We start from the raw sequence: 1,153,433 nt of genomic DNA on the forward strand, positions 1-1,153,433 counted from the left end.
TGAGATTGATTCATAAGCAAAGAGTATTTGGGTGTATCTAAGTGAGAGATTAATGTGACAAGCAAAGGATAATTCCAAAAAAATAGTAGTTCATTTTGGCTGAAGAAACAAGCTTGCAATGAATTAATGTCTTGGAAATGTTTCGGGATACAGATGCTGCTCTCTCATATAGCAACATATATGATTAAGACATCTGTCAGGTTACAAAATTACTTCCTTCTACTGGATGCTAGCCTGACCTAAGCCATAAATACTGCAATTTCCAGCCATGTGAGCTTCAGCAGTACTGGATTTAAGCATGAAGTACCTGCAGAATCTAGTAAAAAACCTTGAAGAACCTACTTCTAGTACAAAATTTCCAGCCAGCCAAAGCTCTAGGAAGAAGACTATGATTAAAAAGTCTACTTATCCAACACATGGAATGTTTTTTTCATTTACACATAGACAAAATTTATATTTTAATATAAATATGACTGTACTGTAGTGGGAGAGTTAAGGAGGAAATAAAAATGTAAGTGGTATTTCTTTGGCCTGCATTCAAGCAGGCATAAGGGTATAAATAATTAAAAAAATAAAAGATTTATATCACTGCACTATACAAACAGAAGAGAAATGACAGCTGCCTCATTACAATCCCTTAGCAGGCAGATAGGACGTATTACTGAATAAAGGACCTGATAAGAAATTTAAATCTACCTACATGTAAAAGAAAGAGCAATCACAAAAAAATTTGTTCCAACCCAAGAATTTCCTTGTAAAAGATATTTCCACATGATTGTTTCAAAAATTTCTAACAGATGCCATTTGTCATCTGGAAAATAGAAGAAATACCTTTAAAATCTTGCAAATTTTTATCATGGTATTACCCTAACACTTTTACTTCTGTCTTTAACACTTCTGCTTGGAAGGATTGTCCGACCTAGCATATTCAACCACACCAATGATTTAAAAGGGCACTTACACCTTTAAGCTCTACTAGTTAAGCCGTAGCTCTTCAGTAAACGAAATGGCTCACACATAAATAATGCAACACAGACTTGGGGAATAAAACATCTCAAGTGACCAAATCAAATTACAGTAAAGCTACCCACGTCAGGAATTACTTACTATTATTTAAAAAGATAACTACATGGCCAAAATTTTTCTTTGGAAATAATTAAATAAGAGCAATTGAAAATATTAAACACACTATTGTAACAGGATTGATTTTAATGTTGTTTAAATAGAGTTGGGTTTTTTTTCTCTTCCAGCAATTTTCTAAGTATAAATGAGTTGCATTTCCAGGACTCTTTTCCCTGTAGGTATTTTTTCCCTTCACAGAATTTTAGGTTATCGTAGTTTCTTCAGTAAGCTTCAAAATTATGCCTCTCTGCCTGTAATTAGTTAATATTTCTAAAGAGCTTTAAGAGGTGAAAGGCTATATAAATGCTAAGTGTTGCCATTTCTTTTTGCAGAGGTAAATCTGATTCTCTCTTATAATGAGGAAGGCCATAGCTCATCATCTTGGTTGATTATAGAACTTACGAGAACAGATTGCCCATAACCATTGCATACCCCTCTTTCCCATTTTGAAAATTATATTGCTCACAGCTTGACTCCTTAAAAGGTAGAATTATAATGGTTTTAATGTGTTTGAAATAGAATATCAACTAAGACTGGTTGCTGTGAAGAATTCCACTCAGGTTTATTGCTGAACCAGTCAAAGTAGCTTCAAAACAAAAAAGAAAAATAAAACAAACAAACAAACAAAAAAAACCCAACAAAAGTCTGGACAAGATGTTCTTGGAGGTTTTTGGTTTGGTATATAATGTTTTTAGGAGCTTTTGAGTTATTTTGTATTAATCCCTTGAAAGGGACGTTACAAGACTGAATTATGCTTCCTATTTCAGCCTGTCTGCATCTGCTATGTGGATTAATAAGGTATTCATTTCCATAGATTTTCTTCTGGCATCATTCTCAGCCTTTCTTCTCAAGCACAGAAGAAAATAGTTTATTTCTCACATATCAAATATTATTTTATAGCAATATTGGTGAAAGAAATAGCAGGAAGAGAGGAAGAGACTATCTCATTTATTTAAGAAATAGCAAAGTAGATCTGGAAGGATTTTATTGAAAATATCAATTTTATCTCCAGTTTATCTCCTCCCAACTTATTTAAATATCTTGAATAAAAGCATTTCTGCTTGAGCTACTGTGAGATTGGAAGTTCATCATGCATGCCTCCTTTTAGTTGTTATTTACTGGACATGATTATGTTAACATGACTTCTTGAAAAGCAATTGCAAATATAAAGGGAAGGAACTAACTAACTATAAGAAATTTTTTATAATTATGAGAGGAACCTCAACTTTTTAAAATCTGGAAAAAAAAAGTAAAATCTATTCCTCTAGCACTATGTTTCATTTCTCACAAGTAATGTTTCATTATATGATTATTTTGTGCTGTATTTTAACACCAAATCAAGGTCTGATTTTTGGTTTAGATGAATCTGGATGCCCAAGAAACCATGTGCAAAAAACACCCAAAGCCAAAACAAAGCCAAAAAGCAGTCTTCAAGCTCTCACATTAAAAAAAAAAAAAAAAAACAAAAATTATAAACAGAATACTTCTTACGCAGTTTGTAAAACATGAATGTAAGAACATTTCTACTAAATTTTGATTTCAGTGTTCATAATTACATTTTGTTATAATCATTCATTACCAACTGTGAACTGATTCTTAAACAAGCTTCCTTGAGATATTAGTCATTGATGCCTCATTAGTATTGTAAATACTGCTTTGTAGTATTTACAAATGCCCTCCTTGCTTGGCATTCAAGGGTTTAGCCAAGCAGTTTGCTATTTTTTATTTATATTTCCAAGACTGAAGAGAAAAAATGCTAGCTAGATGCAATTCTGCCTTCCAAACTTACTGAGAATAGGAGTCATCATGCTTTAAGGGTTAAGAGATGCAAAATTAGCTATATTGCTTCAGGATTCCTTGTCTCTTCCTCTGGAGTGAGAGGTACAAGCTAATAAAAATCTATGGGAAATTCATTTAGCAAGATGAACATTAAATTTTAATTTTTTTTTTTTCATGTCATCATTCACATTTTTAACAAAGTTGTTCTTTTGTACTTTTGCTTTTTCCTAGTGGCTCGAGGTGACGTGAGATCAAGACTTTCAAAATCTGAAAAAAATAATTACAATATTTTGAGTGAATTTTTTTTAAAGAAAATAGATTTTATGGGGTTATTGGTTGGGACCTTTTGTTTATTGGTCGCTTTTTGGTTGTTTTTTTTAAGAGATACCAGAAACGAAATCACTGCCCAGTTAACCCTAACACTGAGTAGTGCCAAGCTTGGGATGTGGAACTAACATGGATGAGCCAATTCAGTGACTACAGTGAATCTGTGTAGGGTGGTGAAGGAACAAAGAATAACAGTAATAATTACAGGCAGGTTTTTTTGATTTCTATTGTAACAAAAATGAGAGGGACGGAGAAACATTGTGGAGCCAACTTAACATCAGTCCTATTATTCCCTAAAAGGTGCTGCATGTTTCCTCCAGCTGAAGCTAGTTTCTAAAATGGAAGATTAGATTTTCATGTGACTGTGAGACCTGGGTTGTTTCATTATGCCAGCTCTGTAAATTTCCTAGTAAAATCTGCAGGAAATGACAATGGTGTCAAAGACTTCCTAATCCTTTGCATCTGGAAAATCACCACCACTGTCAGCATGACCAAACCATAAAAAGTCTTAGGCAAATTAAGCCAATACTGTCTATTAGTAAAGAGATCAGTGCTCTCAGTTTGGGGCAAATTGCTGTTATTTTTTATTTCTATTATTATGACACTCTGTCATTATTGATATAAAAAGAACAAGGAACATGTGCAAAAGTAAACCACATGCTGTCTCAGCTAGCCAAGAAAATATATACCAGATGGGAGATGATGAGACAAGCCATTAGGATGTATCAGCCCGTCATGGAACAAATGCCTCAGGGCTTACTTGCTAAACCCATGGTACTGACAACACATGGGATTAAGGTGTCCACCTGTGAAACTCTGTGAAAATATGCCCAGTGCTTCAACGCAAAGTGTAGTCCTGGATTTGCGGTGACTAGAAATAATAAGGCAAATAGATTCTTTTCTAAAACTGCAAGAGTTGGAGCATCATTCACTCAAGACCTTACAAGATTTGTGTGAGTAAAAATATTAAAAAATGATAAGGAAAGCATGGTGAAACAACCTTCCCAGCCTCAGTTAGTAACTGAGAGATTTGAGTTACTGATGTTCCCCTTTTTGAAGCTGTGAAGCATCCACCATTTTACAGATGTTGGGACTGTCAGTATCCAGGAGTTATCTTCAGCAAGGACTATGAAGAGGAGAGACACTACTCACAGCCTGAGATCATGCAAAGTAGCTCTTTGCCCTAGTCCTTGCAGCTTAGTTTTAGCTACCTGACAGGTCACGCTTTTTCTTATTTCTGATAAACCAAAAGATAACTGACCTCTGCCTTTGTACCCTTAATAGGTTAAAATCACCCTTAAATTGATCTACATCTATGTCATGGTTTGATTCTGGCACAATGCCAGTGCCCCATGAAAATACACTTTCCCTGGTGTCTGCTGTGAGATGTGACCAGGAAATAAGCAAAGCAGGCTTCTAGCTTAGGAATAGAGGGGAAAAGGTTTATTAACTAAACTACAAAACAAGACACACACACACATACACATGGAAAATGAAAACTTCACAAAAGCATTTCCTTCTCCCCCCTACCAGATTCTCCCAATACATCTCCCAGATTTCAACTCTCAGTCCATCACCACCCTTCAGACAATCAATCCCCTGTTCATCAAGAGGAGAGGAGTCTTCCTTGTGCCATAGGTTTCCCCTGGAAACACCGTTGAAACCTCGTGTGTTTCCATGTCACTCGTGGCATCGCCCGGAGTACATCTGCCGTGGTGACCTCTTCCTTCCATGCCCAGTGCTCTCACTACTGCACATGGACCAGACCTGCTTCTAGGGTTCCCCTTTTAAGGATGCTTTGACCAGTTCCAAAAAGCACAGTCTCTCACTTTCGGGACAAATGTCCCCCCCAAATTTGTTCGCCCCCTGGGGTTGAGGGGCACCAACACTGAACTCTCTTGGCTCCAAGCCACTGCCTTCCCCTAGATGCAGTTTCTGTGTCACAGGAAAAAAAAGGTTCTGTGCATGGCAATACAAGAAAAGTCCAGCAAAAAGCCACTCCATCTCTTCCCACCTAAGGTTCTTCTCCACCTCTCTCGTGGCCCATTTCCTCTTATCTCATCTCTTATCCCTCTTCTCATTCAGCTCCAGAAAAAGTCAATGCTCTGTGAGGTTTTCATTGTCCAAAAATGGTTAAAGGCTCCTACCAGCAGCCAGACTCCTTCTCCTGCACTTTCCCCCCCCTTTTCTCCACCGCAGGCGGGCTGTGCTGCTAGCACGATATCAACTCTTCGAGGCCACAGCACAGTCCCGAGCACAGAGCACTGGCTTCCTCTCTCCCGTCTCCCGGGGTGGGAGCCCAATCGCTCCCAGTGATTCTCTCTGTCTCTATGTCCTCTCTCTTGGCGGGGGGGGGAGGGTTGCTTGATGTCTCTCTTTGCTCCTCCACCCTTCCATCCTGGGGAGCCTTCAACCCCCTCTCTGTCCAAAACCCGGCTCACCTCAAGGCCGCATGGCTTTTTCCCCTCCCCTGCCCAGATCAAACCCAAGTCGTGACTCTTTCCCAGCCGGAACTCAAAGAGAAAGTTCCCAGGGCAGAACTCTGCTTTAACCCCTGCGTTCTCAGAGGCGTGACCAATGCCCCAGTGGCCAAAATAAGTGCCAATTTCCGAATCTGAACACCTATTGGCCTTTGGCCACAGCAACCCAGAAAACCTATTTCCTGTAAACCCACAATCTAATAGACAAAAAGTCACACTTTTATACCCTTTCAGATTTTACCTGAAGTAGAGCAAATAGTAAGCCCACAATTTTATAGATGTTCCCAGTAACTCCAGTTTAAAATATGCTGTTGTGCTAATCTGGCAGAGCGTAGACATACACTTCACTTTTGTACAGAGATTTTTATAGGACCTATTATAAACTGTCCCCCACCCCTGTAAAAAAAAAAAAATAAAACCAACAGCTGTGAAAATCAGCAAGAAAAATTCACAGAAATACAGATACTTAAGTGGTAACTGAAATGTTACAAAATTCTGATATAAAAGAACAATGACTAATAAAACAGCAAATTTAGTGTATCATTGAAAGTTGTTGTACATATTATTTGAGATCTCATAGATGTATTGCCCTTCTGGGCAATTCCCACTCTTTAGATTTGTCATCAGATCTGGGATTCTGTGATCATCTACTCATTAGTACTTGAGTATATAATTTCCTTACTTTTATTTCAGTGTACTTACGAACAATAGCTAAACCCCATTTATTTCCCAGTAGGAATATTTTTAGTAAGAGACTACTTCTGATTGATGAAAGCAGAATGAAAAATAATTTAAATATTTCCTTTTAACCAAGTAATTTTTTTTAGTCTCTTTACTTATTTGAAATAAGCTCTCAGCTAAAATGAGTCCACTGAGGGCTGTGTGGGGCTATAACTGCTAGAATAATATCTGAGTCTGAATGTTTATCTCTTCCAAGGTAGCTGACAAGGATTGTCCATTTATCCATTTTCAAATTTTCTCTGAATTCCAAGAAATGTACAGTAAAGATGAGAACAAACCTACTGAGAATATAGGCCAGATGCCTTACAGATTAGTGAGCATCACTATATTTATGAGCCTTAAAAAGAAATATTCTAGCCACAAATCCTATCTTTCCATAGGATTTTTACTTTTTTTTTCACTTCAGTTTACCAGATGAAATGATTTTTTTTTCTTATTCTAGCTTGCATTAGTCTAAGTTCAATTCATTAGTAATTTAATTTCAGAAAGCTTCTCAAACATAATGAAACAGAAAGAAAATTTTATATTGAAAAGTCAGAAAGCAAAAACAATTGTATTCATCATGCTCAGCAAAAGGCTGCTAAGTAAAATTTGGGAGTCACAAGTAAAATTTGATAGTCATTTAATAATTAGGAGGAGGTTAAGGAGTTTGCTATGATGATGCAATTTAATATTAGAAGTGTGTTATGTCAATGGAAGTGCTCCATTATGAGCTGGGGATAAAGTCCTGTCTTACTGACTGGATTTAGGATTATCATAATTTATTTCTGTGTATGGAATTTCATTTGGTATTTTCTTTGCTTTGCAGATTACCATGTAAAAGTAGTATTCCAAGTACTATGCAGCTATTTTAAAAGTTCTGGGAGAAAACTACATACTGAAAGAGTTCAAGATAAATAACTCTTTCCCCCTACCCCCTCATTATTTCCATAGAAAATGTAGAGATTCCATTTTAAAATAACCTTAATAGTTAAAGAATATAATATGGTACTTAATATATTAATAGGATTTTTTAAACTTTGAAAAAAAAAAAAAGAAAATACAGGAAGCAATTTTTAAAAAATGTTCCTAAAATTAGATACTTATTTCTGAGCAGTAATTATATTTCATTCTTTGATGCTGCCAAATTAGTCAGTTAAAATAAATTTGTCTAGGCAATTGCAAGTAGTGCTTTTCCTAGTAGAAGGCCATAAACAAGGACATTAGTTTGCAGTAGGATACCTGCACTAGGAGCCATCTGAACAACCTACAAATAGCTGGATCAGAGCTGCTCACTCAGGTTGGTTTTAAAGTCCAAGGAGAGGGACAAGTGCTTTCAAAGTATCTCATCCAAAACAGGCAGCCAAAATAGGTGAGATGGTTCACGTTCTGGAAGTGATTCCTCAATTCCACTGACTACAAGAAAACAGGACAGCGGATTATTTTATCTTCAGCTGTGTGCTTCATAGACTTGCACACTGAGATAAAGGAATTCCATTCTGATGAGAAAAAGCAGTTAACCATGTTCAAGCCAAACAAGCCTCAGTTCATTTGGTGGCCCAGCATCTTTGTTCGTGCTAGCCGCTCCCTGTATACCTGTATACCATTTCACAGCATCCCTCCCAGTCTCATCAAAACAGGACTTCAGCAACAAAAAAGAAAAAAATATTTTTTAGATACCTTGTGCATTTCCAAATAATGAATCCCAGTGTATATGTCTACAATTTTTACTCAATATTTTTTCACTATTTAAGACATCAGTTTGTAGTTTTGTTTTTCCATTGATGAAAGATAATTTGAAAATTAGATCAGCCTCAAGTTTGCATATAAAAGTGAAAAGGAAGGTAATACCCCCTTGTAACTCCTCCCCTGTGAGTAATTTCAGTATCTCCACTGGGATTGCAAGAAAGTGCTATAGTGCAGGACTGGAGTATTCATTTGAAATATAAGTAGCAGAAAAATGAGAAGTATTGATATTACAGCTAGAACTAGTATTTGGGAGTCTGTAAAGCCCATGTAAATCAGGAAAGAGCACACTGTCCAAGGGAGGAAAAGGATTTGGCATCAAGGGAGAAGAAGCTGGAAGAGGAGAAGCTTTTCTGCTGCAGTCTGACTGCAGTCATGATAGAAAAATATAGGACCATATGTCTTTACCAGGACTAGCCCATGTCTTGATGTGGAGATAAGTTGAGCTATAGCAAAGGTGGGAAAATGAATTTTTTTAAAAATTGATTTATGAGTACTCTGGAATGTCCGAATGACCCAGGGTACATTGATGGCAAGTAGTGCATCTATAACCCCAGAGCTCTTCAAGGTAGAGGTATCACTTTGATGAATCATCACTTTGATGATTCAGCTCACAAGCTGACTGCACCTGAAGACCTATGATTGCAGTTACCCAAAAAATAACCAGGCTGGATCTAATCAGGAAATCACTGATTATTTAGTCTGAAAGGTTCCCAGAGTGGTGGTGGATGTCCCATCCGTGAAAATGTTCGAGGTCATGTTGGACAGGGCTCCAAGCAACTTGACCTGGTTGAACACGTCCCTGCCTACAGCAGGGCAACTGGACTACACGATCTTTAAAGATTTCTTTTGTGGGGGAGCTCCTTCAGTGCGGGTTCTTTGATGAGCAGCTGCAGTTTGAGCTGCAGTTCAAGCTCTGGGGTACAGGAGCCCGAGCCCAAGGCAGTGAACAGCCAACCCTTCACACAGCAAAGGGCGCCTCTGGCCCATCCATGTGACCCCTCACTCACAGATGCAGCAGGAGCTGAGGGCTCCACACTGTCCTGAGTTAGACTGAGCCAGTAAAATCCCAGGGTTTCCTTTGTTCAGGGTGCCTACTCAGAAGCACCAGCTTGAGCTGTTATTTTATTTAGTTATTGCACCAAGATTAAACTGTTGTAAGGATCTGGACATCTGCAACTCTACTATCGGAAATCTGGGATCAAAACAGTAAAGAAACCTGCTCTGAGTGTGAATGTGGAGTGTGTAGGCTCAAAGGAGCCTCAGTTCCAGCTCAGGTTGTTCAATTGTGACTGTCAGAGTGGCTCCTGGATGGTCAGACAGGGGAGTTTCCTGAACACCATCTAACCCAAACCATTCTATGATTCTGTGATCCAGTTTTCATATATATTTTTTTCCCTCTGGTTTGTTTCTGCTTCAAAGCACATAATTCAAATATGATTCTTAAGTTAGAAACCAACTGTGAGTCCAAGTTACAGTAAAATGCAATATCAAACCTTGGACTCATATTTTCTCAAGAGAAAAAGACCACAACACTAATCCTAAACTGAAAATCAAACTGTATCACTTTCTTGCAGTATAACTCACTTTCTTAAAACTGTTCAGCTATATATTTTTTTTTTAAAGGATGGTGAGCATATATATAATTCAAGCAGTATTTTTACATATAACTTTCCTGGCCATACCTTAGTAGGCTTTTTATGGTTCTCATCCTGATTGTAATTTGTAGACCTGAATAATTTTTAGGTATTTCCTGAAACTCACTACAATTACATTCTTTTTTTTTTCCCTAGCTTTTCCGTTATCTTCGCATTTAAGTGTATTTCACTCTAATCCTCAATCTGCCATTCAAAATGTGTCAACTTTAGGAATACTAGACTATAGCAGTAACTGACAGTATTTTTAAAAATCAGTCTAGACTGTATGCAGTAGGTCTCAGAGAAAAGTGCTTGCCTATGATATATGGCATTTTAACATATTATTTTAAATTACTTCCATCAAGCAATGAAATGGCATTCAGTTCACGAACATGTGAACAAGCTGTAGAATTTCCTTTGACAACATGCTCCTTGTGAGATCAAACTTGTAAAACATCACATCAGATTTAATGTCTAATACATCAACTAATTCCTTCGCTTTGTTTTTTTTAGTTCTAAAGATTTAATGTTGAGAGGATATTTTCCCCAAGTTGACATAAATATTAGAAATCAGAAGAAAATGTGATTTATTCTTCCTACAAGAATTGTCTCTAAAAGACAGTGCAGCACTTAGAAATAATCAACCTGTAGAAATGGAGAAGATAAGGAAATGACAGATTCATTAAACAGCTGTTTCCATCTGTCTTTAAAGCAGAAGCAGATTTTAGACAGCTGCATAACAGAGAAATATGCTCTAATAGAGCAGAAAGGAGTAGTTGCATGCAATATAGCAATAACAGGAATTGTTGCAAATTTTAAAATGAGACAGGACTGTGCAAAGTGACACAAAAATAACAACAATCAGGATTCTGGATTTTTTCCTCCCTTTCTCAGTTGTCTTCCAGTCTGGAGAAGTGTAATATATAAAATGAGGTGAGTAGCTAGTTTGATTTCCTTGTTTGCAAGAGGGGATGTGCATCAGTCTGGCTTGAGCTGGGCAGTGCTCAGATGAGGGCTGCTCTCACCTGCTGCTGCTGTGGTGTTCCTTGCTCTGTGAAGGACTTCAATGCATTTGGCAACCAGCAGTCATTATCTCCTATGTGAAGTAAAGGACCTTATTAAAAAAGATAGCCTTGTCATTAATCTTTCTTAGTACAGGGACTACTATATTTAATATAGTTCTATAGTGCATAAAATATTTAAAATAATAGAATACATATGTGTATATAATGTGAATATGAATATTTCATATGACTGTAAGACCTGTGTGTCCCACTATAAGCACCTCAGCACTACCGTCTTTCAAGGACGGCCGTGACTGTGACTGGCATCTTTGTAACCAATGAAGCAGCTGACAGTCTTGAGCCTCACCACCTACTCACCACCTACTCAGCCGCCTCACTTCAGTGGCTAATTACGCAGTCTATAAAGTTTCTTTTCCCCACTCTTATCTTCTATTGTCAAAGCTTGACTAGACTCAGAAATATAATCCAATAGTCTTGTATTAAAGTAAAAAATAATTCCTTGAGGGAGTTTCTTATCTATTTAATGATGGACATTTTTTTCCTCTTAACAAGAGCATGTGGCAATAGGACAAGGAGGAATGGCTTTAAATCGAGAGTAGGTTTGGATTGGATATCAGGAAGAAATTCTTCACTGGGGGTGATGAGGCACTGGCACAGGTTGCCCAGAGAAGATGTAGTTGACCCTTCCCTGGAAGGGTTCACAGCCAGGCTGAAAGGGGCTTGGAGCAGCCTGGTCTGATGGAAGGTGTCCCTGCCCGTGGAAGGGGTTGGAACCAGATGATCTTTAAGATCTCTTGCAATCCAAACCATTCTTTGATTCTGTGTTGGTGCGTAATCCAAACTGGATACCTCACTTTACTTATTCTTTCTTTTTGAACAGTCTTGAACCAGAAATTACTATGATATCACACTCTTACATTCCTATGCTTCCCCCATGAAATCATTCTGATATAAATAACTCTGAAGTCACAGTCATGGTTATTATATTTCTCTGGTGTCTCTCTAGATCACCTCTTCATTTACACCAAATTTCAGTTCTGGTACCTTGTTTTCTTTTAAATCTGGATTATTGGTATATTGATCTGAGGAAAAAAAAACCAACAAAACAAAAACAAATAAACAAACAACAAAAAAAACTAAAAAAAACAACTTTATGATGGCCATGTTCTGCATTGCATCTTCATTATGAACTTGGAGCCATCTTTCAAGTGAGTGACCTCTAGGTGTCTGCTTTTGGTCTGCCATGACCAGAATGAGTGCAGCAGGACCCATTAAATCATGTCACCAGTGTGGAGGAGGTACAGATTCTTCCTTCCTTTCCTTCCTTTCCTTCCTTTCTTTCCTTCTTTCCTTTCCTTCATTTCCTTCCTTTCCTTCCTTTCCTTCCTTCTCCATAGATATATTAATTTTGTCCACAAGCTAAGCAAAACAAAACAGAATTTGCACTAAAAATGCTGCTGCTTGTCTGTGTGATCCCCTTTGCATTCTTTATTTTGTCTTCTGTGCTTAGCTCCTTAGAAAATAATCAGTTTTTATAGGAAAACATTTACTGCAATTTAAAAGTGAAAAACCCAGAGAGTTTTTAGTGATTTTGATCAAGATTTAAAAATACCATTAAAAACATTCCAGACTCTAATTAGTCTAGGGACAATTTCTAAGTTACATTCTTGGTTTTGATATTTTATTCCAGGACAGTGCTGGTTTTTTTCTCCATCACTAAAAGCCTAAATTATCACAGAAATTATGTTTACTAGAGAATTCCCTTCAATCCACAACTGTATGTTTCTCTCTCTATTTTTCCATTCCAAACTGATCAGGATTATTTGCCGGTTTTGTACTTCAGCTATTGACAGTGCAAAAGAGAAACTGAAAGCTGAAGAGCTGTATCTGTCCTTAATGAGCAAATGCACAATCCTAGGTTCATCCTCCCAAAATGTTATGATAATATTTGCTCTAAAACAAAAATTTATTGCTCTGGAAATTTTTGTGCATCCACTCTCAGCCTTTAGAAATATATCACCTACTTAAATAAAGATCAGAAATGCTAAATCTTCTTTTGCCATGAACACCATAAAAAGAAAATACCAGTTGATGTAGAGATTGGGATGAAGGCAAAGGAAGGCCTGATTTATTTTTTTTTCTAGAAGCATAGACGGACTCCAAGGAAAGTCAAATGAAGCAATAAATACACTAATAATTAATTAAAAATCTTCAAATAATTAATTTAAGAAGTCATATTTAAATCAAAACTATTTTTTCATTTTTCTTTTCTGTATTCTACGACAAAATATATACAACACTCTATGTGTGTATATATATATATATATGTATATATAGGCAATTTTTACTTCAAAGAGGCTGTTGATGTCATAAAAAGAGACCTTCAGACAAAACCAATTAGAAAAGCGTCACAGTGACTCATGAAGTTCAGGACTTTCTGCTTTCTGAACTCCATCTCAGAAAGAGGCCTGGGTGTTGCTGGATCCAATCTTAGCTCCAGACTTTGTCAATGTTTTATGTCTAAAGGATAGGTGTAATTGGAACTTTGCAGAACTTTGATCAAGAATGGCAACCCAAATACATTTATATAAATAAAATCAATTATTTTTATAAATTGATTATGACAATTAATAGATAAAGTATCTTAATCAGAAATATTTTCTACACAGTATAGGTAATTATGACTACTAGTATAGTGCACTATTTTTGAAGCAGTATTGAGGCAATTATATTAAAGCTATCAAAACCAATTATTACATAGAAACTGATGTTACTCCCATACTTGTATTGTAATTGATGTTTAATTTGTAATTGATCTTACTACCAAGTGCCATGAGCAAAGCCTCAGCCTCAAGAAGGAACCTTGAGGGCCATCCCTACTCAAGGGAGAAATCCACAAAGACTCCAAGAAGTAGTTGGTTAGAAGATATTAACAACTGAAAGTGGGGTGAGACTTTAATAGTCTAAAGTGATTGACTGTTGGTCATACATGTCCAGGCCAGCTGTGTCAGCTCAGTAGCTATAGATAGGTTATCAGTACCGTCACTTGTTGGTTTCTTTATGAGGTACTGTGTCTGCAACATCATCACCAGTGCCAGTTTCTGAGAGGAAACCTTGTCCTTCCGCTGCGTGTTTAGCTTTGAGGTTGATTAGTCAGGTTGGTTTCAGCAATTTTCAACACAAAAAGCGGCTTGACCCCCATTCTCCATCCATTATTGATGGCTTTTCAAACAGGGTGTTGTGAGTGCTGTTTTACCTCCACAGCAAAAACTGTTAGGGAAGCTTTTTCCTTTAACGTTTCCCAATAATTTCTGTTTGGCATTGTGGACCATAATCTTCATTATCCTCTCAATATATTAATTGTACAGATTATCAGATTTGCTTAAGACTTAATTAAGCACTTGATACTTGTACTAGGTTAAATGCAGACCAGTCCTATTACAGTTATTATAGAAATGGTAAAGCTTGTTAATAATTGGAAATCTCTACTATTGTTTTGCAAGAACAGGAAAATCTCATTGATTAAACATCAGTACATTTATGTCACTTTAATTACAGCATCACACTGTTGGCCTGGGATTTAGCTCTGGATTGTAGACGTCTAGGAGCAGGTGTTGAACTAGATTCCTAATTCAGTTTTCTAGCTAATTGGGAGCTAGTTAATGCAGTCAGTGGAGCCTAGCTGAATGCATCTGTATTAGAGTGAGATGAACAATTCTCTAGGCTCCTTTCATTACATTGGTTACCACTGAGTATAATAAGAAATCAGCAATTCATCTCCCCTGTAGGCATATTGAGACATCCAAATTTAGGTACCTGCAGTCTGGAGTTGGGTCTACACTTAATGACCTGACTGGCTCATCTCTTGTAAAGTCAAATATTTTGTCCAAGCTGTTGGATAATTTGTAATGAAAGTATCTCCTAATCATGCTGTAATGGAAATAGAATATGTTTCTGGTGTAATGGACCTTCTTTCTCTTGTTTTCTTCTCTGTTTTCCTCTCACACATCTGTAACATTTTTAGGTAGGTATCTTTTCATCTTCTACAGATCCTGAGCTGTTCTGAAAAACCTTTGTCACAGCTCTCACATACCACGACGTATATCTTGATTGTTCACCTCTTGTGCTTTTGATTGACTCATACCCCACTCTTTTCACCTTTTCCCTTTCTTTCCCTGAGTTTTCAAACTGCCAAGATCTCATTTTTGCTAATATTGGATTAGGCTGTATATAAATCACACATTCTCTGTTACTGAGTAAAGGGCTCCTTCCAGTTCCTTGTCTGGCAATGCTGCAACAAGATCATTTGGGAGTCTCAGGCAATACCAAGCGCAACTTGAGAGGTACAGAGGTTGTTCTGCTATTTGGTTTCTTCTGAGCTCACTGGGATGTGCACATTGGAAGGAATCACTGTGGAAGTCCAGCTCTGAACCACTATGCAGAAAACCAGGGAGAAAGCCTGGAGCTTTACTCCTCTCTCTGCAAAACTGTTAGCTTTCTCCCAGGCTCTCTGCTGTGCTCCAATTAACCCCACACAAAAAAGTCTCATCTGGAGGGAACTACTGAGCAGTGTGGACTCAAGCCAGTCAGAGTTGTTTGGTCCCAGGGTACTCATTACTCAGAAATACAAGTTTTGATCTCAAAATTCTGGTTAGGCCAGTATTTTGCCTTAGCTATATCACTTACTCTTCTGATCCAATCTCCTGAGCAAAGAAACCCTGGGTTTTGGGCCAATTTATTCTAAACTGAATAATACATAGTTATATTTCTACAAATTATGAAGATATTATCCTACTTAGTGCTGGAGGACACCACACCAGTTTCTTAACCATTTTTATTCTTTCATAAATGACAAATAAAAATCACGTAGGTAATTTTGTAAGCACGGCGAAAGAAGCCTGAGTGTCCTAAACAAAATATCATGTGGGTCACATGCAGAAAGAATATGTGTGTAACTTAGTAATCAAAAGAGAAATATGGAGGTGAGATGTTGGGATATCTTTCTGGTCTAGAACTAATGTGGTGTTTGTGCATCTGTGACTGGCAGCATCCAAAAGGTGAGAAATTACAACACTTAAATGACAAAAATTTGTTCAAGGAAGAGGTAGAAAGATTTTAATTTGCCCTCGAATTTGTGTCTACTATGAATTTTGACATTCTTTTGGTAGATTAAGTTTATGCTTATGTATATCTTTATTATTATTCATTTTAACAAGTTTATTTATCACATATACTATACACTTAACATATATATAATTATTTCATATGCATAATCGGCCTGACTCCTTGTGCTTCTGACATATCCTATGTATCCATGCATATGCTTGTAAGAAAGGAAGAGAAAAAGACACTAAAGAAGAGTTAAAAGTTTGCTTTTAACAAACTTTAACTTTCTAACTAACATACTGGAACTGCCAATTTAAAAGAATATAATAGCTGAAGAAAACAAAAAAAAGTTAAAGACATTATACAGATTTTGTTTCTCTTGAATGTAGAGAAAAAAACTGCATCCTAACTCTGTGTATATAAGCCAGTTTTGGAATATCATGTTTAGTTTTTACTTGATCAAAAGCAGCATATAATTTTAATAAAATATTAGATTACTAAGTATCAAGAAAATATTCTAAGGTTTGCCCACATAGGTATCAAAGTATCTCAATTATTTTTTTCCTTTAGTATTAATTCCTCCTTTCCCTTAAGATAGTCTAAGCCAGAAATAATTCTATTGGAATCAGCAGAGTTAAAATTCATGTAAGACTAGAACTTGGAAAACAAAATGCACTTGAAGTTCAGGCATGTTTATGTCTGGACTTTTCCACTTTTCTTATCATAATAGAGAAATCTGAGCCTATGAGCCAGAGCTGAATTTCCACCATGTTTCAGATGGGAAAGGATATCTGCACTGGGAATTTTGTCCAAACCCATGATTAGTTTTTTTAAAATAGCAAGGCAGACAGAAAACAGATGCTAGTTATTGTGAGAGAAAAGTTATTGGCAGAAAAGAGAAACTGAAAAAGTGATGTTTTAGCATAAAGTGCCTTTAATTGAAAATGGCAATACCACAGTGAGAGAGGGAAGAGATCTTAAAATGTAAGGCATAGCTCAAGAGCAGCACTCAGGCTGTATTTCCAAATAGGCATTTTCTGAATTTTGAGGATATTTTGCATATCCTGCACGTAGCTAATAACATGCCGAAATGTCAGACTTGTGTTTCATCTCCTTTCTCCTTACGTGCACTTGCCTTTGGATGGCAGAGGACAACATAGAATTACCATAGAAATATCTCACTTATCTTGCAAGGTATTTGTCATACAAATCTCCGTTTAGGAAAAAAGGAAATCACTCTGTTAGTGATTGTAAGATCCCTTAAAGAGGCATCATTTCCCCTCTGAATCCAGTGTTCATAGTTTAATGAAGTTAGAAGAGTCATTCCCAGCTAAGATGCCTCACATGCCAAATTTTATGTCTGTCACTGCAGAAAGAAATTTAACACCAGTCATTCTTTACAGGGCAGTTTTGCATTTTCTTCCAGTTCTCCCAGTGCTGAAGGATGCAGTGATTGATGCAGTGGGTTAACCCCAAAAACTACAAATCAGGATGAAAGCAGGGAGAGATGGAACAGGGCAGTGAGATGCACTACAAACCAACCAACCAAGGCTTTATTTCTGCTGCATCAACACTGAGAAAAATGACACTGTAAATGAAATTGAGATACCTAAAGAAAATTAATATAATTTTGGGGTTGATTTTTTTTTAACTTCCATACTAACTAGATCTAACAATATTTGGCAGAAGGACAGAACACTTAAGTAAAGCAGCATTAATTCCTTTTCACTACAGGAATGAAGTATCTGCATTAATAAAACAGACTTAAATTTAAGTGCAGCCTTAATATGGTCAGGATTTTGCTCCTAAGCAATGAAGCACACACATTGAAAGCAATCCTTTACCTTAAGCTGACAAGCTATTACTACATAGCAATAATAGTTACCATCCTTTTCCTTTGTTCTCTTTTAATTAAGCAGGAAAATGTTGTGCTAAGCATAATGTGTTTGAGGTGTACATGTCCCATTTCTAAAGGTATTGAAGTTTAAACCTCCTTTATCTGGGTGTTCCATGGCTTCATCAGTATCTGTGTATTATTTGAGATCTGTGGATCAAAGTAATGCAACCATTGTCTCTCCTGCACCAAACTGGGTAAGAGATAGCAGATCACATCCATGGGATCTCAGATCACAAAATGGAGCAATATTTGAAACAGCCGAGGAAAAACACCTTCCTCACAAATGCCATCACTAAAGCCAACAGCTCTACAAGCAGTCTGCAGAGGCTGCATGAAGAGCAGCATTTTTGAACATTTACCTTACATCCTCACCCTTTGTGCCGTGGTGGTGGAACCATATTGGTTCCACAGGGCTGTGACTCATGTTCTACAAAGTGCAGGAGAGAACATATCAACAGAGCATGTATTTGCTGTATGAAAAAACAAAAATACATTTTTCTGAAGGAAATTTCAAGGCCGACCTCATCCTTATTAAATGATATGGTAAACAGTTTAGTCTTCATAATACAGACACTCTTAAACCAATCAAAAAAGAATGTTCTTTTCAGAATTCTGTATTAAATTCTATAAGTGACAGCTTCTATATCCTGCTCTGCATTGCTGGAAGCTATCTACTTGCACTGAGAAATGGCTTTTCAGCCCTCCTTGGTAGATGGATGCTTTGAAGAAGTAGGCAGAGGATCCTGTAGGTACTATTATTTGGATGAACACTTATCCCCATGGCCTATGAAAGAACCAACACTTTTCATTATTGCCATAATGTCCTAAAACTTTGGAGAGTAATAGCCTGATATTACAAATAAAAATACACAAAGAATTATCTCAGTCGTACTATTCCTGGTTGTGGCTAATTACTGGTACTCTGAGAGCTCAGAGTAAACAAAATTAAATTTTCTGCTTGTAGTTGTAAACCCAGTAGAATTTTAGGTAGGAGGAAAAAAATAAAATGGTGAGTCATTTAAGCATGAACATATGAAGATCCTCATTAAAATGGAAACAAGGGAACGTACTGCCAGAAGTATAAAACAAGACCTGTTCCACACTGTTTATTACTTAGCATCCAGCTGATCATGCCTTCTAATCTGTAGGAATTTCTTGTAATATTTTGATATTTAAAATTGTCTTTTCCCTAATTTTTGTGGTTACTATTGCAACATGCCAAGTTGCCAAAATGGATTTTAAGTATTTTTTCCCTTCATATATGCACACATTTGCACACTGCTGTATCCTCCCACCTCTGTTTGCTATCTCCTTACCAATATCTTGATTTATTTTGTTGTAAACTGGTCACCTGTGCTTTCCTAATCAGGGAAATCTTCATTCCAGTGGAGACCTGGAAGTATCCTGAGCAGATTTAAACAAATCACATGGTGCTGGAAAGAGCAAACAGAAAGCAGCTAAGTTGCAACTTCTGCAGTCACTGTCTTTACATGATGTCTGCTTTCAGGTTTCTGTCAAATTATTTCCTTCTGCTGTCTGCTGGGGGAAAAAAGTGCATCAGTTTCTGCTGCCCACCTCGTCCTTGTATCCAGCCTGGTTCCCGTGTTGCTGGTCCAGCAGTCTGGGAACACACAGTGAATGGCATCAGGGAGCTTGTGTGGCTGCAGAGTGAGTGATGCTGAGAGCAGCACCCATAGAACCACGGCCCTGGCTGCTTTGATTGCAGCTTCCTGGTGATTTATTTTGCATGTTTTCCTCCCAATTGCACACTGATCAATCTCTTTCATTGGCATTTTGGAGAGAAATCTCTCAATAGTTCCCTCAGACAGGATAGGATGGGCACAGCGCTTGTACATATTTCATTGCTTCATTGTAATTTGTGTTCTCTAAAATTGAGTATTTTACCTGAAATTTTGCCTGCTCTACATTGTGTCCTTTTAGAAATACTTCTCATCTTTGGGTGTAAGTTGAAGTAACTGATTATGTGATTATGGTTAAATCTTGGGTTTATCAGGAAACTAGTGTTGAATTGTTATTGTGGTTGAACTATGGTTGTAGAACCACTAATATCTCTAATAGATGCTGTGGTCCCTAAATATAATCCACATATTGTTTGCCTTTTTTTGTTTTTTTTTTTTTTCCAGTTTCCCTATAGGACACATTTTTTGATAGAAAACTTCATAATAGTTACTTTTTGTTGGGGCAGTCAACCAAGCAAGCTTGGTTCCTTAGTCTTCACCCACATTAATCCACATCCCATTTCAGCATCATTTTTAATTGTGGAATTCAGATCTGACCCCTAAATAAGGTCATGAGAAACATGAAGTGATTTGAGGCTGAGGCTCAAAGGGATCCATACATCAGGGAACAGGGGCAGAACCTTTGACTAGTTCTGTACGTTCTTGATGGTACAACCAGAAAAGGTTTCGTGCTTCTGGTGGGAGTTAGAGACACTGAGAAACAAACAAGGATCTGCTTCAGGCTGTTCAAGGAGAAATCCTCTTGCCTTTGATGTTTTGCTCTGAAATAAGCACAGGATGGTTAGAGCTGAGGGCAAGAGCTGTGCACAGACAGAGAGGTATGCTGGCAAGTGCAAAGGTTTCAGTTTGAATATATTAGTTAGAGTTTTCCACTTCAAAATATGTTTGGGTTTTTTTGGTTAGGAGTTTTTTGTGTTTGGTTGTTTGAGGCGGGGTGTTGGGTTTGCCACTTCTCCAGTTTTACTATGTATTTTAGTATGCAATGAGAACAGGTTAAAATCAGAGTGGAGAATTATATCAGCTCTATATTTAATAAAACATGTCTAGTCTTATTGACAGTGTTTCTATAATGGAATTCAAGAAGATTTTGAACCATTAGGCTTACAAAAAACAAAAATCCAAACTGCAGAGCTCTTGCTTTGCTTTCCCCCTCTGCACTCACATCAAAAGGGAATCTGAATCTTCCTCCTTTTGCATCCTAACCGTATGCCAGCCTTTGTAGCAGCTGCATACTGATTACAGCAATTTTTTGCCCTGTCTGCAGGGTCTTTGTCCCTTTGTCAAATTTTGATAGTTAATTTATACCAAGCTCTTAGCTACTCTGCTAAGGAACATTTTTGATTACCTGAGCATGTGAATTATTCCCACTCTATGCAGTAAGTTTCAAAAGAAAAAACAAAGTCCAAAAAACTTCAAACCAACACTTTTATTGATGTCATTTTATTATTTGATATTTTTCTTTATTGTGAACACAATTAATTGCTTCTTTATGCCTCTTTCTTCACTTTCAGGTCCCATTTTCTTGTTCATATGGCATGCAAATAGTTTTTAGCCTATCCTTAGCACTGTCCCTAATTGTTTACTGAACATGATTGCCTCCTGTTATTGCTTCAAGATTCCAATTTGACTTTAAAGATTGTAATCTCTCCTCCTTGCCCTTTAACACCTCACAGTGCTATGACAGTAGATTTTCCGCTAAAACACATTTGTTTTTCACCTTTCAAAGTCTCTTTCCAGTGCACTTTAACATCAAAGTATGGACAATGAATATCTAAAATCTGATTCTGTCTTCTGCTTTTGTCCTGAATTGGTTTTGTCCTTATGCTTCCCATGCCCTCACTCCTCTTCTGCACATCCTCTGCCATGCACTCCACTGGGAATCACAGCAAACACTCTAAAGAGCCCCAGGTTCTCAAAACAATATGTTGCTTCACTGTTTTTCCTTGCCTCAACTTCTGTTTCCATCAATTGAACCACAGACAGTATAAGATAGTTTTTTCTGAATTGACCAATTAAGTAAATTGATTAGCAAACACAGTTCATACACTGATCTATTACATAAACTATTTTCTAAAAAAAAGATGCACTTTTGCATTGCCACAGCAAGTATTGTCTTCATCTAGAGAGTCCAGGAGTTGCTTCCACTTCTGTATTGTACATGTAGCATTAGATCAAGTGACTATAACAGTTTTATTTCTGAGAACTAGCATTGCATTAATTCAAGTTTCTTTTATAGCTGTCAGGAAGAGAACATTCTAGTAATCTATTGATTTAGGAGGAAAGCAGTATCTTTTCTTTGTTTATTAATTACTTTTGAAAAGGGAAATAAATTCTCATTATTCACTGCTTCATTACTGAAAGGCACTTTAGAAAGAATTACTCAGTTTCCAGAGTGAAAAATTTTAATGAAAAGAAGTTCAAGCAAATTTCTGAAGAATTCAGCTGCAACATGCTGTTCTGCCCTGCCTCTGAAGGACACAAATAAAATTTACCTTGATGTCACTGAGAGTGTCCACCAGCTATCACAAATGAGGGACAAGTTAGGATAACACATCTTATTGTAACAACGTGTTGGGCCAGTCTCTTCTTACACATAACAAGTGGCAGAATGAGAAGAAATTACCTCAAGTATTGTCATGGAAGATTCACATTAAGAAAAATTTCTTTGAGAGGATGGTCAGGCATTGGAACAGGTTGTCCAGGGTGGTCTCATCATCCCTGGAACTGTTCTCAAGGTGTGTGGAAATTGTGCTTGGGGCCACAGTATATTTATGAGCATGGTTAACGGTTGGACATGATCTTAGAGGTCTTTTTCAATAGAAATGATTCTATGATTCTATGGTCTGAGAGATCGACTGATTTTAGTTGCGTTATTTTGAACAGCAAGAGAATGGTAAAGAGATCTCCTATTTACTATGATCAGATCACAAGGTGATCAGACCACAAGGTAATCAGAATAGCTGAAAAGTGTTGAAGTACAGAATCTCAAATGTGTTAGACTCTGCAATTCCAAGAGAAGTAGCCAAGAAAATAGTAAAACCCTTTGGCAAACATTTGTATGCCTCACTAGGATATAGAGGAGTGAAAGGAGTAGATAAAGGAATTGCACTGCTGAAGTTGTACAATTATACAGAAGATGAAATATAATTTCCCTTCTAGTCTCCTTCAGATGCTACAAAAATGGTAGATTACCCAGAATTAAGGCAAGGAAAAAAAGTAGCAAAACTGACAGCAATTTCAACTGATTACCTATACAAAGGACTTGAAGTAGAGTCAATCCTGAAGGGCTGCTGAGATTTTACAGTAATGGAACAGAGCATGCAAAGAAAGACTGAGACCATGAGAATAAAGACTTATGGCATCTTTCTGTCTGCTACCATAACCTGCAGAAGTCGAACAATGTTCCAGGTTAAAACATACTCTATTATGATATTTGCATTGATTTTCATATTAATTCATGATTCCACCTGCCTAATGTGCCATGGTAGTCTGCATTACATTAATCTTTATGCATTTAAAAAAATTTCTATTTAATCATTACAATACTGCTGTGAGGTAAAGAGAGTCTTATCTGACAGATTATCCATACTAAACAGAGTATGAACTACAGCACAAAGGAGCAGATTCCTAAGTCTTCTAAGGTGCTAGCATGCTCATTATCCTTTGAAATGGGGATCCAGTCCTAAGTTAGATGCTCTGAGTTAAAAAACCCATATCTCAATATGGGATTAGATTCACCTTGCCACACTCTAAACATCAGATATCCAACCTAAGCTGGTGGCCTGCATTCTGTTTCTTTTCTGTTTTCATTTATTCTATAATTTAGCATAATTCAACTTTATCCTGAAAAGAAAATAAAAACTGGTATGGGCATTGCTGCTCTAAAAAGATAAATTTCCAGAGAACCTTGGACATTCATCAGGGGGAAAAGCTTTGATTGGTTAAGAGTTCAAGGAGTTCAATCCTGTCTTCCTCACAAACAGCTTTTTTTTTTTTTTGTCTGTCATCTTCTGCTGCAAAGTCAGTTATTTACAAGGACAGAGCCTCATTGACCTGGTGTTTCTTGTTGCCTCCTTTCTCACTGAAGAGATGACCTTAACAGCAGATCCTAAAATTAAGCATACAAGGGGCGTAATTAAATCACAGTATCACAGAATGGTTTGGGTAGAATGAGACCTTAAAAATAACGTAGTTCCAGCCACCCTGCCATGGGCAGGGACACCTTCCACTAGACCAGGCTGCTCAAAGCCCCATTCAACATGGCCTTGAACAAAAACCAAGGGAGGGGAATCCACAACTTCTCTAATTAAGTGGCACTTCTATAACTGTTTTGTCATTTTGTTCAATCAAAACCCTTACTGGGTCCTGGAGAGAGGTGAGAGGAGTGATGAAGTGGATTAAATGCATAGCTGGGTGCCCCTGTTGAGATCACAATTTACCAGTACTTATGTTTTCCTGTTCACTGACTAATTCTGAAACCACTTCAGTTGATCTTAGGCCCTGGAAAGGCTTATTGAGGTAGGAGATGAATCCAGAACATGCATAGACATATATAAAAATATCCTTTTGAATAGAACAGTGACTGACAATCAATAGATTTGCAATAGGACCTGACTTTACATCAGAAACGCTAAAATAGGAAATGCACATTTTTGTGAAAGTCACTGGAAACCAGGATGCTGGTTCTAACCTACAAAGACTCAGGCAGGTCAAGAATAGCTAATAAATCATCTCTTCTTCAGTCATGACAACTTTGAAGGAAGAATTCAGGCTAGAACTTTCACAGTGTGAAAAAAGCCAGAGCAGATTCACTATGATTTCTTTCAGCTGGGTTGTCTGCTTTTCCAGTCTGCATTTGTTAACCAGCTAGGTACCTCTTTCTTTTTTTACTTTTCCTTTGATCTTTTAAGGCTGTGGAGGCTTTATAGTCCTCTGCTAATGGTTTTGGTTTAGTTTGGTTTTGTTTTTTTTAACTTGTTTATGGAATAGATGCTCATAGCTCAATACAGATGCCGGTAATTTTAATCTAAGTTATTTTTATTAGTGTTTTCCTCCAGCTGTGTAAAAGACACCTCAGTAGTGTTAGGTAAACCTAGAACTGTCTCTATTGGAAATCATCCTCATTCTTTCCATCACTAGCTCCATACAGTGGTAGTGAGGAGCACAGAAAGAGCCAGGCAGAGGGTAGGACTTCAGATGAAGCCACAAAGTGACAGAAAGCACAAATAAGCAGAGGAAGAGAAAGACCTCTCCTCTATTCTGCAATGAGACACCTATCTCTGCTGCAAAGCTAGCTTCTTCAAGTAAACATATTGACATTTATGTCACCTTGCCACCCTACCTGTCCCTCTTGATGTCTACCTGCTCACATGCTCCATGCTTTCAAAATCCTATGCTGTGAGCCCTCTGAGGTGGCATCTGTTGTTGTCACTTGCTCATATAGAGGCTTGCACAATGGGGCTTTAAAGCACAGCTCTAGTTTCTAGGCACTAAGAGAATAATAATAAACAATATTAAAAGCTGTAGCAGCTGCAATAAAACATGCATTTACAAGGGTTAGCTTGATGCATAGCTAACAAATCATTTAAACTTTTAAATACATATATATAAATAAAGAACAACAATAAATAAGATGAAACTGCAGCTGGGATAGAACTCTTGTGGCTGTTAATTTTTTTTCCCCACTTATCCTCCTTCTGCATAAGGGATAATAAGTTTGCATTGCAAATTCCAGGCAGTCAATCTCTCCTCAATGACAGTTTTGCTATAATTCTCCTAATTTCAAGCTCCCATTTAGAAAGGTAACTGTAAATGGCATCCAGGCCATTTTTGCAGTCATCGGCAGCTGACTCAGTTGATTCATTTCCACAGATTTAAGTTGTTGCACACGTAGTCAATCCCTCTGGAAAAAGGCTGCTTCCCCATATCAAATGGCTTGCGCAGACTCCAAATCCTGATTTTAAAGTAAGCGTAAAAGCTAAGGCTTTTAGGATCTGTGTCATCACTCTAGCCCAGCTCTTGGGAGAGAGTTGTATGCCATTTGCAAAATCTTTTTTTCAGGAGTTTTCGTAATGATTGTTACCGCAGAAACACATGAACATACAAATGCAAGATCCGGACCAGCTTTTATTTTTCTTTTGAAAATCATATGAATATTGGTAATCAAATAATTTTGAGCTCAGCACTGATATAATCCAAAGGGCTGACTTCTGATAAGTAAAAAATATAGTTATGACTCAGTAATTTGATATAATAAACCACTGGCCAGTGTTACTCATGTTAGCTCCCTCAATATGTTCCTTGCTACCTTTATAATTATTAGTCAACAGGAATTTCCTCTGCTAGAATCAAGAAATTCTAAATGCTGTGTAAAGCATATTTACATTTTGAATACTATGTTTGGTCAAACGAGTATCACTATACATCTGTTGAGTTTGTACAAATTCCAAAAATGGCAACCAGACATTATGAAATCAGTAAAATCCCTAAAAAAAGTTGAGATTGTTTAGTCTAGAGAACAAAAGACTGAAGGAAAACAGGATAATCATCTCCAAATATGCAGAAATGACCTTCAAAGAGAAAAGGAGTAAAACATTATGTTTGTCCTCTTTGAATATAGTTAGAAGAAAAAGCTTCAACTGCATCAGAGAGCACTGGATGAAACTGCTGGGAGAACTTTTTAACAGGAATGCAAAACACCAGACTAAGTTGCTTAGGAGACTGCAGCATCTTCCCCAGAGGGTTTTACAAAAAAGTCGAAATCAAGACCAGGAGGGTTTTTTTTTTCATTCTCTACATAGGCTATCAAAGAATGTATTGACACTATTTTTTAATTTAATTTAATTTAATTTAATTTAATTTTTAATTTAATTTTATTTAATTTTATTTTATTTTATTTTATTTTATTTTATTTATTTTTAATGTTATTTATTATATTTATTATTTACATTATTTTCTATTAATGTTTTACTTTTCCCGGTTTTACCATGTACGCACTTTCCACACTGTTTCAAAATACCAGTAAAGCTGAGAAATTTAGGATTAAATTTCTTTTGTAGAAGTACTTTTTTGCTAAACTTTCTGCAGGTAGATGCTTCATCATGAGACTTTGGATCTAGACCAAAAGTCAGTTTTTATTTTGTAAATAGTCTATTTACAGAAATCACTGCAGTTCTGTCTTTAGGTATCCTGAAAATAACCCAATAATAGTCCCAATGAGCAATGTTGGTTAAGCAGCTGTATTAGAACCAAGGAGAAGAAAAATATAGCCACCATTCTGCTATAGCTTCTGCTGCTTCTGCTGTTGCTGCTTCACAAGACTGTTGCACGTTTGTGCACCTGCTGTCTACACTTATTTTTAAATATATAAAATTCACAGGCAACAGCCTAGAGATGAAAGTAGTAAGGAGTATAACAGGTAGCAGAACTTTATGGAGCCCATACTTTTTCTTGCTAGAATCAGAATCTTGGTGCTTACAACAATGCCAAGTGACTTTCTCATGCTGCGGTTGTGATGCCGTACTGACTTCTGCTGGCATTTGCATTGTTGGCAAATGTGCTGCATGAAGGGGAAACAGCCTCACCTTTGAGGATGAAAACCACAGGAACACATTTTTGTCAAGATATTTTATATACACATATAGCTCTAAACTCTCTCAGGTCTCTGCAAATAAAGGTGATCTCCTGTGACAGCTCTTTTAAAGACAATTCACTTAAGTAGATTCATTTGCATTTTAAAGAAGGGTGTAGGAGGTAGCAATTAAAGAAAAAATCCTTGGTTAAATTTGTTCCTTTTCATAATGTCTTAAACCCTTCTTCCTAATATCTAATTTCTATGTTACCATTCCTCCCTCTCATTTGACTAAAAAAATAAATAAACCCAGAAATATTTTCTTGACCTGATAATTGTTCAGGTTAAACCCTGAGGCTTTATATTGTGGCAAATGCAATGAGAATTATAAAAAACCCCAAAGTTAAATTGCACATGTCTTTAGTCCTCTGTGTCTCTGCCTGGCCATTTATTTTTTCATCCCTGTTATCTGCATCGCAATGATCTTACTTTGGGAGATGTATCATGCTCCTGTTGCAATATCATGGCATTCTAACTCTGGTTGTGGCATCTGTGTAGATAACAAAACTGCGTAAACACTGGTTCATAGTTTTCTGGGAGGGCATTTTAATTTTTTACCCTAAAATTTCTTTTAAAATTAGCATATTCAAATGGTAACAGCTACAAAAGAAAATAAAAATTGACTCAGTCTATTTATTACCAGGAAGCTTTTGATAAAAGACTTAAGATTTCTTGCAATATTTTAAGTTAAGATAAACCATGACTCAAAATTAAACTTGAAAAGCACATACTGTAAGTTAAAGTTAACCCGAAACATTAGATTAGCCTGTTTGGGAGTTTTAAATGTGCCACTTAGTCTGAGTTTCTCGATCTCAAGGTGGGGTTTTGCGGAAAACAACGCTGCAAGGAGCAACCACAGTATATTTCAGGGTATGAAATTGCCAACATTGCTAAGACATTCTTATCTGCATTCAGGTCAATATGTATTGGACAATTCATAGGAAGAAATGTTTTGCAACTCCTTCAAATATTCAAGATTTTAAATCATCAACTATCATAAAAAATTGACTACATTTCTCTAAGTAAGAGAGTATTTTGCTTCATTCTGCTGTAAGTCATGCTTGGATGATTTGAATTCTGTTGTGTTTAACAAGATTCAGATAATTCCTTTTCTCTCAGGATGATAAAAAGGATACAATGTCATTTATGGTTGCAATTCTCTTTCATAATTTTGCTCAGCAATATTTTTCTTTAGTGAAATGCTCATTGAAAATGGAACCATTACATGTAATGTAAACATTTCTGAATTGAGATGTTAACATTTAAAAATTGCCTCATTTCTCTTTAATGTGTTTTGCTGTTTTTCTTGCCTAATTATCATTCTTTTCAATATTTATGTTAACATGACCTTTCTCTGACTGAATGGCTTTAAATGCTTCTCAAGTACTTATAGCATCATGATTTTTAAATTAAATTATGTTGTTGCAGAAGAGACCGAAATGAAGCCCACAGAATAGCAGGGAAAAGAACAAGTTTCTTGTCCCAGAATATGAATGTAGTGATAGTGTTTATTAGCTCACTCTTCGAATCAATTCGAAGCAACTGTATCAGAGGAAGTATGACTTTGTTTCTTGTTCATTATCAGAAACATTCCAGCAAATTTAATGCTGGTCAAAATTGTCAGATTGAATAGCTGTGAAAGATTGTTTAATGTTGTAAAATGTTTATTACTTTTGTTTATTATGCCTTCATCCTGCTGACAGAATTAAGATTACACTACTGATTCTGTTTGCCCATGGGAAAAGATCACAGGAACACAGGCAGTAAGATCTGGCTCCACATCTTGAATTTTCAGGTCAATGTGGTTTCACAGCCAAAACCTACTCTTTTGAAATCTGTGAGGTCTAGGTCCTCCTATGCAATAATAAGCAAAGGCAGAATTTTCTTGTAAACAATGTGAGATGTTTACTTTGATTTTCTGCATATCTTTCAGCGTATGTGTTCTGTTTGTCTAGAATTTAAGAGTAAAGACCAGACTATCAAATCAGTTTCACTATGAAAGCTGTTACTGTATTACCAGACTTCCCAAATGTTTTCTCTTTTACCTTCACCCTAAAAAAATAGAACAGTTTTTCTCAATCCTTCCACTGTTCTCCACTTAGAGATGACAATGAGTAAGAATACGATGAGCTGAAAGACATGAATGACACACATCAAGGGAGAAAAAGGGAACAAAATAAATCACTGAAAAAAATCTAAAGAGACCTAGATTTTTAATATTTAACTTTTTAACATTAAAAGATGTGAACAAATATAAAGACAAAATAAGACTGAAGGAAAATAATGGATGTTAAAAGACTTCCTAAAAATGGGACATTAAAACAAAACAAAACAAAAAAAAAAAAAACAAAACAGAAAAAACTTGTAAATTGTAGCAAAAGGTAAGCTTTAACTGAAGCAGTCACTAATTATCAAAATTTTTATGTACTCGTCTCACTCTTTAATTCCATTTGACATAAAAATGTCAAATAGAAAAAAAAAAAGAACTGGCAGCTAACAGTCAATAAGTTCACAAAACTTAGTCCACAAGCTTCTGATAGAACAAAACCTAATCCTGAAGAATGCTGAGTCTTCAAGGTTTTCTGAACCAATTGCTCAGTGGCTGAGCAATTGGGTATGACCTGACACTATACTTTGTGGAGAGGTTGCTTGGCCTGAGTTCCTTAGTGGAATTGAGGAGGAGTGGGGTTTTACCCCTGTATGGAAAATGCATGTAGTCTGTTTCTTATTGAATTTCTCTTGTATTTATGAAGGTAGAGAATACAAAAAGGGAACATTTGCAAGGTCAATGCATAAGTCAGGAAGACCAGGATCTTAAGGCAAGTTGCTATAGATGAATGGTGTGCATGGATATTCCAGAATATGAGGACAAAAAAAGCAAGGCATTCCTGGAATTGCAAATTGTCAAGGTTGGAAGAAAACTTTAGTGATCATCAAATCCAACCATCATGCTAGCACCACCATCATGTTCAACACCCAGCCATATCCCAAAGCATCCACATGTTTTTTGAATACTTCCAGGGATGGTGGACCACACAACGTTCCTGAGAAGGTTATTCTGAAATCTGACAGACGTTGTTCTCTTTCTCTGAAGAAATTTTTCATATATCAAATCTAAACCTCCTCTGGTGCACCTTGAGGCCCTTTCCTCTCATCCTTTTTTTATTTTTTCCAACACTGAGTGAAGTTGTCTCAAACAACAAGTTTCTGTCACTCTTGTGCCAATAGCACTAATACAGTTTCTCCTAACCCACCATCCTTCCTTCCTGGATGTCAAGCTTGGCCAGGTAAACTTTAACATTTAGTATTCACAAAGGACATTCTAAAGTTTGGCAAGATATAGGAGAGCTTCCTCTGGGAGGCGTTCAAGTAGAGTTAAACAAGACAGGTTCACTGCCAGGAGCTTTGGAAAAACAGCACGAAAAGAGACGAAGGGAAAAAACAGAGAGAGAAATAGAGAATGCAATCATCTTTTTTTTTTTTTTTTTAATGAGGAAAGATGTCAAACTGTCATGTTAGTCTCTGCTGAGGTTCTGAGCACGAACAGTTGCCAGGGTAACTGTTGTGCCAAGCCTCAGCACTTATGTATTTTTTCCATTGATAATTGCTAATGTGAACAAGTGCTGGCTTGCACTTTACACCTGCCTGGCTTGTAAGTCTACTTTAATTGGATGTGCCAAGATTGAGGAAAAAGTAATCTGCCCTTTCAAGACAAGTGACAGATAGATGAAGTGTTGCTTAGGCCTTTACTGTAAAAATTTTGCTGACAAAATTACTACGAATTGTCTTCCCTCAGTGCACATATACTGCCTTTGTTTATGGAATCGAGAGTTTAAGCTTCAAGGTTCATTATGAGTAATTATGCCGTAAAGTTTTTGGGAATATCTTGGTGCTATGTGGCAAAATTCTACTTTTTCCCCCAGAGTTCAGAGTTTCTTATATGCATGTACGAAAACAGTTTTTCAAAGGGATGGAGAAAAATGAGGAAAACTCAAAAAATATTACCATCCCTATATATATATAGGGATGGTAATATACATATATATATGTATATAAAGATCTTAAAAAAAAATTGTTCCAAGGAAAAACCCTGGAGTATGAATAGGGACAAGTTTTAAAAAAATATTCTGCTGATAGTTTGTTCCACAACTTCAGAAGTGATGTGGAAATTTGGAGTGATCTATTTTTGAATGTCCTGTCCAAGATATTCTGAAGATTGATAGATAGAAGCAGTATCTTAAATTCTTAAAGATGTTCCCCTGAAAAATTCAGGCTGAAAGCCAAGGAACTCGGGGATCACATAGTTTTTTCATGGTTTTTTTCTTGACTATATGGTCTCTATCCATATTTTGGACTACATTACAAAATCCTATCAATAATGTCTAATTGATTACTAAGCTGCCCCAAGAGGTAAGGAAAAGTTATTAGAGGGCCTTCTTTTGGTGTTTTTCTCTCTCTTTTCCAGTTCTTTTCCTTTTTTTCTTCCTGATCATCAGGAGATTACAGCATTTCTATGCTATTTATTTGCTTTCCAGAGTTGTGTCAAGCCTGGCCTGCTCCATTGCTTAGTGTATTCATTATGTGTAACTGTCTTTCTTTGATGTTGATTTCCTAGTGCACTTAAATGTAGTTTTCTGAAAGCAATATGCCAGAGCAAATTAATATATGAATAATACATGGTGCTTATTTTAGCAGCTTTCATCAGAAGACCTCGAAGAACATCATGAAGGATAGCAGGGAGAAGGAATTACTGTGGTGTTGTACTCCTTACATAAAATAGCATCATCAATGAGGGTATAAATAGGAGAAAACTATCCTACTTGACGAAAAATATCCTAAAATTTGACAGCATTAGATATGTCAGTAATTCTGATCGCATAACCTGACTTCATTCTGAGTCGTGCCAAAGGTTTCATGCGCATCTGTTTGCTCCTGTGGGACTGATTGAGGATTAAAACGTTACAGTATAAGGCAGAACAGAGCTAGTCAGCCCAACCCACCAAGCTGCTAGGCAAGATGGAGAATTAAAAGAGAAATTAGTGAAATCCCAAACCTACTCCGTAAAGAACTATGAATGCTAGATAGGCATTTCATGTCCAGAAACACAGTGGACTCAGAGGAATGCTATTTTTGTTAAGATATTTAGGTTAAAAGCTTAAAAAAGGGAAGCTGCTGAAACTGCCCAGCAGAGGATTTCACACACCTTACTTAAGATTCGTTTTAATCCATGTTTTCAGTGATATTTATGTACTTATGTAATTCCCCCATGAGATAGGCTCATGAGGCTAAATTCTCTCTCATATTTCTGCTTGGTCACACTGTCATGGAGATGAGAGAATTTGGAAGTACACAGAAGTAAATGAGAGTGCCATGTGGTTACCACAGTTGATAAGCCCCAACTGTAATGAAGTATTAGCTGGATGAGTGTTAGAGTTCTTTTATTAGTGGTTGCTGCACATTGAAGTTCATAATGTCATGCTATGGGTTAGTAGTGCTGATCAAAGTTTAGGAGTTCATCAGAGTTTACTCTATCACACTTTCCAATGTCATCAGAAAGAAATTTGATTCACTTTTCAGTGAAAAAATTGACCTAGATTTTTAGCTTCACCATGGAGATGCTTATAGAAGAATCTGTAATGGAGTTTATCCACAATGATTGTGACTAAACTGGAGCAGCAAAAGCATAATATCATGGAGAACTGCAATGCGATAGCAAACGTTGGTCTAACAACAAAGAAAAATAAATTGTAGAATCAAGTTTAGTAAACAGATTATTTTAATTTACACAACAATCAGATAAAAAGTTATTATCTTTTAAAATCTGTATTATGAGCGAAATCACACTGGATGTTTTAGAGTGGTCAATTTTAATTTTATTTCATAGTCTATCAATCTGAAAACATCATAGAAGAGAGAAAAATAGATGGGCTCTAACTTTATAGTTTAGTAAGAAAAATTGCTCCCTGGAGATGTATGATCCATTCAGCTTTCCAAAGAGAATTTGGAAAAAAACACCTAGAAAGCAGACCAGGCAAATGTACTTCTTAGAAGCACTCTAGCTGCCTGGGGCTGATATCTGCCATTTATCCAGTATCATGCTGTAACAAATTGTATGATTGTCTTGTTACACTTCGCATTGTGAGGCTGCAGCTCAAGTACTAGTTAAGTTTTGAGCCCCTCACTTCAAAAAGGACATCGAGCACCAAGGTCCTTTTGTCCAGAGAAGGATGAAAAATCTGGTGAAGGATCTGGAAAACATGTCTTTTGAGGAGCAGCTTAGAAAGCTGTGGCTGTATAGCCTGGGGAAGAGGAGACTCTGAGGGACCTTTTTGCTCGCTACAACTGCCTGAAAGGAGGATGAAGTGATGTGGTGTTCATTTCCTCTGCCCTGTTTTAAGTGAAAAGATGAGAGGCCTTAAGTTGCACCAGGGGTGTTTCAGACTAGATATTAGGGGAAAAAAAAATCACTAATGGAGTGATTAGGCATTGGAATAAATTACTGAGGGCAGTGATGAGGTCACTGACTCCAGAAATGTTCAAGAGGTATCTGAATGTGGTGCTTGGGGATATGGGCTAGGGGTGATTATGGTGGCGCTGGGCTGGAAGTTGGACTAGATGGTCTTGACGATCTCTGCCGACCTTGATGATTCTGTGTTCAAAGCCAGGTTGGATGGGACTTTGAGCAACCTGGTCTAGTGAAACATGCCCTTGGCAGAGGATTGGAACTAGGTATTATTTATTTCCTTTGCAAACCAAGCAGTTCTATGATTCTGTGATAAGAAGATAGGATTATGCTCCTGTTGATGTTAAGTCACAAAGTCAAGAAAGTTTATCAGCTGGGGTTGCAGCCATATTCTCTTTGTGATAGTCCTTTAATCAACCACCATTTTATTTATTTTCTGTAAAATTCAGTATAAGGTAGACCAATTCATATATTTCCCTCTTGTACAATTGAAGTCAAAGACATATCAGTAATGTCACTTATTTATGACCTAAAATTTTGCCTGGGGGAAAGGCAAGGAATGACCAATGTCCAGTTGGCTTAGTACAGTCTCACTATGATTTCCCTGGTAATTGCCCCTCATCACAAAAAAAAGCCTCAGCAGGGAAAGGTGGGATCAGAAGTGGCTAGAAGGGGATCAGAACCAGGGTAAAGGTGTTTGACAGTTTTCTGTATAATTAAATTAAGCACTGCAAATAGCCTTTTTTCCCCCTGTGAGGACAGGGTTTTTCTGGCATGGATAGATGGATAGATAGATAGATAGATAGATAGATAGATAGATAGATAGATAGATAGATAGATAGATAGATAGATAGATGGATGATAAAATGAATTCTTTGTCTCTCCTTTAACTCTGATATACTGTCTGAATGCAGTGTCTTGCAAGGACAATGTTGTTCCAGGAAGGACACCACTGTTGCTGGTAAAACAAGTTTAAATAGGCATATTCAAAATTACTATATTTTATTTGTTTGCTTGTTTGTTTGTTTCACAGCTGTTCTGACAGACTTTTTTCCTCATTTTATTTTTCATCTTTCCCTTCTCCAAACCAAGAATTTGCTTTTCCTTTGAGTTAAAGAATAGCATTTCACCCCAAATGCTCATCAACTACAACCGCACATTTAATTATTGTTAGACTTTAGAACTTTTTACTCGTTAGCATTAAGCTGGTGCACAGCCATGTAGTGCCTACAGTGTGAGAAGTGACTAAGGTCAACTTTTAAGAGCAAATCACAAGAGAAAAGCACCACCAGGGTAGCAGAAATTAGAAAGCAAATAGAATAGAAGAAAATAAAGAAGGAAATCCTCCTAGATTTCAGAAGTCATTATCATCCAATTCTTTCACTCACATTAGTGAGTAGAATACTGGTAGAGTACAAGGTAGAGTACAAGGTAGACTACTTTCACTGAAATCCATGACGAAAAAAATACCAACTTTTTTCTTTAGGTATCGACTTCAGTTACACTGGCTTAGAATAATACACCTTACTCTTAGCTATGCCCAGGTAGCTGTCAGCATGTCTCCTTGTAGCCATCCTGAGTTCCAAGTCAGGCTATTTAAGCTAACACATCTCCTCCTTGATTTAAAGTTTTATATTAGCCTGAAGGGCAGGGAGAGCTGAAAATCATGAAAACAATAATTCATAGAACTCAACTGATAAGCTGTAACTCATTAAATCATTATAACTATATCACATTTATAAGTGTGTGTTCTTTCCTTGTTCTTGTCTAGGATTTGTGAAAGGCCAAGACAAAAAACACATTTTCCTGATTTCTACACTATTAAACTGAGGGAGAAGCAAACACTTGACCTAGTCATGATTTATATAAGTAAAATTTTGATCAAATAAATATGCAAATTAAAAGAAGGAAAAAAAATTTCTGTTAAGGAAAACTATTTTCCTAGACACATTTTCTTTCTGGTTCATCTTTTTTACATTCATCAGCTTAGCTACCAAAGGCAAAGGCAGCACATAGGCTTGCCTCTCTAAGTGTGAAGGACAATCCACAAAACTTCAGTGACAAATATTGTCCGTGTAAATTTCAGCCACTGTTATTTTCTAGGCAGTTTGCCTGGGGGTTTTTAGTTGTTGTGTTTTTTTTTTTTTTTTTTAACTTTCAGTGCTGGGTGTCAATAGCCTGCTGCTTAAAACATAAGACCTGGGAAACAGAACAGAATAAGCTGGAGCCAACTCTTTGCAAAGTCTCCTTTACCTGTGAAGTTATTTTGTGACAATGTTACTATGACAGTGGCGACTGAACTTAAACTAGTGAAAGGGCTTGGTCACTTTTAGATTAGTGCTAAAATGGTTGAGTCACCATCTCGGGAGCTGTTAAAAAAAAACCATGTGGATAGGGCAGTTGAAGATATACATGGTTTAGTGGTGAACATGGTGGTGGTGCTAAGTTGATGGCTGAACTTGATGAACTTAAAGGACTTTTCCAACCTCACTTAGTCTATGATTCTAAGGCTCAGGCTCTGGGATGGCTAGATTTGAGGCCAAAACCCACATTAGCTTTAGGTTCAGAATAAGTAGCATCAAAATCCCCCAATTTGAATTTCAAATGACAGCAGAGTCTTATTCTCAAATCATCTCATAAAATTTCTAAAACTTCTTAGGAACTAAAGGTTGTTTTGGGTTTGACTCCCCAGATAGCCAAAGCTAAGGGACCTGTTACTGCTGTAACAATTTCAGGGAAAACAGGAAATACCCTTCCACTCAACAAAAGAAAAAAATTATCAGTGTGTTTAATGCAGCTAGACACAACTTGGGAAGTGAAGAGCAAATGGTCTCAAATTGTGTAAGGGGAGGTTTAGATTAGATTATTTTATAAAATCTCTTTGGAAGAGGTTGTCAGGCATTGGAACAGGCTGTCCAGGGAAGAAATGGAGTCTCCCTCCTTGAAGATGTTTAAAAGATATGTTGATATACCTCATGGGGACATGAGTTATTGGTAGGCTTGGCAGTGCTGGGTTACCAGTTGGACTTGATAATCTTAAATATCTTTTGCACCCTAGAAGGTTTTGTTTCTATGATTCTATGAATCTGTTCTGCTTCTGTAACAAGACCATCTCCTGTGGTGTTTTAACAGTTTGGGAAGATGAAATGATATCAGAAGGGTCCTGACTTAAATGTTTTGGTTTTATATTACCATTGTGTATTATCTTAAAAGCATATGTGTATACACTTAAAAGTGTATCTGTAACATATGTACACATATAAATGTGTGTGTGTGTTTTGAATGCTGAATATTACAGCCTTAAGTGGATGGAGTATCTTTGCTGGCCTAGAGGGATACAGGATGGATAACAAAGATGTGCAGTTGTATATAAGATAGATATTTTGATACGATTAGGTATATCTGGACCCGTTTTTTCCCATTGGGTGTATATATCAGTAATTCTAAGTTTAGATCCAGGAATGGAGGCTCATTGACCTTGCTACACACAAATATAAAATTTGCTTTATGGTTTAATATGCTGCAATTGAAATAAAAATCTGCATCCTGTCAATAACAGCTCAGAAAATCTCCTGTATATGATATGAAATATGATTTAAAAATATGGCGACTTTCTAAAAGCTCTTTGAATCAGCCACACAAGAAGAGCCTTCAGATCTGTTGTGTTGTCTTAGTTTAGCACTCATTGAATGTTTCACAGTACTATGATCTCCTCACAGCAAATATAATTAAACTTCCTTTCCTCTGGCACTAAACAGAACTTCATTATTACTTTCTAATTCCATAACTGTATGAGAGAAGCAAACTTTCTGAAATTGAAAGTCTTTTTCCAATTTCAGTTTTTCTTCCTCTTTATTTTTTTGGTAGGATGGACATATTTCTTTGTTTGGAAATTAAGATGTTCTCTGCTTCTGGGACATCATGGTGAAAATCTGTAATTAAGGTAAGAGAAATATCTTCAGATTTTCTACAATTTTACAGTCTTGCAGTCTCTCCTGGCTTCAGAAGTCATGCCTGTAATTGTCTTTTTGCTTCTTTTTTGGTAATACTTCTTTTAGAAACTAAAGTTACTTTGTTGCATTTTTAATGACACAAAGACTAATTTGTTACAGGAGCTTATTTAACTAAACAAGCACCTGTGGGCTTTTTGGGTTTGTTGTTAGAGATGCCATCACAGATTTAAATTTTACCAGCCTGCAGGAATAGATTGCCTTTCTAAAGAAAACAATTCTTTTTGTAAAGTAATTCACCCTGCAGGAATTTTAAGGCCTGAGGATCTAAATCTGATTTTGGAATGCTTTATAGTTAGCATAAAATTTGAAAAACAGCTTTATAAACTAGGACCCTTCATTCCCACTCAAAGAAAATAAGACTTACAGGATTTGCAAGTTTTGATCCCTCCACCCCTAAAGAACTAATTTAAGAATTTATCTCTAAGTCACATCATTTTTCACTGAGGTTCATTTTCTAGCCTGGATTTGAATAGGCAGTGTTGATGTATTTTTCTAGCCTGGATTTGAATAGGCAGTGTTGATGTATTGAGACCAAATTACACACTTCTTTCTAAAGGCATGGATTAACAAACATAAAGTTGTAGCATTTTAAAGGAGTGGAATACACAAACACCAACACAAGCCAGTGGGAGCAGATCTGGCTATCTCTTGTAAGGGCTTTTTCAAATCCCTACTCTAAGCAGCAATGTGAATCAAATCAAATGCTTAAATCGAAGATAAACGTAGGAATGATGGGAGACCAGTTCTCAGAAACAGATGGATTTACCAGCCTCTTATGCTCTGTGTGGTGGGATTACCACCAGCAGGTTCAGCATGGAGTTTGTCTGGCAGCCTGCTCTGTTTTCTGTATAGTTCATCACATCTATAGCTTGCAGTGCACTGCTTGGAGAAAAGGGATATAGGAATGTTGTTTTCTTTAGATCACTCACTTATTTACTAATCAGAAAACCAGTGGGTTTTAAGAAATTATATACGTGAAAAACTGTTCAGGTGTCCTAAAGAAAATTTTAACAATTACACATATCAAAATAACAAAAATCAGCGGTATTTACTGAAATAAATACAGACATGGAGGTATGTAAAATGTGACCAACTCTTGACAGATTATTTCTGTCACGTAATAGGCTTGTCTAGATGCTTTCAAGAAAATCTTATGGACTTAATCTTTTTACAGTTGAATTAATGAGAGATGAGTTTTGCTGGCTGCTGTTGTCTGGGATCATCTTTTCTGCATGGTGTTGGCATGGTTAACATTTTTATAGTAATGTCCAATCATGACTTCAGTAATGGTTTGGCTGCCGGATAAAGCCGTGATGCTTTTGTGATGGTTTGGTTAAAAAGTGTGTCATCATTGTTCAATTGTAATCTATAAAGAAAATATCTAAGGTTATAATTGCGTAAATATGTTTATATATGGGCAATCCTACACACCCTCTATGCAGTCTATAGGTTGCAATTGATATTAAAATGATGGTTGAACCCATTCTTTACAGAAAGTTGCAGATGATCAGTTTATTTTTTATTTAGTTGCAAATTAAATCCTCAGTGGTGCAGCACCTAGAAATGCCCTAGTCATGCCCTTTGAAATTTCTGTGAGAACAGCCAAAACCATTCAGCAAAGGCTACATTTTTTCCTAAAAATACTCCAAAAAATCAGAAGTATTTTCTGAGTACTGCAGTTTCTTTACCCACTGTCATCAAGAATGCATTTTTCTGAAATATTATACTCATGTATTCAATTTGCTTGGTCATATTTCATTATGTCTTGAAGTGTAAGTAAACTTGATTGATGCAAATTGACTGATTATATCCAAGTTCTAACCCAAGCCTTGCAACAGTTGTTAGCAGATGCTGAGAATTTTTTTGCCTTTACTTCAAAGCATAGGTCTGCATTTCAGATGAGGTTTCTATAGTCCTGTGTGAGAAAAAACCTATCATTTCTTGCTGAACCATATCCACAGCTCTGAATTATCAGTTCTTACCAGCCTTATGATATCTGGTAATTTAAATGTAATGTGTGAAGCTGGAAATGTGAGTTTGAGTGTAAATATACAAAAGCATAATTCTGACTGAATTTTAAATTCTTTATATAACCTTGACTCCAGTTTACACCTATCAGCTTATAGGACTTCTATTGCTTAAAGTAAACATAAATTTATATCCACTGCTTCTAAAATCACTTTATTTCTTTTCAGTAGCATAAAAGTAACTTCTGACTGTTTCAGTTGGCAGAAGTTTGAGTAGCAAATTGCTATTAAGAAAAGGAGAGAAGGGCCATAGAGTTTGCAAACTCATATTTAGCAGTAAAAAATTCTGAAAAGCGCAGACAGAACAACATGTGATTTTATTGTAGGATAAAAACTGGAACAATTACATTTTTGCAAAAACAATCACTTTGTTTTTAGCTGTGTGAGCTAGTGAAACATCAAAGATTTTTAAGATGCTGCTTTCAAAGAGTGGTGAGAAAGCAATCTCTTGTAAAATGCATATAACCTCCAGAGTTTGAGCACAGTCCCTCTGTGCCCACCTGAAATAGCATGCAGCAGAATCATGCAGACTTCAGATTATTATTTTCCTAAACCCAGAACTTAAGTTAGACCTTCCTTAAGAATAAATAGCTGTTGAATATGGAGCAGAATCAGAACTATGGAACTGAAATAATACATGATTCTTAAAATAAAAGCAATTTCAGACTTTAAATGAAACCTATTTTATTCTGGTAGAGGCTATTCAGAGAATTTCTGGTGATTAAAAGGCATTCAGCCATGAATGGAAGGAATGTATTCAAGCCTCAATATGTTTTATTGCCAGGCTTCTAAAGACCCTGAATCCCAACCATAATGGTGAATGACAGCACTCTCTGTGTTTTGTTAGAGACAGAGGCAAGGCAGAACACCACAGCCTTTGTCATATGGATCTCACTCAGACGTCAGTGAATATAATATACATGTAGATTTATAACCTGATTTTTTTTCAAGTTGAATTATCAAATGAAGTCTAGTTGTAGCATTAAACATCTAATCTGTTTGAGACTGTTTGATGCAAAATATGCATAACTTTAGTGGTGAAAATAAAGTCATAAACTGCTGTCTGTGAAAGGAACATGGATGTCTCTATTGTCTTCCTTCTTGAGAAAACAAAACCAAAAAATAAAGAAAAGAAAAATAACAGCAGCAAAAATGTGCTTTCTTATTGAACAGAAGCAAATAATTTTACATATAACTGTTGGAGAATCTCCAAATATTTTACTGAAGATATAGATGGCCTGCATCATTCAGGTACTGTCAGAGGAACAGAAGTGTCCTCTTCTGGGAATGTATTGTTGAAATATATCTGTCACTGGATGCCATCTGGTCCATCACAAAACAAACCATGTTGCATTTCAGAGGTGTCTATTCATAGCTCTTCCTAAGAACTTAGCTGCTGACAGAATTGGACAATATGCAGGAGGGAAGGAATGTATGGGAAGCACAGATTATTGCAAGATACCTTTCTTCAAAGGTAATGTCCTGTAGTTCCCTGGGTTACACCACCCTGAAATACAGCCTGTTTGATAACTGGAGTCCAGTGACAAGGCACTGACTTAGGCGAAGTTTAATTTCAGTTATAAAACAAGACAAGGACTTGCTAGATGATGCCGGGAGTCTCCCCTGAATGCACTCTCCATGTTAAGGCCAGCAACATTTGTGATTCTTGTACCCTGTGAAATCAAGCAACTGCTTTTTCAAAGCTTTTCCGAAGGGGAATGGGCAGGGTATGGCATCAGGGTCCTTCCAGCCCTGGGCTACAAGTGGTGACTATGGATACTGATAACTTTGTGATGACTTAGTGTTGATGGAACTGTTTTCTGTGGGAAAGTACATTTTATCTGAAACCCAGAAACTTAGAAAAAAAATTATTTTGGCTTCTAATTAATGTAGATATTAAAAGAGTGAACATGATTTTCTTGGAATTAAAATTTATAGAGTAATGAGCCAAACATAAATAAAATAATTTGTTTTGGCAAAAGCAGGCATTGAAGACTCTCAAAATTCTTTCTGTAACAATTTATTTCTGGTCAGAATTAAGAAAAGTTATAACAAATCTCTTTGAGCAGAATTTATTCTGTAATCAACTCTATTCCACAAAAGATCTGAAAGTTCAGATTTTCTTTTTCTGTCTTGATCACAAGGGTGTCTTTTGCCAGTTAAAGAGGTGTCAGGGCACCCTAGAAGATGATCAGCGTTGGAGAACTGTTTTTTGCACAACTGGAAGGCAGACTTCACCCAATCATTTTGAGCATGGAGCAGCCTGATCTAGTGGAAGGTATCCCTGTCCATGGCATTGGGCTTGCAGCTAGAAGGTGCCTTTCAGCTTCAACCAATCTATGGCATTCATTCATTCATAAGAAGAAACTTGGCTTCCTCACTCTTTCTGAAGTGACCAGACTGACACTTCAGGCCTTCAGAGTGCTAAGATATCTGACTCTATGCCAGACATTCATTTTTTTGGTTGTTATCAGAAATGATTACTTCAGCTATCACAAGACAATGAGTTAGCTACAGTACTTTTAAAACAAAACTAAATCAAGACCTTGTCCTGGAAGAACAGCGTTGATTATGAGTGGTGTGATAAACCAGAGATCATGTCATAGCAACTAAGGCATCACAGCAGTTAGGGCTGACAGCTTTGTTTATCAGCCTCGCCATAATAGGTCTATCATTATTTCTTTCACTACTAAACTTCTTCATTATGATTTTCTGACAGTATCTAGAACTGGACTTTGTGACCCAGTTATTAACTTCTAGCTTTCTACATTCAATATACATCAGTAGCACAAAAAGCAATATATATATATATATATATATATATATACGCATATGAAAACCTACTGAGTTATGATAATTGATATTTTGTAGTAGATACATCTCTGCTAATATATCACACCACAGCATATGTACAATGTCATTGTCTCCCTTGGGTTTTATATGAAATTTTGTATAGATGAGACATATGATTTTATGATACCATGATGTACTGTATTCTCATTTCTTCCACTGTTGCATATGCAATTCAAAAGGCTTCTTAATATACTTCCCAAGGGAGCTTTTCCTGTGCTTTCTATTAAAAGTTTTTGTTCATACCCTGTTTACTTCTAATGACAGCTTTAGACGTAATTTTGTACACTTAAGTAGACATCGAGAATTACAGTATCAGATCAATATCTGGAACTATTATGCAAATTCATTATTTGTATGCTCCCTCCCCACCCAAAATAAATTTAGAATAGAGAAAGATCTAAAGAAAACAGATCTTTTGCCACATTTCTACTTTTTCAAGTCTATAAAGTTCATGTATTTTGAGACAGATCCCGAGGTCTGCATGTAAAATCAGCTATTTCTTGTGCTTATGTATCATATTTTCATAACAAAAAATTGGGTGTTTTTGTGATGAGGTTTCATTATGGGGTTATCGGGCAAATAATTCTTGTGCCTGCATTCCAGCAGCATACTAGTCAAACAGATATTTAATGGATACTGCTACTTCTGCTTGGCAAATGAAGCCCTGTTTGATAGAATTTCAATTTAGGTTAAAAAGGTATAAAAGAATACTAAATATTCTGATATGAAAGCATAAGTGTTTAAAGGCAGATAATGGTATTACCACTTTATAGAAAATCTGGTTTCTAAACTCTTTATTTTCTTGTCTCTGTGGGATGTGACAGGAGAAGGTTATGACTGCTGTTAAAGGGAGACATCAGTTACAGTACTGTACATAAATGTAGTTTGTTCAGTAATAATGTCTTTTTTCTCTGGTTTTTTTTCTTCTTCAGGATTTTCTGATTTCAAATTTCTTTATTCTTTAAAGTTTAAGAAAAAAATTGCATGATGACAAAGGGGGCCTATATCATCACTCTGATAGACAAAGTATTTCAGGGGGCTTGCTTATTCGAAAGGAAGATATGCCAAAGAGATCTTCAAGACAGCTAAAAGAACAAGCTCAGCTTGATAGTGGGCTTAAACATTTAAAATAGTGCTGGTTTTTAACTTTATTCCTATGAAAATTTTAGCTGTAAATCCTAGCTGCAATAATTCAAAATGCATGGGAATCTCCAGTGAGCTTTCTCCCTCAGTTTATTTCTTTGTTTTGCATTTTGTTGGAGTATTTCTGTTAAAACCTCATTATGTCATTACTTTGCCAAAACTGCTGGTTCAAACTGCATTATGAGTTTGTTCTACTATGTATCCATGGTTGATGTGCTGTACATTGGCCCACACTGGAAGCTCATTGCTGCTGGAGAGCTACTTAGCTCTCAAACAAAAATCCCAAAATTTGCAAACCTGAGCTTCTATTAAATAGCCATTATAAATTATTTACACAGATGACATAATCCATTTGAGTAAGATTGTGCTTAACTTCATAGGATTTTTTATTCATCTAGTAAAAATAGTTTTCAGGATTTTTTACTTGTGAATTTCCTATACAAATACCTGCTTGAACAATTTTCCATTAACTTTGACTCCTTCAGTTTTTGTTAAAGGAAGTGTTAAAAAATTGTTTTGTTAATTACAATTAACTAAGATTATACATAACACACTTTTTTCTTTATTTTCCAAAATGTGGAAATATATCATATTGATATATATTTTCTCTATATAATGTATACAATAGCGATACTTGACAGGGAAGAATTTGTACAACCTGGCCAAATCACTTTCTGTCAAGTGACTTCCAGGCAGTACTGAGAAGTGAGCACAGCAGAGAATGATTCCCAGGATACAGTTTGGGTGTTGGAGGCTGACTAGTTTTTTTGGCAGTGCAGAGGGCTGCTAGCTGGTCTCTGCCTGAGGCTGGTGCTGGACACATTCAGCTATGGATGTTCATGGTCTGGGGTTCATGCTTGCTGACTGCTGCACTGACACATAGCAGAGACCTCTGGGGCTAACCAGCACATGCCCTCAGAGGTCTGTGTTACAATTTCTCTAAATACTCTGTGAACTAAGGTAGAGGCACAACATCATTACCTTCTGAACACCCTGCTTTGAAATGCTTTGTCAGCTATTTTGGAAGGACAACCATTTTAAGACCTGTCACAACCATGGCAAAATCTTCCTTACTGTGATCAGAACAAGCTTTATTGCTCCAAAGAAACAAACTAAAAAAATATTGAGCCTGAAACATTGAATGAGCAACTAGTAGCATAAATAAAACATGAACTTACAATAAAACTTCTCCTTAGCTCTTCCAACATCTTACCAAGCTTCTAAAGCCACCTTGTAGGTTTTGTTATTTGCTTAAGGGACAGCATGCTCTAAAGAGTTCTTTTCTCCTTTCTCTTTTCCCTTTTCTGTGTGACAACTATTATGTCTATCAAGAAAAATTGCTTAGAAGAGTTTGTTTCCTCTGTAGTACAAGATGCTTTCCCCTCCTGATGCAGCTGTCCATCGTTCCCTGTAACTGGGTAACAGGAGGTCACATGAGACTGGATGACTGTGTCACTTCCACTACTTCTCTAAAATTACTTGAGCATTATTCCTATTGTGTATTTATTACATTTCATTAGAAAATTTTTGCCTTAAGGTTTCAGTCTTCCCACTTTTGCTTACAGCTTTATCAGCCCAAGTGATATGTATTTTTTATGAGCTCTGTGTTATGAGAAATAATACATAATGTGTAACGTAAAACCTTCTAAGATTTAACTCCTACAAGCTTTGCATGCTGCCTACATATGACATGCAAATGTTATTAAACATTCTCCAATGAAGAAAATTGAAAAAATATACACTCCCCATTTGATAATTTGAAGGAATTCTGTAGCAAAAAAAATTTTAATGTGATGTCAACATTTGTGTCATTAACTCATTCATAAGTAATTGTGCAAATACAGTTTAGCGACATACTGCAAAGCAAGACCACTGTGCAATTATGCTGGAATTACAACTTAATTACATAGAAATAGCAATATCTGCATTTTACTTATACTGTCTTTTTTCAAATTATAGTAATTAGCCTTGAAAGTTCTAGGTTTTACCTTGCATAACAATAGCACACATGACCTGGTTAAGTTCAATTTTTCTGCTCTTACGTTTACTTCTTATAAAAATCTTACATTAAATGCTGATGTAGGATCATTCACTAGCCAATTTAAATTGAGAGTTCTTTCAAGACAGTTTGTAAACAATACGTAACTAGAAAAAATATATATGTGTCTATTTATTTATAATTTCAAAGTATGGTCATAAAATATTAAGACAGATCTTGAGTTAAGAATCTTTCTATTCCAGACTTTTTTTCTTTTTTAGGTTAGAAACTAAGGTTCGGCTTCATCTTCCGTAACTCTAGATACGTAAGATGAATAAATTCCACTTCCTTTTTCATTTTCTGTAGAGAGAAAAACTTGACTAGGTTAAAGTGATGTGTACCTTTTAGGGGTGGTCTTCCCAATGTCCTCTGACTTCCTAAACTGGTGAATGACAAAGTCAGTTTTTCCCGCTGCATCTGCTTCTGTGTTCTTCTCCTCGATACCTACCAGCACCCATGAGTCAAGTAGTCTAACAAAATGCTCAAGAAATACAAATGTACAAGGATTGTAAAGTAGCTCTGCCTTCTCAAAGTCCCAGTGCATACTCTCTATATCTTAGGATTTAAAACAGATAACATGATTTGAATATTTATTACTTTATTATTAATATGAAACATTGCCCTTTATTCAAAAGGATGTGTTTAAATTTTTTTGAAGCATTCTTTGTTTTCAGATCTATAGACACAAGGAAAAGGGAAGTCTAATGTCCTGTTATCAGAAAGATACATCCTTATTTTTCTTGTTATGATTCCACAAAATTGCTAAATGCTGTACATAAAACAACTAAGTGTTTCTAGCCAAACCCAGAGATTAAAGATGCATCAAATGAAATACAGGCATAGGAGAGGAGTCAAAAGTGAAGTAATCCTGATTAATGTTTTGAGCAGCATTTTCAGAATAAGTCTCACCTAAATGTTACTCTTGTTATTATCAAAACCAGATTCTCAGTAGATATTTTAAAGTCATACATTGTGCTTTATTTTCATGGATTTTCTTTTTATAAAAGTAGCTTAAGGTCCCTCTGCTAAGAATATCCTAAGTTGGACTCCAGCAGAACTACACCGTATCTCTAAAGGGGGGCAGTGGGCGGGGTGTTAGATGTAAGAGGTTTTAAACCTGCATGTTGCCAGGAGCATCTGAAAGTCTAATGATGTGTTGTACATCCTTTCATTTCATGAGTCTATTTGTTCACACCTAATCAATGATGTAATTTTAAATAATCAGATTAGGACATTTTGCCTCAGGAACAGATAGCAATTCAAAGAGTTACAGACACAGTAATACCAGCAGCAAGAATCAGTGATTTCCTATTCCTCGTTATGACAAAATTCAATTTAAAGTTACCATATTTTATCATAAAAAAAGGAAATTAGGATAATCCTGATATGTGAGTTTCACATCCATACATCTTTTGTGCGACCAAGAAAAAAAAAAAGGCACAAATGAGAAAACAGTAATTTTATGAAGATGGGGAAGAGAACTGTATTATGTATTTTTGTTATAGGGGCACATTCATTACATTTTTTAGATATCTGTATATGCTGCTATTTTCTCAATGCCCATTATGTTGTTAGCTAACCATGAAATAATGTCATAACAGAAGCAAATGTTTGTTCTTAAACCTTTATTCACCCATATCAATAAATCTGAGAAAGAGTTTTCCTGTGGAGAAAAGTACACTGAAGAATAAATGGGTTCATGTGTTAATTTCTTTCTCCTTGAGTTTCAATTTAATAGATATATCTTTTTTTTCTAGGGTAAGCACATGGGATCTGACTAAAAATATTTTTATTTCACTGTTCACTGGGAATGCCAATGATTATGCCTGTGTGCACTACAAACATTTGGAATAATTATGTTCATTACAGTATACACATAAGTTTGAATTCATGTAACTGAACTGGTGGTATAGCCTTTTAAATAAGTCAAAACTATTTTTATGTTAGGGAGGAAAAGAGGCTGCCTAACTGACACAAAAACTATCTCAGTATAAATTGATCATTAATAAATTTAAGCTGGTAATTAAAAGATGATGTTTAACCTTTGGAAGGGTGATGTTCCAAAGCTGTAGTGTCATCATTGGGTGAAATTAAATCAAGTTCAATTTATTTCTGAAAAACATCAGAAACAGGTTGTGCTTTTGATAGTGGGACGGTGAAGTCAGTGAGCCAGGAGTTGTCCTCTTTGGTACCTCAGCAAGGTCAAAAGGGACACACTTTTGTATTAGAAGCAAGTAGTTATGATTCAGGGAAATAGCCAACAGTTTACCTCTGATTACAAAAAATGTTGTAGTAAAAATGGTTCATGAGAAGCATGCTGAATACCTCTAAATCTGCCAACTGAAGTAACTACATTGGTGGAAGAGGAGAAAATGCTGATGGAGGAACAACAACCCGATTATCTCAACCACACCAGGAAAGGAACAATTTAGGGAGGGACCTTTTTGTTTCAACTTTACTTTTTTTTTTTTTCTTCAGGTAAATTTCCTGAAGTTTCTTGTTTAGTTAGCATTTCAAGTCTAACCAGCCTCTTAAGCATATAATTCAAACCCATTAACACTCTTCTCTTGTTTTCTTACACGCAGTGGTTTTAGAAGCACGTGTGGCCTGGTTCAAAGACCACTGAAAGCAAAGGACAAGCTTGCATTAAGCTTTGGCAAAATCACCCTTTCTGTCATTACTGCTCTTGCAGCATAAGGTGAATAGTGCACTGATACATATTTTCATTTAACCAGGGCTAGTTTTAGTGAACTTGCTACAATCTGAAGTCAAACTCTCCATGTATTTTTATATGTACATAGTCACGTTTCCTATATGCTTAAACATTTGAAAGGTGCAATTAGGAAATATCACTAAGTTTGCAGTCCTGATATCCTCATCTTCTGATTCAGCATAATAGGAAGGAGTGAGTGTAAAAATGGTAGTTTTGTTACATCTGTCAAAGGTATCAGATCACTGTAAATTTGCCCATCAGTGTGCACACAGTAAGCTACTTCTCTTCATAGACCATTGTGCATTTCCTGTAAGTATCCCTGGAAAACATTTCCTAGCTACAGGTTTTGAATTAATCAATCAACTTTTGTTTTTATAGCACCATTCTGGAAAAGCCACTCATAGCACTTTCTGTAATAGAGATAAGAAAAACAAATCCATACCCTCCTTTTAAGTCCAAAGCATCTATCTTCTTGACTGTGTTCACTTAAGACATTTCAGCTGTGCAAGTACCATCAGCTTTATACTTTTAGGAACTCTTTAACAACAAAGAAAAACAGACACAGGAGACAATAAAAGTATCCGAGTCACAAAAAAGAATGTGGAGTCAACTGGAACTTTGATTTGACCCTACAAATCATGTCTTAATTTAATAATTTGGGAAAATTAGGAAATATTGTGAAGTCATTTCTGCAGGCCACAGTGTGGCTGCTGAAGGGCAGCTGTGGGATTATGCAGTTACCCATAGATATTGACAATGTGGATGTCTGCAGCTGAGCTAGGATCTTTTCAAGGTCATGAACAATAAAAGGGTCTCTATGGTTCCAGTCAACTCAATGGTTCAGGAACTCATGACTCATGGCCTTCAAATGTCTGTTTCTCTCTTTCAACCATTAAAGGCGTTGAGCATGGTTAGCTCTGGTGCAGACATCTACAGAAACCTCATTCATTTACTAAATGAGTTTTGTCATGAACTATCGCCTGACATCACAGTGAAGCTGCAGCTTAGCACTGAAAGGGGAAAGAAGTCTAATAAGAAACTCAGCAAATTCCACATCAGACCTGTGTAAAAAGATGTTAGCAGCATGAGTTCATGTATTTAATAGTAGTGTGCAATGCCATTAGAGTTTTGGAAGAAAATAATGCCATGAAATTATGAAGCAGAAGCTGTGTTCACCAAATTAGATAAGATTTTGTAATTTTTAGAAGAACTAAAATGTCAATACAATTATAATTTCCAAATATAAATAAGCTGGAAATTTACACAAAGTTCACAAAGGTGCCTAAATTCATTCAAAAGCTAGTTCCTCAGAAAATAAGGTGCTAAATGGATTGATCGTAAATTACATGCCAGGTTTTATCAACTGGTTCACTGACTCCTGTTCCCACAAGTCATCCGGGGAAAAAGACAAACACATGTGGTGAGCAGAGTTAGAGCCAATGCAGATGTACAAATGGGCAGCTACAGAAATATGCAGAAGGGCAAAATGAAGGAATTTCTCATATGCGCAATACTCAAAGAGAGCAACATTTTGGGATCCAACTTGGAGCTCAAATCCTTGGAGAACTGGAGAGGAAGACCTCTGAACTATAAAGTGAATTTTCTGCTTCTCTTCATCTCACCGCCTCCTTGGCTGTTTTGCAAAACTTGTTCCGATCCTGAGTTGTGTCTAATTTGTCCTCCAAGCACCATGCCCCTCATTGTTTTGCATTCACTTTATTTTATTTTGCAAGCTTCCCTTGTGCCAATTCATTTGGGGGCCAATGATCCATCTGCCTTTCCTCTGTATATTAGCACATTTACAGAGGAAAATTCAGTAGCATCATACATGTGCAACATATGTTTTTGCAGGAAAAATTATATACTACAGAACAAGTATCTCTATTCTGAATGCTATAGAAAAGTGGCTTTTATTAGTGCAAAAAATCAAAGAGTTACAAGGTCACTTATCTCTTGCTGTCTGGATGCACCTACACCTTTATTTGCACATTTGCTGACAAGCTCTTTCTTCCCCTGGCAGGCTTAAAACTTACTCCTTTCATCTGTTCTCAAGGTAAATGCAAGTCCAATATGCAAACAAAGGTCTGTTGAAACAGCCCTTCTCTCAGACCATGCTCTCCTGACCTGAATTTGCTCATTCAGTAGCAGCGAGATTCCAGTCATGTAACTGTACATAAAAAATTAATCATCTAGTGCTATCAGTTAAGCTACCTACAGTCTTTTAACAATACAGGGATTTTCTGACTGTGAAAGGTGCTTTCCTTTCTTTGTGAAAAGTAGCACACACCCAAGGTGGACCTGTCTCTGTAATTTTTTCTTTTCTGGGTTGGCTCTAGGACATCAATGCTAGAGCATCAGAGACTGTTAATTTGTTCTGCTGTGCAGTGTTTCCGAAAACCTCAAAACCCAAAGTCCCAGCCAGCCATGCCCAAAGAGAAGAGAGCAAGTTCCTCCCTGCCCCTTGTGGTATCTGGAAATCATAGGAGCAAAATCCTACCTTTTCACTTTCTCCAACATTGCACAGAACATTAGTTTCCCACATAATTTCCCTGTGACCATTTCTTTAATTGGAGCAACAAGTAAGGATAATGATGGGTTGGTGACAAAGGCAGGAAAGAAGATAATAATGTGGGCAAAATTCATTCTAGTTCCATCAGAGAGCCAGTAAACTCTTTGTGTGGTTACCATAAGAACTATATTGAGGACTCCTATAAAGACTAAAGTAATGGCTTGATTCAGGAAAATAAAATTAAGCCTTCAGAGCTCAAAAAACTGTACAATTTGATTTCAGTCACTCATATGCATTTTCAGGAACTCCAACTCCAAGTTATGTGGAAAAAAAGGGATTGCAAAGATGCCAGCATTTTAGCGTGTGTGCAGAAAAACACCAAACACCTGCACAGATTTAAGTACACTGCAGTTACCCCCATCACAATGAAGAAATAACATATTTACTTTTGACCAAGCAAGGTGGGTTGACCATGGCTGAATGCCAGGTGCGCCCCAAAGCTGCTTTATACATCCCATCTTCAGCTGGAAAAGGAAGAAAAAAATATACTGAAATGTTTGTGGTCAATATAGGGACAGCAAGAGATCACTCACCAATTACTGCCATTGGTGAAACAGACTGGGCCTTGGAAAATTTATGTATTGCAAATTGAATCAGGGAAGAAAAACAACCAAAACTGAAAACAGTTTCCCACCTTTGCCCCCCTTTTTCCCGGGCTCAACTTCATTTACAATTTTCCCTCTGTCCTCCCCCTCAGAGGTGCAGGAGGATGGGGAATGGGACTTGCGGTCAGTTCATCACACATTCTCTCTGATAGCTCCTCCTTGTCGGGGCATGGGGGGGACTTCTCACATTATTCCCCTGCTCCAGTGTGAGGTCCCTCTCTGAGACGATTCTCTACAGACTTCTCCATCATAAGATTCTTCCTATGGGATACAGTTCTTCATTAACAGCTCCAACTTGGAACACCACTTCTGTGGGGTGCAGTACTTCAGGAAAAAAAGGCTCCAGCATGGGTCTCCTTCAGTGTCACAGGTTCTGCCATCAAACCTGCTTAGCATCCCTTCATTGAAGAGAGAGCCAGGAGAGTGCCAGGAGAGTGCCAGGAGCCTGCTCCAGCAGAGTCTTCCCATGGGGTCCAGCATCCTTCATGTTCCCTCTGCTCCAACATGGGGTCCTTCAGGGGTTGCAGGTGGATATCTTTTTTACTCTGGATCTCCATGGGCTGCAAGGGGGCAGCCTAACTCACCATGGTCTGCACTACAGGCTGAAGGGGAATCTCCAGTGCCTGGAGATTTTCTACCCCCTCCCGCACTGACCTTCAGGTCTTCAGAACTGTTTCTCTCACACGGTCTCATTCCTCTCTTTGGCTGCAGTTTTTGTCCATTTTTTTATCCACCTTTCTTCTTCTTCTTATAGATGTTATCCCAGAGGTGCTGCCATCATTGCTGTGGGCTCAGACTTGGCCAGAAGTGGGTCCACCTTTGGATCTGGATGTCATTTGCTCTGTCTCACATGGGGGAAGCTTCTAACAGCTTCTCACCTAAGCCGACACCTGTAACTCCCCAGCCACCAAAACCTTGCCACACAAACCAGATAGAGTAATATAAAAGGTATGACAGCACAATTGTGTAGCAAAATAACTTGCCATTGCAAGTACATTCTATTGACAGAAGAGAATTTTGGGTTAATTACCTGATTTCTCAAAGCTCTTAGCTATCCACTTTCCAGTCAGTAAGTATTGAACATTCGGTGATCTCTGATTTCTTACAGACTTCTTCTGCCATTCTGTTTGCTAGCCACTTACTGATGATTGTCCTGGGAATGCCCTGAGTTTCAGAACAGCAGAGTGTTTTCTACTGCTTAAGGTTGTCAATAAATTTAACAGATCTAGCAAGAAAAACACATCCTTGTTCATGGGGCACAGTGAACATGATGACATCATCAGATTGCCAGCGGGAGATTTAATAGTTTGGATTGCCCTGAAATCAGCTGCTATTTCATATCTCTGGCCTTCACCTCACAGAAAGCTCATTATTGACATGCTCCATAGTACCTCAGCAGAGCAGACTTTATTCTTACAGAGACAAGAAAAACATCATTGAGAGGCTGCTCTTCAATTATTTACCTTTGATGAAACATCAGTTCTTTGTCAACTTTTCTACATATATTGTAAATATATCTCAGTGTCTTAGAATTATAGAGTCACAAAACAATTAAGGCTGAAAAAGACCTCTAAGATGGACTTTAACCATTAACCCAGCACTATCAAACCCACCACTAAACCATGTCTCCTAACATCACATCCACAGTTTTTTGAACATTTCCAGGGACAGTGGTTACACCACTTCTCTGGGCAGTCTGTTCAAGAGAGATTTTTTTTTCCTAATATCCAATCTAAACCTCCCTTTGTGAAACTTGTGGCCATTTCCTGTTGAGTTCCTTATACGTGAGAAGACACTGACCTACAACTGGCTACAAACTTCTTCCATTGCAATAAGGTACCTTATGAGTCAGCTTTTCCCCAAAACATATAGCCCCTCTTCCCTAGAGTAATCCCAGTAATCCTTACATGTGCAGGGAATAGTCTTACCTATAAAAATATATGCGTGCACACACATGATGTTGAAAACATGTGCCTTCCATTCCTCCTGCATCTTGAGGAAAGAGACGCAACCATGGGAAATATCACAATTTTCCAGCCTTCTCCAGGAGAAACTGCTCAGCCCTGATGATCTCACCTTGGTGTAGCTTTATCCTACATGAGGACCCTGTGCCCAAAGTTGTAGACACCTTTTCCTGCTCTTTCCCATGGGATTCTTTGCTACCAACAAGAAACGCTGTAGTTTCTGGTTTCTGGTAATTGAAATTATCAAGCCCAAAAATTTTAACTATTTAAGCCAGTTGATGCTTAGCTTTTCTTAAGTGTTCAGTATAGCATATAAAAAATGATCACCGACTCATTAATAAATAAAATGGATTAAATAAGTAAGAGAAGGAGGAGACTATGGAGGATAGAGAGCAAATAAAAGTCACAGCTGATCTGTGGCTGAGCAATTAATTTGGTAATAAGCAAGAAACCCAGCCTGGTTCCTTAAACCAGTTCCTGGGTGACAGAGGGACTTCACCCAATCATGCTCCAACCTAAGCTACAGACATCTCACTGGTCAGAGAACTGGGAGGTGTTAAGGTCAGACCAATCAGCTGTGACAGTGGTCACTGGGGTTTTCACATGAGGTAAGAGACAAGAAGGTTGACTCCATGTTCAGAAGGCTTGATTTATTTTTTTATGGTATATATATTACATTATAACTATACTAAAAAGAAATAGAAGGAAAGATTTTCTCTCAGAAGCTAGCTAAGCTGAGAATAGAATAGAAAAGAATGATAACAAAAGCAGTTCTCTCGGACTCTGTCTGAGATAGCTCGGTCCTTGATTGGCCATTCATTATAAACATCTAAGATGGGCCAATCCAGATGGACCTGTTGCATTCTACAGCAGCAGATAACCATTGTTTACATCTTGTTGCTGAAACTTCTCAGCTTCAGCTGGAAAAATCCTAAGAAAAGATTTTCACAAATGTCTGCGACAATCAGCAGCTTAGACCAGGGTGTTTCAAACCCCCTGTATAAAGTCACTTTGAACAGTAAAAGGCTCTCTGTGATCACAAGGATCTCTGAAATGTGTGTCAATCCTGTCTCTGACCATTGACCCTATGTAAACAGAAAAATAAGTTGCTTTATACTCTTCTCAGTCTATTGGGATTCATCACCGACTCCTGCAGGGTTGGTAGTTATCTTCAGTCCTTTCCCATTTATCTGGTTATTTGTAATTCCACAAAAAAAAAAACCAAAACGAGAAGTTCTATTTCCAGATTGTACATGCTGACTTTTGAGGAGGGAGTTTAAAATTCATTACAGGCATAAAAACAAATCAAGCTGATAGAATGCTCAAATATACTGTGCTGCCCAGATTTATAATTGAAAAACCCTCTGCTGCATGAAATGAGTGAAATAGAGCAGATGAACCAGCCGACAAGCAGGAGACCAGAATTAAACAAATTTGTGTAAATAAATCCCACTTATTTATCAGATACCAGGAATTCATTTTCTCTGTATTTGGCCTCTCTGCCAGATAATGTGAGCAAATATTGGTTTGGATTGGAGGGCAGAGGGCATCCAGATTGTTTTTATGTTATTATTAATTTTCTTTCAGGTAGATGATATCAAAGGCCTGTGTGAAGTTTTGGGAAGAAATGAAAGACTGAAAGGATGTGTCTGATTATGACTCATAATGCTGTGGGCTCAATTCTCCTTTGGGGTGCTCTAAAAACTCTGTTTGGGAGCCTGGTTTGCTTTTCAGATATGGACCACCGGGTGAAAAGTAGATGTCTGGCTTTGCCTAAACATCAATGTAAACATTACCAGAGTGTTTTGGTTGTGAAAGTATTTACCTGAACATTGAACACTAGTTATATATCCAATTGTGGCACAGTTTAGCAAAAGTTATAAGTACTAGCTTAGTTTTAATCACATAATTAAAGGTACATTTTTTTCTGTTTAGCAGTTGTGGATTAAACATTTAGTATTGCTGTCTCTTTAGTACGACCTCTGATCTCTTGGGCTGAGATTTCCTGAAGTCCCAAAAATCCCCTTAATATTAAATATACGGTAAACAGTTGACCTGGCCAAACTGGTTGATTGTCCTTGGTGTCTATGTATGTCATGGTGGCAACTTTTAGGAAGAGGACTTGATTGGTAGAAGGAAGCCAGCCTTACTGTTCAGGCAGTGGTCCATGTAATTGTGAGCCATTTCTCATTGAATTTAATATGACTCCCACAAGCTGCAAACCAAGCAATGCCAAGCCACTGTGACCAAGAAGCCAATTGCTACAGTTAAGTCCAACAGTTCAGGGAGACTCTTCCAGCCCTTCTACCTTGTTAGTAGGATGAGTGAACTAATAGTGCCTTAGGATCAACCATTAAAATAAAGGAAGAAAGATGGTTTACAGTTTTTTTCCATTTATTTTCTTCCTAAAAGTATTTTGCCCAGACACTTTCCCTGGGATCCTAATAATTTGTCATTTTTGCTTCCAACATCCACCTATTTTTATAACACTGGGAGTCAAACAAATATTATAAGCTTGGCAACAGATAACTTGATGAGAACAACTCTGGAAGGTGGTAAAAAATATGAAAGAAATCTAATTAAAGCCTGTTTCTGAGCTCTTTGGCTCAGTATAGTAAAAGTAGTTGTGAGAACAACCAATGAACAGTTATGTCTATCTGCTGAAAGATGCTATTTCAGAAGAAAATTGGACATTAAAAATGTGGATAAGCCTTCAAGTTGAAAAGAGTTTTCTTCATCTTTTTTGAATTGATGACAAACCAAGTGCTGTGCAGTGGAGACCTTTATTTGCTGGTGTTTAGCCATCAGAGGTAGCTTTGAAATTAATATTTAAATACCAGAGGTAACCCCACATAAGTTTTTTCATTTGCTCTGGTCATCTTGCCAGGGAGATGACGAGAGTAAGTACCAGGGCTTAAGTTACCAAGCTGTAATCATTCAATGCTACCATTTTAGAAATAGATACTCTAGCTACCAGTCACGAGGAGAGTCAATATTTTATTCCTCTTGTACAGTAGCACACCTAAGAGGTATGGAAAAAACTCAAGGTGAACTTGGATAAACATCCAAAAGCTCAAGGCTTATCCAGACCTAGACTCTCCTAAACAAAGCAGAAGCTTTGTGATTTCTGGTGAATGCTCTCCTTAGAAATTTGAAAATTAAAGTTAAATGGATCATAAAAAGTAATTTGGAACCTTTGTATATGTTTGTTCTGAATTTTGGGTAAAGTTTTCAAGGTGAAAGTTTTCATGCCCATAAATCTTTGTAAAAATGCAAATTTGAAAGCTTATACAGAAACAAAATGTATCTTTTTTTCTGAGCTGAGTTTCTCCACGTATACTTATAAAATGATACTAACCCCAGAGAAATCTCAAAGCTTTCTGCTGTTAAAGGGTTAAATTTTATGTCATACTGAGGCAGAAATTGATGTTGAGGGGGAAAGAAGGAGGGACAAATGTTTGAATTATTTTAAATCTGGTATCATTTTCTTACTTATAAAAGGCTTGTTTAATAACCCAAGAAAATGCTTTTTCCCCCTGTAGATTCAGTCTCACTCAACAAATCTTAGCAGAGGATGGGACCTGAGGAAGTTCCACATTATCATTAACTGTGCTCCCTGGTGCCTTTCCCTAGTTCATCTCTCTACCCAACTTTTATAAATTATCTGTTTGGGAAATTACTTAATTGCCCATCTCCCAAGAGTTCTATGAGAACTATTTAATTAGTCTGGGAGGTGTTCTTGAAACTATGCATTTATTTCATTTTATTTATATTATGTCTGATTAATAAGTGCTGGAAGTGCAAACTCTGTTCAAAGTCATTGGAATTATGTTGGGGTTTACTTCTTTCTTACTTTTTTTGTTTTATTTCCATCAGGCTGGCCAGAAAGGGAGACAGTGACTAAGGAGCTCAGAGTTTGGAGAGAGAACCTTTTAATACTTATCAGTACCTGCTTCAAGTCCCTAGTCAACCATTGCCATGATTAAATGACAGAACAGGTCTATTTCCCAGTTCCAGAGCTAGATGATGATGATGGTAATTTCATTATATTTTCTCCATTGCTTTCAACTTGTCCTTTTAATTAAAATGTAAAGGAATGACAGATTCCCCTCTGCTCACTCTGACTTTAGTGAAAGTTCAACGTCCCAAGTGGGACTTGAACTCACATTATCACAGAGCAGAAGTTCAAAGCATTAAAACATGAACCATTAAGGTGTCAAGCAAGTAAGCTAGCACTTACTAGGATCAATTTTCCACTTAGGCAGCCTTTGCCCAATTGTGCTAACTCCCACTGAATCTATACCCACTAATGGATCAAAGCTGAAAGCCTAGGAATTCTTAAATCATTCATTCCCAAAGCTCATTAATATAATATTACAATTGCACCCACTAGCTTTTCCATGAGAGGCAGGTCTTTACAGGTCTGCTTTAATACAGGTGGCTCTGGGTTTTCTTATTTTTGTGTGGGCAGGATTTTTGACCCAGTATGAAAGCTTACTATCTTGATATTTCAAACTGACTTGCAGATTGGTGATCATTATTTATTCAATAAATTTGCATGAATGTTCAATGAAATGCTAAGCTACTATAGTAGTAATAAAAACAAGGACAAGAAAGTGTGATATTCAGTAGCAAAAGGACTTTTTCTCATTGTCATATATTCTACTAAACTACTGCTGTAACTTCTGGATGAAGACAACCACAACTCAGTCATGAATTTGTCTTTCTGCTCCCACCCAGATAAGTAAAATCTTCAGAATGTAGGAACATTTTGTCCTACATCTGAACATCTTCCACTTGTTCTTTTAGAATTAATATTAAGATTATAAACATTAAAGAAAACTTTTGCTGAATGGCATGAGGACAATGAAAACAATAACATTGAATTTATCAAGGTGTTTGAAAACAGTTACAATAGAAGATACCTCTCAGTTGTTCTTCTCTTCTCGCTTTTCATTGCTTGGTTTTAAGAGGTAGACCTAATGTATATTCTCACAGTTCATTCACTGTAATCTCCTAAACCTTAAAATTTGTTCATTGATGCAATTAAGTTGGAACAAAATCAGTAATTTGGTGGAGGTGCAACATCAGCAGCAGCAGATTTCTATATAATGATTCTAAGTCTCCTGGCTTTACCTATCCTCTTGAAGCGTCTACCACTGATTGAAGTGATAGACTCCCACAATGCTGCAGGTGGAGAGTATATTACAACAAAATCTCTAGATTTTTATATTATCTAGCAGCTGAATTTATCCCAAAGGGTGATGTAAAAACAAAGGTGTGCAAACTATACAACCTATATATATATAGAATCTATGCTGCGCAGTAAATAAAGGTAATTTTGCTATTGATCTGGTGTTCTTTAAAGATTTGATTAAGCAAGCTGAGCAAACAACCCTTTTTTGAAAGATTTTTTTAGCCTTTAAATAGAAGTCCCTATTGCGTGGAAAATCAGAGTTTCCAAGCAGAAATCTATACATAAAACACATTTAGTTTTTTAATAGCTACATACTTCTAGACTGTGAAATGCACAAAATCTCAAATTCCAAAATAGCTGCCTTTCAAAAACTGGGTGCTGAAGCAACTTCTGCAGCAAAGCTTTTCTTTGTATATTAAAATACCAGATACACATTGTTACACATTCTGAAATGAATTGCCTTGCCATGAAAAACAGAAAAAGTTTGAAAAAAAATGTAAGAAGCTCTCTGAGCAGAACTACATTATTGAAAATGTCTTTGGAAATAATATGGATTGTAGAGCAAACGTTAGGAAGCCACAGTGATGTTACTCGGTCCTGCATGGATGTACAGGGGAGACAGTATGATTTAATTATTCACACAATAGTTTAAAAAACCCTGATAGGTATGAACTTGATGTTCTGTAAACAACTGACAAAATAATAGAAGCGAGGATTTGATCTGCATGCACTGCAATTGAATATCTCTCTATGCAATAATTCATAACATTCAGAGGTTAACTAAAGAGAACCTAACATCTTTCTGTTGTCAAGGTTGAGTTAATTTCTCATTATAAGCTATATTCTAACAATCTCACAAATATAATCAGTTGTAGGAGAAGCTGGTAGCAATCAGTACATTTAGGCTGCCTAATGCATTTCATTATGAGGTGTTACAGTGACTGTTTTTTCCTCTGAGAAGCAGTAAGGCCATTGTCAATTAACTGTCATGTTGTCATTTTTTACATGATCACAGGGGATGCCTCTGTCATTTAGTGCATCGAGACAAAGAATTTGGTTTGCAAGGAAAACCATTGAGTTGCTCAGTTTTTCAGTTTGCTCAGCCTCAATAACATTTTTATAACCTTGCTTATTTCCCTGTAAGTAACATTTAAGGCCCACCGTTTTAATATCTATTATTCCTTTATATAAAAATGTCAGGGTTTTTTTTCCTTTTAACCCCAAAGGCTGCTTCTTTCATGACATTCTCCATTTTTCTGATACAACTCACTGTTCTCTTCTTACCTTTTGACATTTTTTTCAAAACTGTGTAATAAAAAATGTCAAAGGAAATTTAAATAACAAAATCCATAAAGTTCTCTGTGAAAAGTCAGCCTGAGAATCTAGTGGTGACTGTGTCAATGTGTGACATTATTTTCTCTGCAGTAGATGCTGAATTGACAATTGATAAATATCAGAATTCCATTTAAATCCTCTCTGTATGTCCTATTTGCTGTTTGTAGGTGATGAGGAATATTGCAAGCAAAATACATTAAGATGATCCAGGATGAAGTCTTTTTCATGTCCTCATGGATGGCAGTCAGTGTTGGGCTTTTCACATGCTAAGCAGGAGATTGTTATTTCATCTTTAAGAATTTTGCTCAATTTAGGTATGGACTGAGTGAATGTTTAATTTGAAGGAAAAAAATGCACTGAAATACACCCACTGATGACTTCATAGAATCATAGAGCAGTTAGGGCCAGAAGAAACCCTAAAGTTCATCCAGTTCCAGCCCTCTGCCTTGGGCAGGGACACCCTCCACTAGGCCAGTTTGTTCAGAGCCCCACTTGGCCTGGCCTTGAGCACTGCCAGGGATGGGGCTTCCACAGCTTCTCTGGGCAACTCTCTGTGGTGCCATAAACAGAAAGGCACAGACCATTCCAAGTCACTCTGGCTGGAGCATCAAACACTGCAGAATAGACTCTCACCTGGTTCATCCTGTGCATTTAATGATCAATAAATGCTCTTAATATGCACAGCAACATTTTTGATGACCATTTTCATTATGAGGTCTTTTTGCATTTTATTAAACAATTTCCACACAAATAATAATTCAATACTGTTATGAAGTAGAATCAATGTTCATATATAAAACAAGACATATTTGTATGTATATCTTAAATTTTATTCCACTTGATCAGCAAGTATATTCTTTTTCTGTTTTCTGGCAGCATGCTAATAAAACTAGTTTGTTTCAGATAAAGAAGTCTATCACCCTCAAGCTAGGGAGATTTCTTTTTTCTTTTTGTTTCAAGAAATGTCCTAGAGATAATCATCATAAAATTAAAGTCAGTAAAGGTGGGTTCATGGTGCTGAGACAGTGGTGGAATCTAATTAAAAAATATGTCTGTAGGTTTTTATCTTTAAAATAATTCTGTAACATATACCACAAAGCTTAACAGTGTAATGATAGGAAGATGTGGAGACTGATATGAAATTGGGTCTGAGGTTCACGGAAGCTACATTGTCTAGCTTTATCATTACTCATTGCATATTTATAGGCAACCTGACCAACATCCAAGGCACATTTTTTGTATGCAAATAGAGAGTGTAACAGTCCATATCTGAAAAGATTAATCTCTTTTGCCAGAAATCTTTGTCTTAAAGTTTGATTAAATCATTTCAGATGGAGTTTTTGAAAGTCAGTGTCCCCCTTTCCACACATACCTAATAAATACAGGACAATGATCTTGCTGTATAACCAAACAGTCTCAGGATTAAATGTGTCCGATCTTTCAAAACAGAGATTGTACAAAGATTATTCAATTTATAGTCATTGTGGAAAAACTAAGAAAATTAATGCAATTTAAACCATTGAAAACATCTTAGAAAACCCTACACTTGTTTTATTAATTGACAACTGAACCTGAAAAAGTCAATGTCAAGGCAATTGGACTCAGTCTGAAATGAAAATGTCTTCCACAGTGTTTCATCCTGACTATAAGTTCTGCTAATTGGTCTTTTCTCACAGACCCCACTGTCAACTCCAGAGCTGTGACTGGCAGCAAAGTTAGGGCAAATGTCAAGTTAAGCTCAACAATGATCAGATACTGGATTCTGATAGGGAAACAGTTTGGGATAAAATTAAAAACTTAAGATTTGTGGGCAGTTTGTTCAGCCTATGTGTGAGAGGTAATTTTTTTCCACAGAATCAATGAAATTGGAAAAAATAAATTTCCACAGAATCAATTAAATTGGAAAGACTTCTGCAAATTTCAAGTCAATCTTTGATTGAACACTACCATGTTATCTAGACCATGGCACTAAGTGCCGTGTCCAGTGGTTCCTTGAACACCCCCGGGGATGCTGACTATATGACCTCCCAGCTCCCTCAGCTGCTCTTCATCAGACTGGTGCTACAGGCCTTTCCACTCTCTGGGCACATTCCTAGCACCTCAGTGTCTTTCTTGGATTGAGGGGCCTAGAACTGAACACAGGATCTGAGGCGTGTCCTCACCAGTACCATGTACATGGGTCCGGCTGTGCTGCTGGTTCTGCTGGCCGCACCATTGCTGACACAGGCCAGAATGGCACTGGCCTTCTGAGCCACTGGGGCACACTGCTGGCTTATGTGCAGCTGCTGTTCACCAGCACCCCCAGGTTCTTTTTAACTGGACAGCTTTGCAGCCACTCTTTCCCCACAGCACTGCTGTGACCCAAAGGCAGGACCTGGTGCTTGTCCTCATACGACCAACCTTGGCCCATGGATCTGTCTGCAGAGCCTTCTGCCCTCCAGCAGATCAACACTCCCACCCAGCTTGGTGTCACTGGCCAGCTTTCTGAGGGAACACATGATCCTCTCATCCAGTTCACCAGTAAAGACATTAAAAAGGATTGGGCCTAACACTGGTGCCTAGGGGACACTGCCAGTGACTGAGCACCAGCTGGATGTGGCACCATTCACCAGCGCTCTCTGGGCCCAGACACCCAGACACTTTTTAACCCAGAGGAAGAGTGCATCTGTCCAAGCCTTGGACTGCCAGCTTTTCCAGGAAAAAGCTGTGGAAAACGGTATGAAAGGCTTTGCTGAAGTCCAGGTAGACACCATTCACAGCCTTTCCCCCATCCACTGGAAGGGTCGCCTAGTCATAAAAGATCAGGTTGGTTGGGCAGGACCTGCCTTTTCTAAAGTCATGCTGACTGGACCTGATCCCTCAGTTGTCCTGTATGTGCCACATGATCACACTCAAGATGATTTTTCCTTGAAGAATGTTTAAAAAGGTGATATTAAAGCTCATCCAAGACCTGTTTTTTCTCAGTGCTATGATGCATTAAGACCTAAATCCTGCCCAAAGATGGGTCTAACAGGAGACAGCACAGCTAGAATTCTGGCTATCTTAGGCTGCAGCTAATGAAGGAAACAAGTGGTTTCGTGGTTTGTGGAGTCTGTGATGCTCAGAAGTTTCACCTCATTTACCTGCAGAGATTTTCAGTGTAGGCGCTGAAATGAAATGTCCTCAGTCCTCCATAGAGGCAAAAATAATCGCTGAAGGGCACCATTCATCTAACCTTGTGCAGATGTGCAGAGAGATATGAATCATGCTCCAAAATTATTTGTTTTTCTTCAGAGACTAAAGCACCACCCCTGGATGGCTAGCTTGGATGTCAAGTTCTCCATTGTAAATGCCAGACTTAGATGAGATTACTCTTATCCCAGTCTTCATAAATTTCACAATATATAGAACTGGTGGGTTTTTGCATTATAATCAGGTAGCTAAATAAAAAACCCTAGGAAAAATCTGGATTTCCATGGATTTAATGTTTCTTTTTTTGTAAGTAAAGCTTTACATAAGTATATATTTTTAAAAGCAAACTATAGAAAACAAAGTTGCAACTTGAGGGAATATTTAAAATATTTACAATTTAGATGGCAGATATGTTCCCAACAAAATAGTTTGCATATTTCCAGCATAGTTGAAAGGGAAAGCCTAGTAGGGGGTCATTCTATCTTTTTATTTATATCACAGAACTTCAGCAGCCTCCCCAGTATCTTCCCTTTTCATTTATGCAACACCTGCCTGTAGTTTCTTTCTAAAATTTTGTCACTACAATTTGTTGTCTCAAATTTTCTTTTTAATCACATTCTTCTTCTCAATACATTTACAAAGCACACCTCAAAATAGCTTTTCACTGGTTATCTCTTGTCCTTCTGCTATTTTTTTTCCATTTGCTAAAATTTGGGTCGCTAAGGTGTATATTATGACCTTGAAAAGCATTTCAAGACATAATTTGTCTAAAAAAATATTCTACTACCTAGAACATAATGACAGTGCTGTATAACATTACTGTTAATAATTAACTTGTAAGTACTTCTGAGCTTTTTGGATATTTTCAAGTTTAGCAGAACAATATCATCCTCAGGTTTTTCATTGATTACTTTTCTCATAGGAACAGAAAAAGGATCCACAGGAGACACATAACCTCTGTTCTCTAGAGATGTTTTATAATTTAGCATTTAATTCCTTTCAAGAGATTAAAGGCTTCATTTTTACTTAATCTGTTCGGTAGCTAAGAATTTTGGCAAACCTAATCATTCTTGCATCCAACACCCTAAAGACAAAATGTTTACATCTGATTAGGTTCTGTGCCTTAGCTGCTTGGTGTGGAAAACTAACATTCAGAAGAAGGAAGGGCAAGAGGCAATGCAAAACCTTAAATCAATTTTTGGGATGCTTTATGACCAAACTTAGGGATGAACAAACCTAAATTAGGCACCTTCTCCTTCGTGTGTCTCTATCTTTTTTATCTGTAGTTGAAACTCCTTGTAGTAACCTCAGTCTAATTTAGGCTGACATTTGCATGTCAATGTGAATGAATTCCCTGGAAGGGTTCCAAGACTGAACAGGCCATGCATGGTAGAAAGAAGCCCCAGATGCAAAGCTGACCTGAGGCGCTCAGCCCATTCAGTGCATTTTAGCAAGAGGTGGAGGAAATAACTGAGGAAAGGGGTATCTGAATACAGACAGCACTCTGACAATCTCACTCTGTCGCTACCAGAAGCAAACTGACTCACTGAGCACTGTGTCAGCTCTCCATACGCACAGTGCTACTTCACATGTCTTTGAAGGATTTTGCAGAAGGTCTGAGGAGCCAGTGAAACACGAAGAGAAGGAGCTTCTCAGTTCTTCGAGGGAGAAACTACAGCTGTGTTCCATGCAGAGTGTGCTAGTTTGGCATATAGTAGGATAGTAGAAAACACAGAATCTCCCAAAGGATACAGGAGACAACATACAGAATGTATCATGTCTTTTTTGTCCATCGATCTTGTATGTAAGGAGATCAAGTACCACAATTCTAGTTCAGCTAAAATGACATTATCTTATATATCACTTTGGTTTAGATTATTGCTTTCTGTTGGTATCTAAAGCATAGAACTGATATAATTTTAGTGATTGGCAGTACTGTGCTATATCCTCCCTCAGCAAACCCAGTACGCTGCTTGTATGCAGCTTAAAAGCTGACAACATCAGAAAGACCTGGCTGTATCTTTGATGGAAATACCTGTAAAACAATGATGGTGGAATAAGAGGCAAAGAAAAACAATCTTTTTTTTGTTGCTGTTGTTTCTGTCCTTAAAAAATTCTGAGAAAAATGTATTTAACATTTGTCTTTCAATGACCTTTACGTTTGTTCTCAATCTATTTTTAGTAATTAAACAAACACATAGAAATTAAGGAAAGGAGGAAAAAGAGTGAAATCTGGTAACAAAAGGAAGCAAAGTATGATAATCCACAAAAGTAATAAACATGGACAGCAGAAGTTATGCCACCCTCGTGTGTGTTTCTCCGTTGTAGATTCTTTGCTTATTAGGTGAAGATTATCCAACTCTGAGTAGAAGCATTAGAAATCTCTACTTATTCACAACTATGTGAAATTTAAAGGAAATTAATATTTTGTAATGTCTCTTCATAGTTCTTGAACTCATTTTGAAATCAGATTATTACAATTTAAAGAATTGGCAGACAGTCATGCAAACATGCAGACACATAGACAAGCACACGTAGGCGCATACATACTGTATTAGGACATTGCATAGACTTATGGAATCAGGCTGCAAAAACACCTGATGTGAAACATGTTAAAATTTCATTGCTGATATAAACTTGTTCTGACAATGAAGAGATAATTATTTACAATCAGAAATGAGTATGAAAATGCACAGAAACCACAGTACAGTGAGAGCCTTCGTGGTTTTTTCTTTTTTCCTTTTTCTTTTTTCTTTTTATTTCTCCCTGAAAACAAGCTTTCATGTTGAATACATGATTATAGGATATTTGAAAGAAAAGATCTAAAACAGAAGGCTTGCCCTTATCTGTTGAGAAATAAAAGACACATAAAAGAACTCTAATGCCAGAGAATCAATTGGATTGAGCTCATAGATAGTGCTGTAGGCCTAATAGCAGGGGACTGCAAGAGACCAACATGACAGGAAAGGCAGGAGAAAGAAATACTGTATGATTAGATAAGGGAGACAGGTAAAATTGGGATTATGTGTGATTTAAGTCTCCCTAAAATTGTGGAGAAACCTTTGAGATACTGGCTGATGGCATGTGGCATGATAGACATAACAAATTAATATTTTCTGAAGTAATGTATCAAGGACTCCGCTAACAATAATTTATTTCTAGATTTTATGCATTTTGTCTCCAAGATATTAGTAGGCACATATGAACTACTCATCTATTTTACATAGTGTAAAAATGTAAAGATGGGATATTTCCTGAAAATGTTACCAGAATTTCAGCAGATTCTGAATGAATAAATAATATTTTCGGAAGGAATTACATGGGAGGGTGTGCCTGTATGATTTGCTCCTGAAAGGAAAAGACACATCAATACTTAGTGTAGTTTCAGTCCCAGCATAAGAGCCTTTACACGGCCTAGATTCCAATGTGCTTTCACCTTGTGTTGCATTTCTCAGTTTCTGGAGCCTTTTATGCATTTTGAATGTTGCAATAAAACCTCCTTACACATTTGAACCTGCTCGAGAAATAAATCTGGGTCAGCACAGGGTAAGAGCTGAACATAAGATCGTAGGGTTGGAAAGCACCTCAGTATACACGTGGATGAATAAAGAGAGTCATATAGAGCAGAATGCTCAAGGCTAATTGTTTTCTGGATGTCTCAAAGGACAGAGAAACCACAAGTCTTCTATTCCACTGGTTGACCTCCATCGCAGTTGACCTCCATCATAGTAAAAAAGTCTGACCAAACACAGTCATCCATAAGATGACAGAGATTATTCAGGGGGCAAAACACTTATAATTTAAATAATCCTTAAAAAAACTAAAACTGAGAACGAAGGAAAATGAGACTACTAAAGGAAAAAAATAAAAAATAACCAGATCCAAGCTGAAATGAAAAATGAACAAGGAAGTTCCAGAAAATGCCAATATAGTGGAGAAATTTTGAAAACTTAGTACAGGAAATGAGCCAAAAACCCCTGTAAGGGTTTCATAACAGGCTATGTACATGCACAGCCTACAGCACAAAAGCCCACAGCAAGTCATTTATTTATGCCACAAACAAGTAGTTCTCATCTATTCACTCCTTGTTTTTGTTTTTCTTCTTTTGGAAGCAGTGAGAACTTACATCATCTTATGTATCAGATGAATACAAAAAATTTTAAAAGCTCAGTCTCTGGTGAAATGGTAATTTGGTTATTCCTTAGTTCTTATTTGTTAGTGTAATCTCTACATTCTGTGAACTTTCACACTGAACTTTAATGAGCTGATAATTCTTATTTCTATTAAGCATTTGTTTATTGTACTTGATGCTTATTCATCACATAGAAATATATTTTTCATCCAGTATCCTCTCATAGCAAAGAAATGTTGTCTCTTCCCAAATACACAATATCTTGTTGCCCGCCAGCACTCTGGGTTCTTCTCTGGAAGGAGCAGAGCTGCTTTCCAGCAGGTCAGCCCCCAGCCTGGGCTGCTCTGTGAGTTTGTTCTTTCCCAGGTGCAGCACCCTGCATCTGCCCTTGATGAATTTCAAAAGTTCCTCTCCGCCCATCTTTTCAATGTGTCAAGGCCCTTCTGAAGGGCTGCACAGAAGCCCTTGGCTGTGGTGTCAGCCACTCCTCTCAGCTTTGTGTCACCAGTGAACTTGCTGCCGAGGCATCTGCCCCTTCATCCAAACAAATGATGGTTAGTCAAACAATACTGGACTCATTATTGAACCTTGGAGGACACAACACTAAGAGAAACAATCCAATCCAATCACTTTTTAGGAGTATATAAAGGCAAAGGTGCCTGAATTTAACACAGAGATCTTCTTTCTGCATTCTAGTTTATTGTGAAATTATCCTAAATACTCCAAAATGCCTGCTTTTTGCCTGAAGGGCTATTGAAACTTCATATTGGAGGGAAAAATATTTTTCCAACCCCCAGCCCAATGAGGAAGTTTAAAAGGTTTATTATGTGATGCATATGTGTTTTATCATACAGCATCTGAGAAAGTTAGATGCTCAGCCCAGAAATGGCAGAATTGTGTTCTAGACATTGTCTCACTTATTGTGACTACTTCATACCCCACTTGTACCATGTTAAATTGCCCAGCTTCAACAGTTTTCCAAGCTATTTCTCTGGCATCTAGTGTCAATAGTGCAGGTATTCCAGCCCTTCTTCACTCCAGTTACCCTGTCTATTATTTAGAAAAGCAACTGTGAAAATTGCTAGTGCATTTTGGAATTCTATTGCATTTGAGCCTCTTCTGGTCATATGAAGCCAAAATGGTATAAAGCATGTACACACTCCTTTACACTTCTGCACTACAGTACAAAATTTTCCTGCCTTTTAGAACATTCACAGCCATGAGGAGTCATGGTTAGCAGCCCTGTGATTCTCTCAGAAGGATGTGGTTCATACCCATAGCATATGGGGCACGACATCTTATTTTTCAGGAAATTGTAGGTGTAGATTCACTTCATAGTATTTTGCTTGACACAAAGAAGCTGGGATTGAAGATGGAATAAAACAGTAGGTGCTTGGTGGACATGGGAGTTTTTGTAAAAAGGATTGTGTCAAATGGAGGCAGTGGTTACCCCAAAGGATTCTTCTAAGGTGTTTTTTTCTGATTATTTCATTATCTGTAAATCATAAATCTATAAAAATTTGAACACCAATAAATCCAAAAATAAAGCTTGAAATAAAACTTTAAATTGTGACTATATGTTGCTGTATGTGAAATCTGTAAAATATTTACAATTTTTATGCATGCTAATTAAGGAGAAAATGCACTGGGCAATGGACATTGTCCTCCTGTCTAGTGCAACATGGCATAATTGTCAGTGCTTGAATTCCCTTATTGCCTCCACATGCTGGAAATTATTGTTTCCAGAAGATAGACTGGAAATTGGAAGAGATCAAATCTTCCCTTACTGTTGAGATATCAATGTAATATTTTTATGGTATTTGCATTGTATGTGCATATCCATATTTACAACGTGTTCTTGAGATTAGTTTAAGGAATATTCTTCTTTATAAGCCCTTCCTCTACAATTACCATAAACAAGTGCATAATCATTTTTCTTTATACCTGCCTGCACCTCTTTATACTTTGGTACTTCTTTTAGGACATAGCAACTTTCATACACTGCTTTTGCTTAGTTTCTCATCTCACACATAGTTGAATGAAAAAAACTTGAACCATTGGTGTAAACCAGAAAACTGAATATCTAAAAGAAGAAAAAGTGAAAAACTAGATGAAAAATAATAAAGCCTGTAGGATAAGCATCAGTATGACAGTAATGACATCCAAGAGTTGCACTGAAATTGCTTGAACCTGCAACAATCATGCATCAATATTAACTGACATACCCCAAAAACAATTACAAGAAATTATTCTTAAATAAACAATATGAAGATGGATAGACAATTATAAAATTATAAAATTAATGAATCATAAGGCATGTACAAGGTGAAGCAAAGGTTATGCAAAATTGACTGAGGCTGTGGCAAGCTGGGGGTAACTATCTTCTCCCAGGCCACTAGTGATAGGAAAAGGGGAAGTGGCTTTAAATTCTATCAGGGGAGATTTAGGTTGGGCATTAGGAAAAATTTCTTCACTGGAAGAATGGTTAAGCTTTGGAACAGACTCCATAGGGAAAAGGTAGAGTCACCTTCCCTACAAGTGTTCAAAAAACAATTGAATGTGGCACTTCATGACATGGTTTCATGGGTGTGAGGGTATTAGCTCAAAGAGTGGACTTGATATCTTACAGGTCTTTTCCAACCTTAATGATTCTATGATTGCAGTAAAATACAATATCCTTGCTTTGTACTATTTCATTCCTTTGGTTCTCCCTATTTCTTGTTTCTCTTTTAACATTCTCTTATTCTAAGTCTTTCAACTTAAAATAATTATTTGTTAAACTTGAAAACAGTGACATATATGCTGCATTTCAGCAGGATCACTGAGGGCACAGAATGTTAATCATGTTAAGATGTTCACAACACTGTTGAGTTCTGATTGAGTAATATTTCCTGTGAAATAAATTATTTATCATGATTCACTGGTACATATTTTTTCTAAGTAGTTTACTCATCAGTGCTTCGACTGGCACAATTTTAAGTAATTTTTGTGACAATCCCTGTGACAGTCCTTTTGACAGGACAGCTATTATATCTGTTAATAGAGAAAGAAGCTACTGACTCACCAGTGCATATATTTTCTCTTATTCAAGCTAAATGTGGATAAAGAAAAATTTCACATGTTATGTTCAAGACTCTAAAGCCTCAGATTACTCAACATAGCCAGGGAAGCTTCCTTTTGCTTTAACAATATAAGAACACTGTATCTGATTTTCCCATTATGGTATACATCATCCTCAATAGATCATTTTCAGTGTGACATCCTCATTCATATACTTCTTACTTTAGATCTCTTAATTATTAATATTTTTTTAAATTATGCTCATCACAATCTCTCTGGGTGCCCATGTAAATTATTAAGAAGAATGAGTAATGGATGACTGATGTGAAACCAAATTGAAAGAGACTCAGCTGCACAATATAATATAGACCTTACCCAATGCCCTGTTTCTCCCCTAAGGCAAAAGCCTCAGTCAAGGGGTTTGAAATGTGCCCAGAGGGTCAATGGGTTTAACCTGTACTGACCTTTACAGGGAAAACACATCAAAAAAAAGAGAACTTTCAAGTAGATTGTTCTCAGCCATTGTGAGGTCAAAATTATATATATATATAATGATATGAAACGTGGAAATAATTTCACGTATGTTTATGTTCCCAAAGTACAGGTGTCTGCAGAGAAGATAGGTTTCTAAGTTCCCATTATAGTGACTGGAGGTGTAGTCAGTTAACTCCAGAGAGCAGTTTCTGTCTTCATAAAACTAAACACTCACTTCTCAATTTGGTTGCTTAAATATAGGCCCCTGATGATATCCTAGTCTATGCCAGGCATCTAGTGAGGTGAGAGCCATGATGCTGAACTCACAGGAGACACTGCTTTCTGAACTTGCAGCTGGAGGACAGATGGGACACCCCATCTCAAATGTCATCTCAAATGGTACCATAACCTGTGATAAGGCAGCTGAATCATGCCCCTGCTGGTAGATCAGCTGACTTGATTTCACCACAGACAAAAAGTAGAATTAGAATTTAGGGCATTAGGAATTCCTGAAAAGGAATGAGTTCCACCTTAACAATTCAAATAAATGCAGTCGCATGTGAACTTGATCTGAAGAGACTGGAAACAATAGTCTTCATGTCATTGTCAATATGGCAAGGAGCTCTGCCTGCAACTGTCGTGCCTGAGATGGTCAGCTATTTACAACATCTTGAAAAGACATGAAATCAAACTGGTAATGAATAGGTATCTTTCATTACTCTATTTAAAGCCCATTGTAAATATAATGTGTGGGTTTTCCATTTTAAAATTCTGTGCTTTGTTGAAATCTGAAAACCTATTTCATGTTTAGATTATAGATATAATATTTTTCCTACAATGAACTAGATTTCACAGCAAGTGAATTGCATTCTGTGTCTTCTACAGTTGTTGACTTGTCAGCAGCAACATTTATTTGTTAATATATTTTTAATTAATTTCCAAAAACATGTATCTTCATTAATTTATTGTATTGTCCTTGGTCAAAATCCTGAATATCAATTTTTCAAGCAAAACCTGCAAATTACAAAACTACTGAGGAGTAATATTAATGTTCTTGACTTCAGTCTTTTTGCAGATTTCTCTTCTTGGTGGCCTTCCTTTTTCTAAGGAGACCACCAGATTTACTTTCCAGAGTTCAACAAATGCATTGCAAAAATATGCTTTGCTGCACTTACCACTGCAGTGTTCAGTTGTTTCTATAGAGCAAAAGCAATGGGAAGATTATTTTCATTGTGATATCTTATCATGTCTAAGTGTATATCATCTCCCGTGCAGCTGATGGCTGATGAATGGCTTCAAGACAAGAAAAACATGCATTCTGATTTTCTGTCTTTCCAGAAATCTCAGAAAATTACAGTACTGCCACTGTCTACAGTGTCCTTACCTTTCTATCACTGCCTGAAGAGATTCAGACAAGGAGACATTATTATCTAGTTGTCTCTCAAAAATACATCAGCAACAGGAGTAGGTTCACATCCTGTGTTTGATTTTTTTCATGAACATCTTCACAAAACCTGTTGCCTATAAAGTGACAAAGGCAGTATCCTAGATTGGTAGAGTTAAGATACATGTAGATGGGAGCTCAAATAATCATTTTACCTATCCATGGCCCCAGTGCAGAATCAAATTGACAACATCTGATACATTTCTATCCTTCTTTTGAAAACTCAAATGATAGGAATTCCACTGCTATCATTGGATATTCCATTCCTTAATTAGTCTTATCATTATAAAGATTTCTTCCTACTATCTGACCTAGATCTCCACTGCTGTTTAACTGCACTACAACTATTCTCCCCCCAACAGGTACACGGAAATTTTTGTTATTTCTTTCTCTATGGAACCTTTAAAATATTTGAAAATCAGTAGCAGATCTTCATAAGAGTTTTCATTACACAGATTCAACCATTATGTCTTTTGGAGACTTACCTTCTAATTCAAGGTTTTTATTCCTTTAATTTGTTTTTATCTTCTGGATCCTGTCTAAATGCTTTAGAGTTTCCTTGGAACATAGTGCTCACAAAAGGATATTCCAGAGCAGTGGAGTTTAAGACAGTTGACTGGAAGTGAAGGTTGTTTCATGTCATTAAACTATAAAAATCCTGTTTATGAATTTGGTCTGAAGTTGCTTTCAATGTGTCTGTATGAATATTACTGTAATTAATAATCTCATTCTCCTGTTCCTTTTCTGGTGAGCTGCTCTGTACTCAAACTCCACTCTATATTTTGGGAATTGTAAAATGTACAGGTAGTAGTATATAGGTAGTTGAAACCCAAAACATTGGAAGAAGTAGGCAAACCAAAGGCAAATGATTTTCTGTTACATGTATTTGAGAGGTAAAGAAGGCAAATACTGTGGCCAGACTGCATGCATGTATTATAGTATTATTATAGTATTAAAGACATGTGCATGAATAATGCACATGTCTTTAATACTATGCTCTCAAAAGCTTTTCCTTTTAAAAAAAAAGCATCTTATACCTTGTTTTTTCTTATTTGTCTGATTTATTTCAGTGGCATTGCCATTGTATTGTATTCTTCCAAGTTTTCTTTTGATTTTTTTTTAAATATCCAGCATATGTTCCTAATTTTAATGTACATATATAATCAATGTGATAACCAGTCGATTGCAGCTCTTTTCAGTGAATATTTTCTTTTGTCTTTCCTTGATTTTTAATACTCTTCAAGCAAAATAGATGATAAAAAGATAGGATTTCATAGAAATGCACAGCAATAAAGAGACTCTCATATTCTCTCAGGCAAGTTCATCAGTGTTCTTTTTAAACTAATAAAAATACATTTTAAAGCAGCTCTCTCTTCTTTATGTTCCTGGAAGGAGAACTTTTAAAAAACTGTTGGCAACTTTTTCAATAGTAACAGAATAAAATTCCTAGAACTGTAACTCCTTAATTCTTGTGAATTTTAGTTTTCTCTCCCCCTCATGTTTGCATATTAAACTGGGAGATAATAATTTACATAAATTCTAAGAGTTTTAGAGGTCAATGTCAGTCTTCAAATTTGGAGTGGCTTGAGACCCACAACATGCTAATGATAATGTGTACAATTTTTACTGGGCCTAGTTATCTTACCATGAATGTGTAAACTTGCCAGTATTGCCTGCTGAAGAACAGGTACAGGACTGCACTTCCTCAAATACACGGGCTTCAATATTTGAGTAGTGTGTTTCAGAGAAAACTTGTTTTGCATCTCTATTTAAAAATTATTTTATTTGTTTTTTTTTTTCCCTTTGGAAGAACCACCATTAGATCTTGTAACCTTAGTTTTGCTGAGAAGCCTTAAATCTGATATTCTTGTGTCAACAGGCAGACACAAAGAAAGCAGTTTCTTTTTAATTTCTTTTTTATCAATTTTTAAAATAACGACCATAGAAAAAAGTAAAGAAGTAATTAAAGACAGGCAATAAACAGGTGGTCTTCAGATACCACAAATGGCTAAGTGAATACCAATATGGATTTAAAAAAGCCATTTGAAGCCCCTCTCGACAGCCTTTCTACATAGGTGAATTATATATACTATTATGGCCTACTGTATGAAATCCTTTATTTGACTGCTAGTTGCTGGATTGGTTATAGTGTAGATTTTTTCCTGGCAAATGTCTTTCTTGACCTCTGCTACCATAAATGTAACTTTAAAAATAGCACATTATCAACTAACCATAAATATTGAGATGAATTTCAGAGTTAACAAAGATCACCTTTTCAAATAACATAATAAAAACTGCCTTGATTAAGGGTGGAATTTGCTTCCTGCAGATCTGAAGGCATGTGAACCACTCAAGTGCCATTTAAATCCTCCAAATGGAAGTGAAGTGGTGAACTTCACTCCAAGCACACATTTTAGATGTTCTTCTTTACATAAAAAGTTTAGTTCTTAAAATTTTATTTTTAAAAATTTCAGCAGTGTTCAGAGCACTACATTTTTCATTGTGTCTAAATATTATTTTCAAGCCTATATCTCCAATGGATTTTGTTAATAAAGAAAATAATAGAGCCTCAGGAAATGGTGTAGTGACAGTAATAGATTTGGTTCAGTAAAGCTTCTGCTGTTAATTAAGAAACTTTCATCTTTGAAGTGCAATATTAAAAAAATTCTTATTAACAAAGGTATGTTAGGTCAGCAATAAAGTAGATTTCCCTTTGAACATTATATCTAATCAATCCAGAGAGAATTAACACAATTATATTTTATCAGAAATATGTAGAGGGAAGGATCAACAAGGGGGATGGAGTGTGACTTTGGTATTAATTACAAAACTGTTTTAGGAAATAATCAATCCTTTGTTAATCAGGTCAGGTATATGAAATGACAAAGAAATTATTTATCCAGCCACAAGGGTGAAAGTCACACACAAGAGATTATAGTGATAAGTCTCTGAATTGTAGAGCAATCATATGAGCTTTTCTTTGCATTTTAGGTTGCATTTCTAATTGTATTCTATTCAAAATATCACTAATTAACTTAGAAGGAAAACATTAAATGCTATAAACTGTAAGAGATACATGAATTAAACCATTTCATTTTTCAGTGTTCCAGTTAGACTCTCAGAACACATGATTATTATTTTTTCAGTTTTCATTTCTGAATGCATTTGACGTGATTTGATGGAAAGGATATGTTTAGCCTCTTCAGTCATTCTTGCAATAAATCCAAACTGCTTTATTGAAACTAGAGCTGTGTGAAAATTTATTGCAAACTGCATAACAAACCCCTATTGTTCTTACATAGAGCACTGTCATTTCTAAATTTTACAAGTTCCCTAGATCCTACTCTTCTTTCCAAAATGCAATACAAATAAACTGGAAAATAGAAAATTTTAAATCTCACTATAAAAAGATCTTCGGGAATAACTAAGCAGGAAATTAGGCAGCATTCCTATAGTCCAGTCACAAGAATGTCTGAGAGAGGATCTGTTTGTTCTCTTCTCTATTGTATAACGTTATAACATTTAGCTTATAATTTTTCACGCTTATTTAAACTTCCTTGAAAAAGATTCAAGGTCTGTCAGAAGCACTACTTTTTTTCCTACTTATTTCTTCTTATTTCCTACTTAGTTCTCTGACTTTTTCTTTGATGTTTTTTAGTTAGTGCTTGGAACATCAAAATCTCTGCATAAGCCTGATAGGTGAAGTTCAGGAATTAATTCATTTCTATTTCCACTTTTTTACCAATCTTACAATTTTGTAACTGTCCATATATTTTGATATGAGCATGTAATTCCTAGTCTGTATGATCTGCTGCCTGTTTTACTGTCTGACATGTAGCTCAGTCTCTATTACAGTACAGCCCAGAAACCATCCTTGTTGTACTACCCGACCAATCACACATGCAGTGAGAGGTTTCGTTACACGGAGTTTGATGACTTGATGATCTTGGAGGTCTTTTCCAGCCTTAATAATTCTATGATTTTATGACTGTTGATCAAAGATCTTTTTCCTAGGAATCTTCAAATTAAAGAAATTGTCCTCAGACCACCTGCTCTTCCCAGGTCAGTTGTTTGATTGTCTCATTAACATCTATCACAATGTTAATTGCCATTGGAAAGACACCTCCACGGTTACTAGTTTCAGTGCAGCTTTTAACTACTACCTCATGGAAGAAAAGAGACAATGGGATATACTATTCCTCTCCTGTGGGGAAGAAAACCAAAAGAAAATAAAATAAAATCCTTTTTTTTTTTTCTTTTTTTCTTTTGGTAATATTTTTTCAACATTGTCTTACATTTTTTTTCATTTTTCCAGGTTCCACTTTCATTAATAAAATACCTGTTCATTTACAAATCTTTTCTCTCATCTCCACTCTTTCCTCTGCCAGTGATCTGTCTCGGAGATGTTACTGTCTTGCCTGTTGTGAGCATTTGCTGGATTTTTTGAATTGATCTCCAAGTGTCAGCTGCACAATGCCAATGCCAATTGGCACCCAAACAATATTCACAGTCAAGGCAAAGTCTTAACAACTATGCATGGGTTTCCTTTTTCCAAATCCTCCCAATATCATCTCCTACTATATTCTGACATATTGTTCATAAAAAAGAAGGCTGATCCTGAATGCTAGAAATAACCTCTGACAAATACAGCTGATGTTAACTGAGTACATTTCCATTATTCAAAATATACCTTCTTTTTTTCTCCCTCAAGACCTTCATTCGCCAGAATGTCTCTAGGCTATTTTTGTCAAGGTTTGAAAAATGGCTTAGTGTGATTTTTTTTGATGCAAGTTAATACAGTGATAAGCACAGTAAAGTCTCCAGGAATAGCAAATCATTAATTTACTTCAGAAAATAAGACTTCAGTGATGAATAAGCCCCATAAGGATTCTATAGTTTTAAGCAGCTTCACTGACAGTGAATATCTGAACTGGCTAAAAGAAAAGTAAAACATGTTACTAAACCTGTAATTATTTTATACAGCTAACCAGTAAATAAGCTCTAGAATGGAGGGTGCTTGGCAAAGTTGTTTGATATTAGATTTTACTAAAATGGATGACCTTTATTTTAAACATATTATAGCCCAAAATTATAGGACAAGCGAACTAGAAGATGCAGCTAAGAGGAGTACAGAAGAATATTTTAGGCAAAATAAATAATTTTGAACTACAATCACAATGTAGGCAATATCTTGAGTCATATCCCATTTTCATATGTTTTAATAAACTGATCAAACCCTGCTGATGGAAATATTCACAATGAAATAATTCAAGGTGCTGTGAAGCTTCTGCTCTGGAGTTCAGCCCACAACTGCAACCTCTGTCAGACCAGAAGCAAGACAATCTTTTCCTTTATCCTTTCTGATGTTCAATTTTGCTTATTATTATTGAAGTAATTTTCCCAAATCTCCCAATCATCTTTTAAATCCCATCTCAGTTAAGTTACTCATAAAACACTATTGCAATTGAGAAGAGTTTGCAGAGGCAAGTACCTGATGCAATATCCTGAATTCACTAAGAATCCAGAATAATGCACTTGTTAGACCATCAGCATAACACTCTGATGTTGACAGAGATCCTTAGAAACCTTCCAAGTCTTTTTAATTATTTGAGATTTTTATTACCAAAACTAAAATATGAAGTGTCTTCAGGCAGAAATTTTGAAGAGCCCATTTGTAGCATTTTTTTAAGGAATGGCAATGTGTGAAGCAAGAGTATTAGTGACTTCTAGCCAGGGAAAACTTGTAAATGGTCAAATGTCTGCTTCTTATCACAACCTCGGGTTATCTGCCAATATATGACTTTTTGCAAGGGGATGTAGAGATAGACAAAAGGGGTGATGGCTTCAAACTGAAAGAGACTAGGTTTTATTAGATATTAGGAAGGAATTATTTATTGTGAGGATGGTAAGGGAAGAGGTTGCCAGGAGAAGTAGTCTCTGGAAGTGGTCAAGGCTAAGTTGGATAGGGCTTTGAGCAACCCTGTTTGGTGGAATATGTCCCTGCCCATGGTAGGGGGCTGGAAATAAGTGAGCTTTAAGGTCCCGTCTAACCTAAAACTTTCTAAGATTCTATGATATCCACATGGCACTTCAAAGAAAAAAAATTTAAAACATCCATTTCTAAATTATTGTGATTCCTCAATTTTACTTTCAAGTTACAGTTACATTTCTGGTGGAAATCTATTCCTTCTGGATTTTTGGAACCAACTGTAAGAGCTATGACATTTTTTGGCTCCAGGCCCAGTTTGAAGAAGGATTTGGCAACTTTGTCTGATGAATGAAATAAAAGAGTTAGGCAGAAAAGTTGAAATCATATGATACTTTGGTAGCTGGGGTAATACTAAGTTCATGCAATGAGTAGAATTAAAGGTTTTCAATTATTCTATGAGTTTTAATATCTGAATTTTAAAACTTATATTCCATGCAGATCAGCAATGGGATATTTATTTTAAAAATGAGAAAATCAGCACTATTTATCCTTGTTGTTCTACAAGTCATATTATTCTGGATAAATCAAGACTCTGTGCTTAGTTATCTGAGGCCAAATCATACACCTGCAGAAAATGATAAATCCATATAGATTTTCATTTACACAGAACTGGTAATCTCCCTCATGTTAGGAGGGGATTGGAATGGCAGGTACAGGATGATGCGCACTACTACTGCTCTTGTGCTCTTGTGCTCAAAAGCTTGACCTGAATGGTCTCCTCATGAGCTCTTGAAAATCCAGAATAGCAGCAAATCAGAGAGCTTTATGGTTCTGGCAGTTAAATAGAACATGAAACTCTGCATAAATGTTAACACTTTGCTTATACATGCCATGATTGTATTGTTCATAGGGCCTCACACAGCAAGGCAAATTTTTTCATTTTCCTCTTAAAAGACATTTTATTTGAAAAGGTAAATATCCTCCATGCATCTTCCCAGCAGCCTGCTTTAAAGGATGAAAAGATTAATTCATTCTTTTCTAGAAGAAAGCAAATGGACAGTAAATAACTGTACCAGAGAACCAGTCTGCCCAATGGGGACATTCTCTTGTGCACTATGAATTTCCCTGCTGATCAATAATAAATGTAATTTACTTTCTTTGAAGATTGTCTGGAGTGAGATGGGTTCAGAAAACCCTTATCCAGCTTTTCTTATCTCTATTTCTTATGGTATGTCCAGAGGAACAACATGAAATAATCAAAATTAATCCTGACTTTTGGCATCCTGACACCATTAAAAAAACACTTTAAAGTATAAAAGTAAAATGGAAGCCCCTGGACTAAAAATTTAGAATTTCAGTAGTGGGTTTATTAACAAAGAGTTAATTAATCAATTGCAGCAATAATGTTCTGCATTGGAAATCACTCACATCTTAAACAGAGGGTCTCAAAGGAACAGGAACACTGAAATGTCTTGGCCAAGATACAAAGAAGAAAATGTAGTCAGGCAAACTGTAATACATAACAGATTGTGTGAACCTTGTTTCATAAATGAATCAGAGCCATGACATCCTTTTGGAGATAACCTACTGGCTCTAAGATGGTGAATTTAGTCCCATTGCTCTTCGCAGCTTAATGTCAAACTTACAAAAAAGCTTCAACAATTTGAAAAATAACACAGAAATAACTTGTAAACATGAAATAGGATCCAGAGCTCACAGAGCACAATGGGAAAATCCCATTTCCATTGATGTCGGTGATATTTGCTTGAAAGTTCTTTAACGGACCTTTGGAAAGTAGGACTGTAGAGTGCTGCATTAAATAGTTTAAAATTCATTCCTCCATAGCCAATCTAATGAGGCTAAGAATACAAAATACTCACAAAAGAACAATAAATCAGCATGTTTTTGTGCAAAAATGTGCAGTTTGCCTTTTTCTTGTCATCCCCAGCAAGGGACTTTTTGAACATGATATTATTCCATTAAATCTTCGGAGTATATACACGAATACAACTATAACTTTTGTTGCTCCCAGAGTTTGCCCAGCCGCTGAACAGTTTGGCTAAAATTTGACATACTGAATCTTGATTGTTGGTTAAGATTCAGGAGAAACAAAAAATTCACTTCCTTACCATGTCTTTTTTTTTTTTTCCAGGCTTCTGAAAGCAATTATTTTTACTGATAAATGCCACGATTTTGATGTAAAATGGTTCAGTTTTTAGACTGTAAAACCCTGGGATTTACTGTCACCCTGATCCCAGCCAGGACAGGGGTCTTATGCTTAGATGGCCCTGTGATTTCTTTTGTTGAGTGTCTATTCATACCTAGTCCATGAGAATTCCAGGCTGCTGATGTACCACACTGATGGGATGGCCTGAGCCACCTCCAGGGACAGGAATGCAGCCATACACTAAATCTTTTTGCTGAGTAACTGTTCACTTTAGGTCCACCTTTAGTTCATCGCATGTACACTGGTTTGAGATGCAACTTAGGACATCTGCATTGTGGTGCACTGCATGTCTCAGCTACACTTACTCCATTCATATGTGCTTGGGGCCATCCCACATTTCCTGCCATCCACAAACATCTCTGTTATGAGAATCTCTGGGTCTTTGAGGCAAAATCAGTGACTTGCAATTTAATGAAGATGTGGCCTTGTGACCCAATGACCTTAAATACTGTGGAGTGATTAAGCAATTATTCTGACTATTAAATTTCTGCATATTCTGCATACCATAAAGTTAATGGTGTTCATAGCAACAGAGATAGAAAATCACCATAAACGCATTATATTTAAATCGCTAGTCCACATTTCATGTCTTTATAACACTTAATAGAGCAAAAATACAGGGTAAGTTAGAAGCCAAGAGCTGCCAAAGCCCTATAAGATTACTTCCAAGTTACTTTGGCACTAACGCTTTTTTCTTAATCTTTACTTCACTTTTACTGTAATGTGAATTATGTAAATTAATATATTCAGAAAGCAGGTAGTCCTTCTGCAAAACAAAGATAAGACTGAGGCTATTTTCTTCTTCTCAGGTGATGACTACAGCCCCAAAACAAGGTACTTTTGCCATTCATACTAGGGAATTGACACCTTTTTTTTTGTGTGTGTGTTACACTACAAAAAATTCTATCTGAATCATTAACAGCAGAGGAAAAGAAATCTTAAGGTTGAATAATTGGGGAGGCTGGCAGTGACAAAGAGATTGAAAGGCAAATTGAAGGAAGTTTGTACAGAAGTGGACAAAACAGACAGTGAAAGAAAACAACCTGATTTTTCATTTGGATAACTGAGAGAGGCTGTCAAACATTTTCACCTCCAGGGCTCTTTTTGAATTAGCACTAGTTTGACAGTTGCTGCTGTGAGGTGCCTCAGGATTAAAAGTGTGGAAAATAAAGATGTCATTTTGAGTCCAAGAGTAGATGACATTCAGTAGATTTGTATTGGATTGCATCTTTATCACAGCAAAAACCATGTCTCACTTGTTCTAGTAAGTGTCTTGATTGCTTTTCATTTTCCGGACACCAAAAAATGCAGACTGACAGTCTGATTAGCTCATATAACTTCCATTAATGAGTCTTCATTCAATCACATTTAAGGGACATTTATTCTTTAAGATTGAGGTTATAAACGACAAGTCAGTAATGCTATACCAATTATTTTCTTCTTTCAGCTGTCCCTATGAAATACAGAAATTACTATGTTATTCAGCCAAAATGAGAAAATATTTATCTGAGTTGTCACTGAATGTAACTGTTGTCTCCCATGAGAGTTCTACCTGTAATTGAACCATTTGGAAAGAAGCATGGGTAGTTATATTTTCCATGTCTGTTTAATTCACATTTATAAATAAGTCTGAGAATTCATTAAAACAGAAAAAACAAAAAATGAAAAAAAGAAGTACTGATAGATTAATTTAAGAACTATTCCTAATGCTTCAATAAAATAAAAAAAAATGAAGCAATGTCCTCCCCTGGGAGAAATGAATTAACTTGTAGGGAAATCTCTACACAGAAATCATCCTTTTTAAAAATATAGATATTATAACAACTTCAAAAGAGTAATGTAGGAAGAGATTTTGAAAAAAAAGAAGATACTGTGAATATTAGTCCAGGATACATTTGACGTATGTATCAGTGTTTTCTAAATGTAAAATTTTTAATATGTTCAGTATTTTGCAGCCAGAAATAGCATCATCTTAAGTGGCCAGAACCAAATGATACCATTGGTATCATGGCATCCTCATTTTTCCTGAGCTGCTTCTCCTCCCCCTCCCCCACTTCCTCCCATAGTTAGGATTCCATTCTGGTCTGCATAAAATGTTAGTTAACTAAGGTATTCTTTAAATTAGGGGTTTCAAATAAGTGGCATCTAGATGCTGGGAAATAAAGAGTCTTAAAAAATTATGAATATGGAGTTCAGAAGCAGAAGTACCTACAGAATTTATATCTGCTGCAGCCTTAGTCTTAAAGCCTACACTTAACAGTGTCCTTTCTGTAGGTATTACCAAATTGGCATAGAACTCCAAGTGGATTAACGAAACCAAACCAAAACAATGATGACAAAAGACAATCACCGCCACCACCACCCTCCCCCCCCAAACAACAGGAACAAAAAAACCCATTCTGAACTCACAGAACTTTATGGGAAATGTATATTTTTATTCTTGACTCAACCTCACCAAGATAATTATTGTCCCTAGTGATGCCTTTTGCAAAAAGAAATCATATTCCCTATTCAGGCTGTGCTTAACCTGATGGAATGAGACAAGCATTTTACTCTCCTCTGGTAAAAAAATAAGCTGTTCTTTTTCTTATAGCATTCTATTTTCCCTAAGTTTACTTTCTGATTTCTACTGAAAATGTGTTGCTTAATGCACTTAATTTCCACATTTGCCTTTTTCTTGATGGTTATAATGACATTTTTCAGACATCTTATGATGAACCAATGTCTTCTTCCCATGCTATTTTTAAAAGCCCCTAGCTCGTCTGAGAAATTTTAATTGCTTTTTCAAGACTATTTGATGTCCTAAGTGTCTTTACAATTCCATTCATTTCCTCCTTTGATCTAATGATTCTGCCATGATACTCAGATTCTATTTCTGCTGTGCTGTCCTTCTTTGAATCATCGGCAAATTCTGTGAACTCGCATTTAACCTCTCTATCCAAAACATTAAGAAACTTTCATAAGGCTCTTCATAATACAGATCAGTTCTTGGGATTCTTTCCTGTTTACTGTCTCCTATTCTGTTTATCAAGTCCCTTGTTTACCTTTAATTTTTTTTTACTGATCCTCTTTTTTCCAATTTCCAAATTAACCACCGATATGAGAATTTATGAAGTACATTATTGAGACATCAATTAATCTATTGTTTTTCCTTTCTTAAGAAAAGTATACACCTTGGAATAAACAGATCAGATTAAATATTTTGTTGTTTATTACGCTATCTATCAATTCTCTCGGGTATAATGCAATTGTTATATGTTTATAAAGCCAAGGTAAAATGGCCAGTTTAATTTTAGTTTCTGGGAGAGATAAAACTAGACATGACCAAAGAACTGATTTTTGTTCATTAAAAATATGTTAGTATGTCAAATACAGCTGAAATTAGAGTAAAACTGCATCCTGTCCTTATATTGGGTTAATAATTTCATTTAAATATTTAAATATTTTATAATTCTCAATTTGTTAGGTAATAATAACTTTAAAACAATTTTATTTCAAAATAGAAGTTTTTTTCCCAAGAAGTTAAAAGGTCATGCTACATAATTTTCAAAGTGTTTTTTCTGTACAATACCATACAATACAAATTTGTCCAAGCTAATCTCATTTCACATTAAAAAAAATTGAACTGGTTTTGTCTAAGTAACATGGAACGAGAGAAAAACCCTTTGCATGGATTTTTTCCAGCCAGCTCTTTTATTACCGTCCTTAATTTCCTGTGCTGGAGTTATAACTTTAATTAATGTTTATAAATGGAATTTTACATTAAAATTCAAGTCATGCTGTGAACATGGCAAGATGTTGGACTGGTCACTTCTGGAACCTGCGCTCTGCAGGGAGAGACGGTAATAATGTAGGAACTATAGTCTCAGTTGTCCCTCAACATCTCATTAACCAAGGACAACAATTTGATGCATGTAAATAATTTTTAGGGAGCACAGAGCTGAGTGAAAGGAATGAATTCTGAAATGGAGGAGAGCCACAAAGAAATAGCATCTGTTCCATCTGCTTTACTTTTGCAATTGAAGAATGAAGCCCATAGCTGCTGTTTGAACTGAAAGTTGCTTCATTTCTATGGGTATGAGAGGGCTCATTCACACAACTTGCTCCAGAAGTGTAAGATTGGTGTTAGATCAGTAGGTAGAAAAAGAGTTTTTCTCTCTGCTTCTACCAGAACAATGAACTCAAATCCCACTGGGATGTGAAAAATTGGAAAGAGGGGAAAAATTTCCTGTGTTCTGTATAGCTAATCTGTTGCCATAACTCATTTTTCTGTGATTCTCAAAGGGTGTAAATCAGTAAAATTCCCTTCAATCGTATTATTTAGCATTTTTCTTCCTGTGAAAACTTACCTTCAGTGAAAATCTGATGATGTGTAACAACTTCTTCACATTTTTAAATGCTTGATTTTTGTGAATAACACAGATCTCTTTGAAATGCAGACTTTTAGGCAACATCCTATGAAAGCAAAATAGAAGAGTTTCTGACATGGAGACATGTTCCTTTCTATTTTCTCCTTTTACTGAGCTTTATCTACATGACATGCACTGTAAGAGTACAACACTGCTTTAACAAATGCAGAATCTAAACCCTAGTAAATTATCATTCTTCTTACAACTGCAGAAATCACTTCCATGACAAAGAACATATGAGATATTGAATGGTACACCTTTATTCTCTCCCACAGGTTTATTCTATCTTTCATCTCATATAATTACAACTTTTTTGTACAGCTTTCTTTGGCTCTGTATACAGTAATCTTATAGTAAAAAAAAAAATTTAAAAGACGTATCCTCCCATAGACTGAATTTGAATGACAGCCGATCTTGACTGCAGAACAGAGTCATTAAATTTAGAAGGTATTTCAGGTAGGAAAGTTTGATTAATATCAAACAAAGCCCATTTAATGCTGCACCCTTTTCAGAATGGAGTGGCACATTTAATAATTATATGAAATGGCTTTAATTTCTTACACCTATTCCATACCACTTTCATTTCCATAAGATTGACAGGATAAGAATACTTAATGCCCAAACAAGAAATTCTAATATTCAGAACCATCACACTTTTGGTATTTTCTCAGTGTAATTCCATAATTGAAACAAAAATTGTGTCCTATATTACTTCCTACTTTGTGATCCTTTCAGTATGGAAAAGAACAAAACAAAAACCCCTTAAACTCTTGCTTAAAGCTGTATAATTCCTAGTCTTTCCACCAAGTTACTAGCCCAAAGTATACCAAAACCATGTATTGAATATGCAAAATTCCATCCAGACAGAAGTATTTTAAGAAGAAATTATTCCTTTTATTAATATTTATTCAACTATCTCTTACAGTGATGAATAAAAAATGTGTATATAAATAAGAAATCTCCATATGTCAAAGAGATGTCAACACATGGAACAAAATATATTATTCTATGCTACATTGTAAATGACTACCTAAAACTGAGCATGTTATTTAGTTTTCCTCTTATTTCACATTCCAAACTCTAGACAACATCCCAGAAATGCTGCCTTTTTAAAAAAGCAAACCACACATTTAGATGATTTTGCTGCCACTGCACACTCAGAAACAAAAGCCTGCTTCAAAAGATTTATTATCAAAAAAAAATCCCTTTTTACAGTTAGATTCTTTCTGAAGATTTCCAAACTCTTTATCCAGAACCAAGGTAATTGTCACATTGCAGTACAAGACACTAAGGGGTATTATGCACTGCCCATTCATTTCACAGTCCATGCTATTGCCATAAATCCAGCTGGCCTGAAGGATGGATTCACTGCTTCTGGAGTTTATTTTCCTGTATGCAGCCTTGAGAAAATCAAGAAATCTCTCTATCTTCTTGGTGATCCCTTTATTTGCTCAGAATCCTTTCCAACATATTGGAGGTGGAGGGTAGAATAATAAAAACAGAATAAAAGGAAATGGGGCAAAACAAGTTAAAGGAGTAATGGAATTTCTCTTGGGCTAACTCAAATGTTCTAGGGCATTCCCCAGCACAGTGTTTTGGCTGTGTGCTGAACTAAGTTCTATGCCATGCAAGACAATAAAGGAATATTTTAAACATTTTAAAAAAGAGGAAACTCTATGAACTTTCCAAACTTATCATCTCCCATGTTCATTCATTTTTACTTGCTAAAAGAAACAAAATTTGCTTCTAATTTCGCCATGTTCCTCTCTGTTCTTTGGGGATAAATTGGAGATGTTCTCACTGGAAAGAATAAAACAAACTGAGATGGATTAAACTTAATAGCTGTGAAATCAATGTGTTGCTTCCATCTCCGGATTTCCAGATTTATTTATTAATTTCATCCTTCTGAAAAATTATCTACTTGATGCCTGTCTGAATTAAGCTGTGTGTTGTACAAGTATTCTTGATTGATGCCTAACAGAGGTGCAGAACACGTACTCTGGTTTTAATTATATGGCAGTAAGGATATTATAAGTAATATATTAATTAGAGTAAGTAATGCTGATGACACATATAAACTTCTTGTTTTCTGCAGTGAATTACCTCACTTTGGTGTCAGATGTTTATTTCTTAACATAAATTTGAAGTATACTTGCTGAGAATGCACTCTGTTATGTGATTTAGTTGTAGTGTTCTTTGCACACCAAAGGTAGATGAAATAGTTCTTGTAGAAGAGAAATACATGCCATAGACCAAGAAAAAATAACTGTATTTTCACTCTGGACATAAAAAATGGTATTCCGACTTGGTGAACAAAGAGGCCTGACAATCAGATGTGTCATCTCACCAAACACTCACAAGTTTAAAATTTGAAAGGTCAGGAAGATTAGAAAAGCACCACAAGTTTCTTTTTTTTTTTTACATCCTTTTCTGACTTCAAGATTCTTTGCAAAGCAATACAACACTTCAGAAATTACTGGTTATGAAATAACTAGCAACTTAGGATCATCTTGATTGTTTTATAAGTATCAATCAGTGAAAAGCAGAATTAGAAATACAACCCATTCCTTACAGGCATCCTAAATCTAACCTTCATCTTTATTCACACCACATACCTGAAACTGTGCTGATCAAGATTTATTGAATTCTCTTTGGCTTGCAAAATCTGAAAGAAAAATTCTTTCTTTCATTAGTATTAAAGAAATGTGATTAGAGGGGGATTGCTTCTTTTCAGGGGGTTTTTTCCTACTTGTTCTTATCTGATGTTTTTCAACAGTTAATTTTATATAATAATCCAAAATTTCTCCTCCAACAGTTTTCTGTTCAGTGTATTAGCCCCTGAAATGTTTATGTGTTTCAAAAATAACTACACAAGCTGAGATTGATTTTTCATATTATTTTATTACTCTTAGAAAACTCCTTTAAATTTAAACAGTTTGAAAAGCTCTTTCAATCATCAGTAGCATTCCCTCAAGAGCCTCCATTTTGAGGATAAACACTCAAGTCCATGATTTTTGCTTTTTGTTTGATGCCTTTTACAATGAAGGAAGAAAAACACAGCAAGGTATAAACTTTTCCTGAAAAACACTGTTGTGTCAGCACATACACAGAAAATACCCTTATTTTTAGTTTTAGATTTTGTTTTCTTTTTTCCCGCCTTTCCTGCTCTAAAAGCAAAGTCTACATTTCTAAAACTTATAGAAGAATTTATTGTATCATATGTGGTGCTCAGGGACATGCAGTTGTGATTAAAGTTGGCCCTTTTCGCATTGTTAAGAATTTTTCCGTACTCCAATAATAAGCAAGAGTTGCACTAGGTATCTCATTTCTGTCACTTGTGCTAAAGGAAAGGTATGATGTAAAGGATAGTGAATTTGTCCTCTTGGGTCTTGTTCCTGGCAAATGAAATCAGAATTCTGTTAAGCAGTGTTTTTCACATACTTTACTTGTGTAAAGTAAAGGAAAAAATGCTGAGCCCACATTCTCTTTCATGAATAAACTTCATTGAACTGCATTAATCCATTAAACACACAGAAACACTGTTGGAACAAACCTTGGCACAGAAGGGAACAGCCCAGGTGACTTAATAAATCATCTCCCATTCATCACCTTTGACATGCAGCAAGCGTGCTCCAGAATTGGCTTCACCTCCATTACTGGGATCCTCAGCAGAGGTGCTACCTCTGCCACATTGTATATTTCCTGTTCCACATGAACAAGACCATTAAAATAAAAGAAGTAGAGAGAATTGGATAAGAAGGGAAACCACCTTTCTCATTTCTTGTCTCACAGTCATCCCACTGACTCAAGCATATCTGTTTCTGCCTTCTTAATGTTTGAGAAATGATCAAGTTATTTATAGTTGGACAGGATTTTATGTTCCTTACATCCCCACAACAGGGATCTAGGTTTCTTCAGTGGTACGCTTCTGAATCTGAACACTTTTGGCTTAAAAGATCTTTGGGGTAATGAAAACCATCAGTGTGTGAAAGTAGTCATAAAATAACACATCTTCTGATTGAAATTGAAGGTGATCTCAAGAATAAGCTAATTGTGAGACTATTCTAGACTAATGTTATCATTCTATGATCCTGTGGTTCTCAAAATGGAGGAAAGGACCTTCTTTCCATCCCATTATCTCTGTTCTTGACCTTTTATTTCAAATGGGCAAATTTTCCTTCTCTCACTCATTTCTTTCAAAGAAATAGGGAGGAGGGAACACCCCTGTAGATCTGATTTCCATCCATGGTTGTGAAATTTCTGATCTATTCAGAAATTTTGTGACCATATAAATCCCTGAGTTGCCTGGAAAAACAAGGTGACAAATGTATCGGCTCTTTCTGGTGCATTGCGTTGAACAGCATTCCTGCTGTTAAAAAGCCTATCCTCAAAACAAGTCTTTTCCAGCCAGTCTCTTTATAACACAGTAGTAATTTCTGAAGTCAGCTATGAACCTGGCTGCAATTCCTCTCATCCTATAACTTTTTACCTGGGAGGAGACACTGAAACCCCCACAGCCTCCTTTTGGGCAGTTGTAGAAGGCAATGAGTTGCCTCATGCACTTCCTTTTCTCCAGGCTAAAAACCTCCAGCTCCCTCAGCTGCTCCTCATTGGTCTTGTCGTCCAGATATTTCCCCAGTTCTGTTGCCTTCCCTAGATATCTTCCAGCACTTCAATGTCCTTGTAGTGAGAGGCCCAAAAGTGAACACAAAACTCAAGGTGCCACCTCACCAGGGCAGAGTGCAAGGAGGAATCATCACTGCCTGGGGTTGTAGTGACCCAGATGGAATTTGGCCTTGTTGAACCTCATATGGTTTGCCTTCTCCCATTAATCCGGCCTGTCCAGATCCCTTTGTAGGGTCTTCCTACACTTCAGCAGATCAACACTCCTGCCCAGATTGCTGTTGTCTGCGAACTGTCTTAGGATGCACTTGGTTCCCTCATCCAGGTCATCCATGAAGATGTTAAACAGGGCTGGCTCAAACACTGAGCTACTTGAGACCAGCCACCAGTTGGAATCAACTCCATTTGCCACTTCTCTCTGGGCCCAGCTGTCCAAACAGTTCTTTACTCAGGAAAGAGTACATCCATCCACACAATGGGAAGTCAGTTTCTCCAGAGAAATGCTGAACGTACTCCTTGAAAGGACTCAGCTATTATCTACCAATGAAAAACCCAGTTACTTAAGGATGGGCCAATATTGCTAAATGAGGTTAAATAATCAGGAATTTCCGTTAAGCAGACAAGGAAGAAACAAACAAGTATATTTTTATATTTTCACTTTTTTAAACAATAACTATTTTAAACCTTTTAAAACAGATCTAGCAAATAAAACTGATATGAATGTAGTTGAAAAGAAATTCAAAAGTATAAAAATAATATCTTCCATTACATGAATCTTCCTCTGGCCCATATTACCTTGTGGGATTTAGAGATATTTTTGTCAGTGCCAAAGTGGAGGGTAAGGAGTGCTGGTGTGAGGACAAATAGATTACCCAGAAAAAGAAGGAAGGAAACTTCTTAAACTTCTTTTCTTATATGAAGAAATATACTGATAAACTAATCACTGTGCATGAAAAATCTCAAAAAATATAGTGTATTTATTGGTTGCCAACTTGCTATATCCTTCTCTGTAGCCATCCAGACATATGAAGAATTTTTGTACATGTCCTTCTTATTACATACATCTACTGCCTGTGAAAGTCAAGGCAGGAGGGAAAGAGTTCTTAATTATGACAATTAAACCAGAGTTTCAAAACAGAAATTATTTCATTTCTGTGACATGAGGTCAATAATCCTATTAGTTGTTAATGCATCTGTATTCCCCAGGCAATCACACTGGTAACATTACAGCTGCACACTCACAGTACTGGGCTAGCATTGCTTGATAAGTGCACTGACTCTCCACTGTAGCGGTGATCTACCTGTGAAACGCAATTATTTTTATTGTGTAAACAGTAGATAAATCTCCATCCAATTTTTTTGCTGATGGATGGCTTTTGCATGGAGTTCCAGCTAAGCAAGAAGGGGTCGTGAAGATACTTCAAGGAGAGAGGGAAGGAAAATAATGGACAGAGAGAATATGTCTCTAAAAAATCAAAGTTGTCTGCTAAAAATCAAAGTTATGCAGTAAACCTCAATGGCAAAAACTCCTGAGTTTTCCAAGACTGCTGCTGTGACATGTAGAATCAAATTGAAAATCTTTATTTTTTTTTTTATTTACTCTTGTAGGTTGCATATGGGAGAATCTAAGAATGGTCATTTGACAGTTTGTAAACCTGAACACTTTTAATTTTTCCAGCTATGCTACTTTCTCTCAAAACAAACCAAATCAAAAAAACTACCCTAAACCATGAGTTTTTCCTACTCATACTGTTTCTGGACTCTCTGTAAAGAGAAAACAAAATACATCACATATATTTTTGCTTCTAATTGTTGAAATAGTATACTTGGTTGTATGTCTGGGTGTATTATCAATGAATTCACTAGTTACCTGTACTCTGACTTCCTTGTGGTCCTTTGAAGATGAATTTTTTTCCTTTTTTTGATTGTAAAGCTATTATTTTCCTCCAAAAAGCTGATTTTTTTTAACTTATAATGGATCAGTACACTGTAAGGAGACACTTAAGTAGACAAGGAAGACGTCTTTGGTATGATGATGTCTTTTCCTGTATCATGTGCTTAGACCTGAGCTAGATGCTGGGCAAATACTACAGATTTAACTTTTCTTTACCTGTTGGAAGACAAAGTAAACAGTAGAGGAATAACTTTTAAGACAGCAATATGCTTGGAAGAGAGGATGTGTGGAGAGAAAGAGGCACCATCTTTTAATTACCTTCTTAAAACACAAGAAATGTCCTATCAATATTTCCTACACTTTCTCCTTCTCTGAAAGTAGCGGCATAAAAGGCCATTTAGGGAGGATATGCAAGTCTAAACTTTGAATGGAGATTACTTGTCCAAAATTATTATTAGTAGTAGGGATGTTAGAGGGTACATATCTCCATATTCCCTTTCATGTCTGTTTAAAGCTTTCCATTTTCCATGTCACTAAAAAGATAATAAAAAAGCCAACACCACCCTCCCCCCTGAATCCTGCAAAACTGCTCAGAGCATGAATGCTGCTAAAGCTAAATCAGGTCAGCAGTGATTATTTAACAAGATGTGGAAAATCTCCAAGGATGTGGATTCTTCCTCCTGTTCCAGTGTTATGATCTTTCTCAGAGAGAAAGATCTTTTCAATATCTAGTCCCCTAAGCCCCAGCTTGTTCCATTCCACTTTGATTTAGCATCTGCCACTAATAAGAAGAACTGGACTCTGTAATCCTTGTAACTGTTCTTGAAGCAATTCCAGGATGACATTAGACTTCTTTTACTCGCCTTAGTCATATTAAATATCCTTATCTTCCTCTATCTTTCCACTTTCTGTAATCTAGGGCCTCAATCACGCTTGTGACTCTGCTGCCTCTGGTTTTGTTACATGCTTCTTGAATTTGAGAGGTCAAAGACTGAGGACTCTTCTAGGTGGAACTTTATCTGTGCTGGTGAGAGTAACATCTACTCTCAGTGTCCTGGCACTTCTCCTCATACTGTATACAAATATGGACCATGCATTCTTCACAGTGATTGTGCTTCTGGCTCCTGCTAAATATAGTGTCCACCCACTGTGCCCAGGTCCTTTGCAGCAGAGCTATTTCAGCCTGTCTGCTAACAGCAGTAATGATAAATGCCTTTATTCTGTTCATGTACAAGACATTGCTCCTCTCCTTGCCAAACTCCATGAAGTTTCTGCTCATTCAACCTTACAGTTCATCAAAGTCCCTCTAGACTATGGCTTTTTTATTTGTTTTGTCAGTCACTCAATGGCAATGTATTGACTTTGCTCATTTAATGTCTAATTTGCCTCATCTAATTTGTCAGCCTAATTTCTCTAATCCTTTTTGAACCTCTTGATACTCTGTGTCTCCACAATCTCCTCTGGCAACAAGCTCCACCATGCTATTGCTTCACTCATATTGTTTCTACTTTCAACAAAACCCCAAAGTTTTAATATTCAAAACAAAGTCTGAACACTTCTAGGGATGGTGATTATTTGTAATGTTACAACATACATTGCAGTTTCCTCAAAATCTATTTATCTTTATCTTTTTCCCTGTGATGCAGTATATGATTGTCATTAACATTTGAGTTCCATGGGGACATGGTTCTCCAGATATGAACTGTTCAGCTCTACTGCTTGTCTTTCGTCATTAAGTCCCTAATTCAACATAAGACCTGAGCACATCCATCAGCACGTTCATGGCATGTTTTCTTGAATAATGATGATGTATGCACTACTGCATTAGTGTCTAAATGGAGAAACTGCTCCTTTACTTTTGTTTGCTTTTCTTTTTCCTCTGTCTGCGTAATGAAACAAGATTGCAACAGGTGCACATCCTGTGTCACACACGGTCAAAAATCACAACTAACACCTATCTGTTATATAGGGAAATTGAGGAAAGAGAAGCCTGCCAGTGCAGTCAAATACATCCCTTCATTTCTAGAGAGAGAGTGTGTGAAAATCACTATGCTCTTTTAGAACATAAAACAAGGAAACATTATTCTTATATCTATTCAGAGGGACAGAAATTTTTCAGAGGAACCTCTACACTATGAGGAAGAGAGGATGCTTTGTGTCACTTACTCAAGTTGTCAGTGAAGATGTTATTTCAAAATCAAGTGATTTTATCAGGGAAGGAAAATATAACAAATCACAAACCTTTCCAAAGAGAGTTTCATTCTCCAGATTCTATCAGAAGTGTTTCTATACGGTATAAGTAGGTTTTCCATAAATATTGGCTAATCTGTTTCTTTTGTCTTTGAGAGTGCTCATAAATTCTAACTTATTAATGGGCAGTTTGGGTAAAAAAAGGTATAAATCATGACAAAGAAACTAGCTGAAGTGAAAAAGAAAGATGGGAGCCAGTGGGACTTTCACTGCATCATGGTATCCCAATATTTTCTTTTAAAATAAACCAGAAATTGCAAATTCTTCTCATATTTGAACCCCTGACATCATTGGAGAGTTCTGAGATGTCAATACAGATGGAAGCGCAAAGAACAGAAATTTTAAAAAATATATTTAATTGTGTTTAATACCTAAACTTGTTTTGACAGTGACAAACCACTAATGTGAATAAAATGTCTAAAATAAAATGTGTACGGATCATTTAAGATCTGTTTAAAAAATACATTTAAATTTCTATCAATTAAGGGAACATGACAGACTTCTTTGGGTACCTTTTAAGTTTGTCTACCTGCCCAGTGAAAAGATTTTCCCTTCTGCATTGCCCCCTTTTCTTCCAAATGCTTCTGAGAAGGTACCACATACATCTCTACCTTCCATTAGTAGCTGAAGACCACAGTAAGATTTCACTTCAATTTCTCTTTTCAAGGCTGTCCAAAAACAACTCTTTCAGGGTCTGATTGCTTATACATCACACATTCTTGAGCCTTGGGCTACCGTCATAGGTCTACTGCTGGACTTGCATCAGTGTATGAATATCTCTGCACAGCCGAGCACAGTACTGCACTCGTGTGCATGCCAATTTGGGGCAATATCAGCAAGAACATAGAGAATTAAAACCACATCAAAATCTGTGCAAGTCTTTTTGCTGCAAACAGATACATGTCATAAAGCCCAATTCAAGAACCATACCAGAATACATTTATACGCATCCTTCAGTTAGCATAGATCTATCCTTAATAGATTTTTCAATTGAGACCTTGACAAGTAATTTTAATTTTTAGCCACAGAAGAGTCAGAAATTAAGCTAGTAGATCTCAGTGTTTATTAAATTTAAATGATTGAATCTTTACTTGCTTTTAACCTAGGGAAACAAAAAGCAGGTAATAAAAATGAAGCTACCTGAAATATATTTATTTTACATTTTCTTACTCCATTTTCTCCATGCAAAGTCAAAAGTGCATTAAAAAGTAATATTGTGCTGAGCTCACAAATATGCAAACGCCTCTAGATATCTTGTCTCAATAAAGTTTATAGAATGCATTCCCAAAGGTCTGACAACAAAACAGAATAAATCGCAAGGCTCATAAAAAGATAATGCATGCCATTTTTTTGCTTACATAAACACAAACAAATGCAGCAAGAGGCAGGAGTGACTCTGAGAGGCCTCTTCCTTTCAAACTAATTCCTCTTATCATCACATACATTTGTAATGAATTATCACTACCTAAGGCAAAAATAAATAAAAGATTTTGTGAAGCACATGGACATTAAAAAAAAAAAGCCTGCATTCTTGCAAATTCTATGGGAAATCATCTTTACTTCCTTTCTTCAATTCATATTTGCTGTTGAGGATCATATCCTATGGGGACCACACTCTACAAAAGAAAGAGAAACAAGAGTGACAGAAAAAAATGACCAATGTTACCATCCAGCAGAAAGTCCCCAGCAAAGTCCTGTGTTAATTTATAAAGAAATGAAAATACATAGAATGATGTTACATATTCAGAGCACAAATATCCCAAGCAAATCCTTTCCTACATCATAAATTAAGGAGGTTGCTTTCCTCTTCTGTGAGCAGGATCTTTAATCAAACAGTGAGAGAAGTCAGGAATGTTCCTGGTCAAAAATAAATCCCCAAGAAAATCTACATAACATTTAAGCCTTTTTAGCTGACTTACAGAGGTCTGACCAGAATTGTTAGTGAGTGATTATAATCTCCCTGGCTACAGTTTTATACATTTTATTTATAGACATTTTTAAAAGGTAAATGGAGTTAATTCCTGTTGGTGGCTGATCTCAAGTGGTGTTTTCCAGGGCTCAATATTTAGGCCTGCCTCGTTTATATCTTCATTGATGACCTGGATGAGGGGATCAAGTACACCCTCAATATGTTTGCAGGTGATACCAAGTTAGATGGGAATGTTGGTCTGTGGAGAGCAGGAATGCTGTGAAGAGGCATGTGGGCAGGCTGGATAGAATGGCTGAAGCCAATAGTATGAGGTTCCATAAGGCCAAGTGCCAGGTCCTGCCCTTGGGTCACAATAACCCCCTGCAGTTCTACAGGCTGGGGAAAGAGAGATTGGAAAGATGCCTGGCAGAAAGGGACCTGGGTTGCTAGTGAACAGCAGCTGAGCATGAACCAGCAGAGTGTCCAGGTGGCCAAGGAAGCCAGCGGCATCCTGGCCTTTATCAGAAATAGTGTCACCAGAAGGATCAGCAGAGGGATTGCCCCCCACCATTCATCACTGGTGAGGTGAATCCGGTGTTCAGTTTTGGGCCCCTCACTAGAAGAAGGATATTGAAGTGCTGGAGTGTGTCCAGAGAAGGACAGCGGAGCTGGGTAAAAGTCTGGAGCACAAGTCTGATGAGGAGTAGCTGAGGGAGCTGGGGGTGTTCAGCCTGGAGAAAAGGAGGCTCAGGGGATACCTCATTGTCTTCTACAGCTGCCTGAAAAGAGGTTGGATTGAGGTTGGGGGTCGGTCTCTTTAATCAACGGGCAATAGGATGAGAAGAAATGGCCTAACGTTGCACCAGGGAAGATTGAGGTTGGATATTAGGGAAAGATTCTTCACAGAAAATTTGTCAAGCTCTGGAACAGGATGTCCAGGACAGTGGAGGAGCTATCACCTTTGGAGTTATTTGAAAGACATGTACTTTTAGGGACTTGGCTTAGCAGTGGACTTGCAAGTGTTCAGTTAATGGTTGGATTCAATGATCTTCAAGGGTCTTTCCAAACCTAAATTATCCTACTCCACAATTTTATGGGAATAACCTCTTCACCTTACATACAAATATTCACTATGAATCATTGAGACACACAGAAGTCAAAGGAATTGTCTGAGACTGCAATGAACTCAACATTAGAGTCACCATTCAGAGTGATTCCATGGTCATCATCCAAAGGTCAAACTATTTATGTCATTGTACCTGGAGACAGAAACAAAGATATCTAAGCTTTACTTATTTTCACCTGACCCTGAAATCAAAATGTCATGACTACAAATCTCAGGCGAACATAATAAAAAGGCTATTAATTTTGTATACCTTAAATATTATATTTAGCATCAAATAGAGCAAATTAAAAAAAGTGAGTTTGGGCTATTGTATTTTTGATTTTACTTTTCCTTAAGTATACATACTGCTGATACCTAATTTTAAATCTTTCCCTTTGATCTGTGTTAACAATTTCATAAATCAAATGTATATCTTTGCTGTTTCTTATGATCTCATTTCTCATTTATATCTTGATTGGAGATTCTATACCCATAATGGGTGCCAAATAGATGGTCTATTTTTGGTCCATCTTTAAAGTTATTAAGAAGCGTTATATTCCCAAAGAGTAAGGGTGGGAGGAGCAAAATTATGGAAAAAAAGACTAAAGAGAGAAAGAAAAAAAAAAAAAAAATCCATTCCAGGAATCATTTTGTCACAGATTAATGTAGGCAGCACTGTCAGAACTAGTTAGACCTAGATAATATACAAGTTTTCCCCCACCACTATTTTTCATAACTTTGCTGATATTAAGTATGAATTTTCATGGCATGAACTATATCACTAGTATTTTAATATTTACTACTGTATTTTTAGCTGTATTCATCAAGTCCTGAATAGATGGTGTGGGGTTTTTTGTCATTTTGGTGGGGTTTTTCTTTATGATATACCTCTGAGAAATAAGACTCTCTCCAGGATGATTTTCAATATTCTTCCAATATGGCTGGTGTGTTATGATTCTTCCATTCACATTGTAATAACTGCTGCAAAAGCAACGCAATGTCAGCCTATTTTTCAGAGTTCCTACCTAATAAGAATAAGTACTCTTGGACATGCAACTTCCATTATCATCAGTAATGGAACAATTACAATGTAAATCAGTGTGATGTTTCAGAATATGGATAATTTGCATATTATATGCGAGTTTAAACTTCCTGAAGGTATTTAAAATTAAATTGTAAAAGAAGGGAAAGACATTCTGTACAGCAAGTTGAGGTTCTTTCAGTAGCTGTATTACAAGCAAGAAACCATATCATTCAATTTTAAGACCTCAAGGTACCCTATTATGAAGCGTGTCTCATATATCTATATATAAATATTGATATGACTCACAAACATGTGTAGATAGAAAGAGATGTCTATTTTTTGCCACTTTTTAATGCCTATCCTGCTGTACAGCAATTACAACGGAGCTCATTGAAGTCTTTCCACTGACTTTGGGTTTGCGGTTTATGTTCACTAATATTATTGCCTTAGTCCTATAGTACCTGAGATTCTCATGTGACCCCTGTCCAGTTATTAGCAGAGCCCAGGAGCCTTCTGTTGGATGGATTCAGTTTGGAGTGATTGTGGGCTGAAAGATGTGTAAACAGTAGAATAACGTTGGAATCCTGGATGCTGAGAGTTTTAACCTTTCTGTGCTTAAAGGCATAGACCCGCAAGAGAACACTACAATTGACCTGAGGCTGTAGAGAAGACTTTAAAAATTGATTGGTAGCAGTGGGATTATGGGTGTGTAGTTGGTTAGAAGTATGTAATATCACAGGGTGGAAAACTAAAAGTTTGGGCTTTTAGAATATAAAAATAAATTAGATGGAAGTTTTAGGGTGGAGACACATTGTTCATCTTTACCTTCTTAATCCTTCTTCTTTATGGGTTTGGGTGATGTTTTGTAATTGGGCAGAAAAGTCTGCATTGCAGGCTTCGAGGGATCAGTTAGAGGGTTAAAAGGGAAAATAATCTAGGTGTCTTTTGTTAATTGGATAGTTTAGTCTTAAAAGACCTTGTAACAAGAGATAGTTAGTCATTTTGTGCCTTGCTAATGAAAGGCTGCTGAACTCATGGTTGTGAGGCTGTTTCACTGATCAGAAATAATAAACACCTGAGTCCAAATATGAACTACCATCTCAAGTGCCTTCAATCCCGACCTTGAGAAACCAATAGAATAAAGCTGTCTTATATCCTGATTGAACTGATTTAACTCTCCCATATAAATGAAGCCCTACAGCTACACAAGTGACAACACATTGGTATGAATGTGCCTGTACAAAAATTACCTTTCCCTTACAAAGGATGTAAGATACACCATTGCAAAGTACTTCTACAACTCCATAACCTGCCAATTTTAGGGGGTGCATCAAAATGCAGGGGTTGTCAACAATCATACTCATCAAAGAAAAGTTATACTCAAACCAACTGTGTAAGGGCAGTGAGCTGAGATCAGATTTATGCCTCTGGATAAGGAATCAAAGTTACTAAGTTGGGTTCAGTCTGTACTCTGGGGCCATTTAAACTGTCCCTGCAGGTCAAAGCCTGAACCTCCGTTTTTCTGAAGATTTTTAGCTTGAAAGATTGGCTTTCTTTTAAAGAATCCCCACAAAATCCAAGCAAGATAGATTATCTCACGGTCACCTCTTCAATGCTTCAATGTTATTGTGTCTGATGACCAAATTAATAGAGAAGGCTCAATAAGGGGTGCTGCAGGACTACCCAATGTTTTTGACATGTCATTAGCCCATCTGTGGCCTGAACACATCCTTCAAAGGACTACACGCCAAGTAATAACAAAGATCATATAATTATAGACGAAGAAAAGCCTTTGATTAATTTCTTCAATAACATTTTTAAGGAAAACCGGTGGCTGTATTAGAATTCTCTAAATACCTTTTCCTTGACTGCTCTCCTCTCAGAGTTCATGATTCCTGTCCCTTCCCTAAAGGACACTGAGTCCACAGTTGATGACGAAGATGGGCATCTGTTTGGGGACAGGAACAACCTGACTATTTTCCCTTCTCTCTGTTACAATTTCCTTTCACTTTCCAGGCTCATACACATGTAGGGCCATGCCTCCCGTTGACTGATTACTGGCAGGTTTGATTATAAAAATAGCACTCTGCAATTCAACTGGGTTGCAGGCAACAATGAAGGATTTGATGGAGATATATTCTTTCTTTGCAGTCCCATTTATCAATGTACAGTTTCACACTTGCCATTTATCATCTGCTTTTCTGTGCTTCCCTCGACATCTGGAGGATTTGTAGTCTGCTAAGTGGAGCAAGGCCTTGTCTTGAATACCTTACCATCCCTGTCTAGGCAACATACTCCTGATTTTTCCCCAGTTTAACTTTTCTTTAAATAAACTTGACAGGTTCAATATATCCTCACTGCAAAGAATATATTGAGAAGAGTAGTAAGCAATGGAGAACATACTAAAAAAGCTACAGCCCAAGGAAAAAAAATAGTGAGACGGAGAGAAATGCCTCTAATGTGTATGTGAATTTATGATAAAAAGCAGTAGTGATAATTGTGCATCTTTTAACTCAAGAGGACTATAAAACAGTGTGATGGAGTATACAGATGAGTGCCAGGTGGAAAGCAGGTCTTCCGTTTTGCAAGTACTTTCAGGATTTAGAGATGTGGGATGGAAAGAAGCTTCTTGCTCTCGTTAGTTACGAAAGAAGTAATGCATCCTGGCATATTTGAAAATTCTGCAGGACGTCTAAATATCTCACTGCCTTACAGATGTTCCAGTACTGAATAGCTGAGGAATAAGGAGGATAGAAAGAGGAAAAAAAAGGACAACTCGAGAGGGAAAAACAGCAAAACAATAATAAAAGAACTCTTTCAAAGAAATTGAGTTAATAACTCAGTTATAAATTTGGAATCACTTTGTTTTGATAGTGACCTTTCAAAGTTCCTTTTATTTTCATTTCCAAATGTCAAAACAGCGTATTTTGACAATTCCAAACCATGATATATTTTCTTTAAAATTGAAATGTGATATTTTTCACAACAGGTCCCTTTCCACGAATGGTTTCACTTTTGAAGAAAGTTATTATTTTCAGGGTTCAGGAGAGAAAACAAAAGGGAAAGAATTTCTGGAAAATCATGATACTCTTTACCAGTAAAGTACATGCTTGACATAATATGGACTACCTCTCCAGTTTCAGAAAACAAAAGGTTGGGCCCCCTGTGAATTTGAGCTTCACCTGGTAGGTCAGCCTAAATAGCACCTTAAGCAGGAAGGGCATGATGAGCTGGGAAGTGGTCGGCCCTGTGTCCAACACCTGGACTAGCCAAATCCCTGACCTGGCCACCAGGTGGAGGAATTATACAGAAGAAAGTGTTTTCCCTTTGCAACAGCTACCGTGTGCATTGACATTTATCTGAACGACTTCAGAATCTTGTCTGTAGTCAATGTACCAAAAGCTGGCTAAAGTCTGGTGACTTTTTTTTGAACTTGTACCATCATGGAAAGGCTATCTGGCACTGCTGGTTGAAGGGTTGAGATATGTGACTTAGGAGAGGTGAGCTCACTCTGTAGCTGTTGCGGACTGATATGGCATTAGGAGAACATTTTGGGACAGTTTCACAGGGGATCTTGCTGTGTTGCTGGTGCCACAGCTGAGCTCATTGAATTTTTCACATAGTTGAGTTCACACACTGAGGAATGAGCTGACACCCTTTGATAAAGTTTGGTTCTCTCATATATCACAGCTCCTTCTCTATTTATTTTGCATCTCCACACTTTGTGCGATACTCGTCACAAATATTTTCAGGCACCTCAGCCATTTATCATTGGAACACACCCCCATTGTGTACTTCTATGCCCAAAAAGCTTCTCACATACTGGAGTGCAGCAACATCAAGCTCATGGGTGGGACCTAGGAATCACTGAGTCATTTTGCAGTTAACAGGTTTTAACTAAAGCATCTGCCTTGGTTATTAGCTGCTTTCTCCTCACAATTTCCCTATACAAGTCAAAAGTAGATCTCAATATTTTGAGATCTCTGTCCATCACTCAGACTATTTTGAGTTTTGTGATGCTGACTGTCATAGCAGTTTCTAATCTCATTGCACACCAAATTAATAAAAGCCAGTGTCCCAATGGACTGGGAGGAACATCAACATGACACAGCAGAGTCTTAAACGGTGTCACTTATGACAACTCCATCCAAACTGATAGAAAAGTGATGATTTTTGCCAGTATCCAAGAGACTTCCATCCCCCCAAAATGAAATTCCACATCTGTTCACCCCATTAGCATTTCTTCAACAGATTCATATACCTTCTCAATATATGCATTATGCTAAAATTTTTATATGTATTTAAAAGTACATGGAAATTCTTTCAAAATATTCTAATGAGGTAGAAATACTCAGTTTAAAAGTAGGAAAAACTCTAATAGCAACAGAAAAAACAGCAGTAGTTCAAGAAAAATAATTTCTTGCCTTTATAATAACACTTTACACATTTGTCAATCTCCTAAATGGAGTTTCTATTGATGGACAGTGGATTAGTCTCAAAGCAACTGGCAAGGCTGTCTTTGAAATATTGCCACTCATGGGTTCAGATAAGAAAATTAGCAAAAGACAAATAAAATAAACATAAATAGTTTTAATGGAAAGCTTTCTCTGAGCTGCTTCTGTCTTTCTTAATCAACTAAGAATAGGCTGTGATTACAGTAATCATTATGCAATTAATCACTATAATTACTTTTTATTGGAATAAGAGTTTAAAAAGCAACTAACATATTTTCTGTTCTTGCTTGACTGGAAGACATTAAGTGCTTGTCAAGAAGTTACTAAAATTATGTCTTTGCATTTTTTCCTTTTTGTCATCTTATTTTGTTGTTTTTTTTTTTTAATGTAAAAGTAACAGTGCAAGTTTATGCACATCCTATACACAGACAATATTCATACAAAACAGAGCTGTGCAGTTCTCCAGAGGTCATAAGATGCAATTTTTTATGTACTTAGCATGCCACATGTGTTTTTTATACAGAGTGCACTTACATATAAGTATCTATAGTTTCGTTGTGATCCTTGTATCAATGAAAAGTCAACAGTAAATTAACAATTTAGACCCACTTATCATTGAAGTTTTGATGTTCCCAGGCTTTTCTCTTTTTGACCTCAGGGTGAGAGCAGCTCTTAGCATCTGAAGGCTGGGCTATATGTTTGTAGCTTCTCCTAAGACCAACCAGGGGACTCAGCCCTTGCAAATACTTTTCACCTCAAGTTTCAACATAATGACAGAAAGGAAAGAGCTTGCTTCATAAAGAATTGCAGTTTGTGAACATTTTATACATAGATCCCTATTTCACAGGATCACAGAATCACAGAATTTCTAGGTTGGAAGAGACCTTTAAGATCATCGAGTCCAACCCATCTTCTAACACCTCAACTAGATCATGGCGCCAAGTGCCAGAACCAGTCTTTTTTTAAACACATCAAGGGATGGTGACTCCACCACCTCCCTGGGAAGATGATTCCAGTATTTGACCACTCTTTCTGTGAAAAACTTCCTCCTTAATTCTAGCCTGTATCTCCCTTGGTGCAGCTTGAGACTGTGTCCTCTTGTTCTGTCTGTTGTTGCCCGGAGAAAGAGACCGACGCCCAGCTCACCACAGCCACCCCTCAGGAAGTTGAAGAGAGTGATAAGGTCACCTCTGAGTCTCCTTTTCTCCAGGCTGAACAACCCCAGCTCCCTCAGTCGTTCTTCATACGGCTTGTGTTCCAAGCCCCTCACCAGCCTCGTTGCTCTTCTTTGGACATGCTCAAGCATCTCTACATCCCTCCTAAACTGAGGGGCCCAGAATTGGACGCAATACTCAAGGTGTGGCCTCACCAATGCCGAGTACAGGGGAAGAATGACCTCCCTGCTCCTGCTGGCCACACCATTCCTGATACTGGCCAGGATGGCATGGGCCTTCTTGGCCACCTGGGCGCACTGCTGGCTCATGTTCAGCCGACTGTCAACCAGCACCCCCAGGTCCCTTTCCACCTGAGCACTGTCCAGCCACACCGTCCCCAGCCTATAACGTTGCAGGGGGTTATTGTGGCCAAAGTGCAGGACTCAGCACTTGGACTTATTGAACTTCATCCCATTGATTTCTGCCCATTCATCCAACCGTTCCAAGTCCCTCTGCAAAGCCCTCTGTCCCCCTAACAGATCGACACATGCTCCCAGCTTAGTGTCATCTGCAAATTTGCTAATGAAAGACTCTAAACCCTCATCCATGTCATTGATAAAAATATTATACAGAACTGGCCCCAGCACAGAACCCTGAGGGACACCACTGGTGACTGACCGCCAGCTGGATGCAGCACCATTCACCACCACTCTCTGGGCCCAGCCATGCAGCCAGTTCCTAACCCAGCAAAGAGTGCTCCTGCCCAGGCTGTGGGCTGCCAGCTTGTCTAGGAGTATGTTGTGGGAGACAGTATCAAAGGCCTTGCTGAAATCCAAATAAACAACATCTACAGCTTTCCTGCATCCACTAGGTGGGTTACCTGGTCATAAAAGGTGACCAAGTTGGTTAAACATGACCTACCCCTCCTAAACCCATGCTGACTGGGTCTGATACCCTGGCCATCCTGTAAATTTTATGTGATGGCATTTAATATAAACTGTTCCGTTATTTTGCCAGGTACTGATGTCCGGCTGACTGGTCTATAATTACCAGGATCTTCCTTTGCACCCTTTTTGTGAGTGAGTATCACGTTGGCCAGCTTCCAGTCACCCGGAACCTCACCAGTGAGCCACGAATACTTTTCTGTATTGAGGCTGGAGTGGGAGGTGTATTGCCTGAGTTGGGCTTGTATTTAGTGTTCTTCCGTCACCTCTTCTCTCTTGGGAATTAGTCACAGTTCTGAAGAGACAATCTCCTACTGTTTTCCTTCCACATCTCCCCCAGTCACCACAAGCCTCCCAGGAACATTATCTAATCCAGCCCATCAGCATTCCTACCTGTCCTAGCACACAGCCCAGGACACTTTTAGTATTTCAAATCTGTTTAATAATTTTTTCTTACAGAATCTTTGCACACCTGTGGACAGGTACGATCCTTTTCTGTCTACTTACTCTGCTGTTTCATACCACCTCAACTCTGAACATGTTTCAGACAACTATGTGCCCACTGAGGGGACTGTTTTGCTGTCTTAAATACAGCCAGGACAATACAGTGTACACATGGAATTGTGTAATTAAGAAAACTTTTTCAAGGGGATAACCAGCAAGCAGTGCGTGGCTGAATCCACTGATAAACAATCTAAAACTAGACCTGCTTGGACAATGTCAAAGCTTCCAAGATGCTGAGGTCTTCTCCTAAGTAAGTCATTTTATGTTTCTTTAAGCAATTATTCCTGGACCACAAACTTCTGGGTCTCATGCTGCCCTACTTAAGCAGGCAAGAAAGCTGTCAGAGCTAGGACTGATTTCAAGCACTGATTCCATCCAATGATTTTAAAATATGGAAGAAGTAAGGATGTAGAGAGTATTTCATGCCAACAAGTTCTTATAAAAATTTTAGTCTGAAATGTTGGTGTAGCATATGGATTTAGTTACTGAGAAATTGCCCTATTTAGTTACTGAGAAATTGCCCTATTTATAATCATTTTCTCCCCAGACACCTTTTAGAGACGGATCAGCTGTGGCTATTTTTTGTGTCCCTGGGCAGGAGGTAAAAATGCTTTCAAAAATGTTGATTGTCTTCTGACGATGAACTCTGACAATCTACTACTAACAGGCAAACTCCCTGAAATGACTGTTAAATAGAAATCCTCCCCCTTATATCTTTCCAAGCAACTCTTTGACTGGCAGACCAAGAGAAATGCTTTTAAATAGCAGTTCCAGTCAGTGTGGGACCCTGCTGGTACCTCTCAAAGAAGGTATGAACCAACACAACTTCAGTTTGCCCTGCAGTAGAATTTTACAGGCAACTGCTGGAGCATTTGGGAAACTAGAGGACTTTAACTCAGAGCAAAGATACTTGTGCAAACATTGACACATTCTTACAGAACATTTTTATTTGAACAGATTAATATTTTCTGACCTCTGGAAAATTTATGATTCTCCTAAGGCAAGTAAAAATGCTTTGTCTACACTGGGGTTTTAATAGACAAAAATTAACATGTCCTAATGGTACAGTTTTTCTCTGTGGATGTCTGTGACACAGCTGCTGATATAAAAGCTATAAAAGGTAAAGATATATCAGTAACTTCTTTCTTTTCCATCATTCATTCTGAATTTGTTTTTCATAGAATCGTACAATTTCTTGAGTTGAATGGGACCCATAGGGATCACTGAGTCCAATTCCTGGCCTTGCACAGGGCATCCCCAAGAGTGACACAATGTGCCTGACGGAATTGTCCAAACCCTTCCTGAACTCTGTCAGGTTTGGTGCTGTGAACGCTTCCCTGGGGAGCCAGTTCCAGTGCTCAACCACCCTCTGGGTGGAGAACCTTCTCCAAATATCCAACTTAAACCTCTCTTGACACAACTTCAGGCCATTCCCTAGAGAAATCCTGTTACAAAGTTCATTACTGAAGTGGCTGCTTGTTTTGAATAGTGAAGACAAGCTAGCAATTTAGTCTCTGATAAATCATACACACTGTGGGTTTTGAGGCTCTTTTTGACCCTTTGCCTGTTTCTTTTAAAATAAATATAACTTGCAACTTTTAATCCCAAACTAGGATAAATGTCTTTGAAATGGCTACTTCTTTATCATCTGTGTTCATAAAATATTTCATGAATTCACAAAGAATTTTAAGAGCTCTAAAACTAATTTTTTCAGTAACATTTTTGGCAAGACATGTGGGTCAGTTTTAGCCAAGTATGATGACTAATTTCCTTCTCTAGGCTTAAAGCTGTTTCCTAAGCATTTGAAAGGACACAGAGTTCCTGGGGCATTTGATACTTAAGATGTGTCTCCATTTTCTTTTCTGCCAATTACACTGACAACTTTAAAAATTACTTTTATCTATAGTGTAGCATTTTTATAGTCCTTGATATCAGTTTTCCTTATCACATGCAATTTCTCTTAGAAAAAAAACTTAAGAAGTTTAGGTCCACTCAAATTGTCACTAAGCTTGTTCAAGTTTTGTACAGCGTTGTCTGACTTTTACAATCTGGGGCAGGAAGCTTTAAATCTCCATATTATTATAATTTATTTTGGGGTGAACTGAGCAAAACAGCACATGATATTTTGACAGCAACTAATGGAAGCACTTCCTCTTGCCTCCACTAGCAACAGGCTTTTGGCACAAAGGTTTTAGGGTTTAGTGTGTCAGCACTGCCACACAGCAGCAACACAGATTTTCCCAGTTTGGGGTTTTATCACTGCCTGTCCATGAGCCTTTGCCCCCTCACCCCCAGCTGCTGGGCACCTGCATCCTTACAAAGGCTCACATGGAAACTAAATGATCTTGTTCTGCAGCAGTGGGAACAGTGTCCTATTTTCAGAGGAAAGCAGGGAACAGTTGTCCCCACTGCACCCCCTTAGGGAAGCCCTTTGTCACCCAGTGCTTCCTGCTGAGGGTGGAAGCTGTTGCTGGAGTGAATTTAAAGTCAAAGATCACATTTTCCTTTGAAAATACAGCTGATATGCCTAGCCAGCAGGGAAGTGTCAGTTCTCTTTCCCTCTCTGTTTTGTGTTTCATGAGACCAAAGATTTACCACTCCAATGAAGTAAAATTTGGGGATTTATCTTCATTCTGACAAAGGAAGAATGTATTTTGCCTTTGAGCCATGTAGGTGAACACCTGTTCCCTTTGAGTTTTGGCTTTGAATCAATGGGGAACTTCATAATACTCAATCAAAAAACATCCAGTTCTACCTGGCTTGGACATAAAACCCAGAAGCCTGTCTCCGGTTAAGCTAAAAAAGATTTAATCAAAATGTTTGAATGCTTTTGTTTTCCTTTTGGTGAGTTTGGGTTGATCGGTAACAGAACCCAGTCCCATTAAGTTTGCATGAGTTCTGGCTGCCTTAGGGGGATTTTTCTAAAGTGAAGTAATAATATTTTTCTGATCTCCAATATGTCTTGAAAAAAGAAATTCTATCTTTTTTTTTTAATTTATGGTGACTTAATTAATCCTTGTAAACCACCAAAGTAAACAAAGTCCTTTAAAATGCTTTGTAGTATGGTACAACCTTTGTAAGCTGGTATTTAGGAACAAAATAAGCATGTCTGGAAATTACAGACACAAGTCCCTGCACAACAACAAGATAAGAGGAAATATGTGATATTGTGTTTAGCTGCAACTTCTTACACAAATATGCACCATGGATTTTTTAAGGGGTTCTGCAGCACTTTAATTCTGCTCAATTGACACCTGCTGATGAAAGGGAGCCCTGAGTGGTGATCTCAGATTTCTTTAGATCTGAACAAAACTGACAGTCTTTCAGACTAGGGCAGAAAAAGCAGGTTTTCTGACAAGTTGGGCCATGCAGAAGGATGACTTTGACAAAAAGAACTAGGAAAAATAAGGAGAAATTAGGAAGGGCTGAGAGGGGCCTGTTTGCAGTGCTATAAAGTCACTAAAACCTTGAAGGTACCTAAAATATTTGATATTCATGCCACTATATCAAAAGGTTCGGACCTCCATTAAGTATTAAAATTTGTCATTTTAAATTGCTTTTTTTTTGCCAGCACGAGCAATATAGGTATTGAAATTTCCTCAGAAAGTGCTTATCTCATCAAGAGTAAAATTATAGTATATGAAATACTAATTACAGTATTGTGAAGAAAGGTGAACTTTCCGGTGACATTTTATCTATTTGTAGAATACTAATTTTCTCCTTTCTTAAAGCAGAAGATGCCACACATGGTGGTTTCAGTTATTTTCTCATCAGAGTCTCTTTTAAAAATATGTATATAAAAATGATTTTTAAAAATCTTTTTAATAATCTATAATTCCAAAGAAGCAGCTGAGTTTTGATCACACTTGAATCAGAGTTCATCAGCATGCACTGAGAAATTTTTCATTATATCTAGTCAGCAGAATAACATGGAAACTCATCCTGGAGCTTTGGACAATCATGTAACTGAAAAAACCCCCAGTATTTTATTTTGGTTTGATTTATTTTGTTTTGTTTTATTTTATTTTATTTTACTTTTTAAAATTCTATTTTAAATTTAATTTTATTATTGATTTTAATTTAATATTTTATTTTTAAACACATATTGCAAGCTTCTATTGGAATAGAGTAGTGAATTCTTTTTATTCTTTTTTTGGTGCTTTACTTCTATTTTCTGGGAATAATCTGATTTAAATGACATATAAATTTATTTCAACCTTTGATAAAATCAGGTACCATCCTCTTTTGAAATGTGACTATCACTGGCTGACACCTTCATTTAAATATTTGTTTTGTTTTCCATGTGTTTAAACAAAATCCTTTGAAAGGAAAGATACACTACTTTTGGCTTCAGAACTTTTTCTCATTTTTCATTTCTTTAGTGCATTTTTCTTTGCTCTATGTTTGTTCTTTGTTAAAGGCTGTCAGTCTGATCTCATGAAATGTCATACTGGGACCATAAAATATTAAATAAGTTTGTATAAGTTTTGGATATCTAAGGAAAGTCATTTCATTATGTCTCAGTTGTACACCATTCAGTTATGTTGTGCTTTGGTCAGGATGAAAATAACATTTTTAAAAAGTCTCCATAAATATTTTATCTGACAAATTTATCTTCTCTTTCTATCCAAATAATAGTATCTTCAAATAGATGAATTTACTTGCTTTTTTCCCCCATGTATTTGGGGATTATTTTTCTTTTCTCTGCACAATGGCAAGCCTCAAATATCCTGTGTTCTCTGTGTTAAACTCCATCTAGATGCCTAGCAGAGATTTATTAAATCAACCACAGGGTTTTGCTTACATTGTTGACAGCAAAAAGGCACAATCCATTCAACCACAAATACATTTGCATGAGTGTTCATCACAATGGTTCCACTTGCAATTTTAACATTTATTTTTGGTAAATATTTGGCCACTCATTCTACATGGAATGTAAACGGAAATGTACAGACAGGAAAAATGAATATCAATGCACTGGAAAACCACATATTTTTCACACTGATTTTTTTTTCTTCTCTTGCACATATTCTGATATTTTCTGATAGCTTTTGGTCTCTGTTTTTTGATTAAACTCTTGTCCAAAATTTTCCTCTGTGTTCAGTCATTCCTGGAGTTGAGTAGGCAAATCATTTGGGTACAGATTTCCTGCTTGTGGAATTTATTTCATTGCAAATTCCATGAATGGTAGAGTTCACTTGTTTCTGATCAGGAAAGAACTGTTCAACGTGTCTTTCAACTGGGGTAATTACCTACTGCGAAGGGATGTAATAGCACATAGAATTGGAATAAGAACCCATCAATTGATTTGGACTTTTGTCAGTGAGAGAGTATAGTTAAACAATTTATTTTAGTGACTATAATGAGGAGTGCTTGCCTTTACCTGTCTTTTTATTTTAAAGCTGTGGCCAGCTTGTATGAGAACACAATCAAGTCAGGAACACCTATAAAAGCCAATTTTTAAGGCTTGTTCATGCAAACCTGATATATTATTTTCTTACTGATTTCAGTGGGTGGCCTGTGCCTGTCCCAGCTGCAAGCCTCAACCTGTGGATAAATCAGATGCTGTAAATCCTTTGTCTGAGGAAGAATAATAGGAATCATATGCTATGTGAATAATCATATGCTATGTGCAAGTTGCTAATCATCATTCCACTGTAGTTCATTTCCACTTTTAGCACCTATTATGTAAAAAGGGAATACACTTCACTAAAATACAGGTTGAATTGATAGGAGTGGGAGTATAAAGAGTAGTGGTCAGGAACCCATCACCTTCCCAGGATTTGACCATACCACCATCCTTCCAGTCACTACACTGGCATTATGACCATGATTAGCTCCCTCTGATTGATGTCAGGCAGGTGAAGCAAGTTCTTATGCTGCAAGAGGGCCTCTGCTAAACACAGAACCACTTCTAATAGCTCTGTAAATCAAGTGCATGAAGATAATTGGTTTTATCTACAGATCTGAAGGTTGTTTATGGCAGGTGAAGTGTGTGAAAATACACACTGTCTTATTTCTCAGAGCAACATGTAGCCAACAGTTAAATCCCAATAAAGTATTTTTCCGGAATCCATTTGCTGTAAAGAAATGGCTACCTTGAGCAATAAATACAGACCTTGAATTCTTCACTAGCAGAGAGGAGAGTCTTCAGAGAATATATGTGTTAAGGGCATGAGGAATATTCACTGTTGTAATGAATGATCATATATACAGTATATACATAAGTATAAAAGCAATACTATTGACTCCTACATTTATGCCTTTCTGCTGAAATTTGAACCCACAGACAACTCGGTAGGTGATGTTTTCATGCATCAGATAGGCATTTATCCAGTTATTGAGCACATTACTATTGCAGAATTTGTCTTACTGTGACTTTCAATTGTGTCCATCTGCACATATTTAAAATGAAATGTGATCAATTGATTAAATGGAGAAGAAATTAATTTTTTTTAATTGAAGTGTGATGACAATAGGCAATTTGACTTTCAAACATTTCAACCTCAAATACTCCTGGCATCCCTGACATAATGAAATCTATATTTTTTGAGTGTAAACCCTTCAATGGTTGCATCAGTTGTCAAAAAAGGTTTTATTTAATCATGTTTTGTTTGCTCCACTCTATCCTCTTTCTCTGCTTGCCTGGATGCCTTTGGGCCGTGGGATCTCAGTGTAGAATGTCAGGGTTTAGGAATGCTATTCCTCAATTTAGTAGTCCCACTGAAACACCTCAGACAAGCTCTGCTCTCTCACTCCTCCCCTCCTGCTGCGGCAGCTGGAGAGGAGAATTGGAAGCACAAAAAAGTAAAGATCACAGGTTGAGATGAGGAGCATTTATTAGAAACAGCAATGAAATAAGAAAGAGAACAGTAAGAACAATACAGAGAGTGTACAGGAAAAGCAAACGGATCACATGCAATTGCTCAGGACGCGGAACCCGGTGCCGCCAGACCACATTCCCTGTCAAACCCTAAAGAACGTGACTCCCTGACCCTCTGTGTCCCCTTCACACAGGGAGAGGTCACCCCTGTATAAACCCAGGGTCCTGAACACTGCCGCTCCTGCCTGCTGCAGAACTTAACCCTGGTGTGGCCAGAAAGATGACATATTGTTTGGAGGGATTGGTAACTACTCTTCCAAATAGGATTTCCCTTCCAAAAACGTGCTTTAGCAGGACAGTTTCGCAACAAGCAAAAAGCCTTCCTTTTTCCGTTTGGGTCCATTCTTATGCAACATGTGGAGTAGTTGGAAAAATTTTGTTTTCTTTATTTTGTTAATAGTCTTTAGAAAGCAATTGTAAAGAAAACAAAAAGTTGCTGAAATACTATTTTGTGTAAAAGATGACCTGCAGAAATAAAACAGGAATTGATGCTTTCTGACATGAATGTATTACCTGATAATCCTTCCTCATCTGCCCTCATTACCTCCAAGATGTCTCCTTTTTTTCAATGAATATTTATTTTTAATAGATTGACAAAATTTGAAGGATTTTTTAATGTTTCTTTAGAGATGTTGAATCTTTTGCTTGTATTAAAGACTTCTTTTAACAGACAAGTGCATTAAGAAACATAATTTTTTGAATATTATAGTAAGAATTATCTCTGCATAGCACTCTAGAAGTACATGTGAAAAGCTGTAAAAAAATAAAAGGCATGCACAGCTGTAATTGTTTTGATTTTTTGGTAAGGACCATGTATTATGGAAGAGAAAGCTTCTTTTTAAAAGAGAGCACCTATTCTCTGTCCCATATAAAAACACCATAAAAGAGAATTCCCTGCTCCAAAAAGTGTAAAGAATAGAACTGAAAAGCATAAAGAAAAAAATAGAGGGGTCAGACAAACAGTCTTTCAAATGTTCAGATTATAGTTTTCATTTTAAAATGGGAATAAATTGCCAGTTTTTATAGAAATCCTTCTGTATTATGACGGTTGTACAAGACACTGTATAAATACTTTGATCCTCACAGAAAAAAAAACATTCAGGGCAATAGCAGAATTTCATCTGTCTGGGTCTCTGAAATAGTCAGATTTCATGAAGGGTAAAGTCTCTGGAGAGACTTTAGAAAGCAGTTTGGGGTCACATTTCCCAAAATAAGGATTGTGTTGTCTGACTGCATTTTTTGAGGCTTCAGGTGTGTTGTGCAGAACAACCGAGGGCGTGCAGGGACAGGACAAGGGGGAATGGCTCCAAACTGAAAGAGGGTAAGTTTAGATTGCATATCAGGAAGGATATGTTTGTTGTGAAGGTGATGAGGCACTGGCACAGGCTGCCCAAAGGAGCAGTGGATGCCTCATCCCTGGAAATGTTCAAGGCAACGTTGGATGGGGCTATGAACAACTTAGTCTAGTGGAAGATGACCCTGTCCATGGCACTGGGACTGAATCTAAATGACCTGTAAGGTCTCTTTCAAACCAAACCATCCTACGGTTCTATGTACTTTAAGATAGACTGCATTGATGACCTTTACTGACCACGCTGTCCTTAAAACCATCATCCAAAACATACACTGGTTGTAAAAATATGAAAAGTAGGGAAAAGCTGTTTTGATAGATTGTACTTCGTTGTGTAAAATCCACACAGCGACACAGTGCAATTTGAGGATATAAGACTTGGATCACCAGCTAGTGTCATGCTCATGCAGATGAGTGCTGGCCTGAACACTCCAGAAATTATTATTCACTCAGAGTTGCATTAGAAAAAAACATTTACAAGCAGGTAAATGAGATGCTTGACACTTCAGGAAAACAAGAGAGAAATGACAGAACCCGGCAGGATGATGTTCAATGGAGGATTTACACAACAACATAGCACTAATTCATGAGGCAAAATCCTGGATGGTGCAGGATTCAGGAAGCCAAGTCTGTGCTTTCTCTCTTAGGTTTGAACAAGCAATTTAAGTGTAAGCCTAACTCTTAGCTGTGGTCCCATTTACCTCGGTAGGAGTGTTCATACGCTTAAAATTAAGCATATGCTAAATATCTTGTACAATTGGGACATATTTACATCTTTAAGTAGGAGAAGCAGCATGGGTCATGGAGTAAGTAATTTCTGGATCTCAGGCAGAGATACACATAAAATTAAAAATATGAAGAACAAATGAGTAAGTGCTGTTTTAGAGTCATAAGTGTTTGCCTGTAAATTGTTAGCAAACTCGAGCCATTAACATGAATTCACATGTTTTCAAAAAGCCAGTGTGGAGAGTTACTCTTAATGCATGTCATAAACATCTCTAATTATCAACAGATGTAAATTCCCTCAGTATTTAAAAACAGAAACCCACAAATAAAATGTACAAAATAACTATGTGGCTGTGCAGGTATAATTTTCTCATGTCTCACGGTTAAGAGTAATTTTCTTCCTGTGATCCCTGCTCAGCAATCTTGTATGTGGATATCCATGTCCAGGCATGGTGGGAGACAGAAAAAACTCAATGAGGAAGTCTCTTGTAACATAGTATTTCTGCCCACTGTGTTTTCTGCACACACAGATCCCATTATGGCCCCATCCCCTGGAAGTACTGAGGCTACCATAACATCTTCTGCTTTCATACTCTCTGAGGGACAAATGAGAGAAACCAAGGAGTCTGTGAGGCCAAGGCAGCAGGGGAACAGTGAGGTTCATACAATTAGCCCAAGTAATAGAGAACCAACTACTCAAATGATTTAAGGTATCTTCCATATGCCTCCGATCTTCCTCAGCCCACATTTCAAATAACTCTCCTGAAAGATTTCTGACAGCACAAGAAATCGTACTTCAGCCCATCTTTCGGAGATGGACCAGTATTTTCAAGTAGTTTGTGATTTTTATGCTCTTGAGACACCAAAGGGGCTTCATCCAGATATATTTTTTAAAAAGTAGTTTTTGCTTGGTCTTGCTTGGATAGCTGAAGAGGAAGATTCAGTAGCCATTTCCACTAGTCAAACTCTTCCCAGTCCTCTGCCCTCATATAAATCTGAGTTACAAGGGTTTGAACTCAGCCTCTCAAGCTGAAGTATTGAGGGAGCAGTGCATTCTGTGTTTAGATAGAAGCACAAGACAGCAGATCCCGGTAAGGACTAAATCTCTTAGCTTAGTCACGTTCCTGCTGCCATGAATTTGACCCATATTCAATTATTTATGAGCAAATAGGTGTGTGCCTATGGATGATAGGAGAAATGGAGTATAAATGAGTCTTTGTGGACATGTGCAGTTCATTGTCTGCATGTAGATTTTCACTTGTAATTTAATAAGATTTTTGTGAATATTTGGCCTATCAACTTTGGAAAATAAATTTTGATCTAAGTTTGCATTGTTCAAATATAGTGCTGTTAGTTCTTCCTTCCACTACATCACAGAAAAGTCACTGATAAAATTTATATTCATAAGCTTTTAGTCTTAAGGAACTGGCAGGAAAATTAAGTACATGTTGGACATTTACCTATACGTAAGCACCGAAAATCCATCTCTTCCAATTCTTTCCCATTTCTTTAATTCTCATAGCACATTTTTCTTTGTGTGCAAGCACTCAGCTGGACAAGGAAATCACGAACAATAATACCAAATGAAGAGATTTTGTGTGTACTTGTATCTCTGCATCCCACAAATATTCTGTGATGAAACCACTTATGAATGCACATTCACAATTGTCTTTATTTCTTTGTGACATCTATGACATTTTGTAACTTACAAGCTAGTTCTCACCGATGTTCAGTTACAAGTGAAAAAGTACAGAAAGGAAAGAATAAAAAAGGAAGAAGATATCAGATAATTTTTTTTCTAGATGTTGGTATACTAGGAATTTCTTTAATTTAAGGGCTGTCTCATTGACTGAATATGAATCACAGATGTATAAAAACAAGAAAGTTGAAACAAAAAGCATTCTGAATCTATCACTCTTATGTTGTACTCATCACCATGTTATAGGAGTGCCATGTCTGCACACATTCTCAGCAAAGGCACAATTAGGTAGTGCAAGAATTATTCTGTAGGAAAACCATTCTCCTGTAATCACTGTCTGAGTGAATGTAAAAAATATGCCCTTGTGTTTCTCGGTAGTAATAGAAGTGCCAGAATCAATTATCTCTAAGAGCTCTCGGGCAGTAGGAACAGACATGTCTGACAAAGCAAGGGGCACTTGGCATGCCATTAATTGAGTCTAAGATATGAAACACAGACAGCAGCTCTCTCTGATTGCAGGATCCACTTCTCCTCAGGTCCTATAAGGGGCAAACCCACTACTAGAGATTAAGAACCAGGAATTACATGCCCAGATTGGATATTCCACATATGCAAGGCAAGTTAGGAGTCTCTGGAGTAATTTCTATTAACTAACATCAAGCATAGGCATGCACTTGGGATATAAGAAGAAAGTGACAGGTCATGGGGTAGAGCTGCTGCTGCTGCTGTTGTGAAATAACAGATATCAGTCTGATGTGGCCATTTTGAAAACTGCTGCATATATCTGCCCAAAGTGTGCTAAGTGAATCATCTGCTCACTGAAGAATTCATAAACTGCCTCTTAACCTCATCTGGGGAGGGGAGGGTGCCTTTGACTTCTGCTGGCTTCCATGAACAGAGATTTTCATCAGTAGCTCCTCATCAGTAGCTCCTGAAATCAGATATGCTACCCAAGAACTCTAAGGCTTTCTCGCCTAACTCATACACTTCCCTGGACTAGGTTGTGTTTGGTGGTTTTGGTTTGGGTTTTGTTTTTTGGGGTTTTTCTTTAATATAAACTCCTCTATTTAAGAAGCCAAGTAATATAACAAATTTAAACAATAGAAGGAGAAAAATTTCTATTTACAGTTATATTAGTAGACTAATGAGATATTTTATTAAGCCTGGGTCTCTTTTCCCTTCTCCTTGTTTTATTAATTGACATTCAAATAAAATGAATTTGCCTTATGACTCAGAAGAATACTCTGATCTGACAAATTAATAGCTGAATTGTTTTGGTGCGATATTTCAGTGATTATCAGGAGGACTGTTAGTCACTGATGAACTTGCTCAAGAAAGATGATAAACTCTCTTGTCAATCATTTTGCCAACAGTTGAAGCAATATGGAAAACAATCCTGCCTTGGACACCTCAGCACAGCTTTAGGGATGCAATAGATGCTTTTGTTTTGCTGTAGTACCTGATCCACCCCAGATCTGTCGAAGAAATGTGTGTAAGCAACCACGTCAGTGCAGCTGATATTTAAGCATCTCATTATTTTGCAAAACTGGCTTCTGAAGAGGATGAAAAATCTTTAAATTTCTATTTGAATCATATGGAAATCAAAGATGACCACCAAAATACACCTCAGAATACATTTGCATCCAACATAAATATAGATAAATTATTAAAGGTTATCAAGCACTGTATCAGGCTGTTCAGGGCAGCAGCGGAGTCACCATCCCTGCAGGTACTCAGAAGATGTGTAGATGTGGAAAACAGGGATGCATTTTAGTGGTGGGCTTGGCAGGGCTAAGTTAACAGCTGGATTCTATGATGATAACTGGGACCTGTTTCAACCTAAATTATTCTTAGGTTCTCGGATTCTATTCTACATAAAATCAATTTAAAAATAAAAGAAAAGGAAAGAAAAATGTCTTTCATCAGGTACCAAACTCTGTAAGAAACCATCAATGTAGCAAACAGACACAGAACACCACACTGCTTTTTTTTGTTGATCACCTTGTCTCTTCTACACTGTAGACTAGAGAGCTGGGGCAAGGAGGCACAAAAACTCACTGAAGAGGTAGATAAAATGAATGGAAATAACTTTATTTCTAAAACAAGTAACAGCCCCATTTATTCAGATTTTCTTTTTTTTGTTGTTGTTTTTTTTTTAACAACAATCTAGAGACAAAAAGGGTCATCCAGAAGGTTAGCACCTTGAATTCAGTGGTTTTTTAAGATGTAAGGAATAAATGCCAAAAGCTTTAACTTCAGATTCAATTTCAATTCCTTTGGCCAATGCAAGAATGGGAAGTCTGCTTCATTCTGCTCAAACTGGATCTTTTTCAATAGGGAAGGCAAAACCCAAGAGAAGAATCCCAATTAGACAGGGAGTTAAAGAGAGGACAATTTTATCATGCTGATGTACTTTATCAATGCCACTGCATATGAGAGTAAAGAAGCTGCTCAGGACTAGCAGGTGTTAGAAAGAGCTCCACTAAGCTAAATATTGTTAATACTCCCCAGGTTACAGAGGTAGTGGCCAGGTTAAATTCATCTTATGACGTGCTTAAATTTCTACAGTGTCTTAAGTCTAAGTCATAATATCAGGTTATGCTATTGCTAAAAAATGTTTCAGACAGAGGTTGGTTTTCAGAGTTTTTCTATTTTAATACAACTAAAAAAAATATCTGTAACAGTTCAGATTTGGGGAAAAAACAAAATATGGGATTGATTTGACCATGGAATTTATCAACCAAAGATCTTACGCATCTGCAGTAGCCTTCCAAGTGACCCATAATTCAACTAGTTTCAAAATTACATAAAAACAGTTAGAGAAACATAGTGTTTTGATAACTGCTGAATTATTCTCTCATTGCTCTTGTTGTTTATCTAATGGTTAGTTACAGAACTAAATCAAGATTATGGCCTTCAATGGCAGATGTTTTATATGTATAAAGGTTGTATGCACTGCTCTATCATCTGGCATTACATTTGAAACTGTAATTTGGCTAAACATCAAACATTTTTAGGAAGAAGATCTACAGACCCAGTGCTTAAAGAAACCAAAACCTGATTCTGTAACCCCATCTTAGCATGTCAGCTATAGCTAAGATCTTGTATAAATAAGATCATATCTAACATATTCTCCATCTGTGTGAAACATCTATAGCCCCTTTCTGTATCCTAAATGTCTTTTCTGACTTTCCATCAAGTTTATCAGAAGATCTGGCTGTCAATTATTCTTTGCTGCTGGATATTTTTTACTTGAGAAATCTCTTAAGGGAAATGGTGACATTATGTCATGTACAGTGGCCTGGCTGGTCCTGAAGACATTGTGCTCATTGTGCAGACATTGCAGAGTTAGTCTATCAAATGCTCAATTCAAAATGGCTCAAATTGCATGGTAACTTTAGTGAGTTCTAAACCGACTAAATTGCTATCCTCTTGGAAACCAAAATGTAAGAAGATAGGCAGGATCCTTTAATGGTTTGTGGGTTGTTCTTTTTTTTTCTGAGACTGGCACTCAAGGAAGTCCTAGTATATGGGGGCCTTTTTCATATTAGCCAGATGTATTCAGCCCTTTTTTAAACAATTTTATTTCTACTGACGACTTGGATATCTAAACCTGCAAGTTATGAGAAGCTTTATTTTCTGAAAGTATCTCAACATCCCTATTTTCTCTGCAACCACAAGTTGAAGTGTTTCAAGAATCTTCTTGTTCCTGAGCGTCAACTCAGATTTGAGAACGGATTTAAACTCTCTGGACAAAAGATTATTTTCATTATTTGCAGCATAAAAAGGGAACTGAGAAATTTAAGAAATTTTGGTGTAGGTATCGGAAATAATGGTTCTGGTGCTGACACAGAAAGATTTAATGTTTGTCAAGAAAACTGTCCCTTAAAAGGGAAGAAAATCCCAAACCAAACCAAAATAACCCAACCAAACAAAACCAAACCACTAGCAAACATCCCAAATTCAACAATTTTTTTTCCAGACTGTCAATGGAATTTAAAACATCAGATGACTTTGAAAATCTCTATTTATTTATGGCTATTCTACTCATAAATGTCTTTTTCCATATAGTTTTATAGAATCCCATTGATGAGACTCTTTATTGAAAAGCTAAAACCCCTTAGAGTTATTGAACATGAAAAGCTATGTTAAGGATAGTATTATTTAGAAAAAAAAGTCTCTCAGAGCTTAAGATTCAAAAATATATTTATATACACTTATCTAAAACCAGCATTTTTTGTAATATGTAGTCTAATTTCTCAGTACTGGTACTTGAACTACATGTACTTAGGCAAAATATTTCTATTTTTCTGAAGACTGCTGTGATCATGGTGAGATACCAATCAACTAATGAAGTCAATGAAGATATGCAAATGAATTGTGATTTAGCTCCTGGTATCTGTATCTGGTGTGTCTCATCCCATTACCATTTCCTTGACTTATAGCATTAATATGATCTGACAACTCTTAATATCAGCTGAAATGACACAATATAATATGACAACAATGTAAAAGAATACACTGCTTACAGACTGTTTTTCACTCTTCACTTCCAATGGGCTCTATGTAAGCTAAAATCAACCAAAGTGATGAGATGCCAGTTTATCACAACTGTTGTGAATGCCTAAGAACAATACTGTCTACCATTTTACTAATCTGTTCTCATGCAGGAGAGATTAAATACATTTTAAGTAGAATTATGTAACCTAATTTATGTATTAGGTTGTGTATAGCTCCTGTGTAGCCTGAGCACATTAAATTCATTAGAAGCTTAACTTGGAAGGATTTTCTTGGGCTTGAGTGTATAGGCAGAGGTTGCATGGCTGAGACACTTTATTTATTCAAAGATTCTGAATCAACAAATATCACTGCTCTTAAGCTTTTGACTGTCAGGTAAAGAGTTGCTGTATACCAGCAGCTCCATGAAAAATCTCCATTCTATTATTTTGTCACTTAATGGGGTTACACAGGAGGATTGGTCTCTGTCCCACAGCTACAATATACTACCACATGACCTTTTGGACTTTTTTTGTTGCCCCAGTGAAAACTGGTTAGCACATAAATTAAAATTATCATGTGCATTAATGAGGGCTGATTAATGTATATACCTACTTCGTGTCCATTCCACTTGCTCTCTGAGGGGTTTTGACAGAGCAGGTTGTCTTTCTCAAGGGACCAAGGTAGACCTCACTGAGAGCAGAAGCACCTTTAGATCTGAGCTTATTCTATTGAGCTGTCTCGGAGCAAAGGCAGACAGATGCGCACAGCCTTGCAATGAAGCATGGGTTTAAATAACAAACAGTGTTGAAAAACTGCTTGATCTTAATTCACATAAAGTTGTATCAAATTATCTACCACACATTACAATTCTTTGCCATGAGCTTGAAAGGGGAACTGGCTCTCCTCAGGACTAATGTATGCATTGGAACAAACCTCTGTTTTTTCCACATTATAAAATCTTTGTTTCCTCTTGGAAGCACAAGAGTTTGACCTCTTCAGTAAATAGGATTAAAGTTCTTAGAACCTTGCAGGCATTTGCTAGTTATTACTCACAGCATTTTACTAGGAAGATAAGAAATTTCTGCTGCTTTGTTTTATATCCTGGTAAAAAGTAGGAGGACAGAAAAGCTGAGATATTTACCAAGGCTGTTGTCTGTATCTCACCTAACCCCAAGGACTCTGGACAGCAGGTGCTGAAGTTATGTGATTACATTATATTTGAAGTAAATACAGGAAAACATTATCTTTATAAGACCAAAAGCAGTGAAGCACTTTTTCTTCTTAAATATGGATGGTTTTATTAATGTTTTTAATATTTATTCCATTGTGTTGTTTCTAAATGGGAGTATATTTTATAAATGTTAAGAAAATCTGAAGTTTAACCTTGGAGAATAAACATCATAAATGTGAACAGTCTGCAGTACTCTGAGCAGTGCTTAAGCTGCCAGATACAAGAAGCAGTGTTAATATTTCTCTGCCATTGCACATCAGCTCAAATCTCTCTTGTATTTTTCTACTAGGAAATTTTCAGATTTTTTTTCCTGAAAGGTTACTTCAGTTTCTGTAATTATTCATAAAAACCCACACTTCCAGTCTGATGTTGGGCAAACATACCGCTTACTGCTACCTGCTAATAATGATGCTTGATTCTGATCAGATTCCCTTCCTCACTGAGATTCTTCCTTGTTATTTGCTAGAACTTGAATATGGCATCAAACACCTGATGAGAAACATGGGATTCTGAAGGGAATGTGGCAGCTTATGTCCTGGTTTTTGCTGGGATAGAGTTAATTTTCTTCTAAAGTAGCTGATATAGTGCTGTAGGGTTTGGACTTAGTATGAAACCAGTGCTAATAACACACTGATGTTTTAGTCTTTGCTAAGTTGTGCTAACCCTAAATGCAGCTTCACATGCACAGGTGCACAAGAGGCTGTGAGGGAGCATGACCAGGACAGCTGACCCAAAGTGGCCAAAGGGATATTCCACACCACAGAACATCACACTCAGTATATAAACTGGGAGGAGTTGGTCAATTGCTGCTGGGAATGACCTGGGCATTTGTCAGTGGGTGAGCAGTGGTACTATGCATCCCTTGTCTGTCTTGGGTTTTAGTCCTCTCTTTCATTTTTTCCCTGTTTTCTGTTGTTATTATTATTATAATCATCATCATTATTATTTTGCTCTTTCAATAATACATTGCTATCATTAGTATTCTTTTTAAATTTCAATTTTAAATTTCTAATCTGAACTCATGGATTTTACCTGTTTCTCCAATACTTCTCATCTCCCTGGAGGTGGAATAGAGACAGTGGCTGCATGGTACATAGTTGCCATCTGGAGTTAAACCATGACATTAAATGAGAAATAATGTAGAAACTTCTTTTCTCTTGTGATATGGAACAGCTTTTTCTCCCTGTCAGATGGTTCACATCTGTCATAGACTATTTGATACCCCTGTATCCATCATATACTCTGTCTTAGATCAAATGGCATGCAGTTCACATCATTTCAATTCATCACAAAGCCAAATATGTGTCTACACTGGGACCAGGAAATACAAGCTAACAAATTCAACTAAATATAGTGAAGTCTTTGACACTTCTGTTGGTTTGTGCTCCAGGAGCAGACAGGGATTTCACAAGTTTCTTGGTGTGGAAATCTTTCAAAGGAAATTTAATCCAGCTATAGAAAAATTCAAGTACCTCTGGTCATGCGAGGATGCTTTCACCTTTTCATTCACTTATTCCTTCCTTATAGTTTGATTATAGCTCAGGTAGCTCTGGAGAAACACTAAGTTTCCTCTTAAATTCTTCTGGAATTCCATACTGAGGGGATTCCTGGAATGTCTGAATCTGCATTTTGGATGGGCAAGACAGGTTTACACCATGACCACTTTTTTAACCATTATATGGGTATTCTATATTGTTATTATTTTTATTTGAATTCAATAGTCATTGGCAGGAGAACATAAGCAATTAGCTTGATTGCCAGGTGGGATTAGGAAAATACTATTCTAAAGTTCAAGAATGCTAAAGTAAAGGGTCAGAATTTTGGAGTGAGCTGAGGTGAAGCTAGTGTTCCATAATCTTAGCATGAAATGGGGTTCCCATTTTCATCTCTCCAACAACGAGAATGGAGCATTTATGGACCTTTGACCTTGAGAGGATTGTGAGGAGTTCATTGGAAGAATTACATGCCACAAAGCCAGATATGATTTATTAATAAACAAGGAGAAAGGAACGAGATGGCACAATGAGCAAGGAGGGCATTTAGATTCAAATGACTTCATTTTTTTATGTACTGTATAAATTCCTCTGTTTCTAAACCTCAGTGTTCTACTGCATTATTCAAAGAAAACAAAAAAATTACATTTAGAGTGCTGAAGTCTTTGTAGGGCTTTCTGAATGTCCCTTTTAAGGAAAACATGTAGTAGATCTTCCTCAGAACTCTGTGTGACTTAAGGGCTTGTTAGTGTTCTTTAACACTCCTTTGTCTCAGGCATTAAAATCTGCACATATATAGGTAATGTGGGCCTGGAGATGTAGCAGCTAAATTCAGTCTATTTCATCTGATGAGCTTTAAATCAGTTTCAACTATTAAAAAAAAAAAAAAAGCAGCACAAAACTGTCAGAACTCAGCAATTATTTGATGTTTTCAAGTGGTCTGAAAAATGTGAAGTATGTAAATATAGGTGTTATTACCAAAGCCTCATGTTTATATCTCATTGTTTGTACAACCAAATGCTCATAGGCTTTTGAAATTGCCACTCCTGTGCAAGGTCAGTCTATCATCGCATCATCTAATTTTATCCATATGAAAGTTAGTCATTGAAGGTAATTATCTGCAGCCAACACAGAGAATATAGCACCTCTACAGGCAATCCATCCTAAATATCTCAGATATCTAGTCTTGAAAGGAATTAATTGCTCAGTACTCATGCCAGTATCTCTTCACTATAATCACAGGGAATTTAAGCAATTTGGTTATTTAAACTGCCCAAATTTTTTATAACCAAAGTCAAGCAAAATAAATGGTCTTTAAGGCAATTTGTCTTCCAGGGAGAGGTTTGGGAATCCACTTGAACTATGTGAGGTCTAGTGATTAGCAAAATCCTTAGCATTCTCTGTGGAATTTTCCCTGTTGAAAACACTGTCCATTTGGGCCATTGAGCGTATAAGTTTTAGAGGGAGCTTTGTTGAAGATAGCCCTCAGAATCTACAAGGAGGGAGGGATGGATTCATGCTTGAATACATGGATGCTAAAGGCTGTTATAAAATGAAACAGCTAATTGAGTCTGGAGCCTTTGAGGGTTTAATGGTAATAAGCAACACCCAGGAATAGCACAGTAATTTGAACATGACAAATTCTGGAGGTTTCTTTGATGTGTGATAGAAAGTAATTTGAATCAGCATGAGAGTCTGAATCAAACAACGTAAGCCCTACTATAACCCACTAGGGCTGGCATTCTTCTGGCTCGATAAAAGGTTTCTCAAGGCATTAAATAAAGGCCGTAGGGGGTGAGAACATAAACACAAACAGAAGCCACCAAAATGTTAACTCCAGTTTTCCCTTCCATCTCATCTCTCTTCCTTTTCCCCAGAATGAATTTGTCATGAGCTGGTTAACATAATAATGTGTGCTTTAAAATATATATATATACTGGACACCTAGCAAAGTTTCTAGGGTGGAGCTCTTGTTAAGGTGATTTTTCACTGACTTGTAACAAGCTTGGACACAAATATTTCACAAATAGGGCAATCTCCTATTTAAACACCATGGTTTTGGTCACATCAGTTTAATTTGGGTTCAGTATTCTCTGACCAAGCAAAGTTTGCAGCTCATCCCTGGCAGGTTGGAGCTGAGGTGGCGGGAGGTTCATCCGTCGCCTTGCACAAACTTGGCTTGTTCATCAAGATCAATGCGTGCCATTGCCCAGAGGCATCTTTTGGGGTGGTTCTTCTTCCCAGAAGCGCAGCTTTTGTCACATAAAATGTTGAGTCAAATCAGCTGCAGCTGCCACTCCATGCACTAAGATGACAGCTCAAGTAGAAAGCTTTAGCTGCTGAATGCTGCATCAGAACAGCTCAGCTTTAAAGCCTTGAGATTATTTAGAGCCACTGTGTTTAGAACCTTTAGGGGAAGAATACCAGACAAGTTAGATCACTATGAAAAATGATCACTAGGGACTACAATACATAATAAGGTATATAAATAAGTGTCACACAAAAGTGCCGTAGAAAAATGAAAAACAAAATTTGCAACATTCTTCCACATAATGGCTTTATGGGAACATTACAACATTACACAAGGCTCGGAGTACAATACGAACCCCTGCAGACCCTGAAATGTGGTAAGCTGTAGGGTACAGGAACCCACAGAGAAGCAAAAGCAAAGGTTTAATGGTATTTTAAATGTTATGACTACACAGAAGGAGAAATCAGTGATCTAATCCTTTTCAGAATTCTTTGTGCATGGCAGAATAGGCAGGAACTCTGATGCTGTCCTCTAAATCCAGCTGTGACCAAACAAGTGCTGGTAAGGGCAGCAGTTAAGGGACAGAGTTTGCAAAGACACGACTTAGGATATCATCGAGGTCTGTGCAGTAGTTTCAGTGCTCTTCTTATTGCAGTGCACCACTGGCATGTGCATACATTTCCCTTTTGAGACACCCCACGCTTATGCAACAAATACATTATGCTCTCAAAGGAAAAAAGACTAAAAGACTTCAATGTCAGACTCCATGAATTTGCCTTGAAATAAAATTCACTTCCCTGGGAGGTCCCTGGAAACCTAAAGGAAAGGGATTTGGCTTTTAAAGTAGGGTGCTGCTAGGTTAAAAGAAGTCACCACAAGATTTAAAAGTATTATAAAATTGCTCAAGCTTCTGTGGAGTTTCATCAGCTGGAATTCAAACAGTACTAATATAAGAAAAATAATTTAACAATGGATATTAGCTTCTGCTGGACAGGTCTGCCTACCTTGTCCTGTAACCCTTGTGTTTTTCCTCTATGAATCAGATGGGGAAAAAAGGAGAGGGTTCATCACATGAAAGTGTCATGGACATGCATTTAATGTGCTAAAATTTCCTTTCAACATAGCTATCCTTTTACAACTGAAAGATAACCAAAAATGTTCTTGTTTTAGTTTGTATGACCTTCTGATTATTCTTTTTAACATATCTTGGCAAATTTAGTCTTGAACACACATATCTCAAGCTTGAAAAAAGAAAATTGAGATTAATGAAAGCTATTAAACAAACTAGAAAAGGAAAACAAAACAAGGAAATCAAAACACATCTTTTAAAAACATTTATTTTATTGCCTTGAAACAAACCTTTGTCTGTCATAAGTCGTCTTATTAGCCAGCTGTTTTGTTAACTGAAATATTGATCAAACCTGTCACACTTCCTTTGTCTGTCAGGAACAAGAGAAGGTGGTGACCCTTTCAGGAAATTGTAGTGACAGGTCTGTAATTTGATAATCACTTGTTTCAAACTTTGTCTTCTGAAAACTTCAGAGTTAGATAAAGAAATACAATATGATTATTGCTTTTTCAGAATACACTATATAGATTCTTTTTTCTCTCTTTAGCTGAGGTGGCTGTGCTTACTGATGAGAAGCTATTTATCTTTTTTCTCCAATTTTTCATTATATGAGAAGAATGCCTATAGAAAAATCCTGCCATATTGCTTTTTTTCAGACTGGAACTATAACCACCAGCCATTTCCAACTGTTTTTTTACTGTTGATGTCAAAGGGCCACAGAATCATACAACAGTTTGGGTTGAATGAGACATTAAAGGTCATCTAGTTCAAACTTTTCTGCCATTGTCATGACACTTTCTGCTAGACCAGGTTACTCAAAGTGTCATTTAACCTGGCCTTGAACACTTCCAGAGATGGGGCATTCACACCCTATCTGGACAATCTGCGCCCGTGCCTCAGCAACCTCACAGTGAAGAATTTTTACCCCATATCTCTTCTAAACCTGCCCTTTGTCAGTTTGAATCCAGTCCTCCTTGTCCTATGGCTACATGCTCTTGTAAATATTCTTCCAGTCACAACAGGCTGTTTTGTGGAATTGGGCATTTCCCATCTTGAAGTGACTGAGAAACTGAAAAAGCACCTCTCATAGGTTTTTTAGATACCCATGAGGCCCATATTCAGGTTCCTGTTTCTCAAGGACTTTAAGATAACCAAATCACCTGCTTGTTCATCTTCCTTACCAGCACTTGAATATGCCTGGAAATAGAACAGTGCATCCTGCAGAGTAGAAAAGCTTCTTTCTCAAATTTTTGAGTAGTCAAATAACTAAGTTAAGCAATCCTTCTGTAATTATTTTGTACCATTAAATGTTCTATCCATCAGAATTTAATTGTTGTAATTAACAAAAGAAGTATTCTTCTTCTTCTCTCTATGTCACTGAAATGATCTTCTGCATGCCATTACTTGGCATCATTCACTGACTTGAAGATTGTGTGTCTTCATTTGATGAGCAAGGCTGTCACCTTCCCTGGATTTTTCTTTCTTTTTGGTATGATCAAAAGTAGTAAAATATTTTTCCCCACAGCTAAACTACAGCAATCATGCTCAGAGATTATACACACCTGAACAGCTACTTCTGCAACAAACTTCATTTTCCTCTCAGATGAGCGACATTGAAACCAATTGGCTAAAAAGAAATTTGATGTTGAGGCATGTTATTAAATATAGCCCCAAACTGAAGGGGATATTAGTTTGCCATTATACTGTTGAGTGCCTGATCATGAGTAATGTATGAATTCTCTTCAAGGGAAATATCAAAAATGGTGTCACAGAACATTTTACCCAAATCCTGCCACGTCTTACAGGGTAGAGATTCAGTTTTTTACAATCCTATATCAATCTTGAGATGCTGTTGCTTTTCACTTACTTAGGTTGTTTAAACTTGGAGTTTCCACCTGATCACTAATAAGTTGATTCTGTCCTCAGATGGATTATCTGAGACCTATTTGACTGTATTCTAGCCTTCAGAGATCAAGAACAAGGCCAAATAATACCCTCCTAAAATAAGGTGAAATGTGAAATCCATTTTATTTGAATTCATACCACAAAAAATTAGGTTTTTAGGTCAAGATGAGGTTCCTTCTATATGTATTTAGCAGAGGGAAGCTATTTAGAAAAACATCCCAACCTGAGTACCCACAATAATGAGCATGACCAGACCTTTTGAGAATGTCTCTCTTTTCCTACTAACCATAGGCAGAACTTGAATAAGAGTCAAACACAGAGTCACACATGATATCCTGACTTGGAAGGGGCCTATCAGGATCAACATCAAGTCCAACACCCAGCCCTGCACAGGCAGCATCCCCAAGGATCACAATGGCTTGTGCCCAACAACATTGTCCAAACGCTCTGTCAGGATTGGTGCTGTGACCTCTTCCCTGGGGAGCCTGTTCCAGAGCCCAACCACCCTCTGGGTGGAGAACCTTTTTCAAATATCCAGCCTAAACCTCCCCTGAAACAAATTTAGGCCATTCTCTCAGGTCCTGACACTGGTCATCACAGAGAAGAGATCAGCCTTCCCGTCCTCTTCCCCTCATGAGTTTTCAGACTGCAAGGGTATCTCAGTCTTCTGAGTCACACCTGGCTTTAGAAACCTTGATGAGATAAGTTCCAAACTTACTGACAAATATTTCCTTATCCAATTCAAGAGACATCAAAATAACATTTTTCACATCTACAAATATCTGTAATTCCATGGCAACCTCTTCTGCCAGAGCTCTGGATTGATGTCTCATCTGTCTGTCTGATGTACACCCTCTTGCAGTTTTGTTATTGCCTCTGTAGTATCCTCAGAAGCTGTGTAAAACTCCCTTCATTCACACTGAAGCAAAGCAGGTGAATTCAGTGAACAAAGAAATAACTCTTTGTGCAGCAGCAGAATTAGGTCTTTTTTAAAACAAACAACTATGACAGGAGTATCAGGCATGTCATGTATGCATCCTCTTAAAGACAGGGATGAAAAGGCTAAGGAGAAAAGAAAAAAGCAGAAAAAGTGTCACTTAGGAAGGAGTTGGACAAGAATTTTATCTGTATGTTTCAGTAACTGTCGCTTTTTTAATTTCATTTTTCAGTTAGGCAAAACAGTGCTTTGGTTTTACCATTTTTTGAACTACATAATAAAAGTATTTCTTCTAAGAAGTTAAAGGTTTGACAGAAACCTCCAAAAATATAGAGTATCACTGCTTACAGCTAGATGTGGCAAGGCTTGCTGAAGCTGATATTTTTTAAGGTGATGCAATGTGGTGATATCCTGACTCATCTGTTGTAGCTATTAGACTGCTCATATTAGTATTGTGTTCACTCTTTCCTGGCGTCAGTGGAATATTTTCCTCCTCCTTTACTTTAGATAAGCATCACTTGGCTACACTTTTTGTGTAGTTTTATTCCTGGATGTAGCCCTAACCATAGACACCCCTCTCATTACTGCTACTTCAGCTCTGTAATATTTTTGAGTAAAAGTCCATTTTCTCCTGAGTACAGCCTTATGTCTCAACACTGTTGTTCTGAGGAGTTTTATCAACCATAGGTGGTGCTGTGCTGTAATTCTTTGATTATTTTTTTAAGTAGCTAAAAGAGGCATAAAGGCCACCAAGAAAGAATTTGTGGTTATAGTTTTCAGAAAAAAAAAATAGAAATGGATGGGATTAGTTCAAAACAAACTCAGTGGGTGTTCTGGTGTACTTCTGAATTCTCAACTTCTTTTACTCTCTATCTTTCTATTAATATATTTTTAAGCTTCTGTGTATTTCTTTTCCACCACCTCTGGCTGTACTTTTAATTCTGGTACTTACTGGGTAGCCTATTTGGTAGATATCTCACAGCTTGACACCTTAATTTACTTTGTTTATCTGCAGAAAAGCATCATCATAGAAGCTTCTGTTCATATTTAACTTTATCAGTGTTTATCTTTTTGTTGATCTGTACTTATTATCTTTCCATCAGTATATGCTTCTGAAATTCAACTGGAGACAGACTTGAAATCATGAAATGGAGTATTGAGCCAAAATCTGGTCTGAATTTCTCCAGCTAGGAGGCCTAGGTGATTTACCAAGCAAAAAGTGAAGACATTTACCTGAGTCCTTTGAAACCACTACTTTTCTGTATGATGATGACCTAGAAATGTCCTGGGAAAGCCATTTCTGATAGGCTTTCTGGTTTTGTTTAGCTGAAATGGTCTGGAAGCATCATGCCATAAGGTACCACTTTGAAAATCAGTGCAATTACTACAAGTAAGAATTTTAATTTTTTTTTTTTTTGTTCCCCCACCCCTGCATGTTCTCTTTAGATTTGATTTTTGTCCCAAGATTAATTCATTATTGTGCCTTAAAACCAATGCCTCCTTTCCCCCGTGTTGTAGGGAGAGAAAACTTTGCTCAATTCACGTGGTTAAAATCAAATCATTATGAAGGAGGTATGTCAATTCATTAATGACACATCATTATCTCGCAATCAGTAAGCTATACAGTCAGGATCAATTCAGCAATAACACAAATAAACCACAACCTCTGACACTTGCAAAATGCTAACCAACACCTGTACTTTTTGAGACATCCTCCCATAACAATTCCCCAAAAGTTTTAATCACACCCACATGCGTGGGTATGCAGACAGAGTTATAGAATCACAGAATGATAGAATTGCTTAGGCTGAAACAATGAAGATTAACAAATTAAAACATTAACCAAACACTGCCAAGTCTGCCATTTAACCTTGTCCCTAAGCACCGCATCTACCTGTCTTTTAAACCCCTTCGTGGATGGTGACTCCACCAACTTCCTTGGGTTGAGTTCACAAAACTTCTCCCAAGACACTGTAGTCAGAAGAACACAGCCCTCTTCTCAGAGCTGTTTTCCCCATTTTCACAACATTCCTGTGGGAGATATGCTGGCCGTACCACTGTGACTACCCACATCAGTACCTGCAGTCCCATCATTCCCACCTGTGTGCACTGAGACATGCACACACTGGCTGTGGGTCTCTCCTAGCTGTCCCTGCACTGCTAGGTAGGAAAAAAACCTGATGCCCTTATCTTTCAATTTTTTTTGTTGGGTTGTAGGCAGCATTCTTGCAAACATCTGTGCACACTAGTTGACTCCCACCACTGCATGTTTCAGCACAGGGCATGTCCTTGGGAATCCTGCTACATGCTTGGCCAGGCTGTTTTGTGGCAGTGAGCTCCACATGATCACTACTGATCAGTTATTTACTTTTCCATCTTTTGTTCAGTATAATCAAAGAAAATACACAGCTCTTTGTTAAAAATTCCCTGAAACTCCCTCTAGATATCACCCTGTGAGACCTCAGTTTACAGAGAATGTCTTGGTTTCATAAAAAAGGGAAAAAATCTTCCTAAAAAACATTTATTTTAAAACAGAGAATATCTTAATTCCTTTTTTCCTTTGCTTCCTGCTTGGCTATGTATCTTCATTCATTTTCATCTTGTAAACACAAGAAAAGGTCCTAGCATTTTTTTTAACGGAAGAGCTTCATAAACACCAGCTGGACTCCAGAGAAGCTCTATTTTGATTTTAAAAAATATTCATTTTGGTCATCCCTGCAAATGTCATGGACCACTATAATATTCATGTTCTTCCTGCTTAAAAGAAAATGCACTGATCTGAAAAGCAAAAATTCTGTGATTGGCACTCAAGGGATTAGAGCCTATATTGTACTTCTGTTGTCTTTGTTGTAGGCTGCCATCATTATATATGAGTGTTTAGCACCTAATTGATGGGCAAAGTTGTAGTCCAGATAAGATAACTTTTATGTGGCGATAATAGTCACAAACTCCATTCTGTTTATTATGGAAGATTTTAATCAAGCCAGGAAACCTCTTGATGCAGTCAGTCATTAAGTAGTTCAATCCAGAGCTGATATTTCCTGGAAATGCAGTCAACCTGTTCATCTCCAATGAAAGGGTTTTTGTTTTCCTGCCTGCTGTATGACTTATGCTTAAATAGTTAGAAAATATTCTAGTAGTTGCTGAGGCACCTAGAAGGGAAATCTCTAAGGTATTTGAAGTCTTATGTATGAATTGCTTTGAAGAGCAGAGTTCACCGACAGCCAGGGGAGCAACAGATATGTTTATGGCTCATCTTGATACATGGGGGAGGTCAGTAACTAGCTGAGACTGTACATTATTTTCTTCCATTCAGCAATACATACAATGAAAAACAGCAGTGCAGCACAGAGGTGAAAAATGCACATGTCACCATAACTGCAGTCTTCTGTGGAAAAGTGAGGAAAAGATTCTTAGGTGCTGGAAGAGCAAGAAGATAGAATGAATAATATGATGTTTATAGGAAGGTATGTGCTTCAATGGTAACAAAATGTTGGTGATACAGAAAAAATCTTCAAAGGCATCATCTGAAAATATGAACTTGAGCAGGAGCATGTGCAAAGTCTGATGTACAAGAGGTCTATTTGGAATGTCTAGAAAATGTCACTGAAACTTCTGTTAAAGTGAGATCAGTTTATGAATCTTCTTCCTATATGTATACTGGATTGGAAAATATCAGGGAAGAAGAACTAGAACCACAAGTTAAATTGGTCTTAAACTGGACATAACTGGCTGAATTAGCAATTATATAAAAAAAAAAAAATACTGGAAAAAATCTAGACCTGGAAGAGTAAGGGAGAAATTACTTCAGAACCAATTTCAAGATGTAGCTTATGTTCCGAAAAAAGATTCTGTGAGTTAGGGTGTGCAAAGAACTGGAGTGACCAAAGAGATTTCTCTTTGCAATGCATCCCTAAACCTTTCTTCCAAATTTACACTGAATGGAAGCCAAACCTTTGATATGCTCATCTGCTAATCTCTTGCTAGCAACTTTGTCTGAATGAAGACAGCATGGAGGAGAGATTCATATGGATCCCTTGTGTGTGACAGCCTTCAGAGAAAAGCATTTTGTTTCCTTGTATTCTTTGGGGTCTGCTGGGATCATAAACATATGAATTATCACAGACTTACAGCTTAGACACTGTCTTGCTGTCCATCTTTTGCATTTCCAGGCGCTACATATCAAGCAAAGACATGTAAACATAAGCAGTGGGGTGGAGAAAAATATAAAGCAAAGACCTGGGATCTGAAGTCTCTCCTTCTATCCTAGTTTTCTGACAATTTTAGGACCTACTAAGATGTGCAGACTATTAGAAACTCACAACCCAAATTTTTCCAATTTTTTTCACATACAGTTTTATAGTGCACTTTTGTCTGTTGAACTGGGGGTTACTTTCCTCACTTTCAAATGCCTTTTTTAGCACTTAAACTACTCCCCTTTTTCTCTCTGTCCTGATGCTAAGCTGATGTTCTGAAATTTATGTGCAATTGCCAGCCAATTACCTTTACTTGTAATAAACCCTTTTCCCCACCTAATTTCCTTTGTCTCTTGTCATTATTCTTGACTGAGACAGAGGTCATGTCTTTTTCATCATATCTGAAGAGAACTTCACAAAGATATAACACTAGATAAATAGTCATTATTGAGGATGAAAAGGTGAAGTTAAATTGTCCAAAATAATTCTACGTTTTAGAACAAATTAGGATCATCTCAGCTTTCTCAGACATGTAGAAAAACTTATCCTTTATGGACCTTTGGAGAAAAAGAAGAAAAAGAGGCATCAGGTCTGCTTCTTTCAAATACAAATTTCCAGATTCTACTTTTTGCTATGTTCACTACCTCCCTTCCTTGGCCATCCATTGCATATTTACCTGCCTAGGTGGTTGTTTGTCTAATAGAAAATCACAGCAGATCTAGGAACATTTTTTCTGCCACATTTATATGATAAATATTTGGATATGTATTAAAAATGAAATCACTACATCACACAAAACATGCAAAAATAATTTTTGATCTGTTTACACAGTCAGTCAACATATTGCTAATAACATAATCACATTGAACAGCATCTCTAAACCTCCAATAAATTCAGCTTATGGAAGAGAAAATGTACTAAGAGATTGCTTTTCTTACAGATTCATTCAATATAGAACAAAGAATTACACAGTGAATAAAATACTTTCTTTAGGAGCTGAAGAATTCTTCCACAGATCTAGAAAATTTACTAAAGTGATCCAATTTATACAAAGATGGGACTTGGGTTTTGGGTTTTGGGGATTTTTTAACATCTTACATTTTCAGTGTTTCTCTGTTTTTTATTATTGAAGACTAATTTTATTTAACTTTTGTTTTGGATTTTTAAAGTTATGTATACTTATACCACCATCTCTCAAATATTCAGCAAACAACTGCTTTCAAACATGAGCCATCACAGTTGTATTGATTGTCCAGCAAACTCTATACTCTTTCCATTCCATTCTTATAGTTCCATAGGAACTATAAAATTTTTTTTTGTTTTCCTTCTATATACAGGACATGAATAATTTCTGAAAAATGCTTCCAGTTCCACAGCATTTCAACTTTTAAAAACCCTTATTAGGAAAAATATTTTAATCTTGAGGTCTTCCTCCAAGCACCTCTAATACTAACATTGCTGCATCAGTTTACAGACACTATGGCAACAAGACCTAAACTTTTCTGTGATGATCTATTCCAGCAGAATCAGATATAGATTTCAAAAGAATCTTATTCTTACTTTTGCCATTTCACATTATATTCCTTGTAAAGACTTGAGTAGAATACAATTCTTGTGTTTATCAACAGCAGCATCTAGTTTTGAACAGTTATTAAGATATAGAATATCCTCAAACATGCCATCTGCTACTCTGGAATAAAACTATGCCAGTGTCTTGGCTGACATCTTAAAAGATATGCACAATTAAATTCCATAGAAACATCACAGGTTTCTAATTCTTAATTTTAGGGCAAGTTTAAGGAAAAAAAATGCTATTAGTTTTACTTCATAAAGGGCCACTCAGAGAGGGTGAAAATCACTTCCTGTTTTTCCCTTTTTTCTTTTTTTTGTTAATTATAGATCAGAAAGAAATGCAGGGGGATAAAAGGCACAGAGCATAAATGTGGTTATATTAAGTTCACTTAAAATTCTCTGACAGGAATCCTCTGCCATTCCTCAGCTCTTCTTAAAGGACTTCTTAAAGTGCAAACCCAATCACTCATACCCAATGTTTCTAGACCCTGATCTCTCCACAGCCACACAGTTGCTGAGCTGTCACAGGTGCACAACAAACCAAGGAAGCATTTCAGACCCTTGAAGCTCACTGGTCTCTCTATAGACCAGTTTTTGTGACATCTTCAATTTAATAACAATGACCCATCATGTGCCACTATGGCATCTGATAACCCAGGAAAATGCAAATCCGTGTGTCCCACATAGAGGGGAGGAATATGAAAGGTAGGGCTACTGAGAAATGTAACATAATTTAATACCCTTTAAAAGACAAAACGCCTTGTAACATTACTTAGGCAGCAATTTTGATTCAAGTAATGTCAGTAACATTATTTAAAATCCTTTTAGATAAGAACACCCACCCCCGCACTCATCTCTTCATCAACTGACACCTGTCAAGAAGAAACTGTGGGGGGAAGGACTGCTCTTTAAAAGGAATTTGAATAATGTTAATACATTGCTCAAAAATATTTGGCAGACACTTTTCTTCCTAGCAGCTCTCTCTTTGACCTACATGTGCTTATGCAATATCCTTGAAGAAGAACAAGGAAAATATCTAAAACTTCAGTCAGAGTTAAAAATTTCTTTTATTTTAAGAGAACTAGTGGTAGTCTTAAATTACTTGAGTTTTCCCGAAAAAATAAAGCTGTATGAATGATACAGTATGTTATAGACTGTGAAAATACTGCATTTAGAATCACAGAATGATAGAATTGATTAGATTGGATTAAGATCATTGACGACAAGCATTAATCCAGTACTGCCAAGTCCATGACTAAACCATAATGATATCCATGTCATATATTCATGTATTTTAAATCTTTGGTTATATTTGGGGGTTTCTGATCAATGGGAACATACAGACAGATGTTATGTGACCTTCTAGACACTGTCCTGACAAGCTACCTGTGTTGCATAAGTCACAGTACAAGCCCTCTGCTGGTCTCTGTGTGTTTGGCAACAGCCATGCCACATTCAACTCCTGGCTTTGTCCACAGCAGAAGCTGCCAAGAGAGCAGAAATGTGCCAGGTGTATGGGTATGTGATATAGAAAAAAAGGATTTACATTTGTACTTCTTTCCTTTCTCATTGCCCCCTTTTATGAAAATGAATGCATGAGTAGCCATTTCCTATTCCATCAATCTCTGCCAGTACACTGAAGTATCAAAATTGTAATGACTCATGCAGTCTGGGAAAGATAAGGTGAACATATACTACTTTGACTTTATCACTGCTCTGTAATTCAATTGCCTATGTTTTTTTTCATTCTCTTTGGTTTTGACCTTCCTGATCTCATAGAAATATAAGCTCACATTGTCCAAATGTAGGTGTCTGAAGTTCTTTCAGTCAGAACAGATAAGGAAGCTGCTATTCAGTACTTCTGAGTGACCAGAACGGTTTAGTTTTATGTTCCAGTAATTACAATCCCTGGTAGTGAATTAAGACTTCTGGGATTGCATCTGTATAAGCACTTAGAATAAGGTAGTAGTCCCTGTCCCTTTGTAATGAAAATGGACAACATTAAAGGGAAATGTTTGATAAATAGTTACATTTTGGGTCTTGACACAGAGAAATTTCATCATGCAAAGATGCTGCCACTACACAAAACCTATGTAGGCTTCTATTTTACTTTAGGATTCCCACAAATTCAAAGAAGAAAAGAGGGCGTGTCTAGAGGGAAGTTGATCTTAAGGTTCCCTATATTCCTAAGGTTATTCAAGTCAGAAGCCCTGTTTCTCTTCAGCAGCTGGAAGCAGACTCAAAAGAAAAAACTGTCAATACAAGTATCTGCTCTATAGGCATTTAAAAGTTAGGTAATATAAATTTCTCTTGTTGGATATAAGCAACTTCCTGATAGCTCTCCAAGGATACTTACCCCATGGCAAAGGTGCATAATTCAAGAACAGTTATACTGCCAATGAATCCATGACACTGTACTCCAAAGCAGACGTGGATATGTGCATGAACAGGTAGCTCAGAACACTGCAAATCTTTCCATGGTGTTTGATTATAAAAGAGGCATGGATGTTTAAACCAAGATAGATAGCACAGTAAGAAAATAGTGTTTTGTGTCACTCCTCTTAAAGACATAAAATTGATATTGTCATCATTAATAGAAGCAAAACCCAAGGAAAAAGTACTGGAAACCACTGAAGTAGGACAACCTTTTTACAGTGAAATCAATTAAATACATGCTGCTCTCTTAAAATGCACCACTTCATTTTAAGGAGCTTAAGGTATGAATAACAAGGCCATAAAATGTTAATAACTATAATAACTGTAGCTTCTACGATATTTTTTAACTGTGCGGAACTGTAATGTGACAAGGAACAATAAAAAGAACTTGCAGACATTACTTGGGTTAGGAAAGGTTGAGAGATTTTACTGAGAAAGCTCTGCTCTTTCACCTCCTTGACCTTGAATGAATAAAAGTCCAGAAAAGTGAAGTGACCAGGTAGTTTTTTCAAGCCATGGCTTGGGAATTGCCATCATATTTATTTTGTTGCTGCTGTTTATATATACTGTAATGCCTAGAGCCCTCGTCATGAGTTGTTGTGCTAAGCACTAAAAAATACAGATTAAAATGACAATCTCTGTCTCTCAGAGCTTGTATGTAAAATGCAAGGCCAGCGAAAACAGCCTCATGCGAAGAGACAGGACAACAGAAGGAAACATTTTCTTTCTTGGTCAGCCTGAAAAGCAATGGCCAATTTCTTGAGGTTTTTTTTCTTTTTCAGCAGGCTCAGAGGTAAAGGATCTGCAAGAAAGTGCAGCTTTGTAGAAGATTTTGGAAGGCCCCTGTCAGACAAAGAGGATGTCTGTAGGGGTCCCAAAAATGTCTTTGACATGTCTGGGAGCAGACTGAAGGAGATAGGACACCGAGCTGTAGATCTGAGCCAATCCAGAATGAGAAAGGTCCTTTGGAGGATATATGAAAAGAACAGAGCCAAGGGAATTTGGACCCATCTGAATCAATGAAGGGTAAAAAAAATTCAGATATGCTGCAAATGATAGCAAGCCAAGGAGAACAGGATGTGATGCTCAGGCCAATCTCTGAAAGCTTGAAAAATGTTCAACATTCCTTCTCTGCTCTGCTGCTTGTGAGCACACAACAAATAGGAAGTAGAGGCATCTTTGGAATTATTCATTATTGTTTCAGTCAATGTCATTGAAAAAAAGAGACTCATTCTGCCTTTGAGAGTCACCTATCCAACATAAGAGAGAAGCATCTGGAATGTTCACTCTGGACAGGTAGTTTCACCCAAATTTATGTGCAAGCATTCGGGGGTTGCTGAAACTGATAGGCCAGCTAAGGTGAGGAGCTGGACCCCTATGTCCCCAGGTCCAACCAGGAGCAAGTCTGGGCATGTGCTCCCAGTAGGCACATGCCTGGTTACATGAAACAACACATTCTGGCAAATTCAGTGTTTACATGAATTTGCCAGAACACAATACATGTTCAATACATGAATACAAACAGCAGCAATGGCCTCATTCTGTTCTCTGGCAAGTGGAAAGCCCACTACTTGGAAAAAAATCTTTATGTATAGATATATAATGCGGATCCATTCAGTAAGGTGACTCTGTCTGCCCAGTAGCTGACGCTGGAACACCAGTTTCTCACTTTCCCCGTCTAGAGACACACACAAACACACACACACACACACACACACACACACACACACACACACACACACACACACACACACACACACACACACACACACTGTAAACTCCCAAACACTACAGTCTCTGCAGCATTTGGCCTGTACCCCCAGTCCCTCCAGTAGTCATGTCATGGAATTGTAGAATCATGGAATCATGGAATGGCTTGGGTTGGAAGGAACCTTTATCTAGTTCCAACCCCCACATCAAGGTATCCCTTGGTTAAGCGATACGTTCCGCTTGACCACGTTGCTCAAAGGCCCATCCAACCCAGTCTTGAACAACTGCAGGGATGGGGCAGTGTGACAGTGGTTACAAGAGGTAACTACTCTTGAAAGAGGCAAGAGACAAGAATGTTGACTCTATGTTCAGAAGGCTTGATTTATTATTTTATGATATATATATTACATTATAACTAACTAAAAAGAAATAGAAGGAAAGGTTTCTTCAGAAGGCTAAGGTAAGAATAGACAAGAAAGAATGATAACAAAGGCAGCTGGCTTTGACAGAGAGCAAGAGTTAGCTCTGCTGTGAATGGTCACCAGATCTAAACATCTACAGGAGACCAATCACGGATCTACTTGTTGCATTCTACAGCAGCAGATAACCATTGTTTACATTCTGTTTCTGAGGCCTCAGCTTCTCAGAAGGAAAAATCCTAAAGAAAGGATTTTTCATAAAAAGGATGGCTGCGACAGGGTAGCTACAGCTTCTCTGGACGAACTGCACTCAGCTGTCACACGCCCAGTTACATACACCCCACAAGCCTATGACCAGTTCGCCCTACTCACCAGTTACCCTTACTTGATATTTACTGGTGTTGGCACGCTGCCATATGCACTTGCACTTGCTCCAGTTGCTGGTACCAAAACCACAAAACTCCAAAATCAACAGATGTTTCTGATGATGCTATACCTTGCTCTGCCCAGGGTTGCTGCGAAGCAGTACTTACAGAAACCTTTGCAGAGGCAATCCTAGAAAAGCTATCTATTGTTGCATTCATTCCTCTTGGCAATGAGAAAACTAAATTACCTATTATGACAAAATTGTACTTTTTGCCTGAAAAACTATGACACAGGATTAGGAAGCTGATGTTTGCTGCTTATCCTCAGAAGCACCTAAGACTTCTGACTTTCTGCTTCTCCTATCAGCAGAAAGAAAAAAGTCACCGCAAAAGGATCCATGCACAATGCAATCATCTTCCATTCAGAAAACACAAGATGAGGAGTCAAAATACTGTTTGCACCACCACCTTTTAAAAATGCTGAGTTGTTGGCACAGTTCATGAGGCACAACCTTCCAGAGGAAGAGGGCAATGGTGCCCTGCATCTTATAGCGTGGGCAGCGGTGTCCATGACATTGCTACCTCACCACAGGGCTTAGTCAGTATTTCCTGAAATGTGGCAAGCACCAGGAAAGTATTTTTGTGCAGAGCACAGGCAGAAAAAACTGATATCTTTACTGTTTTTGTTCATGTACTCTTTCAAGATTTTTAATCTGTCATGAATGACTGCATGCTAAATATCTAGGCAGATAGATTAGTTGCATGCCAACCCAAAGAGAAGTAATCACCTCTTTCTGTAAGAATTTGTTTGCATGGGAGATTGCAGGAAATTAATTCCAAATTAATTTTTAATGGTTTAACGAAGCAATGTAAATACATATTATTAGGAAATCAATGTGTATATTAATTAGCTTACTTAAGTCACTTTAGAGTCATATAGTTATGTAATTTGGAGAAGTTTTCATGATTTTTTTGGTGTAGACATGAGTCCCAAGCATTTTAGAAGTGACAGATCTCTTTGGACATGTCAAAAGTCATGCTCCAAAATATTAAGAATAGAGGTAATCAGAGATGTTTCCATTGAAAATTCCAGTCTGCACGTAAAGAGAAAAATTCCAAAAAGCTGTTTTGGGACGAAAAATCTAAATACAGAAAAATTCCAGTTCTCAACAAAAATTTTCTAATTTGAGGCTGTAACCCCATAAAATAAAGTGCATTTTTTTTGTTTTTTTGGTTAGTTTCTTTTGTTAAAAATTTATATAGCAAGAGACTGTCAATTAAAAAGAAAGTATGGTCATTTCTAAGCCTTTTTAAGCCATGTAATTCATAAATCAGAATAAAATTCTTTAGAAGACAAAACTCAATCTTTTTAAAGTCATCTCTAGCATTCCTGGAACCACTTAAGTGAATAGTTCTGACCGTTTAGAGGAGATCTCAGCACCAATTCTAATATCTGTACCTAGATACGTTGCAGTATTCAAGCAGCACTGCCTCCAGACTTATGCTTATTCTTTTGTTTCTGATGTTTTAACTGCAGAACCAAGTGGAAAGGACACATCTCCTTCCACTGTGTTGAAATACCCATCAGGCAAAAGAAAGCTTGAAGGATGCACACCCACACCTTCCCACTTTGAATCCAGAACTTTACTCCTAGAAAAGTGAAGTTTCATAAAATCCAGCAAATTATTTACTAAATGTCAGCTGAAAAGAGTAGGAGGGCCAGTTTTCACCTCTGAAAACACCAGGGGAAATAAAATAGAGGGGAAAAAACAAGCATGCAAATCTGGCAATTAAAGATGATGAAAAGGAAATAAGAGAAGACCTGGTCCTCTTTATCAGAAAACAAATCTAGCTGTTATTAGAGTAGTCTCAGGTCAGTTGGGATACTCAAGACCCCTAGTGTATTAAGGAACAGGGCCAGCAAATGAAGGTATTGTAGAGGGAGAAATTCACATTTGAGGTTGACACTTGAGTGCAGGAATATGCCCCTGCCTAGTGACACTGGGCTCATTTCACACAACTTGGAACCTCCAAGAATGCAATTGAACTCATCACACACATCCAGAAAAGGTCAGATGAATCACAGCAAAGAAATATCTCTCTCCAGTGAGAAAAAAATTATCTTTAGTGACCAGCTAAGGTGGCAGACACACCACAGACAGATACAGATGACACCAGTCTCAGCCTTTCATCTTCAAACACTCAAAACAAATTGTCAACTACAACTGAAGTAAAATTTTATATTTTTTTTACAATGCTTTCTATCTTCCTATAGAACTGAACACCCTGCAATTGCGCTGTGTAAAACATCTCATTAACCTCCAAGGGTAGTGATTTCTTATTCAGTAGTAATTAGGTGAGTTTATACTGTGGAAAAGTTAGGGATGGACATTTAGCAATTCTGCAATGGGAACAAAAATTTGAGCAAGGAAATGTCTCCAATTTCTAATCAGGATGGATTTAGGACAGATATAAGTCTCATGCTTCAGGGTCACATATTCAAACTTTGCTTAGTGCAGGCAAGCTGTTACTAAGTACAGACTAAAATGAAATCATTTGCCATTATTATTTAATTCTTCATTGCTCTGTATCAAAACTACCTCCACACTGCTAATGACATCACTTGCTAACCCACACATGCCACTGTTCTGCCCATAAATTAAAATATGATGCAGTAGTTTGTGGTTCCACTTTGCACTATTGGCTACATAGCCCGTCTGAGGTACAGATGTAAGTCTCTAAAAATAGTATGTGTTAAATCTGTAGATTATATCTATAGATTATTCTAACATAGGATCATATTTTGCACCTGGGAAAAGTGGAAAAATCCCATGTCTGACATAACAAGCGTGTCATATGTTATAAGGGCATATAATAACCACGGCACAGGGGAGTGGCTTCAAACTGAAGGAGGGTGGGTTTAGATTAGATACTAGGAAGAAATTCTTCACTGTGAGGGTGCTGAGGCATTGGAACAGCTTGTCCAGAGAAGATGTGGCTGTCACATCCCTGGAAGTGTTCAAGGCCATGTTGAGTAGGGCTCTGAGGAACCAGATCTAGTGGAAGGTGTCCATGTCCATGGCAAGGTGGTTGAAACTAGAGGATTACTAAGATCACTTCCAGTCCAAACCATTCTATAATTCTATAAATGGAATGTCTGTACATATGCAGATCAACTGCACCTATGCTACAGTTGATTATTTGGACATTCTGTGTGTTAAAAAAAGTGAAAAGCTGCTGTTCTATGTTGGTCCATTACAAAACTATAATAAATCAAGTTGCAAAATTAAGATGAGTTTTATGTAAAAAATATTTAATTTTACTTGGATTTATATATTCACAGAGGACAATTTTATAAAAATCCTCTTTAATTACAACAGCAAATTCTTTAATGCAACTACCAGCAATCTATCAGTTAATGGCTTATTGTTGTGTTTGTTTTCCTCAGATGGTGTGGGTCCTTGGTATATATCAGGCAGACTGCATAGTTGCCACCAATTTCAGAAAAGTTGTAATCAGCCTTTTAATCAATTTTCATAGATTTGGGTTTTAATATCAATGAAGCACTACTGTCTCCCTACTTTTTTCTCTATCATGGTTCTAAGAAAAATATTTGCTTGGGGGATATCTTTTCTGAACTTACTGGGATGTATTCCTAGGACACATTGAAAGGATGGAGAGAAGGGGGAGTGACCAAAATGAGTCCATTCAATTGAAAGAAAAGAAAAGCAAGAACTTTGTCTGAAATGCACGAACTCAAAAAATAAATGAAGTGCTCCAGCACTTTCTTTCAAAGAGTCTTCACTCTAAGAAGAAATGTGTGATTTAACCTCCAATAGCCAATCTTTTTTCTTTTTTTGAGTAAACTTTGATGAAACTAAATATCAATTTCATAAAATTTCACTGTTGGTATTGCCTGCAGCATTTTGTTTGGTAATATTGTCACTCTTGATGTCCTTCAGAGGAAAAATTAATTTTTAAATATACTGGCTTACCTACTTGCAGACAGTAGGTAAGGGTGTACCCTTCCATAAAGAATATATTTTAGCCTTTACTTCTCATATGTCATTATTGACAATAAAAGGAAAAATAAATCTTATATCTTTTTGGTATCAAATACATTCCAAAAAACTGTGTTAAGTTACTTCTGGTGCTAAAGAGAGTTTTGCAGCTGGCCAAAAGTGATGCAGCATTTGAGGTATGCCTGATAAATCATTTTGCATCTTTCTCACCCATGTCCTTCAGGATAGGCTTCTGTTTCTTAAACTAAGTAGTCTAGTATTATAAAAGATTCCCTGGGATATCCCATTAGGTTTTGAATTGCTGTTCCAGACATTGTGCAGTCATGTTTACCCGCTGCATGGGAATGTTTTGGATAACGTGGCATGTCTAAAGCGCCACTTCAGTATTTAGGCAATTGAATTCTTTCCCCTCTTTCCAATCCAGTGCTGTAATAGCATCCTTATCAGCAATAAAATTTATGAACTGAATGATGAGAAGCATAAATTCACACTGGGTGGGGAGAAGAAACTCTAAGAGGTGATAATCTCAATATTTATATACAATCCATGAAGGCTGAGCAGCTACAGCCCCTCTGTCTGCCTTCAAGCTTTTTCAGAGCTTGGAGCACACCCCATGATATGAAAAGAAATTATCTCTTTCTAATTATTCTTATAGAGTTTCTCCATGTGACATTAACCTGCGTGTTACTGCCGGTGTCTTTTCCTTTGAGGAAAGACTTGAAATTAAAGAAATAAAATATGATAAGGATCTTGTACCATCATACAAGCAACCTGTAGTCCTACTTGTCATATAAATTTCACTCTTTACTTTTACTCTTGTCTTATGGTTGATTGTTCATATACAATGATTCTGAGATTTTTCATGCACTTATTTATATGCTGTGTCCATGGCTATATAGGCTTTCAGAGCATCTTCAGTGATTCCTTTAAGAGAAAAGGTCAAGTCAAAGAATTCTCTCCTTATAAGTATTATAGTACCCACAATATTGCAAAAGTTTTATCACATGCTTTGGCCTTCAGATAGAGATGAGGAAAATAAAGGTATCCTTCTGCCCCCACAAGCAATGGGCTGTATTTGGATCATATTTGTCCCAAGAAACCTATGCATGACCATAAGAAGTGCATTAATTGACATTTTGTGGCCTGCAATGGATGGAAAATCTACCCTAATAACAACTAATTTAGTGATTTCTTCTGGCTAGGGCATATTCAAAGCAGAGAATGGTTTAAATATGCCCATGCGTATATATATATGGTTTTTGGTTTTTTCATGGGAAAGGGTGAAAATCTTGTAGAATTATCTTAATAGTATTTAAATTTGGACAAACAACCAAACTGTCTCTCATGATTCAATGCTTATAGGCTTTGCTCCTGTGGTGAGAGATTTCTTGGTGTAGGAGAGTCAGTACTGCCAAATACCTAAGTCTAGAAAATTAAAATTTCAAAATTTTCCTTTTGTTCCAGTACATGGGACAATATAAGCCACATTAAGAAAGATTTCTAAACTTTTTGATTTTATGTGCATGTAGTCTTGTAAATTATTTGCACTTAATACTTCCAAAGCACTTTCATTTTTAATGAATGTCATCTAAAATAAATTGGGGTGTATATATACAGCTTCTTCTCTACAAATCACTGGCCTAATCTAAGTATGGAGGTATACAGCTGGAGAAGTCCTTCCTGCTTTACAAACTGAGAAATTAAAATAAATAGGGATGGTCACACCTCTGGGCATGTTCTGCTACAACAATTTTTCAAAATGTGTTAATGCACAGAAAAAAGCCATGAAAATTACCAAGAAAATAAAATCCAGAGCCCAAAACTCTTCCTGTTCAACTGTAATCAGCTAGGTAGGCCTAATGACCAAATAAAGGGAAAGGAAATGCTGCATTCATACTACTTGATCATGGAGAGGAGGGCAGGATTTGGTTAGTTACATATAGGCCTTGGGTGACAGGTCAGCTGTGCAGCACATCGCAGCTGGACTCCAGCCCCTCCTCTGTGGGTGTCAGGGCTCCTTGTGTCTTGTCTTTCTTATGGAGAACATCCATATGATGGATGGGAGGCATCCTTTGCCCAGAACCCTGCTGGGAATTCCCTGCAGCCCAAGAAGAGGTACAGAGGATCCTGGGATCAGTTCAATGTCTGTTATGTCCTTTCACTGAATGTGGTTGAGAAACAGATGAGGAGGCTGCATTGCAGACTGTTGGAAAGTTATTTCTTCCAGAAGAGCAGCAGAGCTGGATGGGGCAAACCAGGAGAGAAATGGCCTTCTGCATGCACTGGGAGCCACTGGGGCAAACACAGAACCAGGGGCAGAAAGATGAAGAGGACAAGAAGCCTCTTAACCCAGAGCTTGTAGAGGGAAGTTGGGAAGAAAGGGGTCTCCCTATGGAACAGATCAACAGAGGGGTGTTTTATTTCAAATTCTTTTCCATTTTACTAAACAAGTTCTGTGGCTTCTCTGTTTTACAAAGTTTGATGATCACCTTGATATTCTTATAAAAGTTAGGTCTAGATTTGCCAAGCCCCTTTGGGGTTCTGGGGGCCCTCTGTTTAAGAAGAAGGCGTTGACAGGCTCAGCTTTAAGTCCTGGCTGACTCTGGGACTCATCAAAGACACTTTCCAGACCCAAAGAGAAAATTACCCCCTGAAGCAGGAGGCCATAAAGTCACTATAAATATCTCCATTTGCCGCACACCTTTTCTTCTCTCTGCCTCCTGTCCTTTGCTTGTCAGCTCTTAGTCTCCTTTACCTGCCTAGCACTGCTTCTTCAGTACCCCAAGAAGTCAGGTTTGCCTAGGAATTAAGATATAAGCAATAAAGTTCCTATCACATTTATTCTATAGCCTACCTTATAGTCTTACACTGCTCTGAGATAAGATGAATGATTACATAAAGCGAGGGGTTGTTTCAAGTGAGTCTCTCGGGAGCCCCGGATATTCCTGAACCAATCTGGGGTGGTTGCTACAGAGAATCATTAACCCGTCATTACAGAATAAATAACATGAGAGTCAGGAGAAGGTCATACCAATCCTGTCTCTTTTCGTAAACTATCTTTAAAGTGTCTGGTCAATGTCACGTCTCACCTGCTCACCTACACAGCCGTTTGCATTTCTGCTCTATCTGCTTATCCCGCAGTGCAGTAAATCTGCAAAGCAATGCCATCCCTGTCATGCAGCTTTAGCATTGCCCTGTACCCTCAGTGCCTGCCCAGACAGCTAATCTGTGTAAGAAAAGTCTTCATTATTTCTAATGAAGGAGTTTAAATTTAAAGAAGAATAATGTTATCATTACTATTTAAATTCTTTATTACCTCATTTTTAATACAAACAAATGGGCAGTGGTTACTGAGCTAAGAATTTCAAGATGATATTTAGCCACAGAAAATACACATTTGCAATAAAAAATAACTTTTCTTCCATTCTTGATCATTGCAATTTCCCTTCAGATTTTCCAAGCAATTTTCCTGTTTGTGTTACAGTATTTTATAGCCAATATCACTGTCAAAGTTGCAAAGTGCTTGCATTTAAAATTATCTCTCCTGGCAGATGCACCTGAAACAGATGCAAACTGTTCCTCAAAAGAACTAAATATCTTGGTCTTTTCCCTTTTATTTACACAGGGGAAATGGCTTTCACCAGCCTTTTCTGGCAAAAAGCTTTTTTATCCTTTTCTTTCAAAGGTCATATTTGTATGAAACTAAAGCAGTCCCTTAGGACAAGGAGGAACACAAGTTCCTGCCTGTCTAAACTTGGTCATTGAACAGACATATCAGTCCATAAAGCCAGTGTAGTTTGGAAATCTGATCTGTTTTAACAACAGAAGGCTGTATTTAGTTACAACTGGACCAAGTTTAGCAGTTGGGCTGGGGAGCAAAATTTCATTGTTATTTATAAAAACACCCAAAACATGATGTGCAGTGTATTGTGCATCTGCCTAATGTCAAATAATCTGCACTCCATAGAAGTTTCCATTCTTGTTGCTCAGCAGATAATGGCAGATAAACAGGTGGTACAGGGAATGGGGTTTTTGAGGTTAGAGAGAGATTTGGGAGTGGGGAGTGATAATTTGTAAGGTACTTAGACTATTCACAAGATTCAAAGTTTGAGGGAATTGATAATGGTTGGACTCAATGTTCTTGGAGGTATTTTCCAACCTATATGGTTCTCTGATTCTATTCTATTAAAAACCTGAAGAGAAAAACCTTTAAAAATTCCAAATACTGATGTCTGCTATAATTCCAGTTTCTTTGTCTCCCAGCTAGAATTCTATTTTGGAAATTAATCATTTCAAAATAGTGATGGCATTTGAAATGGAGGAAAAATGCTAAAATGGATAGTACAACTTTCAGTTAAAACAAAAGATTTTTACTGGCTTGAATGTTATTTCCAAAGGAAATACGCATTACTTGGTAAGAAAGTGTGCATTTTGGTTTGGTCCAAAAAGGATACATAGTGACTTTGCATATATGCATATAAATGTTATGTATATATAATATTTATTCATTTATTTATTTATATCTGGGTATCAAGAGTAACAGTCTCTCATCTCTAGGCTGCAAGTAAATGCAAATGTTATGAGCACACGAGATGGGGGGAGGGAATTTGGAACCCAGTTCAAGTGTGTCAGCTTTGGGAAGGCATGAGCTCCATTCAGAACAATGCCTGCCTCTAACCTCTGGATGCACAGATATCTACAGAGCCAACTTGTTGAATCCATCAAACAATGCTTCCATTTATCCCTTTGATGGTGAATTGTCACTGAAATAGAGACTTTGGCTAAATAGCTATGTACAGCTGGCAGCTAATGCAGCGTTGTCTGTACCAGCCTGAACAAGGTTTAATGGAGCTTTATTGCTTTTCATAGAGTTCTATTGTTTTCAGGTCTATTGTCCTACAGTATCTACTAGGATTATTTTAGATACTTTTGACACTTTTTGTTAAAAGGAAAAGACACCTGCTAGTCCTTGAGACCTGAGGATTTCTTCTTTCCTAGACTGCTGGATATAAGGCTGCTGTTTTTTTCCATTTTGGGGTCCATCCATGATCAGGGAAGAATGTACAATCCCATGCACACACTGTGTGTGAACAGACCAGCACAAACAGGGAACCATACCTTTAACAACACCTGCAGAAACAGAAGCACTGTAATGTCACATGGGCTTCAGTAGTATTGATGGCCCTGTCCTGTGCTTTCCTCTCCAGCTGGTCAGGCTTCAAGGTTATTCCCACCTCATATTCCACTGCTTTTCTGTTTTAGCATGCTGGTTCTTTCACCGCTTTTGTCTCTTCACAAATGAACAATCTGCACACAGTTGTTTCTCTCTATTGGCCCCAGTTCTGACAAATCTGAACTCAAATATTGTATTTCTGCTATAGTTGTTCATGTAATCTCAGCCCTAACCAGTTTTACTCCTGCTGCTGTGTGTACATTGTGTGTAGCCCTGACAAGGCTCTGCTCCTCAAAAGCTCCTAATGCCCCTTGTGTACGTATTTATGGGTTTTGGCTGTGTCTGATCAGACTCTTCCTTAAACACCCACAGAATCCATCTATCCCTGCAAGCTTTGGCCGGAGTCTCACAGAGTAATTTGTTGCATCCCATGGTTTCTTGTGTGATGTCCAGTGGCTTTTTCTAATCACCTGGCTTACATACCTTAACAACTCCTTGTCCCTAAGGTTTTATCATCCGCTTTTATGGCTAGGTCCAAACCTACCAACCTCAATAGATACCTTCCATGAACCTTGGATGAAATCTTTAATGCTACTGCCTTACTTTGAAAGATAATTGGAAACCTTTAATACTGAAAGAGTGAGCAAATTTTTGTCACCATCTGGGCACAAATAATTTTCTCTGATCAGTAGAAGTAACCTTCCACATGAAGCAACTCTAGTAATTGGGAATCAGATACCAAGTCCATCTGCCTAATGTGTTGATTCTTTGGTTTGACCATCTGGCACTCAGGTAGAGGTGGATTAAAAGCATGATCTTTACAATAAAATTGATTCCCCTTTGGCTGAATTCCCCAGGTAACTGTAGTATCATTATTTTCCCATTGCCTGTGTTTTTGACTTTCAGACTAGAAATTTAAATTTGGAGCTGTTTAAGCTATATTTGTGTCTGTTACATTTGCGTTTAATTGCTAACCAGAAAACAGCAAGAAATGTTTCTTTCTAACATTACCCACCTCTTAAAATCAGTGCACGACTACAACGGATGATATCAAGATATCAGGAGCTCCCCATAAATCAGAACTAATGGAATTAACAGTTCATATTCTCTGAGCTTTTTAGTGGACATTACTGTCTGTATCTGTAAGGGTTCTACATTTTTAACTCATTAATTCAGACATAAGGATACTACCTAATTAAGCACACAGAGTAGTCCCAGAGAGTCTTCAGAAAAATGTTTGCATTCAGGAGCCCCAATTTATAAACTGCTATTCATTAAAAAAAAGTTAAATTAGTTCTCTTTTGAATAAGGATAGTATTTACAGCACCAAGATTTGGCTGAGGTCATAATCTATTTCTGGTGTTCACAAGAAAAATTGGAAAAGACAATGCATTGGGTGAACACTGATATATTGATTTAATTTTTTAAGCTCTTGGCATTACTGACATTACACAGTCCTACACTTTCTAAGTGCAGTCCCCTTTCCCCTTTTGCCCTCCAAAATTGGTAATGTGTTTTATAATATATTAACAAGGAAGAGAAGAACCACATAATTAAAAGCAAAGTTATTTTTTCTCTGTTGTGAAAGGTTATGCTCTGATATTTTTGACAATTTCCTCTTTAAACAAAGTTGCAAATGCATTTCTTTGCTTGGATATGTATCAAGTTCCATATATTTGTAATGATTGGAATCTTGCCATAAAAATAAAAGCCTATAAAACAATTAGGAAGTACACAAGCTAATAATAAATATTAGATTTTTTAATGGACTTTAATTAAATTATTCTTATCTGTGTATATACATGTTCAAAGTAACTTTTTAGCAGTCAGCTTTTTCCTAGATATGGCTATCCATGAAAAAAAAGGAAAAAAAAAAGAAAATAAAAAAAGGCATCATCTTCTGCTTATTATCAAGGACTAAATACTGCAGAGGAAGAATTTTCTCTTCCTAAAGAAAAATATTAACATGCGCAAAAATAAAACTACTTAAAAAGCAATAAAATGTCCTTTGCAGGCTTTAGGTGAAACAGAAGCTTAATCAAACAGTGACAAAGATGTGGTAGGTTATGGAGTCCTGATATTTAGTACTAAAACATGGATATATTGGTTACAGAGAAAGGGTTATGATGAATCCAAGATAATACAGATGGGAAGAGATCAAATTTGAGATTGAGAACTGTACAGCTTGTCCAGACTGGGATAAATCAATCTCAGTTAGCTGGTGTTTCTAAGTCTAGACAAAGCCTCTGTGGCAGGCAGTAGGGGGTGAAAGAAATGCTCAGCTAGGTGACCTCAAGTAAGAATGTCAGCTTTTGTACAGAATGCAGCAATAGGGACTGGTTGAAAAACAGGCAAAGCAACTGCTGGAAAATTCATAGCAAGTGGCTTGTGGGAATTACAAATAGTAATTAATTCTCCAGTGTAAATATTGGACATTTGCAATTGTCTAAATTAGCCTGAATTCAACTAGGAGAAGAAGAGTTGTTTATGTCCTACCTTAGATCATATACTACAGGAATTATAGTAGATGGTGGAAAACTAGAGAATTCTACCTGAACTCTACAGAGAATCTGGAATCTGAATTGATAATGAAAAAATGTTGAAGAACTAAATTCAACCCAGTTTTTACCAACTCAGTTGTGGCCTACACACAGATTTTGCTGGGGAGGCACAGCTGATCAGCTGGGTTAGCATGTAGATCACTAGGTGTGGGTGCTCACAAGCCTCACATGATTCAGCAGAGCTGGGACACTGTTCCTTCCTTCCTGGTTTTGTTACTCTTACATGCTGTACTTTGGAGAGCATCATCCCAGTTTTCCATGGCACTTAACACTTCTACAGAGCTTAATGAACCCTGATTAATTTAAGCTTCTTTTTGTAGGAGGCAAGTGTGCGGTTTCACTATGAAACCTGAAAAAAGGTTCACTTGATAGTAAATAACTCTTTCCCTCCAACCTTCAGAAGCCTTTCTGAGCAGAAAGGAAATAATAATGAAAACCATATAGATGTCATAATAAGCAGATTTATACGCTTTTCTCTGGCTTGGTTTCTTTTCTCTCTTTTGTGTTCCTGGATAGTAGGTTTGAGAGTGGCCAGTATGGCCAGTCACAGCACCCCCATGTAACAAAGCCTTCATCTGTGAACACACAACCAGAATTTCTGAGTTTTTTAGAGGGAAGTTATCCAACTCAATGAACTCTTAAACACTCACCAAAAAAAATCCTATAAAATAAGTGAACCTTTCAATATACATGATGTAGTAATGAATTGTCAAGATTTATCAGTGTGTCTTTGCAGAGAATTTTGTAACTCAGAATTTTACTGTATCCAAGGATACCTTTGTCCCAAATTTGGGCCACCAAAAACCTTGTGTTGTACCACACTATTTCATACCACTTCCCCTCTCAAGAGATATGATGACTTAGTTCTCCAGATCCTGTAAATCCACCCTGGCTCATTTAATTCAGTGGAACTTCTGAAAACCGCCTGAAACCAGCACCTAAAACTCAAGTGTACACTTTTAAATGCATACTAAAAAACTCCCTGTATATTAATTCAGTTCCCTGAGGCCTCCCTTCTAGACCAGTGTTCCTAAACAGAATTCATTATTTGCCAAATATTTTGCAGATCTACATAGACAAACTGTTCTGGTTCACAGTTTAAGACGGATTATTATGAACATGTTTTAACTTTTAATTGAGTATGTGTGTACTATGAAACTTGCACATCTTCTCATTCCAATAGAGAAAAAAAAAGAAAGAGTTAAGCACATAAATGGAGAGATTTTTTTTTAAAGCAGACCTCTTCCCCTTCCAATAAAATAAAATTTTAATATTTTTAATAAAGGAAAGATTATAATTTTAATGTAACTGCTAAAGGAAACTACTTTTTAAAAAGCGGCAAAACAACCCAAATCTTCTTAATAATACTAATAATCCTATTCATGTTCTCAGATGAAAAAATAAAGGCTGCTAATTTTTATCACGATGTTCATTTTGTAATCAAAATTCTCACAGAGATGCTGCCATGTTTGTTAAATGTGGGCCTCATTGTATTAAGATAAAGGAAGTTGCTATTCATGCCACAGATTGCTTGTCCTTTTGAGATACATTTAGTCCATTTCCATAGCATGAAAAGAATGGAGAATTGTAATTAAGTGCAGTAGCGTATACAACACTATAATCATAATTGCTAGAATTATGTTCACAATTTTCCTCACATGATTTGCAGATGCATTCTCTTTTATCTACATGCCATGTAGTTCATATTCCCATTTTGTAGAAGTTGCCATCAATTTGTTACCACATGTTTTCCGTGTCACCATGTTTCTTCCCCCTCCTCCTTTGTGGAGGAGAACAAGGGTCTGATTCACTTGAAATGTCCTGTAGACTTTGTTGTTTCTCCACTTCTCCAAGCCCCAAGGGAGACCATCCACTTTGCATCTGGTTTGTCATTTGTTCAGCCATGTACTGAATTATCCACTTCAAAAAAAAACCAATTGTGTGCTCAACCCACCAGTCTGGAAGTTCAAAAAGTGCAAAGTACTTCTCTCTGGGAAAAAAAAACCAACTGTAAAATGCATTTGGGAACAGAGATTTTATTAATTGCTAGTGGCATTCGTAGGCCTCATGTTGAAACCAGCCAGAGTGCTGTAAATGGCATCATTTGTACCAATTTATAATGTAAAATGACAGTCTCCATCCAGCTTTAGTATTAGTTACTGGGTCCTAGAAATCCATAGTTCATAATATATCAGGATTTTTTTCTTCCCTTGCAAAAAACCAGTCTATGGCAAGTTAGGAATTGTGACATCATCTGGAATACAGGCTTGGTTGTCATTACTGGCTGCTCACCTTCTTGAAGGGACAAAGATCACACTTCAGCATCTGTGAAATGATGGAGGGAAGAAGTGCAATAGACCCAGTGAAGCATCAGGTAACATTGGACTTTGTGGTCTTGGAAGTCTTTTCCAACCTCAATGATTCCATGTTTCTATGATTATTGTCTCACTCTGGCAGTAGGCCTGGATTAAAAGTCTGGCTCTGTCATTCTTCCAAAGAACTGGAAGTTTTCCCCCAGATGGTCAGGACCTTTGGTTAGGTCACAGGGAATGAAGAGAGGAGTCTGCACAGATCTTTCCTCACTGGTACTCTGTACTCCCTTCCTCCCACCTACTACATAAGGTGTTCTGCATATTCTCTGCAGCTTTTTTTATGGTCCTTTTTATTTTTATTTTTTTTTAATACATATTTGCAGAATCTCTCTGCCAAGAAATGTAACACTGCCTGGATAGCCTCTTGTATCCAGAATAAAGTCTTCAAATATAACCGTGGTTACAATTTTGAGATTTTTTTAATGCAACACATTTATTAGTTTCAGAGTACTCGAAACATCTTGCACAAAAAATGAGACAAGTGTATCCAGTGACTGACTTCTCCCCCAGTCCCTGCATGGTTGATGATGTAATCCCATTTTAACATCTTCTTCCTATCATTTCAAAGTCCTCTGAACAAAAGAAATCAAAGGTTACATGTGAATCTTTTAATGGACACATACCAGTCTTTTTTTTGCTTCCCCAAGGTACCTTTTGTTCAAATTTAGTTAGAACTTTAAAACATTGCATGTTTTCTTGCTCTGTTTTTCATTTAAACTTTTGACTGGCAGACATTTCCTTAGGTACACCTTTTATTCTCTTGAGAAATAATTTGTCAAATTCAGAGCAAAATAGGGGGTTTGTAGTGCTATTTTGTCCTTCAGGAATGCATTTATGTTCCATGTTTATATTCTTTATTTATAATGGTAAATGCATAAAATATTAACACTGAAATAGGATCCTTGAGGGATAGTGAGTTGAAAGAGCAGCTTGGGATAGAGAGAGGGAAAGCATCCAAGAACAGATATTTGATTTATTTTGTAACTATAGCAGATGAAACACAGCAAATGTTTTGCAAGGAGCCACAGTGGGTTTGTGTTGAACACAGCAGAGTCTGTAACAGAAGATCAGCAGAGCTGATGTTCACCAGCTCTGTGTGCTTCAAACACACATGGAAATGGAACGTGTGGTTGGGTTTCCTGGAAAAGATCCTGCTGGGATCTGAGAGGTCTGAGAGTTGCTCCTCGTGGCCACTATGAGTCCAGCTAGGCTCAGCTCAGCAATGTGCACTTGCAGCCCAGAAAGCTGACCACCAGAAAGAGAGTGACCAGCAGGATCAAGGGAGGTGATTCTGCACCTCCTCTCTGTTCTTGTGAGACACCTGCTGCAGTACTCTATCCAGCTCTGGATCCAGCCCTCAGTACAAGAAGGATGTGGGCCTGTGGAATCCTAGAGGAGGACCACAATGATGGTCCATGATCTGAAGCACCTCTCCCGTGGAGGTAGGCTGAGAGAGTTGAGTTTGTTCAGTCCGGAAAAGAGAAAGTTCCAGGAAGACTTTAGAATCCCTTCCAGTACCTAAAAGTACTTAAAAGGTTATAAGAGAGCTGGGAAGAGACTTTTGTCAAGGGGAACAAGGGGGAATGGCTTTAACCTGAAATAGAGTAGGTTTAGATTTGGGATTAAGAAGAAATTCTACATTGAGAGGGTGGAACAGGTTGCTCAGGGAAGCTGCAGCTGCCCCATCCCTGGAAATGTTCAAGGCCAGGCTGGATGGAGCCCTGAAAAAGTTGGTCTAGTTGAAGATGTCCCTGCCCAAGGCAGGGGTATAGTAACAAGAGGTCCTTCGTGCCCCTTCTGGCTCAAACCATTCTATGATTCTTTATTTCTACGAACTGCACCTTCAAATCTCAGTGTCTGTTAGGATTGCATGGTTCAAAGGACAGCCTGTGTTGAGATATGAACTTTGAATCAATCAAAAGTAATTTGCCATCACACAAGGAGTGGAATTGGATGCTCGAGGCAGGATAGTGATATTTCCTGTTTCCCTATCAGCAGTCTCAGCTTCTCAGTTTTGAGTCTTAACCCTCAAATCTGCCCTCTAACACAAGAAAACATTTTCATGCACATTCTAAAAATAACAATACTTAAGGCAAGAAATGAAATTTCTACCCTGCCTGGAGTCTCAAGGATATCAGAACAAAAGCCAGGTTGCAATTCTTGACTCCAAGTCTTACATAGAGGTCACCCCGTGCCCCTCACCTTAACAGGGTAAAAACCACCCAGAGTTTCTGCACGGCCAGGGACACGCTCATGCTCCTTTCTCTGCATTTTCTACAGTAATAAAACATCCATGATAAAACATCCTTTATAGCACCTTGGAATTCGCCCTGTTTAAAACACATTTTCTTCTGTGTCTGTGTTTGCTCTAGAGATGAAATAGCAATTTATGTGTGACAATTTTCAGCATCACAATGCTGCTCCTTTAAAGATTGAAGGTAAACTTTTCTGAAATTACCCAGGTATTTTGTGCTGCCACTGCAAGCTTATGTCTAATTTGCTCTGTTATCCACACAAAAAAGTCTGTCTGGCAGACAGCTTTGTTTCTGTACAGGGTTTTGGGTGTTGATGGGTTTGGGTTTTTTTAATTACAGAATGGGAGTGTAGCCAATCATGAGACTACACTAAATAAAAAGGTGCTTCTGCTGCATTCAGCACTCAGTCAAAATAAAGAGGAAAGAGGCTTCATTTTCTCTGTGAAAATTCACTAATCTATTTTTATCCCATGGTATAGAACTGTAAACAAAATAATTTCATAGTATCCATTTCATGTATCAGTGCTGAGAAATTTCAAAGCTAAAACCTTAAAGCTTTGGTTCTACTTCATTGATTCAACCTGTATTTTGACATGACATCAAGGAAAAAAAAATCTACTTTTAACTGGCAGCATGTGGAGAGTTTGTCTTAATGGAGAGAGGTCTGACCTGGGCTTCAGAGGATCTGTATTAGTTTTCCCTTTAACCCACAGGCTTGATGTGATTTCATCTAACAAATGCACTAAAAGATAGCACAAAAGTAGAAATATAGAGAGCTCATAGACTCAACAGAGTTTGTAAGTGATACATAGATGGCTCCCAATAGGCCGGCAAAACACATTTTTTAAATAAAAAATACCCTTTCCAAGGGTGTTTAAGACTTACAGCCAGACTCCGTCTCCAATAGAGAGCTTCTCATTTCATTTTCACTCTCAGACTTCATCTGGGCTTAGAAAGAACATTGCATTGTATTACTTGAAACTGGGATTCTCATAGCTGCCAGGAATTTCACTATCTGCTGGATTTTTGCAGTCCTTGGAGGTTTGGATATGCTCCACAGGAGAGACTCAGTTCTTGGAAGCTTATCTGAAAATCACTGATTATTTGGAAACACAGTAAGCAAGACAGACCTTCATGAGACGTCTAATAATTCCTACATGCTTTGGGTACCCTTTTCATTCTTTGTGACACCAGTCTGCAAGGGCATGCCAAGAAACAATCAAAACACATTCCTGAAAGTTACATGTAACTTAAAACAAGTAATTTAAAAGTCATGTGATTCTTTGAAGAGCCAAGAAGCTTCTTTGGGTGTCTCATCATTCCCTGAACTCATCTAATGCAGTTCATCCCCCACAGAATGGAGGGCATATGTGATCAGGATAATTCAGTGATGTGTTGGGGAAAGCTAAGCAAGGTCAGAGTTAGATGGGGAGAAAAAAGCGCTGGAAAGAGTAATTATATAGCAATCATGCTGAGACTGAAGGTGGCAACCCTCAAAGTCATCACCTTTTTGATGTTGTCATACTGCTTTCCATTCTAAAGCCCGCCTGAGGGATTTTTCGTTGTGCCCATAACACAGCACAAGAGAACCCTCAATTTCCACACCCCTTGAGGTGTAAACCTGGTAGTCCTTTAAGGACATGTCTGTCTTTTCTTAGCCTGGTATGCTCCAGGTTCTGCAACAATTGTAAAATGTGTTTCCTCTCTCTCTACTAGAAGTCAAGTTGGTAGGAAGAGATATTCATTTGAGTCAAAAATGGTTGGAAATAGGACAACCTAGGGAATTAAATTATTAAGAGCAGTGGCCCTGGAAATAGAAGACTGAGAATATAGATTGAGGGAGGTTAAAGGGAAACAAGTGGGCTGGGTATTGTGTGTGCATCACAAGATGTAGGATTCAGGAGAAAGGTACAACATCATTGTAGGTCTGAGGCTGGTAAGGAAACTGGGGCCAGATAACAAGCAGGAATGAATAAAATGGACTGGATGAACAAAATTGTTTGGGAGGGATTACGTCTGAGTGTGTGAAAGCAAACCTGGAGTTATTGAAGGGAAACAAGAGGATTCAAAAGGACACACTGAAACTGAATAACAAAGGAGGAAACTGAAAGGCTGAGGAGGAAGGAGAGAGCCACTCTGGGCTAGAAGTTTGAGAGTAGCACTAGGAAAGACTGGAACAAGACCCTTTCATTAGGAGAGTCATAACAGATTAGGAAAAATAAATGGCAGTTAAGAAAGGCTGATATTTTTGTTCAACTAGAGAACCCATTCATACTACTGGTGTTGTGTGAGTGGGGAAAGAGCCTCTGCTTGGTTCTAGCAGCCCACACAGATAGTCTGCACTCCTATCAGCAACTGGTTTGCTGGTATCTTACTCCTTCTAACAGCCTGAAGAGATTTTACCAGTGGAAACTCTGCAATTCACATTTGCAGCATAAAGGTTTATGGGACTTGCAAAAGATGTGTCAACCATGCCTTAAGAGACACATCTCTGCTCTTGCTGCTGTCCCTTATTTTAGTGACAGAACTCTGTGAAATCATAGAATGTTAGAATATCCCAGGTTGGAAGTGGCCCACAAGGACCACTGAAATTCAACTCCTGGCCCTGCACAGGACAGCCCCAAGAGTCACACCATGTGCCTGGGAGAGTTGTCCAAATGCTTCTTGAAGAGCTGCCTGTTCTTCTGTTTCTGCCTCCTTCATTTACCTTGTGTAGTACTGAGGGAGTGCATCAGTGGCCCTTAAGCAAAAGAGCAGTTCATGGTCAGGAGGTGATACTTAGAAATTTAAAAAGAAGAACCAACGAATCACTAAATGTACTCCTGTGATAGGGAACAAGTTAAAAATCCTAATGTTACCCTTGCCAGTGGAAACAGCAGAAATTCCTCCTGCAGTGCTGTGAGGGACAAGTTTTGTTAGGAACATGCAGAACCTGAGGAGGATGTCCTCCAGCTTCCCCAGGCTCCAGATTGAGAGTGCTAGTTAATAAAAGAGAAGGACAGAGATTCAGCCTTACATGGTGTTTGTGGCATGTACCAGAATTTAAGGATTAGCAAAAGTTTATAATAATAATTCTTATGCTTTCTCTGAGCTGCTAGCTCTGAGCTGTAGGGTTCCTCTGTACCTACATGGATGCTGTGTTCGCATTACACCCAGTAGAAACACCATCCTGATAAACATGTGGTCTAAGTGAGAAAAAACTACACACGAAGAAGGAAAGTTTAATGAAGAAAGCAAGGGAGAAGGAAGTTTAACAAGGAGAAAAGGGATCCAGCAAGAGAGTAAAACAACAGCAACTGCGTAACAAAAAGGTAGTAAACCCAGAAGAAAATTCTTATAAAATGTTTATACTTATTAAATCTTTTAGGTTACCACTCAGAAGTTCTTATTTTTTAATTTCATTGGATATAACTAAAGTTTTCCAATCCTGCCTATGAGTGATGTAGGTTTTGATACTATGTCAAGGGATGAGATTTTGCTTTGTTTTTCACTATTGTAATTTTTTAAATCTAATAAACTACATGTGGAAACTCTCCCTAAAAGTATAATCTTAATAAGATTACAACAATCAAGAATTCCATATCTAAATGCATGAGAAACCTTAAATAATTTTATTCTTTTCTCATACTTTACCCCACACTATAATACAGCTGGACTTCATTAATATATTTGGAGGATTTCAAATGACAGAAACTCCCATATGGAAATGAACAGAAAAGTGTTCCCGGAAAAAAACCAAACAAAACAAAACCAAAACCCAAACAAAACAAAACAATTCAAAAACCACCAAAACAAAACCAAAAAAATACCTCCATACTGTATAAAAACAAGAAAACAACATTCTGTATCATTGCATTTCTGGGCCGAGAGAGATCAGGCCATTCAGAAAAATGCTATATGATCAAATAAGATATATAAATACAAAACCACACACACACACATATCTATAGATACATACACACAAATTTTTTATGTTTGCTTAAGGACAGATAAGTAAATAAAACTCTCTGGAGAGCTTGATTTTCTGTTTTTCTATTAATGCTATTCTTTTAGTGGAGCTTGAGATGCAGACGGGGGACAGCATCTCAGTGAGATGTGTGTATGTGTATTGCAGGTAGTTACCAAGTTCATCATTATCAGATGAAGTTTAACATCTAGTAATTTGTTTCCTTTGTTATTTAGGACACATAAACTAGTTCACCAAGGGGAAATTATTTCTGTGGCAGTCCTCTATGTCAGTTTTGGTATGAGGAGACCAATGCAATGGCTCAGCCTTGTGCTGAAGACGTACCTCCACAACCTCTCAAGTGTTATAAAATGCACAAGCCAAACTGAAATTTGTCTCCCTTTGTCATTTCAATGAAATGACATAGCGATCCATCAAAAAAAAAAAAAAAAAAAAAAAAAAAAAAAAAAAAAAAAAGAAAAAACAACACTATATTTCCTATTTTTAGGTCCACTTCATTTTCATAATCAAAGGCAACCAGCTTTGCAGGTGTAAAAAAAACAGTGAAGGACTTTGTTCTCTTTGTACAATCCAATTTTCTAAGGATACGGCTGGAGAATGCTCATCTACAAAGCAAGAATTACCAAAAAATACATTATGTAAATTGTCATCAGTGTCCTCTTTACTACAGATTAATCCAAATACATATATTTAAAAAAAAGAAAGAATGCCTTCATACACAATAGCAAAACCTCTCCTGAGAAAATGTTCTGCCTTGTAACATTTCTTCCCATGAGGTCAAAATGAGAAAATGGGACATCCATGACAGATGTTTCTTGTAATGCTGAATTTTATGCTATGAAGGCACTCAGCCTCTACTGAATAGATCTGCAGCCTGAATACTTAAAAAACTAGATTGGTCTTCTTTCAAAATGTGTTTCTGATGAATATTGACAGATCAGTGTGGATCTGATGATCAATTAGTTAATGTTTGTACAGTACTTTGGAGATGTAAAACTCTGTAAGTGCTGAGCATTGCTATTATTGAAAGTACACTTCAAGATCCTTAGGTAACTGTTGGGAGCACAGTAGACACGATCTTAATCTATTAATAGCCCTTTATAAGAGCAGTAGTTCCAAGACTGCCAAAACATCCCTATCGTAGCATAATTCCTTTTCTTTTTTTTTTTTTTTTTTCCAGATAGCATGGGTGTCATGAGTGTTAATAGCAAGGAATCAAAATTGTTCCTGTCACCTTCTTCCCATTTTTATACATACAGTATATGAAAGGGTCTGTTTCCTTAAAACGACAGGAGAGAATCACATCCCCATATGACTCCAGTCCTCTGCATAAGGCTTAATTTGGGATTTAAGTGCCACATAATTAGTAGTCGAGGTAGAACCACACTGTTTTGTGAGTCCCATGGCCCAATTAGTAAATCTGATTGCAAAAGGTTACTAGAAGGGTCTTTTAATCTTACCAGCATTTTACTGTTATTGCATATGGCAGACAGAGCATCCTGTATCAGGGATGGGAGAAAGGAGAAATTTAGTGTGATAGAAAATTTTCTGCTGGTGAAAATTAGTACAGCTCTTTATTTACATCATCTCAGAACTTGGCTCCAGGCCTTATAGACATTTCACATAGTGTCTGCAAATGGGTCTCCAGTAGCCACTAAGGGTAAGAGGAAAGCTACTCAGTGAGGATGCATGTGTCTACTGATGTAAAGCAAAACCCAATAATCCAAAATCAGAGGTAGCAAGCTTTCTGTGCAAAAGTCAGTGCAAATTCAATTAAGGCCAGTGAAGAAAGAGCAAGAAAACAATTAGTAAAATAAAAATGTATTTTTGAGTTGTTCTCTTATGCCTGCACACACAGACATGCACAATGACACTCTCACAACCCCAAGTGTGTACCAGCGTTGGTAACTTCTGAGAGAGGCTTTGTCAAAAGCATGTGTTCAGAAACAGGGTGGAGCTGCAGGTAATCATCACATGACTGATTTAATGTTAGCTTCTTCCAACCTGCCCCGATAAAAACATCACACCTGAAATGGGGCCAGCAGGAGCTGGAGGGACTTTTTGGCAATCTGCACTGATGCTGGAGGGGACATAACTGTCAGAGGTCCCCAGGGTGTCACCCAGCATTGAGAGAACAGGAGCAGTGTGGGTCAGGAGAGGGACACCTCACCAGTGCTGTGTTCCAGTTGTGCAAGAGGTGAGAGGGGAGAAGACAGGCTGGCAGAGGTGACCCAGAAGCTTTATCCAGTGCATCACTGCATACTGAGCAACCACTGAATCTCTGTTCTGTTCATGCTCCTTCCTCAAAATGAAGTAGCAACTCTGCAAAATGCTGCATGAATGTGAAGTAGTGGCAATACCAATTCTGTTTACAGGAGTATTTGCTCCTCTCAATGTTACAGAAGTCTGTTATTAGTCTACAGATCTCATTTATTTTTACTCAGTGCTGTCCACACAATTACCAGTTCTCATTATGAAAATAATTGCTGCCTGTATCACTGTGGTTTTGTTTGATAATATATTTCATGTTCAGAAGGGCCTATTAAAATTATCTAGCCTGACCTCCCACACAAGGAAAGCATTATATTCTCGCTGAGACATTCTTACAACAACTCTCACAGTGGAGCTGTTAAAAATACCAGCATATGTTCATTGGCCATTGTACCAGACACATAACAAGGCATCACCCCTTCCCTGAACAATTAATAATTTCACTGGATCCTGTAGTAGGATGAGAAGAAAGAAATGTGGCTGCCCTTAAGATTATTAGTAGAATATGTGGAAAACCTAGAGAAAAATATAGCTCCCACTGTATTTATTGTTTTCCCTCCACAGCCATCCTTTTTGTGATGACTAAAAGAAAATCTTCCTTTGTAGTGGTAATTTTCCACCACCTCTTTTTTTAACTGGTGTGATTTTTAAAATAATATTCAATTTATTTCCTGAGATAGGAGACCTCTTCAAACCTCTTTGGTCCTTAAGAACATCTGCATTGGTGTAACAGGATTTCTGCCTATGCCACGGTCTGATCTTTCTTGATATTACACAGCACCTATCACTGTCATAGCCAGCAAAGCAGCCTGATGAAGATGGAAAGCCTACCATGTTAATTTTCAGAAGCATGCTCTCAACCTGCTACACGGGGCATTAGCCTCACAGCTCCCATTAACCCCCACTGTGTTGAGTCAAGAACCAAGTGCATAAAGGATGTCAGGCATTATGCACTGGCAGTAATCAGATTTGCTGGTCACTTAGCCCTATCTGCACTTAAAAATGTGTGTTTGGAATAAAAATATTGGATAGCAGCAAAGCTGAAATGCTTGACAGCAGGGGTTGTTTTTTCAGACCATCTAAAATACACTTGAGATGTGAACATACAAGGAAAATTGTCCAAGATTGCTAATGCAGTGCTGGAATTTAAGTAGACTTTTACCTGAGCCATCATTGGTACTGTCACAGCAATTAAACTTTCCAGCATGGTTTTCCTGCATGTATGGAGTTATTTATGTGATTGTTTGCACTGTCCCCAGGCCACAGTCTCTCTCGAGCCTCCATTGTGCTGAGTGTTGGATGAAGTCCAAATAACCAGACAGTCCTTGCCCTGTCGAGCTTTCAGTCTGCAAAATGACATCCTACCTCCTCAGCTTGGTGTCACAGTTCAAGAAAAAGCATCCTGGCTGAAGGGGAAAGAGCTGAAACTGCAGGAGTGGCTCTGTCTTCCCCCTTTCATGGAGGAACATAACACATAACAACAGCTGGTTCTTTCCTCTTCACCCTATGCTCCTGCTGTCAAATCCCTCTTGCTGCTGTGGCATCTGACAACCAAACCTTTCCTTCACCATCACCTTGGACTTCTTTTTTTACAGAAGCACATTATTAGCAACATAAATTATGGTCTGAGTGTGGTGTCACTGAGCACACAGGATTAAAATCTCATGCTTTGAAATAAAAATGTCAGTCAGACAGGTGCACATAGCCTGGTCTGGGGAACATTTTTAACAAATGTGAGATTTCTTTTAACACAGAAGTTTGGAAGGGAAAAGTATTTGCAAATTCATTTCAAGTTTGATTAAGTAAGAAATTGTTATCAACATTTTTTCTAGATGTTCCTACATTTATTTAAAAGTAATCTATGCTAGAAAAAGGAAGATACATGGAAATACCAATTAATAAATGTAACTGCAATAAAATAGAGCATTGGAACTGAATTAAAAATGAAATATATTAAGCTTACTCAAAACAAGGCAAAATATTAGGGAGAGAAATACACATGGAAAATAACATTTTTTCAGCTCTCCTCTCAGCTTCTTGATTTGTTTTAATAACCAAGACTCAGAAATATAGCAGTTATGCAGCCCTGTTTATTACTTGAATTTTAGGGCAAGTTTTATTTAAATGTCGTGGGGAAAGAGTTCCAGGGAAAGGTCACTTGTATTTGAAATTGTCCAGACAGAAATTCCCAATACCAAAACTAAATTACAGTGGGGGTTAGGTCTGAGGTCAGATTTGGGTTCCTCTTCAGCAACAATTTAAACACCATGGACTTGTGCATTACATTTAGATTTGCAAATGCAACAGAGAGAAGGAGTTATTTAGGTTATTTCAGGCTTATGGAGAGTTTGAAATGAATATTTCTTATCTGGTTTTGAAAGCACTGCACATGTTATAATTGGAGGTGTGATAAAAAGTCTCCATCCCTTCCAACTGGCATGGCAGCTCTGTTAGCCCTTTATTAGCTGTGAAGTTTACATGAAAAATTTGCATTGTCCAAGGACACATGGAAACTTCAAATTTCAAGTGACAGTACGAGGGAAGCCGGAATATTTGGAAATCCATTTTTATGAGTGACACCACTGGTGGTTGTAGGTCATTCTAAGTTCCTGACCTTTCTTCTCCATGCCCTTAGATGCAAAAATCACAAACTAAACTAATCCCTTCTTAAATAGTGTTTAAAAGTTCAATTCTTCTGTTTCCTTTCATTTCTTGTGTTTTCTTGATAATTCAAAAAAGACGTGCAAGAGTTATTTGTGTTGAGGCGCAGCAGGGGTAGAAATTTCCCTTTTATTATATTTTTACTTCAATTTGCACATGCACATACTGGAGTGGGTCACAGAGAGGCAGTAAGAGTTTTCTGGGCTCATCTGAGGGCTCTGGCACCTCTGCAGGGTTTCACCTCCGGGTTGTCTCAGCAGGCCTTATTAGATTATTTCTGCTAAACACTTTGAAGCATTCAGCTCTCACTTAGAGCCTGGCACTACTTGTCCCTTAGCTTGTGCCTGAGAATCCAGCCCTGAAGTGTACCCTTTTCCCCCAGATCTATTGTTTGTTGCTGGCACAAGCAAATTCCAAAGGCAGGACACCGGAATGAAAAAAAAATTGCAGGCACTTCTTCACTGAGGTCTGAATGCCAAGCAGGCAGCTCTCTGCAGCTTACTCTCTCTCTTATGCTATTTCTTCAACAAATTTAGGGGACACAATTTTTTTGCTGAAGAACAGGTCTATTTTGTGTATCAGAAATTTGTGTCACACCAATATTAAAGTGGAGTAGCAGATCACTTGGTTACAGCTAGAGTCCTTGAGTTTACCATCATGAAAAAAGAATTCTTGGTAGGACAGAGGGCCCCTAAAGCTGTGCAAAAGCAGTCATAAATATTAGTCTTAGATGAGAATAGCAGAGGAATTCCAGACAAACATTCTGGCTAAGATCGGACCACACATGTATTTTCTGATAGAGCAAGAGACTTTCTCTGAGAAGCTGTGATTGCAAGATTACAGCTGGATATTGCTGACAGCATCTTAGGCTTTTTTTTCTTCCTTCTACAATCATTGCTAAATATGAACAAAAATCTTCTCCATTGTCCATAATTTGAGGCATATGAAATGGGAATATAACACATTAAGCAAAAAACCACAATGCTTGTAGGAGGCTCTGTTCCAGTAACACGCTGTTTATTTGCTCCATTTACAGCAACTCTCCTGCTCTGGCTCTGAAGTATTCATCTATTTTTCCCAAGTTTCTCAACACTTGCACTGAAAAGTTCTCACTGACCACTCAACAGCCCAGGGCCCTGAGTCACTGGTAGTCCATGCAATGGACTTTTACAGGCATGTCAGCAAGAGCTGAGGACTGAGACCTTCATGACTGTTCTTCCTGGGGTCCAGGCTAGCCACAGACTGTTCAAATGGGTCTGTGACTCACTAATTAGTGCCACTGTAGTCACACTTGTTTTTAATATTTCAGACAATTTATCTATCAATGTATATTCTGCAGTTACACTCCTAACTGCAACCCAGATTTCTGCTGGCTCTCATTTCAGCATCACAGAGTGCTGTGGTAATATTTTGACTCCTCAGGAGCAGGCAAAGGTTTCCTTCACTGCCATAGAGCTGGGACCAGCTGTCACTTCTCAGTCACTAGAGTTCTTTCACTGGAAGCAATGCAAAAATAAAGAACTGGTCATTGCCTCATCTTGCAGGTCTGCAGGACCACTTGCATGCACCATCTTGCCTGTCTGAGACTCCTGGGAAAGCACAATCCACATGTCATGCAAGTTAAGGTGAAATATGGACTTGGTTTGCTGGGTCTGCATTAGCTGTGTGAGGCTTTGTCCTCCAGAAAGCCCTGTGAGTGTCACTTCATAGAATCACAGAATAGAATCATAGAAACATTAAGGCTGGAAAAGATCTGAAGCTAGCCAGTGGCATTTTGGTATTTTTTGTGTTCTTTCTTTGTATACAGGCTCATATGAATGTCTCATCACTTTTAACGCAGGTTTCTGGACAGTGCTAAACAAAGGGAAATTTCACTAATATGCGATTATCTTCTTTGAAAAAAATATTCAAGAGCTGAAATGCTCTCTATTGTAATATCTTTAGAAAATTTACCTTTGTGGATTTCTAATAAAATGGATAGGCAATAATTTTGAGAAAGCTGAGTTTGCCTTTAGGGAAGAATTAGACAATCTAAAAATTCCGCTCTGAAATGTCTCTTTTGTTGAGCAATTGAAGCTGCCATAATTAAGCAGTGTTTTGTTCTGCCACAGGTTTGTTTACATTTGAGAAAATGCAAGAGAACAATTAAAATTTAATAATATGGTAAACAAGATCTGAATAATTTATTCACAGCAAATAAAACGAATGTTGATAACCACTTTTTTTGAGAATAGAAGAAAAAACTGACTTCTAAGACTGTATAGAAATTTTGTTCTTTTGTCTGGAACAAAATTTGATTGGATCCATCATTAAAGAAGAAAACACAAGTAATTTTACTTAGGGACAAAATACATGTAAAGTATGAGATCATTTGAAATAAGATAAACTTGAATAATATAGAAATTATGAAATGGAAAATGCTGATTTTGAAGTTTTGTGCGTCAACTTTTCCCCTAAAAGAAATTTTATATATGTATACTCTGATGTGTAGTTATGCATTTTTTTATACTTTCAAAGCATTTGTTTATACTTTTAATGGAAATCATCAAGAATCTATATGTTTTGCTATTAACAATCGTGGGATCTGTAAGATTAACTTCAATAATGCATGACCAAGGTTATTATTATTTGTAACACCAGTACCTATAAACTCTAGATAAATGAACAGATCAGAATCATATTGTAGCTATGTAGAAAGGCTTACAAGTTAACAGAATGTTGTGTTATACAGATTTCAGGAAACCTTTTTCCCAACAATATGTATTTAGGTTTTTTCTCTGGAATAAACTAAGTCAGAAGGTACATATTCCGTTCATAAAATATTTTCTATCTTATTGTTAGTTACTTATACAGTAAGTAAAGAAAACATTCTTTCTTTTCCTTTATATTTATTTGTTTTAAATATAGATGAATATTCTAAATATAGAAAAGAGTTCTGTGTGATTTGCAGCTCAAATTAATATTCTCAGAAACCATACTCATGGTTCATGGGTGTTTGCTTAACTCTGTAAGTCCTGAGTTCAGGTGATTCCTGGGCTAAAAGCAGGAAGGAAAAGCTTTTTTGGTAATTTTTTAAAATAAAAGAATACTACTAGAGCACCTTGCTAAAAAGTAGTAGGAACAATCCTTCAGAACATTGTGTACTCCTGCCTCCAACATCCAATAGCCCAATGCTCTAATTTAATAGCTGTGGGTTTGAGAGGATGTCTAGTCCAACAGAGTGGAATTATTGCTGCAATGCTAAGGAATGCAACAGAAACAACTAAACCCATAGAACAACAACAACTAAACCCATAAAATGCAGATTAAAAACCATACGTGGACCATCTGAGGTTTAATATCTCCCGCAACCTATGGAGAATGTGATGCAATGTAGGACCAAGTCCTGTGTCATGCTGGACTGAACTGAAAAGCAGCTTTCAAACAGCATAGCAGAAAAACAAGAAACTTTTAAAAATAGCTCAGTGCCCACAGTGTCTTGTAACCGAAGGGCTCAACCTGTCTCCCATACAACCTGAATGTTGTATTTTTCATTTTTGTGGCATCAAATATAATAAGAAAGTAGAAAAACTGAGGCCCATGGCACTATGCCAAGTTAACAATAAAAAGATGGGTCTCAAATTTCAGGATTATTTTCCTTTCGTGTAACAGGCTGTAATGCTGTGTGACATCCACAGCAATTTACAGAGTCATTCATGTAAATATTCATCTAAATAGTCAGTCTTGTTCTTTCCATATGCTGTGCTTTTCCCTTTCTGTCCTATCCCAGTCCTCCAACTCGGCAGTAGTCTGGAGAGAAAAAAAATTAAATTAACTTCCTCGTTTCTTCTGGTTGCTCAACTGCACAAATGTTAATGTTGAATATTTTGGTGCAAGTTTTCTCTTTTTAGAGTGATAAATGAAAGCCTAGGGCTTGGGTCTGCAAAAACCTCCTCAGTGTGCTACTGGGGCAGTGTGTGGGAATGGCATGAAGGATGAAGATATCAGGGCAGATCTCAGAAAACTTGAATGAAACATCAAGCTGGTGAAAAATTTGAAGTCTGCAAGTCTCCCTTTGGTCAGTGTTGAACCAGATCTCCACCACTGCTGCAGTAAATGAAAAGAACCTTTGACATGCATCAGATATTTATGGCAAATTATACTTAACTGCTTCAGTGTGTCCAGAAAAGTGCTAAAACAGAGTGGGTTTTTGCTTTGGTTGGGGCAAATGGGTTGAAGATTCCTTCTCCACCAGTAGAGCTTATGTTGTTTGAAGACCAGATATGAAATGGGCCAAGCAAGGGGGTCTCCACTCCACCATTCCCTGGGCATGGTGTGAACTCACTGCAGCTGAAGAGGAAGACTGCGTCTGTGAGCCTGTATACACTCATAGCATAGATGTGATGTTGACATGCCAGGCTGGAAGAGATACTTGCTGTGGTTACCAGAAACAATAACTTTGACATTTAAAAATATAAATTTTGTCTTCAGGCCTAATAAAATGTACAGCAAAAAAGCTTTTCTGAAGTCTCCCAAATCTTGAAGTAGCCAACACAGCAGTAGGAATGAACTCACTGGAGAAATCAGTTTATGTTTCACTGCAGAATCTATGGCTTAACCTACAGTACCAACTCTGATGATATCAGACATGTAGTGTTAACTGCCTGAGACTGCTAAAGCTCATTAACTAACCTACGGGTTTTTTTATTGTTGCTGCAAAGTCCATAAATTAAAAGCTCCAGCCATTCATTAAGTGCACAGAATAAATCATTTGTACCTGCAGACTGTGTCTTTTGCAAAGCAAGTCATGTGTACCAGTAACAAACAGGAGAAACCCAAGGAAAACTCACTAAGAACCTAGTCGTCTTGGTAGGTTTTATTCTTCCTCATCCTTCACCACTAGCTCTTGTACTTTATTCTACAAAAGTTTCTCATTTTTAGCTCTTTGTTATCAGTGAGCAAAAATGCCTCCTACAGATGAACAGATATATTTTTTTCTCCATCTGTTGAGGCATTTTCTTTGCTGTGCTCTGGAAATTTGCCAAAAAGAAAGAAGATAACACTTCTGAGCACAGGATGGATGGCAGACATAAATCCGATGAAAAGATGGACTACAGCAGCTGACTGATGATTTCACAAAGGCTGTTTTGTTGATTCTCACTGAACCTGAGGTTTTCTTCTTCAGTTTGTGTCAGTGAGGACAAGGATGTTCGAATCACTCACTGGAAGAAGTGCAGGGTATTTTTTAATTACATGACTTTTGTCCTTCTTGGATTTTTGGAACTCCAATTAAATGGAGCTAGACCTTACCATTACAGGTGGGATTTCACTGGGGAGGTAAGAAAGTGGTACACAAGGTATCTGCCTACACTTCATAGCAATAGCCAATTGCATTTTCACTTTTCACTGTGTGTGAATTACACAGTTAAAGAACAAGATATTGAGAGAAATGATCTTTGAAAGCCACTCAGTGTTTATGGGTTTTGGTGATCTTTGAAAAAAAACCAAACAGCTTGCTTCAATCAGGGCATCTTGCAGGGCTGAAGTTTTTGTTCATCAATTACCTTGCTTTAAGATACAGGAATAGTGGAAGACATATTAATGATTTCAACCTACCGAGTGTTCTTTCATGGAAAGTTTGGATTATCCCTTCCAAATCAAGGAGGATATACCTCACCAAGCCCAAACTGGTGATTGACTCTTTCACATAAAATATCCATTCAAGCAGCAAAACTTTTTGGCCCAAGAGAGGGTTTGATATACACCTCAGTGTTAGTTATGATGCCTTTGCAAACAGGTACTAGTCTAACATGATAGAATTGATTGTGTGGTGGCTGCTATAGCTGAATGATACTCTTTGATTTACTGACCTGAGGATAAATCCACCTCCCAATGCCCAGTGGGAGTCAACGGAAAGTCTCCCACTCTACCAGAGGGTTATGGATTAGTTCCCTTCTGCACAATTAAAAGAAACTCCTTCTCAGAGAAAAAGAAGAGAGAAGAAAACAAGCTCTAAAGCCAGTTAAGGATGCTCTTCATTTTTTTCTGAGGGCTGCTTTAGGCATTGTATTGAACAAGTATATACAAACAGCCTCTCAGACTCTTGTGAATTACAACTGCTATATGTTTCCTTTGAAATGAACACTTGGCTCTTTGCCCTAAATAACACAGTAGTTGTTTGTGGGGTATTTTTTGGTTTTGTTTTTTGGGTTTTTGGGGTTTTTTGTTTTTTGGGGGTTTTTTTGGGGTTTTTTGGGGTTTTTTGGGTTTATTTGTTTGGTTGGTTGGTTGGGGTTTTTTTTGGGGTTTTTTGTGTTTTTTGGTTTTTTGGGTTTTTTTTTGTTGTTGTTGTTTTTTATGATTTTCCATTAAATTACAAGCAGAGCATTAAGTTTAAACACTAGCTTTCTTCCCTAAGGAATAGAATGATCTATTGATGTCTAGGTTGGTGTGTTTCAGTCAGACTTTTTTCCTCCCATTCTCTTCATTTTTGTTATGTTTAAACAAGCTTTAATTTTTTTTTAAGTGCTTAGCTTGGGCAAATAAATATCTCCCACACTTACTTAGAAATTTATGAGAAGAGGGCCTCCTTTTACTATCCACTTCCAAGTGTTCAGTGAGGCTACTTATCATTTTGCAGTTATCTTTGCCCTGTATGGTCCTGTTAATATACAATATTGAAAGGAAGACCTCCAGGACTTCCTACTTTACATGTGGTATTTCAACAGAGATCATATCATTAAACAGCAGAATGACAACAGGAATACACATTAGTCTAACTAGATGAGCAACAATGATGATTTATTAGCACAAGTTGTAAACCCAAGTCCTCTTCTAGTAGGTACATCGAGTTGCATTAATGGCTCTTTTACAAATTTTTTATGACAACATTGCAAACTGGAGAAGTCAGGTCCTTCTTCCTAGCCTCTCCCACTTCATTTCAGTAGCTGAAATTTCAGTGGCTGCAGTGGTTTGACAAATATCAAACTGGCCCCTAAGAAGGGGCAAAGACAAGTTGTCACAGAATCATAGAACCGTAGAATCATAGAAACACAGAATGACTGGGGTTGAAGGGACCTTAACAATCATCTAATTCCAGCCCCTTTGCCATAGGCAGGGACACCTTCCACTAGACCAGGTTGTTCAGGGTTCCATTCAGCCTGACCTTGAACACTTCCAAGGACAAGGCATCCACAGCTTCTCTGGGCAGCCTGTTCCAGTGCTTACTACCATCACAGCATTGAATATCTTACCATCTAATCTAAATCTAGCCTCTTTCAGTTTAAAGACATTTGCCCTTGTCCTGTCACAACATGTTCTAAAGTATCCCAATAATAGGCGCCACATTCTTCTCCCAGATGTGCCAGGAAGTTTCTATTCTGTGCAGCCCTTTGTCTCCCAGCACCACTGTTGACCAGATCAGGTCTTGTCTGTTGAAGTCTGGTTTATCTGATCCTACAAGGCTGTGTTCACAGATCCATATCCTTCCTTATTTTACATGCTGGCTATTCTTATCTGTTATTGTTTCATGACCTTCAATGTGATTTGTATTCTCACTATGAGACTTGCAACATTTTCAAATATTTCTTCCATATAAACAGCTCAGGATTATATTCCAAAAGAAAGTGGGGATGAGAGTAGAGCAGACGTGAGAATTATCGAAATGGAACCCAAACCTCAGAAATCCAATGCTTGCTGGAAATACTTGCATCAAGGAAAAAGGGCAGGCATGATTTTGGGGTTTGTTTTGTTGTTTTTTTTTTTTCAGTAGAGCCTGTGATAGAACATATACACTGTGGGAATTTGCTCAAAAATTTTACAGTGTAGTATATTCTGTCGTTATAGGACACAAAAGAACACAAGCACACCACCTCTCTCAAGGTGAAGGAAAAAAGGGAAATTTATTTTCTGACTCCAACATTTATAGTTTTCCAAAAGTGACAGCGGATTGGAGGGTGACAGTGACACCTCTCCAATGACACTGGTCAAACCAACAGTCCATCAACTCTCTCCTCCTCCATAAAGGAATGCAAAACAATGAGTTATTTACAGAAAGTGTATGAGAAAAATCACTAAAAGAATGTCAACATCAGAAGACTTAGAAAATATTAAAAAACCAGGGTGACAATATTCTCAATAAGGCAAAAAAGCAGTAGATCAGTGAAAAAAATACAGTTTTTTTATACTTTTTGCACAGTAAGTACATGAAATTTTGACGGTGCACGTGCCCTGAGATTTGTCAAGTCTCTGCATTGCTTGCAACTCATGAACAGCTGCCTGCTCTTCTGCTTTACCCAACTCCAGACAGACGATTTAGACAAATAGTGTCCTTGAAAGTGTGAAAAAAAAACTTTATCAAAGCAAATCCATTCATAGTTTCCTTCCTTCCTTCCTTCCTTCCTTCCTTTTTTTCAGAAGTAAAGTCACTAATAGAACATTGCTGGGAAAAAAGCAACAACAATAAAAATCAAACCAAAAGCAAATAAAAACTTCCCACCCCAAAACCACAAATCAAGCTGAAATCATGGAAGAATCAGGTCTAAAAAGCAATTTTCTGCAGTCTTTTAACAACATAAAGGCTAGGTGTTCTCATTTGCGGTACAGACCACTCTTCCAAGAAATTGCATTGGAATCCACCAAACTAGCCACAAGGAACAGGCTGTGTTTAAGATTAGTTTGAGACTTAAATATGCAAAAAAGCATATGCTAATAATGTTAAGCTCTTTAAGAACAGATTTTTCTCTCATCAGATGTGTTCTTGCAATATGTGATATAATGGATGGGATTCATCCACTGGTAAAAAAAATGGGCACCTGGCAAAAACAGCCATAAAAACTCTTCAATAATTGCTCTTTCAATTTGATCAACTCCTAATAGGCTTAAGTTTTTAATTGAAATTCCTATGAGAAGTCCTTCCTTCATTACAAGAACTTCTTGTATTGTTTCTAAATTACATCACTAAGCCAGTTTCTGATACCCTGACGCAGTAGTGAGTTTGTCAGTGTTTTGATTCCAATTTTAAACAATAATTTTGTTTCAGTCAATGTATCATCCACTCCTGATTTAGCTAGATACAACAGTACAGTGACCTCAGTGAGTGAGAAGAAGTAAATCTAATGAGAAAATTGTTTCTGGATTGCCTGGCAGAGGGCATGGTGCCTGATTTCCTTACCCTCTCAATTTACATAAGTTTCAGTCTGGCCAGGAAGAGCTGATCTTGGGCAAAGCTGGGAATAGTAGTACCATATAATATACTTCCCTACATAAGACTGAGGCAGTCTTCATTACTGAGGCAGTGTGCATCTTTCTAAGCAAATCAAGAGTTACAAAGGTGTATTAAGATCTATTTTAGTGAGAAGGTTTAAGAGACTTCCATATGGCTAAGTCCTCAATGACACAGCAGTTGTAGCAGCATTCTGGATGGGGATACTGCGGCTGAAGGTAGGTTAGATGTCTGAGGTAGGGGAACACATTTTACGTCACCATTCAGCCTAATTACTGAATTATTAGAGATGTTTTGTGTCAAGGATTTAAAGATGGGTCACTTTTCAAGTCAGTCTCTGCCCCAGGACTCCTGTGGTCACTCCATTTTTCAAGGTTTAGCATTTTCTTCCCTTAAGTTGCTTCTCCAAATGTAAGACTTATCCTACCTTCTCTACTAGCTGTAATCAGCACCAGGTCAAAGCAATTAATTCTCTTCAAAGAGTTGTAGCTGCACAGACCCATATGGCTGCTTCCCATGTGATTCTGTAAGCTAATTAAACTTGACTTTATTTTGCCCTCTTCCATTTTCCTCTACCTGAGGAATCAGTTCTCCAGTGCCTCAAACTCTGCACCCACGTTCAACCCTTTTGAAGTCAGCTTCTTGCCACTAGGAAGTTTTCCTATGTATTAAACTTAATTCATCCATATATTTAATTCAATTTCATCATTTTAATTGTGTAATTTTACATCTCCTTAAGCAGGAGGTTTTGGCACAGGTACAAGTTTATAGCTGAGTAGATTTAAAGGGACGACTGTGAACATCTTACTAGAGAAGAAGTTTACATTTATTACTGCCATGTTGAGGAGCTGGGTTTAGGGCAGAGAAACCGAGGCAGTTTTCCAGGATCTTAGATGCTGGGGTCAGCAGGCCAAGTCATATGGCAAAGAGAATTATCCCATCTAGAAACAGCTTCTGCCTGGGGCAACCACATTTCTATTGCAGTTATTTGTATGGCTTTAAGCTGAAAGGGGGTAGATTTAGCTTGAATGTTAGGGAGGAAACCTTTACTGTGAGGGTGGTGAAGGAACAGGTTTGCCAAGAAGAGATGTGGATGCCCCATCCCTGGTAGTGTTCACTGCCAGGCTGGATGGGGCTCTGAGCAACCTGGTCTAATGGTAAGGTGTCACTGCCCATGTCAGTGGGTTGGAACAAGATGGTTCTTAAGGTCCCTTTCAACCCAAACCATTCTCTCACTTTATGAAATTTATTTGATTTGTGTTTGGTATACACTGGTTTAGAAAGAAAACTAGAAAAGTATTTTATTTAATTCTTATGACATCTTACTGCAGAATTGATCTTTATACTGTATTTTTCCAGTCCTTTGTACATTTTAGTTTTAAATACCATGATATAAGGTTGCAATTCAAGAGATTTCTCAGAATATGAAGTTTTCTTTTAGGTTAATTTAACAAAAAAAGTAACAATCCCCCTCGTCCCCACATACTTTCACTCACTCTTTCTGTCCTCCGGTGCTAAATCTCACAATGGGGTTACTACAGGTCTTCTATAATTTGTTAGTCAATCCTTTGATGCATTTTCTAGAGCAGGCATGGGTCTAAAAAATGTAGATTTGATTCATTGGTGGGTAGAGAAACTTATGACAAATTTTTGAGGCAGAAAAACATTTTGTTTGATCTGTCACATGGCCTTTTATTTCAAGCTCTCTTTACCCTTTCTTAAAATCTCTTTAAAAATGGAACTGAATTTTGGCAAGAAACAATTCTTTGAACTGGAAAGTCAAAACATATTGTTTTAATGTTGAAAAAGTAAAGCAAATAATATTTCTGAGCTTTTTACCCTAGCTGAGGTTAGGATGTAACAGAAATGGGTGAGTAAATTTGGTCATGTTCTGGCCATCCTGAGTCAGCACGCTTCAGAAAAAAATATTGCCTGCTACTTCTGCATGTAGCTTTTAGGTTATAATCCATTAAAAATATTATAATCATAGATGAATTTGTAATTAATTTTGAATATAAGACATTCCCTATATCACTATCCATCATGTTCTCAGAAATATTTGCCACAGGAGACAGATCCAACAGGATGACTGGTTTTGGTTTTACCTCTTTGCGCTATCTATTTATTCAAGTCTCTTTCTTCCCCTCCACCACCACCACATCCCCCCAAAAAATATCCATAAATAAAATCATTGGATTATTTTCATTTAAAGGGACCCAACAGATCATCTAATCCCAACTCCCCTGCCATAAGCAGGGACACCTTCCCACTAGACCAGGTTGCTCAGAACCCCATCCAGTCTGGCTTTGAACATTTCCATTGTTCAAGCAGCCATAGCTCCTCTAAGCAGCATTTCCATCTATTGCTTTCTGTTGTAAAGACAGTGGGAAGTGAAATAATATCAGGTTTGTATCTGGTATGAAATAGTTAACATTCTGAATCCAAGACCATCACTTGAATCCCAATATACTTCCCATTTAATCCATCTGCTGAGGAGGGATGCAATATCGTCAGTCATCAAGCAGGAGGATTTTAGCTATGCCCATAAAATACTCACATGAGTTCCCTTAGCTAAATGTTAATTAAAACACAGGCTTTGCAAGAAGTGGCCTGGGAACCCCAGTGGTTTTTTCTCTAGCTTTGCTATGTCAGGACTCTCCATACATGAAGTACTAAAAAAGGTTTGCTGTGCCTTAGGGACACAGGATAAGTGGTCAGTAGACCTGATTCCAATCTCATCTGTGACACAGAGAGCTTGTCCAAAATATTTCCTTCCCTACACGGGTTCCCCATGTACAAAACTTCTCTGATAGCATCTGTGTGCTCACCAGAAAAATCTCGCTATGAGGCCTAATTAAGAGTAGTGTAAAGTCTTGAAATCCTTGGGCAAACAATAGATAAAAATATAACAGTTGTGTTTATACACAGCAAAAATATCATTTTAGACAGCTCCACAGGGAATTTCCTGAGTAAAAATGGTTAAGTACTTTCCTTAAGCTGAAAAAGTATGAACTGTTTTGTATACTCTCTATAAAGCAACAAACAAGCAAATAATCTTGAGTGAATGAATTATAGAATTATTAAGTTTGGAAAAGAACTCCAGGATCAAATCCAGCCTTTGGCCACATGCCATCATGCCTATTTAAAGCACATCAAAAAGTGCCATGTCTACTTATTTTTTTAACACTTTCGGAGATGGTGACTCCACCACTTCCCTGGGGAGTCTGTTCTGAATCTTAACCACTCTTTCAGTGAAAAAAAAATAATTGATGCCAGAAAGCATCTACCTGGAAACATTCAGGTAGTATGGTCACCTTTGTTTTTTTTCATGAATTTTCATGAATTTTTGTTTCTTTTCTTTATTATTGGAAGGATTCAGAAAGAAGAACATTTCTTTAGAAGTATCTATAATAGGTTTAATTCTCTTTCATTTAGTGAGTTAACAAGGTGATTTTAAACAGAAGGGTATGCATGTGTGAACTGGCAGTTTTCTTCCTTTATAGTCTCCCATATAGATAGAATCATGGAGCGCATCATGCATATAGTAGGGTAACAACACTTTGCAAACAGCCTTTAAGTCTTACAGTCTGGGTATTTCCTAACCCCACCATTATTTTTAAAAATTCCTTCTGAAACCTTCAAGTGACTCAAAGACCCATTTAGAAAAGTGTATCCAACCTTATTAAAAAATGTACACAGTTAATTATGCTGGGCATAATTTACATAACAGAACAGTGTCACCACAGCAGATCAAGGCAAATTAGTGTAAAGAAACAGTACCAAACCTTCTGGCTTAATGAGTTTTACTTATGACATGAACAAGTGCTGTCTTCCCTCTGCCTTGCCCTGGTATATATAATTGACCGTAACATTGCATGGTTAATTATTTGAGCATTTAATCTCAACATGAAAAATACAGAATGCATTACCTCTTTCTTTTGTCAAAAGTTTTTATAATTAATATTGAGGGATTAAAACAACTGATTATAGCTTACATTGCCATAGAGCTGTTGATACAAACTGTGAGATCATTAGTTTGAGTCACACAAGTACCTTCTTATCCAACTCTGTTTTATAATTCTTAGTATGTTCTGGCAGCTCACATGTCTTTTTACATGGAGCAAAATTTCCTCTTTCCTGTTTTTACCTTAATTTGACACTTGCATCACTTGATTTCAGAACCCCACAATGTGCAAGGAGAATGCATGTCCTGGGAGATAAATTTTCTATCTTAGGTTTAGGGGACTGTGAGTTGAAAACTTAAAGGGTTTTCTTTATTACATATTTTGTCTGCCTGATTCCCTCTCACTGGAATATGGATGGCTACATTCTCACCATGCAATTATCTTTATTGCCTATAAACAGGCTGCATTTGATTTGAACATTTCAGCCTTTTTTAATGTCTGGCAAAGAAACAAAGCCTATAGTAAATTAAGTCTGATTTCCATGAAGCTCTATGTACGTTCAAAGCTTGGTATGTGTTTTGTGTGAAGCCTATAATCCTTGTATAAAATGTTTAATTAACCTCTTTCAGAACATTTCTAACATGTTTCCACTGAATTCATGAGACTGCGTGGGCACCCACTGCTGGCTAATTTACAATATGTTTGCTTCCACTTCCCAAAATGCTGTGTGTAACCTAGTGGGTGATCCTAGATACAGATGATGTCATTGCGAAGCTTGCTATTGGTTTTTACACCAGAAAGATTAGTGAATTTTTTCCCTTTTTTCGATTTTTGTTCTATTTCTTTTCTTCACATTTATTCAACACAGGGAGCTGAAAGGTTTGCTTTGCTGTTGGGGTTTTTTTGTGCAATACAATGGTTAACAATGTAAAGTATTTGTGCTGTTACCAGACTGAAGGTTTCTTCTGATTTATAGAAACATAGAGACATTTAGAATGGAAAAGACCTCTAAAATCATTGAGTACAGCCATAAGCCTAACCTTCTAATGGTTATCCTTGCTGTGCCTCAATGGCCAGCTCACAACCAGCTGCAGTTGGAGGAGCTTTTTTACAAGTTACGTCCTCTGAGATGGGCTTGAAACATATTCTTCAATGTGTTCCCCCAGATGGCCTCATGTGGTGCTGGGGGAAGTTTAGACTAGATATTAGGAAAAATTTCTTCACTGCAAGGGTTTTCAGCCATTGGAATAGGCTGCCCAGGGAAATGGTGTAATTGCCATAACTGGAAGGTATGTGGGTGTGGCACCTGAGGACACAGTTTCTTGATCTCCAATGTGGTGCTGGTTTAATGGATTGACTCAATAATCTTAGAAATCTTTTTCCAACCTTAATGATTTATGATTCTTTGATTCTATTATTCTTTGAATCTGTGGTCATCTTTCTTGACTTTCCCAGAGGTAAGAGATATCATGTGTAATTAGACCCAGGAGAAAAATGCCCTTTTCTTTCCCACCTTGGTGGATTTTTGTGCTAAGAGGAAGAACTTCCTAGAGGGGTATTTATAGAGGAAAATGCCTGGTTTTTTATTAAGTATGGGTGATCAGGAAAACAAAATTAAACATATGAAGAGGTGAACAGATGCTATGAAGGAACTCTGTATTCAGGTTCAGCTGTGTTGATTGGATACAGGGAAAGCAGGGGAAAAAGTGATTGATATGTTATGACTACGGAGAGGTTTAGCAGCAGCCAATTTCCGATTGAAACACAAAACTAGGCCCATGTTTGGGCCTTTTTATGAAATTTATTGCTGCAGGTCTTCCCCTGTACCAGGAAGTCATAAACTCATAAAACTCTAGATATTAGTGGTTACCTCTACTTCTTGAAGGGCAGGGGAGATGAGTAGATGGAAAAGAAAAAAACAGTTCCCAGACTTATAGAAAACAGTTAGGAGAGGGATAGAAATTACAAGAGATAGAAATTAAATTGATACCAAAAAATTCAGGATCATATATAATTTTTTCAGCATAATATCTGGCCTGTATTACTCTACTCTGGAAAGGGCTTCCTTACCTTTTGGATAAGTTTTAAAACCAATGGCATGAGATTGACACAGAACTGCAAGGAAAGGTCTTTTTATTGTGGATAACTTCCAAAGTCCCTGACAGTGACACTGTCTTTTAGACTGGCTGCAGGATAACTCTTAGGTCAGCATTTTCAGGGGAAGATGGAAACAAGCAGTTTTGCACCTGCTTTGACCTCTCAATGAGAGACACAAGATGTGTTGCTAAGGATTAAGGTTACCTGTAACAGGGTGCAAAGGCACCATTGCCAGCTATTCCCAGTATGGGTTTTTCATAGGAGAGAGTTTAAAATGGCTGCATGTGAAGGTAAATCTTGACAGCACATGACTTGGGAGGTTGTGAACAGTGAAGAGCCTTTTATGAATTACATTTGCCTTAATGTCTCATTTTAGGGAGATGATTATAGGTGTTGGTCTGGATATGTTGTCACACAGATAATGGAGTCCATTGACTCTCACATGTATCGAACCCTATGGAGTAGGGATAACCTATTTTATTGATAATAGACTATTAAAAAACCATAAAAATGGGCAAAAACATTCTTATGATTTTGAACAGCTACAGAGGAAGAAACTGACCACTGCTCAGTGGTCACCAAGGTAACATGCTGATGTTTCTTACAAGTTATTTCAACAGGTGAAAAGGAGAGGAGAGAAAAAAATAAAAGGGCTGTTATTCCTGTCATTTGAGATATTTCATCAAGAACAATGCTGGATGCCATATGGACACCTTCTTTTCATCCCAGAAGGCTCCATGGTTACTTTATATAACTTAGTTTCCACCTTTGCTCAGATGATGGGATAAAGTCTTTACCAGCTTTTATCCCATTATCAGGAAGTTATTTCTCTTTAAATTTCCTTAGCCTGCTATTACCTCTCAAGATAATATTTTATATATTTTTAACATGTTAATATAATGTATAATATCCATAAATACTGATATAATACAGAATATTATATCTGCATTCTGTATTATATCCGTATCCATAAATACTGATATAATACAGAATATCCATAAATGTATAGGAATTTCTTTTTTCTTCAATTCTTGTAACTATGTGGACCTTCCCTGACTTCTACTGCCATGAGCAGCAGTGAGGAGCAGTGCTACAGCACTGGCACTGGGTTTACACCTGACATGTTGTGTTACACAGCATTTGCAAATCTATCTTGCCTCCCTACCCCATGCTTGCAATCTGCCAAAGGAAATATCCCAATAATACTTGAAAAATGCTTAGTCTGGAACCATGGGCAGATTTTTTGGTTGCTGGTTCTGAGTACAAGGCAAAACAGGAGAGGATTATGCAGCTGAATGAGCAGTAGTGATAAGAGAAATTCAGGGACAAAAGATGCCTTATTCCTGGAAAGCCGGGCAACATCTGAGGCTGAAAACAGATCACTGCTATGAGAGTCTCACCAAGCAGAGAGAAACAACTGACAATAACTACCTGGAAGCTGCCTGTTGTCCCTAACTGCTAATACACTCCTCCATGTCAATTTTACACAGAATAGTCTAGCTGCAGTGGTCCACATGAATATGGTAGTAGCATGAAAAAGATGCTGCTATGGATGCCTGACTGGGAGCAAGAGAAACAGAGCCCATTTGTGCATCTCCTGACACCTGGCCCAAAGAACTGTGCCACCAAAGGACTCTCTGCAACTTGATCACACCTTCCTTTTTGGAGAAAAATGAACACACGGTCACAGGAGATAGATGACGTGAGCCTTCTGCTGAGGATACCCTCATCCCACCTACTGCTTGCTCATAAAGCCTCAGCCAAGCACTCTGACCACAGGAATGAGCTCTTCAACCATCCAGGAGCATCCGCAGTATGGTGTTAGCCTGTGCATTTCAGCACTTCAGAGCCCAGAGCACATACTTAATATTTGGCTTGAGAGACAGAGTGCTGTTACCTTTCCTGTATTGGGGTTGACAGCTGCAGCTGTAAAACTGCCCAGACAACTGATTCAGTGAAGTGATTTAATCATCTGGAGACACAGTCAGCAGCAGGCAGGGACAATTCATGCAGAGGCCTTGAGCAACCCTTTAGAAAGACATATGAACCCCGGAGCCTCAACAGAACTGTCTGAATCTGGTCCACACTGGAAAACCCTGAAGAACTTTCTAGCTCTTTCCTCTTTTCTCGTGAGCTTTGAAAAAAATATTCTGTTTGGATCGGTCAGCACATAGTCTTCCAAAGAAATAAAGGCATTTTTACTTCTTTCTTTCTCTGTTTTACTTGGAAATATCTCATAGAATCATAGCATGGCTTGGGTTAGAAGGGACCTTAAAAATCCTCAAGTTTCAACCCCCCTACCATGGGCAGAGACATCTTCCACTAGACCATGTTGCTCAAAGACCCATCCATCTTGGCTTTGAACACTTCCAGGGATGTGGCATCTACATTCTCTGGGCAACCTGTTCTAGTGCCTCACCATGCTCTGAGTAAAGAACTTTTTCCTAATGTCTAATCTAAATCCCCTTCTTTTAGTTTAGAACTGATTTTCTTTGTCCTATTGCATCTTTCTGCATTCATCATTCTGTTATATTGCAAAGAATCGTGGAGTTTTTGATGTTCCTGGCTTGCAGACTGTGGCTAAAGCATGGGAAACCTCATCAAATTAATATCACACAAAATGAAAAAAGAAAGCTGGCAGAAAATCTAAAGTGAAGTACCAAACCATAGACATTCAAGCAGAAATTAAGGACTTCGTCATAAAGAAAGTGCAATTAAAGTTCAGTAAACTGAATATTGCAATGAGTATCACATCAAACACAAGCAACTATTATTTTGATGTGAAAATATATCTGATCTGGAGAGCACATTGGTGTTATTCTTGGTTTCAGATTGTGATGCATCTGATCTGAAGTGTGTTGCTGATGTTACAACTGTCCAACCTGCCTGGATGATATGGTTGCTGGCAGGAGACAGAACTTACATTTCTAGTCTAAAAGGCACATGTGTTCACTTTGTTATGTCCAGACTTTTGGTATTTAGCAAACAAACTCTGACTCTGAGGCAGCTGATGTTACATTGCTATGACTCTTAAGTTTCATTGCAGCTATCCAGATGGCAACCCCTGTGATCTGATAATGCTTGTAGTTTTAGCACCTATTTTACTTTTGTTTCTCCTTAAAATGCAAGCAGTTGAGCCATTCCTTGCACCCTGGTTTTGTGTCACTGGTGAGCACCAAGTATTTTCATTGTGGAAGTGAAAAGTGAAAGACATGCTGGGAGGGTGCCAGAAACCACCACACCAAAGCTTCATTGTAGAAACTGAGGGGTCATAACCAATGTCCCAGCAGGGAGCTCAGGAAGGACACTGAGGGATCCTACTCAGACCACAAGCCAGCATCAAAAGGCTTTGGAGAGTGCCAGCTGCCCAAAACAATGATCTTATGAGCCATAAGCAAAACCCCAAATGCACTATTGAAAACCAAGTCAGCTTTGGCCTGCCTTGCCCCAGGAATGGATTCCTGGTAGCTTGTCTTCACACAGCTTTTGAAGTGGAAATGTTTTTCTTCTTATAAAATGAACCATATCTGTGCCCAAGCTTTCATTTACTGGTTTGCTCACACACAAGTTTGTGAGAGATGAAACAGAGTTGAAGCACAGAGCCTGCTTTATTTTGTCCAGCTTCCTTCTGTGCATCATAATTATTTATGTATTTATTAATTAATTTATTTAGATATTTGGAAATACCCTGATGAATAAAAAGGTACATATTTTAGTTTTCTGATTATTTCCATTTCCCTTAAGACTCCATTTGAAGCCTGCAATTATTTTTCCCAGTACAGCATTCCCATGTCTTGCCCATATGCCTGCCCATGGCACTCTGGGCACCACTGCTCATGCAGTCTGTGATTGACCATGCAAGATATTCTAGTGCACAACAGTGGCTCTGCAAAATTGTCTCAGTCTTTCCATGTTTTATGTTTGTTGTCAGTTGGCTTCTGCCCGCAGGTCCTCTGGCTTCATGACTGACAAAAGAGAATAAGTTCAGATTTTGGTTGCTATGTCTTCCTGTCCTCAAGTTCAAGTAGAAGGAGATTTGGAAGGGTTTGTTAAATACAATTTATCTTTTTTACTCAAATAAGCATAACAGATAATCCATCTGACATAGATAATCCACCAGACATAGATTGTTGACTGACTCCTACAAGCTTATGTTTCTCTATAGCCATTTTCCTTGAAAAAAAACCCCACAGCCACACTGAATGGAGATGTTTAATTATTTTAAAGAGATTATTTCATATTCTTTCCTGTGCCACATGGAAGCTTTCACCCATTTCACCTGGTGTGTGATTTAAATGCACGGTCTAAGCAAATTTTAACTTTTTGACTTGGATATAAAAACTATAAGACTCATGAAAGAGCAAGGCTTGGTAGGGCATGTTTTCAGAGATCTACAATACATGCTGTAAGCATAAAATAAGGAATGGTACAGGGAAGGTAAAACACGTTGCAAAGTATCTTAGCACATAAAAAAGGAAGAAGGAAGAAAACTCAGAAATTAAAAGTAGGCAAAGAAAATGTGGTACAAGGATATGCAGCCTGTGAAATACATTGCCAGAAAAACAGCTTTGAAACAGGGGATAAAGCTGGACTCCCTGGGGTGGGGGGGCATGCCTTCCCCACCATCTAAATGTATACTGGAACAAGAGTGATCTGTGTGCACACCTCCCTTCTTTTTGGATACAAAACTTCTGCTTTAGGGTGTAATTTAAGCATTAGCTGTTAGAATAAAGGGAGTTTTATAGTCAGAGAGTTCTGATATTTTTCTCAAAGCAGCATGTATCTGAGATTTCCAGAGACTGCATTCTGGATATAATGAGTCACTGGTCTGACCCAGAGCAGAAATTTCTTTGTGGCAAAAGGGATGTATTTATGTATGATTTTATAATTATTCCTCTTGTTCACGCTGTAGATGCTGCCTTTGTTTTGACTGTGCTTGATAAGGTCTGCATACAGCCAGGCTCGTCCTGACTATTGGCTTCTCTCTCCAGATAAGAAGAGATTTCAGGACAGTTAAAAAAGGGAGAGTAATATTTTCAGAGAATCATAGAATGGTTTGGGTTGAAAGGGATCTTAGAGGTCATCTAGGTTTAGCCCCACTGCCATGGGCAGAAAGGTTACCCACTAGACCAGGCTGCTCAAATGCCCATCCAACCTGGTCTTGAGCATTCCCAAGGATGTGGCATCCACAGCTTGTCTGGGCAACCTGGTCCTTACCCTCTGAATAAATACTACATCCTAACATCTAGCCTAACTCTCCCCTCCTGTAGTTCAAAACCTTTCCTCTTTGTACTTAGCACTATCTTCTCATGCAAAAATCATTTAAAATTTTTTGTAATCCCCCTTTGATTGCTGAAAGGTCACAATGAGTTCTCTGATATATGTGGAAGTACAGCCAGTTATATATGCATTTCAGACTAATCTCCAATCACAATCTAAGTTGTCTTTCACAATCTAAGTTGTTTGTCACAGTGAGTACATGGCACCTGACAAGACCTCTGCTGCTTGCTATTAACTTTTCAGGACCAGGGGATTGGATCACTGGGAGGCTTGTCAAGTCTCAGCAGACAGTTGATGCTTTGGCTTAGAAGTTTATTTGGTGTTGCCCACTCATTGTAAACAAAAGGAAGAGTCTTCTGTCAACATTTCTTTTCGTTATTTTATTCAGTAATTGGATGTAAAGTAATGCACTTATCCCCAAATGTTGACACTCTTGTGTTTAAGGTGACAATTTGTTGTAAAATTATTTTTAATCCTTTTGTGAATATTGTGGTATGTAAAGGCACTATGTTGTGCCAACACTGTACTAGGGCTTAGGCCATTGAGAAACAAATGGCCATGTGTTTGACTAACAGGCTTTAAACCTTTGTCCCTTACCTTATTTGATCCTCTGGAAAGTCCTATTATGTAAGAGCATTCAGTGTGTATTTATGTTGAAAGTGTGTGCAGCACAAATGGTGTACCCCAGGATTCAGAAGTAAACTGGTCAAATTTCAACTGTTTCTTACAGGTGAGAGAGTGGAATAAGGAAAATAAAGGAAGGTTAATAAAAAAGAGACATAACCATAATAAAGACACAGATATGCAATTGAAGAGATTTTGATAAGCCTTTTAAAAGAAGTTTTAAAAAGGACTACTGCAGTTTTAATGAATTTCTTGTTTGAGGGAATTGGTACTTTAGTGATAATCGGGCTGGTAGAAACAGATTTGGATATATTGCTGGATATTTGAATATGGCACTTCATAGATTCATAGAATCACAGAATGAGTTTGAATTGGAAGGAATCTTAAAGATCATGTATTTCCAGCCTTTCTGCCATGCTCAGGGATACATTCCACTAGACTACATTAATCTAAGCTGTTGCCTAAAGCCATTGTATTTGCCCAAAATTCTCTGTATTTGCCTGAAAGCCATCATTCACCCAAAACAATTTTTTATACCTAAGATGATAGGTGTTTACAGAATCTGAAAAACTGAGTAGAAGAAGACAATGTCCCTTTCTTGAAGGGTTTATGGTCCATGGATCTGCAGAGCACAGAGTGCTTATCCCAGCAGCACATATCAGAGCACAGAGCACATATCCCAGCAGTTTTTAACATGTCCAGCAGTATTACTTAGCACGCCATGGTGCTATCTTCAAATAGATTTTTTCATAAGATAAGGCCTGAGTACAGTAACAAGACAGATATTGATGTGGCTTTATTTAAAATAAAATGTTTTAAAAAGGGAAGAAAACCCCCAAATAACTAAAAAACAATCAAACAACTACAGCAACAAAACCCACATCAAAAGCACAAAAGTTAAGTTACAGAATTACCAGCTACAGCTGCCAAAACCCACTAGCAAAATAAGGTTAATCCTTGAGTTCAGAGTGACAGGTTGAATTTCAGGACAAACAAGCCCTCCTGTGTTCTTTGGCCCAAAAAAATCCCCTGCCATGATGTTCAGAATAAACATTCCCAACAAAGCTAAGTGCACGTTCCCTGCCCGTGCTAAGTCGGTGGAACTGGCAGGCAGGCATGTACTGATTCAACTGAGCATGGAAAATGGACACTGTCATGGTGATGGCTCAGTGTCTGAACAAAGAACTTATTCCGCTTAAAAGTCAGCCTTTTCATATTGATTTCAGCACATTTAAGGAATAAATCAGATGAGTTTAGTGGAGGAGAATGAAGGACTTTTGAATGTATTCTGTTGCCAAGTCTCAGCCAAGACAATTTATTGCCTTATGTCATTGTTTACATCCAGAGGGCACAGGGAGTGGAAACACAGACAGTAACAACAGCTTTTATACTTGTTTTGCACCTTTTTTATCTCCACAAAGCCAGAGCAGCAAGTTGCAACTCTCACACACTGAATTTGTCCACTGATTTCAAAGTAACTCATATTTGAAAAAAATAAAGAATTTACAAAAGGTAGTGGACTACATCTCTGCAAATGCCTACACTTCTGCTTTATGGCAAGAGAGACTACTGGCCTATTAGTGTGTGCCAATTAATGTACAGGCAGAAAGGGAAGATTGTGCCTCATAAACACATGTGCTGAAATGTGTGGAGTTCATGATTTAACTTTGTTTCACAGTGTTCTAAAGCATGATAATGTGTAAACAGTTGTTTACATATCTGAAACTTTCTCCTAAGTCTCTTGACATTTCTGTAGAACTCGTCTCTTCCTGTGTGCAGTAATCTTCAGCTATTTGACAGAGCGATAGGTGTGCTGGGGAGCTTTGATCATACTAAAGTTTGGCAGTGGCAGGGGATCAGAAGAGATGCTAGCCCCTGTTGCCTGATGTGCCCAGAGACCATTGGGCTCAGAAGATGCAGGATATGGGGCGGCTCAGGGAGTCAGCTCACTGATTTTTGAGCTGTCTTTGGCATGTGTAAAGCATCCTGAGGACTGTTTTAAACAACTCCAGTTGGGAATAAGCCAAATGCAGTAGTATTCTGGCCAAGTCCCGGCACTCTCCTTTCCAGGGCCAGTCAGGATTGATGGTATATTAGCAGGGTTCATTGACTGCGTGCCAGCAAGGGATGTTATAATGCCAAGAGAAATCTCAGCTGGCGAGATCTGAAGAGCTTCCAGGCTCTAAGCATTGCTATATGAAGTTTATCTGAAAAACAAGTCCTGAAAATGTGAGGTTCTGGATATCATTTTAAAAATGAGAAAAAGATGGCAGAAGTAAAAGAGAGAAAAGGGAAAGCACTAAGAAACTTCAGTAATAATAAGAATTGACACTTGGAAAAAATAGAATAATTTGGACTAGAAAAGACCTCTAAGAGCACTGAATCTGACTGTTAAACCAACACTTCCAAGCTCACTACTAAACCATGTCCCCAGGTGCCACATCTGCAAATTTTTTAAATACCTCCAGTGAGAGTCACTCAACCACTTCCCTGGGCAGTCTCTTCCAATGTCAGACAATCTTTTTGCTGTAGAAAACTTTCTTAATATCCAATCTAAACTGTCCCTGACACTACTTGAGGCCATTTCCTCTTGTTCTGTCACTTGCTATTTGTGAGAAAAGACTGACCGCCCACCTGGCTACAACTACAATAGAGCAATAAGGTCTGCCCTGAGTCTCCTTTTCTCCAGGCTAAACATCCCCAGCTCCTTCAGCTACTCATCAGACTTGTGCTCCAGACCCTTCACTACCACAAGAATTTGTGAAGAGTTATGAAGACACTTTGAAATAGCACTGGTTTGGAAAGAAGATCAGTAAGGCCATCCAAGAGCCAGGGCACGGACTATGGCACAGAAGAAAATACTGAAGAGCTAAAGCTGCTCAGTTTCTGCAGGTCCCCAAAATCTATTTGCTGCTCTCTGGTGTTATGCCTAAAACTACATCCTCTCCCTGCTCTAAATCCACTAGATCATTTCAAGACAGAAAACTAATGCCTTGGAGAGTTCAGATTTTAAAAATAATTTGGCAGAATATGGAAATGGATTTCCAATTACAGTGGTCAGGTTCCATCCAAAGACTGCCTTGTATTTTGCAGTACGTTCAGTCCTAGAGATCTCAGTTCCTTGCTAGTCTCTGTTCCTTTCCATAGTCTTTTTATTGGAGAGCTATTATGACACCCTACCTCCGAACTAATAAATATCTGACTAGTAGCCACTCCAGTGATGTTGATGAAAAGTTTATTTGTGTCTTCCCTACATAATTATAGAGATAAAAAGGGAGAAGGGGAAAGCATATTTTTGTATATGTTGCAATCATATCCCATAAACACTTTCATCTTGTTAAATGAATAAACTGGTTCAATCCCTTCTCATAAAATATGATGTCTATCTGCGTCACTCTTCTTTGCACCTGTGTCTGCATATAGGGAAGTAAAAGATTTCAGCAACTAAACCTACCATAGCCTATCTTTGCAGTTGCTTCTGTACCCATATACTACTAGTATCTGAATATTTGTAGCCTTAGAGTAGCTGACTGTTATGCAGTATTCCTCATTTTAACTTGGCAGATTTCATTGTTTGAAATTTTTTTCTGTAGTTTAGTACATCTCTCATCCCCACCACCATGGTTATTATGGTTGTTGTTGTTATTATAATTTCAAAAGGCTGCTCCTCTTAACAGCTCTTGATTAACCATGACAGCAAGATGGCCCTTACAGGAGCTGGTGTTCCAGCTCTTCCTGGCACTCCAGCTCTTCCTGGCAATGCCAGTACTGAACAGAGGGTAGTTGTCTTAAAAATCTGCAGCATGAAAAAGTAAGGGCTTAGAATCACATTGGCATGTTACATTATCTAAAGGGCTTCTTCAAGCAACAGATTTTTAAGGACTGTGCTAATTAACATTGCCAATTGGCTTTAGAAGTAAATTATTTGATTCAATTCTGGATGAGAGATACCCTTTAAGAGTACCTTCTGGTGAAAACCATCATTATAATTGGCATTGTTTCATATGTTTTTTGGTCATTAACACACCTCTTTTCCTAACACCAGGCAACATCTCAAATAGATGTCCATTCTTTTACCACATTCTCTTTTAATTATCACTTTCTTTCTGCCAGTGCTCAGTAGGAGTTAAACTGGGACCTGGTTGAGCTCTGGAGGTTTTAATAACTTTGTGTTAATTCACTGAATAGCTTCTGGGAGCCTGGTGCAAATTGAAACCTGTGCCTCTGGGGAAAGACGTCTCTGAGAGGCCATCATGCTTCTTGGGTAACGCAGGAAGCCAAACCTCAGATTTGTGTCAGAGGATTCTCACATTTTTGAGGTTTCATTTTCAAGTTCCATGCTCCATTTTTCATTTTATTTGTGCATTGTTTGTCACTAAGTGCTACAAGCTTCTAAGCTAGAAGCTAGTTCTTGAGTTGTTCTGCATGTCTGACAGATGCTGTATGTTTTATTAGATCTGTCCCTAATAATTCTGCACATACATGAGCCCTAAAGGAATCATCAAAACCTAAAAATTGTCCTCCTACGTGCCCCTCTTGTCCATTTTCCCCTGTAAATATATCACTAACAGTGTCTCCTTAGTATGTCCCAATCATGCTTTAAAACTCAAAATATAAAGAATCAACTTCATTGCCTATTCTTATAATGACTCAATCTCCTAAACTTCTACTTTGAGTCAATGCAGTTCCATGCACTGCTACTTTGCTATTCTTCAGTATTTTAAATTTTTGTGCAGGAATACATACAGTCTTCTTTTCATATTTTATTCAAAGATGGTGATCCTAATAGAACTGGACAGGAAATCTTAGGAATTTAGTGGATACTGTTATCCCTGAAAGCTCACTCACTTTCTCCATTGGCTTGACCCATATCTGACAGGCAATTGTGGGACTTTGTGGCACAGCACTAAAAGGACCCTCTCAACATATCAATGCTGTGTGACAAAGTGATGCTCAGGAATACTTTAATAAATACCAGTCCTGTGGTTTGCCTAATTTTCATCACTTCATCAGAATTGTTCTTACATATAGTTGTCTGTGTCAGACAGCTTTCTCTGGTTCCTCAAAAAGGTGAACCACTAGCAGCAAAATAGCTACTGTTCTGTCTTCCTAAAAATGCTGTTTGAAGACCTTTGGAGGTCATTGGTTGAATTTTCCACCCAGACTGGGACCACCACCAACACCATGACTTTAGATAAATATAGAAAAACTACAAGGACTGGGATTCCATATCCACCCTGGATAACTCTGGTTTTTCACAAAGTTGAAGACTGCTATGGAATGTCTCTTTTGTCAGACTAAACAAGCTCAGTTCTCTCAAACTCACCTCATACGTCACTTCCCTTGGCTAGTTATAATCTTGGCAGCTGTCTGCCACATTCCCTCCAGTTTTTTCTCTTAAATTAGCGAGGTCTAAAACTAGACCATTATTTCAAGTGTGGCCTCACTGGAAGTAAGTAAAGGAAGATACTTGTTTCTTTTATCTTGCTGTCCTTATGGAACAGTTTTGTTTTTTTCTCATGCAAATACACTGATTCCTGCTTAGTCCACAACAACCTTGTAGGCCTTTTTCAGCATCCCCCATTCACATCAGTTGAATTGTGCCTATTGTGGTCATGCAACAGCTCGATTATTTGACTTATTATTTGATTTTTCTGGTCTTGTGAAGTAAAATGTGATAACTTCTGGTTTTGTTAAGGATGTTGCTTAAAGGAAGGCCTTAGCCTTCCTTTTTTTTCCCCCTGATAATCTCCGTTCTGTTCTAGACACTCCATTGTTTGCTCTTGCATAGCATTACAAAACCATCAATCTTCAGATTCAAGGATCTTCATGACTTACCACCTACTAAGACACAGTGTCTTAGTTACCAGCTACAGAAGTCCACCCTTAGCACTTATGGGCAATACCTTGAAAAGACGCCTTGGTGCTTTTCACCTGGTTCTTTGTGGGAACAGAAAGATTTTATTGCAAACTTCTCTGAAACTGTATAATGAGTATTTGTATGTGTATATATAACCACCGATAAAGATATAAATCTATTCAATATAGAAGCAGTCTCAGATCGATTGCACAGCTCATAAAATGTCTGTGATGCCTCTTGAGGATATCGTATTGAAAACCTTGTGTAGCTCTGGATCTCACCCCTCTGTAGCTCCCTCTCTGTCCATATCCCATTTTGGTTTCTTGTTTCATCCTGAGACAAGAAGTACTGTAGTCAGAAACTGATTTTTTATTCTGTGTATATTTAGACACTGACTAAAACAATTTAACCTGCTGCTTGAGCAGGTGTCCAGTCACTATCATCATAATAATGATAATGATAATAATAAACTCAAACAAGGCTAATTTTAGCAGACACCTGATCTTGGCTTTCTGAAAATTAGTCATTCAATATTCTTAATATCTAGCATACAGTCTGTCTGGTTCTGCTTTGTCATACGTATCACAGGGATAAAGTACTTATGTGCTTCCCTGTAGAGTAAATATATTAAATGGTGCTTTTATGTACCATAGTGACAATTTCCTATAACTAAGAATGCAAATGAGACACCCCTTTTCACATCAAGAGATGTAAACTGGTCCTTTCTTCTGTACCATTAAGAGACAAAACAGAACTGTTTCCAACTTTTACTGAAGCTGGGCTCAAGATGTAAAAACTTGCACCCTGCCCACAGAAATTGAAAGAAAAACCAACAAAAAGCCTTCTAGATAGGAGAATGCAGATTTTTATTTAGATTCTGCAAACAAGCCAAATGGAGCATGCTGCTTTAAGGTTTCCCACTCTGTTTAACTTAATGGGACCTACAAGACAACTGAAAAGGAATGATTTGCAAGGGCATGTAGTGACAGGACAAAGAGGAATGGCTTTAAAGTGACAGAGGGAAAGTTTAGATTGGGCATTAGAAATAAATCCTTTACTTTGAGGGTGGTGAGACACTGGCACAGGTTTTCAAGAGAAGCTGTGGCTGCCCCATCCCTGGAAATGTTTAAGGCTAGGTTGGATGGGTCTCTCAACATCCTGGTGTAGTGAGAGGTGCCACTGCCCATGGCAGGGGCGTTGGAACTAAGCGATCTTTAAGGTCCCTTCCAACACAAACCATTCTATGATTCTATGACTTCCTTTTCCTCCGGGGAAGCCAGATGGCCCATCACAAGAAAGCATGAAGCCTAAAGGGAATAAAAACATACTAGAAATGTGTTACATGGGATAAAAAGAAAGCTAAAAGGGTGAATGTGGGTAACAGATATTCAGTGGAAATTGTAGTAGAATACAGGTTTAACTCTTAAGTTCTTCTTACCCAAACTTTTATTTATTTTTTTTAGACTTAACTTGAGCCATCAAACACCCCTGTAAAGTAAATGAGAACTAGAAAACATAGAATCACTGAATTATAGAATATCCTGAGTTGGAAAGTTGGAAGGGACGCAAGTCCAGCCCGAGGGATCAAGTCCAGTGCCTGGCCCTTCTCAGGACCATTCCCAAGAGTCTCACCATGTGCCTGAGAGCATTGCCCAAACACTTCTTGAACTCAGACAGATTTGGTGCTGTGACCACTTCCCTGAGGAGCCTGTTCCAGTGTCCAACTACCCTCTGGGTGAAGAACCTTCTCCTAACATCCAACCTTTGCTGACACAGTTTCAGGCCATTCCTTTGGGTCCTGACATTGACCACCACAGAGAAGAGATCAGTGCCTGCCCTTCTGCTTCCAGGGCAGTTGCAGACCACATTGAGGTCTCCCCTCAGTCTCCTCTCCTCCAGGCTGAACAGACCAAGTGCCCTCAGCCACTCCTCATACTGCTTCCCCTCCAGAGCCTTCACTATCCTGGTGGCCCTCCTTTTGATGGTCCCTAATGGCCTAATGTCTTTCTTGTACTGTGGTCCCCAAAACTGCCCCCAGCCCTCAAGGCGAGTCTGCCCCAGGGCTGAGCAGAGCAGAACAATCCGCTCCCTTGCCTGGCTGTGATGCTGTGCCTGATGCACCCCTGGACATGGTTGGCCCTCCTGGCTGCCAGGGCACTGCTGACACATGTTCAACTTGTCATGCAAATAATATTTTAAACACTGCCTTAAGGAAAATTTGGTATTTCAGTATTTTTTCACATCTTGAAACGTGAGCTGAAATAAAAAACAAAAAATTATTATCAAGGAATTGAACATTTAAAAAAATCACAACTTGTAAAGGTGTGATTTCCTGTCACATTTCCTTGACTGCTGTCAGAAGTAAGTGGCTGGACTCCACAAATTTAGAGTTTTTTTCCACCCTTAATGATTCTACGATTCTATAAAAATCATTCAATTTTTCAGTGCAAGAGTCCAATGCATTCTTTTTTGAGTCACAATCTTTAAATAAGAACAGTTGTCGTGTTTCCTACTGATTTTTCTAATTACAAAAAGCTGTGGTTTTAAAGAATAAAATAAAAAATCCAGCTCTAAATTGTCCCTTAGCTCTGATCAATAAGCTGAATCTACTTGGTAGATGAGTTAACTGAGACTGCAATGATATCCTAATTTCGCTTTCATTGACGTAAAGTGAAAGTGACTCTATTAGAATCAATTGAGTTACATCAGCAAAAAGCGCCTTTAAAAGATGTTGGATTTCAGCTCAGAAAGATCTTACTTACCACTAAATTAGAAGTGATATATTGATGATAAATCAGGATTGCAGTCGAGGAACTCAGTCTCACGGGCTATTACTTTAACAGCTGATCCACCACAGAACTCTTTAGACCTATTTCTTAGCCTATAATTATGAACTGTATATATCTAAGCACCTGCCTCCTGTGTAAAGAAGATAATTTCTTCTCAATCACACTGCTTAAAGTCCCCTTCTACTGTCTTGTTGCATAAACCTCTTTCACAGGGTTTTGTTCTTAAGGCACAATCAAAGGACAGATATGTTCTTTAGTCTTATGCAGCAAGTAACATTTGGGAAAGCAAAAGTACAGTGACAATGTCAGATGCCCAGGAAGTAAGAGGTGATGTTACAACGTTTTGGAAAGCTAAAAATGAGCAGTGTAAAGCATAAAAAAGCAGTTTTAACTGTCAGTTTAACATCAGTGACCATGCTGTATGATTCACTATCATGATAGACCAGTTCAGCAATGATATTTAAAGATTTGAAAGGAGAAAGTTTTTATTTGGAAAAAACAGTTGTTTCCTAGCCACCCACTGTCACCCACAGTAGGAGTTAAGGGCACAGGGCTTGGTGGCTCCTGGGGTGGAAGAAGACAGAGGCATCCACTCAGAGCAGAGCAGTGTCTCACCATCCAGAGCCCATCCCAACAACCTCAGCCGGTCCCAGATGCAGCCCAGTGATGTCCTAGCAAGACTCCTAAGCCCTGAAAATAAGTTCTTGATACCCAAAGTGCCTATCAGGAACAGATCTTGGACTGTACTTGACCATCTTGGGTCTATTCTGTGCAGGGCCAGGGGTCAGACTTAGTGATCCTGGTGGGGCCCTTCTAACTCAGGATACTCTGTGACCCTATCAGCAATGTCTAGTTGTTGCCTGGGATGAGAAACACGCTGAGAACAGAAGAGATCATTGCATGTCAGGATTCAAGCCCCGATGTGTACAATTGTACACGTGCAACCATGATGTTTGCTGCCAGTCAGGTATGGGATTAGGATGGAGATTTCCTTGGGGACCTTCACCACCTGCAAGGACAGGGTCAGCTCTTTCACAGGCTCATCTCTGGGCCACTCAAATTCACCCTCTCCAGCATCAGTTCTGTCAAGCTGGTGCTGACCATGGGCAGATGGTTTTAACGTTGCATCAGAGCAGCAAATACAGTCCTGGCTTTGGCTGTGACTGTGAAATTATCCTGTGTGTTGCTCTATCCCAAAAGTAAGGGCATGCCTAAAAAGGGGAAGATCTTTCTGTCTTCTCCAAAGTTTGCATTGCCATGAATGACCAGTGTGAAATATGTAGCTTGAGGGCTCTGGTGCATCTGATAAGTAATGACTTTGCTCTTTCAAAAAATGCTATTGACAATTGCAACTGCAAAGCATTGTGTACATGCTTAATAGGCTGCTTTATTTAAAGATTATTTATCAAATTAATCTTATAATGACTTTTTTTTCTTAAACAACTATGCTACAATAACCCAGAACTTGTCCAGAAATAAACCTTCAAAACTCACTTTTATGATTCACCAAAAGGCTTGAAGTGCACTAGGAATAATTTAGCAGCACCTGTGTTAAATAGCTTTCAGACAGATAAGGAATTACATGAGATACTCAGAACTGTAGAGCAGAATTCTTCGTTGTTAAAAATTAAATAGTGTGCTCTTCTCTGCAGTGTGCTCTTGTGCATACTTGTGGTTAAGCAGGTTGTTTGGCATCTGTTGATGCGTTCCTTCTTCCCCACTGTAGAAAACTACATTAGGACTCCATGAGAAGCAGTAGGAACTCATCCCTAAATGCAATGTTTTCCCCTCTGAAGGCAGGGTCCGAAGTCTAACTGAAGCAGCTCCACCACACTTCAAGGAAACCCTTAAATTGCCTCCCAGTAATCACAGGCAGATATTCTGCCATGCAGGCCTCTTCATCCTTCCTGAAAAAGTAATAGTCATCCACAAAAAAATCAGATGGAGTTTTGGGGAGCTTTAAAATGCTACATTCCACACTGAATCTGTATTATTTCTTTTCATATGTCTTCAAGGTTTATATGCATTTAAAAGAACCTTTGTCCTTTGCAAGGAACCTATTTTTGCCAGTAATTCACTCTGCTACTCTGACCTTATTTGCTGATGGCATAATTTGTCGTGCAACCCTACATAAATACACTACATCAATAACATTTTCTCTAGGCTATTTTCCCCTGAACCACACAAGAGCAAATTGGTTATTTTTCTTCTAAGCAAAGAAGCAGACAACATATAACTTTTCTTGTAAGGCTGTAATGTAAAGCAGGCATGCAGACAAGGTTTGTTTTGGTTTTATTGCTATATTTAAGATGAAGACAAGGTGGTAAACTAGAGCTAAAGTTCAGGGTTTTTTAAAATTTACATTTGAACGTGACCTTTTCCTTTCTTGTTCAGTTTGCACAGAGGAATAATTTCCAAAGTAGCGTGGGAAGGAACAATTAAAGTTAAATGTTAATTTTCAAAAATGAGGCCCAGCTTGCCTTCTAGTTTCTGAATTGCCCCTGGAATACAATTTAGGCTCAGCCTCCTGGGGAAAGGCATTGGAACAAACCACTGGTGTGGCAAACAAGAAGGAGAATAATAACTTGTGAAATCAGACTGGTCTTTCTGAATAATTGAGGCTTAAGGCAGCAGTGTTCTCCACCAAAGCTCTTTTTGTTATAATTTCCTTTATTGCAGACTGTGGACTCCTACAAAGGGACCAGGATCTGCACCCCAGGTGGAAAGCAGAAGATGTTGGAGTCTGTTTCTGGTAAGGGGAACCAGATGAGAAGGTTCCACGTAAAGAGAACAGCTTCAGTGTCTTCTTTCATCGGTGTTGAGGTCTCCACCACAAACTACCAATTGGCTAAACGAAACGGCACTTGGCCCTTTAATTTTCTTCTTTCAAAAGTTCTCGGCTTAAGCCAAGATTTCGTCTAAATCCTTTAGATTTCCTCTCAGTGTGGGCAGAGGACATCAGGACCAGAGGTGATCACATTTTGCACCCTTCATGCTGAGAGCAATTATCATGGAGACCTACCATACTCTTAGTTTAACATGTGCTTCCATGTGTGCAGCATCTGTAAGATCAAGTCATGCGTGTGATCTACTGCCTGTGGCTGAGACCTCAGCCTCCAGGTAGTCATAATATCTTAAGTGTACATAAGCTGGAGTCTTTAATAAAAGTTCAAACAATTTTTTTGTTCACACTGAGAGGCAATATTCCAAATCACATCTGGAAGTGCCAGCTATTTCTCCATATCAATAAACACCATTCATAGATATTGGTGGGCCGTAGGGAAGACTCAAATTTTATTACAAGTTCAAACCATGAGAGTACAATGCATCAATTCCTACCCAAAGTGCAATAGTCAAAGTTGAAGAAAAGTGTGTGGTGTCTTGTGAAACAAACATCCCGTTCCAGCTTTATAGTTTCTAATAACAGAAACTTCACCACAAAATTTTGAAAGTGATTCCACAGATTAATAATTTCCTTTTAATTCTCTTTTTTTTTTTTTTTTCTTGCTGAATTCAAATAATGGAATCATAGAATGGTTTGGGTTGTAAGGGTCCTTAAAAATCACCTCATTCCACTCCACTGACATCAGCAGAGATTTCACCTACTGGAAAAATTTGTCCAAAGCCTCATCCAGCCTGGCCTTGAACACTTCCAGGGGTCGAGCATCCACTTCTTCTCTGGGTAAATTGTGCCTTGCATCATCACCTTCACAGTAAAGAACTTCTTTCTAATATCGAAGTTAAACTTTCCCTCTGCCAGCCTTACTGTTGAGGAACATACTCAGTGCAGGTATCTGGGTGAGCAGCTGCAGCTGGAGCTACATGTCCGAGCTCCAGGGGTGGGAGGCTGAGCCCAGAGGCTGTGAACAGCTGCCCCTTCACATAACAAAGACATCTGTGATCCATCCTGGTGACCACAAGTCCAGAATTCCCGTTCTTGGCATAGGAAGGGGGAAAAAACACAGGGGCTCCTTTGTTCTTGTGTCTCTCCTTGGAGCCACCAGCTCTGCACTGTGAATAAATGGCTTTATGGAAGAAGGCATCAGTGACTCTGCCATGGGAAATCCAGGGTTGAGCCAGTCAGGAAAGCAGTGTGGGTGTGAGTGTGAGTGTGGGGTGTGGGGGGAGTCAAGCAGGGACCCGTCGGGTCACCGGACCCACCACTGTGGAGGGGCTTTGGACCCAGCAGTGACAGTCTCTGGAGCTGGCAGTGCCACTGCAACAGTCTGTCAATGGTCAGACCAGTTTCCTTTAAAATTACCACTTGTTCCATCCCTACATGCCAATCATCTTGGCTTTCCTATATTGGTGTTGTTTTGCCATAATATTCTACACTGAAAAGACTTCTGTTGAATTTCTGTGATCTGCACAGACACTTAGGGACCATCAAGTGACCCCGTAGTTTTCTCCTTGGAAAGATGGAGTATCTTCTGTCTGCTAGGATGCCACATTACCTTCCAGGTTTTAGTTACTCCCCTGCTCTATTCTGAATTCTTTGCAGTTTTTTAGCATCTCTCAATGCACTAATGGCAGAAATGGACGAATTAGTCCATGAATTTTTTCATTATTGTCAAATGTAGATGTATTATAATCTCAGAACTCCCACTCACCATCCCGTATTTCTATCCATTATTTCTTTTTACTGCAGTGTCACCTGGGATCTCATTATTAGTTGATTATCCACCATGGCCCTAAGTACTTTTCAGCATCACTATTTCCCGGGTTAGCAAACCCATATCATTACTGTAGTTTGCATTCTTTTCCTATATACATTGTCCTTGGCCATATTGAAGTAGATACTGTTTCACTGAAACCAAACTCTAAATTTTTTCATTAACCACTCCCACCCCTGTTCTGTCACCAAGAGATTTTTTTTTCAGCACTAATGTAATTATCCCAGTCATTCTTAAAATGTCCAAATAACATAGAACACGGGAGTCCTCTGATGAACTGAGGGGAAACACAGATACTCAGATAAAGTTCCATATTAATAATGGTGTTTTCATAATTATACATAAAGCAGTTTGTAAAATAATGTGTGTATTTTTATTGTTATTGCAGGTTTTGTAATTTGAATTCATGAAACAGGACCTGTCATGATATCAGTTCAAATGTTTTGTAGAAATGTAATACATTACATCAACAATATTTCTCTATCATTTAAAGTCATCACAATCTACATTTAAGTAAAATGACAAAACCCTTTTACTACAACACACACTAACTAGTTGCTAGTTTGGAGTTGAAGGTTTTCAATAAATTATTTATTAGTTCAGTTCTGCATCTGCTATTCAGTTTTTTTGTGTAGGTTACTGTAGTAGAGTATTTTTCTGTGGTTTGGATTTGCATCTTTCCCTTTATAAGGAAAAAGCTGTAATTAAAAAATTTCTCCCATTCCCATTTCACTTCTGTTTTTTACCTAATTTCCAAACTAATTTGTCAATTAGATAAAATCACTACTGCTTTAAAATAATGCTTACAGTAGCTATAAATATACTTAACCCAGGTTCTCTATCAACCCTATGAGAAAAATTGTTTTCTTTTGCTGGTTCATTGTTTTATATTGGAAAAAATACCTAGTTGCATAAATTAACTCTGACAAATCACTCTTAAAATGAAAATGAAATATTTGTAGACTTGAAAAGAGAAGAAACACAAATTCTAAATTATGTAAGATTTTTATATGAGACGTTCATATCTAGCAATAAATTAGTTCCTTTGAAAACATATCTTCTGCAAGAAAATAGTGAATATTTTCAGAATCCTAAATATCCAAACATTTAATTCATATTCGTACACCATTAACTGAATCTAGCTATTGGCAATGGTAAAGGAGTATAAAATAAAGAATATTTATTAGATATTTGATCACAGTTTTAATAAATCTGAAATTTCTATATAATTTTACCAAGAAAAAAAGTATTTTTTTAGAGCATTCAGTCATGCTAGAATCTTGACCCTTTATGTCATTATATCCAAACACGGAAATGGCCTTTTCTTTCCAACAAGATCTGTTTGGGAACCAGGAATTTCATTTGTTTCCTTAGGAAGCAGGGACCCTTGATTAAACACCCCTGTTCTGCACACAAGAAATGAGTTTTAAATATTGGCACTTTTTACCTGAACCAATGTTTCTCTTCAAAAGTATTACAGTGAAGGTGGAATTAATTAAACATAACTGCATGTAGCCCCTCTAAGTATGCCTCCATCTGAGATTATTGCCTTGGCTCCCATTTCTAGTCTCTGGAGGTCCTTTCAGGGCACGATTCGTCTGGCTGAGTTCAGATGTCTGTTTTAGGAGAGATAAACTGCACTTGAGCAGGGGCTGCTTTTCTCACTGCTGGGAAAGGCTCTCTGGGGTTACTGGCTCAAAAGGAGCTTTACCCACTGCCATATCTCACATTAGGGAAGGTGTTGCAGCAGACGCCTATGGCTACATGTAGTGCTATTTTTATGGATTTCCTGAGCCTGGGAAGGTCTCTCTGGCCTGTGAGAGAAGAAAGGGCAAGCTTACTTACAGAAATCCACTAAGAGTTTAATTAACAGGGGAAACCAGTGTTTCTTCTTAATTTTCCCTAAGTGTGTCTCTATCATAAATATATTTGTTGAGTGGGGGAGACTACGAGGATACTCATTGTCCTTAAAACCCCTTTGTCTTGCTCAGCTGTTGAAAGGAGATATAATGCAAATAGAAATCATCCTAAAGACAGGAAAACCAGTTGATTTTGACCAAACCAATTTGAAGATTTTGCTCCCGGTAACAAATACATCCAAAAGAATATTTAAAGACAGTAATTGTCCTGGAAAACTGTGGAAGGTTTCTCACAGCAGAAAAGCATTACAGGTGGATCAAGTGCTTGGAAGTTAAAAGTAGACAAATTCAAAGTAGAGAGAAATTAAGTGTATTTAACATGGAATTGATTTTATAATTCTAATAATTTTATGCCCAAATTGGATTTAAAGGTTGTACTCCAGTATAATGAGAAGTGATTCAATGAAGATGTTACTAGATTGATTTCTCTGACACGTTTATGCAGATTATAGCGGGTGACCATACAATGATGTCTTTCTTATGCAAAGTCCTATTCTTACAGAAGTCATTGATAGAAGTCCATGGTGTTATTAGGAGCAGAATTACAGTGTTAGTCTCTATTATGCTATACCTAAATACTGTGTAATATCTGGTTTCTCAGCCTTTGTGAGTTTTATAGAATGCATAGAGTTTATAGATGGATTATTTTATATTTCTGAGTTTATGTGGTATACTGATACCTGGAGAGGGTACTAGAATGTGAATACATAGAAATTACTAATATCACAGAAACAGCTGAAGGGAAAAATAGGAGTTACAGAGCAATATACGCTGCTTATTGCAATCAGTGTACTTACAGCATAACATAAAATGGAATTTACTGCATTCATTCTAAGTAAACTAAAATTCATTGTTTAATATTTAACCTGTCCACTGAATGCACCAGTCACTGAAGTGTGCACTTCTGGGATAACCTGAGACCTATGTTCATAATTAAAAACCAGTATAAATTTCTGTGATTTTTGAATATCTACCATTTTGGATGAAGAGGGAATTAGAACATACAGCAGAGCATGTCTTTGTTTCTGCCTGTCATGTTGATTGGTATTTGTCTTCAATCCCACATGGAGATGGTTTCTCTTTTTGAAAAGAACAGACACATTTTCTGTTGCATTAAAAATCATCAGGTGTCCAGAGCTGCACTAAATAGTCAGTTTTAAAAATACTCCTGTGAGGAACAGGTTTAAAAAAAAAACAGAGAGAAAATCAAAGGCATTTTTTATGCCCTTTACCTAAGTGGTTTTTTTTTTTTGGGGGGGGGAACTTTTACTTATTTTATTTTTTTATTTAATATATATATATATATGTATATATGTATATATTTGAATTCTACCAGAAGGGAAATCTCTGAATTAAGACAGAATAACAATAACCCCCATCATCCATTTTAGTGAAGGCAGTCGGTTTATTTTCATGTAGGCATGGAAAGTCGCTACTCTGTTTGCACAGTATTCATAATACCATTTGAACACACTTTTTCTAAGTCCTTTATTATACCATATATTTACATTCTTCCTTATGAAAAAAGGGAGAGTGGGGGGGAATCTCCACAGTTATCTTCGTTCTATGTCGTTCAACATATATTTTGTTCATAATGCCATTTGAGCAGACTTCCTCCAAGTTGTGCATCACTTATGTGTGTTTCAAGTTTTCCTACCGATGGCAAGAAAAACAGAGTAATTTTTTACCTTGGTTTTCAAAGTAGTGGCGGGTTGTCCTTGAAATGCAGGCTCAACTCCTCTCTCTCTTTGTTTACGGATTATTGTTCCACATGGGAGCAATTTTAACAAGTCCTGATTGGACTGTAATCCAGAAAGAATTAAACCATGACTTCCACACTGACTTTTGTTACATTAAGAAAAAAATTAGTGAACTCAAAATAGCCTATCTGTGTTTCAATTGACTGTATTTTTAATAGATTAATTCCTTTTTTTTCTGCCATGGGAAAAGTCATAGCAAAAAGCTATTGAGTTTGCATGCTGGAGGACTGACACAGGGTTCTCTGATGATAACTGATGGAGAGTATCAGCAGTGAGACAAAGAGGGATTATAAAATAAATAAAAAGGATAAATCAATGCAAAACCAGTTGCAGAAAACCCAAGATTTTAAATGTGGGTTAATCCCACTCCTTTCAAACCATCAGAGGGTCAAAGAAGGGACAGTTGGAAGGGACTGTGAAGGCCACCTCCAAGCTCAGAGAGCACCAGGGCCAGGGAGCAGGGCAGCCAAGGCTTTGTATAGCCATGTACTTCAGAGCAGATTCAGACATGGGCAAATATTCTGAGGTCCACAATGGTAATACTGCCTTCTCTACTCTGGTTAATTAAACATATATTTAAAAAAAAAAATAAAAGCCCTTCTTACTGACATTTACCAGGTTGTGCTAGATATCATTGCATGTTTTCAAGTAAGGGAAAAATAAAAAGAAAAAAACTCTCCCCAGTGGTCATTCCCAACCATAACCATTCTCTCAAAAAAAAAAAAAAAAAAAAAAAAAAAAGAGAGAACTACTGAATTTCTACGATTTTCAGGTGATAGATACTCAACTCATCTGTTTTGTTAAACTCTGCTGGTGACTGAGAAGAATTTAGCTCCTATTCAGCACTCCATTAGTAATGATTATATTTTTTTACTGCTTAATGTTTTACAAACTTTATTGCTGTGCAGGTATTTTAAGCCAGTGTCATCTATCCAGCTAGGAAATGATGAGGTGTACTGCATAGAATTTATTTCAATTTAGTGTTAATCACTATGTAATAAGAAACTGAAAAATGACGTTTTAAAATATTTATAATGTTCTCAGCAATAACCAACAGTTTTTTCTTTCAGATTCCACTTATTAGAATGCTTTCCCTAAAATCTAAGATATAAAGTTCAGCTCTTCTGAGATAGGTGCTTGATTCAATTCAACTAATAATGGAAGATCTTAGAAGTGGTTGAAATTGTAATGGTGTGCTAAAAAGCATAATGTGAACATAAAGAATTTCAGAGCTCATTTTGAGGGGAATTTCTTATAAAATCTTACATGCATGCAGAACTGCCTGTATCCCTTTGCTTTTCCCTCCAATCATAAAACTGAGGCTGCAGAACTTGGAATCCACTTTTACAGGTCTTAAAATATTTTAACAAGGAATATCAGAGCTAATTGAATTTGAAATAATGGTGGGGTTTGCATGAATGCAAAAATGTTCTACTATTACTGATGAAAATCTCATTTTATTACTGATTGGTGGTCTGTGAGAATAATTTATTGATTTTCTTCTGAAACTCCTGATATGCCTGTAGCAGAGTGGGGCCTGTGGATATTTCACCAGCAGGTCCAATTTTCTTGGTAGATGACTCAGAGAGAAATGCTAGCTGTGTGGTACAAGTCAGCTGTGGAAAAATACAGTCAAAGAACCTTTTAAGAACCCCAGCTGAAGCAAAAGTGGCTATCATGGGACCGGTGAAAGGCACTGCTGCTATGTTTATTGATACAATTAACATCTGACTTCTGAGACAATCCAATGAGCCACAAATACAACTTGTGCAGAAAAACCTGCTCCTTCAGTAAATTGCAAATCCTGTGAGGCCATCATTCCATCAGCCACAGCTCCTCTGTTAAACAACCTACCCAGCAAGCAGCTGCAAGAAAGCTGAAAGGTGTGCTATGATGCTACCTATTAATTTAAAAGGTTGCTTAATAATCTGTAAATAAACAAAGTTATCAAGCTAATTAGCATTCAGGGAAAAGTTACACTCATTGAATTGCTGAATTTTTGAGACTGGTTAAAATTGCCTCAGACAAAGAAAAATAAATAAATTCAAACAATAGTGAATATTGTATTATGAGGTAGTCCAGCAGTCTAGAAAGTCAAACCCCCAATTTACCTACATTTTATGCAACAATCTTAAAAAAAAATAAAAAATTCAATTTTTCTAAACTTGTTAGGAAATCAGAGTAACAGAGATAACTTTGGTGGATATTTTTTAAATGTCTCTTGTCTTTGTCATCGATGGTTATCACCAGTGTAAACTAGGACAGTTGTTTCTGAAAATTCCTTCAAATTCAGGCATATATAGTTAGCTGTTCATATACTGTGCCAAACCAGCCTCCACTTGTTCTTCTAGATTATACAGGTGTAGATGCATAGAACTGCAACTGACATGACTATGTCAAAAGAGTCTTGGGCTTCTACCCTCCTTTGTTAGTTAAGTATAACAGTGCTGTTGTTTTCTTTTCCAATCTTACCCACATCTCCATTTCAAAGGTTTTTGAAGCTCCAAGGTATTACAGTAATTGTGTAAGCACATAGAGTAGATAAAAAATTAATATAAACAGTAAAGTTGCTTATCAAATACAGCATAATCTCTAAATAGTCTACATAAACTTTTTCTTGAGAAATGCAAAATATTTTATTACATTTATATATTACCTGTCACTTTGTGTAGCCACACAAAAATGGAGTTCAAATTTCCCACTTAACTAACAAACAACTCTAACAATTTTCTGCACTAATATTTAGAGATAAACAATTGAAAAGTAATAATTTCTTGTTTTATGCAGTTATCAGATGCTAAGAAAGGCTGCACAACTGAAAGTGTGCGGTAGGTATGGTGAGAAAGCAGCACAGAAGGAAAAGTGAACTTAGAGTTCCTTGAGAGAGGAACTCACTTAAGAGTTAAGAGCTGTGGAATTCTTTTCTTGCATTGAGTAGCAGTGTAATGATATTAAAAAACTGTAAGTGCAGTGCAATCTCTCTTGTTTTTCTCATATGGGATATTTACTCTCTTAATGTGGTCTGTGGGCAGACAGTCCTACCTCCATGCTCTTCATTCTGTGCTCTTGGGTGTCTCCTGGGATCTCTGCACTCCTACTAAAGCCCCTGTGAAAGGCAATTAAAAAGCAAACCTATTGTTACTAGACTCAGCTTTACTATAAAGTGACCCATACCCCTGCTGGAAAAATGAATAAGTTGCTGAAAACCAAAAGATGTTTATGAAAGATCATATCTCTGGAGGAAAAGGAGTCGTCAATAACATTCCCATTTATTTTCTTACTTAAACACTTTCTTACTCTCTAGACACCAGTTAGTTGCATTGCAATATGGATCATATTCCTGCTGTGTTCTTATTTACTTCTATTAATGATGGCTTAGGATGCTTTTCTTGGTCAGGCATTCAAAACACACTGACAAAGGAGGTTTGAGAAATTTCCTCCTGACCCTGTTGCAACAAATGACTCCTTTACTAACCCACACTCATGTATGTGCTTTATGTCCCTGTGAGCCATCTGTAAGGGGCACAACTAACAGGATTCCAACTTTGCTTCAGAGGCACAATCCCTGGCTGTAACTTGATAATTGTTGCAGTGGCTCATCTCCCTTCCTTGCCCTTCCCTTCCCTTCCCTTCCCTTCCCTTCCCTTCCCTTCCCTTCCCTTCCCTTCCCTTCCCTTCCCTTCCCTTCCCTTCCCTTCCCACTATTGTAGGCAAATTACATTGCAATAAAAGATGCTCATATACTGAGATCCCCAGAGTAAATATTTGAGGAAGGAGGACTGCATTTGCAGAGATACACCATAGATTTCCGTCCAAAAAGAAAACAAAAGGTAAAATATTTCATTTTAAAACTTCACAAATTATTAAATTAATTCTTAACTTGTGTCTTCCCAAAAGTTACTACATTCCTTCTAATGTTGCCTTGATCACTTAAATCAAGGTATACTCAGTAAACAGGATAGATCTGCTGTTTCTTTCTACCTGTCTGGTGTGTGAAGTCTGAAGAGATTTGTCCTGTTGCCTGAAGACAACTAAATTATATTTTTTTACAACTCCTAAAGGAAAGAAAATCTAGTGGAACAACTTCTCAGATTATAACTTCATTTCTGTGAGACATCCTGGGGGAGATATTCCTTGAGCTGTCTGAATTACACTGTCCAAGGTGCTCAGCATGCTCCACACTGCCGGTGTGCCCTCAGATCTCACACCTTGTCAAGCACCAGTGATGCCCAGAGAGATGAGAATTAACCCATCATATCTTAGAAATGCCATTGACAGGACTCTGACTGCACCAGCCTGCAAGCAGATATGAAGGGAAGGGTGAAAGCATGCAGCAAACTATTTGCAAAGATTCCAAGAACTATTTTTTCATACAATATTTACTCCCCCAAATCATATGTAAAGACCTAGACTCTTCTTTACCTTGACATTTGCCCTTTAAATAAATCTGTATCACTTAAGAAACATCAGTACTACAAAACAAATCACTTTCCATTTAACATTTGTGCCAATCTTGTTTTAGCATGATTCCAAACCATGAAACAGATACCAGCCTTACAGCCGTGTAAGAATGTACAAAAATATTTTGAAAAATTAAAAAACTGAAACAGTCTGCTTTTAATGAGACTGGACATCAAAAAGAAACACACAGCTATGTGTAGGGATGCATGCAGTGGAATCTGTTTTCTGAGACTGCCATAAGGATCAAGTGCTCAACTTCTGTTGAGCTAAGTCTCTATTTTAGGCTGCTACTTTTGGGATTGCAGCCCTCCAGAAATCCTGTATCACAGCATTTAAAAGCAGAGACTTATACACAGACTATTTTCAAGTAGCAATAGTGGATCAATCTAGGTCTTCATTTCAGTGTTTCAAAAACATACACACTGGCAGTGCCTAAATGGCACAGCAGAATGCAGAGCTGGTAGTAGAGCAGATGCTACTATTTCTTACCCTTCAGCTATGCTTCTTTAAATTTTATTAGAACAAAATAAGCTCAGCTAAAAATACGTGTTAATATGTCTGCATTAGTTAACAGCCTGCTAGGAATTCTAATTATTACTGAGTTTATTATGGAGTACTACAGTATGCCCTTTCTTTACATTTCTAGAGACCACTTAGGATGCAGATTGTTAGCTGTATAAATATTTGTTGATATTTAAGATGCATAATTCATTTGTTTCCCCCAAAAAACTCTATAGCCTTTTTTGAAATATTGTTCAAATGATATTGTTTTATTGAAAACTATGCTGCTTAGCCAGTTAGGGTTCTTGCAAGAGATGAAGAGTTGTGAATTAGAGTTGATGAAGGAAGGTGAATAGGGTAGAAAAATAGGATAGATGAAGAGTTGTGAATTTGGAGATAAAGTTCTGATAATCCCTTATAAAATTATTCTTGGATATTCACTTAAGCATTGTGACTTTATATTTTTAACCCAGCTTGTAAAAGACAAGACACAGGATTTTTAAATGCTTAAGGTAAAAGTATCAGTTGCAATGATTATTCATCCAGAGTTTTACTCATAAGACACAGAGGAATTCCTTATATTTTCCCTTTTTCCTGTGAAGGTGCTGTAGGAATTTAGGGAGTTATTATTGGTCAGGATTAGATCAGAAACAAATTAATCATCAAAATTTCCATCTAATTCACAAAGCAGGCATTCTCTTTGGTTTATGTAGTTCAACACATTTCACAGAAAAAATATGGCCATTAGCTACTGTTGCCTTATAAATAACATTTCAATTAAAATCATAAATAAATTATCATAACTGCAAATCACTCTAAGTATCTCTTATTTAATGCTTGAAGAGTTTGTCTTTTTCTTTCAGCCTGGATTTATCATTCTGTACTCAGTTTATAAAGATTAATTCAAAATACGGTGAATATGTTGATTTTAATTTTATTCAAGCCCCATCACCCCTTTGACTAGTGCTACTTCCTTATTCTCCTAACCATTTCATTTGTTGCTGAGCAGCAATCTTCGCTTAGATCAGAGTCACTGTGCCCACGCCAGTATCAGCTGGTTTTCTCATGGGCTCTCTGTGGGTTAGCTTTCTCTCCTGTAGCTGGAAATGTATAAGTTAAAGCCTGTGAAGAGAAAAAAAAACCCTCCACAGAACCCCCTCAAAGCTCCCCAGAATTTGCTCATGTACAGCAGCCTGTATTGTATTTCAATATCCTGTTTTGACATAAATGTTGCCTGCCAGAAACCTGAGTCTTTAATGTAGAAATAATAGTCTAGCTCTGACTTCTTTTCTTATTTGCTATATTATCATGTGTTCACTCTCTGATCACTGACCTCAGTAGCCCTTTCAAGCTAAAAAATTATATTTTCACATCTTTTCCATTTTCTCTGGAAAAATATCAAATAATGACCTTTTAAAAATATATTTTAGCATACGTGTCCTCTGCAAGCAGAAACCTTGCAAAAGAACCCTAACCAAAATGAAAAAACCTTCCCCCAAACTGGGTAGAATTCTTGTTTATTAGCTCTTGGAGACTACTCGGCTTTCTTCTCTTTTGAATGAAGTTTCATTAACATTTTCTTGCTCCATATTAGTAAAATATGGACCTGATGACTTGCTCCTTTTATCATAAATTGGAAAATTCACCAAAGACAAAAATGGGATGTGACATAAATAGGGATGAATTTCCAAAGGGATGGGGAGAAGAAAATATATCACCAAATATTCCTTTAATGAAACTTGTCACTTCTTAATGAAAGGAGTTGAAAGAATTTCTCATTAAAAACTGTTTCCTCTGTGAATGCACATGTGAACTATTATTTAGGGGCAAAAAGCTTCTCCTCTGAATACCACTTTTTATATTCCATGTTTAATTGCAATGTGTTCAGACTCCTTACTATGATTCACCTTTCTTAGTTGTTAGTTCTCTTTATTATGCTGTTCAGTTTTAACTCTCCCCTCATTGAAATACTGATTCACTTGATCAGTGGTTAGCTAATATTTTTGTCACATTGCTGAGCTCTTCCTTTTTCCTTCTTAATTTTTCTTGTTTGTTTTTTCTTTTCCTTCTAGTCATCTGCAAAGTTAAATTTTTTCTCTACTTGGTAATGTAACACACCAAGATATTCACAGTAGACCTAAGAAATTCATAAAGATACTGGTCTGGAGTATCTTACCGCATTTTTACCCAGATGATAAAGTAATATTGCAAAGCAAGAGAAGTACAAGGGAGAGCTTTCTTTTTTTCCTAGCTTTAAATATTTTAATTTATGTGAGGTTAGTTTCAATGAAATAAGGGAATATGTTCTTTCCTAAATAATTTCAGGTGCATTCTTTGTATAGCACTGTGTGCTGGTTTATCACTATGTGGACATGATCACCTAATTATAAAGGCAAATGGAAATTTACAACTTGGGAATCAAGTCTTCCTAGACAGTTCTCAATGAATAGAAATTCTACATACATATTTATGGTAAAATTTTTCACTGAGTGCTTAATTCCCTTTTTTCTGTGAGAACCTGGATATAAAATCAAGAGATGTTACATTGCACTTTCTTGCCCCTTGGCATTTTCCAGGGAAAGCAATGTAAAATTTGAGTTGACCTTGCTTTAATACAGTATAAAAGTATGTGCTTGTCAAAGAAATATGACATTGTACTAACAGTCTCTTCCTCTTAAATTGCAGCCCATTTAGTATTTTGCCCTCACAGAGAACAATTGTGTACTGTAGTGTGTAACATATAGAAAAACAAGAATTTAAGAAACCTAAATATTTTCCATGTGATCATATTCATGTAAATGTATAAAATTCCCTGTAAGAGCTTCTGATCTGCCTTCAAAAAAGGTCAGCTGAAAGATTTTAAGCTTTATTTTTCTAATGCACTCGCAATTTCAAAGCACAACAAGATAACTGGGGTTTGTGCATTCTGTTCTCAAAAGACTGTGGTTCCCCTGATATAGTAGTGGGCTGATATGGTAATGCCACTTCCAAAACTCAGGCTAGACCCTCTTCATGTCACATCATGGCACACGGGCACAGCCTCTTGTGTGGCTCTAGTTTCTGGGTATCTGCATTGCGTTTCTCAGTTTGGTGTGTGTCACACACTGTGAAGATCCCAGAAGTAGTGCAACAGGAATACAGGACTTCTGGGTACTAACAGAGCAAAGGCAGCTATGTGACCAAGCCTGTGGTCAAGTAAATGTGATCATTTTACTTGACAGTCTCACAAAAGTTCTTTCATGCATATCTGTGAACTGCAGAGCCCAAATAATTAAGATAAATGTAATTTGAGAGAACTGATGGAGTTATTGAGCTGTCAATATCAGCCACATAAGCACCTTTCTTTAGGTGGAGGTGTGAAGAGGTGTGAGGTGTGTGTGGAGGTTCTTTTATGAGCTAAGAAGCTCATAAAAAGAAAATGTATTTTAGCTGTTATCAGAACTCGAAGTCTCTTGAAAATCCATATTAGTGCCTAAGTTATTTAAGACTTATACCTCGTCCTTTCTTCATGAAATAGATTCCTCATAGGATTAATAGAAATATAAGGATTGATGTCTAGAAGAAATTAACACACTGAAGAGGATAGTAACACTTCCCATCCAGCCTGGAAACAAGGACACAACTAAAGCCTATGCAGTCAAAGAGATGTATACTCGTACATCTTCATACTAGTGCAGAATGGATGCTCAGCTAGCAGACTGTGATGTGGTCTTGCATACTGTTCCTCAGCCAGGAATTATTTCACACAGAATGGTGATTTTTTTCTGTAGGTAGCAGATGGACCTTGCAATTGAGATTGCTTTCCTGCTCCTCCACCACAACCCCCTTTATTGCCTGTTAATCCTCATGAAATTTTCGACTCTTAGAAATCCAGCCTTAATATATTTTGTGTATGGCATGTTTACACATATCACCTTTTTCTTAGGTGCAGCTGGTATTAGAAAACAAAATATTTTTTTGTAAACAAGGAAAGGAAAGAACAGCAGCATAGATTATACCATCCCACAGATCAGTGAAGTCCCTGCTTAAGTATTGAGTAGACCACTAATCTCACACTGAATATTGCAGAAACTGAGATTTAGAAAAGATAGGCAGCATGGAGAAACTAAAAAAAAAAAAAAAAATAAAAGAGTATAATTCCCACTGTAGAAAAAATACCATTGATCAGTAAAATCAAACAAAATTAATAGTCATTTGAAAGTTTAATGGGAGACGAGATTAATCAGACTGGACATCCAAGTAAAAACTTATTAGTGTGATAAGCAGAATTCTGTTATCAAGAGCTTAAAGACAAGAATTGAGCTGTATTTATTGCCCAAAAGAATATCCAGAAATAACAGCAAGAGCAGAAGAAGATTTTGTGAGAGAACAAAATTACAGCATTTTTTAGGCTTTAAACACTAAAATATTATTTCATAGATTAGTTTAAACCAGAACAGATCACTGAAGCCAGTTTTGTCCAATCTGCTCCTCAAAGCAGGGCCAACCTAAGCCAGATTTCTTGGAATCTTTTCCAAGCTGGATTTTTAATTAAGAGATAGAGATTGCACAATCTCTCTCTAGAGGGGGCAACCTCTTTGTGCCACCTTATCCAATGTTTTGCTACCTTTCCTCATGTATAATCAGAATTTCCCATCCTGCAACTCCACCTTCACCATTTTTTTTTCTGTATTTCTGTGTCTGTTTTAATCCAATTATACTCTCTGACTAGACGTTTATAAACAACAGCAAGTTCTCCCTTTAGCTTTCTGTTCTCCAGATTGAGGAAATCCATTTCTTACAGTCTCTCACAACCAGATCCCAGCCTGTGTTATCGCATGGGATTATTCCTTCCTCCATTCCAGGACTGCATATTTTCTCTGTGTGAAGTTCCTTCAAATCCATTTCTTCAGCCTTTCGAGTATCCTCTTAATGACTGACCTTATCAGCTGATTGAGCGCTCCCCATACTGATCTAGCTTCACCCAAAATCTTGCTGAGGTGCTCTCTGTCCCACTGCCTAGACCATTAGCATTGACTTTGAGCAGAATTATCTCTAGGAGTGATTCCTGAGAAATACCACTGGCAATCAGCAGTCTTTTGGACTTCTTTTGGACTTCATTCTGTTGATCACAACTCCGTGACCCAACAATACCCATTCATGTGAGGTTTATGTATCCTTCTGTTGCATCTGGTGCTGGCCAGTTCTACAGATGTCTCCAAACATGAGAGCATTAACGAGTGACCCAATATGACCTTCTAAGAAATATTTCTCTGTGGGTCTTTAGCTTTAGTGAGCTATTCAAGAGACTATAAATAAATTGCTCCCAATCATGGAATGTGCAGAACTATTAAAACGAGTCAAATAAAATGCTGGAGTAAGAAACATTCCAGTATCCTTTGTTTATTTCAAGCTACAGTTGGTGTTTAGATTTGGTTTCTTCTTGCAGACTTCTGTGAAACCTATTTTCACCAGGAAGATTCAGTTTCTGAGAGTCTTTTTTCTTTTCTTTTTATTCAGAACACTGCAACCTGTCCCTGATAATAATTACATTAGTGTGATTTGCTGTTCTGTCCTTGCTTGCTATTGTACTACTGTGTAGTTAGTTCCTGAAAAATCAAAGACCAGGGTATGGGTATTGCAAATCAGATTTGGAAAGTGTTTACTTCAGGGAAATTTGTACAGTTAGTATAGCATATTACATTCTAAGCAATGATTCACTCATTGTTATCAACAAGACAAAAGATTAAACTAAAAGCAATATTTTGATATACTGCCATAAAAATACAAACCCTCTAAAGAAAAATTAATGGACTTTATTGTTTTATGTAAGAAATTAAAAGACTGGCCATTTCATGACTCTGTCTAGTAGTATAACAGCAGCAAATGGAACATCAGCTCAACTATTGTAGTGTCATGATGAAGCAGGTACTTCTTTCCATAGTATCTGCTGCACAATCACATCAGGTGGGACTTTTGGTATTTGGGGGTTGCTTGTGGGGTTTTTTTGCCTTTTATTTTTTCCCAAGTAAGCAGATTGCTAGTATTGAAGTGAATTCAAATTTTCTCAGCATCATTGGCATGAATTATTTTCCTGCCATAAAAGTTTTGCTTCAGTTTCTTTTGGTAATATTTGTTGTTGTTTTTTTTATTAGCATGCCTAGGATAGTGGGAGTAGAGATTATAAAAAGTCTTAGCTGGAGTGTCAAATAAGGAAGCTTCTACATTGAGAACAGCTTTTCCAAGCTGCAGGCCAGATGGTAGTTTTGAGACTCAGAAGCTGAAAGAAGTAGATGGAGTTATGTCAAGAGAAATAGTTAAAAAAATAGGAGAAAAAGGAAGTAAAAGAGATTGTCAATTCAAATCAGCACAAGCAACTATTTGTGCTACCCTTTTATGCATGAATTAATAGATGTATTACTCACATAATAACCTAGCAAACAATTCTAAAGGAAGGAGGAACAAGGCAAAAATACAGAATATTAATATAACCCTATACAAATATAATTCATTCTATTCACCTGTGGGATATTGTCAACCCATGATGTCATAATACAACTTTTGAACTAGAGATTGACACTGCTACTTGTCCAAACCTATGGACACTACATGGACACCCAAATGCCAAGACAGTATCATGCATTGAGAAGCCAGCATCTTCTCTTTGTACACCTGGAGACTTCATACCCTGATGTGACTGTACCAGTCTGTAGCCTGCACTATACCACCTCCCCTCTGGAACCAAGGCAAGGGCTGGTGTAGTTCTAGCTTCATATTTCAGAGCCATCTTAAAACATACTGAAGGATAATAAAGCGGGAAAATAAAAAATACCTTCCAGATAATGGAAGTTTTCTTTTTTTCAGACCTGACATTTTCAACCCCACCCATAAAAGATGACAAGGACTGCTCAGAATAAAGTTCCTTGCTCATATGTGCAACTTTAATTGTGAGGTGATACCTTTCTACCTTCAGCAGCAGCTAAAAGGAGTCAAAACATGACTGCTGTTACTGTGCTGTGCTATCGCAAAGAAAAAAGATACATTGATCACCTCATTTTTGACTGAAAGTGGCAAAAATACTGATGTATACATATAGATACACACACACACACACACACACACACACACAAGAATTTTACAGTCCAAGTCAGATCAATCCAAATCAGGTGTATAGCAAACACTTTGAGTAGCAAGCATTGCAAGCAAGGGGTAACAGCACCATTCAAAGAGGAATATGTTGTTTCTGCCATGGATTGATCTCAAAATTAGTGAGAATTATTTTTCATTCTTATAGCATATTCTTGCTGGAGGAGACATTCCAGAGTAATAAATTCTACAACAATTTATGTATTGAGAGAGAAGTGGAGTCTACAGGGCTTATTGAAGTTAACTGTAGCTCTTAGCTAATTGTTTAACACCGAGTTTCTGCCTACGTGTGTGAGATAAAACAGGCTTACATAGCTAAGTTTTATATAAAAGATTTGCTTTGGATTACAAGAGGGGATAATTTACAGATTAGAGATGCTGGGTTCTTTTCTTATATAGATGTGTAAAACCTTTCCTATTTAGACAATGTGTTTCCTATATATAAAACTAGAAGGGGAAATTCCTTTATTGATAGAAGATCAAGGATAACTAGCTGGAAGGGAGTAACAGAATGGATTTTATGAGTAAGATTTTTAAATCTTTTTGAGGGAGCCTAACTGCTTCCATTCTCAAAAGACAAGAACTGTTGCATTTTAAAACATTTGGAAAACAGCTAGGCTTGGAAGGCAGAAAGAGGGGAAGAATTTCACAGAATTTAAAACTATACCTCTCTTTTCTGCAACTTACTGTGAGCTGAGAAATTCCCGGTATGCACTGACAAGGTGTGTTTAAAGAAGGAACTACCATTCTTGAGTATTGGGTTTATGATGTGCTGGAGAGATTGTGAAAGTCTTTAGAGAACATACTGGTGTATTTGCTACCTAATAACTTCAACAAGCAATTAATGCCCTTTGAGGAGATATAGTAAAATTCTCAATCAATTTATCTTAAAATGGAGTTTAAGAGGTGGTTTCATCATGGTCTACAGGCACTTAAGTGAGGAAAGCCATCTGATGGTAATGACTTTTTAATTCACTGGAAAGTCATAATGAGTTGCAGTGAGTAGAAGCTGATGGTAGATAAACCCAGGCTAGAACCGAGGTACATATACTAAGTAAAGCTAATTAGGCACTGAAAAAGCCTTCTTGGATGCATGATGGATTCCTCACCACCTGAAGTCTAAAAGCTGAGGTTAAATATCCTTTACTGGAGTTTGTGATAGTTCAAGCAGAAGCCATAATCTTGATACAGGAATTAGTATGTGAAGTTCTTTGTTATGTGCTTTTCCAGATATCAGACAGGTATTTTACTGAACTATTCTGACCTTAAATCCGCACAGACTAGGCAAATGTTGAATAATTTTTTTATGTTATTCGGAAACTCCCCAGATGTTTGCATATAATGGGATTGAAACAACAGTTTGGTGTAAGTACACCGCTGTAAGACAAAAGGTACCAGATAAAAGAGGGGACACATTTCCACCCTCCTGAACTTGCTTTCCAAAACAGGTTTCTTGATAGTTATCCAGAACACTAGAATGAAGTCTGTTCTTGCAATGACTCTCCAAGCTAGAACAGACATATATGAATCTTCACAATGCAGAGGATGAAAGATAGCAATAATCAACACTTATTTTCCACCCTCAATTTTTTTATTGCTGAATTTGGTCCTGGACACTGGTGCAATGTCTTAGATTACCATGTTTCCTTTTTCCAAATGAGGCAAAAAATGTTGTGATTGAAAACTCTTGATTTGAAGCAGAAAGTAGTGATTGAGGTTTTTGTTACAAAGCCAGGATCAGTAACCAGTTTTTTTCTTTTTGTTTTCCTAATCTAGCCAAACGTAAAAAATTAAAATTAAAATACTCAGGAAGTTAGTGTTGGAAATACTGGAAGAATATTCAGTCTCAAACTAAAGACTGAATCAAAGGCATTAGAAATCAGAAGATTTCCTTGCTTTTTATTTGCAGTGTTTGGGTGAAAGAGTAAAAGAGATGTTAGGTCTTTTCTTCCTATGGAAATATCCATCAGAATCGGATCTAACCTTTCTGTTTAAGGATACAGTGTAACATTTTTTTTGTTTTAGCTCAATAGATACATTAAAATTCTTCCCATTTAATTTTCTCACACCTGATTTCTCTCAGAAAGTAGAGAGAGTTTAGATACTTGTCAGCACATAATAAAAAAGCAATCTTTAGGTTCATTCTGTTGATAAAGGAACTGATACACCTAACTCAGTTTTTACACATGCTATATAAAATTTTAAAGGACTTTGCCTTTCTTAGCAATTGAATGCTAATTAAGGGTATTGATTCCACTTAATGAGTTGCAAACACTTTTTAAAAGGTCAGACCTGAAGTGGGTTATGTGGAAATGTATAGAACTTTCAATATTTTTATTTCATTGCTATTTAAGTATGCACCTGAAGAAAATTTGATGAAATGTTAGAGAGCAATGAATAACACTAATGTTTTCCAGCTACATAAATGAGTTGGATTAGAGCTGACAGTGTTCTCTGTTATTTGGCCACCATCTCACATTGTATATCCTCAGCTTTTCAATTTATGTTAAAAGGGGTTGAGCTGGAGAACCTGGGCTCATTTAGCATTTCTCCTTCTCCAGTAGCAGCTGCAAGCAGACTGCAGGAACAAAGGATGAACTGAACATGCAAATTTGACGCTTACACCTAATATTTTTCCATCCTTTAACCATCTTCATGTGAGGGAATTTCCTGAATCTCTGTAGTTTAGCTGCTGTCTAGTAAATCACAAAAGCTTTTCCAAATGCTCCTTTAAAGACCATTTTTCTTATTTCTTGAAGGTATGTACAGAAACAACAATTATTTTTTTTGGTCTTGTGTAGGTTTGGAGCAAAACAGCATTTCCTGTCAATAAATATAATTGCGAACAGTCTAAATGCAAAACAGTATGCATAAGGAGTAAAAAGAACTCACTTGTATTTAAAAAGTTTCAAACACCATGGTTATGAAAAACATGGAGAGGAAAATCTACTCACTGGGAGTTAAAAAGATGTGAAAGTTCTGACTGAAAATATTTATTAGGAATTTTTACATATATTTCCTACTGAAAAGTGGAGAGATATATGTAAGTGGAGAGATATATATCTGGCCAATTATGAGACCTTTCAAAAAAAACCCCATAAAAGATCATGTCCCCTAAGTGTCTATTCATCAGAATCATTATTAAATATGACAAGAAAAATGTATTTAATTTAATTAGCTATATATTTTTATCAAGAACTCAGTTGCAGTGAACTCTAGCTCCTCGCTTTTCTCAAATATTGTGAGAAAGTTCAGCTTGAGTGACACAGTTCTGTAGGTTCAGCATGACAGCTGATACTGGGAAATGCCCCATGCTCATTCTGGAAGAGTTTGGACAGAGCAGAGGAAAGATTTTCATATCTGATTTTAAACATCTACTATCTGAGCTAGTCAAGCAGACTCCAGTTATAATCAAAGATGAGGAACAAGGGGTTTTAGGGTGAAAAAACATGTCATCTTGAAGAAGAAGTCTGAAAGAGACAGATGTCCCATAATGTAGCAGCGCTGTTCACTCTTCCTGACTGGAAAGGGAGCCTAGGGTGACTGGCTCAGATGCAGATGTCCAACTTAGGTGTGATGAATCTCTCTCTAGGGTTTCTCCTGTCCCTCCTTGTTAACTGTAGAAATAATCCTTCTTCAGACTGAAAACTTTGGAAATAAATCTTGTAGGAAGCCAAATATCTTTATGGCTTTAAAGCATTATAAAACTTTTGCCATTTCAAGCATTTGTGAGCAGTGACTAAAGAACATTTGAGCTGGAAGCTGGCACTTTTGCACAGTTGTCCTACTCAAGTATCCCGAGCTCTTTCTCTTGCCTTCAATATAATCTCATTTTGTAGTAACAGTCTTTTCCTCTTTTCTCCTTTTCAATGTTTGGGTTGTTAAAAAACAAAAATATGCCCAGAGACAGATGTAAAATTGCTGAGCTTTTCTCAAATCACTTCAGTCCAGTTTCCGCTGTGTTCATCCTTTTAATGATATTTTCAAATACTTAAAATATCCATGTTGCCATTTCTTTCAAGTTAAAACTTGGTGTCTTGGATTAATTTTGATACAAATATAAACTCCAGGTCTATCTACAAAAATATAATACAGAAAATAACAACAAAAATCTTATTATGAACTGTAGTACTTTGGATTTCATTTTGTAAATATGTAGCACCTAAGAAGCTTGCTTTTGTCTTCTTTGCACTATGACTGACAGATTTCTAACTATTCTATTGTAAACCAGAAACTAGCTGCCACTAAAAAAATTTTATGAATGAATTGGTGTTAACTGACACTAGTAGTGCCAGTTAGCAATACATAAATGAATCATTACAGTGACCAGATACATCACCACATAGAGTTTGTCAGTCTCTCTCTTTCCACAAAATCTATACAGCATTCACAAGAATATCTGAGCCACTGACAAGGAGCTCAAGATTTTCTGTTTAAATCACAGATGAATTCTGGAAAGGAATACATGACTCATCACATTGTTAGATAACAGAATTTGAACTATCTTAACAGTGCTGGCTTCATGAGCATTTTACCATGTTCTATGAAACTCCAAGGAGAAAATTGATTTTTGCATAAAAAACCAAAAACAACAGTGAGGGGGTTGCAGGGGTACAAGTGTGTTGTTCTTCATCTTTCCAAAGATCACACTTCTTTGGATATTCATGTGGATGTAAGAATGCAAGTAAGTGCTTATTCTGTAGAGTTGTCCAGTCACCCTTTTCTTTTCTGTAGCTTTCATCAGAACTTATCTTCCATGTAGTGTTAATTCAAGGAGCATCATCTTTAACCTGGGCTTTGATCACGTATAGAGATCTCTAAAATCGGACTAGCTAGACAAGTAGGTGGAGCATGGTTTGACATTTCAGTGTAGGGGTGCTGAAAAAGGTGATGCAGTGATGGTTCAAGTGCTGAGTGCTGCTTTACACAGCTACCCTGCTGTTAAAGTGGTATTTTGCAAAATAATTGTAAGAACTTGATAGGAATGTGTGCTACTCTGAAAAATCAGTGAAGATGCCAGCAAGAGATCAATTTTATGTTGTCTGTATGTTTGAAGCAGGTGTTTATTTGCAAGAGAATTGACTGACAATTACTCATAAAAAGATCCTCTTTGGGGGACAGTTAGAAAAGCTACCAAAAGTTAGTCTTCTAATCTGGATCACTCTCTGGAAGATCCTTTCCCTGAACTGACTACAGTGGAAGCCTGGGGAAATTATTCTTAAATTGTCCATGAATTGGCTTAGCCTTTGTGAATATCCCTCTGTGGGATATACCAAAGTAATATGTGTAAATGCTTACTATAGTCTTTAAACTGACTGCTCCTTCACATCACACTTAAAGTAACACATAGGCAAAATGGATGTAAATATAAATTAGTTTTGAAGTACACAGAGTTCTAACATTCCCTTTGTCAGCCACAAAATCTGAAGAGGAATCAAAGTGTGGGTGACCTGCCTCCCTGAGGTAACTTGAATGGCAACAGATAGTTGTAAGGAAGAAGGGAATTCAAGGCCAGATTTTCATTTCATCACATTAAATCTTTCATGCAGTGCTGCTAGTCTATCTTCCTTTTATCCATCTCCTGTATGTGTGATTTAATAGCAAGATTGATTGGACAAATTAGGGGCCTGAGAAGGTGCAGTAGAATCCTATGTGTGTATATATATACAAATACTCATTTTTTACACTTATATACAAACTCCCTCAACAAGAGAGTGTTCTGCTGTTCCAGAGGTATTGCAGCATGCATCCGAGCCATTTACATGATTGTGTGTAATCTGATGCAAGACCTCTGAGGTGTCCTTTAGGAATTTTCATACTCTTTGGAATCTAAGGTGAGATGCTTCACCCTATTATGTAAGTGGCAGAGGCCACTTGTTATGTATCTGGTAGAGGCCAGTATTCTGTGGCAGCTAGGCTGAGACAACTGAGCTGCCTTTTAGACTCTCTGAAGTCATATGTTGTTGACTTTCTAATTTAAGAAAAATCTCCATAGAATTTACATTTCCTGACTCTAAATTGACTTCCACTCAAAATCACATTTCCAAGCAGCCACATATCCTAGCAAACCATAGAACCATAAAGAATCATGGAATGGTTTGGTTGAAAGAGACCTTGAAGGTCATCTAGTTCCAGCCTCTCCACTGTGTTTCTTTTTGCAATGATATCACAATGCAGATGTATCTTTCTTCACAGTCCTGCTCTACCCTCTATTCCTGTCCACGTGTCAAAACATCTTCAGTTCTGCAGTGTAAATCCTGAGAATTCAGCGCAAAATAGTCAATAAACAAGTTCCATAAAACAAATATTTAGGTTTCTTATGGCTATATTGCTGCAACTATTGAAATTCATGGTAGAGCATGATTTTATTGCTTAGTTATGACTCAAAAGTCACTTTTGCCCCATCAGATTCCAGTTAGCTACATTAGTTTTTACTTTAGGCTGTTGGTACAAATTGCCGCTTTCTCTGAAGGTCAGAGGTACTGTTTTAGGAGGGTGAATTTGTATTCTTTTGTGACTGATTGTCATAGATAATGGAAAATGGCAACTGGTTTTGTTCTCAGTGAGATATGTCTGTAAGTAATTATTAAGAAAGACTAGAATTTTCTATGGCTGATTGTCTCTTCTTTTAAAACTATAAATAAAAACCGAGAGCAATTAGGGCTAAAGGACAATCTGGATGTAATTTGTGTTCAATGCCTAACACAGCAGGACTCTAATTCAAATGGTGTTATATGCCATGATATGATATTTCCACAGTTCTGCGACTCCCAGATTTGAGCCTGAAAAAGCTCAAATGCTATAAAAAGTTATTTCTAACAAAGTGGATTTCTGGAAATGTTGGAATTACATGAATCTATTCTTTTGCGATATCTGGCAGAGGTCCCCACATGCAAGGCTTTCCCAAAGCTCTGGCAAACACATTTTTGACATATCTTCATCCCAAGAAAAATCCTATCTACAATAATGCTGGCCCAACTATAAAATATATCATAAATACAAGGTCTAAGGGACAAAAGTAATGTATTTAGTTGATTCTTTTGAAAAAAAAGCTTTTAGAATGGCTAGAAAAGTAAAATGTAAAGTGGTAGAACACCCTCCAGCAACAGTGGAAACGCTAACAAAGACTATTTATCATAAATCCAAGACATTCAAAATGGCATGGCAAAGCACAGTAACCCCTAGTTGTGCAGGGACTGGGCTACCCAATTCATATTGGAGACAAATGGTATTTTATAAAGCTCATGGCATGTTAAACGTTCTGTTCTGAACTGCAACATGCCTGAAGTTTTTTAATTAGAAATGCAGCTGTGTCAATTAGATGCAGCATATAGTACTTACACTTTCTAGTAGTACAACTGGGGAAAAATACCTGCAAAAAATAAGACTGTCTGTGTGAAAATCAAACCAGCTTATGACTTGTGTGCATGTGTGGCCTGCAATTTATCTTCAGCTTAAAAGGTAGAAGAAAAAAAAAAGCAAAACAACCCAAAACCTTTCAGATATTCTTTCATGCTTAGCTACTCTGCAATCACTTTCTTTATTCACTTAGCATTCAGATTGCTTAATCCTCTTCATAGCTTGTTTAGGTATTTTTTATATAATCATGTAAAGCCAACAATAACATTTCAAGTTTGGTTGATCTGTTGTTTTGGTCCAGTAATGAAACTGTGCATTTAGATCTTTCTTCAAACCTTCACTTTCTCACCAGAAAGATAAAATATTTTTGATAAGTCATTTGGGATTACCAAAACCTGTGTTTGGTGTGACTTTTTCTGAAAGCACAGAAGCAGTTCAGTTAGCTCAGCTGCCTCAGAAAGCTTCAGGTGTTCCAACATACAGGATGAGGTCTATCCCTAATGTCCCATTTTTTCCCCATTATCCAGTTATTGCCATGACTTCTGCTCCTCAGCTCTATCATCTGTGTACTCCATAATGCTGTGTTACAGTCTGGGATGGCTGTCCATTGATGTCAACACCATGGAGCAGCTGCTGCCATCATCATAAAATACCCCAAAAAAACCAAACAAAAAAACAATCTAAAAATTACTCTACTTAGGACTTTTCTTGATGAGTAGCACAGATCTCATGTTAGACATGTCATTTTGCCTATCCAGAGAAGGGCAAGAGAGCTGCTGAAAGGTCTGGAGCACAAGAATTATGAAGAGAGGCTGAGGGAACTGGGGGCATTTAGTCTGGAGAAAAGGAGGTTCAGGGGCCTTCTCACTCTCTACAAGTAGCTGAAAGTTGGTTGCAGCAAGGTGTGAGTTGATCACCTAAGTAACAAGCAATAAGACAGGAGGAAGTGGTCACAGGTTGTGCCAGGTGAGGTTTAAATTGGATATTAAGAAAATTTCTTCCTTAGAAGGGTTTATATATTCTTGGCCAGATTTCTGCTTCAGATCTGCTAACCGAGTACTCTGACAGCTGCAGTCTCTCTCCAATTTTATTCCAGAAAGGAATAGAGGAAAAATATCCACATATCTCTCTTCCTAACTACTGACTGGATGGAGATGCTGCTCAGATCTGCCAATGGTGATGATCTGAGGCAGGGCTGGTATGCTGTCTCTAATTTATTTTGGCCATCTGCTTTTCCTCCTTCTAATTGGTGCATGTTAAGAGAGAAAATATTCTTAAAGAGCATTTAAGATGAGGATGCTCCTGGACTCACTAAAAACAGATTGAAATATAATATTTGTTTCTTATTGGGCAGATTGGTCTGTATCTCAGCAACCATTTCATATTTGGCAAGACTATTCCTTTTACATAAAGTGATTACATGTACTAAGGTTGTTATTGGTATGAAGGATGCATTAGTAAAAGTGAGAAAAGATCTTTTTTAGCAGGTTCTGCAAACTTGTAAAATATTTATGTTGTAGCCTGCATATACTGCAGTTTCTTTGTAAACATTGAGCTTTATGTGTCTTACTAATGCTCAGGAGATGAAAAGTGTATTCAAATAGGGGCCCTGAACAGGGATTTGTGCACTCTGATCCTTCACTATGAAACAACAGCTTTAAGGTTTGTCCATTGACTTCTCTCATCATCTCAGGGGAGGCCTTGGGAAAGGTGCATGAAGTTTAATCTGCAGTATTTCTGACCCTACACAATGGGTTTGTTCATGGGGAGTTAATTTTATTAAAACCTGAACTCTCATCTTAGAAAATTTCATAACCCTGAAGAAGCCTGCCTTCTGAGCCTCTGCCACTTTGCAGATTGCAGGAGTGGGAGACAGCTAAACATTGTCAAAATAAAAATAGACAACGTGATTCTTGTTTCCCCTGCACTTTTTGGGTGGGATTCATGTTTTCTATGTTAACCAGCTGGCAGTGCAGGCTGATCTGACCATCTAAACAAACTGTGTGAAGAGAGGAACATCCACACAGGTGACTTGGTTTGCTCTGAGAGGTACTTCTCTTTCTCTACCAGCTTCAGACTAGAGTCTAATAACTACCTTAGACTAAGCTTCAAGAAGGGAAAGCAGAGCAACACAAATTATACTTTCAGTTTTTTCTCTAGCAAGACTGACATTGGATTTTCAAGTAGCACCAGAAAAATCTCTTCATTCAAGTAGATCAACACAATTTAGTTTTTATTCATTTTTATCATGAATATGCTTTTTTACAATACAAATTAATAAGCCTTTTTTGATTAATTTAATGATTAAGACCTGCCAGTATTTTGCTATATTGTTTTCAAATGTCATTTTTCCCAATAGTAATCTTAGTTAAAATGCCTTGTAATAATAGCTACACTCTCCTAGTAGATATGATATGAAATTTCAATAGCCTATAGTATTTTGCACTGACACTGTATTTGCATTTCTTATTTACAATATTCCTCAAAGAATTATGGTTTGTCTTTATCATTTTACAGGACACTGGGAATAATATATGGATTCTGTTGGAGATAGAGTATTGTACAAGTATTGGATGAAATATTTACCTAGCAAACAGACTTTCTGGTAAGTGATTGTACTTTTTCTTCTCTTTTACCACCTTTCAGGTGCAACAATGTGAAAGAAGGTTTATAATCATGTTCAATTGGATTTTCACTAATAAAAAAAGAAAAAACAAACAGAGGAAAACAAATCAAATTGTATATTTTAAATATTTGCAGTTCCCTTTCCCAAAGAGCTTCAGCACCACTATATCCTATTTCCTCCCTCCCTTAGAAAAACATTTTCAGTTTCTATTTTGTGCTATTGTGTATCATGAGGCATTGTAGGTTTTTTATCTCCAGGTACTCCCTCATCAAAAATGTCCAAAGTTCATTTCACAGGCTACTGCAAGAGTCATAAAACTTCTTGCTATTTTTTAATCCTTTCTTTCACTTTTTTTATTTTTTGGATTGGTCTTGTTTTATTTACTGTAGATATTGTGCTTTTGGTTTAGTTTTGATGCTAAAGAGTGTTTCTGGGGCTAGAAACATCAGCAGCTTTTATTTGTAGCTGATGAATGTACATCAGGTGCTAAAGAAAATCACACATTTAAAAGATTAGTTTTATGGTCACTGGCCAAAATCGCCCTAGCTATAGTCCTATTGGTACCTCTGGTTTACTGTATGATGTTGAGTGAGTAATTTCTGAAGAGCAGAAACTGTGCATCTGTGAGGAAATACAGTGATGCATGTACAGTAGTGTATGAACTGAACTATTCTTCTTTACATAATTGGAGAGATCACCAGGTAACTGTTAAGAGTGACTAAACAGTCACTTATCTATCACTAGACCTGATAAAACCTATTGCTTCTTAAAATATTAACAAAAATGAATATAATTTTTTGTTTCAAATGGAGTTGCTTTAACTCTTGCATTTTCAATATTGTATGCAATGCTGATTGCTACTTCCATCCATTGGGTGTAAGATCTGCACTTGAAATGCTGTTAGTGCTGGGATTTTGTATCAAAAATGTGGAAAAGAGACCAAAGGTGAAACCACCATGTTTGGATTGCTAGGTTGCTGCATAAAGATACATGTTCTAGAGACTGATGAAACACAAAGGACATTTTATTTGTTGTTAGCCACAGTGACTGAAATATTAACACTTTCAAATGCCTTGGGTTGGTTTTCTCTGTTAAGTCTTTATTGGGAAGAAAGAAAATATCTGGGAAAAGATAGTGTTGTATTTTCACACATTACCTAGACACGTACCTGGAGAAGAGGATCAAAATATGTCCTTGGCAGAAGGGGGATTATTTCTACAGATAGTGTTCAAAACTCGTCCGGACAATTTCCAAAGCAACCTCATCTAGTTAGACTTGCTTTTGAAGTAAGGGTGAACTAGACATCCAGAGGTCCCTTCCAACCTAACTTATTCTAACATTCTGAGGTTCTGTGTAGTTGGGTGAGATGTGTGATGATCAGAAAACTATTTTATGATATACACACACCAAGGTACTTTACTCAATCTTCAAGACAAATTTCATGATTTAATATTCAATGGATGAGAGCAATGGGACTCTAAAGATGCTGAGGGAAGTTGGGGAGCCAGAAAAGGGGAAGTGGGATTTCTTTAGTAAGGTTAGGATCCAGCTGCGGGAGATAATTAGGTACTTAATACCATAGATGTGCACATAATTTGCCCTGTGGTTTTAAGATTTTATTTTAAATGCTTTTGTTTTAAAGTATGACTTGCTCTCAGAAGTCTGTATGATCACTGAGTGCTTTGATTGCTGGAGGGCACAGATTTCTACATGCTGAGCAAAACTTAAGCTCACTTGGGGGAATCAGGACTGATTTTACAGAGTGAACTCTGTCCAGTCTTCCTAGCAGAGGGCCATGAAACACCATAGGGGAATATGAGTGAAGAATACTATGTTTCTGTAAAAAGGAAAAATGTCATTTTGCAGTGTGGATAAAATATAGCCTGCAAAATGCAAAATTAACCACCTGCTATGCTCTGTTTGGTATTGCTACAACCTCAGGAATATCCATGATGGGACACTTAAAAAAAAGCTGTGGACTAGCTGGACATAGACCTCTGAGGATAAGCAAGGATGAGTATGCAAGGTTCATGAGCAAGAATGAAAAGAAAGGTGGAATTGCTTGAGCTGATTTACAGTGATGAGCTTAAAATAAATTATAGGCTTTTCAAAAAAGAAATAAATGCTTTATTCTCTCCATTAAATTCATCCTGGAGAGAGAAAAATGTTGGGAAATTAAATTGAGCTCAGTTCAGGGTGGGTAATAGCAGAGAGCTTAGACAGATTGGGAAAATACAGTGCTGAAATACACTGCTTGGATGTATTTTGGAGGGTTTTCAGAACAGGTTGGAGAATCTTCAGTCAGATATAACTGATCCTCGTTGGGATGTAGAATTCAGTCCATCTCCTGTGGTCTTTACAGCCCTGCTTGTTTCTAGTACATTGCCCCTTAATCTGGAGCAAAAATTGCCAGATGATTTTGCTCAAGGAAACAGTTGTGTAGAAAGGGTAGAGGGGGAAGGGAGGCTGTGGATAAAGTCACCTCTCTCCTGTATATTATAGTGGCCAACAAATGCAACCTTCACCTAGTGAAATCTGTACTGTCTCTCTCAGGAGTAAACAGCATCAACTTGGGCTTGTTGGAAGGTGAATCCCTGCAGGAGACTCATTTACAATCATCTCAAACTGCATTCTCAATGTGTTGAAAAGCATAAAGGCAATATTTATTTGCCCTGTTTGCTTTAAAAGGGTATGGCTTACATACCCTATCTGAAACCAACAGCCCTTATATTCCATGATCATATCACAATGACAAATCTACTGATTAAAGTCATAGATTGATGCTTTTAGCAGAAACTAAAGCCATATTGGGAATCTGAAGGCTTCTAAACACACTAGAAAACAGCTGTGATGGACATACACAGCAACTGTACAACATGCATGGGCAGAATATCATTTTGGAAGCACAAGAAATCAGCACTGTGTCTGGAAATGAAATTATTATGAACTCGATAATTATAAGAAGTAACAGCTCTGTTTCCAAACACTAGGAATCATAATACTTTTAGCAAATAATCATGCTGTTTATATGCCTTACAATTAGGTGCATGAACTGGGAGATGAGACACTTCTCTGTATATCTCAGCTGTGTAAAAATATAAGTAGTTATAACAGTTCTTTTCTGTGTGACTAGTAGAATCTGAACTCTTTTGAAAATGGCTTTTTAGAGCTGAGATCTAGATTTTCATATCTTGTGCTCTTGTACTTTACCAGCTTGAATAATATCAATTAGAGCTGCTGCTATACAGTCACCTTTTAATTTTCTGCTTCTCATGCCTTAACATATTCATAAATTTGGGTGTAGAATGTTCTGCTGGATTGTTTGAATAAGAAAAAATCAATTTAAGATAAAAACAAGAGTTCTTTTATCTGCAAAAATTTCTGGCCTTAACACCCTTTATACTCATCCAGCACAGGTGCTTTACTATGTAATTGTTGGAAACAGCTTGAAATAAAACATAGAAATAGGACTGGCAATCTCAAAAATATTGCCATTGCATTAGGTAAAGGCAGTTGTAAGATTGTACACGTATCATCTTCCAGTTTTTCACTCTTTGATGACCAAAACAGTAGCAATAGTACAGGAAAAGACTATAAAATTTCTAATATCCACTCAAAAACCTTTTACTGAGTGGCAAATTATTGTAGAGTCAAGTTAGAAGTAGATATTCATGCTGCAGAAATCATAGGCAGCCACACGCAAAGATATTCCAGGAGTCCTGAATCCATTGATCAAAAATGTTTTCATCCTTTACATTTCCTTATGGGTTAAATAACAATAAACGCTGAAGGGAGAGACTCCAGCTGCAACTGGAGAATTTAGAATAAATAGTTAAATACAATCCACAGCAGAGTCTGGGAGCTTTCCCCAATACTTGAATGCAGAAAGCTGTTTCCTATTTTATAGGAGACCCTAGGTCAAGGAGAAGTAATTAATCCTGCTTTTGATGGAGAAAAACTTGTAGTTCATCCCTGGAAATATTTTAAAATACAGTTTTACTTTAGAAAAGTTGCATTCATCATCATTGCTGGCTTTCTGACGTTTATGGACATTTTCTGTCTGGCAATGAACAGTCTCTTTCTCTAGTCCTGAATCACCTAAGAAAGTCAAATTTTATGTGAAAATTTGTTTGGAATTTGACTTTTTACAGCCCTCTCAGCACCACTGCATTTGTTTAGATCTTGTGAAACCCCAACACGAGTTGGGGTCCCCAGCACAGGAAGGATGCTGATTTGTTGGAGCAAGTCCATCACCAAGATGATTAGAAGAAAGGCTAAGAGAATCAGGAGTTCAGAGTGGAAAAGAAAAGGCTTGGCGTTGACCTGATTCTGGCCTTTTGGTACCCAAAGGGAGCCTATGAGAAAGATGGAGAGGGATTTTTTGCAAGAGCATGTTGGACAAAGGGGAGTGGATTCAAACTGAAAGAGGGTAGGTTAGATTAGAAATTGCAAAGCAACTCTTCCCTTCAAGGGTGGTGATGTGCTGCCACAAGTCGCCCAGAGAAGTTGTGAGTGCCCCACCCTGGAAGTGCTCAAGGCCAGGCTGGACGGAGCTCTGAGCAGCCTGGTCAAGTATAAGGTGTCCCTTCCTATTGCAAGGGAGCTGGAACAAGATGATTTTTAAAGATCACTTCCAACACAGGCCATTTAATGGTTCTATGATTCTAAATGGCGTTCAGGTAGATAAAGTGTGCTGACAGAATCAATGCTGGGGTTCAAAACTGAGCAGTAAGATGGTTCAGTAAAAGAGTTTTACCTTTTTTTCCAAAGACATGTTTATTGTACCTTCTGCCTTATACCATCTTCATGGTTAATTGCAAAAATCCAGATCATGAATGGCTTTTAATTCAACATGTAGAAAATTGGGCTTTTATATATTTTAATGAAATTTTTTGGCCAAGTAATAGTGAAGCTAACTGTACTTGAATGTGTGTTATTTATTTAAAAACTCTGACTTTTGTTGGTCTTAGTCATGCTACTCTTGTTAGCGTAAGATGATAGGTGTATGCTGCAATTACAGAATGCTTGGTCTTTTAAAGGTGTGTTTTAATTTGTGTTTGTGTCTTCTTGAAAAGAAATAGTTCTGCTGAAAGTAATACAGCCATTAACCAAATACCTGCCTAGAGAGTCTCGGAAATCATACGTAAGGTGATAGTCAGTAAATTTCTTGGCTCTCTTAAAAAAAAAAGGGCCTGTTTTTGCCAGAGTTGCAAGAAATTGGAGCATTCCTTAAAGGATAAGTGAAATAACACAGGTTTTGGGTGCCTGCTAAGTGTTTTGCCTGTTTCAACCCTGTAGGAAGAAAAGGTGACCAAAGGAAAAGCGATTGCATTGCACAGTAGTTCACATCCGTGCAAATGTTCAGAAGAAACTCTGTCTGCTCAGAATTCATGCAAGATCGTGTTGGTTTAATACTACCATTTTATTAAGTGTAGTCTACAGCTCAGTAATCTGAGAAGCAGAAGATTTCAGACAATTCACACACCTTCTCCATCCCCTTCACCTCCTCCTGGAGGTGCTCTTTCCAGAATGGGAGCAAGGAAATGAAACATAATAGAAACTTACTTCAGAGTAGATTTGATCTTCAAGGGAAAAGACATAAAGTGGTGGACTTAAAACAGAAAGTCAAAAGAATTTGCAGAAACTTACAAAAGAGAGGAAACTGGGTTAGTGGTGTGTTGTTTTCATGTGTCATTCCTGAAGTCTGTAGGTATTAGCTAAGATTTTAGGTTAGTTTGTAAGTAAGGATGGCTCACTCTCACAAGACATCTGTTTCTGAAATTAAAAAGCCAACAACTGCATGATTGCACAGATAGCAATCTTCATTTAATAGAGATCCATGATTCAAAGAGGTATGTGACTTAAAATCTTCTAGGGAACACAAAGCAATTAATAGTTGGAACTTTTTATAGCACCTTTTATCCAAGGATCTCAAAACACTTTACTGGCTTTAATTATGCCTCACACTATGCAGTATCTGCCTGGAATAGAGAAATGTTATTTTTTAATTCTGCATATAGAGGAACATGTGACACAGAGGTTAAATGACTTGACAATGATCATGTAGAAGCAAATACTAATGATAGGAATAAATCCCAAAACTCCTGCCTTTCAATCCCATGTTCTATCCATTTGCTAAGTTTCTATCCTCTGCATTAAACTCAAGGCTTTTTTCTTATCTGTTCTGTAACATGTGTGATTTTGACTACAGGAACAAAGCCCAGGCAATTAAAAAGGCATTCATCCTTTCCAGAATGAAAAAAAAAAATTGAAAAATCAGTATAAGACCACTTTCTGCTCTCAGGTAGAAGAGAAACACTTACTATTTACTGCATTGACAGCTGTGGAAGATATGGAAGAGCAGACTCCAGAGTAAACACGTTGTCTTTGGAGATAATGAATAAGGGTTTGTGTTTCTGCCTAAGAGGAAGAATAGGTTGGGCTGGGGTTTTTTTGCAGATAATATAAAATGTGAAGAATGCTGCCCACAGTATGCTCAGGAATTCAGTGTCAGGAAAAAAAATCAATCTTAAGGCTGTGAAGAAGATAATCTCCTGGGGAAAGATAATAAGGAATCATCTCATGCAGGTATAGCCCCTGTACCTGGGAAGTGTTGCATAAGAGACACAAGCATCTATACACACGCAAACTCTTAAATCCTAGTCCTTGGCAGGAAGCAGGGGGAAAGAAGGTCAGTATGCTTAAATTAGCAGATAATAAAGATAATTCTGCTTCTGTGTTTCTAATAACAACTTGAATTAGGCTATTGGATAGATAATATGATTTGTTTCTTGTAGTTTAAAGTATATTTTGAAAATGGTAGGAGAAGGGAAACAAGCAAAATAACCAGGCTAACACTAGGAGGCTGCAACATAATCTAAAGAGCCTGATTTTTCTCCTTGTAGAATTGGTTACTTGTCAGATGTTGATAATGATAACTGGTAAGAGAGAAAGAACTCAGTTCAGCCCTTATATAGAGAAAATCAGACAGTTCATGAAAACTTGATTCCTTTGCCTTACTAGAACATCTCTAGTCTTATCTTTACATCAAAGCTTGGAAGTGTGAATCCATTGTTTTTTTTCCTTTAACTGACTCTCACTAATTTCACCATCATAAGCCACACTAAACACTAGAGCTGGCCAACCAGTGCAAATACTTTACCATTTTTTGGCACCAAGAGATCCTAGAAATTGATGTATCATGGGAAGAAATGTTCAATCAAGTTAAGAATAAATAAAGAAATGCTTCCATTGATTAAAGTGTCCACCATCCAAGTGATCCCAAGAACAATTATACAGTCAGGTTACAACGTTTTCCAGGCAAAACAAGCCTATGCATCCTCATTTCAGAGGTGATGCTGTGAATTAATTCACAAGGGTTTGTTTCCACAGGTTATTTGCCAAATATTCCTTGGAAATATGCTAAAATACCAAAGGTACAGGTTAGGAAATTAGAAACTGCTTGCATTGCACTTAGACACAGGAAAAGATGGCACTCACCATTCACACTTCACAAAATCTGCCCCACATAGAGTCGACTTTTAAATAAATAACCAGTCTTTGCAGTTCTCATCACAGATTCTAAAGAGGCAGATGCAGCCATTGCAAATGATTTTTCTCTGTGTTACATTTGTCAAAAGCTGTCAGAATGTAGTAAAAAGGTGTTTGTACAGAGTAATATGCTGCTTGAACTCCTGTATGTCTCCTAGGCTGGAGATTTTAGGTTGCTGATTTGTAAGAAAGAAAGAGTTCCAAAAGAGCCTGTTTTTTTTTTCTGTCTTTACTAATTTATATATGGTTCACTTCTACATATTTACATGTCTGCAAATTACAGTCAACACTCAAGCCTGAAGGAGGACTTGAATCAGATAGGAAAAGTCCAGTCTGCTTCACATTGAGCTACAGTTGCGTAGTAAGATAGTAGGAATTGTGTACAATATAATCATTATTTTACCCATAATTTGGGATGCCTTTAATCATGTCTAAAATAGCTTTGTTTAAAAATAAAGTTTGTGTCAAGGTAGGAGAGGATTTGGACATATGCTCCAAATAACTCAACAAAATTTACAAATAAATTTCATATGCACATACAAATATGTGATTCTACTATCTTTTACACTGTGCCTCCATTCCATTAATAAAGCTCACCTGACCATAAGAAAAAAATCAGAACCAGATCAAGGCTATTGGGTTCTATATAATGCACTAATTTAAGGTGAACATTTAAAAAAATCAGTATATTACATATTTCCATGCATATCAGGAAATATTGTATTCATCTGGAAAACAGACAAGGAAGTTATATCCGACGGGTGAACAGGTACATGTTGGCCCTGTTGCTGACTAAATGAATTTTAGAGCAGACATAATGTTACAATTTTAATTAATTCTAGTTTTGTGTGAATATTATTAGCTAAAAATTATTTAAGAGAATTGTGAGGCAGGGGCAGGCAATCATAGAAAAAAGAAAGCAGGAAGAAAGAGAGTTGTTGAAGAAAGAGAGTTGTTATTATCACTTTTGGCAAGCTCGTTTAGTTACATTCATAAACATACTAAATAAGGAATGAACTGATGACAGAAAATGATACCTTCAAGACCATATATGAACCAGTCTTCATTAGTGTGAAAAGTGTTAAATATGTACCAATGCTTCAAACTAGTATTTCTTATGTTTTATGAGATGAAGTATAAAAATTAAGAGGAGCTGAACCTGCTAACACAATTTTTTCCGTTTTTAAAATTTGGAGCACAGGGAGAAAAATGCATTTGTCTTTTGATAACCTCCAAAGGCACTACTTGAATGTCCTAATTTTTCTGAGAAAACCTTGACCATGTTCCAGGGGCAGAAAGGCCTCAAGTGTATCTGAACTGCAAATTACTAGAGATTAGCAGTTAACTGGGGGGTGAGTTCAAAATATTGGATGGATCTGCTCTATTTTTATACCTCTGCTCTAACTGTGGTATGATGAACACTCATTCTCCACTGAAGAAACAAAGACTGTCTTCCATTTGAAAGACCATTCTCCTCATTGCCTTTGCCACTAGAAGAAATTGGCAAAGATTCTCGAAAACTTCCATTCTATAAATAAATTTCAGAGAGAGATTTATTTTATGCCATAAGCATCGGTCAGAATTCTCTAAGTAGATTTGTTTTGAATTTTAGGCTTTGAAATGCAAACTGTATGCTAGACATAAAAAATATAGCATATCTTCCCAAAATGACAAACATTATTTTATTCTGTTGGTTTTTACTTGAGTAGAGTTAATTTTCTTCAGAGTGGCTGGTATGGGGTTAAGTTCTGAATTTGTGCAGGAAACAGTTTCGATAACACAAGGGATGATTTTGTTATTTCTGAGCAGTGCTCACACAGAGCCAAGGCCTTTTCTGCTCCTCACCCACCTACCAATGAGGGCCCTGGAGGTGCACAAGGAGTTGGGAAGGGACATAGACAGGACATCTGACCCTGACTGACCAAAGGGATATTCCAGACCATAGGGTGTCATGCTCAGCAATAAATGGGAGGGAGACTGGCCAAGAGGCTGCTGCTTGGAAAATGACCAGCTGGTGGTAAGCAATGGTTTTCATTTACATCACTTGTCTTTCTCTGTTGTTTTCATTTTCATTAGGATAATGGTAGAGGTAGTAGCAGTAGTACTAATACAAGAAATACTAGTAGCAGCAGGAGTAGTAGTAATAAAGTAATATTTAATTTTAATTCAGTTATTAATCTGTTCTTATCTCAATGAGTGAGTTTTCTTTTCTTTACCGTTTGAATTCTCTGTCCCCCATTCTGCTGGCATGGGGAGTGAGTGTGTGGCTGTGTGGTACTTAGTTGCTGGCTGGGCTTAAGCCATGAGAGATCTTTTTGACACCCAATGTGAGTCTCAAAGGGTTTCATTTAGTAGCAAATTGACCAGGGTGTATTAGAAGGGATTTATACTTGTTAACGATTTTGGGTCGCAATATTGATCCTTCTGTTCTTGATATTATTTTATCTGATCTGTACCCTTCCCTTTTTCTTGCTGTACATGCTAAAAGTTGGTGTTGGCTTTTGCAGTTTGCTTTGCTCTGTAGTGGTTAGTGATGTTTTGCTGGGGAGATTTGTTATTAAAACACTGACCTTGAGCTTAATCTGGTATTTGGGCTCTGTACTGTAGGTGCCATTTCATGAGGACAATTAACAATAATGCCTTTTACTCGTTTGGTTTGTAAGGGTTTTTTTAATTGGTTTTTGGGTTTTTTTTTGGGGGGCAGGGGAGAATTGGTTTCTTTTTGGTGGGGGGTTGTATTTTTTAGAGTTTTCTTGATTCTGTTTTGTTTTGTTATTGTGGTTTGGGTTTTGGTTTTTTTATTTTGTGTAGGCAAGACAGAATGACACCTTTTCTTCTTCTATGAAAGCCACAACAACTTCTCAGTATCTTGAACAACTGAGAATAGTTAGAATACTACTATTGGTATTTCTTAAGAATATTGCTTTGGTTTTGCCTAATGCTAATAAGAGTCCTTATAAGAGTATGGTGATGGGTGGCACAACATGTGGGAGAATATGGGGAGATGTCTCAAAGGTGACTCCAAAAGTTACAAGATCCAGAAAAAGTGGTAGAATATTTGCAAAATAAAATGCTGTGACTATTCCAAAGAGGCACAACCTTGCTGATTATGACACATCACCCTCAGTGAGAAAGATGGAAAACAGACCAAAAAACAGTAGGGCTAACCCAGACACTACATCAGTCGCCTCCATAACTAAAAGGGAGAAATGGAATCACAGAATGGGCCAGGTTAGAAAGGGCCAGAGTGGGGTCATCTGGTCCAATCTCCCTGCTCAAGAAAAACCCCTAGAGCACATTACACAATATTGCTTCCAGATGGCTCTGGAAGATCTCCTGTAAGGGAGAACAGGTCTCATTTAGTAAGATATGGAGAAGGTTTTCTTAAGAAGAAAAAGGAGAAAGAACCAAAGACACAGCCAGTTCTGCAGAAAAGCAGTCACAAGAACAAGAGGAAAAGACTGAAATCATAATTGCAACAGAAACCTCCTCATCCCTTTCTCTAACTGAGCCTTAGTTACCGATGATGGTCTACTGGGGCCACTAGTCAGGAATTAGAGCATAAGGAAATCTGGCAGCTGGGATCACTTGATAAGGATAAAGCCATTGACAAAGGCAAAATAACAGCTCTGTCTTGACCACTTAACAGAAGATAAACACAAGATTTCTTAAGTTGTGTAGGTTCATGGAGAATGCACATTCCAAATTACAGTCTGATCATAAGCTTTCTCTATGGAGTGACCCAGAATTATGACTTTGAATGGGCCCCTGAGCAGAAGCAAGCCTTAAAAAAAATCAAATGGGAGATAGCTGTGCAATAGTACTTGGGACAGTCCAGATAAGACAAAGTGTATGTGTTCTTTGCACCTCAGCCAGGGATAACACACTCACCGGGAGCCCCTGGTAGAAAATGCCTGGAGAGACTGAAGGTCAGTACAGTTTTGGTCCAGGGGTATAAGGGATCTGAAGGCTCTTTTTTATTTTTCTTTTCATCACTATTATTATTGTTAATATTAGTATTAATATTATATTAAACTGTTCTTATATCAACTTATGAGTTTTCTCACTTTGGCCTTTGAATTCACTTCCGCCCATCCTGATGCAGTGAGGAGTGAGCAAACAGCTGCCTGGTGCTTAGCTGCAGACCAGAGTTATACCACAAAATTTATATGATAAACCTCCAGAAAGTGTGCAAAGTAATCTTTACAAAACACATCCAAGTTTTATATTTTTTCTTCTATCACTGTGATAATGTGGGCCTTTTCAATTTCCCATGTAGCTAAAGTACACTACTTTGTGTAGTGATTGCATTTGAATAAATTGTTTTAAGGTTGATAGTATTTTTTTCTGCCATTACTCTAGGTCCTCTGACAGAGGATGGTGAATAACATTGTTAAAGAGAATTTGACGACGGACAACCTCTTCAGAATTTCTGTTATTTTTTTCTTATCTTTAATGGGCATGTTGCTGATCAAAATTTAATCCCCTATAGGGATGGGACCTGGATACATAAACTTCATTCCACATTCCTACCTTCTTTCGAGAAAGAAGCGAGTGTACACCTAGGGAATGATTTTAAGTGTGGTCTACAGGCTGGAGGGCATAGGTACCAGGACCAAAAATGATACTGTAGATGAAGCCAACATAACTAAACACAAAGCCCACCTTCAAGATGGCCACTGCTCAGCTAAAATTATTTTTCTAAAAATGTGAAACTCATAAAATTCAAAGCAGTCTTCCTTCTTGGACTGTTCTAATTTCACTGGAATCATCAAAGCAAATTTTGGCAAGTTCTAATCTCTTACAAACTCTTGCTGAATGTTCAGTTAAATCTGTCATTAGGGAATCATTAACACATAATGATTATTATATTGTTGTGAAGAGGCATCACTTCTGGTATAAATTTAAGTTTTCACACACTCACCCTCTAAAGCCAAAACAAGCGGTTTATTCAGAGGATTTATATGTACATTTCTATGTCTCTAAAATAATGGGATTTAGTTTTGCTTTACTTTTTGATGCCAAAATCCAGAACTTTGATTAAGCCAATCCTCAAACATAATTATGCTCCCAGTTCCAACTGAAATCTTAGTTCCAGAGAGAGCTTTGTAGTCCCTTCCTTGCAAGAAAAAACATCTTGGCTAGTAGATCATGTACAAGTGACAGAAGTGGTGGGCTGAAAGCAATTCCATTGTAGGAAATTAGAGTTAATAAAGCTTATATCTCCTCTGTCCTTTGTAGAAGTTGGGCTGGACAGTCAAGGAGCTACTCATTCAAATCTGCCTGATGTACCTCTGCTTTCTATTTCTGCAATGAATATCAGTTAAATAGAAATATGATGAGATTATAATTTCCTGAGGACTGGAGCTGGATGACCCCAAAGCTTGAAGAACCTCAGAGTTTGCTACCAAACCTATGACATCCACATACAATAAAAGTCCCAGGTTCCCATCAGTCTTCATCATAATTTATTAATTTCTTATTTTCTTATTTTCTTGAGCATGATAGAAAGATGTCCTGGGCTTTGAGACTGCTCTTTCCCAAAGGAAAGCATACCACATCAGTTGAGAAAAAAACAGGAATGGCAAGAACAGCCTTCAACTACCTAAAAGGGATGTATAAGGAAGGCTGGAGAGGAACTTCTGGCAATGACAAGCAGTGGTAGGAAAATGGAGAATGGCTTTAAGCTGAAGGATGGTAGATTTAGATTACATATCAGGGGTAAATTATTTATTGTGCTGGTGCTGAAGCAATGGCACAGGTTGCACAGAGAAGTTGCAGGTGCCCCCTCCCTGGAAATGTTCAAGGCCAGGCTGGATGGGGCTCTGAGCATCCTCATCTAGTGGAAGAAATCCTTGTCCATGGCAGTGGGATTGGAACTGGATGATTTGTAAAGATCCCTTCCAAGCAAAACCATCCTGTGTTTCTATGATTTTACTAAAAGTGTCAAATACAATTGGGTATATAATTAAAAGAGATATTCAGCACAGACACCCACTAGCAATAAATTCTACCTAAAATATCACTTGTAATGCAGTCTGTTTGTGTGAACACCTTATCCAGAAGGTAAAGCAGTCCTTTCTATAGGTGTGACTGTATGATACAGCACTGTCCTCTTTGCCACGCATTCACTGAACATGTCAGCTCATCTAGCTCATACAAACTCTCTTTATTCATTCCTTTGAAGCTTCAGTAGCACATGCAGCTGGAACATGTTTGAAAAATGATGAAAGTATAAGGCCTTCTTGATAGAAGTAAAAGCACGGTTAAAGAGGCTCTGCAGTAACTGTGAGTCATTATCCTGTTGCAGACCTCTGTTTAAGAAGCCTATCTCATTACCAAAATATACATAGCTATAACTATCTGAGAAAACAAAAAAAGAGTTGTTTTATCTTTTGACTCTAATTTGTGTGTGTGTGTGTGTGTGTGTGTGTGTGTGTGTGTGTGTCTATACACTTTTGAACACCTGTTTGTCCCTCTCTGTGTCCACATTTCTTCCTCAAAATGTAGTTGGAAATGTAGGTCTCTAAACCAAACAAACCATTCCTAGACATGAAAAAAATTCTACCAAAAACTTTTCCTTAAATCAGCATTTTATGACCATTTGTTGTATGTTTTGGTTATTCCAGATCATGGATGTAGAAAGGAAAAAAATTTAAAATCTCACCAATTCAAGAAAATATTTCTTAAATAATAGTAACAACGAAAGAAATGAGGAAAAGCTATTCAGTGTGGGTATTTCCTTGAGCACCACCCTTTGACATGAAGTGACACATCTGTGGATGTTGCCTTAGGAAGCGCTAAGAGTCAAACCTTAGCTACAGTGTCTGCAAAAGCTGCACACCAAAATCTTATCTATTTAAACAAAGGCTGTTAACAAGAAATCTTTGTTTTACTACCTGTTGTTGTTGTTGTTGTTCAAACTGACTCAGATTCTACCAAAAGTAGGGCAGAAAGGCTTTTTTGCTCATTCTGTAGAAGAAAACATGTCTAGCATACTGAATTTATCCATCTGCATTTCTCTGAAAGAGGATGGCAGAGGGAAGAGAACTCATATTTTTACATACAAATCTCATACGAATTTCAGACCTCCACAAAGAACAGCTCAAAATGACAACACTCCACAAAAGTCTTATAGCTAAGAAGGTAGAGCTACTTGCAGGGCAAAGCGAAAGGAAGAAATTCCCAGTTACCGTAGTGAACAATACTTTGACAGGAAACTCCTTTTCTCAACAACCCAAATGTGAATTATTCAAACAACAAAATAATGAATCACAGAAGTGATGCTGCTGTTTTGGATGTTAGTGTTGTGGTGCGTGTGCTAAGCGCTACAGCATGTTAGTATGAGGAACCTCTGGAGATGATAGATAATCCAACCCTTCTTCTTAGAGCAGGTTGTTCAGGGGCTGTCCAGTCCAGGTTGGAATATACCCAAATTTGGACACCGCACAACTTCTCTATGCAACCTGTGTTCAACCATTTTCACAATAAAAATACTATTTTCTAGTTTTTAAATGGAATTGTGTGCATGTGGAATTGTGCAGAGAACACACCAACCAGCGTTGTCATCCACTGAGCCAATCATCATGTAATGAACAATATCAATCTTGTTAAGTAGGATTTCATTTGCATAAATTGGTCTTGACAAGCCAATCCCCTTATCCTGGAAATTGAAGCCAATCACCTCAAGTATGCTTCCCTACCAACCTGCAGAAGTGATCTCTCATGTAATGGCAGAGCCTCAATTCTGGCAGCTAGGAATGTGAATTTTATGACCTAGAACACGAATATGTGATTTGGTGAGGAAAATCCTGAAAGCCACGACACAAATTTAAATGCTAGTGTCTTGCTTTGGAAGCAATGTATTCAACATACAAGAGAATGCAGGATCTATAAAAAGAATTCAAAAACTGGCAATTACCATGACCACAGACCAGTGGAGATAATGAAACTAATTGTGTTTCAGTTTGGATTTGAGATTACTTTGGTTGGAGTACATCAGATAAACTATTCAGAATGCAAATCAAAAGACTCTTCTTTAAATGAAAAATAAATGAAAAATGTACCAATATTTAATCAATTTGGACTGAGCTTAAAAGCCTTATGTGATTCATGGGAGGATTTGATTTATCAAGATTATTGTGAAGACTGGATGGAAACAATTACTTAAATCAATGAAGATGAGTTTAGTACTAAGTACTAAGGTGGTTAAGGAACAGGTTGATGGGAGAGTTATAAAAGATGTGTTGGAAAAGGAGCTATAACTGAGAGGAGAGATATTCATGGAGTAAGTAGTTAGGGGTGTGTTTTCATGTAATGAATACATTGATTGCAAGATCAGTCAGCAGGCAGAATATTGTACAGAGTAAATGGGATCATTCTGAGGGTGGGGGAAAAAAAAGAGGGAGGACATTTAATAGTGAAAATTGAGATTCAGGCCTCGAGGAACTTGGAACATAAAATCCACTTTAAATTGAATGCTTTTATCTGGAGGTGAGAAAGAGACTTCTGTTTCTTCCAGTCAATCACAGGACACACTTCAGTACAATGTGTAATATGACCATTAAAAATAGCAAACATGATTCTGTACCCACATGATCTTTCATGCACTAACACCACCATGATTTGAAAATATTATCAAATTTGCAACAGGTATTCCACTCCTAGAATGGAATACTCCTTGTGCACAGTTCTCAGTTAGGACATTCATATTTAATAATTGTCAATGGAATTCGAACTGAAGAAGAAATGGCTATGAAAACAATATGTAGAACTGAGAAAACATTAGTTAGATTCATTGGAACAGGTGTTTCTAAATGTTCTACTAAGGCACGTAAAGAGCAGGAGGGTGATTTGAGACAGCCAATGCAATTTTACCAAGGACAAGTCTAGCCTGACTAGCCTAGTGGTATTCCATGTTGGAGTGACAGCATCGGTGGACAAGGGAAGACCTGTAGCTATCATCTACCTGGATTTCTGTAAGGTCTTTGACAAGCTCCCCACAACATCCTTCTCTCTAAATTGGAGAGAGGGGATTTGATGGGTGGACTGTTCAGTGGATGATGAATTGGTTGGATGGTCACATCTTCAGAGTTTTGCTCAATGGCTCAACATCTAGATAGAGATTAGAGACAAATTATGTCCCCTGGGGATCTGTACTGGGCCTAGTAATGTTTGATGTCTCCATCAGCAGTATAGACAGTGAGATCGAGTGGCACCCTCAGCAATTTGCAAGCGACATACACCTGAGTTGTGTGGCTGACATACCTGAGGGGTAGGATATCATCCACAAGGACTTGGACAAGCTTGAGAAGGGGACTCACAGGAACCTTTTGAGGTTTAACAAGGCCAAGTGCAAGGTTCTGCATCTGGGTCAGTGCAATCCACAATATCAACACAGGGTGGGGGATGAAAAGCTGGATATGAGCCAACAATGTGCTCTTACAGCTCAAAAAGCCACCTGAACGCTGGGCTGAATCTAAAGAAGTATAGCTAGGTGAAAGGACTCCACTTTCATGAGGCCCCACCTGGAATACTGTGTCCAGCTCTGAGGTCCTCAGCACAGGAAAGACATAGACTTGTTGGAGCAGATCCAGAGGAGGGCCACAAAATGATGAGGGGGCTGGTGCACTTCTCCTGTGAAGACAAGCTGAGAGAGCTGGGCTTGCTCAGCCCAGAGAAAAGACTGCTCTGGGAGGGCACTTCAAGAGTGTTTATTAGAAAAATGGGGCCAGGCTTTTTAACAAAGTCAGGTGTGATGGTACAAGGGGTAATTGTTAAACTACAAAAGGGTTAGTTTACCCTAAATACAAGAATGAAATGTTTACAATGAAGGGGGTGAGGCACTGGAACAGGTTGCCCAAAGAAGTAGTAGATGCCCCATTCTTGGAAGCATTCCAGATCAGCATGAACTGGGCTCTGAGTCATCTCAGAAGCTGAAAGGTGTCCCACAGTATTCCAGGAGGGGTTCAAACAGATGACCTTTTAAAGTCCCTTCCAACAATATCATTCTAAGATTCTATGATATCATGAACTTGTTTTATCAAAGAAGTTTGAGTAATTTACAAAAGAAATTATAGAGCAGTCTGACAGAGCAGGAAAATCCCCCCAAAATAACAACAACAACAACAACAAAAACCCAAACAAAACCAAACAAACAAACAAACAGATAATCCAATCCCATTCTTGCTTTTGAGAAAAACTGAAAGCTTACTTTCAACACTTCCCTGAAGATTTTAGTATCCTTCTTGCAAGATGTCCTGTCAGTTGATCTAAGGAATATAGCGTGACTGGACCATTCACTAAATGCAACAATAATTCTTGTGAGATAAAGATATTTACAAAAATTTTAGCAGTACAGCTACTCATCAATGTTGTTTTACTGTCTCCACAGTTTTGAGCTCTGGCTATGATTTTGGGATTCATCGGAAAGATGGCTGACTCGCTGCGGCTTTTCCTACCTGATACATGGCTATAAGAGCTCATGATACAGGAAAGAGAGGAGTTGGAGAAAAGAACTTGGGGAGATTATGATTTTTTTTCATTAAAAAGACAGGTCTATACCTCTGATCAAAGTTAAGAAAAATCCTGTCATCTTTGCAGTGAACAAGAACTTTCCATTAGAGTTTATTAGTTTGTATCAGTGGACAGTTACACAGGCAGCAAAGCTCTGCTAGATCTCTCATTAATCTCTTTGATAATGTGGTATCGTTCCCTAATGTACAGTTATTCACCTTTTGTTCAGTCTACTTTTAAATGTCAAGAAATTGGGTTTACGTTATTCCCCTTTGGAGACTACTCTATGGATTAATAGAGCTCAGTCTCTTTCTTCGTCTTCTTTTCCCACTTCTCCTCTCAATAATCAGCCATTATTTTCCATTTCTCAGTTTTATCCAATTACTCATAGCGATATCCAGCATTACACTAAATTAATTCTTGTCTTTTTTTTTTTAAACTAAAACCTTTCAAATAGCTTCAGGCAGCTATCATTTTCCTCTCCACATCTCTAGGCATGTTGCTATTCTTAAAAACCAGTGAATAGAACACAAATGGAAAAGAGACATTTAGTGAGTATAGATCTCTTGCATTAGATTATGTTTTTAGGTTACTATGTGTAAACTAGCATTGTAAATAAGATATGGCTTATGCAAAAAGTGAGAATAGAGAAAATGAATTTCTTACAAAGGTGATTTATACAGTAACAATATGAAAAATTGCATTTTGCCCATGTTCTGCATAAAATTTGCACACATCCCATAGAAACCAGCTAATGCTCCTCAGCAATTCCATCCTGACTTAATCAGCACACACAGCCTCAAATGAAGACTTCCTGAACTTTTACCCCTTCTCTTACTACCTAGTAATTATAAAATTTAAATTGCTTTGCATCCAAACCTACTGTTGTCACAAATTTCTTATTCCCCTGGAAAGAAATTAAGATAATTCAGTCTTAGTACATAAAACTCAACATTAACTAAGTAGAAAAAACAAGCTACTGCAATTTTCCCTAAAATGCAAGCAGTTTTTAAATACTCTGCACAGACATATTGCAATAAATCATAAGTTGTTTTTCTTTCAAATACCAAATGGGATGTATCATTGTAATCAATGGGAGGGTATTCATTCTGCTTGTTTGTGAGGGTGAGTATATATTATAAATATAATATAATATAATTAATATAATATAATATTTAATATAATAAAAAGTAATATAATATCATATCTAATAAGAATACAATATCTGCTGCTGCCTTTTGCAATTACCCTCTTCTTTTTTTCTACAGAAACCCCTAACACTCAGGGCCTCAGGTGTTATAAACCTTTAATTGGAAGGCCAGATTATATTCTTTTTTCAAGAAAGCATAGGATTCCTGAATTATTTTTCTTAACTGTCTTCTCTGGAAAGATGACTAGAGGTGACCAAAGAGCAAAACCAGTGTCTATCTATATACCTGTTTATACAAAAATATAGATGTGCATGTGCTTGTGCACGCATATATATACATATAGATAATGTAATATAGTATGCAATTTTAAAGTCTGATTCTGTTGATTGTATAGGCTAAATCAGCCTCCTCATTAAATCAATTTCAAAGGGAAATGAATATATTTAAAGAGTGAGACATGTCTAGCATTTCTCTTGATGAGCTAAATCCATTTTAAGTATACTAAAGTCATCAGAGTTACTGTAGGGATGCAGTCGTCTCAGTGTTTGCATAGGATTACAAATGTACCAAGGCATTTAAGTATTGTTTCAACTAATTACACTCACTACTTTTCATTTGCTGGTGCTGGAATACTGAGCTGTGTTCCAGCTCTCAGAGATAATGCTGCCAGTGGTTTGTACTCTGTTTCTGTGCATATTCTATACAGTAAGAGTGAAGGATGTAAGCAAAAAATATTTTTAGGAACTGAAACAAGCTTTGAGCACTAGGTTTTGAGGAATGAATATACTAGGAGCAAGATTATTTTATCCCACCAAATTGTTATTCAAGTTGGTAGGGAGGCAAGAGCCTTTTGACCTTTACATGCCTGTCTTTTCTACTGCTTTACAGAATCATAAAAGGTTTTGTGTTGGAAGTGACCTTAAAGATCATCTAGTTCCAACACCCCCTGCCATGTGTAGGGACACCCTCTGCTAGACCAGGTTTCTCTAAGCCCCATCCAACCTGGTCTTGAACACTGCTGGGGATGGAGCATCCACAACTTGTCTGGGCAGCCTGTGCCTCACCATCCCCTCACAATGAAGAATTTCTTCCTAATATTCAACATAAACTTTTTTAGTTTTAACTAATTGCCCCTTTTCCTTCTACTATGTCCTACTCAAAAGTCCCTCTCCAGCGCTCTTCCAGACTCTTTAGGCAGTGAAAAGTCCTACATGATGTTCCTAGAGTCTTAGGCTCAGCAACTCTGACTCAACCTTTCCTCACACGAGAGGTGTTTCATCCCTATAATAATCTCTTTATTTCTCCTTAACTTCATATTAGCCTGCTTATATTTTGGTGGGGGATGAGTGATTGTCATAGTTAGTCAGCTGTTACATACTAGGTAGCTTATTAAAATGGGTGTGAGATCTACCAACATTGGCACATGGATAAAAGTTCCCAGAAAAATCTAGTTTGGTCTCAGATATTTGGTCTTGGTATCTTTTCCTGTAAAATCTCATTTATTCAGAGAAACCTGCACAATAGCCTGAACAAGAATAACACAGTGGTCAATAACTGAGACACCCCTTGCAGAAATATAGGAGCAATGTGGCCTAACACTTGAAGGGAGGATTCAGTGTTCAGCATAAGTAATACTTTGTCCAGTATTGCAGAAAATCAGAAATGGTGTCTGCCTGCCTCACATATTGAGCTTACAGTTTCAAGGTCAGAGATATGACCGAGAGAGCAAGCAAACCATGATGTAAATATTTTTTGTCTAGATTAGTGGATGTGGCTCCTATGTTTAAGTAGAAGTTTAAATGGTTTGTATTAGGAGAAAAAAAAACCAAACAAACAAACCCAGAGTAGAGACAATTTGGTGAATTGCTGTTTTGGTTTTTATGCAGCTTAAAATATTTTAGTCTGGTTACTTAGAATAATAAGTTTTATTGTATGTCCATGCTCATAATGCCCACCACCCTTAACCTTACCAGGCTAATTCCAAACCCAGTGATCAATATAGACTGGAGCTACAGGGAGAGAAATAGACACCAAGTCTCAAGTTTCAGTGGCTGGGTATAGAAAGGAAATTTTAAGAAGGTCCTTATTGAAGAAAAGCTCTGGGATGGCTTCAGTGAATGTCTTTCTAGGTCCAGTGTGGATGGCCATCTACAAATAGCATCTGCTTCCTGCCCTAGCAGTGCAAGGGGAAGTTTTGATCAGGGTAAGAAGACACGAAGGACTCTTTGGTGAACTGAAACTCTATATCCTGCAGTACTTGAGAGTTGTTGGGCATGCATTTGTACGTGTACATTACATCTTGTACGTGCTACATTAGTCTTGTTATTCACTGAAACACTTGGATAATTAATCCCACGGGAGACAGTACATGAGAAGAGCCCAAAATCCGTGGTGGCCAGGATCTGATTCCCAAAAGAAAAAAAAAAAAAAAAAAAGGAGAATTATCTTAACAATATTGAAGGCATTAAATTTGGGAATGTAGTTAACTGTTTCTTGAGATAGTATAACAAAAAGAAATGTAAGCTATTGAGGCTTATAGGAAATGATGCAAATGAACTATTTTGTTCTAATCTCTTTTGTTTTCCACATAGGCAAATCAAAAGCTTTCTCCAATATTGTTTCCTACTGCATTTCATTTGGAAGCCAAGGAAATATAGAATAGACTATAAGGTGAGGAAAAAATGACTGGATCACCAGACTCAAAGAATGGAGATCACTGTGCAGCTGGCTGACAGCAACAAGCAGGGCATCCCACAGTTCATACTACATCCCATACTGTTCTACACCTTCGTCAAAGACCTTGACAACTATCTAGTATACCTTTAGCATATTTTCAGGTGACTATAACTTGGAGAGAGGCAGAAAGCAAATGTCAGAGCTTCTAGCGAGACTGGCCTAAACGAACTTGAGGAATAATACAACAAAGACATTATCAGATTCAGCAAGAAAAAGTGGAAAGTTCTACACATATGGCAGAGTAATCCTAAACATCCAGACAAGATGGCAAGAGTCTCACAGAGTAATGGCCCCACTGAAAAGTCAATGGTCTCCAAAGTGGAATATGAGCTACTGAATGTGTTTTCACCAGAAAAGGGAAATACTGCTCATTGAAAAGTACAGCCACCAGATCAAAGTAAACTATCATTCTCTTCCCAGCACTGTTGAGATTTCACAGAGATTGGTACTTGATCCAATTTAAAAAGTAATGTGGAGAGGGGTTGTGAGGTTCAGCAGCAGCCAAAAGCATATGGCTGGTCCACAGGCAACAATACCTGGTCCTGTTTAGTCTAGAAAATAGAGTCAAGCAGGTGAATGTAACACTGGCCAAGAACTGCATGTAGGGGAGTTTCAGAGAAGATTGACCCAGACTCTTCTGGTAAGTGAAAGGTGGCAAAACAAAGGATAAGACAATAACAGCCACACTCTGTGACTTAACAGGTTCAAATCAGATATTAGTTAAAAAATAAAAAATCACTCTGGAGGTAGTACAGAATTGAAACAAGTTACCCACAGAGGCTGTGAAATGTCCATCCTTGGAGGGCTTTAAGACTCTACTAGGCAAAGTCACAAAGTGTGCCACACCTAGTCATAGGAGCACTGTCACTGTTTCAAGCAGAAATGTGTGCTCAGAAGTCTCCTCCAGATAACCTTTCTATGAATCTATTGGTTTGTGAATCAGAGGTCATGCTTCTCCAGTGAATAGAGTGATTCTCAGAGGAAAACTTGGTCAAGCCAATAATTCCTGTTAAGATGAAATTTTCCTGCTGTGAAATTAGATCCTTTACATTTTTAATGCATATAAATTATGTCATATCTTTGGTCAGGAAATGAAAGCAAATCACAAAGCTTGGTTTAAATATTTGGAAATCCTACCTGTGAATATATTGGAACATAAACTACCTCAGCTAAGGTACAAATTGGAAATGAGGAAATGGTAGAGTCTTAATTAAGGAAAGAGTAGAACAGTACTTGGAGAATAGGATCATAAGTTCTTAAAAAAAATAGTGCAGCTCTGACCTGTTCAGATTCTCTGGAAAAGTTAATGAAACAGTACATAAAGGTGATTCAGTGGACATAACTTACTTTAATACTTTTTCATAAGGAACTCTCAGAGAGAATAAATCTCCACAGGGTAAGGAGCATAGTCTTGAAGTAGATTAGAAATCACTTAAATGAAATAAAACAAAATGAATGATTGTGAAAGACCCTTCTGTCTCAGTCATGCTGGATCAGTTTCATAGGCCCAGGTGATGAAAGGAATGGAACAAGAATGAGAACAAGTATTTACATATGGCACTAGGCTGTCTTGAGATGGAAAGAATCATATGATACCCTCAAAAATATAAATGCATTAACATCTATACTGCAGTAGCCTCTAGTGCTGTTACCTTGCTGAGTTAGCATTTACACAATGCAGCAAACACAATGTTTTCTCCAAGTAGTTGTCTCCCACAAAAGAAGTGGCTTCATGGCAGTAGGTGAAATTCAGCACTAGCAAACATGGTCAGCATTCATTGAAATTAAAATGAAAAGCTAAGGCAGTTCTAATAAAATTAACTTTGAACTTGTCTTCAGTTCTGCATTCTCCTCTGTTTTATTTTTCTCAGTTCTTGTCCCTTCTGCTTTCTTCTTCTTTAGGAGGTCAACATCTGCAAATTTCCCCCAGAGTTTCTCTCTTCCTTGGCTTGATTTTTCAAGGTCCAGGTAGTTCCATCGACTTCAGTGTGTAAGTTTTTCTTTCTGTTTTGCTGTCATTCATCATTCCTGAAGATCAAGCACTTATTCCCTCTATGACCTTTTGCTTCTTTATTTCTGTCATCCCATACACAATGACCTAAGTCACACTCAGCTTTGTTTTGATTTCTTCTTCTCAGTCTTAAATACAGCTTAATAACATGCCTGGTTCTACTGCTATTGGCTTCCTGAGCAAGTAGAGAAGACACTTGCTGAGGAATTTTGACGTTTATTTCCTTCTTTCCTTTTTATCATAGTTGCAAGACACGTTCTCTGCAGTTCTGATTCTTGCATCTCTCCTCTTTTCCTTTATGATGTAAAGTTTCAAAGGTTCAGGTGAACTTTAGATAGCTCTCAATGCAAATGAAGCAGCAACCCAATCTTTCTGCAGAGGCTAACTACTTTGAGAAGTCAATGGAAACTAACACATACCTCGGAAAACTTCCATTTTCACTAGACATCTCCCTCATTTCATTTTCTGGAGAGTTTTCCATTTGTGTACTGAAGGTACACTGCTGTGAAAATCTTGCTGCAAATTTGTACCTGCACAAGCACGATAAAGACAAGGGAAAACCTGTGTTTACTTGGAGCTTTTGATTTTGCCAGTGATGGTACACAGCTCTTTTAACAGGGGAACAAACTGTCCTTCAGAAAGACTACAGGTGTAAACTTGCACTCCCAAGACCTCAGTTTGCATCCACAGGAAAATGCCCATGTTACACTATTAGACGCTTTCTTCAATAACTAATTAACATGAAAAAATAATACTAAATTATCCCAGCTTTTGAAGAACCTGATTTCAAGAGGACAGAATGAAGTGAAGCACTTAGCCTTAAATGTAGTATTGAAATTATCAATTTAAACCATCTCCAAAGTAAGAGAAGTAATTTGGGACATCTCCTAAGTAAGGCTAAGTAGACACAAGCAAAGAGAGGCTCAGATTTTCCAGTTAAAAAACCAAAAACTCTTCACGGAACTTGCATCAGGATGAATTTATTTCTGTGTTCCTTCTACTTTGTTTTTTCTGATGAGAGTTCTAAACATCAATAAAACTATAATTTAAGTTATAGGGACAGGTTAAGTGAACTCAGCTGAAATTGGAAAGCAAATTTTACTTCTCACAGTGAGTCTGATTACCCATATAGACATTTATCCCTTTATGCTGATAGAAAAAATGAATCCCTTTAGCTGACAGACATTTATAATGATAGCCAAGATAGGCAGTCCTAGGTAAAACTGTAAATTGGTTGTAGAATGTTGGTTTGTTTTTTTTTTTCATACAAGCTTCTTTTCTCCTTGTTTTTTCCCCAAAAAATCGAAGTACAAAGAAAGAATAGATTACACAGATCTCAGTTGAGGAACATTCAAGGTAAAGAGCTTTGTCACATGAATAGTCTTACAAATATTTCAACATTCACAGGCTGAAGAGGAAAATTCTTATTTTACTCATAGTATTGTTGCATCAAATCAGGAAGTTAAGAAGGTCTTCTATTTGTTCACAATCAAGGAAACTTGCTGAAAAAATGAACACCTCTTTGTAGCAAGGTACTACCTGACACCTCTTTTCAGTGTAGGATGATAGAGCTGTTTCACAAGAGGCTCCCTGACTGACGTTTGAGTGGGTGTAATATTAAAAAAGCTTTGCTTTTATCTTATGGGTTGCAGTGTTGTGACAGACTTTGGATGTCTTCACCTCAGAAAGTATCTGAGGAGGGAGGTGGTGTGCTATGCCTCTGGCCTCAAACTAAAGTCGAGATCCAATTCAGCTCTTCAGCACATCGTTTCCACCATTTTCAGGTTAGAACTTCCATGGGATTTAGCTGCATAATATTAATTCAGATTCATAAGTCTCAATAGAAACAAATTTTTTAATGGTTCCTAGGTCTATCAATTGTTGTAATACTTATAAACTCGATGACTGCCTCTGGCAAAATGCTTTGAAGTGCCAATCTTTTCATCTGAAGTGAAATTCTGGAATTCAATGATATTTAGGAGCTATCTTGAGTTACTCTGTAAGCAGTTCTTCACCTATTTGTCTAAATACACTTAGTTCAGGCAGCACAACAGTGTTCTTCAGCCACTGCAAACTGAAAGTATCAAGTTTTCTGGTGATTCAGACACAAAACCAAGAAACTTTTAGTAGGAGCAGTCATTACTGTCACTGTCATTAGTGCAAGTAGTAGTAGTAGTAGGGTGAGATCAAGAGGAGATGCTTCTCATACTTTTCGTTATGGCTTAGGCAGTTCCTTTGCAAAATAAGCCTCAGGACCTTCCAGTCCAAAAGTGAGCATTAATTTTAGGTAGGTTAGAGGTAAACCTGAGTTTGGACTAGTGTGGGAAGAGGGACACCTTCTATCTGTGCTGTTTAATCTGCACCACAGTGCAATCAGATACGCAATAGGTGAAATAAAAGAAGACAAGATGAAGCGCAGGTTTACATCCCAAAGATAGGCAGTACTTACTTGAGAAATGTCTGTCCTGAGGTTCTGAATCTACTCGCAGAATAGCTTGTATGTTTTACCTTCAGGAGTTACTGGATAAAATGCAGAATTTGTATATTTAGCATGTTGCTAAAAAAGTCCTTACCACAATCCAGAAACTAAAAATGCCCTTGCCTCAAGCTGTATCTCTCTCATATCTGTATGGCTCACAATCAGCTACAAAATCTTTTTTTAGACATAATGGAACATAGTAACTGGAGCCTGAAATCTCTAAGCCCCTCATCTGCCTGAAGGCCTGAAGTCAACTTTTCAAGATAGAGCGTGACCTTCACTCTCAATAGACCTTCATCTTTACGCAGCATCTTTCATAGCAGTGGCAATTGTTCACCATGGTATTTACTGCAGAGGAGATATAGAAGAGAATATACCCCTTACACAAAAAGGGCCTTCACTCACATTGCCATCCTTCCCATTTTATGGAATAGAGCACAGAGTGAACAACAGTGCTCAAATCAATAAGGACATAACACCCACTGTTGTCACAATTCAAACAGCCACAGGACAATCTGTTTTAAATTAGCACAAGACAGATTTATAGTAAGCCTAAAATGTGGTGACTGACTTATGGAAACAGGCTCAAGCCAACTTTAAGACTATCCAGGCTTCAGGGTAGCAGTGACACCATGAAGCCTACTGTGAGTAACCATCAGAGTTATCTTCAACAGATTTCCCAGTCTGTGTTGTTATGGGGTCCCAACTGCTATGTCTGGAAGGTAATTTAGCAAGTTAGTTCTAGCCTTTCTCAGCTAGTTAAAATCTATCCTTTCTGGATTGCACTGCACATTAAAAAACTAGGGATTTTCCCAGAAACCTTTAATCAACTAAATCAAGAGAAAAATGCAACTAAGAAACTTTTCCACCAGGTGGCAGGTAGTGTCAGACACCGGGATGATCTCAGCATCGGGCATTGATATTTTTAACACACATTTTCAATTTAAAGAAGATTTTTGTTGCGGTTTTAAAATGTGATATATACATTCAAATTAAAAAATCACTTCTAGAAGGAGATATTGACCCAAGTTGGATCCACTGGTGACTTCGGCAAGTGACTTGTGAATATGGTAAGAAATTTATAATTATGAAGGCATAAAGTCTGCTAATTTAGTATCTGATCAAAATGTTCCCTTCATCACCCCTGTTTAATTTAACCCTTGTGTCTGATTCTTGTGTGGCTTTAAGACCATGGGGACAGCAGTGATGCTGCTTATGGATGGGAAATTGATGTTCTTTGACAGTAGCTTGGCATTACTCTGTAAAATGCGCATACGAGAAATTAAGAGAGATTATAAACTACTGAATTGCAATTGGCATATGAGTAAGGGTTTTGGCAACAGCAGGGGGGTGATGGGATAAAGATAACTTCTGGCAGCACTCCAGAGAAAGCTCTATGCCTGGAAACAGGCTGAAAAGCTGTCAGAGGAAAAAAATAACCTCAGAGTCAAGGGCAAATCTTGGAATTTCCATCCCTGAAAGCAAAGTGAAGAATGACAATCACAGAGCTAAAGACACGGGTAAGCCGTAACTCTTACTGCATATTGCGCCTTCCAGCTTTGAAGGATTCAGTAGGAAAAAGTTATGGTGCAGCCAAGAGATGACAGAGCTGAGACAGGCAGATAAATGGGAAACTAAAGGATAAAAAAGTCATGGGAGACATAGAAAAGGCTGTCATCTAAGGAAAAATGCTGGCCTATATGGGCCAACTGCGGCCAGTATCCTGTAACATATTTTCATGAAGTTTTCAGGATATATTATCGGGAGCCTTTTCAAGAGTTCATTTAAATACCAAACTTACATCTTAATAGTTCACATTTTTATGAAGGCTTAATTATGACAAGAATCTCCAAATCACCAAAATTCAGTTTGACACTTTTTTATTTTTTGAATATATTACCTAAGCTAGGCAGAAGGTTGACAATGGGCCAAGATATATGGGCCTTGCTCTAACCAGGTCCATTTAGCAGATTTATAGACAGAGTCATTCTGCTCAAAATAAGAAAGGATACGTAAGTATTACAAAGGGGTTTTATCCTCAAAAATCTTTGTTGCAATGATTTAATCTTTACAAACTCGCCTAAAAAGAGAAACTGAGTCAGAGACTGCTCAGAGGTTTGAAAAGTATTGGTGATGTTTAGAAGATTGAAGTCTGTAATTCTCAGTGTCTTGATCTGAGATCAGTAGATAACACCTGGCTCATGCCATAGGAAATCCTATAAGGATGTGGAAATCTATGTAGGTTGCTGGTTCTGAGCTAATAGAGAACATGCTTTCAAAAGTCATCTAAATGTCTTACATGGGAGCTGATCATGATAGCCACACACATATAAATAAACCTGTAGCAGAAAAATATTCCTAGGAGCTGAATTTCTTCTGTCCTGTGATACAACAGTAAAACTGGGGTCTAAGTAGACTCTTGTTCCTGACCTCTTTCTTGCCATGTTTCAGAATTTATTATGCATGTGACACCATAGGCAAGTTGCATGAAGCTATTCTCCTCTCAAATGTGGGCTGTTATGCTCCAGCTGGGATCTGAACCAAGGATCACTCTTGGACAGACACTGATGACATCTGATGTCCAACTCTGGCAACATAATGATCATTAGGGTTTAGTAAATACTACAATATACATTATATATATTTACATATATATATACACACACAACACACACATATATAAATATATATACACTATAATAATAGAACAGCTTTCCTCTCCTCTTGAAAGCTCCTAGTTTCACCAGGTGTTACCGCTGCGTATTTATGCACATCTCTCCTAAACAAGTGTTCCTGCTTCCCTTAAAAGAAACACCTGAGAACAGCCGCCCATTTTTCCCATCTTGTTCTCCAATGATTCTTCACCCATCTCCATCACTAGAACAACAGTAAGAGCTCCCTGAACACCATTCAATATCCTTTGGCTTAACAAAGTGATAGATACATTTCTTTCTATTTGTCCAGATATGGTGCTCTGATCCTTGTTTTCTTCCTCTGTAACAGGAAACATGTTCATGATACTAGAGTGTACTCAAAATACCTTTTTCTTTTTTTGCTATGAAATTACCCACCTTCACAATCAAATACAAAGAAAAAAAAAGACCAAAAAAAAGCATATTCCTTTAAGAGATGGTTAAAAAGCAGAACACAACCTGCAAAAATTCCCCCACCACAAAAACCCCTCCAAATGGAGCTGCCAGAAGCTCCTGCACAGGACTTCACGCTTTTTATCTGTCTCACACTTCCAGCTCCTCCATTCCCTCTTTCACCAAGCCTTGTCATCCTCGGTAGACCTGGTTTCTCCTCTGTCACCTGGAGCAACCACTCTGCATTCTGCTGTCTCCTAGATTCAGCAGCAGACTTCAAAGCTCTGTTTATGCCTCAGTTCTTTCTTTCCTGCTCTTCCTTGCTTATTTATGATTGAAGCGTGTGATTGTATTATTTACAGTAAGTCTGTAAAACGCTTGTGGAAATATTTTCCTGGACAGAATATCTGAACTAAATAATTGCATTCTATGTACTTCTCAGATTCCTTGTGGGAGACTGAAATAAGCATAAATATGCAATTTACCTCATCTTCTTATTTCCTTACCTTTGTAATGTTAGACAGGAAAAAAAGAAGCCAAGTTTTATCTGACTGCAAAACCAAAGGTCACACACCTCTGAATATTAAACATGTTTTTGCAACCTGGTACCCAAAGTTCATCATTAAATGGTACTATGATGATTTTTTGCCTCAGAGGATGGAGTCTAAACCACTGAGATGAGTGGCAACATTTCCAAGTTAAACCTTATTGGAGAAATACTCTATTGTGATAGTCAACTATAAGACAGGCTACAAATTTACTCTTGAATATAGCTGTAAACACCCTTATACATGTCATTTTAGAATGAAAATATACAGACAACAATATTTACAAAAGGTCATTAGCTCCAGAGGAAAGTACCTACAGGGAAACAAAATGGAAGGGGAAATGTCAGAAGGAAAATGGCAAGGAAGTGATGAGCATGGGTCAACCAAATGAGGAGGAAGGACCAAAATGTTACTTCAAGTCATTATGAATAGCACAGCCTGTGAAAGTGTCTCTGTGGCATAAAGATTCCCTCTGAGATGCAGGACAACAGATCATAATACCCTGAATCTTGCTGGCAATACCCATCAGGGACAGAATCCAGCATAAGTTGTCCATCTAATTTACTGTATCTGAGATTAAATTCTACAAGGAAATGAGGGGGAATGCTAGGCGCGGGTGGTTGCAAATGTACCACTGAGCATGTGAGAGGCAGGTTCAATCTCTGCAAACATTATTTTGTTAGGCTGTTAAAGTGATGTTGGCACGTCAGCACATTAAAGCAGGGGCAAAGAAGCACATTTTTTATCTTCATCTTTTTAAAAATTCAGTGGTCCTGGCACTGTCATTTCTTCCTGCAAATAAAAGCCCTCCCCAACTCATTTACTGTTCCTTGTGCAGCGTGTGAGGCAGAGGGAGTTGTTGGCCCTTGCAAATGATACAACCAGCCTTGCCAAAAATCCCTGTTGAGCTGCTGGTCAAAGTCGAATTCTTCTGTTTTCAAAAAAACTGTCAAGTGCAGCTGAGCCATTTCCTCTGTAAAAATGAGTTATTTGCAAAAGACCTCCCTTTGTCATAATTCTCATATATAAAGTTAGATTTGTTTATAAATGAGTTTGCGTGATGTATATTCTACCACAACTGTCTGTATTATTTCTAGGTGCAGTTATTAATGCAGAGAAAAAAAGCAAGGGTTTATTTTTATATCACAGAGAGTTTCTTCAGGAAAAACACATAAACCTGTTCTTGCAAATTTAGCCATTTCTTATAAAGAAGCCATATTTCTAATACATCTGTTATCACTACCGAAATAAAAAAGATTTAAGTGTTACCTATAATTTCCAGAGGTTGGTTTTACATTGGAAATATGAATATTCAGTGTCATCTACTTGGTTAATAAAAATGGCATAATTATAAATAAATACACTCTCCATTGTGCTCTCCATTTATTAAAAAAAAAATAACCCAAACTAATATTCTTAAAAGTGATTGCTGATTTGAACTGCTGATTCGAATGTAACTTGGTATTGAAGTTCAAGAAAAATCTTTCAAAATCCTGAATGACCTTTTTTAATGTAAAAGATAATCAGATAATGCTAGACTTTATAACGCATGGGTCCTTACTGTGGTCACTGAAATGAATTGCTATTACAAATAAATTAAAAAAAAAAAGATACATCAACTCTCCAGATATACCTCTGTGCGAAACCAGTGTCTTTGTAGCTGGCCACCACATATGGAAAAATAAATGCAACTCTCTGCCAACCTTAAAAATACTGAAACAGTAAAAAATACAATGGTATCATTGGCTACTGGATACAGTAAAAACATCCATCTGTAATTTATTTCTCTTTGTCCCCCCCATATGAACAATTTGAGATGGCTGAAGGTGACTTTAACCTCATACCTGTTAAAAGGCACAGTCCTGTTGACATCCCAAAACCCTTTTGAGACTGAGGAAAACAACAAAATACAGTGCTGAGGGTTGGTAATTCATATTTTGTTCCATGTTATTAGTCAAAGGCTAGAAAGCAGGAAATTTTAATGCTTTCATGATTCCTTTAAACTGAACACTATGCTAGCCGCATTTCTTATTATAAAAATATAAGCTAGGCAGTGAAATTTTTGAGCACAATTTTCTTAATCTTTTTTTCCCAGTCATAGTGAGGAATTTATTTTACACGGATTCTTTTATATTATATAAATGCCCATTTACCATTACTGTGAACCAATCTTCTCTGTCCCAAAAAGGGTCATTCTGAAGGAATTTTTCTAAGTGATTTGCCTATCTCTCATTGCAGAACTGAGCCCTAAAATAACAAATAAAAATGAGCAAATGGAATAACTGGAAGAGACATTAAAAATAGGTTGTGATGCCTGCTGTTCTTACAGCTATGTGAAAATAATCTTACACACCTGCTAGTCATTTTCTACAAGTATCATCATGGAAAGATCCCAAATTTCTACACACACCTGAATGACTACAGATTCATACATAAAATTGTTGAATATTTTGATTTTATCATCAGTGTTGGTGAAGAAACACAGGCTCCAGAAGTGAAGAAAACCAACAAATAATGAGTTGGAGTAACAGTCCTAAGTCACCAGCCCAAAATCTTTCATCAAAGCACAAGATCAAATAACCTAATAGCACATGGTACACTATGATACCTTTCCACAGCTGTCAACATGTCCCATTTTTGAAGACTGGCCTTTTAGCTCCAGTTGCTGTTGAGTGCATTTGCCATGAGGGCATCTGTCACTCTGAAGTCCCACTGATGCCTCAGTCGTGACAAGGTACTAGATTGGTGTTAATCATGAGGCAAAGGCAGCAACAGAGGGAAAAGGGGAGGCCACATCAATCATATGCATAGATAACCTGCTGAATACAAATGGATGCAAAACTGCTCTTAAATGCTCCCCCATGCACTGCATGCAGTAAAAAAATGTTCCCCACCCATCTACCTGTAATGATCAGACCAAAACACCTCTCTTCTATGGTGCATTCAGCGCCTTCTGTAAGTCTTTCCACACAGTTGGATTAAGATGGACTCATGTTATGCTTCAGTGATGCATCATTCTGCAAAAATATTTCAATAAAATAAAAGCAAACACTAATAGAAATTCAGCTAGTCACTGACAAGCACCTGCAACATATCAAAAGGAGATAAAACATGAAATCAGCATGCACCTCAAATGTTTAGGAAGATATGCAAATGTCAGAGAAGCTACAATCAGAGCCATTGCAAAATCACAAGCAGCAGGATGAAAGAGCAGGGTTTGTAATCTAGTCATCATGCAATGATTTTCTCCCTGCTGCAAAGCTTGCTAATTACAAATCTATCAATTATGATGCTTGAAAAGCCCTACCTCCTACTCAATGAACATTTTCAGAGGCCAAATGCCACTCTTATCTCTTGGAAGGATAAAGAAAATCTTTGTTGTAGTTTGCAAGTTTAATACCACTCACCTTTTTTGGTATCCTGATAGGATAAAGGGAAAATGATAGGACAAAGGGTAATGTCTTCAAACTGAAAGAGGGCAGGTTTAGATTAGATATTACAAAGAAAATCTTTACTGTGAGCATAGTGAGGCCCTGGCACAGGCTGTCCAGAGAAGCTGTGGATGCCTCACCCTTGGAAGTGTTCAAGGCCAGACTGGATGGGGCTTTGAGCAACCTCGTCTGGTGGAAAGTGGCCCTGGCCATAGCAGAGGAGCTGGCACTAGATGATCTTTAGAGATCATCTTTACTAAACCATTATATATAGAATGTTCTGTGATAGGGAAAGGGTGTTCCCTCAATGCAGGGCTTTGACCTACGTCTACATTTTGCACTCCCATGAGCTCTCTATATAGATTTAATCTAGTTTCATAATCTCTCTGGGAGAGTTCCTGAGCCTGGAGAGATTAATGGCAACCTCACTGCTTTAGTTCCCAGGCTGAGGTATGGAGATGGCACACGAGGGTATTGTAAAATGGAATTTGGGCTACAAGTGTACCTTAATTAACAGATGCAGAACTCCACTGCAGAAATTGCTGCATTTAGTCTTAAGTGAAAATGTTCTTGTATATGTTGAACAGCTCATAAAGTGTTTTGGGGCTTGGGAAGTAAAAATTTGCATAAATCAATGTATTTTTATTGTGTGATACAGCCAAAATTACATACTTGCACTCAAAGTCTAGAATAAGGGAAACATTTTGTAGGGTCATTTCTTAATTCTTTTATTAAGACAGTGCTTGCTTGCTTGTAGCATTGTATATACGGGAAGATTTGACAAAGAAGATCACAATTTTATTCCCCTTTGTTGGGAACCCCATCATCACTTGGGCATCCTTAGATCCAGCAAGCAGATATGCAGTTCCCACGAGCTGATCATAAAGGTTTGACAGATTTTAGTAAACATCCATTAAGTATGTGCATGGGAACCTTTCTGATAGATGGACGAAGAAAATGGGTAATGCTTATTCAAAAGGGATGGGAAATAACAATTCTGAAAAGCACTGAAACAGTAAGGTGAAACTCCTTGATTATTTTTCCTGCAAGCATACAGTTTACAGCAGGATTTTACCTATGATTCTCTGTCTAATTACTGCCTGTGGTAAAATAATTTGGTTTATTTGTAACACTGAGGTTAGGAAGAATTCTCTATGTGCACAGTCCTTCTGAGTGAATTTTGTATTAAGAGGAAAAGGAAATACTTTAAAATATCTATTTAAGTAACTCAGTGTCAGCCACTTCGTATTCAAGTGTTTACTGCCTGGCAATTTTTCCCTTGCTTTATCTTACCTATGCTCTAGAATGGACCTACAAAAGGGCTTATTGAGTATGCCATGGATTTTTTTGCTTCCTTTTAAAATTACTTCAACTTGGCCAACCAGCATCAGATTTTTGCTGAGGTATAGCAAGCGTAAATTCTCTCACTTCCTCTGAGAAGCCCTCCCCAGTGCTTTTGCGTGTGTTTTTACGTGCGTAAGTAACACAGAGGAAAAAAGCCAAAACTGTAGTTTCTCCTTCACATACACAACACCCTTCTCCTCAGCTGTCCTCTGCTTTTGACATATTGCTGGGACAATTCCAAGGAGGCTTGTTTTCTTGTTTTAGATTTAAGTAGGATTTTCAGCCAAAGACTTCACAGCACTTACATGTAAGGCATGTAAGAGGATGGTGCCTCATTTCTTAAATAACAAATAAACCAACATGAAATGTACTAAAGTACACTTCCACAATAAAATGTACTAAGTCAGAGATAGAAGATGGGGATAGCAGAGCATTTCCTCTCCTAACTGTAATTAGGAATGGAAGAAATGTCATTTCTGACAGAGGAAGATCGATTTAAATCCTTTGATTTTTATCATTGCAGGCTTGAGAGGAAGCAGGCTAATTATCTTCCCAAATTAATAAAAACCTAGTATCTGAAGTATACTCTTTCCTCGCCATGTGCTACAAGTATATTCTCATTTAATAACTTCTGAAGTCCTTGGCAGCTCTTTCCTAGACTTTAGTCAGATCAGGCACTTGCTATCAATGAGAGGATTTACAATTAATGTCTAGTGTGGATAAAGTAGGACACCCATAATTACTCCTTCTTGTTACAAGTCATTTGCTGTTTTAACCTTTTGATTCAAGGGTGCTGAAGAATGCAGGCTGGTCCTCAAAAATCAATCCTGACTTAGAATTTCATAATCCATTTCTGCTGTGGGAGGGATTTGCCTGAAATCATATGAAGCTGTTTCAAAGAAAAACGAATATGACCTTTTCTTGCACTCCTAAGTTTGCTTTTGTCTAAAGCAAGGGAAATACATTTTTGGCAGGGGTTGGGTTGTGGCTTGGGGTTTTTTTCCTGTAAACTATTGTTCACAAAAAGGAAAAGAGGCTGAACACTCAAAACACCATGCCCTGCTATATACCTGACCAAAGCATAATAGAAACCATTCCATTTGGATCACATATCCCATGATGAAGAAAGGTATCTTTTGTGGCAGCCTGCAACTACAGGATAGGATGTCACACACAACTTCAGATCAAAATTACTACCCCACAGAGCCTTAATGCCTAAACCAGAAAGTGAATCAACCCCAAACAAGTTTCTTAACAAGAAACACCATTGTTTTCCCACTTTAAATCCTGTTAATGAATCCTCAATATTTTGACTGGATACAGAATTTTCAACCTACTCATCCCGTGAAAGCCAAAAGAAAAAAATAGATTCTTTTGCAAGACCAAAGTAAAATCTCATTTAGTTTCTCCTAATTATAATACTTTGGACAACAGCCATACTCAAGAATTTCTCTTTCCTCTGGGATGAATTGGTCTCTAAGTCAGAAAATGTATTAAATTGCTTTGTTCTTTTTATATGTAAATCTATACTTGAAAAATCATCAACTAATTTTAGTCTGTTTGGGTTGACATGACCTCTGTGCCGAAAGTTATATTTGCATTCTAGTTTGGCTTCCTCTTGTCTATCAGAAAACTGATTGATATATATGTGTGCATACACACGCACACACACACATATATATAATAGATATGTGAGTGTTTCTATTTTAAACATATATGTGTGTGTTTAACTCAATGCTGACTAGTTTCCCCTAGGGTATAGAGATTCCCACCACACACAATTCATGGACAAAATAATTTTAAATGGGGATTTCATTAATAGCTCACTAATCTCACTATGTCAGCATTAAAACACTCCATTGTTTATAGCTGAGTCCATGTAATCAACTATTCTATTCATCTTAACTTCCTGTTAAAGGCAACTGATAAACTTCTCCAAATATGGAAATTCTGGGTTGTATCAATTAGACGAGGACCTGGATTTGGCTCAAATACACTTATATAAACATTGGAAAAATTGTTTCAAGTGAAGTCTTTTGTTCCTTGGTAGCATACAATATACACAAAACCCATCTACTTACCACCTCCAGATTTTGTGGTCTATCTTTAAAATTTTAGAAATATTTTAGTCATCATCATCTCTCTGTATCTCATTGTTTTCATAACTATCAAATCAGGCTTTTATCATTTAATTATTTATTTATGTCAAAATCATCAGAGATTTTTATCTTTATCTGCTCCAAAGAGATTACAAAAACCCAAACATAAATAGAAGTAAAACAAGACAGTTACAGGATTTTGGAACTGAACTTTAAACATTATCAGTAGTGCTTATGTCCTTTTGAAAAAAGAAATCTCTCTGAGAATTCCTATCAAATGTTCACGTTGTTTCTTAGTTCCTTATCAATTCTATAGTCATTCTTTATTCTATAACCCAAAATCCCAACCCTGGAAAAGCATGCCTAGTTTGTTGAGTGTTTTTAGAACATCTCCATCCTCACTTGCATTTTCCCTCCCAAGAGTCAGCCTTTTTGAGTGATTTGATGAAGAACTGACTGCTGAAGGGGTGGCTGGTGTCACTGCAGAAAAAAATTAAGTATCTTGAGAGTCACAGCAAAAATAGAGGGAAGAGTTTGACTAGCCTGGGTAATTATGTTAGGTTTTTCATTTAGCATGTTTTGGTTTGTTTTTTAGTCTCAAACAGATCATTTTCAGCATTCTTCGGCAAAACATGCTGTTTTAAAGACACAATGCTGAGAATAATGGTTTCAATGAAATGTAAACTCAACTGACGACCACATTTCAGATATAATTACAAACTGATATCTCAGCTGCACTTCTTCTGAAAGCTGACAAATCTTTTTAATTTCATGAAATCCAGGTCAGCCTATGAAAATACAGCCAGAATGCAGAATTCTACATGGATTTGACATGAAGCCAGACAAAAACAAAGGCTTTGACAAGCTTTCTTATTTTTTATTTTAAAACTAAAACAAATCAGAGGGGAAGGATCACCCACCCATGCAAATTAAAATCCTGAAAAATATTCAGTGTACTCCTCAAACCAAAAATTTCTGAGCTGTCTAAAAATCAACCCCCTGGAGATGATTGATTCCATGTAATGAAACCAAATAGGGGGATGAAATTATCAACCCCTGAAAAAATCTCTACTATGCACTTAAGGCAGCATTGTGTAACTTTAATGTGTTTTGTCAGGTGGTGTACAATGCCTTCATTAACACATGCAGAGAATTACACAATTCGTACTAAATAAATTCATTAGTACGGGTAGTCAGCACCTACAGGATACAGATTTATCAGTTTCAGTTGTCCAATTACATGTAAAAATTTACTCTAGACTCACAGACTCTCATTCTGTCACTGGAAACTCGAGATGTTGCCACACGGCTCACAGAATGGTTGAGGTCAATAGGGACCACTAGAGGTTGTTTTGTCCAGTCCTTGAAATGAAACATACTTGGGGTGTTGTAATTCTCTTTCAGGAATATAAACAAATATTTTTGTTGAATTCCATATAGGGAGTGGATAACCTTTAAATAAACCTATTTGATTACTAGCTTTTGTAGCTTCCTCCCTTTACCTTGTAACTCACAGCGACTGTCATGAAGAATTACAATATTTACAACATGCAGCATGGAATTTTGTCCTGTCAATCTGAAGTAGGTTTGCCTGGTCCTATTTTAATAAAATAAAGAATAGCACATTGAAATCAGGTGTAAACCCAAGGCATTTGCTGTAGTTACTTGACTCCCTTTGCAGATAATTGACTCCCTCATTTTCCCTTTTGAGGGAAGCCAAAGGACATCACAGGAGAGGAGACAAGGAGAGAAAAGCAAATAATATGTTTCCCTTCAGCATGTTAATGCTCTTTGTACATTTTTTAAAAGATGGTTCATGTATATTTACTGTAATATATATACCTATTGAGTGGCTGGCCCACGAACAGCAACAGTGAATCTCATTTGTGTATTCTAGACACATGAGACAGGGAGAGAGATTCATTGATTGAGTCTCTGTATTTTAAGTGTTACTATATTTACTAGATAACAAATTAGAGATTTGTTAGACAGCAGGCTAAGTAGCTGTCTGTGAACCATGTATTTATTATGCATGGCTCTTCCAGAGTCATTAGAAGTTGAAAAGAAAGACTCACTAGGATGTGAAGGGGAATTCAGCTTGGAGCTGCTTGGGGACCACAGTGATGTGTCTAAGTAACAGTCAGAGTTAATTATAGCCCCCAGGTTACAATTCTGGGTCTTAAATATAAACTTTTCAAATACGTTAGCAAACACTAGTATTACTATACTAATGGATAGACCACAGCATAGAGAGTCTTCACAAAGTTCTCATTGGTATCTTCTACACCACTACTACTGGAAAGATCAGAGAACACAGTAAATCTGATTTCCATTCCTTTTAATCACCTGCGAGATAGTACATTATATCCTGTGTGTGAAACTTCCTGAATGGAATGCAATGATGTCTAGACGCAAAACTATAGACTATTTCATTTCCTTCCCTCTCCATTTTGATATAACAGAGACTTTCATTTCCCGTCTTGAGCAATTTTCAGGTCCTGCTCACATTGGTGATGCTTAGCTCCAAAGATGGCAGCCAGTGACAGATGAAAAATGATGTTGCTGTAAAAGTTAGGAAGAAGTAAAAAAAGATATTGTGAATCCTAAAGTTCAAGCAATTCAAGCAAAACAACAGGTCACAATGAGCAGGAGAACATATTAGTCATGTTTTACTCTAGCTGGTTTTTCTTAACCAGAAGCCATCAAGTATTTGTTCAGTGGGTCACTGGGAGGCTAAATCATCTGATATTATAACTGACTGAAAGTTTTATATGGACAGATCTTAACGCTGACCTTGTCCTTCTAGTAAATGAAGTTATTGTATTTAGAAGGAGCCAGATCAAATAGTAGGACTTTAATGTTGGTATATTATAAGGAATAATAAACATAAGAAAAGTTAGAAAACTGCCATGGCTCCTTTCACTCTTCTCAGAACTACACTAATTCTAGTTTAAAAAATCTTTATTGCATACCAAATTAGGAATGCTTCTATCAGGTTAGAAAAATGATCCCTGCTTCTCAGCACTCTGGCTCTGAGAATGACCTGGGGCAGATGCCCGGGGAAGGGTAAAGGAAAGCAAGCTGATACTCTTTCTAGGACATTCTGCCAGGCTTCAGCTCTTCATGGGAGATCTTATTTCCCTCTGGATGATTTTGTCAGATCTGGAAGCTAAAATTGCTGATTCGAATATAAAATGGGGATTTTGATGTTAAAGGCAAATCTAGCTGGAATCTCGATAGAAGTTTCTGCAATACTGCTGCTCCAGTAAAAGCAACCAATTTCTATTGAAATCAATTTAATTTATGTATGACTCTCTGAAGGCAGAATATGGCCCTGTGAAATTTCTCATCAGTAAATAAAAGTAGGTGCTTTCTCAGAAAAACAACTTCTTTATTTCTCTGGGATCATAGAATCATAGAATTACCAAGTGTGGAAAAGACTTCTAAGATCATGAAGCCCAATTGCTAACTGCCAAGGCCACCAGTAAACCATGACAGTCTACACATCTTTTGATTATCTCCAGGGATGGTGATTCCACTACTTCCCTGGGCAGCCTCTTCTAATATTTCTGATATGTCATTGGCCTTCTAGGCCACCTGGGCACACTGTTGGCTCACGTTCAGCAGTTTTCAAAGAGTGCTCCCACGTCCTTTTTTATCAGGCAGCTCTCCAGCCACTGGGCCCCCCAGCAGCCTGTTGCACTATCTGGGTTTGCTGTGACCTAATTGCAGGACCCAGCACTCATACATATTGAACCCCATACAGTTGACCTTGACCCATCAATCCAGCCTGTCCAGATCCCTGGGCAGAGCCCTCCTGCCCTCCAGCAGATCAACACTCCCACCCAACTTGGTGTCATCTGCAAACTGACTGAGGGTGACTTCATTTCCCTCATCCAGATCACTGACAAAGATATTAAATAACACTGGATATTAAACAAATACTGAGCGCTGGGGAACCCCACTGGGACCAGCTGTTAACTGGATTCACCTCCATTCACCACTATTCTTAGAGCCCAACCATCCAGCCTTTTTTTTACACAGCAAAGAGGGCACCCTTCCAAGCCCTCAGCAGCCAGTTTTTCTGGGAGAATGCTGTGGGAATGGTGTCAAGGGCTTTACTAAAGTCCAGATAGACAACATCCACATTTCCCTCATCTTTCCCCTGGAAAATGTCCATGAAATGTCCACAGAACGTCTGTCAAACTGGTTTATGCTTTTCCGGAACATTGTTATTATTAAAAACCTTTTCAGTGGCATCTGTGGGATTAATAAAATCTGTCATTTGCAAAGATCTTGCTTTCATCATAGGTGATAAAATACATAGAATTTTCTAGTATGCATATATTGCATTTAGCTCAAGGTACAGAGTACATTTTTAAAATAAAGCTTAAATGAAAGAATTGCTTCAGCCGTCAATGAAATGTGCTTTTAGGGGTGAAACACAACAGCTGTTTAACATCACAAAGCAATATCATTGAATAATTTAGTTCACAAATTTGAGAAGAAAGGAATATTTATTCAAGGGAAACTCCAGATGGAAGTTGGGAAGGCAGATTGTCATTCTAAGATGGTGTTACAATTTTAACAAAAAAAAAAACCAACCCAGTAATTCCTGCAATACTTTTACTCTTTCACAATGTTCTGTAAAATGCTAGATAGCAACAAGATTTTGCCCATTACAAAATTTATCACTATAATTCTGCCATTATAAGACTAAGCATTACTGTCTCCTTTTAACAAAACTCAGAGAGTGCCACAATTTATATCAGAGGACATGGGGATATGAGATTAAATACAATGGATCACATCATTAATCTGTTTAAGAGAATTTTTTTTCTGCATCATTAGCTAGTATCAGATGTTTTCATAGCTAATACTAAACATAAAATTATCAGCAATATATAATCTGCAAACATGGAATAAACTATAACTAAATTTAATCCTAATTCTCATCAGTTAGTTATTAACTTAAATTTAGTGTATATCCATTTTCTAGGTTAAATCTCTCTAATGCCACTGCTAATACCAAAATATTACAGGAATATGAATTTTGCTGCCATTGAGCATATTTTACATAATCTTTTTTTTTTTAATATATATATTACTGATGACCTTGTAGATATGTGCAGCATGGGCTGAAGAGAACTTCAGCAGGCAATTTCCTTGCATGCAGAATATGATCCTAGCAGGGTATGCTTCAGTTTGATAAGCCTAAAAGGAGAGTTTATTGTGTCTTAAATTTGAATTGAAACATGCTCTGGAAAATTTGATTGTATATTGAGTGATCAGTTAATGAGACCAGTTTAAGACCAGTAAGAGCTTCAACTGGTCATACCCAATTTTTCTTTTCTGACAAGAAAGTGCATCTTTTAAATTCCCAGACTTGTAATAAGAATCACCAGAAAGTTATTTAAATAGAAGTCTTAAAACCTCGAGGCATAGAAAGTTATTGTACCTTATGGATACTTACAAGAGATGACAGTAGCAGAAGACCTGTAAATCAGACAAAGAAAAAGAAAATTTTAGAAGAAAAGGGCATGTAAATTTCCTGAAGTATAGACCAAAGAAATCCCCAGAAAAATTTAAACAACTTTAAGTATATCTGGATAAGGAAAAGGAAGTGGAGAGGGAAAGGAGTTCAAAGTCCAGGAAAGATGAAACGAAAATGGAAATGTAACCTGTCTATTTGGAAAAGTGTGCTTAAGGATGTATTAGAGAAATTCTTGTGCTATTTTGAAATCCTGACTTTGAAATCTGACTTCTGAAGCTGGCCCTTACAAAAATGCATTTGAGATCTTTTCTGTTATGCAGAGTTACACCTCAATAAAATGAATTTATTTGGGAGCTTCTGAGTTCCTCCTCCCTTCTTTAGCATTGTTTTGGGGTATGGTAGGCTTTTGGGTCCTCCCATTTCAACCTGTGACAAGTGCAGTTTGGAACTTCTGAGGGACTTTGCAAGATCAGAGTCTCACTCTCTGCAAGATCCAAGGTGGTATTAAAACATGCTTTCAGGACAAAGGTCCCTCAGTAACTAATAAAAGAAAATTTTGATTTTGAGGACATCTAGCATGCAATGTTAAGTACTAATATGACCACTTATTTTCTGCTACATTAGCAGAGAGGGTAACTTGTGACACAGATTGTTCTGACATGATCCAACAGCTCCTGGAAGGTACTTCATGCCCCAAAGAGCTTACAGTCCAAGGTAAGCAGCTACCAGTGAATATAACAGCTGGGGAAGCAGAAGGTAGCAGTGAAATCATAATCAGTGAGATAAACTGATGAGTCATAGCTCATCAGCTCATAATCCAAAGTATAAGATGTTATCTAGCACTGTTACTATGAGACAATTCATCATGTATGCTCTGCATTGTGCTTAAAGTCGTGCAAATATGGACAACCGTGGGCTGTGGGAATTTTCACTTATTCCTATTGTTGAGTGAAATGTTAGGAATCAAACAAAAGGCAAAAAAACCCAACCAAAAAGCAAACAAACAAAAAAAAAAAAACCAAAAAACCCCAAAAAAAACAAAAACAAAAAAATCTTAAATGCTCTTTCAAGACACAGCAGTGATAGGAGGAACCTATGGTGGTTGGAGCCCCAGACCAGTTTATCTTTAAAGGGCTGTAACTATCACTTGGCTTTATCATCAGAACAGAGCACACTCTTTCCAAGTAATTACAAGAGGTGATCTGATGTATTCTTCACTCTTTTGAAGCTTCTTGAAGCTTCTAAGAGCTCCCCCCAGACAGATCACACCAGTTGCTTGTGGACTACTGCTAACAAGTTATAAAATATGAAAAATATCCATATCCCAGTAGAGGTGTTATGGCTTCATGGATATCTAGGAAAGATCAAAGCAAATACTTTCTATAGGAAATCTAGTACAGCTGCCAAGGCGATGTATCCTGTACCACAAACTCCTAAACTGCCAAATATATGTATCATAGAGTTATAGTATGGTTTGGATTGGAAGGAACCTTAAAGACCTCCTAATTCCAGGCCCTGCCATGGGCAGGGAAACACTGAGATGCCTGGTAGTTGGAAAAGCTGTGAAAGAGGGTCCAGAGGTACTGCTCAGGAGGGTGTTGAACTGTCAGAGGTGATGATATGCCACTGGAAATGGTCCAATTTCCCAGCATTTTTGTGATATGATAGCTGCAGAAGCCTGAACTGAAGCTGTCTAGAAATATGCTAACTGACAGAAATACACAAAATTTTTAGGCTGTAAACATTGGCTGCTAGGAATCTCTTGCTACAGTAAATGCAATTCAAAAGGTTTTGTTTTTCCAAATTGAGTTTGCTGGCATCTAAGTCAGTTATTGACTATGAAAATGTGCTTCAGAAGTGAAAAGGATGCGTCATACACTATGTAAATATGAAATATTTTCAAAGGATTTAAAAAAGAGTGTGAGCATACTTAAATAAACCTCATAAAGAAGAAGCTAAACAGTCAGTATTGCGGTTTTTTCATTGGGCTCTGATAAGAGATTGGATTATAGATGGAACAAAACCACTTAGAAACTGCTACAAGAGACTGAGTTAATTTTCCAAGAAAAAGAGGTGACTCAATTCAGAATGAAGCATATGGAGGTTATTGGTGATAATAGAATAAATGTGCGTGAGAATCCATAATGCTGAGAGCTGGAAATCATGGAAAGTGTAGAGAAAAACAAGAATAGCACATGGAGTAAATGCTTAAGACCAGCACAAATTAAGAAAATGTCAGATATATTGGAAAATTGAACAAGCTTCAATAGATTTTACCACTTTTCAAAAGTTTCAAGCCATCATTTCACCATCATTGTATTTGGCTGTGGATAGCACAGTGTTAAGGTAGTGCCCTGTAAGGGGGCAGAGACAACTGCGACACAATTTGGAGCAACTACCAGAAACAAAATGGCACATTTAACACTTTTAAGACAGATGCTAATACAGAAGCCAATCAGTTGATAGGAGCATTCTGGAATCTTCAGTAGAAGAGCTACATATATTAGAAGGGTAAACAGGCTAAATGTAAGGGAATGCTTGTACTTCTTAAAGGAATGTATGTCTCAATTGTACATGTAAATAAAAATAGAAAAGATGCAATGTTTAATAGGACTAGTATAGAGCAAAATATTTTTGGGTTGAAAACGCATCTTACCGATGTTCTTGATAAAATTACATTCGTTGAAGATGAGAACTGAGAAGAGTTTTAAAAGGTGTGTTGCTGGGAATTGATAGGCTGTATCTATAATAGCTTATAACATCTTCATGCTGTGTGGAGAGTTTATATAAAAGGGAGAGTTAAAAGGGGAGATTGATAGGCTTTTTTGCAGTAAGAACTGCTGGACAAGGCTGAAAAGCTGCACCTGCTACTTTAGACGGAGAGAGAAAAACATGCCTCACTAAAATAATTAAATTATTATTAAAAATATTACACTTGCATCTGAGATGTTATGTTTAGGAGGACTCTTGGTGGTTGTTCTTAGTAAAAAAGATTCCATGTCTGCGTAATCTTAAGAATCTCTATGGGACACATGCTTTTACCAAAATGGCATTTGTGTTTTCTGAGGTTCTCAAGGTATTTTTCTTTATGACATTTGATCTTCTGAAAGATTGCACTTTATCACCCAGGGCTCCAAGGTGCTTTGGTATGAGTCAGACACAAGAACAGAAAGCATAGGTAACATACCCTCATATATTTATGGTCACCACTTCTACAGACAAAGAGGAAACACACAGTCCTTGAAGTACATTATAACAGACATTCACAAATAATCTGAAAGGTTTTGGTCAGCAGTCTAGAGTGTTTATCTATTCATCACACTGAATACCACCTTAGATTTTGACAAGAGTCCAAAATTAATGATACATCAACCTTGAGGTACTGACATGATACAAAACTAAGTTGTCTATTAATACCTCCAAAGACAATCTTCTCAGGATAAAGAGCCTATTTCCTTTATTACAGAAAGTCTTAAAACCTGTGTGTCAATACCAAAACATGAAAAATGAGTAATAGACCTTATTTTGTGGGAATGAAAATGCTCTCAAGTCTTTCTAAACAAGCTGGAAGGCTGTGTTATAATAAAGACCCTGACAGAGCAGAAGAAAGAGATAATGAGGAGAAAAGACATCCTAAATTTTCTTACAGAAGAAAAAAGTTATTCTCAACTGTCCCAAGAAACTGAACCCAGAAGCTCCCACAGCAAAGCACAAGACTGAAGTGCAATTTTGCTAGATGTGTAACTTCATTAAGTTACACCTCCCAGCGAGACAAGTTATCAGGCACCATTCTGTGCAGCATGACCTTAGGTCACATTCTGTTGGAGCAGTCCTGTCCCTGCAAGGTTTCATCCTCTCAGTTTGTCCATCCTACAGCAGGTTAGAAGCCTCTGGAGATCTGCATTAGTGCTATTCACTGTTCATTGAGATAGAGCTAGGCTCCAGAAACTCTGTTTTGAACTGACTAAGATATTTGGTGAAAAGATGGAGGAGAGAGACAGGGTGAAACTACATTCTGTTGCTTTCCAACTGAAGCACCAAAAGAATGAGGCCAGCTGGGGCTCTCAGAGTGTGACTCAGAGCAGTTCCTGCGTAGACCTCCCAATTCCACTGCCCCATGAAGTCAGCTTTCACTGGCAGGGAAGCATCTGGGTGGGCATGTGGTGGCCAGGAACAAAATTCCATCTCCCTACAGCTTGATTGTCTGTGAGGAAGTGTGGTGCCTCCCACATGGGCTTTGAACTACTGGGCAGTCAGCCCACGACCTAACACCTCCCATTCCTCATGTGATGTGTAAAGGCAACTATTACTACAGTAACTATCCAAACAGACGATGATGGGAACTTTACACGAGCAGAGAAGAAAAATGGATCAGGAAAAATGGAAGAGGGCAGCAAAATCTTCCTGTGGTGTTCACCTCTTGTACTCCTGGCTCATTCTCTCTTTAGCTACATTTCAAGCAACCTTGTCTTGGTGTACAGAATATCATCCCATGAGGCAGTGCTGAGACACAGCTATTAAGAGTGAGCCCTGCAAAGAAGACTTTCCAACTTTACAGTAAGGTAGGACCTGTCAGATACATCCACTCATAGATGCACTGCACAAAGCTAGACCATCTTTTCTTCCCAAGTCATAGGAATTGTCTTTCCCTAACTCTCTGATTCATTTTATTCATTTTTTTCAGCCTTATATTCTGGGTTTTAGCCACCTTTGTCACCCATGATCCATTGCTGTTTTAATTAACTCCATTCACTACCTTAACCAGATGAGACTTGTATTTTGGACCCACAGCAAAGATAAGCTTGTTCACCTACCATTGTCTTAGACGTAAACTAATCATCCAGTTTTTAAGGGTTGTGTGAAATATCATTTCAACCAGTAAGGTATAAAAAAAAGTCTCTAGACCACAGAGCTCAATACAGTAAATCAGGCCCACAAACCACTAGGAACCTGATATGTCCTTTTGATCCAAAAGGAGTAACTTGAGGATTCATGCTTCCATATTGTTCCTGTAGCAACTATTTTCCCAGAATTTTGTTGAAAAGATTACAAAAATAGTGGGGAAAATGTAAAGTACATTTCTCAGTGTTGTCGTATGTAATTCTTCAAGTGCTCATGTTAGAAATTTGTTCATCCATTCATTTCTCTCCCACCCATGTAGGAGAAGGAAGAATCATATACAAAATGCACAAATAAAACAGAAAACAAATAAACAAACAAAACCCAACCGAGACCCAAAACCATCTCTGTCACAAATCTCTGACTCCCAGCATGACTAAATCAGTTCCTATCCTCATTTTCACAGGCAAAAGAAGAGGTCTGTGGTTAGGGAGGGTAATTGGATCAGTTTCCCCAAAACAGAATTCAGAGAAAACAAGCAGATGGCTAACTCTTACACAACCAGAAAGAAGATTGTTACTGCTTGATCCTGCATATATGATCCATCTTCTTGCTTCTCCCACCATTGCTCAGCTCAACTTCTTTTATTTGAGCCCTTCATTTTGTGCAATGCCTGAAATTAGACCTAGCTTTAGTAAGGCCACATCTTACTGAATGAAGCAGCTGGTATGTTGAAATCAGTTGAAATGCTCTTGAATGTATGAGATGTTCAGATATTATCCAAATGCTCTAGAGTTCACATAGAATTATAGTTACAATGAAATGCAAAACGGGTCTGACAATTCACATCTGACATTCAGCCTGGAATATCTTAGTGTCCATCTTTCAAAAGAAAATAGAGCAGCAACCCATCATCTCGATGCTGGATTTTTATAGAAGTTTCAAGTTGGACACTCAAAATAGACTTTTTTTTCCAATGTCTTTGCCAGTGTTTTACATTTTGTATGTAGTTTAGTGCAGCTGCAGTAAAAGAGGTCTAATATGTTGGCTTGTCTGAATAGGGCTTGGTTATATAAAACCGTGGATATTGTGCTAGCAAAGGGTTTCATGATTGCATGAAGAATAGAGTGGCTAAAGAACAGAACATCTAAATAATAGATATTAAAAAATGACTCAAATGCAATGATGAATATACCATAGCTTTTATGCGTGAGGAGGGAGTAATGTTGAGCCTGTTCTCCTTTAGGAGCTGTGATATCATGGCAAAAGTGTTTAGACCGGAATGAGAAATGTTTTGGGAAAAGTTACATAATAGATTTTTGTTGGTAGACTAGACAGAAATGAGAGGAGATACCTTTATATCATGCTAATTCCTCTTCTAAAAGCTGCAGAAATTTTGTCATTGATCTTAGTTGAATGGAATATGATGGTGTGAAAAATAAAGCTGTGGACTGCTTTTAAGAAGGTATTGTTTTACAGGAGCAGTGAATTAACAAGGCATCCACTATAAGGATTTTAAATCAGTTTTTATTGTCTAGGAATAGCCAAGAATCTTAGCGCTTATAAAGGAGCTCTTAATTGCCTGAGCTTTCCTCCTTCCTCCTTCACTGTTTAACTCCATACAAGAGCCAGAAAACTACTCAGGCAATGCTAGATTGCATTTGAAATCCCTGATTCAATGTTTTTAGTGGGTTGAGATAGTAGTACACAGGCCTCTTTCTGGCTTTTATGCATAGGAAATAGCTTCACTCTATTTGGAAAGAGAGGATGCTAATCTGCTTCCTACATTAAAAAGAACCAGAAAAACCTGCCACCCATATATGCACATCTATACATTCAGTATGCCCTAGTTTTCAGCCTGGAGCTTTACTGTGGTGAATTCTACTGGCACAATGTCCCTACGTTTCAAAGTTAAGGCCTAGACAAACCTCAGTGTATCCTCATATTTCACAAAGATACTTCTCTTGTAGACATCTGGTGTGTGACTCAGCTCCAGCTTAAAACAAGTATACTTGTGTTGCTGCTTGGAAATATCTATGTGTACATTAGAGGCTTCATTCAGTTCCCCATATAGAGATCTCAGACTGTGTGATACCCTTTAGGGTCTTCCAGCTGCTCCTCTAGGAGACCAAACTCTTCTACAGTTTCTGTGTCATGTCCTCCAGTAGTTGGTATCCACTTTGGCTGCCCTAGGACATGTCAAATGGCACAAGAAAGCTTGAGCAACTTAATTCAGTTCTACATCTTCACTGAATACAGTAAGCTTAAGTGCCAAGTGCAACAGTATAAGCATCCTATTCTGTACTGAATTTTAGTCCTGAATTCCCTTTTTTGTCTCCAAAGTTGTGTTTGTAGGTCAGGTCTGAATTCAAAGAGAGCACATAAAAGCCCAGACATCACAGCTCTGGCTAACAGACATGATCAGGATACCACCACGGGATAATTGAAAGTTGACAGATGCTTCTTTACCCTTTGCTCTTCAGTCAGCTGTGGGGATCACAGGCTGATGCCTGAATGCAGAGAGCCCATCACTATGAAGGCAGAAGTTGAAGGGACAGGACAGTTATCAAGGAAAATTTATCCAGCCTTTTTAGTAATAAATACAGGATTTTCTATTATGTTTTAAGAGACAGGTATGACTTATACCCCAATGAAACATAAATCCTTGGGTTTCTTCCATAGATTGGAAATCTTCTGACAAGTTGTAGTGCGGCTGGTGAATGTAGTTTTGCTTACAGAACTAAACGGGGCTGTTTAAGGGTTGTTGTACATGTCAGAAGCCATCTTTTTACCTTGCAGAGGATTTTGTGTCATTAGGAACTTGAAATATTCCCTGTCGACTCAGTGAAGCATGTTATCCCCTCAGCTGAGCTAAAGGCCCTGTGGGGCTGCTCTAAGCGGGAACACAACCTTTCTTCTCATTTAGTGGCAAACAAAAATTTTTTTAAAAGCCAAATGCTTTTCAGTGGTTTGTTTTCTAAAAGCAGGATCATTTATCCATCCCAATTGCCATCACAGCTAGTGATGTATAGGAGAGAAATGCTTTAGCATAGTACAGAAACTCGGAGGTGTTGCACAGCTGGGATGAAGCAATGCTATGATTTCTTAGCCATAAAGAGCTTTATAGCATAAAGCCATGACTTAATGTTGAAATTGCATGAGATATTGCCATCAGAATCATTGCCATAAATAGCTTTGACATTTCTATACCCTCACACCCTTACAGCTTCCACCTCAACCCTTCACTGCTGCTTATCCCTCTCCCTCTGCTGCTTCTGCTGACAGAGCTGCACCAGGGGAGCACCATAAACCACATGCCTCACATCACCCAGCCTAAAAGTAAACTTCCTCTACCCAAGATGTTTTACTGAATAAGTTTGCAGACAAGTTATGTCATTTATAAGAATGTTCATACGCAGCTATGGGATCAAACCACCTGTCCCTATAGCCCGGTATCCTGTTTCTGGAAAGAGACAGTAGAAAACAGCTCAGGAACCTCCTGCTATAGGAAAAATACTGCTCATTTGCCCTAGCAGTACTTTAAGCACAGCTGTGGGAATGACAAAACACTGTTTATAGATGGGAACAGGAGAATGGGAAAGAGAGAGGCAAACCCTCTCTGTATTGCACCTTTAACTATTTGTCCAAATAAGACATCACTAACTCACAGAAAAGAGTTTTGTAAGCTGTTTACTACTGCTAGTATTTATTCCAGGTTAATTTTTGATTTTTTAAAATATTTTGTTTCTAATTATCAGGATTATGAAAATTAAAGGCATCCACATATCTTTCTCTTTGGCTGGACTAGAGCCCAGACACTAGATCATAATTTCTGCAGGAATTCTAGTCAGAATTCCTGCAGGTTTTTTAGCCAAATGTGTTTCCCTTCCTGAAAAAAACTTAAAAAACGTTTATATGTGGGAATTATATAATTCTTTGAGTTATTAAAGACAAATTTCTTGAAAAATCTTTGACATTTTTCAACAACCTTGACTTTGAGCACCTCTTGTTTCTATATGTTAGAGCAGAAGTTGCAGAACAGAAATGGGAAGAGTTAGGAATACAGTTCTGAAGGTAACTTCTCCTCAAGGTCGTGGGTCAAAGAAGAAGTCAGAGCAATGTGAATGTTATTAAATCTCCTGTACTGCAAGCGGTCTTCTAAATATGTATATATACACACACAGTCTGGCTGCAACCTGAGTATATTACCATTCATTACCTGCCCATTGGGGACCTTTGGGATAGTCTCAGAGAAAAGAAGAACAAGAATTGTAATAAGACTTCATGACTATGATGCCAGGAGAACAGCACAAGCCTTGCTGAAAGTGCAAATAACAATTAGCTCTTCAATCTCCAGGGAGCCAGGGGGTAAAACTGATGGAACATCTGAGAAATGCTTCCTGAAGAGATAAAATAATTCAAAAACCTTAAGGAAATTTGCAAGACTGAGATATTTATTTTGCTGGTTCTGATTTTAGAAACTAAGAGGAAAGGTTACATTCAGACACCTGTTTGAACATTTTATTAATTTAAGCCTCCAGCATTGTTTTTTAAAGTCAACACTGTTCAAGGTCAAAATTTTGAATCCTTGGTTTTGTCTGTCAATCCTTCCACAAACTTCTTCTGTAAGGCAACAAGAAAAGGGAAGAACAATATAAGAAAAAGCAACTACTTTTTAGGCTTTGAAAAGCAAAGTCTAGCCATTGAAAATAAGTGACTCTACAAAAGAGAAATATTTCTGGTGGGATTTGTCAAAAACATGTAATACTTCGATTTCACACCGGCAATTATCATCTAGATGGATGATACCCAGAAAGGTAGCTTGCAAATGCTACTCTGAGAAACATCTCCGGTGTGTTTCCATTTCTGCCATATCATGAAGCTCTATGTGAAAACTAACACCATTTTCTTTGCCACGATGGGAATGGGTTCCACATGCTTCAAGGAGCAATCAAGATAAAAAGGGGTCCTATTGTGTCTCCAGAGCAAGAGTTCAAAGTATGATATCCAGAATTCATTTCCTATCGATGTGAACAAATTGATGGCACTGAAAATTACTGCCATGGAGAATTGAAAAGAAATGCACTTAAAAAAATCAAGGAAGTAAATCATAGAACTCACTGAAAAATACATTGTTAAGAACAAGCATGAATATAGATAAGAAGACATCACTAACTGACACCTAAAAATCATGTAAAAATGTTATCATTTTGCTTCTGGTGATAGATACTGAACACCAGAGTAACAAGGCTCTCCTGCTCTGTTTACCCTGAATATTGCAACTAATATATTTCCAAAGTGCAGGGAAATATGCATTTGTTCAACAAATAAAAGTACCAGTGAGACACATTAAGAGTTAAGCTTCTGAAATGTAAAGCAGCACAGGGACAGCACCTGCTACTGAACTAGCTAACATTTTCTTTCATAGCTTTTCATCATCATGTGTCAGAAACATTGCTGTATTCACTTGCTTTTTCCTATGCTTGGCATTTGCCTTAAGTGCTCATAGATGTAGATTTGAACAGATTGGTAGCAACAAGAGGATGATATGGTCTGCACTTGGTGTTTTCTTCCAGGCTAAGGATCTTTTTGTAAGCAGCATGAATTTTGAAATTTAACTTTGTGAGGCGAACTTCAGTATCATTGCGCCAGCACAATAGCCAACACTTTATAAAGTGTTTCATTATGAGATTTGAAAGATTAAAGCCATGGCAGGGAGGAGATAGGAGGAAAGGAAGGGGTATAAAAACAAAGAATGATCTTGATATATTAATTCACCGACAAACAAGAAACAATTTAAATAAAAAATAAAGGAGATAAAGGATATTTACTTATCATATAAGTGAAAAATACCTACAAAATCTATTTTATTTACCTGACGCTTTCCTCCATTAAAAGTCACAACAGCATAGCTCAGATAATGCAATTATCTCCTGCTGTAAGTAAAAAGAAATACACCATTTTTCCAGTCTTGCCATGCTGGCCAGTGCTGGCTATTTAAATGCTGAGTGTGGTTTGTCTGTTGCTTGGTAGAAACCAATACCTCTTAAATACTTAGCCGTGTGTGTCAAGATTCGGCCTAGAATTGATTTCCTTACAACTACGTTATAAAATCCAGCAAATAAGATTTTCTGGAAGACATGTTGACAGGTCCTTAACTAGATAGTGCTATTGAATGTCAATATAATTAGCTGGGCAGATCACAGAAATTATGCAGACTGCAATTCATTTCTGACACTGCTCGTTTTATCAGACCTTTCTAATTTTGCACTTGTCCCTTCTGTCTCCTCAGCTGAAGGCTAATATTGTAGATACCTGGACTTACACAGCTGATAAGTCCAATTGCCACGAGGTGACATGAAGTCCATTCAGAAAAATTCCATACACAGTGCCTTAGTAATTGCTACTTTTGATAAGGCCTTGCAATGATAGGAGAAGGGGGGATGACTAAGCTGAAGGAGGGAAAATTTAGATTAAGTAGTAGGAAGAAATTCTTTCCTGTGAGGGTGATGAGGCACTAGCAGAGGTTGCCCAGAGAAGCTGTGGATGCCCCATCCCTGGAAGTGTTCAAAGCCAGGCTGGATGGGGCTCTGAACAAGATGGTTTAGTGGAAGGTGTCCCTGTCCATTGCAGAGGGGTCGCAACTAGATGATGTTTAAGGGCCATTACAGCCCAAATCATTCTAGGATTCTATTAAATTATTCCAATATTCCTTTTTTCTATTAGTGTTTTCAATCTTCTACTAGCTTTGGAGGAACCGGAAATAGAAACTCTGTAGATTATTGGTATCCACTGGTTTTGCTTTGCTGAATTTTCTCCTTATAAGTGACACTACTATAGCATTAAGGAGTACTTTTGCAGGCAGTCAAATTTCCTTCCAAATTCAGAGAAATTCCAGCAGAAGACATTTAATAATTAAGGTGTTAATTGTGGGTGATTCAACTAGTAGAAAATAGATGAACCTGAAAGTAACAAATAAGCTATCTACAGAAACAGAGAAGGTACTCATCAAGGGGAAATGCAGATGTTAATGTAAGAAACCTGATATCTCCTCAGGATTTTTAATGTCCTATTTCAGTAATTCAACACTCTGAATAAGTGCTTCTACATCCTAAATGATTACTTCTGAGGCACAAAGAGAAAAAGTATTTTGTAGCTTCAGAAACTCCAGGACTCAGAAACTTTTTCATTCAGAATGTGTTTGGGGACTGGAAGAGGCTCCCCAGGGAAGTGGTCACAGCACCAAACCTGATGTTCAAGAGTTCAAGACGTGTTTGGACAATACTGTCAATCACATGGTATTGACATGTATATTGTATATACATGTATACATGTATATATGTATGACATATTGCACAGGACAGCCCCCCATTCTTGGGGCTGTCCTGTGCAAGACCAGGAGTTGGACTCAATCCTTGTGGGTCTCTTCCAACTCAGGATATTCTATTATCCTAAATATGACTAGAAAAACAAAAATATTTTAAATCATTTCCCTAGGAATTTTCTTTTTGTTATCCTAAAAGTAGTGGGGTTTTTCTCCTCATCATTCCTATAACTGGGCAAAAATTTTAGGAAGCCAACATTTGTGATGCCATAAAAAAAAATAAGTGCCACAGAAGAGATGTTGGAGAGTTCATTTATCTGACTTACTGAACTAAGAGACTGCAGCAATATTCCTTTTATTTAATCTTGCAACCTTCCCTGACTAATTTCTTCACCAGACAAACCCCTTGACTTTATGCTTTTATCTGTAGTTATCTACATTTGCCTGGGAGGGTATTAAAGGCACAGAATGTAATTTTGGTTTCCCTGTGTGTTCTGTAAATCCTGACTATGCAAGGCTTTGCTTACACAATGTAGCTATACTGTATGTATGTGTGAGCTACATCAAACCACTTTGCACAGCACAACAATTCTGTTTCCAGTCATTTTTGCCATGATGTTCTTTTAACACCTCTGGAAATGTAGTATGGACTATAAAAAAGAACATTAACTTTCTTATAGAAATTTAAGCTTCCCTACAGAAATCTTTCTTGAAATATGCAACCTTTATTAAATTCCTTTGACCAACTTAAAATTACAGAGAAAGGAGCTCAGTCATTAAGTATTTCATGTAAAGGGGATTATTCCATCTCTTTGTCTCAAAGTCTTCTATCTTAATTTTGTCTTAAACCCTTCTAAAGATTACTCTTCATTCCAGTCCTATTAAATTTTAAGGTACTCTTTTCTTTTGTGACAGAATGAGCTGTATAGATAGTCAGCTGCTCGTTGTGCAGATTTCCTCTTGTGGAAATGTTGCTCAGTAGGACACCACTTTCCAGAGCCTGTTTCCTTCATTTCACACTGCTCCCCAAAAAGCCTCACATTAGTGAGGTTCAACAAGCACTTCCCATTCTCCTCTTTTCATGGCTGGTCACATCCGAATTTGCATCATTACATATTGTCTTTCTTATTTATACAGGAGTGAGGCACAGAACTCAGGGTTAATGAATCCTGATTAACTTTGTCTTCACTGATTTGGAAGGAAATGTCTAATAATGGGATTTCTTTATTTTTTTTTTAATGTCAACATGCAGTTAGTATAATTGGGTAAAGGACAGTTTAGACCTGATCTGATATGCATTTGTAGATCCTAAATTTTGAATAAAACCCAAAGAATGGTCATGCTATGTTTATTATGTTTTCCTGAAATATCTTTGCAGTGCCCTCAGCAAGTTCTTCCACACTCCTGATTTTTTTTGGTTAATTTTTAAGAAATCACTGAAACTTCAAAACTTTTGGCTGTATCTGGTCTAAATGGAGTAGGTATGACTCTTCTTGGCCAGTAAACATCACTTTAATCAGCAAGAGTGGTTATGAAAAAAAAAACCAGTTATTTAATAAAAAGGGGTGTTTGCAAGCAGGGTGAAAGCTGTGTGGGAAGATTAAATCCAAGAATATCACCTGTGCAGATTGAAGGCATTCCCATCTTGAAGCTGAATCTCTTGGTGGTCCAATTAGATAATACCTATCTTCCTATTAAGACTTTAACAACCCTCTGAATTCAGTATAGGTCCTTTGAGACTGAAAAAAAGTGAGCTAGTGCTCATGGCAGGAGGTTGGAACTAGGTGAGCCATCTTTAAGGTTTCCCCAGCCCAAATCATTCTATGATTCCATGATTCTGAATTTGCCTCCTTCATGTCCCAAGGTGATTTTCCATTTAGGGAAAAATCCAACAATCCAAAACCAAATAAATGAAAATCCAAACTACTAAATGTCTTCTTAGAATATATATTGTCCTTTAGCTATAGAAATTGTGGCACTTACCTGCAGAAAGCTTACATAGAAGGAAGCCTGTATAGTGTCAAAAACAGGTATATTCAGCTAGTTAGGAGCTTGTGAAGACCTGAAATGCTGCTTTAGCTTAACTAAATCAATTTGAAACTAAGCCAGCTAGTGAAGACCAGATGCCTTTTTTTAACCCTTGCTTGAATTGCTCTGGCAAAGGTAAGCAAAAGCCTCAAGTAAGCAAAGCAGAGAATGATGGCAGTTAATTTAATTGGCATGCTTCTATATTAGAAGCTTGTGCTGCATGTACCATGATGATCCATATAAAAATTCAAAGGTAAAAGTAGAGCCATGACACCAGCAAACCATTTCTGTTTGCTCAGTTTTCTATTTTCCCTTTCCCTTTATGCTTTCTGCCAGGGTCACGATTCATAGGGTTTGCTGCTGGAAGGAATCCTTAGATCACAGACTGTGGTCTCACAGCTCTGCAGCTGCATTAGCATGGCTTAACAAATTACCCCTGACTCTGAGCCACTGACACAGGTGTGAGGCATGCTCATGGCCCACCCTAAAACTGATGTAATGCACTGAAGCTTAAGCTTCACTGGAAGACTTTTAAGCTAAGTTCCATTACCTTGCAATTGGGACAGATTAGGAGCACACATGGGCAGTTACCTTCCAAAAATACATCTCCTACAAGAGACAGTAACCTGTTAGGCTCCCATAACTCCTCAGTGTTCCAAAGCCATAAGTCTTGCCTCCTTTATAGCTTAAGCCATAAAACTTCAACAAGTTTCTCTGGTATTGGACCTGCAGTAATCTCTCTGGGGTAGGAAGCACCATCTCAGCTGCAGCACTGAGCTCGGTGTCACTGCACCCCACACACTAATGAGCTCATTCAGAACATTGTGATGTAAACCAGGCAGTGTCTACAAGTTAAGCAGGAGTTTTAGTCTGGCATTTCAGGAAAAAGCCTGATGTAGTCACATTGCATGTCAGCTTCTTCTTCCTTCAGTGTATTTTCTTGGAGTGTCTGAAAAGATGGGCTTAACTGAGAAATTTGGCGCAGACATGAGGGATCAACTTTATTTTTTTCATAAGATTCATGCAAATAAACAGCTATGTAATGGAGTGCTGCCTCAAAAATCCCCCTGCTGAGAGGAAAACTGTGCTTTTAGGTCAACACTGTATTAGAAACTAGAAAATCCACTTGGGAGAATAAGTTGAAAATTATCTGATAGGGAAAGACTTTGCATCTTATTACTTCTCAGTGAATATATGGAATTTTATCTTGCACTTGAGATAGCACAAAATTGAATGCAACTTCTGAAATAGTCAAACCTTCACAAGATGTTTCTCCAATTTAGATTGCTTAATAATAAGCATAATGGCAGGTGTGGCTTAGTGTTGTTTGCTGGCTCTCCCTGACCTAGCTTAGATGTCACAGTTGGCATCAATAGCAGTGAGAGTGCAAGCCACACCCTGACATATGTAACGTTCTTGGAGGAGCATTATTTTTCCTGCAATGGAATACGTATGTATTTTCATCCCTGGAAGTTTTCCAGGTCAGCTTGGACAGGGCTCTGGGAAACCTGGTTAAGTGAAAGGTGCCCCCGCCCATGGCAGGGGCAATGGAATGAGATGATCTTTTAGGTCTGTTCCAACTATTCCATGATTCCATGACTCCCTGATTCCTAATGCATGTATCAACTTCAAAAGGTGGATACATTGGACTTCGGCATCCTTTCTTCTATTTTGAAAAATTAAAACATTTTCTTCTGTATCATTTAGTGTTTTAACATTATGGACTAGAATTACAAGAGTCACAGCAGGTGACCCCTGGGTATGATGACTCTGCTAAAGAAGATTTGAGCACTTTCTTATTTTTTACTCTCTGCGCTATTTTCAGATGCAGGGTTCAGATGCATGGCTGCTTGGAAGGGAATAACATGGCTTTGAGGAGAACTGATCATACAGATAGGAGCATAAGGTCAGCTTGAAACTGCTGCTAGGAGCCCTCAAAATTCAAGTTACTTTAAGTAGGTAGTTCTTATTGTATTTGTTAACCTCAAGGGGCAATTGTTGTGGAATGCAATTGAAATCAGTAGCCTGTAATGAGAAAAATATGTTTAGCAAACAGATGTATCTGAGAAACGGGAGGGGCCCTATATGACCTTCAAGCATCTTCCTTGTGAGGGAATGGAAGGTAAACCATCCAAGTGCACACCTAGATGTATTAACACTGATTTATTTTAAGTCTGTAAGCAAACGAAAAAATAACTTTTATGTATTACATGTGACTCCAAAATGTACCAAATGTCCAATCTAGTAAAGGAGTTGGAAGGAAGCTGCCTTGTGTACTTGGTGATTTTGATATATTGCTATTTAAAGCCTATTTAAGCACTTTTCCACATGCTGAGGAAGAATCCACCAGGCATTGTTAGAATGAACAAACCCTTGTAGGGTTGATGGTGTGAAGTTTTGCATGTCACATCTCCTTCCAGGCCTATGGTAGTGATTTTTAGATTGATCTAGAGAGGTCCCTTTTGTAACAAATTTTTTCATTCAGTATTCACAGAGGGCTGTCAGCTGCTGTTGGCTTTCGCAGTACAAAGGACAAACCCTTGTATTTATATAGTGATGTCAGCAGATGTGTGGTTTCTAGCTTTCTTGAGATTTGCTGCCAATCTGAGTCCTGTCTATGAGAAAGTCTTCTTACTGCTCCTTTTCCTCTTTCTCTAACAGTCACACTGTGGCATAGTATGTAAAATGTTATCAAATGGGATGACCAAATGGATTTATACTGAATTATCAGTGAACTGGATACAGTTTTGCATACAAACTAAGTCTCTAGATCACTCTTGTCAGCAGCCATTTGCATCTGCCATCCTTCCTTGATATTTATAACAAATTTAGCCAATATATTAATGCAGGTATCAAGAAGACTATTAAGAAACACTGTTCCAACAAAGGAGAAATTTAGACAAGTGGTGGAGACATATTTCTCCAAGGGTTTAGGGACTTTGAATTTCAGAGAGCAAAGACTTTTTGTCCCAAACTCTGGAACAGCAAGAAAACTAGATGCCCCTGAGGTTACCTTGGCCTGGTCAGAAGATAATTCAAACAAAAGACAACATACTTCCAAAAACTATCAGCTTTATTAGACCAAAAACAAATCTTGCAGATGTCTGGTGACTTAGAGGAATGCACCTTACAGGTGCAGTTTCTGAGTCTTTGAAGTTTTCCTTAACTTTCCGCCCAGCAGTGTCTGCACTATCATCCAACCAGGAACTTTCCATTTCATTCCGAGGTGCCGAAATCTAGTTCTCCACTAAAAGCAGATTTATGAAACCTACTTACACTGTCTTTCCATGAGAGGCCAGTTTCCATACATAAGTCATACCTCTATCCACACTTTAGAAAAGGTCCACTGCAGGGGGCTTGGAATACATCCCTGGCAGTGTTCAAGATCAGGTTGGATGGGACTTTGAACAACCTTCTAGGTGAAGGTGTCCTGGCCCAAGGCAGGGGGGGTTGAACTAGATGATTTTTTTAGGTCCCTTCCAACCTGAACCAATTGGAGATTCCATGATTTTATGACATACTGAAAAGAAAATGAAGGCTCTTCTTCACAGCGTTCCAACTAGCAGCTGAGTTGGAATAAGCATTGGAAGTGTGGGGATCTTGAAATCAGGTCTTTGCACCTTGTGGAACTAAACCTGCAGCAAGAACAGATCAGACCCTGACTGCTGTACTGCAAGCAACTAGATGGGTAAGGAAGGAATTTTAAGCAGTCAAAATGGGTAGCCTGTGGGCAGGTGATAGAGAACTAAGGCAAGTCAGGACATTTAAAAATATATTTCCATTCAGTCTGGAGTTTCCCCCTCTACCACACAGATCACTTCCATAATAGTGAGGGCTTAGAATACATTCTCAGTGTGCCTTTTGGAAGCTGAGTTTACAGAGTAAACTTTTTCTGAACATTCCAAGGAAGAGAGAGTGGGAACACAGCAATGGAGAGGAACAGAGCGCTGAAATGAGTCACTGTTGTGTCCTCAGGAAACTCACCTGTAAGAGCTGCTCCACAACCTGGCACTCTAATGAAGCTCTTAGGTAGAAAGTGAAGGGCTTTTAATGTGTTTTATAGCTGCACATGCTCATTTCCAACAAAAATAAACTTTGTAAGACTTTTTTCCAAAGATCACAGCATACACAAATGACTCGTGGCTCAACTGTGTATTTACCTATTCCCTTGCCCTTTTAATTGCAGAACAAGCCAGTGCAGGCACTGAGGGGAAAGAATGATCTTCACATTCTTCATTACTCATTTGTAGCTTCACCTCCTTTGAGTTATGACTCATTTTCTTACTCCTGGGACATCTCTCATATAAACTGATCATATAATAATTCACTAGAGGGGTGAAAAATTAACTTGTCTTCTTAATACACAAGTTAAGAAAATAGGCTAATATTTCATTTCCCTAGAAGAAACCAATGTAATAGGAGCAGGCATGTCATGCTCCAGAGTGTAACCCAAGTACAAATACACCTTAGCCAGACCAGAGAATTGGTGATAGAAAACTAGGCTGTTTCCTGCATGCTACTAACTTACCTCAATATTTTTTTTTACCCTATTTCATTTCTTCCTCCCTTTATTCACCATACTTTTAGAAGTCACTTGGCTGTGGCTGCACTGCAAACTGAAGCCTTTTTCCAAGTATATGTGCATGGAAAATGTAGTTGTTTGGCACTGAAAAAGTCCCACAAGAGACATCGTTTCTGCAGTGGAGACAGGTGCTCCATATTCCTTTTATTTTTCCTCTCTGTAATGTCTTGCATCATTCACCATGGGAGGGAGATATTCAATTGACCTGCTGTTGGTTTAGGATGACAAATTAATTTCATGTCAGTCTCAAAACAGCCTGTTTACAGGAATCAGCTGGGACCACCTCAGCCAGCAAGGAGGAGACATTTAACTCTTGACAGACAGGCAAAAGTTTCTGAATCCCATTGCTGAGCCACCCACTCAGCACCCATGGCTCTGTGCTCCACACTAGCAGGGAATACACCTGGTGACAAAACTCAAGCCTACCAAAACTTTAGATTAGCTGCAGAGCTGCTATTTTCCACAAAGGCGAAATTCAAGAATAAGGCTTTATTGTGAATGCATACAGCCTTGTCTCTTCCTATTTATTATACACTCTCCCTGACACAATTACATACAGCAAGAAGAGTCTTGCAGCTTCACACTGAAGATTGCTGTGACAGAGGAGCACTACTCACCAGCACAAACCCATTAAGTTTTCATTAGACCCCCTTGCCCTCTTTTTCATCTTTCTTGTCTCCTGCCTTCTCCGTTGTCTTTTATATTCTCACTTACTCCTACCTGGTAACGCTTCATTGCTCTCTCTCACTGCAGGTACCTCACTTCACCTTTGTCTTGGCAATCAGTTTGTTGTCCATTTCAAAGCACTTTCATAGACAATGACCACTGGAGCTTTTGGTCTTACACGTCAAACCCTAACTGCTGGTCTGGCTTGAAAAGTGGATGAGTGTAACAATGAGCTGATGCCGAAAGAAGTTTGTGCCTCTGTTTACATGTGTAGAAAACACAGGTGAAAGTAGCACTTTCACCCAAAAAATTGTTGCCCTGAACTTTTTTCCTTTTTTTTTTCTTTTTTCATATAAGTGTAGAAATTCTTATACAAAATAAATTACCATAAAATGGTTTGGGTTGAAAGATACCTTCAAAATCATGTAATTCCAACCCTTCTGGGATGGGCAGGGACGCCTTCCACAAGACCAGGTTGCTCAGAGCTCCATCCAACCTGGCCTTGAATGGTTTCAGGGATGGGGCATCCACAGCTTTTCTGGGCAACCTGTTGCAGTGCCTGACCATCAAACAATTATACAACAATTTTTAAACCAAAAAATGCAGGGTCTTCCTATTGTAATTTAAATATACCAGTAATAGGATTGACCCATAAAGTAGTGTCCCGGGAGATCCCAAAAACCCTTACACTGATTTTGGCCACATCATGCTGTACAGACATGACAGAAGATATGGTGGCTGAGAAAGGTGCAGAGCCATATGTCCAATCTCCCTTGTTCTGGGGTTTATTGTATCACCGTCAGCTACTGGATGCTGTGTGCAGTGCACACACATCTCCTGGGTAGAGCACAACAGCTGTTTGTCAACACACAGCAATGATGAACTGTCACAGAGGCACAAACAGGAGGAAAGCCTCAGCCAGCTCCATTTCCCGGCAAGGGAAATGTAGGTCAGTGGAATATCATTACTAAAATTGCAACAAATCTGGGACACTGGGGCTAATAAAACTCTTTCCATACAAGTGCTACGTCATCATTAGTGACCACAAGTTTTCATGCCAGTGTGTCCTGCCTCTGTACTGTCACATTGCCTTGCAACAGTGGAAGGGCACAGTTCAATGCTGGGCTACATCACTTGGTCCATTTCCAATTTATTTGCCAAATTAGAGCTTTCTTCAACCCTCTGGCTGTCTTCCATGCGTATGCTGCCCGGACCTGAGCCTTCTTAGCTGTTATCTAACAGGATCACAGCCCTGTTAGAAATGACCTATATTTGGCTTGTTCTCCAGCATTTAATTTTGAGCAGTGAAAGCTAATTTTCTTTTGTGCTGGAAGAACATATGGGTTCATTGTGAGGGAAAAGAATTGTTTGAGTGCTCTATTGAAGTTGGATATTTTTAGGTGCATGTAAGATCAAAGCTCTGATATCTCTTGGTGCAGTATTACATGTACCAATATGTAACAGCAAAGGAATATTTTTCCAAGTCTCCATTCAGAGCATTTTCATTACATTATAAAGCTGCCTTTGACATTTTTGTGTCATATACAGCTCTTTAATGCAGCATTAGCTGATGTGAAGTGTGCCAAGCCAATTTAAGCACAGAATGCGTAGATATGGAATGAAACAAGTTTTATCGAGACGGCAAACTTCAGGGTTTCCAGAGGCTGAGCTTAGATAAACCTTATTAAAACATGATAACTGTTGAAATAGGGTTCAGACTTTTCCAAGCAGTTTTTGGTAAAACTTGTTTCTCAGAATTTTGAAATACTGGTTAAGGGGATTTCACACATTAATTTTTTCTGTCTGCTTCAAGTCCTGGCTTCAAGTCAACAGAAATGCATCCAAGCTGTCAAGTTTATATCTAGGCTTTGCCAGAGTGTGAAATTGTTTATATCTAGAGTTCTGGAGCCAGCTGACATCTAGACACTTAGGAAAATTAATTCAAATTAATTGGAGGTGTGAACTTGGAGCATCACAGTTCAAGCATCTTAAAACCCCATGTGTAAACCCTTATTCAGATGTAAAGTGTCCTCAGTTCTGAATATAATCTTCCTCTCAGATGAGCTATATCTAAATTCACAAGTAAGATCTAGTATCATCCTTTAAAGCAGAAACTGTTGACAAGGAAATTTCACAGGTGCACCAAATAAGTGATAAACAAACTACTTCAGATTTAGGACTAGTTTGGTTGCCGTAAAGTTGTAAAAAACCTTTCAGCCTTTATCCAGTCAAGGAGATTTGAGCTATTACAAGAGAGATAAAGGTCATGTTTTATGACTCATTAATGGTCATACTTTTACTATAAAATTACATGAAATAGCTTTCTTTTGTGTCTAATAGATCTGAAATCAATTGATTTTCAGTAGCAAGTTCAGTATTCTTGCATCTAATTTACTAAAATATACAAAAATATAATAAATAATACTTTCATTCAGTGCAACTGCTATTTCTCTCATATCACAGTCTAGTAGGCTGACTAGTTTATCACCAATTTTGTTGCTTCCTCATGTCTTAAACACCTGAGGTGGATCTTTTTTTATTTTGAACATTGAGATTGTACAGTGAGCACACAGACAAGCACTACCTTCTTAGGAAAGAATTAGCTTAGTTTTTGTAAAGAGAAGTTCCATCTTACTGTATGCTGCTGTTTAAACATGAAGTTGTAAGCACCTCAATAAAAAAGGATAGAGTGGTCATATTGTACACAGATTTTGAAAAAAAAAAACTAAAGTAAGGTAAGTTTTTATGTCAAACTTTATTAAAGTAAGTTGTTATGGGAATAGAGAAAATAACTCTGAAAGGTAAGAAAAGGATAAGTAGCAAAGGCTTATTTGTTGCTTTTCATGATGTAGCATAGTCAGCACTGGGATGCCCCAGGACTGGTGTCAGTTTTACTTGATATCATCATCAATGCCCTTGAGGAAGCAGAAAATGGTGAAATATTTATGATTACAAATTATATTAAGCTCTATCAGGTAGTCAAATGCTTTATAACCTAACAAAACTGAGCAAAGGGACAAGCTAGCAGATGAGTTCCTATTAAAAAAATACAAGGCAATGAATGAATCTAGAGAAAAGACTGTGAAGCACAGAAATATGATGTTGCACTCAGAAAAGAGAATTGCAAGGAGATATTCTAGTCACCAGGGTTATTTTCCTGAAACGATAATTTCAACAGGTAATGAGATCCATAAAGGTCAATAACATTGTCATCAACGGAAGATAAGACACAGTGCATTATATCCCTGCTTTGTAAAACTGGTCTGCACCCACGCTGTGGATAATACATTCAGGCCTCTTTTCCCCAGGTCAAGAAGGGCATGGTGGATGTAGACCAAAAACAGAAAAGGGCAACTAAAATGATCAGGGGATCATGTGACTGCTTGAAGTCATGAAGACAGTGGGTAAAGTGAATTTAGAAGGGCTGCCATTTAGCAATACAGGAGCTGGGTGGACACTTAACCAGAGTATGCAGAAGATGGGTTTAGCATGCAAAAAAGCCTTTCTTGAGCCTCTGAGCAGGAAATTACAGGCATTTTCTTAGTGACTGGTGATAAAGGCAGATAACATCTGCAGAATCAGAAAGGGACTGAACAAATTGCCTAAATACTTCCCTATATACTCTATATACTCTATATACTTCCCCAACACAGCCATTGCAGATGCCTGGGAAACACAGGAGAAATTAACTGCCATGGGTGGGCAAGCTTGTGTGCTCTTGTTATTTATCATCATCTGTCACTCCTGAAGCTTCCTCATAAAAAGCATTTTTTAAAATTGTCATCAAAGTTTTAAAAGCAGTAATTATTATTACATACCTAGAGTACATACTTTTACAAGAGAAGACTGCTTGCTCCTTGCCTATACCAGCACATACCCTGTCTAGATACTTTATGAAGTCCACTGCTTTTGCAACTCTCAGACAAGTTTAACAAGGTCTTATTTGAGATCTGCAAGTGTGGAGAATAATGAAATCTCACACTGATGCTGCCTTCTTCTTCCTACCCTGGAAAGCCTCCAATGTTGTCTTTCCTTGTATATCCTCCTCAGGAAGACATTACTCTTCCCTTGCTGTCCTCTACCCTGAGAAAGATACTCAGCAGGAGGCAAAATATAACAAAAAAAAAAGTTTTAAAAACCCTTAGAAGATAACAAGAGCTCTGACAGATTTGGGAATCACAATCTTGCCCCCCCTAAAAATTATCCTTTTCCATTATTTTCCATGTGTATCCTGTTTCCATTCTATATTACAATTTTTATCAAACTGACCAGAACAATTTTATCATCTGTTTTTTCCAATACTTCCTCTGAAAAAAAAAATCATTTTTCCTTTTCCCTTTTTTTCTTTTCCACATTGGCATCGTGTTTCTGTACTGGGCACTCTGTTTTAGGCAAAAAAAGTACTCAACATAATTAATAGTTTAACAATTTCATACTTCAGTTTTTCTGGAGCTCTTGGGTGAATACCATCTGGTCCTGGTGATGCAATAGTGTTAATTTTTTTGATTACCTCTAAAATTTTCTACTGATAGTCTAATTTGAAACAACTATTCAAATTCACCTCTTTTTAAGGAAAGTTTCTGGTGTGGCAATCTCCCCAAACTTATTGATAATGATCATGATGAAGATTTTTTTTTCTATAGCCCAATCTTCTCTGCATGATCTTTTTACTTCTTGATCATCTCAAACCTAGAAATATTCTGACATGCTGGGAAAAAAGTTTTCATTTTCATGGTTTTACCAATGCATTCTTGATTTTTTTTCTCCCTTTGTCCTTCTTTACTATACTTTTATATTTAACTAGCTCTTTTCTGTTTCTCTTTTTTGGAAAGTTTCATTCTGCTTTCTGAGGATTATCTTTTCAGTTCAAACAGGGGTTTTCACCTTAGTTGTTTTACCACCTTATCTTTGGCGTTTTGGCCTTTTTTCTTTTCTTTTTTTTCCTTAATCTTTCTATTCTTTTTGATAGGTTAGCCCTTTCACAACAGCCTGTACTATTCACCCCCAACCATGATGTGAAAGGACAAAAAATCCCACATCCAAAATACTGTCTGTGGCTTGACACAGATACATACAAAAAGCTCCCAATTTCAAACAGAACTCATAGGCTGTACAGAAATTCCCTGCTGAGATTTTAAAATGATTCTTACACTTTCCTTGTTATGGAAATCATCTTTTTCCAAGGACCAGAATTAAACACTAATAGGTTCCCTTTTTAGTTGTTTAGATATTTAATGGAGGTGCTGTTTCTATAAATACTCACTGCAATTGCTTAAATTGATTCCATTGCTTATTTAACAACTCTAATTTTCACTGAGTGCAGGGCTAAAAATGCTAGCACATGTCTTGTTCACCTGGGTCAATTTTAAGAATAATTTGATCTGCTAGATTTGCTTCCTTTTCAGTTTAGCTTTCCTGATGTAGGTTGAAACCTGCCCTTGAACATGTATATGGCTCCCATTAATATCAATGGGAGCCATGTGTGTGTACTGAAGAACTAAATACTAAATTTACCCTCTAAGCACTTCCCCCATAATGACTGAGTGTCCTATTACAAAGTCATTCATTAATTACCATTTTTAGCACAAACTTTTTCCTTTTAATATAGTCTAACTGATGCTGCAACTAATTATTTGAAATGTCATTGCATAGTAATAGAAAATACCATTAGTATTTTCTGGTGTTTTCCACAGTCAAACTGCTGTACAAACATTTACTTACTTTTTCACATAGCGTTTTTTGGACTGCAGTGGTGTAGCTAGGTGAACATTTCCCAGTTTTATATGCTGATACTTGCCTACAGCTATTGCTCCACAAGTATGGCAGGATACATTATTTTACATTGCCTGTAACTTTTTTTTCTGATTGAACTTCGTTTCGCCTCTTTGTGTTTCACAGAGCTCCGCTACAGCCACATCTGTGTTTTCATTCTGAATTGGATTCCTTCACAATCACAGTCACTGCTTGCAATTAAACGTACAGAACCTGCTGCTTTAATTGAGTTCAGTCCAATTTGTCACTTCAAACTTCAGAAAATTATGTGGAAGGAAAGATTTACTTACCAGTTTGATTCAGCTAAAGTTGATGGAAAACCTTTTGATCACTCAGCCATTAAACACATTTCAGGGCTGTGCCAAGCTAATTGCTTGAGCTTGCTGAAGTTTATTTGTATTTAAAACAATCTACGTTTGTATTTTCCAGGGCTGTGCAAACCATTATCTTTTCAGGCACTTGTGTTTCCTTACTTATGAGTTTCAAGGGTCTGATTCTACTCTTAAACACCCAAGATCAAACAAAACTCTCCCTTTTGGGAAAACAAGGGGGAAAACTGTGCAGTAGCAGGTGCCAACCCAAATTTGTATGTCCATCTGTTAACTGGTGCAATCAGAAAGTGACAGAGCCACAGCAATGTTTATTCATTACAGAGAACATGCTCCTGGTTATGACAATAAATCTAAGGGTGCCCCAGCAGCTGAAGTGTAGACATGCCCTTTGGGATCCTGCTGGACCAGGGTGGAAGCATCCGCTAGGAGCGCAGCTGGAAATTACTAATAACAAGGCCTCCAGCTTTAGGGGGTCATGATCAGTAATGTTGCTGCCTTGTTTCTAAGAAATATAGTGGGGTTTTTTAATCCCTCGATTCCCGGATAAAACCAGTAATGGGAACTGCAAATTGGTTTTGCTTTGGTCTCATTACTTGAAGTAAAGGAAAATTCTATGTTAAATTCGAAGTGCAGGACACCGAGTGTCCATCTTTAAGACATCATTACAGGTCATGAAATGCCATCTTAGGGGTGTTTTGTTAAACAGTATAAAAAATATTCACATTGTCAGGCCAGTCCCCTCAAAGATACTCACAAAATAAAACTTCAATACTTAAACTGTGTAGATCTTAAAAGCAGCTTAGGAGCTTTGAGCATTACAGAAATACATATGATAATCTTCCAAGTTGAGATATGGAGATGTGAAATATGTATGCAAGAGATGGAGATGGAGGGGACAGTCATTACTATTCCTCATATTTCCATTACATATATTTCTGAAAATGAGGACTAGAAACCACTGTCACTTACCTAAATTGCAAGATGGAGGTCTGATCTGCTTCCTATCTACAAGTGGGCTCCAAATCTTAAGGTATTATAAAAATTCTCGCTGGATTCCTTTAGAATTAGTTATTCCATTAGAAAAAAATTATTTGCACATTCAGAGTTTGAGGGAATCATCAGTTGAGTGACATAAAAAATACAGATTCTCTTCTCTTCCTAATCAGGCTTGTGTGGGTTTTAGCTGATCACTGAATTTGTCTGCCATACACTTCTTATTTGGAGAACAGAAATATACCAATTTGTTACCTTGGAGATTAGTTCATAGGGTATCAACAGCTCATGGAATGTTTCTCAGGTATCAATATTTCAGATATCTTGGTATTTCATGAAGTGATTCAGATTGGTTAAGTAAGCACTTTCCACCACAAAATTCATTTCCCCTCTAAAACTGACAGCAACAACATAGATTAGAGCTCTAAAGTTCAAAAGGACATGTGGTCTTGGCCTGCTTCACTTGAAAAGAGATTTGCTCTCTAGCAAAAATAGCCCATCTCATTGTCTTCTTGGTCCACAGATGCTATGAAAGCACCCTGATGGACATATCAAATCTCAACAACTCAGCAACTGAACTGGCAATCCTCCCTCTGAGCCTTAAAAATTCAACATAAAGATATCATGTAAGAAGAAAGATAATATTGATAGTGACATTTCTGTGACTCCCTTCTCCTTCCTTGTTAAGGTATGAAGGCGTTTCATTTGAATTGCAAGTAGTCACCCTTTGGCTTGAATATTCTCCAGAGCAATGCTTTCTCTTCAAGGATCATTGCAGTGGAATAGGCTGAGAGGAGAAGCACAGAAACACCCATCTTAGTCAGAGTTCCTTAAATTGTTAGAAAATTTACAACAGTTTCTAGATTGGACCTGAATACCCAAAGCTCTGTGCAGACATCTCCTTTAATTTGCTTTTAAGGATGCAAGAGCACAAATAAAGCAATAATGAATTCTGTATATTGTTTCAGGCTGTCATTTACATGGTGTTCTCAGTAAGGTTCTCTTTACATTATTTTAGATTGCGATATTTATATTTATAGCCCTGATTTCCTGGGCACAATCTCTGAGGATACACTTGACCTAGAGCATACGTCTTGGATGTGAGGTTTTGAACATTTAACTGCTATCACATAGGTTGACTAAATTAGCATAAGCAGAATAAAAAGACCAAATGTGAGTTCCAAAGGCAATTGTGTTTTGAACCCAGGGAAGCATCTGGTAAAGTGTTTTTAACAATCTTTGCATTTTAACTAAATAAGTAAGTGTTTACAAGGCACAAGAGAAGGAAAATAAAAATCTGGCTGCTTCCCAGATTAGCAGCCAGCTCAAATTGGTGAAGACAAAATAAAAATAACTTTCAGCCTCTTATAGTACTTTTGCATTCCTCTGAATATTTGACAGTCTCAAAACTGTCCTTGTCAGAATTTCTCAACGTCCTGCTTGGGTTTTCTCTGTTTGTCTTTATTTTCTGTTTTCCTTTATATAAAATTCACAACATGCTAGCAAAAAAGTTATTTTGCTACACTACCAGCACATTTATATGTCTGGACTAGCATAATTTTCCTTTAGCATTTCATAGGTGCAACTCAGTTCTTAGCCAGTCCAGTAAGCCTATTTTGGTGGGAGAGTTGGTATCTCATTTACTCGGAGCAGATCCAGATATTTCTGTGGTTAAAGCGTTGATCTTTCTGCACAATAATCCTACTCTTACAATTAGATTTATACCTTGCACTGAGGAAGGCCATCAAAAGATGCTTGAGCAAAATGGCAGTTCAATAGGCCTAGGGGGAATTACTTTTAACTGAAAGAGAGTAGTTTTAGACTGGATATTAGGAAGTAATTCTTTCCTGTGAGAGTGGTGAGGGAGGCACTGGCACAGGTTGCTCAGAGGCTGTCTCTTGTGAATAAGTGTTTTAAGGTCATTTAAACAATCATAGTGTGGTCTGGGAGAGGAGGGGAAAGGAAGAGCCACCACACTGCCCCATCCCTGGAAGTGTCCAAGGCCAGGTTGGATAGGGTTTGGAGCAACCTGGTCTAGTGGAACATGTCCCTGCCCATGGCATGGGGATTTGAACCAGATGATCAAACCATTCTAGGATTCCATGACACTGTGATATCAGCTGAGCAATATGGAGTTGAAGTGCTTAGCCAGACAAGTTTACTGGTGCATCAGCCAAGGAACGTACCCTGTAATGTCCCCTGTCTGTGACCAGAAAGACATTCTCATGTAAGATCATGCTAGAGGAGCAGGCACAGACCTAGGGATGTAGCTTACTAGTGTTTTCCAACAGTAAATGTAACTCAAAGCTAAGTAAAATGAGTCTGTAGCTACACAGCCCCTGCCAGCCCTGCCAGATGACTACAAAGGAGCCCAACCCCCACTGTATTTTATTTCTATTCATTCTGTAGGTTTATTTGTGTGTCTGTGTGTGCATATTGGGAGATATTTCACTGTGTATTGAAGTGGAAGGAAGAGTTCTTTGTTTGGTGGTGAGTTTTAACTAATGTAATGAGCCTCTATAGTAGACTGCTATTGCCTGTGATATGGTAGACACTTCCCTATACAAAGAAAAAGAAAATACAGAGAAGAGAGACAGACTAGGGATCTGCTATAGATAATTAGATCACTTTTCCAGAGAATTGAACATACATACGTGCATGTGTGTGTGCGTAATTGTATGTAGGAGCTGTCCTGGCTACTTTAGTGTGTGTCCTAGAACATGTTCTTCTTTGCTTTGATGTTTAAGAAGCAAAAATTAAAAATGATCAGCTGTACCAATAACTGAGCCTCCATTAGTACAGTTTCCTACTTCCTTGTCTCCTAAGAGAATGAAGGTAACTTCCACAGGAGTAGTCCTACCAGTGAGAGAAGCTCCATGAACACATCAGTCAGTGTTCATATCCATGAAAATTTTTGTGGAGTCTGCACCTCAGGTAGACTTCAGTGAATCCCATATACCTCTGGGTGGAGGGCAAGGAATCATATACAAGCTCTGAATATTTTCCTTCTTGCAGCTCCTTCTTTCTGCTGGAAAAGCAGTTTTAGCTACTTATAGGCAAGTTTTTCTTGGAGGTTCTCTGACACAGACAACTGTAACACTAGAAGAAGATTTTAAGATAACAGTCTTTCAAAATAAAACCTGGCACTAATCCTAAAGATAGGTTTACAGAATAAGAAAAATCCTGACTTCCTCCCACAACTGCCTTAAAACTGCTAATCTACCGTGGAACATGTAGTTCATGCTCTCCATAGTCTAAATCTTGTCTGCTGAAAATTCACCAAATACTTAAATTACACTAGAAATGAAAGTATGAAAGTTCCAACAGAATAGGAGATATAGAGAGAAAAAGTGAAGTCAGAGGTAACATCATTTATTTTGTCTTCTTGGGATTTTGTTGGTTGTTGACATTCACATTTGATTCCATTAATTTTTATGTATACATATATTAATTTATATGCTTATGCAAAGGAATTTGATTTGTGTATATATACGATGAAAGTACAAAAGGCCTGATTCCACAGCACAATGAAAGCTGCAAAGTTATTTCATGATCCATCCAAGAATGACAGAATAGGGTTAAAGTTATTGTGCTACACCTGCGATTCTATTGTAGCCATCCTGAAATGCCTGTTAACCTTGTCTGTTAAATCACATTTCAAAATTTCTGTATGGAAGTGTTTCTGAAACAGCATAATTTCGATTTTCCATTTAGCTTCCTCAGAGGGGAGGTTGACTGCATATATCTGCTTCCCAAATTTTTCTTTTTCGAAAGGAGGCCGTGGGCAGTCAGAGCACATAATGGGAGTTGTGTAATGGGAGTTATGAGGGCTAAAAATAACCTCTAAACAAATTATACCTTTTAAAAAACCCACAGAAAAAAAATAACCCAAACAACAAAGAAACAAAAGCCATTAGTCTCATTAATTTCATAGCATTCCTGAAATAACTGACAGTAGCAAAGGGACCAGCACTGATGAAGTATTGCCTGGATAAGGAGCCTAAAAGGCACGTTGCAGAGAGACATGGAAAATTAATTTATCACTTTCTTCTTTGCAATGAGTGTGAAGCTGCACTCTGCACCTGTGGCTAATTACTACAGCCGTAAATTGAGGTTATGAGGAGGAATAAGGAAAAATATGCCCAAGAGAAGAGTCTGGACTGCAGAAAAAAGAGGATGGATATATGAATGGATGAATGGATGGATGGATGGATGGATGGATGGATGGATGGATGGATGGATGGATGGATGGATGGATGGATAGATAGATAGATAGATAGATAGATAGATAGATAGACAGACAGACAGACAGACAGACACATACATACATTGCCTGCCTGACTGACAAACCTAGGAAAAGACACGGATGGAAATTCTGGCCTTTGTGAAGTGTATTTTGTTTAAATGAGAAAGTTTTGACAGCAGGGGGGTTGCAGGGGTGGATTCTATGGGAAGACAAGCTCCTTTTTCAGCTGGCTCCAAAATGGACTTGCCACTCTTCAGAGCTGAGCAAATGAGCAATGTTGGTGATGCCTCTGTGATAACATATGGAAAAAAGGGCTAAAAATGCTATTCAGTGAGAGGGGGGGATGAGAAAAATGTGAGAGAAACAGCCCTGCAGACACAAAGGTCAGTGAGAGAGAGGAGGAGGTACTCCAAGCACCAGAGCTAAGATTCCTCTGCAGCCCATGATGAAGACCATGGTGAGGCAGCTGTGCCCCTGCAGCACATGGAGGTCCATGGTGGAGCAGAGTTCCATCTGCAGCCCATGAAGGCCTGTGGTAGAGCAGGCTTCTGGCAGAAAATGTGGCTTATCGAGAGGAGCACACAGGATCAGGTCTGCTTGAAGGGTCATTGAGAGACTCCAACACACTTGAGCTGTCTGCTCCTCAAGGACTGCAGCCCATGGAATAAAGCACTCTGAACCAGTCCTTGAATGCAATGGGAAGAACCCACCTTGGAGAGGTCCATGCAGATCTGACTTTGCCCTGTGGCGGGGACACCATGCAGGAGCACGGGAACAGCATGCAGAAGGAGGAGCAGCAGAGATGAAATGTTATGGGCAGACTACAACTCCTATCCATCCCCCTGCACTGCTCAGGGAGGAAGCAGTGGAAAGGTCATGAGGGAAGTTGAGCCTGTGAGGAAGGGAGGAGCAGGTACCTGGTGATTTTAAATTTATTTATGACCATCCTTCTTTTGTATTAATTATCTAGAAATTAAATAAGTTTCACCAAGAAAAGTCTGTTTTGCCTGTGAAGGTACATGGTAGGTGATCTCCCTGCCTGTATCTTGACTCATGAGTTTTTACTGTGTTTTCTCCCATCTTGATGTGGAGGAGTGAAATAGCATCTTGGTGGGCTCATGGTGGTAAACCATGGTCAATCCACAACCTCATGGCAATTAAAACCTTGCAATTTGGCTTCAGAGGCCCTGTCTTAGTGGACCGGGAAGAAAGGACCTGAGGGGTAAATTGTCTCTTTCAGCTGACTCACTGGAAAGCGCAGGTAGGTAGGAGGCCCCAACTTCCCTACTCCTCTGAAGGCAGTCTCCATGAAGAGAAGGTCTGTGCCCCCTTAGTCCCTGTTTCCCACACATACAAAGTGATCACAGAAAATGTCTGCCCTGCTACAAATCAAGAGTACGTTCTACAAGCAGCCTGACAGCTCCCAAAGGGTTATTGCTTCTTACCTTATCTGGAGTTTGGGTACATTTAAAGACTTTTTTTTTGTTTCTGCCTTGCAGCAGGTGTCATGGATAGAGCCAAGGATGAGAGTACTCCAGAAGGGTCACACAATTTGGTAAAACTTGAATTTCACTGAAAGGCCATTTTGTCCATAACGAGAAGTAGAAGGTGGGTGCTGAGGGAAAAGCAAAAGGACAAGGCGAGCGTGGAGCTGTCTTTCCTCCGACTACCAATGATCTGCAGCTCAGGAAATGCCAGAGCCAGAGTAGGTTTCTGTACGTCTAGGAATCATCAAGGTTCCCTTTATAGCCAACAAAAATAATTAGGCTTTTCTAAGGCCTAATTATCTCGCCTATACGGCAGCTATTTGAAATCAGTCAAATTAATCATTCCCTAGGAGGACTTATTTCTTTCCTGTGACTGCAAGGAAGAGAAGGTGAAAACGAGCTTGCATGCAGATATTGGCCCTGGAGATGAGTGAAAGTGAGGTGAGATGACTCCTGCAGCTGTAGGTGTGCAGGCAGCAGGGTGGAGATAAACCTTCTTGGAACCTAAAATGTTTAAATCAGAGCAGAGCTTGCAGTATAATGATTTCCAATGGTCTTCCTACACAGATGCAAAAACATAAGGAATATTTTAAAGATATCCTTGCCCTGAGTACCTCAGAGAAAAAGTGGTAAAAAATTGCATGTATTGTCTACAGAAAATATATAAAATATCTGTTTCTATAAAGTAAGTGGGGAATGAATAGAAAATTGGCAGAGTATCCTGTGAGGAGTACACAACTGTGCTATTCCTTGCACTTGCATGGGGGGCATGACAGGGATCTGTGTTTCATAATTCATCTGAGACTTTATCTGCTGTCATGGCAGAGAAGAGATCAGACATCTTCAAACGCTCCTGTTCCATTAGTAGTTCCTCTGATCAGCACTAGTTTCCCTTCACTCCCTCTCTCCTTTTCTCTGTGTACTTCATGAGAATTAAAGAGTAAAATTCCCTCTTCCTTAGCTCTGAGCTGCAGGAGGGCTCACTTTCCCAACCAAAGGATGCACAGTATGGGGGTATGCTCTGCTGATCTTCTCCTTTTGAATGGCTTTTGAAAGCTGATGTGATTTGAGTAGAATTTCGCTCTAGGACTTTTCAGGATCCACTGTCTGGTGAGTTTTATTCTTGGGTGATTAGAAAACAAATATTTGGAGCCAGGTGGCTTGTTGCAGAAAAAAAATGTTGGTATAAATGAAGAAAAAGAGCAATTATTTTAAAGTTTGCTTTCTCTTCTGTGGCTAATTCCCTCAATTATAAGCTGATGACTGTTTGCTTGGTTCAGGAAATGGGTCAATGAAAGGTTTCCTACAGGCATGAAGAAAAACTTGCACTTACTTTAGATAAAGAAAAACAAGCAAAAAAAAAAAAATTGTTCCACCAGAAATTGTCGACAGAGGAAGTCCAGACAGTTCAGCATTCCTGGCCTCCAGAGATCTCACTTACAAAATAAGCTCTTGAAGTTTGAAACAACCCCTTAACTGTGTGTTTGGGAAATGCCTAAAGCTCTGGATTCCCAACCCACATATGAATTTTTAGGTAGTTGCAATGTGGGAATAATGTGATAACAAATTAAGTATCTGCATTCTTGTTGGACAGCGTATGTGGGATTCAATTAGCTGAAGTGAGACTTTTGTTTGCCATCAGCTTTGACTGGCAAAGCAAGACTAACTTGATTAGTCCAGAGGCAAATGCCACACTGGGGTGTGTGAATAGGATGAGTGGCTTTGAGTTGAATGCTTGTTAATATTTTCTTGGTTTCATTCAAACCTAAAAAATCCAAGACAGTAAGAAAGAACAAAAAAAAATTAAAGGAATATTTCTCTGGCATGATTTTAAAAGCTTGGCTAGTTTTCAAGTGAATGCAACAATAATGCAAGCCCATAAGAGCTGAACAGAAAAGGGACTAAATGTGAAGAGGCTGAGAAACAATACACTCCCTCCCTATGATTTCAGCTGCCACCTTTAATGCCCCCTGCACCAGCTCTCACTCTGCAAAGGTCATTCACAATTTTGTCTCAAATATATTCACCTCTGTAAAAGTCGTGTACAGAGTTAAACTCTTGTAGTTCATTAAAGCACACCAAGGTGAAACTAACTGTAATTGTACATAATTAACTTCTTTTTCCCTGTTCCTTAATAGTTGAGATTATGGATGTTGTTTCCACAGTTTGCAGTAATGAGGCCTGAACTCTCACTTTCTTAAAAAATGGGCTATAATAAGGCAGCTGCTAGATGGCTGCAAAAAAATTCTTCAGAATAGCTGTGTCTGTGCTGATAATTCCACCTTCCAGTGGAGGCGGGAGGTTTCTTCTCCACAACTTTGCTTTTCAGGTGGCTAGACCCAAGTAGATTCAAGTTGATCATGACAAAGCATCACAGAAGTGGGTAGTTTTAAGCAGCTGGATTTACTTAAAATCGCTGAAATGTACTGCATACACCTCAATGTGTCAAGTCATAACAAAATCCCATAGCTACTATGACAAAGTGAGTAAAGAAAGCACTGAAGATGTTGTGTGTTGCATCATTATTTTGGGTTCCATCTAGACTACATCTGTTGGAATAGAGCAAAGTACAGACATTTTTTATTACTTCTAAGAGCAGGCATATCAGTGTGCCTGTCTCTTGTGATTCAAGCACCATTGCTATCACAGGGTACCTGCTCCAGAGCAGTAGAAATTGTGGGGTGTTCCTCTGAGCTCACTGACTGGACAATTTAGATAGCTTGGCTTCTTCCTTATCCTTCTCAAGGTCTTTTTAGTCAAAACAAGATCATGAAACATTTAATTTGACATTTATTACTTTTAAATATTCATAAGAAATTTAATATTAAGGACACACCTCCTGCAGAATTCAAGCCTGATCGACCTCTTGTTGTATGCATGTGAAAGCCGAGGTAGGGGCACCAGGCAGGGCTGTGGTATGTTTTGCACAGATTCTTTTTGTGACTAGAAGAAATTAACTTCCTCTCTTCTGGAAAAGCAGATGAGGGGGGCAGCTGGAGTTGTGTCCTTTCCTAATGAGATCACCTTATGGTATCCATCTAGGAGATCTCTCTGACCAAAGGAGTTCATTTAAACGCCACTAAAACCATAACATACTTTGCTGTGTCGCTGGTGGGCTTCCAACGCACAAGGGTCTTTTGGCCAGCATAGAACCTAAACCACAACATAGTTTAGAATCTGGGCATAGGAAGTTAAGTAAAAACCCTAAGGCTCCCATGATTTATGCTGGCAAACAAATGAATTGCTACAATACAAATAAAGCCTAATTTGCCTTCAACCCAACCCCAAGCAAGGTACGCCAAATGCCATGATGAAATGAGGATGGAATCAAGGAATCAAGATGCTGAAATTATCTCTCTGTCTGTATTGAAACATTTTCTATGTGGCTGTATTCTCCTCCTCTGTTTTCTTATTATCACTCTTTTAGTGCTATCGTATTATCTAGCTCATTAAGAAGTACTTCCCCTTCATTGTAAAACCAGCACTCACATGCCCAATAGCTTTTTCATTGCAATAATACTAAAAAAGGACAGTTAGAAAAAATGCATGAAATAATATCACTTTTTTTTTTCCTCTGGTGAGCAGAAGACTGTTTAAATGAGTGAAATTATATTGTCCAGATTAGAAAATGTAGGTTCTAAGCAGTGGAGAGCAGGATGGGTGCATACTAGAGTAGGCATGTAAACTGAAAATTATTAATCCTAAAAACTGACTCTAAAAACAACAGAAAACAAACAAAAAAAAAAATTCCACTTCTAAAGTTGTTTGTTTATGGGATTGTCTGTAAGATTTCAAAACCTTTTCAAACAACTTCTGCAAATAAAGTTCCAGAGAATTCTGGTAAGGATAATTTTACAGGCAGCTATTTTGTTTTAGCACATAACTATATGTAATTTGTCTAAATATTTTGTTAATTGTTTATATTCTTAACATACTGCAGTGTGTGCATTCCTTTTTAGTATTTTCCCATTCATCCTTTAAATAGGACAGAAAAAGTTATGCCGGGGTTCCTCTTGCAGATAAAGTCCTTTTGTACATGATAATTTAATTCCCTTGGCTTAAAACACATAAAGTTACAAACTACGTGCATTCGTCAGGGAACACATAAACGCCCACATGCAGAATATATCAGATGCAATTACTTTAAAATAATCCTGTAATTTTTCCTGAGCAATGACAGATTTTTATTTTAAAAAACCCAACGAAAAACCAACAATACCAAACAAAACTATTCCCAGGAAACATTTTGATAAGAGCTTTAAGTTGATTACTTTTTATATCCGGTGTCCTGTTTGGCTGATAAGCTCCCAATCTCTATCCTTTCACATTGTTTTATCTTTCTGTTCTGAACTCATCTACTCAATGTCATCTTACAGTTGCCAGCATGATGGTGGTGGTGGAGGGGGAGCAGAGAAAAAACGTGAGGGTGGCACAGTCCAGCACCGAGTCAGAGATTAGGGGTCAGTCTGCCCACACAGATAACTGCTACACTCTCAGGAATTAAATTTGTTAATCTTTGGAATGCTGTTCATCTTTCATTAATCATATAAGCTACAACAGAGCCTTTGATCTCAATGCAGTGTAGCCAGAAACCTGCTGCTTCTTTTGGCTCTGATTTATGAATTTGAGTTGTCAAGAGGAGTGCCCTCCCTCCTTCTCTTAAACCTGTCTCCTAACAGTATCCAACTCCATTTGCAAAGAAGTGGGATGATTTCATGGCAAAGTCATTGTGCTGGTGTTTCAGCAGTCTGGATTTAGTGCACAGCCCTTGGCAAATGCTGCCTGCCACTATCAGCAGAAAGGTGACTCTGTTGATTGACAGGAGTCTATTCACTGCTGATCTCTGCTGGACAGTATCTGAAGTGCTTTGTTTCGTAGGGTCACCTCTATCAACTTGGCTCTCACAAAAGCATGCTATTCCCAAAAGAGGATCAAGACCTGTGCTGGTTTACATCAATTCCAAAATGCATGGCTTCCTTAATGCACAATTGGAATTGTTTGCTGGTCTGTATTTTGTCTGTATTGTAAATGTGTGATATGAAATCATGGTGAAATTAAATCACAGGACCTCAAACACCACTGGCACTCCAAAATATAGTCATTATATTATGGATTTATGTGGATTACTGACACAGTCAAAAATGCAGTTAAATTGAATAGTTAGTAAAAAAGGAAAAAAGGAAAAAAACCCAACCAAACTCATTGCATGTGCACCTATGCCAAAAAATCCCCGCAGACATTATCTTGGAACAGCGTCACTGGCTTCTGAGCAACTCAAAACTTCTTCAAAGGGACCACACACCCAGCTCCCCAGAAAGCAGTCACAGCACAAAGCTTGACAGAGTTCAAGAAGCATTTGCACAATGCTCTCAGGTACATGGTGTGATTCTGAGGGCCATACTGTGCTGGGCCAGGAGCTGGAGTTGATGATTGGTGTTGGCCCCTTCCAACAGAGTAGCTTCTATCATTCTGTAATTCTGTGATTCCAGCCCAATCACTGATTCTGCTTTTTTGAAATGTGCAGTTCACCATGCATAGGGCAGGATGAGAGCGTCAAGAAGATTACATGATTGGAGAGGGAGAGAAGGTAGCTTAGAAATTTGAGAAGAGGAAAAGTAGTACAGAGACGTGACGGCACCAAATGAACTGAGCTGGTGCCTTTCAACATGGATGCTGAGATGGAAAATGATCTGAGACTCACTCAACTCATCAGCTTCTGACACCCATAGGATGCTCCACTCCTTCTTGTGCACTGTCTGCCATGAACCTTCAGCCTTGTTTCCTGTTCCACCAGAGGCAAATTCTATATTCCAAACTTTGCCCCTTAACTGTGAGCTTTTCTTATTATAGGTTTTCTCTCCAGTCTTTCCTGTATAGATAAAGTGCTGTTCCTCTAAGACTGAATATTTATATTTAATTCCATATTTTTAACTATCTTCTTTAAAGAGTCACTTCTTTGATCATATTCAGCAGCTACAATAAATAGAGGTCCTTCCTAGAACACTGGTTCATGGAAAATATATATGTGTGCAGTCTCTTACATTTTCAAGTAATATAATCAATATTAATCGTTGTACTGCAAAGTAGGATTTATTCTTCACTGTGAATGGAATGGAATATGAGTTTCAGTAAATCTTCTCTATTTCAGTACAATACAACAAAAACCAAATTAAACTACAGCTTTCAGAATTTCTGCAGATGGTATAAAAGGAATATATAAAAACTTAGAAAAAAAAAGTCAGTTTCAAAAGTGTCAAAACATAATTCAACATATTTAGAGCATCCTTGTAGAATAACAGATAAAGAGAAAACATAATTGATTCATGAGAAACAGCTGGGATCATCAGGGTTATACTTTGGTCTGACACCATTTCTCTGAGTGACTTTTGGTGAAACCAGTCCATTTCCCCATGACCCAGTTTCCCAGTCATAAAACAAGGAGCAGGCGTGTGCCTACAGTACCCAGCAGTTGTGAAGATCATTTCTACAGAGGCATAGGAGTCCTGTAAGGTTGGCAGTGAGTTTTTTGCAGTTTGCCTGAATTGAGGAGAGACAAGATAATGTCAAGAATAGAGGTGTTGAAAATCCTTTTTGAGGGCTGATTACATTCTGCTTTTTATGTTTATAGCACCTTCAAATTTGGAAGAATCTAAGGGATAAATCAACCTAAGGGATAGGTTGATTTAAAAAAATATATCTGAAGTATATTCATTAGTTGGGAAAAAAACTTTCCAAATGTTCAGATGTACTGACTTAGTATTTCTTTTACTGAATCAGTAACCTAAACCCATGTGCTCAGAATATGCTTATTTCTCATCTCTGTTTTCTACTACAGTCTTTCTCAAATAATCATTCACTATGAAATTATTGATCCTTATGAGACTAAGGTAAAATCCAAGATGGGAAACTAGGAGTTGCTGTAGTAAAGAATGTCAAAGGACAAAGAAAGGAAAAAAAATGACAAAAATAAAAAGAGAAGAAAAAGAGAAAGATGAAGTATAAAAAAGTTGTGATTTCGGAGGTGAAAATGCCATTTTGAAAAATGGTGTTATTGATAAGATATAATTGCTATTCATTGGGATAATGATTTACTTTTCATCTTTACATAAGGCTTTCATTGGCAACAGGGGATGACTGACTCTCAGTGGCAGAGTGGTTAGTGTCACTGTTATGTCACCATGGTTCACAGACCCCAGCCCAGTTCACAGACCCTTCCCTAAAAACCAGTTTAAAATTGCTGACAAATTGTAATAAGTTCTATGAAACAATGAAATTTATTAAATTCTACCAGTTTCCTCTTTAGAAGGAGAAGGTCCTGAATAAAATAATGCAAAATTGTGGCTGGGGAAAAAAAATCTCATAGAATGATGGAATCATAGAATGATTTGGGTTGGAAGGGATTTAAAGATCACCTGTTTTCAATCCCTAGCCCTGCCTATTTTGAAACAAATATTACCCTTTTTTTTATTTTCTGAAATTTCCATTTGCTCCTTTTCCATACCACCCAGGCACTTCTCATGTAAATTTCAACTTCAGGAAAAGTAGAGATAGTAGTGTCTTCATGGAAATGACAGACAGCAATGCTTAAATCTCCCTTCAGCAGCCTCCTTGTTAGATGGTGGGAAATTCACTCACTCTCGTTCCTGATACATTATTACATGTTAAATGATCAGAGGTGAAGCCTAGGCAATTACATCCAGAAAAGATTCAGGCACCAAATACCTTACATTGAATTTTAGTGCTGACATCCTTTGGAGCCATTCAGAAATCAAATCAAATGACATGTTGAGACTGCGCAGAGCAGAGTGGCACAGGGAGACCTGACTTGGAAAAGTGCATGGAATCGAAGGTTTCTAGGACTGTTTCAACACTGTGGCCTACCCACAGCAATAAGTTTATTTAATTCATACAGTGAAGCCAGGAATGCATCCATGTGACTCACAGGACCAGAGAAGAAACTGGAATGAGGGCTACTTGCTCCTGGCAGGGTTCTCATGTCCCTGAGTCACGATTTACTTCTGGCCATCTGGAACTTCATTTCATGGAATCACGTAGAGCTATAAAACCACAGAATTCCTGAGCTGGAAGGGACCCATGAGGATCATTGAATTCAACTCCTGGCCCTGAAGAAGACAACCCCAGGAATCACACCATGTTTTCTTCCTGCCTGTTGGTGTACTTTCAGCAGGGAGCTAGAGCACAGCCTAGTCTGTACTCAGGGCAACCTACAGATCTGTGAACGGTGTTTTTAACAAGGGAAGTAATTTAAATCCCAAGTCTCTTGCTTGCTGAACCAGGCTAAAGTTGGACATCACCCTTGCTTATCTACTTGTCCACAGCAAAGAAATAACAAAGGTGTTAAAGTGTTTGATACAGTTTTGGCACCAAATTTCAGTATCACATTGGCCAAGGCCAGCAGTGATATGTCCAAGAGCCAGGAGTTGAAATCTTACAGCAGACTTTCTTTTTGGCTCATGCAAGCCTCTTCTGGCCCAAAGTTGTGGATTTTGTCGTTATGGACTGAATTATGCCTGGCATGATTTGAGATATTTTTTCCTGTAAGACTTTTAAGATAGATAGAAGCTTTGAAAAACCAATAGCCAAAAAAATAGCAAAATAAGTAGTTAATTCTTCTTTTAAAATTTATATTATTGGTGGTACTCTGTCTTATTATGCTGTTTATTTTTTTACTTCAGTCCAAGTAGTCACTGAGTGAAAGTACTGAATGATGCATAAAACCAGAGGAATTCTGCTGGAAAGCAAGGGTTTATCCAGTGGGGGGAATATAGAGACAAAAGTTGGTCCTTCCATGTGTTGGATGCACTCCAAAATTATTGTTGGAAGGAGAATGGGTCATTTCCTTTAAGCCTAATGGCATGGAGCTAGAGAAGTGCCTGACTAAATATGGTGATGAGGCAAGCTCTGTTGTTGGAGACTGAGTAAACACAAAACCAAAGCAAAGCTCTGGGAGGTTAGAAAAATCTTAGAAAAATCCAGCGATTAAGAAAATGATTACCAGGAAAGAAGTACTGTCAATACATTAGTCTTGAAAGCTGGAACAGAATGGGAGATGGGAGATGTGTTCCTCTTCTATCAAATGTATTAAAAGGGAGTGCTGTCGTGAACTGTGGCTGTAAAGAGTTTTGTCCTCTAACACAAATGTGCAGACTTGTGGAAGCTAAACTGAAATGGCAGCAGGCTTGTTATTACTTAAGAGTAAAAAGTTTTTGTAATACTGCCCTTAAAGAAGCATGGAATATAAAGGAACACACAGTGAAGACTTGCTCTGGGCTGGAGTGGAGTGGGCAGCAGTAATCTGTGTTTAAGTGCTGAGTTAGGGACATTCACTGATCAACCCTGTTGCACGACTCTCAGGAGGCTGAAGCTGATCTCAGCTGGTTAACAGCCACACTAAAATTGGAGTGTGGGCCATTGTAAAATGCTCTTCATTGCTTACTTCTAGCAAGACAAATTATGCTTTTTTTCTTGATTTGCAAGTGATTTTTGATGACAAGAAGTATCTGAGGCTGACAGAACTGAGACTTTCTTGCATCGAGATTCATCTGGCAGAAGGTGAGGGCAGGCTGACAAGGAAGTATAAGGGGAATAGGGAATATTTTGAATCACTATTTGCAAAATTAGTATAAAGAATAAGGCTTCTTATAACAGAAAGTGATGGCCTCTAGGGAGAATTTTTTGCAATGTGGTCCTATTTTACCCTGTTTGTCCTCACATGGTATCTCACAAGGAAGATACCATGTGAGATATCAAACTTCTTATGCTGGCTTTATGATAACTGAAAGTATTTCTCCCTCTTGCCTCTTCTGAGAATGTTTTTTATAGAATTCAAATACTCCTAGAAAGAAGTATGCCTTTAATTAAGTCAGGATCTGGCCATGAGTTTGAAAATTGAATTTTAAAATATTGACATGCAACAGATGTAATTGAAGTGTTAACATATTTACATGGGGTTGAGGGTTCTAGTGTTGTTACAGTTTTCTGTAAGCACTACTTATACCAGGAACTGCATTTACAAAACAATTTGTTATTTTGACTTCTCAGACCAAAATAATTATTAAATGTCACTAGACTTTATGAGAGCCAAAGAGGAGTTCTGAAAATCACCTTCTTCAGGTATCCAAGACTGACCTGTGAATGTCAAGCCATCCAAGTTCATCGGTGTTTTGAAAATGCAACCTCCTGTGAAGCAAGTCATAGTCTTAAATTCCCACTTTTTATCACTCACTAAATTGCATCCTTTGTAGGAGAGGCAGGATGTAGCAAGACTAAAGCTAAACTCTTCCACACTCCTCAAACATGGTGAGAGAGAATTGAACTGAAATCAGTTGTTCATTCATTGAACCACAGAAAGACATTCAGCCTTGGGGGACTTTTTTTCCCTGACTGTAGCCACATGAAATTTAAGTATCTTATCTAGTCAGAGGAGATAGAGAGAGAAATATAACTCCATAAGACAGTATCTCATGTTGGACAGAGCTGGTTGTCTGTATGTAGCTATCTCTTCTCTCCATTATCCAGTTTGGATTAGATTATTTCTCTGATAAGTATTTCTAAAGACTTTGGATGTGTTGACTTGAGATGCTGCTGAGGGAGTAACATAAGCTACCAGGCATAAGATTTGCCTCCCCTAATTTCAGATATCTGCAGTGTAGGTAGCATTATGTAAGCTGGTTGACTGGATCCCTCCAGAGTGAGTCAAGAAAATAATAAGTTTGTTTTAATATTAAGTGATTCTGCTTCTGGAGATGTGTTTCCTCTACATGAAGTCAGAGAAGTACAAAAGAAGCTAACTCATACCAGCTAACTCAGATGAAGATATCTACACATTGTGGAAGTTTATGTTTAGGCAAATATTCTTCTTCTGGAGCCATATCTATATTCTCTAGATAACAGACTACGAGACCCTCTCTACTTTCAAATGCAGAATTTAAATAACTTGCAAACTGTGCTTGTTTTGGTAGTTCCATAAAGCTGTTATCCCTCATGCAAAGGCTTTATCATGGAATTTTGAATTCATGCTATTAGTTCAATAGATTGTGACATATCCTCATACTGGAGTACATGTAAGCACACAGTGCCCAATACACAAGCCTAGCTGTGGTTTAATATACAAATGATGTGAATTCTGGAGGTCACCAATTTGCAAAGTGCAATTTAACCAGGGCATTATTTAGCAATGAGAAATATTTTGAAGATGAGTAGCCAGTGTCTCAGAGACATTTCTTCACTGTTATCATGCCAGTCTGAATGAAGAGTTGTGGTACTTTTTGTACATGGCCCGAAGTACAAAACAGGGAAAATGTACATGGCATCTTAATGCAGAATTGATTTTTCCTGCTACTGTCCCAAGCTCCAGAGGTAATGTCTAGAACAATTAAATAATTAAATAAATAAATAAATAAATAAATAAATAAATGTCTAGAACATTTAGATAAAATCATGTCTAGTTGTTCTGCTTGACAAAGTCACCAGATAGTTGCCAGTCACCAAGGCACTTGCTCTCACCACCATAAAAATGGTGAAAAGCCACAAGAATGATGGTTTTAGTGTAGTCTGTAGAAAACCACTTTCACTTTGGCTCCACAAAAGTGATCTAGCCATTGCTGAGGTCAATGGGGCCAAATTTTCACCTTATTTAACTCTTTCACTGTCCCTGCAAGTGTAAGACCCTAAATAAGTATGTTAATTACTGTTTGCTTAGGGCTTTGGAGAGGCTGTGTACCTGCAAAGGGCTCATTAACAGTGGCAAACATCAGAGCTGTGTCTTCACTCCTCAGCCCTGGAAGCACAGCTGCTCTTCTTTCTCATCCATCAGCTGTAGTCTTTTCAGCATCATCTGGGTCATCTGAGTTGTTCAGCAGCTCTACTTCCGTCTAATAAAATTCATGCTCCTGTGGCAAACATTTATCAAAATCTTTCTGTCATCCTTATTTCAAACTGCAAATACATTTTAATCTGGTTTTTCTTCTTAATGCTGTAATGGGAGAGCGGGATAAGATTAAAGTGAAACCCCAAACTATGTAGAAAAGGGGCACAAGCAAATAAAATTCTGTGCAGGGGGTAAAAATTATGGTAGTAAAATGTATTTCTAGAAGAGCTTCAATTTTATGTATTAGATCTGAGCATTAATATACTCCTCTTCAGCCATGTTCCTGAATCCTGGGAGCAAGGTTGCTTGCAGGAGGTGCTCAGGAAGCCCTTAGCTGGAGCAAGACTCATGAGAGCTGTACAGGGTTCCAGCATTTCCCCCAGCACCTCCTTCTCTTCTGATACTACAAAGGGTCTCATTGGGTGTTTGAGTGAAAAGTGCTGGGTTGGAGATGACAGAGTAAAAGAGAAAGAGAGAAAGAGCTTGCCAAGCTCAAGGGAGTATATAAATATATTATAAAGCTCTGGAACACTCAATAATTAATCCTAAGCAAAGTCTCCCTTTATATATATTTTTTTTCCTGTGGAAAGAACAACAAAACAAAGGCTTTGGAATTCCCTCCCCCCACTTAACTCAGTCACTAAAGCAAAAGGGTATTTGTTTTAAACCTTGACATACATAAAATTATCTGCTATTCACTCACATATCATAGAAAGGTTTGGGTTGGAGTGGGCCCTACAGATCATCTATTTCCAAGCCCCCACCATGGCCTGGGACACCTTCCACTGTACCAGGTTGCTCAAACCCCATCCAACCTGGCCTTGAACACTGCCAGGGATGAAGCTGCCACAGCTTCTCTGGACAGCCTGTTCCAGAACCTCACCAGCCTCACAATAAGGAATTCTTCCTAATACCCAGCCTGAACCTTCACTCTTTCTGTTTAAAGCCATTCCCCTTTATCCTATTACTCCATGCCTTTGTCAAAAGTCTCGCTCCTGCTCTCTTGCATATGTCCTGCTTCTCCTTTGAAACTTTTCTCAAACCCATAATAAGAGACCAACTTGCCTCCTACTTTCAGTTTTCCCTCACACAGTGCTGTACAGGTTTTAATCAGGATTTCTGGAGCAATCCCAAACACTGCTTGTCCTTGTTTCCCCATGCATTTCGGCCTCCTGCAGTGGCTCTCACTTTTAGCCACACATGCAGCAGGTGATGTTTGTTTCAACCTGTTTTGCTGCTGAACCACCTGGGTTGTCTTATTTTCTGTTCTCTGTCTTGAGCTTTGTCTACTTCATTTAACTACAGGATGATAAGGCTGCAGGATATGTCTTACTGTAGCTGCTCCCAAGGCAGATCCAGACAAGCCAGTGTGGTTATGTGACACTGGGAAGTTTGTCAGCCGTGGTGGTGCAGTGAGATACTGGAATTCAGCATCCCTAGGCTGGCACTGCCTCCTCTTCTGCAGGTCCATGCTGCCTATCAGGAAATGCAGGCTTGGGAATTTAGTTGGTTTTGTAGAGATTTTTCTTGCGCTGATATACAGCAATCCCTTCCCAGGAACCTCCTTTGAATTTTCCTCCTATGTTGTGTCCCAATAACATGTTGCAAACATGTATCTGCAGAAAAAGTCACTGAAAGCTTAATTAAAAATACAGATAAAGTAGCAGCTCTGCGAAATGTCAGCACTCTCTCCTGAAAAGAAGCTCCTCTTAACATTGGTCATGTTTATCATTTCCTTCACACTAGAAAAATGCCCTGAACTGGGTCCCTCTTACATTCAGCAATGAGAATAAAACATAACCCCTGACCTGAAAAAAAGACGATTTTTGCAGGCTGAATAACTAAAAGGCAAAAGAGTCAGAAACGAGCAGAAAAAAGAATGTTTTCAAATGTCACATTAGATTTACAACGCTGGTACTTCTCATTCTTGCTCAGTCTTTGTTGAATCTGCCTTCCTTTTGTTTGTCCAGGGGTATGTTCTATTGTGTGTACTCAGATGATCCAGGGTTTGGAGGGAAGGCTGAAACCAATGGAGTTATTTTAAGACAAAAATTCATGATGGTTAATGGAAAAGGAGGCCCAGGCTTCAGTTATTACTCAGTTTTGTTCTTGAGATGGCCCTGTTATATGGCTGTGTCAATGTCACATTTGCTAAATAAAAGTTTCTACATTTGAAGTGCTTTAAATACAATAATGCCCAAAGAAATTTAAAAATATCAAAACAAAACAAACAAAAAAAAAAAGAAAACCCAAACCAGATTAAAATAACAGAAATAAAATTGAGTAAGTTAGAATAAATACAATGAAATTAATATAAAATAAAATAAGATAAAATCAATACAGAACAGCCTATTATTGCTGTCCAACACTCAGAGCAGGAGTTACCATTCTTCTCTTCCATTTCAAATTAGCTGGTATCAATAGAAACATAATGATATTCAGTATCCCATTAGAGATAATGAAACAAATACCTTTTTATTTTACTCACACAGCATGAATTTATACATAAAGTTTGCTAATAACCAAAGATTTTTTTTCCTCTTAGTGATGTTAGCACTGAATATAATCATTAACTTTATTTTCAGAAAATGGAAAAATAAGTTGAGGATAAGCTGATGCATTGCTTCATTCAGATCTAAGCATAGCACAATGGTTATTATTATTACCTGAGATATTACCAAAGCTGATTTTTCTGGAAGATCCTGTAGTGTAATGATCCTGAGTTTGCTGGGTTTACACCCTTTCACTCACCTTCCCAACTATAAAACATCTCTAATGACTCTTAGAGTTAATTTTGTGAAGTGTTTAGTGTTACATACTTGCATATTTAGTGATGAGAAGCCCTAATAAAAAAAGGGGTAATAGGAACAGAACACAGAGCTTCAATTCAAATAATTTCAGAGAAAAAATAAAAAGTACTCCCATTGATTGCTTTACAACTGATCCTTCAGGAAATATATGCAGTTGAAAAAATGTAAATATCTGAGTTGAAAATTCAACCTTATTAAATATGATTATGTCAGACTGAGAGTATTGGGGTTTTTTCTCACAGTGATAGCATGGTTAGCCCTATGAAATGTGCAGCATTGATCAAAAAGTCTTTTCTATATCATGTAATGTTGCAAGTAGCATCTTGGCTCCACTGATTATTCAGGACAGAAAAATAAGGAATTGTCAAAAATACGCATAGACAGAGTAATGCGTAATGCTTGCTTTTACCAAGCTTTTTAGGAATTAGGGACTGTCATTTTAGGTGTGTCTTTTTCTGAGTACATTGACTGTACTGAATAAATAATGAAATATTTACAAAGACCAAGCATCTAAAACATGAGGGAAAGCAGAAATAACGAGGAAAGAAAAGGAGAGATTGTTTTGTTACTCAGTTAGATTTGTTATGGAATTGTGAACTTTTAGCGGTTTTCTATATGCAAAGTGAAGTTTAAATCTTTGATTTAGGCCACCAAAGGATTATTTTCCTAGTCCTGTGTATTCAGCTGAGTGAATAAGCAAAATCAATGTGCGAATGTTTGTGAAATTCCATTTGTACCTAATGAGAGAAAAGGTTCATCATGTCTGAGAAAGAGCAGAGGATGTAGACTCCAAAACATGATAGGGAAAAGGCAGAATTATCTTCTGCTCTGCTTCATACCCAGCCTTTATCACTGCACAATCTGAGTGCTTTCCAGTAGAGCGTTTAAGCACTATGACTAACAACTGTCACATCAAGAACTGTTCTCCCTATCACTTTTCCCATCACCACTCCCCTTGAAAAGTGGGAGCACTTGATGTGCAGGAGACAGTTTAATTTTGGTAGGTTTGGGGAGAGGGTGTTGTGTCTTTTTCTTTGTTTCTTTTCTTTCTTTCTTTCTTTCTTTCTTTCTTTCTTTCTTTCTTTCTTTCTTTCTTTCTTTCTTTCTTTCTTTCTTTCTTTCTTTCTTTCTTTTCTTTTCTTTTCTTTTCTTTTCTTTTCTTTTCTTTCTTTTCTTTCTTTTCTTTCTTCCTTTCCTTCCTTCCTTCCTTCCTTCCTTCCTTCCTTCCTTCCTTCCTTCCTTCCTTCCTTCCTTCCTTCCTTCCTTCCTTCCTTCCTTCCTTCCTTCCTTCCTTCCTTCCTTCCTTCTTTCTTTGTCTTATGCACATCCAGCTCTCTGTTTAAATTGGAAACAGTTTATAAGATCTGTAGTAGTCCTGCAGAAGTCTTTTAAACTCTCATACACTCAGTAGGTCCTAAAGTTAAAAGGTTTCTCTGTGAACTTTGAGGGAAAATGACTGATCTTGAGTCCTATCCAGGACTCTATGGAGCAGTGCTAACCACAGATTGAATCTCAGAAGTGTTAAATCCTGAAAATCCTATTGGTGATGTTGTGCATGGAATCTGGGGAGACTCTGAGGATGGGTCCAAGTTTTGATGTTCATACTCAGTCCTAAAGTCCCATACCAGTGAGGAGGACTTTTGCCGCAAGAGGAACAGACTGAGGATTTCACAATTTGGCTTTGCTAATGATAACACTGATAAAACTCAAAGGTTTGTAGATGTTGATTCTGTTATACTGTGTTCTCTGCAGATGACAGTGCTGATGTTGATTTGAATTACATTTGCATTCATGAATTTCTTTCTCATTTTAATGTTCAGATAACTGGGAGCAGGACCAGTACATCTGGGTTTTAGATTTTCTGTGAAAATTGGTTGTTGAGATTTCTGTTAATGATTTTTAAAAGAGAACTAAATATATTCAGTCAGACTGTAAAAGATAAAATTATCAATTCCAGTGATTTTTAGCCTTCTTTTATTTCAGAATTAACATCTTGAATTGGACATATTCCCCTCTAAGAGATGTCACCTGTTTGAATTTCACTTGATTTCTCTCAGTTTCCTTTTGCAGATCTGTTAGAACTTTTCTACTGACCCTATTGGGGTTTGTGCACTGGTTTTGAAAATCAGTTAACTGTCTAAATTAAGAGTTGTTCAGAGATTTCACAGGCAAGAGATTCACTGTAATGATTCTTTGAAATTTCTGCTGTATTTATTTTTTTTTAAATTTGTACCTCCGAAGGGATGCCTTCATATGAAGACCTGAGCTTTCAGATATGTGTAAAAGGAAATTCAAAAATATTACTCCAGTGCAGCCTTTTAGTATCCTGTTGATATTTTCGGGAGAGCGATCAATGATTTTAGAATAGTCAGAGTTTTAGAATATTCCAAATACTGCAGGTATTTGGATCAGTTATAAAGAGGAGGATGCAGCTTCCCCTCTCCTTTTCCAGGACTATCAGGAAGGTTTGGGAATGAGTCAGGCAGAAAGAGTAGGTGATGGTATCAGCACAGAAAAAGAGGCATGTGCTGGATGCAGGCAGGACCCCAGGGTATATCCCATGGTTCTGGTCCTCCAACTCCTTCCAGGGTATGTGACTTAACTCAGTATTACTGATAGCAGGTTTAAAATGTGTTGCAGTGAAGAATGGAAAACTAATTGACATACTGCATGACGAAGACTCAGGACTGGTGAGGGAAGAAGGCTGTATAGTGAGCTGGCAGATAGTAAGCTAGAGAAGCACAGAATTATTTCTTGCTGGGCATTTTGGTTGGAGGGGGAAAGGTGGCTACACCAGCTGGCAGCTTTTTGTGATTTAGTCCCAGCTGGTTCTTCTAGTGAGGCTCCCAAAGAGACTAGAAAGCTGGCCCTGCTCACTCGAAACTGTTGTGAGTTGGCTGATATGCTCAAAGTCAAAAGATGCTGTTCAAAAAGCAAAATTTTGGAGGCTAACACAGAAAATTTTAATAACTTCCAGGCTAAATCTCACAGCTTTGGCAGCTCAGCTCATCAGTTCTGGAGTTCTTGAGATTGGTATTCTTCCTGCCCTGGAAAAGCTTAAATACATACTGCTGTGCGCTGAATAAAGCCCTACAAACATTATACCATGTACAGACTTAAAAATGTCTGCAAGTCTTTGTAGAAATGATGTTTTGAAATATAACGTCTTTAACAGAGGTGCCAGAAGTTTAAATGAGATAATTTATTTATATGTTTATATTGACAGAAAATGGAAGAAAAAATGCATTTTAAATCATATTTTTCCACTATTTCAGTTGTTACACAGTCCCTGTCCATGATAAGGGTATTGATCCTAGATGATCTTTAAGATCCCTTCCAACCCAAACCATCTTATGATTTTGTTATTATTTTTTATGTAGAATTCTTCTATCCATGGTTGTGTCCTATTCTTGTGATTCCAACGTAGTAGAATCAGGGCTCATTCTCCTTTGGAAAAGCGGTAACCCTGTCTCATTGCCTGTGTGGTTATCTCTCAACTAGCACCTTTCCAGCTTGTCTCCTGTCACTTCCACTTCACTTTTAGTCCCTCTTAGCTCTGTCCAAGCTGCTGCAAATAAAACCATCATCATTTCTATCTTGTAGTGGCTATCCCCTTTCTTCTCCCTCCTTTTTTCACCTTTATAATCATCTGCAGGACCCAGTTGCTTTGCACTGATTTGAAGCACATTGTTCATGAGCCCACATAACCCTCCCTGGCAGCATCTCACTTCAGCTCATGTTATTTCATGTGTGCTGTCTCTTCCATCTTGTTCCACTCTCATCTCAGAGCAAGCTTCAAGCACTGCATCTCCCTCTCCTCTTTCATTTGTTTGCTTTCAGGCTTGTTGGTCCTCAGGAGCAATCACCCCCCCTCTTAGCAATCCTCCCACAGACACTGTTGATGTGGTAATAATTCACTAGTGCAAAAGTTGACGATATTTTATTATAATATATGTTATATCTATTATATATTGTATTATTAATAACAAGAAACAAAAATCAAAATGTGCAATTATGTACTTAAATATTATATATATGTTAAAAATTGAAGATTAAAAAGTACTAAGGATGAGAGCATAATTAAATCAAACCTGTGATCTCTCATTTCCCTTACCCTTTCCTCTCCCATTTCTCCAAGAGTCACTCAGCTGTGCTCTTTCAAGGCAAGGCAGAACTCTGGATAAAAGCAATACCAGTATGCGTGGGGGAGATGCTGCAGGAGGACAATCAAAAACACAGTGTCAAGCCTTAAGCTCTAGAATTTGGAAACTGATCTGTAAGGACACTCCTTTTTACATCCTAGGAAAATTCTGAGAGTGCCTTCTCACTTAAAGTGCCCAGATTCCTGTTGAGTAAGAGTCATTGCTTGTCCATCTGTTTGCTTTTTTTTTTAATTAGTAAGACTGACAAGAAGCTGCCTGCCACATTTTTTGTTGAAGTCATTCTATTTATCATGGGTTGGCTGCAAAGCAACTCCCCGCTTCAGTCAGATGGAGAGCCCTGGCAGATGGGACATCTTTCAAGTAATTTTTACGTGTGTCTGTTAGTATATGTGGTCAGAATAACCTTCACTGTGTCACTTTTATTTAAACACTTTTTTTTTCCACCTTTGACTGTAATATATTGAAAATAATACAACTTAAAATATTCCACAAATACAAACTCATTTTCATAGCCTTGATGCCTTTTAAATATGTCATCAAAGTTTATTTTGCTAGCAATAAAACCATAAAATGTGATAATTTATGGAAGCAGCAGTGTCAGTGTATGAAATTAAGGAATATGTGGTGAATGGTATCAACAAGAGAACCAAGTTGTAGCAAACATCCCAATTTTTAGTATTTGGAACCCTGTCAGGCTCTGCCCTAAGGCTCTGACACAGCAGCTGTAGCTACTTAGTAATGCTGAGAATGGCCAGTCTGCCCAGAGGCTTTCATTTTAGATTCCCCTCTATTGGTAAATTTTTTTTCCTTTATGCAAGACATTTGTTGCAACGAAGTTTTCCACTTGACTCTACCTAGTTTTATGTCCTTGGTGAGGAACACGGGGTGGTTTGCAATTGTGATCTTTCCCCATCCTCCTTTAGTGTCAGCCTAGACTTCTTTAAATTGCACACAGTCCTTCCAGGCTGCTGACAGAAGCAGAAGGATCCTTTGCATACCTAAGAAATACATGAATGTGATGTTGTAGGCATGTACATATTTACTCACAGTGCCTCAGCAGGTCTGTACATAGCTGTTCTATTAAAAGGAAAAGGTGTTCTATAACATGGTAATGACTTGTAAAATACATAGTAGGGATCAAAGCAGAACACTTTTTCCATTCAGAGCCAACTGTGAAAGAATGCAAACCCAGATTTTTTGGGTTTATTTGGCTGAGCAGAAAGCTGATAGGTCATCTCTTTTTTTTTTTCCCCAACTGCAGATATAGGTAAAAGTCACAGAGATAAGGATTGTATTACCTTGAGTTGCTGAGAAGAATCTCGTTGCAGCTGACCTGGAAATCCCAGGGTGATTTGTCCACTGGAAAGTCAAAATCTTTTGTGCTCTTTTCACCTTGTAAAATAATACAGTATTTCACTTATGTGCGGTGGCTTATAGATGAAAGGGGAAAAAAAAGCATTAGGCATATCTCTTCATTCTTAAAAGTGTTTCCAATGGATCTATCCAAAGTCTGTTTGCAGTATTCAAAACTCCTATAGCAGGTTCTACATACATAATGTCAGTCCTTTTTTGCTATGCTGTTCTTAAAAGATACTCATCACTGTCAAATTTAGTTTAAACAAATCAAAACAAGGAAACAAAAATCTAATCAAATGAATTACTGAGGATAAGCTAAAGTAGATAAGGACTTTTTGCATAGTATACCTATTATGCCATATCAAAATAATTTATTCATACTTAGAGAGCTGTGTAAGTTTTTGTCTGACCATTTTCCTTCTATCCAACAATAAAAAAGGATCATACCTTGCTACTTGGGAAAATTGGTTTTGTCGCAATAGATGAATGGAATAACAGATTATTTTAAGATTACTAATAGATACAGATAAAATAAAGAAGTAAAAAATTAAATTATATGTGTACGCATATATATTTATACACGGGTGTGTACACATACACATCTACATACATAAGATAAATATTTATTTGCTTTTTGCCTTCCAAACAAATAGTGGAGGGAAAAAAGAGTTGTACTTGAAATATTTCTGATAATATTTAAAACTCCATAACTGCTAACATCCAAAACTTATGAGAGTAGCTATGATGTTTGAGGAAAATTTTAGCTACATTTACATTGAGTCAAGGACTTTGCCGGTCCTCACATCATCCCATCTGTGGGGAGTCTGCAGAGGGGCACAAGCAGCTGGGAGGAGACTTGGCTGGGGCAGCTGACTCCAGCTAGCTAAAAAGATGTGATGATGGTTTTCCCAGGGAAGTGATGGAGTCATCAACCCCAGAGGGACTTAAAAGACCTTTAGATGTGGCACTTGGGGATGTGGTTTAGTGGTGGGCTTGGCAGTGCTGTGTTAACCATTGGACTCAGTGATCTGACAAGTCCTTTTCAACCTAACAATTATATGATTCTAAACCTGGATTTGTTTGGGGTACCTCGGCCTGTAAGTATAACGGTATTATAAAACTGACATGACCTTTTTGCTTTCAAAAGTTCATTCTGTAAATGTAGCTTGAGATGCACTTTCTTCAAGACTACAAAAACAAGCTGCATGTAGAAGATACTTGTCATATTTGTAATCACCCCTTTTTAGAGATTAAATATGAAAATTGTATTATTTGAAAATGTGTTATCTGCTACAGTTAAACAATACATTTTCAAGATGTACTAATCTTTGTCGATGCTAAATGGATGATGATTAAAAAAAGTCATCAACACATCAGGCAGTTTTCTGGATGGATGTGTTTTTCTAGTGTGGGCTGAATCATTAAGTATAAACCATTCTGTATCCAAGGAGAAGAAAAAGGATGGGAATTATAATTTTTACAGATGCAAAACAGTTGTCAATGAGAATCCACATGATCCTCTGCCTTCACTTTCCAAGGCAGTGTGGAGACATGGGGCAGTAATCTACCATGTGGGGAGTGGGAGGGCTGAGCATCTCTTCCCTAAGCCTGTGGGAGAACTCCAGCCAAGGCACCAGGACAGGCAACTGCTGCTGCACAGACAGCAAAAGTGGGGTCAGAACGAGGCACAAGCCCCTTGGCTTTTGCCCAGTGCAGAAGTCTCTCACCCATTGCAGGAGAATCAGGGACAGATCAGGAAAAGCTGTTTTCTTGGATTATTACCTGGATGTGTCTGGAGGTCTAGGGTCAAGGACTTGGAGAAAACCCAGTTTAGTGCTGGAGAATGGATGGGCTGCCAGAGCTTCAGGAGCAAGAAGGATGTGCTCAGTACCTCCCAAATACATCTTTCAGTGGCATAGCTGTCCACAGGGGACCTCACACTCTGGTAGATCTCTCCTTCAATTTTGTGTTATCCAGTAGCACAGCACTTACTCAGTAATTTCTGTGTCAATTTAACAACCTTGGTGTGTTTTGCTTTTCAAATGAACATGCTGTAGCTCAAACTTGAGTTTAACTGATGAAGGGCTACCATGAAATCTAGACATATTCATTGAGGACATAATCATGCTACTGTTTCAGTATGAATTTGGAAGTTTCTGCTTCCAAACGTGGGCTGGTACAATTTGTTTGGTTTTATTTGTTCTAAATAAGTTCTTTACAACTGCCTGAAAGGTGGTTCAAGCAAGATGTCAGTTTCTTCTTCCAATAAACAAGCAATAGGACAAGAGGAAAAGCCCTTCATATGCGCCAGGAAACATTTAGGTTGCATATTAAGAAAAACTTCTTCACCAAAAAGTTTCTCAAGCACTGGAACAAGTCTGTCCAGGGAAGTTGTTAAGTCACCAGCCCTGGTGGTCATTTAAATGATATGTATGTGTGGCACTTGGGGACATGTCTTAAAGGGGGCTTAGCACTTGGCAGGGATGGGTTAATGCGTGGACTTGGTCATCTTAAAGGTCTTTTCCAATTTAACTGTTTCTAGGATTCTGTGAGATTAAAGATCAACTTACAGTCAGAAAGCTTTCTTCTCTCAATGCATATAACCTATGACCATGTCAGCTCTGCATCATCTACCAGTATACTAAACAGATTGGGGAACTCTGATTCCCCCTTAAAGGCATATTTCTCTATCCTAGATTATCCTTTTAAGATAATTCCCAAAATCTTGTTTTAATTAATGTCTTTTTGGAACTGTGATTACTGGGAACAGTCCAGGGGAAAAAAACCTCCTAAGTCCCACCAACTTGATGACTAAGCATACAAAGATTTTATTTACATTCTTTCTTATAGCAACTTATAGTTTGTACTATTTTTTTTTCCAGTTGGTTATCCACAGAGAAGCTTTAGATCTTGCTAGCCATAGCCTTTCCCTGTCTTTTAAGTATGGTCTGTTCAGTAAACCAGTATCTCTGGTTTCCATGTGCCAGGATTTTGTGTTAGTCTGAATTAAAACACACTTTTTATTAAATTAATAGCTCTTAACAAAATACTGAAAGGGTCAGGATACCTGAGATGCTCTCTTTCTCCTAGTCTGCTGAATTTTATCCCCATTGAAACTGAGTAGGAGATGAGATTTAAAGGTTTTTAGTAACTACTTAAATTTATTTAATTATGTTCAAATGAATGCTAAACTTCATTTCCTCTCCCAAAGATGATGTAATCAGGCTGTCAAGTCTACAACTTGCTTTGATAGTAGATAGCCTTGAGTTTTTTTAATGCAAATAGTTTACTATTACTCTGAGCCACAACCAACCTTAGGAAAAAAAAATGTTTGCTGCCTATAATGTCAGAAAAACAAACTGAGCTGGCCTCCTTATTGATAATTTGAAAGGGGTGGGGGGGGAGAAACAACACAGGAAGACTTGCAACTTGCCATAAATTTCTCATTTGTACTGTCTGAATGTTGCATTTCTATTCCCTTATACAAAAGTATAAGTGTGATCTGCTAAAACTTCACTCAAACTTCCTTTGAAACATATTTATATTTTGAGGAAGGCTTTTCTTCACAATAAAAATTTTATCCAGAGGAAACATAGTTACATACATTCAACAAATTTACAAGGTCATATGGTTAACATTGATTTTACTACCAAAGGTCTTGCCGAGGGCCATACATTTTCCCCCCAGTTATGTGATTTCCTCTTTGTTCAGCATGCTCCAGTCCATTCTTCCTTCTGCTCTCTCTGTAGCTCATTTCTCATGCTGTTGGGCTGCTGTGGGAGCTCCCATTTTTGGTGGTATAAAGCCTGCCACCAGCCATGTGCTCAGTACTTTCCTGGTCTACGGAGTGGCTGTTCACACCAGCACCAGAGTCTAGATGGATGTCAGGGTTTTTTCTCCTCAGTGCATCCCAGTTTCTGCATAGCTAGAATTTTCAGAAGAAAATCCCATTTTTGCTCACTCTGCAGCCAGTCCTTGCCTTCAGGCACAGCGGAACGTACTTAGGATGATGCGCCAGTTTCAGAAGACCAGGGTAGACGCTATGGCTGGTCATCATTTTCAGTCTTCTCCTGCCTGTTGTGTGGCAGAAGGTTTCACCAGCACATGCAGGACTTTTTGCTGGGTGTGCTTGAAGAGTGTAGATGCTGTGGTGGATCCAGTAGGGCATGTAGAATGGGGTTAAGTAGGTAGTGTAGAATGGGGTTAAGGACTTTCCAATTTTAGAGATTCACACCTGGAGAATACCACACCAGGTTTAGAGCAAAGAGGATGGTGTGTCCCTCGTGTAAATATGGCAACAAGTCTGTATATTTTGGTTTACATGAGACAGAGAGAGGTCTAAAGCAGCTCTGCTAACTTGGCTTGGGGTCTGTTACCTTTTCTGACTCTAATTGCTGAATCATCACTCCTTGCTTGGGGACTGCTTCCATGCAAACCAAACAGATGGACTGCTTTGGGATCCATCTGGAGACAGCTATCTCTTTTTTTCCTATAGAATATTGTCTGAAGAATCTTGCAATTTATTTTTCAGTTCTCACTTACTACTTTTTCATGCCTGACCATTTTTCTCTTCCTCATGCATTCAGCTTCACATCTGGAAAGAGCAGCCTGACACACACAATATCCAGCACCTCCACAAAAATAAAACGGAAGACCAACTGCTAAAAGGGGGAGGATGCATACAAAATGAGCTCAGCATATTTTATATTGTAATTAAAGCTATTAAAGTACTTCTGAATCCAACACCAACATTCCATATCATTTGTAGCAGCTTCAGAGTCAGGAAAAATTTGAGGCTTTACTTACAGATGGCCAGGAAACAGCATCTTCTCAAGGCCATAAATACCTTATTGCCATCAACATGGTTTCCCTGCTCTCAGTGTTTTCCTGAATTGTATAAACAAGGACCAATGCTGAGAAAAGTTGCATATCTTTAGTAGTCATTGACTCCCATTGAACCAAGAACCCTTGGATCATGGCAGGATTTGGTTATTCTCTGATCATTAAACTGATAGAAACTGTCTCTTCTTAGAATTGGTGATTTTTCTTGTAGGGCTGGCCCTCCAGTCAAAAAAACCAAAACTAACAACAACAAAATGAACAGCAAAAAAAACCCGAAACTCAATGAGGGAAAAATAAAGATAATTAATCTCAATGGAAAGAAATATTGAACTAGATTTCCTTCCTGTGAGTCCTCATTATTCATAGTTTAAATATTTGGATAGGAGTACATAAACAATGAATAATAGGAAGGTAAAAGATGAGAACTGTTGTGTCACTTTTTCACTGAACAGGTCAGAAGATTAGATACTGTGCATCTTACTGTTCAATAGATATTAAATTCAAATTCATGCATGAAATACAGACTTTCCATTAATGAACAATAAGACACAAGCCTCTAAAACATGACTTGAGTTATATATATATATATATATATATATATATGGGGGATCTTATCAAAATGTCATCCCTCTTTTTTTTTTTTTTCTGAGTCCAGTAGCAGGGTGTAGTCTCTGGTGGGTCCTAGCTATGTGGTTTTGCTCTGAAGATTTGATGGGGAAAGAATTAGGGAACAGGACTCTGTTTTCAAAAACCTCTTGTCTGTGACAGACTCAGGTCAGAGGGCTTTGATGGACAATAAAGATAAAAAACCTTACAGAAGCAACTGAAAATTTCTCAAGGCCTTATCCAGGTTCATCTCCCAGGACTAGGAAATCTCAATTTCCAGTCTTCTCAACTCCTAATACATCTTTCATAAGAAAAGTTAGTTAAAACTATAAAAACTATATTCTGTTCTGTTGGATTGTTCCACCCATTTTCTCTTCATCATTTGCCTGTTATAAATTCTGATATTTTAGAAATGTTCACTTAATTTTTTTCTATTCTAATTCTATCTTATTTATACTCTGTGCAGTGGCTAAATACTCCTTTTCCTCTTCTTTTTCACATGTTGTGAACATTTGCTATTGATTAGCACATCTCTTTCCTTCATCAAGCAAAACTGAAAACTTCCCATAAAATTCACCAAGACCAAACTTAGTGCCTTAGTCATCACTTTCCCAAGTTATTCCAAGGCTGTTTCCTCACAGATCAGTCCTCCTACTTCTTTAATTGTTGGAGCCAATGCCTCTGAAGTGCCTCCAGCTCTGTGTGATTATGAAGTGCTTCCACCAAGCATCTTTGCAGAGGTTGTGTCACCAGCACTGGGCACAAAGAAGAGGTTGTAACTACCTTGTGCAGAAACACGCTGGTGATTCTTCTCATGCTCTCTGGAATAAAGTCTTTATAGGGTTTTGGGGGGAATTGGGTTTTGTTTGGTTTTTTTCCCCCTTTATGTATCAGTTGTAAATATATGTTTAATTTAGACACAAGCATATTTTCAGCAGCTGTAACCTACCATCTAAGGTGATGATACTTCATTTCAGTGTTAGTTGTTTCACTTCAACTGTCACTTGAGCTGTGAGATTAGGACTCTAGGTTGCCCTCAGCTTTCTGGTTATCATTTTGAGAACCTGGCTGAAACACTTCACGGGTGAAGATCACCACTTTCTGCCCCATGGTGATGCTTGTATCTGCTTGTCTGGTTTTTCATAAATGTTTGACCCACTATTTGACCTAGGTGACTAGTACAGATCATGTCTGAAATAAATATCTCATAAATTTTAAGGCCAGAAGGGAACACTATGCTCATCTAACCTGGCATCCTACAAGCAAAAAGCCATGGAGTTTGACAGGTAGCTTCCATCTTCCAGTTTAACTGGAATATGTATTTTAGAAAGTCTTGTATCAGAGATTTGCAGTCACAGGAATTCTGCCTTATCTCCAGTTACGTTATCCCAATGACTAATTGCCCTAACTGTCCCCCCCAAAAAATTAAAATTAAAAAATTATGCAGCATATCCAGAGTCAATTAATTCAGCTTTAGAATCCAGTCATTAGATCCTCTTGTTACTTGATCTATTAGATTGCTATAATAAATCTCTTACCCATGTAAGCAACTGCACTTACAAAAAAAATTACAAACTCAGAAGCTTAGATATATTGTCTGCAGATGTTTGTTAAGGAAAAAAAAGAAGATTTAAACTGAGGGCAAAAAAGTAACTATTAACTTGGTGATCTGTTTGTGGAAAATGCATTTTCCCTATAAGACTATTAAAAAGATTGGATAAATTGCTTATCATAAATAATTGGAGAAGGCTGACTAATGGACCAAATTGCCTTTGGCATTTCTGTCTTCCTACTCCTTTTGGAAGATACTACTTCAGAACTTTGGGGGGGCTATTTTTGGTGCTTTGTTGTTTTGGTTTTTTTATTTTCCCTCAGATACAATTTGATTCAATGATGACTGTCCAGTGAAAGTGTTTTTGTTCTGAAAAGAAACTGTGAAAGAGAAAAAGAAAACAAATATTAATTTCTGTTCAGATAAACTAATGGCATCCATGATAAGTAAATTGGAATAGAAAGTAATTCATAAGTACAGCAGGGGTCTGGTTTTCTGTCACTGTAGAATGTAATTAAAACGGAGCTTCCATAGATATCAATCTGGAGTAATCAGAACGTTCCATCTGTTACTGCATCCATCTTGACTGGTTCCAGAGCTGTGGTATCTAGCTTCTTCCAAGACAACTGTTTCTTGACTAAAGCAAGCTGCCCAAGCAGGGGCCATTTCAGTTCAAATGCAGGTTACACAAAAATTATAATTTAACTTGAGATGGATTGTCAGGGTCTTTCCTGCACTAAATAGGTTGAGTTTGTGCTGAGTGTGTTTTCTCACAGTGCACAGTTTCATAGTTTGTTCTAACACTGCAAAGCCCCTCATGTTTTGGCGCAGAGCAGAACTTTCAGCCTCTAAACCCCATGCCAGCATCCTGTGCATGATCTGCCAAAAATGATTGCTTGAAGACCAGCAAAGTGATGCAGATGCTGATCCAACTTCGCGATTCCTTTGTGCAGGAGGGAGGATTGCTTTGGGTTCTCATCTCTAGTAGCTCAAACACATGCCTTACAGCCCTGGGTGGAAATATAAATATGTGCTCCACTAATCAGAATGCCTAATTAGTTATGAGCCTCCATCCATTTGTGCACTGGGCAAAGAGGGCAAGAGTGAGCAGCCAGTCCTTAAGACCCCAGGACAGCACTTAAAATAGCAGGATACAAACCCATCAGGAACTCAGGGAAAGGCTGAGGATTGCTGGAGAGGCTGGTGGCACAGAAGCCATCAGGATCATTTAGAGAACATAAAGACTCAGCTCTGGTGCTATAATAACATTAGGTGTCTGTAGTTTAGAAATACCTGCAGTGAATCATTAACAATCCTTAGATAAAGCAATGTTAATTTGATCCCATCATGTTTGCTGCCTTTCACCAGACCATGCAATTAGCATGGGATGAAGCACCTGGAAAGAATCTTTTATGAAAGCCTTATGAAAATTCTTAATGGGTGGGATTTAAACCTAATGGATTATAAGCCTTTATTAGCAGCTCACCTGTAAATCCTGATAACTTTCCTTTCTGTGAGTTTCCAGTGTAATATTTGCACACCCTGATTATAAATTTTGAGGAAATAGCTTATAACTGTGGTTAAAATGCAGCATTAAAGCAGTTAAACAGTCTCCTTATTAGCATTAGAACTAGAGACAAAACATATTATATTTGGCTAATAAATTTATGTTTTTATGTAATGGAAATGCCATCAAAGCATAGTTAATCTGAATTGAATTGGATTATAATTGGAGCTCTTGTGCACAAGGAATGAAAATGATTCTTTATTGTTGCAAACTGACAATGCAGCATTTGTTACTCCCTCCTCACTGGCCTTCCAAGTGGCAGCTGTAATATAAGTGTGCTCATCTCGTGAGTTGTGCATACAATATGACTGTGTCTCTGAGCATGGAGCTCAGCAGTAAGACAGAGGAAAATGGATTGCTCTGGATGCAATTCATTACACCTTAACCCCACTCATTTAGGGGTAAATGTATTTGAGAAACAGACCTGTGTGTAAGCATACTTGCTTTTTGACCTCCATTCTGGCTGCATGTTTTAGTGTGAGTGATGTGACCCTGAGTTCTCAGGACTCAGAGGAAGTGTTAAAATCCTCTTTAACAATGTTAAAGGAAAACAAAAGTTATGGCAGCCACATGAAGACCTGTGTAACCCTATCACAGCCTTTTTGTACCTAAAGTGTATAAGAAAGATAAGAACAAAGGTTTTAGCAGGGACTGTTGCAGTAGGACATGATCTAAAGGCTTTTCTCTACAAGAGGGTAAATTTAGATTAGATATAAAGACAGATTTTACAAAGAAGTTGGTAGTGCTCTGGCACAGGTTACCCAGAGAGATGGTAGATGTCCCATCCCTGGAAACATTCAAGGTCAGACTGGAGGAGCAGCCTGATCTAGTTGAAGATTTCCCTATTCATTGCAGAGGGCTTGGACAAGATTTCCTTTAAAGGTCCAATGGTTTTAAGGCTGAGTGTCAAATATTGTATCCCAGGGTTTAACCATATACATCCACTTACTGACTGCTCGCCCAAATTGCTGGAGTAATTCCTCCAAGAATTTGTATGTGAAATTTACCTCTCCAGCGAATATGGCAGGATAAAAGGATGCTCATGTCAGGACTTCTGTGTCTTTCCATCACCTGCAGGACATCAGGAAATATTTACACACAATTGTAATGTGCACAGATCTGCTCTTGCTCTGCTACACCAGTAGATTCGCTGGAGAGAGGGGATGCAGTGAGGGCAGGGATGGGCAGTGCTTTGCTAAGAGGGAATTTTCCGCATACGTGTATGGTGAGGACAGGTATGTGTGTGTGCCATCAGCCACGTGGCCCAAGGTCCTGTGTGCACTCTGGTCTCTGCTTTAGGAGGAGAACTGGTGGCAGCAGCAAGAGGAAACCCAAAGCAAATAGCAAAAAGGGTAGATGTCCCCATTCAGAAGCAAGCACACCTACCACAATGTCATTTAAGCACATCATCAACGAAACAGTGTGAGGATTGCTATGCACTTACCCTGTCACTAATATAACTCTTCCTCTAGTGTGGATCTGAGGTCTGGGAAAAGAGAAGAGCTGCAAGAGTGATTCTCTTTTTTCCTTCTTTTCTTTTACTCTTGTTTCCCTATGCTAAACCAAAACAAATGAGCAAAATGCACTTCACCCACTCATAAAACCAAACAGTGCTGTAAACAAAGAGAAAGCAGGATATTAATAAAGTACAACTCAGCTGAGAGCAAAGGGAGCATCCTCTTTAAGTCTGTCTGATTTGTGTCATCTATTCCAAATTTACAGTGTGGTAATTTCTTGTTGCTTATAAACCATTAAAATTTGCAGCACAGTGAGCAGCTAATGTAATTTTGCCTGCGAGTGGTATAATATCTTGGATCCGCAGGGAGACCAGCATACTCGTGTCTTATCATTGCCTTCTGTGGTAGGTAAAAGTGCCCAGTGCTACTGGGCTTAGGCCCAGTGTGAGTTAGTTGAAGTTCATTACTGACAACCTGGGGCTCAGTTCCACTTATCTGCAAGTTCTCATTTAGCTTGAATCATCACAGTATCAGAGCATCTTCCAGAAAAACATGTTAAGCAATCAGATTAGTACCCAGCACATCTGGTTTTATCTCTCTTTTCTCTTTGTCTCCCTAACAGCAGCACAGGGCAAAGGGGCACTTTACAAAGAAAGATGACATTGCTACCAAAAAAAAAAATACATCCCAAGCCAGCCTGGACAAATGTTATTAATGTTTCAAAGTCAAACACTGAAAAATATAGTAAATCCAAAATGAAGGTTTCCTGTGAAGTGTTTACTATCTTTTATTTAGTATTCATTAAATATACAGGTTTTATTGGAAGGGATTTTTTTTTACTCCTTAGTTGTTTTTATCTATATTGTTTTAATTTTTGTATGTGTATATAATTATAAAAAACATATTATGCATGTGTATATAATTTTCACCTTTTTGTGGCTAATAGACTACAAGCAAAGAATTTGATTTACTTATGTTCCTTTTAGAGGTGTTCAGCAATTTTTCCCTTCGTCCTTGAGGAAAGTTAATTAACTGATATTTATATCTTTCAGTGAAGTAAGGGAGAGGCATTAGCTCCCATTTTCCCTTGCAGGGCTGGTGTTTCAAAGCATAATACCATATAATAGGGTTCATCCTTTCTACTTTTGTCAGCCCCTGTTTGCTCTTGCCATCACCAATCCCAGCCCTCTTTCAGTTTTCTGCTTTATTTTGTTCCAGTTTGGCTTATTCCCATTTTGCATTTTGGCCTTACAGCTTTGATGGTGTCATGTGGTCAAGATAACTTAGTTCCTGACTCCAACCTGGAGTAAATGGGGATAATTATTACAACATAAAGTTTGGCTTTACGCTGCAGCCCTGTTTTGGAAACACTTAGTGAATTTATCCCATGCCATGTTGAAAACCTATAAAGGAACAAAAACTGGAAAATGACAGAAAAAGTGAGATTAAAATAAGGGTCAAATCCTCCTTTTCCCACTAAGAACAAAAGAAGTTTCATGAACTTTAACTGAAGCAGAATGGATCTGTGGAAAACTGTACCATGCAAATCCTATGTCCAGCTTGCTCACATATCCACAAGCTGCACAGCTGCCCAGAGCAAGAGGATGTCCCAAAATCTCATGAAAACAGGTGCTCCACATGTCACCCTCCCATTCACAGCCATTGTCCCGTGGCTGCACCTCTGGCTATAGGGCTCAAACTACTCAGCTGGAAAGTTTGTGTTGACAGACATAAATGTTCTCGAAAACCTTTAAAGAGCAATTAGTTCTCTAAAATATATTTCAAATCCTTTCTGTTGAAAAGAGTTGGAGTAAAAGAGTCATAAGAAAGCCTGGGTGGTCATCCTGAAGCATGTGAAAGGAAAGGTGCGCTGGTAAGGAGAAGGGCAGAGCATCATGTTGTATGTCTCTTTTGCTCCTCAGAGATAAATCAATACTAACAGAGAAGAAACCCAGCCAATTTAATCTTAGTTTGGTCCAGCCACTGAAGAGTTAGTCATTGTTTCTGGGAATGACTGAGCCCTAGTTTCGTACTGGCCACAACCATAAACAGTGCCTGTGCCTGGAAGAATCTTTGGCAGGAAGCTTCAACTTAGTGATGATTCTGTCCCTGGAACTTCCTGCAGCACAGAGTTTACCATCCAATGCATACTTCTGACAAAATACATTTTGTGTATTTTGTGGGATTTGGGTCAGACAGAACTGCTCATGTGGTAGCAGCCCTGCACCTGAAGCCCTGTGGGGTTGCACCAAAAAGGATGTTAAGATGGACTAGTTCAGTGAGCATTAGCAAAACAAGTCTCATACATCCCTTTGATAAGTGGGAAGGTCTGAGAAACCTCAAACCTCTCTGTGGCCTTCATTCCTCAGTGTCTCCATTTAACCGCCCACACACTACTACTGTCTGTCTTGTCTAATTTAGAGTGTAAATTCTTCAGGGCAGGGACTGTCTCTCACTGTTTGTTTGCATGGTGAGGTCCTGATCCTGATTGGCAGTTCCAAGTACACTACAAATCTATTTTAATATAACCCTAAATTGAAAATTCTGTATCCCGGAGCCTTAGGGAATGTGGGACTGTATTCGGGGAGAGCAAAAGCTCTGAAAAAATACTGAAAGGTCATTGCAGACAATGTACTGAATATGAACTGTGAATGTGGAGCTGATGGCTAAGAGACAAGGCTAATTTTGCTCCTGGTCAAATTTAAACAGGACAATGGAGGCATCATTAACCATGTATTATTTTACTGAGGGAAGCAGGGGCTGGCATGAGTCTCCATTTCTCGTGCTTATCCTTTCAGAAAGTTGTGAGAAAATACAAAGGATATCAGAAAGAGACAAAAATTTTTTAAAGGCTGGAAACCTCACCAAACTCCAGTAGCTTAAATGAGGCATCCAAGTGAGAGTCATATTTGCCCTAGAATAGTTAAATAGATACTGAGAGAAACAGACACCTTCAGGGCATATTTACACTTGAAATTAGCTAAATTGTCATCTGGAGGAGCCTCCACTGATTAAGTAGGGATGCTCAGGCAAGTAGGTACAGGTAGTTGCCCGAGTTTGTCAATCTTCCCACCCCAAGAAAGAGTAATTTTGACACTGAGTGTATTTAGCTTGTGGAAAGACGGTAAAGAGGAGACTTGCTGACACTGTAAGCACCTACACAGGAAGACAGCTTTCAGTAGGACAGAGCTCTTTCATCCCTCAGACAAAGGTATAACAAGATCCACTCACTGGAAGTGAAAGCCAGACAGATTCAACCTAAAGATAAGGTGCAAATTTTAGCAGGAAGAGTAATGAACCTTGGGAACAATTTACAAGGGATGTGTTATATTTTCCATGGCTTGGAGGCTCTAAATCAAGATGTGGTGTCTCTCTAAAAGATATGCCCTAGTTTAGCCATTAGTCATGAAGTTACAGAAATTGCTAGGTAATGTGTAGGTTAAACTAGATGGTCATAAAAGCACTGTCTAGTAATAAAATGCACTAATCTAAATAATAATACCTAATATTCCATCATAACAAATTGATTTTGCATATGCTGTGCCAGCTCAAAGTTACTCAGTTAAAATTCCCTGCACTTTTATTGTCTGATGCAAGTGGACAAGGTACTTGGCTTCCTCTGCACCCCAACAACAGATGTATATATATATTCATGCCTCCTACAGACTGTTTATAGCCCAATCCATCATCTCCTGAACTCATCATTTCTCAGTGTGAAAGCTGCAATATTGTCCATTCATATATAAATACATACATACTTTCATACATACCTCCATCAGCGATGCCTTATGGAGTTTTTTAAGAAGCACATTTAGGATCCTGAGAATGTTTTTTCAGAATTGAGGTCCCTGGAGAAACTGCCTGTTTCACAGAGGTGCTGTAATTCTTCTGGACTGCACTCTCCACTCTTGAGGGAACCTATGAAGGCAAATAGCTTAAAGAGGGAAAGACTAAAGGTGAGGAATATGGTTTCTTGAGCTTTTTTTAGTTGACATGGCTAAAGGAGTCCTAGGAATTACTTGCCTTATTTTTCCCCTTCTACTTCTGCAAGATCTGTAGATGGTTTTCATTGTACAGTGTCATGGTTTAACTCCAAATGACAACTCAGCCTCACTCAGCTCCTCACTCGCACCCCAGCAGGAATGGGGGAGAGAATCAGAAGGGCAAAAGTGAGAAAATCCATGAGTTGAGGTAAAGACAGCTTCATAGAGAAAGTAAAAGCTGTGCACACAATCAAAATCAGCCAAGGAATTAATTCCCCACTTCCCACAGGCAGAATGCTCTTTGGCCATCTCCAGAACAGCGGGGCTCCGTCGTATTATAACAGTGACTTGGAAAGACAAATGCCATCATTCTAGATGTCCTCTCTCTCTTATTTCCCCAGCTCCATATGCTGAGCATGATGCCATGTGGTCTGGGACATCCCTTGGATCACCTGGGGTCAGCTGTCCCAACTACATCTGCTCCCAACTCCTCATGCACGCCCCAGCCCCCTCACTGGTGGACTGGGATTGAGGAGCAGAAAAGGCCTTGGCTCTGTGTGAGCACTGCTTAGCAGCAGCAAACCCATCCCCTGTGTTATCAGAGCTGTTTCCAGCACAAATCCAAAACACAGTCTCAGTCTCCTTTACTTTGAAGAAAACTCCATCCCAGCCAAAACCAGTACACCCAGGTGGTTGCAGAGAAACCTGAAATGTCCGCTGTAGTTAAGAGAAGTTGGTGTTTGCTCTGGAAGGAACCTGCTCTGGGAGGATTGCATGGTGCGGTGCTCAGCACTGAGGCTGCCAAAGTACATTTGTCTGTGATATGAGGGCCTAAACTTCATTTTGCTATGCATGCAGGACAGCTGTCAATCATACATGCCTGAAAGGTGTGCAAGGTGTTCAGATAGGAAGAAGCCAGTGCCAGCTACTAAATGAGAACAGGATTTCAAGTGCCAGGATACTCTGAATATTCATTACTGCGGTTTGGGATTTGGTTTTGTTTTTTAAGAAAATGATGAATTTGAGGAAAATTGAGCAAATAATTGCTGTCTGTGACAGCTGCAATTAATGTGCTAATAAGGGAAGGTCTCTGAAGCTCTTCTTTTCCAGTAACTAAGAAATTTCAGATACTTACCCTACTGCTGCATGTTGTCAATGATCAGTCTGTAGGAAAAATAGTTATTTGGGAAGCATGAACACTCTGAAAATGAAAACTAAACCACAAAGAAAAGTTTCCTGGCAATGCCTATTATTGATCCAGAAGGACACTAAGGGAAGGAAGCTCTTAGGGTTAATTCAGTAATCTGAATACTGGGAGACCTGGACTTCATGACAGCTTCTTAAGCATATCCATCTAACCTTGGTGAGCCAAATCAACCTCTTGTTGCCCTCAGTTCCTGTGAATAGCAGTTGTTTTCCTCTACCCTGTTGTGCCCTCTCTGTAGTCTGAGTTCAGTTGTGCTGTCCATCATTGCTCTGAGGCTGTATATTACCCAGGCCTCTTCAGTCTCAGATGTTGCACATTGCATTTATGAAAAATTATAGGAAAGGGTGCTGCCATCCATGCAAATGGAAACTTAAACCCTACAACTACCAGAAAATGGGCTTGGGTTTATACTCCTGGAAGGAAAAAACTTCTCTCCACGGAGAGAGTGAAAACAATTAGCAGACACCATCATTTTCATCTCTATATCACAAAAGTACTTTGTGAAGGCTGATAAGTACCATTAACCCCATTTTACAGATGGGTGGGAAACAGCATCATGCAGCTGCAAAGTGAGTTGCTCAAGGCCATAGAGTAACTCAGCAGAAGTTATGCAAATAGAAACCAGGTCTCCTGATGCCAAGCCTTATTCCTTGGCCCACACAGATTCTACACAGGAGACCTGACCTAATTCCAACATCCGTGAAAGTGGCATCTTCCTTTGCAACAAGCCTAAGCAGGTATATGGAATGGATGAATGACCCTGCTTCTCCAATGCTCACCATTCTTGTGCAATAATTGCTCTGCAGATATTTTTGTGAGCTTGATGAATATTTTATTTACATGGAAATGTCTCAGCTAACACCCACAGTAAACACAAGGCTGTAGTCAAAACGTTAGTGCATCTATTATCACACAGAGTGGGCTGAAAGATGTGACTGTGTCTGCTGTGAGCAGCCTTTCTCTATTAGCTCTGTGGTGCTTCGCTGTCCGTAGGGGAGTCAAGCCATAGGGGACACAAGCTATGCATTCTCACATGGTGAGCCATGATGTATGGGTTCTCACCCCCTGAGGCTGCTCATTTCTCTAGCGTATATTTGAAACCCATTTTGAATTATGATTGCAACTAGGACTCTGAGAAGGATACCCATTGGTGGGGTGGTGCACAGTAAATTGTGTATCTGGGTTTGGCAGTGGTTTGGAGATGTTGGAAATACCTGGTGTGCAGGTTCCTGATGCAGGCTTTGCTCTGCCAGAGACATATTATGATCATTACAATGGTGGGCAGGGAGCTGAGAAGCTGTTTCTAGTCTTGGCTTTGCTGTCATGTCTGCATGAATCACATAATGGTTGGATCCACCCTGCTTAATTCAGGTGTTTCACTGAAGAGTCTGATTTCATAGTCTCAGGGCTCTTCTGCAATTGATAGATCCATAAGATCTCAGTCTCCCATTGGAGCTGCTATATATGTTGACTGACAAAAAAAAAAAAGCCTCATTGCATTCGTGGTTAATCTGCTCCTTACAGCTAATTGGTTTGGTGGAAGTTTTCAATGTTTCACTTTTTGACTGCAGAGTGTAAGATTATCTGGTCTCTTATTAAGTGTAAGGATTATCTACCAGTTTCACAAGCTGAATACTCACAAACTAAGGTGACTGGGACTATGATCTTTTGGGGATTTCTTTGTGTTTTGCACATTAAAATGGATATAATGATGTTATACCTAATTCAGGGGAGAGCAGCAGCACAAAGTGAAGGCTGCATTACTGATCTATTTGCTCTACCCCAGATTTTATAGCCTGATTCATCTTAGCAATATTTCTGTAGGATACCAGAGAGGCCAATAGTAGCTTGTTCAATGATGACCAATGCCCCATGCTTCAAGTGGCCAAAAACCCCTCAAAGAGTTTAGGATTAAAGGCATAGTGGTTTGCTGCATTGGCAAATACCAGCAAGAGATGGATGTACAGAAAGCTGCTGCCGAAATACAAGTCCATGATGGATGGAAAGTGAAACGGAAATACTAAGTAAAATATTATCATTTGTTATTACTATCAAAGTGTAATGTGGCCATTTTTTATAGCTGAATATGTACTTTTTAAAAATTCTTTTGCCTCCTTGCAACTTCGGGGAAGCTATAGCTGATCTGCTGCCTTGAATCTGTGTCTGTGTATGTACAAGTCTGTGACTGTATAAGTACAGGTACTGATTTGCATGAAAGAATGCAATGGAAGTCTTTTATATTTAATGTAGGAGATAAAGGGAGAGGCTGCTTTGTCAGCAGTTTGAAGTATTCTGGAATTTGGCTATTCAAGTCAATTTGTAAACATATTTTCCAAGGCACAGAAAGCCCAAAACCATTCACAAATAAAGTATTACCTTGTCTTTTGATAGCTTGAGGTGGGGATAAGATGTGGGGATGGTCTAACATGATTTGGAAAAAATCCCTACTAATGAAAAATCATCTATATGACTCATTTCTAGTCTGTCTATTTTTTATTTGTGGATTACGTTTTCCACTGACTAATACCTATTTGTCTCACTCCTTCTTATTTTAACACTATTAACACATCCAGTAACTGTGCTGATATTTCAGAAAATACCCTCTTTTATAAAATTCTAGTGCTTAAGAATATTTTAGTATTTTAATATTGCAGTATTTGAGTAATATAATTTACCTCAGTATCAAATTGCATGGTCCCAGACTTTGCTTACCAGTTATAAATGTGTGTGATGTGGAAGCACCTAAATTTGCCAGAAATAGGAGAGTGTGTACACAAAGGGAGAAGGGGGAGATGAAAAGGAAACCACTGGGTCAATCTTCTGAACATTTTATATGGTTATACACTAATGTAAGCTGTATGGGGAATAAGCCAGAGGAACTGGGAATCTTAATACATAATTAGAATTATGTCTTAATTGGCTTAGCAGAGGTTTGCTAGGCTAATTCATGTGACTAGAATATTGATGTAAAAAGGTATGTCTTGTCCAGAGAGGACAGTGGAAAAGAGAGAAGACATGGTTTATAGACCAAAGCATATCATTGGCTCTGAGAGACAGAATTCAGTGTGACACTTGCAGAAACTATCTTGCTGAAGTAGAAAGGAAGCCAACAGAGTGATGGGATGGGCTGATGTAACCATCAGATAGGCAAGTCAGACAAATGCCTTGAATAGCTACTGGAATATTGCAAACCCCAGGGGTTGTTTTCTGTGGGGCATAGTGACGCCAAAGTACAGCTGGAACAGAAACACTGCAGGAAGAGCAAACTCCTTGGTTGCTCTGCAAGCTGCCTGTTATCTCTAAAAATTGGGATGGTTGATGTGGAAAAAAAAAGTCTTTGTAGGTACTCTTCTGACCAATACATATAAAGTGGTTGAGAAAATGAAGTAGAAAAACACATAGAAGAGGATGACACCCTAATTCCTTTGAGGATAGAGTAACAGAAAATAAAAAAAGTATTTAGGAAAACGTATATTAATAAATTCAACTGATTGGTAGAAGAGATCGCAGGGGAAGGAAACGTAGGGGGAAAGAGTTCCCAAAAGCTGACTAAGACAGCTCTGGGGCCCAAATTATCATGTGGAAGGTGTAGGAATTTTAATAACAGTTTGTCTGATGCATGATCATCTCCATTCTATGAAATTTAGAAAACAGTGAGAAAGAGAATGGAAGAGAGGTCAAATCAGTGGGAAATAATATAAGTAGAAGAAAATAGGGACAAAGAAAGGATAAAATGTTATGCAAAGGATTTACAGCAATATAAAATCATATTGGGTAAGTGCAATAGAAATAATAATAAGAGGAAGATAAGAGCATGATTAAATAACCCGGCAAAACATGTTTATTTTTAACTTCAGTCAGTTAATTTGTCCACCATGTGGTCCTGCAAACTGTTGTACTGGCACAAGTGAATGGTAAGCAAGGGAAAAAGGGATGGCAAAAGGAAAGGAGGAGGGGCAAGCTGCCTAGAGCAGTTCTGTCACTAAAGGAAATGTAAGTGCAGGACCATTACTCAGTGGACAAAGAAAGAAGTTAACTGATGATGGGGCTGAAGCATTCAATGACTTTTTGCTTTTTTCTTCCCTAGAAAGATTAACTGTGATTTGATGACTAATAAAATTCATACCAGGGTCAAAAGAGTGAGAAACCAATAGTGAAACAAGGAAGGTATGGTGAGCAATGGTTTGGACCAGTTAGATATTTTCAAATCAGCAGATTATATCATATAATATTTAAGAAATAAAGTGTTTTGCTAAGAGTTGTCCTCAATAAACTGGGGTAATGATAAAGTCCCAGGGTCAACCCTCTTCCTTGACTTCAGTAAGACTCTGAGAAATGTCTGAGAGCCTTTTAAAGATATGCTAAAAGCATTTCCTGTTTTTGAAAAGAGGAACAACCTTCATTTGTCCACATGAAGGTTGACAAGGGTCAGTTTTTGGTCTGATTCTGTTCAGTGTTTCACGAAGGACTGCAGTGATGAAAAAAGCACCATTTCTTAGTACTGTAGATCACATGTAACAAGGAGAGCTTGCAAACAGGTAGAAACAGTACTGTGTTTGTAGAATTCAAAATCATCTTTTTAGATACTCCAAAGATACTTCTGCCTGTCTGTGTGTCTGAAAAACATCAAGTTTCGATCTAAACTTTATACAACAGTGAAAAAAAAGAATAATCACGTTGAGATCATGGTGGATGGAAACCTGGACATGATCCAGCAATGTGCATTCACAGCCCAGAAAGTCAATAGTATCTTGAGTCATGTCAAAAGAAGCATGATCAGCAGGGCAAGGGAGGTGACTGTACCCCTCTGCTCTGGTGAGACCCCACCTGCAATGCTGCATCCACCTCTAGAGTCCCCAAGATAAGAAGGATATGGACCTGATGGAGCAGGTCCAGAGGATGCCACAAAGATGCTCAGAGGGCTGGAGCACCTCTGCTGTGGAGACAGGCTGAGAGATTTAAGGTTGGGCAGCCTGGAAAAAAGCTTTGGGTAGACCTTAGTGCCTCTTCCAACACCTAGAGGGCACTTAGGATGAGGACAAATGTTTTAGCAGGGCCTGTAGCAATAGGATAAGGTGTAGTGGTTTTAATCTAAAGGAAGGTAGATTTAGATTAGCCATAAGGAAGAAATACTTTGCTGTGAGGGTGATGATACACTGGCACAGGTTGCCCAGGTAGCTGGTAGAGGTACCATCCCTGTAAACAAGCATTCTGTATCACACTGTATTTTTACTTGTTCATTTCCAAGTCCTTTACAAAAGAGACAAGTATTACTGAGCATGGACACAACAGAATACCCTACTAAACAAGCAAAACTAGATTAAAGAAGCCTGCACCAAAATGCAAGACCCTTAAATCCTAAAGTACTTGAATACACCCCTGCTTCTGCCAGGATAAAATATCTCTCAGAATAATTGCTTGTTGGATTTATCTCAGGGAGGAAAGGCTCATCTAGCACATCCTGAGTCTGCAAAACTGCCTAAGTAGTGGTGTGTGTTTTCTGGTACATGCTGCTTTCAGGAGGATCCCTGAATAATATCCAAACTATCCTTCATGAAATACTTGGCAAATATGGTCCCAAACCTGACAAGAAGCCAAAAATTAAGATTTTTTTTTCGTTTTTTTCCAACATGCTGTGCTCTGCTGCTGCGCTCTGGTGATTTCAGCCAAATGACTTGATCTGTTTTCTGATGATAAAGTTTGCCTAGCTCTCTAAGTAGCTGTAGAGTGGGGGATGATGGGAGAGGGGAGGGAGTGATTGTAAAGTTGAATAGCTCTGCATTGCACAGCAGCCAAGCCTAGTCGAAATTCACAGTCGTTGAGCTAGGCAGTACGGGAGTCACCTGGCAAGTGCATTATGGCATGGAGTCCTTTTTGTCCAAAAGCACATATGCCCCCATTCACAGCACTTTAACAGGCAGGGTCCGCAGCTCTGCCTATCAAGAGCAGTGGCGTGAATTCAACAATCCTCGAGCCAACCTGGCTTGCCAACACCCATGCAAATGGGATTCCTCAAAGGCCGTTGCCCCTCTGTGCCCATGCACAATCCAGCTGTCCAGCCTGAAAAAGCTGAAACATTTTCTGGGAGAATATTAACTTCTGCAAGGGTAACCACTGAGGCTCTTGTTAAGGCCCATGGAAAAGGATAAACTGTTGAAAGTGAGGGGAACTCACTGAAAGGCAGTTATGGAAAGGTCATTTCCTTGTGTGTACACCTGCCATATCATTGTATATTTGTGTATGATAACATTTATCATGAGGAAAGGAGGAGGAGCGAGAGACAGATACCTATGAATATATCTACCTTCAATAGACGATTGGGAAAAGAAGGACCTGTCAAACTGCCTAACGATTGATCCTTAAGTAATTTCTAGCCCAGTTTTACGGAAGTCTTCCACAAAGCAAAAAATCTTGAGTCCGAGTGAATTTGCACATATCTGAGATAGATTTAACTCTCCAAACCATAGCACTCTTGGCCCTGCTTAAAGCTCTGTTTTCAGTGTAGCTGTTGCAGAAGCAGAGTAACACACTGCTCCTGTGAGACTGCTGCAAATCCCAGAAGTTGGCAGCTTTCACAGCACACTGCAAGATTTCTGTTGGGTTTTTTCAGAAGTTTTGGCCTATGATTAATTGGTTTAATTTTTTTTTAGTAAAGTTCAATTTCTGCTTTACAGGCACCATTAGTATTTGAGTGTCTGCCTCTGTGGTGATGGATGCCAGGTAGAGTTGGGTGGGTTTTGAAATGGTTTTCCTGTCCCTACAAAACTGTTCAGATTAAAAAAAAATGATCTAAAGTCAAACTGAACTATCTGAAGCAGTGGGGGAAAGCAGGGGAGGGAGGGGAAAGAATACGTATGTGCTGTGCCATTAGTAATTATTTGGTTCAGAAAAGCCACTGTGAACATTAGGATTTTCCTGGGTCTCCCTGAGACACGTCTCTCTCCCTCATCTTCAGGTGCCCAAATTCTTTGGGTGAATAAATGCATGTTTATTGGAGCAAGGACTTCAATGTGCAGATTTCTCACATCCCAGATTAAATTTTAAACATGGGACTAAAGAGCTTGTCTCTTTTCTGGCCGAATGAATATTTCATTATTTATACAGCTGCAGGAGGACTTGCTGGTCATCAATAGCCAGGCTTTTTTCAGTGAGTGACTTTCTGCTCCACAACCACATAACCACAGCCAGAAACCTTTTTCTCACAAAAATTTAGGCTGAAGTTGATATGTCATTTCTACTACTGGCACTAATTTCAGCAAACCAATATTTTCACATGAAAGACAGAAAAGCAGATTTCATTAAAAATTGCAGGCCAGCAGTTTTGCTAAGCAGCTGGTCCCATACAAATCCACGGCCACTATGGTTTTGATTGTCAATGAGTTACAATGTGGTTTATCTGGTAATGCTATGAACATACTCAGAGCTCCCAGCATCCAAATCCAGCTGCCCTGAGGCACTTGAGAATTGCTGATCTAGAAAAACATGAAGTGGATTGTGTGTGGCAAGCCTCTGTTTGGGCCCAGCCAGCTCTGTGAGCTAAACCCTGTTCACAGAAGAGAAGAGCATTTACTCTTTAATTGAGAAAAGTAATTTGAGATTGTTACATCCCATAATTGTCTAGAATCTTCACGTGACAAGATGGCCGGGTAAAAATATATTTTATTTTAAGTACCTTGTTGTGCTCCAGTGATAAAATGTTAAAAATGCAGGATGGCAGACATTTCAAGGGGAGTTTTGAGAAAGAAGAACTAAGGGCTGCTATTTACACCTGTGCTAAGTTCTTTTTTCTGTCCAAAACCACATGATCTCAGCTGCAGTGGGATTGCTCATTATTTATCTATTTATTTACTTCTCATGGGATTCTCAAAGCTTTTATTTTCACAAGATGATTGACTTAGCACAGTTGACTGCAGAGTTCTGACTGCAGAGTCTTTGCATTGCATTAGCACCTAGAGACATCAGTTGAGATCAGGACCGTATGTGCATACAAGGCTATAGTGACAAGCAAGGCTTCTCTGATGAGCCTATGATTTATTTCAGCCAAAAATGCAAGAATGTGTTTTTATACTACTTTTTAAGGTGAGGAAATAGCAGGCCCAAGGTCATGCAGACAGACATCACGATAGACAGACACCAAATCAAGGTTTCTGTTGTTAACTTAGAAGATAAGCATTTTTCTAATTTCTGATTCATCAATAAACAGAAAAACATAGATAGAAAAGTACAGATGGAAAAGCCCTTTTCCCTTCCCTTCCCTTCCCTTCCCTTCCCTTCCCTTCCCTTCCCTTCCCTTCCCTTCCCTTCCCTTCCCTTCCCTTCCCTTCCCTTCCCTTCCCTTCCCTTCCCTTCCCTTCCCTTCCCTTCCCTTCCCTTCCCTTCCCTTCCCTTCCCTTCCCTTCCCTTCCTTTCCTTTTGTCTTTAAAAATAAGTCACTTTTTTGCTACATCTTTTTTCCCACTGGCAAAGCTACATTTGAGAAATGAAGATAAAACACAAACAAAGTATTTGTGGCTTATTAAAATTATTTCAGATGGTCTTAAGGCTATATTTTCTCAGGACATATTGATAAGGAAAACACAGCAGCCACTTCATTTGATTAAAAATAATTAGACTGGTAAGTGTAAACATGTATCATATCATGAGGTGTAGGAAGACCTAAGCACTCTGATATAAAATACCAATAGCTGTGTAAATTACAAAGCCTTTCATGGGGTTCATTGAGTCCTTAATCACACAAATTCCCAGGGTTTTAAGAGTCATTCAGTCTGGGAAAACAAAGCTGAGTTTGAAGGACAAAGCATCTCTAAACTCTCTTTACTTCATAACAAGAAGATCACCAAACCAAATCAGGAGATAGAGACAATGGGACAGGGTTATGCCCAAGGACTTAAAGGAATTTTAAGATAGCTGCTGTGAAGAAAACATTAAACAAATCCAGGGAAACTCAGCTGAGACCTAGACTTTTAAAACAAGCTGTGTAATTCCAGGCAAGGAAAGAGACAAGGAATAAAATTTTTGCTGTTAACATCACTGAGAAGCAAATTTTATATTATGGTTCCCAATGTTTATTCATTTTCATCCAAGTCTCAGGTCCACTGGGGGATGTTTTGTGGAAGGGAGCTCTCATCTGCTTCAAGGAAAAGAAGGGGCTAACAGAATAAGGTTGAGCAAGAGGATGAATCTGAACTTATGGGGAGACGGTGCAGGAGCAAACCTAGTTACAAGAAGAAGTTGGGCATGGCCAGTATCTGCGCAGCAGGAGACTCAAGAAAATAAAGGAATTGCCCCATTGAATATGACAGGACTTGAGTGTGAGCAGCTGAAAACACACAAGGCAAATGTGTGGATCCAAGGGCTCAAGGTGGATATCAGGAGTAGTAACTTTAATCTTCAGAAGTCTAGTGAGTCTGCAAGTGATGTCTGTGTCCCTTACCCTTTCTGCCCCTCTACCCGTGCAGGAATGGTGTCTCAGGTGACAGTACCTGCTGCCTGTAACAGGGATGGGTCAAGGATCAAATAAGTTGGGCCATGACAGCTATCCCAAGAGGTTCTCCACGGCTTGCACCTTTATTCCTAATCCTACTTCATGACAAAGCCACACCTTTAATAACCAGTTGAGTACACAGTGACTTTGAGGTTACAGTACAGGCCAGTCAAAAAAATATCCCTGGACCCACCACAGACTTGGTCTAGGACCTTGAGAAGTCTCCTGACCTCTTCATGCTCCTGTTGACCCATTTATAAATTAAAGAACAGTAATATTTTTCTCTCTGATGAGGCGATGTCATGAAGCAGAATTAATGAATAGATATCAATTCTCCTGAGATCCTGAGAGTACAAACTTGGTGACAGTCTAGTTTTCTCTCTGGGTTCCTGAATCCTTATGCCGTTGCTCTGCCTATCCATCTGTTTATCAGTTCCCTTACGAAAACCTGAGATCATTTTTGAATTAGTCATGTTGAACAAGAACTAGATATCTCCCAGAAAATATAATGAGGTACTGATAAGGTTCATGAAAATTAATGAGAAAGTGGGAGGAAAAGACTGAAATTAATACCCTCCAAATCTGGGAGCAGCCTTTGGTCAGAGAAATTATGATGGGACATTTTTCTCCATGGTCTGACCCTGCACAATCAGCCTGCATGTAGTGACCAGCAGTCATTTTGGAGCCAGTCACAGCATGTGGAGCCTTTTGCCAGCTGCTAATTGCTGGAGTTAGAAGAGAGCCTGGAGGCATGGAAGGTACCTAGGGAAAAAGACTATCTACAGGATATCTGCCGGCATTGGAAGTGGGAGTTGAGATCATAGGGGAAAAAAGAAAGTGAAAGAAAGGAAAAAAGAATGGGGTGCTGTGGTGGAGGGGGCTATAGATAGCATAGAACAGATATTCCAAGGTTTGCAGGCTTTTTCAGCTTCTCACTTGCAGAAATATTTGTTAATTATTATTGGAACATCTGTTTACTGTTTGAAGTGTCTGATTTCAAGAATTTACCAAATGACAGGAAACAAAACAGAAATGTGAAACAATTTTTTTTGTGACAACCAACATTTATTTCTGAAAGCACTTATTAATAAGGAAAGCCTCAGAAAGACATTTCAAAATGTGTACTTAAGTCAAGAGCCCAAAAAATAAGAATAAAATCAGCTTCATCTTTGATACTGACGTTCTACAGACAGTCTTGAAAACCTGTTCTAGAATAAATCTGAAAAACTCAATAGCTGCTAGCAATTTTACAAGGAATCAAGCCATTGTAGTCGTGGGACCAAGTACTGCTCCTGCTTTGACAAGGAAAGATTTGGGATATCAAACAAACATTCTGCATGCTGCAATGCGTATCACATGCTAAAGTGATGTTCAGTTAGTAAGGAAAGGTATTAGCCAGCAGCTTTATAACTCTGTACCTCCCTTGGTATGGTGATAAAAAAACCCCAGCATTGATGCTGTCTTCAAATGAGTCTACTGGTCTCTACATAAGAAGTGTTTGGTGTGAAAGTTGAACAGTACAAGGGATGAAGCTGGATAGTGGTCGTGCTTGGATGGCAACGTGTTGCTTTCATGATCATAAATGGTGTCTTTGTCCAAGATCACAGTTGGAAAAGAATTTGTGTGTGTGTGCGTGTGTGTGTGTGTGTGTGTGGTCTTATAAATCTTTTTCAATTATTACTAAATATATAATTGAATTCTTAATGGGCATAATTATATGTCAGATCTGGCAGAGAGGGGATAACGAGTCAGAACTACCAAACCAACTGAGCTACTAGGAAGCTTGCTATGATAATCAGATATCACAGATTAAATTGAGTTTGGATAATCTAAACGCCTATGAAGAGCCAGGTCTCTTTTGCTTTCACACACCTTTGTTCATTGCCTGATTCTGAGGCTATTCTACTGTCTCTCACTCTTTTTACTTTTCCACTCAAATTCTCCCAGGCTCTCCTGATCAAGAAAATTTATCTGAGAACATTAACAAAAAAGCAGAGAATTCAGAGACATCCTCTGTCTGGAAATTCTCTTCTTAAAACTTTTTAATGTCCTCAACATGCCCAGGAAAACACTCACTTCTAAAATACCCTATATACTCATCCAGAACAGGCTCTGCCTTCCTGATCATCACTCAGTTGAGATCTACACAAGCCCTCTATTTGCATGGGCAAGTGCTAGGGCAGCTTTTTGCACGGATATTTCCATTCAGCCCTGCCAAGCAATTCAGCACTGCCATGCCCTGGAGGGATCTACATAGGAACTTTTGTGTCATCGGGTCTTTCACATCTAAAAGCATTTCTATGCTGAAAAAAGCTGAGGTGCACTGCTGGAGTAGTCTGGAGGAGTTTCCTCTCACAGTGCTTATATGCTCTTCCTTTTGAAGAGACAGCTTCCAGGCCTATCACTCTAAGAAATTTGCAACATAGTACTTAAAAGAAAAATGGGGAAAGCCAGTAAATCAGCTGCAAATAAAATACAAGGAGGTAAATTGGACTGCTTAAAATTGACCAATATTTTTATCTTGAAATCCTGTATACGGAGAATGTATATGTGGATATATATGTGCATTTGTGCATATCTATGCACAAATTAGTAGAAATTCTCAGGAGTTTATACAGTATTTTTATATTGTCTATCAAGACTAGTTTTACTTTTGTATATTTAAGCTGAGGTTTTTAAGTTCATGAATCCAAGACACTCTCAGAAGTATCTGCATATGAACTTGAGCCAACTCCTAAGGGAGACTTGTGTGGCATTTGCACACCCTGTTGACATTTAGAACAAAAGTCAAGCCCTGGAAACATAACAAAATTATGGGCTAGCTCTCTTTTTGGTGCCTGCATAAATTAGCAAGACTGTCATCCTTGTCATTTAACACTACAGCTGCACCAGCGCAGAAATCCACATTAACAGCACTCACCCATGGGTCACTGAACCTCAAGAAGAGGGAAGAGATTTTGCAATGGGCTGCAATGACTTTGCTTTAGAAATCTGAGCAGAGCTGCTGCAGTTACCACGCATTATGGAGGTTTCAACCAGGAATCAGTGGTAATGGAGAGAATTTGCCAGACTGTTCTTCTGTGTAGGAGCACATATTTGCCCTTATTTTTACTAATGGCCCAAAACCCTTCTTCGAGTTCTAGATCTCTGCTTAATGAGGAATGCAATCCTCTAACAATCTTAGCTCTGATGTAATATTTAATAAGTATATTCCTGATTTTAGTGGTCACAGAGAGCTTGCACAAAACCACCTGCCTGGTTAACAGTATTTCCTTCTTTCTGGAACTCTCTGTCCAAATTCAATGTGGATGATCTGGCAAGCTTTGAAAGCATTCTAGTTTAAATAGGCAAGCCTGAGATTTTCAGCATCCTTGGTTTAAAAATGTGCTTCTGAAAGGGCTTGGCTTCAGCCCCTTTAGTTGCCCAAATTATATTTATAGTCACACTTGGCATCTACCTGACACACATCTCAAGGCAGTTTCACAAATCACTGCTCTCCTCAGTTTACAAAGAAGTAAAGAAGACTTGAGTGCTCAGTAGCAGTTGTCCAGCCTCCTGATCTGAAGAATTATGCTCTGAACCACTGTGTCCCTGCACTATTAGAAACTATATCATCTGGAACAAAACTAACAAAGCTATCTTGATTCAGTCTGAATACTACTGTGGTAGGTCTAAAGAAATAAAAAAAGAAGTATAAATATAAATTCAAGCTGCATATCCTATGGTTTGAGCATCAGTAAGGACATTTTAATGCTATATATAGAGAAAGTGTATATATAGTATTAAGGACATGAGTGTATTTTATCTTCGGTCAGTGCATAAAGCTGTCTGAGTGTAATAATAACTCTCAGCTGAGTCTACCTCTGTGTAGACTGCTTACAAATCACTGCAAACATTTGTACAGAGCAAAGTACAAGACACTGATGAATAGAAAATAGCTGGAGACAGAGCCCTGTCCTTTGCAGGGACACTCTGAAGAGAACCTTACACCGATTACAATGTAAAACCAAAATGCACAACGATGGTGAAGGAATATTTAGCTCCATAATATTTCTTGTAGCTTGAGGTCTGACAGAGCTTTATAAAGCTGATGGTCAAATGCTGCAGTTCTTCTGAAAACAGTCTTACAGAAGAAAACATTTTGTGTTAAATATTTTAACAAAATTAGCCTTTTTCCTAGCACAGGATAACATAGGCCTGTGAAAGGTTCATAAAACATTTATTAATTAGCTTCTATGGATGAGGAAAACTAAGGTTCAGCAGTGCATTGTCTAAGGGCTCAAACTTGACTGTGTCACTCTCTATTCCAAGTCCTGTGAGAGCTGTGGAAAGAGGCCATGGAGGCTGAAGTACCACTCAGACCGTGCATTAACAGTTACAGACCAGAATAGTTTTCACTTGTCATGCATGCTGTCTAATTTTGTATTGCACCTTTACAAAACCATATTACATATTTTTGGGGTTTGTGTTGTTGTTGTTGTTTGTTTTGATTTATTAATTTTGTTATTTTATTTTATTTTCAACTTTAGGAAAAAATAGTGTCTTTGGAAACAAAATTAAGGTCAGTGTTTCCTCCCTCATCAGCCTTATGTACCCATTCTTTTCCCAGCAGGATGCTGGACAGGCTGCAGCCCTGCCAAACTACTCTGTCCTCAGCCAAATGTGACAATCCCTGGAAAGCTCTTGGTCCAAATCCTGGCTTGCCTCAGGTCTCTCCCTCTCCATCACTGTCCTTGCTCAGGCTCAGCCTACTACAGACTGTCCCTCTAATGAGAGGGGAAAGTATTTTCCTTTTCATTCCCTTTACACAGGAAATCACCCTCAAAGTGTATTCCATTTCTGATTTTGTTTATGTGTCTGATTTTTTTTCCGGTCAAAGAAGAGTGGCAATGACAGAGAATGCTTGAAAAAGTACAATGGAAATCGTTTTAGAAGTCAGTTAGGGAGATTTTTATATTTAACATCATATCCAGTACCATACCCTACCTGCAGGGACATTCATTGTCTGAGTACTTCATACAGGTGGAGATAATCAGGAATATTAGACAAAGATCAAATGTGGTTGGAATTAAAGCATCTCTAGTGTGGCCAGCATGCTCATTCATTTAGTTATCTTTCCTTCCTTGAAGTAAGGAAATCAGAATTTTCTTATCAGAAGGAAGAAAGACAGAAGAAAATCTGTTGTTTCCTATTCATGTAGCGAGCAGTCCTTTTAATATACATCTTAAAACATTCTGGTTACATCTTTCTCTGTCTTTTCCTTTTTTCCTTTGATTTCCTTTATGTTTTCCTTTTTCCCTATTCCTTCTCATTTTTCTTTTTTGTTTTCCCTTTTTTGTTTTTCCTTTCCGTATTTTTCTCCTCTTTTTTCTTCTTTTTGTATCCTTATTTCTTTTTTTTTTTTTTTTGGTTTTAAATACAAATAAAGAAGTTCCTATGGAGGTTGCCATTGATTTGATACAAAAGTGAAAACCTAATTTTTCACACTTCCAAGGAGAATAAAATCTCAAGGACATGAGTGGCCACTACAGGCTAACCTCAGTTCTGTAATGTCTTTTGTTTCAGTGCAATTGTACATGGGATAAATTTATTTGCCAATGGGAGCTAATAACCCACACTTTTTTTTTACACAACAGTCATAATGAAATTTCTCAAAATTCAAGTGTTAGCCATTTAACTGGAGGGACAGTACTTAGATGATGTTCTTCCCTAATTTTTCCACTTATATTTGGTAGCCTTCGTATGACAGCTCCTGTTTGTGTCACAGATTTTTAGGAAGAATTCTGCCTTGGCATCCAGTAATATCTTGATATACAATGGTTTTAGTCTCTCTCAGCTGTCTTTTTTCCATAATCATAACAAGATCTGTCCTACTTGTAGTCCTTTAGTCCTTGTAGAAATGCTAAAATGCTGCCAACAGATTGGGATGCTCAATCGCACCCATCTGATGCAAAGCTAAATGCCAATGTAGCTACACATATAAGATACAGAAAACTTTTTTTTTTTAATTTACACCTTTATTTGGTGGCTTATTTAACAAAAATAAGCTCCTGTTTGCAGCAAGCATCTCTGTTGGCATAGATGGCTGTCATCATTCAGCCTGTGAGGAATTGCAATCCCTTTCCCCTTAAAAATAAATAAATAAATAGTGAAATGATGGGATCTCTCCATATTTACCCACTCCCTATTGTTCTTACTAAAGAGGTATTTGTTGGTTTGTTTCGCTGAGGCTGGGTTTACAGCTAAGATTCAATAGGCATCACAGAGCAAGCTTGTTTTACCAGAGGTGTGGGTGACTGATGGAGGAGGTAGCATGATCTATCACACCACTGGGAGGGGAAGAAGGCTAGGGTTAATATGCATCCTTTACAAAATTAGTCTATCTGAGGAAAATGATAGGTAAACAAGAACATTTCTTGCACAAAACATAAACTTGACTTCTTCTTTTCATGTTCTAATAGACAATATCTTTGTAATAAATATAGTGCTTTCTTCATGCACTGGAAATTGTTGTGTAGCATGTTTGTGGCTTCCTGCAGTGGCACTCTGTTCTTTTTAAAAAAACTTTAAAGGGTTTAGTGTATTGATGGCAAAGAGCTACTAGACTGTGATTCCTCTTATAAGAGCTCTCATGAGAGGATAATGATAAGGCTGATATCAGCAAAATGAAAGAGTAGCAAAACCCCCCTGGCTCTCCAGGACTTCCACACTACCTGTACTCCTAAAGCTTTTGGAGTGGTGGTCATAGAATAAATCACAGAATGGTTTGGGATGGAAGGGACCATAAAGATCATCTCATTTCAACCCCTCTCATGGGCAGGGAATCTTCCACTAGACCAGGTTGCTCAAAGCCCCATCCAGCTTAGTCTCCTTGGGACTGATCCAGCTGGGGCTGATCTCACAAGGCTACTGGAGAATGTCATCAGGCTATATCTAAGGGCAAATATAAAATATTAAATATTAGGAAGTGTTCTGCATACTCAAGAGAGAAAAAAAATCATTTCCATCTGAACTACCCATTTCTACAGCCTGTAGTTCACCTTGGGCATAAAACCATTGATGTTCACAATTTCTAAGCAAGGGATTAGATGGGGAGACCTATTAGTTACACAGTATTATATTAAATATTTTAACAGCTCAAGATGATGCAAGAGGTGGACAGGGAAGACAGCTTGCAGGCAGGTTCTTTTTCTCTTCACTAATTCATTCAGTCCCCCACATTCCCTTGACCTGTGATCTTGCACAAGCTCCAAAACAAACTTGATTAGTGCATGGTTATATGGACATCAGTACATTGAACAACCCCAAAGCATTCCCTAACTGGCGCTGCACAGTGCTGGAGCTGGGGGAGGCTGTGCATGGCTGTGCAAAGCTGCGAGCAATCAGACAGTTCATTCTTCTTTCAAGAAGTGTTACATGTCCAGTCTGTGGTATTCTGGCTCTTTTCAAAATGTGTCAGCTTAAACAATCTCTGCAAAACACATCCCTTTCCTCTCATCCTTTTTTTTCTCTGTGCTGGAAGAGCTGCTGAGTTCCACCCCCCAGTCAGCACTGAGACTTTTGTATAAATGAAAGTTACTGAAGGGATTTGTGGCCACTTCATTATCACTGCTGTGCCAGATGATAGGGGTTGGAGCATTTTTAGTACCTATAGAAATACTGTGGGATGGAGGGAGGCAGGTAACAGTCTGAGCTGCCTCCAGCAGAGGGAAGTGGTACACACACGCTTCCCAGCGTGCTCCATGCTGCCGCTGTGCAGAGCAGACAGCAGAAATGTCAGGTCTGGAGTTTGCAGAGCTGAAATTTCTCCCCCACCCCGCCTCATTCCCCTTGCCAACACAAATGCCTGATTTAATCCCCTCTGGTTCTTTGTCGCATTGATCTCACCCTCGATTTCCCCCAGACCAAGACAGGAGGTGTCTCCCATCCAATTCTCAGTAACACCCCCCCACCCTGCAATGAGACTTTACATAAGACATTGGATTTTAAAGCCCAGAGTAACTGTTGGGAAATAGAGGTGCAGCTAGGGCTCCAAAAGCAGTTTTGGTTTTAAGTGCAAGGTTTTAATATTATATTCCAGAGGCTATTTTAAACCAGGGCTGCTTTTCCTGAAACTCATCAGTAGATATGATAGGGGAACTTGGGCTTGTGCAGATGGCCCCAGTGCTGCCTACAAGTGAATCCCCACACAGATGCACACTCAGAACCCTGCACACCAACACACAGCTGGGGGCTGCCCAGACACAGTTTCCACTCTTCCTTTGTTTGTCACACAAGTCTCTGTCACAGGATTCCTTTTTGGAATTCCTTTTACACAAGCTGAACAGAAATGCACTGATATCTCATATGGAAGAAATCATTTGACCACTTCTCCTTGACAGTTTTACACTTCTAAGATAAATGTGACTCCTCCCTCATCTTCTTTGCCTTTGGAAAAAGCAAAAGTCTGCTGGAGATTAATTCAGGGGGAAGCTAATGTCCTTTACCTACACTTCCTTGAACTGCCTTAATACTGTTTGCAAAGCAACGAGATGACTTTGTCTCACCCTCACTTCATCTAGAGCTGCAGGGAGGCAAGTTTTTCCTCCAGCTTTCAACCTTTTGATGCAAGGATTTTCCATGCTGAGATACAGTATGTGGTTAACAAGAAGATCCTATTAAAGTGAAATGAAGTAGCAAAAGGATTGTCAGCTGAGCAAATAAGAAACATATAGTACCTATCCATCCTTCTCTGCATTCCTTCCTGCTTACTATAAGAAAGAAAAAAGAAAAAAAAAAGTGGTAAAGTGGAAAGTGCAACAGAGAGCAACAGCAGCAGCGACAATGTCTTGATTTCAGAAGTAGAAAACGAATCATTGCTGCTAAAGACACAGCTCCTTTAATGAAGAGGCTGCTGCAATATCATCGCAACAACTAGCAACCCACATGTTAGATTACAACAGGTTGAGCCAGTGCACGCTCCCCTGTGCCACACTCTGAAAAAAATAAATCAAATGTCTGTACCTGACGCTCCTTCATTTCCCATGCAGAGCTCTCCTTTAATGTAGGCTTTTCATGGTACCTTTCTTTGCCAAGAAGGGGCTGACAATGGCTTATTTACCTACTTATCTGTCCTTGAGCTATGTGGCTTTTCTTTGAATAAATTAAACTGGCTGTTTCGAGTGATGCTTTCAGCCTCTCCAGTCTGGATCTAATTCTCAGAAGAGTTTTTGCTTAAAACCTGTTTTTCAAGTTTTCAACCAAGTATTGACTGCCTGCGAGATGCAGCTCTCTGAAAAGACCCTGGTGCCTGTGGGTAAGGAAAAATATCCTATCTGGTTACCTTGCCTCCTTTAGGTTTCCTATATATTTATGATAGACTAAGAGTGGAATGAGGGCTTGCTAAAACATGTCCTTGTCTTTTTTCAGTTAATTGCCTTGCTTGTTTGCTGCTTGTGACTCTGGGACCAGATTTTCAGCTGCTGAAAGTTTCTTAAAATCCACTGCTAGGAGATAGGTTTATTTTTTTAATGCTATAATAGCATTTTTAATATTTCTGAGTGGATATACAAATTAGCTTTGCTTTGTGTGACTGATTCTGTCTTACAGGAAATGGTGGTAAATACTTGAAAAACTGTCATAGTTAGGAAGTTTGATTTTAGTCTCCAAAGCAGAGGAAAATCTTGATTTCAATTTTTGGCAAAGGGTGTTTTTGTCATGTATTTTCTATGATCTCAGCAGCAACAAAATTTCAGGGGCCAAATGCTCATTTGTATGAGCTGACTTATCTCTGAGGCAAGGAATTTTATGGTTCATCAGAAAAGCTGTCTGTTGTCATGGACATGGGGTGATTTTTTTTTCCCCTTGGGTGCCTAGGAGAAGAAATAAAAGAAACAAAACAGTGAGACATAGAAAAACATGCCAAAATATCATACAGAAAAGATGCCTTTTCTTTTTGGTACACTGTAGAAAGTTTTAAAGATGGTGTCCCAGGCACATTAAAGCATAACATGTATTAAATCTGGCACAGAGCTAGAGTAAACTGTTGTTTCTCTGTTGTTTGGTTTTTCCCTATGCATTACCACTGTATTCAAGCATATGTTTTTACATATGCATATTCTTGTGGAGTGGGGAGAGAAGAAACCATAAGGGTGGCAGAGACCAAAAAAACAGAGGTCCCTTTCATTGCTGGAGCTGTCATCAGGATCAGGGTGCAATACATATCATCAGAGCTCTCAGCAATGCTCAGGGCAGAAGTGAAGAGAAATATTCAACCCCAGGCCCTTCTTTGGAATTATTGGCTCACTATGTACTACCATGAGTAGCTAGAGCTAATTGTACACCATGCAGGGCTCTTCAGAACAATTCGCTTCAAAATGGTCTCTGACTAGAGGTCTGCATGCCTCAATCCAAATGACTTCAGGATAATTCTGTCTCAGGTCTGATGCACCTGAAATCAGAATGTGGACATAAATAAAATAGCTGTTATTAAATTATTATTATCATCATTGCTATTATCTCTGTGTAAACAAAATACCACATACCATGACGAAACTGCTGCTTTTATCTCTCTTTGTAATGCTCCAAATCCTGTAATCTAATTGTTACACATCCTTGCTCAAAAGAAAGGCTCAAATATTAGCTTAAGGTTGTAATAGTAATTAACACTGCAGAAGCTTAAGCTATCTGTGTAGATCACAGGGTTTGCTTACTACATACTTTATCAGTAGGTTAGCTCAGGCACCTTATCATCTGACACTAGGAATCCTGAGTTCAGCTGATTTTTTAGCAGTCTGTCCGTTCTGAATGTTTGTTCTTTATCTCTTAGGCTGTGGTTGAACATGCATCAAACACAGAAAGGAACGTAAGGGGTGAGGGAGCAGGGGAATGGGGAAAACCAAGTATTCTGGCAGTGAAATGGTACTAAATAATGCCAAAATGTACTTGAAAGAGGAGTGGCAGTAGGATCAGTTTAATTGATGGTAGAACCAAGACAGAAGTAGGGTTTCATTCTCCACTGACAGAGCAAGGGTAGTGATTCACACCCAAGCACTGCATCTGTCAGCCGAACACAGGTGAGCAGAGCAACTCTGCTGCCATGTACACGAGGGAAATTCCAGCACCAGAGATTTGGAGACTGGATGCTCTGGCTTTGACACTGTGGCAAATTTACTGTATGCCTTTACTGAGAGCATTTTAAATTGGACTTTTGAAATGCAATCTGGTTTGTCTTCTGGTGCCTCTGTTTATTAGCTGTGGAGAGGGAATAACAAGGCTCATTCCATAAGCTGTTTTCTGCTAGTGTCCTCTTTTTTTGCTCTTGCCTTAATTTCAACCAAGGTATAGGATTATAAGGATCCTTACTTTTAACAGAGTGGTTGTTTTTAAGCTCTGAAGATAAAAGAGAAGGAAAATCCTCACTCAAGATATTAAGTCGAACCCTGTCCTTCAAGAACACCCAAGTCATTCTATTAACATCTTAAATCATAGATTTCTCCCCACAAAATCACACCCTCCAACTTTTGTTTTCTTCTCCCCTTCAATAACACCATTTTCTCTTTGACCACAGCCCTTGGCAAGTCTTCCTTTCCATTTTTGTCACTCCCTGTGCACACCTACTCCCTCTACAAAAGTCTCCTCTCTTCTGCTGGCTCGCCAGGTGCATTGTGTGAAGATCCAAAAAGTCACTCACAGGTAGCTGAGCTGGCTGGTTTGCATGTACTGACTGGCCAGCTGGCAGCCCAAGCCAAGCAATTAGCTAACGAGCTCATACCACAGCCTTTCACTCACATGAGCTGTGCTTTGTCTCACACGCCACTGATTTTCATAATATATGTAGGATATTTATATCTTTTAAGCTTTTACCTCTCTAGAGAATGGGGTGAAATTAGCCACCAGGTTCAGAATACATTGCTGGGCACAGGATTGACAGATGGAGAGCCAGATGGACAGACAGCACTCCTATAAAAGCCTTATTTCCTTAGGAAAAGAGGCCGTTGGGTCTAAGCACGACTAGTACAGGGTTACAGGATAGATGGGGGGGGATTATAACCCTCATTAACAGATGTCATGTGTCAGACACTCCTGCAGAGAGATGCAGAGGGAGAGGAAGGGAAGCACCTTATTTTGCTTTGCAGGCATGAGTTTAAGTCCTGTTCTGACTCAGGTAAACTCACAGCAGACTGGCATAGCCACACATTCAAAAGGGAAAGGGAAATGAAGGCACATTTGTCACTAGCTCCATTAGTCCTTTGTGGATTCTCATTTAAAGGCATTCATGTGGCCTTTCCTAATTTCACCCAACAGGCTCATGAAAGATTTTCTGATGTTTTCTTTACCCAGCCCAAGAGGGTAAATGAAGTAGCATATTAAGATTGTAGTCCCTTATCCTGAAAATTATTTGAACCCATCCTCTGACCCAGCTGTACTCTGAAAATGGCTGGATCAGGCATGATCAAGTCTAACAGGCTACATAGTCTATATCTGGGGATTTCAAATAGGAAAAAAGGCCAGTTTTAAATGTACTGCTTACTGAATCTTAAAGCCCACCACTTAACCTCATTTTCTAAATCTGTAGTCACTAAATATGAAAATGCTACTGCAAAAATTCATAGACACACAGAACAGCTTGGATTGGAAGGGATCTTAAAGATCATCTAGTTCCAACCCTGGTTCCATGGGCAGGGTATTTAATCTCTGCAACCCTTCTTTGCGGTTTAGTAGTAGTGGTGCACTAGCACAGGTTTTGGACTGGTCCCTGTTAAACTCATGACTGAGTAACAGTCTATAGGATCAACCACTTGTTTTATTTAGTCATTTTTTACCATTTGATATTAATTTTTGTAGCATCCTTCCTTTGTAGCATCCTCAGCACCACAGTGAGCTACCATGTGAGGTGGGGAATGTAAAGGAAGTGAAAGGTGAAATGCCTTAATTGCGAGGATTATCATGTGCAGAGTTGATATATGAACAAAATCTGGCCCCAGAGGTTATGGAATTCCCGCCAGGACAGTGGGTGGGAACCCTTGCTTGAACCCAATTTCCTGCTTGAAGAACTGTTGCTCAGCAAGCATGCTTTGAGTTGTCCTCACTGATGGATTCATCTGAAGCCTGGATGTTGGGTTGTGGATGCTCACTGCAACACAGGCAGTCCTGAAATGGAGAAAATAAAAAAAGTTTCAGAAAGTAATGTCAATTACTGCATTTTAGAAAGCAATTGTGTTGCTCGCAGTTTTATTTAAATTTGTAGGATAGCTATGAAAACATCTCATTATTTTGATGCTGTGCATAAAGTTATCACAGCCAAGGGTAACTAGTACAATAAAATAAGCACAGATGCTGCTGGAGCTTTTCAGAACAACTTTCACTCCACGCTTTCCAGTAATATGATGCACCTTCAGTACTGAAAGCTTTGTAATAAATCCTTTTAGTTTTCTTTCACTACAAAAGTTTCTCTTAAAAGAACACCAGATCTAATCTTCAAAAATATTTGCTGACTTCTGAAGCATGTTCTCATGCCTCTGAGTTTGAAGTTACAGCAGAAAATTTACTTATGTAGGATGGCAATCCAAATAATCTTGTTTTATCTGAAAGTATATAAAGGTCGTATCAAAATTTCATTGGAGTTCTGTCCAAGGAAAAAGAAGTTGCTTGCTTATGAAATTCTGTTATAAATGCATTTAACATCTGGTCCTGCAAATGTACATGATTGTTTCTTTGTGACCCCTTGCAATGAATAAAGGCAAGAGATGTGAGTAAAGATGTGCAGGATTAGATCCCTTACTTTATGTAATTTTTTTCCTATGGCATTTCAATGATAAAAGACCAATTTCTGCCCTTGCTTAACCTCCAGCAACCCCACTGATTCCCTTGTTCATTCTAGATTGTAATGAATGACTTTACACACTGGAGCCTTTTTATTCTTTCCCTTCCAGATTGAGTGTCTCAGCCCAGACAATGGGCCCCTGCCTCCAGGAGTGTGCGACTGAAATAAATCCACGGACTTGAGCAGCCACGCTCCATCGTGACCGGGAGCCAAAGCTGGATTCTGACACACAAACTTCCATGGAGCATAAGCCAGGGGAGAGCATACAGGTGAGCAGCATTTTTAGCTCCTTAGCATGGCTTGTGTTCGTATCAGCCCTGACTCATGGGTTATACACATAGGGTATGGATTAAATATCACTGTACTTGCACCATGTGTGTCTAATTGAGATAATTATGGCTGTTGGAGTGCTGGTGGGACTTGCAGTCTTTAATGCACTTATCCCCACAACATCTGATAAAGCAAGGAAGTCTTTTTATCTGTATGTTATACAGAGGAAACTGAAGCCTAGACAGTTTTTTTTGCTGTGCCAGGGAACTGAATCTGGGTTTTCCAAGCTGAAAGCTAGCACTCAGCCTGTTGGTCTGTCTTGAAATAAGCAGTACAAATAGGCACACAGAACAGCGCTTCTTGTAAATTGGGGATACTGAACTACTTCACTGTGATACGTCAGACATGATAAATTGCTACAGTTAAATAAATTGTTAGGGAATTGTCACGTAGCTATGGAGAGGTCACACTGTTATTAAGGATGCAAAAGGCATATATTTCAGCTTATTCTTCCGTATCCATATAGACTCTGAAGTGCAAACAATAATAAAAACTAAATTTTGCCAGTAAACTAACACAATTTATCTGGAGGACAGCGCAGAAAGTGGGAGCAGAACTCGTCCCTCCCTGCTTGTGAGTGGTGACGTGTCAGCTGATGGAGGCAGCCCAGGCAGGAGGCAGGGAATATTCATGCTATTTACTGTTCTGCTGAGGATTCAGTGAGACAGGCTGGGGATTGAATCCTTAAAAAATTAACTAGGATTAGAAATGTGTATCAGAACCAGCCACTGTACTCAGATCTGCTGTGTCAAAACCACAACATCACAGTTTTCTCTGTTGTCATACAATAATGTGGGTACTTTGCCATCTCAGAAGTCAATGGTTGGTTGAACACATGAAAAGGAGGTGCCAGAAGTGAAGGTGTTGGGGAAGTGGCGGCTTTATTCTGCTGGCTCAGATGTTATTCTCTAAAGGGCAGAGATGTCTTCAGATCAGCTCCTTTAGTAAGACCAAGACTCTCTGTGATTGAAATAATTGGCTTTTCATTTCCCAAGAGCATCTAACATGTGAATGGGACTATCATTATGAATTTTGCTATTGCACAGGCATAAATCTGGAGTGCTCACAAAGTTAGTCAAGATATGTGGCCTTATTGGAGAATTCAAAAATATCACACATGCATCTAAACCAGAAGATTTCATCAGGAAAAAAGCCTCTTTCATGATGAGGTTATGTCTTGAATATGGCTGCAGATTGGCCTAAGTTTTATTTGATATTGTTTGATATGCTGCAGTATTTCATTGTAATTTAATGGCAATTCCTATTCACACAGCTATTCTAAATAGGTTCTTACCTATTACCTTGGTAGCCAGGTTTCTATATCAAATCCTGAACATTCCATTATTATTAAAAATATAAAATCCATCTATTCCATCTGCTTTGTACAGTAAGGTGAACAAAATTGGATGTAAAGTCACAGTGTGGTAACGGGGTAATTATTTTTTGGAGTTTCTTCTAATATACTTATGGTCAATTGTATTGAAGATGTATTATAATATCACAGTTGTTCATGGCTGTTTTATCATGTGCTGTGAATTGAGAAATATTTTGTCCTATTCCTGGATTTAAAAAGCATGCTTTAGATTTTTAGAGAGGAAAATATGTCTTTGAAAAAGTGTAATTTGATCCTCTGAGCAATTTTTACAATTCTTGACATGATCTACACCTTCTTGATGAAGATCTTTCTTCTTCTTAAGACATCACTGGAATTTCTGGGGATAAGAGAGACCTCATTCTACTTCAGTAGGCTGAACAAACCAGTATCTCATTTAAAGTTCACTTTATATGGTACATACAGTATGTTTACACAATCCCAAAATCCTTACTTCAAGAACAATTTTCTTCCATGGAAGTGACCTCCTGAAATGTTTTCCTTAGTTTAAAAAAAGAAAAGAAAAAAAAAGGACATATTTACAGAGTTAAAATACAATACACAGGGGAAAAGAATGTAATAGGCTTAGGGAAAGGAGAATACAGACCTATATGCTTACAGGACCTTCCACCTAATTGCCTATAAATAATTGTCTTGTGCATATTACCCACATCAGAGCATGGTCTATAAGCCTGGGTGTCAGCTGCAGAGCTCAGCTGCTGTTTGTAGATGGTATTAACTGTGCTCTTGGTTTTTCTGTGCTTAACTGTATATAGTTTTGTTTTATTGGCACTGTACCGTAAGCATATTCTGCACTATGCAAATATAAGAGCTGAGAAGCATATGGGCCGAATCCTGCAACATTCACTCAGGCAAATGGCCAATTCACTTGATGGGAACTTTTCCTGAGTAAGCAGTCGGAGCAGACTCTCAGCTCCATCGTATGCCTCGGCTTGTTTTCAGGTATGACAACAGACACTGGTGCTTTGCAAGGAAGGAAAGGAGGGGTATAAGACCCAGTACTGAGGGTAGATGCTTAGGTCTGTTCTTCTCAAGACTTAAGAACTACTGAGATGCTACAAAAGGCACAGTCAGCATAGAACGACCCTCTCCAGCCTTTAGCAGCCTGTTAAAAATCTGCTAATAAAAGGAAAGACCCTTACAAAAGGAAAGAGTCTTCAGGATGAGAGGAAAGGGCTTAGAGTTGTGCCAGAGGAGGTTTAGACTAGATATTAGGAAAAATTTCTTCACTGAACAGACTGCCCAGGGAAGTGGGGGAACCACCATCCTCAGAAGCATTCAAAAGACTTGTGGATGTGGCACTTGAGGACATGGTTTACTGATGGACTTGACAGTGCTGGATCAACAGTTGGTCTTTTCCAATCTTAGTAATTCTGCGATTGAATATGTGATAGCATTTCTCCATCCCCAGTCTGGACATAATCTCATGATACAAGATGGAAATATCTCTCTAGTCAATGGAGATGGATTTAAGCTGCAGGAATTCATGGAGTGAAGAGAAAGAGGAGGGGAATCCTGCTTTTGATAAAGAGCACCAGTGATTTCTGCTCCAGCACCTTGTTCAAGAGCTTTGTCAGAGAGACATAACTCAAAGTGGGAACTTCAGGATTCAGCTCTGCATCCAGCTCTGGTTCAGCCCTGCCATCTATCATACAGGAATGGGGTTTCACCCTTTAACTGTGTAGGTGGCTAAAAGCTCTGTCCTATTCCCTGATCTCTCTATATTACATAGTCCAAGCTGTGGTGACAAGCAATATGTTGTGGACTTCAGGTCCAAGACCTACAAAAGCTCACACAGGTGCTTTTCTTAATTGACTCCAATTTTGTCTACACTGCCCTTCACAGCTTGATATGTATCAGAGAAGCTGGATTTGATCTAGCTACCATGGGAACCAGTGCAGCACTGATGCTGTAGCACACATTTCAGCATGATCCCCACACAGACCCTGGTTACCCACTTGGGGCTGCTAAAGTGTGTTGAGCACTGGGCTGTGTGTTCCCAGTGCTAATGTAATCCCTAATAGCTACGCTTGATATTAGCAGTGGTACCCATATTTTTCTTTCTCCTGCAGACACTTCTTTCAGCAGTGTCTGATGGGAAACTTAAGCTGCAGCTCTTACTCATATTCCTCATCCTCATGCACCTTTTAAACAAAATAGCTAATTCAAATAGAAGCTTAAAGGTCAAACACTCCAGACCTGGTTTTGCAAAACTTCTTGTGCATAACTTCTCCCCTTCTATTAAAAAAAAAATCTCATCAGGAAATGTTGGCAAAAAGGGTTTAATTACAGAAATCATTTTGCACCCTATGGAGAAAGCATGAAGAATGGCATATTTCCACATTTGAATTGCACATTCATCAAGAAAAGAGTGATTTCCCCTTAAGAATTTTCTGGAGGAGTAGAAAAGAGCATTGAACCCTGGAGTGTGTATTTTATACTCTCTGAAAGGCAAATGGTTTCACTTCCATTGATTAAAATACATGGGTTTTCCCTCTGGATTATTCTCCTGGATGTAGGAAAAAAATTAAAATCTTTAGTAGTGGCTGTCAAGTAGTGCAGCCCCTTAGGAGATGTCTCTGCTAAGGCAAAGGGCTCACCAAACCAACTGCTGCTGAACTTGGCCAGCAAGAAGCCTTTGACCACCAGATGTTGCTTTTTTTGCTTGATGAATGGGGACTTTACAAAATGTGTTTTCATTGTTTCGTTGGAGAGAATGTCAACACGGAAACACAAGCCGGCATTGGGAGCACCAGGTGCCAATCGGAGCAGCAGCTCCAGGACTTGTTGTCCTTGCTCTCTGGCGCGCAAGGTCAAACAGGCATTAGTCTTGTCATTCACCTTCTTGTCCCACAGATGTGACTTCTTTACAAACTCTTCCAAACACTGCATGGAGGAGAACTTGGCTCAACAGCCACTATTCTCGAGGAGCAAAGTGCAAAGTTGCTGGGGTGCAGGACCCAGGCACAAAGTTGCAGGCTGATGAGTGCTGATACTTTGAATGTACATCTCCATAAAATATGCTCCAAATTGGTATGCAACACACTTCTGCAACCACAGTAATTCACTGTGAATTGAAGCAGGAGCAGGATTTTCCTAAGCAAAGTCGCTTTTTCCCATTAAATTACTATTGTTCTTTTTTTACCAGGAGCATTATTGTCTAGTTCTGTTAACAGAAAAAGGCCAATTACACAAACAGTGCTGACCTGTTAAACTTGAATTCACCAGCCAGAATTCAAATAAACAGCATTCTACTCCCCACTTGAGTTTACTGATTTTTTCTCAATAATGTCATTTGAGTTTTAAAAAAACCAAAAAAAAAATGTCTGAGGTGAATGGGTATATCAACTAAGTGTTTCAAAACCACAGGAAAGTAATGCAAACTCAAAGAGCACTAAGAACAAGAAAAAGAAAAAGTTATATGTAATTGGAAGAGAAGATGTTCCATTTCCTTTCTAAAATCAAATGCAAACTACTCATGTGACTGATTTAGTATTGAACAAGAGAGGAAAAATTGCTTCTTGGCATTTAAATGGAAATGTTTCTTGTTCCGAAATTCTGGAAGCTTGCATACTGTATGATTTTTGAAAGGCTTATACAATTACCATTGAATTTGGATAAGGTCTATTCCTAACAATATATATATTTCTCAGTTAAACTTTTTCCTTCCGGAGACCTAAATTACCTTTGTCTAGAGACTAGATTCCTGATGTGGAATATATTCCAGAGGTAATAAGGCCAATGCAAATATATTTCATTTTTAATATGTATGTCTGAAAAAACCCAGTGAACAGCAGCAGCTGTTTTGCAATGCAGACCTTTATGTCGAGGACTCTGCTGTTTTAGGATGTTGTTTTGATTTGCTGTGTGCCTTTTCACTGAGATTTCTGGATTTGGAATAAAACACATATCTTACCTCTTGCTTTCCACAAAAGCTAGAAATTTTAGGACAGAAGAAAAAGGCAGACCACAGCAAACTTGCACCTGGCTGATTTAAAGGTATGCCATGAAGAGGATGATTCCCATGTAGCTCAAAGCACTGCAGGAAGTATTGCAGTCCATTATGTTCAGCACTCCTCTTACAATGCGGATTAGGGCTGAATCCAGTGTCACTCCAACATTTGTGATGTCAACACAAATCCTGTTGCTGAAAAGTTTTGTAAGAGTAAATTTTGAGGAGGGACTCGAAAGAGAAAAATGTGATTATTTGGTGAATGAGAAAATGATAGGCTGAGTGCAAATGGCAATGGGTGATATAGCCTGACAGGGATAAGTTATTGAGGACATGCCCAAGGTCAGGCAGTGAAGCAGTAGCAGGGCCTGACACTTAGCAACACTGTAACCCTCTCTTTCTTCAGAGTATGTTGAATAGCAGCATTAAACAGACCTAAATTTTTGTCACTACTATTAAAAATTATTAAAAAACAGATAAAACCAAATGAATCCCCCCCCCAATAAATACAAGGCAGAAACTGGTAGTATTGATCTTCTTTCTGAGAATTTGATTTTAATTATCAAGCAGCACAATTCTGTAAAATAAGTTTAAAAATAGTAATTGATAATAATAGTAATGTCATCTCCTGATACCATTGTGGATGATGCCCCCTGACCCCAAAAGCAAGACATTATGCAAGCTGCCTAACTAGAGGCACAGGAGAAACAGAGGCTTCCTCCTCCTTACGATGTGTGCTGAAACTAGAGCCCACCTGACCCCAAGAAGAGAGGGAGTTTCACCATGGACAGGACATGAAGGCACCACCCGAGGCAGATCTCCACTTCTTGCCTCCATCCTGATCCCCCCTCCATTCTCGTGCTAAAGCCAATGACATTCCAACCCATCACCATGCATAATCCATGGCCAAGACCAACCCATTCCTATCATACCCAAGCACATCCTCTCCTGTCCCTATTATCTTCTCATTCTCATGTCCACACTTGATCCATCTCCTCACTATGCCCATACATCTGTCCAGGCCCACATCACATCCATCCCCTCCCCACAGCCCCATCCATCCTCTCTCCATACCATGCATGCCTACGTGCATACCCAAATCCCCTTCATGCCCATGCCATGCCCGAGCCCTTCTCCCAATGCCCATGACTATGTCTGTGTCCTCCCCTGATCCATGTCTATGCCGAGACCACATCCTGCCCATGCCTGTGCCTATTCCCATCTCATGCCAATGTCTGTGTTCTCCCCATGCCCATGCCATGCCCGTGTCTCTGTACATCCCTGGCCCATGTCTATTCTGTGATCGCGGCCGTGCCCATGTCCGTATTTCCTCAGCCCCACGTCCCTGCCGTGCCCATGTCTGTGTCCTCCTCCCCGGCCCCATGCCTCTGCCATGTCCATGCCCGTGCCACCCCACGCCTGCTCCCACCCCGTGCCCCTCTCCACGCATCCGCAGGCCGTGTCCGAGCTGTTCCCACGCCGCTGGGCTGGGCAGCCGCCAGCCGCATGTGCGCCTGTCATTCCAGCCGGGAGCGCCGGCTCCTGCCTCCCATTCATGTAACCTGTGTGTGTCTCTCTTTCTCTCTGTGTGTAACAGCGAGAGGGAGAGAGCGAGCGAGGCACCGAGAGAGGGAGGAGGAGGGGGGAAGCTTTAAATAAAGCCTTTGGATTGCAGCTGCTTATTTTGGGCAGTCCTACCAGGACGATTCCTGTCAGGAAAGAAGCTGGACCAGTCGTTGTTCTTTTTTTTTTTTTTTTTTTTTTAATTTATTTTGATTTTGATTTTTGGGGGTGGCAGCGGCGTATGTCTGAGCTGCCTGCGGAGATGAGCTCCGGTGCCTGCCTGTAGTTTCCACTTTGGGATCACTGGACACAGAAGTGGCATTTCGGTGGGGGGAAGCTGCAGACATGGTAAGCTTCGCTTTTCCTCTGAAAAGTGTATTTATGCCATAGACCCTTCTTGAATTTTCCCTTCCCCCTTCCCTCTTCCCACCAAACAGCCAGGCACACAGGCTGGGGCTGGGGAGAAGCTCCCTGAATCCCCGGCTTTCCCTCCCCAGCATCCATCCTTCCCTCCTGCCCAGCTCCCTGCCCTCCCCTCGCACAGTTTGCAGCAATTCGGAGGGAGGCAAAGATGCTGCGGGAAGCTTCGGGCTGGGGCGGGGGGGTCAGGCACCCCCAGACTGCCAAAACCTTGCTTCAGGGTATGTTTGGAGTGGATTCTCCCATCCAACCTTCCCCCTCCCCGACCCTTCCCTCTGCACCCCGAGCGGTGCGGCTGTGCTGGGGGAAGGCAGCAGTGCAGATTGGGAGGCACTGGAGCAAGGATGCAGCTTTAAGATCAATCGGTGTTATTTATGTAATAGTAAAGCAGGGAGGAAAGGAGGCAGAAAAAATAGAATAAGAAAGAAGTGCCTTGGTATTTGTCAGCCCACAAGGCTCCTTGGGCTCTGTCTGAGCCCCCCATACTCATGTCCTGCTGCAGGGTGGTGCGTGGTGGGAGTGTGTGTGTGTGTATGTTTACATTTGGATCCGTGCTAGAATCGGGGGTGAGGATGGGGTCTCCCATTTTCCAAGGAAAGGTGGGTTTGCCTCCAACAAAAAGCAAAAGAAAAAAAAAGAAAAGAAAAAAAAATAAATGCGCTTTGCTGCAAGTTGAGTGACAAGTCTGTTTCTTAGGCATTAAATGTTAAAGCCCTGCTTCCAGCCATGCCCTGCCAGGATTAAAAGATCGCCCAAATAGTGTGGTGTTAGAGAAAAGATGCTGGAGTGCCTGGAAGAAATGCAGTGGTTCAGACTTGTGCTTGTATTCTCAGCAATTTGCATTCTCAAATACAAATTTGGGCTGTTGAACCTGAAACCAGGCTGCTACCAAAGGGCATTTATTTCCTGGGATTTGTTTTGATTGAAAATATAGTGTAAAATATCTGGGATATTTTACTTCAAAAGGAGTGGTAGTCAAAAAATTTCTAAACCTTTAAAAAATAATAATTATCTCCCCCCCAAAACTCTAGAAGTATTCACAAGGCAGTATTTATTTACTTTCTTATCATGACCACACTTAGAAATTCACGGTGGTTACAACCATGTAAGCACATGATTTGAAAACAAAAACAAAATGAAACAAAACAAACTAACAAAAAAGAACCCCAAAACCAAAACCCAGCCAAAAACCCATATTTATGCCACTACCTTTTTTTATGGGATACATAGTCTGAAATACATTTTTCATACAGCCAAAACAGAAATTACTAAATGCTCATTGAATAGATGGGTAAGACCTTTCTGCATCTTGAATGCATTTGCTCATGGTTTTTCCTGGAAAGTTCAATTTCTTATGATTTAAAAATAATAAATAAAGAAGGCAATACACCAAACTCCTAAATCACACTAAAAATTAGTCTCTCCACCTCAACCCTATCTTCCTTCTTAAGTTTTTGCAGTGAAGCCTCACCTTTACAGCTGCATCTTTTTCTTTTTTTTTTCTCCCCCGAGAAAAGTCCCAGGTGAAGGGAAGGCCATAAAATGAGAAAATGAGAGCAAATCTTTGAAGTTTGAAGTTGTCTGTGTGCTTTTTATAGGTAAACTTCTGCTTTAGTGTGGCAAGTTGTTAGCGTGCTGTTCTCTGCTTTGGGGCGCCAGAGCTGGGTAGGGGAAATTGGCAGCTCCCAGCCTATCCCAATCCCATTTCTTTCAGCTTCGCTGACCCTAATAAAATTGCCTACTAGTAGTGTAGCCCCTCCTCTCCTATGGAAAGTGCTCTGCTCCCAACATGTGCACCATATGTGCCTGCAACACCCAAGGCTTAGCGTACATTCACCTATAGCATGCCAGCAGTCCACGTATGCCCCCCGCACTCTGGCTCTGGCAGGAGCCGGAGATTGGACATTCGGAACCCCAACCTCTCCCCTGGTAGCTGGGGGAACTGGGGCTGAGCCAGTGATTTGTATTTAATTTATTTCATTGGCCTCTTCAGAGCCAGGCGCCTCCCACCTAGTGCCTCTGCCTGTAGCACTTTTATGGGCTTGGGTGGAAAAAACAAGGAGTATGTGTGTGTGTATATATATAGATATATAGATATATAGATATATGTAGTGCAGTGGGGGGAGCATAAAGGGAGGAAGACGCATCTCTTGCACAGTTTTGCAGCTAGGCAGGACTTCAGAGCAGCTCGCTCGTCTCTGCCTGTGTTACAAGGCTGAAGGAATTTGCTGGTTTGTGGCCATTGCGAGCTGCCCGTCCTTGTAAAATTCCCAGCTCCCAGACTCTGCCACGCTGCTGGATCAGTCCTTGCTGGAGTGGGCTGGTTTGTAGCCAGGAGAATTATTTGCTGCCACGATCCCTTGAGAATGCAATCCCCAAATCAGTGCATGGCCAAAGAAAAGTAGGTTCTGTGCTAGTTTGCAGATGGTCTGGAGGCAGAGAGGGGACCGACAGTGAGGTCTTGGTGTGTGGCCAGACATTTCCCAGGCACTTGAAAATGTAACCTGTGTTGCACTTTCCTTGGGAGCAGGACCACTGCTCTGCACCCACCATCCTGGGAAGGGGGTCTGCACACACAACTGGCACAGGGGAGGAGGGGAGCTGCCTTTGCAGACAACCTGTTTTATTATTTCCCCTTTTTCCCCCTCAAAAAAGAATCACCAAGATTGGGAATTACTGCCACTGCTCTGAGATGCACTATATCTTTACAAGGACTCTGCCTCTGTGCCTCACCCTCCTTTCTCATACATACACACATGAATGTGTTCACATCTTCACAAGGGGAGATTTTCAATTAATCTGTTATTTATATGTGTGATCTGGAGAAGAAATATGATATTTTGGTGAAGAAACAGGGTCATTAATATGGAAAAATGTTCTCAGGTTGTTCTTTGGCATGGAAAGGGGTAAGAGGCAAAAGGAGATGCAGAAGTTTACTTCATAGTTTCCCTTTCTTATTAGCAAAGGGTCCTGGTTTAGAAAGGAATTCTGGGGAGAATTTGCCTTCTCTAATTTTAAAGGATAGGGAAAAATCATGGAGAGATGAGGGTAAAACTGTTAATCTGGTTTTCACTGGGGGGAGATAGTCCCCCCTCCCCCAGATTTAATTTACTGCATGGATAGAAAAAGAGAGACATCTCTCTAATTTCAGTGGGTCTGGGGAAGGAGTGAGATTTGGGCTAAGACTGCAATTTTAAGTCCATGTAGCTTAATTATTTTCCTTGACTCATTTAAAATAGATGCTTTCCTTTTATTTTCGTGAGCAGATAGTATACTGGCAAGGGAAAATGTTATTTTTATTTTAAAAAGTGATTTTTTTTTATTTTATATTATTGGTTTCCTGGAGTGCATAATAACGAAATGTTATTTCATTCTGTCTACAACATGTACACTATTCCAATTAAGAGCCTACTCTGATTATTTTTAACCTGGTAGTTTGCCATTTCCCTGCTCAGGAGAATAAAACATTGAGTCCTTGCACTTTAAAATAGCTGAGATGCTTAAGCAGAACTACCTTTTCACTAGGAAAGTCATTTCCAGTTCTGTTGAGTTCCCGCTTCAATGGTTCATTTTCTGACAGAATCACATCTTTACAAGAAGAAGAACTATGATCTTATGTAACTTGATGTTTCCAGATCAAAAGTTACAAATATTGCAGTAATACCATGAAGAGAGAGATTTGACAGGAGGAATGTTGCGTAGCATATTTATTATTAGGATTTCAAATCAAGGCAGTTTTAAAAATTTATGGAGGGGAAAAGCAGAATTAAGAAAAGATGAATAAAAAAAACTTTGCTAGTTCGATATCTTTAACATCACTTTTCCCTTTTATCTTAACTGTGTAGACAGTTGAGATTTTATTTTTTCTTTTCTTAAAGCAAACTCTTGTGTTTAGAAAATGTGTAGTTGTAATTTCGAGAGATGAAGTAGATTGAAACTCGCTCTCTCTCAGATTTGATTCAAAGAAATGAAACCCTGTAAATCAGTGTCAATTCAGATTTAAAGACTGGCTGTTACCTGCCCTGTTACAAGGTCCATCAGCATAGCTTATTGTAACTAAAAGCTAAAATACTCCGTTTCTGCTTTGAACTGACAAATTGGAGTTGCTTGGTGCTTTGACAGAGTAACTTGCACCACTTGCCAGTGAATTGGGTATTCATGGATCCTTGACCGATATGTTTCAGAGAAAAAAGTCCTATAATGTAGCACTTTTTTAAAGCATAAATATATATGTGCATTTCCTCTTTGCTCTAGATTAAAAGGAAAAAGATCATGGAGAAATTTATATCTAAATTATATCAGCCTAACATGAGGAGTGGTGCTGTAGCGTGGCTATAGGACTTACAGTAGTCAGTAATAAATGTACAATTTTCATTCTTCTGTGCTGTTTCACCCTTGATTCCCTTGATAGATAAATAATTTTGTTAGAAACATATAACTTTTTTTTTGCCAGCTGTTCTACTCTCCCTGGAGCATCTGTAGAGACAGAGTTGAAATGTGAGTAGGAGGGCATGTTTCCTTGTCTGTGTGCAGTGACAAACACTTCTTACAGAAAGTTCAAATTTTGGAAAGTTTAAGCCTTACTCATGAAAATCCTTTTGCCTTTATACCAAATTGCTTGGAATGGAGCTGTTTGTGCTGTAGGGGGATTCAAACTTCATTGAATGTTGCCCTGCTGGGTATCAGCAGAGGTGATCTTTTGAATGTGAAGATGTCCATGAAAGCAGGAACAGATTTCTCTGTTCTTCCAGTGCGTTGGCAGCAAGAAGAAGGAAAGCACATTATGAAACGAATTAGGGCTGACAGATAAGTTTCCTTTTCCAAGTTAGAGTTGCTTTCTAGGATGTGACACAGTCCTTGTTCTTTTTTTTAAGTGGGGGGAAGAAGGAAGAAGGAGAGAGGAGTTGCTGATGGTCGGTTTAGGTGGAGGAGCTCACTGAAGTGCATTTATCAGTTCATTTAAATGGGGATGGCTCAGTGAGATTTCACCAATATCTCCACATATTTTAGTGAAGTAGCATTTGCTGCGGTCTAGGATAAGCACTGCAGTCCAGAATGCTGCTCCACTGCTGTAATCACTGCTAGGCACTGGTGGCAGATGTGCTGCCCCAGCAGCAACAGCAAACATGAAAGCAGGAGATGTCTCACTCCCCATTAATTTAGGTCTTGCGTGACTATTCAGTGCAGTTTTCTCTTTAAGCACTGAATAGAAGCTGTGTCGCTTGCCTGCACAGGTGTTTGCACACACTGAGCCTTCAAAGTATTCTGGAGATTCATTAGTTATACAGTAAAAAGTTAGAAACAGAAGCTTAAATCCTATTTTTCTATTTTAGTCTAACCCTGCATCATGTATGCAATAAGGGCTCATAGGCTTTGTTCTCACCCCCTCAAACTCCAAAATGTGTACTGTAAATCTTAAAATTGCTTTTAAAAACTCCAGTCTGGGCCTGTTTCTTCTGGGAAATATTTGGTCTATTCATAAAATCAATCTTGGTTTTCTATATCAGGAGCTGCCCCCAATGAACCTTATGGATCCCTTCCAACTCAGGATATTCTATGATCCTATGATATCATGCTGTGTGGAGTATAAGAGAAGCCAGGATTCATTTCCTAGGCAGCAGCATCTTCAAGCACTGTCTGTTCACATAACAGCAAAGTCCTGGAGGCCTGAAATTCATAAACAATTTCTTCCACTGGGTCATCTGGACTTAAATGAGTCAGTCTTACAAATGAACTGAACCCCCAAATTTTATAATGGAAGGTTTTCAATATTCTGCTAATTCCTTTTGAACTGCCTCCGTGTCTTTGGATACTGAAAACCATTTCATCCTTATCTCTGTAACATAAAGAGGAATAGGAAGGGAGAGTTTGGTTAGCCAAAAAGCTTTTAGAAGTGACTGCCAGAAGTGGTTGGAAAAACTGACAGAGCATGAGAGACACTGGAATTTGCTTTCTGCCTCTTGATACAAACAGCATTAGGTGGTTGAGCTGTGGGCAGCACAGATCCTGTCAGTTTGGAACAAGCAAATACTTCTATTTCTAGAAAATTACCCTTTGGGCAGCTGGGTTTAAGGTGTGATCAGCCTTTGGCACAGATTTTTGTTCTAGAAAGCAGAGAACCATCTCAAGAGCCAACTGGCCGATGTGTTCCCGCAGACAGAGCCGTGATCAGGGATTACGTATGGTATTTCCTTACGGTGGTGCTAAAACAATACAAAGTTCACACAGCCTTTAATTGCTTCTGTAGATGTTTGACACTTCAGCAGATCAGCCTCTGAGCTGTCAAGATGATCATTCATACACTGCAACACACTCTGACACAATTATGAAATGTTGGGTTGAATGGACTTGCCCAGGATTGCCCACAGTCTTGGGGCATCATTTGGCTACCTTAATCTGAAATACATTTGTCCTCATTCTACAATCCTCTGCTTAGTGAGTACAAACCTCCCAGCTCTGCAGTGGGTGAGACAGGAATTGTAAACCTCCTCTTCTACTCCCCATTCTCACTGCTTCATCTCCAGGCCAGCTTGGGTAAAACACTGTCTTCTAAATAATGACTATTTCATTATTCAGACACTTGAGTAAGGCAACTTTCATTGTGATTTTGACTTAAATTATGGGTCTCCAATATATACTTTTAAATCATATTATTGGTCTGTTATTGTAGTTTTTGTTGATTTCTTTTGATTGTATGGAGTCATCCAAGAGATAGCACCTTTGTGGCATTGCCTCATTTTGGCCACTTTCTGTGTGTCAGTGGCTTAGTTTAAGAGTACTCTGCTCCTCTAAACAGATCTCTCAGTCCATCCCACTCAGCCTAGTCTTCTCCTCATGCCCTGCCTCATCCAGCTCCTTTCTACAATCCTGTTTTCACCTCTCTAACCCCTGCTCTCCAAGTCTCTCATCCCAACTTCATTCAGTTCCTACCAGCTTGAGGTCATGCCAAGAACCAGAGAGCATCTCTGCTTGCAGTTCTGACACTTGAATACAGACCTGGCACTTCCCATAGCATAAAACATCTTGTCTTGTCATACATAGGTAGAAATGTAAGTGATGGAAGCTGGCAAATATGTACAAATGCACCCAGGAGCATGTAGCAACGGTGTTTTTATCAGAGATGTCTAAACTTGGCTTAATTCACACAGATAGGCACAAAACTCATTAGAAGAAAAACAGTTCTCTCCCAGGCAAATTTTAAGTCCTTCCTCTAAAGTCCTAAAAACCCCAGAGGAGGTTTCAAAAAGAAAGCTAAAGCCTTTTTTTTTTTTAATGTTAGTAAAACAACATATTTTTCGTTAGCCTTGTTCTCAGAATCTGCTGAACTGTTTTGACTGAAATTTTCCAAAAAACTTCAGCCTGAGGCAGACAGCTGGCATGGAAATTTTCAGGCCAAACAATTTGCTTAGTATAGTTATAAGAAACTGTGAATGCTGTTTTATTATTAAAGCTGCTTCACTCTTCCCATAATTGACAGCACTACCAACTTTGCCTTTCCCTAATAAACAGAGAACTGGAGATTGTGTTACAAACTAATTTTGTACTTGTGTGTTTTATAGATTTTTTTTTATATTGGAAATTTATTATAGATCTGACACATGCATTTCAGCATATGTTAGCAGATGATGAAATCTCAAGCTTCCTGGAAACCGAAGTGAATACAAGTAATGAGAATCCCACAAAGTCACATCAAAGTGATACAGCATTGCAGGATTTGTAGGATGGAATTAAATCCAAAGAAATCTCAGGAGATCTTGCACTGACAGAGCAAACCCACAAATTCCCATGTACCCCCACCCTCAGGTTCAGTGTCCTGCAGACAGAGGAATTCTTATTTAGTATAGCAACATTATATTGTAACAACAACTGTTATCACAGACCAGAGCCAAAAAAAAAAAATAAAAACAAGGGGGGGAAAAACCAAATGGAAACCCAGAAAACTGAAAGAATAGATAATTGCATTTTGATGTGGCCAGCTTTTTTCTCTGTTTATCATCATTATAGGTGACTCTCAGGCTGCCGTTTCACATCAGAGCCAAATTCAGGACCCATTGGCATGGAAGGGGAGGGGTCCTCTCCTCCCATCCCAATGTCCTCCCTCCCCAGCTTCTGTCCTTTGACTACTTCAGAATATGTCTAATGATTTAAGCCTTTTTGACAAGGGCACATAGTGGTATGACAAGGGGTAACAGTTTAAGATAAGAGAGGGCAGATTTAGATTAGATATTAGGAAAAGCTCTTTCCTGTGACAATAGTGAAGCCATGGCACAAGTTGCCCAGAGAAGCTGTGGATGCCCCCAGACTGATGGGGCTCTGAGCAACCTGGTCCAGTAGGAGGTGTCTCTGCACGTGGCAGGGAGGGCTGGGACTAGGTGATTTTTAAGGCTCCTTCCAACCCATTCTGTAATTCTATGATTCTACAATTTAATTTATCAACACAGGACAAAACAAACTCCATCTTTTGCTTGGGATTTTATTTCTGATGACTTAGAGACTTATATTGAGTCAATGTGGTAGAAGCATTTGCCAAGGAGCAGAGAGAAAGAAGTGGGTACAAACAGCTTTGTGGTGATGGGGGTTTAGGCTAATCCCATGACCAAGGAGTTTTTCCTAGATTGCCAACTATTTACAGCAGTTTGATTGTACTGATATGAAGTCTAATTTTATTCATGTTAAAATATGGAGTGCACTTTTTCATTACAGTCTTCTATCTTCAGGACAGTCTTTCAAGCCATCCTGCTTAGTGGGGCTTGAAGCAGTTGTCCTCTAACAATTTGCTGGATTGTTTTTGAACCCAGCATGTAGTTGTGATTGCCACAAGAAAAAGTTTCAAAATTTAAAGTCATGCAATGAGTGAATAAGCCTTCCTGTTTTTCTGCTTTAACCTCTCAGTTTGGTAATTTCATTAGATGACTCCTACTTTGTGGGTTATACAGCAGGATAAATTCCTTCTACTCTTTGGTTTTGTTTTTCTATTCCAAGATGAAAATCCCTACCCTACTTTATCTATTCTGCAAGTCTTTCCATATTCCTGATATTCTTTTCAGCCTTTTCCTTTTTCTCTGTCTTTATTAATTCTGCTCTGTATTTTAGACATGGGTAGAACCAAAGTATATGCAGCATTAAGACAGAAATGCATGTTACCTTATAAAACATCATCCCATACTATATTTAATGTTGAGAAAAGGAAACTTGAGGGGATCTTAGAGCTTTCTGCAACTCTGAAAGGAGGGTGTAGCCTGGTGGGGGTCAGTCTCTTCTCCAAGTTTCATTGTCTATTTTTTTCCTAATGTATCTCAGAATTTTTCCTGTGCATTTAACTGGCACGAGCAGAGAGCCAGTAGCTGTAGAGGGCATCCCATGGAGATCCCTCAACCAGCCTTCTGTGGGGCACCAGTTAATTTACAGCCCATGTTGTGTATGCATTGTTAGAACTGTTTCTCCTTTTATGCATTGTTTTTCTTTTACTGATACTGAATTTCATCTGATGTTTTTATCACCCAGCTTGTTACCCAGTACTGTGAAAGCAGGTTGTAGCGTAATGGTTGGAGGCTTCGTGAGAGAATCAGAAAGCCCAGCAATGAAACAGGCTCTCATTTTGACTTTTATTCTTGTCCTGGGGATAATCTGAGCAAAAATATAACCAACAAAATACCCTTTATATAAAGTAAGAACAACCAGCCTGCCTGTCTTGTGACATCTGACTGTGAAGTTGTCTGTGGCTCAAATGTTTTTCTTCTCATTGTCAGCATCTAACAGTCTTTTTTTCTCATACTTCCTTTTTGGCCAGTGTTTGCTCTTCCCAAAAGCAGGAAATTATGCCCTTGCTTCCTCCACACTGCACCACCAGAATCCTGATACCAAGGGACAACTTAATGATCATCTTCTCACAGCCTGACATGTTTCCCCTGTACCTCCATCTTCTTTCTATCCTAAAATCCCTCTTGTGTTCATGATGCACTGCAAAGACACCTGGGATTTGGAAACTTTTCCTACTGTCTTGGTTTTGCTTTTATCTCACAAGAAAGTGTGAGCAGACAAAGCCACCTGCCTGTCACTTGGCGCCCTGTTTCATGGCAAGCACTTGGGTCTACCTGAACAGGGCTTTCTTTAGGGCTTAGCTTTTATGTCTTATTATTGTTGCTGCTGTTCACAATCTTATTTGGGATTGGAGGGATGCACAAATGACTCATTTAGAAGCTACAAACCATTGCTTGCAGCCCTGCATATCCCCCATATGCTTTAAAATGTCATCTGTTTGTGGCTTTCTGTGCTGAACACTGCTGATCACAGGCTCTGGAGAGCAACTTTATTGTACACCTGCATCACTTTGCTTTGTATTCTTTTATACCTTTTGCATAATTAATATTTTTTTCAATTTTATGTATTTATTTATTTTGGCTGATGTCTTCTCCAGAGAGTATCAGACACAGCAAGCATCTAGTTGAGAAGATGGTAACAGAGAAGAAGGGTATATCAGAAGCTGATACTAGGGAATAAAAGTGGATCTTTTAGGGGGTGAGAAAATGGGGGAACACCAGGAAGAGAGGGACCTCTACCAACTCTTTCATCATTAGTGCTGGATTCCTGCAGCTGGTTCTCTGTTGTGCTCTGTGAACTGAGGACACTGATTCTTTTTTTTCCCTTTGTTTTCTTTCTTCCCACCCTCCATTTCAGAGCATGGAAGACTGAAAATACTGTTACATCTCTGCTGTGCATGAAATACATAAATCAATAAAATTGGGATACCCAGCCCCAGTAAAGGTGCCTAATCTAATGTGCGGGGGCATATATTCCTCATATGTCAATACTCCTGTTTGTTTCTCTCTCCTTCCCTCTGTTCAAATGAAAACACCTGGAGTTAATGTTACACAGACTATGTGGGACCTCACCTTGCCATCATGTTTCCTTATTAAGAAATTTCATTAAGGCCTTTTATTTAAAATGTGCACTGCTTTGGCAGACTGAGTGTTTGAAAGTGGACACTCCCAGCAACAGAGATTTTGTTGAAGATAACAAAAGCCAATCGCATTGCATCTTGTTTCAATCCCCAAAGCACCACAACGTTTTAACTTAAACCAGGGCCAGATCCAAGAATCATTACTGTTAATTCAAAGGCTCCTGTTGGTTTTAATGGTCTCTGGATCAGGCTTTTTCACTCCTGCTGTGGAACAGAGCTGGCTCCCCCAGTGCAGAAGCAAAAAATGGCCATGAAAATTGAAGGCTGGTTTGGAAATGGATGTCATTTCCACTGCTGGACTAATTGAGCATGTGAGGCTGGGAGTGGCATAGGTTTGAGGTTTTCTTGATGTTTCCAAGTAAGTCAAAGTTCCTATAATGAAAACATGTAGAGTGGTGTTTTGTAACTATTTTTATACCTACATCAGACTTGATGTTAGTGGCTTTGAATTATTTAATGTTTTTCTTCCTCAGCTGTCATCTCCAGTGAGATCCCATTGCAGGGCTGCGGGAGTTGTTGTGTAAGGAACAATGCGGGAGCCTGGCATTGGCTGCTTGGGGGGGGGGTGATGTTGCCTGGTTTTGTTTTGTTTTTAAAATCCAATTTTATCCTTTTTCTTGCTGGTGAGAGGGACATCAGGCCAAGGTATTAAATCATACTGACCGGCGTGGGCTGAAAATGCAGTACATGCCAGCTAAATACACAAATGGGGAGTTTTCTGCTTAAACCACTGAGCGCTAATGTCTGTCACATAGGAAGAGCCAACTATTTAACATTCAGTCTATTCAAAAAACATTATTATGTCCCAATGGTAATTTAAAACCACATCTGTTAGAACCATATGTGGGGAAAGTTTACCTTTTTTTTTAAGCCTTTTTTTTAAATTCCAAGTTACCCTGTTAATAGGGTTATCTTCAATGTGGGCCTCTTTCAAAATTTCAGACTGATGGCCATGAAACGCCATCAGTCGAACAAAAGAACTAAATGAATTCAATTATTATCTTTTTTCCTTTGCAATAATGTATGGGCTTTTAGTGGATATCTGCAAGTAGACATCCAGGTTTGAAAGGAAATCTATATATTGGGATCATGCCTCATGCTTCTGTTGTCTGTAACCTGATATTTGTTTGTTCATCTGAGTTATTGGATATTTCACAGGTTTTATTCGTTGCCGATATTCAAGCTTCTATTAACAATGCCTATGACCTTTGAAAACAGCTCTTTTGGGCACCCAGATTCTCTAATTTTTACTTTGTGGAATTGCCACTGGGTTATTCTGTCCTTAAAAACAGAAGATAGAGATTTGTTTTCAAAGCCTCCCATCATTATTATCTAACCAGCACTAATTGGCATAAACTTGAGATTATTAAACGTAAGCAGTGCTAATAGCATATCGGACATAGTGAGTGGAAGTTGGCCCCACACAACACTCAGGTCAAAATATCTGCTATAGGTCCCTCATTACATGGTGGATAAAGTTCTCTGTGTCACCTCTACATTGAGTGCAACATGTTTTGCCATGTCTTTGTGTACCTGTTCATCCCAGCTAAATGCAAGCACCTGAGTGAATTGCCTTTACAGTTGGTAATTGGGGGCAAACAGATTTCAAGCACAGAAGTTAAAGGAGCTCTTTATTCCTTCGCCCTGTTACATGCTCCCTCTGCTTGCTAAGGGTCTCCAATAAAAGCTGGACAAAACTAAATTCCCAAGTGGTTGGCAAGCACTGTCTCTCTCTGTGCTTGATGTGTGCGCACAGATTGTGCATTGTGTTGTGGTAGGGAACATTTCCATTGTGCCTCCCCACTTCTCTGAATTCCAGTTTTAGATGGTGAAAACAGGAAGAGCTCTGCTTTGGTTATGGTGGTCAGGCTGGAACACCAAATACTGGTGTTCAAGCTGTGATCCCCTGTGGGTAACTAACATTGTGCATGTTACATGATGAATTTAGAACACTCCAGGCCTCAAGCCACCATTCCAAATAACCCCTCATAATAAACAACAAATAACTGCTCTTCTGGGACTTTTATATGTGTCAAAAGCTTAGCCTTTTGTAGAATCCCACAGAAATCTCAGCCCTTCCTTGAAGTAATGGATTTTCCCATTAAGTGCATCCACATCTGTTAGCAGCACCAAGCTTTCTACTGTTCATCCTTCACAAATAGGCTGAGTACCTCAACGAGAAATAATCACAAAGTAGATAAGTGTGTAAGTACTAATAAAGCCACTGTTCATGAGTTACATCTTTCCAGTGGCATTCACAGCATGGAATATTGTGCATCCCTCTCCAGCTGTGTTTTAAGCTCTGAATTTCTTAGCTAAACAGGATGTTCATGATCCCAATGTACAGAGCACCTGACAACCCAAGAGTTAAAAATGCAGCTATAAATAGCATGCCTACTTTGATGGGATGCATTGTATTGTAATTTTAGCACTAATTAAAGTTTGGTTGTAGGCATGAAATATCTCAGTCTTTCAGAAACATGTGTAAATATCCAAAATTAATCTGGTTTTTGTTGTCTGAATGTTTTGGCAGAGTTGTGCCATTGCATATGAAGTTTTACGAGTAGCAATATAATAAAGATGGGTTTGCATGTCAATGAACAGAATTTTTTTATTCATTTCGGGTTAATCAAGCGCTGAAGTTAAATTGGAATGCGTTAATTTGTTCTTGCTTTAAAATGAGACTCCACTGTGTCCTGTAGCGAGTTTGATGCTCAAAAGGTTTTGTGGGGTTGATTGCTTCCAGATAAGTCAGAAAGTGGCTATGCTGAAAAAACCCACTTTAATTTGAATGATGTGCATGGAAAATGTGGGGGAAAAAATGAAGAAAGCTACAAGAGAAACAACACATTTTTATGTTTTTGGCACAGCTTACTTCATATTCCTACTCCCTGTCCTTGTGTGATCCCTGAACACTTGATGGATGAGAAAGATAATTGTTGATCATTTCATGAAGCTCTGCCAGTAACACATACCAAATATAATTAAACCTTCAATTTTATGCTTTTAAATACATTTTCTCACCAAATATAGCAATTAACCACTTTCTGTCAGAGCAGGAGGAGGCAAGGTGTTTTGGGTCCTATTTCCTAGCTCCACTTAATGTGAAATGTGGGGGTTTCATTTTCAAAACAATTCCACTTTTCTGTTAGATCATTTCACCTTTGAGGTTCCATGAGAGTCATTCTGGAACGTCAGGAAAATTGCCACAAATGATGCTTTTGCTTGTTAAGCTGTTTTGCATGGTTGAATTGGACCAGTTCCAGTAATTCCTTGTCTCACTAGGTAAAACTGCAAGACTGTTCTTGCAACTGGGACAATGAACAAGGGAAGTTTAATGTCAATCATCTCTGATTTTAACCCTATGCCTACAGTGTAGATTTCAGGTTAATTCCTTGGAGACAGTATTTTTAAAATTTCTGTTGTCCAGCTGATTCATTTTGTCCAAGGTTATTGTTCTTTTGTCTGTAATATAGACAAAATATTTGATTGCGATCAACTTTGATGCAGCCATGATCCTACTCAAAAGGCTGATAGAGGTTGTCCTTTTCTCTAAGTAAGAACATCCAAAAAAGTAGCATTTTCGAATGACAGCTGTCAAACAGATGAATCAGCTTTAAGGGAAAACAAGGGAAATGACAGACTGATATTGAATGTTTACACCTGGTGGACACTTCGAGCACAGCCATCCATGGCTATGGGTCTCTGACTGTCCAGAACCCAATTCCACTGGGACATGCAGCACAATGCATTTTGCTCTCTCCTTGAGCATGAGGGCGTGCTCCATTAGCTGACACTTGTTTTTACAGCCTAAGTGCCAGACAGCTTGGGCAGGAGCTGAACAACCCGCAGTCTTTCAGATCATATCCCACAGGGCAAGATAGATGATTCCCTTTCCTTGGTTGTTACAGAGACATTAATTAAAGGGCATACTCCCCAGGACACCTTTTCCAGTTCCTGGGTCAACTTTAAACTTGAAACATAAATATAAAACAAATCCAGATGTCCTGATCTAGTTACACTGACTGGTTATTGAGCAGATACCTTGACCATAGAAAGTAGTTGAAAGGAGGGAACATGAGGACTTCTGGTCTGTTTGCCACTCTCTTTTGTGAGCCAGGAGAATTCACTTGCATTTTTGTCTCAATTAATCTGTCCATAGAAAAAGTTTTCTAATAACTTCCTAGTTATTTCCTCTTTGCCACATCATTTTGGAGTCCTGGAAGCTCTGCCCCATTCTCCCTTTCTTTAATATATCACTGCAGTGTCCTGGCAGCATTCATTTTAGGCTACAGAAATTCAGTCCATCATTCTTCGCACAAAATTATTGAATGGGAATCAGATTTATACTCACACTGTGAAGTAGAAAGTTAGTTGACCTGTCATTTGGGACATTTGGTTTTATTAGGTTCCTACACGTGTTTACTTTGATCCCTTCAATGTTATCCTAGAAGATGATTCCAGGCCAGATTGTAAAAATGTCAGTTTCTTCAAACACGTGAACAAAATCTTTCTAAATTTGTCAGATCTTTTGAATTACAAGTACAGTGTTCTGTGTGAGACAGAATTGTTACTTCCACTTTGAAAACATTAGCCTTTTAGCTGTCAGGAGCTCACAGGATCCAACACTGTCTGTAACAGGCTTTGTTCAGAACAGGTGCTCTCCCAGACCGACATTGTCCCAAATTACCTAGAAATTAGCTGAATTCTGAGTTATACCAAAAGAGCTGAATCCTCTGTCACTCTTGCAAAAACTATATATATATATATATATATATATATATATATATATATAGTCCTTTCTGCAGATCCCATATTCATCAGAGATTGATAATTTCAGAGCACACACTTTGGCTGGACAGTGTCTTCTCCTTACCCCATCTGGAGTTCTGCTGGCCCCTCAGCACAGGAAAAACATGGACTTCTTGGAGCAGGTCCAGGGGAGAGCTGCAGAAATGCTCAGGGCTGGAGCACCTCTTCTTTGAAGACAGGCTGAGAGAAATGGTGTTGTTCAGCCTGTAGAAGACAAGGCTTAGGGGAGACTTTATGGCAACATTTCAATATGTAAAAGGAGCTTGTAAGAAAAATGAGGACAGACTTTTTAATTGGGCCTCTAGCAATAGAACAAGGCGTAATGTTTTTAAACTAAAAGAGAGCAGATTTAGATAAGATGTAAGGAAGAAATGTTTTTATAATGAAGGTGGTGAAACGCTGGCACAGGTTGTCCAGAGAACTTGTAGATGCCCCATCTCTGAAAATGTTTAAGGTCAGGCTGGCTGAAGCTCTGAACATCCTGCTGTAGTTGATGTCCCTTCTCATCGCAGGTGAGTTGGTCTAAATGCGAATTAAAGGTCCCTGTAAATCCAAACCATTCTATGATTCTATGACTCGGTCTTCTAGGAAAGGGAGGAAAAAACAATAAGCAAGGAAGGGGGAAGCAAAGCCAAGCAGACTTGGGTATAAAATCACTCCAAGTTACTGCCCTTGGTGATCAAATTTTCTACTTTCTCATCACAAGCATAGTCTTAAAAGAGGAATAAGGTGTCAAAACTATCTCAGATGCAACATTAGCAGAGTGTTGGGTGACAGCCCTGTTGAATCAGTTTAGATACAGTCCCCTCATATAGGAAGCTGATAGGTGGTAACAATATAGTTAACTTTCCTGTTTGTTTTATCAGCAATGACTCAGTGTTTTCTACCCTGAAAACTGAGGTGGAGACAGAAAATTCCAAGGGAAGCAGACTAGTTGGCATGCAAATAGAGAAAAGATCTGCATTCCTGGATGAAAGCAAGTTCCTTTGTTGGCTTAATTTTTCCTCATTAGTTTTACAAAAGAACCACGTAAAGAACAAAATCAAAACATACAGCTATCTCAACTGTTCTGGTCAAGTACCACTTATGTCCAGGCTGCTTTCTGCCTCTCTGAATGAAGGTGTTGAGAGAAGTATGTGACTGGGAGGCGGAGAAAGCCTCCTTAAGTCTTAATGATTTTTCTAACTAACTTGTGATTGGTAGGAACAACAGATGTACTAAAGCCACACAAATCAGAAAACTTATAAAAGGGCCATACAGGATGAGTCAGATTAATACATAAGATCAGATCTTCCAACTAAGACAGAAACACCAGGAAAGGAGGATCCAAAGCAAGATGATGAAGCCTAAATCTTTTCAAACCTTCATAACAATTACGTTAGTTTAGACATTATTTTGCGGGGACATCCAGAGGAGAGAAAAAAGTAGGAAAATATTTTTTAGGAAGATAAACCCAAGAAACCTCCATCTTCTCTTAAAAGCTACAGTGAGAGATATGATGAAGACAGATAGCAAAACTCTGAGGCAAAGATGCCAATATTTTTCCCAGTATCTGTCCAGTTAAAGCAACTATTTAGTGAGCCTATCCAAAGCTGACACTGCTTTTCTCTTTGATAAAGGGACAGTGCAGGAGCCTCTGGACAGTGACTTACCCTGTGGTATCCAAAGAGCTTCTTACTAATAGAAATTAAAGTAGCCACCATGGCCCAACTGGTATCAAATCCATTTTCTCCTCTCGTATTAACTTACAGTGAACATGGTGAGGAAAGGTTCCTTGCCAAAATCCATTGTGCTAAGAGTCAGAAAATCCTGTGGGTTAGGTCCCTTTCTTCTTCAGATCTCCTTGGCAGGAATCTGCACTGGCCAAGGCCCAGGGAATTCTAGCTAATAAATTATTGTGTTGGAGGGACTGCTCACCCTGTAGCCATGCTAATTAGGTTCTTACCAGCAAATCAGGTCAGTTTATATTCTTGACTTTTATATAGGACAGGCATATGAGACCACGTGTTGTAGGGGTTTTTTAATTGGAAAAATTAGGTAGAGTCATATATTGTAAGAAAGCTCATCTGAAATTCTAGGTTTTTCTAAATCTCTCTGAAGTAAAACTGGCATGCCAGTAACTCCCTGTTATTTCTTGTTATTTGCTCAGTATCTTGATGGTCCTAATTAGAAATTCTTTATGACTGATAAGACAGCTAACACCGAGGTAAGATGGTACGAGAATGACACAGATGCCCTTGGTAATATTCTTCACACCTCAACTACTCTTTGAAAAAATTCCATGTGATTATTAATAAATCCAAGGCATATTACTTCCAGCTTGAGAAACAGTGACTGAAAGAAATAAAGAGAGAGGCATTGCAAAATTATATATTGCAGGACAATATTGAGTATAGTTCAAAAAACAAAAAAAATTCCAGAAAAGTGTTTTACGGTAAAGGGTTTAGCTTTTAGAATCATGAGGGGGTCTAGTATTGCCAAGGACTTATGATGATAGAAGAGCTGCTTTAGTAATCAAACTATGTAAGAATAAAGCCAGGAGGTTAAAGACCCCTCTGTGAGATGAGTAAGTGTATAATAGTTTAAGTATTCCTGTTACTTGTCTGTAGTTATCTGCAGGTGTCAGCTGACTCTTAATAACCCCAACACATTAATTCAAAATGGTTTTTATCCCTCATAAAGTATATTGGATACAGCAACACAGATTAACTAATCCCTGTCTGTGTAAGAAGAGCTATTTCTGTCTGAAGTTTTACTCATAAAGGGAATTGTTCATTTACAGTGTGTAAGTCTCTCTCCATAAGTTATTATTGAGATTTTTACTTTCTTATGTGTCTTTCCAATTCACTTTTTAAAAGATTATAGACTCCATTTCCTAGATTTATATTGCTGGCCATGTTTATCAGTGACTTGGGATAAAAAACATGGCCATTGCCAATAGTTTGAAGGCAATCTAAAAAGTTGGGTTGATGCTTTGAGGCACCAGGGGGAGTTAGTAATGGAAGTATAGGAGATATTGACAGACACCTACGTGTTTTGGTGAGCTGTGTACAGGCAAGTGATCTCATCTCTAATGTAATGAAATATAAACTCTTCAAAGAGAAGTAAAAGCAAAACAATCTTTCCATTGGGGATCTTCTATTCAGGCACTCCAAAACTGCAAAACACTTCTCCGGCATTATGAATAAATAGGTAAAAGAGGAGCTTTCAGTTTAATGTGAAACCTTACTCAAGCACAGAAGCCTTTCCCATAGTGAAACCATCTCGCTATGTGGCATGAGTTAACTTCTGTTGAAATACATTTTTGGTTGGGTACCAGTGGAAAAGACAAGGATATTGATAAACTACAGAAGAGATATGAGAATAATTAAAGGCTTGGTAAGAGATCACACTGTGAACAACAAGGAAAACACTAGTTGTTTATCTCCTCAAAGTGCAAGTTAAGGAGTGATGGGATTATTTTGGCTACTTGCAGAGGCAACAGAAATTCACTGTCAGGGGCCTCTGCTGGACAGATGTAGCAAAGAGGCATCAGTAAAAAATGTCAGGAAACTGACTCTAGACAAAGAGATCTGAAGCAAAATGCATATTATTTACTATGAAGAGAACAACCTGGGGAGGAATGTAATGATTATATAGATGAGGAATATGTTTTGGGGTTTTGTACTTTTTAGTAAATACTCTTGCTCAAGCTTGAATTACCTATACCCTACACTATGTGTTGCATGAAGAATCTTCCTAGTGGTCTCTCTTATCTGCATAACATCTGAATACACAATATATATCTATTTTGATATTCAGGACCTCATTCTTGCAATCTCCCATGTGGATAGTAGTGATCTTTGCCCTGTGCATGTTTAGAAATAGTGACAACTACACTTCCTGAGCAGAGCTTTGATTTTCAAAACTATTCAGGGTTTTTTTTTTGTTGGGTTTTTTTTTGACCTGTCAAGAGCTTGCTCAGAGGTACTCACTTGTCCTAAATCTGAATAAAAGAAAACTGAACATGTAAGAAGGTTTTCTTTTAATCATCTGGATTGATTGCCATTCTTCATGTTTTGCACTAATCTGCATATATACAAAATGAATGCAAATCACTTATCATTTGATAGCAGTTTACATCCCTGTATACCCCATATGTGGCAAGAGATAAAGAATGTGAAGCAGCAGAAATTCAAGTGTCTTCTACTGAGTCAAGATTGAACTGGAATATATGAATAGACACAGAAGTGAAATAAATCTTCTAAAAATGGTTGACTCTGGAAAGAGAAAATGTTTCTTTTCTAATTTTGAGGGGTTTGAAGTGGAGAAAGCATGGATATGAATCTATAGTATTTATTTAATCTGAAATTTGTTATCTCTTGCTCATACAGAGAGATCTCAGTACAAGCAGATGGGTCCCATTATGCCCCACATTTGGTTTTTTGCAGTCTCAAGTTCCCTCTTTGTTTTCTGGCTTGGCCCAGCCTGCGCTACTGCTTTCTCATCACACAGAGTTCTGTTTTCTTTTAAGAAGAACACAACAAGAAATCCATCAATCTTATTAGCAAGCAAAGAAAAAAGTAAGGAAAAAGGAAAACTCTGTTCTCTCCTTTCTTTGGTGTTACTGAAATGGAAGCTGGAACTCTGATCTGCTCCTAGCGTTGTTCTATATTGCCTATGTATGCACCTCTTAGAGTAACCCTATGCCTGCATAGAAGTTGAGATATAAGCACTGGGAATGGCTGTGAACAAGCATATGAACAGGTCTGGAGGCAGAGGAGGCTGCTGGGTTAAAACTTCTATGCCTTGCAGCACCTGCTGTGTTGCTCATTTATACATTCCCTCTCAAACTGCAACCAAAATAAGACAAACCAAAATAATTTGATCCAAGTTTCACTTACTTGGATATTTTCAAACACCTGTAAACCTGATTAATGTGGCCACTGGATGGAGAAAATCATGGAATGGTTTGGTTTGGAAGTTCCAAACCAAAACTAGACCAAACTAGATCATCTAGTTCCATTCTGCCTGCCATGGGCAGGGATACCTTCCACTATCCCAGGATGCTCAGAGGCCCATCCAGCCTGGCCTTGAACACTTCCAGGGATGGGGCATGTCCAACCTCTCTGGATAAACTGTGCCAGTGCCTCATCACCCTCACAGTGAAGAATTCCTTCCTAAAAGCTAAACTAAACCTACTCACTTTTTAGCCTGAAGCCATTCCCACTTGTCCTATCATTCACCATCCTTGTCAAAAATCCCTCTCCAGCTCTCTTGTAGCCCCTTTGGGTACTGGAAAGTGCTCTAAGGTCTCCCCGGAGCCTTTTTTTCTCCAGGCTGAGCAATCCCAACTCTCTCAGCCTGTCTTCATAGCAGAGGTGTTCCAGACCTCTGAGAATCTTTTTTGCCCTCCTTGTTCTTAACTGGCATTGGATTTTGCAGCCATTTACACCGGTGCAAGATAAATCCTAGAAGAGAATACTTGGATGAAATCACTTCAGAAAATTCTGGACTACATGGAGTAATACCCCATTTTGTACATAAAATTTAATAAAGAGCAAGCTAAATGAGAAGATAGTGGATTGTGGCATCCATTTGTCCCTTGGTGATTTTGGCCCATGGCTTTTCATAGTTTAAGGTCAAACAAGAAGAGCAGATTCCAAAAGACTGGACTATAAAGAAAGAAATGTTCCTGTCCACTTTGTATTTCCAGGTGTTCTCATTTCAGTCATCCCAATTAGAGCAGAGAGCAGCGATATCTTGTCTGCTGTCAGCAGAGGGGAGGGAGTGGGACAGGGATTTCTGCTTTATGGGAATGGATGGGCTTTTGGGGAATGGGGATGGCAGAAGCAAACTCAGCATTATAGGACCACATTATTTGTCTTTGGCAAGAAAACTTGTTGGACTCTACAAAATTTATCAGACCATAGGTTCATGAGCATTACTACAGGTTATGGTAATTGTAAATGCAACAGTTCTCATGGCCTTATTCCTTTTTTCTAAATTAGTATTTTGTTTGACAAACAGTAGCTTTTATTGGAGCTTAAAACCCCTGACTACTGATTATTGAACCAAAAATTGTGACATCATAAAATACCTACTCCTTACATGAAGTCTTGCTTATCACAATTCAGGCTTTGCTGACATGGGGCCAACTTTATGTACTTCCTCACATTCTTTTAGTTTTTCTTCACTGCATTCCTGTTTTAAGAGATAATTCCCAAAGCACTTAAGGAAGTGGAGAATTAATGAAGGATGATACAAAAATTTCCTCCTTTTCTAATGGAATTTCCCAAATTGGGACCTGAAATGCCTAATATACTGATTTTAGAAACACCCATTTTTTTATAATGGAGGTCCACTGGCAGTTTAGAAAGGGATGGGTAATCTGAAAAGCAATTGTTCCTCTGTGATACCTTTAGCCATATTTGTCATTGCTTTTATCTTTGTCATTTTCTGTTGTCCCAAGAATTGATTCTTCCACATGAAATTTAGCCAATCCTCCATGTGTAAAATTCCCCATGAGTAAAAATAATAGTAAAAGTTGCTACACAACATATTACTCAAGGCTGAGGTAGTTATTCTGACTGTCTATTTTTATTTAATGCTATATATCTATTTATCTTTACCCCTGGGATGGGTTTTCATTCCCCTTACTGTAATTATAGGCTGGTATGACTCCACTGGCATCACTGGAATGATATTTTCACCATCAGTGGTTTTATCGAGTGGTGAATCCCTATATCCTGGAAATTTGGTTTTGATCCATAGACTCACCCATGTTAAACCATGCAATATAGTGTCTCCCACAGTTATTTATGAGGCTGCTACAGTAAATGAGAAACAGGCTTTAGATTATAGGTGCTCTTTTCATTTCTCCAAGATGATTGAAAAGAGAGTTTCATCAAGCTCATGTTATCAAGTCACTGACCATCAAGTCACTGTTCACTGAAGTCTCTGTCCCTTGTTCATAGACAGATTTGTGAGAAACAGAATTTCTTTGCAGAGTAGTCCTGCCTCATAGAGATAGAAGACCATTTAGTGCACCTGGTATTTATGTTTGGTTAAAGGGAGCCCTTTAAATAGCTCCAGATTTGTACTATAATGACTATAAGGGTTAAGGTAAGAAATGTTTTGCTATATGTGGTAGGTCTGTAGGACCCACTTAAATAGGAGAAGTAATTTCATCTATCAAACTGTTGTGTGTTGACTCCAGACAGCATCTAACACCCCTCCTAGCTATTCACTCACTCCCTCACAGTGGGATGGGGAAGAGAATCTGAGGGGTTAGAGTGATAAAACTCATGGGGTTGAGATAAAGACAGTTTAATAAGTAAAGAAAAGGTTTTGTACACAAGCAAAGCAAGTCAAGGAGTTAATTCACCACTTCCCATGGGCTGGCATGTGTCCAGCCACGTGCAGGAGATCAGGGATCATGTTTAGTTGTGACTTGGAAAGACAAGTGCCATCATTCTAAACATCCCTCCTTTCTTCTGCTCCCAGGTTTCTTTCTGAGCACAGCACCATAAGGTCTGGGACGCCCCTTGAGTCAGCTGGGGTCAGCTGTCCTTACTATGTCCCCTCCCAACTCCTTGTGGACCCCCAGCCTCCTTATTGGTGGGTTGGGATGAGGAGCAGAAAAATGCTTGACTCTGCATAAGCCCCGCTCAGCGATATCTAAGCACAGTGTAGCGACACTGTTTTAATCATAACTTTGAAACAAACTGCTATGAAGAAAATTGACTCTATCGCAGCCAAAATTAGTATGCAAAGTCCAAGATTAAATAAGTAGAGAAGGAAATGGAGGCTGGTGGAGGCTGTCTAAAAAGCTGGATATTAAGTGGTTTGAACCATGATCTCTTCCATGCTTCTGAAAATGTCATTGACTTCAGAAGAATAATCTGGTTTAAAAAATGCTGCTGCTATCTCCCAGCAGTGTGTTTGTGGGAATATCTGGTACTTATATGGTAGTTCAAGGCATAGAGCAGCACAGTCCAAGAGTCCATGTCATTGTAAAGTTACAAAACATTTTTTTACCTTTGAAATAGGAACCAAATTCTGTTGTTATTGTATGTTTAGTCCAGGGGCAACACTGAAATTAACAGTATTTCACCTAGTTTGTGCCAATCAGAGTATGTCCAAAAATGCTTGTCATATTCAGCTCACTTCCAAAATCTTTCAAATACAATGTTGGATCCTCAAAGAAAAGTGCTGGGCCTTGTACCCTTCTTAAGGATCACTGCACATCAGAGAACTGCAAGCAGGAGCCATTGACACAGAAGCTTGTGCAATATATGTGTGTTTGTGTCACATCAACAGCAGAAGGTCGCATTTAATTTTCTCCCAGAAGACCACCCTCTGAGCTGACACGTGGAAATAAAGATACTACTCATTACAGCAGTTGTGATTTTTCTACCCAAATAGCTTGTGTGGGAAGGAGATCAGCCTCCAGTCCCTTGAGTACAAACCAATCTATACTTCAGCCCCTCAGCTTGCTGAGCCAGCAGAGCAGCTCCTGCTTGCTGCTTAATTTCAGATAAGACTTAAACATAAATAATAATAATAATAACAAAAAGTCTGATTATCTCACAAAAAAAAAAAAAAAAGTTCTGCATATAAGCTTAGGGAAAAAAAAAACTGTAAAAAGGCAAAGAAGAACAAAACCGAAAACCAAAACCAGATAAAACTCCAAACTGAGTATTTAGTTCCCTGGTACTAAAGTACCCAGAAGCCACTTCTCTTTACATCTAAATTAAAGATGTAAAATGAAAACCAGGGCATCTTGAAAATATGTGGGATGATGCTGTCATTTTAGTTATATTCTGTATTTCTATCTGAAGGACAGATCCTAAAGTGGCAGATCCTTGATTATCTTCTGAAAGAAGTTATATATTTTTATAACAATTGGGGATCTCATCTCATTAGAAATCTCCTGATTTTCCTAAATGAGTTGTGCAGCAGTCTCATGGTTTGTCATTAGGACTTCCCCAATGTCTGCTCATTAAGGGCACTTTCCCTTTGTCTGCAGGCTTGGCAATAAATAATTACCTATCAGATTCCCAGTATGAATTCTAAAGGGTTTTGAAAAAGGAATATAGGTAGGAAGAAGAGAAGAAGGAGTAATTAAATGGGATTACTGTGGAAAGGTAGCAGACAGAGAAAAATAGGCAGAAGAACCAAAGAAAAGAAGCTAGGAGAGATGTTTACATAATCAGGGAACAAATTAGGAGAACTCCAGGATGGGAATAATATTTCCTCTATAAGTAGCAGAATCTGGGGGAGAAGCGGTAAGAAGATGGAGAGTGAAAGAGGAGGAGAAGAAAGAGATTCCTGAAGGCAGTGAGGAAAACACCACACAGGGAAAGTGACTGAAAAACAGCTGAGAAGAAAGACAGGGATCCAAAACCAGTGGGGATGGACTGAAGATTGGTCTCCTAAGAATGCTGGTGTAATCTTGCCTCTGTTCCCTTTCAAACTGAAATGCTTTCATTTGTTTGCTTGTTTTATTTTTAAATTGTTTTTTTCAAGGTACAGTTTTATTTGAGTTATATGTATGCTGTGCTTGCGATAGCAATCACCTGCTTTGAATTTGCACATTTGGTATGAATAGTTCTGTGTCTACTTTCTTTTTCTATATGCACAAATGAAAAATAGTGTTTAAAATTATAAATTCAATAGATTTGCACTTAGGAAACTTCAGGAAATGAAAACATAATAATGCAGAATAATTCTGCTTTAATCTATTCTCTGTAGTCTGACATCCCGTAGTTTGGGATTGATAATCATGTTCATGATATGTGTGATTAAACAAGAAGCAGTGAAGCCTGGAAAATAAAGAAAACCAAAGGAAGAAAGATTTAATCTCGGTATGTGTGTGTGTGTCTGTGAAAGTCCACAGCAATGGCGAGAGAAGAACTTCTCAAACCAGGATGTGTCTCAAAGTGTTTTCAGCTCTTGAAAACACAAGGACCGGGGAGGAGAACATTAGTTCAAGAGATAAGATTGGAAAGTGAGAAGGATCAAATCAAAACGACCTTCAGTTTATCTCTGGAGATCATAGAGAGAAGAGATGCTTGTCTGAAAAACAGAAACAGTATCACTAAGCATGGAGAGGAAAAAAAACAGCAGAAAATCATCTCTATGATTTTTCATTTTCCAAGACAGAGCAAATATTTGTTGTCTTTCCATTGCAAAAGAGCAATTGAAAGGTATTATCCTCATTTTAATAGCTTATAGTAGTAATTCCTTGATTCTGAACATATAACATTTAGGAAAAAAAACAACTATAGTGAGTCCAAGAAAGGGGAGAACACACTTTTTCATTGTGAATAATATCCTGCTGTTTCTTACATATGGTCCATATTGAGTGAATGGACAAAGGTACTCAACCTTGTGGACAGAGGTACTCAGCCTTGAAATCAGTATGCAAACGTAGCCTTAATTAGGTGATTGGAAGGTCCAGTTTGCCTGACACCTTTTTTTTTTTCCTGATTAAACTTTCCTATAAAGTCAAGAGATAGTACCAGTAGTGCCATGTATTTATGCTCTATAAATAAATTTTGCCTCTGGTTTTTGACAAGAAAGAAAATAGAGGAACCCAAAGCTAGAGGTTGGGTGTCTCCACTGGCTTACTTTTTAATGATTATAATGTCTTATTTCTGTGAAGCAAAGGAAGGTAATCCTTATTGGTACATGCTGCCCACAAAATATCTGAAGTCCTTGACTGCTGCTCCTGATTAGCTCTCTTCACAGAAGGAATTCCATAAGGAATGATACTAAAAGCCATGGGGTAGGTACTGGGGCAGGGGGGCAATACTTGACAGTGTCACCAGCCTATTTGAAAGAAAAATGTATCATCTGCATGTGTGCAGGGGACAGATGGGATTTAACTGGTTTGTGTGCACCTCATGTTTATCATAAATCCTAATGCTTCCCTTCATCACTGAGCTCTGCTAACCTCAGAGACACCTATGTTTAAGGGTCTCATTGTAGTTCTTTTTCTCCTCTTTCTTTCCAAGCTCCGTGTCCAAATGCATGGGGAGGACACCCATAACTTATTTCTTTTCTCTTCTCTCTCTCATTGTGTGTTAAAAAATGAGGGCTAAGGAAAGAACTTGACAAGGAAGGGAAAAGGAATATGTTCCTTCAGTAAAATCCATGGTGAAAATTAAATCACACATATATGTGTGATTCATTCAGGAATATTTTTTCCCTATCTGGATCCTGCCTGTTTTCTGATTTACAGGCATAAAAATTATTCCTTACACTTCTCAGTACTCTTCAAACAGTAAGACTATAAATATTGCTTTTCCTTGTTAGCTAGTGTATCTTCTATAAGAATTGTTGTTTGACTAATTTTGGTAAAATGAAAAAACAACTCAGAATGTCCTTTTTTTAGGAACAATGATAGTTTTTCAAACTTTGTACCATGCACTTATCTTGTGTTTTTGCACAACAGAGGAGAGAATGCACAGATTTTTACCCACCACTTTTTAAAAATCAATAAATAATAATACAATAATAAGATAAATAATAAAGTGAAATATTTGCATAATATTAATAATAATAATAATAAATTTTAAAAAATAAATAACAAATTAATAATAAAAGACAATGTGAAAGTTAACTCTTTTACCCATTGGCTTCAGACTTTGAGCAACCTACTAGTCTGATTGTGTCCTCTGCAGAGCATCTTCTCTGCAGCACAGTGATGTAAAATAAATTACTTGCCTAAAGAATTTGCGGTCACCAGAGAAAAAGTACCATGTGAATGTGTCATATCATGAGATGGGAGAATAATCATGAATAGCTAAAATAGCTAAAATAAATCAGTTGGGAAAAATAGTACCTTGGGCAGCGAGACCAGCAAAAAAATAGCTCCAATGACTTGGTGTGTCTTTCATCTTGAGTGATGGAAATTTATAAAGACTCAGTGAAACATAAAACACTCACTCCATGGCTTCTTTTGTTTGGAGAACAATGACTTTTCTGTGCAATTAAAGGCAGAGGCCTGGAAATTTTTTCCATGTGTTTTCATGTGCATGGAATTTTGTGTCTTTAGTATACCTCCCTCTGTTTAATTAATTATTCTTTAAAAATATTGTAAAACTGCCTTTTTCATATTTGCTTTTAAGTAGTCACTAAAAATTGCTAATATTACTTCCCTTCTAATCACATATATTACAAGGCAAAGCCTGAAAGAAGGTTGAAACATGATATAAAATGTGCTAATTTGATAATGAACAGCAAAGCACAGTATGTCTTCTGTGCATTTTTCTTATATAATTCCTCTTGATCCCTTGGAATATCAAGTGCCAAATGAAGCAGCTGACTTAATTTTAATTCCTCTCCCTCCTTTTCTTGTGTCATTTTTCTTCTGGTCTTCTCAGAAATTTTAGCTGTGGCTGGTTTTGATTCTGTAACGGCGAATGTTTCCTAGTGTCAGGTGTGGATCAGAGCAGCAGTAGTGGCTGCATGCATTGTCCAGCCCATCACAAGAAATTTTGGGCCCTGGAGCTTTCAGTGGTGTTTGAGCAAATCATGTAGACTATGTACCCCAGGAGGCAACACTTCCACTTTATTCAACTTCACAAGTATAAGATGAAGGTGGCTGTCAAATGGGGTACTGAAATTCAGTGTCTCCAGCAAATCATCCCTGCACATCTTAGAAGCAGAGAATACTCTGTCCTGCTTTTTCTGTCACTATCTGGCTTCCGGCAATCTGTCAGCCCTATCCAGATTTGGTCAAAATTTGGAGTCTGTAGAATAGCTAAAACTCTATAGTAACCAGCTGCAATGAAGTGTAAGTGGAGGCAATCACAGGAAACGTTTTTCTCCGCTGCATTTAAGACTCTATGTTCCTTTCCAGGTTATTTGGATCCCTAGAAATGACTAGCATAGAAGAGTCTCCAAAAAAGCAGATGGCCTCAAGGCTCTATCTTGTGGAGAGATCTTGAAATAAAAGGTGTCAAAAATATAGTGGATATAAGCCTCAGTGTGGCAAGTTCTTCACAGGGCATCTTCTGTCTTAGTAGGAGAGCTACTTGGTCATTTTCCAAATATCACCTGATACCTCCAGTCTCTGACCACTTGTCCCTGAGTACACAGTGGCAATTACTTCTACCATCACTTGGAAGTATGACTTTAAAGGCATGTTACTTAGACCAGGCTCTTCATCACATCATCCTGCAAAGCCACAGAGATAAAGTCTTGTGGACTGGTGGTAGGAATGTGAATGCCATGTGCTCATAATACATTACTGGGAGTTTGTCACTGAATGTGTGGGAATTTTTTAGCATGTATAACAGGCACCCTTATTTTCTCTGGAAGAATACTTGATTTAATATAAGACTACACAAAATTTAGAATTACTTGGAAAGGCAAAAAGTTCTTCATTTTTAGAATTACAGAAGTATGACACTGAAATTCTTCATCCAAGAATATGTCTCCAAATCATCATCAGGGCATTGCAGATCTTGGAAAGATCAGCTGCACAGAGCTCAGGAAGGTGAACTTATGGATGTTTTATTGAAGCCTATCAATGAGCTCCTTTAAATGTTCAGTAGCTCTCTCTGTGAGGGCAATCTTTCTAATACACACATTGTAACTGACAAATGGAAAATAAAAGAAGGGCCAAGATGGAAAAGAATTTGTGGTGAGGTCTGAGGAGTTGGCAGCAAAGAGTGGGAAGCACCATCTTTTGTTCCCAATTGAACTTCTTAGTTATGTAGCAAAGCAATTGTAATGAAAAGTCTTGCAAAACAGGCTTGGCATCAAATTTAATGATTGAGTTTCCGTTCCAAGGAATGAAACTTCAGGACATCCCTAAACCAATGAACACACATAACAGTCAATGCCAAAGAAAGTATCATAGCAATGCTACTTTGTACAGTTGCTACCATTTGATGATGTATGTGAGCTATATTTTCTTTCTAAATGTCAAACATACTACAATTTGTTAAAATCTTGGCCTCAGCAGAAGCAGAACAAAGCTCCCTTTACCCTCAGGAATGCCTACAAATATTTCCCAAGAAACAGCAAAACTTGATGAGGATTCAAGTGCAGACACTGAAAAAGCAATCAGAATGCGCCGCAGTGCAAAGTGAATGACAATTTTTGTCTGTTATCAAAAAAAATGTCTACACCTCTAGTAACTATGGCATCTGCTAAAGCAATTCTAGCCAAGCTTTGGTATAACCCATCCAAATATATACTTCATATTCTGGTTCATATATCAGCTTCTCCTATTAACCACTTCACATATAAACACTAATGATAGGCCTGAAGACACAAGAGCCAACGTGCATCAATGTAGTATATATATGCTTTTGATGATAAGAAGGATGACAACAAAAAAGGTTTCATCTGCATAAGCTATTCCCATTAAAACAGATGTGCAAAGTATGGGTCATAACCAAATATGAACCAAAATTATTTGTGAACGGTAGAAAGGAAAGCACTGAGTGATACGCTGCAAAATCTATCCCTCTGTGGTTATTCAAAAGGTAGAAGCAAAAGAAAATCATGGTCTGACCTAGCCCAATTTTCACCTTACACTTTATTCTTTACCCTAGAAAGAAGAAATTTACAGAGTATAATTCTGACTATAATCTGACATCCTTCCCTATACCTCATTTCTTTTTGCATCTTTTCCAAAGTTTCATTTTAAATGCCAAATATTTTGGCCTGTGTCTAGGTTGCCCTGTATTCCAGTAACAGCCTTTCACTCTGCTTTTTAGCCCTTATGTCTCCCAGATTGCTTTATCTAAACTGTTTCTGCTGAAGCTTTCCTATTATTAGAGGATTATGTAGGTTGGAAGGGACCTCAGAAGGTCTCCAGCTCATGCTTCTGGCTCACAGCTGGGTCAACATTGAACTGAGAACAGATTATTAAGGGATTCTTCCAGTTGGGCCTTCAAAATCTCAAAGGATGGAAGTCCCACAATTTATTTGGGCTTAAATATCTCATATGGATTTTTTTTTCCCTTTAATCCAGATGGATCCTTCCCTGTCATGCATCACAACTTGGCTCTGTCTTCTTAAAAAACTTGCTCAGAAGTGCTGTAAGGCAGCTATGAAATCCCTGCTGAGTATCCGGGCTGAACCAACCCAGCTCTCTCAGCCTTTCCTTGTACATCATGTGCTCCAACCTCCTCCAACCTCCTGATCACCTTGGTGGCCTGTGTTGGACTCCCTGAAGTTTGTCAACAGCCTTCTTTTGTTGGGGGCCCAGCTGGATGCACTATTCCAGATGGAGCTGGCTGGAGTGCCAAGAAATGGGAAAAAAATACTTCTCCTGAAATATTCATTTTCTCCTTATTTCAAAAACTTTTTTATCCCTGGCTTCAAATCCAGTTGGATTTTGTTAGTTTTTTGGGGTTTGGTTGTCTTTGGTTTGTTTTTTTTTTTTAGAAAATTGCTCCCCAAACAATGTAGTAGATATTTGCCCTACAATGCATGATTACTACTATTTACTTTATTTGCTTTTTACATTAATTTTCGCTGATTTCTCTTGCCATTATTTTTCTTCCCTTTTGGATTTTGCATTTTCTCCCACTCTTCATCAGAGATTTGCTTCTGGGTTTGGGTGTATTAGTATTAGTATTATGATGTTTCCAGGGCTTTTCTTTATCAACTTTTATACCTCTAATATAGTCAACTTTGGAGTAGTTGCAGGAACTGTTCAGCATGAACCATCCTCTGCCTTCCAACAATCTTGTTTATTTCTGAGTATTTACTCTCTAAGTTTAAATACCCTCAGCATTCTCCAACAAGCAACATCCAATTAATAACATTCTTAATATGTTGAGAATATAAACTTGTATTTTCCTCTTCAGATCCCTGGATCTCAAATAGTGCCTTGTGGAAGGAGTATCATGTGGAGCTGGCTGTGGAAAAATGTCAAGTTTCTTGATGAAAGCAGAAGGCTGTCCAGTTAAGACAGAATTCCAGCTTTCTACTCAGCAGAAGGCTTGGGGACTGCAGTTCCTAAGCAGACATGGGGATTTGAAGTACTATGATTTCTCCCCACCAAAACACTGTCAAAGCAGGCAGGAAAGTAATTAGGCCTAGCATGCTTTAATTACTTTTTCCATTTTTTAATTTTTTTAAACTTCAGGGGTGCTGGCAACCAATGCAATAAAAGGAAGTGTCTTTTTCAGCAGAAAATCTTCTTCCATGCATCCCCACATGGTAAACAGATGAGGAGGTAACCAAATACTTGCTGGGATACTGCTCATTATTTTGTTCTTAGCTAAATTGAACACATAATATATTTCCAAAGTTAAGATTAATGTGATTGTGAATGGCCTCAGGGTCAGAAGAATATCCTGGTAAACAACAAGATTGTTGTATCTGTTATCATCTTTATAGATACATTTTTAGAATTGCAGCTTCCTAGTGAACGAGACATCTGCAGATAAGAAATGCATTTGGTGGTAAAACTAAGTTTTGACCTCTCTATTCCATGATTTGTTTGATCTTTGCTCAACAGGAGTGAGTGGGAACACATTGGGTAGCAAAATTGCAAAACACAGTGCTGAGTTTTGATATATGTCTTCCAAACTTTACTTTTGTACGTTGGCTTTGAGAGAAGGAGGCTGAAGACCTTTGCAGTGGCTCCTTTCTGGTCATGAAATCGTGGTCAATGTCTATTACTATAACACTGAATCTAAGATTGTTAATTTCCTTTGGGTTTAATGAAGGACAGGGCCCAGAAGAAGTCTGTTTATGCATTCATTATTCTAACACCATATGTTCTCAAATTCCCTGTCTCCTTCTTTCCCATTTGGAAAACAACTATAAAAACCTTGCCAGTTATTGAGATCTGCAGCTGAAAATCTCTGAATATTGGTTTGATTTTGCCTATCACATCCTGCTGCCAAGGGAATGATTTAAGAAGAGAGGCAGCACCTTTGCATATGCTCTCAACATGTTTTGCTTGAAAGGATTCCCAGTAACTGGTAGTTCATCCCTCTGCCATTTTGCCTCATCTTCCACCATCTTGTCTCACAAAAGGCAGTATTAGGGAGGAGAGCCCTGGAGAAAAGAGCTGTAGACAGTGAAAGCAAAAAGGTTAATTAACAAGTTAGAAAAGTGAGTGGATGTTTTTGTTGCCTTTTCTCTTTCAAAGTAGGGCACCTGTTGAGCTGTGAGGCTTAACAAGGAGCAAGCAGGGGAAAAAAACAACAGCTCTGTTCCTTTGTACTGGTTCTTTCAGTATTCTGCTTGAAATTCGAGTGGCTGCTGGAAAGAAGCACTTCACTCTGTTCCTCCCTATTTCTTTGTGCCCCTGTTTGTCATCATCAGGGGAAGGGAGAATAAAGACTGAAAGAAAGGATGAAGAGCAATTGGAGATCACAGGGATGAAACCCTCAGACTGCACCTGCAAGACCAGATTGTGAACATTGATTTCATCTTCCTCACCAGTTTGGGATAACAAAACATATACTCGGAGATGGAGTATGGTTATGTGCCTGCAACCCCTGCAAGTTTCTGGTATTTCCTAGCTTAAAAACTGGTTCTTCCCTTTCCTTCCTGCAGTTTCAGCACCTTTGCTTCTAGGTAACCAAAATAGCTGCCAACATGCCTGCATTTTAATTTTTCTGAAAAACGTTATCTGTGAAGAATTTCCTGATATATCCTTAAGGAAGGAGCTTGGCAGGGATCAGAAAAAAAATGAGAGAAAAAAAATTTAAAAATTGGTGAAGACATTCTGGAAAAAAAAGTTTTGTTAAGCCTTTTATTGATAGCAAGGATAGCAAGCAATAAACACTTTGAGACAGGCACATGTGGGAACAGGGGCTGTGCATTCCTTTCTCCCAGGCCTTTTTCCCTTCAACGTGTTCAGTTTCTCACATTCACATTTTCAATTTGTCCTATGGCTGCAGGAGGATAACAAACAGCTGAATTTTCAGGATCTGAACACAGTGTTTGTTCCTTGCAAAAGCCATAGAAATTATTTTTCACCTCCATTATATCTTATTAGGGAAAGAGACTCTGTCATTACCAATATTAATGCCACACAAAAGCCTCTGGGAGCCTGTGAAGTAAAGAAATACAAGATCCCCCCGCCAAAAGCAGGTCAATGCCAGCACAAATTATGGTTTTTTGTAGAGGCTTCAGGAAGAAAGAAAGATCCTCCTAACATACAAACTATATTCATTTCATTCCTCTTCTGTAATTGCAGTCTGTTTTTATAGTCTGTCCCAAGCCTTTCAAAGAGACAGGTTGGATAATGGTTCAGACTGCTACAAAATTATCTTGTTTTCTTTGTGAACTGTTTCACCCACCTCTTTTTCCAAAGTTTTAGCTCTGCTGAGTTATTGACAAAATATCAAACTCAACCCAAATTTTTTTGTAAACTTGGAGAGTGTGTGCAGGAAATTATTTGGCACACTTCTGTTTTCAAGCTGTCCCACTCATGAAGCAGCTGATCATTCTTTATTCTCTAATTAATAGATGCCTATTGGGAAGATTGTGTTGTGTGCTGCATTTAAAACCATAGAATCATTTGGGCTGGAAAAGACCTCCAAGATCATCCAGTCCAACAACTAACCTAACACCTAACACCTGTGTTATCCCACTACTAAACCTAAGCACCACATCTACATTCAAACCTCTCCAAGGCTGGTGAATCAACTACTTCCCTGGGCAGCTGGTGGCAGTGTATTAGTATTTAGCTGTGCTCCATTAAAAATAAACAAACAAACCCCAACAAAACAGTTTAGCCCCACTCTTTGTAAATACTGTGTCAGATTCCTGTTGGAATGCAGTCTGTAGCAGAGAGCGGCTGTATGGCGAAGGCCCATGGACTGAGTGTTTTAAAGACAGAAATACTAGAATCAAAGGCCCTCTTGTCTCTCCCCACCAGTTTTACATAAAAAAAAAAAAAAGAAATTTCACGGGTTTCAGTGAAACTGTTAATGATTTATTGTCACTTAATTGAGAAAAGGATGAGGCCAGTAATTTCTAGTTCTGCACAAGGGTAGAGGCTTCAACAAAGTGTCCTGAATAGTAAAATAAGGTATAGGTAGGTACTGCTGGACAGATAATATATAGGCGGATACCATTATGCTTCCTTATAACTAATAAAAGCCTGATACTTCTGGTAAAATATGCAAATAGCCATTTCCCTCTGAGAAAAGCTTAGTTAAGAGAAATGATCCCTCTTAGCTCTTTGGTCAGATCATCTGGTAGCCCCTGAATTTTCTGTGATAAGGACATGATTCAGAGAGACACACCTGTCTGTGCTTTTCAGGAGTAATTTCAGCAGAATTACTAAGTAGCTCAACTGCTTTGCTGGCTGGAGCAAGATAAACCATCAGGTGAGGGATTCTGCTAAATCTAAATGTTCAGTATTGCATAAGATTTTCAGGAGATAAAAATAAATATATACATATATTACAGTTTGAAGCTGAAGGGAGCCTTGCATTTAGTGGAGTTAATTTCTAGTTTTCTTTGGTGTTAACATGAGGACAGAAAATCTTGCTGACTGTGTCCCATGTAGCCCAGTCTTAAACCACAGACAAAAGTGGCAAAGAAGATGTTTAGTGGGATGGTGTGAGTGAAGAAACTATAATAGTCTCAAGCCTGCTGCTATTGGTATATGGCCTAGATAGTATGTTATATTGAATCCAAAAATATAAGAGCACTCCTCAAGGCCTGAAAAAGGCTTAAAACTTCCATGTGAATAAATCATTATTTCTACTTTAAACATGGTGCATATAGACTAATTGATTTGTCTAGCAGAGAGGAACACAACCCAGGTGACCACCTCCATATTCCTGTACTTTAACTATAAGGAGACTACTTGCATTGCAATTAGATTAGATGATATGCAAAATAGTCCCTTCACAATGTTCTTCAGCTGTGTTAGCTTCTTTATGGTGCATGCCAAACTGTTGGGGTTGCTTATTTCACGCTCACCAAAAGAACCAAAAAAAAAAAAAGCACTGGCACAGCTTAAATATTCAAAATAAATCATGAGTTTCTGTCATATGGAAACAAAAAACTAATGATACAGTGAAAGGCTACATTTCCATAACTCTTACTTGCATCTACATATTTCCCATTTGAAAGTCAATGGGAGCTGTATGGCTAAGTGCTGTGTGACTCTGAGAAACACAAAGGCAGCCTGCCTCCTTGGCAGCCACAGCTCTGTCCTCCCTCTGAGGAATCACCTATGTGATTTGCATCTGATTTCCTTGCTAACCTGCAAGAGAACTGGAGCCAAACAGGGGGAGATGCACCAACAGGACCTGAATATTTAGCAGCATGAGAAGGAGGAGTAATTGATTCCCATTTTGGGCATGCTGGTGTAGCTCCTTTTTGCACAGTCAGGAGGGAAATGGAGTTAAGCTACTATGTTCATCAGCTGTTGGCTTCTCCAGAGGAGTCTTTTAACCCTGTAAATATCCTAGAATCGTATAATCACAGAATGTTTAGATTGGAAAAAAACCTCTAAGACCATCAAGTGCAACTATTAACCTGACACTGCTAAGTCCACCCCTAAACCATGTCCTTAAATGCCACATTCACCCATCTTTTAAAAATCTCCACAGATGGTGGCTCTACCACTTCTCTGGACAGCCTGTTCTAGTGTTTGACAACTCTTTTGAAAAAGAAATTTTTTTCTAATAATTATGATCTAATTCTGAGGAGGTTCAGGTCAACCCTTAACATATGGAAATCTATTTTTCCATCTATATCAGGCTGACCAAAAGTATACCTCGATAGTGGGATGATATTCTCTAATAGTAAATGATTAAATAATAACATGGCTGCTTGGATGCTTTCCTAGTGTGTATAGCTAGCTTGGTGCCACCGGAGTTTCTTCGTCTTTGTAAGGCATGAACAAGAAGATGACCAAATATTCAATGTATATAAAAACTAATGCCAGAATTTGGTTCCACTCTCTGCAATATAATTTCAAGTAATGTCAGGCTGGTTCTTTGAAGGTGCATGCTCAACTTGTTTATTTTTTTATTCCTTAAAGGAAAATCAGTTTCTAACTGTGCATGTTTTGGCCTGATTTCTTTAGTACCATTTGATTAAGAAAAAAAGCAAAAGTGTTTAAAGCTTATTTCAGTTCTTTCAAAAGCTCTGTACAGCAAGGGAGAAATACATTAAATCCCTGCTGTTGCAGTGAAGTCTAACCAGTCACAGACTTTCCCAATCACTTGAGTTCTCTGCCAAGGACCAGACTCCAGTTTTATAGTCTATCTGGTTGCACCAGGAAAAAATAGGAAAATAAGAATTACCAAGATTCATGCAATGCACAGATAAAAAGCAAAAGAATCTGGGTTTAGGCTTCTTTTTTCAAAAATTTGGTTCATGTAATCTCATTGTTCTTGCATGAGTAATGTAAGACATGGACATGGTATAGTGGTGGACTTGGTAGTGTGGGGTTAATTGTTGGACTTCATGACCATATAAATCTTTTTCAACCTAAATAACTCCATGATTCACGTTCTCTTTTTGTCAGTGCCCCTTCTCAGTCAAATAACAGTCCCAAAGGTTGTTGGGTCCTGCAATGAAGGTGAACCTCTGAACAATCTAAGCCGGGGGGGCTCAGGAAGAGCTCCTCACTTGCAAGACAGAAGTGTGGAATCTCAGGAGAGGGATGAAAGTGTGTCTCCAGCTGGAGTCTGCTCATTTCTAGACACACCAGTAACTAATTACAAGACACAGCCCCATGGAAAAATATGTGTCTATAAATTTCGATTAAAATCAGCTTTCCTGGTCTTAATGTTGCAGTGGACCTCACGGCAGGATGCACAGAAGCCATCGGGTTTGTTAAGGCTGTGGTTTTAATTTCTGTGAAACACAAACATCTGATTGCTTCCTAGGGTGTTCTGAGTGATGAGAAATTAATATTTGGTAAATGTTTTGCAATCCCAGGAGTTATACAGGGAAAGGGAAACCTTATAATTCATAATGTAAGGCCCCCTGACACAGAAAACTCTTCTGCCATTCTTAATCCATTTGCTAATTCAGCACCATCAATTTCAAAATCAACATGCATTTATAAAATAACTTAAGTGACAATCAGGACTGCTATGGACCTTCAGGTTAGCAGTTAAGGAACTATTAGCAGTGTGAATTTAGTCCTTTAAGTTGTTTGTGGTTAGTGTTGGTTTGGTTGAGGGTTTTCAGTGTTTTAATTCAGCCTATGTAAAACCAACAAGTGTTTAGTCATGAAAAAGTGAATTTGAGGTTCCTGCTTGAAAATGTAATATAGTGCCTTCGGGTCTTACTGATTAGGCTCAGCTGCTGGAGGAGGCTGGATTATCATGTCACAGGGCTGCCTCTTCTAAGACTCCTTGTAGGGCCACAAAAGATTAAAAGAAAGCTGAGGAGAGGGCAATTTCACTGCATTTAAACCAGTCTGCTTTATTCATTATTCAAGCGGCTGTGTTGTCCATGAAATTTTCAAGTAGTGATTTCCTGGAGAAAAAAAATTGTTCCTTCTAGCTTTTCCATCTTACAGAAGCATTTTAACCTGCTATCCTTTTATCCCTTGATTTTAAAACATAAATACATGCTTCCTTGCTTCTTTGGGAGTGAAGTGCACCTTACCTTTAGTACATTTACAAGTGATCAGATTTACCCTTAATGCTTCTACTGTTAAAAGGGTCCCTGTCCATGGCAGGAAGGCTGGAAAGAGATGACCTTTAACAACCTGAACCATCCTGTGATTTTGATTTTATTAATTTTATTTTATCATTGAAGCTTGCTGCTGGTGAACAAGGGATGTTAAACAATCAAGAAAGTTTGCCTTGAGGAGCAGGGGACCTGTATTCTGGGCCAAGGAGAGATCTTCAGAGCAGCAAGGACAATATAAATTGCAACCTTGGGTTGGCATAGGTTGGTGGCCTTTATGGCAAGAAATTCATTATTAATTTAAGTGCTCTTGTCAATGAAGGTCCTGTGCTACACTCACACCCTGCCATGGGGCAGGGGATTATCCAGCACCAGCGAGAAAGATGTTTGGGTTGGTTCCCTTTTGCATACATGGGGTTCAGGATTTGTCATTGCATGAACACCACTCACTTAAGGGTTTGGCAGCAAAGGGAGGGCTTTGCTTTTTGGCAGTGTGTTCAGAGCACCAGAGAATTCATCTTTCTGATTACTGCACCATCAAATTGTCCTCCTGAGGCTCTAGGGAGAAGGTGCTCAGTGAACTACAGGCATGTCTACCTCTCACACTCTCTTTGAGCTCTGACAGCTCATTTCACTTCTCCCTGAACTGGCAGCAGGCAGTGAGAAGAGGCTGACTTCCCCCATCACCTTTTTCTTTGATGAATTCCTTTCAGCCTTGAAAGACATCACCTTTGGGTGAAATGACCAGTAAAAGCATGGAATTATATTTCCATGCTCAGCCTTCATTAGAGTCCAGCAGCTCATCTGTGCATTTAATGAAATTGAATCTGAGCTTAAAATTTATAAGCAAAAAGAAATTGTTGGAAGAAAAGCTACAGGAACACCATTTATTCAGAAATCCATTACGTTCTATAGACTTTGCATAAAGAAAAGGCAAAGGTGGTTTGCTGCTGTGTGGATTTGAGTTCCATGGAGGTGGAGGTGCTTGTAGAAGACTTCAGAGGGGAGGCTCCCCATGAGCCCTGATGCCTCTACATCCTCTGTATAGAGGGAAAACTGGGAGAGCAGAAATTGTGAGCACAGCTGGGCACTGTAAACTCATAGCATTTCCAAAGTGGGTGATCTCTCATCCTGCTCAAAGTCAGCACTAACACACACAGATCACTGCCAAAATCTCAAGGAAAAATGGCGAGATAATGGGAAAGCACAGCCTGAGGTCTGTAAGGACTGCAGACTTTCAGAAAGCTTCCATTGTGCTGTTGGGCCTACTTCAGAAATAATGCATAGGCACATGATTAAATGTGTGCTGGAATCCCATGGATCTCTTTAAGACCTTAAAGATGCCCCATCATCGAGAGATTTCCTTTGAAATCAGGATGGCTGTTTCCTTCTTGCCAAATCAGGACTCAAGCACTTTCTTGTATGCAAGTCTGAAGCATCAAGGGCAAATGCCCCCATTTGCATTTTCCTATTGGAAGTCAGACATTTAAGGGAGAATATTTGCTAAGGGAAACCAAAATATTAAATAGTGTTTCATAGACCTGCCTTGATTTATGTCACTCATGCATTTTCTGGTTTTGCAAATCTCAGGAAACACATGGTGGTGCTTATACCCCTCCTGTCCTCAGGATGCAGGTCTAATGAGGGAGGTTTTATTTATATCCCACACTTTTCTTGATATATACAACCTGACATAGTAAAAACTATAACTTTGTCTATGGTAATGCTTTATTTGACATTTGACTATGGGAAGCATTTTTTTAAAATTCAGAATATTCCTTTCTTTGCACTGATAAGCACAGGGTATTATCATCAATCTCTTTAGACAGTCCAGGAACCATGTATTTGGCGAGTAGAAATATTTGCCTTAGGAATGTATGTCTTCAACCCATGATCTCAACAGAGGTTCTCTCAAGCTCATGAGATGGCTTCCAGACTATAAAATGAATGGGTGAATTATTGCAGATGCTTATTGTTTTAGTTAATATTTTATTTTTTATTTATTTATACAACAGATGATGTATATAACATACTATATGTGGTATATCACTTGTTCTATACTATATTTTGAACACGAATGCAGATAGACCATTATTCCGGCTGTTTTTGAAGGAGCACAGCCAACTAAAATAATACTACAAGCAAAAATTTTTCAAACCCAACTGTAAAAATGACCATTTAGACATTTGCTTTCTTTGGTACTGAGTGAATTTGGAAAAGAAAGATGAATTAAATAAAAAAACAATTAAAGAACCTTTTTTGTGTTTCATAGTCAACTTATTTTTCAGATTTCCAGAAGTGAGAAACCTGGCTCTTATATTCCAGGCAAGGGCTGCTTAAATAACATCTGTGTATATTTTCACGGGAACTTTTGTTCTTTTTCTATTTGAATAATTTATTAATATTACTAAATGTGTCAATAAAGGTTTATTGAAACTGAAACTTTCCATTTAGCACGCCTTTGGAGCAGAGTAGAACTACACAGAACAGACTGTGTCTAACAGCATCTCCTCTTTTTTATTTCCCATTTCACAGGGTGCCATGTTACAGGAAATTGGAATGAAATTTTGTTATGTATAATTTCTTTCAGTGTAGGCATGTTGTAAGATACAAGCAGAAATATGTTCTTTTCTATCTTATTCCCCAGATCTTGTTTACAAGATGGAAACAAAATATTTAGGTGATGAGTCTATCCGTAATCTTTGAAGGGAGAAAGTAGAAAAGGTATAAAACCTCTCAGCAATTCTGTGGTCTGGGAAAAAACTCAACAATAATCACACACAAACAACACTAAAGCTAAATTCCTTTTAAATCTTTAAAGACATCCTGAGCAACATTTCAGACTACAGCCAGAAATGCTGCAGACCAAATCTTCATTGGGCTTGTCTTCATAAAAGTTGAGATTGAATACAATTCCCTGAGAAGCTCTGGAGACAAGGGCAAAGCAATTCAACAGCAGCACATACATTTTTAGAAGCTTTTTACAGCCCTGGCCATTCTGACCTCTGCAATGGTCTTGCGGTTGTTTAGGATAGAAGAAGTCTCTTTTTTAGTTTTTCCTGCCTCACATAGTTGTTTACACGACATGCTGCTTTCCTCTATTCTGAATCATCTTGTTCAAAAGGATTTCCTTTCCCCTGCAGAAACTGGGGGGCTGTGAAGGAAAAAAACCTTGACAAAACCAAGTGCAGCCACTTTCAGGCCAGTTATGTGGGTACTGTCAGCTCACTCAGTGCAGATGGGTCCACGCAATTCTTTTGAGAACACAAAAATACTTGCTGCTATTATTTCTCCCAGAGTTTTTCCAGGTCAGATTCCAACCAATGCCAGTCTCCATGACATTCCTTTGGAAGACTGCTCTCAACACTGTCCTGTTCTCAACACTTTGTGACCTAATATAGAAAAATGGCACAGGGGTTAAATGACCTGGCAGAGGCTCTACTGGACATCAGTGGCAGAGCACAGAATAAATCCTGCAGCTCAAGGCACAGGCTGCCCAGCACCTTTCCTGCTACCTCTGGTGATGGTCACTGTAAGGGGCACGATAACATTCATTTGACTAGCCCAGCTCTTCCTAAAACTTCCAGCTACACATTGTGGCCTGAGACTTGCCATAACCACTCTGCCTTGCTTGACTTATCTTTACCACTTAAGGATAAATATCTAACAGTAGGTGCAAGCGCCTGGAGGCAGGAACCTGCTGTTCTGTGTGGTTAGACTTGAAAGTAGCCTGCATACTTTGGGGTGCTGTAGCTGAGGCTTTGAGAGATGCATGTGGCAATTAGTCATCCAGATGCCATTGAAAGTCAATGAGAACTGGGTGAAATTCTGAGAATGTGTGAGCAGCCAAATGCTACCATATGGTCATAAGCTTTTCTTCAGTCTAGCACAGTGATCAGTATAAAATGGCAGGGAAGTGAGGCTTCAGACTGTGAATAGCAATTGAGATAAGCATAATAAGTACAAAAGCTAGAGCCTCGCTGCCTTGCTCTAACTGACTTAGCAGACATTATGACACTAGCAGGCTAATTCACTCCAGAAAGTTGTGAGTTAAGCATACACTGGAGCACAGGAATTTCCTGCATTATTTTTTCCTTGCTTTTGTGGCAGTAAAAAGACCAAGGTGGCCATATAAGAACAGGGATTGCACATCATCTTCTCTCTTCTTGGGATCAAGAAACAAATCAAAGCAGAATTAGTTTTTCTTAGTCTCTCCTTTTCTCCTTGGATGCATAATTTGCCTCCCATTCAGATGATCCTAGCATTAATTGTATTACACATACAAAAGCATGAAAGATGAAAGCATATGAAATGTTCAAGGCCAGGTTGAATGGGACAATCTGATCTTGGAAATGGATGATCCTTAAGATACCTTCCAACCCAAGCCTTTTTATGATTCTATGGGGAAAAGAAAAAAGGTGACTTGTGCAATTTCCATGCATATAAACCATAATTCTCCCTGCCCTGTTTATTTAGAGAGCACTTTGGAAAAACCTGGATGGGTCTAAGATGAAGAGGGACTACAGGAGATCTTCTCCTTGCACATATGTCCCACAGCAGGGGAGGGATGCTTCAGTGCTCCATCAACACCTTGGTTTTGTCTTGCACTGTTCCTGTGAGGAGTCACATCATGCCTTGTAAAAGCGACATCACTGGAATTGTGTTGTGCAAGAACAAGAGAAAACAGAAATGCAACCCCAAGCTTTAACTGCACATGTCTGACAGCATCTTATTAAACTCAGAGTAGTCATCAGAAAAGTGAGAGCAAGCACAGGGAAGAAAAAAAAAAAGGCTGTTTCTCACAGCATGAAGGAAAAATGTTTTCTACTAACTGAAAGAAAACAAGGCAGTAAAAGCAATTCCTGGGTTGGGAAAGGTTCTTTTTTATGCAACTCCAGTTTGGGATGTCAATTTATTAATATGGTTTCTACAATTTAAATCTCCATCAAGATCATCAGCCCAAATATTTGCACATGCTAATATGTTCAACTGAGGCCCCTTTATCTGTCATATTCATGTGAATCGTGTTTTCTGTTGGCTCATTCTTTGGGACAGCTTGCCTCCTTTAGGATTTGTTATTAAAAGATAATATTGACTTAGTTTCCTTTACACTGAGCAACAACCTTTTCTTCTAAAGCCTGCCTTGGCTTGTGCCTGGATGTGGGGTGGCGGGGGGGATGTGCGTGTGTGTGTCTGTGTCTGTGTCTGTGTCTGTGTCTGTGTCTGTGTCTGTATGTAAGACAAGCTGCTCTCAAAGACTCATTTCCTGCTGCTCTTAATGACAGGAATAATTAACATCATCTTCCCAGGAATACTCCAAGTCCTGTGTCCCACTGGCATGTCCTGTCTGCCAAGATTTCAGCCTAGATTAGAGAGTCTGTATAAGCTTTGGGACCTCGTTTTGCTTGTATTTCGTCTTCCTCATACCAGATTCTGCTGGATGCCAATGAGGGTAACAGGACCCTCAGTACTAAACCTCACTGCACCACAGACCCTCAGCAGGGTAAACGCCAGGAATCCTCATGAATCCAGCAAGCCTCTGCCTGCAAGGCTCTGCCTCTGTACCTACCTGTTCCCTGAAGCCACAGCTCTGGGAATTGCTTTGCCTACCTCTCCTTGATTGCACTCAGCTTTCATGCTGAAAAATCCCTCACTGGCTGCCAGAATTGCTGCTGGCTGCTCACTGCCCTTCACAGATCCAGTGCTGGGTGTTGCTGCTTTGAATTGTACAAGGCAGCTGTACAAGGGCAGCACCCCAAGAACTGAGCAGCAGGAACTTTCCCTGCCCTTCTCCCATCATCTACATACCCAGGACTGGGCAGTCAGGGAAGGTCATGCCTTAGCTGAGGAGCAGCCCGTGCGTGCTGCTGCTGCCCTTGCTGAGTGCCCACCCTCCCAGACCTTGAAGGCTGTAAATCCGAAGACTGATGAGTAATGACTTTTCTGAGGTTTTTTTTTTTCCATTTCTACCCTTTTGCTGGTGCACTTAGCACTCATGTGCTCTCTCTCTCTCACTGAGATTTCTTTGTGTGGTGGTGGAAAGCATTGTAGAGGAAAGATTCAGCATTGCCTCTCCCTCTGGAACTGTGATGATGGATGGCAAGCTTTCCCTCTGTATAAAATGCAGGCGTACACAGCATACTCCTCTCTACTAGTCCCAGTTGTTGCTGCCTCATGCTTGGTAATGGCACTGGTAGAACACAGAGAGGAGTAGACAGGGATGTTGGGACCTTAAGGGATAATAAGAAAATTCCTTTCCACCTGTATTTTAAACTTCTTCACTTGCTTTACCAATGAGTTTAGATAATGTAATCTTTCTTGTAAATTTCTGTGGTCTGTTTTCATGTTTAATACTTATACAAATTTCATTCCCACTACTTTGAGACAAATTAATTTCAATTTTATTTCTTATTGCCTCCTGCTTATATATGGGAAAATGAAGTGAAACTCATCTAGACAACAGTATGTGGAACTCTTTTTCTTTCATGTAGGTATGAAGAAATAGGATTTTTTTCTATTTTTTCCCTGTAATCTTCTTCTGGGACATTGAGGAAAGAACTTCATTATTTTAAAGAATAGTCTCAGCATTCACATAAATCCACAGAGGACTTCAGTTTTCTGTTAGGCTCACCCCTCCCTTCACACCCTCCATTCTTCTCCGGGGGAAACCAGTTGTGTTGTTCACTGACTTAAGAGACAATTCAAAGGAGTTGCACAACTTTATTTACGTATCAAAGCAATGTGATGAAGTTCACACTCTCTTCTCCTCTAATGCACAAATCCTGAAATTAAGTTGCTTGGTCTCTGTAGGAGTGATTTTCATTAAGGAAAAAAGCACAGAAATTCCTTAATAACAATCAGACCTATCCACTTCAGCTAAAACCCACAAATTCAGACAGAGAGCTCAGAGAGATCCTATTTATATCTTTTCCTGGGATACTGCAATATGCTTCCCATTTTGTAGAGATCATCCTCATTCTTCAGCTCTTTTCTCCCTACTCCCAGACTCCAACAGGAAACCAGCCCACAGAACAAGACTACAATTGCTGTGCTTCTTTGGATGCAGAAAATAAATAACGTCTCCTGCGCCCATTACTTATCCTTGCTGTGTGTTTTTAGCCTACCTCCTATAAAAAGAAGAAGTTAATTTATAACCATGCTGTTTGTCAGAAGTGTTTGTTCACATCTGTCTGTCGGCAAGTTTTATAAATCAATTAGCCCGACAGACACACTCTGTAGCTTTCTGTGTTCCCACAGATGTCACTTTCTCATCAGCAGAAATAACAGTAGCCTTCGCCGGCTCCTAATTTGGGTACATGTGAAAAACAATTAAGTATGTCTTCTGCACATGTGTATCAGAAGTGTTCCAGTTACCTGGCAACCAGCCAAAAAACTGTGATGGAAAGCCAAACACCTGAGTACAATACTGTGGCCATTTGCATACATGTGCATATGTAAGCCTGTAAAGATATATGTGGAGTTATTTTAGCATTAAAGAGTAAGGACTTGGGGATTTTCTTAAAATAACTGAGTTAGTTTATTACCATTTCTGCAAATGTGAACTTAGGAATAAGGTAGAGGAAAATAAAGCTGTGTCTGCGATGGGGAGGGATTTTGGGAAGCCACAGTGGTATGCTGCAGTCAGGGGGATTTATGGGAAGCATTGAAGAGGCAGGCAAAGTTTACAAGCACTGCACAGGACATAATTGCACTCAGCTGGTGCTTTATCAGCTTACTAAGTCCCCTAGTTTGCTTGAAGAGTCGTAGCAATATATTCTGTTATTGCAATATATTCTGCTATTGTCTCAAATCCACATAGAAAAAAAACCGTCATAGAGTCTCCTGAAAGGGACCCACAAGGATCACTGAGTCCAGCTCCTGGCCCTGCACAGGATAGCTCCAAAATGCAAACCATGTACCTGAGAGTATTTTCCAAACGCTTCTTGAACTCCTGAACACCACTTGGTGCTGTGACCACTTCCCTGGGGAGCCTGTTCCAGTGCTCAGCTACTCACTAGATGAAGAAATTTTTCCTAACATCTAACTCAAACTCACCCCAACACACTTTCATAAGAATTGATCTCTTTTTGGTTGCAAAGTGCTTGCTATTAAAAGCTTAGGCTGGTCAGTGCTTCAGCTTCATCTTCTGCTGGACACAATCGAACAGCAGTGAACAATGCACTGACAGAGATCTTCATCCATTCTAACCCTGCAGGGAGGATCATTGGATTAAAACACTGTTTTTCTTGAATTTGAACAAGTGTGTGATTTGAGAGAATGGTAAAGCGTGGGATAGATGTGATGAAGAGGAGGAGGTAGAGAAAGTGAGATACAACAGAGGGGGAGTGGAGAGGTGTGGCAGAGGGGGAGGAAGAGGGACATGGGGACATGACGAGAGGAGAGGCTGGCTACCAGTAGGTGTGTACCTTCGTCTTCTGCAACTCTTGCACCCAGACAAGGTTAAAGAAGAGGAAATGGAAACAACAGGCGTGGGAACAGGAAGAGATCCCCAGACCAGGCAATAAAATCAGGCTGTGAACCTTAGGCAACTACAACACACTGTGTGATCAAACAAAACAGATGTAGTGGACATTCCTATGCACTTTTTTCTCTGGTTTTGTAAACCTTCTTTTTCCTCACCTTCACCTTACTTTCTTTCCTATAGAACAGTGGAGGGGTTAATCTTTAATACCTTCCAGTAATAAAACTGTTTTAATTAGCATTAGTTTGGAATGACAAGACTACAAGTAATTAAGTTAGACTGGGATCTAGTTGGAATGAAATTGATACCAGGGGATAGCATAAACATAAATCAGCATTTAAATAAATTGAAATCAGATTGCTGTAATTAGAAGAAAAATCCATTGGCACTAAGAAGTAAAAGTAACACATACAGATTTAATAAACATACTGAAGGAAAGTGAGAAGCCTGGAAAAATAGAAATTGTTCCTTCCCACATACCTGCTGTCAAAACAACAACAACAACAAAAAAAAAAAAAGATAAGAAGTCACTGTTTGGTTAGTATCAAGGAAATACTATTACATTGGCATGGGAGAGAAGTTAGAGAAGATTATGAGTGTCTGGTCAGAATGCCATTTACATTAACCTGATGCATTGCAAGTGAGTTCTAGTTATAAAAGTAATTACTGGCTACCAAACCCATCTGGAATCTTCAATCAAATGATGAAAAGAGAGGAACGAGTCAAGGAGCAAGTGATTACTTCTCCAAAGTTAAGACTGGCATGTGCAGTCAGAAGCCAGCAACAGGCTCATGCATTTTTTTCACGCTACAGAAAGAGCAAGCCAGCATATGCCTACCAACTTCTCCTGGGCTTTTTAGGCTGCTTACCACCATAGGACATGACATTTTTGTATGATTAAAAATGATTCATTAGCCTTTTGAATTAAGAGAATCATGTATCTTCTTTAAATGTTATGGCAATTAAGATATATTAGATGAAATGCCCTTTTTAAAAAAAATAAATTTTTTTGCAAGACAATAATCTCCTTTCAGGCAAGATAATGGATTTTGAGGAATTGATGCAGGAAGGAAGATTAAAATAACTCTGTGTGAAGTGATTCCAGTTCTGTTGGGACCTCTCAGGTAAGAAAACCCTACCTGAGCTGGGAGCAATTCACCAAGGGCACTCGGGCAGATCATGGTGACAGTCGCAAGAGAGTAAATTTTGCTTTACACTCTGGGTCTTCAGCTCTTTTTCACACAGGTCTTACCTCTGACAGCAGGGTCACCCAAGATGAAGTTGTAAAGGCCAGTGTGGATCAATGCAGACAGAGAATAGAAACACAACATTATTTATGCACTATGCAACAGAAAGTCTCAGGCAAGATTTATATAGACAGAACAAAAGATGTGGCTGTGTTTAGAGCTCTGCTGACTAATGTGAAAGTTTGCTCAAGGCTGAACTTTCTCTCTGGGGTATTTTAGTCTTTGCAGACTTACTTAGGCCTTCACATATGTCAACTCAACCCACCACACGAATTTCTGACTTTCTGGTCATACCTGGTGGATTTGAAAACAGGTTGAAAGAGTTAGGCTTGTTCAGTCTGAACAAGAGAAGACTCTGGGAAAGACCTGGATTTTCATCCACTACCTAAAGGGACTGCAAGAGAGCTGGAGAGGGACTTCTGAATGAGGGCATGTAGTGTCAGGAGGAAGGCTTCAAACTGACAGAAGGCAGGCTGACATTTGATATTAGGAAAAAATTCTTTCCTGTGAGGGCGGTGAGGCACTGGCACAGGTTGCCCAAAGAAGTTGTGGCTGCCCCATCCCTGGAAGTGTTCAAGGTCAGGAAGGTATCCCTCCCCACGGGCCAGGAGGCTGGAGCTATATAGTCTCTAAGACCCCTTCCAACCAAAATATTCTATGATTCTATGCTGTAGGAAATCCATGTGTTATAGGACTGAAGTATTATAGAACCATGAGATCTACCACACCTGTGCTGATGTGTAGATTTGTCAAGTAAGTCTATTATCTACAACATGCATCAGACTTACTGTTAATATGTTAGTGGGTTGTCCAAAGTACATAAGGAGTGGTAGGGGCATCCCAGCTGAATTATACACCTTGTTTATCCAGAAGAGCATTGATATGCACTCATACAGAAGACATTCAGTTGGGATTTCCAAATATTTTATAGTCATAAACAGCTCAGTAAGGAAGGGACCTGTGGAGGAGTTTTTACCCAACAAATTCTTCTAATTGGACCTTTTTTCCAGTCACAAGAATGGTTATTTTGAGTCCTAAATATCCATCTTTGAATTATCTTTAAAAAAAAGTTTGGTTAGAAATAGATGGTGTTGTTGAGGTTAAGATGAAGACATTTATTTAAATGGATATAAAAGCATGAGTACATGTTGCTATTGTGGGCCAATACTATTTTAATTTATGTGTGATATTTAAAACATTTAAGAAGCAGGTGCAATTTCTGACTCAATCTAAGAATCTGAAACAAAGTTTGTGTTGCTTAAGTAATATGGTGTATGTCTGCTGAACATGACGGTAAGATGGAGTGAGAAAGAGATCTGATTCTTAAAACTGAGGACAGGGAAGACAAGAATCGTAGAAAAGAGTAAATAAGGTCTTTTTCATGGCAGAGTGACATTTCCTTTGGCTTACTCAAGTGTAAAAAATGGTGAAAGTAGTGGATTTTTATAAAAGTGAGCACTGCTCATCCCATTCTAGTTACTGGGAGTTCTGCCATTAACTTAATGGGACTGAAATTCCAGTTCCTGTATTTAATCACTGGAAATATATTTTTATTGAGTAGTAACAGAGCACTATTACACCACATATTAGATGTTACTTGTACACATTAAAGCTGTTCCTTCCACAATGATCCCATTACTTGCCCTAGGCTAATTAACATTAATAATAGTCATTGTCATTTGCAGGGAAAGAGTCAAGATCAACCAAAAAAATTAACAGAATAACTTTTTGACGTAAGTCAAGCAGGCACTCTTTGACCTTACTTAACCTGCCATTCACTGGAGACTAAATAAGTGTTTTTAATACACACCTGCCAGTTTAATTTCAGAGCCTTAGGCCTAAATTGCTCTCTGAAAGTCAGCAGATTTTTCTAGATACTGTTGGATAGGAAGGCACAAGGGGCTAGTTTGATGATGGGTCTTCCACTTGTTTTTAAAATGACAACCCATGGAGCCATCAGCTGGAAATTGTTAAGAGGGATGGGGAACTGACTGATGGTACCCTGGTTGTGATGACTGTCATCTCGCACCTGCACAGCCCTGTCTGGGATCTGTTTTACAGATGCTGCTGGCAATAACTCTATCATGTACCTTTGTAGTGTCTTCACACTATGGGTGAAACTCAGCACCTTGTCTTGACAGCATCCTGCCTCGTTACATGAGAAATCTGGGGACAGAATGAGAAATTCTCCTACCAAGTGACAACACAGGGAGAACTTACTTAGCTCAGCTGTAACTGCCAAGCCTAACATGAAAACAGGATAGCTAAATTAATATTGTACCTTCACCTGGAGTACAGCATTGAGGTCTGGAGCCCTCAGCACAAGAAGGACACAGAAGTGTTAGAGCAGGTTCGGAGGAGGCCACAAAGATGATCAGAAGGTTGGAACAACTCTTCTATGAAGACAGATTGAGAGATTTGGGGCAGCACAGCCTGTAAAAGAGAAGGCTGCAGGGAGACCTTGGAGAGCCTTCCAGTGCCTAAAGGTGCTACAGGAGAGCTGGAGAGGGACTTTTGACAATGGCATGTAGGGATATGACAAGGGGGAATGGCTTTAACCTGAAAGAGAGCAGGTTTAGATTTGGGATTAGGAAGAAATTATTTACTGTGAGGGTAGTAAAATACTGGCCCAGAGAAGCTGTGGATGCTCCATCCCGGGAAGTGTCCAAGGCCAGGTTGGATAGGGTTCCAGGGAACATGATCTAATAGGTGGTCTCACTGCCCATGGTTGGAGGGGGTTACAACTAGATGATCTTTAATCACAGAATCACAGAATTTCTAGGTTGGAAGAGACCTTTAAGATCATCGAGTCCAACCCATCTTCTAACACCTCAACTAGATCATGGCACCAAGTGCCAGATCCAGTCTTTTTTTAAACACATCGAGGGATGGTGACTCCACCACCTCCCTGGGTAGATGATTCCAGTATTTTATCACTCTTTCTGTGAAAAACCTCCTCCTTAATTCTAGCCTGTATCTCCCTTGGTGCAGCTTGAGACTGTGTCCTCTTGTTCTGTCTGTTGTTGCCCGGAGAAAGAGACCGACCTCCAGCTCACCACAGCCACCCTTCAGGAAGTTGAAGAGAGTGATAAGGTCACCTCTGAGTCTCCTTTTCTCCAGGCTGAACAACCCCAGCTCCCTCAGTCGTTCTTCATACAGCTTGTGTTCCAAGCCCCTCACCAGCCTCGTTGCTCTTCTTTGGACACACTCAAGCATCTCAACGTCCTTCCTAATGACGTTCTAATCTTTAATGTCCCCACCAACCCAAACCATTGGCTTATTTACGACATGAAAAAGTCTCCATCAGAAGGACCAAAAATAACGTAGGACAGGTCCTCATTTTCTTGCTTCACCTTCTGTTCCTTACTTGTTCCATGTGAACCAAGGCATTAACTCCTGTGTATTCCTAACAGCATCCCTGTTAGGAATACACAGGAGTTAATGCCTTGGTTCACATGGAACAAGTGAACAAATCCTTTACAAATCCTTTGTTAAAACAATCCCTGTTGTCTGGATTTTTAACAAATCGTGTCTTGCCATGGCAAAGTTGCAAAATGGATGGAGTCATCTTTGCTGTGTTTTCCTAGCAGGGAAAAATCACATTAAAGTTTTCTGCTAGGCTACTCCTTCACAAGAGCATCAGATGTATTCGCTGCAGCACTGCCATCTCGTCTGGACAGAACTTCCATCTTCCTCCTTGTGTCAGGAATTAGTAGCACAATTTTATCACTCTTTAGAAGAAAAAGTTGAAGGGAAGAGGCAAGAAGCCAGATTTCACAGCAGAAGTCCCTAGAAAGCTGGGGACCCAGTTACTTGCTGATGCTGCTTTTTTCACAGTTATCAACTCCCCATTCACCATGTGTCTCTCGCTGTTCATTTTTTAAAAAATTCATCTTTAGTCTATCAAAAATATATAACAAAGCTACCTTCTGAAATCACTTACATTGACAAAGTGTCAGCAATCCTGAAATAGTGTTTTGATCCCCTACTGTGCCAAACTACAGAGTATGTCTAAATACACTGGCAGATCCTAAAATACACCCTGATGGATAGCAAGGACTTGTTGCACGGAAAAAATAATTTTTTTGCTAAAATTGAAACTTGCTCATATGAGAGTGTCCTGCCTTAAAATAAATAGATCTAGAAGTTATCAGCAGATCATAACTTTTGAGCAATAGTAAAATTAGGCAAGTGATCTTGTTTGTCACTCTAGTACAGACCATAATTCTAAGCAACATGAAATATGCATCAGAACCTGACTATGGTCTATCTTGACAGATACATAAAATACTGCAAAGGAAGGTGATAATTAGGCTTCAGGTTCAGATGAAGTTTCTGGACAAATTTTGGTTTTAAATCTAAAATGAGTACAGTCCAGGAATCTAGTCTGAAGGGCAGACAGGACAAAAATCTTCACAGAAGGAATAACACCAGCAACAGACATATAGTAGAGTCAGTAGGCAGTTGGATAAAACAGCAGGTAGGATTTTCAACATGTTTGTGCTTTTTCAGAACCTCCAATTTGCTTTCTTCTTACTTGATCTTCTTCAGTAAGGTGGGCACATTTTCCTCATTCCCCATTCTCCATTCTCAGCCTGAGGAATGAATGCCCCATCCGAGTCTAATGAAATAAAGAATGGGGTCCCATTGCATTGCATTGCATTGCATGTCTTTAGATAACTCTGTATGTGTTGTGGAATGAGCAAGTGGACCTCCAGGTACCCCTTGTGTCTCACAGGTACGTTGTGAACAACAGCATTACATAAATATGCAGTTGTTATGTCAAAAAGGCAATTTCTGAGTGGGAAATTTCATGGTCTATTCCAGGGTTTTGCCACTGCTGCATGATCTTGGTGAAGTCACTCATTTCAGCATGAACGAGCTGATCAATATTTAATATGGTGCTAACCCTACTTAAAACCTTTTTAAGGTCTCTGACATTCATGGAAGACAAGCGCAACAGGCTGGCTGTGTATTACTCAGCGGTGTTCTTAGGGTTTCTTATCTCAGGATGATGTATCCATGAACCATGTTATTGCTCCTGGTTGTCTCCTTTGCCTTTTGTAAACGGGATTGGTGCTGTGGTCCAGCCTCTGGAATCTTCCTGGGGATGGCAGAGTCGCATCTGTTGTCAAAGGGTTTTGTGGGAGGATTACCACAGCTTTTGGAGAAATCCATGACAAGGACACACCATTCTCTCTCCTTCCTGCTCTCTTGCCAAATGCATGAGTCTAACCACTGAGCACAGTTTTTTCTTGCATCTCTGAGGTGTCTGTGTCCCGAGCCGGATCTGTCCTGAGCTGCGAACAGATCCAGGAAGGCGGGGCAGGATGGATTTGAATAGACAGAGCGAGGAGACACTAACGAGGTCAAACGGTGGCAATCAAAACGATAATTCACTTTTATTAACCATCAAAGAAAAGAGCAAGAATAACACAGGAAAAGAGCAAAAAGCCAAGAATTACAGGAAGCGAGACAGGGAATGACCACCAAGAAGCTGCGGCGTCCCGCAAAGAGCCCTCTCCCTCCTCGGCCAGGGGCCTCAGCGCCGCTTTACGGCAGTGACTCGGCGCTTTCACGCCAGCCTGGCCACCATGGCAACCGCCCGCCCGCCACGTGCGCGCGGCGCGCGCGAGTGCTCGGCGGCACGCGCAACTGGGCGCTGAGGGCGCTCGGCTGCGATGGCGGCGGCGCAGAGCGCGGGGGCCGCCCCCGCTAGCGACCGCCACCGCCGGTCCGCCAGGGAACACCATGGCCCACTGCCTTCCCGGATGTTATCGAGGGAGCCGGGCAATGGTGAAACAAGCCACTCTTCAGCAGTTCTTTACAGTGTGGGAAGGCCGTGCCTCAGTGAGAGAATGGCCAAGGCAGCGCCGAGAGCCCGCACGCAGGAGAAGAGGTTCAGTCTCTGCTGTAGAGATAGCAGGTGCCAAGGAGAGAGGGGAAAAGGGACTCCGCACCTCTTGGGGAATCAGATTAAGATTGGATTGAAATGTTGCGCTGTTCAAGGAAACAGTCTGATTTAGGAGGGGTGGGAGAAGAGCTGCTAGGAGGGATGGAGAGAAGGAATGAGTGAGAATTAAGATATGATGTGTCAGAAAAGCCATTTCGATTAAGCCACAGAATTCCTTTGCCAATTGGGAGAATACGAAACCTGGCCTTGCTCTGTTCTTGTAAATTTCTGTTTGTGCAAACTCTGGTGGAGGTTGGAAGTGTTGTGCAATGCCAGCTCAGGGTTCAGTCAGTTTCTCCAGTGGAGTTTTATGTCAGTAATGTGAAATTGAAAGATTATTTCTTTCAGATTTCGATTTTCTGGCCTCTTCTCTCAGAATTGTTTACAAAACCCAGCACTGCCTCCATGTCCCTTAGCAAGTCCCACCATCGATGTATCTGGCTCTGTGCCCAGCTCTCAAGAAGTAAATCTCCCCAGTCAGACCTGCTGACGAGCTCTTAGTTTCTTTTTTGCATGTTGTTGTTTGCTTGTTGATCCGTGCCGTGGGACAGAGCACAATTAAATGAAGAAAAATGAAAACATGGTGCTATGCCAGACAGTTTTGCTGCTGTCTTGCTGATTATGAAAGATGAGTGTGTTTCTGGGCAATAAGACAAGAATGGATAATGCTGTGTCCTTGATGTACTCTACCTCAGGCAGCATCTTTGGAGCTCTGGTCCTTCCTCAGGACTGGTGAGAAGAGTGCCAGCAGTGATGTAAACAGAAGCTGCCCTTGTCCCTGGGCTTGTCTATTGTAGAGCTTTCACAACCTAAAGTGTGCGATTGTTTGGTATACCCAGACAGGCATTATTTTTTCATGTATTCTTTTGTACTGATAGGTTAAGGAATAATGGCTTTAAACAGAAAGAAGTTAGGTTCAGATTAGATATTAGGAAGAAATTCTTCACTATGAGGGTGGTGAGGCACTGGCATAGGTTTCCCATGGAAGTTGTGTCTACCCCACCCCTGGAGGTGTTCAAGGTCAGGTTAGATGGGGACCTGAGCAGCCTGGTCTAGAGGAAGGAGTCCTTGCCCATGGCAGGGGGCTGGAATGGAATGATCTTTAAGATCCCTTCAATATCAACCATTCTGTTGTTCCGTGATATCTTAGTACAGGATGTAAATCTCGCCTCTGCTGAGAAAGCCTGCTGCTACTTTGTACACAAACGTTCCTGTCATAAACCCGCCCATCCTTTACTGAACCTGAAGTTTGTTGTTCCCTCAGCAAACACACAGGATCTTACATAACATCTGAGTGCTATTATTATCCATTACTGTTTGCACATTTGCTTGAAATTTATTCCCACATCTTTCCGTCTTCAAGGTCTTTGTTTTCTTCCTCTCTCCTCCTCGCTCCTATTTCTACCCCTACATCTGTCTCTCCTTTTCCCACCATGTAAATTCAGAGGCTCTACTACCACTTTTTATTTGCCAAATGCTGCCACTAGTACACCTTCTGAGATTACTTCATTCAGCAGCTGTCTTGCTCTGGAAGTTTATTCATCTGGCTCCCTGTTCTTTCATGGCTACGTGACATCCTTAATTTTCCTTTCTGAGCCCATCACCCATGTGCCCATAGAACCACGTACCCTTGTTCTGACCTCTCACTGTTCTGTTCTCTGCTCCCTGAAACCTGTATCTCTTACTTTTCATCCTGTCTTTGACTCTCATCTTCTTCTGGATTGTTCATTAAGGATGATGACCCCAAGATAATAAATATTTAATATAGTTATTCCTGGCTGACTCATTGCAGTGTCCTCCTGACATTATTCAAGACAGGAGACTCCCAGGGTGAAGCAAGGTTCTGGCAGATCTACCCATCCAGAAATATTTAATGCAATGCTTAGCACCTTATTATTACAGGAGAAACTTTTTATAGACCAGATTGGAAGGACTGTTTGGACATGATGTTATCTCATGGGGTTTGAATGTGAGACCTGTGGACTGGATGCAAAGGTGCAAAGGTCTTGGATGTAGAGTACTATCAGACTTGGAGCTAGATTTGCTGGATACTGTGGTAGGATCTCCATTTTGTTATTGGGAGAGCAAGTCCTTTCCATCCTTGAAAATTATAAATTCCTTTGCTGCAATGTGTAAAAAATATAAGGTGCCTGGATGAGATTATTGCTTCTTGCCGTTTTTTGAATACCTATACTGTTTTATTCATTTTAAAGTAACACTTGAACGCTGACTTTTCCTTCTAGAAGCCTAAATTATTTAACCCAGAGAATTATTTAACTCCAAACTCATTTCCTGTGTTCTCAGAGATAGAGAACTGAGGATGCTCCTATGATATGAAAGGGAGCCCATGTTATGCTGGTAGTAAAATTGGATACCTGTCTCAATCCGGAATGTCCTTTCTATCCTTGTAACCCAGAAAAGCCCAGCTTCAACAGCAAACTACATCCAGCATATAAAAATCAGCCTAAGGAGTGATTTCAGCCAGATATTTCTCATGTTTTTGCTCTTGATCTCTGTGCTGGTTTGGGGTCTCATGAGATTAAGAACTCATCCTTGTCCTCTTCCCAGAATGTCCACCTGAAATTTTCATGGAGGCAGATTGTTACTGAGAATCAGAATACAGTGCCCATTTTTCTTCTTCTTCGAGACAGTAATTTTGATTAATTTTGCTTCATCGTCTTGATGTTTCATTGTGCCCTATGACCTGAAATGACTGCATCCTAAATTATGTTAGAGAAGAACTTAAAAATTCCACTTCTAGCTAAGGATTTAGTCTGAAATAAAGAAAGCACTGGTTGGGGACCATGTGTGGAGCAACTTTCTCATTTGCATGATAGCAACACTTGCGAAATGCAGGCAGCCATGAACAGGATGCTGCACACATCCAGCACCTGTTGGGCCTAAGTCTGCTGGAGATACACCCAGAGCAGTCAGTTTTCCTTTTTTCACAAGAGGGGAGAGAGATGGATTTCTTTAGTCCTGGGGGGATTAAATGCCCAGTTGGGTTGACTCAATAACATGGAGTGAACAGGGTCAAAACAACGACTTCAGCTTTCAAATGATGGGTTTGTCTGCATCAACGTGAACAAATTCCCCATTGTATTCACCACAAACAAGTTATTCTTCCCATATCAGCCTGCAAGAGCTTTTTGTTCCGAGGGGGATTTTTACCTACCATAGAACAAACATATTTGTTGTCAACACTGCACACCACCCCCCCCACCACTTACCTTATGTCTGAGTTCCCATGTGTCTCTCTTACACTATCCCAGGGCATTAATAGACTGTAGGATCTTGTTCCAGGCCCTTATCTGGTTTTCATTTCAGTAGTCCTTTTTGAGACTACTCCTATACAGCAACTTACCCGTGTATCTGTCTGACCTCTTGCACCAAAAGCCACTCTTGTCTTTTAAGCAGTGAAATAGATTTTCCTTCTTTCATCAGCCTGGCAGACAAAGCCCCAGAATTTGCCCCTAGCCCCACCCCTGCGGAGTTTATATCAACATTGCCAGAAATGGATGTTGAGGCAATGGCTTTCCAGGTCTCAACAGTGATATTATCAGACCATTAACCTGAGGAAGCTCTATCTCTCTCGGTTCGTATTTTGACACCTCTGAGGTACTTTGCACTCTCGAGCAGCAGACAGCTTCTTTGTAGCACTAGTTCCGCATTTGCCTTCTAGGATCTATAAAGCTTATCTGCTTCTCCTGTGCATTTTCCTTTTTTTTTTTTTTTCTTTTCTTTCCTGAAAGTCCGTTTTTCACTTGGTGTAAATGCAGGCAGTGAACTGCAGTGAAATTTACAGAAACCATTCCACAGCTCCTGTATAAAGAGCTGTTAACCATTTGCTATTCTTGGGAAACAATTAAGTATTCCAGGTAAAATGCAGTAGCATAACACTTAGGACAAACCATGCATTTAACAGAATGCGTTCTTAGTAATGGGTGAATTTTAATAGGATTAAGAAAAAGCATTTCTTCACGTGTCTGGGCATTTAAATTGCTGTTTGTAAGTAGGTGAGAATATTGTCCCTGTGTCTGAGACACTGCATGCAGCTAATTTCTTGTGTGTCTGTAGCTTAACCCCTGGAGTCTATTATATATAGACAGACTAAGAGAGTTGAGGCAGTTCAGCCTGGAGAAAAGTAGGCTTCAAAGAAACTTTATACCACATTCCAGTACATAAAGGGGCTGCAGGAGAGTTGGAGAGGGTCCTTTGACGCAGGCATGGAGTGACAGTAACAGAGGTAATGGTTTTAAGCTTAAGGAGAATAGGTTTAGATTAGGAACTGATTCTTTACTGGGAGGGTGGTGAGGCAGTGGCAAAGGCTGCCAAGTGAAGCTGTGGCAGCCCTATCCCTGGAAGTGTTAAGGTTACGTTAGATGGGGCTTTGAGCAACCTGGTCTAGTGGAAGGTGTCCCTGCCCATGACTGTGGGATTGGTCCCTTCCAAACCCAATCCATTCTATGATTCTGTGATATCTGAGTCTAATATATATCGATTGTAATATATTTTTCCAAATGGGCTGAATTTTTTAGACTTATAGGTAACCCATATGAAGCAACTCTTAAGAGCTGTTTGGCCAGGTATTGGATTTAGTTTTGATTTTTCTTTTCTTTTCTAACTTAAACAGGAATGTGCTAATTCTTGCTCACAAATCAAGAAATCATTTAAAATCATTTAAACTTTATTCACTGCAGTGAGATCATTATCCATGTTTAATTTGTACGTCATGGTTTTTTTCCTTTGTTCGGTGGGTAGGGTGAGTTTGGATCTAGGGCTTGAGCAATAATCTGAATTGCTTGCTGCTGACAGCCGCAATGCACAAGAGAGGATTTTAGAGTAGTCACTGTATGGACTTTAGCCTCAGTTTTACACATTGAGAAGGGCTGGAAACTATCCTCTGTGCTGGACAGTGTGGGCTTATAAATGGACAGCTTATGTCTTGCTGGGCATTTGTGGAGTGTGGAGCTGGAGGGTTCCCCATGGGCTGTTGGATCACAGAAACATCAACACATAGTGAGGAGGCGTCTTCTTTCACCTCCTGCTGGATGAATGCAAATCCCTCATCATGAGGGGCACGAGTAATTTCTGTCATAGCAGGGGTGTCTCTGGATATATGATGTTAGACCTGAAAGGTGACTCTGCTGTTTGATCTCAGCAGGTACATGGTCAATCTGAAAACACGGACTCCTTACTTAGACAGGCGGCACTCATCATCTGATGATCAAAAGAGTAGAGCTGCTCATTCACCAAGTTAAATTGCAGAGAGCTGCAGAATTATTACAAAGGGGTATCATCTTTCGTTCCTGATACAATGATGTGCAGAAAACATTGCAGCATGTATCAGGATCAGTGAATCATAGAATCCTGAGGCTTGGAAAATGCTTCTAAGATCACCAAGTCCAACCATTAACCCAGCACTGCCGAGTCCACCACTAAATCATGCCCCTAAACCATGTCCCCCATCTTCATGCTTGTCATGTTTCCACAACTTCCCTGAGCAGCCTGTTCCAATGCTTGACCACTATTTCAGTGAAAAATACTTTCCTGATATCCAGTCTCTCTCCATTTTGACCATTCTGTAATTCCAGTAGCCTTATGTTATGTATATATATATAGGCCATCTCTTCTTGCAGCTGCATGCTCATCACCATTCGCTGATGAGCACAACTAAACCAGCTGCTGAGCTGTTTGCTTTAGCAATTACTCTTTTTTCCTGCCAGTGCTTAGACTTTGTGGGGTTGCAATACTTTATATACCATAAAGCTTTCTTTTTAATGTCCCTAAGTGTTTAAAAACTTGTTGATTGAATTCACAAAGGTTGTGTTTACTAACCATGGAACAACTGTGTTATTTTATATCAGGCAGAATTTGCTTATATGAAGTCAGTTGCCACTGCTACAATTCTGGCATATTAGTTCTGTTACACAATTAATTCTTTAAAAGCAGAAAGGCATATTTTCTCCTGCATCCAGTTGCAGGTACAGGTTAGGACAGTCTGTGATTTTTTTAACCATATGCCCATTCCTTGTGACATTCACATTGGACAGCTGAAAGCAGCATTTTCCAGCCACCCCCTACTCTGAATTTATGAGCTATATTAGCCAGGCTGCTGCTTGAACATCTGTGAGGGTGGGATCACAGCTTTCTGTAGCATTTCATTGTGGCCCAAATGCAGCTGGGAATATCAGAAATAGAATCCAAACCCTTGGATACTGAGTAAGTGGGAAGGTCTCTGTGTATTGATCTCAAATATGAGGTGTGGTCTGGTTCTCAAATGGCTTTTTGGAAGTGTTTTGAATATTGTTGATGTGATGCTAATGGCAAAACTCCCTAAAAGAGTATCAGTAATAGCCACTTTGCAGTATCCTTAAATTTCTGATACAATTATATTGAACTGCTGTAAAACAATTCTGTGTAAAAACTGCATTTTTGCCAGTCCACAGGGAAAATCTTCAAGATAAATTTTACGCTTCACTGAATCCTCCAGCAGTCCAGATGTTTTTTCTCAGACAGATGTTGCTTTGCCCAACAGCAGTCATCGTCACTCCTGAGCTACTCTTCTGTCTGTACACAGTGTCTGTTCCTGGAGCTGCAAAAGCTACAAGTCAATGAACTTTTTCTCTCACTTTGTTGTCATTTATACCTCCTGCACTGTTCAAATAAGCAATGGGTTTCCTATTTAAGAAGCACGGTAGTTAAATTATAAGATTTGTTTAAAAACCTCTGGAGGACAGAAGCCATAGACAGCAAATGCTCCTTATTTCATTTTATCACACTTCTGAGTTCCACGGTGTAACTACATGCTGTGCAGCATGGCTGTTCTTGTGGTTTGACCCCGGGACACACACGCACACAAATCCCTTCCCTTTGGTTCAGCTGGCCACCTGGCTTCGTTTGCTGTTAGCTATCTCTGGTGTTGAAAGGGACCATGAAAACATCCAGACTGTCTCAGTCCTAGTCTCTCTCAGCTGCCTCTGGCAAGCTGCAGAACCTCAGTGTATTTAGTTGTTCCTAATCAGCCAGCTTACCTATACTTTTGTGTCCTTTAAATTTCTCGTTTTCACATCTTTTTGTCAAGAAAGTTCTGCTGTTTGTCAATCTGCATTTTATATGCAATAATTGGACATACTGGGACTTTAGTCAATGTTATAATAATACTTTTATTTCTGTTCTCTGTTTATTCCTTAATTTCCTGATATTCTTTGGCTTTTGCCACGTGAGTTGCCACAGGGTCATAGAAATAGTCATTAAAACTCTTAGGCATTTTTTTTTAGAAACATTTAGAAGCATTTTTTTAGAAGTTCAAGGCCATCTTTGTGTGCATCAAGAAGGAGTTCTTCAAAGGACTGCTCATATCCTAGTCTGGTTTGCCTTCTCGAGGGGTTGTTTTTTTCTATAGATTCTTGTCTGCAGAGGATCCAAGATGGGCATTTCACTGGGTGTCTTATGTTATACAGGACAAATCTGGACCTACACAGTGTAGTCAAACTGAATTTTTGAAATTAGTAAGGTGTAATGCTTAAATGTAATGGCTTGTAACATAACATGCAGTCCTGCAAAATGATCTTGCGTTGTCTTCTGGCTTTAAATGATGAGTATATGTGATTGCCAGAGTCATTTTTAGACTTATGTTTTCAGACCCTGCTTCTGAAAGTGTAGGCTGATATCTAAACCAGCTAGCATCAGTGAAAAGAGCAGTGCCTGAATCGGTGCCAGTCAAAACATGTACTCAGTAGCCACTCTTGGATAACAAAGACTTTTTCTGAGAGGATAAAACTAAAGGAACTGAAAATACTATCAAGACTCTGACAGCCTCCCCTGTCAAGTCAGTACATGACTTGTGGGTGTCCTTGAAGGGGTATAAAATTTTCATCCAAAAAAGTTACGGGAATGGTTTAGAAATCTACTGCGCCAGCTGCTAGAGGGAAATAAATTAAAGATACAGGGAACTTAAAAACATAAAAGTTCCATGCCAAGAAATATTCTCCACACCTGTCTCACACTTCTCAGGTGAAAGATGCAGAGTTGTGTTGAGTTGTTGTCATAAAGGGGATCAATCTTCAAGAACAAAACTTTCTCTCTAAGAAATACTTAAAGGAACTTTATCATTGTCACATAACAGGAACAGCACTACTCTTTGGAAAATACAAGAAATATAAATACTTTCTTTTTCTTATTAGACTTGTGTGTATGTAAATCTTTAATGATTACTTCCAGTTAAAAAATACTATTTTCAGTAAATAACAACAGGAAAAAGAAATCCTTGAGGAATATTTATATAGCAATGGCATGTAAATCTTGAGTTTCTAATTCAGTTAGTCACCAATTTTCCAATCCTCAGAGTGACAAGTTCCTTATTATCAGGGTGTCTTTAGTCTTCTTTTAATTTGTGTAGTAGAAATATTCCCTACAATATTTATGTAAATAATAGTTGTGATTTTTTTTCTGTAGAAAATAAGTTTCTATTGATATAAAGAAGCCACAAGAACAGAATGATAGAATCTTAAAATATCACTCCAACATTTTTGACTCCTCTTTCATAATATGCTTGGTTTTTTATGGCTCGAATTTTTAAAATTCTTGAGTTAATGAATGGTTCCTTTTCTCAGATTCTCTTTGATCTTCAGGTCTGTTTCTGAGAGCTAGAAGTCTAAGTGACAGTCTTAGCTATCATACAGTAAGGAAAACAAAATGGATTTCATCTTTCATTGAACACATACAGTGCTATTTTGAAATGAATGATTAACAGCTTAATAAAAAATTTAAATATATTAGGAGAATGAAAATGGTTGTTATGTAGCAATACTTAGGCAAGGATTTGAAATGACTGATGCTGTACAAAAGTGATCAAACCAGAAAATGGCAACTAAACCTCAAACATATGCATAATGCATTAAAAAGTGAAAGTTAAAAAAAATATGAAATACATAGTTTTTTTGAAGAACCTGAAATTCACAGAAATTACAAAAGAATAAAAGTCCATTAGGAAGCCATAATATCCACTTGAGCTCCAGGAAACCTTCTAATAACAAATTTCCAGGAGTGGGAAGCTCAAGCACTGACTTGTATGAATCTTCTTAGTAGCCTCTGATGCCTCAAATATTTCAAATCTTCTAACACTCCATTGAGCAGGGAAGACTGCCTGACTCCCTCTTGGAAGCCAGTAGATTATCATTCTCTTAGCCATTAGCATTAATTAATCCAGGCAATAAAACACTGCAAATATCTTAGCAGACCAGCTCTCTCCTGGCATGCAGTTACTAATTTACACTGAACCAGTATGGCTTGATTCCAAGCCTGAGCCACAGATTCTTATCTTTTGTAAACATTAAGTATCATTCATCGTGTTAGTGAAGCAGCCTTTTCCTACTATTTATTTATAGCTACCCATGTAAGTACACATATAAGTGTATGTGTACATAAACACATACAAAAGCACATAGATTCAAAGAGGGGCTTGGAATTCTGTTTTGAAAACAGCCATTTCGGGCTGTGATTTCCAACCAGCTGTTCAACAGTTTATAAAGTGTATTTCTTTGAGCAGCTTCTGATAAAATATTTTCTGATTAAGGATTGATATGGCACATTTTCTTTTCCAGTTCTCCTACAGATCCATAATGCATTGTACCTTTCCAAGAACCAGTGCAATCAACAGTTCACAGTCAGAAATGGAATACTGCATCAACTGTAAATATGTAGAAATGTTATTAATTTAGGGAAGATACGGACCTATTGGAGCAGGCTGAGAGGAGGGTCGCAAAAATTATCAGAGGGCTGCAGCACCTCTCCTGTGAGGAAGGGCTAACAGAGTTGAGGTTGTCCAGCCTGGAGAACAGAATACTTCAGGGAGACTCTATTCCAACATTTCAGCAGTTATAAGGAACTTGCAACAAAGATGGGGACAGACTTTTTAATAAGGCCTGTAGCAATAGGACAAGGGGTAACATTTTTTAACTAAAAGAGTGTAGATTCAAACCAGTTATAAGGAAGAAGTTTAAAATAAGCATGGAGAAACTCTGTCACAGGTTGCCCAGAGAGGTGGTGGATGGCCCATCCCTGGAAACATTATAGACCAGGTTAAATGGAGCTTTGAGCAACCTGGTTTGGTGGAAGGTATTCCTGCCCGTAGCAGAGGGGTTGGGCTAGGTAAGGTTTAAAACTCCCTTCCAGCCCAAACCTCTCTGTGATGCTGACAGACCTCTGCCTCTGGGACTCTGTTGTCCGTATCAGCTACTTGATGGAAGTCAAGAGGCAGTAAAATCTGATGGCAAGCATTGTCTCCTTACTTCACACATGTAACAGCTTAGGCGGGCTTCAGTTTCTTAATGCTGGACATTTAAAAGTTTAACTTTGCAAGTTATTGTGGATTGTGCCATCTTTTTACTTTTCTTCTGTTCTTGGCCTACAGTTTATGATGTTGGCCACATTCCAGTGAATGTTCCTTTCTTTATCTCTCAGGCATTAATAATGACCACAGCACTTCCTCTTGTCTGATTTGTTTTTAACTTTTCTCTCATGTTGCTTAAATCAAAGGACATACTCAAAGGTGTTACATCAGGTAACCTGTAAAAATTTAGGAGTTTATCTCTAAACTCTCTTTTCCTTCAGACAGAGTTGAACATTTGTACACACCCTCTTAGGATATTCTCTTGCCCATACAAGCTAAATATTCTTCAAAGTAATTTTTAAGTGCTGGATCGAAACTCTTCCAGGGATCATAACTACAGTGGAAACAATCACAGGTTAATGCTCATACTTTTGACGCTCTTTAATTTATCCAGCTCTTTCTGATGACCAAATTTACAAAGCTACTATATTAATATAGTTTTGCTGACTTAGATAAAATATTCTGTTCAGTGAGAACCTTATACACGAGAATTGTGTTCAGTGACATGCCGATACATATGCCACATTTGGCCTTTTAAATCAGAAATAGATCATCATCTTGCAATGACAGAGAAATAAACTAATGAGTCTTCTAGGTCAGGCGCATCACACAACAGTCAGGTTTTCAGCCTTTTTTGCAAATCCTTTGCCAAAACCTGTTTCTGATTCTTGTAGGAATATTGCATCTATTCCGACTTACTCACTTATAATAATGTTTGACAAAAAAGGTCAGATCCCAGGTATTACTCTGTTTCTTTTGTGCTCATGCATTTGCTTCTTCAGTGGCAGATATTCCCGAGACTGTGCATTGGAATTATGGAATTGGCAGGGGATAAGATACCATCCTTTTAATAGTGACTCTCTTAGGCTAGTAAAAGAATGCAACCAGCACGTGCACTGTCAGAGCAGAAAATTTCCTCAGGAGCAATTGTAAGCTGCTTCTTTATTCTACGTACTTAAGCTCACTGTTTAGAAGAAAGCTAAGATTGCCTTTGTTTATGCATAAAAAAGCTGGTTTCATGGATACCACAGGTTAAAATAAAGGAGCTTTTATCACCATATGAGCTACATTTTTCTCTGAGTTACCTGGATCTCTGCACTTCTCATTCAGATGCTTCATGTAAGTGCTTACAATCCACGCTGAGTCTGTGACTTGTCTGTCTTGTCCAAACATGCAGAAAATAAACAGATCAGGGCGTCATCACGGAGTTGCTGAAGTGCTTAAAAGAGCAGCATCCTGATCCCCAGACCATTTTGTGATTTCCTCCATCGAAGTTCATTAGGAGATTGTGGGACCTCGTCACTCACAGACACAGCTCACACTGAAAGTACCACAGATGCACGTTGTGTTTTGGTAACCTGACTAGGGGGGATAGTCCTCATTACCAGTCGCTTGTGATTGTAGCATTTTCAAGGTTGAAAAGACCTCCTGGAGTCTCAAGTTCAACCTTTGACGGAATACCACCACACCCACAAAAACATCTCTGCAAAGTGTCATATCTACTCTTTTATGATACTTCCAGGAATGGTGACTCCAACACTTCGCTGGGGAGCCTCTTCCAATGCTTAGCAACTCCTTCAATGAAGAAATTTTTCCTAATATCCAACAAGAACCTCCCCTGGCAGAGCTTGAGGCCTTTCCCCATGTCCTGTCGCTGGTTACCTGGGAGAGAAGACCAACCCCCACGTGTCTACCGCCTCCTTTCGGGTAGTTGTAGAGATTGATAAAGTCTCTCCTGAGCCTTCTTTTCTCCAGAAAAGACCCCCAGCTCATTCAGCCACTCCTCATAAGACATATGCTCCAGACCTTTTGTGAGCTTTATTGTCCTTCTCTGGACAGACACTGTTGCTACCAGAAAAATGGAAGTTGGATGATACACTTCTCCCAGATAATCTGCATTTTTTTATTTGCCATTCTATTCCTGATATTTTGCTACCTGCTTTCCTCTTTTTTTTCCCACCGGTTTGAGCAGTAAAGCACGGTGAGGAAAACCTGCTATGCAGAAACTGTATTCTGTAGGTGATTAAACTACTTTAATGTGCACTGCACCTTCCCTGCTCCTCTTTTTACTTGTCACGAATTGTGAATTTATCACTACTACCTGCAACTAAGGAGAGTCATCAAATACAAACAAATTACAAGCTTTTTTCTGCACCAGACAGGTTTCAAGTTTCCTGAGGGCTCTGAGTATTTGTTTTTTCCACAGAAAGAATGAGACAGTTAATTCCCCAGCATTTCTTGCTGGTCTTTTACATCAGCTTCTTTGATAAATCATTTGGGACATCACATAATCAAGTGTTGCCATAAAACATTTATACAGATCTATAAACTAGATTACATTGTGTGGGAAATCATTAACCTCCTCTGCTTGAATTGTGCTGTTTGTGCTAAAAAGGTGCAGGTGTGCATATGTACAGAACACTAGCTTTCAATTTATCCTCTGGCTCAAGAGTTAAACCCACAAAGCAGCATCATCAGAGACAACATCTGGAAAGAAACACCTGGGGATTCCAAATTCTCTCTTGGTTTTGCAAGTGATGGTGGGGTTTTATCTCTGCCAAGCCCTTGTCTTTTCTCTGTGACAATGGCAGAGTGGTTCTGAATAATTAAAACATTATGCATTACTGTTTGGCAACTACTTTAATATTCCCAGGCCTTCCTGCTCTGGCATAGTCAGGGCATGTATTGAATAATTTTCCCTCTACAGTAGATGTTAGAGCTCATCTCACAGATGAGAATATGAGGACTATACCCAAGAAGTAAATTAAACAGTGTCTAGAAACAGTCCTAGGCACTACAATACAGTAATTTCTGTTGTTGCACTGTCAGAAGCATCTGTGGTACGTTGTTTGCCTGTGTCAACTGGTGCTCTCCCAAGTAATACTTCAGTCTGGATCAGGAACTAAAAAAGAAAAACAGAGCTCATTTCCACCAGTCTCTTTTATGCATCTATGTTGTTTTGGAGCCTATGAAAGGTTGCTGGCTTAGATGCTCACTCCTCTGTGCCAGTTGGCCTCAGTGCTTGTGGATGGTTTTTGTGTATTTAAATTACCTCTGAAGGTGAAGCTGAATTTAGCGCAGCCCCTGTGAGAGCATCATCCTTGGGGTGAGTCCTCACAACTGTGATGAGCTCAGATGTCACCCTTGCCCTTCAGTACAGATGGGGCAAAACATTGGGCATATCTTCCCAGCCTCATAGCATAGTTAACATTGCACAAGGGAACAAATGGGTTAGATTCAACCCTATTTTACACCTGTTTGCTAACTGTGTAACAATTTCTCCATCGTACCAATGCAGAGTCTTGACTGATGGAAAAGTACAATTGCTTGGGTCTTAATAAAAGTCTAGTGCACACTCTCAAAAAATCCTTCCAACATAATATGAAGTTTGTTCAAAACACAGTCATAGCCTCAACCCTCACTTTGCTGACTTTAGTAAATCAAATAACAGCAAAATAAAATCAGTTACACAGAAAAATCAATCAGCCATCAAAACCACAAATCAAAGCAGGAGCAAAAATGGAAAACTCTCCTTTCTAAAACCTAAGAATTATTACCAAGGAGAAAAGCCATAGCAGCACCAAGAAGTCCCAGAACTTTTCTATTGCTCTTGGTTGCTCATGAAATATTGTATAGTTTGGTTCTTTTTTAGATGCTGTGGTGATGGAGAATAATAGGAAGTTTTAAAGAAAGACAGATTATTACTATGTTAAATCAAACCATTAATATTTATATGCTTCATGAATAATTTCATGTACTTGTTTGAAAACTTTACAAACGTTCACCACCCTGTGGAAGAAATAGCTGGTTCCCTGGTTTAACAGCAGAGAAATGGGGAGGAAAGACTGTATACTTTGCTCTTTGTCTCAGGATTAGAGTGGAAGGGGCTGTCTCCTGGTTCTGCATGCTGAAAGGCGCTGGTTGAGCTTCTTGATAGACGACATAATAACAGTGTAGCACAGCACCCCTTTTGGTGTCAGAGCTGCATAGAAATACTGGCCCATAAAGTGAAACATGGTTTTGTTTATATAATAAAATATTTCACAGGTATGACATGTGGGGAAGTGCAGAGCAAGGCTAACAATTTATATCCACATGTGGAATATAAAGATAGGATTGTACATTCATAACTGCTAACAACTGCTACTGGAATTGTGTTTCCAAGTAGATCAGTTGTTTATCCCCATTCCCGTGCAACTTGCATTGGGAAAACATCAATCTTTCTCTTGTAGGTTCTCCTGTAGCCAGTCTCTCTGCATCACCTAACAGACAAAGCTCTCAAATTTCTAAATATAATTTTTCCATATATATTCTAACAGAGATCTGAAATTTAAATAAAAACCTGTCAGCTAGTTATTTGAATTATAATTTCTTAATAGAAAAGTAAAGACAAAAGTCAGTTGTTCCTTCACAAAGGATTCCTGGAACGCCATTGACAAATGTCATCAGCATCGTTATCTGCTCCTTTAGATCATATGGCTTTTTGGAACTGGGAAATTATTAATCTGAACATTCATTTCATTTTTACTCCTGAATATTTTCACTTTTTAAAAACTAGGACTTTTTTGTGTTTGCTTTTCTGATTTCATGATTATGGCATGACGTAGATCAGGTGGGGGTACTAAACACACCTGATGGTTTCAGAAGCACAGTGGCTGATGTCCTAGAGGGAATCCTGTCTTGCGAGAGGAATAATCAGATATCCTTCTGTTTAATTTTTGAATTGTATCAGTGTCAATTATAAATTTGGTTGTTCTAGACTGCCTTTTTAGCCTTTTAGTGAAGAGAAGCACCTCTATCTATCAATAAATTATTTCCATTCCACAAAAGGATAATGCTTTTAATTTAGCAGATTAGTTAAGTGTTCAAAGTCAGGGTGAGAGGAATCTATCCCCCAAAATCTTCCAGTGCTAAGCTTTAGCTGGATGAAGAGTTACTCATTTTGGTAAATCATGTAGAAGCACCTAGAAAGGTCTTCAAATGCGCAGAAAGCCTCTGGAGACCATTAACATCATCCCTGAGATGGAAGAGCTCCACAACTTTTGAGTTTATTATGATTTTCCTGTTCAGATGATGTAGACTGTGCAGGCTGGAACATTTTCAGGGGGTGGAGCACAATGTTTGCATAACTACACATATATATATGAGTCATAGAATCACTTAGGTTAGAAAACACTGCAGAGATCATCGAATCCAACTGGTAATCCAGAACTGTTAAGTCCACCACTCAACCATGCCCGTCCACCATAAGTGGATCTCCTCCAGTGCGTCATAAAGTATTATGGGATTCCTCACCTGGAAGATGCTTGGTCATTTCCAACAGAATGCTGGCACCACTCTCTTCCTGGGATTTCTCAATGCAAATTTGTCCCCTCATGCTTGACTATAATGGGGCTATTTCTCATTCTGCCCAAAGTGCATTTTCCCAGTAATGATGCCTTCACTATTCTATCCCTTTTACACACAGACATTGGCTGCTCAGGGAGTATGGGAAGGAGTAGATGAGAACCCATGATGCCACCATCCACCCAGACTTTCAAGGGTGATTATATTGTCCACAGGGCATAATGCTCTTGCCATTTTCAGTTTCTCTCTAGTGTCTGAGTTGTCAGCAAGGTAAATAGTCACCTTTCTTCATAAATAAGTAGTGGCTTTGTATCAGACCTCCGACCAGTCACAGACCAGTAAAGCTCTAAATTGCAGTGGAACAAAACATCTGCACAAATGTAAGAAGCTCATGCAATTTCTTCTGGTTAGGTTTCACTTTGACATTGTTTACCCGTCCTTAAACACAAACAGGGAAGGTCTATTATTTGATCAGACCTGACTCTCAGACAGAGATCTCATTACAGTGGCTTTCAACAGTACAATTGTGTTTTCAAGCTTTGAGAGGTGCAGCAGCTCTTCATTATTACCAAAATGGGAGAGAGAAAGAAGTGGATGTTCATTTCTCTAAAGGCTGAACCCCATTTTTAATGAATCTATGTATCAGGATCCTCATTGGAATTAAAAAAGAGGGAGGGCATCTGGCACTGTAGTGAGCCAGGGAAATCTACAGTCACAAGCTTTGCTAATGTTTCCCTAGTACTGGCTTAATTTTGTAATCCATCATATATAAATGCTCCCCTCACAGCCAAAATCTTTCTTTTCTACTCTTTTTTCTTTTCCTCCTGTTCTAGTTCACCTGTGCAGATGAGATTGGGGTCTTGGGGAATAGAATCTCATTTGAATTCTGAAACCAACTTTTAAGACTAACTCAGCGCATCTAGTGAGACAACATCTGATCTGTCCAATCTCTAATCGATTTAACAGGGGTAAGGGCATGGGCAGGCAGGACTTAGGATTTTCCTTCTTATTTCCACAAGCCCTTCTGGGTATTTCAAAAAGCTGCTAAAGTTCACATTCCAGGACAAGGTAAAATGTCTTTGAGGCATGGAGTAGCACACATTTAATGAAGATAGAAAGCCAATCACTTAGCATCAGATGAGGAACAGCAATTTCCTTCAGTCTGGCACTTTGTGTATTGAACAAAATTGCATGAGAGCTTTGAGCACTAGGAGAGCTGTCAAGCGGCCGTTTGTCTGGGAGCTGGAGCAGTCCCCTTGGAAACAGCTTAAACCTTTTAAATGAAAGCATTACAAAATGTACATCTGTGTGTAATATATTGGCCATAGCTTCAACTGTCAGGGGCCAGGCAAAACAGTGTTGATATATATTTGTGCCTGATAGTAATTTTCATGCTTACACATGTAAACACAGCCTGCTTTATGGTTGTAGAGTACTTGGCTGCTTGATTAGCAAGCCTCATACAAAATGTTTTCCTTAAAACTGATTCAGCTGGGTTGTCTGACCATATAAATATAACTCAAAATTTTTGATACTCCCTGGACTACTCTATTGCAAATACATTGAGACTTCTTGTTATATAAGACAAAATGACAAATTTTGTCACCACATTGAGACAAGAATTAAAGGTTTGGGGGGAACATATGCTAATAAACATCCTTGTTGCCATATGCCATCACCTATATATAATATTAATCTAAATTCAGAACTTAGTTATCATACCATCATAATAGATATATGAGTGTGAACTCTGAGGAAATATTTTTGTTTTATTCTTTTTTTAAAAATAAAGTTATTTATTTACTCATACTTTTTTTCCTGAAAGTGGAAATAAATGAAAATGGCTAAATTAAAAAAGATAGACAAAAGAATACAGGGGTGGTATATATTAAAAAATGCATTCCCTGGGAACACAGTTGGTCTCATGTTCTTACACTGCTGAAAGTATGGGGCAAGTTGTTCTGAAATCAGCTGGTTTAACATGTAGAACTGCTTTAAGTGTGAGGAAGATCAAGCCTGCTTTTTCCTAGTCCTCCCTCACTGTGAGATTTCCTTGATCCTCTCCCTACTCATTTTCTCCTCCAAAGCGTGTTTGCAACTTGTACTCCCAGTAGCCACTTCCTTTAACGAAAAGAAATTCTGAGCACTGAGCAGATTCCACTTCATCTTTGATGCTGGAAGTGGATTTAAACTATCTGACAGAGCTGGGGAGTAGAGCTGATTGGGCATTTTGGCAGTTTAAAGCTATTGCTTTTTTTTTTTTTTTTTTGCCTTTGGCATCTGACTTTTTTCCTCCTCACTAGTCCCATCTACCCATCTATTACTTTTAGTTTCCAGAGTATGCCTTATCCTCTCAATTCTGTCACCAGCTTCTCCCAGGAGTATTCAGTAACAGATACTGGTCTTAAACACCAAGACCTTCTCCATACCCTACTCAGAGTCCATCCCATCAAGCATGAATTTAGCCAAAGGGATTCTAAATCAAGAAGACCACAAGATCAGCTTCAACCTTCATGATGTGGTTTATTTGGTATAGAGTATTTGTTGAAAGTTGGACATATTGGAGGTCTTTTCCAACCACAATGATTCTATGATTCTATTTACAAATGAGAAAACTAGCTTGGAAGCATCTTACTAAACAGAGTACAATGGAGAGCTCATCTTCTGTTGTATGTACAAAGACATGTTTTCTATTATTTTATATTGAACTCTATGTGATATAATATAGGGAAAAAAAAGAAGTTCCTTAAAGAAAATCCTATTCTATCTCTTTTCTCTGAATATCAATAGGAGATGTACATAAGAAGATGACAGTTGTGATCTCCATCATGAAATTTTGAGTGCTGTTCTGACTTTAACTCCAATCCTTCTCTCATTATCCAGGAAGGCTTTCCTATTGTTTTTTTTCCAGTCATCAGAAGGAAAGTGATGCTGAATTTGGGGGAAATACAATGAGGATTGGTCCAAAAGTTCACCGAAGGACAGAAGAGGTGTACTACTGTTTTCCAAGAAGTTTTGTGATGATAGATGGGATTGTAGTTGCTGTTTTGTAGATATTACTCATGCCCTGACAGTGATCCATTGTGATCAAAAGAAACCCACAGCAGCAAAATAAACAAGCATAAAACAGTCCTATTGTAAGGAAGTGTGAGGGAAAATAGTAGTTATATGACAACTGGGTAGATTTTAGAAGTGGAAAATTGGGAAAGATGCTAGCCCATGATTTAGAAGACAGCTACTGCATGGAATGGGAGTTCATAGATCAGCAGAACAATATAGATCAGCAGAACAATCTATCAGTTCTCAATAAAATACCAGGAGCAGTTTAATGCAACCAACGTCCTGGAAAGTGTGGTGAGCCAAGTTCAGAGGTGCACTTGGAACAGAAGCCTTGGCTCCAAGCCACGCCTGGAAAGTATGGTTATTTGCTGGTAGAAAGGAACCATTTTCATTCCCTTTATCTCTCCATTCCTCCTCCAGCCTTAAGTTTTCATAGAATTATAGAATATTTTGGGTTGGAAGAGACCTTAAAGATCATCTAGTTCCAATCCCCTGCTATGGGCAAGGACACCTTCCACTAGACCAGGCTATTCAAAGTCCCATCCAGCCTGGCCTTGAACACTTCTAGGGATGGGACATCCACAATGTGTCTGGCATAGGATTCTCAGTTACTCTGCTTTCCCTGTAGGTAATCTCACCACTTGATTCAGTCTCCCCCAAGCAGATACCCCAGCCTCCTGAATAGTGTTCAAGCTGACAGTTTCTGTAGCATCATGGCTTTCTTCTCCTACAGAATAAAAGAGGGGAGAGTACAATGCCGCCAGAAGTAAAAATAAAAATTGCTGCAAAACAGCAATAAAATACTGAGTTTACAGACTGAGCTGCTTCTTTAGTAACTATAGACATCAGCAGATTACTTATCTAGCTGGTTGTGCATGTTTCAAAAAACTTCATGGAGAAACATCTTTTGAAAGCAGTTAACCACAACATCTCTGTCTCTGACTGAAGACCTGGGGTCTGGGAGAATATATCAGACATAGTTCTCAATATCCTTATCTGTTTCTGGACAGTTTCCTCCAAAGTCCATGGTGGTCACTTGAGTTGATGAGTCACTGGTCCAAGCCAGCATAGTCATTCCTAGAGCAATCATCTAGACATCTCGGTTTTATTAATAGAGAGAAAGAGAAACATTTTCTGGAGGTGGTTCTCATTGCTCAAGTATAGAAGCAGCCTGGTGACTAACAGCACAAGAACATCTATCTCGGAGAAAGTTATGTCTTGTTCCTGTCATGAAAAAGAGGTGTTAAGTGTAGGACCTCTTCAGATGTTGGGTGCTGGCAGCTGACGAAGGACTAGAGTAAAAGAGATTAGGGATGAGTTTCTGAGAGCTGTGATAATTTCACTTGTAGATTATAAAGTCTTTTTTAACATGAAGTTTTTCAGGGGTATAAGTTTGCAAGCTTCCAAGTAAGTGATTGGGTTCTTTTAGATCCTGCTGCAATTGAATGGGGAGAAAAAAAGCTAATAGAATGTGGTGTAAGATGAAGAGTTTGAGCATTACTAGAAAATACAGCATATCTTTATTTGCATTGCAGCAAGTGACAATAGCATTGCATTGCAGGGATGACAAGCCCCAGTTAGACCTCACTTGGAGAGATTTAAAACTCTTCAAGAGACCAAGAGAGTTAAATTGCTGAGGCGATCCAAAAAAGATTACAAAGGAAGTCAGTGGCAGAGCTGGGAAAACAGCTTCTCACTCCCAGGCCCCTGCTTACGGCAAGAGACTGTTGTGCTATCAACAAAGACCATAATTTATTCTTTCTGTGCAGCACCATTTATTATTGAACAGCTGTTGTCAATCCCTTAGTCTATTTGAAAAAATCTGAAGAAAGGAAAGATCTGTTCTTCTCTGAGAAATGGTTTACAGTTTTCTGGATATGGCTACTTTAACTGCCTATACTTTTTCCTTTTCTAATTTCACCCCATCACATTTAATTCTCTGCCTTCAGCAAGCCTAAATAATTCCTACATGAACTACTGTTCAGTAATCTAAAAAGACAGTAAAGTGTGTCTTGACATCCTAACCAAGATAGTAAATATTTAATATAATGCACTCTGTTAGAAGCAAAGTGCAATTAAATGAAAAGTCAGATAAAATGAGCTTAAATGCAATAAATACCAGTTACTATTCAGTGCCGAGAAGTTGCAAGTGTATTTGTTTCCTCTCAGTTAGCACTATTGGCAGCCTACTTTTTGTGGTTTTGAAATGGCAACAGACACCCACATGCAAGCCTGCTTTATCAGGTCTCCTAAAATAATTATTGATATTGTTGGCTTTATTGTTTGGCATCCCATTTTTTTTTTCAACTGCAAAAATCTGTGTTGCTGGATTAATTTTTTTTTTCATTTTTGGCTTGCCTGGAAAAAAAGTCATAAAAAATTTGCAATAAATATTGAAAAACTGCTAATTTTTGTGAAATAGATTTGGAAAAGAAAATGCAGATTTGATCCAATACTACTTTTAGCCTACAAGGTGGAAGAATACAAACAGAAGCAAAAACTGGTTTTGTGTTTTCATGTCCACTTTGAACTGGTTGTAGTATTCTTTATTTATTGTCCCATACTTTGATGTTCTCACCTAATGCTGTGCTCCCTCCAGAACTACCTATGCTTTTCCACTTCATTTAGGGATAATGAGTTATTTTTTGTCTACTCATCATCTAAAAGCTGAGAAGCCATTGTTTGGAAGAATAATTTTTGTCTTGTAGTATATGGGATGGCAGTGCTAGCTAAGATCCAAATTAATCCAAGTTAAGGATGGCTTCAAAACTTCCTAGAACAACTTGTAAAGATTAATGCAGGATTCTAGTCTTTAGTCTTTTAGAATTTTTGCTAATCTTGACTATGCAAGATCAACTATATTTAGATTTTGTACTTAAATAAAAATATTGTCTTAAGTAAAAATAAGTAAAAAGATACATGCATTTTTTAAACAGAATGTACAAATAGCGAGCGTGTCTTGCTGTCTGATGAAATAATGCAAGTGGAATCACAGAACTGTAGAATGGTTTGTGTTAAAAGGGACCCTAAAGATTATCTTGTTCCAACTCCCCTGCCATGGTCAGGGACATCTTTCATTAAAATGGCCCTGTGCAACCTGGCCTTGAACACTTCCAGGAATGGGAAAGTACATTAAGTGTGCTAGTTAATTTAATTATTCTGATTTTAAAAGCACTGAAACAAAACCATCTTTTATGTTTTATTCTGAAACAATCACTTGAAAACTGTTAGCTTCTTGTATCAGAAATGTAATCCAGATTGCTTTTTTCTGTGGGATGAGGTAGAATCATAGAATTATTAAAGTTGGAAAAGATCTCCAACATGGCCAAATCCAACCTTTGACAAAATACCACTGTCTCCATTAAACTGTAATGCTAAAGGGCATATCTACTCAGTTTTTTGAACACCTTCAGGGATGGTAATTCCACCACTTCTCTGGGGAGCCTGTTCCTAATATTTCACACACCACGCTTGTGATGTTTGGAGTTTCAGTCACACAAGAGCAGGTTATAAGCACACTCCCCAATGTGTATGCTTTTCATGGATCATAGTCCTAGGGGACGTGACAGGCTTTATTTTGCTCTCCAGTGATGATGGATCCTTGTGAAAAAGCCAAAGTTTGGAAAACTTGTCCCTTTAATAGAAATCTCATATGGCTGTCTGACTGGTCTGACCACAAACCAGCAGAGTGTCCAGGTGGCCAAGAACCTCAGTGGCATCATGGCCTATATCAGCAGTAGTGCGGCCAGCAAGACCAGGACATTGATTGTCCCCCTGTACTTGGCCTCGTGAGGCCACAGATGGAATCATCCTGTTTTGGGCCCCTCAGTACAAAAAGGACATTGAGGTGCTGGAGTGTGTCCAGAGAAGAGCAGTGGAGCTGAGGAAATGTCTGTGGCACCAGTCTGATGAGCAGCAGCAGAGGGAGCTGGGGGTGTTCAGCCTGGAGAAAAGGAGGCTGGGGGGGGGGACTTTATCGCTCTCTACAACTGCCTGAAGTGACAGTCCAAGAGGAAATGGCTTCAGGCTGTGCCAGGGGAAGTTTAGATTGAGTATTAGGAAAAAATATTTAACAAACTGTCCACATTCTGTGGAGACATCCTCCTTCCTGGAAGTGTTCAAAAAAGACACAGATGTGTCTGTCCATGTATGGGACATGGTTCTAAAGTGTACATGGCAGTGGTACTAAGGTGGTGATTTGGCTTGATGGGCTTAAAGGTCTTTTCAAACCTTAATGACTCTATGATTCTGTTCTACTACTGCCCACACCATCCAAAATACTCCGTTAATGCTAATGTTCTGGAATTTGCTCTCACATAAAATATTTTAAACTCTTATTTTCATGCAAAGCAATCACTTTCAGTAATAAAATCACCATTCCTAAGATACTATCAGTTTTTATACTGTTAATTAATTCAAGGAGATGTGCTGACCTGTATCTGGATGCCATGGTCTGTCATTAAAATTGCGTTGTAGTTACAGTTAAATACACAGAATGGACATTGCTGCTTTTGCTGCTTTCACTTAGTTCTGTACCCTTCATTTTGAAACTCATTCTACCATAGTCTCATACAGTGGCCTATATCAGGATTTTTTTTTTAATACAAGGTGTCTCACAATCAAACAGGATTTTCCCAACATTTCTGAATGAGATATGCTTTAAAAGAATATTTTTTTCTCCCAATTATGATCCTCTTGATATGATGTACTCATTGATAGATCCTCAACTCTCATACTGCAGACTGATGCATGAAGCATAATAAAGAGTTACTTTGAGGAGGTACATACAGGAATGGAGTTTTGCTTGCATCCATGTTGGAACTGTAAGGACAGCTTTACAATAAAGATTACCACTGAAATCAATAGGAACATGGTGAAAGAGAAAGGAATAAACCTGCTGAATAGGACATTATTACTGCATAGTCATTGTTCATTTTAGCACCACATATTAATAAGGTATTTGTTGCTATCACTGCAACAAAGAACTGGTTTTGTTTGCTACAAAAACATTTCAGGTGTTAAAAAGATACACAGTTTACATTGTAAGCGTAAATTTTTGAGACTAGTGAGAAAGCAGGAGCCCACTGGCTTATAAAGCTGCTTAGTACATTGAATTTGATTAATTTTGAAAAGTGTGGGAAATGGCAATGGATAACAGAAGACCCCTTATAGGAACAGGAAAAAGAAGTGTTCAATATGATATTCCAATTAATTCCCTGGAGGATTAGGTAGAGGAGTGTTATTAGGGTTTCAGATCTTTATGGAATGTTCCATGTTGTTAAACAAACAGTAAAAATCATAGTTATTCCTATAATAAAACTTAAAGAGATTTTCCATGTTGAAATAAACTTAATGTACAGTATCATATGGGAGGCGAGTATCTTCATATTTGGTAGGTTTAATGGGATTCAGCGAATATATTATGGCAGAGCTTGAGAAGCCAGGTTATGATCAGAATTTCACCTTCAATTCTTCATTTTTAATAGATTTATTAAGTTAAAAATCTGTGCAACAGTTGGCTGCTGGAGTTATAGTTGTGGTAAACTATCTTAACTTTTCTTAGTGAAATGATGCAAGAAACACCTGAAGACTCTTCTGTATACCATTGAGAGAAATATGTCCTACATAAGCTTTTAAGGTAGCAAATATATGAGAAGGGTGGTTTGTTTTTTGTGCTGCTTCATTTATTTTTTTATATTACCACTATATACTGAAATAATGAATATCATGTTTGTAATGGCACTGAGGTACAATTTGATAATGAACAGCAGCAAGTGGAATACTTGAGATTAAATTACAGAGGATGAAAGATATCAGTAGGCATCTGTCTCAAGATTTGAAATGAAAAAAAAAATTAGAGCAATTATTCAAAAACTGGATAAAGAATATAGTACTCAAGTAGTATTTTAACTGCCTAGAAATCTGCTGGGTAAAACTCACTGTTAAACATGGATCATCAAACATGCTCCTAAGTTACACAGATGAAAAAATTTATGATGTGAGAAAAAAAGAACTAAATATGAAGAAGTTTTTATGCTTTTATATTTTAGTAGATAGAAAAAAAAAATGAAAGAGTAAATAATGGTGTCAGAGATGTCCACAATGATCTGCTGTTGTTTGTTGCTGTTTAGGTATCTACAGCCAGGTCTACTGGACTTGCCCCATGTCCATTGAAATGAAACAAACATTTCTAGGGTGTAGCTTGTTAAACTTGGTTTTGATGCATATTTAGGGATGACACTAGTTGTAACCTGAACGTGTCCATTTTTTTAATTCCTTTGACTGTGGAAAGTCTTAGACTTGTTCAGGAGTGGATTGTCTACAATTAGTAAGATGATTGTATTTTTCTTTCTGGATAACATGTAAAGGTAAGAGAGAGCTCCAGGGCTGCCTTTTGGCACTCTACAGGCAGTCACACTGACAAAAAAATGAGTGGACCAGCAGTGGACATGGATGTAGCACCCAATTGAATCAATGCAAAACATAAAAGGGTAAAAGGACTGAAATACTCTGATCAAATCCTGTCCAAATCTTAATAAGGATCTTCCAACTTCTGTCTTGAAATAACAAACTATGCTTAATTATTGAAAAACAGTGAAAGGAGAATGGGACATGGCATAAATACATGCTTTAACTAAGAGAGTGAGATCTGACCTAGAAAAATGTAGGCTAATAAATCTGAGAGGGAAATAATCTAAAGCACAGTTATTGAGACAGACAAAGATACCTGGAAAGTGTTAATGTCAAAGGAGGCCTTGGGGTTTTAGTGGACAGCAAATGATATATCTGCATGCTGCAATGCTAGAGGATTACAAAAAGGGATGATGTGACTTTGGTCTGTATGTGCAGTGTCGTCATTCCTTTGTCCATAGGGAGGTGATTTTTTTGCTGTACAGTGATGATGAGATTGCACCTTGGATATAGTGATGGATGTTGACAAATTGAAGGGAATTCCAAGAACAGCAGCAAAAATCATTAAGGGGCTGAACAACCTGACTTGGTAGGAAACAGAAAGCCATGGTCTCAGAGGATAAAGGGAAAAGACTGTTTCTCTTATCCCAAGGTGACAAAGACAGGCATGATGGGATTATGTTAAACAAAAGAAAATTTGAGCTGCAAAGCAGGAAGAAATTCCTGCTTACAGTGTGACTAAGAAATTGCTCATGCATATGGTCAGCTGTTTACACAGATAGAAGGAGATATCAGCAGGAAAAGTTGAACAGAACTTAATTTGTTCTGGCATTTGTGCAGTTACCTCTTTTAAATTTAAATGAAATCAAATACAGTAACCTGTGTTTTCAAATTGTGCATTTTGTGCATCTGATGACCTGAGGTATCCTGCAGGTATCTGGTTTGTTGCTGGTTGTATTAGACATATAATTATGACTTTGTATGAAGTTATTTTCTGAACTTCTCTGGGAAATAAACATTAACATTAATACCTTGTTATTTTCTGCCACCTTCTACTGGTGTTTCAACACAGTGGTTTTTGAACTGATTTCAGCCTTTTAGCGGATGGGCTACATGTGTACACCCTTCTGTTCAGCAGAATAAGTTAATGTTTATCCAGCCATTGTACAGGCTTTTTCACTGGTACTATTTTGTATTGTTGATAATGCAGTGATGATACAGTCTTCAAAGAGAAAGTGTTCTAATGTGCAAAGTGCTTTGTAAATACCAGAACTCATAGTGCAGGCCAGGTTGCGCGGGCTTCGAGAAACTTGGTCTAGTGGAAGGTGGCAGGAGGGTTGGAATTGGGTGATCTTTATGGTCTCTTCCAACCCAAGCCATTCTAGGACTTCATGGTTTCCTAAGAACCATCAAGAGCAGGGTAGAAATTGCTGATTTAAAGTGCTTTCCTGTGTGGGCCTTTCAGACACCAAAATTCTGTAAATACACAATTAGAAAAATATTCAACATGCCTAAGTTGAACATTGCAAGACAGTGGCATTTACTGAACAAAAATGCACCAATGTTTAAAATTTGAAGGAAGCAGTGAGCTATTTGCATTGAAAAGAAATTACAATCCCTCTGTCACTTGCACTGAGCTCAAATGCCTTTCTAATGCATAATGTTTTTCGGATTGTGTAGGTATGTATAGCATAGAGTACTTAAAGACTACTTGCTAAGAGGTTTTTTTACTAAAAAAATAATTTAGTCAATTAACAACAGAAGATTTCAAACTACTGAGTCACTTTTAAACCTTTTGAGTAGGAGACTTCATCAGATGCTCCATAGATGAGGGAACATTGCAGTGGCAGGGGTATGGATTAGTAAGTATTTTTTAGCCATAATTTCAGTTATCTTGTGATGAGACTTTTTCACACATTCCATTCATATTGGACTCCCTACACAACTAGAGTGTATGGCAAATGATAGAGGAATCTTATTTCTTTTGCTGTTTAGCTCTGAAAAATTAATGGTGATTAACTTAAAATTAGTTGACAGGAAATAGAATCTTAATGCTGTTAGAACTTTAAACTATGGAATATTCATTCACTTTTTTATGTCATAATCTGTTATTCTGCTTTAATTCCTATGGATAATGATAGTTATTATTTTCTCATTATTTTCACTGCCTCCTTCCTTCCCCTTGTCAGCTGAATCAGTTTCTTTAAGAATAAACTCATTTTTGTAGGCATTTTTGAAGTGTGTATTTGAGAGGATCATCAGGTGAATGTCTGCCACATCATAAATTTTAGGTGTAAGTATCTCAGAAATTTCTTTACCCCACTACCACATGTAGGGCTGGAATCAGAGCTGATCTGGAAGGGAAGGAGGCAAGGGATGAGGATCTGCTTCACAATTCCTCTTGCAGTCACACAAGCAGTAACTAGGGTGCACTGGGCAATGCCCTGAAATGCTTGCCAGCCTCCTACATGTTATAGTAAATCTGCTCCTTTACAAAGAGATCCCATGGTTAAAGGGCTTTGATTCACAGGATCCTGGCATAAGCTGAGTTGGAAAGGGCCCACAGGGATCACTGAGCCCAGCTTCTGGCCCTGCACAGCACCATTCCCAAGAGTCGCACACATTCCTTACGGCATCGTGCAAACACTTCTTGAACTCTGTGAGGCTGGTGCTGTGACCACTTCCCTGGGGAGCCTGTGACAGTGCCCAGCCACCCTCTGGGTGAAGAACTTGTATCTTATATCCAACCTACACCTCTGCTGACAGAGCTTCAAGCCATTCTCTTGGGTCCTGTCATTGGTCACCACAGAGAAGGGATCAGTGTTTGTCCCTCTTCCCTTCACAAGAAAGTTACAGACTGCAATGAGTTAAATTCAAGTTCTAGCAGTCTTCATGTAAATCTGATCTGTACTTTCCAGAGTACTGTCGTTATCTACTTGAGGAGTTACTGTAAAAAGGTGTTTCTGAAATTCTTTAGCTTGTATTTTAGCTGAAAATCTTTTCTAAGAGATGGAACAAGAGGCTGTGCACAGAGTGTGCAAAGGGGTTCTGCAGCCAAGATGACTAGGACAAATTTAGTGGCCCTCTTTGATTAGCTGTGAAGGTTATATCCCATTGACTTCTGTGGCACTGCACCAACGTAATTTAAAGCACAATTTGTTCCAGTAAAGTTGGTTTTCCTCTCCTGTTGCAGTCGTTCTAGCTTCTAAGCCACTTAGTAGTGTGAAGAAGTGTCAAAGTTTTGCTGGTGTGGTTGGTTGTGATTTAAGATTCTTTGTGCATTTACTTTCTGGTTCATAAATGACTATTCAAGGAAGGGAACATAGAAAAGGTTCTTTGATTTCAATCGATTATGGCTTGATTCTATGCCATGGTAATTTCTAAAGAAATGTTCTCATACATTCTACATGTCTCAAAATATTTAACTTAAAAACATTTCCTCCATTTTGCAATTTGAAAGGTATTTTAGACTCAGTGATCTTGGAAGTCTTTTTTCACCTAAATGATTTTATGAATCTACATCTAGGCTCCCTCTGGGTTGTGGCTAGAGTTAACTCCAGAGTTAGGTTTCACATGTAAGACAAACATATTCTGATGGAATACAGGAGAAATAATAGCTTTTCATAGATTTGGCCCTGTTAACTGTAGCTGAACTAGTTTGTTTTACAAAAAGTGAGAAGATAGTTCTTTCACCAGAAAAGGGCAATTTATGCAGTTGGATGGGTTCTGGTAAGAAGGACATTTTGATGTACTGGTTTCCTGTCTCCCAGGGCATATCTCTGCCCCATATCTCTTTACTGTAGAATTGTAGAAATGCTGGCACCTTGTATACTCATAGTCAAATGCCATATGGGACTTCCTAACATTAATTGAAAACCTAATTAATAATTTTTTTTAATGGCACAGGAATTCATCTGAATGTCACTGCTTTAAGTCTTTATACTTTAAGTCTTGACACACAGATCAAATAGCCTTAAACAAATCTAGTAACTGTGAGTTCAAAATACTTTGTTGTTACCCAGTGCCGGAAAAGTGGCGCTGCCTGTCCTATTTAGATGCAGACAGATTGAACTCTTGTAGCTGAACCAGTACCATGTGGTTTGGTCACCTAGTTGAAGAGGTAGACCAGCTCCTGTTTTTGTTGTTGTCATTGCAACATTAACCTCCAGGAGGTTTTGTTTTATTGCTGGCCTATTCCCCAGATGACTGTTTTCAAGTGGAAGGGGAGGTAAATCTGTCAAGAAGGCAACAATTCATAGAGAAAATGACAGTGATAATGAAATGCTGCAGTGGTGGAAAGATTTCCCCAGCAGAAATGTGCAGCCTGGCTCACCTACTGGAAGTTCATTGTCTTCAGTGTTTCTCCTCCAGACATGACTTTGGCCCAGTGCACTTTTTTTTAAGCATGAGAACACTTTGCTATTTCAAAGCTCTCACTTATTTGTAACATTGACCCGAATCTAAACAGTTGTTATGTGAATCAAATTGTAATATCTAATGACTCAAGTGCTGTAATATGAACGTGCTGCCTGGGGAATTGCACTGTGTCTTCCTGGTTTGCATGGGTTGGTCTTCTGGCAAAGTCACAGGAAAATGAGAAGAACATTTCCATAACAAGAACCAAGGACTTAAGTAAACTTGGTTTTCCCTGTCAGGTCATGCACTCTAAGGAAATAGGTAGAGGGCAATAATTCTTCCATGAAACCAGGTAACAACCTTTTAATAAGCATCATTAAGTCTTTAGGTTGAAATAAGAGGCTATTCACCCTTTTATCCCATATTATATTGCTGAAATTCCTTTTGCCATCCTCACTGTGGTTAGATGAAAGCCCCCTGTTTTCATATCGATCACTAAAAGCACTTTCCCCTCGTACCAGTTCACTGCATCACTTCTAAATGCAGTTCATCTGATCTCTTTTACTTTGGCTGCTGCTCATTCAGGGCTACAAAAACTGTATTTTCAGACAGGTCTTGGAACCAAATGATCATATTTCTTACCTCATTCCAAGGAATAACATTAGGATCTTTGTTTAGGTGGGATTCAGAATAAAAATAAAGCCCTTTTTGCTTTCCCATGCATGCCCACACACGTGCACACCCATATGTATATACACCACTCTTTCTCCACAAGGGTTATTTGAACCCAGAACAGTAGATATCTGTGTATGTTTGTGGTTATTTCTTTTCAGTAACACACTTTCCAAATGCTAGCTGCTGAGGGAGTGTAACTGCACTGAAATGTTAACCCATGTACAACTTAAACTCTGCAGGGCTGGGGGTTGAATGATTCTTGTAATTATTCTTTCTCACTGGGAAAGAAATGTTTCTCTTTGACAAGGAAATTATTCAGGCAATGAAGTTTTTGGCTTAGGAGTTATGAAGAATTTACTTGTAAACAGCTCTTAGCTTATGTTGCACTGTTTGCCTTCAGTAACTTGCATGTGGCTGTAGATCTTCTTTCTTCTTGCAGTTTCTGTATGCATGGAATTTTACAAGCATGAGACTTAGTGGAGCACTTCCATGTCTGTTTTTTCGTCTTCTCTTTTATCCCTGCCAGACCATCACAAAAAATCCACATTCTAGCTTGAAGGAAAACCAACCACAGTGATAAGAACCAGCCTCACATGCCAGATAGATTGGAAAATCAGGCTAACATTTTCGGGGCTGTTCCTGCACTAAAGTGAAATGACAGGTGTAGACCCATATAACAGGCTGGATTTTATGAATGCACATCAGCACAGTATCTGTGTGTTCAAAATATCTATCAGTGTTCAAAGCAGTCTGCAAGCTGCAAGGTAAAAAAACAAAACAAAACAAAACCAAATACATAGAAAAATTGGTTTTTAAAATAATGTGACTTTTCCATAGTCTGAGTCTGGCCAGTCATAGCAGTGATTTCCCCCATCTTGTTTACAGTAATATTCCCCATTTTAGTGTTCCCCAGCTTCATTTTATGGTGACACAGGTAGCACTTTCTCTGCTCTTTTCCTTGGGAGCAAGCAAGTTTTAATATTTGTCTGTTACCTTGGATTACATTGTCAGTAAATGAGAACACTAACTCCTGGCAAGTCTTCATCCTCCCTCCCCTTCCCTTCTCTTCCCACAAGATTTAATTGATCGGTTTCATCATATTCAGCTTAACCTTATGCAAGAACATGAAACAGCATATGGTTTTCATCCCAGAAAGATAATTAACCCCCAGGTGATTTCAGTCAAGTGGCAAGAAAAAAAAATATAGTGAGGTTGTTTTTGGAAGGGACAAGAGAAGGAGGAAGCAGGAAAATTATGTCACCTCTGGTAGCTTTTTGAACTTTGAGCCCTGAAATCTCAGTTTTAGTGAACACACTCAATCCACTCATTATGAGAAAACTGAAGCATGTTCAGGGTCCCCGATCATGAAAATGATTCCCTGGGGCATCAGTGTTCACACTGCTCCCTGCATCAGCTAGCCAGTTGCTTATTCAGCAGAGAACTCTTACTCTTGTTGGCAGATCACAGAAGCACCACCTCTCCCAATCAGTGTTAGGATTTAGAGAGTTAGTATTGTTCCTGTCTTCCCTTCGTTCCCTTAGGGAGACTAACTCCATGGTATTCCATTGGACCTTCACTACAAATTGTTGTAGTTGGTCTCTTCCCATTGGCAAGTTATAAACTAGTTTTTATGTTCGTTCTGTCTATTTTATGCTTTTCTTTCTGCGACATTGCATCTGTGCTACACTGGCTGATCTATGATAGGAGAAGGGCTGTTACATTTGTACATCAAATTCTATATCCGTAGTTTGCTCTACACAGTCAGAAAATATTTGTAGGCTTTACATCTGATAAAGGTCATCTTCTGAAATGCAGAGGTGCAGAAGAATCTTCCTGAGTCTGAAGACGGATTAGCTGCAATGTTCTTTGCTATGGTTCATTTCTTTTGTAGAAGGAAGAAGCTCCACACATTTGGGACAGGTTTACCATTGCTTAACAAGAACTGTGAATCATGTCAGTGCATTGTAGCTGCAGCATGGGAAATTTTTGAGCAGGACTTGAGGTACTTGAAAAATTTCAGGGGAGTTAAGAAATAAATTAATAGTGGGAAGCAAATACCTAAATGCTTCCTCCTTAGTGTGCCACCAACTTCACGAAGGAAAGATACAGAAAATCCCCACATTTTTCTTTAAAAAGCTTAAATGGGAGACAGAGCTCCAGGTGTGTCACTTGCCTGCTAAGAGTAGGATGACATGAAATATGAAGCTGTCAAGCAGAGAGCAGAACTGATCCAAATCTGACAAGTCTAACATATTGAACTCCATAGTTTTGACTCCCTTCTCTCCAGTCGCATCAGCCATCAGGCTTACAACTCAAGTGTTTATGCAGCACTGGACCATCAGCAGCCACCCCTCTCCTGTGAAATGGTCCCCACCAAATGCTATGGAATGGCAGATGTTTAGTCCTGGAGACCCATGCTGAAATGAGACCTGCTTGGTAGCATATCTTTTTCAGGCACTACTTAATTCAAAATCTTACATTCTCATTACTCCCATTTACTCTCACTGGATCTCCTGCTGGAAGGGACAATTCCTCCTGCTAGAGGCCTGGGAGGGACAATTTTTATAAGTCATTCCTCCAGCTACCAAAAAGTCACAGAAACAAGGTGGTATATTCTGTCCTACACCACGTGATTGCTCTTATATCTCTTTGTAAAAGCATTCCACACCCATTTGCTAGATTTATTTCATCTTGGAGACTGAACATGTTTGAATGAGTGAGTCCTGGCAAACATTTCAAGCACCTGCCTTGCTTCTGGCTGAATGCTGAGCATTCATACGGTTGGGCTGCTGCATGGTGTCTTTCAGGCTCTGAAATCTTGGATCTGTTGAGATGGTTCTCCTGCAGCTCCATGGGATGCTCCTTTTGTCACCAACCATCTGCCAGTTCCTTTGGCTATGCAGGTATAAAGTGTGCATGCCAGCCTGACTGGTGTCAGCACTGAAAATTCCCCAGTACTGTGTGCAAACAGAAGGCTCTGTTCCAAGTGTGAGGAAATCCTGTATCATTCTGAGAAAAACTCCCCATGCCCGTTGGGGGAGGAAGAAAAAACAATTCTCCTTCTTGTCAAGATCAAAAGGGGATAGAAGGATGGGGAAAATGTCATTTAGTAGGATGAACCCATAATTAGCTAACAAGCTATATCGAGAGGGCTGTTGATAGCATCAAAATCTGTGTATATCAAGTGCAAGCAAGGTAGCAACTTGTGACTACAAGGTAGAAATTGTGTTGGCAAGATGGACTTGACCCAGAGGATCCTCTTTGAGTTCTGTGACCTATTACAGTATTACTTTTGAGCTCTTCCTTCAATGAAATGGGTCGCAGAACCATTTATTGGCAACTCAAGAAGTAGGTGAAAGCCAATTTTGAAACACTTTGTTTCAACTAGTTTGAACATGCGGTCACTATTCCAGTAAAATTATCTGTGTTTTACTTTCTCCATTCTCATGCAGAGTTATTGGAGTGTATCACTACTTTTGTACTATCCGTGGTGACAATGATGACACACAAACAGTGTGCCTGGAATCATACTAAATATTTACATGGCAACTCTACCAAATAGGGTCAAATTGTTTTACAGAAGAGTTCACTTAACTGCAGGGGAATTCTGGAGGTACCATACCAAACGGTGGCCACGGGTTACTTCACATTCTCACCTGCATACAAGAGAGTTGACGTGAGGGTCTCCTAGGATTATATTAATCTTTGCATGGTTAAACAGCTGGAAGCAGTAGCCAGTTACAAGTATTTTGGCTTTTGTGTGAGTACATGGAAGAGCCCAGAACAGAAACTGAGGAATTCACTACTGTGGCTTCATCTCATGGACTCAGAACTACAGAATATCACAGAGGCTTGAAGGGAGCTTGGAGATCATCTAGTCCAACACACACTGCTCAAAGCAGTGTCAGCCACAAGAGCCCAGGGATGTGTCCACTCACATTTTGAATATTGCCGAGGATGGAGTCTCCACAGCCTTTCTAGATAAACTGTTCCAGTGTTCAAGCACTCTGCCCCCAGTCCAGAAGCTTTACAGGACTAATATGTTTTTGTTTCTCTGTTGTTGATTCTCTAATACAGAAGACACATCTGTGTAGAATAATAATGTTTAGTCAGTAGACCAAAAAGCTCTCTTTGCCAGCCTGACAGGTTACCAAGCCTGAGTCAAGGAAGTATTCATAAATAATTGAGTTTTCTCAGATGAAGCAGTGTGACTCTTGGCCTCAGTATTATTTATCTTATTTAATAAAGGGTGTTCTGGGGAAACATTCAGAATCAAGAAGAGTTTTGTTAATTCTGAAGGACGGTACTGGTATCATAGCCAATTAATGTGCCTGTTCCTACTGATGATAAATGGATCTGTCGTCTGTTCATCTGGCATTGAGCCTTGAGCCTTACATAATCATTTGTGGCTATACCCAAGGGTTTTGATAGTTAACGTTTCAGCTTTTACAGGTCATCAGAATTTTTCAAGAAAGATAGATTTGGTAAATAGTAGTCTGCTGTAGTCTGGAAGTGGAAACAAAACAATATTCAGAGGATAAGGTCTGTAAAATGGGCCAAAACTCATCTGAGGAAGAATCTTTTCAGTTCTATTTCAAAGTTTAGGGATAGGAAGAAAGAAATATGTGACGAAAGAAAAATGCATCAAAGGAGCTCTAGTGAATCTAGGCTGGCTTAGCCTTCATGGGTTAATAGATAATTTGAAACTGCTGTTTTCAGTGGCTCTGAAATTGCAGGAAGTGATTTGAGGCCAAGAGGGAATAATGACTCCAGGAGACATAATTTCTAGGGAGGAACTGAGGTCCTGCAATTCTGCTTTGGAAGAAACACAAGCCACAGAATGAAATTTCTTGCAGTTTCAAGGTTAGCAGAGAAGCTGATGGCTGGAAGAGAGAGATCTGAGGAGGGAAGCAGAAAATATGGAATTATCTCTGTGTGTCTATGTATGTGCAACATTATGCCACATTGCCAAGCCTTTTGTCCTTTAGCCAAGAATCTGAGCTGAGAACCCCTTTTGTAAGGTCCTTCCAAAATGCACCACAGCTCTCCAATTCCAAGTATTCACATTAGTTCAACATGGAAACGTTGGGATATGGGTTTTGAAATGTTTTAATGATTACTGTCCTCAGATAGATAATGGACAGGCAGAAGATGGAGGGAGGGAGGGAGGGAGGGAGAGAGGGAGAGAGGGAGAGAGGGAGAGAGGGAAGGAGAAAGAAGCTCTGCTCATTTGACATTTCTCCAGGTAAGAAGACAGTGATGGCCATGCACAACTTGCACCACTCTCTTTGCTACTTCTGATGGTTTTCTATCAAAAGACTTACATCTAAGAATCATGGACAAAGAGAAAAGCGTATCTTTACAGATTGATCCCACCAAAGTGGCAGAGGCGCAAGAGTTAGCTCAGTCTAAATTTAATCTGCCAGTCTCCCTGGAGTCAGTGGAGAGAGGCACCTTCACAGGGCAATTCAGAGAAGGAATCTGACTGCAAGGGCAGCATTAACCTTTATGACTGTTCTGCTTTTGCCAAGAGTCAATGGGATCAATTCATAGCTGAGTGGAGAAGACTTATACCGGCTAAGAAGCAGTCCCAGTATCAATAAAACTACCACAGTGTGTTCTCTGTATCACAGAACTGCCATATGTCTCCACTTATGGGGATTGGGTATGGGGCTGTGGAGGGAATTGCTTTTCTGGGCAGGTTAATGTAACAAAAAGCGAACTGCTCTGCAGCTATTAATCTCCCTAAAGCCCATAGTCTCAGTCCTCCTGTGCTGTACTCAGTGCTGTGCTTCATTATGGAGTCTTTAAACACCTCAGCTGAAGAGAGAGAAAGTAATTTAAAAAGAAAACACAGCTTTGGCTCCTTTAGTTGGATTTTTGGAGAAGTAAGGTGCCTCTTGGGTTAAACTTCTTAGACTTTTCTAATTTTGTTTATATTGTATTACAAAGGCCAGGTGCTATTGAGTAGACACCCGAAAAGAATGACCAACATTAGAATATTTAATAAATCAGGATAAACTAAGGTATGTAAAATTGTGAGTTTGAAGTATTAGAGCATTTTTATTATTTTTATTTTTTTTTCTATTTCCAATTTAGTAATAAAATCGGATGGTCATGCTCTTATTTTTAATAATAATCTAGCTTACAGTACTTTAGGAACTGCAGCTTCAAGAAGAAAACATAAATGAATGCTTATGGTATAAAACCTCCTTTTATTTAATACCTTGGAGGTTTGGGGAAGGGTTGTTTGGGTCTTTTTTATCATCCAGAGGTATCCAATAACAATTTTCTTTATTTTAATTATGTCTGGAATATAATTGTCATTGTAAACAAAACACATAGTTATATAACGTGCATATTTTAGCTCAGGGATTTGAAGCAGTCTACTGGGCTAAGACACATGCTCTATATTTCCATTTATTTTCTCATTGAAGTTCTTCAGGACTTCTGAGATACCTTTGAATAATCTCAACTTTCTGTTGTGACTTTTTCTTTTCCTTCTCAAAATAATATTATAAATACATTTGTGGAACTCTTGGTGGAGTAAAGAGTTACTGTTTCTGATAGTTGCTTCACTGCTGTAAATCAATGTACTGCTACTTACATCAGCCAGGCTACTATTTACCCCAGCTTGAACGTCTTCTCCTTCAGTTCCAATATTAACTCAGTTAAAAATAGTAGTTTTATATTTAAACCTCTGCTTCCTGAAGTGACAGTAGGTGGGCCAACTTGTAACATGATCAACATTTACAGCATTATCTCTACTGGAAATTATGCCAGCTCCTAACAAACAAAACATGATGGCTTTCTGGAATCCCACTGCTTTAATTTTTACAAAAACGCAATATTAATTAAAGAATGAAAACTATGAGCTCTGATATAGCATGCATACATGTGCATAGTAGCATGCTACACAAAATTTTTGGTATCTTGTTATACAACTCATTCCCTGAAAGTACTTGTGGAAAGGGGTGATGAGTTGGGCTTGTATATGGGGAGTAGTAATAGTGGGATGGGGGATCACAGGGTCCTGCTGTCAATGCATAACTTGTGATTTAGTGTAAAGTTTAGTTTTACAAGAAACTTAGAGACATTTGAGATGCCCCAAGCTGTTTTAGACAGCATATTTAAGAGACTGGTAGAGAAGGTGCAGGATTTTCAAGAAACCCATGTCTTTCTGGACAACAGCTGAAGGACAGTCAGAAAAACCAGGGCATCTCTAGTTGCACTGGACAGTTTTATATGGACAGCTGATCTGGGCTGCATCTTGCATCTGCAGTCACAACTTTTCAATCTATTTTTTGACAACACTGAGGGGCATGCTAATTGTGACCTATCAGAAACTGTTGGCCCTTAGCAAGATCATATACTGGCTCATTTTCTCTACTGTGCCACACATTATATTAGTGAGTGTTGTCACTAAACAGAGTGACATTACCAAGTGTGTCTCATGGTAAATATAGATTCAAGTACCTCTAAAACTGAGAGTTTTCTTCAAGTCCCCATTAAATATAGAGCTGCTAAAAAAAGTGCCCAGGACATTACTGAGTGAAGGTGTCTGAGCAATATGCTGTAAGGGACTGAGATGGTAATTTTGATGATGTATGTTAAAACAGTTGGACTCATCCAGGTGTCAGACACAGGAGTGTCTCTCCTAAATTTCTTCCAAGAAAGCAATATAATCTGCAAAAACCTACAGTATTTTAGTGATATTTAAAAATAACGAAATATGCTGTATTACCAGCATTAAGCATAAAATATAGACAGAAAAGGAAGAAAAATGCAGCTAGAAAGTTTGTCCCACGAAAGACATACTGCCTCTTTCTTCATGCTTGAACCAAGTGTGCATACTAACTTAGGTCCAGTTTCATTCCATTCAGTTTGAAGCACCTCACAGATGATATACTCCTTATACAGCCTTTGAGACCACATCTAATGTGTGAAGCCACCAATGGATAGTGGTATGGTGTGCATATCTTGGGCAGGAGCAAGCCTGGAACATGTTATAACTATTCCTGGGGAAATCAAAGCATGGGAAGGCAGCATGGACATGGCTGGCCTGTAGATATGGAGGAAGATACCCATTTATCTATATCAATACAGACATTAAAGAAAGGGACCGATTACTGTCTGATGTGATAGCCTGGCTTCTGATGGCGGTACTCTGGCAGATAGAGGGAATCTGGGTCTTAGAATCCTGGCAGCTGCCATGCAAACAACCTTTACAAATCCATGCCAGTCTTGTCTGACACTCAACACCTGGCTCCTTTTCTGTAGTGAGGATGGCTGGACCATTGCAGTGGCGCACTGATTTTTGTGGATGGTGATCACAAAAAGGGAATTGAGAAGAGGCCACCCGAGTTATTCTGACACATGACTTCAGTGCTTTCTATTCTTAGACAGATGAGGATCTGAAATATGTAAGTACACTATCATTGTTTTTTAGATTTATTTGTAAAGATGAGTCAAAGAAGTACAACTCTTAATCTATCATGGGTGTGGTATTTAGACATTTATAATTTTCTTTTGATGTGTGTTTGTATTGGAGTTGATAAATCAAGATTGTTCTCATGATATTTTAAGCAGTGTTATTTGTCTCCGTCCTTGTTTTTTTTAAAGAAATGAAAAGAGCAAAAACCATGAAATTATATTTGCAGTGTCATTTAAATTTATTGTCTAATAAATAGTGATCACTTGGAAAATCCATTTTTTTCCTGTGTTGTTAAGAAGAGATTTAACCAAAGTGATTGAATCAAGATGAGAAATTATCCCAGGTTCCTGAAGATTGAATAAATGATATTGTCAGTGTTAATATGCTGGTCTGGAAGTTCATTTGAAGTATCAGAAATAACCTAAATATAATTTCATGGCAGCTCATATACTACTTAGCATAATTTATTCCTTACCACAGAACCTCCATTCCCTGTGCTTTACCAGCATTTCCAACTCACCAAATACCTACCAACATTCATCTATTTACTGCTGCACACTCCCAGTTCAAGTAAAGACAACACTTCCTTTTTTTTCCCACCAAATAAATTCTATATTGAAGTACAACTTTATCTTGACTCCCAACATGTTTGTTGAACGAGAGCAACCAAAATATCATGTGGACATACTATTTCTGATTCATCTAATGATGTTGCATAAGGTGCCTTTTAGATCTCTATTATCTCCCATTAAAAATGTTTGTGTGCAACAGTTAATAAGTAGAACTTGTCAGCCACAGAATGCTGTACCTCAGTTTTACAAATGAGTGTCCATCCCAAAACATTTCAGAGAGAACAAAAGAAATTTGAAATGTTTCTACATGCACCAAGACTTCAATAAGCCATAAAGATTTAGAAACACAATTGGGTTTATTTCTACAACTTGAAGCCAGGAACACCATACTTTAAAGTACAGAAACCAGTCAACAAGATTTGTAATGTACTTGTAAGGACAAGACAGAGTCCTATGACACTTCTGGTTTTGAAATTCATCACAAGATAATATTTTTACTCAGATAGAGTTCAGAGTGTAGCTGTATGTCTCAAGAATGTACTGATTCTCCTTTGGTTTTAAGCAATAAGCGTAAGTTTATAAGTGTTTTCTTCCCCCAGTCCAAGTTATAAAACATATTTCAGATTATTGTGTTTATATCGTAATGAGGCTACCCTGAATTCCTGCACTTTGGGCAAGTTTTTAAACATACACATTGTACCAGTGACAGGCAGATTGTTCTTGAAAGGTCTGAATTAAAATAAGTGTATTTTAAAGAATATTTTTATTTCTGACTGTAGCTGATGGGTTGGGTAGAAATTGGTGTAACAACAGTGCCATGATATCAAAACCCTTGTTCATATGGAGGTTCCCAGAGGTATTGCAAGAAAAGGAACTATAGCTTAGGCATCTTCACTGCATTAGGGGGAGAAAACAAGGCTTTTCAGGACAAATAAAAAGTAGTGAGGCAATAGTAGAGCTCTGGCATTTCATTTCAAAAAAGAAATTAAATAGAAAGCTTCTGAGTGGAAAAATGAAACTGTTAGACATTTTTGCATCTGTGCAGATATGTAAAGGATGCTGATGCTGCCATGAAGTATCTGCATAACTCTAGATAGAAGCTTTTGTATCATAATTTGTTCAGCAACTATCAAAATATCTCATTCTTGAAAGAAAATGCCCTCCTCATAAGTATCAGGACTTTCTTAAAGGAAGAAAAAAAACTTGATTGCCAGAAATTGTACATTTTAAGAGACCGATCAACCTAACCCAGACTTTTTGACAGCTATGGAAACCAGCCAAAATTGTATTTAAAAGTGGTATTGTGCCAGGGGTAACCATGCCCTGTCAGATGTATTGCATATACCCTGCTGGGTGCATGGATATTTATGGATATGCCTATACAACGTCAAATCAAGGGGAAAAAAACAACTTACGGGAAGGTGAGCTAATATCTGGTTGTTCATGGCTAAAAGATACAGCATGAATGCATTGTCCTGGCAAACAAAAGTGAAGGACATAAATGAAAGGGTATTCCCATAGTAACTCAGTGGTTCAAGGACATTTATCAGTACTACTTATCTACTGGAAAAGAGTGGTTGGGGGATTCATTCATCTTAGTTCCCTGTGGTTGCTATCTGCTTGGAAATCACATCCATTGCTACCTGTATAGGGAACCCTGGCAGCTGGGGACAATTTGAGTTATTTGAACCATGCATCTCTCCACATGTCACCAGGAAGGGGATTTATATTTGAAATTGGAATTGGTTTATAACCTTGCAGAAATGCGCAGGAGTAATACATGGATCTTATCAGTATGTCTGGCCAGTTTTGAGTTCCTGTAGGGACGTTGCCACATAAGGATCTCCTGAGGTATTCAGATATCAGTGTGATTAGCCTGGCAGACAGACCTCTGTATTGGGGAAGCAAGGTCAATGCCCCTGGGACAGCAGGAGACATAAAGATTCAATGATAATACCTTATTATTCTATCAAATGATATTTGCAGAGGGCTTCAAAATCATTATGTGAAGGACAAAGGATGTTGTATATATAGAGGAGTAAAGGCTGACATTTCCACGCTGCATGTAATTAACAGAATTCCATGCAAGTCTGGGCTTTGGAAGAAAAATAATCTTTGGCTGCACACTGTGCGTATGGGGCTTCCATAATAGACACACAGGAAGCCACTGTAAGGCATCTAGAGAATCAAGGCTATTGCTTTGCTGGTGTCATGTTCTCAAAGACCCTGAGGTTCAAAGACCTGTTTCTACAAGGTAGGGGGTTCATGGAGACAAGAAACATGCAGTACTTGATCATTTTTGATTTTGTTGCTTCTCAAAGCACCTCTTGACCTAGCTGAATTCTGGTGAGAAGCTAGACTATGTTTAGGTGGGAATATCTTCCCTGAGCCAGTTTATGGGAAGTGTTGTGATTCCTCTTGTAAAGGGATGGTCAGATTAGTTAGCATGGTTTTTTCTTGGTTTCTGCTAAGAAATTGACTTTTTTTCTGATACTTCTGACAGTCCTTCAAGTTACCCAGACTGCAGATTAACACACTACAAAATAAAGCACTTATTGCTCCATGTCAGGTTCATCTCTGTTGTTATGCAAAAGGGACACAGGAGATGATCTCAAATAGTCACCTGACCATGCCCTTATTTCACACATTGTACCCCACATGGTTTGTTCTCTCTGTTATCACATTGCAGTTTTGGGTCCTGTTCAGCAGTCAAAAGTTAAGGGCAGTGATGTGGCCTAGTGTGGAGAACACAGGGCTGAGCTGTGGTAATTTTATATCTACTCTGGATTTTCAAGGGTTTGATAGATTATATAAGTCTATGCCACACATTTATACAATGAAATTAATAAGACTGGCTTACATTATAATAAAAATACCCCTTAGCAAATGCGTAGTTTTATTATATTTTTTCTGTTAATGATGTGTTCTTTCCAGAAAATGGGCCCAGTATGGGAAGAGGTGATATACTCAGACCCTTGAAGCCTCCACTATGCAAATTAATTTCCAGTACCCTGGAATATAAAAGTACAGTACCTCTTTCATTAGACATGGATCATTTCTATAATGAATGGTTGGCATTGCTACATGATAATTTATCAGGATTTGGGAAAGGCATAGAATGCCAGCAAACTGGCAGATAAATTTGATTTTGTTTTTAGAGCTGGGACAAAAGAAAACATATTTGCTGATGTGTGGAGTAATTTTTACCTCAGACATAAACCTGTTGGAAGAACTACAGTATGTGAAGTGAGGCACAGAGCTGTCCTAGAAACCAAAAACAGCTTTATAAACTGCATATTTTTAAAGTAATTTAAAGACTGACAATGTGCTAGCTTCAAGTTTGAAGTCACTATCAGTGACTTCAGCCTGTGAGAAAAAAAAATTGTATAATAGGTGCAAAGTGGTTAAAGAAGGAAAAATGGCCAACAAATTTGTTGAAGATTTCCCACATAAAGGTAATCAGATATTTGAATAGGTTGACCAGAAAAGTTGGGTAATGTCTACATGTGGTGGCTTTCAAATAGTGGGACAAGTTCTTGATCCACCTAATATATCTGGTCAAACTTGAATTATTTTGTGATTCTAGGAAGGAAGGCCATCAAAGACGAAAGTTTAGATTAAAATCTGGAAAGATAATTTTTTCATCATCCAAAGGCATCTCTATAACTTTGGATGTCTTAGTGGCGCAGGGTGTTTTTCTGTTTATTTGCTTCCAAGAGTGAAGGACAAGGCCACCTTCTCTGACAGCCCTTTGAAACAGTGTGAGAAGAGGTCAGATAAATTTGCTGATGCTCATATTTAGCTTCTGCTAAGCATTAGCTGAAGTTCCCTTTCTCCAAGTTGTCAATTTTATAGTGAGGATTTAGCACTAGTCTTTTCTGCACTAGACATACCCATGTAAAGTAGTGGGAATGAGATTCTTAGCTGGATACTTTCCCATCCTTACAGGTTCTCTTCATGTCATAGGTCTTGCTGTACATGAACAATGAAGGGAGCTGTTATCAGTCCCTTCAGAATATTCCTGTTAAGGAGAAGGTTAATCCTTCTGGGTCCTCAACTCAGGCTGTTCCTGACAGCCATATGTTGGACACAGTAGACAAATCCAAACTGCCTGAAGAGTCAACATACAGGCCAAATGGCTTCTCCCATTTTTAAATTTTCCTCCCCAAACCACTGTGATTTGCTTCAACATCAAGCAAGACAGCCAGCCAACAGATAGGTCATACAGACAACACTTAGATACTCTGGAATTCTCCTACCATCTGCTTCCAGCTTTCTCGTCTCCACTCAGTTCCATCCTTTTATCCTTTCTTCCTTTTCCTACTCGTGGTGTGAGTGGGAGAAGCATGTTTTTCCACTTGTCTCCTTGTTTCTGCACTAAAAGAAGGCAGGACTATAGGCAGGAAATCACCAGTGCGTGTATCAGGACTGAGGTTTGTGAAGAAGGCTCCATAATATCCATTGTATCTATGCTGTTCTCACTGGTAACTCTGCATTGAGCCAGAAGAGCAATTTCAGGCTCTTCAACCCTCACAGCAGTAAGATTCCTAAATTGGATATTCTTCTCAGGTTTTCCTCAAGTTGGATCTAGGTAGTCAAAATGTTCTTCTCTTGGCCACTGCTCTGTTGCACACTGTATTGTCTTCCCTGACTCTGATCTGTGCCATTTTTGGTGGCTCCAGCTGCTGTGTCTGTGTAAGATATCCCTTGAAAGGTGTTCTCCTGCCTCTCCAAATTTACACCCTGCTGCAGGAGTCCTAATTCACCATATTTTAGTAAAACATACACAAATACAGGCTGAAGGGTGTGTGAAGCATAGGATTGTCTGAGCCACGATCTTCTGCTACGTCAACTCCAACTGCACTTGGGTGACCTTCAGCTGATAGGAGAGATTTGAAGTTTCATGCTGTTAGAATAGTTAAGGAGGTTTTCACAGGGTGAAGATTTACTGTGAATCTTGCAAAGTAGATCTTTAAAGCAGTTTTCTGAGTATTTTTTTTCAACACCTGTGTGGCTAGGTAGCACAATCCTCAGTGTATCAGCAGGTACAGCAATTATGTATTTTAAGTTGGTTCTTAAAAACGCACCCAGCCCTATAAAAATATCTTTATCCTTTGCAAATAATAAGAGTGCCAGACCTTTTCACCTGCTTCTTATCTTCTTATTGCAGATAAGGCAGGTGGGAAGGAGGCCTTCTGCCACAAGAAGGAGAACTCTGAATTTGGTATGTGATCCGCAGGACAGAAACAGTTAATTCCTCTGAACATCTTCTTTTCAGTAGAGATGGCTTTTGAAAACAGAATTTAATGAAATCCAATGTCCTTTTCATAAAATATTTGAGGTAAATCTTGTATGATACCACTTGTCAGTCAGTCCTGTACTATTGTTGTTTCTCCAACCCCCCTTCCCTTTTTTCTTTTAACTGACATCTGTCTGGAAAGACACAAACAAATCACAAGCTGGTATCATAACTAGGATATTGTGGAACTCTTCTCTTTCAATCCTTCAGTTTTTCTGCTGATAAAGATAGATAAATTGCAAAGTCTATATTAATAGGTGCAAGGGGCAAAAAAATGAGAAAAGCTTCAAAAGGCATATGCAGAAACGATTCTGGAGTATATTGAGAGGACACTTTTTGAAATCATATTTACCCTCTTACTAATAAGTTTTAAAAATAGATACAAACTCTAAAATCATCATACAATTAATTTGCCTTTTCTCTACAATAAATCAGACTCAAAATAAGGATATATTTAACATTTGAACATTTGATATTCCCTTTCCATTAAATAGTGATGATATTTCTAGCAGTTCCCAGTGTTTTAGCTGAAATTTTTAGTGTTTTAGTTATATGCCTAGTACTTTTTGAAAATCAAGTTCAGGATATGTATAAAATTCTGTAGTAATATTTCCTACTAACTCTGCCATTTATTTCCATTTCACTATGGAGTGAAACATTAAGTTATTTTACATTTTCACTTGTACTGCACTTATCTAGGACCTCTTGTGAAAATTCCCCATCTCTGGAAGTGTTCAAGGCCATGTTGAGAAGGACTTAGAACAACCTGGTATAGTGGAATGTATCCCTTCCCATGGCAGGCATGCTGGAACTAGATGGTCTTTAAGCTCCCTCACCAACCTATATCATTCTATGATTCTTTATCATCTGTGATAGTTTATTACACTCAGTCAACCTCACATGGCTTCACACCTGACTTTAGCTGCTCTTTCAAACCATCAGTACACAACCTAAACAGGAGTTCATACACATCCTGCTTAAATACCTCATGCTGGTTGTGTAACAATAGGTGAAAGTATGCGTAGGTCAAAGGATTGCTAAGCATCTTTAGCAGAAGAATTGTTATGCACAGCAAAACAATTTTCTTTCCAACCTGTGCAATAGTATCTTTGATGACGGCATTTTCTATGTTAGAAGGATTCATTTTAAATTCAAATTATAGCCCACCAGATTAATAAACAACATTTGTGAAATAATAATAACTCCCTGAATGTATTTTTTCACTCAGGAGATTGGACACTGATATTGAACCAGTGTCTTTTTTCAGGATCTGGTGGTGATAGATGGCACACTTTTTGCTGGGGTATTGATGTACAGGGAGCCAGACTGACCGATGGGTTCAGCACAAATAAAGCCTGGATGTTCCTACTGCAGTGTAGAGTTGTATAAGAGAGCGTGGACAGATATTTTGCTGGGAGGTTCTTAAGTTCTGATTTTTGTGTTTTCTCTTCATTCATGAGTGGAGACGTGAATAAATCTGAAACCTTCAGAAGATCTTTAAAAAATATATAAATAAAGAACACAGAAAGACTTAAAAATTTCATCAGGTCTAAACATCAGCAAGGATAGTTGACTGGACATCATCAGCTCTGTTTTGCTGAAGACGCTTGAGAAGGCAGGAATTTTCAAGAGAAGAAATATGGCTTGAATCAAGTGCTGCCACAAAATATTTAGAAAACACTATCTGGTTTTAGAGTGAAAACTAGAACACCTTTTTTTCCTCCACTAGTCACTCATATGTTCAACTTTTCAATACCAACGTGGAATTGTGTGTTTACTGTGTCTTCACAGTGACCCTTCCAATTTCTTCTAGTTTTCAGAGTTTATCTGAAAAAATAAATAAATAAAAATAATAATAAATAATAAAAAAATTAAATAAAATCTGAAAATAAAAAATAAATAAAATGAATGGACCATTTTTTCATGGTATGACTGGGAAAAGTCTAGATGAGACCATAGTACATTTTGACTGAGGGTTCTTTGCCCTTCATAGGTGTGATACTTACATCGTACAACTGTAAGTGAAGACTTACATCTCTTCCCAATGGGAATAATTGGTTACCGGCATATGTATGCCTTATGCCACTGCTGCTGTTCTTCTCCTGTTGTAAAGGAAATAAGATGCAGAGAATCCTGATGCTCATAAATTCATAAATGAGTTTAATTGAAAACTGAGTTCTACAATACTATAGCCGTACAGGTAACTAACTGCCCTTAAAAATGACCAAGGCATGTAGGTAAAGAAGTATGGTCTTGGCTTTTTAAAGCCTGGAATAGTGGGTCTGCACAGTTCAGGAAATAAGGTAATGATGGTATTACACAGTCGTGTAATCTCATCAGGGAACTTTAGCTCCATATCCATTTTATAATCATTTAAAACCACAGCTGTATAATTGTGTTGCTAAAAAAGAGAAAAAAAAAAAAACTAAAAACCCCGAAAGTTCTTTCAGGATTCAGAATGAATATTTGGGGTACATTAGAACACATGGTCTCTAGAGAGAGACTAATATACTTGTAGCAAGGCAATATATATTTTGCCATGGAAGTACATACAGACACCTGCCTGTTCTGCTGGTATTAAGGAGAGTATGGCATAACTGTGCAAAGGACAAAGTGGCATTTGGATTTGACTGATTGCAAACCATGACAAATCTGAATCTGAGTAAGTATTTAATTGTATGAAACCACTGCCTGGCCAGGTCTGTCAGCAGGTTTGGTTTTATTTCATCAAGCTTCATGCCTTAATGCTGCTGATAGGCAGGGAACAAAGTGAAAGGCACCAGATCCACAGCACTGCTGGCCATCAAAAAATGATGAAGGCGGACCTGAGAGAGATTAATTTGTAAAATAGAAGATGAAAAAATACATCTGAGCAGAAGGGACAGCACAGAAAAGAGGGGTAAAAGTGAAGGGAAACAAGAGGGAAACAGCAAGTAGAGCAAGACCAGAGCTGAAATGAAGAGATGGTGAGGAGATGGGAGGAACTCTGGGAGCGTAGTTAGGGGGCTGAGGGAAGAGAGGAGCTGAATTTCTTCCTATGTTCTGAAGCTGCTTTTCAATAAATGAGTATATGGATTACATCAAGATGAAGAAACCTGCTTTCACCTTCTGTTTAACAGGCTCCCATTGTCTTAAACCTGTGTTAGGCCTGGCAGTTCATATCCTTGACCTTTTCTCCTGGTCACTGACTAATCACAGCTCCTTGGAGCCAACATTTTGTTCCTTCAGTTGCCTGCAGATGTTCCTATAGGAAAGTGTGGTGATAGAAACTGATCCCTGGGGAAATACCAGTAGTACTGTTAGAAGGTGTTCAGGCTGATGGCTGAGTTGCAGAGACACACGCATCAGCCTGGGCACTCTTTGTTCATAGTAATGACTCTTTGTTCCAAAGAAAGAGAAATTTTGTTGGTCTTCTCTAACTTTTTGTTTTACACGTGCGCTAAAATGAGTACCAGACCGGCACAAGAAGGGAATATTGACAAATCAGTTGCTACTCCATCATGGAGTAATACCAAGCGGACTCTATACTTGTTATTCTAATCACATCTTCAATTCACAGTGACAGATAATTCTCTGAGGGGAACTGGCCTAGACAATCATGAAAAATAGGGTGATTAGGACCATGTTTGACTTCAAAGGCTATTTGATGGGACAGACTAAAACATTGGTCCTGCACAGGACAACCCCAAGAATTACACATTGTGACTCATAACATTGTCAAAATGCTTCTTGAACTCTGGAAGGCTTGGTTATGTGTCCATTTTCCTGAGTAACTCAATATCTAAGTCTTAATTTTACAGGCTGGTCTTACTTTTATTTAAGTGGAAAAGCTTACTTGCAGCAGTTTTGCCTTAATAGTTTAGTAGATTATTTACAAATATAATGTCATGTCTGAACTCTCAGAGGTTCTTTAAAAATTTGATTTAATTTTTCCTTTATTATTGAGAAACATCTGTCCTGGAACCTGAATGTTAAAGAAATTTGAATCACTTTATTCACTGAATTAGGACACAAGGCATATAGCTGCAGGAGTGCTCCACATTTCCTTTATCTGCAAAATGCTTGGATACAAAACAAGCATCAATAATTTTGCTGGATGTATTGCATAGAAGGAATTTAGCTTTAGAAAGAGAAGTAAAATTAAACTTACAGCTCTGGGAAGAATGCCAATCTTTAGTATTAATAATTAATTCCATTGTTTTTAATTCACTTATAATTACATAAGTTAATTTTTCCTTATTGCTAATTAACAAATATTTAATTGCTTTAGCAATTCAGTAATGTTCTTGATGACAAAATATTTAAAAGAGGATGCAGTGCAGAGGATGGCTTTAAGGGATTTTGAAGGGGTTTTTTTCAAATTGTAGTTACTTAATGCCAACCAGCACTTACAATCTGCAAAAATCCCTTGTTTGTAGAGAGGCTGTGTCTTGAAAAATAACTAAAGGTTAATTATTGAATCTATCTCAACTATAGTAAGTCATATATTAAATTAAAAGCCTGTATAAAATCCCCACAATTCCAAGTGACCTGGACAATTAGATCAGTAACCTAATTTAATGGTTTCATAATTTCAAAGATTTTTGAGGTCACAGAAACCACTAGCTCTTCCACCTTGACCTCCCATTTAATGGAAGTGATGGGATTTCATTCATTCCCAGCTGGAGCCTAGCAACGTCTGTGGACAACTCTTACCTTCTGAAGATGCACTGAGCACGTTTAGAGACTGAGATCCCATCACAAAACTGTGCTTTAGTGGTCACGTGTATTCACTATTAATATTTAATTCACACTTTTTTCTAGTATGAATGTGTTCAGCCTTGCCTTTCAATCTTGATTTGTGCCTTTCAATACTAAATGGAGTGTACTTCGATGTCTTGTCTTCTCCTCATGCATTTATTTGTGCACCCAAAGTTTTTCTCTTCATGTCTTTTCCAGTACCTTTACTTTTCTTGGCATTTCATTTACTTGGGACAGGGTAAGTTAATTGATCAATTTCTCTATTGATTTCAGGCTGCTTCTGTTTTGTAGCAAATGCGTGGCAAATTCTGAGGACTTAATTTTTTTCAACATTTTTCTTTATTCTAACTTGGGAAAATAATTTCAGTTTCTCCCACTACTGCTCTTTTCTAAGACCTGCTGTTTAATTTTGAATTCGTGGACAATATCTATAAATTAAAATAAGGCCCTTCATTGTCACACAGTCCCAAACAAAAGCCTATAACAAAAATATAGATATATTTATGGGTCACCTGCTCTGCTCCTACAACTACTGATAACAAGCAGATGGGAAGGAGCTTACTTTAGCCAACTTTTACCTTTCAGTCCAAGTGTTTCCCATTATTGTGTAGCTACTGACCCTATGAGAAAAGAATTCTTTTCTGGTATTTCTGTGTTAGAACCACAAGAGCCGTGATTTAATAGACGTGCTTATAGCACATTATACATTACAGGCATCTTTTCAAAGATTTCAAAGCCACATCTTGACAGTTTCATTTTTTTAAAAAGGTGCCTTTAATAACCGTTTCTTGCTGACTTAAGAAATGAGGGAAGAAAGTGTAACTTCAAAGTGTTGGCAAAATAATATGAATTATACAAATGTAGTTGTAAAGTTGTTTCCAGTTACAGTAGTAGTAACTCGAGACTGATAGCTGGTTTCCTCTTTTGCAAGTGTTTCCAATTTAAAACGTATCTTTTGGAGTTGTTCCATGCTGTGTTGCTATTCTAGAACAAACCAGTTCGTTCAACTGTATTTTCTAAAATTATTGGAAGCAAAACAATAAACAATACAAAAAATACCAATGAGTGTAGTAAGTAATTAAGATACTCCAAGTTCTTTCAGCTAAAGTGCTAAAAGGCATAATTAACACAAGTGGAACTAAAAAGATCTGTAAAAATTAAAATCTGAACATCAGGACTCGTGTTGCTCAACACAGGGTTGATAAACCTACCAACAAGTTTTACAGATATACTGTCATAGGCAGAGATGTTTTTGCCTGCTATGCAGTATGGCCAAGTAAAAGGTAATGAAAGATATTAATATTTAAGTAGTTAATCATACATTATTAATAGCATTTAAAGTGGCATTAATTAGGACCCTTGCATACCTTTTCCCATCACTCCTCTATGTTGCTGATCAGACTAATCATGTAACTTTACTGTACCATTGTCCTTTGACCAGATGCATAATTATTAATTATTATTCTTACTGCTGGCACTGGGACAACTAGACTTCCCCTTCAGCACTGCTTTCACAGTTGCAAAATTTTGAACTTATGCAAATCAACCCATGGACCCCTGTAGGTTTTATTCTTCTATTCCCCTTTTTCTCCCTTAGACTTTTTTTTCCCCTCTTATACATTTTCCTGTTGTTGCTCTTTTCTTCTTCCTGTCTTCCAATGGCAAGGGTGGATTTCTAACACTGGGAACGGAAGACTTGTGGTGATGAGGACACATAAGACCAGGCACAGATTATCTACAGTGGTTTTGAAGTTTCCATCACTCTGAGAACAAGTAAAACAAACATCTGTCAGGCATGACCTCCCTCTAGTTTACCCTTCCTCGGGGCAAGGGGAGGATCTAGATGACCTCTAGAGACCTTTTACTAGGTTTCTGTGAGGGGAATAAAGCAGGTTGGGCTCACCCCAGCTCATGATTATGACCTGATCTGTCGCATGCTCATGTACCTTGCAGTGCTGTAGAAGTCCAGGGAGCATCCTGACCTTGCCTGAAATATGGTTCATACCTGCCTGGAGATATGTGCTGCGACATGTATGTGCACAAAACTGTACGCTTGGTGTGGTGCTTGGGGGCATGGTTTGGTGGTGGACTCGGCAGTGCTGGGTTAACAATAGTTGGACTCAGTCATTTTAGAGATCTTTTACAAACCTAAATGATACTACAATTCCATGGATTTTCGCCCTCGGTCCTGGAAGTATATTGACAAAAAGAAGACCTAATAATGATTTTAAATGATCTTCCGAGATCACTTCAACATGTTTATTTTAGTTCTTGGTCATCTGCAGTATAATTCATAAAGAGACGCAGTTTGCAGGCAATCAAAATAGAAGCCCATCAATTTCTTTACAGCGTTGTCAAGACTTAAAAAGATGAGTTCTTACTAATGATGTGAGGTGTGCATAATCCTGTGCCCAGAAAAGGATTATATGCTCTGACAAGGCCCTTTTGTTAGTGTTTTTGGGCTAGCAAATACTTTGTGTATTGAAACCAGTCCCCTTCCATTCTCCAATTGCAGCGCCTGGTCCTGTTGCACAATCTGAGAATTTGTGTCTTCCTCGTCTGTACACACTCTGTGATTGGTTGTAGACCTAGTAATGAATATAAAATCACCGCAGGTTCATTGTTGCAAAGTGACTTTTCCTTTACTCCCCCCTTTAACTGCTTTCATCCCCTGCCCTATAGGAAACCTTAATGAAAAGATAGAAAAACAAGTAAAGCTCAACACCCCATCTCTATCCCCAGTCTCAAAACAGGGACAGGTGTTGCATTATGCAGGGGGAGTGTTTTCTTCAGTAATATTATCCTGGGAATTATCTTAGAGAGACTGACCTGTGAATAATAGCCAAGCCTCAGGGTTAGCCTCACAGTAATTATCTGCTAGACATTTTCACTAGCCGTATCCTTTCAGGTCAAGAGGCAAGCATGAGGGGACACATCCATACTTCATGGCAAATTATTATTCAATTACAGTGACTTTTGAACCTGACCAAATGTAAATTGAATTGTCCTTCCTTTAAGATGTTTATTTGTGAGAAAAAGTCCAGGGAATTTAAAATGCAAGATACGTAAGCAGCCCAGACAGTTTGAAGAGTCTGGGATTGTAATGAGATACTTCACAAGTTCTCCATCCACACAGTTTTGGAGGGATCTGTACTTCACAGATATGTCTTTATAGCATTTTGAACTATTCGTTGTCAGGCATTCTTCAGCAAGCCAGTTCATGACAAGGAAGTCACCCCAGTACAAGCATCTCTGTGCACAGAGAGGACATTTTAGAAGAACAAGACAGTCGTGATGCAGCAGCTCATGAGCTGTATTAGCCTGACTCTATTCTAAGATGCACTCCCCGGCTCGGTTTCATCCCAGCTGGAAGGAGCTAGTGGTATCAGATCAACAATCAGAGGATTTGTGCGTGGCTAGCTCATGTGAAGGTGTAGTCAATATCCAGAGTTTAATGAGGGATAAATCCTACCCTGTGCATGTTCACAGTAATTTTCCCCTTGTATATCTATGACCTGCCCTCAACTTTGGATGAATCTTGCTTGATTAAACCCTAATTGTGAGTCTCTTCTTGGAGCCAGAGTTGTCATGTGGTGGGGTACCATAGCTCTGTAAGCTGGAAAAGTGTATACAAACTCAGATAAAGGGGTTAGATGTTGGAGTAAGAGTACAAGTCGCACGGTAGCTTTTTTTTTCTGTGAGAGAAAACATTTTAGCTTTATGATGCAAAGGCAGTAGAGAACTGTACGTGGTTAACAGCTTTTGGATAATGTAAATTCCTTTATTCTTTCAAGGTCATCAGTGTGAAAACCTATTGAAATGAATCCTTAAGTGGACATAATCCACTTCAAATCATAATTTGCAGGTATCATTCTTAATCTGATTTATTGCAGGAATGCCTTAGACCATGGAGAGGGAACTAATTTGAAAACGCACTTGACTTGTTGTTAGTTATTAGTAGTCTGTGTTTGATTTTGATTTTGCATGGGGCTTAGCTTGCATGGGGAAAAATCAATAAAATCTGTTTCAGTTTTGTTTATAGTCTGTTTCTCCCTCTGGCTGCCCAAACAGTGGTGGTTACATATCAGGGTCTATTCTAGGACATGAATGTCTAAAACTAGGAGGGTTTAATTTGATTTTTTTTTTCATTCTGGGTTTTATAAAGGTTTTGTTTTAAGATAGTATGAAAGAGATTTCTTAACAAAGTGCAAGTTTATTTTGGAAAGGAAGATGACAGAAACCCAGGCGGGGATTAGGTACGTCTGATCAAATGTAAATATTCACAGCTGAGACAGTCATCATAGACTGGTTTTTTTAGTCAGTGGAGAGAAACAAGCACATTCAGGTTGAAAGATTTTTAATTTCAGAAGACGCGCCTAAAATAAAACCACATCATATATGCCTAAAATTCTCTGCTTCTCTCTGGGGAATAGAAAGCAGCTCAGGGTGACAAGTTTGGACAGAGACTGGGGATGACTAAAATGATATGATTTTCCTTCCTATCTGCATGGGATCTCTCTCTGTCACTCATGCTGAAATTGCTTCGCTGTACAGAAGAGACACTCTTCCTTGGATGAAAAATCAGAACTAGAGATTAATGTCCTAACTGTGCAGCCATATGGTGATGATCCCATTTTTGCTAGTAGCTTGGCTGCCTGGTGTTCTTGCCTGCAAAGGGGAAAAACTTCAACAAGGAGGAAAAAGAGCATTCCATTCCAAACAGCCTTTAAATTGATTCTAAGATCAGTTAACAGAGAAGGAGTAAGGTCCTGTGTTAGCAGAAACCCTGTCTCACCTCTTTTTGCAGAGCAAAGTTTGAACCTGAATCTATTTCTGTTGTGAAAGTTTAGATCAGTATGTTTCTGCATAAAAGAGTAAGGAATCGTGCAAGGTACCATCGTCCAAGTCTTGGATGAACAAAGAGAGGGTTACTGAGGTTGAGAAGGGCTGGCCAACCTAGGAAACTCAAGATAAACCAAATCATTGCAGTTTTTAAGCCATGAATGTGGGCAGTGTCAAGGGGACATCCTCTCTTTAGTGACTTCCTCTGCTTTCTTTCTGGAGACAACTGTGATTAAATTTTATGCATGGTCTTGATGGGTAGCAAAGAAAAAAAATTTAATAGACTTTTAGACATGATGCAGAAGATCTTGCTGTAGTGGAAAATCCATAAGAGAGGTCACAGAAAGTAAAGCTTGATGATGACAATACAGAGGAAGTGTCAGAAGACAACTCTTACTGTAAGTTTATCCTTTCTTTGCCAGATAGAACAAATTTGTACTGAGAGTGTGTGAGCCTTAATTCCTTGCTGATGATATGCTCTGATCTTTTGGTTAATAGTCATACATACACTATTTCGGATAGTTTGTTTGTTGTATAGGACATCCGTATATTTTAACAATACTCTCTCCCAGAGAAAAAAAAAAGAAAACTAGAAAAACATTGACAAAATATTTCAGTGACTTGTTAAAAACTGTTGGTTTAAGCCTGCTGGCCTAAAGAAATAAAAATGCAAGGGAATCAAGGTAAAATCCAGCCTCCACAAAGGAAAATATGATATATCTGTCCAAGCAAAATGTTTCGGTTGATCCCATTCTGCGGTTTGGTTTTTTTATTTTCCTGTTAAGCTTTGCGGCTGCCTTTCTTGTGAAAAGGAAAACAGTAAGCAAGCTCCCTCAAGTCAGTCCAAGATATAGTTGGTCGTTTTTGTTTTTTTGGGATTCAACCTGTGAATCAAAAAGGCCAACAAAGCCAGAGTCTTGCAAAACCCCTTCAGCAGCTTAAAGCAATGGCTGCAGTATGCGTTACTCATAATGATAGTGGGTGATGTTTTTATTTTGCAGTGAAATATGCTATTACTTAATTTTAAACCTGAGGCAAAGTTTATCTTCATGACAAACCAGTGCTGGTTGGAGTGACCTCATAATGAGGTCCAGTGTATGGGAATGCTGCCGTGAAAATATATAGGGAATACTGGAAAATCAAAAGACAATGAAGACAGCAGTGACAAAAAGTCAGCAGGGCAACAGTCAATAAGATGTTGGCTGGGAAATAAAGTCTGATTATTAAATTTAATGAAGTGGTGTAATACTACATCTTCTTACGCATGGATAGGAAGAATGCTTGGTGCAGCAGAATTGAAGTAGTAATAATACTAATTTTCATGAGGAATTTTATATTCTACTATAGTATAAATATTTTCTGGTAATAGTAAAAAAAGCAGCCATCACATACATATCCTGGCTAGATTAGACTTCAATCAAATGCCCATTGGAGTGATATGGAATTGAGTTTTAAATAAATGGTAAATCAACATTTACCATTATGATTTAAAAGATGATTTAAAAGACAATGTAAAAAGTTTTTGTCTTTCTATTTTTTAGCCTTTAGGTAACTTGATTGTTCCTTTGAGTTTCTGTCCCTTAATTGGTAAATAATGAAAAAGTATTTTCTGACTATTTCAATAAGGAAAAAAATAAATTAAAGGTTAAACCTTAAAAAATAGTGTGTGAAAGTTCAGAAGGGAGGAAGCAGGCGTGACAGCTCAGAGGCAAAAAGAAACCTCATTGTAATCTTCACTGGTTAAAAAAAGTCAAATTTTTGTAATTCTTTATCTGTGTTATCAGACAAGACTTATAGTAATTCTCACAGAAGGTAGATGATCTATAGGTATTTAATGTATTCATGAAAGTTGTGCTGAGTATTGGGAGAATTCAGAGACTGGAGTGGAGACTTCCACATGAGGAACAGAGCCAGAGCCCCCATTGACTTACAAATGCAGTGAGCAGAAATATGTGCAAGCCAGCACCTGTGCTAGGCAACTGTGCTATGTACATCAACACATGTCAAAACTAGGCCTCTCATTAGTTCCCACCTCAGGCTGTGTTGGATACACAGGAAATGCATGTCCAAAAGTTGGACATGACTCACAAGAAAACAGGTGAAAAACCTGGTGCTGTCACTGCTAAGCCAAGCAGCAAATTTATTCTGCCTGACATTTCTTGTGACTGGACTCAAAATCCTTTTGCCCTCTGCAGCAGAGCGAAGGCAACTCCTCCATCCCACCATGTCATTACAGCCAACCTTGCAGCAAAATAAGAGAAGATTTCCTAGATTTGTCAGCTAACAGACTGGCATCTGTTTCTGTTTCTCTGCTGGCAAGCTTTTTGCCTTTTGGCCTTTGCTGTGCACATGAGGGATGGGACTTTGCATCCAGAAGGCAAAAACCTGGGTTGAGCATCAGGAGAGGAAAGAACTGTTTTTCTTGATCAGGTCATTCCAATCCCCTGACTTGTTTGACACCCAGCAGTCCCTGATTACTCAAAGGCTCTGAGAAGTTAAATATTTGACCTTACTCTGATGTCTAAATTGCTCTTTAATTGCTTTATTTGTAAGCCAAGAAGCTGTATATCTCTTCCACATTCTCAATGAGTAGCTAATTAGAGAAGATGTGAGGTTTTCCAGGCAGCAGTTTGTTGAGATAACTGTGCTGAGATCCATAACTGCAATACAAGTAAACAGTCCTTCCATTGATACTAAGAGTGGTGAAGCTGATGCAAACCAGCTGGGCCTGGTCTTACAGTTTATTTAACAGTAAACTATCTAAAAATATTGATTTGCACTGTCTGTGCTTCTGCTCTCTGCCTCTGACCCGTGGCCTGCTCTTGTGTAAACACACATTCTTTGGTTGGTGAGAGACATAATGATGGTCTGGTACCATAAGCTGAAATCACGTTTGTTTAAAAAGCCTCTCTAAGGACACTTCACCCACCGATGGTCCTTATAAATCTGACACTAATAACAACATTGTGACCTGGATGGCACTGTGGTAGTATTGACCCAAAAAGGCACAGGCTCAAACACGAAGATCATTTCAACACTTCACTATTTATACGCCAAGAGATTTTGAAGTTTAAATTGAAATATAGAAAAACTTCTTTGATGCCATGGACCTGCAGGGGAAGTGGATGGTATGAAAGACTAACTAGCACTTGGCTTGGCCATGCTCTTGTCTCCTGTGGTGGCATTTCTGTGGCAAAGAGGAAAGGATGTTGGTTGAATTTTGAGGGGCATGTTCCTCTTCATCAAAAAATTGAGGACCTGAGTGCCCTAGTGGAGTGACTGTCCCTTTAGCACCTATTATCCAGTCATGCCGAGAAACACCAGTCAGGACAGGATAACTGAGGGCCACATAAGGAAAAGCACTAATGTAATGTCCTGAAGTACAGGTATTTTGGAATATTTAGGAAATATTTATTTGCTGCAAAGATGAATCTAGGTCTTGGCAGGAGAGTGCAATGGACTAAGGTTGGAACTGAGAGCACTTATTGCTGCTGGTGGTAGGTGGAGAGGAGGAAGATCCTTAGTCACAGAAGAGCAGTGTGTATGTTCAGATGAGCCTTTTCCAGATAATTCTGTCAAAGACTTCCATTCCATTTTCTTTCTAGTAAAAAAGTGGTACTTGCTTTTATTGGACAAGGCCAGAGGGCCATTATCACCCAACTATGATATGATTATCTCTTGCCCTTCACCCTGGTATCTCTGTAGAGGAGATGTAAATCATTTCAATCCTGCTAGTTGCATTTCGAACTAGGCTGTACATGCAGAAATAATCAGTCCTTCCACATTTAATTAACAAAGGACTATATATAAACCTCTGACTGGAGCTGGTTATCGCAGGTTGCATGTCTCCTTCTACCTGTGAACCTGAATCTGCAGTGGGATGTCAGAGGCCCTCTGCACTTTTTTGATCAAAGTACATAGAGCCTAGCACACTGGGTAGGAATCACTTCACAAACCTGGGCACTTGAAAGAGATGCATCTTAAGGCAAATGGGATCAGTTTCATACATTTGAATCTTCTGCCCAGGTGAGTGGTGGAATCATCATACCTGGAAGTATTCAGAAGGCATGTGGGTATGACACTTGGGGATATGGGTTAGTGGTAGACTTGACAGTGCTGGCCTAACAAGTGGACTCTGACCTCAGAGATCTTTCCCAACCTTAGCCATTCCATGATTCAATTGCCTTCCATGACCTGCTCCAAGAAGTTGCCTTCTGGAGATACCTGCTTCTACTGGTTCAGAGAAAAGCCGAGGGAGACTTGCCCCTTGCTAAGGGGTACACAGAGGTCCAATGTAAATTGATCAGCAGCCTAATAAAAAACCTAATATGAATATATAATTTATTGTATTCATTCCTTTTTTTGAAGTCACATGTTCAGAGTTAATACCCAAACCAGTCATATCTTTCTGGAAAGATCAGATGTATTGAAAGATGTGAAAGGAATATATAGAATTCCTGGCATTGAAGCAAGTTGGAGAGAAATTTCCACTAAGCCACATTTTTGGGTATTAGGAAAGCAGTGAAATTCTGCAACTCTGGATGCAAATATACAAGTGGTTTCATATGTGTACTTAAAGCCGACCAGTGAAAAGCAGGGCTAGCATTCTTGTAGCCTGCTACAGAGAAACTGAGATCCTTGTCACTTATTAAAGTTTTATTTTGTTCCCCCCACGAACAAGGCAATTAATTATTTAGAAAACCAATCAATCAGGGGTTAGATGTACTAATCAAACACATTTCAGCTGCTAAGTATTGCTCACTTAAGACATTGATCAGCTGTAGGATGCTCTGTAGACCATTTAGATGAGTATTTTCTGACAATGTGCTTTAAACCCCCTTGAGGTCAAATCTTTGACACCGTCTGCTGGACCATGTGGAAGGTTGAATGCCAGACTGTCTGACAGACTGTAATTATTTTCTGTCCTGTTGCCCTTTCTGCAGTCATTAGGGGATCAGATTTCTGAGAAAGCCAGAAAAGTTCCTTGTACTGCAAGCAGCTAATAGCCTGAAAATGAGCCTCTTTTGTTATGTTGATGATTTGCCACTGGATATTGTTTGAGGCCCAAGATCGATTATTTAAGGCTAACTGCACTGCTATCATGTACTCTTGGTCTTGTGCAGCTCTGCACTTTCTTGCCGTTTCCCTCACGCTGACAGATGTGTGGTCTGTATTGAAGTGCACTTAGTCTGCTGGTGGTACCTTCATCTGCTCTGGTAAGGACAGATGCTAACAGGGAGCCCCACAGGAGTGCTGATCCAGGACTCTCCAGCTAGATGCTGAATGAGCATGAGGAAGTCTAGATTTTCTGCCTTTCAGGACAATGCCCTGAGTGTTCACAGAAATAGCTAAGTGAAATTAAGACGACATTTCTCAATAAATAATTGAAGAATGAGACACATTGTTTGCAGTCCTAACATGACTGCAAATTTAGGCTATTGCCTAGCAAGTTACTATATGAATTCCCCTTACACTGACCCCTGTGGTAATTGGAATTTCAATTATTCATTTTCAATTACAAGCATAGCATGATGATCACAAATGTCATTAAGTATTAAATTACATTTAATGATGGATGGATGAAAGGATAGATAGATGCCTCTCCAGATCTTTTCTTTATTTAATGCTGGTAAAACAAGCTCATGGATTTTACAAAATATCTTTTTAAAATACTAAAAAGATGGGAAAGTGCCATTTGTTTGCAGCAGATAAAACCTTGTTAATGCACATTACCTGAGCTCAGCGTTTTTATCATCTGTGTCATTAAGACAAGTGGTCCCCAGTGTGTGTGTACAGAAAGGCGGGTACCTGGGCCTGCAAAGAGTGGCAAGGCAGAGAGAGGCCATTTGCATCCTGCCTTATTAGAAATTATATCCTGGTGCCCATAATTGGGATCTTAGTTTAGTAGCCTGTTCAGTGTCTTTCCATCGTACCTTTGCATGTAGAGCAGGCTTAGTCACACACTGTATTTTAGCAGCCGGGAATTGCAGAATCACAGAGTGACTGAGGTTGGAAGGGATATTAAAGATCATGTAGTTTTAATGCCCCTGGCATGGGCAGGGACACCTTCCACTTGATCAATTTCCAAGCCCCATCCAACCTGGCCTTGAACATTTTCAGGGATGGGACATTCACAACTTTTTTGGGTACCTGTGACCATGCCTCACTGCCTCATAGTAAAGCATTTCTTCCTAATATCTGATCATAATCTCACTTCTTTTATTTAAAGCAATTCCACCTTGTCCTGTCATTCCATACTCTTGTCAAAAGTCTCTCTCCAGTTCTCTTGTAACCCACTTAAGAACTAGAAGGAGCTCTAAGATCATTCAGAAGCCTTCTCTTCTCCAAGCTGAACAACCTCTGTCACAGGAGAGGGTTTCCATCTCTCTAATCATCTTTGTGGCCTCCTCTGGACTCTCTTCAAGTTCTGTGGAAGTCTTGTTGGGGAAATTACCAGGATGAGGCAATGTCAGAAATACACTTGACCTGCCTTCCCTTTTGTTCATCTCCATGGGCAATTTTTATGCCCACACCCAAAAGAGAGGTTGAGAACAGGGTTTTTAGGCCAGGTTTGGCCCTGAACCAGCTCTGAAGCTGCAGGGTGTGGTGGGAGGCAGACAACCACAGGAGTGCTCTTGCTTTGAAGCACATGCAAAGGAACACTTACCTCCTGCTTTAGCTATATTTTGCTGTTCTGCCTGTGGTATTCAGTCCACCACAGCAGGAAAAATCTACAAAAAGACTCTGAGCAGATAAGAGAGTTCAGAACTGCCCACAGGAGAGCCAGGATGCTGGTTGCAGCAAGGAAGAGTTCATGTTGGCTCTCAGATAAATGGGGACATGAAGCACTGGCTTTTGGGGTCACTGAGGCCAGCAAGCTGTTGGAGCACTGAGGAGAGGCTTGCTGCTGAAATCCAAGCTAGTTTAGCTTCTACAGGAGGCAATGGATGTTGACAGTGCTAAGAAAGAAGCATTTTAAGACTATGATAAATTTAATTAGATCAACAGAAATTTCTATTTTACATTCTTGGCCCTTTTTTCAGGGTAGTGCAGTAATCCCACTTTAGGGGAAATCCTGTTTCCACACTATTGCAATGAACTGCTCAACAACCAGGCAGCCAGTCTAAAAAAAAGAGCCTTGAACTATTGATTTGAACATGTGCATGGATGCCAGACTTCTGATCTTACATTTCTTGTGTCTTACTTTCCCTGTTTCCAAAACTGATAATGATAAAATTTATTCAAGTGCTGTTGTGATACTTAATTATCCCACAACTGCAAGGTACTTTCACAATTATGTCTGAACATAAATAATGTCTATAAACTGGTTGTTGTTCCAGTCACAGTTATCTTTTAAGCTAAGCAGACTTGAGGCTCACAATTTTAAAATAGCTTGTTCACAGCTTCATATTGGCAGAGGCATTGTCAGAGTCAAGAGAGAGCCTAGAGCTTTTTCTTTAGTATCCTTTTTCTATCAGACCTTAGTTTCTCACTGTCCTATGGGAATGAGAGTATTCTTACCAAGTCTACATATCTATAATTTACATTTACCACTTCTACTGTTAACCCATGACCTTTGTGCAGGGGTATCGTTTTTCATGAACGCCACTCTTTCTACTGTCCAGGTTGGTTGTTTTCCCATTTCCACTGCCATCTTAATCTTTTCTGTCTTCCCTCTTTGTCTTCTTCTCTTTTTCACATGTGTATATACAGGCCATATTTACATGTGTATATACAGGCAGTGATTTGGAAGCATTCTTTTGCTAGTTACAACATGTAGCCCTATTTGGTCATCAGCCCTTCAGACTGTCTTCTTCCTCAGATTTTATTTATATATTTATCCACTGTCTCCTTTTTCATCCTGCCCTTTCAAAAACTCACTTGCAGTGCTGTAGCAGCAGTTGGAGAATCATCCACCACTGTGACCATGGGTTGCTGTTGCAAGGCACAGCATTTGCAGCTCAGCCACAGTGTTGTGAAGCTGATTAGGGTTTCAGGGCCCCAGTAAGGTTTGTGTTGCTGTCAGCATGTCCCAGGAATTGCTACATTGCAGATTTCACAGATGTGATCTCATCTAACTGATGAATAACTCTTCAGGGACAGTTCTTTTTATAATTTCTGCCCTCCACTCCCCCTCCCATCTTACTCAGGTGATAAAACACTAGAAGGGTCACCCCTTCTTATGCAAAAACCTACCATCTTCTGACCTTAAAGAATCATCGAATCACAGAATGGTTTGGGTTGCATGAGACCTTTAAAGGTCACCCAGTTCCAAACCCCCTGTCATGGGCAGGGACATATTCCACTGGACTACATTGCCAGGTTCCATTCAGCCCAGCCTTGAACATTTCCAGGGGTGGGGCATCTATCATTTCTCTGGGCAACCTCTGTTCATGCCTCACCACAATAGAGAATGTCATCTTAATATCTGATTTAAATATCTCCTAGTTTAAAACCATTCCCTGTTGTCCCATCACTCCATGCCCATGTCAAAATTCCCTCTCTGGCTCTCTTGGAGCCGACTTACATACTGGAAGGAGTCCTAAAGTCTCCCCAGAATCTTCCCCAGACTGACCAACCCCAGCTGTCTCAGCTTGTCTTTATAGGAGAAGTGCTCCAGCCCTCTGATCAGCTTTGTGACCTCCTCCGGACTTGCTCCAACAGGTTGATATTCTTCTGTGCTGAGGTTCTCAGATCTGGATACAGCACTTCTGGTGGGGTCTCACCAAAATGGAGTAGAGGGCCAACACATACCCAGACTCATGGTAGGGTGCATTATTTTGACAATTCTGCTGCTGATTGGTTTCACAATTTTATTTTCAACCAAGGCTCAATTTCAACGCTCCTAAACAACCTTAATCTGAGAAAGCTGATTGCAATTTTTTTCAAATTTTTCTGATATATTACCTGATTGTTGAGTGTCTGCAAACCTGCACCCCCAGTAAAAAGGAAAAAAAAAACAAGGTAGATTCTTCTTGCACAAAATTCACTGGAAATTTCTCTAGTAATAGATCAATGGTAGTCAAAACAGCAAGAAAATATTACATTGTATGTTATTATGCTATAAATATTTCAAATATTGTGAAATAATGGTATAATTTTCCATTTTTTCAGTATTAACTTCAGAGAGATACAACACAAGTAGCAGAGAAATTATGAAATTGGCTCTAGTTGAGGAGAGAATTTCTGTGTAAGGGGAAAAAGATTGAAACAGTAATTCAGACAGACCAGAATATAATTAGTTAAACTTAATGTATCATAGGTTTTGTACTTTGTACACAGTTTCCATTTAACATGTCAGGAACCTGGTTTTAAAACCAAGACAAGAAGTTACTGAGTGAGTGTTTGGCAGTAAATTTAAGCTGGATACACACTTCTTTTTAAAAAACCAATGTACAATATAGCAAGGACTATCTGGATCTCAGGGAGCCAGGAAAAAAAGCATATACAGTTAAAATCTGACAAAGAGGTAGTTAAAATTCAGAAATCTCTGTGCAGACCAGATCATCTGCTCTAAAATAGACTGAGTTGTATGGTTCTGCTGGAGGACAGCTGGGCCTGATGAAGATTGGATGGAGACAGACAGCAGTTCTTAAGACAGCAAAGCAAAACCCAACAGCCAAGTTGAGTTCTCATTCTGCCTGCTGGAGGTCAAGCATTCCCATGCCCACAAGATCTCCCACGAGTGCACCAAGCCCAGGGTGCCCTGCAGTCATCCTGTCCTGTCTCTCCTCAACTGAGTTGAAGAGCAGTGAATGAAAACTTAAAGAATTGCAAGGGAGCCCAAAAACAAGGTCCAGGGAGACAACTTATACAATACAGAGGTACAGAGTGACCATATGCTGTTCATGGAAGTGCAAATTGGCAAGGGCTTGTCTTCCATATAGAGGTACCAATGCCCATATAAACTTTTAGACAAGGAGGTCTTCTTGGTCTTGCAAACCAAGGCATAACATGATTAATTGGCTGGAATACAAAGTTAAATTCAACCTTGAAGAAAAGTGCAATTCTCTGGCAGGGAGGGTAATTAAGCATTGCAACACCTTACCAGGACTGGTGTTAGACTTATCATCATTCTGGTTCTTTAAAACAAGTTTAGCTGTCTTTCAGAAGGCTTAATACACCTCTTGGGAATACCTGTTTCATCTGTGTGTCATGGAGGGCTAGAGACAGATCCCTCTGGCCTTATGCCCTGCACATCTCTGAATCATTTTGCAGATGATGAGTTGAGGCACCAAGGATGAAATTCACCCTGCTGCAGAGTGATATGACTTCACTATGTACTGCTTAAATCCCTTCCTGTCTTCAAACTAGAAGCACTCATGGAATGTAGGCATCCTGCTCAGTACTTATCACAGGAGATATTCAAATCCCAAGTGTCTGCCCTGTCCCTGGAGGCTGCCTGAAAGGCAGATCCCAGAGCTATACATTATTCCTTAGTATGCAAAATTGGTAGCAGGTTAGTTTAATAAGATGAACAATAAACAGAAGCCATTCAAACAATGCTTATATGGGTTTTTTGTTTTTCCGGCTCATGAAGCTGTGCCCACAAGGAGGAAGTCATAGCCTGGGACAGTTTGGCTCCCAGACTTACTGATCTGGTGCGTATGCAGTGCACCCTTCCACCCATCTTTCTGGACAGGCCACTCTTACGTGGCTTTCATTCTCAAAAATGTGATTCATCTTGCTTAAACTTCAAAGTCTCCATCTATGCTAAGCACTTTGGTCTACATTTAGGCTTGGTGTTAAGGAAGAGGCACTATTAAAGGAGGCATTGTTCATAACTGTTGCAGATGTGATGAATTATGTCCCAGCAGTGTCTCTGTTTCACCAAAGGTTAAAGAGGGAATCTGAAGTATAAGCTTGATGGTCTTAATTTGAGCAAGTGAATCTATCAATAGCATCTCAACACCTCTGGAAATTTAACCTTTACTTTATGTTTGGCTAGCTAGTTATTATAGATTAACAATAATAATCAACCATGACCCACATTATTTATTCATTCTCCTGCTATGCTGCCTGCGAACTAATTCCTGTCTGGAAAGTGAAGCATTTGAATGCTTTAGATTCTCTGCAAATACTTTGGTTTGGCTTTTTAGAAGGGTCTTAGTAAGAGGTACAACTGTGACAAAAGTAAGTATTAATCTTGTCTGTCTCTATATTTTGCATCATGTGGCATTGTTTGCATCCAGTTATTTCCAGAATTTTAAAGGGAATCTGTCATTCATTGTTACCAATTAGCTGCCTTTACAATATGACCTGGAAACTGTTTTCCCGACAACTCGGTGTTATTAATAACATGCATTACAGCTGGGGCGTGCCAGCAGTTCAGGAGTCACAGAGCAGCATGACAGTTTAATTTGGTACCTTGATGAGATTTTTGCCTGTGAAGTTGCACAGAATATAAAAGACTCTGGCAGAACAACATTGGTGGGAGCACTTTAAGGGATTTCCAGACTGTCTTATTTGAAAGCATTTACATTCAGTGATTTGAAAAGGCATGCATCGTAGCTTAGAAAACTGAAAGGGACAATTCTGATCACACTAATAATTAATAACATTATTAAAGTTTTGCAGTTACCACATAGACTTTCATTGACCAGTCAAAACAGTTTCATCAAGACTAGTTTAGAACCATTATTTCTTGTGGTGAAATGCCATGCATCCCCAACATTGATGGAGTCTCCATGAAGTTGTAGACCTATAGGCAGGTCTTCAGCTTATCAAGTCTAATATGCAGGGCTGAAGAGCTGTAGCCATACCAAAGCACTGACTAAAGTGCATCACTGGAGCAAAAGATGTTTCAAATACTACTATGAGTCACTATATACAACACATCCTAAATTTGGCAGATAAATCACAGATTTGCTCTTGCCACTCCAGACAGTCTGTTGCCCTGGTGCCAGTGCACATTAATCTGATGGCAGTCAGTGGCTTTGATGTGGGGAACCTTATGGGTGAGATCTTTACTGTGGTTGTACTCTGGGACTGCAGTCCCACTTTGGTGAAGATTGAGCAAGGAAGAAAACAAATCTCTGCTTTATCTTACTCATTTGGCAACTTCCTAAATCTACACACACACAAAAAAAAAAATAGGTACACAAATCTCCAAACACTGTCGTTTGCATAATGAAGTATCATCCCAATCCAGTTAATGACAAAATGAAAAAATGTCTGTCCTGAACCATTTATGAAGAAGCTGGGAAAATCTGGACCTTCTCCAGATTTTTATTTAACCATTCACTAGAGAATGTAATTTAACAGTGTGTCTGTGTCTGTGCAAGTCTGCAAGAAACTCTGGAGGACTGTAAGTGGCTCACACTTGCTTGCAATCTGTGTCAAATTGGAAAACTAGCTCAGCACCAGACTTTTTCACAAGCTTAAGGAGACAGAGGTGCCCACTAAGTGCATCCATGTTATTAACTGTATCACTACTAGGTAGAGTAGCAGGAATACATTTATGCAGTTACTATCATCTCTGAATGCTACAGAGACATTTCCTGTAGCATAACAAGGCAGTCAGGCAATCTAAGAGCTTACAAAGGTGTCAGGGAAAATACTTATGGTAAGGTGTCATCGCATATTGGCATAGAAAGTTTCCTGAAAGTTTGCAGCTTACAGTAGATTGGAATTAACACAGGTAATGAGTGAACAAATGCATCAATGGGCGGATGAGTTCTCCGTTTCCCTCTCTTTTCTGAATGAAACTAAGCACTGTACTTATTTTCCAGCTGAGAAGTGAAATTAGATTGTCTGAGTACTTGATGGCCTACTGTTTTTAGAAAGCTATTAAGATGCTGCTATCAAGTGGAGGACAGCTTTCTTGACCCTCTTTAGCTGGCTTATCTAGTGGCCACCTGACGACTTCATCACTTCACAGGAGGCGTATCTCCAGTGGTGACCATGTTTAACTGTGTCTTCCTCTAAGTGGCAATTTAACAAGTGAGGCAGCACACCAAATTGACTTCTCAATCAGGTGGGGGGGCCTTCGGGAGGAAGGAAACATTCTATGCCATTTATCTTGCCTCTAAGGACAGCAGTGGTACAACAGCTTTCCTGTTACTTCAGCTCATAACTTTTTTGCTGGGACTATGATTTAGAAGCACTCATGCTAAAGAAAAGAGTCTCTCTGGGATCAGAATAACAAGCAGAAAGATCCAACTCTTTCTTTTAGAGGTTCTGTAGTGAAAACATGGGCTTGTATAATACTGGCTTTTCATGGAATGTCTAGCTCCTAGCTTGTCGTTCTTAGCTGATTCCAGCAATTTGATAGTGGACAAAATTTGATTTTGTTAGTGAGGACAGTCGCTGGGGCACATTAATGCCAAGTCCTGCTCACTTTCCTTGTCACTTTGTTAGCCTTCACACAAGAGAAAGTCAACAGTTGTTTTTTTTTTTTTTTGACTGAGAGGACCTTAGACATTAATAAGCAGATGTAATGCTCAAAGCCTTTTTTTTTTAATCACATATTTAGCAACAGCTTTTTGACCTTAACTCATTTCAAGATCTCTGTGGTCTGAGCCTCCCACATCCATGTAAACTTTCTGTCAGGGGTAATGTTTTCTAATAAGGTGTTTGAGTAAGGGAGGGTAGACACGTGGGCACAGGAGCACAAGACAGCATCTTGCTTTTTGGGTCAGCTGCCCAGATACTCAGATGTTGTATAAGTGCTCTGCTCACACAAAACCCTGGCATCCAGACATAGCTCTTTATTTGGTCACAAATGCATTCCTATTAAGGCAGCAACTCTTTTGGCATCTTCCTCCATTGGTTAGTCAGGCAGAAGTTAAATGTGATGCTTCAGGGGTGTTTAAGGCAGAGTCTTGTGTTTTCAATAACTAACCAGTGAGCGAGACTCAGATTTGCTCTCCTGGATTTCCAACACTTCTGGAAAGAGGTATTTTCTCTCTTTCTTTTATTTTACTCCCTGGTCTTTGATCAATGCTGTTTAAAGGGCATAATGTTTCACCTAAAGGGGAGTGGTGGCAGATAGCAATCATTCATCAAAAAGAAACCCTTTCAGAGACAGAGGGAAACAGAAAAGACAAATGGCAAATAGACCCTCTAGGCAGATTTCTGGTTAAATACTTCTGGGGGCCCAAGTTCAGACACTTGCTCCAGGAGCAAGCAGCCTTTCTCACATGCTGGTTTTCAGTTGCTCACAAGCCACATAGGTGCCTGAATTTTGTGATTGTGAAATGGATGAATGATTGTTTGCTCCGTCCAGCTCTGAACCTTTCACTCAGGATTTCTGAACCGTTCTTTGCAAAGAGCAAAGCTGCCCATCAGACAATGTCAGCAAATGAACCAAAAGGAGAACTGGTTTCACTCTGAAGTGAACCTATTGTGTGGGCACTTTAGAGTGTGGTGACAGCAGCTTAAGATGCTCCTTTATTTTTCTTCCTGCAGATTGTTCTTTTTAGAAAGCTAACCCTGAATCCGATTATTTTTATGATCTAAGAAAAGGCTGTGGCAACTGTTTATCTTTCTGTGTTTCTATATGTTCTCTATTCTAAATCTAATCACTCTCCATTCAAAAGCAAAAGAGACTTCTATGGTATTCCGAGAAAGATCTTCTATTTGTAAATCAGCATATTACCATTGAATTTCAATTAATTTCACCCTTGTCTAAGTAGACTGGAAGGGATCTAGGTAGCTGAGTGATCTGGCCTTTTGATTTAGTGGACTATAATGTGCAAATTCGTAGGAAATAAAAGAATGGGTTTAATTACAGGGCTTTACTCTGTGATAACATAGCTGTATATTTTATTTGAGTTCACCAAGTACATTTCTCCATGGTAGATATTCTTTTGTGCTTTCCCTGTTTTCATTTCTCTTTTTTGATAAAAGTCATTACAGATCCAACTAAAAGAAAGTAATGAAGAAAATGCTTTCCCTATAATTTTATAGGAATGCAGCCTTCAGAGCAGAAGTATTATTCAAACTTGGGTGACTAGCTTGCATTGACATGAGTTGGTATCACTGCAGAAATATTTTTCAAATTCTTGGCCACAAAAGAAAATTATTAACTTGTTGAAATCACACCTCCTAGTTGTTGCACAAATCTAACCATGAGTAGCTTTAATTATCCAGAAGTAAAGTGGTGAGCCTTCTTAATACAGCACTCAAGTTCAATTTCCAGTCTTGCTTGTATCTCCATTGATGAATTGGTTGTAGGATCAGGCCTGGGAAGTCTGTGAGCTGTGCAAGGGAGTAAAAAAGAAATATTAATACAAGGGGAAAAAGACAAAAAATATTTTAAAAAATATTGTTCCTGTTTGTAAAAGATGCATGCAAAGATGGAATGTGTTTGCAGGATACACTGATGTAAGATTATTGACAATAAAATTGGAGGAACTTCTCTTTCTGGAGGTGAGTGCCCTTTGCCCTCTGTCATGGTCCTTGTACCTGCTGTCCTAGTTACCCAATCCAAGCACCTGCATGAGAGATCATGGCTATTCACTGAGGTTTCCACTTCAGGAAATTTTGAGGATCCACTCACTGAAGATCCTGTGGACTCCCTGATGTGATGTGGCACTCACCCCTGTTCAAACCCAAACCCAGAATTGGCTATTGTTTGGAAACAACTTTTCTCTCATTTCTCCTTTGCAGAAGTTAGGTCAGGGTGAAAAATGTAACATTATAACTAAAACCAAATTGCCTTTCCATGCCATACAATATCCACATATCCATAGATGCATTAGTCATACTCCTAAAAATTAATAGCAATAATAATAACAACAACAACAATAATGTGCAAGTGAGTTGATCACATTGAGCTGAAAACTGAGTAGTTGCCACGGCACTTAATTGTGTTTTGTGTGGATCATCATTCAAACAGTCTCAAGTTCAACATGGAAAGAAGAACAAGAAAAAAAACTAAAGAGACAATGCCTTAAAATGCTGTATACTGAGAGGATCTCAGAATTAGTCCTTCATTACCCCCGAGGACAAAGGCAGAAGTCCAGCTGCATTTGTCAATACCAGAATAATTTTCTAATAAATTCAGAAATGTGTCAGTAGTTTGAAGCAGCACCTACCACACATTCTCATCTCACTGAGGTCAGCGTACAGCCCACCATTCCAACCCAATTACAGTATAGCAGAAATTTCACCATAACTTAAGAAAAAAGCAAGATTTTTTTTCTCTGGTCTTTTGACTCTAGTCCTGGACTTGGCCAGGAGGCTGGTCTCTGCTGGCCACAAATGTGCCACATCCAGGATGAACTTGCTGAGGTCAGGATGCCTATGAGCAGTTCCCAGATATGTTTTCTCCACCTAAATATAATTTTCCAGCAGTCTAGAGTCTGCTATTACAGTATTAGAGAAGTTCTATTTCCTGTGTACATCCACCTTGCTATCTTATTGAAAAAGAGATAGAGTATAGCAAACCATTTAATCAGTTTAAAACTCTTTTCTAACTTTATGTCCACTTCTTTTCCCAGGAAGTCTCTTAGACCTTCCTTGCTAACTCTTCTCCATTACTTTATTTACATTCAGGCCTGCAATTTATAATTTTCTTCTTACTTGTTTTTTTATTTTTTTGGTCAGATGTCCAAAGACCTTTTCACTGGTTTTGCTGCCTTGCAAGTGCTGCCAGGGCCAAGAGAGAGAAAAGCACAAGCAGGAAAACTAAGGCAGGAACTTGGAATCAATCTGTGAATTTCAGACCAATTTTGCTCCATACTTTTCCACTGTAACTTTAAACAGATCCTTATCTTTCTCAGCATCTCTGTTTTACTGATTCAAAGGAAGAAATCCCAGTGACTGCTCTGTGCACTGGAGTTCAGAAGCAGCTAGCTTAACTAGGAGCAAGCAAGAGAAAATGAGAGATGTTTACGTCCTATCATTTGATAAGGTAAAATCATACTTTTGCTGCTACTGTAGGGTGAAATGGTATGCATTCCTGTTTTGTAATGAATAATCAAAGCCTTTCCACTTGGAGTTTTTAACTCTTGAAGCAATGTCACAGTGGATTTTTAATGACCCAGAGAGGAGGACAAGGGCCAGAAGTGCAGGTTGGGACCGCAGCCTTATCGTCTTTTTTGTTTCAGACTTCTTAAATATCTCCCTCCCCCCTTTTCTTTTGCTTTTTTCTTTTCTCTTTTTTTTTCTTTTCTTATTTTAAGTCTTTGTTCTCTGCCTTTCAGCAGAAAGTTCTGTTGTATGGTTTTAAATAACTTTACAGACTGTTTTTACTATCACACACGCACACTACATTCTGCAGAGTGAATGGCAACACTGAAATCAAGAACCATGCTTCTCCAACCCCAAACAAAGACACTTCTGCTTCTCAGCAGCACCAGGATTTGACCTGGGGGTCCTCTGGAGCAGGGACTACAAAAGATTAACATTTCAGTCTGCTGAGCCCACCAGTGCAGTCTTGCCTTATCTCGTAAGCTCTGCCAGAGGAATGAATTACCCTAGTTCATTAAGACTCGTTTTGAATTGTGGTGAGAGGTCACCACATAAGTCACCTCCAGTCTATTTTGCGAATAATATGGATTATGATAAAAGCTGGCTGGGAGGTTGAAGCCCAAGGATTTTGTTTTCTTTATCCTTCAAGGTGGGTAGAATACAGGGTGGGGAAACCCTGATCTGGACATTTCCTAGCACTGCATAGTAGATTATAGAAAAGTCCTTTTTTGTTCTTTTTTTTTTTTTTAACCCATGAGTGGGTGACCTCTTGATCTCTCTGACCCCTTTATTTTTGCCATGAAAGAACTAAAACTAGCTCTGCCCATACAAAACCTTCTTTCACTTCAGTTTTCTCATGATTAAATTCCCTGCTGTGTTTTTGTTTAAGTGCTCTGATGCTGTCCTTTGGAATTGGGCAGATGTTTGACTCTTTGAAATGGCGCTTTTTTTTTTAAATTAGTAGTGGGCTGCAGTTAAGGAATGTTTGTCCACATCAGGAATATATGAGAAATGTTTCTACAGTGGCATTCATGTCTTACCATCTAAAAGTAGTTTGCAAGTGATACACTGGGATACAGTAATTGATAATTTGCATGAAAACTTACTTTGATGCACAGAATGCCTTACAAAATAAAACAAAGGCTGTCTCCATGTTGAATAGATGACTGGGAATACATTAATTACGGTTGTAGACCTCTTCAAAACTAACCATGTCAAACGTAGGTAATGGAGGGTAAGGTTGAAGGCAGATGGCATATGATCTACTTTAATAACTTATGTAGAAATACGTGGGAGCCAGTCATTGGGGAAAAGATGTGAAAATAATGTTGAAGGAAATGGATGTGCTTCAATTATCAGTTAGTGCTGTACGTGTATAATCCCACTAGCTTTGTGGGAGCTGTGTTAATTCATTAATGTTGAAAGCATGGTCTTTAGGAGAGGGAAGGTAAACTTGGGTAATGTTTAGACCTGGTGTTGGAAACAGAGCTTTATCAGTATTCAACTAAATCCAGATTCTTCTTACCTGACCCTTTGTCAGGCCTCTGTAGACTGTGGTTATTAAAGATGTGTGTTCATATAACATTAGCAACTAATTGAGATCAAGGCATCATTTTGCTACTTGCTATACAAATAAACTGAATTTTGTCCCAGAGGAAAGATAGGCTTGAGATTTACCAGAAGTCAGTAATATACCAGCTGAGCTAGTGAGTCAATCTTCAAATTTTGCAATGCTGGGCTTAGATTTGCTCTAAAAAGATGTATGAATTAAATTCCGCTCTATCTGGGCATGTCTTCCTGTACTCCTCAGAGAAGCGAACCAAGCCCCATGGCATCCCTCTCTTGGCTGCATTCTAGAGGTGCTCTGCATCATCTAGGTGCAGCCTCTGGCTGGATTTGGGGTCCAGGGTGTAATACTCCTCTTCGCCATCTTTCTCACCCCTGTAAGCAATCCAAGTACCTAACTTTAGGTAATGCCTTTACCCCATCTATTTTTAATTCTATGCAGTCCAATATAAACCAAATAAACCTGAAAGAAATAATATACAATATATTAAATTGACTTGTACTGGCAACCAACTTGCACTAAAGTCCACCCCCCATGTGGGCAATCAATTTTAATTATCCACTTTAAGATGTGTCTAAGGTTTCAAGCACAATTTTTTCAACCTTTATTTAAAAAATAAATTTTACCAGAGGACTGATCTTGTTCTGATCCATCAGGAGGGTGCTTAGGATTGGTTTCAAAATGTAAATATAGTCCTAATATTTTAACCAAGAAAAAGGAGATTTCACATCAAAAAACCTCTGAAGCTTCAGTCTGGGAATGTCTTGCATTCAGGCTTGTCTTTCCATGAGATGCCATTAGTGTAGGCAAAGTGAAGCACAGGGAGGGTTCAGATTTCAATGGACAAGACACAGACAGCTCCTGTTCACCTTATACTTGGAAACTAATTTCAGTGAGATGTGGCTGTGGGTGAGTTAAACAGATCTGTAGTTTCCTTCCTTCCCATACTTCTCAAGAAAAAAGATCATTGTCCTTTCCACAGCCCTGGTTTACAGAAGGATGGATATGAGGAAGGGAGTGTGAGAGAGATTTAAAAATGTGTCAGCTTTATCCTGGGAATTGCTGTGCTGAAGTAAATTATTGCCTAGAAGTGAATTATCATTTTTGTGAGATCTTAAAAACCAACAGCTGTGAAATTGACTTCTAACTGATTTTAATTGAGATGGACCAAAACTTAAAATACCAGAAATAAAAATCCTGGATGCTGTATTAGGTCTGGCTGGAATGGATTACTTTCCCCCCCAGCAGCCCTTTTAGAGTGCTACGGCTTGGTAGCTGGAAAGGTATTGATAATGTGCCAGTGCTTTGACTCCTGCTGGGCTGGGCTCTAGAGCATCCAGGATGTCTCTCCAATATTCCCCCTTCACCAGTAGGCTGGGGTCTCGGGAGGGGGATGCAGCTGGGACAGCTGACCCAAACTGACCAAAATGATAGTCCATATCACATGAGCTCTGCTCAACAGTAAAACTTAGATAAAAGAGGAGGAAGGGGGAACAAAGTCTCTGTCTTCCTTATAAGCCTCTTTAAGTACTGAAAGGCCGCAATAAGGTCTTTCCCTGAAGAGAGTTGGCTGAACAACCCCAATTCTCTCATCCTGTGTTCATAAGAGAGTTGTTCCATCCCTGAGATACATTTGCAACCCCCCTCTGGACCTGGTTGAACAGGTCTGTCCATGGCTGTCTTGCACTGGAGGCCCCAGAGGTCACAGGACAAAAAGATCAAAACATGGACTATTCCCCAAAATCAAACCCTTGTCTTGCTGGAAAAATTTACAGAGATGTTGTGAAGGACATCATTGTTCATGAGCATGTCAGATATCTGTGGTCTTTCAGAGGCCTGGAGGGAACCACTGATGATGGTGGACAATCACTGGGGCTTTGGCAGCTGATGTGATCCCAGCAAGAGATTATTGCAGCTCTGCTTCTTTGTAGGGAGAATTATTTTCAAACCCAAGAGAGTTAAAGGATGAATTATCTTTGTTAACATCCCGAATAAAGCTATTTTTGGTGACAAGAATATGAATATAAAACCATACTTTTTTTTCTGAAATCTGTAATATTTCAGAGCATGGAGTTAATCTTAGCAAATTTCTTAGGACAAGCACGAATTGAGTACAAGCACGAAACAGCAATGATAAAAGCAGAGTAGTAAGTATAACAGGTTAGTGACACAATGTGATTCCTTTAAGCAAACATACTCCAATTACTTTGTTTACTATTGTCTTTTGAGAAGGCTTAGTTTTAAAAATGTTTTCTTAAATTATAGGGTTTTTATTTTCTTTTGAGCCTCTTTTTCGACACTACTGCAAACCCCACGCTAACTCAGAAGCACACAGAGCTGATAGTACACAAAGACACCTTTTTGGATGACATTGTTTAGAAGTTAGTTAGTAAACACAACCTAAGTTTGGATGGCATCCTCCATGGAGCCGTAGGCTTCTGTGCAATCACTTTAGTTTTGTCATTGCATTCAGACTGAGTTAGCCATTCTTTCTGCCAAAATGGCTCCCCCGGGGATCCTGATGGCTACTGCCACTCTCTGTGAGACATTTTCTGGTTTGGTCTCATAATCAGAACAAATGATGAGAGTGTAATAGAACACAGAAGGCAATTGAGAAATTACAAGCAATCTATTAATCTTTAGGGGCTAGTATCACAGAGTAAGGAGTGTAATACTACTCCCAGTTTAATTGAAAACTCTCTGCATAAAGGACAATTAATGAGAAATGAACAATTTTGTGTTTCAGGAGAGATGAAGTGATGGAACTTCAGGGTATATCAAAGATTTAAGAATTGTATTTGACTCTCTCCTGTGACAGGTGTGAAATTACTTAGTCAAAAAGACATGTGCAGATGTCTTATACACTGTTGTGCTGTTCTGGCAAACAGGCCAAACTTTGCCCACTTCTTGCTCTCTTTCTCACACCTCCTCAGCATACACTGATGTCAGTGGAAGAACAATAAGGTTGTTAAAACCATTGGAACTGATGCCATGAAGAAAACTGTGTTTTGCAAGTTGAATTTTTGAGTTAACAATGTCATTGCTGTTGTGCTATAACTCAACAGGTTTAATGGGCTCCATTTCATACCAAAAGGGGGACATATGACCTCCTTTATAGAAGTACCTTGGAAGAAATAGAGCACAAAAATGATTGTCTGGAGAAAGTTTTTCTGGTTTTTAATGATTTAAATTCAGGCTGGTACGCAGGAACCCTTGAGATTTCATCTCTCCTCTCAATTACTACATTTGGTCCCAGTCTGTGTAACCATGGTATGGGGCTCATAGGAACTACTTATACCAAAATAAGGAGATGTGGGGATTTATCATTTAGCTTTGATTGCTACACAGAGTTTGGCACACTTCAGGAATTTAAGTGTAAATGAAATGACCAGTTTGGGGTCAAATTTTGGCCCTTTCTGTCTCCTGTAAAAATGCTGCCTTTCATTCCACATAATCAATAACAAAACACATTGGCCTGGAGACTTTGCAGAAATAAACAATTTATTTGAGCATAATGTTTCCTTGTTAGCACTTTGTTCAAGGACAGAATAATCTTTTATGAAAAATAAAGACAATTTCCATTCATTTCCTCCTGGTGTACTGTTTTAGATGAGGTCAAGCAATCTGTTTGGACATAATATGCTCTCACTTGAGACTTTTCTGATTCAAGGTGAGGAAAGATGAAAAGCTGTGAGTGCAGGTTATTTTGAATAATATCTGTTTTGTAGAAGTTGCTACTTTTTGTTCTTTACAAAGAGATTTCTTTGGGAAAGAAAAAAAGGCAACTGAATAAAATAACCCTTAACATACAATAAATCGGTTTTAGATTGTTGTAAAATGGGTTTTATTGATTGTGTTACATGTTTGCTACAAATTTTGGAGAGGTACTTGTATCTCAGTACTCCACTTTCATTGCACTGGCCTTGGCTTACTATCTCAGATCTGTATATCTCTAAGTATGCATGGGAGGAATTCATTAAAGTACGATAAGCTGAAGGATGAGTATGAAGGAGAGAGTGAGCATTATCAGAATGAGGGGAATGTAGAAATGCATGAAATGTTTTTCAGTTTGGGAAAAGCATATTGCTTATTATCTTCCTGAAAAACTGCAGTTGCACAGCAATCAAGGCAGTGTGCAGTTTTTGGCTGCCTTGTAATATTGACAGATTCCTGTAATATCATAGTTAAAATGCTGATTTAGATAAACCATAGAATCCTAGAATCATTTGGGTTGGAAGGAACCTTAAAGTCCATCTTGTTCAAACCACCCTGTCATGGGCAGGGACACCTTCACTAGACCAGGTTGCTCAGATCCCCTTCCAAACTGACCTTAACTACACCAGGGATGAGGCATCCACAACTTCTCTGGGAAACCTGTGTCAGTGCCTCACCACCCTCATAGTGAAGAATTTTTTCCTAATGTCTAATCTAAACCTACTCTAATCCTGCCCTTTGTAAATTTAAATCCATTACCTCCTCTTCTGTCCTCTTTGCCCTTGTCGAAAGTCCCTCTCCAGCTTTCTTGTAGCCCCCTTAAGTACTGGAAGGTGCTGTAAGGTCTCAGATATGCTGTGCCTGAGCTGCTTCACTGCTTCATCTTAATACAGGCATGGACATGACCTGGAAAGTGCCACATCAAAATAAATAAAGATATTAAAAAAAAATAAGCATTGAGCAGGATTTATCAGCACATTCAACCAGATTAATTTTAGTGTCTTGTGAATCAAATTGTGAGCTAGATAGCAAAGTTCCTTTTAAACTTGATCTATTCAATGCAGACAATGAAGCCTAGAGGGCTATTTATCTGACCCTGAGATAGACACCTGCATTTGACCAGCCAAATGACTTTCTAGACTCCACTGACTGTGCTGATTAGGTCTCCTCTGACTGTAATTGAAGTGTAGAAAGACACCTGCCTCTCCTGTGGAGGTCTAATTTCAGGTGTCTGAATCTGGCCCTTTATCCACCCTTCCTCTACTAGGGCTGAAATGAAAGCTACACACTTCAGAAGAAAACAAAATGATTTCTACTTCACCATAGCTCCTGCTATTTTTTCTGACTCTGTCTCATGGCCAGTGTCCTACTCAAATAATGAAGATCAGGGACTTTTAGCACTTTTAGTTGCTGGTTTATCTGAGAATTTACCTTTGATGTTATTAACCTTTTCTTTCTGCTTTTGCTTACATTCAGATTGCTTGACATGTAGCAGGCTTCTCTACAGCATCAGCAGATTTGGCAATAGGTTTAAAGTACAAGCTGGAACTGGTCCAGCTATTAGCAGCTAAAATATATGATGAGACTGATCACTGCCAGTGATTGCCATAGTTCTCCCAGTGGCAGCTTTACAAGAGACCTAAATATTTTGCTTCATTTCTTCCTTTTTGTTTGTGTGCATTTGTGCATGTATATATTTGCTCTCATCATTATTCAGGTTTCTACATACTGGGCAGAACAAAAAATGAATCATTAGGCTGTTGTTTTGAAACCTTATCTCTTTCTCCTATACTTTTTACATGCAGTCTCAAACCCTATCTACAACTTAGTATGTTAAGCAAAAATGTTACTGCCTGTTTCTTCAGTAGTGCATCTGTTCTCTACATCATTAATCCTAAATTTGCACAGGAAGACAATTGACATTTTTCTTATGGTAGGATAGAGTTACTAAAAGACAAGAAACATGGAAATGATACAGACAACAGGGTTTTAGAAAGCTGTTACTTTTAAGCCAGGGTAGAGTTGTTGTTTGCATTTCTTGCTTGACAGCTGCATTCGGGAGCTTTCTAAAATGTGGCAGCTAATACAGACTGCATATTGTTTTACCAAAAAAATTGTATTTTTTCCATACCTTTCTGTAAGTCTGTGCACAGACTGGGTGATTTCTTATGTTGAGGTGGGAAGGATATGCCAGATAACAAAAACAGTATCTATGGGGCTGACCTAGGCTCATCCTGATAGCACCTTAGAAACATTTGGATTGGAAAGGACCTTAAAGATCATTCCAAATTAATTTTATTTGTCTTGAAGCACTTTAAAATATACTATTACCACATTGGACTCATGATTTGGTATCCACAGATCTCCATGTCAAAACATGGTTAAAAATTAGGTCATCTAATTAACTGAAACTAAGAAGGTGTTGACTAGTGCCCTTCTGCCACTCCAGTAGAGTGCAACAAACTTGGGAAATGACGTGTAAGGCTTAATAACAGCTATGGAGCTCCTTTTGCTCTGGCAAGCAAGCAGATGGATGTTCTTGCAGCCAGTCTCCAAGCACTTCCAAATGCAAAATGGGAATTTGCATCCCAGAAGATGCAAGAACGCTTTATCTTCTAAGCATGATTACTTGTTTTCAGCTAACTGAGCAGTTGGATGGAGACAGGAAATTTAGAAGAGCTGTCTTGGAATGAGTCCATTCAGAGAGCTGTTCCAGAGAGTAAGCCCCTTTTTGCATGCATATACAGGTTTTTCTGAGTGCTGTATTTCTTAGATAGTCATCTGATGGATATTAATATCAACAAATGTGACTTATGTGCTTAAAAAGGGGGTGGAGGTGCTCACATGAGCTGCATGATGCTGTGCACTGAAGCTTGTTGTAGTCTGTTGTTGTCTGTACTGGGTGCTACGGAGTTGTCAGCATAGCTTGCAGCAGGATTCAGGTTATTTGCATGTACTCCTTAACAAATTTGAGCTAGTTAGCTCCAAGAAAGCTTTCATTACCTCAAATGGATTCTTAGTCATCGAGAGCCTTCCCCTTTTAGGAATCATAATGTATAAAAGTTAACCAAATGCAATGCACTCTTGGCTGTGAATACTGGTGTATAAAGCTTTTAGCTGTAACCTGATTCACATCTGCTCTCAGCACTTAAGCTGAGGAAAAGTGACAAGCCTGAACGACTGCCACTGACCCAGGCTCTTTCTGTCTTTTTGCTAAGTAAATGGCAAAAAAAAAAAAATCATACTAATTATTGATAACAATCTGTAATTTCCCAACCCTTTGCAACATTATGTGCGTTTCTAAGCACAGAGTGCTGGCTTCAAGGGTCACAGTCCAGTTAGTAAATAAAAAGCACCAGGACTTGTTATGAGGATGCATGCCAGTTTGGAGAAAGTAATATTTGTTCTCAGCCTAAAAAAGCCAAAAATGACCTCTAACCTTCTGCTCAGGCTTGAGATGGTTATCTGTATAATTTACTAACTGATCTTTGAAGAAGTTTGGATTACTTGAAATGTGCACACAAACAGCCTTCCAACTGCACAGATAAAATCTTGCAGTGAAATCTGCACATTCTGCAGCCAATGCTCAGTTTTCAGGGAAGTGCCGGTTGGACAAGCTGCAATGTAGCACCATTTGAACCCCACAGCAAGGGGATAAACACAAACACATTCCTCTGGACTGTGAAGCTGAAAACTCCTTCTTGCTTTTGCACTTTTCAGTGTTTTTTCCTCATGAAATCCTTTGATTTTGGAAACAATTCTTATTGTCCTTTCCAAAGGGATGAGTACCCATCATCGTATGTTATCGTGTGCCTCTTGGTGTTTTCTGTATGTAGAAGAGACAACTCCTTTAGTGCCATTAGGGAAACACAAAGCTTCCAATACACTTTGGTGCCAGCTCCACTCACAGGTGGAGAAGGCAGTAACTCTCTCTGCATTATGGAATGCTGTGATGTGTGCCACTGGGGCCTGCATTTCCAAGCCAAGCAGCAAGCAGCGTTACCACATCGCCTGTGGCCAAACCCAAACTAATAGGCTCAGTACTAGCAGGATATAAGAGCTCAGACTTGTAACCTTATTAACACAGTCACACTTTTTGACCTGGAGCTCAGCTGAGCTGAGCTGTCTACATTGTAGACATGGCAGTGTCATTCCTGCTCACAAGATACTGCCCAGACCTATAAACACTATGTGAGTGACTGAAAGGTGAAAAAAAATCTAAGAATCTTCTGTTATCTGCATCCTCACTTTCCCACATATGTGCAAAAAAACCACAAAACAACAACAAACCACAAAAACAAAACCATGGTACTGGAGAATATCGAGGAACAATTTCCAAAGGTAATCCCTTTAATTCTCCTGGCTCTAAAAGTGAAAAGCACAGGATGGTTCAAGGGAAACCCAAACTAACCACGTGCCATGGCTTACATAGCTACAAATCAGAGGGCAGATTTAGATTAGATATTAATAAGAAATTCTTTACTGTGAGGGTGGTGAGATATTGACACAATGCCCACAGAAGTCATGGCTACCCCATTCCTGCAAGTGTTCAAGGCCAGGCTGGATGGGGCTCTGAGCAACCTGGTCTAGTGGAAGAGGTCCCTGCCCATTGGAGAGTTGGAACTAGATGGTCTTAAAGGTTCCTTCCAACCCAAGCCATTCTATGATTCCAGGAAATTTATTGTCGCTGTCAGTTCCAATAGAGAGTGAATATGCTGCTGGGACTGAATTCAGCTGAAATTATTGAAAATCCATATTGAAAAAAAAAATATTTTCAAGCCACCTGGGATATTTGAGGACCTTTTTTGTGGTTTTTAGATGATCAGACTTCAGAGAATGGTGGGCTATTGTTAGCAACCAGTTTCAGATAAGTCAACAAAAGTTGGCAGCATTTTTACTATAGTCTGAAGCTTTTTGGAGTCCTGCAACAGAGTTTTACTAAAGATTCAAGGCTCTTGGATTCAAGTGATATATGAGATGAGTACTGGAAATTATTCTGATGCTCTTTGTTTTGCTGCTAGGTCTTACCTTTCTAATACCCTCCTGACTAAAGCTAACAGGATGGGAAAAGTAGGAATGTTTTTTATAGAACCTGTGAAATACCTTAGCATTAGCAGGGGAGTGTTTAACTACTGCTATGTGGGTGTGCATTCAGCTCTCTATGAGCACAGACAGAAACTAAATATGAATAAAATTGGCGGGGGGGGGGGAAAGGAAATCTTCATTAACCCACTTGGATGCCATAGCTGAATTATATTCTCTGTGAGTTAAAGCTAGAAAGGCAGACTTCCCTAACGGACATAACTTTCTATTCTAACTAGATGTAGCTTGAGCAGTTGAATCCACTGACAAGGCACCTGTTTTGGATAAACCATTTTATCATCAGTATTTGATATCTTCCTCCCCTAATAACCCTAGTATTTCCATTTCTTAAATACATCTCCATGCTCCAAGTGTTTTGTACCATTTTAAATAGCTTACTCATCTCCAAGATGCTGACATCTCCCAAAGTCTCTGTGCTATTCAGACACCTTCTTTGTCATCGCATAACTGTATTTTGTATGTTTACTATTGGAAGTCATTCCTCATTAGTGAATCCTTCTACATTCCTGTGAACAAAGGGCTGTGATGGTGACTGCTTTTAATGAACCCCTGCTGTTTTGACATATCTTAGGCTTCATGAGACTTGTGGCTGTGAATGCAGCAATAGTCCCAGAAAGCTGTGTTCCTCATGATCTTGTGTGGATTATCAGAGCAGGACTGAAAATGGACAATGAGACTTTTGGCAAATATGGTCCTGGGAGAAGAGACTTCCTTCTTGCAGATTTCCTTCTTGCAGGAAGTCTTTGGAGTTTTTCTTCCCTTACTCATTCAGATGTCAAGGATGAATGAATTCCTGCTGTAGCTTGAACCAGTTATTCAGTGATCCAGAAGACAAAGATGCACAACTAGTAAACTATTGTACTCATAGTATAAAAAATTATTGCACTTTAATCTTAGACAAGGAGCATTTTCAGGGTAATCCCAACAGGTTTACCATTCCAATTAAAAAATAATGGCAACTTTCATCACGATTAGGTTTTCCAAATAATCCTTTTATTATTGTTATTATTTCATAGGCTTTTTCATTAGCATCTAATAGGCAGAGGTTTCCATCATGATCTGTCCTGCATCCTGCAGTTCTCAGGTCTCTGTGGCACACAATCTTCTGCATGGCCAGCACCAGAGAAGCTGTGAATGGAACAGAATATCTGCATGTTGCAGAAAATGAGGTGGGGAGGAGAGGTGTGCAGTGAAAACACATTTCACAAAAATAATATTGCCTCAAAACCAAGAATAATAAAAAGAATTTTATTTCCCTACCTCTGTGATTGAATTTTTAGTGTTGTTCCATACATCTCTTAGACTGTATATAAGTAAAGGGTTTCAAAGTGCTTTATGTATAAATAAGGAATACTAGTCCATTTTATATGATGAGAAAGAGGTGACGGTAAGGTGAAATAATTAGGTAGGTGAATGGCAGAGGTTGCACAACCAAGCTCAGCATAAAACCTTTTCCTCCAATAGTTGAAATATATCTTTGGACCATGTAAAGGTGGTTTGGGAGGAGGAATAAAACTCCATTTTTTTTTTCTTCACTGTCACTGTGTTGTGGTAGGCAAAATGTTGGCTTTGTACTGGTGAATGCTCTCATGAGTTTGTATGCTATTTGAGATTAAATTAGATTCTCTTAGTGAGAGAGTATTCTTTTTACGTTAGCCAGGAGAGAGAAGTTTTGATTTTCTTCATAAAAGCAGGACAGAAAAATATCCAATTTTTCACGCTATTTAAAATAAAAGTCCTAAATAATGTGAGTTTCATGAAGATTTGCCCACAGGACCTTGAAGTCAGATATACAGAAGGCATTGCTAAATATATATGGTTAGAAAATGTGTGTTGTGGTTGTTTCTGTCTGCCTTTGGATAAGTCATTGGACTCAGTGTTTGGCTCAGTTACAGTGGATTATTCTACATTTCTTTCTCCAAGCAGCCATGCTGATTGTGCCCAAGCACTGTAGCCTGCCTAAATGCTTCCTTTTTCTTCTTGTCTGTAGAAATACTTGACACTCCCTGGCTGAATGAGGCCCATGGCTGTATGGCAAATGTCATTCTCCTGCAAGTGCAGAATAAGTTCAGAAATGTTTGGCTTTGCTGCATTAGTGTCAGTCTTACGTAAGTGAACAAACAAGAGTCAAGTCCATAGTAAGCCCCAAGGCAAGATATTGGCAATAGCAGCAACATCTTTGCAATGTAATCCAGCTTTTAGATCTAAGTCAGTAATAGCTTTCTTTATCTTCAGGCACAATTGCATGGGCCTGAATCTTCATTTGCATTTATAATTTAAACATGTATGTGTAGATCTTCACGTGTGATAACAGTTGATTTTTAAAGGGATGTAAGGTCGCATGAGAGAGAAAATGAAGGTGCTTGGAGTGCCTGGCACAGTGCTAGAGATGTCACAGGAGCTCTCTCCTTATAAGATTGCAGGCAACACTAGAAAACAGGGTTTCAGATAACCCATCATGGGTTGAAAATAGGAACCAGATCTCTCTAATGTTACTGGCTTTTTCCATACAAAGTGGATAAAACATTTTTACATAGTGTAATATAGGACAAAGACTAATTTTGAAGCAGGAGCTTCTTTTCAAAGTTTCAATGTTGATAATGTTAGCAATCTTAATGCTAGTCAAACCACATTTGGGATTCAACTTTCACAGTCAGATAATTAGACAAAAATCTCACCCTTCATTTAAAAAGGAAATTATTCTCAGATTTTCCAGTCAGAAGGAATGAACTTGAAACCATGTCCTAATTCTGCAAGGAATTGTTAAGATCCAGGAGAAAACCTTCTACCTCTTTTCTTTTCTTTTCTTTTTCCCCGCCACCTTCTTGCTGAAATTTCTATTGGCACATAAATATGTATAGACTCAGGAAGACTGTTATGTGTAAGAAAAGATAACATTTTTTTGGCCAATAATTGGCCAAAAAATGTTATCTTTAGGAAATGTGTCAACCCTATTGGATGGCAACACCACCATAAATGTCTCTTCATCTACTTGTTGGATTTTCTCACCCTATAGCCTCAGCTCCCCTGTCCATTTTTCTAAGAGGACTACAACAGGTAGAAGTTAATGGATAACAACAAAGTATTCCTACTGGGTTTCAAACTGGCATGGCAGCTTGCTTCTTTGCTGCCTGTTCGTCAAGTTACTTCCCTTCTCTCCAATTTTGTTTCTTCGCCTGTAAAATAGCCTCCTTCCTAAAACACTTTTGAGTTCCACAGGTTTCTGAAAAAGCAGAATATGAAGAGTGGAGCTGATATGTTAGAAAGGAAGGGTAGCCACTTTGGCAAGGGAAAAGGGGGAAGCAGAGGGTTCTTAAATATAACATAAGAAAAATAGAGTGAGCAACAAGCTAGGGAAGGAGGGAAGTTGAAAGCAAAGAAAATGGATGGATGTGAGAGATCAGTTTAATGTGGGGGCTTTTAGAGGATAATAGCTAAGTAACAGAGGAACCTGCATTGGTCAGCTCTGAGGCTACAGAGGAATCATAGGATTATAAGTCTGAAAGAGGTTCAAAAAACCCCAGGGCAGGATCAGATGTATCTCTGTCATTTCTGGTGCATGTTTCTGTAATTTGTTTTGAAGACTTCCTTTGATGAGGACTCCACATACTTCTTAGATCATTTATCTCTGTGTTTACCTTACCCTTAGGAAGTTCCTCTCATTGAAATAGTCATGTAGGGAGAAAATGAATGTCATTTAGGACTGAAGGAATTTAAACATTGTGGTGCCCTGCATATTGACATATGATAGGTCAGGGAGCAGAGTCAACAAATATGAGCCTTTAAAATTGGCTTTCAGAAAAAAAAAAATCCTGTCACTTTCTTTCTTTCTTTCTTTCTTTCTTTCTTTCTTTCTTTCTTTCTTTCTTTCTTTCTTTCTTTCTTTCTTTCTTTCTTTCTTTCTTTCTTTCTTTCTTTCTTTCTTTCTTTCTTTCTTTCTTTCTTTCTTTCTTTCTTTCTTTCTTTCTTTCTTTCTTTCTTTCTTTCTTTCTTTCTTTCTTTCTTTCTTTCTTTCTTTCTTTTTCTCCCTTCCCTTCCCTTCCCTTCCCTTCCCTTCCCTTCCCTTCCCTTCCCTTCCCTTCCCTTCCCTTCCCTTCCCTTCCCTTCCCTTCCCTTCCCTTCCCTTCCCTTCCCTTCCCTTCCCCCTTCACAGCTTGTCTTCTTCTTTTTTTGGACTTCATGAGCGTTTTATTGGAAAAGAAGGGCAAGAAGCTGTTAAAGCACTTTCTACTTTCATGATGATTATGCAGGACTGAACAAAACTCTCAGGAACAGTCATGTCCAAAGGTGACCAGTTCATCCATTCTGCTCCATCCATTCTACATACATTAGTTTTTCTAGCCACTGAATTGTCATTATTAAAGGCATCAATACAAAACAAATGCTATTCATACCAACATCTACTGCAGAGCAATCTCACCTGCACTTGCTATGGCTTTAAAGTACTGCATGCTTCATGCTAGCAGGCTCTAACCACAAAGGACCAGTAAAAAAGCTCTTTCTGTCCGACATGAATTAGGATGCTCAGTTAAAAATTCATAGGAAGATTACATAAAACCATATGCTGCCTTTGTTTTTCCCCTTTTGCATTAAAAATGTACAGCTGCTCTGCATTAGACATTCCATTAGCCTGTGAGTCTCACAATCTGGGCTTTATAGTTAATGATGGGGGGAGGACTAACAGAGATGGGAGAAGGGAGAGAATGAAAGTGTTTTAGGCCAATATTGAAGGGTTCCTCAAAAAAGATAGCATATAAGGTGGATGGAGAGTTTAAGTGTGGGAGTAGAAGGCTTGCTGAAGAGAACTACATAAAAGAAGAGACCTGTTTTCGGAATTATTGGCTTGCTCTCAGAACCCCTGAGTAGCATCAGCAATAATTAAAATGATATAACCTGTTTCCTGTGGTCATTTGGGAAGAAAAAAAAAAATCTATATTCCAAATGGAGTCAGGAAATGTTTAGACTCCTCTAACAGTGTTAAGTCACAGAGAGTTTTATGGGCACTCCATTTCTTCTGCAAGAGACCCTTTAATTTAGTTGGAAGTCTTGAAGGGTCCAGCTTTATTATTAGATAATTGACTGTGTTGGTCAGTTAATTGCCTGGGATTGAATATATGGCCACCTTAATGTACTAACAAAGTGAATCATTTAGCAATAACCTTTCTATACATTGTAATGAGATCCATTCTAAAGTCTTCTTGATGATGTTGTGTCAGTAAGTGTCCTAGAAGGCTCCATAGGGAAGCTGGTAAAGATGCTGGTGGGTATAGGTGTTTGCAGTATGACAGTCACAGGCTCAATAGCAAGCAAGCGAGCTGCAGAACAGTCTGCTTACACAAACCAGCCCTGAGTCTGTCTTTGCTCACAGGGCAGAAGCAAAGAGAAAAAAGGAGTGATGAGTTTTATTTGCGTTGTGGACTTAGGTCTGTGTGTTCAGCCATTCCAGCTGGCATGTGCCGTGTCTACACAAAAAAAACCCAAACCAAACACATCTAGTAATCCAAACAGCATTTAAAATATCTTCAGCAGACAAAGAAAAGAAGTGTTTTGTTCATCATTTATGAATTATGAAGGGGTTGTTTCATGTCCAACCTAGGCATATTTCAAGCTTTTTATTTTATTTATTTATTTTACCTCAAATACAATAATGAGATACAGCACCAGAGTCTGTTCCCCCTCTATATGGCTGATCCCCAAAGACTCATCTTGTATTTTCTCAATATGTTTATTTCTTCTTCATCTTACCCAGTATTAAAAATCATAAACATTGTGCCTTCTTGGGTTGATTATGATTCTTTGCACTTACACAAGATGAGAAAACGAAGCAAAGAATTTTTTTGGGGTTGAGTCACAAATAAAATTTTAATACAACGTATTATGAAATGTGTGGTGCAGTCACCATTGTTAAGCTGCATGTTTAATTAACTGTTGCCTGAATGCAGGTACTAAGCAACAAGAACACAGGAGCACATTACAGTGTCTTAATTAAATTATATGCTGTATGGTCATATTTAATTGCGCACAGAACATGCTTTCTCCTTCCTTTTATTCCTCTGTCTTTTGTTTCTACATCATCAAGTAGATGGAGTATATTCAAGGTACACATTATTCACAAGAAAGTAAGGAGGTTTTCCACACAATTTTTGGGGGAATGAATAATGAATAAAATTCTTCTGGTGCTTTGTTTCTTTAAGCATGAGACAGGATGAACATCTGATATGGAGCATCACAGCAAGTAGCAGGAATGGTACCTCAGTTCAGACCATACTGTCTTGGAATTTAGACTGTGTATCATGCATCAAACACAGCTCTCTGCATTGTCTTCTTGGTCTAGGAAATAATTTCATATGTGAATGAAGGTAATGCCTATGAATTTGTGGCTGATGACTGGTTCTTTTGGAGTATTACACAGGCTGATTGGTTTCTAATAGTTTAGACAAGTATATAGTTTTTTTTAGTTAGAAATGCTGGAATCAATCACTGAAATAAACACTGTGGATAAAACAAATATCAATAAAGCATATATTTCAAATCTAATAAACCCTAATAAAGGTGCAGAATGAAAAGAATCAGTTTGGAAAGCTGTGAGCTTGGTTACAACCCAGAGCAGATGTCATGGCCAGACATAATCTCTGCTGTCCTAGGGAGCACAGTTGATGTGCTGCAAAACCTACAGCTACAAGAGCTGTGAAAATGGACTTGTTTCTGCAGGTTTTAAGAAAGCATCTTGACTGTTGTGTCTGGGAACACAGCTTTATGTGACTGTGAATTACCTTGAGCAAGTTGCTGTGTGCCAGAGGGATGCAGCACAGCCACAGTTCTCCAGGTCAGTGCACTGAGTGGGAGAAATGCTGATGTGAATTTTGGATGAACTAAAGTGAGGCGTTGCAGTAGTGCCAAGCTTGAACTTGGCCAGTCTTAAAACAGTCTGATACAGCTGGATTTGGTAATACTATTTTTAGCCAAATTTTCCCTTCATGCTACAGGGAACCCTTTGCTTTGCTGCCAAAGCTGGTTCCTTCCAATGGGTATATCATAGTCTACACCTCAGCCTTGTCTTTGTAGTAGCATCTTAGTCTCTTTGTAGTGACAGAAAAGATTTTAAATTACTAAATTTGTTATTCACTGGAAATGCTACTTTGCATGTTGATCAGAGGGCTTAGAAGCCTTTCCAGCAGTGTGGTCTCAGAAATAGCATGTTTTAGGCCTTCCCTGTGCTATATCAGATCTAGCTTTTCTCCAGCTAACCTCTTCCATGCTGGAGCATGCCTTGGCTTTTAATGGCTTGAGTAGCCTTCTTCAGAGGCAAGACATGCCCAGCAGTGCAGGGCTGAAGGCTTCTCTTCACTGGTGACTTCATGTACAACGGGGTTGTAGCTGGTGATCTTGCCAGAAATTTGGGGTACAGGAAATGGGAAAGAGGATGGCACAGTGAGTCATGGATGCCTGCAGGAAGAGTATTGGGATAGTGATGGAAGCACGTGAGGTGGTGTCAATCAATATAATTCTCACTGCATGAGACTTCACATGCTCCTGAACTTCTCCTCGTACAGACTTTCTCAGGCTGGGGTTCTGGGGAGTAATGCTACCCTTTTTAACTCTGCAAGCAGAGAAGATGCAAAATAATAATTATTGTAAGGGGAACTTCACCCACAGAGGCCTCAGTCTCTGTCATAGCCTCAAGATGTCAATGTGGACATGAAAACCTGCATCCTTAACAAAGTTTAAGGAAATGTAGCATTGTACCAACGCTTCAAAAAGGGTAAATGGAACAACCCTGGTAATTACAGACATGTCAGATTGACATTGATCCCAGGCAAAATAATGGCTTGGTTGATGCAGCCCTCAAATAGTAAGGCATACAGGAGAGTAATGCAATTAATGCCAATCAATGTAGTTTTCTGAAGAAACTATATTTCTTGTCAAATAATGCTGCTGTCTTTTTTAGGAGATTACAAGTTTGGTGTAGAAAGGTACTAGTTTTTATGTAATAGACTTCTTGACTTTGTACTGCATGGCATGTTGATTAGGAATCCAGAATGATGGAAGCTGAAACCAGAACTCATTAAAATGTTAAAACCTGGATGAATATTATGTGTTAAAATGTGTTTGTGAATGGGAACATTAAGCTGGTCTGTTTCTAGTGGGTCAAGTACATATGATTTGCTGAATTTCAGCTTTTTGATAATTCTAGGAAGAACACAGAAGAAGATGTACTCATTACTGATACAATTTTCAGATTTCATGTTTTGAGGGAGTGATACATCATGAATAGGACTGATCAGTGATACAGAACAATCTGGATTGCTTGATAGCAGGGTATGAGACAAAAGTAAAGTCAAATGTGTGGGAACAAAGGCCACAGATTGGTTCTATTTTTAGAGTCAGTGATTCAGAGATATGCTGAGGTCCTAGTTTATCACTCACAGAACACTGATGCCAAAAATATGTGACATAGGTTTTGGGGACCTTGAATAAAATTAACTGTGTAATCTTTGAGATTTGTGCTGATGAGACTGTTATCAGAATATTGCCTGTGGCTTTTACAGGGATGTTTAAAAACTGGAGATGATTCAGGCAAAATTCCCAAGAATGATTAAGCAATTGAGAGTCATGCACATAATGGAAGATTTCAGAATACCATAAATACAGTTTGAGTTAAAGAAGCAGAAAGAGGCTTGATTAGGTTCTTACATATACTTTTTCAGAAAATAAACATTGCAAATGGCTCTTCAGTCTGTTGAAATGAGCTGAGAGTAGCTTGATGCAGCTTGAACCGAGACGACCTCAACCTTGAAATTAGGCACCAATTTCTCAAGGATTGTATTTAATCCTGCAAATAACTGGGGATTTTAGAATCAAGATAGGATATCTTCTTAAAAGATAAGATCTAGTTCAAAGCCATTATGCAGGAATGAATAATGGTGATTTTGAAGGTCCTTTAAAATCTATGAACCTGTGAGTATCAGTGTATAGCAACTACACGTGTTTTTGCCAGAGTCTGTGGTAAAGTTTGGATTAGCTTCATGGATGAAAGATCCATGCGCTCCTTATGTTAGCTCATCCTGCTCCTCACACTGAGGTCTCTTCTGTGGCCACCTGTGCAGTAACACATCACTGCCTCCTTTTCTACTGAGGAAAAAATTGACCTGTTCAAGAAGTGTAGGTCTCTGAAAAAGCCCTGCCAGAAAGACAGGGATGTATAAAGCATTTTATAAAAACACTGTTAGATTCTTTTTGCTCTGGGCAAGAGCTGCTAGAATTTGATGCTAGCCTCAAGTGGCTCTCGCTTTGGACCCTCTCTTGTTCCTTTCTCTATGGCCCAACTTCCATCACATTTGAGCTGAACTCCCAGTTTCTGACTGCACCATATAGAAAGCAGTAGAATAATAAGTCATCAGAGCTAGAGTCTTTTGCCTATATTTAACAGTGTTTCTTCAGCTGTCTACCAAAGAGTACTCTTGAGAGGACACAGAGATGAAAATCCTAACTCCTCCTAGTGATGTCTACACCTAAATAATTGGTTAAATAAATGCATGCCCCTACTAATAGTGAGAGCTGTTTAGGAGAAGATTGCAGCTGATGTCATATCCCTAAACCTTGATAGATACTGGGTATTTAGCAGGAATCCTTTTAACCTTGTACCTAGAGGAAAACAATCGCTTGGCTACTGGGAAAGAGCTTCAGAATGAGTTACACTGAGTATTTTTCCATAAGAGCATTCTTTGCTTCCCACCCTTGATGTTTCTCTTTCTGGGAACCTTTGCCCATATGTATGAATCTGAGTTCAGTAATAATATTTAGCTCTCATGGCATCAAGAGTTGTACACTTAATCTCCAAAGCACTTTCTGAGCATTAATTAATTAGGTCTCTCCTTCCTGACATGTGGTAAAGCTTTGCTATCATCGTCTTCTCACTTAGAAGGCACAGAAAATTTGTGATTTGCCAAGGGTCTCCTCAGTAACCAGTGTTAGAGCCATAATTAATGTTGTGGCTCCCAGTTCACTGTCCTTTGCTCTGATCCTTTAATGTCTTGATAGTGTCATTCAGGAAAAGTGGTTTAGAAGAAACAAGTATCAAGGTAATTTGCTAAGAAGGTGAAGCCAAGCTCTGTGTAGTCTATTGTGCATTTTGTCATCTCACATTATTACTGGCTGTATTTGCCTGGTTTATACATCCCCCAAATTATGCCTGAGCTTTTTCTAAGAGATTGGTTGTTATTGTGGACCAAACCCAAACCAGAGAGAGTGCTGAAATTAAACAATGTGGTCAGTCACGCTCGATTCTCCAGCCCAAAACCCATCCGTGTTTAAATTGGTGGAACGGTTGTAGTTTTGGGGTCTGAGTCGATCGTTTATTAACCTGAGGAATATTTTAAGCCCCATGTGGTTTCATACCATAAGAAAACAAGGATCATGATACTAAATGTGCTGGATGGTGGTGTATGTAAGAAAGGATGTGCTTTTCTTTCTTTTTTTTTTTTTCTTTTTTATTCTTTCTTTCTTTTTGCCTGCATCTGCTCTTACAAACCACATTGTCCCTCCTTGGTGCCAGTGTGCTTGCCCCTGTTATGACTTTGAGGCTGGATAGCAGCAGTGTGCATGATAGTATCAAAGCCCAGGGACAGCTCTGGTAATTTGAGACTCATTTTCCTTCATCTGTGAACAGGAGCAGACTATTATCAACTTGATCCAGGGCTGTCTGCGTGCACCATCCTGCCCATCAGCAGCAGGAAGGGATTCCATGTGGGTATTTCCCTTCATTTCTGGTTTGAATATCACAAGCACTTGTTTTGGGTGCTGGTCACCCTTGAAAAGACCAAAGCTGCCTTAGCAAGCACTGATCACAGGGGGCTTCACTAAGTAAAAAGGTCACAACTCAGATTTCCTCTTAGGTTTTCTTGCTGCAGAAAGGAAAGTCTTGGAAAGGGAGAGGAACATTTCTAATTCTGGTCCTTTTGTCTCTTTCCTGTTGCTAGAGATGATACAGAAGATTCAATACCCTTTTTCATGAAAGAGAAGCTGAGGCTGTTAGCAAGTGATGTGGGCTGATGGAGCCCACTCACTTCTTCCCTGCAGAGGTGGGTGTGAACAGCTGTCCCACTGACACTACCACATCTCTTTACCAAAGCTGCACAAAATGAAGTAGTTTAATATCTCAGCGTTGAGCTCTCACTGCTGTTATCACTACTTTTATCACCAAGGTTTGAGCTCCTGTCCCTCCCATATTGCTGCTAAATTTCTTTGGTAGAAGAGTGTGGTCTGTAGGGCCAAGGAGAAGTGGCAGTATAATGAAGTCTGTGAAAAGCTCATTGTGTGTCCAGCCAGTTCCACAAGTTCTTTGGGCCTTTGAGTTGGGTTGTTGTCCTTAAATATACTTGTATCCAGAAGTTTGCAAATGGGGTAAAAGTGAAACAAGAGATAAAGTTCTCTTCCATTGTCTGGGAGGCCTAAAGGTCTTTACCCAAACTGAAGGCTTGACTTTTGTGCTCAGAGATACAAGATGTTGTTTCTTCTGGACAAGCAAATTATCTGTATGCTTTCTTTGCCTATTACCCATGGTGGGGGGTGAATGATAGATGTATGCAAGCACCTGGACTTGGACTGAGACTGTCAATCCATATCTTAGGCGGCAGAGAGTGAGAAGCAACTAGTAAAACAATGATCCTGGAATATGGGTTTGACCTTCACGTTGCCTTACAAACCCCAGACTATCATGGTTCCCTCCTACAGTTATTCTAATGAGCTGAAAAAATGGTTTTGGACGTACTTCTAGAGTGTTGTTGAGTCATAAATACACTCTAAGTGAAGACTACATAATGTTTTCCTGTTTGTCCATTAAATATAATAGAGCAGTAAGCCAGTTACCCAGAGGTGAAAGCCTGTGCATTCCATATTGCCAATTTTTACACACGCAAAATGTAAGCACATAACTTAATTCCAGTGCAATTATAGAGCTTTGTTGTGATTCCTCTAATCTGTTTTTCAGTAATTTAGATTCTAAGCACTCCCTGCTCAGGTCAGTAGTCCGCCGTAGAACAGCCATCCCTGCTTCTTACCATTGCTGGGAATTTTTTCCTCTATAATCACTGGTGAACAGTCATTCTCACCTCTGTGTCCTGGCAGACAGGATGTAATCAGGTGGTTAGACACTGCAAGGATGTTTCTGCAGAGCTGGATCCACATGTATTGTGACTGAGGCCAGATTCCTAGAGTTCGTAGCTCTGGGTCCTTGAAGTTATTCTTATGGGCATCAGTCATCAGTTATAAGGGCCAGGTGGAAGCACATCGGCATCTTAGTTTTATTTGCATCAACGAGTAGAGGAAAGCAGAAATTGAGGTGAAGTACTTTTTCCTGCCATTGTCCTGTCAGGAATGTCTGTACCTGGCTGTAAAGTGCACATGCAATAAGCCAAGTGCTTCCTGAACACCTTGGACTTCCAATGCACACAACAAAAGCTTGCTGTGTGAGTCCTGTGTCTTCCTGGGGTTTGCAGCAAGAATCAGCAGTATGACTTTTGCAACCAGAAATTATGGAGTATGTGCAAGTCTGGCATTTCCAGAGGGAAATATTTGCTTTCCATACCTGCACCACAGAGCTGATATGTTCAAGAAAAGTGGAATTGTCTGTAACTTCCAGCCCTGAGGCAGGCAACTGGATCCCACATCTGATGGGCTGACACACATCAGAAATCTAGAAGAAATGTAAAAATCCTTAAACTTTTTTCCAGAAAAAAATCCAACTTACTCTAGATAGATTTTATATCCAGCAGAGACAGCATCTAGGATACCATGGCCTTTACATTGCTCCCAGTCAGCAACATGTTTTTGCTGTGATCCTGCAAATAGGATGGTCATGAAGCTTTCTTTAAGCCACTGGTCTTTGTTTTTTATTCTCTGGCAGATTTGTCCCACTGCAGGCTAGGACACATAGACTTGATGGTACTGTAAGTAAAACTGCCACAGGCTTTGGACCGAGGCAAATTTGCCTTCAGGGCTTAGGAAAGAGCATCACAGATGGACTTGGAGGTGGATTCACTGGACTAACTGAGAACTAGGTCAGTTTGCAGGGAGGCAAGATATCAGATTTAACACACCAGTGTTTAAACACCAGTCTATCTCTGTATGAAAGACACCGGTCTGTTTCCATAGTTTCTGTTCTTGAACTACATAAGTAGAACCAAGTTAATATCTCTGCTAAAAAGTACCAATTCAAGGGAAAAAAAAAAAACAACAAAACCTGTGGTTTCTTAGATAGTTCAAAACATGCCATGTCTCCAGGATAAATAATTCATTTATTTGTTTAATTCTATTGCATTTCTAACTTTTGGAACTCTATGTTCCTTACAAGATTGAAGGATAATAGAAGAGGCAAGAAAGCAGATTTCTCATGAATTAGCTACTTGTTTCCGCTGTGTAGGTTTGCAAGGAGTATTCAATAGCCACAGAGCCCCTTGGGCAACTTTTTGTTGTTCTTGGTGCAGCATTGGCATGTGTACCTCTGTGAAAATGGTGATATTCAGGTTTTGGTTTTACATGGTCCAAGCACTGTTGCTGTAAACAGCATTACTTTAGTTGCTGTTAATAAAACATTCTAATGTAATCATTACTTACCTGTTCCGGGTCCTCCCAGCAGCAGTCTGGGTAGACATGTCTATACAATTAGAATTAATGCAAACCACTTAAAACTTGAATGCCTAGTTTATTTTCGAATGGGAAGGTCAGCATCATTATCCTTGGTGGATTCAATTACGAAATCCTGCATAATCACAGACCGTGCTTCCTGTCTGCTAATCATGACTTGCTCTGCATACATTATGTGCAAATATAACCAAAACAAGAGATGGCATTTCCATATGTTTTGTGCCTATAATTACTTCTTACAGGTTGTATTTAACTTTCTTAGTATAATGTAAAAACCTTTTATTGGCTTTGTTTTTTAAAAAAACATAAAAGAATAATAAAAAACAGTGGCAAGCAGAAATAGGAAAGCATCTGTATGCAATTAATCCTTCTGCTTCATTTAGACCCCACAGAATCTGTGAACGTAAGTCACAGCAGTAGAACAAAGTTGTTAGAGACATCGCATTTGGAAATGCCTCTCATGAAGAACAGCATGTGTAATTAGAGGCTTTGAAATCACTTTGTTTTGTTTGGTTTAGTTTTGCTTAAGGAAGAGATTTCTAATAAACTTGTATTCAGCATTTTTTTATCATTAAAGCATTTACTGCTACTGTAAACAAATATCCTAATGACAACAACAGGGAAAACTAATACATAATAGAAAATAAAGCTACCTAATTAAATATAAACATCCTCTAATGAGAGAAATTGCATTGTTGTATGGTAATCTTTATCCATAACCATTGTGAAATCAACAGGTGACAGGTGTCTTTCCCAGAGCTCAGTCACTTTTGAGTCAGAGCTTCTAAATATGTGTCTTCTCTGTGCAATATTTAGGGCTTTGGAGGATTAGAAACCGGTAACTTTTTGTATTCTTGAAAATACCATTTTCCCCATGCCTTTTTAGGTATTGGTGTGTAAGTCCATGTCCACACTTGCACAAATACTTTTTGTTGAGCTTGGAACTCTGAAGCATAAAAGTTTGCTTCATTTTCTGCTGTAGATTTTGTTCCTCTGACATCTTCAGGGCATGTGAACATCCTCCCTTGTGGAACACTGTGGTAATATGCCATCTGGATAGAAAAAAATCATGTATTAATATGAGGGAACAGAAGATCTCTAGTTTCTACTGTGCCATGACAGGTATTGTGAAGCTGCTGTCACACCTGGTTCTGTACTTTCCATGAGGTGTGGAAGACTCATCACCCCACAACTCCTGTGTTTGACTAGCACAGAGAGGTGCTCCATCAGCACAGTCTGGTGCTCCTGTCTCCACAAAAGTCCCTGTTATCTGAGGACTGCTCTGAAGCCACTGGAGAAATGAATCTCTGTGGGTGATTCAGCATCGCAGGCCTGCTCACAGCACTGCCACTGCCGCCACAGCAGTCCCCACATGCCATCCAGCACAGGAGGGCAAACAGGTTTTTGAACTTCCTGTAAGAAGTGCATTCACTGTCATGAATGCACAGCAGTGACACATTGGGAAGGTGGGCAGGCTGAGAAGTAGGTTGTGCTCAGGGTTGCTCTTCTGGTTGTAAACCAAGAAACCCTGGTGCAGAGACTGAAATGCAGAACCAGAGAGCTTGGAAGTGTCCTTATGGAATTGCATCACGGAAGAGCAAGGAAATATGGTGGTTGACTCTAGGCAATGCAGCTGTACATGCAAAAACAACTACAAGAATTCTTAAAAATTTATTTTGATTTTCTTACCTTTTAAAATGCTTTGGAAGCTTTTATTCTGAGGCAAAAAGGTTCAACCTCATTAAAAGAACAGAAACTTCTCAAGCAAAAAAGACATAGAATTTCTTACTAAAAGTATTTTTAATGTTTAAGCATTTGCATGCACTTATGTTTTATTAAATTCTGTCTCTGCATTTACCTAAATATTTTTATTTATCTTTTCCTGGGATGAGGTTTGAAGTATAAGCCAACAACAATTATTGGATTTCTTTTGACAAAAGAATTTTGCTAGAGGGGAATTGAGTATGTTTTAAATGTACAAATAAGAGGTAGAGGGTAACAAGTCACAATTAGCATAATTAAATGAATATCAAAATGACATTTTGTAGAACTTCACTCCTGCATGTCATCAATATTTGAGCTATTTTGAGAGCTGAGCATAGGGAAAACTTAGAAATCAATATGGAACAGACTAGACCTGATTCTGGCTTTGCTTTATCTCAGATATAAACCACTATAATTGGATGTAATTGAATTTTGGTGGTGCCCTTTCTTATTGTATTAGGATAATTTATATGAGAATCCAACTCATTAGCTATGGGATTTTGCATATTGGAGAGTGGGATCATGTTTAGCAACAAGCAGCAGTTCATATTCCTTTTTCATTTAAACAGGAATTGTGTAGAACTCCCGCCAGGTAGTACCACTACAGTGTGCAAAGACTTTCCTTGAAACTGAGTTTCCAATAGGTCAATAAATTTTCAAGCCTACAGTAAGAGACCCCCTAAAGCTTTGCAGTCTAAATAACTCCTTGCCTCAAAGAGTTTCAGTGAAGAGCTTTGACAGCTCTTGGGAGAGATATTCTAGGGTGGGATTTACCTCCTCCAGCATCAGACATTCCAGTGTAATTTTCTTCATGTGAGCTCCTCAGTTTAACTCCTGCAGTCAATGGAGGGGCAGAATAGACACTCTTCAGGTACGATTTCTCTGACCCATTTTAGATGTCTACCTTGGGATGGGATGGAAGTCCACCCCAGAAGCACCTTTCTTTCCTTTAAAGTGGATATCAAAGGATCAGATAAGATGTGAAGTTGTACTTTCTGGGTGTCTAAAGATAGGAGAGATTAATCTTGTCAAAACCCACAAAGCTCACAGTCTTCAGAACAATGCAGCAGAAATGAGACGGATAATGTCCTTTAAAACCTATACTTTAAAATGGTCAGAAACCCCCTCTAGGAGAGTAGTGAAAGTTCCTATAGTAAGTGAAAAATAGAGCTTTGCTGATCTGTTGATGCTGAGCCGTGATTTTTCAAGCTGGAGTAGTGTACAATCATATAATGCTTTGAATTGGAAGGGACATTAAAGAGCATCTAGTTCCAACACTTCTGCCATGGACAGGGACACCTTCCACTAGACCAGGTTGCTCAGAACCCCACCCAACCTGGCCTTGAGCACTGCCAGGGATGGGGCATCCACAGTTTCTCCAGCACTGTGACAGTGCCTCATCACCTTCACAGGAAAGAGTTTCATTCTAATATCTAATTTAAATCTCTCCTCTTTTAGTTTAAAACCATTCCCCTTGTCCCATCACTACATGCCCTTGTCAAAAGTGCCTCTCCAGCTCACTTGGAGCCCACTTAGGTGCTGGAAGGTGCTCTAAGGTCTCCCTGGAGCCTTCTCTTCTCTAGGCTGAACACTTGCAACTTTCTCCAACTGTCTTCAAAGAAGAGGTGCTTCAGTCCTCTGAGCATCTTCATGGCCTCCTCTGGAGTTGCTCCAACATGTCTGTGTTCTTCTTATGTTAGGGACCCCAGAGCTGGACACAGCACTCTGGGATGGCTCTCACCAGAGTGGAATAGAGGGGGGCAGCCACCTCCCTTGACTGCCAATTACTCCTTTCATTACTTTCACACTAATTCCTGATGGGGCCACCTAATTCAGTCGTGACCAAGGGGCCACTGTATTGAATTTGGGGACAAACAGGTGTTGGTACAGTGCCTCAAGAAGGTGAAAAGTTCCCTGCAGTTACTCCATGGTGAGATCAGCAAAGCCCTTCTTCTTCTGGTGTCATTCTGCTCCCTCTGGCCCTCAGTGCTCAGTGTAGTGTTGGGAACCCATCTGGCCTTACTGATCTCTCTTTCACAGTGGGGTCAGCCTGTTTCTTCTCGGCAGGAGGTTACTCTTGATCCTACACTGCTGTGAAAGGCTGGGCAGATGAGGATTGCCTACAACACAATGTGTTTTTCTACCTGTAAGCAGAAGTCTAAAGAGACAGATATTGTTGTGGGAAGGTCAGGTCACACAACTTCCCACTCTGGGGTTAAAAAAAAGAGTAGTAATTCAGCTGTTTTTACAAAGCACCTTATGAATTAATTACAATTTGTATTTTGGGTTGTAATTTATACTGCATATAAAGTTTTATCCTATATAAATCTAAGAATCAGTATTCCTCTGCTACCCTTGCCCCACAAATGGTACATCTAGTTAGTGACTAACCTTCAACTCCAGGTTTTCTGGTTGTGAATAGTTTAATGACACATGTCCCTTCATCACAGAAATTTCTTGAGACAGTAACACTCCATTTCTATGTATCTCTTTGCAAGCTGCCTTGTATCTGTGACCATCTCTTTAAATAAAAGTTTGCACATAATTTTGTTTTAATATGCACAATTTAGTGAAATGCTGAATATTGATATGCAACACAAAACAAGCTGGTGGCTGTCGTGGTTTGTTCACAGATCATGCTGAAAATTCAGACTTAATTTCTGACCCTCTACCAACTTTACATTCCAGCTAGAACATGTATTTAAATATACTCCACCTGTTTAATGTGCCAGAGAACTACGTTGGTTGGACCTTGCTACCTAAATTAGGGAGACTGTTTCTGCATGTATTAATTGGACTGTGGGATTTAGTTGTTTCTCTGACTTTAAAATCTGGGGCCTTTATGATTCCTTTTAACCTACACAGAGCACAGAAGAATCATTCTAGCAGAAATGCACTGGCAACAGAGCATCTGCTCAATCCACTCATAACCTCTTATGCCAGGCAGGAGCTGATGGTCCTAGTGCTGATCGTACACATGATCAGAAACATTCCAGAGTTTGGGTTATGAGGTTCTTCTGAGAAATTTTATATTCATCAGCACTGTCCACCAGCATTGTGTTTGGTTATCTTCTTCTGCTTCACTAGGGAGGAAAGATGCTGACAGCCAGATAAACCTGCTGTCAAAAACCTGAGGGCAGCCTTTTTAGTAGGGTCGATGGTGATAGGTCAAGCAGTAATGATTTTAAACTAAAAGAAGGTATAAATAGATTAGATATAATTAAGAATGCTATTGCAATGAGGATAGTGAAACACTGGCACAAGTTGCCCAGAGAGGTGTCCTATACTTGGAAATGTTTAAGGCCAGGCTTGATGGGGTTTTGAGCAACTTTATCTAGTTGAAGATGTCCCTGCTTATTACAGAGGAAGTGGACTAGATAAGCTTTAAAGGTCCCTTCTAATCCAAACCAAATTCTATGATTTTATGGAAATGGCAGCAGGTTTCCTCTCAAGGCTTTGCTTCTGACATTTCTTGGGATAATGAATGGTTTTTTCCTCCTTTTCCTGACAACAAATTCCAGAGGCTAAGCTGTTTTCTTGACATACATTCCTGGGATGAACAGAACAGAAGCATGGCTTAGTTTTGCTTAATTTGGTTTTTGACTTGCATACAGCATTCTTATTTTTCTAATTGAGCCATCTTCACTGGTTCTGCTGCTCTCACAGCACTACAGGGAAGCTGCTGAGTTCCCTTAACATTAATTTGCTTGTACAAGGCAAAAAAAAGCAAAAATATTCCATTTTTTGCAAATGCAAACTGTGCTGTCTTTCTGGTATACACCAATAGGAAAGTATTTGCAAATGTTCCTGTCTCGGTTGCTGAAACTGCCTCCCCATATGTTTTCCTGATTAAGAAATTCAGTCCACCAAATGGCAGAGTTTGCTCAGCTGGAGTTTGCTGTTTGGTTGGGATTAATAAGCAGTTCTCCTTTTCCCATATATCTTCCTGTTTAGCATAAAAGAAAACAAATTACTTTGGGGCTTTCCTGCTTATTTGTACTTACACAGAAAGTATATTCTGGGAGCTTTTACAGTGCGTCGGCCTCTTCAAAATGCAGCACGAGGCTGCATCAGCCGCTGGTGCCTAACAAGGTCTGTGCCTGGGCAGTGTGAGAGCCAGCTGGTTAAGCCATGAATGCTGAGGGAGAAAGAAATAACTGACTGATCTGGGTTACACAAACTCTTATGGGGATTTATTGGTAGATTTTCTTTAACAAAGACAAGAAGCAGCAAATTTAGTGCTTGGATTGATTGCTCAGGTAGCTGAAAATCCTCTGAGGAGAGGACAAACACTGCCCAGGCCAAGCAGAGCCATCATTTCTCATGCTGTCTTATATGTGTGCCTGTTTCTTTTTTAACTTTTCCCCTATGGCAGCTACTTTATAAGCTCCAAAATCTGTTGTTCTGATTCTGTTCAACTTTGAAAATGTCACTGAGTTTGACAAAAGGGTCACACAGCTTTCTAAAAGAGCAGTAAGAGCTAAAGATTCTTAAAGAGACAGATATTTTAGGTGCTGATACCTGCACTTGGACATTGAAAGATCCTATATCTCTCCCAAATCCAGGCTCAACTGAACAGGCTTGGGGTGCCTAACACTAATAGGCCTCCTGTCAGGTTATGAACTTCTTAAAATTCTGTCTTTTGTGACCACTGATCTGACCAAGTCCACCAACAAGCAGTGGCACATGATGAATGTTTTGAGCTACGATGGTTTGATGGTACATTGATAGTATTTCTGATTTTTTCTTCCTCTACTTTAGAATGAAGTTCCTCCTTTTCAACTTTATACATTGATCATTTTATTTTCTGAGTAACTCTGACATGTTATTACATACATACATGTGCTGCAAATACCCAAAGTGATATTTTTCTGTTGGAGCCCACTGTCATATTTCATGTTACAGATTCTGCTCTTTCATAATTCCTTACTTTTTCCTGCTGATAAAGTTTCTGAAAAGAACATTGCATCAGATGAAACTTTCTGATGTTTACTTCTGCTCAGATGTGGAGTTTTTCACTGCCAGGTTGGAAACCAAATTATTTTCAGGCTTTTTCTTACATGTAGAAGAGCCTGAAAAGGAAATAGTGTTCTGTTGCCTAAATAATCTAGATTTTTTGCAATTTTTTTAGTTTTCTGAGCAGACTGCAGGGACTTGGCTAAATGCTTGATTAAATGCTTTGCGATGAGAACTGAGCCCTGAATCCTTACAGCAAAATAGATGAGTAACTTGTTAGCAGAGATTGACCTGAAAGAGATTTCTCTTCCTGACATCCAAATACCTTTGCACTTTAAAAGATTTATTTTAGGATCTGAATTTTTCAGTGGAATACAGCCTATGGCTGTCTGACCATGTTTGATGGGGGTTTATTGTGGTACACGAGACAGCAGCCTGTCTGCAAACCCTTGCAAAGGGTAAATTTCACTGCATGTGGAGGTATCTTTTCCTGAAAACCCCTTTAATCATCTCAAATCCTTCATGAAAGCATCTTCGGGAAGCATCTGTTTCCAAAAGTGTCTGTTGAATGAAATGTTATGAAGTGCTCATTTAACAGCAGAGCTCACAGAGAGCTGTACTGGCTGAGGGCAGAAGCTGCCGTTTGTGGTACCGGATCTCTGTCCTGCGGAGATGTGGGTGGGAGACAGACACATGGCACAATTCCCCAGAGCACCTCCCAGCAATCTGCTGCTCTGGGATTGCTTGAGCCAGAGGTGGTATCTTTGTGTTTAACAGCCCTTGATGGATTTCTCAGCAGCTGTCTGCTCCTACCTTTGGCATGTATTTATGCAGAAGAACAGGCTCAGAAAGCAGTTGTAGTGTCTTGTTACACACCAGCCAGGAGAAACAGAAAATGAAAACCAAAAAACCTCCAAAGTTAGAATGTTTCCAGACTTTTCCATTTCCAATTCCCATTGTAATTCTAGCATTTAACCAGCCACTTTAGAGCACTTGTAGTCTTTGCCAAGCAGCCATGCAAAGTTGCCAGATTTCATTCTTTTGTCTTGAGAAACACGTTTTGTTGTGCCTCTTTATTGGAAGTAGCGTCATATGGGTGTTTCTTAATATCAGCTGTGTGTGGGAATCTCTGTTGTGCAATCAAAGGATAATTTCCCTCTAAGAGTTACACTGGTCCTTTGAAAGGCTATAGTATTTCCCATTTCATCTGTCTGTAGCCTGTGGCATTCTACAGGGGGAGGAAAAGCTGCAGCAGCAGAGCTTGGTAAACTCTGATATATGGGCTGTTTGGCAGACAGCGTGGGTTTCATGCTGTTACCCATATGCAGAAGTGAGCAGCAAAACCCTGCTGATGAGCTGGTGAATGACCTGGAACTGTCTTGTGAAGGATATTTTGATACAGGACATAAGTGAACAGTAGGAATGTTTTCAATGAAGTGCAATACAATCTTTAAACTAGTGCCTTGGATAACTAAGTGAATGGCTGTTTCTCTTCCATTGAGGCAAACCATCTCTTTTGAACAGAAGATCCCTCTGCTCCAAAACCACCAGCAGTATTTTTTTTCTCTCAGATTTTCTAATTAACACATTAATTAAACTTAAATGTGTAATAATTTTGGCATTAAAGCCACTTAAAATTCTTATCCCCATCTTTTTGCTTCTTTTGCAGAGTCTGATTTTACAGTCAAACAACTCAGTTAAAGAAAGGAAATAACACTTTTAAATCTGCATCATTTAATACACTTATTTAAATTGCAGTGATTCAGATGGTGGTACTGCCCCAACTCATTGAGAATAGTGGGGATCCAGCAGGACTGAGTGCCTGGGAGTACAGAATCTTGCACCAACTTTTCTGCCAAAGGCAAAGTATTGTAGGATGACAAATTTGGATTAAATATTCTAGTTTTGATTTTGCTTGGATTTTTCTGCTTCAAGCCTCAGCATGTGCCTAACATATTACTCATTTTCTCCAAGCTAATCTCTTGGGCTAATAGCAGATAAAATCTCCCCCCAAAAATGTTGCCGCTTTCAAAGCATATTTTCATTTGAGTTCAGTGTTTGTTGTTTTTCTCATAATAAGTAGGAAAACCTGAAGGCAACATGACTGTGAGCTATTCAAGAGTGGAGTCTTAAGAGCCAGTACTGAGCACCATTAGCACTGGATGAAGATTAATTTGTGGAAATCTAAACTGATTTTGCTTTAGAAGTGTAAGATCTTCAGTTCTGGTGTTAGAAGTGACTGACTTGAGGCAGACTTGAATCCTGTTTCATGGCAATGAATGCTTTGCATTATCAACCCCCTTTGGAAGCATCTCAGCTGGAGCAGCTAAACCCTGAGGCCCTATAAACAACCACACTTTTGCAAATCTTGGATTTCCTTTGGATCCTTCCTCATGACAGCTTTTTCCTTTCTGCTCGATTCTATACCACAGATGCATCTTCTCCCTATGTCTATTCGCCTTCAGGGTAAACATTGTCTTTTATCTGGGTTTGTATGGTAGGCACCATTAATGCTGTTTAGAGTCTGTAAACACTACTGGAATGCACATAAATGAAATCAGGAACTACAGATTAACAAAACCAAACCATTTCAAGAATGAAATAACTTGTGGGAAGCAGGAGATTTTTAAAATCACCTGTAAAAGCATAAATAAGTGCATTTCCAAGGTCTTTAGAGTACTGTTTACTTTTGTAGTTAGAATCTCTGCTGCTGCTTCTTCACAAGACTATTTTTTCTTGCCCTCGAGTTACAGAAATAGAAGTTGAAAGACCTACATAAAATCCTGAGCATTTATGTGTTCTGCCTGATTTGTAAATATGCTTGTAGCAGTGCAGCAAGCACCTCCACGCTTTCTTCCTCTGTTGACAGTCATGCTTGGAGGAGACTTTGCCCCTTAATACAATTACAGCTGCACCACTGTCCTACTTGAATTACCTTTAGAAGCCATCCTTCACTGGATTGCTGAAGAACTCCCAGCCATCAGCCAGCTGTGACAGGAGCACTGTGCTAAGGTTTCATCATTTTCTTGTGCTCTGCCTTCTCCTCTCTGTGCATGATCTGGAGGGTGGTACCCCTCCCCATAGCAGGTGGGTTGGAAATAGATGATGTGTAAGATCTCTTCTGACAAAAGCCTTTCTCTGATTCTATGATTTTTATGATTACTACATCTTAAATTGTAATTTGTCGGGCAGGATTCCTCGCTGGAAGGGATCCTTGTCTTTGTAGATGTACCAGGTGGGACACAGGTACCAGGTGGATCTGCAGCCTTTGTAGAAGTCCAGCATTATCTGAGCCTTCCACCTTGGAATGATAACTGTGATGTAAAATCCAAGGATAGTATATAAGTAACTAAAATCCACCTGCATGTCCTATCTGGGACCCAAAGAACATTAGTGATGTAAGTAATAGCTAATAATCATGTCATGGCAGTATTGATTAAGTATCATAGCACTTGCTTCCTTCCCCACACAAAGTTATAGTCTCTGGAGCAGTCTTTTTGTTTATAGCAGTGATTACACTTGGATAGGTGATTCCAGAAATTTAGACTTGCCCAAGGGGCCTGAGATCTCAAAGCAAGTGTCTCTGTTTGACTAAACAGCTATGATTTTTTTCTGAACTACTTGCTCTGTGTGAGGTCTGACAAGAGAATGGAGCACGGTGTGGTGCTCTGTAAGGAGAGATGACCAGAGCAAAAGTCTCAGAGGCAAATATCTCTAAGCATTGGCAGGAATTCCATGTCAGATCTGTATTTTGCATGGATGCAGGGTAGTCTCTCCAGCAATTCAAACTTGGACAAAGGACTGCCGGTGTTACAGCCCTCAGGCTCACTAGGGGAGGGTTTGTGGAGAAAACAAAACAAAACAAAAGCTAGGTTTTTGGGGATTATCTTTGGTTGTTTTGTTAGGAATTTTTTTGGCTGGTTGGGTTTTTTGGGATTTTGTTTTGGTTTGGTTTGGTTTTTTTTGGTTTTGTTTTTGTTTTATGTGTGGGTTTTCTAAAAAAGGCTTGGGAATGGACAGGGAAGGTGAATCCAGCTGAATGCAAAAAGGATCCTACCATCAGAGCAGCTGCATAGCAGAACATAGAGTTTCCAGCTCTGCTCCCAGCTCAGCAGCCGCTGGGTACATTGATTCAATTTGCAGCGGAAAATGATGCAATTGTTTTACTAGTTCCACAAAGATAAATGTCTGTATTTCATCAGAACAAGCACATAAATGAGAAGCATCTCTATAATCTATCCTTCTTGATGACACTGGCACTGAGCACATTTGGCTCTGAAATTATCAGCTTAGCTATGCTGGCAAGTCACTTGCTTGAACAGAAACAACTTTGAAAAGGAAAGTTTAATAAGCCAATGGAAAGTTTCACATTCTTCTTCCTTCTCCCCCTGTTCATCCTAAATCAAATACATATTTCTACTCCATTTATTTCTCTGGAGCTTGTTGCATTTCTGTAGGTTAGGGATGAGCATTGTAAACCTCCTTGGGGCCAAACACATCTGCATGAGCTGGCTTTCAGATGGTTTTTGGTCATGAGGCAGTTCCAGATGTTGCTGTTCCCCCTGTTCACGGTGTGGTATGTACTTTCTGCACAAGATGCAGCTTTGGTGGCTATTTTCTTTTTCTTTATGCTTCTTGCTTGCCATAGGCCAGAGTGATTTAGGAAGCTGGGGCTGGTTTATGAGAGTGATACACCTAAGTACATGACATAAAGAGGGATGCATATTAATATTATTCATGCATCAGTACTTGGCAAGAGTTTGTCATCAAATAAAAACAATCAGTAGCTTCTCTTTGCAAAGTGAGGAAACTTTCAGCATGATGACAGCCAATCTTCTTTTTATGGTCCAAAATCCCCACCAAGGTAAGGTTGTGGCAGAGAAACAGCTCCAAGGGAGTCAGAGCTTGCAAAAAAAATTTTGAGCAATACTTCTCCTGTGCTTCTTCAAGAAATGTGTATCTAGAAAGGGACAGCTTATCAACAGAATGTTAGATGATTGCAGAGCAGCAAAGGAAAAAGAAGGGCAGGACAAGTCTTCCCTTGTGAACAGAGAACAAGGAAAAGCTTTTGGAGGTCTGCAGTCCCTATTGCTCCCCAGAAAATCTGCCAATTTTGCATGCTCAGCATGTCTTTGTAGTTTTTGTGTATACTGAACGATGACAGATTTTATCAAACTAGGCTTGCAGGAGAAACAGAGGCTATATTTTACTTTCTTATTGCTGCCACTTTTATTCAAGTCTTTAGACTATTGCTGTGTCTGGCTGCATGGGCAGCTGCCTTACTTCTCTGACACTCTGTGTCTTTTGCAGAAGAGAACTAGTGTTTAAGTAAGAGCCAATATCTCTGTTACATATGTACATGTAGCAATCAGGGCACCACAAATGGGTTTCCTGTGCTTTCACACAGAACTCATCAAACTATACTTCTGAAATTGTTGGTAACCTGAATATTTACAACAACAGTGGTATATTTGATTTTCCTGGGAATGAATATGGTGGTGATAGCTGAGACAGTGGAAGCAAGGAGAGATTGCTCACAAAGCAAGCTTCCTTAGGCAGAATGCACAAGGAGAAGCTCTGAGGAGACAACTTTTCTGGGCAACGCCATCAGATCTGCCCAGTGCAGAAACCCCTGCACATGCCAGGTGTCTGCTTTGTCACTAATCTTAGTAGAAAAGCCAAGGACTTTATAAAAAATGGCACCTCCCTGGAGTTATATTTGGAAGCATTCAGCTCCCCTTGAGTCCTGAATCAGTCCCACACCAGTGCCTGAATAGAAACACAGTGACCATCATGTTGAAAGTCATTCCTTTGCAGTGTGAACTCATCACAAGTCTTTCAAAGGAGTTAAAGAGCAGAGCGAATATTTGGTCGGTATTTGTTGGTGTATAGTAGCATGTATGTTCAAGCATAAGGGATATCAAGTTTGTTTTAAAATCTGGGTCCAAGTGGGTGCACTGCTTTAGGATGGAATTTTCTGAAATTATAAAAAAAATAATAGAGAAGGCTAAGAACCAGTCAGCTGAATTGTGCGAGCACCTGCAGAAATGTCTCCAGTGATGGAGTTTTAAATGCAGGAAATGCTGGTGAAGCTCCAGCATGCCGCACCTCCATGCTGTAGATAAGCAGAGGCCATCCTTCCCCAAACCTTTGACACTCCAGTCCTTCGCTTGATTTTTCTTCCATTTGGGATGAAGGACAGGCTGTCATTTCCTATCCCTTCAGATGTCATCTCACACAGCATGGCCTGCAGACTGTGCAGTGGTGTGGGTGCCAATCACCAAAAACACTCCGGGAGAAATGGATGGGGAGAGTAGAGAGGATGGCATAAAAGGTTAATCTCAGTATAGCAGTTAAGGTTAATTATTGGGGCCATTGTGGTAAAGTTGTATAACCCCAATAGTTACTTATTAAATGAATACACAATGTTTCCTTCTTTTATAAGATGGGATAGAGCTTTTTTTACTCCAGAGATCTGGACGAGGCCTGTCTTGACCTTAACTGACAGCATCTGGATCTGTTTTGACTATATTGATGAATAAGACAACAGCAACGTGATGGTGTGGAGAGCCCTGGGGAATATATATAAGGCACATTAGTATGGCAATGCAAACTCAAACAGCTATTGACAAGCATGAAGTTCAGAAGCTGTGATTTTGCCTGTAGCCATGACTGCTCCCCCTGCCTTGAAAACCCTTGTCAAGACTGATCATTACCATGTAAGGAGGCCAGAACAAGGTGCCATTTTCATGCAGCAAACCCGGAGGTATAGGGAATGGCAGAGAAGGGCTTTGGTAACCTTAATGCTAATTCATTGGGAATGAGGGCAACAGGGAAGAGAGGCTTCATGTCTATATCCCTTCTCATGGAAGAGATTAGGAAAAAGGTCTCCTCAATTTTTAGGAATCCATCATATCTAGGAAATTTCAGCTGCATTTAATAAGATGGTACTTGCTTTTTGTGCTGTGATTTCTGTAGTTCATATTAAAGGCTTTTCTGGACTAAATAGACAGTAAGAACTCATTTATAGAATCTTATGTGATGTTTTAAAAAGTCCTATATTATGGATTTCTTTGTTAAAATAGTTGATAGCATAATTTCTATAGAAAGCAAATCACACTTCCATAGAATTTCTATGTGGGAATATTCGACTTTTAATCAACACAGAAGTACTATCATTGGTCCTTTTGTTTAGGACTCTTTTGTCCAACAGTCACACATCCTACTGAAAAATAGTCCAGGGCACAAAGTTAAAGGAAAATAATTAAGTAGGTTTTGTTTCCGAATTTGAAGATCACAATTTTTTTGCTTGAGTAGGGGTTAACATTTAATTTTTCTTTTCCTCAGTTTCCTCAGTAAAATGAAGATAACACTCAAGCACACTGCAAGGATGTATACTCAGTCACATTTAATTACTTGTTCAGTGATTCATATGAAATTTTATTTTGTTGAAGCAAAAACCCCTGGGTGAGAACCACCACAGCACATTAGAATTAATCTTTATTTGTGTCTTACAAAGTATGCAACTTAGTAAGTGAGCATATAGGCCTAAAAGAGTCCCTCTGCTCTGCAAAATGTAGAGTGTCAATTGTTTTGGCAAGCATGACTGACTTTTAGTTGTTTAGGATAATTCCCCACTGGCTATTTGTATATTTTCTCTGGTATTTTTTTAAGAAAGAAGATTTCATATTATAAAGAACAAGACTGAGCATAAGGCATTTGAATTCACCACCAAGTTCCCTATGTAACTCTAGCTAAATCATCTAATCTTTGCATTTTCTTCCTGTATTAAAAAAAAAAGTAAAATTATTGTAATCTTTAGTCCCAGAGATAAAATTTGCATGTTAGAAAATGATTAATTCTAAAGTAACAGAAATTAGGTCTGTCCTTCGCCTGACACTTGGAAATTCATTCAGACTTCTGGCTTTTCCAATTTAAGGTACCAACTACAGTTTTCAATGTGACAACCATCAGAGCACAGAGATTTTCATGCTTTTTAATAACATCTTTTCACATTAATAAAAGGAAAAGTAAATTGAAGCTCATTGTGCCAGATGATTTTCTCATTTTGTGATCTCACTCCCTCATTTTCACCTTTCTTCCTATGTTTATTTAATATCTTTGCAGATCCATACAGTACATATTGCTTGCAGAATATTTTCTTGAAATATTTGTCTGTCCAGAATATAGAGTAAGAAAACCTTGATTCCAGATTGCTTTTCCTGGCAGCTACTGGAAGATGTGGAATAAAAAATAACAACAAATAAATCTTAGAATCTGAAAAAAAGAGGATGACTTTTAAAACTTCATGCCAGGAAACACTATCTAAAAATGGAGGAAAACGGTTTAGAAAAGGAAATTAATCTTATTAAATTATAAGTCCTCATAGAATTTTTACTGCTCTCTAACAAAAAATATGGTGTATTTGAGGGCCAGCTCTGTCGTTCTTACAATATAGTATGAGACCCATTAATCCTCTAGAAGACAACAAGCATCCCAGTCTGCCCATTTCTCTGGAATTCTTTTGGCAGGAATCAGATCTATTTTTACTCCATATTCGAACACTGTCTGTGCATCATGGCCATAAATTCATGTCTTTTTGTGTCAAATTCCCTTTGGCTTCAGTAGCCACTTTTTGGGCCACAAGTGAGGAAGGATTAACAAAGGATTTGTCAGAGATTAGTAATAGATCAGTCCATGTTGACCAGAGGTTTTGAAAGGTTTAAATTTGCAAGAATGGAGGAGGATGGTGGAGAGTGACATTGAGAACATGGGCAGCATGCTGTCTGAGCATATCCACAGCAGCAAATAGTGTAATCTCATTTGCTGCATTAACTAACTCAGGGAAAGTTGCTGAGATACATCTGAGAAGAGGAACAGGAAAACAAAACAGTGTTACCAATGGATTCCACTGAAATTATAGCGGTGCATTCTCCCATACAGGAGCACATCTCTGAGTTGTGGACTCAGACACAGCGTCCTCAGAAGAGTCATCAGCCTAAGGCAGCTTAAGAGGTGGAAGAGAGCAGATGCATAAATATTGTCTCAAGATCTAAAAAATAGTGAGAGTGAACAGGAGCTCTCTACATCATAGACTTGAACAGGTTAAAGGACTCATAGTCAAGAAAGCCAGAATAGCAACACCACTGGCATCTATTTCATCACAAGGACTGGAGCATTTCCCTGAGCAGTGCCCTTTCTGAGTTGCAACATATTAAGTATTTGTGTGGCTGGGACTTTCTCAAGCAATGCCAAAATATGGTATATTGGTGACTACTGGAGCTTCTGGCAAGTTTATAACTATTCTCGCTGTTCTTTGAATTTAAACAATTTTAGTCAGAATTTAATTAGCTTTTGCTTTCAGAAATTTTGCTTTCAGAGATAAATGTTGCTGTCTCTTCCTTTGATAGTCCCTCTGTTAGCAGACGTATTTCACTTAGTACCATGGATATTTCTTTGTGATACAAGTTAACCCCATAATGAAGGAACAGACCTCTGAAGTTGAAACTGAAACAGCAACTCTTTATCAAGGATTCTTCCAATGCTTACCTTTTTTTTTCTTTGATACTGAGGGAAATTTGTTGCTTTAAGAGTGTCTTAGAACATGACAAAGAATAAGGTCTTCTTTAGCCTGTTGGGTGCAATTTCTTCAGTAATTCATATGGCCATACCAACTGCTTCCTGAGGGAGCCAATGAGTCCAGATTCTTCCAAACTTGCAGTTAAGTGTCTGTATCTGGTGTTCATTTTGGCTAAGTCTTCCAGTGGGCATAGCTAATAACTGTATATTATGCTGGATGCGAGTTTGGGTCCAAGTGTTTGCATGTTAAGTCAAAAATAAAATTCTCAAAATGTGATTATGGAAGATGCAGAAGATGGAGTTTCTTCAGCAGTTGTCCAAATATTAATCATATTTTTTCCTTCCTTGCTCAAGTTCTTTCAGCTAAGTTGGATTCTATTAAAGTACCTTCAGTACTTGCCTTGGGAACTTTTGATGCAAAAATGCCAAACCATGCGCTCTCTGATCTTGTGGTTCTTTAACTGGTGAAAGCTTGTAGACTCTGCCCAAGTGAAAATACAGAGATTGATTTAGTGCATTTGGACTCCTTAAAGAATTTGCCTTTCCTAGAGGTGATTTACATTTGCATTTGTTTTTCTTCTCAGAGCTATGGAACGTGTTTGACAGACTTTATATGAACCCCCCTAAGAAATTGTTTGGTTTGGCTATTATGATGCTTAATCCTTCCCACATTGGGAGTCCTGTGAATTCTTTACTAGAGGGTATATGTCAAGTTTTTTGTATTCTGTCAGGATAATGAAAGCTGACAAGTAAGCAGGGACATGATAAATCTAGACTTGAGGTCTTTTTCATGGTAGGGGAAGAATGAGCTAGAACTGTTTTTGTAGAGAGGAGTTAATCTCAGTGGTAATTTGTTCAAGCAAAGCATCAGACAGCGTTGCTCAGAATGAGTTTATTGTGAGTTTGATAATTTTAAGAAAGTTGCCATGAACCTTTACTCTCTCTTTTTTTGATTACAGTAACCCCTTCCCTCTTGTATCATTTCCCTGTCTTCTCTGCCTGCTCTAGAAATTTTTCTTTAGTCTTGTTTGGCTGTAAAACATCTCTTTCCCATTCTCCTTCATTCACCTTTCATGTCTTTTGACAGCTCTCTTTCACATCATCTTATGTTCAAACCTCTTGTGGTGTTCAAAGCCTCTGCCCTCCTCCCTCAAATACTTCAAATATCTGTCCTTCTCCAACCTCTCCCTGAAAACCCACTTCCATCACTGTGTCCATAAGAAATGGATTGAGATCAGCCGTGAGATGGCAAATAGGACCTGCTGATATTTCTGAAGCCTAAGTGACTGGCATGCAGAGATTTAGCTTAGATAAACCCCTGCTTTTATGACTGTGATCTCCTTCACAAAGCTCCCTTGTATTACCTGCTTGAAAAAGTTATGATTCTATTTTCCTATGCAAAAAAAAAATATCTGAAACTGAGACACAGTCTGCTTTAAAATTTTCTACTCTGGAAGAAAAAACTTACTTTACTCACCAGAATGTGTCCCTGCGAATATTTGGAGCTGAGGCATTTCAGCTGAGGCTTAATTTCTCTGTCTGGCTGCGACGCCAAATGAACAACTTTGCTACATTATGAACAATATATATACATGTACATAGTTGTATGCTGCCACACATTGTATCAGCCTCAAAAGCCACTGATTTTTTTCCTTTTACATTTCCTTTGTGTGTACCATGTCCCTGACCACAGTGTGCTTGCAGAGCCACACTCTGGCGACTCCAGCAGCAATTGTGTTTTCACATCACTAAGGCTAGAGCTTCCATTGATGTCATGGGAGTTTGGTGTGGGATTCCAGCAGAGGATGCACAGGAGGAGAGATAAGAAGGCACCTGATAAGAGTTCACAGGCCTGATAAGAGTTCTGCCGCATTGACAGGGGAGCAGCATTTTCACCTTAATTATCAGTCACCTTTTTTGGTGACTCAATGAAGGATGCTCCATTTTAATAGAACACCAACACAGGCACCTAGGAACTGCCTGAAGTCCCATGGAAAATGACACTGATACCATCTTTAAAGTATGCATCCTCCCTCTGCTGTGAATTTTAAATAAAGCACTCAACAAGCAAGAGAATGTTGAAAAACACAGTGATCAAACACAGTCCTTGGTGATAAGCTCCAACAAACTAGTTCAATGCTGAGCAAGAAACCAAGAAGAATCTTTGGAAAGGATTTACTTTTTTAGTATGTGCCTTAAAAATAAATTGCAATATTTCAGATACTTCAGTTTGTATGACAGAAATGTGGAGGATTTTTCGAAAGGCAGTGGTGATAACAATAGGCTTATTAATACTAAAACCCGAGCTATATAATTATAATAAAACCGTTGAGTCTCATTTCTTTTATATAGATGGCAGTATGCAAATAGGGAGCTATCCGCCTTGATAGCTGCGGAAGCTATGAAATCCTTATTTGAAGAATTTCAATCCATTTTTCCTATAGCATTCAGTGCTCATAGTCAGAAGCTTCCCCCCTCCTCCCCTCTTCTTTCTCAATATAACAATGCATTTTAAACTGCTCCAAAATTGCAAAGCTATTTCACAGTTTCACAGAGAGAAAATGGCTTGAGGGAACCATTTGCTTTTTTATGCCTGGAACATCAAAATAAAATACCAAATGGGAAAATGAATTCTGTTGTATAAAGGATGGGAGCAAGTCAGAAGGAGCTTTGTGGTAGAAGGTAAGTTGTCTCGGGAGCCCGAGTAGGATTGCAGAGCCTAGCAAGGGACCTCAGAAGCAGGTGCAGATACATTGAGGCTCCCTGATCATGGCAGGAAACCTTACAGGAGCCCACAGCTCTTTGTTCCTTGCTCATTTAGGGACATGTTCTTTGTGGTCCCCATCACAGGAGAAAGGAAGGCTATGTGGGATGTTAGAGATCTCAGCGATGTAAAAATCAGTAGATTTTTGTGGTATCTGTGCTTGTAAAATAAAGGACTCTATATAAATCCATTCTCTTTCAGGCTTTGGTACACCTTTATGGTTTTTCTAAGTGATGATCCCTGCTTTAAGCAACAAACCATCAAGAAATGCTAGTTGAGAACCTTAAGAGGTTTATTGTTCTAAATTAAAAAATAGCTAATAAGCTTTTCTCTCAGTGTCTTCAGTGAAAATCAGGATATGTTTAAGTGCCTCAAAAATGGGTATGTTCTCAGCAAAGTGGAAATGTAATCAAACAGGAAATTAATTTCAGGATTAATGAAAATTTTGACAAGCATTCACTGATGACCTGGTAATCATGCATTAACCAATGGGGAAGGCTCATATCTTGGCTGCATCTTTGATTTCAGCTCCTGTACATTGGCCAGGCTGAGATCTGTTCTTGTATTCTCTCGCTTACTCAGAGGCTTCTTCAGTGAAATTTGAATGCTGCTATTCTCCAAGGTCCAGCACATGTAGTTCAACATTCTAGAGTGACCTTGGGCAAAGTACTTTGAGTCTCTACTTTTCCTTTCTCTTCTGTGCAGGTTGCAGGAGAACCTGAGCACTGCAGTCAAGGGCACTACATAACTTTGAGTACCATGGACAACATATAAAGGTCCTCTTCTTTGACAGTTGAAGAGAGTTGTTCAAAGACTTACAGCATTTTCATAGTGGTCTTTACCTCTTGATAGCCAAAGCCATCCTGGACAAGAGAAGGAAGTGTTTCTACTAAGGCATGGTTTTTTGCTACACTTCCCAAGGTCTTGAAATGCCTTTCCTGGGGTGCATGATTTATCCTAAGGGACAAGACTGATTAACTTTATCATAAATTCATGGTGCTTTGGGAATATAAGATAGAATTCTAGAACTGAAATCTTAAAGATGATTGAAGTGAAAAGGAATTGGTTACATACAACCTCAAGTAGCTCTGAAAAGCTGTGACTGCATTATTCCTATGTGGCTCCTCATGTAGAAGGGAAAGAATTACACTTGTACCTGAAAGAAATTTAGAGACATTCATAGGGCTTGTTTTTCCTTTGAGGGCATAAACCTGATCTACACAAGGACAGATTTTGTTGGTATAGCTGTACCTACAGGCCTGGTTTATGAAGATTTATGTTTTTACTGGCAAGAGATTTTGACTGTTCATTTAGCATTAACTCCCTGAATGCCAGTGACAAAAGTGGTTTGAGGTGTTTTAAACAGATCATGGCAACAGGTTTTGGTGGTATAGATTAATAATATCAAATCGTGCTTTATATTTACACATAAGTACATATTTCCATTTGAGCATATTTCTGTACATTGACTACTGCTTGTACATACAGTGTTATATATAAAACTTTCAATGCATTTCATTCTATATGTGTGAATATGTACTCATATAAATCTATGCCAACATGCATTAGAGAATGAAATACCCAGTGTTCTGTGCCATCCCTTAACATTAGAACTCCCTACTCAGTATCCATACTTTGTTTAAAAGTTCAGTTAGAAATAAAATGGCTTCTTCACTCGTGCAACCAGAAATGTCCTTCAGATGTGCTTGAATTTAGGCCACTAGATCTTCAAAAGCACCAGACAGGAGCACTGTGTCCCAGAACAAAATGATTGTCACAGTTTGGTTCCCCTAAACAGAACAGACCTTCTCACACCACGGAGCATAGAAAGTGAAAGGCACAGGAAACCAGACAAATTGTAACTGTTTCCCTGCTGCAAATGACATTTTCTCTAAAAAATATTTTTAAGGAGAAAAATTAATTAAAAGAAACCTAAAAAACCCTAACCCCTTGGTTTAACAAGTTGCATACTGTGATGTCATTTAAGCTTCCTGTGAACTATTTTTTGGACTACAAGTGAACAGGACAAAAATATCAGAAAGTCTATCAGCTGTCTTGTTTTTCCTCACTGACCTCTAGCTCTCATAAGAAAGTCCACATTAGGTTTAGTGACTTCTCTTCTTAATGATTTATTGAGGAACCTATCTTCAGAAACCCTGACTTAGTTTACCATTTGTCAATACAAAAACACATCAAGGCTTGAAAAGATTGAGGTAGATATATACGGTAAATGATATAAACCTGACTGTACTTTGGATTCTGCAGGTAAAAGTTTATCCTCCTAATTTTGGACCGCAGAAGTCAGAAGTCTTCAGGAGTCAGAAATAATCCTTCCAATTGATGGATTGAACCTGAATTCCTAGAAAACTTAAAGAGTTCAGGCAGAAATGCTACTAAATGCTGTGTTTTGAGTGGGGGAATTTCTGAGTTTAAAAGAAATGGGACAAGAAGAGAAACAGATAAAGGGGGACAAGTCATTTTAAAGGGGTGGAGATCAAGGGAGAAAGTGGTTGAGTTTCAGGACTGTGGTATCCGATTTGAGTGGAAGAAAGGAAATCACAAAGATATAGATCATACATATTTTACTCCAGATACATGAGGAAAAAGGGAAGTAAAAGACTTGCACTGCAACATGCATCCTGGCTCCACACTGCCAGTGCGAGACTGACCTTCAAAGCTGCTACTTCATGGTAAAGGGGCTCAGTATTGATTTTTGCATTCAAGGTGGCAGGATGTTTTTCAGTTTGGTATCAGGATTTCAAACAGTCGCAGATCTTCACAAGCATTTAGGAGTACCTAACACAAAGAAAACAGATATGATGGAGTTAAATAAAAGATCGCAGCCTCCTTCTAGATACTTTTCAATTTTTTTTCTCCTTTGGGTATAGGCATTCTTGTTCAGTCCTTCTAAATTACATTCTGATGGTCAAGTTGAGCTCTCCCTCAAAAGCAAGTTTTTACATTCATGTGTATTTTACAGACATACTTTCACTGTTTTACAGCAGACATGACTGTTACTTACAATTTCATGGTCTAATTCAGAACTGAGCATGGCTGAAGACATTTTTTTAGAGCCATGAGCTTGCTTTGGTAAAATTCAGCTTCATAATAGCAAATTAGTGTAACAAAACTTAATGCTCTGGGATTCATCACATATTCAACATCCCAAATTAGCTACCAGTAAGAGTCAGTCTTAGTTCATTATTTAGTTAAAGCAACCAAAGAGGAATGAGAAAAAAAAATGGGTCCATATACCTACTGCAGTTTAGCACTTTTGAATGTAGATTTTGCTAAATCTTCCCAATCCTTTTCTTTGCTCTTTCCCTTTCTACTCTCCAAAAGAGAACACATCTAGTTGCCTTAGGAAGAGATCATGGATCAGATTTACAAAATAAACCAGAGACAAATTTCCTGCGAGATATGGCTGGGGAAAATCTATTGAAAACCTGATGCCATCACAACTTTAAAGTCTGTATCCAAAATATACACACTAAGGCAGGTGAGGATTACAGTGCAAATGAGGAATCACAGGTGGGACATCTTTCATCAAGGCAGCAATGGAGCATAAAGCCAAGGCTTTGTCTGTTCTTGCATTTCGTAAACTGAGTAATGCCACTGGCTCATGTTCCTCCACTGGTGGTACCTTTCTCCAAGCTAGAAGGGAGCAGTACAGAAATTCCCAGCTGTATTTTGTCTTCTCAGCGTACTCCAGTGCTTCTCCTTCCCTGCTTAAACCTCTGCATGTATCAAGAAGGAGCCAGCAGACTGCTGCTATCAGCAGTGCTGCCTTAAAGGCTGTCTTATCCCACCGAGGTGAATATCAAACTCCACAAAGTGGGATGTAACAGGAATACATCTGTGAACACATCCCTGCTTGCTCTGAGCAGGTACACACTGTTCTCCTCATTATCCCTGCTAACCAGGCTCGCTTCTGCAGCTAGTCCTGCCTCTCTGAAATGTCAAATGTGGAGGAGCAGCAGTGCCAGCAGCCCAGGTGCTGTCTTTGTCAGTACTCCTGCTGCAGTCTGGAAGAAATTCCTTCTTGAAGAAAGCATGCACAAGTCTTAGGAGGCTCTCTGAGAGTCTGCGGAGATGGGAGGAGGAGGAGGAAGACACCTGTCTGGATGAACTGTAGCAGTTCTGGGGTTGCAACCCCTGGGCTCTCTGCACTGCTCGGCTCTTGACCTGGCTCTGGCTAAATCACTTGAAGCTTTAATACAAGGATTTTCTCTTGCTGTCCTTAAGCTCACATCAGGCACATCAAAAGCCCACCTCATCTTCTGTCTGTCTGACAGTAGCCACGTGTCAGCACTTAGAGAGGTGTTTGAGAACAGGGCACAAATGCCATGGTGTTCCCAAATACTCTTCAGCCCTTTGCTGGTCAGATTATAAACTCTTTAGGGTAGCAGTAATCTTACCCTGTGCTTCTACAACAGGATCCCAATCAATTTTGAGGCCAGGTAGTGTTTGTATCATATAAAAATAACATTAATTCGTGGCCTGTGACTGACAACTGGAGATGGGTTGACAGCAACATGTTTGCTGCTGCTGCTTTCAGACAGACTGGGAAAGTCATTCCCATGCTCTGAACAGTTTACTGCTCCATCCCATTGCAGGGATTAACACAGACACTGCTAGCAAGGACCCACTGAGGGTCTAAAAGTGTTGCAGATGATAAGTGTATAACAGGAAAGTCAATTATCAGCTAGTAGATCCTGGTGTTACCTTCCAAGGCACTGAATTATGGCCTGCCACTTGCCTTTTGCAGGTCACCTTTCACAGTGTTACAGACCCACATTAAAATGACTTGTGACTAACAACCGAGCAGGGCTTAGTGCCTCTTTATCACTCTGCAGTGAAAGGAAGGTCTACTCTTTAATACTGCAGAAAAACCTTTGTGACTGAGAGTTCAGACTGGCTACAGAAGATTTGCATCACTAAAAAGAATTGCTTGGTTTATGTTTTGACACAATTCAGCTCACTGTTTGCATTATTCAAAAGCCTGACAAAATCTATTTTTAGAAAGATCTTTTGTTTGGTTTTTGCTTTGGTTTTTTGTTTTACACACACACTATGGTAAATGCTTGCTCTGGTCTGGAACCTGCTTGAACTACCCTTTCTAATATAAATGCTATTAGTAAAACATCTAAAGGATTAGGGATTTCTGAAATGCATTTTAAAAAGTAGGTCAGTGGCACAGCTTCCATAGGATATACATTTTTAAAAAGGTAAATAAAAAATAAATATATAAATATGACCACAAAAAAAAGGAAGAAACTGAAAATTGCATGCTCAGGGAAATTTCCCTTGGAAGTAGGCGGTTTGTTTGGGATCCCTGCAGCTGTGTTTATGCTGTTTAAAAAAAAACCCAAAACCAACAAAATACCAAAAATCAAAAGCAAAAACAGAGAAAAAAGACTTCTAGAGACTTAATTAACACCTAAAGGACAAGTATCTATAGCCTAAAGGACAAAACCAAGAAGCTCACATCCTCATTCCTACCTTAGCCAGAGCTGATTTGTTTTGGTGAGTTCCAGCAGGAGTGGTTAGAACCAAAACCATGTAACAGCAACAGCCAAACAATGTCAGCAACTGGCATCTCAGATGGAGCTGAGCCCTTGGCCCCAGTAGTGTAAGCGGGTTGATGTGATACCTGGGACAAGACTAGCATTCACCTGGAATAGAGAGTCTGGGGCATGCTCCATCTTAGAATCACAGAATTGTTTAGATTGGAAAAGACCTTTATGGTCATCAAGTCCATCCATTGACATAGCACTGCCAAGTCCAGCATTAAACCATGTCCCCAAGTGCCGCATTTACATGTCTTTAAATTACCTCCAGGGATGGTGACTCCACCACTTCCTTGGGTAGCCTGTTCCAGCGTTTTGCAACACTTTTGGTCAAAATAATTTTCCTAATAAACAATCTAAACTTCCCCTGGTGCAACTGGAAGCTATATCTTGTTGTCCTGTCACTTGTTGTCTGGGAGAAGAGACCAACCTTTACCTGTCTAAAACCTCCTTTCAGGTAGTTTTAGTTAATACTACAACAGGTGAGTGAGGTCACCCTGAGTCTCCTTTTCTCCAGGCTAAACAGCCCCAGCCCCTTCAGCTGCTTCTTATCAGACTTGTACTCCAGAATTTTCATCAGCTCCGTTGCCCATCTCTGGACTCGCTTCATGTACGTCCATGTCTTTCTCGTAGTGAGGGGCCAAAAACAAGACAGCATTCAAGGTGCAGCCTGACCAGTGATGAGTATGGGAGGAAAAGTCAGATGCAAGTCATCATCCCCCCCTGACTCTCTGACTCAGTAGAATTGTACTGACATTCACCAAGTGTGAAAGCATCATCAGTTTAGTGCACAGCCTTTAGCAAGGGCTGCACACCATGAGTCAGTTACAGCAGCCCTCAAGAGGCCAAGTACTACAGAGTGTTCCTCTCTGAGTCACAATTTCCTCCATGCCTGGCTCTTTCCTACAGCTAAAGTTGTGTTATTTGGTAATAATCCACATCTCATGTTCCACATGTCCATACCAAGAAATGTTGAGGGAGAGCTCAGGCTCTGCTCAGGCATGCTCCCCTCAGCCTGAAGCAAGTAGGAATGAAGCAGTGCAGCTGTGAAATAAGATTGGGATTCACCTAAGGTTCCAAAAAACAGAGGGCAGAAATATTGTGTCAAGCAGAGCTAAAGCAGACGTACAAACAACTGCTCAAGGGAAAAAACCAAAACAAAATGCGTGTACTTCAGGTCAATTAAAATCCCTCAATTCTTGTAGAGTTTCTAAACTTTTTTTGAAAAATAATATTACAAATAACCTAGAGAAAATTTATAATCTAAGACTTTCTTTGCAAGAAAAGGTTGAAATAATTCTATTTATAAAGAATAACCAAGTTATAGACCTGGTGACCATATACCACCAGATTTGGTTGCTGCTTTTTTATTTGTTAATTATATAGTTAAGGATCACAACCGAAACTGAATTTTTGAAGAAAATGGACCAAGTTGCAAGGATTTGGCAGATCTACAAAAATTTATAAAGCACAATGATCTGGTGAAGAACTGAAAATTCCTTCATTGGACAAACAATATTTAATCAATCACATATACATTAAAACATTGAATTAATTTTGAGACTGTGGGTGGTTTTGACTCACAGAAAACATTAACCAGGCCTTTTTCATAGTATTCACTGTCCTGCTGCTGTGTTCACAAAGAGTTGCTCAAGTAACTCAGATTGCTGTATGACACTTCCTCACATATTCTAATTTGCAAAGATCTTCAGGATTTTCTGAAAGTAAAGGTCCTGCAGTGATATAAATTGTTAGTATCATTGCATTCACAAACTGTGTTCTAAAACTGCTTAATGGTGTTCTTTTCATCCATTGGAATAATTACTCTTGTTCCTCAACTAAGTATCAAGTTAAGAATATTCTTGTCTTTCTTTTTTTTTTTCCTGGAATACAGTTATTGTTTCATATAATCTTGGAAGAATGGCAAGAAAAGACAAAAAAACACGCACAGTGACAATCCAAGTCAATTGCCTGGTGCACCATTTATAGGCTGACCTTAGATCAGTGCTTTTGGGAAGTACTTTCTGGACTTATCAGCCCGGGGTAACAAGTTTTCAAATCTTACCAGTGGCCATATAGCATGAATAGTGAAGAAAATGTATCCATAACAGAACTGAATGCATACATGTAATCTGCCTACAATCTGAAGGTGTTTTATTTATGTGCTTGCTCTTAAATGTCTAATTAATGAGTCTCTAGTGATGGAGATTAGTATAACTCATGTCCAGCATGTAATTTATGGAGCAATCCTCGCCTGCTTGATAAAGTTTTTTACCCATGAAGGTATCTTCCCTTTCTACCAGCTTGGTATGCAAAACCTTGATCTGGGAAATGTTGCTTCCTGTTCTCATAATGCTCTGTTGGCACAAACTGCCTTCTGATGTGGGAAAAAAAAAAGTCATCATTAGCAATGAAACTTACTAGCAATGGATTGGTAATTAATTTAATCCATGTGATGGTCTTCCCTTTAGTCTATGTTGCCTAGCAAAATGCCAGCATGAAGTGAATCCTCCAGTTTCAAGTAAGTAGTGGATGGAGACCATCCCTTCCTTAGCCCTGGAAGACACATCCAGCTCTGACCATCATCGAAGCAAATGGTCAGAATGTTTTATGACTGGATGAGGAAGCATCTTTAAAATGAGTCCAAAGCGACTTGTGTGCCATTTTTCTCCTCATCTTGTATCAGACAAATATCTCTCTAGACTTCAGGAGGAACAGATGGATCCATCTGACTGCATCTTCATTTCCTCAAAGCTTCATATTTGCAACCATTTACATCCAAGCCTAATCAGATTTGATGACAAGACTAGCTCTGGTTAATGCCCAAGCTTCCCACCTGGAGTACTGCATTGAGTTCTGGGGTCCCCAGGATAAGACAGAGATGGACCTCTTGGGCCAGGTCCAGAGGAGGCTGTGAAAATGCTCAGAGGACTGAAGCACCTCTGTTATGGAGACAGGCTGAGAGAGCTGGGGTTGTTCAGCTTGGAGAAGGGAAGGCTCCAGGAGGACCTTAGGGCACCTTTTAGTGCCTAAAAGGGATACAAGAGAGCTGGAGGGGGACTATTGAAAAGGATGCAGAGCACAAGGAGTAATGGCACTTCTAGATTAGATATTGAAAAGCAACTCTTTCCTGTGAGGGTGGCAAAGCACTGGCACAGATTGCCTAAAGAAGTTGTGGCTGCCCATCCCTGGGCATGTTGGATGGGTCCCTGAGCAACCTGGTCTAGTGGAAGGTGTCCCTGCACATGGCAGCAGGCTTGGAATTAGATGGTTCACAAGGGTATGGAAGCAAACTGTTACTTCTGCGTCTGTATCTCTCATACACAAGAGAGGAAGGAGTATCACTTGCCATAGGCTGATGAAGGAAGGTGAGTGAGGCTTCCACTCAGGAATAACAGAAATTTGAAGAGGCCTTTAAGCTGCTTCAGCAATAGGAGTGGATCCAGTCATCTAAAGTAGTGACTTAAGGACCTAATGAAGCAAAGAGGGCAGAAAACTGCCCTCTTCTAGTATGAACAAAGTCTGCCAGGGGCTGTTTGTTCTACTATGGAGATGACATGACAAAATAGAAATGGAAGTTGTGCTGTAATTTCTTGTGAGAGCAGTTAGGCCACCATTAGGAAAATTCCATGGAAAAAACAGGAGAAAGGTTAGACTGAATCCTTTTCCATTTCTTGGCTGCCTTCTGAGACTGTCATTTTGCACTTCTGCAACATAGCCCAAGTGTCACATCTGACAGACCTGCCATTCTGCAATGCAAGTTTGCCAAAGACAGAATGACAGTGTCAAGTAGCCTCCACTATTATTCCAGCCCTATTTACTATTTACTATTATTACCTTTACATATGGCATCTTCCCTCTCCCTAGAAAGAGCTCCTTGGTAACTGGTAAGCCTTCAAAATGATAAAAAACAAACAAATCTTCTCATATGCATTGAGACTTGCATTGTGGAGAATCAGGAGAGTCAATTTGCCTTCAGTCATTTATTACCATAACTCATTGCAACACTCAAGTGGGTCAAGCTAATGTTATCACTGAGCATTGTGATAGGGACGAAAGTTAGTGCTGGCTTTGTGTCCCAGAGGCTTTTAGGAGACAAAAGCAAATCAGCTAAAGAAATAAAATAATATGCTGATGATTTTTTTTTTTTTTTTTTTAGCTGAAGGTCACTACATCTGGCAGATATTGTGAAGGCTTTGGTTTTTTCTTTTTCTTGAGCAGTACAGTGAATTTTGCTTGGAGGAAGCCAAGTGAATGCAGGTCAACTTGATTAGAACAAATGAAAGAGGCTTTGCATATGATGGAAATTTGCCCCCGTCCTTAGCTGCAAAGAGCACAAAATCTCATGGGCTTGGGCAGGTTAAAGCCTGAAGAATAAGACTGTAGCCACTTCCAAGTTATTTAAATACCCCACATTATTTACAGTTATTTTGATTTCTGTTTCTGTGGTGGAATTCTGAATCCTTCACTTGAATCACTCAATATTCACAGCAGCATAACAAGGATCCATAGCCTGTCATGTTTGCAGAATGACAGAATGTAAAACACCATTGCCTGTCCAGATCAAGCAAGGTCAGATTATTAAAAAACAAATCAATCTGTTATTGTTTAATGTGTGGCTCACTGTGACTTGCATACGTGACTGACCAACAGAAGCACATCATGTTGTGTGCAAGTCATTTTAGGTAAAGATGGCTCATCAGGGATGAGATAGTTAAGGGGTCTGCACACTTTTGGGAGGATGGCAGAAAAAAATGCAGTTGACCTTCCTGGGAAGAATTGAGTCAAAAATATAACAAGGTAATGAGGTATTTATTAAAAATACTCCTTCGCACTTTCATAGGTCTGCTCATATGACAGATGACAGCCACCTAATCCTCCTATGCACTTTGTAAAGTGGTTATGTAAGTGCTGTCCCCATTTTGTAGGTGGGGAAAGAAAGGCTGGAAAAAAACCCCAATCATTCTCATAGCAACAGAGAGAATTCATGCAAGAGCTGGAGTCTGCAGGAATTTTACTTTTCCCTTTGCATTACTCTTATATGTACACGATGTTCCCTTAGTGGTGACTTCTGAGCTCTGCTTTTGTCTCATTCTTTCTTCTCTCTGTCTTAAGTGACCTGATTTTATCTTTTTTAATGTGAAGAGAGGCTCAGCAGCATCTCTTGTTTGTGTGCATACAGAGGCTTAGAGAAGCACTTCAAATGTGGGGCATCTGTTGTTGTAACCCTTCCCTCGCCATGATGCCCCCTTCTAAAAAATGCCCGGCTTTCTTTGCCTTGAAAATCATCAAAGGGGTCTGTAAGAAAGGGAAAACACAAAGTTGGACAAACTGATCATGTGTAAGCTCATCCTCTACTGGACGTTTTCTTAAAGGCTTGGAAGTTCTGCAATTTCTCAAAAATTAACTCTGCAAGTTCAAGAAAAATCATAGTATCTATTTCTATCACACTACAGTCAGCCTGTTTTCTCTCTCCCACTTCATGTGATTATTTTACTCTGAAGAAGATTTTCTTGATCAAAATATTGCTGCTTGCTGCTCCTTGTAGCAAGATGTAAACACCATGCTGGCATCTTTAAAGATTTTGTGAGTCTTTATTCTGCAAGTGTGAGGAGTGAGGCAGAGCAAAGGAGGCTGTTATACACTGCTGTCCTGGTGCAAATGAGGAATTCACACCCAGCCCACGTGCATTTGATTCTCCATTACAGCTTCCAGAGAGGGCTCATGCTTTGTGCAGGGATTTGCTTACCTGTTTACATAAGGCTTCACCACCTTTTTAGGTCCCACCTTCATACATGGGATTATCCAGCTAGATGAACTGTAAACTCGAAGGAGTTTTCTAGGCATAATCTCTCTTATCATCTATCCAAGTTTTGCCACATACCTTCTCAAATCCCCTTTTGTTTAACAAAGTTCTATCATAGGCTGTGCTTTAGCTTAGGAACCTATTTGGAGAGGCATCATTTATAGGAAGGGTGTCAGATACACGTTCCCTGCCAAAGTGCTTTTGAACTTATCTGTCCTGTGTAGCTAATGGGACAGAGCTCTGGGTTGCTTCACTTTTAAAGATAAAGATAAAAACTGGCTCTGTTTTCTTAGAACAAGCATATTAGGTGCTTGGGAAGTTGCCATGATTTCCACCAAGCCTGGGAGTCAAGTGGCTCCCAGGTGACTGCACTTGGAGCTGGATATGTAAAAAGTTCTTGGCAAAACTTGCCTGCCCAGCCTTTATGAACAGTGCACAAGCCTCATTTTTTTCCCATACGTGTTAGTTTGCTGTTGAAAGAGAAACATGAAACTGGTAGCTTGGGGTTGCTTTGTCTTGATCAAGGATTTGGATGGATCTTCAAACATCCCAATTCTTGAAAGTGTGTCTCTGCAGCTTGATCTAATGCTTGAAATTAAATTAGGTAGAGCTGGTGCCCCAGTGCTGCAAATGTGGAAGCCAACACGCAGGTGTAGAACTGGCATTAGAGCAAAACTCAGTGAGCTTTATATGAGGCATTAGGCAAATCCCTATTTAACAGGTTACAGTTTTGAATTTTCAGCCTACAAATAAGAAAAAAATTTAAGACATGAAATCCAGACCTAAGAGTTTTTCTTCTGACACTTGCTGTTTAAAAGCTCTATCTGCTCCCTGTGCCAGCCAGAGATGAAATGAGCTCTGTGCTGTTCACATGCTTTCGTCCTGCCTCTGCAGTGTTTTGTTCTCCAAGGACTAATTGCCAGTGTGATCCAAGTAAGAAAAGAAAACTTTCTGCAAACTCTGCTATCTCATCACAAACTAGCCTTGGGGTAAAACTGTAGCCTGGAATATACTGAAGAGCTCAGGTACCTGACACAGGCATTCAGTGCTTTATGAGATGCCATAAGGTGTTCTAGAAAGTGGACATGAGATAGGCAACAAGCTGTGGGATACCCCAGGAGATCTCAATCAAAACTAGAAGTCCCTACTTAGGCAAGTGAGTAACTCCTTTGGAGTTTTACTGTTGAACTCATAAATGCTAAGATTTTTTTTTTTCCTCTGGATGTGGATCCTGTAAATATGTGGCGTAAAATATAAATATATGGCATAAAATCTGACTTTCAAATAGAAGCAAATTTATTTTAGACTCTATAGTTTTGGAATAATTTCCTCATTATCCTCAGCCAGTGTGGGAAAGCCAGGGTGGGATCTGAGTGCATGGAGGGACGGTTTTGTGAAGCTGATGGAGGGTGTTGAGTTAATACCCCCAGTCCCCCAGACTGCTGTCTGGCACCTCATTCATCTGAAGACCTCTGAGCATATAAGGTCTGTGATAAACAAAGGCGGTCTGTCTTGTGCCTCTGGGTTTCCAGTGGCTTATTAAAGATTGGATTGTTTAATGTTATCCTTTAACAGAGAGATATTTCTGTGGGTAGGGAGACTCCTGTGTCACTGGAAAGGAAAGAGTAAAGCTTTCATGTTCCTTGTTTAAACCATTAAGCAGTGATGTTTTGCTGTTTGACATGCCATTGCTTCTTGCACTTTCTAAGCAGTCCCATTCCTTCATTCCTTGTGGTTAATTATTGCTCTCATTCTCTTTCCGGCACGTTTTCTGCTCTGTTACTGGATCCATAGGGGAAAAGTGACTGAGGGAAATAAGCGCAGGACCAAGGAGCAGAGAATTAACTTTCCCCATGGGAAGCTTGAGTTACTGGCTGCCACACATGCACATTTTCATTGCTAACAGTGAAGGAAAAGTTGACAAAGAGCTTGTCACCAAGAGCAGAATACAGAGGAGCAGGAAGAATTTCTGCGAGTCATTTGTATTGCCCACACATGACAGCCCAGTGCATGCAGTTCACATTCAATTATTACTTTTTATTATTCATTATTTTCATTGCAGTAAAATCCACAGGTACCAGCCGAGATTGCAGCAGCATTCTGAGAGATTCTACTCTAGCACAGACTGGAATTTTTTAGCAGTATAACTATGTCTTCTGAGAATATAAATATTCTATTAAAATAACTGTACTGTTACAAACCATAGTACTGCATCACAGCAGACCTGACTTTGACTTTTGCAGCTTATTCCCTTTCTGACACAAATGAGATACTATGTAGGTGTAGACATTTTGCTGTTGTTTTGAGTATTTGTATTTGAACGCCGCCACAGCAGTTGGATGCTGCTGTAGTTTCAGGCAACATCAGCCCACAGCTAAATGCATGTAAGAGAGACCCTGTCCCAGAAGGCATCACATCTCAGTAGACAAGGGGGAAAGGAATAGGAGGCATAGATGAGTCATAATTCTGTTGAATGATGGCAATGGACAAGATGCAGATATCATCCCTGAATCTGGATGGCATTGGCCTTTTACAATAAGAGACAACTACTCTTCACACTAATTCCATGTCAGTGTCAATGCATCTCTACTGGAGTTAATGAAAAGCTGGGGTAATTCTAGCTAGACCCCACCTGTCTAAAGTCTGGTTTTTTGTTTGCAGCTCTGGGGAGTAAATGTGCCAGGGGTTTCTCAAAGAGTAGCTGGCTGGAGTCTTTAGTTTTGCAGCCTGAAAGAACACTTCCATACTGATCCACCTTGTAGTGTGTCTTGGGCATCTTCTTCCCAATCACTCAATAAAACACATGTAAGAAGGAATTCAGGTCCTGTTACAGTTTGATATAGTTTCTGCCACATTTGGGAAGTTGACTTTGACTTGTGACCAGAGATGTTAAAAAAATTGTGAGAATAAATGTACCTGGAAGATTTTTTTAAAGGCTAAGTGTGACAAATATTAAAGCAGACACCTTCTGATGACTCTTTCTCCAGATTTTAGTGCAATGACTCTGAAGTCAGCTGTTGGGCAGTTCAGGAGCTTGTTGCTCTTATAAGTGGGAAGGCAACTTTTTTGTAGAAGAGATTATTACTCAAGATGGGTAGCATGGTCTGTGCAGCATGTAGGCTTTGTTAATGCTTTATGTATTCACAAAGCTTTGTGCTTGAGATAAATTCTGTTACTATCCATGTTCTCAGAATACTGTTTCAGGTTGGCACCAATGGCATAGTGCTCATTTGTAGTGGGTGTAGAATCAGAAAAAGACTGAACAAAGCAAATAATCCTATAAATTCCCAGCATATATTCTAGGTTGTAACAGCAACCTCTAAATGTTGCTGAATTTTTAGGATGTTTTGGTCAAATATAATTATAAAAGCAGCAAATGCCAGTTTATAAAATTCTGGTGGCTATGTGGAATATTTCTATAGATCTGTATGTTTTAAACACCCTGACTGTGCATAAAAATGCATCAAAGCATATGAATTATCTTGTTTTATCACTTCCTGATTGATTATGATCTCCACAGTCCTAACCAATACACTAGTAAATTTAAGAAACATTTTGATTTAAATTTTAGCCTAAAGTAGAGATATACATGTCAGAGCTGAAGTGATGTGTTGACTTCGTGGCTGGCAGTGAGTGACAAATATGAGTGAGAAAATTGCTGGTATGGATTTAAATCTGGGAAAACAATGGGATGAATTACTAAGGCATGGCATGACATGGCATTGAGCTAAACTGCTCCTCTGGTGAGATGCTTGCATGTGGTGTTTTAAAATATGTCAGGTATGCATGATGAAGACATGTCAAATATAAGCAGTTAAAGGACCAAAGAAAGGCAAATCATTAGTGAAAGAACAATTGTCATGATGTCACAAAAATAAGTAAGTGATTGCAAAAAGAACTGGGATCACAACCTTCAAGCTGGAATACTAGAAACCTCCTGAGATGCCAATATACCAGTACTGCTCTGTATTATCATAGCTTGGGAAAGAAAATCAGGTATTCAGAAACATCTCATAAGCATCAGATACATCCCGTAAGTGTCCCTGATAATGGGAAAAAGAGAGAAGTGCTGGAACAACTGCTTGAGACTAGTAGTGGTCAACAGCATCCTTTATTATCTGAACTGGAGTGTCAGAAAAGGACTGGAAAACTGTGGGCTAATGCCCCTGGAAATAGTAATGTATGGAGCTCATTCCCTATAGACAGGACACAAATCAGTGTATCCTGCTTCCCAGTTAGTGCTGTCTCTAGGCAAGATTTAGTCATTGTCTCCTTGTTTTGTCAGCAAAATGGACAATTACTGGGCTATCTGTGCCATCTGTTAGTTAAAGACTAATTTTAAGTGTTACCTTATCTGGAAATTTCTGCACTAACTAGCAGAAGGTTTAGGTTCCTGATTTTATGTGCTTTGTTTTGCTTGTAAGTAGGTGCCTAAAATACCCTGAAGTGTTTTATATGAATTCTCACTTGCTGTGTTTGTTGTGGTCACCTTCTGCATATGGACATCTAGCCAGGAAAAAGTTGCCTGAAATCTCCACTTACTGCACATTAAATTGCCTTGTTATGGTGTGAGTAGCCTCTAGACTGCTTGCAAAGGTTCTTGGTTGGTGTTTCTTACTGTGTTCTGATAACCATCAGATAGATAGATTACAAAGATGTATATATTTTGACCTCATCCCGGCTTCCCATTTACTTCCCTAACTGTGGTCTGCGTTGGTATGAGAAGCAGCTCTCTATCTCTCTCTTTCAGAATATGTGATATGACACTGTTAGCAGGACAGCACAAAACTTGTTACCCAGATCCAAATCCTTTCACAAGATCTATCTCCTCAACTCCTATAAAACAGGAAGGGGAAGAAAAGGACTGGATATGGGCCCCTTGTGTGTTAAGCAGAAGACTGTAACTAATCATTTTACAAAATTTTACCTGTGTTTAGCATAATCTATTGAGTCTGCACTTGGCACAACTGAGGTTTGAACTGTGTGTGGACTGGTCTATCTCTAATCACTGGATGTAAGAGCCCAAACCTTGTTTCAAGTACCAGGGTGCTAGATCAAAGGACTTCTTACTTCCAGTTTAGTTTTAAAGTTAGTAAACTTTAAAACTAAAGTTTTAAAGTTTCTTTCTCTTCCATAGATAGTCTGGGCTGTACCACAGGTCAGAGCTTATTTTCATTGCATGCTGATTTAATTCAGAAGGTTTCTGCAGGATTAGGTGAGATACAATGCATATGGGAGGAGAGATCCTCTATCTGTAAGTGCTGCTGTTAAGAAATATTACTGGATTTCAGACTCATTTTGAGGCTGCTTAATTTCCAAAATAAGCTTCTCTGATTCTCCATACATAATCTGCATACACTACAAGCAGACGGGGATCAACTATTCACTCCACAGCCTGAAATGCCTGAGGCTCTTGTCTCTGCTTATATCCATTAGAGGTAAACCAAGGCTGATTATAGGGAACACTGTACTTCTGATCATGTCAATGAGCATAGCTAGCAAGTGTTCTGGGGGCAGATTCTCATCTCATTTGCATTGGTGCAAATCAAGAGTAATTGAGTTATTCCAGATTCAGAGCAGGCAAACTGCCTTAATAGGATTTTCTGTCTCAATAAAGATATTATTGAATTCAGCCAGTGACTCTGTTTTGACACTGTTTTCCTTTGATTTTATGCTGATATACGGTGTTTAGCATTAGTTCAGAGCAAAGTCTACATTGTGTAGACAAGGACACTTGGGAACGAAGTACATTTGAGTCACAGTTTTGGGACCACTTATTTGCTGAACAGGGTGTTGAGCAGTTACTCCTAAAAGAGGCTGTTTCCAGCAAGCCACGTACCTGCCTGCTGGCCCCAATCAAGCCCAAGCTCCAAGGAAGCCAGTAGAGCCTCCTGTGCCATGATTACTTGCTGCAGAAATGGGTGAAGAGAAAGGCATCTCATGCAGCAGAATGACATTAAGCTGAGAGATAAAAGGCACTCTTAAAAAAAAAAAAAAAAGAAAGAAATAAAAGAGAAGCTTTAAAGATGATTTAAAAACAGAAAATTCTTCACATGACCCTTTAAGACAGCATAAGCCTCTTTTTGTTTCCTGTCTATTTCGGCCTGTTCCTGGTCAAGAACGCCACAGCTAATAATTGTGTCAGAAAACCTTCCTGTCTGAAAATGATCTCTTCCTAATGGATAGATGATTCCATATGGTTTCATATGTCATAGATGGAGAGAGAACATATTGGACGACTGGCCACAGCTGGCAATTCGTGTTAGTGCCATATGGATAAATGAGCGAGCTCTCCTGCATTGTGTATTTCAAGTAAACCATTTATCTAAACAGGTGCTGTCCCACTGGGAATGCATTTTTATGGTCAAGCTTGCAGCATGCAGTGAGACAAGCCTGTTCACCCCTCCTTTGTTCACCCCTCCTTTGTCTGCAGTGCAAACCCACGACATTTATGTATCATTTGCCTCCATTCTGCGTAACTCCAATGTCCATAAAAGCACACCTGGGCAGACTCTTTGTAAATGAGACCTGAGTCTGGCTCATTGAACTCTGTGGATATTGTAAGACCAGTCTCCTAAGTCCTCTTTGGGAATCAGTCTGTGATATTCACTTCTAATAGATATTGTTATATCATATGCAGGGGATTAAAATCACCCCATTTATGAGGCTATATAAATAAAGAATCAGACTTTCCACCTCCTTGAGCTACTGTGCTCCATCCCTGATTCCAGATGAAATTTTTACACTCCTTTCCTCTCCATGCCATAATTGCCTCTTTGTCTAAACATGCTTCATTTTGGAATTCCTCTTGCTTACATTCCTAATATGTGTGGTTCAAGGTACTCGCTGACTGATTTATGCTAGGCTTGTGTGGCTCCCTTGGAAATGGAGCAGAACACATTCCATCCACCTGCGTAATAAAACCAGCTGGTGCAGGGTGGGAGCACTCAAACTGCAACAGAAACAAAAATTCACCTAAGTTTTGACTCAGTTATCTGTCTCTCTATCAACTCTTCTGATTGTCTGTAGTATTAAAATAATGCCTAGGGAGCAAGCCCTTATGAAAAAAAGCAAAGTCTCTAATTATGCTGTTTATTCTAATTATTCTGTTATTTCTGTGTCACTGCCAGCACCAGATACTGGGGTGAAGGAAAATGCTTTTTCTGCATTTCTGAGCAAGTATTTTGATAAGAGCACAACCCTTTTAATATGATCCTAACATTCAGAAAGTTTTAATATCAGTAAAACTCTCTGGGCTCCTTCTGGAATCACTGAATCACAGAGTGGTTTGTGTTGGAAGGAACCTTTAACAGTCTTCTAATTCTACCTCCCTGCCATGGGCAGAGACACCTTCCACCATACAAGGTTGCTCAGAGCCCTGCCGTCCTGACCTTGAATGTTTCTAAGGATGAGGCATCCACCACCTATGTGGGCAACCTGTGCCAGTGTCTCACCACCCTCACTGCAAAAACTTTCTACCTACTCTATATCTACCCATTTTTAATTTAGATCCATTATCCCTTGTCCCATTACTGCAGGCCTTACTCAAGTCTGTCCCCATCCTTCTTATAAGCCACTTTTAAGTTCTGAAACGCTGGAATAAGGTTTGTTCTTTGCCTCTTTCCATCAGCTCTACAAGCAGGGTAATTCTTGTTTTTATCACACGAGGTAACATTTTATATGAGAATAAATTTAGTCAGTTTGGTGGTAAATCAATCTACAATCCAAAGCTCAGGTAAGTAATTTCATTAATGAGATTTGATTTGGATTCCCTATTCACAGCTGTATCAACCCTATGGTATGCAAAGAGGGAAAGAGTTTGTTTGGCTAGGAAAATCAGGAATTCTGCAGTGGTTGGAGGAATAAGCTTAACAGTCACCCCATGCTTTTCCCTGCTCAGCAGTTTCACATCACTAATAGTTCACTTGTGGCTGCTTGTGAAGTGAGAAAACAGAATAAACCTCAACTCAATACTATTTCTTATCCCTTGTCAACTACTCTGCTGTACCCACATTGAAGATGCCTGTTCCCTTGTGTTTGTTCATTTGTGTTCATCTCTTCCAAACAGGAGTTAAGCTTTCATAGTGTAACAGTAATAAGGCAGCTTAAACAGCAAGTTCTCAGCTGTGTTTGGTGCACACTGTGCTGCAGGAGATTAAAAAGAAAATCTGAAAGTGTGTGATGGAGATTAAGATGGTTTTGAATTGCTGCGTAGAAGACTGAGTCCCCTTTGTGCCTCTTATTTGCTGTTTGAAGTACCGTTACTTAAGCTCAGTGTTAAGGGGGAATGAAAAAAAGTCTTCCTGAGAGGATGTGAGAAGCCATTTCAAAAGACAATGCCTCTCCAGTAAATAAAGCACAAATGTTTCAGGTCAGCACTGAAATGGTGGATGAGATGGAGTTTCATCCGAAAGAAAACTTGTTTAACCAGGAGGCTTTCAAATCTCCTGGCTGAGATAAAGAAGATCAAAGTGTTTAAACACGTTGATCCACTACTGAGGAAAATTTAGTGCTGGCAACAGACAGCAGCTGCAGTGGAGCTGGTGTGTCTAAACTCGCAGCGGGGGACTAATTGCTCTTATGGATATAGGTTTGCTTTACAAAACCAGGTCTGAAGGATGGTCATTCTCATTCAGAATGATGGAGATCTACTGATAAGAAGTAAAATACCAATCTACACTACACAGCAGCAGGAGGGATATAGTCCTGGGAGCTGAGCAAGAGGGATGCATGAGGATCCTCTGCGTTTATTCCACTTCTACTGTGCAGGGAAAGATCCCATCAATTTACTTGAGATGGTAACATTAACTTGACACTCTCCTTGCTGATTAATTAACTGAAGTCAAAACTTAATGTCATTTGTACAACATATTGTCCTGAGAGGTAGCTTGGACAGGGAGGCTTTTGCCATTACAGAATTACAAATTTTTTATAGAAGCAGAATTGTTTTTTTTATACAAATTATTAGCTGGGCAGGGATGAGATGGTAGTAATGCTGATTAGAAAAAAATATTCAGTGAACTATTCCTGAAATCAGTGAATTTTTCCTGGTACAAGCAGAGCTGTAAAGATATTTGTGACAAGTCAGGTGAAGAGACTGTTATGCCATCTCATTAAACAGGTGCCTTCTTGCTGTCCCAGCACATGAAAAAAAAATGTGTGCTCCTGTTTAATTAAGGGGCTAAACAGCAAGAAGGTCCAAATTGAGGATTAGAGATGGGACTTCTCTCATGGCACAGGAACTGAGTGGGATTTCTGTGTTTGTGAATATTGTGAGGTTTGAGTTCTTCTGAATGCCCATTTTTTATCTATTTTAGGGGCAATTAAGAAAAATGCTGCAATTCTTATCCACAGCATCTTCCTTACAAGGTATCATCAGAGGCACTCAGTAAGAAACAAAGGCAGCTCAGCCACCCCAGTCTTTCCAGTTGAGAAGGAAGAGACATCTTGGCTCTGGGAGGAAATTAAATGCTCCTGTGCTGAGTCACTACAGTACAGTACGATATACCAGTGTAGCTCCAGCTGTTCAGCCCTCATGTGCTATTTGTAGGTATTTGGAGAACAGAAAATCTCACTATGTGCATATATATGTGCATGTGTGTATGTACATATATGTAGATACATTTGTGTGTGTGTGTCCAGCCACATAAATAAATGTATATGCTTTGACCTTTTTTAATACCACCTCATTCTTGGGATTTTCCAGGAGTATCTAAATTATTCACCCTGGGTTTTCAGGATAGGCAAAGTAGGGAGCAAAGGGCATTCAGAGGTCACAGACTTCTCCTGTCATCACAAATGAAAGCCTTTCCATAGCTCTAACCTTGATTACTCCCTTGCAGTAGGGACTCCTGTTGAAGCCATTCAAATGTCAATATGCTACCTAAATACACCAGGTAAATTCTTCCATGGTTTCCAGAGAGGGCATCACAACATGCCTACGTCTGCCTCAGCATGAGGGCCAGCAGGACAGCCTACCAAGCACACAGCAACAGGGTAGACATAATGTGTTGTGGGCTGCAGAGGTAGAATACAGCTATGAATGTATCCTCTGATGAATTAAAGGTTTGATTCATTTGGGATGTCCCAGGACATCCAACCTGTCTCTTATTTACTGATTTGGAAAGGTGCAGGTCTTCCTTAAGTGACGTGTCTGACCCGCCAGCCCAGAAGACGCCTGACGTAAGTGGTGACGTCTCTCAGGCTCAGAAGCCCACTTGGTCAGACACCTGTAAACCATTGCCCATACCCCTTTAGGCCTGTCAAGTCTTGGAGTGTGATCACATTGAGCTGGAGGGAGAGGCACAGGCAGGAATCACAAGTCACTACATGATCCACTGGGAGTGTTTCCCTCTCTCAACACACTCCCTAGAAGTGTTACAGCACCAGGAAGGGAGGAGTCAAGGGTGAGGAGCACATCCTCCCAACGCAGAAGCACTCAGATTCAGGAGCAGTGTCCTTGCCCTCTGTTCACATTGTATTGTTCTTATTAATGCAACTATCTGACCCACTACCTGTTGGTCCAGTCTAGAAGCTATATAATTTTTTAATTTCTGAGAAAACTCTTAAAAATATGTTCAAATATTATTTAATGTCCATTTCAGGTATCATTAATTTGATGCAATGGTTATACTGAGATCTTTCACTTCGTACATCTTGTTAGTCATTGGTGTCACGTATTTTGTATTCTACCCTTAAGAAATTTGCCAAGACAAATTTTTCAGTGGATTTTTTTGAGGTGAAAGTACTATCAGTGGCAAGTGGCATAAAAATTTTGCAGGGAATTCCCACTTTTCTTCAATATTTCCAAGCCAGAGGATGTCAAAGTTCAAATGTGCAAATTACTTAGAAAATGACCAGATTGGATCTGTAAGGTGAGATGCAGCAGTATTCATAGTTTACAAGAAACATGGGGTCCATATAGCTTAGTCCACAATTTCCAGCCTTTATTAGGGTCAAGTTTTCCATCCTTGAGCTCAATAGTTGTGGTCCTGTAAACGTCTCAATGTCAGCTTACCTACCCTCTGGCAAAAAAAATAGGGGCAGCAATTACCCATCCTTTGAAAGCTTTGGAAGGGTTTTGGATTAGATCAGCAATGGATAAAGGGGAAGACTATTCCTTCCATTTAACAGCTTTAACGAAAAGTGTATTGATGGTCAAATTACATTTTATTGCTGGTCAAGGCTCTGCTGAAAGACCTGAAGCCGATACAGAATCAAGGAACAATTACAGAAACATCTGTTGTGAACTGGGCAACATACTGTGATTCTTTTCTAGGCAATACAAAAACTCTTTCTTTTACAATGACATTTTAAATATACAGTTCAAATAGGCCAGAAGAAATGTTTTTACTTATTAAATGAACTCAACAGAAAAAATATTTTTTCCCACAGATATAGGAGTAGCTGAAAAAATGATCCAGAAGCCAAAGAAGACTTTTTTTCCACAGTAGACCAGGAAAATATTTATTTTGGCTATGCTATTGCATAAAAGGCATATTTTAATGCTTTGAATTTTGCTATATGGATTATGAGCATGTCAAAGCAAATTTTGAAGTACAATCCAAAAAAAGGTTTTACATGTGCAAGAATGATGGCTTTCTAAAATGTTTGCAAGCCTTGATCAGATGGATATTGAATCCTGTAATGTTTTGGGTTGGAAGGAACCATAAAGATTTTCTAGTTCCAATCTCCTTGCCATGGCAGGGACACCCTCCACTAGACCGTGCTGCTCCGAGCCCCATCCAATTTGGCTTGGAACACTTCCAAGGAGGAGGAATCCACAACTTCTCTGGACAGCATGTTCCAGTGCCTCATAGTATGGTGTGTTAATTTTAAACTCTGCAAATAGAGGACCAAGTTTTCTGTGAGAGAGAAGTTGTTGCCTTTTGATACAATTTCTTTGTCCACCTGAAATCTAAGTTCAGTGAGTGAAACTTGAACAATCGAAGCAGCTCAATCAAGGTTGCAACTTTGCAGGCTGATAGAAATGCCCTGTTTCTTTGCTCCAGTTGGCCAGAAGAGGATGTTTTGTCCTTGAGTTCTCCTGGCTTGATCAAATAAGTTATTTACCAAATTTGTTATTGTGGTCTATTGCAATATTTTGAACAGTGTCATTACTGAAATGCTGCTCAGCCTTTGTCAGTGCAGCATGAAAATTAATGACTGGTGGAGCAGTTATTCATTTGCACTGAGAAAACATATCTTGGGGTGAGACTCACTGACTGGTAACTCATTCAACTAAAACTAGACATGTAACTTAGTCTAGGCCATAGCTCTTTAACTTCTATTATACAGATGTCTGAAGTTAGCTGGATACATCTCTGATGACCAAAGCGTATGCAAGCAAATGAGGCTTAGGTATGGCACAGTTAAAAGTAGAACATGAAAGCTAATTTTTCACACAAAGCATATCTGGTGATCTTGCTTCAATTGAGAAAGAAGGGCTTGGTATGCAAAGAGCACAGCACTGCAATTCATTGATGAACATTAAAATGTAATTCTTCTGCAAGGCATTCGACATCCTTTACTTGTGTTATCATTTCTTAGAAGTCCAATTTTTCACTTGAAATTACTACACACTGAGAAAATTATCTCATTTCTGAGAAGCCTCCAAAGCCTCCACCGTGCAACCTTTTTTAACCTGTTCTATAAGCTACTTAAAAAACAGCTTCACCCTTCTTAAAGGAAAAAAAACCCCTAAAACCATAAAAATAACAACCAAACAAAGAAAACATAAGAGACAAAATACAGTGAAATGGCCCTTGCAGCAGAACTGGAACAGACTGGGATGTGAAAAACACCCACTCCACTGGGGCACCATTCTGGCTGTTGAAGTTCAAAATTGCACAATTCCCTGGGCAGCTTGTTCTAGTGCCTGACAACTCTTTCAATAAAGGGATTTTCCCTGATATTCAATCTAAACCTCCCCTGGCACAATTTCCTATTGCCCTGTTGCTTGTTACCTGGGAAAAGAGACCAATCCACACCTTGCTAAAACCTCCTTACAGGGAGTTGTAGAGAATGAAAAGGTTATGCTAGTGGTTGGGCTTCAGTCACAGCAAAGCAAAATGCCATCTTACAGAAGGGTGTCATTTGGCTCTGCATAACCCAAATAGACTGTCTTCTGCTTTCATTTGCTGCCTTTTGGAACATGCCTATGATCTCCAAACACATCAGCCATGCCTTTCTGTTCTCCATGGGGGAACAAAATAATGAGATGTTGTCCTGTGAGCAGGGCCTCATTTGGGAGGATGATTTTCAGCTCATTTCTGCTTGTCCTGTCTCCGCTTCCTGCCTCGATCCACTTAGTCGCTGTGTCAGCTTCATCTCTTGCAGCACAGGATGATAATGGAAAAGGAGCTGGAGAGAAATGTGCAGTATAGACACAATCAGAAGGAGCAGAGACCAGTATATGCAGGCATATTTGTATTTACTCCTGGTCCTTAGTCTCCAGTTCATTAGACTGTCCCCATTCAGCCACAGCCCTCTGAGGGAACACTTGACTTCAAGCACATGTTGAAGCTCTGATGTCCCTGGTGAGACTTAAACCTGTGCTTAATGGTAAAATGGTCTGCTAAAAGAATTATTTGCTGTTGGAACATGTTTCCTACCTGAAAATGTGTAACTGCTTTGTGGGTTCTCCTATCAGGAGCAAAGATGGGGACTAAAGTATTCTTGGCCAGAAAAGCCAGTTAGTATGAATGTCCTAGGTGAGGATATGTCCAAGACCTTTCTTCGCCCTCCCACTGGCAGCCAAGCAGCCAGGCCACCTATGACCATTTCTGGTGTCTTTGAGGTTGGCACTAATTGCTGTCTCAGGAAAAGCGTTTTCTTGCAAGGTGGGCCATGTCATTAGGAACTTAGTTGATACCACAGTAATTCAGGGGCACCTCACCTGCTGTGAGTTAATCAAAGCAGGACACCAGCTAGGAAAATCTCTGCTCTTTCCAGCTCTGAACACTGCTTAGACCCTCCAGTTGCTTCTTTAATATATGATACATTTGGAAATAGAGTGTCTCAAAAACCCTCAAGCAGGCAAACTCCAAAGCAATCCAACCATCAAAAGTCTGGGCTAAAGAGCACAGGTGGCAAGAAATTTTTCTTTCCTTGTGTGTGAAGATGCCTTGTTTTCACAACACTTCTAATGAAAGCATTTTTATTTTTGGATGCTCTTTAGAGTAAAATGTAATACATCAAAATAAATCATTGCATCGTATGCCTGTTACAAATGAAAGCTGATGCACCAAATGTCAGGGTTGCTTGCTTTGATGAATCAATGAATATTGACAGTTTTGCTAACTGTGGAAGAATGAAATGGCGGTGAAGGGGAAATGTTGACTTGATACAAATATATACAAATATTAATTAAATTTCAATAAGATCATACAGATTTTGTGATAATATTGTTTCAAATAAGGCGAAATGTCTGCTTGTGCTTTAATAGAGAAACTGTGTATCTTTTCCCTTCCCATATTTTCATTTACTAAATGAATTCAGCAATCACCATCTTTGAAAAGGCATTCATTTCAACTGTTGTGGAAAAAACTTCTGATCAGACCAAGAATATTGGCTTCAAGGCCACTCTCCTTCCTGTGAGACAGGGAGTATCTGTGTGATAAATTACCTGTGGGTGAATGCTAAGTCTTTAATGAGAAAAAACATGCTCTGTTGGATTCAACTTTTCATGTGAAAGCTGTTTGGGACCTTACCTAAAAGAATGTGCTAATCAAGAGAAAAGCATAACTACTGTCTTGTCAATGGACACAAATGAATAAGCCTGGTTAAAATGAGGTTGAAGTGAACTCAGAAAAAAAAACCATAGAAGAGTTTTTCTGTGCTGTTTTCTGAGAGCTTGCTTTACACTGCACAGTGATTTATGACAATTGGAATCTCACTATTTCTGCAATTAATATTAGTGGATGCTTCCTATTCAGAGGAATGTTAATCATAATAATAAAAATGGAAGTATTATTGGAGCTATGCTTCAGAGTTCGTATTTCATACTGAGCCGAAGGTTCAGTACCCAGCATCATTCTCAATGGAGCATTCACATTGTATGGACAGATGGATGTGCACCAAAGGTAAAATAACTGAATTAATATAAGCCAGAATAATATGCCTGGCATATAGCTTCCCATTTTCCCATTTTGCTGTAAGGATCTGATTTTCAGGCTTTTTAAACCAATAATAAATTATAGCAATGCACTGTTAATTACACCTTACAGAAGTGGTGTATAGTATAAATTGCACTGGTGATGGACTTAGATTAAGTTTCTCATGCTTATTTTTAGCAAGTCAAAGGCAATTCATTTCCAACTGGGCCATGTTTAAAAGTTTGGAGTGAAAAAAACTGTGTAATTATTTCCTAATAGAAAGAGAATATTGGTGACAATATTTTATCCTACATATCTTCTTGCACTAAATATATTAATGGGAAAGGAAGAAACAAGAACACATATTAATTTGGACATGTGTTTAAAAGATATAATGAGTATTTATAAATTTTGCTCCTGCAAATATTTTCTAAATTGTCTTATTCATATTGTTACCTCCCTCTGTGCTCCCTTAGATAATTTCTTAGCTTGTGATTGGTTTCTTTATGATTGCTGATGCTTCTGGAAGTATTTGGTCCCTGTCCTTTTTCATTCTTTTTCTTCCTTTTCTTCCTTTCCTTTTTTTTTTTTTTTATGGGGGTGGAAGGGTTTTGTTGGTCTGGTTTTCTCCCCACGGGTTTTGATTTATAAAGAGGGTGAGTGGGAAGAGGGGATAATAGCAACATTTAAAAAAAGTCCTGCTGGCTTTTATTAAAAAACACATAAACTTCAAGCTTTTGAAAATAATTCAGAGCTCATTCAGAAACATCAATTAATATTTCAGAAAATAAATTACCCACATAAATAAATCAATGCTATACATGCCTTTTTGCTGTAGCAGAAAGGCGTTTTTAATTTTCATCCAAAAGGAATGTAACTACCATATTAAAACTGTTTATCAGCAGGTGACTGTGGAGGATGCTGCACATGTAGTCAGTAGGACCCTAACCCTACTTTTTAGGGAATATAGAGCCATGACTTGAGCCAAAATGTCCATCACATGACATAATTATACTCCTGATAGGAAAGGAAAGAAGTTCTTAGGTGGGGACCACATTTTAGACTTTGTGGATCTGTATTCAAATCCAGTATAAACATCCTATATAGCATCAAGGAAAACATTTTGGTCCAGGACTTCAGGAATATCTCAAAACTCAGCTGAGTGAGAAGGAGATGTCCAAATAACTTTAAGGACCAGATCCAACAGGTACTGCTATAAGACTTATTCTGTATCCTGTGGTCTGGATTAGGCAGTTATATGTTCTGAATACCTGAGTCTCACCTTTTCTAAATCACTTTACATTATTTGGGCCTGTTCTTTCAAAATGGCATCCAGGTCATGATATAAATACAGATGTACTTATATTTAGGGGTTTGTATTGTTTTGCTTGGATTGGGTTTGGTTGGTTGGTTGTTTTTTTGTTTAAGAGATGAAATCACTTTGATTGTGCATTTGAGGGGTCATCCCAGAGATATACATGTAGCCATGTCACAGTAACTTTCAGAAGACAGGTATAAATGCAAGAGCAACCTTAAACCCTCAGTTTCTAACCATGACTGCTAAAGGAGCAGAGCAGACCACATTCTTATATTTTCCATGCTGGAGCTTATTCTCCAAGGTGGGAATAATAACACTTTCCTGCCTTGTCAAACAGTTTTAAAATACTTATATTGAAAATCATGAGTAGTATAGGTATTGTGGTGACAGGGGACCCTAATTCTACCAGAGTCCTGAGAGAGGAAAGTGAACAATCTATTCTCACTACCTCCTCATTTCCAGGTCTCACAGAAAAGCATTCTGGTGAGTGATGGCATCTTCTGCTTTTGTTTTCTTCTATTTGAAGTGAGCATCAGCAAGAGAGGCTACTGAGAAAATTAATTCAGATTGGCTTAGATAAGGACTCTGTGATGTTGATTAAAAACCATCCACAGGGCCATTAGTGAAGTGAGATAATAAATGAAAATGCATTGAATCACATGAGTTTTCTAGTGGGGGAACATCAGGGAACGGTCCTGAGTCCAGTCTTCTTTAAATATCTTCATTCATTAGCCAGAAGACAGGAAAAGTGTACATGTTAATTAAAATCACAAATGATCCAAATTGGGAGGCATTGCATAAATCAGCAAAAATAGAGAGCCTAGAAACCTTAGGCAGGAAATGACAAAATGAGATGCGGATTTGAAAAATGCATGTGGAGGAGAAATAATCTGTACGAGAACACAATCAGTGGCAAGGAGCGTTCTTGAAGAAGCAGAATTAATTGGAAGAAGACAAAGGGTGTGGACCATGGAGTTAAGGGCAATGTAGCAGAGCAGCTATTTAAAGGTGACCTTTACACCTTTTCAGTAGACAGCTTGGATTCAAAATTAATTTGCAATTGGCAAGATTCAAAGGTCAGTGAAGTTTTGGACCATGTATGCAGAAAGAAGTTGCCAAAGACATGGAATCCCACTTCCCTAACAGTATGCCACCATATCACTCAGCCTTCTATTTTTTTTTTCCAATTCTTCAAGACCTTGTGCACCAGAGTGAATGTAAAATACATGCATATCTAATAAAGTGGGTAGCCTGGGAGAGCTGATGGGTCTGGCAAATGTGGCTTTCAATGAAACTACACACACCTTCCTTCTGTGTTCTCTGCCTTCCCAGTCTATATAGGATGTGGTCTCCCTGAGACAAGGAAAGGAGATAAGAAAAGGGACTTGAGACTAACTAGCTAATGAGAGGCAGAAGAGGAGCCCCAGTGCTGCTCTACACTTTTGTTGAACCTCCTACTTGTAGTGTGATAGGTTTGTGACACATGCATCATTAAATTTGGACTCTTCGATGCCACACAATTCACAGGCTATAGTTTACTGATGTGAGAGTGGAAACAGCAAGAAGCATCTGTGGAAGATCTCAGCCATTTCTCTCTAACAAAGGAAAAAGACTTAAGAAATTAAATACTTGGGATAATCATATAAATTTAAAAATATATATATTTTTATTTTTACGTTCTGAAGCCTGCGAAAACACAGAAGAGGAAAGGAACAACTGCTGTGTTAATTGGAAACTCTTGAACCTCCAGTAGAGAAATTGATGAGTTACTCTTTTGGCAAAGGGGTAGATGTTTGCACAGTTGGTCAAGGACAGGTGCCAATTCTGAGCACTGTACAGAAAACCTTAGTTTGTATTTAACAAATGCATTTCTTTCTATGAAATAACTAAGCATACCCTAGTAGTGCTGACGTGATATTACAGAAGGATCCCATATGTATAGATGACTGTTTTAGATAACCCATATAACAGTAAGTAGTTGTGTTAATTTATTTTTCTATAGCAAATAAGTTAAAAATCACTGAACAAAACACTGATTTTTTTCTATGTCTGTATATTTTTCAGGTAGACTGAGAATAACATATCTAGGTTAAAACAGTATCCTACAAGAAGCATTTGATGGATTGTTCCTAGATATTTCTAAGAAGGCAACTACCAAAAGTGAGTACTAATTCCAGTACCTGGGATTTTTTAATCATGTTTTATTGTTTAAAATAAAATTATGATATTTGTAACATTTCTTGAGGAGATTTCTCTAATTGGAGTCATCAGGAATTTCACTAATTTCTCTAGAACAGGTCTATTATTGACCCATGTCTATTTTTATTAGCTGACAAGGATAATTTGCATCACAGTCTCAGTCATGGATTCATTTCTGCTGTGCCAGGCACTCTAGAAACATAGATATTCTCTGCATGAAATTACTTACGTCTTAGTAGAAGTCAAGAAGCTATGGATAGTGACAGACAGAGGAGACCCGTGGATGTGATAAGAAAGTGCTGGTCAGTATGACAGGCAATGCTAATAGCACACCTGCAACCTAGTCCTTGTCAGAGAATTTTAGATACTGCTGCAGAGAAAGAAAGTCATTAGCAAGGTAATTTTATATGTGTTTATGGAGATCAGCATGAAAGAAAATACAAAAGCACTCATTTGAAAATCCAGTGCATAGACCACGGAAAATGCACGGGTTGATTGGATGCAGACAGCCTAGTTTTGATAGAAATGGGGAAGGAAACTCAATGTTGTATATGGAAAAATGGTCTTTGTATCCAGGGAATATCATCAGGGCAAATTAACAGCTGTGATGTAAGTGACAGAAAGGAATTCTGCAGTAATTGACATGTTCAAAGATAAGGTCTGAGATAAGAGATTTACCTAGATGGGTAGAGAGCAAGGAAAGGCATTATCTGAAGTATGATACAAAAAACATACTTTGAATGTATGTGTAGCTTCAGTGTAACTGGGAAGTGGCATCTGGAGTGGACAGGAATATGAGTTGAAGATGATATCAAGGTTACAGGATAGTGGCATTGTCCACAGTGATCAAGAGGGAAGGTTGCTTGGAGATCATTGCTGGGACATGTCAAGCAAAGCTGGGACTATTCAGTAGACAGAACATTACAAGGAAATGGTCAAGAAGCAGAAGCAGGAATCAACGAATCATGGAATATTTGATGTTGGCAGGGACCACTGGAGATTGTCTAGTTGCCTTTCAAATCAAAACACACTTTCTTAGAGAATATTGCTGAGGGGTGATATTTAAGAACTTTTCACCTAGAACTGAAGGGCTGGGGTACCTGTGGCTCTGCCATATAAAGAAGCAGCAAATGTTCACCTCAGCCTGGGAATCTTGATATGAGTGATGAGCGGAGAGAAAGAAATGTCTGTTAATATTAAAACTACAAGTACAGTAGGAGGAGTTATAAAAGTCAAAGCCATAAATATAAAGTCATATTTAAATTAAATTGATGCAGAATTATGTGTACTTGCAAGACAGAATGGAAGTGATTAGTGAACACCAGTGCTTTAATCACCAGGACTACACAGATACTGGCATAAGAAAGAAGAGGCAATTCCCAAAGAATGAAAATTTTGCCTATGAGTCACGTCATGGACTTTGCTCTTTACTCCTTAGGGAGAAACCATGTACTCCTATAAGGAATTAAATTGCACTTTTTTTTTCCATAATCTTAGAATCATAGGAAGGTTTGGGTTGGAAGAGACCATAAATATAATTTAATTCCAATCCCTCCCTGCCATGACCAGGGAAGTATTAGGGCTGGTGTGAGCTGAAATGTTGTGTCTGTAGCAAGAGTTCAAAAAGTTAACCCCTGAGAAAGATCTCACTGCAAGATAATGACTAGACATAAAAAACAAAGAGAAAGAAAAAGGGAAAAAGAAAAAGACAAAAAGTGTTTTCAAAGTCAAGGTTTCATAGTAAGTGGTAACAGTATAATGAGGTGACAGAAAACTGAGCGGAGTAAGGAAAAGAGGAAACCTCTAAAGTAAAACTTCTCAAATTTCTGGGAGTCGCTGCACATGACAAGCTCTCTATTAAGAGACAAAAATTTCAGAGGACATGTCTAAATAGCTTTTTACTGAAGCTGAATTCTTACTCATCAATGTAATCTGAAGACTTTTTCATTGCAAAATGCTACTCATTTCAAAATGCAGTTTTTTACAGCCATGATGCATTTTATAACCTTTTTGCTAACAGGAGATCTGAGTAGTGACATAAGGTCAAAGAGTCAGTAATAGAATCCAAATCAGTTATTTCCTGTGGAATCACAGAATTTTTCCCCAGTTATGTCCAACTGGGTAGTGGAGTCAGTCATGCCATCTATGAGGCACATTTTCCCCTCAAGGGGTCTTTCCAGAGCTGCTTCAAAAGTATGCCGTACTAGCTGGTCCCATACTATCTGCGACGTCTTGGAATTATAGAATATTTGGGGATGGAAAGGACCTCAAAGATCATCTAATTCCAACCCCCTTCCATGGGCAAGGACGCTTTTCACTAGACTAAGTTGCTCAAAACCCCATCCAACCTGGCCTTGAATGCTTCCAGTGATGGAGGAGTGCACAGTTCTCCGGGCAACTTGTGGCTGTGCCCCACCACTCTCACAGGAAATAATTTTTTACTAATATCCAATTTAAACCTGACCTCTGCCAGACTGAACCATTCCCTCTTGTCCTGTTCCTCCACACAATTGTCAAAAGTCCTTCTTTCAGCTATTTTATAGACCCCTTTAAGTTCTGGAAGGGGCTCTAAGGTCTCCCTGTAGCCTTGTCTTCTCCAGGCAGATCAATCCCAACTCCATCAGCTTGTCTCCACAGGAGAAGTTCTCCAGTCCTCTAAACACCTTTTTGTCCCTCTTCAATGCACACACAAGATGGATATGAACAGTACAAATAACAGGGTGTGTTATTTTACTGTCTCATTAAAAGTAACAACATGCCTCAGGGATATAGAGTGTTTCTCAGGAGCCACCAACATTAATCTGGAAAGAGGATGATTTTTGGAGCTGCTGTCCTCTTGCAGCTCTCAGTGGAAACTGTAGCTCATTGCTGATCAGACTGCTCTTACTCAGGTGAGGAAAGATGGCATTAGGTAGTTGGCATTTGGTACCCAGCTTGAAAACACATTGTTTTTTGTTGACTGTCATGCTATTCTGCTGCAACCTGTGCACTCTTTTCCTTTCTATTTTCCTGTTAAACCATAAGGCAACTCTTAAGTCTTTGGGGACTTTTGCAAGCACTTTGTATTGATAAAGTTTTGGGAATAAGTTTTTGTAAAAATCCCCGTGTCCCAACAAATTAGAAACAGCTAAACAATGTGTATGTGTTTTCAAATTTCCTTAGGTCCCCTGTCTTCTTAGCCTTGATCAACCTGTCACCAGAACTGTGTGGCATATCTTCTTGTTTACGCTACAAATCCAAGATAAGCATCTTCAGCAACTGTAAATTTATACAGCATCTAACACGTTGTGCTCATGATACACTCAAAGCCTCCAGGTGCTATAACCATAGAGATGTTACATAATCCTAGAGAGCTTCTCATTCTTCCCACAAGGCATCTTGTTTCAACCCACAATATAGAGAGGCATCCTTCTAAAAGGTTCTGTTTATTCAGATTAATGTCATGGAGTGTTAATTAAGCATTGATACTTATGTCTTATTCTCTGAGGTGCCAGATCATCATTTTTCTTGAATAACCCTTGAAGTTTGGCTCAAGGTACCGGAGGTATGATAGAAGAGCCGTGTCTTGGAGATGACTAGATTAATTATTTATTTAGTTAGTTATGTATTCATTTGATTATTTATTTTTGCTGTCAAGTGCATCAGTTTCCATAAACCTTTCTCCTCCCATTATTTAGCAGAGGGGGAACTGGAAAACAACAGGAAGGCTGTAATTAGCAAATGGCTGTGGAGTATGCAGCAGGTGGGGGATGGCTGTAGAAACCAGTATGAACTCAAATGTTTATTACAAGAACTGTTTGTGCATTGTCTGTCAATCGTTTTCTCCCTGTTTAGATTTGCAAGTGAATTGCAGATGCATTTCTTGTACACATCGAATTCTGCTTTTCTTTTGCTTTGCTGCAGAAATCTATTTTCAGCCCAGTTTTTTTCCTCCTGTTGTGACACGCAGGAGATGTGATCTCACACTCTCCAAAGAACCGATACACAACAGCAAAGAAATAACAAAGATCCCTTCATTACTCTGGAAAAAGAGATAACTTCTTAGTGGGGGAACCGCCTTTAGCTGCAGATAGAGTGTATCTCAGAGAAATAGGGATCCTTATTGCTCATCTCCTTGTAGGTTTAACAAATACACCAAAATATCATAGCATTTTCCTTCTGAAAACCACGTGCTGTGTGGGGGCGCGTAATGACATAGGCTTAACCCACAGCCTGCAAGTGCAACAGCTTTTAGCCATACCCCCCACCTTCATGAACAAGCTGAGCCATCCCAATGTTCTGGCACAGTTTTGCTGCTTTTATGATCTTACAGAGTTTCACTCAGGGCTTCTTTGTGTATCTCTGGATGATCTCATAATGTACTTTATAGACCTATCTAACAGTGCCATGCACAAGGCCCACACAGCTCATGTGTGCTGCTGTCACAGCCAGTGACTGCAAACAGCACACATGCTTCAGTGGGAGCTGTGTATCCTCAGTTCCCTCTCCATGCCTGCATATCTTCCCCTTGCAGCAGATGTGTAGCTCCTATAAGCACGGTGCCATTGTCCTAGAGCTGGTCAGAACCCCACTGTGCCATGGCCAAAGCTCTTTGACACCCCTTACTTTGCAGCCCTGATTGAGCAGCACAGCCCGTGGTGCCACGTGCCACCCCTGGGGACTGTGTGCAAGCCCTTGTTTGTCACCCACAGCCATGGTACAGAGAGCTTACTTATTGAGGACTCAAGGCAACTATGCATCCAAGAATTATCATCCCAGTTTTCTTTTCATAAAACCATAAATTCATAGACTAACAAAATGGTTTGCGTTGGAAGGCACTGTGAAGAATGTCTAGTTCCAACCCTGTGCCATGGGCTGGGACACATTCCCTTAGATCAAGTGGTTCAAAGCCCTATCCAGCCTGGTCTTGAACACCTCCAGGGATGGAGGACCAACATTTTCACAGCCTCTGCCAGTGTCTCACTACTCTGATAGTGAAGAATTTCTTCCTGATACATAATCTCGCCCTGCCCTCTATCAGTCTGAATGATTTTCCCTTGTTCTGTCCTTCCACATCCTTGTCGAAAGTCCCTCTCCAACTCTCTTGTAGCCCATTTAGGCACTGAAAGATGCTTTTGCTTATTCATGATAGCTGAGGTAAATTCAGTTGTTCATGGCAAAGCTTTCAAATTTTCCATCTGTCCCAATCTAGGCTTGTTTTAATTTACAGATTCTCATTAGACATTGACTTTTAGGGTGAGGTGACAGTGGGGTGAGGGAGCAAAATTTGCTTTGGGGCACATAAGCATACTTTCCATTTTACAGGAGAGCATGAAATGCTTCTGTGTGAAAAAGCAGAGCTTTTTCATCCAATTTTAATGCTAATTTTGCAACTGTGTCTGACTATCCTCAACTCTGCTGCTGGGTAAGTTTGTATTTTGTGTGCATTCTCGCCAGGGTTAAGAAGCCCCTGAAGGTTGTCAGGCAAAACAACAAAGTGAGTAGGGGCATTCATTTCTTATGCAACAGGGTAATCTAAACAACAGAAGTATGGAAAAATAATTGAAAGTGAGTTACAGGATCTGTCTTCACCTGGTACAAGAAAGCACCCTTGAGTACTGTTGCCATAAAACTATTCAACATGTGTTTAGCTCCTGTGAGGAATCCTATTAAGCCCTAAATTGAAGGACAGGCTTAAGTACAGAAGACAATTTAAAATATACTTCCACAGGTGAGATTTTTCCCCAGTTCCATTTTCTAATAACAGCATAGTGTTACCAGTGATAATAATGGACAGTCATGAGTTTGGTAAGGTTAATGCCTTAGAAGTAGAGCAGCCTCTTTTTTTGCTCTATTCCTAATTTTTGAATAGTTTATTTTCTTCTTTCTGCCAAGCAGACACAGTTGTTACCTGGTCTAGGCAGAGAAATAAGTTCTTTTTTTTAACAGACTTAACTTATTAGCAGGAATGGACTAGTCTGACCGAGCTGAAACTACCATTCTGAACACATGTAGTGCTAGTAATATTAGCAATATATATAAATAATATGTGTGTAGGTAACTCTTACACTGTTGGTATATTGCCAGTACATGGCATTGTTGGTAAAGGTAGCTACACTGGGTTTTAATAGAAATATCAGCACCTCTGAATTACAGGCCAGCTCAGAAAAGACAAGTTCCATGCAACCATGTTCACAAGGATCTTTCAAATCTAGCTGGACCAACAAATACAACTGCTTATGAGAACAGCAACCCAAGTATAGAGAATCCAAAGGCTGGAGAAGTTTTTCTGAGCTGGACATCTGGCTCGAGGAGGATTGTTCATCCCTACATGATGAAGAAAACAATTTGTTTTCTTCAAGGATTACTAAATGCAAGGTACTTATTGGGAGGGGCAGGCAGGTGCATGCCTGAGGCATGCACTCAGGCCTCCAGACCATTCAGTCCTTTTGAGAAAATAAAAATTAGTTTGGCCAACCTCATGCAGATTTGCTGTCCTGTTTGAGGCAAACACAATTCACCTGCAATCCTCATTTTTTGATGTCTGTGCCAGGGAACTGGCACTTTCATGTGTAATTACCAGGCATTAAGGAATAATTCTTCTTGCTGTCCCATCAAGGATGGCACAGAAGAGACTCCCCAAGGAGCTTCTTCAACAGACAAATGCCAAATACGCTGTTTATATTTACAGGATCTTAATTCACCCATATTAGATTGTGTATAAATGATGTGGCTCTGCTGGGAAGTGCTCAGCTGCAGAATTTACTCCAAGGGCTGTTCCCAGTTAGACTCAGCCACACCCTGCCAGATGTTGGCAAAATATCCTTAATGTCCATGAAACATGTGCTCTGGAGTCACAGATGATGGACCTGATGAGGTGAAAGGATCTGAAAGGACATTTTAGCACTTCTGCACACTTCCTTACAAAGAAGACCATCTTTGACCCTGAGAGCCCGAGGACTGAGTTTCAAGCTGCCATTTATCAGGACAGTGGGTTTGAGTTTCTCTTTATTTTCTTAATTTTATTGCGGGTGGTTTTTTAAAATTTTAATGATGTGACATTTGCCAGGGAAAACATTTTCAGCAATAAATCTCATCAAAATCTCCACAGAAATCTCATCTATTGCTTGACATTAATTTCAATCCTTTCCACTGCAGCTGTCTCCCTGAAGGTTTCATCTTTATGCTGCAAGACAGGGATTTGCTCATCCTGCTCCACTGCTCTCAGAGCAGCCTCTGGGTATTAGATGGTAGTAGGACACAGGGGAAAGTTTTTTATTTTCGTAGTTAAATGCAGTGGCATAATTTTCACATTGTTGCCTTTTGTTTGATCTTTTGATCTTTTAACCAATTCCTTACCATTCCTTGGTGATCTGTTAACACACTTACCCAACTAGCAGAAGTTCCATTTAATCTGGGAATAAATCCACTGACAGAACTGTTTTTCCTGTTTTCAATTGCCCTGCTTATGTAGAGAGTCTACAATGGCCACCTCTTTTCCACTGGCTTTTGGAGAAGGGACACTGTCTCTCTCCATCTCACTGCACTGACCAACCATGGTAAAAGCAAAAACCACGTGTGCCATGACAAAAGCAAACAGCACATGTGCACAGACATGGTTTTCTCTTTGGACAGGAGAACTGTGTAGCTGCAGCATTGAGGTCTCCAGAGAAAAAAGAAGGAGACCTGCTGTAGGGGGTCGAAGATCTGATGGCATCCTAAAAATCATCCTCCCGGGCATTATGCTGTTAACTTGTTTGGGAAATTAAATCAATTTGCAAGTACATGCAATGAGCGTAAAACTGAAATTCCTAAAAATGTTAACATTGAGATTAGCTGGCAAGACCTTGGGGCAGCAGACAGGCACCTCTGGGGCACCTCTAAGAGGAGAATTCAGCTTTCTGCCTGGACATACTGCATTCTTCTTCAACAAAATATGTGAACTGGACCTGTTAAATGTTGGAAATACAGCAGAGGAATATCCCAAAGAATTAAAAAAAAAGAAGAAAAATAAGTGAGCTTGTTTGTTTCCTTGCTCAGTATTTTAAAGTCTGTAGTTGTCATCCAGGGGGGAAACTGAGGGAATCAACTGGGACACAAATTGCTTTGTGATGGCATGACTTGCTGAAGTGATGAAATGCATGATGTTTCCTGACACATACATATTCTTAGTAGCTGCTGATGAGACAGGATGAGTGGTAGTGCAAACGTTTGCCAACTTGGGGATGGCTTCTGATAAGGAAGGTATGTAGAGCTATCTTTGAAGTCTGTCACAGCCAGGCACATATGTAACTGAGAACAGTGGTGGGTGTTTATTCTCCAAGGACACCTCAAAGATTGTGTCCAAAAAACCCACGAATCATGTCGCTGGAACCCTTTCCAAGTCATGATCATCTTGGAGTGCTGACCATCCATGTTGGGGATGCAGGATGTAGGCTGTAGATTTGCAATGTTAAGCAGCAGGATACGGATTTAGGAGTTGACTCTGGGCTTCAGTTTGATAAATGGTTGTTTGTTTTCCCCTGAGATGTTTTTCCATAGTCCTGCCAGAGGAATTGTCAATTTCATGGCTTTCTGAGACAGCTTGGACTTTCTGGGAAGACACCTGTGTCTATTTTTCCTCTTGTTCTTTGGCCATCTCCTTTATTTTTCCAGGCTTGCCTCCAAACACTATGAGTGCATTTTGAGTCTTAGGTCAGTTACTCCCTGGTGAAAATAAATGTATTTAGAAAATCATCTGGAAATCCAGATCAAATAATTTTAAAAAAACACTGCCCTTCAGCTCGCCAAAGCCTGGACCATTTTTGTCTCCTTTATTTTCTTTATGACCTTTACAAAAATTTTCATAAGAAAAGGTGGCTGCTGTCAGACTAACAATGCTTCTCCTATCTGTGTGTCTCTGTTGCTGGAGGATGCTAATAGCAGAAGAGAGATAATTGTGCTTTAATTGGGTTCTGCTTGTTCAAAGAAGGAGGGGGTAACGGATGCTTCTTGGTTTCCATGGCCTTGTAGATAAGTTTCCATATAATGCCAATTAAGAGCAAAATAAGGAGTATGCAAAACAGGTGACAACTGCTCTCACCAGGAATTGTTCTTTTGTGGCTAAACCAATAGGGCCTTCAACCAAGGGTGCTCTTTTTGCTGCTGGAGTTTCCCTTGATTTTTTTAATTGCATTTTGCATAAGCTTTGCTGTTGAATGGATCAAGTACAGAAGAGCTTAAGATAACAGTGACAGGGGGAGACTGCCAATTGTGTGAATATATATATATATGTGTGTGTGTGTGTGTGTGAGCATGTGTGTACACTTGCCAAAAGTAGAAAGAAAAGTCAAATTAAGTATTTTTTTTCCCCTATGAGTTATTTTTATTTTGTTTTTATTTCAAAGGGATCTATTGTGTCTGGGGAGAGGTCAAGGGTTTTTTTCTTCTCTTTTTATGCATTTTTTTTCTTTATCCTTGTTTGTTAGTTTTAGGGGTAATTATTCACCAGGGCCTTTTCAACTGTCAAACACAACAAAAGATAATCCGGCCTCTTCTCTTCCCTGCCCCCACACTCGCCTTTTCCTCCAACAAAAGCAGCCTTTGTTGGGATTGGTCATCATTTCACAGGGATCCTTCTTCATCCCACAAGTTAGGAATACTCTTCTACTTTATATCGAAGTGACCTCTTACAAATGCAGGGAGACTCAGGATGTCGCAGCTGATGCTCTGCCCTGGCTGATGTTGCCCATCAATACTTGCCAGCTTGACAACTTAGATGCTCTGAGCACTTTCTTTTCCTTCAAGCAGGATTTCTAACTTGCTACAAGAACTGTTTATCAATTTATCTACAATGCACAACTCGGCATTTATCAGTCTCCATCTAAAGGACTGTCCGTAATAAGTTTGCAGCTGCATTTGACTGGGATGAGCCCTCTGACTTTCCAAATTATGTTTTCTTTTTTCTTCATGACTTTCAGCTCTTGCTCTTGAGGAAGCACATAGAGAAAAAAGCACTGCTCAATGCCAATGCATTTTGCAGCAAGAATTATGGTCCTTATAAACAGATCAATATATGCCAATCTTCAGCTTCACATAAATATTTGCTTAGATAGTAAATTGATCTTGTCCTTGATTTGCCATAATTTAAGTCTATGAAGCTATAATCAAGACTCCTTGATAATAAAAAGAACCCATCAGCAATTATACTCATTCACTTCCCCATATTCAAGGCTATTTCAGCATTTCACTGATAAACTTCTGTTTTCAATCAAATTTGCAACATAAAAATCAACACTGCACACCAGTTAATGATGTTGGAGTGCTTCGTGTGTGGCATTTTGAAGTTATATCAGTGTGGAGATAGGAGGGATTTCTCAGGGACTTTATCTGACATGGAAAAAAATTTTGTTAAAACTATACCTAAAACCTTCTGTCAAAACTCAAACTGAGTATTATTCTTGTGGATTTAAATGTACTTTTATATTTCTGAAAGTTTCCAATAGCCAAATTTCTTGGAAACAGGAGCATCTAGGGATACCTAGCATCTAGGGATGCTTCTGTCATATGCTTACACCATAATCACTTAGCAATTTTTTGTGAAACTATCTGGTAATGTGAGTTAGTGTGAGAGCTTTGGCACTAAATACTAGACTCCCTATCCCTAAATGTTTTTGTTCTGTATAAAAGGAAATGGATAGGAAAGTGTGTTTGTTAAGAGAAGTTATTACTATTTTGCAAGTGGCAAGTATGGTCTGAGGGAGATTTGTAGCCTTACAGTGTCACAGAGGAAGCATTTTAAGGAAATAAATTGAAACATCCCAGAGTTTATTCTGGTCCATATTGCAATAGTTTGGACTCCCTTTCAGCAGATCTATACCTATATATATATAAAATAAGAACTCAATGGAAGGCATATTATAGTAACCACTAATAGGAATAGACTTGTAGGCAGATGCTGGAAAGAACACTAGATGGCAAGGGTAATGGGTTATACTCACTGGAGGAAGGGGCTAAAATCCCTTCACTTTGAAAGTGACTGTGTGCCTGGCCATAAGATAAAGTTCTGCATTCTTATGGTTTTCAAGATGGACATTACTGTTACTTTGAGTCATGGCATTTTCAAGGTTAACCCACTGTTGTGGTTTAGCTCTGGTAGGCAGCTAAACCTTACACAACTGCTGGCTCACTTCCCCATGCAGGATGGAAGAGAGAATTGAAAGAGTAAAGCTGTAGAAGCTCATGAGTTCAGATAAAAATAATTTAACAGGCAAAGCAAAACGAAATAAGATATCCATGTACTACTTCCATCAGATGTTTGGCTATCCCTGAGAACTGAGGATTCCATGACATGTAATGATTTCTTGGGAAGACAAGCATAGCACCATACCAGTTGCCAGGGAGAAATTTAACTCTATCCTCACAAAAAATTTTATCCATCTTCAAAACTCTCTCCATCACCAAAACTTTTTCTGGACTAGACGTGGTTTCACCATGGCATATCCTAGCATTGGAAATATCTCTCCTCATCCATAACCATTAAACCAGCCTGAGAGTGCTGTACAAATAGCTGCATTAACTTATCCTCTGAGTCCCTCCCAATACCTTGTTTATCATGTATGGATGCACCAATTTTTAAAATGGACCTATGTTTGGAGTGCTGTACAGCACATGCTGAAAAAAATCACTCTTTTAAGTAAAGAACTACATGTGCAAATAAAAGGTTTGGGTAGGTCAGAATATTACATAAATAATGCACAAATGTATAATTAAGTCAAGGGGTAGCCTTCACACTTTCAATCCTGTTAAAGATTCATGGGTATTTTTATAACCAAATAAATTCTGGTTTGATTCCTCATTTGGAATTCTTTCAAACTCTGCTATACCCTTATAATCTTTGCTAATTCAGAAAAATATCTGCTAAGGACTTCCTTTTCCTCTCTAAACTGGCATTAGCATCCTATATGGATGAAATACATGTTGTATAGTGCAGAGTGCACCTGTGCTCACTGCACTTCCACTACTGCTTGAATAGCTCATATTTCCTAAGAAGCCTGGAGCATCCAAAAACATTAGCAACCCAAAGGCATCATGGTCCCCTAGAGGAAGACAAATAGAATTAGACCTATTTTATAGATAAGAAAATTGAGGTTAGTTTCCAGCTGATGTCTGAAAGTAAGCCTAAGTCACTGCTTTCAGCTGCAAAATTATCTCAGCACTGACAACCTATGGCACTGGCTCTTTACCTTTGCCTTTGGTACCCAGACATTCAGCTCCTACCATCTCTTCCAGTCACCCATGCTGGCTGTCACAATATTTCAGGTTTAGTTGTCAGGAGAGCAGAAGCCCCTGGTAATCATAAAAACCTGGTGGATGTTCGGTACCTTCTGAGTCCATTTAGTGTCTGGATTTGTGCATAGATTGAATGTGACTTTTCTCTGGTTTTCTGCAGACAAATGAGTTCTGACCAGAAAAATAAGAACTGCAGAGAGATCTGGACGCATTCACCTACTTGGTCTGCAAAAGGCCTTGCAAACTGTTTTGTTGATAAAGTAAACAAATTGCTATTTAAGGCCTGGACTCTAAATCAAAGAAAACACATGGGAAAGTACCTAATAAGCAGCATTCATTATCAGTTTATCAATGGCTTCATATTCTCATACTCTATTTCTTTTATCAGTCCCACCAATATCTGGAGCCAACAATGATATGTGGAGTTTTCCTTTGGGATTAATTGCCACCTCTTTACGGCTGATCATTAAAAACAAAATTAAAACTCTAAAAATAAAAGTTGAATACTGTGTATTTCCATAGGAAAAGCAAGTGAAATAATTTTGATGTTAGTTTCTATGCCAGCATGCTGAATGCAGTCCAGAGTTGCTGCCCATGGGGGAAATAATGAATTTTGCCCAGCAATTAACAACTGGGGATATCTTTACTGGGTGTTGTAGAGACATGTGTGTCACATCACATCAGCACAGCCGTCCTGCCCCTGCGTGCCTAACCCTGCTTCCTCTTGCTTGAGGGTCATCTCCCAGCAGTCATGCTGGCACCAGAGATTAGAAACTCAGCTGCACAATAGCAGGTGGAAGGCTTTATTTTCTACTGATGTTAAAAAAAATATATATAATAAAGGCAGTTCCTTTCTGTGTTGCTTGTGCCATGGTCAGCAGTTGTCAGGGTGGAAAGGTGGAAGTGATGAAGGATTATCATCCCTTGCATGAATGGGAGTGTCTTCTTTCTTAGAGCAGCTGCATAGCCCTTGGGAACTAAACAAGAGGAAAGAGATGTGTCCAGAAGTAGACATGTGATGCATAGGAGAGCAATTCAAGAGCAGTCCCTTCCAGCTAAACCATCCTGTTTCTTTTTTTTTTCATAGAAATTTTATAACCATTTTTAATAGGATTTCACTAACCCCTCTCTGATTACAAGAAACAGTGGATTTCCATTTTTCACAGTACAGTAAAATAATGAATAGCTGAGTTACAGCCTGGGATCACCCTGCTTGTCCCTACCTTGACAGTACATCTCACATAAAAATACCCTCAGTGTCTCTTTTAAACTTCGTAAAGAAAAGGAATTTTAAGTGTTCAGTTCCTCTCATCTTCAGTGAACAAATAAAGCAGAATGGCCAAATTGAACACAAAAGTGTAATTTTTTATTTTCTATACATTAGGGGAGTCTAGAAAACTAGCAAGGGGCAGTTGTCTTGTGAGATTAATCCTATTTCATGCATCCCTTGGATATAGATATAGTCACCTCCAGAGGAGATTTATAGATCTTAATGAGGAAACCGCCCTCAGGAACTTCCATTCTGTCTGTACCCTTTAGTGGAAGAAAATCTGTATTTTCATACCTAGATACATCAGCCAGGTTGGGTGAGATGGAGTTGAACCTCATGTTGCCCAAAGGCCACATAGGTGTGAACACTGCCTTGGTGTCTTCATGGAAGCACTTATGTCAGAAAAGCTGCTTAAGTTCCTTGATTCCAACTGCTCTTTGCATCCCCAAAGACAAAGTCCACCACCTTACCCTGTGCAGCTGCACAGCCAGTGCTGCAGGAATGCTGTCTCTTAGTTACCATATGGAAAAATCATTTAAAATTAACCTTAAGGCTTCTTGATGAGTGTTGTATGCTGAGTGATTGAAAAAAAATAGAAGCAAGGGGCTAATGGGTGTACTAATCAAAGCAGGACACACAACTTGAGAACATTAAGATAAAGGCCCCCTTTCAAATACAGAGAAGGTGAGGTCAAGGCTGACTTGCTGTTCTTTCATACTCAATGACTTTTAAGGGGATGTTATGCAAAGGGTGGAGAATTGGTGCAACTCCGCATAGATTACCCAAAAAAAGGAGACTAGAATAAAATAAAAAGCACTAAAAATGCCAGAATATGGTGGTATGAAAACCTGTGCTTTTCAAAGTATGGTCTTTAAAAATATAGAGGAATTGAACTTGATTTTGAAGGCCTGTATTTCATAGATTTGTGTGCTCATTCCAGGGAAGCACATTATCTGGAAATGTTAAACTGAATATGCTTTTTCAGTTTAATAAACTAATAATATACTGGCATGTTGATCTTCCCAGATGTTGAATAACTCATGTGGGCTTGTTGAGTACTTAAAAGATCCATCAAAATTTTGGGATCTGAGAAATTAAGCAGATTAAAAAAAAATCATAACCACTTGGCAATTCATAGAAGTTGAATGTGCCATGCCTTGTATTTTAGCTCTCAGCAGCGCAGGCACCCACATTTTGGCTAGTCACTCTGGACTTTATCTATTGTCAGTAAAGGGAAACAGCCTTCTGCAGAGCTCCTTAGCTGATGTATTTTATATGTGTGCATTAGGATAAGATTAATTGCACCTGTAAACCCGATGAAGATACTTATACCACAGACATTTTAATGAGGGTGGAAAATTTGCCCCCTTTTCATCATTTGAACTGAGGCCTGATGTTATCATGTCACAGATTTGCAAGCTCTGTCATCTACCTTTGCCATGTTGATAATGCACCTTCTAACCCAAATAAATACAAGTGTCCATCTTTGATGTCCAATTACACTGAAGAGTAAAGCTTGGGCTTTTGTTCTTTATCTCAACATTGCTCTTTTACCTCACAGGAGGCTCAATACTAATAATCAGTCCTGTTCCCCATAAATTTAAGCCACAGTAACCCCTGCCTAAGCGTGTGGGAGTTCAGGTCATTCTTTGCTTCCCAGGAATGGGCTGCCAGGAAGGAGAGATCTCAAGGAGTTGGAGAGTTTGAGGGACTCACATTTTGAAGGTCTGAATAAGAATTACTGAGAATATTACAGTAAACAACCTATTTCCTGAGGAGGTGGGAGAAAATTTCCCTGAATAATTGCCACTTACAAACGATTTTCCTCTCCACAAGATTTAAAAAGAGGCATTTTTAAATAACATAGCACACCTCCTCTTCAGTTGGGAAGCTGAGACGCAGTGTGAGTAACTGGTTTTGAGAAAGCATTTGCCTGAATCGGTGGTGAAGCTGAAGATAGTACTGAAAAATAATCTACCTCCCAGTAACAAAATTGCTCTTTCTCTGGTTACTTTTGTGACCAATCACAAAACCAACACCCATTAAGATTTCAAAATGCTGTGCAAAAAAAAAATAAATAAATGCAACTTGTATAATTAAACAATTAAACTTGTATAATTTCTTGCAAGTAGTGAAGACTGGATGTGAATTTAAATACATAGTCTTGGGTGTTAGACAGAAAGATGGATGTCAGAGTGGCTGTGATAATCTGAACTGTGTAGTGATACAGGTTCATATTTAAAGAATGTTGCATGCTGGGGAATGAATTACAGCTTAAGGATCTCTCTCTCTAACAAGTTCAGTGTGGATATGGGGTCTAGTCCTTCACACCTTGCTAAGAAGTGATTTAAGAAGATTCCTCCATGGGTTTTACTATTTGACACCATACATCTCCTCTGTGGCAACAGAGAAGAGAATTTGTGGGTGCCCCATCTCTGGACGTGTTCAAGTCCAGGTTGGATAGGGCTTGGAGCAAGCTGGTCTAGCAGAAAGTGTCCCTGTTCATAGCAGCAGGATTGGAACTGAATGATCTTGATGGTCTCTTCCAACCCAAACCATCCTATGGTTCTATGCAGCAGAAAACATGGCAGACAAGACATGATCCCAAGGTTCACATCCAAACCCTAGACTATCTTGGTCTAATATGCTACATCAATGTCCAGTCATGTTGTTTAACGTTTACATATACGTATAAGGAGTAAAGTCTTAAAAATAGGCACACACACACCAAAAAACACAAACCTTTTTGGCATTTATACAGATAAGGCCAATTTTATTGGCAAATATTTTGCTTGGCACGGATTCAGCATGTACTAATAGCTTAATAATTTTGGCAGACACACCAATGAAAAATGTTACTGAACCAGACCCAATTATGTGTGTAAAATGTAAACAGTTGTGTCTGCTGGGGATAACTGCAGTATGTTGTCAAGCCATGACTGTGGATTACATATGGTAGATTGGTCTAAATTTGTTTTTGACAAACGACCATCTGATGACATTGTTTTGGGGCCACACTATGGATGGAAGGACATTACCAGCAGAGTGCAATACCAGCATGGCTTTTGTTCCGCCTCTCAGGCCAGCTTTCCAAATTTTGGCAGCTCTGGTAGAAGTTTCAGGCTGGTTTTCTGCTCTTGGCTTTCGGTAGACTCTCCACAGTGTTCTCACACTGAAGTTATAATGAGTTAATTCTTAATAATTATTTCTTATTCTCCATATTAGACACTAGTGGAATAGCTATTTAGGTTATTTCTTACTCTGGAAAAATTTCTGTGGCACTGACAGAAGCTGAAGCTTTGAAAGCACAACAAAGCCTTTTCTTACCTCTTTTATGTACCCATTTTGCTAAGCTGCGTATACATATGCCATCGAAGCTGCCATTCAGCACTCACAAGTGAAAAGCAGCTCTGGAACTGCCTAAAAATGCTTTCAGGAAGAATTTGCTTTAAGCTTGGGCTGCAATTAAAGAATGGCCGTGCCGAAGGCGGGGTGGGTGGGCATTGGGAAAAGAGGGGTAAATAACGAAGCTTTTCAGAACATGGCTGTGAGGAGCCCCCTCCAGCCCAGCACCTGGTGAAGCCATCGAGCAGGCCCTCCCACCAGCTTAGATTAGACTAACAGTGCCACACAGCAGGCTTCGGCTAAAAGCAGGGAGAAGTCTTAAAAAGAGCCCTTTCTGATGCATTCAGGTAGAAGAGTGTAAAGTAAATAATGAAGCCGAAGGGCAGCACACAAGAGCATGACTTTGCATTCCTTTCATGCCCGCTGCCACAAAGCTCAAGGAGAGCACAGAAAATGAGCTGCTGAAGGATGCTGAGTGCTCTGGTCCGGCTTTGCTGAAAGCCAGCGTCAGTGGGGAAAGGAAGTTTCAGTCATTTGGAGCATAGCCTGCCACCAATCTCTGCCCTTATCAGACTTTTCCAGAGAGCCTATAAACATGAACACTTTAGTAAATGGTATGTTATAAATATGGGTGAGTAACGGCATTGCAGTGGAAGAGCAAACAGGATGTTATTTATCACCACCTTTCTATGATCAGCATATTCTTGTAGAAGAAGGTAGTTATTAGGAGAGGTTATTGACAGCGCTTTGTCAGGCTTCATGTGAGTAAGCTTAATTTTTAAATAACAATGGCTTATTTATTCAGTCATTCTGAAAATTAAATTTTCAGCAAAAATTCCCTAGCTTGGGAAGTCAATTTACTTCCTTAGCTCTAGAGCAACATTGCATTAATTGTTTTTTCAGGTATCCACTGACATAAATAGAGAAAACAAAGGAGAATTATTGGTATCATTAGCTGGAAAATGTGGGTTTGGTATTGATTCAATTAGATTTTTATTTGTGTACAGTTACCCACATTGTGAAATACATCTATAATAAGGAATGAAAATTGAACATGTAATAATAATTATATGGCACAGAAAGTAAGGAAGTGGCTCACTTTCTGTTGAGTTCAATGACTTTGAGCCAGGTGATATAAGAAAAAATAAAGTTATGGGTTTGAATAAGTGTGGTTTAACTTTTTGAGTGCTACTGATACAGAATGAGTAATTCTGATGGTGTATGATTAAATTTCAGGAAGAGATTCATTAGGGAAGATAGGACCATGACCAAAATTCTTTAAACATAGGAAGTTGTTTGTTTATTGAGGACTTCAGTGCAATCTCTCTCCTCCTCCATGAATTGATGTATAATAATCTCCAGTGTGTTTTAAATAAACATCTTCATTCTCTTGATCCACTTTCCCTTCTGAACAATGTCAATGGAAAGTGAAAAGTAATCCTATGGAACTTTTCTGAGGTCACACTCTTTGTTTGCTCTTGTGTCCCGAATCTTTACTACATTAGGAAAAAAAATCAATCCCAAATGATAAGTGCATTGGCCAGAAATTTTCTGTTTGCCTGCTTGGGAACTGATGGGAACTCTCTCTCTATCCTCAGTGCTCAGTCAGCATGTGGAGCAAAAACTGGGCAGCGTTGTACATCTGCCAAATAGGTTTCGCAGGAATTCTTCCAAAGAGGGGTGGAGAACTGCCTTGAATATTGCACATATTCAAGTGTTCCATATTCAGAGTTAGGACCCAAAGGAGGAATCTTGGAGAAGCATTCTCAGTGGGATTTCAATGAGGAAGAAATACCAAGTCCATTTTCTATCCCCATTCTGTCTTTTAGAGTTTTGCATAACTTTGCTTCTTCCTTGTCCTTCAATATTTATTACTTTATTTTCTCTCTCCCCAAAAGACAATTCCTATCTATTTCCATTTGCCCAAACATCCTTTTCAGTACTGACTTACTCCAAATTTAGGTCTCCATTTCCACTGGGCAGACACTTTCCTTCCCTGGTAATTGTATGTTTATATGGTGCTATAAGTTCATGAGGGGACATGAATAATAGATTTCTAAAGGACAAGAAAATGCTCAAAATGGAGATTAGAAACCTTGAGAGAGCTGTTTTAACACCAGAATATAAATTGGATGTATTTCAATTTAACACCTGTAAGGAATTCATATTCTATTTTTGTTCTAAATTGTTGTGTAGGACTAGCTGGCTAGTTGTCCTTAATCTAAAAAATGGTGTTTATCTATGTACAGGGAGGTATAAGATATGCAGATTAAACGGGGGAAAATCCAGTGGAGAAAGGTATCAGAAGTAATATGCACTACTCCTTCCTTGACAATCAACTTAATTCATTTCTCTGGGCTGCATACATGATGCAGAGATCATTATAGTGCATGTTATTTTTCTGACCAGTGGTGGGAGAAAACTAAAATTGTACAGAAGTATAAATTGTATTGCTTTCCCCCTCTACCATCACGGCAAATTCTGGTGGTTATAACCCACTCACCCGAGCCATTTAAATGGGGAACAGTGGCAAAGTCCACCAGGTGCAAATATGCAAGGAGCATCTGATTGCACCATGACCTGATAGCAGAGTGCAGACTTCAAAAGACTGATCATCAGTTGGAATGATTTACAATAAGGCTGAATCCTGACCCTTTGAAAAAGCTGATATGCTTGGCTAGGCCTACTGCCACATTGTTACCCTATACTTACTATACTGCTTTCTATTTCAAAAGATCTCTAAAAAATCTCCATGGAAGCTGCTCACATGTTGTTGACTGACCACCCTTTGGGGGTGAGCAGGTTTATAAATAAAAAATAAATAGAGAAAGAAATTTTTACCAGACATAGGAAAAATATTTTTAACAGAAGAATGCTGATGGCTCTTTAAAGGTCACAAAAACCTCCCAAAATCAGACAAATGTAGTGGGACTTTAATCCTCACCTGGAAAAGGAAAAAAAGCACATATCCAGGAAGCTGCATGCAACCAGGTTTGTATCAGAAAGACAAAAAGCTGGTTCGGGAAACAGAGAACTGCCAATACCTTCACCAATCATACACAAATTTCAACTCCTCAGATTATTAATTTTTTAAAACCTAAGTCTGACTTTAGATGCCTATTTCATGACTAAATTATTCATCTGCTAGAAGTTCTTGTTCCACTCTAAATAGAATCTGAAGTCAGAGCATACCTCAAATATAAACACACAAGTTCCTGATTTGTGTAAATTTGGGATCTGAATCCCATTTGCTACCCAGAGATGAGGTACACTTAGAAATTTTAAGTAATTTTCAGACTTACATATGTTTAGAATTACACTTCAGAAACATTCTTACATGAGTATTTGGTGATCTGCTATAGGATCTGAGATTATCCCCAACATTCTTTGTGTCTCCTTCAGATTTTACTAGGAGCTATGATGTCTTACTGAGCAATTTTGCAGCACAGTTCTCTGCTGAAGTCACTGGGAGTATTTGCTGAAAAACCTGGCAAATCTGTGTTGCAATGGTACCCAAGCCTGGTTGTGCTCAGCCCTGTGCAAACTTGTAGTGAGATACATATGTGGCCTTGAATAATATGTTAAAGGGGAAAAAATTTGGCTTTCCATGAAGGCTGTAGACAGTAGCACCCTGGGGAGAAAAGCTCTGAGCTCCCTGGTAACATCCTATCCTTAAGTTTGCAGTCATCAACTCAATTAACTATCGCTCATTAACTGGATTAACTGATTGACAGGAGAGTGTGTCTTTGACAGAGCAGGCTGTGCCAGGAACACCAGAGTCTTCCAGGTTTATGAAAGAATTTTCCCTGGGTGATATTAGCCAGAAATACAAAGCTTTTCCAGAAAAGTGGCAGGTGGCCCGTTGAGGAATTTTTGCAAATACTTCCCACCCTTACAGGGGATTTACAACACTGGCCATGCCCTTAGTTTGCCCTGGGTTTTATTGGTGGCCCAGTGTAGATTTTACCTCTTGTGGTTATAGGTGCTGAAGGTCTTTCCATTGTTGCCCTGTCTAGAGGAGTGATTTACGGCTTGTGCTCAGGGTGTGTGAGTGGATGTTGTGTGGGCAAGGGCTTGGCTTTGTTGCTGAATAACTCGGTGTGTGCGTTAGGAGCCTTCCTGCCAAATTAGGCATCTCCAGGGTGGCTTTGCTGTATCTGGTGTGGGCTACTCCAGTCCTGGGGGAAAGACGGATCCATCAGAGTGTCTTAATTTAGGTAGGTCTTAGAATTTGATATAATTGCCTGTGACTGTGGGGGCCTAAACATAAAGGCATTCCCTTCTGGTACTCAGGGAGATAATGATGACCTATGAATGGTGCTGTAGCTCTTTTTTACCCATTTCTTTCTGTTTGCTAAAGAATAAAACAATAGAGTGTGGAGTTTCAGCTCTCTCGTGAGCTTAACCAATTACTGTTTTCCTTCAAGCTATATAAATTGTGTGCATTTAATATTTAGTTATCTCCAGACTGTTTACACTAATTTTCATTTATACAATCCATCTAGTAACAGAGGTAGAGTGCAATTCTTTCTCTATTTCTCCTTTGAATGAAAGCCTTGAGGGAAGCCTGCAGTTTTTGATCATGCTCCACTTTGATGTAAGCAAATGTTTAAGTTATGCTCTGGCAGAATGTCTGAGATTCATGTTCATGAATGATGCAGGATTTGTCCTCCTTCCTTAGTGGCTCTATTTATAGCCTCAACTGTTTTTATTTTCCATGCAGTCATGAGAGAGAAGGTGAGAAGGAAGCAACCACAAGTCATTTGTCTAAGCAGAGCTAAGTTTGTTCTCATGCTTTGTTGTGTTTTATATTCCGCCATGCTGCATTTATGCCTCTATCTATAGAGTAAATGAAAGGTTTTTCCCAACCCTGGGCTCCGGGGACCAAAATCTCTACTGCTCTGTGCTCCCCAGGACCACATAGTGTGCAGTGATGTAGCTGCAAAGAGCCACCAGAGGAAACAATTCACCTATTTCAGTGTTCACAGAATCACAGAATGATTGGAAGGGACAGGTTGGAAGGGACCACAGTGGGCCATCTGGTCCCAACACTGCTCAAACAGGACCATCCAAGAGCACCTTGCACAGGATTGTGTCCAGATGGTTCTTGAGTATCTCCAGTGAGGGAGACTCTACAATCTCTCTGGGCAGCTTGTTTTAGTGCTTGGTCACCTGCGCAGTAAAAAAGTTCTTCCTGTTCAAATGGAGCTTCCTGTGCATCAGTTTCTGCCTCTTGTCTTATTGCTTGGCACCACTGAGCAGAGCCTGGCTCCATCTTCCTGACACCCTTGTTCAGGACATTAGTTCATTCCTTGTTCAGTGCATTAGTCAGGTCCCTTCCAAGTTATCTCATCTTGAGGCTGAACAGGCCAAATTTCCTCAGCCTTTCCTCCTAAGAGAGATGCTCCAGTCCCTTAATAATTTTCATAGCCCTCCACTGGATGTGCTCCAGGAGCTCCATGTCTCTCTTGTACTGAGGAGCCCAGAACTGGACACAGCACTCCAGACATGGCCTTGCCAGGTCTGAGTGGAGGGGCAGGATCACCTCCCTCGCCCTCCTGGCAGTGCTTTCCCTAAGGCATCCCAGGATACCATTGGCCTTTTTAGCAACAGGGGCCCTGCTGGCTCATGGACAGCTTGTTGCCCGCCAGCACTCTGGGTTCTTCTCTGGAAGGAGCAGAGCTGCTTTCCAGCAGGTCAGCCCCCAGCCTGGGCTACTCTGTGAGTTTGTTCTTTCCCAGGTGCAGCACCCTGCATCTGCCCTTGATGAATTTCAAAAGTTCCTCTCTGGCCATGTCTCCAAGGCCCTTCTGAAGGGCTACACAGCCCTCTGCAGTGTTGGCCACTCATCTCAGCTTTGTGTGAACTTGCTGCAGAGTAATCTGTCCCTTCATCCAAGTCATTGATGGATAAGTTAAACAATACTGGACTCAGTGTAGAACCTTGAGTTCCTTTAGAATGCTTTCCTCTGACCTGAGCACTGCTTCTAGTTCTGCAAGGGTGTAAATTCAAACCAGTTTCCATCTATACACAGTACAGACCAAATCACAAATTCTGATTGTTTGGGTTTTTTTACCAGCATGTGGGGTTTTTTTGGTTTGCTTTTTTCTTTCAGAGCTGCTCTTTGTCCTGTGACACAGCAGCCCAAGGCAGTATTTCAGTCAGAATGGTTGGCTGTGTTAAGGGCTGAGATGTTGTGATAAGGTTGTGCAGAGTCCTAGGAATGGACAGTCATTCTCCATGGGAGTATGTGCAGCTCTGAGCTGCTGCAGGCTAGAAGGAAAGGAATCGGGATTTCTTCCAAAGGACATGTCTTCAGTGCATTGTTTTTCCAGCATTTCATGGAAAGGGTTGGGTTGAAATGGCCCTTAATCACCCAGTTCCAGCCTCCATTTAATGGTAAACTTTCCATTTACCTCACAGTGGGAATGAAAATTATCTATGCCTAGAAGAAACCAGAAAGTACAGTAGGATACTGGTAGGGAATTAGTGCAAATACACCCGAGTCTTTTGTTAAATGAAATCCCTGCTTTTCCATAACTTTCTGTGATTCCAGGCTACTATAAATGTCGGTACTGATGGTATATTGAACCCTAGGAGTCTGGGATCTGATCAGGAGGTACTTTTAGAAAGGATGATAAATAATGACAAGGAGGGTTGTGCTCAGTTCACACTCAACAATCAGTTTCCCTAATCAAGGCAGAAGAAGATGAAATTGGATACCTCCACAACATGACTTTCTTTAGGATGAAAGCAGAAAAAAGTAACCTCGGAACATAGATGGTGCTTTTAGGAACACAAGAGCAAGATCCAAGAAAATGTGCCAATCAGAGGTTTAATTAAAACCAAATGACTCAGAAATGCAAGTTAGAGAAGAACTCAACAATTAATTTCTTTGTAACAAAACAAAAGCTTAGCAAATACTACAGAATTTGCTTTGATCTGATTTTAGAATCATAGAATTCTAGCATGGTTTGGGTTGCAAGGGATCATAAAGACCATCTAGTTCCAGCCTTACTGCCAAGGGCAAAGACACCTTCCACTTGACCAGGTTGCTCCAATCCACATCCAACCTGGTCTTGAACACTCCAGTTTTCCTTTTTCTCCTGCTTGATTCTGTGAGGGATCAGATCTGTGCCTGGAGTTTGTGAGTTTGTTTTCCAGCTGGTTTGTATTTCATCATTTTCCCTACATTTTGCTTTGTCAATCTGAGTTTCAGTAAGGCCAGTGCTCAGAGCAGACTGTGTGGACAAGGAAACAGTAACTCAGATGGATGGAGTGAGCCTCAGTGTCTTGCAAAGCTTGATGTTTCATGACCAGCTCTAGAGAACCCTCAGGGGAGATCCAGTTGCTAAAAAGATATTTTCCAGTCACCCATTTTGGAAGTTTTAGTCCCCGCTAAAAAGAAGGACACATTTCTCAAGCACATTACATTCTAACTCTACCCTGTGTTGGCTATGTTTTAGTACTCTGCATGGTAGCTTGACATTTGAAGTCTCTCAGTTATGACATTTCCAAGTAGAAGCTTACCATCTGATTTACTGTGTCCTAAATTTTTAAAAGTTGCCCTTCACCAACTTGGGTGGAAGTGTCAATTTGCTGGAGGGCAGGAAATCTCTGCAGAGGGATCTGGACGGGCTGGACTGATGGGCCGAGACCAGTGATATGAGATTTAAAAAGACCAAGTTCCAGGTCCTGCACTTGGATCAAAATAACCCCCAGCCAGCACCACAGGCTTGGAGTAGAGTGATTGGGAAGTGGGTCAGAGGAAAAGAACCTGGAAATGCTGTTCAACACTGCCATGTGCCCAGGTGGCCAAGAAGACCAATGACATCCTGGCCTGTATCAGGAGTAGTGTGTCCAGCAGGACCAGGGAAGAGATTGTGCCCCTGTAATCAACCACACCTCGACTTCTGTGTACAGTTCTGGGCCCCTCAGCTCAGCAAGGACACTGAAGTGCTGAAGCATGTCCAGTGAAGGGTAATTAAGCTGGTGAGGGGTCTGGAGCACAAGCCCTATGAGAAGAGGATGAGGAACTTGGGGTTGTTTCACCTGGAGAAAAGGAGGCTCAGGGGTGACTTCATTGCTCTCTAAAACCACCTGAAAGGAACTTGCAGCCAGGTGGGGGTCGATTTCTTCTCCCTGACAACTATGGATGGGACAAGAGAACGTAGTATTAAACCGTGCCAGGGGAGGTTAAGGTTGGACATCAGGAGGAATTTCTTCACAGAAGGGGTGTTTAGGCACTGGAGTGGGCTGCCCAGGGAGTTGGTAGAGTGACCATCCCTGAAGATGGTAAGGAAAGACTGGATATGGTACTTAGTGGCATGGTCTATTGACGTGATGGTGTCTGGTCCATAGGGACTTAAGGAACTCAGAGGTCTTTTCCAACCTAATTGATTCTGTGATTCATTAAAATGAAACCTCTATTACAACTTTTTGAGACTAATTCTTGACTCTAATCTCTCTGGATTGTTTCCCTACTTTTTAAAATTATTATTTTATAATTTTTTACCTTTCTTTTTATGTTATTCTTCAAACTTTGAAAGGTTCTTGTTCACTTCATTAGTGCTAGTTGGATGCAGTTTAAACAGACTATTCCTATTCCAGTAACCAGAAGTTATAATGTTATTAGTATAACATGCACTGTTAAATATTGGCAAATGCAGCTTTTTAATGTTACCCATTTGCTATTGACTTGCCCAAGGTCAAACATCAGGGCAGTGGCAGAGTGCAATAGGTCACTTACCTGGGTGCTCTGGTCTCTGAAATCCTTTCCCAAAGCACTGGCTGGACAAGCTAAGTCAGAGAGCAAAAGAATATATAAAAGCACACGGTGAGTGCAGGATCAGGGAAAGGATTTAAATAAGGCCTTTTTTTAGGAAGAACTGATGACAGACAAATACTGTAAGGAAAGAATTGAGGCAAGGTTTAAGACGGACACGGAAGCTTATCTTAGGTTTCGAAGGGGAGTTGTTACTTTACAAAAGACTGGTGTTGTTGATTATAGTGAATTGCTTCTTTACTTAGAGAAATAGCCAAAGAAGTTAGGGGACTATTTAGGATGCTGTACAGTGAGCAAGCCCAATGAACAGCACAAAGATCAGACCCTTGTTTCCCATTCCTTCTTCTTTTCTTTTCCCAAAGGCAGTACTGATGAATGCTGATCAAGAAATAATACAGAGCAGAAGCCAAAAGGCACAGGCTTCCCAGCAAGCCTTTGATTCTTGACCACCTCTGAGATTTGTCTTGCCACGTTGCAGATCTGTGAGAGTCAACAGCTGTGTTTTCCCTTCTCTTGCCCTTGTAAAAAAAATAAAATACAATAAGAAAAATGAGCAAAGGGAAGAAACCATGTGGAGAGAGAAAAGGAGAACATTACATGGGCACTAGAGACATCAAGGCTGTGTACATCTGTGAAACACAGTTCTCTAAGCCTCGTGATTGTAGCTGCAGCATCATGAGTGTACTCAACAGGGTTCTACTTGAGTTTCAGTTAATATTATTTTAGAAGCACTTTAAAGTGCTGAAACCCATTGGAAATAATTCTGAAGTAACCCAGTGGACTGATTTTTCTTCCACCAGCTTCCACTTAAAAAATAATATACACAAGCGTCCTATAATAGGAGGCTAGATTCCGTTTCCATTTACATGTGTGGAATGAATGCCACATGATTCCATCATTAAATAACATTAAAATATTCTAGAATGTCACTCAGAGAACTAAATAGCAAAAGGAGTTTATTGTTTTTATTTTTTCTCATACATATTTGGATTTTTTAACTGTGTTTTCTTGCAGTAAAATGCAATGATGAAAGCAACATGAATAGCACATGAAATTATTTATGTTCACAACCTTCCTAAAGAAGCAAAATTTAGCTTCATAAACACAGGTCAAATGCAAAGTGGAATAAGGGTGCTCAAAGTACTTTGTTTTCCAAATAGGCTTCTAAGAAATCATGTCTTGGCAATAATACCTGATTGTAATACAATATAGAAGTGTGATGATACTTTGTTAATGTTTTGAAGAAGGCACAGGGAGTTAGAGTTTATTATTGCATCAAATTTTGCAAGACTTATGTAACATGTGCTTATCTTTCATTTACTTCACATTAATTGAATTAATTGCCACTCTCTACAGTTTAATCAACTGCTAAGGATCACACCATCAAGCTAGAAATAAATGAAGGTGGATTAATGAAATAGTCAAGGAATATGTCCAAACACTCAGCTGGTGATTTCTTTTTTACTGTTTTTCTTTCTATATTGTTGAAAGACCAGTGCTGTACAATTGGACTTCCACTGTAAAATATTATCAATTTTTTTTTGCCACTTTATCTTTCCTGTGTTCATTTATCTCTGTAAATATAGGTAAAAATCTATTAAATGAGAATTATGGGCAATGGCTTTCCATTTGCATTTGCTGTCACTACCTACATGGCTTTGGTCTTCTCCTCGCCCTTCCTCTCCTGCATAGCTCCCTCCCAGCCCTTTCCAATGACCAGAGACATCTCAAATACACAATGAAACAAGTTTGATCATCAAATTGACCTTTTGTTGCCCTCTTCTTTTATCAGTTTAAAAGGAAAACTATCTTACATCCTTCAAATGCTCTCCAGGCCTTCTCAGTAGCATGCTAGCCAGCTTGTCAAGGGGTGTCTTATTGTTCCCACAAATCAGCTCTTGTGAGATTTCCATGCCACATCTCAATTTTGTATATGCAGCATGTTTTCCATATGCAAACTCCATCTATAGCATCATTTCTTAAATGGAAAGGGTTGTGAATCTACTAACTTATGTGTGTCTAAGGAATTGTTTTCAGTTCATGTGGAGGAGGTATATCTATCTGATGGTGAACTGGGCTTGTCTGTGACTGTCTCCAGTCTGTTATGAGAGTTTCCATGCAGTTGCAGAACCACTTTGAATATTGGATTCTTCATCCTTCTCCAGGAGACGCAATATATAGTAATGATATCTTTGAATAATACTTTATTATGCAGTAAATCGTTGCCAGATAAGAGCAATTAATTGCATCTGATTCTGTCAGAACATATGTAATAAAAGCACAAAACAGAATAAGAAGGTCTGATTTTCAATCCTGTGTCCATTTCACTCACACCATCAGTGGAAGGATTGTTAGCACAGATGTAGTCCAGAGATGTTGAGAGACAAAACACTTCAAAAGATAGATAACAAACATGATAAATGTTCCCTTTTTTGGTAAATATTTCAGCAGATTACATCTTGTGGTTATCTGAATAACTTATCATAGAACCACAGAACTGTCTGAGTTGGAATGGACAAATAAAGATCATCAAGTTCCAACACTCCTGCCATGGGCAGGGGCACCTTCTACTAGACCAGGTTGCTCAAAGGCCCATCCAACCTTGAATACCTCCAGGGATGGGGCATCCACAGCTTCTGTGAGCAACCTGTGCCAGTGCCTCACCTCCCTCCTGGGAAAGAATTTCTTCCTAACACCTAATCTAAACCTACCATCTTTCAGTCTGAAGGCATTCCCCCTTGTCCTGTCACTCCATGCCCTTTTCACATTACCCTCTCTAGCTCCCTTCTAGCCCCTTTAGGTACTGGAAGGGGCTTTAAGGTCTCCCTGAAGCCTTCTCTTCTTCAGGCTGCACATCTCCAACTCTCTCAGCCTGTCATTGCAAGAGACGTGATCCAGCCCTGTGATCATCTTTGTGGCCCAAAGTTGTCTCAGACCTGGGTTTATTTTAAAGAAAGGAATTGCAGCTGTGCACCACAGAAATCCACATGAACATGGAGTCCACAGACTATCAGCTGAAGAATAAAACTACCTTAATTTTTCCTGACCAAAGACTGAGAAAAAAAAAATACCAACAAAGAGTAAATATTTTCTCTTGCTAGGCTGGGAATAGCGTTATGACACATTCACACTCCCATAAATGAGATCAAATTTGGCCCCTCTTAATTAATCCTGGGTCATAGTGAGACTTCACAATTCTTTACTCTGGAAAGCTTGAAATAACTTCAAAGAACATATTTTAATTGACAAGTGTATTCACTGCCAGAGATGGGTATAACAAGAAAAGGGGATTAGCACTCAGCTGCGCTCTAGAGGAAATTTAAGGCACAGATGTACTGTACATCAGATAAAGTCTCTGTTACTGCTCACAAATGTGGTATTTCATTGTCTCCACTAATGCTAAGCAGTTCACATCTGTCAATTAAATTCCTCTCCATTCTGGTGTCCTCTCTGTAGTGGTAGGTCTGTTCGCCCTGACTCACTGTTACTATTGCGTTAGTGCAGTTAGAGTTGCACATCTTCAGAGTATTTGCTTCCTCCCTGAGGGTACTACAAAGCTGGAAAAAGCTGACAGTTTCCAGATCTCCAGTGTGTGTGCCTCACAAAAGCAAGAACACTGGGGTATTTTGAAGCTTAGTGCTGTTACCCGGTGGTCCTGACTCTCCTCTCCATCAAAGTTGCAATGAGAAACATCTCCTGCCCTCAGTTGAGCTGTCAACCCAACCGCCCTCCTGGGCTGCCTTCCAACAGCTGTTGCCATAAGTTAAGCATTAGTAAGGGCCCATTACAAACTGCTGGGAATTACCATTGAGTAAGAAATCTAGACCACACTCCACCCAAGTAACAAGCAGATGTTTGGGTCAGGGAGAGACTTGTACAGAAGTTCTGCAGTTCCAGAGGTTTTCCTTATAGAGAGTTCTCTATAAGGAGAGTTGATCTCCCAATGCTGAGGATGTGAATTCAGGCTTTGAGTTGGCGAAGCTTTCTGGTTGCCTGGAGGGTACCTCAGCTTTGTGATATGGGTGTGGATCTCTACTAATTGGAAGCAACTTGTTTTCTCTTTCCATCAAAATCTTGGTGGTCCCAAAGTGGTTAGGAGCTTGGTCCACATCTCCTTGGATTGGGCTACTGAGAAACAAGAGACAGGCTTTTGATACAGATTTATCTGGCTCCGCTGTGAATGATACAGTATCATAAACTTAAGAAGTGGAAGAGAATCTACCAGGCTGTTCAACCCCCAATCCAACATAAGACTGATCATTTTTGTACAACACTGTTTCTATAGTGCTTTGGGGAGTCACAGAATGGATCAGGCTGGGAGGGAACTCTGGGTAGGTCCAACCTCGCTGCTCCAGCACGGTCATCCTAAAGCACATGGCACAGGATTGCATTGTTCTTGACTACCTCCAGTGGGGGAGACTCCACAATCTCTCTGGCCAGCCTGCTCCAGTGCACTGTCACCCGCACAAGTTCTTTCTCATGCTGAGGTCCAGATGTTGTTTATTATTATTATTATTGTTGTTGTTGTTGTTGTTATTTTCTTTATTATTTATTATATTTAACTTCCCTAAGGGATCTGATCATTAGGAAAATATTGTGTTAATCAGAAATTTCCTTTTTCTTAATCAAATTTCCTTCTGAATTAAATCGTAGCACTGATAATCCATTTTTTTCCTTACATCCTCCAGATTCCTTTAGACTTTTATAATCCCTTTGTTTTTTACTGCTTACCAATCTGCATACATTTATTGCAGATGTTTAATGCACCAGTTCTTCTTACTTACTCTCTTCAAGCTTTACATAAGTATACCCACATGGATATACTTTTGCTAACCACCTAGGGATATGCGAAACACTTCAAGCCTGCTCTTAGCAGTCATGTAGAGAGAGACAAACACTTCCCTGCTGTAGAAGGCAGCAAACTGTAAAGACTTAGTGATGACACTAATCTATGAATTAAATAAAGGGGTCACTCTATCTTCCCCATCCTTCCTCCTAGGAACACTTTAAATCAAATGTACAGAAAAACATCACTCCGTTGATTGTTCATGTTCTGTACCTTGACTGTGATGTAGGAATAAACCCCATCACAGTTTATTTTTAAGATGTTAGGGAGTAGCAAAGCAGCTGAGGCCTCTGCTGAGATCAGCTGAACCTTGATACTCCCTCCCCTTCAGCCTCAAGGGACTGGAAGGAACCTTGAAGATCATGTAGTTCCAGCCCTCCTGCCCAAGGATGGTGCCACAACTTCATACTCATCCACAAGCAATAGCACTATAATACAAGAGGCGTGATTGTCCTTGGGAGAGAGAAAGATGTGGAATAATTAATGAAGAAAAAAGAATAACCATGTCCTGTGCTCTGCACTGTGAAGCACATATAGAGAAATGAATAATCCTTGTTTCTGGTCTGCTGATAAAATTACCTCCTGTTTTACAAGTATGGAAGGCAAAAACAGAATTTCAGACAGTCCTTTGCAGGTATTGAGCTATAGAGACATAATTAAACCATTTCAGTTGTATTAGTAATAGAGTCTGGATTTACATGCCCTGCACTGGGATCATTGGGACTCAACTGAACTGGACTAGGTACAACATTTGCTTATTTGGGGCAAGGCAACAAATTTTTCTGCATGGGTTATGCCAACTTCCCCTTACCTTGGAGCTTCTAATGCACCATGACGAACCCTGAGATTCTCTTACACTTTTTTCTTGTATTTCCATAACAAATTATGGAATATGTGCACCCTCCTCCTGACCTTTAACAGATAAAAATTAGGTTTTGCTGCTGCTTTACTGTTTTAAGGTGATAAAAAAGTATCTGTCATATTTCTGGTATAATTAAGGAGATAGAAATATTAAATGAGGCTGTCACTCTGACCATGCATTTCAGCGGCTCAGGTCATAATTAAGGGAAGTTTGAGGAACATCCTATTGAAACAGACATTGCTGATTATCTTCACTGCATGGTGTTTTCCAGGCTCTTCTTCGAGGTACTATTTTTTATGTTCAGCAATGAATCACAGGGCAGTGACACAAACAGCATGGGCTACATGGACCTTCTACTCCACACCAATCCCCCTCTCTGTTTCATGGCCAGCATCCCCAGCCAAGTGTGACAGAATGCATCTGACCCATTTATCAGTCAGCTCACAAGTGGTTATCACGGCCTGCCAGCCTCAAGCTGCTAGAGCCTTTTAGAAACAAATGCTTCAGGTTCACGGCTCACAGTTCTGCTGAGCATTTCTTCCACCATGTCAGTCTCCTCCTCATTTGGATGACCTTTACTGCCTCTTACAGCTCCTACCTCAAATTTTTCTACTGTTTACATTTCAGATCCTGGAGCACACTTGATTTTTTGAGCTCCTATGCATGTTCACATCCTGTTTGTTTCTTTCATAGTACTGTGTAAGCTGGTTCTCTTGATTTGGGGAGGAAAATTCCATGGTGGCTATGAGGAGACTGCATCCATTGAAGGTTTCTTCTTAACTTTCCCTGGTGTTGTCTTCTCCCTCTGTGCCTGCCAAATTAACAGGCTCCACCAGACTCTCCATAACCTCCTCTTCTCAGATGATATGGAAGTGTTTCCTGCTTAGACTTGAGTCTTGCAGGCAGGACCTCCAAACATTGTCCTGGGACCAAAAATGTCCAACTCAGCAGAGCCATGAAACAGGACCACACCTAAAAAATCCCCACAACCCAGCCACCAAGCCGGTCTGCAGGTGCCTCTCTGAGACAAGGCTTCTCTTTGGTTGGTCTTTGGAGTTGATCAGATCTGAAATAGCAGCAGTTACTTCACTCTGTGAATTAGACTGCATCTGACTGCAGAAAGTTGGCCAGTCCTCTGCCATCAAATTGGTGTCTTTCTAGAGAAGTAAAACATATGTCTGACACTTTCTGTCTTGAGTATACATATTAAATGAGACCTGAACACAATACAGATAAAAAGAAATGTCTGACAATCCAGCTCTCTTTTATTTAAAAGAGAGTTAAAGAAAAATTGCTTACTAGATGAATTTAGGAGGAGCATATGAAGTCACCACTGAAACATCCACTCCTGAGTTCATTGAAGCATCTGCATATTTGAATACACTTAACTGGGAAGGAAAAAAGCCAAGCCAAGGCAAGGGAGGAAAAGAGGAATTTCAGCTGTTAAGCCTGCAAGTTTAGGATGAAAACATGCTCTCCAGTGGATAATGCTTACTCTGCAGTGACAGAAAAGCATAAACATGCTTTCAAAGTTGAAACCGGACTAACTGGAAGACTTAGGCTAGGTCTGGACTGGGAAACAGAAGATCTCTGTTCAGTCCCTGGTTCTGCTGCCAGCTGAGGCATCCAGTGTTTCACTACATGGGTACGTCCCTCTATTTTCTTCCTCTATACCTCTGCTTCTCCAGGTGCAACTGGAGTTCTGCTTTACAACACACAATCTGTGGTCATTTCATAGCTGTTTTTAATGAGTAAGATCATTTTATTCATCCCATGGACAGCTCAACAAGTAAACCTCTATTACTAATGAGTGCTAAGTCCTTTAATTAGTCTACCTTCCTGTTTACCTTGGTGTGATATCCACATCTGAGAACCACAAAATTAGTGAAAACAAGTGGGAATCAGTATAAAGGGCTCAACCAGAAAACAAGCCAGTCTTTTTTATCATGATGGATAGGCAGGAGTGTGGGTCATTGCTACAAATAGTATCACTTAGCTGCCTGTGCTTCGGCCAGGGCCAGGGCATTTGACCTGCCTTGGCCACACTTTCTATCATCTTGTGAGTCATAATTAATTCGTGTGATGGATGGCACTTTGCAGATGTCAAGCAAAGTCACAGCCCTGGCCTTCAGGAAGACTACACCTCTATATCAACCATCCTGAACATATCAGCAACATAAATGCTGCTAGGGTAGGTTGCCTTGGTCTGGTTAGGACTCTGATAAGTCTTCTTTCACAGAAAAATGTACAAAGAGCCCAGGCTTTGATTCATTTGTTGGTATGCCACTCCAGTACTAGCTCACTCCGTTTTCTTTGAAAAAAATCATTGAAGCATAGAATGGTTTAGGTTGGAAGGGATCTCTTAAAGGCCATTTGGTCCAACCCCCTTACCAAGATCAGAGTCATCTTAAACTTGATTGGGTTGATTAGAGCCCTATCCAACCTGTTTAATGTTTTCAGGGATGGGGCATTTGCCACCTCTCTGGGCAGACTGTGCCAGTGTCTCACCACCCTCATTTTAAAAGACTTCTTAAATATATGTAGTCTGAATTGATCCTCTTTTAGTGTAAAACAATTACCCCTTTTCCTAGCTCAGCAAAACTCACTAAAGGTGTTTGTCCCTCGTGTAATGTGTAATTCGTAAGTAATTTTACAGTAATGTTGGGAATTCATCTTGAAGGCAAGATTTCTGAATTAGGCCACCAAGGTGCTCTGAACAGTCATGATTCTGCATTTCTGTCCTGCGGCTCTGAGAGAGCTTTTTTTTTCTTGTTTGTTCTTTCTTGTTTTTCTTCTGAGAAGACTCATGTCTGACCAATGTTGGCAAAAAGGCCAATTCTCCAAATATGGCAGGATTAAAGTAGTCTGAATCCTGTTGAATTCCATGTGCTCATGGGCTTCAAAATCAATTGTTCATAATGTACTTTATTAAGGTGAACACTTGAAGGGAGAGAGCGGAGAAGGAACAGAGAGAGAGAGAGAGAAGACATCTGTTTCAGAGCAAAATGAAATCATAGCTGCAGGCAGGCATGGGAGAGATCAAGGGATGCTTTTAAAATATTAACAAAATTGCAAAACAATCCCTAGGGGTGCTGTAGGAATATTTGATTTGACAACAATGCAGTGGCAATTCATTCTTTGCCAAGAGCTGGGAGAGAGACCATTCATGTCCAGTAATCCCCCTGCAAATGGCATCTTTCTTTCTTAAACACGCCTTCATGATTGTTCACATTGTTTGGTGATTTGCAGATCTTCATGTAATAGCTCAAAATCAGAGATTAGAGTCAGGAGGGCAAGTTGGCAGCGTTTCCTTTCTGGCTGATGCTGCCTTCACTCCCAGACAACCTGCTCTAAATGATATCTTCTCCATCAATGGATTTCTAATGAAAGATCAGTTTCATTTAATTTGGGGTTTTTTTTTCTCTTAAATTAAAAAAAAAAAAGAGAGAGAAGAAAGAAAATTAAGTTGAATGCTGAGAAAAGTTACACTGCTCAACAATCTTGGGAGTGAAGGGAAGGAACAGGGTTTTCCTTAAAAAAACAAACCCAAGGTCTCAATTATTGTTACATTTGTGCCTGCCAGCTCTGCGACTACCAACACACAGCTCTTTCAAGCTCTGGAATACACGTAAGGCAATGATGGACTGGGTTTTAGAACAGGATATCGTACTTATTTCAGGACTCGCATAATTAACTCATAATCATAAGAAGAACATTTTCTTTTACAAATGGGACTGAAAACTACTCTGAAAACTACTGTAAATATGGAAGTATCTATTTCCTTACAGTTTGGCAAGAAGCAGTTTTGGCTCTGATTATGCTAGTAAATGAAACAATACCAAGGGGTTATTGTTTATATGGTTGAATAGCAGCTAAACAGCAATTAATAGAGATTCCTAGCAAGGGTTTGACCTGGGCATACAATTTCTGAGCGCAACTAAGGCACCAGCATAGCCTAGAAACCAGTCTCAAAATGCAGAGTACATCACCTTGTTTTGGATCCTAGGAGGGTTTTTTATATAGTTGAAGGCTTCTCCATGCCAGTTGACATCAGTTCCAGGGATTAGTCCCAGACACTTATTTAGTGTAATAAAATATTTAATTTACTAGCATAGATATCTCATTTGTGTCTTGGATTTCAGTTGAGCTGAGTTCCCAGATTAGATAGGTGAAAAATCTGGTTGAGGACCAATACATTACTAGCATTTCTGTTTAGCAATAAATGTAAACATCAAAGTAATTTACAGCTTTTGTTGTTGCTTGCTTGTTTGTTTGCTTGAGGGTTTGAGGGGGTGTGTTAAGTTTACGTGCATTTGTTTCCAAACTTAAAAATTACGGAGGCCATTCCTTATGTCTTAGTGAAATGGCTTGATTTCAGCCTTAGCCTGTATAAAAACCCTGGGCCAACTGTAAATCTGGTATAGTTCTTATACCAGTTTATAATAAACATGGGGTAGAAAAAGGGTGGGAGGTGTCAGCTAAGGAAGGGACAGAGAGAGGCCTGTTAATGTACTGCTTAAGCATTTTCCCAGGAGTGTTTCTCTTTCTGCAGTCCCATGGGAAGGAGACAGTGTTGGGCTCAAGGTAGGGATCTCAGCCACTGTCTCTGCCCCTTTCCCACTGAATTTGCTTATTTTTCACAATTCTGGAGTCAGATACGTGATCTACACCTTCCCTCCTCCTTCCCCCATGGAACAGCTGCCCTCTCTGACACAGATTAGCTAATTTGAGCTGAAAAGCATGAAGTAAGAAAGCCACAGGCATGTTTGCCTTGGGCCAGGATCTTGATGGTGTCTGTCTGTGATCCTATCGCCCCTTCCCTGTACATTTATGCCGAGACCTCATGTTGAGAGCAGCTCTGCACAGCAGCATAAAATCAGGAGCTTAAAATATGCTCAAGCCCAGCTGCTCTCCTGCCCTTGTCACAGCAGAGACCGTGGAATGGAAGGTGGAAGGAGGCTCATGCTTCCATCCTTGTGCCAACCCAGTTTATGCAACATTAATAAGTAGGTATGTAATGCTGGGTTTTACACTAATAAGTCTCCAGGTTAGGCACATTTATTTATTGCTGCTGCCCTTATAAGACCATTAACCTCTAGAAGAAAGGGTGATGTGGGAAACCAGTGAGGAAGGGAACTCCATGTCACCACAAGTACAGCCACATCACCTCTTGTCACACCCCTGGGCTGTGTTTTTGGCATCAATCATATTGTGTTTTCAGAGCTGCAGCTACCTGCTCCTCAGCAGACCACAATGACCCCTTGGTGCAACTTCTTGCTCTTGATTTACCATCTGAGAAAGTGCCAGAGAAGGCACTGACTGATCTAAGAGTTGGCTACAGAGCACAGTCCCTAGACCACATGCTCCTTCTAAGGATGGTACCCTTCCATTGTCCCTTCTGCACATGGCTTTGGCATGTTCCTTCCCAGCTCTACTTCAGATGCAACAATTTAAGAAACAGTCCTCTCCAAATCCAGGCCATGGGACCTCTACTTGTTTCCATTAAGCATATAATTACGCAGAGAACATTGTTTGACTCCCTGGCTCTGGTCCAAGCCAACACATAGGCAATAAGCAATGCCAGGGTGGGAGTTAAAACACATGTGAATAAGAATTCACTTGCAGCTCCTTGCTTTGATGCTGTACTTATTCCTCCTTATACACATCCTTCACCAAATTACAATTTGTAGCCTAACAGAAGCTCAGCTTAGCTGAGAAAGCTCACCTATGGGCTTCCCCTCCATATTCCAGGAGTAGCTGAGATGTGAGGGAGGCAAAAAGGCATTTAAGATCCTCCAGTCTGGCAAAAATCTTCATACCCTCTGACCAGATGATGCAACCTCTGGGTACACAGAGCAGACTGTAATTATATTGCCATCTTGAACAGGACAGCAGGATGACACAGACATGTGACCTGCCTTTACCCTAAGCACAGAATTACTGTCTTTTATAAATCCTTTCTTAGGCTGTAGCTTTGGCCAGCAGCAGATTCTGGCTGCCCTACACCCAGTCCCACCATGCAGCAATGGGAACCAGATTGGATTCCTGGATCCCTGGTCTGCAGAAAGAAAACCACACTTTTGATTTATTTTAATTTCTGCAAGTATTTCATGCCAGATGAAAGTCACAAGGATGCTAGTATTATCTCAAGGAAGGAGACGTGCATGGGTAAAAATAACCAGCCAGGGTGAGATAGGGAAGAGGTCTTTAGTTTTATTGTCTGTGCAAACATTCCTCTGCCTTGGAGGACTGTGAGGTACCTTGTGGTACCTAGGACCACTCCAAAGCAGTTACAGGAAAAGAAACTAAAATCCAATCTCCCATTACATATTGGGGAAAAACATATTTGAGAGAGGAAGGTCATAGAGATGGGAGGAAAAAATTCTCTTAATTAGATTTATCCCTGACTAGAGCCCAATCAACTGACCTGCACATTTGGTTTTTTTTAAGATTGTCATCTCCATCATCTTCCAGTGGAAGGTGTCCCTGCCCATGTCAGGGGGGCTGAACTAGATAATCTTAAGGTCCTTTCCAGCCCAGATAATTCTATGAATCTATGACATCTAAGTGTCCTAGTGTTATCCCTTCACAGAGGAAGTAGTTGAATGTTCTTCAGTTTATGTCACAGCACCATGCCCTCAGCACATTTGAGACAGAGCAGCTGAAGATACTGAAGCCCACCCTCAGGTGGGGGAAAAAGCCAAGGAGCATGGATCATCCTCTATATTTCCCTAAGAGCAAGCCAGATTTTAAAAGAATCGCATATTTCACCTCTTTTCACTTTAAATTACTGTTTGCAGGGTGCAACTCCCAGCAGCAGGACCTTGTGTCCATGCCAGCATAGAGGGGCAAAGGTTACATTTACAAAGTCAGATGCATCAAAAAAGCTGCCACTGGTGTCAGCTGGACTGAAATATTTCCATCTGCACTAATGGCCTCTGAGTGAGCCCCAAAGAGCCCGGTGTGTGTTCCCCACCTTTAGTTTCATTGTGAGTGTTTGCCTCCAGCCTGCTGTGCCTATCAAGGATGGAGAGAGGCATTTTCTCTTTCATTTCCATTCCCATTAATACAGTTGTATTTTGTGAGGTGTTTGTTTACATGAGCCTTCTCAGTTCTCTCCTCTCAGGGGAGCCATTAATTTATCTGCTTTGCTTTTCATCAACGGGAGTTGACAGAGGGAGTTATGGGTTAACTGCTCTGTTTAGAGCAAGTGGCAGGTGCTGGTATCACTCAAACTAAATGAAAATATAAATATCTCTTTATCTACCCAAGAAATCAGCTTAAAAACCCCAGTGTTTAAGTTCAACCTGTTTGTAAGCCTAATGACCCAACTCGGCACTAAACCTGTTTATTGACAGCTTGAAGGCTGGACTGCTCCAGACCCCAGCTACGTATAATTATGGAAAGAAAATTTTTAAAATGCCTTAATCATAAAAGGCACTATGCTTATTATGTCAGAAAGGAGCCTAATTTTGGAGAAAAACCTGCTCTATCAAACCCAGGCCCCCTCAAGGGTCCATGGGGGCAAATCAGCAGCTCCCAAGGTCACAGGTTGCATCTGAGAAAATTGCCAATGTACTGTCTTACATGTTTCTTCATAGTTTCATTTTGGCTCACCCCGAGAAGGAGATTTTCAAAAGACTCCAATTTCTTAATTTCATTCCTTTTTGTCCTTAGCACTGACACTTTTGGAGACTGAAATATGACGCAGTGCAGCCCATACCATAAAAAAGAACATTAAAAGGTTTTGTACAGAGAGCTGAGCTTATAAAGCCCCATTTTACTCCCCAAGTGAAATGAATGGAAAATACTTCTAAGTAATTTAAAGGACTTTGGATCAGATGCACAGTTCACAAAAGCCATGGTGGTATAAAACTCAATGCCAGTCAGGAGATGACAAAACAGATTCACTCCTCATTGGTCAGAAACATAGGAATAAAACTACTGATTTGTGGAATACCTTAAGATATAGCTTATACACAGCATGATATCCAAAGGAAAAAGCTAAAAAGTAGTAAGAAAGGTCTGGGTTGTTTTTGACATTAATTTTTCCTACATGGGATACCAACAATTGCTACTGAAATAAAAGGAAAGAAAAAAATGAAAGAAAAAAAAGGAAAGAAAAACAAGGTAGTGAAGCGAGGAAAATATGTTGGCTGCATTTAACTGGTTTGCTTACATCAGTTTTCAACTCTTCTTGAGAACAGTATAATAAAGGTAATGGAAGAGAGAATAAAGTCTCAACAGAAATTCCAATTAATGGCAGAGAAACTTTGTTCTGTAAGCAAGGAGGAGGAATAGATGAGCTGTGGACACAGAAACCCCTGAAACCCCTTGGGGTTTCAGCATGGCAAGGCAGCTTCCATGAAGCAGCAGCAGCAGTTCTCTTGTCAAGGAATGGAGCAACACTATCTCTCAGAGTCACAAAATGTACATCTGCCCATAGATGGAAGGGGCTAGTGCTGGAAAAGATATTCTGGAATGGTTATTAGAACCCACCCGTTCTATTGCTTGAAAACTGGTTAGAAATAAGATTTTTAGGTCAGGCAAGTTATTGCATGCGTGACCTAAAGTGGAAACAGCTCCATCTGCCAACTTAGATGATGGAAAAGAGTATCTCAATCTGTTTTCCTTCCCATCCCAGTGTATTTCCTCTTGCTTGAGCCTTGCATCTAATTGTGAAATGCCCCTGTAAAACCAGATTGATATTAATCTCGCTTGCATAAAGTCGGGGTAGGCTACAAAAATAAAAAGGTAAGGATTTGGGAGATAAGGGCTCTTTTTCTTTTAATTTCCAGACAATTTCCCTGATCTGCTTATGGTGTGGTTTTATGAACAGCTGCATCAGTATCCCCAGGGAGGCAGGAAGCAGCAGGGTGGCTGAGCCCTAGCAGGAGGGAGCATCTCAAGTAGGGTTTGTCATCAGAAACATTGACACAGGGAACCATTCCTCTACTGAGGTTGACATTTTCAAACCCAGGAGCCTGCACTTTGGTGAAAACAAACTTATGTTTAAAGGCTTCTTGGCAATTGGATTTCCAGCAGATTTCTGCATCCAACAGATGCAAGCATTGATCCAGCTTCACTTGGGCAATGATATGTACAATAAGACATTTGGCTTCAGGAGTGTGTGACTGAGGATGTTGCTGTCTTCTCTGTCTCCATCTGTACTGCTTCCTTTACAGACATAATTGCTAATAAATTAACATTTGTATACTGCCTTGGAAATCGTGAGCTTAAATATAGGTTTTTATTAGCTCATATCCTGGCAAAATATTTCTTTCATACAAATTACTTTTTGTAATTGAATTATGCCTTGCGATTTTTAAAACTTACAAAGTGGTTAGACCCCTGCTATTTATCATTCTTCTCTGCAAGAGTTTGCCAAGGTAGGAAGGAAATTGGTAGAAAATTTATTGCAAAAAAGTAGATAAGCATTTTACTTTAGGGTTCTTTTATGTCCATGGTTCCAACAAGCCTAATAATCTTTGCAAATCATTAGCATGTTATAGCCCAGAATCCATCCTGAAACTGATGATCTCACCTCATAAGTTTCTTGTTAGACTCCTAGACTCTCTCAGACATCTTCTTAATAGTGATATGTCTCATAAATTATTTATTGAAATGACATGCTTAAAAGCATCAAAAAAGACCTTTTACTTGGCTGTGAAACAGCTGGAGAATGGTTATATCTGTTTCTCATAAAATGGGCCCAAAAGATTAAATGCCTTGTCCAGGATCACACAATAAATTAGTGGTACAGCAGGGCATAAGACAAACTGGTGCTATTTCCCAGAGTCTTGCTCTTGCTTCTCAGCAGTAGACATAACTATCTCTTCATCTCAGCAACTGTTGCATGGCCCAAAATGAAGATGGCTTACTTGCTACTGAAACTTGTGGTCTCCATCTCTTAAATTCTCTTATTCTTTCTACATTGGTGGAGCTGGTGACCTTTGTGCTTTGGGTGGGCTTTGTTGTTTTTTTATCATTTCTAGAATGTAGGCTTTCCAGAGATAGACAGTCACCTATGACTTCACATGAAACACTTAGGATTCAGAGACAGCCACTGAATAAAGCTCCATGTGTTTTCCCAAGTGTGATCTGATAGGTCTCAGCCAAATGATGGAGGCTGTTAGTGAGTTTTACTTCATTGTCTTTTGCTTCCTAAAGCATATAAAAGATTGTGTTTGTTGCATCTATTTGAAACAAATAGTAATAATTAACATTTATATAGCACTTTTTGCTTTTTAAGCACTGCTCAAACACTAATTACTCTTGGTTTAGTGTAAACTAATGTAATCCCACTCTGTTTTGCAATCTACTTGCATCTTTTGTTGACTGAGAGCTAGTTCAATTACTTCTAATCTTTGGTCTAGCTAGTCAGTAAAGGTATGACTAAGAAGAGACATTTACATCTTCAATTACTTTCTCCCCTCCTCGGCTCCTTTATTTGCTTTTTCTTTTTCTTCCCACAATGTCTTTTTGCTGAATATTCTTTAAGATGGATTCCTTAGCATGGCAGCAAAGCTTTTCTTCAGCAAAAGAGTGGGCCGTTCAACTCATTCTGTTAAATGTTATCAAAACTTGTTCTTATAAGAAAGATTTAATAAGTCATTCTGTTTTGCCGCAGAAAGTCAAATATAAGATATTTTCCTATGGCAAACCAGAAAATTTATCACTTAGTCTCTAAACTAGTGATCTTAATACCAGCAGTGCAGAACTCATTTTTCAGTTCGGACTTGGATAAACTCCTTAATCTCTTATCTAGCATTTTACCAACTGAAAGATGATTGAATTTCATTATTACTGGCACAGAATCCAAGAAGTCCAGTAAACAGGCTTCTGATGTGCAAAGAGGAGCTGGGGTTTGTGTAGTCTGTGCCACTGACTTCCTGCATTATTTGGTCAGGTCACCTCCTTTCTGTTGGTCTGTTCTGCCTGTAACATGGGAGAGATGAAAATGGATTTCCTTGAAGGCTAAATCAGTAAGAAATCTGAGTTTTTGCTATGTGTTTAAAAAAAAAAAAAAAAAAGAAAAGTAGAAATAAACCCTACTGTTACTCTGTTAGCTTTGAGCAAATAGAAAAGCAGCATTTTACAAGAATAGAATAAATGTAATGTCTGATTTTTTTTTACCAGAAATACAGTGTCAGTTGTCATTACCTTATTAAGATCCTTCCTTAATGCACCTTTCAGTCAAGTGTCATTTGTACATCTGGAAGAGTGTATGTATGTCTGTTTTGGAAGGTCACTGAATCATAGAATCATGAAGGATTTGGGTTGGAAAGGGACCTTAAAGATCTTCTAATGAGCAGGGACACCTTTTGCTAAACCAGGTTGCTCAAAGCCCCAACCTGGCCAGGGACTTGAACACTGCCAGGGATGGGGCAGCCACAGCTTCTCTGGGCAACTTGTGCCTGTGTATCACCACCCTCACAGGGAAGAATTCCTTCCTTATAGCTAATCTAATCCTACCCTCTGTCTGTCCGAAGTCATTCCCCCTTGTCCTATCACTCCATGCCCTTGCAAATTACCCTCTCTAGCCCTCTTGTAGCCCCTTCAGGCATTGGAAGGTGCTGTAAGGTCTCCCCAGAGCCTTTTCTCCATATCCCTGTACATGCAGTGCTAAGATGCAACCCAGCAATCAGGTGTAAGTCCTCTTGCATGTGCTTAAAATCTCTTCCTAGAGGTGATCCCCCTCCTTGTTATTCCAATGAAGGGGCCCTTTGTTTCAGAAAAAAACCTCAAACACTTTCTATTTCTAATTTACTATTTTTACCTCTCTCTTTTTTTCCCCATAGACATTTTACTTAAGAAAATACACTTCCTACTGCATAAGCTTATTGTGCTGTTGAAAGTGAAGCTCTGGACACAGTAGGGGTTACACTGATTAATCAATCCCTAGCATCTCTCAATGCACTCTGATTATCTCACAGAGAAGTCCTAAAATGAATCAAATTCATGAGCCCTTGCAGTATTATTTTACAGATAATTCATGTTTTAATAAACTTAGTTTGAAGTTCAACCCTTTAGGGAATTTTATCAGAACAAGAAAATAGGTTGGTTTCTCCCCCCGCTAAAGGAAGGCAAGGATTACCCAGTACCACAGCATCCATGACAAGAGCAGGGACATTTTTACATGTGATGCTGTAGTAAGACAAGGACAGGTTGGCCTTGTGACTAATCCTGCAGGAATTTTCTGGGCTCCTTACATGAATTCAAGTAACTGGATAAGATATTTGCCCTTGCCTGTAGAAGAGGGGTGGTAATACTTTTTCCCTACTCTAAGTGTCCTGCCTGATTAGGTGAGAGCTTCCCCCTGCTGCAGGAAGTTTCTCATCTTATTGTTCTGTAGTGTCTATAAAATTAGTCGTAATAAATAGGTAGATACAAAGTAAATCTGTCCCTAGCAATACTTTTTGAGCATAATTCTAAGTACATTCCTCCAAATTCAGTTGAGCTTATGGCATTCCCTGCTATTCAGTGGCAGTAGTGAAAGGCAGTGCTGTCCAAAACTACTTTTCCATTGTTTCCACCGTCAAGCCAATGACAAAAAGGAGAAAAAATTCAGATCTTGGAAGTTTTATTTTACAGGTCTCTTTCAATTCCAGCTGTCACCCTGTGAGCTGCTCAAACCCCAGGCTGCATCTGAAAGGTGTAGAACAGAGGATGCTCTGAACTCTGTTTCAAACAGGAGGTGCACATCAACGTGATACCTTTACTGAGGAATATGGATACAGGGTGGTGTCTGCAGGCAGAAAAGGCAGACATGCTTTCTTTCCTAAAAGAGTCTCAGCCTCCATTCAGCTCTTTTCAGAAATAATGTATGATAGCAAAAAGATACATCTGAGAGTAGGTATGAGTTCAAGGCCTCTTTTCTTATGGAAAAGGCTGATGGCTCATCAATACTCCCATGAAAAAGACCATAAACAGTGACTTCAAATGAAAAAAGTACATGTTCACACCACACAGAGTCACATTGAGGCACTGCACACAGGATGTGGTGAAGGCCAAAAGTATTTAGAGCCAAATGGGGTTAGGCAAACTCTCAGAGGACAGATTCATGAGGGACTGTCACACCCAGTGTTCCTGCAGAGAAATTTGCTGAAGTGGATAGAGGGGAAAGACCAACCTTGATTCCTAAATCACCGTTCACAACCACTGTCCCCTTTTTGTCTTCCAAATTGACTGCGTCCAATCCATACAGGGGTAATAGAGATGGATAGTTTCCTTGTTCAGTTTATTGACAGGGAAGTAGGCAGACAGAGCTAGTGTATTTAGGCATGGGAATTCACTTACCTAATTGTGGAATAAAGAGATTGGATGGCACAAGGTGTGCATGGGAATGGTCTTGGAATTGTTGCTACATTTTCATTTGAGTCACAATTTAATTACAAAGGCTTCCTGTAGGCCACAACAGAATGCTGAGAATTAGACACAAAGCTTACCCAGGAGTGGGTGTAAAGCTTAACACCCTGAGTGAGTCCTGTACCAGGCTTTTCTTACTGTCTAAGAGATGAGACACTGGCACAGGGTGCCCAGGGGAATTGTAGGTGCCCCATCTCTGGAAGTGTTCACAGACAGGTTGGAAAGGGTTTTGAGTAACCTGGTCTAGTGAAAGATGTTCCTGTCCATGGCAGGGAATTAAAAGTAGGTGATCCTTAAGGTGCCTTCCAAAACAAAGACATCTTACTTGTTGTCATGGAATCCATTCTACAGTTCTATGACTAGAAATTATCTTGTTTGTTTGTTTGTTTTGGGTTTTTGCTGGTTTTTTGTTTTGTTTGTTTTTGTTTTTGTTTTTTTTAGCAAACAAACCCCAGGCTATGTTTTTATTTTCTGGAAGAAAAAAGAAAAATTCTCCCAAACAGTTTGAGAAAGGCTACGCCAAGGGCTTTCATCTAGGAGGCTTGAGACACATTCAAAACTTTGTCCTGACTCAGATGAAGGACATAAATTTTAGCTTCCTGTATCCCAGGCAAGAGCCCAAATTAGAAAAATGTGGGTAATGGAGAAAGAATGGGAATACTTTCAGTGAATACTAGCATTTTATGTCGCCAGTTCTTTGTCACTCTTGAGATTTGCTGATAAATGTGCTGGTTTTACATGGGGTTTGGATGTGTGGCACATCATACACCAAAACCTTGAGTCTGACAAAGACAGTTAGGAAAAATTTGTAGGCTGATCATAAAAGAGTGTATGTAGTCAGGCTGTATCTTGCAGCATTTATTATTTAAATGCCATTATGCACTCTCTATTAAATTGAGGTTCTGAAGAAAACCCACTTCATCCAAGAATGGCTAGTAGACTCATAATGAGGATTGCAGTATAAAAGTAAGATTTTTTTTCCAAAATAATTTCCATTTTGGAGTAAGCCAGAGTAGGGTTCTGATGGCTGCAACTGCAGACTGCTTATACTTGACAAAAGTCATTCAGAAGAATTTTTAACTTCAGGCCCTAAAATCTTCCACTAGCACAAGTTAAATGTTCCAGCCCATGACAGAAGACTTAGGGAGTTGCAAACGAGAAATAATTGAGATAATTGCATTCCAGCCTCCTCCATGTTTTCCCACCACTACTGTTTCAAGCTTTCCTGGGCCTCCAGCTTAATGCAGTTTTAGATTTATTCGTGAAAAGGTCACAAACCACATTTTTTGGACAAGGCATTACCAACTGTCTAGCAAGTCTCTTACCAGTAGAAGAAAGGCTTAGTGGTTGAGACCAGAAAAGGGAGGATTTGTTACTTTCTTTGAGTACTGGACTGAAGCCAAGCAGTATTACTTCAACTCTTCATTCTCCACCTCTCTTGTGCCTGCTTCTTTCCTAGGTCTTTGCCAAAAATGTGAGACGATGTTATACCTATAGCTTAATTTATTTCCTATGAAGATCTCTTGGGATTTGAACCTCTGTTATAAATCTGAAGCTTAAGGTTTAATAAAAAACACAGGAATCATTTTTGTTATGGAAGAATCTCCCAGAAACATGGTAAATGGCATCACAGTGTTTAAGCCACAGTAGTGTATTTGCTAAGATCAGATCATTGCTGACTCTGATCACCAGGCAATACAAATTTGATTTGAATAACCCCTGAGTACATGCTGAAGGATTTGCTGAATGCATCAGAAGGAACATTCACCTCTACATTTATGCCAGCTTTGTGGCTTAGATGAGGTAGAATGGGAGGCAGTATTTTAGACAATTTTTGACAAATAAAAATGACCAAATAAGATTTCTCAGGTTCAGTATTTTGTATAAAGAAGGCCAAGTTTTTCAAGGTCAGGTTGCATGGGTCTCTAAAGAACCTGGACTAGTGCATTGCATCCCTGCCTGTGGCAGTGAGGTTGGAACTAGATGATCTTTAAAGTTCCCTCCAGCCCAAGCCTTTCCATGAGCCTATGAAATCACAATAAGGAGACTTGAACAAGGCATTTCGTCCTCATGGAAGTGGTAGGACTGTCAGAGTGGATTGCCTTCTTTCAAATATGATGAAAGAAGGTGATGACTTAATTTGGTGTAGGGTATTAATAATCAGACACAAAGTCATTTAATCATCTGAACTTGCAACTTCTTTGATTGCAGCTTAGGGTCCTGAGTTAGAGCTAATTTCCCAAATAACATGGCTGGTTTGCCCTGAGTATCTGTTGGTGTCTTTGAGAAAGTTTATATAGAAGGTCAAAATCTGTCTCCCTTTTGACTCTGAGTGGGGTTTTCATCACTCACCATGGGATTTCATAGGTCAGATACAACTGCAATTGTCCATGCTCCACAGTCCTTCTGACTGAAGGACTCTGTTGAACATGAAAGAGCATCTTGTTAATAATACCTGAGGTTCATGCTACTGTTCTCCAAAAAGATTTCAGGGATGCATTGGCTACAGTTTTTTTAATTAATTATTCTAGTATGCTTATGTGACTTGGTTCTCAAAAAAATCAAGGGCTCAGTATCAGGCTCAGCCTTGGAGATAAAGTTGCTGCCCTCAGTTGTGTTGTTTTATTCTTGTACCACCTTAAGCAATTCGCTTTGGCTTCCCATGGCTCATCTCTTCCTCTATAAAGTGAAAGAAAGGGTACTTGCTCACTACTTACCAGCTTTAGGTCTTAGTTAATGATTCGATTTGTGCAGCCCAAAGGAGGGAATATAAAATTAAGCTTACTGCTTGGCATCCTATGGCTGTCCTCATTCTACAAGGGGCAGCAGCAGTAAAAAATAGGGAAACATATTGCCCTAAGCAGTGAAATGAAATCGAGTTCAAGAAGACAAAAAGTATGCCATGTCAAGTAGTGTAATGCCATTTTTGCATAGGCAGTTTTGCAGAGGAAAACAAATGAGAAGTGAAAAGTAGTCCTTTTCCTTCCTTCAGCACAAAGGTGGAGGTGGAATCAACCCACCAGATCTCATGCTCACGTTTTCTTGCAGACAAGATACTTCACTCTTCCAGCTTTCTCATCATCCTGTAGCCATAAGTATATGGGAAGTACATAAAGCTATCTGTACTGTTTAAACCCTCACATTTTGACAGAAAATTGGATGATATGACATGCTGCCTCCCAGAACAGGCGCTGTCTATCACCTTGCTGCTAATCTCTGTGATTAGTGACCTGCAATGTAAGTCAGCTATCAAAGACCACCTGTCCTTTTTGCTATAAGCACCTCCCAGCATATCACTTTGTGGTGTCACACTCCCTTGTCTGGTTTTTGATTGATGCAAGTTTCTCTTTTGAGCAGTGACTCAGAAAATAAATCATACCCCTTGCCATTCATTGAGTGTGATTCTGCAGCACAAAGCCAGTGTGGTTAATCAAAGCTCCAAAGAGCAACAAAAAACAACAGAACTGAGAATGAGGAGGAGAGATATAAAGGATAAAACATCATAAAAAGAATTGTTTGGGAGCCAGCCAAAGCAAAAGCAAAATAAAAAGTGCTGCAAATAAGCATTATGTTTGCTGCACTACTGCACCAGAACCAGAACACTGATTTTTTTACTCCACTCCCTGACATGTGTGCAGGGATGTGAGAAGAGTCTCACACTCCTGAAAAATATAACTATATCAAGGAATCTGATTTTACGGCTTTTACTTCTAAGTAACCCTTTCTGGGGTCAGTGGGATTTTTCTGAGTAGAGTAAGTAAAGACAGAAGGATGCTTCTGTTGTGAGCTGTACTCCAGACCAGTTTGTGATTCAGCTGGGATTGGACCCCCATACACAGAAGGTTGCCAAAAATAGGAATGACTACTGCAACTAATTGGCTTTAAAGTAGAATTTTAAAAAAGGAAAAAAAGGTGAAATTTTATATGTTATGCAGACAGCAGTATGATGAAAGAAACAAACAGAACTAGAAACACTGCATTATAGGACAAGAAAGCCCTTTCCAAATGTAAATGATTCAGAGCAGAAGGGTTTTGTGCTTTTATAGAGGGAAAATGAACACGGAAATGGAAAGGTCCATATTAGAAAGCCTGTTTTTTTTACATCCAGTCCAGCAAGTTTATGGAAGCTTTTAAAATTATGAGGAGCAATCATGAGCTAAAGACGGAAAGAAACTGGTGGTTGAGTATGTAATTCAGACGAGTGTGATTCTTTGTGTTTGTCATGTGCCAGAGAAGTCAGGAAAAATGTGAGGTGTTGATGGCACTTATGAAATTGTAGCAGAAGTAAAATCTAGACACAAGGAGTAGCAGAAAAAAAGTAATAATCTACCACAGAAAAGCTATGAAGCAAACTCTCTGACAACAGAACTCCGTTGAAAGTAAGGTATCTAAACCATCTGGGAATTGGGCCATAAAACTGAGATGACAAGAATGGCATGTCCATGGAGAAGTGCTGGAAACTTACTTAAGTCAGGTAAATGCAACAGTTCAGTCTTTAAAAATAGCTTTAAAAAAATCCTTCATTTTGTTTTATGGAGGTAACCTTTCTATTTGGAAAGTCAACCCAAGTTGTGAGGGAGAGAGAAATAAAAAGTTGAGAAGAGTTAAATTTATAAAGACATGAATGAGTTGGGAATAGAAACACTGTTGTAGAGGAATGTGCATATGGATGGTGCAAATTTACAGGGCTATTTTTGATGAACTGTAGAAGAATTTTCAGTTTTTCAGCACCTTTCCTTACAGAAAGAAAACCCTTCATCTGGTGGGAATTCAGTCAATTTCCTCATGTTTTTTTGTCATTTCCTAAGTTGCAAGGTTACTAATGGTAATTACAGACCCTGTTTGTACCTTGTGGCTCTAGCAGTGCAAAAAGGTTTCCTTGGCACAAGTTACTCTCCTGCTAGAGGGTTTTTAAATGACCAGCCCTAGGTAGGAATTGCGACAATGCTCAGGAGCAGAAGAAACCACCTTTCCTCATTTCTTTCTTAGAGAGTAACCATTTCTCACTCACATTCTGCTATCTTCATCCTCCATAACAATAAACCACAATTTCAGTGTTCATTATAGCAGCTCACAATACTGGGCTTTTGTGAAGCAGCCTGTTTTAAGGTGTTATATTCAAAAGTATAACAAACCTGCTCTTTCTAAGATTTTCAAACAGAGATGCTATAAAGGGGACAAACAGATTCAATAACAAGTGTAAAAAAAGTCACAATTTTTCAAACAAAAAAATTTTTTTTTAAAAAGAAAGGGGAGATGACAGTGCACTGAAAGGCAATCAGATGCTCTATTTCTTTTATTTCTTTCCAGTGTGAAAGCACCAATATGTTTGATTCAATGCAAAAAAAATCTCCTATTTGGTAGATCTCTTACATGCCGCGATTGCTCTATAGCACCAATGCAATCTCCTTCACTATTGCTTCTACATTCAGGCCTTAGTTTTGTATCCTTACTCTGCAATACATTAAACATGTCAGTTTTGGCTGGTGAGTAATCCCATTTGCATTCACTGTACTGCATTTACCTGAATGAATTTAAGTCAATGAGTTTGGTGGGTTTAAAAACATATTTGAAGTCAAAGTGGTGCTCAAGTCTCTGTGGATGACTCAGATAAAGCTTGTTAAAGACGCTCCTCCTTCCCCCTCTCCCTTCCTTAGTGTTCAATATTTTCTATGCATTTTGCTGACAAACAGAAGGTATGAACTTGATCTGCCACCATCTCTGGAATAGACTGGAGACAATGGAATTGTTTTTTTTTGTTATAGTAGTGCCTTAATTCCCAGGAAGAATGCTACAGAAGCCATACAAGGTGTTGGAATTGGGGTGTGTCATTGCAAAGTTGGTTTTGGAGGTTTTTTTTGGACTAAAACCCTTCAGTAGTTTTAGCACAATCAGAATTGCAGAAATCGGAGTGTATCATGGTTTAACCCCACGAGAGGCCCAAGAGTGTAATTCTGCTTCTTTGCCCAGCTGCCTGTTTACCTCACGGCCTTCCTGTCATTCTTGTTTCCTCCCGCAGTCTCTCTTCGACTCCAATATTTTTGTAGTTGTGCTTGTGCCAGACAGCTTTTCAAGCAAGAAATTAATAATAAAATGTTGTCTTCAGGCTTCAGTATTACTATTATGATTTGTAAGTTATCAGACCCTGTGCTGGGAGTCTCCCATTCTTTACACATCCTTAATTTAAAACTCCTCAGTTTTAAAACCCACTAATGCTAAGTTACACCACATCCCTTTAAGCTGACCTACAAAGCTCACAACACATCCATCCTCAACTGCTGCACCATAGCTGTGTGAGGGCAGATGTAGACTTGGTATTAGGAAGAAATTCTTCCCTGTGAGGGTGGTGAGGCACTGGCACAGGTTGCCCTGAGAAGCTGTGGATGCCTCATCCCTGGCAGTGTTTGAGGCCGGGCTGGATGAGGCTTTGAGCAACCTGGTCTAGTGGAAGCTGTCCCTGTCCATGGCAGGGAGTTGGAATTAGATTATCTTCAAGGTTTCTTTCAACCCAGACCGTTATAGGATTCTATGATTCTCTGAAATCCAGGACACAGCATCTAAAGCAAGTCTAGGATCTGAGTCATGGACGAGTAAGATTTGATTAGTACATTCAGGGTTTAGCTTTTCAAGAAAGAAATGCGAACAGAATGTGATTCAGTTCTTGCCATATATTTCCATATGTATTTGCTGTGAAAAAGACCAAGAACTGATAGGTTCTTTCTGAACTTTTCGCTTTCTTTTTTTTAAATGCTGATGGTAAACAACAATATCCTGGGGTGGCATTTAGAGAATCAACTTCTGTTCTTTAGCAGTCAGGAGGATTCAGTTTCAGAGAAGCTCAGTGCATAATTACAGACTTTCCATGTTTGGTTTGTGTATTTTATCATTATTTTTCCTCATAAACAAGTTTAGATATTAAAAAACATATTTTTCCATCTTGATGCAAGGCATTGCCTTTTTTTTCCTGCTTTCTGTCACATTTAATAAACTTGAAGTAAAAATACCACTTATTAGTTATTTTGACAAAAATACTTTTAATACGTTTTGTTTCTGATATCTGTTTTCTCTGTGTGCAGATATGTATGCTTGTATTGCAGTGTTTATATACATTGGTTTTTCCACAGAAATAAATCCCAGGCCATGTTGTTACATGAAGCAGAACACTATCATTTATTTACACTTTCTCAGCTCTGCTTAAGTTTTAATATATTTACAGCTGAGTAAAGATGAGCCCTCTGAAAAGGAAGACATTTTTATGCAATTTCCATCCACGTCACTCCTTCAATCCTTTCTCCCTCTCCCTTCCCAGTTGCCTTCTTACACCATCTCAGTCTTTTGTTCATACATTCTAACCTCATGATCTGTGGAAACATTTTTAAAACCACAGGACAGCATTTTTCCAGAGCCCTCCAGTTGCCCAAATAGAGACATTTCAGCATTACCTGATTTCCCAGAGATTAGATGACTGATGAATACATGCCTTCTTGAGGTGTCTGAATCACTTCCTACAGAAAGAAGACACACAATATCACAATCAGTTTCAAATTCCCAAGTATATGCCTAGTTCAGACAGATGCAGGTTGCTGCATATATGTATCCTGTTAGCAGTGGCAATTATTAAATGAGTCACACATAATTGAGACTTTCTTTTTATTGGTAATTGTTCTAAGAGGGTTTTTCTGGAATCCATTAAGTAACATCCCTTTTCTTCAGTGTAAGAATGTATAAAGAAGGCAAATTAGCCGTTGAGTGCCCAAAGGCATGACATTTTTTAATTCTCTCTCTCAGGTTATTCCAATCTGACCGCCACACAGACGTCATTATTTTAATGTTGAATACTCAGACGAGGGTGCCATGGATGTAAAGGAAAGGAAACCGTATCGATCTCTGACTCGGCGCCGCGACACTGAGCGCCGCTACACCAGCTCTTCAGCCGAGAGTGAGGACAGCAAGGCACCCCAGAAATCCTACAGCTCCAGCGAGACCCTGAAGGCTTATGATCAAGACTCCAGGCTGACCTACAGCAATCGGGTCAAAGACATGGTGCACCAGGAGGCTGATGAATTCTGCCGAGCAGGTGGGTGCTTTTCAGCAGATGCAGCTGTAAGCAGCATGAGGGAATCAGCTGAGAGCCAGAGTTGAGTGGGAGGCTACCTTTGAAAGACTCTGAGGCCAAAACCATGATGTAAGAGAGAGACTTAAAGGGAGCAGCAGAGATCACCTTCACTGTATTGCACAAGACACTGTGTGCAGCCCAGTGTCCTTAAGCGGCATACCCATATCCCATGTTCATTAGCACTTACTAAGACACATTTTCTATGTCTTAGTCTTTCTGTCTGCAGCAACACTTTGCTGCTTCCCACCATGAGACTAGAACCCCCTGTACACGTGCTGCACAGTACTGACGTGGCATGGAATGTTCCTGCCTGCTCAGGAGACCTTTCACTGTGTCACATGTCTGCTCTGTCATGAAGGAAGTCAACAAGGATGCTGAGGCAGGAGGCAACAAGTGGAGAGCGTTGCTGTCCACACTGTCCATCCGGTCTACAGCAAAACCCAAGAACCCTGGAAGAAAGGACACAACTGAGTTCCAGATGGAATGACCCCTCTTGGCATTGTACATGGCCTGCAGGCTTTAGGTTTGCCTTGGGGACGTGCTTCAATGTGAAAGAGTAAGGAACGTCTTTAGGACTTACAGGAGCACATTTAGTGAATCTGAGTCCCGGTATCTGTGAAGATGTGGAGTTTCAAGAGTCACCACAGACTCCACAGTTCTAACAGAGATTCCAGATACCCTGAAGTCAGTGCAGTTACAATTTTCACTGCTGTTATTGCCTGTATGAGATAGATTTCTGTCCCCTACTACAAGACTCATCTTCATTTTTCTGTAGAGATGTAGTTCAGATTCCAAGCATGCAGCTGCGCGTGCACTTGAGCCCGGCTAGCTCCACAGAAATGCGTAGCCACAGCCTGATTGGGCCGGCCGCGTGGCCACTTCAGCCTCCGCTCCAGGTGGGGAGCGGCTGAGGCAATCGGCCGGCTGCCCAAGACCTCTCACGGCAGGGGTGGGAGAAGGTGTCTCGGAGAGGCAAAGCTGAGTGGGCAGCAGCAGAGCAAAGAACGCAGCGAGACAAATGAGGACGTGGGGCAGCAGTCAGTAGCAGCGGGGGATGGGTGTATTGAAGGAAGGAAGATGCAGAATAGGCAACTAGCTGCAGCTAACTGCCAAAGACCTGCCCCTCGGGACAGGCAGTTATAGAATCCCCGAGGGGAGGAGCGCATCACAATAAACCAATAACAGTACATAACAAAATGATGAGCATGAGACTTAAACCAATCGGGGTACAACAAAGGAGTGGCTTCCCTCCCTGCACCAATCATCCTCCGCCCAGGGTAGAAGTTTCTAGGACTGGGGAGTAGGCAGAAGATGATGGGCAGGAGGGTTGCCAGGACAACAGGGGAGGGGAAACCCAGATAATGAAGGAAAACAAGGCGGGGAATACTGACAGGCAGGGAAACTGATACAAGAGAGCGGGAGTAACCATGGAGATTGTGATGGGCAGTTGGACTACATGAAGGAGAAGGGGGGGGGAAGGGAGACCTGAGACCGAACAAAGAAGCCATCTTGAACATTAACAGAAGGACTTATAAACAACTTATAAACAGACCAAAACTTGTTCAAACAATCAAAACCCACGCCACAACACAACCAGGACTTCACATAAATTGTTTTTAGAAGTCCATCAAGAAAAGCATAAAATGGTAAAGTGAGTCAAATAGAGTAGGCAGCATTCCAGAAAATGGACATGAGCTAGCCTACCCAGAGTACTCTGAGCACGTCCTTTGCAATTTAGAGAAGCTGATTCCCCAAAAGGAATACATATAATTACACTCATTAAACTTGGAGGCTGCTTGATTTTTCCTCAAAAATCATGCACTTGTGGTTTTGGTGCAAGACTCATCTTCAAGGCACACACAAGCAAAAGTATTTGCTGAAGTATCTTCATGCATATGGCTTTGGTGTTTGAGTTTCAGAATAGCTGCAATAGGCAATAATCAACAAAAGGGCCAATAGTTGATGTAAGTAACACTGTGACATCGTGAAAGCAGTTTCCCTCTTAGCAGCTCTGAAGTACTTCATCCCCTCTAAGGAATGTATGACATTATAAAGAAAAGGAAACTTTTTAGGTCATTGCATTTGCTTACTTCATACAATATATTCACCATGCAGGATAGATGTGAATTAGTCCAGGTCAGCGGTTTTAAACTTGGAGGTCCATGAGGCCATGCAGATCTATGGACTTCTCCTAAGTCCACAAAAGATTACTTTTCCTGAAAATCCAGCCTGCTGGCAGGGAGTGTAATTTTTCTATACACAAGCTCATGCTTCCCTAGGAAAATTTTGAAGGTACTGAGAAATAGTAAAAATGACTGGTCAAAGTAGCTGAAATTCATTGAAAAGTTAAGATTAACCATGTCAGAGCACCAGTTCTGTTTCTGATATAACTCTCACAAATGGCTACACTTAAAGCTTTCTCCCAGTTTATCCTGAGGGTCCCAAAACTGGCCTGAAGAGTGTTAACAATTATTCCAGACTTTCTGTGCCATATTTTTCACTGGCAGTAAGCCATGAATGGACCTCTCTTTGTGATGCAGCTTGGCTTGAGGCCAACTGAAACCAAGCCTTATTAGCCTGCTTGACATCAACAAGGCAAAGTGAATTTCTCTCCTGCATTGGTTTGGAAGGCAGAGGAGGGAAATGTTTCAAATTGACCAAATAAATTCAGTAAATAAACAAGTCAGCATTTAAATGGTTTTAGCTAGAGTGAGTGTCAGCAAATGTGCAAGTCAGCACAGGAGAAAATAGACCAGATCTGAATTAAAAAGTCTTGGATATTTATTATCCTCCTTTTATTGACTTGAGTTCTTCCAGCTTAAAAGGCAACAGTGAGCATAGAATATGAAAATCAATGCATCTGCTGCTGTTTATTGCAAATAAATTTGATTTTGAGTTAATTGTAGCAGTCATTTTTCATAATTTATGAGCTGCTGTTGCTGGAGAACATCAGTCATGTTGCACATTGATGTGCCTGATGATGCTGAGTGTGGCTTCTTTCAGGCAAAGGTGGAACATGACATCAGTGACTCAAACACGTAAGGAAAGCCAAAAGATATTTTTCAGTACTCCACAAGGGATAGTTTAGAAAACCATGGCCTTAAACATAAGTTGAAACTAGAAGAGAAGAGCAAGGTCTCTGGGGAGATACATCTTCCTAGCATTTATAACTTAGGTTGGGTTTATTTGCTTCCTTATGCCATAAGAATGTAGAGGACAATCTCTCAAACCATTCTGTAATTATGTTAAATTATTACTTTGCCACAAGCTTGCATTGTGCTTCCCAAGCAAGGGTCGGGCAGAGGCGTGAGTCCCAAGCAACCTTTTCTGTCCACTCTGTCTGAAAGCTTTAATCTTGCTTGGTCAATTAAAAAGGTGTGAAGTTCATGAATCCTTTATGCAGTTGGAGAGTTGTCAGCTGCAGATCTGTAACCAGCTGAATCTGAATTTTCTCCTGCCATCAAACAGCTCCTTCTCTGAGCTATACATGAAAATGTTGTCCAGTCCCACTATTCACGTTGCATTCAAATATCTTCTCTCTGTTAACTGTGAGCTATAAAGCCAACTGAAAAAATGAAATGAAAAAATGTAGTAAAATAACTTTTACTTTTGGCCGTGTGTCATCTGATGCATGTGCACTCTAATATGAGAGACCTTCCCCAAATATCAGGGTTCAAGGACAAACTAGGGCATTCCCACAAGTATGAAACGATACTCTGGAAAAGTAGAAAACTGACTATTTCTGTTGGATACATATTTTCTACCATATGATATTTGACATCAACAAATAGAAATGTGAGAAAAACCACACAATTGTGGGGTCTTGAGAAAGGAGAAAATGGTAATTCAGCTTTGGATGCAACCTTGAGATCCAGACTTGATGAACAGATTTCAATAATGAGTAGTTATGAACTTCGGTGTTCAAAGGAAGGTTAGTGCCTGAAATTTCCTGGACATTGTGCACTCAGATTTATCTTGTTGAAATATGCCTGAGCTGCCAACTGCTCAGTTTTTTAATCCATCCAAGGCATAGCATAACAGAAGCAGGGGTGCATTGAGCTATATAAATGCGCTGTGCAGCTAAAGGCACTCATGGCTGGCCAAAATCTTTTCAAGATATTCAGTTCAGGGTTGAAAAATAAATGCATGCATTAATAAATAAATGTGGATTAAAATTGCTCTCCCCAGCCTCTTGTGGAACTTTCCAAACAAAGTGTGCTAATATTTGAAGCCTTATTCACAGCAATTCAGTCTGATTTTGAAGCTCTGCAGGTAACTAGACATGGAGTCAAGAGTCACTTTTCAGGTCATATTTTTAGTCAGCTAAACAATTGCATCTATTTGTGGCCAAATAACCTCTGCTGTGACTCTATCAGAATGAATAGCTAAATGTGAGTCAAGGTGTGAGTGGTCAGCAGGGGAAAGTGAAATCGCCAAAGGAAATTTAAATCCCCAGTATGTAATTTCAGGGTTTTCAATGAGCAGAACTCATTCAAATTGCCTATTGTAGGGAAGCTGTCAGGTATATGGTAGGACTTTTGATCATTGCACGCCTCATTTTGCTTTTCTCACAAGAAGATTACTTTTTGCCTCTCCTAAAGTATTGCACCATTTCTACATCCGTTTTTGGTTTCAAACTTGATGATTTCATTGAACATGCCCTGCGTTTTTGTCAGGTTCCAGAGGCAGGAATCCAGCCACTTTTTAGTCCTGGTATGTTTGAAAAGAGGTTGTTATGAGGTGGGGACTGGTGTCTTCTCCCAAGTAACAAGCAATAGGACAATAGGAAATGGTCTCGATTGACACTAGAGAGGTTGAGATTGGATATTACAAAAAATTTCTTCAGTGAAAGAGTGGTCAAGGATTGGAACAGGCTGCCTACAGAAGTGGAGAAATCACCCGTCTCTGGAATTGTTATAAAAAAAAGTGTAGATGAGATGCTTAGAGACATTGTCTCGTGGTGGACTTGGATGTAATGGTTGGACTTGATGATCTTAAAACCTTAATGATTCTATGATTCTATGGTCTCTTGGTCTCATTCAGAGCAAGACCACAGAAGAAGGGTATCTGGTATGTTGTTGCCGCGTGTTACTGTGACAGTCCTGTGCCCCACATGAAGGTAGAGGATGAACACTTCAGCTCTTGACTTGTGCTACATGGCACCGTGCCCTATTAAAAAATAACCCAGCTGACGTGTTTTTCTCACAGGAGCCAACTTCTCTTTGCGAGAGCTGGGACTTGAAGATGTGACACCCACACACGGGGCTTTGTACCGGACCGACATCGGGCTGCCTCACTGCGGCTACTCCGTCAGCGCCGGCTCGGATGCCGACACGGAGGCAGATGTGGTCATGTCACCCGAGCACCCAGTGAGGCTCTGGGGACGCAACACCAAGTCCGGGCGCAGCTCCTGCTTGTCAAGCCGGGCCAACTCCAACCTCACCCTCACCGACACGGAGCATGAGAATACTGAAACAGGTAAGTGGTGACAGTGCATGCAAGTGTCAGCCTCGAGCTCTGTAAGGAAAGTGTCTTCCTACTACTCCACCTTAATCTCCCTTAGGTTTAGTGATGGGGTTTTTTATCAGACTCCATGAAAACACTCTTCTAACAGCCCCAGTCGTGGCCTTTTTACTGTCCTACAGAGTCTTTGTTAATGAACTGCTGGAGAAGCTCCTACTTATTTATCACTGTGACAGAGATCATTAAATAGCTATAATACTCTCCCTGCTTTTTGCAGCAACCTTTCAGAGGGAAGGCATTTAAATCTCCCCTCCTCTGGCCAATGCTACTCTTATCTTTGCTCAGATTTTCTGGGCAGATAATTTTCTTCTCTTCCTAGCTGGTTCCTTGACAGGGACCGCTTCATTTATGTAAATTGGTTGACTGCTCTCTGAAGGAAAACGATGGCGAAATATTTTTAGAAGCCTTTTACTTTGTGTGAAATAAAAACTGAAGGTCACAGATTTTTTATCTCTGTAACTTTGTGTCCCCAGCTGCGGGGATTCCTGTGTGCCTTTTGTAGGTCTGCGAACCTTTTGGTCAGCAGTTCTGCCAAGCAGTGTAGGAGAAGGAGAGGGGACTTTGATTCAGTTACAACTTGACCCGGGAGTTCATCCAGTCCTATATGCCTTTGCACCTTTAATTCAATTATAGCACAGCCTGTTTCTTGATATAGCTGCTGCGTACAAGTCATTGGGCACTTGTGCTCGGCGCAGAAAGCTCATGTGAAATGACTGTATCACTTGTTCTTTTCATGCTTTCTGCCACAGTATTATAGTGACAAATGATGATAAGTTTTCCTCTGGAAGCCATGACAGTGAGACATACACCACCCACATGATTTTATGTTTAACTCCAACAAAATTACAGTTGAAGCTTATTAAGTTTCTACTTCGAGATAATGATATATTAGGCAGAGTTCAAAGATAAATGGTCTTCTGTTCAAAGGATGTACAGAAGAATCTTTTTAAATTATCTTTACCATACATTTTAAAAGATTCTTAGTGTAGTGTCTTACAAGCAGACACACAGGGGCAGGTTGCATTGTTTTCCTTCTGATCCTTGTGTTTTGATGAAAAATCAGAGGGATGATCATGGTCAATTAAAGTTTTGCAGCTTCACAAGAAATTGATTGTGACAGTGCTCACAGGCATCCCAGGATGAGGGAAGAGACGAGGATTTGACTCCATATTTCAGAAGGCTTGATTTATTATTTTATTATATAAATTACATTAAAACTATACTAAAAGAATAGACAAAAAGGTTTCATCAGGAGCTAGCTAAGCTAAGAATAGAAAGGAAAGAATGATAACAAAGGCAGTTGTCTCAGACTCTCTGTCCGAGCCAGCTGGGCTGTGATTGGCCATTAATTATAAACATCTAAGATGGGCCAATCACAGATCCACCTGTTGCATTCCAGAGCAGCAAATAACCATTGTTTACATTTTGTTCTTGAAGCCTCTCAGCTTCTCAGGAGGAAAAAATCCTAAGGAAAGGATTTTTAATGAAAATATGTCTGTGACAATTGATAAAAAACAGCCAAAAGCAACCAACTTGCACTTCCATCCCATTCTCCTCTATCCAGGCTCTCTTTTGTGCTTTCCATGTGATGTGTGAGCAGCTGCATTCCTATCCCATACATTTTTTCTTTCCATGCCTACTAAGAAAAGCTTATACAAAATTCTAGGTTGGTTCCCCCCCACTTTGGTCTTAACAGAGAAGAATTGCATTATCTGTGGGAGCCTTTTTCCCTGCTCTCTACACCTGCAAATGCAACTTTGTACCTACAGATCACTTTCAAATGAAATCATATTAGAAACAGCACATTAGCAACTTCACATGCCTTGAAAGGCTTTACTGAAAGTAATCACAGAGGGTGAAGGACTCATGTCAGGTTGGAGACAACCTTCAATTCCTCTTTCCTTAAGTTTAATGGCACACTAACCATTTGCTATGAACCATCACTTCAAAGCAACTAGAAAAAGAGAAATGAGAGGTGGAGAACATACAATGCTGTATAAAAGTAGGAGTTTCCTTGGAGCCTAGGCATTTGCAGTCTTAGTTGTTGGGTGTTTTGAATGAGAAGGGCTGTATCATACTAAAACCAAAAGTCTGTGTAGCACAAATAAAACATAGATTGCCGTGGTGTCCAGTATGTAATAGTATTGTTCATAGTGACAAAAAAAGAGGTGGTGGAGCTTAAAGGAAAATATTAAGATCGAAACTGTGCTGGTGATGAGCTTCATATGATGCTTAGACTTTCCTGGGAAGATGTCATAGACATCAGACCATGTTCAGGTCACAAAAACTGGTGCAGAACTGAGAAAAAGGTCACTTTAATATAGAGAATGTGGTTGAATTGGTGATATAAACATATGCAAACAAATGTTGCAAGGTAGAAAGAAAAGAAGGTTAGGGAAAAGTCTTTTAAGTAGGTAGAATTTGAGCACTTTCTTTTGCAATTGCTTGGCACAGATAAAGGCATGAGAAATCTTTGTGCACCAGCTCCTCACAGCCTGAGACCTACTGTTGGAGAAAGTAGAAGCCTGAGATCCTCTCAGAAGCTTTTTCTGCTGAACATAAAGGCGTTTCCTCCCTCCTCATTCCACATAAGTAATGTTTCTCTGGGCTGCTAGCTATCACACATGCTATTTTGAGAAATCCCAGATTTATAGAGGAAACATTTTCAAGAAGACCTGAAATTTTGCTAATGGCAATGTAAAGTAACATAATGCTATGACTCAGTTTACAGGATGCCTTTATGAGCCAATATTAATTGTTGACAGTATTGATAGAAGTTATAGCCTTTAGCGGAAGTCAATATGGACTTTATGAACCTGCCATCAATAGAAGAGTTTATGGGGCTCATTAAACCAACTTCTCCAATGAAGGTCAAAGTCAGCAGTTTTTACACTGTTCATTATTTATCTAAAATAAATAATCAGAATTTACTTCTGGTGTTTGTAAATCCAAAGTTGTCAAAGCACAATTCTGCCAAAACATTTATTGTGTTCCTAGAAAAGGAGAGAAATCACTCCCCTGAAAAGTAGGTTTGTTTTTATTTCAGGAGTGGTGATGCCTTAAAGGAACAGAAAGGATGCTGGTCAGAAAGGACAGTCACAGTCCATCCCTGTCCTTAAGGAAGTCTATGAAGTCCTGTGGTTTCATGGCATATTGTAGTCCATAGATCACTTGAACAGGGAGCTGACATGGAAAGCCATCCACAGCTTTATCTAAACTGTTATGAGGTTTTCAGAGAATCCCAGAGGTGTTTGGGTTGGAAGGAACTTTAAAAAGCATCTAGTTCCAAGCCTGTGTCCTGAGTAGGGATACCTTCATTAGGTTGAATGCTTCTAGGAGGCCAAATGCTTTTACTAAGTTAAGAATTTGTTCTCACTAAAGAGTTGAGTTATAACTCTGGCATTGCCCTGAGCTCGCATCCTGCCGACTCAAACAGCCACAATGGCTTCCCCTCCAGTGGACAGTGCATTTCACTTGACCTGGATAGTCACTTTGCACAGTGAGGGGACAGAGGCACAGCTCAAGTTGCTGCATCTTGCCTCAGGAAAATACCATCATTCTGATGGCAGAATGATGTAGCAGGCACTTTATATGGCTCAAGAGGTTTTCTCCTGCATGATCATGATCCAAACTGGAACTGTGAACTCCCATTAATAGTTCAGAACCAAGCACAGTGGGAGTCTGGTTCCTGGAAGTCTAGGAGATTTTAGGAGAACTTCTTTCCTATAGTAGATTGCACTATTTCTCAGCAAGACTGATTCAAGCAAAAGAAGTTCCTGAAGTGGTCATTTGGAGTGAAGCCTGGAGTTTCCTGGCGGTACCTTAGCTAACCCCGAACAGGATTTGTACTGAGCCAGCAATTGTTTACCATAGAGAAGAGCACATTGAAGAAAAACGAGGTAATAGTCTTCCAGAAATTGGCTTATTTTTCAGCAATTTAGTCACATACAAAAGAAAAAAAAAACAACCCAAAAAACTTCTAATCATAAGAACATCATTATAAAAATACAGTACCACAGGATAATTTAAACTGAAAGGCATTGCTGAAAGTCTCTGGTCCCTCTCCTGCTTAAAGCAGGGCTAAGTTGGAGGTCAGGTTGGGTCACTCAGGGCCTTTTTCAGTTGCAATTTGAGTATCTATCAGAATGGAGAGGCTACAGCCTCTATATCCTGGCTCTGCAGGTGACCATGTTTGCTGTGAACAACTCTTTTTCTAAGAGCTGGTATGGATTTCAACTGCAACTCATGTCCATTGCTCCCACTGACCACCTCCAAGAACAGTCTGACTCCATCTTCTGAGCATCACCCATTGCAAAAACAGGTGAAAGACAGCATCTAGAGTATCCTCTCCACATAAACAGTTGGAAGGCAGTTTGGCACTAGAGGAGATCAGAGGAGTCTGAGGAATTCCAGTGCTTAAAGCTTTTAAGTGTAAACTAGACAAAGATCTGCTGAGAAATGTCTAGACTAGATGCTGTCTTGGTCAGAGTGGCTTTCTGTGCGAGGCTCTCAAGCATCCCTCTTTCTCCAGTTTCAATTCCTGCAGCACTGCTGTGCCTTTTTCGTCTGGGGCTGTGCAGGACTATTCAGCCTGCGCTTTTGTACTGTCTAGGGGACTCCTAACATATGTGGACATGGACAGTGTTTGTGTGCAAGCATCCAGGAACTGGGGGCTGTGTCTATTTCCTTTGGGTCTGTAATAGAGATCTTAAGCCAGATCCACCCAAAGTATTATGAATCATGCTGGTAACCTCTGGACATATTTGAACATGAGAGATAGGCAGAAAATGCATAGATATTCCAATACAAAATCCCTACCCACAAAAAAGAACCTGAAAAAAACAAACAAACTAACAAACAAAAAAACCCAAAACCCCACCAAAACAAAACAAAACAAAACAAAAAAAAAGGAAAACAAAAAAAAAGGCAAAACAAAAAACCACCACCAACAACAAAACCAAACTGCTTTTTCCTCTACCTTCAGTGTGATAATGAACTTACTGGTTTACTCAGTACAATCATTACAGGGTTACCGTACACCTGGGCCAACAGCATTTTTAAAATTGGTCTTTGTGAAAGTGGAGTTGCAGCCCTTTAAAAACAAACAAACAAACAAACAAACAGTACAGCATAGCTTTCAGCTATTCCAAAGAACCCATTCCAAACTATTCCAAACTAAGGATTTACTTTAGTTGTAATCTGGGCTCAGTGTTCATATCCACCAAGGTGAGTAGTTGGTTAAATATGAGAAGGAACAAGAGACAGAGGAAGCAGTTTTTTTCATTAGCAGGACAAGTCAGCCATGATTAACACTGTGAGGAATGGCGTGATGTTTCTCTCTGTCATCATCTCTTCCTTGGAAGAATGTGGGCAGTATCAAATGGCCAGAAGGATCTCACAGACAGGATGATTAGCATCAGATGGCTCAAGACAGTTCAGCTGAGTTGAAGATGCTCAACTGTGATCTATCATGTAAAGAAATTCTTGCAGCAGAAGTGTAGCTGAAGTGTGACTTCACCACACTGAAAGATTAGTGGATATGAATTAAAATTTCAGATCTAACCACCCAGGAAGCCAAAATTCAAGCTGCAGGACCTTTTCTGTCAAATTGCCCTGTGCAACTTCTTTCCGTCTTCACAATTCAAAGCCATGTGGGAAACATCATCCTGCAAAAACTTCTTCACCCCTTCTGTGGTTGCAAAAGGGTTTACTACTGGACTCCAATCACCCATTTAATGATGAATTGGATATAGGTTTGATCACCCCAACACTTCCTCCACACATCTGTTGATCATCTCTGTTTAGGATGTACAGTTTCATCTCAGGGTTGATTTATCTTCAGCTTCACCTCTGAAAGCACCAGTCAGTGCCAAAAATTATATGGTGACTATAGTAATACAGACACTTACTGGTGAAAAGTTTTAAGAGCAGCATTTTGGACCCACATCCTACAAAGAGGAATAATTTCCCCTTCTGTGCCATCCCTTGTATTGTTCATGACCAGCCTGGATGTGGCTGTGAGCAACCTGGTCTAGTAGAAGGTATCTCTGCCTTCCCAAAGCAACTCAGGTGTTGGAGCTGGGTGGCCTTTAAGGTTCCTTCCAACCCAAACCATTCTGTAATTTTTTTTTCCTTTAGTCAATCCTGTTCTGGATTGCATTTAAATGAGTGCATTTAAAACTGCCAAGCAACAACCAGCTCAATCTCCAAACATGCTCTCCAAGCCGTACCAACTTAACCAGAAAGGTAGCAGATATGTTGTACTTAATTTTTGCTTTCTCACAAAATAAATTGCCTTTCTGAAAAATTCTGATAGGCTGTTGTAAAACTGAAGCATAGTGGCAATCGGGAACCTTAAAGCTCACATGATAGCTCTGCTTCCTCTACCATCCCAGACTCAACTCTTACCCATGTTCATTGACATAATACCTGATTTACAGAGCATTCCTTGCAGTAACCCCCACATTCTCTGCTTCCACTGCTTAAGCCATTACTGTTGCTAGAACGAGCGCTTAAGAAACTGCATAGGGTTTTAGGACACAGCAGAACTGAATGCTTATAGAACATATTATAAACACAGGGGTACATTAAAGCAGGAAATAATTAAAGACAAGTATTTCAAACAAGGAACACCAAAGAAATGCTACAATTTTATTTCTCTGGGGCAGTTAATAAATATTACTGATGCTTTCATTTATTCAGTAGTGACTGATACACAACTCACCAAAACCTTTGAAGGCTCCTGTTGCCATCAGCAGTGTTACACCAGGTCCTAGGTACATGGTGATAACAGTCTGTTTTTTGAAAACAGCATGCCCAAGTGGTATAGATCCCAATACTTTTGGTTAAATACACCGCAATATGCTGTTTGCTGCTAGTTTTCTGATAGCCATTTTGGCCTCTTATTAAATCAGAAAGCTGTTCCAATGATCAAGCTACATTTCATCAGCTTTTTCAAAATATTTTCTCCTCAGAGTCTTTTTACAACAGCTAAGAGAGCTTTAGACAAATAGTAATTATTTCTGTGTGTTTTCCTTGTTCTCTTTGGTTGTTGAGAGCTCTTCTCCTAATGTCGTCTGTATTTGCTACCGGGTGCCTTGCAAGGTAGCTTCTTAATAGCTCTGACTCTCTGCAGAGGAAGAGTTTTTACTCAGTTTTCTTTGCATTCACCTTCCTGTTTCCCAAATCATGTTGACCCAAATCACTGGCCCAAAGTACAGTTCAATATATCAGTCCAATTAGCAGTGCCAGAATTACTGTGTAATCTCTGCATTACAAATTATTTGTTAATACCCCAGTTGATAATCCATGGTGACTTTTCTTTTTGTTACCATGTTTTGCTGAGTAATTTCCTTTCAGGCTTCATCCACTCCATTGTTAATATTGTTACTGTGGTTGCCGCAACATCATCTCTTTATTTTCTCCTCTGAATTAAACAGTGCATTATAAAGTACTTCCAGTAAATGAGAGTGTGCTTCAGATATGCTTCTTCTGCAAACCATGAAGGCAAAAATGTGATACTTATATTCTGGAGAATTCAGAAAGGAATTTTTTTTTAAAAACAAAACATTTTTCAAAATAAATTATAATTTTAAAAGGATGTACTATGAGCTATATTTTATTAAGTTTTCCTTACGAATTTTTAGTAAGGGAAAACAATAATAAATTAGAACTACCCAGGCAACATCAGACATCTGCTGGCTGTCAGCTTTCACTTGTCTCACATCAGTTGTAACCTTAATATTAACAACATGTTTCAGCTTGAAATAAAAAATTAGCCAGAACCCTTACCACTAAATATCCATCATCGGTTGCAGAAGTTAGTGAAGAACTACATAAAGTAGTAGCACATCCAGAAGGGAATTTTCACTGATACCTTTCCTTATTTCAGCTTCTCAAAACTCTTATACTGCCCTTTTCCAGGCAGAATTTGCAAAAAAACCCCCATTTTAACTGTGTGTGGATACTTTTGGGATATGGCAATTTACTGAAGCCACCTTACAGAGATATTCAGAGATTTGGTGATCGCTTAAAATGTGAAGGTCAGGGGAAGAAATGTGCCTTCAGGCTCTCCAACCGTAAAGATACTAATATTCTTATGAAAAATGTTAGTCCTAAAAAGGAGACTTTTAACTGTATGACCAGCAAATGCTACATTTTCCACTGAAAAATGGCTCCCTTGAAGGCTGTTACATCTTCTTTACTTGTGATCCAACTTTCTAATCACTGACATTCTTGATGATAGATTCCTCATATTTTCTGTCCTCTTATCTTTTTTGTCCTTTTTAGATGTTAGTCCTGAGATACTTCTTGAAAGTGAATAGGTGAGTCACCACCTCACTCCTTCATAAGAGTCTCAGAGAAAGTTTTACTTGGATGAGACAGTGAATTCATGGGGTTTAGGACCACAGACACTTATCTCCTTCCACATTCAACCAATTCCCTGCCCACTGGGAGTAAAACAGGCTTTCAAAATGAGGATGTCACTGCCTCTCAGGCAGGATTCAACCCACTTGAGAGCCGATTGTCGCTTTGATAGCACCACAAAGGGAACCAGAAGCATCTTTGCTCCCCATTTAAGAGGCGAAGGCACATGAGATTAGTCTGAATTTAGTATTTCAAGTGCAGCATTAGTGGTCAGTATCTTGATTCTGTTTCACAGTGAAGGAATTCCGACTGATTTCTAGGGCTAATTTATCTCATTGCTGGCCTCTTTGTCCCTAGAGGAAAAGAAGTATTTTTTTTTCCTGTTAATTTTATTCCTGTATGGTGTGCCCGTTGAGAATGTACTTTCTGCATTAGTGTAATCTGCATCTGAAAGGATGCTAACAACTTAAGTCCTTCCCAATGTTATTCTTCTGTAATGAACTGCAGTTCAGTACAGGTTAGTGTGTAGGTTTCACGTTGTTATTATTATTGTGATGATGGTGAAGCCATGAGGCAGGGAAAAAAGACTAAAAGACACTCATTATTAGCCTGAATATTGGTGAAGAGGTCATATAGAAACAACATCAACAGGTAAGAATTGCTGTTCTTTGTAGTTATGTGATTAACTTTTGTCCTTTCTTTTGCCACTTTAAACTGCCTTGTCATGGTGATTTTTTAAAGGAAAATAATTGCATTTATTAATATTGCAGGCAAGCTGCCAAGTATCTTGAAAGCAAATCTATGCATTTTTACACTGTTTCTGAGTGCCATAAATAATTTCTTGTGGTGTGATACACCCCAAGGGGAATAAACCTATGTTCAGCAGCATGAAACGTTTTGATAGTAGCTTTGCTTCCAGCCTGGTTTTGGGACGGGATTTGTGCATCATTGCCAATCAGGAATGGCTACCACCATGGACTGAGGATTATGGTCAGGACACTGAGGGCCATCATAGCTGGCATGGTACTGGACATCAGTACTGGAGTCAGGGTGGGCCTGCAGCTCAATGGTCACTCAGAGCAGGATTTTATTTTTAGGGTCTGACCTAAACTCTATTCTAGGCAAACAATTGATCCCTCTGGGATACATGAAAGAGAAGCAGCATGGAGAAAAGCCAAGAATTAGAGGAGACAGTTAATGTCCCATCAACAAGAATGGGGTGATGGTTGAGAACTCAAAATAGCTGGATATCTACCTTGTGTGGCCCACAGACTCCTGCCTCCAGTTAGCCAGCTGGTTAAGCATGGAACAGGGAACCAAAGCTTGTTTCCCAATTTCCTTTTCTCCATTTTTTTCCTTCATCCTGGATCTCTAGGGGTCACATTGAGCTGCAGTCGGCAGGACATGTCCATTCACCATCCCAGCATTTCAAAAACATACATTATTTCCTGAAGAGTAGAAGAAATTGGGAAGAAAGCCTGGTGCACCTGGCTTTCAATACCCACTATTCCCCCTACAAGTGTTCTTCCCAACTGGGCATTTCCAGATGCTCGTGTCTGTGTTTCTAAATTCCCATTTGGGCCACTGAATCTGCTTCTGAGTTCAGCACAAAGTGTTAGCCCAATCTGGTTCAGTCTCCAACAAGGCCCCTTGAGGTATCTGGCGTTGTTTCTTTCAGTAAAGATGTGTCTCCATCTATAAGCAGAACAAAGTGAGAGGAAAGAGCATGTTATTTTTGGTTTACCCATGCCCAGAGGTGCACACTGAGCTCCAAATAAAGGAAAGCATAGCTTCTGCCATGAGAATTTATTCATTAAAATCTCATTGTTTTATTTCTCAGAGGATTTTGATTAACTTTTAGCAACTTTATTCAATCAAGGGCAGTGATTGAAAATGCATTACTGCCCTAATTCTGTGAAGTTTTCAGTTTTCCTTTGGACTGCCCCTAAAAACTTTAATTATATGCTCTAGGGCAGGTTGTTGTTTAGTTTTCTCCACCACAGCAAAGATCTTACTGAATCATGTATATAAAAAGAAAACAATAATTCACAGCTTTTTTCACAGGCAGATAGTGACAGGACAAGGGGAATGGTTTTAAACTAACAGACAAGTGATATAGATTAGATGATATTAAGAAATTCTTTACTGTGGGGATACTGAGGCATTGTCACAGGTTGCCCAGGGAAGTTCTGGATGACCCATCCCAGGAAGTGTTCAAGGCAAGGTTAGATGATGTTCTAAAGCACTTGGTCCAGTAGGAAGTGTCCCTGACCATGGCAAGGGGCTGGAACTCCATGATCTGTAAGGTCCCTTCTAACTGAAATAATTTTGTGATTTTTTGATTACATCTGAGGCACCAATTTGTTTAATAGGTTGCCACCCTGGCTACCCATCCCCATGCCCTTTCACGAGTTCTCCATCCCTATGGTCATGATAGTGCAACTGCTCATGGGGCCCAGCTCTGACTTATCCCCCAAACCCATGTATTTTAAAGCCTTTCCTCAAGGGTGCCAGCTCACGGAGCTCCTGATTTCACAATTTCCACTCAGCTCCCGTGACAGAGAGATCAATTCATTGCCAGATAGAGCAGCAGAAATCCCACCCAACAGAAGATCCTCCTGATTTGCGTCAAATAAGGGCCAGTGACTGAGCCCCCAGAAACATCTGGGGGCTATTTAAACCAGCGTTGCCAGCAAGGAAGGAGCATTGGCAAACTTTCTTGGAAATGCACCCCAGCTCCAGCTCTCCAGCAAGAATGGTCAATGCCTTTGGTCTCACCAATGCATTTTCTATGGAAGACTTATTTTCTTCTCAGTCTCCAGCATGGTGAAGTACTTTTATTACCCATAGTTTGAGAGGAGGGGGTGAAATTATGACCATATTCCAGTTTCCATTTAAATGCAGTTTTGACCTGAATTTCAAATAAATGTAAGACAACAAAAAATACTAAAAACTCCAGTAATCATCTACTGAATAAGAAATCTGTTGTTCACCATTTTCTCTTCATAAAAAATGTAAAAATGTAGGAATCTGAATAAATGCATGCTAAACTATATAATTGCTGAAATAAATATGTATAGATATAGGATACTTTTTGATTTAGCATAAAGAAGCAGCAAATTATACCAATCAGTGAGAATCAACCAGTTTTAAAAGAAAATAACTGAAAAGCACACATGCAAAACAAGATTAAACCTGATTATTTAAATCAAGATTCTCTGCTTCCTGGTTTAAACCATGATTATAATTTAAATGAGGCCACCCTGCCACAAATAGTTTAGAGACAATGATTTCTCCCACTTGTATAATGCGCTGATTTTATAGCTGAGGGAGAGTCGTGTTGCTTGTATGGAACATTTATGTACTGAGCCTTTATCTCCAGCCACTTTCTTAGTTTGCTGCTAGTTTGGTTTAGTTGTTTGAAGAAGGCAAATGGTAATCCTCATCTGAAGGAGTGGAAATCTGATACCCCACAGAAAAATTCAAGATGCTTTTCCTTTGGGAGTTTTCCTTCTTTCTTAGAATGGAGCACTGCAATCTCAGAGTCAGGCTAGGATGCTGACTTCCCAGTAACACAGGGACTGGAAAAGCAGCTGTAACCCCACATTAGAGTATGAAGGGAAATGTCTCCCTCTCTCTGCTTTGGATAATTACATTCTACTTAACAAAATTCCCTTTGCTCTTATAGTTGGAAGGGGTGTTTCTCCTTCATTAATTGCTCTGGCTTGCTGCTGTGCTCTACCAAGCAGCTGTTAATGTTCCACCCCAGAGGAGTCTGCAGTTCAGTGATGGGTGAAATGATTAAGGCTTGCAAAGCACTTGATCATTTGGAATGAAAGGTGTGACATAAACATACCTCATTAGTTTCATTAGTGCTCAACAAAGCAAACTTTACCTGTAGCTGGTTCCACTCCTCCTTGGCATTTAATACAAGGTGTTCCCTCTGGAACACGTGCAATTTGTTGGATGCATTCTTAGCTGTCCTTAAAAAGCCTGTTACCCAGACTGGTGATTTGACCCATCATATATTGGGGAACTGCCATGAAATGAGTGCTGTGTTCGCAGAAGTTTGAAGAAGTCTTAATCCTGCCTTAGTTCTCAGGAAAAGAAAGATAGTGACTTTGGATATTACAGATATTTACTCCTGGTGTCAGGAAAGTAGAAATTACAGATATTTCCCGGTGTCAGGAAAGTAGAAATTCTGACACGGGATCAATCTACAAAGGAGAATAAGGGAAGGGCTTAGAGGAATGTTACCTGATGGAGCTGTAGAGAAGCATGTTAGAAGTTTGGTTGATAAAGATGGTTAGGTTGGTAAAGGTTCACTTAAAGATTTATGCCAATAGAAGAAAGATGTATGTATTTGTAAATTTTGTGCCTAAACTAGACTTGCTATTTAGCAAGGCACAGCAACAGGGTTCCATGTCTCTTGTCAGGTAACAGTGTCCCTCAACATCACCTGAATATTTTTGGCTGTTGACTGTGCATCAAGTCTGATTCCCCCTGATGGGAGTCCTTTCCATTCCATCTGCACAGGACTCCTTCCACTGATGTGCTGGCTGCTCTCAAATCAGGACAAATTTACACTCCTTGGTCACTTTCCTTCTGTGACTGGAGCAACCAGAAAGCAGAGATCAACTCACACAGCCTCCATGGGTCCTAAGACTGAATGGGATATTTTCATAGCTCTCTTCAATGGGGTCATGTGTGTGATCTGTTAGACCTTGTGATTTGTGTGAATTGAAGCAGAATCCTGGAGAAACATCAGTGGACAGTCTTATCTCTTCAATGCAAATGGATAAACCATCTCATTATTTGATCAAAAATTATCAAAGTTTTGACAGGAAAAAAAAAATATACTGCCATGTTTGTTGGATACAGAACTTCCGGAGCTAGAAGGGTAAATATTGAGGCCATAAGTTCTGGAACTCAGTTCAGTGCTTCTCAGCATTTTAGTGGATATCTAGGGGCAAACTTAAACAGAAGAGTTCAGAAAATTTCTCTCTGTAAGCTGTATGACTAAGGAGGAGGCCAGTTCCCAAAGGAATATTTTGGAAGGTAATAGTGCTTTTTCCTAGGGAGATATTTTGCCACCTCACAATAGAAGATTTTTTGAAGACCTTTAGATAGAGCCACTGTCTGGACTCTGAAGCAAATGCAATCATTTTTATCTCAGTCATTGGCACCAGTGTTTTGCATTGTCTACATCAGATTATGGTTAGTCCCACATAAGCACAAAAAGTAACAGAAGTTCAGGAAGGGTTCCCAAAGACACCGTAGACCCGGAACATCTATTATTGCCCCTGAACAGTACTCCAATAGATTCATTTCCCCATAGACAGTGATGAACTTAGTCCTTAACCTTCTCTTAGTTCTTTTCTTCTGGAGTTTCTCACTGTAAGTAATGTTTTCCAAACCTTTAATGCTCTCATGAGCCATGCACTGTTTATCAATGTCCTCCCTGAATTGGATTTGGTTAATTCATTCTTGGCTTTGTCTAAAGTTCTTGCCAATATATTTGCATCGTTCAAGTGAAGAATGTCCAGGCCAGATTAGAGATGGGGAGAGGTCAATACCCCTTTTCCCCAGCAGACACAGAGAGCAGATAGATTCTGCAAAGGAATCACTCTGATGCTTTCCTGGAGAAACTCTAAAAAATCTCTCCCAGAGCTGCTTCACAGATTGATGTCTTATCGATGGTGGCATGTGGGGGTTGAGAGGATAGGAGGGACAGATGGTCCATAAGGTTCCTTTGAGATACAGCCAGACTCAAAGAAGAAAAAGGAAGATTGGTGAATTTCTGGAAGAGCTTATTTCCTCCTTGGACTTGAACAGGGTGTTGAAATTCATCCAACAGACTCTGTAAAGCCTTTTGGATTCTAAGAAGACGACATAGATCTACAGCCTCATTATTGCCTATTGGGCTGTAAAACAAGGCTGTAAGGAATGAGGCAGACAACAGGGTTTGCTTCTTTTCTGTTTATACCAGCTCCTCTCCAATTGGAAATGTACTAATATGCCTTTTATGAAATAATTATTTCATCATTGTTTCCTTTGGCACAAGTATCTGATCATTCGGATTCCACATAGAGAATTACTTTGAAATGAATAATTCCAAATAATTTTCCAAGAATAATTATATTAATACATTTTCAAGTCTAGATAAGCCTATGAATAGCATTCCAGACTAGGATGAAAAAAAAATTATCAGATTCTTTACTTGTATGTTTTTGGAAATATGCAGACATACCTTCCCTTGCAAAAATACTGTCTGAAAACTGATTAGTTACTTTAGTTTCTAATATTTTAAATTAAGAGTGTTATAAATTACAGGGAATTCAGAAGGGTACTAGCAGACAGTATTTTGAAAATATCACTGTGCTAGGAAAGTTGGTATGAAAAGAGTAAAAATTAGGAGTTTTTGAGGATCTTTGTATCCCTGTGGTTAGGGAGTTAGGAGGCAGGCAGTAACTCCTTTTATCATGATGTGCTGTAAAATCTCCGAGATGCCACTCAAAACCATTGAGATCCCAGCCTACTTGGGCAAGAGAGAGAAGAACAGAAGAGCTGGTTTTCTGCATCTGTTGAAGACATGACCTTGCCCTGGGGTCATTTTTCCTCCAATGATTGCATGAAAGGTTTCTGAGGTGGGTTGTTGCAGCATCTGCTTTACACAGCTTTGGGGAAAAAAAAATCTGTTGCGTGACTCAGACTCATCCAGCTTCTTCTCAGCATTTACTATTTCTTCCACTCAGATTTTGCATTCAGCATTCTCACTCAAACAGCTCCATTTCCTCCCTCCCTTTCTCCACCTTTATTTCTTCCTGATGAGCAATTCAAACAGCAAACTGTTCTTCTCCTTCATTCCCATCAGTGACTCCATTCAAAGTCCTGCCCATGTTCTTATTTTCTTGGCAGAGCTATATTCAGTGAATGCATTTGTTTCTTTAGCTAAAGAACTAAAATATCTGCTAGCAAGCTCATTTCCCTCCCAAACTGCTTAGGAAACTAGAGCTGGGAAGGGGGGCAAAGTGCTTTGTCAAGTGTTAGAGGAACAAGAGAGACATCTTCTCCCTCCTGACATCCCTCTTTTATTATCATTTGGAAGACTCTGTTAGTCTCTCACTTCCTTGGGGACTAGAAACATCTTGAAAAGATCTTTCATGCAGGCAGATAACAAACTCACTGTAGAGCTGCATCAGAAAAGGAAAAATTACTTGCTAGTAATGATGTTTATCACAATTCTTCCTCCTTTCCCAATGCTACAAAGGAAGCTATCTCTCAAATAAAGGCCAAGTCTTGTCCCCTTTTTTTTTTTGGCAAACTACCCATTGTGAAAATTCAATGCATGTAAGCTTGGCTGATGGAAGTTTTATACAAAAAGTGGGTGGAAGGAGATGACAGTGTGGGCTGATATGATTTATTTGAGATAGACCTGATCTGATAACACACAGCATGAAAAAAGCCATACTGCTTCCGCTTAATAAAGTGGCGCGAGGGCTGTTCCTGTGGCTGAGCAACATCAGTAAAGCCTGGGCCAGATGTTGGGAAACTCACACTCCCACTGGACTGAACTCATCAGCCTAGTCTGCTTGGCTTTTCATCACACTAGGACAGAAAAACACAGCCATGTGGCACTGTGGGTCATTGCTTTGAAGGAGTCTTTGATTTCATCTGCTCTGCAGGGATGTTAAAAATCTCAGAGTGCTTTAATGGAAAGGGTGACCCAGGTTTTTGTGCTAAGGTGTCTTTCTCATCATCATTGTATAGTTAGCACTGAAACAACTGGCTACCGTCCTCAGCACTACAGGCAAACACATCATAGACTAATAACTCCCTGTTGCTAAAAGATAAAGGAAGTAAACTTCATGACACTGCTGTAAAATGGCAATGTACAAGTCTGCAAATTGATGATGTGCAAGCCTGCAGAGTGTGTGTATACATGGGCAGCTGCAAGGCAAGGTGATTCCTTGGGATGTATTTCCATCTGTGTTAATTGTATCTGCTTGATGTTGCATTCCCTGCCATTGGTGAGACCCGGACTAGACCCCAGGACTCTTACACTCAATCTCCTAAGTCTACCCAGAATGTCACTGAGATCTTCAGGGAATAGGAATTGATCTTCCACTACTGACCCCAGCCCTCTGAAACACCAAAAAATGATGGTATACACCTCTAGCATGGTCAGTCCACTGAATTTATGGACTGAAAAAGAAAACTTTCTCACCTTAGGACATGGTATTATTTATTAAATTCAGAAAGAAAGTATCTGTATATCAATTTTCTTTTTCACAAAGGTAAAAAGAAAAAGTACTCCAAAGTGGACATTAATTCCTTAATGTCCAAATAAGCGACAGTTCCACCTAGTAATATTTCATCTAATGTCTCATTATATGATGATAAAAGTATCAAGGTCAGTCAAGTTCAAGATGTTGAAGACCTCATCAACATGATGAGAATGAAATGCAGTTTTCCTGGAGATGTGCTCAAAACCAAATAAAATTATTTAGGTATAGAATCATAAAATAGTTTGGATTGGAAAAGCCCACTAAGGTCACTGAGTTCAACCATTACTGGAGCACTGGCAAGCCCACTATTAAACCGTGTCCCCAAGTGCCACATCTAGCCATCTTTTAAATCACTCCTGGGATGGTAACTCGACCACTGACTGCCCTGGGCAGCCTGTTCCAACGCCTGACAACCCTGCTGATCAATAAACTCTTCCTAATATCCAGTCTAAACCCCCTGGTGCCACTTGAGGCCACTTCCTGTTGTCCTGTTTCTTACTACCTGGAAAAACAAACTGACTCCAACCTTGCTACAATCTCCTTTCAGGCAGTTGAGAGAGCAACGAGTATAAACATATGAAAGCAATCTAACCAGATGCAGAGAACAAATTTCTGGAGGATCACAATTCAGTCATCAGCACCCTCCTGTCTCAATTTCTTAATAAACATCTGTAAGAAGCTGTGAAGAAGGAGCAGGTACTCAACAGAGGTACCAGTTTGAAAAGGTCATCTTCTGTTTTAAACAGACAGCTCCCTTTTTCAAGAGGAAGATGTTGCTGCTAGAAATGTATATAAATATACGACTTTTTAAAAAGGGCATGTAGCTCATTACCCTCTGCAAATTAACCATATCTAATCATATATTTCCTAAAAAATAAAATAGCACATTGCATCTGTTAGTCTTCATTCAAATACAAACCAAATATGCATGAGTACTGTAGTATAAACTGTTCCATCTGTTTCCATGAATATATAGTCACACTGGTCACCCCCCCGCACACACCAGAAGGGTCTTTTGCTCTTGGCATCTGTCTCCACTGAAGAACTGTATTTCAACTGGAAGCAGTTGAGCTGGAGTAAGAGTAATACTACTGTAAGACACCTTGTATCCTGGTGCCCGTGCTGACATGGTCATTATATGCTCGGCTTCAGGAATACCAGAGGAAAGTCTTTTGGGTCTTATCACTACCACAGAATTGATATTCACCCTAAATTATTAAAGAAATGGTAAAAGAAATGTCTGTTCTTTCTGGGGATACAGAGGGAATTGTGGGAAGCTATGGGATGACAGACATTTTTTGAGAGGCACAAATGGACAGTGTCAGAATTTGATCTGTAATGCTGCTCTGGGTTTCATCCCACATATACTTCCAAGCAGATCACTTCCAATTTATTGCATTGCCATGTTGGAATCGGGAGGTTTGGTGCCTGACCAAGAGGAGATTTACAAGCAAATCTGAAACTGCAGTGCAGGTTAGTGTTGTGACAAAGGCAAGTCACTATTTTTGGAAAACATGAATTTGCCATTCAGTGTGTGGCAAAGTCACCACCATTCTCACTTTCTCTTGGTCTTTCCCTTTGGCCTGCACATCTCAGCCACTTGCACCCACATCAGTGCAGGATGCTAACAGGCAATGGCTTGCCAAGATTGAGTTCCTACTAATGGATCACCAACCAGTCCAATATAGCCAATTCCTCTACTGGAAGAGGAAATTACAGTCCATGGAGACCATTGTGTCTGTACTGTCTGTCTGAACTGTGCTGGTGCAACCTCAGCACTGAAAAAAGCCAACCTTTCTTCCTCATACAGTTGCTCACTGCTGTCATAGTTTCACCTGAATTCCCCATCTTGCTCATCAGGCTTCAGGATCTGTCTCCTAGCCCAACAACTTGCTTTTTTGGGTTTGAGAAAATCAAAGATCTGCTTGGGGCTTTGGTCCTGGCTAGACAGCTGCTTGACCCAGCGCCCCTGAGCTTACTCTGGTGTCACCAGAGCTGCTCAGCAAAATAACAGACACAAGTAGTGCCCAGACCAGTTAGTTTTGCTTTAAATGTCTCAGATAACATCCTGATAGGACACTGTTCTATATCGTGTGTGTGTGTGTGTTTTGGCCCAGTTCCCCAGAGGTGTCCTAAGTTCAGCTGTGCTAAGCAAAGCAGATACATTCAGACTCTTTAGGTACTTCTCTGAGTTACCATTTTACCCTCCAAAATCACATCCCTTTTGCTCTGGTTTCCATCTTCTTTTACACTTACATTAATATGGCTATTGCAGTTGCCACATTTGCAACTTATTTCTGGGCAAACAGGATCCTTCCTCCTATGATTTTCACTTGGGTTGCTGACAATACATCAGAGCAGATAGAGAAGTGGCAACTTCATAAAACACTGCCAAATTCCCAAGTTGTGTGCAGACAGATGCCCCCAGTCATCATAAGACAACGAAAATCATGTCCTGAAACAGCAATGATGGTGAATACTCCTTGATGACCAGCCTGGGAAGGCTGATGAACAAAGGTGTTGTGGAGAGAGATCTGTCCCAGCTGGCCACTGGTGCCAGTGCTGTCATTTTAATTAGCTGTGTGTATATATACACGTAAATAATACACAGTGTACCTCTTTATCAGCAGGATGGGTTCCCTAAATATATGTCAACTGAAATTACTTTAGAAAGAGCCTCCACACTCAGCTTTCCACCTGTTTCTCTACAACAGCTGCCCAGACTCCATAAAACACATGAGATGAAAGGCACTGTAGAGCTACAGCACAATACTATTATTACATCTAATAGATGAGCAATCAGATCTGAACTGACCAGGGACTGAGCATATGAGGCAAGAGGAGAATCCTTCGGGGAGAGCGTTACCATGAGAGTAATACAATTCAGTATTTGTACCAGCAACTCTGAAATTCAACAGCAGTCAACCTAGTACTAGCATTCTTTTAAATATTATCTTTCATTTCTTAGCAAACAGCAATATCCTGTAACAGCATTAGGGCAGGAAAGGGAGGGGAGCTGCACAGCAACCAAACACACACGCAGCAGGCAAAATGGGCAGGCGGGAGCATGAAAAGCAAAACATTGGTGAATTTGTGGGTGTTCTGAAAAACAAAGTACAGGGACATAGTTGTGTCCCTCAAGTGAATTTTAAGGAAAAGGCAAGAAACAGAGACCACCAGTGAGATGGCTGGGGGAAGCAGCATTCAGACAGAGGTCACAGCCCTGCTGATACTACGAGCCCATGATCCTGTTTTCATTCCTGGGGCCCAGCAAGCTAAAAGACAGTCTAGCAATATGCAGGGAACAAATCCAAGAGGGTCAATTATCTGAGTATCTGTTCAGTGGGCATTTGTTTCGTCTTCAGGAGAAATGAAAAAACAAACAAACAAAAAAGGCAAGAATGAAATCTGCTTTGACCATTTAAGACAGCTTTTTGGGAAAGATACTGTAAAAATAAAATAAAACAGCGGCTCAAGGATTTACAAAGCCTTGAATTGGCAGTGGGAAGACATTGAAGTTCTCTTTTAAAAATTTATTTTACCCTGTAAGGTTATCTTTTTAAAATGCATAAAGAGCAGCAGGCTATCAATGGGTCTTATGTTGTACTGCACTGATTTCCTGGACAAGCTCAATATCAATAACTCAAGATCTGGGAATAAACCAATAAATGTGGACGGCAGCTGACCTTAATTGTAACCTTCAAACTGCCTTTTTGGCAAAGGGGAAAAGCAAGGAAGGTGATAATGAAAGTTCTAGTTTTTGCTGATATTAATATGCAGAGACAGCAGAGCCTTCCTGATAGATTTTCATTTCATGTACAAATTGGATGAGACTTACAAGATCAGAGGGTGAAATGCTGGGTTTGAGAACCAAGTGTCTCACACCTTAATAAACTTTTGCTATGAGGGAGGTATGCCATGAATCAGAGTGTTTGAAGGTAGTGAGCTTGGCATCAGGAGACTCAAAATCTCTTGCTTTAGTCTCTTCTTGTGTCAACATATTCAAATCTCTTTTTCTCTCTGGACTTCATTTTCTTCACAGCAATTCTAACTATAACACTTTTTTACCTCCTCTCCCTCCTTGCACCTATATTCTGTTGAACATGTTCAAGAAAGAAAAATTTAAACTGCAACCAAAAAAATTGGCTATCTGCATGGCTACAGTGCAGGGAGGCTTGGGATTACTGCAAAGCCAATCTGGGTTTCATTTCTCACAGGAAGGGTTGGAGGAGGAGGGCAGGGAAATGATAAAATTGCAGACTCTAAATATATCCGCCAGGTAAATACTAGGGAGGGACCAGAGGTCTTTAAGCTAAAAGATGATGCTAGCACACGAACAGATGACTACAAATATGCCAAAAATAAATTTAGACAGGAAACTAGAAATTTTCTAACTGTTTAGAAAATGAGTTCTGGAATTCCTTCCAGATTAGAAGATTAGACAAGAAAGTAACCAATTTTTAGACAGTCCTGAGCAGGCTTGCATGGGACAATGCTTCTTATATTTGTGTGGTAGTGTTGGTGACCTTGAACATCCCTCTTAATCCTACATTTGACTTTCATTTCTGTGTCATCCAACGCCTGCAGTGTCCTGTATAATGTGGCAGAGAGTTGTGTCAGGCAGGTCACTTCTCAGTACCAGTAACTCCTGTTGAAATGCACTGCCAGTTCTCAGGGCTGAGAGTCACAGCAGTGGGAGTGGATCACACACAAGCCATGTTTGAAGGCTTGTTTCCCATGCAGGAGAACAGAGGGCTTTCTTAATTGCAAATTATCTCTGACAGAAACGATATCTCTGCATTCACCACAGGAATACTGGGGCAAGGGAAATTTGAAAGTAGCTTGAAATTAACCTACCAAAGTACTGTTATCCTTTCAGTTTGTGTATTTTTGCCTAGCTGCAAATTCAAGCCATTCAATGAAAAGTCAGAGCCCTGCTGGGCAAAGTGCTGCTCATTTCACATTAAGGAACAATTCTCGTCCTAAAGGAATTGCAACACTTGCCGGCAAAAGAGGTTATTGTCCCCACCTCACACATAGGGAAATGCAACAGGGGCTTCATTAGGGCTTTATGTTTCTAAAAATGGCCTCAGCTTGAGCCCCAGGCTTGATCTTACTTTCACCTCCTTTGAAAATAAGAGCAATTGAAGATGAAGCCTGACACTAAAACAACTATTTTTTTTTTCTAGTAAACACATTGCTGTTCTTCTTACACTTTTTGACTCTTGGATCAAACTGTCATCCCTGATGTGGTGTGTTTCTTCTTGTGTTTGGTGGCTGTTGAAGCCGCTTTCAAACTACTCCAGTATTAAAGCAAGTAGAGGATTTCAATGTGCCTCCATGGGCCAGAACTGCCTGGCCATGGACAGCTACCCAAAAGGAGGCAGGGAGGCAGTAGTGAGATGGAGGTTGGTCTCTTCTCCCAAGTAACAGATGAGAGGATAGGAGGAAATGACATCAATTTGTGCCATGGGAGATTGAGATTGGATATTAAGCAAAATTTCTCCACAAAAAAAGGATTGTTAAACATTGGAACAGACTGCCCAGGCAAGTGGTGGAGTCAGTGTCCCTGGAGGTGTTAAAAGACATGGAGACATGGCACTTAAAGATGTGGTTCAGTAGTGGGCTTGGCAGTGCTGGGTAATGGCTGGGCTTGATGATCCTAGATGTCTTTTTCAACTTAAATAATTCTGTGATTTTATGTATTAAATAATTCTGTGATTGTATGTACTTTAAGAACTGAGGCAAAAACATGGCTCTTAGTTTTCCTAAATAATAAAAGTTTAAACTAAACACTTGCTATTGTATTTTTCTCTCTATTACTCCAGGCTATTCCATCTCTATATTTTTGCCTTATCCCTTCATCCTTGATGCTCCCTGTTTAACAGAATTATCATAACCCCTAAAGACCATTTTGTTCAGCAGTGATGGCTTAGTATTTATATCATACATTTGCCCTCGAAACTTTTGACATGGGATAAGAGAGCAAAACAATTGAAACATAATATTCTGCTACATAATGATAATTTTCCTTCATTGGTGAAGATTAGAAAATGGCATTATTGTAAAGATCCAATTACCTTTTTTATGAGCATTGTATATTTGGAAAGTAATAAAACAGAGTTATAAAACTCAGATGATTAGGAATCTTGGAGATGCTCTGCATTTTAAGAGGGGGGTGTGGAATATTCTTTTAATTGCATCTAAGCACAGCCCAACCAATGATTAGTTACTTTCAAAGCAATAAACATTACCTGGGAAGCAATAAAAGGAAATGCAGGAAAGTTATTTGATGGATGATTCCCAGAAGACATAAGGCAAGAGAAAGGAATGCGGTTTAGTGGTTAGAATAACAGCCGAGGAGTCAGGACTCCTGCCGTCTCATCCAAGCTGGGAAGCTGACTTACTAAATGTTCTGTAGTTCATTTTATTTTATTCAGTGTTAAAGTTGGTCTAATAATACCCAAAGAATCTATGAGAAGCTAAATATGCAAGTGTTTGTCAAGACTCTGAAAGGTAGGATGAAAACAGGTCGTTACAAATACAAAGAAAGAGCTGAAAAACGAGGAAGGTATTTTGTTGAAGTCAGACTCTATAAATGCCAACACAAGTGAAAATGGACTAAAGGCAGTTCCTGTCATATACAGAGGTCAGAGATCAGCTCCTTATTTTTATCAAGGAAAGTACAAATATCTTTGATTTCAGTTCTTTGAGAGCTCAGTGAAATTTCATTTAATTTCCATAGCAATTTCCATAGTGCCAGCTTTGGCCCTGCAGCCTAAACCTGTTTAAAACAATCCCATGCTCTCCATACCCTAGAAATACTGATTTCTCTGCTAAAATAATCGGTCAGTGTCCAGGCAGAGCATGAGAGCAGAAAGCATGAAAGAGGCAAATGCAGCAGTTCCTAAGCCAGAACAAGCTTCCAGAGTTTCCTAGAAAGCCAAAATCAGAACAAGATCCACCCGTGGTTCATGAAAGTCCACAAACTGCACAGCAATGATTTTCAGGTTCCAGTTAGAGCAATAAAAAAGATAAACTCAAGAAAGAAAAAAAAATCATGTTCTTCCACTCCTTTGAAAATTATTTTGTTACCTTATCCTTTAAGGTTAAGAGACAATGCAACACACTGGTTGTTACTTCATCTGTCATCTCCATTCCTAGAACTGTTGGAGGCCTTGATGAGAAAAAATAAGGAACTGAGGATTTAGACACATTAATTGAGTGATGAAGATAAATGTATTGAGAAATTTGAAAGAAAGCAAGAGGTAGAAGCAGCCAGACATTAGTCCATCCCTTATGCTGGATTGTCATGTTCTTGTCAAACTTCAAGTCTGTTTTTGCCAGCAGCACTAGAAAAATGTGGCCTCTGGCTGCCCTTTTTGAGCACATGGAGGCTGTTTAAAAGTGCAGAACTGAGTTTCTGAGTCCCCCCAAGAACACATATCTAAAAAGAGGTATGTCTTCTCATTCACTGAACACAAAGAAAAAGGGCTTTAGGGGACTGGTTGCTTTTTCATCTATACAAACCTGGAAAAAACCCTATTTTTAGAGTCTTTAGAGCTGATTGTCCTCATTTCCTCTGCCATAGCTAGGTTTTGGATGCCTATCAGCCTTGGTAAGCATTATTTTTAGTTCATATAACTCATTTCACTGATACCAGAACTAACTTAGTGTATGAAAAACATGAGCTGCTTCAGATAGACTGTTTTACCCCAAGTTCCAGGCTGTGGTCTTCAGGGACAGACACTGTCTATAAAATAATTAGATCATTTCCTTCCACTGATACGAACAACCTGCCAGAAAATGAGATTGCATGCATGCCTGGGTTTCTGGCTTTTCTGTTTCTGTGCCAAAGTATTTCTTTTCCTTAATTACAAAGAATTTTGACCGTGTTTACGCCAGATTGATACAATCTTTTTGTATATAGCTACCTGACACTGCGGTGTTTTATTCTGTAATGCTGATGCAACTTTCTGAGTTCCTGATATATTGGTGTCTGTATGTGCTTTGGGATCTAATGCTTCTACAACAACAGAGGGAGGAAAGTTCTGTTTAAGGACCCTGAGAGGTTGTTTGAGGTCATCTCTGTTTGTCCTTTTACCATCATCATTTTTTATATGTATTCACACCATGTAAAACACTTCAACAGTTTTAATGCCTAAACAGAGAAAACATCCAGGAGCTGCCTGTGGTTCTCCAGCGAGGCTGAGGACCAGTGCTCATCTCGTCTCTGCTTAAGTGAAGTGTGTCTAGTTAGGTGTCATGAATCTGGAACAAAAACCTGTTGGTGTCATTGGGTATAATCAAGACCTTAAAATTAAGCATAGCTGAAGCTCCCTGCAAGATCAGGACTTCAAAGCATGATGCTAAAAGGTGCCAGAAACCTTTATGCCTCATTTAATCAACAAGAGCGTAGGATATTCAACATTTTCCCAAGCTGGCCTCTCCAGCTGTGTTACATTGGGTTTGATTGCTTTTAGTTCACTCATGTTCATGCCCCGTTCAATTTGATTTGAATGGCAACCAAGCCTCCAAAGGGACTCTGCTGAGAGCTCCACAACCTCTCCAGTTCGTCTGTAAATGTGGCAAAATAATACGTTAGCTGCATTTTTAAAGGACAAAATCACAATGGTTCCTATTGAACCACTGGTTTTGAATGTGGGGCATTGATGGCACAAAACTTGAAGGGAAAGGAAATATAGAAAATCAGGGAAAAGTCATTTGAATAAAGATAATGAGAAACTTAGGAACCAAGTGAGGAGAGAGAAAAAAGCATATAGTCTGATGGTTTGCTCATTACAGTCAGTGATAAAAATCCTATTGACTTTAATGGCACATGATCAGGCTTCCCATGTGTAAAGTTAACATTGACTAGGAAGCAGCCTTGTTTCTGAAGGATTCTTCTGGTGCTATTAGCTAGAACCGAAAAAAACCCCAACATATAGGAGCAAACCTTTCATTGCTGTGTACAGTAACAGGCTGCAAATTAGTAAAAATAAGGTTCAGAGTTGTTATAAAAAGTTCAGTTTGATATAGGAGCATTCTTTACCATTTTAGGTCACTTTGTGCCAATGTAAATGATTTCTCATGTTGCAAAAAAGCAGAGAATCAAGTCTGACTGTTTTTTATTTTTAAGTCAACAGCTCTTGGGATACCTTATGCTCTGCCAAATTAGCTGAGGATCTGGCTCACGTAGCACAGATTATGGGGGGAGAAAAGGGAGGATTCACAAACTCAGACTTGTTTTGCAGACCCAGGGTGATGCAGAAGGAAAAATCATGTATCAGATTTGCAGTCATTCATTTTCCATGAGGTTAAACTACCTTTTGTTGAAATAAGATGAAAACACCCATTTGAATTATTTGCCTCCAAAGCCATAGACACTGACTTAGTCCAGATTCCGTCTGCATTCTTAAACCTCTGAGCAATTGTTGGCAAGCCCCACATGAGTGCTGGGGTTGCAACTAAACGTTTTCACAAACATCTGCTAGGTCTGTCTGATAATCACCTTTCTTAGGGTTTTTTTGGTGTGCATGAGGTTCTTAATAGTTAGAAATCTATTTTAAAAGCTTCAGAACAATAGGATTCAAGCCATGGCACTGTCTACAGGAGTTGGTATCTCTCATTGCTTAATTGCGAGGAGCATTTGAGTCTTGGACACCATCCCGGTTCATAATGTTAAGTTGATAGGGGAGCTGTAAACTAGGCTTATTATATCCACATTCTGCTATCCTCTGCATCTGACATTCCTGGAGACAACTCGTGAACAAACAATGCTGTATATTTCTTGTGCTCTGCAGTAAAGTCCAGATGACAATAGATGAAATAAGCTAAATGAGAATGGAGATGACATTTCTTTATGTTATTTCAGTGTTTCTTTATTTCCTTTCCATCGAACACACGTTGTTCTTGACTTTTCTTTCTAATCTTGAGCATGGTTTTCGAGCCACTTTGTTTAACTGCAGAAGTAGCTGCATAGGTAACAATTTGTCTTTAGACACTCCTGTGTCACTTTAAAGAGGCTGTCTCAGAGCATTCAGTCATATGTGAAGGGATTTAATGACCCTGTCTTCAACCTGCTCAGACTCCAGCATGAGTCAGTAAATGACAAGCATTGTAAAAAATTTGTTTCTGCAGAAGATGTAAATGATAGCTGGATTCATTCAATTAATGCAAATAATTTTCCTGTGTCTTCATGAATGTTATTCCAGAGAGCAACCATAAACAGAAGAGAGATTATTGCCAGTATGTGGCATAGGGTCTGTCTAACTCTCAAGATCATTGAGCAATAATGGTTATTATGGACAAGGTTATGAATTTTTATATACACACATACAGCCAAATACTCAAAATCCTTCAAAAAGCTTGAATATTTCTAACTCATCAGAGGCTCTTCCCTCATTATTTAGAGTTTTCTGGACTGCTAATTTTAATTTTCTCATTCATTTTGTTTAAATTGTTCATTATCTCACTGCCAGGGTAAGTTGAAGCTTGATGAAAGCACTCACTGTGAAGTTGTCTAACATCTGAGACTTCGAAAAGTTTAAGTCACTTCAAGAACTATTAAGAATTACATTTTCTAAGTTATTTGACATTTGCCAAGAAACTTACACCCCTGCCCATCCAAATACCATTGTGAGGATGATGAAGAAATACAGAGAAAAAATACCTTCAGGTCTGTACTGATTTCACAGAGTTAGTAAATGCTGTGCTTCAAATGTCCTGGCATTTGCATAACTCTGTGCAACATGACAGATAAGAACAGTGAAGTAGAATTTATTTATGACCTTTTTCCATTATTTCAAAGGAAAGTGATTTTCCTATGTCATTGAAAATAGATTTTTTTTTTTTTTTTTATTGCAAAACTTGCTTCATCTAGAGCATATTGAAAATTCATCATATTAGCATATGTAAACTGGTAAGTCTGCCAGGCATTTTTCAGTTGTGCTGGAGCAAGGTCCAGGCAAGAACTGAAGTTTGTTTCACACCCTGAGACAAGAAAAGAAAATAAGCATTATTTTAAGTAAAAAAGTGTCACAGTTACAGCAAGACTGAGTTTTCTGCTCAGTATATTTAGGTTGTGTCTGAAGGAGAGCAGAAACACACCGTTCGTTCCCATCTTTGCTGATGCTGCAGAGCTGAGTCACCTCTGAAAACTCAGGCTCACACCCATCCAAACCTCCCTCCTTGCCTCAGGACACGCTTTGCTCCAGTTCCAGTTTCCAGTTTCCCCAGCCTACATAAAACCCAGCTGCCCTTCAGGTGGGGAAATCCTACATAGCTGTCCTAGCTCCAAAATCCTTTCACTTCCTTTCATAGGATTGCAACGTGCCTCTAGTTTTATTCCTGTTGTTCTGCATTACCCCACTGTTCAACAACCCTTCTTGTACTGTATCTTTCCTTCTCCCTTTTTACAAAGAGGAATTTAGATCCTCTTTTGGCCTTTCCCAGGAAGTAAGGGGATTTATGTCTAGCTAGGTTATGAAAGACATATCAGGAATTCTCAGTTGTTTCCTTGTTTTACTTCTGCATCATGGCCTGACCCTGTAAAAATCACCTGCATTCAGATCTACATGTACTAAAGCTGCACACAGTGTGGATGAGGGGCTGCAGAGCTGCTTCCACTAGACATGACCAGCACGGTAATAGAAAAAGGAGAGGACTAAAGCGAAAGCAATTCTTCAGTTTCTCCTTTTGCAGCAGATATGTCCCTGTGCATCTCTCCAGGGTTGGTACAAGAAGCCACATGCAAACAACACCAAAATGATTAAAATGGGTTTGCCCATGCAAATTGATGTGGCTGATGTGGTCCCTGCACAGGGCTATTTCCCTGTTCTGGCTCTTTCATCAGTAATTTTCAGAGGAAAAAAAAAGAGTAAAATGCAATTCAGAAGAGAGAAAATAAATAACCTAGTTTTCTTTGTGCCCACGCACAGCAGGGCAGGCTGGGCAATGGGCTTGCAAGGCAGGTCCTCGTGTCAAACTGTGGCAGAGGGATCTCAGCAGGACAGTGGAGAGACTGAACACTGAAGCCTTTTAGCAGCACTGTGCCCCCATGAAAATGTGGAAGGAGAAAGCAACACAGATCACATGTCACATGGTTCAGACCAATTGTTGTTGGGATGGCTCCAGTATGGAAGGAGAACTGGTACATCAACAGACTTCTAGAATCTCAGGCTTAATTAAATGTAAAAAATTAAAATCAACATATTTAGGCATTTTTTTCTCTTTCAGACATCAACTAGTTAGTGGCTGTTAATTAAGAAATGATCCCAACAAAAGCTGCTGCCTAATAAATCATTCATTAACAGGCCATTTCAGTGGGGCTGTTGTTTCCAAGCACTATATTCAGCTGTTTGAAACAACCTTCCCATACGTCAGGGGAATGAAGCAGTTAGCATTTGGTCATTACCTGATGGTTAATGATGCAGAGCTCTGTGAGCTGGGCTGGGAAGTGATGGTTGTGTTCTTAGGGTTTTTTTGCAAATCTGGATGATTCCAAGGGAGTGGTAGGGGATTTGCGGGGTTACTATGGTGATTGGTGCCCGATAAAACCACAGATGGATGATGGACATGTGTTGCAAACACAGATATGTAGACCTTGCTTCTCCCTATGCTTTCAAGGCTCAGAAGATTTTGATATCACTATACTATCAATTAGGGTGAGATTACCTCTTGTGCTGCTCCCCCAGGTCAACAGCCCTTGAAATTTAAATAGCTGAATGCTTTTCATTGCACAGTTACCCTGAACTGCTGTTGGGGTTTTTCCACTCTACTTCTTTAGTAGGGGTTTAGAAATGGCAACACACTGATTAAAGATTTGTTGGTCCTTCCTTACATTCTTGCTTTTCAGTTGCAGTTTTGTTTTCTTGTTCAAAAGTCAGAGGCTGGATGCAGAGATGTTAGTTCAATGTTTTCAGCCTGTGGGATAGAGGAATCCTCTCCACTGTCATTGCAGGGAGAAGGTGTATGTATCATTTTGTGTCCTAACAGTGGTGATGTGACTCTAAATGGCAATCCCTAATTTCCTCGTGCATTAATTAAATTTCAAATTTTAATCCAAATTTCAGTTGGCATGGGAAGCTATTCCATGGATGCAGCATTTCCATTCTACAAAGAGCTCTGTTTCAGAGTGTTAAACCAAGCAGATTATGAGTATATGGATGGACGCATATGGATAGCCCACCTGTAGTCTGTAAATAATTCAAATGTTAATTGTTGTGTTTGGCACTTCATTGATGGCTTTTCCTTCAGTAACACCTCAAGCCCTCAAGCAATTATCAGGATCCTGCTGTGCTGAGTCTGATACACTCTGTTGTAAAGGGCAGTCCACAGCCCAGAGAGTTTGCTGTCTAGTTACACAATCCAGGCTTTCAGGAAAATATCATTAAACAAACCAAAAAGGTGCAAGATTATTTTATTCCTGTTCATCATGTCAATTATCCATGATCTACTTCTGCTGATTAGAAGGTTGCATTCAGTACATTGCTGGGCTGATAGAAAAGTGCCTAATGTATTGCCCCACAGAGATAAAGTTCCAAAAATTTCCATGCCATTAAAAATGTAGCAAATAAGGATTCTGTCTTTCCTGATGCTCCAGCTCACAGTATTTCAAGTAACAGTGAAGATCAATCCAGCCCATATAGTGTAAAAGACTCCAGCTGCTTGTTTTAGGGCAAGGTTTTTTGTTTGTCTTTAGCCATTGATGTGATTAAACACCTTGTAAAAGCGTAGCATCTACACTTCTCTGTGCAAGAGAAAGAATACACAGTCTTAGAATAAATACACAGGACTAGAGAAATTTATTTCTGATTCTTCCTGAAAGAGATGGCATTGTTCAGTGTGGAGAAGAGAAGGCTCCAGGGAGACCTTAGAACATCTTCCAGTACTTCCAATAATTTCCATCTTTTTACGTGGGCAGATAGTGATAGGAAAGGGGGAATTGCTTTAAACTAGAGGAGGAGAGATTTAGATTATATATTAGGAATAAATTCTTTATTCAAGAATAAATTCTTTGCAGTGAAGCAAAGCATTCCCAGAGCAGCTGTGGATAACCCATCCCTGGAGGTGGTCAAGACCAGGTTGGATGAGGCTTGGAGCAGCTTGGTCTGGTGGAAGATGTCCCTGCCCATGGCAGGGGTGTTGGAACTTTGGTTGATTGATCTTTAAGGTCCCTTCCAACCCAAACCATTCTGTGATTCTGCCAGTAATACCACAGGTGTCCCTTGCTGTTAACAGCACTGCCTTGGTTTCCTATCTGCTTTGCAGGGTCCATGTGTAGGCACTTGCCTGCTGCAGGAGATGCTGCACAAGCACAGTTATCCTGACAAAACTCATCAGGTATCACGGGGATGAGTTCTTAGAAATCTTCCCATGTTAGAGCTTTTTCTTCTCTTTCAGTCAAGTCTAACATGAAGGTGAAAGAACCACTGTTGTCCTTCACCATATTTTCTTTGTTTACTCACCCGCCCTTCAAGGTCCTTGAGAAACACTGCTGGAATGTGCTTTCCTTTGTCTGGTGTGTATGTGTGTGGCTCAGGAGTTCTTCTCATCTAAATCGTCTTTATTCTGTGAGGCCAGAGGTGGGTGCTTCCTTTTGTTAGCACCACTGTTACTACTGAATAAAATCTTCATGTTTATATTTTTATATATTATATATAAATATATATAAAATATTTATATGTGTGTATGTATATTTCTATTTTTATATATATCTATATCACTCTCTCATCAAGTTTACCCTGTAGTACCAGAGCCTTTCTCTACAACAGTGAATTATTTATATCTTCTTGGGGGTAGAGGGGTTTTTTCCATGGTGGACTGCACTGTGGTGTTTTCTTAACTCATGAGTGGTTTGCCACTCAGAAAAGGACTTAAAAGCGTAGCACTGTTACAAAGAGAGGATCAAAGCCTTATCCCAGCATCCTGGTTGGTTTGTCCTTTTCAAAACACTTGAAAACAGAGACAATATGCTTTCTGTGATTTGATCCTACCTACTCCGGTGCTTTGTGTACTTTTCTTGTTCACATATCATATCTCAATGATGCCAGTCCAGCATTTTATTTATAAAGCTATTCAATCACCTTTCTTTAAAAGGTGCTTTTTAATAGGTGCCAGCATTGGACCAGCTGAGCCCAGGCAATCCTGTTGATACCAAGTGCAGGAACAAATAAAAAAATAGATCTTGTTTGAAATATATATAAAACATATGAATATTTATTTTCTATTTAATGTATTTTATATTAAGATGTATCTATATGATATATCAATGCATACTACAATATGTATATATTGAATATATAAATATATTAAATCTTAAAAGTTCTGTATGAACAGAACCTTTTTCATCAACCTCAGAGAACCAGCTTAGGGTCCTTGGGTCACTACATTTTCTTCCCTGTTTCCACATGGTAGATATGTGGGAGGTTTGGCACAGAGAACTTACTCTCCTTAACAATGTGCAGACTTTTACAAACCATATGTTGCTAACTTTTGTGAGTCAGAAGAATTAATTTATATTCCACTCAGGAATATTTATTGCACTTTCTAAATTGCCTCAGAATCTGTAGATCAATGTTCATATATATATATATATATATATATTATGCATGTGTGTGTGTGTATATATATGCACACATGCACATGAAGATATTTAATGTATGTATATATATATATAGGCACATGTGTGTGTGTGTGTGTGTGTGTGTGTGTGTGTATATACACATATGCATATAATAGAGAATGTCTCATGGTTGAAAGGTTGCAGCAAGTTGCAGGGGAGGGCAGAAACATACAATGCACAATGATATAAAATATATCCACCTTCTCTTTAGGCCAGGAAAACCACAAGAGGGAGAATTTCTTACCAATTTCCATTCTGCTCTGGTATTTTGAACCACCTTCTTGGTTTTTTCCCTCCTTTTCCTCCTTCCCATCCTTGGCCTTTTTATGCTTAACAGCCAAAATTTAAAGCTCATCACCTGTGCACTGAGCAAGCAATCAAGTACTCAGCAGCACAAAGATGGATACCAGTTGTTTTTACAGATTCATAATCAAGAGGATGCTTCCATTTTGGTTCCCATTTGAATGGAAATCTGCTCTGTCAACATCAAAATCAGGCTCTAAATAGATGTTTGTCATTCAGGCTTGCTTGTTGCAACAGCACAAGAGAAAAGTGGGTGAAAATACAGAAATCATTACTTAGTCCCTGGGTATTTAATAGCTCTGTGTGACCCAACAATACATCCTGCTGCTGAAACCCCTGTTAGAGGTAGCACTTCCGAAATTCTGTGAGCAATATACTCTGAGCAGTCACTGTGTAGCAGAGAATTTTAACTCAAGATAAAGCAATCTTAATGAAATTCCCATTTAAGGATGGAAAGCAGAGAAATGTGACCTCTGAGATCATCACTAACAAAGCACTGCCAAGCTCACCACTAAACCATTTCCCAGGTTTAGTGCCATGTCTACATGTCTTTTAAATACCTCCAGGGACAGTGACTCCTTTGCTTTCCTGGGCAGCTGGTTCCAAAGCTTGACAATGCTATCCCTGAAGAAATTTCTCCTCATGTCTGATCTAAACCTCCTCTGGTACAACTTGAGGACATTTCCTCTTGTCCTATCAGATGTTACTTGTGAGAAAAGACCAACCCTCACCTGGCTACAATCTCTTTTCAGGCACTTGTATAGAGGGATAAAGTCCCTCCTAAACCCTGTTTTCTCCAGGCTAAACACCCCCATCTCCCTCAGCAGCTCCTCATCAGACTGGTGCTCCAGACATTTCACCACCTCCATTGCCCTTCCCTGGACACACTCCAGGACCTGTAGTGAGGAGCCCAAAATTGAGCAGGATTCGAGGTGCAGCCTCACCAGTGTCCAGTACAAGGTGAATACCAAGGACAGAACAACAGGTGGCCACATTCTTATCTGATGCTGGTTTCTATGGCCACGTTTCTAGTGAGTCAAGAACAGTTTGTGCCACTGGAAAGTCTGGTCCTATTTCTTTGAAGAGTAATTTGGCCACTCTAAAGAGAAGCACATTGCATCCTTTTTGTTCCGGGCTTTGTTTCCAAGAGTCATTGCCAGCTGACCAGAGCGAGGGTAACAAGAGCTATTGATGTCATTTGTCTCCCTCCTCCCTAGATAGCATATATGGCATCTTAAGGAGCTCAGCCCTTGGCTCTTAGGGAAGACAAATTGCAGGCTCATTCTACAGAGGAAAACTTGTTGAAGGATTACAGAAAAATAGATAAAATAGTTCCATTAACCATGCAGGAGAAAACAAGTATACTTCTCTCAGTCTTCACTGTATGATGTAACTGCCATCCTACAATGCACTTCCCTGGCATGCCAGATCACATCTTGTAGTAGATGGAGCTTTACATTAAATTATGCACTGCAAAGGAAGAGGATCAGAGCCTTGAACATAGCAGTAGGCATTATTGGATTTACTTTATTGCCTATTGCATAGATTGGAAATAGCTCAGAAGCTCTTAACTCTTCAAACAAAGGAAATTTTGCCACCCACAGGTTGAAAAATTTGGTGAGAATCTTGCTTTTCTTTCACAAACAAGTGGTTAAAATGTCTCTTGTCTGCATTGCCAAAGACCAGCATGCAGGGATATTGAAGAACCTGTAAAAATTAATGAATTTAACTTCGTAATAATGAGACTTGAACACAATGAGAATACAGATTTCTTCTTTCTCTTTACCTTTTGTTTTTGAGCTTGCCAAACATTATTTTATGGCTTTTTTTTTTTTTTTTGTAAACCAATTAAAAGCCCCTACCAAGTCAGACAACTGAGGGAAGTTCCAAAGTTTTAAGAAATTTGCCTAAACCAGGATTTTCTGCTCAACTGTGAAGTTTACCGCACTGTCTCATCTTGTGCATAGGGAGCTGGCCTGAAGCAGGAGGAAAGTGACAGGGAAATAGAGGAGGGATGCATTAGCTGCCAAAAATTACTTCTCTGTGTTACTGCTTGTAAATATCAGCAGGGTGCTAGTTGTAAGGCACAAGCAGAGAACTTACTCCTTTTAATCCTAGACCATTGGGAAAATTATGGAAGGGGAGGGGAGAAGGTCTTCTGCCTAGCCTAAATGTATGACCTAAACCCAGTCAGTGTTCGATACAAAATACAGAATAATTTTTAAAAGTTCTAATTCCTTAAGTAGGATAAAGCATGTACTTACAGGTGCACATGCAAGCACACACAGGTTTTTTTTAAAGTTGGTTAGAAAAGGTATATATTGATGTACATCAAGTGGAGATTTGGCTCCATGGCTAGGATCACACATGCCCAGCTCTTCTCCATGTCAGATTGTCTGAATTCCAGTTAGACTTTTCAATGGTGTTTCACATTTGAAATAGTGTGGTATATATCACAATATTATAAATATGTCTAATGTATATAATCTCAGCATTAGTGAAGCCAAACTGACCAGTCCAGTATAATTTTCTTACATACCAGGTTCTAATTCTGCTTCTTACCAATGGCAAGAGGCTCAGATCAGTACCCTGCTTGGGAATGTTGTGCTTCTGCTGTGCAGCTCACGCTGCCAGGGCATCACACACTATTTGTATTTACAGCTAAAGACAGATATGCAATTGTGCCTTGACATATACATGCAAAGCTTTCTGTTTCTGTTAGTTTTGGAGCTCACTGTTTGGATCATGTTCTATTATTACAAAAAGTTAAGTCTCCCAGACAAGGTATTTACCCGATCCTTGACAGCGTGCATTAGCAGTTCAGGCACCACAGGTAGCTCGCAGCTCAAGGAACTGAAAAAGCCTTGAAGAGATGAGAAACACACTGCTAAGCATGGAGCCAAACTGCTGGTGCTTTGTTTCTTGTGATCAGATAACTTGCTTATCCATTTGATTTGACTCTGTGCAGATTTTGTGAACAATGAAGAGAAGCAAATTGCATGCCTGAGCTTTGGTAAATTCCTGGCTTCACCATTGCTACTCAACCTGTTTGCTGCAGGACATTTTACTCCTTGGCCAATCTCAAACCAAGGCCGGAGAGAGGGGATAGAGGATATTAACAGAACCTAATTTTTATAGTTTTCAGGAACTTATCTCTCCTTTACTTGTTTGGTTGATTGGTTTTTGCCTAGGAAAAGACACTGCTTTTCCCATTCTTTCAAGGTGAAATATATCATAGAATCACATAATGGTTTTTGTTGGAAAGCACCTTAAAGATCATTTCATTCCAGTGCTGCTGCCAGGGCAGGGATACTCATTAGACCAGGTTGCTCAAAGCTACATCCAACCTGGTCTTGAACACTTCCAGGATGGGGCATTCACAGTTCCTCTGGACAACATGTGCCAGTGCCTCACATTCCCTAATATCTAATCTAAATTTATGCTCTGTCAGTTTAAAGCTATTCCCTTTATCCAGTCACTACCTGGCCTTGTAAAAAGTTCATCTCCAACTTTCCCCTAGGACCCCTTCAGGGACCGAAATATCGGTCACATCCACATATTTCCTATCCTGGGCTGCAATGCATAGGCATAACCCAAGTGTCTGGTAATGATGACCTGTGCATTAAGCCAGAACTTAAAAACAAATCAACAAAAACCCCACTAGCAATTCTGCTCTACAGCTGAGACTCAGAGGCTCATGCTGGTTTTGCCATTTCATTTGCCACAGGATAATTAGAGCCTCCTACGACGATTTTCACTTTGTGGAGAAGGAGATGCAGACCCTTCAGCAGAGTCTCCCTCCATGCAAAAGGCATTTAGCTCCTGCAGCTCTTTTTTTGCCAGCATGGGGTGCAGGGGCTGGCAATTGACCACAGCAGATTGAGAAAGCATTTTTACTCATGGATATAACAGTGTTTATGCTTTTTGTTTTCCCATGTGAGATAAGCTTATTTGTTTTGTTAGTGCGTTAGAAAAATACATCAAATACATTTGAAGTGGCAGGAGAAGGAAGATTTTGTATTTTTTGTGGTCCTATAAGACTTCATACCCATTGCAATGAAGGCTTATTTTCTCCTATGGAGTTCTATGGGTCTTGAAATTAGCCCTGTGTGAGGCTAATTTTTCTGTGGGGTTATGACAGCTCCCTGGATATGAAGCATATTTTCCCATTCTGTGGCATGTTTCAAAGATTACTCTTTTTCCCTTGGGGATTTGTCTCTTTACTCTGTTGAATGGCAGTTTTAATTAAAAAAATAATTCTATGCAATGAAGGACATACATAGAACTGATGACCTAGACATCAATATAGACATGGATCAGAGCAATGCCACCAGTTTCTATGCCTCTGCATTGTAGAAGCATCTCTTTGCAAGAAGGGTTGATTTTTGTAAACCTACTTTGTGTTGGACACAAGCATGAGATGGCTAAACTGAAATCTGTGCATGCAAGATGCTGAAGAATCCTTGCTCTTAGCTTGTGGTTATTTTACTCTTTTCAATCCTCTTTAATATATTACATCAAATACCCATATTCACTCCCATTTCCTTAATGAACTGGCTAACAATGTTATTTTCAAAGAAACTCCTTAGATTTCATGAGCCCTACTTCTCTCTTCTCTAGTACTATTACACAATTTATACTGCACTTGATTTGCCCATCTCATGCTTACCCGTCTCAAGCTTGCACTTACACTACAAAATCTAAATAACGTTATCCAGCCTTGCAGCCACCACACATCTAACCTTGTGTTTTACAACAAGTTAATTCTTCCTGGTGACTCTCAATTTCTCTGTGGATGCAAATGAAAAATAATTAAAAAGAAATGCATTTAAATCCCAAAAGATACGTGAAGATGCTGCTTGCATTTTTGTGTCTGATAAACCTCTGCATTTTTCTGTAGCTTCCTATAAGTCTCAAATATTCGGTGCTTATAAAGTGGAATAATCTGTGTGTGTGTGGATGTGTGTGTGTGTGTTTTGGAGGTATGGCAATACAGAAGGTGTTACAGAGGTTTTAAGTCTGTGCCAGTAATGGATTAAACCCAGGTTTTATACTTAAATCTGAGGATTAGTTTTCCCTGTAAAACTTGGCACAGACATCTTATGACTTCTCGAAGACATGTCTTGGTCTAGTCATGGCATATCCAAATTCTGACTCTGGCCAGATGTTGATAAAAGATTCTAGGATCCCAGGTTCCTCACAGACAAATTCAGGGGAGAAACCTGCACTATATTAGACATTGAGATAGGAGGTTTCCTTTCAAATATTTATTTGAAAGCTACTTTCTGCAAGGAGAAACAACTCCAGGCTACTTAACTCCAAAAGGGACAGCCTGTGGATCTGATCTGAATCTGGGAGTGAGGAGAACAGAGCAGTCTTAGAATCAGAATCATTTAAGTTGGAAAATACCTCTAAGATCACTGAGTCCAACCATCAATCCAGCACTGTCAAGCCCACCACTAAATCACGTCCCTAAGTGCTGTATCTACACACCTTTTGAACACTTCCAGGGATGGTGGTTCCACAACCCTGATGAACCTGTTCCAGTGCTTGACAACCCTGTAGTGGTGTACCTTGAGCTATCCCAGATGTATTAAGGAGGGAGAGATTCATACTCTTGGTCACACATGTGAGGATTCAAACACAATCCCTAGCAGTGGTGCTCAGACTTTTTAAGACATTAAAGCAGTAAGAGTGAGACAAAATCATGACAAGACTTGGTTGATTATGTGGCAGGCATGGCAAGGAGCTGCAAAGGTGTGGGACAGCTCTTGGTGAGCCATGCATGGCTTCAGGTCTTCTTTGGGGTGGCCAAGCTGACTGTGCCACATGAGCATGAGAAGCCAAGGTATGGGCCAGTCAACAGCAGTACGGACTAGGATATCGGTATCCCTCAGAGGCTAGCTAACAGAGACAGGCCAGTCACAGTGGGGTGTCACCTGGAATAGATCATAGAATTATAAAGTGGTTTGGGTTGGAAAGCACCAGTTCCAACCCCCCTGCCATGACACCTTCCTCTAGAGCAGTTTTCTCAAAGGCCCATCCAAAGACCCAGTCTTGAACACCCATGGGGTGGGACATCCACAGCTCCTCTGGACAACCTGTGCCAGTGCCTCACCACCCTCACAGTGAGGAATTTCTTCCTAATATCTGATCTTACTGTACCCTCTGTCAGTTTAAAGCCGTTCCCCCTTGTTCCATCACTACACACCCTTGTTAAAAGTCCCTCTTTGGCCCTCTTGCTGTAGGTTTAGATTTTCTCAATACAGTTTTTCTCAGGAGTCCAGACATCTGAAGTTCTGGATGCTACCCCTGTACTCCAAAGTAGGAGCTGCAAGTTATCTACCTCTCTGCCAGGTTCACGTAACATGGACACCCATCCAGCCATCCAAATACCAAAGTGTTTAACAGGTCTGCCTCACCTGCTTACCCTGTGCTTCCTGTTTTATTTTTATAACTAGAATTTACAGTTTCACCCCGCAGCACCCACAAAACACAAAAGAAGGAATCACATTCACCACAGCAGTACTAACTCCAGTAAATGGAGCTGACAACTTCCTTTCCTCCCCCCAGCTGTTCATCCCCTGCAAGGGAAAGAAAAGACAACCCATAAAGAGAGACTAAAAAAGAAAGTCACATGAATCAACACAAATAGGAGCATCTCACACAAAGAACAAACTCAATCAGCTGGGCAAGGGACCCGGTGGGAGTGACATACCCACCACGCTGCCAATTACAATGGAACCTGACTGCATTGTGATGGAAAAGACACTTTTTTTTCTCCTTTCTTATAGCTACTTTGGTAATAGGCAATTTATCTTAATAACAGCAGGAAAGAAAATACTCTAGTGGAAGTGGTGTATAGCAACTAACTGTGAAGTAGGCAGAAAGAAATACAGAAAAGAAAACTTTGCTGCAGCCTCCATCACTCTTGTGTACATACAGTGTTTCCTTAAAAATAGAAAGGAGAGGCTTTTTTAATCTTCCCTTATGTTTGCCCTCCCCAGGATCTAATGCTGCTTCCTGGGCACCTAATGCAGAAACTCAGATGGCTGAATCTCACCCATGATTTTTGCACCTCCATTTGCAGCACTGTGGCAGCACCTCCAAACCTGGCAGCACCTAGTAGGCCACTTCCATCTGCCTTGAGCTGCCATTCTTCTGGTGATTTCTATGGGCTGTTTTGCTCTGCAGTGCAATCCTCAGATATATTCTGGCCTTAGAGAGTGTTTTCATTATTTGACCTGCCTAATCAGAACCAGTTTTCAAACTCCATTTTTATTAACTTGGGAAAAAAAAAAAAGGAAAAAAAAAAAAAGAAAAAAAGAGGTTTCAGACAAAGCTGATGGTAAACAGATGCTATTCAGCTAACAGTGGTTGGTTCTCTAGGTACTCAAACACAGGGATGGGTCTGAAAAGAACAAAACCTTCCCAGCACTTGTTTTAATGAGTAGGCTTTCTTGCATTTGATCATCTGTTTTCTCAGAGGAAAATGTTAAGGAGGCTTGTGCTTAGCCAGAGGCAATTCACTACCCAATACAACACAGACGTGGGGGAGTGAACTGCTGATGCTCTATGTCCCCTTCCCCCTCCCTCCCCATCCTCAGCTACTGTTGCAGCCAAAGCCAAGCCACTGGATGTACAACCTGGAATCACAGGATCAAAATAATTGCGAGACAATAACTTCTGTAGCGGAGCAAACCGAGGCAGCTTGCAGAGACTGTCAATCCCCACACTTACAAGCCGCAATCTATTTTCACCACCGTAGGCTGCCAGGTTAATTAAATGGGACTCCTTATGGTGTCAGGAAGGAAGTCAAGCAGCAAGTGTTTGTAGAAAGAGGCTTTAAAGAGAACAGTATATGAGAAAAGAAAGAAATTTCCTGGGAACACATGCTTTTGTACATTTGTTGGGAGATGTAATATGCCTTGTCTGCTGCAGAGGGTCCCTTCCTAAGTGGTGTCCTAGTTAGCCCTGGTGCAGTAATGCCTCCGCTCCTCACTTATAGGGATGTTGGGATTCATCAGCTCAAAGTATTTTGTCATCAGTGCTATCCCCTGACAAAAAGCCAGTCCAGAGAGCTACTGAATGCCTCCAGCATCTATGTTTTTCAGGATAAGCCCTGAAAGCCTTCACATCATATTTTTCTTTTTTCCCTCTTTTTTTTCTTCTTTTTACAGCCAGTGAGATAATGTTCCTGTGTTTCCTTCTATTTTATGACTCATAAAACTCACTCTCCTTTTAATGTAGAAGCAGCAGCATCCTCCTTCTTTGTGCTGAAAAATGCACAATTACCACAGTTAAGACAGCCATATAATATCCAACTGCTTTATTTTTCACATTATGGTGAGAATGCTGCAGGAGTTTCCTAGACTTGATAGCAGGACTAGAAAAATGACCATTTTCAGGACTTCCCATTTCCTTATCCAGTATCTGTTCACCTTGACTCCATTAGGCACTTAAAGCCCTAAAGTCTCAGAGTCACACAAGTAGTTGTCTATTACTATAAATCACAGCAATTTTGTTAACTGTTCAGTGCAACTGTTAATGCTTACCCAGGTTGTTTCATCCATTGATGATATTCCCTCCTAACTAAGGCGCATCCATCCTTCCTTGACTATTTTTCACACCAGGGTCACGTAATTAGAAAACGAGGATTAACACAAGGTTATATAGGATATATTTCAACTAACATCACCTGTTTTGTATAGTTAACCCAGACAGCTATGTAAAAGGGCTGTGGATTACCTGTCGCATCACTGAAGTTGCCCCGTAAGTTCAGAACTGTGGCAGGGAAAGGGACCAGCTAGATTGTCAGACCAGAGCTTAGGCAGCAGGAGTGTCTGCTGAAGTGGGAGATAAATCTGCTTGCTGAATTGAGCAGTCCAAGTGTGAATAACCCTAAACCACTTCTGTTCTCCTTTAGTACAGGATAATTTTGGTGGACTTAGTGTTGCCTGGATAGACAGTGTTGCATTGCAGACCTGAATCTAACTTAATAAATTATGATTCCCACATTATCCTTTAATGGTCACTTGGCCATTCAGTTAAAAAATTCTGAGGATACATCTTAAAGAGCCATCTTGATTCTTATCATGTTTTAGGTAGATTCCTTGTATCCTCCCATAAATTCCATCTCTGACTTACCTAAAACAATCTCTTTTCTATATTATTATTTAGCTATTTTTCTGGGTATGATTATCCACTCTTTTCATTTATGCGCAGATACAGGTTTTATTACTAAACAGACTGTAAACAAAATCAATCTTTTCTTCTCATATGAAAAAATAAAGAATTTAATGGAAAAAGATGGATTATCTATAGGTTTCTGAGAAGTCTTACTCAATTTAGAAGATAAAATTCTAATTCTCTGTCATGTTTAATGTGAGTTCAGAGTTATTCCTGTGAAAAACCCTTTGGCATAATTCCTGTTCACCCATTTTACACTTTCCATAAGAGCTGTAAGACTGTATATGTGTAAGAAAAAATACCCTGGCTGTTTTTAATGCTTCATTCCTTTCAAAATAAGTATAGAGCTCAGCAAAAATTACTATCAGACCCCAAGTATCAATGACCATTCTTTATGCTAATCTTTCCATTTCCTGCTATTACCAGTTCCAGGGTCAACAGCTAAAAAAAATAATACTGAACTATTATAAAATCATCTGTCATTTTATTTTCTCCCCCCAGTCTCTTAAAGCATGTCTGCAATGAATTACCTCCGTGTCTGAAATGAATTACTGCTCCATCCCACACAAACACACCATCATTACCTGCCCCAAGCAAGGTCTGGAACTATATTGCTCTTGTATGTTAAACAATAGTCAAGCAATGGTGAGATGCAATTGATTATGTGAAACGTTAGAAAGCTTTAGTAAATCAGCTTCTCTGAAGTCATCTGGGCTTTAGGTGTAGCTGGTTTTGGTTTAGAAGGTTATTACACCTTTCTTTCTTTCTTTCTTTCTTTCTTTCTTTCTTTCTTTCTTTCTTTCTTTCTTTCTTTCTTTCTTTCTTTCTTTCTTTCTTTCTTTCTTTCTTTCTTTCTTTCTTTCTTTCTCTCTTTCTCTCTTTCTCTCTTTCTCTCTTTCTTTCTCTCCTTTTTCTCTTTCTCTCTTCCTTCCTTCCTTCCTTCCTTCCTTCCTTCCTTCCTTCCTTCCTTCCTTCCTTCCTTCCTTCCTTCCTTCCTTCCTTCCTTCCTTCCTTCCTTCCTTCCTTCCTTCCTTCCTTCCCTTTCTCCCCTCCATTATTTCCTTCATTTTCTTCTCTTTGAAAATTATCTCAATGCTGACCCTGAGTAAAGTAAATTGTCCAAATCTTTGAGAAACATGCTCTGTCATTCCCAAGACCCTACTCCCTCATCAAATCACAACTTACACTATAGACAGAGATAAACTTTTCATCTTGAAGCCAGATTGGTGCCTTTCTCTGGTCTCTTTTACTGGAAACAGCTACTTCGTTCTTCTGATGCTCAGGAGTGTTCATCTCATTTACAGTCTAAAATTATTCCCATAACTTTATACTACCTCAGTTGCTTTTCTCTCTTGCCAGTGTTTACCTGCTTGAAATATTGTATATTGCCTTCCTGCAATATTATTGTTTTCCTATATTAGGCAAGACAAATCAGTTTAACAGGTAGTTCTCCTCCTTTGGTTTTTGTTTGTTAGGAATTCCCTATTGTAAGTTAATTTTATTTCTTCAGGGGTAAATTTTCCTAAATCAGAAGAAGCCACCTATCACTGTCATTCAGATAACACCACATTAATGAAACTGTAATCTAGAGGCAGTCCTCTCCACTACATTGCAATTAAAATCCCCCTAATCCACTAATTGCAATTAGAATACCACTGTCCTGTAACAACAGGCAGCCTATTAAGTGTTAAGACAGAGTTTGGAAGGAAGACAAACCAGCACATCCCTTCAAACTTTAGCACAAAACTGGCTAAAATTTGTGTTCAGATTTATGTCCCATTTCAAACCAAACTTCAATCTAACCAGATTCCCAGCACCATTATACAAGCTTTAAACAGTATCCATACATCTCCATTTTTTAATCAAAAACCATGTGTACTGATGTCACTGCAGTGAGATTCCACAGCCACGGTGTGTGTACCCTTTACAAAGTTTACAGTGGAAATGGGGCTACTGTGAGATTCACTTTTAATGCCATGGGGCCCAGGCACTTGTTTCTCCCTGTTTTGACTCTTGGTTTCATTCCTCTGCTCAGGTGCTGCTTCTATTTAAAGGTATCGAGTTAGCTTGAGGAGAAAATATGCTGGAGCCCAGTATAAATGAGAACAATCTCTAGTAGAGCTGCTGCATGATGCACATAAATCATGCCAAGAAGAGGTGAAGGCTGAACTGTGCCGGTGTTAGTCCCACTCCAGTATCAGGCAAGAAATGTGTGGAAGTGAAAGACAAATGCATGGCAGGGCAGTGGCTCATGCTGCAGCACCTTTCTGGATGGCACAAATGAGAAAGTCGGTGGAGCTGCTGCATTGTATCACTATAATGGGGGTCAGGATCCAGAGCAGCAGCACTGTATCTATTACTGGGAAATAAGAGATGCAGACAAAGAAATAATCAGACAGTGCTTTGCCCTGCAGATCTCTTACGGTTTTTGTGTATTGGGAACAAGGGGCAGCACCTTCTTTTCAAATGGTGTGCTGGGTTAGAGATTTGGGTCTGATGTGCACTGAGATCTCTCAGACAGATTTCAAAAGCCTGTATGATGAGCACTTCAGGCATGGGGAATAAAAAGATTTGTAGTATGGTCCCAAACATTCTAGTTGTATGTCTAGTCCACATCAAAAAATGGCTTGCAGTGTTTTTGTTTGTGTCATCTGTTACTTGACCTGCTGAAATGCAAAGAGATGAAGATCCTGTCTCAAACACAAATCTGTAATTATTTTGAATGCTTAAAATTTTTTCATGGGATTTTTCCTCAGCCTACACCTGCAAGGAAAGGAAGTCATGGAACCATAGAATCATAAAATGGTTTGGGTTGGAAGGGACCTTAATGATCAATCAATTCCAACCCCCTGCCATGGGCAGGGACGCCTTCCACTAGAGCAGGTTGCTCAGAGCTCCATACAACCTGGCCTTGAACACTTCCAGGGATGGGGCATCCACAGCTTCTGTGGGCAGCTGTGCCAGTGCCTCACCACCTTCACAGTAAAAAAATTCTTCCTTAAATCTAATGTAAACTTCCCCTCTATCAGTCTAAAATCATTCCCACTTGTCCTATCACTGGTACCATCTCCATATCTAAAATGTACTGTCCAGTGAAATGGGGGGACTTCCCAAGGTTTTGACCAGAAAGAGGGGAAAATTTACTACTTTTGAGGCATCACTTAAAGAAAAAAATACCAAGAACCCCTGAAACATCCTAAGACAGCCAGTTATCCAGCATCCATCCACTCATCTATGCTATGCAAAGGAGAAAATGGCACAGGCAGTGTTGAAAATACAAAATGTTCTGTTAAAAGGGAGACTCTCATTGCTGAGTTTAACTGCTTTGCTCTGTGCATAGCAGAGCTGAGAGCTCATAGAGGGTAGGACAAAAGTGCTTGAGCACGGTAGGAATGATGTACATATCTTTTCCGTCATTAGCCAGGAATAATAATTATGGTTTAAGAACTAAAGCCTGAAACAAAGACTGCGCAGTGCAAAGGTTTTGCAGGGGTTCCATCATATTGAGTACCTTACCTGGTGTATTTCTAAGCCAGGGGAAAGCCTTTTATACAACTGTGGCTGAGCCTTAACTTTATAACTGAACTTTAGATTTCATCAGTGATTTATCAGTGATAAATCGAGTGTCTCACAGAAAGTTCTGTTAAACCACTAAGTACTAGGAATTGCATCAGATCAGCAAACATGAACAAGAAGCAGAGTCTGTCCACAGAGCGGTGAATTACTTGGCAAAGGCTCAATGGCTTGGGGTGATTCCAGTGTTTTTAACAGCAGAGGAGCAGTGATGCTCCCAGCTTCCAGTCTGCACACCCTGTGTATGCTCAGCACCTTACCCTTTCTGATCAGTCCGTACACTGCTTCAGTGCCCTTCACCCAGCTACAAAACCTGCCTTCATTATTTACTGCTGGCAAGATAAAAACAATTCTTTGTAAAATAGCCAGTGGGGAGTGGGAATTTTTATTGCTGACTGCAGAATTTTCTTTTATGTTCTTTATCATCCCTATTTATTGTCACCTCTCCACACCACTCCGGAGTCTGTCTGTTTGTCTCTCTGTTTACTTTAGGTATAGAAATTGTGCACCAAATAAATGTGCATTTACCAAGGGGTGAGTCACAAACCATCTTCCTTGGCTGGCATTTATGGTGATCTGGCCCCTATCCAGAACATCCGTCCTGGCCCATTTACAGCATTGTGTGGCCAGCATTCAGCTGCTCTGCAGGGCCCTTAATGCTGTTGGCCATGGCCCTCAGCAGCTCTCATCTCAATAAAGCAGCTGAGCAGTGAGTCAAGAGGCCACCGACACGGTCTGTGCCTATCATGAGGTATTTTGGAGGACATGGGCACACAGTCAAACCTCACAGAATTGCTGTACTTCGATGAGTTATGGCTATGCAGCTGGGCCAGCATGTTCTGAGCTCCCTCTCTGCAAAATAGAAGAATTTAGCATTAGGAAAGAATAGGAAAGCTATATTTTCCAACTTACAATTAGGAATATGCCTCAGGATAGGAGCAGATTTACCATGTGGAGATCACAAGTGCGTTTCTGTGCTTCTCAGCATCAGCCAGTGTGGAATGGATCTCTGCATCACACAACATTGTCCCCTCCAGACACATGGGACCTGCACCCACCCTGTAGAGGCATGACAGCACAACTGATGGCATGTTAATAGGCCTCCATAATTCAGCTGCATTTTTCTGTGTGTCTTGTCCTAGAGAGAGAGTTCTACAGTCACTGTGGATTCATTCCCCAAAGCAGTATAAGCAGTATTGTCTTCTTTATATCATTAGGGCTGCTATCTCTCAAAGGGACTCTAGTCCTCATTCCCTCATGAAAACATCTCACAGATGTTCAGGAGGGGAACAGGATAGTTCAGGAAGTCTCTGAGAAGGACAAAGGAGGGTTTGTACTTAGCAAATGCAAATTTGTGGAAAAAAGGAGGAGTATCTCAGAAAAGGTGATGGGAAAACTGCAAAGGGCTGCAGTTGCTCCAGTGGCAGTTCCACAGATACTGAGTTTGGGCATCCTCACTAAATCTACTTAAGAATAAAGTAAGGTGGCGGTACTTCCAATTGTTTTGTACAACAGCAATATCCTCAGAGTTGTCTGCTGTTTCTGACTTAATCAATAAAGGCCATTAGAAGCTCACTTTTCTGCTAATACTACTCTGAGTACATCTTGTTGGGAGGGTTTTTTTTATGACATTAAATGACACAGTACATTGATTTCTTGGAGAGATACAGCTTAGGGTTTTTGTCATCCCATCACATAACACAGTTTCCTTGCTGCATTTCTAACTGTTGCAACTTAATATTCACTGTCAATGAAATATCTTACTAAGGTAATTTTTTTTTTAAAGAGAAGTGAAAGCAAATGTCTTTAAAATATTTATATAGATATAGATTCAGCTGGTATGAGAATGTCTAGTCACCTTATTTATATACACACACACACAAATATATATATATATACACACACACACACATATATATATATTTATACAGGTAATACCATAATCTTTCAAGTGTTGTTTTTTAAAGGAAGTGGGTCCTAAATTTTCTCCTGAAAAGCATCCAACAGATATTCCTGCAGTGAAATTCTCTTGACTATATATTGCATACAGTAAAGCATGATACTTCTAAAACCTTTGTCCTTCTACAGCAAGTTGAACAGCATTTCTGAGAGGATAAGTGCAGACTTTAGGACTCAAGCAAACTATGCCAGTGAGGCTTTGGGATCTGAAGTTGAGCTGGCAGGTCCTTAACACGCATGTTCCTATTGTGGGGTTGACAAACTAGTCCACAAATCAATGCAACATCCTTAGGCCATCTCAAACTGAATTTCCTTCAAAATCATGGAACGATGAAGTGGTTGATGTTGGAAGGAACCTCTGCAGATCATCTGGTCCAAGCCCTCTGCCCAAGCTGGACCACCTAAAGTCCATTGCCTGGGGCTGTGACCATTGTGACTTTTGAATATCTCCAAGGATGGAGACTCCAAAAACTGAGCAACATGTGCCAGGACTTGGTCTACCTCCCAGTAAAAAAAAAGGTTTATTCCTTAGCAGTTTCCACAGCCTATTGTCAGTCTGCTGAGCCCTGCAGCTCCTCATGCACTCAAAAACAGCAACAGAGTTGAATTTGAGTGCCAGAGACGACCATAAAAAAAGCATTATGTTAAAGATTCTCAGGTCACTTAGTGAAGGATTCATCTCAGGCAGTTTTAGTCAGGCAGATCAGAGCCATTAGTTCCAAGCTGGTCCCTTAGGCGGTCCTGGTATTCAGCGAAAAGAGACCAGTATCTCTAGAGCATGATGACCCCGCCCCCGCCAAAACAAGCGCCTCAGGGAACAACTTGCACTTCAGAGGTGCTACAGTATTTGTATTCTCATCATTATAGGAAGTGCACTGCTGCTGATACAAGACTGCTGAAATCAAGTGCTTTAGATGCCTCTCCTGCTTCAGAGGCACTCATTCCCTGGCAGCTGCTGGGAACAGCTCTGGTGCTACTCACAGAGAGGGAAGATACTAACTCAAGCTTAGGCTTCAGAGGGCTGAGCATCTTCTGCTTGCTTCTTCAGAAAGAAACTGGGATCTCTGGATAATGGGGCAGTGAAGAGTTTGCTAAAATGGAAAATATTATAAGTGTTAGATTACAAATAAGCCACATGTACATGATGGAGCAGATGCAAACATGCTTTTTCTCTCTGCTAGTCTTGTCCAGGCTACTTTGAACTGATTGTAACAGTGGATAAAAAGACAGTTTATTGTATTTAATGTGGACTTAAAATAAAGGTCTTTAGCAGAAGACATTAGGGAAAAGATGTATGATTAGTATAAATTCAATAAACCCTTTTCTGACTTGAAAAAGCAATGAAGAGGGGTTGGTGCCTATAAACAACAGGGAGATCATGCACTCAGTGCAGAACTGTGTGTAGGAAAATGTTTACATTGCTAGAATATTAAAACTGGATTTTAAGAATAATACCACAAACAGCCTAATGTCTCATGGCTATGGTGGCAGGAGCTTGGTAAGAATGCAATGACTGGTTCAGGGAATTTCAAATTACACCTTCAGAAATTAGATTTCGATGCCAAAGTCATTGTAGTTTTCCAGTTGAATAGAGAATAATAACAGAGAAGAAAAGAACAGATCTAAATAAACACCTCATTTTATATTTAGAGAAATAGATGGATTTAAGAATAGAAGAAGTCTCACACGGCACAGAAAATATTAGGGAGAATGCAAAGGTAAGAGAGAGGAACAGTCACTTTAAAGAAAAGGTGAATAAAAAGGTGTCTCATGGAAGTATATTACATCCTGAATACTACAGAGACAGTAAATTGGCAGCCTTATTTACTCCCACTCATAAAATAAAAACAAGAGCCATCCATTGCAACAGAAGGGCAATAAGTTTTGAAGTGATAAAAGGCAGACTTCTAAAGATAATTTAACCTGTAAAATTCACTGCAGCACAGTAATGTTAAGTTAAACTTAACCAAATTTGAAAAAGGAATGGAAATCTATATTAATAGCAAATATAACCAGAGTCATGTTGGACAGGAGCTAGTAAAAATCCTTCAGACTCTAAGCAAAAAAAGCTTTATTTTTTGCCAGAAGTTAGGATAAACCTTCTTTCTATGGGAAAGTTGTTCCATAATTGGTCATGAAAGGTTTCTTACATTTTCCTGTGATTTACCAAAACATATAGTATTAGTCACTGTTGGAGAAAGACTACTGGATTATATGGGCCATTGATCTGACCCAGCATGGCAATTTTTATGGTCCTGTGAGCAAAATCCAATGGATTTGCAAGGAAACCTTACAGAATAGCAGCTTCAGTTTGAATTTTTCTTACTGCTACAGAGGCCACAGAAGAAGCAACTAAATTCCTGGCAATTACATATCTCTGCAAGCAGGCGTGGTAGCAGTACAGGTATCTAATGCTTTTATGCCATTTGCTAAGGATTATACGGCAGTAATCTCTCCCATTAACTCTTTGTCTCGTTCTGTGTTGAAGATCCCATAATCTTCTCCTTCCCTCCACCCTCTCAAAATGTACTAAAACAAAAACTAAATACTGCATGCATGGACTAAAACTTGTTAACAGAGATTAATTATCAAAGCACAGAGCTGCTGTTTATTAATGTCTCAGAACTTTTCAAATGAGCCTATCCTCACAGAATCATATCAATTGTGGTTTTCTTTTCTTTTTTCTTTTTTTCTTTCTTTCTTTCTTTCTTTCTTTCTTTCTTTCTTTCTTTCTTTCTTTCTTTCTTTCTTTCTTTCTTTCTTTCTTTCTTTCTTTCTTTTTTTTCTTTCTTTCTTTCTTTCTTTCTTTCTTTCTTTCTTTCTTTCTTCCTTTCTTCCTTCCTTCCTTCCTTCCTTCCTTCCTTCCTTCCTTCCTTCCTTCCTTCCTTCCTTCCTTCCTTCCTTCCTTCCTTCCTTCCTTCCTTCCTTCCTTCCTTCCTTCCTTCCTTCCTTCCTTCCATTCCACTTATTATTGATTATTTACTCCAGGGTAGTGGATGTCTTTGTTACTTCCAAGTCCTCACCTTGGACTGCTGGTCAGTGACATCTGTACTGTTTGTGGGGTGTGAGATGAGATACTTAATAATCCATTTTTTTTTTAGTATGTCAAGGAGACAGAGACACTTGTTTGACAGAACAGCATTTCTGAATGCATTCTCAAAAAAGGCCAGAAGCTTTTAAATTTTCCTCAGATTCTAAACTAAGCAAAACTGAGGTCCGTGCTCTGTTCTTGGCACAAGGGCAATTAATCAGTTTGGTGAAAATTCCACTAGGGAGGGTGCACGGTTGCCTTTTGTTAACCAAGTAGTACCCACCAGCTTTCAGATCAATGCTGTGCATCAGCAGCTATGATGGGCCAGATCCAACTTAATTAGAAACATGTGGGCACACATTGGGCATCAAGAAAGGAGCACGGAAACTTCTCCTGGAAAGATGCATGGATGAAGGAGGATGGATTTGGCCCCAAACACAGAGGCAGCCTGACACAGGAGGGTCAAACCATGACCACAGTGAACCCAGCAACGTTAAGCAGGAAATTTATGTGAACTGGAGCTTGAGCACTCTTTTACTTTCCATATAAGCACAGTCACAACATGTTTATACTGAAACTTGGTAAAGATTCCTTCAAATTATACATACTAGAGGTGAAGTTAATCCAGCCAATATATTGCTTGCAGCATTTCATTTTTTCTAAGCACCAGCTTTCCTTTTACAGGATCTCATAAAAACAAAACAATATGTTGCTCTCTTATAGATAACCTGCAAGCAGCAGTTGGTGAAGTAGTCCCAGTGTCCAGAGTTACATTATATCTTTGATGTCTGGTTCTGCAGTACAAATATTTCTGCAGAGCAAGACATAATGAAAGTTTATGAGCTTGTTAAGGAACTGACTATTACAAAGGACCATGTTCATTTTGACTCTATTAGAAACACAAGAAAAATAATTTGTCACTTTCCTGTGACTAGAGGGATCTCAGGGCGAATCTCAGATAGGACATCAACACTGTCAGTGAATACTCAGCCTTTTTTCATTACAGTTTATAAAGCCCTGAATAAGAAACCCGTTTATACTGGCATTCCAATCCTGAAAATGCAACTTTACAAGACCCAGCTGTGGAAAGGACATTAATTTCCACTTTAGAGATGAGGCAAGTGAATCATGGGTGGCGGGTAACTTGCAGAAGTTCACGATAAATGGGCTTTGGCTCACTGTGAATGACAACATAACAATACCAATAATAATTTAGTAAATAGAAATTCTGGGTGCCCCTTCTGGGCTGTAGCCTGGAGATTTCTGCTATTCTTTCTCAGCCATTTCTATTAGATTTCTATTTTCCTAAACTGAGCATAATGTAGGTAAAAAAAAAAAATCTTCTTTCCTTGGAATTTAAAAGCTTTTCAGAAGTATACAGCTACTGGATGATGTTCCTCTCTGACTGATATTTAACACATTTTTTCTGCTGTAATTGAGAGCACAGTCATGCTGGAGGAGAAATTCCAGCAACGACATTGCAACAGTTTGAGTATTTTCTCCATTATGTGTCTTTACAACAGAGATAACCTTTTGCTTCTTGAAATACAATTGCATAGGGTGATAGTTTTTTTAAAAAAAGAATTAACAATGTTAGCAAACATTTTGCAGAGATTTTCCATAACAACCTAGTTTTATGTCAGCTTCTCTAGAGCACAGCACCATTTATAGTATGAAATTAATTGAAAGTCGAAAACTGAACAACAGGAGATCTTTACTTTTCTTATAGCACATTCCTGGAATTATCTGCAGTACAGAAGCTCCACAGAAATGTCAGTGATTTTTTTGTCAGCAATTATCCCACATCAATATTAGGATTCTCTCACAATCCCCCCACTCCATATATTGATATAGGAAGGTATTGATATAGCTGTGATAGCTGTGTATCAATAGATGTGGTGTTGTGCATTGATAGATATTCAGAATGATCCTAATATAGACAGGATGTGCCACTACAATTACTTGTTTTCAACCAATCCTTTCCCCAATCCTATTATTAAATTAAATGAAGTATTAATATATTATTATTATTATTGCACTGAAACAGTGGTATAAGCTTGTTTTACTTTACTACATGGGAGAGCACATCATGGCCTTTCCTGTTCCTCTTTTCCAAGGCAGTTTGCACTCTACTGCTGCTAAGTTTTGGCAAAATTATATTCAGAGCTGGATGTGTATCACTTGTGATCACTGAGGCTGCCTTCAGGAGTAAACCTGTGTGCTACACTGAGAGCAAATCTACAGGCACAGGCACAGGCACAGTCAGGGTGTGCAGGATGCTCACATGGGTGCTGACTTCAGTCTGCCGGCAGGGAAGTCCAGGACAGATATGCATTTGACTTGGGTACACTGAAGGAGCCTCCCCACGGAGTGTAAGGATGCAGCCAGAGCAACATGATCCAAGGGAATGTTGTGGCAGTGTGAGGGAGAGGATGACTGCCTGCACCCTCTTGCCTAGTGGAGTTTAGCTGTGATTGATAGGCAGATAGACCAGCACTGCTGACTGTACCATGGCATGACTGAGTTGTAACAGCACCCACAAGGTCCCCTTTTGAGTTCCCCAAAAAAATCTGGTCTTGGTGTCTGACCTTCTGAATACTCATCCTTTCACAGAAAGACCCTTCAATTTCTAGCCTGTGCTCTCGGTCATTTTTCTCTGGTGACTCCTTCACTCAAGGTTCCAGCCACTGTCCTCCTCATGAACTGCTCCCCTTGCACTGTGTCCTGCCCCTCCGCTCACAGTGGTGCTGCCAGTCCAGTCTACCAGTCGAGCAGTAATTCCTCCTCTTCATCCAGTGAGGAGCCTTAGCCAAGGAATCTGCTAACAGCAGCAGTGCTGCTTACGAGTTCTGTTCGGTAGAAAAGATCCTCAGGGACAGGTAACAGTTAATTTTTTTTTTTTAATGCTTTGGAGATGACCTATTTCAGTAATGCAAGGAATATCCCTATTCCACAGAGAGCATCTTTGCTACAACCAGCAACCAGTGAACCAGAAACACTTTACGATGTGGGACGTGAGGCATTGTCACAGGTTGCCCAGAGAAGTTGTGGATGGCCCATCCCTGGAAGCATTCAAGGCCCCATTGGATAAGGCTTTGAGCAATCTGTCAATGGAATAGGTCCCTGCCCATGGCAGGGGGTTTGGAACTAGATGATCTTTGAGGTCCCTTCCAACACAAACCATTCTGAAATTCTCTGATGCAGAAGCAGAACCCAGGGGGAGCTCAGCCATGCCTTGGCAAAGCCTCTTTTGCTACCAAAACCATACAGTGCAGAGTTACCTTCAGGCTGTTCACATGAGGCAGCAGTCACCACAAGAGTAAGAGGTTTCTTACATGGCCACTGTTCATTCTGCTCACTGAAGGTATTTGACAGAGATAGGTCCCAATCCTTTGCAGTAGTGGTTTCCTCTCCTAGTCTAACATCATTCAGGATTGGAGATTAGCTGTCAGGAGGCTGTTCTGGGAGTTTGTTTTCCTTTGAGTCAGGCATCACTAATCAGACCTAGCACTTCCTCCAAGGCTTTATGAAACAAATCTCTAATCCAGAAAACATTTCAAATTTTAAGACTAATTAAGTGTCATAATGTCAGATAGGGTAAACAAAGCACAAAAGGAAAGAAATAAGCTCTGGGAGTAGAATGTACTTTATTGAACACATATCCGGTATTCCGACCATCACTGTCACTCAGGAAGGCATCATCCAGTAAACCTGATCAGAAAAATCCCACTGAACTGATAAGGCAGAGTAACTCTTCAGGTGGCTTAGCTGTCACTTGAAAATCAGCTTGCAAGCCTGTGGGCTGACATTAGTGCTGGAAGGCAGTGAGGGTTTGAAGCTCAGATACAGTCTTCTCTGGACTTCAGAAGGATCAACATCAGATCCTGAGAGCTCTCTACTGCTATCTTGTTTTCCCTTGCAAAGGGAAATAAGTCTCTTCAGGTGTATTTCTTCACTTTTTAAAAGATTTGCAGAAAATTCAGGCATAGTGAGTGATTTCCATCCCAGGTATATCTGTTGTGTCATTTCAGTCACTGCAGAGCTGGGGTTTTAAAACTACCAATACAAGAGTTGAATTGTAGTGTGTATAAATATCCTGTTTATGAAATTTCTTTTTCTTTTGGCTCCCTGTTTTGTCTTTAAAAAAATAAAAGAAAAAAAATTCAGGAATAAATAGGTTGAGAAATGTTATTTAGTCATTCTTAGTAACAGAAACTACAGGTCTATGTATCTTCAATCTGGCTTTTTCTTCCTCTCCTCATCTTAAAAATATCTTATGGTGTACTATAAATAATGAGCAGAAGGGAAAGTGATGCTTCATGCAGAAGGGGAAAAGTAGCAGTTTAATCATGTTCAAACACAGCTCTGGAGAATGAATGAATGTTCCTCCATGCATTTCCAGGCTTGAATAGGATAGACTGAGTCTGCAGGGATTTGTGTTTCAGACCTTGGTGTCAGTATGCATTACTGTGGGCTTTGAAAGATGCTCTTAAAATGTTTCTAAATAACCAAATGGAGCAACCCTCTCCAGTGTGATAATCTGTGCAGTTACTACCGCAACTCCAGCAGCAAGGAAAGAGGGAAGGGAGCAGAACTCTCTCCCAGCTGTGCCCTAGAAATCCTTTGCCATAGTAAACAATTAACATGGGGTTTAATCTTTCACTTCAGGAAAGGTGAAAGTAACAAGAAGGTAGATGATGGTGTAACATCTGCACGTAGTTTAGACATGCAGTGCCTGCACTTTTTGCATCCGAAGAAAGAGGCACAACTGTATTTTGAATTCAGTGGATGAAACAAATGGCATCAAGGTATCGTGTAGGATTTCTCTGTGCCTGGATGGCACCATGGAAAGGGTCCCTAACAGAGCTCAGTAGGTAAAGAATGTGCTCAGGCTTTGTTTAAACAACACAGGGAGATGGATTCACTTTTTCCTGTAATGAACATGAGGCGTTCGGTGTGTGGCACTAGATTCTGCTGCTGTTGTACAAAAGACACAGCCCTTGGAAGAAAAAATCAGAGATGCAGCACAAGGTATGATGTAAACTGTAATAAACTCTTCTGAAATCTCCATTTTTACCTGCCTGCTTTTCAGTGACAGCATTTCAACTCATGTTCTAGGGCCCTTTTATGCAAAAAAGCCTTATTCCTAGGACAGCTCTTGCAAAATTCATGGCTGGTACGATTCCATGCCCTTATGACACGACAGTAACATCCATTTGTATCTGTTCGGCACCGTGTAAGTAGGTCGCACGATTACGATGAAGTTAAAATTAATTTTGCCTTTCTTTAAACGGTAATGGAACAGTTACCAACTGATTAAGGAAAACATTAGCGAGTAGCATTTTAATTGATTTGAATGCATGTGTGTTTTGTATTGGTTTAGTTTGAGGGCATTTTTAAACAAATAGGACTGTCATTGTGAGCCTTAATTAGATAATAAATTAATAGATAAATGGATTAGAAAGTTCAGTATGGCTTTCACAATTGCTGCTAGCAGCATAAAAATGAGGTGCTTGGTATTAGCAATGCTAATAAATGGTCTAAGGAATGCACTTGGGAAGAATGATGATGTGGCAGCTGAGTGACGTGTGAGGACCATGGTCTTTCCTTTGCCCACACCTACTTTGAAAACAAAGGTGCTCCTGTGCTTTCTTAGGAAAGATAACATGGTGCTGATCTGGAAGGGTAAGTATGTCAGTTCCCTTAGTGCACCTCAAGGCCTGCAGATTTAATGTGGGATTCATGAAAAATTCACTAAGCACACAGGACATCTTCCAGGGGTTAGGCTGCTCAGTGATCAGTTCAGAGATCTGACGAGGAAAAAGGCTCAGTGTATGCCAAGTGTATTTAGAAATGGGAAAATTGTCTGACAGGCAGGGAAATCTGGATCAGTTGGGCTGGATACTGAGTTCATGAGAATCATTAGGATCCTTCTGAAAAAGAGCGATTTGGTGGATGTTGTGCTGCTTATTTAATTCCATGAGGCAGTAAATCAAGCCATATGGGTCTTGGTGCTGTTCAAAGAGGTAGTGACAGTAACTCAGATAACAGACACAGAGTGCTGCAGGTTGGAAAGTGATGCAAATAATCACTGGCATGAGTTCAGGCTGAGTGTCAAATACCTGAAATTAGAAAGTTGGAAGACCACTTTGGTATGTATTGAGTGTTACACAGCTTGCCTGAGGACATAGGGTAACTTGGATTTGTTATTTTTGAGTTGATTACCCCTCAGATATAACTGCCTACTTCAGGGGTGGCATTAGCCTGCAGCAGTTGGTCACCATAATTAGAGCAAGTTTGCAGAAAAGGTTTTGAAGCCTGAATTATGTTAAAGTCAATTTTAGATTCTCAATAGAGTATCAAAGAATGGGAACTTTCTGCAGTAGTGTGTACTAGATGGCCAGTATGGCAGAAATATGAATATTACTGAAATTTCTTCAGCATAAAAAAAAATATTTGGCAAGACTTTATTCCTATTTTTTAATGCTTTTGATGTAATCTCTTCTGCTGGTCACCTGAAGCTTGACTTTTTATGCCAATGATTTTCAAGGCAAAGTGAACTTTTTTAGCAATCAGATCGGCCTTGATAGAAATTAACTGTGGTGACAAACATCTTTTGTTATACATTTCAGGAGCATTCAGATAGATGACTACTTTAATTGTAATATGAAGTACTCTGTGTAAAAATTCTGTTGCTTTTTTTAATGAGGATTACAGTTCAATTTCACTAAAGGTCATCTTGATAAAAAGTGAGTAGTGTTTTACCCCCTCAGCTACATCACTTTTCTTATCAGTCTACCTAAAATATAAATATGCATTCAAAAAATACTGCAAATACTATGCAGCATATTGCATGGTCTACGGACCTTATCACTTCAGTAATTAAAAGTCTATTCGAGTAAAATACATGATGATGATATATGAGCATAGTGTCACACCTGATCTTTGGAAGAGGTAAACAGGATGCAAATAGTCTTTTTCACCTCTAGTTTTCAATGGTGGAGACATTTGTCATCTGTTAGGTTGTTTAGCAAGTTTCTAATTAGTATCTTTTTCAAATCTCTTTCCCACTCAAAGGGCTCCCATCCAAAGAAAATCTAAAAAGGTTTAGAGATAGTAAATACATTACACTGGCTTGTTGCATAAGCTCACATAACCCCAGTTCTTTGCCAGCTCCTTTCATGTCTTTTGTAAACCTTAAAATCCTGCAGCCATGTACTGTGCTGAATGCCATGTAGTGCTGAGGCCAACCATTAAACCAAGTCAAAAGAATCCTTGACAGAACTGCTTCTGATGAACTTGGTGCACAGGCAGACAAGCCCAGGTCTTATTGCAAAGGCTACATCCCTGTATTTATTGACATATTTATCCTCTGACTGCCAGAATGGCAGGGAGAGTTCTTAGCCTTAGGATCCACTAGCAAGCCACCCTTTTCACAAAGCAGTGTGGGTTTAAGCTGAGCTAAAAAGGAAAGAGAGCAGAGTCAGCAGGAAAATGCAGTTGCCATTACACATTCAGGATCTGGAAAAAGGTGGAAATCACAGAACCATAAAATGGATTGCATTGGAAGAAACCTTTAAAGCTCATCTAGTCCAACTTGATCAGGTTGCTTAGAGACTGATCCATGATGCTGAATGTTTCCAGGAATAGGGCACCCACTACCTCTCTGGGAAACCTGTACCAGTGTTTTATCACCCTCGGCATTAAAACTTTCAGTGTTCTGGTTTTGGATTTTACTTAATTTCTTTCTGCTTCAAGTGTGTAGCTGGGATGGTCATTCATTTAGGCCAGCTCCCCATCTTTGTACTTCTGCTTCACTTCTGAGAGTTTGAACTGCTGCCAGGCGAGGAGGCTGTGGCGTGCCTTCTTGCAGGCTGCTGCAAACTTTTACATAAAGCAACTGAGCTGGAAGAAAGGGGACTTGTCAAAAAGGAGGAAAGCTAAAGAAAACTTTGATCAGAGGTTAGTCTCCAGAATCAAAATGACAGCAAGCTTCCTGGGCTTTTTAAAAGGCAACAGAAACAACACTGGACCTCTTGTGAGTAAATTGCTAGCACTGTTTCGCATATAGCAATGGCTTTTGTGACTCCTGTTGATATTTATCTTAGTTTGGCAAGTATGTTGCCTTGAAGTGCCATAAGGATCCCATGTTGGGATAGGCATTGTTCTCTTGTCATGTTTCAGACCTAAGTTCTCTTGCAGACTGTGTAAATCAGCATATATAATACAGCCACATATTGAGCTTATGAGTGCCACACATGGCCACAAGCTGAAATTTTTCAGAAATTGTCTTCACATAGTTCTGCAATTTCTTCCTCCCTCCTCTCTGTCCCTGATTCCAGAAGGATGACTTGGAGCAATTTCCTATTCTTGTAAGATCTCACTTTTTTTTCTACATACCTCGCTTTCTACCACTAAAAATCATGTCCTCAGGGAAGGATTTGCACTTTGCATTCAGCTGGTAAAACAGACAGTTTTGTTTAGAAGATTTTTGTTTGGTGTGAATCCCTGTACTGTACATACCTGTTTCAAACATTGTGGAAAGAAAATGTTTCCCTTCTGGACAGGAATATTTGCTAGGCCTTGCAGAGAGTTTAATGCATGCTGGTATTCAGAAACTATTAAAAAGAAAAAATAAAAGAGGGAAGATGAAGGGGAGACAAACAAACCAAAACCCTCTTCCTGTTTTTTAAATTCCAATTCATGCCTTGCAGTTTAATATTCTTTCTGCAAGAGATTGACTCAGGACCCTAAATCAGGCTGTTTGTACAGTGCACATATTAAAATCTACATTTTGGTCAGAGAAGTCTGCATGCAGTCTGAAACACAGGACAGAGCACTGAAGCAGAATAATGATGGTTCTTTCTGTAGGTCTTTTCCATTCCTAATGTCTCCAACTCTGAATCATTGACTAAGTATTCATGTTTAGGCTGTTCATACAGTTGTTGCTTTTTCAAATCTTCCCTCTTTGCTACAGGGATCAACAACATTGTCCAGTTCACTGATCTTAAAACATTTTTTGTGCTTCAGTACTTGACTTACGCTTAAGTTCACATATTGCCCCCTGTGCCAACAGCCCAGCATCTCCAACGCTGCCATTTCTATACATGAACCCACTCCTTCAATGGGCCACCACCATGTGATTTGATAGGTTTTGCTGAAGATTAAGACATCATGTTCTGTGACATAACTGAATTGGAAAACCCTGAGTGTTAGAAATAAATTGGTTTGAGATATTTGAATTGGTCCTTTGGGATCTGAAGACTTGATCCAAGTTTTGTATGCATTAGGTGTGTATATTCACATCCCTGTGAACTGTTTGGTAAAGGAGTCAGAAAAATAAACTTAAGAAGTGAGCGTTGTCTTCAAGAAAGTAGGAAACCTTTTTGCTCCACATTTATAGTAAGAAAGCCAAACAAATGCTTAAGAAAGCAATTGTCCTAAACCTGGACAAGTAGTTAAGTTCCCAGCACTCTTTATCCATGTCTGTTAAAATGCTTACTGGAATCTGCACTCTCTGAACCAGAACTATTTAAACATCTTCCCGCAAACATCCCATTCCCTCATTTAACCCTAATAGCAGACCTCACCTATTCTGCAAATAAACACAGGTCTCAGTTCTCTGAGGGAACCTTTACACCTAATATGATCATTTGCCATGTGGACATTTGGCTCAGGTTGGAATATGCTGAGGTGTGGAACAGAAGCAGGATGGGTATTTTCTATGCAGCAAACGCAGGTCTGGGAACTGAGCTGACAGCTCCGACAATTGATGATTTGCCTTAATACACAAAACAGGACAGGTTTTGACATGATATAGTGATGGACTAGGAGACACCATCTTAATCTTTTGGGTCTCATGGAGAGGTGATAATTTCTGGTCATCCTCCCTAACACAGACTTGCAGATGGGGATGAGGAAGGGGTTCAGGTCCTACAAGGCTGCTACCTTTCCCATCACGTTGTGATATGTTCAAATTCAGTTGTCCCAGTCAGTCAACCAAACCTCCTAGGAATAACAGTATGGTCACACAGCCCCCCTGGTTCCCCAAAAAAGCCCTGGGGATGTGGCTGTCCTGCCCTGCATGTCTCACATTGTGTCCTTCCAGAAGGATTAGTTGCTGTATTATTTTGATAAATGAAGCAGGGCAGGGTGATGGCATGGGCTTTTTCGAGTTGAGATGTAGCTAGAAAGGGAAAAGATAAACTTGGAGCTCTTAAGGATTAACTTCTGGTTTCTAAGAATAACATAGATAAGGCAGTCTCAATTAGATTGAGCTTAAAATCACATATAACGAATCTGAGATGGAAGAGATTGCTGTATCTGAAAGAGAAGTCACCACTGTTCTTCAGATAAGCTCCTAGATTTTCAGATGAGAAAAAATAAATATTGCAAAAAAAGGGTTTCCCTACTTAACCTTCCCAGACAAACCCAAATTGCCTACCATCAAAAACCAAGGCAGCCCAAACACAGGGATGGTTTCACCATCAAATCCTTCTAATTCTTCTCCTATGTTTTTTTTTTTTTTTTAAACCTATGTTAAAGGGTTGCACTTCTCCTTACATGTGGAACAACTTTGGAATGGTTTCCTCTCTTTTTTAACAAAACTAAAGGTGCAACCAAAAGTTTGCAAGTGAGGCAATTTTTGGTAACAGAAACAGGGAGGGCTGTCTCACCCCAAACAGTCTGCACAAAAACTATGCCTGCTTTTTATCTGTCATGGATGTAGTTTATTTTTATAAATGCTAGAATTCACCCACAAAAATAAAGCAGGGCAGCATTTCATCATGACTGTTTCCTCAGAGGTATTTCCTACAAGGTGTTGGATTCACTTTCTATATGATAAGCAGCTATGGCTGTGCAATTACCAGTGAGCATGTACCAGTTCTGAAGGTCATGCTAAGAGACTGCATGTCCCTTGCACAGCTGCTTCTGTTTAACATCCCTAATAAAGGGAGGGAGACATTTGATTTTCATCAAGGTTTTAAGAAACACCATATCTACAGAGGCCGGACATTTTCCTTCACACTTCATCAGGAAACTTTTCGAGATGGAAATGCAGGACTGAGCAGTTTATCACAGAGATGACCTGACTTTGGCAAGCCTTGGAGAGGTCACAGGCTTCCCACTGCCACTACAGGAAAGTCTTTTATCCTCAAATACAGCAGAAGTCATCTGTATACATCTTCTGGTCTATATTTTGAGTCAGCTGTAGGGTGCTCTATTCTTTTCATAGTTCTTACTACAAGCAAGTTTAAGACAATAGTGTATATGTTTGTGAAGAGATGGCTCATTTCTTCCTTCTTTTTTTTTTTTAATTTAATCTGCGTCTTTATAAAGGTCACCCAAGTCCAGAGTAAAATAGGATTAATTACTAACAGCCATAATTTAGAGACAAATTACCCTCTTGATATTTTGGCTGTCCAGGAGACACCATGTATAAGCCATCTATCTGACAGAATGACACAGTTGACTGCAACCTACTGTTGTGTTGAGCATTGCTGTGCTTCATCTCTCCTGAAGAATGATGAGAGGTTTAATATATTAATAAGGAAGTGTATAAAAATAATGCTATACTTCTATGCAACTTTTCTCACTCAAAGAAGCCAGGCTGTTTTTCTCTTAGTCCAACTGGTCAAAAAGTTATTCTACAGAGATACACATTGATTTCAGTGGAGTTGTTCACAGAATAAATGCACCTCTGCATGAACACAGCCAACAGGAACTGAGTTACTTTGGTTTTCAACCCCCTCTCTTCCCTCAGTCTCATTAAATAGTGCCTTATACTATTAGTAATTCAATTAAAATCAGTAAGAATAGTCCATGTGGAAAGCTACCTTTGGTAATCAGCTCTGTCAAGGCGCGATACGCATTTTGTTCAGATGCTCACACTTGTCAGTGCTGGACTTCAAACTAAGAATTGGAGAAATGTGCCTCCCTCCCAAGCCTTTATTCTGCAAAGTAGGTAGGTACCTTGAAAGATCCGAATCTCAGCCTGGTTTGTGCTTCTCTAGAGACTTGACAAACCTGAGGGCTGGTGTGTGTCATGCAGCAGTGCCTCAGGGTTTTGTGATGGCTCTAGTCTGTGCTGGCAAGTGTCTCTAGTCTTTGGCAATCCTAAAGAGGCTTTTTAAGGTCAGGGACACACCATAGAAGGGTGGCTGTGAGGGAGCAGCTCATTTGTATCTATGCAACTTCTTCATTTCCAGAGCTGACATGTCTGAAGCCAGCTGTGTGTGCCTCCATCTCCTGAGAGTCTCACAGACAATTTCTAAGTCTATTCCATCAATCTTACACTATCTTAGCTACACATTTTTGTCATGTGGCTTATAAATACGTATGGATTTCCTATAGTGGACGTTTCTACCTACAAGTCTTTTTATAAAGACCAGGGTTTTTGTAACACTTATCAGATAATATCTCTCTTTAGAGGTCAGTCATAAATATACTCATTCCACTTTATTGTTCATAGTGGCTTCTGCTTGATTTCTGACAAGTTCAGACTGGGACAGTCTCAGATGCTCACTGTACTATTGCTTCGCTCTCCTGAGACCCCACCTGCAGTGCTGCATCCAGCTCTGGGCCTCTCAATATAAGAAGTACATGGACCTGTTGGAGCAGGTCCAGAGGTGGCCAGGAAGATGCTCAGAGGGTTGGACCACCTCTGCTATGGAAACAGGATGAGAGAGTTGAGGTTGTTCAGCCTGGAGAAGAGATGGCTCCAGGGGATCTTAAAGTGCCTTCCAGCGCCTAAAGGGGCCTCAAAAGGACTGGAGAGGGACTTTAGACAAGGGCATGGAGTGACAGGACAAGGGGCAACGGCTTAAACTGACAGAGGGCAGCTTTAGGCAAGATATTATGAAGGAATTCCTCACTGTGAGAGTCGTGAGGCACTGGCACAGGTTGCCCAGAGAAGATGTGGATGCCCCTTCACAAGTGGAAGGCATTCAAAGCCAGTTTGGATGGGTCTTTGAGCAGTCTAGTGGAAGGTGTCCCTGCCCGTGGCAGGGTTTGGAAGAAGGGGATCTTTAAGGTCCTTTCCAGCCCAAACTGTTCTATAATGGTTGGTAGTTTTATGATTCTATTGCCAAGTTGCAATCTTTTAAGAAAGAACTAAAGTAGCTGTTGAAAGAGTTCATACAAATCATTTATGAAAAGAAAAAAATAACAGGAAAAATTTGTCACATAGGAAGAGTTTGGGTACACAAAATACCTGGCTAGACATTAATCAATGTGGTGTCTTTTTTAACACTTTCCATGCTTTCATTTGGGAATAATGTACAATTTTGCTTGCTATTGCAAGATAGTTAATTAGCATTCATAGATTTATGAATAGGATTTTACCAAGTAGCAGAGAAGCTGGTATTATTAGTGTTCATTTCAGTCTAGTTCTAGATCCTTTTGAGATGGAGGCAGGTTTTATTAAAACAGACCTTTCACAAAACTCATCTATTCATGGCAGATTTCTATTAAACACCAAGGTGTAAGGGGCAGATCTGTTCTTTATTTTCAGTCTTGATGCCACTTTTTGTTACTAATACTTAAGTTTCTTCTGCAAGTGGGATGGTCAAGTGGATAGAGCCCTATGGTGGGAATCAAGGGAAGTGATGTACTCCTATCTGACCCACTAGAAGATTTTGGCCTGGTAACTTTATCGCTCATCTGTTTTTCTCCTCTAAGAAGCAAACTTGTTTCAGTCAGTCAGTTTGTCAGATATATTGTGCTGCTGGACAGATTTGGAAATTGAGTTTGGATTCTAAGTTTCTTCCAGTGATTCCTAAGGCATTGGTGAACAGGTGGCAGAAGAAGATGCCATTATTCAGAAACCGTTCTAATCAGTACTAGAGATTTGCATAATGCAACAGAGATTAAAAAAAAAAACCCTCAGGCTCAAGGGCATGTGCTTATCACTTGCCAGGGATCTGAAGGGAGCAATTTCTGCCTGCACAGCAATGTGCAATTTGCTGGATGTATCATTTCTATATGAATTTTAGCACTGGCTGTGGTAAGAGAGACAGCTGAATTAATGAACAAACGAGATTGGGAAAATGGAGTGGTTTGAACAGCGCTGTTCCAAAAACTATAACCCAGCTCCATCAGTCCAGTTTTCCATTACATGGTTTAACAACCACCTTTTACCATTGGGAAGGATAAAATGGGAAGTGTAAAGAAGACATTCATTAATCCATCTCTTGGCTGGCTTCACAGCTTCCCAGCAACAGCAAGTGAGAAAGAAGAATGGATCATAAAACCTTCTCTGTTCTTCCAACTGACCTTTGCCCACAACAAAAGCAGACCTTGAATTTTGTTTACTTTTTTAAAAAGCAAGAATTTTTACAATGCCTGGCCATGGAATTTTGGATTTATTTTAAATATACCTATTTCTTGAGGAAACACAGAAGTTAATGGCTTAAAGAGCTGTTTTCATGGTTAGGGAAAATCCATACTTATTAGAGCTTTAAACTAGCATTGGTGTATAATCAGACACAACTGCTTTCTCTACCCTAAAATGTTACCATTTTTCACCTAGCATTAACAAAAGTAGCAGATATGCCTGTTGCTGTGGAGATTTTGAGCCACAGACCAATCTCAGTTCTTCTACCTGACTTAACTCACAAGTTACAGCAGCTGAAGGGGTTTTCCCATGAAACATTTTCTGAACTTACATGTGTTTTATTGAGTAAACCAGATGGAAAATCATTTGCACAGCTATGCTTTCTCATCCTGTGGGTCCAATGGCCAAGTTCATTACCATTATTTCACCAGTTCTCTTTCTGTGTATCTTATTTTGCAATGCCATACAAAATTCTCACGTCTTTTTGTCTCTTCCCCATATCCTGTAAGTTTTCTCTATTAGCTCCTGGTGGTCTTCCCCATTCTGCTTCTAGCAGATTTAACTTCTAGTGACACAGCGCAATGTGTGTTTTCAGACTCCAGTTCATTATTTGTTCCAAGTAGTCCTAACAGCCTTTGCTCCCGTTGCCTATATTTACATGCTCACATGGATGGCATCAGTGATAGGAAACAGCAAAGCTCAGAAATTAAATCTACATAAAAACTATATATCTGTCCATAAATGGACATATTCAGATTGCTGAGCTTTTCTTTTTATCTGTGCTGCTTGAGACCTGTGTTAGATTTTCTTATGTTTTAAAGAATAGGTTTCTTTAAGGTAATTCTCATCACATGGATGTCAGTCCCCCACCAAAACTAGAACAATGTGGAGAAATCTGTTTGGTGCTCTACTACCAGAAGAGCTTTACATGATTATGTTACCAATACAGTTATAAGCCCCATGTTGTAGTAGAAAGTTATTTCTCAAAATAAGCCATCAAACATCTGTATGCCATTTCAGACCTTGAAATATCAGCCTAGGGGTGGATTTTTGTAGGTGTGATAATCTGACAAGTTAGTCAAGGAAACACAAGCACAGGTAGAATCTTTTATTAGAAGTGATATACTTGGAAAAAGTGGACAAGCTTTCTTCAAATCTGAAACAGAAGCAGCAGACTTTGCAGCTAAGTGCCAGTTTGAATAAATTTCTAAGAATTTATAACAGAGTGTATATATTTTTGCAGGGTAAATGGCAGAGAACAATGGCTATCTGAACCCTTTTGTCTGTGTTTGTGCATGAGTGTGTGAGAGAACTTTTAATATTCACACCAGAATCACCATTTTGATTCTGAAGTAGCTTTATTGCTCCCTGGTTCCAGAGACTCTTCTTTCATTGACTGGAAGGCAAAAACACTCAAAATAGCACCAGGTGCTGGTTAAGCTACCTTTGGGGACATGCATAATAAAAGTCATGAGCTTCTAACTAAAAGGAAATGTCATGCCTTTTCACATTTATCTTTGCATCATCTTCCGCATATAAGAAAACATAAAGAGAAAGGAAAACATAAAAAAGAAAAACCAGAAGCCAGCACAATTATTGTAGATCAGCAGACAGATCCAAGCAGAACTGCCTTTGAAATAGCCTTAGATAAGGAATGCCTTCAGGAACCTTCAGATGCAGAACAGTTTGTCTAAAGCAGCACCTTTACCTGTCCACAGCTAGAGTCCCAAACGTAAATGAGTTTTACTCTAGCTTCTGTATAAACTGAGCTGTGACAGGGAGCAATGAGCTTGTGTTTTTCTTAAAGCATCTCCAAATGTGTGTTGTTTTCCCGTGGGTGTGTGGTGGGTTAGTTTATGCCCAAAGGCACAGGGATAGACAGTAGCTTTTTTCAGCCAAGAACATTAATACAACTCATCCTTTCTGTACAGAGTCTGTGTGCAGGTAATTCTTGATAGTTTGAGATATATTTGGAAATATTCACTGTTTATGATTATGTCTGTTAAAAATTTCAAGCATTGCCTCTTAGGCATACCATTGTTTGTTTGATTATAGAAATAAAACCACCAGAATTTACTTACTGTCTTCACCATAAGCTCTTGGTTCTCTGCAATTATGAAAGAAATCAGCTCCAAAATAACAAGAAAACCCTGATGTGCTCTGTGTCAGGGCCTCTCACCTGGTGACTTCAGCATTTGAGTTTAAGAAAGGAAACATAAATTTAGGTTCTTTCCTCTAAAGACTAAGATCTGCAAGTTGCAGCTTTTATGCATCCTTCATCACACAAAACTTAGGAGTCCAAGAAATCTAGTGAAATTTGGGAAACCAGGTCCCAAACAGTTTGGGAGAAAACCAGTCTGTACACTAAAAGTCATCCAAATTTTGCTTTTTGTGTGTGCAAATAGAAGTGGAAGAAAGTAGATGGCCTTTAAGAAAAGCAGGGGAAGTTCTAATCAAACTATCATATGGAATTCCTTCCCACCTGGACCAGGCACAGAAAGCCTAAGTGTCTCCCACATTTTTTCATATATGATTTTCTTAAAATCTTCCAGTGGAACTAATAGGAAACATTTGAGTGTCAGTTCTTCAGGCCATCTTCTGAAGTGTGATGATAACACTGATGTCTTCTAAAATAATTTAAGAATTGGAACCTTTCCCCGGGAAGTGGGAAGCCTTGATTCTAGGCTTCACTCAGTTTGGGTGGTATTAGTGACTTTTCAGTTTTTTTGAGAATTGAAGGGGGCTCTGTATCTCAGCAGGGTTGTGTCACAGACAGGCTTCTCTCTCTGATAACAGTCTTTTTAATGTTAGAAATCAGGGAACCAGCAGGTTAAGTAGGAAGACACTTAGTGAGCAGAGAAGCCTCCACAACTGGGTAGCCCTTAGAAGTGATCAAGTTTACTGACCATCCATGACCTCAGGAATCTCCCCAGAATAATTTATTTACATTTATTTTGCTATCTCCTTTGATTTTCACGCTTTATGAACAAGGCAACTGATCATATATAAAATCAAAGTCATACATTTTGAAAGGACTTTTCTACTTCTAGATTTTTCAAGGGTTTTTTTTTATGTTTGTTCTTATGTTGTTTTTTTGTAAATGAAAAGCATCACTTGAAAAATTGTCCTAGAAAAAACAGCTTCTTTTCTGTGCATATAGGTGCTGCTCAACCAAAATTTAAAAGAGTATGGGGAAAACATAGCTCATATGAATGCAGACACAGATAGCCAAAAGGTAAAACTTAGGACAAAACTGAAGCCAGAGTGGCTCACAAAGGGTGGTGGAACTGCTGTAATGTCTGCAGAAGTGCATCAAGTGCTGTTTAGTCAGAGGTTCTCTACTCACAGGCATTTGGCTGACACACATGTGGACTGATGAAAGGGAGCTGGGTCTGCATGCTGCTTGCAGATCAGGGTCTTTAGTTCTAAAGGAATCATAAGAAAGAAAATAGCTGTATAAACTATTGAATAGTGTACAGAAGGTCAAGCCTGCCAAAAAGGTCAGGCAGGTAATCATCAAAATTAGAGATAAAAGAGACCACGATGTTATATAGTCTGCTCACCATCCTGCTGAGGAGTGCTCAGTGCAGTTTAGCAGAAGCCCTCTGAGAGTGGGCATTGTTAGACCTCCAAAACTCTGGGTCAGGCTGGCCAGACTAACTGATCAGGAATTTAAAGTTAGACTTTTTATAGCAGGGATTCTATGCTATAGTGAATAATCACTTCAGAGATGGACAAAACCAATAAGGGCTGTTTTATCACCCAAAACTTAAGGATTCTCTTCTCCCATTAGCATTTTACCATGATTAAAACCATTACATATAAAAAAGAAAAGCAGAGAATGTTTCATAAGAAGCATGCAAAGCTATCTGTTACATGTTAGTTTTGGAGCAAATAGATTGAGGGAAATAATTACCAATGATCTAGAATACATAGCACATACTGTTTCAAGAGTCGGGAAAAATGAGGTATCTTAGACATCTCGCTTCCTTTCCTTGCTTTGGTTACTAGGCAGTATCAGAAAAAGTTTTTCCCCTATACCATTGGGTGTTATAAACCATTTTATTGGAGCGCTGCACGGCTGCAATTAGGCATTGATGGGAAAGGGACAGGTATATGAGAGGGACCAGTAGTGTGTTCTGTTATGGCAAAACCAGCAGCACATTTTCACGTGGGCTCAGGTGCCTTATTTCCAAGAACTGAATTATTTTCTAATACTGCTCTCATCTTTTTAAAAGTTTTTTTTTCTTGAGCATGAATTAATTCCTTTAACTATCTCTCTGAAAAAACAGACAGAGGCTGGGAGAAATGAGAGATAGAGAACATTCAGTGAATGAGACCAGGTATTATTCTCTCTATATTTAGCTTTACTGCTTATAGCTACTTTTCTCTGAACTACTGGAATTTTTAAATAATTCTGATATGCCTGCAATGTGTTTTGAATTATCATTACCTTCCCTCTATCCAGAAAATCATCGTTTGGGTCCAATCTCTTTATAGTCACTTGAAAAATTTCATCTTTTCCGCTGTGCAAGGAACTGAACAAAAGTCAAAGTAAAGTTTCTTACAGGGCAAAAGTCAGTAAAGCCATGATTGAGGTATTTAAATTGCAGCTTTAGAGATATTCAATGCTTTGGAGAAAAAAACATAACAGTAACATCAGTGGTGTCTCAAACTTTCTGAATTTTTGCTATTGCATTGCAAGTTGTTTTGCTGTCTGCTGAAATACATAAATTATTTTGGAGGGAAAAGGATTGTTCCCATGTTTTGGGACTTGAAATGTCAGTCAATACCTGAAAATTCCTCTTAATCCATTTCTTTTCTGTTTGTGGGTGGCTGTTAGCATTTAGTTTCTGACTTGTTCTAAGACTGAAACAAATGTAAAGCAAATCACAACTTTTGGTTGAACACTATTTTTTTCCTGGCTCAATATTGTCATATTCCTGCATTACTTTCTTGGGCAATACCATAAAATGGCAATCTTTCCCAGGAGAGAAGAGCATCTTCTACAGATGCATAGCCTCAGATTCAGATATGTTTGCATCAGCAAAAATTCAGAAAGTTTTCTGGGAAGACAAAGCTGAAGTCAAGTTTATAAGGTGAAATTTTGGAATAGAGCAGTGAGGGGTGCACATCTTCCTAGCAGCTTTCTCAGTTAAGTGTGTGGTGTTCACTTGGACCTCTCTGGAAACACAGCACTTGTCCTGCCTGCAGATTTTAGTGAAGGGACACTCTCAGCCTCTCCCTCCCTACAGAACACTGAACTGCTCTCCTCCACTGTAACTACCTGAGCACAAACTGCTTCTCTATTCTTACAGCTTGCATTGCAAGAACACCTAATGGCTAAATACAAGATCAAAGTCCTGCAGTTTTGCATGCCTCACATGCACACAAGGAGAAGGGGTCCATGTCTTGAAATGAATGAGAATGAATAGACAAAACGGATTGAAATTGCTGGAAGATGCAGGATAGGTCTGGTTTTTAATGAGCTGTGCCAGGCGTAGGGTATGTACAATCTTCAGATGCATTCAGGAGTATGATGTGGATGCCAAATGAGAGTCTGACACATAAGGATCAGATCAGACAGGTCTGAAAGAGTTCTTCCCCAGGTTACAGAGTGAAGAGTTACTCTCAGAGTAAGCTGGAAAGGATTAACACCCACTGCCAACCTGGGTGCAGACATGAGCCATAGAGGTGCTGCAGGCTGTGCATGGCAGCACAGCGCTGAGCACAAGTGTTAGCAGGGCTGCAGCCCCTTGGAAACAGCACCTTGCTCTGCTGCTGGTGTCTGGAGCACATGGACTGAGTCTCAGCACCATCCTGGGGCAGTCATCCTGCTTCCCCTTCTGCAGGAGCCTCACAATTTCCATTGTCTTCAACTCCAGATCCCCAGGGCCAGCTCACATACAGTGTGATGGAAAATAACCTTTCTTCTTAATCAGATCCCTTTAAAAGTTCCCCTAAGAAGAGTCTTTCAGCACAAATTGCCTTGATCTCTTTCTCAGCTGAAGAAAGAAAGTGATCTTCTGAACCATGACTCTTAGATGATGCAGGAAGGGCTGTTTGCCTACTTTGAAGTCATGCACTGCAGAAAAAGTCCTCCAAAAATCAGGGAGCTTGGCTAGAATATAAGAATTAACAGTGACTGGAAAACAGGTCCCATACAACTTTAAGGATGCAAGCCTCCAGCCCTCGTGGGGATAAAGATTGGGATTAGGAGGAGACTGCCCCAGTAAGTGTTAGAGGCTGAGCAAGTTAATTTGTTTTATGCAGTGCAGAAATTCAAAGTCAACAGAACAGATACAATCTCTTTATTCAGGCAATGTTCAGGTCACCCCAAATTTCCTCCCCAGAACACTTATGCATAGACAGGTAGGGTCTCACTGCAGTACACCTTTATCACCCCTTTGCCAGAACCTGCAGCTGTTATGCTTTCTTTGGACTGTACTTACTCAGGCAGACTACGTTTTTTCCCAAGAGAAGCATAAAATATCCTTGCATCTCAGTTTTCCTTCCTGAAACTTTTATCTCCAGCTGCCTGTGTGCTTCATCACCAATTCCATTGCTACCGTAGTGTACTGTAGTGTACTGTACCTTTGTCTTTGAGCTTGGGAGGGAAGTGTCAAGTCTGCACATATTATGGGCCAATTACGGATTTGTATTATGTAGCAACCCAAATTGTCACTGCCAAAAGCATCTCAGTGAGATTGTCTTATCTTCAGGCAGATTCTAGGCATTAAACCCTGGGTTCATGACACTTTCACTTATGCACAAGTAAGGATCACCAAGGATCCCTGTACAGCCATTGAAGAGAAATGAGACATTCCAACTCAAACTGGAGACAGAAAAAGTGTCCTCTGGAAGATAAAGGTTGTATTTCCCCTGACTGTAGGGAGACACTATAGTGACTATGCTGCACAATGTCACATTATCCTTCTGTTTCCTCAAGGAACTCTGAGATTTCTCTTAACAACTGCAACCTTCACTCCTTTCAAGAGATGCTTATTTATGATTATCTAGTTAACAGGTGGAAATACACGTTTTCTTCCTTAACAGCATAGTTTGCCTCATCATGTACTGTTTTACACATATGTGTTAGAACTCATCCCCAGGGGCTAGGACAGTTGCAGAGTATATCACTGATCAGGAGCTGAACTTGTGGATTTTTTTGGTGCTTTGGCTGTAGGATGAATTAGTTTTGCTGTCTGTTAGATGGCTCTAACATCACGTGATTTTGGTTGGTTTCTAGCACTCCATAATTTTGTCTCCTCTGGCATTACTTGAAGGTTAATTTTAGAAAATTACTGCCAACCACCCTTCATGACATTTCTGTAAATTTTATTTGCTAGGGCAGGTGAAAAAGCCTTGCAGTGGCCCATGCATAATTACTCTTTCCTGCTGGGATAGCAGGAGCATGAACAAGTTCTTTGCCTTGACCAAGCCTTTCAGGGGGAGTTCTCCAAGGCTAGTGTAAACCATTTTGTTAGCACTAAGCTTAGAGAAAGCAATTTCTATAAAGCCTACAGTCTGGTGATCAAATACAGGAAAATGGACCTTTTAGGAGATTTGCATGTAATCACTTGCAGAGAACTTCATACTTTATATTGGGTGTTTGGATCAGATAGAGCATTAGTGTCAGACTGAGAGAGGCCACTTCATGGGCAGTTCATCAGACTGCCTACTGATTACATTATTCTTTTACAAGTTGGGCTTGAGTAAAGCTGCAGAAGCATTTGTAATGCTGAGCCATAAGTAGGGGATCGCATTTTCCTTAAAACTTTAGATGATGTGAATTACTTGCCTAAATATTTTACAAGGCATGATATAAATACTCTGTGGTGATTAGGATTGTTTATATTGTCTCTATCAGAAGAAAGTCTTTCTTTCTTGATCCTTACTTCTTTGATTTTGAAAAAGATAGAAATCTCCCACATATTTTGAAATTATGTTACCTGTTTGTGCTTTTAAATAGCAGCACGATTTGAGCCTTGGTGGCACACCTTGTAGAAAATCGCGTAGCTAACTTACACAATCTGTTTTTACTGTTGTGCCTACAAATGAGCAAGCTGAGTATCTGGCTCGGGCAATTGCCCGTGTAATTTTCTGAAAATCTGCTGTATTATTTTCTTCTGTTGGCAAAAAATTCCAAGTGTGGCTGTGCTGCTCCAGAGCACCCCAAGCCATGGAGGAACTGTGCTTCGGAAGGGAACAATTTTCTCCCTGCTACTCTCCATCTTGCTCAATCATTAATTGCTTTCTGCTGTTTTGGGTCAAGTTAGTAACCTCTACTGGGAGAAAGGAGATCTGAGGTCTGCCTTGTTTCTTGTCCCTTTCTACCTTCTGCTTCATTTGGGATAATTGCATAAGATCCAAATGCTCTCTCCAGATCTGTGCTGGGACAGTGGCAGGTAACAGGCATTCAGCTGTGATGCTTTTAAATATCCCAGTATTTCATTCCTCACAGAGCTGTGAGGTTTGAATCTAGAGGTTTTCCATCCAGAGGAGAGTCTAACCAAGGTCTGCTCTGTACAAACAAGAATGCTTCCAAGCCCTGCTGACTGTGATTTTTTGACTTCCTCAATAGAAAATGCACTATGCTAGTAAATGGCTAAAGAAAATAATTGCCTATCTTCACAGCATAGTGGAGGGGAAAAACACAATTTGGAAGAGTAACACAAATCACCCACAAGGCAGGTGAAGTCCATGTAACATGTGTTCTTCATGCTGCACTTCAGCCCAGGTGAATTTATTCATTCCTTCTTAACCTCACATGGCCCTTATCCCCCCTTATCCCCCCAGTATGCCAGTCTTCATACAGGGCATGTGATTATTTCTCATTTTCTAGGCACAACTACTCTTTTCTTCATTTTAGTGACATGGCAACTGCCCAGGTTTTTCTTGTTAAGATGATATTCATTTGTCCCCTTTGTTTCATTCTTTTTCCCCTCTGGCTCTAAAGCTATAAATCAAATACATGAAATTAAATTAACTGAAATAAACATAAGTGCAGGTGGAAATTGAGGAAATATAAATAACTAAAAGTAGTTTTCCAAGACTGCTTTTTTAATCAATTCTAAACACAAGATATATATTGCCTGTTGAACTAAGAATGTTGTGACCACCTATTGTTAAAGAGTAGCAATAAATCTGTGCAACAATTCCTTACTCCTATGATTCACTGACACATTTTACCAGACAGCTAGTTCAGCTCGCCCTTTTTCCAGAGGTGTATTATGCTGTTCACTAGAAAGGCTTGATATGCTGCCATGAGAAAGACATGAACGCTGTTTGCCCTCCATCTCTGAAGGAGTGAGGCTTCTGGATGCTAAACCAGTCTTCTAACATGTGATAAGCTGGGCTCATCTTCTTATACATTCCCCTTCACCTTGAAAAGCAAAATGGCAGATATTCTCCCAGTCTCCTCAGTCCAGCAGGATCTCTGATGCCCTGAAATAGCAGTGGAGCAAATCATTGCCTTTTATATTCTGCAGGGAACCAAACACTGCTGTGCAGGCAGGGCGCTGTCCTTTCCACTTCATCCTATGTGTCACCAGTCAGGGATGTCCTGGTGCCCACCCTGCTTGCTACTTTGCAAGGATAGCTCTCACACAGGATCTCAGCTCTGCAGGACTGCTTCATGCTTGTGGGGTTTTAATCAATCAGATACACTCTGAGATGAAACTGCCTGAGTGTTAGTCTCAATTATTAATTTATTTCCTTTATCATACAGAGGTACCTAAGGGTTATTTAGGTGGGTCATGGTTTTCTCCAGCACAACACTAGCTACAAATTAATATTGATCAATAAGATTTCACAACAATGTCAGTACAGATCACTCAAAACTCCTGTGTAAAGTAAGGAGAAGACATAAAAAAAAGTTAAAAGAAGTTCGTCTGTTTACACTCTTTCCTTTGACAGGATAATAAACTCAGCCAGCACACTACAGAATACACTCCGCTATCATTTACACAGCCTTCCTGTGAACCCACAAAGCAAAGCCTCATTCCAAAGGCCAGAGCTGTACTGTGATGTCTTTTGTTTGTAGTGGTCCTTAACATCATTGGTGCACCAGTTCTAACCTCGGTTAGAGACTTTGCTATTTTAAGGTGGTACAAAGGCAATGTCAGCGATAGGACTTAATACCAACGTTCTTATGTGAGAACTACTGCAGTTGTTGTACTGAGGTAATTGCAATCATTTTGCAATCAATTGCCCAAGTCTGTTGTTTCTTTATGGTGGGAATCCAGCTAATTAAAAATATTTTGAATGTGACAACAGCCTTTTAGACTGTTTCAGTGGCTAGAGATACAACGTGCAGGTACAGGAAATGACAGAATTTTGAATCAAATTATTACACATCTCTGTGCCTCAGTTTACTTATCTGTTAGAAACGTAAGTCTGGTCCCCAGAATGGTTTGGGTTACAAGGGACCTTAGCTATCATCTAGTTCCACATGCCTGCCCTGGGCAGGGACACCTTCCCCTAGAACAGGCTGTCCAAAATTCTGTCCAGCCTGGCCTTGAACACTTCCAGGGATGGAGCATCTCCAGCTTCTCTGGGCTACATGTGCCAGTGCCTCACCATCCTCACAGAGAAAAGTTTCTTCCCAGTATCTAATCTAAATCTCCTCTCTTTTAGTTTAGGACTCTTCCTTCTTGTCCTGTCACTACCTGCCTGTGTAAAAAGTCGCACTTCCTCTTTTTTACAAGTTTCTTTTAAGTACTAGAAGGCTGCTGGAAGATCTCCACAGAGTCTTCTTTTCTTCCTGCTTAACAACTCCAACTCTCTCAGCCTGTCTTCATATCACAAGTGTTCCAGCCCTCTGACCATTGTATCAGCCAATCTGATAACAGATCCCAACAGATCTGATAACAGTATTTCAAAGTTTACATACTCAATGCTTGTAAAGCCCTTAAAGGTTCTTGGATGAAGAAGTTACCAGGTGAATAAAGCTGATACTACTTCTTTATTGATCACAGATAATACCATTCTGGGTACATTGAACACTATTAAATCCTGTTGCCTTGTCATTTCAGCTCTGTGAGAAGTCAGCCGTTGTATATACCCACTCTTTTTCACCTCTTTTGGGACAAATTACAAACATATGAGTATAATCCACTGAATATAGTCCATGAAACAATTTACTGACCTTCTTTAGAAGTATCTCTGTGAATGTTCTGTATTTCTGGCAGCCCTTCTGTTCACACTAGCATGAATACACCCGTTTTAAATCAGTTCTTGATCTCTGAATGCCAAATCCTATGAGAGATAAAGTAATTCTTAAATATTACAGCCAAATGTGCAGCATAAAATGAAGGCGTGTTTATTGTTTGTCTTACTTTCCCCTAACTATTTAGGGTCTGCTCTGCTTGTCTCTTCCCTAAATTTAAAGCAGTTGCCTGAATATTGCAGAGTTCCTTGGTTAAGTTGAGAAACAGATTCTTTGTACTAACCTATTTCCAAAGTTTGTGTTTCCTAAGTACTTTCATAAATCTACCAGACACTGCAACATATCTTCCCCTGATTTTTTTTTTTAATTTTAATCTGAAATACTGGCACATAGATAAAATACAAGGTTCTGTTCTCTTTTCCTCTGAATATGTGCTAGTATCACATCATTCATACAGAGACATTCAATTACTATTATTCCTGCCTCAAGTCCAAAGAACATAATTTTGACTGTTCACTGCAAGTGGATATATAAGATTGTTACAAATGGATGCCAAGGGGCCCATACTTGGAATCCGTTTTGTTTTTCTTTGAGTTAAGTTCCAAATTGCAAGACTGCACATAATGAATGTGTTATCTAGTCCTTCTGGTTTGTATTTTTGAAGGAGAAACACATTCTGCAAAGTAAGTTGTCCTACTTGCTCAGGTTCCATGGCAACCCAGTATTGCTGCAAATTCATTTTGTTCTAATCAATTAGAAATTTTGCTCTGGCAGCTGGAATGAAAGTTTATGGGCTTGTTTTACTTGGACTTGCAGTAAATTCAATGAGATACTTGTCTGGGAAGGAAACAAACTTGTAGCTTTCGTCTCCTCTCTTGGTTTAATTTTTGTGAAAAGGTCAGATTTAATTCTTGGTTTTCTATCCAAGCAGGAAAAAAAGGAGGCAGTTCTCTTAAAGGATCCACAACTTAACACATGCTTGCCTTATAGCCTTGTTGACTTCCTAAAAAGGAAGGTATCACTTTGCTTCCCATGCATTTTATATCTGGTTGTTGTCAGCAGAGCTGCCTAGTGCACACCTTCCATCCAGCAGCTGGCAAAATCTCCTGTTGAATCCACCCCGTCATTCATGCCCAAAAGGCAATTTTCCACAGAGCACGGTGGTATGTGCCAGTGCCCTTCATAGCAGCACAGCCCTCAGTGGTTAGTATGCACAATTCCTGGGGAATCTGCCCTTGTAAAGGTCAGCTCACGCACTGCTGCAAGTGCACGTAACGACCGTGAAAGCCCACGGGATCTTCTCATGTGCGCTCTGCAATGGTGTAGTTGATTAAAACCCAAAGTTGCCATTAAAAAGGTTTTGGTTTTGTTTTTTATTTATATTTTTTTATTTTATTCTTGCCAATACTGCAATACTGGGAGATGGGGAAAGCTCCTTCCAAAAGAAACTCCCAACAACTTGCAACCATGTGGAAATGGCAGAAACTCGGTGATGTGGACTGAGAAAAGCACTGACATTTTGCTTTTAGGGTTTCAATTCCAAATTCAGCTCATTCTGCTCCTGCTCTTTACCTCCAGACTATAGAATTAATGGGTAGTTATGCCAGCATACTGTCTAAACAAAACACAGGGAGAACTTTGGGGCTCTACTGTACTTGTTCACTTTTCTTTTTTGGTCAGATAGCCACACCATTAACTCCCTTTTATGCATTTCACTGGTATTTGTGTAAATTAATCATAGGCTTGAAATAAATTTTAAATCTATATTGTCTTTCTCAATGGCTGGAAAAATGTGTCCTCTCCTTACAAAGTACACTGAAAAATTGTATGGGTCTATAGGAAGACATTGATTTTACACTTCTTTTCCATTTCAGCCACCATCACACTAAAATTCAGCCTCTGACTACTACATAGGATTAGAAATACATGTCACCCTGTTTTGTAATGAAAGCATGGCAAATAAAAGTCCTGATTTAAACTTTGTTACATGTCAGGGCTCATCAAATCTCTATTGCCACAAAGAAGATGGTGCAGAGTATACTTTGCTTCTTCAAAAGCAGATCAGAATTAGAGCTGAATCTCAGTTTTCATGTCAGGGACTGTGACAAGGAAAGTAGTGCTTTCACTTGCACATGCTTCTTATTCTTAGGGAAGGTTAAGTCTGAAAAAAAAAGGGGGTTTTTTTTGGGCTGCAGATTCCTTAAAACCTGCATTCCTAAAGGAGGAACTTCTCTGTCTGGAGGGGTGTCAGAAAGAAGGCAATCCAGACAATTCCACTGCTGATCATAACAAAACACACAGGGCTGAATTTCGGCTCATGGTCTGCATGCTGCACAGACTGCTGTTCAGACAAGGGAGTGTAGCCTTTCAACCAACGCTGGCTTTTCTCCTTCAGGTGACAAGTGTCTCTAAGCACAGGTACAGTCCAGTACTCTCCTTGGATCCCGGGGTTTGCCTCTGATGCCACAATTTCTTCTCTGATTATAATTGGCAGTTTATAAGACTGGCATATGCCAAGGAGGTGACATCCAAAGGCTTATGATGAGAAAAACTAATGACCAAGGTGGAAGGAAATATATATGCAGAATCAGCTTTGGGGGATTTAAATGTTAAACCCACTTTATTGTTTTAGGTTTGTGTCCATTTCTAAAGTGTTCATGTTGTGTTTAGTAAGAAATATTGTACAGCTATGTTGTGAGCTATGCTATGTTCAAAATGTGTTTTTATAAAAACAGATGATTTTTTAAGTTTACTGATTTTGTTGTGCTGACTAGTCTTTTATTTTGATGGATTTTGCATGATCAAATTTCAGTATTTGGGAAAATGTGAGAGATTAATAATTATGACGTTCAGATCAAATATAGCAAGGGGAAAAGTTCATGTTTAAATGCACTGTCCTGTATTATATGTCTGTGTTCATATTCCCCCTGTTTTTATTGATGTACTGCGCATATCTGACCTCCACATTTGCCTGATAGTTTTTTTGCCAGTCTGGCACTTCTGACTTCCCAGTTTTGTTTAAAAATATGTTTGGAATAAGACCCTGATAACCATTAATTGCTTACAGTAAGCTTTTCCAATTGGATCTACTTAACCTGACGTACCTGATTAAATTTTCTTGCAGTCAGTAGAAGCTCTTCCTCAGTCAGGCACAGCTCTATGTAAAATATAATCTTAGAACCCTATTTGTTGTGTTTTTCATCGTTTAATCAACGAAACGACGCTGGTCTGAGCTGTGCTTCTGCTGTTATCAGTGTGGTGGTTTGCTCAGTTGCTTCTACCCCACACAGCGGTGTCCACACCTTTCCTCCACCTCTTGCCTGCATAGTGGAGGTCTTGAGCCGTTTGCTTTATAAACTAGAGGGAAGGGAATTGTTAAACCAATCCCCAAAAGGACTTTACACTTTTCACTTGAAATCTGAAATAATTCGCCTCACAATACGTCGGGCAAAGCTTTCCCGTTAGTAAGACGGAGGGCGGCCGCGTCAATGAGTACGACTCATTGACAGTGAGCGCCCACGTCGTGGGAACAAAGGGCATCTCGGATCAGGGGCTCTCACCAAAATCTTAAACAAAACAAAACAAAACCAAACCGAAAAAGCCCAACAAAAAAACTGACGGATGCGAGTTTTAAAGGATGGTTATTAGGAGGATAGGCGTTTTAAAGGACAGTAACAGCCCGAGGGGCAGCAGGTAATGGGGTCAGATACGTGCAGTCGGCCGCCCCTCAGGCAGGGCTGCCCCGCTGGGGCAGGCGGCGGGGTGGGGGGGCGGCCTTCCCTCGTGCCCCGGCTCGACTTTTATTGTCTCTCTGTCCGTGTTTTGCCGTGTTTTTTTTTTTTTTGTTCATTTTATTTCTTTCTGTGTTTTTTCCCCCTCCCTTCTCTGTGTGTGTGTCTGTGGCCCGCAGGTCCCCCCCTGCCCTGTTCGTCCGCCTCCTCCACCCCCCGCTCGCAGTCCCCCTCCCCTCTCCCCTCGCCGCCGGCCAATGAGGGCCCGGGGCGGTCGCTGGGCGACGGCGCGGCCCGGGCGGCCGCGGGCTCGGATTCTGAGGAAGAGTTTGTCCCTCAGTCATTCTTAGTTCAAAGTGGCTCTGGAAACCTCTGTGCCGCCGCCAACGGTGAGTGACTTTCTCGCTCTCTCTTTCTTTCTTTCTTTCTTTTTCTCTCTGTGCCTACTTTTTTATGCCCGTCTTTACAGCCGTGCGCGGGGATGTAGGATGGCTGGGAGAGCGGGTGTGCCCTTTGGGTTGGTTTGGGGGTTTTATATAAGAAGTTAAAAGTTGCCTGGCAAAGGTTGGCAGCTTTGGGCAGGTCTGTGCCGGGTGCGTGCGCACTGCGCGGTGCGGGGCGCACGACCCCGTTTGGTACCCGGGTAGCGCTCACAGACTTGGCGTGACTTGACGGCTGGAGCCCGCTCCCTTTTGCGGGGCTGCAATTTCGAGGTGGTTTGGCTTTTTTATTTTATTAACTCTTGGCTGAAAGACTGGGCAAAGAGCTTTCCCCTTCTCTGTGAGGGCGGCAAGGTGCAGCCTGGGGGCTGGCGGGGCCGGAACTTGCGAGGAACCTGTCGCCCAAGAGCAGCGTGGATAGGAAAGGGGATGAGGAACACGAAGAGTTCCTGTGATAGTTGACAGTGGCATCAGCACCATGTCAGAGGAGGGTGTCTGTGTCCAGACTCCCTCCGAGGCGCTGAGATGTGCCCTCAGGGGAAGTATTTGAGGAACAGCAGCAGAACCACATCCTATTGGGATGCTCTGAGACTCCCAGATGGGTTGCTGAGGGTGCTCAGCACCGCCGGATGGTCCACGATGCTTAAGCAAATTACAAGGAGAGGAACGAAATTCACAGTTCTCTGTTTCAAAGACAGTGAGTCATAAACGGAGAGGTAACGCTCATTGGCAAAGAAATGTGAAATTTCATCAAGGGTAGTGTAACCTGACGAAGTGCAGATTACAGCAGTGGAATAGCAGTGGCCACTCAGGCCGCTGCCATCCGGCTTGAGCGATAATTGCTCACAGGTCTGATTTATGATGAAGGAGAAGGCACTCAAAGATATCTTGAAAGAGAGAAAGAAAGGTGAGAGGGAGGTTTACTGCAGCTGGCAACAGCTTAACTGCGTTTATGTTAAGCTTCTAAGAAGGTTCCCTAGTATGCTGTTATCTTCAAGTAAGGAGAGAAAGTTTGACATTTAATTTGTCCGCCCTCTCCCTTTCCCAGCTTCCCTCTTCTTTTGTTGCATTTGTTATGGTAAAAACAAACTTTCCTTTCAAGGTTTTTCAAAGGAGAAGGTTATCTCCTCTGAATTGTTCATCCTAAGGAGAGTAGGGGGAAATACAGTGTTGTATTCATTCAGGAAACTGATTAAAATTCATATCCTCTGTTCAGCTTCCCCCTTCCCCTCCCACCCTATAACACACACACATCTGACTGCTTGCAGTCACAGAATGTGGAAATCTGAAATAATGTCAATTACCCTCTTGTTGGAAATAAAACCTAACTCACACTCCACATCATAATGTATATATATGTACTTTCTCTTTGCTCATTTAGGAAATACTTTTGTACACCTACATGCACACCCTCCAGGTAAAAAGAGGGAAGAAAGAGCAAGAGATTAAAAACCTTAATCTCTTCTTTTACTAATTAGCTGAAAACCAAAAAAATCCTTGTTCAAAATCCACAGGGGATTGACCACATTATTGTATTATCAATGTGCTGGTGAGTTAGTTAGACTTTAGGCTTTTCAGCAGCCTGCTTATTTATCCTTTTTTTTTTTTTTCAGTGCTTTTTGCATCAGCTTGTAGACATACTCCATTCCCTGAGGCCTTCTTTGTGTGCAGGATTCAGTAGGTTGGTAATAAATATGTCCCACACAAAGACAAGGCATCTGGGGTCTCATTTGCCTGCTTATTCTAGTTGTTCAGTAATCAGAAGTGCAGGTAATGGCAGGACACTGGTGACCTGCTAGGATCAGCTCAGCATCACTCTGCTGTCAAGAGGAAAACAAAGGTGACTCACTTTGCCACCTATCAACCCATAATCTAAAAGTTCATGTGAATGACAACCACAGACCATACAAGCCCATCATGCCTAAAACCCAGAGACTCTTCTGACCTCTGTAAATGGATTTAATTGCTTTAGTTCTTTAATGTTCTGTTTCTGTGAGGCTTAGTCAGCTTAAATTTTGAATGACAAAGGCAGGTCTTTATGTTCCTTAAATGGTGAAAATTAGTAAAAGCTTATTTTGGTTAGGACTAAGTTTAATACAGTTAGAGCACTCGTTCTCAGAGAATAGTAGCTGTCTCAACAGCAGGACAGCCTGAGAATGCTGTTCAAAGGATTTGTGTTGCACTTTTTAATTGATTGTGGCTAGGTTTTCCTACCACAGCTGTGTAAACTCAGCCTTAGAGAAGTCCATCCAAAGTAAGTAACACCCAGGGAGCAGCACTGCTGTTACAAATCCCCATGTAAATTGCAAATATAATGCACATGGAGCTTAAGAAGCATGCTACTTTTTTAATATACAGTAGGCTATTCTTTATCTAAGTTCCTTTTATTCCAGAAAGGTAATATTGTCCATGATATTATTTTTAAACTTCAAGAAAAATGTCCACCTAAGCTTTCAAATACAAGCTGGAACCAACTAATATGTATATAAATACATGGGCATCTTTTAGGGCTTGAAGTTTTGTGATAGATGTGTTACAAACCATGGTTTGATTTTCTTTATTTCTAAGTAATTTAGAACATTGAAAGTCCAAATTTTTATTGTACCTATAATATCAGCAGGCACACAATTTTAAGGAAAAAGAGATTTTTCAGACTTGGACCTTTTCATATTTTCTTTTTATATATGTCAAGTCCAGAAGGCTTTTTACTTTACCTAAAATTACCCAAAGTAACTAAGATGTGAATGTCTCCATTTCAGAGAATTCTGGAATGCTTTGGATTGGAAGGGCCTTTAATCATCACCTTGTTCCAACCCTGTTCCTGCCATGGGCAGGGACACCTTCCACTAGACCAGGTTGCTCAGAGCCCCATCCAGCCTGGCCCCGAACACTTCCAGGGATGGGCAGCCACAGCTTCGCTGGGTAATCAGTTTCAGTGCTTTATCACTCTCATAATAAATAATTCCTTCCTTATGTGAAATTTAAATCTATCCTCTTTCAGTTAAAAAACAGTTTCCCTTATCCTGTGAGTACAAGCACTTGTAAAAAGTCTCTCTCCATCTTCCTTATAATCCCCATTTTAGCATCAAAAGGTCACACGCCTTCCCTTCTGCAGACTAAACAGCCCTGTCTCTCTGAAATATCTCAGGATGTTTCCCTTCAGAAACCTTAAAATTTCCTGATTTTAGGATTTTAGCACTATTTGAAAAGTTGGCTGACATGTGGTATCTTGGTGGACATTAAGAAACACTAATAAGTTTTTCAGGTTTCTTATTATGCTGGTGTGTAGGTATATATGTGTAGGACTCAGGAGAAGCCAGAACTGTCTGAAGGCATCCAATCTTTAATCTCATTGTGCTAAGAAATTTAACAACTGCTGTGCTTGATCAGAACATGCAGTCCCTGACAAGGGTATGGGAGAAGAAGCATGAACAAGTGGGGCTGTAGGGAGGACCTTGGCCAGCTGAGAAAGGTTGAGGACTAGCCAAGGAGACTGTGGATCTGGGTGCGTAGCTCATTAATGGCAGCTTTCTTCCATTTGAACCAGTAAATGACATGAAAAATACATTTTAAAAAATGAAGTGCCTGTAGGGAATGGTGTTCAGGAGGAGCACATCAGCCTGACCATTGCTGCCTATGTCCCTTCAGCATCCACAGCTGTGGCACTGGGGACATTAGCAAGTGCATCTCTGAGGTAGCGAGATGGCTATTGCACAGAGTGACAAAGAGCGGATTTGGAAAGATATATAAAATCTGTGAAAAGCCTCATAGTCAAAGCTGAAATGTGTGACTTCTTCCAGCTCCTCCTCCAGTGAGCAGGCGTTCCATAGGAAGTGTGCTTTTGTTATTTGATGGGGTGTGCTGTGTTTCTCTTAAGCTGATTGTATCAGGCAGACAGGAAGGCTGGATGTAGTCGCTTGAAACAGCCTCTGCACATGGGAGCCACAAAATCCCAAATCACCTCTGGTTTGGGGTATTTTAGTATTTTCAAATACTAACACAATTTTTGAGACCAGAGCATGGAATTTAATTAATTCTAACAGAAGTAAAGCAATACCAGTAAATTGTAAGAATATCTAAAACTGATCTCTGGTCCTAGAAATTGCTTTGGTGATACTGAAGGTAACATCTACTAAAGTCTCTGGGAAGACTCTAATACAGTTTGGAGTCTTATCACCCCCCTCTGCATATATGTACCCCAGTTTCTTTGGTTTCTCCCTCAAATGCATCCCTATTACAAAGACTTGTGGCTCACCACTGCTTAACCAGTTTTGCACCTTTTCTACAGCTAAGGGCATTTTTCACAGAAGAAGCAGTGGAGGGTTATGATGCCAGTCACCCAAAGTGACATTGCTGCTGGAGAGACAGGGGAAAAGCAGGCATGATTCTCAGTCTTACTAAACTTTGAATTCCAAGAGGAGGGTTAAAAGTTGCATAAAGCATGGATGGTGCAGCCCTTACCTCGGCACAGGTTACATTGGCAGTGGACAAGGAGGGAAATCCATGTTGAGTACATACATAAATATCCTAAGGTTAGATCCTGGGAGACGTGTGCAATTTCTCTATAATCCATGATTTTGGTGGAAAATAGACCACATCAGGATCAGTTTGTCCCCAGCAACCACACCATGCTTCTTCTGCACAGTGGGATCTGCATGAATGAGCTGCTTGGCCAACAAAATCCATGGTCATGTAGTTAATGAAAGTTCTTGTATTGCTTTTGCCACTTTTTCTTGTTTGGAGTGCTGGACAATTTGAAGCAGTAAATCCCCCAAAGACTTTAATTTTCATTTCATTTCTGACTAAATCTGGACCTCCTGATTTGTAACCTATTTTCTTTAAAGTTTTTTTTCCTTAAGCTTTAAAAAGCAGCCTTGAGCTGTTAAATACAATCACTGTTCGTAATTTACCTTCCTTCAGTAATTTACCTATCCTTCAGTAAGAACTTCCCACTATTTATTCAATGGTTTGCCCCAGATTTGAGAAGATAAATCCTTTGTAAAAAGGCTGCTGGGGACTCCTATAGCCTTATCTTTTTTTGTCAAGTAGTTCAGTTTTATATAAATGGTGCATTTCTTGCAATTTACAGTAACTGACCAGATCATGTGCCACTGCTGCTGCTATGGCTGGATTTCCTCAGGATCTAGAGGGAAGTCATCTTCTTGAAGCACAGGGCATTTCCTGCTGAAAGATTTAATGTGTCTGTGAGTGCTCAGTGTTTATTTCTTTTGTGTCCGTGGTGTGGTTGGTGCTGCAGAGTGTGCCGCAAGCAACGGCTGCTCTCAGATTCGCTCAGCAGCCCGGTGTGACCGCTGGCGGGCTGAGTGCAGCATCAGCCTGCTCTGCATCAGGCAGTGCTCCTCTGATCTTTGGGCCCAAATTCAGACACAGCAGCTGTCCTGTAGGAGTCCTGCTCAAGCACAGGGTTAGGTGTTCACAGCACCAGGACTGAAAGTACAGAGAGATCAAACTGCAGCAGGGAGGCCAAAAGACTCTGAATATTAAAGGATTTTGAAGAAGGAATAGTATCATGTGAGGTGTCTTAGAAGTGGAGAATTTTCAGGAGTCTGACTGAGGAGAGCAAAAGAACCTTTGATAATGTAATCTGAATAATTGATATTTTTCTCATCTAAAAACTAACAATAAATTCCAATTAAATTCAGTTTTCTTTTATGGAAAGCTTTCATTTTTCTTTCCAGAAAAGCTTGTGAACAGAGGATCTATTCTCTTGCTGTGTTTTGTCCTTGCACAGTGCTTTCTATTGCTTCTTTTTTACTACTCAAGCAAGTGTGTTAAGTAAGAATAGCAATTAATCTCTGCATCCTTTATCAGAGATTTGCAGAGTCCATTAGCAGTCAGTGTTACTCATAATGGTAATTCATAATTACAGAAGGGAAACAGGAATTGGAAGATACACCCAATCAATTTCCAAGTGTCTTTTAAAAAGTTTTAAATATTCTTTGTTATTGCATTTCCTATTAAAACTTTTTTAACATCATCACCCTCCTCCCCCTCCTCTCCCCCTCAACACTACAGAAATTTAGTAAAAAACATCCTAAGGAGAAGAAAGGTTTAAAAGATGTTTAGTTTAGCAGTACTTTTAAAAATATTCTTTAGTAAAATTATATTTTTAAAACAGTAGTGGTGATTAGACGAGATGCTTCAACGAAAGCATTTTGAAAATCAGTTTTACATAATTTTTCAATTAATTTATCCTCTAATTTGGGAATGTGCTCAGAATTCAGCCTGAGAAACTATAACCTTAATTCCTCTCTTTTAATTTTAGGCAGAAAACTAAACAAGAAACTTATTAACCATAAGCTTTCAATTTAGACAGAGGCATTTCAAGCCACCAGGATTTGAGTCATCCTGAGGAGATTTCTCTTTTTGCACTCACTGTGGCTAGAGCTGTGTCTTGACTATGGGTCCCTAGAAGCCTGAGGGGTTAGTGTGGAGATGACCATTTTGGCTTGATTTTCACAGTTGATGCCTACTCAAACTCACTGAAACCTTCCAAAAATTCACTTATATATTTGAAAATTTGTCCTCACATCATTCCTCTGAATTTATCTCTGATGTAAAGATGACAACAAGGTTGAGGTTTTGAGTTTCTAGGCATCAGCTATTGCCTTTTAGACCCTGAAGATCAAGTAAGAAGCTGTTGACTGGCAGCTGTGAGGAGGATCAGATCATGAATTATTCCTGCTCTTATTCACTGAGCAGTGGAGCCATCCTGTTGAGTATTTGTTCCTCCTGTTTCACTCTTCCTTCTAAGAGGAAAGATCAGAGAAATGCCAGTGTGTGAGCTGCAGATCTTTCAGAGGACATGAGGCTCTAGATGTGCCCACTTAAATTGCTGTCCCTTAAGCTCTTGCTTCATGAATTCACTTTGCATCCTGAGAATATTTGTTTAACCTGGCAATTGTTTGGCTTCAGGATGAGCCAAAGGTGAGAAGCAAATCATTTGCTATAGGAGTAGATTCTTATCGCTGGTATCAGTGGGAGGCATTTGGATTAGATTCCTAGCATAACCAGGGACAAATCCTGACCCAGCTCAAATCCTTTTGGCTCAAACAGAAGGACCCTTGCTCAGGAGGGGATAGTATGAATACACAGAGAGGTAGTTCGGGGACTTTTGGGAGGTTTTTTTGCAAGGAATAAACATCTCAGAAAGAATAAAGCAAAGTTATGATTGTCGCGTTCAGTGAAGGGCAGCAATGAAGCAAGTCACCTTTCCAGGCCAAGGAACACACTGAATCAGTTAAAGCAGATTTATAGCTTTCTAGCTGTGATAAAGCCGTATCAGTGTGTATATGAATTTACATAGGAGTAGGAGGTTTTTTTCCTCTATTTTAATGCAAGCCACATTGGAAAGTGTGCACAAAGGAGCCCCACTCCAAGGAAAGACAACTGGAACAAATTATATGCATTCAGACTTGTTAAATGGAATTGGCAGCAGAAATATTCCTGGTAACCTGAGATTACAGCGGCATTGGTATAGTTAAGGTTATGTCAGCATTTCCATTAGAAACCCCTACTTTCAGAGGTTTATATCTGCAAAAAAAATTCGCTGTGGGTTGAAATTTGACAAGCTGTGCAAGGTCTCATCTGAGATGGATTTTTTTACCTTTTTACAAAATTGGGGAGAAAAAACCGTTTGAAGAGTCAAGCTACAAGAGCACAAACAAAAATAGCAGTGTTCTGGCTTTGATCCTTTTTGACGTTAAAAAACCCCATTTCTTTCTTTATAGTGTTACTATCAAATGTACAACAAAATCTTGCTCTGAAGAAGGAATTAATCATTACACTATTAAAGGAAATGAAACATTAATTTATGGCCCATTAGATACTTTTTCACTGCAGGACTGCCAGTGTTTTGGTCTACCTCAGGTTATACTGAGAGATTTGTGACTAACATGAAACAAAGCCCCCAAAGCAGTAGATTCTGTGTGAAAAAAATGCTTTCAGGGCAGCTTTAGAAGAACAAAACATTGAAGGCAGAGTTGTCCAGGGACTGGAGTGAGTACTAGGAATTCAGCCTTCTGATTTCTGCCACAGGCTTCTCAGATACAAAACTTAAACCACAGTTTTCTCAGTTGCGAATGAGAGCTATAGCAAACCCTAGGATTCGGTATCCTTCTGAACTGTTTTCTTATTTATATGATGTTACTGCAGCTAGACATGGTTTACGCTATGGTGAACAAGTAGACAAGAAGGGACCTGTGGCTCCAAACTTGCAGACATCAAGTTTCAGAGAGTAAGCTAATATTTTTTCTAAATCTTTTCAGATTTTTCCATGCACAACATTGAACTTTTTGTTTCTGGGTAAGTATCATCTCTGAGCTGAAGCCTGTGTGGCTGAGGGTCTGTATATGTTCTCAGTTCCTGCAGTGCCTTCTACACTTTGAAAAGTCATAACTGATGTTCATCAGAACTTTTTCCACTCACCAGATAAAAGCTGCTGTGGAAGTGCAGAGTATTATAAAATACAGGAAGGAAGTCTGAAGCTCATGTACTCATGGCTGCGTTGTGTTATTACTGTGAAATGGATCTCTCAGTAGGGAATGAGCTCAAACTTTGGGAAGGCTTGTTCCATTAGCTCTTTGCAAGCCATATGTCTCCATTTTTAAATGAGGACCTGGGGGCTTTGAACTTTATTTATAAGCTGAAATTTGCTGGTCACTGTGAACTGGTGATTAATTTGTAAGGGAGAAGATGCCAGAAGTCTCACTATGACCTGTGTGTTCTTTCAAACTAAACATCCAATAACTGCATAGCCTCTGAAGATGTATTCCCCCCACCCCGCTTCCTCCTCCATCGTTTCTGTGCTTTGCATTATTCACTGTGTTTATTGTAACACACTATTAATCTCAACCACAGCTTTCAAACCATCATGTGACCCCAACAAATTCTTCAGCTAAAGCAATGATAGCTTTAGGTATTTTGGGTGGAAGCTTTTGAGGCTCTGAGTAAAAGAGAAAGGATCAGGTTAAAAACTACTTGAGTCAGTAATTCAGAGGAAAAAGTATTTTTTGTGAATCCAGCATGATTTTTCTGGAAAATGATACTTGAAATATGACATGAGAGGATCATGCAGCTTCTTGCTGTGTGTGTATAAGCCATGGTATGTCCTTTGAAGTTGCTTCCCATGTGTACCTGGGTGCAAAGCAGTAGGGTAATTTTTCAAGGGAGAGCAGTCCTTAACCATGTGTCTTAACAGCAGGACCAAGCCCATAGTGCCCATTCTTGGTAGCAAAGCCGATGTGACGGGCGGTTATGGCGCAGAAGGAACCTTTGCTGTGAAGAGCTTTGTATGAAAGACTGTCACGATTCTTTAAGAGTCAGTTGGGTTGAGGCTTTGAGGTCCACAAGCCCCAGTGTACACACCTGACTTCAAAATTCAGTTTGATGGCAATTTGGAAAATACCAGAATTTGAAGGGTTAAAGGTTTTGTTTGTTTCTGAGTCCTGCCATATGAATTTAGAAAAAAGCCCCCAAGAGAGATGGAATAGCTGGCATAGTGCTTTAAATGCATGATTGGCATTAGCTCAGAATCTACATCTGCAAGGTCTATATTTTGTAGTAAGTAGTGCAGTGGGAGTCAACATCAGTAAAAAAACTGATGGCTAGTTACAGTTGGTGACCTTGGCCAAGTGACCTAAATGCTGGTGCTGGACTCTTACATAAATAAAATGGAGGATAATCACTATTGTTTGCTCCTTAGAAGTTTTGGAGATTTTAATATTCTTAATTTCAGATTGATAATGAAAAATACTGTTTTATTCCCTCTCCGTTCAGCTGATAAATCCACAGCATCTCAGAGCATTACTGCTGGCTTTTAACACGTGCTCTGTCTCTGGAGGTAAGGGATGGTGATGCTGCAAAATTTAGCCAGCCTTTTTGTAACGCATCTTCTCAATCTGTCCTCACTTTTAACAGGAAAGATATAGTAGATGTTTTTTCTCTTTCCATGTAATAATTAGGTCTGTTAATGGCAGCCTAGTAGTTGAGGCCTTTTCCACATAAAGTAGCGAAAGTGTAAAGATAAAATGTAATATTTTATGACAGAAGGTGATAAAATTCAGATGTAGTGTATGGTATTTCTGTTTACAAGAGGTCAGCTAATACTGACATGTCAAAGTACCATGAAATGTGCAGCCATTCACTAAAGACAGCAGTGGTGAGCCAAAAGACCCATGTTACACGTGGGCTATGTGACTCCGTGTTACTTCATAGGTACAGTAACTCATTAAGGCTGGAAAATACTCTAAGGTCACTGAGTCCAACCGTTAACCCAGCACCATCATGTTCTGCACTAAACCATATCCTCAGGTACCACATGCAGTACCTTTGGAACACTTCCAGGGATGGTGATGCTGGGAAATCTCCACCAAATGGCACAGATCTCATATCTTAATCTACTACTTTCTACCACTAAAACACAAATGTATGTGGAACACAGTTGCTAACAGAATGGTGGTTGATGTATTTCTCCCCAGCTCACATACCATTTAAAATTCTAAAACAAGCAAAGCTACTGAGACCCAAATCTTTTGCTCATCAAGCGTCTCAAACACCAAGTAGCCTTGGTGTTTAGTAGGAGTGGTCAAATTAAGAAGTCTGGACTGGTCCTCATTAATTACCACCTAGTTGTTCCTATTCTTTTACGTCTTAGGACAGCAACATTACTCAGAAATTAACCTTACAAAATGTGGCAAGTGTCTTTGAGATGCCTTTCAGGGTAACCTAAAAGCTGCTACTCTAACCTCTTGTCTTTCTTACCTTTCCTAACTGATGTCCTGGCAAGGCACTAAATTGATAGAAATCATAAAACAGCTGGAGTTGGAAGGAATTCATACCTGCAGGTCATAAAATATATTGGTCCTTTCTGGAGGATCTGAGCCTTTTTCTGTTTTGCTACATTTCTGTAGGTTTTCAGGGTATTTCTAAGTGTCCTGACAATAGAGTCTCTTAATCATGCTGTCCTTCATTTTCTTTCAGTCTAAATAAGACCCCTATTGTAGAGATAAAAATTGTCCTCTCAGAATTATTGAGGTTAAGTAGGTTATAATTTCAGCATTTTGGACACCTCAAGATATTAGGTGTTTGGTAAGTACAGTATGCTGTAAATAGGAAAAAGCATTCTGAAACCATAAATGGCTATATTTCTTTCAGCATTTGGGAGGGAAGGGGTGTTGTGGTGGTCAGGCCAGTAAGATGAGAGCCTGTCATCATATGCACTATTCAAAATCAGCCAGCCATGACGGCTCAGGAATTGGACTCTAGGTTCTCCCACGTGAGGGGAGAATTGAGCTTTGTGACCTGCTTCAGAAAAATTAAAGTAGCGACACATGGCTCATTAGCATGACAGCTCAGGGAGTGGGCATGGGGTGTAATAAAGTGCTGCAGGACCTTAGAGTGCTCCGGCAGGAAAGCTGGCAAGTGTAAAATCGATGCTTTTGATACATTAGGTGGTAATGGAAGAAGCACAGCACAGAAGTGGTATGATCGGATGATTTAGTTGGAGCCATAAATCTAGCGGCAGTATCGTGGCAACATGATAGGACACAGCATTTCATAAGGAGCACAGCATAAAGATTCATGCATTAGTCAAGTCTGGGGTTGAAGCACATGTGGGTGGGAGTTGCATTACTGATACAAATGATAGAGTGGTTCATCCTTGCAAACACACTGAGTAAAACAAGGGTGCTTGGTGGTAAATGAGTGCTTTAGACAGAGGTGCCAGTATTTGCATTCTGTATGGATATTTCTGGTGTAAAATTATTCTGGTGAAATAGAAATCAGCATGGATTACTCCGGGTTAAAACTACTACTTTCACACTGGCCCCTTTCTTGCCTTACCCTTCCTGGCCAAGTGTGGAGATTTTGTAAAAATTCTCCAGAGTCACATTTCAGCAGTAAAACTACTGCTACTTGATGGTTGCTTGTGATATGTTCTAATGTAAATCATCTCTTTTCCTTGCTACTCATTTTACATAAATCCTGCCCAAATCACCTTAAACAACTTCTCTCTCTAAAACCGAATGGCTACATGAAACTATCAGAAGGATCTACATTTTACCTCAATTTAGGTATCTTGTTTTAAAATCAGTCATCCTCTTAAATTACCATCCTTTTTATGCCCTTCTTAACATGACAGTCAGTTTTTCTACATCTCTCTAATAGTGAGAGACAATTGAGCTTGGTATAGCTCCACAGATACAGTGAGCACCCAAAGACAGGTCAGGTAAAACCAGAAAGAAGTGACACTGCTTCCTGCCATTAACATATGCTTGATTAAGAAAAATATCATTAGAACTAGTACAGAGGAGTAGGATGTCAGAGGAGATAAAACAGATTAAAGTGTTTTTGTAGCATGAATTACAGAAACCCTTACTGTTGCTGCCTGTAACTTTTCTGATACACCAATGAAACTTGAAACGAGGTCGTCTCAAAGGGTAATAGCTTCCAGCCAAAATGTGCTTCAATCTACCAGACCACCCATCCTTTCTTTATCAATGAGGTCAAAATAATAGCAGTACTTGACACTTTTACACAGATGGGTAAAATCTATTGTGTCACCAGTAGATATTTCTAGAAACCTAACCCATGTAACTATATATTGTGCCTTTCCCGTGTACATCGCTAAACAATTAGGAAACAGTAGGTCTCCTGGTACCCCCTTGAATCAGATAAGTGTGATTGTCTCCATTGTACAGAGGTCACAACTGACTAGCCCGAGGTCACCCAGGCATTCTGCGATACCACCACAACAGGATTCATGTACCCTTACTCTCCGATTTCTTTAACAACCAGTACACCCTGTTTTCTGCCCAAAGCTACACAGACACACCTAACACAATTGGAATGAGAGCTAAATGATTTTTAAACATAGTGGTGGAATTTATAAAGGCTGTTTACTTACCTACTTGAAAATTACATCCCAATGTTTAGTCACTTGACTTTCGGAACAGAGAATTTTGGCTTCTGCTGAATATTATGGTAGCTTCAATTTAAAACAGTTTGCTTTGTCTTCCATTTATTCTCTGTAAAAACTCTTGAGCAGTTTATATCAATGTCAGTTCATGCCAGAAGTTCTTCCAATCCATCTTGGGATTAAACACAAACACTTCTCCTCTGATTGAACTGTGGGTTGGTTGCTGTCACATGGAAAGCTGACTAAAGCCCTTTAATTTATGAAATGCTAAATATCCTCAAGAGATTGCCTAAATATTTTACTGCATGTCACTTTTTGTTGGAAACCAGAACCCATATTTTCTGTGCCATCCATTAAGTAGAACTTCTTCAAATTACTTCTGCTTCTAAATGGGAATTTATATGTGCTAACTTTTATCTGAGGACTTCAGACATGTCTCAGGGTTCTTGCATCTTTTTTACTACTTGTCTTCATCTTGGCTTAGCATAATATTTATGTGCAGAATGTAGAGGTGATCTTGAAACTTTACTTCTTTTTTTCCCCAAATTGTTCTTTGCAAGGCAAAGAAGTAGTATTTAAGATTCTTTCAAAGATTGTGGGTAACTTCCATCTGCTGAGATGCTGAGAGTAGGATCTAGCCTTGTAGCATGCTACAATGATTGATAAATTATTGTGTACAAGAAGTAATGATAATGTTTGAAGTTTTACAAAATAATTTCCCTGGAAGGGTTTCGGCACAGTAGCCATGGAAAATTTACTTCATATAAACCAAGAAACAGAAGGAAGGAGAAAGGCTCCTTTGAGATTGTCATAAGTGACTTGCATGGCAGAAGGATAATCCCTGCACACACCTGTGCAGCAGAAACACAGCGTGTGGATTAGTTTTGTTCTTCATGTGTCACTCTGGCATTCCCCCTGTGAGCTGCCCGAGTGGTTTGTGCTCCTCAGCTCAAGTGTCACTGCAGCTTCAGCAGCAGCCGTGTGAGGGTGATGGGTTTGGATAGCGAACAATGCGTTTGTTTGTTCACTTTGAGTCTGGTGTCTGAGGTGGAATTTTAATGGTGTGAAAAATGAGAGGAGGAAAGAGAAAATAATAACCTGAGCACTGAAACACAGCACTCAATATAATTTCTCAACCTTGGCATTCACATCTCCTGCCATTCTCATAAGCACCGTCCCTTATCCCAGTAAAGTGGAATGCTGCTGTTAGTGTTGTTCTGCCAGAGAGTGGAGCATAAGGGGAGTCTAAAGTGCCTAGTCCTGCACTTATAATCCTTCCAGCATGCCTTTGCACCTGCTGAACCACAGTTTCTCTTGTATTACAAGTTTTCTTGTGTTTTCTTTTTCTTTTCTTTTTCTTGTCTTTTTTTTTTATTTTGTGGTCTGAGAGTCAAAAGTCTTGAACAGAGAGACTATATATCTATAAAAAATTAGTTTTGTAATTTCAGAAAAAGTTCTTCTTGACTTTCATAGTGCTCCATACAAAAGGAGGGAAGCAAGAAACAGAGAAAAGATGATAATGATCTGTCTGTGATTTCTGCCACTGCTGTGCATTTTGGAGGAAATGGCACACTTGGATGAAGTTATTTCTTGCAAAGGCCAAACTTCTGGCAGAAAAAAGAGCACTAAATTCAAACCTGCAAACATTAAAGAGAGAAGGAAGAAGTGTAGAAAAAGACCTAAAAGCATGGAGGAAAGCTTTGTTTCAAATATATTTGAGTTTCAGATTGGCTTGGTGTACTTCCTGCGGTGTTGGAGTGCTGTAAATTGGAAGCGCTCAGGTTGGAGACAGGTCTGAAGCACTGATTTCTGAGCCCAAACAGAGTTGTGCTTACTGCCAGACTGGTTTATTCAGCTTGCTGGATGGGAGCCAGAGGAACTGACCGCCCTGTGAGCTGAAACCAGTGCCAGGCAGCCAAAGAATAACATTGCTTTGACTGAAATGGCAACTGTTTGTTTGTTCTTCCAGCAAAAGGGGGCAAAAAAGCAGCTTTTAGTGCTGGTGGTGACAGAAGAGGTTAAAAATTGAAGAGAAAAAAAATTATTGTGAAAGAGGATGAAAGGTTTGGGGCAAATTTTTCTCCCTGGTTACACTTCTAGTTGCTTGGTCTTCTCTGGTTTGTAATTTAAAAAAAGGCTCTTCATTAGTTTTACAGATTTTTTTCTGTCTTCCGGTAAAATATGGTAATTTTTATTATATGGAAAATTGCCCTGACTGGTAGTGATTATAATGTACAAAAGGGACTATACTGTGACAGTGTAGGCACTGTCACAGCAGCATGTGGTAATTGTGGAGATTGCAAAGGACAGTTTTCCATGTGGTAACAGAAGAATGCTACCCTGAGTAAATCAGCAGTCGAATGGGACTTAGGCCTCAATTTCAACCACTTTAGCAGGAGTTTAAGGTGAGCAAAATATGCAAGCTCAGTTTATTTTCAGGTCTCTATATTAAGTGCCTTGTGGAAAGGCTGGCTTTCCTCCTGATGGTGCTGTGGGCTGTCACACTGTGAGTTTGGGACGTTTCCCTTCTTGATCTCAGTTTGTAGTGTACAGGCAGCTCCCAAAATGCTGTATTGCAGAAGCACCTGAGTGCTGAAACTGCCTGAGCTGGGGGACTTGTTTGCTGCTGCCATTTTGCACACACTGTTTAAGTTGATCTTCTGGTTTATTTCTCCTGAGAGCTTTCAGACCATTTGGATGCTGAAAGCTGGCCCCATTGCACACGAGAGGCACTGGCAGAGAGCTGGCGGAGTTGTGCAGTGGGAATGGCTGCCTGCTGGATTATAGCTGGTCTAAGGTCAAGCTGGCAGCGCCCAGCAAGCTCAGCTGGAGCCAAGTTACTGTCTGCTCCCTGTTTGTGCCACACTCATCCTCAGGGAGCATCCCTGAGTCTTTTTCTTGTTGCCATGCAACTGTCAAAGCTGCTTTTTTCCCACTGGCCTCTAATGTTTCTGTTAAAACAAACAGTACCAGTTAGGAGATATTACTGGTGATATTGGTAGCACTTTTTTTCTGCATGTGTCAGGGCAAATCCTGCATTTCTTTTTGCTGCCTCTAGAAATATTTGTTGTTTATTTTGTTATGCCAACCCTATGAACTTTCCAAGTACCCATTACCTTTAGTCCAACTAAAAGAAGAGTAAAATGAAGTTTCTAGTGCTCTTTCTTTTATTTTATAAGGTTTGTATATGGGACAGGTACAGGGAACCAAAGAAAAAAGGAAAAAATTCCAAACCATGCTATTAAAATAGATCTTAATTTTAATAATGAAAACTATTTAAATATTATCAAAATTAATTAACTTTTTTAAACTTTAGAAAATTTTAAGAAGTCATGTCCGTCACATGTGTTTTGGGGGTCTGCTTCTTTTTTGAGAGAATTTACCCAGTGCTTTTGGGTTGGGTAGACAAGTTAGGGGACAAGAGCTGGTGAGGACAGGTCAGTTGTTCTTATTATTCGAATGAAGAATGCGAAGAGGAACATGGAAGATGGTATTTTTAATTTCCATTTACCAGATACTGTTGGAGAGGGGCATCTTCTTATGCAGATATTCTGAAACTCAGTGATGGTTTCAGAAATGACAGGCGCTGTAGAGAAACCTGAAAGGAGTCTGAGTCATCCTCTGGTTCTTTTTTGTCTTTAATGTTCCTGGAAGATCTCATCTGGCCTTTGTATTCCAGGAGTATCACTTGGGTGCAGTCCAAGCTGTTTGGTCCTTCCAGCCTCACCATACTATCAGCTTTCCTTCTGTCTCCCAGAGGGACTTTGGGCCTGCTCCTACCATGTCTGACACTCCAAGGTTAAATTTGAGTCACAGGTTGCTTGTTGGGAGGTTCTGTGGTTTGTCACACTTCCTCCTTGGCAAGCACGAACGGGCTCCTGTAGTGCCAAGAGTCCCACTTCACACTCCACTAAGGGTTAAATTGTATTTCTTTGTGGTGGTGAACTCCAGCACAGTTCAGCTTTACTCCAGGTGAGTGGAAGGACAAAGATTTGGCCCATTGAATTTATAGTGCTCCTTTTCAGCGATGTGCCAGAAGGAGAGATTCCTCCTTGCACCAGATGTGCTCTACTTCGGAATTGCCATTCTGGGTATTTAGAAGGGAGGCAGAATGATAGACTAAGCACCAGCATTGCTAATACCTCAAATAAATGTTTTTCTGATTAATTAAAATAAATTGGCATAACAAGGAACACAGTGTGCGTTCTCAAAAGTGCAAAGTTGTTTTCTAATGCAGCTTCCTGTTAGAGCAAGCGCTTTAATTATCTCTGTTTGTGCTCAAAACCAAATTTAGATTTTGTTTTTTCTTAGAAATCAACATTTCTTGATTCCCATTGCTGCTTAAAAGGCAGCAGTGTAAAAGGCACTTGTCTTAAGCTACGAAATGTGCTTTCACCTATGCACAAAGACTGTTCCCTTCAGCCTCCCTTGGGAGTGACCTAAGCACAGCTCTAGGTAAAGAACTTTAATCTGTATTTGTACAGAATCACTGTCTTGGTTTCCATTATTTTATTATTTAAACGTAATAGACTTCAGTAGTTCATGAACAGGACATTGAAAGACAAAGAGTTGTGATAGTAGAAAAACCAGCAGATTTTCCTAGTTCAATATAGAGCCTAAAAAGGAATGAAAGGGCTCAGTGGACATGTCAGTCATAAAATAGTCCCACCACTATCAGTAGGAATGGGAAGAGTTGTTTTCTTATAGTAGTTACTATAGGTATTTGCCAATTCTTTACACATGACATTAATACGTAAATATATTTCTTAATATTTCTAGATTTCAGTCAGGATGAAAATGAATTTTCTAATTGCTTTTTTGTGTGCAAAGTGTTAAGCAAATTGCCAAATGCTGCCTCCTTCACCATAAGCAACAGTGTTTATGTGTTAGAGTTACACTAGGCTGTCTGAATAAACTAATCATGTATTACTTTCTTTGATGCAATCAGGTTTTGGACTAGATCCATCCTTGCATTGGAAATCTCCCAAGAACTCTTGCGGATCTTGCTTGGCTTGTTGCTGGTACTTCCTGAATGATCAGTTTTTGTTAGCAGTCAGTGCTGTGGCACCGTATCGAGCACTCTCTTTAACTGAGACACAAACCAAAACCTTGACCACTTCTTTGTGGTCCCTTAAAGATCTCTTGTCATCTTTCTAGTACATGGATATTGACTTCTCTGTTCTAATTGCATTCCAATTTCAATAATTCTACTCTACCCGTCCAGATTTCTCTGCCTTTGCAATTGGTTCAAGTAGTCTCTTTTTTATTTTTTTCCCCCCAATTTGTATTCAAAACTTTTGGTTTACTGTTCAGTGGAGTGAAACATAGTGGACTGGGTTACCCAGGAGAGGAGGCTACGAAGCCAGGTGGACCCTTTTTATCTTGCAGTGCTGTATCTTAGGCATCTGTGATGGATTTCACTGCAGAGGCACTCAAATACTGGTGATGTGTCTCCAGTGTCTCTTTACCTACTGCATAACAAGGTGGGGAGGAGCAATTAATTCCATTGTCACAAAATACTCTATTACCATAATCTCCAACCAAATGCAAAGCAGTGTTGTCTTCATGGTTAAATAGCACCTGGCCACTATGTGACAGTCACTGCCTTTCAGACAGCCTCAAAAACCAGTCCTACTGCAGCTAAGCTGCCTTTAAAATCTTAGCAGATTTGCAGTAGAAGTTGGTGGTTATACTGTATATTGAAAGAACAAATGCCAGAATAGGAAAGTTCCTGTTGTATAAAATAAATTTTTTCTAATGCTCTTGTTTATGCATCCCAGCTGTCCTTATTTTGCAAGTCCTATGATTTGAGTTTTTGTAAAAATGTTTGTTTATTGTTTTTTCCTCTCCCTGCCTCGTACGCACACCAGGAATTTTTTTCTGTATGATAGCTCAGCTTTTATTTCCAGCAAAATAAAAGAAAAGAAACCACAGCTAATTGGCTCTTTGTTCTCAATTTTTTGACAAGTGACAAACACTGAGATCAGATTGTAGTGCATATCCTGCAGCGGTCATATGGAGCCTGAGTTAGGGAATCACGAATCATCTGTAACAGACTTCCACTTGCTATCACACTGCCTGTGTTTGGGGTATTTGTGTTTATACTTTCTCTGCCCCAAATGCTTCCTCTCACAGTTAAAGGGATAAGCTATGACCTCCCAGCGTGATGTGGAGAACAGCATTCAACATTTAGACTTAGTTCCTATTTTGTGACTTTTTTCTTTGCTTTATCTCATAGCTTTTGCGACATGGAGCTTTTGAACCATTTGCTAGGAAATGGTGAAGGTTTGGGTAGTACTTTTTAGGCTGAACTCATCCCAGAACACCCACCAATATATGACCTGCTGTTGCCTGAGAGCTGTTTATGACTACATCGGTGTTTTTCCAGTGCTTGCTGTTCTAGAGGGTCTGTTCTACTCAAGTTTATGTCAAAAGTGGAATTCCTGTTGTCTTCATTACGAATGGACAAGGCCCAAACCTTGGGTAATCAGAGAAGGAAGACATTTCCTTCCATGGATTAGGGCAGTTACTGCTATGAATTGTCTCTGCCAGCCATACCTTGTAAAAGTCAATGGACATTTTGCTGCTGGGAAGAACATTGCATCTGATAGACCGTGTAGTTAAGGAGTTATCTATTACATTCTGTTCTCTTTTGTGCAGGACAATGTGCCCCAGTTATGTTGTTAAAGCAGTGGAATCTCCAGCAGAACCAGAGGTGAAATTCCACAAGGGTTTAGTTGAAGTCGTGCTCCCCCTTGACATCTACTTGGTTATTTCTTTATCTTTACCATAAACAGTCTTCATCAGCAACATATTTGTGCTAAGATGGCATAATTTTCTTCTTTAATTTACAAATGACCATCTTTCTGCCAATGAGCAGTTTATATAACCGTGTGAATGAACAGGAGTGGATCATGTGAATTTAATTGACAGATGCTTCCCCCTCCACCCCAGAACTGAAGCCAGCACTGGCTATTCCGTAAGAAACCATGATGATTATTTTAAATAACCATTTGTCTCCCTCCATAATTCTCTCTTCCTCATATCCTACTGTGTGTCTGTAAGCAGAGGGGAACCTCTGAGGGCTGAATGGCACTTCCTGGGTACAGTCAAAACTGGCTTTGCCAGCACGTTCCCTTGCATATCTCTTTGTTTAGGTGAGTACCAGGGAAAGGTAGAGGAGGCTGGCATTTCTTTCATCACTTCTGAGCAAACATCATGCTGCAGTTGGAGACTGCAGCTCCTCTCAGGGAGTTTCCTTGACCTCGACATTTGCTGCTTGAAGCCACCTACTTTAGTGTCAGAAAACCCACAAAAAGACCGAGGGACTAACAAGTATTTAACTGGATACTTTTTCTTTTTAGGGAGAGCTGATAGGGTACATGAGAAGTTCCCCTCCCTGCTGGTACCTACTCTGTTCTTTCTAAACTATGCAGAGACTGTAAATCTTCATTTGCTGAAGGAATAGCAGGTATGGCCTGCTGGTATGTAGCTGGCAAGTGAAAACCAAAACATTTTCCTGGGTTGTTAAATATTGACATTCCTTTATTTCTAGTAAGCTGTTAGAATTTCTAGATTTCAGGGATGGCAGTCCTGTGGTCAAACAATTATAGTCTGAAATGAGGAGGGGCAAGGTTTCTGGTCAGTTTATTGTAGCTGTAGAGGCATGCTACTCAGGAAGACTGAGTAACACGGGGAATTTTCTGTGGTGGGAATACCTGTACCAGAGAAGTGTTGTCGTCATAGCGCCTTTGCTTCTCCAGTTTAGTGCCCAGAAGAGAAAATCTGAAGACCTCCTTGGACACCACGAGTGCTTATATCCTTATTTTCTGTCATCCATTGAACATCAAGAGGAATATGGTCATTGAAGTTGGGAGAGCTATTGGCTGGCCAGGGTGTCTCGATGGCAGAACTGTTTTCATCTTTGCAGATCATCCCCCAGATGATCTGCCTGTGTCCTTTATTTTAACACTTGTAGGTCAGATTGGGCTTTTGGGGCTGGTAGGCTGCGTTTGAGCTGGCATTGCTCCAGCCCGAGCAGCAATTCTGTATCAGTGATCACTGGGAGATTTGATTAACAGGGATTTATTGATACACAAACAGTGGCCTTGTGTGCAAGTTGTCCTCTTGCTTTTAAAAGACACTAGAGGACAAGGTGAGATTTATTTACACATATAAAAATGCAGGAAGATTCCCAAGGGATTTATAAAGAGTGCCTAGCAGGCAAGCAGCCTCACTGTCCTGACACTTACGAGAGGTACCTTGCTGCTACAGGCACTTTTGTACATTTACTAAAGGTGTACTCTTCTGAAGTGCCCAAGTGATGTATGAGCCTAAGTCACAGTAACTTTGGGAACACTTAGACTCTAAAATGCATGGCATACTTTTGAAAATGAAGCCCCGCTTGGGCCTAAGGCTTTGTAGAAAATGCACCTCTGATGCTTTCCGAGGTATTGACCTCATCATTTCTCTCTTACACTTTCACACACCTAAATATCCCTATAGACTCAGCCCTCAGCCCCATCAAACCTTATATTTTACCACTGTGACAATAAGTAGCTTCAGCACTTTGTACTCACAAACTACAAGGCACTGCCTTAAAGTGAATGAAGAAGAATGAGGAAATGTGTCCCTACAAATGTAGCTTATGTCATAAATCACAGTCATAGGGAAGCTGATTGTTTTGGGATGGTTTTGTCCATTCTATAACACTGGCTGTGTGCCTTTGAGAGGGAGAATTGGCACACAGGAGGGGTTTGCTTGAAGCTATCACAATGATGAAGTGAAATTTAAAATTACATTAGATGTTTGCTTAACAGGCAGCAGATGAGAACCTGCAGATTCTCAAATCCTCCTTGCTACACTGTAAAATGGAACCATAACCATTTGTTATTCTAGTGGGGACAGGGAGGTCAAGGCAGGAAGGAGTCACCCTTTAATGATGCTTTTTGACTTTTAAAGGGTTTGAATGTGTTACTTTTGCTAGTTCTATCCAAGGTTCTGGTCATAATATGAAACTACCTTTTCTTCTCTAGAAAGTTTGAAATATTTTTGGGATTGCACCAGTGAGATCTTTAAAGGCATTTTAGTCCTCCTTCCCAGATTTTGCATGAATTTATCAAGCCATTTGAGGTAATATGGTGAGAGCTTAATTTAAAGTTACTCCAAGTGGCAAGGGAGTTAATAAATGAATTTGGAAACACCACCTCTGGTCTCTGAAACTCTTAGCTGATGTGCTGAGCTAGTGGGCCTTCCCTCCTTGAAGGAATATCCCTGTTTACATAGCTTACATTGCAAAATATAAATTAGGGCTCAGAAGGATTTGAATGATTTAAATACAGGTTTGCACTTACCCAATGATTGCAGTATAGTTTTTTCCCATCACAAGGCTAATTTTAATTAAACTTGGAAATGGAGACTTCTCAGTATAATAGGAGGGCCTTTGTTTTCTCAGTGTTGTGACTAAAAATGGCACATCTTGCTCTAAGTTAATGTATAAAAAAAGCTATAATTTTCTAGGTTGTGAACTTTGGACACCAGTGAGAATAATTCTGCCAAACAAAAATCCATTGCTGTTCAGATTCCTTGCCTGGCTGTATTAATGCAAATGTTCCTTGTAGTCCAGCATAAAGCGGTGTATTATAAACCATTATAACATAGTCATCCTTTTTTCTCAGTTTCAAATCATTAGCATAGGTCCAACAGTATAGAGGAACAATTTCCATGATAAAGAAAGTCCTCTCCCATTTAATCACTTACCACCAAATGAACCATTTAATGCCACATTCAGACATACTGTTTGAGGATTTCCCAAGGCTCCCCTTGACATACTTACACTCCCTTATCTGCCTTTTGTCTCTTGTTAACCTGCTTGGTTGTTATAAGGTGGGGAAGGGGGAGGAAAAATCAAATCCATTGCAAGAGGTCCACAGCTGTTAACTTATTTTTCCTCCTTCAAAAGTTGCTTGAGATTTCTTGGAGCTTCTTCTTAGCAGTGCCTAATCACTGTAGTTAAACAGATTCTGTAATTACCTGCCTCACATGAAAATGGCTTGATTGCTGCCTTTTGTCCAATCTAGTTCAACTTTACACGACAGCTGAATTTATTCTAGATGAATAGCTTATGCTTTGGGAGCCTGGCAGGGTGGTCTTGATTTATTTGTAGCCTTAAAAGCTTCTAAAACAAGAGAAAAACTTAATTCTAAATTCACAGAAGAGTGGAGGTGCAAGTCTTCCATGTTTATATACTGAGGAGTAGCCCCTCTAACCTTTGCTTTGAACAGAGCATGGGACTCATTTGGGAGTACATGGGTAGGTAAATTCTATTCCACAAGAAGAAAAAGCTGTGGAATATGCTTCAGGTGGTGTACAAAACCGATCAGTAATGATTCCATACTCTAACAAATTCAGACTGTGCTAACAGTGTTATATAAATCAGGAAATTGAGCATTTGACTCCAACTGTATTTAACTTAGCTCTGGCTGTGCCTAAATAGTGTTGTCTGTGTTCAAAGAGCCACAGTTGCCACAAGGAATGTTCATACAGCACTCTGCAGTGGTTCTAGTCTGGCTATGTCTGTGCTTGGAACTTGGAGTCTGAGTATCATGGAACAGCCCCCACTTGTTCAAGTAAATCTGCTAACCTAGAAAACAGTGAGGCTGTGTGAGCACAGGCCATTGGGCCTGGCTCCTGGATTCTGGTATCTCTTGAGCCATGTGTGGCCAAACCTGTGTCAGGAAATGCTGGTGGCGTTGTCCAGCCCACTCAAGGAGCACTGTGCCAGTGGGTGTGCAGAGCCAGAGATCAGACTGGTTAGTGCTGGACTGGGAGATGGGTTTGTAACGTGTGCTCCTCCAGGTGATACTGAAAGAAAAGGAAATGCTTTTGTGGATGCACAAGTGAGCGCAGCATCCTATTCTCCACTGTGTGTGAAGTTTGTAAGGTGGGAATGATACAGCAGAGAGTAAGTGTTCAGGAAAGAAGAATGAGCTGGAACAGTTGGTCCCTTCAGCTTCCATTGCAGGATTGCTTCCTGCGGTCCAATTTTATATACTTTCTACTCTTTTGTTTTTTATGTTCAAGCAATGAAGTTTCCTTTAAACATAATGTGGAATTAGGTAACATTAAAAACACATCCAGACATGCAAAAAAATGACAGTCTGTGCTTATAAACTAATGCATAAAATAATATTTATTTAAACACTGTGCTCGCTAGGACAGCCTCATTTCCTAAGGGTCTCAAGAGGAGAGCAATCATACGGTGTAATCTTGTTAATTTAATACACGTCAGTGCAATGCAAACAATAAATACAGAACATTCAGACTAGAAATTGCAGTAACTATATTAAGCAACCACAATTTCAGTTTATTATGTACTGACAAGCTTCTTAAGATAAAGATATACTATTTTCTTTAATTCAAACAATACGTCACATTTTTAATAATAATAATATTTAGCAATTACATAGCATGATTCATCTTCAACATATTTTAAAAATAACAATAATGTTTTAATCCCAAAGACGTGAGTAGGTAAATATTATTAATCTGTTGCACAGATGGAAATATTTATATGGGTTAAATAGCTTGTCTTGGACCACAAGGATAGTAGTCAGAGTCACTGGTGGGATGAGAACTCACGTTGCTCTGTTTTTTATGTTTACAACTTTTTTGTCTGGTAAATTGCTTGAGGGATCTCTGGAGACCATCAGTCCCTTCCACAATGTATCCCCAAACTCTATACATTTCTGAAGCTGTTCCCATTCCTCACTATTGTTTTTTGGTGCTTTTTTTTTTAGCTGAGTTGGTCTGTGTATCTTCCTTTTTATGCAAACGTGTGTCTTCCTGGAAGGCCAATTATTTCTTGACTTTACATTAAAGTAGCTGTTTAGATAAGAGGAGAGATAATTCCCCTGATTAGTATCTTTGGATTTATTTTTCTTATAACCTTGTAAGAAAATCCAGCCAGATCCCTGTGTCTCTTTTTCTCTCTCTCTCCCCCCTGCGTGTCTTGAGATACAAATTCAGGATTAACATTTCTCTTCATCTTTCTTTTATCAAATGTTTATTCAAGCAAGAGAAACAAAGAGGCATGGTTGTAAGCTCCAGGACACCTACTGAACCTTAGACCTATGCCTGTAGACTTGCAGAAATTATTATGTGGGAGATTATTCTTTACGTGGAGCTCTCACTGAGTGAATTTTACTTTCCTAATAGCCGCACATCCAGTTTTCAGATACAGCCAAGAATAAAAACATAGTAAAATTAGCTGCCTCCTGGTATTCTCAGGAATCCTTTTGACAACAGGATTAGTCCAAATGGTATAATGGATTTACATGGTAAGAAGGTGGATTGCTCAAGGACCAAAGTTTTCTAAAATTCAAGCAGAGCTGGTGCTGGTATTGCAGTTTTGAAATCAGTAGGAAAAAGGAAGGCTTCATTTAAAGTATTTACAGGATTGTTCATCTCTGTTTACTATGTAGGTATTGAGTAAGCACTGATTGAGGAGTATGAAAATGACATTTCAGATCAAGTGCTATTAAAAATGCCTCATGAGCACACTTTATATATATTTTTTAAAGTTTTTACAATACCATTCAATAATTTTTTTTGGTTTTATTTTTCTTTTGACACAGAAGTGCCTGATTTTTGGTACTGGTCAGCACCCTCTTTCTCAACAATTTCAATGTGAGCTGTCTTGTCCTGTGCTTCAGCATGGGAGACCTAGCCTGTGAGAGGCTTAATCATGTAATTTAACTGAGGTTGTGTGTGTGTGTTGTGGTCTGGTGCCACTGAAATTTAATGAAGATAAGTAAATATTTCCTTCAAAAGCAAACTGGATAGGTCTAGTCATCACAAAATGTTTAGATGTAACCAGAACTCTTCTTGTTCTTGTGATTCATGAAGTGTATTAAGAGAGTTGCTTACATCAAAAATAGTAAATAAGGATGGTGATTTAGTTTGATGGCTGTAGAACTTTGAAAGCCTGCTTCAGATGCCCTGTACAGCAAGGCTTTTTCTTTCTATTCATCCTTGCGCTGGTACTGAGAGCTGCTGGGGACAATGATAGAAATATTACATTTAGCCTGTGGAACTGGACATTTATATGTGGGTTGAAAGAGAGCAGAATTAGGGGACTGTAAAGTGCTGAATTTAGGAGTGGTTGTTTGCAGGTAATAGGATAGACGAACATTGTCTGGCACATGATAGAAAGATGGCACGTAAGGTAAAGCTGATGAAATACAGCCGAGGAATAAGACTGTGATTTACAGTAATATCTGTACTATTATTTGAAGTGTTCCCTTCAAAACAGGTTATTTATCTTCCAGAAGTGTGGGAATCTGGCAATGCAGATGTCAGAGCTGATGGTTGCCTGCGGTTACATGTGCACAGCTTTCATGAACTCTTTGGTGCCTGTGACCAAATGCACCATCTGGGTTTTCTAGTGCCTGCTTCTTTGCTTTACTCATGTTCCTCTTCTGTTTTCTTTTAGCCTTCTTTTGTTTGGACTTCTCAACCTACAGAGAATTTTATTTGCCCTGCTTAGAGCTCTATGGCTGATACTGTTTAATGCTCGGTCTTCATTAACTCCTTCCATTGTATTTTTTTGCTTACTTTTCAAGCCTCAAAGTATTGCTCAGATCCTTGTCCTTTGCCTTGTTCCCTGTAAGCCTTCAGTCTGCTAGTAATGCTGCCTGCAATGCCACCTCCCCCTGCAGACTCCCCCATCTTTGTGATGGCTGCAGGGTAGCTCCCAGGTTCACCTTGTTTAGTAACCCACCTGCTCGACTTCCTTGCTGGAAAAACATTCCATCCATCTGTCCCCAATAAGCAAGTTAATGTCACTGTGGCTCTTCCCTGGCTTGTCGATCGGAGATTCTGACTTTTACTTTGAATTTAACTGGTGACTTCTAGTTAAATTGTTTGCAACATTTTAATTTTCTTTGAAGACACTGTTTTATCTGTATATCTGTTACAGAACTTCGTTCTCTAGGGACCTCAGTTCTTAGGGACCTCAGCGACAATTTTTTTGTGACTTGCAGTAGCTCAAGAGGAGGTGCAACCTGAGTATCTTTACAGTGCTTTGCATGCCAGCAGAAGCAGGAGCTCACCCAGGAGCATCCCAGTGCCATGGTCTTGGCACCTGAGCAGCTGCTGTAAGCAGTGTGTGCCTGAGGTGCCAAGCGAGGCCAGCCAGTGTCACAGTGTGGCCGAGCCTCTTGCTTTCTGCAGGGGTGGTTCTGTAGCCCCTGTGAACAAAGTGGTGTCTGAGCAGCTCACGTGGGTAAGTTGATCTTCCCATTAGCTGGCTGAGACAGGACGGTGCTGGCAGTAGGACTGTACTGGTGTAGGCTTTGTGACGTGTAATGAATGAGCAGGTGTGATCCCCTCCAGCAGGGGGTGGTTTTATGGATACACCGCATGGATCTACATCTGAATTACACCAGCACGAGTCTGCTGAAGTTAACAGATTTATTCTGCACTAGCATTAAATGAACCACAGAGCAGATTCTCTCTCATACAGAATTCATTATACCATCAAGTTCTTCTCTGGTCCGACCCAGTAATAACCATGCAAGTTGCTGTACAATACAGTGCAGTATGTGAAATAGCTTCACAGCAGAAATTGCTACAATAACATACAATTAATCTGTGCATTGACACTGAATAGGGAAAAGATGCTGAAACAAAATCTCAACTATGTAGGAAGGGAGACAGTATCTCCAAGAAGTACCTTGCAGAAGCACTTGTCAAATTCCTTTTCGGTTGTCGTTTCCCCTGTGCATGCATGCTGTACTAGGTTTTTTTTAGGAAAAACTGTTGCACAAAAGCCTACCTTTTAAAGTGTCTTTCAGTGGGTACTAAAAATAATTCTGTCATTGTCATCAGGGACTTGGAGTGCTGAATCAAAAATATATTAAAATATTTAGTGCCATAGAGGTAATTTTCTACAATCTAAAATTGCTGATCTAGGTAGTAGTTCTCATTATTGAAACTTTTTGAACCTTGATACATTCTCAAACACTTTGTTGTAGTATAAATGGAAATCTAAATTTTCTTCACAGTTATTCCAGTGCAAACAGGTGCCTTCCACAGAGACAGGAGTAGGATTCCAAGGTTCTGAGGGCAGCTTCAGCTGCTATCACCAGCTAGTGGAAAAAAAAAAAAGTAAAGAAAATAAGAGGGAAGGGATGACATCTCAAGGTTTCTGCAGACTCTCTTCTGTCTTGGGATGCCTCAGTAGAATAATTAACCAAATTGCTTTCACATGTGTTTCTGTAAACCCAGTAAAGTCAATAAATAGTCTTTACATCAATTTCTCTTCAGATATTTTATTAGTGGTAATACTTAAGGTTCAAACAAGTCAGTTTACCTCTCATTGTCTGGGTTATGTCAGCTGGTTTTCAAAGTTAAACTTGCAAAGTGGCCATTCATGATGTGAAGCTGTCAAACACAGTGTTACTTTCTACGTGAACACTGTTGCAAATATTCCAAAATAGCAGTTTTAAGCAATTCTGTGAAAGGATTTCCAATTCCAAGAGAACATAAACATGTGGAGTAGCGTATAGGGCAATACATTTTCCTAACTATGTATATGCACTTCTATTTTCCAAATCAAATGCATCTGACTTTGGTGAAAAGTAAATACTTCCACGTGTGGTAGCGATACAAAGTCATGGCATATCCATGCTCTCATTTTGTAAAGGTTCTTGCATTTTTTCAGATAGGAATCTTCACAGAAAAAGCTGGTAATTACACTTGTCATCCTCTAACTTGGCTACAGCTGCAAAGATATAATACAGTAGCAGACTCATGTTTAAAATGGCATTGACTCAGCTGTAAGTCCCAAAGGTCACCATTATTAAAATCTAGGGCATGCGTTTTACACATGTCACTAAGATCATGCAGATGAAGAAAATAATCTACAAGGAAAGAGATTTTAGGAGCCTTTAATTCTCCTAGCTTTTAAAGCACTGGTTATATAATGCCTAAGCTAGTGGGGCTGCAGAAAATAAAAGTATATGAAAAAAAAAGCAAAAAATTATGTATGAGGTCAGTCAAGGCAAATAACACTTGTGTTGTAAGGTCAAGACTGCCCCCAGTCTTCAGTGCCTGGACTTTCTCATGTTTTCCTTCATCCAGCAGGACAATATTGAGCATTACTATTCGCATGATAATGAATTAATCATAAGAGGAGACTGACAGATGCAGTTGCTCAGCTTCTCTCCATCATATTTTAAAGTCATGGCAATCAAGCAAAGTCCTAGAAGAGGGAAGATATTACACCTTATTTTAAAAAGGGTAAATATAGGACCCTGGGAACCATCACTGGTCAGATATTTGTGTGTCTGATAAGGTCATGGATCATATCTTCCTGGAAGGTATGTGTAGGCATATGGCTGACAGGGAGGTGATTAGAGTCAGCCATATGGCTTTGTGAAGGACAGATCAGACCTGACTTGATCCAGTGTCCTTTTGTGATGCAGTGACCATGTGGGTGGAGAAGGGAAGAGCAACTGGTGTAATGTATCTTGGCTTCTTTAAGTCCTTTGACGTGGTCCCACACAGCATCTCTGGTGCTCAGTTGGAGAGCTGTGGTTTGATGGTGTGGTGAGCTGACCTTGTCTGGCTGTCAGATGCCCACCAAGTCACTCTGTCACTCCCCTTCTTGACAGGACACAGGGAGAAAATACAACAAAAAGTTCATGGATCAAGGTGAGGACAAGGTGATCACTTAGCATTTACAGTCTCAAGCAACACAGACTCAGCTTGGGTAAATTAATTTATTTTATTGCCATTTAGCAGAGTAGGATAAAGAAAAACAAGAGGAAATACAAAACTACATTGTCTGATTCTGTGATAGCACTGATGAAAATAAAAGTCCTCGAACAAGTGTTTGTCCAGGCAGTGACATTAGCTCCCAGCAGCCTGAGTGTAATGCATGCGCTTCTGTAAGTGCACAAAGGACTCAGCCCACTTCAGCATCTTGGAGTACCAGTCATTTGTTTCCTTGGTGTATATTGATCCCTGTGCTATGCATTGACTATCAGACCTCTTTCCTGTCATTTTCTATATGTTCTGTGCAATATCCAGATAAGCTTTTGTTGTGCCTCCCCACCCCTGTCCCTCTAAATCCTTCAGCATGCTGCCAGCACTTCTGATACTGCCTGTTTTGTGTCAGGTTACAGGATGATGAGCAACTGCATCAGTTCATATAAATCCGTACTGAATTTAAATGACTATTCATTCTCACTGTAGTATCCTTTTTTTTCATGGAATTTTTGATTGTGTTTGCATCTGCATTATAACTAAATGAGAAAATGTAAAGTTTTCAAGTTTTAATGCAGTGATAGTAACTATTCCATGGGAAAATATGCACTCTAACTGTCTGTGCAAAGAATAGAACTAGGAATTAAGAAGTATTTTGTCATTGTTTACAAAATGGCAAAGGTGGTACAAAATGATCTCTGCTTGCCTGGAGAGAGAGCTTGAAGAGAAGGGGGATGGAAAACAAAAGACAGAGTGGTGATTACTATAATCATGTGCATATAGCATGTATATAGCATGTAAATTATGAGGCAGATAATCTGACAAATGGTCAGGGAATTTCCTTTAAGATCTGTATCTCAGATTGACCTCACAACAAGCAGGTTGAACAAAAGTTCCAGACTGGTGGATGAGATACAATCTTGTGTGAGTAGAGGGAGAGGTTGACTGTTCAGAAGAACCTGATAGAATTTCTGGCACTGATTTAATTATGATCAGATTTGGGTGTAATATGTTACCATGGCAATTGTTTCCTAATTACTGAGTTCTCACAGGGATAGTACAAATGAAAAACAAACAAAAAAAATCAGCAGGAGTGTTTGATCTTTTCTACCAGAATTGCAGAGGACTGGGTCTGATGTAGAAATGATGGGGAGATATTATATGGCCCATAGCATATGAGTTTGATTTAGATGATCCTCATGGTCCTCACAGCACAACTGGAGGGTCTGTAAGAGGAAAAGGAGGAGACAGATAAGAAGAGTATGCCTAAGAATGGAATAATGTATGATTTAGTGAAATCGATTCTGATCTAACTAATTCCCTGGATTCAGTGGAATTTAGCTTGGATTTACATTGGTGTAAACAGGATCATATCTGATCCAGATCTGGATCACTGAACCTTATATAGCCACAAGAAATATATATGGCATTTCCTGTAATGTGTGGTATATTATACCACTGTAGTATTTGCTAAGTCACATCCCTTGAACCTTAGCCTATTTTGGAAGGGCAGTTAGTAAGGAAAGAGAATTATTTTTTTAAATGTCGTGTTTGATGTCTTTCTTTCAAGATAACTTCCAACCTCCATCACATTGCTGTTTCATTCTAATTTAAATCATTAGATGTAGGGGAGGACAAGCTAATCCATCCCGAAGAAAAAAAATAATCAATGCAAGTAGGTGTAATTAGTAGTACTTTCCTCTGGTGAGTCAATGGTGTAGAAAGAGCTGAAAAACCACTGCAGACTGCATTTGTACTTCGTAATGTGTTGTGACTCCCTCACAGCCTTCATAATGAAGTTGTTTAGATCTCCCCTAGGACAGATATGTCTTTTTTTTCCAGTTAAACAGACTGACAAGCTCTAATATGCCATGAATAATTTTATCTATGAAGAAAGATCCAGACATACAGACTCATGTGGGCAGCAGGAGTTTTAATTTTCTATTTGTTGAAAACCAAAATAAGCTTTTGATGAAGTGCTTACTTCACACTTCATGTTTTTACTGAGTTTATTAAGTATATTTATAGGTGTAAATCCTTGGGGATATTCTGTCTAAACCTGAATGTGCTTCCAGTCCCTGGGAGGCTAGGTACAAAGATTTGTGAGCTATATATGTTGTTGATTGCTCCTTTGCATTCATTCTGATTTGCCAAGAGAGTCTTCCTTTCTTGACAAGTTTAGTAAAATAAATTAGAAAAAGGAAATGGTATGCCAAAAGATGAGAGCATGCCTACTCCATGTGTTTAAACTTCTCCACCAGTCAGGTTATTTGTTTCATAAACTTGAGCTAGTGGGAATACACATGGAATAAATAAGTCAGCATTTGAAATGAAAAATAAAGAAACAAACCCTACATCTTCTCTGGATGTTGGTGTAGAAGTAGATGCTTAACAATAATATCTTACACAGTTTGCACAGATTTTGCCTGTTGGTTTTGTGCACTCCTAATGGTTTAGAATACTTTGTGCAGGATGCCTGGCAGTTTTTGGGTGCTCCACCCACTTCATTTTCCCCCCTTTTTACATCTTGCTGGAATCTTCCTTCCAGTTGTATCTTGTCCAGCATAGAGTGTTGCTTCTCTAATTGTATCAGAGCAGTATCTGGGCAGGCTTTCAGAAATGCCAGGGTCGTGTGCTTAAGGAAAAGTGTAAGAATGCAGTGCGTACATGTATAGAGAAGCCTCAGCTACAAGAATAAAAAACAACCTAAGTTGCCCCCCTGGGATTTTTCTGTTTAAAGAAGCACAGTTCTCCTTCTTGCTGCTGATCAAAGGTGTCTGTGGCTCAAGCTGTGTTTTTGTTAGATCTGTGAGGAATCACATTGGCATAACTCTGACCCTGGCTCAGAACTAAACCACAGTTGCTTCTGGCGCTGAGATCTGAGCAGTAGGTACCAGTGCGGCACCGCAGCCCGCACCAGACACCAGCTGTCGTGGCACTGACCCCTCAGAAGCCATCTCTTGTCCGGGTGAGTGCATTTACCAGCAGGTCACTCAGGCAGCCTGTACACTTCCACACCACCACTTGAACACTCTCTGTTTCTGTGCCAGAAATGTACAGCAGATGAAAGCTTATGAAAGGCTGTTCAGATCACTACGAGATGGAGTCTTTGCTAATTTTTCAGCAGGAAACCACTCTGTTCCCTTTGTTGTGCCAGGTGCTGAGTTTCTGGACAACCTTACACAGCTCAAACAGCTGCCTTTGTCTGCAGATCAGCTGTCTGAGCCACAATGCTGTTCCTTGCCAACCAGAGCCTTCCTTTTGCTTTCATATCTGTTTGTTTGGCGAGCTTCACAGGTACAAAGCGTTTTGGAGTCAGCAGAGTATTTATCAGCAGCTCCAAGTCAGCTAAGTGGTAGAAACACTGTCGATGCTTGTTCATGGATCACTGCTTGATTTGCTAGAGGGTCTGGTCTCCAAGGAAGGATGATCATAGAGAGGAAGTTATCAAGTTTCTCTTGATCTCTTTGGGTACAAGTGTTATTATCTGCCATCCTTCAATTCTGAGCATCTAATTACCCATGGTGGGATGCAAACTTTTAATAAAAGAAAATTTTCCAAATCTGTTGATTCCCACTCGACTGCAAAGTGTAGAGTTACTGAAAACTTGGGTGACTGTAGTATGCATATAGAGGATACACCCCTTCCTGCAGTTTGGATGACTCCCAGCACATCATCCACAATTTTTGACATCTTTTATCATTATGAGGATGCCATTTCATTGGACAAGTCCCTCATCATAAGCTGGATGCTGTCTTTCTGAGGATTATCTTAAAAAGATCTTAATTCTCTTACAGGGAGAAAAAGAAGGTTCTTTCTGCACTGAAGGTGCACTGAAGGTGCAGAAAGAGCATTTGGGTGATGTCTCACTTCACTGGAGCTTTTATACTGATTCCTAAAAAAACTTCGAACTTTCTTCAAGACAAAAAGATGATTGTCGCTACTTTCTTTTTCTCACCATAAATCATAGAATCACAGGATGGTTTGGGTTTGTAGGAACCTTAAAGATCATTGAGCTCCAACTCCCCTGCCTTAGGCAGGTCCACCTTCCACTAGACCAGAATGCTCTTGAACTCAAGATGGAGGTAGCCTTTTATATAAAGAAGACCATTTGCATATGTGTAACTAAGGAAAAGCAATAATTTTGTTTGGCTTGTTAAAGATTGTTTTGTAACTCATGGGAAAATCTGTATTTGTCCTCCCAGTGCAATCGCCGTAATTTTTGCCTATTTCCTAAGAAAATAAGGTCTAAATACCTGTATTGCATGTCTGCCTGACACCCTGTTATCTGTATTTTCAAGCTCTTGCCCAGTTTTGGCTGCGTAATGGGGAGCAGAGGTCTCAAAGATACCAAAATCCTACAAGTTTTGTGGAAATTGACACCTTTGTGACAGGAAAGATAAGGAGAATTACACCAATGCACATTCCTTTTGTCAGCAACCAGCAGGTTAGCCAAAACATACAAATTCCTAGATGAAAGCAGGATTGAGAAATTAAATACATATGGTCATGTGTGCTTAGTCACAAATCTTTGTGCTCAACTTCGTTTTTGTTACTTCGGAGTTCACTATTTTCATGTACAAATTGAACTCTGTTCCCTTCATCATTCAATACCTCTAATTATAGCTATAATCATCTAATATGGAGTCCTGTTATCAGATGCTCTTAACTAATTAATGCTGTAAATTACTGTAAGAATCCTGGGTGAAATTTCCTATGCAATAAAAATTATTATTTGTGTTTCTGGTTCCCAGTGTGTATCAGAAAGATTATTTTAAAAGCACCATGTCCCAAATAGGGAAACTATCACTTTACTCCTCCAATAAACACTGTGCAATTACACAGAAGCATGGAGGGGCTGTAACTGTCAATGTTACTACTGTGAATTTAAAGAAATGGGGAGTCTGCATTCCCTGCTGCCCAGAGTTTTTCTATGAGGTCAGGCCACCTCTTGAAGGTGAAAATCCACCACCTGAATATCCCAGCAGAGTTGGTTGGGTCTATGGGTTCACTTCAGAGAATAATCTGGTGCTTTGCCTGTGGATCTTTGAGTAGATACAGATTGGACTGGGTAGGAGAGGAGTACAGGGAAATTTGAGCATATACATCCAACCCTTCTGGTTTATATGGCTTATGGGAGCTGGGTTTAAGGATAGCTTGGCAGAGATTGTGAATTTCAGATTTGACTGATGGGGGAAGATCAGGGATGGTCCAGATGAAAGTTGATAGTTTAGAAGAAAAGTTGTAGAAGAGATTAAGATAATTTGGTCTGTCAGTGGTCCTTCTTGAGGGCTAATGTTTCTCTGCCTTACTCTGGCTCTTCTTCTCTGGCATCCTTTGTAATTTTTCTGGCTAGTTTCTGGCTGCTGTTGCATTTCCCTCACTCACTGTATCCACAAACCCTGCTCATTTGTTTTTCTTCGGTGAGGCATCAAATGCTGATTAATCTCAATGCATCCCCAGCATCTAAAACTTTCCTTAGGAGCCAGATACTGCCCACACAGTGCACAAAACCGCTGCTGACATCAAGAGTTACGTTGCAGATCAAGGCGAGTATTGACAATACAGGAGTTTTGCTGCAGATCAAGGGCAGTGGATCTCTGTGGGAGTTTCTGCACATTTCTTTCCAAATGGCTATGCTGGCAGGGAAGTCGGCTGCTGGATTTGTAACAGCAGGCACAGATCTGTCCCTGTCATGGTTTGATCACTGGAACTGAAAAATAGAGAAAGCCCCACCTGGTTTCCACTATTAAAGTTACCCCCAAGTATTAAGATTTTTTTTTTCTTTTTTTCAGAAAATGAGCTGTAAAATTCCAACCTTACTAAGGTCTTAAAGAGTTTGACAGTTGTTTTCAGTGCAGTCAGGGCTTCATCCTTCATACAGAAGCTGTCTTGCTCTTTGGCAGGCTTGGTGGCTGTCCAGTGATGAGTCGAATGATTCTTTCCTGTAGTTTTGATGTCAATTTGGTAAATATGTGAAGTGGTTTGACTTAAAAGTGAGCAATACAAAGTCCTATGCATAAACAAATTCCGTGAAATTTAAGCCTAGAAGTTTAAAGTATCCAGTCATTATTAATTTAAATAATGTTGTTAAGTAATTTTACTTCTGCTTCAGAAATGTATTTTTGGAAGAGATTCCCTCACAGTAGGCTGAATAGGATGTGTTCTGTTAGCATTTGTAAAACCCTGTAGCCAGTTATTCATCCCACTGTTTAATTTGCAACTTGTGGTTTGTGATGGGTCCATTCCAAACTCTACATCATTCATCTAGAGGGTTGAGGAGGCTCTGGGACTTTGAAGGGAATAAAAATAAACCCTCGTTATCACATGTTATGTGTGAATTACAGAATAAAATACATCTTAATGATCATCTGTTTAATTAAACCAAAAAATTTTGTCACCTTCCTGGAGTTGTGTCAGTTGGTGCTGGTGGCAGACTAAAATAGCTTTTACACGATTGTCCCTAAAAAAACACGGCAGTATTTTAATACAGCTGCATTCTGAATGCCATTTTTTCCATTTAAAAAGAGATAGAAGGGGTATAAATTTTATAGGAAATGTTTCCATCATGAAGCTGGTATAAATTGTTTTGCTCAGAGAACAACTAGCAATGTTTGAAACAAAGTTTTATATATAGCTGAAATGTATATTGTCAGGATACTTGGAAGTCATAAAAAATCCCTTTTCTACACTGAACAGTTGTTCTAGTTCTCTGACAGGGCATATATGAAATTATTGTTTATTGTTTTGATCACGCCAAAGCCTTTGATATTATAGAGATGTGTACATGTTTGCATTGTCTTCATAAGCCACTGATCTTTTCTAAACCATGCCATGCTCACATTTGTTGAACAATATTATAAGAAAATTATGACTTTATTTTGACGTTTTTCCTAGGAAGCTCTCCTAAACTGCTTCAAAGAATGTCAAGAGCACTTACAGGAAGTAATGAAAAGAACCTTACAAAACTCATCTTTCGTGATAATCTGCCCTTAAAGCCGCGCACTTCGTGCCGAAGCGTTATCTGAGTGCACTGTCACTCTCCTGAACTGCCACATGCTAAGGGAACCTGCAGCTAATACCAGACTTCAGACAGTGCTAGGACTCTGTTTCCAAAGAACATTACTAAACAACCTAAGCATCTGGCTCTGGGATCTGCACTATTATCACTGATTTGGGGTTTGATTTTCAAATTATCCTGATAAATTTTTTAAGGCCACAGGTATAACTGAGTGGCAGAAATGGGAGCTCGTACCTTACTTCTGTTAGGGCACCTGAAAATCTCTCTCTCTTTGCATATGTAGAGATACCAGTAATAAACCAGTGACAGTTTCACACACAGACAGTTTGTAGGCTTGTGTCGATGAAGAATGACTTGCAGAAATAGATCTGCCTCTCTCAAACCTCTTCTGCCTTGTGCACGTGAGAATAACTGCTGAATAGCCTGGTACCCTGACTTTTCTCTGTTTCCCCTGCACTGAAAAAAACCACAAAAAGCACTAGGATTATAAATAATAATTTTTATTATAAATAATAATTCTTTTTTTGCAGAAAAGCTAAGGCAGTCTTTTTGTTCTACCAGAGGCCTTTTCATTTTAAATTAGCCTATTTTCCAAGATGGAAGTTGAAGAGCAGCAGTCATCACTGCCAGTAAAGGCAATAGCTCATGGAAGGGAAAAAAAAGTTAAGAGGAGGAATTAAGAAAAGATCAAAATCTTTTCACTATAACAGGTTTTTTCTGTCTCTGTAGCACAGTATACATTTTTCTTGCTGTATCAAGGTAGAGAGATACACAAAGGTACATTCAGAATATTAGGGTGAAAAATTAACATGAGAACATGTATAAATGTCTTTATGATCTATTAATATTTAGGTGCAGTGTATTTATAGTTTTGTTTATGTAATTTAAGCACTACAGGTTTGCAACATGAAGTGTAGAAGTAAAAAAAAAAAGTGATAAATGAGACTCATCATGAATATTTCCTCTTAGACATGTGTTTCAAAGGGTCTGTATCAATTAGTACACAGATTTTTTGGGGTGGAAGCATTATGAATAGTTAGAAAACCATACATGCTGGATAAGCTACACTGCCATTCCATCATGGTGCTTTTGTGAACAAAGTGCAGCATTGCTGAGGGGTGTCTTGACAGATTCATAGTTTTGATTTTCTTTTAGTGGCCTCTTCAAGTGTTAATAAAAATATAAAAGTTTTATGTCTATTTCGGAATTATTTGGAGTGCAGCCATCTGCTATAGTGCTTCCAAGAATGTCAAATAGAACCTGAAGGGAAAGGTCATGGAGCCCAGCTCTCACAAATCAGATTCCTATGCCAAAGGGAATAAGGTTTCCCACCTGTGCAGAGAGATTTTACTCATCTGCACCCATGGTTTTCACTAAAGGAAGTCAGTCAGCTTTGTGTATGTGGTGATGGCGGGGGATGTGGGTAGTAATCCCTTTTACAGACATCATGTCAGTCACAGCTGTCAGATGGAGCTGTCACCAGTTTATGTTGTGCTTTGGAGGTGTTTAAAAGAATTTTCTTTGTGAAACCTTTAAAGGCAGGATAAAAATTAAAAGGAGGATAGGGACAAGGAGTGGGTAACAAAGGAAAAACTGGAGAACTGGTTATCTACTGTGCAGTGCCTCTGTTTGGTAGCACCTGGGGGGACAGCATGCAAAGTTGATCCAAAGTCACGAAAAACAAATCTCTGTTTGCCAGCAAAGACTTGAGTTAGTTTATTTCAGTTGCTGCCAACATGAAATCTCCCCATTTCTTTCTCAAGACTGAATAATTAAAATCATTAGTGCTTGTGAGCATTGTGCTGGACCACATCATGTTGCATTCCATAAGCACTTTGCTGTGAAGTAATAGAATTTTGTGTTTCCATAGACTTATTCATTTACAAGCCTGGGTGACATATAAATGAAAAAGAAAGAACAAAGCCCTACCTCAAGTGTTTGTGCCGTGCAACTCCCTGGTGGCTGTGGGATTTACATGCCATTTAAGGTGGGAATCCAGACCAAAGCTTGCAAGTTAACATTAAATACAGCAAATTAAAAAAAAATTGCAGGATATTAATCATTAATCTTTCACCCTGACCACTATGAGCACATACCTGGTCCTGACGCATGGTCAAACTGCACGAAACTTGTGTGCTTCATATTTGCAAAAGGATGGGCTCTGGATTGTCATGGCTAACAACATTGTAAAAAATACATAAACCAGACTATTTTTTTCAGCTGCTATTAATAGTCAGCTTTGCTGATGGAGTTGGGGATCTGTCAGTCCTGTCTGTTTGTGCACAGCTAAGCCACAAGAGTGTTGCAATTTAGATAAGATTTTTGAGGGTGTAAGCAAAATAGAGACTATTTGTTCATTTTATTTTTATGGAGAAACAGACAAAGATCAGGTCTATATTTCAATTTTTCTTATATAGGTATATGAAAAAACAAAAAGCCAGCAATATCTGAGAGCTTTGCTGGCAAAATCCTGAGTTTATTTGCTATAACAGCAGCCAGAGGCACCTTTTGGTGATGTACTTCTGTTTCAGGAACTGCTTTACACAAACCATTCAGAGATTTGCTTGTGTAACTGTACAGGTAATCATGTCTGGTTTGGACAAGGGTGAACTGGGTGGTTATCTGTTTCATATATATGTATAAATATTTGTCTCCATATGTTACTGTATGAAAGGATCATGAAACAGACACAGGAGAGAGTGTATGGGCGGAAACAAGAAAAACTCTCTCTGTATCAAAGAGTTCCTTGGGGCCTCAAGTCAATAAACTGCAGACATCAGAGAAATGCACTACATTTCTTTCAAGAAGAACAGTCTTAGGTGTAATAACAGTTGTGTTCTTAAGTGTGCAGTGGAGGGGGCAGCAAAACAGAACTTTTTCCATTTCCCCAGGCCTGAGGGATGGCACCCAGCTGCTTTTGCCAAGTCTGTGCAGGTTGGACACTTTGGACAGGAGACTAGCAATGATCTAAGTGGCATAGTTGGCTAAAGTACAGCTACTGGGATATCATGGGTGACTACAAATGAGAAAAGAGAAAGCTGCAGGATGCCAATTCTTCAGGAGCTGGGTTTTGAAGTTTTAGACACACTGGTTTAGAAACATTGAACAAGCCTAATTTGTAGCAACTTGAAATCAGAGCAAGGATGCACCATCCTTAGCTCCAGGCCAGTGGATTTCTTGCCTGACATTATGGTGCTGTACCCTGCTAAGATGCTGTGCAGGTGGGTTGTCTTCAGACATTTAGCTGAGGGGAGCTTACAGGACCCATCAGTGCTATCAGAATGGCGCAGCAAACTCATTTGAGCATCCTTGTGAAAACTTGGAGAGTAGCAGTTATGGGTTTCCAAACATGAGAATCCAGACCTCAGGGGCTGAGAGCACAGTGTGGTTTGCTGCAGCATCTCACCTGAGTGGTGAGGCTCACAGTCAGTTTTTATGTTTGGGGCATTTCTGAGAGGAAAGGAGCTCTAATGAAGCATTGTTTATTTGTTTGTTTATATGCTTAGACCAGAAAGGCCTGCAGTTCAATAGCGAGACTTTAAAGGCCTCCAGTGTGTGGTGTCAGGGTAGTTAAAGATGTTTCTTTTCAGTAAGTCCAGCAGAAAATTCAGCCTCCAGGGCTGCAGGAAAATTTGCTTAGCTGGGCATAGTAGCAGCTACTTTCCTGTGCTTCCCATAAATGATTTCACAAGTTAAATATGTTATTTGAATTTGCACTCTGCCAGATACTCTGGGTTTTTTCCAGTTTCCTTTGTGCTAAAGACAATGATTCTTCATAAACTGTCAGAGGCTAAACAGTAATACTCTGCCTTGATTTTATTAGATTTTGACTCGCTTTTATTGCGTAATGAACATCATGAGTTAAAAGTCTGCATATCATCCTTTGATGGTGACCTGAACCTTTTTACAACCATTACTTGTAGGGCATTCAATCCAGTCAGAGGCATGCTGATGGAAAAACAACCACCCAGAGCTCCTGCTGACTATGTGCAGGCAAAGCTTGACAGCCCAGCATCAAACAAAAAATTGATTTCAAACCCAGAAGTCAATATCTTGCTTCTGCAAAGGCACTTTGGCACTTGAGAGGAAAGTTTGCATGTAATGTACACATTTGATGAACAAAATGCAGAGGGGATGGCTTGTTTGGACTTGATTTGGTGCTCCCATGGTTTTCTATAAACAGTAAAGCCAGTGAAGTGTTGATCTGTGCAGCTGGAGGGGAGCTCCAACTCATTTTACACATGCATAGACAGCATCTAAATGGGCCTGATTTTTGATGTAACTGATCTAAACAAATGAAGTTTCTTAAGTACAGCTATGACTTGGTAATGTTTCAGAATGAAGTCTTAATAAGTTTATAAAGTCTGGTCTTGTCAGTCAATAACAAAGTGCCATTTTATCTGCTGCCTGATTTTGAGGTCCCTCATTTTCACTTGCTACTTGTTATGGTCAGTTTGTGAGATGAAGAATGATTGCCTCTTTCACACGTGGTATACTGCTGGAAGTCAAGTTTAGATTGTGATAGTTACAGTCTTTCTGCACTGGTCCTGATATGTGTAGCTTTACTAACAATATCTAAAATAGCTATGGCCAGTGTCTGGAGACATTCACAGGAACAGTGAGTAGTGTCATGAAAATACACTGCAGGTTTTATATTCTGCAGCTTTTTTGGTGCTCAGTCTTTGTAGCACATGCTATTGCAGATTCAATATCCAAGTTGCACATTTAGAGGGATGTTCAAAACTATTTACATTTATATAGCTGATGTTTCTCCAGTAAGTAGTTTCCAATGTTTGTGGATTTCTCTGAACAGAAGACTACACCAAAGTTGCATGGGAAAATTCTTCTTTAGGCTTTAGTCATCCACAGTCAGTTGCGTGTTTATGCATGTGGCATCATAAAGTACGGATAAGATACAAGGTTGCGAAGATTGCAACACAAGGAGTTCAGCTGAAAAAAGACTCTGAGCCAGAATACTCTCTAGAACCAGGACACAGACGCTGATGTTTCTAACTGCATGATGAGGACTATGCTCTTCTCTGAGTGAGAGCCCTTAATGGAACAGCAACCCCCTGTTATTCTGTTACATAAAATAAAACACAAGAAAAAAGGTAAGGTTAGCTGTCCTATTGTTGTTTTGTTACTTATTGGAGATTATACATCAGCACTTTGCTTTCCTTTTATGTTTCAGTGTCATTTTGAAAACTGGAGACACAAGATTTTGCTGCAGGAAAATATGTGTTTCACAGTCTGTTGAAAGCACTTCGCTTGATAGGAGGAGAAGCTAGTCTTAAGTGAAGTTCAGTGGTTGTGTGTATTAAGGAGAGATACAGTCACTCAAGTTGTAACACTGATTCTACTTTTTAAGTGTTAGTGAGGGAAAACAGTTCTGCAAACACTTTATCTCTGCTCAGATAAATCATCTGACAACTGAGTGACCTATTTCACTCCATCTCTTTTCATCCACCCTGCGGTGGCTTCCTCACTGGACTGTCCCATGGAGACAGACGCTGTTGTCAGACATTCCTTGAAGGAGGAAATTCCCCTTATAGGTTGCAGAACATCAGTGCCAGCGATGAGGTGGACCAGCTTGGTACAAAAGAGGTACCTTTGCACACTGCTTCAGCTTAGTCTGGATGTTACACATTCAGCTGGACTGTCTGCAGATAGAAGAAAAACTGGGTCTGCAATTTGTCCTGGCTGTAATCAAAAGCCACTAAGGTACCCTCCAAGCAGGCAGTCCTCGCACTTAGATTTTCCTCCTAATATTTTTTCCATTATCTGCCAAATTGGGGATTAAATATTCTGCTCCCTTTTCATTTTGCAGACACCATCATTGGCTTGGCATGTATCTGATAGGGAACGTGTTTCTGGCAAGCAGTCTCGCTTCTAGTAGCAAACTCCCTGTTCCCCTACAAAGGTGGTGGAAAAGACCCAGGTTAGTTTTTCCTAGTCCACCTGACCTTAAGTGCCTCATAAGATTCATGAGAGAAGCACCCCAGCTCCCATACCCAGTGGCACCCAACAGGGCAGGGAGCCCTGTGAAAGTGATTTCAGCTGGCTGGTGCAAGTGCCGTGAGTGTACATCTGCAGCAGATTGAAGTGGGTCCTGTAGCTGAAGCATGGCTCTTTGCTGTTCTGTCAATTGAATGCAGAGTACATTGTTTAAAAAAAAAATTGTTTATTGTTTCCTCTGCAAGGGGTGGCAGGGTGGGGGCTGAGTGTGTTTCTCCTTGTGAGTGGGCACAAGCACGATTGTCCAAAGTCACACTAGCAAGTTCATCATCACAGCTACTGTGGAGCTCAAGTTCAAGGGAGCACAGAGTGATTCATTCCCCCTGGCAATATATACAGTGAGTAAAGAGAAATATTTCCTGTACCTAATCCAGACACCAGTTAGGCATCAGTCTGTCTGAATGTGAGCAGACGTACAAATGACAAATGTGTGGAGGAACAGAATAAGCTGGGAAAAAAATGAGAATGTATTTTTCACTCAGAGGTTAGCACATTTGCTCTGAATACAAACCCAAAACCTAATGAATCAGAAAGTGTAATTGTTACATAGACTAATTTCAAAACAGTACTGCTCATTAAAGATTAAGGGAAAGGAACATGAGCTTCAGACCTTTTATTGAAATTTTGTTGTACTAGGTCCTCATTGGTAATTTTTTATGGTTCACATTTATTCAGCTCTTCATTCACAGCCTTCTGTCAAGGTTCTCTAATGCATACCAAGTACAAGCTTCATCAACTGTATTATTTTTCAGCTCTGCTTTATCTGTGATTACCAAGCCAGTGTTTCTCAGTGACATTTTAATGTTAGGAAACAAGTTTAAAAAAATCACAAAAAACCTAACATAAAATCAGCTTGATTTCTGTCTGCTTTTTGCATTCAGATTTCCAAAGTTTCCTTGCATTTGAATACAGAAATATTAGATACAGTTTGGCTAACTATTAGAGAAAATGAGGGTTATGGAGAGCTCTTTAAGTTCTGGGTATTTAGACTTCCAGAGCTGCCAGCCTGTCTTCTAGAAATGTTGAACTTTATCTCTGGGATGCTCTTTCATTGGCACCTGGTGTCTGAGACTGGGACTGGTGTCTAAGACTCCTTTGCTATTGACAGGTCTCTTCTGTTCTCCCTTCAAGGCACAAATCAACCCTTAAATGGTTTAGCTTGACTCTGAGACTATTAGAAATTTGGATGGGTGGGGGAGAGGTGCTTTACAAGGTGTTTGTTTCATTCCTTGGTGTTCTATTAGCTCAGCTGATCCTTCTGAGTAGCTCATGACAAGTTTTTCATTCTGACAATGGGTAGAGAGAGAATGATTAAGTCTGTGTCTTTTTAGAAACCAAGGACGAAAATTGCGAGAAGAAAAATGTTGAAAATTCTCTCTTTTGGAGTAAACAAAGGTAACTTACAGATAGTCACATTTAGCTATCTCATACTTGGTTAAGAAAGGTCTTGGGGAATCTTGTTCAATTTATGCACTGGCCACAGTCTCCTGCTCCATTATAATGTCTTCTGAATTCCTGTGCTGCTGTTGTCCCAGCAAAGGCTTGCTGGTAGATGTAGAGAGCTGTAGCAGACTTCCTTTGTATCCCACCTACGTGGTGGGATCTGTAAAAATTCACTTCTGTGTAATAAACAGTGGATGATATGAGCATCTTCCCACTGTGTAAGATCTACGCTTGGTCATGATGTAAGAGAGCCTCTGCAGCCAGCATTTAGTTCTCCTTCCTGGGGGGAAATACAATTGCACAGTTTGTATCACTCAAACATTGTGGGTCTAGTTAATACTCGCAGAATCACAGGTTTGGGTTGCACGGAACCTTAAAAACCCTTTAGTTCCAACCCTCTGCCATGGGCAGAGACACTTGTTATTAAACTGGGTTGCTGGAAGACTCATCCAGCCTGTTCTTGAACACTTCCAGCAGTGGGGCATCTGCAGCTTCTCCAAGCATAATCAAAAAAGGGGACAGTTGAAATTTTAGGAAATCAAGAAAGATTTTTGTTTTCCTTTTGCTTAGCTTTCATGATCTGTTACAAATCCCATAGGAGCTTTGGTCACAGCAGAGGGTAAGAACCTAAACAGGTTTTTTTGCATCAAGGAAATTCTGCACAGCTGCAGTAATTTTCAGTAGGATAATTTCCTGGCTTGTGCTTTTGTCTGTACCTTATTTCTGATGTTCCTTAATTTGAGAAGAAGACAATAAAAAAAAAAAGGATCGTAAGGCAAGGAAAATAATTACTAATTCTAGTCAAGGTATATTAAATTCCATAGCGCTCAGACATGACATAAGTGTTCAGAATTTGTATATGAATGAAATAAAAAACATTCTGGAAGGAAAACCTACCTAAATGTCAGAAAAAAACAAAATGCAAGCTATAAAATCCTGTAAAAAATCTCATAGACCAGAGTGAGATAGATGTGCTGTCTTTACTTAGCAAAGAAATCACGGAGGATATGAAAATAGAAAATGAAAATAACACATTTTTACTTGATTCAAAAGCATTATCCATAATAGCATCTGCAATGTGTCTGTAATAATATGGTGTAAATTGAAATTTACATAACAGATCTTTGAAAACAGTCTCTGACTCACAATGAGAAAATGGTGTGCCTCCTGAAGGAAAAGTCAACCAATAGCAGGAGAACTTTGCAGAGGGTCTATTTCTTATTTCAAGATCCACCCATTTAGCCCCTTTGTAGATTGCATAGTATTCATCTCAGACATGAACTATGCTGAAAACTTAAATAGCTGGTCTTGGAAACCTCTGGTATGTTTCTCCTGAATAGACAAGTCATCTTCTCTGGGCTGAGTTAAATTCTTATTAATGGTGATAGATTGACAGCCCTAAAAGTTGGAAACCCCTATTTGTTGGATACCCTCTATCTCCCTCAGCTGCGTTTAATACTCTCTTCCTATCTTGATTCCTCTCTGTTGAGTAGGAAAACAGTCACCAATTTTACTAAACCAGGAGTAGAATTCCTTCACTGTTGTTTCTATTGTCTCAATGGTCAGGACTTCAACTAAGCAAGAGTCCCCAGTAATATCCAAAAATGGTTGGACACTTCAATTCACATGGTGCTGCAGAGCTGAGATCAAACCTGGTTTAGTTCTGATACTTCTTGTCTATACAGTCTGTGCTCATTGCTCTTCCCTTTCATTTGTTGACTGATGTGCAAGTCAGAGGCCAGTATTATTGGCATTATAGGGCCTTTTTAAGTTTGTTTGAGCTTGCTGAGTCAGATTTTTTAATAGTTCCTTAAATTCCTGTGGAAAGTCTGTCTGTCCAAATGTAGATGACCAGTATAGACCTCTTTTTGAACTTGTTTTCTGTGTTACTGACTTAAAATAGAGAGACCAGTAAGTGTCTGACTTTTCTGGGTATTTAGGGTAAAATTGGCTTTTAAGATTGGGACCCTAAAACCACTCAGTTCTCCCTATGGCATATATACTCCTATTTGTGTGTCTGACCTGACAAAGCCAGAGGTAAATATATGTCCAGTCAGAATAATGGCACCCCTGTAATTAACACGTATTTTTTTGCTAGACCACTTCCAATACCATAAGATTCTGGTGTAACCTGCCATAGTTAATGATGAGGCAGTGTGAGTCAATACAGGGTGAGGAGGGGCAGGATGGCTCTCTTACACATCTCCATGTTTTATCTAATGTGTTTAACTATCTGAGAAGCTGCAGAGACACTGTGAATGCTTCTTCTGTTCCTCTCCTAAATCCAAGTCCTAGTGCAAATTTCAAAAGTATCATTACATGTCTGATACCATTTGTTGTAATTTATAACTACATGCAGTTTGTTCAGTTCTGAGGTCTCTAATTAGTGAATAAATGGGAGTTAATTTCTCATTATATAGAAGTCTGGTAAGTATAAGATTGATGGGATAGACACTCTTTTCAGATAAGGCATCACTAAAGTGTTGTATACTACAGAATCATAGAATGGGTGAGGTTGGAAGGGACCATAGCGGGTCATCTGGTCCAAACTTCCTGCTCCAGCAGGGTCATCCCAGAGCACATTGCACACAGTTGGATCCAGACAGTTCTCAGATATCTCCAGTGAGGGAGACTCCTCCCCCTCTCTGGGCAGTCTGTTCCAGTGAACAGTATTAATGACTTTTGAGCATGAACCCACTCCAAGTAGAGAGATATATGTGTCCTGTTTCTCATATGCAGTGTGCTATACTGTCAATCTCCCTCCAGTTCCATCAAATACTTCAGTTTTCTTCATTTCCAAAAAACAATTTTAAAAATGCTTTATGGTTAGCTAAAAAAGGTAAAAATAGAGATATGATCAGCGCTTGCTTCATCTTTCCTAGGTGTTTCTCTTCCTCAGTCTACATTCCTCAGTCTCTTGGCTAAGTTTTACTCAAAGTAGCCATATCTTTAACATCTTTATTCATTTTTTGTTGTTTCATTTTCCTGACACCTCAGATTTTATGCCACATGCATTTTTTACTCAGTTTGAGTACATTTCTAACAGTACAAACTACTGGATTTTGTTAAATTGTATAACCCTGGCATGCATTTGTGGCTTTCACCAAACCCAGTCTGTGATTAAATGTATTCTTCATCTTCTTCTTGACTTAACTATTGAAAGTTCTCAGGCAAAACAGGCAGAACAAACTTCTCTAGGAGCTGTATATCCATCATAAACTGGCCCTAACGTGTTATCTATCCAGACTGGTTGTATTTTTCATGCTTTATCACAAATCAGTGCCACAGATAGATTGCAGTTTGCAACCTGCAGTTGTTCATCGGAGTTAACTTGGCTGTCAGGACAGCCTTTCTGCAGTGCTTTAAACTTTGATAACTTTTGTACATGAAACTGAACTATTTTTCTAGCTGGCTCAGGGATCAATGCTGTTGCGTTAGAACATATGAAACAAGGCTGTGTTACCCTTTTGATTTTCATTTAGGATGTGTGACACCCCAGCCTTCACTCTTTTTAGAAGTGTCTGCACATAGATGAACCCAGTATAGAACTACTCAAATCATGAACCTTAATAGTATTTTACTTATGTTTTAGATCATCCTCCAAATATTCAAAATCATTCAAGACTTCGAACTCCACCTCCTCCAATATCACATGCTCACACCCCAAATCAGCATCACGCAGCCTCCATCAATTCCCTGAACAGAGGGAACTTCACTCCACGCAGCAATCCCAGCCCAGCTCCTACGGACCACTCTCTCTCTGGAGAACAACCAGCCACTACTCAAGAGCCAGCCCATGCTCAGGACAACTGGTTACTCAACAGTAACATCCCACTGGAGACAAGGTAGGTAATTTTCTTTAGCACTTACAATGTTCTGACTGTGTGTGCTCAGGATGTTATGGACAATACACACATCTGCATAGCCAGCCACCTAGTTTGTGAACTGGTGTTTGACTTATGCATTTTGCATTGTATTTATTATTCCTTGCGTCTTTTTATTTGGACTAGGAGAAGAGGAAATTGCTCTTCTTTCATAAACTAAAAATGTTGTCTTTAACAGCTGTTTATAAGGTTATTTTCCTCATTATAATTGGAATCAGGATCATAGATTAAAATGTTCTTGTTTTCTTTCTTTTATTTTTCTTTAGTGTCTTTTCTTCCTATGTAGTAGGATAAATCAATATCCTATTTAAAAAACTGAAATCAGTCAGTATATTGAAAAGATTTAGCCTTGTAGCTGTGCCTCATCAAGCAGTTCTTTCATAGTACGTAATTCAGGAAAGGTTGATCTTGTATCATCTAATAAAGAGAGGTCAGCTGCTGCCCTTTTCAACATTGCTCCAAAAGCATGAAACACTGGATAGCCCAGCATCGGCCATCTAATGGTGTTTCCGTTTTGCTCTCAAATTCTTTTCCACCTCTGCAACACCTGAAGGGTATAACAAGGATGTAACCAAGTTGTCGTAGTTCATAGCTTTGTTCAGGTTCTGTGTAGGTTCTGGAAAAGAGAACTCTCACACTCCCTCAGCCTCAGTCCTCCTATCTGATGGTGAGTGCATCTACTTGCAATCCCAGTTGCTTTCTCCAGAGGTTTTGCTTCACTATTTCCTTTGCTACCAAGCAGCCACTGGGGATGCTGGAGTCATTAGCTCCCATACATGGTGTCTCTTTCAGTCTGCAAAGGAGCCTTCCAAGCCTAAAACATGGTGCACTGTCTTTGTCTAACCTTCTCAAACCAACAAGATTTTGGACAGCAAAAATCATACAATAACTGAAAACTGAGACAGGGCCCAAATTTTTCACATCACTACCTGCAGGAATCTCATTGAGAGGCAGCAATAGTTGTAGCTGTATCATGGGACAAGTTGTACCCAGTTTTGCAAACTTCTGCTAAGAGAATGTTTTTTTAAAAAGGAGCGCATCTGTCAGTCTTTCTGAGAATGAGCTATATCTGCTGGCCTTCTGAAACTTCCAAAACACATATCTGGCCTTCTGAAACTTCCAAAACACTGAATATCACATTTTGTGGCATTTAAAGATAATTAATTTCTCTGTGACTGCTTGATTAAAAAGACTCAACTAAGAACCTGGATCCAAAAGATTAAGACAAAATTATAAGCAAATAATGCAAGTGTGATTTGGCAACAGTTTTAGTAATTATATTGTGTTAGTAATTCTCAAGCACAAATACCAAAGCATTGAGTTTCATGTGATAATTCTTATTAAAATTACATTAAAAAATACCTAGGCCCTACTCGTGCAGCTTTTTTTGTGATAATCCTCTATAATTCTGAAGGAAGTCCTGTGCCTTTTCCTAGCCAGGTGGTGAATTCTTTATAGAAGAGATAATACAATGCTTTAGTAGTGCAAAATCTTAAAGGCTGTCCTAATTTCTTCTCTGTGAAATCATTGTGAATGAAAATTTTTCAAGATCTGAAGCAGACTGCTCTTGTTGCAGGTTGGATTGGTCACATTATTGCTGTTAATCAGACTGGCAGTTGGAAGTCTACCTGCACGAAGAGCTCTTTCTGCATCACTTGATGATTTCACTCTAGCATCACAGATCAGTCACATTTGTACTTGGTCCTCAATCTAACCATTTTATTAATTTGGTAGAAAACCGGTCATTTCAAGACTGATGGTGAGGCTTTTGACACACTGGTTGAAATGGTGTAATTTCACCCAGTGTTTCTTTTTGACAACAAGCATGTTGGAAAATATGCAATTTTGTGCCAACAGCAAATGAACACTACTGACTGTTCCTTCACTAACACAACATTAAGAGAATAAAATGTGTTATAATGGTGTCATAAAGAGAGTAGGCTGAACTGCATAGATGATGAATATATCTGGATTAACTTCCACTCTGACAGTCAGCTCTTCTGGCATGCAGAGGTCCTTCAGTGGGAATTGTGTAGACATAAAAGACCAGGCTTCAGAGCTTCTTAGCAAATTTGGATGCCCAATTCAGCCTGAGACTGATCTTCCCCATCTTCTCCACTGCAAAGATTTTTACAGCCAAATAAAAGGACCATCACCTATGAGAAGAAAATGTCCAATATGTAGAAATATAAATCCTGGCCAAGAGACATTAATCCAAGAATAAAGATTTTTGAAGTTAGGAGATTATGCTAATCTCATGTCAAAAATGGAATTGTATTTCCGTTAGTTTTTTTTTAATCCCATGTTAGTCAACAGAGAGAGAACACAAGAAGAAAAAAAATGCATCTTTTAAACTAGGATTGTCACAGGCTGTGGAATGTGCCTGCAATTACAGAATTTAACCAGTTTGAAGTGGCTTGATTTTGACTGCCATGGACTCCAGGCAGTTTTCAGAACTGGGAATTCAGACTAGTTTGTCACTGCTTGGAAATTTCTAAATTGTAATGCAAGGGCAAGCAGAGATGTGCAGCACAAATATACAACTGACAGGATAAGCATATCTGAGAATTTTGTATGTTGCAAGAGGAAGAGCCCCTCCTCTTCTCTCCCTCCTTTTCATTAGTTTCCCTTTACTCCCTTTTCTCTGTTTCTCCTTTCTCCTCTTTCTTTTCCTGTCTGCTCCCTTTTTTGTTGCTTTAAAAGCCATGTGTTATCAAGGTTGTGATGAGAAGATCTTTGCTCAGCAGTCACTCCTGACAGGTAAGTTCCCCCCATATTTATTCCTCAGTCTTCTTCCTTCTGTGGCCTCCTTTCTGTTCCTTTACATGAGACCTTGTGGGAGCAAACAAATGCCAACTAGATGGACATTTAGTTGACAAATCCACAGTTTTCAGGAGACTTCCATTCCCAGGAAATTATATGTGGCAATCATGTAACGTCAGATTTCTCCGACCACTACTGCTAATGAGAAAGGAGAGTGTTTTGTAACTAGCCAGCGATTTACAGGTAATCTCCAGGGGATCAGACTCCGTGAGCCTTCCATGAGGAAGACGATCATACATCAGTCCCTGAGGTGACCCAGCGACCTGTCTGTTACAAATGCATACATTATGAGATTGTGTAACCCTCCCCTCCCCTGTTCTATTGACAATCCACAACTGAAATTCATGGAACCAATTTGACGTGGATTTTAACTAACGATGAACTTTTATTGATTGGTGTGTTGCTAGGTGCCATGCCTCTTACCCATTAAATGCTCAGTGCATGTGCATATGCTGCTTCTTTTTGCATTGATCTCAACATCCAGTCTTTCCTGCATTCCCAGGGAATGTAAGGAAGCTGCAAACACTTGGGGATGGTTTGATGTCTCAAGTGCTATGGCACACAGCTCATGCATGTTGGTCCACTTTACTCCACAGCTATGAATAGGAGTTACTTCACTTTCATTCAGATCAAGGAGTAGATCTGTTCTGTTGAAGCAGCCCAAAGGCCTCCAAAAGCAGGGAGTTGAGCTAAACAAGTGCTGGCATTAGCAGCAGGAAGAGGAGGCAGTAGAAATGAAAATTAGGTTTGAAAACATTTCAGAAGAAACAGTATCAAAGTTTGTATAATGTGACAGGGCTGGTTTCTCTTGGTTTAGCATGTTACCTGAATCCAGTTTCTTTGACAGGAATTCTTGTTTGAGTTCATGTTACTTACACGCTCTAGGCTCTTAATCCTGCATAAGTGATAAAATGTCAGAATGCTGTTATATATTTTTTTACTAGTTTTTGCCAGGGGATTTATTCACATTCATGCTTAGATTCAGTTTTGATGCTGAAAACAGGCATTGGCAAAATCAGGACTGTATTTTGTTTTAAAAAACAAGGGAAGAATGTTCTTTTGCCAGGTGTTGAGAAACAAGTCCAAAGGTGAGAAAGTCACAGTTTGTTCCCAGCTGTGCCTCTGAGTTAATTCTTTATGTTCCTGCTGTTCTCCTCAAAAAGTACAAAACAGTTTAGCATTTGTAGGTCAAAATGTGACTTATAAAAGAACATGCCAGGAGGACAAATACTGCAAAATATTGCTGCTGTGTGCAGTATCAGTCCCAAGCATTTGCATGTGCAGGCTCTAAGTATCTTGCTTATTGCCTGTATTATCCAGATTATAGCCAATACTCTGGTGTTAGAATTTGGGTTACAGCTTAACCTGTTTCTGGTTTATATCTGCTTATCACCAAGAGACTTTCATTTGTAATACTCATATTGAGCAAAAGTTACATTTTGAAAATTTACGTTTTACTCTGTATAGTGAGTTATTATTCCACAAAGGAAAATAAATTAATCAAATTGGAAACTAAAAAGTTCTCAAATCCAAAGATGAAGCTAAAGCAAAGGAGTGGCAGATTTTTGCTGGAAATCTATAAGAAAGTTAGATGCAAGAGTGCTACTAAGGTACTGGCCACAGTGGGATACTGTGCTGTTCCTTTTCAGAATTACAGTAACACAGGTGCAGGAGTATAACCAGATTACAGCTGGGCTGGATTGAAATCTGGTCCTTTGGATCCAGGAGTTTGGAAGGATTCATGTATCACTGGCAATAAATAATGTGCAATGAACAAAGACATCCACTTTTTTGATACATGCACATGGGCGTGTGTGCTTGTATGTGTGTATATGCATATATATAGTGTATATATAAAGAAATGAACATTTTTAAAAGCTATATATGTATATGTGTAGCATCTTATACATATAAATATATGGTCCATCATTCTAATTCCATGCACAACTGCACTATAACCATTGTGGTTTATAAGATCACACTTCATATATGCATGACTCACTGGCTTCATTCATGTTTCCGTATGTATGTAGAAACATAGCAAAGCAGACATTCCTAGAGACATTGCAGGACAACCTCATTGAGATGGACATTCTCACCTCCTCCCGACATGACGGTGCTTACAATGATGGGTATGTGACACTTACATGGTCTTCCTGTTTACTGTACAGTCATTATGATCTTTGCATGAAAGCATTTGGTCACACCAGTGATGTTTAAGGGCAACACCATTGCTGACCTCTTCCGATATGGCTTTAAAAAATGAATTTCTGGGGCTTAGAGCATTGTGTCCTGTACATATTAATGGAAAACTCATTAATATGCTAGTGAGCCACTGCATGCCATTTGCTTTTTTCCCCTTATTGTTTTGAAAGTCATTTGATTTGTAAGAAGTATCTACAGCAATTTCAACTCCCATATTAACCAAAATTAATTTAATTTTCATAAAAATCTGAAACCTTTATTGTGCTGACAGCCTGATACTTCACTGTTTAACTGATGTCTTCCACATACATTATCTGACAAGTGTCTGCTAGTGGTGTATGTCAGCCAAGCCTTGGAGTTTGACTTTAACCACCCGTTCTGGCACCTTTATGCAAATTTTGATTGCATAACTTTTAAATTCTAATGGACTTTTAACTTGATAGTTGGTGCCAAAACTGTTGAATCTTGTGTTGGCAGCTCATAATTTGGTAGCCATCATTCACACAAGGGCTTATTGGCATACTTGAGCACTGCAGGTACCTCTTTGCTCAGAACAGATACATCTCTATCTAAATAAATACTTTTCGAAAAGGGGATAGTATCTGACTTATTGTAAGTTTTTTTCCTTTTTTGTGTAAAGCATTAGTAGAAATAAAAAATGAAGAATCTTTCTCTAATGCTCAGCAGTCATGCTTAGAGTACCAGTAGAACCATGGCTGTATTATTACAGACACCTATTTTGGATAATTATATGTTACATTTTCCTGCATGAATTGGTGGCTTTTCTGCACTGTGATGTTTCTGCATGTGATGTTTCCCCCTGTCACTGCACAAGTAACTTCATGGGGAAAATAGAGTCACTTCATCTGGTATTAGCCACTGACTGACTCCCACAAATCCATGCTGATTGCATTTATTCTGGCTGCAAATCTGGCCCCATAAGCTGTGGCAGAATGTGCAAAGGGCACTGGGGCTGTTTCTCAGTCCTCATAAGCTGCATTTTTGTTTTACAGAAGCATGGTGATAGATTAGTCCGCTCCATTTCCCTGGTTTCATTCCCAGAATTTGAATGCCTTTTACAGCATGATGTCCCACCTAATTCAGGTTTTTCATTTAGTATTCCCATGGACAGAAGTTCCATTGGGACATTTCATTTCAGAAACTCATGGGCTTCACTGTGTTCTTTTCACCCTGACTTCCATGAGTGTCACCCAAGGTGCTCATGGGCTGGCTCTCAAGCTGCGTTTGTCATATTGGGCAAAATATGGTGCCTCCCAATGTGTCACTGGACAGGAAATGCTGTTGCCTTTGACAGTAATTCACACTTTTTTAAAAATAGCCTTCAATCCAAAGTGCACTGGACTACTTTGTGGAAGCAGGTGCTTCTCCCCACTGGCAACACACAGGACTTTGATGCTTTTAGCCACACCATTGTCTGACAGTTAAATTTGCTGGATGGGGACAGTGTGAATATTCCCCTCTGTGACAATTTGGGTGCTATGGAATGGCTTAAGCTCCTTTTCCCCATCTCCATTCACCGATGCCGCACAAAAAACGCTCTCATGCAGTGATCAATAAATTGATAAACACCCTCCCTTCTTTAATCTGACCTCCACTCCTCTTCAGCCTCCGTAGGGCATTTCTGTGGGAGTGTGAGCAGGCTCCCAGTTCTGCCCGTGCCACCAGTCTGTCGTAGCTGTGCTTGGGGTTTTCATCTCACTCTAACGCCAGCTCTTCCACAGAGGGGACTCCTGTCCTTGAAGAGTTCTCTGTGGCATTGTTGGCACTTTGATTTTTTGTTTGATTTTGTTTTCTTTTACTCTATGTGACTTGCCTTTGATTTTTATTCTTCTCTTTTGTGCATGCCGTCCATGTCCGTAGCCAGCATTGTGTGGAGCTGCTTTCCTCGTCCTGGCAGCAGTCGCCATTGTCCCACCCCACACCTCTCCCAGCATCGATTTGTGTGAGGAGTCACTTGCTGTTGGTCTTTCTTCCCTCAGGCACTTCCTGTTCAAACCTGGAGGCACTTCTCCCCTTTTTTGTACAACGTCGCCGGGATATCCCCTGACGTCCAGCACTGTGTACTCGCCTCCCCCTAGGCCCCTTCCCAGAAGTACCTTTTCTAGGCCTGCCTTTAACCTGAAGAAACCCTATAAGTACTGTAACTGGAAATGTGCTGCTCTGAGTGCCATTGTCATCTCAGTCACGCTGGTGATCCTGCTGGCCTATTTCATAGGTAAGCTTGTTGCTGTTTGTTTTTCTTTCTTTTATTTCATTTCTCTACAAACCCTCCCATACTGCTAATGTTTGGGAAACAGAGGGTCAAGACTGTGGTATGAAGTGATGGGTAAATAAGGCATCTGTTGACTTGTTTGTGTTGCAGTGTTGTGGTAGGGAGCCTAACACCTGTCATAAAGCCAGAAGGGCTTAGTAAAACATGAGTCATGTGAGGGAGTTGTACTCCCTTCAATATCATGGACTGTTTACATTCTGCAGAGAAAAGTGTACCTGGAATGAGGCAAAGCCACAAGGTTTTCTCTAAGCATCCCATTAAAACAGGATGTCCCAGTCCCAGTCACATCCAGGTCCCTCAGTGCTGACTTTGGAGGGACAGGTCAGAACCAAGACCCTGGTACACAAAAATGTGGCTTAATTCTATCATTTGGTGACACACCCATTTCAGTGACATTTAACTAATTATATTGGAGTTCACAGGGTGACCAGGAGGATGGAGAAGGACTGTGTTGAGATTGCGGTTCATCAGGGCCTTTTTAGAGTAGGTGCTGCTGGTGAAATTTGCATCTTGAGTGGAAAAGCAGTGGATTTTTCTTTACCTGTGCATGATCTGAATTTCTTTGTTTTATGCAGCTTGTCAGTGTTTATTGCAAAAAAGCATTCTTTTTGTGTGTTGCAAAAGTAAGTGAACTGCTAGAAGTGAAAACTGTATTTTTAAGCCTGTAAAGCTGGAATGTTACCATTACTTTTTCTTCAGTTCTGTTCGATATGTGTGTTATAAATGTCTTTAAAAAGCCCATTCCTGGACTTCTATGTTAAACTGTCTGTGGTGCAAACTCCAGTTGTCAGACACTTTTAGATGTGATCATGGGTAAAAACCCCATTTCTCATGGCTCAAATGAGTCTTTTTGATTTTGCTGTGACTTCCTGTACGCTAATGATCTATAAAAGGTTGTGGTTAGAATTACAAATCTTAGTCTGGATCGAAAGATTTTGCTTTCATTTTACATTAATATGATTAGCACCACCACAAAGGATTGCATTTACTGTGTTCCTTTTATATACACTTCTTTAATGACTGATACTTTTCCACTTATGCCTTGCGTCATACTCTGGTCACTTTTATGTCTCCTGTAAGAGAAGCAGGAATGATTAATTAACCAACATTAAATCAGCAGCAGTTTGATGAAATATGCAGTCAGTTTTCATCATTTGCTATGTACATTTAGAGTCACCTTTCTCATTTGTCTGGTATTCTCCTTATGTCCTGAACATGGTTCCTTTGGACATAATCTCTGTGTATCAGAGGAGAAAGGAGAATCATTTCAGCTCAGCATAGCAGTGCCAGTTCATTCTGGAGGAAGAGGAGGAGGTGTGTGCTAGTTGATAGATGGAGAGGAGTTTGGTTTGCTGCTTTCCAACTCAGAACCCTATCTCAGAGTTCACGAAAGATCACATGCGTGCTTAAAACCACAGTTAATGTGGTTAAAGGGAAGGTCCAGTGAGTGCCCTCCCATCTTTTTTATCCTCTCCATTGAGGTGAATTCGCTCTCATTTGCCAGGCACCATGGATGGCTGGCAAGGTTCCAGAAATGCTGAGCAGGTTGAACCACTGTAATTAAGGGTCATAATTACTAATTTCTAAAGGAACTACCAATTATTAAAAATCAAATCCAACGGTTCAGTTCAGCATAAACATATTTAGCAAAGATTGTCTCTATCAGACCCAATGTTCTGATCAACGAGAAAAAAGGCAGATATTTAATTAGATTTTGATGAAAAATTGTGTTTAATTTCAAGTATAATCAATTATTAATTACTGTAATGAGTGATTCTGGCGGGGTTTACTAATTAACTCATTTAAGAATTATGAATAACCTTTTCATTTGTAATTATTTTTTTACATCCTGTCAAGTTGCAGATGAGAATTGTACCACCTAACCCAAAAGAAAAGAAAGGAATGAGACAGTCAAAATGTACTTTCACTAAGTTAAACTGAGACATTTTGCATTTTAATATGAACTACGTAATTCTTAACAGTAACTTGTCTATTTTTCCAAGTAACCTGGTCTGTTTGCAAACAAATTACTGTTTTTCCTCCAATTTTGTGCTTTCTTCCCCCCCTCCCCCCATATTTGCATAGTTGCATTTTCTTACAGATAATTTTTCTCATGTAAGCAGTACCCTGCTCTTTTAAATGCCATGAGGACAGTCTGAGTGGTAAGGTATAACTTAGTCATGAGTAAAAGGTCTACTCTGTGTAACAGTCTATGAGTATTGGGAACTTGACTGCTTTCCATCTGCTCTTGTTAGTTAAAATGGAAGTTATCTTTTAATGACCGTTTTCATCCTCCAGAGCAAACTGAGGTTATTGAAAAGATTCCCATTTAAGTGAATGGACTTTAGGTTGGGTCCCACTGCAGCAGCTTGGCATTTAATCTGTTTTTTTGTACACTGGTTAGATAATGGAGTGGTATATAGGCCTTCAGGATGTTCCTCGCAGCATCAGGCATGTCACAGTTTTCTGTTTAAATATTAAAAACTGCCCACTGCAGACCTTACCTGTGTGTAGAAGCGTGGAGCTAAAGACATATTGAAGAGACTGCTACGGGCAGCACTTCCTGCGTGACAGATGCTCAGGCATAGCTGTGGTGGGTGCCCATCTGAGGGTGGCAGAGCTTCATGGAAACAACAAGGCACTGCTCATTTCTGAAGTTTTTTGCTGAAGCCAGTTCCTTTTTGAAATTCACCTGGAGAACTTGCTAATCATTTGTTTGAGGCTAAAAGGCAGAGTTTATTTCATATAAGTCTTTATGACATTTAGCAGTCTGAGGTTCATTTATCTTGCTGGGCTGTTTCAAAGTGAGGAGACATAAATAGGTGTCCATGGTAGCTGAATGGCTGCCGTCATGCGTCAACACTGTGATCAAGGTGAAGGTTTTACAGGGCTGAGTCACTGGTCTGGAGAGATAACGACCAAAAAAATATAACAGAGTGTATTAAACACCAGAAGCTGGTTTTCATTTGAATTAGCAAGCTTTTGATTGACTTGTTGCCCCTTTTCAGAGAGTCAGACACCATACTAAGGCAGTGGTGACAGTGCCCATCATTGGTTTGCACACACAGAGCTTATGCAAATCCCATGAGCTCCACAGAAGCTTGTCTCATGCCATGAGAATACCAAGGAGAAAAGCAGGGACTCATCAGGGCTGCAACATTAAAGTGATGGAACGATTGAAATCAAAGGCCTCTCCTTGAGCAGCTCAGAACTGCCCTGCAAATTTGTTATTCCATGAGTTCCTGAAGAGACATGACTTTAAAATTGAATTCCCCATTTTAGGATTGTCCATTCAATGGACAGCTAGACAAGAAAAATTTTCCTGGCTTTTGCTGGGATTTGGTGGGGTCTGTATAACATCATTGAGTTCTGCCTTGGAGGGCTAATTTCTAGCAAGATTCTAATGGCAGAGAGAATCCCACGAGATGTGTTGCTATGCTAATACTTTGCCAGCAGTTCCTGTACCTTATAGATGCCAGACCTGCTAGCAGACCATTGTAAAGAGTCTCTGGCACTGCTGTACTGCTTGGGAGGAAGTTTAGAAACAGAAAATACCTGTTTGATTGTCCAGATCTCCATGCCCAGCAGCTGTTTGGCTAGGTCTGTGGAACAGTTTCTGAATTAATTAGTGATGGAGAATGGTTTCTGGCTGTTTAAACAGAAGTTATTATCCTCTGCCTGATGTAGATTCCAGACTAGATGGAAGTGCAATTTGATGGTGTTAGGCACTTGCAATTTTCCTATACTTAAGCATGTGCTGCGGTTGCATTGCATGAACAGCAAGAAAGATGGGCATTTGATTTAGATTAAAGCTAGGGATGGAAAATATATTATGAAGCCAAAAGAGTCATTCCTTTTTATTGGAGTCAGAGCTCTCTACTTTTCTGTAGAGAGTACAGATGCAGCTTCACTTGAAGAAAAGCGTTGCTTGCTGCAGGCAAAATGCTTTGACAGTAAAAGTGTGCTAGGACTATGATGTGTTTTATAACGCGTCTTTCTTTTTATTGTCTAAGAATCACCCCGAAAGCTAACTTTAGCTCTGTTTGTCCATGATTCTTTGATGCTATGGAGCAAACCCAATTTAAAGCAGCTCTCCAAAGCTCTTAGAAATCTAATTAGTTAGCAATGGATGTATAGTGTACCAATTACCATGGTGTTTACATAGTAAGAGATCAATAGGGAAAGTTGCTAATGCTTAATTATTAAACTTGATCCATATCTATTAATCCTACATTTATACCTTGATATTAAGGTATAAATGTAGGATTAATAAATATATAATAAATATATAATAAATATAAAGCAATTTATTACCCTGCCAACAGGCTACTTTCACTTTCTACTTTAATATTTATTTTCTGATCCCAGATTAAGTTCTATTTTGCTACAGTGTTCATTTGTTCTTTTGATTTACAAGGATTTTAAATCAAAATCTTTGAATGTTTTCTATTTCCATCTTGTCTTTGATAAAAGGCAGAAATGGGAGCTAAATAATCTGTTCTAGGAAAGCCTTTATGTTATGAAGTCAATCTGTTACCTCAAACAGGGCTTTGAGGTCCTTTTTTGGTTCCTTCACATCTTCACAAAATCACTGTGTTCTGTTCACTCAGTAACTGCAAACTCATTTACTTAATTTTACCCTTAATCAATAAAAGTGTCAGATCCAGTCTAAAAGGTGCTTTAGTATTACCAGTGATATATTTTGTGTATTATAAATGTTTGTGAAACTACATTCCAGGACACTGGTTGAGTTGGACCACCATCACGAGCCAGCACTACATTTTTCTCTTGTGTAGTATAACTTGAATATGTGGGGTTTTGGTTTTTTCTATTAAAGCTGGCTCTTATTGTACCAAATGCAGACAAACACTGGTGAGGCAAGAGGGTTAGTGCCTCCCTCACTAAGCAGAACAGTTTAGATGACATTTAGCTCTTCCTTTCATACCACTGACATTTAGGAAATATGGGCCTTACTCTTCTTGTGCACATGCTTCTCTTAAACTGCAGCAGCTCCATTTCCTTCAGCACCAGTTCAAATGCAGTCAGAGTCAGGGCATTGGTCCCAGTGTCTGCTGGAAAAATCTGCATGTATTTTTATAAATTCCTGCTTCTAGAAATTGACCTGACTGAAGATAAAATGTAAGTCATAACAGATGTTAACTCGTCAATCTAGTTTTGAATATCGTTTTTGTTGTTGTGTCACAAATTTTGCCCCTGTAGATTTTCTCAGAAAGGCTAAGGCATGAAAATAGTCTCAATCCCATGGAGAGATGCCATCAACTTAAGAGTCTGTCTGACTAGTCAAAAATGCATGGAATTGCAGAAATCTTTTTGCATTTTTTGTTCTGTAGCAGAGAGATGGGAAGGTCACAAGACTCTGTGTTCACCTCTGTCACACTTCGCTATGTTAGAGAACCAGCGAGGTCAGCTGCTGTGGGTACAGTTTATAAGAGGCTGGTGAGTAACAGTGAGCTCAGTAAAGCTGCCTCAGGTAATCTGGCAGAATAAACTTTCCCTGGCCAGTTCCACAATGAAATAGTGACTCAAATGCTTCAGCCCCACCGCTTTACTAGCGTTGCCCCTCCTCCCTCTCAAAATGCATGCACACGTGGAGAGTAATTATTGGACAAAAGAGAAAGACACAAAATTAAATCAATGGCTTTAAATTGAAAGAGAGTAGGTTTAGATAGACGCTGGAGAGAAATATTTTACTGTGAGAGTGGTGAGGCAGTGGCACAGATTGGTGGAGATGTGGCTGCCCCATCTCTGAAAGAGGTCAAGGCCAAGTTGGATGGGGCTTTGAGCAACCTGGTCTAGTGGAGGGTGTCCCTGCCCATGGCAGGGTGGTTGGAACTAGATGGTTTTCTTTTCTTTAAGGTCCCTTCCAACCCAAATCATTCTAGGATTCTGTGTAAATTAAAACTACAGTGGGTTACATTCAGTCTTACATTTGTGCCTGTTTTGTTGTCTTTTGCTGCAGCTTTAAGTACATGGTGGTATAAATTATAATGTAGATCTTTTATTTTCTATCACTTGCAAAGTCATCAAGAGCTCTTTGTATTATTAGGTGATTGTGTGCATCTTTTTTTTTACTTTGAATTTTTCGATGTATGTTTGGATAGCAGCTACTCTTAGCTTTATAATTTAGAGTGAAGGAAGTACAAGTGATTTATCCACTATTGTGCCTGAAAATAAAGGTGATAAAGGTACAAGATGCCACTTTAAATTTATTCTTGTGAAGATCAGTTCATTCAGATGGGTGTTAAAAACCTTGCCATAGAAACTCCATTAAAGAACATTCACTGTTTCAATCTAAATAAGATTTGTAACCTGAACTTTAAAGTGTTGTGATTAGAGAAATGAGGGATATGCTTTTGAAAGAATCACAGAGTCACTTAGGCTGGAAAAGACCTCTAAGATCATTGTGTCCAATCTTCAATGGAACATGACAATGTCAAACAAAATACAGCAAAAAGTGCCATGTCAAGTTGTTTCTTGAGCACTTCCAGGCATGGTGATTCACCACCTCCCTGGGCAGTCCATTTCATTGCTTAACAACCCTTTCCATGAAGAAATTCTTCTGTTGTCTAGCCTTCACCTCCTCTGGCACAGCTTGAGACTGTGTCCTCTTATCCTGTCACTTGCTGCCTGGGTAAAGAAGCTGACCCCCACCTAGCTCCAAGCTCCTTTCAGGTGGCTGTAAAAAGCAATAAGGCCCCCATTTGAGTCTCCTTTGCTCCAGAATAAACCCCCTAGCTCCCTCAGCCACTCTTGATAGGACTTACTCTATTGACCTGTCATGGGCTTCCTTTCTCTTTTTGGGTTCAAAGGAGAGACACTTCTGCAAGAAAATATTACTGAAAAAGTAGAGCAGAAGATATTGCAGACTTGCTTATTTTGCCAGACTTGCCCAGTCTGTGGAAACTGGGAAGTACTAAAATGTAGGTATCCATGTGATGACAATATGTTCTGAACTTGGTGGCATAATTTCTGCTTTGCAAAGTGGTTAGTGCTTCTTCAGAGTCTACAGTGATAAATATACTGGGCAAGTTTACATCTTTTCTTGACTAATTCAGTGTTTATTGGAGGCTGGAAGAAGCCTAAGGATTCCCATAGCTTTCATTTAAAAGTGTTTTCTCAATTTTCAATATGGTAAAATCTATTAACTGTCACATTGTGCAGGCTGACCTCTTTGCACATCAAAGCCCAGCAAACCCCAGCTACTTACTCTACCTGTTTTACATAGGTAAGTCACACATGTCCTTCAGCTGGCTTCTTCCCAGCTTATATGTGTAAGCATCCCAGTAGGTCTTTCTGGGCTGTAAAAGTTACACTAGGATATTGTCATACAGCATCTTCTTATTCTTACTCCTTAAGTCATTTTCTCTCTCTGCTTTCCAGTTGCCAGTATCCCATCTCATGGACAGTTTGTGGTCCATTATCCAAAGTATATAGGCTGACCACTGACACTTTTTGTTTGAATCATTCAAATTTAGTTACTGCCCTGCTCTTCTGTTTTTCTGTTCTGCCCTCATCATTGTATTTCTCACTTGAAATTTTGAGCTACATGTTTAGTGATCCATGATTTTATATTTACTTGCATAACACTGATGCAAATGTTGAATAATTTCAGACCAGCCATCAGTTGTTCAGCTTCACAAGAAATTCTAACATGTGATGATTATTCACCAGCAGTGATAATTTTAGTGTCTTTCAGTTAGTTTTTAAATACATGTATACATATCTTTATACCCTCCAAAAATGCTTGTTTGTTTAATCACATCAAATTAAATCAAATATCTTACTAAACTGTAATCTTGTCAAAGAATGAGTAACTGTTTCTTAAGAAACAGTTTTTCAGAAAAGCAATATTGTTGGCCTGAGATACCATACATTCACTTTCTTTATTCTCTATCAGTTCAATTCTATGGTTTTTGTTATTTTGTCTGTAATAGATACCAGACTACCCAAACCAAGTGACTTGCATCCTGTCCTTTTTCCTTCTTAAATATTTGTAGAGCATTAATCTTATTCTAATTTCTTGGTAGTTGGTTCAGTATTAATCAGTGAGTCATATTCTTCCTTCTTCTTTACTGGGTACAAGTTAAATGAGCCTGCAGATTTAAAAATGTTGTCCTTAAATAGATGTACTTCAGTATAATTCCTGGTTACTAATGCACTGGAAAAAACTTATTTCCTGTGAAATGATTGCATTATTGTAGTTATTTTCAAAAGCTAGAACAAAAATTCTTACTAAATGCTTCAGTCTTTACTACAACATTATTAGCAATTTCCCTATCTCCATCAATATTGCTGCTCATTTTGCTAGGTTTCAGTACACTTAAAAAAAAGTTCTGTTGTTCTATGGGATTTTTTTAAGACCTGTATTTTTTTCTTGATGTCCTCAGCTTCTTTTTTGCCTCTCTCCCTGGCTTTAGATTTATATAGATTACTCTCTGTTCCCCTATTGTTCTGGCTTTTATATATTACTTTTTTTTTTTTCCGCTTATTGTTTTATTTTGACACTGATTGAAGAGGTCCTTTTGTCAAAGTCTGATCCTCTTTCATCATTGTGGGATCACTAGAAGAATGACTTGCATTCAGAAGTAGACCACCAAAATAACTGATTATTTAACTAGTCGAAAGTGGGTTGTGGCTATGCATCCAGCGGGCTCCATCTGATCTGGGAGTCTGCATCAGTGTGCCATGAAACCACGCATTAGTTGGCCCTTTAGATGTCTGATCCTTCTGTAAAATTAAGAATCTTTAATGCAAGGAGAGATTAATGTAATTCCATCTGGTTTTATTAAATGGTCAGATACGGGCTCTCAACCCATAAGCTTTTATCAGTTGCTTTTAGTGAGGTTTTATAGTTGCTCTAAGCCCCCAGAAAAGAAAATAACAGCAGGCTGACTCCAGAAGTGTTGGCCTTGTCTTTATGACAGTGGCACAGATGTGCTGCTGTAATCTTTATTTCGCGCCTTAGATTGACCTTTGCACACAGATGCTGAAAAAATCAGTTTTACAGATCTTTATGTCTTGTGGAAGGAGTTCTCTTTGAGTCCATGTTTTTATTTCATACTAATTAGTGTGAAATAATGGAATTTAATTGCAGTTAAGTAGAGACAGAAAGAATTGTTTCCCATAATGGGCTTTTTCAATGTTTTTAAATACCAAACGTTTTTGTGGGTAACTAGTCATAAAGTAATCTCAATTAGGGATGTCACTGGCAGTGAAAAATGCTCCTTGGTTATAGTTTAGTGTTTATCTCCCATTGTTTTCTAGCATAAATTAAAAGATGGCTTCAAAGCCTGCTTTGCAGCCAGGTTATACTATTCTATTGAATGTGTGCAGTCTCTGAGGTTTTTACCTGTAGTTAAAATTGAGCTACGTAGTAGATAGACATCTTTATAGGGTGAGGTCTTGTTGTTAAGTATACTGCTCAGGTAACATCCTGATGACCTGTAAAATAATGAACAGAAAGTCCAGTCCACTCTTTTCCACTTTGTCAAGATTTCAAGCCACGGTTTATGCTGAAACTTAAAAGCTCTGAAAGGACCACTTCCATACTTCCCTTTGAGATAGTAGGCTCTGGTGCTCTATAGGTAGAGGTTGTTGAATCTTTGTGTTTCAATGCTAGCCTATAAACCCTCCCATCATCTCCAGCTTTTCCTATCTTCCTCTCCATTTGATGGTGAGAACAGGATATGCTGGCTGTTTTCAAATATGGTAGTATGTGAAACAGCAGCAGCATCTCACCTTGCTTGCCCGGTACAACTGCAGCATCGCTTCCTTGTGAAAAGAAACTCTTTAAAAAGCAAAGCAAAACTAGGCAGTTGGCAGAAATGATGGCTCTGCTTATCCTAAGTATTTCAAAAGAAAATCTAATTGGAGTATCAATGGAGAGAATCCCTTTCAATTACGGCAGAAAGTATAATGAAATCAAGCATCAAAAGAGTTTCCTTTTGGTAAAAAAAATAAATCCTTCAATCTAAGCATAAGAATGTTCCAAACAGCATTAATCTTGATGGTTAGTAACAATTTATTGATTTTAGTATACCTTCCCCAGTCAGACTGTATCATGGGCTGCTCCAGGTTGTGGAACATGTACATGGGACCATTCTAGGTGCCCAACTGGTCCAGAAGGGATACATTTCTCTACTGTTAAACTCTTACGGGTATTCAGACCCAAGCCATCTATTAAGAATGATCTCTGGTCTTTGCTAACTGAACAATGCACAGGAATTTGGAAAGTGTTGGCTGACTAGAAGCAGTGCCATGGGTAAAGTTCTTTCTAACAAATAAATGTTACGGATTGTCAAGTTACCCTGCTTAGTACTGTTTAATTCACTACTATCAGCTTAGTCTTTGGGAATGCAGGGGCAAAGGAGTATGCTGTGTCTTGGAACAAGCACTTTGTTACATTTGTATTTAAGGATAAACCAGAATTATCATGGCCTAAGTTATCACAAGGGAACATTTGGGCATCTTGGTACAAGAAAGACATTGAGGTGCTGGATGGAACATGTCCAGAGATGGGCAACAGAGGTGGGGAAAGGCTGGAGCACAAGTCTTATGAGAAGCAGGTGAGGGAGCTGGGGGTGTTTAGCCTGAAGAAAAGGAGGCTCAGGTTGACCTTATATATCTCTACAACCGCCTGAAAGGAGATTGTAGCCAGGTGAGGGTTGGCCTTTCTCCCAGGCAGCCACTGACAGAACCAGGGGAAATGTCTGTAAGTTACACCAGGGGAGGTTTAGATTGGGTATTAGGAAAGGTTTCTTCATTGAAAGGGTTGTCAAGCAGTGGAACAGGCTGCCCATGGTGAAATCACTGTGCTTGGAAATGTTCAAAAGGCACATGGACGTGGCAGATGGAGATGTGGTTTAATGGTGAATGAATCAGTGCTGGGTTAGTGGTTGGACTTGATGATCTTAGAGGTCTTTTCCAACTTTTATGATTCTGTGATTCTATAGCCTAAATAGATGTGAGAGTAGGCATCTGGATCCACCAGGTGATGTGGCACTCATTTAGGCAAAATTCTGCTTTTCAATCTACTGTTGTTCTTTATTTATACTGTAGAGGTACTGAAGTAATTGAGAATTGTGACACCTCTTTTTTTATTAGGTAGAATAAGCAATGGTGTGTACTTTATCACACCTCTGATCCACCCCGAGCTGGCTACCACAAAACTAGAAAATCTGAGTTCACACATGCTCAGTAGGGACCTAGTTAGAGTGCAGTAGCAAAATTGTCCATGCCGAGTGTTCCTTCCCTTTCCAACCCCCTCCTACTGCTACCAAGCAGACTGCACATATGGCATCCCTAGAAAGCAATTGAATGTGCTACAATGCTGGAGTTGCCAGGGTTGAGTGGTAATTTCTGTGCAATTGTTCTGCTCAGCATTGGGCCAGTGGAAAAAAATAGCCTGTGATAAGGGAATTAAAGGCTATTACAGAGTACATAAGCATACAGGGGCTGATGTAAAATCACAAAAGCAATCTTAATTCTGTTCTTTGCTCATTTTTGAGTTCTTGACTTGGCAAACTTCAGGTTTTTTTAGCAACTGCTTTTTTTAGGTAAAATTAAATATAAAGATGGCTGTGGGTCTTTCTAGAACACTGTGGGTTGCACTTGCTAGCACTTGCCTTATTCTATGTGCTGGATTTAGTTCTAAGTCCAAGGGAACAAATCATCAGGTTGTGTTTTGTTATTGAGAGAGCTTTTTACACTGATCTGAACCTTTCATTTTGATTTATAGCACCTGAAAGTATTGTGCTGGATTTTGCTCATGGTCTCTGGACAGACACAAAAATTATTGTGCTGTTAATTGTGCTGTGTCACCCACTTTATCCGCTTTCTCAGACTGTGCATTTGTATCCATTTGCCAAGCTTTTGTACAGAAAAAAAAAGGGATTTTTTCCCCCTCCAAAGAGTGTTTGTTTTTCTAGTATATGTAAAGAAAACCTAGAAAAGAAATTAAAATATTCCTAGCCTGCTTTAAACATACCTGTGCTTTTGTCACCCAAAGCAGTTAAAACAACAAAATACTCCTGAACACTGGTACAGTTAAAATTTCTTCATATCTCTTCCAGCAGGCTCAAGGCTGACAGGATTCTTCTTTAGAGCTCAGTTTTGACAATGCTGATGAGCACTCTGGCCCAGATCTACAAAATGTGTAAATTTGTTCTGAAGTTTAAACACCTCCATCATCCTCTTGAAGTCACCAGATTTACTTAGGCTAAGCAAAGCTCAAGTTAAACCTGTGCTTTGGACATCAAGGGATTCTGAGATTGCCATTTTGTTAATTTTTCTTATATCAACTAGCGCAGCCCAACTGGGGCTCTGGTGCTTTTAGAATGTGCATAGTGACTAATAACACTAATGCAGTTTTCAGCTGATTTTAGAATTAAAACACAAGCAGTGGTCTCAAAGACATTTACTTGTCTTACTATAATAAAATCATGTTCTTGTTCAGAAGGACAGATGAGCAGGCAGCCATCTGAGAGATCAGCTCACACATCGAATTCTACAGCAATATTTAGATCTTCATGCTTAAACTGGGATATTTGATTTAAACTGTGATCCCACCTCTGTTGTGATGGGGTTTTGGAATAATAAAGATATATTTTGTGACTTCTGCACAGCAAACTGTGTTTTTTAGATTTTGGGCAAATTATTGTATTATTTTTGAAAGGTAGGTTTTCTGAAAGTTCTCGAGTTGAGATAACAGGGAAGGAGGCATGTGAGAGCTTGTGGATTTACCTTGTGGATTTAAATGACACCATTTTTAATTAGTGCCTCACAGTTTATATGTGTGTAATAAAAGGGCATTTGTAAAATTATACTGTCCACAACAGGCTAGCCCAGAATTGTAGTAAATGCAAAGCAGGATAAGAGGCCCTCTGGTAGAGCTGCCTGTCCTCATTTCTCTAATTGAAGTGAGTACCCCAATGGGAAAACCATTATTTCTAATATTATATACACAAATTAAAACTCCATTTAGAGGTATAGTGGGACCATCTTATAATTGACTTTGATCTTGAAGAAATATCTCCATAATATTTATTTTAATACGGTCTCTGACAAAAAGGATATCTAGAAGGCAAAATATGATTTTACTGAGAAAGGCCTGAGCATGTGTAACACCAATTCTGCCAGAGCTTTGAGGGCTGAAATAAGTTCCTCTGTTCCATTAGGCTGCCTAATAGCAGCCAAATGCTGCTGAGGTCCATCTTTCCACTTCCTATTCTATTTGAAATTAGTGTAAATGGTTAAGGAAATTACCAAAGGTATTTAAGCAGTCAGCTCCTCAGATAAGCCATGCCACTTTTATGTCTATATTTTCTCTAGGTTAACACTTTAAAAATATCCTCCTTTAAAAAAGCATAAAAATATTTAAATATACCCATTTAAAACTGCATTTTCCCTTTCCTGCAAGAAATTACAAGCTACTGTAGCACTGGAGGGGCCAATGATCATCTATTAATGATTTGAATGGACAGGCAATCATTCAAAAGACTTTGATCCTCAGGGGCAATTAGGAAGACATTGAATAGGAAGTGCTGACTCTTTGCATTGAACAAACATTGAGTTTAACTGCTTCATTTTAAAACATGCCTTTCTAGTCACTTCCTTGAAGGTTTCAAAGAAATGTGGTGCTTCAGCTGGAAGCCTTTCTTCTTCCTTATTAAGAACAATTGGGAACTAAATTAAAATATAAAGTGTTCTCCTAAGAAGAAGCTAATTCTATTTGGTAGACCATCTGCTTCTATTGTGGAAATCGTGGATACAGCTCTTCTTTAATCAGAAGGGGTCAAAGAATAACTAGTGTCAAATCAAAGCAAGTAAATGTGTTTGTGGCAGGATTTCAGGTTATTAGCACAATGCTTTGTTTTCTCAAAAGGTACTTCCCACCTTGCTGGCAAATTTTTAAAAGGTAGGAAGCTCTCTATCATTTGTATTCCTCCTTTGCACGTGATGATTCTGATTGAGGGAAGAAGTGAATTATCTCCAAAAGAACCACTTTTGGTACTTACATAGTTTAAATGCGAAGCAATAGTCAGGCAGCAAAGTAGGATCCCAGGAATTGCTAGATGCATCCCATAGCATGTGTCAGTACTGAGCTGGCTGTGAAAGCACCTACATCATATTTTAGGACATGTGAGGTTCTAGAAATGTCCCACAAACAAACACAACACAAATACCTCTCTATTTTATCAGCAAAATCCTTCCTCCTTTAACCCTGAGATGGGTGGATGCAGATTGTTGAGCTGGGATGTGATAGCTTCATCTAAGAATTGGACAAAGTGTCTTCAACCCCAAACTATGAAGGAGGCTTGAAAACCCTTTTTTCTCACTGAAGGCAGATCATTGAGCAGTTAGGAGGGGAGGCAAATGGGGAATTTACAATAGTGAGCATTACCCTAAATGTCCCTCCTGGTGCTTTTTTTATTTTTCTTAACTATTGTCTTGTGTCAAATAAATCAACAGGCAGGAAGCAGAGCCATGGGACCTCCCAGCTGCAGGCTTAGAGTCTTCACTTAAACAACATGTAATCAAGCTGCCTTTTGGGCTCCATTCCTTTGTGACCTGTTAATTTTACATTTCTAGCTGCACAGCAGCTCTAATCCATCTGGGTTGTGGAGAGCCTGGTATGCAGGATTCTCTGTTCCCACATGACTGCAGTCTTGTCCTGGTGTGCAAATTCACATTCATTCGGGCAAAAGATGATTTATGAAGTCAGGTTTTCCATTTCCTGAGTGAGAGTTTTAAGCCACAGATGGAAAGCATTTATGTATAGGAAATAATTTCAGACACTAGGAATGACACAGAGCGCTGTACAGAGTTTTTGGTCACAAGGTAACTGCTGAAATCCACACAAGAGGTGGCCTTGCAGGAATCCCCCTCTTCTTGCCCCATGGTGCCTGGCTGAGTGACCTGGGTATGTGTGTGTAAATGATATGAATTCATGATACTACAAAACACTGGGATCTTCGGTCAGGATGCTAGGTCTCAATTCCAGATCTATGAATGTGTTCTCTGGGTATTAAATCACTACAACATTCAAAAGTGTCCCCATTCTCTTAGATGCTCTTAGATGAGCAACAGCTTGGATCTCTCTAGTCCAGGACTTGACCGTACAAACAAGTAGAGCAGATAGTATATGCTGCATCCAGTTTTTTGCCCTGTTCCTACACCAGTAGGGCCATAGAGCCACTTCAGCCCTTGACTGTCGTGTGTTCTGCCACAGAAGCCTTGGCCAGCACTGAAGTGGAACATCAGTGTAAGAGAAAAACAGTTTGATTTTTTCTTTAATGTTTGTTTTACCATTCCCATTCTTCTTAATCTTCGTTGATTTATTGAAGACTGACAAACCAGTGATTATGTCATGCTGAAAGGCTCCTTTTCATAACACTGGATGTCACAAAAATATAGTTTATTCTGCAACAGTCGATTCTACCACTTATACAAAAATCATATGATTTCAGTGTAGAGACAGTTATCCAGATAATTACAGTCAAGCTTCTTCCAGAGACGGGACTAAAAGCAATACATTTACTTGAGTTAAAATTAACCCTGAGTAATTTGGTGGTGAGATTCAGCTTTTTCTCAATTAGGAGGAAAAAAGCAAAGCTCAGGTATCATTTTGGAGAGCATGTTATTGTAGATCTGACTAAGCATGAAGGTTAAAGAGGAATATGTAACCACCACATATCTTATGCTTGTTTCCACACAAAGAGGGCAGAGCACAGAAACAACCCGTAAAAATGTCTTCTCAACCACGGAGCTTCAGCTGTTTTTCCTATTCCAAATCCCTTATACGTTTTTGTTAACTTATCTTTGCTCTATTCTAACCTTCTTTTTCTCAGTTTCTCTCATTCCGTATTTTTCTCACCTTCCTCCCCTTGCTCATTTTTATTCTTGTCCATTGTGGCATCAGTCCTTCTCATTTGTTCCTTCTCACACAGTGTTTTTCCATTTTCTCCTTTTCCCCATGCTGCACAGGGAGGCTTTGGAAAACCCTTCGCCCTCCCAGGAGTGGTCTTTTGGCTTGTGTTGGCTTAGGCTTAGCTGTCAGCAATGCAGTGAGGTGCTTGTAGAAAGCAGTGGAGTAGCAAAGCCAAACTTCTCCAGATGGAGCCCAGTGCTAGCACAGCTGAGCTGGGGAGGGTGGAGTGGCTGTGCAGAGGAGCTTCTCTTTTCCAAAGCTTGTGCCGTCCCCTGTGTTATTTAAGCAATTATACTGACATATATGGGCATATATTCTTACATAAATATGGATTCAAAACCTGGAGTATTCTTAGTGTAAAGCAGCTGGCTGGGGTTTTCAGATGAGAATCCCAAAAGACTTCTGTCTTGCCTTTATGCCCTTTACCCCTGCACTTGCTGTAAGTCCAGGCTCAGGTAGGGATCATTAATGTGTTTTGTTAAGCTTTGATTCTGAGAAACTCTTTATTCATTGTTCAGGGCAAGATCAGTTGTTAGCTGGGAAAAAAATGTTATTTTATTCTTTCCTTTGTTTCTGTAGCAGCTTTGCCTGGGTGAGGAACTACCAGGCCAGCTGTGGTACCTGCAGGACTTAGCCCTGAGAGAGCTCCCAGAGCCTGGGAGCTGCTGTGAGAATGCTTTTAACAAACACTATGGAAGCACCTGGTGGCTTCAGCTGTAGCCTTAATCCAAACATCCTAATTGATTGGTTTGGTTATTTATTACACTTAGCTTGCTGCTTTGGGCAAAGCAACAAGCTAATAAAGGACCAGCCGTTTGTTTTTCAATTTTTTGCTGACTGGTGTGCTTTTTGGGGGTCTCTTATGCTTCAGTAAGCATGTCTTGTCTTTTCTTCTCTCTGTGATCTATCACAATCATCTGCCTCTCTCTGCTAACTCCTTCGCTCCATCAACCTGTCCTAAGAGATGTCCATTTTGTTGACCATGTGAATTATTATCTTTGTTTGTCCTTTTTCATTCTAAATGCTGTACCACTTCTTTTGTTCTCTGCTCCGCTGAGTAAGTTGTTTTGACTTTAGTGTTTTGTTGTCTCATAAGCAAGTGGCAATAATACAAAGACACTCAAAAGCCTGAGTGTCTTCAAAAAAACTTGGAAAGAATGTTCCTCTTTATTTGACTTAACAGAGTCTGCTCATGCTGATTATGGTGTCCAAAAGTAGCTATGGAGTAGGAATAATGCAATATAGGAAGAGATGATATGTTAAAATCAGAAGAATCATGATCCTGAATACTTGGTTCCATCAATATGAACTTTGATTTATTTGCATGATTAAATAACTCAGATGATGTTAAAGTGCTTGCAAATTTTCTCAGCTAGATTGAATTTGAGTCCAGCAAAAGAACAGCCATATGACACTGGCATGGTTGAAATGCTGAATTCTGCAAAGTAATCAAACCCTGAAAGGACTGGAGTTTGATCTCCAATTTTTTCTGCCAAGAAATCTCCAATTTTTAAGCCACAGATGACTTAGGACTGAGGATAAGGGGATTTAGTCTGCCAAAGAAAATTCTGTTGCCCATTCAGCATGTTTTAGGGCATCTTTTGCTAGCACTTAGCTACAGGGGAAAGGTCATGCAAGTCAAAGCTTTAAAGTCAAAACATGAGCATAATGGGCCAGAGGCCCTAGATGCCTTTTTATCATCTAAGTTGGTGGTGGTGAAACAGCCCAGAGAGCAAGCAAGGTTTCCCCTAAGTATTGTTTTCATTCCAGGAGAAGGGAGACAAGAGAGTTTTCTTCTCCATGGGGAATATAACCAAAGCTTCTGCAAAGAGCCTGTCATGGAGCTTCCTAGGCAGTGAAAGCTACATGGTATTTTACAAAAGTGCACACTTTAATGATTGTTAATTGCAGAGTGCTCTTTTAATACATGGGGAGCTTTCAATATCTGAAAATCTATTGAGCATCATGTTGGAGAGGGAGATGGAGAAGGACATGGGGGCTTTTAGGAGGGCATTTACTCTGTGTCAACAACATCTTGTATCTAGCTGAGCAGGGGGCGAAAAAAAGCCAGAAAAAATGTCCACAGTGGGTTCCATTGACCCAGAAACTAAGAACATCAGGAATCTGAAACTATGTTTACAGCTTTACTTCCCTCTTAGGAACATTAACACTTCAAAATATATTATTATGGCTCTCCTCCATGGTTACAGGGCTTTTCCATGATTATGGTCCTTAGTTGGGTTTTTTTTTCTGTGAGAAAGAATTTACACAGATCAAGGTTGATTCATAAAACCTTTAAACACAACTGTGTGCAACAACAGCTTTACACATCCCATTGAGATGTAAAGACCCAAAATATTCACTGCTATTACTACTTAACTTTTTAGCACCAGTGTAGAAGTTAGAGCAAGAGGACAAATGAATCTTCCACCAGGTTGCCAATCAGACACTGCTGGTATTTGGAATATAGTAATGAAATCACTTATTCAGGCGACATCCTCATAACCTACCTGCTACAATAGTGTGTTTCCAAAGTAAATCAGACTCTTTGTTCTTGTTTCAGGTTGACTTTTGTGGTTATTGCCTACCTATAGCAAAAATTGCATGTTATCTGTTTGCCGTATGAATGGGGATATTTATAGGCTTTTATTTTGTGCTTAAAAACATCAACTCAGAAATCCTGAATGGAGCAGTAGCTCTCAGCTTTTACACTGTTTTCTGAATTTTCAAAGCCACTTGATAATCAAAATGCTATTCAAATAATTCGGTTTTCAACATTTTGCACTTTTGTATGCATGGTGTGCATAGTTGTCATTCTCATGGCTTATCATTGGAGAACTTCTTACAGCCTTTCAATACTTTAAAAGGAGGCTTTTAAGAAAGGTGTAGAGAGATGTTTTACTAAAGTTTGTAGTGACAGGACAGGGCCATAATGGTGTTAAATGAAAAGAGAATACATTTAGATTAGATATAATGAATTGTTATTATCAGGCTGATGAGGCACTGGCACAGGTTGCCCACAGAAGTTGTGGATGCCTCATCCCTGGAAGTGTTCAAGGCCAGATTGAATGGCGCATTGAGCAACCTGGTCTAGTGGAAGGTGTTCCTGCCCATCTTAGTGGGGTTGAAAGTAGATGGTCTTCCAACCCAAACCATTCTGTGATTCTGTGACCTGTGTGATGATGAGATCAATGTACGCAAGAAGCTTTTTGCTTTAGACATCTACTAGCAAAGGACAAAATCTACTAGCAAAGGACAAAAGTTAACATTAATACAGGTCTTTTAACTACTGTGTGATAACACAGTATCTATGTTACAAATAATTTGGCTGTATTTTCTATTTTGGGAAATTGTAAGACACTTTTCAAACATTGAGCATTGAATGATGACATGGAATGGTTGATCCACTTGTGCAAGTGGATGGATAATGTGCAGAAAAGCTGTAGCATCTTCCAGAGTGTCAGTTCTGTTGTTAAACTGAAGCAAGATGATCACTTGTTAAGACATTTCCTCTCATGTATTTTAAATTAATTTTAATGCCTGGAAGAAATGCCCACTGCACCCAAAGCAATGTTGAGTTTTTCACCTTTATTTGCTTGCAATAAATAATGATCTACAATAAAAAAAATCCTCCTAAGGAGGAGAGAAGCAGCAATAGCCTTTTGGGGAATCAATGGCCTTGCAATGTGTTCCTAAAAATTTGTGTGGCACTTAGGCTGTGATGTCCAAAGGACAGAGGAAATCAAATGGTGTTACAAAGAAAGCAAACCACTGGCTCAGTTCTGCCTAAACCGGGAATGCCCACTATAAGCTCATGCAGGTCATTCTAACATGAAGATGTCTGAGAGATGGAGCTGGTGTTAAGCACTTAGCACCAACAGAACTTAGGCCTGACTGCTGTCTAGGAATGCTCGAGTTTGGAGGAGTGAAGAGTACAGTTTGCATTCTGCTTGGAACTATAAACATGCATGTAACTACAAAGATTCCATATTAAACATAGGAACTTGTGTGCTCAGAGCATCTAAGCCCTTGAGCTCTGTAACAGTTCTGCAGCACCTGGGTAACACTCTGGTCCTTGGAAACGTCTAGCCTGGATGGAATTATAAGAGAGCATCCAGCACTGAGCTTACAACAGAACTGCTGACAGAGAGCTGCATGAAATGCCTCTTGGAGCTTGCAACCCTGTAAGCATACAGTAAGTTAAGTGAATTAACACAAAATTGCATTTTAATGCCCAAACAAGTGAATTGAATTAGTCCTTTAAACTACTGTAGTTCTCCTTTTCTTTTCTGTTTACTAGAAAAAAGCAGATTCCTACCTGATGAGGTTTTGTGAGGTTAATAGCTATGAAGTGCCCAGGCACTCTGATGATGAGGGCTGTATAAATACGAAGATATTATGCAAGCATAGTGATGCCAAATGCTTAATGCAGATTCCTTGTTCATGGTCTGATTTCCTCTCTTCCCTTTCCTCCCTTTTCTCAATTTCTCTGCCGAGTAAATATATCCCTTTTAGATGAAAATACTTGTTCCTCTTCTTGAAGTACCCTGATTATATTACCAGTAGTGTTGGTAACATTCCTTTTTGGTATACGTACCTGTATAAAAACGAGTGTTGAACAGGCCCTCAGGAGACCTTCCTTGCTGTGCTTTCTTGCTGTGTGAGAGTTTAAGGAATGTATTTTCTTTCCTAATGGATAAAATTGTTAACAAACACAGTCCCCATTTACATAGTAAAAAAAGAATTTTACACTCATGTTTTGTGATGTTGTAGTTGTGCAAAGACAACCTTGTTTATATTAGTAAATGATAGGTGACCTAATTGAGACTGAAGTGGAATAAATCTCGTATTTTGCTAAATTGCCTAAACATGCTGTCTTCAGAGACCTACTCGGATTACTTTTCAATCCTCTTGTAAAGACTGTTTCTGATGCACAGGTTTAAATAAAGTAACCACTTGTCCCTAACAATGGTTGCCAATCTCAGGTATATGTTTGTGAATAAAAATAGAGTTATAGGCCATGGAAATGCTCTGTTTCTTTACCGGGTTTTTGTTTTGTTGGTTTTTTTTTTTTTTTTTTTTTTGGGTTTTTTTGGTTTTTTTTTGTTTACAGTAAATGTCTGTGATGTTAGAGCCATTGTATAGTTTCTTGGAGAAATTATAGTGTAAAATATCAAGGCTTTCCCTTAAAAAAGAAATGTCATTCCAAGTGTAGCAAATATCAGATCATTTAGCTGTGTAGACCCTGAAGCTAAGCTGGATACTGATTGAGTATGAAATGTTTATGTTGGTGATGGAAGAACTGATATGGTAAGCCACAATCCACATTCTTTTGCTTTATATTGTGAAGGGGCAAGTATTAGGTGTATAAGCATAAGATTTCCATGCTCCTCATACATGCGTTTGCTATTTAAGTAGTTTGTCTTTTTCCTTTACTTCACTTGTCTTCATATAATGCCTTGAAATAGACTCACATGTGCCCTGGGTGACTTTGCATAGCCCAGAAACCTACATAGAGCTTTGCCCTGCTATCACACAAATCTAAATGGTGCTGCTTGTTTTCAGTTCTCAAGGATATGTCCTTGATCTGAATAGAAGAGGCTGAGTTGTATGAAAGAATGCTCAGACATAGTTGCTCACATTTGTGATGCAGAGCACAAAGGCATGTGCGCAAGATGGGTCTTGAATTGCCTCAGTTTTTACTTGATCTTAACCAGGAAAAGCTGTCAGAGATGTCTGTAAGGACTTCTGTGTATAATTCATGGGTAAAAAATAAAAAAAGAAAACCTATATAACACACTTGTGAATATGGCAAAATAAACCAGAGTGCAGTTCCGTAGGATTTATTGGTATGTTAAGAAATAATACTCCTTGTATTTCTGTGTTCACTACATTGTCATCCCAGCCTTGGGAACTTTGTGAAACACTGTGCCTGGTTATCCTGTTATGCAGACCATGAGTCAGGAGCGGTTCTGCTGGAAGAGCAGAGGTGATTGTAACCGGTGATCTAAATTGAGTTTAAGTGGGTGGAAAGACCTAGGGAGCTGGTATGGTAGAAGCAGCAGGGGCTGTCTAATTACATTAATCCCATTCTTGTCCTAAAGCAATGACCACTAATAAGGCACTGGAATGAGGGTTTAGAAAGAGAAAGTGCCCCTGTAGTTCTGTAACTCTCCCAAACAGAAAAAGATGACTTTTCTCATTGCTCACCACAGCCATGCACCTGTTTGGCCTAAACTGGCACCTGCAGCCGATGGAAGGGCAGATGTATGAGATCACGGAAGACACAGCCAGCAGTTGGCCAGTGCCAACGGACGTCTCCTTATATCCTTCGGGGGGCACAGGGTTAGAGTTACCTGACAGGAAAGGCAAAGGAGCCAGTGAAGGTATGGTTGGTGTGTGTCCATGTTGTGAGTGCTCTGTCTGCCTCTGAACTCCAGCCGTCCAATCTCATGTTCCATTACCCTCAGTGCTGCCATCAGCAGGTGCTTCTCCAGTCTTTCATGTCTAGAGCTAGTAGCTGTCAGTCCTGTTTCCATATGTTTCTAAGTTTCATACCCCTCTGATGTCCACTAATGCAATAAAACTGTGTGAAACCTTCTCCACACATTCAAGGCATTCTCACAGACTACAGAAGGCCAGCATGAAAACCCTGCCTCGAGTGGTTGTTTTCATGGAAAAACATTGTCTCTTGAAAATTAAATGATTCCTGGAGCACTGGATCAAGCTTCTTCTACAGAACTACAAAAATGTTTGAGTTGGACTATTTGTTGCCACTTAGCAAATGTTTTGAGGGCCAAAATACTTACTGAGAGCTATTACACTGTAAGTTTTGGCACTCCAGAGTTGAGCATAACTTTGCAAAAGTAGCCAGATAAAAACCTAGTCTCCATAAAGTATCATGGTTGTTGACAGAAATTAGAAGCAGCTTATGGGTCCTCAATTCAGCAGCACCTTACTCAGCAGCTTTACATCACTGTGTTCTTTTTTAGGGCGCCACTGTTGAAAGTACTTGTAAGCTCTGCAGAGTCTTATCCCTCCCCAGATATAGCTGGAGAAATGAGAAATGCAAACTTTCAGAAAGCTTTTTTGTTTGTGCGTTAAGCTTCTCTATATATAATTATGAGATACCAGTAAAGTAATAGACTATTCTTAATAGTTATTTTGTGGAAGGTTTTTGGACAGATAAGATGTATGCTAGTGTTCTTGCAACTCACTGAACTCAAAAGTTTCCACAGAGTTCCCTAGGCTTTGGCTGATAGCCTGTATTTACATGTTTAATTTAAATTAATTGTAGCGTTTTTTTCCTATAAGAGTTTTTCTGTCTTTATTAGTGCAAATGAAGGCCATAATTATGTATGTTCCTCAAATCAGTGCATTTACTGGTAACTGACGGCTGCCATAAAGTTGCTACAAGGAATAATCAGCTAAGCAGGTTATTCTCAGCAAACCTTACTAGACAGTACAGCAAGCTGCAGACAGCCCTGCTGTTCTACTCAAAAATACTTCACAACAGATCCTTTTCTTTTCCCCTTTAACTTGCCATATGGTTCATTTTTGAATCATCTAGCTTTGATCTGTCCATTTCCTTTTAAAAGTAAAAATAAAATGTAGGTATTCAAAGCTGCCATCCGAGTGAAAGACCTCCACTTGATTTTATTTTAGCCACGTTTATAGTGACATGAGTAGAAGTTTTGATTGCTGCTCTGTTAAAAGAGAAATCTGGGAAATAGCATAGTTATGTCATGAGAAGACCCCTGAAGTTAGTGCTTTGTATAGATCTTAGGGAATCTGTTGGCTTTAGAGGGAAAATACCATGTCCTGACTAAAAAACATATCAGCGCATCTTAGGTGCAGGAGTAAAACTGTCCAGCCTTCAAATGCAGCTTTCTCCCCATCAGATAACTGTGTAACTAATTCTGGACTAGCAGTGCTGCCAGGCTTCTGTTCTAAACCAGAATGTGTGATTGAAATTTATTTTAAAGAGAATTGAAATATATTTGAATGTCTTCTGGATCAGAATGAAATAGGCTAGAATGTGTTAGGAGCATCCTTAGAGCTGATCTGAATGAATCATTACCAGTGTCTTGCCAACTCTCAGTAACAGTCATTCCTTCTCATCTGTGGCTGTGGTCCAGAGCAGCATTTACCTCTGTTCAAGCCCAACCCCATTTACCAAAGCACTTAATCACATGCTTACATTTAAGCGTGTAATTGACTGTGGTTGAAGTCAGAGCTGTGTGTGTTTTTAAGTGTTTTGATGGGTCATGGAACCATCCTGTGAGAAATACAGAGAGATTCAGCAAGGTCTGAAATGAAATACTTCATTTTGATATAAAGAAATTAGGAACAGTTGCTACAGTAACTAAAAAGTTCAAGGTAATGTGCAGAAAGAGCAAAGTAATTGACAGCCCGATTAAGAATTCAGACCTGAAGTTAATTTTAAAGAGTCAGGTATTCTGATTAAAAGCCAGTTTCTGATTAGAAGCTGAAATGGCTTTTTTATTGTACTTTCTTTGTGAAGTATGCAGTCCATAGGGCCTAATCTTATTGTAGGCTGCAACTGGTGAAACAGAGAGGGATTTCAGGGACTGAATTCAGAAGAGAGCTTCTCCTTGGACTTCTGTATCAGGACAAGCTTCAACCTCTGGCAACATGACATAACAGCTCTTAGGATATATGCTTTTCAGACATACAACTGTCGAGCAAGAGGAGACATAAACTTCGTAATTGTGTGTACAAAAAATTATTTCTGTGAGACTGTCTTCTGTAATCACAGAAGCATTTTCGTTTGCATGAGCAAGTGCTGATCTCTCTACGGAATACACCTTGTGCTCATTTTCTCCAGGCTCTATCTTGCATAGCAACATCTGTCATATTAAATTCTCACCTTCTCTGATTCACTCTGATGTACAATCTTTATTAATGAACAATCATGGGGTATATCAAATACTTCAAGTTTTCATCTGAATGTCTAAGAATCTATAAAACATGTCAGTGGTAATCAGAAAAAATATATCCTTCATTTGAACCAAAACATGTGATGTCTTTAGCTCTTCTTTAGTAGAATCCTCAATCTTTTCATCTTACAATAGTGCAGTAAGAAAATTTGCACGAAGACATTGGAACTGTTTCCCATAATCCTGGGAGTGGGAAAAGAAAATTTTAGTATGCCAAATAAATACTATCAATCCAGTTGATAAAGTAATTCCCTTCAGAATGTAGCTGGTTGATTTTCCTGGTACAATTATACTCTATTAGCCCAGAAAGATTCAGAAAGAATGCCCATTTACCTAAGCTGTTTCCTATTATCTCCTTTAATATGTACATGGACTGAAAAAAGATAAAAAGTCAGCAGATTTCCTGTCTATATTTATTTGAGAGTGATGAGCAAAGATAAATTGAGATCTTATAAAATTAAGAGTAGCTTTTTTTGTGTGAACATGCAGCCTTTGCCTATATACCTTTTGTGTTGGTATGCATAGAACTTCTGCCTCAAGATAGCTCATGCCATCAAGTCCTGCTCCAGCAGTATCCTAAAGCAGTTGCTAACTTTAAATCAGGGTTTAGTGTTACTGGAGCCAAAAGTTCTGCAAGGAAAAATTCTCCATCCTTAATAGTTAATAAACATATAATTTCTATATTGATTTTCAGAGACAGCTAACAATTTACATCTGTTTCTAGAGAGTTTGTGTTGGGATGGTATGTGGAGAAATTTAAGGCAGTACTATATTTAACATTTTGTAATCTTAAAGGAAATGTCATTTGAAATAATAAAATGCAATGTTCTACCATTCACATTTTCAACATGGCAAGTAAATTCTGGGACTATTTGACATAAATTCATGATAGATGGGAAAGGATTTTTTTCCCTCATCCTCAAATATAAGTACTGGAAGAAAAAAAATTCATAACATGATTTTCCTACAAAAGAATGTATGTAGCCACAAGTTTCCTTCTCATTTTGTTACAATTGTTTGCTCTGTGAAATGCAGAGTAGTGTGTGCTGTAATGGCACGGAGATAAGAAACAAATTTATTTGCATTTCCTAAATTAACAGTTAGTCCTTGTTGGTGACATGTTGCTCTCCTTGCTAAAGCCAGAATCATTCAGGTGATGCTACTGCATGATTTTCCACTAGAAGTGTCCTTAATAATGGCTGCTTGCTAAGCTGTTGCCTTCTTCATCATCCCTGTGCCCTGCACCCAAAGCTGTGGCCACTGGTTATGGCACAGGCTGAAAAGGGAACATTCTGGCACCTGATTTTTCATTCCTCCCCTCATTCCCTAGTCTTCCTTTGGGTCCAGATTTTTTGAAGCAGCTATCTGCTTTGGGAGCTATAACTGCAAAAATTTCCAACCTGGAATTCGTCAGGTATGTTTTTAGGGGTGCCAAGCTCCCTGCTGACTCCCTTGGACATTATGGCATGTCCTGTTCCCATTTGAATACCCATGCTCTCCAGACTGGTAGTTTTAGAAACAGATGCCTCCATTTGTCTTCTGAAAGAAAATGGATAATAACAGCATATTTTACAGATTATATTGAACCCCAATTAAAATCTCTCATGGTTCATAATAGATACTACTTAAGTGCAGGGTATGGTCTCCTTTTTCTATCTCAGTCCTTTTTTTTTATTAGCTTTTTTTTTTACTATTTCAAATACTGTTACCACTGTCAAGGATTAATTTAGTAGAGAAACATTTTCCTTTCCCCACTTAGGCATCATTCATGCTGCTGTTCCCCATCCCACCATTCCACTCTGTGGCACATCTATCTCATTCTTGCTACACTTCTCTTTACTAATTTAATGATGACTTCTCCATTCCTAAACTTATATTAATGTAGGATATAATGTCAGATGATTTATTCTTATCTTTGGAATGTAATTACACACTCTCCGATGTTACAGTTTAAACAAAAGGCCATTTTTCTCCAGGTTGCTCTTCCCATACTCATATTTTCAAACAAAACAGTTATTGAAGCCAGAAATAATCCTACCAGCTTTTTTTCCCATTATCGTATGGATTGGCTAGACAAAGTACTCTGAAGACTTCGGGACACTAATAGACTGTTTCTCAAGATCAGTGTCAGAGATACCAGTATGATTAGATTACTTTCAGGATCTAAAGACTAATTCAAGAATTTTGTTCCTGTGTTTTGGCAGGAAAGCCCAGTAGTTTCTTTCCAGACGACAGTTTTATAGACTCCGGAGAAATTGATGTAGGCAGACGAGCCACACAGAAGATCCCTCCTGGTATCTTTTGGAGATCTCAGGTGTTCATCGACCACCCAGTGCATCTGAAATTCAATGTGTCTTTAGGAAAGGCTGCTCTCGTTGGCATCTATGGCAGAAAAGGACTCCCACCATCACACACACAGGTAATTATTTCCTTAATTAAATTATGTGTCACTTACTAAATTGTGTTGTCTCAAATTGATGTTTGTATGATGTATTATTTCATCTATTTCTTTCAAGAGTTTGTTGCATGCTTGCAAGATGCCCAAGATCATTTATCCAAAGAACATGAATCAAGACATAATTGAAAAATTTACACAAATTAATCTGGTAGGCTGTAGGCAGGGGAAGAGCAGGCAGTTGCCTGAGGCAGCAGAAGAGAAGGGTTTTGTGAGGCTGGTGGTCACTGAGGCTACCAGCTGGTTGCTCCAAACAGCAGAAGATACCACCTTCTCCATCCAGTGCTTTGCACAAAGGCAGCCACACGCCAACTGCATCCAAAGAAATCTTCTCTTAAGCAGATTCATATACATCAGGTCTGTCTCTCTTTCAGCCACTGCCTTTCCTGTCTCATGGTAAGGGCAGCAAGACCCCAGTTGGTCACCGTTATGGGAGAAAGATTCACTTCTGTCTTCCATGTCAGAATGCCTTGAGCCAACCCTTCACATGATGTATGCTGGCTATCTGCTTAGACTGAGGTTTGTCAGGGCCCAGTAATTAGTGTATAAGAAAAGCAAAGCAATTTTTTACAGAAAGCCACCAACTTAGGTAGAAATCAAGATCCAAGTTATTATTCTGTAGGACTAAAATGAAAGCAGATGCTTTTTTAAATACACCTTGATAAAAAAACATATCAAAAAATCACCTTGTGAGAAAAGCTCTGAAGAACCATCCCCTTAAGTAAGAAATTTATACTTTTTTTTCCTCTCCTTTCTGTTTCAGCTTCTAAGCTGCTCTTACCCAGATTGATTAATACATTAGGGCATAATACACTGGCAATGCAAAGTATCTTACTCTCACTTGCATCAGCAGGTTATCAAAGAATTAGCAGGTTTATGGTAGTGTATCTTGCCCTTGCCCTCTACTATTACCTGAAAATACTAGAGATTTATAGAAATATCCCACCTTTTTTTGTTTTTGAACAAACAAATATGTTTATTATGATCTCTGTGGATAATATGGTATTTTGTACATATTAACACACCTCCCACTTATTTCTGTCAAAGAGATTCATAAATCTATGCTTCTCTGTGTACTTTCCTGCAAAATTAAAATATTTCAGTAGGACCAGCACACGATAATTCCAGTGCCACAGTAATGCTGTTACTGCCCTTTTCTAATCAGTCTCTTTTCACAGGGAGATTCAAACATTTATAACTAAAAAATCTTGTGTTAGTTAAAGAAAAACTCAGGTCATGATTCCATAGTACTAACTTTAGATCAGAACTCTGTATTAATTTTATTTGTTTATTATCATCTTAAATTTTGTTATGGAACAGAAGTTATTACACAGATAAGTTCAATTGTTTAAGTAAAAAACCTAAACTTTAACAAATAAACCTCACTTTTTCCACGGAGTGCAGTCATTGGTTTCCCATGAGATCATAATTCCTGCAAGCAGATGTGCTCAAGTGTGGGCTCCATTGTCCATGAGGCCAGAGGTCCTGCCAGGAGCCTGCTCCATCACAGATTTGGGATGGGGTCACAGCCTTCCTTCAGGCATCCACTTGCTCCTGCATGGATCTTTTCGCCAGGTTGCTTGCAGGGGGATCTCTGCTCCGCTTTGGAGCTCCACAGGCTGCAGGGGCACAGCTGCTTCACCATGGTCTGCGCCACAGGCTGCTGGGGAATCTCAGCTCCAGCACCTGGAGCACCTCCTGCTTCTGCTTCTGCACTGACCTTCGTGTCTGTATAATTGGTCTCACTCCCCTCTTCTTCAGCTCCAGTTACTCCTGTGCAATAATTTTTTTGCCTTCTTAAATATGTTATCAAGGAGATGACAATTGCTAACATCACTGAGGGGCTCAGCCTTGTCCAGTGGCAGGTCTGTGTTGGAGCTGGCTGGCATTGGCTCTGTCAGATCCAGGGAGAACTTCCAGCAGCTTCTCAAAGCAGCCACCCCTGCAGCTCCCCCTGCTACCAAAACCTGGCCATGCAAACTCAATACAATGCTCAAAGTCATGGCTATCCATGCTTAAATAACAAACTATTCCAAATTCTCTTTGGGAAACATTCTCTGGCTGTGGTGATTGTTTTCTATTTTAGATTGCCAACAACTATGGTCACTAATTAGTAAGAAGAAAATGTAAGTTCCAAATTTCTATAGTTTTAGAAATAGATCATGCAGAAGCCCATAATAGTTTACTATTAATGAAAGGCATTTCTTCTCATTCTTCTCAACAAATCATAATAGTTTACTATTAACAAAAGGCATTTCTTCTCATTTTTCTCAACAAATCATAATAAGTTACACAATTTTGTTATGGTCTATTAGATTTAATCTTCCTAGATCAAATCCTTTTTTAAACTCATTTTAATAAATCATGAAATTTAGGGATAGGTCATCATTGCTTGCAGAGGGCTTTTTTCCATTTATACAGTTTGAATTGATTAACATGGTATTTTATCAATTATTTCCTTGCTAGCAGTAACTAATTGCCTATTAAAAATCTTTGAATGTATTCAAATGCAATAACGCCCAATCCATTTGTGGTTCAGTTAATATTTACAACTAGTAACTAGTAGCTTGGCCAAAGTCATCAACATCTGCAGCAGCATCTTGCAAATATTTATTGAAAAAACCTTTTGTTTTTGGCAGAAGGCCCCAAGTAAGCATAACCCAGACTGAAGTAGAACAGCAGCAGCTCACTGTACCTGAGTGCCTTGAAATTGTTTTCATCTCACTACATCTAAAATATAGCAGGAAGTGGATGCTTGTAAGCACAGTCCACAGGATATTTCTTAGGTGTCTGCTTTACAGTGAGGCAGGTTGCATCCTAGAAGTGTCTCTTTGCTTGCAATCCAGTGATTCTAGAAAACTAATTCAAGCTGCCATGGACATAGCAGCGCTCGGTGAAGTGAACTTTTATCTATGGGTTCTTGAATTCTGTTTTAAAAGTTGAGTCAAGCTGTTCCATCATGCTCCAAAATTAATATGGAAATACTTTGGGTTTTCTCTTACTGGTTTTACCTTCTCCAGTTCACTTGTTCCTTACTCAAACTCAAGCTCTGTTGAGACATTCCCAGCACCCAGACACCATGATGATGTCCTCTGTCACTGTCCTGCTCAGCTGTGTCAGCCATGGTCACACTGAGACCTGAGGAGGCATCAGCCTGGCAGTAGTTTATGCTCAGAGTGGCTACAGAGACCTGGGTCCCAAAGTATCTTTCAAACCAACCACTTGCCAGTAACCTATGGGGATCATTAAGTCCAACTCCTGGCCTTGCACAGGAGACCCCAAGATGTGCCTGAAAGCATTGTCCAAACACTTCTGTGACAACTTTGCTGAGGAGCCTGTTCCAGTGGTCAGCCACACTATGAGTGAAAAACCTTTTCCTGATATCCAGCCTTAACCTTTCCTGACTCAGCTTCAGGCTGTTTCCTCAAGTCCTGTCACTGATCACCACAGACAAGAGATCAGTATCTGCCCCTGCACTTCCCCTCAATAAGGCAGTTGCAGACTGGGATGAGGTTTGCCCTCAGTGTCCTGTTCTGCAGGCTGAACAGACCAATGACCTCAGCCACTTCTCATGCAGCTTCCCATCCAGAGCTTCACCATCCTTCTGGCCCTCCTTTGGACACTGTCTAAGAGCTCAGTGTTTTTCTTATATTGTGGCACCAAAAACAGCCCCCAGGACTCGAGGTGAGGCTGCCCAAGTGCAAAGCAGAGTGGGACAATCCCCTCCCTTGCCCAGCTGGCAGTGCTGTGGCCTGATGTCACCCAGGACACAGTTGAAACAGAAATGCACATTTTTAATTGCAAGTATTTAGAATTTATACTTGCCTTGTATTGTTAGATTTTAGATTGTATATTTTTATAATTTATATATATATGTCATATTTTTCCTAAACTGAAACTCTGTCTCTAGCAAAGCTAACTTGTATAGACACCCAAAAGGAATGACCTTGTATGCAGTATGGCAGTATGGCAGCTTTTACATTCTCAAAAAGACATTTCAGCACCAAATTTGTGATCTGTATACTGAAATACAGCCAAAAGAAAATAGAAGTTAAAGCAAAGGATCAAAAATAATTTCCTCTAAATAAATAATTAAAATACATAATTACAATAATCTAGGGATGAATTTCGTCATTTTGTATGCGAGCTATGTCATACATAGCTTATTGCTCAAAATGTTCTTGGAAATAAACACTTCTTTTTTAACTTAGTAGCTTAACTTTTTTTAACATTTCCTACATAGGAAAGAACATGTCATCAAGTCCATATCTTGGTTGGCTTTGAAGACCATACCAGACAACTTAATAACAGGCACCCAAATTTTGCTACAGTAAAGTGAAAAGGGATAAGCAGCCTAAATATTGATGCCACAGTCAACTAACACTCAGCAACCATTCAGTGCAGCAACATTTATGGATTCAGAAATAGGTGGTGTTGTTTCTTTCTGCCTGTTTTTCTTCTTCCTTCCAAAAAAAATCACAAACTTACCTGATCAGCTGAATGAGAGAGGCAAAGCCAAGTGATGTCAGGGAATAGAAAAGCTAAATAGTGCCTCAACTGTTGGATTCTGCTTGCAAGGTGTCCTGGTCATCTAAACACAATACAAGTCAGATTAGATGAGGTTCATTTAACATTTGTGATGTCTGCTAGGCTTATATCTGCATCATCTCATTAATATAATACCAGACAAAATACAATTATTGTGGAAAATCAGTGGAAGGTTATTTAAATAGGGGACTAAAGGGAGTTGCAATACTAGTATTAAAGCAAAGCAGTTGTTCAGTTGAAGTTACCCTTGCAAAAAATAAATGCATCCTTTTGAAGAAAATACCTAGAGCCACTCCTTAAATGAGACTTTTCTATATTATTTATCTCTTTTCCATGTTCATTTTTTAATGATCTTTTAACCACCTTTCCTTTAACCACTTTTTCCACTTTTTTGTTTTAAGATAAAATCCTTGTTGGCTAAGCAAAATACTTCTGCAAAACCTCTACCAGAGTTCACTTTAAAATATTTTTTACTTTTCCCTTGGTGACCCCTAGCAACTCCGGCAAACAACCCAGTTGGGCTAGATATATTTTTCTGTCTTATTTTTCATATTAGCCAAGACATAAAAAAGATAACAAATAAGCTGCTTAGTGTCATATTTACAGTGCAGTTGAGGCATGATCTCATTATTTCCTGCCTATACTTCTACAGAATGAGAACACCTCAGTAAGGTCAATATGCTGCAATTCACCTTCTAAACAAAGATGATTTCAAGATTTATAAAATTACAAGAAAATACATTAATATACTAAACAAAATGGTTACTTGCAGGTAGTCCAGGAAAGTACTTGAGTTACCAGAGCAAATCCTGTTTATGATGCTTTTGCAGACCCAGAATTACAGACTAAGCTTGAGGATACCTGATAAACACACAAACATCACTCCCTCTTATGTTTCAGTTTGACTTTGTCGAGCTCCTTGATGGAAGACGTCTGCTGACCCAGGAGGCGAGAAGCTTGGAAGGACCTCAGCGGCAGCACAGAGCTTTTGTGCCCTTGGCAAGCCATGAGACAGGATTTATCCAGTATTTAGATTCAGGAATATGGCATTTAGCCTTCTACAATGATGGCAAGGAATCGGAAGTGGTTTCTTTTCTTACTACTGCTATTGGTAAGGATTTCCTCTATTATTCCTAAACTCCTAAGTACGCCTTGGGGCCAGGTATTAACGCACGTACTCGAATTGCATGATGGTTTTGTGTGGTTTTGGAGAAAATGCTTGGAGGAGATTGTATTTAGCAATATGCTGAATACTGTTAGACCCTAAATGTTGAGTAAGTATTTTGTAGGTCTTTTAAGTAACTATAATCATAACGAGATCCTGCACAGTGCCAAACATGGATTACAAGCTGGAAAATCCTTGCTTTATTTTCTTACTTTGATTTTCTTTTTATTTAGTTGGCTTTTGTTGGTTTTGTTTGATTTTTGTTTGTTTGATAGGCTTTTTTCCCTTTCTGGAGCAGAGGTGTAGGAGTGATTGAAGAGTAGGCAGTAGCACCATTCCACAGTTCTAGGTGACAGGCAGTTCTGCCATTGAACATCATCAAAATCACTCAAGCTGGAGTTCAGGCAGAGTACTGGGGTTAAAACTCCAATAAAGGGCACTGTAGGCCTTTGGCAGTAGCAACCACAGGAATCTGTGTTTCTCCTTGCTAACAGAAAGAAGCTGAGATTGCTTAAGAACAAATTAACTAAATACATCTTCTGACTTCTCTGGCAGTAAAATGCCCTGTCAGTTCAGCTCACAGGCATGGAGTTGTTGCTGTCCAAGGCAGAAAAGATGCTGCCAGTGGGTGCCTGACAGCACACTGAGTATTTTTCTTCCACCCTGTAAATAGGTAAATCTGTTTCCGATTCAGTAATATTTAATTTTAAGTTTGTTTGACCTGCTTAAACTGTTCATATACCAAAATGCATTTGGTTGTAATTTAAACATTAGTCCATAAAACTAGCACTCAGCTTTCTTCTGACCGCAGTGTTTAATGGACTTTTTTTCTTTGCAGAAAAAAGCAGACTCATTCCAAAGCTGCCATTAATCCCTCTCCCAACAGAGGCATTGGTGTTGAGTCTCAGCTGTCTGCAATAGTTACCTAAGAGCTAGGGGCTGTAATTTGTCTTGGCAGGTTAATTAAAAAGTTTAGGTCTTAACTAAAGCAAAGTCATTAACATCCCAATATTCCATTTTAGCACTAAAGTTTATCTAATGCAGAAATGGAAACTGCTGTAATACTGTGTTTTAAATTTAAAACCTGGGAATGTGATGTTCTGTCTTGTTTGCAGCTGTGCAACACTAACGGTAGTTACTTCTAGAAGTATGCTAACTTAGGAAATTGAAGTCTTACTTTATAGAATGCGGTTTTACTTCCATTTAGTTTACTTTAGTAATTTGATTTTTTACTTACAACAACCACAGAAGCTTAAGATATTCTTCTGAAGGCAGCTTTTTCTCCTTGTTGAAGAATGTCTTCAGTTCAAAATTTCCCATCACAGGAAAGAAATCAGTAAGGCTCTTAGAGCAGAAAACACATTTAAAGCACTGTCACTATTGTTCTTGTTTTCAAAGTGATGCTTAAGTGTTCTAGCCAGACTTTTCTCTTGGCCTAATTGCACTAATGTAGGTAAAAACAAGGAGATAGAGAAAAAAGAAAAGAAGCATTCTTAATTTGCCTTTGAGCATCAAGGGAATGGTGAGGGTGAGAAGCATGTCAGATTGTCTTCAAGGCAATCTTAATTTTTTTGGGTTTGCTCTGCTGTACCTTCATGACTGCATGATAAACAGAGCAGTCCACGATATGGAGCCCATGATATATTCGATATATCCCCTGCTGACCTTGAATCACTCAGGGTTTCTGTGATTCAGAAACAAGGAAGTTTTCTTTTGCTACACAGGTGGGAATCACTTTATCCACTGGCAGCTGTATATCAACACAAAGATGTAGTGTAAAAAACTGTGTTCAAGTACAAGCTATGAATTTTAAAACAGACTTAAGTAAAATTTTAAGTAGGAAAATGTAGCTTATTGGCTAGAATCTGTCCAGAAAAGTGCAGCATTTGTATAAGTACCATAAAAATCACTATAATAGCCTTAACAAGGTGGTACCTTTCTCCTCCATCTAATTTTCAACAGGTTGTTTGAAAAAAAAAACGAAAATAAACAGCCAGGTGTTTTGTGTAACTCTAATGCTTCAGAACCTTTCTAGTGTATTCATGAAGTCTGGTAAGACATGGCTGCTAGATTGTAAGTACATAAATACTGTGGTACTGTAGTGTTACTATTTTTTTTCACTGCCCAAGTAAAGAGGATAAGGCAACCTGACAGTGCTTATGAACCAGTGTGTAAAGTTGCAACACAAAACAAATAAATCAAGTTACACATGATGGGAGCCTTAGATCTGTCTGTGCAGGGTGAGGAACCTTCAAAGGAGTTGTGTTGACTGTCAGAGGCAAGCTGCCATTTCATTTGATTCCATTTGGCAAGACTACCTAAAATATCTCCCTTTATTATTCCACTAACGTAGGGTTTACAGTAAGAACAAGTTTGAAAAGTATAGCTGTGATGCAGGAAGAAGTAGGATCCAATGATCTGAGAAGCAGACCAGCAGCCCAGAACTCCTGAATTCTGATTGATGTGTTAATTCTTCCCCAGCCTAGGCTCATGCTTCAGCTGCTCACTGTGTAAAACTGAGGAGAGTGACATTTCTCTGGAGATGCTGTGAGGGTGATAGAACTGCTGGGAAAATGAATGAAGCATTAATTAATAATCACAGATAGTAGTAGAAAGTACAAAATTGATAATGGTGATCGTAATGATAAGTTCATAAAGCCAAACTGTGCAGTCATTGCTTCAGGCAAACATCCCCTGCGAGTGAGGACTCACCAAAATAAATGGCAATAGCTTTTACTTCAGCAATAAACATGTTGGATGGAAAGACTGCTGATTTTCCAAGTCTTATCTGCTATGTTTCAACAGACTGAGCTGTTCAGAGCCAGCAAATCATTGCAGGCTCTGTATGACAGTATCAACTGCAATTACTGTGCAGTGCTTGCCTGGAATGATTTGGCTTCCATTATTCTAGTGAAAACTGGAGAAAAATGGAAAAAGGCATCTGTATTCCCAGTTTGATAACACGCAGTTAATTTCATAAATTGTGAGGCTGTCCATTATACAGCTTTGGAATGTGATAAAGCTATAACTAAATCCACTCAGGAACATTAGCATAGATTTTGAGGGCGGGACATGGCAACTTGGCCTGTTGTCTAAATGGGTGTGGAGTCATCATCACTGAAGGGCTAGGTGTTTTCAAAATGTGTGCCTGTTACATACGCTGAATGTAAACCTGGGATCAATATAGCCTTGTAATGCCTGTCAGAGCTTATACTTCTGAATAATACAGGAAATTCAGGTAGAGGGAAAAATATTATTCTGGAAAAATTTTCAGCTTTTAACAGCATTTTTATATCCCGTTCTTCCAAATTACAATTCATTACGTTATAAAGGAATGGACACTCAAAGTCTCTTAATAATAAATTAACCTTTTTGTAAATTACATTGGTGGCACTTTCTGAAATTCCTAACAGAAACACTACTTTGAGAAGCACCTTGTGGCTTCACAATCTGCCATGATCTGCCTGATAGTGGTAATTTATTTAAAGCAATCTTGTCTAGTGAAGCAAAATAGTAGGCTAAGGAATCAGCTGGAATCAGCACATCTGAGACAGATTTTGGCCAAAAGTCTGCTCAGTAGAAGCAAGAAACATCTGAGAACCTGAAAAGAGCATCTGTGGAGTCAAAGTGTCTTCCAGCAGCTGTTACTGCTGAGCTCAGGCAGTCTCGACTGTGCAGGGCCATTGAGAAATCAAAAGGAAAAGCAAAATCAATTGTCCGTGAGAGGAGAGCATCACTGTTTACCCGCTTGTCACCCAGCAAGCGACAGGAAACACATGTAGAACACCCGAGATAGGATGCAAGGTTTTATCTCATTCCTATCTTCTACATGAGACAATGCTTAAGTTAAGAAAACGACCATTCTTTCTGCTCCCTCTGCCATCTGTAAAAAAACCCTGCTGTAAGTAGTGTCCTCCACTGAAGTGCAAGATGAATTCCAGTGTGACTTATAAGTGGCTGCCAGCAATTCCAGCACCTGGTAATACACACCAAAAAGGCAAGTGCCCTTCCTGCAATAGCCCAGAAGTAACCTACCCCATGCAGTCCCTAGGACAGCACTTCACACTCAGGAATGGTACCAGCAGTGGAACACTTCATGATAGGACTGAGCTCAAAGGAGAAACTGCAGGGCACAGAAACAAGCATGGGACTGGAAACCCGCCTTGTGTGAGAGGTGACAAGAATGGCTTCTTCAGCACTGTGTGAAAATGCCTTTGTGTTGAGCTTATTCTTAGCAAAGGGAAAAGCAAGCATCTGAATAGCTCAGATTTGCTTCCATTGCTTTTGCTGCTTATGTTTAAGCTAACTTTAGCAGTTTCCACTTCAGAGAGGGATACAGAAGTGTGATCCACTTAAAGTCTCAAAGCCATTTGTGTTATTTACACTTGCTTTGCTAATGTCTGGAAAAATCTTAATTGTTATCATGTAAATATTGAGGAGTCAGGATACTATGCAGAGTAACATGGGATGTGATCTCTTCTGGCTTGCACTTTGCTTTTAGCTTCTTAATGCCACAGTTACTCGACTTAAAAGTCCCCCATGTACTATTAGATCTTCAGGACTCTAAAGGAGGAGAGGTGGTTTTAATGTCCCAGCTACCCTTTTCTGAACTTCTCCTTAGGCTAAAGAGGCTGAAAGTTCAGCAAGTACTTTGCTGAATCAGAACTCCTTAATTGCTAATGAGACTCCAGCTGCTCTGTGGAAGAGCTCAGTTCTCCCCTATTGCATGAGTATGGTCATCTTAGCCCTTCTGTTTCAGAGAGGGGCATGGAGCACTTCCACCTTGTGGTAACCCTCTGCAGATAATTAGTTAGTAACCCATTCCTGCCCACACTCACAGCTCTTTTTTTGCTCTGCATAGAAAAAGAAATACAGCAATATGAGAACTGTGCCAGGAAGGAAAATCACCTAATTTTTGATGTTATTGATCTCTGTGCTACAAACAAATAGCAGAGCTTTGCTGGCTCTGTAAAGAATTGTTTTGACTTTGGCTCTGTATGCCCCTCTACAAGCAGATGTCTGATGCTCTGTCAAATGGGTGATGCTTTTTTTTGATTATTCTCTTGTTGCTGCCGACCCTTTTTTTGATACTTTGTTTCCTGCTTTCTGCTCTTACCTAGCTTCTCTGAGTGTGGCCAAGCTCATAGGTTTCAGGTAGTATTTAGAAAGGATACAGTCACTGAATTCATGGAGAAAGCAAAAAAGTGCATTTATGAGTCCCTGCCAGGCTGTGTTAGGTTTTTCTTTCCTTGTGTATTTGATCTCATGAATGACATTTTGTTGACAGGTCTGCTTGACTGAAAATGCTTATCCTCAGAGCAGGTTCAGGTTATGCTGCAGCACTGCAAAGTGTCTTCCTTTAAACATCCAGCTGGCCACAGAGTTTGATGGGGTCCTCTGTGAGAATTGAACTTATCCATACAGAAGGTTGGCAAGAAGACAGGAGACTGCCCTCTCCATCCTAGCCAAATCCAGCCCAGTCGGATAAGTTTGGTTTCACAAGGCGAGACAGAAGTGTGGGGTGAACTTCCTCTGCCTGAGCTTTGTGAGCCGCAGGAATTCCCCACTCCAAGCAGGTGTCATGGTGTGCTTGATGAGATTTCACTTTCATCCAGCCCATGTGCAAATCTAGTCTGTTCTCTTTATAGAGCTTAATAAAAAAAAGAGAATGGTCTGAGTCTGGATTTAGAACTAGAAAGAGGTCTGTGCAGAGGTGAAACTTTTCACATTAGTTTGCACTCCTTATATCCAGAGTTTGTTTGCTATTCTCAGTAAAACACTGATGATGATTTTGGATAGATAGTGACACAGCCCTTAAGACTTTAGCAGCTGAAAGCCAACAACAGCTTTATCAGTGAACCCTTAATCTTTTCATGTTTTTCCTCAAAACTGATGAACAGCCTCATTTCCCAGTGAAGTGAGCCAAGAGGGTGAGCATGTTCCAGTGTTGGAGTTTATCTCTGTGTCTGCCTTTTCAGACAACTCCTACCAGATCAAACATTCCTCCTGGTTCTTAAATCCCTTTCAGCTTCAGTCAGTAATGTTTGTACGTGATCCTATGGTACACTGCTCCCTAAATGTTAACTGCAGCTTTCTGCCTGCTGCTGCTAAGAGCTACAGCACTTCCAAGGAACAGGAAGTCAGACCAATTGTTTCAAATCTAGATGTTACTTGTAATGACCTTTTTTCTCTCTGCAAGTGTCTGAAACAATTCTTGCATAATAACCCTTCTTCCCAAGCCATAATGGCAGGCAAAATTATTATTTCAGGATTTTGCTATTGAAGATGTAAGGCATCTCTAATAAAGAGGAAATTAGGACATGTCTCAAAGATAATTAAATAATAAGAAGCCTGTAAAGGTCAAATGCTTGGCTGTGAAAACTTCCATGGCCTCTCTGTGTAGAGTGTATCTCTTCACTGATGATCAGTGAATAAAAGCTAGCAGTAGAAAATTAAAATGTGTAAAGCTAGCTTAGTTTTAAAGCAGAGATGCAGTAATTTATTTAATGTTAGATTTGAACTTTTTCTTTAATTTTTTATTTTGATTTCTACGTGTACACACCTCTTTCAATAGCTCTTACAAGTGATTACTTGAGTGGAGAAAATAGAAAAATGGACAGGTACTTTCATTTATATTGTTGTAGAAAAGAAATTAGGCCAGGATGGATGCCAGTAAGTATTCATCTCAGTAGAAGTTAGCTGTCTGAGTGTCTTTAATGTTCCAGATTTTGTCTGGTTTTAATCATGCTTTAAAGTGGTAGAAAAACAAAGGTAGATTTGTCATTTTGAAAAGCTTTGCCTACATCTGTACTTACATGGACTGGTAGCATTGAACTTGCATGTCCATGTGCTGCTTTCAGGCAGGCAAGTTCTCTTGATCTGACAGAGCTTGTACAAAAGGTTTATTGATTGGGGGAATAACTTTAGTTTTAGGGTCAAGAAAAGGTTTATTTATTGCTGAAGTTTATGCCTCTTTCTTTTTCTTTCTTTCTTTCTTTCTTTCTTTCTTTCTTTCTTTCTTTCTTTCTTTCTTTCTTTCTTTCTTTCTTTCTTTCTTTCTTTCTTTCTTTCTTTCTTTCTTTCTTTCTTTCTTTCTTTCTTTTTTTTTTCTTATTTCTTCCTTTTCTTTCTGATACTTCTTTCTTTCTGTTATTTCAGTCCCTGTGTTTTTCTGTTCATTTATTTCAGAAGAGCATAAATCTGCCTTAATAACATGGCATGTAAGTGCTGTCTGAGGGGTTCTGGAGAAACGTGTAAAACGGTGCATATGGTTTTCGTTTTTACACTTTTGTATATAGCTCTTTCCATGCAGCCCAGACTGCGGGCTAATGTAAGCACAGCTTGTTTTATTCCTGTGTTGTATTACCGAGCTGCTAGAGCAGCTTTGTGCATGCTTTTCTTTCCATGAATGCTCCCCTGCTAAAGCACAGAAATAAGGTTGTGGGAGTTACTCGTCTGCTTTGGCAAACAAAAAGAAAATTCTTTCTGTACTTGAACAACAGGCACTTTAAAGCCTCACTTTTCCAAAGGCTGTATTCACGTGTACATACTTGCATTCAAGACCACAAAAAACCAGAAGTCAACAACATCAGGACCTTAGGAGTCACTGGACCAATCTTCATTTTGCATGGGGGCCAAGCAGATGAGAGGGACATGGTCTGTGCAGTCACTCCTGGCATATGTTGACTTTTTAAATAATAACAGTTGGTCTGTATATTAGATATGTCACTGCTTTCTTTTGCTAAGTGCTACAACAGTCTCAGAAAAAGTTCCATAGATTATCTTAAACTGATTTCTAGACAGCTTGCCAGAGGCTCTGAGAAGGAGCAAGATTTGACCACATATGTGCAGCAAGTCTGCAAGGGGCAGGAACAGAGCCATAAGTACTGCTTTCTGCCTGGCTCTGACAGAAGACCACCAGAACAGAAGAGTTCAATGCAGCTGCCTGAGATGCCCCAGAGAACTGGGGGCATCCTTACAAGGGGGCAATGCTGACAAAGAACCTGGAGGGGAGTCAGGCTCTTGTGTAGCAGTGGCTGCAAGTCAGGCATCCTGTTTGGGAGCATGTCCCTGGCACCAGACACTTACATAACTGAACCTCACATATCAGTCATTCCAGCCAATACATCCTTAGTTATCAGGCTGGATATATTAAATAAAGACTTGGAGTAAAATGAAATTTATTTTTTATGCACCCAAAATTACAACATTGCCAAGGCTTCATGGCATTTGTTTGACCAAAAGAGATTACATTTGTAGTTCTCTGTGTGTGTATGCAAGAATGGTTTGGTTTTTTTCCTCCTGTAATACACCAACTTAAAACATCATTTAAAATGAAACTCAAGGCCAGATTTAGCCTTGCCCTGAGCTATGACAGCAGAAAATGTAATGTACTGAACGTGAAGTAACTTCCCTCTTGCTAGTGCAGCTCCAGAAGTTGAACCCTGAAGGCTGAATAATTGTTGTTTCCTGTATTAGTTTGTAACAATTTATGAGAGTGGGAAGGAACAAAAAAAAATTCTATGCAATCCCCTGGGGAAATAGGGGATATGAGAGTTTCATCTACTGGAGTGAAATTCAGGTTTAAAAATATTCCAACTGCAAAAAAAAGGAATCTAAGAAGAAAATAACTGTTCACAGTGTGTCTTTCTAGATCTCCACAGCCATGTCACAGTTATGTTACAAGTATGGATTAAAGTCTTATTGTGCTTGGAAGCTGCATTGTAGAAGGAAAATTAAGAAGGCTTCAGTCCAACAGCTACTCTTTGTTTAAAATCATTCACTGCATTTTTTTTCCCAGCTAACTTCCAACCTGTGATCACATTTCAAGTGCTTTGGAACAGAGGGTGTTTTCAGATGGTCAGTGTATGACTCCTTAAGAACTGTATTTCAAGAACCTTTTGTGCTTTTAGCATTGCTCAAGCTGTAGGAAAACAGTGTTTTCCCTGTTTTGCCCTATGGACAGCAGAAATACATTAGCAGGATTTCCTTAAAGTTGGTGAAGTCAAGGGAGATTTTAACCACCAAGTTAAATGGTCATATACATCAACCAATGCCCAAGTGCTTTTGAAATCCCATTACACTTTATGCTTTCAACCATCTGAGAGCTTCAGATTATAAGGCATTCTGCCCTGGAAAGATTTCTTCTTAATAAGGAAGCAGTAAGAGAAAGGAATGAATCAGGGAGATAAAGATAAAGCTCTCTCTCAAAGGGCAACCCAAATTCAGACCAAATGTGGCAAAGGTTTCTGAAATAATCAGGCTTGTTCTCTTCTTTATTTACTCCCCAACTATTCCCACTTGGTTCCTCTTTCTGTAGAACAGAAGTTCAAAATAGGACAGAAAAAATCTGACTTTTTAGTATTTCCAGCTGGGACTGGAGTCAAATGTGCTTGAAATAGTGTGAGAAAGACTGATATGATTGTGGTGAGAGCCATTTGAATACCTGGATATACATCTCAAACCAGGCCTAAAAAAAAAGTATAGACAACTCAAGAGAAAATGTGCTCACATGATGTACTGTGAAATTTGGCAAAATCAGCAGCTCTTGATTTCAATAAGCAAACTAACTGCCCCTGAGCACCAAACTTTCTGTGCTTCGCCATCACCTTGTAAAATGGCCCAGCCTGCAGAGTCACTTCTGGCAGGGACAGGTGTCTCTTGTCAGTACTCTCATGGAGATGGGGGTGTATCTGCACTTGCAAATTGCTTTTTTAAAACATTCTTGCAGAAAAAAGAGGAGGGAGAATAACATTCAATTCAATATTGTGGTTATGTCCTCTCTCACTTTCCAGATTCAGAAGTGATTTAAAGAGCTGTTTAAAAGACTGCCTGCTTGTTGCCCTTTTCCTAATTTAGCATCCTTATACTTGCATGTGAAGATTAGAGTTCCACTGGGATGTGAGAGTAAAACAGGGTTATATGCATGGGTCCTTAATTAAAACAGACCTCCCAGCCTCAAGAAAAGGAAAAAAAAAAATGATAATCTGGCACAACATCAACCAGCATTAGCAGTATCAGCATCACTCTAAGTGCCCTACCGAAGAGGAAGCTGTGAAAGAGCACTCAAAAATAATGACTGAGTTTCCATGATGATGTCAAGACTTCCACATCTCAGGCTGCCAGGTGTGGATTGCTTGAGCTAGAAGTATAAAAGCTGTACAAAATAAAAATGAAGCAGAAAAATTGAAATCTCAGCAGGTGATGATGTACTATGAGAAGGAATCAGTCCTTTAAAGCTTCATCTAGGGAAGGAGGAGGAGGAGCAAAGGAATACCAGACCCAGCATTTCCACATTTCTTTTGTTTCCAGGGCATTTTCTTTCCCCTTACCTTTGTTTTCCCTTTTTTTTTTTTTGGCTCATAGTGTCAAATCTGATGCTTGAAGACATCTGAAACCAGGTTTATCCCCTCTCACCTCCACGTCTGCCTTGGCATTGTTATCACAATTACAAGGGCAGTGACAGTTCTCTAGGCTGAGAATCCAGCCTCTCCTGCAGTGAAATTCAATTGAGTAACATCATTTCTTTGAAAAATAAACAAGACTGCAAGCTCTGCAACTGGGAAGTAAATTAAATGTGTTCACAGAGCTTCAGAATCCTCTTTGCCTTTCATGTTATACTGCTTGACTTCCTATTAAAATTATTGCTAACGTAGTCGGGGCAGTGACAAGGAGCACTTTTGTGAAAGAGATATGTTATTGCAATGAGCTTGTAGGTGTCAGTTTTATCCTGGACAAGCAGATCTAGAAAAAATAGTATGTGGCTTTCTAAGGTTGCTCTAGTGCAGCAGCAAAGAGTAAGGTGAAATAATGTGGTGTCCCTTCACTCTCCCAAGCAATATAATTCAATGTACAGTGAGAGGAATGCTGGGAACTCCTCATGGCCCTTCTGTACTGATGTGGCTGACAGAGGATTTCAAGGTCAAATGCAAACCATGGAGTCTCCCTGCTTTCTGCCTTGCTCCCTGTGCCCTCCCTCCCAGCAAAACATTTTTGTTAGCCAGGGAAACACAACTAGGCAGAAAATAGATGAGCGGACAGCTAGGAACAATATATTTCTGTGTGACAATAAATATACGTATTTGTTTGGTACAGTAAACAATTCTATTCTAATTATTTGGTTTACCGCCTTTTTTCATTTACTTGCTATTTTTGAATTAATGCATCTTTGTATAGAGATAGTCAACATTTATTAGGAAAGGGTAAAAACCTTTTATTGTACCAATTAGTATGTGTGCAATATCTTCCTGGGTTGGTAGATGAGTAGCTGCGGCAATTTATTTTAGGCTGAGCAGCTACGTATATCTTCTTACCAGAACTGAACAAAAGATTTTGAGGCCATTTCTTATGTAGTGGTGGAGTAGACTACTAGTTGAAGGAACCAGACAGGATACTTAAAAAATCTCTGCTCTTTTCTTTGCATCTCAGTTCTAATATGGAATATTCTCACTGGTACAAGTTTTTTATATTCCTTGAACCTTGATTCCTGAACTGAGATTAGCATTGATTCATTAAGGTCTAATTGTCCTGCTCTAGTGCTGTTCCCACATGTTTCTGACACCAAACACTGCCATCTCCAAAGCAACTTTTTGAGATTATCAAATGAAACAGTTACATTTGAATTCATACAGCCACACAGCACTGAATGGCATTTAATCAGTTTTTAGAAAGCAATCCTGGTGCTTATTAACTCCCAAAAAGCTACTGGCTTCAGTTGCCAGCTAGATAACTATTTTTTCTTTGCCAATAGATAGTTGCCTCTAAATGCCTAGGGAATGATGATGCTTGGTGGCAAGTGCAGGCTATAAAATATTTATCTTTAACACACAATTGTATTACTGCAGCCTCTAATAGCATTTGGTGTCAGGCAAACATCTGCCTTGGCCTCTGGCCCAAAGATAGGGAAACAAGCTATTAAGTTGGATGTTGCATAGTAAATAAATAAGGCAGAAATACTGTTGAAGTAGCTGTGCTACTGACCAGCAAACATGGTGAGTATATAAAAAAGAAGTCCATCAAGAGTCTAGAAATTTGTCTAGCTTCTTAATAGGTTTATTGTGTTGCATCTGGATAAAGGTAATTCATGTCGGTAGTTGTGAGCCAGGCTGACAGGCCTTTATAGAGTTCACCGCAGTAGAATTGGCTTTCATGGGGCTTTTTGTCAGCAGCAAAGTGGTCCCCTGAGCAGACCATTAGCCTGGGAGCTTTGTCGCTGTCACATGAGTCAATTTATAATGTAAAGCAAATGCTGTGTTGTATTTGTGTCCATACCTCAGGTTAACAACTTTAAAAAAATGGGAATGGTAACAGTTAGTGATTTCATATTGAACTTGATAATACCCTTAAACAAAAGATAGTGTAGTGTGAAGTCTTATTGTGGATATGGGCTGGATCATGCCAGTTTATGGCTTCTCTCAGAGTAAAGGGTGATTACAGTGGGAAAACTAGCAATGGGACAAAGGTTTCAGCCAAGTTTCCCTCAAAATCTGCCAGCTGTGAGTTTACTTGTACTGAAAAAATCCCCTGAAAGAAATGGCAAAAATAGCAGATCAATGTTATTTTTTGCAATATGTTAAATTATAGCTGCTGAGGATACTTAGAGAATTTTTTTTTTTGTTTCTTTCTTTGATATTTAAAGCTCATGAGCAGAAAGGACCTTAAAGAGTACCTCAGAAGAGTTTTGCTCTTGAAGAAGTCTAGGGTTTTGCACTTACTGGATGTTTTCCCTTTCTTATTTTTATGAATCCATAAAGTGTTTTGTACATCCTCCTTTTCCTGCCTGGGGTAGGCTGTCCTAGAGTAGGGAGTACTGGCTCTGTCAGACAGGGCATTTCCATACCATTCTCCAAAATGACAGTGTGGATCTGAATACCAAGTGTCTCATTATATCATTTAGACTTTCTGTCAGAGAAGTATGAGGATATTTATAATGGAGAACTGAGAAGATGCTCAGAGGGCTTGGAGACAGGCTAAAGGAGTTGGGGCTGCTCAGCATGGAGAGGAGACAGTGCCAAGGAGACCTTAGAGCTCTTCCAGTACCTAAAGGGGCTACAAAAGAGCTGGAGAAGGACTTTTTACAAGGACATGGAGCGATAGGACAAGGAGGAATGGCTTTAAACTGACAAGTAGGCAGGTTTAGTTGAAATATTAGGAAGAAATTCCTCACTGTGTGATGAGTCATTGGCACAGGCTGCCCAGAGAAACTGTTTTTGACATATCCCTGGAGGTGTTCAAGGCCAGTTTGGATGGGCTGTGGGGCAACTTGGTCTAGTGGAAGGTGTCTGCTCATGGCAGGGGGATTGGAACTGGGTGGTCTTTAAGGTCCTTTCCAGTCAAAACCATCCAGTGATTCTGTGACTCCATTAAATGACTTGCTTTTTCAGTTGCTAATTAGATTGTGAAGCTGGCAGAACACTTAATTCCATAAACAAGCTTCTGCATTCGCTCTTAGAAACTCCACACCCCAAGTTTTGCCCATGTGCCTCTGGTGTGCGTTGTTTGCTTTCGGAAATTTCACTCCTGCTGGTGGTTGAAAGGTGGCATGGAAACTGTGTTTTCAGTGTTCTCTTTTCATTCAACAGCAAAACCTGACAAAGGCATCATGCATCATCCATTGGCTGGCCCTCCAGTTATTAATCTCTGCCCTTACCGGCTGGTGTCAGTCAGATCTCTTCAGGGATTTGGAAGCCAAGAGAAAACTGTGGGAATCAGACTAGAAACAGAGAACATATGTATCTCTTTCTAAAATAGAATTGTTCATGGTCTCACAGTGAACTTTAACAATTAAATAAAACAAAACAAAAACATTGTCATAATTCTCTAAAGGAGTTCCCATGGTACTATTCATAAAACACCATATGGAATTTTGTATATATTGGAAAATACTCCTCTAATTATGTGAACAGCTTACAGAATAAGCTGTATAATGGAGACTACAAGCCAGCCATAACTGCAGTGGCCTGTTTTTGCTTATTGATTAATAGTGTGTCACCTCTGCAGCAATGTTGACTGTGAACATACTCAAAAGAAAGACAGCTGCTTTGTGCCACTGACTTGGGACTCCCTGAATGTTAAAAAGTTGTGTCCCTTCTATACCATATGATAATAATTTGGCTAAGCACTAGCTTCTGAAAATGTCTGCTTGATTCTTTATTCTTTCCAGGTTTCTCCCACCACAACTCCCTAATTTCTGATGCCAAGTCACCCTCCTCCTCCTGTTTAGCTTGAAATGTTGGTGTTAGAGCTCTGTGCATGAACGTGTGTGCACTTACACATGCCAGAAGGGCCAGAAAATTTTCTGAGGTGCCCAACTGGCAGTCTGTAACCACTGAAACAAAATTCAGTCCTAGGATGAAAACAGAGGTTTTTATGAGAAGCCTTGAGTGAGTATAACTTGCTAATGCCTGCAATTTCAAAGTAAAAAGAAATTCCAGGTTGTGATTCTGCCTAAGAATATAAATAGGAGCATGCTCAGTGTTGCACACACAGCTTGCAGACTTGCTCCTCACAAGCCTTAGTCTCTGCCTTGTTTTGTGCTCATTAGCTGTGGAGTTTCTAAGGAAAAAAAGTGTGTTCATTTAACACTTCCTTTGTGGAAATACTTTGGAGTTGTTTGGGAGTAGCTTTGAGACAAAGATGCACTGCATGAACCGTCATCACTTTTCAGAATTGATTCTCAGTAGTGAAGAACTTTTGGGAGCGTGTGAAGACCTTAATTGCCCTGAAACACCAGGAAAGTTTGCATCCTTAACTGCTAAAAAACAGCAAGTGGCACAAGTCACAGGGGGAGTAGAGTTTCTTTTCACTTCATCTCATCTCTATCAGGCAGGTTATTCCAGGGCAAATAGAGGTAGTGTAAAATGAGAATATATTAAAAATGTTACTTTTGGCAATATTAGAAAAACAAGGGACATCAGAGAAAGCACTGAAATGGGATGAAAGGATTTTTTAAGGGCCTACTCTATTATTAATAGCAGAGGGTATTCAGGCCACAAGTAAGAGCTTCTGAGGTGCTTCAGTGAGAAGGGTAAAATGGGTTTCATCCACCTGTCTTTTAATTCCTTTTGAATTCCTTTAGCCACTCTATGGCATGAGGCAGTTTGGCCACGCTTGCAAAGAAGTATCTAGGAAACCAAAGATTGAGGAGGTACTGACAGATGAAGTGATATGTGTGCATATCACTGCAGCTTCACAATGAATGCCAGATCTGCATATGAACCAGAAAATAGATGTGAATATTTTTTTTAATGTGATAGTGTCAGTCACTGTCAGCAGGGATCTGACCAGTTATAGGTGTCTCTGCTGAACCGGTCAGAGGAGGAGAGGATGCACCACCAGAGTAAAGGTTCTTACATGGATTCACCCAGAAATTCTGGGAAGGTTGGTTACCTAAGCACAGGTCTGCTCCATTTCTGTGATTACTCTGAACTTCTAAATCCCTTTATACATAGTCATTGTAGTGGACAATGTAATTCAGTTTAATCTGCAGTGGACATCGAGTTGGTGTGCAGAGTCTTACCTGTCTTGTCCTAGGCATCACAGACACACCAGCTGAACCCACTGTAACTACAAAATATTGTTTCTAGTAAGAAAGATTACCATTTAGCTGATGTAGTGCACTGTCACACTTTGGAACAGTTGCCATGCTTAATGTATGCTACTTTTTACGTACTTTCTAGATGTTTCTGTGGGTCTTTTTATTATTTTACTTAAATATTATATTACAAAAATATACCAAGAAAGCTATATGGATATTTACTCCTTTTCAATATCTCTGTTTAGTCCATTAAAGCAAAAACTTGGGAAAAAACTTTTAAAAATAGTTTTTAGTGTTCTAAAGGTGTTGTTAATGCTGGGAGTCTGTCCTGCATCATGCCCTGAGGTATTCCACTGGACTTCAAAGATCACACATGTTACATCTTTGCAGGGTTGCTCCACCTTGCAGCCCCTGACCCAGTGTGGCAGTGGGGTGGTAAGGTGTCATGAGACAGCTGCACTGATGCTGAATAGCACAGCCCTTCTCTTCCCAGTTGTCAGGCAGCAGGGAAAAAAATACTCTATTTTTTTTCTGCTGCATTCTTTTTTTATGCCACCTTTTGAGCTTAACCACCTCACTGGAGGGTCTGACAAGTGCCAGAAGCAGCACAAGAAGAGGGAGCTTAGAGTTGTTCTTAGGATGAGAAGATTAGAGGAAGAGGACTGACCCTTTCAGCAGCAGGAGCGGTTAAATCTCCTTGCCCATCTCATTATCTTGTTTCACAGAACTCACACTCTCTATGTTCTTCATGTGTGTAAGTATTTACATAAATAACTTCCTTTTCCTAAATCTCTGGGTATATTTCTTGAAGAAAAGAAAAATATAAGTATTGTAAAAAAAGCATAGAGAAAAAAAAGTCATAAAGTGAATTAATTTTTGTTTTCAGCAAAAACAAAACTCTGACATTAACTCACGTCAGAGTTCTGAAGATTGTATACACATGGGCTAATATTAACTTTTCATTTACAGGAGAGATTTGTGTTTATACCTGATATGAAGTGAGAGATGATATTCCTAAATATCATTATAAATGCACAAGGCCTTAGTTGTTACTTCTTTATTCTAGGAAGCATGGCTGCTCTTTAACTGGAGCAAAGATGGCAGCTCAAGCCTAAAGGGTTGACTGCATGTTGTTCCACACACTGTGAAGTGAATACCTGCTTAATTACTGAGTGTTAGAAAACTGACAGCAATTCCTTGTACCTTTCTTGCTGCATGGAGCTGTCTGCTTATGAGATCTCTGAAACCAGGACTTAAAACATAAATACTTTAAACTGGTTTTATTATTTAAATTTGCTGTTGTCCTTTGTGAATTATTGAATTACACCACAGCCTTTAAAATGTCCTTCAGAAACCTCTGCTCTTTGGCAAACACTCATCCAGAAACTGGCTTCCTTTCATTTGTGATTGGAAACTAATCTGCACATCTCTGCTGTCGCTGGTTCTCTTCACTTGGACTGATTGGGAGTTTACAAATAACTTTGCTCCCACGAGGTCTCATGAAGTATATCTGTGCAAATGCAATCATTATTCACAGGGCTGAGATTTTCACCCCACTCCATGTGTACCACCAGTGCCCCTGCTCTGTAACCAAATCCAGTTTTCATCTGATAGGCATCTCCCTCAGAGATTATGTGAAATAGCACTGTAGAATGAACCATGGTATTTATTACAATGTCTTTCAAAACCTCACTCACATTTACTCAGTCTTCACTCAGTTTAGTGTAAGAAAATAAGATTATTTTCATTCTCTTTTTGATGTGTTTACCAGCTTGTGTTGTTCTTTTATGAAAGATATGTTTTAGTCCCAATATTCTGAACTCTTTTTGAAAGAGAAGTGCTAGATAACATTTTGCTTACCTGTTAACTTCCCCTGAAAAATGAATGGCTGGTGTTTTTGCCAAAGTCAGGGAATTTAAGATGATAACTAGAAATAGAAGAAAATGTGAAATAGACCCATTCCTGTTCCACCAAATAGAATACTAGCCCCAGCACTTTGAGCTGTTAAAGATACAAATTATATAAAGTTTAATGTATTATATTCAATATAATATTGCAGAGCAAATAAGAAGAAATTTGGTTAGAGGTATTTTGTGAACAAGCAGATAGGATGAACCAAGGGTCTGTGTTCAGTAAGTTCGTAAGGGAACATATCTATCATCACTCAGCTCTTTTTGACACAAATAAATGCCTCAAGGTCACTTAGTCAAGTCAACAAAACTGGACCAACAGTGTATTTTCTGCCATGAGAATGGTGTGTATTGCATCCCTGCCATAAAATCAAAGACGAAAAATGGTTGTAAAAATATACAGGAAGAAAAGACATTTGGAAGCTTTCAGGTACTGAGAGAATGGCAAACCTGGTGCGTGCTGAGCAGCTCCTATTTAATCAGAGTTCACATTTGAACCATCCATTGATATAAATGGATGAGCAGGGTTTAGTGCAGCTCATACTAATGCTTTCAACCCAAGTGCAGCAGTTGCTTTGAAGTTTTAACTGTCCTGCCCATCCAGAGCTTTTCTAAACTCAGAGGTGTTTTCTTGCCTAAAGTGTCTGAATTCTCTTTTTTTTTTCCCAGAATCAGTGGATAACTGTCCCAGTAATTGCTATGGGAATGGAGACTGTGTGTCTGGGACTTGCCATTGCTTCCTTGGCTTTCTGGGCCCTGACTGTGGCAGAGGTAAGAATTTATGCTTGGTTAACTGTTACCCTCTCCCATTCAGTTAAAATTTTTTGTCCTGAAAATTATATTCATGACAGTGCCTTCTGCAAAGTACTCTTCACCCGGTGTGGAGATGCTGCAGTAGAGTGGAAAGAAGTTGATCTGTGAATTTTGTTTGCCACAAATTTGCTAAAATTTTGATCAGCAGCTGAGGGACTCATGGGTGTTTGCCTTGGACAAAAGAAGGATCAGGGGCCATCTTACTGGTCTCTAGAACTACCTAAAGGGAGGGTGTAGTCAGGTGGGGATTGGTCTCTTCTCCTAAGTAAGCGATAGGACAAGAGGAAACATCCTCCAGTTGTGCCAGGGGAGGTTTAGGTTGGCTATTGGGAAAAATTTCTTCATCAAAGGATTTAGGCTGCTCAGGGAAGTGGTGGAATCACCTTCTCTGGGAGTGTAGGTGTGCCCTGTAGGCACATGGTTTAGAGGTGGGCTGGCAGTGCTGGGCTCAGGGTTGGACTCAATCCAGAGGGCATTTCCAACCTTAATGACACTGTGATTCTTTACTAATCGTGACTGCTGTGCCCTTAGCAACAGCACAACCCCTTGGGCTGCTTGTGGACAGGCAAATGTCATGTTGGAAATTTTCTCTCTGGAATTGAGTTTAGAAAACAGGACTTATAAATGTGGCATTATGGTTTGTTTAGCTGAGCACTTTTATCATGGTGTGGCATGACACTATAATGATACTTTCTTTTAAGATACTGATTATACAAAAAGTACCTGGCAAGTCTGCCTGAGCCTGGCTGTGGGGAATAGGGCGGCGTTAGCATAAGGCTAGGAGTGGGATAATGGCAGGAACAACTAGTTACTCTGGCCAAAAGTAAAAACACTGGGAGGACTGGGAAGGAGACTTACCCCAGTAAACAGTTTAATACATTTTTCTGCTCAAGTGATAAGTAGTTTTAATAAATGGCTTTGGAAGGGTTTTCTTTGGCCTGAATTTTTGAGGTTATTTAAACATTTAAAAAACAAACTGAAATACTTTTACTAAGAACACATTTCAAACCAAGATATGAAAACCTTGCATGTGGGAAATGACAGGATACTGTGCATCAACCTTTTCAAGGCCTTTTTTGGCTCAAACAGTCCAACAAACTAAATAGAGATTTATAAATCTGGGGAGGGAGGTAGTGCCCACCCAAGGAGCTGCAGTAAGGCTGCAGGTCAGGTCTTTACCCCAGCTCATCGCTGCTTTGGAAAGCAGGCTGGCGCCTTCCCAGGAGAGAGCTAAACTCTGTCCAACCCCAGCCCTCTCCCCCTCCAGCTGAGCTGGGTCACATCCCAGCAGCGAGGCAGGAGACAGAGATAAGGAGCCGCGCACCCCCGGGGCGGGCGGGAGCTCCCTGCCAAGGCAGCGAGGCCGGGCTGAACCCGGCGGGGTTTCAGAGTTCACACCGCAGTAAGATGGATGTGGCAAGCTGTGTCCCTGAGAGCTGTTATGTCAAACTTCTTGCTGACTCAGGTTACACTTGGTTTGCATTTCCTTACACTTGGTTTGCATTTCCAAGCTCCTTTTCAAATCCCTAGAGCTGGAGACAAAAGGAGTTTTTTCCATGTCCCATAGCATATTCCAGCTCACACCTCCTAACTTCCAGTAGGGGCAGAAGTTCAGGGCTTATTTCCCCCAAGGCTCCCTGTAGAGTCTGTGGAGAAGAAGAACTTTCTTCACTGTGAGTCAGAGTACTTAAACTCTTGTTCTGAATCCACTTGCAGTGGAGCTCACCTCCCCTCCCTGGCTACCCTGAACTTTCTCAGGCTTTTCAAGGGAGCGGTGTGAGTCTCCCATTTCACCAGAGCACATTCTCTAGCTGCTATGAACACCTTTTATTAAACTCTGTCTTTTCATTCAGAATCATCTGGGTTCAGATGTTGCACTCTGCCTTTAGGAAGACAGAAAAATATCTCGAATACCAAATTTATGTTTGTATGTGCATGTCCATTCACTGAGTGTGTTAAATAGATAATATTGCCATGAGCATGAGATCCAAGGATTCCAGGATTGTCTTACTGTTGGTTTTCAGAGACATCCAAGACTCTTCTTTTGACCTATAAATCTCTCAAAAGGCAGCATGTGTAAGGCTGTTACAGTATCCATCCACAGCCCTTCATGATCCCTGTATGGAGCAGTAATCCTTAAACAAGCGGGTTCCTGCTCACATGAAGAATTCCATGAATTTCCTGGGTGTTCCTTTATTTCAGTTCAGCCTTGTAATTCACCATCCAAATGAATGGGAAACTCTGGAGCAGAAAGCCTTTCTCTTTTTAGTAATGGTTAATTACTAATGTATTATTAACCAATTATTTTAAACAAAATAAATGAGAGCAAGTCACCAGAGGTGTATTCCATAGGCTTTTTGAAGGTTTTCTTGGACACAGGAGGTGGCTCCTTCAAGTTCTGTTTAAAGTAAACAAACAAACAAATGATCTTACTCACTGATGTTCAACTTTGCAAGCAACAGAGTATGCATTTGAATTGCTGCTGTCATTACCACACTAGAGAATTACTGTAATTTTGCCATCACAGACATTGTTGGAATCGGAATGATCAAGTAATAATTATATATCTTTATATATGGAAAAGAGTTGCATAAATAACAGGAGAAAAAATTCAGAAACTTCTTTTGTCTTTATTCATTGTTGTATGCTAGAGAGGAGGTCTTGTTCTCACCATTGCCTTGACATTTGTAGCAGTGATTTCCAGTTGATGCTGAAGGACTTCTCCACAGAAGGCTCTGTGGAGTGTCAGTCTCACTGCAGATGGCCAGTAATTTATCTGATCTTTTACTGAGTGATCAGCTGACTTGTCAGGAAACATGTAAGTCTTTCTCAGCAACCTCTCCCTGGTTAAAGGCAGTTATTCTTTCTTCTTGTTGAAAAGAACTGCAGACTATCCCCTGCCAGTGCCTTGAAAGAACAATGTCCATTACTGAGCATTGGAGTTTGAGATGGGAGGGGCAGAAAATTCCATCACTTAGCTGAAAAGTGAAATTACAGAGTGAGTGTGCTGTGAACCATGCACACAATACAGTGTATCTTACACAATTTAAGTCTCATATTGTATAGGTAGATACCATCTTGCAAGTTATGCACTTGCAATGCACCACGGCATCGTGTTTCCTTTAAAGTGAACAGAGTGCTCCTTAGTAATAACAGTTGCCAAATTCCTTTCTTTCCTAAACCTCTTTTATCTTGGTCAGGCAAGTACAGTTCACTGCATATCAAACTGGTTTAACAGTCGAAGTTGGCAGTGCTTTGTATTTTATTGAGGCTGCTGTAGTTCTGGAACACTCAAACTGACTTGACTATAAGGACGTGTGGAAACAACTCATGATGCACTTTGTGAGATTACTGTCGGAAAATCTGGAAGAGAAGGAGAGGAAAGCTTTCCTTAACCATGTAATACCCCTTCCCGCACATAATCAAAGTCAGGAACAAAGCAAAAGAGGATTCATTACATGCCTAATCCAGTTGGATTAAGCAGCAGAATGGAATATTCATTTCACATTTGTCCTGCATAAAATTGTTCATAAATTGCCTTTCTGAGAGGCAGATGAGAAGGCCAGCTGCTCTCACCTAAGGCTGATGTGCAACAGTGAACAAGAGCAGTCTGTGTTGAATATATGTCCTTACAGCAGAGTTTCAGCAAAATAAAATGAAAGAGAACAGGACTGAAGCAAGAAGTTTCAAGGCAGAGTGAACAGGAAAAGGGTTTTGTTTCTGAGGAACTGAAATCAGCATCTTCCTTGGCAAAATCAGAATAGAGGACAAAAGGAGCATAATGTGGCTGGTGTGGAGAATGGCATAAGGAGAAGGCATCATCTGAAAGGAGCTGGAGAAAGCTTGCAGAGAAGTGATTACAAAAAGCTGTGGTCCTGGAGGCTGAGGTCTGGTCCTCGATGCCCTTTGCTTCCTTGGGGAACCTCTTCTTTATCTTTCATTTCATCCCATCCAACTCTGCCTGGCAGTTTCCAAATTTAGCTCTGAAATGCTTAATCCTGGGATCCATCATGCCACAGCTTGAGCTTGTCATTTTCCTCTTCTTCCCTTTATCGCAGAGAAGAAATCCTGTATCTGGGTGGCCTTGAGAGTCACCTGACTTTGCTGGAAACAAGGACAATTTAAAACCCTTTCTAAGTCCTTTATAAATTTTACAAATTTCAGAGGATAGATTTACACAGTTTTTATTACAGGGAGCTTGGAAACAGTAGAGGCCAGTTTTGCCTTGTGGCTGGTGATGAATGGAGTCCAGCAGAGGTGATAACCAAAAATGGGGGCTGGGCATTTGGTTAGAACCATAGAATTGTTAAGGTTGGAAAAGACCTCTAAAACTCTTTTCATCAAGTTCAGCTATTAAGCCAGCACTGCAAAGTCTACCACTAAGCCAAATCCCCATATGCCACATCAACACATCTTTTAAACTCCATCAGGGATGGTGACTGAGTCACTTTACTGTATAGCCTACTCCAGTGCTTGACAACCCTTTCAGGGAAGAAAGTTGATAGCTGATGGTATGACATGAGCTAAATCAGGGAAGTAGTCTCAATGTGGCATTCTGGGCTCTGAGCAAAGCAACTAAACCCATAAAGCTGAGAGTTAACTCAGAAAAAAACAGGAGAGTGATGTGTGTGCCACTGAGGTCCGCAGCAGAGGCAGTGTCAAGGAAAGTTCGGCAGCAGGTCAGGGATAGTGATAAGCAATCTAAGGTCGGTGATGCTCCGGAAAGAAGACATCAGTACATTGTGAAATCAGAATACAAGAAAACTATGAGTTTAGTTAGTGAAAAATAGGTATCAGAGACAGAAAGCAAGAAGATAGTCTAACTTAAGAGCACTGTTTTTTTGTTTTAAACACTCATAGGAGAATACAGTTAACAGCTGGGTATCATCCATATAAAAGATTGGGTTTTGGCAAAACAAACGGCAGCATACCCCAGTGAAGACTGTGTATGAATAATGTAAATTACATGCTTGGCTCTTGTGCTTCTTTTTGAAACTCTTTTCCATTTGTTTTAATGTGATTTTTGTTGTCTGTCCGTAGCGTCCTGCCCAGTGCTGTGCAGTGGAAATGGGCAGTACATGAAAGGAAGGTGCTTGTGCCACAGTGGCTGGAAGGGAGCAGAGTGTGATGTCCCAACCAACCAGTGCATTGATGTCTCCTGCAATAACCATGGCACGTGCATTATGGGCACCTGTATCTGTAACCCAGGATACAAAGGCGAGAGCTGTGAAGAAGGTATTTGCAGGATGTATTCAATTAGCCTTTTGCTTTGATTGTTGTTCTGTAATTATATGGATGGAGGCAATTCAGCATCGGACTGGCACTTAAACAGAACAATAATAGGCACCTTACAGATACAATAGATGGATACAACATAAAAATGATATGTTGTCATAACTTCTTGTTAGCTATCATACTTGTTCAATAATTGGATGAAAAGCCATCGTATGCTTCAGATAGAAGAATCTAGTTGAAAGACCAGAACATCTAATCATATGTTCAAATGTTCTTATTAAAGCATCATTTCCATTTACACATCTAAACGTATAATTACTTTTACAGTGCTTTCTTCTCTGCTGCGCTATGCCAAGCAATTTCAGTTGCTTACATACACAAAATGGTGGCGTGTGAGAAAAAGTCCCTGGTCCTTGTCAATTTTAAAAGCTTAGAAATGCTCACTACTTGAATTAAATTCTGCTTCAAAGTCAGATATTATTTTAATGGCTCTTCCATAGCTTTTTTTCTCACATTAGCCCCCCAAACATTTCTCATTTACGTTTAGATTTACGGCTGCTTTTAGTATTTATCTTTAATCTTTTTGTGTAGGAACTCACCTGCCAACATAAACCTTTATCTTCCTGAGTCTGTGACTGCTTCTTACTGCTAATGAAAAAGTGGACAGTTTTGCAAGTGTATAAATCATTCAGAGAGTATAAATATATATCCAAAAAACTTTTGAAAACTATTCTCTCTATGCTGGTGACCTGGTAAATAATTATTCTTAAATTGCACTTCTACAAGTACATATATAAGGCCTCTTCCCCGCTTGATAGATTAAAGACATCATTTGATACATTCAAGAATGACAACAGCTTGAATTAATTTATGGTTGTCTTCATGTATGCAGGGTAAAGATTTATCTGAAATGGCTTTATTTTATAGGCAATGAAAAAAGGCTGAATTGGATTCAGACATTCAAATGGCATCTAATCTAGCAATTCTTTTGATGTGTATAATATATTGGAGTGGGACATCTCTGATGTAGCATGGCTTCAGTGTCAGTAAATGTTAGAGATGAAGACAGTATCAGCTCTTAGAACAATAAGCCATCTCTTGTGAAAGCCTCATTTTGGCTTAAAGCACAATTCAGTGAAGCTGTGGGGCATGCAAAACCCAAAGATTGTGACTACTCAAGTATCTTTAAAGCATCTCTGTAGACCTCCTATTTACTAGATCATATCTTTACTGGATAAACAGAAATGAAAAGATCCTGATTTTGCCTCCAGCCAGAAGTGTTTAATGTGTGTAAATCAGAGTGAGATTTGCCCTTTTTCTAACAGGAACCTTTATTTCCCTGGTCACGTTTAAAGCAGAAAAGCCAGGCACTGCTTAGTTATTTTATGTTATCGCTGTAGCGGGGGACAGTGTCAGTCCCACTAGGTCAAAACTTGAAAAAGGAGGAAGAACAAAGAGAACATGTTTTTTCTTAGGGGCCGTTTAGTATTTTTCCAAGCATACATGTTTTTGCTACTCAGGGCATAATTTGTATTAAGTTGTGAGGGGGGGAAGCAGCTCAGAAATATGCCATGTGGGAAATCTTGAGAACATATATATACATATTTAGATTTAGTAAAAAAGTTGATTTATACTATTTTTTAAATTGCTTTTACTCTTTAATTTCTCTTCTAAGAACGGCCATCTGGTATTGATTACTTTTTATTATTTCTCAGTTCTCGTAGCTTCACTGCTTGGTCCATGTTTGTGAGGGGTTTTCATTCCAGGGTTTCTCCTGTCTTTTCTTTTTCCCCCACAGAAGTTCAGCAATGTTTATAAAACGTCAGCCAACAATCCTACGCGAGATTTTCTTTTTTCTTTCCTTAGTTTATTGGCCCATATTTTATAAGGCATGGCCTAAGCCAGCGAGACATTGCAGGGAGGGGAGCAAATTTAAGAAGTGAAATATGAGAAGTTACTCTTTGGGCACCGAATAAGCCTAATAACTTGTGTGACCAATGAAGCATGAAGCATAGTGGGGAAAAGTGTAGAAGAGGCACTAACCTTGCTTGCTACATGATTTATCTCCCTGGCAAAGATTCTGCACAAGGCTTAACTATAAACAGGGCATTTTCCAACCAAGAATTTGGCCATTTTGGACATTTTTCCAACCAACAGCACAGACATAAGATTTTTTTTTTCTTTTCCAGGTATACTAGATCTTGTCAGCTCTGCCCTCATGCCCAGCTCCTCATCTCTGCTTCTCCCAGAGCTGAGCAGCTAAATTTGTCAAGCAGAACTCCCTAAAAATATACCATTGTACTCCAAATCCACTAAGCAATTGATTAAGAAGAAAGCAGAAGCCTGTAATCCTGTCCCAGGGCCCTTCCGATGGTGCAGAAAGCCTAAAGAGATAGATCCAGTGAGGCTGAGATTAAAGTAGCTGTTGTGTGTGACATTTTCTGAAAGGGCTCATTTCAACATGAAAAATGGCCTTGGGATTATGATAAATGGGGGGTTCTGACATGCACATTCCCCTCCTATAATCGTCTGTGTTAGAGCTGAGATGGCAGATTGTCTGCCTCCTGTGATGGAGGCCCCTGCAAAACTCACCTTTTTCCCAACTGACCTTCAGAGGGGATGATTAATTGCCTGGAGGTAGCCTCTTGTCAGTTAGCCTGTGATCTTTGTTCTCTATGTTCAAACCATCTGCTGAGAACGGACGAGGCTGCTACTCCATCCCTTAGTCCTTTTCATACTTATTACTGCTGAGAAAGAACAGGGCCAGGGCTTCAAGGGTCTCATGCTAAAATTGGCACCCTTGCTCCCAGCTCACTAACAGTGAAGGAGATTTATGGACTCATCCTTTCCAGCCTCTTAAAATTTTTGAGGATTGTTCCAGCTATGAGCAGAGCTCCAGGAATCAAACAAAAAAGAATATTCTCTCTCATGCCTTGGGATAGTAATAACTGAGCCATTACTTGTCAGACTGAGAAGGGTTTGAGAATCCAGGGAATTATCAGAGCAGCTGTTGTGTTTCCTTTTAAGGTTTCTGGATCTTAAACAGGTCAGTGGAATTCTTATTAGCTTTTCCAGGGGTAAAAGCTGAACCACAAACCTGTCGTGTGTGCGGTAGCCATGTTCTGCTCTGCTGTATCAGAGCCAGAAGCTGGACAGTTTTCCTGTGCTGCTTAGCCAGACTGACACTTGTCACCAATCCCCAGGGAACTGCCACACACTGTTTCAAAAGACGGGAAGAATTTCTCTAGGCTGTCCCATCAGCTTTTATCTATAAATAGACGATCGACTCCTCCAGTTAGTTTTTCTGGGAGGGTGTCTGGTGCATTTCATATTTTTCGATTGCTGGGTGAAATTCCCCTGTGGGCAGAGCAGCTGACAGTTGCCTACAAAACACATAACTCAGGAATCAGGGAGGGAGTACATTTGGTCTTTTGGTGTACATTGCTGTACCCCTAACTAAGTGGCCTCCAATCTTGTTAGGAAAGTGCCTCTTTGTGGGGGGGAAGTAAACCTCAAACATTTAAAAAAGAGTATTAATTGATCAAAAATAAAACCAGAAGAACACCATTATAAAAAAAGGCATGATTTTATTTTAATCCTTATTCCAGAAAAACTGTCTATGGCTATATTTCAGTGTGAAATTTCTTTAAGTCTCCATGAAATCTGTATAGATTTAAGCACATTCTTCAATTTAAGCATGTATTTTGCTGAATAAGAATGTCAGCTTCTGCTGAATCTTTATGCAAAATTCTCTCTCAGAAAACTAGGACTCAGCTTCAAATTCATTAGTAATAGCAATTTAGGTTATTCTAATAGAATAAATGAAGACACACTATGTGTATGACAGAATATTATTCTTATTCTATTCTTAATTGATATTAGCTTGTTCTTACCAGAAAGATCCCTTTTTAGTGCAGACCTGCATAAAATAATGGATTTCATCTCTAGATTTTTCTCTGCTTTTCACTGTAGGTGTTTTAGGTCTCGCTGCCTTTTAGGGCCACTGACTTATTGCATGAAGCATCTGTTTTGTTCACAGCAGGGCTTTTTGGTTGAAACCTTGAGATACTGTGTAAATATGTTTGTGTAGACAGCAGTCTGATAGCTTTCTTCATGAAATTCCCATTTGCTTTCACTGTCTGCTTCCTCTTCCTTCTCCCATGTAGTGGACTGCATGGATCCTACCTGCTCGGGACGAGGCGTGTGCGTCCGAGGAGAATGTCACTGTTCAGTTGGCTGGGGAGGAACAAATTGTGAGACCCCAAGAGCCACTTGTCTGGATCAGTGCTCTGGTCATGGGACTTTCCTCCCGGATACTGGACTCTGCAGCTGCGATCCCAACTGGACTGGCCACGACTGCTCAATCGGTAACGTCAGCGCTGACTTTCTGTGGGTCTTTCGTTAAACTTTGTGAAACAGTCAGTAACACTGCAAAAAGGTGCTACAGGTGTATTCTAGTGAAGCACTGAAATTTCTCCTTCCAGTCATGCCCAATGTAGGGAGATGGGAAGGAGGAATTCCATAGCTCAAATACATAAATAATTCTGCTACTATTGCTGAGCATAGAGTAATATCATAAATAACTCTATTAAAGCTACCTAGGCTTGCTATTGTTCATTATATGGCTGTTAATGTAATTGATGGTCTACATATAACTTCTTGTTCTAGTGATAGTTCTTGATGAACTCCAGGACCACTAAAGTGTCTGTTATGATTTTTAGGAGATGACTAAATAATCTTTAGTGACTGTAAACAAGAAGGACGATTTGGTTATCTGTCAGATCTCCTTTCCCTTCTGAATTCAAAGCTTGTGCTTTTCTAGGCTAGAGGAGGTTGAGTGCCTCATGAGGTTCATATTAAAAGACTTTCTTCTACCAGCTAAAAAATAAGTTTACTGAATGAAAGTATTTATTAGTACAAGCAGCTACCAAGAAGACAGATTTTTATGGGCAGTTTTGTGTAGAGGTTTGGAACAACGACCTTCATTCCTCCTCTGAATTGGCATCTTGCTCAAAATCTGCATCAGATATGGGAATTGAAGGCTAAAGAAAAATTGTTCAGGACCCTTTTCTTCCACATGCAATTAGCTCTTAGATAAGGCCACGCTGAGAAATAGTGGAATACATTAAATAGTTAGAACCTACAGAGCATCAGTCCTTTGGCTTTTATCCTGTATTGTGTGCTCACAAAAAAAGACACCTCAGCAATAACAGTTTCTATACCTTACACAACTGGAGTGGAACTAGGCCAGAAATCCAGGGCAGCTCAGTTTAGGCAGTGAAATGAAAGGCATTTTCAGCAAAGCAGCCCAAAATAAAAAACTGTTAGGGGAGTGGATATAGTAGAAAAATTATGTAAACAACATTTTCACTGAGGAATTGCTATCAGGAGTAAAGAAAATCAGGTTAACTGTTTGCAAGTATTTTAAGAGAGTAATTTCCAAGGATGAGGCAAACTGAATAAACTGGTGCTAAGAACATAAGAAAACCCTTTTGACAATCATCATTTAGGCTGGGTGTTAGAAGCTTGTCATAAAGTGAAATTGACTGGACTGAGGAATAATCAGAAGAGGAGGCCTACTCTACTTGCCTAGGGCTGAAGCTAGGTTGATCAAAACTTTTGCAGATGTACATAGGGAAGCTATCATGCATTGAAGGGAAGATAAATTTGGTACCAGGCTTTTCCTTTCCCCATATTAACATCTTCAATTCCATACTGTGTGAGTTTATTTTTAAAACCACCATAAGGGGAAAGGTAGTCATGTATTTGTAGTTTGTAGCACAGATCATAATTGAGTCATTATTCTGTGTTTGTACAGAGGTTTGGGGATTGCAGGGATGGATTTGGAAAACTGTTTATTTCAATGTGCAAACAGAATGCACTTTCCCTTTGTTAACCTGCAGGGTCATGTACAGATTATTTATAAGCTTTCCTTATATTGCTTTTATAAATCCATCTAGTGCAAACTTTCTTTGGCACCATGAAGTTATTTGAGACAAACTTGAGCATCATTCCAAGACCTTTTTCCTCACTGAGCTGCTTGTAACATTCAGGTTATTGTGCCTCGCAGCTAAAATCACAGCTAAAATGATTTGTAAACTTCCATTTCTAGCCCAGACCTTTCCATTGAATTGATGACTTGATTTGAAAGACAGATTTACTGACAGGATATGTGGTCCTTTCTTGCATCATTGAAATAGATTGAGCAGGCATGTAATAACACACTGCCCAGCCCACTGGGGTGGAGGTTCTGTACAAGGGTCTAAAAGGGACAGATTTTTATTGTCCTATAAAACAGGACCAAACAGGACAGAAGGATTACTAAGAGAAAGAGCTAAGTACTTGCAGAAATCACCCTCAGCTCAGCAAAACAGTTAGGACTGTGTTCAGTCCCAATGAAATGTATAGAACTGTACCCATGTGGATTTGTGCCAAGGACGGCCCCTTTCGTAAACCACATGGAGAGGCATACCCTGGAAACAGCATAATTATCTGAAAACCCAGAATATGAATAGGCACAGTGGATTTTCCAGCTCTTACTACCTTGAATTTAAGAACAGAACCTGTCTACAGTGCTGTATACTGTATTCATCTAGGTTATCAGGCAGTATGGAAGCAGTAGCTGAAGTCTGTGGATTGTCATATATAGAAAGTAAAACTAGAGCCTCTTTGAACCTTAGACTGCGTCTTTCAGCTAAGTAGGTAGATTTTACCTGCCTTTAGTGGTAATCTTAGAGAACACAGATTACTGGGTAAAACCCTCACTTTTCACAAAACAATAATATTACAGAGAGTTCTATTTCCTGTTGATACTATCTTTTTTCATTCCACTTAGTCTTCATAGACAAGCTGTGCCAGTTCAGTCTCTTGTGAGAGATTCCCATTCTGAACTGCATTGTAGGAAGAAGTAGTTATATGGTTTGGGTTTTTTTTACTTTCTGTGTCTGCCCGCTGCCAAGACATGCTGAGACAGGGCTGCTGCCGTACTACCTCAGAATTGTCACTCAGGGAAAATGCTTCTCAAACATATTCCATCCTTTCATGCAAGGGACAGTTTGTAGATCACTTTTCCCTCAATATACACTGTTTTTTTGGCTGATTTCTAAATACTAGAAAGAGTATCTTAGAGAAAGGTACAGAAGTAATTCCAAGCGATAACTTGTACTGGTGGTATTTTGTTTTCTCCGTGGGATAATTAAATCACTTCCGTTTTGCATCTTAGTACTGTTGCACAATTCAAAAAAGGCCTTTATAACCCAGTTCAGCTAAAAAGTCCAAGGCAATGCTTGGTAAAATAAAGGGAATTAAGGAACCACTTATCCTATCTCCATTCCTCCAGTCTGCTGTCACAGATTCTCTGTATCCCAGGCTTTTGGGGGGCTATCTCCCTTCACCCCTTATGAGCCCTATCTGGCAACTAATAAAGCCATTATGGGGCAGGTCTCTTAACCTCTTATTGTCTGAGTGTAGTGGGAAGAAGGAAATGGCCTGTGCTGCAGTGTGAAACAGAACTTACTGTGTGATATAGTCTCACTCCTGACCTATTTAAACTGAGCCAACTATTTCTAGTGAATCAAGAGGCAGCACACTGCATACTTTAAGACATGTTTGCTGACAGCAGTGAAATGAATAGGTGAGTCATGTCTTCTGCACTGGGGGAATGCATCATTTACCAGAGGGATCTCACTGATGCATCAGTATAATCTCAGACCCATCAAAACAGTATTAGGCTTGGATGCAAAATCATTATTAAAGGAATTAAGTTATCTGCTGTTGTCCTTCACTCTCCTCAAATTTACATTGGTGATTTTCACACTGTTCTGTCTTTGGTAGTTGACATCTTTACATGCGCAGTATTCATTCAAATCATTGCAAAGTTGAATATACTTAGCAGCAATAGAATTTATGTTCTCTGTGTCTTAAGTGTACTGACTTTTTCTGGGCAGTTGACAGTGGTTGTAGATTGACCTGCATGCAGATAAGGATCCCTTCTCCATCACTCATTCATAATGACTCATGCAGTTTATGCACAGTTGACATCCAGGCAGTACTTCAGACCCTTAAAAATACACTGGACAAAAGCAGTAATCGGGATAGTACTTCGTATGTGGTAGTCCTGAATTGCCAGTGGAGACATAAAATCATGGGCTGCACATTTAACTATAAGACTTAGAAACTGGAAGCTGGGGCTCGGTAAAGAAGTAAGAAGTTATATCTTATATCATATTTTGAAAAGACTGAGAGAGCATGCCTGGCCAGAGACTGAGGCTGAACTTGCATGACCATATCTCATGAAATCTAGTAGTTTGGTCATATTATGGCTCCTCTCATCGCTTCTGCTGCTAACATGGTTTTCTGAGGATATGCCATTTGGCTTTATGACTTTATGCCCTTTTGTCCCCACTGTGGCAGGGATGAAATGCTGCTTCACTGACACACTTTGTTATGAAGGTCTGTGATCACAAAAATATTTAGGCATTTAAAATTTGTCTTGAGCAAATGCAAATTATCAGTCTTTGCTGCAGTTAATTAATAGATAAAGAGACCATGAAGAATGAACTTTTTAAAGAGTTAAGCTGAAGTAGATGCACCTTTATATTGCAATGTCTTTTTTTCACCAGGAATTGTGCAGGAGACTATTGCACACACACATACACACACACACACACACACACACACATGCACACACGCAGAGTCACAGAAGCAGTTCTCATACATTTTATCACACAATGTCATATCCCATTGTTCAAACAGTGCCATGGCTAATCCAACATCTGTGATAACATTTTATTACCTTGGGCTTATTGGTATCAACTTTTGCAAACAAAATCCCATGTTAATTTCTTGCCATGCCCAAGGTCACCAAGATAAAAATCCATCCTTAGAAAACATTCATATAAGTGTTCTTTAAACAATCATTTTCTTCAGGGGTAAAAATGTCTCTGTAAAAGATGGATATAATATCAACTCTGGCGTGGTAGAGGCTTGTACCATACTATGGACCAAGACCCCTTTTAATGCCTAAGAAGTTGCTGATTTGTCTTTTTCTTAGCTTTAAAATGCATGAAGAAAAAAGAGACAACTAAATCTCAGGATGCAACGCCTGAAATTGATAAACATCTTCATCACTTAAGAAAAAGTTGCCAGACACAGCTATGTAATCAAAGGCCACCTTGAATGCTCTTTCTTCAGCTTGTAACTTGTTCATCTTACTACCCTGGCAGACCTATGAGAAACATTATTCTGGGGCAGTTGAAACTTTGGTAGCACAGTGTCTTCAAAGCTGGTATTCAGAAGATACCATCACAATCTGTTCTGGCTCAATACCTAAATTGCAGGCTCATCCCTGAAAGCCTTACTTTGGTCCTTTAATGGTCGTTGAAAGCCAAGAGATGTTTTGTACCAGCAGGAAGTTCATCCTCTGCCTTGCAGAAGCATAACATGGTGATTTCTGAACTCGTGATCTTCTCCAGTTTTTATGGAGAGAAGTACCTTTTCTCTCAAAGGGAAAAGTATGTGCAGCCCAGTGCACACACAAGGCTCTCACAGGTTCTGCCTGGCAGATATCTCCTTTGTCAATTGTGAAGAAATTAGTGAATCTAGAGAATCAACAGTGTTAATAAGAACTATCATTGTGAAAAACATGAATTTTTAAATGTAGTTGAGTTTGTGAGTACAGATTTTAGCCTACCCATTGCCAAGAGGAACTTAGCCTTTAAAGACTTCTAAGCTTTTTATTAAAAATGCAATAAAAGACTAAAATCTGCTTAAACCTTTGAAATAAAAGCATTCAGGGAGGCTTTCATTTGAATATCCTTTTACTCCCTTTCCTTTTGTTTATTAAAAATGTGTGTAAGGAGACCCTGATGTGGTGGAAAAAAGATAATAGTTGAAATGGGCTGCAGTTATTTTTGTGGCGAGTCCAATTCTTCAAAAGTCCAAGTATCTTTGTGCTCAGCAGATGAAAGGGGCACAATAAAGGGAGGGAGAGAACTCCCACTAAGATAGAAAATACAACTTACCTTTCAAATATAAATTCCTACTTTAAGTCTGATAGCTGAAAAATTGTTTTAGGACATTTTCCTGGCCAATTAGAGATGCATCAAACTTCTGTCAGCTCTGGGATGTGTTTAGGATTTTACTTTCAGCCCCTTCTCTGCAGCAGTCCATACAGTTTTGGTCAGACACAGTGACAGAGGGAAGATTGAAGGAACTGAAAACTTGTGTTCTAGCTGTCATTGCAGACTTGGCCAAAACCAGTGGAAGCAATGATATCATCAGTCTGTCTCTGACCATTAGATCACTAAGCATTTGCTCTGATTAAGTCATGTCTCAGGCTGAGAATAGTGTGTGTCCAGTCATGTAACAAGCAGTCCCTGGTTCTCATTGACCTTAGGCATTCTGTGATGAGCAAAGTTTCTCTCTTGTATCAGCAGTAATCAGTGAAAATTTATGGACCCCTACAAAGGGCAGTGGGAAGACTATTCCATCCCCTGTTTGTTTCCTACAATAATTAGGGCTAATTCCCAGCATGCCAGTTTCAGTTCAACATCTTTCCCTATCTCCAAATGTGACCTCAGCAGTCACACCATGAGCTCAAAAGTTCTTTTTGTTTAGATCAATTATGCTTTGTGTTGCAGTCTTTTCTGACTGATAACAGCAATGTTGTACTGGAGTCAGTGGGGCTCATATTAATGTGACTAGTTTGAAAAATTTCACAACACCACAAGATACTAAATTCCATGTTTAAAACAGAGTACTGTTAAAATACCGTGTTTTGAGGATGACTGAGCAATTAGCATGTTTGCTTGTATCACTGAGAACTTATCATTTGTATGACTAAGTCTCAAATGACCAAGTTTTGGCTTCTTCTCCTTTGAAAGGAGGAGCCTCTTAATTTTTGAATCTAGTCCTTTGCTGCTGACTATTCCTACTTTTAACCGGGATACTGCTGCAATATCAGCAGGGTGATACTTGTGCAGAGTCAGTGTCTGCCATGATCTGCCTTGATTATGCTGGATAAAGCCGCTCATGACTCAGCAAGGATGGTTGTAGGTTCCATGTCATGGCTTCTCCATTGGCATTCAGTCAGTTCCATGCAGTTCAGTCAATTCCATGCTGTTGTTGGTAGATACCTCCTGTGACTATCACCTTACACTCCAACCCAGTTGAAGCTCATCACAATCAGAGTTCTTGCAAAAGTTTATTGGATGTTTTCAGCTTCATCAAATCATGTTTGAGACACTGAACTAGGTTGCCCAGAGAAGCTGTGGATGCCTCATCCCTGAAGGTGTTCGAGGCCAGGTTGGATGGAGCTTTGAACAGCTTGTTCTGTTGGAAGGTGTCCCTCCCTTTGATAAGGGTGTGGGGGTAGTAGGAGCTGGTCTTTAATGTCCCTTCCACCCAAATGATTCTATGTATCATTCTCAGTTAGAATGCCCAGGATTAGATAACCAGGAAAAGAGTCTGTGAGTCAGTAAAACAGAATAACATAAAAAATAAGCAAAGAAAAAGACAATATAAGACCAATGATTGTCGTGTAGTGGATTGGTGTCTACTAAAGCCCAGAAATCCAGGATTTAATAAGCTGTCTGAAGTGGATGCACTGGAATTAGTATATTCTCTCTGCCCCCTTCCAAATTACAAGGTGTTCATACTCTAAAAACTATCATCACAATTTGCACTAGTGAGCACTTTCTGATGATGTTGACAGATGAAAGTTAGAAAGCTCTTTGGAGAGAGCTCTGCTGCTTTTCAGTAAAGGTGATACTTTCAGATCAATGTTGAGGCATATGGACAGCACAGCAAACAGAAACCTTCTGAGGCAGCTACTGCTGCATCTGGTTTGTGTGGATAGACAGACATCTAACTTCTGGATATGTCAGCTCTGCATGTTTCATACATGTTCTGTGTCTCCTTTTGAAGAAGATGAATAACAGTAAAATTTCTAAGTTCTTTGGCAAAATGTCTGAAGAAAAAGGAATCCATATTGGGACTGATCTCTGAATAAGGGAATCCCAAGAAAATCTAGCTTGTGATCACTTCAACACACACTGTTGACTGATCTATTTAAGTTATTTTAGAAAAAACCAAAATGTACAGAATTGGAAAATAAATCAGTTCTTTTTAAGCATGAGCAAAACACTTTTCTGCTGTCAAATTATCTCGTCCTTGTGGACAGAGAGGAAATTAAAATTAGCCCAGAGGAGAATCCTTCTTAGGAACTTCATTTGATATACTAGAAATTGTTTCTTTTCTGGGAAGCTTTAACACATCCCAGAAAGCATAGAGATTCTTAAGTATGAAAGAGAAAAATACAATCCTGCACTTTGGGATATTTATTTTTATTCAATAAATCTTAGCTCCAAGACTGAAGCCTGACAATACCTGGCATTTCATGTCCTGCTATTCAACAACAAGAGACAGTTTAAAGTAGAGTTCATAATAATAAATGAATGGAAGGTTGACACAAGTATGAAAGTAAATCACAGCCATAGAGGAGATACTTCAGACAGAAAGTGATGGTCAGTCCTTACCATTTAAGGCAAGGATGAAAATGGAGTATAAATACTGTAGGAAGTAGAAGCTGATAAAAAGCACCAGAGCAATTTAATGGAATTTCATTGCACAGAATTACAAGTTTCCAGACAGGAACTGGAAGACCTTTATGCAAATATGAAGCAAGCTGGAATTGCACTTCAAAGTGAGTATGTCTTTTATTAAAAGACATCCCAGCTGTACCAGTGTACATTGTGCAGCTAATTGTGTCTGTTGTGCTCCTGTTCTCACTGTTACTGTTTCTGGCAAGAATTCCCAAGAATCCCATTGTGCTCAATCCTGTATGGTTAGAGAGGCTCAGTCTTGGAGGACACACATACATCAGTTTAAGTATATTACTATACCAAACCCCTTCATTACTCATTTTGGAGATGGAGGGTGGCTTCCAGGGGAGTTACAGACACATCTCCTGGATCTGCTCAGCACCAGGTGAAGAGCTACTCTGTGGACTATTTATTCATCTCCAAGTGAGGCATCTCAGAGGCACCCTGATTCCTGATTTGAATCTCCAGAGAGAAATTAGACCTAGAAGGGGATTTGCAGAACCCTTTCATTTAAACACAAAGCTGTTGATGCCAGCAAAGAATTAAATACCAGGAGAAAACTGGGGGAAAAAACTGAAGTGAAGTTAAACTTCTGCATCTAGTTGAGGGCCAGAGCCAGAGATGGGTCCTTTTCTGTATTAGGGATTTTCTCCACCCTTCTCCTAGATACAGCTCAACCACTTTGAGTGAAAAATCTCTCTCCTCTTTTGTTCTGTGTTTTATACCTCCTTTGTGCATACCCAGTCTTTCCTGCAAGTGCAGAGTTGCAGAGTTATCCCTCCTCCACGTGTATTGGAGACCTGTACTCAGTCCTCCTGCAGAGCTGGCAAGAATCAGCATTCAGGCCAACTCAAGTGTCCTGGTTAGGGTCACTCTGTCATGCAGGATATGCATTCCCCAATGCAGGCATTCTGGGATGCTCCTCAGGGCTTTGTGTTCAGGAGGTGAAAATTCAGGTGTCCAAGTCACATTTCAAAGCTATTTCTGAAGGTCAGTGTTCTTCCTGATGAGGGGTGATAGCAAAGCTGATGGATTCATTTTCAGTCTCTAGGGAGCATTCTTTAATCATAATTTCCTCATCCATGGAAAGAAAATAAATAGCTGTTACCTTTTAGTTATGTTCAGTTTACTGAGCTGTGTAAAACACATTGAGGCCCTTGAGTGGAGTAGAGAGTCATCAAAATACCAAAAGATTAATTGTGCTCCTAAAAAGACAGGTTTTATATTTATAGACATAAATTATTATTATTATTATTTCTACATTGGTAATATTTGCATATTTGATGTATGCTTTAAAAAAAGATAAACAGATTATTTGTTTACTGGCATTAAATTATGCAGACATTGCTTTCAGGACATGATCTCTGAAGGAAAAATACATCCCTCAATTAATGACATGTACAGAACTTACACAATCATTCCCTGTTTGCTACTAAACCAGGATGGTTTTCAGAGGATTTCATGGTACAGATCAGCTACTGGCAGTGACAGAAAATCCACACCTCTTCTTTCAGGTTTTTTCTTGCTCCTTAGTTTGATCCATTCCTTATACATTTGTAAAAAGGATGGTTTTAAAAGCTAATGTGCTTTATGTCTTTTCTTCAGTAACAGCACAGGAGTTCATGTCACTACAGAGTTATCGAATCACAGGAATGAGAGTTTCATAACACTGCAAAATGTGTTTTGTTATGAGGAATGTCTTTAGCACTTCACTGCTATCTAAATCATGCTGATCACACACCTTCTGCTTTTTTCATCTATATATTTCTTTCTTTTCCCAGATATTCCCCATAAATTGCCTTCTAAAGCAGGTTGTGAAAATAAGGCTTAGCTCCTCACCAAACTCAGCTTTTTAGCTCCGTGCAGTGCCTCTGTCCTGTGCTTTTCTGGAAAAAAAAATCTGTCTGAGGCTGGAAATTACCTCAAATGAGCCAACTTGAAATGGGAAAATCCTAGTTATGGCAGATTTTTAATTATTAATTTTTCTATTAATATATTGAAGGTCAGTGGAACTGACCCAGTTTTCAGGAAGCTCTGAGCAATTTCACCTGATCTTACATTTTAGCACTAAATCCATATTTATTAAAGGATTTAGCAGACAGGTCAGAAGCAGCTAAATCTCTGATTCTGCATCACATGAACGCTAAAGAAAAATTTTCATCTGCATTGCTCTTCTCTAAACTGGAAAGCTTTAAACTGTTGTCAAGCCAGTCTGAAGATGTGCGGGTGGATAGGGGTAAACATGTAAAAATGGATTTGCTAGAAATGAAGCACAAATTAACATCATTATCCCTTTCCCAACTCCAGTCTTTAATGTAATGTGAAAATAATGTGAAATTCTGAATGATGCCATTTCCTGTGTTGGAGGCTCCTGTGTCTGTTCCATCAATTAAAAAGGGCCTGAGCAAAGCACTGCATTGTTGGGTTAGTGTTTGATGGTTTTCTTTTCCCACTTTCTTCTGAAATATCAAAGACAACATAGCAGACTTTTTGTTCTTAAGGGGACAGATTTATGCCAGTTTTTAGCAGGATGTGAAAAAAAAAGAAAGAGAAACAGGTACAAGTTTTTTATTTGTAGGAGTAATTGCTTTAGTATTCTAACTTCTGAAGTGCCGTTAATGGACTGTGACCTCATTATACCTGGCACAGTGCAAATGCAGAACAAAAAGGATAATCTTAGCCTCAGATAGTTGAGATTCTTAAACTTTAAGTGAACAACAACAGAGAGAGACATGCTGATGGAGACAGAGAAAAATTACATTACAGTTTTCCTCAACACACTGTGGAGAAGTTAAGGCACATCAGCAGCCACTGCCAAGATTTTGGGTAGGGATTGGGATTTTTAAGAGAGCCTTGAAGAATTCTGAGGCAGTTTTAACAGACCAGAGGGAAGTCCCTCACCCAATCATGAGGAGATAATGAGGAAAAAAAAAAAGAAAGGAAAACCATTTGTCTCAAAACTAGCCAGCAGGCAGTTGAGTCTGGGCTCACAAAATCACAGAATGGTTTTGGTTGGAAGGGTCTTTAAAAGTCAGTTACTTCCCACCCCCTGTCCTTGGGCAGAGCCACCTTCCACTAGACCAGGTTGCTCTGAGTGCCAGTAATGGGCTGGTTACTGGTGGGGATGAGCAGTGATGAAACAGAGCAGGTCCTGGAACTGAAAAAGAGACATTTCTTTTTTTATTATTTGCATGAAAAATAAGCAGAATTGTATTGGAATGGCATTATCCTTTCCAAAGAATAATGTTTCTGATAACCTGAGACCTCTGGGTTAACCACCCCAAGCTCAACAATGCCTTGGGCACTGTCTTCTCCAGAAATTCTCCATGAAAGAGGTTTCAAGTGTGTCATCCTCTGGAACTATGTCTCTTTCCTTCTTTACCCCACAGAGGGCATTTAGGCTCAATTCAATTCTTCAGGTAAGACTGACATAATGTGAGGCGAGATTCAGGCAATGCAAGACATCACTCCCAGACAATAACATGACAAAACACCCCATGGGAACGTTGATATGAACTTGATTCCTTAAAAAAAAAGTTTGCATCCATTAATCAGTTCCTATCCATCAGTGCCCTCTGGTAAGTACAAACATAAGGGAGCCAAATATAGGGTAATACTCAAAGTCCAGGTGTTTCTCACAGAGGTGCTTGGCTTGATTGTACTTTTTGAGGACATTAAGCCTCATATTTGCTCTTAGAATTGGGCACCAGGTTTACTCAGAGGATCCCCTCTCTTCAAGGAACTACAAACAGCTTTGAGAGCTGCACTGTGAAATGAGGTAAAACAGTGCACCTCTAGGAAAGGATAAGGAGTGGCTAAGCTGTTCATACAAACACTGGATGAGATTAAAGATGAAAGGAAATATTTAGTCACCTTTTGGGAACAGCTGGTGTGAAAATATTTAACAGGCATGTCTTTTATGCGCAGGCAGAGTGTTCTAACTAAGCTTAAATAGGCAGGAGCAATATAGTGCAGCTGGCCAGTCTGAGAATACTCTAATAGGAGAATTAAAAGCTTTCCTTCTCATTTGTTCATGCAGCTCAGATGGTAGCTAATCATGTCCTCTAATTTTAACAACAGAATTGGGAAATGTACTAAAAAATGCAGTTTGTAATAAGAACAGAGGTGACAAATTCTGTCCCTGGGACTGAATGACAAAGAAACTATTTACCTGCCCTTTTCTGTAAAACAGCCTTAGTTGTCTTTTTCTGTCCAAAAAGAAATGTATTTAAGTGGAAGCTTAATCTGAAATCCATTTTGATCATTTCTTAGCGTGCCACAAGAAAAGTAAAAGCTATTCTGCTTTTAATCACTCATTAGAAACCTGTGAGCATTTAAGAGGGCTGTGTTGTACAGGACCAGAGCATGTAGCAGGTTGTGTGTTGTAAAGCTATTTAAATCATAGGGTACCCATCTATCTTTAAACTGGCACTTAGTGGAAGATTTTGTTTTGAGAGTTCCTGGCTCCTGGTTCCCTGTCAGAAATAATTAAACTACATTTTAGGGAGACTGTCCTAAGTAGTTTGTTTCACAAGTGTTTTTCACAGCTGAGAGTCTATATTATAGCCCTTGGGGCCTGGGAGTCCAAACCACCTCATATATCCATTATATATGAATTACACATTCATAGCCTGGAACCTGCGCACTTCTGTGTGCATGGGTGGTGGTTTGGCTGGGGTCTCAGCTGGGTGGGAGATGAAACCCAAAATGTTCTCAGCATTCCCTTTCTGGTTAGCCTAAGATCTGTTTGTTTATACCATGCAGTGCATATCCCTGGCCCACGTGTGCAAGACTGTTCCTTGGCAGCATGTTGTCTGAGAAATATTTCAGTCAAGATGTAAATGTCCCAGGGGGTTTTCCATCCTTTTTCGTAGGAATGACTGCACAGAGACTCTGCTTTTCAGAACATGATTTTTTTTCTCTCTTCAACATTTTTGAATGCACTCCATTATCCTAGTTTGACACCTTTAAAGAATTCCAGGAAGGCTTCTGACAGTCACTATTCCTATTATCTCTGGGTTTTTTTCCTCCACCACCAATCTGTAGACATCTGACGTTTCCATCTTAGCTGCAGGACACAAGACTGCATATTGGGACATCGAGGTGTTCATGAGCCTGTCTCAGAGTTCACATTTACCTGTGGATCCATCACTTTCCTTCTTTATGCCTTGGTTACATTATCTGCAAGGTGCTGCACCTGAGTCAGGGGAACCCTTGATATCCATACAGGCCTGGAGGTGAGGGATTGAGAGCAGCCCCGAGGGGAAGGACTTAGGGATGGGCGAAAAGCTGGACATGACCTGGTCATGTGCTCTCACAGCCCAGGAAAACCAGTAGTGCCCTGGCTGCATCCAAAGCCATGTGGCCAGCAGGGTGAGGAAGGGCATTCTGCCCCTCCACTCATGTGAGACCCCACCTGGAGTGCTGCATCCAGCTCTGGGACCCAGTTGTGGGGGTCTCCAACACAAGAAGGATATGGACCTGATTGAGCAAGTCTAGAGGAAGCCACAAAGATAATGAGAGGCCTGAGGAACCTCTGCCATGGGGACAGACTGAGATAGTTAGGGTTGTTCAGCCTCAGGGACAGAAGGCTCTGTGGAGACTTTCTTGTGGCCTTTTTACTACTTAATAGGGGCTTATAAGAATGATAGGGACAGACATTTTAATAGTGCCTATAGTGATAAGAAGAGGGATAATTGTTTTAAACTGAAAGAGGTTAGATTTAGACTAGATATAGGGAAGAAATTTTTACAAAGAGGAAGAACAGGATATAATGAAGGTGTGAAGTGACCAAGCTGGCATCCTCTGGATTGCTTGGTAAGCTGGGAGCAAGAAAAATTACATCTTATTTGATATTTTGAGATCCAAGTTCAACGCTTATGAATAAAGAATGTAAACTAATAACCAGAAAAGGGATTGCAGTCTAACTAGAGTAGCCCTATGGTAAAAGCATGCTGGAAAGCGCCAGAGGCTACAATAATAATTTTTGGAGTTTGGGTTTAAATACCAGTACTCTCAGACTTTGTATTTTCTCAAGGAATTTCTTGTCAGCTTGCTGAAATTTCAGCAGCATAAATCTAGCTTTTGCTTTTTAATCTGCCGTTTCCTTTATCCTCCCCTAGACTTTGTTTATCAGGTCAGCCAAGGAGAACTAAATTTACTTTTTTTTGTAGTGCGTCTTTACTACTATATTAACCAACTTGCAGGTCATGTGTGTTCATCATCACCCTGACCAGCCCATGCTCCATTGCAGTGCTGTCTAGCAGTTGGGGAAAAAAGTAGAAAACACATGTCTGGGCTCCAGCCCTTCAGCAAGGATGGATTTCAATAATTGCCCATCCCTTATGCTCTTATTGGCCACTGTAGTATGATATTACCTCCCTCACAGCTAGGAGCTGTGAAAATCTGTCTCTCAATGCCAGATGCAAAGTAAAAACTACTGACAGCAACTCGAGCCCTTCCTCAGCCATGCCTTTATTGTTTGATAGTGTAATTTCTATTAGCTTCCAATAAATCCTACATTAGATTCTGTTACATCTCAACACCAAGTGGTGTGTGCACATGCTCTAAGTAGCCAAGATACCCAAATACTTGTGCAAGTTTTATTCTAAATGATACAGACAAGTTCCTGAGTGTCTTTAGCCCATTTGAACTCCAGAGTTCTTTCACTAGGAGACTTAAGCATACAAAACTAAATGTTTAAGGAGGTTTGGAGACATCCACAATGCTGCAGTAAAAGGAGTTTTACTGGAAAATATTCCACCACCCTGAGCTTTTTGGGAAGCAAGAGCTAGATATTGTTCTCATGTCACATTTGAAAAATGAGGTGTTTTGTAGACATGCAAGGCATTACTGTTGTTCCTATCATAAATTACTGTTCTCCAAAGAACTCTCTGATCCTTTCCATCATAAGGGGCTGAAGACCTCACAGCTCTCTGCTGTGGTGGAGCTACAAGGAGCTTTCCTCCTGGAGCTGAAGTGGGTGTTCCAGCCCTATATCAGGAGGATATCAAAAGTTCTTGAACAGCCCAAGTGTCCTATAAATGGGGTATTCATTGTCAAAAGACTAAAAGCAACTTAAGTACGGCTGAATTTCAGTCAGGTGTGATGTTAATGCAGGCTGAGTAGTTTTGAATATTTTATGCAGCCAGTGACACAGAGAAAAAATGCGCACTGCAGAGTACCCTGGTACCCCTTTCTGTGCTTCCAGCCCAGCCCTGCTCAGCATTTCTTCTGTTCACTTCTCCATGTCCCCAGAAGGAACTGTGTCCTTACCCTGTAAAATCTATAAAATGGCTCAGTGAAGCCAAAGGCTTTAGGTCAAAACATTTGGGAATTTAGAAGCGCCAGGCAGAAGTCAGAGAGAAGACCTCATAGGCTGAAATACTGTGAATTGCCTCTCCTTCAGTTGAGGAAGGGAGAGTATAGTCAGGGCTTATGAGAGTTGGAAAGTAGCAGCCAAGTAATGAGTCTGGAGAAGAAATAAATTAATTTCATTTAATCTGCAGTGCTACACTGCATCAGTATTTGGGCTTTGTTTTTTTTTTCCTTTAAATGAATCCTGTATAATAATGGTGGTAACAGGCACTTTAGCACCTGATGCATGGGCATCTCTTCTCCACCAAGTCTCTGTTTTTCCAGACAAATACAATGTAGATAAAAACATGTTTCCCAAATTCATGCCAGGTTTTAGACAAAAGTCTAGTGCTGGATAAAAATATTATGCCTATGTCCTCAGGCCTTCTGGGGCTCAGGGAGGTTTGGGAAGGCCATCATCCCCGAAAAGGCAAGGTCCTTTAGCTCTTTGCTTTTTGGCGGTGAGTACCAAAATATCCAGCTGTGACTGTGCTTCCATTAGCTCTGATAAGATTTGGGAACAAGCACCATCCTATCAGCTCCAATGCATGTGGCTCACAAAAGATATGGTTGTACCTCTGAATGTCTGAGAAGGGAGTTTTAATGGGTGGTAGGAGAAATAGGGACATAGAGGATGTGCAGATTTGGTAGAAATAGAAATATCCTTTCTTAAATTTAAACAGAGAATAATGATTTTAATGAATCCCATCCCCAAAACTGTGGTTTAAGAAGTCATAAACAGGCTTTGCCAGCACTTAACTTTAGCATCAGTAGTTTATCAGCACATTGTTTCCACACTTAACCAGATTTTAATTAAATGTGACTTCCGTTCTGCTTATTGGAAGAGCCTTCCCGTTTGGATTTGAACATCACAAAAGCTTGAGGAGTGTAAGAGAATTAGAAAGCAAATAGGAGGATCAATCACAGCAGACCCTTGCAATCCATGTCCATCTCTTTTTTGTAATATACTTATTAGATTCTTATTGTCAGGAAGGATTAGTGTTATGAGCTCTAGGAATTCCTTTCATTGCTCCATAAGGCGAGCTAGTGAAGTGTGTCTGCTTTTCTTGCCAATAACACTCTGGATTTTCCCCCTCTCCCTTCTCTCTCTCCACCCATATCCTCTCCTCTCTGTTGTCTCCTCTCCCACAGAGATTTGTGCAGCGGACTGCGGAGGACATGCCATTTGTGTGGGAGGCACCTGCCGCTGCGAGGAGGGCTGGATGGGCACAGCCTGTGATCAGCGAGCGTGTCACCCACGCTGCAACGAGCACGGGACCTGCCGGGATGGCAAGTGTGAATGCAGCCCCGGCTGGAACGGAGAGCACTGCACCATTGGTAGGGAGAAAGAAAACCCGACTCCTTTTGAGAGAATTATTGATGATCAGGGAGGAGAAAAGGCGCATGCTTAATTGAATATGTGTGATCTAGTGTAGCATGAGCACCTTTGTTCTTGGATTTCAAATTCTGACATCATACATTTTCATGTGGGAACAAGACAATATGTCCTTTCATTTGTTGGTGACATGGCTATATATATTTTCTATTATCAGACGTGAAGTACACCTATGTGGTGTTTGACAAGACTTTAAATGTCAGCTAGAAGCTTTTTTTGAAAACATCCCACTTTACCTCTCTTGAGAGGTCTTTCTGTGGCCTCCAAGACTCCTCTGTACTATTTTTAGAAGCATGCATCTGATTTTAAATTTTCTTTCCTTTTATTTGCTACATTATTTGCACTGTCACTTTGCTTGCCACTATAAAAGAGGAAACTGCAGACAGATGATTTCTGGCTGGTATTTAACTCTGTCTTGCTTATCCCTTGTCTGTTCTGCTCCCTTTCCAGCCATTTCACTTCCCTCTCACTTTGCTTCTGTATTCCTCATGTACTGACACTACTCATAAGCTCTCTCTGTCATGTCTCTTATTTTGAATGTTATTATTAATAAGAAGCCAACAATATGTCTAAATCATGCAAAGAGCTTCAGTTCTCTTATTAAGCAATTTGCGGCATCATTAATGAACTGCCTTGGCTTCACCTTTTCCTTCTCTCACTTAACTACTTAATGCATTTTCCCTTCTTCCTTCTTTCTGATTGTCAAGCATTTAGCCTCTTCAGTTCCCCTTCCATAGTCATGCTCTTAAATCAGTAGCCCTAAACTCCCCAGATACCTTTTATTGTATATTAATAGAAAACTAAATTAGTGAATCCAGTTCTATTCTCAATAATGCCTGTGTGGACCTGAAAAAATTCAGTTGACTTTAAAAGAATAGTTCCAGGATGAAAATTCTCCTTCAGTCATTTTATTTTATTCAGCTTCTTTTAAAGACAAGGAAAATTTACCTCTATGTTACTTTCATTAAGTCATGATAACTAAAAATCACACTTCATCAAGACTAACCACTAGCAATACCTGGGCAAATATCAGCATAGTTATTGTGTGGATTAGCAGCTTAGTTATATGAGACATCACTTCCCTTCCTTGAACACCAGGTGCATTTGCACACACAAAGACAGGAAATGAAGCCTGATCTCAGTATTTTAATTTCAGCATTAGGATAATGGTACAAACCATATCTGTGGCTCAATTCTACTTATCATTTATTTATGCTAATGTCACCCTATCACATTATGGTCTCCACATGCATCCCCCTAATGAAAAATATCTAGCTTTTAAAACTTCCTCTGTCTCATTAGACATTGCATTCTGCTTTCTTGTTGATGTCCCTAGCAGCTTTCATTTCTTTTCCTGAGAAAAGGATTGAAAAACCCACATTTCTTAAATGACTTTAAAATGAAAAGAGAGCAGTCCTGTGTTAATTGAAATTCTGTTTCCATAATATTATTTTACAACCTTCTATTCAAGCAGTTTGATTTGGAAAGCAGCACGGATTCATGAAAGAGTGAAAAAAAATTCAGCAAAAGGCCCCAAATCCAGGGGACAGTTTTATATGGAACTTATTTATGCAGGAAAAAAAAAAAAGCCAGATTCATCCCCTTAGTGCCATTTTATTAGTACTGCTGTAAAACCAAAATGCCATTAGTTCAGTATATGATAATTCTCCACACAGCTGATATGCCTGGACTGTTTTCGAACAACAAGCTTTTATCTTTCATGGTAATTAAATTTATTTGTAGTATTCCTCACTCTAAGTATAAATGTTAGCATGGGGAAGGGCCAGCACTGCAATGCAGTCAGCATTGAGATTTTACTGGTGCACACTCTCATTTTATGTGCTGCTACCTTCCTGTTGCAGCTCTGGCTTGGTTTAGGAATCATTCTTGGATACCTAACGTCCTGGAGCAACTCTGTCTCTTTTCACTTTCCCCTCTACTCATCTCCTTGCATGGTGATTTGAAAACAAATTTGTACATAGTCTCCTGCCTCTGAAGCTGTAAACACTATTTCCTACAGAATATTTCACTGATAAATGTGTAGAATGTAAAGGAGATTTGGCAAAGTTGTGAATACCCAAGAAAATTGAATGGTTTTAGCAGGAATAATAAGCTAGTTATGTTGGCACAAATGAAAGGACATTGACTTGGAATTACATTAAGTACGTGAAAAGCATTCCCCTTGTCCTTGTGTAATTTCCCTGCATGGCAAATTGTTCTGTTGATGGTAATTCTGTATCTGTCTGTGTCATGGCCCGGTTTGCTTTAGCACTGACAAGCGTAAGCCCCATTGCTGAAGTGATGCTTTACCAGTATTGCCATGTGTGCAGGTAACACGGTAGAAATGGACCATACCAGTAGGGGACACTTCTTCCATTTCCTGTCGAGCATGTGTGAGAGTATGCCATCCTTTTGTTTTGTAGGTCATAGGAGGCTCTTCCTTATGGTGTTCAAGGTATTCTGATCTCAGTGGATTAATTTTGTTTGCTCCTACAAAGAGTTGTGTCACTGAATGTACTATCTTGATTGCTCATGTTCAGAGATTTCATTAGAGTAACCCCAGTTAATTCTCGACTAGGAAATTGATGCCGAAGCTTGCATTCATCATCCCAATTCAGCAGACTTAGTGCAGGAGAGTAGAGCAGAAAATTGATTATCTAACTGCAGGAATCCTGAAACTCAGCAGAAGGGCTCAGTCATTTTCTGGAAGGAACAAAACACACTGTGACAACAGCATCAGTGCCAGACTCCCGCGATGGGTTCTCCAGCATGTTCCTAATTCATTCCCTAGTTAGAGACATTGTAGGAATTCAAGTTTCTTCTGTTCTGGCCCAAACTACATCCAGGGAGCATGGTGGGTTTTAGGAGCATTGAGTTTAAAGATGAAATAAACCCTCTTACTATGAGCTCTGAAAGGCCAAATTACAGCTCAGCTCTGTAGTAGGCTGCTCTAAGGGTTTGCCTCGCAGAAAGCAGCTCAGAAAATTTCCTGGGTTTAAGAGTCATAGAATCACAAAGTTGTTTGGACCTTTAAGATCATCTAGTTCCAACCCCACTGACATGGATAGGGAACCTTTTGTTTGACCAGGTTGCTCCAAGCCCCATTCAATGTTGTCTTGAAAACTTCCAGGGATGAGGCATCCACAGTTTCTCCAGGCAACCTGTGTCAGTTCCTCACCACCCTTAAGTGTAAAAAATTTCTTCCAAATACCCAATCTGAACCTGTCCTCCTTCAGCTAAAGGCTGTTCTCCCCTGCCCTATGATTATAAGCCCTTGTGAAAACTCCCTCTCCAGCTTGTATGATTCATACAGGGGTCTTCCCTGCATGGTGGAGTTGGGATATTCACTATCCTTGAGCAGCCTGGACACAAGACCAAAGCCATCTCTGGAAGTTCAGCTGCTGCAGCTGAATACTTCAGGGTCTCTGGAGACCTGAGGGACCAGCAGCTAGCTCTCCAAACACTCCACAGCCTACCTAGCAGGATTTCAAAGCACCTCAGTGCCTAATCCCCATTGATCTCTGCAAAAGCCACATGTTTTAACTCCTTTCGGAAATCTGGTCCTGGCACACACGGGTGATGGATGCAATAACAATGCCCAGACAGAGAGGCAGACAGCCTGTCCCACACTGGCTTCTGCTTATGGCGCCATCAGCCTGGGGTTTGTTTTACATAGCAAAACTCTGATTTTTGAGAAATCTGCCCCTTTAAGTTTGCCTTTCATCAGTCTTCTTGCATAAATAATCACACATGTTCTGAATAGCTTAGATTGTAATCAGTGCCTCGCCATTTCTGCTGGAGCAGCTGGAATCCAGACAGGGCACATTACAGGTGGATCCTAGTCTCTTTTCCACAGCTTTCTAAAACATCACTTGTGCCCTTTGAATCCACAAAGCAACACACACCATGCATGGCCCAAGACAAAAATAAGCTCCCCAGTGTTGGGGAAGGTTCTTGCTATCTCGTAGATGTGGTGCTTAGGGACAAGGCTTAGTGGTTGCACTCAATGATCTTAGAGGTCTTTTCCAGCTCTTATGATTCTGTGATTCTACCCGCTGCCCAACAGTCAGTGCTCAAGTGCATCCACAGCAGAAACTGAGCTGTGTGTGACCCTCTGGCACTCACTTCCCTGACTGGTTGAGATGGGTACCTTTGCGCAAGAGAAGACCATGGTTATAGCAGTCAGTGGAAAATACGCACTTGCTGCTTTGTTCTGACATGATCTTGAACCAATCTGAAGGTAATCTGGCCTTAAATAGTTTGGCATCGTATTTGCCAGTAAATATTAAGCACAGATTAACTTCAAAGACAGTGTTTTCCCTGACCCTGTAGCATAAACTTCACATGCTGTCCCTGGTTCAGCAGTGGATATTTACTTTCTCCTCTCTTTCACATTTGTGTGATCTCAGTTTAACTCCGGTGATTTCCCTGAGGCTCAGTCCACTTCACCTGATAGGAAAGATAAAGGCAAAAAGAATATTTGGGAAATGAAGAAGGAGAGCATAGTGGGAAACAAGTCCTTCTCAAGGACCTGCCTGCAGCATCTCTCACTTCTCTTCTGTTCTTTCCCTCCCTCTCTGCAAGCCAAGAGAAGTACTTGTTATCATTCCCATTGTGTTTCAGACAAAGCAAACCAAGTCAAGTCAGCTCAGGCTGTGGAACAAGGGGGTTTTCACACTGAAAAATGGTCACAGGCGCTCCTCCCTAGCAGTTCTAAAGTGGCTTCCAGGAGTAGGGTGGTGACATGGAGCTGAGTGTGGTGGTGCCTTTCAGTGCAGAGGACTCCTTAGAAAAGTAGCTTTTCTTCTAAATTCCTGCATGATTTCTCAGCATATCCCGCATGCCCACAGGGTTTCCAAAGGAGTGTCTGTAGGGAATAAGATGATATTTTAGCGGCAGAAGTATAGCCTGTATGGGTTTAGGAAAGAAAGATTCCTGCTGCTCCTGTAGGAAGCCCCATTGTTTTTCAAATTACAAGAAAACATTGATGAAAACAAGAAAAACTGACACATGGTTGGCATTGACAACTGCCTTCACTGCCATCAGCTGCACAGTGAGCTAAGAGGTTGGGCTGCTGGGGATGTCAAAATCCAGGAGATACATTCCTAGGCTTCAGCCACCATCCAAGCAGATGGTAATGTTGTGCTTCCTGCATCGCTCCCCCGACATCAACATGATTAATTCACCTCTTTGCCAAGCCTCATAACTGTCCCTCACTAGGTGAGCTCTCACAGCCCTCTCCACTTGGTTCCTGTACAGATCCATTACATTCACAGGATGGAAAAATAATTCCTGCAAGGGCCATGACCTCCCAGGAAGATAGTCTGCCTGAACGAGCCTGAAACAAAAACTTCTTCAAAAAGTACCAGGACACAACTGAGGCTGAGATTGCAGGGAGCAGGCAAGAGAACAAGGGAAATAATGTTTAAGTAGGTATTGAAATAGAGAAATGCAAGACTCAAAGCCTCTCTTTTATTATTAAAGACCAGCGGGTGTTAGGACAGAGAGTGCCGCCTGCTGGCATGAACCAGGGCTCTCTGAGGCAGGATGTCTTTGCCACCAGCCACCAGCCTTCTGCTCGACACCAGAAAATCAGTAAGAAGGTGGTTTTCCATATCAGTGTTCCATGACTGCTCCCATGACATCTATAACTTTCTTTTTTACTTTTTCTTTAGCCCTCCTTAAAATTAATATATTAATACTTGCCTATCTGGTATAGTTGCCATGAGGTTAATTTAATATTTGTAAAGTAATTTGATCTGGGGCTAGAAAATGCTTCATAAATGCAGTATATTACCATTAAAAAGATACAGGGAAAAGCCTGTACCAGTCTGGTAAGGTTGTGGAACTGTGCCTTTTTGTGTGGAAAAATATAAGACAATCAGGTAAGGTGGAGGACTTTCAAATGTCTCTGCTTTCCTGATGAAATGCAAAGCAGTCAGTAAAGTGGAGGGAGACTTGTAAAAGATCAGAGCATTGCAATATCCTGATACACATATATACACATACACCTATATATATAAACACATAAATATATATATAGAACTTTCCTGTTTTTCTTCCTGATCTTAATGAGCAAAGATGACTGAATGCCTTAACACAGCTTTCTCAAGCCATTTGACTGAGGAGCACTGTGCTCCACTCTTCTTCTTTTTTCTCTCCTCATAATCAAGGTTTTTCTTTTCATATCACAGCAAACTCTCCTTTGCCTTTCTAGCACCTGCACAGTCTCGTAGTAAGCCGCAATGCACTTATTCAATCCTACCTTAAATGTCCTGTCTTTTATCTCCCAAGCTCACTATCTGGATAAGGTAGTGAAAGGTATGCTCTTCCTTCCTATTTTTCCTATTGTCTTTGTGTTTCTTTTTAAAAAATGCACCGTGAACATGCTGTGTTGAGGTTGCATCTCTTCCTCATTGTCACCAAAGTGGTCCCTAATGTCTGGAAGGGTGAACTTTCCAGTCATTTATGTAGGAAATACCTCTGTAAGTGCTGTGACCCTGTGTTAACATCGTATCAGTGTTCCTACCCATTCCCTTGTCCCTGCCCTCCTCTCCAACTCATCTCTCATCCTCACCCTTCCCACTCAGGTGAGGCAAGTCAGGAGAAAACAAGTGTCTGTGAATACAGCAGGAACCCTGTACAGTGATGTGTTTTAATTAAATGTCTATGGTCCATTTTGTAACACAGGTGAGTGCACTTTCTATGTAGAGTCTTCATGTTTTTGATCCACAACTGCCAACTCTTACATGGGAGCTTTAAGTAATTATATATTGAGGGGTTTTTTCGTAATACAGAAATGTTATGATCCCAAAATCTCTGGTTGCATAAATCTGCAAAATCTGTGGAAATTAGTGAATGCTGCATTAATGTACACTACAACAAAATCCAACCTTCTGCTCCTGTTTGTAAGTGTAACACAAGTCTAGGACACAGGTCTTTCTTCAGAAAAGAAGAAAAGGAATTGAACTGTTCAAGAACAGTGATCACCTGCTGTTTTTTAAAAAAATCAGTTTTTTGTTAATCAGAACAATGAGCTAAATTGCTTTAGGACTTTTTAATAGAAACAGACAGTTCAACAATGCACTTAGCTTTTGAAAAATATTGAAATAGCATGCATATGGTTAAATACAACAGTCTGACAATAAATATGATTGAGTTGGACTTAAATATTTTTCTACATGGCTGATTTGACACTAACAGCAGCACAGTGTTGACACCATGCTAGCTTCTTATGTTTGCTGGTTAAACAAACCAAAAAATCAGGTTGAACAAATAAATTTTTTTCTGTAGTACTATCCCTCTTTTTAGGTTTTGAGCAATCAAAAATAACAGCTGTGAGAGGCTGAGGATGAAGAGCAGATATGCTCAAGTATTGACCCCATGAGCTGTTAAAATGAAGTCTTTGCTATATAGGGCTTGTGTGGTGTGACAAGAAACATGGTTGCCCTACTGACTTCACTTCTCTAGGAGAATTTACAGTGCAGTGTTTTTCTTTTTTTAAAGGCAGATTCAGGAACAACTGGAAATAGGCAAAATGTTTGAACAGACAAATACTAGTGATGAGGAAACGTCCATAGTTTAAATACTTCCATCTTCAGTGTAATGCAGCAACTGGTAGCTGTCCTTGGACCCCTCTTTATGGATCAGTTGATTGTACAGTGGTAGTTAGTTTTCTCTCATTGCTTAGCACCAAAAAACCCCCGTGTTTGACTTTATTTAAATTGGGAGGAAAAGGTACATTCTCTTTCTTAGATCAGGGAAAGAGGGACATTTATTGTGCCTTTATGAAGTAAACATGATGGCATCCTCAGAGGAAGATATGGGCCATCACCAGGGAGCTGATCAGAACCTGCTGTTAATGTTCCACATCTCAGTGTTTTGCATTTCAAAACCCCAGGACTCCTCCTTTTCATCTCAGTGTGTATTGGAGAAGACTGCATCAAAAAGTAGCAGATAAGCATTGAGGGCATAGAAGAGATGAAAAATCAACTTGCGGAGCCTGGCAAGGAACCTTCAGTACTGATTTGCCCATTCAGTGGCCCAATTTTTTAACTAAGTCTTTTGTAGATGTCATTTTTCCTCTAGGTAGCTTTTTGACTCACCTTTATGCCCAATAATAAAGACACATTATATTTAATGAGTCTTTCAGTAGGTAGCAGGTTAAGTAACATACTAAGAATAAAAGATCATCCCTTGCTATGCATGGCTGCTTTTGGAAAGATTAGCAATAGCTGAAACATTAAAAGTACATGGTTTTCTACTTGGCTAACTGCATGGTGTGCATTTTTCAAAACTAAATTACTCATGCCCTTTTGGCTTTCTTAATTATTAACATCTTTCTGGTTGAAATCCCTTCCCAGTAATCCTGTTGTCAAAGGGTGAGCCTGATTTACTGCTGAATCTTTCCTGCAGGTTTACAATAAACTAGTCAGTCAAAGATGTAGAATTGTTCCTAAATGGGAGGGCAACTTTTAATAGCAAATATCAGCATCATTAAACCAAAAAGCTCTAACTAGACTCAGAGTAAAATCTTCTAAACTAAGGCCTAATTAACACTGGTAGTGCTTAAAATGAGAAGAGGTGCCTATTATTTTAATAATAATTAGAAGAGATGCTGATTTTAGAGAGAGTGTCTCCAGAATATCATTGAATCTGGTGGTACATCAGTTTAATTATTTCTATTACTGAATATCAGTTCTTACTCTTCAAAAATAATCATTAACCACATTAACACTGTAGTGATGCATATATAAACAGCTAGTTTGGATTTTCAAGTTGCTGAACAACATTAGAATTCAGGGGTGGTTGCAAGGGCTGCTCCTGAAGTGTGAGAGCAAGTGAGAATCCAAAGTCTGACTAAAGCCAGTTCCCTCGTTTGTACAGTTGCAAGTGTAGGAGCTCTGGTCAGTAACTTCTTAACCTTCCTATTAGAGGACACATCTGATTAAGGATTCCTGGATTCCAGTCACCACAGAATATCACAGTGGTAGTTTCAGAGTTGAGTTGGTTTTGGGACAAGCTTTCATAGTTTGCAGGGATCAGCTGATGCTTTTCTCCTCCCCTTTAGTCTTAGAGAAACTTCTGCAGGTCTTAGAGCGTTTGTTGTTCTCTCAAGCTTCAGGCATTTGCATCTTCACATGTTGCATTCAGCCATGTCCTACTTGTCCCAGAGCTCAGCTGCTATCTGGGACTTCATAAGAACTCCATCAGGGCTCTCCTACGGACAGTGAAGGAAAGATAATAAATACCCTTGTCTTCTCAGTCTTATTTCAAGTGGCAGTGAGGTTTTCCTTGAAGAAAAATACCAGTAAATGTTGCTTATAGTTGGACTAATTAGAGAAGACTTTAACTGTACAGATCATTAAGAGCAGATTATTTTACCAACAGTCTTAAAAATTGCAGGATGACTTCTGATGACAGTCTCCTTTGACTCTGATGGTCTGTACTTCTCTGTTTCAAAATTAACCCACTTTCTATATCACTTCCCTGGTCTGTTCTCTCATTTGCATGACAGACTGAACATCTTTGTGAATGCCCTTCAGAATCTTTCAGCAGCACTTACATGTGCTTAAGTTTGAAACTCACATAAAGGGTTTCCTCCCCCTTTTCCGAAAAAGCCCTATTCATGTATTTAATTCTCTTAGTCACCCAAGTACAGTTAATACCACAAACAGGAATAATGGATCACTGGTGACTTCTAGCCATGAGAAATCAGAGCTGCAAGATTATGGTGGTATAAATCTCTGAGGATTAAGCCATCCTGCTGTGGTGACATTCAGAAGCAATTCGGAAACAAGATGATCTCTTTGCTTTATTCCCCAGCATGGGGGAAAGGAGAGGATAAAGTTTATTTTGTAACATCTTTTCATCAAGTGCTTTGAAGTGCACTGTTTGTGGAATGAGGAGTATTGTACCATCCTATCTGTGTAGTGTAAGTGATGGTCAAGTCTCTGCGCAATGAACCACTTCAGAAATGGTAGTACTTATAGGTCCGTTCTCCTGGACATATTGGCTTATGCATCTCTGTTGTCTTCTAACTTTCTGAAAGCCCAAGTCCTCTAACAGCTGCTGTATTTTTTTTTTCCTATTAATGGTTTACTTTCTCTATGCATCTTTAAAATGTCTGCTCTCCTACCAAACCATGATACTAGGGGTTCAGTTTAATCCTCACAGCATTGAAATTTTAATGAACTGTGTAATGCAATGGTAAACATTAGAAAATCTCTATGTTCCTATACCTGTGAAGAGCCATTTCTGTCATCAGGAAACAGTTCTTTCTGGTTCCTTGGAAGAGCTTTATCTACTAAGAACCAGAGATTACATTGTCCTTAGTGGGAAGGGACAAACTTACTTTCTACACTTAAAGGGTGCCAAGAAAGTGGAGTATAAAATTGCAGGAGGAGTTACCCTACTTTAGGTATCTACAGATGCTTATCTCTCATCAGAGCATCCTGGATTCCTGTATTACTCAAGAAGAGGAATAGATATTTTGGGAAGGCATAATCTTATGAGATGCTTGCTCTCGTCTCTCCTCTCCTCTCCTCTCCTGACCGATGCTTTTCCTCTGCTTGTCCTCTTTCTGAAATGCTTGGCTTACTTTCTCTGGATGCAGATCAAGAAGATTTCAGAGTAAATCCTGAAAGTCCATTCAAATACTCTCAAACATGTTTCATATAGACAATAACTTGCAAACAAAATTCACATAGGATTGAAAGGGGTCTCCTCAGTTAGAGTCTGGTCTTCTGCTGGCAAGGACACATTGTGTAAAATTTTATATAAATTTACCAAGCTCTATGGAAAAGTAACTGAAGAATCTTCTCCTTAACACTCCCACAGGGAGTCTGCTCCAGAACTTCATTCCTTTGATCCTTGCAAATGATTTTTTTTCCTAATTTCCAGCCAGAATTTATTCATACTTGGTTTATGTCCATTTGTTCTTGTGCCAGCAATACTCTCTTTACCTTAAATAGCTTTTAAGAAGTTTTCCCTTCTCAATGTTTATGTGTTTCATTAACTTTTGGAAAAAAAAATCATAGTCTTTTCAGCCACTATTGTCCAAGGAGAGACAAATCAAGCTGTTCCCGTTTCCTCAGATGCCAAAGGTGCTTCATTCAAACTATAGCATCTGTTTTCTGCCACTCCAAATTCCCTTTTTCCTAAGCCTGGGAGAGTAGAGCACATGCAGTTCTATATGAGGTCTGTTTTTATAGCTAGATTTGTATTCCCTTACATTTCCTGGGCACTTCTCAATGAGCCAAGATCATAGTGTCTTCAATCTCATCCAACTCTTTCTGGTTCTCACTTCACTCCTGTCCAGGTCAACACTATAGCCCCTTTGTTCTGCCCAGTCTCTGCAATGGTAGGAGAGGAGAGAACTTTTTGGCAAAGATTTTAGAGAGTCTGAGGAGTAAAAACAAGAGGTGTGCTCAGTGGTGACGCACCAGCCAAGCTCTATATAGAGCCATCCAGTATACACATAAAGCGAGATTTCTTCAGAGGCTTTTCATCTAGACAAACCAAAGCAATGGCACAGGTTACCTAGGGAAGCTGGTCAACCTGTGCCATTGGATATCCCATCACTTGAAGAGCCAGATTGGATGGGACTTCAAGCTTCCTGGTCTAGTGGAAGGTGTCCCTGGCCATGGCAGGGAGATTGGAATTCCATGACCATTTAGGCCCATTCCAACCCAAACTGTTCTATGATTCTGTGATTTTTAGAGAGGGGGACAAATTCCTATCTCTACTGTCAGGATGGTCTCATCCAAACTAGATATATCTACTCCAAAATGGAATTACCTACCTAGCCAAGTAATTTTAGGAGGTTAGTTAATACACTTCTTCCTCTTTCATTCTCAAAATAGTTGAATGCTTTCAGCTTGTACTGAAAGTAAGTAAAGGGATCAAACATATAAATTAGCTGTAGCAATAAAAAATCTGATTCAATGGTTAAGTGTTTGGCACTGTTGTAAGTAACTAAGGGCGGGATATTAAAATGAAGAATTTCAAGTAGCCTTGCTTATAAATAGCTCTTCTGTAGTATATAAATACTAATATAGTGTGTAAATACCAAAATACACAACAGCATGCTGACACATACACACACATTTGCTGCATCCCAGAATACACATTTAAAAGACTGAAATGCAACAAATTTGTTTGTAAAGGAGAAATATATTTAAGATCCTTCTAAAGGACTTTTCCTTACTACCTTTGTTCCTTTTTCCATTTGGCCTGTGTAAATCAGTCACTTGTTAAAAAAACAGTCCTAAAAATGTTTGGTTTTTTTCTGTTCACTGGGAAAGGTTCTGTGAACTTAAAAATCTCCCTGTGAAACAATTTTTTTGTTTGTTTGTTTTAAAGGCATTTCTAAGCCCCATTTCCCCAGTGCAGGACACACTATGACATGGGATGCTCTAGACGGGGTCCCAGCTCTGCCTTGGGGAGACCCTCACATATCATATGGTCAAACAGGTGTTGAGACAATGCACACCTCTTCACTGTCCTTAAGCACAGGATAAGTCTGTGTCATTCACACAGGTTCACAAACCTGTCTTGCAAACCGGACCTTAAAAAACTCAGACTATGTGGCAGGATAGCACTACACACATATAAATAGAGAAAGCATTAAAACAGGGCTTAAGAAGACTGAATTGTTTCCCTGGTGTAATCAGTCCTGCTGAGTGACCTTCACAGTCACTTCAGTCCCTTGTACTTCAGTTTCCTAAGCTGTTAAGTGTCTCTTACATTTCTGACAGCTCGGTGGTAAAGATTTTTGAGCTCGGCAGGTAAAAAGCCCCCAGAAGGGTTTAAGCTAAGCAGCTTCCTTCACACCACTGCTTACTGTGGAAATTACTCTGCTGTTTTCTTGAAGGGGTGGGGGGGAAGTACAGATATCTCAGCAGGAGGTCATCAGATGAGAAAACCAAACCCTAGTGAGCAGACGGGGAGGTTGGTGTTCATCCTCCCTAACTAAATTTTATCACCTATAAAATGCCTGCCTCTGTGCAGTGTCTCTCTAATCACTGGGGAGAAATGGATGTTTCCAGAGCATGCTTTAGCTTATCACCATGTGCATCAAACCCACATGAGGAGACTTCTGCCCTGGGACAGTCTGTTTCTCTGCTGACTACAGAGAGTTGAAGGTATCTCAGTTTTAGATTAATTGAACCAGATGAGATGAATCCCTCCCAAAATTACTACAGTAAAGAAGCTGTATGTCTTCAAAATATTTTCTACCTTTTCCTTTCCAGCTGGTTTTGAATGCTTACCAGTCTGAGATCTCAGTATTATTGAAAGCCAGCTGCTTTATTCTGCTGGGTGTTGTGAACTTTAATCCCAAATGCAATTTACGTGACCCCAAGTACTAGTCTTACATGGCAAATGTTTTGAGAGGCTTGGAGGGCAATGTGCTGCCTTGCATTTGCAACCAATGAAGCAGGAATATCTCAGTACACCCCTGAAACTCACCATTCCCTTAGTGCAGTGAGTGTGGTTGTGCTGTAAGGATCTCCTGGGAGAGCCAGAAGCAGCTGCCCATTGAGTAGTCACCACCATCCTGACACCAAAGTGGGTTCATTCCAGGTGGGAAGACACCAAGTGGGAGTGGAGAAATCAACTGAAGGCAAAGGGAAAGAGCTGTTTAATGAGGCCCTTTCCAGGCTGTGTTGCTTTGTGTTTTGAGTGTGTTTGAACGTGTGGCTGTTTGCCTTGCAGAGGGATGCCCTGGCTTGTGCAATGGCAATGGCAGATGCACTCTGGACATGAACGGCTGGCACTGTGTCTGCCAGCTGGGCTGGAGAGGAGCAGGCTGTGACACTTCCATGGAGACGGCATGCGGCGATGGGAAAGACAACGATGGAGGTAGGACACGAGCACATGTGATATGTCAGGCTTCACAGAGCCTATAAACCTCTCACAGTGAACAGTCATCTGGGCTTGATTCTGCAGGGCAGATTGTTTTTTGACAGCTGGTAGAGAACAGACAGCGAAATCTGCCAGGCTGACTCAGCCAGAGTGGATTGGAATTCAAATTAAATGGGTTTGGATCTGGGGTGCCAGGGCTGAAGAGGGACATTTGTTTGTCTTCAAATCAAGTCCATAGAGCAGAGAGCAGGCGGAGGCTGTGCACCTGTCCAATCCCTCCTCCCCAGCCGAGTGGCTCAGCAGTGACGCGATGGGACCACCTCCGACAGTGAACATCCCTGACTGTTCAAACTTTGCCCTCACTGCCTGAGGCTTTCATCAAAGCTCTGCAGTTGGTCACTACTGACTTTGGATGGATATTTTTCATAAACTTAGAGGCTTGGGTGACTGATCCCCATGCCCACAAGCCATCCAATCCCTCTCAAACCATGTTTTATTGATTACTGTTCCATATGTAATGATGTCAGGCATGTGAATAATAGCTCTGTGTAATGCAAACTTAATATTCAGAGTTATCTCATTACAAAGGAAACCGTGGTGCAGTGTGAAGGTTTGAATTAGAAAGCAGGAGATGAGATATTAAATTTAAGGCATAAGGGAGACTGCATAATTTGTTTTGTTGTCACTCAGCAAAAGGCTTTGTAAACCACAAGTCTGGGCCAGGACCCAGACTGTGAAGTAGAGACTGCATTTTGCAAGCCTCTGTTTTATCATATTCACAAGAACAGTACAGTTAAAAAAAAATAATAGCCAGCCAAGTCTGTGATTATCTGCTTCACAACAGCTGTGATTCTGATGGAATATTTAAAATACTTCTGCACATCTGGCATGGCAAATGGACCAAATTAGCCCTTTAGAAAAGATGGAAAAATTGGAGTACCATACAAAGAGTTCACACTATAAAACAAAGATGGCTATTTACCTAATATGGAACTGAATATCACTGTACTTGTCTTTTCTATTAACAGCTGACACAGGGCAGCAATAAAGGTCATCACATCAGATGTGTAAAAATACGGTAAATAGACCAAAGGTTAGTCCCAGTTTCCATGGAAAAAAATAACCAGCAAAAGCCCTGTGAAGTTTTTAGTAAGAGACGGAAGGAGTAATCCAGCTTAACATACCATGTAAATCACAACTGTATGATATCACAAACAGCATGACTAGACTCTGAGAGCATCTCTTCATATCTTCTGAATCAAGGGTTAACCTTTTTACCTGGGTTACCCTCACCTTGAAATGCACTGCCTTGCAAGCCTGCAGAACAGCAGATGTACACAGGAGAGACAAAAGGCATTGACAGGTTTACAAGTTAGTGCACATCAACTACTAACTGGCATTTGGTGAACCTGTGTGGAGCAGTGGTGTGCACAGCAAGAAGAGAGCTACTGATAGGTTGTAATTTACTTGTGGCAGCTTGTTCATGTGTCAGAGCCCACAAATGGGTGTTGACTTTACTCTTGGTACACTCAAAAAAAAAAAATGTACATGGTGTGCGTTACAAATTACAGACAGTCATACACTATGCCTTTGATTTGGCTGTGTTACTGCTAAGGGCTCTCTTCAATGAGCACTGTGCCTTCTCCACCTTTTGGAATTCTGTCACATTCACTGGAGTGATGCATGCTCAGGGCTAAAGAAAGGTGGTTTATTTTGGTTCACTGGAAAGGATCCAAACGTGGAATTTGCTCATGAATGTTAGCAATGGAGGTAGAAGTCCTTCCATGAAGCTTTAGAAGTCAAACAACTGACCTAGTCAAAATGGTTATCACAAGTGGGGAGAAAGAGGTTAGTGGGGTTGCTCACAGTACTGGGGGGTTCACACTGCTTGAGCTCATACCTGGTTCCTACACTGTGGTGTCAAGTGTCTGCTAATCAAAATCTCTGCAGCCGGAAATTCCTCAGGATAATGGGAGCTGAAGTCAGAAACTTTTTCATCAGCTCCCAGCTTAATCATACCCTGAGGGAGACGGGTGCTAAATTACAGGGTGTGTTCAGCTCTTAAATTTGGAGGCTGTTCAGATAAACAATAACAAGCTGAGCAGGAGTCACTCAGAAAAAAACTTGGTGACATGTAATCTTTGTTCAGGCTAGTAAAAAGTTGTTTCTGAGTGCAGTTCCCTCTCCACAAAGTGTCATTTATCAAAGTTAGCACTTAGGTTTCACACCCAGGTCCACTTTATTTACACTTTTAAAAACCAAGCCCATCAACTTGAAAGAAGCTCTAGTGAGTAACTGAGAGCAGGTGATCATCCAGTATCAGTTAAGGAAAAACAGTGCAATGACAGAGCTGTAACAATCTGGGTAAAAGGCCATTTGACCTAAGAGGCCACCTGTATTGCAACAAACAGAGGGTGTTTCTTTAAAACAAGATGAGAAAAGTGGTTCTTGCCTAATTTCAGCAGAAAATAACCTCTCTAATTCATGGCTGCAAACACTCACTACCTAAGAGTAGGTGTGACAGGTAGTGCCTATATGTCTCACCCCACACTAAGTGTTCTGTCATGTACTTGAAGAATAAGTTTGAAAGTTTAAAAAATCAAGGAAATTATCTTCTGTGACAAGTCCTAGAAGTGGAGTTAATGGCATTTGATAATACCTTGAGAAGAGGCTGGTATTCCATAGGCTAAATATGGGCTCTGTTGCATTGGTAGACTCCTCTGTTAGGAACATAGTGTACAGGAAAAACTGAGGGGAAGAGAGGATATTCTTCACTAATCTCATGGATATGCTGTTGAACAGCAAAGCTGTGTTACCTGTCCTTGTTCTGGAGAAATCATCTAACTGTTGAGAGCCAGAGTTGTCCTGTTCTCCATTTCAATGAGTTTGCATGAATACAAAATCACACTGAGGTGAAATCATGAGAGGGCTACAGATGTTAAATTAAATTGCTCATTTGGTCTAAAAGTTCAACACAGTTACTTTACTTGAGGGCCTTTGTTGTTGTTTGTGGCTTCTCCAGAGTAGCCGAGTCTTCCAGGTAGGGTAAAGCTTGCTGGTTTTCCAGGAACTGGAACCAACCCATCCTTCATTTCCTGCTTTAAACAATTCGAGTTCCTGTGCAGCTGCTGAACTCTGTCAAACATGAATGTACCTTACTTGTGGAAGGCAAGAGTCTTTCACATATGAAAAATGTGTCTGAAATGACAGTGTTCACAATATTACCTAAACCTTCATGTTCATTAGCGATTTCTGTTCAGTTGTCTGCTGTTCTCCACTGCCTCTTCCCAACTGAAATACTTCCAAAGGTGAGTGTTAGTGGTTAAGGGATTAGATAGGTAGATAGATGGCTAGATAGATAGATACCCTTCCTAGTCAAATAAGGCTGGCTTGTCATAACATATATTGCACACCATTACATAAAAGTATAGAAAATTCATTTTTCTTAGCTGTCATCTGGTCAACAGTCTTCCTTTGGGACTGAGAAAAATAAACCATCCTGGTTTCTTTTTCTGCAAGAATTGTATTAGTGAAGCTCCTTCCCCTCAGTTTATGTTTCATTTAGCCTGGGACAAACAGAGAGTTCCAATGTACCCATGGCCCCATTTTGCCTTTGCAAGTTCAGTCTGTGCTCCACCAGATGCTTCCCAAAAGCTAGCAGGTGGAGCAATTTGTATGCTCTCCTTGACTTAGCCTCCTGGACCAGAACAACTAAAGGTTGCCTTAATCTCCCAACCCTGGAGCAGTGAGCAGGTCACTTCAGGGACAGTGTAATTCAGGAATGGTTTCTCTGAGGCAAATCAGTGCTGTTTGTTTAACTGTACCACAGCCCACTGGCAGCTCCACAGTGCCTTGCCCCATTCGAGGATCAGGTAGTGCTTGTGGTAAGGTGGAGACTTACATAATGCTTTGGAACAACAGCATTTCAAATCTTTGGCAAGAGAAACTTTGGCACAGCACTCTGGCCTTCTTAACACCCATGTGTTCACCATCTGTCCACCACATGCCAAATAGCGTTAGAGTGCTGGCAGAAGTCTGCACTGATCTTTGCAGTGCGTAGGGGTTACACCTGAAGTTAGTCTCAGGGTTTTAAAGGGAACAGTAAAGAATCCAGGAGAACCCCAGAATGCAAACCTTTGTCTTTGCAAATGCTTGAGCTGCAGACAAAGTAGTGAGGTGCTTTCTGATACTTCCTTTCTTCTTTTTGCCCTCATGCCCTGGGCTTTAATAGCATGAGAAGATTGTCTCCTGGGTGTGGTGTGTGAGCTGTCTGCTTCCTCAAAACCATAAAAAATTACCCAATAATGTGCTGGCTACATTTGTGGAGGGAAATATTGAGATCTGAATGCACCTGGGAAAACAGCCATCATAAATTATCATTTATCATCACAGATAGATCCAGTCAAACAACAGGGTCATCTTGGAGGAACCGCAAAGCACTGGTAAAAGGATAAGAAAATCTGCTGTACTTGAAAGATTGGGTAGCTGGAATAATTTGTTAGAAATCACCCAGCTTCTCTTCCTCTGTTTCATGGTGACTGTTAATTGACTCCTCCTCATATAAAATGATCAGTTCACATTTTCAGGTTTCAGCTCTTTGCTGATTTTGTGTTGGATGGTAACACATGGGTGTCTCCTGTTGTTGGCAGCAAGGCTGGCAGGAGGGCATTGTTAACCCAGGGTATTCCAGCATCCTGGAGGACGTGTTGATCATGCCATTGGAGAGGATGATGTGTTGTGAACTGTGGGGTCTAGCAGTGTCTTGTCTTGACACCTTGGGGGAGCTCCTGGTACTTTGAAGGAGTCCTTAATGAAATGCCTTTGATTAATAGATTCAGAAAGAAGCTATGAAAATACTCTCTGTGTTGAAGGAAACCTACCATTGTCTGCTGAAACGAGAGAGCAAAGTTACGGGAAGGAGGCACTGCTAGTACACAAAATGTAACATAAGTTGACATGAACCAGCTTCAGAAAAAAACAGATTGGACACTTATATCACAAAGCATTTCTGCACTTCAAAAGGTGCTTAAACAGAGTTTGAGTACCAATGTTTAAAGCAGAAATTCAGGAAAGCTCTACCAGACCTACTTTAGCATCTGAGGGAAACTGTTGCAACTTCTGTGAGACAGAAAGTCCCCTTAGAATCCTAAGGTTTTGCACCGACTATGCTTAACATTGCATAGACTGCATGGCCACTTTCCTTTTGACCAGGATTTGAGAAACATGCCAGTATCTGTGTTATCTGAGACCACTTTCCAAGCTATTTTCAAATGATTGCTTAAATTGGCTTGGATTCAGTCAGAATATGTTAGGGTGAACTTTTCAGCAGTAGCTTAACACTTGCAGCACTTGCCAGGAAAGTGAGAGACCTTGGTGACAAGGATCTCTCAGCTGCTGAGGGTGTGAAACCACTGTTCCCACCAAAAAAAATTTATAAGTTCTGAGTTACTTTTGCTCAGAGGAATCACTTTTAAGATGTGCTTTGGCTCCTGAAGGAGGCAGTTTCAGGTACACTATTGCATGACAGTTGATCAGGTTAATCAACTTGTACTTACTGCCCTGTCCAAATGCTAGTCACAGAATCATAGAATATCCTGAGCTGGAGGGGGCTCACAAAGATCATCGAATCCCAGCTCCTGGCCCTGCACAGGACAGCCTCAACTCTGTCAGGTTTGGTGCTGTGACCACTTCCCTGGGGAGCCTGTTCCAGTACCCAGCTACCCTCTGGGTGAAGAACCCTTTCCTAATACCCAGTCTAAACTTTCCCTGAGACACCTTCATGCTGTTCACTCAGTCCTGTCACTGGTCACTACTGAGAGGATATCAGTGCCTGCCCCTCCTCTTCCTTTTGAGAGGAAACTTCAAACCGTGATGAGGTCTTGCCTCAGTCTCCTCCAGGCTGAACAAGCCAAGTGACCTCAGCCGCATCTCATACAGCTTTCCATCCAGAGCCTTCACATTCCTCACAGCCTTTGTACACTCTCTAATGGCTTAATACTGTTCTTATGTTGTGGTGCCCAAAGCTGCACACAGGCCTTGAGATGAGGCCGCCCCAGTGCAGAGCAGAGCAGGACAATCCCCTCCCTCACCCGGCTGATGATGCTATGCCTGATGCACCCCAGGACACAGTCTCTCCTAAGCTAGAAAAGGCCCTTACACGCCTTGCTCAGCTTCATGCAATTCCCTCAAATCCTAGGTTGCTTGGTTTATATGCTGCTTTGCTGGCTGTTAAAAATCTGCTTGGAGAAAGGAAGAAGCCCATGAAACCAGCTGCATCAACTGTATTCTCCAGAGCAGTGATGAGCTGCGGGATGCTGTGAACTTGTAGATTCTAAACACATTATTATAGATCTGGTTTATGCCAGACAGTGGTGATTATCATGTGTTTTCTGTCATTTCCTCCTTCCACTTCCTTTCTTTTTCTATTCAGATGTTTTTGTAAAGAATGTAGCTCTGGATTATGATGAACATTTTGCAGTGTTTCTGTAGTGACTACCCCCACAGAGGTTCTGCACAAGAGCCCAAGGAGTCCTGTAATTCAAACACTTGACTGCTATTACATATGACTGTGTTATTTCAAATTTGCTAACAAGTGCTGAACACTTAGAGGAAGATATGAGGGCAATTCCTTTCCCAGGCAGCCAGCAATCTAATTTAGCCCAGATACAAGCAGTGAGAAGCTTATTCAGGTGAAATCAAAACAGAGCAGGTGGGATAGAAGGAGCGAAGAGAATATAAATAGCTAACATGGACACAGAGAGTTGACAGTCATATTGCCATTGTTCCTTACAGTTGGGTTTTGTTTCCCTTTGTCTCCTTATAGGGGGACCAAAAGCTGCAACTCTTGTTGAATAAGTAAAATTTATCTTTGCAAAGCGCTGGAGTAAAATCCATTTATTCTCCAAATCCAATTCAAGTAAATGGAGTGTCAGTCCTCAGCTCAGGAATTGGATCAGAACATCATTATTCCTGTAAAACCTTTATCAGCACAAACATCCACGTGAACAATAACTTGTTTGTGCAAGTACTGAGCCATTCCTTTAGAGCCTTCCTCTAAACCAGTTTAGATTAGAACTGAAAGAGTAAAGCCTGATTCGCTCAAGGGTAAGACTAAGACTTTGTTTTCTTTACCTTTGAGCATTTACATTTAAAACCTTTCCCACCCAAACTCTCCCAATAATTTATCCAAAAGCATCACAGGACAAGACAGTGTCCCCACAAAAAGTGATAATGTTGCCTGATGAATGGCACAGAAAGGGAACTGAAAGATAAGAACTGGATGAGGTAAGAGACACGATTATTTGTATAATCAGTGCATTTTATTCTTTCCTTGCCAGTGGAAATTCTCCCATGGGAGACAATGGGGTTTATTGTTGTTTTTACTTCCTAGTTTTGCTTTGACTAATACAGTTTCTCATAGAGGCTCATCCCATTGCAGTCAGTGACAAAAAGCGTCATGGTCTTTAGCAGGAGCAATCCTTGAGTTTGTCATGTATGCTGTCCCAGATTCACCCTAATCAGGCTCCTTAAGCTCACCTCCCTCTGACTGCCTGTCTGCCTGGGGCTTCCAGAGCACCTCACAGTTCACAGAATGCTCTCTGTGTACAAACAGGTCCATCCCTACCCATGGCCTGCCTGTTCCAGCCTGACACTCGACATGCAGCACCTGTCAGAGTCTGCTTAAACACATAATAACACCTCTGGCTGCAGGTTATTTGCATTCTGTTGGTGATGTTAGCATGACTGATTTTTGTTGCAGCATCCATAACTCTGTAGAAATGCTCAATTATTCAGTCTCAGCCAGTTAAGACACTGCCCATTAAATCAGCCAACACAATTGTAGGGCCATGAAAAGTCACAGCTAATTTGAAATTTCATTAGCTCTCAGCTGATCTTGTTTTCTGCAGAAGCAGTGTCTCAAAATCAGGCCTTTGCTTCTGTACAAAGCTCTAATCCTTGACACCTTTTGGGCGCTGCATGGCAGTGAGTGAGGAACTTGGAAGCTGACTGCAGAGGACACGAAGGAGAAATGAGACTGCTGTGGGATTTGTGAGCACTTTGCAGCCAGCAAGTGCAGCAACTACTCAAGGAGAGCAGGGACAGCAAGTAGCTCCATTGCTGCTGAAGAGTAATTATTTTGCAGGAATTTTAAAATATCTGGTTGATTTGGGTGGATTTTTTTTTTTTTTGCATGCATCATACAGACAAACATCATAAAGGACGTGACTTTCAGAAAGTGGTGGGTCATAAGCAGTGTTTGAAAGCCAAGTAATTTTAGCTCCTCTTAAATTTGGTGTCCAGGTGACTATTTGTGGAAGGCAGTGATGATAAGGAGTATCTTGTGAAATTCCTGAGTGAGGTCAGCATTTCCATCTGTTGTCATTATCTAGTGTTGCTGTCTCGATAGTCATAGCAAGTGTTTAAAGTCAGTTAAAATCAGGGGTTCTCCAGCTGGCATTATGCAAATGTTACACTCATTAGGCCGAGGTCCTGCTCCAAGAAGACACAGATACCTTTGGTGTTCAGCCCCTTCCATGAAACAATACTCTCATGGAGAAAAAGCTGAACATACATTGCAGATACAAAACTTTTAACGAGAATTGTGGTTATTTGATTGGGTTGTGCTGACACTTCAGAGCCCTTTGAGACTGGAACAGATGTTTTGTGAACAGAAAATAAAAAGACGGTCTCTACTCCCAGGGAGTTTGCAGTCTAAAGTAGCAGTTTGAAGAGCTCACTAATGGGATTGGTAGATTTGCAGTCTTTAAGGGAGTCAGAGCCTCATTCTAAAAAAAAATTGCAACTCCACCCAAAAGATACCAGCTAGAGAAGTCATCCCAAAATAAAACTCACTATATAGTGATATAAAGAGTGCAGATTACCTGAAAAAAATGGTCTTGGTCCCCTAAAATACAATGTTGGCTGAATAAATTGGAGCTGCTTTATCCTCAATGGCAGAAAAGAAAGGGTTTCTGCTGAGCCCAATTCATTTTCCTTCATGGAAGGAAATGTATCTCTCTCTGAAGGGAATGAGCCAGGGCTCACAAGATGACCTGTAGAGGTGCCATCCGCTCTGCTTTATTCCCTGATTACTTGAATCTTAGTGAAAGATGCAAACCCCTGAACACATAAATTATTTACCAGATGTAACAACATCTTGCCAGTGGCTCCCTTTTCACAACAACAGTGGTTTGATTCACCCCATGGTAACTCTAAGAATGCAAAAAGGTATTTATTTCAGGCTTCATGCAAAGGAAGTGGGACAAAAGAGTTTTGGTTTGGTTTTAGCAGGACTGTCAGAGGATATATATGCGTATATAGAATGCATAAACAGTCTCAAAGATGTAAACATTCCTATTGCATGGAAATAAGAAGGAACACAGGAGATGTCTTAAAATCTGGCTTAGTGACACATCTCTGAATTAATTTGTTAATTGGAAGGCATCCATGATTGAAGATGTTTCTGTAGGGATCCCTTGGAATTGGTTGTTGTATCCAGCCCTACTCAGCATTTTCATTATTGTCTTAGAATATAGTTTACTTCTCTCCTGGTAAAATTTTTAGGTCACCTAAAGCTCAGAACGGTGGTAAATAATGTACCCAGATCATTTTGACACAGAGTGATCTGACTCACATCGCTGCAAGGTCACAATCAAACAAAATATATCATAATGCAGCAAAATGCAAAACAGCCCTGGGAACAAATAAAGCATGTTATACTGGAGGGTTGAGAGATTCTTGAGAAGCAATGACTCAGAACAGGATTTTGAGGTCACTGGAGGTAATTGTCTCAACTTGAGTTCTCAATTCAAGGCTTTTGCAACTTCACCTCTGTGAACCTTAGGAGTATAGAAGCCCAAAAATTCTTTGAGGAGGAGGAAGTGGTCTCTTTTCTGCACCCAATATTGCTGACATAGTGCTGTGTCCAGTGTTGGTGTCCACACATAAAAGATGTGAAATTACTGGAAAGAGATCAAAGGATGTCATACACCAAAACATCCAGTGGATGGGAAACAAACCTTAAACTGGGAATTTTGTTCTTCCTTAGCTGTTCAGAGAAAAGATTTGAAATGGATTGTTGTTCTGTGTGGAGGTACTTGCACATGGAAAAGACATCAGAGCATGCAGGGCAGAAGGAACTATTGGTAACTTTACGGACAAAGGTCAGACAAGACCAGTTGTGGGATACTGGAGTTAGACAAATCCAACCTTGAAATATGACACAGTTCCCTAGCAGTAATTAAGCATTTCAGAAGCTTATTGGAGGAAGTGGTTGACTCACTGTAATCAGCTCTCTTTGGTACATGAGATATTTTTCTAAAACACAGGCTTTAATCCAGTTCTGCATGGGGAAAAAAATCAACAGCCTATGGCTATAAGAGGTCAGACAAGCTGATCATAGTAGCCTTAAAACATATGAATTGCAGTAATCCCCCTATGCAAGACTTTAAACTTCTCACAGAGATAATTCAGCAACACATTTGTTCTCTGCTCTGAAGTGCCATGATCATATTACAGTTATACTTAATTAAGAGAGCTGTCACTTTTTAAAACCAAGGGCTGTATAAAGGCATCCATAACTAAGAACTTACTGTGCAGCCTACCTGTGCTCTGGGACCTACTGGAGTTAGGAATCCTCATGCAGGTCATGGGTCTCTGTGGCTTTGCTGCTGCTAAACTTGGGGTGCAGAGGGCATTGACCCCATGTCCACCTTCCTCTGTTACCTGTCGAATTTGCAGCGATCTCTAATGAAAATTCACCTTTATGCTTTATGGATTTCAAAGGTGTTTTGAATTACTCTTTCATATTGTTTTTGTTGAATCGGACAGTTAATGCCAGAGTCATGGGTCAGGAGCTTCTCGCAAATGTCACTTTATCCTCACTCTTCTAATGGATCCAGTGAGAGATCTCAGGGCATGAGAAATCATAGCTGTGTACACTGTCATTATATCTGCTGACAAGTCACTGTAGGGTATCACTTGGATGACTTTTGGACCATACAGTAAAAAACCCCAAGAAAACAGTATGCACATGGAGACATCACTACTTATCATCTGGCTTGTAGATTAACTCTTGCTGTTCTGCGTGACCCAGACAAAAATAGCCATTACATTTTCCTAAGTTAAGAAATGCTTTGTCCTGAAACGGCTTTTGCTATTAGAGGGAGTTGAGTAGCTAAACGCCATTTCAGCCCTCGAGTGCCTTCATGAATTCAGGACGTCAGTGACAAACCTTTCTGGTGTAGTTTTCCTCAATTTATTCCATTTAGGTCCAAAACACATTACTTGAAAGTCTTATCTGCAGATGAGTCCTCATCATTCTCACCTGTTCAAAACATTGTCCTTTGCATCTATTCTTCAAACATTTATCTACAGTTTCCTGCAAAGACAACATTTTCTTGCTGTCTTGCAGCTTCAGGCCTCAAAACACATTTCTGATGCCTAGAAAAAAGACAGGTTAATGAAGAGGTATGGTACAGCTGGTTTGCCCTTCTTTCAGCCAGTGGCTGTAGCCTTAGAAAACATTGATGTGTGTGAGAAAAAGACAACATTTTATCTTGCTTGAAACTGTAGTCAATATAGTAACAAGGCTGGTTTGTTGTTTGATTTGATTTTTATTATTTTTTTTAGCTGTGACTAAGCCTGTTGCATCTAAGCCAGTCTGTATTCTGTGAATGGTCTCTCAAACTCCATCTGAGATTTGCCCTTCCAGAATTCTACTAATCTAATCATCTGCAGCAAGCAATTTTTTTAATGGGCAAAGAAATTCTAATTAGTTCTTTTTCATTATCATTAGTCATCAAGAGAAAAGGCCAATGGATAGGTTTAGTGTCCAAGATGAACATTTTTTGTGGCAGTTTTGTAAGGAGTTATAAAGATGTAGAGATGTTAGGACTGACAGAGGTATGGGTAACAGATGGGATTTTTTAAAGCACTTTTGCTGGCTTAATAGTGCTCCCATTATCATTAATGGCAAGTGCAGAGCACTTGTGGAAATGACCCTGTGTGTGTGTGTGTGTGTGTGTGTGTGTGTGTGTGTGTGTGTGTGTGTGTGTGTGTGTGTGCGTGTGTGTGCGTGTACATGGAGCAGGTACTCAAATTACCTACTTGGAAGCTCTGGGAGCCCCTACCAGGCTTGTTCAGCTTTCTGTGTTTGAGTAACCACATGAAATGATGATGTCAGTGATGTTTTAAACACTAAACTATTCAAAGATTGGAACAGGTACAACTCAACAGAATCCAAGTCCATGATGTGTGAGCCATCTTAAGTACTAGAACAATGAAAGATGAGATTTCACCCTATTTATATTGCAGTAAATACAAAGTAATGCCAATAACATTAGTGAAAGGACTTCTAATTCATACTGGTAAAAATGGAAGCTCACAAACGGTAATAATAACAAAATGTCTTGTTTTAATTTACTGTTTCTTTGAGATAAAAAAATCCATTATCCTGAGAACTAAAGATTTCATCCCACTTCAAGAGGGCTCTGCCTCTCAGGACAGTGTTGCTCTCCAGGCACGTTCATTTCTTGCCTCTCTGCTGGAGTCATTAGTAGGATGCTTGCTGTAAAGGTGGTGTCTGTGACATATGGAGTTCTCAGCAGCTACACAGAGAGCAGCCACTCATTTCACATAGGTCTGTGAACAGCCATCACATGGTAGTAATTTTCATTCACTGTCAAACTGTCTTGCTTGAACTGATGAGTTGGAAGTGAAGTGCTCCATATCCCATTACCCCAGAACAAAAACATCCAGTTCCCTTATCTGATTTAAAGATCTGTCTCTACTACATGCTAACAACTTTTATTGCTAAATGTGATGCTTCATTAAACCTCTTTTGAGCTTTTTTTGGTATTTCTTTTCCTGTCACCACTTTTTACTGTGCTGTTTGCAATGAGCAGTGGCATCTCCAAATGAATGGGGCATGTTGCGATGGTGGTGGGAGGGGAAGTGGTACCGTCTGCATTTCATGGCTTGACAGATATGCAAACCCTCATTTTACTGGAGTACACTCAGCAAGCCTTTTCATGGGTGTCCACTGCTATTATTGTTGTTACTATTAATTTAATGGTGCTGAAAGTGCAAGATTTATATCCTTAGAGTTTGAGGTCATCTGTTACTCTGTGTCGGTATCGAATCAATGTGACCAAGGTCAAAAGAGATCAAACCTTCACAGCAAAATATCCTTTACTTTCTACTCTATTTTACTAGGTTACATGTATAGATCTCTCTACAGCCGTGGTAGATACCATGGCTTTATTCACCATTTAGTCCTGCTGAAAGCAAACCTGGTAGCTTTGGTGTGATGCGATTATTAGAAGCAGGGTACAGAAGTTGTGTATTTTGGCAAAAAACCCCACAACAATCTTTGGGGGCTCTGGAGTTAGTTATCAAAGTGACTGAGTTGTGGAATGGCACATCCTAGGATTAATCTAAAATATGCTTTTTTGAGAGCCCAGTCTATTATATAAGTTTTCATGCATTACATACTACTGCATATTTATGTTATGTATTAATGTGTATTTTGGGTTCCTTATTGTGACTTTGAGTGAACATGCCTTACTCAATGTAGATGAAAATCCACATTTCTCTCTTGTCTGCATTGGAAGCAGTTCTTGCACCCTGAAGTTTGTAGCACTCCATGTTTCCATTGCTCTAAAATGTTCCTTACCCTTCTGTAGATGGCCTGGTGGATTGCATGGACCCAGACTGCTGCTTGCAGCCACTGTGCCACGTTAATGCGCTGTGCCTGGGCTCCCCGGACCCCCTGGATATCATCCAGGAGACACAAGCCCCTGTCTCCCAGCAGAGCTTGCATTCCTTCTATGATCGAATCAAGTTCCTGATTGGCAAGGACAGCACTCACGTCATCCCAGGGGACAATCCTTTTGAAGGCGGGTAAGTGAATTTTGGAGTTGATTCAGTAAGTGGTGAAGCATAAGCCACTTGGCCGTTTTAAGACATGGAAGGGCAGCAAGATGCAGAACAAATTGTTTAAATGAAGTAGATACCTGAAGACTTTTGTGGCTGATGTAGTTCTGCTGACTGTCTCTTCACCTACAATTTCCTGCCAGCCACTATGGCAAGATGCTTCTCTTCCAACACATATAAGCAGTTCCATGTTTCCTCACTTCCCTTATTTCAAGGAATGAAAGGCATCCTTTCAGCTCTTCTAGATGAAGTGATTGACATTGTGCACAAGTATCTCCTAAAGAGCAGTGACAGATCTTCCTTTGACAGAGACAAAAGAGAAGGAAACTAGAATGCTATTTGCAATCTATAGTGTGAATGTTAGAGACTCAGAAGAACTGAGGAAAATCATACCATCTAGAGATGGCTGTTAGAGTGATTTGCAATATAAGCAATCAGTTTGAATATAGATTGGTTTTAAAATCAAGAAATTCTTTATTGCTGCAATTATCATCAAGAAACAAGAACCGGGAAGCAAAACATAGCAGTTCACTTCTGTGACTGCATCTCAGGATTTTGGTTTAAGCATATTCCTTGTCTGTCAGGGCTGGTCATCCCTGAAAATCATTTCTTGTAGCAGGGTAACTGAGGTGTCAAATTCCTAGATCACTCAGTGTCTGCCCTGAATGTTGCCTTACAGAAGTTGTGACCCCGATCCTGGAGGTGGCTCTCAACATGTAGGTTTGAACTCTGTTGAGCTTCACCCAGTCATGAACTGCTTACTTTCAGCTTTCCCACACACAGCAGTTAATAGATTGGCACTGAAAATACACAACCCACAACCCAATACACACAATGTTTGTGTGGGTATTTATTTCAGCACTTACATCTCAAGTGGCCTCTCAGGCCCCTCTAGCTCTGACCTAATGCTTTTCATGGAGGGACACTGCCAGCATCTCTTGGGTACCAGCTCCCATATATTGCCTGTTTTGGTAGTCTACAGGCTGACATCGTCATCACAGTAGTGTCAGGAAGTTGGCCTGAGGTGATATTTCCCTGATACTTGTTGCTTCCAAGGTCTTCAGGGTCCAAGAAAACTGACAACAGTGACTCAGATTATAACCAAACACTTTTATGTTGCAAATTGTTGTCCTTCATTGTCATTCTGAAGATCACAGGTACTGGATACTGAACAGTCTGGACTCTGGACGAGGCATTGTGATTTGTTGCTGTAAAATCAGGCTTCAAATGTTCACCATTTCATTCTTCTGATGTATTTAGGGTAGCAATTCCTCAACATTTCCACAGAGGACTCTGTTATCAGGTCCATATGTATACTTTCTGATAGGCAGAGGATTTTGGTACATGCTTAGTGAACTTTCCATACAACTAATGAACGCTGGGAATCTTCATATTTGTGCAATAAAAAAATAAAATTGCAGCTTCTCTTGAAGGGCTGCTTGCATTCAACAGCATACAGAGCTGGGGGAAAATAGTGGGAATTTCTAATTATATTGTTTCTGAGAGTGCCCGCAGAGGACCAACAGAAAGAATGTGTCATTTGGCGTCACATAAATTCTTACAGAAGTTAGGTGTGTTTCATAGGTCTGATGATAGATCTCTATGTAGGAAGGACCTACTAACCATCTGAATTCTGAATCAGGAGAGATTCAGAATTCAAAATAAGCACCTGCTAGCATAAATGTTTGTCTGGTATGTAGGTTACTGGAGTGAGGGAATGCAAAGATTCAGATCGATAGGAAGGGTTTTAATGACTGCTCTTGATTAAATGCAGTGGAAGTAATAAAACTTGTTCTGTTTAAGTTAGGATGAAGAATTATACAGAGGTAGCGATGATTTATGAGGTTTCCATTCTCAAATTATCAGCATAGGGTGTGTGCCACTAAGCATGGTCTACAGATATGTCACCTCAAGCTGTGATTGTATTGCATCTCTCAAGTTAAGTATCTTGATTTGTAAGAGTGATTGCAAGTAACATTGAAGAACCTCGACAGAAGGTATATTTTTCCCTGAGACAGCACCTGGTCCAGGCTCATGGGGATGTTGGGTTGTTGAAAATGCCACTACTCTTTTGGGATTTTCAAAGACATCACATGTTCCTGTTAGTTCTTAAAGACCCTATAGATCTGGCTAAATTCAACCATTGCAAAGGTTTTCTGCATATTTGGCCTCTCTGTAGTTTCAGTTGCCTGTTTCACCTTCCAGAAAGCTGGGCCTTTGAACAGCTCCTCTGGTCACCCTGGAAATGACAGTGCTTCAGCAGTAGTCAGTGATTAATATGGGGCGAAGCATGGTCTGGGACCCAGTTAGTCTGGACAGGCAAGACTGCCTGTTTTTGCCTGTGTGGATATGCCCTTATTCAGTAGCATTGACACTGAAACTTCACCAGTTGCCTTTCCAACAGACAGGTGATAATATCCCTGTAATCCATGGATCCCTGCTCAGTGTCTCTATAAAAATCACAGCACCACTGGGGGCAAGATGAGCTGTTTTCACCACTCCTTCCAGCTGCTGGCTTAAAAGTTTGTCTGACAAGAGGGAGTTATTCTTATGGAGGGCTCCAGCATCCTGCTTTAGGACAACCCTCTCCTGTTGCTGCTGGGATAATTCATAAAGTCATCTCCTTCCTGGTGTAGATCAGGACTGTAGACTGCTGTTCATGGAACTTCCTATGTCTTTCTGTCCCAATGCTATTGTCCTCATGGGGTAGGGTTGGAGGTGGATCCATGTCATTTGCTGTGAGCAGTCCCCTTGAGCAGGCAACACAGAGGTGGGATGGATCTCTGTGTCCTTTGTGTCTGGTATCCTGCATGGGCACCAGTGGCACAGGCACACTTGCCATTCAGGTCAGGAGCTGAGTACTCCTCCAGGCTTCACTAGGTCATGCCTGACTGATTTTCACCCTGAGGGAACTGGGGCACATTTGCATCCCTGTCTGGCCTGTGCAGAAGTAGCAGCAGCATGAAGGAGGTGACTGAATATTTCTGCAATATATTTCCTGAGCTTCAAAACCACAGCTTACCACTCTTCAGAGAGAACAGCAGTGCAGATCACCTAATGGATACAAATAAATGAATGTCTCATGACAGCTAGCCTTTGAGTGAATTTATTATTGAATTACACTCTGGCTTCTTAAGAACAAGCTGAGTTGACAAGCTCTCTCACCAGTGCAGAAGAAAAAGAAAGACAATGATAAATTACTCTGATGGATAAAGGCAAAGACCTTGTCTCTTCTCAAATACCAGCAATTATATATTATTCATGTTTGGGAAGAAGTAATCATTACCCATATTGAAATGAGTGTTTATGATGATAAAGCAAGTACCTAAATTAAATTTTGAATGCGGAGAATGTCTTTTCACATCATTTTGATGAACAGATAACAAGTATTCCTCTACTACTTGGTCATTCTTGTATTGATTTTGAAACCATTTACTCTTACTGTTAGCTTTGTTGTTTTTAAGCCATTCTTAGTTGTCCATCACCATAAAGAGTAGCACAAGATGCAGTGGTGTCAATAAGTTGACTGTAAAGTAGGATACCTGATACATTTGTTCTCTTTTGAAGATTCATAAAATGGCAAGAACAGTCCTGGTCCACAGTCTTTTATGCTAAGTGTTGGCATGGTTAAAGTGCCTCAGAAAACCATGTGTAGAATTGGCACTTTTGTAAAGAGAATTTCAAATCGTTCAATTTTGAAATAAGTGTGTTTTATACCCCTCCTTTTTTAAGACAGATTGTGTGTATCTACTTGCTGCCAATAGTATCAACCTGCTCTGATTACTTGGGCAGCTAGAAATAACCATCTGAGTTACATGAAACATCGGAGAGCAGCATTTGTTATTAGCTGCAAGAGTAGTTCCCGATTGCCCTCAGGTCAGTAGTCTGCGTACAAAGTTGGTTTTGATGATTTAAAATTCTGATCAGAATTAACTTTGTACATTTTTTTCTATTACTGAGTGACAAGGCATCTGTAAACATGTCACTCAACCTTCCTGTGTCCCCTCTCTGTGCCAGGCAGAACAGTGTACCTTACTGATCCAGGTGGAGAGGGTTACACAGCACAGTTAGAAACTCAGAGAGACAGGTATGCTATAAATGCCTGTGTGCACCGTTTTACTGTGAATAAATAAATAAATAAATGGGGTTTATTGTCAGAGTTAAATAGCATTGGTCCCAAGTCCCATCAAAACCAAAACTGTGAATATTGATCATGGCTAAAGAAGAGCTAAGAAAATAGGGGGGGATCAAAGTGCTTTTTCAGAATGTTTTGATAGTCGTTCTGGTCAGTCCTAAGTGATTCTGAAGAACGTTCTTATGTTTTCTTAGTATCCTTGAGGGAGTTTGCCCAGAGAAGCTGTGGCTGCCCTATCCCTGGAATATTCAAGGTCAGGTTGGATGGGGCTCGGAGCAACCTGATTTAGTGAAAGATGTCCCTTCCCATGGAAGGGTATTGGAGCTGGATGGTCTTTAATGTCCCTTCCAACACAAACCATTCTCTGATTCTATGCATATGTTCAAAGCATCTTCTCTTTTCTTTTAGCACATTTTGTCCTATTCATGGAGTGCCATGGGTTCACCCCAGCAGATCTTTCTGAGGTTTCTTCCCAAGGAAACCAAGGTGCTCTGTCTTTTCTGTGTTTTTCCATCAAGAAAAGTGTAACTTTGATACAGTGACCTAAGAAACACTTCTTTAGTTGAAGACAAAGTTAGAGGTCAAAGAACCAAAAACTTACCAGGTGTAGCTTTAATCCTGATGATTTTTCCTGAGCTGGCTAGTCCAGCCCATGGCTCTGTTCCAACTCCAGGCAGATGCAGCTTCCTTCAGCAGCAGGAAATTCTCTGGGTCAGATGCACCCACTGTACGCAGACACCCAGAAGCGATACAGGAGCTTAGGGAGTACAGCAGCTCCATGGGTTAGGACAGCTTGGAATGCTGCATCTAAAACTTTGTCATAGAGATAAAACAGCATCCAGTGTTCTGAGGGTGAGCACTCATGGCACAGCATGGTACCTGTATTGATGGAAGCAAGGTCATATTTTTCCATATTTTAGAACAGGCTAACACAGCAAGTCTTCAGACCCTCTTCTTCCCAGCATTATTGTCTTCCAAAGACATCATTCTTCTTTTGATGCTTTCTACTCATATGAACTCCTTATCAGGTACAAGTCATAGCTTTTTAAAAACTTACTGGTGTTTATTTTGGTAATTAATTCCTTTAAGAGGGATTAAGAGCAAAGCATACTTTTAAAATTTACCCTTCCTATGTACAGGGCTTATTTTCTTTTCCAATGTTGGCCCTCTGATTTTGAGTTTAGCATAACATTATTCCCATATAGTAAATTAATGCAATATATGCAGCTACTTATATCAACTTTGTGGAATTTGTACCTGTAAGACTTAATGAAAGTAAAACTGCTGTCCATATTTATGTTCTTTTGCATGACAGAGATAGTGTAACCATGATGTAATTATATTCCTCTTTTGTAACTGTCAGTAAAAGGAATTTGGTTGGACCCAATGAGCTTCAAGGTCTTGTCCAACTTTAATGATTCTGTAATTCTATAAGTCCTCTGTACAGTCATTAGAGAAACTGGGCTGCAGCTTTCTAAAAATATTTTTAAAACGTTAGATATTTATGACCAAGCAGAAGGGAAGGAGTAGGATCTTCCTAGTGTGATTTGGGCATGCTGCCAAGGCCCAGTGAGGCAATTGATAGAAACAATGCACCATCCTGCACCTGGAATTAAAAGGTCTCAGGTGATACCTGTGTCCCAAGGAGTTCCTGGTGTGCAGAAAACAGCTCATTAGGAGTTTTTTTCATGCTTGCAAGTTTTGAAGGCTTGAGTTTTAAGTACCTCCCAGATTACAGAGGTACTGATGTGCACTTTTGGATTCAGGAGTCCAAACTATGGTGTACGTGTTGATGCATTCTCTTGGATCTGCACATGGATATTTGATTAAATATTTATTCAGTACTTAAGTTACTGTCCTCTGAAAAAAGCTGCCCTATCAGAAAGAGTCTGTCCTTTGAGTGTGGCATTTATTTGCTAAATTGGTTAAAACCTCCTATATAAAAAAGCAGTTTTATAATCCCAAATATAAAATCTTTTGTATTTTATTGGACATTTTTCCCTAATTCTTTTTGATTGTTACAAATCTATCAGACAGTTTATATGTAGTTAACGAACTTCCCCTATGATCATCAAAAGCGAGATAATTTTCTAATTAACCTGGAAATAATGTATTTTTCCTCCTCTTCTGCTTGGTTTTGTTTTCATGGTGCCTCAGATTCAATGAAAGGCAGTGCTTTTATTTCTGTTCTTCTGCAGAGCTGAATATGTGGCCAATGCTTACAAAATAAATACCAGATGTAAAATACTGTAATAATACAGAGCTACTAAGTTCTGCAGACATTTTTAGTGAAGACTTGACATGAATACACTATTTATCTCTGAAAGTTATTGCAGCATAAAGTCTTTATCTCTCATAGAAATAATAGCTATAAAATGACTTCTGAAAAATCATGAAATAAGCATAATTCAGTATTAGGTGGAAAAATTATCTTGTACCTTATGTACTACTGGACACTTCATTTGGATTGTACAGACCTAAAAAAATATGAGTGCGATTGTGTTTCTTTAATACCTTATGCAAAGCAGGAGTGTTTCTTTGATTTTACTGGAGAAAAGGAGAGAGTCATCAGCTCCTAAATCACTAGTCAATCACTTTGTGAGTAAAAGGATTCTTCACTGAAACTTTGCAGTAAAGCACAGCCCAACTTTATTATGTGTTGCATTTCCTATAAAACTCTGTTCTAAAATACTTTCATTTAAACAGTTGGAGGCAGTTTTACAATTCCAAAGATGTCATCAGCATCTTTTCCTCTGCTGAGTAGCCTTCCCATATCCCTTACCCTCCCACCTTACGGTTATAGTTCAACTGAGAAATCTTGAGGTGTAAAAATAGTAAGTCAATGAGGCATAGAGACACAAGATGCTCTGGATGGCAGGAGTGGCATCCAAGAGTGGCCAGATTGCTTGGCAGATCAGAGAGGAAGATTGTGCTGTCATAAAGATAAAAGGACACACATCAAGAAGGTGAATAATGTTCAACTCCTGGGCGAAGTATTCAAAGCAATAAGGGCCTGGGTCTTTCAAGAATGGAGCCAATAGGGAATTCTTGTGAGAGCAATGATCATGGAGTTTCTAAGAGTGGTAGGAGGTCCTCAAAGGATATTACATTTTGTTACCAAGCTGTCATGCAATAAAGATACCTCCTTTTCCTTTTGGAGGAGCTACAACCAGCAGTCACTAATGCTGCTGAAAAAAGATGATGCTCAAGGAGATGTTAAAGAACCATCAGTTTATAAGTCTTCACAGAGCAGAATGGAGTCAGGTGCATACAGTGGGAAGCCTAAGGAACTGAACAACTGATCACTGAACCAAGTCCTTGCATGTATGCTAAAAATATCAGAGGAAGAACACTCACTGGGTTGATACTGTCAAGTTAGACCATATCTAAAGAGACAGCAAGAATAAAATCTGTGTCTAGAGATGATATTATAAATATTGATTAATAAGCACTTCTTTTTTGACTTCAAAAACCAACTTCATTAGCCACATCTATAAAAGTATCTCAGCATTATGTAGCTTTTCCCCCTATCCTTCAGACAATTTAAATAATGCGTTTTCACTGGAGCTTTTCATTCACTTGGCCTCGCTGTTTCTTTCATGGAATATCTAAATACATTAGAAGACTTCTTGCAAAAGGTTAACAGCTAAGGACCATGCCCACATAATCATCAGCATCTCCTGATCCTTCAGAGATGAGACCTTTTTAGTACCTTCACTGAGTAGGTTAAACGACCAGGGCAGGTGCAGTTTCTTGCTTCAACTTAGAATTGGCTTTCTTTTACTGATTCTGTTCAGAGCTCTTAAAAACTTTGCTCTTTGTCACCCATTCTCCTTCTCCAGGGTCCCTGTTCCATCAGTGGCTCACAAAGCAGAATGGCACGATCTGTTCCAAGCCATGTCTGTCAGTGCCACTTAGCAGTCCTCATCTGGGATATAGTCAAACATTAGTGCATTTAGTCCCTTTGTCACATTGACACCAGCATTCTGGTGCTCCCCTTAGTGCAAACTCCTCAGATGAGCCTAATCAGTTATTTAGAATCATAGAATATTTTTGGGTGAAAGGGACCTTCAAAGGCCGTCTAGCCCCTGCCATGAGTAGGGACATCTTCAACTGTATTGGGTTGCTCAGAGCCCCATTCAATTTGGCCTTGAATGTTTCCTGGGATGGGACAGCCACAGCCTCTCCACACAGCCTGTACCGGTGTTTTGCCATTCTTATCATAAACTGCTTCTTCCTTAAATCTAGTGTGAATCTACCCTCTTCTAGTTTAGAACCATTTTTCCATGTCCTATTGCATCAAGCCCTGCTAAATCTAGCAGGATTGTATCCCAGGTGCCCAACATGTGCCAAACCCTTTCAGAAACTCACTTATGCTGTCCATGATAGTGTGGGGTTCTTTCTGCATGACTCCTGTTCAAATTTAATTTCCTATATAAAAGTCTTTTTAATAAGGAGACCTTCAGGAGGATCATTTGCATTCTTTTTCCTTACCTTAATTCTTTAATTCAGATGGCAGCTAAAAGCAGTACATAGGTTTTGACTTTAAGCTTTTCTTACAACTAAACTGAACTAAAAAAGTCAGGTGGATTTACTTAGTTCAAGGAAAGACTGTCAGGAGGCTTTTCTCCACAGTTAAGAGGCGAGTGGGCAGGGCTGCTTTTGCAGACGGCTTTTGAGGGAAATACTGCCACAAGCAATGAACTTGAACGTCTCTATGTTCTGATCTTTCCTCTTCTTCTTTTGTCCTTCATCTGCCAGCTCAGGCATTTTCTGTGTGTCCGTGTGTTTGATCGTGATGCCCCTAGCTTTTACCTGGCATTCTAGCAAGTCCTCTGTCTGTCCTGGTACAAGATTGCCCTGAGGTTGTTTGACATTAGACAGGCGCATTCAACCCAAGATGTACGCGGTACATTTTGCTTTATCCTCTCTTACTCTCAAGCAAAAAGGCCACAGCCAAGGCTAAAGACAAGAGATTGTAGCACATCTGCACTTCTAGGCACTTATCAGACTGAGCAGATCACAGATGAATGCCATGAGAATGTAAAAATCCCTCTGCAAAGTGATTATCAGATTACTACAATTATTCTTCTTATGTCTCTGTAAGGAGATGATTCTTATTTTGCAGGTGCAGTAAAAAGACATAAACAGACCAGTTGACATGACTGGTGTCACACGGAAAGGCTGAAGAGATTATTTTTCATTAATAACATTCTTCCCAATGAATTATAACTTTCTGGATTTTTGTTCTATGGAGCTCTGTTGAAGTTTTATCCTGAGAAGAAGGGTAAATCCTATATATATGCATGTATATTTATATATAACAATAAAATATTAAAGTAGTAAGTTCAAAAAGACTTATAATGTCAAATTAAAATATTTGTTATTAATAAGTTGGCTGAGGATGGCTAAGCAGTCATGATAACCGTTTTCACGCATTGAAACCTTTAAACGAGAATGAGGTATGTGGGAAGTATTCTGAGGAGCAGCAAATTAATCAGAGTGAGATTTCCCATGTCACCTATCTTCAGTCAAGGAAAGAACATACATTTCTTGCAGCAAAAGTGGGATTTAGGATGCATGGACTTTTCTTCTTACAATGAAAGACGCTTAGCAGAAACAGTATTTTTTCCATTATTTCAAAATGCCAAGCACAATGGCACCAGAAAACATCTGTGACTAAAGTATGTTGGAAGGACCAGTGTCTAGGTTGTGAGACACTGGATCAGAGTTAGTATTAAAGACAAATCTTTAATGTGCTCCCATGAGGTAAAATAGCTTTTATGGAATTTACTTTTCTGGCTTCTGTTCTAAGGCTGGTTTGGTCTGCTTGAATTTTGTTGACAGTCTGTCAAATTTTATTTGTCTCTGAGCAATAGGAACGTAAAGGTATAAGAGTACCCCTGTCTGTTTTGCCACTGTGGCCCAGATCTTAGCAGAAAGACTTAATTTAATTTTCTTGGGAATAAAGGGTAACTTCACAAAGCAACAGTGTAAAATTGTCTGATACGCCATCTGGCCTTGTAAATAGCATTTTGACAATGTTTTGGTCTTTCAAGCAAGTTTTTACGAAAATAAAAAAATTAAAAGGAAAAGTCTAATTAAAGAAGAGGAAAAGTGGAGACTGCTTTTCCTTGTAAAACAAGAATCCATACAGTCTTATGTAACAGTAGTGAAGGAAATAAAACAAACAAAACCAAACCAAAAACCAGAGGCAATAGGTGGAATCTGTTAATAATTTATTGAAAAGATGAGACTCAGGCTACAAGAAATTGAATTTTGTTCAACTGCAGAAAACACTCTGAACTAGCAGGCCTGGACTGATGGAATAAATCTCTTCTATTAACATGAGAGATAATTTTATGTAAATGTATTTGGAGACCTTCTAGCAGAGCTGAGCATCTTAGCAGTACCACTTAACTTCTTTGCAGGGTAATTGCATTTAGACCAAGGTCAACTGAAGGAAATAGCTGACTAAATTAGCATTAACCAGGATCCTGGGGGGCTTGGGGCATTGTAGGCACTCAATTTTGTCTCCATAAGGGACATGTTGACACTAGAGATGCCAGCTGCTTCCAATGCACGGTGTTTTATTCAAGTGGGGCAAATTTCATCACCCAGGGAAGTAGAAGATTTGAGACTCATCAGAGACAGTCTGGGCTTGAGTTTTCCTCCAGTTTCCATCTCTATCTCTTTTAAATGGATTCAGATTCATGCATCTTGCTCCATCTTCTTTTTACTGCTGTGGGTTGGGAATGATGTCCCCTTAGTGGTAACATCTTTCCTTAAAGCATGGAAATAAAGCAATGGTTACAGTCATCAGGAGGGTGGGGATGCAGCTGGGTTTGCTGACAAGCTGCTTCTCTGAGAAGAGACAGCCTCCAAGTCCATGAGCACATAGGTGTGTTAGAAAAGTTGGATGAGTGCTGGGAAGCATCATCCGGGATAGGAACTGAGTCTACTTCCAAAGGTGAGGTGTTGAATGCATTTGCTACAGCAGCCAAGGTGAGAGGAAACTTGCTGTTTGCCCACCTTGTGCTTGTAGAAATAGTTGACAGTGATATGTAATGGAGCAGATGCTTGTGGATATAAAGCACATCCCCAGTTTACTGAGCCGAGGGTCTAGGCCAATCTGCTTGCACTGTTACTTAGAACTTTAAAACTGCCTGGACATGTGTTGTGTGTAGGGCAGCAGGAGAGACGTCTGCAACATGTATTTTTTTCTTTACTTGCTTTGACCTCTTAGAAGAAAAAAAAAAACAGGTGGAAGTGTTCTTCTTGGGTTCACAGAAATGTATGATCTTGTTCTTATTATTTTAAAACATTAAAACATTTGTAGTTGCAGCATTTACTTGAATATGTGGTACAGAACATCAGTTCTTTTGTATTCAGGTGTTAGTATTCATGAAAGAGTTTGCAGTGATTCCTTGTCTTCCATAAAATGTTCAGCTCATTTGGTGAGAAACTGAGAGAAGGAAGTTTCAAACCCACTCTCGTCTCTCTGAAGGATGGAAAAGAAGATGGGGCAGAGTGGAGCAGATCATGAAAAAAACTGGGAAAAGAGAGCCTAGATTCTGCTGTTGGCTCAGAGGTGTGCTCAGACACGTTCACTTTACGCAAAAATTGCACTGCAGGTGGTGACCTGTTGACTTCATTTGGGTTATTCCAAGCATTGACGTTTTTCCAAGCATATTCCATGTCATCTTGATTCTTTTTGAGTTATGCTCTACCTGTGTGTTAGAGAGTGATGTGCATAATACTGTACTAGATTATTGTTTTCCAGTTTTTATATATGGAAAGCTGAGTTAGAGCCCTCAATGGAAGAAGCAAAAGAAATATTAAGGATATTATTCCCCTCATTGGCCCTATCCCAGAATATGTTCAAGGCCAAGTTAGGTGGGGCTCTGAGTAAAGCAGTCTAGTGGAAGGCAGGCAGTTTGGAACTACATGATCTTTAATATCCCTTCTAGCCCAAACCATTGTAGGATTGTTGGATTATTAGCTCCAAACTTGGTCCAAGTCTTTTTCTACATGACTCCTAAGTCAGTGATGATACATCAGAGAAAACTCAGTGACATAAAAACAATTTCCAGTACCTAATTTTCTTTTGACCTATTCTAAAATTATATGTGAATATAGTTACATCTTAGATTGCAGACATATTTTGGCATCACTGCAGTAATTTTTAATAATATTGGTGCTCCCCATTTAGATCAGCAGGAATTTTTTAAGACTCCCTAGCAAATGGTCTGTTTGCTGTACTGTGGAATGTAAAAATTGTGCAGCCTTTATTAAATACAAGTTATACTTTATCTCCTTGCATTATACAATCTCCCATTTTGAGGTGGACTGTAAGAAAATAACTGGCTCTTTCCCCAGTGATCTGTGTTTATGAAATCATCTTTACAAAACATTGCAGAAATTGTCCTTTGCCTCAGTGAACCAGCAAAGCACCATTGCTCCACTGAAGTGCAGCTGGGATGATTTACTCTAGCTGAGATCTGGTTCTGCACCTGGAGAAACATTGGCTTTCAATCTCTGCTCTCCAGCAGGACAGCACTTAGAAAAATTATTCATTGGGTCACGTTAGCACACTGACACTACAATTTGCTGTTGCTGCTCAGAAAAATAGTTACCTTCAGCCAAAAATTGGGTTCAGACACTCTCACAGACATGTGATGTTTTGTCTTTATGGGAAGCTCCTAAGGTAGCAATGTAGTAATGACTTAGAAGTCTGGAAACAGACTCTGGAATGAGAACCAAGAAAATTTGTCTTTGGCTTTACTGCAGGTTTTCTGACTGACCTTGGACAACTGAAAATCATTCCATGTTTTATTTCCTCTCTCTGTAAAATACCAATCTGGCTGTATTAATCAGTGTTTGTAAAGGTCCTTGAAATCCTTAGATAAAAGAGCATATTACAGATCACAGAGTAGTTGGAATAGATGTAGCCTATAAAATGGTGCAATCTACCAAAAACTTGGGAAGAAAAAGAGGGGAAGAAAAAGCCCATCCTATTAGTGTGCTCAGCTCCCCAGGCAGATTGTAAGGAAGCTTTCTGAACCCAGCAATTTTTCTGTCATGGTTTTCCCAAATGGGAAAGAAATGAGCTGCCAAGCCTTGGTCAGGATCCTCTGGAGCTTTTGTGCCTTAAATATGTCCATGTACTGCATGGTAATTTTCAGCTTTCTTTGATTTTAAAATACACCTTGCTTTTAATTAGGGCAATGCTGTTAAGACACTACTGGCTGTTAGGAAAAGTTTCATCACTCAGAGGGTGGTTGGGCACTGGAAGAGGCTCCTGATGGAGTGTCATGGCACCAAGCCTGCCAGAGTTGCAGATGTGTTTGGGCAACACTTTCAGGAATGTGATATGATTTGAGGGCTGTTCTGTGCAGGGCCAGGAGCTGGGCTCAGTGATCCTTGTGAGTCCCTTCTATCTCAGGAGATTCTGTGATTCTGTGAAATTCCAGTGTGATGTTGTGAATCCTACAGAAGATTATAATTAAGTATATGCTGCAGCAGTTGCTGTTATATAGTAGGGTAATTGTAATATAGTAGGGTAATTGAGTATCCAAGGTTTTTACACAATGCCTGAGAAAGCCTTCAAGGGCAGCATCCCACCATCAAAACACACAGCATGGCCTCCATCTTTAGCGGTTATAAAGGCCTTGGCTTTCTGATCCATTGAAATTCCCAGCCACATCAACAGAGGAAGAAACTGCATTTGTCAAAAAGACTTACTATTTCTTATCGTTTTTCTGTTTCTTGCAGACATGCATGTGTGATTCGAGGCCAGGTGATGACAGCAGATGGGACCCCTTTAGTTGGAGTGAACATCAGCTTTGTCAACAATCCTCAGTTTGGATACACAATCAGCAGACAAGATGGCAGGTAGGACGTCTGTATGGGATTTACAGTGTTCAGGCAGCAGTAAAAGCATTATTGACGTGACCACTAAAGAGAAACTCTTTCCAAGAGCACGTTTATTATTCCTTTCTTTCGAAGATGCTGGTGCATTAATGTTGGTTGTTTGGGGGCTGCATCTGGCTGGTGACTGATCCCCAGTGCTGTTCCTTACTCTTCAATCCCAGGGCCAGTCTTGTTCAATGTATTTATCAGTGGCCTGGATGCAGCAGTTGAATGCACCATTAGCAAGATGCTGATGGTACCAAACTGGGTCTTGATGCTCCTGAGGGGCAAGAGACCTTGCAGAGGGATCTAGATACGTTGGAGCATTGGGCTGTGATGAATGGGATGAATTTTAAAAAGTCAAAACGCTGGATTTTCTGCACCTGTAACAAGGTAACACCAGGCACAAGTATAAACTGGAGAGGAGATGCTGGAGAACAGCCCTGCAGACAGGGATCTGGGGGTGCTGGCCAGCAGCAGCTGAATAGAAGCTGTTAGAGCAGTGTGTCTTGCAGCCAAGAGGGCAAACCCCATCCTGTGGTGTATCAAACACAGCATGACCAGCCTGTCAAAAAGGTGGTTGTCCTGCTGTATCCAGTGTTGGTGCAGCCTCGCCCAGAACACTGCGTGCAGTTCTGGGCCCCACAGTTTAAGAAAAGTGTTCAGGTCCCTTAATGTGTACAGAGGAGGGCAATAAAGTGGTGACAAGACTGGAAGGAATATCCTGTGAGCAGCATCTGAGGACTTCGAGTTTCTCTACACTTGAAGGGTGTCCTCATTACTTCCTACAGCTTCCTAAGGAGTGGGTGTGGAGAGGGAAGTACTGAGGTCACCTCCTTGGTATCCACTGATAGGACTCATGGGAATGGTTCAAAACCAGGAGAGATTTAGACTGGACATGAAGAAACATTTCTTAACTGAGAGGGCGCTTAAACACTGAAACAGGCTTCCAGTTAAGCAAACTTCCCTGTCCAACTATCCAGAAGCCCCTCTGGCAGTCACACTCACACCACCTGAGCTGGGACAGGGGTCCCTTCACAGCCACACCCCACACTCACACAGTCACACCAGGGTTCCTCACCCACTAGACCTCAGGTTTCCCATAGCAGTGTCTCATGTCCAGATCCCTAAAACCATTTAATCTTGGTACAATAACTAAATAACAAAAGAGCCCAAGCTGCTGCCTGCAAGGAGGGACCCTGGACAAAGGAAACCCTAGACTTTTATCCCCTCCCAGTCTAAGCCTGGGAAAGTCTGGAGTTGTCAGCTCCTGTCATCTCTCCATATGGCTACTTGGCAGTTCCCTGCCTCTTGCTTCGGACATTGCCTTGGCCTCCTGCTCCCCAAGGAACTCAGCTTCAGCTCACACTAGTTGCACACCAGGCTACCAGCACCAAGTGTAACCTCAGCATTCCTAGAGGCATTCAATGCCCTAAGCCTGTCAGTGTTTAAGAAGCATTTGGGCAATGCCCCTTAATAACGTGGTTTAATTTTATCAGTCCTGAACTCGTAAGGCAGCTCGACTTGATGATCCTTGTACTTCCCTAACAAATGAATAGCCTCTCCTCTCCTCTCCTCTCCTCTCCTCTCCTCTCCTCTCCTCTCCTCTCCTCTCCTCTCCTCTCCTCTCCTCTCCTCTCCTCTCCTCTCCTCTCCTCTCCTCTCCTCTCCTCTCTTCTCCCTTCTCCCTTCCCCTTCCCCTTCCCTTCCCTTCCCTTCCCTTCCCTTCCCTTCCCTTCCCTTCCCTTCCCTTCCCTTCCCTTCCCTTCCCTTCCCTTCCCTTATTATTTATGATTATTAATTTAGTGATATCACCTAGAATCTTTAGCCAGCAATTTGGTAATGCAGTGGCCATGCATATAAAAAGATGTCTCCTGCTCCCAGCAGATCTATTCTTGCTAATTTGTGTTGAAATTATTAGGAAGAAGTTATTAGGATTATAGTTGTGTTAGAGGCAGAATCTGAGCAATCATGCTCAACAAAAACAAAAGCAGTGCAAATTGGGAATGTCTTTCATCTTATCTTTTGTTTGTCAGTGCTAATTGGCTCCCTTTCTTTTAAGAACAAAAACGTAACAGAAGGGCTTCCAGCTGCATACGCTCTACATATTGACTACTAACCACTAGCACTTGGGAGAGCATTTATGGGTTTTAGCACCTCTCTAATCCACAACTTCCATTTGAGTTGGCCAGAGAAACAGATAGAATTGTAATGAAAAAGAAGAACGTGTGCTAGCAATGTGTGCTTGATGCTGTCCGGTTCACACTCAGGGATGTTTGCACCTCCTGTAACACTGGTGGGGACTGGGAGGCTTTCCAAGTGATGCTCCAACCCTTCAATGATATGACAATAAAATGCAGATGATAAAGAGACATTCCAGGAAAAGGACACCGCTGGAGCTGGTGTCTTCTTATTGCCACTAGCTTAGGCATTACTGCAAAAAAGAGAAAATTTGAACATTTGTGCTTAAGGGTATCTCTGGCAACCTTACTGAATCTACTTTGTGGGAAAGTGGGATCCCAACCACACTCTCATGATCAGCTTGCTGTGTATGGATCAGCACAAAATCTGTATCCAGTAGAACACATAAATATGACTAAAAGACTGCTGGACAACAATGCCTGTCATAACCTTTTGTTCTGTCTGTCTGTTTCCTTGTGTGTGTACAACACCCAACTGCTGTATGTAATCATTAATTTAGACTACAAATGCTTTGAGGAAAGAAACCATCTCTTTGCATTGCAGTTGTGCTGTACCTAGCACAGAGGGGCCCTATTGTAAACTGGACCTCTAGCCAGCAAACATGAAAGCTAAAGGGACAGAGCATGGAGGTGACTGCTGCTATCCAGGCTCCAGACCTTTGTAATATTCAAGCAACTATTTCTTTCTGATTCTTGGGTGGTGAGAGGTAAAACCCCCTGCTTCTACTGGCAGTTCAAGCTAGGGATGCTCCTTCCATGCTATGTCCTTCCCAAGGTCCAGCTGAGCAGGGGCACAGGGCAGAAAGCAATGCAGCCAGAGCATCAATATGCTCCACCAGACTTCGGTGGACTCCTGGTTCCTTGGAGTAGCTGCCAGCCTCCAGAAGCTAAATTAGTTTCAAGGAGCTCAGGGCTGCAGTTTGCTGACTCAGCCCCCAGCAGAGACTCAGCTCTAAGTGATAAAAATGAAAGAGATCAGCTGTCTCAGAGCAAGGAATCTGTGACCAAGTGGGATTCATCCTAAAGCTGTGATTTCTGTAGGCAGCTGGTGGGGATCAGTGTACCCCCTGACTCTGTGGTGTCAGCTCTTCTGATTTCACTTTCTTCACCTTCCTCTCAAGTCAATCTGCTTCTACAGAAACCTGGTGCACAAACATCAAACAAATTGTCCAGTTGCAGTGCTGAGCCTCCAGAATAATGAATATACCTCCCAACTTGGCTAAGGATTACATGCAGGTTACATGAGCAGGCACATCAGTGCATCTGTGTACTCTGTAGGTACTCTATGGACAAAAACCACTTGTTCATAGATGGACAAGTTAAAGAACACCAAAATCCATAGAACCCAATGGTTTGGGCTGGAAGCAACCTTAAAGATCATCTGGTTCCAACTCCCTTGCCATGAGCAGGGACAATTCCCACTAGACCAGGTCACTCAAAGTCCTTGAAATCCATCTTTGAGTCCAGTGACTTCTCAGTGGTCTGTAAATTACCTTGAACTATATAAGACCATTCAAGCTAAAATTTGTCAGGGCAGAAAATGTTGTCAGACATCCTAATTTCTAATCCCAGCCTCTGATTTAGTGGGTACCATTAGATGCATCTCTTGACTTTCCCAGTCCAATGAACCAGCCAGTGATAGAGAGTTAATATTTACTTGTGTTCCTTGCTGATTTTTATAGTATTTATTTAATGCTATTTGTAAAGCACTTTCAAAATCATGTAACGAATTCATGCTGTTCCAGTTTCTATTATCTTTTCTATGGGTTTGAGTATTTTTTTTAATAGAGCATGTCTCATCAGCTTTTGTACAGCAAAGTTTTCATGCGATTGAGTCAAGTTTGTTTTAAGAAATTGATGCTCTTAGACAAGAAGCAGGTTCTCTTGAACTACAGTAGCAGGCTGCATGCAGTCCAGAGCATTCCCAGTCATAGAGGGTCATGCCTCCCATCTTTAGTGTCATTCTGGTTTGCAGAATAAATGGGAGCACACATGCAAGCAGTTACCTTGTTCTGGGGGTCATGAGATAACTGCATAAAACTCAGCAGGTTTATTATTTGGCATATTCACAATAGGAATATATATTCTTGAAAATGTGCACTGAGTTGCCTTAAATTGATTTAGTAAATCAGTTTACTGATAGCAAGGAAATAACTGGGGTTTTAAAGTAAGGGAATTTAAAGATACAATTGCATCAGTTTAGCTAGATTGGTTCCTAAGCTGATTTTGTTGCTCCAGGTTTGGGGGTTTTGGGGTTTCTTTTTGGCATGATAAAGTCTCCAAATGAGTAAGTAAAATTTCAGTTTTAGAATTACAGTGAGATAAATTTTTCACCTCTGTAAGGGGACTCACTTTATTCCAGGTCTCTCCTATAACATTGCTCAGATACAGCCTGAAATAGTGAAACTCTGGTCCTGTTTAAGTCACATTACTTAGACTGAGCAAAACTCCTATAACTTCAAGGCTTGCATGTGTTTTTAGCCTAATTACTGCACCAGAGACGTTGTTTATATAACAGGGCATGAATATAAAGTGACAACTCTCAAACTACTCTGTTGCATGCATTTCTGTGTAAAGCAAAGTTAACAGACAGTTCAAAGTATCAGTACTGGTTTATAAATCACATTTTTAAATAAAGTTTTAAATTTGATTAAAGTGGTAGTTTAAAGAGGCTGCAGGTCCTCAGTATCCCTGGGTTGTAGGAGCACAGTAAAGCAGCAAGAAAGTCTCCAGACCTTTTCCATATTGCATTCAGCAGCCTTTGCATAGCTTTTTCAGAAATACCAAAAACAATGAGCTTTCAGAGAAGAGAGATGAGAAAGGGTTACCCTTTCCTGTGGGGTTTTTATTTTTTGAGCTGCTTTGGATAAATAGATAATCTCATCCTTCAGCTTGTCTCTCCAGAGTCTTTAAAGAAAAACAACAAAACAACTGTACAACAAGTATGATTTTTATGGAGTGGTAAAAAATACATCAGAGATGAGCAGCAAAAACAGAAATAAAATTATCTCATTCCTTCAATCTCAGGAGAGTTTTCTTTTTGTTAAATTGAATTTCACTGAGGGAAACTGGGAGGTGTTTTCAGTTTGTTTTTTTCTGCTTGATTTTGGGTTTACCTTTTGTTTAGTTCATCAAGGTAATTTGAAAGCTGCACCCTGGGACTCTGGGAAAACCAGCTTGTGAACGACACCACTTGCTAAAAAATACTGCTTGGTTCTGTTTTCACAGCTGCTGGAGCCTGACATGGAGGTGGTGCTTTCCTTTCTGCATCCTGTTTTGGGGATGCAGGAGAGGCCAAGACATTTCCCCCCAGCAGATTCCATCTCTGGTCCAGGCTCAGTGAAGCCAAAGGGATGAAATAGAGGTGTTTGCAAATAAGACCTCTTCCAACTTGCCTAAAAACTTGTTGAGAATCATTTATAATGTTTATTTCCTCCCTCCTGTTGGCCTATTCAGTGCCTGGATCCATGCAGAGCAAGCATCTCCCTCCCAGCTGAAGGAGTTGCCAAATGCTAATTGACTGTTAGAAACATTCACATCAGGGTACAAATGTTGTGCAGCTTTGCTGGCAGGAACCAGCAGGTTACTCCTGAGGCTGCAGCAAGCCAAGCTCCATAGGTCTGGGAACATGATGCCCCAACTCAAGTGGTAGAATAAATATAGCTTTGGCTTTTTGAAGTGCTTTCCACTTCCTCTCGTGGACTCAATTCAACATTCTTTAGTGAATAACCTTTTCATAATTCTATTTCCTAAATGGCACCTCAGTCCATAAACCATGAAATAAAAAAGGTTCCCCCAAAAAATTGCTTGACAAAGACTTTTTTTAGAAATAGTTCATGCCTGTTGTGGCTCCTCTGGGATTTTTGCATCCAGTCTGAAAGCCTCACAATTAATTTTAAAAAATAATTTTTAGATAGTTTTTTCACCTTCTTTCTTACCATATATTTACAAGGTGCATCAAGTCTGGCTTTGCGAAGTCAAGAGTGTTTCAGATCCCAATTCTCATGCAGAGAAGCACTTAAGCTCGTAGCTCTTTAAGCACATGAGCAGCTCTGCTGAAACCAGTGAACCTGATCACATGCACAAACTCTCAGTGAAAGTGTCATAGAGCAGTACCAAGCATGAAAGTGAGAAGCAGGGATGAGAAAAATTTCTTCGCCTGAAGCACATGTTTGGCATTGCAACCGAAGAGACAGTGAGAAAAACACAAAGGACAAAAACAAGAGATTGTCAGTTTCTGTTGAAATCCTTTCCTTTCTTACTTAACACCTCTTTTTTTGGGTCTATGCATAGTGGATATATCCCTGTGGTACTTGATAAAATCTCCATCTGTGACAAGATGTGAAGTTAAAATACAAAACTAAGAAAACCACCAGAACCTTATCCCAACATCTTTACATCCAGAGGATGAACATTTTCCTAATCAAGGTAACATTCTTTCACACAGCTCTGGAGGGCTTTCTGTTATCCAACACTAACACAGGCAGATAAGCCACTTGGCAGGAGATAGCTCAGGGTGAAGTCAGAGACCACAGGCAGTGATTCATCTGCACTGCTTTAAATGTTTAAGAGTCAAAAAAGATGATGTCCAGAGTGCTGTGGCACACAGACACCCTGCACTGTAGGTATTTCTAGTAGACTAGATTCAGTCCATGACTGTGCTCTCCATGTTCCCTGGGTTGCATTAGGCATTAGTCAAGTTAGCAGAGATGCCAAGACAATTCATATGGGGATGTGTCAGAGAAATCTCTTTCCAAATAGTTAATTTCATCACGTGAATTGATCCAATCTATGCATTTGTTTGGATAATCACTACTTTAAAAAAAAAAAATAAAAAAGAAAATTAGTATATATGGCCAAAATAAGTTGGAGCTAGAAAAGCACCAACAAAGATAAACATGTTTCAAAAAAGGGATAGGTATGATTTCAATATACATGAGGACAAAGAAGCTGAGCCTGGACTCCTGCCTCCAACACTTGCTGTTATTCAGGTAAACTCTATTTGCACTGCGGATTTTAGGTTCATAAAATGAGACTGATGACATTTCTTGTAGTTATTTTTCTGGGGTCCTTGCTAGGCAGTTGAAACAAACAGATGGGGTAGTGCTTGCACTAATTTTGTATTCCATCTCTTAAAACAGCTTTGATCTTGTTACCATTGGTGGAATCTCCATTATCCTGCACTTTGAGCGGGCTCCCTTCATCACCCAGGAGCACACGCTGTGGCTGCCGTGGGATCGCTTCTTTGTGATGGAAACCATCGTCATGAGGCACGAAGAGAACGAGATCCCAAGCTGTGACCTCAGTAACTTCGCCCGGCCCAACCCTGTGGTCTCTCCTTCTCCGCTCACTGCTTTTGCGACTTCCTGCTCAGAGAAAGGTCCTATTGTTCCTGAAATCCAGGTATGAACCGTGTGAGCTGAGAAACAATAAGTCATAAAATCATAGAATGGTTTGGGTTGGAAGGGACCTTAAAGATCCTGTAGTTCCAGACCCCCTGCCTTAGGCAGGGACACCGTCCATTAGACCAGGTTGATCAGAGCCCCATCCAACCTGGCACTGAATTGGGATTGGGGCATCCACAATTTCTCTGGGCAGCCTCTGACAGTGCCTCCTCATCCCCACCTTCTTTCTGTGCTTCTTTTGACAGCTTTGAGCAAGACAAATGTGACTGTTCCCCTGCTTGCCTAACAATAACCACTCCCCATCTGTTACCCCGTTTTTCAGACATGTGGCAGGAGCACTCACTCCCAGGCACTCGCTTTACCAGATTTCTTTTCCCCTATCCCTGAGAGATGGAGGCAAAGCACTTGTGGCTGACAACACGTGAGCTGGGACCCTTGTGTGACCAATAACAAGCCCTTGGTCAGCCATTTGGCATTCAGCATTTGGCATTTGCCCAGCACCAGGCTGATGCCCTTCTGGCTGATGCTCTAATGCCTGTCTTCTGTTCAGGAGCAAATTCCACCCACTGGGCACTATAACCCTTGGTGGTGGAGTGTTGGAGTAAACTTTCTCATGATTGGAAGTCACACCCCCCCACTCTACTCAACTGCTGAGACATGCAGTCAGCCAGCAGGTGGGTGAGAAGGGGCCAGCCTGCAGAGCACCTCAGTTTTATTGCATTTCATGACATTTGGAATAGATGAGCAAAGTGAGAGGGTTACCTTTAATTTCTCATCCCCATTTTCCTTTTTTATGAGGAAGTATGAGTCAGATAAAGAACCTTAACAATCTGCTGTGGCTTCAAAGTATTTTGTCAAATAGAAAGTTGTGTTTCAAACTGACTAGTCCAAGGAACTAAATTATCAATTTTCCTTAAAAACATTAATTCCATTGAAACACATGGATGTAGCAGCATTCAACCTTTGCTACATTGGACATGCTGTTCTCTGGATTTTATATGCCATCATTCAGCATGTCCTGAGCACTGCTTTTAGTGACAATAATCTGCCAAGGAGGAAATAATAACAAGTGTAGAGACAAACTCTGTGCTTCAAGCGTGACTCCACTGGGGTTGTAGTACCATTAAGGAGGAAAGAAGTAACTTTATACCTTCTAATTTTAATAAACCAGGTGCTAAACCCAGCAACAAATAAAGCTAGTGGTCTCTTTACCTTTTTCTCTGGACCAAGTCTTATGATCCTTTCTCACACTAATTTACAATTATGGTCCCCATGTTTGTCCCAGCATAATTACTAATTAAGTCCTATATCTTGTAAAGTCCATCATATTATAAATTCTTGGTTCAGAATCTTGGTTTCCACATCTTTTTTATGAAATAAACAATCATGAAAGGTCAGTGCTTCCTGGGAAAAAGCAAATATCTGATACAGTACAACTATGATCATAACCTCAGTCATTATTTGGTACCACAAACCTTCCAGTAGACCAGGCTGCTCAGAGCCCCATCCAACATGATTTTGAATGTTTTCAGTGTTGGGGCATCTGCCATCTCTCTGGGCAACCTGTGTCAATGTTTTACCACCCTCATCAAAGATATTTGGTGCCATTTGAAATGTCCCGATGGTATCCTGCTTGACCTTCAACTGCTAATCCAGAATGATCCCCCTATCAGTGTCCTGCATTATATCCTCTGGATATCCTTGTGAATGGCAGATCACTTGGACATCCCAAGTCCCACTAGACACTTGTAGTTATGGAATCTAATACATAAGAAAGATTAATTTTGAGATTGTAAGGAGTTCACATGCAGTTGTCTGGATATGTGCCATATATCTGAGCTCCCATTTAAGTGGACAGAAATCTAACCTGTACATCAGTGGAGCCTACACATCACTTAAACTGACCACCCTGAAGCTTTCTGGTTCTCACTGATGGTATCAGTTTGATTCCACTGACTGAATTAATGTGTTTACATCACGTTGTTTATGTGATGTAAACATCACATAAGTCGACATCTGGATTTAGATGCCTTAAACTGGAATTGAATCCCACTCTTAAGTTTACAAGGCAACACCAACCTTCTAAAGAGTCTGTCTGTATCTGCTGTTATCTGTAGGCAAGACCTAAAAGAGCAGTTCAGAGCAGACACCTAACTTAGGTTCTTAAATTGACATAAGATGAATCCCATACATGACGAACACAGTGCTTTTCCTGTGGGCCATATGTCTGAGCTAAAACCTGTAAATCAATATTCCACCTCAAATATTGACAGCTGAAGGTTAGCAGAGTTTGTGGTGCAGGAGTTTACAAGAGAATCTGATTTGTGGCAGAGTCCTGACTGTACTGCAGTTCAGAAATGGACTACTTTTCATTTCTGTACTGGATGTACATACAATAAAAAATAACCTAGCTGTCCATTCCTGCAGCTGAATTTTGTAATATGCAGTTCTCAGTAGGGAAATGTTAAATATAAAAGGTGTAAGCACATAGCTGGGAGGAGGTGACAAGCAGATAGCAGGGCTGGGAAAGAGGTTTTGACAAGAGGGTAGATAAGAACCCCATGAGCTCCAACAAATAAATGCAGAAATAAATGCAATGCTCTTTACCTGGATGCATTCAAAAAACCTAGTAGTACATTTTTAATATTTGATTCAGGTGCCTATAGACAGATTTGGGGCCATTCAGAATGCCCTGAAGTGCCCCTTCAGGCTTCAAGCTGTAGCTTCAGAAAGGTGGAGATGTCAGAAAGGTCCATGTCAGAATTGTCATGCCCTTGCAGAAGTTTTGGATACCATAGAGTGTTTCAAAAGCACTGATGTCTATGTTAAGGCCCCTGAATCAGACTCAAAATGGTTTTCCTTTTTAAAATTTTCTCTGAGCATCTTACAAAAAAAAAAAAAGACATTGACTGTTCCTTGCCTGTCTGCTGGCAGAGTGAAGAGTAGCTGTAAGAGACATGTGTAACCCAGCACACAGAAACAAGATTTCCTACCTTGTCTCATGCGAAGAGTAGAAAAATTGCTACTAAGACAAGAACAGATTCTCACCACAGAGAAAGAGAACATGACAGTGAAAATTGCGACCCTGTGTAAATCCCCAGTAAGCCTGAAGAATCTGCTCTTCTGCCTGCCCAGCCTTGTGGCTGGATCTCTTTAAAAGAGCAGATTATATTGTTAGTCCGGGATAAACCCTAAGAGTCTTTCACAAGGCCTGCAGTCACAGCATATGAATGTGTCTGGGCCAAACAGCGATTATCAAATAGAATAAGGGCACAATCTAGCTCTTATTACTTGTAGCACATTCAGATTATTTTAAAGCTTGTTTTCCCCCTCTTCTCCCACTGATATTCTACTGAATTATACACCCCCTACCAGTGCCATGTTTTGTCGCTAGTTTGTCACAACTTACAAACTGCAAATACATTTTAAATCACCTGAATTACTATTTGAACCCTCTCTTCAAGCAGACACCTTTCAACACAGCCCCTTTCAACAGCAGCAGTGCTGCTCAGTGTCTTGGCAGTGTTGGGCTGACCTTTTCTTTGGAATGGTGGACAGCAGAGATAGATCACGACAGAGAGAAATAATTACTTATGGCAAGAATCTGAAGCAGACTTTCTAAATAGTATCTCCATGACAATTATTTTTGCCTGTTTTTATCCTAATGGGGTTACTACATATGAAGACAGATTTGATACAAGGGACCACCTTTACTGCAGTTTGGCTGAGCTCATCTCTGGTTGAGCCTGGTCCCCATCCAGCTTGTTGATGATCTCATAAAATATATTTTTAAAATCCTGGGTTTTCCCAATTCTGTCATATTTCAGCCTCCTAAGCACTGAGATATGTAAATTAAAAAGACTGCATTAGAGAAGGTAAATATTCATGAGCACAGTGGAATGGGGCTTTAACTGCTGGATGTGTCTGTTTTCAAGTGCTGCAACAATCCAAGCCTTTTAGTTATCACTTTAAAAAGTGTTGGGCTTTGGATAACATCTCAGAAGAGGTGTTTTCAGGGGGCAGATTACGAGATTTGTCATTTTTGATAACACTAACCAGAAAACCTGTAAGAGTTGAGCAACTCACTATGCCAGGGGAGTTTGCTGCTCCCACACAGAAGGAGCTGGGTATAGGAGTGACATAACTTGGAAGGCACAAGGATCATGGAATCCTAGAATCTCCTGAGTGGGAAGGGACCCACATTGAGTCCAGCTTCTGACCCTGCACCCCAAGGACACCTCAAGAATCACACTGTGATAGATGTCATCCCTTTCTGATGGGTGGCTCTCTTGACCCACCTGCCTTCAAGCTTCCCCGTCCTTAATATTCAGAAAAATGATCATTGCTAGGGATGTATTTTCCAAGCTCTTTAGGGTTCAACACACTGAAGAACTTCAGAAGTGGCACAGGAGAGGGCTGTGCCAGCTGTGACCTTTTAACACATCCCATAAAGCCACCAGGCTTTCCTGCTCACTGATAAGCTTCTACCTTCATTTTTCAATATTCCCCAGAAGTTGCCGACTTGTGCCAAAAATATCCAAGTTGGGTGCTTACCCAAGAGTGAAGTTTTCTTGAAAGGGACAATGTTTTCCTCCTAAGATTTTTTTTAATCAGCATTTTGCATGGAAAGATCAGCGCAGTGTCAGGGATATACTTGTATCACTTTCCATAAACTTTCCAAGCATTTCTCCATTAAAAAAAAAAATTTAAGGTCTGGTGATACTTTACCAGGTAGATTAGCTGAAAATCTCATCTTTATTGAGACTTCTCTGTTCCCAAAGTAGAGAAGGCTTTCCCTGATATTTCTTCAGTCTTTTCTGAAGTTCTGTGCTGTAATGGGTGCCACGGTGCCAGATTATTCCAACCAGCTCCCGGCACCAACAGCACAGGTGGGCTGTCCCCAGAAAGCTGCCCAATCCGGGGTGCAGCTACAGGGTATGGCAGCTCTACGGCTCAGGTGGACTGCAGACTGTGCCGAGGGTACGGACAAGGATCAGGGAGAGGCCCTCTGTATAGTTTCCGAAGACGTTTATTCCCGGAGGTTCAGTGGCAGAAAGGGCAAACTCAGCTGCATACATCAGATAATAAGGGGGAGGAGGTCTCAGGGAAGGATACAATCTTAGACCAATTGGGAGAAATTGGGGGTGGAACACAAGGCAGGGAACACAATGTTTAAACCAATACGGGACTGCAGGGGAGGAAAATAATTTAAACAAACAGGTGGGGTTTCGAAGGACACAAGATTGATAGGGACGTTTCTAGAAAAAAAGGCGGGCTTGGGGAGGGATTGACATTCAATAGGATGAGGAAGAGGGAACAGAGGGGCAGATCTTTGGAGAGATGGACAGCCAGGGCAAACCCAATAACACAAGGGGGAAAGGAACAACCCATCAAGAATAAAATATGCTATAGCAGTACAAAATAAGAAAGATCACAAAACTGACTGCTAGAAATGCATTACAATTAAAAAACACAAGGCTACAAATGGGCACCTGTTAGATAACTGTCCCAGTCAGTCAGAAATACCCACATTTATGGCTAGGGGAGAAAATAAAGCAACTCACTTAGAATATGGAGGAGTTTCAAAAAGAAAGAGAAGGAATAATGCAAGGGAATGGAAAGCAGTTGTAGGTAGTAAGTCAGGCCACTAGTTTTATCACTTAAGTTAGAAGGCAAGGAATTTCAAGCAAGTACCAGAATAAGTAGGAACAAATGTGAAGTCAAAAAATAAGGGAAAGAACACAAATGAAAGAAAAGGCTAGAGGTAGATGGTAGATCAGGTAGAGAGGATCAGAGAGGAGGTAGGAGAGGAGCAGTTTCAAAGTAGGAGAGATGGGTAAGTCAGAGGAGGGGGGGTGGAATCAGGATTCACTAATGTCTTGGAGAGAATTGCATGTTATGATCAGGACCAGGAAACATCCTTAAGGCCAAATAGAGTGCAATATTTTACTGGGAAAAGGAAACTAGGAGACAAAAATTAGAGGCCTCTAAAACCTATGATGATAAAAGACAGGAAAAGGAAGCTAAACTGATGAGCTGTAATTATCTGAGATCCCAGGCTCTTTTCTCTGTGGGTCCTGGTACTCCTTTTAATAGTGAGTCTCTTTGTAAACACTGACTTAATGTGACACTTTGTTCTCCTGTTCTCCCATGTAACAGAGATGGAGAAGGCGGGAGGCCTTCCTTAGCTTCCAGAAATAAGTTACATATATGATTTCATACTTGATGCCTACTAGGTGCCTTTTTAGACATGCCTGCCAGAGCTTTTATACAGGTGTGTTTGATAAATTACAGCTTCACTGCCTTTTCCTGTCTGCTCGCTGCTGATTTAACACCTCATGGATTGCTTTTCCACAGGCTCTACAAGAGGAGATTAACGTTTCTGGCAGTAAAATAAAAGTGAGTTACCTGAGCAGCCGCACAGCTGGCTACAAATCAGTGCTGCGGATTAGCATGACCCACCCCACCATCCCCTTCAACCTCATGAAAGTGCACCTCATGGTGGCCGTCGAGGGACGCCTCTTCAGAAAATGGTTTGCAGCAGCCCCAGACCTGTCCTACTATTTCATCTGGGACAAGACAGATGTCTACAGCCAGAAGGTGTATGGGCTCTCAGAAGCCTTTGGTAAGTGACCCCAGGGTTTGTGCCTCCTTTTAGAAGCAACTAAGTGGCAGTGATAAACCTTGTCCTAGATCAGTATGGTCTGACTGCAGACACACAAATGGTCCCTGCAGATTCACTGCAGCACACATTCCCCAGCAGATGAATCACAGAATGGTTTGGGTTGAAAGGCATCTTAAAGACTATTTAGTTCGAATTCCCCAGTCATGGGCAGGGATGACACCTATTAGATCAGGTTACCCAGAGCCCTATCCAACCTGGCCTTGAACACTTTCAAGGACAGAGTGCAAGTACTTACCTGTTAGCTGGCTCATGGCCCAGCACGTACATCCTAAGCTGCTCCCATCATATTCATACAGAAGGAATTAACTGGGACTAGAAGTGTTTGGCTACCTCTCACCTATAGCCAAAAACTGTCAACACTGCTTTGAGAGGAATCCCTAGGACAGAGCCCTGATTGCCACTGCTCCTTGTGCCTGACCTTCAGGGTTGGTCTAATCTTAGTTTCCTCTTTGTTACCCATTCAAGAATGCCATCCCATACTGGGTGTTTAATGAGCAGAAGTAATGCAGTTCTGCAGTGATTGCTTCCCATCTGTCAACACCCAGTGGACATTCAGTTACAGGTCTTCAACTGAGTCTGGACTAGTCCCTTCAGGCTGCCAGGAAATGGTATCAGCAAAATGGGAGAGATCCCAAATTAGCAAATACAGCTCTTGTTGACAGAAGGATGGTTCATTATGCCTCATAGCTCAACTGAAGATAAATCTTTTTAGAGGAGTTGCAGGATGCCTGGTTTTCCAGGCATAAGTGCCTTCCTCCTCTCACTCAGGCTTAGCTGCCTTGAGCAGGCTGGGTTGTGCACCCTGCTGAGCCTTACCCAGCTCAGAGTCCACGCTGAGAAATGTAGCATATCCTGAAGGACTCTACGTGCATCTTCTTTAAGATGCTGGATCACCAGTGGGTCCTGGAGTGCTCCATGAAACAACTCTGGAGCTCTAGAGTACACAAGCAGGTCTGAGAACATCAGCATTCATGCCTTCAATGATTCCCACCTCCAGAACAGTGGAAAACATTGACCTTTCATATCCTAACTTACATCTTTTTCTGATACAATCTGCTAAAAGCTATGTTTGATGGCGAATCCTGAGTTCTCTCAGTGCTCAGCACTTTTCAAAGACACTGGTAAACTTGTGAGATCAGACAGGTTTTTTTTCTATCTAGTAAAAAAAAAATCTATGTAATTGCTTTTCATTTGTGTGGAACTTGCAGTTCTACTCTGCTTCAGCAGTAAAGATTAGAAGAAGAAAAGCAGACCAATGAAAATGGTCCTGCTTCTTCAGAGAAAATTGTAAAAGAATCATTATTCTGTCAAAACCATTATTTTCCTTCTGCTGACAATTTTAAGCAACTCCAGTGTATTCAGTGGAGTTGCTCCTGAAAGGCTCTGATTAGTCATCATGGCAAGCAAACTTTTGACATTAACAGTGACCACAAGTCAACCTGGCTGAGACTGCTGCCTCTGAGGGACTCACTGCCTCATGCAGGAATTGTGCAAGTCTTTACCTTCCAAGAAAGATCATAATCGAGATTAAATTCCTGGCATGCACTCTTTGATCAGAGAAATTAGATAGGAGTAAAATTCTCCCATTTGAGAGTCTATCAGCAGTGTACACTCTCAGATCATAGAATATCCTGAATTGGAAAGGACTCCCAGAGATCAAGTCCTAATCTTAATATCCATTGTTTTAAAATACATCCTTAAAACAGTATCTTTTAAATTTTTAGCACATTTGCCCAGCACTGACAATGACATTGATCTTTTTAGATGCAGAATGCACTTTTAAGAAAAAAATACTTGGACTGTGCATTATGATGATGACATTTTCAATTGAATTAGCAATTTTCTGTAGAAATTCTCATACCCCTTCTCAACTGTGACTCTGTGTGTGCTGGCACTGCATTTCTGAGTTACTAATCCAAGGAGTCTTTTGTTTTGTTCTTGTTCACAGTTTCAGTAGGTTATGAGTATGAATCCTGTCCAGACTTAATCCTGTGGGAGAAGAGGACAGCTGTGCTTCAGGGTTATGAAATTGATGCTTCCAAACTTGGAGGATGGTCCCTGGACAAACACCATGCCCTCAACATACAAAGTGGTAGGTTGTCTGTGACTCATAACAAGAGTAATGCAGCATTGCAAGACCCAGTTGCTTCTTATCACTAAGAATTCAAGAAAAAGAAAGAAACCTGACCAACACATGTACTCTCTCATGTATTTTACTAGCAAATTATTTCTAGTAACCTACATTTAGAAGCAATTTGGTTTGCAAAATGTAAAAGAAGCTGGCCATCATGAAGTAGTTGAATGTCAGCCCAACTTTGTAGTGTCCTAAAAGAAGGGTATTATCAAGGAAAATATTCCTAAAATAACAAAGAGGGGCCTATTCAGATTGGAGCTGTCACTAAGCATAAATCCACCCAGAGGCATCCTCCAATGTGCAAAGTGTACTTGCAAAACAAGAGATTTCATGGGTCCTAAAGGAGAATGGTACGTTCCAGAGGCCTCGAAGACTGCTGAGGACTGCAGAAGGGAAGCTTTAAAGCTCATCAGAACATGTTCAAGGGTGGAAGCACTGTGTCCCTTTGGATAATAGTGGTATGGGAGCAAACATCTAATTCAACCCACATCACTGCTGAGAGTGCTATACTTAGAGGGAAAATAGGCAGAGCTCCTCTAAAACTTTGCAGATGAAACATTTCTCTAGAGAATGTCCCATAGTCTTCCTGGCCCTTACTTTTCCATGAGCTATGTAATTTCTTTTTTTTTTTTTCACCTGGTATACTGCAAATTGCAGGGCAAGGAGGAACAGACAGGGCACATAAAAATTCATAAGATGCTGAAAAGTGCATTTCATTTAAAGACAGTCTTGTTCTCCCTCCATATTTTTCTTCTGCAGGAAATGTGATGGGTCTAAAAGAAATACTTAATTCAGGAAAAAAAAGGGTCCTCATGTGAAACTATCACAAAACAATACTATGAAAGATGATCAACCTTCTTGCTACTTAACAGATTCCCCAGCTGGCATGCAGCAGTGCCAGTTTGTGCTTCCTTTAGTCTCAGTCTCCCTGTTTCTTTAATTTCCATAATACTGTTTTCTCTCTCTCTAGGCATCTTGCATAAAGGAAATGGGGAAAACCAGTTCATTTCCCAGCAGCCACCTGTAATTGGAAGCATTATGGGCAACGGCCGCAGGCGGAGCATTTCTTGTCCGAGCTGCAATGGTCTGGCAGATGGAAACAAACTCCTGGCTCCTGTTGCCCTAACATGTGGGTCTGATGGAAGTCTTTATGTTGGAGATTTCAACTACATCCGAAGGATCTTTCCCTCTGGCAATGTCACCAACATACTGGAGCTGAGGTACTCTGTGCTGAATGTGGCCGTTGGAGTAATGCTCTTTAAGTTCTGCAGAAATCCTATGTACCCAAAAGAAAAGTGAGCAGAACTCTTAAAAAAACTAAAAATCAAACAACACAGCAAAACAGAGAAAAAGCTGTCTGGATCTGCCTCTTCTGCAACTCTGCTGACTTTGATTTACACCAGAGAAACACAGGCCTAGCGAGTTCTTCCAGAACTGAATCACATGCCAAAAATATTGACACATTTCTGTGCTGCTAAATCAGGCTGTGCTGATGTCTGCCTTTTCCTGTAGTCTGAAACCAGTGGGAATGATTAAAATTAACAAGCAGCCTCTGAGATAACCTAAACTTGGAAGGACACAGCACTGATGATGATATGTAAAGGTGAATCAGGACTGATAATCACTCATAATTTAGACAAGATGATCCCTCTAGGCAGTCACAGACTGGGGTTTTCTAGTTGTTTTTTGAGGGCACAGCTGTAGCAGCCCCCTTCAGTTCCCAACTGAGCAGCAGTGTCAGGCTGAACATGCAGATGGAAAGCATCTGGAAGTAAGTGGAGAGTTTCCTTTTAATGCCAGAAAGCAAAGGAAAAAATATACCAGGAGAAATAACGAGGAAGGGGCAGGAACATCCATTAAAAATAATGAAGCAGAGGGAAACATATTATTTGTCACAAATTCTGAGAAAATTGAATAAATTGTGACTGAACCAAATTTCAAATTGACCTCACTGAGGATATTTTTCCTATCTAAGATTTCCACAAATACAAGCATCCACTTCAAAGCAATGGGGCCTGCTTCTGGGCTTTGCATGGCCTGAGAAGCCTCACTCCAGGAAAGTCAGATAGAGTTAAGGGAGTGTTCCTGAATGAGTCTTCTGTGCTTGACAGGCCTGAACTCAGGTCCTGAGAAGTCAGTATGAGGATAGCCTGCTAGGAAAGTTCAATATTCCCATTCACCTCTCAAAATCTGGCCTGAAAGTGAGAATCTTCCCGAAAGTAAGACCCTCCCTCCTCAGATTTAATATCCCCTGCTGCTGAGGACAAACATATTTCTGCATTTCTGCAAGGGCTGCAGCCAAATTTGTGCAAGATCCCCTTTGTCCCTCATGCACAAACATGCCATGGTCATTAGACCTCAACAGAAGTCTTATTTGGCATTCAGAACCATCCTTGTAGATCATGGTGTATGGAAAAAAAAATCCAGAGAGCCACCACCAGAAGGCTGGCACTTAGAGAATAACTGCCTTGGTATGGGCATCTCAGAGGGCTGGGGCACCTTTCAAGTAAGGAAGCAAGAACCTCACTTTTGCTATTCTGTTCCATGAGACATGAGAACATAATATCTCTCATGTTTGTAAGGTGGGAAGCTGGGATAAAGCTTCAGACCTGGTCCTCGTTAGAGTGTAATATCTATCCTTCTAGTGCCAGAAAGTTATTTTAATGACCAAAGGTGAAATTTCCAGAAGAGCCTAGGTGAGTCCAAATCCCATTTCAACAAAGTAGGATTAATATCTCTTTCCCAGAAGTACAATTCTGAAAACCCAATCCCTGTTTCATTGTCAGTGGAAATACCAGACCAAACAGAGGTTTTGCAAAGTATTTCCTCATTGGGGAAGAGAAAATTGGAAGCCTTGACAGAGTAGCCTTGCTGGCTGTTGTGTAGAGGCACAGAGTTAAATTTACTCCAGAGTTAAATCTGCTGCAGCGATTGCTGCTTCATCTGTGCAAACACTCAGGTTACTGGATCTAATAAACATTTCTTCACTCTGGTGTGCTATAAAGTAAGTGGGTTCAGATGTTGGCTGGCTAAAAGGAAAGCCATTGCTTTTGGATTAAATGGAGTTTGCTTGTGTCTTCTCAAATCAGCATCTCCTTTGAGATTAACACCCTCACTGTTTGGCTCCAAGGTTTGTTTGCAGAGATGGGTTTGGAGTGTAGTGTTCTGTGAAGCAAATGCATTGTGGGTCACAGAGAGCTGCAGCTGGGTGTGTAACTTAGACCTATGAAAAATGTCCAGCTCAGCATAATTTCAGTCCTCTGGGCTGGAGTTCATGAGGTTACAGCAATGAACTGCCACCCATAACTGTGCAACTCTTAAGTTACCTTTGTAAATCACAAGGTGTTGCTGCTTTGACTGAGAGTGAAAAAAGCTGTAAAGATATCTGCATCTACATCTATTTAGCTCAGTGCTGCACTGAATGATAGATAAAGTCTGATGGTCCTATCTCTTGTATGAGTGAATAACTCTAAGCAGGTGAGATCACACTTCTTTTGTGATATGCAGCAGTACATAAGTGAGCTCACTGCCAAGTAATATCCAATATAAAATACATCAGTGTCATTCCAGCTAAGTCTTTATTTATTATTGCATTGTGTGATACAGTTACTGTCAAGTTTTCAATCTGCTAATAATGCATCGAACTGAGCTGCTAACACCTCATTCTTTCTTCTATTCCCTGCTTTCCTGTCTTCTGTCAGAAATAAAGATTTCAGACATAGGTAAGCCAACCAGTGGAGAATTCTTATGCTGCTCCCTGTCTTGTTGCATGTTGTTACACAGTGAGCCACAAGTGCCATTTCCAGATGATTCAATAGCAAATGAAGCTGGCGTGATTAAAACTGGCGTAGGCAATCAGTCATCAGAACTGGGAGCCATTAATCACAATGTGAGCCATGCAAGCTTCTGCATGAGCTGTTATAGCTGGAGACAGGGGAAATACAGGCAGGAGAAGCAGGGTAACAGGAGGAGGAGGGGGGAAGAAAAATGGATGGGAATTAACCAAGAAAGTAGAATGGGAACAGCATCAGGATACAGATTACTGGAACAAGTAGGATGGAAAAATAATTCTAATACAGTGAAAAGCCTTCATTTGGGTTTGGGGGGGGTTTAACAAGCATAATGAAGATCCCTATGTGCCCCAGCATTATTCACCCAGGGAAGTTAGTTTTTGTAACATTTTTCAGTCTGAGCTTTCATAGAGAGCTTTGACACGTGAAAGTCTGTCAGACTCAAATAGGAGGTAGTGCAACTCAGAACCTTAGCCGGGAAATGCAATAAAAGAGTAATGACAAGAAAACAAGATAAAAGAGAGACTCTTAAATTGGAGCTTTGTCACTAAGAATATTTGTCACTTGGGTTCACTGGAGTTTCAGTGGGTTTGATCCAATCAGTTGCATTCCAGAAGATGTCAACTTCCTGTCACTGACTGTGTTTGCGAGGACTTCTCTGACTCTGACAAGTTTCCCATCCTTCTCCCTGGTTGCTTTTCTAATTCAGAAGCTTAGACTGTGTGGAGTTGGGATTTTTGCTCTGTGTGTGTTTAGTTTTCCTTTGCATTTGGGATTGGGGATTTTTCTTGCTACATGCTTTGCATTTACTATTTCTTTGACTTCATAGAGGCTGTGCTAAACTAGAAATGTTCTTTCATCTGCATGCCTGGAAATGAAATGGTGTAGAAACTGATTTTTTATCCTATTGCCAGAACAATAATGAAGGGCTGAGCTTCACAGTATAATGGACTGGCCCAAAGCATCTATTAGCAGGGCTGGGAGGTTGGTATCCAAGACCTTTCCACTGATTGTCCTCATCAGGCTGAGTTCCAGCCCCCAGGTATTCTTTCACATCATTTGAAGACTATAGAAAAATTCATTTCTCTTTGGAACAGCCAGGTTGTATCCCTAATGCCCAAGAAATACACAGCCACTAAAGTGCATCTGCTTTGACAGTGAAGGGCAGCAGCTGCATACCTGTTATGAGAAGAGGTTTTGTGTATGAAAGCAGTAACTGAAGGAAGATCGATGGACTGGTCACAAGTGCTGCAGATTGGCAAGCAGAGTTGGCAGGGCTTCAGCCTTTAGGCAGTTTCTAAAAACTAAGAAATTAAGTGAAAGAAATCCAAGATATGCCTGCTTCAGTGTAGCCCAAAGGGGATGACGGAGGGAGGAAGCAGGTGAGGAGCTTCAGATCAAATCCTTCCATCTGTGACTGTGTTGAAGGAGTCACCGCTCTCTTAGTGCCTGTTCTGTGACATTTGCTTTAATACTTCTTGCTAGGAAGTCTCTTTTCACATGACCCTCAAGGAAATGAGTGTGTGTAGTCTCAGCTAAAGCTCCAGTGCTTTAAACTCCAGAAGGTCTTAAGCTTGACACCAATGACCAGTAATGGTGCAAAAGGGGAGATCCACAGGGCTGAATCATAGTGGTTTGGAAAAGCTGAAATCGATATGCTAAAGCTGCCTCAGTTCAGGGGGAAGGAATTCCTCCCCAGTATGTAGGCTGTGGTGAGCTTGATCTCCAAAGGTTCTGGAGCTACCCACTAAGAGGCTTGGCTTTACAGCTCTGTGTGTGTAGCCAAGGTCTAACTCTGCAACAGCCTAAATGAGGGACGTTAGCTAAGCCAAAAAGCATCACCAAATCATGATGCCTTCTCTGCAGGAACGTAGAGGGCATTTCTGTCTTGCAAATCTACAAAAAATGGCCACTTAAATTTATTCTTCCTTTCTTGTTTCCATTCATATTGTAGAGAGAAGTCTACAATTAGTGACAAAGAGAGGTATCTCAGCAAACAGCTCTAGGATCAGATAAAAAGTCCCTTGCCATCTCTGGCTTGGCTTATGGCATTGGTATAAAATTTTATTGCCCAGCATGTCACACTAGAAAGCTTTGGGCATCACACACAAACTGCAAACACTAAAAGACCAAGTGCAAATCCAGCTCACTGTGTGGCCTCCTTAGGTATTAATCCATTGAGTGTCACCCAGGGAAAAAAGACCAGTACCTCACACAAGCTACAATAATTAAATCCTCTGGGTCTGAGCTGCAGGATGCTTAGCATGGAGCCATGGAAACATATCCCCACTGAACAAAAACCTCCTGACTGCAGGAATTTGGTGGTTCTTTAGTCACCAGCAAATGTACATGGCCAGCAAAACTCAGAGGGAAAGTGGGCAGCTGGCAGAGAAAAAGAGGTGGTTTTGTGTCCTTAAACAGAGACATCAGATCCAAAGAAGCCCCAGGGGTTTATCCAGGTCAGTGGTTGTGTTTAACTAATTTTGGAGGTGTGACTGCTCCTGTCTGTTGACCACAGTGGGTGCCAGAGCTGTACAGTTACCAGTAACAGAGGTTGTCCTTTGAGGAGGTGATAGATGCCCTTGCATTTCAGAAACTAAGATACAGTTAATCTTGTGAGACAAATGTTGAAAATGGTCAGACAAGTCCTACCCCAAACGGTGATATTTCTCTCCACTGCATGTAAAGGGAATTAAGGCAGCCAGCTCTGATGTAAGCATCCACTTTGCAACCATCTAAAACTTGGTGAAATTAATCCCTTGGCATTTTACAGAAACCAATAAAAAGGTGTACTGTGCTGATGTTTTGTAGGGAACCTGCTGAAAAAAGGAACCATCTCCCTTTTCTCATCTCTTTTCCTTAGAGACTGGCTTCCCACTCTGGAGCAGGAAGTTCCTTCCTAGGACTCCTCCAGAACATGGGCTCTGGGCCCAAGGGGAGAATCCCAGCTTTTGTTCAAAGCCTGTGCACGTATTACAATACAACTGAAGCAATTCACAATTCAAACCTCATGCCTCTGCCAGCTCACCCAACTTTGTATCCCATTTCTTCCCTGTGCCTGTGTGTAAGGAATCACATAAAGCACAAACACTTTTAAAATAGAGTCTGAATCTCTTAACATACCTGCAGAGCTCCCTAAATTATATTGGCACTATCCTGTTGTCATGGTTTGACACTGGCACTGACACTGTCCAAACAGTGAGAGTGATAAAAGGGAGAAGACAGATGTTTGGAAGAGACCATACACAACCACAAAGAAGTCGGATCACTGTGGACTTGGAAGATTTCCCTGTGCTTTCCCAGCACATCACTGTGTCACAAGTATACAGGGAAGCAGTATCACCTCCATTTCACTTTCGGCTTGCAGAACCATGAAACTGTTCTCATTCCCAGTGACTACACCATCATGCCCACTAATACCCACCAAAGTGTCAGTTCTTGGCTAGGGACCAGCCCATCCCATCGCTGCAATTGCAGTGTTATTGCTTCAGGGGGTTTAGAATATCAATGCATTGCTCAGGTTTTCTCCTAAAAAATTGTAATAGCTCAAGGAACACTCTGAATGGGAAATCAGCTCTTCTTCCACAGTGATTTTCTAGTGGCAGTGCCAATACGAGGGATAGATATTCTAAGACTACAAATAATATAGCCGATCAAGTCTTTTGAATAATAAAAAGTTTTGTCTTTTGTTTTGGATTGTTACCTAGCTGAGAAATAAGAGAGGATGAAAGGGGGAAAAAAGTATTCTCTGCTTCACCCCAGTCATATTTATTTCAGTTGCTGTTCAGCCCAGTCCAGTTTACCACTTGGATTTGCCTATTGATTGCGGTTTTAAATAAAAAGTGAATCCCTAATGTTCCTGGCTCCACTGCTCATGCATTATCACAGATAAAGGAAAGCAGTTTGGGGGATTTTATATGACCAATGTATATTTATTTAAGCATCTTTCACCCTGAAGGGTCTCAAAGTGACAAAAAAGCCTCCAGTGTATAACACTGTGCAGTTCATGCTAGGGCAGAGTACAATACTAACTCTCTGCAGTGCTGAAAACAGTTGGCAGAGGCCAGGGGGGTAAATTCCAGCTTGACCGTTTTAACAGGTTGTTTCAGCATCTATTCTATACAAGAGCTGGGAGTAGAAAATTGTTTTAAGAGCTGTCTTTTTCACAGAAGATTGTAATCAATAATAAAATCCACCAGAGTGAGGTTGTGCAATCCAAAAATAAATCACGACAATATTGCTGAGAGAGGGGAGCAGGAATTTCTCTCTGCCCTCATTTTTCTCCATCTCTGAGTAAGTCATTTGCCTTTGCTCATCTGCACATAGCCTGCTCTAAAACTCTGGGAAAGTTATCTGTGCTTGCCAGTCAAAGATGGTAAAGGATTGCAAAGTGCCATTAAATCTGTCCTCCTCTTGTCCACCTCTCATGCAAAATAGAGATTATGAACAGCTCAAGAGCTTACTGACATTCAGCAGGGCTTTGTTAGGACAGTCAGCAGAAAATGCAAGGCCCTGATCAAAATGGATGATGGATTCCCACAGGGAACTTCTTCTGCTAGGGTTGAAGCCACTTGCTTAGTGTGAGTGACATGCAGGTAAATGAAATAATACCCTCCCAGCCTGCTATCTTTGGGAAGGAATACAGATGGAGACTGAACTGTCAGGCTGGAGCTGTCTTGAAGGTCAGAGCATTTTATTTAGCAAGAATCAGTGTCATTTTTGGAGATGAAATCTGTTCAGACTTTAATAGGATAAATCACAAGGGATATTCCAGAATAAATCAGAAAGGTGCTTTTTCCCTCACCCCCATAGTATTAAATAATTTGAATGAAGAACCAATTTACTGCTTTTTAAATATGAGAATAACTCAGTAATTTTTACGTGTCTGAGGAAGGGATAATTTTCCTAATACAAAGGTTGAGAGGAATTTTCTATATGCAGAAGAGAGTCAACTGTGATTGACACTCAAGTTTCTAGTCAACTTCTCCTGGAACAATTCCATTAAGTGCAAAAATGTGAACTGTGGCCTAGATTTTTATTTTGAATTCTTTGGATTTGATGAGTTTGGACAGCTTGAAGATGTTCTGGAGAAAAGCAGATACTTTTCATACTTGTTCTAATTACTACTTAGGCTTTCTTAGAAGGAAAATAAATCTGTTCAGGACAGATGTTAAAAGTCTAACCTGTTCATTTCAGGCTTAGAAGAGATGCATCTCAATACACACTAGTAGTCAACAATTTTAATAAAAGATATTAATATCTTAAGTATCTATGTTAAAATACAGGTAAAGTCCTTGCAAGACAATCATTTAAATTTTAAACCCATCTGGTTGTTTTTTTCTGGCCAGTTCCTTTGGATGCTTTCCATAAAGTGGATTCTAGTTTATTAATTTCTTCAGTCTTGGGCTCACTTAGTGTTGCAGTCATGGAGCTAAAAATATTATCATTCTGTCTGCTCATCCTGTTTTCTCAGCCACCCTTTCTTGTGTCCAAGGAAACAGTGAACCAAGGGTGTTCAACAGGGGACTGATGTTCAGGTTCCTCAGTTCACGCTTTACTTGGGGCAAAATGTGCCACTCAGGGAATTATTTTGTTTCTCTCATCATTGAGGTCCAGCTGAATTCAGTGGTAGGATTCCCTTAATCTCCCTGAGGGCAGAACAGAACTTTAGTCTTTGCTGGAGTCAGCAAGAGCACCAGATGAATGTTGATGCAGTGATCTTGAAGGATGTATCTTCAAGTGCTTTATACAGGGAGTCTTCTTTTGGAGTTTGTATTAGTATTTGTTGAGAGGGCAGATTTTTTTTCATTATTATTTATTTCCCTAATGTTCTCTGTTTTCCCTTCACTTCCTGGCACTGCACGAACACCAGTTTCAGGACTATGTCTGTAACAAGTAAATTAAGCAAACACAGGCACTGGAACTCAATCCGTAGTAGTTCCTGGCATGGTTTTGGCTCAGACTCAGACCAAACAGCCCTTTCCTTCAGTTGTTTCCCTCCATGCCAGACAGCACCCCAGGCACAGTGATTGCTAATGGATACTGCTTGGGATCCCATGCTGTAACACACCATGTACTAACCTTGTCCAAAACAGCACTCCTTCACTTTCCCAGTCTCTCTGCCCCGTGTGTTTTTATTCTCCAAAGTGTTTGCATTGCCTGTTGACTTAAGGAAACACATAATCCGAAAAATTAATTATGTCATACCCTTGTTTTTCAGCCACAGCCCAGCTCATAAGTATTACTTGACCACAGATCCGATCACCGGCTCCATCTACCTCTCGGACACCAACAGCCGACGTATCTATAAAATCAAGTCAACCACATCAGTGAAAGACATTGTGAAGAACTCAGAGGTCTTGGCTGGAACTGGGGATCAGTGCCTCCCATTTGATGATACTCGCTGTGGAGATGGAGGCAAAGGCACTGATGCCACCCTTACAAATCCCAGGGGTGAGACTGCTTCTTCTCCACTGGCTATTTTAAAGGGGGCTTTTTGAAAGCAGCTTGTTTAGTCACACTGGAGATTGCTCTCCTCTCCAATTCTGAAACACATCCTAAGGGCTTGCTCCTGGAAATAAGTGAGTATGTCTCACCTTCAGCTAGTTGTGTCATGTTTCTTCAAATTCACATGGCTGGGAGGAATGCCAAGCCAGAGGGGTTCAGTGATGGGCACGTGTCCAGAGGGCAATGGAATAAATCCACCCATCTCTTTTATACCTGTGGAGCCACTACTCCTCCTTACCAACAGTGCTTGGTCCCTCCCAACCTGGGCAGGAATCACTAGTATTCAATTCACTGAGGCTTTCTTGGCATTAAAAAAAGCCCTATAAACACTGCTCTGTGTGTGTGTGTGTATATATATATATACACATACATAAAAGGGCAGCAAAACTAGCATATAGCTCAAAGTTACACAAATGGTGGTTTAGACATTGACATGATGTATCACAGCATTTAGCTTAAATCCTGTAGGGGGTGGATGCTAACTTTGATATGGGAGTGGTCTAATTCAGCTTAATTTTACCTGGTTCCAACATCCTGAAATGTGATAAAAGCACAGTTGAATCAGAATAAAAGCATCACACAGCCTTCATGGCTGTGAACTAAATGGTTCAAAACAGGTTTAGCCAAACATATGCAGTCCTGTGTGTAGCCAAGACTTCAGTCTAGCAGTCTCAAGGTAACAAGCTCTGCAGATGGAGGATGTTGCTCCTCCCAGCGGTCCACAGCACCTCAGAAAAAAAAAGCAAAACAACACACTGGGGAATAGAGATGAGGTGGAAAGGATAGAGATGAGGTGGAAGGCACTCTTTGTGCACAGATTTTCAACCGTGTTTGTGAAGAGGGCTGCAAAGGACACCCATGCAGGAATGTCTTTTTGAGATGGGGCATTTTTGCCTGTTATGTGTTGCCTTCTGCGCAGCTGTTCAGAGTGCAAGATTATTTATAGGTTCTTGGCTTTGACATCAATGTGCTGCAGGCTTTTTTTTTTCATTGCGCTGGGGAGTGGTAGCTCCCTCCTTCCTCACCACAACAATGGCCTCTTTGTAAAGCAACCCCTCAGCAAAACCTGGGGATCCTTTAACAAGTGCTCCTGCCTATGGCAGCAGGTTTGGACTAGATGACTTTCAAAGGCCTCTTCCAACCCAAACCATTCTGTGATTTTATGGAAAGTTATTTCACTGAGAGCAGATGAGATTCCCAAAGAAGTTGTGGCTGTCTCATCTCTGGAAGTGTTCAAGGACAGGTTGGATAGGGCTTTGATCTACCTGGTCTAGTGGAAAGAGTCCCAGCCCATGGCAAGGGTTTGGAACTGAATGATTTTAAAGGTCCCCTCCAGCCCAAACCCTTCAATGATTCTATGATTGTCAGGAAGTTATTTTTCATGACATAGAGATGACATTGTTGTTACTGAATCCAGGAAACCCAAACTGATTTAATGAGCTTTTGTGCCAGGTCTGGCTCTGATTTTTTGATTTTGGTTTGGTTGGGTTTTTTGTTTGTTTGGGGGTTTTGTTTGGATTTGATGTTTTTGTTTGTTTGTTTGGGTTTTTGTTTGATTGCGGTTTTTTTGTTATGCCAGCTAGTTGTTTCCTGGCAAAGATGCAGAAAAATGTACTTTGGAGGACCTATTTTTTTGCCAAAAAGCATCAAAACTCAGACTTCTACCCCTGTAATATTCAAAGAGTCCTGCATGGTTTCCAAGCTCTCGAGAATCCCATGAGTTAACCATTATATTGAGCTAAAGTATTGCCAGAAGCACAGATAAAGTAAAGGAGCAGCTACTGGTGGGCAGTTTGTAGTGTAGAATTTGTCTCACTGAAATGAGAAGGCCGACTGAAAGGAAAACTGAGTGACTTGGGCAGAGAGATTCAGGCAGTCCAGCAGATGAATCATGAGATCAGGGAATCCAGAAATCTGTAATCCAATTTCCTGCACCTCTTTGAAGTTCAATCAGTGCAAAAAAAATACCCCACCACTTTTGTTAGTCCTCTGTTTTCCCTTCTACAAGATAAGAGGAATATTATTCATTTCCATCTATGGGTGAATGTTACAAGGTTTAGATGACTTATGTTTCTGCTTTGCTATAGCAAACAGCTCTGGAGTTCAAAGTTTTCAGCACTGAAATCTATCTTGTTGGCAACTGAAGCTCTCAGGAGGCCATTCTTCCACCTGAATCATATAACAGCAAAATTCATGCATTCATTCCTCATAGCTCCAAAATTTCACAAAACAGAAGTAAATTGAGGGTGAAAGAGGAAATGACATGAAACAAAATGACAAGAAGAAAATAATAATGCAGAAAGCCTGCACTGCCAATAGAAAGTTCCTAAACAGTGTTCCCTGATCTGATTCTAACCTGACTTTGCAAATTCTGCTGAGGCAATGGCTGTGGCAGGTGGGACTCACTCCCCAGTCCCCTCAATAAATGATGAACAGTGAAAACTCATGCTGACAATGTAATGTCACCATTGTTTATGCTTCCACAGTGGTTCATCCCAGCAGAAAAATCCAGCAAATGCTCTTCCCTCATGTATTTCATAATAGTTCAAAATAAAAATGATTTATTGTATAAGTAACTGGTAGATCTCAAGTGACCCTCTGCTTCTGTGTCTTGGCAGGCAAATAAACACTCATAAGTGAATGGTCAAAGGAAATTAGAAGACTATTCTGTAGCTATAGAGATATCAGCTGGCCAGGGAAGGACTTGGAAAGTCAGTTTTTCAATAATCATTGCTCTTCATGGGACTCTACTTTTTAAGCCTAAAGCTTTTTTTTTTTTTTTTTTTTTCTCTGAACTTAACTGCTTCATGCCAAGTAGGATTTCTGTATTTTAAGGACATCTTTGCACTTTTTCAAAAATCATAAAGAATAAAAGTCTTGCCTTTCATGATGTTTTAATTAGCTGATATTTTCAGCTTGCTGGAAAATACTGCAGGATACCTTCCTGCCAGATGAAAACCAGCAATTCATTAAGACTGGAGAAATAATCATGAGCTGTCATTATATGCCTTTGCATATACCTTTAGTCCCGTGGACCAGTCAAGCATCTGGTCTAAGTAGGCTTTTTTGGGTCTCTTCTCAGTGGAAAGAAACTAGTACCCTGAAGGTGGTTCATTCTGTGACAATGCACATGTTCAAGGTGGGATGAACCACATTCTGGGAGTTCTGGTCTTCTCCTGGATCTGATAGCCTGAAGAATGAGGTCCCCACTGCAGCAAACACTGTTCAGAATGGTTCTGCACACTCTGAGCAGCAGACTTTTCCCCATTGTTTTGATCACTTCCTCCAGTTTTCACCTCAGCTCCCTTGAGTTCAGAGGGAATGCTCTGAGTAGAATGCTTTGGGATGGAAGCGACCTTCAAAGACCATCCAGTTCCAGCCCCACCGACATGGGCAGGGACACCTTTCACTAAATCAGGTTGCTCAGAGCCCCATCCAGCCTGGCCTTGAACACTTCCAGGGACGAGCGTCCACAGCCTCTCTGGTCAACCTGTGCCAGTGGCTCACTACCCTCACAGGAAAGGTTTTCTTTCTAATATATAATCTAAATCCACCCTGGTTTAGTTCAGAGCCATTGTCACTTGTATTGACATTTCTCTGAAATACCTTCTGGACAGAGGTTCTTGTCTCACTCCAGTGAAGGAAGAACTCCTTTTAGATCATTAGCTTAGAAAAGACATTAGAAGGGGTAAAACCCTCCAGGAGTTTCACACTTTACCCATCTTTGGCTTGTTTAATAAAGGTAGGCTACAGAAACACAGGACAGATAGATCCATGGATGAAGTAGGGGTGGCAGTGGTTTGGTCAGGGTATTTATCATAGCTATTAGGAACCAGTCTGATCTGTCCAATTCATTTGCCACAGAGCACAGCAAAGCTTTCAGATGCTAATGAATTTCAATATATCCTTGCAAATTGAAGTGTTACCACTTCCTAATTATCATCTGCTAATAATGATCCTCTTCTACAAGCAATCTAAAGAAAAATTAAAACTCCAACTTGTCAGAGCATTTCTTTTCATCTGAGTACTCACCATTGGTTCTTCTCGGGAAAATGTTGTGGCAGAGAAATTACCAAGGAGCATGCAATTAAGAGAGATGGCAGTGATAAGTCTGACACAATAGGAAGGAGTTTTCAGAAGGCATGTGGGGAGAGAGGGGACATCTCATTCATTTAGCACCATAACACCAATGTGAAATGAAGTAATTAATTTGGGGACAGATTGGTTCTTTCACTCTGCCCTGCTGAATGTGTAAACAAAATCTCAGTTGTTCTCTAAGTGTTGAAGAGTTTGACAGAACTAATTGAGGAAACCAGCCCTCCACAATCTGTTAACATTTTTATGGTCAGATAATAATAGGACCATTTTGGGGAAGACCAGAAGCTGACTGAACAAAATTTCTTGTCCCTTACTCTGGCCAGAAGAGACTTAGGGACAGGGGCAATGTGGTCTCTCTGTGCTAACACTCCAGATGCTAGTCATCAGTATTTAGGGGAATTTCTGAAGAAGTTGCACCAGACCTGTGCTTAATATATCAGCATCAATTGGCTAAGAAACCTTTCTGAACACCTAGTTTTGTTCTTCCAGGCACCCTGTGCTAATAATTTTCACAATTTCTTTAGCCGGGTCATGAAAAAGAATGGTCCTTTTGAGGCCAAGCCACTGTTTTGTTGGGTTTTTCCTGTGTCTTTCCTAATTCTTTGCTGTCTTCTGGTTCCCTTCTCGACCACTGCATAGCACAAAACTGATCTTAGCAAAAAACCTTTCACAGGAATTCCAGAATCTTTTTCCTATATGCTCTTTTTCAGATTGTCAGTGTATATGGATAGTTAGACTTTCTCATTCCCCTGTGAATTCTTCTGTACTTACTGACATTGATTTTGATCTGCCATTTTATTACTCAGTCATTCAGCATCCAGTCAGACAAGAAAGGTCCAAATTTGGATTTCTTTCAAGCACCTTATTTTTCAGTTAAAAGGGGTTTTTCCCCTTTTTCTTTTCCTAACTAGAGCTATATGCACCATGTAATCACTTTTAGTGGTTTGTCTTCTACAAGAAATTCACCATGTCCCAGTAGCTATTTGCAGCATAACGTTGTGCTGTCACCTCTTCGTGCTACAAGGTCCTGACATTTCAAGCAAATGTCATCATATCAACTTTCTATCATCACAGCTCACTGGTGAGATGCATGTACTGCTACAAGCCCTTGTTTTGTAAGAGATCTCTGCTTATGCAAGGGGAGCCAGCATGATTTCATAGCGTATGTATTTCATATCTCAGAACTTAAGGTTTGGATCTGCCATGCTACCTGGGTAGTGGCAGCAGCTGTTTCCTCTCAGTAACTGTGAGGCTGAACTTGGAGCTATATGCTGAGAGGCTGTAATTCCCTTATGTTCCTATGGAAACATGAGAGAAGCCTTCTGCCAAAGCAAGCCAAGGCCTTGGGCTTAACACGCATAACATGTGAATTACCCATTTCTGTGCCTGTTTGCAGGAGCCAGCTCCCAGCGCTGGAACTGTGCCTATATCAGAAAGGAAACAGAAAGGTCCAACCTAACCTCTACAATCTGCTGCAAAGCATCCATGAGATGCTTCTTTCCCTTTTCACAGAAGTCATCCATCCAAAGACACTTGTCTGTGGGATAGCAGGGCTCTTCTCTATAATTAGTTTTGATTCCAAGACACTCAGCAAAATCAGGACAGGATTGGGGCAGCTGCCATGTAAGGAATGTCTGCAAGTGGGAATTTGGGGCTTTAACAGACTGCAAACTCTGCTGCCCTACAGAACATCTCGGGAAATGTGAGGCAATTGAGTTTGCTTAGCCATTATGAAAGAGGGATAAGCAGAGAAGTGTTCAGTGATAAGAGCACATACACGTACCATTGCTCTGGAGCAGGGTGATAAGTGGTAACTTCGCTATCCCACTTCCACTTACCTGGGTGTGCGAGCTCTTTGTCTAAGCTGGAATGCAAAATAAAGTTGTGCCCTATCAGCTAATCAGAGCTGGCTTGAGGGCCACAGTGCATCCAGGTTATTATTACTGTAACTGGGTAATCAGACCAGCCATCAAACCCCAGCACTGCACACCGTGAGCCACTGCCAGCAGATGCTGCTGATAAGTCCAATCCAATACATATGGAACTAGCTAAGGGAGAAAATTCTGCCTCATTGAAAATCGCATTATCCAGCCTGCCACCCTTCACTGGCTTTTGGCTTGTCACACACGGTAATGGACAGGCACCCGGAAAAATACTTGTTGTGAACCAAGGAATAGGTAAGAAACCCTTTTGAGTGTTTGACAAAAGCCAATTAAGATCAACTAAACCTTCTATCATGCCTCTTCCAAAAAAAAGCATGTCTGCCATATTGCTTAAAGAGCTTACTTGTGTTCCTGGTTTTTAAGCAAATACCAGCAAACTTGAAAGAATTTGACACTCAGTAGGCAAGATAATTAAGAGGAGCAGAGACCTTCAACAGCAGATGACAGTGACAGGTGACATGTGCCAGTATCCTGGATGGATCCATTGAAGAGGGCATAGTGCTGACAAATCTCATGGCAGGTAAAGATAACTGCCTGAAAGCCATGGATGCCAATGAGATATTGATGCTTATCCTATCAGATCCTTCTGCAAGCATTTAACAAAGTGCTTAAATACAAGTGATGTGTTTATATTTGTAGTGAGAATAAATGGCCACCACTACTGTGGCTTCTCCCATAGCATTCATCAGATCATAGAATGGTTTGGATTGGCAGGGACCATAAAGACCATCTAGTTTCTACCCACCCTGAGGAGGAGCACCTTCCACTAGACCAGTTTACTCAAAGCCCATCCAACCTGTGCTTGAACAATTCCAAGGATGGGGCAGCCACAATTTAGTCAGGAAACTTTTGCCAGTGCCTCACTATTCTCAGTAAATTCTGATGTTCAACAGTTACCTTGTGCCCCTCTTCAAGACTCTTGTTTCATGGCCCTGCAAAGATGAGTCCTTGGCATGAATTCAACACAGGTATTAAGTGTAGGACTAGAAGCAATCTTTTAGGTCATTCAGTCCTGTCATGCATTATCTCAGCAATCCTGCTATATAATCCCCTCCAAAATTAATGAACTTCATCTTGAAAGCAGCAAGTAATTTTTTTCCTTACTGACACAGAGGCTATTCTGAAACCACACAGCTCTGATGATCGAATATCTGATCCAAGTCAAAGTGATGCCCTTCAAACAGGGTGATGCTGTGAAGAAGTAACAAAAATGCTGGTTTTGCCTCCTGGCAATAATACACAGCTCCCACTCCGCTCAATGATCTGAAACACCAGTTTTCTGACTCCTAATTGACTTGGAATCAACGGGTTGCAACCATGTCTGAATCCCTTCCTTTATCTCAGCTCAATGCAGAAGTTTGTTCTTTCTCTCAAACAATGACTTAGTCCTAATGTTTTTCTGCCAGGCCAGATTATCTTCTGTGGATTTCCTTATAATCAAATCTGCTATGTTCTTCCACATATCACCTACCTCCGTGGCTTCCAGCCCATGCAGTATTGCAGTGCTGGCTGAAGGCCATGATTTTAGTTGCCAAAGCAATCAGATGATTAGTCCCTATTCTATGAAAATCTAGAATTTTTGATCTGTGAGCTGCTGCATCTGCACTTCACAGCAGAGCTCACAGTGGATGGCGACTGAGAGTGTAGATGTTTCAAATAAGGGGATCTGGCTGCAAAACAGCATTTTGGAGGAACACAAGACCTGATCACTCCTCAAACATTCTCAAAGCTTTCTATCTGAAACAGAATTTCTATCTTTTCTGTTTCCAAGATGACAGTCAAAGAGACAGTCTAGTGAGAATTCAGCTCAGTAATTTAATCTGCCTACAATATAAATGTTTTCTTTAGAGATATTTGCTATAGTGTCCTTTTTTAGTCAAATGGCAGGAAAAGGTATTTCCAGCAGGATTTGTATAGTGTCTTGGGGATATGGGCTTTAGGGTGATAAAAATTACACTTTCAAAGTAGATTTCTCTCTCCACTGATTGGAATAGTTTCAGATACTTGCTTAGATGCACAGTCCAGATGTCTGCTTTTTGCCAAGTGATTGTAAACCCTGAAAGCAAAGGAAACCAAACAGGAAGATCCTAATATTCATATATTTCAAGCAGAATTTTCACTTGCATAAAAAAAGATGTTACAGGCCTCTACATTATTTTTCTGTTTCTTTACAAGCTTGTAGTGTCTTTAACACACTCAAATATTATGCTGGGTGATATTCTGCCTCTACAGGGTAGATGAGGTGAAAGACTGTGGAGTTATTTGAATTTATACATGCACAAAGAGGAGGTAAATAGAGCCCCTAACTTCTTACTCCTGCCTTAGTCATGACCTTTCTCTGTGCCCTTGTGAGAATTGCCTTATCTGTTAATTTTCTGGTATGTAAAATTAGAATGACCACACTCATAGACTGTTATGAGGTCTAATTGGAAAGTGTAGAGCACTATCTGCAGGGCAAGAAATGAGATCAGCAGCCTGTAACTGCTGTCAGCAGACCTCCTGTAGACAGGAGTATGTCTACAAAGAAGGTTTGAGCAATGAAATTAATCACTAGCAGAGTTCAGAATCAGGTGAAACACTGTATATTAGTAGGATTATCCTAGGGAAAACCCTTTCTCATTTATCCCTCTGGAAGTTGATTGACCTGATGGACCTTTCACAGCCTTTTTTTATTGCCATTTTTGAAAGATTCATCAGTGTAACATTTTTACGTGCATGGCTTACCATTCATACCATGAGCAATAAAACCAGGTTTCTGATCATGCAAGACACGCAGTTATTAGGAAACCTTTTCATTTCAGCAGTTCACCGAATGCCATGCCCTTTTCCAGGAGCGAGCAGGGATTTCTGAATTGCATTGAAAAGTGCCTTCCATGGAATGCTGCCAGTTCAAAGCTCTTGATAACCAGGACTCCAACATGCCCAGCTCTCCTCTCATCCATTTGGAAGGCCTTCAGATATATTGCTCCTCGTGTCAGGCTGCCATCACTTTCTGACTTTCTTTGATCCTTTCCAGGCATCACCGTGGACAAGTTTGGGCTGATTTACTTTGTGGATGGCACTATGATCAGGAGGATTGATCAGAATGGAATCATCTCCACTGTATTGGGTTCCAATGACTTGACATCTGCTCGGCCTCTCAGCTGTGACTCTGTTATGGACATTTCTCAGGTAAGACAGTGGTTTGGTTTTGTTTTTACAGAATGCAAGCCTGCACCTTCACCCTTACCTGCATGTCTGTGTGCTTCCCCAGCAGGTCTGACAAAGAGGTAAGGGCTTAAGAACAGTTGCCTTTCTACATAGTTTATGGTATAAAATTGACCAGATCATAAAAGAATTACCCAGTAGAGACAGAAGGGAGGACAGAAGGAAAGACTTGACTGCCCTAACTCATAGATTTTTGGGGGTGAAATTTTTGAAGATGTTTCAGCCACACAACTGACTTCTTTCAGAGTTTCCAGTCAGTGGGAAGGCATAGATTCCTGGGAAGGCAGGTTTTGTTACCGTCATGTCTCACTATGTGCCATGGACTATATGCCATGCTCCATTATAACATCTTAGCTAATCACAGTTTTTTTTCTTTTCTTCTCCTCATCCTAATTTGGCCCAGCACAATTTTAGACCTGAATCAAATTAACATAGGAAATACTGATTGGAGGATGTGGTGCCAAAATTAGCAACAGCAGGAAAACAAGAATCTTGAATCGCATCAAATTGCAAATTGGTTGCAGCTACCATCATGCTGGGCTTTTAAGTCCTGCTGCTTCAAGGTGGAGAGAAAAAAGAAGAGGAAATCTCATTTTGATTTTGATTGCTTTACTGCTGGATGGTGCAGAAGAGAAATCTGTTACAGCCCAGTACTCAGTTTTGTGTGGCACTGGCCAACTTGTCAAATTGTGCCAGTTTAGGACAGTGTCCTTTGAAACCTTTGTTCCACTTGTTGTTTGCCTGACTGCAGGAATGTTGTCCGCTCCTATGAAAATATAGATCATAGCTGGAGGGCTAAGTACTGTTATTCAGCCATAATAGATGTCAATGGGGTTTCCTTTTTGTAACTACCTAGATAATTTCCATGCTCCCATATGGAATCTATTCTTGTTTTTTCCCTCTAATTTGAAAAGATTATTCTTGCTTCCTTGCAACTGGCTCCCACTGTCTGTAATTTATGAACAAGCTGAAATTATGACTTTAAAAGCGTTTCTGCCTTCTATAGAAGGGAAATTTTGATGGTTAAAGGCCACCTTGTAGTATGTTTCTCATCTTACAGACATAATTCTTTCTTCATGTGAATTTCAGGGTCAGTTAGCAGAAGATGGATGTATAATCAGGCTTTAGAAATTATTTACTTCCAGGTTATGTAGCTTCTATGTAAACCAGTGTCATGTTCAAACACTTCTGAGATGAACATGTATCAGCTGAAGACTCTTTTTTTTTCCTGTCATAAAATGACAGGAACCATTTTTAGATTAACCTGTACTGGGATTGGCAGATTAACCACTCCTGTTGTAGAGAAACATACTTGAATACAAGCTTAATTAAAAAATAAAATCCATCTTGGGAAGCAGCTTTTCATCATTTACAGCAGATAGAAGGGTCTTTTCTGCCAGGTCCCCGAGGCTCCCTCAGACATGAAATATTTAGCTGCCACTGTTGACAAGGAATGGTTTTTAAGAAATTGAAAATTCCCTTGTCAGTTCAGAATAAACTCAGCTCTTGATGTTAACTGAAGACTGCAGAGCTTAAAGACCACTGGAAGGGATGAAGGCATGAATTATTAAAGAGAAAACCACAGGCTATAATGTTTTACTACAAGAAGGGTTAAAATAGTCCAGGAGCTGAGAAAAGGAAGGAGATTTTGCAAGCAGAGAACTAGAGTAGACAGAGCTCAGCAAACTGCTTAGCAATGAAAATCAGCCTCACACACTCAAGCGTTAGAAGACACAATGAACTAAATACCTTACATCTGATCCTTTAAAATAAATGCTGAAAAGGCATATAGGAGCATCAAAATAAAGCATGGCTGTAGCAGAGATGTTGAACTACAGGCCTTAAAACCAGGAATTTCCTGTGTTCCTGAATCTTACCTGGTCTCTCCTTACTCAGTTTTAAGTAAAATCACAGTGAAAGATGGTTTCATGGACCTGGGTCTGCTGGCATCCGCTCCTTCTTCCAATAAGGTTACAAAATACTCCTCTAAACTTAGTCACATCAGACGAATGAGAAGAGGCAGCAATGGAGATGGATGGTGGGAAAAGAAGGTTCAAAACAAAGAAACTATACTGGAATGGATAGGTTCCCATCAGCACAAGACCAATTTTTTTTTCTATATAAACCTAAATAAAATAAATAAATTCTAAGCAAATTCTAAATAAAATAAAATAATCCAAAAAATGCACAACTTGGAGTATCGTACCAAAAAAAAAAAATGTCCTGAATTCTGTTGGTAAGCATTTTTTATGTTTAGCAACTAAAAGAGAAGACTTGAAAAGAGTGTATTGCAGAAGCAGAGCTAGAAATGAAGTCATTCTAGTTCTTACTCACTTGTGGTGGTGCCAGTCACTGTTTTAGTGGATTATCAGTGTTGAACTGGGATATGTCACTCCTGAACCCATTTTTCCATTATGCTAAAACAAAATGTGAAAATCACCGTGAAGGCACAAGTATTCTACTCCATGAACTGAAATTGCCTGAGTTTCCTGTGAATTGCTATTCTGCATTTTTGCAGGATAAAGCAGAAAACCATAGGTTATAACAGATATTCACACATGCTGGCGCAGCTGCCAGTTTTGTGTCTATCCCTCCTTGTCATTTACCAAGAGGAGTTGAGCCACTTGTGTGAAAAATCCTTTAGTAAAAGAATCACTGTTCTGTGTGTCTGATTTCATAGCACTTCACACAGCAAAATTCACAGCCCCAGGTCTCTGCTATGAGGTCCAGCTTCCAGCAGTTCAAAAAGGTGGAGAGGGATAATCGTAGGATGGTTTACCTCTGTCCATCATCCTGTTCCCACCAATGTTCCAGTGCAGAGTGTGGATGTCCCCCTGTGACTGCTTCACGTCTCCAGGAGCTAGGCCCCCTTGCTCACAGCAGGTTATGTTCTCTATGGCCACCTATCAAGTAATAATTAGTTGTGGGATTTTTCACCCATTCCCCCTTTAATCCATGTTGATTCCATCCTCATTGTGATTGGTTTATAGCAATCATGCGCTAGAAAAATGTCTTGCTATAAAAGTTCCCTTCTGGTTTTTTACTGTGAAGGTTCGTCTAGAATGGCCCACGGATCTGGCAGTGAATCCCATGGATAATTCACTCTACGTGCTCGACAACAATGTTGTGCTGCAGATCTCTGAGAACCACCAAGTGCGCATCGTGGCAGGGAGGCCCATGCACTGCCAGGTGCCAGGCATGGATCACTTTCTCCTCAGCAAGGTGGCAATCCATGCCACGCTGGAGTCTGCCACCGCCCTGGCCGTGTCCCACAATGGGGTCCTGTACATCGCTGAGACCGATGAGAAGAAGATCAACCGCATCAGGCAGGTCACCACCAACGGGGAGATCTCCCTGGTCGCCGGTGCCCCGAGCAGCTGCGACTGCAAGAACGATGCCAACTGCGACTGCTTCTCAGGGGACGATGGCTACGCCAAGGACGCCAAGCTCAACGCGCCCTCCTCCCTCGCCGTGTGCGCGGACGGGGAGCTGTACGTCGCCGACCTGGGGAACATCCGAATCCGCTTCATTCGGAAAAACAAACCCTTCCTCAACACACAAAATCTCTATGAGTTATCCTCACCCATAGACCAGGAACTCTACTTGTTTGACTCCAGTGGGAAGCACCTTTATACTCAGAGCCTTACCACTGGAGATTATCTTTACAATTTTACTTATTCTGGAGATGGAGATATAACCCTGATCACTGACAATAATGGCAACTTAGTCAACATCCGGAGAGATTCCACAGGGATGCCCCTCTGGCTGGTGGTGCCTGATGGCCAAGTCTACTGGGTGACAATTGGTACCAACAGTGCCCTCAAGAGTGTAACAACACAGGGGCATGAAGTAGCCATGATGACTTACCATGGCAACTCTGGTCTCCTTGCCACTAAAAGCAATGAAAATGGTTGGACAACATTTTATGAGTAAGTATTGTATGAATATTGGCACTGCTTACTGCATTCTGTGTTCTCCGAACCGTGCAAGGTTGGTAGAATTTAATTCCCTGATCAGAATTATTGTCCAAATAAAATGGCCCAAACAGAGAGTATTGAATTTCACGCAAACACTAGATACTGGCAATAGGTGCATTAGAGCTTGAATAAGCTCCCTCTACCAAGTCAAGAGTCAAGCAGAATTTCTGCTGAGTTTTTCTAAGTAATTTGGACACCTGGTTCTCCTTAACTGTAGTCAGGATTGGAGATTTAGGTTGTGTGTCAGAGAATTTTTCTTGGCTTTGAAAGCCTTGGAAGTATGAAAGTTCTATCAGAGCCTCTTTTTTCACAGCTTTTCATCTACCTCCTATACTGCAGTGTCTTTGTTGAGCCTGTTTGAAGTGTCTAATGTAGAATGACAACTGGCAATGACTAATTAGAGCTTGCTCTGGAAACAATTCTGTAATTAATGGACTGCTCAATTCCTCCTCCAATTTGCCTCACTAAGCTTTAAAAGTAGTCTTGGAACTGTTCAAGACTATCTCCAAAGAGTTTTTAAGCAGAGAGAAGATAGGATGCACTGAAAACCCCAGAGATGGCAGTATCTTGAATATTTGTACTTCTTCTCTGTACTGCTTTTAGCAATTCCTTGCTTTTAAATATTGTGAAGCAAACACATTTCTGATATAAAAAAGGACAAAGATAACTGGGTGAAGAGCACCTAGAAGGATTCATCCTGCTGTGGAGAGCCCTTTCCCCTCCCTCTTCCTTAGTTTAATTTTTATTTACAAGTGTAACCTGTTTGAAATGCTCCTTTAAGTGCATCATTTCCCATTCAAACATGGTTTGAATAGTTACATGGAAGTGTTCAGTTGCCATAATAATAGACCCCTTGTAAGAATCCAATTTGGATAGAATAGACAGTTCCCAAGATGACAAACAAAAAAGTTGCTAAGAAAAAAAGAGATTGATTCAGGAAAGGAAAGCTGGCTAAATCCACATATCTGTGTGTTGATATGTGGTTGCTTTGGTTCTTTCCTTAAAATGTTCCAGGCCCAGTTTCAAATTTCTTTGCTTAATACTCACTGCTCCTGCTCTGCCTTGAAAAGAACTGATGGAAACTCTGTGATGAATCTTTTGAAATGTTATTAGCATTTTATCAATGTTCTGTTTGCAATTACTGTAGCAATATTCCTCAGTGAATCCAAGTTAATACTCTCCATCTCTTACTTTGAATTTGCTTGAGGAAGGCCTTAGGGAGGAAAAATAGGGTGTTTTTCTCCACAGGAGTGAAAGCCAGCTATATTGTCAGGACCATTGTGCTAAATCAAGGAGGTATTTTCTTTTTGCAAAGAACCCAATGGTTCCTGTGCTTGAAAACAGATGCAGCCACAGACAGTGAAGCCAAGTAAATATTACAGCTAATAATGGTCAGATTTATACCTCAAACATAATCTTTTATTTTAAAGTGCAACTGAAAATATAAAGGAGATAAAATGAGACAGAAGCTCAAAACCAACTTGCTCTGTGGATATATTTATAACAGTGATCCATTATTTCTTGCTGTCCAACAAAATAGAGCATTTGTAAAAGTCATCATTCTGGTCCTTTTATGCACTTCAGTAGAGTCATAAGAAAGCTTTTTAGAACTAAATGGAAGGCAGTATTCTCTAGTGGCTATGAAAATCTTTGCTAGAGCAAGTCAGCACTGTATGGTAGCACAGCATCAGTGAGTATAGAATTGTGACTGTGCCTTCAGAGATACCTCATCTAAACCTGTCATCACTTATGTCTGTTTAACTGTTCCTGACAGTTTCTGATGTAACTATATAAAACTACAGGGTGAAAGTCTATCTCTGAATTAGTTACTTCAGCCACCCTTTACAGGCAGGTGGAGAGAAACAGGCCCATTCAAGGTGAGTTTCTTCTGAGTTATGTCAGGTATTTCCTTTAAGATGAGAAGAGTTGTATTCTGAAAGTTTATCTCTGCAAAGGTAGTAGAGAATGATGAGTTCAGATACAGATGTTTATGTTGCAGATGTCTACAGTTTGGTAGAATGGATCCTGTCAGTCATCTGAGTTATTTATAAATATTGTTAGTGATAACAATGTACTTACCTATATTATTGTTACTGTTAGAAAGCTTCTTTAATATGCTCAGCCTAAATCTTCCACGCTTGAATTGGAGACTATTCTTTTTCATTCATCCTACCCTTTCATATCCCATCCTATCCTATCCCATCCTATCCCATCCTATCCTATCCTATCCTATCCTATCCTATCCTATCCTATCCTATCCTATCCTGTCCACTAGGGACTTGGAAGGCAGATCAGTGATTTAGAGGGATTGATTCTGTCCAGGTTTTGTATGTGTAACCAGGGAAAGAATATAAAATCAGACTGATAAAATTAGAATATGAAATAAGAGTCAAATATTTCAATTGCTTGCTAAAGTAGGTTTCATTTAAACAAAATATATTTTTGTACAGTCTGATGCCAGGATACACATGTAAATGGGCTGAGCCTTGGCTCTCAGAGTTGTAGCAAGGCATCAAGTCTTCAGTGTGATCCTCACATGATTCCATGGCAAATCTGTCTAACTTGTTGCTTGGATGGACAAACTAAATGAATACATTTACTCATCACACTCTACTTGTAGTGGTTAGTAAGAAGCTGATTTTTTCTCTGTACAGCATTGATGTGACTAATATTGTCAGCTCATAAAAATGCAGTTTTTGAAGGACTGTGGAAGTTGAAGGCTGGGAAGAAAAACTCTTAAGAAATTCATTCATGGGGAGAACAAGAAAGACTTGATCTATTTATCTCAACATGAATGAGACTGGGAAGTGTCCAGATCACAACATGTCAGCCAAAGCTCTCGCCTAGAGAGGGACTCTCAGTCTAACAGAGAAAGGCTTGAGAAGGGTAGGACTGGAAAGCAAAGCTAGAGAAATTCAAGTTGACAAGAAGGTGTGATTTTTTTAAGGCTGAGATGACCTAACTGGTAGAGTAACCAAACGTGAAAGCAGTATATTCTCCATTTCTTTGTATCTTAGATCAGGACTTTGATGCCTTTCTTATAATGTAATCTCAGCAGAGAGAGGATTTGCATGACTGAAACACAAGCTGCAGAGATGAGTGCCGGCATGGCAGGATGAAGTCTAAATTCCTTGTTATCAAAGAAGCTGAAGAAGATGGTGTAAACCAAATAAAATCAACATTCACTACCTTCGTGTTATTGGTTTCTCTTCCAGAACATCAAGAAATGTACATTGGGAAGGCTTAAGTGGTTTAGAGAATTCCTGTGAACATGAGTGGCTGGAAGGTGCTCTAAAGGAGTTTTCAGTCCTGACTGGAAGTTCATATTTCTGTTTTGCTTGTGGCCAAAGAAATAAAGGCATCAAATCTGACTCTGAGGAAAAGTTTCATGTTTCTAACAGCACACAATAGTTGTTTGTGGGCCAGGACAAGCTGGACACTGCTGCCTAAAAAGTTTACAGTAAAGTAAATCCAGCTGGCAAGTTTACACTGCACCAGTGGCACCATGTTCTTCTACCCATTAAGAACATCCTCAAAAGATTTACCTTTCACCTGATTGTCTACAAAGGACCATAAATCAGAAACCCAGCATGACAGAGCTGTGTGGTGTATGATGAACGCATAGTGAGAGTGGCATCACTACGTGTTCATCATGGAATTACAGTATCATAGTATGGCTTGGGTTGGAAGAGACCTTCAAGAGCATCTAGTTCCAGCCAACATAGCCAGTATCTCTGGTTCTCCTCCAGGTGCTGTTCTTACCAGGCCATTTCTTAGCCTTTACCATAAGGCTGCAAAGAGCTCTGACATGTGGGCACGTTGGTGTGACTCTGCAAAGGAGAGAAGGAGGAAGGATGTACTGATGCAGTACTGGAGGTCTGTCTTCAGGGCACACCAGGGAATCCAGGTCCTCCCAGGCTTCATGCTGGACTGGCACATTGTCCCTTCATTTTTGTGGGGAAAGAGACTGGTGCTGGCTTCAGAGAATGGCAGTCTTACAGCACTTACAGCTCTTCCTTTCACACATCCTACACCCAAACCTGCTCTAACAACCCTGTTTTATCAGGTTTAGCTCTGAGTAAGACTCAATGTATAATGGTGTGCAGTTTCCCTTTTTGTTTGAGTGAAACTTAGCTCCCCACAGTAATTAGCCTGTCTCCAAAGACCTGTCTATGACTACTTTGAGGGTTTTAGCATTATATAGACCTTTCCTGCCCCTGCAGTGGGCTTGACATCAGCTGTCAGTTAATGCAATGCAGCTTCTCCAGTCACTGGATTAAAGACTTTTCTTCCCATTGAACTGGTGACAGTAACAGTGATAATCAGCAGCAAAGGAAGTTGATCGGGAAACTCAGCCAGGAAAATGACTTCTTTTTCCACTCCTCCAGTAAAAGACAAAGGATGCTGTGTGACTACTTGCTGCTTTGTTGTTGCTGCTTTTTAACTTGACCTGAAAAAATTGCTACCAGCCTTTACAGAGTTTCTTAGCAGTTGCTGTTTTTCTGCTTCAGAATCAGGAAATTCTTATTAATGGATTTGTTTAAATCAAGAATACAGCAATTCTCTTGATTAGTTCACTGAGATGTTATCACTGTACATTAACTCAATTTCCCTCTGAGCCAAAGTCAAACCTTCTATGCATTATTTAGCCCAGATGAGGCTCTTTTACTTAGGTCCTGTGTGTGTCCAATTAGTTTTGAAGGTCGCCTCCTCCCATACAGACTCAAACACTTACACATTGCTGCAGCCCAGAAATTCAAAACTTTTTCACAGACTACCCAAGAAGTGGTTCACAGTTGTCTGGAGGGCAAAGGATCTCATGGAGCCAGATCTTCAGATGGGTGATAAGGGAAGCTTTGACCCCATAACACTGGAGGCTGTTTTACAGAGAACCAAACTCTGCCAAACCTCACACACTGTAATGGATAGAAGGTAGGAGCCAGCTGGACTGGGCATTCAGGAGGACTTTGAATGGCTTCCCAGTGACCCCCAGGGCTCAGCAGAGGTCCCACCCCAGCACCAGCAGCTTTTAGTGCCAAAGGCAGTGCCTTGGTCTGTGTGACTGTGATTTATCAGGTCATACACAGGATTTGATTTAGTGCAGTTCAAGTGAGGGTTTTGTTCTACTTCTGCAGCAGGCTGGAGTATGAGAAACGTCTTTGGCTTTTTTTCCTCCCTCCTCTTTTAGCAAGATTTCTTGGTTTCCACTTGTTCCACAATTTCTGCGTGATAAAATGATGAGATTCTTGTTATTGTTCCTCTGGCAAAGTTGCAGTGAAGCTCCACTAAGTGCCATGATAAAATAGCAGTTCTCCAGTACCCTCACTAAGTCATGAGGTCACATTTTGAGCCACTGCCCTGCCCTGAAATGAATGCCTGATAGCAAAGTTTAGTTGAGAACCAAGGGAATTATGAATATCATAAAGCTAGAAAGAGATCTTCCTCTTCTTACTTGGGCAGTCAGAAAATTCAGTAGACTGTGACCACAACCTGGTCTTTGGTCATTAGGGAGAGGACTTGCCTTTATGCATTCTTGAGTATTATCGGTTTGTCTGTTATAGATCTATTTTTAATGTTGTGTTTAATGTTGTTTGAAAAATTGGGATGAGGCGAGCTTGTTAAGAGGCACTGGGTGCACATTGGTATAATCACATGCAAAATATAGTTTGCAAGGTCCATTTAGACACTTTGGCACTAAATGCAATATTATTATAGTGAGTTTTTTTCTGATCTATTTGACTTGTGTTTTAAAAGGCTGATGAAATGTGAAGAGGGTAAAATGAGGGAATGCAGAAATTCGGGCAAGAAATTGATTTCTGAATAGATGGTACTAAGGATGCTCTTTAATTCCCAAGGTCCAGGTCTCTACACAATGGTAATGTGATAAATGAAAGCTCTGAATGTTTACAAGCCAACAATTAGACCTCATAAGCACCAAATACCATTTTAATTCTGTGCATTGAACCTTAGCTAAGTACGTTTCCAATTGGGAATGGATGGTAACGGATTCCTTTGCTGGCCTAATAATTGCCACTGTAATTGTAAGTGCTGAGGCTTTGCAGCAGGTTTGAATGGGAGGCAGCAGCTGTGTTAGCAGGTGATGGATTCATTGCTCCAAGTGGCTGCTGTGTGCACTCCCATGCTTCAGTATTTCCTTAATTCTGGGGCTTTCAGAGCATTTGGAGAACACAGAAGTCTTAGGCTGTGATGAAAACTGGCCCAGCCCTAAATCCTGATGCTGTGGAAACAGGCTAGGCAGCTTAGCTGCAAAATGAGGTGACTAGGAGAGATTTATGTTACTGCAAATGCCAGGGCACACCTGCAGCTACATAAGAGCCAGTCGCTTGGCCTTCCTCTCCAAGCTGAGGTGTGCTCTGTAAGGGCCTTCACAGGGCTGAAAGCAGAGGTGGAAGGAACCAGCACATTTAACTTGTCAAGCATATTATCTCTGGGGTGTGCAAGTCTGCACATTCCTGGGAGACTCTGGGTATGTGACAGGTATGTGTTGTGTGAGCTAAATCGGGGAAAAGGGGGAAAATGCTCCAGTTCTGAGTAAAAACATAAAAGAGAAAAAGAACTGCTTGCCAAGAAGAAAGCTGTGTGTGTTCATGCTAATGGGCTTCCCACACCTCTGTTTGTATTGCCACCACAGTGCTAAAAGGAGCTTTAGTCTGGACGTGAGCATTTTACACTTCATCTGTCACCAGTTAAAAATAATAAAAATGGGAACGGTCTAATTGTTTTACCTTCTCATTTTTCTTCCTTTGTAAGGCAGGATCTCCTTGCAGCTGCAAATCAGTAAGCTGTGCCCCCCAAAGCCATTCCTTGTCAGGTTCCTGTCTGGCTGTTGGGCAGAGAGGTGCAGAAGCTCCTGCACATACAGAAAACACAGATGGTCCTAGTTACTTCTGAAGGAGGTTAATGGGGTGACTAAGGATATGCAAAAAGTCTAATGTACTTCTGCAGACATCTTAAACCAGTTTGAGCAGATCATTCCAGACTGTTCTGGGCCAAAAGGAGCCTTGCTTCTCAGGATCCAAAGTCCCAAATGGATGCCCTTGCTTTGGGTGAAGTACTGTGAGTTTTGTACACCTGTAAAAATGTATCCATGTAAATTAAGTGCATTGTACTTAGTCATTTTGACTTCACAAGAAGAATGTGTGCACAGAGGTCTAAGTGCCATCACGCTTTTTCATTTTTTTTTCTTGCCATTTTAACCTAATTTGCACAGGGAAAGGTTACTGGCAGATTTCTCCAGTTGCATATTTGCAAATATTATTTATTTTCCCAGCAGAGGTGGAGAACCATTTGTGAGGGTGCTAGAAGCTTGAGGTCCAGGAATATTATAAAAATATTACTAAAAAGGCACTACAGAAATACTCTGTAAAATAATATTTCTTTTACACTACATAATATTATATTAAAAGGCACTACTTGCCGTTTAGTAAGAGCATCCTGCATTAAGACCAGGGGAAATGGCTTTAAACTGAATGAGGGTAGGTTTTAGAGTAGATGATAGGAAGAAATTCTTTACTGTGAGTGTGGTGAGGCACTGGCACAGGCTGCCCAGAGGAGATCTGGCTGCCCCATCTCTGGATGCGTTCAAGGCTAGGTTGGATGGGGCTCAGAGCAATGTGATCTTGTGGAAAGTGTCCTGGCCCATGGTGAGGCGGGTGAAACAAGATGATCTGTAAGGTCCCATTCACCCCAAACCAATTTATATTTCTGTGATTTGATGAACATAAAGAGTTGGCTGTCTGCTGCTGCTGGGGGCTGTTAAACTGAGTATCCACAGGATTTTGAGGCTTTCTTGAGAACACATAAGTAGGACTTGCATGGAGTAAAGGTTTTGTGCTCGATCTCAGCATTTTTCTGAGTGCCATTCCATTAGGATAAAAAGCTGTGACTCACAGGACATTGACTCAGCACTCATCACATGAACAAGCTCCCTGCCTGCATCCTGGCTTTTGTACTCCTTATTTCCCTAACCTGCAGACCTGCTTCCTTTTATACACCTGTTACACCAAACTCACCCGTTGGACTTCAGTGCAACACATCTAGATTTGTGACATTATTTTCAGGAGGTGAATCGGGCTTACTTTTAGGAGCAGCTTATTTTTAAGATCTAAATGAAGCAATAGAAATAAATCCCTCACACCTACTAATCCACCAAGTCAGTGATGCCAAATTCAAATTCATCTTACTGAAATTTCAGAAGGTTTTCAAACTTGATTCTACCCTTACAGTTCAGACTGATTTATATATCTAGGACTATTGATGTTGTGGTAGAAGGAATTTGGGGTGTTACACAACACACCTTCAGTGATAACAATGTTTTCTCTGCTCAGAGGAAAGACTAAATCATATCCCTTGTGTCTTGTCTCAGCAGATGGGGTAAAGAGACTGCCTGTGATGTTTTCTGTTTAAGATTCACATGCTGGTTTAGGAGGAGATGTGCAGGTGACTGGAGACAGTACAAGCAAAACACATTTGTCTCAGTGCAAACAGGGCAGCCACAAATCTGGAATAAATTGTTTGGTACTGGGAGCACTTTAGTTCTGGCTCTTGCATGGAGATGCAGCTCAGATCCAGGCTGTGTGCTGCTAGCTGCTTGGAAAAGCTTTAACTGATCTCTGTCAAACTCCTGCAATGCAGTCCTGTTTTCAACCTTTTCTTGTTTGTTTTTTTTTTTTCTTTTTCCATTTTACAAGTGGCTGATTGATTGCCAGGATATCTGAGAGGAAGGGCAAGGCTTGGATAATCCATGACTGAGAGGCTGACTGTGGAGGGCAAATGGTTTCTTCTATCCTTCTATGTCCCCTTCTGCTCAGTGGGCAAGAAAAGCCTCATGTGATGATGTCTCCAAACCTGAGGGGTGCAGAGATTTGCAATGAGGTCACCCACTTAGTCACTATAACCCAAACATCAAACTTGGGCAAAAATCATCTTTTCAACCAGCCCTTCCTCACATTAAATCTCTGCCACCATATTTCAAAAGTGAAGTGTGATTCGAACCAGCACTCTGTTCGAATCTGGAAAAATGAGAGTGGAAGAGGAGACAATTTTTTTTCTGTATAGTGCAGAGCCAGTTCAGTGACTGCTCATGGGTCTCTTATCAGCTACAGTTCAAGAATACCTTGTCATTGCCTTGCCCTGCCTTGCCCTATCCTGCCCTGCCTGCCCCCCACACCCCCCCTTCACCTCAACTCCCCTCTTCTCTTTGGGTTTTTGTTTGGTTTCTGGGTTTTGTTATTAGATGGGGTGTATTTTCTTATTCCCTAGCTCAGAGTAGTCCCAAAAAAAGCATCAAGAGCTCCTCAACCATCTGCTCCCTCCAAGGCCTGATCATCTGTATCCAGCTCCCCTCTAAGACATTTCTCTAACTTATTCTTAAAAGAGTTGGACAGTGGGGTTTCCAGTGCTCCATCTGTTCCTCTGCTTGGAGCAACCATGGGCCTTGAAAATGCTCTGCAGCTTCTAATCTGAATTTTCATTGTTTCAATTTACTTTCTGTCACATCCTCAGTAGACACAATAAGCTATTTATTCCAATCCTCTTAAGAACACCCGTTCTTAGGGTGCCCACCATTTACTTTGCATCCCCAAGTGATACACTTTCATAATATGATCTACTTAGTTTCATATAAATCGTTCTTAAAAGAGCTGTGGGCAGGACTTGAAAAAAGTTAAACATTTATCCCTGATTGATTTGCTGGAATTTTTCTGTTTCTCCCTAACTATTTAAATACCCCTTCCCTGAAGGTCCCTCTCATCAGAAGGTCCAACAGCCCTCCACAGATTAGCCAGTAGAGCTCCCTATTGCTCTCCATTTCAGCTACAATAACCTCATTGCAAAGGTCCCTTGCCAGCCTTTTGGGTCTGTGGAACTTTTTGTAATGCCACAGATGGGAGGCATAATGAAGTGTTTGCTCCCTTAACTCAGGAGGGCCCAAGACACATGTGTCTGTTTTTCTTTTTACCAAAAAATAACTCCCCCAGCTTGTTAACTGCTGTGGGGCCTGCATGTATGAAGCTTATTTTACCTGGGCTCTGGCACACAGGTGTCCACATTGCAGAAACCTTCCCAGATGGTCCTTATGTTGATTCCTCATTGGAAAGGCCAAGGACACAGTAGGGGTGAAAACTGGACTGCTTTTTTACACCTTTAAATCATTCCTTCCATATGGTCCTAGGAACAGTAAAAGGTAGACACAGGAGTTCAGCTGTGCTCAGGACTCTACACCATGTTCACAAAGGAAATTCTCTATCTGATGTGGCCAATCTGGTCCTTGCTGCTACCTTAATATTCAGCTTTTTAAAATTAGATAGGGAAAAAAATTAAAATAAATTGCAGAGCTCAGGACACAACCAGAAAAATCAGTTGGTGCACTTCAGAAATTCCTAGTTCTACTAGACAGGATGCACAGGCCAGTGCTTTTCTGTAAGCCACAGCATAGGAGATGGGAAATAAAGTTACTCTTTTAAACAAGAAGCATAGTGCAGGTGTGAGGAGTGTTGGAAAAATATTGTTAAAGTACAAGCTGATATGTATTTAGCATTTTTCTATTCTTTACTTCAATTTCTTCAGCTAAAAGCTGTGATTTTCTTCTCATGAGGACAAAAAAAATCAAGACTATCTGAAAGAGTGACAGTGCATTTTTCTCTCTGAAGAATCTGGATGATGACTTAAGAATTGATGTCTCTAGGATAATTAATCCTCTGTTGATGCTGGTGACTTCATTACATTCTCTCTTTCAGATACGACAGCTTTGGCCGCCTGACCAACGTGACCTTCCCTACTGGCCAAGTGAGCAGCTTCCGCAGCGACACCGACAGCTCCGTGCATGTCCAGGTGGAAACCTCCAGCAAGGATGATGTTACAATAACAACCAATTTGTCAGCCTCAGGGGCCTTCTACACCCTGCTCCAAGGTGGGTTGGGCCACCATTCCTTTCCTGATCAGACTGCACACAATGGATCAGGAAACAGGCATCGTCTTGATAATCCCAGTGCCAAAAATCACGTGCATTCTCAGTGCACCAGAGCTCCCCGCATGCTGGTACAGACACACACTCACACCTACTTAGCCTCATTCCCCAGCACAGTGGGTGCTCTGCAGCTGTTTTTCTGCTCCATTCTCAGTCAGTCCCCTTGCCATGCAGGCTCATGCAGCGCAGTCCTCCATCATCATTACCATTATTGTAGTAACTAAAAGGGTTGCATAAATCAAGCCACACTTCCAGCCAACCCCTTAGGTCGTCTCTTAATGGCTTCTGACTTAACAGTTGCTCTCCTTCTGGAACAGGCTTCCAGCTGGTTGCTGGAGATCTGATTTTGTTCACTGGTGTTTCAAACATTCACAAGGAAGCATCCAGGAAAATGACCGTCCCTGTGCCCAAAAGGTCTGTGTTTGAACTAAGAGGTAGCATGGAGAGGCCCAAAGGAGAAGTGGACAAGTAGGATAGGACTGGTGGGACCAGTTTGTGGCTGTGGGAAATGAGCACAGTTGTGCCTGTGGTAGGAAGGTGGGAAGCAGAGGACTGATTAGGTGGAGGAAAAGGGAATGAAGTGGGAAATAAAAGAGGAATAAATAGCAGGGGAGCACTGTGCTGACATGCTGGTAGTGGTAGAACCTGTACTGTACAGTGCCAGCCTGGATCTCCAGGGTCTGAAAGCTGAAGCCTCTTTAGGATCAGGATGAGCTATCACACCTGTTCTCTGGGGCTTGGGGAAAGGGAAGGAACTTTCAGACTCTGCTTTCTTTACTCCCCAGATCTCATTCACTCTGACTGAGACTGATTACAGTGGGGTGTGAAACATTTTTTCTCCTTGTGAGGAACAAACTGCTCCAAGTGGGGCAAGCATGTTCCAGAGTGACATTTATTCCCACATCTCTGGGATACAATTTCTTTCCCCCTCCCTGTAACAACATCAACTTTTCCTACAAGAAGGTGCCTGCTATGAAAAGCCTGAAAACTAAAAACCTGAAAGCCTGAAACACTGCTTTTACCCTTCTGGAGAGGACAGCTGAGAGAGTTCCAGCCCCCTCAAGCTGTCCCCATATTCCTGTAGGGAAACACAGTGACTTTCTTATTCTTTACTGTAAGACAGATACAACTTACCCCACCCCATCTCACTCACTCACATTAAGATGTGTGGCAACAGCACAGACATGAGGTTGGCTTCACCTCAAGAGCCTAATTAAGCAATGGAGCCCACTGTTGGGGGCCCTTTAGTGACAAAATTGACTGTGGTATGATTTATACACTCAGCACTAAAGCCAACGTTACATAATGGTGCCACAGTCAATTCTGTCATTGTCCTGCCCTCCGGCACAGGGACATTCTGGCTATTAGGAGATGCAGAATTACAAACAGCTTAACTATCTTCAGAAGTATAGACTTATGAAACTGTTTGCATCTGAAGAAACTCACTTAAAACAAAGATCCGGATAATGTTGCAGAAGAGGTGGCTTGGTGAACCAAATTCTTGGTGAACCTTTCAGGAAATCTGGATCACACTGTGAACAGGTGAGATCTGAGAAGGCATTTTCAGAAGATTGCAAATTCCTGTAGGATGGATTTAGAAGCTTCTACAACAGGCACATCAACACTCCAGTGGGATTTTGTCTTCTGGACTAGTGACAAAGTGTGCATTTGTTCAATGCCAAAGTAGGGCAGTAGTGCCCTAGAGCCAAAGCAGTCTAAAATACAGCATTCAATGGCCCATGGATTTCATGTAGCCCTGGAGAAATACCTTCCAGAGCTGGGGAAGAGTCTTCTCTTGGGAAAATTTTGAAAGTAGACGATTTACATTCCCCACACTGTACCACAGCACTGGTGACAATAACCCTTCTGTGGTGCTTATGTAACACAAAGGGAACATCATGTGTCTGATTAATTTCATGTAAACCTTCAAGCCTTCCTCTGCTTCCTGGTGAAGGAAAAGAGAGAGAGGATTATATTCACTGTTCAGGGATATTTCACTGATTTGATTTAAAGCACATCTCCTAGTACTTTAGCATCAAACCACTCATCTAAGAAAGGCGTGGCAGCTAACTTGCTGGCCCTTCTCTCCATTTGCAGACTCAAGCATGGAGGGGGTTTGATTTGGCTGGAGTCTGTGTCAAGGACCATCAACTTACATACTCACTGGTAGAGCTAAAATACTTGGATCTGCGTTGTGGATCACTGCTGTATGCTTTTTGGCAAAATCCTGTGCCCCAGTGGTTTCATTATCACTGCTGTGTAAAGTTGAGCAGTGGTTCTGCTGAGGTCTCTGTGGCAGAACTCCAGCTGGCTACCACAGGAACAGGATGAGACCCATATAAAAAAGGACCAGTTGGTGTCATGTTTCCTTCCCTAACTATACCAAACTGTGCTCTTTGCTGATCTATTTCTTGAGGACAAGAAATGGTAATTTCAGTGTGAGCTTGTTTCTTGCTGAGCTATGACAGAGCAACTAGTGAACAAAACCCAGCTTGCCTCAGAAAGGAAAAACCCTTAATGGGAATTTTCAATGGGTGTTTTTATTCACAATTAAGAGTTTATGGCAGCCTGGGAGACAGAAATGGTAATATTTTCCAGCTTTTGAAGAGCTTCAGATAAGGCAGTGTTTGTATAATATGTTTTAAAGCCATTCTGCACTAAGTCTCATGCTTTCTTACCCTTCATGAGCTACTCTCTGCAGAGATAAATGCCAGCTGGAGATTCAAAGGATGGGCTTTCAGCCTCCTGATTCCTGAAGGATGTAGGAGAGAGATTGCTCTTCTGTTCAACTCCTGAATTCCCAAATACTGGCCTCAAAATCTGATCTTTCATGAGCTAGTGGAGGCCAAATGTATAGAGACGTGTGGGAGCTTAATGCTTCTGCTTTCTCTCCAAACATGAGGACTTCAGTTGCCTCCTGAAAGCTTTCTCAAGGGAAAGGATTTGGCTGTTGTTTGGGGAACTGGTTAGCATTAACTTGCTGTGCAATTTCCTGTCACTTGTGAGACAGTGAATGAGCTGAGGAAAGTAGGTGGCCCCACTTTCTCATATACTGTTGTGAAATTAGGATTTTAGGATATAAAAGCATGGAAAGTTTTCAGTCAGACTGATTTAAAACAAATATCTCAGCACACAGTGTTTTAGTCTAGAGGAAGAGGTTTGAACCTGCATCCTCTGGTAAGGATTACACAGTTTTTTCACTTTTTTAACCTGTGCAAGGCTTTCTGCAAGAATATGAGGTGCCAAACCTCATCAGAATGAAAAAGCAATTGTCCATGTTTACTTTCCCTGATGAAATTGATGTTTTGCTCCCGTTGAGTGGGACAGGTGAGTAACAGAGTATGTTTGGTTACAGCCATCCAAAATGCTCATGCAGCCTAGGTGAGGGAGCAAACGAAGAGCTGGAGCTGTATCATCAAAGCTCAGCAAAAATCTCTTTTCTGTCTTCAGACCAAGTCCGAAACAGCTACTACATCGGTGCTGATGGCTCCCTCAGGCTGATGCTCGCCAATGGCATGGAGGTGGCCCTGCAGACCGAGCCACATCTGCTGGCTGGCACCGTCAACCCCACGGTGGGGAAGAGGAATGTCACCCTGCCCATCGACAACGGCCTCAACCTCGTGGAGTGGAGGCAGAGGAAGGAGCAAGCGAGAGGGCAGGTCACCGTCTTTGGACGTCGGCTGAGGGTAAGTGAGAACCACGAGCACTTTTGGCCTCCATCCCATCTCATCAGTGCCCAGTCTCGTGGCAGAAAGGGATGGGTATGATTTGTATTGTCTTCAAGAGGGATGGAGCTGCAGGACAGAGAATTGTCTGTTCACCCTCAGTGACATAACCTTTATGACTGTAGTATATCATTATGTCTCCTTATGTGCTGATGTTCCCTTAGCCATCAAAGGTGGTGCTGCTGATCTCCCAGCCTGTCCTCTGCATCACTGGGAATGTGTGACCTCCCATCAGACACCACAGGTTTAGCCGTCATCTCAGGCTGTTCAAGCAAGCCAGGGACAGTCGTAACTATAAAATACCAGACCAGTTAGTGAAGGTGTTTTCTACCTGTGCTGCTGGTAGTCATAGAGCAGAGCACTGAAAGCCTTCTAAGCATATCAGGACAGGCTGAGAGAGTTTGGGTTGTTTAGTCAGAAGAAAAGAAGGCTCCAGGGAGACCTTAGAGTGCCTCCCATTACCTAAAGGGGCTCCAAGAGAGCTGAAGAGGAGGTTAGGGCAAGGGCATGAATTCAAACTGAAAAAAAAAAGATGGTTTGGATTAGATATTATAGGGCAAGGGGGAATGAATTCAAACTGAAAAAAAAAAAGATGGTTTGGATTAGATATTAGGAAGAAATTTTTTTCTGTAAGGCTGGTGAGGCACTGGCACAGGTTGCCCAGAGAAGCTGTGGCTGCCCCATCCCTGCAAGTGTTCAAGGCCAGGTTGGATGGGGCTCTGAGCAACCTGGTCTAGTGGAAGGTGTCTGTGCCCATGGCAGGGAGGTTGGAATTAGATCTTTAAGGCCCCCTCCAACCCAAGCCATTCAATGATTCTGTGAATACTGTTCATTGGGAAACCTCAGAAAAAACTCTGGATTCCTGAAATTGCTAGTCTGTTGAACTTGGCTCACAAGGCATTGCACCACAATTGCTATTGTTCCCTGAAGTGTTACAAGCAGCTCCAGCCTGACAGTACTCTCCCTCCAGGAGTGCCTAAACCTTTCTGTGCTTGAGACTGATGTGTTTTGAAAACATTGTTCCACACAATGCACCTCATACTTGTCAGGGCTGTTTAAAGATCTTGCCCAATAAGCTGTAATTCATCTGCTAACTGCTGGCAAAGCTGGGAACTTGTAATAGCAAGTCCTGTGCACTCACCCTGTACCCTGTAGTCTCAGAGTCACAGGCTGATGAACAGTTCCTGGGAGGCTGCTCAGCACCTGGCAAATTCAGACCCTCTGAGAAAAATGCTTAGTGCTGTGTAATGCCACCCCAGCAAAAGGACTGCAGCTATTTATTCACACTTAAGCTTGGCAGTAAATATCAGTGCTCTGGTTTCAGGATATGTGTTTCCCAGTCCTTGCTCTTCACCTCTCCCTATTCCCTGCTGCATGACCCCTGCTACTTTGGTGTGATTTTTCCTGTCTCTCCTCGCTCACACTTGTCAAGTATTTCTCTTCAATCTCTCCACCCTAGCCTCTGTTCTTTTCCCCATGCATCGATAGCCTCATATTTTGTTACCAGAAGAAAAAATGCAAACAGTAATGAAAGCTGAAGCTGCTCTTTCAGTGTGTACTGCTGCAGATCAGTCGTCACCACACTTTTTTGTTGGGTTTGTCTTGGGGGATTTATTTTAATTTGTTTTATTTATTTTATTTATTTTATTTTATTTTTATTTCATTTCAATAACTGGTGAAATTTTCAGAAAGATCTTTTTCTGAAAGAGAGGGCCTTCTGAAATCTGCAGCTGGGTCACAGCTATTTGGTGTTCAAAACAGTTTCCACTCATTTAACCGCAGCTTAGCTGCGCATATCAGTTTTTATCTCCCAAAATTTTTGTAGTGGATTCAAACACAGAATGTGTCTGTGTTTTATATTGTACTACAGTTGGAAAAACACTTGCAAAATGAATTTTCAGGCTAGTATCCCTAGAAATCTGCCAACATTTATTCACATTTTGAGCATATCAGAACCCTTCTGGTGAATCAGAAGTGCATCTTACATGGTCAAAAGACTCAGTTATGACTATGTTCAGGGATTCAGAGTTCTTGAGAGTGTACTAGATGTTTTAAGCTCTGTGTCTGTGCGTGCATGGCAGCATCTGCACCCCTTATACAAAAACCTGCAAGGTGCTAATTGCCTCCCTGGGGATTGCACAACATTTAACATATTCTCTGGGTGATGTTAGCATCTTCCCTGACACCAATAATTGCTGCTTTCCCTGGCAGGAGAGAAACTTAGGAAAGTTAAATTCAACATGTTTTTGTTCATTTTGGGAAATGTTACCATTTTCTGCTATATGTGACTAAGTTACTACTTTCGCTCTCCCCTCACTCCACTGCTCACATAAGACAGCAGCAAAGACATAGTGCTTCACGGGGAAAGAACATCCCAAAGAGACTCCAGCATCATTTCATGAGGCCTTCAAAGTGAGGACAACAGGATCTGGACACTGTAAAAGAGTGATCCTTTCTGCTGTCACCACAAGGATCCACTTTTTATGGGTTGTGCCTCTTTCTCCTATGGTGTGCTTGGGGACTGGCAGCCTGTTGCCATGAGCTCGGCCAGCTCCCAGCACGATGAGGCCACTTCCAGAGCTGCCTTCCTGACCCTCCCTAGGGAATAACACAATACACAGTTCCTTATTGCATGGGTAAGGCACACAGCAGGGACTTCTGCATGGATGAAGGGAATGATACCTGATACCTCTTTCCCTCTTCCAGCAGTGCTGACCTGACTCTGTACTTGGTCAGGCAGCTGTAAAGCAGCACAAATATGTTAAAGCAGCCCTTTTTACTTTTTCTGTCCCACACATTCCATGAAAAGTTGTGATTCTCTATCCACCCACCCAGCAGTGAGATATCTCTGAAGATTGGCTGGCTATGAATTACACCTATCCCTGGCCAACAGCAGCAGCAGACTTCATTTGCAGAGAGAGAATTAAGAAAACCCTGCTTCAAGGAACAGGACTCCTTTTTTTTGTTTTGTTTTTTATTAAACAAACTTGAGGTTTTCAATATAGAAGGATGTAAAATAATCTCTGGCAATAGAGCAAATAGGACAGCAAAAAGAGACAGAGCTGCTGGCTCAGTTCTTTTATTTATTTAACCATGGTAACTCCTGTCATAAAACACTTTTTTTTCCCAAGACCTTGGCAGCAGGTTAATGGTGGCATCAAGACCTAGTATCCCAGAAATCCCCACAGCCAACATGACCAGAGAGGATATGGTGCTAACCATTCCTGGTATGCTGACTAATAAAGATGTTCCAGGATGCTCTCCACAATTTCTGCAAGACATTGAGGTCTGGCTGTGGCCACTCCAACAGTTTTAGCAGTTTGCTGGGGAAGTTTCTTTGTAGGCAGCTGTTCATCACAGGGGTGTTGTTGTCACCTGGAGTCCTCACTGCAGGAGCATTTTGTGCCCTCCTCTGCTGAAGGTTGCCGGGCTGTTTTCATGAGAATCCTCTCCCTTTTTGTACTCTAGTATTCCCAGGGAGATCAATGTACATTGTTTAAGCTAAAGGAGTGCCAAAGAAAGCATTGGAGAAATCAGAGATGGTGGTGTGTTTATGCTCTTTTTTCTGCAGAGGAAGCTAAGGGATTGAATAAAGTACTGTGGAACGTGAGTTAGGGGTTAAATTTAGTGTCTCACACATTTTAAAGGGATGTCAAATCCACTGTGAACTGTGGATTTAAATTTACCCTGTCTTGATCCTGTGCTGATCACAAGCCTTGTCAAACGCTCTGAGGGGCAAAACCTTTTTGCAGGAGGTTTTCAGACTCCGTTCCAGAATAAGGTTTGGGATGGAGGATGGCACCTTATTTAGCTCACTATAAAACACAGTTATTGGACTGCAGCCTGCAGCCCTGTCAGTTCTTCTGCAGAAAATTCACTTCTATACAAGGCATGCCCTTGAACAAGTATGAAAAAGATTTAGACCCTCTTCAGAGGCTACTGGCAGGGTAGGGTTCACTTTGCTCATCACCTTGAGGGGTTGCTGTTTGCACTGCAGCACTTCACAGATAAAAAAGACAGTACATCAAGAGAGCACAAGAAAACAAATCATTAAAAAATAAAATACAGGAAAAGGAAGATTGGTTCCAACTAGTCGCACAGACATTGCTTGCCAGAGCATAGGGAGGGTGGAACAATTTATGGCACCAGTCAGAGGATACAGACATTTGGACTGAGCTTAAAGAGCTATCCAGGGACCTGCTGTTTGGCCCTTCCAGCCCAGTGAATGGCACTGCTGCTAACATACTTCTCAGGAAGACCTCATTCAGCCTGGATGACTGTTCCAGCCCTAGAAGAGCTCTTCCCAGCTTTCTTGGCAAAGACCTGGAGCAAAAGAAGCTGCAGCTGCCAAGATGGAGCTGCTCTGTGAATGTATGGGAAGGAGAGATGCTATTACTTCCTGCTTTGCTTTTCTTTTTCTGCAAGGAATTGCTTCTCATGTTTCTCTCTCTATAGCAGCAAGTGCCTAGGAGATACCAAATTCCTTAGTTACTCATGTGCATCTGTACTTAAGAGTTTTGATACCTTTTTAATTATTTTCCAGCTTCCCTGTTATAGTGACTGATTTCTTCTCTCCCATTGCACATTTACGCTCTATATCACACATATTTCATTAGAGCATTGTCTATGTTTCTACAGAGTTTCTTCCCTGAAGTCATATGCACCTTTTATCCTTGTTATCCATAAATTGAAAATTGTTGTTGCCTCTTACATCATCCTCACACTTACATCATGGCAACAATTCCTTCTCTCCCCAGCTCCTGTGATACCTTTTTCTGAATTCTGTCTTTCTGGTGTCCCCGTTCTCTAGGCTTCTGCATAGATGTCTGCCCATGCAAGACAAAGACACTGCAGTGATTCAGCCTTTCCCTCTCCTATTCTTCAGGGCTGAGGAACCTTTGTTGATTCAACCCCCTCCTTTCTCTTACAAGTCCAACCATACAAAGTTCTACAAGTCAAACTAAAATAAGGACCACCACCATATTCCCCACCAAACCATGTCCTCAAGTGCCACATCTGCTTTGAAGTTTTTGAAGACTTCAGTCAGGAATGTCAGTGTTACCCAGAGCAGGATAGGGCAGTGTTTTTAACTTGATCTGAAAACTTCATAGCAAGCAGCAAACTCTGACTGTAGCTGAACGGCTGCAAAGGGAACTGAAAACCAAGTCAGCTTTTTGGAGTTTGAGATTCATCCAAGAAGAACCTACACCCTTCCAGAAGAAAGATATTCACTAGCTGAAAGAGCTTGGAAGTGGTGGGATGGAGAAAGAGCTGTCTTCACTGGCAAGCTCTTACTGGGAATACTGGTTTTCCTCCTTGCTTTCAAACCAGTACTTTGCTACTGTGGTGATGTGGCTTTGTGGGTCTCCTTGCACATATGGCTAAACATGAGTTGTATTATCAGCTCCTTTTTGTATTGCTGTGCACTGCAATCCCTGAGTAGAAATGTATTCCTGCTCTTGCCTTTGAAGTAGATACCTTTACTTACCTCGAGTGCCTCCGTATTTCCAAAGATCAGAGTATAATTATGCCACTCTGAATAACCCCAGGACAGTGAAGTTAAAGGTCCAACTCTTACAGGAAAGTTCCTGGTCTTTGTAACATCTGCAGTGGTTAAAGCCTCCACATTTCATCTCAGGAGAAATGCTTAACCTCCAAAGCCTGCATTATATTCAGTAAACTCAGAGAAAACCACCGATTTCTGCTGTGGTGGCACAACATCCATCTCTTTTCTACAAGGGTTTTCTGATATGCATGAAAGCAAAAGACTCAGTCTTCAGAGTTTGATAGGTAGAATATCTTGGAAATATTCTTTGCAATAAGTTGTCATTCTGTGTTCTGTAGGTCACATCTGCTGTAGCAGTCCTAAATCTAGATTTGGGATATGAGCAATATTCCTTCACTGTGGTGTTTCAAAAGTACCATACTTCTGCCTCTCTCCTCACTGAAGTCAATAAAAGCAACATTAGGATAACTCTTTGCTTTCAAAATTGTGTCTTATCCAGTATCAATCAACAGCTGGATACTCTGCAGTGCGGTGTAAAGAGGTATTTGGTGAAACAAGGCTAGTCTTTCTAACTTACACTGTTTCCAGCTTCCTAATTATCCCTCTTTTTCCTATAGGTTCACAACAGAAACCTGCTGTCCCTTGACTTTGATCGTGTGACAAGGACTGAGAAAATCTATGATGACCACCGCAAGTTCACGCTCCGCATCCTCTACGACCAGGCAGGGAGGCCCAGTCTCTGGTCACCCAGCAGCAGACTGAACGGGGTCAATGTCACCTATTCCCCAGGAGGACACATTGCAGGGATTCAGAGGGGCACAATGTCAGAAAGGATGGAGTACGATCAGTCTGGCAGAATTACATCCAGAATCTTTGCTGATGGTAAATCATGGAGCTACACCTACTTGGAGAAGGTAGGAACGGTCTTACTGCTCAGAGATGGTGCATTTGAGGCACACGGGTTTTCTCCTTTGACATCAGTACAGCTGCACTCCTTCACCTCAGCTAATTGCTGGTCCTTATGGTCCAGTCCTCCTCTTCTGTCCCACTAAGGTGCATAAAGTGGCTTTCATGCCAGACCACTGCAGGCCAGCTGACAATTGTCAGAGATGTTTTTTTCCCAGTCATGATGAGAGCATGTGAAATGTGAAGCTTTGACATGTGATTTTTTAAGCACAGTCTTGCTTTATTGCATCACAATGAAATATGCTCAGATAAAGTCAGCAGAGTGAGCAGTAGCAATTTCCAGTAGGATTTTGCATATGAAAACAACCTATAGAGTTGACATCCTGCCTTCTTCAAGTGGTACATTTCTACTTACAAAAATACATAGTAATTAATAAGTGCGGCATTAATTCAGCCATACTTGTAGCACACTTTGCAGTGTCTCCTGGGGCCTTCACTCTGTAGGTTAGCATGGAACTTATATTTTCTAGGTATTACCATTCAGCATTACACTGCCCAATTACCTGCAGATCCATGTATTATATATCTGGGACTGGAATTTTTTATTCCTGGTTTCTTGGAATTTTTTGCTTCCCTAAAACAGTTAAGGAAACTGTAGCTGTGCCATATCTTTTAAAAACGAAAAAGTATTGACTTATTCCTTGTGTTATGCAATCTATGTGGATTGTTTGTTATATGCAAAAAAAAAAAAATCCCACAACAAATAAGTATGCCAGCAGAAGTTTGGAGGAAGAGGATAATAGAAGATGGGTTGACACAATGAATTAATTCATCATTGGAGGGTGTTGGGGGATACTTTTTCAAGCATTGTTTAAGTAGCTGTACCAATTTTATTTAGTTAGCTTTCAAAGGCTATTGGCACAGGGAATTTGGTAAGACAGCTATAGGGTAGTGATTTAAAAAACTGAGCATTCTGAACTTGGACCTTCCTCACTACATTAACTGCTTCTTCCACTGACCCACTCCTGTTTGAGGATACTTGATGTGCCATGCACATCTCCTTACCTTTCACTGTTGAATTCTATGGACACGGAGATTTTTCCCACTTGCCCTGCTCTTTGGATTGAGGGATTTTACAGGTTTTGTAAGTATAATTTTGCTGGAAAAGCAGGGATATAATCTATACTTTTCTTCTTTCCATCCAGTCCATGGTGCTGCTCCTTCACAGCCAGAGACAGTACATCTTTGAGTTTGACAAGAATGACCGGCTGTCCTCAGTGACCATGCCCAACGTTGCCCGTCAGACTTTGGAAACCATTCGTTCCATTGGTTACTACAGGAACATCTACCGGCCGCCAGAAGGCAATGCCTCAGTAATTCAGGACTTCACAGAGGATGAGCAGCTCCTCCACACTTTGTACTTGGGCACAGGGAGACGCGTCATCTACAAGTATGGGAAGCTGTCCAAGTTAGCCGAGATGCTCTACGACACCACAAAGATCAGTTTCACGTACGACGAAACTGCGGGCATGCTGAAGACCATAAACCTGCAGAATGAAGGGTTCACCTGCACAATCAGGTACAGACAGATAGGGCCCCTCATTGACCGACAGATTTTCCGCTTCACTGAGGAGGGCATGGTGAATGCACGCTTTGACTACAACTATGACAACAGCTTCCGGGTGACCAGCATGCAAGCGGTCATCAACGAGACACCTCTGCCTATCGATCTCTACAGGTACGATGATGTGTCAGGCAAAACTGAGCAATTCGGTAAATTCGGGGTCATCTACTACGATATCAACCAGATTATCACCACTGCTGTCATGACCCACACTAAACATTTTGATGCCTATGGCAGGATGAAGGAGGTCCAGTATGAGATATTCCGGTCTCTCATGTACTGGATGACTGTGCAGTACGACAACATGGGGAGAGTGGTTAAGAAAGAGCTGAAGGTTGGCCCTTATGCAAACACAACTCGTTACTCATATGAATATGATGCTGATGGCCAGTTGCAGACTGTGTCTATCAATGACAAACCTCTCTGGCGTTACAGCTATGACCTAAATGGAAACCTCCATCTGTTGAGTCCAGGGAATAGTGCCCGCCTTACACCACTCAGGTATGACCTCAGGGATAGGATTACTAGACTGGGGGATGTGCAGTACAAAATGGATGAAGATGGCTTTCTGAAGCAAAGAGGCAATGATATTTTTGAGTACAATTCAGCTGGCCTGCTCATCAAAGCCTACAATAAAGCAAGTGGGTGGAGTGTGAAGTACCGCTATGATGGCCTAGGAAGGAGAGTCTCCAGCAAAACCAGCCATGGCCATCACTTGCAGTTCTTCTACGCAGATCTGACCAACCCAACCAAGGTCACCCACTTGTACAACCACTCGAGCTCTGAGATCACCTCCCTGTACTATGACCTCCAAGGCCACCTCTTTGCAATGGAGCTCAGCAGCGGCGATGAATTCTACATAGCCTGCGATAACATTGGCACTCCTTTGGCTGTCTTCAGTGGGACTGGCTTAATGATCAAGCAGATACTGTACACAGCATATGGGGAGATCTATATGGACACTAATCCCAACTTCCAGATCATCATCGGCTACCATGGAGGACTGTATGACCCCCTCACGAAGCTCATCCACATGGGACGGAGAGACTACGATGTGCTAGCAGGTCGCTGGACAAGTCCAGACCATGATATGTGGAAGCATCTGAGTAGCAATAACATAATGCCTTTCAACCTGTATATGTTCAAAAACAACAATCCCATTAGCAATTCTCAGGATATCAAATGTTACATGACAGGTAAGACATTTAAATTAATAAACATTTTTTACAAGTTTGCCATCAGCAAATAGGTGGCATGGTCTAACACCAGGTGGAACTAGGCCCCACACCAAGCCACACAGTCTCTCCTCCTGGGATGGGAAACTGAAAAAGTGAGAAAACCCATAGACAGAGATTGAGATAAAGACAGTTTAATAGGAAAAGCAAGAGCTGCTTGTGCAAGAAAAGCAAAGCCAGGAATTCATTCTCTACTTCCCATCAGCAGGCAACCATCCCCAGGACAGCGGGGCTCCATCCCACAAAACAGTGGCTTGGGAAGACAAACACCATCGCTCCAAATGTCCTCTCCTTCCTTCTTCCTCCCCAGCTTTACATGACACTATATGGTCTGGGATATCTTTTGGGTCAGTCAGGGTCAGCTGTCTGGCTGTGTCTCCTCCAGCTCCTTGTGCACCCCCAGCCCCCTTCCTGGTGGGGTGGGGTGAGAAGCAGAATAGGCCTTGGCTCTGTGTGGGAACTGCTCAGCAGTAGCAAAACCATCCTGTGTTACCGACATTTTCCAGAACAAATCCAACACACAGCCCTGCACCAGCTACTATAAAGAAATTTATCCTCACCAAAACCAGTACAATAGGTAATTCCTCTCTCAGTGTCCTGATCACCATAAGATTTTCTGGTTTTTAATTAATGGACATAAGTTTAGATTGCCAGTTGGACCCCCATGTAAGCAGCATGTTTAATTCATTAGCATAGATGGAGATTGTAATTCCCAAACATGTTTCCTTTCTCTTCTTAGGTGTTTGTTCTTTTTATTTTCCTTACAGTTTTTTGTCCCCTCAGATATCTGAAGTTTAGCTACCAATTAATGTCCTGATAACCTTTCTCTTTGTAGAGGGGCAGCTCTGTTTACACAGTTTTGCCTAGAGATTTATTTGCAACTAAACAAATGAGATACAGAATTGTTTCAGCAGAATGGCAAAGCAATTCAAACCTTTCATTACAGTCAGCCATTTCAGAGTATCTACATGACTACTACACTACTAGCTATGTAGCTTAAAGTTAATCAGGCTTGCAGAATCAACAGTGTCTCCAAAAAGTCAAGAAATAAGGTGCTTTAGACTTAGAGGACAGATTTTGGGGAACAGCTACCCCAAAGCTTGATGCAATCTCTGAACTGCTTCCCCTGAAACTTTGTAAAATTGCTGTAATATGAGCTCTGGGGTATTTTTACAGAAAATCCTTTTGTAGGTTAAATGGCCTTCCTATATACATAGAATCATAGAATCATTTAGTTTGGAAAAGACCCTAAGATTATAAAGTCCAGCTATTAACCCAGCACTACCACATCCACCACTAAACAGTGTCCGTAAGTGCTTCAACTACATGTCTTTTAAATCCCCTCTCGGATGGTGTCTCCACCACTGCCCTGGGCAGCCTCTTCCAGACCTTGACAACCCATTTTGTGAAGAAATGTTACCTAAAATCCGATCTAAACCTGCCCTGGTGCAACTTGAGGTTGTTTCCTCTTGTCCTATTGCTTGTTACGTGGGAGAACAGAGCAGCCCCCACCATATACTCTAGCCTTGTTTCAGGCAGTTGTAGGAGCAATAAGGTCCCCCCCGAGCCTCCTTTTCTCCAGGCTGAACACCCCCAGCTCCCTCAGCTGCTGCTCATCAGACTTGTGCTCCAGACCCTTCCCCAGCTCTACTGCCGTTCTCTGGGCACACTCCAGCACCTCAATGTCCTTCTTGTACTGAGGGGCCCAAAACTGAACAGGATCAAGGCCTCACCAGTACCCTGTACAGGGAGACAATCAATGCCCTGGTCATGCTGGCCCCACCATTGCTGATACTGCCCAGGATGGCACTGGCCTTCTTGGCCATCTGATCACACTTGAATGTTTGCTGCCATCCCCTGCCTGTACTGAGATGGCAACCTGAAGGACCTCACTAGCAAACTGTCCCTCTATCATTGGTCTGCTGCCCCCAGGTTTATCTCCAGCCAGGTTTGTTTTATCCCCTTTCTCTAGTCTCAAACCTAGTTTCATGCTGTGTGCAACAGTGGTAGCAATGAGGAGAGTTTTAAGTTTGAGAAGACTTTGTGGTGGGACTCTTTTCTAGATACTTCCCATTGAAAAGCCAAATGCCACAATTACACATCAAATGTGCATACTTCTTAAGGAGATAGAAATAATTTTTAAATGCTCCTGCTGCATCTATCACAACCTTCCCAAATTCAACAATAATTGCATTTCCCTAAGTTACAAGATCTGCTTAATAGTAAATAAATGTTACAAAGTAAAAATCTTGGGTTATCTATCCTGCTTGTTTTTCTAGCCATTAGGATTTGTTCTTTCAGGTTCTTCTGCAATAATCATAAGGATTAGATTATGGTTTTTTTTCATTAAAAGTTGTTTTCTCCAGAGCTGAGAAGATGATGCCACGAGGGAAGTAAAATATGTCAAAAGATGCAGGCTAAGATCCTGTATGTTGCTCTCACTCTGATAATAAAGGCTGGGAGGGAATACCTCAAGATAACTTTTCCTATCGGAAAATGCTTATTTTTCAAAACTGAATGTGTTTATGGGGGAGGGTTGAGCTTGAGAGATTTCTCAGGAGAAGCATTAGCAGCTCTCAAAATTGTCTAAATGACAAATTCCAGAATGTCCTTAAACAAAAATGGATTTTGGATTTTCAGCTTTTTCAAGTTAAGTGTAAACTAGTGATTGAAAACTGGAAAAGAAAAATAAGGAATCAAAATCAACATGGAGTTTAATTCAGAATTTAATTGGAAATTTTTGGTCTGAACAGATCTAGTTTTTGAACTGTTGCTTTGTGGCATATTAACAGATTTTTGTTTTCCTGCTTAAGTTAAGAAAGGACAGAATATTTTTTTCTAGCCCTGTGTTGGAACAGGTGCATGGCTTCCCACACAACTCTGACAGTAAAATCAAGATGTCAAAAACTGATACACTAATATTTTATATGCAGCAAATAATTTTTTTCCACAGCCTTATAAGTTCTATTTTTAGTTTTTCAAGAATACAGAGCCCAAATACATTTTTCAAGTTTCTCCTCCCCCAGTGCATGGAAGAATCAGGCCATGCTATCGGGATGCATGCTGTGACATGAGGCTGCTGCCCCAGCACTTTTTGCTCAGGCTTTCAGGCACCTTGTGGACAGGACCCATGATAAGACTGTCCTTGTCATCACAACCAGATCTGCCCAGATCTGCACACAGGGAACACCTCTCTGTCCCTGCATTCCCACACTGGGACCTGTTTGTCCTTAGGGGAGCTCAGTGCCCAGGACATGGGTGACCAGCACATGCTTTGGTCCACAGTGATGGGGTCTCTGAGCTTGAGGAAATTGAAGGTGTGTGGAGGGGAGAGCAGGAGAAGCAGGTATTTATGATTTGAGAGGCCCATTGTTAAACATGAATATTTTAGTGATTGTACACTTCATGGCACAGAGCTTTGCTGCCAGCTTCAGCAATCCTGATGGATTGAACTGACATTTCCATTACATGTGTCTGCATTAAGCACTCTTTTTCTTTGCCCTCAAATGAATTTACTGTGAAATGTGTTGGCAGGGTTACTGTAGCTGAAAAAAACCTCTGTGATGTGAAATGTACTTTTCTGTCAAAAAAGTTGTCACTGCCTCCTGGCAAATTAGTATTTTCTCCTCTGTTTTCTCAGTTCCACATCTTCCTCTCATGGTTTCAGGTTGTTTGTTTTGGTGGTTTTTTGTTCTGGGTATTCCAACACCTCTCCCAAAAAAGAACAAACTCCTGTTGCAAATGTTTTGGAAGTCAGTTTTCTGAGAAGTATAAAAAAACCACCCTGTATTGGGTATTTCCAGACATGTTACATATTTTTCAACAGTTCAGCATCGGTGCTCTGTATTCTTTCTAGCATTTTTGAACTGCTTGGGAAATTATTCCTGCACCAATGCTGACCTTCACTGTTTTACTTTGTTCTCCTGACCACCTGGTCCACAATATGTACATCAAAGCTCTTCATTTGAGATAAGAAGGATTTGGAGGCAGGCTGTCTTAGCACTTAGGCAACAAAATAACCAAATGAGCCTTTTCATTTCTCTCATACCCCTCAACCTCTCTGTTTCAAAGACACTCCAAAAACAATCTGTACATTGAGTGAACAGAAGTGTTTTTATTACAGAAATCCTCCCTCTTCCACATGGATTGTCGCAAGGGCTTTTTGGACATCTGCCCAATCGCAACATTTTGGCCTGTAGGAAAACAAGCAACAGATAGTGTGTTTGTTTGGCTCCTGATTCTCCAGTCATCTGGAACGGCGTTATTTGCCACTTGCATCCATAATTTCTTTTCCAACCAGTTCTTCAAAACGTTAATTTAGGCTCATGGGAATAAAGAAAAAATATTCAAAGATGCATATTTTATTGTTTAAATTTTTTTTCTGTCTTCAGATGGTTTCAATGCTTATTGAGCTTAACAAAATGAAAGTCAAGCCTTTGCACTTCCAGCTTGAAGCAGAGCAATCACCAAGAAAATTCCAGTTACATGCAGACACTTAAGACTCCTGGGAGCTAATATTAGTTAAACTTCCCCTTCATACATTTTTTTGCCTTGAAATTGCTATTGTGTGCCAAATGCATACCATGTTGCTCAGGGACTGTAGCAGGTGTGTCCTCTGGAGCTAAGTGAAGGCAAACAAGGTGTGCTCATCAAATGCTCTGAAGTTAAGGGGGGGAGTGATGCTAATCCCAAGCAGATCTAGGAGTTACTCAACCTCATAATTTTTTCCTCCAGCAGATTAACTTTCACCTGCTATTTGTAATAGCTCTGCAATCAAAAAATCAAGGAAAACTTTGAAATCTACTGGCAAGTAAATGCAGGAATGATGTCCCAAATGGCTGGTTTTCCATCACATTCCCTTTAGTGCTAGTGGTCCCTCTTCTGTATAAGACAATAATTTATCACTGGTAGCCACCAGTTTTCTCACCATTCATGGACTTTTTTAAAGGTGTTTGTAAAAAGTACCCAAGCAAAATATCTCTTGTGTCTGTACACTTATTTTTACTATAATGTACCTTGCAGGTAGTATGAAGTCTAATTATAAATACCACTGTAAAAGATGATGTGACTTTACACTGGTTTAATACTCAAACTACAGCTTCTTATGAAAGATGCCAGGAAACTCTGGACTGAGGTGGAAATCCATGGACAAAGCAGTGTATATGTCCAGAGGTTCTTCTGTGAGCACCAGCTAAATGCCTGAGCTGTCCATCCTGGATGTCCTGGTATTCTGGTACATAGCTCTAAATTTAGTCTTCAGTCTACAGGCCCTTTGAGAGTCCTCAGAGAGAGAAGTATTGGGGCTGAGGTGTTCCGAGCTGACTGTAGGAGTGGATAACACTTGCCAATTGGCTGGAGCATCTCAGCCTCCACGTGTGTTGCTGTTGCTGTACTTCTACACACCTTCAAACAGTGCTTGGTTTCTGCTGATGAAGGCTAGACATGAAGTTGGCTTTGATTTGGGCCATTTGCTCACTGCCAACATTTCTGTTTCAGAGCTGGGAAAGCACAGAATTTGGCTCTGGCTGGAGGTGGAAAGGCCAGATTTTGGCACACGGTTCACTGTAGGACCATTAAGATTCCTGCTCTTCGCAAAAAGCAGAAGCCAGACTGCTGCAGTGCCAGCCACTGTGGCGTCCTCCTGTGGGCCTTCTCCTGGTTAATCCTGCTTGAGTGATCAGATAATCTTATTTATGCTTCTCTTCCCTTGCAGATGTCAACAGTTGGCTGCTCACCTTTGGGTTCCAGCTGCACAATGTCATCCCCGGCTACCCCAAGCCAGACATGGATGCCATGGAGCCATCCTATGAGCTAATCCACACACAGATGAAAACCCAAGAATGGGACAATAGCAAGGTGATCCACATAACTCCATACTGTATCTCATGCCCTTATCAGCAAACTACCCATTTGCAATGTTGGTTGAAAAAGCTCTACCAGCGTGTTGTGAGATGAAGAGCGAGTCAAACCCCATTCCAGTATTGAAATCTGACCAAATAATCACATATTAAGTTCCCTACTGCCATGGTGCTTTTTCCTGTGATATTTTCTGGTGGTTACTCAGTGAAGTGGTGTATTACTGTTTCTTTCTTCCAAAAGAGGCCCCATTATCACATATTGCAGGCTAAATTCAAGGCCTTTGCACTCAGGATTTTTAGAAGTTAAAAAAAAAGTGAATCTTGATACAGAATTGGTTTATAAAGTTTGGGGGGGTTTTTGTTCTAGAAACCTATTCATTCTGGTTTAAAATGTCTTAAGCAAGAAGTCACACTACTTGCATAGGAAGCTCTTTTGTATTGCAGAAAGTCTTTCCAGAAAGAATTTTTGATGATATTAAACTTTCATTTTACCTGACCAGGTTTAATCCCATGTAACTGTGTCCTGCTTTTAAAAACAGGCTTGTTTCCCAAGCCTGGTAGATGCTGGTGCAAAATTCAGTGATAAAATTGGGCAAGAAAAAGGCTTTTGCAGCCTAATCATTTCCCCATCTTCCTGTTGGGACTTAGCTGAAAGACGGAGGCAACACTGTTAAAAGTTAGAACACAGGGTCAGGATTTGAGAGCCCTAGGTTAAGTCCCATCCTTACTGCTTATCAGTGTATAACCTTGAAAGTCACTTACCTCTCAGGATTCTCTTCCATTTCATAGCCTGATTGTATTCTAGGGTGGCTTTCATCTGTTTAGTCTGAATCCTCTTTCGTCTGAACTACCACTTGCTGTTGTTCAAACCTTGCACGAGCTGTGAGGCACCAACATGCTTAGGGAGATCAGGACATGCTCTCCACATTTCTGCTAATAATATGATAACAGTAGGCAATGGAATTGATTCCATCTGCCCTCCTAGCCTCTCTACCTATGGCTTCACTGAAATCTTGATGACCTGCAACAGATTCTTGAGTTATACATCTTAAACCAGGAGGTCACATTTCCTGAACCATAAAAGGTATCACTCAAAGGTACAAACAAATTACTGTAGATTGATAGTAGTCATGTGCCAGTCCATCACTGGTACTCAGCCTCACAGCCATGCTGAAGACAAGTTAAAGTGTACCAGCTTCAACTTCAACAAGAAATTTATATGAAGTGTGACTTAATAATATTGGGGGAACTAAAAAAATTACCGCGGCTGGGTTGATGCTTGAAAATTTTACAGTGCAGTAACTCAATTGTGGTTTGGAGCTCAGAGACTCCCTTTTTGTTTCTTATTTCCTTGGATTAAACAATAACATGCTAATAGAAGTTATCTCTCTAAGAGAGCCTCAGGATTTTTCCTCCACTCTGCTGGGACACAGTCTCCCGGGGCAAAGCTGTACAGGAGCAGGCAAACAGGAAAGACTCACCCAGAGACTACACAGAAGACCATGTCTGTATTGTTATGTGCTGTGGATAATAACTCTCATAGAACCACCACAGTAATTATTATTATTGGTAGTATTAGATTATGGTTTTATCATTAGTTTATTATGTGTTTTATAGTATGTAATATATATATAACTTTTTCATGTGTATTATACTATCATTATTTGACTTATTGAATAGTCAAGTAACCTGAGTGACAGCTTGAGGTGATGACTGACCCTTGTTTGTACAGGCAGATGAGCTGGAAATAAAATCAAGGAGAACCCTCCCTTCTGTCCACCCATTTTAGGTGAATCTGCTTTAATGAGCAGTAAGAAGAAAAGGACATCTCCATGGCCCTCACAGGTTTTTAAAGCCAGAAGCTGCAGTGAGGGGTATGCAGGGCCCTGCTCGTTATAAGAGGGCTTTATACAGCTGTCATGCTTCCAGATGAGTCCCTTTGCAGTCAGATGTTGAAAATGGAATTTAACCATTGCAGGCTGTTTCATATTCTTCCTCTGTTACAATAGCAACAAAACATGAGCATTTTTATTTCAGTCTACAGTTGCAGGATCGTGCTGTGATAGCAAGTGGTTCCTAAATGCTGTAGAGCAGGATTCCCTTGCTTTCTGTCACACCCAGCATATTGTAGGCATATATTTGCATATTCCAAATTCATTCACATATGATATCTGAATACATGATCCATTTTCTCCTACGCCTATCCATGCATCCAACACTGATGCTTCCATGAAGTTCTGTTCACTCCCAACCCTTCCAGGCATCATTGCACATTCCCAGACACAGTCCAGTCCTCCTTGTCACTGATTGTCTCTGTATTTATTGGCAAAGCATGTGGAAGAAAATAGAAACTTTTGAAAATTTCACATAGGAAATGACAAAATTAAACCAAGGTCAATGAATGCACAGGAAACATTTTCAATTAATAAGACTGATCAAACTGTAAAATGGTATTGCAGAGCATACAGAGTAAGCTCTAGATCTGTTGTCATTTAAAAGTAGCCTGGACAAGGCATTGATCACTGAATGATGTACCACAACTTTCTCATCTCGGTGTTTTCTGATCCCTAGTTTCTCTGGGTCGCATATCTCCTTGTGATAGACAAAAGTATATTTGAGCTACTCCACTGGCATTGCTGATAAAAGTTGGCTCAGCAGATTAAGTCTGTTCTTTTATCTGAGAGAAACGACTAACAGGAGCACAATAACAAAGCAGCTAACACCCATAAATGGCTGCTTCATCTCTCTTCAGAGTGCATAACCAGAGGGCCCTAGCATCTCCTTCCAAAACATTTTTGGTACTTGCCTTGCCAGTCTGGAAGACAGGAGAGATAATTCTGACCTTGAGCATCCGCCACCTCAAAAACAGCCAGCATGTCATAAGCCTTGCACTAACCCCCTAAAGCTCTGAAGTGACATTTAAAATCCAATACTCCATTGTGCAGCACATCCCCCCTCCTCCCCACGACTGTGAGGCTGTCACTAAATTGTTTGTTGAACAAGTTCAGTGTTATTGGCCACTGGGGGACTCTGGGTGACCTCTGGCATATTGTGGAACTGCGGCACCTGAATCCAATTTCTTTTCTGGTTTTTTGTTGTTTTTTTTTTTTCCTCCCCTTCCTTGTTTTCTCTCGTTGAGCTGTCAGGTAATTGTTGGAACCAGAACAACTCTATTTCCAGGGAGGAGTGTTTTGGAGTCAGCATTTGTATCATTATCTACATCCTGTTATAACTACCATTCTTTCCATTCCATGGGCACTGTCTCCAGGAAGGGTCCTGTTTTCTGCAGTGCCTGTTACAGGCTTTGCTGGCGAAGTAGTTTTTGGCATCCCCTCTGGAGCAGCATTTTGGAGGCAAGGGCTGCTCTGGGATGCTCAGCCAGGAAGTGAGCTCTAGGGCTATGCTTTCTGGCAGAGCTTCTTCCAAGGACAATCTGTTTGAGGGACTGGCTCTGCCAGTGTTCATCATTCAGGGAAGGCATCCTGACATTGCAGTTGCTTTGGCCTGGGCTTGGACTTTCACGCTGTCTGCACGTCTGTCCATCAGCTCCCAGTTATGTTTTACAAATGCTGTGGTCAGTTTTCAAAGGATCCAATGCAGGGAAAAGAGTTGAAGTCTCAAAAACATTAAGCTCTTGAGCCTTCATGAAGATAGATGAGAAATCTGGAAAGTGATGAGCAAGAGGAGGAGGCAAATCCTCTTACTTCGCCACACTTGAAATCTGCTTAATGAACTCAACCTCGTTATCCCCATACAGTCATATACAGTGGTGGGGTGGAGGAGAGACCTGTCCTCTATGCCCCTGAGTTAGTGCTCCTGTTTGGCTCATTCCCAGCCAGGCAGCATCCAGAGGACTGGCCTTGCTGGCCCATGGCTCACCTCTGCTGCACCACACGTCACCTCTCAGACAACCCAAGAGCCTACAGTGCAGCCATGCTGGTGGGCACATCCAAACAGAGACTTGTCTCCAGGTGATGGCCACATGGAATAGAGGGAGGGGGCTGATGGCTGAATAATGGCTTTGTTAACAGAGAGCTACAGGGTAAATAAAAAGGGGGCTTATAAAAAAGAGGGAGAGCAACTTTTTACACTGGCAAATAGGGACAGGACAAAGTGGAAGAGTTTTTAATTAAAGCAGTAGAGGTATAGATTAGATGTTAGGAAGAAATTCAGTACCCAGGGAGCAGTGAGGCACTGGCACAGGTTGCCCAGACAAGATGTGGATACCCCATCCCTGGGACTGTTCAAGGCCAGGTTGGATGGGGGTTTGGGCAGCCTGGTCTACTGGGGGCATCCTGGTGGGGGGGTTAGAAGAAGATAATCTTTTTAGGTCCCTTACAGACCAAGCCTTTCTGTGATTCTGTGGTAAATAGGAAGGAGTTAAAAATTAATATATCAGAGAAATCATAACTTCCAAACCTTTTGGAAAAAGTAGCTTTCTGCATTGTAAGCCATATGGTGGTAAGAGAAACACCTATCTGTCTATAATGGCACAAGGATAGAAAGAAACTTGGAAACATGTTCACGTATTTCACATCTTGGATCCTTGATGGGAAATTAAAGCTTTCAGTCTCACACTGGAAGGCGGTATTTAAAAACAACAGATGATAGGATCTGGCGATGGTATTTCAAATCCTCAAGAGGTGCTGGCAAAATGCAAGAGGCTATTCAGAGATCCTGGTAATGTGCTGCTCTCCTGAGCTTTGTGCAGCAGAGAACAAATGATGAAGGTCGTTCTCTTCTCTCCAAAGGGTTGTTACTAGATAAAGTGAAATGTCACCTAAGGACATCTGATTAAAAAAGACTGTGAGGAAAAACAAACCCAGCATATTTGTCACTCACATTGAGCAACAAATATTGAAATAAAATAGCGATGAATTGCCTTCTTTCTTCTGTAAAACTGGTTTATAGATGCCTTGATTTACAGTTGCTAAAAGCAGCACCAGTTTTTAGAGAATAGCACATGCCGCTGCAGCTTTGGATGGAAATTTTCTGTTTCTTTTCCTTGCCAGTTCATTGAAATGAGTTCTAAGATTGAACAGTAATGGTAATTTCAAAGTCAGGGATACACTGCTTCTTTGAACTACATATAATCTGTTTGCCTCCACCCTCTTTATATTCACAGCACAGCATACACCCTGGCTGTGCTCTGGTTTGCTTGAATTTGTTGGTTGGATTTTTTTTTCTGTTGGATGTGTTTGCTTTTCCTTTTAACAGAATGCTGTTACCAAATACACTTTTTTATCAAAGAAATGCACTCAAAAAGTCATTTGAAAGTCATCCTGGGCTTGTTTTCAAGGTAACAGAGATGCATTTGGTTACTGAAATAGTTGATAGCTAATAGTTAGTTTGAGCAACCTGGTGTAGTGGAAGTTGCTCCTGCCTGTGGCAGAAGGTTTGGAACTAGATGATCTTTAAGGTTCCTTCCAGCCCAAACCAGTCTGTGATTCTAAGTGATGGTGAATGTTCAGCATTACAGCTTTGCACATTTCATTTCCTACTTCCCTATGTGAAAAAAAGGTGGAGAGAGCCCAGAAGTAACTAGTCCTCAATAGAAAACCGTTTTTTGATTGTGCTCTTGTTCTTGATTAAGACACCTGAAAGTAGGTCTCTGCCTGTGAATTTTGATATTATGGTTGTGTCCAGATCCACTGGTTTGTTGGGGCAACCTAATTTGGAGACATTCATAGAGGATCTTTACCTGATAATTTGCTCATAATCGAAAACATACTGGAGTTCCTGCAGCTCATCAAGAATAAAGTGATGAAGACAAAATTGAAGGGGAACAGGGGCAATTTCTGATGGGAATTATTCGTCCATGCCCAGTACTGCCTGACCTCCCGAGCTCCCTTCTCCAAGGTGATAATCAGTAGATGGTGCAATTAATTCTAGGGACTCTTTATCACTCACCTGCTGGTAAACAAGGTGATGTATGTGTATATGGTGATACGTAAGTGATCACAGGACATAGCAGTGTAGCACAGAAGACCTGATTTACATCCCTGAGTGAGCAGTGATTTGGTATGAGCGCTGAGAGATGCCTTTTCCCTTCACTGGTAAATGTTGCTGAGGCAAGTTGGAAAGGCAGCATGACATACAAAGTGGTTAAGGGACTACCTAGAGTCAACCCCTATGAGATACGCTTGAGAAGAACTCTCCATTTAAACTTCAATGAAGAGGAAGTGGCTAATTACCAAGGCTGTGCAGTGTGCACTTGTTTAGAACAGTAAGTGTTTCATGAAGCCTAGAAGACTAATTGTTCCATGTCCATCATCACTGACATCTACATTAATTACGTCCATTTTTTGCATAATTAGAGCACTTGTGCAATTGGCAGAGAAGATGGGCTCGGCTCCCTATCAGTCTGTTAATTATATTGCTCTCTAGGGGACGTGTGAGATGCCCCACAGGCAGGATGCAGAAAACCAGAAAGAGCTCCTTTTTCATAGGAAACTGGTTCCTGCTCCACCTGCTATGCTGTCAATCAAAAAGGGAAATGGAGAAGGTACACCAGCCTGCTCAGCACTTTGAACAAAAGTAATTTCTGGGAATTTTAAAGTTCTAGAACCTAAAATGTGCTTTTGAAATTGTATTCCTCTATTCCCTTATAGTTTTCTCTTTTAACCAGTCAAAACTGCTCATAACTTCTAAGTGGCAATGCTCAATCCCCCTTTTTTTTTTTTTTTTAATACTTTACGACTCTTCCCTGGAAATGGCCACCAGGGAAATGAGGGTTTATTTCACTTGTTATGTTACAAGTCTTGTGTGATAGGTCCACACTGAAATGCCTGCATCATCTGAATTGTCTTCTTGCACCCAGGATGTGAATCTCTAGTTCATGGACAGTTTTTAAGGCAATATCCTTCATGGCTGTTTAATTTCCTTGAAATAATTGGAATGGAGTAAACTTTGTAGCCTATTTTTAATCCTGGGTGTCATTACATTATTGAACTGAGCCGCTGGCAGTGCCAGGAGAGTTTTGTCATAGAATCCTCTTGCTTTTGTGAAATTTGAGCAAATAATTGTTCGTGAACAGGAGTCTGTAAGTCAGCACTGCCATGAATTGATGGGAGCATTTCCAGAACATTTTGCAGTAATGATGAGCTGCTGACTCACTGTGTTCTTGCTCCATTATACCCTAACAGGAAAAGTGACTTTGTATTGCACCGGACTGCAAATGATCTGGGCTGTTGTCTCTCGGTTTTACTTCAATATGAGCTAAAACTTGAGCATCAGGTGTGGTTGGCCTTAACTCAGGGAGCCTAGCAAATTGTAGAGGTGTCCAGGAAATAACTTTTGGATTTAATGCCTTCCTTGAGTTTTGAATAACCTGCTTTGGCCAGGCTGAAATGGAATATGGAGAGGTTATGGCCACTCTGAGGGTCATGCAGGTCATGCAGGGCCTTTGAAGGCAGCACAAGGAGTTACAATGTGGAGTTAAAATAGAAGAAACTTTTACAAATACTTCCACGCTTCACAGAAAGTCTGAAAGCATTTGGTAAAGCATCATGGCCACAAGACGAATTGTTTCTTATATGCAGAAGAACACTGAAACACAGTCTAATTATGCATCCAAACTCAACACCCACACTACTGAGGCAAAAAAATAATTTTCTACCTTTACATCCTTCAATCTATGAGATTAAATACAGTTCAGTTTTCAGAAACAATGAGCATTAGGAGGGGACAACATGTCTCTTCCGTGAAAAGGAATTAAAATTTTGAAAAAATGTGATAAGGGGGAAAAAATAATGGAGTTCTTCATTACATGTTTCCAGTATGTTCTCTGTCTCTCCAGCATCCTAATAATGTTTTTGGGTCATCAGGTTTCTCTTTCTAATATGTCGTTCTCTTCTTTCTCTCCCTGCTCAGTCCATTTTGGGGGTCCAGTGTGAAGTGCAGAAGCAGCTGAAGGCTTTTGTCACCCTGGAGCGCTTTGAACAGATCTACAGCTCCAGCATCGCTGGGTGCCAGCACGTCAAGAAGAACAAGAACTTTGCTTCTGGAGGCTCCATCTTTGGCAAGGGCGTCAAGTTCGCCATGAAGGACGGGCGTGTGGCCACTGACATCATCAGCGTAGCCAATGAGGACGGACGGAGGATCGCAGCTATCCTGAACAATGCCCACTACCTGGAGAACTTGCACTTCACCATCGACGGGGTGGACACGCACTATTTCATCAAGCAGGGGCCATCGGAGGGCGACCTGTCCATCCTGGGCCTCAGTGGCGGGCGGAGAACCCTGGAGAACGGCGTGAATGTGACAGTGTCCCAGATCAACACAGTGCTGAGTGGGAGGACTAGACGCTACACGGACATCCAGCTCCAGTACGGTGCACTGTGTCTAAACACACGCTACGGGACCACCTTGGACGAGGAGAAGGCACGTGTCCTGGAGCTGGCCCGACAGCGCGCCGTCAACCAAGCTTGGTCCCGGGAACAGCAGAGACTGCGGGATGGGGAGGAGGGTATTCGCTCATGGACAGAAGGGGAGAAGCAACAAGTGCTAAACACGGGCCGGGTACAGGGCTACGATGGCTATTTTGTGATCTCAGTGGAGCAGTACCCCGAACTCTCAGACAGCGCCAACAACATCCACTTCATGAGACAGAGCGAAATGGGCAGAAGGTGACAGAGAGGGTCAATGCGGTGACTTCTTGCCAAAGACAGCTACTCTTTTGTGGCCACTTACCTGACTGTGTTGTACTCAATCCTTTTTCTAAACTGAACAAGGTGGGGTGGGAGGAAAATAGAAAGAGAAGGAATAATACGGTTGCACTGTAACTCATGCAACATACTTTTCTCCCCGCTTTAATTTGGCCTTCATGCGTTTTTTGCAATGAACAGAAGGTATATTTTGCCGTAGTGTGATCACAGTGAAATTGACTGTCTCTTGTCCTTTTTTCTGTTTGTTTGGTTTGGGTTTTTTTGTTTCTTTTCCCCCTCTTTGTGAGGAATTTGAGGTGGGGAGTCGTCAACATACATCCTTAGGTGTAAGTGCGAAATGGGTGTCTGTGCTAACTTGTGTCATCCTAACCCTTTCTGATTTGGGGCAGGGACATAGCCTTCCACCTGGAACAGGGGGAGCCCATGGCATGCCAGAGAGCTCTTCCCAGAAAGAAAGGAGATGGAAGACAATGCTGATTCTGATATTCTGAAAGTGACCGTCCGAATCATGTGCCTCAAAAGGGACCTTACAAGTAGTTTTCACGTTTCACTTGGGACCTAAAGTGTTTCTCTGGGGGCTCCTGCTGAGCAGAAGTAGATCATAGAGGCAAAGGAGCTGATTATATTACCTTGCAAGATGATTCTCTTCCTTCCTGAACTGGAATAAAAAGAGAGAAAAAATTGGTCTTTTTTTCATTATGAGAGTAGATACTTTTTGGGTTTTTTTGTGTGTGCACAAATCCTGGTTTTAGTTAAATAACCTAGCAAAAGCCAAGAAAAGGGACTCCTGCTCTATTGAGAAAAGCTAAAATAAATCCTCTCTCATACATAGAGCTGTTCTATAGGTGGATTTAATGCACCCATGTTGTACATTTGCTAATGGCATAACTTCATTAAATGTATAGTGTTTCAGTACATGAGGCTACGTGTTTAACAGTCCACTGTGCTGTATCTGATAAAACCAGTTAATTTCTAGGAGGCTGATTTGAATTTAAAAGTAGTTATAGTATCCCAGTGACATACCACTGAAAATTAGAGCCAAACCCTGCTTTTCCTGATTCTGGAGCTTGTATTTATTGGCTGGGAAATGCAGTTTGGAGTAGCATGCTGGCAAGTCGTTTATGACTATGGCAGATAAATGTCTCCTGGGGACTTTGGCAGCAGGGATTTTAAAATGTTTAATAAGTAGCAACAGCTTGTGCTGGGTGGAACAAGAAGGAGAATATTGAAATCAACCCTCTCACTGTTTCTTACATGAGCTCAAATTTAATGGAGAGCCCACTTGACTGTTAGCAGTGACGAGGGGGAGGTTCAATGGAAATGCCCACTACAGAGAGGACCAAGTGCTTTAATACGAAACTGCTGACAAAGTTGCTCAGCATGCTAATGTAATTTTTATTCACATAACCTCTGTGCTCTGGTATTTGCAAGAGTCCTTGAAATTCAAGGGAGCAAGGAGATGAGCTCAGCATCCTCTTCCCCGCCTGAAACAGTCCTGTGCTGTTCCTGCAGGCAGAAGTGTTACCCCACCTCTCAATGGAGCTCTGGCTGGAGGTGGCCAGCCCTGGTCCTAGATAGGTGTCTCTATCACACTGATGCCTGCATATGTCCTGACTGTAAGAGCTCTCTTGTGTCTCTCTGGGAACAGCTCAGCCCTGATTTATTTTTTTTTAAATTCCATCCACTTTGGCTTTTCCCAGTTCTGCAGAGAGATAACCCGAGATGTGCAAGTCCATGCCAAGGCTGTTTCCTTACTCGGAATCCTACAGTGCACCTGTGTACTCCGAGGCAGCTCTTCTGCACTCATGCCACCACTACTGCCACCCTCCAGCACAGACTGACACCCTCTGCAGGATCTCAGCCCCAGATACAGCAGGGGCGTGTGTTGGCCATGCAGTCCTCGAGCAGTGAAACATTGGCAGCCCCGGTGCTCTCACGGTTTCTCTGTAGAAGTCGGCTGCCAGTTCCGTCTGCCTTGCCTGTCAGTTCCCGGGTGCTTGCCAGGAGAAAGGTGATGGGATGGAAATTCCCCTAACAGACTGTTCCTCCTCCAGTTCTGAATCCCTAATACCTTTGGCTGTGTGGCAATGACCAATGTAATGGGTTTGATTTTCTGCTCTTCTCTCCTGCTTGCAGCAAGGGTATTGATGCTGGTGCTGTGTCCCAGCACTGTACTCTGAACCACCCTTTGCAGCACACAACCTTTATTACTTTAGCAGGAGTGAACCACAGGCAGCTGGAAAGGGTATTCACTTCTGGCAGAGCCAGGTGGGAGAAGACATGACGGCCAGACCTGCTCCAGGCTTTTACAAGGGAGCAGTTGCTTTGGCAGCTGCCTGCCAGGGATGGTTAAAAGGCCATGGCATTGCCACCTGTATGGCTGGTATGAAGTGCTTGGCAAGCCTCGGTTGCCCTGAGGATGCACAGGTGGGGGTCAGGGGCAGTGTTATCCAAACCAGCAGTAACAACCTACTCAAAGGAAGCAGCACCTTCTTGCCAGTGCTGTCCAGCTCCCTGCTTCCCCGTCTCCAAGTCACACCAGGGACAAATCCCTCTTAAAACCTCAAACTTGTGATGGCTGTGAATGTCTCAAACAGCATGAATGGAACAAAAAGAGACCTGCAGGAGGCAGGGTCAAAAGGTATGAACCCCTGGTAAAAGACCCACAGAGCAGAGAGAGCTCATTGTGCCTCCCATTTACACTGCCCCATCCCAAGCGGCTCCGAAGAAAAGTGGTGCTTCTGTATCCATCTGCGTCCATGTGTTACGATGCCAAGAGGTGCAGTGCAAGAGTAAATGGGCCATTTTTCCACGGAGTCAAGAAAAGAGATTGGAGTGTAAAATACTGGAACCCTGCCAGCCTGAGATGGCACCTCTACAGCCTTACACAGACTCTTCAGGTTATTACATGAGCTAATGACTTTGAGGAGTTCACCCATTTTTCAAGAGTCTCCCAGTCCCTCCATGCTTGTCCAGCATGCCCAGAGCCAGGATCCCAGAGCTCTGTGCCATGGCCAAGGCAAGACCCTCGTGTTGCATTTTTCTGCATCCTCAAGCAGCACTGGGATGTGACTGTGCCTGTCTGCCTGCCAGGTCCATGACAGTCTTCTCCTGGGCCTGCAGCCGGTATGGAAACTGTGGACATTGTGTCAAAAGGGGGAAAAATATATCTATAAAAGTATATATATGTATATGTTGCTCCTTTCTATCAAAACAAAATTTAAAAGGGATGGCTGTCTAATACTGGGGAAAAACCTGTCCAAAGACAGCTACTACATTCCTGAATCCTCAGCCTCTGTGAAAGCTTTCCACCTCACCTAGATGGCAAAACAACATTTTCAGTCCTGAAGCACTAAACTTACCCATTCATTAGTGAAAAATGCTTTTTCTACAGGATCCCAAGTGCATTTCCACTTTACTGATGGCGCTGCAGCTCCTTCCCAACCTTTTTGTTGTCCATTTTGCCTCCCCATGGAACCATTCTGGTTGCCTGGCCCTTCTTGCTTTGCTTGTGTGCAGGTGTGGAGTAATTTATTGCTTCCATAAGAGTGGAAGTTCTTGGGTGCAAATCCCACAGCACTAACTCCCTATCATAGGATCAGAGACTAGTTTGGGTTGGAAAGAACCTTAAAGATCATCCAGTTTCAACCGCCTGCCATGGGCAGCAACAACTTTCACTAGACCAGGTTGCTCAAAACCCCATCCAAGCTGGCCTTGAACCCTTCCAGGGATAGAATATGCAGAGTTTCTCTAGGCAACCTGTGCCAGTACCTCACCACCCTCACAGGAAATAATTTCTTCCCAATACTGAATCTACTCTCTCTGTTTGAAGCCATGCCCCATTGTCCTGTCACTCCATGCCCTTGTCAAAGTCCCTCTCCAGCTTTCTTGGAGCCCCTTAGGCACTGGAAGGGTCTCTAGGGGGTTCCCAGAGTCTTCTCCAGGCTGAGCAACCCCAACTCACTCAACCTATCTCTATAGCAGAGGTGCTCCAGCCCTCTGAGCATCTTAGCGGCCTCCTCCAGACTTGCTCCAACAGCTCAACATCTTTCTTGTGTTGGGGGCCCCAGAGCTGGATGCAGCACTCCAGCTGGGATCTGGTTAGGGCAGAGCAGGGGTCAGAATTTCGCCCTGCTGCCCACACTGCTGGTGATGCAGCCCAGGACACGTTTGGCTTTCTGAGCTGTGAGTGCTCACTGATGGATCATGTTGAACTTCTCACCTAACAACACCTCCAGGTTTTTCTCCCTAGGTATGCGCTCCATCCATTCTCTGCCCAGCCTGTATTTGTGCTTGGGATTGCCCCAGCTGACCTTCATGAGGTTCACACTGCCTGCCACTCAGGCTTGTCAAGGTCCCTCTGGATGGCATCCCTTCCCTCCAGCATGTCAACAATTGCTCTAGATGCTGTTTCAAAGGTCCATTGAAAGGTGTGGCTGACCATCTTCTGGGGAAAATGTCACTGTGCTTTAAGTCTCACGTGCTTTAAGGTTTGATTTTGAGAAGTCATTTTCGTTCTTGACTCCCAGAAAAGGACTCGGCCCTCACCAAAAGGTGTTCCCTATCAAAATTCAAAGGTGTAACTTCACTTACTTTCAACTCTGGTCTTGTCTCCAGTCCAAAGAGCAGTGAGAAGGATCCTGACCAAATCTCACAGCTCAGAGGAGAAAATCCAGTGCTTTGGAGCAGAGGCTCCATCTCTCAGTGAGAGCAATAAGGAGCAACAGCTCAAGTCTTCAGTAGCTGGAGCTGGTACTGAAACATGCTCCATTTGAAGAGATAACAGTGATGGGATTTACTTGGTGTGGCATCCAAACCTAAGCAGTGCCATGAGGACTCTGCAGCTGAAAAACATCCTGTGAACCCAGCCCAGGGGGAGAGGAGCAAGACCAATTAGGCATCACGAGAAATGCCGCATTTGTTTCCTCTGAGATCTTTATTTTATTTTATTTTTTTCCCTTTCAACTGGAGATTGGCACTTGGAAAAATCATTAAGCAGCAGTGACCGGAGGGAGTCACGGAGCTCATCATATCTTTGTCATCACAGCTATTGATCAGAGCCACAGTGAAAATGGGCCAACAATGCTAAACAACACCAGGCGAGAGCTGATGAGATGAAGGTCATTAAGAGCCCCGTGCTTGATTCAGGTTTAGAAGACACAGATGACTGGGAGCAGTCCCTGAGACACCATTTGGCCGTAACTTAGGAACAGTGAGGGATTTCTGTAATATATCTGTAGTTTCTTTATTGAGCATAGGGACTGGCATGAAATTCTGCTCAGTCTGTTATACAGACAGTGTAACCAGAATAAATCAAAATTGTTCAAAAAAAAAAAAATCTAATAAAGTACTTTTTCAGCTGTGACTTGTAAGTGTCGCCGTGATGGATGGCAGCACAATCCATTATGCAAAGACAAGGCTCTTAACATGAAATTTTAGAATTCAATTTTACGATTTACAGAGAGGGCCCCCCTCGTATTTACGGCACAGCAGTCTGTTTTGATTCAATCTCGGCGTAATTGAAACCAGGGCCAGGGATCATGGCTAGTCCTGTGGCTGCTTTTTAAAAGGGGAGGAGAAATGACTGCTTGTAACATTAATAATGGAGCTAGGGAGATCGCTTTGCTTGTTAAATCTTACTCAGTTTATCTCCTCACCCTGGTGGCACTGCCAGACCTGGTGAATATGAACACAGTGCCTCCATGCCAGGGATACATTTGATAAGATAAAATCTGGCTGACATGTGGCCAGCAGCATCCTCCATCCCATGGCGAGCATGGCCTGGGGCATTTTTGCTCCTGTTGCTACAGTCCTCCACAGGACAAGCTAGTTTTTCAGTACCTCTTTTTGTTATAATCTCTCATTTTATTATGATCGCTAAATATTCCCCCGTTACACCAAAGAATTTTCATGAGTTTTGTAAAAATAAAAAAATGACCCAAAGCCTTCTTGTGTTTGCTTTGCTTTTTTTCTTTTTTTTTGGGTTGTTTTTTTGGGGTTTTTTTTTCATCTCTTGAATATATTTAAATAAAATTACTTGCGACTGTAGAGCAAACTTCAAACAGACACCTCGGGGGCACGGTGGGCCCTGTTCAGGACCCCCCTTCTCCCTCCTGTATGAAGGGCCATTGCATGTCCTGGGGGCCATTTCCTGTGGCAGTTTTCCATCCTCTGCCACCGCAGTCAAAAGCGACCCAGCCCACCCTAGGGAAATCTTCTGTGTTTCTTTGGTACTCTCCTTTAATTACCATAAAACTTTGTGTTCCTGACCTAGTGTTACATAGCTCAGCTGTTAACTCCCATTCCAGAGGTCAGTGCTTTCTGGGGAGCACAGAAAACGACAAATGAAAATTAGCTAAAAAAATATATACATATATATATATATATATATAATTTTTTTTCCTTAGAGATGGAAATTGTTCAAGCAAACACTAAAACTTTCAAAAAAGAAAAATAAAGTGTTTGGACAGTTCATAGATATTGTTGAAATAACCAATCAAAGAATCACACTTTTCTAAAAAGTAAAATGTTTATTTTGTGAGAGGACTTCTAATGCAGCTCCGGCCAAGAAGAGGACTTTGTATCAAAGCTGCATCTGTAAGCCCAGCACTGAAGACTCTTGTCATTACCCTGTGTAATAATTTTCCTGAAGTCTGGAACTAATTTTTTGAGAAATTTTTTTTTCTCGATACTTTGTGTTTCTAATGCTGTATTCTTGACTGTGTAAATACAACCAGGCTGTAAATAAGTGCAGATGTAGATACCTTCTAGAAAAAAAAAAAGCAAACAGACAGAAATGACCATGTGTAGCCTTCAGTGACAAATAAAAGAATATTTTGTGTTTAAATAGTGTTTTCTTTTTTTTCCGTGAAAATGTTGGATTTCTTCACCCCAGCTGCTTGGTCCTTACATGGAAGATTCACCTGGCAAAAGAGTTGACCAAAATGTCCCCCCAGTCCTCAAATTTGCACCTAAAGGTACATTTCCACCTGCACATAGAGTATGGGATTGCAGGTGCCCCAAGCCTTTGCCAGTCCAAGAGGTGATGCTTGGGATTCAGAGCCTCTCTCTACTGCAGGAGCCCCCATTCCAGTAGAAGGATAAGCTGACTGAGAAACTACATTATGAATTCCAAAAAGTGCTCAACAAATCAGGATAGCATTAGATTCAGTGATACATCCAGCAGAAACCTGTGCATCTGATCCTCATTCATCAGAGAGGGAAGAGAAGCTGGTGCAGCGCATTCCGCAATGACCCAGGGAAACTCTCTTGTGGTTCTTGATACTTCCTGGCCCAGCCCCACTGGCAGCCTGCTCCGGTGCTTCAGGAAAAAATCCAGAATAACTTCAGGAAACAGGGGCCAAAAACGTGTGTTCAGAAAACACGTGTTGAGGGAAGTATCCTTGTGTGGTCCTTGGGGAGAACCTAATGGGAAAATGAAGCATAGGACTGGGCAGTGATCACTGGAGGAGGAGTGGGGAGTTGCTATCCAGCTTTACTGCATGAGCATTGTTCTGCTCTCCAAAACCAGATGAAATTGGGTCTTTTAGAATAAAGCCCAGTTCTGTGTGGGATCCCTCTCCTCTGGAGGTAGATGGCTGTGATAGGGGAAATAAACAGCATCTCTCTCCCTTGACGCCAGGCAGAGCCATAGGAACCAGGTGAGGCCTCTTTGCATGCACGTCTTGAGCAAGGTGAGGGGAGTCCAGCTGCTGGTGGATATTGATGCCTGCAAGGTTTCCCTAAGGTTTCTGCCCTTACTTGGCCATTCCTTGTGGGATGTTATCTTTTCCACCAATATGCTTTTCTTTCAGGGCCCTGTTCCACAGCCTTCATTTTCCAACTGCAGCTCCTCAAGCTGTCCTGCAAAGCAAACGTCCCCTTGACACCAACCAAGTTCCTCCTTTGCTCTCTCTGTGCTATGCTGAGCGGGATGGACACTTGCAGCCCCATGGCACAAAGTCCACTTTCCAGCTGCTGGATAGTTTTAGTTTTTCCATCCTCTGACGTGCTTGGCCACCTTACCTTCAGCAGGATAGTTTAACTTACCTTGTGCACAGGGCAGGGTCTCGCTCCTATGCTCATCAGAGATTTTTATCTCCAAAGGAAGGCGTTGGCCCCTTCTTTTTTGCCCTAGAAAGTGGCTACTGAGATAATTACACTGCGACCCCAACATCCTCCCCCGAGCCTCTGGTTTCCCATGGGTCTGGTCTGGTCTGTTTTCTCCAAATCAGATGCCTTAGTTTGCATCAGGCTGTTACTCATGTGCCTTTTCCTAAGCTGCTCTTAGCCAGGGAATTCATACTCCCCTGTGACAGTGACCTGCCATCCCTCACTTCCTGTGCCACCTGCAGTTTATCATCAAAAAAGACCCTGCCTTAAATCATTGATAATGATATTGAAATGCACTGGACCAAGGACTAATCCCCGAGGATAGCCAAGGAAACAGCAACATTTCAATTTGTCGGTGAACTAGGTTTGTCTCTGCCTCATGTGGCTGTGCCAGATAAGACCAATGTTTTAATCAAAATATTATGGGCAGTAAATCAAGTGCTTTTGGGACAGCCACCCTGCCATGCCAGTCTGATAGGCCAGGGCAGACTTATCACATCATGTCTTTAATAGGGGCCATAGCCTGAGGACTCTGGCTTATCTTTCAGAAGGCTACAAGGAGTCTCTCCAGGCTTTCAAGGTGGGAACAAAGAAAAAAATTGTCCTGCATTCCCACAGGGAAGAAACTAAAGCCTCAACCATGGACCACATGTCATATACAGCTGAAAAGTACTAAAACCAAAGAATGGTGATTATATTTGTCTGGGAGAAGTGAACACAGGTAGAACACAAGCAGTGTGCCTTCAGGTGGGCCATCCCTCCAGGAGTCACTGCTCCAGCCTCATGACCCTCCTCAGGGCCAAAACTGTGCTGCTGGCTGGCAGAGCACATCGCACATGACATCACACAGCTCCCCTGAGCATGGGTCCCTCCAGCACTGTTCAGCCTGCAAGTGTGTCTTGTGAGATGCTCCATGCAGTGATGAGACAGCGCAGGCAGGTAAATCCCAGCTGCAGCGCCCTCCCTTTCCCCTCCTGCACAGCATGGACAGGGCACTGCTGCAGCCTCACACTGGGCCAAGTCCAGGGCTGCAATCCAGTGCTCCCAATGCTTTTGGGCCTCCTCCACAAAGGTGTAGATTCAAGATACAGAAAAGCTGAGCTGCTGCTGAGAGCAGAGCCAGAAATTCTTCAGCAAAGAGATTAGGTTTAAAAAATTATCTGGTCATTAATGCATCCCTTTGAAATAACTTAGCTCAGCCTTTGTCAATTCATAGAAGTTCTAGTTGGAAACAGTCATGTGTAGGTGGTGATCCTTTGCAGAGAATTTTCCAGGGCAAAGGAGCTTCTTTGAATGCAGCCTGCTGAAACGACGACAGTCCAGGCAAGGGAACCTCATGAATTATTGTGACTTGGATGCTTTAAAAACATTTATTGGGTTCTGTCTAAAAAACAACTCCAATCACCAATCCACTACATAAACCACAAACTTCAACACCTCCTTCTCCTCCAGCACAGTGCTTGCAAAACCACAAGCCTTCCTAAGCCCAGACAGCACATCCTTGTCAGGATTCACTCAGAGAAGGAAGGGATGGAATACAGGAACAGGGTAAGCACCACATCCTTACTGTTAGCAGCAGAGCATGCTTGGGCTTAAAACCAGCTCATCTCCCACTCTCTGAATTAAATTATATAGAACTACAGGCAAAACACAGCTCTGAGCTTGGACTTCAACCTGCTGCATTACTCAGTCTGCTTGAGCTTCTCCAAGTCTCCCTCTCAAGGAACAGTGGGGTTTTTTAACCCAAAGCTTAGAAAACTTTTTTACCCCAGGGTTTCTCAAGCAGGAGTCAGTGGGCAGATAATTACAGCAAGTTTATTCAGAAGAGCCACGCCACCAGTGAGATGCTGCAAACCAGTGAGACCACGAGGTGGCTTTGATGGCTGCCTCCAAGAGCAAGAGATGAGAGGGATCTGTTAACTCATTGCTTGCTGTTATTTTCCATCTAGAAGACACTCATGTTCTCCAGGAGTTTTATGCAACCAGACCTAATCTAGAATCACAGAATCTTTTAGGATGGAAAAGCCTCTAAGACCATTGAATCCAACCATTAATTGCCAAGTCCACCACTACACCATGTCCCAAGTGCCACACCCTCACACCTTTTGCATCCTTTCAGGGATGGTGACTCCACCACTTCCCTGGGCAGCTGGTTCCATTGCCTGACAAGCCTTTTGATGAAGAATTTTTGGTGAACTGCCTTGCAGCAGTGACAGTTTTGGGACATTTCAGGAGTGTTGTTTGTACTCCTCAGGCTCTGGTGGTGGCTCAGGAAAAGGAGCCATCAGCCAGCCAGCAGCAGCAAGAGGGAAGTCCCAGAGACAAGGTGGATAAGGAGGAGCACAAAGAAAAATCCAGTGTTGCACTGGACATGTGTGGAATGTTACCTGGAGGACCTCAGCATGCCTGGGTTTTGGTCCAGGAGCCTGAAGTGGCAGCTGTAAGAGGTTAGAGGGTTCTGTCTGTCATTTTGCACATGTGCTGCATTTGATCTAGGGCCCTCTTCTGTACATTCTTGCTTGGGTCAGCTCTGCACTGGGACAAACAGCAGGGGAAAGAGGATTCTGTGGATGGCACTGCTCTGCCTCTCCTCCAGACCCTCCCCAGTGCTCCCTTGCCTCTGGATGTCACGTCAGAAAAAGCCACCTCCAGCCTTTGATAGGGCAGCACCAAGGGAGGTGTCCTGCAGGCCCATGGCCTTGGGAAGCTCAGGGTTTTAAACCTGCACAGCACACAGACACACCAAGGTATGCTGCTCACAGCCTGCAGCTGAAATGGAGCTGTATATTCGCACAGAAATATCTGTGCATAGAGAAATAAGTGTGCCTTTTTCAGAGGAGAAGCCTCAAGAAAGATTTTCATGTATTTATATGCATTTAGCAGATTCTCCATCCCTTCCTGGGCTCCCCCCCACTGTCACAAAGACACACTCCCATCCCTGCTCTCCTCCCTGCAGGTGCACTTTGAGCAAGCAAAGCACCGTGTGATTGCTCCGTGCCCTACATCCCCAGGTCTTGTCATCTGGCAGCTTTTCTAAACACGGCTTTCTTCCTCTCAGCAATTCTGTGGGGACCTTGAGAAATGAATGCAGCAAACATGCCCTGTCACTTCAAAGTTGGAGGGCTGACGACTCTTGAAATGCACTTTTCTACTCGTCTTTTTTTTTCCTACATTCCCCTCTCATGTCTAACACCACCATCTGTGCTGGCACAGGCTCTGGCTCTGGCCTTGAACCTCTGCAAGAGAGTGATCAGGGTCCAAGGATGTTTTCAATATTTCCTATGATCAAGCAGGGAAAGGCAGAGACCTCTATGAAAACCCTTGGGAAGACATAAAAAGCAGTCCTGTTTTTACACTTTGCGACACAAAACTACTTAGAGATGGCCAAATTTTTCCTCCTAAGTTTAGTTTTCTAGGTAAAATGTGTAGAAAAAGAACCCGCTGCCACACACTCCTGTACAACCAACAAAGTGATTGAGGTCTTAGGTGGGCTGGTTGTGTCTTCTGGCCATCCCCCTCTTCACGGGACCAGCATCCTCAGGAATGTGGACGAACTGGGTCTACAGTAAAATAATTCAGCTGAACTTGATGGAGAAAACCCAACCCAACCTTTTAATTCAGGTTTTTCCTCTTCATCTTTTATTTTCCACTCCTGCAATAAGAAATGAAATGCTCCCCAGCATCCCAGCAGGAAACATGCTGTGAGGGACTCAGCTCCTAAACCAGGATGAAATTGCAAAGCCAAAAATGTCTTTCAGAAAGGTCCTCATTCAGGAATGGGCTGAAGTACCCATTTCAGCTGGGGCTGCAATGAGCATTAGAGCCCCACTTGTGCTTGCTCAGACACTTGAATCTCACTTCTTCCTTTTTGCTTTCTGCAGCTCTGGCTGCTGCCTGACTCCTTCCCCTCATGCCAGTGTCTGTGACCTTCCCATGCCCCATTAACCCTCATTTTGCACCCATCTGTGGATTCTCAAAGACAGGAGCCCACAAAACAGTATGCCAACTCCATATTTAAAACAGTCTGTTTCTTTTCTTTCCTTACAGGACCTCCTCCCTTGTGTGTTCAGACCTCATTCCTGCTTGTTTTCCTTCTTTTCTCGCTCTGCAGTGGATTTGGGCCTCCCTGGGCACACAGGGGACTGGAGTCCAGCTGTGACATTATTGGGCTGGTCAGGCTGCATGGCCTTACAGACACAACCAGCACTTGACTCCACCACAGCAGCTGCACCTGCAACACCCTCAGCAAGGCTGGCCTGCAGCACAGCCCGTGCTGCTCTTGGGCAGCTCCTCTGCCAGCTGCCATCCAAATCCCTGGACTGATGAAATGTTAATGGTTGGTAATTTCCACGGCTTACAGCAGAAGAAAGTGCTGGGCTAGGAAACCTCCTGTGTCCAGGCTGATGAGCTGAATTTGAGCCTCCTGTTTTCAGTCCTTTCCTGGTGCAGCTGCTGCTCTGCTGAAAAAAGTGGGGAAGAAAGGAGGTCAGGTAGAGCTGGAAGGGAGAGTTTGGACTTTTTGGCCAAACAGTGGTTAAAATCTCACACAAAACCTTTACCTCTGTACAGAATGATTTGGGTATGTTTTTAAAATTTTTATTCTTTTACCACAAGCCAATCTTTGCAACAAAAAGGCTGTTATACAATAAAGATTTCTTTAAATTTCACTTAAATATGTAAAAACACTCACTTTCATTAATCCATAAAGAAAAAAGTCATGTTTTGATAATCCTAGAGTTTCCCTGGAAATTCTTACTGAATCTATTCAAACGTGACTCAAGCTCACAAAGCATTTTGGTTGTCCTACACGTCACTTTGACAAACGCGTTCGTGCTCCAAACACCGTGGTTGTTACCTGTCAGCTTGTGTGCAAGGGGGATAAAATAAGAGGTTTAAAGCAATCATTTCCTTTTTAACATCTTCTTCTCTTAAAAGAAAATCTTGAGGTGTTTGTCAGCCTAACTTTTGATATTTGCTCTGCCAATGGATCAGACTGCTCTGATAATAAAAATGAAATAAAATCAAAATATGTGACAGCTATGGATAAATCTCCTTTTTTGAAAATAACTCAAATACGAAAAAAATAACATAGCTGAAGCCTGCAGAAAATGTCCAGTACTCCAATTACTGGAGATAAATTCTACATAGCCTGTACATTTTTTTTGAATATGAGTTTATTTTGACATGATCTATGCATTTTCAGCTGCTGGAAAGGAGAAAAAAATAATTCCCAAGGCTATTCAAGATAAGCCATAGTTTCCTATCTCTTTTAACTGAAAATACCAATGAAACTTCTTCCAGTTATTCCCCATCTTCCTCTGGTCTCTTCTTATTAGTCTTATCATTTTAGTGCCTCCTTTGATATATAATCCCTTTATGTTGTGCAATGATAAATCAAAATAAAGTGCACCACTGAATGATTTTATTGTTATTAAAAGGTCAGCAGTAAGAGGGTCGCATCCTATCACATATCCTAGAGAATTAATGGGAGGTGCATTAAAAAAAAAAGGAGGCAGCGTGCCTCTTGAATATGTTTAAAAGCTACAGCATCCCTACAGCTGGGCTTTGTGATGGATCTTGCAACACAGCCTGGCCCAGGCTGCAAAGGCTACAAGAAACACGTCCCTGTCCTTTGGAGGGGGCTGCAAATGTCACCCCTGGCTAATGGGAACCCTGAATTAGTAACAGGTCTGCTGTGTGGAAGGTGATGTTTCCCCACAACCTCCCAAGTGATCAGGGCCCATTCTACACAGCCAGACTCTGCATTATCCCCACCACAGGCCCCTGCTGCCTTGGCAGCCAGGAGATGCTGGAGATGCCTCAGGAAGGGTCGTTTTGGGACATTAAAATCTTCTTCAGGATGTTTATCACTCCCTCTCTCACACGGTAATGACGTCTGGAAGATGCATTTATTTAGCATTCATCAAGGACCTGTCAATAAGCTGTTTCCGAAAGTGTATTTAAAATATATCGCTGTGCCTTGTCCCATCACTGGCATGAATTGCAACAGTCGGATCCTGCAAGAGCTTAGCATGATGCCCAGGAGAACATCCCCCAGGGTATCAGATTTTTTCCTCTCTGTACTTCAGGAGCAGCAATCTGAGTGCTGCCAGGTGAGGGCAGAAGATGTCCAGCGGCAGATGGAGACAAAAAAAAGGGAAGGTAAGGAAGTGCACAAGAGGCAACACAGAAGGGAATATGGAAAATGTGTGGTTCCAGACAACCCAAGAAAAAAAAGTTGATGAAAAGCTCCCTCATAGTGGGGATTGGGAAAAAAAAATGGTTGGATTTTCCCCCATGCAGTTGCAACCTGCTCATTTTGGAAAAAAATTTTTAAAAAATAGCAAAGAAAGATTAAATTGCTCATGATTGTACATTCTCAGTGTTTTACCCAGCTCGTGTAAAAAAAAAAAATTCTTCTTGTTTGGATGGAAGAACTGACCAGAAATCAATGACCAGACACAAAATGACAGAATTAACTGCTAAAGCACAGGCAGCAACAGGCAAGTCAGAACCCCCAAATCCCTGAGCGCACTGGGGAACGTGGCACAGGCTCAGACCTCCTGTACTGCCAATTTGGGCAGCAAGTGGTCATCGACCGCCCCTGCTCTCCCCCTGCTCTGCCTGATTTCTGGAGCAAACCACCTGCCAGACGCGCATCCATCCAGCAGATCTCCTACCTAGGACCAGCCTCCAGAAACCGCCCAATTTTCAGTGACTTCGCCTCTTTCTCCTGCCCTCTGCCACCCGACGCGGTGCACGGAGCTTCGGGAGCTCAGTTTAGTGCAGAGAGGTCCGCCGTGCTGGGCCCCGCAGGGCGGGGATGCCGTGTGCGAGCAGAGCGAGCAGGGGCAGCAGGAATTGCCGGGGCGGTGGTGGCAGATGTCCCCGCCGGCCGCGCATCCGCGAGGCGCACGGGCTGTGCGCGCAACACAAACACATCGCTCGGTGTTTGCTCACAAGCGGCTGGGGCGAGCTATTAACACTTCATTAATACGTGATGAAAGGCAAATTTAGAGAGCTCCCCAAAGTGACTGAGATCTCCGAGGGGCCCATAAATGAAATGATAATGCAATGTAAATAAGGCTGCGGAATACAAAGGCTGGGAATTAGCGGGTGATCTAACAAAAGCAGCTGGATATTACCAGAAGTGCACTCCCCATCTTCCCTCCACTTTCCCCAGTTTCGCGCAAAGGTGATACTGCAAGATTATAAAATGCAAGAACAAAATTTCCATCTCCAGACCAAAAAAAAATTTAAAAAAAGTTTGAAATAGAAAAAATACAGGTTTATATAGATACATCAAATTCTCCCGCATTTACCTTTAGTGGGCTTTTTCCTTTCCCCTCCTCCCCTCCTCCACCCTGCCCTGCTCCCTGGCTATTTCTGTAAAAAAAAAAAACAGACAGAAAATACAGCAGTATGCAGACGACATAGTCCTAGCATTTCAAAAATTGGATTTGATGTGTTTCTTTGGACTATTTTGAAACAGTATCGGTCCTTATCTCACTAAATATTTCACAGCTGTGCCACCTGAAATCCCTAGAGGAGTGCCTGTGTTGCTCATTAACTCAGACAGAATTAGCTTGGGTGATATTGTCTGACTTTGGCCAATGACACCAAACACATTTTAGGCAGAGAGTGGATAGCAAGGAGAGAAGTCCATTAACATTAATGTCTTTCTAACCATTAAAGAGGCCATTAGTGTTTGTGCTTATTTTTAGTATATTCAAAAAGGACAGAGTGAATCCACTCTCAGCCCCACAAATACATCTCTGCCCATTTTCAGGTATTTATTTTGCATCAGGATTTTGTTCCAACCTTGAGGTCATTGTGCCACCAGCCATCCAGGAGAACAGATAGATTTTCATGCACACATGAAGCCAAAGCTGTCAGTGATCCTTTTCAGACCTGTCACATATAGTAGAAGCAGCTTCTCCTCCAACACAAGTGATCAAAGGAGGTGTCCATCCTGTCCACCATTAGGCTCCAAAGTGTTGCCATCCATCCCACTAATTGTGATGCTCTCCCATTACAGTCAATCCAGAGCAATAGGGCTGTGATCCATCTCATCCCAAGACAGATGGTTGCATTAGGGCAGCTGCTTCGTGCTCCAGAACTCATTGTTCCTCTTCACTGGCTATGAAGGAGGTGAAGCTGAGCTCAGAGGCTGGTTGCCTTTGGCTGCCAGGAGTCTCTCCCTCACTGACACCTCCTTGGCCACATGCACTCATCCCACCCAAGGGAACAGACTGGGAACGTGGCCTCAGAAGATGTCTGCATGGAAAGGAAAAGCTTGAAATATTCTTCAGCAGTAAATCTATTCCCTAAAAACAGTTTTTTAGCAAGTAGCTGGGAGAGATTTTCTTGGAGGCTCTGTGAAGAGTCAAGGAAACATGGAAAGTTACGTGTCTTTGGGGGGAAAAGAAATTCCTGGCTTTCCAGGGGGATGTTAATTACTACCAGATGGTTATGAGACAGTTCACAAATGCCATAAAATAGAAGGACTCCTACATCAGGCTACCCATTGCATTAAAATACGAGTTATTCCTTCTTTTGTGAATGGAATCCACCAGCACTGATCTGCTCAGGCCAAGACAAGAAGGTTTATATCCCTGCCCCAGCCAAGCCCCTGGCTGCTGCTCATGTGAGCCTTCTCTGATCAGGTCAGTGGGCCCATTTTTCCCACCACCATGCTCCTGGAAACAATTTTTCACAGAAATGCAATGTGAAGTATGTTTTTCATCACTTCTGGCCCTTTGCACTCTCATTCCACATCCCTCTGTGTGTTGGCTAATGTGAGAACGGTAGATGCTGCCCATTTCCAAACCTGGGATGAAAGTCGAGGGATTTTTTCATCTTTCCATGAGCCAGTTTGGTTAGCCTTATTATTGCTATTGGCACATGGACCAGCAGTCATCAATAGCCAAATGCACAGCACTTGCCACAGCTTCTCTGGGTGGCAGGGCCTAACAACAACAGCCTGCTACTTATTAAGTCGAATACATCCAGTTTTATATCAATTGACAGATGTCTGGTTATTTGGCACAAAAACAGGAATTGAATTCCCACGGATGCACAATTATTTTGAAATACATGTTATTCAGAAATCTAGTTACCTTCACAAAAAATGCAAACATCTACTTCTTCCATGATGAGCAGCAGCTCTTTGCATCCTCAGCTGAATTAAAGTAATTTATTTCCTTGTCTCTGAGGGGAAAAAGAGAAAAAGAAAAGGCCCAGAATCACGTCCAAAGCTTAGCAAGGCCAATTGCTGACTAGCAAACATCTGTCCTGTACCCATGCAAGCCCCACCAGGGAAGTGCAGTCTTCCCAAGTTCTGGAAAGGAGGACAGCAGTGCTGCTGGATTCCCGGCTGGAAGCGATCCATGCTGTACACATGGCTTGGATGCAGAGAGCTGCAGGAATGCCACTGCAGTTTAAGGCCAACCAGCAACTCATGTTTTCATCCATTTTCTCTGCATACACTGCAGGGTTTATAAATCTCCACTTTGTATCCAGAATATTCCTGGGAAACAGATTGCTTATGACAAGTATTTCTTTTTTATTATTTTATTTTTTTTAATATAGGGTTCATTTTTGCTTTTTTTTTTTAATTCAATGTGCTTCCATTTTGTTATATATTGCAGAAGACAAATTTCCCAGCTGGTTATTTCCAATCATTTATAACACTGTAGTGAGACTCCGTATTTTTATATCATACCATATATCTGAAATACATTGGAAAATATAAAATTATATGAAACTGATAATAAATACATCTCAACAGACAGACACACACATGAGAAAAATTTCTGATTTTCTTCTCTGCCATATTATGTCTTTATGTATTCTCCATGTATCACTCTCCAAGGCTTTTTCTGGGAGTTTACCACCAGGAAACCAGCAAAAGTGAACAGCCTGTGCTGAACAGCATCCATTTAATTGCAGAAGCTGTTCTCTCCTAGGCTCAGAAAATCTCAGGTTTTCTTCATGTTAACGAGTCCTAAAAAAAACCCCTCTATGTCCATTACTTGAACTGTCCATGACAGAGCAATAGGCCCAACCAACCCTGGTTAGAGGGGCAGCAGGTGGGAGAATTGGGGCACAGGCAGCCCTGGCAGCTGGGGTGAATTAACCCATCCCTTGCAGATGGCATTTGTGACCCACTGGTGAGCCTGCAGTCAAAGTTATGTGTCTTCTGATGGCTGTCTTGGTCTGGAAAATGGGCACCATGAGGAGCCAACATCTACCAGCTCTTAGAAACCCACTGTAAGCAGAACTGGAGGCCCTGGAGGCTACACAGGAGGCCCCAGCAGTGAGGAACAGAGAAGAAAGGGAGATGCATCTCCTTTTTCTGAGAGCTGCTTATAGCACACAGAGGTGCCAAGTTGTGTAGCATCCATCTCTCCTGTGATCCCCTAGCCCCTCCCTGGCAATAAGGAATACAACCTCAAGGTAGGGGAAGTCTTAATATTCTCATGGGAAACTGAAACACTGAGATTTCAAATAACTGTCCAAGATCATGTATGAAATATGGGTCGGAGCATGTCAACTGAAAAGCAAATTCTTGCAGTTTCACACTGGCTATAAAACCTTCCCCCCTTAACACGAGAGGGTTTGATGAGAGATCAGTACCCACTCTGGTCTCCCTGGGAGAAGCAGCACAGTCCCAGGATATATCACTGCATCTCCCGCTCAAAGGGGCCCTTGCCTGCAGCAGAGGTGGTTTGGATATAGAAGGGGGTGACTCCGTGTACCAGACCCACCAAAGTGATCCTCACCAGTGCTTCAGGATGTTCTTTACTTTGTGAAATGGCCACAGTCAGGTATTGCCAACAAAAGAGCACCACAGAAATGTGCCCCAGCAATGGGACTCAACAGTAACTATGAACCTGGGGGGTCCCCCCACTGCCAATCAGGACACTGCCACCCAGGTGGGAATCAGGGGGTTCCACAGACCAAACTTTGCTCTTAACCATGTTGTTACCTTTGGAAAAGGCACCAGGACAGCTGGAAACAAGTCCTTTGTTTCCTGACCCATCACAGAGTCAGGCAGCTGTCCAGGACCAGTGGCACTGCATTCACAGCAGCATTCACTTGTGTCACCATGGGGTACCAGCTGCTGACCCACATCCAGCCCCTGTTTCGTCCACCTGCTGTCCCCACACCCCTGAAAATGTCCTAGCTAAGTTTTATTTCACCCACTTTTTTTTTTTTTTTTTTCTTTTTTCTGTTTTTTTTTGGGGGGGATGCTGCAAAGCATTCACAGCAGGCATCACCAGTCTCTGCTTGGAGTGGGAAATACTTCCAGATGCTCTTGGAAGCACCTTTGATTCACAGCATGCTTTTTGTTACAGTTAAACAGGGAGAAAAGCATCTCCCTTCCATGAGTGTTTTTGTGGGATGGAAAAACTATTCAGAATTCAGGGTGGGGAGAAAATCTAACAGAGTTCACTGTTTTCTTGGATTTTACCCTGTTCCAGATGCTCAAATTCCTCTTCCATCAGTTGTCACTGCCTATTTTTCTCTTGTTACTATAGGGGGAAAAAATAATGTTTAAGTATGAAGCCCCAAAGAGCGTTGTGTGGCTTGTTTTAGTTCCACCCTGAAAGACCCAAAACAGAAGGTGGGAGGTTTTATAATCATGTATGCTACATTTCATAACAAACTCTTTTCACAAAGAGAAGAAGGCAGCAAGATCTTCCTGCCACTGGAAAGTTTTAGAGGTCTTCATGTGAGCAACCTGACATGTGTCAACAGGACCACAGCATATCTTTTAGATGCCAGAGGACCACACTAAGTCAGGTGCCCAAAAAGAGAAATTTTCAAAACAAGTTCAGAAAATCATGGCTACAGTTCTGGTGCTTTATTTGACTTGGTGTGAAGAGGGCCTCAAGCTGTGTGAGTGAGCGAGCATTTGATGTCAAGAAGGTGAGATTCTAGGGATGCAGAAGCCATTTGGGGTGGCTTTTCTAAAGCAGCCAAATGTTGCTTCCATTTTATGGAACTGGCTCAGGGCTTAGGAAGGGTTTCCAGCAGCCCCTGACTCTGCTGGTGCAGGTGCAGGAGTGGGAGGTGCTTTAGGCACCACAGCATGCATAGGACACCACAGCCTATTAGCAGCTCGTGGTCACAATGAGGCATACAGAGCCTGGCTTTCCCTCTAACTGGCTTTCTAATTTACTGGTCAAACTCTTCTGCTCAGTAATCCAAGCTAATTAGGAAAGGTTACATAGGTGGTTTGCCCTCCTTTCTGGTGCTGCAGACACCACACTGGTCAGGACCTGCACAGGAAGGTGCCATTGGCACCTCCAGGATTAACCATGGCAGTCTGGATTTGCTGGGCTCACAATGTGCCAGTGGTACAGGAACTTGTTTAAGGAGCAGCAGCCTCGGACTGGTGAGGTTCAGAGGAGACAGCATGCTTGCAAGATTCTTAATCCCCAGGCTGTGATGTGCCAGGATTTTCCCCCAGCTCCTGCCTCTGCAGTCACACTGCCAAGTGGCCATGAGAACTTGATGTTTGGACAAAAAGAATAGTTTCCTAATCTTAAAGCAGAATTAAACACACTATAAAGATGTCAGCAAAATGTTTTAACCCACATCCACATAAAAGCCAATACTGCTTGTGAATGCCAAGCAACCTACATGGCTGGAGATAGCAGGGTCACAGCTGCTTCCATGAAAACCCAGTGGTGTAGCTGCTCATTGCCTGGGAAAAGGCCTCCACATACCCTTTCTAATTAGTACATTAACCCACAAAGTTCACTCACTCTGTGTCCATGAGCATCCACAGAAACTGGAAGGTTGGCTTATCGTAAATTCCCGTACTGCTTAGATTCCAACCACTTGGGATTTTCCAAAAGATGCCATCATGAATCATGTGCTTTACTGTAATACAGTTAAGAATGAAAGTGTGTTCCTATAAGACATTATTGTTTGCAACTAAAGCACACATTATGGTTGTAATTAGCACACAGGGAAAAAATCTGGTCTATGACAAGTGCAGGTGATCATGGTAATAATACCTGCACAGATGCAGTCCCTGGACCATAGCCCAGTCTCAACTCCATTGGTAATAAACCAAGGGAAGTTAATGAATTTGATTGAATTTGTTCAATGTAACAGAAAAAAAAATGCCCCACTGGATATTTTTAAACATATGTACATATGTATGTGCATTTTAGATGGCTTGATAAATCCACAGCTATCTGGATTTGGAAGTAATCTCACCTGGTCTGTAGCCAACATGCTTGAAAAATTACTTTATGGGCAGCAATAATAATTCCTCTTAGCCATAAATCAAAGCTTCTCAGGAGGGAAAGATGCATCATGGATTTTTTTTTTGATTCCTCTTCCCAGAAGGTCTTACATGCAAGGCCATATTAAAAGACATTTTCAAATGAAAACTGAAAATAGTTTCAGAAAGTAAGAGAGCAGAGCGCATGGGGCTTAGTTTGGTGCTAAGGCAATATAGGCTGAAGGAGAATATTACAAGCCGTGATTCATCTGATGCAAGAGACTTTGCTTTCAAAAATAAAGCTGCACAGCAGAAGGGTCAAAATTTTACCTGGGATTTAGGATTATGTTATCTGCAGTTCTGCAACATGGTGGCAGAGAGAAAAGTCTCCTTGATAGTGCTGATAGTGGGAATTGGAGACTGAGGATTAAGCAGCGGCACAGATAGCAACCAGCTTTCTTCTGTTAGCCTTTCATACTTTGCAAAAAAAATTGGAAAAGGATGCCTGCCCACACGAGGCAGACGTAAGCTCTGTGCCGTGTTGATGAGGCGCTGGGCAGGAAACAGATAACTACCAAAAAAAGTTGCACTATTACTTAAACCAGGGGTGAAGGAATGTCTGAGAACTTCTAAGAGGGCTGTGGTTTGGAGGAAAGTTTCCAAAACGCAGGAAGCACAGATGTGAAGAGGAGGGTTAAACCCTGCCCCAACCTTCTCAAACCAAGGGCACTCTTCACAGTTCCTGTTGTGAGCTAAGGCTTGCAGTTGTGCTGGAGACGTGGTTGTGGCAAACAGACTTCTGGTCACTGGTATTCCCTCCTCCAGCTGCTCACTCCTGCTCTCTTTCTGGGACAGTGGAGTATCTCTGCATCCATGTGCTCATCCAAGGGCTGCTGATGGCCCAGAGCCTTGTGGCAAAGCCAAATGGTGGCATCTGCTCCAGCTGAGGAAGAGGGTCTCATATCACTCGAACATTTCTGTGCATGCAGTGCAATCTCTCTTTTCACCAGAGCCCTCAGTAATAAACAGAGGATCCCTCTGCGGATCCACAGGCCTGAAATCTGTTGTGAATCAGACTGATTTCCAGGCATTTGTCCATGGAGCAGAGGGTGTGCAGAGGAAAGGCTCCAAGGAAAGGCTCCACTCCACATTTTGGCACCATTCAGCCCAAAAAGATATGCAGACCAGACAAACAATGGAAGGAATTTTGCAAGGAAGCAGTATTTAAAAACTCAGAATTCACTTAGCCTTGCACAACCAGTAAAGAAATTGCTGGAAGCCAGCAGTACAAGAAGTATTTCCCTGCTTTGAATGTGAGGGGTTGGATGGGTGACCACCACAGGTCCCTTCCAACATCAACTACTCCATCAATGAGGGTCAGAACAATGCTTTGAATTTTCTAAGGCTCCTTTCACCAATAAACCAGCCTCACACTTCTTTCCAAACACCAAACTGCACCACGCCCCATCAAGACCATTTTTGTGCATTTGAACAACTGCAGAAGAGCTTAAGGCTCTGCTGGGTTGAAAAAACAGATCCAAATCTCACGAGTGAGTGACACAGGCCCAGCAGAAGAGCCCAGATCTTGCAACACCCAAACTAATACCATAACCTTGCTTATTAAAGGCCGCTCCCTCCGCAGCTGCAATCCCAGGCACAACTGTGTGCTGCGGGTGCACGTGCTCCTTGCTTGCTGAGATTTGCTCTTCCCACAGCCAGAGGAGAAATCCCAGCCAGACCCCGTGATGGGAGACAGATGCGGAGCCACTCCCAGCATCCTGCTCTGCCTCACGCACTGTCTACCACATCACCACCTAAATTGGTTCCAGCATCATCCTCACTGCTGATGAGGTGCAAAGCAGACGAAAGGCAGCCAGCCCTCGCTGTGCCAGCTGGAAGAGGTGAGCTTTGGTGTACAGCTACAGACTCGACTCAAACGGGTGCCACCAGTCAGATCTCGTGCCAGAAGTTCAAAATGCCTCTTTACAACACAGGAATCACTTGGGCCTTGCATTTATCCTTGGTGCTGCATAACGTTACTCACTAACATTACAGAAGTAGATAGGAATGTCCAGGTTGAGCAAGAAATTGCTTGAACAGGTGCCAAGACATCCCAGACTAACTGGGTAAGAAAGCCAATGTCCATCCACCCTGTCTGTTGCATTCCACGTCTAAATTCATCCCCCATTTAGTTGCTCTCTGCACCAGGGCCAACATGAAGGTGTGCTCTGGCCATCAGAGCCAAAAAAATTATAGATTGGGTCACACGTTCAAAAAGTCAAGTGGAAGAAAGAAGGCTGAGGGACTCTTGTTCCAAGGAATGGCAACAGGAGGTACATTGTGACCGGTGTGATTTGGAGCACAGGGCTGGCACTGGCTCCTGGACTGGAGGTGGGATTGCACAGAGGCAGCCTGTAAAGCTCTGCTCTGAGGGAAGAACATCACACAAAGAGAGTAGAAAGGAAACAGGGATGTGAGACAGCAGGGAACCTGATAGGCAGATTTTGGCTGCTTGCAACAGGATTGCAGTGCAGAAGAGAGGCTGGGCTTGGGCCAGAGCTCTCAGCAACCTCTGGTCCTGGAGGTAAATGTGGTTGACAACCTCCCTGGTTAAGCTCTGCAACAGGGTACTGTTAGATTAATGGCTGGACTCAATGAGCTTAGGGATTTTTTCCAACCTTAATGTTGGAAATGCTGTGATTCTGTCACTGAATTTCCTAATTCTTCTGGCACCGAGCTGCAACAAGAGGAAGCTGAGCTGCAGGAAAACACCACAGGCCAGCGTGTGCTCAGCACTAGCAGGAGTCAGAGGTGGCTCAGTGCAGTGGTGGACTCTGCAGGTCCAGCCCTGGGCACAGGACCTTATGGGAGAGCATCTCTCACATTGAGATCAGCCTACAGGAATTTGAAGGCAGAAAAGTGCAGCAGCTGCATTGGATTGGACAACTGGATGAAGCTGGATGAGGTTTTCCAAAAGGAGATCATAGAGCAGAGCTCACAGGACATGATTCCAGCGGTGTTTGTGAGGAGTTGGCTGCTTGTACAGAGGCTGGATTTCTGTTCCTGTCCTGTCCCACGTTGTCATGCATCTTCTCCAAACTATTCATTGTATGTCATCTGCTCAAACATCAGCTTCCTCAGCTGCTGCCCCTCTGGATCCATCTGTGCTGGGTGAAAGCGTGCAAGCCTTCTCAAATGGGGCTTGGCTGACCAAGGCTGTGCAGAGGCAGAAAGGGATTTACAAATAGTGAAGTTCACATGTCAGTTCAGGTATGCTCAGAAATGGGACAATAGCGTGAGTGGCTTTTGAGCTCTGCCCTGAGAGACCAGCATGTACGTCTGGACTGTTTCTCCTGTGCCATCCTCCTGGCCAGTCACCTAGTGCTCCACCAAAAACCATGAAGTTTTACCCCAGGCTTAGCTGGATGCCAGTGCAGAACAAAACAAATTCCCATGCGCCTACTTATTCATTGTGTTCTCTGATTTCCCGAACACCTCCCCTCCTTCTCCTAAGCAATAATGCAAGGCACAAATTATCCACCATCCCCTGACAGCTATTGATTCACGATGCTATCAACAAACCAGAACGACACATACGTCTTATTCAATGAGCAAACACTCACCCATGATAGCACTGGCAGCAAGGAGACCCAGATAAATTTTGTGAATAACAAAAATTCATGAGTACTAGAGAATTAATAAGAGTTCTAAAGCTCATAGAGTACATAAAGTACTAAAGAAGACATCCAGATTCTTTCTATACATCCTTAAACTGAATTACTGAGGAACAAGGTATTTTCACTGTAAATTACTTGCTGTTCTAAGTCATGGATAAAGAAAAAAATAAATCCACTGTTTGAGAGCAATAATAGACCAGTTCTTTCCTCTGACATGTCCCCAGATAAAGTCCTCCAGAACATCAGCACAACAGTTCTGCTGCCAAGCAACAGGCAGATGCCCAGACAGCTGATGATTTTTATCACACAGATGACTGCCAAAGGTAAAACATGGGCAAAACCAGCAGTAGATTTCTTCTCCCCACTTATTTTTCCCACCCCCAGCAACTTCATTCAGATTTGACAAGCAGCAGGTGTTGTTTCATATTTTCTTCCACATCTCCAGACAAATGAAAACAGAAATGCAATGTATTCAGACTCATGCCACTGACACCTGGACCTAAAGAGAGCTTCTTTAGTTGCCAGGAATGTGTTGTTGCACACCAAGATCCAAAATTAGAGGGCAGCCTTGGACAGCTTCCTTGGTATGCTCCAAGGAAGCATCTAAGCCTTCATGTGGGGTTAGATTTCCCTTCCCTTGCCAGGTGATTTTTCCTACACTCAGACAGTCTCATGTGTGAAGGCAGAATGAACTGTGGCGAGACAGCAACAAAATGAGTTGGCAGAGAGTGTGCACTCCCACGTGCCCTGTGTGTCCCTGTGCAGCCAGCTCTCAGGCCAAGGAAGAAGGCTCCAATCCAGGAGATAAAGCATGCCCATAATCTGTACAAGTCCACATACATGAGCTGCATGACTGAATTTTCTTACAGCAGCTTTAATCCAGGGCTTTTCCTCTCCATAGCGCACAAGTGCAACTTTGTGGAGCGTGGAACAAAATCAATATTCACCCAGAGCTGTATCACAGAAAACTCACACTCCATGAATATAAAATGCCTGTGAGGAGTTTAAAACATTCCTAGAGTATAAAATCAGATATAGGGCTAAGCATCCAGAGCTTCCCTCAGTACTTTTGGAAAACGGGATCTTTCCAGACTCTTTTTGAAAGTGAAGGTGCACATCTTCTTGTGTAATTCAGAGAAAAGTAATTCCCACTCTCTGAGAAACCAGTTCCAATAAATGGCAATAAATGGGTAATCTAGAGGTTGAAACTGAATCTGATTCCTTCGAGACAGCTCAAGCCATATCTCCCTACTTCCTCTGCTGCTTGTCTTGAAGACTCATTGCAATGCAAGAGAACTCCATTTTTCTGAGGTCAGCAAATATTTTTTAACAACTTCAGAACCCACCTGAAACACAAGAGCTGTCTTTTTTCTGTTTTTTTTTGTTCAAGTTAGATAAATATCCTTTTGCACTATGGCTTAAACAAATGCTCAGGTACAGTGTAAAATAAATGCTACACAGGATCCTTCATTATCTTGTTGCCCAAAGAGTCTGGCACTACCTTAGTAGAGCCTTCCTAAGAATTGAAATGGTACAGATATGTCACTGTCAGACGGAATGGAAATGAGAGAAAAGGTGGAGACCTTCTAGGGGCTTCAACCAGAATTTCTATTGAAATAGCAAACCAAGCAATGTCATTGTGTGCTGGTTTTCAGTGTTATGCTATACCCAACAAATGGTTGGTTCAGTGACTGTCATCAATTGAGGAAAAGGAAATACATCACAGATTTTTGGTCACATGGCCTTAATTTGTATGAGGTAAAAGTTCATTATCATATATAAAAGAAAACATCAAGATGTTGAAATCATGTTGTCCTGATGTCAGAGCTCCTACACTCAACAAGGAAAGAGAAAACTGTACACTCACTCTCCACCTCTAAACAATTAAGGAGCACAATGCAACCATCAAACACCTTCTGAACCAGGACAGAAATTGTCCTCTAACCATAAGGCCCATCCGGTTCCCAACTTTGCATCCTCTTCTTTTGCTAAAGAAAAAAGTGTCAGCTTTTGAGAATGAAGGCATGGGGATAGTACTCCCATCTCAGACTGTGATAACTCACATAAAAAGCCTGAAGAAACAGTTAATGAAATTTTGGCATGAAGTCACAGCCAATAGCAAGAAGATTGGAATTTTGTCATTTAAAGAATCTGACAGTAAGGCCATTAGGTCTTCTGAATGGCTCAAGTTTCAAATCTCAAACAACTCAAATCCGTATTGAACTTCCTGCCTGACAGCACAGGTCTGGAAAAAAAGTGCCACTTGCTGGTGAAATTTCTCTTTGTTCAGAGTTATTAGCATAAATGAACAGCAATCTGTAGGGCTACTCAGACACGCTGTTGATATCTTTGCTTTCAGCAGCAATTTCTTCTTTCTCTGAAAGAAACACTGTACTTGATCCCCTCTGCTCAAGGCTTCTGGCTAGGAACAGTTCCTCCTCAGTACATGGGAAATTTTCTTCCTATTAAGTCTCTGTTTCACCTACCCCAAAATATTACTGAGATTTTCTAACTGGGATTTGCAAAACTTCCTCGTGAACATGCTCTGAATTCTCTCTTCCTGTTTAACTGCTTAGCTCCTACAGTCTGTATTTTTTATTTTCCTGGAGGCAAGTTTGATGTAATCTTTACCAAGCTCTCACAGCTTTTCAGAAAGCAGCACTGAATGCCTTGGAACTCACAGAATCTCCCTTGTAAGCTCATACCTTTGCAGAATCCATCTCTTAAAGGTAAGTGGGACATGGTGAAATTTAGTTACGCAAAATCTTGCTGTCCTAGCTGAAATTTTGCCTGAATGAGGGACTTGATGTGATTCAAAAAATGGTCAGTCAGCCTGGAAAAATGCCCCTCTATTTCTGAATCTGCAATTTCCCATCCTTACCAAGCCCACCACCACCTTGTCCCATGAGATGTAGGCAGAGGACTGGAGGGTGCTTTGCAATCACATCTCCTGCTGGACCACAGGGGAACAGAAAAATGACAGAGAAAAAGTGACCGTGTTTGCAGGGGTCTTAGGATGAGGGAAGAGACAAGAATGTTGACTCCACGTTTCAGAAGGCTTGATTTATTATTTTATTATATATATCATATTAAAACTATACTAAAAGAATAGAAGAAAGGATTTCATCAGAAGGCTAGCTAAGAATAGAAAAGGAATTATTACAAAAGCTTGTGACTGGCCGAGACAGACCAGACAGCTAGACTGTGATTGGCCATTAATTAGAAAAAACCACATGAGACCAATCACAGATGCACCTGTTGCATTCCACAGCAGCAGATAATTATTTTTTACATTTTGTTCCCGAGGCCTCTCAGCTTCTCAGAAGAAAAAATCCTAAGGAAAGGATTTTTCAAAAAATATCATGGCTACAAGAAAAAGCAAAGTAAAGGACCCAGACACTGTGTTCTTTGTGTGGCATCAAAAGCTGTTAATTTCCCAGGGCAGAAAACCTTCCCCATCTGCAACACTGCAGAAAAGAAAGCAACTGAGAAGGTGCCAAGCTGAAGTATGGAAATCAGGGGCAAGAAGAGGTTTTGCTCTGCAAAGGAATGGCTACATCTCAGCTAGAGACCCGTGTATGGGATCCATGACCTTGTCTGGGATACTCTGCTATTACCTGGAGGAACAAAGCTTTGGAGAAATCACAAAACATTCGGAAATTCCTGGGTATTGGTATGAGGGAAAGTAAAGGAAATGGGAGTTTATTTTCACTGCAAGAGGCAGAGGTGAGGTAGTGATCTAATTGCCAACTTTGGAAATTATGGAAAGCCTTGAAATTCCTCCTAACAAACCGCTGCACATTAGGAAAACATGGCAGTGTAGAAGTGTGCAATGTGAATGCTGGTGTTGCTTTCCCTGGAAGGAGAATAAACATATGGACCATATTACCAGGGAGATCTAAGGATGGGAAAAAAAAAGAAAAAGAAAAAAAAAGGTATGAACAAGATCAAGAGGGAATAGGTGAAAAAGCTCCAATCATGGTGGGGCACCAGCAGTTCTCTTTCTCCCTTCTCCAGGGATAGGTTACTCAGCCATACATAAATGTTTTGCTCAGCCTTTTAAAGGCATTTCAAAGCTTTTCTGCCCAGCTTGAATTTTAAGCATGATTTGCAACAGTACTTCCCCCACACGCATCCAAGGGAAGAAAATCTCTTGCCAGTGGATTTTGTGCTTAGTGCCAGATGAAAAGAGCAGCTCTTTGCAGGCTAAGGCTGGAGCTGTCCAGAAGAAGATCTGAAGACCAGGTTGGACCCTGCTGATTCTGACTTAGCATTGAAAATTTGGCTCAAGAGATGAAAGGGTAGCCAACTCTTTAGATGTTTGCTTCACAGAGGAGAGCACCATCCAACACCACACACAGGGTTACAGACAGCCCTCTGGAGAACTAAGCAATCAAGAGAAGCTTATTCTGGATCAAGACACACAGGAATTTGGAGAGCAGGGAAAAGATGACAAGTAGCTGGTGGAGAAACATTTTCCGAGGAGCCTGGGTCGACAACAGAGTCTGGCATGGAAGTTCTGGGACCATCAGCTACAAAACTTCATTCAAGAGGGGTCCCCTCAGAGAAGAAGAAGTGGGGCCAGTGTCATGGGACGCATGCAAAATGCATCTCTCCAGCAGCAGCAGCAGAGCCTGCTGGGGGACTGAGCCCATGCTGCTGCAGGTTGGCTCTTCTCCAGAAACCGGCTGGCCAATTCCGAGCCTGCTAACAGCCTGCTGACGTGGGAATAAGAAACTAATGAGGCCTTAACTCCTGTATGACTGCAGGCCAGGGTTTGGCTCAGAGCATAGCTTGGAGCCTGGCCAGGCTACACAGGAAATCATCACCCACGTTCAGAGGAGGAGGAGGAGGGTGGCAGTGACCATGTGCCATAGTGACACTGCTCTGTTTATCAGGGCCCCATCACCAGCTCCAGGTATGGGGCACCCCATGAGTGCTCACCCCACTGAGCACCTTTTAACTGCACCTGCATTAAAGCTGCAAGCCCAGCAGTGGCATTTCCTATGTATGCTCTTCATTTCTTTCTGGTTTTCCCAATTTACAGCATGGTAATGAAGTATGAAAGAGACAAAGGAAAAGCAGAGATCAGAGAAGTCCAACTTTTGCACAGAAAGCAAAGCAAAAGGCCTGATTTTGCTCGTGAAGTAGCTCTTGGGTTTTTCTGCTGAATGCAAAGAAAGAGCTGGTGCCGTGTGACTGTTATGTGCTGTATCTTTACCATCAATCACATTTTAATGAGAGTAAATTGAAATTCCAGGCACACATTAATAATGAATGGATGAATTAACTCTGAGGAACCATCTGATGATGCTTTCACTGGGCTGTGATGTCTATAGGCTAACGTCACATTAGGTTACTTTCTCTACATTTATAGGAAAAACTTTGAACTAAAACATTTGCTCCAAGGCCCAGATCTGCAAAGGGATTTATGTGCCTGCATTTCAGTTTAACTGGAATTTTGGAAGTCACAAAATATGGTGACTCACACAAGTCACACATAGTGACCCAGGCATTTCAGCATTCACAGGCACCAGAGTCACTGGAACAGGGTGCCCAGGGCAGCGTTGGAGTCACCATCCCTGGAGGTATGCAAAAGGCATGTAAATGTTGGACTTACGGCCATGTTTCTGGCATTTCTGGGTTGATGGTTAGGCTTGATCATCATGGAGTCTTTTCCAGCCTAAACAATTCTACGATTCTGTGATTGCCATAAATGTTCCTTCAATGCCTCAATTTTCACCAGACACATTGCCCCTTAGGTGACGCTGCTGAGGTTGTAGCTATTGGACTTGGAATAGCATCCCAAAACTGTTGCCTGAAGTTGTAGAAAGGCCTGTTATGGTCCATGTGGGGAAGCAAGTCTCAACCCAAATCCCAGAACAGATGCTCTGTCACCATTGCAAGACAAACAGACGTCTTTGGCATTCACTTGAGTTTGATTTTCAAAGAGTTGAAGAGTGGAAGAGTTTGATTTTCAAAGAAAGCAACTCAGGGGCTCTAATGACTCCTTTCTGCTGTGACTGATGCCAGGCTCCGGTAAGACAGAGCAGACATCAGGAGTTTGTTGTCAGGATAAGCATCAGAAATCCCCTAAAACCCATCAGCTGCATTCCCTGGAAATCCAACCCACCATTAACATCACTTAAAATTCCGGTTTATCAAACCTTGGCTTCTCACTCAAGAGATTCCCAGCTCATTTCCCACCATGGCAGCCAAAGAAGTGGCTATTGTAGCTGGTAAAATAGGTTTGGCTGGATCTGCAAGTACCACAGCATAGGATGTTTACTCTGTTTGGCATGGGGATACTTGTCCATGTGAGGATTTTGGAAATACCTTCCTTTGCAAAGCTCAGAACACATTTCCTGTTAAAGTGCTGGGATTTTCCAGCACAGAGTTAATAAAGAGGTCTGTTACACAGAAACTAAAAGATTACATAAAATCTTGGAGATGGATGGCTTTGGTGGACTTAGGTCATATTTTAGTTCCTAAAGAGCTGCTTGGCCAAGGCAACTAAAAACCATCCACTACACCCAAGTATTTTATTTGAATTCACCACTCCTTTCTCTGATGTCTGTTGATGACATCAAGAAATTAATGTTACTGGAGGCTGAGGCAGGAGTAAGTTCTGATCTTTCTCAGAGCGCTGTTGGGTCTCCATGTCTCCACCAGCCTCAGGCACTACTGCAGTGCATTTCCTCTCTCCTCTTGCTCCATCATGACGTGACCTCTTAATGCTTCAGTGCAGAGGTGGCTTTACAGAGGGGCCTCTGCATTCTGCCACTGCTCCTCGACGAGGTGCTCTGCAGAGCAGAGGTCCTTCCCCTGTACCCTCACACTTTCCTCTCTCAGCAAGACACTGTCTGGAGACATCCCCCCTCCAGATGTGTTTCTGATTAATACCAGCCTCCAAACCCACACATCCACCCTTCAGAGTGGCTTCAAAACCAGACGTGCCTAACACCCAATTTCTTCCACCATGCTGCCAGCTCTCTTCAACACTCTCCACTTTTATGGGCAAAACCGTCCTTATGCCAAACAGACCAATCACTCCTGATTCAGATATGTGGGTCAGAAACAGGTTTTTCCTCAACTCACAGCACAGCTGGAAGAAGAGATCAGACTGCTTCTCCATCTTATTTTCCCTTTATCATAAGATCATAAGATTATCTTTTGGATCCCTTCACCCCCATCCTAATATCCGCAATCCCTTCCTCCCCACTGTGGGTTTTTTCCCAGCAGCCTGTCGACATGCCTCCTGAACTTATTTATAGCATGGCTTCAGCCACCTCACATGTTAACCTATTCCATATGTTTATTCTCCTTTGTGTGAAAAGGGGCTCTGCCAGTTCTCCTTTATCCCTGTGGCTTTTATTTTCAGGTGGTGGCCCCAGCTGCTCAGCCCTTCACATGAGACCTGTTTTTTTGCTCCAGTGAACAAAAGAGCAGCTCAGGAAGGGTGCAGGGTGATGACAGACATGCCAGCTCTACACCAGCCCTAACAAAGATGGATACCCAGCAGAAGACTGGCACACCCTCCACAAGCTGCATAGCCAGTTTTACATACCAATGGGATGAAAGTGGACTAGGTCATCTGTATCCAGAGGGACAGAATCTGGGAAGCAGCTTTCACCAGAGATTGATCCTTGAATTTTCCTTCACTGAATTCCCAGCACTGTTTGCAAAACTGTTAACTTTTCTCATCATGTGTTGGCTCATCCCTGTTGCTACTGTGATCCAGCCTCCCAAACTACTTTGAAGCCACTGCTTATTTCTGGTGTCCCACAGCTGGCCAGTGTCCCCAGCACACCTTCTCCCACCCCAAATCTCAGGGATCAGCTTACCAAAAGCAGTCAGGTTTGGGTGGCACTTCCTGCAGCTGCAGCTCCAAGTCTCTGAACCTTCATACCCATCCAAAGGGAAACATGAGCAACATCCAGGCTCCACGACTCAAATGACTGGAAGCAAATTATATGATGAGTTGAGCCACTATTTTAAGGAAGAAATTTTGTGTCATGTGGGTGATACAACATTGGCATAGGTCACCAAGAGATGTGGCGGATGCCCCATCCCTGGAAGTGTTCAACATTAGGCTGGACAACCTGATCCAGGGGAAGTTGTCCCTGCTCATTGCAGGGAAGTTGGGCTAATTGACCTTTAAAGGTCTTTTCCAACCCAAACAATTCTATGATTTTCCCAGCTCCCCATTTCACTTAACTTGCTAGCAGAGATGGTTGCTGAGCTTCTTACATTTATTCCTCAGAGCTGGAGTGGCTGTGTGGCAGGTGTAATTTGCCCACAGGGTCCCATAAAAAAACCACTGTAGTGGCACATCTGCCCTTCTCACCTTGTCTGCAAGCCCAGCTGTAGCCAGCCAGAGCTCTGCTCTGCAGAGCAGCCCCCAGCATGCCATAAATGTGTGGAATAATGGCTTTCCTGGGGGACCATCAGAGATTGCAGCCGGCAGTGAGAGCCCAAGGGGCAACATCAGAGACACAACAGGTCCATGTTCAGCATCAGGGCAGTTTTAGAGCTGCTAAAAGCAAGCTGAAACAGCAATGGATCTCTCCTTATTGACTCACGTTTTTCTTAGCAGCTTTTCCCAAACTTCTGCGTGGGGCATTCTGGTTTTGCTCCTCCTGACTTGCAAAGAACATGTTGGTGGAACTCCTTGGCATTTGCGTTCCTCATGCCCTAAAGCCAGTCTGTTGTAAACCTACATTGCATTCTCCTCCCTGACTGCTCCAGCAGCTGCTCTCTATTTTTTTTTTTTTTTACTGTGACAGCTTTTGATCCTTTCAATGGACAGCAGTGAAACACCCTGTGTTTTTTCAGCCTCACAGCATCCCTTCCCCATCGATTGCAGAGACCTTGAGAGCACACTGCGACCAATACTCTGTTCTTCTCATTTTCCAAAGAGAAATGTTTTCAGTAGTGAACTCCCTAACCTTGGTGTTTCTTACGTAAAATGAATCAACAAACAACTGCCCACCAAAAAAAAAAAAAGATAAAAGTAATTTTTGACCAACAGAAAGCATCAACCCAGGCTTATGTTCCCCCTGCTTTCTTCTTTGCTCCTTTTTTCCAGGTCAGCTTTAGACAGAAAAAAAACTCAGGCTGACAGTGATATCTCCAAGGCAATTCAAGGGTCTCCCCTAGGAAGCAGCAGGAGTCTCATTTTTTTATATTCTCCCGGACAGAATACTAAATTTGGGGGAAAGCCTGCCCCAGCCATAGCAATAAGAAAAGAAACTTTCCAAATTGCTCTCCAGAGCCCTCGGATTCCTGTTTCATTACCTCGGCATGAACAGTCCCAGGTGTCTTTTTTTAATTCCTGTTGATCAACAGGGGCAAGGCTCAGCACGTCTCTGGCCAAAGGCTCATTCAATATTATGAGCAGGCTTTAATATGAGCACGGGGAAAGGAAAAATATGCACTCTGCAATTTCACTTTACCTTTTCTGTTGTAAAACATGCTGGATTTTAATGATTTCTACGTACCAGAAACCTCAGATTAGCTTTAAAGCCTTTAGTTGTAATTTTGGGGGTTTTTCCACTGTGCAACAAAAAAACCACAAACAAACAAACAAAAAAATCCTACAACCAAACAAAAACCCAAACAAGCAAACAAACCAAAACCAAAAAACCCCACACAACCCTGCTTAATCCTGAACATAGACAAGATTGAGAAGTCTCATTTTTCTGGAAAACTGCCATGCCAGCAAGGGTAGAAAGAGATCGTTCAGATACAAAGAGGTGGTGGTGGGGAATCAGATCCAAATACATCTGCAGATAAATATTTTATGCCCTTTCCGAATAGCTGGGTGGGATCAGACGAGCACATGAGAGCCCTGTGCTGTGTGAGGCTGCCACCTCCTGGAGTCGACAGTCCTGACACCAGGGCATCCACCAGAGATTGTGCAGGATTTGATATTTTAACCCAGAAATAATCATCTCACAGGGAACATGAACTGATGTCACCATCTGCAGCTTTTATGGAGAGTGGAGAGGTTTTCTAAGAAGTTGGTTTTGAGATTAAACAAGCAGGTGTGGAGCGGAGAGGGTGGATGTTAGCACCTGAAAAAGTGCTACAGGGAACTGGGGAAGGCAGCATTTCATTGGGAAAGGCACACGTTTCCCATTGATTGCAACTTCTGCTCTTTTATTGCCATGATATTTCCTCCCATTCTGCCTCCACCAGCCCACAAACAGTGACATCTGCTCTGTCCCTTCTCCTGGAGCCATCTAATGGCACCACCGAGGTGGATACAGAGAGTCCAACAGATTTTGCTGCATGAGCAGTGGTCTGTGAGAGGGGAGAGATGAGAGAGCTGCCCCACTACCTGCTGTGACTACACAGCTCATGGCATCTTCTAGGTGCTCTGACTCTGTCTACATGGAACAGAATAGCTCTGTGTGGGAGCGGGGATTGATTGCAGCCATTGTTTGTGGGGACAGGACCAGTGTGGGTGCACCTGCCATGGTCTTATGCCATGGACAAGTTTTGGGTCTGGGGATGGTGGTGTTACCCTTGGCAGAGGGCAAGCTGGATGCTGATGTGTTTTAGGAGCATAAAGGTGTTGGTTTACTGCAGGAAAACAGTCCCCTGTGCTGCACATGAACAAGTATTTAGGTGAAGCAACCCAAGTTCAAGTGCAGAAGAGGAAGGTTTTGTCAAGTAGACTCCATCCCTTTTGTCACAGGCACGTTGCCTTACCACACACTGGACACAAAGGCGACAAAAGCCTATGTCAGGACATAAAAGCTACCAGATTCCTTAATGCTAAGGACAGAAAAACTCACAGGCCCCCAAGTGTCCTAATAAAGAGGGGAAAAGCCCAAGTTGCTCGCATGTAGGGTGTTGGCTGCTGCCAGGCTCTCTTGCACTGGGAGAACTTTGAATGGGGTGCTGCAAGGAGTCAACCTGGAAGTGACAGCATGAAATGCCCCCCACATCCTGCAAAGTTTCTGCCTTCTTCCAAGGAGTTCTATGCACCAAGAGCAAACCCCCATAATCACTCTGAAACTGCTAGCAGCTCTCTGGGATTCCAAGAGAGGAATTAAAAACAAATTAGAGGTAACGATCTCTTAAATTGCTTCTGAATCTACTCTGTGGCTGAGAGTTTTGGTAGATTTGGACAATCAAGTCAAGCAGGGCTCAGGGCATGCAGAAGGGTGACATGGAGTTTAGGAATATTTTCAAGCTTCCCATTAAATATTAGATGCAATGCAACTGTCCCTTCTTATTGAAAACAGTGGTAAGAAACTCAGTGAAAGCCAAAGCCAAGAACCTGACTCATCCTGGAGAGAGGTTGTTTCCCCCATGTGAACTGTGTCAGCAGAGTATTAATTGACTTCTGTTGTTAGTTACTTCTTCTGTTCTTCTAGAAGGAGCTACATATAGTTATTCTTCTATTTGTAGGTACTCCAGACCTAAATGGGTGCAGAGGATCTGCAGATAGAGAGATAGAGCGATGGGAACCAAGGGTCTCTTCAGTACTCTCCATCTTTTTCTACACTGTAATGCCATATTGGTTATCAAGGCCCAAAAGAATGAGTATGTACAGGACCTAGGACTGATTTTCAGAAGGGGTAAATGTGCCACATGCTCTCATAGCCTGGACATCCTGTGTTTGGCAGTTCAGATGAATGTCAGCATGGACACCCTGCACCAAAACACCATGAGTTCAGTTCTGAATGTCACAGACAAGGTGGTGGGGCACATCTTACCATTAACAAATGGCTGAAGCTTATCTGTAAGAATTCATTTACTAATCATAATCAATGGCTTATGTGTTTTGGAAGGTGAAAGCAGCAGAAGTCAGTATTTAGAAGCAGGACAGGATGAACCCTAAGCCACTTAGCACAAACTTGTTTGCAATGTCCTACTAATCCCCTGCTATCCTGTCTTCATTACCCTCATGTACACTGCACCTGTACAACTGATAACACAGCGGTGTTTGGGAAGCAGATTTCAGACAGCCCCTCTTCCCCACCGAGGGACCACATCCAGCACTGTTTTAAAGCAGGTTTTGCATCTCATCGGAAGTTTTTTTTTCTCCAAGCTTTTAGGGAAATAAAGCAAGCCAGCCTCCTGGGGAATGTGGTTTTTGCCAGTATCTCCAGCGGTCACCTCTGCTCAGAGTCTGGAATGTCCTGCTTTCAGCCAAGCACTGTCCTCATGTACAGAAGTTATCAGCTTTTCCAGGTCATCCCTGATGGCAGCTCTTCTGGACACTTCTGTGAGTGGATTTACCCTCCTGAAAATCATACCATGAGTGGAGAAGTTAGGACAGGACTGGGAGCAGGGATGGGATGCTTCATGCATTAAGGTTTCCTACAGACGTTCCCCAAAACACAGGGATGTTTCCCTTAGTGTTTAAGAGGCCTTTGAGCTATGCCCTCAATAATATGCTGTAACTTGGTCAGCCTTAGCAGTCAGACAGATGGACTTAGAGGACTCCTGTAGGTCCCTTCCAACTGAAATATTCTGTTTTATTCTGTGTCACCCTACAGCACCCAGGGACGCCTGGGGAATACAGCTCCAGGATTGTGTCCATAAACGCCTTGTGAAGCCCATGGCCACCCTGAACCTAATCTTGCCACACACCTGTTAAATTCATATGGGTTTCTGTGCAGGGTCAGTCCTGAGGATGAGCCTCAGGGTAGTAAAGGGGAACAATGTTCCCACATTGCTCCTTGCTTTGCTGGTCCTATGTGTCCAGCCAAGGTGGGAACAAAGATTCCTAACAGTTTCTTATATGAAAAGGAGGGCTACAGCATCCTGTTACAATCTCACCAGTCTCCTTTTTTTTTAATAACAAAAATTGTGATTTTAAGGCTTGCTTTTAATGGAGAATCAGTAACAGACATAAAATAATGCTTCTTCCTTTTGCATGGTAAATAACCTGAGAAAAACACCACTTGACCTAAGCCCCTCCAAACTGCCTTGTTAAGCATTCAGACCTTATTTGAGATATACTGTTTTAACAAAAAGAGCAACATGATTTGGTTATCAGACTACTTGCCTCCCAGGCACATCTTGAGGCATTGTTGGGCCAAATTCTGCACCAGACCTTGCTCTAGATAGATGTGAGCCAATTCCTGCTGCAGCCCATCAGGTTTAGGTTGCCATCTCAAGGAAACTGCACATAAGGCTGCCATGTAAGTAATGCCGGAGTAAGGAAAAGCAGATTACCTTCAGGAGTTAATCTTCCTATTTTCTTCTAGGAAAATTAACCTTTCCACTCAATGGTACTAGAGCATGAGGCCTCAATGCTCCCTACAGTATGGGCAAAGGTTTTGTGCACCCCATCCTCTGGCAGGAGTGTGGCACTTCCCCTGGGCAGGCCAGGATTAACATAAAGTGGTTAACTTAACTAGCAACATATGTCTGCCTCTTTTTTCCCACTGCCATTTAATCTCTCTTATCCACTGACCATGCAAGCCTCCTGTAATCACTGCAGAGTAATTATGTGATTATTCCAGCCCTCTAAATTACAGCTGCAGCTTGGACCCCAGCAATTGAGGGTGATGCAGCAAGGCTGACTTTCTCAACTGTTAGTTAATTACAATTAGAGAGAACAAAAAAAAAACTCCAAAAATGAATCACACAATAATAAAAATAAACCACACAATAATAAAAACTAACCTACACAATAGTAAAAATAAAACAACCTGCTAGAAAATGCAACTTCTGCTGAGACTTTTCACCCCTATCTCTCCCATCACAAGGAAGATTAGAGTGGTAGCCATTAATAAAACGGCAATTTATGCTAATTTATCAGCACCTAAGCCCAAGAGCCTTAATAAAACTAGCTAAAAGGAACTTTAACATAAACAAAGGCAATTATGTTGTTGCTGTTGTTACAGTGGCATTTCAAATCCCATTATGCTGGAGTTTATTGTTGAATTGCCGTGGGCAAGTTCTGGTCTCTTGGAAAGTGTCTCTGCCTGCTCCAGGGGGGCTGGAACGAGATGGTCTTTAAGGTCTCTTCCAATCCAAAGTGTTCTATGATCCTTTGAAATGAGGCTTTTACAAAAGAAGAGATGAACTGTATAAAGATCAAGCTGCAGTCCCTCTTCTTGCCTTTATGATCCTTTCCTGAGTATGACTTTCCTCCAATGTCAGGGTTTTCCAACTGGTTAAAAAATATTAAAATTGAAGAAATCTGAGGGGATTTTTAATCATTTCACTGACTGCAGCTTGAGTGAGAAATATCCATTAATGTTCTTCCTGAATCTGGCAAGTTTCAGTCACATTCAGCTGAAGTGTCCCAAGCTGTCCTTCTGCTGCACACTGATATTCCCAGCCTGAGGAAAAGGAGTTGGGTAGAAAGCTGGAAAGGGCATGAATGAAAAGAGAAAGGGAAGGAAGACACCTTCTCCAAGGAGCACATTAAGAGTCTACAGGTGAACTCTATCAGAAGTGGAAAAGATGAAGTTTTAAATCCATGATAATCTAAACTCCACTGAAATGAGTGGAGAAACACCTGATGAGCACAGATGATGTCTTGACTCTGATGCAGAGCCACACACTACTGCACCTGGGCTGAGCTGTGCCCACAGTGGATGTGAACCCTCCAGGGGTGTAAATCCTCATCACCTGCGGGATCTAATCCAGCATTTCTGTCTGGACTTGCTTTCCTCCTTTCCATTCAAGCTTATCCCTCTGTGCTGCAATATAACTTGAATACAGGTCTTCCATCAGTCTTTAATTTATCTACCAGACAACACCACACTGTCCAGCTACTCCTGGGTCCATTCAGGGCTTGCAGAGGGACAATGAACTGAAAGTGTTACCCAATCTGTAATTGATGCCATTGGCAAATCCAGAGCCATGTTGGGGACTGAATTACTGTAAGAGGCCATTTTAAGAAATAAATCATGTTGGGTCAAATGCCTCATGGTGGTAACGAGCAGAGCCTTGAAGAATGGCAAACAAGTTTATTTATACAAATACCCATGGGCCGCTGAGATTTTCCCCACAGTGCCTCAAAGAGACAATGTTATTTTTTTGCAGTGTGACATCACAGAGTGATAAAAATAAAAGGAAGAGCAAAGAAACTCAAAACTGATGATAAATTGCAAAATAAACTGGTTTTCCAGCAAACCAGTAGAAGGAGAAGAATATCTTCCATCTCCGGAGGGAAGATGGAGAATGGCAAAGATGCACTTTACAACCCATTTTCTGGTGGAGACTAGGGATCTGCTGACATTAATTTTACACATTCCCTTCTCTTCCCTCAAAAGAAAATCGAGCAAACCACTATGATTTAAGAAATGATAGCCCAGCAGACTTGCACTGCAGGCAACCTCCATCAAACATTAGCCTCTTGGCTGCACTGCAGAGCAGTCAGTTTTCAGTCTGGCTTAGAAGCTCCTTATTTTATCACTTGCTGTTTATGATCAGAATATTTTATCTATTTTCACAAAAACCTTCTGTAAAATTCCCTATTCAACTGAAAATAGCAGGAGTTCCCCAGTCATATTTGGGAAATAGTCATTAAAGTTCAGAAGGACTTTGCTACTGGCATAATTTTTTAGAAGAGATTAGAATTGATTTTGCTAAACCACACTTCAAAAAAATAAGCAAGGAAAAGCTTCAGCAATTCTTCTAATCTGGCTTTGTTTTCCCTGTACTAATTTGTGAAGTGTTAGTGTCTGGATTCGTGCGAAGGAGAAGCAACTACAGCAGTTAATAATTTCATGTATATACTGCATTTGGGCTACAGAGTTCAAGGACCTGAGGAAACAGAGGAACATCAATGAACCAGCCAGCCAAAGATAACATGAATCACTGGCACAAATGGTAATGAAAAGCAAATCTTCTGGTTTGCCAAGACTCCTGTGAGCCATTGGCAGTGCCTCCACTGGAGGTTACAGCCAAAGGAAAGTCTTATATATTCATGAGATGAGCAAGTGGTTCACAAATGCTTCTGGCCTTATAACAGGATGAGAAGGGAGTAAAAAACCACCAAACACCTTTAATGGATTACCTACACCAGGGAGCTAAGCATTCTCAGGACCACTGCCAAGCCCTGCTTGCATTTACAGTCTGGGCTGCTGCTGTGTCCCTCTCACAGCTGTGACACAGCTGTGATAGTATTCATCCAAGCTGTGGGCAGCCCAGCTTCTGCCCTGCCTCAGTCCAAATCTGCACACCCCCATGGCTATTCCAAACACCTGTGTTTTGGATGATATGTAGCTGGGCATAATCCCACTCCTCCTGATTTTACCTGGTGGAAAAAATGACAGCAACAGCTGAAACACAGAAGCCAGAAGCTGCAAAGAATCCAGAATCATCTCAAGAGGGATGACCTGGTTGGGGTCTCAGCTGTGAAGACCAAGATGCAAAAGAGAAATATTTGCTGAAGCAGAGCCCAGAGCTCTGAGCTCCTTCTCTCATTGGGAACTCCCTCCGAGTAGGATTGCAGAATAAACATTTTTGCTCCGACCGTATGGTGCTACGCCCCCATCAAACAGGCTCAGCAAGACACCTGGGACAATGGACAATGACAGCCATGAATCCAAATGCAAAACCTGCTGCAAGAGGAATCAAATTAGTGTCTCTCTTTCTGCAGAGGTGCTCCAAACACCACATGATGGAGGTAGGGATCCTCTATTCCTTCATCCCTATGTGGAGTTCAGTGCGGAGCAAACCCAGCACAAGCCAGGTATACAAGGTCAACATCATCACTTGGCCTCAGCCCACATTCATTACTCATAATACTGGAGACCCTTAGGCCAGGGACATATTTGGGGTGTTAGGGAAGGTTAAGTGGCAACAAATAAATTTGTGAAGCACACAGCTATCTGTAGAAAGAGAAGCAGCCAAGCAGAACAGGAGGGGGATCTCCATTTTCGATTCAGTACCTGCAGGGCAGTTATGTCCTTCAGTGAGCATAGCCTGTGGTATTTTAGGCGCTTCCAGAGAATACCACCACCACCTATAATGACTTAGTCAGGTCCAAGCACTGCTACCCTTGTCCTAAGGGCCACGGATGCTGTTGGGAGCTCCATTATCTTTTTTTGCTCAGCTCACATTGCTCTGTTTAAAAGATTAATGAGACACATATTCTCAATCAAGAAGCAATTTCAGAAACTCTTACTTTCAATCATCTGTACAGCCCAGCTAGGAGCATCATCTGCCCTTCTTTTGGTTGGGAGTTCCAGCAAAATATTTTACAGATATTTATTTCCCAGAGTAGGATTTGCACATTGGACTGAATATTGATGGTGCTGAAGCCAGGTAACCAGTGCAGATCTAATGGTGCACAGAGTGTGCTGAACTGTCCAACAGTAATTTGGGGTAGGAAGGTGCAGAGATAAGGATACTCAGGTTTTGTCCTTGAATGATGTGATGTGTTTTGCATTTGAAGAACACATTGTCCAGGGGTGAATAGCAAGGAGGTGAATAACACCTGGCTCTAGGTAGATGAAGATCCACAGCTGGTGGATCTCAGACAGGCTGAACTCTCACAGCTGAGCTTAAGAGGGTTTGTCCCACAGTAAACAAGGTATTACTCTATTTCAGGAATTCATAATCTGTGTCTAGTGAACCTCACCTGGTCCATATCATTCTGCCATGTTATGTCTGCCTTCAACATGAGTTCCTGGAAAGTTTTCTAGTCCCCATGTAGCTCAGCATTGAGCCATAGCAGGAAGATTCAAAGGGAGACCACAGGAGCAGCCTATTTCTGTCCTCTGATTGTTTTAAAGGTAAAACAAGCAGCAACACTTCAACTTGAGCCACTCAAAATCACGTTGCACGACTTGTAAACAGAAGACAGGAAGCCAGAGGCTGTGTCCTGCTCTGTCACCAGCCTGGGATGCCCCAAGGGAAAGGTTTTAGCCATGATTTTCATGGAGGAAGAATCAAGACGTTGGCTCAGGCTCCCATCAGGACAACAGCTTGAGCTGAACATGCACTAGAAAAGCCAAGTTGTAGTAATGACATTTAACTGACTCCAGAAGCCTGCTGGTTCCTTTTTGGGCATCTCTGGTCAGTATCACCTTGTTTCTCAACCTGGAAATCAATATCCTCATAACACAACTCCCTGTTTTTCAGCCGTAAATTAGCTCACATTGCAATTTGTGTTATGGCACTTAGGAAAAAAATACACATTCAGCTCCACTTTAACTGTTTTAACAGCACTCAGTCAGTCTCTCAGGGGCTCCCAGAAGCACTGTGTGTACTGGCTGCTCTTCTAAGAGGCCCATCCATCTCTGTCCCTCCGTTCATTCTTTTACAGCTCTGCAATGTTCTCATTTTTTCCTTTACTTTTAGGGCTATTTTGACAGGTTTCATAACCCTATTCCTCTCACTCAGAATAGCTTGCAAGTGCACTCTGATTCTTCCACAAATCTTCCTCTGGCGTTTGTATCTCCCTGATCCTCTGTGGTAACAATGTGTACATCAGCTGCAGGGTCTTGAACCCCTAGGTCCTCCTCACCCATCCTCAGATTTTGGGGTCCACTGTGTAGACATCTACCTTTGCTGATATCCTCCACCACGTTTTTCCATAGGGCTTGAGGCAGGGAGAAACTCAAACTCATGAACAACTACAAATTGTTTAAAGTATTTTCTATTGAACCAGAGGGTTATTTTTGCTTCTAATTATTTCTGGGATCCTACATCTGGGAAATATCAGACTAGCATGACTGATGATGGATTTGGTGCTAGTTTTTCACTAAAGCAATTAGTGTTAGGATGAGTATGCTAAAGCTGAGAAATAGTCACTCTTGTGTCATGTACATGTGGTCCACAGCTTCAAGTCCTGATTTATTAGCACAAGTTTTTGTTTCATTGCAGTTTTCAGCACATTTCACACATTTCAAGATCTTGTCTGTGTCCACTTTGCATTTTTTACTCTGAATAGTTCTTTTTATACCCTTCTTTAGGCTCTTCAAGGTACATCCACTTACATTTCCTGTATTTTTCTGAAGCATTTCAAACAATACAGCATCTCTGAAGGCATTGGGGTTATCTTCAGCTAGCTTGTCATGAATTGCCACTTCAACACTTCAGGTGGAACTGGAAGTATTGGTTACATGTGTGACTCCCTGGCCAGTGCACAATCAAAACCATGGTGGCTTCCAGTGATGTGTCACACTCAGCTGCAGCTTCTGTAAATTATTCCACGTTGGTTTTGAAACTGGATAATTCTTTTTGGTCAAACATGCATGTATTATACTGTATCATTTTCAAGTACAGCCTCGTGAAATACTCTCAGGAGTGTATCTGCTATCAGTAGTGGTTTTCTTGGTTTATTCTCTACTTCAAATCCTACAACTGGCACTGCAATTGCATTCTCTATTACAGGAGTGACAAGAGTCAGTCCCTTTAGTGCCGTGGATATGTGGTAACCAAAGTCAGGTTTTTTTGCCGCAAGATTTGAATCAATACATAAAATTTCTCATCAAAAACCCCACTAACAGACACTCTTGCACAGATAAATTCAAGGTCTATAAGTCCAATACGCAAGAATTTTTCACCAAATTCCAAGTTCATATAAGAAATGCCTTGTCAGGGCAGAGTAAACGTCTAATTGGACCATCTTTTTAACTCCAAATTTTTGCACCAGCAGTGTTCAGCTGCAAGCACTTCAGCACTTCACTTCCTTGCTGTGAAACGAAATAAAGCCTTTACGTCTTGGGAACATGGTTCCTTTTAATTTCATTTTAAGGAGTAAAATACTCCCATCATTCCAAGGTAATGATTCTTGCATTGGAAACCACAATTAGCTGTTCCCTGTTTGGCTTTTCCTTGTCACTCATGATTTTTTAGATTCCTGTCTCCTCAGTTGTATGCACAGAAACCAAGCCGTATCTTTCATTATCTTTGCTATTCTCCTTTCTGCCATTCCCACTTCTAGTAGATTGGTTTTGAGACAGGGGAAGCAGAACTGCACAAGATCTCTTTGAGGGTTTTGTACAACAGCACAATGGTATCTTGTGGTTTGATCTGTATTGTTTCCCTAACAGTTCCTAAGATGCAACTTCGAGATTTTTTTGACAGCTCTTGTGCATTGAGGTGCTGCTTTCTTCAGAAATTATTGTTACCATCTCGGCAGTGAGAAGTGACAGTCAGCTCAGAGCCTTGCTGTATGGGTACAATTAGCACTGGGTTTTTTCTGAGTGCATCACTTTACAATCCTACATTTTTACAACAATTTTGTACCACACAAACCGGAGAGACCTCAAGACACACAAGACACTGTACAAGAGGAACTGCAAAAACTCCTCTGCCCTGTAGCCATGAGATTCTGCAATATGAAAACCCTTTCCTGGTAAAAGTGATGTTCAAGTGAATTTGCCACCACTGGAATCTGGAGGAAAAGGCTGGCATTCCACAGCAGCCCCATGTTTTTCCTTTGAGAAAACCTGTTGGGTGAGATTAGGCCCTGAAAGGTAAAGTCTCAGCAGCTGCAAAGAGAGATCTATCCATGGGTATCACTGAATGTCTCCTGTTGTTTGTGTCTTCTGCGCCTCCCATTTGCTTCTTTTGCAGCCCAATGCTATTTGCATTTTAGTCCTTTCTCTAAAGCCCCTTTTTCTCTTAGTTATAACCTACATTTACCTCCTGGTGCTTTCCATCACCTTGTGGCAAATCACTGCTTAGTTTTTTAGCCTTTGCAGCAGGAAATTTGATTTCAATAAGGTAAGTAACACCACAGATCTGTTTATCTGAAATTTCAATGGAATGTTTAAGAAATAGATTAATGGATATCTGTAATTTAAAATCTTTTTCAATCTTTTTTAATATCTAATAAATAATATATTCTTTATCATTATATGCTACCAAAACATTTTGGTGGTGCTATTAAATTCTTTACTTCCCAATAGTGACAAATACACTCCACATATACAATAGTGCTGCATACAAAAGTGCCTGCATATGTTTTATCTTTATAAATACTGATAAAATAGGTAGGGAAATTACGGACTTGAAAGTAAAAAGCATCAATATTGTTGACTTGCAAAAAAGAAAGATTACATCCTCTTATATTGTCTTGCAGACAAAGAAGAAAATCTTCATCATTCAGGAGGAAAGAGGCATTGTTATATATATATTCACTATAATTCAGTATAACAAAGCACTGTGAAGTACAAGTAGTAAAGTCTAAAAACTGTAGAAATCATTGCTATTAATATTATACAATTTGATATATATTGATATCATTGGGAATATTTATTAGTAAAAGGTAGAAGTGCAGTAGCAATAATATAATACTTACTCTAAAAATGTCCAGGTTTTATTCTGAATGCTATTTTTCACATAAAATGCATTTTCTGTATTTCCCCAAATTTTTAAGTTTTCTACATTGGGCCTCAGAAGGGAGAAAAAAACAACAACCAACCCAGCAAAAAAAAAAAAAAAAAAGAAAAGAAACAAAGCAGGCAGAGGAGAAACTCAAAAAGTCAGGATTTTTTTACAAGTTTTCCCACCTCTACTGGAAACACAGAACAGAGTTGGGACATCAAGCCAGGCTCCTGGGCTCGTTGAGTCCTGGCTTTCCAAGGACAAACTGACTCATGCAAGTTTTGCTGGTTTTATGTGTAGAATGCCAGTTTGGCTTTGTCCACCTTGAGTTTGCTTTCAGTCAATCTAGGTCATGAGTATCCTGATGAGGGCATCTCGTGCAGCTTCCCACAGCACAGCAGGGACGTGTCCTTTGAGCACAGAAGCAAATCCAGAAGAGCCAAGGTGTGCAGCGTTTCAAGACAGGCAAGGCAATGCTTTGCAATAACATCACCTGCAGTTTGGCCCTGGTTTCACAGAGCCCAGCACACTGCAGAGGGCTGAAACATGCACTGTGCCTTCACACAGACAGGAAAGATTTGCTGACCTAAAATGGAGACCAGCAGATAAGGCGTTCCCTAATACTGTATAAAAATCCCCACTTGTCTCCATGCAATAAAAATATATTTAAAGCAGTTTTACAGTGCAGTTAATTTCTCATCTTGAGCCAGCTGTGCAAAGTTTCATGGCAAGTCAGCAAATTTAAGCTGACTTGAAGCAATTCCTCAGAATAATTTACCAAGTTGACTGATTTTTGATTGCATATCCTTTTGGCCTCTGTTATTTTTTTATTAACATATCTTAAGTTAAATATATAATTAATTACAGATAGAACTATGGCTCTTTGTAACTGGTTTATTGCAAATCAAATTTAAATGTCAACCTTAGATTATTTCAAAAAAGAACTGGAAAAAGCTTTTAATTAACTTTATGCTTTCTTAAAATTCATTTAATAAGTATTCCCTCCACTGTCCAATGTGTAGCATCATTTCTTGATTTTCTTCTACCAAGATTAACTGTCTTTTGGGAAAATATGCCATGGTGGACTCAAGGGTTTGGGCTCAAAAGAGGAACAATGGGGTGGAATTCATCAGTCTGTTACACAGCTGGTCACATCTAATGGTCCTTTTGGCCTTCAAATCTACAAAGGTAAAATTACCCCTTCTCTTTCCCCTCCCTTCTCCAAACCAGTAGTTAAAAGATGGCAATCCACATGAGTTAAGTCTTGTACTTTAATTACTAGTTTTGTGTTTACATAGGAACCAAATAGTTCAAAGTTGACTGTGCAGTAATTAAAGTATTTCCAGATGTGTTCAGCGATCCTACCCTGTTTTTACAGCCTCCAGCTGTCATATATTTTCCTTCAGTGGCCGTATTAGACACGAAAGTGAACAATTTTATTTTAAACTGTTTTTTGAACAAGAAATATTCCCGGATGTCAGAGATGGTGTGACCAGTATCTTGATAATGAAATCTCTGATCCAGCAAAACACTTCAAGATGATCCTAACTTTCAATATTTGACTCACTCCCTATTGACCAAAATCTCTGAAAACACAACAAACAGAGCAAAGAATTACAGAGATAATGTGAACCACATCGTGGAATTACAAATGGGTGGAAAAACCTTTTCCACTGAAATCGGCTGAAGAAAATGTTCTAATTTAAGATTGTGCTGGTTTCCCTTTTTTTCCCTAGTAAGCTATATAATATGGTTATTTATCATGCTTATGTTTTACATCACTAAGTGAATATTGAGGATCCTTGAGTTCCAAACTTACTTTGCAGATTAAACAGAAATAATGGCATTATCAACACACAAGGAAAATGTTTTTAGCACGAGGGAAAAAAGATTCCAAATTGCAAAGTGAAAATCTAATCTCTACCTTGGCAATGCCTGAGTGCTCCTGCCCATCCCAGCAGGAAAATTACCAATGGAGCTAGCGGCAAAGATGATAGAAGAGGTTTCTCATGCAGAGAGATGTGCTGTAAGCAAGGGAGCAGAGCTGTAAAATTGTTAGGATGAATAAATTTGTGCACAAGGCAAAAAAACCCCATCCTACAAACTCTAAAAAGCTTAGCGGCTACTAACAACGTGACAAACCTTCTTCTTTTCCTGATTGGTTTTGATAGATCCTAATTAAAATGCTATCTGGCAACTTTCTGTGAAATCAGAAAAGCTTAAAAGAGTCATCTCTCATGTTTTCAGGCTCTGAGCTGTTCCCCTCCACACAAACCAACCCCACCCACTCAGGAGATTAAATATAACAGTTCAGACAAGATGAAATGCAGTGCTCCTACAGTTTTATTTGATTTATTAAAAGGAGAGAAGTAACCAAGTGGGAGGATATGCTGGTTTTGGCTGGGGTAGAGTTAATTTTCTTCATAGTAGCTGGTGTGGGGCTGTGTTTTGGATTGTGCTGGAAACAGTGCTGATAACACAGAGGTGGTTTCACTATTGCTGAGCAGTGCTTACACGGAGCCAAGGCCTTTGCTGCTCCTCACTGACCCCTCCAGCAAGGGGGCTGGGGGTGCACAAGGAGTTGGGAAGGGACACAGCTGGGACAGCTGACCCCAAATGACCCAAGGGATATCCCAGACCACAGGGTGCCCTGCGGGGGGAAAGGAGGAAGTGAGGGATACTCATAGTGATGGATTTGTCTTCACAGGTCACCACTACACAGGATGTAGCCCTGCTTTCCTGGGGATTCCTGAAGACTTGCCTGCCCATGGGCAGTGGTGAATGATTCCTTGTTTTGCTCTGTTTGCATGCACAGATTTTGCTTTTGCTGTGAAGCTGTATTCATCTCAACCCATGAGTTTTGTCTCTTTCACCCTTCTGATTCTCTCCTCCGTCCCACCTGGGGGAAGTGAACAAGCAGCTGAGCTCCTGGCTGGGTTAAACCATGACAGAGGAAAATAGGCCAAACATTCTAGATCCTTATGAAAAGCCAAAATCATTGCTCTCCATTTTCAACATTACTTTCAAATTGCTGCTGTGTGTTTTCCAGCACTTGTTGAGGTACAGGAGGGGCTGGAGTGAGGAAGGAAGCCTGGGTCACCTAAGGATGATGATGAGTGGAGGAAAAAGCAAAAAGATAACTTTTCTATTGCCAAGTCAGCATCCCACATCCCAAAGCTACAGCAACGGTACCACGCTCTTGAACAAGAGATGGAACAGGACAGTGAGGCATTTCTAGCATCAGCCATGCCTACACCATTGAGCTAAAACTCTGGCCGTCTCAGGCTCATCCATGAAGTTGTGTAAAATATTTTTCCGTGAGGAACATATTCTCTCAGGTATTAAAAGGGAAGTAGGGAACTACTGAATAAGAAAAAGCTATCTCACCTCTAATCTGCCTCTCTGATTTCTGGGAGTCTCAGCCCCACCCATGTGATTTATCACCATATCATTTAATTCTACTTTTCTCCATAAAAACATCCAGCTGTCTCATAACCTTCTCATCTGTCTGTGCTTCAATGCCCCTATTGGTTTTATTGCTCCACCTCTTATAGTATGCAGGTCCTCAAAGGAATACATCTTTTTTTTCCAAATAAAATTGAAATTTTATTGCTGTTATCAGTGCTCGGATGTCCTGCAGGTAATATTGTCTTCCAGCTGACTACTAGTGGAAAATAGGTGGGGATCATGAATACAGTATCTGTGTAAGCAGATACTCTGTGTAACATGCGTAAGTAGATTGTCCCTGTTGGACCACGTTCATGCCTTGGAAAAAGGAGCAATCACATATGGTGGTCAGACACTGCAAAAGCCAAGTGTTCATTCATACTGAATCAGCCAATTAGTCTCCAGTGACATCACAGGTGGCTCTGCAAGACAGCCGTGGTTCTGCCCTGTCACCTAATCAGTCACCTGTGACCCAGCCATCCAGCCAGTTTTTTACCCAGTGAAGAATTCACCATCCAAGCTCTGCACTGGGTGCATCACTGGCCACTTCCAGTTCCAAATAAAGATTTGTGAAGCTTTTTCTGCAGTGCTGCTGTGTGCCAGGTCCACACAATGTCCTTGTCTTCTTGAAGTGTCCTTGTCTCTCTCCTCAGTGGGCAAAGGACATAATTTAATATGCTTTGGATGGCCTGTACTGTCCTGAGCCCTCATGGTTTCATGCCTACAAAGGCCAGAGTCACCATACCATGGCCAGTGAAGTCATTCATCCTCATGTAGTCACGAGCACAAAACACTTATGGACTGGCTATGGCTAATGACTGCATTGTCTCTCTGGCATTATTGCAATAACTCCCAGAATAAACTTCTCCATGATTTTACCAGGCACAGAAGAGACACTATTATCCTTCTTGAACACAGGTCACTTTCCCATGGCGTGGGACCACCCCAACTTCCCACAAAACAGTTCAGGCAGGCACTGTTCATGTTAAAGGCCATGTTAGTCAAGTAGGTAAAGAGAACCTGAAACTTGAGGTGTTTAATGCCCATCTGCACTTTACCCCTGGCTCTGTTTGGCTACCAGTCTGTCACCTCTCTCCTCAACAATGATCAGCCAGATACTCTTTCCATGAGTCAGGGAGAGCCATGGCTCCTTGCCCTGAAGAGAGGATGGAGAAGCAACCTGAGTGCAGGGAATCCAAGTAATTCCCTCACTGTCAGCACCAAGAGAGAGCACTTGTAGGAGCTCTTCTTGGCTAGCGATGATCCTGCAGGGCATGGTGTGTGGGTGGCTTCAGGAAGGTCACCAGAAGGAGACACAAAAATTATATCCAGCAAAAAAGTGTTAGTAAGTCCGCTCGCATCTGTTTTGGTCTGGATTCAAGCTGGCCCTCCTGGCTGCAGGTCCCTGGTCAGATACTTCAGTACAGATCTTTCATCTCAGTCTTCCTTGCAGGCATAATTCTCTGCATTCAGACTCCACACCTTCTTCCTGGCTGCCACCTCAATAAGCCTATCTGCTCTCAGTTTCACTCTTCAGAGGACACAATGATCAGCAGGTGAGAGAAAACACAGAAACATTTGGCATGGAAATTTTTTAATCATGTCATGTCACTTTTAGAAAGAACAAGAGATCTACAGTCTTCATAAACTGAGGACTGGAGGATGCTGTGCCCCTGGGCCAGACCTTCCTGGCATTTAGAGGTCAACCAGCACCTCTGTCTTCAGATTAGCTTACTTGCATGTGACAAAGGATAAATTTATCTTCTGAGCCCTAAGCTATCACAGCTAGTCAGTGGTTCATTTTCTCCCATCAGGAAGCACATCCTTTCCTCCCATGTTGAGTAGGGGAACAAAATGTCCTCAAATTTATTATGGTGATCCCACATTCAACAGCATAAGAAAAATAACTTAGGCTGCATTAGCTCTTGCCAGGCAAAGCTTTTACAAGAGCAAAATCGTGTGGCGGGGGACAACAAACTCAGTACTGCCTGTCACATCACCAAACAACAAAACTGAACCTCCTTTGAAATACAGCAGGTTAAACTGATTTCTCAAAATAATTAGGTTCTTCACCATATGAAAACTATTTTAATTGAAGAGAATTGAATTCAGCTCTTTCACCAAATGTATTCTTGTGTTTGTTAAATGAGACTCATGGACATGTGGGCATACCTCTCCTATAAATTTCAATTTGAGCCATCCTTATACATGCTTACAAAGAATTATGCTAATTCATGAGGATATCATGCATAGATTATCTTCACTTTCTTGGAAAAAATGCAGAATAAAACCTTTGTCCTTTGTAATTTGGTACATGAACACAAAGCAAATGATGAATTAGAAGGGCTAAACACATAGACCCACCCAGCTGCAAAGAGAAGAGTTCCTTCTGCCATTCACAGCCCAAGGAAGATAATTTTCTGCCATATCAGCCAGCTGGTGAAAGGAACATACATGGTTTTATCCACAATTTCTCAGTGATGATCTCTCAGGGATGTGGCAGATTCTTTCTTTGATCAGGGCACTGGCAGGCTGACATTACTGCAATCTTGCAGTGAATGGGGAGTAAGTATAAAATCAACAGATAGCATAAAACGGAGACTCTATTCCCAAGCTGCATTTATAAATGGAAAATACAATGCTGTGCATAAGTTAGCATGGCAAATGGGGTTCATAACTTGGCACACATACTTTCAGATTGGTTACATTCATGTCTTTCCAAGAAATGTGCTACAAACTCAGAATTATGAACTCAACACAGACATTCATGGCCGATGTGCTTTGAGCTTTGTTATGGGGGAGGAGGGGCTACAAAATCATAGTGGTGTCTTTAAAATCTATAAATGCAGAGCTCGCCTTGTGATTAAATCATCACACACCTCCAAGAGGAAAGGGAGTTATTGTCTCCCCTTTATGGAGTGGGAAATTAGGCACAGCTTTACACCAGTCATAATTATCTTCTCCACCTATGGGTTCATAATGGCTCACTGTGTGGAAAAACTCCGCTCTGCAAGTCATTCGTGAAAAAGACCATGACTCATTTTTAGCCTATCCCCAGGACAAAATAGCCCAAAATGTGTAGTTGTACACATGCCCTTTCCGATGTCAGCAGGAAGGCTCCAGAGAAAGGGATGGAAGGACAAATGCAACCCTGGTGTGTTTCTAGGGGGCTAGAGAAAGCAAGAGGGTGGTTCTATCTGTGGACCCTCCATTGTGCTCTGAAGGATGTAGCAGATGTGCTCTCCCCTGAGCTGGGACGACCCTAGGAAGGGCAGGTAGCTCCTGGGCTACAAGCCTTGCAGGCCTTCAGCCCAAGGTATGCTGAGAGGAGCGGTCTGAACATAAGGAGCTGCCTCTCATCATGAGTGTGAATTGCAAAGGGATTTTGTGCTTCACACAGTCACTTCTAAAGAGGGGAATGCTAGCTATATAATTTGTATTTCACATGCCAGGCCTCTGCAGAGACTCTGGATTCTCATCAGAAATGCCTCATAGAAAGAAACCCTGCCGGGAAGGGCTATTTTACTTGCTTTTGAATTTTAATAGCAGACTATTTTGTACTGTTACCAGGCGCCTTGAAAGCATCTGGATTCTCTAGAGAAAAAGATCCCTGGGAGACATGTTCCATTTGTCTCTTGTGCAATGCTCTGTGGGGGGATGGTCGTCTATAAACTCCAACATGCTCTAATCCAGGACTGACCAAAAGTCATTTTAACTGGGTTTCACTTTACCCACATTAAATGACATTGGTGACTGTAGCCCATTTATTGTGGGACAGGCACAATGAACAGTGAGTTACAGCAAGAAAGAGTAAAGAGTTGGTATGGAACAAGAGCTTCAGTATATTTGGATAGAGGCCTTGAGTTTCTGAATTAGATTTATGATGGAAAGGACTTCAGGCAGGAAGAGATCTAGCGAATTACACAACAAAGGGCTCTGGGCAGGAAATATTAGGCCTTCCCTAACTCTCCTGACCTGGATAGTCTCAAATGAGAACCCATCTCAGGGCAAGAGCAAATCCCCTGAGAACCCCGTTCTTACCACCTTTTGCTATAGGAGGTATTGTGACAGCGGTCACTGGGGTTTTCAGATGAGGGAAGAGACCAGAATGTTGACTCCATGTTCAGAAGGCTTGATTTATTATTTTATTATATATATATATTACATTATAACTATACTAAAAAGAAATAGAAGGAAAGGTTTCCTCAGAAGGTTAAGCTAAGAATAGAATAGGAAAGAATGATAACAAAAGCAGCTGGCTCCGACAGAGAGTGAGAGCCAGCTCTGCCGTGACTGGTCACTGAATCAAAACATCCACATGGGACCAATCACAGATCCACCTGTTGCATTCCACAGCAGCAGATAACCATTGTTTACATTCTGTTTCTGAGGCCTCAGCTTCTCAGAAGGGAAAATTCTAAAGAAAAGGATTTTCACATAAAGGATGTCTGGGACAAGGTATGGTCATCCTCCAGAGTGGATCCCTCCTTTCTGCTGTGGAGGATCTGATTTAGGAGGAGCCCAGAGACTGGTTTAATCCCTACATGTCGGTGTCTACGTGCAGTGTTTACATGATCCACGCATGAGCTGTGGCTGAAATATGTGAAGAGCTCGTCAGGGCACTTGTGGAGTTGGGAGAGGAACTGAGCCATGCAGTTGTAGGTGTCTGCTTCCCTACAGGCTGAACCATTCCCTGTTATCCATGGGATGTATTGACTTGCAGTTCTACTTGGCTGCCCACACATATCTGGTCAACGCATGTGAATCATTCTGTTGTTCTGCCCAATCTCCAAGACTGTATACTGTCTCACAGATTCTGTATTGGGCTTATATGCCTTCTTTCAGATGTCCCAGGACCCCCATAGCCTCTGCACTGCACTAAGTGCTGCCACCTGGGCAATGCAATGAGCCTTAGACCTCCCTTCACTGAATGCAAATCATGTCATAGTGGGCATCCCATCTAAACCAGCCCCTGGGCCTCCACCATCAGTGCAGGCAGCAGTGACATGTTCACCCCATCACTCAGCCACACCAACTTCTGCACTGCATCTTCACCACAGCCACCGCAGCATCCTCTCCCCTGCAGCCCATGGTGGCCTCTACCCAGCCTTCCAGCAGTCTGTCCACCCCGTCACCCATCAGACACAAATGAGTGACCTGTCCCAGGGATTTCTCCCTCAGTGTGCGCTGCAGAATGACAGGTCTTGTGTTGGACTGTGGCCTCAGGGAGTGAGAACAGCTGCTGAGCTTGTGAAGTGATTTTCTTGTCGTACTGATGCCTGCAGAACAGCAAAAGGCATCAGTTCTTGTATGATCAGGAGTACAAATAAGGAATATTAACATTAGCATTGTAGACAAATTCTGCACTACAATACTGACACCAGGAACTCCAACAAGCTGGCTTAGCAAACCTGAATCTTTAAATATTGCAAAGCTTTTTTGCCTCCACTAAAAAACCTTATCTAATTAATCCCCATCTTCCTCATGGAAGATGGGGGAAAAATATAGACCCAGAAATAGAAATATAAAAAGGTTAAGTATAATGTCTCAATCCGCCTGGAAAATTTAATCAAATTCAGGACTAGACCTCTGGACCCCTTGACTCCAGGACAGTTTCTAATCCAACCTCAGCTGCAAGCCATTTGCCTGGTGGTGCAGGAAAAACTGCACTGCTTCTGGGCTTATGTGAGTTTTGCTGCTAGCTAGAGGACTGCAGCCTCCAGGGTTGTCTAAGCACCTTTTGCCAAAACTGAATGTAGAGTGGTTTATGCAGTTTTGCTTGATTTACTTGTTCCTTTGATGTGCAAGGATTTAGTGACATGCTTAGCAATACAGTAGCATGAGACTCGTTGCATAAAATCAAATCACTGCTGGGGCAGATGCTTCCAGATTTAAAAGCTCAATTGGTACCACAGACACGTAGCTGACTAACTGCAGGCTGTTTCTCCCGAGGCTCAGCCTGTAGGGCCTTTTCAGGACCCCTTTTAGTCCCAAAACTGCAGTAACAAGGCTTAGAAGTCATCCTTTGAACCTCAAGGTGAATGTTTTAGGTCATTAGTAGCTGATCTATAACATTCAGTCTGTACCAGTGTCTCTAAAGGGCTGCTTTCAGCTCTCATTCATCAGTAAGTGCCACCCTTCTCCCCTCCCTTCTCCACCCTGCCAGCTGTGGACATGGCCAGGATGACCTAGATACTTGTCACCTCCAGGCTGGATTTTACCTTGATTCACAGTTTTTAAAACAGGACATGAAACAGATGGACAGATCCTAACTGGTTCAGATAGGAGCTGCTTCATGCTCTGGGACATGTCAAGTGATGTTCAAGGTCCTCTGCTGGTGATGGGCATGCTCCCAAACACAGTTAGACTCTCTCAGTGACCCATCAGCCACCACCTGAGCCTGGAGACAGGGCAGCTCCCAAATGTGTGGATGAAGCATTTGACATCAGTGCCATCAGGGGAAATGAGGTATTTGCATGATTGTTCATGAATATTTCACCTGCAGCTGCAGAAGCTTAAATATCTTTCTCAGATTGCCCATGCTATTCCTCTCCCCACTCTCCCCCTCCTCTCCTGCCCTCCCCTCACAGTTACAACGAACTGGGAAGCCTCATTCCCTAAAAAGTTCCATCTTCTAGGAACAATTAGAGCATGACACCAAAGAAACAATATCCTCTTCTGTCCTTCATCCAGCTGTGGGACCGAGTGATCAGAAATGAAAATGCTGGCTGTTTTAGTTTTTCCATCATGATGCACTACAACAGCTCCTTAGGACTGTGATCCTGCATGGTTCAAGCCAATAGGAGCACAGGGCACAGGACTGCTTATGAAGGACTCCCAGTATCTGCAGGTTATCACTGCCTTTGAGTTTATAAATTACACTGCAGGTAAAACAAAGGCAATGGCAACAACCTCTGTAAGAATCAATGTGTGAGCTTCTAGTCACTGACAAGAAGCTTGAGATAGGCTTTCTAATTTTGCAATATCTGAAAGATTCAAATGGTCTCGGTATCTCCTCTGCTCTCATTTTGACAAGAACAAAATCCTGGACCATGCCCAAAAGCTGCAGGCACTGAAGATTGCTGTTGGGGATGTAGGTTTGAGAATTTTGTAATGAAAATCCTCCTTGTGAAATATTGTTGCAGAATCTCCTATGAAACTATGAATAAATCAACCAGAATGTCTCCTAAAGTGTCCTGGCCTTTCCTAGGAACGTAGATCATACCTTCCCCACAGAATACCTTTGTACAGATCAGAGACCTGGTTCAGTTAATCATCAGACAAGGCCCATGTGCTCACACAGAGCTCTCTGCTGGGCCACAGACTGAATCAGCCTCTTTCATAGCACCCTAGGTACAGAAAACACCCCTTTGGTTGACTCATGTGTCAAAAATCCATACCTTTTCTTTCTTGTTAGCTGGTGAGGGTATTCCTGATAACAGAATTATTTATAATTAAGCTTTTTAATCATCCATTTCACCCTTTAGCTAACTATGTCAGTTATCTGACCCATATTCCACCAAGAAGTAATTACTTTGCATTCTAAAACCCATCCATCCATCCATGCATTTATCCATCCTATCTAAAGTATTTATCCTCATATTTAGGTGCCAATTTCCAGTTATCAGAGAAATCCTCCCTCAAGGAACCACCTATCTTTTGGGAGCTCAGCTCTATGTCTGACAGTATTGAACAGAAGCAAGTTGTTGGAGTGTGCTTCAGTTGCTTATATCTGTAAGGGCTCCTGTTGGATTAAATAAAATGGATTTGGAGAGCACAAGCCAAGTATAAAACAAAAGGCATCAAGTAAATGTGAGAGAAAAAGTCTTAAAAATACGATGGGGATGATGGAGGTGATGAAGCATGAAAATGCACTCAAGTAGCTCCACATGAAAAGCCTAAGATTTAACTTAATACAGCATTTGTACATAATCTGCCAGATAAGTAGGTGAAGAGTTATTAAAAGTGGGTGCCTTGAGGCACCCAGCCATGAACTGCCTGGTACCGAAGTGGTGCCTGCCCTGGATCCAGAGCAGTCCTTGATGTGTGTCCTCTGCTGTCATCTAGTGACAAAAGGGAAGAAGTAACCGAAAAAGAAGGAAAATCGAGGTGAAAGAGATGCCAGTGTAAGTTGTGTCTTGGAAGAAAAAACTGGGCAATTTTGAACACCTGAAACTTTCGATCAGCAGTGAGGTCTCACCTGTACATACAAAGCCACTAGAGATATTTTTAAAATCTCTCCCTAGCATTCCAGGGTGGACCCAGCTCCTCAAGGATCGCCTGCAGCCAGCAAAGCTCTAAGGGGTACATCCAACCCAGAGGCTTCACCACCCGAGGGTCCCATCACAGCCATTCCTGTGGCATGCACCTAGGCTATTTTAAATGTCTAGTTCAGGATGGGGCATGCACCTAGGCTATTTTAGATGTCTAGTTCAGGATGGGGCATCTTGGTCCCTAGAGGAGCTTATTTGTTGTCAATAGCTGTGAAAGGAGTGGGAACATCCCCAATGCAGACCCCTGCATGGCAGGCTCTAGAGTTAAGCAAGATCACTGCTGTCCCTTAACTGGGAGGTGACTTTCACCTGGAGAACAGGTCAGAACTTCTCCTGAAACCTTGTTGTTCCTATACTCATTTTTGTTGATTTTGCAGGGAAAAAACTCCAACTAGCTAGCCCACAAAGCAACTGACTTTGAGAAGAGACCATGACCAGGTCTCTTCACACATGGTGATGAGTTCCTCTAGCCTTTCAGAAAAATGTCCTGCATGGGGACATGTCCCCTGTGGGGACATGCTGGAGGCAGCAAAGAGCATCATCGGCAGCTGGGAGAGATTGAAGGCAGGAGAAACTATCTGGAGTGCAATGAGGCATGAGAAAAACAAGAGCTGATGGTGCATACACAGAAGGAGACATCAGAAGGTCAGAGTTCAAATCCCATGTGTGACCTTGACCTTTTGTGTGATTTAGGACAAGTTGTTTCACCAGTGCAGCCCAGTAAAACAACAGGATACTGGTTTCCCGTGGGAACACTCCAAAGGCATTAAATTTGGCTGGTACAGAACACCACAGTGATGCTGGGCACAATAGCCTGCAGACACTCCAATTTAAAAGAAAATTCATGTTTCACCAACAAAGAGCTGATTTTCTCTCTCTGTTTTTAAACATTATGGATGTACAGTCATTAGAAAACTCTGTTTTTTCTCCTGTCAGCAGGCCTGAAGCAACTGAACCTGAATTTTGCCTTTGTTTGCCTTTTCCCCACAGTATTTTCCAGCCATGTTGCAAAAGTGTGTAAGAAACACAACCAATACTGTCCCACTCTGCTGGTAACAAGCCCTCTGTTCCTTCTGTATCTCTGTGAATCACTCCATTAGGTTCACAGACCTGCCAAAGGATATTTCAGAGATTTCCTTTCAAATCTTGAAAATAAAATATTAAATACAATCAATCATTTCTCATGACAGCTTTTTTGTCCATGAACTATTTCCATTTATTAGGAACCATTTATTTAAAGGCCACAGTGCATGGGAGAGAATAGGTACCAAGAAAAAAAAAGAACCAAAACCACTTCCTGATCCTAACACCAAAACATGGTGCATTTTTCTTTGTTTTCCTGTTAGAGCCACATATTTGAGCCACAGCCATGCCTTGAACAAGGCAGGAGCATTACTGATTCTCGACAAGATCCGAGCATTTAGGGCACCATGCTAAGGGCAGAGACCCTGCTCTCACAGCGGGCAATTTTTCACTCACACGATCAGCAAGGGAAGCTTGACAAGAAGCCCTGAAATGATTGAGAAATGCCTTTCTGTGCCAGATGAGGTCCCAGTGTGAGCTCTGAAAGGATGAGCTCATGCCAGGAGCTTAAACCTCAGGGGATCTGAAGAGCATGAAGCTCCTTGAGACCGGGCAACACTGGAGACCATACTGGGCACCAGGAGGGACACAGGTTCATGCATACAAAGTAATTCCTCCTGCAAGTCCATAAAGAAGAAAATCAGCTGCCATTTCTGTCTTTTCAGGGCAAATGAGATATTTCTGAGCAGGATTAAGGGTTTTTATGCTGTCCCACTGGTAGAAGCAAGATGAGGGTGAGGGCAGGGCCAAGGACCCAGCTTGCCCTATTTTTTCCCATCCTCCCCAGCAGGGAACCACATCTTTTCACTGAGATGGGGTTTTCTTACTGCCAAAGGGATGCTGAAAAGAGTTGGCAATGCACAATACCTTGGAAGGTGCTGCAGGGTCCCCCTACCCCAAATGGTAAGTATCTGCATGGACAAGACATAGTGCACAGCAGCAAAAACAAAGGCAACATTTCACAGCAGCATAAGGTACGTGCCATGGATGAATAATAAAAAGCACCCCGTTTTCTTGAAGTGGAGGCTGTCATGGAACCCCTGGCAGCAAGTGGCATCATTGAGGGGATTCAGTTAGAAGTGACAGAATAAAGCATCAGAATTCAGAGATTAAACACACCTAGCAGGGCTGAAGTCTGGGCTCAGGAACTCTTCAGCAGGTTGTGCTCATCCAGCCAGGATATACTGCTATCTTTCAGTGCCTTTCCTGCAAGTTAGAGTGGATTTTCCCCATTAGACTTGTTGAAAGGGTGTAAGCCCTGCAGGACAATAAACATCTCTGTGTTTTGTAGTTAGGCTACCGTGGGAGAGATTCTTTGTAACTGTGAAAAAGTGGTTGCTGTGGATATCCACCATGAGGTTTGGCAGCAGAGCCTGAAGAAAAAGAGGTAGAAGTGCTCTGTGTGCCCTCCTGCCAAAAAGTGATCAAGGTGGTCATGGCCACTGATGCACTCTGTCCAGACCAGCATCCTTCAGTGCTGAAGGCTCAGGGAAATTCCATGCCTTCCATTTGATTTGGATTAACACTAATCATCCTTTTCCAAGCTGGATTTATCCTTTTCTCATTGAAAGATTGCAAATCAGGATGCTTGTTTTGCTCTGTTGGCTCACAGATATGCAAGCACCCTCCTCCTGGCACTCATTGATGAGGTTTATGTCTTAATTGGCATCCCCCAAACCACTCCAGCATGAGGACAGACAACCTGATAAATGTAGGAAACTGCCCTTGCTTTGGTGCCTTTTCCAGCGTGCTTCCCTTTCCAGCCAGCCCAAGATGTTTTATCACTTTCTCCAAAGGAAAGCACGGCCGAGTCCCCAAACCTCACAGCAGCAGGGCTCTGTAGATAAGGCAGGGAAAATATTTCACTCGCAAGGAAACTGCTCATCTCACACTAACGTCCCTGTCCTCTGGAATCCAAGGCAATAATTACAGCAATTTGTAGATAATTATTTGTTAATTAAAAACAGGCTTGCTGGGTACAGTTACCAATTTCCGCCGCTGGCTGCATAGGGCTGCACAAGGAGACACTGGGGGATTGTCGGTCTCGTAAAATAATTTGCTTTTTCTGTTCAGAAAAGAAGTCCCCAGTGGGTCATCTCGCCCCTCTCCCCATATCCTGGCAGGTCTGATTCATTCTCCTAAGACACCCTCAATACAGATTTGTGGCTAGCTTTCCCTTAGTAATTTCCAAGGAAGGTGACTGCCGTATTCTCCCACTGCAGCCTGTTTTCTCAGCTAATTTAATGACCCTTTGCTCACACAGACTCATTTCCAGACACTTTTAAGTGAGTAGCTCCTAAAGGAATCGTGACTCCAAGCTGAGGTTGGGGACCTGAAAGAAGCTCACCTCCATCCCACGTTTATGTGAGTAGTAGTAAGTAAACAGTGTGGAGATGGAGTTACAGCTGAGTACAAACTGAAGCTGCTGGTTCAAAGAATGCTGTTGGGGCAATTATTCTGCCCTTGATTGGGCAATCTGGGGTTCATGGTATCTTCCCAGGCATAGTTTTCAGGCCAGCTATGAGAAGAAGTAATGACAGGATTTCAGATATCCCCCACTAAATACTGCATCCACAAGGAGGGAATCTTGGGATGATGGTCCTCATGCCTTGGGATGATGGCCCTCGTGAGCATGAGGATTTTCAATCTTCCAAGTCCTCTGTCTCTGTTTCTGCTGTGGAGCACACCATCTCCAAGTTCTACCACATTCACCTGCTCCAGGGTCTCCCACAGCTCCAGAACCAGGAGAATTATTTAGCCCTGGAAATAGGAAAGTCACATTGGTCCTGATCTATTTATGGCTTGAGCTGGGCATTCATTTCAGATGCCCCTTCTTCTGTGGCACTGAGGAAACAGCTCATGGAGATCTGAGAGTTTGCTCTGTGGGTTCCACACAAAAATAGTACCAGTAGCATCAGTATAAAACCTCATGGAAAGGCTTCCCATGGGGAAGTATCATGAAGGGGGAAAGTGAGCAGCATCCTCCTCCTGGTTGCAGCAGAGCAGCTTGGAGCCATAGTGACAAGGATGGGACAAAGGAATAACATGGACATTTTGTCATCATGAGCCCAGAAGCAGATTGCTTCCACCTCCCTTAGCAAAACAGCAGCATCAATAAGAATAAACCAGAGATAATGGGGAGGGGAAACAAATTAGGCTGTCAATATCCTCTTCATGGAAATAATCTCAAGGTTGTTAGTCACACAGGGCTGCTTCACCCCTCTAATTTTCTCCTGTACGTGGGCTTTCGTGTTCCTCTCATCACCTCAGCGGCTCAGTGCCTGCACCATGTGCAGAGAAACCACAATTAAGCAAAGTGGCTAGGTGTCATGATATATGGGACTACATCTCTGCTTCAGCAGCACAGAAAGCTAACGAAGAGCTGAGATTAAACATTGGGTTAATTAGTACGCTTAATTAGTTCACAGTTATTAAATCCTTTCAGACCCTCAGATAAATCTTTCAAAATACAAAACATCCCTTGGAAATGCTACTGTGTACTCCCCCTTCTCTCTCTCCACGTATGTGCAGGGCTGGGAAGCTGTAGCCTTCCTCTTGCTGCTAAATGCAGGAGTAGTCTCCATCCAAGTCTCAGTGGCCCAGCATCGGTTCCTGAGACTACCCTTGAATCTGCAAGTCTGCCAATTTGCAAATTCACAGTTCTTCTGAGAGGGGATGAGGCAGTGCCCTGATAACATGGACAACAGTGAGTAGGAAAGGAATAGTGTTGGGAAAAAAACAGGGAGCAACAGATTCTTTTAACTCTGAGAGACACACAGATTCAGAGGTTTGCTGTGGACTTAATCACCCAGCAGTGTGTCCCTTTCCACGTCAACTTCTTCTGTGGATGCAGAAGGAAAGAAGGGCAGCCCTGCAGGAAGAAGGAGCAGGAATGGATGGAGGAACTTCTCACACAAGCTTTGGAGCATTGCCAGTCACTGTGCCAGTTAAGTTGATGCACAGGAAAGGCTCCTCCAGGCTCCTGTTAGCAGTCTCCCATATTCACAGCACTGAATGATTACCCAGGGTAATCATTCAGTCCCAACAATCCATGCTACTCCACAGCAGAGAGTTGCTAAGGTCCATGGGGTCAGCTGACCTTCAGAGAGCCCATGGCAGCACTGGGCTGTTCTCATAAAGGATTTATTTATGGCAGAGGAATCCAGTTTCTGAGATCACCTTGGAGACTTACCCAAACCATTTATCACTTGGATAATGCAGGGCTCTGAACAACACAGGTGCAATGAGCTCAGGCTCTGGGCAGGCTGGAAAACTGATACCCATGGAGTATGCTGTTTTCATCATAGTTCTCTGGGAAACTGATGTTTGGGTCCAACAAAGGGGGTTACAACATTTTTTGCACCAAGTCTTTTTTTTTTTTTCCCCTAGTTATTAACAGCTGTGGTCGTGGGCAGGGAATTCAGGTTCTCCTGGTGCTGGAGAGCTAAATCCACAGGCTGAGAATTAATAGGGGCAAAGGGCTACATTAGATGTGGCTTGCTTAAGGGAGTTTGCTAAGGAAAAAAACTAACAGTACAGGATTAAGCTGAGGGATATTCCTCACTTCACCAGGAAAAATATCCCTGAACAATGACTCACCCAGTACTTGTTTGTGATTCTAGTAATTATAAATTATTAGAAAGCAGAAAGCAAAGGCTGGGATAAGGTACTGTTACTCAGCAAACCTGCATTTTGAGAACAAGAATAAAGCTTTTTGGAAGATAATGTCTCTCTTTTTTCCCCTGTGCAGTTGCAAAGAAAGGTATTTAATCCTTCTAAAAATAAGTATGAATGTGTCTGCTTCCAGAGTCTACAAAATATGTCTGCATCAAAGCAATGTGGAGACATTTGGGAATAAGTAGCTAATTTAATACTCATAACAAACCATAGCCTAGGACTTTGTGTCAGAGAACTGGGCTGACCTTTCAGCAACTGATGATAGTTCTGAAATGACTTCTCATCAGTGAAAGTCCAATCTAACATCAGTTAAAATAAATTAAAAGCTATCACTGGCTTCTACGGATATTGGATTAGACGATATAAAACCCACTTGAATGCTGGGAACCCAATGAAATTATCATGGTAAATCTAAATTCTAGTGAAGCTTTACAGGCTTTAAAATATCTCTCTCCAGCCCCATTAAGAATGAGTTTCTACTTAGCTCATGAATAATTCACTTCTTTTTCTTCCGATAGTATCATCATGAAGTAAGCCAGCACAAAGCCCAATATTCCAGCCTCCTTTTTGCTCACAGCAGATCCAGAGCATGTTTCTGTTGAAAGAACAGTTCAGAGAGTAAAGGCCTGAACATAGACACTGCTTCCCCTCAAAGTATCTCTTCTGATTTCCTCCCATCCCCATAGAGCTAGAAACAGCTCTTCCCAACACTTTTTCATCTCCCCATTTCCCGCCACTTACCCTGGGCCACGGTGATAGTGCTACTTCCAAAATGACCAGGATCTGGAAAAATTAACTTTCCTTTAGGAGTTTGTCCTCATACACAACTTCGTCCATCTCCTCCTCCTCATTTTTGAAGTACTTGATCTTCCTTTCAGAAGGATAAAACGTTGTTGCAGAAAAAACCTGCTAGCTGGGGTAGCCCCACAGTTCTGTTACCATGGGAGAAATTTTTGCTGTTCAACTAAAAAGAGAGAGATGAAGAGTGCTGGCCAGTGCTCCTCAGGAATCACTCCTAGCAACAGGAGGAATGGATATCATACATATTACTCCCTCAAACCATTTGTCATTCCATCCTTTGTTCCAAATGCACTGCCTTTAACATGACCTCACATTACACATCTCCCAGCCACACTCAGCTTCAATCCTCTCTCTTTCTTCCCTCAGTGAAGGACCATCTTAGAAGACAAATTCTGCCTCTAAAGGAAATATCTACTGGGAACATTTCATGTCTCCTAAATCCAGAAGTGAGTACAGAAGAACCATTATTTTCCATCATCCTTTTAAACCTCCTCCCTGCAGACACCCTGACTACCGGCATCCTGCTTCCCAGCCCAGACTGACATTGCTACTCTAATCCACAAAGAGCACCAGTGCTCTCTGGAAAGCTTTTAGAAGGGCTCTGCTCTGCGTGGCAAGAAATGAAACATACATTCATACACAGCCATGTCTTTGCCAACACCTGAAACATCTCCAAAACAACCAGTCTATGTACCAGAGAGGAACAGTGCTGTGAGTTAGCTGCAGCTCTGCATCAACCCATAAGGACCTACTCAAAGAACCTGAGAGGCCCCAGGGGTCATCCCTGGGGCTATGGTTTGTGGTTCTGATGGTGCCAAACTGCTGGCCAGTGAGGACAGCACCCAGCAGTGAAAAGAAGATGAGCAGCTATGGGAACTGAGGCCTACAACCCTGAGATTATGCTGTGAGATGTGTGGCTAAGGGATTTCCATGAGATATTATTCCATGAGATGTGTGGCTAAGGGATTCCTGGGGCGTGAAGACTGGGGAGGGATGGTTTATCAGGCGAAGGCCGGGTGACCCTCACCACTGCAAGAGGTGGAAGAAGGAGTGATGCTAAGGTATCATCACTTGGGTCTTGCACAAGGGTGTGTTCCACCCTTGTGCAAGACCCACGGCCTTTGTGATCTCTCTCTTTGTTACCCTTGAGATCCCTCATTTACAGACAAAGTGGCTGCCCCACCACTCATGACAGCAGGAGCAAAAGATTTGACTACAAGTCTCACCTCCATTTCCCCCAAAAGTATAGTGATACCATTTGGTCTTTGTAGAGAATGAGATTCACCTGGATGAGAAAAGTTCAAGTCCAGTCCAAAAACATGTGAGGTCAGACTTTCCTGTGTTATGCCCTAGCTTCCAATTACCCACAGGTGGTCCTAGAGCAGATGGGTCTGAGGAGAAGGACCTTACCCCTTTCCTGGTGTGTTTAGACATTGTCACTGGTGCTACGCTCTAATACTTCCTTACATTAATTGTTTATTTGGCCTGAAGATGGTCTAATGAGCCAAATAACCCTGGAAAAAATATTCTGGGCAGTATGGCAGAACAGGAGAAAAAACCCCATAGCTGACACCAGTAAGGAATGCACCACGTGTGACCAGGCACAGAGAACATGTAACATGCACTGAGCAGTCATTACACACATGTTTAATTCTCACATTAAGCCAGGAGTTCCCTGAATGACAGAGCCCTAATTTCCTACCAATTCACATCCTGTATCTCTGCCTGACACTGCAGTAGCACCAGCTCCTTCCCGCACTGGGATTCTCTAAGAAACCACATCACAGCAGTGTACCAACACACAGCAAAGCTCAATGCTGGCCCTTACAGGAGGGGACGGCAATTGCCACTAAAACTAATTTTGCTCACTCAGGAGTACAAAGACATGTGCCTCTGTGTTTCCATCCAGCACTGAGGCAGTAACCCATGTGTGTCCAGGCAGTCTGCACAATTCCATGCAGTGGCACAGAGGTCAAATACTGGCAAAGCTGTCCTCGCTGCCTGAGGATGTGCTTCTATCCCTCCCTGTACCTCCCCTCCCTCCACCCCACCCCTGAGGTCTCCTGTCCTACCTCTCAGTGTCTTTCTCATCCAGCTGGTTATGTCTGTGGCCCTGCTCTGCAGCTCTAATTCCTCAGGATGGTGTTTCAAGGCAGGACAGAGCTCAGGTCAGGACTGAGCGAGGGGTGGAGACATTGGCTTCCTTGGAGCAAAAGCAGAGGTGAAGAAAGGCCCTGGCAAGCAGCTTTGGACTTTGAGGACAAGAAGCTTTTCATGCACAGATAAAAAGAATCACATGGGAAAGTCAAAAAAGCTTTCCTCTCTCTTTTTCACAAGCCCCGCTTATTTCTTCTAAAAGCAGTCTCTGGCCAGCAATTCCTTTCTTACCTGGGACTTTACAGCAAGGCAAAGGATTTGCCCCCCTACGAGCAGTGTCACTACCAAAGCTGCCTCCCAGTACCTCCTGGCCCTGGAGCATCCCACTGCTGCTCTCTTGTGTGACCCTCAGTGCTCCAATGATCAAAGCACAGCAATGAAGCAACCTCTGACCACGAGCACAGCAGGCATGTTCAGCTGCTGCCCTCCTGCAGTGAAGCTGCAGAACAGGGACAGGCAGGAATCAGGCAAGTAGAGCAGCAAAGGCTGGGCTGCATGGGGAAGCAGCACTGGCTTTACACATTTCATAGAATCACAGAATGTTTTGGGTTGGAAGGGACATTTTAATATCATCTAATTTCAACATTCCTGCCATGGGCAGGGGACTCCTCCATTAGACCAAGCTGATCCAAGCCCCATTCAACCTGGCTTTGAACACTTCCAAGGCTGAGGCAGCCAACCTGGGCAATCTCTTCCAGACCTCACCACCCTCACAGCAGAGGATTTCTTCCTTGTGTGCAATCTAAATCGACACACTTTCATTTCAAAACCATTGTCCCCTATCTTTGCACTAAAGGTTTCTCTGTCTTTCTTCTAAGCCCTCTTTAAGTTTGGAAGGCTGCAGTAAGGAACAAGCCCCCTTCTATCCAGGTTGAGCAGCCCCAGCTGTCTCAGCCCATCTGCATAGCAAAGGTGCTCCAGCTCTCTGACCATCTTTGTGGCCTCCTTTGTACTCAGTCAATAGGTCCATATGTTTCCAGTGCTGATGACCCCAGAGCTGGATGCTCCAGGTGGGGTCTTACAGGAACAGAGGGCAGAATCCCCCACCTCGCCCTGCTGGCCCCACCGCCGCGGATCCAGCCCAGGATATAATTGGCTCTCTGGGTTGCAAGAGCACATTGCTGGGTCATGGCCAATTTTAAGCCCACCTCTCTTGGCAAGTCATTCCCTGCAGGGCTGGAGACCCTGATGGCTGCTCCTCACCATCCACCCACAAGAGCTGGAAGGACAGAGGGGCATAAGCCCCAAAAAGAAACAGGAGAAAATGTTTATTCATCATCAAGGCTTGAAGAGCAGACCCAAGTCCTGCGTCTCTTATCAAGAAAAGTGAGTGTGAAAAAGGCTAATCACTTGTTCGTTAAAATTTTAAAAGTAATAAAATGGTTATAAAAATAGTAATACAATTAGAGTAATAATAATTTGGAGAATTTGAATTAGGACAATATGACACAATAGATACCAAGAGTTACAGATGTCCAGGTACTTTTTTCTAGGCAGCACAAGCCTGAAAAAGGACCCCCATTAACAGAGGATTAACCCTTAAAACAGTAGTTTGTTGCATATTCATACACTTCATACATGATGCATAAATTCCGTTCAAATACAGGATTCTGTCTGGTCAGTGTCAGCTTCTTCGTCTGAATCCTAACAGCGCCTTCAATGTGGGAAGAAGTTTGTTTCTTCTGATAAGTGAGCACTAAATTCTTTTTCTCTGAGAGAGTTAGGTGTCCTGTGGCTGCTATCTCGCTGCAAGTCCTTTCTTTAAAAAACAAGTATCCTACATAGCATAGTTTCTATTTTAACATTTTTTATAACTTAAAACTATATTTAACACATTATTTAAGAGAATTAATACAGCATTACTTTCTAACATAACACATATAATATTCATTTTAATATTTGAGAAAAGCCAATCATAAATACGCATTTTTCACAGTGAGGAATGTCGAGGGGTATGAGAGAGTCACTGCTCCCTGAGAGAAGCCCAGAAGGACGGGAGAGCGGCTGAAACTCCCCGAGAAGAGATGCACGCCACCCTCAGACCGCACTGCCGCTGAGGTGGTCCCAGAGATCAGTAGGATACCCTACCCCCGCCACGGGGATCCCTTGTGTCCCAACACGGGATCCCTCTCGTGGCCACGGAGCATCCTTCCCCCCACTCGCGGGGATGGCATTCCCTCGTGTCCCGCTAGGAGCCGCCACCCCACGGGAAGAACTACATTTCCCAGGGCCGTTTGCGCCCGGGCGGCGGAATAGGTGGGCCGAGTAGCGCATTCTGTTCCGATTGGCTGGCTAGAGCAGTCGGGGCGGCCATTGGCTGGGCGGGCGGTCACGTGGGGCGGCGGGAGGCAGGCGGACTCACGTGGGCCCTGGTGGGAGCGGGCCGGGAGCGGAGCGGGAGCCGGGAACCGGGAGCCGGGAACCGGGAGCGGGCCGGGCTCTGGGGGAGCGGGCCCGCCGGGCCTCGCCATGCTGGGCGCCCGGGGCGGGTGGTGGGCCCTGCGGCGCTGCGCCTCCCTGCCGCGGGCCGTGCGGCTGCGGGTGCGCGAGGCGCTGGGGGCGCGGGAGCCGGCGGAGGCGGTCAGAGTGCAGGTGTGTGCCCGGGGCACTCGGCCCGGAGCCCGAGCGGAGGGGAGGGCCTGGAGGGGCACGGCCCACGCCCGTGCTTCAGTGAGGGAAGCGGGAGCCCTGCAGAGCGTTTTGCTGAGCTCCCGCATCTGCTGTGCCGCCGTGCCGAGCCGCTCCGTGTGTGCGTTCTCCCGCCGTGCGTGCTCGGTTCGCTGCTGTCGCGGCCAGCGAAGCCTTGGGGTCGCTCGGCGTGTGGGGAGCAGCGTTGTCACCGTGATGGGTTGTACTAAACGTGCTCTCCGCCACGTTAGATTTATCTGTTCCGGCGAGCGAGCCATTGCCGGTGTACTGCTGTGCTTAAAGCTTTTTCTCAGGTCTTGTGCCACGTACACCCAGGTTTAGAGCAGTGTCAGTAGAACCATCGGTAACACTTCCACTGACGCTTGTATTTGGCTCCTCTTGTGAACCAAGATGGCCTGGAATTAATGGGCATTTTAGCTTCGGGGCACTTTTCCTTGGCATAGGATCTTCCTTGGCACAGGATTCCCCTGTTTTGTGATGTTTGCAGCCGGCAGAGCAGTGGTTGCACACATAGAGTCCCTGCTTCCATGCAGAGCTGTGCAGTTGTCAGAATATGAAAAGGACTGGGGTACTTGGTAACAGTTTTAAGCAAAACTGAAGGAGGATACATTTAGATTTATAAGAAATTTCTCACTGTGATGAGGGTGAGACATTTCTCACTGCCTAGAGAAGATGTAGCTTGCCCCATCTCTGGAAGTGTTCAAGGCCAGGATGGGGCTTGGGGCAGCCTGGTCTACTGGAAGGTGTCCCTGCCCATGGCAGAGCGGTTAGAACTGGATAACCTTTAAGGTCCCTTCCAATTCAAACCTTTCTGTGATTCTACTAACCCAAAAACCAGTTTGTAGCACGCTGGTATTGCTGCTCACACGTAGGTGAAGCCTAATAGGGTAGGAAGAAGCTCATCCAGTGTTGGTTCTTTTTGAATGTAATAATTTTGATGAATAATGCAAGCTAGAATAAACATGCTAAAGTTTGCAATACTGTCATTCCTCCGCCTTCCCTGTCCTCCAGACCCTTGCTGCTTTGCTCTTCCCCTTTGCTACCAAAATGTAGGGGTTTTGTATTAAAATGGGCTAGGAATATGGTCTGGCTTAAATCCAACCTTATAATGGCCAGGTTGTTGGAATGTGCAGTCTAGTTGTTACAGTCAGGATTGTCACTTTTATTGTACATTCATTCTGGTAAGGTGTGAAGTGGTCAGAACATTGCTGCTGCAGCCTCTGCTGCTCTAGTACAAGCCTGTGGGTATGCTTTTACTTCCTATTGCAGGATGCAAGACTCCTCCTCTTATTTAATAGATTCCAGAACAGCTTGATGAAGTGGTAAAAAAAGCCCTTGAGAATGTTTCTTTGTTCATTTTTGGTGTGTTTTGTTAAGGAGTGTTTGTGGGGAGGAAAAATACCGGGCATTATACATTAAACATGCATTCAGTATAACATACGTGGTGTGTTCTGGGGATTTCCTGAATACAGAGGATAAGCACAACAGCTTCAGGCATGTTACTGTTGGAAATACCTTTTACTTTCACCATACAAATAAGAGGATGCCCAGATGATCTTGTTTCTTGCATTAGTTCTTCCTTTGGGTGGTTTATCCTGTCTGACTCGCTAGATTCATGTCTTTAAAATCTTCCACAGTTCTAACATGGAGTAGGGAAAGCATGTTATACAAGCCTGTGCAGTGCTTTTCCTGTGCTAGTAGTAATTTTTAAGACTGTAACACACTTTACTTCTGGTGCTGTTTAATTCTTGGTTTGTTCTGTTTGGGTGACAGAAGTGGATGGGTTTGCATTGGTTTGTGTGGTAAAAAATCTCTAAAGCACTTGCTCAGTCTGAAGTCATTGGGACTATTTGGTCCTTTCCAGTTAAGAAAAAGATGAAACTGGTTGGAAAAGAGGCAGTTTGGTTGTTTAATCAGCACTGGTTTTAGTTGTTCTCTACAATATTGTTAGAATTTGATCTGCAAGGCCCCCAGCAGATAATTTTGCTTTGAAGGCCAGCTTTGTCTCAGCTCTGCTGAGCTGAGGAGCAGCTATGGGAGTTCCATTTTGCATGCTATTACTATTGCTTGCTGCCTTGGTACTGACTTAACGTTTCCCATTAAAAAAGTAATTAAAATCTATATGTCATTAAAAAACTCAATTTAAGACATTTAGCCTGCACTGTACATGGTCAGTTTTCCTGTTTTGCTGTTACAAAGAATTGGGGCATCATTAGTTTTATTCTTTTCATGAAACTCAACAAAGTATTTCTAAACTTTTTTTCTTAATAGCTTTTTTTTTTTCCCCATGGGCTCAATGAAGCAGTCTTGGTTTTTGAGATGAAAGGAAAAACATCCAAGGCAATAATTTTTATTTTTGTTTTGCATGAATAGGTAGTTTTTCATGTGAATCTATTGGCTGCAACATTGTTTTAGCAGTCCAGCATTTTAGGGCACATAAACCAGTAGTGAACAGATTGGAAGATTTGAAACACTGGCACCTTACTACAAGGATACAACAACAAAACTGATACTGAAAACCATCAGAATGGTCTTGCATGTATTGTAATGAAGAATAGTGCATTACTGGTCTCTCCTGTTTCAGTAAGAAGAGTTTGGAAGAGACATCACTGATAGGAATATGTACTTTGCCAAAACACTTTACATCTTCAGAGCACTTCATTGCTTTCTGTATTCTCAGCTCCCCAAAGATGCAGGTACATCTTTATAATCCTTGCTGTTCTCAGGAAGAGACTCTGCCTTGGAAGGATATCTCTGCCTAAGGATTTGTTTCTCTCTGCTTTGAAGTCAAAAGAAAAACTGACACTAACTTTTTTTCTCTTTTTGTTTTTTATTATCATCATTTTTTTGCCTCTAAAGAAACAGTTACTTTGATTTCAGTAAGAAGCTGAAGTAGGCTTGAAGTGGGGTGTCCAGCTCAGCTGGAAGAAGAGCATGAGCACACAGCGTTCCTGCCAAAAAATAACCAATCTCTTTTTCTTTTGCCTCTAGGGCTGGGTTCGCTCTGTCCGATCCCAGAAGGAAGTTTTGTTCCTGCACATAAATGATGGGAGTTCTCTGGAAAGCCTCCAGGTGGTTGCTGATCCCAGCCTGGAAAAGAAGTAGGTCCATTTGAAATAACTGGAGAAATACATGTGCTGAGCAGTGCTTGGAGGGGTCTGCTTAGGCCTCCTTCCCTGTGCCAGGGACTGGCCAACCACATTTGTCTCCACCAAGAGCCTCTTCTAATAAAAACCTGTCACTGTTCTCCCTGCTTGTCCAACATTCCTGCCTTGTCCTAAATTCTTCTATAGCTTTGTGGATCTCTTCACATTCCCACCTCTGCATTTAATAATTTTTCATTTCATCGGTTAAGCTCTATGGCTACAGCATCTCTTGTGATCCTCAGTAATCCACTTAAATTAACAGGAATCTCTCTTCTGAATGTAGTTGTATCAGCACCTAGTTAAGCTGTTGTTTTTTCTTTGTTTCTTAGAGACCTGACTTTTGGAAGTGCAGTGGAAGTGCAAGGGAAGCTTGTCAAAAGTCCTCATAGGATGCAAAACATGGAGCTGCAAGCTGAAGCCATTCATGTGGTGGGACCTTGTGATATTTGGGTATGTCACTATAGCAGGAGGGGTAGGACTGCTAGAAATCAATTCTTGAAAGTCCAAGTATCGAACAAAACATGCTTGAAACTGTATTTTCTTTAAGTCTGAGTGGTCCTGCAGACTTTGATTTGTCAGCAGTGTCTGTAGGGTGCATCAAAAGAGAAACATTGGATCATCATGAAAGCTCATTTCTGTGACAGAGCCATTTCTCCTTGGAAAATGTGCACAGGCTGACAGTTAGGAAGTATGCCTTTGTCCTACCCTGAAGCGCTTACCTGTGCAGGTGGCTTACCGTGAATTGGAGAAACAGTGGAACTGGCAAGACACTTCAGATTGTGCAGCTGGAAGAGCCATATCTGCCACATTCAGAACCAGCTTGCTGTTGCAGCAGTGAGGTGAACAGCTGGGTTTCGAAGGGGCTCAGCATCCAAAAGGTGGAGTGTTCTGGAATGCCAATACTTCCTCTCGTGTTCATGAATCTTGCTCTGCTGTATGCATTGTAAGATACACAAAATAAGCAGAAAAGATAGGCAAAAGCATCTAGTTCTTCTGTGCTCTGTAATAGTAACTGACTTTTAATAGGGAGAGATGGCATTCCATGAATAGCATAAAACTGCATGGACTCCCAAGTTCTCATCCTCTTACTTTGATTTCTTTGTTGTTTTCAGTCATTTCCCCTGAAAATGAGGGAGAGGCACCCACTGGAGTACGTCCGACAGTTCCCTCACCTGCGCTGCAGGAACAACACGCTGGACGCCCTGCTGCGAATCCGCAGTGAAGCCACTGCCAGCATCCACTCCTTCTTCCAGGTAATCCCTTCTGTACCCAGCTTCTCAAGTAGAACACTCCACACAGGCTGGCTCTATGGGAGCAGGTTAGCAGGGAAGGAGCATGGCATGGATTTTGCACACAGTGGTTTTCTTTCCAGGCCAGAAAGAGCCTGGCTGCACCTTGGCCAGACTGTTGCTTATGACCAGGTTAGTGCATCTGTGGCCTGTCAGTGTCTTTCCACCCATTTCCTGTTATTTATCCCTTTCACAGAGTTGCAGTATAATTGCCTGCAAGTGTGTGGTCTGTGGAACACAACATAATATGATTGTGTTTAACCCATCCTCTGCAGTGACCTTATGGTCCTTGGACAGAAACCTCCTCCCACATGGAAAAATCTGTGATGCAGGAACACAGACAAACTGACTCAGAGCTTCATGTTATTCTCAGTTCTTGCCTCTTACTGCAATACAAGTCTGTGTGGATGCTGTTGGCTGACCTTATGAGACTCCTGGTCGGATGCATTTGAAACTGATGGGTGGGAGCCACCTGTATTTTTTGAATGTGTCCCTCTTAAGCTGTGGGCACAGCAGAGGCTTTTTGCAGGCAGGGGAGCAGTGAATTTGCTCTGATGCCAAATATCACATAGAGACCATGTGTGACTAGAAAAAGAAAGGTAGCAAGTCCTCTAGCACGCCTGAGCCTTTCTGTAAAGCTGTTCCTGAAAATAAACATGATTTAGTTTAGATAAGCTGGTTTAGATAGACTAGAATCACATTCAGATAATTCTGATGACAAAATTCGTACATAATAATTAGTAAAACTGACATAATCCTGTTAATTTAAGTGGATTACTGAGGATCACAAGAGATGCTGTAGCCATAGAGCTTGACTGATGAAATGAAAAATTAGTGTGGCCCAAGGAACAGGTTAGAAATGTCGAGATGAATTTCTGGTTCCAGGTTTGCTGGTCTTTGGTGCCTGCAATGACAAAGAAGGCTTACTTGCTCTACGAACTGCCTGTGTGGAATTGCATGGTGTTTGAATGAGTTTTTTGGGTTTTGTTGGAGTGGGGTAGGGGGTCCTTTGTCAGGTAAAGCTGCTGGTTTCAGGATAGTGCCTGCTCCTAAGGCAGAAGCCAGCTCTGTTGGGAATCGCTGTGCCGGTGTCGAGCCACTAGATGGCATTGCCTACAACGCTTTGTGCTTCCAAACCTGGACACCGCAGGCAGCCGAAGTACAAAACCGCCTTATTCAGGCTTTGCTTCTCCAAACCCACTCCTGCTCAGGCTCTGACATACCTTCCTGTTTACAGTGCTCAAGAGCAGAGCTGTATTAAAAAATAGACTCTATCATCAATTTAGCAGCAGCAGCTACACTAAAGTTATTTTTAAAGGAATAAGCAAGATTTGGTCCCAGAGCTGATATTTACAAATGCTTGTGTGAGAACTCTCCTAGCACCAGGAATGTCTGTGGTTTTATTCTGTCTCTAATGGAAGGAAGTCTTAAAATTGCCACTTGCATCATCCCAAGAATATTGCAATTTCCAACTTGACAATGTCAGAACATACTGTAGCTACAAAGTATAATTGACCATTTTCACTGGGCAAAGCTGTAAGGAGCTTCATGGCAGAAGAAAATAAGTGGATACACTTGAATACACTTTGAATACACTAAATTATCAATACTCTCTGTAACTTTAAAAACCTCTCTTTTTTAGCCTGTTCATTTCCAGGAATGAATGACTAGTGCCAAGTGCCTTTGGTTTGGATGTTGAAAGCTAAAATGTCCTTTTTAAATCTTCTGAGAATTGTGGTCCATGTGGGATAGGAACATTGTTCCTAGGCACAGTAAGATAGTTGCATTGTGAATGGCAAATTCCATTCTGTACATTAAGTTCCAGGTTTGTGAGAGCCAGTAATGCAACTTGAATTATTTTAGAAGCTTTTATAAGGGGAATTATCCAAGAGGTTTTATGGGGATTCTCTTATTTCAGATCTGTGCAGTTTGCATTACTTTCCAAAGCATGTAAGGGGTCTTCTATGTGAAGTGCGCTTCTTTACAGCAACTGCTACCGCTGAGGAATTTAGGCATTTTCAAACATCTCATGTAGTGGTGGGAGGCCGTGTAACCAGCAGGGCTCTGAATATGCAGGGAACTATGTCAGAGGCCTGCATTTTGTACTGGTAGACTGAAACTTCCTTCTCCAGGCAAAGCAAGTAGCTCTGGATCCAAGACTTCCTTCTGTGCAGTAACTGGATCCCAGTGAGGAGCCAAGGTCTTTGCACCTGTAACCAAGGTAGCCTAGAGCTGACTGCAGGGACTTTGCTCCCTCTTGGTTGTGTTACTGTACTCCCACAAAATACATTGCATGTCCATATGAGGTTTTTGTTCCAAATTAATTTTAGTTTGGTTCTCAGAGTGGGCAGTAAATACTACTGTCTTCCTAGTCCCTTAACGAGCTGGTGATAAGGACCAGGACCTCTCATGTGACTGACTGAATTGTATTATTCTGGTAAAAGCTGTGAAGCTAAGATGTATCCATCCACTAAATATTGGGTTGCATTTGTTTTAAAAGCCTATGGCTGCGCTGGAGAGAAATCCAGAGAACAGGGGCTCTCTTCATTCAGCCTTACTGGTTTCAGAGGCCTCTGCTGGATTTATGAACTATTACCAAGCCAGGGTATACCCTGTCTCTTAAAATCAGCTTGACTTCAGTATCTTAGAAGATGCAAGGTAGGACTGACACTTTATTGGTGGTCGGGTGTTTTTAAGGGCTCTTTCATTCAGTATGTGATTTTTGTCATCCAGCACATTTGATCACTTCTCTTAATGCAGCACACAAAGAGTGTCCTTTGCCTACTGCTGCCTTCCAAAAAGCTGAAAGAAACAAAGTGTTGAGGTCTTAGGGGTGAATTTGATTGAAATTGCCCAAAACTATAAAAATGCTGGAGGAAGTGAGAAGAAAGGGGAATGGTATGGAAACAGGCCATTGCAAAAAAACTCTTAGTAATGACATAAATCTCTTTTGGTTTTGAAACCTGGAGGAAAATACACAGGTAGTAAACACTGATGTGTAAATCATGGTAGCATTTAGTTTGTCATCTGTCCCAGAAGCTGCCCAAAAGACTCCATGTGCTGTCCTGGCTGGGGGCTAATGGCCTAGTTATGTGTGCTGGTTGATGTCATCCTTCAGGATGACAGCTGTTAACTTTGCTGTTCTATCTGTTCCAGGATAATGGATATGTGCATATTCATACCCCCATAATTACATCCAATGACTGTGAAGGTGCTGGGGAACTCTTTCAAATTGAGGTAAGTTGGGTTACATTAAGTTTGTTTTAGTTTGGTTTGGGTTTTTTTTTTTTTTCCAAAGCAATTCTTGACTTATTAAAGGTTAGAGGAAATATTTATCTTCATAAACCCTTTTATGTACTTCTGTGATTTTTTTAATATAGCAATCCTTTGTTTGAACTAATAATTTAGACAGTTAAACAGATACATTATCTTTTATTTTATTGCTATTTTGTGCTTTAATCAGCACCTTTTGTACTGATGAGGTTGTTCTATTCCTGGTGCTGTGGAAAAATTTACAAAGAATAACAGAGGGAGGTGGAACATCTTAGTAAACAGAATGATGTGATCATAAGAGCCCAAGAGATGGGATGGGCCATTCAGGACAGACTACTACACTCAAGGATTTCTTAGCTTTGAAACAAAGAATATAATTAATCATGAGATAATCCTTAAAAAAAAGGTCAGCAATATCTGAAACTCCTTTTCACCAGCGTGTACATACAGGTTCCTCCCTACAAGCTACTCCTGATGTATGTTGGAATTCTCCCCCAATATTGTCAAGCCTCCCCATGACCACCAAATTACTGCCACAGTCTATTGTTATAAGAGTACTTCACATCATGGGTCAGAACCTCCTGTGAAACTGAAACACAGCCATAACCACTAAGATCTCCCCCACAGATTTCTCATGATTCCTGACCCCACACTCATTAATCATACAGAATCCCACTGCCTTTTATACTTCTGTATCTGAAATTCAGTCTTCTGTCTCAAACAACAGCATCCATTGCCTCTTACGCGTATTGGCTCCAGCTTTGCTGGTGATTCATCTGTAAGCGAAAGAAAAATTGTTGAGGTAGCAGTTACTTGCTGTGGGATTGTGTCTTCCACTCTGCAGCGCCTCGTGACAAAAAAAAGCTTCTGTCTACTTGTTCTCCAGGATCTCAAGGTCTAACCTGTGCTACCAGTGATTCCCATCCAGACCAGTACATGTGGCTCAGCTTTTTGCTTGCTGGGACAATAGGGTTGATTAGCTAAACTAAATTGTTCCTATTTAATTGAGATGCCTTAATGCTACCCAAGGTTCACTCCAGGCTGTTTCATGCAAATTAAGACGTGAAAACAAGTGACACTTAATGATGGAAACATTATGCAGTTTGCAGCTGTACAGTGTATTGCGTCTTCGGGACAAATTGTATCCACTTGAAAGCTGTAGAGGCTGCAGGACTACAGCGTAGGTGGCTGGTAGTGACAGCAGCCCTGATGCAAATGTTGATTGAGGTGCTAAACTGTGAGCCTAAAACTTGTGTAAACTGCATCTTATCTAAATGCATGGTTCAAGGTGGATATTTTACTCCTCTCCAGTGGGATTGCTGTGGTGCAAATAGTACCTGTCTTGGAGAAATGTAACTACAGCTGTGCTTGAAAGGTGTGCACTGAGTGCCAAGTCAGACCCCATTAAGTGGCCTGTACCATAAAGGAAGGAATTCACAAACCCACTTGCTGCTGGGAGGAGGGGAGTTCTCCCTGATTTCCTGTTTTTTCTTTGATTACAGCTTCACTGTCTGGCTTAATTTAGGACTTAGTTTTGTTTCTGCAAAGCCCTATTCACAACTGGTCCTGGCTAGCAGAATTCTAAGGCTGCCTGCTATCCTGCTGGGGTCATGTCACTCCACTGGAGCAGTGACGCTGTTTTTTGACAGTGAAAACATGGGGAAGATTGAGCCTGCCTTGGGCCATGTATGTGATGCTGTCAGACACAAAATAGGAGTCACAGAAGGGTGTCAGACATAATAATAAGGGTATGGTGTTTGCAGCAAAGCCCAAAATCTTCATGTGCTTTTAACCAAACCAACTATCAAGACATTCTTGTCTGCTGTATTCAGTCACTTTTTAAACTAGCCTTTAATTCACTGTTTGAACAGGACAAGGGAGACTATAAATTCATGTTCCACTTATATTTGAGAAGGAGTTAAGATTTCTGGTGATGGGAGTTGATGAAAACAACCTTCAAATTAGATTCTTCAGTTTCAAAAAATATTTAATTCCTGTTCCTTAAGTTTTAAGACCTATCTTCTAGCTGCAACCAGAATTGGTGTCCTATTACTCCTGAACTTGTAGTAGTTGCAATACATCTGCTGTTAACAGGTTGGGGTTTTTCTGCCTTTTGAGTTTGTTTCTTTTTTCTTTTTTAGCTCCCTTGGGCAGTGTATAGAATTAATAGTCTCATCAGTTTAGCTGATCTGCTGCAGGTGGAGTAAGTTGAAGACTTTTGTTGAATAGCCTTTAGGACCCAAGTAGAGGCTGCTTTTGTACCCACTGTGTACTATTGCCTTTAAATAGCTGTTTTCTCTTACTAGCACAATTTCAATCCTCTGACTAATATCTGATGGCTGCTCAGGCCTGTGCATTCTTTTGAAATGATGGAAAGTGAAGAGAGTACGAATATGTTTTTACATGTGAGTTGAAGAAATGGGGAAAAATGTATCTGAAGTTAGAATGAAAAGGCTTTTTGAAATGTGGTCTTTGATTCCCAAAACTCTCAATCCTGTAGGATTTGTGTTTGTTTATATGTTCAGCTTCCTCATTATCTTTGTTTGGTTTTGGATGTACTGATGAGTCTGTACATAGCTTTGGTTGGGATGCTCTCATATTAGGACTTGGGATGGGGGGGAATCCATATTCCCTCTCTGCTGGGCAAATCAACTAAATGTTTTTAAAATTAAGTACTGTAATGGTGAAAAGAGTGCAGTAAGCAGAGGACATTTTAAAGAATAAATAAGTCACAAGATGGCTAACAACTCCAGAGGAAACTTCTCCACCTGAAAAGTATAGGTTTGAGGAGAAACTGCCAGAAGTGTGAAGACTACTAGGCAGAACCTAACTCACATCAGCAACACCATCTTGTGGCTTTCTGCAGTGTTGACAGTGTCTTCCTGTAGTGGGAGCATGTAGGGGAGGAAGCGTCTTGTTTGTGCTTCTTTCTATAAAGTAAATATATTGAAAATACTAGAAGACCTTTGACTGTTGAAAGCAGTGTTTTAGTATCATCCAAAGCAGAATGAGGTAATTCTTGAAATAGGGAGAATGCAGATCAGCAGGGGCAGATAGCCCTTTTTCTATTTTAATCTGAAAATAATTCCCCTATACCAGCAGTTTTAGCACCTACACCTCAGCACAGATTCTTTCCTTGCCTTTTTTTTTTTTGCTTATTTTACTCTCTTATTTCTTCTGTAGTCTAGAATTCTTAGCAGCTTTTTATGTTGCAAGAAACTTTACCCAGTCCCATTCTGTGGCTGCATCCTAAGAAATTTGCCATACTTTTGTCCTTGTGACCCAACTGCATGTCTGTTCCCTGCTATTTTCAGTAGCCTCCCACTCTGTCTGCAGTGTTGAAGACTCCTTGTTTTCTGAGTCTCTTGCTCTCTTTTCCACTTTGCTGCCTGGAAAATTTTCTTTGAATGGCTGCTTTCAGCTGATGTGGAGAAGGTGGAAGCTTCTCAGTGCTCTGTAAGAGCCTGTCTGACCCAGGACACTCCAGCTGGTTCAGTGTGGGTCTCCACAGCCACTTTCCCCGCTGCCCAGCTGCAGCCTTTTAAGGGAACTCAGTATGCAGTGAGTTCCAAAGCATAACAGCTGTATCATGCGTTCACAGCTCCTTAAAGTAGATCTCACATGTAGTTTTTATTGCCTGTGGCCATATTCCTTCCTGGGACCACTCTCTATGTGTAAGGAGTGCTGCACTCTCCCTGTCAGAGGTAAAATGTGCTCTGTGTGAGGCTTGTCTCTTCCCATGCACACCGCATGGCACCTGGCTGAACCCAGGGTCTGGATCAGGCCATTTCATTGCTTGAAAGGATGTAAGCCTGAAGAACTGTCCAGATATAGTTCTTCTCTAAAATGCATCTGGAGGTTGTTGGGTTTTCGAGGGTTTTTTGCCCCTCGCTCACACGAGTCAATGTCAAAGTTTTTAGGTTCTTGACGGTGCAAGTTTGGTGCTGTGCCAGCTGTGGCACCAGCAATATGTACCTGCTGCTGAAGATGCAGAAACTTACTCCTACCATCCTTTGGTACTACTGAAAAATATCCTTGTCAGCACCAAAGAAAGCTGGGATCTGCTGGGGAGGATCACAATTAAACACAACAGTATTAGTGTCTGTGGGGTGTTTTCCCTTTTAGAGATGTGTGATGGCGTGGGAGGCAGCCAGTGCCTGAGAGACTGGTGCTTCAGAGAAGTACTCAGCAGGGATCAGGGTAAGCTGGACCTGAGCTGAGGGACAGCTGGCTTTTTCATGTTCTAGCTCTCCCAGTTTCTCCTCATTTCTACCTGATTCATATCTGCCTGTCCAGTCCGTATTTATGAGATGTTATGCATTCCAGTACATATTTATGAGATGTGTGTCTCAGCAGAACCAGCTGCTGTTGCTCAGTGCAAGTCCAGCTGGTCAGAATTAGGACTGGAATTGCAAGGAGGACTTCTTAGAAGTTAGGAATTTTGCAGGGGTTGTCTAAAAAGGAAAATCCAATCATGTTTATGATGGGGTGTCAGAGAGGGCAAATCTGGATTAAAGCTGTGTTTCTGGGAAGCTGCAGCAGCATGGTTGTGTGGGCCTAGGCTAGAGCTACAGCAATGATTTCTGTGAGCTTTTCAAGTCTTCTCTGATCCCTTCATGCTTTTGGCTTGCATAGAGTGTAAGACAGAATCAAACAGTTTGTACTCTCCTGAAGCTAATTGCCTCAAGGAGAAGTTAATACAAGACTGACATCAAAGGGAATAATTTTAAATTAAATCATTAGACATTTGAGGAGATGGAGAACAAAACAGGTACTAAATCCAGTTGTTCTTGTATTTAGAATGAGAATAAAAAGCCTTTGAAGTTGACGTCAAATACTAGCATGTTTATAGCACATTTACTCTGAGACACCAAGATGTTTCATACAGGTTCTCTCTCCCTTTTCCCTCATTGTAATTTGGGTACTTTTCGACTCTGGGATGGAAAGAGCTTGAAAGGAAACCCATAATTCACCTCCTAATCTTTTATAAAGTCCGTGTTTTGGGGTTGGGAATTGTGCGAAGCATACATCTAATTGAAGTAAAAGCACCACAGTGTTGTTGCTTCATTTTGCTGGTCAGGGACATGAAAACCAGTCTCACTCAGTGTCAGCAGTAAAGGGATAGTGTCCCCTAGCATTTGTTTATCTTGTACCAGTAGCTGTGGTTTCATATAATAAAGAAGCCATCTTGATCTAAAAGGCTGAGCATGAATCTGGGGCACAGGCACTTGGGAATATTGGCCTGTGCTCAAATGTGTAAAGGGAGGAATCACCTCCAGTGGATTAGCTGATGTTTGTACCTGTGAAATGTGCAGCTGCTAATTTTGGAATCTCCCCATGCTGAAGGTGTCCCTTCTGAACAAAAAGGAAGGCATTTAATTTTTCCTGCATAGAAAACTTTTCTGCATGAGCTGTGTTGTACCATTGTATTGAGTATTGTGCCTTAGGATGAGAGAGAGCAAGTGGGCAGCTGTGGAGAGGGGAGGTGATCAGATGGTGGTGGGGCAGTAACATATTTAATCTAAATATTGCTGTGTTTACTCTTCGCCTTCTGTCAGAAACCGTTCAGGAGCTGCTCACAATGCAGACAAACATCTTGGGATCTCTCAGTGACCTCTCAAACAGGCTGCAGGTTTTCAGGAGCCCAGTTGAGTAGTAGATTGTCTCACTTTGTCTAGTCACTTACTGTGTTTCTCTTTCCTTATGTCCCTCTGAGATCACATCTGATTTGGAGAATGAAAAATTACACAAAGTCATTATAAATAAACCAGGCCTCAGCTCCTGGAGACTGTTGTATCCTGTTTGTGGATCTGGGGGGAAGCACTGAGATTTTGTGGCTGACTTCTTGTTCTTTTCTTGCTTCTAGTTTGTCTTTCTCATTGTTTAGAAGTTGCATCCTACAGGGTGGGAGAGAGGCTTCAGGAATCTTTCACTGGTGAAACAAGGAATGTCTGAAATAAGCTTGCAGGAAAAGAGAAGCCAGAAACCATGGCTCTTCTCTTTAGTGTTCTGGCCATGGTTCTGGGGTTGCAGTATGTGAATGTTTGATGTTTATTAATATCCTTATTGTTTTTGAGCAAATGCTCTGGGTTTATTTGATGAAAACAGTAGGGACCTGCTACTGCATCCTCAGAGTTTGGTGTTTGGTTTCTTAAAACCACAAAACCTCTGAAACAAAGAAAGCAGTCCTGGGGTTAGAGCCACAAATTGTCATATTTTCATTGTACTCTGTGGAACAAGGCAAGCTTGCTCTTTTCTTCAGTGTGATGCTGTGAAGAGATAAAACTGCCTTGTGATCTGAGGTTTTTGGAAGTCACTGTTTTATCTTTGTGATGAGCAGCAGAGCTTTTTGAGAACAAAAGCAACACCTTCAAGCTCATAAGAGAAAAATGGCAGGTTGTAGGCTATCAAAGGCTGGAGAACAAGGCTCCCTGTAACAAAGCAAGTTGGGGAGTGGGGTGGCTGGAGGCAGTGGCATACTTAGCTGAACTAGCAACACTTAGCATGACTCCTAGGAGCTACACCTTGGGTATTTCAAACTTATTTCAGATGAAAGTCTTTGTTTGGAAGTGAATGTAGCTCAGCCAGACCTCAGATTAGCTTTGAAATTTCGTTGTTTTTCTCCTGAACCTTTGGCTCCTCCAAAGTTTAGGGATGACATTGAAATATACAAGATGTTGAAACACAGTATCATTTATCTTCATGTTTCTTTAAAAGTCACTGAGTTGTGACCTCTAGAGATCATCTAATCCATCTCACTGTGCTCAAACAGGGTCAGCTGGAGCAAGTTGTCCAGTACTCTGCTGCTGAGTTTTTTATATCTCCCCAGATGGAGACTTTACAGCCTCTCTGGACAACCTGTTCTAGTACTTGACACCCACAGTAAATATTAAAGGTTATTTTTGTTTTCAGATGAATTTTTGTGTGTCTTTTTTAAAATCTGTGCCTATTGTCTCTTGGGACTTTTTTTTCTTTGGAGATTTTTCATAATGGAACACTGAACTTGTTAAATTTTCTATTACTTGTAGGTTTTTATGCGTAAAATATCTGATGACCTGAAAAAAAGCATGCAAAAGCTGAAATGAAACATAGTTTATTTTTCACTGCCTATGTAATTTGTAAGCTGTGATGTCTCCAAATTAATATTGTTTCAGTTGAGATATTTTTGAAGACTTAATAACAAATCTTAAGAGGATATTGCATTGCTTTTTTTAAATTTCTGTTTGTCTTTTTCCAGTGGAAACAAATTCATTTCCCTGTGAAAAGAAAATAACACTGTGTTTAAAGTTTTTTCTGAAAGTCAGTGGGGCTGACACAGAAAACACTCCTCCATTTTCTCATCAGGCTTGAAATTGAATTTTGAAGGCTATGCTGTATGAAGCTTCAAACTACAAATGATAGAGATTCTTCTCTTCCTCCTCTCTGTTCATCTTGGTAGGAAAGTGAAAATTGATGCTTTGAAAAGAGGGAAAATAAGCCGCATGCTGTGCTTTTTATTTAAACACCAATGGTCTGACTTGTTCCTCATTGTTACAGACATCAAGAGAGGAAAAGGAGTCTGTGGAAAAGAGCCATTTCTTCAATGTGCCTGCCTTCCTGACAGTTTCTGGCCAGCTCCATTTGGAAGTTATGGCAGGGTGAGCAAAATTAGAAGTTTTTGTCTTTGTCTGTGGGATATTCCCAGCTGGTAATTTTGGTATCCATCAGGTATCTGCCATGGTTATCTGCCAGAAATGGATTGAGTGGCAGTGGCTGGATGATGGGTGCTGAGAGGCCAGCCTAGAGAGAGAGCTGGAGCACCTCTTATGTGGACACAGGCTGAGCGAGCTGGGATTGTTCAGCTTGGAGAAGAGAAGGCTCCAGGGAGACCTTAGAGCCCCTTCCAGTACTTAAGGGGCTACAAGAGAACTGAGGAGAGGCTTTGGACAAGGGCATGGAGTTACAGGTCAAGGGGGGATGGCTTCAGATTGAAAGAGGAAAGGTTTGAATTAGATATTAGGAAGCAATTCTTTACCTGAGGGCGATGGGGCACTGGCACACATTTATCAGAGAAACTTGACCCCATCCAGGGATGCATGCCCTGTCCCTGGATGTGTTCACGGTCAGGTTGAGTGAGGCTCTGAGCAACCTGGGGTAGTGGAAGATGTCCCTGCCCGTGGCCAGGGAGTTACAACAACATTGTCTTTGGGGTCACTTCCTGAACCATTCAATGATTCTATGCTCTGGAGGGACTCTCAGCATCTGGAGAGTTAATGCTGTGTGATGTATCTGTGCAGTGCTTTTGCATCTAGAAGGGCTTCATTTATTTTTGAAGATTGAAGGGATTCAATACCACTTGAGCTGCAGGCCTCAAAAGCTCAGTGTACTTAAATAAAGTAAAAATAAAAGGAGCAGGTTCCCAGAACAGCTATGCTTCATTATGAATATACACATCTAAATTTAGATGGCCCTAGATTTATTCAAAATGTCTGTAAGAACAACACAGTACTGTAAAATAGGAACATGAAGCTGTAATGTACTGCATGCTGAAGAGCATTGATTTTTTTATTTATCCATCCTTAGAGAGCAAGGTGCATCTGAGTGATATCAATGGAAAAAGTATTTACCAGACAAGTAATCTGCTGAGTTTAGCTTTATCTTAGAGGAGGCTGTGTACTATTTAAGGGGTACAGCCTGATGTAATAGAGTGAGATTGTATTTTAGGTTGATCATTAGAATCCACATTCTTTCTTTGGACTTACTTGAATTGTGGAATTACATCTTTCAGTAAAGGTCACAATGCATGACAGTCAATTAAGTCTAACACATACAAACTCATGCCATCCCATTTTCCAGGGACCAAAATCTCTCCCCCTTCAATTAAACAAACCTCTTCCTCATTAACTTGCCCCAGCTAATATCTGAGATGACACAGCTAATATCTGCTGCCAAGTGACTTGTACTTTGGCCACAGCAGGCAGGGCACCACATGAGAAACACCCTGTCTATCAAGAATGTCTAGCTTGAGTGTTTCAGCATATTGCAGACATTGAGCTGGTCTGAGAAGAGACAATGTCTCTCAGGGAGAGCAAACCAGGTAGAAAAGAGATTTCTGAAAAAATTTATATGTTTTGATTTGTATGCAAAAATTGCCCTTTGAACAGTTTCACTGCAGCTGTTTATCAGCAGCCAATAATCTGTGCTACAGTGATTACATAAAAAAACTCCAGCACTGATTCTCAACATTGTATATTGAGGCATGGACAACAAACAGTATTAGAAATACAGGTCACAACTCCCAGATGAAAAGCCCAATCTTTAAAGTTCACATTTTCCAAAGGTAGGATTTTATCCCTCCCGTTTTCAGAAGGTTTCCACTCCACAGTAACTGATCACTTTAAAAGTGTTTTTAAAGTCCCCATAAGTTCATTATGAGCCCCCCTTGGTACCTGGCAAACAACTGCAGTGCTACCTGCCTGAGATCTGGTCTCTGACCGGCTCTGTCAGCAGTCCAGCTGCCCAGCAGTGGTTTGGCTGAAGTACCATGTCTGAGGAGAACCCACATTGCAACTGCTCAGAAAAATGTGTCATTTTGATGTTCAAGAAAACACTGTAGAGCTCAAAAGAGATATGTTTGAGGCTGCCTTCCATAAAAGAGGCTTCATTCTCAGCAGTCTGGCAACACACGCTCTTAAAATTTGATTCCAAAATGACTTGCTGATGATGACACAGATTACATTGTCTTTAAACAAATATTTGCTCTACACTGTACAATTTTAAATTCTTCTGAATGCAGCTGCAGGAATGATGTCCAGTTGTATAACATTCCTGTTGCTAAGAAGTAACAAAAATAAGTGTAATTATTTATCTTGGATGTCTGAAAAAAAATTTCTGACATTTCTTGCACAACATTTGTTTGAGTCTGAGTCATAATGCAGACTCTTATAATTAGTGCACTAACTTCCATTAATTAGGCTGACACTTAATTGGATCTATAAAAAGCAACCGTGACATGTCTGGTTTTAATCAATTACTGCATACTTCAGTCTGGTTCATGACTGCTGCAGTGATTGTTAATGACTTTGTATTACTGGGAGGCCAAATACATGAACTCTGTAGGTACAACAGTGAGTTAGAGTTGCTTGGCTAGTTGGAGCTTTACAGTTCACATGGATATCCTTTTCTTCTCTACGTTTTGGGGAGGGTTAGCGGGTAATCTGCTTGCAAGCATGAGTGAGTGTGTGCTGAGGGTAGCTGCAGTTCACCCATGTTCTGGGATCCTCACATGCGGGGCTGAATGCAATCCCTGCAGTCTTGGACTATGTGCTCTTTGTGTTATGTCCTTGCTCTAAAAATCAAGTGCAGGGAGCAAGAGAGGAGACAGTTTTATGTTTATCTGGTGAAAGGTGTCCTCAGCTGAAATTCTTGGCCCTCATTTTACAAGTAAGCTAAGTTGAAACAGTATGTGTCTTGAATCCAGTGCATAGTCCCTTTTCCTTCTCTGAATACCTGATCATCCCTGTTCCAGTCAGTGGTAGGTGCTCTAGGGTCTGTGGCAGGAGAACCCAGCATCCACGTGTGTGGGGGGCCTTGCAGCTCCACTGCATCTGTGTGCCTGGGCAATGCTGTGAGAGCTGCAGGGGTTCAAGAAGCTGTGGCTTTATGAGTGACAGTACTGGCTGTCACAACCCTCTGCCCACATGTTCCTCTGCCATAGTAGCCACGTTTGTGGTGACTCCTGGAAACTTATTTTACTTTGTGACTGAGGCAGGCAAGAAGCCTGTAGGCAGCTCAGCTCACCATCAGTGGCAAAACAACACCGTGGCAAACTTAATACCCTACAAGAGCATGAGCCTGCCTTGTGTCCAGGCTGCAGCTCCTGCTTCTCAAGGAGTCTCTATGCCTCAGGAGATGGCTCCAGGCTGAGATGTGAAGTCAGAGAACTTCATCCCTATTTTCTCCCACAGCTTTCCTTGAAATAGATGCACAAATCCATTAGCACATGCCCTGAAGTTCTTCGATTTGCTGCCATTGTACTAAAGTAGAATAGAATATAGATACAAGTTGAAGTCAGCTGTAACATGTTACATTTTATATGGATTTTAGTAATTTTTTTGATACAGTTGCTTACTTTGTTTAGTTACTGTAGAATTTGAGGCTTTGGAGGTTTTAAATAGTTACACACAAACTTTGTGGCCTGAACTACGACTCCCTTTGTTCAGTAATGCACCCACTGATGCTTTATTGTGTTGTGATTGATACTTGCAGAATTCATAAAACCAATGTTCATCTGAAAAATGAAAAAAAATTAAAATCAATTATCCTCTTCCTGTCTGTTATAATGCAATTTTTATAGAACATGGATTTTTTCCACTGTGAAAGGAAAAAGATTTAACCCAGTTGTTCCCTCCCAACATGTTGGTAATGTATTTTAATGCCTTAGGGTAGGAGTCAATGGGATGATTAAGTTTGAAAACATTTTAGCTACCTGTTTTATTTAAATCTTTATAACATCTTGTATTGCTCCTTTGTAGAATATCTCTGTTAGCTAGAGAACGGGAAATGATTATTTGAATAAATCCTCAACTACTCTGGTGGCTTTCATCAACCCAGCTTGAGTTTTCATTGCTAATCGGTCATTTTATTGACTTTAATTAGAAACAATAATATCAAAACTAGGACAGATCAAGACTCCACTGACGATGAAGTACAACACTTGCATAGAAGGGTGGAGGACCCAGGCTGATGAGGTCTTTGAGCCTGGAGTAGATGTCTTGTATGGCTCTGAGTAACTCTTAATGTCCTTTGTCTCAGTTTTCCTGTGTTCTCCTGCCATCTGCAGACTAACAATCCAGTGTCTAGCTCTGCTGAGAGGTCTAATAAACAAACTTCTGGATGCTTCACCAGATAATTAGGGTATATGGGTCACTTTGTTGTTAATTACTCGAGTGTGCCTGGATTGTATTCAAGCAGAAGGGGATGACCTGGGAAGGATCCTTGTCCCATCTTCTGTTTTGTGCCCGTGAAGCTGGAGCAGAGGCTGTGGCAAGGGGAGAGCAGGTCCTGGAGCGTGGCAGGAGGATGCTGTGCACATGCAGCCTCACGGGCATCATGGATCCCTGCCCTTTGGAAGTTGCAGTGAGAGAAGCTGCTGCATTGCTTCACTCGACTGGCTGTAGGGGGAAGTTGGCACTTCCTAGTCCCTGTCTGGGAACTTAGACAGCTTTCTTTTTTTTTTAATTTATGTATTTATTTTTGGCTGCTTACAAAAGGAAGTACAGTCCCATCTCATCGCAGCATGAGCCAAAACCTCAGCACTCAGCACACCAGCTCAGCTGCCCAGGCCTGAGCCTCACATACTGCTACAAAAGTCTTTGTCAAGATGCAGCTTTTCTCATCTGCATTTCCCCCGAGGGAAAGCAGAAATGGCCTGTGAGGAGTCTTTAAAAACTCATTTTTCAGGGTAAAATTCAACCCCTTCTGCTGCATTTTCAACAGAAATGTATATTTTCATTGGGCAGAATACAAACCACCAGACAACAGTAATGAGAGCATTATTTTTGCACTGAGATTAAAACCCAGATATTTCTGTCCAACTCTGACAAGTATTTTTTAACACAGTCTACTTAGTGCAAGGATTTAAAATATTCTGCCTCTTGTCCCCACTGCTGGGCATCTGTACCTCGCTATCATCATTAGGAGCTCTGGGCTTCCAGCTTCTCCAAAAACTAGACCCAGGGAACATTGGGCTGATATTTTGAATGGTTGCCTGTTTATGTGGTTTTGTGCACAGGGCCAGAGCATCTTTCAAAATACAAATTTCAGCATATCTGAACAATCCCATTCATGTTCAGGTCAAGCACTGCAGCTAACTGGTGCATCCTGGCAGCTGAGCAAAGTCACCTGCTTATTTCGGTGGAACAGGCAGGTCCTCCATGCTCAAAATGAATATGGTCATCCCAGGACAGAGTGGAATTAAATCAGACAGCTTACTTTATTAACTTCCCTTCCTAAGAAAAAGGACAATGGGTAGATAAACTCCTGGGCTTCAGCGTTATCTTGCTGAGGGTTTCTCCTTCTCTGCTGACATCGTGTGTTCTTTTGTGTTTGGGTTAGAAGTTATTGTTTCTAGATTTTCTTGCAATCTAGATTTTGGTATGTGTATGGCAGGGAGGGGTTGGTGGATTATGGTTCAGGGGAGCGCACTGTGTTGAAGGATTACATGCTGTATTCATTTAGCATGGCCAAAGATGAGGTTTGGCACAAGTCACTGTTCAGCCTAACCCATCTCTGCAGATCTTGCCAGAGTAATCAATGTATTTTTGTTTACATAGGCATGTGTTGTATTTTGGGGTGACAGGCACCGTGAAAATGAATTCTTCCCCCTTTGCCATGTTGGTAGTGTATTTTTATGGCTTACAGTAGAAATCACTGGGGTGATGAAGTTTTGAGAAACATCTTTGCTCCCTGTGTGTACTGGTGTGGTTTAATGCTTAGCCCTGAGTCACAGGAACCAGCTTCTGCCGCCAGCTGTGTCACTACTGTGTGGTGTGACCTTGGCATTGGTTGTAAGCTGACTGTGCAGGGATTGCATCTTCTTGATTAATAGCCTTGTTCAGAGTTATATGCCCTTGGTTCGACAGCACAAATAAGTCTTTATTACCTCAGTAGCAGCATGGAGTCCTGGCTCAGAAAAGCAGCACAATCCATTCCTGGCTTGGGAACCATCAGCACAATTAATTCTATTTGGATTGCACCATAAAAGTTGCCAGTAAGGCAGAGACGCTGAGGCCTACAAACATTGCATGAGTTTAATTAAAAGAATGATTTGAAGCAGCTTTGGGTATGGATACTTATTACTTCTCTATTGGTTCCTCTCACTTCCTCTGTAATGAAATGTCAATGAACTCAAACAAAATGAGCTTTCATTCTGCATGGCAGAGAACTCCCAAAGGTGGCTGCTTCTGGAGACTGTTTTAGTAGTGTGTGAAATAAAGGTGAAGGGTGGGGGGGGGAAGTTTTTCCCTTCCTGGCTGTTCATAGGGTGGAGAACACGTGTGTGGCCTGTGCAGCAGTGAGCCTCCCCTATCCAGGCACAGGATGGCTGTGTCCCAGCAGCATTTCCAGTGCTTTGGTTTCCAAGGGACTCCTGGGAGCCTGTAGCTAAAAGTGAGTGGGCCCTTCACTGGGCTGGGGTGAGAAAGCTCAGCATTTTGCAGGATGGGGCCCTGGCTTTTGATGCATTTCAGTGTGTTGGAAGGAGTACTGTGGGTATTCTCTTGGCGTCCACATTAAGCTCTCAAATTTTCCCAGAGAACTGGGCAGAGTGAAGTACAGTCACAGAAAGGGAGCAATTAATTAAGCAGCTCTGTGCCTTCTTGTGGTGTCGACCCCAGCAGTGCCTGTGAACTGCATAAATGCACTCAGGCTTGCTGTCCAGAGCTCTGATCTGGGCAAAGCTGACTGCAAAAGGACTCGTTTCAAAGCCTCTCTTGTATTCTTTGGTAGCACGTACAAGGAGAGTGTTACAGACATTACTGCTCTGCCTGTAATGGCTAGGGAAAAAGGCTCAACAGATTAGTGGGCTTTTTTTTCCTCTCCTGTGTGTATGCTTTTGTTGGAGATGAGGAATTAGCGCTACTGATTTTTTTTTTAAAGACTCGTGAGTGCCCACAACTCAAACTGACCTAGGCACTTTTGTTGGCTTAGATAGAATTTTCAAGTTATTTTTAAATGCTGGAAGTCTTGCAGAGGTCTGGGAATGTTGAATGATTGATTATTTGCATCATAGAGCATAGGAGTCACAGCCCTGCACTGAGGCTCCATTGTGCTAGGTGCTGAATGCACACAGAACAAAATGGCTGGGTTTGGTCTCAGTACCATGAAATTGGAGCAGAGGCAACTCCCATCCCTTTTTTCTGATATATCTGTGCATGCTCAGTGTGATACAGCAGTAACAAATCACAGATATGTTTTTTATAGCAGATGAAGTACAAATAAAGACTTGATTTGTATAGTGGGCATTTGCTTAACATCTTGAATGGCAGGGCACAGTAAACAGTATATAAATGCTTGGATGGAAAATAATTGTTCATGCACAGAGCTGATAACAGTGCCTATGTGTACTTTCAGCTGTGTTTCTCTGTCATGTCCAGGCCTCTGGTCAGTGCTACAGTGCTGTTACCAGATGACTTGTATTTACTGCACTCCTTTGATCGCTTTGCCAGCGTGACATCTGGCTAGTTTCCCTTTGCCAGGGTCCCAGGATACAGGGGAAGTTCTCACAGTTACTCATATCTGTCTTTCCCCTTTACAGTTAGCCTGAGAAGTGAATGATTCCTCCCCTCCCTGCAGGTGCGGATTTATTTGATGGGGAGGGGGGCTAGGGGTGAGTGTTGTTTTTCCCTTTTCTCAAGGGTCAGACAAATTCAGCCCCACACCAGTGATGTTAGGTTCTACAGGCTATCACAAGGCCCTTATATTTACTGTCACCTTGAGGTAGTCCATAGAGTCACAGTGGTAATGGTTCATTCTGTAAACATAGGTGGTTCTCTGTGTGCAAGTGCCTAGAGCTGAGGAAAGACAGAAATTCGTTCCTGTGGGAGTTGTTCTGCACTTGCCCCCCCTAAAATCTGTCTTGGGCACAGAGAGGCTTTATTCTTGCAATACAAAATTGATCTTGACTATGAAGTGTTTGACCATGGCTGACATCTTGGAACAATAAGAGGGTGGGGTTTTTTTATTTCTGATTACTTTTAGGTATCTTGCAGGCAGCAAGCCCCTTGGAAGATGAGTAACATGTCATCATGCTTGGGCTCCTGATCGGTAGGAAGTAAATGCATTTCAAAGTGCTCTTGGTAGCCGGTGTTGCTGGAGACTGTCCTGTCCCAGTAACCTACAGTAACTGAAGTGTCAGTGCCTGTGCGTGGACAGCCACTGAGAAATGTCTCTCCCTGAAGCCAGGCTGTTGCTCTGTGGGAAAGGATCTCATGCTAGCCAGCAAGTGTCACACTTCAGTTTTCAGTGTTACTTTGAGGCCTTCATGTCAGTGAGACATTAGAGACCTGCACATCATACTGAGCAGACCTGAATGAGTACTTACAGCAATTGTAAGCTTTTCACAATATTTTCATCTTGTGTCTGATCAGGGCTCAATCACAAACTGAACTTGTGACTAAACTCATTTATTTAGGAAAAATTCTTTCTTTAACTGAAGGGCGTCAAATTGAAATATTTTAGCAAAACCCTGAAACATGGGGGCAGGTGGAGCAAGAACCTGCCTCTAACTCCTGTTTCCCACTGCAGGCCAACCTCCACAATCTGGCAAACAAAAACATTTGACTGGTTCTGCCTTAAACATAAGATGATTTTGGCTGCGTGACTCACTGTTTTGTATTTGTTGTTTGTATTGCTATAGCAGTTGAGGCTCTTAAACTTTGGATCCGAAACCTTGTTGTGCCAGGTGCTGTTAGGAGCATGGGAAAAAAACACACCAAAAAGGCCATGTGAGGAAGAACATGAATTTCTGCATAACTCAAGACAACAGATGGCTACAGATGGGGGATCACAAGGAACCTATAAAATAATAGTGAATGACCTGTGCAGTGAGTAATAGTCTTGGTACATCACTTGTCTAAACATTGCTGAGGTTTTGTAGATGCTGCAGCAAAGGGGAGTTTGAAGGAGAATGATGGAGTAACAGAAGTTTACAGTCACATCTCAGCAAGTGAGAAAGGCAGCAGAGGGAATAGTGGCATACTGAAAATGATGCTTGAAGGAAGATGTTTGCTGCAAAATCTAGTTAGTTGGTTGTGGATGCTGTGGTCATATATGAGAGAGTACAGATACAAGAGCAAAGTGCAGGCAGAAAGTGTGTTTTTTGGAGGAAGGAAAATGGAGCCATGGGGAAAAGAAACCTACAGGCAGGCTATACATTCAGAGTTTTGACCTGAAACTTTGGGTGTGTTTACTATTAGCAATTCAAGGAAAAAGAAAGTGCTGTTTCTTTGGATCATAACCTTTAACCAACATGTGACATGAGGGAACAGATGAGTGAAGCAGAATGCATGTGTTCCTTTATTTGTAGCACAGATGTCTCCATAAGGGGCAAAGGAAAAATGCTGCTTTTTGTAGTGTTGTTTATTTAAACTTCAATTTAACAAAATTAGCCTGTTCAGAAACTTCAGTGAACGTCCTTTTTAAGTTGAAAGCTTGCAGAGCAAGATGCAAGTCAAATGCCAGCCCCAGCAATTAGCATGCATCCTTTCATGAGTGTCAAACTGTGCTTAATCTCTACTGATCGGGTTCTTTTTCTCCTACATGCTGTCTGCAGCTAAAAATAACACCAAGTTAGAGATGTACCAAAGTTAGCAGCTGCCCAGTTTGTGGTTTTTCTGAAGCAGCTTGCTCTCTTCCCCAATCACGGTTTTTCTTCTCATGAAGCATGAGAGGCAACACGGATGTCACAGCATGTATTTGGGAAGCTCTCACTGGCTTGAAGGGTGTCCAGGAGCTCGTGTGCTCTTAGATCACAGTGTAAAAGGTATTGCTTGGAGTGCAGCTTCCCACATAAAATCAAAAAGGTGTGTTGGTGTTTGATAGGAAGGTTTCTCATGAAGGAAGTGGAAACACAGCATGACATGACTGCAGAACAAGAGAGGATGTATTTAAATAGACTCCCCAGAAGGTGGTTGGAGAAATGGCTCTATAATAGGAAATGCATTGGCTGCTTCAGCATTAAATGCTCTCCCCATGTGTTCTCTGCAGTAGGGACCCCTCTCAGCTGAGCCATTTTTAGCTGTGTGGAAGAGCCCAGTTGTTTATCTCCATGGCTCTCTGAGCAATGAACTTCTGTCGTACCACTAGAGGGGGACTGCACACCGTACACCTCCCGTCCTGCTGGGCCTCACTGGCCACCCCTCAGTGCCCACCAGCCCAGCAACGCCAGCAGCACGGCCCACTCTGCTCTGGTGAGCACTGGGGTCTCACAGCACCTGTGAAGGTCAGGCATTGCAGGCAAAGTGTAAAGGCACGTGGACGAGGATAGCATGATTGGTATAGTATCTACATACTTCTCTAGTTATCCAGTTCTGCAGAATGTTGGGTTTTATTCCCACACAGTTACAAAAAGTGTCCTGAGTATGACTTGTGTTCAGAGAAAGGTAAATAGTGTGTGTGCAACATCTCTGAGTCACAACGTGTGAATAACCTCTCTCCACACCTGGATGAAAGAACATAACAGCAGCTTATTCAGCAGTGCCATTAAACTGGTCAAAGATGAAATGGAAACATGATTGTTTCTAGATGCTGGGAGAAAAGTGAGGGCTTTAGATGTAACAGACCTAGTTGTGTGCTGTTCCTGACCTGCCTGTTCCCTGCTGGTTTGCAGGGCTTTTACTCACGTGTTCACCTTTGGCCCGACGTTCCGAGCGGAAAACTCGCAGAGTCGCCGGCACCTGGCGGAGTTCTACATGGTGGAGGCTGAGCTGTCCTTCACTGAAAGCCTTCAGGACATCATGCAGGTGGGCACTCCCGATGTCTATGCAGGACTGATACCAGAGTGTCTTCCTCCTGTACTCCCTGCCCTCAGCTGGGGTCACAGCTCCTCTCACCCTGTGTGAACCAAGTAGGGATTGCACAGGTATTTCCCAAGGAGGAGGGTTTGCTCAGCAGACATGAGGCTATAGAGAGGATTTGGAAGGGAAGATAGAAGTGCACACAGCCCTCATCTGAATGGGAAGCTCCACAGTTGTTGTATTGCCAGGGAATATAAATGTACTTGACTAGTGCTAATGAGTGGCACCCTCCCTTTCAAAATGTTCAGCACCTTTCCACTGAGTGAGCAGTGTTTAAGCAGTGTGCTCTGTAAAGGCCTCCTTGAAATCTGCATTGAAATCTGAAGAAGAAACAACAGTTTCTGGCATACACTGTTCACTGTGGCTTTAGCAGAAGACCAGAGGAAATCCTTCATCAGCTGGTTTTTGATTTTTCAGGATTGACCTCTCAGATGCAGTTTAACCACATGATGGATGCCTATACACCTTACTAGTCTCAGCATAAGCCAGCTTATACCCAGTAGGACTTGTATGTAAACATACACATACACTCTCGTTTATCAGATAAGCTCTGTGGAAAGTGATTGAAAAAATAACCTTATAAAGAAAAACACCTGAGGCACTGGCTGCAGATTTATAAAATAACATCCAGGTGGTGGTTTCTTCAGCATGGGCCATAAACAGTGCTGAAGCAGCATGGCCTGAGAGCACAGTTGGTGTGCTCTGTGTGCTGCTTCTGAATCTGAGATGTCTGCATGACACTGGGCTGTGTGGACTGATCCATTGGGAGCCTGTGCTCCATCATGAATAGCATCCTCCTCTTTCTTTTGTCTCTCCTTTTCTCCACAGCTTCGTGTATTCTTAGAGCACAGCCTGTGTATATGTATACACCTTAATTCCTGAGCCCCCTTGTTTCTCTAGGTAATCAGGAGTCAGTTAAAATCTTCACTACTTTTTTCTAGTATAGTAAGCAGGGTCTTCTGTTGAGTGGTGTTTGAGCCCTTCAACACAGAATCAACATACCTTGTGCGGAAAACCTTAATTTCCTGGTTTTGAAGTATAGACAGCCAATTCAGACAATTCAGAGAATTAGATTTGAGAACTGTTCTGGAATTTGTAAGGCTTTTATTTGTAGAGAAAGGAGGAACTTTTCCTCTCAATTTTTGCCTTTGTTGTTGCTAAGTATCTTGTGAAGTTTCAGCTTGTGCTCTCTTTAAATCTTCTTTCTGTCTCAAAGTCTTTGACAAGCACCTTTCCCTATAACAGAAAGTCTCCTAGCAGCCATTATTTTGCATTTCTCATAGTGAGTATGTATTGCAACAGGCTTAATTTTGTGGTGTTCTTACTTGGGGAAGTGGAGTTCCCACTTTGTTTATTTTTAAACCATTGAGCAATCTCTCTTACAACAAAACAAACAAAAAACCTCAATCAACAGAAAACCCTGCTCGTTGCTCTAAAACCTAAGTGTCTCTCCTGGTGTAACTGACCTAAATTCAGTGTTCCCTTATGTATCTGCCCATCGGGTATTTTGTCTGTTTGTTGTCATCTGCAAGTTCTTTATTCAGTGAAAAACGCCCAGTTGAAAGCCTTCAGGGCTCTTGGCCAGGGTTATTATCTGAACTTTGTCCTCACATAAGGAGCTGGATTGTTAAAAATTTATTTTTAAAATTGCTATTGGACATTTGGACTAAGTATCTCTCACTTGAGCAAGTTACTGTGCTGGGAATGCTCAGCTTCTTTAGGGACATCTTGAAGTATTTGCTTATATACCATTAAAGAGCCTTGCTACGAAGATGTGCATGTTTACCATTCACTGTTGAGGCTTGAGATCTTTCGGCCAAAGCTCCAAAAGAAACATAGTTTTCATTATGAAATAAAAGGGAAAAAAGGAGATTTAATAACCAAGCTACATGTATTTGGGAACAAAGGGCCTGAAGTCTTAGAGCAGTGGCCTTTTTTCCTCTCTGTAATTGCACAGAGTAGTGCTCAGTTATTCTTAAATTAGTAGCACAGTTCTTACGAAGTCTCATGTGTCTTAATCATGCAATCTAAATTTCTGTTCTGTGCCAAAATGTGTTTTAGTGCTACAAAGAAGCTTCTACTCTCACAGTGCTGGTTTCACAATACTTAATGTGGAAAGTCCCGTGTGCTCAGTGCAGTACTTCACGCTGCATGGCTGGGTGATAGTATTTCTGCTTTAGTGTGCAGGGTACATGTAAGGGTATCTAAGGAGAGACCTCTTTTCTCCTCCAAAATGGATGAGAAAGAGAGGGATTTAGAAAAAGGTCAGACAGACAGGAGAAGAGGTGCAGTTGTGGAAGTCTGGACTCCCTAGAGCCATCAGCCTCCCAGTACCTGAACTGGTGATCCAAGGTCTCCAGTTTTATTTGTCCTCTGAGATGCCTGTTATCACTCTCTCCCTCCCTCCCTCTTCAATGCTGTGTCATGTGGTTGTATTTGTAGGCCATTATCTCCTATTTTTCATTCCACTGTATCAGCAGTGCAGTATATTTAAAGGATCCCACTTCACTCATGACACTAATGGAGTCTCAAAAGAGGCCATATGATACAGTCATTATTGAATTTCATCAAAAGCACACACAAAGCCATGAAAAAAGGCATTATTTAGGCTGTAAAGTTAGGAAATGCAAGAAGGAAGTTTTCCTGAGGGCATTGTCAGGGGTTTATGCATAGTGTTAGTCTTCCTTAAAAAGGTTATATCCTAGCACTACTGTCTCTTTAAGGGATGGAGAATATTTCTCTTTAAGATGGGGCATACAATTTAACACTCAGTATTTGAGCTGTGTCCTGAGGGCAGGAGTATTGTCTTCCACTGGTTATGTACTTCATCAAAATTAATTTGCTGTCATTACAGCCTAGTGACATGGAGCATTATTACCTCCATTTTACAGAGGGGAGTTCAGGCATGAAATGAAATCAGGTACCCATTCTGGGTGTCAGCTTTAGAGAGCTTGGATCTAAAACATGTATGTGATTTGATTTCCAGACTAGTTTTCACTCAGCATTCTGTCTTCAGTACCAAGTCTGAGGCACTTGGGCAGGTCTGACTGCAGTCTTGAGGGAGCAAACACTGGTAATCACATGAGAAGGGTTTGTTCTAAGAATTTTGCACTCTAAGAGTTTTACAAACTCTTTAGGGACATTGGGCTATCTGCAGGACTGTAGGTTCTTTGTCTGAAGTAGTATCCAGCTGCCATAGCTCAGGCTTGTTCTCTTCCCTAACTTTTATCAGCATTCAGCTGCAGTGGCCAGTGGAGCAGTGGTCTGGCAGACAAGCCTCTTTCCTTGCACAGCAACAGCATCTCTCCAAAATGGGGCCTGAGCTGTTGCTTGTATTGCTGAGATGAGATTTTATGACCAAGATCAGATGTGAATCCTCTCCTCTGTGTGTATCTGCACACATAGAGTGGGTGTGAGCAAGCATGGAGGCAGCAGCAGTGGTCCACTGGTGAGTGTTTCATATGTAAGGAGCCTGTGATCTACACTGCATCCATATGCATGGCCCAGGTAAATACATACATAAAAATCTTGCTGGCAGGTCGTGTGATTTTTCTTATGTAATCTTTCTTACGTAATAAAGATGATGATTTGAACCTTTCTTGGAGTGCACCTTCAATTGCTGCTTTTACTGCTGTTTTATTGATGATTTGCTCTGTTTCAACTCTGGTCATAATTTTATTTGGGAAGAGGATAAGTTGCAGTATCAAAAGATCCAGGGTAAAATTAAGCAATACCCTTGGGAGCTGCTCGTAATCAAAACTGAGCTGTTAACCGTTAAACAACAGAGCAACATTGGGGAAGGCCAGTGTTGATACTGCTGAAGTTGCAAACGTGAAACTCAAAAGAGAAAGGCTAAAAGGGTTGAGGGAGGGGAGAAAGCTTTAACCTCTGTCCTCCTTCCTTGCCCCCCTACCAGCACAGTTTCTACACCACCACTGTGAAGCAACCACATTATTGGGCTCTTGGGGCATCCAGAGTCCCACCTCTGAGATGAGCTACTTGCTGTGATTCCAGTGCCTTTTTTCCCCTGTGTATGTCTCCTGTCAAACATGTATATTTCAGAATATGTTCAAACCAGTCACTTCACCTATATCTCACACTCATGTGTTCCCTTAAACCAGCAAGCCAGTGATTTCACTTCTCTACTCATTTTTCCTATAGCCTACTTTGCAGTCCTTCATTATGCTATCTGCTTAAAGACATAAATTCTCAGTTTGAGAGTTTTTTCCCCTCCTTTTTTTTTCCATCTACTGTTTGTGCCTAGTACTTGTTTGGCATAAATAAGAGCAGTGAGGAGGCCAGTGTATGACCCACGTGTCTGTCTTTTTTGCCAGGATAAAACCTCAGTCTCAAACCTGGAAATATTTCTCAGATTGTTTTTCCCATACCACCCACATCTTTTTTCCACAAGAGGAAGCTGCTTATGTTGAATGCTGTGGGAACCTAATTGTTACTTTATCGCACAGTGAGGAAAAAAAGTGCTAATTAAACAACATGCCTTTCCAAAACCAGATGATACTTTCATTTTCTAGAAAGAGGAAGCTCAATGTAAAATCCCTTCGTCTCTGCCTGGTGAAACCAGATGAATTGCTAAGAAGTTTTCTAATTTCATTTGCATAAGCCTTTTTCTAGCTACTTTGAAGAAAGTTCAAAGCTGACTGTTTGGTTATTTGCCACTCAGCAGCAGGAATGCTGGCTTTTCATTTCCTCTGTGTTTGAGCACCAGGAGGCGTAAAACTGTTCATCTGCATATGATAATGCTTTCCCTTATTTGCATCTTCCATTTTTTTAAAAGGAGAGCCCAGGTTGATGCAGGAGTCTTGAGTCTGAGTTTGGCTCAGAGGAGTACAAATGGGCTGCTTTACCAGCTCCAGTAGGCTGGTGGGATGCCGAGGTTGTTCACCAGCACAGAGCAATGTTTTAGCAGCTTGGGGCAGGTGTGAAGGATGTTCATCTAAGCATAGATTTGAACAACATGCCTGAAATCTCATCTTGGCTATGTCAGTAGCCCAGCTGCTTTGTTTCTGTGCCTTGTGTTCCTCTTACCCTGTAAGATCTGGTTCCTTGTAAGGCATAGACCTACTGCTTCTTCTTGAGGTCTGCTGACTGATCTTTCCACAGGTTCTTCTTTCCACAGTCACAGTCTTTGTGGTGTCTAGGGGCTGCTGCTCACCTAGATACCATTAGTGGAAACTTCAGTTCTCTCAACTCTGCAATTAATGAAGCAGTTGTTATGCTCACAAAAAAACCCCAAACTACAAAACAAAACAAAAACCCCCAACAAAACAAACAAACAAAAAAAACGGACAAAAAAAGAACCAAAAATCCACAACCAGCTAGGAATGTGCGAGGACTTTGAGATGCGCTTTGTTAGGAAAAACCTTGTCCCATCCCAGGCTGAGAAGACATGCAGCCCCAGCTGCACTGCTCTGTTTTGACAAAGAAAATGAGACTAGGAGGGTGATTTTGAATAAGAGGTAGGATGATCAGTTGATACCACAAGTGTCAACTACCTGCTTTGTGCTGGTGTAAGACTACAGGGAGCCATGGGAACTCTTAGTCTGCACAACAGCAAGTGTCTTGGATGGTCTGCTTTGCTTAGCCAAAAGAGAAAGTGGCTCTTAAAACAGGTTGATGAAAATGCAGCAGCATCCCATGTGGGGGCTTTTAATAGCATTTTAATTTCTTAATGAGTGAAGCCCGTTTTACTGGATAAGTATATCCAAATTGGATGATAATGTCATTTAGTTAATCCACATTCGTTTAGGGAAATGGAACCACATCTTTTTAGTTTCTCAAACATCCCTGCATTGATGTGTCCTTTGCTTTAGCTCTCTACTCATCTTGTACATGTTCACTTTGCTCTAACTGCAGAGTTTCTCTAGCTGAGAACTGTTTGATGGGCTTGCTCTACACATTGCATGTTTATTCTCTTTCCTTCAGTTTTGCCTTTTCTAGCAACAAAGCATAAATCCAGAATTTTTCGTTACAGGACACATGCCTCACTAGGAATTAATCTGAAACCAGACCCACAAATGGTTGTAACGTGTCTGTGGCTAGCCAGGGTTGCTGCTTGAATATTTCAGCTGTGATTTTTTCCACGGGAGATACCTGACTGAAGATACTGAGTCCATCAGCCAACGCCGAAACCCTAAACCCATAGCAAAAATCAAGGTTCCATTCCTCTTCAGCTACTAAGCAAGCCTGCTAATTAGGGGTATTGGTGAGGTGGTTCCCTCTTATGCAGTCTGGCCATGCAGAAGGACAGAAACTCCTTCTGTACTCTGGCTGATGTGTACCATTTTTCATTTATAGTCTGGGGCACCTAAGCAATGTTCATTTTTCATTATTTCCTTTTTTTCTCTACTAGGTTATGGAAGATCTTTTCAAGACAGTGACAAGCACTGTGCTCTCCAAATGTCCTTGTGATGTCGAGCTTTTTCATAAATACATAGCTCCTGCACAGAAGGTAATGCATGTGACAGGAAAGAATGCAATCCTGTTTTGTGTTTTGGGGGTTCTTGGATATAGGAAGACTTAATTTGTTTATTTATTTTTTTTTTGCTGTGTTGTCCTCTATTAAGAAACTGAAAAGCTAAATATCAGCTTGAGCTTAAGTGATTGTTCAGGCCAACAGAGAGAGGACACACAACTTTCTGTATCTGGTAGCAAGTGTGGTAGAACTGTAGTTGTCACTTCATCTGGTAGCCTCTGAAGCATCAGCTTCAATAATTGGGTACTGTTTTGGCATTGAATGGCCAGGAGTGGATTTTGACCCATATCTAGATCTGAATGCAGTCCTACAAATTACAAAATAGAGAGAGGTCACTTTCCTGAGTTTGCCCCTGAACCGTAAAGGGTAGCTTTACATGTTTATGTTTTTCTTGTTTTGACCAAGGGCAGGTTGGAACAAATGCTGAAGCACAAATTTATGATGTAAGTACTATTTCAAAATGATCTTGCAGAGGGCTTTTGGGGAAGGAGTTCCTATTTTGCATATGTTCTTTTTCTTTCACAACTCAATGTCTTCTGGGTTAGCATAATGTCTCCAAAAGAGCATGAGCTGCAGTCCCCTTTTACTCTTTGTCAAGTATGCCCTTTCAGCTCTGCATGAGACTGACACCTGAATCTGCTGGCCTTTGGCTTTTGTTCTCCTGGACAAGATCCTCTCCTTCCAGCATGTACCTGCACATTGGTTGCTCACAGTCCTGCTTGGTTTTGGCTTTGATGCTCTGCTTTCATTCACACTTTCATTCCAGTAGCTCTCTTTATATGAAAGTATTTTATGACAGTTAATAATCCCAATTGGTTTTCTGTTCCCAATTGATTGTGTAGCTCCTAATTCCAGTCCTCTTTGTGCTAAAGAGCTGAAGGCTTTGGGTTTCCCTCACTGACCCCTGAGAGTGCCACATCCTCCCTACTTCTGCTTGTCTCTTCAAATGGTGGAGCTCTCCATTTATCCCACAGAACATTGTAGGTCTGCTCATCCCAGCACTGGTTATCTTGTTAGGCAGCTACAGCCACAGCTGGGCAACAGGATCATGATGGATCCCCTCTGTGCCTCTGCCTGTAGGAGCACCATGGGAGTCCTCAGTGAAGTTAGCATCTTGCCATTTCAGTCCTCTCTTTGGACCTAACTGATACTCCTGAAAGGACAAAGTTGCGCTCAGCTTCTCCCATGCTCCAAGGAAAAGGAGAGAGAGACAGGTCATCTCTTTCTCCCTCTCTGTCTCTCTCTCCATCAGCTGCTGGCAGATCCGGGCCATTCCTGGCTTACACACATTGGTTACATGTGTTGAACCTGTGCCAGTGATACACCTCATTTGGTCTGTGGCCTCACATAACCCAAACATGTGGAGCAATATATTCCTTCTTGAGGTATTTCCTCCAGAAGCCTTCCCTGCTTTAGTGAAACCTTGTAATGGGGTGTAAAGAGATTGTGCTCCTTAGGGAATTTGGTTTTTAATTGGATTAGCCAGTGAAACAAGGATGAAATTACTGTGATCATGTTATTCTTTTCTTCTCTCTGTCCACAACATTTGGCTTGATATGTGGAAAACGTGGCTGCCATATTATCTTCCATTGAGTCTTGATTTCCAGTTACCAAACCTGGAGCATTGTTCACTGCACTTTTTCTGTTTGCTTTGCCATGATGCTGTTCTTTTGTGCTGGTGGAAATAGGTGGAGAATCTGCTCTCAAATCTGTTAGAGAAGTAGAGAAACATTGGTGCACTTAAATCTCATGGTTTTTTAAGTAAAGTGGAAACATTTGAGCTACAAGCCCTTTTGCACCCTGGGCTGTTATTTTTGTCTAACACACCCTGGACTAGAGCTGTGTTGTTGTAGCTATGCTGATGAGGACATATTGTTTTCTTTAAAAAAATCCACCCATTTCTATGAAGCAATTCCCTGCAGAGCTCACTTCTGACTAAAATGCAATATTGCAATAATGCAGAAGTGTTGAGAGCTTAGCACTTCCTGCCCTGCATGTAGCTGAAGCACAGGAAAACATAGGATTCTTGCCATATTAAATGCTTTTTGGTTTCTGTCCAAAGAAGCATTGCTGGGAAGTCTGACATTACACACAAGTTGGCATGGTGGTGGGGAAATGCCTCCTTAATTTTCCAGCACGGCACTTAGCCAGAAAACTTTGTTGTTCCTTTCACAGTTATCTTAAAGACTTTTTTCTTCCTCTTGCAGAATTTCCTACAGTGAAGCAGTGGAAATTCTGAAGCAAGCTCCTCAAACTTTCACTTTCAAGCCAGAGGTAGGTCATTGCCAGCTGGTTTGTCCCTGTGCAGAGCCTGAACTTTGTAGAATCTCCTTTCTCTCTCTGTCTCTCTCTGATACCACAAGTGTTGTTACTTTGCACAGATTATCTGCCTCCTGGAGTGTTTTGTTTGCTGGGTTGTAAATCCAGTGTGACTTTTGCCCTTTGGGGTTGCAGTGGGAGCAATACAAGGAGTGAGATGTGTAGCAGGAGAACATGTAAACTTGCAGGGAAGGAAGTGATGAGATTGCAGTTGAAGGACCAAGGCTTTAGCAAAGGCACTTCTCTTTCCTGTATGTGAGTAGTGCTGAGAGTGTTACAGATTCAGTAGCAATCATCTAAGAAGAGTTGCTGTAATAGTTCTCAAGAAAAGGAAAGATAAGAGGATAGCACCAAAAGTTTGACAAGGATTAATAAACCAATACCATGTGAAAATGCCATGTAATGTAGATGTAGGTAAAGGGAATCCCTTGTCTTTCCAAAGCATAGATGTTGACTGGGAAAAAGAGTAACATGCTAGTCTTTCTAAACTATGAGGTTATGGTTTTCTAAAAATCATATTTTGCCAAATTTCAAACGCACACCCACTCCAGTATGGGACAGCATTTGTGGTGGTGCTCATCTTATGTCCATATTGTTTAATCATTATCTCATTATGATACTTCAAGGAAAATAACCCTCTGGCTGAAGCCACCCTCATAGCCAGTTGGGGAACTGTCTCATCTCTGTGCACAAGTGGGTGTAGAACCTCAAATCTTTTCTCTGTGCTACCTGGATCTGAGACAGCAAACTTGGGATATTTTAGTATGAAGAGAGTCTGGGAGAGGTCTGTTCCCCACTTCCCCTTCCATTCCCCCAATATTCGTTGCATGTCCTGTGAATGGACTGGGGGTCTCAAGTCAAAAGCCACAGGATTTATAACATCCCTGGAAAAATAGAAAAGTGAAGGGCATTGCAAATGTCCATGGTTTCTGATAACAAAGAATTGCCTAATAGGGTACTAGGTTTTCTTAAGTGGGGATTAATTACATGCTAATTAATAGCATGTAACAGGACACAGCAGGAGAGTAATCAGCCTAGGAAAGCTGTTTTCTATACACCAAAGGTAATACTGAAATAAGGCTGGTTGGCTGGGCCAAGTAAGCTGGCTTTGGAGAGGTGCCCGTTTTCCTTTAGATATGAGCGTGTGGTTTGGGATTTTTGAGGTTGGGATTTTTTTTGCTTGTTCTGGGTTTTCTGATTTGATACCAGATGCTTGGGCTTGATACAGGGACGATCTGGCCCTGTTCTGTTAAGTTAAATCATATTTATTTACATGCTTTGCTCTGCCTGAAAACTTGAAAAACTGTCTACTTCCCAGTGACCTGTATGAGAAGTTGCTTTGCTTGCTATCATGTTATTCAAAGCAGTGCATCTCTCTATGTGCAGGGACTTTGCTGGGTCTCTTGCCATGGGCAAGAGGCACCAAATCAGATTCCCAGGCCCCTTTTGCTATCCTTACAGTGGGGCTGTGACCTCCAAACAGAACATGAGAAGTACCTGGTGAAGCACTGTGGGGAGGTTCCTGTGTTTGTGGTGAACTACCCATACGACCTCAAACCTTTCTACATGCGGGACAATGAAGATGGACCTCAACACACGGTGAGTCCATGGGTCACATTTCTACCACTTTCCTGTCTAGGAACATGTCTTGGCCTACTGCTAGATCATCATCTGCTCGGCCTGCTCCCAAGAAGTTCAAGATAAGATGTGACCATCAGGTGATCCTGTCCATTTTTTTTCCTGTTGTAGAAGAAAATACCCAAAGCAGGAATAACAGGAGGAGGAAGATTCAGGGGTTGGGACAGTGTTAACTTTTTGCTTAATTGCCTTAAGACAAGTTTGCCATAGTTTATTTCTTTTCCTGGTAAACTTCTGTACTTCTAAGTGAAAGGCCTAGAACTGGATGGCTCCAAGTAGTCTGTGATTCTCTTGTCATCCAAATGTAGCATCCATGTAATGCTCAAATAGCAGATGGGCAGAAGAAATAAGTTCTTTATCAAGTCTCATGCCTTGATATTGTGATTTCTCAACTGAATTGAGACAACCTGAAGGATTGCCTCTGCTAAAAAGAGCAACAACACCACCATGCACCAATGTGTCTTCAATGGCTTTAATTCTTAGCAACATTTCAGCTGTGGGATAAGAAAAATAACCTTAGAAGACAGGCAGCCCAAACCTAACAGCCTAAGTGGTAACGCTTGGATCCTAACACTTGTATGCAGCACATGAGTGCCATTGCTACCATAGCCATTAGAACTGTCTCCAGGAGTGGGAATAGATAGGGCTGAACACAAGCAGCAGCATCAGAACAGGCAATCAGGGCTTCAGAAAGATTGCCCACATGTCTTTGCTGTTCTCTGAGCTGCTGTTGGGTTCTTTATAACCCCACACAGGTTGTCACCAGAGTAACTTGGTGAGATTCAACCAAGTGGTTGAGTGAGTTCAAACCACTTGCAGTGGATGTCCTCAGTCTGAGACATCACTGCTGTCATTTAGGTTTTCTGTAAATTTCTGATGTTTATCCTTGCAAAATTTCCTCCCAGCCTTCTCCTGTCAACAAAAGACTTTTCAAGTATGTGCAAATCCTTACCTAAGTGTCCTGGACTCTGGAAGAATTACAGTAGGGTTTTACAAAAAACCATCAGTGTTAACTTCTGCTAATCACTGTGTGGCTATGTGACATGATTTCAATTAGTTTTCTTTCTTTGAAGGTTGCAGCTGTTGATCTCCTTGTACCAGGAGTAGGGGAGTTGTGTGGAGGCAGCTTGAGAGAGGAGCGCCTGCCCTTCCTCGAATCACGCTTACAAAGGTATGGAAAATCCACAGATGCCAGGAGACTAGCCTGAGCAGGAGAGTGTTTTAGCAGCTGTGGTTGGCAAGACAGAGGAGTGGAAGGCCAGATAATAGTATTTAAAAGAAGCCTATTTTTGTCTTTGTGATATCTATTTATATGAGTAGGTGACTGCAAACTGGTGAAGAAGTTCTTGTGCTTCTGTCATAGGTGTGCAAAGCACCTCTGTTTTAGCTCATCAGAGAAGAAAAGTTTTCTTTGTGCTAAGAGGCCAGGGCAGTAGAGTGCCTCAGCTCTGCTGCAACTGTCTGAAGCAGGGTCTGCTGTGGGACACTTCATCCTTTTCTTCATTTTTTGTGGCTGAAAGTGGATTATGAAGGTGGAAGTTGTCACATATACAGAACTTAGATATCCGTCATCATGTTGTGTAACTGAGAAATTGCAATTTTTGTCAGAAGCTTTGCCAGTTGTGATGCAGCTGGCCTCAGTGACTGGCCTGATTTCAGAGAATATGGCTCTTTGCTAATAGTTTCATGGGAAGCTTCACTGGAACTGCTCGAGACCTGTAGTGTGTCGTGGGGTCTCCTCTTTCCCTGCTGCCTTAGTCTGCATCTTGTTACTTTTGGTAATTTTAGGCTAACTTCAATGTCAGAATATCAAAGCTGCTTTTTAGGTAATAATTGACATTATACATTGGGTAATTCTCCATAGACAGTTTTTCTCTGAATCCTATCTGATTGTTCAAAAATTTTGTAGAATCAGAGAGTGGTTTGGGTTGGAAGGTACCTTAAAGACAATCTAGTTCCGGCCCTGCTGCCATGAGCAGGGACACCTTCCATGAGATCAGGTTGTGCAAAGTCCCATTCAGCACTTAAACACTTCAGTTGGGCCAGTCATACACTTGTGCAAAGCGATACTGGGGGAAGGCTAATCCCAGAGTAGCACCATTTGCACACTGGGAATTAATTTGTTGCTTAAATTACCCACATGCTCACACAGATATATCTAGTCAGTGGAGAAGAGTAAAATCAACTTCAGCATAATGAATTCAAAAGGCACCAGGCAATTAAAATCACCAGAACATTAATTCTCAGTTGTTAGTGTAGGATGATGATATTCCCTCTGTTTCCTGCCACTCTCCCTGTAAGCTCTCTGAAGCAGGCATGCTTCAACTCATGTAAAGTATAATGTTGCCTGCTGCATTTTTTCAGTCAAAACTTTCTGCCAGTGTCTGAGTCCACAGTCCTTATGAGGAGGAGAATGGTCCATGTGGAGTTCGAAGCCAGACTTTCTTGTTTGTCAGGAAAGTCATAGAAAGCATTTCAAGGTACAAAGGGGGTGTGTCTTTTGTAAATCACACCTCCTTTCACATGTTTTTCTCAATTTTGAGTCCTCAGGATTTGGTTTTGTTGAACCCAAATACTTTAGACCTTTAAATTCTATTTCCTGCAGAACCAGCATAACCTTAGAGAGAAAAAAACAGGATTCTTGTCTTATACATGCTTCATACAATAGTTCACCAGATTTTCCCTTTTTTAGTAGCATGCTCTTCCAGGCGAGTGCTGCTTGTACAGAATAACTCTGTTCCTTTACTTACAAGGGATTTTCTTTTTGTTTCACAGATTAGGACTCACAGATGCCTATCAATGGTAAGATGGACCTTGGTCTGCAAGCTCTTTTTCTTCTTTTGATATTTACTTAAGTAACTGGGGTTTTGTTTGGTTTTTTTGTTTGTTTGTTTTGGTTTGTTTTAGTTTGGTTCTGAGGGAACAATTTTTTGGCCCTGTTGCCCTGCCATCACTGCCAATCTAAAGGAAATAGCCAATTCATTTAAACAAAGGTTAATCTAATGCTACTTAGTTTATGCCTCCAATTTGTCCACTCACAGCACAGGTTATTCCTCTCAGGATTGCAGGAACTGGATTAATTTACAACCCATAATGATTTTTGATATTAAATCATTAGGCTGTGTTGGAAGCTGGGTCAATTCTGACCACCATGCACGAGATAAACAGGTTACAGAACCACAGCAATTTGTGACCTTTAAGAGGTCTATGAATAACTCCCTTTGCAACTGACAGAGCAATTGGGTCGAAAAATCTTCCCTAACAAAGCAGTTAAAGCAATTAAAACTGTCCTCCTAAGAAGACAGATCAACCTTTGAATTAACAGTTTAGCCTATTAAAACGACAGAAGGTTCTTAGTGTTTCTTGGTATGTACTTCATCACAGCTACTGAGAGAGTGGTAGTGCAGAGAATTTTAAATTTAGAGGAGTATTTTCAAATATTCTGCAGTATTTGGATTGATCATTAGGAAGGCTGCCTTGAAAAAAAAGCAAAGTATGGGTTCTTCACGTTCATCTTCCCACAATATGAAATCACTGAGGAACAGCCCAGTGTATGCCAGATCTTCACATCATCCATGTGCAAAGAGGGTGAATTTAATTTCTTCCTTTGTTGTTGTATTTGTGGTCCAGAATACACCATATCCCTTTATCAGAGAGAGGGATTATCCTGAACAGGGTGAGAAGTTGTGTGGTTAGATGCTGAGATACAGCCCAAGGAGGTCTGGTGTTCAATGGCAGAGCCTTCCAGCACTACTAAGATAGTGCAGCCCTGCCTTATGCTTCCCTCAAAAAAAGATGAGGACATTGCCTGTCACTCATTTGCATTTTCGTGTGATATGTAACAATCACATTCTGGAAACTCTTCCTGCTGTAATCTTGTTTTGGAGACTCTTTCCTCCTTTATTCCCTCCACTCCATCGCAGACAATGTAACTTCCTGGAGAAGATTAAAGCTGTTGTTACCCCCTGCCTTAGCAGGGTCTGGTGTCCTAGGAAGGTGCAGGACAGTAGTTATTCTGGATGCTTCTGGACTGCAGTCCAAAATCTGCCAGAATACAGGTAGGTGCCTTGCCAGCATCCATCTTTTCAGTGGAGGTGGTAGGAAAGACTAAAATTAATCTCTTCCAATTTAGTGATTGAATTGAGTCTCCAAAGCTGGCTCACAAACTCCTGGAAGAACAGTTGAGTCATTCCTTTTTAAATATAATATGTGCTGACTTTTGAATGTGATCTCCTTTCAAGTTCCTTAACCATTGCCATATCTCTGATTCTACCTGTTTTATTCCTTCCACTAAGCAAGAGGATATTGTGGGTCTGACTGCTTCTAGGACAGTTTCAGGATTGCCTTGTTCGTGAGTGAATCGTAAGGCAGAGGCAAGTTATGATCTGAAATACTGCTCTGCTTCTTGCCATTCCTACCTTTTAGGAAGTTTTTCAAAAGACAGATTAAGTGGCATGGTCAAATTCTATGAGGCTTCTTTGGTACACTACATCTTTCCTGTTAGGCAAGTTTCTTTCCATATAGAATATGAGTTGAAGTAGTATTTGGCTTGATTTTGTAGTTATTTTATCTTATTTTCACACTTTTTCCTTCTAATTGTAGATGGAAAATAGCTCAGAGCTGTAGATTATGATCTTAGAGTACTCTGGGAGTAATTATATATATTAATAATTAATAATATTAATAATAATGAATTATATTAATTTCTCTGTGACCAGGGAGTATTAAGTATATTGCCTTGTAAACAGGGAACTTTATCCTGTTTGCAGCCTCCAAGTGCCATCTTAAAAGTAACAAAGCAGGTACTTTGTAAGGTTCCCACAACCATCAGAGTGAGCAGCATTTCAGACAGTCTTCCTACGTGTAAGGCACTGCTTCCTTACTCTGATTATCTTCATGTGCTTCAGTGGAGACAGTTGTCTCATACTGAGCCCTTTACAGTCCAGGTACCCTTTTGATCTTTTGGTGTAACACTGGGGAAAGTACACAGTAGCAGAGCAGGTGGTGTCTGCTGTCTTCAGGTGGATGTTACTGTGTTTTGGCCCTGCTCCTGCTCTGGATGAAGAAGATTGAGCTCTGTTGGGCTCTTTAACTTCTGGTAATCTTTGAAACTTGAATGTCACCGTGTTCTGTTGGGTCCTTGTGTGGCAGGGTAAAAGGAGGAGTTGGGCTTAGGGAAAAGTAGCACTGATGAGCCACTTGGAGCTCATGGCCAGTGAATACACTCACCTCATCCTTTAACCTTCTTCAGAGCCCAGTGAAAACAGGTAGCTCATCATTGTCCTTGGCAGCCACCTGGTCCTATTACTCCTCTTTGGGAAGAAACTGGAGTGCTCTGCTGCGCCAGACAGAGGCAGGCAGAAAGCCAGGGGGTTTTTTCTTACACACACACCCAGTAGAATATTCAGTTTCACAGACTATAGCATCTTTGTTCTTTCAGCCTTACTTTTTCCAAACTGGCCACAGAACCTTCAGCATAGAAAGGGGATTGCATAAAAAGTTGAGATTATATTTGTTTCGGAGAGACTGAAAAGCATACATTCTGTTCATGAATGGTCACTAGGAGAGCACTGCTCTTCATGGTACCTTGCTGTGCAACACAGGGACCTCACAAGGATGATAGAAGAATATAAATTTTTAAAAGGATGAACAGAAATGTTCTAATATGGCACATAATGGGCTCCTGGAATTCATTGCTGGGGGATGTTGTTATAGCGCACACTTTAGTAAGATTCAAATCTCTGAAGATCCACCAGTGCTCAGGTCTAGAGCAGAAACACCTGGGCTAGCTGGGGTCACAGAAACTTACTTCTCCTGTGGAATAATGCTGCACAGTCCACCAGTTGCCAAGAGTGCTCAGCTCCACTCTTAAGTATGAGCTACTGGCAAAAACAGCTAGACTACTTCACGACTCTTTTTGAGGTGAGAAACATCCAATGTCTCTAGACTATTGAATGTAGGAAAACCTCAGGGAGCATTTTCCACCCTAGAGAGATTTTTCTCTTCATCTGCAGGCAGTTAGTTTTTCTTTCATCTGTGAAGAATGGAAAATTTCTCATTCTTCTGCTTCTTCTATGCACAGTCATCAGAAAGGATTCAGAGTCTTGATCCTCAGCACATTTAATTCAATGGACTTTTTCCATTAACTTTGATGGGTTTTGTTTGGCTCCTTTTGCCAAAATGGCTTCTCAAAGTGCTTTGAGATCTACAGATCAAAGTCCTGGATAAGCAAGGGTAGAATTTATTATTATTGTTCATCTGGAAGTAGCTGAGTTATTTCATCTTCTTACAATGACTTTATAAACTCTGTTGCCAGCAAAAAGGGAGAGAAGATGCTGGGCTTATTCACAACTGCTTTTGCAAAGGCTGATGCACTTACAGACATCATCAGAAAAGTTTCTGCTCTTACCTGTATTCCTGTTTACAGCTAAAGTAGTTAGCAGCTGCTTTGGCAATTCTGCTCAGAACTCCTGAGCTGGGTCAGACTGATCTGCCATGACCAGCACCCATCTCACATTTATGAGTGTTTTGTGAGTCACCACCCTCAGCATCATGTCTGCCCATCACCTTCCTTGCAAGCCCTTGTAAAGCTGTGGAGTGGAGCTCCCCAGGAGCAGTTCAGGGTATTTGCAGAGACTCAAGTTCTTCTCAATGCAATCTGTGTAAAGTGGACAGAGATGCAGACCACCATGCAGTTGCACAGCCTGCATGTTCTTATCCTGAGCACAATCCTCATCACAAGATGTGAGGTGCATACAACAAGCCTTAGTGAGCCAAGCTAACACCCAGCAGCATAGAGAGAAAAGCACGTAGGTCCCAGTCATCAGAAAACATGTCCCACTCTTGGGCGTGCTGTTCAACTTGCAAACTGCACTTCGTGTCTCAGTGCTATGAGGAAGAAGTAAGCTTTGCTTCTCCTTTTGCTATTTGGGCAGTGGAGGGGAGAGAAAAAACACCGGGGAAGAAGAAACTTGAATATTGGATTGAGTGTAATAAATGGTTTCCCAAATTTTAACTACTGCTAATGAGCTGTAAGGAAAAATAATATCTCATGGTATGAAAGGTATACTGTCAAACTGAGTGACAGGGCAATCTTGCAGCTATAGAATTTGTGGGAAAGTACTCTTATTTTGCAAGTAAGGGTGATCATCTTGGCTTGAAGACACTTAAAATACAGTCTTCAAGCCAAGAAAGATCTGATGTCCAAGCAACTACACTCAAATATACATAATGTATATTTTACATATTTATACATATATAGGTACATATACACACAAATATAATATTTCCTTGGAGTTTGTTAACAGTATGTAAAATTTGGGAAGTCATTTTTTGCAATCAATCCAATCTTAATTTCTTTCACACCGTTCTGCCCCTCTCTACTCCACTGCATAAATAGTAAAACATACGCATTTATATTTAAGTGCACTTGATTTTTTTTTAACTGGGATGATGAAATATTCATACACCAAGATTAGAAGCAAGTAATACATCTGGAGTCACTCAATCCCCTACTAGTGCATTTATGTAAAGAAGAATAACTTGGTGCCCTCAGCAACCTCAGAAGTGGCCCCAGAAATCAATAGAAGCACTGAGATGTTTTTCACTTCTATTAAAATAAAACTGTTGGAGACAATTTATAGCTGCAAATACAGTATCACATCAGCCACAGTCCAGCTGGGAAGTGAGTAACTGTAGAAGAACCATCATAATCTTGTTGACACCCATATACTCAGAGTATCTGCTTCCAAACGTTTCTGAGTTTTCTGTGCACAACAGGTGCTGATCTGCAAAATAAAATGTCTTGTTCCAGATATCATTTTTAGAGAAGATATGTTCAAGGTTTTTTTTTTCTGGCTTACTATAAAATAAATGAATCAGTCTGTAAGAGTGATTGGAGAAAAAGTAGTAAAAAGCCATCACAATTACCTTAAAAGAAAAAAAAATAAAGAAATGTTGAGTAGACAGACAGCAAGACCTACTTAAGCTTCTAAAGAAATTGCTGGAAATGAAATTACTTGGGCAATTGAAAAGCAAACAGAAATTGAAAGAATTTGCTGGACAGATTTCCACACCAACATGGCAAAGGCTAGACAAGCCCAAGCAGAGAACTTCGCCTCCAGTGGTGGAAGTGATTCTGTAGGAACCTGGCTTTGTGTCTCTGCTAGGAATATTTTAGGTACTAAAACTACAGAGTTGTTTCCAATATGAGCAGAGGTATGGTGCTCATGCTGTTCTTCGTTGCCCAAATGTGTTCTTGCTCCTAAAAAACCAGGCTGTAGTGTATTGGCAAAGCACAGCTATGCTGGTTTGACTGGGTTTAAACTTGGGGTTTCTGCTGATACAATTCTGCTTCTTCATACCCCCAACCAACACAGAAATCACAGTCGTTAGGGTCAAAGGGAAGTAATTAAGATAGAAAGCAAAACCCTACATGAAAAGCTCACTTTAATGATGTCAGCATAACTGTGCTGCAAATGTAACTGTCTGTTTAAATTACAGGTATCTAGACCTCCGAAAATTTGGATCAGTTCCTCATGGAGGCTTCGGGATGGGGTTTGAACGGTACCTGCAGTACATCTTGGGAGTTGACAATATCAAAGATGTTATTCCTTTCCCCAGGTTTTCTCACTCCTGTCTCCTGTAGCTCAGCAGTTGACTCACGTGGAGAAAACCACTGGTGTAACTGTGTGTATATAACATATGACTGAGTGTGTTTCAGTGGGAAATCAAGGTAGTTTTTATATCAATGAAACTCTTGGTCAATTTAATACTGGGTTATTGAAAATAATGTATGTTCTGGTGAGATTATGGAAGGACACTGGCAGTTAATTTGATAGCAGCTCATGTCTTCAGTGCACTTCTGGAGTATTAATAAATCCCACTTAACTAAAGGGTTATGATTCTCATGTGAGTAGTACATGCCATGGAAGTACTGAACAAGCACTGAAGGTAGCAGGGGGTTTTATGTGAAATATTAATAAGGAAGTGTGACCTAAAATATTGTCATGGCTGTGATACACTTGCTACTGCTACAGTCAGGAAATGGCTACTGTAAAGCATGATTCTCCCCACTCCGACTTAAAAGCAAATATTGTTTACCTTGGAAAAATCAGCCAAACCTAGCAAGGAACAATGTCATACTGGAATTGCTGGAGTGAGTTTGTTGAATGATATTTGATTTTGTGAATCATCAATAAAGATGTACACTGGGTTGTTTTATAACTCTGTATGGTTTCTTCTTCTGTTATAACTGTAGCTCTCAGCATGAGAGAGTTTCCTTCAGTGTCTGGTAGAGGTTTCATTTTCTGTATAACCAAATTAGTTGCACAACTTTTGCAGAAGGTATCTGTTTGCTGTCTCCAAGAAAGCACATATTCACAGCAGACAGAAATGTTCCATTAGATGAGAGCTCATTCATCCATCCGTCTCTCCACAGCCAACTTGCAGTTCATGGTGGGGTTTTGTTGTTGCTTTGCTTTTCTGTTGTTGTTGTTGAGAAAATTTCTCATGTGCTCATTGGACCAAACAGTTTGGTCTATATTGTGAAACAACCAACAGATGCTCCCAAGCATTGCTGTATATTAAGTAATTGCTTATCATTATAGGATCTGAACTCCTTGGCAGTCTCTAATGGGTTTAGGCTCTCAGCTTCTCTGCCAGGTAAAGAAATACTGATTTCTGTTTTGAAGACAGTATTATGGGAAGAGCATGTGACTTGCCTGAGGCAACTGGAAACCAGTGATTTATTTGGGACTTGAACTGAGGGTTTCCAGCATCTTTCTTCCATTCCAAATGATCACAAATCAGCAAATTATCATTTGCATAGTGCTTGCTACTCATAAGCCCACTATGGCTGGAGTATAAACCATGTATATAAAGAGGAAAAGCAAGGTAGTGGCCTTCCTGCTGATGAAGCCCATGTATATGGGCACACACTATGAGAAGTGGCTGCAGCACAGCCCTGAGAACTTCTTTTCCAAGTACATGGAAAAAATTGAAAAATTGTAATCAACTAGCACTACACTGGTAAACTGCAGTCACAGTTCTCTCTGGTGAGGCTATGTGGTACTGCACCTGCAGCATCTAAAAATACCTGTTTATGTCATGTGGCACCTGCCATGTCTCAGTGTGCTCCATGGCTGGGGTTTTTACCTGTTGTGATCATGCAAGCAACATCACCATGAGGTCATTACTTTGGGGGGTTTCTTGTGTGCACTGAGACATCTCCTGCATATCAAGATGTTTTCATGTCTCCTTCATCCACTTGATTAGGCAGGTGTTAATTGTGCGTTTGCTGGTTTGCATTTCCCAGTACAGCCCTGAGTTGGCAAGTCTGGTTCCACAAAACAGTTTGAGCACCTGCCTTCCCTTTGAAACCACTGAGAAGTTCCCACATCAGACACTGAAGTATCTTCCTGCATTTGGACCATCTCTCCTTTAGTATGTTGTCTTAAGTGTTATTGCTGTCCTTTACATTTTGGAATTACTTCTCTGCAGAAAGATGTGGAAAGAGTACAGCTGCCAAACAGCCCCATCCATAGTATGTTCCCTAAATGACTTGCAATGAGCAGGTATCCTTTTTGAAGTCCTTAGTCACTGATTCTGTCACAGTCACTGTAAATGAGAGTGCCTGAACTGGAAGCCCATCTTCTGAGAAGAGAGTGGGGTGATGGCAAAACATCTCCTGTGCACTCTGCTGGCAATCCCCAACAGCAGCTCTGGGCTGCCTGCATTGGTTTTGGCATCAACGGGAGGTTGTTGATCCTGCTCTGAGATGCCAGATCTGAAGGGCAAGGTGGGGCTAAACAGCAACAGGTGAAAAACAAGATGTAAAAAGGAAGACAATGGAAGGTGCCAAAAAGTTCTAGGTTAATGTGACATGAGTCACAAGTTACAGGGAAGGACACAACTGCTTCAAACAGGTTTGCAGGGTGGCTGTCAGGGTGACAGGGCAAGAACAAAGAACTGGTCTAATCCGCCTTTTGTTCTTTGCCCTTTTCAGAGGTTGTTGCATGACTGAAGGTAAAGGTTGAACCTTTGATTTTCAGATAGGTAGATGTAAGTAAGAAAGAAGTAAAAAGGATGCACTGTAAGTGGGTTTTTGTGAGTTTCCAACTAGGTATCCATGAGGAGCAGTCTCCCCAGTCTTCTACATGTCCTGGTTCGTTTCAAGGTGCTTGATGAGCTGGGCATCCAGTGAGCTAAGGGGACATTGCCCTTGGGTCCAAAAGCTCAAAAAAACTACCCCTGGTAATTTGGCAGATGAAGCAGGAGCTGAGCAGGGTAGTCCCAAGAGAGGTAACCAGATGGCCCAGAAGGGGAAGGAAGGGTTGTCTAGTCTTGGTAGCAGCCTTCAACATGTGCTGGTTTTGCTAGTGGTGAGAGAGAGAAGAGGCTGAGGCCCTTTGCATTATGGTACTGCTCAGGGTTAATACCAAGATTGGCATTCTTGTGAGAAACTTAATTTATGGGTAGACAGCAAGGGTGGGAGCCACTGTGTTCCCTCCAGGCTGGCATTGTTCACCTTGTGCTACGTATATATAATATGGGCTGGTATTGCCAAGGAATGTGACATTTTTTTTCTGGGATTTCCATGTGGAATGTTGTGTATTTCCTTTGAATGTCCTTTCTAGAATGAAACAGAAGTTAATCTGGAGGATGGGGAGGTCATTTCTCTTGGACATGTAAGCAGGGAAATGCACCAAGATTTTAATTTAAGCAGCTTTCCTTGCTCCATCTTCTCTTAGAGTCTGCGCCCTGACAGTGACTGAAGCCAGATAAAAACTGTGACACTTCTTCAAATACAAAGTTGTTACTCTTTGCACACAGGAATCACCCCTTTGGCTGACTGCAGTGCGCAGTGTGGTTTTAGTGCTGGGGTGTTTTTAGTGCCATAAGCAGTCACCTCTCAAGCCCAGGTGACCAGCACTGTCTCTGCTAGCATCATTTTGTAAGTATTTCTTGAAGTTTCAGTTCCTCAATAGCCCATGCTTGCCTCTTTTCAAGTTTGTCCTCACTTTGAGCTTCAGAGGAAAGAATGAGTGTCATTGATTACTGCGTTGGTAGCTTTGCAACATTAGAACAGAGTGATGGGAGATAAAAGAGCTACACCATAAATTTTGCATAACTAAATGCCAGGCTCTCAGAAGAGTGTTTAGAGGAAAACGTCTGTTTTTTTCACTTCAAGAATATCCGATAATCCCATCACGTAATTTTTAATGTGTAAGATCAAAGTATCCCAAAGTACCCTATTTTTAATTGAAAAAATAATACCTGCAAAACTAACACCCTGTTCCAGACTTCTCATTTTTAAATCCACAGGAGAGCAAATGCACACTCAGAAGCTAGAAGTAGAGATTGCTGTTCTCTCCTTTATGATTTACATTGTGATACTGTGGCAGTGCTCAGACCCTGGGCTGTTGTACCTTCTGTATAAGCAGAGACAAAAAGGTACATGGGCCAAATGTTTAAACATCAGCAGACCAGCACAGGGATTTTGGCTGAATTACCTGCATTCAGGCCCCCAGACCTGAGGGAAACATGCAGCAAGGTGCCCAGGTCAGCAGTTCTCTCTCTGGTTTATTTGGTAGTAGTTGTAATTTATAAGGCATCGCTTGTTTGAGGGAATGCCAAGACTTTGACGGGAAACGTAAAGTACAGTTTTGCTTGCTGGACTAATATTGATTGTTTTGGGAATAGCCTATAGATGTGTTTTTCCTCCGGGGGGAAGGGGGGCTAATTTGCCAAGAAACACTTTTGTCATTGTTTCCATTAAATATGTGTATAGAGATAAACATGGCTTTGCTGTAGCTGAAACCAGTAACAGCCATTATGACTGTTGTTTTAGCCTTTACCTTACACTTAGGGACAAATGAGAGATGGGTCCAAAGGAGAAATAAGATTTTGTATAAAGATTGACAGAGTTCTAATTTCCTCAGACCTATCCAAAGCTGCTCAAGCCACAAAAATGGTGGTCTCGGGGGTGAATTTATTGTTTTTGCTTACTGTTTGTTGCAGAGCCATGACCTTCAGAAGGGTTGTAAAGTTTTATTTTATGATCCTGCTGATAAAGAGACATGTGTAATTTACTATATGAGTTCTTACAGACTTGGCTAACAACAAGTTTGACCCAGAGTTCAAAGAAATTATGGCTCCCGTTGTTTTATGGCTGTTGTGCCGCAGTGTCTGCTGCACAAGGTGTACAGAAAAGATGCTGTAAAGGGAGAGCTTTCAGATAAAGGGCCAGAGAGGGACAAGACTGTATGGCCATTTAAAAGTCACGTACCAGCTACATCAGAAATTGTAGGCTCTATTGTGAGTGAAATACTGATGAAATTACTTTAGAATCCATGTAGCTCTTATTGCTGACACTATTTTACTGCAGAAAATTGAGGCACAGAGCAATTAATCTTCTTGCCCAAGGTTAAGGAAGATGTGTGGCCGAAGCGTGGAAGTGACCCAAATCAACCAAATCCCTCCTTGGCGCCTGCTCACAAGACTTCCATCTCTTTGCCTTTGGGTGCACTGCCACGCCAGAAACAAGGCAGGATGTTTGCAACTGATCTGGTTTCAAACGCATTTTTGGCATTTCTAAGATCCTAGACTGTGCTTCAGTGATTTTTATCTATCCCTGTATGTCCCGAGGCCTTTCAGAGATAGCAATCCTGCTGTTTAATTTTATTACTCTTACAATTGATTTTTTTTTCTGAATAATTTGAGGCAGCCTAAAGAGTAGATTTTTAATTTTCTTTGCAAGGCTTCATCTTCCACTTTGCTCTTCATTGATATCTGTGTGTCTTACTATTTTCACCAGGTTAATGTACTGCTACTCATGCTGAAAGAATGGAGTTCAGAGTTTTTTGGAAGTCACTGATCATACAGGTTGCTGGCAAAAAAGTATGCAAACTGCTCAGAAAAAAATCAGTGTGGTCTGGTAGGAGGCTTTGGTAATCATGTAAACATTTAAGTTTTAGTATGGAACTATTCCCTACTATCTGTCATGGCTTCAAAAAGAGGCTATATTTCCAGTGGAAAATAATTACACTTCACTGATGCAATGTTTTTTGGTAATACTTCCATGGTGTCTTTACCTTCAAAGTGATTTTTGAGCAATAATTCCAGTATCTCTGATGGCCCTTTGAAGATCCTGTGCTCAGTACTGTGGTTAAAGCTGTGTGAAGCAGGCATATGATCCATATTTTTCTGAGACACAAGTCTCCCATTTTCTGCTCGTCCCCCAGCTTTGCTGTTGCTCCGTTGATGAATGCTGTGGCCATGGGCTGCACATCCAGGCAGGAGACAGCTGAACTCCCACCACAGCCAGCTCAAAGGCTGACTGACCTCTCAGTGTCAGTGCTGCCAGGGCTGTTCACACACCTGGGACACTCCAGGTCAGTGATAGATGAAGGGACTTGCCAGAGGCTGTGGAGGGAAGCAAGAGTAAGGATTAGGGTTCCATTTCCAGGCTGCCCTGTCAGAGTTGAGAACAGGTTTCTCCCATTTCTGCATGAAGTTACAGAAACTCAGTGTTCAACTGGTAGCCAGTTTGCAGCTCCAGGAGATGCAGCTGTGAGCACTTACCTACTGCAGAGATTCTGTCATCACTGTAACTGAGGAGGTCTCCTTTTGGCAGGTTGGGCTCACATGATGGCATCTCTGTGAAGCACTTGAAATGACCTCTGCAGCTGTTTAGTATAAATAAATCACCATGTGCTTTCAGGCTGGCTCAGCAGCGCGTAAGTGGCGTCATAGCTGCCAAGATGGGGCTCTGCACAGCAGCTGGAGTTCTGGGAAAAGCGTGCTTCAGGTGCTTCTCTGTAAACGTGCATGGCTGGTGCTTTTCCAGATCACCCTACAGGGCTGAACTTTGCCACCTGCAAAACTCGAATAACCACACAAATCAAATCCAAGGACCTGGTTTACACAGTGGCTTCAAACAGTCTTTCAAATTCCTTTATTACTAATGGCATTAATAAATTATTAGTGTTCGTGGTGATTTAGGAAGTATAAGGTTCAAGTATTTAACAAATTTTATGGGCCTGTTTGTTAATGAACTTGATGGATGACTTGCCAGGCAGGATTATGTTGCCATGTCCTTGCAGTGCATGCTAAAACACGATGTTTTTAGCACTGCGTTACTCCGGTCCCTAATTGAGATCCAATACCATCTGTAACAGTGCTGCCATGGATAAAAGGAGGAAAGTTTGTGCTAAACCCTGTGAGATAGAACATTATGAAGTGTTCATTTCCCAGATCATTAGAAACTTAAAATAGCCATCTGGTCAAAACCAAAGATGCATATGCCTGCAACCACAGCTTAACAGCATTCAACTGGGAGGGTGGCTGCTGTGTAGCATTTGGGACTGGCAACTGCAGAGCAGCTTTTGCTCTGATCTCAGCAAAGTCTCTTTACACTTTAGACTTCTAGGAGATGTCTGTTTAAAATGCAGTCAACATCTCAGCCAGGAATATAATAATACACTCTAGATGGGCTAAAATGCTTTGAAACCACAAGGGCATTTCCCCTCCATGCACTTCTCCAGTGATTATTTTCACTGTTAAAAAAGCAAAAATATTTCTTTATTTCAGTCTTTGTTTGCCTGGGCTCAGCTTCTTTTGGGAGTACATCGGTGTATCTTAACTGTCAGCATTTGAGGGGCAGTAAAAAAGACAACAGGCTCTTGAATTTGCAAAATTTGACCTAAAGTATGATGGCTTTCACATGCTTCTTCCATGACCTGACACTGGTAGCAGCTGGGGGGGTCTGAAAATAAGGTCTTTATGCTGCTGGCTTTCTTACATATACCACATGCCCCTTTCTCACCTGTAGATTACCTGCAGTAAAGCTATAGGTCTGCTGTGGACACAGCATTCTGTATATTCCTGGTTCTCAGATGCTGAGAAAATAGGAAGAGTGGAAAATAGGACCTGGCGAGTCCATCCTCAGCAGCCACTCACTCCTGCTCATGGTCTTAGCTTCCCTACTTGTATAGTTATATATAGTTTGTTTAGTTTATAATTCTAAAGGCTCACGTGCATAGTAGGTCTGTGTTCCAGTAGTTTTAGCTCTAAGCTGTGCACGGTCAACAATTGTAAACAAATGTAGAGGTATATATTCTAAGTAATTTACACTTTGTAGAAGAGGCCTGGACATAATACAACAGCAATGACTTCCTTCTTCTAATAGAATTTTTAGTTCATTATATTGGCTGTACAGGTCAAGCTCATATCCTGAAGGGGTGTCACTGGAAGGAGGAGTAGGGGGAAAGCATCTGTTTTTATTCTGGCTTCTGTTTTCTCCAGCAGATATAATGGCACATGACCGTTGAGCCAACAGTAATCCAGTTACAAAAGTCTTCAGAGTTACTGCACCAACCAAATTAAACTTGATTACATCCAATTATGCTGAAAAGCCAGACAACAGCTCTTAGCTTGGGGTGAAGTAACTTCTTGCAATCGCATGTGGGGAGGCCTTGCAGGGTGTCAGGAGGATAATTGCTCGTTTGCTCTACCACAGAGCACCATCTGCTCTTGAAGTAATGCCTAAGGATGTGAGAGTACACCGGGGTCGGGTAAGCAGGCAGGGCAGCACGGCAAAGATTTCTCCCTGCCTGTTTTATTATCATTTGTTTTATGGTTGCTTGCCCTGGGTCCAGCTGTGCTCAAAGCCCCATTGTGCCAAGTAGCGTCCATAGAGGGAGTCCTTCCCATGCCGAGCTGCCAGTCTCATCAGGGAAAAACAAAGATGAAGTGGCCTTTATGCTTATGTCAGAATAGTGTCTGTGTCTGCAGCATTGCCTGGTGCACTTTCCACCAAGCAGTTGTATAATGGTTTTCTGTTTTGAGGAGGTGACAAAAAAACTGGGAAACCTCCTAGTTTCCCTCACTTCTGTGGTAAAAATAGCAAAAGGGGGGGGGGGGGGAGAAAAAGGTAAAGGTAGCTGCCAAAAATGTGTCTGGATCCAGGTAAGAGAGTGTGCATGAGGAGCTCATCCATCCTAGAAAGAAGCAACAGGTGCAAAAAAAAATTCTACCTGGGTCCAGAACTGAGAAATGCGTTAGTAGTGTTCTGCCCCAGCTCCGCTCCAGGCAGTTATTTCTAAGTGTCTAGTTTGGTGAGAGAAGTGGGACTGGGCTTCAGTGTTGACTGAATAGGAATAGGAAGTCTTCTTTATTAATCTTCAAGTGTGAGGACTGGAAGTGTCCTCCAGCTGCATCCACAGACGCCATCCAGCTCAGCACCCCAGCCCCTCCCTGTCCTGCCCGGGGGGTCTGCATCCATTCTGGATGGGATGTGCTGGCCAGTTCTGGCCAGGATCTCCAACAGAGAGAGGACAAAGAAGGAGCATCAACTCCACACAAGCCTATGTGCCTTGAACACTGCTGACCTTCAAGTCATCTCTTCTCTGTTTCAGGCCTGTATTAAGGCATCAGAGCTCTGATGCTCCCGTCTTTGCCACAACACTCTACTGAAGATGCTTCAAACTGTCTCATTATCTGATCAAAGCACCTTGTTCTACTATTCCCTCTGCTCATGGAAAGCAGCCAGTGCTGCTGGAGCAGCTGTCTGTCACAAGAAGGAAAGGACTGTCTTGTGGTTTGGCTTCAATTGCAGTCGTTCTGGGGGGCTTGCTGTGCACTTCTGTGGAGGGTGGAAAGCTTGAAAAGACTTGAGTTCTTGAAAGAGGTGATTTTTTTTTTTAACCTTGAAAATTCTTCAATAAATCAAAAAGCTGCTCCCATCCCGCTCTGCTGCAGGAACTGTTGCGCGAAGATAAAGTCAGGTCTTATTGTTGTGGAGCTGCATCTCAGGAGACTGAGCATTTGCTCAGAATTAAAAGCAGGCAAGGAGCACCAAGCAGCACAGCAGATTTTTCAAGCCTTTCCTTCCCGCCCCCAGCCTGTTTCGGTTTATATTAACCGCCGTATAGGCATTTCCAAGGGATTTGTGCCTGGCTGGGGTAGGTAGCCCGAAGCGTTTCAGCCAGCTGGTCCCTAATCCACAGGAAATGCCCGGTGTCTCCATCCCGACTGCTTGCACCAGCGACTGGGAGAGAAGAGAATTGCTCCGCCTGCAGCTTTCCCGTCTGCCAGCAGATGGCACAGCTCATTTGAATAAATTTGGAGCAGGAAGGAGTAACCGTGGACATTGTGGTTTCTTTCTTAGAAGTTCTGATTTTTCGGTTTCAGACATGAACAAGAAACCACACTGAAGGTTACAATTAAAAACCCCAGAGGTTTCTGCAGAAGAAAGTGTCACTTTGCCTTGCACGCCAGCACGTTAAAGACAGTACAAAGGCTTTTTCTTAGAAAAATGTTTCTCAGCCTTACGCTTGTTCAATGAATATTATTTCTTATATGACATCTCTTAATTTCTCCCTTGCTATGTCTGCTAATTCTGCTGTTCCTCCTTCAGTTGCTTCTGCTGGCAGAGATGGATTCTCAATGGCTTCGCATAACTCCCTTGTCAGGTTTTTCCAACACAGGGATGTGGTTTTCACACAGTTTTCCGCCAAGGCTGCTGGCTGTTAGCTCACACTCCAGAGATTTACGCAGTCAGCTGGGGCCAGCCTGAGTTCATTCTCCACTGCCGGTTGGAGGAACAGCTTGAAGTTGGTAAAAACTGTTACGAACGTGCAAGTGCTGCCAAATCGAGCTGTGCTCATGACAGACATGGTCTTTAACTCCCAGGGGCACTGAGGGTAGTATTTGTGTATCCTCCTGGCCAAAAGCTTTAAGGAGGGCCAGCATTGTAAGGCGTTGTAATGTTACATGCATTGGATCATATGTAATCAGGAAGCCTGATGCCAGAATTAACTCACTGTTCCCACTCTGCATACAGCCACAGTGGAATTGGGGAGGCACGTTCACGTGCAGCATCTTTGTCTGAAGCATTTTTCTGCATAGAGCTTATATTACAGTTGGATTCGATTATCTTGGAGGCATTTACCAACTTTAATGACTCTGTGATTCTGTGTCACATGTGAGAACAGCAGGATATTCAAATGTACAGAAAATGCAACCGATTTCCCATCCAAAAGTCCCAGCAAACTGAGATACCTGTGAGGTATTACCAAAAGCATGGAAAAGAATTCACAGGGGTTCTTCATGTTTTGAACGCTGTTCGGATATATCTTGTGATATAGCCAAGTCAGTAAATTTGATCCAGAATAGGGGATGAGTGGAGAGAAGGAATAGTACAGCAAGGGAGCAGGGCAATAAACCAAGGGCTGTCATAGAACATGCAGAATAATTCATTCCAATACACACAATGATAATTATGGAGCATTTCTTTAAACATCCATCACCCAAATGAAATGTTCCAACTCTATGTGGTAGAAGTTGTTAACATAAAAATGCAGACAGGGTTCTCTGCAGCTGGTATTCAAACTGATACCACTTTGCATTGGTGTCAGTATGAATGAATTCCTAACCTGTGAATCATTTACATACACCATGGAATAGTTTTGCATGATACCTTTGTATTAATCATGATTATCTGTTCTTAATTGAGTCTTTCTAAATCTCCAATAGCTCACTGGCCTCCCTGAAATTTCTGTGTGTTTTTGGGAAGATCTCTCAAGTGCAGGTCACCAGGACACAGTTTTCTCTACGAATGCACAAAGTGCCTCTAACCCAGGAGAGTTTGCTGATGAGACTCTGGCTCTCATGCAGTGTAAATTGATATGGCTCCAGTACACTGATTAAGGCAATGCTGGCTGAGGCCAGCACAGAACTGGTCTCTCCATCCTCCCCTGCTATCAGCCCCATCACACACACTGTGCTGGCAGAGATGGGCAAGCTGATCTGAGCATAGCCTCTCTCTGCAGAGATTGCCCAGCACTGGATTAGGATCAAGCCCTTCCTTTGGGTAGTGAGAAGGTAGAAAAATCTTCCTATGTAGCCTTTGCATTTCACTGGCAGAAAAACAAAGCTGTTGAGAAAATACATTCCTAACAAATGACTGACTTGTTCTGTAAGGGGTTATTCCCCTACTTTACGCATTCACAAAGATGATAAACAACATATGGCTTAACCGGGCTGTCCCCATCTTGAAAAGAGGTGTTGCTCCTACCTCCCAGAGGCACTACAAGTTGCAATTACTGCTCTGAAGTGATGCAAGATCCCTGCTCGAGCGACATTATATAAAGGTTGTTGTTGTGTGACATACAGTAGCAAATCCAGCCAGCATAGAGTTGTTATTGCACCAGCTACCGCACAAACACATAAGGAGGGACCATCCCTGCCCACAGAGGTTGGACAGGCAGGGAAGCTGAGGCAGGGATGACTGAATGTGCCCGAGCAGGTTTGGGGCAGAGCTGTTGTATAGAGACAGGTCTTAGAAATTCATCCCTAGCAAATTGTTGTGTTTTCCACATGAGTGTGGGCTAAGAGGACTCAGTTTTTATGGGTGCCATGCCCAAGTTTTGCTTTAAAGGGTGCAGTGAAAGCAAGGTTAGAGCATAACCCAACTAAGAAGGGCTGTGGAGAGATGTTTTATTACTGCCTGAGCTGGGGAGGAGAGGATCAGGCTTTGAAATGTACAATGTTGCTAGATCTAAAAGTTGATAGTGAATCTCAGCCAGGGTATAATACACTGTAATACAAAACCTGGCTTGTCTGCATGAGACTCCAATGGCAGTCAAATCCCCTTTCAGTGGCCAGTGCTCCATTACTTAAAAATCAATAATAAAATACGAAGCTTTTATTGATTCCCCTCGTGGTTTTTTATTGCTGATTTTTTTTTTCTCCAGGAGGGTTTTTGGCATCACTGGTGTTTGGCTGTTTCTTGCTCAACCTCTTTGTTTTCTTATGGCACCTTCATCTCAGGCACAAGCCCCTGAGCACAGAGAGGTTAAAGCCAGCCTCGCCTTTCCGAGGTGAGAAGGACCTTTTCCACTAAGACAGAGGGAGGGTCCTGGGGTAATGAAACCTTACGGGGAAGAGGTCTGGGAGGAGCTGTACTTTTTAATTAACGAAACGTTGCGCTGTCAGAGATCACCTGCTGCAGTATGATAAAGTTTCTCTGTAGGCACTGTATGAGTGTGGGGCACACAGGGACGAGCGGCAGCCCCTCGGGGGCGGCGTGGGGCCGAGCAGCCCCTCTCCCCGCGGGGTTTGTGTCTTTAACACGGCTGGCGGGGCGCCGGGCGGGCGGAGGCGTGGTGAGCCGGGAAGGAGCCAGTTTCCTGCTTCCCCGCTCGCAGCCGAGCGGCAGCGGCGGCGGGGGGAGGCGCTCGCCGCCCCCCATCCATCCTTCCATCTCTCCCTCCCTTTTTCCCTCCCTCCCTCCACCCACCCACCCATCCATCCATCCATCCATCCATCCGTCCGTCCGCTCACCAACCCACCCACCCCCGCCCGCCCTCCATGGGCCGGCGCGGCCGGCGCTGAGCGCCGGGAGGCAGCGCCCGGCGGCGCCCGGCTGCCGCGATGAGCGGCGGGGAGGTGGTGTGCTCGGGCTGGCTCCGAAAGTCGCCGCCGGAGAAGAAGTTACGGAGATACGTAAGTCTCTGCCCACCCCATCTCATCCTTACCCCGGCCCCGGGAAAGCCGGGATCCATCCCCCCCGCCTCCATCCCCGCTCCTCCGCCGCCCGCCCGGGTGCACCTGCCGCCGCCTCTCCCGGCGCCGCGGAGGCTCGGCTGGGCGGGGGTGCCCCTTGCCCGGGCGGGGAACGAACGCTTCTGGCTCCCCGCCTCTCGGGGAAGGCGGGTGGGAGCATCTCCGAGCCCCCGGCTTGCTCCCTGCCCCGGGCTGGTGGGATGGGCGGTGGCGGCCGCGGCCGGAGCGGACGCTCGGCGCTGGGGCCGCTCTGGCTGCGCCCCGCGGTGGCCGGGCTCACCCGGGACCTGCGACGGTCACACCCCCGCCTTTGAAGTCGTCTGTTTTAGGGGAGGCTGGGAGTACCTTGGTCCCAAAGAGTAAAGGTACTAACGCATCTTGGATGTCCCCCAACATTCCCATAATACTCGCTCTCCCCCATCCCGTGCAGGGTTCCTATTAATCATTGAACGTCCGAACCCTTTGAAGATAGCACCAGTAGCGCTTCGATAGCCTTTGTGTCGTTAGCGGCTGAGATCAAACACTTCAAAGAAGTTGTAAAAAGAGGGTCCAAATGCCAGCTCTGTCACATTCCCCACTCATTGAAAGAAATAGCTGTTCTTTGCATCCTCCGCCTGACGCTCCTGCCATGTGCCACGAGCATTAGCGCTCAGAAACGCGCTGCCGTCCTGTGACTCGGCGCATCGCTCCCCACGATGTCCAGGGTCGCACTCCCTGACACCAATGACCAGCCTCAGCCAGCCTTCAGATGACTGGAATGCAGCCTCTGGGAGGGAGCTGGATGCTCTCCCTTCCTGGGGGGGACGCTAGCCAGATCATCCTTTGGTCCTGTTGCTTTTGCCTGCGTGCATTTGGGGAATGGCAGGCAGAACAAGTGCAGCTGGTGTCTCCCCAGTGCCTGTTATTGATTGATGGAAGCATCAGTGCCTACCCTTGAGAGGGAGATGGATGTCTGTAGTCCTGTACTGCAGGCTAGAGCAGGACTGGGGTTGTGTCTGATTTGTGACGGAGTGTTATTAGCCTTGCCCAAAATAGGTTCAACCCTATAGATACCAGTGGTACCACATCTCTTTGCATTAGACTATGTGTCCAGTTGCTCTTGGCAATTCTTTCCTTGTGTGCCTTATGCTCTTCCAGGGAATATCAGGTTGGCACAGGGCTGAGGGGTGGAACTGCTAGGGAATCCAGTAAGGTAAACCTGAGTGTTTATGTGGGAAGTATCAACCCCCTAATGAACGTAGGTAGGCTTTGTGGGAGGTGGACAGAATGACTTTGTGCATGCTGAATTGTGGAGGATGCTTTTAGCTTAATGGAGCAAAGCACCTTCCTCCCGCAGAAATCAACTAATTGCTGATCCTGAGTCACCAATGGCCTTAACTCATCAAACATCATTAGCTCCCCAGCATCTGCCCCATGAAAGGGCGCTCACATCACTGTCTGAATATCCAGCTTGTGCTCTGGCATTCCAGCAAGAGCTGAATAAATCTGCTAAATGCTCTACATGGAGGGTGTGACACGCTGGCGGTTAGTGCTAATTATCGATGTGCATAAGAGTGCTTTTCATCCACATACATCCCAAAGTGCTTTGCAAGCCACCTATGTTTTCAAAACATCCTCATTGCCCCAAGAGGAAATGCAGCCATGCTGAGATGTGCCCGGCCATCCCACGCAGCCTCGGCGGGGCAGGAAGCAATGCTTGGCAGATGTCACTCGAGGGGATCTCTGCGCTGAAGCGGTCCCGGTGCTGTGGTCAGTGGGACTTCCCTTCCAGTCACACCAGTTGCACCAGCTTCCTGCATCAGTGGCTGGATTTGAAAGTGTTGGCCTTTAGTTTGGACCGTGTCTCACTTGGGGGTGCCTCATCCCTTTGCTTTTTCATGCATTATTATTGATACTGTGTTTATGTAGCTGCAGTGTGCATTTAGGGTGTTGGTGTGTGGATCAGGTTCTCCTCGAGTGTAGCTCAGAGCAGCTTGCTCGTCCAGAGCCTGAGGGTGATGGCTTTCCTCCCATAAAACCTGCCTTTGTCCACAATAAACCCACATGGTTGGACTTTGGTTTTTGTGCACAAAAGACGGTTTATGCCGGCTTTTGTATGGCCTCAAAGGGAAGGTGCTGAATCGCTGGCTTTGCCACTTTCCTTATGTCTTCGGTTTATGTTCTGCTTTGAGATCTCAGAGGAGAAATCTCAGGCTGCAGGATGCTGCTAATGGGGTTTGAAGTTCCTGCTCTGGCTGTATTGACACAGGGGAGAGGATAGATTTATTTTTTCTTTGACAAGTGCATTTCAAATGTATGTGTCTGCACATGGGTGTGTTGCTAACGCTGTCCTTGAAGTGCTGTGCTTTTATAAGCCTGGTTTTGTTTTGCTTTTATTTTTCAAGGAGATCTATGGCAAGAAAGGAAAGTACTGAATTTTCTCTCTGACTTCCACCCAGGGTGGTTGAGAAAGGGGACTCCTCCACAGCTGATCTGTGCAGCATTAATCTGCATTTACAGCAGTGCCTGCTCTGTTTCACTTCAGAGGATTGTGTTTATGTGAGATTGTGGGATCTATTTGTACAGCACTCTGGGAAATATCACTGTTGTGAGTTTCTCTTCTGTTGAGGGACATTCAAATGATCAAACGATGACTGCTTAAAGGTTGAGACAAAGTGTACCTTTTTTCAGCCTCATAACTGCAGACAGGGGTTCCCGTAGACTCTGGGCAGTTTGGCTGTAAATGCTACTGTAATATTGATAATAAAAGCTAAGCAAACAATTGAAGGTCAAAAGTAATTGAAGTACCAAAATATCTCTTTTTACTTCTGCTCTGCTTGGGACATCAAGCTCCCTCGTCCTCATGCTTAATTGCTTTTTTCCAGACAAACACTTCTTGTACATTCATTGAATGGTTTGGGTTGGAAGAGAGGTTTAAATTCATCTATCCCAATCCCCCGGCAATAAGCAGGGACATCTTCACCTAGACCAGGTTCCTCAGAGCCCTGTCCAGCCTGGCCTTGTATGTTTCCAGGGACAGAGCATCCACCACCTCTCTGGGCAACCTGTGCCAGTGGCTCACCACCCCATTTAAAAAAATTTTCTTCATCATATCTGATCTGAATCTACCGTCTTTCAGTTTAAAACCATTGTACATGTTCTGTTGCTACAGACCCTGTTAAAAAGCCTGTTCCTACCTTTTGCCTCTCTGACTTTCATGCATGAAAGAATCTCCTTGTATGCAGCCACAAAGCACAGAACTGTCTTTTAATTCTCCTCCTGGCTCCTCCTTAAAGCACATGTGAAAAAAAATTTAAAAAAAAAACCAATCCCTAAACAAAACCCTGGGCTTTAGTTGTGTGACCAGCCAGCCGAGACCAGTGCATGTTGTGCTGGTCCTGTACTGACTCACTGTCTCCCGGTCCTCTCCTGCTGGACGTGCCTGTCTGTTGTCTCCTGTGTGAGACGTGGGTTTGGAGCAGTGTTTTGTGTCTGTCCGCTGCCCAGCACGATGGGCTCAGGGCTGGACTGTCTGGCAGGGAAGCACTGTGAAAAACAAGTGCTGTCGTAGAGCAGCTCAGCTCCCTATCGTTAGATCAGTGTGCTCTGCCTGCTCATTTATGTACCATGAAGTCAGAGTATTTTCTGTCTGGCTGAGATGTATGTCTGCAGTTCTGACTACAACAAAAGCTTCTCATCATGTGCCGGTTGTACAGTCCTCTAGTGCTGTGGGTTTTGGTTTTTTTCCTCCCAGCTGGTTTATCTGGGCTTGTCCTTGTGCATCAGTTTCATTCTTACATCAAGCAAAAGAAGTTTAATCAAGGTCATTGGAAGAGCTGCTCCTCTCTGATGGGACAAGCGAGAAGAGGTTAAAGGGGTGATTTACTGATTGCAGCCCTGTTCCTAGGGGCAGCTCCTTGACGAAGGGCTTATTTTGGTTCCTGAAGTAGATCCTTCATATCCCACCTGAAAATGCATTGTAAGGATGTCCTCCTTAAATGAGAATGTGGGATGTGGACTGAAGTAGGACCATTAGTGCAGGGTTACCATAGGCTGTCAAGTAGTGGAGATGTCAGGTGGACTTTGGCACAGTGCTGATTGGGATGAAATTTTATAGGAGAGAGGAGAAAGAACATCTCTTTATTCTGCAGCAAAGTACAAAAGATAGGTATTGTGCAAAATTACCTCATTTTTTTCTTTTCTAAGGAGGTTTAATTGGTCACTCCCATGCTCAGCTGTGCCATGCCTCATTCAGGATGCTCTACCCATTAACAAAAATAGGAAACAGTTGCAGACACGCCAGAGAAAAGCACCAAAAAGTGAGCAAAGGTATAGAAAACAGAAAGACTGAAAGAAATAGGGTTGTTTGGGGATGAGAGGGCTGAGAGGAGAAATATCAGTCCTGGAGTATATGCCAAAGCTGGCTGTGAAGGGAAAGGGAGTAAACTGTTCTACATGGCTGGTGATTGGAGGCCAAGAAGTGCTGAGCTTGAACTGCAGCAAGGGAAACAAGTGTAGGAAAAACTTCCTAACCTCTGATTGCCAGAGGAGTGAAGCAGTGGAACAGATGGTTTGGGATGGGCTTGGAGTCTCCATCGTGGCAGTTCTGAAGTGCAGGTTGGCCAAACTCCACTTCAGAGAGCTGAATCTATTTAGAGGCAGTGGAATAAATTTGACAAATTCTCCAGAACTTCCTTCCAGCGCTGGTTTGGGTGAATTTATGGATTTTGCGCCTGAATGCAGGGAGGGGTACCTAAGATGCTTAAGGGCACTGATTATGTCACCTGGATCTCCTGATGGGACTCAGGAAAGTCCTCTGACAAGTTCTTTGTAGAAAGTTTTGATTGCACTGAAACTCCATGAGTTTGCACTTATTCCATCTGTCAAACTGCCTTGCTGCACCCTGCTCCTCCCATGTAATCTCCCAGCTTGATCCCAGAAGACCATCATATATTTTAGCTATTGTAATCTGCCCAATGATTCACAGGAGGGATGAACACTTGCTCCACCAGAGAAGGTTTTGCAGGTCAGGGGGTGCCTTTTGCTTGCAAGGGCAGTGCCTGCCAGCACTCCTGCTACACCAGCTCTCTTGTGCAATGCTGCACAAAGGTCCCACTCTCTAACTCGTTTCTCTGCTGCATCATTGCTGATGAGTCAAAACACACGACCTCTTCCCTACAAGAGGGGAAGAGGTCCTACCCCCTCCTTTTGGGGTCATTTTTTTGAGTGTGGGGCTTCATTCCTTTGCCCACTGTAGCATTTTCTGGAAACAGCCAGGTGGTGATGTATTGTCATCATGATAATTGTGGTCTAGTAACAGGCAGACACTTGAAGAATGGTTGTGGGAACGATGGAGTCAAACTCTTGATTGTAGAAGGTGACAAAATAAGGAGCAACAACCACAACCCAGATTTGAAGGTTCAGGTTGGGTCTTAGGAAAGCTCCTCCAATAAGAGGGTCATGGTGTAAAGGAACAGGTTCCCAGAGAGGCTGCAGGGTCTCAGTCTTTGGAGGTTTTCAAGACCTGGCTAGAGAAAATTCCAGCTGACCTGATCTAGTGACACCTCAAATGTCAAGTCAGCAAGCCTGGACCAGAAACCTCCTGAGGTGCCTCTAACCCAACATTTCTTAGACCTCTGCAAGGTGCAGTGCGGAGCCACGCATCTCAGAAGCAGTAGAGCTGTTGTAGCCCAGCTCACTGTGAAGGTGGACAGTCTTTGTTTTGTTTGCTGCCAACACACGTGTTGGGGCAGCTCTTCAGCTGCTGAAACCCAAACTGGTTTGGCTAGGACTAACCTGTGTGTGTTCTGAGGCATTGCATCAATTGAGGTGGACATGTCCACAGAGGTAAAGAGTCCATCTGTTGTGTGGGGGGTGAACCTGGTGTATTTTCCTGCTCCTTTGGCTTGGTGAGACAGCTTGAGTGAATCCTCAGCTATCTGTCATGACTTCAGTATTGGCTGAGTGTCTTGGCAGTCCATGGTGGATATAAAAGATTAATGGTGGCAAAGCACAGGTTGAACTTAAAAAAGACAAACAATACTTAAGGAAAGTGTGCGAGGAAGACAGCTTTGTTTCTCTTTGAAAGAGAGCAGAAGTGACACTGAAACAATTTTTTTCCCTCTTTTTCTTTTAGCCACTATCAGATGGAAGACATGATGCAAAAGTGTTTACCAGACCGAAGCACATAATTTATACTAGTGACTCAAAGGCAGAACAAAAATTATTTATCTGTATTACAGTAGCAGCTGAGGTGACTGGGGCTCCACATGCTGTGTTTGGGGAGACCACATCTGCCAGGAAAGGTCTGGTCTGATGGGGAAACCAAGGCACAGAGCAAGTCAGTGATTTGGCTGCACTTGTGTTCAGGGTCGTTCCCACAGCTGAAAACTCACCTTGGCTTTTTGGTTTCTGCCTGAGCCAGGGGCTTCCGAGCTGCTCGCAAGCTGCTGAGGATGTGTGAAGCTGTGGAAATGGATTGCAGCTAATCCAGAGAAGTACATAATACATCTATCTGGGATTTGGATGATGAGGCTGCCAAGGCCATCACGGGTCTCTCTGAGATGAGTTGACCCAAAAGGTTTGGAAATTACTGCTTTTAATATAAATGGCTCTTCCTTTCAGTGATCATTTAAAGTCTTTAAACTCTTAGTTTCCTATCGTAATGCTTAGGTGGATCTTTCAGCACCTTACAGCGGTGACAAAATGTATCTCAGGAGGTGGAAGAAATGAGAGAGAGGTTTTTATTTACTTCAGGGTGCCTGTAGAGCAGCAGTAGAGCTGAAGAACATTTTGCTGCCATTCTGTGTAGCTTCTGCACCTTGCTGCCAAGTGAAACCAGCTTTGTGGTTATCATGTGGTTATCATGGGTTAAACCACAGCGAATTGGCAGTGAACGTAGGAGGCTCTGTAGATGCAGCCAGTGCAGATCATGGCTGGTGACTGATCTTTAGTGGGCTTCTGCCGGACTCAGTCTTAGGGCCAGTGCTCTTCAGCATCTTAAAAAATTACTTGGGTACAGAACTCAAAGGGATACTAAGTAAGTTTGTTGATGATAATAAGTTGCGAGGAGCTGTTGACTCCCTCCGAGGCAGAGAGGCCCTACAGAGAGATCTGGACAGATTAGAGGTCTGGGCAGTCACAACCGTATGAAGTTCAACAAGGGAAAGTACCAGATTCTGCACCTGTCATGGGGCAACCCTGGGTGTACAGACAGCCTGGGGATGAGATTCTGGAGAGCGGTGCCAGGAAAGGGACCTGGGGGTCCTGGTGGACAGAAAGTTGAATGTGAGTCAGCAGTGCCCTGGCAGCTGACTCTGGGCAAGGGAGGGGATTGTCCTGCTCTGCTCTGCATTGGGGCAGCCTCGCCTTGAGGGCTGGGAGCTGTTTTGGGTGCCAGTGTATGAAAGATACAAAGCTGTTGGAGAGTGTCCAGAGGAGGGCCACCAGGATGTGAAGGCTCTGAAGGGGAAGCCTTATGAGGAGCAGCTGAGGGCACTTGGGCTGTTCAGCCTGGAGAACAGGAGACTGAGGAGGGGAGACCTCATTGTGGTCTGCAACTGCTGTGGAAGGAAAGGGGCAGGCACTGATCTCTTCTCCGTGGTGACCAGTGACAGGACTGAGTGAACGGCATGAAGGTGTGTCAGGGAAAGTTTAGGCTGGGTATTAGGAAAGGGTTCTTCACCCAGAGGATGGTTGGGCACTGGAACAGGCTCCCCAGGGAAATGGTCGCAGCACCAAGCTTGGCAGAGTTCAAGAGGCATTTGGACAACACTTTTGGGCACATGGTGTGACTCTTGGGGTGTCCTCTGCAGGGCTGGGAGCTGGACTTCAGTGATGCCTGTGGGTCCCTTTCAGCTCAGGATCTTCTGTAATTCTATGATCACTTTTCTTTCTTTTTTGTGATTAGTGACAGAAAAAACAAATATTCATCGTGTGGATTCACAAAAAACAGACCTGAGACCTTAAGAAGAGATCCAGACTATTTGCATGCTGCCAGGCACACAACACACAGTTGCACCAAGGTGTGCCTGCCACGACCTTGCAATGCACAAAGAGGATTTCCTCAAGGTCAGCGTGCCAGCCTGCACAGTGCCATTGTACATATGTCATCAGTCATATCTAGTCACACAGCAACTTAAATACGTGCTGTGTTTAAGTAGAAAATCTTTAAAAATATTTTAAAAGCAGATTTGGTCAAAAAAAATTGTTCTTAACTGTCTTTATCCTGCAAACTGTGCCTTTGAAGGACAGGAGGAAAATCTGAGTGCTGGAAGCATATGTTTCTTGCTGTGTAAGATAACCAGCAGTGCCTGTTTCTCCATTGAATCTGGACTAAATCCAGCAACCTGGGGAGAAAGGGGGGAGCTGATTTCATCTCTGGATTTGTGTTTTCATATTTGGTTCCTATTTTTTTTGCTGAGTTCTTGTGCACTTTTCCTGGAGAAGGTTCTGATTTGGGAAATCTTGCATCAGTCTAGTTGTCTGCATTACACTAATGCCTAGAAATGAACTTCTCCATCCAAATGTGAATATTGTCACCCCAAAATGATGTGTGTTCAGGGTATGAAGTTCTCTCTTGGGTCAGAAATGGAACATTTTTATTTACAGTTTAAATCTTGTTTTGAGGCAGGACCAGTTGAGAACAGCTCTTAGACTTTTCTGTATTAAGTGTTCAGATTGCTTCTTCTTTTCTGTTGCTTCAAAAGCTTTTCTGTCTCTGCCTACTCCAGACTCCACATGGCCTCTGAATTTTTAAATGCTGTATGTTTGTTCTCTCTATTACAGAAATAATAATCTATTGACAGAAATGAATATCTATTGACTGAACTATCTTCTGGTTGGTTTTTTTTACAATTATTGTTTATTCTTTCTTTTGCTTCCTCTTGCCTTTTGGACACATCCAAACTATTTCCATCATGTCTTCTGGATTGAAGATACTGTCCTAATAGCATTTCAGTACTTGTTATGCATCTTATTCCATTTAAACCTGGTATTTTCCAAAGGCGTTTGCTTTGGAAGGCATTTAGACATTTCTTTGGTGGAGTTCCAGGTCCCGCATCCATATGGTAAGATGGAAATAACATTTTGAGTCAAAGATTTGTGGTCTTCTGAATTTCATGGATTTTCAGTGATTAAGTTTTGCTGATGATCCCAGCTGCTGCCTCACCCATTCTGGTTCCTCACTGACCTTCAGAACAAGCCAGTGGACTTTCTTGTGGCTGCCAAAAGTTGCAAGTTGACTTGCTAAATCCGCTTTCTGGCCACTTAACATAATATCCAACCAGGGATTATGTCTCATTTCCAAAACTGACTAGTAAGCCTTCATTTCTCTCCTCTCTACTGGTGACACTGGGGTGTCTTTTAAACTTTCAGCTTTGAAGAGCTGTGTTGCATGTATGTGGGAGCTTTGGTACTGTGTGCTGCTGTTGAACTGGGCAGTGCTTTCGTTTGTCTGCATTTGTTTAATCTCATAATAATTTCAGTAACAATGCTTAATGGGGTTATTAGTCATTGCTACCAATCTGTTCTTCAGATTTTCATCCACATTGTTACTTAAGGATCTTTTGGCACTTTTTTTGTTTATTAGTAGAGGTGAATATGTAGTTTTACTGCTCTCTGGATGCTCTTGGCTTGAAACTGTGCCCCATGGAAAAAGGAAGGTTGGCTATGCAATTCAGCTTGGGGTTTCAGTAGTTGCCTCTCCATTTAAAAGTCTCCCTTACCACTCCTGTAAAAGCCACATCAGCAACTCCAGGTCTCCTTTCTTCCCACACTGCTTGCCCACAGAGAGAGCCATCCAGCACAGGAAGGGACAGGCACAATAAACCATAGAATCATAGAATTGCAATGGTTTGGGTTGGAAACAACCTTAAAGATTGTCCAGTTCCAATCCCCTACCACAGGCAGGGACAGCTTCCACTAGACCAGGTTGCTCAGAGCCTCATCCAGCGTGGCCTAGAACACTTCAGGGATGGAGCATCCACAGCTTCTCTAAGCAGCCTGTTCCAGTGCCTCACCACCCTCACAGGAAAGAATTTCTTCCTAATGTCTAAGATAAATTTCTTCTCTTTTAATTTAAAACTCATCCCCCTTTTCTATCCATATCTGCCTGTGTAACAACTCCCTCTTTTTTATAAGCTCCCTTTAAATACTGGAAGGCCACAATGAGGTCTTCCCAGAGCCTTTTCTTCTCCAAGTTCCTTCCATAAATGCCCCTCTGTAAATGCCCCTTCTTGATTGACAGCATAAATCAGCCACTCTACTTCCATGCCATCAGCTGCACACAGCTCCTTTGATTCTGGGTCACTGTGTTGTTCCTAAATAGCTCCCTCCAGATAGGAAGCTCCCAAGAAAACCTCGTTTGCTTTGACCCAGGAAGAATTGATGACTTGAGGCTTCTGTTCTGCCCCTGTCTCGCCTTCCCTGCCTGCCTCGCCCCCTGCCCACCACACGTAATGTCAGGCTGGAGTTTCCAGAGGGCTGTGGGGAACAGAGCAGCTCATTGTTTCGGGGGTCAGGGCACAGGGCCAGGGTGGCAGGAGAGAGGGGCGCAGAGCTGGCAGCTGAGCCCTACTGCTACCTCCAGCATGGCCTCATGTTATCTATAGGGGCAGCCATGCAGACAGTGGGCACTCTGTGATCGTGGCTCCTTAAAGCCTTTGAGGGAGGGGAATAAATAAATAATATCAATGAAAGGAAAGAAAAGAAGAGATGCAGAAGGTATGGGGTGTACAGACTGACAAGGGTCCTTTTAGCTGTCCTGGCCAGAAGGAGATGCTGAGAAATTACGTAGGCTGGTCCCTGCTCAAGGGTTCAAAATTGGCATTTGAGGTTTTAACTGAGCATTATCTGTTCAGGTCCTTCTCTGAGCCCTCTGTGTGCATGGAGTGAGGCAGGACAGGGAGCAGGAAGTTTTCCTGCCAGCAGTCAGGGCTTTATCCTGCAGCAATGTGTGTGTGGGTGGACCCCTGACACCAGCGTCTTTGGAGATGGGTGATGAGAGTGATTAGGAGCCTGGGAAAGCTTTACACAACAGGCCTCCAAAGCAGCAAAGGACAGCCACCTTCCAAGGAAAGTGAACGAGAAAGTGCCCTGATAAAAGTCCTCAGGGCTGCTGTCCATGCAGAGTTGGGGCAGCATTTCAGCTTGGCTTGTGAGACTTCTGATGTGAGCACCCAAGGTCCTTCTTCAGGAAGTGGCCCAAAGCATTTGGCACATCACCAAAGAGAGTGAGGTCCCATCCAATCTTGGAACCCCCTCTTGGAGAGGCAGGATTTGTCCTTGGGAGACATGACCAGATGTGTCTGACCCCTTGGCATCAAACGCAGAAGGGGAGCAGGTCACAGATGTTAAAGCTTGTAAGATCTTTTTGTTTCTTCATCCTTCAGCAAGTTCTGCCTCTGCTGTTGATGTGCCATGGGGGAGAAGCTGCCTCCTCCTACCAACTCAGAATTTGCACCCTATAAAGTAGATGAGATAAATAATGTGAATATCTGCAATTTTAGGAGTTGATAGCACAAAGAAAACACTGGAAAGGAACAAAATTGTTATTTTGAGGTTTAAAGCAGTCAGAGTTGAGGGTGGATCTTTACAAGAGATAGGGCTCTTTCCTCTTTCCTTTTTAGTGAGTTTCCACCTGTAATGGGATGTGCATTGGTCCAAGACTAGCTAGATCCAGCACCATAGCCATAGAGTTGCTCCCAAAGCCATTTTCAGCCACTGCCTTACACTCCCTCCAAAGTCAACCCAAGGGAGGGAGGGCCTGAAGAGATCAGGCTGTTGTCTCAAATGCTTGCAAAACATGTTGGCTGAGGCTTCAACTGGGAATCAATCAGAACACTCTTTTTAGCATCAAATCAGTACAGCCAGCTGGCATGCAGATGGGCTGATGTATCATGTGCTGTCGCAAGGAGGTGCATTGAGGAGCAAGATTTGAAGACACAGAGTCATGTGTGGAGAAAAAGGTTGCCTGCAAGGTTTATTTGTTTGGGTTTTTTAAATGCTGAAGGTGCCTTATGTGCAGCAGAAGGCAGAGCGTGTTATGGTTGGCGTCATGGACAGTGCTTCACAAAATACTCTCCTGTGCTCAGGAGTGTGTGTTAGATGTTCACAGGGAGTTGACAATGAGTTTGTCTTGGGCCTCATGGATTGCTCTGGGCTGGGACAGAAAAAAGGACATAAAGCAAATCCTGACTTGTGCAATGTGTATGTTGTTCATGAGGCTTTTTTATGAGTACTTGGTTAAGTAGGGTGTTTCAGGACAATGTTCTGTTGGTGATTTTTCTCTGTCCATCCTGCTTCTTGGGAGAGTCTGCCATGACCAACTCAGTGCTGTTAAATGTTGTGATTAGGGCATGTGGGGTGAAGTGTGGACCTGCTGCTCTGACACACTTGGAAATTCAGACAGAATTGAGTTGTTGAATACCACTTGGGAAGGACAAGCTTCAAGATTTGCATTTGTAATTAAGAGGAACTTTTAAAGCCTGTTCTTTGCATTTCTTTGTACCTGGAGCCTCCCACTAACCAACTGTAGCTCAGGTTGTGGAGGAAGGTGAGAAGCCAGAATGACATGTTTGGAGTTTATGTGTTCCCCTCTGCTGTGCACGTTGCTGCTGAGTCAGCTGTATTTTAGGTATGGTTCAACTCTGCTTTGTCAGTGTGGAAGGGCCTGGTCAAAACCTTGGATTTCCTTCCTTCAGAGCATGGGAGACTTTTGACTTGTTATATGTATTTAAAAACAAAAAAACACGCAACCCAAACCAAACAAACCCCCCAAAAAATACTGGTTGATGGAAAACAAGACACCAAAGCACAATCAGAAATGTGACTCTGGTGCTCTTCAAGTTGTAACTTAAGACATTCTTTCCTGGTCAGTATATATTCCTGGATATTATCATATCTGCTTCTTCTATTTTCTCACCTTTATCCTTTTTGTCCCCAAAGCCCAGTGGTGAGGCCTGAGCTTGGGTTCATTTTCTTTGCCCCAAGCTGTGGTCCTTGCACTCTGAACTCTCACTAATACTCATATGCTTACTCTGACTATTGCAGGGTCTTGGCATTATAACACTGAGATGGGTTGTAAACACAAATTATTTTAGCTTTGCACGTCCCAACAGAGCAAAGAGTTGGCACAAGAGGTTGGACACTGAGTGAGATTCCAACCTTTCCACCCAGGTTGCTTACTGGATATTGGATCTTTACTGGCTCTGCCTTATAAGTAGGAAATTACAGTGAATATCTCAGGGCTTGCAACAAGTCTATCACAGAGCTGGAAACCAGACACCAACATCCTTCAGTCTCATCTTTGTCTTCCCATCACTAAGCTGCATCACAGCATGCTCAGTCCCTGCAGTCTCATGCTGAGAAATTCCAAGTCTTTTGAGCCAAGTTCACTTGCACGTGCCTTGCCTTGAAGTTCATCGGATAAGGCTGGGAGTGAATTCAGCCTGTTTAAAAACTCAGTCTAGCTGCCAGACAGGAAAACCTGATGAGCGGAAAATCAGTCAGACATGGGAAAGGAGGGGGAAAAGGTGAGTGGTTGTTGTGTGCTGGGCAGGGTGTTTGTGCCAAAATCGGTGGATTTACTCTGTTTTGGGAGTACACACGTGGCAGGGCACATGGGTGAGCTCAGCTGGGTAATAAGAATAAATCTGCTCTGCTTTTGAGAGGCTGGGGCTGAAACATGGTGTAATAGTGATGTGTATAATTTTGTACAGTGAGACAGTCATTTACTGTGCTGTTTCGGCCATCAGCACAACAGCTAGAGGCTGTTAAGATAATTTAGTGGAGGTTTGTGGTTATAAAAACATTTCCATCATGACTAAGGATTCTAATAGAAATTAAATTCAGCCAAGGGGGTTTTAGAATTTTATATTTTTTTGTTGCATACTCCCTAGTGTTTCTGTTTTGATTTATTAATCTTAAGGAATAAGCTGAGGGATGGCGACTAAATGTTTTTTAATGTATAAAATAGGAGTTGTAAAAGGGAAAAAAAACCCCAACACTGGATGTTGCAATTAATTTAGTGTAATCTAGTTGTTCAGCAGGGGGGCTCTGGGGTGTCCTGCTCTTGGCTGCTGATTCTACAGACATGTTGGGTAATGTGAAAAGCTATTGTAATGCCATTCTTTGATATATACATGTTTTTCACTTGGAGTGCTTTGGGTACAAGAGAAAATAGTCTTCTCCATCCGTCTCGGCTTCACACAGGGTAAGTTGTTCAGAATTAAGAACCGGCTTTTGAAATTTAAACACAACTGCATCCAAGTGTCCAGGTGCCCACATATCAGCTCAGGATTTCAGCAAAATCCTGCGGGATGTTAGCCCTGGACTTCCAGCCATGTCCTGCATCCATACAAAATCCCTCTTCCACCACCAAGAACAAGAAGTGTGAGCAATGTGATCTGCTGTGGGAATGCCTCAGCTCTCCCACTCTGCTGTCTTAATCCAAATAATAACAACAAAAAGTTTGAAGGCTTAGTTTGGAATTGGATAACTCTCCAAAAATAGGCTCTCCCTGAAGATATCTCCTACTTCCTGCTGGGCTGGAAAAACTGTGCTGGCAGCCTATGCACTGGGATATTTAGGCATCTTCTGGAGCCTAAAGCATGAAGGAATGCAAAATAATAGAGGAAATCAGTCGAACTTGTTAAATTTCAGAATAGCATTTGGTTTGTGCTTCAAAAAGTGTTCTCCCCCACGCTCTTCCTGCATGAAAAGGCACTTGAGCCAAACCCCAATATTTACAAATACTTTTGAGATCTTCCAGGTGCTGGAGCTCAAAAGTATTTGAGTTCTTCCAGGCTAGACCCTCTTTCTCAGAATAACAGACCTTGGCTTGAATGCCTCTGAAAACTGTGGACCCCAAACAGGTCCCTGTGCATGCAGAGCTGTATTGGCTCCAGCTGTGTCTTCATGTGTTCAGGACTGGGGGAAGGAGTTACATTAAAAAAGTCCTCTAGAGCAATAACCTTCTGTTATTTTGTTACACTGAAAGGCCTCTGAACGTCTCGGGGAATAGCTGGTACTATCAGATATATCTTAGGAGTTTGTCACCTGGAGCTTCATCTCCAGTCACCTTTGGGTCAATGGGCTGAGCGTGGAGGTGGCAGGCACAGAGGTTTCCTCTGCACAGCTCTCTGCAGGCTGTGTGTCTTGGTACCTTCTTCTGTCCATTTTATTTTATTCCTCCTTTCTCCTTTTCATGTATTTTGTAACCTTTACGGGGTTGTCAGCAGGAACACACTTTTCCCAGCACGAGAGCTGTATTTTGGTCACTGAGCACCTGGTTTTATGGTACAGAGTGCAGCTGCCTCTGTAAGTCCATCTTAAGATGAGTAGGAATGAGCACAGAAAGGCTGACATGGCCATCCCCATGTGCTGCAGAGAATCCAGAAACCCAGCCTCAACCTCTACCTGGACACAGCCATGCTGTGAGGAGCAAATCCCATTCCAAGCAGGACTCCACAAAATCAAGGGTAAAATTTTAAAAAGCAGTATTGCTAACCTGCCTCCTCATGTGGTGAGCCTGCCTCTTAGGAAGCTGGAAAAATCTACATTTCCAAAGTTGTTGAATAGGAATTTTAGTGTAAAACTATTTCCCCCATCCTCCTATTTATAAGGTTTCCACAGGGACTATTGGGATGATGCGGACAGCTGGTAATTCACCCTGCTGTCTCCCCAGCCACAACAGCACCAGCTCTAAAAGCTGTGTTGGGAACAGAGGTTTAGGAACACAGTCTCAACCTTTCCCGGCTTGTTTTTCCCATCTGTTTTTAACAGCGTGTTCTTGCCACTTGGACCTTTCTGGGCTCGATCTTGTGATCCCTGATGTAGTATGACATTTCCAGTTTATTAGGAATGCTTTTGTTTATTTGCTGGGTGGGTTTTTTTCTTTCTTTCTTTCTTTCTTTTTTTTTTCCTTTTCCCTAGGTTGTGTGGAGGCTTTCTGCCTCGGCTGCCAATGCAAACGTCCCCTCCCGTGCCGGGAGGTGCCACCCACACCCGTCCTCTCTGAAATCAGGACAGTTATCTCACCACTTTCAAGTACTTTGAGTGGTTTGGGGGCTGTTATTAAACAAAAAGGAAGGCTGATTATGTTTTTATATTTTTCTGTCCTTTTCTACCATTTCATAGTAAAAAGCCAGGTCCTAGAGCACTGAAGCAAATGAGGTTTTAAAATTCAGTCATTGTTTTTAAACTTCAGACTGGCAAGAAGGGCCTCAGGGCTAGAGTTTTCTTCCTGGTGGCATTTTCAGTTTACACAGCCTGTCTTTGCTTTTCTTAGCAGATTGAGTTTATTGCCTGTTGCATGCAAGTGTGAGTTTGCTTCTAAGCTGAAAATGGCTCAACCAGCCTTCAAGTTGCTCCATCTTTCCATTTTGCATAAAATTCACCACATTTCCCTCCAGTGCTGGGCAAATATCATCAACAGATGAGTATCAGTACCAGGGCAATATTGGGATTATGGTCCAGCTCTGCCCATCTTCTCTCCATAACCTATGTGTCTTCTATAATTTCCTTCATTCTTCTTGAAGAATCAAGTGATAACTTTTGGAGACCGGTTCTCAGTTCCTGGCTGACATAAATCCCACTGACATGCTTAATTGCTGTTTTCAAATACTTGCAGCTATTCTGTAGCAGCCAGTGAAGCATGTGGTGGTGTGAGAAGCTGCAGCCTGTGTGGCGTTATGTGGGGGGTCTCAATGCAAAAAGTATATTTTAAATGGGCAGGAGAGTCCTGTGAGCATCCATGGAATGGATGGGGCTCATGGACAGGGTTTATGGTGGCATGGGCTCTTAGGGACTTTGCTGGAGCTGAATCATGAGGAGCAGGTAACTCCCAGTCATTTCTTAGCTTGGGGATCACAAGGATATGGAGGACAGATCATGCATCTCCATCAAACTTATATTTACTAAACTGAACCAAATCTCAACTGTCAGGAGAGTAAATCCAGCAAGGGTTGCATGAGTGCAACATGCTGGGAGTAGAGATGAGTCTGATTTCTTTTGGGTCAGTTCAGCCTGCACCTCAGCAAAGCTTCAGGTCCAAATCTTTAATTGCTGATGCGTGTGAATGATCCTTTGAAGAAGTGAAGGTGGTGGTCTTGTAGTCCTTTACAAATACAAGCTGAAGTTGCAGTCGTGTGGTAAATCTTGTTCTTTGCCGCAACAATCAGAATGTGGGTCTGTAATCATAAAGGCTTGCAGACAAAAATAATTTATGTAGTGGTACCCAAAAAAGTGCAGAAAGTCGTATTTGCATAGTGAAGACCATCTAAAAAAGCTCAGAAAGTCCTGGGGAGCTCAGAACCGCTGTGCCTGCTTTTTAATTTTTCAAACACTGGCCTTCCCAGGAAAGCAGAGATGCCTCCAGAGACCCCACAACTCTGGTTGCTTCCAGTCAAGCAGCAGTGGCATTTTTCTGTCCAGTGAATCTGGTTTCTGCATCAGCTTTCCCTGAGACCAGCCTTCATGTTGTCTGTCTTTTCACTCTGTGTAGAAATCACTGCACTTACCTCCAGTGCTGAAACATCATCAACAGATGGGTATTGATGTCAGAGCAATACTTTGTGGTATCACAGAGTCACAGAATTGTTTGGGTCAGAAAGAACCTTAAACATCATTTAGTTTCAGCTCCCTGCTGTGGCCAGGGACACCTTCCACTGCACCAGGCTGCTCAGAGCCCATCCAACCTTGCCTTGATTGCTTGCTCTAAGGCAAAAAGAGCTTCTTAATATCTACCCCACATGAACTGGAGACTCTTCTGCTCCTGGGGATTCCTTGGGACATGCTTTGGGCAGGATTGCCCCAAGGATGCTCCCAAAGACCTCACCTCCTCCCGTGCAATCTAAGATTTGCTGGTTCACAGTGTTAAACAAAATTGAGGTGAACCTCATCTTCCTGTTGCATTAATGAGGCTTGTTTAATGACAGACACCATGAAAATAAAAGGAAACAGCTGTAAGGAGGACTGATTGAAAGTGCAGATGCTTTGGGGCAAGGTCAGGTGGCAATCTGCACATGGCAGCTGGTTCTCCACTGCATGCCTTGTCCAATTTCAGGACTGAGGGATGCAGAGGATGGAACACCAGGCAGTACCAGTCTGCATGGATGGATTCATTCGACTTGCTGTGGCACGCTGAATTAGCCTTTATGTGTTTATTTTCAGCAGTGGGGAAGGCCTTGTGTCCTGGAAGTAAAACTGATCAATACACGCTTGGGGTCCTGATCTGGCTTGAAATGGCTCCTAGATGTTATGTGTTGCAGAGTCTTTGGCCATCACTGTTCCCAGGCACTTGGAGAGGGAGCTGTGGGGAAAAGAGGATGAGGCAGATGCTGCAGAGCCTGAGTAGAATTTGGCCTCTGGGGATGCAGGGGTTTCATGCCTGCTCAGTACCCTCTTTCATCCTGCAGCAGGATTTTGGAAATAATAGGGGTTTTTTATCCTTGTGGCCAATTTATGAACCAGCTTCCCCCAATGTCCTCGTTTTCCTAGGGGAAGTGGCTGCTAATTTTTTCTTCACTTGTTAGACTTGCTGTGTGTTTCCCTGCTGGAGGATTATGAAGAAGGTTTTCAATATTCATACTTTTAACTAGGCTGTGAGAAAAGGGCCGTTAGTTCCTCCAGTTTGATCTCAGATCATTAACTCCATGCTACTGCTTTCTTTTGCCATCTTTTATTCTCCTTGTCCTTCTTAAGTGTTGTTTTTTATTGCTCTGTGTATCCTTTCAGCAATAGTGCTAGCATATTTATTATTATTAGTTGGCATATGTGCAACAAATGTCACGCAAGGATCAAGGAGCCGTTGCCTTGGAGAAATTGGTGTATTTATCCCACATGGGGAATCAGAGGCACCAAAGAAACCAGATGGGCATCAGCTGCAGGCATGCCCCGACAGAGCTGCCCATGATTTCTTCCTGAGAGGCAGTATGGACCTTGCAATCATTGACACATGCTTGCTTTGAAGTACTTCAGCTGTGCCCTGGAAACCAGGTACTACCCAGGTCTTTATTCCAGCAAACCTGACAACTTTCCTACCACCTTCAATCTTGCACCCCTCCCCATTATGCTATCCAAAACCCCCAGCCTGCTGTGGGCTGGAGCAGTGCTGCAAGGCAAAGAAAGGAAAAATAGTAGTAATAATAGGAGAGACCTGTTCTGGAGATGATAATGATAATAATTTTCTCAAGGTGTCATTTCAAAGCTGCCTGTTTCAAAGCAAGGCAGGCAGAAGGACCAATGCTGGGGCTTTATACAGACTTGAGAGTAAAAGTAAAGCCAAGAGGACAAAAAGAAAGGCTGAAATTCCACTTGATTATATTTTTATCCCACTGAGCTGCCTCTCAGTCTTGATGGGGGACAATAGGCACTTGTTCCCAGTAAATGTCTCCAAGCTGACAGCCTGTGCTCAGAGAGGATTGGGAAGGGGCTCCCAGGGATTTGCCCATGGCCGTGAGCCCCCAGGGCTCAGCTCAGGCTGGCCACCCGCCTGCGTCCCACCGCACCAGGGGAGTTTATTTTTCCAGCGCTCCCACTCAGAAACATTTGGCGAAAGGAAAGATTGTGGAGGAGGTTTAGCTCAAGTGAGCACAAAAACATGTGTCCATGTAGTGTATTGCTTACTGAGTGGTGGTTCGGGAGTTTTTTCCCCTTTCTTTTTTTTAAACATAACTGAGAGCTTGGGAATCATGTGAGGAGGGTGGGGGTGATACCTTTCAGATGGACACAGGGCTGAGTAAATACCAGAAAGGGAAATCTTTTCTGCCTGATGAAAGTTGTCATCCTACTTTGGATGAACGAGTGTAAGGGTGGCAAAGTCTTAGGGAGCCTTCCAAATCCTCATGTAAAACCCCTATCTTAAGCTACTATTGTCACCAGCTTGACCATCCATCCTCTCTCCTCATGACCCCCCAAAGTCCCTGAATGAGGAAATGGGCTACAGTATCACACTGTGTCCTCTTTTCTTGCCCCGTGACTTGGTTACTGAAGGGGGAGAGAAAGGACAAGGTACAAGAAAAGTTGCCTCCTGGGCTTTAAAACTGGGGAGCAAAGAGCTGTTGCCCTCCCCCTATCCCAAATTTATTCTTGCACACAGGCTTCTCTCTCCTGCCCTCCACAAACGAAACATTGCTTCATCCAGAGATGAAATGCTGAGCAAACAAATTGCAGGTCAAAGTCTCCCACTCCTTCCCCTGCCACGTTCCCATCTGCGCATTTTTGTCCGCCATCCCCGCTGCCTTTTCCCATGCCCTTTGTGGGGAGCAGGGTGGGTATGCTGGCTGTCAGCAAAGTGAATGCAGCTCTGCAGATGTGAGCTGCCTTTGGCAGGCAAAAGGGAAGGGAGTTGTTTGGGGAACAGTTTGGAAGTCTGGGCAGACCTTCTTCATGAACTGAGATTGGCAGAATTGTTCTTGAAGAGAAAACAATGGTACAGCACATTTTGGTGAAGTTGGTTGCAGGTACTGAAGTCCAAGTCAAATCTGTGCTAAGTCCTTTCTTATGTTTGTGCAGGGGCAGCAGGGTGAGAAATAAACCTCTCACCCCATGGGGATGTGTACAAGGAGTAATGCATGTGGATTTGTCTACCCTGGGATGGTGCTTCCCGAGGAAGAGCTGTGAAGCTTGTCTGGCAGCAAGATGGGGGATGTCAAAATATATTAGATTAAACTCCTCAGCATGCTGAGACAGCTGCCAGGAAGGACTGTAGGGCAAAAGAGGGAACCACAGGATTTAGCAATTTTGGAGAAAATCAGAGTATTATGAGTGCCCTAGTGTGGGGCAGAGGGTTTGCAGAGTGGAAGGTGGCTGCCTTCTGTCTTTATTTTTTGCTTCAACATGGAGACCATCCACTGATCAAACCATCTTGTGAAGTTAAACCCTCATACCACCCAGGAGCCTGGAGGGTTCCTGCTTATGGCTCCAGGTGTGGTGTCCATCCACCAAGGTGTGGTGGACCTGAGTGAAGTGAGCTGGAGGGTACTGCTCTGGAAGGTAGTGATGTAGAACATCTGCTAGTCCCTGACATCTGTACTGCCTTGGCCAAAAAATCCGTGACCTAGATAAAGATGGAGACAAGGGTTGCAAGCTGGCATATTGCACTGAGTTTCAAGCACCTGCTGTAGCCAGCTGAATTCTCCTTGGGCTCTTTCTCTAGACAGTTATTTTGTTTTCTGGCTGGGAGCTGATACAAAGACACTAAATGAGAATTTAATAGTGAACTGACTCATCTCGACTTGATCATACTACAGGGATGCAACTCGCATCTCCGTCTGGGCAGCTCTGTCCACAAGACTGCTGTGATATCCACATGTGGGAGAGGAGAGCTGGGGCCTCTATGTGCATGAGTCATGCCCAGAATAGAACATCCCATGAGCTGGTTTATAGCTACTCCAGCTGATTGTGTCTTGGGAACTTTGCAATTTCTCCTGTTCCTTCTGGGAAACTGACCTGAGGTGGTTGGGTTACCCTGGGGTAACAAGTCTTACATGAATCTGGGGTCTCACATGAATCCATGGTGCACAGGAATTTAGGAGGGAGGCAGTGGGAGTAGTGGAGAGAGGAGCAGTTTTCCTCTTTCTCATTCAGGTTGGTAAGCTGCGGTTTTGTCCATAAGGGAATAACTTTGCTTCAGTGTGGGCTTCTCCCCACATCTGTGTTCTACAGGATAGGAGAGGATGCTTGCAGGATGTGTTTAATCTCAGACTCTGCTGGATCCTGAACTCAGCCATGATATTCCATAAAATAGTACAGAAACTGACCTATGAAAAGATCAGGTTGGATGCCCTGACCTTCTTGTGACAGACTTTGCATCCATGTGGGGTGTCGGTGTGGTTCCTGCAATGAGGATTTGTCCCTTCCAGCTGGTAGACATCTGTGCTGGTCTGCTGGGCTTAGGGATACAGGTGCAAAAGTGCCAAGTCTTTTGAAAACTAATTATTTGGGTTTGTAGTGTGATTATCTGATTGTCTTTGTGTTCATCCTCTCTGTCATTTTTGATGGTGCTGAAAAGAACCATCTGTGAAGGACCTTCCCAGAAAGCATCATTAGATGTCTAACTTGGTCCTTGGGGTTTTTTTGTTTAGGTGTTAGGGGACTCCATCTCCTAGAGTACAAAGCCCATCTGGGGTAAAAGGGACTAACTTGAACATTAGCATGAAGATCTAACAGGACATGGTTCAGTCCAATCCAAGTGGCTGCAAGATGTCATCTTGTAGTACAATGGGTTCAGACTGATTTTTCAATTGTATCTCTGTAGATGGATGGGGAATCTAGCAGAAGATGGGCATCTAATTCTGTTATGCTTATCCAGAAAATCATTCAGGAACAACAGTTTATCTCTGGCAGCTCCCTGCCAATGAGGTCCTACTCATCCATTGGCTCAGCCTGACCTCCTTTCCTGGCTATCCAGAGACTGTGTATCCCAGAGAACTGCTGGGATTTTCTACCTTACAAAGTCTGAAAGCTGGGCATGTTTTACATCAAGTGCTAATGGTGTAAAATCTTGAATAGAGCTGTCAACACAAGCTGCTGGACTATCTCAGCAGATGAGGAGGGAGGGATATGACTTCTCATATCCCTACCTTGCCACTTCTGAGTTTTCCTGTATGGCTCAGTCAAACCAGACCTTTCCCCAAGAGCATACACAGTGGAAATCTGACAATTTGGCTTCTTCCTGCAGTTTTTGTTGCTTCACTGGGTCCGAACTGTTGACTCAGCAGTCATTCTTCCTGTGATTCCCTTGAAATAGCTTCCCCCAGGCAGATGGCATGAAGATGGGACAGCCTCAGTGACACAACTTCTCTTTGAGAAGCTGTGGTATTGGTGGCTTCCTCCAGCATGATTCTGCTCTCTGCAAGGTTTTTAACTTCTAAAAGCATCTAAGAGAAAATCTTCTTCAGCAGTGTTTTTTACCTGAAAGAGGGCAGCTCTTGTGAGTGACTGGGAGACACAGCTGACAGGCTTGTGTGCTGCATGTGCTGCATGTGCTGCATGTGCTGCATGTGCTGCATAGGTCTTGAAAGCATTTTTAAAATCTTGGATGAAAGGTTGTTCCTCCTGAAGCATCCCTGCTTCTTCCCATTGGACACAGTGCCAGCAGAAACCCTGACACTGAAGATGAGCTCATGCACCACCTCTTATAACATTGTTAAAACCTTTCTAATTTAGACATCTCTTGCCTTTTAGGGTTCCTTTTTTGGACCAAACCCAAGGTTTTCCTGCCAGAGCCCAGGGTGGTTGTCTGGAGGAGCAGGGAGAAGTGATTGCTGCTGATGGTTGGTCCTTGGGATGACCCTGCAGCCCTTTGCTTGCAGCTTTCTCAGTGCTCTGGCCCCTCTCTGAACGCTCCACACACCCTGGGTGCCAGCTAGCATCACTGTCTAAGAATGAGAAGTAATTTAGTTCCTAAGCAACCTCTCGCCTGGCCTCTTGCTAAAGAGTGACTTGGCATTTTCCGAAGGAAAAAAGAGACTCTGGATAGCAATGTGTTGAGGCAGGTTCTTCTAATGTGCTTAACCCTCCAGATGCTGGATTAATGAGCATCTCCTGAGTGCTGGCTAGCTGGGTCACTGCCAGTGGAGTCAGGGTGCTGTGGGAAGCCAAGTTCAACCTTTCTGGGTGAGCTTGAACAAGGATTAAAATCTGCTGCTGTTAGGACAGTATCTAGGATTATGAGGACTGGATTTTCCTTGGTGTTTTTTTGCTGCTTTCATTTTCCTCCTGACCTTAAGATATTTTGCTGTCTGTCAGTTTATTTCATTGTCCCTCCCACTCCTTCAAAAACCCAGAAAAAGAAAATGTCATTCTATGGGGTGTTTCTGCTGTGGTGGCTACAGGTTTTATCTCAAGTCCAGCAGTGCTTGAAAAATGAATGAGCAGCTCATATTCCTGTCCTAACCATCTCTGTCTGTCTGAGATATATTTCTACCACCTCCTTTAGCATTGATTTACCTCAGTAAATCAAGATCTTTACTGTTTTATCCTTCTCACATCCCTGTAAGACAAAGCTTCAGGTAAACCATGCTAATCCCAAGTTATTATTATGGAGAAGCCGGAACCAAAGCATCAGGCTCAATTTGTACCTTCAGGATGTCTGGCTTTGACAAGGGCCATGCTGACTACTGACCTGCCATTTTCCTTTGGTTCCTCCCAAACCTGACCCATTGAGGGTCTCAGCTCCTCTGTTGGGCTGGGGGTTTGGAGGATGAGAGGGTGTTGAGCTTTGAGACACAGATGGGAGGATGAGAGGGTGTTGAGCAGCTGCACGGAAGGGACAAGCAGCTCAGAAGGAAGATGTGTGATATGTGAGAGAGAGAATCATCCACGGGAGCCCAGAATCAGTGAGGCTGGAAGGAACCTCTGGATCCACCTCAGTTTTAAACCCCTTTCCCAAAGCAGGGTCACCAAGTGCAGATTGCTTAGGATCTTCACAGCCTCTTTTGAGCAGCCTGGACCAGTGTTTGACCATCCTTATAGTTAAAAACAAAGATGATACTTATGTTTAAATGGTGTTTCCTGGTGGTGTTTTAAATTTGTGTCTTGCTCCAGTGAGACCCACCTCCCTGCAGAGTTACCTAGCACATACTTCACCAGTTTGTGTACAAGGACTTATGGGAGATGCTTTGGAAGAAAGCATTAACATCCCAGTAAGAAGCACCCACTGCTCTGACTGAGCCAGTCATCTTCCCATAGAGGGCTGGGAAGATGGTCAAGGGCGATTTAGGGGTCTTACTGCAGAATCACATGGGGTCAGAGGGGATTGTAGAAGGTCGAGATATGACTTAGTGGTAACTGTAACAGATATTTCAGATTTCTTGGAGCATTTCAGCCATGATAGTGTAATTAAATTTAATGCTGTAATAACATCTAGCAGCAGGGGAGGTGTTGGCTGGGCAGGCACAGGGCTTCTTTGTGGAGCTCAGCAGCACACAGGGGTCTGTCATTCAGGATTTGCCCCCATGGCTGCCCCTGTAATGGGTATACTGACGCCAGCATGTCTCTCCTGATCCACTCACATCCCTGTCTGTGCTGGGGGAAAGGGTCTCCTCTCTCCATGCTGCTGCTACGTAAAGCCCCACTCCCCTCTGTCCTCTTTGAAAACATGCAACTCAGTTGATACATTCAGTAAAGAGCAATTTTTTTTTATTTTCTTGCACCACTTTTGCAGAGCTCAGAGAAATAAGAGTGACAGCTCAGTACACTGGTGAAGCCAACAGCCAAGGGGGGCTCTGCCTGAGGAGCAGTCCTGCCAAGCAAAGTAACACTTTCTAACACAGCTGATTGAAGCTGAAGAAGACAGGAGTGTGTCCTTACACTATGCAGGAGCCTTGACAGCTCTTGAGGATCAGGTTCAAGCCAGAAAGAGCTGATGGCAGATTTGGGAGTAGGACCCAAGCATGATCCAGTGATTGTGGATGACCCACTTTGCTGCAGTGGCTTGCCTATATATACTAGGACAGAAACACTATTAATTTTTATTCTCCTTTATTTACAAAAACTAAAATGGTCTGGCAGAGTCAGAATGCAAGGAATGGGCAGGCACAGTGCCTTGTTTGTTGGAATGGCTGATAGATTAAATTAAGGTTTAAAAAAATGTTAAATTAGGGAGGGAGAGAAAGAACAAGTGTTTTCTATTGGCAGAGTTCATTCACAAGTCACTCATTTCTCTTGCTCTTCAGGGAGTGATAGGAGACAATTAGCTAATTGGTTTGGGGAGGTGACCTGTCAGTGACTTAAAGAGGAAATGTCTCCTGTGCTATCTGACATAAAGAATATATTTTCAGCCCGTTGTGACAGCTGCAAGCACCCCCATTAAAATCAAGGATGTAATGGCTGTAATAACGGCAAGCTTGGAATCCATCACAGCGAGGGAAAAGCAATGAAAAACCTGATAACATGCACTAAATTGCAGCCAGAGCTGATATGTAATGTTGTCAGGTTGAAATATTTCTAAATTATCTTATCGTTAGCACTGTGTAAGCACCCAAAGCCTTTCTGAGGTTGAAATGTGTCCCCAATTACCTTTGTAGCTCCTTTAGCTCTGCAGCTCGTCTGCCTTCAGAGCCAGGTACCTGTGTGTCTTCGTGATGGAGCCAGTGATTGTGTGTGAAGCTGGGAGGACCTGAAATCTGGGATTTTAGCCCAAGCCTTTGGAAACGGGGTTGCTCAATTTGCTAAGATGTTGTGGATTTCTCACATTTTTCTGTACGTTCTCAGGACCTGTTCTCAGAGTTGAAGGAATGGCTTCTTATGCTGGGAGACATTCTTGGGTAGGGCCTGGGCTGAGGTCTTTGAAATATCCCCTTCAACCTTCTGCCCTTAATTTTGTGTGTTTTGGCAAAAGCAGTAGGTTGAGGGGAAGCAATGAGAGGGAAAATGTTTGGCCAAGAAGGCAGCATTGCCCTCGTGCCCTCAGACTCATGCCTCTGCACCCCTCCACCGATCTCACTGATGCAGCAAAACCCAAAATACTGAAGTGAGCATGTTGCAAAGAGACAGCAGTCATGAGATAATAAGATGAAGAAAAGCAGGAAGTCTCCTTCAGCCCAAGTGATGTAATTTTTCCACAAACAAAACTTCATTCATGTGAGTGTTTCAAAGAAAAAAAGAATAAGAAAAGCAGAAATGCAAGTAGGGCAACTGCAGCTTTTAGCTGCCAGTGGTTGGAAGGAGTAGCAGATCTCAAGTTGGTGCAAGGAGGTACCTGCTTTTCCTTAGGGAGGTGATTGGTCCTTTCTGAATATCACATGCCTGAAAATTTTATTACTACTGTTATTATTATGATCATCATAATTATTAAGGTTTTGGAAATTTTGGCTAGCAAAGCAAGTTTCCATCCCATCCCACAGTCCAACCATTCACTCTTATTTTCTTGTGCTGTGCTCCATGCTTGTATGAGTCTGGTACCACGTTTGTGCAGGAGGAATGGCTTTGCTCATGTTGTTGGGTCTGAGTTTCCCTGCTGGCAATGACAAGGATCAGCCCTGGGGACAGGTTCAGCAGAAAGAAGAGATAGAGAGAATAAGCACACCATGTCTGTGAGGCTTCTGGCACAACTGCAGACATCCTCCCCAACCCTGCTCTGCAAATCCCTATGAGAAAATGTGCTGCTGGGTCTCCTGCATGAATGGGCAGGACTTGGTGAGGGATCCAGAAGTACTGGGTCAGTCCAAGACCTGTTTGGCTTGATGAGTTCAGGCCACCAGTGTTTATGTGATGAATTAGGAAAAGTGATGTTTTCCATCTTGGTGGTGTGTCTGTGTTGATGTCAGACGGTTTCACTGCAGCCCAAACAGGAGACGGTTGCTATTTTAATCATTGCTACACAAGACTGTCTCGTAAAGGTCATAAAATCAAAATAAACCTTGATGGACTGACCCATCATTAGTGGTAAAACCAGCTGTGCACCACTCAAGGCATGTCCCACAGTAGGGCAACAAGATGTAGGCATGGTTCAGTCACACAAAAAAACCCTGACATTTTTCAAATCCATTGATTTTTTTATTTGTGTTGCAGAAAATTTCAAAAATACCAAGTTTACTAGGTATCAAACCTTGTTGAAGTGTATGGACAGCTCGTGTTTACCCCTCTGACTCCCTGATGTTCATCCCTAAAGATTACAAGAAAGAAAGAGTGGCAGAGCTGCACCATGCTGGATCTCACAGAGACTGGATTCGTGATGCGAGGGAAATAGAAGCAAATTAAATAATTACAATCACATCAAGCAATTAAAAGGGGGGTATCAGCATCCAAAAGAGCTTATTGCTCAGCCACCACTTTATCTCTTCATGCAAGCAGTGTTGGAGGCTGTGATTTGAATACCAAAAGGGTGAAGCTCTGATTTAGCTAATGACCTCATGCAATATTTGGGGTTGAAATTCCCAAATCTCTACATTTTCTTAAGGGCTGAGTTTCTTAAAAGTTTTGTCTTTGAACCCTGAAGCCAGGTACCTTGCCTAGTGCCTGGGCCTGGAAGAGAGGCTTGTCTTGAGGACCTGTGCATCAGGAATTATGCATCAACCCAGATGAAGGCTGAGATCTCAACTGTATTAACAGACTGAGGTGGGACATTCTGGATAAATCTTTTTTGTGGTCAGAAAAATTTTAATTTTTTTTTAAATTTAATGCTTTGCTTTTCCTTACTCAAGAGGAAAATTCAGTGGAAGTGGAGAATAAAAACTCCTTTCTGGCCAGGCCTGGGCACCATCTCCCTGGATTTAGGGAATCCCATGTATGGAGAGCTCCCCGTAGGGATCCCTCCAAATATTGATCACTGTGGTTAGTAGGGGACATTCTGCCTGGTTTTGGCAAGGGCAGGATGGAGTTTTTATATTTGTCTTCCCCTGGGCTGCCTCTCGTCTGCTCCAAGAGAACATTGGTCCAGGCTGCTTGCTGGGAGGTGTTTACTGAAACCTCTGCATCAGGAGGTTTCTATACATACCTCACTCTGGGCTCACTGCAAACATCCTGCCAGGAAGAGGAAACATTTCCTCTGCCCCAGGATAACCTGCCTTCCTATAGAAAGAGAATTGATGTTTCCGGATGGAGCATATGGATGTGGAAGAGGAGCCTGCACGTGCTCCTGCTGTGCCCCAAGGGTCAGTTCTAACACTGGCCAGAGTCAGTGGAATAGCTTCGCATGCTGAATGGCATTTGGAGTAGGACTTGGATGAGGATGCTCCCTGGAGCAGTTTTCCAGGTGCCAGAAATAGCTCAGGGCATTTGATTCCTTCCATGCAGTGGTTCTGAGTGCAGTGGAGGTCCATGCTGGCATCCAAGGATTGGAGCTGGGTGTAGAGGGAAACCTGCTGATTGTCATGCCCTAGAAACAAATACTAAAAAACAGGGAAAACGGAAAGAAAGAAGTGAGGCAGAGAGGAAGACTCCAGGAAATTAGGTGATTTTTTTGTTGTTTTGTGCTCTTTTTTTAAAATAAAACATCCAATAAAAGATTTCCTGCTGCATGAAATTGACAACACAGGAGGGGAAGCTCTTCCTAAATATAACAAGAGCTGTCTGGCCTCACTAGACAGCTCCTCCACAGGGATTCTCGGGTTTGATAGGAGGATGGATCAGCCAATTCACATCCACTGCAGCCCTCTCCACATTCAATGGCAATGGATTGATGCAAAGCAGAGCTGGCTCTTCCTTTCCCCCCTTTCCCCCAGTACCAAAAATATCTGAAGTCTATCATGGAAGTCAATGAGAATGGATGAAAAAGGCATTGGCAAAAGAGAAGGGCTGGGGAAAACCCTGGGTCTCTCACTCTTGCCTGGAAAGAGGTGAGGAATAAAGAGGATGAGATGGGATGTCTCACAGAGTCTGAGGGTGTTGTGTATCTGAGAGCAGGATGTGACTCCACAGGCGCCAGTGATGCAAGGCTGGGTCAGCTGTAGGGCAATGCAACCAGCAGGTGAAGAAGTGTCATAATTGGAATTTTGACAGTGTTCATGCTCCAGCATGGGCAAATGGGAGTATGTGGCAGCACCTGGATACTTGCTTGTCTTACTGCTGCTGCAATCCATCCATAGAAAGGGAAGCAAAGGTGAGATCTGAGCGCAGAAGCCAGGAACTGAGCTTTTCTTCTTGTCTCTCCCTGCCATGCCTGGTGCTCATCCAAAAGGGCTCTTCTTATAACCAGCCTCTTCATGTCCTCAGAGAGCTGGCAAATAAGAAACACAAAAGGCAAAATAACAGCAGGCAAAGAGCTGTGGATGATTCCCAGCTTCATCTGCTGCAGTAGGCATTTCTTGCAAAGGAAAGAAAAATAGTAGTAATGGTCAGAAATTTGCCATTAAGTTTCTAAAATACTCATTACAGAGGAGAAAAACAAGAGAAGAAGAAAATTACTTATTTGTCCTTCCTGCTGGGATTGCATGGGACTGGCACCAGAGAGATCACCACATTTTAATATGTTACTCACAGCTTTCTAGGGGCACAGCTCCATTGCTGCAGCTCAGGCCCATCTCTGAAGACCCCAGGCTGAGTTTCCAAAATGTCACATTTTGTGAAAACTTTTGTTGTCATCTCCTAGTTCACTACAGAGCCAGCCTTTGGATTGCTCTGGCTCAACAGAGCAGCCAAAAGGCTCCCAGAGGAGGCCAGTGCTTTTATGGAGGAGGAGATTATCCACTTTTTAATGACATTAAAATAATAGACAAAAAGCTTTGGGAGCACTGTTATCTGATCCGTTTCTCCGCATCAGCCACAGCTGCAGTTCGGGGGCTGCTAAGCCCTGTGTGCTGTAAGTGTCCTGTGCTGCCTGAATTAGGGGAATGCTGTTCCCACAATCAAGCTATTTCAAAGTTTATGGGATTTCTACACCTTTCCCTGGGACATGCAATACCAGCTGCACTTTGGGGATAAAGAAGACGCCTTTGGCCATGACCCAGGCTACTAGACCCAGGAGGTCCTTGAGGAGACATACTGAACACTGAGTTTTCAGCATCCCCAAGCCAAAACCTCCCATATCTGAGCAGGTTTTCAGATCTTCCTCTGGAAAACCAAGGGAATTTACCCAGTTGGCAGATGGGACATTGCTGCTGTCAAGCCACAGTTTTCTTGTATTCAGCACTTAGAGCTGAGCCAAGTTGCAGGGAAGTTGTGGCACCTGGAGGAATGCCAAGGGGCTGCAGCTTTCCATGGTTGTGGTAGTTCCTGCCGCCTCTCGGAGATGTAAATCCAGGAGAGCTTAAAACCAGTGGAGGCTGTCTGTATGTTCACCTGAGTGTCTGAGTGCCCTGAATCTGTATTTCTGCTGCAGTGATAGCTTGGGCCAGGCTGAAGCAGATTTGGCTGTTAAAATCACACCTTATTCCATACAAAACCTACATCTTCTTCCTGTTGTTTCAACCCCTTCATTAGGGCATTGCTATCCTGTTGCCCCTCCTCTCCCCCATCCCAGGGTCCAGATTTCTCCAAGAGCAGTCACATCCCCCTAGCTTCACTTTAAACTTCTTTAGTTAAATGATTCCTTTCTTGAAAAAGGGAAAAAAACGTAATAGAAAGAAAATAAATTTCCTCAAATTTCTTCAAATTGCATAAAACATTTGAACACATGAGAGACTGGGACACACAGCGAGTGGTTGCTGGACCTGACTTGAGCTAGACCCAGAAGAGTCTTATTCTGAAAAAAGCCCATGAGTTCTTGCTCATGTGAGGCATCCTAGGCAAGCTTTTCACCCAGCCTTGATCAGCAAAGCCACAAGCACTCCATTCATCCTATGAGGCTGTGCATAGGAAACACACACAAATCTTCCTGGGGTGCAGTTCCTATGTGCTCTTCATGTATGACCTTGGATGGTTCCTGGATGCTCTGCATGGTGCCACATGATAAAGCAATGATTGTAATCATTGGTATTTTGACCTTCTTGCCCAAATAACTCCAGGGCTCCCTGGAGGAGTTTCCCTGCTGCTGTAGGAATCTGCCTGGGGAGCACACAGGGGTGCTGAGACATGCAGAGGGGGAAAAGACAGCTTTGTACAATCAGGGTGATGATGTACGAGGTCATAGGAGGTGAACAGGGCAATTTTCACAAGAAATGGTTTTGAAATGGGGTTTGTTGCATGTCACAAACACTGGCCATATGTCTTGCTTTGTAGGCCCAAATGGGATTAGTGTACCATCCTAGAACCACTCTGCGTTTCTGTGAGCATACAGAGGGCAAAATCTCTTCCACCATAATATAAGAATTGTCTCCCATGCCAGGAACGTGAATTCCTGGAGGCACTGGTAGCCACTGGGCCAAGCACAAAGCCATCTTATGCCCCCTCAGCACCCCAAAACAGATCAGGTTTTACAGCTGATGCAAGCTGGAGTTTTCTCAGCCAGAGATGGGGTTCAGGGTTTGGTTCTGAAATAGCAGCGCTGGATTGATGCCGTGATGTTCGGCTTTCCCAGAGTTGCTTGGAAATGCATTGGGAATCCAAGGGGGTTGTTAAATCATGGAAGCAATTTACTGTAGGTCTTTTCCAGGCTGCTCTGAGATGGCTGATGGTAAATACAAGAATATCAATATTGTGGAGTGGCCACAGCTTGGAAGTCAGTGACACAGCAAGTGTGAGGCATTTTAATGCTGGGGAGGAGAGGAGGGAGGGATGAGGTGCCAAAGACGTGCTGTTTGCAGGTAGCAGCATGCTAAGCAGCAAGTGTGTTGGAGCCTCATCAGCTCCTGAGGCAAATCACAGTGTTCAGAGGGTTTCAAAGCTCTGTGCCATCACGGAGGAGGTGGTATCTCTGCAGAGAGTCTTGGGAGCACAAGTGTCCTAGGCTGCACAACAGCACCCTGGTGAACCTGGTCCTACCTCTTTGTTTTAGGAAAGCATCTCTGTGGCACCTTAATTTTGGTAAATTAAGGCAGCAGCAACTGCTGGGAGTTGAAAGCCTGGCTCTAGGCATCCAACAGGTGCATGCACTGCTGTCATAGCTCCTTTGGAGATGTCCCGTTGTGGCCAGCAGGCAGCCTGCCCACAGCAGGGCAATGAGGTTCTTCCAGCAGCCCTACCTTTAAGCAAGAGCTAAGAGCCAGGTCTGGGAGGATGCAGGATGATGGGGATGTCTGAACTCCCTCTGCTGAGGTAAAAAATGCTGGTTGAATTCTTCCCAAAGCACTGTGTGAGTAACAAAAACCCATGGAAGGGGTTTTAATCTCATCTGGAACATCCATGTTCATTCCTGATGAATTTAAGTGTGGAAGTAGTGGCTCCTTGGCTGCTGAGTGGATGTGCTCGGTTCTTTTTAGCCCCTTGCCACAAGCTGGGTCTTGTACTGGCTGTTAACACCCACTGTTATCCATTCTTCACATCCAGCACTGCGAGGACAGCCATGGCCTGGGATAATTCAACATTCTCTTTCCCTAATAAAGCAAGAGGTCAGGAATGGATGAGTAATGCAGAAACTTGCCCCTTTGGTGCAATTTGAAAGATTCTCCTCCTAGTAAATCCCTGTGATTCCAGATGCTCTTTCTTTCCCATGCAGCTTTCCCTTGTCTTTCTGTAGTTGTGTAGAAGAGCTGAAATGGGGAATTGTCCCAGGTGGATGCAGCTTCACACAACTGTCTGGCACATTGACATCCATCAGCCCATCAGAAACAGGCGCAGGAGTATGCCAGGCAGACCTCAGCAAGTGTGAGTCTCTTCTCCTGATGAAAGACAGTGTAGGATGAGGCATGAAGATAGCCCTCATTCCTGAGCGTGAGCAGGGGAAACAGCTCTCTGGCTGGCCAGTGGGAGCCCAGCCCTGCTAAAACTGAGACTGGGCTCAGTCACCTTTCACCCTTCCTGCCCCATCATCCTCTTGGTATGTCCAGCCTGATAATAAATTCAGGGATGTTAAGTGAAACAGCTGTGGATTTGCAAAGAAGTTGAATTCAGGTGTTTTCCAGGAAAAGCACTGCCCAAAAGTCTGGGTTTGCAATCTCACTGCTTGGAGGGATGGAGGCATTGGGTGTGCACCATCATCTCCAGGCATCCCTTGGGAAGCCCAGTATCCCACCCTGAAATCCTTTCCAAGCCGGGACATGAAAATAAGTGAAACCTGTTTAGTTGTTACAGGCAGGATTTAATCACCTGAAATTATTCTAAGTGGATGGGGAAGCATCCTGTGATCTCCAAGCCAAGCAGGTCACCTTTAATTTCCTTTTCCTTCCATCAGTAATGCTGGTGGATGGGTGTTTGATTTATTAAGCGCTGAATAACAGGGCTTTGGTGTGTATTGCTGTCAGAGAGATAAATAGGCCCTTTGAAGGCAAGTTTCAGGGAGGTGGCTGTGGCTTTTGGAATATACATATCCATAAAGCAATGCAGGCCGCCCCCTCCCTGGACATCCGCGATCTCTCAGACTGTGCACGGCTCTCCCCATCCACCCTGGGCCCGTAACGTGCTCAGAGTGATGATCCCCACTGTGCCCTGCTGGGAGGATGATTAATGCTTGCAAAGTGCTTTGAGAACATCAGATTAGTAGGACAGAGCCTCATTATTATATTAGCAATCACCGGATCCTTGGCCTTTTTTACTCTCAGCGCACTTAGAGGCGCATCTAAAAGCCAAATGCTGTTTACTAGCAAACCTCTCTGCGTTTGGGTACTTTGGGGAGGGCTTTTTGTGTTGTTCACAGGTTTATTTTTAATGATGCACCTGTGGTCCAGACTCCTCCAGGGTCCCCACAAACCACTACCCTGCTTTTCAGGCAAACATTGTGAAGATTAAAAATAAAGACCATTGGGCACTCACTGTTATAACTATAGAAACCAAATATTTGCTTCAACTATAAAAGGCAGGAGTGTTTATGAGTACGAGGCAAAAAGGCATTTCCAGCCGAACTGGAATGTATTTTAGTTCTGCAGACTATTTATAGATAGGCAGCCACTCTAAATTTGAATCTTCCCTTCCGTAAGCAATTTTTTGTGCCTACTGGGATATATCCTCGTCTGGGGTTTAGCAGCGTCACTCCAGGGTGTCCAAACAGTTTGGAGCCACCTTATGAGACATGAGACGTGGTGACTTGTTTTGGGGGGTTTCTCTGGCAGTTCTGCGAGGCCACAGAAGTTAGCTTGAAAGATGAATAAGTATTTCCTTTGACTATAAATTAAATATTTTGATTTGGAGCAATTGTTTTAACCCTTCCAGTGTGAAAGTCAGTTTGACTTTGAACGGAAAAATCCCAATATAGTTATGAAGTGCCAAATATAGTTATAAAATTATTTGTTTCAGGAGCTTGGAAGGGAAATTCAAGGATGTTTTTGTCCAACAAAACCGAAAAAAAATTGCAGAATTATTATGAATAAGCAAAACATTTCTTGCCATGTCTGTCCTCAGACTTCAGCTAAAAATCAGCCCTCATCCCCATGCTTTAGATTTGAAATTGCTAGAGGTAGAAGAGAAAAACAGGGTGTAGGTGGGGAAGTGTGCTCGTTGAACAACCTGAAGACCTGCTGGGAACAGGGCTATGTGGTGTTGGATACCACTTGCCCTTGCCTTGGTGAGCACCAGCATCCAAGAACCTTCTCCTTGTTGGCATCCTCAGGTATAAAACCTGACATAAGGGTTGTTTGTGCTTCTCTGAGTCCCATCATGACACAACAGGTGCTATAGAGACCTGAGAGCAGCTGTAAGGTCAGGGAGCTTCAGTAAATTTACATGGAGAGACCCCAGCCCCAGTTAGCAATGGTGGTGAGTGAATGCCTACATCCCTGCTCAGCCTACTCTGTAAAACTCCCTCAGTGATTTCTCTCTTATCCTTGGTGTTTACACCCTTCAAATATTTGCAGACAGTTGAGTTGCCAAGCCCCTGCTAAGCTGCCGTTAAGCCAAGCTAAACACATGAGCTCAGAAAGTCAGTCTCTCTGGCTCCATGATAATAGTTTGCTTTGTTCTTCTCTGAATTTCCTGCAGTTTATTGATACTTTCTTGGGATCCTGGCACCTGAACCTGATGGTGATACAGGAGGTGCCATCCTAGAAGAAAACCAAGTGATGGATAAGAAATCCAAGTGCCTGTGGCATGTGAAGCCAGAAGGAGAGCTGGGTTTCATAGGATCTAGGTGCTTCCTGGTCTTGTTTGACTGAGTGCAGACAGGAGGTGGCCCCAAGGCCCCTTGGCTGAACCCGGGGACCCGCTAATTAAGGCCAGCTGTTAACCCAGCTCCACCCTGTTCACTACTAATACAGGACCAATCTTTGTGGAGCTCAGTGGGTGCCTGTCTCATGGTCCCTCCTTGGGCTCATCCCTCCTGTCTTCTCCTTAGTGAAGTTATCTGAAACTGAGCTTTGCCAGACGCAAACCCCTCTGAAGACCTGCAGCATCAAGGGGTTCTTCAGACCTTCTCTCCCAGCTCACCTGTGTGTGTGGGGGCTGCTTTCTCCCATAGAAAAAAATCCTGTTAAATGTTATCTCTAGACATAATCAAATAGTCTTGCTGGCAGATCTTCCAAGTCTCCATTCTTCCATGCTCCTGCTGTTATAAACTCTCACTTGATTTTGCTGTCGAGACATCCTTGGCTTGCTGTTGGACTTTCTTCTGCATCCTGGGATGCTAAGAGTGGCTATGAGGAGTGCTTGGGCTACGCGTGTAGCCCACCCTTGCTGTGAAGGACAGCTGCTCTCCAGTGTTTTCTCAGGGTGGAGAACCCAGCAGGGTCTTCATTGCTCATCCTTGCTGGTGGGAGGAGGAGGCCACGTGTAGACAGGTCAGGGATCCATCATGGGCTTCACTCCTGTTTACACAGCTGCAGAAACCACTTGAGCTCACAAAGGGCATCCACAGAGCCAACACAAACCATGTGCAGCAGGGCTGCTGCAGCTTGGTGGGGCAGCATCAGGCTGGACCAGGAGTGCAGGGATGCACAGGGTGTCCAGGAAGTTCACAGCAAATGCAAAGCATGGGATCCCCTGCACATCAGGAGGTGATGTAATCAGAGTGCCTTCCCTCAGACTCTTGCAGAGCACAGGGAATATCCTTGGAAACACCCAGCCAGGGAATTTGAGGTATCAGATACCAGTGTAGACTCCCCATCTTTCTTTCCCAAACCCAACAGTAAATGGAGGCCTGTGCAGGAACATGGTGACTGTTTCATCACCTGTAGGTGCAGTCCCTGATCATGGCATGCCTGCATGCCCACGCCCACACCTTGGTGCCCTGCTCACTGCTGTGAGCCAGAGATAACTGCACTGAAATACCGAGGGTTATGCGGGTGGGAGAGACACACCATGTGTGTCAGATAAGCAGAGAAATTTGAACTGAGCAATGCTAGGATGGAGGTGCAGCACCCTAAAACAGAGGTTACAGCATCTTTCAGCTTCATTGTACACGGACTTGAGAAACCAGAGCAGCAAGCTCAGCCTGCCCTGCCAAAGAATTTGGGGACAAAGGCTCACAGTGAGACCTGGACCTGTTTTTCCCTGGCAGTCCATGCAAGACAGTTCTTACAACTTCTGAGCAAATTACTCAGAGAAACTCCATGCTCCCTTTGGAAAGTATCTGTGGCATTTCATGACCCCAAATTGCTTGAGGGACACCTCTGAAGGCCACACTTGGCTCAGCAGGTCAGATCCTTCATGAAGGTTGGCCACAAAGAACATTTTCTTCTGGCCTGCCTGGTCCAGACGCGGTGTTCCTGTTCCAGGATGGATCCCAGATGTGTGTTAGCATTACAAATACATCTCAAATCCCAGCTGCCAAGTCCTCCACCCCCATCCCGGTCCATCGTCTAGAGAGATGATTAACACATCCTGCAATAAAACTCATCAGTTACTGCTCTTTCCACCCCTCTTTGCTGCAGGTTCAGGTTCCCACACACTGTTTTCTACCTCTGGGTTTGCAGAACTGGTGCAGGGAGAAAAATTACTCCTCAGCCATCATATAACTGCACTTTCCACCCCCAAAGTATTTTTGCAGATGGCAGTTCAGTCATTGTTTTGTAACATCCTTCTGTGTCTGAGTCTTTATTTGATGCTTGGAAAAAGGTGGCACAACAGGGTAAAACCCCATTTCTCCAGGGGTTTTTGACAGATTAATGGCAACTGCAGAATCGGATCTTGCAAACTCCTACCTTGCAAACTTGCATTCAGCCTTCTCCTGTAATTTATTCTGTTCGCTGACATTCTGCGTACTTCTGCTCATCTAACACCCAGGATATGTTATGAGCTTTATGAAAGTAAGAATAAGCAAGGGGTAATGTGTTCCATGTCTATCTCCAAGGTGCTTCTTCCAGGTCATTTCTTTAGGGGTGAAATTTCAGATTCTTTGTAGGTGTCGTCATGAACCTTTCTTTGCTTACTGTCTTAGTATCAAAGTTATTTGGCAGTCCCTTTGCTTGAGATAAAGAGCATCACATGAGAATGAGCCACAGAAAAGCATTTGAGCTTTAATATACTCCCTAGCAGGTATCTGGTGTGATGGTCAGGGCAATGAGCAGGGCACAGGATGGAGCTCTCAATCCCTCCAGGTTTGAAGGCACCTTGTGGTGTCTTTTTGTCATTGCTGCACTTTCCAGGTGCTTTGTCAGTGATGAAAGCAAATGGAGCTTTTGTGTCCTCTCTAATAACCTGAGAATCCTGTAGAATCTGAGCACTTTGTAGGCCGCCTTTCTGTGAGGAGAGCAGCTTTATCTTTATGACACTAATGGAAAAACAAGACCTAATTACAGCTAATCCCGCTCGTTTCACTTACAGGGCTACTTTTGGTGCTGAGTGGTGTTTGCGCTGTCAGTGTGGCTTTTGCTCAGCAGTGCCCTGCTCCTCCACATCCCATACGAGTTACTTTGAATCAGGGATTTCTGTGGAGCAAATCTAGTGATTCTCTTGCTAGAGAAACACAGGAGCAGGTAAGAGGAGAGTCTGGGTATAGGTCTGGACGTCTTTGACTAGAGGATGGCCAGGATGCACCTTAGCTGCCTCGTGAGCAAATCCCATCATGTGTGGATGGGTTCGTCCACCCACCCTTCATCATGTTTTCCATTTAGGTTGTTAGAAGGAGGCAACATGGAGAGAAATCAAGGTTCTTTCCCAAACCCACAGATTCAGGGAGGGATGAGCACTGCCTAGGAAGCGGGACCGGGAAGTCTTGTTTCTCTGGCTGTGTCCGTTTGGCATAAGGGCTGAATGTTTCTTTTGTGGTTTGGTCTGTGAAGGCTTGTGTCTATCCCTTTGCTCTCGTGCCAGGGAGTCCCGGCACTTCCATCCTAGAGCTGTCTCACAAAGACAAAGGACATCAGTCTGCACACAACTTCCCCAGCTCTCCCTTTCGCCCTTCTGACCATTTTGTGTTGGAGTGGAGCATGTTTAAGTGGGTCAACAAAGAGGTCGTTTTTCCCAGCACAAAGTACCCTAATAAATTAACCAGTGAGAATTTTAATAATACATGAAAGGAGAGAGGTTTGCTGCTTTTGGAAAGGCTTTTCAGCTATTGATGGGGTCAACAGCTGGGTCAGTGGCCACTGGGATTCCAGTGGAGGGAGAGGTGGTGGGCATCATCCTCCTCCAATGACCATATCTGTGCCGAGGGACAAAACAGAGCTACCCCTGTTTCACTGCACTGATACAAGTGTTTATATTGGTTTTTGAGCACACATTAGCAGGCAGATGGAGGAACTGCTATGGAGTGCTGGTAATGTGGAATTAGTACCCACCCTGCTGTCCACTCCTTTGAAGCCTGAGGCACATGGGCATCAAGCTGAGCTTCCAGCTGGGTTTTCAAAGTGAGGAGAGTTGTGTGATCAGTCAGGGGAAACCTCAGTTGTGTCTGGCTGCAGCCATTTTTAATGGAATCATTTAAATTTAAGGAGAAAAGGCTAATCTACAGAAGCCACACAAAACAGTCCTGTTGATCTGGTAGTTCCTTGGCTGTTGTGAGGTGTTTTTCAGCACCTCAGCTGATTTACTTCCCTTTGGCTGCCTTGATTTTAAAGAAGTCATTAAATAAGGCAGTATGTCACCATGATCCGAGGTTACTTTTTGTGCCCTGTCCAGCCAGATGTGTGGCCATTCTTCAGGTCAGAGTCAGAATATTTAATGTTCTCACTGTGCTGTTGGTCAGACTGGAAGAGGAACAACCAGAAACCCTGTAGCATACAAAATATACAACTGCAAGGGCTTCTATAGGCTCTAATTTGTAGAAGACAATAGTGATGTGACCGTTCATTAGGAGTAGGTTGTCTTTGAATGGGCCAACTCCTCATCCATTTGATCTTCTCATCGTGTTGACTAAGCCATACTACTGCTTATCAAGTGACCTATTATGCACTTGAGTTCCCAGAGCCAAATAGAGTATATGAGCTCAGGAATATCTTCCCTGGGCTTTGTTTGCTGGCAAAAGGCAAAGTCTGGGGCAGACACGTGGTTAATCAGGTGAGAGACTCTGTCATTGCCCAGTCATCTGCTCTTGCAGCACCCGTTAAACCCTGGTCATCTGCCTTTGAGGTGCTACCTGTTGGGGAAGGTCTTTCCTCCTGCAAGGGAGCCAAGGGCTTTCCTTGGTCTCTTCCAGATTCTTTGTGGATGGTCTCTGGAGACTGCCTCTGCTGCAACTGAAACTCTCAATGCCCATCTTCCCTTGGTTTTCGTAAGAGTTCCCATCACTGAAGGGCCATGGAAAGGTTTGAAAATCTGGTATTTGAGGAAAAGATGAGCAGAGCAGTATGAAAAGCACATGGAGGTCTAAGAAGCAGTGGTCTTCTCACCTTTCCACCGAAGCATGGGGAAAGAAGACAACAGCTTTCCAGATATGGGGAGAAACAGATGAGATTAATCCTGACTCAGAGAGTTACTTCCAATCCAGAAGGCAGAAGAAATGTTCAGAAGGGACTCCCCAGGCAGCAATAAGTTGATGCCCAGCATCAATCCTGGGCCAAGTGGTGGAGCCCACAGGTCTGCCAATGTCAGGCGAGCTGTCAGGAAGTGAGGGCTTAGTCCATACAGCCCCAAGCACCTGGCAAGTGAGTTAAAACCTGGCAGATCCCAGGAAGATGTCACCCACAAATGGGGCTCTTCTTCATGCTGTTTTTCAGGGATTAATACTAAGTCTTAGCATTTCCCTAAGTGAAGCAGATCTAACAGCTCCTGTGGGGAGAAGCTGCCAGTGGCACAAAGGGTAATGAAATGGTAAATATTGAAGACAAATTCATCAGACAGGGCAGTCTGGATCACTTGGCAAGCAGAGCACATTTGAAAAAAATATGTTAGAGGACAGCCCAATGCAAAATTGAACATCAAAGGAGAAAGAAATAAGATTGTTCCTACAGAAAAGGGCAGTGAATCACCAAATGCTGGGTTTTCTGGGTTTGGTAGAAAGAAACTGCGTGAGCAGCTCCTGATGTGAGTTGAGGCTATGGCAGAAACAGCTACAGTGACCTTTGATGTCTAAATGAAGGGGTAGGAGGTGCATTTATTTTTCCTTACGTGCAGCAACAGCAAAATGTGTTGGAGTAACTGGCTGCTAATGTTGATCTGAAGAGGAAGAAAGGAAACACGGCAGTATTGCAGAAATGGTGTTTAGCACAGAAGTTCGTAGACTGGTGGCTGGTTCGTTTCCTGGAAGAGATGAGGGGTTGGGATAGCCAGGTGATTGTGATATTTTCTCTCTGTGAACATGCTAAAAGAGCTCCAGTCTAGTAGAAAAGGGCATCATGAGAGCCCCTTGCAAAATGTCAAACCCACAAAGTGACAGATTGGAAGCAACCCCCTGCTTGCTGTTTTCTTTCTGGAGGTGGTGGCTAAACACGAGGACAAATGAACAGTTAATGGGGTCCATATGGGCATAAGTATGCATTTAATTAAAAGCCTGTGATATAAAAGAAATCAGTTTACAGTCAAAATAATTCAGGCTGGAAAGGACCTTAGGAGTCCTGAACTGCCTTAATCTGTGTTTCTCACACATATGGGGGAACTTGGAGAACATTTCTTTTTGTAGGCACGGGGTTGTAGAACTGGAAGTGTTGTGAGGACTCAACACAGACCCCAATCAAGTGTTGTCACTGACAGATGTTTTGGCTATTGGGCACATCTGGAAAGATGTTCCTCGCTGAAGCAGGCTTGAAAACAGCAATCTACATATTTTAGCTGGCCACTCTCAACCAGCTGTGCAACAGGTAAGATCTGGACCCTTGCATGGTGCAGATTTAGGGCTGTCCCCATGTGTGCCCTGCATTATTCCCCACTGGCCTCCAACCCATTACCCTGGCTGCCTGAGCAGGGTGCCTGTCAGCAGGGCAGTGGGCAGGGCTGTGAGCTGGCAGGGCTGAGGGAGAGCCTCGGGGAGTGTCTGTGTGTGTGTGTACTTTCTGTGAGTGTCTCCTGGAAACCAGTGAAGCCCCCAGCAGGTTTCAGAGGGGCTTGACAGAAGGATGAGATAATTAAGTCTCCATGAGTTTCATCCAAAAGGGTGAGCTGTAAGAGGAGAGAAATCACTTTTAACTAAGGAAAGGCATTCACATGAGCTCACCATGTTATGAAGCACCAGGGAATCCACTCATTGGGGTGCCCTTTCAAGCTGCAGGAATGAACCTGAGGCCCTAAAATCAGCTAAACCATGAGAATCCAGCTGACGGGTGAGTGCCATTGGTGCTAATCTCCGCAGAGCTGTCTTTCTCATAGCAGCTTTTGGCTCCATTTCTCATTTCTGCCCACATTTAATGTGTTTGGCTTCACAGCCTCCTGCTTCTCTGTCTTGCCAAAAGGGAAACACCCACGTTTCCCGGAGCAAAGCAAGGGCACCACGTGAAGCCACGAAGGCTGAGCTCCACTGTGAGGGTTGGAGTGAACAGTGTTGCCTCCCTTGCCCCTTCCAAGCCTGGCACATTTGTACATCCATAGAGGGTCACTCCCAAATCCTTTCAATGCTGCACAGTGGTCAGTGAGCCAGCATCTAGGCTGGCAAGACTCCTCCTCCTCCCCATAGTATTTTCCCTGTTGTTAACAAGACATCCATCATCACACATGGTGGCACTCGGTGACCTTGGGGGGATTTCATTTCTGTGACCTTGTTCAGTCTCCAGCTGGGGCCAGCTAAACTTGAATCCTCCTGAGCACCCTTCAGCAAGGTCATTACTGTGCTGCCCAAAGGGAGGTCTCCTTTTGTGTGCCCCAAGCCTGGCTCCTGTTCCTTTCCTATGATATCCTGTCATTCTTGTCTTGGGTGAGAGGGAGTGGGTCATCTCCATCACCTTCTCCCTGCCATTGATGGTTTCCTCAGCATCTCTCCTGTGCTGACTCCTTTCCAGACCTGTCTCACTAGTTCCTTGCAGAGAAGCCATTACAGCCCTTTGGTCTTCCTTGTTGCCCCGTTTGTGCCAGCAGCTGTGATGTTGGCCCTGCCACCCAGACAGCTACCATGAGGAGGTGAAAAGGGCTGTCTAGCAGACTGTGAGTTCAATATGAGCCAAATCAGGCTAATTTCTCCCGTTGCAGAGGTTAGCTGAGCTGGAAGTAGTTACAGACGATGAGACAGCTCATTAAAGTGGCTGAAAATTAACAAGCCTCAGAGCTTTTCTAAAATTAGAAATCATCCCTGGAAAGGCAAGCCTATCCCAAATATCCTGCTACAAGCCAGACTCCTTCAGATGACAGGAAAAACATCCACATCCTCACACTTTACTATCAGCTTCACCCCCATGATATCTCCAGCTCATCCTATCAAACCAAATTGGGTGCTGGTTTTTGCTGTGCATAGAGCCTGTTAAGCTCAGAACAGCTCAGTATCACCTTGTAAGGCACTTTTTCTGCAGCCTTTAAGCAAAGGAAGTGGCATGCCGAGGGAAGGGGAAATCATTCTGACACACCTCTCATTCCTAATATCCAATTCTAAGTCCATCTGTATTTCCATCTGCCTTCACCTGAGAGACTGAGGGCAGAGCAGTTTAATTACAGGATTCACTGCTAGACCTGACATGGCTGTATATCTCCAACTGATTAAAACTGAATCTCAAATTGGCTTTTTCAGATTCTTTTCTCTGTTCAAGGGCCCTGCTTTAATTCAGGCTTGCTTTGAAACACAAGCCGTGTTTAGGGCTTGAAAAGGGTTCACTGATAGGGAATAGATAGCAGCCCCTTCCCTGTCTCACTCTGGGTCCCATGGACACTCATGGGTGTGGGACAAAAGAAGCCCCAAAATACGATGCCCTGCCTGGAAATTTTCTCTCAGCCAAGCCCAAGCCTGGTGAGAGTAAACCTTGTCCTGTCTTAAGCATCTTCCTGGGTGTCACAGAGGGCTGGCAAGAGGTGACACAGGGTAGGAGAACAGCCACAACCTCCAGGGGAAGGCAGAGGGGACATGTGCAGGTCTGTTTTGTCTCATGATGCCCTGTCCTGGTGTGACTGTCGCTGGGCACTCACGGGGTGGCTCATCTGTGCAATGAGCTTTTCGTGAGCAGAGGCTGGTGTACATTTGCCAAAGAAGCCTGGGGCAGGAGCTGTGGCTCCTGCCAGCACAGAATGGGTGCTTTTGGAGCAGATCCCCATTCATAGAATCATAGGATGATTTGGTTTGGAAGGGATCTTAAAGACCATATAGCTCCAACCCCTCTGCCACAGGTGACCTTCACCAGACCAGGTTGCTCTGAGCCCCGTCCAGCCTGACCTGGAACACTTCGAGGGATGGGGCATGCACAGCTTCTCTGGGCAGTGAGAGTAGGAATTCAAGGTAGCCCAAAGCTAGGGCTGAGGGAAGGGAAATTGCTGACAGTGCTGTGGAATTTATTTTGCTCTTGCAGAGGCCAGAAAGCTAGAAAAACTCAGTTATCAAAATGCTTTGCTCCAAGACATTTATGCATGCTGCGTTCCCATGTCCAGCCCTACTTGTGTAATGGCCGGGAAGGCTCTTATCAGAGACTGATACCAGAGTCTCAGGAGGGAAAAAAAATCTCTGAGCAGTTTGCTTTTCCTTCCAGAAACCCAAACTTGAAAAAGCAAACTAAACTCTGCTCTTGCTCTTGGTGTGCTCACATGGCACAGGCTGACTTGGTCTGGTGGGTTGGTCGGCCCTTGAGCGCGGGGTTGAATGCAGCCAGTGGTGGCAGCTGGCTTTTGCAAACAGACCTGGAGAGCAGCAGCCTTGATGTGCATCATGTAAAATATGTATGGCTGCAGTATCACAATGTGTAGGACAAGTGAAATATCACATCAGAGGCTGCTGGAACATCCTGTTTGGTTGTTGCAGCCCTGTGTCCTGTCAGGCTTCCAAGAGGCCACGGAGTACAAGCCTGGATATCCTGTAGATCTCCAGGGAGCCACTGGCTCTGTCTATCCCACACCCACTCACCTGCCTGCACCTCCTCTGCGTGCTGCTCCAGTGCCCCACAAAGGATGTGCCACAGCAGGGTGGTGGGAGAGATTTCAGCAAGGAATAACAGAGTGGAGTACAGAACAGGGCTGAATAGCAGGAAATAATTCCAGATAACAAAATCCATGCGCAGCAGCAGGAATGCACTGGAGGCTCTGCACATGGACCATTTGCAGCCAGCCCTGAGGCAAGAGCTGGGCTCCAGGTTCTTCTTGTGAACCCCTTGCTTTCCTAGCAACTTCCCACTTGTAAGGGCACTGCCGTCCAGCTTTCAGCAGAAGGAATTATTCAGAAAAGGGGGACTAATTGCTTTAGTCAATGAGAGTTGAAAAATGCCAGTGCTGCCCATTCCCGTGCTAAATGCTGTGGGTGGATGTGGAATGAATGGGTGGCTACACTGGTCCTACATCAGGACTCAGAGTCTGAGTGGCCTCATCAGGTCTCCATATGACAAGTTCAATACTCTTCATTGTGAGTAGACCTGATTATGGAAGAGTAATTTAGATTTGGAGGTAACTGAGGTCAGCAAATACCTTTGGAGGTCTCTGAACCAGCTCCCACTCAAGGCAGGTCTAGCTTAAAGTTAGGGCCAAGTCTGGAGGTAAATCATGTTACTCCTGGTCTCATCCAGGCAGGTTCTGACCAGCTCCCAAGATGGACATCACCCACCCCATCTGGGTTTTTTGTTGTTCTGCCCTTCATTGTGAAGCCTTTTCCTTACATCTAATGAGGCTTTTCCGTCGCGCCTCATGCTATCCCCATGCTTCTCTCAGTAGAGTTGGGTCCATCCTTTCTACACCCTCCAGACAGGAGCACTCCTGGACCTCCCAGGGTTTCCCGTGTCCTACATTCTCAGGCAGTCACAGCTTGTCTGGTGGTGTAAGTACAGCCTCACTATTTGGCATTTTGTTTTTCCATCCCATCCTTAATCAGGCACTCCAGCATCCCATCAGAAATGCTGTCAGTGCCCTCACGTCCCAGAGAGAAATCTTTATTTTCCTAAGATTGACCATGCAGCACAAAAGCTACTGAAATCTTTCCAAACAGAGAACTCCCCTAAAATAAATATGAAGGGAAATGTTTTCCACATTGTGTCACTGCTGTGTTGCTCGTCCCGTTCACAGCGGGCGGAGATGGGGAGCAGGTCCTCCAGCTCACCCCAGTGTACCTGTAGCTCTGAGCCATCCCACACCCTTCCTTCCCTGGTAGCAAACATCTCTGATGGCAGGAGCTCTTTATGAAGTTTGTGTTTTTTTAAATGATCTTACAAATAAAGGGGCTGTGTTTGTGCCTCTCCTCCTTGAAACCCCCTCTCTCACCCAGCCGTGAGTGATGCTCGGTGCAGGACGTGTCCTGCTGGCTCTGCTGCCCTTGGGTGGATGTCACATGTAGTGATTCCGCATGTGCTCTGAAGCCTAATTACACCTCCAGGAGTGGGAAAAAAAATCCCGGGAGGGAAGGTCAGTTTGACAGCCTCAGATATGCACTGGGTTGGGTTGTTTTTTGGTTTTATTTGCATCTCCTTTGCTCTATTCCTCAGCAAGGAAGAGGCGCTTTGTGCCCAGCAAGGTTTCCCGTGCCCCGCAGGGTCTCGCCGCTGCAGCGTGGTGTTATTAGCGCTGCCAATCACAGCTCCCGGAGCGGGGCTGATAATGAGCCCACCCTGAGCTCGGCAGGCTGGCGTGTGATCAGCAGGGAACAGCCTCCATCCCTCTGCAGGGTGCGAGGAGCAGGGCTGGGACCTGCCTGTTCCCAGCACCCTATGGAAGGGTGCTGTGAGCCGGCAGTGGGCAAGGAGAACCACGGGGGGATCTGGAAGGGCAGGAGTGGGGCTCAGGGAGCTCTGTTTGCCCTGGGAATTGGGGCTGTGTGAGGGCAACCAGTGAGCACAATCACCTGCATAGACAGAGGGGGCTTTCTTGCTGCTTACAAATCTACTCCCAAGCCACATTTCCTTTGAGTTAACACTTACACAAGGAGGGGAGAGGTGTTCTTGCATGAATAATAAAACCAGCATCCTCCTGTCCATCAGACGAGATAAAAAGCCCCTAGGGACACAGAGGAAGACAACATTATTATACAGGTCACCAGTAGGTTATTCTGCAATCCTCCTGTATGGGGCTTCACTTGCTGATGCTGGTAGCACCAGGCACAACAGGGGACCCTGTTCCTGCTGCAGGGCTGTGGGGAGGGGTGGGCAGGACAGGATCTGCCCCCAGTGCTGGGTTACAGAGTCCAACAGCTGTAATTCTTGCAGATGGCAAAACCAGCACACCACTGAAGGACCCAAGCCACCCAAAACATGCTCCCGGCATACCCCCAGCATCCCCATCCGCCTTTCCCAGGGGTGATCTTGCCAGGATGGCTAAAGTCGTGGCAGCCTGGAGGGGACACAATGGATGGAAAGAACAGTGAGACCTTTCCAGGTGTTGTGGTCTTTCTCACCTTCTTCTGAAGTGTGAACTCCTCTCTGCCACACCAGATGTGAATGGAGCCAGAGGGAGAACGTGCTCAATGGGATGCAAGACTAGTCTGCACTGCAGAGTGAAAACTGTGGGGCTGGGACAGACTTCTGGCTTTCTGTGGATATGATGGCACCCCCATTGGCATCTGGTGGCTGCAGAGCAATGACAGGGGCCATCCTGCACCCAGGGCCTCTCTGGTTCTGGGCAAATCTGGGACACACGCACCTGCTTGCCCTGCTATGGGGTTTCCTGCTTGAATCACACAGTCCCCAGCTTCATCTTGGTGTGAGAAATTTGCCTGATGTCATGGCTAGGTCACTCATCCTGCCTGCCAGCTTGGATTAGATGCTGTGATTTGTGTCAGGTCAGGTTTTGGAAGGTTTATTTCACACTGCTGGTGTGCAGTGCTGGTGGGCATGAAGTTGTTGTCAGGGGGAGAAGGACCAGGACAGAGAGATTTCCTGGGAAATATACAGGTACTCTCCTGTCCTGTCCTGTCCTGTCCTGTCCTGTCCTGTCCTGTCCTGTCCTGTCCTGTCCTGTCCTCTCCTCTCCTCTCTCCTCTCCTCCTCTCCTCTCCTCTCCTCTCCTCTCCTCTCCTCTCCTCTCCTCTCCTCTCCTCCCTATATGTGCTATAAGGGTATGGTGGTAAAAATATTAGTGTTTCAGATAGGAGAGATGTGGCTCAGAAGTTGATCCTAATTGAAAGAAATCCCTTTCAACCCAAAGCTAACAGTCTCTGACTGTTTCAAACTCCTCACTTCGAAGCTAAGGTAATATTGGATGGGCCACTCCTACAGGCCCCACCAAGAGCCATCTCTCCATGTTGTCACTATTTGCTTCCTTCTCACAATTGTGGCACTTGGCAAGTTCCCCAGGAATGGATACCTGGCTTTACTGATATTTAAATTATTATTTTCCTCACCTCTTTTCTTTTTTTTCTGAGGCAGCGTATGGGCTGGATCTCTGTGTTCACTTTGCAGAGAACAGGGGAGCAGAGAGGAGGATGCTGTCTGAATGTCCCTCACTATAACCATAGTCAATAAAGCCTCTCTCTGGGCTGTCAGTCAAAACATTTGGATTATTAGGCTCTTGGAGGCCCCAGATTCTCTGAGCTCTCTACCCTGATGCCACCAGTTCTGTCACAGCGTTGGACCATCAGGACAGCCACAGGGGACATGAGGGACCTCACTCCTGGAGCAGTGGGATGGTATCTCCTGCCACCCATGGTGGTATCTCAGTTGCTCAAGAGCAGCTGCCTGTTTGGTTTGGCTCTTCTGGTTCCTCATCCAGCAGATGGAACAGGAAGGGTCCCAACCACTGCCTAAGCCCCCCAAACATCCTTACTAGGTACACTCAGCCAGTGAACCCAGCAGTGCTGCCTCACCTCTGCCACCCCAGCTTCCCATAAAACAGCCAGCTCCAGGTAGCATCCAGCTGGAAAGAACTCTGTTTTGTGAACCTTAACTTTGCCACTGCACCGTTGAGGTGGAAAAAAACTGAGCAGCAGCCACGGTTCTCAGTGCCCAGGGAGGATTCACATCGCAATAGGAGCATGGTGGGCACTTTTTTTTAACAAACAAGTCTTTAAAAGAAGTACTTGCCAAGTGTCAAAATATTTCTCAGTGATATTAAGGGCCTTCGGCAGCCGTAATTTAACCGTGAAGGAACCTGATGCCGGCAAAGGACCGCACAGCTGGAAATTTGTGCTGCAAAGCAGCGTTTTATGGCTGTTAAGCTGTTGGCCTCTCAACATTGTAAAGCTGTTAAACAAACACAGCCCTTGGCTCCCAACACGTGTCAGGGAGGCACAATGTTTTGGCAGGAGCAGACTGATGGCAACAGGGGCTCCAGAAGAGCTGTGAAGAGGTAGAAATAAGCAGAGGAAGAAAATTCAGGTGGAGGATGAGATGCCTGTGTGCCATTTCAGCCTCGTGCTGGGAGAAAGGTGGTCTTGGAAAGTGTGTGTAGGTTCACATGGAGTTGGATCCTCCCTTGGTTTGGCATCAGATAAGATTGCCACACACGTTTGGATCCCATACATCTTACCGCTGTCATAGCTGCAGGTCAGTAGACACTTAAATCACTCTCTTGCAGGAAGGTGATATTCTAGGAAAGCCTAAATGTAGAACGTTTGGGTGGTATTGGTAGCTTTGAATGGGGAAATAGGAGTCCCAGGAGGATGAGCCACATGCTGCAAAGTACATATTCTTTGCTGCATATAGTGACACATTGAAGCAAGCTGTGTTGGTGCCAACAGAGATGCCCCAAGAGCAGCCACAGCCTGGCAAACACAAACTGAGCCCTGGTCCCAATAAAGGCACAGCAAATCCACAGGGAAGAAATAAAATACACTTGCTGAGCCCAGCACTCAAAAATTCAGAGAAAATGCCCACAAAAATAAGGAGGTTCCTGTCTATTTCTTTAATGTTTACTTCCACTCTCTTCTAGCAATTGTTGCTTATTCCTCTGGCTTGGAAGCTGATCTTAGGAGGCAGGAACAGCTGGTCCTGCTGCAGGGAAGTGTGGTGGGAGATGCCTCCAGCTGTGCTGCTTGCAGCCACCTGTCCAGGACAGGCACTCCTTAGGCTGCTGCCATGAGCTCATTTTCTGGGTCAGAAGCTGTATTACAAGAACACCCGTGACTCTTTATCATCAGGAGGGCACCACACAGAGATGGGCAGGGTGGTCTTCCCAAAGCTTGTGGGACTCCTGCCCTGTCCAGTGCTGACACTCTCCAATGATGCTCCACCTCCTGAAGCTTTCCAGGAAATGTTGTGCCTGCAAGACCCATTCTTTCGCAGCCAGCCTATGTTAAAACTTACCCAAAGCAACCAGACTGTGCATGTTACACTGTTTTCTCTGCCAGATCTTGACTGTGTGGTATCTTTCATTGCTACCAGACAGGCCAAAGAGAACTGGAGGAGTTGTGGTTCTCACACTGGTGATAAAAAGAGAGGTTGTGGTAGCATCATTCGTCTTGCTTGCAGCATTCCCTCCTGTTTTTTCCATGAAAACTCTAAATTCCAAAGTCTAGTTTCTGCACTTTGTGGGTTTTGTAATGCACTGTCTCAGCCATGAAGGGAGGCTGCAAGACTGGACTCAACATGGTTGGAAAGCAACAAGCTAAGCAGCAAGAACTGGTGCTGGATGTCTGCATTCAGGTGCTGGTTCCTGTGGTTGCACAACCCCATCTTCTTGCAGTCCTTCACTGATGCATGCCCATGTCTTAGTCCTGCCAGGTGGCTGCAAAGAAATGACTCAGTGTTAACAGGAAGAAGCTAATGGGACATTTACCACCTAGAACTAGGAAAAAAATGTTCATAGGTTTGTTTCCCAATGATTTGGGTGATCCATTTTGAGGAGATGGGCTAGTAAATTATTGCTTCTGCCTGATGAAATTGGTTTTTTCCCTCCCTGATGGACAGAGCTCCACTGTATCTATTTTGTCACTCAAAAGCAGCCATTTTGATGAGAAGTGGGTGAGATTAAGCCAAAATCTGCTAGCCTTGCACGTCCTCTTGCTAAGCAATTTGCTGCTTCACTGCCTTTGGAAGATTGCATGGAAGTTGCTTTCCTGGCACCAGGAGCCGTTTTAAGAATTAGTGCAAAACTAATTTGATTACAAATCTCAAAGACATCAACAAAAGCTATTTTTAAGCTTTTGAGAAGTGTGGTCTGAATCAGACTGTTCAGGGAAAACACCACAGGAGTTTCTTACCATTATTTCAGCGATGAAATTCTCCAAAACTGTGGGATCCTGGTGCAGTTGGCTGGCTGAGATCTAGCACGCGCCCATCACCAATATGTAAAGCTTGTGCTCAGCACCTGGGCATTATCACGAGGGACCCAGCACACTCCTTGCCTTGGTGCCTCTCTTGGATTACTGTAGGTGTTTGTTCTTCCTTCTTAGAAATATCGTGTGCTTCCTCATAACCCAACCTCTTATAATCATCAGAACTCCAAAGCTGGTTATATATATAAATATAAATAAGGTAAATCTCATACAAAAAGCACCACTGTCAGAGCCAGGGTGGGATGGTGGGGATCACATCTCCTCCCTCGACATCCTCTGGTACAAACTGAAGTCTGTGTCAGGTAATGCAGGAGCACTGGTCACAATTCACATCATGCTTGTCCACATGCTCCTCTCAAACATTTGCTGCCTTCAAAGACACTCTTTTAAGGACTGTGCTTAGATGTAATCCTTCCCTTCCCTAGGCCATGGGAGCTGAGGCCTCTGCAAGGGAGCATAGCTCTGCAAAGGGTGGCAGCTCGAGGTGGTCCCTCAACCCTTTTCATCCCTCCCACAGGTGCCATGATCCTCACACAGAGCACACCCCAAAGAAACACTCTGCTCACTTCATGGGATGGGGGGTTACACCTGCACAATTTTCCTTCTAATTTCAGTTTTAGCCTTTAACACGTTATCCTTGTGGCTATTCCCTCTCCTGTGGGATCCCAGATGTGTCTGGCGTGGGGAGGGCAGCAGGGCCGCAGCTCTCAGGGCCAGGGCTGATGGCTGACATTTGTTTTGCTGGTTTGCTTCAAGCTTCACAACCCCCTGAGTCCATTCCGCAGGTAGTTTGGCCAAGAGCTGCTGTCAGCAGTGCTTGGAAGAATCAATGATAACCTTTTCCTTTGCTAAGGAGTTGCCTACATGCCAGGGAGCAGAGGATGCTGAAAAACAAATGAAGCTGGGATTCTCCATGGGTCTCCCTGGCATTATTCCTGATATTTAAAAGTTGTCCTTTGGTTTTATTAGTCTTTCTATTCTGGCATTTAAACAGAGATTGGCATGGTCAGTATCTGCAGACACATCCTATGATGCTCTCAGGGGTTTCTCTGAAGGTTAGGACACCCCGGGTTCTGCATCCAAAGTGCCTCAGTTCTTCCGAGCTGCTGGAAGGCATTTTGGCAATACACAGTAATGCCACTGCACAGATCATGGAGAGAAGGGCATTTGGGTCCCAGGAGCATGTCTGGGCTGTAGGGTAGGAGCAAGGTTCCTCTGAGCCTCAAGACTGGCACCTTTTGGGGTCATCTTATGTTATGATGCTATGTTGGTATTTAATTCTCCTGAATTTTAGTATCAAACTCAAGAACTGACCTGAGTCTATGCACCTCTTGCGGGTATGCCTGAGCAGCTTCTCAGAGCACCCCATGGTGGAGAAGTGTCATGTCCCTCTGTGTCACCCTGTGCCTAGCAGTGGATTTTTGCTCTCACAGATGCAGCAGTGAGGTTCATTCTTGTTGTTGTCTTGGTTTCAGGCATGGAAGAAACGCTGGTTCGTCCTGCGCAGCGGTCGGATGAGTGGCGACCCCGATGTCCTGGAGTACTACAAAAATGACCACTCCAAGAAACCTTTGCGTGTCATCAACCTCAATTTCTGCGAGCAGGTGGACGCGGGCCTCACCTTCAACAAGAAGGAGCTGCAAGACAGCTACATCTTCGACATCAAGACGAGCGACAGGACCTTCTACCTGGTGGCTGAGACCGAGGACGACATGAACAAATGGGTCCGCAGCATCTGCCAGATCTGTGGCTTCAACCAGTCCGAGGAGAACACAGGTACCATGAGAGACAGGTCCATTGCTAAGAGCATCTTCTCTCCTGTCCTCTCAATGGGCCCCAGGCCTCTTTCAGATCAGACCTCTGGGAGGGGAGTGCAGCCTGCCACAAGGCTGGGGAGGCTGAAATGAGAAATGGATGGACATGTGGGAAACTTTGATGAGGCTTTCCTGCCTTTGACATCTAAAGAGCTGTCTTGGCTATTGTGAGAGTCAGTCATTTTTACCCTCCATAACTGTAGACCTTTCAGTCTCTTACAAGAAGTTGGTGGTGTTTGGGGACTTCTTTAGCTGCAGCCTTTGTCCCTATCCATCGCCAAAATCCCGCTTGAGAGTGGTGGGAACCAGCAGTGAAAATCCCCTTTGCTCAGACGTTTCAATCCCTTGATGGAGTCAATCCCTTGATGCAGTAGGGGGAGAAGCTTTCCTGGAACCATTTTCCTCTCTACTGCAGTTTTCCCTGCTGGCAGACTCTCCTGTGCATGACAGACATACTCTCTGCACCTGCATCCCCATGTCTTCCTGGAACCCTCAGGGAAAGCACTGGGAGGAGGGAAGGAAAACTCCAGGTAGTTTATGTGCAGTGAGGGGACATGTTGTCTGAGTTGTGCTCCGCCATCCAAACTCGATTGCACTTGGGTAAGCCTGTGCATTGAGCACTGGTGAACTGCCTCTGCTTTCCCAGCACCACGAGGGCACACGTAAAACCTGAGTGAGATGGGATGGGGAAGTGAGCATGGCGTGCAGCTCTGTAGTCACCTGCCCATCCCATTATCCATGGTAGCATCTCTGGGTACCTTTTGCTTCATCTCATCCTTGGTCCAGTCTCATCCAGGGGACTGCAGGCCTGTGCTCTGTCTGCATGAAACTCCCCGTAACAACGTCCAGCTTGGATCTGTTTTGGTCCTTCGTGGAGCAGCTGCCATCCGCAGGAGTTGAAACCCTGCCAAGAGCTTGTCAGGCAGGACAGCAAACAAAGCACCACAGCAGCGCGGATGCAATCTTCACTGACTGACGCATGAGGCAGGATGTCACCTTGGCAATGGGTGCACAAGTGGCAGAAAGGATCCTTGATAACGTTGCCAGCCAGGTCTTTCAGGGAAAGGTCAGGCTAAATAAATTACATACCGTTCCAATGTCAGCAGAGCAGCCCTCGAGGTTCAGCAAAATTGTTCAGGCCCCTTTTTTAAGAGCTGTTTCATTGCAAGATTTTCCATTTTGCGTGCGTTCAGCTGGGGGAACTGTTTTTCTTCTCATTTAGTAAAATGAGCTTTCAGCCCAGCGGCAGCAGGATCGATACGGGACTTCAGTGAAATATAAATCTGGGCAGCAAAAGGAAAAACAATCTCCCACTTGCAAGTGCATCTGTCCCAAAGGGCACACAGGGATCATCAGGCTGCAGAGATCCAAGCACTATTCCCTGCAGGATCATGGAGTGACATCAGCAAAAGAGGAACAAAAATCCCTATTTGTAACAGAATCACAGCTCGTTAATGCTGTAGGGAAAGTACCCACTTGAAACAGTACCCAGCTGCCAAAGTTTGATTTTCTGAGTAAGCCAAGAAAAAGCCTGCAATGGCGAATGCAGCAGATGTGTCCAGATGCTGCAGCAGAGAGGGAGCATGAATTATTCAGGGCTGGCGCTTCACTTCGGTCCTTGCTGAAGCAGTGACCCCATGCTCACCTTTCCTTCACCATCCCTGCTAAGTAATGGCAAATAAATCATCAGTATCCCAAAGTGGGTAATGTTCATTTAAAGAATCCATGGCCTGAGGCTGGGTAAAGAAGTTGAGGGGTCATTGGAGCACGATGGGTGTTGGAAGTCTTGTCCATCTTGGCATGTATAAGCTCATCATGGGGTGCATCCTTCATGGGGTGTCAGCTGGAGGGAGTAATGAAACAGTCGTAGCAATGTTTGTAAATCTGCTGTGCTGTGCTGTGCTCCCTCTTCATCACCTTCTTGAAGTCAAGGGTGGATGGATGGGAGAGGAACAAGAGTTTGTGCGAGATTAAGACAGTTCCTGGGTAGAAACAGAGCTGGGGACACTTGGCAGTTTGTTCTTGGACTTTCTCCCCTCATCCTCAAGCTTCTCTGCCTTGTTGTGGCCTCTGCCTTGGAGAATGAATGAGTTGGTAATTGGATGAACCAAAAGGGGGGAGGAAAAGGTTACCATCATGAGCAGGAATAGCTCCATGCTAATTGTAGCAATTAATTAACTAAATCTCCTTCTCCCAGCAGACAGGCAGCATGGTGGAACAAGATCAGGAACTGCCAGGGAAGCCACTGTGCACATTTTTCTGGTTGTACTTGTTCCTGGGTGTGTGACTGCTTTACACTGGCCCAAAGCCTTGCTGGGTCTGGCCCCACAGCCAGGCTGTTCCCAGCTGGGCTGTACTCACATCCCAGCTAGGAGAACACTCCATCACCAGCAAACACAGTGACTGCAGTTGCCATCATATGCTGAGTTACTGCCACCTTGAAGGGACACCCCACATCAGCTGAGCCCCAGTCACTGGTCACTGTAGGTTTGCTTATAACCCAGTGGTGATGGAGGACAAACTCATTAGCTTTTGGGGCAGTTTGGGTAAAAGCCTGTTGCACCAGCTCCCCATGGTCGTAGGGAAAAGGCAGGGTAAGAAAGCCTTTTAGCATGATTTAGTAAGCAAATGGGCAACCTGGAGTTGCAGTGATGCCAACCTTCTGCACCAGTGTGGGACCGTGCTTAGGTGCTACCAACGCTCCCAAAAGGCGAAACAAATAAAAGGCAAACAGATTTACACCCTTTGATGCTTCTTTCCGTTTGCAGCTCAAGGGGAGACTGCAAATTTTCTGTCACTTGGTTTTCACATTAGTCCTTCATGTTCTGTCTAGACAGGGGGACTCTTAGGATTAAGGAGGCTGGACTTTAGGGCAGTTTAATGTCATGCTATGGCTCACTGCTGGTTTGCTGATCTCCAGCTGCATTATACATCTGGTTCAGCGGAAGGAAGCTCGTTTCAGCCTCGGGGGCCTGAATGTCAGTGAAGCAGAGGGTCCTGCCGGCTGTCCCAAGGAGCAGCTGCTCAAAAAAGCTGCCCCGGTGGCTTTGTTCCCTGCCCCGACCTGAAAATAATTGCAGAGCAGCACGATTGCATCTGCCAGGAGAAGGGAAATTAAATTGATTCTAAAGTGTTTACCCAGACTGTGGCAAAGCTCTTTGTTTCTGTTAACACCTATTTACTTTGAGAGCTAATTACGATTTTTGAACAAGCAGAGCCTCACAGGATCCCGGCTCCTCTGCGTGTCTGAGGAAGCCGACCATGCTCAAGGAAAGTAGATTTGCTCCTGTGTCAGTGCTGCCTTTACTCTGCAGTTTGTACTGCTGCCACCTTGAGTGATCCAAGTACAGTGGGGGGAGACCAGCCTGGGACCCTGGGCCACAGACTACATGAGAAAGGCCAGCACGTGGGTATTTCAAACCATCAGCATTTTCCCTGCCCTACTGGGCAGGCAGCCAGGGCTCAGCTGTGAACTGGATTTTCTCATATGCTTTGTTTGTTGAAGTTAAAAAAATACCAAATCCCACTAAACATATCTCATGTGTCATTAACCCTTTCTGAAGCTAATGCTTCAGCCAAAACCCCTCCTTGTCCCATCCCCAGTGTGACAGAGGTGCAGCTCCAGCAGCCTGTAGTTTAATTTCTCACAAACCAGTGTTTGTGCCCCTGCAGTGAGCATGTCCTTGCAGGGGCCCTGTGCAAGGATTAGTTACTTTGAAGGAGGCAGTACCTTTATTAACTTTATGTCAATTTACTGTGCCACCCTCCAGTGGCAGTACTGTGCCATTATCTCCCTGGAGCTCCTCTTCTACCTTCCCCATGGAAAAGGGGCTCTTTCAGGGGCTTGGATTTGTGGGTGCTGACCAGACATGGGTGGGAGTTTAAAAGCTTATTCATGCACATCATTAATGTCCCTGTGCTAGAGGTTTAACCCAGACATGAAACCAGGGAAGGGAATATTTTTGTGTAAGTAAATGTCCTTGTTCTGAGCTGAAAGCTCCCTCCACTTGGAGACTTGGAGAGGGTGAAGAAGGCGTAGGAAAAGGATGGCACTGGGCTCCTGCCCTGATGGGTTGTGTCTGGCAGCAGTAGCCTCTCCCACCCAGTCCAGGCATGTTATCTTCTTCTTTTTTTTTTTTTTGGTCCCTCTGGGACTTAATTTATTTATTTCTCTACTTTGCTCTAGAGCAATTCTGGGTTCTGGCTAAGTCCCCACTCCATCTCCAAGGCGTGGTGTTGGTATTTTACATCATGACAGGGAGCAATCCCAGCAATATCTTGCTGAACATAGGTCAGGTCTGAGCATTAAAGTTTAATGGAGATGTGTCTGTCCTTCCTCCTTCAACTCAGACATGCTCATTCTAGCAGTTTAGTGGATCAGCCTCTGGATACCACTCACTTTCTGCTCACACTGGTGAGATCTGCACCTCACACACCTGGGTGTCTTTGGCTTGGTTCTGCCTCAGACCCTCCACCAGTTGTCCCATTCCAGCCCACAAGAGCAAATTTATTGCTCTCACTTGACTTGCTTTGGCTGGGGGTCCCACATGGGCCACAGGCTGGTTGCCCCCAGCCTGCTGCCTGCAAGTCTGTGTCACGAGCCCATTTGGCTGCTCTTGCACGCTCCTCACTTCTCTCCCAAAAGCATGTTTGTCCTAGAAACAGGCCAGAGATACCTCCAGCCCCACTGATTCCTTGCAGCTGGGTTTGCCTGGTTGTTTGCCCAACAAAGGGAGCTCAAGATGGACCAGAGAAGAAAACAACAGAGGTACCCCTGAAGACTTGCTGGGAGGACAGAAGCTGCCCAAAACTTCGTGAAGAGGCTGTGGGCTGCAAGACTAGGGTAAAACCATGTTTGAACGTTGTATACCACCCACCTCTCCCAAACACACCCAGGCCAGCAGTGTTCCCCATCCCTTTGTGCAGGAGCAGGGCACCAGGGAGCATGTGCAAGGTGACAGTTCCTGCGTTCTTGCCACCACTGCCTCTCCCATGGCCAGGAAGAACCAAAGCAGAGGGGAAATACACAAGACCAGGTACTTCCTTGAGATAGTGCCTAGCACATGCCTCTTTCCTTCCCTGTTTGTCCCATGGAGGAGTTAAAAGCCCAGAGCCCAGCCAGGGACTGTGCAGAGGTGAGGAATGTGGGATGAGAAATGGGGACAAGGAGGGGTATGTGGGGGTGTCCTTGTGTCCCTGACAGCACCCGGGCCCTGCTGTGTGTTGTTTTGGGATCTGCAGGCAGCACTGCCACCTAAGGGCAATGGAGCAGGCAGCCCCTTGTGGAGCCTTGTGCCCACATGACCTCCTAGAATTATAGAATGCTCTGGGTTGGAGGTGACCTTAAAGATCATCCAGTTCCAACCCCTCACCATGGGCAGGGATACCTTCCACCAGACCAGGTTGCTCTAAGCCCCATCCAACTTGGCCTGGAACACTTCCAGGGATGGGGCTCCACAACTTCTCTGTGCAGCCTGTGCCAGTGCTTCACCACCCTCACAGGAAAGAATTTTTTCCTAATATATAATTTAAACCTGCCCCCTGTCAGTTTAAATTTATTCCCCCTTGTACCACTTGACTTTTTAACTTCTGTTGCCATAAGTCAATTGGTCTTGACTTCATCTTTAAGCCCTGATATGAGTTGTACTTGGATATCAGCTCACATGGAGGCCAGTCTGTCCCTTCAGACAGTACAACAAGCATTCAACAAGAGTATGTTTGAGTTGAGCTTGACCATGGGACGGACAGGGCATATCTGGTTGGGTTCATTCCAGACATGTCACCTTCCTATGTTTGTTGACCTACCCAAAGACCTAATATCCCCTGTCCCACCATACATACAGATGCAGCCCTTTCCTCAGTGTTCCCATCAATACTTACAGCACTCAGTGTCAAGGAGCTCCTTCTTTTAAAACACCTAGATCTAATAGTTGCACACTTCAAGGGCATTTGGATCAGACCCCCGTCATCCTTTTCTTCCATGTTCTGAGTGTTCCTAGCAAGAGAAATAGCTGTGGCTGCAGATTTTCTCCAGAGGCCAAACGTAGATGTCATATCTCAGCCCCAGGTTCGACCCAGCCTCGCTGGAATAGGTGGGGGAGGCCTGGTGGCCCAAACTTACTTTGCACCAAGCTCATGGTTAAACTTCAGGTGCACACAAGCACCTTCTTGCCAAAGTCACAGTTCATTCCTTAGCCTTCCTGCCACTTTAAATTTGTTCCAAACTTCCCTGACCCTGGTTTTCCTGCTCCACAAACAGCAAGTTATTTTAAGATCTGACACTGTTCAGCTTTTATTTCTGTGTAAACAATACCGGAGATGGAGTGATATTGGCACAAGGGAGCAGCTTGAGAGCAGTTAACTGCCTGCTGTCTTTTTCCCCCTTTTTTCCCTCTTTCCCTCTGGACATAAGCTAGCTGTGGTACTGATGAGTCTGCTGAAGAGCAGAGCGCCAATAATGACCTGGAATTGGCTTCCTAGAGGACAGAAACAGGGGGAGATCCTTGCTGATCTCTACCAGCTGGTCAGGGTGTCCTTGCTGTGATTCTCCTGGCAGTTTGGAGAGGGAACTGATGCCGCTAAGAGTGAGACATGTTTGGGTGGTTGTAGTCTGTCCACTTCTTGGAAGAAAATGAAAAAATATGTATAGAATATGTCTAATCATTTGCACTCTGAAAGTGGCCATTTCTTTCCCTTGGTTCTCCAAGGAATAGGACTGATGAGATCAGGTGTCCACTTTCTACTGAAACTCATCCCACCTGTGTCAAGATGGCTATCAAGGCCTTTGCTATCAAGCTGGATCTTCAGTTATTTCATTTTCATAATTTCATTTACACCAGACAACGAGCAACTTCTGCTATTCTTCCATACCTTATTTCTCTTGCTGTACTCTGCCCTTCAGCATGCTGCCTTCCCAGGAACATTGCAGGACCACAGTCAACACTGCACTGCTGGGGTGGTCACTGTCCTTGATACCAAGAGGAAGAAGAGGAAGTTTCCTGCCCATGTAGGTGCCAAGAAAAGGACTGAGGCAAGCATGCAGAAGGTTTTAGCAAGGGAAAGTGTCTTAAGGTACATGATTAGAAAAGCAATTTTCTGGCTTCAGGGCATCTGATGCAATCAAATCTCTGACATCTGCAATGCTTGGACCAAGGCTTTCTTCACAGTTTGGGTTTTGGAAATTTAGGAATTTTTAGCATTTTCTTATTTAGATGTTTTTATTGTGACTGTGGACATTTTGAAGAGGTAAAACTGAAAAAAATCCAGAAGATATGTGTTTGCAAACCCATAACTGCCATCCCAGAGAGTCCATTGGAAGATAAGTATTTTTTAAGCCTCCTTTGACCATACCCAGCACTGATGGGAACTGGCAGAGGATGCAGCTGTTTGTGGGAGCACAAGGTTTATAGGCAAAAAATGCTCTTATCTCGCTGCAAATAATAAAACCATCAACCAGCAATAAAAAAAATTTATGCTCAGCTTTCAAAAAGGACCAACAGTCAAAATACTCCAGCTCTTCTTGACTGTTTCCCAGCTGGCGCCCAGCTCAAGGGTATCCAACTGGCCTCTTCTGAAGATAAATACAGAGCTGGAGGACTGGGGCCTTTGGGGAAAATCCTGCCCTTTCCTGGCCAAAATCCCACTGGTTTAGCTGAGCTGAGGCTGGGGTTTTAGTGGGAGAGAAGGAAGAAATGTGAAGTTCGAGAGGTTTGAACGTTTTTAGCCCTAAAAGCATTGCCCAGCCTTTGCAGCACAGGTTTCCTAGCAGAGATTTGCAAGCTGAGTTCACATCTCAGCCCTGGGCAGGGCTGTCTCCTGGCCTGGCACCCAGAATCAGAAACCCATTTAACATAATTCTTTGTTTTGTAATTGGCTTATATGGCTATGAGCCCTGTCAGATGAGCTCTGTTAGTTTAATGGGCACAGAGGAATTTTTAGGGTGACTTACTGACCGTGGAAAAATGAGCACGGCAGACGGTATCAGCAGTGCATCAAAAAACAAAACCATGCAGAGCCTTGGAAACAAAAACAGCTGATGGACTTGGAGTGAAGTGACACTGTCTGGGCAGAACTGAGGGAGACAGGGAGGGAGAGAGGCATTTTTGGGTGTCAGCCAACTAAGAGGAAACTCTCAGTCACATTCGCCTGCATTTATATTTCCCAGAGGGGTCTTGGGACTGTTGTAGCCCATGTGCCCCAGTCATGCACTTTGAGATTCATGAAGCTGCCATGAATCTGTGTCTGCAGAGTTTCTCAGGCATCAGGCAGGACACAGATCCATGAGTGATGCCCAATACATAGGAACCAGACTGGCAAATGCAATGGACAGAGAACTCCAAAATGCAAGTGCAAGCAGGCTGGACAAGGGGAAAAAAATCACCTTTGCAAAGGATAATTTTTTGTCAGTTTTTCACAATGTGGCACTTTTTTCCCCCCCACATAAATGTATTTCCCCATTTCTTCCCTCCATACATTTCCCATTGTTCCCTCCAAAGCTTTGAGAGGAACATGGTTTTATATGTCCTGCACACTGCTTTGTAAAACCTGATAAAGCCAGGACAGATTTAGACTCTCATTTCCCAAGCCCCAATGCCTGTTTGTTTGCTGGTTTGTATTGCTTTATATTTCCAATTAAAACCAAGCCTGAGCAAAGGGAAAGCTTTCTAAAGCCTTTAAAGCCTCCATGTGAAGGCACATGGAGCAGGAAGGAGACATGAAGCTGTCGATTCCTGTGAACTTTCCATGACACCAGTAAGGGTTTGTTTCCAGACTTATTCTTATTTATGAATGCAGTAGCATTTATTACTGATTTTATCTGTAAAGATTGCATTTCTTCCCTAGTCAGTTTCTATGCCTCAGTCATAATTACTGCCTGCTCCTCAAACATACTTTTGATTTATTTGTTGTGGTACAATATCAGAGCTGTAATATTGGCAATTACTTAGGGCTGTGGGGCTTACACCTGATCCAGGGATGCCCTCCTGCCATGTCCCAGCTCCCTCCAGGAAGGCTGAGAGCATCTCTAAGGGTCCATCACAGAGTAGATGTAGCCAAGAAACGTGCCTTCTGCTGTGCCAGGTGCTGCACAAGCACTGAGCAGACAGGCAGCCTCAGCTTGAAAGGATTCATCACTAGGGCACAGCACAGATGTGTTTGGTGCATCTTTTATCCTGCCTGCAGCCATTTGCTGCCAGAGGCACATCAGGGATGGTATCTGTTCCCTCCAAGCTGGGAATGGTCTTTAAAAGGACACTTGGCCACAGTTCCTGAAAAATGTGTTTAAAAATGAGACTGTCCACAAAAATTAGATATTCTGTATCTCTTTTGTTCCCCACTTGCCCACAGTCAGCTGCTTCTCTGTGGGATTCAGACACAGAAGGGAGTTACAGTTTCCATAAGATATCCAGGGACCGTCTGTGCTATTTTTCCATGCTTACAATCACTTTAAGCCACAGAGGATGAAGCAAGTACTTAAAGCTGTGTGAAAAAAGAAGTCCAGCCCCCCAAGAAAGCCAAGAAAACCCACCAACCTGAGTCTTCATCCTTGGAGATACTCAAAACCTGTCTGAACACAGTCCTGACCTGCAGTAGCTGCCCCTGCACCCCTCTGAGTAAAAAAACCTTTTCCTAATATCCAACCTAAATCTCATACCAAACACTTACTGGGCATGTAACTTCCTTTCATACTTACTTGTCACATGCTGAGGAATGCACCTTTGATTGATTGCCACCCTTTATATCTGTTTATTAAAATGGAAAATAACATTTCACCTCAAAAATTTCATCATGTGCTCTCTCAGTTCCACATGACCTAATCCCATCCCAGCCAGCACAGCTGCTTGTGCCAAGTTTTGGTGTGATTACCTCCCATCATTCCACTGCCAAACTGTCCCTGTGCTTGTGCACTGTTGCTTTCAAAAGTAAGCTGGAGTGGAGTGACTCATTGCAATTGCTTTCTTTTTTTTTCCATAACTGACAATGAATCCTCTTTTTGAAGTGTTGGGCAGGTGTCTGGGCACTCACAAATACTTCATCACCTGTAAAAGTGTAGTGAAGGACTGTTGGGCTGCCTGTGGCTCCATCCTCACCTTCATCTCATGGCCGATCGCCTGCCCTGCCAAGCGCCACCTTGTTTGACATTGCTGTGTGTGTAAACCCTCCCCTCAAGCCCGTGTGTGTGCTCTGCTGACTGAACCTTGATAGAAAGCCTTTATGGCGATAATTATTTTTGCTGGCTTGCTGTGATGGTTCATATTGCTCTCCTGTGAGTCATGATGAAGTCTTTCAAATACCCGCTTGAAATCCATAAATTCTGTGATGAATCTTTCTGCTACTTGATGGTTGCTTTGATGATTAGTGTTTGGGTCAAAACCTGGTCAACACATGGCCTTCCAGCTGAAAACAAAAAGGGAGCTTATAAAAAAGAGGGAGAGTGACTTTTTCCATGGGCAGATGGGGATAGGACAAGGGGGAACAGTTTTAAACTAAAAGAGGAGAGAGTTAGACTAGATGTTATGAGGAAATTCTTTACTTGAGTGTGGTAAAGCACTCAAGAGAAGTGCTCAGAAAAGCTGTGGATGCCCACAGTGTTTAAAGCTAGGTTGGATGGGGCTCTGAGCAACCTGGTCTAATGGAAGATGTCCCTGCCCATGGTGTGGAGTTGGAATTACGTGGTCTTTAAGATCCCTTCCAATTCTATGATCCTATGAAAATGCTGCTTTCATCTTTGAATAAAACTCCTGACAGAGCAGAAGACTGTTTTTCCCAGAAAGCACTATGATGTCTCTTAAGTCTTTACTTTTTTTTTTCACTTTTTTTTTTTTAAGTATCTCAATCCCAGTTTATTGACTCTTGTGGCTTTTCCTCATCCCTGTGATTCTAAGAAAAGGAGGTGGATTTGTGATTTTCATTTGAAGCTCATTCATGCTTTTACAGCTTTATTACAGTTTTTAAATACTGTTAGATCTCCTCTTTGGCATCACCATAACTCCTTCTGAGCTTCTGAGAGCCCATTGTTTTTTCTGTTATGCTCCAGAAACTCACTTCCACCGTTTCTTCTACCTCTAAGAAGAACTCAAGAGTACAGGCTCGGAAATGCTTTGAGTTTCTTTGGCACGCTGTTGGAAGGACCACCCTGTCCTCTGCCCTCCAGTAACATTTTTATGGAGATAAATCTGTGCTGTCCAAGTCCTGGGCAAACAGAGCTTTGTGTACTAAAAGATCCACTGTCATCTCAGTGATGAGAAGACATGCTACTGGTCTGGTGTCTTGTGGCACCATCTGAAGGGAAGGCCAACCCTGTGTTCACAGAGCTGTATGATGCAGTGGTTTGTTTGACAGATAAAGTGACTCAAAGAATTAGTACTGCCATGACTCCAAGAATGCCCTCCATTATATTAGATAAGTTAAAATATTTGCCTTAATAAGGTTTATGAGTGATGAGGTGATGCACAAATGGGTTTTCCCTGTGGGTGCATTGCTGCATGAGTGGTCCCCGTGATGTTCTCGGATGTCTCCAGAGCAGTTGGAGTTGGGAGGTTGCAGCAGGCTGGCTTCTAGTCTGGTCTAGTCCCAATAGTCCCTGCATTCCCGTGGTTGTAGCCAAAAGCCATTATATCTTGGCTTATTCTTCGCAGAATCTCTGGAGAAAAATGGGTCTAATGTACTATTTGTCACCATTCCACTTTTCATCCCGTAGATGAAAATGAAGATGGATCTCACCCAGATCTGTCTCAGCAGCCAAATACACTAAGTTCAGACATGTGTCACATCAGTAATTAAAATCAAAAATTAAATAAATCCCATTCCTGTGAGGAAGAAGGAGTGCCTATGTGGAGTCAGAGCAATGTGGGGAAATGCTGTTCTTGCAGCAAGTGAAGCAGGTGACAAGCCCAAAACAAACTCCCTTTCAAAGGCAGCGAAAATTTAGCATCTTCATTTTCACTCCCTCTGGTATTCATTTTCATACTCTTTCAGTGTCAATTTTGATTCACACCTTTTCATTCTGAATTTGAATGAATTTCAGGAAAAAACAAGAATTGCACTTTAAAAAGCACATCATGATGATTTTCAGTCGAAGAGGGGCAATCTGCCCCCAAAAATGATCCGCTCTGATGAGAATAAATTGAAATACCTTGACCTTCTCCCCTTTTACTTAAAATTCACTTTTATTCTCTGAAGGTTTCTTGTAATTTCTGGCTTCAGATGATCCCTTGGCAAGCTCCTATTTTGATTAAATGGCATTTTCCAGCTGCAGGATGTCTGAAGATTTTCAGCTGGCCCTAAGCCAAGCGTGAAGTACTGGGCAAGGCACCGGGCAAGAAGATGTGGATTTTGCTCTGGATGCTGGTTCCAGCTGTGGTGGGTGCACGGATGGGTGAGCTGCAAGGGGCGTAATGTCATCTGGTGCTTCTGGCTTTTAAGAATGAGCCTACCGCACTGTGAGCTGGTTTGAGCAAGGAAGAGGAGGTGAGGAAATGCTGAGTAAGGCCATGGGATGGTTCCCAACCCATGAGCAGGAATCAGAGCAGGGATGGTTTTCTCTGGTCTTTGGATGCCGGTGGATGTTTTGTACCTGAGTCAGGCGATGAATGCCAAAATCCAAAACTGTAACCATGAAGGACATGGTGATAAATCTGCCTTACCTGAGTCTCCTGAGGACCAAGCTATACATTACACTCCATTGCTCCACTAAACGCAGCTCTGCTGCTGCTGTGTGTTAAAAATAGCCACAAAACCAGCCCATGCTTTAGTGCACAGGGTTCAAACAGCAACATCCATGCTGGGAGTTTGCTCTGCTTCTCGGTGCAGAAATATCCAGCAGGGAGAGACTTGCTTGTGCATGACCAGATGTGACGGGGAGATGGAGGGTGTCCAGGTGGAAACACTCATCCACAGGGAAAAGAAAAACAAGAACTTAAGATGGAGCTGAACTGATAGTGACCAAAGTCTATCAGGATGTTAAACCCAGTGGGATTGAGGACTCCAGCCCAGTCTGTGTCTCCTTTTGCCACCCTCAGCTCTTTCTTGGGGTGGTCCCACAGGGGCACAAGCCATGGTGGATGGGGAATGTGGGGACAGGGACACTACTGGAATTGACCCCAACCCAAAATTACTTGTGGGAGGACTGCCAGCTCTGTGTTTCTGAGTGCAAATACCGCTCCAAAGTATTGCACTGTTTTCAGCCCACGCCAGTTCTTGCCTTTGGCACAAGCTGTGCTCCCCAGTCCCTGCCAAACCAGTACAGATGTTTTAACACCCACCAGAACCCAGATAATTACAAGCAGAATCGAAAGACTGGTCAGAGTTGTTTTCTTTTAATTGCCTGAACTCTCAGCCATTCTCAAGCGAGATGCTTCCCACTTTCTGACTTTGCTTTCAAAGACATTTTTGTGGGACACATTGCTAATACTCATTTTATGATTAGGGGAATTGTCTAGAAGCCCCAGCCAGGATGAGGATCACGCCATGCCTGCTGACGTAATGGTTACCACTGAGTGAAACAAGTGCAGGAAAGATGAGTACGGCATCTGGGAAAACACTTTCCTGGGGAAATTAGAGCTAATTTCTAACCAGCAGCTTTCCAGCCATGGCATTGCAAAGCTCAGCTCATTTTCACATGGGTCTGGGGAGTGTTTTCAATGGAACAGAACCATGTGATCAGCTGGTGGGCACAGGTCAGAGGATACTGCAAGTCCTTTACATCCTAAATCCTCATGGGAGACAGTGCTTACCATGGAGAAATTGTGTGCAGCTGAGATAAAGGAAGCAGCAGCTTTTCCTGTTGTAACAGAGGGAAGCCAATAACAAACACTTTCTTGCAGGTCTGTGCTTGTACAACCCTGAGATACAGGAGTGGGGCCCGTGATGAGAAGCTTGGTTCTCTCAGACCAGTTGCAAGCAGCTGGTTTTGAGTTTAACAGACAAGAACTGATTCAGGATGCATGAAACCACTTGTCACATGTGTCTGCTCTGAGGCCACTCAGAAAGAATCTGTGGGGAGGAGGACCAAGGAAAGCTTCTCAGGGTTCACTCTACATGAGCCACATCATGTCTTCTCATCTTTTTTCCATCAGGATGCTTTGAGGTCCTCCTGGACGTGCAGGTGAATTTTTTCCTTGCATTTGTCATCACCTGACTGTTTGGGAAGGAGCTGACCAGCACAAGCCCACCAACCCTGGTGGGATCAGGCTGTTTTCATGGCTCTCCCCTCAATCTCTGATGTAAAATTCCTTGTCCGTCATGCTCAAACATGAAAATTTCCATCCGACGTTATTCCAGTTCATTTCTGGTTGCTGTGGAGACCAATTTAAATGAAAATCCAGTATTTTGAGAGAGAATATGAGTCTAAGTCATTTGCCATGCAAGGTCCCATGCTAATAGCATTAGCATATTATTTGATTATGGCGATGTGTAGGGAATAAATTCCAAGTCCTTTTGCCATCATTGCATCTTAAAAGAAGAGGAAGAGAAAAACCTCTGGGCTTTAACGGATACTGAAGACCTTTACTGCATGTGAACTCCTGATTTCTGAATGCATAAAGCTTTGGGGGTCACAGGCATTTTTAACCTCATGGCAATGTGAATAGCTTGCTGGAAAGGACCTTTTCTTTCTCTGCTTCCACTGAGCACTGTTAATAGACAGTCTAATGGGCAGGACTCGGGTTTTTAATGATGGGCAGGAAAATCCAGGATGGCTCTTTGAGCTGTCTGCATTTTTCCTGGAGTGCTGGTGTTGCAGAACACATCAAGAGAGTAGCTGGGCAAGGTGCAGTCCTCCCATTGCTTATACAGATTTTTGCTTCTTGCATTTTACCCTCTAATATCTTAAGAATGGCATCGCCTTCAGGATTTCTTCAGATGATCCCGGTATGTGGGCAGGGTATGCCCATGCCCCTAAATGAAAAAAAAAAACAAGAATAAGAAAACAAATGAAGAAACAAAAACCACATTGAAATCCATTGCAGATAGTCTTGTTTTGAGAGAAAAGGCTTCAGGAAAAAAAGCTTACTTCCAGCAAGAAAAAAAACCAAACAAGTTTCATTCTCCACCCCGACGAGCATGTTTTCTGGAGCTGGACTGATTCTTGCTTGCATTGACTTCCAGGCTGCTTTGTGGCTTTTTTAGGGACACAATATTGTGTCCATGAGGGTTAATGACTTCTTCTGTCTCCTCTCTGGATTTTTGCAGGGCTGGGCATGATGGGCTCACCTGAAGCTGTGTGAGAAATGTGGAGATCTACTGCAGCCACCTGTCCTCATTACCCCTGCACCACAGCTCCACCTCCCTTTCCTTTTAACTCATCAGCTAAAACACCACCCAAAGAGCAAAAATAACATTAATCTTATATAGAGGAGAAAAAAACAGAGTCAAACACCTGCAGTTAGGTTGTATGCATGAGTGCAAATTCACCCTTGAAGAAGGGGACTCTGAGAGGAGAAATTTGGGGTGCTCTTTTTTCCTGAAGCCTTGCCTTGCTGAGCAATGGTAGAGCAGACCCATAACAGTGCTGCTGTTTTATTGACTCCCTGACAAACTGGGAGTTGTAATGTTTCTTCCCCCAAGGTAAGGTGAGATCGAAATAAATTACTTCTGTAAAGAGCCAGGAATGGCAGTTCTTCTATAATACAAAGTGCAAATATTTGGGCCTCTAGTGCTCTGCCTTGAATAGAAATGGTCCTAAATCATGCATAAATAAAATGGGTTCACATTTTCTCCTAGTGAAAGTTTTTCTCTGCTCTCCTGGAACATTAAAGACCTCCACTCCCACTGTCTATAAAAAGGGCCATAAAATTTAAAGCAGGCTGTTAAGAAGCCCTGTCAGGGATTAGACCAGGATTCATTCTTTCTGCTCCATCCCTGCTAAGTGAGGCATGCACTCATGTTTGCTCAGGCAAGGAGAGATTCCCACATATTGCTTGCAGTGAATGATAAGAGGATGAGGAAAAATTTGTTCAGGACCTAAAAGTAACTTTTTCCTGGGCTAGTGGAATTCAGTGGTTCAGCTTCTGGACTTTTTGATGACGTGTTGGACTGCAGTGCTTGAGTAAGACTGCTCCAGTGTGATTTCCAAGGGAAAACTGGGTTAGGAGGTGCCAAAATCATTAGTCATCATCATCATCATAAATAGTAATAACCAATTATAATAACCAATAATAATATCCAGTGCAATCCTCCAAAACAGGATGCCAGAGCTTCATGTCACACAGTGAGAGAGCTGGTTTGATCCTGGGCCCTCATGAGCCTGCCTCTGGGAAAAAGAAAAATTTCTCATATAAATGTGTCATCTCTTTCTATACCTCTTTGTTTTCAACAGCTTCAACCCTGTTCTGCAGCACTGGCCTCCACAGGCTGTTTGTAGCTCCAGACAGACTTGCTAAGGATGCCCCTGGCATCTGCCAGAATCACATGTGCCACCCACAGACAGAAAGCAGCTAATTCTACTCATCCCCATTGCCTTGGATTTGCCACCTTATATACTTACCCTGACAAAGGCAAAAATACCCACCCTGAGACCACTTTGTGTTTTTTACTGTTACACCACATAATCTTTGCCCTTTTCCTCTGTTCCAGCCTTTTCTTTATACCATTTAATCAGATGGGTTTGGCATCCCCTCAGCAGATTGGTTTTGTAATAT

At 40.4% G+C, this 1,153,433-nt stretch overlaps 3 protein-coding genes across 9 annotated transcripts in view; all 3 read left to right on the forward strand.

Annotated features, from left to right (window-relative positions):
• The first annotated feature begins 365,757 nt into the window (after positions 1-365,757).
• TENM4 (teneurin transmembrane protein 4) lies at positions 365,758-961,635 on the forward strand. Of its 4 annotated transcripts, XM_030971231.1 has the most exons (32): positions 365,758-366,083; positions 458,715-458,857; positions 564,183-564,278; positions 616,831-617,119; positions 622,367-622,636; positions 750,471-750,723; positions 755,619-755,717; positions 757,791-758,026; positions 780,248-780,418; positions 785,197-785,411; positions 790,896-791,106; positions 809,275-809,376; positions 814,459-814,653; positions 818,820-819,020; positions 835,764-835,949; positions 849,724-849,870; positions 863,559-863,775; positions 877,718-877,837; positions 885,198-885,459; positions 891,819-892,086; positions 894,095-894,238; positions 895,251-895,500; positions 897,982-898,002; positions 904,292-904,524; positions 913,636-913,790; positions 916,878-917,755; positions 928,561-928,733; positions 932,241-932,476; positions 938,639-938,935; positions 940,133-941,747; positions 947,500-947,642; positions 955,517-961,635. In XM_030971231.1, the coding sequence occupies exons 4-32, from the start codon at positions 616,897-616,899 to the stop codon at positions 956,273-956,275; spliced, it is 8,280 nt and encodes a 2,759-aa protein (XP_030827091.1). In that variant the 5' UTR covers positions 365,758-366,083; positions 458,715-458,857; positions 564,183-564,278; positions 616,831-616,896; the 3' UTR covers positions 956,276-961,635. The 4 variants fall into 4 exon arrangements, with proteins under 4 accessions (XP_030827091.1, XP_030827110.1, XP_030827100.1 ...); XM_030971250.1 differs by lacking the exon at positions 780,248-780,418; XM_030971240.1 differs by lacking the exon at positions 897,982-898,002 and having other exon boundaries at positions 365,759-366,083.
• A 63,875-nt stretch (positions 961,636-1,025,510) lies between these two features.
• Positions 1,025,511-1,071,630, forward strand: NARS2 (asparaginyl-tRNA synthetase 2, mitochondrial). Its single transcript, XM_030945233.1, has 14 exons — positions 1,025,511-1,025,636; positions 1,028,685-1,028,794; positions 1,029,169-1,029,289; positions 1,029,952-1,030,092; positions 1,033,285-1,033,365; positions 1,040,938-1,041,038; positions 1,051,769-1,051,901; positions 1,058,326-1,058,424; positions 1,058,854-1,058,891; positions 1,060,656-1,060,722; positions 1,062,229-1,062,366; positions 1,063,479-1,063,576; positions 1,065,181-1,065,207; positions 1,070,908-1,071,630. Exons 1-14 carry the CDS (start codon positions 1,025,514-1,025,516, stop codon positions 1,071,050-1,071,052), a joined length of 1,422 nt encoding a protein of 473 aa, XP_030801093.1. The 5' UTR covers positions 1,025,511-1,025,513; the 3' UTR covers positions 1,071,053-1,071,630.
• Positions 1,071,631-1,083,675: 12,045 nt separating this feature from the next.
• GAB2 (GRB2 associated binding protein 2) overlaps positions 1,083,676-1,153,433 on the forward strand; it is a 94,492-nt gene continuing 24,734 nt past the window's right edge. Inside the window, exons 1-2 of one of the 4 annotated variants that reach the window (XM_030945254.1) lie at positions 1,083,676-1,083,912; positions 1,136,458-1,136,758. In XM_030945254.1, coding sequence (XP_030801114.1) covers positions 1,083,841-1,083,912; positions 1,136,458-1,136,758 — 373 coding nt within the window. In that variant the 5' untranslated portion in view covers positions 1,083,676-1,083,840. The remainder of the gene's footprint in view (positions 1,083,913-1,136,457; positions 1,136,759-1,153,433) is intronic. The other 3 variants (XM_030945245.1, XM_030945272.1, XM_030945262.1) reach the window with 3 other exon arrangements.

The sequence above is a fragment of the Camarhynchus parvulus genome, chromosome 1 (genome assembly GCF_901933205.1).
Source record: "Camarhynchus parvulus chromosome 1, STF_HiC, whole genome shotgun sequence".
Taxonomy (NCBI): domain Eukaryota; kingdom Metazoa; phylum Chordata; class Aves; order Passeriformes; family Thraupidae; genus Camarhynchus; species Camarhynchus parvulus.

What these genes read in the sequence shown, in the direction of transcription:
- NARS2 (XM_030945233.1), top strand. Translation starts at nt 1,025,514, where the DNA reads ATGCTGGGCGCCCGGGGCGGGTGGTGGGCCCTGCGGCGCTGCGCCTCC. An exon ending in CGGAGGCGGTCAGAGTGCAG is followed by an intron (nt 1,025,637 to 1,028,684) that starts GTGTGTGCCCGG and finishes TTTTGCCTCTAG; the next exon opens with GGCTGGGTTCGCTCTGTCCG. An exon ending in GATCCCAGCCTGGAAAAGAA is followed by an intron (nt 1,028,795 to 1,029,168) that starts GTAGGTCCATTT and finishes TTTGTTTCTTAG; the next exon opens with AGACCTGACTTTTGGAAGTG.
- TENM4 (XM_030971231.1), top strand. Translation starts at nt 616,897, where the DNA reads ATGGATGTAAAGGAAAGGAAACCGTATCGATCTCTGACTCGGCGCCGC. An exon ending in CTTCTACACCCTGCTCCAAG is followed by an intron (nt 928,734 to 932,240) that starts GTGGGTTGGGCC and finishes TTCTGTCTTCAG; the next exon opens with ACCAAGTCCGAAACAGCTAC. An exon ending in AAGAATGGGACAATAGCAAG is followed by an intron (nt 947,643 to 955,516) that starts GTGATCCACATA and finishes CTCCCTGCTCAG; the next exon opens with TCCATTTTGGGGGTCCAGTG.